Source organism: Rhyacophila brunnea, unplaced genomic scaffold (genome assembly GCF_057557595.1).
Source record: "Rhyacophila brunnea isolate RB1 unplaced genomic scaffold, BYU_Rbru_1.0 scaffold_14, whole genome shotgun sequence".
In the NCBI taxonomy this organism is placed as follows: Eukaryota; Metazoa; Arthropoda; class Insecta; order Trichoptera; family Rhyacophilidae; genus Rhyacophila; species Rhyacophila brunnea.
In genome coordinates, this window is record NW_028232796.1 from 17,840,776 (window position 1) to 18,994,208 (window position 1,153,433).

The 1,153,433-nt window shown below is 31.7% G+C and overlaps 8 protein-coding genes, 2 non-coding genes and 1 pseudogene across 13 annotated transcripts; 5 read left to right on the forward strand and 6 right to left on the reverse strand.

The window, feature by feature from the left end:
- Positions 1–16,827: 16,827 nt before the first annotated feature.
- Positions 16,828–21,087, reverse strand: Pka-C1 (Protein kinase, cAMP-dependent, catalytic subunit 1). Its single transcript, XM_085941990.1, has one exon. It carries the CDS (start codon positions 20,668–20,670, stop codon positions 19,609–19,611), a length of 1,062 nt encoding a protein of 353 aa, XP_085798116.1. The 5' UTR covers positions 20,671–21,087; the 3' UTR covers positions 16,828–19,608.
- Positions 21,088–51,127: 30,040 nt separating this feature from the next.
- On the forward strand, positions 51,128–56,664 carry Df31 (Decondensation factor 31). The gene is made up of 3 exons (XM_085941991.1): positions 51,128–51,257; positions 52,926–53,137; positions 55,398–56,664. The coding sequence occupies exons 1-3, from the start codon at positions 51,232–51,234 to the stop codon at positions 55,529–55,531; spliced, it is 372 nt and encodes a 123-aa protein (XP_085798117.1). The 5' UTR covers positions 51,128–51,231; the 3' UTR covers positions 55,532–56,664.
- Positions 56,665–83,431: 26,767 nt separating this feature from the next.
- Ir25a (ionotropic receptor 25a) lies at positions 83,432–101,933 on the forward strand. The gene is made up of 10 exons (XM_085942361.1): positions 83,432–83,575; positions 83,763–84,065; positions 86,320–86,734; positions 89,492–89,606; positions 90,367–90,606; positions 91,297–91,685; positions 97,129–97,332; positions 98,027–98,212; positions 100,478–100,810; positions 101,543–101,933. Exons 2-10 carry the CDS (start codon positions 83,783–83,785, stop codon positions 101,931–101,933), a joined length of 2,556 nt encoding a protein of 851 aa, XP_085798487.1. The 5' UTR covers positions 83,432–83,575; positions 83,763–83,782.
- Positions 96,272–96,344, forward strand: TRNAR-UCU (transfer RNA arginine (anticodon UCU)). The gene has a single exon. It is a non-coding gene; the product is annotated as a tRNA-Arg (tRNA).
- A 2,246-nt stretch (positions 101,934–104,179) lies between the features above and the next one.
- On the reverse strand, positions 104,180–471,956 carry LOC147075677 (uncharacterized). 4 transcript variants are annotated; one of them, XM_085941997.1, is made up of 8 exons: positions 471,743–471,956; positions 395,575–395,784; positions 310,309–310,481; positions 152,924–153,068; positions 132,688–132,904; positions 111,449–111,658; positions 106,947–107,253; positions 104,185–105,368 (listed from the first exon to the last, which is right to left on the reverse strand). In XM_085941997.1, the coding sequence occupies exons 3-8, from the start codon at positions 310,462–310,464 to the stop codon at positions 104,658–104,660; spliced, it is 1,746 nt and encodes a 581-aa protein (XP_085798123.1). In that variant the 5' UTR covers positions 310,465–310,481; positions 395,575–395,784; positions 471,743–471,956; the 3' UTR covers positions 104,185–104,657. The 4 variants fall into 4 exon arrangements, with proteins under 4 accessions (XP_085798124.1, XP_085798123.1, XP_085798122.1 ...); XM_085941996.1 differs by having other exon boundaries at positions 106,947–107,268; XM_085941998.1 differs by lacking the exons at positions 310,309–310,481; positions 395,575–395,784; positions 471,743–471,956 and adding an exon at positions 208,601–208,917 and having other exon boundaries at positions 104,180–105,368; positions 106,947–107,268.
- LOC147075678 (cytochrome c oxidase subunit FA4 pseudogene) lies at positions 269,152–269,436 on the forward strand (annotated as a pseudogene).
- Positions 471,957–474,846: 2,890 nt separating the features above from the next.
- On the forward strand, positions 474,847–474,938 carry TRNAY-GUA (transfer RNA tyrosine (anticodon GUA)). Its single transcript is given in 2 exon segments — positions 474,847–474,883; positions 474,903–474,938. It is a non-coding gene; the product is annotated as a tRNA-Tyr (tRNA).
- A 4,860-nt stretch (positions 474,939–479,798) lies between these two features.
- LOC147075680 (uncharacterized) lies at positions 479,799–494,307 on the reverse strand. The gene is made up of 5 exons (XM_085941992.1): positions 494,145–494,307; positions 493,223–493,612; positions 487,428–487,600; positions 484,470–484,571; positions 479,799–484,280 (listed from the first exon to the last, which is right to left on the reverse strand). Exons 3-5 carry the CDS (start codon positions 487,593–487,595, stop codon positions 481,911–481,913), a joined length of 2,640 nt encoding a protein of 879 aa, XP_085798118.1. The 5' UTR covers positions 487,596–487,600; positions 493,223–493,612; positions 494,145–494,307; the 3' UTR covers positions 479,799–481,910.
- A 6,868-nt stretch (positions 494,308–501,175) lies between these two features.
- On the reverse strand, positions 501,176–510,105 carry Letm1 (Leucine zipper and EF-hand containing transmembrane protein 1). Its single transcript, XM_085941993.1, has 7 exons — positions 509,971–510,105; positions 508,462–509,717; positions 507,509–507,767; positions 506,244–506,391; positions 505,530–505,833; positions 502,268–502,471; positions 501,176–501,479 (listed from the first exon to the last, which is right to left on the reverse strand). The coding sequence occupies exons 1-7, from the start codon at positions 510,035–510,037 to the stop codon at positions 501,309–501,311; spliced, it is 2,409 nt and encodes an 802-aa protein (XP_085798119.1). The 5' UTR covers positions 510,038–510,105; the 3' UTR covers positions 501,176–501,308.
- A 5,224-nt stretch (positions 510,106–515,329) lies between these two features.
- LOC147075682 (A-type potassium channel modulatory protein KCNIP1-like) lies at positions 515,330–714,277 on the reverse strand. Its single transcript, XM_085942362.1, has 6 exons — positions 714,273–714,277; positions 713,922–714,136; positions 602,550–602,744; positions 527,046–527,119; positions 518,320–518,532; positions 515,330–516,244 (listed from the first exon to the last, which is right to left on the reverse strand). Exons 1-6 carry the CDS (start codon positions 714,275–714,277, stop codon positions 516,134–516,136), a joined length of 813 nt encoding a protein of 270 aa, XP_085798488.1. The 3' UTR covers positions 515,330–516,133.
- On the reverse strand, positions 530,168–534,611 carry Sumo (Small ubiquitin like modifier). Its single transcript, XM_085941994.1, has 3 exons — positions 534,466–534,611; positions 533,991–534,107; positions 530,168–530,744 (listed from the first exon to the last, which is right to left on the reverse strand). The coding sequence occupies exons 1-3, from the start codon at positions 534,481–534,483 to the stop codon at positions 530,613–530,615; spliced, it is 267 nt and encodes an 88-aa protein (XP_085798120.1). The 5' UTR covers positions 534,484–534,611; the 3' UTR covers positions 530,168–530,612.
- Positions 714,278–1,153,433: the final 439,156 nt, after the last annotated feature.

The window sequence follows — 1,153,433 nt, forward strand, 5'->3', positions numbered from 1 at the left end:
CGTACGCGATTGTCAGACGCAGCGATTGACAGTCTGTTTTTTGGAAGTCTATTTTAATAAGTAATGTTTTGAATTATTAATTAAGATAAATAAAAAAAACTCTAAATTTTGGATTTGTCTGTTTTTACACTGATTTTAGGATTTTTTTAAATTTCCCGATTTCTCGAGAATTCTTTTCTGGAAATCCCGAATCTCGAGAATTCAAAATTTCATCTTTTCGGGAATTCCCGAATCTCGAGATTGAGATTTTCTCGGGAAATACCCAACTCTAACCGTACCGTACGGTGTACGTGTTGCTCAGTGGCCAAAATCTGTTACAGATATAACACGTCATATTATAAAATATTCATGGCTTCCTCCAACAACTTTCTTCATCCAATTCAACAATAGCTCTGCTATATCTATTCTGTGATAACAAAATATATTATAAAGCTCTATCTATTCAGTGCTTTTTATAATATAATATTATATTTACCTAACGATAAATAATTAATTCGCTAATAATAAAAGGAAATAACCCTGCTGAAAATTTCTATGGCGTTATTACAGATGGTGACGGAATATTTTAAAACTTTCTTCATTAAAATATATTTCAAAGAGATTTGCGTAAAGTTTTAATCCCACCGATAGGTGAGCCACTGGAAGGTTGATTAAATTGACTTCTGTATAAGTAAACTCGATTTCGCAATATTTGCCACTCCTTACAGAAAATCCAAACGTCTACAAATAAATCATCATTTTTCAACTCGACTGACTTGCTAAATAAATACGATTTTAGATCAAGTATCACACTGTAGATTTAAAATATTTATTTTATAAATCCTTCGAATTGGCTTGGATTTTAAAATATTAATCCACGCAGTATTGAGTATAGAGAGCGTTCGTCAATGAAGATACAGCATAAATATATGAAGTGAAAATGGATTACTAAGTTTAATGATTAAATCAGCTGCAAATATTAACTTTGCACAGAAAAAAATATAACACTAAAGTAGAAACATTAGCAGTTGGGAATAAGGGATTAATTTTAACCAACGTTCTCTCTAAGTTTTCTATTGTGTGTGCGGATCATAAATTCATATGAGCAGTAAATTGTACACATTTTTTTTGCGTAGATTAATAAACACGTCAAATTATTATGATGTTTAGGTCAAAAATTTGGTTTCGCATACAAAATTTCTGTGTACGGAAGTTGGAAACGTAGTTACAGAATTGCACGTATACACCTTAAGAGGGAATGTTATTGAAGTGTTTAAACATGATTGTGAACACAGATACATTTGACTTGAAAAATTGAGTAATTATAATTATTTTATTCAATATTTGTAGTAAACGACGTTATGTTTCAGGCATAAATTGTTTAACCAAATCCGAAGCATACATCGACTGAAAAATGAGTAACTTTATGTATGTCATTTGCACTGACTGACAAAAGTCGTATGACGTTACTGTCCGTTAGGGGCCGTTCATATAATTATGACGTTACAAGATTTTGGCTATTTTAACCCCCCCCCCCCCCCATCGTCACATAATCTTTTATCACCGTGTCTATATTATTACGTCACATTTTTGACAACCCCCCTAAACGTTAAATATTTATCCTTAAATCCCCGATTGACGATATACGTAGTTATATATCTTTTTATTTACTTTGTGACGTCACATTTTCTCTGAACCGCCCTCCCCCCTTCGTCATAAAACATCACATTATATCAGGCACCTTATGAAAAAATACAATAAGCAGTACCTACCTCGGAATTGTTCGAAATTCTCTAGCAAACTATTTAGTAATATTTTCGTATAGAAACATTCCATTTGTAAATATACTTAATCAAGACTTAATCTGATGTTTAAAGTTAGTTTTTTCCCGCTGTTTTATATTTATAAATTATAACGATATGTCAATTTTATTAGCCGAGAACCCTTTATTGAAATTAATTCAAGCAAAATGAAATTGAGACATCGGCATTTATTTATATCAATTTTATTTAATCAATCGTTTTCTGTACCTATGTCATAAAGTTTTTAAACAATCTTTTCGTATGCTTTGGCGGGTTCTGTGCGTTGTAGATATAATATAATTTTGTCATATTTTATGAAATACATTAAGGCCATACCTTAGTTGAGACACGGTCTAGAAAGATCGTCGCTAGGCGATGCGCGGATTACGGGTCGCGGGTGCAAATGAGGCATGTCAAACCAAATATAATTTGTCTTATAAATCCAACATGTGTCCATTTAATGTTCTGCTTATTGTGTTATCAGTAACAATAATAATATATTCATTGACATGTTTTCTTTTTAAAGTAAATGGGTAACGTTTTAAGTCATCTTTACACGATTTAAGAATTATTACGGCCGTCGCCATCACGAAGCAAAATGACGTGTTTCCAGCTCTACATTCTCTCTCCGAATGCGAGCGAGTGCAAAATATCGTCGCGCCTATGGTTGAAAATTATTTGCCGTTTCACTGATGAATCACCTTAATAACTTTTAACGAATAATTCATAAGATTTAAGAATGTACCTAACATTCTAATTATTGAACATAGGTACATAATTTTGAAAACACTTCTGATAAAATACATTATAACCATTAGAAAAAATCTTTTTTCAAAAAAGTAAGACACCCAGCAGGAATTTGACCATACGTAGAATAAACGCATCGCATAACTCTTTATTCACGAATTTTCTTATTATTTATTGAAAAATTACAATTACTTTACATATTTTACTTGTCAGTTACTTTACTGGCTGTTATATTAAAATATTTGCATTTAATTGTTAACAAAAAAGCATATATTATCGTGCCATAACCACTGAGTTTATCAAAACTATCAATATGTAGGTACTTACTACCTACATTTTTTTTAATGACCAGAACCAAAAAGTATTAAATCTGCTAATTGATTATCACCATAACAAACGTTATGTAACTCTTAAAGAATAAATATAATCGCGGGACCTTTCACTCCGTCGCTTATTTTATACGTATGGCAGTCCTTAAATTTTCACATTTGTATCAAGGCAAGTGTGTAATGTATTCCTCTTTTTTGATTAATGAATAATAAAGCACGTAAGTATTTCGACATACATTTAAACGCCGATAAAAACCGGTTTCCCTTACCGAAACTGTCCTAGCTCTGTAAAATGTTGCTGTGTGGGTAACCTTTAAAAGCGTATTAACTGTAGGTAACTCATAGATTTATTAAAGAAATACCAAAAAATAAACAGTTAAATACTTAACAATATAATCATCTATTAATGCTTTTACCTTGCGATATGTATATAAAATAATATGTTATATTTTACTCAAACATCGGCTTATAATGTCGTAGATCCCAGGACCAAATCCTGGATCTGGAAAATCCCCATATTGTTGTTCAATTTGAGTCAAGAGTATGGTCCTAATATGTTGATCAAGTGTTTAATATCACGGTCAATAAAAACCTCCAGGCCCATATTATGATCTTATCAGGATCGGACATGGTCAAAAAAGGTACCTATTAATGAATAACTATGCTTTCAAACATCATTCAAATAGACGTATCTTACAACGTAAATTAACAATTCCTCGTGATATATTGGACACATTGAATAATGTATGCATTCCACGCGTAAAGACCACTTTTGTTGATTTCAGTCACATCCACTTCGATTTACTCGGATCCTTGAGAGCTTTTGATTGACTAGCACTAGCACATTATTTTTAAAGACATTGGAACATCCAAAATTATCTCAACTCCATAATTTTCTGAAGTTTTCTATAGATAGATATACTTACTACCATATAAATATAATATAAATTGTCCAATGTTTGAATTTAGAACTAAGCTTAGCACAGTATTAAAAAAATATTGAATGATATGTAAAATGTTAGCATGTGGCGCCCTCGCTCAGTGGACAACTTAAACTGATGAATATATACGTAAATTCCATCGTCTCTTACTACCCAATGCCATGACACGAAAATGTAAACTTAGATGATGGTGCTAGTTATTGATTATTACTTCGAAAGCAATATAGTAAACTGTTTGTAGAAACTTATGATTGATATTATTGAAATAAATGATAATAGTTTGAATGAAATACGCAATCAAAAATTTGCATTTATTGCGAACAGGTTACAGCATTGCATTCAAATATAATTAATAACTAGCACTACCATCGATCGAAATTCACAATTCAGCACCATGGCCTGAATATAGTCGGACATGCTTACTACCTAAGTACAACAATATTCGATAAAAATATTCGAAACCGTTAACACATAACATTTTCTATTATTTATCATCAAAAAATAATAATTATATTATTATCTCTAACTACCACATATTGTTATTTGAATTTATTTTAAATCTGATGTCATAGGAATTATCATTGTTAAAAATTGTAAAGATGTATAAACAGCAATATGCACAGCTCTATGAGTGTAGGTATACGAGGAAAACTGCAAACTAAATAAAATATTACAATAAAATCCAGTGTATGTACTTATAATCTCAAATGAAATTTATGAATAGGTAAGTAAGTATGTATAGTATGAAAACTGTAAAAGGAAAATGAGGACATAAACTTTGTAAAGAAAATCAATATTCATGAGATTAAAAGTGGATTTTTTAATGCTCCATATAGTATAGTAGCTTGTCTTATAAATTCGTAATAATTTATAATCCTCATATTATTTTCTGATATGTAGGTATAACGCTAAACAAGGAAATGGGGGCAATACACCCAGGTGAATGCACATTGAACTATACCTACCCAGTGGCGCACCCAGGATTTATTATTGGGGGGGGCCGAAGGAGGAGAATGGAAATTAGTCCCATAGGCTCTTTTTCTTCTTCATATAAATATTTTTACATAATTTCACAATACACGGCGATATATTTGTACAGTTTCTCCTAGTTTTTATTAAATTGGAGGCATAGTGGCGGTAACCGTTGAGCGTGTCATCAGCGACTGGCGGATTGGAAGTGAACAGCGACCATGGTAGCCATGTGTACCTAGTATGCTTAAACATTACTTAAATAATATCGGCTGTGCTACCCGCTTGGTCAAGAGCAGTGTTTCCCAAAGTGTGGTACGCAAACCCCCTGGGGTACGGGAAGAGTTTGGTGGGGGTACGCGCTGCACCGGGTTATGGCTACGCCTGGTGCAACAAGCATTCATACAACATCCATGCTAGAAGGTTTATCGCATGCGGAAGAAGAGCAATTGTTGGAACTATTAGCTTCAGACGGATTCTTGCAAAATAAATATAAGGAGTGTACTTAAACATCATTTAGGTTGCAAATTCAACATGTGTATCCAGTTTTAACAGAGAAATTCCTGAAAAACATTGCCTTTTTCAACTCCATATCTATGTGAAGTTGCTTTTCAGCATTTGTAGACATTAAGTCAAAAAAAGGAACAGCCTTTGGGTGTGTAACCGCATCTCAGATTAAAATTAATAACCAGGGAACCAAATTATGATGATCTGTCGTTTCAACATACATAATTTCACCCTTCTCATGGTTTATAATGAATGTTATTTTTTTAAATATAACTTTTATTTATATTTTATTATGAATGAATATTATTTTTCGTTTATTATTATTTTGTTTATGTACTACAAAAGGAATATATTTTGATTGTTATTTAAGTACTTATATGCATTTTTCTTTGACGAGGATTACTCAGTGTTACGAAAATTATAGAAGGGGTACACAGATGTCGAAAGTTTGGGGAACACTGGTCTAGAGATCTACAATATTTATGCCGAATTCCACCGAAAAAAAAAATCTTTTGATTTACACCACCACCGTAGTGGGTGTAGTCGTTCTTTTCGCCGAATGTTTATCGCAGATTTTTGGTTTTTTAATATTGAGGTTCCAAAATATTAATTGAAAATGGACAAAAAAAGTATTATTGCTTTTAAATTATACACAACCTACTCAATACAACACAGCCTAATATCTCGTTTATCGGTCTTTTGTCTATTGCACTCGGTGTACCTACACCATGGCCCCCACATCCTGAAACGGGCCCTCAGGCTAGGGCAGTGGTCGGCAAACTGCGACTCTTTGGCCCCTTGAGTGCGGCTCTTCCACAGATGCTCTCTGCCATATTTGACATGGCTACAAAGAAGAAGCAAAGAAAATAGAAGAGGATAACCGCAAATGTAATGTTGAATAGACCGAGACTTAGCGTTTATTCAAAACTTAAATGGCTTTCCGACCTTTATTTATGTGTCGGGAAAAGTTAGCGCATTCAAATTTAGAGAGATACTACAACTAAAAACTCGTAATTTTGCGCTAAATATTCTGTCGATAATGCAAGGAAGAAAGCAGCTGAGGAGAAGAGTCAAGAAAAATAAAGTTCTGTATTTATTAATTAGGTACTGAATAAAATCTTTCAACAATGTTAATAAATAAAGTTCTGTATTTAATTAGGTACTGAATAAAATCTTTCAACAATGTTAATATTGCAAGTTTTGTGGTAAGTAAAAAGATTTCCAAGAGAGGAAATCAAGAGTAAATTGAGAAATCGATTTATTGATGAGAACCTGGAATCGTGCTTAAAATTAAATCAACAACATACGAACCTGACTTACCCAAACTTTACAAGGAGATGCAAGGCCATTATTCACATTGAGTTTGTCAGTCATTGTCATGATTCAATTTTATGGATACCTGACTTACAATTTAATTTTTATTAACAAATAAGATCATTATTACGTATGATATTCAGTTTTATTCAGTGTACCTACCTATAATTAATAAGAAATTAAAACTTTAACTAAAGTATATTAAGTAAAATTAGCAGTGTACCTACTTACTACCTACGCATATAATTTCAGTTTAAGAAATTTGGCTCTCAAAAGAAATCTCAATCGTTGTACTGTTGATATTTGGCTCTATTGACTAATGAGTTTGCCGACCACTGGGTTAGAGTATTTGACGGGCCCCCTATCCACCGCTTAGATTAAAGACAGTGTGAAACACTACATTAACGTTTTTCAAATTGTGTTTTAGTTCAAATTGAGGGTACTTATACAGTGAATTATTGGCGATTTTCAATACATCTACTTTAATAATGGAGCTGTCGAGTATCAACACAATATAATAATCTGAAAATATATTGGACAATTATATAATTTAAAATGTTCATAGTCATGAAGTGTAATAGCGCCGCAGGCGACTTTTTTTACTATTAAAGATAATTTGATGTATGTTTATCTCACTTATCTGGTCAACCCGACACGCCGGCCCCCCACAGCCCGGGCCCCCAGACTAGGGATCTATACCACTCCAGAATTCGGGTGGACACCGAGAATTTCATTAGGGAACGGGTTTCTAAAAAAACCTGACATCAGTGTTTCGAAATTTTTGTGTTAGAAATTAAAATCTAAGAAATTTTACTAAAAAGGGTGCTAAATAATTACAAATCATTTTTTTCCGTGTTGTTTGTCTAAGCCCAAGGTATAGTTTATTGGCTTTCAATTTCAATGTGTAAAATCATTCTGATGATTTCCATATTTGGGGGGGGGGCCAAGGCCCCCTGCCCCCCCCCTGGGTGCGCTACTGTACCTACCTGTTTCACAGCACATGTAATAAACTTCCATTGCAAATTGCACTTTAGATGTATACACGGGTAAGCATTGTATTACGTTAAGTAATAAAATACATTCGCTTTTATACTTATGTTGGGTGCATGTGATTCCGTTATAGCAATGTGTTATGATGTAGAACTAATTTTGCTTTACTTTTGACTTACTTGATATAATAAAATGATCTGCGACGTTCTTGGAATTTTATTTAAAAACAAAAAAAGAACTTGTGGGCTCCATCCCCTTACTGCCTTCGACCCAAAGCCCACTATACTCTGTCTATAGTCAAACCGTAAACTTATACGGTAGTGTTAGTTACTGCTCATACTTCGAATACAATATGGTTAACTGTTTGGAGAGAATGGTGATTGTTGCATATTAAAATAAATGTAATTTGAACGAAATACACAATCGAAAATCTCATTGCATTCGAAGATTATCAATAACTAGCACTACCATCGTAATTCGCAATTCAGTGCTACAACGCCCACAACCTGCATATAGTCGGCATTGCCTCTGGTCCATAGTTTTGAGTACCGGGCCGTCCTTAATTTTAATAAAATAAATTTTTACCACATTAGCACGTCTACCAAATTTCTACCAAAAGTCTCTGGATATACCCACAGGCGAAAATTGAGCATGACAGAAAAATCTAACATAAAACAGGTTTAAGCCAGTCTTTTTTATATTATTAGATCAAGAGGGTAATACGAGCATCTAGCGATAGAATACGAAAGATGCTCTACAATTTACATGGTAAAAAAAACATTAAAATTAATCATAAAATGTTCTCGTTCATTGAAAATTTTATCTTATTATTAAATACATTCCATAAAAAAACAGAAATTAGGTATGTTGAATCATCTGTCAAATTATTACGAGCATCCTATTATTTATATTATTTCACGACCCGATTAAAATTAATGATTCCTTTATTTTGTCAGTCCATTTTTCAAATTTAATGTATCTTTATCTTTCACTTTAGCCCATTTAATACGTCTTCTCCCGTCTCGCTCTCTCCTACACATTCCCATATGTTTTCTCTCATGCGATACAGGTAAATCGAGACAAATATAATATATAACGTACTTAACGGCCCACGTGCTCGTCGTAGGTCAAAATTGAGTTTTTATTGTATTTTCAAACCATGATCCTGGACACTCCTTAAACGTTGTAGATAATATATTTATATAATTTTGAACCCTTATTATCCTTTATAGTTTTATTATCGTTTAAAAAAAATAAATCGGTTAGGTACATGTTCAAACACGCGCGTTAACATAATTTTACTCCCTACTTTAATTATAGTTTGTCAATTTATGGCTACGGCCGTATGTTGTAGCTTAACTACTAGGGAATGACAAAAGAAATGGCGTATTTCAAAAAAACACTACCTTATTCTTAGGTCAATAATTATTATAAAGCAATCATTATTCATAAGATGTTTATCACACTTGAATGGTCAAAGACATAGCTTATAATAAGTATCTTTATAATCATCTTCAAATGTGTTAATCTTGCCGATTTTTTGAATAATAAAATGCCTAATTCTTGTCAAATTTGGGATCACAGAGATTATCAATATAATTTTTTATCGTAAATATTTTACAAAAATTATCTCGTAATAAATTATACTTATGGTTTTATAAATGCGTTTAAAAATTAATAAATGTAAAAAATCTTAACACCACTGCACAGTTATGTACCGAAATATGACTATATTCTAAAACATTAGAGCGAGAGGTTTAAAAGAATACTATTTTATGTAACAAAAATACTTTATGCAGTCAGCAAATGTTTAAAATAACTATAAAGGATAATAAGGCTTCAAAATTATATAAATAGATTATCTACAACGTTTAAGGAGTGTCCAGGATCATGGTTTGAAAATACAATAAAAACTCAATTTTGACCTTCGACGAGCATGTCCCCCCTTAATAATGATTATTTGTATTATTAAAATGTGGATTCATACGTACCGGATTTTATTTTAAAATACTTTATAGTTTTAATGTATTCTTTTATTTAAAAAACATCGATTTTAATGTGAAAATTGCTTCGCGTAATATTATGAGCGATTACAGCTAGTTGATTTTTAAATTAGAATAAAAAGTCAGCTTCAAAAAACAAAACCTACCTAAACATGCATAAGTAAATATTTACATATAGATTATAGAATATAAAAAAGACCAATCTTGGGTAAGTACACGGTGTTCTCCTTCATAAAACAAAATTTCAAATGATTATATAATAACATTAATAACATATATAATCTTATGTAATACCTACAAGCAATATTATAATATTATGTATGATGTAATTGTAATTAATAAAATTGCCGTTTTCGTCAGTGCTGTATAAAGAATATAATAATTATGTCTACGTATATAGATTTCTCTGTGAGAGTCACGTTAATTATTTATTATCAAGAACTGATAAGAATGTGGTTGATTTCTAGTAACTTTTAATATTTTGTAATATGTAGATTTTTATCCACTGTTTATAAAATACTCAGTGGTCGACTTGAAGTAAGAATGCCATTATCAGAATAGTTTCAAACAGTTGTTACAATAAGGAAATGTGGTAAAATCAAATTAGGTATAGGTAAATCATTCTACAGTGACACCATAGGCGATTCGAGTATGTATTGGAATTGGTTGCAATAACACTACAACTGCAAGTCGCTTTTTCCGTACTCATGGTGCCACTGTAGAATGATTTACCTATACAAAATAAAGCAAAGATAATAATATAATACGACCTGTCCGTGTTACCATCCAGAGCTGGAATCGAAATCGAACCAGAACTGAGGTTTCGATTTTAGATTTTTTTATGGGAGCAGACCCCGGGACCACATTCAATTGCGATGAGAGAACGATTTACGCCTAGCCAGACCAACAAACACGTGTGCGTAAACAAGTAAGCATTGTATAAAAACTGCTAACGATCATGTGTATAAATACCAGGTACCTAACACTAAATTGATGGGTAGGTATTGGTTTACTCTACTGCAGGGATGGCGAACCTATGGCACGTGTGCCACTAGTGGCACGCGAGATGATTTTGCATGGCACGCCAATGTTTCATTTTGAAGAGAGAAGAAATTACTACTTTATATATATTTTAAGTGTTTGTTTTATATTTTTTTTACAAATAAATATATAAATAACTACTTATATATAATATTAAAAAAAAAATGACGACATAAGCATGTGTACTTTCTTCGGTTTTCCATATTATGTTTACCAATCGATGCGCAAACGGAAAGGACGAAATGACGAAATTCATGCATAAATGACAAATCGCATTGTATAATAGCATGCCAATCCTTTTCAAGAATAATCATTACGTTTAATGTAAATATACAATTGCATAGATCGGTCATTAGGATCGGGCAATTAAAAATAAAAATATTCAATCAACAAACCTTATGAAATTAATTATCGGCAGTCATTCAAAATATAATAACTGCTTGTTATTTCGCCTCAAACATAATCTCTAAAAATGGAAAACCATTCAGATGGAGAATATAACATGAAAGAAGAGTGGTTTAAATGCTTCCACGATCTCTTTGAGAAATTTGAAAACAAGGGGAAAAATATTCAAAGAATAAAAGATATGCCTTCAGCTAGAAATACGATGAAAGATAGAATATCAAGAACTCAATTGTAATTTTTAAACCTTTTTAAATATAATTCTTACAAACAATTTTTTTAGAAAACTTTTTTTTTCGCCATGAAAAACTGCTTGGCACGTCAGACAGTCGAAAAATATTATTTGGGAAATTTTGGCACGCGTACTGCTCTACTGAGTGCGGTATAACATGCTATGGGTCTGGAGTGTGGAGAAATATGGGATAAACTTAAACACGTGTTAAAGAATATGTTATTTTGAGTAGTTACGTCTGTAGCATTTTTTGAAAAAGTTTGTCATGTAAATGTAACTCGCATTCAACATTTGACGGCAGTCGGCGCGCGTTGTTTTTATTGGATTTTATGGCCTGACCATCAAAAAGTGCCCTGTTTCAAAACCTTGGTCCATGGCGATGACTTTTACATTTCTATTGTATTCTGCTGTGATGAATACATTTGAATTGTATTGTAACTGTATAAAAGTATAGGTACATGGCAAGATTTGTCAGACTAGTCAATTCAGAATTACTCGCTTTTATATTAGAAATTATTCAGTTTCCCACATATACTTAGGGAGTCACGCTTGCTAGGGACATACGTCGTACATTGACTGTCAACTGCCCAATGGATGGTGTCATGAATTTTCATACAAAACATAACCCAATTAAGTGCCGCCATATAATTTCATATAAATGTCAAAAACAACTTGTTAATTATCAACAGATAGATACCTATAATGTAAACGATTTCGCCAATATACTTTTATTGGCAATTTAAAACTGAGGCATAAAATATAAACTAATTAATGGACATTATTCAATATTGTCAAGGTCTTAATTAAATATTGTTTTTAATTGTAATTAAATAATCATTCAGAAACAAATCTTCGCCACTGACATAAACTGGTAATAACTAACTATTAGTAGAAAAGAAGATATAAATAATTGGGTAATAATTCTCCTTACTTTATCAATATAGATAAATATGTTTTACCACTGTTTACTTCTTGATTTAATAATTGTATGCATAAATACTATCAGGTAGTCTGTATAATATGTGAAAAGAATGGGATTGCACTATGCATTAGCGTTAAAGCATCAAACATTATATTTTTTAATTGAATTAAGGGCGCCATCTGCCAGTAAAAACCTTTACCTTATCATAGGAAGCATTTAACAGAAGGTATTCATTAAACAGAGTGGATTTTATATAATTTAAAAAGGTTCAATGGTATGAGCATGACCTAAACTTTGATGTCAGAATGAGAAGAGTGAGATGGTTAGGCAGTAGAGGAATGTCGCTCACAAACATAATAATCAAAAAAATCAAAGCTTTGAAATATACTAGCATATTCTTTTTATCAGCTGAAAGAGTAAAGGTACACCAGAAGACAAATAATAAATTAGCAAATTATCCTGTTGGCTATGTTCCAACATCAAATTATGGGAAGATTTCCTGTATGAGAGGCAATGGGGGAAAACATCACGGTCTCTGTCCAGCGTAGCAGTTGATAAGGTTAGTCAGAATCACAACAAACATCATGTTAAAGACATGCCACTAAGAGAAGAAGAATATTTGATTGGGAAACGTTGTAGTGATGAGAAACACAGTGATAGTCTTACAGTTATGTTTTAACGAAAGAATTAAGCTACTTATATGTAATAATAGTATTTTTCTTGTTTTTCTTATGGAAAAGACACAAATGGGGAATGAAAGTATGTCTTAATTCACATAAAACAAATAGCTGTGTAACATGAGAGAATGTATGTCTCATTTTGTGGATCATTCTTCAATTTTACTTGCTTAACAAAACACTTGGTACACTTGTATTTGGCAAGGGTGTGTGATCATAGCTGTAAGTTACACATTGAAACATAAATTTCATCTCTTGGAAGACAAGAAAGGTATCTTAATGTGCACAAATATTACTGTATAATAATGCAATCCAATTCAGTACTGATACACAACATATCAACAAGTGTGCCACTACTAATTCAATGAATGTGGTGTGAAACTTTCACATGAATAATTAATAATATTATTATAAATGAAAGTATTGATATGCATGTGAAATAAAAATATGAAAACACCTGTCAAGTAGTAGAATAACAATGGCCTGATAATATTTACTTTTAATTAGAACTTAACATTGAAAGTAAAGAGAAGTAAACACAACAGCATTTTACTAAGGACCTGATGCATAGAATGTCGACGTTATGTAAAACTGCCTAACTATAATCCTTATGCAGATTGCCAAACACTCACACTTTGGCAACATGGCAATAATTATAATTCAGTTAGTAAGTACCTAGTAAATTTAAAAGCTGCTTTATCACTAGGTAAATTGAATGATTTTTGGATAATATTTTCTGAATTGTAAGTATTGCAACACTAGTCAGTTACACATGCGTACAATAGACCCCCCAGCATTTAAGTATCGTTTAATATTGTTAGTCTGCATACATAATCGGTACTCAAAACAAATTTGCTTTGTCGGAAACAAGTAAACTATATTCTGAACTTGTTTCATTGTTTAGCCGCCAGCGGCGCCACCTGTTTATCGTTATTTTGTTAGTTGTAACTGAAAATAGACTGACCAGTGCATAAGCAGACTTATTTACATAAGTAATACTATGCATAGGGACCTAAGATAATATTTATGTTAATATATCTGTTTGTAACATTGATATATACTATACTTAATAGATATATTGAAAATTTTCAGGACAGCAGATTTAAGTCTTGGTGTCATGTGTAAATCAATTTATATTACCTTATTTGCGGAAAATAATATACTTAATATATATAATATTAAAATCTCTAATGTCTTCGCTACATCAAATTTAATTAAATTAATTTATCCAAAGAAAAACGTAATGCATTTCAGTCTTAAAAGAGGAATTTTCTGTTGACAAAGTACTCGGTAGATATTACCCTCTATTTGGAATTTGGATTACCCGACTACTTAGTGGAATGAATAAAATTGCAACAGTTCTATCACAGAGTCTAAGAACATTATGTTTGTTTCACTAGCAATTTCATGTCTGTCCATCCAAATAAAGTATATTTTAATATTCCAGTTACACAACTACCCAACAGCACAATTGAATAAATAATAATATACTACAATATCATTTTAAGAATCACTAATAGTGCAGCTCTCATATCATTATGAAGGTGAGTATATTTAATAAGTAAGTAATTTTATTTTTTAAATTTTGAGTTAACCCCATTAATTATATTATTTCTTCATAGATGTCAGTAACAATGCAGTTAAAGAAAATAATAAATATTTAATTAACCCCTAGTCTTGCATTATTTATTTGAGATTTGTAAACACAGGAACAGACCTTTTTCAAAATTCTCCATAAAAAAAATTTAAGCATAAGTAATTTTGTTTTTAAAAGATAGTAATTTGTATACCTAAAAGAAAATCTCTCATAATGTTCAATAGATATAAAATAACAAATAGACAGTTAGTTAATTTGCCATCGACATCCTTCGAAATATTTATAAAACCGAAGAAATAACCGGCTCAGTCATTATTGTTCATACCGCTTTATAAGCAGGCGTGTATTATTTAGTATGTAAATTTATTCATCTGCTGAAATTTTCAACTTCGTAACTATTTTCTCGAGGCAAAATAATATATGACCCGCTGGATGGAAGAATAATATATTATTATAATCAGAAATGGCAAGTGTGAGGCTATGCTAACTATTTAAAGAAATTAATGTACAGCATACGCCAAACGGTCATTATTAAATTTATTCTTTGATAAATTTGAGGAATCTTACTTCATTATATACTTCATTCACCACAAATCGTGTGATAATTAACGTAGAAATTTAACTTTTGATGTCTAATAAATCGTCACTGTTCTGGCAGAAAACACTAATTCGAAAAAATTACATATTGAGTTAGTACCAAAATGTTCCTTATTTCAAGCTTTACCATCTGGAAACCTTCTTAATAAATAAACAGTCTTTATTTTAAAGTCATCCTTTTTACGATTACTTGATAAACTCACATGATAGACCATTATTTCAAACATTTTAACAACTTCAAAGTCAAATTACACAAAATTAGTATTCTCCAGTTAGTGTGTTCTGCCAGAACAGAAACGAAATATAATCTGGATATTTTCAATTCATGTCCTTCTATACAAGATATCTTTTCAAGAACTTTACTATGATAATTGGTTTTTATATAGTATCTCGTATCATTATGTAGTTACACTCGAAGATTACATGAAAACCTGTTAAAACTATACAATTGAACAGATTAATACATTCTGAAGAGCAAAGTAGGCATTATTATTTTCATGAACTTTTAGTGGTTGAAACTTCTGTCAATAGATGGTGTTATTAATTGTTTAGCTGATCTATTTTATAACTACTCAATAATTATTATTGATTCATTGATTTCTATGAATAAGTAGGTACAGAAAACTAATAATATTATAATGCGTTGGAATCAACATTACAAATTATTAACTATTATTTGTGTAATATCGATCGGTCCAGTATTCTGTGATGTTTTATTAACTCTGTACAGCGGTAAGTGCATATTGCATATTATTATCGTCCTAGATCTATGCACTGTTATTAATAGGCAGTTTAACAATATAAGCCCTATCGCTACTGTAATCTACCAACTAATTTATTGTGTGTTTCTGTGTGTGAATTGTTTATAGCTGTGAAACGCTCGATTGAACTTATAACAAGTTTAGTGTTTAATAATGAGTAGTGTGAATTAGAAATCAGTTTTTGTGTATATTCCAGAAAACTCTAGCTGTAATAAATACAATTATTGCTTGATTGCATGTTTTAACTTTATTTTACCCATTTTACTCAGTCCTACAACATTTTTTAAATGAAATTGAATTCATTCGCACATCTCCACTCATCTATTTCACTTTGCCAGACACTCAACATAAATTTTAATATTACAATAATAGAAGTAATTATCAATTTGAATAAGTACTAACAGAAAAACATTATTTTTACCCTATTTCACATTTTAAAAGGACAATCGATAAGCAAATTTAATGAGGAATATTTAAAGTGATACCCAGCGCTGACAGATAGTTATTTATTATTACAAAATTGTGGAAGTCTATGAAAAATTTCAAAGAAACCGATGCCAAAGTTGTCACGGATAATAATTAAGTATATTATAAAAAAAAGACATTGATTGTGTTAATATTAATAGACACGTTTTATAATACAGGTATGCTTCGAGATATTATTAAAAAAATGATTCGAAATAACCCGAAATGTTTCAAAAATAATATTCCAACGCCGTGACAGTCATATCGTAACGGCGCGAGTCTGCGTTCACATTTTTGGCATCGGCACAACGATACGTGGGAAGAATCTGATAAAAGTTAACTGTTATGCTATATTCTATTTTTATTGAGTAGGGAATCTCGTATCATTCGAGGCGGTGACATTTTGGAAAGAATCTGTTCCTCGGGAGAGAAATTTATGCAGCGGTTTTGCCCACTACCATTCGGAATAAGTTCACTTAATTGGATAAGTGAGGCACGGGAGTATTTCATGTGGGAGTCGAAAACGGAGATTAGATTAATAAAACTTTGCAGTAGTTATTCAAGCATATATCGTATATTCAATGTAAACATGACTAATAAACATTGGGAACACAGTGATAATAAAAATATATACAAATAACCATGATTCCACCTCTCTCTCACCTAATATATACTGATATACTGATATACAACACAATAATTAATAAATTATTCTTACGCTATAGTAAACAAATTGTACAGGAAAAAGCATAAATACTGATTGCTTTTGATTTCATAATATAATTTTCAGAGGATGACACTCAAATGGCAATATAGATTTAAAGTAAACGCGTGTATACATAATATATTTATTTATCAAATGTCTCAAAATTGGCTCTAAAGTTAAAATATTTAGAAAAATGAATGACTCTGCGAGATGAAATTCAATATGTATCACAAGAAACGATAATCTGAACAATTTTTAAAACTTAAAATGACTAATCTGAACAGTGTAACAATATAAAAAAAACAAGGTGCCAGCGATGGATCCTTTGTACCATACATACGACTATTCGATACGAAACAAACCATGTTTATATAAATATAATATGATACAAGATGAAACAGTTGTACAAAATAGATTGTGATGTCAAATCATAAAAGTTTAATATGAAGACAGCATCGAGGCCCGCAACAGCGACATATATAACGACTATAAAACTGTTTTCACCCTGTCCCGGTCAAAAAAACAGGTGCAAAGATATTCGGCAACACTAATCGCGTTGTGCATATTTTGTTTCCATAACAAATTGATAAAATAAAACAGCATCTTTGAAATGCAATGGTGACTTCCTCGGAGAGGAATCGACGGAAGGGACGCGACATCGCGGGCCTCGACAATGTAAAAATAGGATATACTAAAATAAAATCCTAAATATTTCTTAACGATCATTGATCATTCTCTCGAAGAGTTTTATAGGTATCTATTCAGTTCAGATAAAGAGAAAATAAAATATTCTTACATCGCTATACTTTGTTTTTTGGTTTTTAATTTGTTAATCTTACAGTCTGCACCCGACACGGAGGCCGGAACGTCCACCGATGGGGGCAATTCAAAGGCGAGACCCGACCGCCTCGCGAAGCTCCCACCGCACCGCGTAAACAATTAATATAATTTAGATTACATACAAAACAGAGAGGCGAGGGGGTCGATCTCCCGATACATCTTACCGGGAGAGATCCGTTTCTCGATTTCAAACTGCCGCAGCGGTGGACTTTCCGAGCTTCACTTTACATAATATATTCAGATCACATAGCGGGCGGAGAAGGACCTACCGGGTCGATCTCCGTCGCCGACATTGCACGACTTTGCACCACCTTGTGGTCGATCTCGACCGCAACCTCATACGTCCACCCTCCGTTTTTACAACAACATATTATTAAACGATGGCGGAATCACCGCGTCACTTTCACTGATTACTTTAATCACACTGCAGAACAAATAAATATTATGATGTACTCAGATATTAGGTTTTCACACCCATTTTTACAACACTTAAATTAAATAAACTACCTGTCGGTTTGCGATTTGGCCATAAAATGGAAAATTATACCAGCGGTATTTACGACGATTGAAATGAATCAATATAACTACCTAGATGTGGAAATGCTCATTATAAAATTGAATAGTCTCCGACTCTTCGAATTGAAATTCTACAATTTTTTGAGCTACCTAAGAGGAGCACACATTATTATTGAACAATCGGAACATCGGATTGACTGAAATGACAATCCTGCCCTCGCCAAGAGCCGCATCGCGGCCCGAGACGAAAGGGTAATTTTGAGACGGTCCGCTTGCAAAATTTTGCATGTTCAGAGATCCATTTAAGTCTATAGAAACATGGAAACGATATCAATTCACGGGTCGACTGCGACATTGTACCGCTATCGACGCGCGATTCGGGAGGGAGGAACTCATAGGTATTATCGGCAACGTAGCGTAATTATATAAATCTACAAGTCCATTTTTAAGGATTCAAGGCAACATACAAGACGCTTCGTAGGGCAGGGCATCGGGAACCGTCCAATCGGTCACGTGAGGTACCTAATTTCTAAGCGAACAAAACACATGACAGTCGGTTTTATGAGAAAGGGTGCGCACAATTATAATCCTTCGCCGACGGCCGCCCCCCGTTAAACTGAACCGTCCGACGCCGGAAGAGATTCCTTGAGAATAGGAAAATAAAGCCGGAACGACCCTGTTACGAGCCGCACATGACAACGTGCTTCAAATCGATGGTCTAATTGGACAGGAGTGACAGTATGTTATTCATCTAAAAGGATTGACTTTTGATTAACTTTCAAATGCCAATATTCATTATGATCACGCTATTACGGAAAGCCAACGACGGGAAATCAATACTTCTATTGCAGGATTGCCATGCTACAGGGAAGAATGTCACCCTTTTGACGGACATTTCTACGGGGACAGACCGGGAAACCCTGTTTCGGTCGAGCCGGGGGGCGCGACAGCGCTCTCAGTTTAACGGGGGCCGACTCGGCGAAACCGCTGAGAGACAAATCGATCCCTGGGAGAAAACCGGACATATGAATGAAACACAACACTTTCGACTAAGAGTAGCTACCTAGTAAAAACAATTGTCTTCTGAAAGGGCACTAAAGCGAATAAACGCGAACACGGCTCACCGGGCGCCCCCGCCGATGGGGCGGCGCGCCGCTCTCCTTAATGTTTTCTTTATTTAATTTAGAACGTGAAGTAGAGATTCAACGGTGGCAGGCGGCTCCGCGCTCGCCCGCCACCGCGGTCCACAATTGTCCCACCCGATGGGCCGTTCAGAACTCGGCAAACTCTTTGGCGCACTTCTCGGTGGAGGAGATGCGCAGCGCCTCCTCCTCGTAGTCGTCGAAGTTGCTGGTGTCGCCGGGGCCCTTGCAGCGCGGGATGAAGGGCGCCTCGATCTTCTTCTGGAAGACGGCGATCCAATCGGTGGAGGCGAACCACTTGTGGCCCTTGATGTCGTTGACGCCCGCCTTGAGATTACCGTACCGCTTGGTGAGATCCACCTGCAACAGGTTCCTCAGCAGATCCTTGAGCTCAGAGCCGAAGTGCGAGGGGAAGCGGACTTTCCCCGACACAATCTTCTCGTAGATCTGGATGGGCTGGTCGGCAAAGAAGGGTGGGTACCCGGCGGCCATCTCGTACACAAGCACTCCGAGTGCCCACCAATCTACGGCCTTGTTGTACCCCTTGGACAGGATGATCTCGGGGGCCAGGTACTCAGGGGTGCCGCACAGGGTCCACGTGCGCCCCTTCACCCGCTTGGCGAAGCCGAAGTCTGTCACCTTGAGATAGCCCTGCGAGTCGATGAGCAGGTTCTCGGGCTTCAGGTCCCGGTAGATGAGGTCCAGGTAGTGAAGGTACTCGAATGCGAGCACGATCTGCGCCGCGTAGAAGCGCGAATGGGGCTCTGAGAAGCGACCCACCTTGCGCAAGTGCGAGAACATCTCACCACCGGGGACGTATTCCAACACCATGTAGAGGTTGGAGTTGTCCTTGAAGTGGAACTTGAGGCTGACGAGGAACGGGAAGCTGATGGCCTGCAGGATGCGCTTTTCGTTGAGCGTGTGCTCCACTTGCTTCAGTTTCACCACCTTCTGCTTGTCGAGAATCTTCATGGCGTAGTACTCCTTGGTCGGCTTGTGTTGCACTATCATGACGCGACCGAAGGAACCCGTGCCGAGCGTCTTGATCCGCTCGAAATCGATCAGACCGGCGGTGTTCGTCGGGTTCTTCTTCCACTTGTCCTCAAATTCCTCCTTCGCCTGGTCGAGGAACTCCTTGACGCTCTCCGCCGCGTCCACCTTCTTGTTGGCCGTGGCGGCATTGTTGCCCATGGTTTGCGCCGTCGACGGTTCCAGGGCTCGCGACTTGCGGATGCGAGCCGCGAAGCGGCGCCGATCTGCGACCCGCGGAGGGCGGCCGGGACTCTGAAAGGTCGCGGGGCGCGTCAACACAGCCCTAACGGCGACGTCGACATTTTGAAAACCGATATTATCACTCTGGCCGCACTCGCGCACATCAAAATGAGGAGACCGACGGATCCGAAGTTATCGCACCGCGAGCGTAGCGAACGTTAAAATGGCTTCCCTCGGCCCGGATTTTCTCGGAGAACGCGACGAGAGAGCGGACGGGTCAATTAATAGAAGTTCGCTTGTTGTGAACGTCGATCGTCGATGGCAGCACTTGGCAGCACTTGCTCGCGAATCGACGATGGTGCTGCCGTGACGGAGACAGCTGGAAACAATCTCGAGGTAATCGATACTTTTTACAGCGTGCCACCTTTCCAGATGCAATGAATTAAATACTGCCAACCGTACTGATTACAACAAAATTATACTTGATCATTACATAATTTTCTGAATACATCTTAAACAATAAATAAAAAACACGAAAAAACCTTTAAATCATTTATATTCTTCTTACAGCAAAAAATATTGAAATAACCGTATTGCAGCATTCAAAAATGTTGTCATATGAAACCGATTGTGGTAGTCAATTTATCTAAAACTGATATATCAGGCGCCAACCCATATTTGCCATAATATTTTGATAAAATACCTATGTCATATTCAGCTATCGTGAAACGGGTGATTATACATAATTTATAACAAATCACTAAAGTAATTGTTAAAAATACTGTAATTCATAAATTTCAAATTTGAGTTTGACACGTCATACTTATAGGTATACATCAATAATTATTATTTATTATGTATTGTGATTATTCATGATACCTAATAATATTATACCTACTCTAATAAAATTTTGAATTCATATACCTACTGTGTACCAACTACTGTACACTCGTATATTACAACAAAAATTTAATACCTACGTTTTTGTAGTAGGTACCTACCTATAATCACGAAAATGCGGTGAATCCAAAAAGATTGTGTGATGGGTACCTACCTACCATTCAAATTTAATTTCTATTGGAAAATAATTCATTTTATTACATAATCATAATGAAAAGTAATATTGCCCAGACAGACCACATGAGTAAATACAAGTGTTTTAAACTAAATTTCGGTTATTTACAAAACAATCATAATATATTAAAATGACAGACTTTAACTTTATTTAGAAAGTCATAAAATTATTAGTCATAATATAATAGTCAAAACAAACCGTAATATCAATAACTATTTTATCCCACCTACTTCATTTTTCAAACTATTTTATTTATTAATTTTCCATTAGATAGATTTTTGTTCTTTTGAATGACTCATAAAATAATATGTGTAATTCGTTTAATCCATAAGTATTTCATGATACTAATAATAATAATTAATAACATTTTTTCATTATCACAAACTATATAGGTAGGTACTACGTCATATTGTATGGTAATAACAATTATTACTAGGTAAGGTAGGTACCTATAATATAATAATATTTTCCAGTCACTGTTTACATAATTGCTAGAATAATAAAATTTATTGATATATTTAAAGAAAAACTACTTCCATTTCATATTTTCTGATCAGTAAAAGAGAGAAACATTCATAAACTTATATCATTTACAAAATCATTGCCGTATGTTGCAATAACAATACCTCCTATCATCCTCGTAAAGTTTTTCATTGCTTTGGTGTTTTCCAGCAGAGAATTCGCAATATTTATTTATATTGTAATTACTAATAGATGAAAATGACGTAATCGATGACAAAATATACTTACAATGACACATATTAATTGGCTATAATATTTTCATAATAGTTACCTACAATATTATTATCCATCAATTTAGTTTTTTTGTCGTTAGCTATTAATTTCGGTTGTAAGTTGTAACATTGGAATTTTACTAATTTATTCATACTAACAATCTTTTATAACATACATTATAAAACTTTTAATGACGTGTCGTTAATTAATAAGTTTTTTTTTCACAGTGATCTCTTCACAAAAAAATAGTTATTTTATAATTAATTTACTAGGTACCCTAATAATAGCTATATGCATAAGGCGCTTGCCTTCCACCCGAGAGTTCTGGGTTCGATGCCCCGTAAGGACACAATATTTATGTGTTTTTCTGAAAGCCTGGGTATTTGTGATTGTTCAAAATTACTAAAAACCACCTTGTACGAAAAAGCAATGACATTACTATTATTAATTATTCTAAAAAAAAACAGCTATATAGGTACAGTGTCATATAATTTTGAGTGATTTGTAATTAGGTACCTATCAATTTTATAGTAACTAAAAACATACGATTATTTTATTATTTAGTGGCAACATTCATGCCAAGAAAAATAAATTAAACTGGTATTGCTTAGATACGCGTTATTACAATCTTACAAATCAGCCTCATGTGAATATTTTTCGCGGAAAAGAAAGAGAGATATATACATAACGTAAGTGAATTATGTTTCCATATGCTGTATTTACCGGTAAAGGGTAATTCAAAGGAGGTCAACGCTAAATTGTGAAAGATTAGAGATAATATTATTTTTCAATATACAGATAAACTTTTATCGACTGCGTGTTTATATAGCTGTTGCATTACCAGTACAAAGTATTCTTAGCTTAATATTAGCGCGATCAATATTTTTTCATGCAATCAGCCATCGATTAACTCTTGTAAATTTCCCTACACTCAAAAGTATGCAATGCTGGGAAGGTGAACGCGTTATGAGATTTTATTCACGCACACGTTCACAAATCACACACACTGACTTATGATATTATTTGATCACAAACAAACGCACACATAGAAATACATACACACACACATTCATGCATAGTTCGTTTTGAACTAAAAAAGGATTTAAAAAAAGAACGTGTCTTTTAAAATAATATGTATCTTTTGTTTGCAATATTCTGTGTGGTCAAATAAAACACTTGATGCGTTCATAGCAAAGTTTAAAGTTATTAACAGAATTAGATACCTATCTATATTATATCAAAAATAGGTAATAAATACCTGACTAATAACGTAAGTAGGTAGAATGGTGTCAGATTCTTGTGGCAATGCAGGGGACTCATTTAGTTGTACCTTTCAAAAGACACAACACCAATGCAAAGTAATTTCATCGTGGCCGTATATAATGCCAGAACAATAACATTATGTCCTTCCTCTGCCAAGAGTGCCAAAAAACATTGTCGGTTATTACCTAATAAATTTTATTAAAATACCTTTTATTAGGTATTCAATACAAATCTATTGCATACCCAATAAAATAGTATGGTCATAATACTCATAATATATAAAGTAAGTAGGTAGGTACCTACCATAATAATGTAATAAAAGGTGTTACACAGGAACTCTTTGTATTTCAACCAAGGATTTAGAGTGAAGCCTGTATCATTGGCAGTGGAGCAATGGTTTTTGCCTGAAGTCGGAGAACGGAAAATTTAGGCTACTCCTCTGGTTGAGGTTTCTAATATAAGTTAACTGTTTTATGCAGTGACGTCCCTAGGCAAAGTGCCATCATTTCCCCTTTTATATTTAGTTTCAAATTGTTTCCAAAATTCGTTCTGTACCTACTTACATATTTTATTAATTTTCGGGCAAATTTACATATACACCATCTACTGAGAATTAGAGCATTTTAACGAAACATCCTCTCTAACTTTGATGGTTTTAGATACGTGGATGTCTGTGGCGCTGACAGGTACCCTTGTGAAAATTGTCTATAAACCGCCATTATATGCACCTATTACAATACAACTATTGTAATAGTTGTAAAGATTGTCAGGAATTTTTAAGCTACGGTTATTTTTTAAACTAAGATGTCTATAGGTAAGTACTCTCTAATGCTAATGAAGCAACTGCATCGTCTGCTTCATGGAAAATTGCTACTGCTCCCTAAATTTGTCATATTATTTGGATCCGTTCCTTCATTAGCCGCCGTTTATAATGTGCCGCCCCCATGGCCCCCACAAGGGGGGTGTCTGACAGGGCTATAGCCCAGGGGCCCGGCGTGCCGGGTCAATCGGATATATGAGATAAACACACTCCATAATTCAAGTAGATGTATTAAAACCACAACAAATCGGCCCTTTCTTTTACTAACACAATATTGAAAACGCTTATGTTGTGCATTACACATGCTATTAAACTAAGCGATAGGTAGGGGGACCCTCCAAATATCCTGGCCGGGGGGGGGGCACTTTAGGATGTGGGGGCCGCCCCTATAACTATAAGAATAAACCCCGCCAACGTATAACTTGCTTACCCTCGCGGGATGTCACCAATTTTCTATTCTAAAATTAATTTTCAATGGTGTCGAAAAACGACTTGTTAAAGTTTCATGTTAGTAATTATTATTATGAAAAGTTTTACTTGAAGCACCGAATAATAGGGATTTCCCGACTCAATAATTCCATAAAATTGGTGCCCCCTCAGCTATTTAATAAAAATACCACGCAACACTTATGTAGCCAGTTTTTTTTTCTATAGGTATTGGGTTTACTCACAAGATTCGCAGTATAAATATTATTTAATAAAAATCACCACGTGGCACCTCTGTAAGTGTAAAACGCCCGCCAAGCAGTAGATTTGGCAACGCTCGAAATGGAATATTTTACGAACCGGAGCGCTCGATAATTTTACGAAAATATCAACTATATTATACTATACTACATTAATTGTAAATGTGATTTATAAAAATAAGGGTGTCTATCTAGCTCAGACGGTCAAATTAATATTTCCACGAGACGGAGCGATAATTTTGTGGATTTTATGAACCGGAACGGCGCTGCGGTGCGTTCCGGTCCATTTCGAGCCCTGAGATTTGGTTGATCGGCGGTGATTGGTTTGTATTGGTCATCATCGGGTGAATACTATGTTGGTTGTGGATACATACTGTTCTCGTTCTATGTAGCCATTTTTTTCTTTTTCTTACATTAATTGCAAATAGGTACCACTGCTAGAGCGATCGCAATTATTTGTTTTTCAATAAAATAAATGACATCGAGAGTGACGGCACAGACAGGTTTGAAGGCCCCTTTTCAAAAAAATGCCAATGCAATAAACCACCATTATAAAAAAAATAAACAATCATTTTATAAATCAAGCATTTCAAGATATCTCAATATAAATTGTTTTGACGCAAAAATATGCATTTATTAAAAGTTTTTTTTTACTTTCTGACTGTTGCTACGGCTTCATGGAAAATCGCCAGTGGGTATGGACTCGCATGGCTGCATCTGTTCGCGGAGCCAAGAATCAACCAACAACTTCGAAACGCCTGTAGGCAACACTAGATTTGGTTAGGCTAACTGTAGACTAAAATAATAATTATTATACTAGATATTAGGTATACATACCTAGTATGTCGGACCAAAAAAATCGTAACGTCTGGAGGGCGTCTAATGACGACAAATTTTGACGTCGTTTTTAGCCAGCCGTCGAATGTGATTTTATACTTTGACTGAAGATACTAAAAATTAAATCACTGTGAAATCTGCACACATTCATAATATTATTAATAATACAAACATACCAACATAATTATTATTTTAACGAGGCCAGAATATTAAAATATTTGCGTCAACAATATTATTTATAACTTTAGTACTGTTTCAGTAATAATTATTTGCAATCCTTGACTTAGTATAGTTTGGCATTGCCAGCTAGAATAAACTGAGATACAATAATAATTATTGTCGCACTTATATAATACACAGCAATATTCTACAAAATATTATTATACTAATCGTGTTCTTTAGAAGTTTGTCAATAATATGATAACTGTTCGCCAAAAATGGCGTCACAACTTCGTAATAAAATAGTTTGCTATTTTACCTCCCTGTCTAAATACGTCACATTGTTGAAAGTATATTGTACTATCCCTCGCTTTTTAGAAGTCGTGATGACTCATTCCGAACTTACGTTGGTAAAACTATACAACCTATTTAGGTACCTACCTAGTATTATAGTGCTAGGTATATCGTTTTGAATGATTCATCGGGCATTATTAATCCTAATAATATAAAATTAGTCGAGTGTTAATAATTAGCAAGTAGTAGGTACCTAGGTATTTTGAAAAAAAAACTATTAGGTAGGTACGCATAATTCCATTTATTCAAAAAATATATACCAGTTTTTAGCTAAGTTTAAGTAGCTTGGTTACCTACCCGCCTACATACCTATTTTTAATTTTCCAGTGGCGTGTTATAAAAATATATGCGTTAAAAATAAAATAAGTAAATACCAGTACCTATGTACCTAATGTCTTTATGTCTTGCATTTTACTGGCGATTTTTTTTAAATTTATAACGAAAGATTTATTATTCCTACTAACTACAACCACTGGTGTACAATACGCTGCGAACTGCATTTTCTGTTTATGTATGGGATTTTTGACGTACGATGACCAAATGCGACACACTACGTCATGACTACATAGTTCGGAAAGTACACACTCACACTTACCTATCATTATTGAGCACCGCTCTAGAACTCCGTGGATATGCGTTTACGTGATTCCTATTCTGATTTAAATTTGTTATGGTCAAGCTTTGATAAGAAGAGGTTTTCTCGTTCGACATAAGATGTAAACTGCTTGAAATTTGAAATAGGTGATGAGAGCGGGGGCTGACTGGACTCTAGCCTATGGGCCAGGGCTCAGGGTGGCGGGTCGACCAGATAAATGCGATAAACACACAACTCAAATTTGCTCTAATAGTAAAAAAAAAAGTCACCTGCGGCGCTATTTTGCTTTGGAGTTATTACTATTTTAAAAATATGGTTGTGCGATGCAATTTTTGGTTGTTGTAAATATTAGATAATACTCAACAACACTATAATTCCATGTGTTAAAAAATCGCTAAAATTACACTAAATTTTATTTGACGTGAAACACCAGACTGCCTTTAGCCAAAGATCTTGGCCTGGGGGGCCGCTTCAGGATGTGGAGGCCATGAGTAAGACCTAGGTTGAGAAGTTCTTCCCTTTCAACCGACGACTGGGCTGGAGACACTCCCAGAGTGATCGGTATTCTGAGATTTTATATGGGATTATATCAGGTCAAGCTGATAGAGATATACTGATAGAGCTTGACCTAATATAACCACCGTGGTCAGTTATGAACAGGGAAGTCCAATAATCCATAAATAACCAGCCTGGTTATCTCCGTACGGCATTTAATATTTAAGACCATTTCTTATACCATTGCTGGACACCATTCATTGATGGTATTTTTTTATTTGATGACAACAAAATATGTGAGGAGGGAGATCTGGGATTGGGTATTGAGAACAGCACTATAATTTATAGTACAATACTATACTTAATTTGATTTCGCGAAAAATGTACTTATAATAGTCAGTTGTACAATAATTTTAAGCGAATAAGTCAAAAATACTAAGTAGGTATAACTTTGAAAGATTCAAAACAAAAAATATTCTCTGTACCTACCTAATAGAGATGAGAAAACTGGTCGTTTTTGAAGACTAAGTATACTTACTACCAGTATAAAAAAATACTTAGTAAGTATATAAACTTGTTCCAAAATACTTACTAGTATTTGGAATACTATATAGATCGTTTGGCGTGCGTATGTGACAAAAGTTTCATACTCAACTGAAACTAAAACCAACTCCATATTATTAGTATTTTAAAATACGTATCGGCTCAGGGAACTCAGACTGTGTTTCGGCTTCAATATAATCGCTAAAAATACGCTGAGCTCCGCTTGTCGAAAAGTCACATTTATTATAAAATTTTAAATTTATGAGTTGTTTTTCTGTTAGGTTACAATATTATTGTTAACAAAAAATGAATAACAGTGACTTTTTTTTAAATTTTAAACATGTTTTGAGCGGTATATAACAAGCATAAGCATGTGCGTCATCTCACCACTGTGCTGCGACACAAAATTTATGATCTATTATTATTCATATTTTTGAACGCAATAGACTAATAAGATAAAATATACGTATATTTAAGTGATATTTCGTTCGTGCGCATTTAATGTCAATAGTGTTGAAAGTCTACCAACTGGCGAGTACACAGAACAGCGACTCGCGGTGATATTATTACAAGTTTTTGGAATAAGTTTATTGGGCCACAAATACTTAGTATGGGTAGTTTCATCCGAAACTTGAGTACACAAACTGGTGACAGTATTTCCAACTCACCTCTACAACCTACTTGGTATAGTTTTTTAGAAATCGGAAGCTGGTACCTACTGGGTAGGTAACATATTATTTAGTTAAAACATTGTATTAAGTATCATATTTCATAATAATTCATAACTACTCAATGTCATAAGCTTCGAATAAGATGGCAGTAGTGCCGTGCCAATCCTTCTTAAATCTTGTCCACCTTGGTGCGTTTTTGTGCACTAGACGAAAGCGTCGCACTACATGCGTGATGCATGCGCATAGGCTCCCCTCAAACCAGTTCATGGTCGCAGTTTTTAGTGACGCAAGCACTAGCGCACGTGTTACATCACCAGTCAATTTCTGTTCAACTTTCCACAACAAATTAATTATATAATAGGAAGTTATACTATAACTTTGAAGTAAATAAGTCAAACATACAATAACGAAGAATGCTGTGCGTACCTACTACCCATACATTGTTTTCAGAAATAATTATTGAATTTTAACTTTTTTATAATATTCAGCTTATAAAAAGATGGCAACACTGCTTGACGCCAAGTTGAAGGAATGCGCCTAGCGCATTCAATCTATGGTTTGTGGTGAACTACCCCCGGCGTTAAAAATCAGAACTGTGGGTCTTTTTTATACACAAGGCGGCTATCGACAACTTAAGTGATAAATATTTTCTTTTATTGTGTTAATTGACAATTTATAATGGTGAAAATGCATTGTATTATTGATAATGTTGTATGAAACAATAATATCTAATTTCATTAATTTTAATTTAATTGTTATTGACAAACTATTATTGGACGGATAATTCAATGTATTGGTAGATTAATTGTGTCACCTTTTGAATTTATTTTGATGTCCTTCTGAGGCGGACGAAACCAGTCCAGATTTATTTATAAAAAGTGAAAAAAATACTAGAAAAAATTGCGTTTTATTAAATTAAATCGATAATTAATGTTATCACTTTATCATATTTATGTATTGAGGCGGTTAATTGTTACAATAAGAGTAACCGTCTAAACACTCTAAACTGTCTATCTCGCTCTAAAAGTTAACACAGCCATGACAGTTTAGACGGTTAACTTGTAACAATTAACCTCAATACATAAGTATGATAAACTACCGTCGATATCCGCCTTATGTATGAATAAGTTCGCTGAACGTTGGAACAGAGTTTTAATTAAATGCGCACAAGTGTGGATAGATATATAGTTCGCCACTGCAAGCAACAAGAATTAATATTGGAGAATACAACATTTTTTTACGAGCTCGAACTGTGGTGTAATCGCTACATAAGCTATGGGTACCAATCTTATAACATGTTTATATGAAATTCACTTTCTTTTCTAGATGTTACTGTTGATTATCTCCATTCGTTGTATAATCATTTTCGTTTTCTTTTGAAAGAAACTATTATTAAAACAATAACAAAACTTCAGCCGCTATTGTTATATCAACCTATCAATACATATTATGTGTTATTGTTATTAGTGTATACTGTATAGCTATGTATCTAATTTTAAACTAGCATTTTCTAGGCCAAGCTACCACTTATAATTCAATAATTGCAAATGCATTACATACATCAGTGATTTCCAACCAGGTTCCGAAGGCTTATAAGTGATGCCAACCGTACCATAATTATAGTACAATACTATAATTTTGATTTCGCGAAAAATGTAAAATACTATAATTTTACGCCAAATATACCAAAATACTATAATTTTAAAGGATTCAAGACGAAAAATGTTCCTGTACTATATATTTTTTAGAAATACTATAATTTTTACGCCTTACGCCGTACTATAATCAACATAGAAAAATATGGCAACACTGGCTTATACCGATATTCCACGAGAATTCACAAATATACACAACTCACTCAATTAAAAACTACCTATTTTTTATTCAACGAATAATTCACAAGATTTAAGACTGCAACATTCTTTTTATTGAACAACATACGTGACGTCTAGACACTAAGGTTACCTATTCAATGCCTACTTTAATTTAAAAAGAAAGAGCTTCAGACAGTATTGTAAGAACCATTTGTTAAAATTCGTCTCAATTAGATAAGATACATATCATATAATAGTGGTGAGTGCACGTGGGCGCGATTCCCAAGAGACGCAGATTCGAATTCTGCAGGGTGTCGTATTTAAAAAAAAAGATTTTTTCTATGGTTATATTATATTTCTCAGAAGTGTTTTCAAATTATGTATGACTACAATGTTTGTAATCGTGCAAAATAAGGAATAATCAAGGTAGACCCAATCCCATTAGTACCTACACCTAGAATTGGGTTTCGGGAATTCTCGAGAAATCTTCGAGATTTCCCATCCCGAATCCGGAGAATTGAAATTTTTAACATTTCGGGAAATCCCGGATCTCGAGAATCTTTTCTCGGGATTCGGGATTTCTTTATTATCAAATAATATTTGAAAAAACGATTTTCTATATGAAAAAGTGGACATAAAACACAAAACGTTCAAAGACTGATCGGGGCATTTAACACAATTAAGCCAACGTCGACTCAAAATGAGCGCAATTTTTGCAACATCAGAGAATTTTGTGTCTCAAAAGCGTATGCGATTGTCAGACGCAGCGATTGAAAGTAATGTTTTGAATTATTTTTGTTTTCCTACTTCTGTTTTGTTTGTCTTAAATAAATAAAAAAAATCATATTTTTTGTCTGTTTTTACACTGATTTTAGGATTTTACAGGTTTTTTTTTAAATTTCCCGATATCTCGGGAATTCTCGAGAATTATTTTCTGGAAATCCCGAATCTCGAGAATTCATAATTTCATCATTTCGGGAAATCCCGAATCTCGAGATTGAGATTTTGTCGGGAAATACCCAACTCTACCTACACATTTTGCGTATCGACATCTTCGTCATCTTGCTTCTATTCAGCATCAAATAGTTACACCAGGGTTTCTTAACCTATGGGTTGCCACCCAGAGCGATTTGCATAATATCATATCGCGGAACATTTTGAACAACAGCATTTTTTTAAAAAGATAAACATACGATATTACATACATTATAATAACATACGATGCATTACAAAATATCATTTTAAATACGTTTGGAAGTTTCTTGATGAAAATATTTGAAGAAAGAGCTAAAAGTAGCTCTCGACTTTGATTTTAAACGGATACTTTTAATCATCCTCTCAGATGTTTTTGCCGGGGCGGTAATGATATAAAAACTATCTTGTTACAAGCAGAGGGTTGGAGAGGACTTTTTTTTGAGTTGCTCCGTTCCAGGGTCTTCTACGCTCCGGTACAATGTTTTAATAGGTATTGTATATGTATGACAATGTTATAACAATGTTAAAAAATAAAAAGACAAGCAGTTTTTAAATAAGGTTTATTATTCGTACTTTTCATTATTAATTCTATTACACTAAACCGACAGCAAACCGTCTTTCATTATCTGCCTCTTCTGTCAAAAAAGGGAGGTTATTTATCACTCGGCAGCAGTGACGTCCCTAGACAAAATGCCGCCCCTAGGCATCGCCAAAATGCCGCCCCATTTTTATACTGTATTTCTATCATCCTTTCATGACTCCAATATCTAATAAATCTCTTGTATGGATACATTACTAACAAAATATATAGGTACTTACCACCAATACATACAAAATTAAATTTAGATATAAAAAGGGAATAAATATACCCAAATCTGAGTTTGAGGTTCTACGTGGTTCGTATTTTACACACATTTAGTTTGTACCATTAAATTTAGCAATACACAGATTTATTATTTCCACACCATTTTTACTAAGTACCTATGCTATTATTGTAGGCATGTAAACAAAATAATTTTAGCTACCTTTGTTTATATATACCAAATGATTCTCCTCGATTTGCCGCCCTTCGAGAAACTACCGCCCCCAAGCGACGCTCAATCTGCCTACCCCCACGGAACGTCACTGCTCGGCACTGTTGCCGTATTTCAAATAATTCGTGTTGCACAGTGTCAAAAATAATATGTTCATAAAAAAACATCCGGAGCAGTGGGGCACTGCAAATGTTCGGTGCTCCGGGTAAAACCACTAAAACCCCATTGCTCCGTGCTCCTGCTCCGAACGCTCTGGTTACAAGCGTAAAACAAGCTTTTTTTAAGCAATCAATATTTAGAATTTTTAGATGAACACAATAATGAATTGCAAAAAATCTAAATAATGTAAGAAATTATAATGCAATTGAGCCACCTTCATTACATTTAGCGAAAAGTTTTACCTAAGAATGATCGGATAGTGTAACTAGAATTTACCTATTTAATATATATTTTTAAATATTACAATATTATATTGTGATCATGCGTTTGCATTTAAAATGGGCTCATAGCACTATATGCACCACGCAGTTCCGCCACTGTACTTCAATAATCGACTGCATTCACAATGATGTTAGCATTTTAATGTTATACTGATAAGTGTTATAAGTGACTTATAACTTTGTATTTTAATTTATAATAATTACACAAAAATAATGTAATGCGATAAATTCAGTAGGTACATACTATATAGATTGGTGTTTAATAAACGATGTGTTCAATGCATTTTCTTTATGTTTAGTAGAATATTCAAACCAAATAGAATGTGTCAGTAGATACGTAGCAAAAATTATACTGTTACCTTGTTACATAACACGCCTTAAATTATATATTACCGACCTATTCTTCTATTTCTATAAAACAGCAGAGACTCGAAACCTGTGGTTCCGAAACGTACACGGTTCCACAAATCTACAAAATCTTTTTTTTTATCAGTACAATAACGTCATCAAAATAATAATTTATTGGTGGCCGGTAGTTCATGATTCGTACTACAACAACACCGGAAAGGTAATGACTGTCATTCACGATTTACTGTGCTTGCTTTGTATCCGGTTTGTAATTTATTTAAAATTAAATTAAATCGAAATAATCGTTTTTTTTAATTATAAAAGCACACATAAGCAATAGATTACTGTTTAAGCCATCGGTTCCCAAGTTTTCCAGGTCGCGACCCCATTTTATCATAGTTAAATTACTTCCGACCTATAAATATACTTACCAAAATTTCCACCACTTTTTCAAAATAACGTCATTAAAGAGAATTATAAAATAAACATTTCCATGCTTGTTGGCTTAATAATTAGTCTTTGTTTACTGTCAAATATTTCAGTTTTTCTTCCACCGTGGATAAGTAAGTAATTTATAAGTCTATTATAATTTTATCAATAATTGTTGTACTGAAACTACGCCCCTACACAACTTACTCTTTGCGATCTCTTGGGTTAGGAACCGGTGGGTTAGAGAAACGAATATAAGATAAGTAATACATATTTATAATTCCAAATGTAAATGTAATGTACTAATATGTATTCCTAATTTTAATATACTGAAATCATTCAAGCAGGTTGATCGTCCTGATGTGGCTCTGGAAATAGGGTTTAGCAGTTAAGATAGTCGTAGTATGTAAAGCAATTAATATGTAACCCACCACAAGAAGGTACTAAAAAATATAATATAGTGAACATAATATAACAATATCATCAATAATTATACGAACGTGAATTAATAATAGGGGGAGAACTCAATGACAATAATTAAATCACGAAAAGGGAAATTTGATTTTACGCGGGATCTTCCTTGTACGTTGTGCGCATGCGTTGTACGCACGCGTAAAATGCGTGTGTATATTGAGTGGTTCTCGTTTATATGCGGACTGCCCACGTGCACACTGAATTGATTGAATTCAGCTGCGTTTTAACTTCACCAGTGGCAATTTGATTATATAACTACAAGACATTCGCGAATACACCTTGTTAAGCAATTATTTAGCTCTTTCCAAAGTCGAAAATTCGATAGCAAACGATAATACCTATATAACATTTAATGTTCGTATTGACTTCTGAAGACTCTTATGATAATTTATTATTATTACCCACCAAAATACAATAATTAGGGCTTTAGGGCTAGACATAATAGGTGTCAATGTTTATCTGTGTGAATATTTAAATACGGCAGTAATATATTTAATACATATAGAATTTCGATACCCATAAAAATAAAACCGTATGTTTGCAACAAGAGAATTATTGCATATAAATAATAATAGTCAAATATCGGAGTCTGACGGTGATTTTATTTTTCTGCTGTAAACGTTTGATTTGAAACCTAGCTGTAATTATTGTAAAAAAAAATAATATGCCTAGTTAAAATCATTGTTTAAATATATTTGCATTAATATGAATACAAATATGTACACCCACTATATTTAATTAAAAAATACTACATTATTTTAATGCAAATAATATGTACATAAACATGCACAAACCTAACTATGTAGTTACGTAATATGAATCAAATTTTATAATTAAAGTCACCACCTTCCATGTACTTTTCGCGACTGCTACTGGATCACTAAAGCGATAAAAATAAACCATGCAAGCTACGAGGGTGGGTCAATAAGTCCTTAGAAAAGCCGACAGGTGGCGCGACTAGTACTGTAAGCGGTTTGTTTTCATGCAGCGGCACTACCGATTCAGTATGCTGCGAAGTTTCAATCAGATTGGTCGGGTTGTTGTGTGTTTCTCGTACATTTAAAAAAAAAATTTGCTTGTGGAAAATGGAAAAATGGAAAATGGAGAAAATTGAGTTTAGAGCTGTTATTAAACATTTTAATATAAAAGGGTTAACAGCAAAGGTAATAAAAAATGAGTTGGATTTAGTTCACGGCATATCTGCTCCTTCACTTGCAACTATTTATAACTAGTTAAATGAATTTAAACGTGGTCGTACATCAACAAAGGATGAACCACGCTCAGGACGTCCTGTAGAGGTGACTACACCAGAAATGATCAATAAAATCCACGATATGGTGTTAAGTGACCGAAGATTAAAGTTGAGTGAGATAATTGAGATTACAGGGATCTCAAAAGGTAGCGTCATTTCTATTTTACATGACAAATTGGGCATGAAAAAAATTTCTGCAAGATGGGTGCCGCGTTTGCTCACAGTCGACAATAAACGCAATAGGGTGGTGGCCTCTAAAGCCCTGTTGTCGCTCATGCAACGCAATCCGAGGAGGTGTGTGTGAGGATGAGGTAGGTAGCTGGACTTCAATGGATCGAAGGTAGATGCGTATTTGAGTAAATCTCAGTTTATTCTCCTCAACAATACTTGAACAATTCTTACAGACAATATATTTAGAATTACAGTTAAATTGATAAAGTTAAATTATAAAGGCGTGTGGATATGAGAAAAGTTGAACCGAGAGCGACGAGCAGAGATTCGACTATGTGTTTCAAAGATTTGACGACGTGTGTTATCAGATTCGCCCCGCTTTGAGCTTTTATAGAAATTATAACAAAGAAAGGTTATCTGAGGTCAGGGCGTTGACCGGTGACCACATGTCACTTGTTTACTGTGAGTTTACTAAGTACGAGCAAATCTGATAAGTTGGCACATTTCCTGATTACCTTATAAGGCCGCGGAAATGCTGCTAACGCATACTTGTTACAATGTTGCTCAATAATTATTGTGAATAATTATAATTTATCAAGAAAGCAAATGTGTTTATGATGAAATTTGATGTCTTGCAAATTGCTGCGAAAGTTGACTGACCTGCCAGTGTGTGCAGTCAGTCAGATTATGAATCATGCCAACACGCTTTTCTTATCAACTAGTTTACATAGTAACAAATATTATTAGATACTTAAATATATTATGATAATTTATATGTAATGGTGAGTTTCCATGCTAGTCCCGACAGAAACATGGATACACCACTATACTCCCGAGACGAAAGAACAGTCAAAGCAGTGGATTGCGAAAAGCGAACCATGTCCAAAGAAGGCGAAAACCGTAAAATAAGCTGGTAAGGTTATGGCTACTGTATTTTGGGATGCAGGTGGAATTATTTTCGTTGACTATTTGGAAAAAGGAAAAACAATAACAGGGGATTATTATGCATCTTTATTGGACCAGCTAAAAAACAAAATTGAAGAAAAACGGCCTCATTTAAACAGGAAAAAAATCCTATTTCATCAGGACAATGCCCGTGTTCACACATGCTTACGATCAATGGCTAAAATTGAAGAATTGAAGTTCGAATTGGTCGACCACCCACCGTATTTGCCAGATTTACCCCCCAGTGACTTTTTCCTTTTCCCAAACTTAAAAAAATGGCTAAGTGGACAACGTTTTTTTTCAAATGAAGAAGTCATCGATCGGACAAATGCTTATTTTGAGGACCTTCCGAAAACTTATTTTTCTGACGGTTTAAAAAAAATTAAGAAACGTCTACCCAAGTGTATTGAGCTCCAAGGAGATTATGTTGAGAAATAAAAAAAAATACAAAAATAAAAACTGTTTTAATGCTTTTTTCTAAGGAATTATTGACCCACCCTCGTATTTTAATCAAATAGGTAGTACAATTAATACCCTCATGTGGTATATCTACCGCTGGATGAAGGACTAACCTATCTCCATTAAAATCCCCAGATTTTACCCGGTTCGTTGTCACAGCGGTTTTTTGGGTACCTAAGCGTCCGTTTAATGTACCTATATGGCAATATGTCACGGCATAGGTACTATCCTAATTATATTGTCTTCCCCTTCTAACAAAATAATTAACCTAACCTAAGAGCAGTTTTTTTTTTATTTGACCGCCATTTAAAATTATTACATCTGGTTAAATGTTAGATAATCAATTTTATTATCTTTCCAATGCGATATTCGCGCTTGTTTAAGAGAACACAATAATAATTTATGCCTGGGTCGATGCCTGAAAGAGTTATAAATATCAATGAAGAAATTTTACGCCCCATCGTCTATTATAAACGCTAAACAATAGTTTGAGTGCCCGTGGCACACCAATTGAGAAGCTTTACTTTATGGTAAGTAGTAAGTACCTAACTCTGGATTACAGCATTCAGCGATCGTCGTCTACTAGCGGAATAATCATATTTATCATACTATAGCTATACGATATACACGAAAAACCTATTAATTGCACTTAAATTAATAGATACCCATGATATTCTTATATTCAATGTTTCAAAGTGTTTTATTATTTTATAATTTTTGTAATGTTTCCGACCGCTGGTAAATAGAAAAGAACAATAATATTATAATTCTCACGGGCGTAGTTTTTTCTCTCCCACGCACTGTTATCATAAAAATGTTTAGGTGTCTTTTAACATTAACATTTATCGACCATAGACACGGATTCCCGTTTCTTTTCATACACGTTGTTTTCATTATAACTAGGTAGCAGAATCACTAACATCGTCGTTGTTTTGTAAAAAGGGCGAATTAACCAAAATGCTATTTTACAGGAGGAGGATTTTTAACTATTTGACATTTATTTGTTTATGACCTGTGGATGATTATAAATATCTAACAAGTTTATAATATAGCTAAGAAAGAATACTGACATTATAATAGGCATTATTATATAATATTTTAAAAGGCCTAATATGTCACATTCGCTTTTTATTCGTTATTTTAATTAATTTAATTTTAGTCAATTATCGTTTTTAAGTGCTTTCCTGTGGAGATACGAATTCGCCGTTTGTACACAACAAAGCTAGTGGGGTACACATTGTATTTTCATTAAAATCTCGATTTCGCCAAAGTGGTTGATTCGCCCTTTTTACAAAACACCGACGAATATTACAATGTACTCATGTAACATTGTAATAATCGTCTCTTCTTCGTCTTCCGTTGGTGCTACATCTCAATTCAAACTTTGACCTCATCCACTGCTTTTGCCCAGCCAGCTTTAATCTGATTCTGATTCCGCTGGTGCCTTTCTCCATTAATTAAAGTTGAGTAGGATTCTTGTACCGTTCTCCATCCTCTCATCTCAGCATAGCCGTGTCCAGCTGACTGCCAGAGTTCATTCACACACGGGTCGATTTGGCCACGCCGACTTGATACCAACCAAGGCCAAGTTTGAGTCATTTGAAAAATTTGTTGCGTCGTACGGAGTACCTAGCTACCTAGTTAAATAATTCCGATTACTCATTAGAATCTTAGATTCATCAATTTCAAACCCTGACTTTCAGAGTTTCAGATGACACTTACCTGAGGACACGGCAGAGCAAGACATGCTTCTTTTAAATATTTCATTTTTCCAAATTCCTCTACAGCTTGATCACGGGACAAGGAAATGAGACACTAAAATCTTTTCATTCAGACATGTATATAACATGCACTGGACAGTGAACACCTCCTGTCCACTTTAGTCTTGGTAGTTTTTGAGTTTAGTGGAGAGATTCGAATCTTGGTACACGTAGTATAATAATTATTCATCATGATACCTAATTCTCAAATCCACCTTCACTCACCGGACCGTACCTATATCCACCACAGAATCTTTCTTTCAAAGATATCGATCAGTACTGCTTTCACAATAATTAGTGTCCACGACTCGCTTCCATACGCCATGTCAGTAATATAAAGAAGTCTTTGTTTTTATGTTGTCACTTTAGAATTGGCATCAGCTATAAGTATGACTTGTTTGCTGCGGATATGTATTTACATTCATAAATCAATTCTCCATACTCAAAAAACATGGAATAGATATATTTTGTCCATGACCACTTATTTGTTACCATGTTTACTTTAACCCAGTCAAAGCACACTTGAGTTTGTGGCGACTTCAATCTTAGGTAACTGCTCCTGAGACATTTCCAGTTATAAAAAAAATCCCAATGCTTCACATCACAGAACAGATTAATAAATAGAATTCCGATAGGCTATATATATACCAATACAGTAAAATTTGACGCAGGGTTTTGAATGTGGGAGTATCCTACGAAAATGAACCACGCATTATAGTCGTGCAACTGTGTGTGTAATACACCAATATTAAATGAGCGTCAATGCATAAACCGAGAGCAGTTGTCACTATTCGACGAATGACGTATTCTTGACACGTGTTTAAATTTATCCCGTATTGCGGTTGCCTGCTTCTCCTTATCCGTTAGGTATTTCAGTTCCCATTATTTCCCTGTTCACATCTGTTATCAGTAAGTTATCACTGACAAACATACCATCTCATTGACCGAGTCATAGAAAACATTAGGTTTGTTGGCCTGAGATTTGCATTTATAGTTAGAACGATATTTTTTGCGAAAAATTAGCTTTATTTTTTCCTTATTATAAATATGTATGAATGTACATAATATGCAATCAGTGCGATTGCGATTAATCTTAAAGAAGGAATAGAGATGATTTTTTATTGATTAAGTAGATCAGCGATTTCCAAACTGGGAGGCGCGGAGTGTTGCAAGGGGAGGCGCGAACAGTTTAACACAATTAATGTAGCCACAGGTTTGCAGTTTACAAATGCATAGTTAATAAAACGGCCGCTAGTCATAAACTACATAAAAAACAGTCCTATAAAAGGTTGTTTGCAAACCTGCCTGAAAATATGGAGACTAATTTTATGAAACCTCTATAATTACCTACTATTGTGAAGCGCGCTGGCTATCTCGTGAAAAAATGAAATTAAAGGTTCAAATCATAATGTTGAAATTTGAGGCAAATTTGTTTAGGAACGATAATTTTGTCCTAGTTCTGTTTGGTTGAATTTTTTTAAAAATTGAGTGAAAAATCAATGCAAGGACCACTAATGCATTCATTGATTTAAAAATACAAAGTGAAGGCATTTAACAAAAATTTGAGCTTTTGAAATTAAAATTACAACAAAAATAAGTTCGCTATGTTTCCACTTTTACATGATTTCTGTGTGAGATATATTGAAGCAAACAAAAATCTATTTACTGAGTTCTTGGTTAGTTTCCTAATGCACTTTTACATTATTTTATTAATAGTAAGGCGCTGCTTTATGTCAAGCCCATTAAATATTTGAAATATGTGGTTGTGCGTTGCAATTTGATGTGATACCTATATGATGATTGATTTACTTAAATGATAACTCCCTTGTATAATTTAGGAAACACTACATTAGAGCACCACACTGCCCTTAACCTCAGCGATAGGTAAGTGGGCCCGCCAAAGATCCTGGCCTGGGGGCCCGCTTCAGGATGTGGGGTCCATGATAGAATCCATTTTTCAATGAACGATGATGAATTTGAAATTGATTGTGCTAATAAACAAGCACATTCATCGCATGAAAAACAAATTACTTTTAAAATGAATTTAAGTAGTAAAACCTTGTTTATTTAAAAAAAAAAACATTTTTGTATTAGTACATTGTTGACTATTAAAAACTACTAAAAAGGTGTCTGTATTATTTAATGAAATAAAGGGGGGGAGGCGCCAAGATTATTTTTTTTTAAAGGGAGGCGTAGTAACATAAAGTTTGGACACCACTGAAGTAGATCATTCTTATGCCATAAGGATGAAAATAATTAACGTCGAACGCCAGCTCTATAAAATATGTGCACATAGTTCTCTGGATACAAAGCCAGAACGGAAAATAATAATTTGGAGAGGCGCATCGTCACCGGATTAGGCAGGACCATGTTCTGAATTGGTGGACGGTCATTTATAATCACTTATAAATTATGTAATTAATAAATTTATTTACTGTATTCGATCCTAAACGGAGCATATTATATCAGAGTGGAGATGGAATTAATAGATTTTTTTACGAGGAATCGTTGTTAGTCATTTTCCTAATCCATCGGGTCCTTGCACATGAACAAATTTAATACACGTTGAAAAAAACATACATTTTTTGACCAGCTGCGGCTTCGTATTTATTCAAAGACAGTCGCTCCACACGCTAGGACAACATGGATGCAAACAATTTATTCAAAACTATTTTTATATTAACTTGTTTGATAGTAATGCACTACCTAGTAGGTAAGTAGTGATGATTGTTTGATATTAATAAAATTATGGATTGTTGCCAACAATAAAAAAAAACCGGAATTCGCATAATAGCCATTCAATTAATTTTATTGAGCCTCTAGAATCTCTAACATCCTACTGACGGCTCCAGACGATGCATCGATTTTCGCAGATTTTTAGCTGATTTAACGCCTTCCTCATATGGCTACTTTCAAATCAAAACTATAATTATTTTTGTATCGTTTTTTTTTTTACAAATAATGTTATTTTAAATTTTAATCATTCATAAAAATATTGGCAGTCTAGACTTCGAAGAATATCAACGCATCGTTTAAAGCACGCTTAATTCGAAAGCGGTAATCACAGAACAGATTAAAATGCAAAAGCCAGTCGCACATAATACCAATGCTTTGAAGCCAGATTTGGTTTATGATTGACGGTGTGACCATAAAACGCAAGAAATACAAAGCCTACTGAGTGTCCTCAAAAATTACCAATAGAGAATGTATATTTTGTTGACCATGTTCGATCCTAACTAGATCATATTATGGGATTCCACAGCGTAGGCCGCAGAGATTTGTATTACATAACGCATTTTTGTTTTTACGACAAATGAATGTTAGCCACTTACTCAACCTATTGGGTCCATACTCTGACTCCAAACACACATTGAAAAACAATATGTGTATTTGCCTGACCCAGGATTTGAACCGATATGTGCAGATTTGCGAATTGTATTTGAATTATAAGTAGGTACACACATACTTATTAATTAATTATCCAAATATTTTTGCCGGTCACTCACGAGTTTTGAAAGTTTTCAGGCGTATTTTTAAATGTATCTGAAACCGTGGACTCGCAATACTGTCTATTGAAGTAGGTATAGATGGCATTTAAATTAGATTTAGTGGTATTATATTTTGTGAATAATGTTTGTATACAACACATTTCTTAGATATTGGAGTCACGAAAGGTTGATAAAAAATACTTTATAAAAAATGGATCGGCATTTTGTCTAGAGACGTCACTGGTGCAATCTGTTGTGCTGCCGTGAGCACACTTTTTGAGTCCATCCTGCGTTTATCACGTGCCGCCCCTGGTGATTTAGAAAGGGTTCGGCACTGGCGTAGGTCACTATTTGTAGACGTAGAGGGGTGGGTAGGGCAGTCGAATATCCAAATTGTACAATAACCACACTTTTAGAAGCATGTCAATTTTTACAATCACTCACATAATGTAATTCAACATTAAAATTTATTGGAATGTACATATCGATCGACGGCGAAGTTATAAATAATAATTTTATATTTGGTTAATGCGTGCGACACATTTTTGTTTACTTAAATACAATATACTTCAACTGAAGTGGGTTATGTTACTCAGTTAACATTTTTAACCCTTTTCTTATTCCAGTATAGTTTGTACCTACCTTCACATGGTGGTCCTCCGAGGTAAGGAGCTGAATTTTGACATGAATGTAACCCTCAACGGAGATATTATCTGACAACAAGAAATCGTCGATAACAGGAAGTCGCTGTTGTCCATGGCCCCCACAAAAGGGGGGCTGACAGGGCACTAGCCTGGGGGCCCGGGCTCAGGAAGGGCCCGGCGTGGCGATTCGACCAGATAAGTGATATAAACACATATCACAAATTCTCTCTAATAGTAAAAAAAGTCGCCTGCGGCGCTATTTTTCTAAGGTAATGTTATTTAAAATTATGTGGTTGTACGATACAATTTTTAATTGTGTATCGATACTCAGCAACTCCATAATGGCGGCTTTCGTGGTGCAGTGGGTAAGGCGCTGGCCTTCCACCCGAGAGTTCCTGGGTTCGATTCCCGGTCAGGACACACAATATTTATGTGTTTTTCTCAAAGCCTGGGCGTTTGTGATTGTTCAAAATTACTAACAACAACCACCTTGTACGAAAAAGCAAGGACATGGTTATTAATGATTCAAAAAAAAAAAAAAACAACTCCATAATTATTTAAATGGAAGTAAGTATTAAACTATACAAAAAAACACTAAATATACTTACACATTAATTTCACCACGTTCACCATTTGGAAAACGCTACTGTAGAGCGTCACACTGCCTTTATCTTTAGCGATAGGTAGGGGTGCCCGCCAAAAATCCTAGCCTGCGGGCCCGCTTCTGGATGTGGGGGCCATGCTGTAGTCACATGTACAAGGCGTCTTCTTAGTGACGTAGATGTCATGGCGGCAACGCGTTCTAGAGGCATTTTTAAATAACGGGTTGGCTTTTCTTTTAAATGCGACTCATTTTCTTGTTCGCAATAAACCAAGAGTTTATTAATAATAATTCTAACATCATTTTAGACATATTTTTATTATAAAAAGCTTCAAATGACGTAAATTGACAAATACATACACCACGGGAGCGTAAAATAAAGTGATACACTTGGGGGCGTTCCTAATTTGAAAACGGAAGTGCGATTAGCTGCAATGGAGGGGATTGTTAGTTCACATTTATAAGACGTGGAAAAGAAGTTTTTGTTTGACAGTAAAGAGTTAGTCCTTAGGTCCTAGTCCTATGTCCTTATTTCGATGCTTACTAAATTAATCTTATCTGGCTGAGCCTGTAATTACACTATACATACATACTAGATAAACATCTATAATAGGTATATCAAATTAAGGCTAAAAGAATAATAAATCGACCTTTATATACCTAACAATTATAGGTAGATAGCATAACATATTTACTGTTTTATCGACTAGTTCTGAATCTTTCTTGTTTCCCGCCAAAACTATTGGACACTAAGCATAGTCCAGATCAATTATCTACATGTAGTACCGACACACATTTATGCCCGCAAACAAATTATAAGTACAATGTTTTATAAACTTTTGCCACTACACAATTTTACGACGTGTATAGTTATTTTTGTTTCAAATTCAAGACACATCCACATATTTTATCGACACCTGTAAATAGTTATTTCAAATTAAATGGTGTTTCAGTAGTGCACACTGCACAAATTTGCGCGATTTAATCAAAACAACAAACCTCAAGACAACGCGTCGCTACTTCCGATGGAACAGTAAAAAAATCCTTCAAAAATATACCTGCTTGTTTGTCTGTGTATTTTCACATATTATTTTCCATCCGCGATAAAAATGATCATCTGGACAAAACATTTCAAATCAAAATGTAGTTATACAACACTTTTTATACAATTTTTATTCGTTCACGAAAAGTGAAATATATTAGGCATTACATAATTTATATAAACTTATATTTAAATTACGGTTTATTTTACTTTTCGTTAAGAAAATTTGTATTTTTCAATTGTGATTCAGACATTAGTGACCCAAAATAAACAACACCATAATAATATGCAATATTTATGTAGTCAATTCAAAAAATCAAATCAAATCAAATCAAATTTATTTATTTTACATAATATAATGAACATAACAAATTATAAATTCAAAGCGTTCATGACATGACATAAAATAAGTGTTTTTAAAAATAAAAATACAGAGAAGTGTGAGTTAATAATACAATAAGTAATCTTACTAACTTACTAACTAATCTTGTATTATATTTGTATAGATTTAGTTGTATAATATTGAAGAATGCATCGATAAATCCATGAATCAATCCACAATTTTATTTCAATGCCGAATCTTATATGTAAAACAAAATAAAAATCATATTAAAACCATATGGCTACCTATATTATCTAATAATTAGAGTGTTTCATATTTAGATACATTTAGATTTTAGGGGGCTGGAGATTGTGTGATCTTTTTCATATGGACACCATATTAATTATAGTTACGTAGGCCACTGTATGCATCCAATTGGCTAATAGCCATTCCTCGTAATATAGACTATGCTAAGATAACGTCCAGTCTGTGCGACCCCATGTGACCCACGTTTTAGCGGAAGTGGTAATTTACCTAATTTACCTCGTCAATAATGGAACAATTCTTTTTAAGAAATTAAGAATTCTTTCAACAACTGTAGACGAAATATTTTTTTTTAAATATTAAATAATTTAAACAAGTTTGAATATAAATCGTTTCTAAGTTAAAATGCGAAAATCTTAGCCAAAAACATCAAGGAAATTGGTACGGATAGAAGTTTTCGCATGACAGCAAACAGAGAGAGGTGAACGACCACCAAGTTTGTGTTCAAAGTAGAAATATCGCAATAAAATTCATCATTATAAATATTATAACATTTTCGCTCAGTATTAAAATAATTATTAGAAAAATTACCTATATTAATAATAGATTATTAGCCACTGCTAAATAATATAAATAAATAATTTCTTACTAAATAGCAGTAGCGAAGGGTGAAGGTAGGCTGTTAAGATCTGCCATAGATAGAGCACATTAAACTTTGTTAGTCATACGTATTTGTTTTTATTGAACAAAGACTACAATTTACAGATGGTGTGGGTTAGTTTTTAAAAATTAATTAAACCCTGCCTAAACCAAACTATAATAGTTTTGGTATACTTTGGGTCAGGGGTCGGCAAACCACGGCTCGCGAACCGCATGCGGCTCTTTGCCAAATTCCCAATTTTTACAAAAACTTTTGCAAAATTCACTATTTTTATTTTTTGTCATTGATTTGTACACTTATTATATTATTTAATGATATTATCGCGAGCTCCTCCATGATGGTTGATGCAAAAAGGTATGATTGTTGTTGTTTCAAATCCGCCCATTGCAGAAGTCGACAAATTAATTTTTTCTCCATTTGATATTGACACGGGCACTTTTGAAATACAATTTTATTGGTGATTTTAGCAAGCAAAGAGTTATGGAGCTCAAAATTTGTAGGTCTTGCCACCAAAATTGAGGATTTGGAGAGAGAAAAATGCAATTTAATTACACAACACAAGTGGAGAACTCTAAAAGATCTACATAAGGTACATAGATACAACAATTTTTAATACATGGAATAGCACTCCCAATTCATATTCGAATCTAAATAAAAAAATGTATGTGAAAGGTCATTTTCAAACATGAACAATATAATTAGCATTTAGAGATGCCAAATAACCGATGAGAATTTGGAGTCGCGCCTGAAATTAAAAACTACAAGTTACATACCAAACATACAGAATCTCTCCAAAGAAATGCAAAGAAGATCATTGTTCACATTAGTTTTAAGGAATGCGTAAAAATTGTATGTAATTCATATTCTGTAAAAAATATATTTATAATTTCAACAATAAAAACATATATTTACGTTAGTTTTATTCGCAAAATCTTCTTCACTTAATAAATAAACGATTATAAAATGTAATTAATTCATTTAAATAAATCATATTAATTTATAAAAATATACGTATGGCTCTGATATTTTTTTTAACGTTGCGCCACTCATATTTGGTTCCTTTGGTCCAAGAGTTTGCCGACCCCTGCTTTGGGCGATATGACAAAATTATGCACACTTTTTCATTCATACTTATTTGTTTTCGTTGGATTAAGAATACATAATAATATATTATTGGTTCATTTTTTAAATTCATTAAGCCCCGTCTAATCCAAGCTATAATAGATAAAAAAATATTATATCTATACATCAAACGTTATGTCTATGATTGAATTGCATAGTTTTAGATATTTTTATAGATAGACGAATATTTTCAACTGTTATCTGTTATACTATAGGTTGGGTTTCGCTGGGTTTAATTGAATTTTAAAAACAAACCAACACCATCTGTAAATTTTATTGTAGTCTTATTCCAATGAAAACAAATACGTATGAATGATAAAGTTTACTGTGCACTATTTATGGCGGATCTTGACAGCCTACCTCCACCCTTCGCCACTACTAAATAGGTAGATAACTACATGTTAAAAAAGCTTTCTGAATTGTGTTTATAAAATAAAAACTAGGTACCAGGTAAACTAACCCAATTGAATATGATGGTGTCTCCCAAACTTAAAACGTACTAGGTACTAACCCCCCTTTTACTTTTAGGTATATTTTACGCGTACTTCTTCTTCTTTGACCATATCCGCAATTGGAGCATAAGGATACCACGAGGTGCCTCCAAAAATCCCAGTAATGCAAGCATCGTGTAGGTTCGGTCCTGCCTTCGTCAATTTGGGGACCTCGGTTTACAGCCAAACAGCCAATGGTGTCTGCCCCCCCCCCAAATTAAAAAATATGGCAAAAGTCAAAGAAAGTATAACTTGAAAAAATATTTTATTGTCATCAAAAATTATGACATAACTTTACATAGACATAAATAATTAATTATAATGCAAAGCGACTTCAAACGATTGATATAATATATTGATGGAGCATATAAGCCCAAATTAATAAAATAATTTTGAATGACACGGAAGAAAATTGCGCAACCTGCGATTTTTTTTACTATTACGTGAAACAAACTAATGAGACAAATAATTGTTTTTTGTTAAAATATTGTAAGTACCTTTATGACTGAGTTCATTTGCCCGGGTGTTTTGCACCCCTAACGCCCCCGATTGGCGAGCCCCGATCTATAGCTCCATTAGCCTTATGGCCCTTATGATGCATGCAGCCCTGGAAACACTGAAGTACGATATAATATAAATATATTTTTAAGTAGATATTATCTACACAAGATAACATCATAATAACATTGTAGTATATATTATATTATTATTATAATCAATACAATAATATATATATATATACGTTGTCTAGTCATTGAACTAGAAAAAAATCATACTACGCCAGTACGCCACTGATCCCGGAAATTTTTTCTTTCCTAAAAAAATAATATACAGACAGGGAACTCAGAAATATTTTTATTTAATTTTTTATTTTCTGTGTATACAGATGACATCGACAGGTATCGCCTTATTTTGAAATGAAATTAGGACCGTTTCACAAAAAAAGTACATTGAAAAGATAATACGTTAAAATATGCAAAATAAATAACTTAAATATGCACCCAATAATACTTATAAAATGAAGTCAACCGCCTGTTTATAATATTATATAATAATATATTGATTAACGTGCCTAATAAATTATACGAAAACATTTGTACAAACACATTAAATATGGCCGAACATATTTGTAATTGAAATGGAAGAAAACCAGATAGGTATACAATTATTTACGGAGTGCAAAAAATATACATGAAAATCGCCATCGAAGCGTTTGGTGTCGCAATGACCGTTGAGAACGCGATCCTCAGTAATGAGGCGAATGCGGATAAATAATTACGGATACTTCGAGAAGAATAATAATTATTCATGGTACCTACATATTTATTGTGTCATGATGACTCACGACTAGAAATAGACATAAATATTACGCGTCGAATTATGACGCTACAATGACGTCATAAATGACATAGCTTTACCAAACATTGATGAGCTGTTAGTGGGGGTAGGCAGATAATCCACTGCTTATGGGTGGCAAACGTGAAATGAATGTTAGCCACTTGCTCAACCTATTAGGTCCGTGCTCTAGATTGAAACACATTGAAAAACAATACTTATGTGAATTTCGCCTGAACCCATAGGTAAAATTATTAAGTATATAAAAACATATACTTAATAATTTATTACTTATTGATTTTTTACGACAGAAGAGGAGGCCAAAAATATGTATGTACCTACTTAAGTATATCAGTATATGTATTAATTTTAATCTTATTATATGATTTTGATATTTTAAATTTCAATTGTGTACATATGTATATAGTTATTTAAGTAGTTTTTATTAAATGTGTAGGTATGTGACGTGTCAGATGTGTGTCTTTTCGGGGGGAGGTCGGAAACTGTGGACCCCCTAATGGCGTAAAATATCAATGGGACCCCCTTGTGTGGCATTGTGTTATCACTGTTATCAGGAACAGTTGTCACTGATCTGCCAACAAGCGTAGGTACTTAGTGAGAATATTATGATCTTATCAAGTTTTGAAGTTTCCGGCAAATTTATTGGACTTATGGTATTTTGATTCGATAAATACCTTCAACTGAATGAATTCAACCTAATTTATTAATTATTTTTTTTAAATATAAGTTTACACCAAACTATACCGCGAGCCAAAGCGGCCCGTATCGTAGGTATATCGATCTCCTGTCCCGACGCGACGTAGCGTTGCGCAGAAACATGTTTAATTTTGGCACCCGTTCTTTGAAACATTGCATTGGCACTTTTCACGTGGAATTTTCCACAGAAATTATAAGCGAATCGAAGTGGAAAATTAGTCAAAAGAAAACACCGCATACCATCGCTTCAAAAGTTTTATTTTATAACTATTTCCTGGACATGTCCGATGTCCCTGAAAGTGTAGTAGAATGGAGATTATGCGACCAACTAGAATCAAAGAATGAGATTTTTTTACATTACCTACCGGTACCACCTACTTACCTGTATTTATTTGAAGGGATACTGCTCTAATTTTAATAGTTACCAATACGATTGTTAATGATCAAAGATACTATGAATTATGTTAAATAATACTAAAAAACATGGCATCCACCATTCTAATATAATTTTGTATACCTATGTCATAACAAGATAATATATTACTAGTAGGTACCTACGTTAAAAGTGAGGCGGTAGGTATGTAAACAATAATTATTATTACCTAGTTTTAAAGAAAGGAAAATGTACCTACTCACAATGAATAGAATGTTAAAGAGCCTAAACCAGTAGTGGTCTAAACTAGTGCCCTTTGTATATAAATTGATTTGTACGTTTATGTTATGATAAAATACCTTATCTGATGTTATTTTAGCTAAGCAGTAACTACCTACTTAGGTAGGTACATGAGTACCTAGCTACAACTAAAATATTCTCTGAGATGCCTTAAATTTCCCATGATTTTCAAAATAGTCGCGCATTCATTTCGTCTTTTGTTGTTGTTTTAATCATACATGATCAATTTCCAGTAAGTGGATGCCCTTATTACATTTTAATCTATCTATAATGCGATAATAACATTTTAATCGGAATGAAATTAATGAAAATATAGCCAGGAAGAAATCAAGAATACAAGATCAATCGGGCTGCGGTTTCTACAGGTGGGTCGAGAACACCGATAATAGAGGACCACGTGGTCTACAACATATTCCTTCTGATCCCCCTATAGTTATTCTAGGTATAAAACAAAGAATAAAATTGAAATTGTGAGCAGAATGTGTAGAATAAATTTATTATTTCATTGAAGGTGTCATCGAAGCATTTTCTAGAACACAAGCGACATCTGCTTTGTATATCGCGGGTAGCCGGTAACGACGGTTTCAGTTGAAACCTGCCAACCGAAGCGTTTGTCCATCTCCTTCTTTTGTATGGGTGAGAATACCGACAGCCATACTCCTTGCGCAATTTGCGTTTACGAAGCTTGCAGCGGTACGCCGTATTTCGTCAACAGAAGAGCGGCATCAAGCATTTCCTCTTTCATTCGTTCTTCAGTTGCCGGCAGTTACGTTTCGTGCGTGCGTGCTCTCTACTTTACGTATCAATAATTCAGTTTGTGCTTTTCTTCAAAAAATCTCCGCTATAATGGCCGATTCAGCTGTCGAAACCAAGTAAGAGACGATTACTTCACCCGTTGATGTCGCTTTTCATCCGTAGGGCGGTTTAATCGAAATTTTTGGCGGTTTACTAACAAGTCAAAATGGCTTCCTTTTCAACTATTGTGATTTTGTTTTACAATCGCATCGTCGGTAGTGAGTGCATTCTGTAATCGTAACCGACAAACGGTGGAAATCTTTAATTTGTGATTAATTGTAGAAGTGAAAACGTTTGATGTCCTTTGCCGTTGTAACCACGCGGGAAAACTGACTCCTGTCATCCATATCCGGGATTTGAACCACTCTGCCGCGCTTATTTCTTTTTGTCTGACTAGTGTCTGTTTTACTACGTTACCCATTTTACTTTATATTTTATAAAATGTCGTTTATTTTGAGTGTTGTTTTTATGGTAGCTTCTAGTTTATAAAATAGCCGGGCGAGAACATGCCTTCCGGCGGTAGTTTGTCATGTTGTCGCGCGGCGTGGTTGGAGCCACCGTCGCGGCGCGATCGTTCTTATTTTTTAAAACCGCCGGCTATTCGCGAACGTACGTTATCGGATAACTGTTTTTCGTACAAAAGTACGTTTTCTATAACTTTTAAAACACCTTGACAGGAATGACATTCTCGAAATGAGTTATGTGGAATATTTTTTAATGCGGTGCTTCGGTGCCCTGTTTGCGCAAGCGCTCCTTTTTAATTCATTCAATACTCGCGAGCTTCACTTTCTAATTTCAAAACTATACCCAACGGTGCACAGCGTTACCATAATATTATTTTCAAAACTTTGTTTACAACGCAAACTTCATTGTCATAATGACACGAACATTTTTACGATGTACATGGAATTAATTAAATAATAATATGAAGTGACACCACCATTCTAGCAATAAAAAATATCATTGTATTGTAATTTTATTTTAGTGCAGTTTCTTTAAAATTGATATTTTCCTGTATTTTACAAAAGATTGGATTATGGATGAAATTTAGTCTTACGTAAAACACTTAATTTTAATAATGTATTTCTGTTCTGAGAAAATCTCACATAGGTACTTATATAAAAAGATATGGTAAATGTGCCGCAGATGCTGTCTTGAAATTTTATAACTTTCTTTTTGGACCAAACCAAACCTAACCTAACCTACCCCACCCCAACCCAACCTAATATTACCTTATATAAACTTAGTTTGTGATATAATGATACACCAAAATGTATGAAAATTTTAAATTCAACAATTATTGTGTCGAAAAGCCTGTGCGCCAGCAGAAAATGGTATTTATTATAATTGTCTACATGGAATAAACTGTTTTCATAAAAAAAATGGTGGTAATTGTGCCGCAGAGGTGGACACGAGTTTTTATATTTATTTTTTACGATAACAGTTTATTCCATACCGTTTTCTGTCGGGGCATCGGCTTTTCGATCCAATAATCGTTAATTGAAAATTTTAAATTTTCATATATTTTGATATATCATTATCACAATCTAAGATTATATTAGGTAATGTTAGGTTGGGGCACATTTACCAAAATGATAAAAGCTCATGACAGCATCTGCGGCACAATTACCAAAGAGATTTAGTTTGATTGACGGAATTAATGTATCTAATTTCATATAGCGATACTTCCACGTCAATTGCAAAATGGTATCCAATCGCTGACTATTCTGTAATGCATTTTTTAGAGAAACTACCCCTGTGGTGGAGAAGGAAAGTGTCACCTCATCCGTGAAGGAGTCACCCAAGAAAGAAACCAACGGTTCTGCGAAGGCGGAAGAGAAAGCCGAGAATGGTAGCGGTGACAAGGCCAGTGATGTCGCTGCACCCAAAGAAAACGGCTCCGCAGACAACGGAGAAAAGGATGACGATGTTGAAGAGGTGAAGGAGAATGGAGCTGGTGAGACACCTATTATTTAAACTATTTTTCCCCAAACAAGGCACTCCTTATTTGAGTGACCGAGATTAATAATATTCAAATTTCTGACTGGCCGAATGTAAAACACCTTAACCTAAAATCAATACAATATTCTTTATTATCTTGCTGTGAGTCCTGGCCGTCTCCAACGTTGCTCTGGTTTGTTTGTTGATCACGGACGTTATTTTTTACTCCGTTTAACTTCTAATAATAATTATTGTCGATAAATTTTATCTTCGGGACTTCCCGCATGATGGATTATTATATTTGAAACTTCAAACACAGTAGCCGATATGATTCATCATTCACGCAGAGTAATGTTACACAACTTCATCATGATAATCCTGATGACTAAGAGATTAGTCAATCTCAATTATTCAATTGCGTGCAGCTACTTGCAAAACCGAGTCTGGTAGTAAAGTGGGCTAAATCTTATTTTGACAAGTTCAAAATGGTGGTATAATTTTGGTTTTTGATAATGATTAGGTCCCTTTCAGCCAGCCATGGAAATGGAAAATAAAAATCAATCAATATTGCTTCTTTAATAAAAAATGTATGACGGGTGTCTTCCTGATCTCACATATAATATAATATCCACTAATTTTATTCTTGACATGAGCTGGCAAATGCCATTCGGGTGAATGTAGGACATATAGTAGTCGGAAGACGTTTTTAACTATTAAATGTCAAAAGTGACTGGCTTACTATAAAATGAACATAAATATTGTTGACTGTAAACATTGTTATTTAATCAATTAAAATAGTCACAAAGTATTACTACACTCATTAGTGTTAAATTAAAATTTTTAAACTTCCAAATGCATATTTGTTACATTAATTAGTTAGCTACAGATTAATGTTGTTTTAATTGGCCCACTGAAAATTATTCTCCGTCTTGGCATCACATCATGTGAAGCAAGACTGATGAGTTGCTCTTTTCCAGTCGTGGAAAGTTTATTGCCACCAGATTGGCGCGGTGCCATTCAACACACCTTGCAATGTTATTTTTGGTCATTCATAATGTTTCGACATGTGTTGATGGTAAAATTAGTTCAAATTCTGACCAACTTGAGTGGGAGACTTCCGAACACGTTTAGAGAATCTGTTATAATGACCCTTTTCTTAGGCCATATTTGCTTCCATGTGTCACATACTTCATACATTCGCCAGACTACCGTAGCGGTGACTCATTTAACAAAAAATCATTAAACTATTCATACAACACAGGCGTATCCCAGTGTTCCTCACATATATACATAATACAGTCTTCGGATCGTGTATTGGAATACAATAGGTGTCTGCAGTTAAGTGATTTACAAATACCTCCTTGTAACCTGTACTCTATTTTTCCGACCATGTATTTTTCAATGTATATTTGATCCAGTGAATGGATGACAATCACTCCTTATTAAAAAGTCTGTTTATATAACATAGAACTGATAAGTACGATAATAATACGAAAGTCAATGGGCTAATTTCGCTTTACTAATTTCAGTTTACGAGTAATAATCGTCAGGCCATAAAACATGAAATACAAAGCCCGTCTGAATATTTTCAAATATTACCAATATTGAATGCGCGTTTTGTTTACATGACAAAACTCCTAATCTAGTTATTAAAAACAACAATCTTTAACATGTGTTTTAGTTCACATATTTCTCCACACTTGTGAATGAAGCCTTGCTACAGCCTCACCCAGAAGGGCAGCAGATCAGCTTCCTGTTATTTTTGTGTTCCCTGCTATACTGCCCTTCTTAGGAAGAAGGCAGTAACTCATAAAATTTGTGAAATTGAGTTATGAATGCCATCCGTTAGATAATTTTGAAAGCTATATATTCTGTTCACTTTAAAATCAGTATTATCACTAAAATACCGTTAAAATCCTTAGTGAAAAAATTGACATTCTAAAATAATACATTTTTTTTAGTAATTGCACATATTCATTGCAGTTACTGCTTGTTTATTATTAATTAGTTTGTATTTTAATTTTCTACTAATAAAAATTACAACCGTTTTTTATTAATTCACAGTACTAAAGTTTGAGAAAAAACAAATTATGTCATTTATCTCGAAAGTGTGTGAGAGTCACTTACTGCCTTCTTCCTAAGAAGGGCAGTATATACTAGGGCTGATTAAGATTTTTATATCTGAAAAAATCCTTTATTTCATGCAGCTAAATAATTCTCAGTTTGACCTTATTCTTATTTTATGGTTTATTATATTTAATATTTGTTTGTTGCAGGAGATGCGTGCCCCATTAAGAGAAAATCTGACGTGTGCGAAGCCCCCACCCCCGAGAAGAAAGCCAAAGTGGTAGAGGATGAAAGTCCAGCGGTGGCCGAAGAATCGAACGACGCAGAAGCAATAGAAGCTTAATCCTTTTACCTCCGGACCTCGCCGTCTAGATGTAGTATTTAAATTTCAACTAATGAAACGTTATTAAGTATTGAACAATCTGTTGTATAATGAATGTGGACGTTGCCAGTCGAGAAGGTGTCGGGTCTCTGACGAACCTAAAGCAATGTGGGTGAAACGAATCTCGAGTGACAGCGGTTTGGCATCGACAGAGTGAGCCTGTTCTTCATACTACGTTTTATAGGACTGCCAAACGGACGTTTAGTGTGACTCATCGCCAAAACATTGACCAACATTTCCGTGTGTAGTCAATATTTATTATAAGATCTTTATCCACGTTTTCAAAAGTAATTTGTCTTCAAGTATGCACGATGTTTGATCTTCATTTATATATTTGAATGTTTTTGAAGATCTTATAATTTTTTGCTATCTCTCAGCTCTCGATATTTACTTTGTTACGAGTCATATTAGAGTTCCGGTTGGCAGAGCTATAAAAGTTACTTTCTTTCGACATTCCCGGGCTTGTTGGGACTCTTATGTCCTCATAGTGAAATGATTAAGAATATATGGGTATGGAGTGATTTAAATTAAATTAAAAAAGTTCAAATATAACGATGTTAGTTTTAAGATAATTCATTGGCTCTGTTGATATAATATATTATAACAAATTTTAAGGTCCTTCTATTCAATTGCAGAATGTATGAGTTTTTTTGTCTTGTGATTTAATTTTATGAGCGGTGCTCGATGATTTTGATGTGTTTGGGTAATTTGCTTTGTCGATAAATTCTTTTTTTTTTGTATACGTTACGGGTATTTCGGTACCGTTTACAGGGAAAATTCCTAATAATTTAATTTTACGCACATATTCGGTTAACGGTCACTAATTATTACTATAGCTCCATGGAATTTTAATATACCAAACTGTGTTCGTATTCATATCAGACTAAAAACTTATGTAATAATTTTTTGTAAACAATTGACAAATTCAGATTCCTCTAAAAATGTGTTTTTGACTATACAATCCATATGTGAAATAGAATAGTGTTATTAACAAATTTGTGTACAGTTAAAATTACTTAAATATGTATCTATCTGTAAAATGCGGATTGTATTACTTATTGTTTAAAACAGCAATAAAATAGTTTCCAATACAACTTGTCGTTTTTTTTATTTTATTACAAAAATACCTTTACAAAAACATGTATGTACATGCTAGAATCATATTTAATATCAAATGACTGGTGTAATATTAACATGACTATTACAATGTAATTAAAACAATGCACCTTAACAAATAAACCACATCAAGCAATATTTTACAACAAATATTAAATTTACAGTGCTTTTTTTTTCAACACTATTTTTCTTGTTAGTAAAATTATTCACAAATGCATTTTGTGCCAGAACATGATAGTGTTATGTATCTACATATCTCAAATAATATTATTTAAACATAAATATTCATGATTTTTAAAGTTGGGTGTGAATTTTTTTTTGGTTATGAATTCAATTCACTACTCATGTTCTCACATATTATATTTTATATTCAGAACTTTCCTTTTGCTCTTATTATATTCTCAAAGTATATCACCATAAACACTAATTTATATATTTAACTTAAAAAAGTTAAATTGCTTTTACATGTCTAGTGATGATTTTCGATGAGTGGAATTTGGATGTTGTATTGTTGATATGGATTTATTAATAGATTCAGCTGATAGCTTTTAATAAATCTTGTCACAAGGATCTACCACACTACACTACAATAAATCATAAATTTTATTTATATTTCATATTAAAATTGACTTCATAACCGAAAAACATTTCTAAACAGCTTCTTCAAAGTTGGTATTGTAGATATAAAACAGTATTTGAACAAACATTTTATATAACAGCATTCAAATGGCTTTCCATAACCTTTTTTGATATGGAATTGGTAACTTAAAAAAAGTTTACGTTTTGTTTATGTTGGCACCAATGCAATACAGATGGCGTACTGCTGTTATATTCTTGCTTTGATTCACTTACATACCATCTTACACGGTTCTTCCAACTACATCAATCTTTTATGCATATAACACTAATGCAGTGTTTTTATCTTACTGCGGCCCTGGCAAATAAATATATCTATATTTTTAATGTTTCATGTTATCAACTGGATCTGAAATTGTGTAGTTTCAATTTTTTACAGATGTGGGTAATAATGGTGTGAATTTTTCTACAAATTGATTGCAGTGTAAATAGCATGCAGCTAATTTCGTTATTGGCATTTGTAACTTTATCAGTTTCACTTTTATATATAACGCTTCCAGATCTTTGGACTATCATTATTTTATTTCTTGGTTTTGACAAGTTTCATACAAATAAACTATGGTTATTTGTATATTTTACTGTAGAAGTAGGTACTGGCGTTGCCAGATAATTATTTAAAAAAAGTCGAGATTTAGGAGTAAAAAGCGGGACAACCTAAAATACGCATATGTACCTAGTTCAATATTAATAATTCTAATGTTAATTACTATAATATCAATCATAAATGACAACACAAACTACAAAACTCTTTATCATAATTATAATTAACGATATTTTTGCCGGACACTCACCTATTTGTATTTGGCTGAAGATTTTACTTCCTGACTAGTCTCTTTCTGCTGGAAAAATTCAGCACATGATTGTCATGTTCAATTAACAAGTAATTCTGATTTTATCAACTCGATAGAATATCTGTTTCTTGCATCTGGCCATTTTAAATACATCTGAAAAATACTCATTCGTTATAGCAATTAGATGTTAATATGTTTAAAATAAATGAAATTAGCTTGAAAATATGTCGAGTCTTTCCTGGAATAACTGATGTCATTTTCTGTGCTGCTGAGTCTTCCAAATTTTTCGCAATCGCATCTATATCAGGTTTTAGGAAGTTAAATTCTTCATACCTACATCAGGCCTATATGTACTTCTCCAGTCAAATTTAATATATAGACACCGCATTCTCTATAGGTACTTTCGAAACGTATTTCGTAATCGTAAATCCAGCTGTCCCGCGCGAGACAATCTATTTTTGCTTAAAAAGCGGGAAGTCCAGCAAAAATCAGGATGTCTGGCAACACTGAAGGTGTGTACTTCCTGTGGAGAAGTGTTCCATAGAGCGAAAGTTCTTGTCTTCATTCTATATTTGATTTACAAAAAGATTAATATGGAGGGTGGTATAGTAGGTATCTGCTTATATAATTATATTTATTTAACAGTTAAAGCGTTACAAATTTGAATGACAATGACAAATATTACAATTTTACAATAAAATATATAAATGTAAACAAATTACTAGCTTATCATTTGAAAAAAAGTACGATAAAATAAAGCCTTAATGGGGAGGTACTGAACCTACCAATAGACTAACTATTCGAAAGGGAATGGGATCCTTAGTACCTATTGAAAAGGACGCATGACAAATTGGAATTGTAAAAATCGATTTGAAAGATATAACAATTTTTCATGTCTAGTGGAAACATGAAACTGGGGCATGTTAATAAGTTCGGGATGTCACCTTGATTTTAGCATGATATAGGTATTACAGGCATAGTCATCTATAACAAATTCACTGTATCAATCAGTTTATTGCCTCGAATGAAAATTTCCGAACTTATGGGGTGACCTTCATTTAGATTCACTGAAAATGGTTGATTTTAATGATTGTAAAATTATAATATACCTATAGATTGTAGGTACATATTTGCATACCTACATAATACATTAACCTTGGTAAAATAATATTATTAAAGTAATGCTTCCACATATAAAATATAGCTCATTGCACTGAAAGACTATTCACAGTACCTAATTGCGACAATGTTGTTTATTTAGGTGTTTACTGTAGCATCTGAAATATCATGTTTACATTAATAATTCTTGGTATTTAATATTAGAATATTACTAATGATTAAAAGCATTAGGTTATCTTTTTAGCACACTTGACCGATAAGATGCAATAATAAATTATACCTACATTATTATTATATCGAACTTTTCGTGACTGATAAAACACTGATAACAAAAGTGTTTTACATTCAGTAAAGTTATTGAATTAATTTTAAAAAGGTAAGTAAATACGTAGAAGTTATATTATAATATACCTATGCTAAAATTACAAACTTATTTTATTAGAACCATGAAGAATATTATACAATTTTAGCGATAGGTATAAGAATAATGATGCCTTTGAAATCTCGAATAGAATCTGTGTTGTAATAGAAAAGAGCGGGAAAAAATTCGAATTTAGTAGGAAATGTCAACACAATTTAAATAGTACCTAACTATTATGATAAAAGTATCATTGATTTATTATTTGTATTATTCATAATTTATTATGTATTAGGAAAATATAACAAAACAATCGGAGCTATTTCCACGAATATGCGAAATTTTAAGTACCTACCTAGGTATCTATAGTTTTTTATGACATTGGCAATGATGGCGTCAGGAGTCTCACCTTGAAAACAAGTTCTTCTATGTCCGACGTGATCCTAGACAGTTTATACTGTTGCTAGGCAACACTTACCGGCTTTTAAATAATATGAAAAAAGTAGGATAAAATGGCGATAGTACCTACTGAAAAATAATATTAACGTAGGTATCTACGTCCTAACGGGTTGTAGTTTTACGGGTATTGATACTAGCTAAAGCTACAGGTAATTAATTATCTACATATAATAATATATTGGTTTTCGTTGAATAGGTACTTATTTTATTCCTAATAAAAAAGTTAATTGCCATGTTCGGCTGGTATATTGGCCTTCACAGAGTGGAGGTTATAATAAAATTATTGACAGAAAATTTTTACGATAAAATAGTGGTTAGCCATTCATTTAACACACTGGATCAAGTAATACATTTTGAAAAAACAAGATGCATTTTTAATTAGCCGCGGCATACCTACTGAAATTGTAGGAAAATGCCGGCGGAAATTCTGCAAAGAATTCTAGAACCTTACACGGCACCGATGATACGCCTGTAAAGTCGCTGTTTCGCTGGGGTCAGGCGCGCACACAAGGAGGGGGTTTTCGGGCACAGGGGCTCTATGTTAGAACTTGCGAGTGCAAGCTTCCCGGTCGAGATGACGTCATATGACATCATTATGACGTACTACCGGAGTGATAATAGCATTCGAGAAAATAGCGAGTGGTCAGACAGCGGCGCTATTCATTGTCACCATACACATATAGGTGTATCATAATAAAATTTTCTATGGTTATTCTGTGCGCGGTCGGCATGCCTCGAGCGTGACGTCACAATTACGTCATCTCGTCTGGTGCCACACGAGACGAGAGTTAGGAAATCGCGGTGCAGACCACCCCCCCAAAGAACGAAAACAATACATTAGGTGAATGGAATAATACTTCTTATTCGTCGTGTCAGGACCTTATAACTGTGGATCGTTTTACCAGCATGATTTGGCTCTCGGCAGCTTTCTCAAAAGGTCTCCCCATTCCTCTCGGATTTCTGCGGCACGTCAGGCCAGTGTCATTAGGGACATCCAATGTTTGCTTTAATATTCTGACACAAACGATCCTATATTTTTATTATAACCGTAAGGCCAAGCGCATTCGATAGGTAACTACTTGCGGATGCGACAGGTCGCAATAATTCTCAGGTTAGCGCCCGTAATTACATATAGCTGCAGGCCAGGTGTTCATCGGTAGACTCTAAGCGTGGAGTGTCTGGGTATGGGCAGTGACGTCCCTAGACAAAATGCCGCCCCTAGGCAGTGCCAAAATGTCGCCACATTTTTTTATACAGTACTTTTTATGATCCTTTCATGACTCAAATATAAGTGACTGGCAAACATATTTGGATACATTTTAAATTATGTAAGTATGCACGTATCATTGCTGTTCACCAAGAACGTGACGTCCAAGGACAATGGAAGTAAACTAGACATCGCGAACCCAACAAAAAAATTAAGTTCTGTTAAAACTTTTATAGTAAGTACCTACCTAATTAATATATTTTGTTTCCAACCAGTGATCTGAATTTTTTAATGGAAATATATTTCCGTTATTACTAAGTTTAGGTAGCTTTCTATGTATACCTAATGATTCTCCTCGATTTGCCGCCTTTTGGGTAACTGCCGCCCCCAAGCGATGCTCAATCTGCCTACCCCCACGGGACGTAACTGGGTATGGGGTACGCACCTGGATAAGTGCGAGGGTCCACGTGGTATGTGCTTAAGTCAGCGGGGCCTGCTATATTTTGACACCCCCCCTCCCACCGCCATTAAAAATAAATAATAAATTACTATGAAAGGAATACCCTGCCCCGTATTCCGGATGAATGTCAACCTTAACGCATACTATACCTACCGTAATCTTAATTACCTACCACCGACTTGATATTTTCAGGTGGGGTTGAATGAAATGTAGCAGCACCTGGAAAAATTTCAAAAGAAAGGTAAATCTGAAAACCGCGTAAACGGGGAAAAGACCCGACGTAGATTTTAGACGGAATTTGTTCATTTTATAATAAAAAATATATAAGCAGTGCTTTTCCCTATGGAAGTTGGGTATCGAATAGGACCTTACATTCCGGTGATTTGGGTAAGTGTCTAAACTCTATCTTATACCTAGTAACATAAAAAGCGAATAAATATTATGTATTAGTTATTAATTTCATATACCTATTATCGCAAAAGTTTTTTTTGATATATATTCATAGAACAGATTCCTCATTACAGAGGTATTTGAGTCATCATAGGGAGATTTAAAATTCTGTAGAAAAATTGACGCGGCATTTTGTTTAGGAACATCACTGTGTGACGTGTTTCTTCTCACCCTCATATGCACCCATATATTATATAATACATAACATATAGATTGCATTGAGCAAATAATACATTGCGAAAACTCATGCGATAGATGTTGACGAAATAAAAGAGGTAGCATACATTAAAATAAAATCATAGAGGAATCCAATGGGAATTTACTTACATAATAATTAATAGTTTCAACAACATCAGAAACCTATTAGAATAAATTATCCCACATGCCCACATGGTGTAAATATTTGAATATTTTTTTCTAATATCTATAAGTCTGGGGTTGTTTAAAATTATGCATATTTAATAATGAATGCTACATTCGTAAAACTTGTGTATTCACTAAGTACTTAATTTTATTAAATTAATTTATTATGAACCATGCTCCTACTTTTTCGTACATGATGGATTTTGATGTGATTAAAAAATTGTTTAATCAAAATATTTCCAATTTAGGTACTAGCTTTAAATAAAGTAGCATGTAACTTGGTTTAACCAATGTACTTATCTTCTGTTTGAGACTTTCACGATTGTTTGTCATCGTAATTGATTTTTGGGTTTTCACCGTGTGTAATTCTTCATTCTTTGCTCGACGTTTCGGGCTTGTTGCAGAGGCCATTATCAAGAGATATTATATGATATCGAGAAAAGAAGGAAGAAGTACACGTGGTGAAAACCCAAAAATCAATAATGATAAGGTATCTTCACTCATGTTTCCATTTACACTTAGTTACATGTTTTTATTCAAACTACTGACGAAACAAATGGACAATTATTGTATTGGTTTGTCCATTATTTCATATATTTTTATGTTTCCTACTCCAATTAGATTCATATACTTACATTTAGGTATATATATTTGTATAATTATTATTATTATGAATGATGTATTTTTTAGTAAACGATTTCGTAAACTTATATTATGATATATTTTTTATGTTACAAACAACTGATTCAGGCGAAGGTGATGAGGAAAATGTTTTATAAAGTACATTATGTAAAACTAAGATATTTTTTTATATTACAGATATTATATCTAATATTGCACATTTTTGAAAAATTATTGAGCGTTCCTGTTCGTAAAATTTTCTATTTCGAGCACTGTTGTATATGAAACTATTCTATAAATAACATGTTGTCAGAGTATGCATTCAATTCGTATGCATCTTCTGAGAGCAAGACTGAAATGGAGATGGCTGGATAACGCCATAGGATAATGAAGAATCAACCAAAGCAACAGGAGAGTGTCAAATCGTCCAGGATGGAGGAAGTTTTTAAATTTGAATTTCAATTTAAATGAGGCCGAGACCCGTCAAGGGTTGTACTAGCTCACTAGGATAAAAAAATGATGTAGTTTATATTGTCGTAACCAAACAGTGAACAACAAACTGAAGAAAATACTGACCAAGTAACCCCACAATTAAGTATTCTGTCCGGGATTGCAATTACTTAATAACGTAATATTATGTGTCGTGTTCGGAAACTTGTACGTATACAGTTCGCCGTATCATACTTCACCGTGAAATTTTTATAGGAAATATAATATGGTCGTATATTAAAGACCGTCCAACCTCTATGGGTCGTATAGTAGGTACTGACATAAAATTCATGTCTAAATAAAACACGGTTCTTGTCGGTTTACAGTCATTACAGGATGCCAGCGGCATTTTTTTTTTGAAAATAGCCGATATACTGGATTATTTGTTAGGTTATGTTAGGTTTTCATTCTTGAATTCATGAATTGTGCCAAAATCAGCTATGAAAATTGAATTAATGTTCATATTGAATCTAATACAATTGGAGACTGTATACGGTCATTTCTTTCTGATAAGAAAACCCACGGTGAAATATTTTACGTACAATTTACATATTGTAACCATTATATTGTGTATTTTAAAAATGGTGGACATACGGTACATTCCAAAAACAAAAAGCAAGCTGTTTGATGTCAGTTCGAATGATTTTACTGGGGCATATCGATCTATTCCACTAACGTGCAGTTTTGAACCGTGGCGTGATCAACCTACAGAGTGAACTCGTCGTGTATATATACCGGACTTATGTTATGGTAGGCTACAGGTACCTGTATGATAATAATTGTATTTACGAGTTACGTCTATTGTCTATTAAACATGAATTATTCCATTATCTATCACTTTCCTACTACCACTTGATTGTTTTATGGATAATTAATAAAGTTAACTTTCACTGGAGCCTTAAATAGATTTTCTGAAAGAAACAGTCTAACTAAGTAGGTACACATTATACTTATATCTAACCTACATTATATGAAAATGTAATTGGGCAAAGAAATTGGGTCACAAATAAATCATTAAAGTTTTCGGCAATAATGGTTGCAGTCGAATTATAAAAAAATAGGTTAGGTATGCACCAGATATAAAAAAAAACACTGCATGTTTCAAAATAAAATTCTCATTATAATAATACGCTACATCAGGGTTTCCCAAACTTTTTCTGCAATGGAACACTTCGCAAACCCGAAAATTTTAACGGAACACTTTAGATTGATACTACTAGTTGACATTTAAAAAAAATGTTATTAAAACACATTATTATTTTATTTAGTAATTACATATTTTTAAATATACAAGTATAATAGAATATAAACATAAAAATATGAATAAATAAAGCACTTAGGTAATGAATTTGATAATTTTGAGTCCTTGATGCATATCTTCTTGATATCAGGCACAATATTTGTAAGTTGCATTCTAATATCTGGATATCTGGTGTGGCGTCGTGCCTGTTCCTGCACTTTGACTTTGTTGCAGCATAAATAGAAAATCCCGCTTCGGATAAATAGGTAGTAGAAAACGGAAGTAAAACAATCATGGCCCCCACTTCCTGAAGCGGGCCCTCAGGCTAGGATCTTTGGCGGGCCCCCGACTTATCTCTAATGTTAAAGGCAGTGTGACTCATCACATTAACATTTTTCAAATTTTGTTACAGCTGAAATTGAGGGCCCTTATTCAGTGTATTATTATTTTTTTTTCTATTTTTAATACACCTACTTTCAACATGGAGTTGTCGAGTATCAATACGCAATAATCAAAAATTACATCGTTCAATTATATAATTTGAACGATATTATGTAGGGCCTACATAATATCGTTGAAAACTGATGTCCCTAGGTAAAGTGCCGCCCTTAAGCAGAATTAGAATGCCACCCTTTTCATTTTCAGATCCAAATAATTATCTGAAAATCTGTGCGTGAAAAGTGTGTGTGTGAAAAGGTGCCTATATATTAATATATTATTTATGTTTGGCACTAAATTTACAATATTATATTAAAACCTCTTTTTTACAAAACCTACTCAGTGGGTTCTCTACACTACCAACTCAGTACACTACCAACAGTGGTGGTTTTCGGTACGCGGAGAACTGTGGCGCACCAGTGGCGAAGGGTGGAGGTAGGCTGTTAAGATCCGCCATAAACAGTGCACATTAAACTTTTTCAGACATACATATTTGTTTTCATTGAAATAAGACTACAATTTACAGATAGTGTTGGTTAGTTTTTAAAATTAAATTAAACCCTGAAAAACCAAGCCTTAATAGATAATAGTCAAAAAATACATGTCTATCCATAAAATATCTAAAATTATGCAATTAAATCATACATAACTTTGAATATTTTATAAATATAATAATATTTTTTATTTATTATAGTTTGGTTTAGGCAGAGCTTAATGAATTAAAAAAATTAACCAATAATATGTGTTATATGTATTTTTAATCCAACGAAAACAAATAACTATGAATGAAAGAGTGTGCATAATTTTGTCGTATTTCCCAAATTAGACCAAAATGATTATGGTTTCGTTTAAGTAGGGTTTAATTGATTTTGAAAAAACTAACTAACACCATCTGTAAATTGTAGTCTTAGTTCAATAAAAACAAATACATATGACTATAAAAGTTTAGTGTGCACTATTTATAGCGAATCTTAACAGCCTACCTCCACCCTTCGCCACTGTGGCGCACACAAGTTTGGAGGCACCTTTGTGAAAATGTTGTCCGTGTGATAAGCCGCCATTACAATCAGCGCTCGAAATGGAAAACGTTACGAACCGGAGCGCTCAATAATTTTCCGAAAATAATATTAACATAGTAACAATTTTATTAAAATAAGTATGTGATTCTTTTGTTGGGTATACCTGTAGCATATCTAGCTCAGATGGTCAAGTTATTTATTCCACGAGACGGAGCGTTAATTTTGTGAATTTACATGAACCGGAACGGCGCTCTGGTGCGCTCCGGTCCATTTCGAGTCATGATTACAATATGTATGACAATGGATGCAATACAATAACAGTTATTTTGTCAGGATTATAGTTATGATTCGATTATTTTTTAAATAACGATGTCGATAGGTTCTTTATAATGAAGCATCTTTGATTCATGGAAAACCGCTACTGCTCTCAAAAGTTGTGATATTTATATTCGTTCCTTCATTCGCCGTCCTTTATAATGTGCCGCCCTTATGCAACGCGCGACCTGCCTTCCCAACACGGGACGTCACCGTCGTTCAATGTATCAAATTAATGCCATATTTTTATATGTAATTATAATAATAATGTATTATTATAAGCACTCGTTCATCTTACGGGCAGTGTCGGTCTTAGGACCAATTGAGCCAAATCGGGGGCAGTGTTCTACGCGGCAATGAGAAAGTGAAAGAGAAAAGTTATTATTTTTATTTTAAAGTACGGCATATTATCTCCTTAATTTTTTATAAAACCTGGATAATTCCGGGTTTCTCGGGATCGCTTCCAGTCTTCTCGGTCCCTGGTTCATCGCTGCGACCTATTTCCTTCGAAAGACGCATTAAGTACGAACTGTATGACTGCATTTGTCCAACGGTTATCCACTCACTGAGTGATATGTTTGGCCCATTGTCAGATCACCAGTTGTTTGCCTCCTTATCTATTGGTTGTATTTGCGTTGTTCTCAACGTGCACCATGCCTAGTTGCGGTATTATTTTACAGTACGGGTACAATAGTCTATTCGTTAGCATTGAGGGGAAATTTAATGAGGGTAGATGTGTCTAGTTTTATTCCAAGATTTAAAGGATCTGTGTGGTGAAAAGGCTCACTTATGGTACTGTTGGTATTTTTAGGCCGCCGTATAAATATATTTTCCACTAAGGGCGACTAGAAGCGAAAAAGTTTGACAACCACTGGAGTAGAAGAACCAAAATTTTGGTCCGACTACGTCATTATGAGGTTATGAATTCGACGCGTCATGAAGTGATGATGCATCGAAGTATTTTTTGGTATGTCTACGCCTGCGCGCCCAATAACGCCATCAGTGGTTGTGTTTTTGTGTATCTCCCTTCTATACAATTCTATGCCTATTAGATAGCCGATAGCCCGTGCAGGCATACCGCGCCGACTTGCTTCTACATTTACTACGGCGGAACGGTCGACAGGCAAGCGAGAGGTCGAACACACCGTTCATTGGTTCATATAAGGCGATATGGCATAGGCGAAGATACTTGATCCATTTCCATAATTTCGGTGGCTCGATTGTAACCGGAACTCATGCGTGATTTGGGGAAACTCGATAGGTACATGTTAAAACCATGGAAGTCCACACATAAAGATTGCGTAATCAATACTTGCTAGGGAAGAAAGTAAGTTAAAATCAAAACAGTCAATAAAATCGTCTATTGGCATGTTCAGGCGTTCAAGTATTGCAGTAAATGATCTTTTTTTGAGTATGTACCTACTCAGCTTGCCCTTTATCTTTATTTTATAGGTTATTTTTTCTTCTTCTTTCCCCTCAAATGATAATTTATATTTTGTTTATATCGATGGTAGGTAGGTATCTATCTAACTGTAATATTGTAATATAACATTATAAATTAATGTACTATATACGTATGTATTCCTTCCTTATTATTTATCAATGGATGAGTTGCCTAACTATTTCTAAAATGTGATTTTTTTTTACACATACTCGTATTGGTACTTATTACTTACATATTTATGTTTTCAAACATTTATGATGGAATAAAAATATTTTCAACATAATCAAATGAAATAGTTTTTATTGACAAGACACTGGTTTCAATTTAACAATATTTGATGTGTTTATAATCAACCCCTTCCGCTTCATTTTCATTAAAAGATCATTAAATATATACAATAATTTAAAAAAATCAACAAAATATTTATTATTTCATTTTTTTTTTCATTTCATTTGGCATTATTTCCTATAGGAGCTTGTATGAGCGTACGCGCCAAAGATTACTACAATGTACTGAGTTCCGATACGTAGGGTTTGTATGGGCAATGTTGAAATGTGGTCGCCAAAAACTACATCGATGTCGGCGCTACAATTGTTTCTGCCTCGTTTTCTGATAAGTAAGGTTTGGAAAGACGCTTCTGGGTTCGATTCCCAGCGAGGTCATAATACAAACGTGATTTTCTGGCTGGTTTTATGTAATTATTCAATTGCTGCTACTACACTCCTGTTACTGGGCATCATCCTATGTTGTAGTGTTCAAAAGATTTAAAAAAAGATAATATTATGTAATAGCAATCATATTGCTTGGTACATACGTAGACATATGTAATGATAGAGTCAGTTGTGGGGAGAACACATTGTTATCACGTCACGTGTTGTCACGCTGAGATATATGTAGAACCGTTGATATAGTGATTCACTGCCTGTGTTCGCGCCATTATTGGCGTAGACCCAGTAGCGTAGCTTGAGAACTTCTTCAAATAAATCAATATGTACTTTATTATCATAATTAGCACTACAGCCCAATATGAGTCTTGGCCATCAGCACGAAATATCTGCCGAAAGCTTAGCAGTGGTTTCTTTGATGCAGATGAGTCAATCGATTCGTCAGAAGAGTTTAAAAAAGGGCCACGAAAAGTATCATCATCATCAGCCGGGGTCATTGAAGTTAAAGTCCCTCCACCAAACCCGCCCCGTACCACCCTCGGTCTTAATCGAGAGTATCATGGGACCCGTCAATTGGTGATGTGAAGCATCTAAGAATTGGCCTGGGAGTGTCCTGGGAGAAGATGCCCAAGACTTAGATTGCTACGCTCAAAGTGAGCTCTGACTGAGTTTACTGAGTTTACTCTAATGCAAAGTGCCAGGGAGAGAAAAAGAGTGCCAGGGAGAGAAAAAGGGTCAATCCACTACTGGATGAAGGCCTCCCCAAACTCTCTCGGTCCTGTGTCGTTCGCTCAACACGAGAGATGTCCAAAGGCTGAGAGTCGCACAGCGAGGCATGGAGAGGTGTATGATGGGCATCACGCGAAAGGACCGTAAGAGAAACGAATGGGTTATGAAGCAGACAAGAGTACGCGATGTAATAGACATTGCCAAACAGCCGAAATGGAGATGGGCGGGGCACACTGCTCGCCGAAAGGACGGCCGCTGGACAAATGCCGCCATCCAATGGTACCCAAGGGGTACGAAACGGCCGAAGTCACCCTAAAAGCTGCTGGATTGACGAACTGACAAAGTTCGGCGGAAATACGAAAAGTAGGTATAAACTAGTCATATATTATCCAAATATTAAATTACACAAGAGTTTTATGCGTTTTCCTCACAAATTAATTAAAATATATTACCCACGGCATAACAAAATCCCTGCAACAATCATTAAAAGAGCCTAACATATTAAACAGTTCAACAGATATGTAAACCACAAATATTATGTGTCGTCACTCGTCACTGTCATCTTCAACAGTACTTGTATAGGAAAGAGATAAATTATTTTTTTTATTAGGGACATTGTAATTGGAATTTATGGTTTTTATTAGGTTTCCAGTCAATGCCTCTGGCATCTACGACGCTAAAGCTGCCACTCAAACTCCTTGAACTGGGATGCTGTGTTTCTTTTTAGACACGACCGCAGTACTAACCACCGCAGTCCGCAATTGAAGTCGAGTCTCTTGAATTGTTTGGTGTCTTCCATCCTTGGAGTCGCCTAATTTACTTGTGTTATCACCGTACAACGTGTTTAGTTCTTGGTAGTATCTTCCTCACCACATCTTGTCTTCGTTTTTAATATAATGTTTCAAAGATGCCCAGGTCTTTTGAGGTCACAACTCACGGCTCATAATACATATTTGTGATTTTCTCACGGGATGTTTATGTGATTGTTTTACTGCCGCTTACACAAAACTGTTTTGCGGCCTTTGCCCCATCTGTCTTGTAATTGGGCCTCGACCCTCGTGGCTTCTTGTAGTACTCTTGAGGGTTTATCGTTTAGTTTTCTTTGAGAGAGTCTAAATTTATAATCTCTCTGTAAATGTAAACCGTATTAGCAAATTTTTGGTGTGCCGATGTATCTATTTCACTAATTTGTCTTATCTGTTTTAATGAGGGTTAGATTTACGGTTATTTTGGTGTCCCAGAAAATTATTAAAACAGCATTATTAAAACCTTCTTGCTTATTTGCTCTATGATATCGCACTCTTTCGATCACGAATATTTTAATTGATGTGTGTAAAATTTATGTTTTACATGTCATAACGTACTAATGCCATGTTCGTTTTCGATATGTAGGTAAATATTATATACCGTTAGCATTTTATTCTAATAATAATACTTACATGATTACGACGTAATTATTTTATTGACAGTTTATAGAGTAGGTCACTTTGCACTCCGGCTCTAGGATGAAAATGATGTACCTAATATATTCTAAAAATAATTATTTTTACATAATGTTTTAAGTATCTATTTATTTTATTATTATTATACAAGTGAATACCATTTGATATAATTTTATGCGAGGTAATCAGGCGAAGAGGCGTATCAGTGTTGTAAAATGTGCAAAGTTATAAAACGTATAGGTACTCTACCTGATTTTGTCGAGCTTTTGGATCCTGCAAATTCAATTGGACGGTGCCAGCTGATTCGTCTGTCATTTTTTTTTTAATCAATGCTTTCAAAATTATTTTTTCGGGTTGCGGGGAGCCTCCCGTTTTGCCTCCTTTAGCTCTATGGTAAATCTGGACCTATTCATTCATCATCAGCCGGGGTCAATCCACTGCTGGATGATGGCCTCTCCAAGCTTCTTCCAACTCTCTCGGTCCTGTGTCGTTCGCTGCCACGTATTGCCTTACTAACTTTACAAGTTCGTCAATCCAGCGGCTTTTAGGGTGACCCTGTGGCCGTTTCGTGCCCCTTGGGTACCACTGGATGACATTTGGCATTTGTCCAGCGGCTGTCCTTTCGGCGAGCCATGTGCCACGCCCATCTCCATTTCAGCTGTTTGGCAACGTCTATTACATCGCGTACTCCTGTCTGCTTCCTAACCCAATTCGTTTCTCTTACGGTCCTTTCGCGTGATGCCCAACATACACCTCTCCATGCCTCGCTGTGGGACTCTTAGCCTTTGGACATCTCTCGTGTTGAAGGTCCACGTCTCACAGCCATAAGTGAGCACGGGTAGCACACATTGGTCGAACACCCTACGCTTAAGACACAATGGTAGGTCACTCTTGAGGCACGTTAGCTCAATAGGCTAGAGCACCACCCTTTATCTGGACCTATATTGGATCGTAAACAATATATGAATTCGTTGTCTGTCTCAAATTCGTAGGATGAATTTCGAGGGGGGTTCACTCGAGGGTACCGACATAATCGTAAACAACATGAGTGGCTTAATATCCAGGACAGGTCGTAGCCTCATCCAATATCTTCTATATTTCCCAATATCCTGGGCCAGTCCTGCTGTCCAGGATGTCCTTTGACAAATGATCACTGTATATTTTTGCTACATGTCCCGCTCTTCGTGGTCTATGTTTAGGCATTATTGCACCGTTGTTTCAGTTGTATTAATTCAAACTGTTTTTATTAAAATGATGTATCTACATACTTCAAAGAAATCTTTTCAGTGTAACACTTGTTTTTAACTGATAATGGGTTTTTCATACCTATATTATATTATTTAGATCAGAGCTCTTCAATCGGTGTGCCGCGAGCGACTGGGAAGTTTACCTATCGCATGATATTTTCCAATTTAGATTCAAATTTGCTCATAAAGAATGCCCGAACCGTCAAAATTTATTTCGTAAATATTCCCCTAGCGGAGGTCAGCCACAATGAGAGCGATCTTAGCCTTATCATATGCTACCTATCCATAACAATTCCGCGGAGCTGCACTCTTACCAATAGCTTAATCTTTGGTTTCTAAGCCACGAAATGCGGCGTCGCCCTCTGGTACGCTTACCGTTGATTGATGTCAAGTTGTAAATATTATGCTGTCCAAATTATAGTACCTAACTTAAGAGTTTTTATATCTTGGAAAAAATCCAATGCATAGGTACTAATTTGTCATTTAGAAAGTGGCTCTCGTGGTGAAGCGCTGGCCTTCCATCCGAGAGCTCTGAGTTCGGTCCCGGTGAGGAAACAACATATTTATGTGATTTCCTCAAAGCCTGGGTGTTTGTGATTGGTCAAAATTACTAATAACCTCCTTGTACGAAAGAGCAAGGACATGGTTATTAATAATTTAAAAACAATCTGTCATTTAGCACCACATTATATATTTATATATATATATCGAAATATTTCTCGACGATGGTCGCGATCAAGCATTCAAAATGATCATTAAATAAATATTGTCACAGAATTGCTAGTAGCTCTCTCAAGCATCGATCCATACATACAATACCGATAATATTTAGTTTTATCTTAAGCAAAATGTCTAATTGAAATAAGTCGTTTCGGTTTAATTATTTTTAATGAAGCTCGATATGCATTTTTATCATTTTCATAACAACATTTGTTACAAAAAAATGCTGACCTTCAGTGTGCTGTAGAAAATACAATTTGAAATACTAAATACGGACGAGAGAAAGGTTTGGAAGCACTGGTTTAGATTACGGTTCCAGGAAATTTATATGTTTTTTTTTAAATACAATATAATATTGCGGTAAAGTATTCAGTATGTGATAACATAATGTAGTTATGAAAATAAACATCAACAAATACATTCCTACTTAAAAATATTATTCGATCAATAATGCCGGTACAATATAATAATAATAATATATCGAATGTTTGTCTATGTACATAAAATACCTACCTAGATATTTCATAGGACTTGACATATTTTCGTGCGATTGACATTGGCTGTATATAATAATATCTACAATAATATAGTAGGTTTAAAAGGGCAATTGTTTTATAGTCTGTTCAGTGATGTTTTTATATAAGTATTAAATAAACATGTCATTATTATTTCACAGATCACGGGACGCTGAGAAAATTAATATGTAGGGAAATAGGACAAGCGAAATAGTATAATAACAATATCGAAAAATAAACAAGGTTAGGCTAGTTAGGAAGGCCTTCGTCCATCGATGAATAGATTGTCGGCGACCGGGTGTTTTATCATAAATCAGACATGCCCAACTTTAAGTAAGCTGTGATCTACTATCTGGTATCAAAACTGGCAGTGATCTACCACACTCTTCCATTACCATTCTTCAATTCGAACAAACGTATTAAATAATTTAGGTGTGACAAATTAAACTTCTCAATTAAATCTTTCACCACTTCGTCATGAAAATGATATTTTGGTTTTATTTTAGGATAAACTATTGTCATACTGTCAAAATAGCCTACTGCGCGACGGTAAAATAATACCCCGTGTACACGTGCATGGATTTACCGCTGACAGTATGTATTATCGCGGAAATAGCAAAAAATGTACGTATTATCATGTAAATTGCAAGATTGCATGCATATTCTGAATTTTCACGCCACATATCTGCCACTACGCAGTAGAACGATAGTAGCAAACCCGCCGGTAAAAAAAAAACGAACTACACCGCGCAGACTCATTTTGAGGTTAACCGATTTTCACGACCTGTCAAATAGTACCGTAAAATGACAACGTCGCGTCTCGCTTACTCCTGAAGAATGGGATTGGCAGTCAGCACTTTTACGTGTAAAGTTATTATCGCGATAGTTTAAAATACACACTATCGGTGTAAATAAATCCATGCACGTGAATAGGCGGTATAAAGCTATTTCTATGTTTAAAGCGTAGCAATTCATATTTTCTATTTCTCTCACTCATGCGGTGAGTCGTGCGTAATGATGAATACGAAGAGATGAAGCGGGCTGCCTCTTGATACATATTTGTAAACGAAATAAACATAGGAAGAATTAACATTTTACCTTAAATTTTACATTATTTTTTACTGTTACCCGTAATTATTCAATTTAACAATAACAAAAAGACGTTAATGAATGTGTCCATCTTTATCGAGTTGGCTACAATAGCGAATGGCATTTTGTGTAATTGACTTTGTGTTATGTGCGAAGTGTGCTCATCCCCTTGGAAACGGAAATCGGAAAACAAAAATATCGGTAAATTTATTTCGATTAGTTGAATACTGACAGCGGTTTGCCACCCCGCTAGGATGTAGATAGATTTTACCATGTGAAAATTTGACCAGTTTTATTTCCATATTCAAAATTTTAGTGTTGCAATATGTTTTTAAGCGTATTTTTGCCCTTCTGGATAATTCATACAACTTTTGGCCAAACGACGCAAAATATAAATGTCCGTAAGTAATTTTTCATTTCTTTTTCATTTTCTCTATGGGTACCTATTTACATAATAGTATAAGGAATAGGAGAATGGGGTAATATATAGATATCGCCCACGTAAACGAAATTACAATATTTTATACTGTGTACATATTTATATAATATTACGAAACACCGAAATTTACTAATTCTACTAGTAAGTAGGTACTAGATTTTGCAAATATTTTGACACCTACTTATTTATCTATAATACTTACCTACTTATATATACTTTAATTAAATAATAATATAATGTAGAAATAATAAAATTGAGGAGATCAAAGCAAGGCTAGGTACAGATCTATTATTAACGTGTTTTTTTACGAATAAATTAATGTTATAATATTGTTTTTTTTAATTATGTAATAATATGCGTAGTTTCTTTAACTTTCACTTAGTCTAATTAATTATTAATGTACTTGGTTCCATTGAGCTCTTCCCCTATTAGTTACTAAAATGTCGGCAAGAATTAGTCGGCAAGTAAGTAAATTTAATATGTAGGTAAAATGAGAAAAGCTTGTTAGCTTGACGTTACTTTAGTTTTTGTGCGTAGGTCCTATATACCCATGGCCATGGTCCCTACATTCTGAAGCGGGCCCCCAGGCTAGGGTGTTTGGCGCCCCCCCCCTACCTGTCGCTAAGGGTAAAGGCAGTGTGACGCACTGCAGTAGCGTTTTCGAAATGGTGTACGCGGTAGAATTAGGTGTATTTTTAGCATTTTTTTGTTTTTTTAATATGTACCTACCTACATCCATTTCAATTATGGAGTTGTTGAGTATCAGCACACAGTTAAAAATTGCATCGTACAACTAACATTTTTAATTATTAATATCATTGAAGTGAAATAGCGCCGCAGGCGACTTTTTTACTATTAGAGCAAATTTTTGATCTGTATTTATCTCACTTATCTGGTCAACTCGTTACGTCGGGCTCTTCATGAGCCTGGGGGCCGAAGCTTAGGAGGGTCCCGGCGTGGTGGGTCAACCAATTAAGTGAGATAAACAAAGACCTCAAGTTTACAGCGCTATTTCACTTAATGAATAATCATATAAAAATAAGTAGCTGTGTGATGCAATTTGATATGATATGAATATGATGATTGTCACGCGTAGAATTTCATTAAATAATTATTTTTAGTATGTTGTTTCCTGTCTAATAAAAATAGATATTCATCCAATATGATGAAGGGTCGTACGTTACTTGGTTACCACAAAATTGTCGCTATCAGTGCTCCATAATAATATGATGCTTAGAATAATTCAAATGAATTTATTTAAAAATACAAAAATTGTTAAAAATACAGGAAATGTCCTTAATTTTACCGCGGAATACCATTTTCGAAAACACTATGACTACTGTAGAAAATCACATTGCCCTTAACCTTAGCGGTATGTAGGGGGGTCCGTCAAATATCCTCGCCTGGGGGCCCGCTTCAGGATGCGAGGGGGCATGCCTATACCTACATATAATAAAAACTGAATTGGGTATATAAGAATAGTAAGTATATAAGATTAACAAGTTAAATGCGTCGCAATAAAAAGTATGTAGCGATAGATTAAAGGTGGTTTTGAATTTCAATAAAAGTTTTCAATACGTAGACATTTGAAACTCAGTGACTCTTGATTCTTTAGAAAAATCAAGAACGATATTATTTTATGTCACTTTGGCGTTTGATAAATAGAAAAAATAACTGGAATTATGTATGCGCTATTATATCTCGGTTAGTTTTATTGTATGACGTTTATAAAACTATTTTCTTTGTAATATTTCACGTACCTAATCAATAATATTTCACAACTGACGGCGTGTAATATGCTAACTCTGGCTTGGCGGGCTGCGCGGTAACGCTGTTGTCCCTAATTTTTAAAATTCCCACATCTCAACAAGTAATTGTCGTCATCTATCTAGCTTCCAACAAGTAGTGCGCCCATCCGGGTCCGCGTTGAAAAACGTCACGCCTGATAGTTCATATTTCGGAATAATTAACTCTCGGAATACGACATAGCATATTTAACACAAAAAATAGATTTTGAAGTTAAGTGATATGTTAGAATGTCCTGCACAGTCAATATTGTCTGTCAACAATGAAAAAACATTCTAAATTACCCAGCGCTCGAAATGTTAAATTACCCGAAAAGGCAAATTTTACGAACCGGAGCGCTAAACAATTTTCCGAAAATATTAACATAGTTATCTACCTTTAACTGCGTTATTTGGATTGTTATTATATTATGGCCTATCTAGCTATGATGGTCAAATTAATTTGTCCACGTGGCGGAGTGATAATTTTGGGGATTTCATGAACCGGAACGGCGTTCCGATACGCTCCGGTCCATTTCGAGCCCTGAAATTAGCACGAATATAAGTGGCAAGCTGATGGACTGGGCTGCTATTGGTAACAATCGAATGCTTGGGATACCAAGACGAAAAGAGACCAGTTTCGATAGAGACATGACGTGTAGAGAATAGTTGGAGAAAACCTGGATACACTGCATTGATAACAATATTGAAAAATGGTAACTATGAAAAATAATCACATTCTTGTGCAGTGTCACACTCAGGATTTAATATCGGGGGAGCCCAAGGAGGAGAATGTAAATTAGTCCCGTGGGCTCTTTTTCTTCTTCACAGCCTAATTTCTCGTTTATCGGTCTTTTGTCTATTGCACTCGGTGTACCTACCGCTAAGATTAAAGGCAGTGTGAAACACTACATTAACGTTTTTCAAATTGTGTTTTAGTTCAAATTAAAGGCGATTTTTAATACATCTACTTTAATAATGGAGCTGTCTAGTATCGACACATAATAATCAGAAAATGTATTACACAATTATAATATAATTGAAAATGTTTATGGCCATGAAGTATATCTAATAGCGCCGCATGCGACTTTTTTTATTATTAAAGCTAATTTATGATGTGTGTGTTATCTCACTTATCTGGTCAACCCAACACGCCGGGCCCCCCACAGCCCGCGTCCCTAGGCTAGAGCCCTGTCAGCCCTCCCCAGCAATGACCTACACCACTCCGGAATTCGGGTGGACACCGAGAATTTTTTGACAGTTCCATTAGGGATTGGGTTTCTAAAAAAAACCCGACATTAGTGTTTCGAAATTTTTGTGTTAGAAATTAAAATCTAAGAAATTTTTCTAAAAAGGGTGCTGGAGAATTACTAATCATTTTTTTGCCGTGTTTTTATTTGTCTAATCCCAAAGGCATAGCTTATTGGCTTTCAATTTCAATGTTTTCATTCTGTCATTCTGATAGTTTTCATGTTTGAGGGGTGCCAGAGGCCCTCGCCCCCCCCCCCTGGGTGCGCCACTGTTCTTGTGGCTATCAATGTTTCTGTGAGAACCAAGCAGTGTCAGCAGAATCCATGACATATGAATCCCTTTCATATTAATGTTTTTCATTTATTTAATAATTATTAAGCACATATTGCAAATTCTTTGTACTTATACATTTTCACACAATCGAATTTGTTTACCTCACCGATATTTATTAAATGTTTATTATATTTTCTCACCAAATGGCTGAGATACTGAGGTAAACATTTTCCATCGTAACAGGTTCAATAAAATGCTGTCGGGAGGAAACAAGCCAGTCTCTCCGTAATATTCACTAGATAAACTTGTATCTTGCCATAGAGCTTAGTGCCTCGGAAAATAATACCTACCTCTCTGTTATATTGTACCATTGTATAACTGTAAACTGTATATGTCATCTGTCAAATAAACTCGCCATCTCTACCAGCCTTCAAACTTCAGTTCTTCACTCCTCCACATCAAGCACAATCCATAACACCTACATTCTGCTCCATCGAAATGAGTATTAAGTACCTCATTTTATTTTATCCCGGAATAATCCGTAATCTACAAATAATGTTATAATATTTTCTCTGAATCAAATTGTAATAATAATAATATTGTCTACCATCTGAAAATGTAATAATATAAATATTCGTCGTAACACCTGTAAAAATAAAAATACGTGCCTCGGCAATAAAACGTTCGTTGACTTTACGCGGCGCCCGGACAGACGTTATTTGCCCAAATTTATCTTTGAATTTAATCAAAAATTATAATGCTCCGCATTCATTATAATTTTTTCTCTGCAACATGTTAAAATATTTTTTTGTTTGGCAAGGTTCACGACCAAAAAAGGAATAAATTCTTAATAAAAATATTCTGTATGCAAACAAGTACCTCTTCCTAATCTAATAGTTTCTATTGAGGGACTTTGGTAAATATCATGGCCCCCACAAGGGGGGGCTGACAGGGCTCTATCCTGGGGGCCCGGCGTGGCGAGTCGACCAAATAAGTGAGATAAACACACATACGACAAATTTGCTCTAATAGTAAAAAAAGTCGCCTGCGGAGCTATCTTCCTTTCATAATGTTTATATTTTAGAATATATGATTGTGTGATGTAATTTTTAAATGTGTCATTATTTGATAACTCCATAATTCAAGTGGATGTAAGAATTATAAATACATTAAACACCCTTAATTTTACCGTGAACGATATTTGGAAAACCCTACTATAGAGCGTCACATTGCCTTTAACCTTTGCGATAGGTAGGGGGGGCCGACAAAGATCCTACTCTTGGGGCCCGCTTCAGGATGTGGGGGCCATGGTAAATATATAAAAATAATGATGAAAATGATGAATGATGACTTTAACTTTATAAATAAATAGTAAATAATAATATATCAATATCCTACCCTACGATATAATGCTGAGCTCTATGGTCTGTACAACGATCCAGCGTAGTTCAATCAAGATTAAGAAACTGCGCTGGAGTGGTTATGCTATCGTATCAACCAGCAAAAAGGGCAATGTCCAGCAATCCAATAGAGAATTGGTAAAGCTAAAAATTCACTGGCAATACCAATATACCATTATATCTTCACGACGATCTACCCAACTAAAAATCCCCGCATTTCACGTACTGGAGCTTTCGATGACTGCCATAGGCTTTCCCGTGCAGCTACGTGCAACCACCGGTGGGATGCTCATCTACGAGTGACTGTCCCTTCGCGTCTTCAAGTGGTTATTGAATGTGCGTAGCGTGGCCTGCGCCGCGTTGCCATGACTTTTAAAATTATATAAGAAACGGAAACACTCCATCGCATCTATTCTATACACAAGATTGCTATCGGCCTCTCTCGGCAACTATCGAGGGTAATTTTCATATTTTTGTATTGAAGTATTCGCACTTATTGTGACAATTACAACTAACTTACTGTAATTGTTACAATAACGGCTATGTTTTAACAGCACCCCTCTTGACTGTTTTAGAGCGAGATAGACAATTTTGACTGTTTAGACGGCTAACTACTTATTGTAACAATAATTAATATTTCGATACAAACATTTATGATAAACTACCCTCGTTAACCGCCGATAGAGGTCAATAGTAGTCTTGTGTATAGAATAGATGCGCATATGTCACAAAAAATCACACCAATGATGTTATGACGGTTTCGTATTCTTGCGTTGTGTACTGTTTTCGTGTTTTCACTGTAGAAGCCGAAAGATCAATCGTCACACTGATTTTTAGCGGCATATATTATTTGGACGACTAAATTGCTTGCCGCTATTATATCCGTAAACTTCTCGCCGTATATGGAACGGTAATATTATTCTTACAAAGTTATCCTTTCGGATAATGCTATAACATAATACGTCATTTCAGTAGGCCTTGACGGCATGTCGTGAATAAATCGTAATAATAATATGCAGAACCTAGTCGGTCGATAAAAGACAGAGAGGCGGTCAGTGCATATTATGTTTATGCCGGGTTCTGACAAAGGTGGATGAGAGGATCAAAAAGAGAAATAGTAAAAATGCTATGTTGAAATAACTGCTAATTTGGAATCTTCCTCATATGTATAGGCCCCGTCCCGTTACTTGGACAATAAACAGAAATTAAACGCATTTTAAATGGGGCACTCAAGGCGGAAACTGGGGTTCTCGTGGAGAAGAGAAACGAACAAACGATTCCATTATCAGTGAAAGACTCTCTTCTTAAGATCCCGTGCCCCCAGGCTGCCCTGTCACCCACCCCTTTATGGAAACGTGAAATAGCTAACAATAATAGCTTGTTTTGAAAAATTGGAGTACTCGACAAACTCGCCCAGAAATCATTTAAAGGCTGATCTTCAAATCAGAGTAACTAATTAAATCAATAAGATTTTCATAGTCACTTGCGCTTAAGCCTACTGGTTTAGCTGTCTCGGAAAATGGATTCCGAACCCAGGAATCGTCCTTACTAGTTTTCAGAAAATATTGCTAAAGTGTATAAAACCTTTCCAAATTGCCGCGGAACACCTATTCAAGTTCGGCGGAACACAGTTTGGGAAACCCTGTTCTAAATAATCAATTTCATGGAAAGAAAATCGCCGCTGCTGAGACGTACACTTTGAAAACGTCTGCATTACGGTATAATAATTTTTTGGTAGGTGCTTTATCCACCCATTAGGGAAATTGATAGATATTGATCGAAGGTTTTTCATCTTATAATGTTTTTCGGTGTCTAGAATTATTAAGTATGAACCTAATATAGATTCGATCGTTTTATGCATTAACGTAATAATATGTAGATATTATCATAACCATATGAATGCCATATATTTTCTATTTTTTAATAAAAAGCATGCGTCATTGAGCAGATTGTATACGGAAAAAATCAAAGATCTACATAATTACTAATAACTCCTAATAAAGCTGCGCCATCTAGTTGTTGTCGCAATGAGAAGATGGAGCCTTAACGAGTTTTACTATCGAAATCGCTGGAGCAGATTTTCACCTTGTCATAATTGCCGGTTGCTATGCAACCTAAAAGCAACATGTTTTAGACTTAATATTTTTTATTCTTCGAAAATTAGTGGCAGGGCAGACCTCATATTTTAATAGGCCAAATTATTATAGGTATAGCTAGCTACATATTATACTCACATTTAATTTGGAAATAATATATAAGTCTAAAGTTATATTTACCGTTTTATTGCACAGAAAAATATGTGTAAGTCATTGTTTAAAGAATACGAATGCAACATAACATATTCCAGATATCTATCTGCTTCTATGCATCAGTAGTTTAGGTACGTAAAGGCTCGAGGCGCTGACAAGTTTGGAAGCCCCCTTGCGAATTTTGTCAGCGGGACAAACCGCCACTTTGTATTAAAATATAGCAATAGTAATTATGGTAAAAGGATTTGTACTGTGTTTTATTTTTACACTTATAGGTATATAATATTTATATATCTATATAAATACGTCTATTATCTATGGTTAATACACACCTTTTAAAGATTTTGGTATTTTCTGATAAACCAACTGCCACATCTGCTTCATGAAGAACTACCACTGCTTTTCACTTATAAAGCTATCTAGATGGAGATAAAACTAGAAAAATCAAGAATAATTGATATTCATAGCTTTTTCTTTTAATGTAGCTACCTATACACTTCTATAAAGATTAGTTTCAATGACATAGGTTTTGTCTTTCAACATCTTTGGGCTATAAGAATATTGATAGATTGATACCATACTTAAATATAAGTAATATCTTTTCCATTAATTGGTGCATTCATTTTTTTTTTTTAATAATATATTATTGTAGTTTTTGGTTGATTTTTTTTTGTTGAATTTGAAGATTTTTTTACTACTTACTATCTACTTAATATCCCACCCTTGAGTGGCTAATTTATCTTGCATCACGAGACGTATCTGTAGAGAAAATTGTGTTTTCTTGAAAAAAAAGTTACGTTTTTTGTTCCAAAACAAAGCATATAGATTTTCACAAAGTTGATGTCATTTTAGATCACACGATTTTGGCTATTTTTAACCCCCCCCCCCCATCGTCACATTTTATCATATAATCTTTCACAGAATTTTTAAAAATATTTATCCCTGCATCCCCGATCCCCAATATTGTATTTTCAGATCTTTTTATATTTTTTGTTTACTTTGTGGTCACATTTTCTCTGACCACCCCTCACCCCTTCCCCCCTAGAGCGTGAGCTTTAGCCATTCGGTCAACCCATTGGGTTTGAACAAAAGAAAAGATAATAAACAGCATGACCATTGACCATAATATGCAATTAAATAAAAAAATATACCCTTTTAACATAATATATGAAATAATAATAAAATGAACACAATTCCGGTGATGTTAGAAAGAATAAAATGCATTAATTTATATGTGTATATTATATAATACCATGAATTTATAATGTAGGTATGAAATAAAACATTTATTTAACAAAAATAAATTAAGAGAACAAGTACCTATATTTTTTTAACTAAATTTTTCAACATTGAGGCAGTGCATTGATGAATTGTAAAGTATTCCAAACTGACGTCTCATAAGGCAGAAGCAGTTGGCAGTGAAACACATTATTAAGAAAACATCGCGTGAATGCAAGTTATGCAATACAGAATGTTTTTTTTTTTTTGAATTAATTGCATTTTTACATTGTTTCATTTTCATTTCAGTATTTGTAAATGAGGAATACAATACAGTGGCAGACAGGGCATTCAAGGTGGCGCAGGAATATGTGAGGCGGAATACTAACCTCGGGGTGGCCATAGAAGCAGTGGAGGCCATAGGAAATAGATCCGACGCAAAAGGATTGCTCGAGCAATGTAAGTCAATTTTTTTATTTTTATATAGCATTCAATTGAAAGCAATGGCCATCGGTGAAATTTATAGGATTTTTAAGAAGTTAAGCATTGACTCACTCATTTCAATCGATAATGACATATTACACCTAAGTATGACAATACTTTATTATTAAAATGACCATTACAAAGTTATGCAATTGTTTTTTAGTGTGCCGCAAATACAATGACATGGTATCGTCACAGAAGCCCCCTCACGTAGTGTTAGATTTTACGATGACCGGAGTGGCTTCAGAGACTGTCAAATCATTCACATCAGCTCTCGGCCTGCCAACTGTAACTGGATCGTTTGGCCAAGCGGGAGATTTGCGGCAATGGAGGTCATTGGATATCGGTCAGGCCAAATATCTACTGCAGATAATGCCGCCTGCCGATGTTATAGCCGAGTGTGTTAGGTCCATTGTCAACAAGCAAGATATTACGAATGCAGCTATATTATTTGATGAGACTTTCGGTAAGTAATATTATGACAATAAATGTGGTTCTCTACCATTGATTCCAAAGAAATGCCAAAGAAAATGTCTCATTGATAGCACTGTGTGTGAATAAGTGGAAGACAGTCGCGTAATTTCATTGAATGGAATCGACGCATTGTCCGAATCAAATATATAGTCGACAATAATAATGAAAAGGATTCGTATTTATAATTACCATAATTATTTTATTAATAAATAATTACAAGATAAAAAGAACGTTTTATATACAACGTTTTTAAATTTTCTGTTGAATCATATAAACTTGACTTGACTAGCTTAAAGGATCAAAAAAATTTGTACTTGATAGAAATAATATCTACTGAAATGTCATTTTGACATTTCATATTGATTTCCATAGTAACGCACGTATATATTGATAATTTAGTTGCTAGGACCCCAGAACCATAGCAACCAATAATAGTGGATTGGATTACGGATTTCTTCCGAAATAACTTTTCATACAAAACAGAATTAACTGAAAATGAATTTAATTCTATTTAATGATGGCTAAAAGTATTAAAAGAATGCATTGGCATCGTGTTCTGATATATTCTAAAAGTTTCAAATGTCGAACTAGTCGGGAAGTTAGTTAAAAATCAATTGCAAGATTTGTACCGGATAAACAACCACCGGACAAATAAGAATACGACCTAATAAAAACGTTGTAAAAATGATACACAATATAATAATATCATCATTATATTAGAGGTAAAATTCATTAAGTGTAACAATTTATTATTGATTATAATGAGTTTAATATGATATGACAATAAAATACTTATTCCACATAATTTAATAACTAGCTCATTTCGTCCTCTTTAATAAGCACTACTGTGTGATGTAAAGACCTGATGCACTGAATGATTTTGAGGTCCCCTACGATAAAAAAATTAACTTTTACCTATCTAATTTTAATTTTCCAAATAAATCCATGCATTAAAACAATAATTCAATATTTAAGTTTTGTATAAATTATACTTTCACGCAACATTGAAACAGTCTTCTTTCTTACAAATCATACAGCCGTATAGGTACCAACCAATTTAGTATTTGGAAAATAGCTGCCATGAATTTTCTGTCTCTAAACAACGCTTGACCTGTCTACTGTAATATGACGTCACTGGCTTTATATATTATATATCAATTTACCAAATTATAAATGCAGGAATTTTTAGGTGATATTTTACACTCAGTTTATGAGAAATACGCATCTTTTTTTATTTCAATATAATCTAATAACTTTGTGACTTGTTTTAACTCTACTAAGGACTAATCGGTTGCGTCATTTGCGTCAAATAAATGCGCCGCTGTTAATAGGACATTTTCAACTGCTGAATGTCCTTATTAAAGAGAACAAATGTGGTTTGATTGTTATTAATTTATCTGGAATAAGTATTTATATCGTTTTTATATTAATTAATACCATGTCTTTCTATGGAGAATTAACATCTAATACCATTAAAGTAATAATTGTTTTAGTGTAACTGTTTGTTTTTACTTTGAATTGCAGTGGGCTTTCAAATTGGGTTCACAGGTGGCAATCTATTTTACAATTCTACAATGAAAATAATAATTTTTAACATTCTTCCAATACAGTTATTATTAAAGAATCGGTACAATATCTAAAAAAGTCTGTAAGAATCCAGTATCTGTGGCAGATTAATAATATCTTCAGTGTAGTTATAAAGAGTATATGTTGAAAACTTCCTTCTATAGAAATGGAGCCTAATGTATGAAATTGAAGCAAAAAAAGGCTCAATGGTACACATATGAAATTAGCTATGAGTGACTTTGCATTTCTGGTTCATTTGCAGAGAACTTCACAGTACTGCTATGACATTTATTTGCCAATTTGCAGGGCATATAAAATGACAATCCGTCACAATGCGTTGATAAACAGTCAATAATATACTACACTATTAATATACTACATTATTTAGTTGAAAAAACTTCTAAAATTTATATAAAATTGTGTGTAAAAAAATCGGAATAGCAACAGAACGATCTTAATATTTGTTAACCATGCTTCATACGCTTGCAAAATGATTTCTAATGTCATAACAGAAATAATGAATGACTCCTTCTATTATTATAGTCTTAATTCTTTGGTGTTTATCGATTTTGATTCATATTACTTAAATTATTTTCGTTATATTTGTTTTCCTTTAATAAGGTCGTCAACTAATAATATTATACTGACACATTCATGGTGTTTATTTTTCATATTTTCAGTAATGGATCATAAATACAAATCATTACTGCAAAATATTCCAACTCGTCATGTAATATCTCCTGTAAAAGGCACGACGATAGATGAGATAAAAGGTCAACTCAGAAATCTCAGAGAGTTGGATATTGTAAACTTCTTTGTTCTTGGAAATTTGAAAACTATAAAAACTGTCCTCGATGCTGCTGACGCTAATCAATACTTCGGAAGAAAGTATTCTTGGTATGCCCTCACCCAAGACAAAGGTGATCTGACTTGTGTCTGCAAGGATGCGACGATTATCTATTTGAAACCTACACCGGAGGCCTCAAGCAGAGATCGGTTGGGTAAAATTAAAACGACTTATAGTATGAATGGCGAACCGGAGATTGCATCGGCATTTTATTTTGATCTGTCATTGAGGACGTTTATTGCTGTCAGGTGGGTGAATCAAATATTATTCTCTATTTTCTCTGGAATATAACATAACCTAGTGTTAATTTAGCAAAATATCATGGTGATACCAGATGAAAGTCTCCCACAGGAGACCACCTCAAAGGACGGACCGAACCATCAACTTTCCCATACACCACAGCCTACGTCCACTCTTCGCGTTTATCGCAACCCTCAGCCGAGCGGAACCCGTCTCCTAGAAATTCGAATCGTCTATGCTCCCTCCCAAAAAACAGACGCGGTCTGTCAAAAACGGCTGCTCGCGCCGCCACTAGTCAATCCGTCGGTAAAACAGGGAGGTTCCCGACCGACGTACAAACATGACGCCACCTGACAGACGCGCGCGAAAATCTCTCTCTTTCCCGTGACGCCGAACCAACAGCATCGCCCGCAAAAGCTCTCTCTCGTAGCAGACGTCGACCAACCAGGATCTCTGCTCGCCTCGGACGCGAAGCCAAGCCAGCATCCCCTATTCTCCAGCCACAAGAACCGCGGCGGCGCCAAGCAAGATACCAAGCTAAAAGCGTTCCGGACAGCCAGCCAAAAAGACTGCATCACCATGACCAACCCACCGCCACGACAATAACCTGTACCCACTTAAAATATACCAGCCTTGACAAAATACCCCGTGCGTTTCTGTCTCCCACCCCCGCTTTGGCCTTGACGTTATCACGGCCTGCTATCTCTGCTTTACACGCAGAAGGCCGGTGATAAGCTGGCGCCCTACGTTGGGCGCCAGAAATGATACCGGCTATATTGCGTAATATGCAATATCACTAGCCAACAACATTTGATAATGGAAGAGAGTGGGTGGTGGACGAAATACACTCGAACAGGGTGGCACAATATTTAATTAACAGCAATAAATACATAGGCACATAAGTCACAGGCGAAAAAGTCAAGAAAAAAATACAAAGCGTGGCACGAGGCGGCGGCGGTTGTACGCCCGTGGTTAGGCAGGGGGCGCCGGTCACTGCGGGGCGGCGCCACACAAGGCGCAGGCTGCAGCGGGCACAAGGCGGCACGACACGTGACACGGACTGGGGCGCAGGTTGCTGCGGACACAAGGCGGCATGGTACGACAAGCACGTGGTGCCAGGTTCGGGGACCACGCGGCAAGCACGGGCGCAGACCCTGTGGACACGAAGGGCGCAGACTCCCGAGGGCACGAGGCAGCAGCACGGAGCGCGGACTCGGTGGCCACGAGGTGGCAGGCACGTGGTGCCGGCTGGGGCGCAGGCTCGGTGACCAAGCGGCAACTTATGAGATAGAACTTATGGCAAAAAAAATGTTGTCATCTAAATGGTATTTGAAATGGCTATTTGACTGAAATGAATTGAATAAAGACAAGTTTAGGGCGGAGGTAGGCTGAGGTGTCCTTTTGGGAAAACCGATGCTTCGGTCAGCTGCGTTAGTATTCCGGGGGATACCTTTATCTGGTATCAATGGCATTACATTGTCAGCCAATTTGCTACAATATAATATAATAATATTATGTATATAAAGCAGGACATCAGTTAGTAATTAATGTTCATGTTATATTCTATATAAGATTAGTCCAGACTGACATATCTATCTGCTCGAAAAGAAATAAAGATTGTTAAAAAAACTGTTAAATATAATATGTACAGTACTCTCTCAGTAATTCACCACCCCAAAAACCAGACAATAGTGTCCAATTAGTGAAAGTGGCGGATTATAGTGTATGCATACAAAATATGATAAAAATTAAAACAGGTATTTCGTAAAAATAGTTGTTTTGAGAAATTTGTACTAGCAAATTATGGTTTTATTTATAATCAAAATCAAGTATTTACTAAATTATACATATTTATTAACTAAACATTAAACTGTTAATCACTTGACACAACCAGTTGTTCAGTGAGGCAGATATTCTCGAATGGCTTAGGATTCCTGGCTTTTCCCTATGACCAAAAGCTTCAGTTTGTGTGTTCCGGTTGCATTGGAGCACAGTATAATAATTATTATTGTGATGCGGTCCTTGGGCACTTTCCTCCCTGGTACATTACTTTCTTCGTGATGAACATACATTTTACAAAGGAGAAGTTTCCCTAATAAACCCGTCTCATCTGCGTTGTATACTTATATGCGGCCAACTATTAAATTTGACAATCGAATTATAGAGCTTGATTTTGTGCTTTCAACTAGCAAAAATAACGGCGGATTATAGTAGTTGTCTTACTGAGATGTAGTGGATTACTGAGAGTGTACTGTATGTAAATTACCCATATTCTTTTATATTCTGCCACGGATGAAAAACGTGTGTCAAAGTAAGTAATACAAGTAAGTGTGGCCACGTTTGCAGGAAATTCTTAACCATTTCATCAAAAGTAGCCATACATGATCTTGCGCACAAATTTGTACCATGCGGACTGTCTAAGATACATTCAATTTGATTCAAGCTTGCATTTATTTGTGTAGAGGTAAAATTTTACAAACAATAATTGTATAAGTAATTTGTTAAACTTTATTATGATCTATTCGAAATTGATTGTAATTCTTGTGCAATTTATTGTAGTCTTTTACTTTTACAATGAAATTTAGCACCTGCTTATTGAACATGTAGAGGTGCTAAATTTCGTGTTAACTGTAAGCACGATTTGTAGAATAGAGGGTAACAAATGTTTTCTTTGTGAAATGAATAGGAATGGATCATAATAACAATGTTTAAATTAATAAACTGACATCTTTTGTGAATTTTTATAAGTGTTAATTTTTTTGTAGGGGGTTACTTGAGTTAGGGAACCTTCAGAAGAATATGGATTACATAACATGTGATGACTATGATGGCAAAAATTCACCTAATCGGTCAATAGAATTGAGGGAATCTTTTAATCAGGTAATGATAGTAAATTTATCAAATCTATTGAGAAATATTACAAGCATTAATAAATGATGGTAATATGATGAATATTAAATACAACTGACTTGTTACCTTTGCAATAATATAGATCATGTATGACCAATAAATCGACCCGTCAATTGCAGGATGAATTCTGGTTGATCATACTATAGGCCTATAGGAACTGAGTCATAAAAATGTAAAAAATGTGTACATTTAGTGAATTTAGTCGTATTATAATATTATATAAAGAGGAAGTTATTACCCATTCCTAGTTTTATTACCTTAACTATGAGGAAGCTCGCGTCACCTTGTCGTACAACTTGATTCGTATTGCATCACCTATGACCTGCTTCAGGAGCGAGAGAAAGAGATGTGAATCTTCGTGCTTTAAATTGAGGTGTAGTTTCTTTATACAGTTGCGCAGTATGTATAGTATGAGAATTGTTTAATGATGACTGCACCGAGTTACTTATTGACGACCATAATTTATCATTTTCATGACGAATGGGAAAGTATTTCTTTGTGATGGTGAATAACTAGTGTTGTTGTTCAATTTGTAATGTCTCAGTGTCATTAGCCAACTATGATATTATGTCTGTTTCAGTTAAAGAATGATAATGGGACAGTAAGTATTGTAGTACATTACAGCCGTCTTGAAGTTGGACATGCCTGATATAGATCATTACTTTTTGTCATTAAGTATCGAAATAATACTTTAGTTTTTGCCAATTTTATTGGAAACTTTATGTTATAGGTAAAAGAGCCACCCACATATGCTCCATTTTACCTGTCAGACGATGTAAACATGAATGGAAAGAGTTATATGGAGTTTAACATGGAAATAAACGCGGTCAGTGTAAAAGACGGATCTTCTGTCGGAAGTAAGAATCTGGGATCGTGGAAAGCTGGCCTCACTAATGATCTTCGCTTAACGGATCCCACTATCATGAAGAATTACACAGCTGAGGTGGTTTATAGAGTGGTCACCGTAGAGGTAAATGAACTAATACTTGTAAAGGATATTGGTCAGACGATCATGATCTAAATATGACAGTAGAAACTAAATTATCTTGATCTGAATTATAAATCTGGATTGCACAGAGTTTGTTTTGTAAAATAGTATGATATAGAAAAGTTGTTGGAACTCCTGGATATATTTATTATTAATATGCTTGATTATGAAGGGTTTCCAGTTTATAAATGTTATATAATAAAAACGAGAAATGTATACATACTCAATGCAATTATTCATATTTTTAGCATAAATATAAAATTTTACGTTGGTATTTTGCCCATTAGGTAGGTAAGATGTCTCAGATTTGGAAATTATTATGTTACAATGGTTTGGTTTTAAAATAACTTCTTTATTTTGAGTTTCACAATCCATGTTCTTATTATCAATATTTATTATATGCGGAGAATGGTGGTCTTAATACAATGAAAACAAATAAGTATGTCTGACGAAGTTTAGTGTGCACTATTTATGTCGGATCTCCACAGTCTACCTCCACCCTTCGCCACTAGCGGAAAATAACACATTACACTAATAATTATTACAATATGACATTAATTAATTTATATTATAACTACATTGTAGACCATATATTTAAATATTATTAATATGCTTTCATTCTAAATTACTTTGTTAATATAATATTACAATAATAATTGATTTTATTTCAAGCAACACCCCTTTATGATCAAGGACCCAGAATCTCCAAAGGGTTTCAAAGGATACTGCATTGACCTAATCGAAGAAATACGACAAATAGTAAAGTTCGATTACGAGATATCTCTTGTAGCTGACGGTAAATTTGGAGACATGGACGAGAGAGGAAACTGGAATGGAATTGTGAAGGAATTAATGGAGAAACGGGCAGACGTTGGATTGGGTTCCATGTCCGTCATGGCCGAAAGAGAAAATGTTGTCGACTTCACCGTGCCCTATTATGACTTGGTAGGAATCACAATTCTCATGAAAATGCCAAGATCACCGACGTCGCTCTTCAAATTCTTGACTGTCCTGGAGAATGATGTGTGGTTGTCCATATTGGCTGCATATTTCTTTACAAGGTAAGAAATAATCTTCCAATAATTTACAAAACATATTATAATTGATGTAATTTAAAGATATCCAAATGTAGACTTCAATTAAATTGCTTCGAATATTGATATTTTCCACTTATGTAGTTCACACGTCATGTACTTTTTGACTCATATTACCCTGTATTTTATTTAAATATTATCTCTCTTAGTTTTTATGTCATGTTGTGAATGCTTTAAATTTGCAATTTATCATGTTCATTATAACATGTAAAATAAATAAATTTGATTTTGATATATTCCATTGCGTAATACAGATGTAAATGTTACTATTATATACTATTCATGAAATTATAATCCACACACGATATTATACTATAATTTTTTGTCTGGTTCTATCATGGTTTTTTTTCATTATATTCATATATTCATTGGAATGCTTTCTCTTTCAAGTGCAAGCGTAGAGTTTGTAAGTCATGTTTTTGAAATTTTACTATAGGTACCTAGAGAAAGAATAATTTTTTTATTTCATTCATAAGATGTTTGTTGTGTAAAATAGTGTGTTGAAACTCGGCAATTTTCTTTGTTTCATATTTCCTCTTTAACACATTTGCGGACACATGCTAGTGATATGACACATTAAAATTTTTATTTTTTAAATTTTCGATTTAGATAATATCGTCACTGTTCTGGCAGAAAACACTAATTCGAAAAAATTACATATTGAGTTAGTACCAAAATCTTCCTTATTTCAAACTTTACCGTCTGGAAACTTTCTTAATAAATAAACAGTCTTTATTTTAAAGTCATCCTTTTTACGATTATTCAATAAACTCAAATGAAAGACCGTTATTTCAAACATTTTAACAACTTTAAAGTCAAATTACTCAAAACTAGTATTCTCCAGTTAGTGTGTTCTGCCAGAACAGAGACGATATGCAGAAATGAGTTAAGTGTTAAGATACGACACTATCTAATGGAAATATGTTCGAACCGTGACACAAGTAGCAGGGACCATATTGATTTAATCCAAAATACGACTTCTATTGTTCAGATTTGATAATCTGCCTAAGATTCGGCAAAGACCACATCTCACAACCATCGGGAGCACAGACAGCATGCACACGTTGAACAAGTGGCATTTGATCCTTATAGCGTTGATCTCCATGCGAATTTAATTTACCTGAATGCTGACACCATGCCCATGTGGATTCCAAGTTCAGAAACTGCCATTGTTAGTAACCGTGATTGAAACATTATGCTCCTATGTTGGAGCGTAATAGGATGAAGTGAGTAAGTAAGTTGTGTACTGCAATCGCTTCAGTTTGAACCTAGCCTGTCACTTCTTCAAAATGGTGGTGATTTTTAAAATTGTTTCCGTATCATAAGAAGTATTTTACGGCGTACCTATAAGTGGTTGGCATTACCTGCAGATCTATTCTTAATGGTTATCACTTTAGCACGTTTCCGTTATTTTGATTGGTCAAAATTAGTACGGAATGCATTCTATAAACAAAACAGTTATCGGTTGCCATCTCTAATTCATAATACGGCGAAAATTTAGGTTGGTAGACATGTTGGTCAAATTCGGATATATTCATACTGACGAACCCAAGTGGATAAGACCGAACACAAGCGGATAAAGCCGAACCAGCGCCGCCCAGTCGATAATGAGCCGAACACAAGAATTTTGTATTGACATGTCAGACGTATCAACATAACCTACAATTTTATTAGTCATGTCATTGCGATTACGGCAAAACAGTCGGATCTTTCATCTCAATTCTCAATATGTAAAATTGACATACTATGTCTCGTTCTCAAAGTTAGCACGGCTAAGCGAGGCCCTGTTACAAGATATCACCTTTTGACAGTTCAGATGGTTAACTTTTTTACATAATGAATACGTAAAGTGATATATTTATCACAATTAGCTCTTTTTTGATGTTAAGTGATATGTTAGAATAGGCCTGCTGGGAAGATCCTAGATGACTGTAAACGGTTCACGGAAAAGTAGCATGGTGGCCATATGCTGAGTGGTGTAGTGTGAAATAAAATAAAACCCTCCTCCACTTTCCTAAAAGTATTTTTTTCAATATGTAAATTTTTCATCTCACTAATTATTTTACTAATATACCTACCTACTTAACTTTCACCTTTCTGAGTAAAAAAAGACGATATTTTTTCCGTTTCAAGTATGAAATTGAACTGACTCATCGTTACTCTCGCAAATTAACTTCTAGTTTATTGCATTTAAGTTTTAAATTTAAACAAAAGCATTTTTTAAATCACACTGATGAGAATTGTTTGAAGAAATGCCGGAGCGCTGGTGTGATTATGCTCCGAGCCCACTACACCACTGCATATCGTCACCGTTTTAGCAAATCCATCTATGTGCACTTTTTCAAATTGTGCAGGAGAAGGATAAAACTGAATAAAAAAATAATGTTACATTTAAACATTAAAATTATGAAGAATGCTTTATTATAATCAGAAAATGGTCTAAGATTATTATTTTGTTTACAAAAATCTTTTATTTTTAATACAAAAATAATAAAAATACAGTTTGTGATGTCACATAAGTTGTTTTGACCGTTTTGTAAATACACATAGTTTAATTTATTCATCAAAATGTGAATAATAATAAATTCATGAAAAACTGTTACATAAATAATAGTTGAAATATACATAGTGCGTTAGTGATAAATTGCAATATCATTTTATTAATTATTAATGCAATACTGAGATGATATTATATTTATAAGTTCGTTTACTTTCTATTAGCAGGTTTAAATGTTAGGTTATCGTAGAAATAGTGGTGATCTTTCTCTATTACACTTTTTAATTCCTGAAGATGTATGTATTTCGACTGCGATATTGGCAATGATTCATTATATATATTACAAAGGCAGTCAAACGGTTGCACTGATAAAGTTGAGTTTGTAAAAGATTGTTCCATCTGGTAGATACTGTAACATTTTAATATCATATACAACAGGATCTCCGGTTCGTTTTCCTGGTCTGATTGAACTTAATCCAGATTTAATCTTATCCATAATTCTTAAAAATTAAAAATCAATGACATTAATTTTATAAGGTTGTGTTGGTCTTGCTAGCCGCATATGTGCTATATAATCAGATGGTGAATATATTGGAGGCTTAAAATACTTGTCTTAGGTGGCATGTGCACTATCGGCCTCTATCATGGTGTGGCCTTTTTCCAGAAAAAGCTGTTGAATCTCGATGTTTTTTCTCTCTAAAGATATAACTTAGAGCAGTAGCGAATAATTTATTTCGGTTTTGATATCCACACCCATCCGATATTAGAATTATTTCATTGTATTGTCCTGCTTTCGATGAGATGAGACAAATTCATTAGAAGATACATTATGAAGAATGTATATGGTGAAATTGTGTAGTTGCAGCTTTTGTTTATAATAAATTTGTGCCTGTGTTTTGGACATAGCAGCACACTTTGGAGATCCATTGTGATTACTAACCGTCCACGTTCTGGTACTCTCCTTCATTTCATTTTTGGTCTTCTAGCATCTTTCAATGTGGCTATTGTATTCCATTTCTGAAACATTCTTCATTTTATAACTACAGCAGATGGCAGTGATGGCACACTGATCTTTACGTGGTTGGTGGATACTGATTTTTTGGTGGTAAATATACTGTAGTATATTCTGCTGCTTTATGACCATTTTCCAGAGACCATTTTTTATATTCATCATGCATTTGTATTTTGGATCGGAAACACGATTCCACATATACCCTGGAGGTATTTTCTCTGCAATAATGGCTGGGAACTTTGGAATTAGATCCAACCATAATGTAACATTTTTCCACAAATCTCTCCGTTTTGATTTTTGGTTGCACTACCAATTATTTATCTTCAGTCAGATTCTTATTACCTGTCATTGTTGCTTTCAATTGGCCACTGTCATCGAGACGTTTGTAGTTGTTTATCCAACTTTTAAATTAATTCTCGCCTATACCCTATTGACCATGTAGGCATCTTCCAGAAATTATTGAATATTTCCTGTCTCTTTTTTTGAGGAAGCATCTTTCAAACCGTCGTGCAAGACCATAATGCATAGCATATAGCATAGAAACAAACTATGTTTAGCCAAACTGTAAAAAAACATTACACTCTCGATATCAAAATACCATCTATATGTTACTATAATATACACATAGTTGTTTTTGTGAACCGTGGTTTTTGAACCTTACACATAGCTGTTTTTTATTTTTTGAAATAACTTCGGAGCGAGTTTACCCAACACATAGATCATTTTACTGGCCTATAGAGAAAAAAATAAGGAATGACTTGGTATTTAAAAGTCATTTTTGATAAAAGTGACACATAGATGGTTTTGCTAAAACGGTGACGATATGCTCCAATTGGATAGAAAACCAAACTCTCATTATTGTGAAATAAGACGCCGCTACATAATAGATAATTATTATCTTTCTAAATGTTTATATTCATAACTCATTATCATTTCTTACTAAAATTATTATCATCTACTTGTAATAATTTAAAAGTAACATTATGTTTTATCACGATGACAGTATAAGAGAATTGGTTTCTCTATTATTCATCCCAACTCCATGTCTCTTTGGCGCAGAGGATAGCGCGTTGGACTTCTAATCCAAAGGTCGTGGGTTCGATCCCCACAAGAGATGAATGCCTCAGCAAAATTAATGTTTGTGGTATTTTTTTATTATTTACTTCATTACAAACTAGTAATGACTTACTTAGTCTATTACAGATTTATTTTATGCTTATTATCAAAGAATTACGCATTATTATTTCAAATTTAGATTACGCCCGTAAAGAATTCAATAAAATACTTCCCTTGTTATAATTTTTTTTCCAATACCTCTGACGCCTACCTACTATTATTTTCTTCATACTTACTGAAAGAATATATTATATTTCTCATTGCTGAAGTACAAACACGGATTAAAGTACATACAAATAGGCCCCAGGACTCAGGTGCTGATGGATTTTGAGCTCCCTGCAATAGAAATTAGACGAATCAAACAAAAATGTTATCTATTATTTGTTCATATTTTTTGACAGGTTTGGAGGCCCCCTTACGATATTTAACCTGTGCCCCAGTGTATTAGTCTATGGCTTGCGATATAAGTCACCGTTGTCTGTTAAAAAAATCAGTAATAGACTTTTGTTACTAGGCCTTATTAGACTTAAAAATGTCAGATTGTAAAAAACTTAAAAACCCTATTCTTGCCTTTGGAAAATAAATCAATTCAATGAATATCTTTCCCAGCACGAAAATAGTAACAGAAAACCGCAATACAGATCTATTTAGTTGATGACCAATCAAAATGAAGAAATCACATAATATCGTGTATTTTTACAGTCTTTGTTCACAACGCCGGATCACTCTGTGGATATTTGTCCAATATTTATCTGGTATGACCATTTTGTGCACTTTCATTGCAGTTTCCTGATGTGGGTATTCGACCGATGGAGTCCATACAGCTTGCAAAACAATAGAGAAAAATATAAAGATGATGAAGAACAAAGAGAGTTTACTCTCAAGGAGTGTCTATGGTTTTGTATGACCTCTCTCACACCACAGGGCGGCGGTGAAGCCCCCAAGAACTTATCTGGTAGATTGGTGGCTGCAACGTGGTGGCTTTTTGGGTAAAATTCATTTTTAATTCAACAGAACTACCAAACATCAAACTTCATTTTTATTTTGTCTAGCTTTACTGTCAAACAGAATGATATTTAAAAAATATATATCTACAAATCGATACACCAGTTCAATAGGGGAACAACTCAAAATTTAATGGTTTTGAGTTAAGAATGCCATTTGATGTAGAAAGGTCTTCTCTTTATAATTCAGCAAAAAAAATAATCAAAAATTTCTTCAATGTGTCATAAAATCGAATAACCATTTCTAAGATTAATCAGTAATTCCGTTATATAATCGAATTTATTTGTTAATTCGTTATTAAAATGTACAATTTCATTGTGTATTGATGAATTCCACTAAATTAAATATAAAAAAACATACACTTTTATCGAAATCAAGGCTTTAAAATTAAAATGAGAATTACTGCAAAAAATTCAAACGCCATTATCTTTGAACACGGTTTTATGAGTTGTTCCCCTATTGAACTGGTGTATCGAAATGTTTAAAAGACATAGAAAGATAAGATTCATTTCATGTAGATTAAAAACTATTTGTGTTTTGAAATTCTGGTACATTAGAGCATGTAGGAAATGTTATACATACCTATTTATTAATATTTTGGGTATTTTCATCTGAAACCAAATATTTCTTTGATAATTTATCCGTGTCCCCTTTTTCAATTCACTTATTTGATTGCAGATTTATCATAATTGCATCGTATACAGCTAATTTGGCTGCCTTTTTAACTGTATCTCGACTGGACACACCCGTCGAGTCTCTGGACGACTTATCAAAGCAGTATAAAATTCAGTACGCCCCTCTCAATGGTTCACAAGCCATGACATATTTCCAGAGAATGTCTGATATAGAGGGAAGATTCTATGAGTGAGTATACCTAATAATATTTAGATATAAAGCCACAAACCTTATTATGCAATGCCTTTATGGAATAAAAATGGGCTGCTTGAATAGATTGGCAGTATTTTGACATTTTTTAGGCACCTGTAGATAGTAATAATTATAAACGGTACCTATTCATGACTAGAATTCAGTATGTACCTAGCAAATGTTTGACAATTCTTTTTGCCATTGATTTATGGTAGTAATTTTATTTTACTTCCAAATTCAAATTGTAGCCAAATTTGTTTGAGATTTTGAAACTCTCTTGTCACATGTCATCTTTTAAACAAAACAAAGGTTGTATATTGTTTTAATCGCTGTCTAATTCATTGCTGCTCTAAAAAGTGACATTTTGCATGATGTGATCAAATATTCAATTAGTGTTTATTTCCTCGCAATGAAAAAGATTCCTGAGATTTTTAAACTCTTTCTTTGGAGCATTGTTTTCTAGATATTGTAAAACTTCTCCAGTATAATAGCGCCTGTATGCCTGCATGGATGTACTGGCAGCAATAGTGCGTATTACAATAACTACTGTATTGCTACATGTAAAAGTGCTGACTGTCTTTCCAATTCATTCTTTAAGAGTGAGTCTTGTCATTTTATGGTACTATTTCGTACTATTTGACAGGTAGTGAAAATCGGTCAACCTAAAAGTTCATTTTTCGGTTTTTTTGCTGGCAGGTTCGCCACTATCTTTCTACTGCGCAGGCGCAGATCAAAAAAATCCTACTGTCCAATGAAAATTCAGAAGCTTCCAAACTTTTTTGATTTATGCATGCAATCTTGCCAACTGCAGGATAATACATGTTTACCCATACAATTTCTTGTCTTTACTTATTTTCAACAGTAAATCCATGCACGTATAAACGGGGTATAAACCCACACCTCGAAAGCCTTTATGCTTTTACTTAGCTGTACTTAGCTTTTACTGTGCAGTAGAAGAATAGTGGAAAACCTGCCAGAAAAAATACGAGCTTCATCGTGCAAAATATTTTTGACGTTTACCAATTTGCACAACCGATCAAATAGCACCATACAATGACAACATTGCAGACTGAGATTGGCAAGACAGTCAGCACTTTTATGTGTAAACAGTTATTATCGCGATAGTTTAAATACACTCTATTGGTGACAGTAAATCCATGCACGTGTACAGGCGCTATAATGGAACAATTTAACATTGAACAGGCGCAGATGTGATTTCTTCAAGTGCGCAGGAATTTGGTAGGGCTAAAATGATTAATGTCCACTATACATAATTTGAAGCCTATTAGAAAAAATTTTTGAAAAAATGATGACGCAGGGTGGAATTTTGTTTTAAAATTATGTATGTTCAATAAAGAAATACTTTCTCAAATCTTGTGAATTATTCGTTAAATAAAAATAATAGTTTATTAAATTGTTAGCAAGTGCAAGTACACATTATTAAGGCAATCCTCCCACGGCGCAGCTGAAATCTGGCGGAACTGAAACTAAAATTCCAACCAGTATCTAGCCAATGTATTTCAATGGCAGACTGAAATCTCTCAGCTTCAAAACGGTCGCGAAGAGACGCAACATGCTAGTCGCGCGGTTTCTGAAGTTTCCAGTCACCGTAAAACAGTGGTACCAACATATAGATTCGGAGAAAAATCATATTTTCTTACCAAAATTGGTAGCACTGCTAACAAGTGTCATGCTATAAAAACCATTAACAACCTAAGACGTCAAAAGTACAAGATAAGCAAAATTGAAATAACCTAAATGTATTAGAGTAAACGCAGCAGCGTGCGTGTTGTCGGTTTTTGTACAAAACAGCTGATGGTCCAGTTTGACAGTTTGAGGTTATGTGATTTTTATTTCAAGTGGCTTCAGTAGCGCCGTGTGCGAAGCGTCACATTGGTGAGTTTATGAGTACCATCACCAACCAGTTCCGCCAGATTTCAGTTGCACCGTGGGAGGAGGGCCTAAGACTAAAATTTAGAGAGATTTTGACGTCAGCTAGGAATCAATGTAAGTATCTATTATTGGTGGGTACCTTAAATTCAAACCAGAAAGAGCTGATTACCAATATTATTGCAATTTGATAAATGCTTCAGTTGTATATACTACTGGTTAATTTCACCGTAATTAGGTAGGGCGTAGGTGGCTCAATTGGTAAAGCACATTAGCCGGAATCAAAACCTCGCGTTAATTGGTATATTATAAATAAGAATGTTATAATATTCTTGAATGAATCCATGTCTAATACTTCCTGTATGTTTTTAGGATATGGAAAGATATGAGTCTAAATGACAGTTTAACTGATGTGGAGCGGGCTAAGTTAGCCGTCTGGGATTATCCTGTCAGCGACAAGTACACTAAAATGTGGCAAGCCATGAAGGAAGCCCGTCTTCCGAACACGGTTGCTGAAGCATTGGAGAGGGTGAGAGAGTCCAAGACGTCCAGTGAAGGTTTCGCTTGGCTGGCTGATGCCACGGATGTCAGATATCAAAAAATGATCAGCTGCGATCTGCAGATGGTCGGGGAAGAGTTTTCAAGGAAGCCTTACGCAATTGCTGTTCAGCAAGGATCGCCTCTCAAGGATCAATTCAATAATGCGTGAGAACAACATTATTTATTTTCAAGTCTTCGGTACAGGGCCTCCTCGATATCCAAGGGTAATTGGGACCCAAAAAATACCTCTTAAAGCGAGTTTGCTTAAAATGAGGATCAATATTAATTGGGACATGCTTAGAAAAGAAAAAGACACGCGGACAAGAGAGAAATAGTGTGGGATTGAAAGATTAAAAGTGACAGTTGACGATTGTGAGCTATTGCGCTTGTGTTTTTTATGGGTTTGCATAGTTTTTTTGCATTGCTTTGTAAATTCGTAACTGCGGGGACTCGGATAATGAGGACCCTCTGTAGTTGATGCCTAAATGAATAAATTTAATAATGCCTGTACAAACTGTCATATTATCTATGTTTAAAAGAAAAATGGAGACAACAAGATTATCAGATTGATTCGACTCGTCTTCTATCTCTATTGCTTTATGGTTAATTTGGTATTTTCACTTTTTCATTTGCACACAGATGTAAGAATGATATTTGGTAGTCCAACAAGAATGTACCTACTTATTTATAATCTTTCGATGGTTTTAATGACTAAGTAGTCATTGTTTCATCTAACCTAAAATATTATGATAATCTTGATGTATTTTTAATATCCTGGAAGGTTTGGTTGAGCACGTAATTTAGGATTATGTACATAGCTTTATTAAACTGAACAATTATTCAAAGTTGATTTAATGTAAATTGATGAATAAATAGTTTATATTTTAACTTTCACAGAATTCTCCAACTTCTAAATAAAAGAAAACTAGAGAAACTTAAAGAAAACTGGTGGAATAATAATCCTGCATCCATGAAATGCGAGAAACAGGATGACCAAGCCGATGGAATATCTATTCAGAACATCGGAGGTGTCTTCATTGTCATTTTCATGGGCATCGGACTCGCCTGCATAACTCTTGGATTCGAATACTGGTGGTTCAAATGGCGTAAGAAGTCTAAAGTCATCGACGTGAAGGAAGCAAGCCATATTACAAAAGATAAAGTGAGCAAGAAATCAAAACTGAATCCAGAGATAATGGGAACAGATGCTGGTATTAACAATACCGGTGATTATGGATTTAGGGCACGGCGTAACTTTATGCCGACTAATTTTAAACCGCGATTCTAAAAGGAAATTGTTAATTTGGAAACACTATTGAAAAATATCGGATAATATCTGTGAAATCCATGATGGCCGTGTTTTGCAACCAGACAATGAATCGGTCATATAATACGTATTCAAGTTTACCATCACACTGAATTTCATGCTAAAAAATCGCAATCTATTGCATAGTATTATTACTTTACTGTACTTTCTTTCGGTTTTGTTTTGTTTTTGAAGTAACCATTTTAACTAATATCTCATAGAATGTTGATAGATGGATAATTATAGGTGTCATAACATTCACAGTTACGGAAAAAGTAAAATCAAAGAAATCCTACGATAAAAGAGAGTTGCAACTTCTTTATCAGTTGTTAAACAGCCGCCATGTTGGATGTTATTGATTGGTGCTTTTCAATAGTGTATTGTTAATTTAGTGATTGAAGCATACTTAGAAGTGTTTATTGGTGTGAAGTAGATAAATAAACCCTGTCTGAATGTATCACCGCTTCAAATAAGTAAATGTGTCATATTAAAAAAGGTATAACTTCTTAAAGTAAGTTTAAGATAGTATAAATTAAGTGTTGTTTGATTGTATGAGAGATTTTATCGCACAATGTTTTCACAAAATAAAAAAATCAATACAAGAAAGCTTTTCATTATGTACTTATTTTAGTTTAAGCATTCATCATTTTGACATTTCATAAAACCATCATGGCCATTCATTGGTCGGCCTATTCCCAGGATTGGTATGGTATGGAACAGTTTGCAGTAATTGAGGTTTTATGTAGAATCCCTACGATTGTCGCTTGTTAGTGAATAATTTCAAACCTTATTGATCAAGAGTGTCCATTATAGTCAGAAATAGTGAAAAAATGACATTCTGGTAAATTGGTCATGCTCTCATAACATGAGCAGTCTAACAAATTCGACAACTCACCTGTAATCGTCTCGAGCATTCGTAAACTTTAAAAAGCACTTACACGATTCAGCTACTAATTTGATCATACTGATGCTTGGTTTGAAAGTTAGCTACACAAACATCGCATTGCTGATTCATTTGATGAGAACTTCATACCTACTTCTACTTTAACATTTATTTGCCAATTTGCAGGGTGTCCATTTAACAATTGTGCCAGGCGGTCGAGGTGAACTATTCAATCTGCGAGGCTAGAAAGTTAAATTCAAATTCTGATATGTCTGTAGGTACTGCGAGGGCAAATGAATAATCATTTAAATATTATATGCAAGCCTCATACACTATGATGAGTATTATTACATTTGAACACATTTACCTAACAAATGAAGCATGGTTAAGTTGGCGAATTGTACAGATATTATATATTTATGTTGGTATTTTCGACTTCCTAACTCAGGCAATGGTTGTCACCTTTTGTATGTTTATCCTATTAATTACTTATACTAACTAATTAATAAGTTATGATTTTACAAAACTTTTCAACTCAATACTAATGCTGAAGTGTTGTACAATTGGCTGCTATCTACTCATCGTGGCGGATTGTCTTTTCATACATCTTGTGGATTGGAGTTGTCTTCAAATGAACCCACAATGTGAAGTCACTTGATATAGGTAACCTAATCAGTAGATCAAAGGTCCTTTTTTGATTCACTTCATATGTTTAGGATCCATCTATATACATATAGAATAAGGTTTTCTTTGACATTTTTTGTGTATATGGGTATTATATTTATTTACTTTCTTCCTGTTTAGGACTTCAATATGCCATATGGCCAAATGACAGTAGTGTAATAGTAGCGGTGAAGCAATTATAGAAACATCCATGCTTTAGAAAAATCACATATTATAAGTATTGCGATCTCACTGGGGATTGATCCTAGGTCCCCAGATACCTTCATCCAATAGGTAGGTAGGTAGTTTTCATCATTATTTCGTCGCTTTAGGATTGGTTTGTCGAATATCCGTTTTTGTCGAAATCGACCTTTTAATGGCAGAATGATTTTTTCTATCTAAATGGACCAGAACCACCCTTTTCTTTAAATTGCTTTGTAATGAAAACAGCATTCATATGCTTTAAAAACAACAATTTAAATACCTCCATGTATTTAAATATAGGATAATGTAATTTCTTTTTCATCTCCTGAACATTTTACATTTGGTCTATTCGACAAACCAATCCTACAGCGACAATTTACCAACATGATTTATTTATTTTTATTTAAAGTGATAAATGGTCCATTAATAAATACAAGGGGGGGGGGGGAAGATAGGCATATAAATAAAGTGAAGTAGGATATTACTTAAAATTTCATTTATTGATAAAAATAAAAAATAAGCCTTTACACATTTTCAATGGGTAAAAAATGCATATAAACATATTTCTAAACAAAATGTAATCAAATTATTCAGTGCATCATTTTGCATCGTCTCCTCATTCGAAAACTCTCTCTTGTACATCGTCAAGTCACAATACAAACTTAAATGGAACTAGACTATAAAATAAATATTTCTAAAAATCAACAAAACAATAATATAGAAACTCCACAAAATCAGTTGATCGCAGTGACAATCAAATGTTATAGCGTTCCAGTGAAATACAATGGATTATATATTTATGACACAATATGTGTTACTCGGAAGTGACAAATGAATGTCTCCTTGGTAATAGTTATAATACGTTTCACTGATCATGTTAACCCGCGGTGTAAAGTAGCGTCTCTACAGGGGAAATACAATAGTCAAACAGCCTTCTTTCGTTTCTTCGTAATAATTCAGAGTTGAATTGTTTTACCTAATTTCTCTACATTCTTCTTATGCTTACTGCCGAGCTCCAATTCCAAGGTCAGCCCTTCCACTTCCGCCTCGAGAGCCCGAGATCTCCTGAACATTTGAACATAGTTTAATTGTAATTGCTTTTGATACCGTAGCACTTTTTCTTTCTCCTCTGACCATTTCCTTCTCTCCTTATCGAACTCTCGTTTTTTGTTATCGATTTCGTTTCTCAACCTCTCGATTTCGACGGTGTTATGTGACGGATCCATGCAAGGTGGATCGGGCAGTTCTCCATTCAATCTTTGGACTTCCGCATCTTCCAAACTGCTATCATTCGACGTCCAATGATATTCGTTGGCTGTTTTGCAAACATCGTATATGCCCCTCAGAGATCTTCCCGCTTCTATTCCTTCGTAATTACTCAAAGACACATCTGATAGTTCTTCTCTCAACTCTTTTAGTTCTGTTTTTAGTCTTTCCATTTCTCGGCTGCTTTGTTCTTTCACTTTTAACACTTCCATATCTGATTCTTTTAGTTTCATGTTCAACTTCTGTACTTCCCCCTGCAGGTGTTTTAATAGTTTTTCTCTATCGTCGGTGTCGGCGCGTAGAGTAGAATTTTCTTTCTCTCGCCTGTCCAAGTTGTCTTTGATCTGCCTCAATTCACTCTTCAGTTGAAGAATTTCATGCCCTTTGGAAGTTTGCTCACTCTGTAAATAAAAATAAAAACGAATTAGCATGGTTATATTTTTCAACACCATACTTGACAGTTTCATCAGGTTTGAGTTTAGGTACTTTCTAGGAAGCTAGAATAAAAAAATAATAAGTAAAAATAGTTGGAATAATATTTAGGGTGGTTGAAATATTTTTTTGTGTAAGTACCACATCACATTATAATTATCTAGGAAAAATGCATTGCAAAGGGGTGGCATATTATAGAGGGCGGCGAATGTAGGAACGAATACAAATAGTACAACTATTGAGAGTACACTATGTGATTATTTCATTAGAAAGTATCGACATCTTATAGTAAGTACACACGCACGTTCCTGCTTGATGGTTTTACGCTGATTCCAACATGTCTCAACATGTGTACCATCTAGCTCGATGGTTTTTTGTTCGACATCGGACAAATTGCACTATCCGAAAAAGATTGAAGGTCCGTAATTCTTGCGCAATGTAATTTGAGTTAGGGAGTGAGGACGCACCGGCAAAGCTAGTGTGGCCTCGCTCTAACTCGTGGGCGAAGTCGTGGCTTTGCGACGGTGGCCTCACAGCGTCTTGTGTTGAGTTGCTCGACTGTGTGGACGCAATGACGAGCATGCTTCCAAGTCAACATGCTCGATCGAGCAAAACCGTCGAGCAAGAACATACGTGGGTAGTAGGCTTATGTTTACAAAATAATTGAAGCATAAAAAATCATGACAACATAACTATTGTTGTATTGTAATGGTGGTTTATCACACAAGCAAAATTTTTACCAGCCTGCCTCCAAATCTTTAAATGCCACAAACTCCACAAACCTAAAACCATCAGAGTAGGTTTTGATGTGTTCACCGATGTGACATCAGATGCGTTGTGTAGGTATTTGTCTGTTTAAGATAGCCTAAAATTAATAATAAAATAGGCAAGTATCTTGGTGGTACAAATTTGAATGTAAAAATGAATGGGGATGGCTTTTAAGTCTAATTAAGAGTGGCAGTTTGCCTAGGAACGTCACTGTCAGTGGGCTATGGTGTAAAATTACTGGAATTGTTCAAGTACCCATCTATTGATTGATTCAGAATTGTCACTCTAAATTTGGACGTTCTATGAATGAATTTTTGACTTCTTCTTTACAGTATCAAATTATTTAATTTTACCAACAATTAGTAGTAATAGTGGTGAATATAATAGAGACACTGATATGCTGTTTGTGTTTCTTTAAAGCTATAGGTACACACACCCACCCACTCCCTCAATTATTTTAATAAGTCATACATGCTTTTAATTGCCCAAGGTCAGCTCCTCATATATTGTGTAAGATGTGATTAGCACAAAGGAGTCCACGATAGGTATAATGTGTTTGTCATAATGTTGATGTTACCATCTGTAAAAATATTCTCCGAGCTGACTAATTTTACTGTCATCATACTATCATTGAAACAACTGTGCTAGGGAAGACTTTTTGGATTTTCACACGAGGGCAGCCATGTTTCTTGAAATATAGGGCCTTAAATGATTTATTTCTTCAATCGGGTGTAGACATAACACAATATTAGTATTAATAGAAAATATATAATACCAACCTGTGCATCTTTCAGCTGTGTCTTGAGAAGCGCGATCTCTCCTGTCTTCTGACACAAGCTCCATTCTGTTTCCTCCAGCCTGGCTCTGAGGTGATCGCACTCCTGGCGGGCATCAGACGCCTCCCTGGAAGCTCGTTCGGCGTCTTGGCACAGTCTCTTCTTATCCTGCTGCAGCTGGTAGGTCTGCATCATGAGCATCTGCTCCAGTTTGAGGGCTTTCTGAGCGCCGGCGCGCAATCTGGTCTCATGTACGGCCTTCATGCGGCGCAGTTCGCGCTCCCACACGCGTTCCTTCTCTTGGTACACTCTGGAAGATTGTTCACTGTTTGAATGGAAACAGGAGAAATATAAACATTTTTTATTTTTTGATATCATGTGATCATACAATAAACAAAAAAATATACATTAAAGAATCAATATAATCAGTGGGATAATTAAAATAATAGGTACTATAATAGATTTTTAAATCTTCTCCATGGCAGAGACAGGTTATAAAGGCAAATTACAATGCTACTGAAAAGCAACTAGAGACATCTAGCATCAGAATATAAAACATGAAATTTTATAAAATTTACTGATCGTTTACATTTTATTAAATCAATAAGTAGATATCGATAAACATAAAAATATATATATATAAATTTTTTGAATTCAAAGATAATATATAATTAAAAGATGTGTGTTCATTGAAGGATCTTTATGTATTTTTTTTTGATCATTTATATTATTGAAATGACATAGTTCTCTCGATATACAGGGAAGATTTTTGAATAATGCAGTTTTAAGGTGATGTCTCTATGTAAAGTTGTTATCGAAAAATAGCTAGAAAACTTTATTAATCGGTAAATATATATTCAAAAGTAATGAGAAAATATAAAATATATTTAATTTGAAGTCATTTTTATTTATATTGTCTGGAGCTTTCATATTGTTACAATACCGTAACCATAAATGTAAATAATAATTAAGTAAAATAAGTAACAATGTTGAAAGTTGAATACTGAAAGCTTATCTTTGACTTTAAAAAAATATTTTTAGACACATAATTTTTCGGTAAATAAATGTAAAATGGTTGTATGTCTTTAAATTCTATCACCAGATGTCACTAGCCTTATCGGAATAATAAATTATTGTAACATATAAAATTTTATCAAAAGGCAGTAAAAATCGGATTTTTTTACATATTTTTTATGACCTTGTATATTATCTTTAATCCTAAGCTTTTAAATTTATTAATGGATCAGTAAGTCTAAATCTACATTACAATGACTCAGACATAATTAAGAATGAATTTATTTTTGTTATTAAAAAAGAAACAGAAATATGCTGAAGGACATTATGAATAAACGAAAAAATACCTACCTATTTTGTGTTAACAATCAATTAGTTAGGACTTATTTAATTGATTGTTAATTTAAATCAGTTTTTTTCAAAAACACCAAAATTGTTGAATGTTGAATTAAAAAGTTTTGTTTGAAATAATAACAGTTCATTGATCTATTTAAAAAAATATATCAACACATTTTTTGAGTTATCCTACGCCAGCGTGTGAAACAATGATGATGGTTTCTTATACAAATACCTTTTTACGCTAGTAACACAGTGGCCGAGCTGAAATCCCGAGTCTGACAAATTCATGTTGTTTTTCAATGTTTGTTTGGACCCAGAATATGGGACTGTATATATATAACGAGTGGAGATGGGGTAACTCAAATCACGATCCTAATATCCTTTATTTTGTTAACTGTCAATTCATGGTGGAACTGCATTGTATTGTTGTTTTTATTTAATAAAACGCAATTTTTTTTATAGTACTTATTCCACTTTTAATTAATATATTAGGACCGGTTTCGTCCGCTTCAGTGGGACATTTTCGAAAATGTCCCACTGAAGCGGACGAAACCGGTCCTAATATATTAATTAAAAGTGGAATAAGTACTATAAAAAAAAAAAAATTGCGTTTTATTAAATAAAAACAACAATACGATCCTAATAAGTTGAGAAAGTGGCTAACATCTATCTCTCGTAAAAACAAAAATCTGTTAATACAACCTCCACCTTGTGGAGGCTCATGTGATATTTTTAACATTGAAAATGGCAAAAAAATATTATGCAAAGCGTTTTATGCCAATGCGGTAGTGTCGAATAATTTTTTAGAGCACATTATGTATGGATTGTTCTACAAATGAATCTAGAATATGCAAGGACACCATGTTAGTAACCTTTTTATAGTATAAATATCGAGATTACTAAGCCAAAAGGGTTGGACTTTTTAAAGCACATATCTAACTTATGGCCACCACATCTTGAAGTGGACCCTCAGGCCAGGATATTTGGCGGCCCCCCCTACCCATCGCTAGGGTTAAAAGCAGTGGGACTCTTTACAGAATCGTTTTCTAAATGTTGTTTCAGGTAAAATTAAGGGTATTCCGTATATTTTAAGTGTTTTTTTTTGTATTGTTGAATAGATCAATTTGAACTATGGAGTTATCGAAAATCGACACATAGTAAGCAAAAATTGTATCACACACTCTAGAAAAAAAATAGCTTTTCCCCATTAGGGCAAATTTGTGATGTGTGTTTATCTCACTTATCAGGTCGACCCGCCACGTCGGTCCACCCCAGAGCTCGGGCCCCCAGGCTAGAGCCCTGTCAGCCCCACTTTTGTGGGGACCATGATCTAACTAGACAGTCATATTCAGACTCTCAAAAGCATGTCATCAATAGTTATTTTATCAGGAAACTATAACACTATTTTTGGTATGATAGTTAACTGCTTTGAAATTGAAGATCTTGGCATAAAAACAGCAAATGTCACAAAACACTTTTTTTTCAGGAGAGGGTAAAAACATAATATCTTGGTTGTGAAATTTTTTTTTATTAATTTGACAATTAGAAATTATAGAGAAATTGTATATGCACTATATGAATGTAAAAAAAATATTAAATTTATTTTGGTTAAATAGATATTTAAAAAAGAATGAGTGTGACATTTGCTGTTTTTACACAATTTTTGGACATTTGTTGTTTTTATTGCAAAATTGAAAAGATCGAAATGTAAATAGTACGACTAAAACTATAATTTTATTAAATAAAATAAAGAATATATATTTCTGTTATTTTTAAATCATAATACAACTTTTAATAAGGTTTGGACATATTATTTATCTATTAACAAACGACTTCAATGTTTCTAAAAAATCAAGAATTAAATATTTGAAAAAATGTTTTAATCATGTGCGGGTTAATACTGATTAGCTTCATATTATTATTATTGATTTAATTTAATAAAACACATTTTTTAGTACCTACTTATTCCACTTTTAATAAATAAATCTGGACCGGCTTTGTCCGCCTCTGTTTTTCTGCCAACTGTTTTCAACAGTTGAAAATGTCTCTCTAAGGCGGGCGAAACCTATCCAGATTTCTTTATGAAAAGTGGAAAAAGTACTAAAAAAATGTGTTTTATTAAATTAAATCATTAAAACAATGGATTTCCACCATGGATTGATAGTTAACACGAAAAATGAAAACCGATTAGCCTCGTCTGACACCTTCACTGCAAATTAAACGATACATTTATTGGGTTTTGTAAATATTTAGCTAATTTTAAAATATTTTTTTATTTAGCTCCTTTCAATGGAACTAATCCACCATTATGTTGTTTTAAATGCAATCGTGACTTGCATTTGATTTTTATTCACTACATTGAATCTATCCCACAGCCTAGAGAGAAACTGAAATGTTCGCAAAGCACTTCTCCCTTACTAGCCTGGTCTATTTTGTACATTATTACTAGCCTGAAATGCCAAAGTTTTAACCTATATTTCATATTAAAAAAATCTTTTTCTCCGGTCTCTTTAGATTTTATAATGAAGGGCCCAGAATTTTCCTTATTGCATCCAACTGAACAATAATGAAAGTCACCGTTATTTGGTAAAAACGTTGCATGGTTTTGTTCATTTTTCTCTTTCAAGACGTTTCAGATGTCTATGCTAGTAATATCCATGATAAAATATAAAAACAATCATAAGAAAACGTTATAAAAAGCAATAATTAAACGAATCAAGGATAATTTGACAGCTCAGACACTAAATTGTATGGAATGTATACTAACATTACTAACGCCGCCTGGTGATAAAAGTGTAGAACTACTGGACCTTTGCTGTTTTCACACAAAAATGCCTGGACTATTGCTGTTTTTAGAAAAGTGGCATATTTTTGAGAGCAGATTTGAGGGTCTTATGATTTTTTAAAAAAATATATCTTTGCACAGTTGTATGTAATCATACACAGGGAATATAGAAATGCAATAAAACGAAAATGGAAAAAAGTGGACATTTTATGCCAAGATCTTCAATTTCTCTCCATGTTACTTACAAATTATCAATTCCATCCTTTTGGCTTAGTAATCTCGATTCCATCATCATAGAAGAAGGTTGTATTAAATAAGTAAATCTAGTTATATTACATTATATAAATGGTAGTGTTTAATATTTTACCTAAATATGACTTGCTCATTATGCTCCATGGTGGAGCGCAGGTGCGCAAGCTCAGAGTCGCGATCTCGCAAAGCGGCCTCCAGCTCCGAAACCCCCGAGTCGCAGGGAGACGGCGCCAGCTGCTGTAGGCTTCCTCCTCCGTTGGGGGCCGTCGCGACGCCAACTCCACCGCCGACGCCCATGCCGCCGCGGTACGTCCACTTGTGACCGCTGGAATCAAGAAAAAAATACGAATTAATGATAATGACATAAATACCTACATATGACAAATTCGACAGATTTTTCAGTCATATAAAAAGGATTTCCACATTTTTTTTTTTTTATAAAAATAGATGTGTTTTAAAATCAATATAAAAATATTAAAACTTTGAATTACTTAGTCAAAAATCTTTTAGGTAAAATATAGAAAACCTAATAAACTAAATTTTAATAATAAATATGACCATAAAATAATATGTAATAATATGATGAGTTTAAATAAAATTGTAGATTATCAAAAAAAAAAATGTCTTAAATGGCAAGCTTTATATTTTTCCGCTAGGTTCCTCTGGTAGGTAGAGGATTCGCCCCAAGGGTATTTTTTAGCGATTTTTTGTATTTTTAAATACACCAACTTGAATTATGGAGTTTTCGAATATCGACAAACAATAATCAAAAATTGCATCGCATAACCACATATTTTTAGTACCTATGCTTGAAGTGAAATAGCATTTTTATACTATAAGTGCAATTTTGTGATGTGTGTTTATCTCACTTGGCTGGTTGATCCGCCACGCTGCCCCCCCCCCCAGGCCCACAGGCTAGAGCCCTGTCAGCACCCCCTTGTGGGGGGCTTGTTATAATTGACATACTGGACCACGTGAAGGATCAGGGGCCGCTGATAAGGATTTCCTTTGCCGAACATTTTATTCAAATATTTCTCAAAAGGTTTTATAAAGTTTTCCAATTTATGTATATTCAATAACGAAATGCTACATTCTTAAATCACGTCACTTATTCATTAAATAAAATAATTAAAGCTAACTGAATAATGTATTAATTTAATTTAAAAAAAATAGAAAACAAAAATGTGTTTAATTTGATATTCTTTTTATTTATATTGAAACGAGCTTGGCTATTGTGACAACACCGAACCAATATCTTTGTGTAAAATTAGACAGAAAAATGATTATACATCAGCATATTTTTTTATTTCACACGCAAAATGCGAAGTAATGTTTTTATTTTTTTCTTCTCGTATCGTTGTTTGATTCACGGAATAAAATTTAAACAGTAAGTATCTGCGAGTAGTAATCATACAATCGTTATTTGATGCCATGGTGCAGAACGATAATTTTTAAAGCAAACTTCTGCGTAAATAATTTTCCGACAATATTGCCACAAACGAAGTAAAGATTATCATTTTCATACATATTTATTACATTTATACCAATCAAGGTTAAAACAGTTCGGCGACCCTCTCTGACACAATTATTCTGTATCTACATTTAGTAATTCGCTTGCTTTTTTTAAAAAAATAATTCAATCATTTTGTTCTCGTGCCTCTTCCAGAGAATGTATAAATATAAGTGTTACGCTAAATTTAATAGTGCACTTTCATAAGATTGTGTTCTATAAACACCAATGATAATTTTTTTTTTTTTTTGAATTTCGTGTATTTTAAAACATTACAACGTTTTTCTTAGCTCGTATTCTTATTTGTCCGGTGGTTCTTTGTCCGGTACAAATCTTGCGATCGATTTTTAACTAACTTTCCGACTAGCTAGACATTTGAAACTTTTAGAATACATCAGAACACGATGCCAATGCATTTTTTTAATACTTTTAGCCATCTTTAAGTAGAATTGAATTTATTTTCAGTTAATTCTGTTTTGTATGAAAAGATATTTCGGAAGAAATCCGTAATCCAATCCACTATTATTGGTTGCTAGGAGTCTGGGCCCTAGCAACTAAATTATTAAATATATACGTGCGTTACTATGGAAATCAATATTAAATAAAATGACATTTCAGTATTATTAAGTACAATAAGTAAATAAGTACAATTTTTTTTGATCGTTTAAGCTAGTCAAGTCAAGTTTATATGATTTAACAGAAAATTTAAAAACGTTGTGTATAAAAAGTTCTTTTTATCTTGTAATTATTTATTTGAATTTAGAACTCTGAGTGGCTCGATTTTTAATGAACTTATTGGCTACAATAAATAAGCCATAACAATCTATTCTCAACTAAAATAACTCCAGGATAATCTAACTGCCTGTTGAACGGAGGTAAACGATTATAATACATAAACTAAAACTATAACTCATGCGAATTGTTTCTTATAACTACGTTATGACTGAGGTACGTAAAATTACACTAATTGGGGGTAAATACTGATAAGGTTTAAGAATGTTAGATTTTTTTGAATAAACATCCATAACTTGAAAACACCTCAGATATAATATACCCACTAGAAAAAAATATATTTGAAAAAAAATACGATGCTTGACGGGTTTGAACCCGTATCGCGCCAACTGTACATTAACCAATTATGCTACGAACCTCCTATCCAATTACGAAAATTTAAACTAATAGGTCATACATGAAATGCCTATCAAATTGCGTTATTATTGACTATCGGTTATTACGTATTAAATCAAGGAATATTGATTACCTTAATAATTATTCACCGACGCCCGGCTCTCGCTGAATATTTTAGTTATAACGTATTCTTGAACTTGCGAACAATTTTTCCTTGATTTAATACAATATAATGTCATCCAAGTATCTCAATTGATCACAAAGCAGATTGCCTTACGATTGGTGTAATTTGAAGTATGTACCTCAGTTAAAACTATAACAATGCACACTTATGCAGTGACCCCATACAGTCTTGATCTAAAATGTCTATAACGCCTAGTCCAGACCAAGATACATCTATGAATGAAAAATAACCAGTCTATAAAAAAAATTGTATAATTTTTTTTATGAACATTTAAAATGTCCATGGTTTTTTTTTAAATATTTTGACGCGAATTTTGACATTGACATTCTTCCGCTAATTTGCCGCCCTTTAGTTTAGAATATATTTCTGCTTAATAGTGCATGGACTATCTACCGATGGGACGACACTGAATTTACGCATATTGTTTTGTAAACATAAACTACTCTCTGTTATATTTGACCTACCGGACACGCGCCGTACTAACTTATATTATGATATTTTTCCACAAGTCAACGATCTTGACTGCTGCGAAGGAGGAATCACACTTGGCTTAACTCAGCAACTCCTCGGAGTTCCGCTTCTTTCACAATGGCGATCGTGCTGGCTGTAAGCAGGGCTCTCGAAGCCTACACAGTCTACAACTCTACACACATTGCTTAATAATATTTTTCTGTTTTATAATATTATTATTATTTTACCTATATAAATTCAAATTCATTATACAGTCTCTCATTTCAATTCTGTTAAAGATTTTTGTAATTTTATCGAACTGTTTCATCTTCCTAAATGCCAGGGCGCATTTTCTTCAACGTACTCAAAGATATCTGCAAGTCACACCTTACTCTGTGTAGAATTGAATTATGTAGTCCATTTCCGGTAGTCTAGGGATCCTCTGTAGTGAAAATCTATCCACATTGTTTGGCACATTTTCTTTGTGTTTGTGTTCAACTTAACTATATTTGATTTGAATAGTACGTAAATGTCTCAAAGGTTTGAATTTAGTTCAAATGAATACTGTAGGTTGTAGGATGTACCTAATATATATTTGATTTATAATAAAATGGGTTTCATGTTACAGTGTTTTTTATAAATCGATGTTTTTTAAAATAAATGTAAAAACCTTAAAACCAATGAAGGTCATTGCTTAAAACTATGAATTTATCAAAAATTTTGAAAAAACTTCAAAAACTGAAAAAATAAATTTTAATAATAAACATGACCATAAATTAATACTTATCGGATCCTTTAACGAATTCACATTTTTGCAAAGTTTTTAAACTTTAAGTTTATCTTTGACTTTTAATAACAAATATTTTTCTTTTTAATGGTTTTACATACGTATTTATTAATTAATAGATACACTTTAAAATGTAAATGATCAAAAAATATCTCAAATTGCAAGTTTCGTATTTTTCCGCTAGGTCGGAGTACAAAAATTAAGTACCTACTCATCACTCGAATATCATATTAATTAGTCGATATAAAACCTTCCAATCAAGCAGTTCAAAATTAACCTCTCAATTAAATAGTCGTTCCACGCATATTGCGTTTTTCCTAATATGACATAAAACAGACTATATTAACATATATAACGAAATTGATATCATCTAAATATATACGTCTTCAGAATGTAATACAATAAATAAACATTATAAAAACTGTTATGTATATCAATCAATAACATAATAAATAATCAACAGCTTCTTAAATGAATAGACAACTACAAATGGTGACCCCGACAATAACATAGTGCACGAGTTCTTTTTTCAGCTTTATTTTCATAAAATAATATGTAGGCTTTGTTTAAATAGAGAATATGTTTCATCAATCAACGTCTTTAGCGTAAGTTTTGTTTTTGATGTGAGACCCTATTTCAATCCGAATAAAATATCAGCAAAAAGTCGAAATTTAAATAAAATAATACATCTAGAAATTTTAAGAGATTCGAGTAGTTATATTACCATAACGTTATCATCGGCTAAAATCGTATGATTTGGCAATAAGAATATGCCATTACATTGGTAAATGTATTTGATTTAATATAAGTGAGTACAAATTCTAACTTTCAATCCATTCACCTGGCAATAATAATTATTTCCGGAACATTTTCATTTAATCTTCATTTAATCATTTAATTTACGTCATTTACGATAACCTATTTTCTTGTGGTGAATATATTATAAATGATACTATTATTATTTTAACAGTTATACATGTAATTTATTCTGTTGTTAACTATACTTACGAAGATCGAAAGTAACTGATTGTTAAAAAAAATAATCTAGGTACTAGGTACATCCAGGTACGATTGATCTAGAAGCGGAAATGTATATTTTTTATGAACGATGTATTATTTTCACGAATAATATATAAGCGAATTACGTTTAATAATGAGTAATGACTATTAGATTTTTCCGATTACATCAAGTTTGCTAAGCAAAACCACGAGAGCATTACGTAGGTGACGTTTTTTGGAGATTGTTTAGAATGTCATATTCAGTGTACCAAAATGTGCATCACCAAGAGCAGGGGGCTTACTCTATCGGTTGTGGTATAACAGGCTTCAGATCTCGAGTGTGGATACATATTGTATAAACTTAAGCACGTGTTAAAGAATGTGTTATTTGCAATAGTTATGTCTGTATCTTAACCATGGCCCCCACAAAGGGGGGGCTGATAGGGCTCTAGCTTGAGGGCCCGGCGTGGCGAGTCGACCGGATAAGTGATATAAACGCACAACACAAATTCTCTCTAATAGTAAAAAAAAAGTCGCCTGCGGTGGTATTTTTCTTCAATAATATTATTATTTATAATTATGTGGTTATACGATACAATTTTTAATTGTATATCGATACTCGATATGCTCGACAACTCCGTAATTCAAATAGCAGAAAACGCTACTTTATATTTAGCTATAGAAAGGCGGCCCGCTTCAGGATGTGGGGGCCATGATCGTAACACGCATTAAAGTTTGTTACATAAACAAATCAAGCATACAATATTTTTGAGGTCTATCGGTGCGCTGCGGTGCAGAAACCTGTAAAGTTTTCAATTATAGCTTACACCCTAGATATTTATGTAGCGAATCTCACGTGATACCCAAGGTAACGTCTACACGATAATCACTTATGGGTGCAAGTTCGGATCCCATCGGTGACTATATGTAGCTACAGGTTAGGTATCCATAGCTAGAATCAAAGCTCGGAGTGTCTGGGTATGGGGATGTACCGGAGAAACGCGAAAGTCAGCGGTGGAAGTAACGAGGCGCCGAAAGAGCGGTGTTACATCCGACTGTCGCACACCACGCAGCGTATGTGTACGTCCCATATTTGTACAATATCTATAGAAAATGCAGCGTGTGGTCAAAACTGCGCATAGTGTAAATGCAATGTAAAAAATAAATTAATCTATTGAAAAAGTAACATAATAATATGTCAGGTGCATGTGATAAACGCACGTTACAAATAAAAGAATACAATAAATTATTGTGATTTCCAAAGTAAAGTTTGATATCATCATCATCAGCCGGGGTCAATCCACTGCTGGATGAAGGCCTCCCCAAGCTTCTTCCAATTCTCTCGATCCTGTGTCGTTCGCTGGCACGTATTTCCGCCGAACATTACCAGTTCGTCAATCCAGGGGCTTTTGTCCAGCGGCCGTCCTTTCGGCGAGCAATGTGCCCCGCCCATCTCCATTTCAGCTGTTTGGCAACGTCTATTACATCGCGTACTCATGTCTGCTTCCTAACCCATTTGTTTCTCTTACGGTCCTTTCGCGTGATGCCCAACATACACCTCTCCATGCCTCGCTGTGCGACTCTTTGCGAAAGTTTGATATAATAATATTATATTGTTATGTACAGAGATATATTTTTAAAAGACAGTGGTCTCTATAGGAACTTAAAACCCTGCACCGCATCTATTCTATACACAAGACTGCTTTCGGCCTTTACGGAAGCTAATTAGGATATGGAAGTATCGAAATATTAACACTTATTGTAACAATTATAATAAGTTAGCATTCTGAACTGTCAAAACTGTCTATCTCACTCTACAATTGATCACAGCCAAAATAGATGCTGTTAAAATATAGCACTTATTATAAAAATCACAACTAACTTATTGTAATTACAATAAGTGCTAATACTTAGATACTTTCCTACCCTAGATAGCGGCCGAAAGCACTCTTGTGTACAGAATAGATGCGCAGATCATTAAAAGCTAACTCTGTTGAAGTTATATACTTAAAACGTTGTTAAAACCCATATTGTAAATTACACTTTAAATCCATTAAAAAAATTACAAAATAAGTCAGGTTCCACCACGCTTATGATTTTTTTGGAAAGGCAATATACAAATAATATTTTTGTAGGTATATCTATCGTAACAGTTAGTACAATCGTACAAAATTGCGAAGTGAATGTTTCAATGCAAATTCCGAACTATCGATTATTACAAAAATGCACTTGTTTATTTCGTTTTGCAAGGGTTGAGTAAACTCATCATCATGAATAAAAAATGGCTCGTACAGTCCACTGTGTCCACTGGTACCGTCTCGCACAGTGACTCCCATTTTTATGAATAATAAAGAATTTTACATAACAGTAACTTATGACACTCGTAGGTACACATTATGATGATTTTGTAATACATCCATGTGTTAATGCACATGTTGAAAGCCCAGTGTTCAGTTAAAAGATGAAAGATTCAAATCGATTGGACACTACGGCGAAACTTAATACATATATTATTAATGACATGTAGATACAGTGGCGTAGCAAAGGGTGGGCGAGTGGGGTAGTCGCAGCGGGCGCAGTACGGATTGGGGCGCAGAAGTAGGTTTCATTAAACATGCAAAAATACAAATCGAAAACTTTTGTAAACGGAGGACAACTTATAATCTAATACATATTATTATTCAGAATCACTGTTCAACGAAATGTTTTTGAGAAGATTGTTAATAAATATTTTCTTTAGTGAAATATAATATATATCGAGGGAATACAAGGTTTTATTATTAGCACCATGGTCCCCACATCCTGAAGCGGGCCCACCAACCTATCGCTAAGGTTAAGGGCAGCGTAATGTTCTATAGTAGTGTTTCCTAAATGATATTCCGTGGAACTCCGGGGTTCCGTGTAAAATAAAGGGTATTTCTAGTATTTTTAGCGATTTTTCGTATTTTTAAATAAATCATCTTGAATTGTCGGCACTTAGAATCATAATTATAAAGCACTGAGCGCGACCCTCTTTTGTGATAGCCAAGTAACATCTGACCCTCCGCCATGTTGGATAAATAGTCGTTTTCATTAGTCAGGAGACACTAAAAATAATTATAAAATAAAATTCTACTGGTCTTGTAGCGCCGCAGGCGACTTTTTACTATTAGAGCTTATAAATTTACGGTGTGTTTATCTCATTTAACTAGTTGATCTGCCACGTTGGGCCCCTCCTGAGCCCGGGCCCCCAGGCTAGAGCCCTGTCAGCCCCCCCTTTGCGGGGGCCATGATTAGCACGCATCGAATAATTACGCGCCCCTACATTTAGATGATTCCACCATCTCCACGCTGTTATAAATCCTAATTTTTTCATCAAATATTAATGCAGTGCTCCTAGATCGTGGAACATTTTAAGAGAATAAAGCGAAAATACTGAAACGGCAATTTCGTCCAGAAATGACCAAATTATGAGAAGAACGATCGTTTTTATGATTACACTAAAAATTAATGTCTCATTGTATTTTGGCGCAAATATCATTAGTGTTTCTTATCTAAAAATTCCTACTAATTATTAATCGTTTAGCAGTTTTTATCTGCTCGTTATACTTAATTTTCAAAATTCACTGTTATTCATTATGTCACTTCGATACTTATTTAAAGGGAGACATGCTCAGCATACGTCAAAATGGAGCTTTTATGCTATTTTCAAAGCATGATCCTGGACATTCCTTAAACGTTGTAGATAATCTATTTACATAATTTTTGAAGCCTTATTATCCTTTATATTCATTTTAAACATTTGATGACTGCATAAAGTATTTTTATTAGATAAAATAGTATTCTTTTAAGCCTCTCGCTCTAATGTTTTAGAATATAGTCATATTTCAGTACATGCATGTGCAGTGGTGTTAAGATTTTTTACATTTATTAATTTTTAAACGCATTTATAAAACCATTAGTATAATTTATGTCGACATTATTATAGTGAAATATTTACGATAAAAAATTATATTGATAATCTCTGTGATCTCAGATTTGACAAGAATTAGGCATTTTATTATTCAAAAAATGGGCAAGATTAACACATTTTTCACACGGTTTAAAAGAATACTATTTTATGTAATAAAAATACTTAACGCAGTCATCAAATGTTTAAAATAAATATAAAGGATAATAAGGCTTCAAAATTATATAAATAGATTATCTACAACGTTTAAGGAATGTCCATGATCATGCTTTGAAAATGCAATAAAAGCTCCATTTTGACCTACGCTGAGCACGTCCGCCCTTAAGCGTTTGTAATATTTTTCGTGAGTCTTCTCCAATGCCTTTGTCAAAATAATATCTTACAAAAACCTACAATTCTCGCGGAATTCCATTTGGGACGTTGCTTTAAGCATATTGTCAGTCTACCATTCATAACATGGAAATCGAAGAACAATGTAATATACTACCGTAGGCAATAACAGGCCTGAGTTGTGCCGACAAAGGAAGAAATCAGACATATGCTGCATATTATGATTGCATTTATTAAACATGCACTTCATGCAGTACATGTTTTATATGAAATGCAAGAAAACGCATTCGCTAAATGTTTTTTTTATGCAAATTTTCATCTCAGCAACAAATGCGCACGTATCTTAATATTTTCATATATACCAGAATGGGCACAACTTGGTTTTCTTCTACTTAGTACAACGTACCGGATATTGTTACTGGTCAACAAAAATATATCGTCACCCCAGTTCTTACTTTTTGTAAGTCAGATTTATAAGTTTTAAACAAATCGAGCATGAATATTGAACCCAAATATATTATACAATATTTGTATATTATATCGCGCAGTGTATTTCCGGATAGGAAAGTTAACATATTATATGTTCGATAAGATGTCAGAGTCCAAAATAGTACACTAATAATTTTTCCTTGCGGTAAATCAGGAACAGGGTGAAGATATGTTGCCCACCTAGCAACGACACTGCATTGTCGTCGATTTAAAAATACAAATTGTTAACTCTGTGATGTTCCAACTTTTTGTTTCGTGGCACTTATAAATATTTTTTCACGACACTCTAATATTATTACTAGTTAGTGGGATGAGTGAGTCTGTTAAACTGCCTATTGATGGCTTTTATTTAAAAAAAAAAAAAAGTCCAAAACCATAGTTTTTAGATATAAGTACCTAAATTCTAATGGATTCAAGCTCTGTACTATTCCATTTAATGAAAACCCAGTGTGTGTTTAACTTTGGTGAGTGTTCACGGCGCCTGGAGATGCCGAAAGTCGAAACTCGGGTCGCAAAAAACGACTTAAATGGAATAGTACAGAGCTTGAATCCATTAGAATTTAAATTAAAATTCCATCAAGTACCTTCAGTCGATAGTATTAATATTATTAATAATATAAGTACCTACCTACAAAATTAGGTTTTATTGTACATAACGCGAAAGGACAAAAAGAGGAATGAGTGGATAAGGAAGCAGACAAGGGTTTGCGATGTGATAGAGTTCATTAAAAGCCTCAAATGGAGATGGGCTGGACACATAGCTCGAAGAAGAGACGATCGTTGGACAAATTTATTCATCCAGTGGTATCCAAGAGGTACAAAACGTCCGCAAGGTAGACCTAGAGGCCGCTGGATAGATGAAATGATAAAGTTCTGCGGAAATACGTGGCAACGCAACGCACAGGACCGAGAGAAGTGGAAGCAGCTTGAAGAGGCCTTCATCCAGCAGTGGATAGATTCAGGCTGATGATGATGATGATGATGAATTAATTATACACGTCGTGGGAGTGTCTTAACATACGTGTTGTTTACAAGAATAATTGGTTATAAACCATTCGCACGTCTATATAATACGGTGAATATAGATAAGATAGAAAATTTCTGAGGTTATGAACACTTATGGCTTGAATTCATATAAAAAATATGCATGAATGTCTCCCAACCGACATAATCTAAACCTAAACCCAGACCGTCAGAAACCAAAAAACGAAATGCTAACAACCAGATTATAGTGAGCGATATACATTAGGCGGCCCTTGTGGTCTAGCGGGTAAGCCGGTGAGGTCACAATATAATATATTTATATGGTTTTCCTTATGTGATAATTTCACTTCTACTTTTACACTACACTACTGTCATTGGGCCTTATGACATATTGTGTAGTGTTAAGAAAAGAAGGAAATATTGATGATTGATATTGTATTTATTGAAGTAGTGACAATATTAAATCACGAGATCTTAGATATTAATTAACTGTGGTCTTTGGTTACATTTATGTTAAATACAATACTGTTTTTTTCAGTCAAACCGATAAAAGTAACGACAAAGGAATTTATTCACATAATATTCATTGGATTGAACAAAATAAATCGCTAAATAAATTGACAGTGTCAATAATTATTTATTCATTATATTATATTAAAAGCATTGTAAAACTTACGCTTCCAAAAGAATTGTGAATATTATCACTGTACTCTGAATAACTTCACTTCCTTATAATAAAATGACAGTAGACGTCAATAATTATAACACACTTACACTTTAAAAAAAAACACTTTTATTAATTTGGTAGAATTTTTCGTGCGTCCACATTCACCGGCTAAAAACAATAAACTGAATACATAAACAACTCACAGAGCACTCAAACACGGACCACTCGCGTATAAGGGCACCGACCAACAAAAATTTCAAACACAATCAGGTGAAATAAAAACGCGCTAACGATAAAAATATGACAAATTACGCAGGCAACTGGAGTGAAAACCAGTGGGAAATAAACAACTTGAGAGATATCAAATCTTAAGAGAGCGAGTAAAAAGTGTATCACATCAACTACTGGTCAAGCGAATCAGAAAGAAAATGGATTTGGAAGTGCAGAGAACTTTCCCTAAAATGACATGAAACCAGTATTACTGTGCTGGTAATATTGTATATTGTTCTTTTAAACAAATCAAAATAGATTAGCTTCTGTAGGTTAAAGATATATGATGATGGATTTGAGCAAGAATTGAAGTCACCGGTTAGTTACGGCTTAAGGCCCATTTCAGACGGGACACCGGTATCGCGCTCGATACAATATAGGAGGCCTTTGTATTCGAATAAAGGGCCCTTTTTATTATATTTATTAACGCCCCATTGCTAATGAGTCAATGTGTGTCCGGTACACTTTTCCGTCGGCCACTACATTCTCATGCAGCCGGTACACTCGTTTTTATTACCGCAGCCAGAATTTATAACGCGAAATTGTGCGTCGACTCATTAGCTCTGGGGCGTTCATAAACACAATACAAAGGCCCCTTTATTCGAATACAAAGGCATATTATATTATATCGAGCGCAACACCGGCGTCCCGTCTGAAACGGGCCTTATGCTATACTTCAGCGGGGGCACGGTCTAAAACGATTGTGACTACGCGACGCGAAGATTGTGCAAACGACGCGTGCAGAAAAAAAAACATAATTTGTCATAAAAAGTCAACATGCGTCCATTTAATGTTATGTTTATTGTCCTATTACTAATAATAATAATATATTCATTGAAATTTTTTCTTTTTCAAGTAAATGGGTAACGTTTTTTAGTCATCTTTACACGATTTAAGAATTAATTCCCCCGTCGCCATCACAAAACAAATTGACGTGTTCACAGCTCGACTTTCGCTCTCCGATTGCTTTGCCGTTTCACTGAAGTATTTAGTTGCGCTAGCATTGACTTACTAATTGACGAAGTAATTTATAAAGAATAAAAGAGTTATCATAACTAAAGTGTTGGCATAGAATACCGTAAGATATGCTAGCAAGGCGGGCTATGTACCCAACCCGCGAGGACAAGAGGGCCCGTCGGCGCCGGATCGTCCAGGATGCAGGAAGCTTTTTAAGGAGGCCAAGACCCACCAAAGGTTGTAGTGCCATAAATGATGATGACCATTACTTGTCGTCGTTCATGTCTTTACAGCATTGTTATTTTATTCTGCTAAGGTGACCGCTTAAATATTTATTACATAAAGAAAATGCATGTTGTACTAGTTAAATATGATTATTGATTTATTAGGTTTTTTTCCCACGACACGCATACAAAGACAACATTATCAAGTGTGAAATATTAGTATTATTAAATTGATCCAACCAAATGAGGTATGACAGAATCCACGATAAAGAGCAAATTTACACAATTAGGTACTTTAAGATTATTTTACGATTTTTGAGTGATTGCTATTGATTGACAGATGTTTCGGATCATTCAGATAATCATTCGGAAAATTAATGCGGAGTAGGTACCAATGTTGAAACCATCAATAATTATTATTTTCAGATCAAAAGCGTGAGTAGAGAGGATAAAATGATAGAATAAATCTCACCTTTTCCGGCTCGTGAAAATTCTACTATACTTGTGTTGGGGGAGGTTTTTATCTAATATGCAGTGATATACAATACAAAGTAGTAGGTTTAGATTATGTGAATTGTCAGTTTAACTAACGAATTTTTTGTTTGTTAATCTAAGTTGCCGTTACCAAATTAAGGAGCTGAGTGGAGTAAGTGCTAAACAATATTTATTAGAAAAACGTGTTTAAATATTTTGATACTATTTATAAATACACATGGACGTTAGTAATTTTGATATTTACTATGTTTTGTAAGCTATTTCATTTGGGTGATTTATTATTTGATGTTTAGTTTTATTACATTCAGCATTACAGTTCATTTCTCGGTTTACAGAAAGAAATTAAAGCTCATCTACTAAAAATATCCATTTTCACTTATATTAAATTGAATAAAAAAAGATGACAGAATAGTAACTATATTTAATGCGTATATGTTTGTTTAAATTTGACGGGTTTGGGTCGAAGTCCCGAAGGCCGGAATTCCGAAGGCCGAAATCCCGAATGCTGAAATCCCGAATGGTCTAAATTTCGGCCTTCGGGATTTCGTCCGGCACCCAAATTTGACCACTATCAACACGTCTTGTAGTTTCCAGATCGATAAAGAAAAAAACTGGAACGATCTGGACATTAGACATTAAAACAATGATGGTAAGATACTATGTTTTTACGATCTACTATACGGAGTAGAGATGTAGGACACTCACAGAATACATAAAGTTTTCCAACGTTACAAATATCAAGGGTGAAAAAGGTCAAATAAGTTAAAACTAGCAAGTTGGCATACTTAGGCCACCAAGGTCCACTCTAGTCAGATAGTGACACGAAACTGAAAAATTAAATGTTAGTGCTAGTTATTGCTCATAATTACTTCGAATGCAATATGGTAAACTGTATGTAGAATATAATTGAAATAAATTGTTACAATTTCAGTGCTACGGCCTGGATATAATCGGCTTTGTTAGGCCACATTATTTGACGTCTTAATAGATATTAACTTCTGTATCTTATCGTTCAGGGGAAGATTTCTGAAAAATGAGGTCCTAACAGAAAGAGAAAATCAAGGCATAAGTTTCTCAGAGATTGAGTTCAGTTATATATCTTTATTTACGACAGTGACAGATTGGGAAAATATAAACATCGACATATATCCGAAAGAAGGAATCAAGAATTATGAAAATACTGTCATAGTAAAACGCGAAACGCCCCAAATGTATTTACGCCTTTCTTTTAAACGACTCCTCAATTGTTACGTGAAATGATTGCGTGGATCATAACGACACAAGTCACTCAATTAGATTTCATTTTTTATGTTTTGAACGCTTTTTTGACCGTGACGAAAAAAATAGTAATATCAGATGACCAGCGTAGCGTAAGATAACTGACAGCTAGTGAGGTAACACTATGAAAAATATTATATTTCTGTATTGAAATAATATCATAATTGTTAGGTGAACGGACTAAATCACAAAGAAAACGCGTAAATAATAATTATTACTATTAAAACGTTTCATATTGCATAAGCAAAACATCGAAAATACGCCAAAGACTTCAAAATTATCCAATGTTATATCGTGAATAGAACAGCAAACTTTTTATGACAGTAGAATTGGTATGGGACTTGCAACATTATTTTATGTTCCAAAACAAAGCAAACTAATATTACGAATCACATGGAGACTGGAGTCCAGACCATGGGATTAAGATCAGGATTGGGTGGCAAGAACCACTTTTGAAAAAATGAAACAACTCTTCTGTAATCGATACATAGGTCTAGTCACTTGATGTAGGGCGATATCTGTACTGGCATACCTACGGAGTCGAAGTGTGTACGTTAAAAGGACAATGAGAAAGCAAAAGTCTTTTGATATGCGACGCATGACCCCACAAGGGGGAGGCTGACAGGGCTCTAGCCTGGGGCCCAGGCTCATGGGGGGCCCGGCGAGGCGAGTCAACCAAATAAGTGAGATAAACACACATCACAAATTTTATCTAATAGTAAAAAAGTCAACTGCGGCGCTATTTTCCTTTGATAATAAAATAATATGTGGTTGTGCAATAATTTGTTTTTGCGTCATTACTTGATAACTCCATAATTCAAGTGGGTGTAATATTAAAAATACACTAAATATACTTAATTTTACCGTGAACACCATTTTGGAAAACCCTACTATAGAGTGTCACACTGCCTTTAACTTTGGCGATAGGTAGGGGGCCCCTACAAAGATCCTAGCCTTGGGGCCCGTTTCAGGATGTAGGGGTCCATGATGCGACGTATCATGAAGATATTCTGATGGCAGTGACTTTGACACCAAAACTTCGCAGTGAATCATACAATGTACAATGTTCAATTGTGATTTTTTTTGAAATACATGAGCCACGAAGCCTTTTTGACGACCCTGCATGGAAGGAGTGCCATCAGCGCAAATTTGCCACTGAATCTCTCTCAATTGGAAGTTTTTTAAATACCAAATATCAGTATCTCAGAAGCAGTACACTCTATCATCGTGCCTCGGACTGAGCCAATCTCACCGAACGACACTCGATCATAATATCGCCGACTAAGCATATCTCACCCCGTGTACCCTGCACTATTAACTTCGCTCTTCTCATTGTACTTATCAACCACTCAATATAGTCGCAGCCTTCTGCTCATCTACTCTCACAACAAGTATTCTTCATCCTCCAACTCCTTTACCCCGAAGTGGTTTTCGCTAGGGATTGTAATACCGATTGAATATTTCAATACCGGTATTTCGGTATTTCTTATTGAATACCGGTATTCGTCAAAACATATAGAAAAAAACTATCAATAAATATAGCTATAAAAAACTATTTAAAACACTATTTTATAGCAACGTAAAGTACCTACCTACCTACATTTATTATATTGACCATTATAAATATTTATAGATCATAATATGTTAGAACTGCTAGAATTTTTACAAATAATATAAGCCCAGGTGCAGGAAAATCTCTCTCAAATTCAACGTTTTGTTTGATGTTTTATCAACGTTGAATCAATTGTAGTTATACAATAATTGGAAATATTTTCCACGACTGTTTTCTTTTTCGAAATAAATATATTAATTCATCGTGACCATTCTATGTTAAATATATATTTGAGGGATTTTGTTTTATTATTATTTAACTTTTGTTGATTCCAGTTAATATATTTGCGTTTAAACATTAATCTTATACACTAAATTTAATATTATACAATATAGTAGTAAGTACCTAATGAAAAAATAACATTAAATTCATTTTCGATATTCGAACGCGGATGCTTTCTTAATACCGAAAATACCGGTATTTTTTAATTTTTGTAACCGGTATTGCGGTATTGATAAATAATTTAATACCGGTATTGCAATCCCTAGTTCTCGCCCCTTTACAACGCGAACCTAAATTAATATTAGAACTGATTGATGTGAAATACTTAGCTAGGTCATTTAAGTAAATTAAATTATAGGTCATATTACCAGTGGCGCGTTTGATGACGTATATGCCTGACGCATAATACGATAAAAAATGATAATGTACTTTTAATTTCAAAATAATAAATGTAGGAGTTTGGTTATAATATTTTATATTCAATTTGTGGGTGTGTGTACATTTAAATATAATTTAATGACATTGTGACTGATTTTAACTTTTCGGAAGTACTCTTTTAAATTTTCTGACGAATCGGTTGCGTCATTTTCCTAAAAGAAACGCACCACTGCATAGTATCATTAATTTTCGTTTGTATAATATAATTCTTAATTTAACATAAATATTATCACAAGTTGTATCTGAATCTAATGGTAACGATTAAGAAACTTTCTAAACATTTGATGTTCATTAGCAATTCTAAAGCTAACAATAAAATAATTATCAATGCAGCTCGCTACGTTGTTGCATTACAATTATAACAAAATAAATTAAGATTATTATCTGAACGTGTTAGATGTTGGAAATTAGAATTCTAATTTGCCTTAGAATATTAGAAATACATTATTTAATAAGTAGGTGACTATCCATTTGTATTGGTAAGTACCAAAGTACATACATACTTAATGAATGCCAATTATTGGGTTTTATTAGCGTTTCATATCTATATTCTATATGCATAGTATTTTTTGAAAAGAACATAATTTGAATAAAGAATTCCAAACGCTTGATTTGTATTATTTAATATTAGGCATGTAATGTCTTTTGTCTATTAAGGGGGAGACATAATTCATTATCGCTTTAATTAATGCTTTAAGCATATTTTAATCGATCAATACCTATCTAAATACAATGAAAAAAATAAAATATATATTTTTATTTCAGAGAGAAAGCGACTAAGAAAAAATGGCTAAAATAAGGGTTTTACTATTAGATACATTAATTATTGTTCCAAGTAATTTATTGAAACAAAATTATCGATTTAATGTTGTTTAATAAGTTTTCTTGGAACTAGCGTATCTCTTTTGTCCATTTATTATAGGTTTAATGTTTTTTTTTTCAATCTAAAAACATCGATTTTTACGAAAAATAAAAATGCATTTTATTCGGTTATTTTTGAATAATTGCAACAAACGAATACGACGACCTGTTCAAAATATTTTTTTATTGGTTGGAGATGTATTCATAATTAATATAACTAGTGAGAAAAAAACATATATTCATAAAATATATTTTTTCTAATAAGTATAAGTACCTATAGGTACTCTTTCTAATAAAATTATGTATTTTCAAAAATATATTTTAAAGAGGGAGTAAGTACTGATGTATTTCATTTAACTATATAATTATATTATGTATATACATACTTTGAAAACTCATCAGAGAAATATACAATCACTGGAAAAATAGTTATCAAAAAAATACGACACCAAGCGGGATCCACGCCTATGTGCTCTAACCACTAAGCTATGTGTGTCCTATTTAGTAACTATCTTTACAAGCAGTCGGCTTTTCTATTTTAAATCAAAGTATTAATAATTATGTGGTTTAAATACTAACCGGTGTAAGGATCTCTCCAAATTTGCATTATAACGTACTTGCACAAGATTTAAGAATGTCACTTTCTTTATTGATTCGTTGAATAAAACAAATAGTTTCTTGCCATATGTACTGTAAATTTCAGGAAGCACTATTCTGATTACCTACTATAATTTCATATTATATTTTTTACGTCAGATGATTTTCAATATTAGCGGATTTTCCAATTCGCTTTAATATTTCTATAATTAAATACACGCGAAACATCCCATGAAGTAGGTATTACATAATTATACATATCGACTGTGGAAGGAAAAAGGGCGTAATCCACATTATGTAAAATTTACAGAGGGCACAACAAGTTTTTGTTGTGGTTTTCGGTCAAAATAGACATAACCTTGAAGTGATATGATAATTAATAATTTAGTTTTTATCTCCCTAATCTGATATTAATTATTGAGTTAATTAAAAAAATCCGGGTAGCAGACGACATATCCAAGATTGCCTTGATGGTGTCCGACCTCCTTTAGGGGATGGCACAATAAGAAGAAGAAAAAAATCGACAAAAATGATAGTGAAGACGTTTTTCCCACGTCATTACCTTTTTTTAATTGTTAGCTAAATTTAGATAATAAATCGGCATTTTCAGCTTACATCCACTGGATACAACGTGTATTTAGTTGTGTACAACGTTATTATGCAATGAAACCTATTTTTTTTTAAACTTATGGTTACGCCCTTTTCCTTTTCTATTGCCGATATTATATCGATAATGAAATCGCAGTTGATTATTCATTTTTGTATTAGGTAATGTGATATTAATTAAGAAAACCTATCGATCTTGTTTCGTTTTCCTTAGATTAATATATAAACTATAAGCGATGTTATCAATGTTTCTTTATTGTATTTTAAATTTATCACTTGCATACGTAAACTTGATAATAGCTTAGAAAGCGGAATAACAGACAAAAGTTAGTGAAGCATTAATGAAAATGCATAAATTCGAATTCCTCCTTATCTTTATTTCTTCACTTAGCATTCACAAGTGACTTTCACGTTTTATTTGAGAAGGGATGCTAATCGGATTTCGAATTCCAAAATGGTGACTGTAATAAGTGCTAAGACGTTACACATAATCTTTTAAAAAGACAACTGCTCGTAGCAGCTTAATATAATTTCTTCATTTACAAGGAATAATTTGTCGTGTGTTATCTCAATTATTATTTTTAGGAGGAAGGCTGCTTACAGAACAAAGACAGCGTAAATATAACATGTAGGGCCGAATTTACCATATGGCTAAATGGGCAATATACCAAGGTCCCGAAAATTGGTATGGGCCCCAACGTTCGAAAAACAAATTTTGAAAAAAACCTGAGGCAGACGAAGCAGCTTCCACAAAAGCTCAATAAAATATTAACTACTCTCAATAGAATAATATATTATTCTACAGTTTCTTGTTACGGCCTGACTATAGTGGGCCTTGCTCCAAACCCACTATGACTAGACTCTCGGACGTTATGAGATGCAAAGATTGTAAATTTTTCACACATCAGCCAAAATATTCACGTTTAAATGACGGCAATTACAGCAAAGGAGCACGAATACTATTAAAAATATTTGAAAATGTTGTAAAGTTGCATTAGCCTGGGGTCTCTTCTAGCCTAAATCCAGTCCTGCTTAAATGGGTAAAATCGCTAAATCGGTTATACTTTTGAAATTATAAAAAAAAACCTCAAAAATCTCATTTACCCCTACGAAAAATCCTATCAAACTACCTACTCATCTACGTTTAAATAATAAAACTAAGTACATAAAAAGCTTTCAACCCTCATTTCATAACAATGTTTTAATTGTGATCTTTAAGTGTCAGAAAAATTTATTTTACATTAGGTATGATTTGATTTTGGAACATTTTGTAAATTAAATTACATGTTTCGCAATTCTGTAGCTAGATGTCGTTGTAGCACAAATCTGTGTGCGATGTAAAAATGAAGATGCCCCTAAAATCTGTACTATTATTTAGGAGTGCTAAAAATATTATGAGTTTTGAATCAGTTTGTATGTAAATATTGTGCAGTATTGTTTGTAAATATTATGCAGTGTGGATATTATTAATTTACACGGGTTGATTTGACCCTTTTCTCAGATATATTTATATTTTCCAACATATCTCTTTTTTCTTGTCAAATATCGAATTGATTGAGTAGGTAACGAACGGTAGTCAGATGGTTTTGACATATTATTTACTGAACAATATCTGTACAAAATATATTAAAATGTTTATTTATTATTTTATTACATAACATGCAAATTATTGTTATAATATCATGTACCTACGTAAATAATTGTCGAATTGATACTTTTGGGAGGAAACCGCAAATCTTTCTACAGAGAGAAAAACGGCTATAATTACATCCACTTACCTGGACCCATGCTTGATGGAGTGATTGCAATATTATTGAAGACACATTAAAATGCTAGGTAATTATGTCGTTAAAGTTTGTTTTGGAGTTCAGTTATTAATAGTAATTACTAATTAACAAATCTATTTATAGCTCGGCGCCGATAGTGTTGACAGACATTAAAACAATGCATAAACATCCAAAACATATATTAACAACACTACTATTATTACATATTTATGTGTTACCTTCTTCATTATAACAATAATGATGTTAGGTGTTAATTATTGTTATTTTACACTGACATCTAGCGTTCATACTATTGCTTACCTAGTTGCCATCTACCTTATTTTTTCACAAGCTTATGATAGACTACAGCGCCAGAACGGAAAATGTATGAATTAATCATATTATATCGATCGATATCTAAGGAAAATTCACCAGTAAAAGAGCATGAGGAAAAAAAACATTACCTACTGACATTAGAATCGTTGTACAAAATAAATATTTATCAAAAAGTTTAATATTGTAGCAATTGATATTGATAATATTATATTTACCCATTCGACTGACTGTGATTTGAAGAGATTGGTGACTTCCTAACACTCTCCATGGAGTCATAGTTGATGAGCTTTCTACTTCCGGTGTTGAGCGGAAGAGACGTCAGAGATGCCATCGCCAGAGGGGGAGAGGAAGAAGAAGAGGAGAGCAGTTTCCGGTCCAGGGAGTAATTTGAGGATACGCCGTGGTGATGGTGATGCCGGAGGTCACTGCTACCTGGAAAGAGATTAAAATTATAAACATAAAATTACTACGAACTAAATGATTTGACGTTTGGTTACTTTTTTTTTTAATATCTGTATACCTAATTACCTAATATCTTTTTGTGCGTTGGAATCATTTAAAGTCTTCAGAAACAAAAAACCTCACGTGAGTTACTTAGTTATATAATATGTAAATTATTATTATTATTAGATAAATAATATTTGAACAACAAGCAAATACGTAAATAGGTACGTGTATATTGATATTCATTGGTACGACCGCGTTACAAACACCCGAGTCATACAGGCACAACCTCAAGGGTTCCGTTACCGTAGCCGACTCTTCCGTATCCTGCAGAGGTGCTACAAAAGCGATCTACGCGCTGCAGGTCTCACATGGTGATATGCGCGACTTTGTGCTTTTCTTATCTACAACACTGGAGCGTGATAGGGTGAAGTGAGTAAGTAAATAATATAGTATACACACTATGATGCAATGTATGCAATACGCATACGTCCATAATAGCGCCTGATAACGTGTAGATAATAACGTAACGATAATAGTGTTTAAAATAAACTATCGCGACAATAACTGTTCACACTTAAAAGTGCTGACTGTCTCTTCAATTCATTCTTTACGAGTGAGCGAGACGCGATGTTGTCATTTTATGATACTATTTGACAGCTAATGAAAATCGGTCAACCTGAAAATTTTTTTTTTGCCGGCAGGTTTGCCACTATCGTTCTACTGCGCAGGCCCAGATCGAAAAAAAATTACTGTCACGTGAAAATTCAGAAGCTTTCAAAGCACACAATCTTGCCAACTGCAGGATAATATATGTTTACCCATACATTTTCTTACTGTCAACAGTAAATCCATGCACGTGTAAACGGGGTATAAGGTTACAAACCAAATCGTGAACCCATACAACAGTATTTTTACCACGTTTTTCTTAGCTCGTATTCTTGTTTGTCCGGTGGTTGGATACAAATCTTGCAATCGATTTTTAATTAACTTCCCGACTAGCTGGACATTTGAAACTTTTAGAATATATTAGACACGATGCCAATGCATTCTTTTAATACTTTTAGCCATTTTTGAGTAGAATTAAATTCATTTTCAGTTAATTCTGTTTTGTATGAAAAGTTATTTTGGAAGAAATCCGTAATCCAATCCATTATTATTGGTTGCTAAGGGGGTGGTCCTAGCAACTAAATTATTAATATATACGTGCGTTACTATGGAAATCAAAATGACATTTCAGTATGCTATATTTGTTTGTTTGTTGCAAAATAGCAAAAAAATGATTTGTTGACAATTGCCTTATTTGTCCTAAATTATTAATACATAGAATTATCAAGTTTCTATGATTCAACAGAAAATTTAAAAACGTGGTAAGTATATAAAAAGTTCTTTTTATCTTGTAATTATTATGACATTTATTTGAAAGATGTGTATATTTTTATTTCGATTCTAATACAAAAATTTGTCTCATGAGACAAATCAAAAAGCGCTTATCATTTCACGCAGTACCTATATTATTAAGGTCAGGTCACGACTCACGACGATACGTTCATTCGAACGAGAATCTTTTTTATAGAAACTCATTTCTAGTACCTATCCAATGTGTTGATCGAAACACGAAAGCAACCTGTATTAATGTGTTTTTAATTGTGATGTGTAATTGCTGAATTATTTGTTATATGTTTGGATATAACAAAAAACTATTCACATCTTAAAAATTACTTTAAATTTACGATTTAGTAAGACTTTAATATTATAATCGGCGAAACGTTTTGCAAAAAACATATAATAGCATCTGCCTTACGTCGTCATTACTTACTCTAAGTAATCAACCTTATATTGCCATTTCTCTCGTAGGTAGATACTTCATGAGAATCATTATAAAATACTTAATTTATAAAGTAAAAAATAAATAATGAATCCGCAATATAAAAAAATGTATACATAATAATATAACAATATAACATCCAATAATCAATTTATTATGTTTAATTAATTTATTAATTTTCATGCGACCAATAATTGTTCTCCCTACGACCGTTATTTTCAACAATTATTTTTGTTAAGGCTATACTTCAGCTGAGACACGGTCTAAAACGATCGTGGCTACGCAACGCACAGATTGTGAAAACAACGCGTGACGAACAGAACATAATTTGTCATAAAAATTCAACATGCGTCCATTTAATGTTATGTTATTGTTATATTAGTAATAATAATAGTATATTGACATGTTTTCTTTTTCAAGTAAATTGGGTAACATTTTTTAATCATCTTTACACGATTTAAGAATATATTCCTCCGACGCCATCACAAAACCAATTGACGTGCTCACACCTTGACGTCAATCTCCGATTGGCGACGACTGCGAAATTTCGTTCCACATATTGTTGAAAATTATTTGCCGTTTCACTTATGTACGCTCTTAATGTAATATTTTTTCCCACGATCAATTTTCATCATATATACTCGTACTATAATTTTTGCTTTAGAAATTTTGGATGTAACAATTGATTTTCGCACGAATTATTATGGATGTGTTTCATATATTGATATTTTACAGTATACCTACACCATTCCATACAATACCTAACAGAAACATGGGTATTTTTTCTAAAAAAAACTTATATTTATATATATATATTATTAAGAGTACAATGATTTGAGTTGCCCCATCTCCACCCGCCATGTATATGCAGCCGCTGTTTGTGCACGGCCGCCTTCCATGACGCTATAAACGTGTCAGAATGAAAAGATTTTAGTGCCAAACTTCCTTGTGCCGAAATGATGCTGCACGGGACTGATGTAGCAACCATGCACTTTAGTGCTTAAAGAAAGAGTAGGGGTAGGTACAGGGAAAAAGCATGATGTCACTAAATTCTCTAAAAGGAGATTAGACTTATTCTACCTAATAGCAAATTTTGTGTACTTAACAATCTCGTAAGACTATAGAGCAAAACAACTTCGAGCCATAAGATATTCCAGTTTAAAATTTTAACGCACAAGCTAAAGAGGGTTTGATTTTTTTATATCTTCGAAAGTAAAAGATTTCCATGGTTTTGGCTTTATTAGATGGTATTATTATAAATAAACTAGCTGACCCGGCAAACGTTGTTATGCCATATAAATTATTTCTAGTGAATATTTTGGTTGTTAAATAAAAAATAACGAATGTATCGTAAGTGTGTGGGGATAGGATATATGACAGAAAGAGGAGTAGAGCGCTGTAGACGATGACCGCCGATAAAAACAAAAAAACATCAACCATTCATTTTCTCAATTCAAAATGAGTAATGATGATCATAATGAATGAATTACCTGTGACAGGATCTCGTTGTTTAATGTTTATGCAATATCCGTCTTGTCCCTTCCAGAAATTTAGCGGATATTGGAGAGCGTCCTATGAATGGTGTGTGTCAGCGATGAACTCCAGATTATTGTTTCTTCTTCGAATCACGATTTCTCGCGTCGATGTGCGGTCGCCAACCATGATTCCAGCAATGTCGTCAACAACAGTCGCATTGAATCGATGTACGTGCTCTCCAGCTGGTGTTTTATCAGGATTGATGACAATAGCGTGATTGTCACTTTGCAATTCGTGCATGTGTGCTTTAAAGAATTTCAATAATTCATTGTGCTCATTCAACAGGGCGTCCAGTTCGCCGACGATGCGCCTGGCATTAGGCGAATTGAGGCTATTGTAGCCGCAACGTGCATCCACATGATTGATGTCCTCACCGCCGCGCCCATGAAGTAGATTTGTAAAAATGTATGTGGTTCGTTTGGCATTGGCAGCAATGAGCCTACTTTGTGGTATACTTGGCCTTTGATTTTGAACGTAGAATGGAATTGTTGACCATTTGCAGCAGTATTGTGAACTATTTTTGTTGCTCCGGACGAAGTCATTTTTGGAAGCATGAATTAAATGTGCAAATGGACTTCAGGAACAGGTTTGAATCTGGAACCGTGCCGATGAGCAAGCCGTTCAATGGTTCTGGTGGTATCTCAATTTCTGGTAGTTGCACTTTTCCTGATGCGCAACACATCCCGGCTGACTCATGTTTGAATTTGAGCGCATGACAATGGGGACATTCTTTGTCCATAGTACCAATCAGCACTTTTGGATGAGCGGAATATTCAATATCTGGCTCGTACTCGAATGCGAGACGAAGGAACGAAGCGGATGTAAATGTTCGATGTACTTGTTGGCGTTGTCGGTCATTTGCTCTGCGTGTGTTAACTACGAACCGGCGCGCTTGGCTCCGTTCCAATTGTCGTTGTTGATTTCGTTTAGCTCGTGCCTCTTGTGATTGAGATGCACGCAATTGCGACATGCTTACACGCACGTTTTTGTTATCTTGTTGGATTTGTTCGTCTGTTCTTTCTGCTCTACTATTTCGCATGTGTGTTGCTTTATTCGTTTTACGGCCCAAGTGACCCCCCTTGCGTCTTTCTGGCATTGTGCACTGTAATTAATACACGCACATAAAAATAGATAAATAAAATAAATCCTACAAAATTTTGCACGCACTGCGTTGTGGTATGCCGAATGAAATGTCAAAATGACGCGACGCTTCTCTTGAATTCTTCTCGGACGTAGCGCCATCTGTCATTCAACAACATAAATAATTTCGTTCTGTTTGAAATACGAACGACGGTTAAATTTGTTCATACAAAAATAATAAAATCGCGATTTAAAAATGGGAGGGTGGGGGTAGGAGGGTGAAAATTTGGGGTTATAAGTATTTTTTTATGCCAAATAATAAAAAAAATACTAAAAAAAATTTGTCAAAAAAATTAAAAATTAATTTTCTGGATAGAGATACCCTAATCACCTAGCGGTATGAAATATACTTGTTGACCTATTCTCATACCTAACAAATATACATAAAAAAAAATCATAAAAATTGGTCGAGCCATTTCGGAGGAGTTCGACCACAAACATCGTGACACGAGATTTTTATATATATAGAGATTAACCTGAACCAATAGATAAAAAAAACAAAGTAGCAGAAAAGAGGTTAATATGAGTGTAGCAATCTTATATTTCGTCTTCTGAACATTTTAACAAAACTGACATCCCTCTTTCTTCCTCTATAAGTCCCTAACTTTCATATTATACAATAAAAAATCTATAAGAATGACCATTATTGCCATATGGGTGAGTAGAGAACACTACAATATGTATTTATAACAATTATTTTTTTTTCTAAATTTAATTATTTTCTATTACGTATTTGAAATTAAAGAGACAATAACACTGTCGTACACAAAATTTTTGAAATTGCCCCTATTAGAATGCAGGTAGAGTTAATTTTTCTGTAATTTCTGTAGGGTAAACTAAAATTTTGTAGTCATTTTAGTTTTCACAAAATTCATTCATATAATGTCGCTAGATTTCAAAATCAGCCAAGTCCATAATGGATGAATAGGAGAAAAATAGCTTTTTGTTTTCCCAAGTACATAGTTACAAGGGTGGAAGTTTATATTATTTCGTTTATAGAACATTTAAAATTAATAAGATCCACATTTCGATAATGCAAAAATGTTAGAAAGCAGTAGTTCTTCAACAATTCACAAAAAGTCAAAAATACCTAAAGGTGAACTTGGCTGAATTTGAAATCTAGCAACACATATGTACGTCAATAGTTTTATATAATGGCATCCTCCACAATGCCCCAAGTCTGGCAAATGTTGGCGCCCTTTGACGCGTCTTAAATACCAACACGGTGTCGATAGACGGCAAACATTTGTTTGCCAGCGCGTATGACACCCCTTCACAATTTTATTAATAGTGACTTGGGTTATCGTAGCCACCATATTTATTATCAGGACATTTTAACTGGTAAAGCAGCATGCTCGGTGTACAAATTCCCATTTGATACAAATATTACGCACGTATGTAATATTTATATTGTTCATCGTAATATTAATACGAATGGTTATTAAATGCATGTGATTTATTTAATGTTATTTTTTTGCTACAATTTCTTGGAATAAGTTATTAATTGGATATCATATGCACGTATTAAAACGGTTTTATTTTAGCTAACTGCATGATTTTCCTCAATAAAATTACATAATTGCTATAACTGGTTTATTTGACCAAGTTAATATTAAACTACTGATATTTATGTTCCCATTATAATTATGGTATACAGTACATACTAAGCACCTACTTAGATAGGGCCACCATTTTTAAGTCAACTAAGTGCCATTTTTGTGAGGAATATTTTGGTTTCATCCCTAAAGGCTTGTTTACACGGGTTTAGTACTAATTATTAGTAATCACTAGTCGCACTAAGCTATCACCCGTAAATATACCGAATTAGTAATAAGCATTATAATTCGGCCTGATTACACGTGTCAGTGTTAATGCGAGGAGTAAGTACTAATAAATGATTAGTATTAAACCTGTGTAAACAATAGAGGTTAGTTGGAAATACTGTCACCAGTTTGTGTACTCAAGTTTCGGATGAAACTACCCATACTCAGTATGTGTGACCCAATAAACTAATTCCAAAAAACTTGTGATGATATCATCGCGAGTCGCTGTTCTGTGCACTCGCCAGTTGGTAGACTTTCAACACTATTGCCATTAAATGCGCGCGAACGATATAGCACTTGAATATAGGTATATTTTAATTTATTAGTCTACTGCGTTCGAATTTATGAATAATAGGTCATACATTTTGTGTCGCAGCACAGTGGTGAGATGACGCACAGGCTTAGGCTTGTTATATAACCGCTCAAAACATGTTTAAAATTAAAAAAAATCACTGTTATTCATTTTTGTTAAAAAGAATATTGTAACCTAACAGAAAAACAACTCATAAATTTAAAATGTGTTTAAAATTTTATAATAAATGGGATTTTTCGACAAGCGGAGCTCAGCGTATTTTTAGCGATTCTATTGAAGCCGATACACAGTCTGAGTTCCCTGAGCCGATACGTATTTCAAATACTAATAAGGAGTTGGTTTTAGTTTCAGTTGAGTATGAAATTTTTGTCGCATACACACGCCAAACGCTCTATATAGTATTCCAAATACTAGTAAGTATTTTGGTACAAGTTTCTATACTAAGTATTTTTTATACTGGTAGTAAGTATACTTAGTCTTCAAAATTGACCAGTTTTCCCATCTCTAGTAAACAAGCCCTGCGTAGCATTGAATCATGACAGAAATCCATAATGGTCTTTGTATAATAACTATACGATTATACTATAATGTAAAGTTGCAATACAAAGATGATTGTGATATGATAGATAATTATATCCCACTGAATGAAATTTTCCCAGCTGGTTACTACATAAAATAATATGTAGGTAACTATTTAACGGGCGAATTATGAAATAATGAGTGGGATGCAGTAAGTTTTAACACATTTTGCAGTTTCCGTTATGTGTTAACAAGTAATGTTTGCAATCAAACCGCACGTAGAAAGATTATCTTTATAATTTTGTATTCAGCAATAATAATACAACTTACTGTTATTGTTCTAAAATTATAGTCTTTTCTGACCCCACTTATATCGTATCGTAAGTGAAAATGAACTGTTTCAAATTGTTTATCTGTTACAATAATTTGTATGGTTTTGGCTTGTAGTGTTTCATTATAAAGAGATATTCTGTCAAACGTTTATCAAACTATAGATTATTATACTTAATCCGGGTCTATTTTTTTTTCATCTTCGGCGAATTTGCATCCCGCGGGTTGGGTTTCGCAAGATCCTTTCACTATCCATTAGTCAGTGCAAATAAAATTTATCAAGTTTATCTACTATGCATAGCCCCCACATTCTGTTGCGGGCCCCCAGGCCACGATGTTTGGCGGGCTCCCAAACCTATCGCTAAGTTTAAGGCGTAAAACCCACTTAACGCAGCAAGTGGGGCTCTCGCGTAAAATTTCACAAGTGGCGCGTAAATCAACGAAAATACAACGTAATCAAATACGCCAGCGCGCACTGGATTTGACGACGCACTATGCCCGCCTGCCCCATGAGTCATCGTTTTTTGGCTTCTCAGCGTTACGAATCAACGAAAATACAACGTAGTCCATTCATTGAAAACGGCGAGCTAAATCACGCTCCTCGAAGCGTCGTCGATGCGACGGGCGAGAAGCCAGTATTTAAGAACAGCGAACTCTTTGTTTAGTTATTGCGTGTCCGATTTTAATTACAAGCCCCGAGAAATTTAATAATATTTTTATTGCTTTGTTATGAGAGACGCTGATAATAATAATTATTTTGTGCTGCTTGAGCCCCTTATTACATAGGTGAAGGGTAATGCGCGGGTGGGAGGGGGCCTACTCATTAGTGAGCGCACCGAGCGCTTTCTTGGTGGGCTTGATGCCTAAGGGCAGTATAATGTTCTACAATAAGAACTCCAGGGTTATGTGTGAAATAAAGGGTCTTCCGTGTATTCAGTGCGGATAGAAATAGTTATTATGGACCCCTGTTAGGAAATGTTATACTTACACGGTAAGCTCAAATTTTTTGGCTTTTTTAAATAAATCCAATTCTCGGCACTCTGTATCACATGATGAAGCACTGATCGCGACACATTTTTGTGATAGCTAAGTAACATGCGACCATTCGCCATATCAGATAGACATTTTTATTAGTCAGGGAACACACTAAAGACACATTTTGGGTTTACAATGCATCCCCCAGATGGATGCATAGAGGTTAACTCCATCCATTTGAACAGTGTTTTTGAGATTCAGTGTTTGCCTTATTGGCGCAAAATTACGCCACGTTTTTAATCGATACTAATGACAAAAATAATTGTTCTGACGCCCGAACTTCAAAGTGTACTATAAACTAACTTTTAATTTCTACTACAATAATAGGTTGAGCAAGTGGCTGACATCCATTTCTCGTAAAAAAAACAAAATCTGTTAATACAAACCTCTACTCTGTGGAGGCCCATATGATCCTATTAGGATCGAACATGGTCGGATCTATGTCAAAAGCTAATTTTCTTTACTAATGATTTAAAACTATTTACGACTAGGGATTGCAATACCGAATGAATATATCAATACCGGTATTTCGGTATTTCTTATTGAATACCGGTATTAATACCGGGATTCGTCAAAACATAGTATTGAAAAAAGAAGTACCTATGAATAAATTATCTATTACAATTTATTTAAAACACTATTTTATAGCAACCTAATAAAGTACCTACGTACATTGATTATGTTGACCTTTAGAACTGCTAATTTTTACAAATACTACAAGTCTCGGGTACAGAAAAATTCTGTGAAATTCAATGTTCGTTGGATGTACATACGTTGTATCAATTATAATAGTTGGAATAATTGGAAATATTTGCCACGAATGTTTTCTTTTTCGAAATATGTTAATTCATCGCGACAATTCTATAAGTATATTTGAGGATTTTGTTTTAATGTTATTTAACTTTTATTGCTTTCCAGTCAATATATTTGCGTTTTGGCAGGATAAAACTTAATTTAATATACAATACAGTAGTAAGTAATGAAAAAGTGACATATATGTATATGCTTTCTTAATACCGAAAATACCGGTATTTTGGATTTTTGAAACCGGTATTTCGGTATCAATAAAAAATTGAATACCGGTTTCGAAATACCGGTATTGAAATCCCTACTTACGACTACCCTTATTAATAGGATAATTTAATAACTTAAGAGATCGCGCCCATTATGACGGCCAACCACTGAAAACAAATCGCAACGCCTGGTTTTAGGGCATAAACATGGGTATAAATAGATAGGAAGCAGGAAAAAGCTGAGGTACTGCCGAAGTAGAAGTAAAAAGGTAAAGTAAGGTACGCAAGTGAGGATCAAATGTTGTGTGTTCATCGCGTACGTGCTACTTGTGTTCCTTTGTGGTTGTGAGACATGACATCTTACCAGGGTCCAGAGGTATCGACTTTTAAGCTTTGAGAATCGATGTCTTCACCGAATCTTAGGAGTACACAGGTACGACCACATTAATACACCAGTCCACGGATCATATAAATAGATATATAGATAATCAATAAGAGCCTACTTCGCGTGGCTTGTACATGTGCTCGGGATGCCGCCAGAGATTTTGACACTTAATACCAATGTGGTACAGCCTCAAGGATTCCGTTGACATGATCAACTCTCACTCACCCTGCAGCGGTACTACAAAACTAATCTACGTGTTGCAAGTCTCACATGCCTGGAAGCGCGAGACGTAATTATAGACTGAGGGAAGTTACGCAAACTTGTGCTTTCCCTATGTTCCAATGCTGGGGCGCAACAGGGTGAAGTAGGTAGTAATAGTCATGGCCCCCATATCCTGAAACGGCCCCCAGGCTAGGATCTTTGGCGGCCCCCCTACCTATCGCTAAGATTGAAGGCAGTGAGAAGATCTACAGTTGCGCATTCCAAATAGAACAGAATAGAGAGATAAAATTAAGAGTATTTGCTTAGCGATTTTTTAATACACTCACTTCAATTATGGAGTTGTCGAATATCGACAACCAATAATCAAAAATTGCATCGCTCAAACACATAATTTTAAATGCCAGTATATTTAAAGTGAAATAGCGCCTTTTTTTTTTTTTTTAACTATTAGTGCAATTTTTTTGTATATCTCACTTGGCTGGTCGATCCGCCATGCCAGTCCCTCCTTAAGCCCGGGCCCCCAGGCTAGAGACCTGGCAGCCCCCCCCCCCCTTTGTGGGGCCATGGTAGTAGTAGTAGTGTGGTATGCATGCGGTAGCACAGGGGTAAAATGGAATTACTGTGCATAGTCTGGCAGTTATTCTAACCATTAGCCGTAACAGTGGATGGTCGTCGTAGTGGGCGTAAGCTCTTTTGTAATATACGCAGTGTTGCCAACTGCCACTGACAAAAATATGCCAGATGGAGTAAGAAAATAAACTAGTTGACAGGAAAAAACGTCTTGAAAATCGCACTACAAAAAAATTAGATATTATTTTGCGAGAAAAAATATTTTGAAAGAAAATAATTAATTGTTTCGCAACTAAGTAATACAACCAAAAAATCTGAGACGAAAATTTGTGATCACTCGTATCGTATGTAAGACATTATAAGAGGTCACCATGTTGTTTTAAGCAAATAGGTGTATTATCCTAGCTTTCTTGCGAGAAATATCAATCTGTTTACGGTATCGAAATATGTTAGATTTAAAGCCATACGCCAGATGTGTATTTTACAAGCTTCATACATATAAAAAAATGCTAGATTTAGAAAGAAAAACGCTAAGTTTGCAACGGTGAATACACGGAAATGGAAATACTTATACGGAAAATAGGTTTTTGAACTTGACTTACAGTATTGCAGTAAGTTTATGCTATTATTTATTTTGCTTGGACGATAAAAAATTCTTGTTGAAAATGCAAACTTGAAGTTGCGATTTCATTCATATTAGTTGTCTGTCATTGACACAAGATACGTCGGATTATTGACTTTGGTTGTAGCTTACTAGGAAGGTGAACGCGACATGAGCGTGAGAAAATGCTGAGACATAATCAAAACAAAACAACGCAGCGTAAATACATCAATATTATTATCATAGCAATAAATTATTGTCAGGCGCGATTTTAACACGAATTACGCCTACGTTGTACACATAATGTGTATGTTATGCGAAATGGAAAACACACGAATTATGTGTATGTACAGATCATTCATTTACGAATAGTGTTTACTAGGATTGTAGTCCTAGATAAAATCCCAGGATTAGACAAACAGCATAGAAATTTTACCTATATTCTTTATTGTCTCAATATACTGGTATCCGTATCCGGAAATTTGTACGTAAACAGTTCACCGCAGGACACTTATTCGTGCGCCGCAGTACGTGAAACATGAGTTCGTGTAACATTTAATCAAATGACGAGTTCTTCGTTGAACATTTCACCGTGGAGTATATTTGTGCATATGCTACAACATGTGGCGAATTTTATGAGATGTTTTTACTAGGTTAGGTTAGGTTAGGGTCAATCTAATACTATTTGCAAACTATCGCCGCATTTTGTAAGATACGTACAAATGTATTCCATGGCGAAATGTTCAACGAAGAACTCGTCATTTGATAAAATGTTATACGAACTCATGTTTCACGTACTGCGGCGCACGAATAATTAGTGTCCCACGATGAACTGCATACGTACAACTTACATGTAATCACTGGTATCGACATTATATGATTTTAAATATACAAGAAATTTCACATTTATAACACAGATAAAAGTTCTAGTGATCATTTAGTATGTACATAATATAATAAACTTTTTTATATTTACATGGTTAGTAGAAATGGTATTATCAGTGATTTTAATATTGTTTAACTTATAAATTTATAGTAAGTTTTCTTTGAATAATGCTTTTTTACTTTACAAAAACATTAGTTTATATCAACGATTACATAAATACTAATAAAATTCAAAAATATCAATTCCAAGATTTTGGGACCAACAAAACGAACGGGATCCCAAACGAACTAAACAATATTGTCAAAATATGGAAAGAATGTCATTAAAGTAAAAAAAAATGAAATGTTGAAAATTCGACAAGTAAATTTTGAAGCATGCGTATTATTTTATTTGTTAAATAAATGCATGCGTATACCGTGGCGTAACGAAAGTTAGGCGCCATTCACTGTCGTACTCAGAGTGACCCGGGAGCAGCTTCCCAAGACCTTGGTTTGGCGTGTGCTAGAGTATGCGTGATTTATTTTCTGATAAAATCACTGATGAGAAAAGATCTCGCTCGCCGTAAAATGCTGAAATTTTTTTGAAAGCTGATAAGTAGGGCCCGGATTTGTATGCAACAAAAAACATGGTTATATGCATGCACGTATGCACTTAAAATCAATGAAATATGCACTAAAACCGAAGAAATATGCAGTTAAAAATTGAAATTTTTTGTGGGAAAAAATTGTAAATACCCACTTCAACCAATATTACTGATAAAAAATCGAATAACTAGTAACTCTGTAATACGATATAAGAACAAAAAACACAAACAAAGAATATAAAGTTAATCAATTACAATTTACAAAATAGTTTTTCACAAGTACCTACAAATAATTGAATAATAAATGCAATGTAAACCAAACATAACTTAAAAAATAAAAACGACACACTTAACAATTCCTAAATACTATTTCCTGTATTTTGCCCGAAAAAAATTACATTATTTTTTTCAATATTATGCTCTGGCATTAAATTTTCCGCTTAGGTATCTGTCAGTATTTTGTTTATATGCGGAAAACTACCTCTCAACGTCCACAGAGATGATTGGGCAAACTTTAAATAAAAGTGCCCGAGTTGACTTCACTTTTTCCACTGATATATCCACAGCTCGGAGATGGCATTAAAATGCAAGTGCATCTGAACTATCTTCCTTCCTAACTTAGTTATATTTCGATAAAATAATTTAAAAAAACTAAAATTATACATTCAAAAGCTCTAAAATATGCATTTATTTATGAAATATGCAATAATGTCTCAAATATGCTCTAACGTCTCAAATATGCATTTATATGCATTTATTTTTGGATTCTGTGTCTTTCAAAACAGATTTCTGTGCAACTCTCATAGCTGTGCATACACCCTAACAAAACATGCACTAGCATATAAATCCGGGCCCTACTGATAAGTTTTCCCTCGTAGATACTAAGTCACAATAACTGACTTGACAAGCTCTTCCCTTTCAACTGACATATGGGAACACTCCGAAAGGATATATAAATTCGCCACATAAGCAAATCGGAGATTATATTAGGCCAAGCAAACAAAGCTTAGTGTCCGGTTAAGAACTGAGAAGTCCAATTATTTTATAGGCACTAACATATCTTAAATCCTTTCCCTCTATAGTCTATGAAAATATTGATAACATACAATATGAATAAAGTAAAAAGCGCGGGAAGATACAATTTTCCACGCGGCTAATTTTCTACGATGAATTGTCCGGAAACCTAAACCTTCCTAGATACGTCTCTGGAGATAGACAAATAGAAATGTCGGCGGTATCGTAGAGGTACGAAGATTGTCAGTCACATTTATTAAACGATATACCTTACATTATTATGTAGGTATACAACAATGTGGGCAAAGTCATTGAAGTTTAACGATGGTTTGTTCCCACGGTGGGCGGCGTTGTAATAATAATGCAACATGTACCTACTTGTGGCAAACTTTTGCATACATATATGTAGGACATTGGTTATAAAATAACATCCAGGTTTCATTATTACAAAATAAAATAATATGAAGAAAATGTTAGATAATATTATATTATTCCACATAGAATGTCGAGTGCAAGACTCGTACTTGGCGTGTGCTGTATTTGTGGCCAACTAATAATGTATCACATAATATTTTAACGTTGATGTTAAACTGTTAAATCGATAGTCGTTAAAAACAGCCTAAATTGGTTTAATTATATAACATGTTTCAATGGCATTTTAGTATTAATAATAAATAAAATATAGGTATTTATACGTTAAGATTATTACAATAAAATTAATTAAACTCAACATTAAAAGCTTGATATGAAAAAGTTTCAACAATTTAAAAATTGATCTAAGTATTAGAAGCTTTGAAAATAGCTACTGCATACATACTTAATATACATATTTACTAGAAGGTATGAAATTGCTCCCTTCTAATAGCTATTATTTTCTATAATTATTACTTAGTTTATGAATAGCGGGGTTAAATAAATGATAATTATGTAATATAGTGACGTCCATACGCAAAGTGCCGCCCTTAAGCAGACTTAGAATGCCACCCCATTTCATTTCACCCCACTTTGACGTTAATTGCAACTAACCTTATTTTACCACGTGTTTCTTAGCTCGTATTCTTGTTTGTCCGGTGGCTGTTTATCAGTACAAATCTTGCAATCAATTTTTAACTAACTTTCCGACTAGCTAGACATTTGAAACTTTTAGAATATATCAGAACACGATGCCAATGCATTCTTTTAATACTTTTAGCCATCTTTAAGCAGAATTGAATTCATTTTCAGTTAATTCTGTTTTGTATGGAAAGTTATTTCAGAAAAATCCCTAAAAAGTAAAAAATTGCTAAGGAGGTAGTCCTAGCAACTAAATTATTATTATATACGTGCGTTACTATGGAAATCAAAATGAAATGTCAATTTCAGTATTCCATATTTGTTTGTTTCTTTGTTTTTATTTACTTCATATCAAGTACCTACAAGTTTGAGCATATTGAGTATAATAATTCAACAGAAAATTGAAAAACGTTGTATATAAAAAGTTATTTTTATCTTGTAATTATTATTAATTATTTTAGGCTTAGACGGAAAAAATTAACGAAAGAAATTTAAATTGATATTATATGCACACTGTAGTGCGCACCATCTACGGAGAATTAGAGCTTTTCCACGAAGTCTAGTCTCAAACAGTGTTGGCTTTGTGTACATGGACTGACAGGATTAGTGGCACCCTTTTTTGCCTGTGTGATAAACCGCCATTACAGTACAAAAATAGTAAGGTTTTTTAAGATAGCTACGAATATTTTTTAAACTAAGATTTAGATACATTCTAATACTTAATAGAAAACCGCTACTGCTCTTAAAAGTCACATTTGTATCCGTTTTTTAATGTGCCACCTTTATAGTGTGCCGCCTCTGTGCAACGCATATTTTACTTAGACCTTAGACTTTACTGATTATACCTATACATTATACAATGTTAACTAAATTCACTCACAAAAAAAGTGTATATATATTGTCAAGATGAGTTACAGGATAAATAAATGGTAACATATTAAATTGAAAGAAGTGTTCAATTCGAAAAAAGTTTACCTACACATTTGAATTTTGAGGGAAAACATTCGATTGTTGACTCGAACTAAAAAAATCTCTCACAAGACGTGTACTGAAGGGAACATTTTCAATTGGAATTTTTTAGGGCACCACAAAAAAACCGAATACAAAAAGCGCACCCGGCAATGAAAAAGTTTGACTTTTTAGGATTAGATTTATGTGTCAAAATAATCTGTCTATACTAACAAACACTTTCAATCAGATATCAATGAAGTATTTATGATATTGGGCTAAAATATTTATTTCTGAGAAAAATAATTTGTTAACAACTTACTCTTAAGTGGTCAATTAGATAACACTTAATGGTTTGATAAAAATCCATTAAAAGTAAGAAGGATTACGTTTTTTAAGAGAAACTTGTTTGAATGAATGTTAGCTTTATGAATCGAAATGAAAGGTGACAAAACGACAACGTCGTAAGTACCAAAATAATATATTTCAGGAGAACGACACACATGGTTAATATTGCCATATTTTATATTGTCATTTTAATCATAACTCAACATCGGACAGAGATGGTACGTACAACGTTATGACTACTTGGCAGCGTTTAAATATTCTAAGAAGTGTAATAATAATAGTAAGACACAACAGGTTTTAAATGCCACCCAAGTATAGTTATATTTTAAAAAAATGTGTTCGTGATTTTCTGCACTGATTATGGATTTACCTGAATCGTTTACGCATAATTTGAATAATATAATTAGTTTAATTGTGATAATGGAACTCATTTGCATCATGAAATATTTATATGAGATTAAAAAAGAATTAATAATTGTTAATTGGGGTGTTGAAGATTGAACTAATGCAAGTGGGTGACCAAATTGAGTAATTCGACTTAAAAGTTGAGTGTTTTCAATATTCTGTAAATGAGGCCTCGTTCTCAAATTATTCTTTATCACAATTCGATGATAAAATGATTTTATTTGTCTTTTTTAATGGTTTTAGTGACGGTCGGCAATTGGATATTTTCAGACATTTAAAAACCACGTTCCATTATCAAACCATTTTTTTATATAATAAATTTAGAATTTGATTTGAATATTACATTCTCAAAATCTTGCGAATTATTCGCTTGAATAAAAGAAATGGTTTATTAAAAATTGTTAGCAAGTTCAAGTAGACATTATAACTAAAATATTTGGCGAGAGCCGGGCATCGGTTAGTAATTAAGGTAGGTTATCAATATTCCTTGATTTAATACACAAAAACCGATGGTGAATAATAATATGTACTAGTTTAAATTTTCGTAATCAGATAGGAGGCTCGTAGCTCGGTTAATGTACAGTTGGCGCGATACCAGTGGTTATACGGGTTCAAATCCCGTCGAGCATCGTATTTTTTTCAAATATGATTTTTTCTATTGGGTATATATCTGAGGTGTTTTCAAGTATGTTACATATTATAATGTAGTTGTGAAAAGCCAGTTAAATACTTAGGGTTTGACAATTTAAAAATATACAAAATTTATAAAAATATAAGGTACAATGGGACATATCTACTGACGTATAAAATGATGTTTTCCATAAACCCGTATGAATCCAAATCACATGAAATAATGTATATCTATGGCTTAAAATAAGAGGTATTGATCTGTATTCTTTGCCCCATTTGAATAACCTCCAAGGGTAGTGAGCCTGGTCCCTACCGCCTACTAGTGGGCGTTCCAGCTTTCATGGTGGGCGGTAGGGATTTCAAAAAGATTTTCATTATTATTATTTTCTTTATAAATCACCATTACTGTGGAACCGGTGGGCAGTTAGAGAATTTTACTACTAACAGAGATACAAAAGTAGGCGGTAGGTATAAAAAGGTTGACGGCCCCTGGCCACTACTGCACCATTACCTTCCAATGTCCCTCAAGAGAGCAATTGGCTCCACTTTAGGAATCACTGGCATAGCACGCGCGACCATGTCTTTCGAGTCGTCTCACCATAAATTTTCGCTATAAAACATAGTATAAACCTTTCGGTCGTTAAAATGTGTACTTTTTGGTATAACTACATAATAATATATTATTAGAACGTAAATAAATCATAAAATTTTGCTACTCGTGGTTAATCGACGAGTTTATATAATAATTGTAATACATAATATAACTATTGTATAGTAGATATCTCTTAGGAAGTACTTATAAGATTTTCTATTAGTAAAACTTTGCCTTTAAAAGGTTAAATAAAATTATCTACGTATATTCAAGCACCGATTTTCTACAACCTTCGAACATTATTTTGAAAGAAATTGCAATATTATTTTATATTGATTGTTTTATAATACAGATTAACAATGTTAAGCTTGTATGTTCTAAGGTTTCGGTGACTTATTACTAAAGGTAGGTAAACCAATAATAATATACGTTTGATTACATGACAGATTTTTGACATTATTCAAAGTAGCATGACAGTATTTTTTTACAACATGAGTTTTTCGGCCTACAAATTTAAAATATTTAAATGTAAAAAACGTATTTTTTAGATAATTGGCACATTTTAAATAAATAACATATCTTCTATTGCGAATATTTACGAATTACATAGGGTACATTTAATTGCCGTCGCCATTATTATTTCAAACTGCTCTTACATGAAGCCTAATGCATTGTTGTCTCTCGCTCGACATCGCTCTAACTACATTCAATTTTCTGTCAAAACTATCGAACTCACGCTTAGGTATGACGTGATATATTATTTATAGTCACTTGTTCGACCTAGTAGGTCCATGCTCTGGGTCCTAACACACATTGAACAAACTTCAAGTGAATTTTTTAGACTTAGGATTCGAACCCAAGACCCACGACTCAATGTGTGGATGTTATTAGCGTCATCATCATCATCATCATCATCATCATCATCATCATCACCATCATCATCATCAGGGGCGCGACAACCCGGTGTGGGTCCTGGCCTCCTCCAACAGCTCCCTCCACCTGTCCCTATCCAGTGTGCCCGCTTTCCAATTTGGTACCCCCAGAATACGGCAGCCACTGGCAGCTCCATCTAACCAGCGAATCTTCGGCCTCCCTCTTCTTCTACGTCCTATTGGATTGCTGGACATCACTCTCTTTGCCAGTTCATTGTCATTCACACGGTGCACATGACCTAGCCATCGCAGTCTCCCAATCTTAATTGATTGAACTGCGCTGCAATCTTCGTACAGCCCGTAGAGCTCAGCATTATATCTTCTCCTCCAATTGGTGCCATCCCTGATCGGTCCATATATACGGCGGAGAATTTTTCTTTCAAAGATGTTCAGGGCTCGTTCATTTCGCAGAGTTAATGTCCAGGTTTCCGATACGTAGGTGAGTACTGGCTTTACAAGTGTCTTGTAAAGAGTGCTTTTAGTTCGGCGAGATAGTAAGCGGGACTTAAAATGTCTTAACAGACCAAAGTAGCATTTATTCGCAGTTATTAGCGTGCTTTAAATAAATTCGTGTCCGGAAATTTGTGCGCATGCAGTTCGTTGTATCACACTTTACCGTGAAATATTGTATCGGAACTATAATATGGTCCTATATTAAAGACCGTTCAACCTCTTTGGGTCGTATATTACTGCGATAAAATGCATGTCTAAATAAAACACGGCTCTTGCCGGTTGACATGATGCCAGCGGCAAATAAATTTTGTAAATAGCCAATACCTATACTGGATTATTTTATTGATTAGATATATTGAACCTAATACAATTTGAAACCGTATATTATACGGTCATCTCTTTCTGTCAAGAAAGCTTACGGCTAACTGTGCTACGGTGAAATGTAATACATACAATTTACATGTAACCGAATAGTTTACGGCAGAGGGACTGGGCAGTATTTAACTAATGAAATTAAATATTGATTCATAATAAGCGAACTTTAATATTTAATTATTAATACCGTCCAATTTCTCTGCCAAACCATACAGTAGCAATATAATGTTTGAGGCTTTCACGGTTGTTTTTTATATCATCTCTTGATAATGGCCTCTGCAACGAGCCCGAAACTTCGAGTGAAGAAAGAAGAAGGACACACGGTGGAAACCCAAAAATCTACTACCATACAGTAGGAAGTAGACAAATAATTGACATTGGATACCATTTGAATGATTTAGTATTTTGTGGTGTTACTATTTAATGAACATAGAATCAATGCTATTGAAAGTAGAAATTGAAGAGTGTCTTACTTCCATAGATGGTGATATGTGATCCTGGGCGGGCGGTCAGTACCGGTGTGGATCCGTACCGTTCGCCCGCGTTCGAAAGCCTTCCTGACACCGTTGTGGGGACGCCCATCGGCTTAAAGGCTATGGGCCTGATCACAACTTTGCCCTGAAAAAACAAGAAAAACATTGTTAATTAATATGTTAAATAAATAATAAAGTATGCTTCTTCATTCATCAGTAATTCCCAAGTTTTTAGTTTGAAGGAATCCTTCCAATATTTTGTAAAACCTCCACGAACCCTTACATCGCTTACTCGATAGAGATGACAAACATTTTTACTAATTTTTGTCTGGTTTACTGGTTACAAACAATAATTAATAATGTGTATTTTTTTTATTCACTAGAACAGGGTTTCCCAAACTTTTTCTGCAACGGAACACTTAGTTTATTTTGTAGGTTATTTATTAACGCAGCTAACCGTTCTGCCAATTTTGGCAACTGTCGTTAAACTAACAAGACTTGTCAGCCGGTCAGTTAAAAACAATATACCCCATTTTTTTCATGCGCACGGTGTGAGAAAAGATAGTTCTCCGCCTGTACCTAGATCATGACCCCACATCCCGAAGCGGGCCACCTACTTATCGCTAAGGTTAAAGGCAATGTGACGATCTACAGTTGTATATTCCAAATGGTGTTCGAGGTAAAATTACGGGTATTTTTTGGCGATTTTTTTTTATTTTTAATACACCCACTTTTATGTTGCTATGCACAATTATGGACATGTCAAATATGGACAATAATCAAAAATTGTAAGTATGGCAAAATCACATAATATTAAATGTTAGTATGTTTGAAGTGAAACAGCGCCGCAGGCGATATTTTTTTTACTATTAGTGCATGTTTGTGATGTGTGTTTATCTCACTTGACTGGTCGATCTCTCACAGGCTAGAGGCATGACCTATCTAAATACTTGACGTCATAAATATCAGTAGAGATTGATCCATCACTCGCCTTTCAATATGAAGCAGATTCTTTAATTATTTTAGTTTTACTTATTTTACTTCTACTTAGCAGAAGATCTTTAAATGTGTTATGTGCAGTGTATAAAACCTTTCCAAATGGTCACGGAACACCTATTCAGGCTCGGCGGAACACTGGTGTTCCGCGGAACATAGTTTGGGAAACCCTGCACTAGAACATTATTTTACACGGTCAAGAAATGACGGTATGAATTATATATTAATATAAGGTTAGTTCGTTAGTTGCAGTTAACGTCGAAGTTAAAACGAAATGAGATTTTTTTGATATTGGTACTGGACGATTACTTGCCAACTGATTTGACTTCCTTGTTCGTTATATATTTTTTTAACTTGATCCATTACAACTATTTATGCTTTTAAATAATTAATGAATTAATTCAAAATATATATATACTAATTACTGTGAAGTATGGAAAAACCTATTCCATTGAGGTGTTTCGGTAGGCAATTAAAATCAATATGTTTAAAAAGGATAATTTAAAATTATAAAAAAATGGCTGGTGAATGAATTCTTTTGTGGGTAGGTGATATTTACCATTCATAATTTATAATACAATAAAACGTAACAAAACGAGGAAGGCCCAGATTGTATTAAATTATTACTGACGTATGGTTAGACTACCTTTGATGGTCCGACATAAAAATAAACATCGTAAAAACGAAGGTGAATGAATAACAAAGGATAAAAAGCCTCACTGTCTGATACAAAATTTATAAAGGCATAAATAAAATCGAAATTAGCATTTTATAATCACTGGAAACATCAGCATCCGTTGAAAATTAAAGTGTGTTAAGTCAAGTTAGTAATAGTCAAATTACACGTCTAGTTTCGCAAACTTCCAGACTCAATTTTCAAGGTGACGATCACCTCGATTGTCTTTGAACATATATTCTATATTATTATAAAAATAGTTGTCAATATTTCGACCGTGTTTAGGAAAAAGGGCGTAACCCTCACTGAACAAATTTTACAGGATGGGCAAAAAACGTTTTTTGAATGATTTTAGTTTAATATTTAAAAAAAAATAGGCACAGACATTGGGTGCATGATGATTGATGATTTGGTGTAATATAAATTCGATCTAATAATAATTAAAGAAGTTATTACTAAAAAATCATTAAAATTGAGGGTAAATACTTTTTTCCTTAAATTAAAACTTAATTAATCTCAATTAAAAGCTAAATTTAGATAATGATTTGGCATTTGCAGCTTACTTTCTTTTTATAGAACGTGTATTTAGTTGCATGCATAGTTGATATCTAATAAAAGCACTTTTCGAAAAATCGAGGGTTACGCCCTTTTTCCTAAACACAGTCGATTTGTAATTATTGTTATAATATGAATCTGACGTGATTATAATAATAAAATGGGGGCATACGAGACTCCGCATGGTGGAGGATTAACAGAACTGAGTTTTTTTTAGCGATACATAGTTATTATATAATACACTCTGATCAAACAACATACAAGTCTCTCAAGGTGCGAGATCGAAACCGCAATCATGGCTTCATAGATGAGCTCTCTACTTATCCTTCCGACTAAATGTGACTAAAATCTCAACTGACATTTTTAAAACGCCGTTCATCGTGGAAGTGGATCAGCGGGGTTGAGACTGGTTATGTAATTGGGCTTAAAACATAATATGATATGAGTTTAAGTTTACGTCATTCTTATTAAAGCGTCAATTACATTGAGCTTTTTTATGAGCTGATTATTGGCAAATTTAAAAGCGGGCGGTTCAGCTACTGCGATTTCATGATTACACACAAAATTTTCCATTCGCTGATAAGCCACAAGCGAGCGAGCGATTTTGACGGAACGTAGTTCGTTTTTTTGCCGGGAGGTCGCTACGCTCCATAATAATGTTTCCATTAAACGTCAAAAAGGTAAATTTCAAAATGAGTAGTTCGTTTTTCCACCACCACGCTCTACTGCGCAGACGCGATACGCCCACAAGCCGGCGTGTAGCTTATAAAGTTGACCGGCTTTCAACTTTTCTCGGTGGAGTGTTTACAACCTGCTTATTAGCTTGTTCGATGATTACACTGGGCGAATTTACAGGCAGATTATAAATTTGCCAATAATCAGCTCGTAAAAAAGCTCAATGTAATTGACGCTTTACCGATAATTATTTAGAATATGTAATGCAATATTAATTATTGACGAGGCTTCCGTATTATAAATAATTACAAGATAAAAGTAACTTTTTATATACCACGTTTTTCGCTGCGTTGCGGTTTCGTTGACCATCTTGTGTGACGTTCAATATAAGTAAAAATAATTTGTGACAAATAAGGCAATTGTATTTAATTATCTTAAAACAATTTTTTGCTATTTTGGCAGATTTAATTGACATGAAAGTGATTTGACTAGCTTAAAAGGTCAAAAAAACTTGTAAATATAGAATACTGAAATATCATTTTGACATGTCACATTGATTTCCATAGTAACGCACGCATATATTAATGATTTAGTTGCTAGCTTAGCAACCAATAATAGTGTTTTAATTTTTACGGATTTTTTCCGAAATAACTTTCCATACAAAACAGAATTAACTGAAAATGAATTCAATTCTGCTTACAAATGGCTAAAAGTATTAAAAGAATGCATTGTCATCGTGTTTTGATATATTCTAAAAGTTTCAAATGTCTATCTAGTCGGGAAGTTAGTTAAAAATCTTTAATCATCCAATATAAATCTTGGACAAACAAGAAAAAAATTGTATTGGACAAACAAGAATACGAGCTGATAAAAACGTGGTAAAATACAATGTTGTTATATATTTAATGATTTTGTTTTTAGATCAAAAACACAACAGTATGTAGATCAAGTAGTCTGTAGTAACAGATCATGTAGATCAAATGTTGGCATTTTTCAAACAGCGTACCTACATGAAATTGTGTTAGCCCAGGGTTCTGTGGAATTCTGACGAAAACCATGAAACTTTATTGAAGATGACTTCTATGGATCCACTGTTTGTGGTAAAGTCCTATCCCATCTCTCACTCAATCAAAAACAACGCTGAAGACATGAGGTATTCGAAGCCATTGCAATTAAACGAAAAAAGGATTAAATGTCCAGCAAAATTAATTTAATTAAGTTTAGTCTTTCAGAAAATATTTACAGCGACATCTAGTTGAGATTAGATAGTGGTGCTTATGTGAAATTGTCATATTATGTAGTATGTAGAAATACTCACATATTACGAAATAACAGAATGCGCTAATGTAAATGTGACCTTGTTAAAATGTTGATATAAAAATATAAACCTTAACGTGAAAATGGTGTGAAGCCGTTTTTGGAACTAGGTTGATATCCACTGCATAATAATACGTATCCGAGGAATGAGCTTAAGTTAATACTGAGGCTAAGAACAGGGCACACAATGGGCAAAAAAATTGATGTCCTAATGGGAAGAAGCAAATCGCAACTCTGCGATGAATGTCATGTTTAGATGACATTGTACATATAGCACTACAATGCCCTAAATATGAACTTCACAGAGTACAGCTGCGAATTGTGGATATCTATGAGAATGTTGATGAATTGAAGGGTGTCCTGGCGGTGGGTAAGACGGAAGAGCTAGGCAAAATTGTAAAGTTATTTAACAGAATAGGAGTGAGGACCTGATCGACGGATCCCCTTCTAGAAGGGAAGAGGCAATATGACAGCGAGTCGCAGTCAAAGCCTCGGTAAAATCACAAAAAAAAATACGTATCATCCTAGTTTCTTTATTCGTTCAATTGTACCACTTCTGTGTTCAGTTGATCAATTGTATGTATTATTATTATTGAATACTCATTTGTATAGCTTCGAGTTGGCCCAATTCATTCGCCGGCCAGTCGATAAATTACAATCAGGTAATTTAATTGTCGGAGCAATGTTTGATTTACCGGCGCGGTGTTGAAAACAAATTAAAACGAAATGCAAAGAAAATTATTGGCGGTATAAAATTAATAGACGCTTGCTTCATCTGACAGATCTATTAAAAGATGTTGCAAAATAAAGTTCGGCTATATGCGGTGACCATGCGTATTTTATTATGGAGAACAGAACACAAAGCATAGATAAAAAATGTAGCTAAACAGGGGGAGATCTGGATTAGGACATGTCTTCTTCTTTTGCCATATCCGCCTCTTAACTGGAGCATATGGACACCACGCGGCGCCTCCAAGAATCTTTGTCGCTCGGCAGTCTTCTTGCTTCGTTCCAGGTCAAACTAGCATCCCGTAGCTCTGCCGTATACACTCTGTAGATTGTATTTAGCGGCCTTCCAGGACGCTTGAAGAACAGGCAACCCAGGTTGAAGTTCTCTTCTGGCATTCGCAGCACGTGGCCGAGCCAGGTCCAACGTCGCCTCTTCACTTTCAGCGTGATGAGAGGCTACTTGGTGCGTTCTCTTATCTCCTCGTTGCTCCTAAAGTTATACCACCGCACACCCAGTATTCGTCGCAAACATCTGTTTTCGAAGCTCAGTATACGGTTCCTCTGAGCCTTCGTAAGGTGCCATGATTCGCTACCGTAAAGCAGCACCATCAGAATGCAAGCGTCGAATAGGCGGCATTTGGTTTTGACCGAGTTCAATCGTGAGTCCCAGACATTCCGCATCGAGTTGAATGTTGCTCCAGCCATTCCCATTCGCATAGCGAGCTCTTTCTGCAAAATGCCATCTCCCGTGATGTGTACCCTCAGGTACTTGAAGCTGTCGACGCTTTCGATGTTTTGTCTGTCGCTAATCAGAGGGAAATCTGGATCAGGACAGGTGCTATTACACAAGACGTTGGTTTTCTTTGCGTTGATTTTAGGACATGTGCTACATTATAAAACTGTGTATATGAGCAGTATGCTTTGGTGACTCAATAAAATCTAGGATACAATACAACAATGATTTTACAAAAGTGCAATTACACATAATTTAAAAACAAAACAAATTGATATTCGGTTTCTACCTTTTCCCATTTTTAAATCCTGTTTTTGTCTCCTTCCCCTTTTCAGATAATATGCCCTTTATATTTCATGAAAATATAGTCACCGGCTATGGATAATAGTGTTGGACCAATTGTTGCAAAACTTTATTATAAAGGCTACAAAAACTGTTAATGTGTCAAGTTTAATAATTAATGTTTAACGAAAGAATTGTACAATGAAAAACTCGTTGAAATGTAGCTTTTTTATGAAAATTGTTACATAACTACATATATTAGCTTTTTATAACATATTAAATCGCCACACCTACTTAGGTACCCAAGTGAAACAGTCTTTATGTATACTGCCCTGCTAAGTAAAAAGACAGTGTTTAGGTTTTAGTGAAGCCAGAAAATCCAAGTTTTAAACCATCCTTTCTCTTATAATATGTAAAATTATTGGATTGTTTTGACATAATCTGTAAACATATGTGTCTATTTAGAGATTATGACAAAACAATTCAATAATTTTACATAATATGCGAGAAAAGTAAAGTTGGTTTAAAACTTGGGTTCACTGACTTCACTAAAACTAAAACACTGTCTTTTTACTTAGTATTGTAGTATATTTACCGTATTAACAGATACGTTCCATTCGATACGCATTTAATTCTCAAGCGCATATTATATAGATCAACGAGAATAAAATTATGGACAGCAACAAATGTCGCTTTCGGTCTAATAAAGGTGAAACATTCTAAGGTATTGAATTAATACTTGAAATGCATCAAGTACAAAAAAACTAATAATACCAATTTATTGTATTATATGGCTCGGAAACCAGGTGCATTTCCAGGTATATGGAAGAATATTGGGCTCGTTTGAGCGGACTGTGCTGCGTGGTAACTTCGGACTCATTAATGACACACAATTGGGGTGGAAACGGAGATATAATAACGTTGTACGCTTTGTACAGAAACCCGCACACTATAATATAGTCACACTGACGGGCCATATACATATACAGCATGGATGAGTGACGATTTGGAAAGATCTGGATGGAGACAGATGATGAAGAAGGCCAAGAGCCACGTAGGGTTGTAGCCATGCCCCCCACAAAGGGGGGCTGACAGGGCTTTATCCTGGGGGCCCGAGCTCAGGAAGGGCCCGGCGTGGCGAGTCGACCAGACAAGTGATATAAACACATATCACAAATTCTCTCTTATTGTAAAAAAAGTCGCATTTAAAATTTTGTGGTTGTGCGATTCAAATTTTAATTGTGTATCGATACTCGCCAACTCCATTATTCAAATGGATGTATTAAAATATGCAAAAAAGCACTAAATATACACATTAATTTTACCGCGAACACCATTTGGAAAACGCTATTGTGTCACACTGCCTTTATGTTTAGCGATAGGTAGGGGGCCCGCTTCAGGATGTGGGGGCCATGGTTTTAGCACTAGGAAAAAGAAGTTATTGATCATCGATAAGCTCAAAGTAATTGCAATCGTCATATTTCCAATTGTCATTATATTGTATATCATTCACATCGACAGGTAATATCGTTAGTATCGAAAAGGTAAATATTATTTCCAATCCTAGTGATTGGCTATTACCTTTCAGAGTCGGGTGGGTAATTATTTACAGTTGTATCAATTTGGAGTTACTTTACTATCGGCGTCCACAGGTAATAATCCAACGAGTAAAAACTGTAATTTATATAATTCAAAATTATAGTCGAACCTACAATCAACTTTTAGACCAATTCAGAAAGTATACGTATTTCAAACATAGGTGTTCGGACTGAAATTTAAAAAATGAGGAAAAGAGGTTAACGCTGTTTTAATAATACTTATGTAATAATATAGTATACATCTAAAATTATTTTATAAAGTGGTTAATATTGATTCGAACAAAAGTGGAATTTAGATATATATTCAAATAATTACAACGTTTTTAAATTTTATGTTGAATTATTATGCTAACTATGTTCAAATTTGTACTTGATATGAAGTAAATAAAAAACAAACAAATATAGAATACTGAAATGTCATTTTGACATTTCATTTTGACTTCCATAGTAACGCACGTATACATTAATAATTTAGTTGCTAGGACCACCCCCTTGGCAACAAATAAAAGTCTTTTACTTTTTACGGATATTTCTGAAATAACTTTCCATACAAAACAGAATTAACTGAAAATGAATTCAATTCTGCTTAAAGATGGCTAGAAGTATTAAAAGAATGCATTGGCATCGTGTTCTGATATATCCTAAAAGTTTCAAATGTCTAGTTAGTCGGGAAGTTAGTTAAAAATCGATTGCAAGATTTGTACTGGACCAACAACTACTGGAAAAACAAGAATACGAGCTAATAACAGCGTTGTAAAAAGAAAATGAGTTATGAGAAAAAATAAGCAAATAAAAGTCCATAATGTCCATTTAAAAAGCTTTTAATACGATACTATTGTATTGATTGCATACATTTTGGTTGCAAACTTTAAAGCGAACTATATTAGTGTCGCAATCTATAGGGTTTTATCTATAGGGCATATTTTCACATCACTTAAATCGTATCGAGGAAAATTTCAAGAAAATTATTGAATCCGAATAGAATAAAATTATCATCGATCAGCACTTTGCCGAAGGGGTAATTTGAACAGATTTAAAAAAGGAAGGATTTATTTGAGATACGACATATACCTAGTTAAAAACGATGACAGATAAAATCATCGTCCCAAAAGCAAAAGGGCACTTGTGACATTTTGATGGTTTTGAGTTATGAATGTAGTTTTTTTCGTATTTTTTTTCTCTACATTATGGGCAAACTGGCATTTGTGGAGCTAAATCTTCACAAGATATGAATTGCATTTCAATCTTAGAGTATAAGTCACATGTGCTCTGAATTTCATTTCAAACTATTAATAAATAACCTCCACACGATTTTTTTTCACTAAAAAAAAAACGTTTTTTTCTCAAAACTTTATTTCTGCACAAGTGAACTTTGCTTTTGAAATCAAAACTAATATTGGATAATAATTAATTATAGTTTGGACATTAAATGTATCACTTAATAGTATTAAAATTGTTGATAAATAAAATCGTATTAAATCATCTTTTCATATATTTTTTAAAAATAATATTTGTCATGTATAATAGTTTAATTTTCAGCAACTAAATTCATGTCATTTTAGCCTTGGTGCAAGGCCCACTATTGGCAAGACGTGGTACAAATTAATTTTGTTCATAGTGCGATGTAGAAAATAGTGATTACTTCATATTCAAATAAATGATAATATGTTAATTAATTTGAACTAAATATGCAATAGTAACTGGCACTACCATCGTAACTCGCAGTTTAGTGCCATTGTCTGACTATAGACGGCCTTGTCTTGGTGTCTCAAACTATTATTACACAATATTAATAAAGAAATTGTTATATTTTTCATTGTGATTTCAACAGTCAACATTTGGATGAAGATCTTTTTAAAATACAATAAATAAATTAGACCACCGTGAAAATATTCATTTTATTTAAAAAAAAAAAAAAAATACCTGAATCCTGGTACAAATTAGATGAGCAATGATCGAGAGGTATCAACCGCACATCGTTTTATTAATTCTTTAACTGACAGGACGCGTTAGTTTTACAACAAATCCCCTGCATTTTCCACATATTTCAGGATGCGGTTATTGAAACAATATAAATTTTATTGAACTAATTCCTGAAATTATTGCGGAATTTCGATGTTCAAAGTTTTTATTTGATTTTTATTAAAATGTCAAACCGTTTTTTCTGAATACAACTTTTGTCTGATTATTTTGACATTTCCGTAGACATTCCGGCAGCGATTGTAAAAGTGACTTTATCTTTATTAATAGCAGATAAGTATTTAAAAGATTAGATCGCTACAATTGTGTCGTGATTTATAATTATGACCACCTTTTATGACACGGTTTTCAATAATTATTTATTTGTGTTTTATTTGATTTTCAGTTATATATTTCCAGGTGTAGATACCTGAAACCTGCTGAAACCATTCAAATAGAGACTATTATAATTGACCACATTGCAAGTTCTATCACACTCATAGATTAAGTGGGATTGGAATCGGGATTGAGCAATCGCAAACATCAATGCATTCGATCAAAATTAAATCTGTAATAATATCGCCTTCAGAGAGTAGGTTTCGTGGAAATCGTCTATTTATCAGTATACCGTGTGTACCTATGTCAATTTAAAGATTTTCTGTGTACTTAACATAGCCGAAAATAAATATTAAAATTGGTAAGTAGGAACTTATCGAATTTTCAGACTATTTGAAACTAAAAATGAAAGGGGTTGCATTATAAGGCTGCTTAAGGGCGGACATGCTCAGCGTTAGTCAAAATGGAGCTTTTATTGTATTTTAAAAGCATGATCCTGGACATTCCTTAAACGTTGTAGATAATCTAATTATATATTTTTGAAGCCTTATTATCCTTTATATTTATTTTAAACATTTGATGACTGCATAAAGTATTTTTATTACATAAAATAGTATTCTTTTAAACCTCTCGCTCTAATGTTTTAGAATATAGTCATTTCAGTACATACATGTGCAGTGGTGTTAAGATTTTTTACATTTAATTATTTTTAAACTCATTTATAAAACCATTAGTATAATTTATGTTGAAATTATTATAGTGAAATTTTTACGATAAAAAAATATATTGATAATCTCTGTGATCCCAAATTTGACAAGAATTAGGCATTTTATTATTCAAAAAATGGGCAAGATTAACACATTTGGAGATAATTCTAAAGATACTAATTATAAGCTATGTCTTTGACAATCCAAGTGTGATTGACATCCTACGAATAATGATTGCTTTATAATAATTATTGACCTAAGAATACAGTAGTGTTTTTTTGAAATACGCCATTTCTTTTGGCATTCCCCAGTGGTTAAGCTACAACATACGGCCGTAGCCATAAATTGACAAACTAAAACTGAAGTAGGGAGTAAGATCATGTTAACGCGCGTGTTTGAACATGTACCGTTTAAAAAAAAATCGGTTAGGTACATGTTCAAACACGTACATGTTGAAGTTGTTGATAACCTATATTTATTGACAAATTGTTTTTGTTTCGTATACTTACTCTCTGTTAAAATAATGAATAAAGTCAGACGATTATCATTACAAAACTAAACGTCAAACCAAGATCGTCTACAGTCAGGCCGCGACACTAAATTTACGATTTCTGATGGTAGTATAGTTATTGCTTAACATATAATGCAATTTTCGTAGTAAATAAAGATTTTCGAGTGCACATTTCGTTCATATTAATTAACGTGTTACCAATATTGCATTAAGCAATAACTAGCATTACGACCGATATTCACAGTTTCTTGCCGTGACCTAACGGGATGAAATCTTTATCAATCCACATATTATATCCCTCGTTGTCGATTGTCAGATAGAAATGAAAAAAAAGAGTGTTGTCGATATACTTTCCGAGATAATTGCCATAAAAACCATCAAGCAAATCACCAAAAATTATCACGTGAATACTGAGTATTTTATGTAAGTATAGTCGAACTGGCTCCTGTAGTGGGGATGTGTCGAAATATTCATTGCGATCTGTGGTAGGAGGAATAAAGCTACTCTACCGTATTTTCAACTTTCAATCGTTATAGATAGGAAGGCAGAAAAATAACAATCTGAAGAATATTATTATATGTAAAAAAACCTTCGAGTATAAAATAAAGATTTTAAAGAATACTAGGAAATAGTAATCCGAACAGTCGCGAACGAATAAACACGACATTGGTCTATCAAAAGGTGTTCTTGAAAAAGTTATAAAGGTAAACTTGACCGTGTGGAATTGCTAAATCGCTCGGCCGTCTCATTTCCCACAGTATTTTAACGGCTCCTTTGTCCTATCAAGCATATTAGTAGTAGTGTCGCCAAATGCAGTGGCATGCGGACAGGTGAACAGCTGATAAGTTTAGCTGTATTTTTCCCAGTTGACGATTTTATCTAATATGAAAACATTTCATCATTTTTTAACACTACGATAGTCTACAAGGCAGCGGTTACAGTAATGCTTTACGTTATGGTATCACACACAGAAAAATAATATGTTATGTAAATATATTGTGACAGAACCGGGTATCTAACTCTAAGTCCCCGGGTATGAGAAGCCAATGCCTTGGATATTAAACTTTACCTAAAGCGAGCTCATGTACAAGATTCTAGAACCATCAGCATGTCCAATTATAAAAAACTACCAAAATCAAAGATACAAAGATATATAGAAATATATAGATCACGTGGCTCAAAAAAGTGTAAACATATAGAAAATAGAAAATAAATATACTGTGATATGCGTAGGTATCTTCAGTCTGATTCTGACACATTTAATAAAATATACCAAGCAAAACAGCATTGCAAACTGCTTTCCCGTGGCCCGATTTTACCGTGAGCTCACATGGACAATCGTGTGCTTATGTGACGTGATAGTAATGTAATGTATTTATAGCTTTATACTACGGGAGCCATCATCATCTTCTTCAGCCCATTTTTTGAATAATGCCTAATTTTTGTCAAATTTGGGATCACAGAGATTATCAATATAATTTGTTATCGTAAATATTTCACTATAATAATGTCGATATAAATTATACTGATGGTTTTATAAATGTGTTTAAAAATTAATAAATGTAAAAAATCTTAACACCACTGCACATTTATGTACTGAAATATGACTATATTCTAAAACATTAGACCGAGAGGTTTAAAATAATACTATTTTATGTAATAAAAATACTTTATGCAGTCATCAAATGTATAAAATAAATATAAAGGATAATAAGGCTTTACAATTATATAAATAGATTATCTACAATGTTTAAGGTATGTCCAGGATCATGCTTTGAAAATAGAAAAAAGCTCCATTTTGACCCACGCTGAGCACGTTCGTCCTTAATACTTGATGACAGAAGATTTTTAAATCAAATTAATGTATTATTTTCTGTGATTGCTTGAAAACCTCAATATCGTATTTAGAAATTAATTTAGAAATTAAGTAATGGTAGTATAATATGATAAAAATATTCCAAATTCATTTAAAAGTAAGTTCCACCAGCACATTGAATTTCCTAATATAGGGAACAGTACCGAGCAGCATGTAATTATTTTGAATTGTATACCGCATTTACCAAAGTAAGAATTAAATCTGATGGTAAAAAATAATATCCTTGAAAACAACTTATATACTATGAGTAACGGGCAAGTTGGAATGACAAGTATGTAGGTAAAATAATGAATATTAAGTAATGATTAAATAAATTTTCTGTTTAATTAAATAATTAAAATTATAATTTTCTGCACGCCACTGCGCATAGTGCTAAAACAATAACAAAGCGAAAATTGAAGAAAAACAAAAAAAAACAGAAAATGATAATTGTTTGACTATTGAGGCGCAGAGTTTGCCTGCCTGCGGTTTCCGGTCGGTGCAAACTTTTCCAGAAAACCTCTAAAATGGTTGGGCAAGCAAGCGTGGTGATCTCACTTCTTTGATAGTCCGATTTTTTGATTCACGAGCTCATTTTTTATGTCTTTGATGATTCATTAATTGTGTATCTAAACAATTCGCTGATACATACGTTTTGGATCACCTTGCACCGGTACAAATTTCAAACATTCAAGGAAAAATTATATAAAAATGTAATATTTAATAATACGTATTTTGACCGCATGCTTTACGTTCATGTTGCAGTGTTGTTATGAGGTTTGAATATTGAATAAAAATAACCACACATAAAATACTAAGTAGTTACTTATGAAGATTTTTATATAAAATATATAAATGGAAATTTTAGTTCTCACACATCTACTTATCTAATCAAAAACTTAGAACAAAATTTAAGAATAACAACAGCTAAACAAAAATAAGAGCGAGTAACGCATTTCCACCAGGAATGTGTTTTATTTCCCCCGATATTCAAAATATATGGAGAGCATATAATGCGAGTAATGAGAGCCCAAAATCATTGGCAACGCGGAATAACAATAATTGGTGGCCAGGAAATAAATAACTTAGGATTTGCAGGTGATAATACGAGGGTAGTCCCAGAAGTACCTGACCTAACGAAGAAAACACAAAAAAATTGAGGAAAAATATCTTTATTTCTCTACATAGTCTCCTTTTAGGTCGATATACTTTTCCCAGCTATGTTCAATAGCTTCGATACCCTGTTTATAGTGGGAATGGTCGAGCTTCTCAAAATAGTCATCAACCGATGACTCCACCTCTTCATTGTTGGCAAATCTTTTACCACCGAGCCGTTTTTTCAAATTTGGAAACAGAAAATAGTCCGAGGGGGCTAAATCTGGTGAATAGGGTGCGTGAGGAAGCAATTCGAACTTTAACTCATTGATTTTGGCCATCGCGATAACGGATGTGTGAACTGGTGTATTGTCCTGATGAAACGAAACTTTCTTTTTCGCCAACTGCGGTTGTTTTTTCTTGATTTCATCCTTCAAACGTTGCAATAAGTTTGCATAATACACGCCGTTGATTGATTTTCCTTTCTGAAGATAATAAATGAAAATTACCCACGCGCATCCCAAAAAACTGACGCCATGACCTTGCCTGCAGATGGAACTGTCTTCGTCTTCTTTGAAGCCGATTCTCTCCTTTCAGTCCATTGTTTTGACTGTTCCTTCGTCTCATGTGTGAAGTAATGGACCCATGTTTCATCCATGGTTATAAATAGATGCAAAAACTCTGCTTTATTGCTGTGAAACTTCGCCAAACACTCGATTGAAACATCCTAACGATGCTGGTTTATCTTTTTTATCGTTTAATCGCGGCACCCACCTTGCGCATAGCTCTCTCATCTCCAATATTTTTTTTCAGTCAAAGTACAGCACTTTTCAAAATGCCTACTATGTCTGCTAGCTTGCGCAATTTCAGTCGAAGTTTATCCAATACAATTTTGTGAATTTTCATCACTATTTCTGGCGTGGTCACCTCATTTGGTCGACCACTGCGATGTTCGTCTTGGCAGCTCGTACGGCCTCGTTTAAACTCTGTCACCCTTTACTGTTGACAACAAAGGAGCAGAAACCCCAGTGTAGAATCTAAGGCAGCTTTGATATTATTTGGATGGAAGCCTTTCAAATGAAAGTATTGTATCACATAACGATGACCAATTTTATCCATGTTTACAAATTCTCTGAGAGCGTTCACTGTTGATGGCTGACAATCAATACTGAACAACGTAGCGTCGTTAAACTTCAAACTTAAGCTTTATAAGGTTGGTACTTTCGACCATGGTTATTATTTTAACAACAACTGCCATCTATACGTGAGGTCGGGTACTTCTGGGACTACCCGGTACGTTAATCGCTACTGATGAAAGAGAACTCACAGAACTGCTACACCTGGTAGGGGAAGAGAATCGAAAATACGACCATCTCATTAATAGGAATAAGATCAAGTTAATGATTATTGTGATCGACCATTCGTGGAAAAGGCAGATGTGAACCGGAAATAAGACGGCGCACACAGATTGCGATAAATGCGAAGACACGTCTTATCGCTGTATGGAAGGAAGATTTAATTGCCACGAAAATGATCTAACATATTGTTGTACGTTATTGAGTCATGGACCCTGAGGGTAAATTAATGAAAGGCAATTGATGCTTTCGAAATGTGGTGTTGGCACCGAACGGTGCCTTATGTCTGAGACACATTGTATAGTTTGTTTTAAACATATTATTCGGCGCGCGCCAGATAACCCAGAGAAACTGGCTGTATTGGGTGGGCTCCAGAGAAGGCGAAGCAGAGAAAGTGTGTTGGCACGCTGGAACAACCTTCACTCTGCCCAGAGAGAGTCTTGATCACTCAGAAGATACTGAATTTCAGGATGGTCACGACCCTCAGCCGTATAGGAACTACTAGGAAGAGAAATGAAAAATAAAGTAAAAGAAAATTATATTTATTGCCTACACTTTATACACACATTATTTTGAAAAAGGTTTAAAGCTGTTGTACGTAATTTGTTCGCAAACTTTTAAAAAATAACGCGGACCGCCAGGGTTTCGTCATTCCGTTTCCGTGTAACCTAGTTGAAAGTCACTGCATTAATCTCATAATAATGAGAGTCTCCGAGTATTTTACATTATACAAAATATTATACTAAAATTACTCATGGGAAATTATTAAGTTAAGTAGACGTATATTAAATGTGTATTCGTAATAGGTAGTTTTATTTTTATACAACCTTGACAGCATCTCTGAATGTGGATATAATTAAATATATTTACCAATGTGTTCGTAAAGGTAATTACGTTTAATGTAAGTACCTGTGTAGTTGTCTTATAATAATGAACAATAAAATTAACAAAATATGTACGTGAAGCATAATGTATGAAATTGTTATCCTTGATTTTTGTTACGCTTTGTTAACATCGTGTTGCAAATAATTTCATTCGCCCGTTGGACTGATGATATTATTTTGTTATTTATGGTTTTATGAATCATGAGACGGGGTCCATGAGCGAAAATTTTGAAGCAGAACACATCGTGATGACGCAATTCAAAATGTAGACCGAAGCCTGATACCAACAACAACAAAAAAACGAAAATCGTGCACAAACAAGCCTATTGAAAACGTGTGAATATTCATTTGATCAGATCTAAAATGTTATATTTATATATTATCTAGTCTGACTACATTTAGAAGCAAAATTTTCTTCTGCGTAGGTATTTTGAAATATATTTTTAAGCTCTACGTTTTTATAAGAAACAAATTAATGAGTAAATGAGTTTTTTTTTATTATATTCAATGTGTTTATAACGTGGTATTCATCACATATAAGTACAATAATTTTAACATTACATAAAGTGATACGTAAATTTTGGTACTCATACTTTTGGTGTTTTTTTTATATGTAGCGAAAACCAAGTGATAAAAATACATTATTTTATATAAGTATCATCAGGAAAAATTAAAGGTTCAAATTCATCTAATGAAAAACGTTACTTTTTACATTTTGTGATGAATACCATTTAATGATAAAATCATTTTTTTTGTTATTGGTAGTGGGCTGATTGTACGTGTGGCCCACTATAAATATTTAGGCACATGGGTCAATGAGAAATAAGACCTCAGGAAACAAAGCCTAGAATTGAGATAGCAAGGAGTGGCTTTCTTTAAATTAGACGCCTCGTTAGCAATCGATTCCTTAACCAAGGTCTGAAACTACATATAGTTCGTTATGATCTCTCAATACTTTTCTATGGTATGGAGGTATGGACGCTAAACCAGGAGTTATCAGAGAGAGTTTAAGCTTTCGAGATATAACTGTATTGACAGACCCTTAAACTGACCGGATGACAAATTTTGACGTTCTCAATCAAATGGGAAAGGACCGAGAAGGTCTGCGTAGTATCAAAAACAGAAAACTATAGTGTCTCGACCACATGTCATTATGAGAGGACAAAAGTACATAATTCCCCAAGTTGTTATCCGAAGAAAAATCAACGGTAAGCGTAGTAGAGGACGATGACGTATTTTTGGCTTAAGAACCTTGCTTGATAAAGGAAAGATCGCCCTGATGATGGCCAACTTCCATTAGAGGATAGCATCAGATCATGATCAGAATTACGTTAACCTGTCTTAAATCCTGGATTTTTATATCTGTCCAATATCTGGGAATATATCTGGATTAAATATAGCATTGTTATTGCCAGATCTAGCAATTTTAACTAGGCATATCTGTAGTATCTGGTATGTGGCATTAACTCTTATATCATCACTAACTTTATATTTTTATAACAACGCTATTTTTGTGATAAATAAGCTCACCGTCTGCCATTTTTTTTGACGCCAAGAGTTAAAAAAAATTGCCGTCATTGATAATTCCATCTAACGAGAAAATTTTTGACCTGCCCTTTCTCTTTTTCTTCTTAAGAAGATATAGAGAATTGATAAAAACTAAATTTCCAATTCCTTTGTATCGAAATATCAAGCAAACATTATGTAAAAAAATCGTGCAAGCTATAAATACTTAAGTAATATATTAAACGATGCCGTCAAATTAGTGATCCCTCAGTTGTATTTTCGAGAAATATTACATTGCAAATATTTTCGGAAACATTAAATGATTTTTTTCAGAATTTCTGGCAAGTCTAGTATAATATAAACGGTATTTTTCATCACAATGAAAATTACGAGAGCGTTCGGCAGCTTTTTTGTAGTTTTTGAATAAAGGTACTTAATTTGAATTTAGTTCTAAATTCAGGCGACAAGCAAAATGTTTTCGCCAATAATTTTATTAAAATTTATCCATAACAATATATTATAAATATGAATCGATTTAGATATGCATCGCTTATAAATACTATACTTCAGTTGGGGCACGGTCTAAAACGATCGAGACTACGCGACGAGAAGATTGTGCAAATGACGCGTGCAGAACAAAACATAATTTGTCATAAAAAGTCAACATGCGTCCATTTAATGTTATGTTTATTGTTATATTACTAATAATAATAAAATATTCATTGGCATGTTTTCTTTTTCAAGTAAATGGGTAACGTTTTTTAGTCAGCTTTACACGGTTTAAGAATTAATTCCCCCGTCTCCATCACAAAACAAATTGACGTGTTCACAGCTCGACTTTCATTCTCGGATTGGCAGCCAGTCCGAAATTTCATCGCACCTATAGTTGAAAACTATTTGCCGTTTCACTGAAATACCGTCTTAATATTTCATTTGTAGATATATGCATTTACGAAAGGATGCGTAGATCCTGAAGATGCCGAAAAACGGAACCCGGGTCACTAAAGCAGATTCCTATATTGTATTATATAACACCCATTAACTAAAAATTAACATACATACTTTTCAAACACGTCAGAGAAATATGTGGTTACTAGAAGAAATATTTTTGTAAATAAATACGACGCCAGCTGAATTTCAACCCGCGCTCCTGGGATCCGCACCCACGTGGTCCATCAACTAAGCTATGTGCGTCCTATCTAATTTTGAAGAAATTAACTAGTAGTTTTTACAATCCTCTCTGAAGCGCTTTTTAAATTTCGTTAATTTTTGACAATTTGCCTACCTAGTTATATATTATATATATATATATTTTAAATAATTTGACATTTTTAAATACTGTGAATTATTCGTTGAACAAAAAAATAGTTTTTTAAATCTTGTATAATAGCCTCGGTGATAGAGTAGCCGTTTCTGAAGCCGTTCGTAGCGGTTTTGATCCCGCGCATGGACCCATTAAGTAGGGTGAATGGCTAAAAATCCTCATAATAAAAGTGTGTCAATATAACCTCTGCTGTGTGGAAGTCCATATTATGGTTCCTTTAGGAGCGAACATAGCAATTTACTTATTTACCCTCAATCATAGCGGTCGACAGTAGATAAGTACTATGTTTTCAATAATATTATTAAAAGATATCTGTAAAATAAAAGCATGTTCCTATGTTGGTAAATCATTTTATTATTGGCGACAGCATTATGTGTTAGATTTCTGGATAATTTGGATCATTACATTATAATATTGTTATCAATTTGTATTGTTCAATTTTTACAAAATTATTGGCCAAAAGATGTCCGATTCCTCTGAAAAAATCCGTCAATTATTATATTACTATAATTATTACTATTACCGAAGTACCGAAGTGTTGCGGGGTAATTAAATATTGTAATACATTTGAGAGTTCCAGACTGTACGGTGACCACAATGTTATCACCGAAATGCGGGCCAGATCGATACGGAGTGAATTATTATGAATGCAAGTAGGGCGCCATAGCAGATAGCACCTGACTCGCCCAAACACTTGATGGGCCGGCAGTAGTGGCACACACCGCGCGGCCGGCAGGTGAGGTCTCGTTCCAATCTTGGCCACCTCTTCGCGCCCTCCTTCCCTCCCTGCCCTGCGCGGAGTCCCCGGCGGTGCGGACGCAACGGTAAATTCCTGATTTATCGGTCAGACTCGCGGAGGCTGTATGATCGAGGCTCGCCCGCCGCCCGGAAGAACTCGGGTGACCAACCGTTTTATTCGATTGCACGTCGTTTATACTTAATACAATAATTAATGATATCTCTTAATCTAATGTTTAATAAGATTATATCTTATGGCTCATGTATTTTATTTTAACATTCAATAATAAATTAAGGAAGGAAATAATTACATACTATAAAGCTACCGTAAACTGATGACCCAACGACTGGTTGGTAATAATTACAGTAAAAATAATATATTTCTTCACCAAAAAAATTGTCAGTTACCAGTCAATCCCAAGAATGGTTAGCCTTGATTCTTGTATAAAAAAAACTTGTGTAAAACATTATTGTAAAATAAAACTTTATAAGGTCCTTTATGGTGTATTAAGAAATATAAAATGATAACTCAATTAACATGAAAGTTCGGCTTACCAAAAGCTTCTAGCAGAAAATACGAATCTTGCAGTTTTTACAGAAGCTTAAATTAAACAATATTTTTTTAAGTCAACGATACAATTTAAATTACAAAAAGTTACAATATTTGAATTGGTTATATTATATATATGTATGTTTATACTATCCGTGGATTTATCCGACTACTTTATCATATTATGTATTTGTGTACATTCTGTAGTTTAAAGATTAGAATATAATATATTCATAATAGTTATATTTGATTACGTAGGGGTTACATGCAATCTTTGATAGTATTGACCTATGCGCCCCTGATAACTATATTAGAAATAAATCGAAAGTATTAGTTGTTTATTCTATCAGGATGCAGAACTAATCTGCCATTTTTAACTGTGTTCGATCAAACTGCTTGTGGTTTTGTATATTTTTTTAAACGGGGCCCTTTTAGCGAATTAGGTATACTTCCAAGTACTTTTTATGATTTTTCTATTTACCCTTCATGCTGTGAACGTATTGCACACGTTTTTAATATTATCATGAAGCAATTTCTATGGTTCTATGGCAGTGGCGAAGAGTGACTTTTGGAAAGCGGTAGGCTGTGAAGATCATAGAAAAAGAGCTAGCCTGTCAAGTATACTTACGGGAAATAAGAAGATATTACGATATCACTACTGATAAAAAGGTAGGTACACACCAATGACAACGGCACACTAAATCGATGAAATTTTCATAGCTCACACGATATAAAATAACTGAACGATAGATGTAAATTATGTACCTATAATCATAGACATTTATACACATCAAAAATCATTAGATAACATTTATTTTTACTTTTAAAAACAATCTAAGTATATTTGTATGTGATCGATTGAATGCCATACATTATCTTATTGTTAATTATTTTGGTCAAAGGTGTAGTCATAAACAATAATATTATGCGCAAAGGTTTTAGGCTTCGCCTGTCGAGCCTACCGTATTGCATACATTTCGGTAGATGTGGCTGAGGTCACGTGACCTAACGGTCATACAAAATAAATCTGAATTCCCAACAAATGAATATAATAGTTTAAAACAGATAGCGCTGTCGCATATTTTGTACCTTTGATAAATTCAATATGTATTTGAAGATTCCGACGACAGATGGGTCTGTTTATTTTTTGAAATTATAGTGTCTTTAGTCTATTTTTCTTAAAAGGTAGGCTTTAAGGCTATACTTCAGCTGGGGTACGGTCTAAAACGATCGTGACTACGCGACATAAAAATTCAACATGCGTCCATTTAATGTTATGTTTATTGTTCTATTAGTAATGATAATAATATATTCATTGACATGTTTTCTTTTTCAAGTAAATGGGTAACGTTTATTAGTCATCTTTACACAATTTAAGAATTAATTCCCCCGACACCATAACACAACAAATTGACGTGTTCACAGCTCGACTTTCGTTCTCCGATTGGCAGCGAGTCCGAAATTTCGTCGCACCTATAGTTTAAAATTATTTGCCGTTTCACTGAAGTATGCTCTTAAATGTTTAAATAATCGCCTAGCATGGAGCCTTCGTTCTATGGCGCGATCGATGCGTTCGACATGTCTGATGTATACCATACCCACGACTGTCACCTGACTCCGGTATCATCTCAAGTCTTCCGATGACGGAAGTAAGATCGGTGGTTTGGGATCAGTTGTGGCCTCAATACTTAACTGGTTTTTTCGTATGCCCCCACGGGCTAGCCCGTTCACGGCATCGATCCAATACAATACGAATGCGGCATCAAGTTGTTCGGTGCCACTAACGAATGCACCACGTGCTGCCATACACCGACATTAATAATAATATATCTGATTTAAGCGGTCACATGTTACATCCAAAATAGCGTACTCGAATATCTACAATACTATAGTATCAAAAGGTATAAAGCTCTGAGCCGAAGGGCGCAATACATATAATGTTAACGTTAAGATGTAAAAGTAAAACTAATTATCTATGAACTCTATGCATAGGTGACAACTGACAGTCGTAGAATAGATTAACACAATAGAAATGCGAAAGTCAGTCGCCAAAGATCAAGACATGTTCCAACCTAATAAGATCATATTATGGGCCTCCACAGAGTGGACGTTTATACTAACAGATTTTGTTTTTACAAGATATGGATGTCAGCCACTTGCTCAACCTATTAGGTCCTTACTCTGGCTCATACACAAATTGAAAACACTATGTGTACTTGCCAGACCCGGGATTCAATCCTGGAACCCATGACGCTATAGGCCGACGCTTAAGCCGCGTGGGAGGTAACAAAATAATCACCATCATTGCAAAGTCTTTTTTGGCGATCAAAATTGTCGCCATTTTTTTAAAATTATGATTTCCCATAAATTATTAAAATGTTTAGTTAATTGGTAAAAGTATGAAAACTTTGGGACAGTTTTGATGTAGGGATATTATCCAGAGAAAAGTGTCATACCGCCCATCAGTCCGGCAGATCAGGGATATACAGAGAATCAACCACACTTTGTGCCACTTGAGCGCAGTGGTTGAACACCAAATCTGAGACTTCTTGCTATATGTGGTAACTTCTGGTGATCATCGTGTGCAGAGAGTTGTATATTTATAATGTCGAGGGTACGAATACTAAGGTGGGTCGGTACGTCGTTAGATCCGATTAATCTAGAGGTCTCTATAAGATTTATGAAATACCCATAGAATGCACATGTCTGCTGGGCAGCCTCTAGAGGACATAGGCGAAAAGTCGAAAAAGTTGCAGAGAGAGAGAGGTTGTGATAAGGGCGTTTGTGTAATCAGCCATGGACCTGAATGAACTGCAGCGTCAATTTAAGTAAGAAGGTATTATATAAAGTTAAACATAGATTTTTGGTACCTAAGTACTTATATTCGATAATGTTAACACATATGAAACAGGTTTTTAAATAATATGTTCTTATGTGGTGAATAGTAAGGGACGTATTATATTATTTATACAACTGGTACTCAAAAATGGGGGAAAGATATACAATAACGAAGGGGTATTATGAAGTTAGCAATTGGAATGGCCCTATAGAGCTGTATGTAGCAAACAAGAAAAAAATTGTCAAAATAATCGCCGACATCAATTAATTCTGGTAACGGATATGGTAAAAAAAGAACAGAATAATAATAATTTCTCTGCATCGAAATAAATTGAATTGTGTTGCCATAAGTAGGCTATCATTTTTTTTGATACTGTCCGCACTCTACACGAACAAGTAAAGTTGACTATAAAAGAGTTAACAAGTAAAACACGTTTAATAAGAGACATCAGGTCAAGGGCATGTTCCTTCGCAAAGCGTTGGAAAAACGGTTAAATTTTCATAAAGAGGTCAAAAAGAAAGCTGCAAGTAATTATTTCGTTTTATGGATATTTTTACATACATAAGTAAAACAGGTAGTGTTTTTTTTATTGAATGTAGGTTAATCATATCGATTTTGTAGAAGAGTATTATTATTAATTATTGGAAATTACTTTTGCTTAAGGGTATGAGTATAATGTAAAGGTCGAAATTAAAGAAATATAGATATTTTAGTGATCAATATTTTTTTTGAGAAGATATGTGTCATTATGATACCATATTATCTTTTCGCATAATGCGAATCAACAATCACATAACATATGTGTTTACCATTAAAGTTTTAAGCGTCTTCCTTATAAAAAAAAACTTTAAATTAATCTAAACGTAAATTTTATTTTGTAACATATTTTTGGTAAACTTTTTATCGGAGTTTTCAATTAAATGTAGTTTTATAAAACAATTAAGTAATACGTTGGTATATTACGGTAATTTAATATAATATGATTCTCTAAAGTCTAAATGATTCATTCTTTCCCACTCAAAAGATGCCAAAATTAAAATGCAAAATCAGTATAGTATACCTAGTAAAAACAGAATGTTGCATTTTCTTAAAAATTACGAGATAATCGTAAACTCCAATTGAAGATTTACCAAATATATTTTACAACATACCAAAAGAATAATTTGAAAAGTTGCAACAACCAAAGACAGGCGGCTCTCGTGGTGCAGTGCATAAGGCGCATGCCTTCCACCCGAGAGTTCTGGGTTCGATTCCCGGTCAGGATACAATATTGATGTGTTTTTTTCTCAAAGCCTGGGTGTTTGTGATTGTTTAAAATTACTAACAACCACCTTATACGAAAAAGCAAGGACATGGTTATTAATACATAATTCTAAAAAAAAAAAAAACCAAAGACATACGGTATCATAATGACAAAAATATAATTATTACAAAATTTACAGATTGTTCAGGCGTAAAAACGCATTAAATCCCATCTCAAATAGTTATTTATATTATTAAATTTCATTTTCGACCTTTAAACGGTTCGTGGGCCTTAAGCAAAATTCTACATTTCTGCATTTTTATATAAAGAGTTATCAACTATTAAAACATTCATTATTATGAAATATATAAAATTAAAACTTATCAGATTGATTGTCTCATCAAATAAAATGGGGTGTAAAGTATAAACACATCTATAATACATTTTATTGAGAATAAGTAATAAGATAAACGTCTCATAAGTAGTCACTAGGTCGCATTCATAATGTGCTCGCACAATTGACAAGGGGTGACAGTTTAAAAGGAAATGAGACCCAGTTCAATCACAATATGGAAACTGTTATATTGTGATGGAAGACATATTTAAACCGCACATAATTAATAGTGTACCGGTATTGTAATAAGTTTAATGTTTTACGCATTTTCTTCAAGAATAATAAAAATACAGTTGTTTAGTAGATATTGTGTCAGTAATTATAAACATTTTTTTATCAGCTGAATGAACCTTTGGAGCATTTTATAAAATCTCGTGGAACTCTTACTTGACACATATTACTTAATTCGGAAGGGTAAATGAAAAAAAGAATGTAAAAATTAATAAGCAACAAAATGCCATCAATTATTGGCAAACTAAAATTTTCCCTTATTATCTGTAGCCTCAAAATATATTTATCTAATGTCATTAGTTTTGCAATTAATGTATGTAAATACAGTTGCTGGTAACCCCGCTGTGTCTAAATTTTAGTGTGTTATTTTCCACCATGAATATAATAAAATCAAAAACAAGATCTCGACTTATTAATACCAACCATAATAATTGTTTACGATTTGGATTATTTTTTTACTCTTTCTTGTGTTTTATCTCTTTTTATTTTCTATATGTAACTGTATAAGTGTTTTATGCTTCTTTTGTATATGCCCTCACAGGCGTTTAAATGTAAATACATGTAAAATCTACCGATATAATAAATGTAACACTTAATACTTAAATCTTGTTTTTTTAAAAATCCAATGTGTGCCCGTCGCTATTATCCCAAATGCGCCCGCTACCGCAAAAAGGTTAAGAACCCCTATCTAAGAATCTACTGTATTTTAATTAAAATACTGATATATACTCCCTCGACTCGACTCCGAGGCACGATAAAGGAACGGTTCTCGACAATATGTCTGAGACGAATTCTGCAGTTTTTTGGACATATTGTCAGGCGCAGACCGGACAACCTGGAGAGACTGGTGGTTTTGGGTGGCCTCCAGGGAAGGCGAAGCAGAGGGAGAGCGTCTGCGCATTAGATCGACCAAGCGAAAGAACTGATTGGGGGCACCATCCATTCTACCCTGAGAGAAGCGGAAGATCGAGAAGGATGGAAAATCTTGGTCGCTCAAAGGATGACGATATTCAAATGTGGTCACGATCCTCAGCCATGAGTGTACGACCAGGAAGAAGAGATATACACCCACTACCTATTCAAATAAAGTTCAATGGAGTTTTCTAAAGAATATAAATGGATTTAACTTTGAATTAATTTTATTTATATCGAATCAAGATTTGCTAATGTCACAACTAGGGAATCCAATCCCGAGCCAAAATTCTGATCCCGGGATTTTGGGATTACAATTTGACAATCCGGGGATCCCGGGAATGGCATTTTTTTCCATTGTTATTATACAATTTTTATATTTACAAATAATATTGATAAAATCGGTCAAAAATAAATCTAGTATAATTTATACTATTTAAGACATTTATTGTTAATATTGTATATCTACGTTCAATCTTGGAAATACATAAGTTTTATGGAGTAAATAATATTGTAATATAAATAATAATGTGAATTTAATATGAAATTGGTGTTTCTGATAGTAAAGACTTAATGAATGGATTAGTGAGATTTAAAATAGTAAAGCAAATAATCATGGTGTACTTATGGCCTTCCCGCTTCATAAATCTAATTAGTCAGCCAAATATGAAACTGCCGTAAAACGTATGAAATCATGGCGGAATTGCTTTGTTAAAAAGTGCGAAGCATTGTTTTTTCCAATTTTTTTCATTTTTATTGATTTATGTGAAAAAATAAAATGAATCGGCAACTTACACATGGATATAAATCAAACTTCATTCAAACTCAGTTTATTTCTAATGTAGTTATTTGTTATTAAAAGTATTTTTTCTGTATACCTATATATATTTTATTTTCCATAAAAATTGATAAAAAAATCAATCCCGAAAGTTTCGGGATTATGTTTATCAATCCCGGGATTCATAGGTATCAAAAATAGCTCGGGATCCCGGGATTGGAATCCCTAGTCACAATGCTGTACTGATGCAATGACCCGGTTTATACTTTTAGATATATATTAGATTAATAAAGTTCACCATAAAATGAGCGATTACCAAAATATTATTATGATTACGCAATAAATGAGAATGATTTACATTTAAGTTTTAATGTCATTTAAAATCTAAATACCGTATGGTGTATAGCATGATTGATAGTGGTATTTTAACCTACTTGAATATGACAATATAATCATAAACGATTGTCTCAGTAAAGTTCAGTGAAATAATCTGTAAAAAACATTACATCACGATTGAACCGATTCAAAACTCCGTTGTAGCATTTTCCTGGGAAATAAAATTTATTTTTAATAATATGTATTTGAAAACAATTTACAATAATAATATATTACCTACTTATTCGTTGCGAAACTTTTGCGAGACGGTATTATGTTAATCTGTTTAATCTGTGAATGCAATGTGATTTAATGTGTGAAGAAGTCTTAAATATCATCACGAGACAACGAAGAACTGACTGACATTTTGAAAATTGTATTTATACCGTAGATTCTAATTCTACAGTGTAGAAGACAACATAAATATATTGCTACATAAAACAGACATCAATAATTAAGTTGCATAGAGTCATAACTCACGTATTCCAAAAATTGAGTTTTGAGATAGGCACAAAAAACCAGCAGGCACTGTTTTTTTGATTAGAAGAAAACTATTGAACTCCCTTGAATATTAATGAGCGAGTCGATTTACATTTAAAAATATATATATTATTCCTAAGGCTGTGAGAGACAGCACCCAATAAGAAATAGAGCTTCCTGATTGGTTAGAAAGGCCTTGATGACAGTACTCACATTATTCATTGAAAAATGTGAATATGACACCAACAGTCAACTTTGTCAACGATTTTCACACGGTTTAAAGTGACCTTTGATAGCCAACTATTTTTTTTATATACCTACCTAAATTACTGATTTTAGAATCTTAACTTAAAATGACAAAATTGCAAAATGTGAGTTATGACTCTAAGCGACTCAATTATGCAGATACTATAAATTATAATATAATAAATTACTTATTTTATTCAACGAATAAGACATAATATTAATTGAGAATGTGACATTATATATATTGAACATATATAGATTGAAAACATCCCATTCATATACCCACTGGATTCACGCCAGTGTGCTTTAATAATTAAACTTCGGGCATCCTACCTAATTGCGACGATTTTAACTAGTAGTTATTACATGATAACTATTATCAAATTACACTGACGCGAATTCAGCAAATATATTTCCATGAACAGAAATCATAAGTTTATTAAGTATGACACACGGTTCAAAACCACATTCGGTTTCAGTCTATGGATTCCCTATAAATCTATTGCTACATAAAACGGAAATAAATAATTATGCATATACTGTTTCTTTTATTCAATGAGTAAGACACAATGTTTGTAAATGTAACATTCTATATATAATTTAACATACATAAAATGAAAACATCCCATGCCTGTGCCCACTGGATTCTCGCCAGTATGATTTTCTAATTAAACTACGGGCATTCTACTTAATTACGACGATTTTAACTAGTAGTTCTTACATGAAATGGATATCAAATCACACTGGTGCGAATCCAGCGGTTACAGTCACGTTGGGTGTCGTATTTTTTCTAAAAAAGATCTTTTCTAATGGGTATATGCTTGTGTTCGAAATATATGTTACGGATTTTATTTAAGTGGCAATGGGTAGATATATGCTGGAAACAGACAGACTTTTGTTAAAAATTATATATAGTTTTTTATCACTTGACAAATCACCTCATATAAAAATTGTTTCATTTTGTGACACGTATTTTGTGCTTTTATCAAGTACGAGTACTAAACTTAAATTTTTAGTTATAACAGATAATATAGTGTCATTCGGTAAACATCTTAATTTTTTTAGATGGATATTTGAGTTGTGACTATTATCTCCCGAATCTTTCAGTAAGTCTGTTAAAAGATAAATATTGATAAGTTGTACCACCGCCATCTTTAGATTTATAAAGCCTGAGCATAATTTTTTGCACAAGCAACGAGTGGTCCACTTTTCAGCTGTCAAAATCAGATCCCAGATTGCTTGACATATTGATTCGCCCTTTCTCATTTCAAATTGAATTATTAAAAAATTCTCAAATAAAATATATTAACTAAGAGTGTTATTAATAAATAATAATATACATTCCTGTTATTCATCAGCTGTCGAAGTCATACTAGTCCTTCACACAAAAACCGGTGGTAATATCGATTTCCAAAAAATATGTAGCATTGATCTATGCTTTACATTAAGGGCGGACGTGCTCAGCGTAGGTAAAAATAGAGCTTTTATTGCATTTTAAAACCATGATCCTGGATATTCCTTAAACGTTGTATATAATCTATTTATATAATTTTGAAGCCTTGTTATCCTTTATATTTATTTTAAATATTTGATGACTGCAAAAAATATTTTTATTACATAAAATAGTGTTCTTTTAAAGCTCTCGCTCTAAAGTTTTAGAATATAGTTATATTTGAGTACATGAATGTGCAGCGGTGTTAAGACTTTTTACATTTATTAATTTTTAAACGCATTTATAAAACTATTAGTATAATTTATGACGAGATTATTTTTGTAAAATATTTACGATAAAAAATTATATTGATAATCTCTGTGATCCCAAATTTGACAAGAATTAGGCATTTTATTATTCAAAAAATGGGCAAAATTAACACATTTGAAGATAATTCTAAATATACGAATTATAAACTATGTCTTTGACTATTCAAGTGTGATAAACATACTACGAATAATGATTGCTTTATACGCCATTTCTTTTGGCATTCCCCAGTGGTTAAGCTACAACATACAGCCGTAGCCATCAATTGACAAACTAAAATTGAAGTAGGGAGTAAGATCATGTTAACGCGCATGTTTGAACAAGTACCTAACCGATTTATTTTTATTTTTTTTAAACGGTACAAGTTCAAATCCCCAAGTTCCCCCTTAATTGTAGAAGGTGTGTTAATGTTAGTGTATTATTTATCATGTAACTAATCTATCTAGCACTCTATAGAACAATGAAGGCAATGCCAGTTCATACATAGACAACAACGGGAGGGGCGGAAAAAGTAGGACCAGTCGTTGTGAATGTATCGGCTTTCTACTTGAGTCGGCAATGGTTGTACTCAAGAGTCGGTGTATCAGAAGACGACTAAAATACCATACAATATAGGTACCTACTTACGGCTTTGCGGTTTTAAGAATTTCGGGATTATGTTATGAATAGAATCAAACGGTAAATTGACACTGAAATATATGACCGTTTTGGTACACAATCTGTACTTAACTCAATTTTGGCAGAATATGTCTTGTGACACACATATTTTGAGATGTAGATATTAATAAAACACTAACTCATAAACGGTACAATAAAATGCTGTAAATAGCACTAGCCAGCCAACGGAAAAGCTCTTTTTCATAATAAACAAAAAAAACTATAATAACCATAATATATATTAAATCTAAATGTCGGTGTTATATGATATTTGATAAAATGTGACTGACCCAGTTGTGTAATTGTGTATTACATAAACAAATAACTACCTTTCTTTGGTGTACCCAAAGATGTTTTAGTTTTAGACAAACCTTAATAATATATGCTGATGAAACATTCTTTATTATGAAAGTGAATCCGAAAACAAGGTTACTAAGACTAATAATTAAATTAGTTCCACCCAATTCCCGGATTCATACTGTTGCCCTAAGAATGTTTGCTAGGGTCGCACTGAGTTAACGTATTACGTTGATTATATACGCCTATAAGAAGTTTGTTACATAATAAATTATCGTTATTTAGATGAACAATTACATATCCTAATCACAAACAACAAAAATATGCAAATATGTAAATAAAGCAAGACGTCAACACATTCTTTTTAAATATTTACAACCAATACTGCAACACAGAGTAAGAAAAAATATTTTATACAGTTACTAATCCATACTTAAAATGTTCTGGAATCGCTATAAATTGTTTTAATATATTTTGTATTTTTCTCTCTATAGTCTATATAGTATTAATCCATTTATTTATGTATAACTATAATTTTGTAAGGTTGTGTTGTCATTTGACGATCATACCTTTTCTAGATACCTCATTACCGATGATCAGAATCGTCATGAGTTGTTCCTATTCTACACATAATTCTCTTTCAGTGGTTCCTACCATCGGTTGAGCGAATGGCTGACACCAGTGAAGATCCCATCGCGTTAGTGATTTAATCGAACCAGCGTGTGGGTGTTCTTCCCTCTTTTTCCATTTACCCTGCCAATCATGATCAAGCTCCTTCTCCAAGCTATAGCCCTAACCCAATCTGTTCCGAGCGACGTCACCAAAGAAATTGTATCAGACAGATAATTGGGAGTCATTTTTTTATCCTTAGCGTTACAAACATGACTTTGTTGGTATGCTTGGTATTTCAGAGGATTCTGAGCATATGCTTCCAACACTGCATCACAAAAACTCTCAAATATAACACTGGGAGTTACATTTTGGACCACATCAACCAAGCCATGTACCTCGGATAAAGTTCAATTTAAATATTATGGGATGTTTCTAATAAAAATTTTACCAGAGAATTTAAGCCCATTCGATGACTCGTCAATGGTAAACATAATGTGTTATGAAACCATTTTCTATTTTTTTTAAGGGAATAAACCATCATAAAACCATGCCGATGGTAAATGTTACCTACCGCGTTTTCAATCGGTTTATGCTCTGGACTTAGTATTTCCTTTAATATAAATTATCTATTATGTAAGTACAGCTTATTTATGTGTTCTAATAAGTTTATTATATTTTAAAGAATGCCAAATTATTGTAGAACAAGTGGCTGTATGAGATTGTAAATCATAAAAAGATATCATTATAAATTGTAGGCTAAACGGTTAAGAGTCGAGATTTATTAGGAATCATTTAGACACGGTAAAAAAAAAATGGTGGTCAATGGCCTGCTTTATAAAATTCTGATGTCTTTTTAAGATAATATCCTTTTTTGAATGGATTACAATCAAACATTTTACATATACACATAATACAATAAACTGAATAAATGAAGGTTTTTGGTTATTGTAACCCTGTTGATTCGGATTTGGCGATTACTGAAACAAGTATTGCGTTAATTTAGGAGAACGGATAGGCGAAAGACAGTCACGGCCGTAACAGAGTCGTGATTTTACGAACAGATGTGTAATAATAATGATAAAGCTAAGAGGCCGCTTCAATGAACACACTTTGCTTTGCGCGGGAACTCTGCCTGCGCGTGACGTAACCGGATACAGGAAAACGTAAAATTCACCGAGTGATTAGTGATAATTTGAGATATTTCGTACACTTAAATTAAGTTAGCTTAGTTTTGTGATTAGATTATAACAGCTTTAATGGGTTTATTTTGACGGTTTTTCTTCTTCTGTGGTGTGAATTATATTTTTAAGTGAACAGAAACTAACTTGTGTCGTGATAAATATTTCCAACACTATATTACGCCTATTTTAAAACGTATCTCTATTTTTTTAAATTGGTAAGAATATTATAAGAGAAGATAATTGTACGATTTAAAATATTTTGCACTTTGATTGATCAGAAGATTTAGGATGATTATAATTTAGTTTAATGCAGTCTAAAAGTCCTAGAGAAATAGGTGGAAACCGCCAGTTGTTCCTGTTAGAAATAAGAATACCTCACCATTATCAAATTCTAAAATGTTTTTTAATCGATAGCTATATCCTTTTCAAGAGATTGAAAGTTTACTAGTAGTAATTCATGATAATTTATAAAACGTGTTTTTCACTTGGTATTCATTTAAAAAAAATGATAAAATTTTCTATATGAATAAAACACGTGTTGTAAAACAATTTTTAAGATAGCTGATCGCTAGATAGCTGGGGTGTTACATGATGTCGTTTATCGTGTTCTTGAGTTATTTGATATAATATTCTATGTCAGTTTCGTGTCGGCCTATAAGCCCTATAATGTCGTGGATCCAGGGTTCGAATCCCGGAGCTGGCAAAAAAACACACGTTCTTTACAAATACCTATTAGGTTGAGCATGTGGCTAACATCTATTTCTTGTAAAAACAAAAACCTGTTGATACAAACTCCATTGTGTACGGTGCATACAGTACGCTTGATCTACCCATTGAAAAGTTATGTTTGTTCATACAGGTATTTATAAGTAGAAGGTTTGATCTTTCAAAAACACATGAAATGATACTTACACACTTACTTTTTTTCCGACCATGTTCCAACATAATAAGATCATATGCGCCTCCACAGAGTGGACGTTTGTATTTACAGATTTTATTTTTACGAGAAATGGATGTCACCCACTTGCTCAGCCTATTAATTACTTAGGTACATAATTGTACATATATCGGTGGTGTCTTTTTTTGCAGGGACGCTGTATGATAAATACATATTTATCAACTATGTTATATATTATAAAGTATCTATCTACTTAGGATTTTGTAACTAATTGGATCATGGCAAGCAGTATTTAAAGTAGTAACTGTATGTAGTTATTGTGGAGTGTTAACTCTGCGAAATTCTTAATATACTTTCTCATAATATTCATAATATAATATATCCATATTAACTATCAATCAATAAAGTCACAAGCAATATAATAATTATAAATCATATTTCTTTTATACAACGAATAATTCACAAGATTTAAGAATGTACCATTCTAATTATTGAACATACATAATTCTGAAAACACTCATGAGAAAATATAACCATTAGAAAAAATCATTTTCGATAAAAGTAAGACAGCCGGCAGTTCGATTCCTGAATTCCATAATCCATGATTCCCGATATTTTTTCTATTGGCTATATTTTTTCATGAGTGTTTTCAGAATTATGTGTGTTCAATTATAGATCCGTTTGAACACTTACCTTGAAAATGTGCACATACATAATATCATTGATAGTAAATTATCAAATATTTCTGGGAATGCTACGCATCTACAGCATCTATGGATCGTACGTCACTGATATACGAGTATATATGTATAATAATAATATACTTAAACCAATGTATGCATACAGTCTGTCAGTGATAATCGTAGATATGAATATTGTAAGCCTGGCAAGGCACTGAATCTACATATTACTGGGGCGTGTACTATTGAGCTAGAAACGTCACGACAGCTGATGTCTGGATGGAACGATGTCGCGATGATGTCACTGCCGAAACATCAATAAGAATAACATCGGGGCTGATGAACTGTCTGCTTGCTAATTAACATACCTTCCGCTTTTTCACCTTCTTCATTTTAACAGCTGTTTTTGTGTTTTTTTTTTCTTTTCTCTATTTACATCGTGAGAAAACACTAGTCAGAGTTAAAATATAAAATATTCATGTTTCAAATAAATGTACTGTTATTGACCTTTGGTAAATAATCAACATAATAAATAAACTAACACGATAATACATGATTTGAAGAAATGATATTTATTGTTTGTACATAGTTGTTCGATGTTAATTGCATTTTATCAAAAATAAACGACGTAGTCCACTGGTGTGTACCCACAGAAAATATACTTATTAGTTTTGTACTTCAGATTATTAATAGGTAATACATGAAAGATTTTAAAAACATTCTTGAAACCAAAGAATTTTGACTATGGATAGAAGGAATCTTATACGAATTCCGCATTAGGAATTATGAAGGCAGTTCAAATTTAAAATTGAACGGTAACAAGTTCGTTTTTTTTTCTTCGATTGGCAGCCCCAAAAACAAAATGGAGGCTTACGTTATGGTTTAAAGTATGTTGCTACAGACCTACAAACTTATCTGTAGAATGGCCAAAAATGGAACTACAAACTAACATAGGACGCCATATTGAAAATTCCATTCGAATGTGTTTGATTTTAAAGTCTTGCGAAAGATCTAAACATAAATTCAAAAAGCTCCTTGGTGAGCATGATGTCGTCAGATCTATTAAAATTCAACACTTGCGATGGGCCGGCTAGAACGTATAGATCAACAAGCACCGTTAAAATGTATCATATTATTTAATGGGGTAGAAGAAAAACTGAGTGAGGGAAGACCACAACTTTGCTAACGACTTCAACTAAAACTAAAAAGCCGGGGTAGGAGAGTGGAGTACCAGGCATAGTACTCCAGCCACTGTTATGTTATATTGAATTCACAACTTAATTATTTTTATATTTTTCATTAGCAAATGACAAATCTCACACCATACCACATTAGTTCCCATCGGGTATAGTCCCCGGGTGATAGTATTAAATTAAATAAATATAATCGACCGAAAGCACTTGATGGAACTTGAATTCAAATTCTAAATCAATTAGAACATACTTAATTAAATGATGATTTTCTGATAAAAAAAGATTATTAGTAGACTATATGAAGTTTTAGTTATGAGAAAATATCTACAAACATATTGATATCTAAAACTATCAACAACTCAAATATTATAAGGGTTGAATATTATATAAAAAAGTCGGCTAAACAAAGTAAATTTAATTTGTAAAAAAAGTTGCACAATACTATTTTCTTGCAGATACATTTTTGCAGAGAAAGTATTTACATATTCTCTTGATAACAGAATACGCTTATAACTTTTACTGATAAACATCTATTAATAGAAAGTATACGATTTATTATTTAATTCGCCAACACACGAGTACCAATGTAAAATACCATAAGAATAAATTAATATGAACACGTATTATTACAAAAAAACATTGCTATCAGTAGTCATACAATTTTCATCAAATATTTTACAGTTTATTGAACACGATTTCCAATTAAAACAACAAAATGGAAATTATCATTAATCATTAAAAATTATCTAAATACTATCTTTACACGTAACGCACGTATGTATTTAATTCCTCACAGTAAAAATGAGTCAAAAGATAAAGCCATTATTAATAATGATTAAAACATAATAATTTATATTTTTTATCGGTATTCCATATACAATTATAATGAAATCGATACATTAATATTATGATTATTAAAAGTCAAAACGGAATATGGAATAATCTAATAATATATTCAGTTAAACATAAAAATGGGTATAAAGGATGTTTTTCAATTTTGTTTATGTTGTTACCATAAATGAGAAATTTATAAGACAAATGATATACGATCTTTAAATTAGTTACACAACATGTGTTGAAAAGTAATCATCCCTTAGAATGAAAAACATATATAGATGCAGTCTTAATCTTTCTCGGTATTTAATTCTAGGGAGATATTTGGCTTCTTTCTCAAATGTAACAAATATTTTACAGTTTCCTGGTATATCCATCAAGTTCTCATCTTTCTACGAACTGTCAATTCACCTCTTTTGCGTTCCGCATCGAAGTCACTTTCGCCAGGGCGCCAGGTCAGGATCTTTATAGCTTGGCGTCTGAAATTATGTCAATTGGCTCGCTAATCGCAGCTTTAGACGAAGTAATATCTTTCTTTCAAAGACTCTTAATTTCTATTCTTCATTCAGGGTAAGATACAACTTTGTTACCACGGGTCTTATTATAGTTTGGTAAATAAAAAAATGGTTATTCGGCACAGTATTTTCGATTACGACAGTCGCTTACAACAGGTATGCACGCATTTATTTGTAATAAGAAAAAATGGGGATAATAATCTTAAAAATTGAAAAAATAGTTAAATATGCCAAATCATACATATATTATGTATAAATGAAACTACAAAATTTCATACGGAAATATTGATGTTCCCATACAAAGTTGTCAAAAAATCAATATTTTTGTGGCTTTCATGCAAAACAGTGATTTTAGACTTATACCCATTTTATACATTATTGTGAAATTTTCTGAAATATATTTGCAAATAAAATACTAATTGAAAGTTTTTTATTAATATTAATAATAATTAAACTATTCAGATGGTTCGAAACACTTTTTAATATTTTTGTTGAATGACTTTTTTTTACCCATTATTACCTAATAATATTCCGGGAAAATATACATCAATAATATGTATACTTGATCATACACGATCAAAGATATTTAATATTTCAAATGATGGCAACAATGATTCCAAATTTGAATTTGTTCATATTCGTATAAATTATGGAAACAAATGTCAATCAAAGATGTCTCCAAACAAATTAATTCCGTAGTAAATCACAATTACTGATAATATTGCCACTTTGCCTGTCCGGAATTGACACATAGGCACAAAGATTATTATTACTACGTGACGCAGAATCATGAATAGGTACTGCACACGCCTTATTCTAAAGTGAATCATGACATTTGATTAAAACAATAGAGTCGAATGCAAATTGTTGCTGGTGCATATAAGTGCAGGACAATATCGAATCTGAAAGTACAATATTATGTGCATATGTATATTATAAAGGACATTTACAGATCTATTGTGTCTATCTGTGAAATGGTTGTTTGCTTTAAAAAGGCAAACGACTATCACGAGTAGAATTACGTGGCGACATGAGCACTTATTGTTCTGAAAATATACTACAATTATAAGACAATGGATAAGACTTTAATATCCTGTTTTAGTACAATAAAAAAACATTTCAACTTGTGAGTACTTACATATTTTGGTATATTTCCCGCTACACATGACAATTACAAAATTTTAGTTGAATAAGGTAACGATTTTAGTATATAAATGTTGTAATGTATCTGTGGTTAGGTATAGGTAAATCATTTCATTAAACAGTGACACCATGGAGGCGATTCGGATGTGCATTAGTACTGTTTGCTACAATGCTTTGTACCCCTTTTGTGGTATCTGCTACTATAGAGTCATTTACCTATACGAACATAATATTCTCTACTACTTATCTCTATATATATAAAAATCTCGTGTCACGATGTTTGTGGTCGAACTCCTCCGAAATGGCTCGACAGATTTTTATGAATTTTTTTATGTATATTTGTTAGGTATGAGAATAGGTCAACAAGTATATTTCATATCGCTAGGTGATTAGGGTATCTCTATCCAGAAAATTTTTCTTTTATTTTTTTGACAATCTCTTTTTTGTATTTTTTTTATTATACGCCAAATTTTCACCCTCCTACTCCTACCCTCCCATTTTTAAATCGCGATTTTATTATTTTTGTATGAACAAATTTAACCGTATTTCAAACAGAACGAAATTATTTATGTTGTTGAATGACAGATAGCGCTACGTCCGAGAAGAATTCAAGAAAAGCGACGCGTCATTTTGACATTTCATTCGGCATATCACAACGCAGTGCGTGCAAAATTTTGTACGATTTATTTTAATTTATCTATTTTTATGTGCGTGTATTTACAGTGCACAATGCCAGCAAGAAGCAAGGGGGGCCATTTGGGCCGTCGAACGAATAAAGCAACAGACATGCGAAATAGTAGAGCAGAAAGAACAGACGAACAAATCCAACAAGATAACAAAAACGTGCGTGTAAGCATGTCGCAATTGCGTGCATCTCAATCACAAGAGGCACGAGCTGAACGAAATCAACAACGACAATTGGAACGGAGCCAAGCGCGCCGGTTCGTAGTTAACACGCGCAGAGCAAATGACCGACAACGCCAACAAGTACATCGAACATTAACATCCGCTTCGTTCCTTCGTCTCGCATTCGAGTACAAGCCAGATATTGAATATTCCGCTCATCCGAAAGTGCTGATTGGTGCTATGGACAAAGAATGTCCCCATTGTCATGCGCTCGAATTCAAACATGAGTCAGCCGGGATGTGTTGCGCATCAGGAAAAGTGCAACTACCAGAAATTGAGATACCACCAGAACCATTGAACGGCTTGCTCATCGGCACGGTTCCAGATTCAAACCTGTTCCTGAAGTCCATTCGCACAATCAATTCATGCTTCCAAATTACTTCGTCCGGAGCAACATAAATAGTTCACAATACTGCGGCAAATGGTCAACAATTCCATTCTACGTTCAAAATCAAAGGCCAAGTATACCACAAAGTAGGCTCGTTGCTGCCAATGCCAAACGAACCACATACATTTTTACAAATCTACTTCATGGCGCGGCGAGGACATCAATCATGTGGATGTACGTTGCGGCTACAATAGCCTCAATTTGCCTAATGCCAGGCGCATTGTCGGCGAACTGGACGCCCTGTTGAATGAGCACAATGAATTATTGAAATTCTTCAAAGCACACATGCACGAATTGCAAAGTTACAATCACGCTATTGTCATCAATCCTGATAAAACACCAGCTGGAGAGCACGTATGTCGATTCAATGCGACTGTTGTTGACGACATTGCTGGAATCATGGTTGGCGACCGCACATCGACGCGAGAAATCGTGATTCGAAGAAGAAACAATAATCTGGAGTTCATCGCTGACACACACCGTTCATACGACGCTCTCCAATATCCGCTAATTTTCTGGAAGTCACAAGATGGATATTGCATAAACAGTAAACAACGAGATTCTGTCACAGGTAATTCATTCATTATGAACATCATTACTCATTTTGAATTGAGAAAATGAATGGTTGATATTTTTTATTTTTATCGGCGGTCATCGTCTATAGCGCTCTATTCCTCTTTCTGTCATAGATCCAATCCCCACACACTTACGACACATTCGTTATTTTTTATTTAACAACCAAAATATTCACTAGAAATAATTTATATGGCAGAACAACGTTTGCCGAGTCAGCTAGTAAGTACATAAAAATATGATTTCAAAAATAAATCTTACAGGAAGATCAAAAAGTTTACAAAAGTATCCATCTGCCAATCGAATCAATATAGTGTATCATAGTCGTGTAAGATGACGATCTTTCTTTTGCTAAAACGAAAGTACTTAGTTTATTTTTTAACATCCTGTAAGAGAGGACAGGTCATGAACTGCTTTGATATGACACGTAATATAAGGTAAGAAGACTTTTGAGAGTAGATTTTGTTGAAAGAAGATTTGTTTTCGCCTGCGTCGCTGACAAACTATGACTACTCTAAGCATCAATAGGTAAATTACGAAGAAGATAATTTATTTTAATTAAAAAAAATATTCAATGAATAATATAAAACATTTAATAACGTATTATACGTTATTATATATACGAACGCCGAACGGAATTGGAGATAATACCTGTGAAGTATATTAATTAGTAAAATAAATATTGTGTATAATTATTTGAGATAAAATTGCTACAGCATATTGGTCAGAATTTAGTGGGAGCATTTTATTAGAATATCGCTCAATACAATTAGTTTTTAAAAAGATATTCTTTTTAATGTAAGTATGTATTTCTTATTTAAGGAAAAGGAGGAAAGAAAAATAATACAATACGGTAGATATTGTAACTATGTACAATTTGAGACAAACACTGGAAAGAGGCGACAATTCAATTCTGTATAAGGGTGACATTTTACCTGCGGATGATAATGGCTTATTTAACGCTTTCGCTGCTGAATAGATAATGAGATTTTAATTGCCCCCTTTAAAATGCACGTTAATTACATCGATCGGCCGCCTGGTCATTACGCACCGTGTGCGTCTTCCGCGTCCAAAGTATTAATGTAAAATAAAGCTAAGTTACTTGTACATCTGCTTGTGGTTTGGGGGGGAATTTTTGTTTAATTCATTTTTATGGCAAAAGATTTATCCAAATCTTGGTGTACATATTGATACTTTATATCTAAAAAGTATATAAGAAATAAACAAAATTTCCAAAGACTAACCGGAATATGAAAATCAAATGTATGTTTGAGGATAAGGTAAGATTAAAACCATAAATTACACACCATAAAACCACAAAGAAACATATAAGTGATAAAATAATGTAAAATAAGTATAGTTAGATGGGTGACTTTATGCTTAAGAGGGATAATTGAATATGGCTTAATGGTTTTTCTTAGAACCTTTCAAAACGCATTATCGATATTATTAAGTTACCATAAAACCACATTTCAACGAAAATATTTCCACAGTGATTTTTGACTCTTCGAATATTCCTAAAAGATAAGTATTTAATTACCTGCAATACAAGTAATCGTATCCAACCTTTTTGTTGTAAGAAAGATTAACATGCTAAGAGAAAGCGTACGTCCTTACTTATTTGAAATACCTGCTAATTACAGTATATTATGACAATCAATTATTTTACCTGGTTAATATAACAATACTTGGTTTGATAATTTACATTAAAAAAAAATTATTCGCAGTTTACCTAAATATAAATATTTGATTGAAAATAAGATCTAGTATGTAATATTGATGCAGTATATGAAAATTTACTATAATATTATATTTATGGAGACTTTTACCGTTGTTTATTATTCTATTTGGTTTTTGGATATAGATACACTATAATATTTCTTTTATTTTGTTAACTGTCAATTCATTGTGGAAATGCATTGGATTGTTGTTTTAATTTAATAAAAGAAAAAAAATGTAGTACTTATTCCACTTTTAATCAATAAATTAGGACCGGTTTCGTCCGCTTCAGAGGGACATTTTCAACTGAAATGAAAATGTTTTGCTTCAGTTGAAAATGTCCCTCTAATGCGGACGAAACCGGTCTTAATTTATTGATTAAAAGTGGAATAAGTACTACAAAAAAATGTTTTTTATTAAATTAAAACAACAATATACTATATGTTCGTTTTTCTTCTTTTCTCAATGTTTTAGAATTTTCGGAGAGGCCATTCTCAATAGATAGTATCAAAAAACGTTCAGGAAAGAAAGAAGGAGAAAACACCGCGACAGGCCAAAAATAAAAAAATACACATAGTGGAAAATTTGATGCAAAATTTTATAATAAAATATTTTTTTAATCGGTGTCTCAATGTTTGAATAATCAACAATGAAATACAGATCTTTTTCGGGTAAAATTTATGTATATTATATTTTGTACGATGTATTGAAGTATTTGCCGTACATTCCATTAACCTCGTCAACCTAAAATCTGAGAATTCGGTTTGTTGAAAGTGGGATCAAATAGTTTCTATATAAAATAAATAAAACTCCAACGAACAATATTTCCGCTGGCAAACAGTCAGTTATCGGCGAGAAAGATAAAAATAACCTTCAAGACCAAAGAAGAAAGTGCAATGTTTGACATTAAACAAACATAGATAGGCAAAGTGAGAAAAATGGGTACAAGTGTTTACTGGAACCGAGGCGAGAACAGCGGCAATTTTCATTGCCAATTTCGGTAATACTTCATGAATTCAATAATTTTAACCTAACACAAACTAACAAATAATCCAGTATATAGGCTATTTTAAAAAATTGTTTTGATTAATAATATACACATAAATTATATATATAAGTACTTATAATAATTTTGAAGTATGGACTCTAAACCAAAAGATGTCACGGACACTTGAAGCTTTCGAGATGTGACTGTATGCATCCTCAAAACTCCTTGGACTGACCGGGTGACAAATGTTGAAGTTCTTAATCTAATGGGGAAGGACCGAGAAGAACTACGTAGCATCAAAACCAGGAAACTACAGTACCTCGGCCACATTATGAGAGGACAAAAATACAGCATTCCCCAACTTGTCATTCAAGGAAAGATCAATGGGAAGCGTAGCAGAGGACGGCGCCGCATTTCGTGGCTTAAGAACCTCCGTGATTGGTACGAGTGCAACTCGACTGAACTGTTCTGGGTAGCAGACGACAAAGATAAAATGGCCTTGATGGTGGCCAACCTCCGCTAGGGGATGGCACAATAAGAAGATAATAATTTTAATGTATTTTTTTCTCCTTATTTAAACTGACTTTATGTAAAAATGGCGAGGGGTGGCGGATTATTTGACTTTTATTATAAAATAGATAGTAACAACTCATAAAAGAACCAAACTATCAACAAAAGATTAAACGTTAATGACTCAGTTGGATTATTATGTGAGTAAGTTTAATTGTTTACGTCATAAATTCATCTCTAAAATGAGCTTGGTTTTAAATGAAAATGCACTGAGGACACGCTATATCCATTTCATAATCTTCACATTATCATTAAAGTATTAGGTACTTAAGATTTCACCTTGTCTTTAACAATCCACGCTCATACGTGCTTCTTTGTTTATCTCCATTTAATCAGTACTAAAGACGTGAGATGTTGTATTATTAGTATTACACAAAAAAAGATTTCTAGATATTACGTAAGCCATGTGTGTTTGTCAATGAGATTGTAATTATACCAAGCGAGTTTCGGGCAAGTGGGTAGTGTCTATAGCAGCCTTAATTATCATTTAAATGCCGTATTATTTAAAACAAACTATTTTAGAAGAGATTGCTTAATTTTTTACTGACTTAAATCTAGGATTACCCCTATTTGGTCACCCAATCAGATTAATTTTTGAAATTAACAATCGTAAAGATTTTAAGAACACATTAGTATCATCTTTTATGGCCCCACTCTCCTCATTATTCCATGCGAATCAAAAATATCGATATTATGAACTTTATGCCATGCAATGATAACATGCAATATGTGACATTTGATGATAATATATTACATAAATAAACTTTGGAATATAATATAGATTATGAAGGTGTCTTTAATAATTACTATCTATAAACTATTCTTGATAAGGCATCGCCCACAGTCATTGGCCAGTGAAGTCTATTCGGGATAGGCTGATCACGCGCTACATAGGGGGTGCAAATAGAAGAATTATTGCGGATATATTTAGAACCGTTAATGACCGTTTAAAAAAAAATTTAAAAAATTTCGGTTAGGTACATGTTTAAACACCATTTTACTCCCTACTTCAATTATAGTTTGTTTATTTATGGCTACGGCCGTATGTTGTAGCTTAACCACTGGGAAATGCCAAAAGAAATAGCGTAATTAAAAAAAACACTACCTTATTCTTAGGGCAATAATTATTTTAAAGCAATCATTATTCGTAGGATATTTATTACACTTGAATGGTCAAAGACATAGCTTATAATTAGTATCTTTAGAATTATCTTCAAATGTGTTAATCTTGCCCATTTTTTGCCTTGCCTTGCCTAATTATTGTAAAATTTGGGATCACAGAGATTATCAATATAATTTTTTATCGTAAAAATTTCACTTCAATAATGTCAACATAAATTCGAGTACTTAAAGTCAGACAACGTTATCTACAAAAAAGTGTTTTTTTTTTTTTTGAGATAACGTTATTTTACATTTATGGCTACATGATAGTCAAACAACGTTATGTCAATCTTTTCTAATTTCCTATTAAATCGTCAGTAAAGTTTAACGCTAACTAGATAAGTTACCCTTGTTTTCATATTTTTTTAAAACTATCCCTATAAATTTTAACATCACCATAAGGAAGATAAATGTACAATACACAATAAATAATAAAATATTAACATTAGGTTTTAAATAAACATTTCCCTTGTTGAGTTACAAGAATCTAAAATAACGATTTTTGGCTCTCCTGTAAAGTTGCACTTTTGTAGATAGTGTTGTTTGACACTAAGCCCTCGAATTATACTAATGGTTTTATAAATGCGTTTAAAAATTAATAAATTAAAAAATCTTAACACCACTGCACATGTATGTACTGAAATATGACTATATTCTAAAACATTAGAGCGAGAGGTTTAAAAGAATACTATTTTATGTAATAAAAATACTTTATGCAGTCATCAAATGTTTAAAATAAATATAAAGGATAATAAGGCTTCAAAAATATATAAAAAGATTATCTACAACGTTTAAGGAATGTCCAGGATCATGCTTTGAAAAATGCAATAAAAGCTCCATTTTGACCAACGCTGAGCACGTCCGCCCTTAATATGTATATACATTTGGGAGTAAGTTTTGTAGAAATTTTAATACTTTCGCCTGCAGCGCTGAATGAGTATACTAGAACAAATTTATCCGTTTAATATTATATAGTAGAGAGTAGAGAAAAATTAATAAAATGCCTATACCTAAGTAGTAGTCATCTAATGAATAAATCATAAAATTTGAGCATCTAAATAGAAGGTGGAGAATGGTGGAACTTTGTAATATACAATGTCGTTAGAAAGAAAGCCCGAATGCGAGTCGTTGAAATTCAATTACTTTCGAGAATACAGTAGCCTAGTTGGTAGAGCAGCCGTCACTAAAACGTGGATCGCAGGTTCAAGCCCGCGACAGGTGTTTATTATTTTTTGTTGGTTGGGCGAATGGCTAACAACCATCCATTGTGAAAAAATAAGTAGATTTGCTTCTCTATGCCCTGTTTAGTACCAAAATCGGTAGGTGATCTACTAAATTTATCATGATTTACCTTATTGTGAAATTATAATACCTAGTGCAAATAGCAAAACAACAAAATATATCTAAACATAAAAACTCAACATCATCGGTCATCGTTATAGATGAGGCTGGTTTATTTACGCATTACATCATTAAATTCTTAATCAAATAAAAATCGCAGAACCTTATAGAATAAGTCGGCATAGATGTTATGCGAAAAAAAACACTCATCCATGTGATGATATATTTACGGTGGATTTACATTGTTTTTATTATAATATGCACAATGCTTACTCTTACTTGAAAATCTTCCTATTTTTTGACGTTTCGCAAACTCTATAAGGTTAGTGTTTTAAAGGTTTGATTGTATTTAATTTTAAATTGCACACACTCATCCATGACGATGGCATATTTACGGTTGATTTACATTGTTTTTATTCTATACACAATTATTACTCTAAGTTGAACATCTTCCTATTTTTTGACGTTTCGCCCACTCTAAGGCTTGTTTTTATTATTTTTTTTAAATTTCAAATTACACACAATGTTGTGACAAGGCTTCCCATTGATACTGTGTGAAAGAAGTCGATAAAAATAACCAGCGTATCTTATTCGTTGAATTTTAGTGGCTGGTCACTTTAAAATTTTGACTGGTAATGCTATATCTAAAAATTAAATAGCAAAAAATATGTAAGCGCCATGTTGTAGTCGAAGGCTTTTACGCTGATGATTAAGATTGATGGACACATCTGTGACCGCAACATGATCTTTTTTACAAGGCACAGTAATAGTATGCAATATGACACTAACTATTTCAAATTAATTTTACGGAATACGATTTAACCATGTTTTGGTTAGGTACTTATGTACGTGGTCGTCGAATGCATGTCAAATTTATTTTATGTTATTTATTACTAAAAAACAATAATTCTTTAACGGTGAAAATGAATATTTTTCTTACCTGGGTGCGGTCAATCATAGCTGTAGTATTAATTTATAATATTAATACCTATAATCTATTGAATTATACTGTAGATACATTTTCATGTCATGTTTATTGCTTTTTATTTTAACTTCAATACGTAATTGCAATAACGGAGCAGGCATTTAACTATTTTAATTTATAAATCTGGCACAGTTAACTCGATTGCACTGTCACGTGTATAGCGTATGGAAGCAAGACGTAGAGGACAATTAATTAAGAAACCCAAAACAGAAAATACATTGTCTATAAATTGATAAGTCAATGTGGCGGAGAAATACAGGATGCAAGCTACATCCTCTGGAAATGTCCGAGAATGTGCTCCGAGAAAGAAGAGATGCTCAAGTCGATCCAATCAGTTGTTGGACTAATCGGGCCGTCCGACCTGGTTGCCACAAAGGCCAACTTTATAGCTTTTAAAAAAATTGACGCGAAGGTAGTTTTTGTATGTCCGTTATAGTTTAGTTTTATTTTTGTATTATATATTTATAGTTAAATTCATTTTTTTATGTTAGTTCTCCGTGGCTTTCTCTCCTGCTTGGCACTTTTTATTAACTTAAGTCAACTTGCTTTTCCCTCCACTACCCGCCATGTATCCACACCCGTTATGCAGGCGTATACCGTGGCGTGATGAACGTACGGTTATCTTCTTAAGTCAACTCAGTAAATTCAGTCAAACCTCACTTGAGAGCGTGGCGACCCAAGACTTGGGTATCTGCTCCTAAGACATTACCAGGCGAAAAAACTAGTGATGCTTCACATCTAAGCATAGGGCATCGTGATGCGCTCGATTAAGACGTTACACGGATTACACGTAAATTGTACTTAAAACATTTCACCGTGACACAGTTTGCCGTGAGCTTTCTTACCGGAAAGAGATGACCGTATACTATACGGTTTCCAATTTTATTAGATTCAATATGAACATTAATTCAATTTTCATAGCTGATTTTGGCAAAATTCATGAATTCAATAATGAAAACCAAACCTAACCTAACAAATAATCCAGTGTATCGGCTATTTTTAATATTTGTTTGCTGCTGGCTTCCTGTAAAGTGTAAACCGACAAGAACCGTGTTTTGTTTAGACATGAATTTTATGTCAGTACTATACGACCCAATGAGGTTGGACGGTCTTTAAATATACGGCCATATATTTCCCACACACGGTGAAGTGTGATGCGGCGAACTGCATACGTACAAGTTTCCGGACATGCAACCGACGAGGGGTACTGAATACCAGACCAGAAGGTCGGTGATCAATAAATAGGGCCAGACACCTGGAGGACACTAGTACAGGATACGAGGGGATGGAGGGAAGTTTTCGAAGGAGACTATGAATCGCCCGTTGGACCACGTATTATGATAGTAATGATATTGGAGAAGATAATATTATTATCTTAGTTTAAATACATTATGCACTTCACCTGTGAGTTTCAGTTCGATACGAAATCGATTTTTTCATATCTGAATATTCCATGCATATGCAATAACTAATCTATCGTCGATATATGAATAATAATATGTATGTAGGTACTTTGGTAGTTTTTTGTACTATGGTATCCTTGAAATGGTAACTACTTATCTCTTAATAGACAAAATGATATTAACTTTTATAATCAACTTTACAATGCGTATTTCTTGCGCCTACGTTTTAACGTGTTCAATTCACAATATTTCAAACCACTGTATCGTGGGTTGCTTTGAAATTCATAGTAATTGCTCATCAGAATTTTATTATCAAAAAAATGGGTAGGTGCTTGTTAATTATATGGACGCTATTAAAATCAATGTATCTTGTTAAACATGTATTTAAGTGTACAAGGTTTATATTATATTGAAATCGGTAGTGCTTAATATATTTCAACTGTTGCTAAAGATTTATAAGTTTTGCAACGGAGGATTTTGTTTTGTAAAATTAATTAAATTTGTTTTAAAGTAAAAATGTTGGCAACATCACAATGACATTGATATGGATGAAGCATCTGGAAAAAAAATGACACTCACTTTTTTGTCGGGTCTGCCGAATGGCATAATCAGTTCTAACGCCATTACAATAAAGGTGATATTGCTGTAAATTCCCGATGCTTTTTGGCGGGTCTGCCAAATGGTTCGGTTCGAACGGGTTCGCTAAAATGAACATTGACACTAGAAACACTGTTCTAACGTCATTACAATAAAGGTCATATTGCTATAAATTCCCGATGCGTGATATCGAATAATGGAAATTGCGTGACGTCTACCTATACATGTGCAAATCTCACTATGCGCGAATTTACTTGATAGCTACGGTATTGAGTGCGTTTTAATAATGTCATTGCAATATCTTTATGAAGTTACAAATTTGTATATTTTCGAAGTGGACTTTGGAAAACTTCGGAAGAATTGAATTGGTATAATAAGAGACTTAATATTTAGTACTATATCGGGTCATATAAGAGTTTACAATTGTACAAAAGACCAGCTGTCAATTATGTACATCCCTTTGATGGACGATGGATGGACCAATTGATGGACGTGTTGCACTATTTATTTCATAATATACATATCTTTTATGTACCTAACCTGAGTTTTGCCTTTTGACGTATTAAGGCTCTATGTATTATATCGATTGATCAAGATTGCATTTTTACTTTAAGCAGATATACTAAAAATCTTTGGCGAACGATGGAAGTACGCTGTTAATATCTGACATAAATAGTAGGTACGCATTAAACTTTTACAGTCAAATGTATTTATTTTCATTGAACTAAGACTACAATGTATATACGTAATGCGTTCGTTAGTTTTTAAAATTCAATTATTAAGCCGTGCCTAATCCAAACCATAGTAGATAATAGGCAAAAAATATTCGTTTATCTATAAAATATCTAAAATTATGCCATTACATACACCATACATAATTTTAGATATTTTATAGATAAACGAATATTTTTTATCTTTTATGGTTTGGTTATATGAATTTAAAAAAAATAACCAACACCATCTGTAATATTTATACTTAATTCAATGAAAACAAATTAGTATGACTGAAAAAGTGTACATTATTTTTATCGGATCCCCAATTAATAGCACACCTAAACTATTATGGTTTGGTTAGACAGGGCTTAATTGAATTTTAAAAACTAACAAGCACCATCTGCTAGTTATATTATTGGTTCAATGGAAAGAAATTAGTATGACTGACAAAGTTTAGTGTGGACTAATTTTTATGACAAATCTTAAGAGCCTAATTCCACCACTCGCCACTGATACAAATGCTGAAAGCTAAAACAAATATCGCTTAAAGTGATTCTAATTGAATTGTATAATATTTTTATAAATTAAAATTCAAATTCATTAAATACAGGAATTGCATAGTATCTTCGATTTTGTTAATGGCACACAGTCAAGATGGCAACGGAAATATAACGGAGAACTTCGTACAAACTACAATTTGGGCATCAGACGCCTTGGTCATATACTTTATATATTAATATAGACTTTATCTACAAGATGAACGGACACCATTTAGTTAGATCGATATGTTGATACTAAAAGTCTGAAAAGAAACTGTTATATAAATATCCAAATATGGGAAATGGTAAGGGTAAAATTCCAGAAATTTTGTCACTAAAGCGGAATAGGTAAATACAGTTTAAGAGCTTCTGGCAACAATACACAACGTCCTTCGTTGACGGTTTTAATAAGTTAAAATATCCAAGGTCATTGTTTTTAAATTATAATGAAACAATATACAAATAGATATTTATAAATGAATAAAAGAATATACGGACGATCAAATTTCTCAATTAGAAAAATCTTGTGATCGATTCCATGTACAGGAAATAATGAAATTGGTATAATAAAGCCAATTTAAGGTGTGACATAGAATAAACTATCAATAACTTATTTTTATTGTAAGTCATTGACTTGTGAGCAAGATTTTTTAAACACAGATACTATGTTTATATGCATGTAGAATCCCGTGATTTATAACAACGGTTTGAAAAAAACAAGCATTCTAAAGAATTATTAATAATGAATATATTCATTTTTAACAAACATTGTAAAATCGTGTTTAAAATAAAATATTAACCGTTAAAGTCAAATAATAATACAAAAGTGACACCAATGATGACCTCGTTATTTGCTGAAACCGGTCGTGCATCTGCTCAAAATAAACCCAGATAAACGAATAAGTTTAGTTTCTTTTGGGCTAGATAGTTAGATTATTGCTTCGATGATAAGATTAGTTTTAGATATAGATATATAATATATATATATACTTCAGTCGATCTATACAGTATGATTGTAGATCCGTATTTTCTATAATTGCATTTTTTATATTCATAAAGAAACTAATATAGTAAATGATAATAATATTATTATTATTAATTTCAGTTAAAATATTCTTATAATTTTAAACTCGCCTAATTGGTTCAAGAAAATTGCCCGCAAACGTTATAATATTATTATATAAAATAACGTAACCTTACGTTTATTTTAACTTATATCTGTCCAATACAATATAATATACTTACTAATATAGTATAACAGGACCCGAAAAAAGTAAGAACAACAGGAGACAAAATATATTTATGACATAGCCATAACCTTTATTCACTTCCAATTATGACTTAGACATTACTTGGAAACTTTTACGACAAATCAATGCACTGCCTGTAGACGTTGACAAATTATTTAGTGATTCGCTGTTTGATATTTAAAAAAATGTGTTTGTAAATGTGTACATAATTCACATTTTAAAAAGATGTGGAAAACTCTTTGCATTTTGAGATATAATGCGGACAACAAATCGCACATTCCAGAATCAAGCGAAGAGATGACTATCTTATTGTCACTGTTCTGGCAGATGACACTAATTCGAAAAAATGACATATTGAGTTAGTTATACCAAAATGTTCCTTATTTCAAACTTTACCGTCTGGAAACCTTCTTAATAAATAAACAGTCTTTATTTTAAAGTCATCCTTTTTACGATTACTTAATAAACTCACATGATAGACCATTTCAAACATTTTAACAACTTCAAAGTTAAATTACTCAAAACTAGTATTCTCCAGTTAGTGGGTTCTGCCAGAACAGAGACGTTAGATTCACTGGGGTGAACACAAATCAAGCTAATGGTTATTAGGTAATTGTTTTTTTAATCACAAACAACCATGTCTCTACGCCCATTATGCAGACGTATCGAACGTTATGCGTCCTTAAAATTTGTACGAAGAGTGTCCCAGGAGCAGCTTCCCAAGACCTTGACAGGCGTGCACTAGAGTGTGCATGATTCCTATGTTAGTATATTACTGTCAATTCTTGATGATAAAAAAAGTTCTCTCTCGCCGTAAAATGCCGCAAACAAGCTGCGAAATTTTCCCCCGTAAGTAGATACCAGTCGCAATGGCCGACCGGTCCAACTGAGGGTCGAACCGAGTTCAGAAGCTCTTATGAGGACACTCCTGAGGATGTGATGGGCATCCTGGAATTCGCCACGATAACAAAACTGATCAGAAATAAATCCGTCGCGTGCAAGCTTCATTTGATACCAAATACTCCGATATGACGTCCCTACATATATACATAAATATACGTGTTAAATCTAAAATACTATAAAGAATATTATGATAGTTGCATTTCGCATTATTTTTTTGATGTATGGAATCTAAATTAGTTCAAAAAAACTTGTACGAAATCTTCAAAAGCAATAAGTGTGCTGCTAGAATCGCGTGTTAAAGTCGTGAACTTTTTTGCCATTACATTTTTTCCGTAACCCATTTTCATCCAAGTCTAACCAACGTACGTATAAGGCCATGCTGATTATTGCCACAAAGTATTCAATTAAACACATAATACTTCCTGCAGAATTACCAACTGCGTTAAAAGTAATGCCCCCGAGGAAAGTAAGGATTCGTAATTATTACCAACGTAACGATAATAAATAATAATTTATTACAAGGCGTTGCGGCCGATCATAATGTTAATGAACTTGTCCAGAATTTTGCGTGATAATCAATGTGTAATTATTGTTTGCTAAACATGAATAACACATTGGTATTGATCAAATTATTATGTGCTTCATAGATATATCTAAACATGGACAGAGTGGCCTGATCTCCGCACGGATAATTTAACAAACAAATCGTTCAAAAATTAAGTAACACATACTTACCTACTTACATTAAATTTATAAAGTATTGCCATGGAAATGTATGAATCCTATTGTCGAATATTGAATGCATGATTCTCACATCCTGTAGCGGGTCATGCTATTTATCGGCAAGATTAAGGACACCGTAATGCCCGGGCTAGAGTCCTGATACCATCACCCTCCTTATGATCGGTCATAATTGATTGATTAGGAAGGTTGTAAAAAATTATATAAACAAAATACAATAAAGCTGTGTAAAGCTTACTATAAAAATTTTACGGATGAAATAATCAATGAAACCTTAGCAAATGTATTTATTTTCAAATATAAAGGTTCCATCTACACCAATGATACTCAACCTTTTTTTTCTTCGGGCCAAATACATATATTTGTCATCAACCGCATCGGGCCGCATCACTACTGGTGTGACGAAAAAAAACATGAAACCCCGCCTATTTTACAAAACATTTTTGAGATTTAAAAAATTATGCGTGTTTTTTAAATTAATCGTGTGCAATAGCAACACTCTTATACCAGATCTGATGTGGACCATAATGACAATCCTCTTTGGGTGTCACTATCTGTGCGTCAAAGTCGAAACGAATCTCAAGATATACGAAATTCCTGATATTAAATGTGTTTTGGGCCGCACATAAAAGCTTAAAGGGTCGCATGTGGCCCGCGGGCCGCAGGTTGAGTATCGCTAATCTACACCATGGGTGGCCAACCCGCGGCCCGCTGGGTGTCAACTTGTGGCTCGTGGAGCAGTGAGAAAATAAAAATAATATTAAATGCTGCCGCTAGATGTACTAATTTCGCAAATTGAGATTCGTTATTGGTTTAAGATGTTAAAAAGTACGGTGTGGTTTTTGCTGCATTTGCAACGCCATTCTCCGTAGATGTGAATTTATTACCGGGAAATTTACAAATGGAGCATTGTGAAATAATATGTTACGATGAACAGTTAAAGGAGAAATTCCATCAGGTTGGTTTGGAAGAGTTTTACAAAACATATTTGGACAAGGATAAATATCCTGCATTTTACAAACATGCTCTAATAATGACTTCGCTATTTGGAAACATTTACACGTGTGAACAGCTTTTTAGTCGGATGAAACATATCAAATCCCGAGTGAGAACATGAATCACTGATGTGCATTTGGAAAACTGTTTGCGTGTAGGAACAACCTCGCCCGATATCGATATTGATGCACTTAGTTCTGCCACACAAAATCAAACTTATCACTAAAATTTATTATTTTTATATTACCTATTTTGTTTAATTTATATTATTTAAAAAAAGTCTAATCTAATAAATTGTTTGATTCTCATTTTTGTTTTATTTTATTAATATAAGTATAATATATATTTCTTTTTTGTTTTGTATAATAAAAAAAAATCGGTTGTGCGGCCCGGTAGGAAATCTCATTTTTAGAATCTGGCCCAGCTGCTGAAAAGGTTGGCCACCCATGATCTACACTGAAGACAGTTCTATCGAATATCTCTGATGTAAGTAAGATATATATTTTTGCTCAGTACATGTATATATATATATATTCTAAATAGGGCACGCGGATTTTCCTTTAGGTGCGCAAATCGGTATATGAAATAATTATTACACCGTCTTCTATATATCCAACAGTATAAGTTGTCAGCTGAGTGAGTGTGCTACATGCTAACATTTGACATATCATTCAATACTTTTTATATTAATATTATAATAAATTCGATCACCTGACAATTTATCATGGTATATCTATAGTACCCTCCTTATAATATGTAGTAGTATTATATTATTGTATAATTCTAACAAATTGCTGAATTATAATATGTTTATAATAACTTATGGTCATCCAAAGTAGAATGAAGATCATGAGACACAAATAAAGAATTAGCCGGGTAGATATTTAGTTTTATCATTATTTATATGAATCGTCATTTATTATAATATAAGACTGATATATATATATATATTGATAATATATCTAATATTATATATCTCAGAAGGCTTAGTAGGTATTTAGATGACGTACCTATATCTGATATGATAATAATTCAGATAATATTTATGATTCAAACTAAAATTGTCAACACAATAAGAATATTGTACGACCAATCAAATATCTAATTGAATATTTAACAATAAATGAAAAATAATAAACATTATTTACTACAATTTGTATTGTAAGCATTTGAAACAATGTATTTTTAGCAGTTATTTAGAGTGGTTCAAGTCGAATACCATATTACATAATAAATCTATTATGAACGTGGATCCGTGGCGAAGATTTCTTATTAAATGGAGGTAAATGATTGTAATAAACGAGGTGACTAACAGTATGCACTTAGAGTACTTAAACAGTGATCCATAATTTATAATTTACCTGCATTATAAAAGAGTAATGCTGAATATCGCATGGCAATTTTCGTGTTAATCTTAGAGTAAGTCATTTAGTTATTTAAAATATTATTTTTGAATAAAACTGATCTATATAGTTTCTCCAAAGTGTTACGCTGATCGCACACATTCATATAGAAATTATTTACAATACAAAACTAAATAAGATGGAACAATGAATCAATTCGCAAAATGTGTGGAATTTGCACAGTCAGTGTTGTGCTTAGAATAATGATATGTAAAAAAGTCTCATATAGATTCAAATATTTTTTTATGAATCCAGTAAATATTAAATGATCTTCTCTGACGCAGATGATATACATTAATACATCATAAGATAAGATAAAAAGAACTTTTTATATACAACGTTTTTAAATTCTGTTGAACCATATAAACTTGACTTGACTAGCTTAAACGATCAAAAAAATGTGTACTTGACATGTCATATTGATTTCCATAGTAACGCACGTATATATTAATAATTTTTTTGCTAGGACCCCAGACCCCTACCAACCAATAATGGTGTCGAAATAACTTTTCATACAAAACATAATTAACTAAAAATGAATTCAATTCTACTTAAAGATGGCTAAAAGTATTAAAAAAATGCATTGGCATCGTGTTCTGATATATTATAAAAGTTTCAAATGTCTAGCTAGTCAGGAAGTTAGTTAAAAATCGATTGCAAGATTTGTACTGGATAAACAACCACCGGACAAATAAGAACATGACCTAATAAAAACGTTGTAAATATATAAATACGATATATATGTACAGTATTTTTAATGTTTATAAAAACACAATAATGTCAATGTATTGTGTACATACGTTAATTTAAAAAGAAATGGGTATAATATCAAGTATGCATAATGTAGCTTACCGAAGGATCAGCTGATATTTGGTTCACCCCTAGCACCATTCATGAGCCAGTACTTTGACCTTCTTAATTAAATTATAAGAGTTCCTACAATAAGAACTAAATACTAATGGAACTAACATGAACAGGAAGAAGGAAAAAACATCCACTCAGCACTGTATACTTAAAATCATCGAAACAAATCCGTACACTAAAAAAATTTAATTCAAACTTATAATACGTTGGCCACTGTAACGTTCTTATTTTGAATTCGTGACCGGTAAAAATGGAGGAAAAACCGCGACAGCCTATCGGCTTGGCGGCTAAAACAACACTGAACTAGCAAAACGTTTTACATCTACCTTTGCGATACAGCTGTGAATCGAATCTACCTTTCGTTGATGCGCACAGGTGTGTGTGAAAGGTGATGCTAATATACACACTATGCGTTCAAAAGTGTAAGTGTGGCTGTGTGTGTTTTGTTGAATACACCTATGATGGGAATAGTCACTAAAGTCGGTAAATCTTTCAATGTTTTATTTGTGTTTAAACACCAGACTCGCAGGTACTAGTGAAGCCGTAGGCCTGCTTTAAAGCACGAAATCTATATTGGGGTCAGAATTCAGATACACATAAATTATCTGCGATCTACATTCGCAGAAATAATAATATTCAGGAATATCTGTAGATAAAGTACAAAATACTACAAATAAAATATAAATACGAAATGAAATGGCAGATAATTTATACAAACTACAAAAATATAATACATTGAAATAGGTCAAAAACTGGGGCAGGTTTACTTTAGGATTAAAAGGACTGTAGCTCAGAGTCCCAGACCAGTAGGGGTCTCGGAGTACAAAATATAGGTCGCGAAAACGCCTTGAGACAGAGAAAACAAACGCATCCGCGTCAAGCTCAATACAAGTAGAGGGATAATTTCAGTAACATATAATATTATTGAAATCAATTGCAAAAAAAACATGGTCAAAATCAAAAATATAAAACAACACATAACATGTGTGAGAAAATCATTTAAGCATAATATTGAGGAAGTGGTGTATTGCATTTTAGTTGATCTGTTTACAACTTGAACAATGCATAATAAAAATGAAGATTGAGCAAAAAATATATTATATTTTGTGTGTTAGATAATAATACATATACTACTATAGCAAAGGGGTCCTCAATACGATACCTATAGAGCAGGATATATGAAGTCGCGAACGAGGATGGAATGGGTAAAATTATTGTATTTATAATACGTTGTACGTTGTACGTTGTACGTTGTACCACGTAAAACTCAAAATTCGACGGAACTGCTAAAGGGACATCAAGCCAGATACAGGTACCAAAAATGATTTTTACCCGGTCTGCCTGTCACGCTAGTGACCAGGTTTAAATTCAATCAATTTGATGATAACAGTTTTCTAGCGAACTTGGAATCTGCATGGACATGGCGGGATTCTGCATTAAGATAATTCAAAGTCGCGTAGAGGTAAGCGCTGTATCTAGTGAGGACCAACAGCTGTTTTTTTTCCCACGTGTGCGTACTATCTGTGCACTTGTATGAAACGTGGTATCTTACCAGAGCTGCCAGAATCGAGTACACTGGTAGGTACGACCGCATTAAAAACTGACATGTCGGTGCACGGATACTAACGCAACATATATGGTACAGCCTCAAGGATTCTATCACTGTACCCGACCCTTCCAAACATAGCAGCGGTACTATACAAGCGATCTACGCCCTGCGGCGCATCTATTCTATATACAAGACTGCTTTCGACCGCTACAGCAGCTATCTAGGGTAGGTTTGTATCGAAGTATTAGCACTTATTGTAACAATTACGATAAATTAGTTGTAATTGTTAGAATAAGTGCTATGTTTTAACAGCACCTCTTTTGGCTGTGGTAAATTTTAGAGCGAGATAGACAGTTTTGACTGTACATATGGCTAACTTATTGTAATTGTTACAATAAGTGCTAATACTTCGATACAAACTTACCGTAGATAGCTGCCGTAGCGGCCGAAAGCAGTCTTGTATATAGAATAGATGCGCAGGTCTTATTTGGCGAGATATGCAAAAAGTGCAGATGAACCGAGGTAAGTGGCGTAACCTTGTGCTTGTCACACTCCTGTTAGTCAGTGTAATAGGGTATAGTTGTAAATACAAAGGCTTATATAGCCAATATATATAAAAAAGCTGGGATGGAGTGCTTTCGGACGTCTGAATATTATCTTCAAGAGTGACCTACCATTATGTCTTAAGCGTAGGGTGTTCAACCAATGTGTGCTACCCGTGCTCACGTATGGCTGCGAGACGTGGACCCTCAACACGAGAGATGTCCAAAGGCTAAGAGTCACACAGCGAGGCATGGAGAGGTGCATGTTGGGCATCACGCGAAAGGACCGTAAGAGGAACGAATGGGTTAGGAAACAGACAAGAGTACGCGATGTAATAGACGTTGCCAAACAGCTGAAATGGAGATGGGCGGGGCACATTGCTCGCCGAAAGGACGGCCGCTGGACAAATGCTGTCATCCAGTGGTACCCAAGGGGTACGAAACGGCCACAGGGTCGCCCTAAAAGCCGCTGGATTGACGAACTGGTAAAGTTCGGCAGAAATACGTGGCAGCGAACGACACAGGACCGAGAGAGTTGGAGAAAGCTTGGGGAGGCCTTCATCCAGCAGTGGATTGACCCCGGCTGATGATGATGATATAGCCACCATACTCAATAATATCAAAGAGCTTCACAACACACTCAAAAACAGTCGTTATATTATCGATTTATTGTTCTATGGTAGAAACGGTAACATAACAGGATGGCCAAGGCCTTTGTCGCAGATTTAAGCTAGAAATTTGTTTTACCATTGTTCTTCTTTCTGGTCCCAGGTAAATAAAAAAAACATGGCGCCACTGCGTTTACACCTTAACAATTTAAATGTCAAGTGTCTTTCGAAAAAAAAAATGAGATGAGACAAGATCATATTGTTGTTGTTCCTTCCAGGCAATGACGTATTAAATGGACAACTCATTTCATATCGGCGAGCTCGAGAAATAGTGCACTAAACTTATTCACAGATGTATAGGTAGACATCACGTGATCATATGACGTTGCATTTCCATTATACGATATCAAGCTTCGAGAATTTAGAGTAATATAGCCTTTATTGTAACGGCGTATTAATGTCATCGCGTTAGAATTCTCGGGTTACTTACGTCTTCCGGAGATTCAGCGAAACGCTTCCAGGCATTCAGCGAAACGATTCCAGACGCAAACTGGGAATTCTGCCCTTAATTAATAACTTTAAATATTTTTGTAACTCGTTATTTATATTATTATTCTTTTTGTTGTGTGTATAATAAATACATGCCTTTTATCAATTAATAACACAGTTTCGAAGTATGAATACAGAAGAAAGTAGGTACCTATGATAATAATACAAGAGAACGGAGGTAGATAAATATAACAAAAAAAAATAGTCAAACACAATTAAATTTTTATTGAACGCCATTTATTCGAGATAAAAACAAGTTATAAAAATATATTATTATTGTATGTTTGAATGTATCTTCGTACATTTATTTTCAAACAGGCGATACCAGTTTCATCATTACGACATTTTCAACTGAAAGTTGATCCGTGGAAAATGTTATAACAACGATACCCGTATATTATCAAATCATGGTAATGATAACAATGGTATTGTTAATTTAATTATTATGACATAAACAATCAAAACAAAAAAATATCAAGAAAGAAGTTATAAAAAATACACGATAAGCAGACCAAACGTTGCTTAGGGGCGCCACATTATGAGGGGCGGCAAATTATGGAAGAAATACGAATATTACGTAGTTTTGAGAAAAGTTGTTTGTCTAAACAAAATATTCTTTGCTACGGCGCTAACAAACCATACAGTGTACAAATAAATATCAACGAATATGTAATTAGATTTTCACGTTTTGATCATATTGCTTTGCTTAAGATGTTTGAGATTAAACAATAACATATTATGATGGTTATTGAATTGCAATATAATAATTTGGTATAATTTGAAGCGGCGTTTAATAAGAATATTTTGAAACTGAAAATTGATCCGTTGAAAATGTTTTAATGACAAAACCAGTATCAGTTTATTGGAGAAAATATTATTTCAGCATGAAAATGATAACAATTCTATTACTATTTATTTAAATATTATAGAATCACAACAAGAAATGACAATAAAATCAAGAATGAAGTTATAAAAAATACACGATTAACGTTATATTATAGGTGCATGTTTTAATAATTCAGAGAGCAAGCAAACAGAGAAAACAACAGAAAGTAAATAGAAATATTCATAAAAAGTAAATGGAGCACATGATATGAGATTATTATCTTTTGTTAATCGACGAAGTCCATTCCTTGTCGTGATGAAATGTTTTCTATCAAAATGATCAGAACATATTACACATTCATCCGATGGTGTCCAACATGGATCGCATCTTAATACTCTAAGTATATATGTCCAATGTAATCGCCTTTCTGCTTTGCGAGGAACTCTAAAATTTAATGAGAGATAATAATGACAATAAAACCGCTAAATCCATTGACATAATACTACTATTCTCCCTTCTTCATTATTTCACTTTTTAATTTGTAGCGATTCAATTATAAAAATATATACTTCACAATACATTTGTCGATTTCGCGACAAAAAGTATTTTAAATTAAACAAACGATGTCAAAAAATATGTTTAATTACATATAATAAATTGAAAATAATATTACCAGTCCGTTCATGCAAATCAATTAGCTGAAGTACGGTGCAAACAGTACTACCATATTTGAAAAATTGAACGAATATATACCTTACTGTCATTACAATACGGACCAAATTTATAAATCACCATTTGTGCGTTGAGCCCTTATAGGAACGGAGAAATCATCGCTGCCTGCGTAAAAATGTTCGGCCATTTCTGTCAAATTGTTCTGTCATTGAATTGCATCGATATTTTGTATGGGCAGACCCAGCGGTGTCGCCAGACCGCTTGCAAGCGGAATGTTCATTTGAGCGAAGGATACCGATATTAAAATATGAATTTCGCCATCCGGCAGACCCGACACAAAGTGAGTGTCATTTTATTTTCCACATGATTCGTCCATATAAATGTCATTGCTTCCAGGTACGCGGTAATTGTTTTAATACCTGTAATATATTCTATTCACACTTCTTGCCTAATGACGCTTTTCTTAAACCTACGTGATTTACGTTTAAACATTGGATTGTCTTATCTAGTGTTTTTATTATTAAATCTAAGTATTTCCTTCCACTTACTAAGGTATATCTAGTTTGTATCAAGCTGTATATATGTAATTATTTAGATTACCTACTGTGTACCTTTGTACCTACCTACGCCATCCCGTGTTAATTAATATGCATTGCAGGATTCCAGAATTTTATGTTGGTATAGAATTAACTCTAATAATATTGTAACTATTTGAAATAGACTAGCATAAGTGTATTTAAGTATAAGTGTTCATTTAGTATAATATCTTCTTTTTATAGCATGGACACAGACTACGATAATAATTAAGGCAGTGTAAAGAAATTTAAAAATAATTCAAAGTTTACATTAAATAATAAGATATTTAGAATTTTATTATATGTATTTCATGTTATTATATTGAGACTTGTTTAAATTGTGAATATTGCATATTAATAAATTAAAATTATTTGTTTTTACAGTAACAAACGAATTTACAGATTAAAAATAGATATATAACCAAAAAATCATTAAAGAATATTATACACGTTGTTTTGTAGGTTTCCATTGAGCTAAAGGTTGTTACTACTACTTCATATAAATAGATAATAATAGTAAAGTTATAAAGAAATATACAGTATCTAATAAAGATTGTAGATACCAGGAAAAAAGAAAAGGCTCGCATTTTAAAATATAATAATAACTTCTTCGCTTAGACAAAATCACAAATGTCTTGAAATTGTTGATAACAAACTTTAAGTGGAGTATAAAAGTATATTATTTTATATGCAAGAAATCTGATCACTTGTTAAAAGCTTTATTGTTCTAGGTACAATTTCGGATAGAATGTTCCAGAGCAAGGAACATTTGTAGGGGATCACGTCAATATTTCACCACAATTGAAAAAGAATTCTTTTATATTAAACTTTATCATACCATCAGCTGCTCGATAAATATGTACACCTGGTAAAGCAAGGGCGACGATTATTCAAAAACGGAAGTTGGTTTATTTATCAAACAATCAAATCTTGACACTTCTATTTGCAACATGAACACGTGTAAGTTGTAATATATATATTTTTTTGTTATTTACAAATAATATAAGAACCTATAAAATCTAAGGTAATGTGTTCCTGTATATTTGGAATCGTTCAGTTTTTGGTACAAATCAAACATGTTTCGTAATCCAAGTGATCAATGGCATCATCATTATCATCACTAGTCGGGGTCGATCTACTACTGGATGAAGACTTCCCCTAGGTCTTATCACTCATCTCGGTCCCTACATCTACCAAACTTTATGAGTTCGTCTATCCAGCGGGTTTTATGGCGACCTTGTGGACGTTTAGATCTCCTTGGGTATTACTGTATGACGGCATTGTCCAGGGCACAGAACATATAATAAATATAATTCTGATATGCTACAATACAGTAGATTTTGACGCAGGGTTTTGAATGTGTGGGTGTCCTACGAAAATGAACCACGCATTATAGATGTGCAATAGTGTATGTAATACACCAATATTAAATCAGCGTCGATGCATAAACCGAGAGTAATTGTCAGTATTCGACGTATGACGTTTTCTTGACACGTTTAAATTTATCCCGTATTCTTCCTTAGGTACTCGAGATCGGTTGCCTGTTTCTCCTTACCCGTTAGGTATTTCAGTTCCCATTATTTCTGAGTTCCCTGGTCCAGCGGCTGTCTGGCCTATTGCTATTTTGTCTGATTAACAAGTCTATCACATCGTGTATTTTTGTCTGCTTCTTTATCAATTGGTTTATTTTGTGGTCTTTCCGTGTTATGTCCAACATGCCTCTTTCTCTGCCGTGTTATGCTATTCGTATTTTTTTGGATATAAGTACCTACACTGGTTTAAGGTATAATGGTTCACATGCATACGTGAAGACAGGTAGTATACATGTCGGAACACTTTACGCTTACGACACGATGTGAGCTCACGATACAATTCAGATGCCCAAATGCTTCGTACCAGTTTGGTTCTTCGAGAAAATATGTAATACATAGCGCCGTCCATTAACATTTGTTGTCCGAGATAGACGTTGTTGTTGATACGCTCAATTTTCTTACGTTTTAATAATATAACATGGTATCATCATATAAAATTATGTTGAAATGAGATTATTCTAAAGTATATGTGTTCAATAAAGATTGTTGCATTATTATCGACTAAGCACACTGCGAGTGGCCGTGTGATGCGTAACAATTAACCGTCGTTTAAACCCCCTGCGTCTTGCGCGCATCGCACGGCTTCAAGCAGTGTGCTCCACCACTCAAATATTTAATAATGGTCCATCGTAACTAAAAATATATATTTATTTTACTTCTAGTAATAAATATCGTAGATATATTAATAGCATTCCATGGTCATTATAAAAGATCATATTGTGTTATTTTATAACGGGATTTTTAAGATTAGTGAGAGGGGGGCGTTTTCCTTATGGTAGACATCAGTGACGTCCCGTGGGGGTAGGCAGATTGAGCGTCGCTTGGGGGCGGCAGTTACTCGAAGGGCGGCAAATCGAGGAGAATCATTAGGTATATATAGAAATAGCTACCTGAACGTAGTAATAACGGAAATATCTTTCAATTAAAAAATCAGCTCACTGATTGGAAACAAAATGTAATAATTAACTAACATACAAGGTTTAATAGAACTATATTTTTTGTTGGGTTCGCGATGTCTAGTTTACTTCCGTTGTCCTTGGAGGTCACGTCCTTGATGACCAGCAATGACACGTGCAAATTTTTGAATTATATGTAGGTACCTACATACTTGCCTAATTTAAAATTTATCCAAATATTTTTGCCAGTCGCTCGCGAGTTTAGTAAGTTTCCAGGTGTATTTTTAAATGTATCTGAAACCGTTGAAATATTTCTATTGAAGCATAAATAGCATTTAAATTAGATTTAGTACTAAATTAGTAGTATATATTTTGTCGGTAATGTAGCTATACCATACATTTCTTAGATATTCTTGTCAGAAGGACAATGAAAAATATTGTATTGAAAAAACGGGGCGGCATTTTCGCGCTGCTTAGTGGCGGCATTTTGTCTAGGGACGTCACTGGTAGACATGATTACAAGATTATGTATATAACAAAATTTCAATACGCTACATAACCAAATCGTAAATTGTTTTAATAACCCTACATAACGTTATGGCTGGGAAGTATGAGCGCCAGTGTTTAGATAATATTGGCAACCTCCGAGAGTTAATATTTTTTTTTATAGCGATCATTTGTACGATTTCAAAATGCTTTGTGCTCATTTAATATCAACTTGAAGATATTTCGAAATGCCAATGATTGTTTTTATCGCCGTATTCCTACGCAACAAGAGAAAGAAAAGAAGTAATGTTAAAAAAATAAACAGTTTACCGTGAAAGTTTCACGAAGTAATCGTAGTTTTTGAATCGACTCCACCTACGCTATCCGATGGCCATATTACGCCAAAAGAGCGAAGTCGATTAAGTAAGAACGGATAATTCAGTCATTTATTTATTCAAAAATCAAAACATTGTGGACATAACAGCGGATTTAATCAAACAAGTTAAATAAAAATACAATATTACCGTCACAAGAGAGAAGAAGAAAATTATAAAAAAAACATAAACAATGATAATATAAAACAGGGGTGTCAATAAAGTCGATCGCCAAAAATAGTTTATTTCTTTATTCCTAATTTGGAAGCAGTAAGTATTCAAATCTATTAAAATGTGCTGGAAATCTGTACGCCTGTTTTGGTTTGACATAATAATAATATTGTGTACTTGTGCGAATCAGTGTTTTCGCAAATTAAAATTATAAAATCGAAGTACAGAACAACTTTAATTTGTTTGAGAAATTGTTTAAGTAATTACACCCACAATTCTACAAAAACTGTAAACCTTACAATGAATATAAGTAATTCAAGCTCTGTAGCATCCAGAAGCTCAAAATAAAATTTATGTATTCAAAATAAAATAACTACAGTTATGTAGTTATTTTTTTTAAGATTCTATTTTGGTCTAAAAGTATATCTATTATATACTATACTTACTTATATGTTCTTAATTTCAGAAAAAGTAGATTGCGGAGGAATTTTCTTCTCCAAAGTTGATCTTATGTAAAAGTTAGTTGACACCCTTGATATATATAATAAAATGAAATTTCAAAAAGAAAATACACAGCACATCACTGAAAATTTCTATGTCTTTGGGGAGCAGATTGACTAGTCTCGCATCCCTCGCTGATGGTGATTGATAAGCTTGACACGATGAAACGGTTCTGACCCAGAAGTGGTAATAGCTGCGACTTTTCTAGTGGTTATATAATTTTCACATGTGTTTTCAAATTATGAAGGTTCAATAAAGAATATTACATTCTTAAATCTTGTGAGTTATCCGTTGAATAAAAAAATAGTTTATTAAATTATTAGGTACGTTGAGGGATTCTGACGTCGGTTAGTAATTCAAGTAAATTATTAATACTTTGATTTAAAAAATATAAAAGGCGATTGCCAAAATAATTAATGGAATTATTTATAAAGGGCTTCAGTGATAATTGTAAGAAACGCTAGTTCATTTAGTCACAATTAAAAGGACACATGTAGATTAGCAGTCAGGGTACATGTACGCGGATTATGTATTATAACAACCATTTTTTTCGCTAATTCGATGTTTGTTCACTTAATATTATAAAAAATATTTGAAACCTCGGAATAAACTTATTAAATAAAAATAATATGTAACAATACGGGGAGGATTTTAAAGGATTCCCCACTTTGCAAGTGTGGTGAGATTGAGACCAATGAGCACTTCATGTAATTCTGCAGCTTGAAGGAGAATTTTTAATCATACAGTCCAGCGCTCGAAATAGACTGGAACGCACCGGAGCTCAGCTCCGGTTCAAGAAATCGTCGAAATTGCCGCTCCGTCAAAATGGCACTCCGGTTTGGAAATTAATAAGTATAAAAATAATGACATTACTTTTATTTAAGTACATAAATATTTTTCTGCACACCTATTTTACACCTAAGATTTTTTGTTGTTATGTTACAAAGTTTTTACGCAGTCTTAGTGTGAAATAAATTCTGAATAATAAGAGTTTTCTGACATTCCATAGGATTTGAAATAATAATTAGTATTCCATGATTCGCCTTTCAACATCTTCAATGTCTGTGGATATTGTATGATATTACTAATTTAACAAAATAAACAATCCGAAATAATATATTATTTATAAGTACAAAACACTGACGACCCGCGGGGGCAGACAGAGGGGGCAAGCACTGCTATTATCGAGCGTTCCGGTTTATAAACTTTTTTATTTCAAGCGCTGCCATACAAGACATACCGGAGCCTGTCATATGTATTAATGTCTTGCCGGTTCCACTGTTACATTTTATGTGATTTTGTTTTGTAATGTCTTTTTTTACACAATTTATGCTTATATACAACCAATTAATTACCTATGAGCATATTTTTATAGAGAAAAAGATGTTGAAAACCTCTTTTTATAGAGATATAGTCAAAAATTATGAAATTGAAGCAAAAAATTACCACTGTATTTATATGAAATTAGCTGCATGTGATTTTGCATTGTAAGCTTATCTGCAGAGCACTTCACACATATACAATGACATTTATTTATCAATAAACATCAGGGTGTATAAAAAGACAATTCGTCATTATGGGTGAATAAGCAGCCAATAATAATACACGGTATTATTATTTAGTTTAAAAATCCTGTAAAAATGTTGTAAAACCGTTTATAACTGCAGTTGTGTAAGTAATCACAATGAATATAAAAATGGCTCCAATTGTGTGTGTCAAAAAATCGGAATGCCAACTGAGCGATGTTAATATTTGTGTTTGTTGGAGAAATTAGTTTACCAACTTAACAATGTTTCATGCGATTGCTAAATAATTTCAAATGTTATAACAAAAATAACGTATAAGGGTCCTTTTACTATTTTATAGTCCTAATTCTTTGGCTTTGCGTGATTTTTCGCCAGCGTTCACCAGCGTAGCGATAAAAATTGAAACCTTCTTGGATACTCGTACCATATATTATTTTCTTTTATTTTTATTTAATTAGAAATAGGCAGCAGCAAGGAGTCCAATCTCTTTGCAGTAGCATCAAATAACTATAATCAAGTCTTTCGGTGTAGTGTTGCCGTTATGCAAATTAGCCTGTCGCTTTAGAGAATTCTTCAATAAACAGAATGTGAAAAAAGCGTCCCACTGCCCGCGCGCGTCGCGTCGGTAAAACAGAAATCATAATCGGCGATTTATCGACCGGGAAAAAAAACGATAACGGATCGAAGGCCGTTAAAAGATTTGCCGTGGAATGATAATTTGAATTTGTTTTCTATCGTCCGATGCGTGCTTTGGCGGTTGGCTGAGAATGCGACAGATCCTGCTTTTGCGATGTTTGAAGGACGCGCCAATTCGGCGGTAGAAATCGAAAGTATGTGATTATATTAATTTGTATTTCTTTGCTATGCAATATAAATGATATTAATAGTACAATATTAACAATTTTTAACCGTATCCGCTGCGGATATAACCCCAACAATATTAAGATATCTTAGAATTCATTTGTAAGAGGTTTTGTTGTTTGCTAAAACCTTGTATAGACCAACACTGCACATGGACAATGTTTTCGATCAGCGTCGGAATACAAACATACACGGACATTTGTATTGGAACATTAAATGTTTTTAAATATAAGTACGTAAATGTTCTGATACAGTTTTGATATCGCTTTTGGACAGTTGTATACAATGCAAACTGTTGTATATTGGTTAATAATTATTACAAGACCACCCCTAAAAAGGATTTGGGAAAGGCAAAAATTCGTAAGCGCGGTTTACCATTTTAAATATATTATATTTTTGTATTAAGGGTATAAACATAAACTAAACGATTAAGTAACACCAACTTAATTTATTTAAATATAAAATAAAATAAATATTGGCTTCATTATTCGGGATTTGATAGAAAATGTTTTTTTATTAAAAAAGAAAAGTATTGCATAAATAAATACTGTATGTTATTAATAATTATTATTCTATCCATTTTTATCATCACCATCCGGGGTTGATCCCCTGTTATTTGAAGGCTTCTCCTAGTTCCTTTCAATCTTTATTTACAATCCCGAGTTCTTCGCTGCCACTTATATCCACCGAAATTTACGAGTTCGTCCACCTAGCGGATTTTAGGCTTTCTTTTTAAGTTGTCTCTATAATAGTCGTTACAGGACGATTCATTTTTATATACAATGCGACTCCTTAATTTTGTATTATATCTTCGATAGTAATTTTAAGAAGCCAAACGAGATTTCGAAAACATCGAAATAATGAACACATTTTCGTCTCTCAATTTCAGCTTTTAATATACCAATAAATGCGGTAAAAAATTAGTTGAAAATGAAAGATAAAAAATAAGTATTTTAAGATAGTTACTGATTTATTGACGCTCATTCCCACTGACGCTCACGATGGTCGAGCGGCTAACGTATCGGCTTATAATGACATGGGTCCCAATTTTGAAACCTGGGTCTGGCAAATACACATTGTTTTTCAATGTGTGTTTGGAGTCAATAGGTTCATTGGGTTGAGCAAATAGCCAGTATACATTTCTCGTAAAAATATGATCATCTTACGATCGGACATGTTAAAAACTGATTTATTCTTTAAAACAGGATGTACATACATGTCAGTATATAATACTAGACTTTTACGGTTGTTTGTTTTCGTTGAGATGTCAGCGCGTGTTCTGCCTTCTTCTTTCATCGACGTCATCTCTTGAAAATGACCTCTGTAAGAAGCCCGATACGTCAAAGGAAAAAGGAGGAAAAATACGCGATTACAGCCCAAAAGAATAATAGGAAGTACCTGCCTGTAACCTTATTAATTACTTTGGACAAACCTGCATTCATAGGCAATAATATTATGCACAGATCCTACCGTATTGCGTACATTTCGGTAGACTGGGCTGAGGTCATGTGATTTGACAGTCATACAAAATAAATCTGAATTCCTAACAAATAACCGCATAAATATAATAGTTGAAGACCGATGGCACTGTCGCATACCTTTGATACGAATTCTAAATTCAATAATGACGACAGATGGGTCAGCATATTTTTTACAACGTTTTTCTTAGCTCGTATTCTTATTTATCCGGTGGTTCTTTGTCCGGTACAAATCTTGCAATCGATTTTTAACTAACTTCCCGATTAGCTAGAGACATTTGAAACTTTTAGAATATATCAGAAAACGATGCCAATGCATTTTTTTAAAATACTTTTAGTCATCTTTAAGCAGAATTGAAATCATTTTCAGTTAATTCTGTTTTGTATGAAAAGTTATTTCGACACCATTATTGGTTGCTAGGGGTCTGAGGTCCTAGCAACAAAATTATTAATATATACGTGCGTTACTATGAAAATCAATATGACATGTCAAGTACAAATTTTTTTGATCGTTTTAGCTAGTCAAGTCAAGTTTATATGGTTCAACAGAAAATTTAAAAACGTTGTAGGTACTTATGTAAAAAGTTCTTTTTATATTGTAATTATTTTAACTTTATTATGTCTTTGATCTACCTTTTTTAGTCTTTAAATTAAATAATCGCCTAGTATGGAGCCTTCGCCACTCATGTAATTTTGTCCGGGAATGTAAATACTTTTTGTTCACACTCTCAAAGATAATAATATTTAAACGAATCTATAAATAGAAATATCATAAAATGTTTACTATTGACTCAACCGTAAATCGTATGTTAATTATTTATTTGAAAATCGGTTGGGATGTTTGCATTTTTTTTTATTTTATCTCTTATACAAATTTGTTTAGTAAAACAAAGTTGCCGAATTGAAATTAACATATTTTTTTCGTGCAATTTTAAACCAGTCGCCGGCCGAAGTTAATCTAATTGTGTTAGAATTGGCTGTAATCTCCTTTTTTTCATCGTAATGTGTGCTAACGAGATTGTTATAATATTATATGACTGCAATGAATGCCTGAAACAACACGTGACTCTATTTAGGTAAAAAAAAATGCCATAGAAATATAGTGATGTATTTGAATAATTGAAACAGCCGAAACAAGCATTTCTGCCTACGCAACAGTTTAAAATACCTTTTAATCTTCCAACTTAGCTTGTCTCGACACAATTATAATGCAGTGATTCCCAACCTTTTTTTGGTTAGAGGAACCGTTAAAATGTATTTTTTACAACGTTTCTATTAGCTCGTATTCTTGTTTGTCCGGTGGTTGTTTGTCCAGTACAAATCTTGCAATCGATTTTTAACTAACTTCCCGACTAGCTAGACATTTTAAACTTTTAGAATATATCAGAACACGATGCCAATGCATTCTTTTAATACTTTTAGCCATCTTTAAGGAGAATTAAATTCATTTTCAGTTATTATTTACTTATTAATATATACGTGCGTTACTATGGAAATCAAAATGACATTTCAGTATTCTATATTTGTTTGTTTGTTTTTTATTTACTTCATATCAAGTACACGTTTCAGCATATTGAGCATAATAATTCAACAGAAAATTTAAAAACGTTGTATATAAAAAGTTCTTTTCATCTTGTAATTATTAATCTTAATGAATCCCTACCTAACTAAATAATGTATATATATATATATTATTATTATTATTATATGTTGTACATACCTAATGATTTTATGCTGGTAAGTGGTGGTTTCTTAAATTGTTTAAATAATTAGTACCACGCAAACATCTAACCAAGATTTTTTTTGCATCATTCGATATTTGATGTAATATGGGAAAACCTTATTGAAGTCGTGCATTTTCCGCAAGCTTTCACAAATTGTGTATCTAACCTGAGACACGAGGTCACTTCTGGGGATAGAAATACCGGTATTTCAAAACCGGTATTCCAGTATTTATCAATACCGAAATAATATAAGTATAAGCTTATTCAATCATATTGCATAAGCGTTGAATTTAAGAAACTCTTCCTGCAGCCAGACTTATTTGCACTTGACGAACTAGCCCTTTGGAGAGCTTTTATAGTTAAAATTATAAAATAAATTAAAATTATTTGTAAAAATCACCAGTTCCACAATATTATAATATTATGATCAATACATTTTTTTAAATGTTAACATAATAAATGTAGGTTTTTGCTCTAAAATTATGTTTTAAAGAAATTTTAATAGCTATAATAATATGTACTAATAAATACTTCTGGTTTTTTATATATTTCAACGAATACCGGTATCCAACAATACATACCAAAAAACCGGCATTGATATTTTCATTCAGTATCATAATTCCTAGTCACTCCGGCCTGTTCGAAAACTACTGGAATAAAGCATTGCCAAAAAATGCATAAATTTCAAACGTCTACCAAAAAAACGTTTTGAACTAAACTTTTAGGTGCGATTCTTTTTCTTCTTTGCAATAAAGCAAAAGTTTACTAATAATAATTCTTATATCACTCTTGATCGTTTTAAACATATTCTATATTATAAAAATATTCAAATTACATACTTGTACCTATGCACTATTAATTGGCGGATAGTAAAAAGTCCCGCAGGATGCAGGACTCAACGATAAACTTAAGGGGTTATATTTTTCCGTACTCACATAATTGAGATGGATTTAATTGTGTCTGCACATAAGGAATATTCTTCTTCTTCGATGGCGCTACAGCTCAAGTCAAGCCCTGGCCTCCTCCACCGCCGTCCTCCAGCCGGAACGGTCCTCCACACGTCTTTTCCAGTTCCAGATTTTTAGCAGCTGGTTGGCATCTTTTGTAATATATCGTGTGCGTGGCTTTCCCACTGGCCTTTTCCCCCCTGGGTTTCCTTCTAGAATCTTCTTCGGTTTCCGTGACTTGGGCGTATTCGCAAGGTATACATTTTAGGGGGCAGATAAACATTTATATAAGCGCCGTGGTTGAGTCTATTATAATTACGTTGCCAATGGTATAAAAAAATATTAAAATTGAGTAGATTTTTTTTTGCCTAAAGCGAATAACGTGTAAGTACAAATTTTATCTACGGGTACATTAGTATTTTTAAATTTTACTAGCGAATCTGCCTTGTTGCGACCTTGCCATGAAGGTCACATTCACATATAATTGAGATAATAAAACAATGAGGCGGAAAACACGAAGACAATAATACTTGCAAGATAAATATTTTCTCTCGAGATAAAAGAAAGTACGACTACTTACACCTAAAACGTGATAGAACGTCAAAAATTTTTAAATTTAAAATTTGTACACATCTTTAAGTATCTTGAATTGACATATATTTATGAATACATTTCACTATTTTTGTAATTAGAGTGTAAATGTTTTTTTTTATTAACAATAATAACGAATTTTCGTCAACAGTCAGAAATGGAGTTTGTCATATTATTGTGATTCCTTTGTGTATTGCATATTTGAATAACATCAGATTTCATATCTTACCATTGACTATGCATATTAATGATTACATACTGTTTAATACTGCAGAGAATTATTGGTTATTTGGTGAAGTCACAGAAAGTTTACGCAATATTATATTTGGCAAAGGCAGACGCAGAATGCCGTCCCCATTCTATCTTTGTTACATTTTTTTCTACAAATTGGTTAGGTATAATATAACAGTAGTAGAGGTGAAGCCTGAGTTAAGATTTGACATAAATACATAAATAGTGCACACTAAAATGTCATACTTACATACTGATTGGTTTTTATTGAACTAAGATTACAAATTGCAGATGGTGTTAGTTTTTAAAATTTAAATAAACCTTGCCTAAATCAACCCATAATAGTTTAGGTATGCTATGGATTATCCGACAAAATAGTCATACTTATTTGTTCAGTGCAAGATTAAAATGTAAAAATAAAAAATCGATACGAGTGTCAAATTTTTTTCGCATAAAAAAATTAATATTGAACATTAAAAGTTGTATTTTCAACAATAAGTTAATGATTATTCATTTTAATTCATGACCATAAGGAACGTTTAAGCGAGATACATATGAGCAGGATCGTTTGAGGGCGCTTTTATTTTCAAGATGCTGTATCTATATGATTTATTTCAACAAAAAAATATAACAGGTATCTAGGTTTCTTGAAATAGCCATGATTCGTTAATTATTAAATAAACAATAAATGTATTCTACAGAAGTTTGTATTTTCCAGTTAGAACATTTTATTATGTTTATGCACGATTGATTTTGATGACAAATTAGAAATAAAACAGAAGAATAAATTTAATTTAATACACCTAAATACTTCATAAATGACACCAATAACTGAATAACTGTTAATATTATATTATTTTCTTTTTGTTGACACTTTAACACCAAAGTATGTTTTTAAGATGAAAATTATAAACCACAATAATTTTGTAAAATATTTTATAACTGTGCTTATTAAGTAAGTACTATACTTACTTAGAAAATATAGGTCTAATAAAAACTTCACTTGTACATAATTTATAAAAGTAAGTATACAATTATATGCAATTCTTTACAATAAATTATCAACTGCTTTTTCGCTTACTTTTCGTGTAGTGATGATTCAAGGACAGATCTATGTTTTAAATGTTCAATATTCGTGGACCGTTTCAAATTCTTTGGAATTAAAAAAAATATTACCCTTCTTCATTGTTATGTGAAATCAATGCTAAAATTACGAAATGACGTACTTACGTCAATTTATTTTCTTCTATTTACGTTTTTGGGGTCAAGTTGAATAGGAGAGGTAGTCTTTACAAGTCAAATAGGCACTGTCCTTCACTACTCTACATGAAAAGGTGATGCGAATACAGATTGGTTATTAAATCATTAGCCTCTCCCTTTTGATAACCATCCGCATGTGACACAAGTACCTACCACATAATTCAAGAAGTGACCCTGTTAAAATGAACAAAATACGTTGGCCCGAGACTGGAAAGTCAATAAATATTTCTCCAGAAAATGGCCGAACTCATCGCTGACGTTATATAATAAAAATGGTACAAAAATAAGACGTAGGTACATTTTAACTGTTTTTTTACTAGACATTTAACACAGTGGTTTTCGTTTCATTACTCTAAGATAGATAGATACTCTTGGGGTAGTTTTCAGCATACTAATCTTTTTGTACCTTTGGTACAGACAGAACCTATAATTTGAAACAAACTTATAAACACATGAATACTTATTTAAGTATATATTTATTATGTTTCAAGATAGGATTCAGAGTAAACCTTGGGTTCCCGCGGGTTCAGCGGGGATTTTATTTGACGCAAATGACTCAGCCGATTTGTCAAAAAAATTGAAAGAGGGCCTCCAAATCAGTCATAGCAAAATCAAAAAAATATACGTAATCATGTATAATGTAAATGTATATATTTTTTTAAATATCGATTTAGATTTTACTGAACAAACAATGATAAGATTCGTAATGTCCTGAGGCAGTAGGGAGATCATGCGTTACTAAGATACAGAATAATTACAAGATACTCGTAAAAAGAACTTTTTATATACCACGTTTTAAAATTTTCTGTTGAATCATATAAACTTGACAATTCTATGTATTAATAATTTAGGACAAATAAGGCAATTGTCAACAAATCATTTTTTTGCTGTTTTGCAACAAACAAAATAAATATAGAATACTGAAATGTTATTTTGATTGCAACATGTGCGGGAACGATGGACTAAGCATTTATACGCGTTCATTTCAAATACTCAGAGTTATTACGAGTACATCTTTAATTATACAACGTTTTTATTAGCTCGTATTCTTGTTTGTCCAGTACAAATCATGCAATCGATTTTTAACTAACTTCCCGACTAGCTACACATTTGAAACTTTTAGAATATATCAGAACACGATACCAATGCATTCTTTTAATACTTTTAGCCATTATTAAGCAGAATTGAATTCATTTTCAGTTAATTCTGTTTTGTATGAAAAGTTATTTCGGAAGAAATCCGTAATCCAATCCACTATTATCGGTTGCTAAGGGGGTGGTCCTAGCAACTAAATTAATAATATATACGTGCGTTACTATGGAAATCAAAATGAAATGTCAAAATGACATTTCAGTATTCTATATTTGTTTGTTTGTTTTTTATTTACTTCATATCAAGTACAAGTTTGAGCATATTGAGCATAACAGAAAATTTAAAAACGTTGTATATAAAAAGTTCTTTTTATCTTGTAATTATTTATTTTTGCTTTTCATATTGGAGTTTAATGTTAAAATTATTAGAAATACAAATCACTTACAAGGTATATTAAATATTCAAATGAATAGCCAACGGTAAATTGTCGCATTATTGATTCTATATCGAACATCTTAATATAAAGCAATCGATTACTTCAGTGCTTACCTATTCTACGTAGGCTTGATGCTCTTCATCTAACAAGCGCATAAAGAAACAATTTGTTTAATGTTCTATTGTTTATAATATACATTGTTACTGTTTCTTGTGGGTGGTTGTAATGTGAATATCCTTATTTCAAGCCTACGACGATTCTCACCATAATTCTATTATACCATTGAAAACAACTGACGCTTCTTTCAGTAGTCAAGACTACTTATCCAAATTACTCATTTCTCAATAAACGGATAGCTGATAATAATACAAGTAAATGGAGTAACCCAATGGGGTTGATTGCGGTAGATACATTTTAGCATAAACAAAGGATTTGAGAAAGCAAACCAATTTAAAATATATATAATACTCTTTATTCAATTCGATTCAATTTATTTATTTTTAACATATTGTCGACATTACAAATTATAAGTTTAAGACGTTCACAACATGACATTTAGAAAAAAAAGAAATATTAAACAGTATTACATAAAAAAGAGATAGATCAGTATAGAGATAGATAGTAAGTTATTAAACAGTGGAAATGTGTAAATACAAAAAATATAAATAAGTATTAATAAATTATAAATAAAATAAATGGCATTCGTAGCAATATAACTTCTGTTTACGCGTGCAAAGAATTACTGTTGACAGTGCGTATTATCAAAGCCATAACAAGAAAATGCATGTGTATTATCGTGAAAGTTGCAAGATTGCATGCATGTATCAAGAATGTTCAGAAGCTTCTGAATTTTATTTTCACGCAATAATTGGTAGTAGCATGGCGGTGCGCATGCGCAGTATAACCTACATGACTTGTGTATTTAAGTCAAATAATCCCGCGTGATTCAACTCATTATGTTTATTCCTGACAAAAGAAAAATGATATTAAAAATCGATCGCGATAATATATAAAGGGTGTAGTTGTTAATTGTTTCGTTCAACTATTTTATTATTATTTTATATCAGAAGGTTGCTTGTGTATGTGACATGTGTTCGGGCAACGTTGAAGGGATACACGAGTTGGTATTTGTATCTTTTATAATATGGCGCATATAGATTAGTTTTTATTACACAGCAGATAGCATGGTGTTATATTATATTATTAAGGTTTAACATGATTTTTTTAACTTGATAGTTCAGCAAAGGGCTGAGCGCCATCGTAACCCCTACATAGCATCAAGATCTCTAGAGTCTAGACAACTGACATTTTTTGACTCGCCATTGTTTTTGCCCTAAACATGAGCATAGACAGACTAGGGAATCCAATCCCGAGCCAAAATTCTGATCCCAGGATTACAATTTGACAATTCCGGGATCCCGGGACTGGTCATGGGATTGGCATTTTTTCCATTGATAATATAAAAAATTTATATTTACAAATGACATTGATAAAATCAGTCAAAAATAAATCTAGTATAATTTATACTATTTAAGACATTTATTGTTAATATTGTATATCTATGTTCAATCTTGGAAATACATAAGTTTAATGTAGTAAATAATATTGTAATATAAATAATAATGTGAATTTAATACGAGATTGCTGTTTCTAATAGTAAAGACTTGATGAATGGGTTAGCGAGATTTAAAATAGAGCAAATCATGGTGCTCTTATGGCCTTTCCGCTTCATAAATCTAATTAGTCTGCCAAATATGAAACTGCCGTAAAACGTATGAGATCATGGTGAAATTACTTTGTTAATAGTGCTAAGCATTGTTTTCTTTCCAATCATTCTCATTTTTATTAATTTATGTGAAAAAATAAAATGAATCGGCCACTTACACATGGGTATAAATCAAACTTCATTCAAACTCAGTTTATTTCTAATGTAGCTATTTTTTATTATAAGTATTTTTTCTGTTATATTTTTACTATAGACAATGAGGTGTCAGTTGTAGAGTTGCGTAAGGCATAAAGCCCACCAAAAAAGCGCTCGGTGCGCTCACTACTGAGTAGGCCCCCTCCCACCCGCGCATTACCCTTCACCTATGTAATAAGGGGCCCAAGAAGCACAAAATAATTATTATCAGCGTCTCTCATAACAAAGCAATAAAAATATTATATTATTTCTCGGGGCTTGTAATTAATATTCACGATGACATCATTCTACCAGCGAAATATTGGACACGCAGCAAACTAAACAATGGGTTCACTGTTATTAAATAATGACTTCTCGCCCGTCTATCGACGATGCTTCGGGGAGCGTGATTTTGCTTGCCGTGTTCAATGAATGGACTATGTTGTATTTTCGTTGATTCGTATCGCTGAGAAGCCAAAAAACGATGAATCATGGGGCACGCGCGCACAATTCGTCGTCAAATCCAGTGTGCGCTGGCGTATTTGATTACGTTGTATTTTCGATGATTCACATAGAATATGCGCGAGCGCCCCGCAAGTCCGCTTTAGTGGACTTTATCCCTTAAACCTCTATAATATAACGAAATCGCACTTGCCGGTGTCGCAATGAACGGGGATTTATTAAAGGGAGAATTTATTATGTTGTGTGTATAATATTGTTTATTCTAGATTATCAAAGCTTATATAATATTATACATACGAAGTGCAGAATTTTAATATAATATCTAATCGTTAATAATAACAGTTCAATATTCATATGAGATAAGTATTATAAAACTATTATACTGCATACTCGCTCGATCATACTTAGTATCAAAAGTATGCCATCTTAATGAAAAATTATATTACATATATTATACACTTACAAGTGCAGTGAAATGAGCCCAATGAATTTTTTTATTCAACGCCTTACACATGTGATTTTAAATACGTATAATATTTCGAACATTCGTACATATAATTCAAAAAAGGTACAAGATAATTTTAAATATAATATAACTGGATTATTAAGGATTAAAATCATGGACAATATTTTTAATTCAATGATTTTGGGATCTTAACAAAAGTACTATACAAAATAAATTAGTTTAGTAGGTAGTTTAGGGACGTTGTTGAGGTCACTACTTTGGTAGTAGGTGAAGTGAGAGCGATGGAGGAGTGAAGAACTGAAGTCTGGGGATGATGTAGATTGCGTGTTTATTTGCGAGTTTGACAGAAGTATAGTGGCACAAAGGTAAAATATTATAACAGAAAGGTAGGTATTATTGTCCGAGGCACTAAGTTCTCCAACAAGATACAATGGTGGAGTGAGTTTTCGAAGTGAATTGAAACGAGTGATACATTTTTTCGATCGTTCTAGCCTTTTTATTTAACCCAACACGGTTAAAATAAATGCTTACACAAGTATTCCAGACTTTTGGTGAAAAAAACAAGTAATTTGACTGTATGAATTTTGTATGCAAAAGAATATAATTATTATGTTATGAACAACTTATTTTTTGCCTTTATCATCGTCAAAACTGCTGATTGTGATGTGAATTATTAAATAAATAAATGATATTAATTTGAGAACTTAGTTCACACGGATCAGCTGACAGCCATAGTAGTATTTTTATCAATGTATACCTATAATTAATTTCATATTTGACTGTGGAGACAGAAGAATCGATTTAATGGCCAATACCTTGGTCATTTGCACCTTATATACGACATTGTTGTTTTTGCCTAATATCCAAGAGATCTCTAGGACAGGATGCAGGAGTTCCCAAATGAAAGCCGTACATTAAGTTTAAAGATATGTACATGTTTCAAAGAAAAAAGAAACCATTATATAAGGCGTCAGACAAGAGAACGCAAGATAGAGGTCACCAAACTAATGAATTGGCAATGGTCGGACATGTCGCTCAGCAACTGGACATCCGATGGATAAATTTGGTGGATAACGAGATGAGAGGTCTTTATCGTGAAATATTTTTTAAACATTTCAAAATATTGGTAGCTTGGATTAATCCGTTTGTTTAATAGTTTAGCTTAGTTTTATTTAAAACCATACTGCTGTTCTCATAAAATTTTCGTGTTTTGAGTTGATGTTGCATCCCTGTATAATGTTTATCTGTGCCCCGTCATCTACCCTTACAATAGGGTATGATCGTTTTATTATGTTTCATGAGACTTCTTCTTATTGTGCCATCCTCTAGCGGAGGTCGGCCACCATCAAGGCGATCTTGGATTTGTCGTCTGCTACCCGCAACAGTTCAGTGGAGCTGCACTCGTACCAATCACAGGTGTTCTTAAGCCACGAAATGCGGCGACGTCCGCTGCTACGCTTACCTTTGATCTTTCCTTGAATGACAAGTTGGGGAATGCTGTACTTTTGTCCTCTCATAATGTGGCCGAGGTACTGTAGTTTCCTGGTTTTGATACTACGTAGAATTTCTCGGTCCTTCCCTATTTGATTGAGAACTTCAACATTTGTCACCCGGTCAGTCCAAGGAATTTTGAGTATGCATCTATACAGCTACATCTCGAAAGCTTTAAGTCTCCGTGACATCTCTTGGTTTAGCGTCCATACTTCCATACCATAGAAAAGAATTAAGAGAACATAACAGCGTACTATACGCCGTCTCAGACCTAGGTTTCATGAGTAACTATTGTTTTTATATTCATCTGTTTAACTCTGATATATCTACTACACATACAATATGTTTTGTTTTACGTTTACACCTCATTTGCACCCATGTGCAGTGGAATAATTCATTTCTCTGGCGCTGTATATAAATACCTATCGATAGTACATATGTAGGTACTATGTGCATATAAAAAACTTGCCTCTAGGGCCTGAGTATGGCTTGTAAAACTGATCGGTTCATAGCGGTACCTGTATTATATTGCTATTGTGCATACTGTATACCTACGTCATAATGTACTTGTATATTGTTTGTGGAAGTGACCAACATACGAGTGTTTTGGTGTGTGTGTGTGTTTAAACTTTTAAATGAAACACTACTGACACACTAAACAATATTGACATTGTAAAGCTGTGTACACACATACTTGAGTAAACACATTCGGTAAACATTAGGGTGGCATGCGATATCGTAGAATGCTTGCGAGTTTTTACTGCAAGGCTTCCTTTGGTGTTTTTAAATGAAAATACTATAGTGTAACTATACTAGTACCTCGTTTTATGGGTGATATATGTTTCTGGAAATTTGGGGAACAATGAAGATAAATAACTTCACTTAAAAGGCTAAGATTGAGATGTATATTACATTATGTACGTTAAATCGAAATAACGTCAAAAAGCATGCATTTAACACAATAGAATGACAGATGCAACAATCTTAATTAGACAGACAACAACGCATTCCGGAATCTAAATTTTGACCATTTACATATATATTTTAACTGATATAAAATGATAAACGTCTGAAAACCGAAGAAAATACCAGGTGGTAGTGCCACATTTCAACATTCGTGTCGATGTGCTCAATGATATCTATTTTTAGCTTTTTTCATATCATAAGCAAATCTATATAGAGTAACAATATTCATAGCTAAAGAACGTGCCGATTTGAATACCAATATGGATTGGTAGGTAACTATTTCGATAAAGCCGGTGTATTATATGAGTTTAATTGATATCGTCTTAAACTGGGTTAAGAAGCGTGAGAGCGAATTGCCTATACGGGGATAAGAGGTTAAGTGCAAGGCGCATAAGAGGGATGCAACGTGTGTGTTCTATGTATGTGATCGCGCAACAAATACGCAAAAATTCATGAATTCAAGAAAGAAAACCTAATCTAACAAATAATCCAGTAGGTGTATCGGCTATTTTCAAAATTTGTTTGCCGCTGGCTTCCTGTACAACGACAAGAACCGTGTTTTATTTAGACATGATTTTTATCTCATTACTACACTACCCAAAGAGGTTGGAGGGTCTTTAATATTCTAGCATATTAAAGAACAAAATCACCAGCTGCCAACGCGGCATGGAACGTAGTATGCTAAATATCAACAAAAGACAAAAAATAAGACACAAAAATAAGAAATATTTCAAAAGCCACAGACGCTCTAATCCATGCTCAAAGACTTAAATGGAAATGGGCGAGTCATGTAGTGCGACTACAAGATGAGAGATGGACAAAAATAATTACTTCATGGAACGGCCCAAAAGGGAAACGGTATAGAGGAAGACCCCATGCGGGATGGCAAGACGACATCATAAAGACAGCGTGCCCAAATTGGTTACAAATAGCCAAAAACAGAGTCCAGTGGGACTCTTTGGAGGAGGCCTTCACCCGAAGAGGGGTTCTCACAAACCAAACAAACTAATTACATATCACTGTTTAATTTATAAACATTATCTAATAGTATTATACATAATAAAAAATCTTAATATATATATGTATTACACAAAAATATAAAAAAATAATAATAATTAATATTATATAAACTTGAAAATAAGTAGATAATACAATCATAGATAGATATATATATAAATAATAGATATATTCATAGGTTATATATATATTCATTAGATGTAGTCAATTAACTGTCATTTACTTTTGTTTGTAAGAAATAAAAAGGCTTTTTTATTTTTATTTTATTTATTTATTTTATTTATCTCAATACTACACGACCCAAAGAGGTTGGACGGTCTTTTATATACGACCATATATTTCCGATACAACATTTCACGGTGAAGTGTGATACGGCGAACTGCATACGTACAAATTTCCGGACACGATTTCTCTCGACCCAGCGCCTTTAAAATATTTGCTAGCTATACGTATTGTCGCGACCGTAAAAATAAAATTGAATAAAAATGTAAAAACTATTGTTGTGCAAGTTGGATCAAAAAAGTTTAGTCGCTTCTGAATTTTCATGCGATAGTCGCATACGCGGTATAACTATACAAACTACACCGCACACGCAACAACAAACGCGTCTCGCAGACATTTAAAAAATGAGATTGCTGTGACAATCAGTATTATGCGATAGTTTAATTTTATATGCTATTGCTGGCAGCAAATCCATGTATGTGTAGGTACATGCGTTATAATGTACGTGCGTGTATTTAAACCTATTCCAGTATTGGGTAGTAAAATCGAAAAAAATATGTTATGTAAACTTTGTGAAAGGATATAATATAAACTAGTTCATATAAATAATACTATCGGAGTGAGTATCTCTTTCTAGTAACTTTCATAAGAGGGTGTCGTAAATAATATCTGAACTTTGCTCTTTATATTATGTATCTTAATATTATAATTTGGTTTATATAATTTTAATTCCGCCTACTAGCGAAACGGGCCGTGGCACGGTCATGACGAGACATGCAATAATATATTGTGGGAAAATGCTAGAACGAGGTTCAAGGCAATAAAGAGAAAATAGCAGGGTCATCACGCGTACCGGATATTTTTAATAATAATACATTTATTAATTAAGTTAAATTTATTCACGTTAGAAATTGTATACAATAATATGTCACATCATATCTGTATTGAAATGAAATTATCATCAAGATATTTATAGATTAAGTCTGTAATATAATATGTTTATAATTTATCAAGTTTTGTATTGATAATATCAGTACATTACAATACATTTTACAATTACATTTTAAACCCACGGTGGCCGAGCGGCTTACGCGTTGGCTTATAATGTCGTGGGATGGGATCCAAATTCTAAGTTTGACAAATATACACGTCATATTGGTTTTTAAATTGTGTTTGAGTCAGAGTATGGACCTAATAGGTTAAAACACAATCACTGCTAACCTTTTAATTACCTTTTAAATACCACATTTAAATAACACGTTAATTACTTCTAATGGCCAACGACTCCAAACGCGCCAGTCGCGGTGTTAGCACTAAATGAGTTAGGCAAGTGGCTATCCATTCTTATTTCATATTATGATCTTAATAGGATCGGACATGGTTAAAAAAAAGACAGTAGATTATTATTCATCATTAACAGTCTTAGAGATATTATATTTATTATTTATTTGTTAATAATATTTATATTCATATGTAATTGTCTTTCATTTTTCTTATTTATGTTGCAATTAGGTGCATTTACGGTGCAGATAGTGAATGACATAAAAAAATCGTAAGATGACTTGTGATAATTGGACATAGTACATTATATTGTAAATTTTATAAATATTGAAAAAAAACATGTGAGATTTTGTGAGACTAGGTATTATCATTGATATGTTAAATTATAAAAGCTTTCCTATAGATTTCAAACATAAATACTAAATTTGGAGACCGAGATTATAATTATTATTTTATATATTTGGATTTGGATTTAGGGGCCCTTTGGCAAAATGAGGTCTTGCTGTGAAGATTCATAAATTGTTTTATTGAATCCTTACACTTTTTTGAAATGTACACATAATGTATAATCACGTTCTCCTTTAGTTAACTTTATTATCGCTTTAGCTGGCAACCCTGTTAATGCGCGGAGCAGAGTGTCCAGCCCACGGCTATCGGTGACCTACCATGCAACTCGGCCTGCGTGGAAGATGAATTGCTCGCGGAAGATGCCATATCATCTTTCGGCATCATTGTTTTGCAAGGAAAAAATCACCGTACAGTTATTGCATATGGAACAAACTAACAAGTTAACATAGCTCTTAATTGCTCGACGTCGTTTGTTAAGCATACACAGCCTTTTTGTGCTAATGATTTACATCGTGATATTCAAAGTATAATAAAGTGAGCTTCTATACATTTTAGAAATGCATTATAATATTTATATATGTTTTGATTTATTTGTCTGTCTATCTTTAAAGCACAAGAAAACTTATATAAGTATAAATATGTTGGAGAGAATGGGGCAGAGAGAAGACGTATGAAAAAGGGTAAGGTGAGGTGAGGTACTCGTAAATGCAAATTCTAAATTTAAAAAATAAACTGACACGCAAATAAAGGAATCTTTTATCTTAATCGGGTCGTAAACGCAAACAAATGGTAAGATACTCTCATAATAGTTTGATAGATTCTTACAGTGGGGTACTAGCGTTTCTAGTACCTATATAGAAAGTTAAAGAAACGACATTATGTACAATAAATTAATTTATGACAAATTTACGGAAAGGTATGAAGAAGTATGGTGTCGGATAGGATACATAATTATTTTACAGTTCTACAACAGAATCTTGGATGTGCCTCAAAATGTTATTTAACGTTGACAGATGGCATTGTCATGTGGTAAATTTTTCTAATAGTCTAACGTCAGTATGTCGGGACGAAAATATAAAGTCGGAAGATCTAAACTTAAGTCGAAGACTTGTATAGAAATCGACATAGTTTTAGCATCCGTGGACCATGGGCGTTAGCTTAAAGCCATTGAACGTGGACACGTTAGCAGAATAGGTCAAATACATGAACGCATATTTGCAATACGCACTCTTATTTCAAAGTAGGTTGTAGATTTTTTGACTGTGAGACATAGCCAAGAGACAGCTTCAAAAGCTTTGAGAATCGATGTCTCTGCCGAATCTTATGGATACATTGGTCTGACCGCATTACAAACACTCGACATCGTGAACGGGCACGGCAGCTCTCATTGATTGAAGTAGTTACAAAGAGATGCTTCACACGAAGCTGACAGAAAGTGCAACACTCAGTACCCTTGTTGCACAATCTCAGGGGTTCTGTCGTTATGGGAAAACCTCTACCCCTTTCAGCGTTGCTAAAAAACGATCTACGCATTGCAGGTCTCTTTTGTCGGGAGGCGCAACCTTGCACTTGCCCTATTATACCCCAGTACTAGGGCGTAACATGGTGAAGTTAAGTAAGGCTAGATTTTTAACTGCAGTGTAAATTTTATTATGTGATATATATTTTATTAGAAGAGAGCAAAAATGTTGTAAATACATGCAGCCTTATTGCTATGTCAGTAGTAATCATTTTGATGACTTTTATCTACATTAATAATTATCTGTTGACGAAATAATTACACACGTAATTATAAGTCCAGATCGTGTAAATATGACTGTTTTATTCTTCCGATACTACCTATATGATTAGGAAATAATTTGTTACGTATAGTAGAAAAACCTTCCTGCATACACACATACATATACACATGTTTGTTGAAACTTTTAAATGCCTTGGTTATTTTCTATCATTATTTTAATCAAGACAAGATCAGAAGATACATTCTCTAATTTCCTAAAAGCTAAATAATTGACTTTTGTTGTAGCTTAGTTGTAATTGCTGCTAAATCCAACTCAAATTTAGTGTAGACAGGAATTAAGATTTTTCCTGGATATAACCAATATGTATGTATTCACTGTGAGTCGTAGTGCAGATACTGTGTTAATAAATCCATACATATTATAGCGTTAACAAACTTATTTACGTAAACTGAGGCTATAGAACAGGGGGGGGACGAACTTTTTGGATGGAGGGCCAAATTCAAGAATTCAAAATGAGCGGCGGGCCGCAAGTAAAATACCACTTTTAGATATACACTATTTATTATCACGAAAAATAAACATGACAAAAAAATTAAGAAGAATGAAACTGTTGTACATTTTTGAACATTTTTTTTTAATTCAGGTGTTAAATTTGTAGTTGATATTCTCAAAACTGCTTGTAAATGGGCATCGGAGATATTTTGATCGTAAAGAATTTTTATTGAGGTTCATGATCGAAAATGTTTGTTCACATATATAGATTAATCCAAAAATAACGAACATTTTCTTGCATAATCTTTAAGTTGGTCGAATTTGTCTGAATTAAGGGCATTGTAAAATTTGGAGATTTCTTCACGACGATGCAATTCTCTTAAATCAGTGTCACACTACAGATCAATAATCTCAAGTTGTAGCTCTGTCGGTACATTATCAATATCTATTGAAATCGATGTTCAACGTAGAAAATAGTGCTTACATAGTGCGAGACGAGACGCAAGGAAGATTTACTGAGATAATACATTTACGAAACAACAAATTCTTCAAATTTTAATCTATTGTCAATATTTTTTAAAAAATTATAAAAAAGAGTTATTCGTAATCAAAAGTACAATTAATGATGGCGGGCCGCAAAAAAATACCCGGCGGGCCGCAGTTTGCCCTCCCCTGCTATAGAACATGTATGTTAATGGCTGACTGCACAACTGTTCTCCAGATTCTCTATCTCGAGCTTAACGTTATCCGCCCGTCTCTTACGGGGGCGGTCAGGGGGTAGCCTACTAAGGAGTACCTATAGGAGTTGCTGTATGAATTTTATGAAGTGCTCTAGATCCATCGCATCTAACAGTGTGATGTAGAACCATCTGGGTTTTCTTGGCACCCAGAGTTGTTAATTTAGCTAGACTCAGTTGGGCGTGCCATGGCCTTATTTAAAATGGTTTTGTTCTTAGGCATGCCCCCCACAAACGGGGAGCTGACAGGGCTCTAGTATGGGGCCCGGTGTGGCGAGTCGACCAGATAAGCGATATAAATACACATCAAAAATTCTCTCTAATAGTAAAAAAAGTCTATAAAGGCGCTATTTTCCTTCAATAATATTATTATTTAAAATTATCTGTTTGTACGATACAATTTTTATTTGTGTATCGATAATCGACAATTCCATAATTCAAATAGATGAAAGTATTAAAATATAAAAAAACACTAAAAATATACACATTAATTTTACCGCGTACACGTTTTTTGAAAAACGCTACTGTAGAGCGTCACACTGTCTTTATCCTTAGCGATAAGTAGGGGGGCCCGCCAAATACCCTAGCATGGGGGCCCGCTTCAGGATGTGGGGGGCATGTTCTGAGGCACTACCTTTCAACAGTAAGTTGAGGCACTACCTCAACTTACTGTTGCCAATATTAGCTTCTTAAAGATAGGCGCGTATCTGACGTACTTACGCGCCTAAGTAGGGTTCTGTATCGCGCTTTAAGTCTTTGCGCCTTCAAGGCATTTACACATTGGGCTGAAACTTAAAACTAAAACTGATCGCTAATTTATTCTTCTTTTAGATTTTCGAGCAAATCGTCAAGGTAGAATGTAGATAAAGAGACTAAAGTCGTTGAGTAACATTAATTAATCAATATTCAGAGAATATTATTGTGGACAAGTCGATATAAATAGTCGTGAATCATAATTACCGAAACTTTTCTCACGGAAACGTGTCTTGAAGAGCAACGGAAGACAGACCAGATACTTTTAAAAAAGCCCTGATAATCACGAGTAACATATTATTATCAAAGTAAAAAACGACAGTATAATACATTATCGATAACAAGTCAATAAGCTTTAGGTAATTTACAGTTGACAATGACTTTAGGGAATGTACTGCAAGTCATATAAATCAGCTGACTTGTCACCGCGGCCCATAGTGCCCACGCTTTTTCGTTTGAATCTCATCTCTATGCCCCCGCTTCCGTTCTTTATATATATATAAGTCACTCTGACCACTATACTATATAATTCTAATTAATTGATGTATTTACTGATTTATTTATCTTCACTTCATTGTTGACGTACTTATGCCAATCAAACTACATACTGTATGGTCTGTATGGCAGTTCTTTAATTATTCCTGTTCTAGTTTCAAAATACTTTTTGTTCCATTTTCAAAACTATTCAAAATTTAAAATTAACTATCATTCTAATTTCAAATTAATTGGAGACAATCATCGTTGAATAATAAATGCTTTGGAACGATTTCCATATTAAAAAACAAATCATTGTTCAGTTCGCCAAAGGATAGTGACGAAACAGTACAATTAAGTGGAAAATTGCTATTGAAGTTTTTGAAGCGTTTAACATGATTACACGATGACGCGACCTCTGTTAAGTTTTAAACTATACTTAACCCACTTACAAGACACTGAAAACAAAAGGAATAAAACGATTTGATTTTTAATCACGTCAGGTGATTTTAATTCCTACACCATTCGTCTCCGCAGCTATTTTACTTCGAAAGTTAATTTTTAGTTATGTTTTAGATACGTACGAAAAATGAACCCTCAGTTAAAGAGGGGCATATAAAGTTGCAATTATTACATAGCATATTATATAAGTATATATATGTGTGATAGGCATAACGCATAAGAACAAAAACAGAAAACAAGACTAAATGAAAATGGGTAGGATACATAGTTCGAAAAAGAGACGTCATTGGACAAACGGCAAACGTCTTATCTTAAAAGCGCTTATCTAAATTGCAAGATACTTAACCATGCCACTGAGTTTTTTTTGTTATGTTGCATTGGCGTATTTTTAACTTTTTGATTTCATAAAACCGTTTTTGGGAGGAAAGCTTTCAAAAAGCTCTCAACGATTAAACTGGAATTTTAGGGATCGTTTGTATGCTATTTTTTCAGGTGAATATCTATTATATCTGAATGTGACAGGTAAAAGATCTAATGTTAAATTTCGTCCAGGTTTGGAAAACGTGAAAAAATATAGTAATAATAAATATGACAAGCATGTCGACGAATTGTTTGTCTCTCTGGGAGCTTTGTGTCAAACTCATGTCAAAATAGATTATTTGATGAATAGATTTTTAGACATTCTCTTGACACTGTTAAGTACTTTTTATGGCTTCTAAATTTGGATCAATCGAGCAGACGAATATACACGGCATTACGTCAGATAAAAGAATTTAAAAAATATATAAGAAAAGATGGATTTTACCAAATTTTCATGGGAAATCCGTTCATTGTTATGTTTTTTTTTATCTGCAGCTGCGTTACAATAATTATTGCCATCTTCAGCAGCCTGCTCAGTTGTTAATCAAATATGATATACCTACGCGACATTCTTTAAATATTAATATAAATAATTTTGTAAATAATGTTAGTTCAGTGCATTTGGCTGTATATATGTGTACGGTTAAGGCTATACTTCAGTTGAGGCATGGTCTTAAAAGATCGTGGCTAGGCGATGAGCGGATTGTGCAAATGACGCGTGCCGAACGAAATACAATTTGTCATAAAAATTCAACATGCGTTCATTTAATGTTGTGTTTATTGTTATATTACTAATAATAATAGTAGGTATATTCATTGACATGTTTTCTTTTTCAAGTACATACGAAATGTTTTTTAGTCATCTTTACACGATTTAAGAATATATTCATCCGACGCCATGACAAAACAAATCGACGTGCGCACACCTCGACTATCGGTCTCCGAGTGCGAAATTTCGTCGCACCTACTGTTGAAAATTATTTGCCATTTCACTGAAGTACGCTCTTAATGGTAGCGTAATATGTTCTTTCACAGACAGCTATATGTAGTAACGTTAGTTGTGTAATTTGAATACTTTGGTTCCGGTACAAGTTGAACGTGTTTAGTGATGACTGAATGGATTAAAATTGTATTAAAATGTTTGCCGTTTTTAACAGAATATGTAGTTTGCTACTAATTAATATTTAATGCAAAATGACCTGATTAGTATTTCATTAATCTTGGTAGCCATTTAATTAAGTTTTAATACTGTTGTAAGAAACTGCACTAGAGTAACCATAATAGTCAGTTGACATTTTATGTAATATTAAACAATAGTGGTTTTCAAACTTTCTCGTAGCAAGTCCCCCTTCGTGCATAAATATAGTTTAAAGGTGACCTAAAAATACTAATTAGTGGGCTCCTATTACCCCACAGTTTTTTCTAATATTGAAATCAACCTAGACACAACTCGGTAAATAAAGTAAGCTACCATTCTCGCTTCTAAGTGAAACATTTGAGCATCCACATAATAGAGGTTATACAGGCTTTTTACGAGGTATGATTCTTAGTCATTCGCAAAAATCATCTTTAATCAAATACACATTGTAAAAGGAACATGACGTATATGGGCGCGCTGAAAACTACGTCATCAGGCAAATCGTAATAGTATTTTTTAAATGTCATCATTTTAGTTGAATTATTGAAATAAGGGAAGATTTTGTATTTAAAAATTGCTATTTTCTGAAGAATATAAAAATATATATTTGCGCAATCGTGCATTAAATTTGAGTTGCATTTGCATTTAGCTACATATTTTTTCCGACTTATACGCGGCGTAAATGGAAACTCTGCCATTCTTGGTGGTGTTGGCTTGTGTATCTCTGATAATTATCTTAGGAATCGAGGACATCTGTTGTTTGTTCTCCCAAGGTGAAGAAGTAACCTGCCATTAGTACTGCTAATTGGTAGGACAATAATCATGTTTAATGAAATCACTTCGCATATTAATATATTCCACTTACGTGAGGGTGAATTTAGGTGGACGTTGTTTTATACATTTTTAAGATAGGGTCTATCAATAGTTCACTCTTTGTGCTTCCATCTACTTTTATTTTTGTTATTTTATTTTATTTATTATTGTATTACGTTTTGTATTATTAACTCACATTACTCTGTATATTTATTTAAAAAAATGTTAACACTTATTTTATGTCATGTCGTGAACGCTTTAAATTTATAATTTGTTATGTTCATTATATGTAAATAAATAAATTTGAATTTGAAAATTCGACAGTGCGCTAGGATACCCTTCCAAGGAAGAAGGCAGTAACTCGCAAAATTTGTGAAATTGAGTTATGAATACCATCCGTTAGGTAATTTTTAAAGCCATATATTCTGTTCACTTTAAAATCAGTATTGTCACTAAAATACCGTTAAAATCCTTAGTGAAAAAATGGAAATCTGCTAAAATAATACAAATTTCTTAGCAAAAAGCCAGAAATTGCACCCATTTATTGCAGTTACTGCTTGTTTATTATTACTTTATTTGTATTTTAACATCCTACTAATAAAAATTAACACCGTTTTTTATTAATTCACCAAAAAAACACATTATGTCATTTATCTCGAAAGTGTGTGAGAGTCAGTTACTTCCTTCTTCCTTTGAAGGGCAGTAAGGAGCATAGATGCTAATACAGAAGGTTTTTTTTTTTAAATGTCTATGGTTTTAGATATTAGCATAATTGCCAATATATTTTTTTAAATATACGATAAACGAATCGCAAGCCAATAATCGAATAACCGTTGGACGGTAAATTTTGACACCGCCGTTCGACGGTTTCGTGAAAAATACGTGCACTTCAGTTACGGATGCGGTCATCGGCTGCTGTTTAGAAAAAAAGCGTAAAAAATCTTCGGCACTTACCGAAAGCGTAGTAAATAATAGACAAAAAGCGGCGATTGAATCTGTGGCCTACCTTGCCCCCACATTCCGGTGGACCGCAAAATCGCCGAATCGCTTCTGCCGCGGCGCGAAACCGGAACGGCAAAAAAACTAATCCGAGCGGGGAAAATAAATTTCCGGAAAACAACAAAAAATAGATGTCACTGTTTAGAATGTTTAGGTCGGGTAAAAATACAAAGAAAATTGTTTTCTTCTCCGATGATTCAGTGTAGATTTTAAGAGTAATTGAATAAAATATTTAAAAGCATGTCGGCGGTGGAATTTTAAATTGTGATTATGTATCGTAAAAACATTTAGTTACTTATACAGTTTTCAATGCACATTCTAATTTAGTCTTATATCATGTATATTATCTCTCACTTCTTCCACGGTGCTATATCCCGGGGTGGGATTTGGCCTCCTCTACAACCGCTCTCCACTCACTCCGGTCTCTCGCCACACTTCTCCAGTTACCGGGTCTTCCTATATGAAGCCAGTCCACTTCTACGGCGTCAGCCCATCTCCTTCTTGGACGGCCTCTGGGTCTCTTCCGTTAGGGTAGCCACTTCGTCATGATCCTTGGCGCTCTAACTTCAGGCATTCTCTCCACATGTCCCGCCCATCGTAGTCTTTGGGACTTACTACTGTAAGATACTTCTTATGATTGTTTGCTGTTTAATCAGCTCTTCCAACTTGTGGTTCACTTTTATTCTCTCTTTTATCTCTCACTATGTGATATTAAATAAAGAGTCCTTATATTTTTTCAGAGAAATATTTCGTTGTACCTATATATTGTAAAATTAAGGACGTCAATAATTAGAAAATACGGTGTTTCTAATTTAGAATTTTTTTAGATTATTGTTGTATGTCGGAAGTCAGAATAAGTAAAGGCAAAAAGCAATATTTTATTTTAAAAATTAACTACTTATTTCTTTTATTCAACGAATAATTCTCAAGATTTAAGAATGTACCATTATAATTATTGAACATACATAATTCTGAAAACACTTATTATTATAAACATCGATTGCCTACCGTAACTCAGTCATGGACGACATGGAACCGGCAAAAAGAGCAATCCATTAATACAATTATTACTTATTATGTAAGTATTAAGTTCACACTTGGTAGGTTTGAACCAAGTATCTGTAATGTGTATTTGATCTAAATTAAGGACCCAATTGATTTGAACTCGATCGTAAAACGTCTCCAGTGGTTTGAATTAAAAAACACATTTCAGGTTTTGAGAAATGATCTCTAATTTCGATTTCTGTAGCTTATTTTTATGTTAGTGATATTGGAAAATTCTTGTTTGCATACATAGGTTGTTGGTAGCAACATTTCTATCACTTTTTTGCATGTTTTCCATTTTAAAAATTTGAAAACCTTTGCAGTCTATTAATAGCATCGATTATAACATCATCATATGTGTTACCTACCCTGTAAACCAGCCTGACATAAAAAGAAATCTTGCAAGTAAAATGAAACAAAAAATAAAGTTTGTATTTTTTCTCTCTATACCTACTTATCAATATGTAACACAAATTTTTGTGTTTTTATGTTGAACCATCTCTTTAATATGTTGAATAAATATTATTACAACTTGTATTAGATATTATATATAATATTGAGTTATATATTAGTATTAGCATGGAGAAAAAATGGCTTACATTATATCTTATTTTGGCACATTAATTAAATCCTATTTTCCATCCCAGAAATAAGTAATTTTTCATGAGAAATTTTATATATGACCATTGAGATTTTGTTACTTTAAAGATTTTTGCCTTTATACCATTTAAAGTAATTTATTAAACACTTAAATGATTTTAAAATATAATTGGAGTACATCCAATAAAATTTTAAAGAAAACAATCCATCCTATTTCAAAAAACCAATGAAGATGTCGAACAATCAAAAACCACAGTGACCGTTGTTGAAATAATGCCATTTATTTGACAAAATATTTCAAATGAATATTATAATATGAGTGTTGACTATGTTACATGCAAAAGATTTAAAGTTATAATTTATATTTTAAATCACAACTGTCATTCAAATATGAGTCATGTGTATCCTTGAGATGGCATAGTGACGAGTTCATATTGGCCTAATGTTTTAGTTTTTTATGTCATTTTTCTGTGATGTTGGGTTAAGGTCAGACGCCTGAGTGACACTCCTGTAACAAGTGACGTGGTCTGTATCCTGTTTATGAATTCCAGACACTTTATTAAATGTCACTGATCACGGACTTAGCGCCATATCTGCCTCAAAATCTAAATACTGGGTATGTCTATCACAATGAAATTAATATTTCAATTTGTCTGAAATTACAAACTGACGTAATTCTCTAATTCTGGTTATACGTTAAGAATATTTAAATATTATTAAATTAAATAAGAAATGGTTTTCGAAAATAATCCTCATCAAATACCCCACTAGAAAACGATCAGTAGTAAGAATAAAAATTGGAGTCTGCTGTTAGATCGATGAAGCGAAAGCAGATACGCTGAAACTTAACGGGTAAGGTTGGCCAGAGACGAGAGAGAGAGTATTAGTGGAGATGAAGGGTTATGTAGTTAATTTAAACTTTAGTTTTAGTAACCTATCTTCAGCTATACTTACTTTTTCTTCGTATAAAAAGGTTATATTGTACATAATTGTATGAGGCGGTAGTAAATTATTCATTTAAATAAAATTATTGATATTTAATATAATATCGTCGCCCTCAAGGAAGAACTCACCAACCAACAAAAGTAAAATCTTGAGATAATAGGCTTTTAAACTTTTTGAAAATTTAAAATTGCTCTAATTAGAGAACAATGACACGTAGTTTTTGAATATTTTGTTTTTGTAATTTTTAACTTAAAACGTATAGTTAGATTTTTGGTGATTTTTTCTAAGATAGAGTTAAAAATTGCAAAATTGCCTGTGTAAATAACTTATTTTGAGCAAAAACTGTATTTAGTGAGTTCTTCCTTGAGGGCGACGACATATTATTATACTAAGAGTAGAATTATAGTGGTATTCAAATTACCTGGTTTCATCTGTTGTTTAACACACGGATTTATAGATATGGATACAATATAATATGTAGAAAGGCAGTCAGGAAAAATTCCGTTATTTTCCAAGCTGGATATCTTCGAGAAGAGAAAAGCAGTATGCAGCGTTGAAATTTTACTATAATCTTAAAAACAATAAGGAAGCATTGGAGTCCATCTTCATGACGATCACCATGATCATCAGAATAACCTCTGGTGCAACAGCCTGGGGTGATCCCTAGCCTCCTCCGGTCGTCGTCTGGTCTATCCTACTCTAAATGGTGATGCCGATCACTCGTGCATTCTGGGCAACGCCACCAATCTTTTGCAATTTGCGACTCTCAACATTTCTTCGACCACGCATCTTTCTATCAAAATTTTCCGGCCAGTCCATTCGTTGCACATGTAAGAAATTGGAAAATTTCCATTATGATTATTTTATCGAAATATTGTTCTAGAAAATTCTGGCCCGTATGTAAGGACTAGCCACACCAGTGTTTCGTATATAATTTAGAAAATCAAAATCATAAGAAAAAAAATATTTTGAAACTTAATGTCAAATGACAAAAATGAATGTCAATACCTTAAGGGCGGACGTGCTCAGCGTGGGTCAAAATGGAGCTTTTTTCTATTTTCAAAGCATAATCCTGGACATACCTTAAACGTTGTAGATAATCTATTTATATAATTTTGAAGCCTTATTATCCTTTATATTTATTTTAAACAGTTGATGACTGCATAAAGTATTTTTATTAGATAAAATAGTATTCTTTTAAACCTCTCGCTCTAATGTTTTAGAATATAGTCATATTTCAGTACATAAATGTGCAGTGGTGTTAAGATTTTTTACATTTATTAATTTTTAAACGCATTTATAAAATTATATATATATAATTTATATTGACATTATTATAGTGAAATATTTATGATAAAAAAATATATTGATAATCTCTGTGATCCCAAATTTGACAAGAATTAGGCATTTTATTATTCAAAAAATGGGCAAGATTAACACATTTGAACGACATATGCCAGAAATATAGGCTTGTCGACGTATCGATATTTGAAAATAGACGTCTTATATCTGAATTTTTGTTTTCCAATATAGCACTGTAGATTTCAGATATTAATGTAGTCTAAAGTAGAACTAATTGAGTGTCTTTTTTCATCATTTGATTCCATTGACGTCGGTACACCAGAGCATTGAAGTTATTAAAATCGTCCAAAATTAATCATATTTTTGGATAGACTCAGACAAGCTTCTTATGATTAGTTTCTAAATAATGCATTGTCATTACCGGATATAGAATGCAATTCCTAAACACAAGAGCCGAGCGATTGACCTGATCGATATCTGTGAATAATAATAATTGGCATCCGACATTGAGATGTGAACCGGCTTATTGGGGTCAAATATGCGGGTAATTTAATTTTAGTACACAACTAAATTCAATCAACTGTTTTGAAGGTTGGCAGTACTGTCACACTAACGCCACTAGACGATTGCATTATCGATAACAGCTTACTGTGGTTATGTATAGGGTTACCATTATATCGATTATGTTTCAGACGGTTTCCACTTTAAATTTAGAAAAGTCATCTTTATGGTCCTTTAGCATCCCGATAGAGACGGATGACCATGTAAAATATTGTCTATTTACAAAAAAACCGTCGCATGAAATTTATTAAGCCATTTAGCAGTTGTATCACTCTTGTAAAGTAATGTATTTATTTTTTAATCAACACATATAATCAACATGCGGCTCTCGTAGTCCAGTGATGCTGGCCTTTGATCTGGGGGCTCCGGGTGCGAACTCGGTAAGGTCACAATATATTTAAGTGATTTTCTCAAAACTGGGGTGTTTGTGATTGTCTTCTATTACTAACTATACTACTTTTTCACTATACTGCTATCATTGGACCTCATGGTGTTAAAATTTAGTGTTAAAAATAATACATATGTTATATACTGTATCAAAGTCAAATTGAGATAATAAGAAGCACTTTTGAAAAAATTAAACAATTCTTCTGAAATTGTTCTATAAGCCTGGGTGGAAAGATGTTACATTATATATGTATTGGTTTAAGAATTCGATTAGAGTCGATACATTTACGTTACAATAAATGGATGATGAGAATTTCTGGTGTAATCACGTCACAAATGAGAGGATTTTAAGATGAGAAAAAAACTCGAAAATTTAAAGTATCTACTCCGCAGTAGGTGTGTGGGTACATCCTTAGACAGTCTCTATGTTAAGATTTGACTATACATTGAACTTTAACACTAGATACCTAATGTTACTTGCATGCAATAGCACTAGTATGTTGATTATTAATAAACCATATAATATATAGAATTAAAATCTTATCTACACGATTAAGTTCTTGATCGAATAAATTAGCTTAATTCGATTAAGGTGGCTCATGATTAGCGGTTAGGTTACAATACATAAATAAATTCATATCTCAAAGCCTACGTCTCTGTGATTGTCTTACTGCTACGATGGTAGTACTTTATTCTACCTAATGATGTGTTGTAAGAATAAAAAAGACGCCTATTATAGTTTTGAGCTTATTTTTAGATTGGTTAAGGCTGTCAATTTGTATATGTATTATATCATATGTCAGTAGTTATATATTATTAAATTTTATCATTCCCATAATCTCGTTAAAAATAATATGCCAGGATAATGCTATCATCCTCCAAAAAACAACAACATAATCTTTTTTAAAATCGCTGAAGTTCGCTGAAAAATTGTGAAGTCATTTAGCACTCTTCGTGTATCTGATGTCCTTGCGTAGTACAATATTTATCTCTCGAATCAACGCGTTCACGTCAATGTTAAAGTTAATGGCACTTCTGCATACGACTCGGAGACTAGCTGCCGAGAGTGACAAAGAAATTGGCTCTCGGACCTCAGCGGCCATTCAACGGATGTGAAGTTTACGATAATAGTCGAAGATTAAACCTAAGTCTTGTTGACTACGTCTACTTAGGGCAACGTTTTAACTCATATCCCAAGCCTCAGTTTAACATAAACACCCATACTGGCGATATTTTGCTATCAATGTCATTTTAATCAGTCGCTATTTATTCATTGTGGAATGGTGTAGCCTTAGCTAGTATTCACCGATTATGATAAATAAACTTTTTGTATTTGACGAATAATAATTTACTAGATTTAACATGGTAACATTTTTTATTAAACATACATATTCATATAAAATACATTATATAAATAATATTCATTAAATAGTTTATTAAATTATTAGTAAGTGCAAATACGTTAAGATTAGCTGTTTGGTAATCAAAGTAAGAACCTACCTATTATTAATTGAAATAAAACGTAATTTTTTTCTGACTGATTCCACTTTTAATAAATACAACTGAATCGGATTCGTTCACCTCAGAGGAAAATTTTCAACTAAGGTGGACGAACCTGTCTAGTAACGTCATATTTAAGGTGACGCATCAGTGAAACGCCAAATAATTTTCAACTGTACGCGCGACGAAATTTTGTACTCGCTTCGCATTCATTGAGAGAACGTGGAGTCAGACACACGTCAATTTGCTGCGTGATGGCGACGGGCCAATTAATTCTAAAATCGTGTAAAGATGACTAAAAACTTTACCCATTTACTTTAAAAAGAAAACATGTCAATAAATATATATTTTTATTGTTACTAATAGAATAATAAACAGAACATAAAATGGACGTATGTTGGATTTATATGAGAAATAATATTTCGTTTGACAGGCGTCATTTTCACCCGCGACCCGCAATCTGCACATCGCCTAGCAACGATATTTTTAGACCGTGCCTCAACTAATGCATGGCCTTAATAAGAGTGCAATCGCTAGGATGAAGTTTACGTTTTATATAAATTAATAATTATTTAAATCCATTTACACCATAAATTGACTTAACTTGATGGAAACCGCAAAAGTCAGTCACTAATTTAAAAAAAAATCAGTCAGCACTTCAATTGCATAACTACTAATTAAATTCGTCGCAATTAACGGAATCCGATGGATATAGATTCGAGTCCTGTCCGACGTCATATTTGTTTATATCTCTTCCTTCTCTTTTTGGTCGTGCACTCATGGCTGAGGATCGTGACCACATTTGAATTTTGCCATCCTTTGAGCGACCAAGACTTTCCATCCTTCTCGATCTTCCGCTTCTCTCAGGGCAGAATGGATGGTACGCCTCTCAGTCAGCTCTTTCACTTGGTCACTCCAGCGCGCAGACGCTCTTCCTCTGCTTCGACTTCCCTGGAGGCCACCAAAAACTACCAATCTCTCCAGGTTGTCCGGTCCGCGCCTGATAATATGTCCAAAAAACTGCAGAATTCTTCTCAGACATATTGTCGAGAGCCGTTTCTTTATCTTCATTCTCTGGATGATTGACTGGTTCGTCCTCTGCTCCATTCAAGAAATACAAAGCATTCGTCGCCAACACCACATCTGAAAGGCATCAATTGTCCACGACTCGACTCCGCATAGAAATATCGAGAACACTAATGTTAGCACAAGCATCATTTTTGTGGTAATCGAAATTCCCCGATCCTTCCATATAGTGGTAAGGCGTGTCATCGCATTATTTGCAATCTGTGTGCGCCTTCTTATTTCCGCTTCGCATCCGCCCTTTATATAATGCATAAGAAATTTTTAGTTAAGTGGGCAGAGTAATTGAAATAATGCTGTTTACTGTGATGTATGAAACCGAATTTTGATATTATCCATATCGAATAAAAAAAACCTTTATAGTAAGACGTAAGTATTAACCGTTCTTCTTTTTCTTTGAAGCAATCTTGAATATCGTAGGAAGAGAAATACAATGTTATAATGATCTCGCGCAAATCCGAGTAATCTGATAGAGCTGTCAGATGCACAGATCAGGTATAGTGACGCGTTTTATCAGCGATATCCGATTATCCGGATAAGCGATTGCGCGTCAATCAAGGAGAGAGTACACACCGCACGGTGTCACTGTTACGATCATAATAACGAGTTACTTTTTCGCAGTGGCGTGCTCAGAATTTTAAGATAAGTTAGAGGGTATGGTGGATCAGTGACGTCCCTAGACAAAGTGCTGCCTCTAAGCTGACTTAGAATGTCATCCCCTTTTATTTTAAGTCTCAAAATCGTTAGGTTACCTACCTATTTTAACTATTTTTAGCGCAACAAAACTCTTTATATACACATCATCTATTGAAGATTTAAGGATTTCCATGAAACCTACTCTCAAACAGCAGTGTGTTAGCTACGTGGAGTTTTGTGGCACTCACAAGTGTGGAGGGCATTCTGTAAAGTGTTTATCTGTGCGATAAACTACCATTGGGTCATAGAATACGAACATATGCTATACTGGCATGATGTTTTATGGTTCCGTTATATTTTAAGTAAGATTTTGGCACTTTTTAGCGAAGCAACGGCATCACCTGCTAAATGAAAAACTGCCACTCCACTCAAAAGTTATAATATTCATATTAATTTGTTCATTTGCCGCCCTTTATAATTATAGTTCCCTAAAGCAACGCATATGTAGGTTACGGCTTAAACACATGGCGTTGCAAACTGCCGCATTCATGCCGCGCCATATGTGCATTGCATTGTCTATCTGTCAACACACGGATAGACAATACAATTTACATCTGGAAGTAATTCACATCTTAGAGTAGGATGCAGAACCTGGATTAACTTAAATAAATACCATACACAGTTTCTAATTTAGCCCGAATTAGTTAAGCATATTATCTTAACCCTATTTTAAATAGTTATGTATGTATGGACTGGGTGGACATATTGTTATATATGGGTAGGTACTGTTGTAGGCGACGCCATCTAAAATGCCAAAACTGGCCTAGTAAAGTTGGGCGCATATCTTAGGGACTTACCCGCATTACCCCCGTTTCAGACGGGGCACCGGTGTCGCGCTCCTATATAATAAGGAGTCCTTTGTATTCGAATAAAGGGGCCATTGTATTATGTTTATGAATGCCCAGAGCTAATGAGTCAACGCATAATTTCGCGATATAAATTAGAACATAAAACTGGCTGCGGTCATAAAAACATGTGTATCGGCAGCTTGAGAATGTAGCGGCCGACAGAAAAGTGTACCATACACGCTTTGACTCATTAGCTCGGGGCGTTTATAAACATAATACAAAGACCCTTTTATTCGAATATAAAGGCCTCCTTATCATATACGAGCGCGACACCGGTGTCCCGTCTGAAACCGGCCTTAGTCTGGGTTTGATCGCGGTCTTAGGGCTTGCGCAGACAGAGCGCGATCAGGCGGTCTGCGTTCCGCGTTTGGAGTTCGGCGTTCTTTGTACTGTATGGACTTCATACTGTATGGGTACACAGTCGGCGGTCAGACCGCGCCGGTCAATTGGAACGCTAGAGTTCTAGAGTTCTATGCCCGGAATTACAAAGAACGCCGTACCTCCCGTCCAGTCCCGTCATAGGAATTTGAGCAGTCACACAACATAGAGCGAAACCACACGGGGGAGTGAGTACGCAACAGCGGTGCTTTCTCACTTCCACTCGCAGTCGGAATATAGCGGTCTCGCATTATGCAGCGCCTGTGTCACAACGACGTTTGTATACAAATGGAACGCTTATTGTTGAGCGCCACCTGTCTGCTGTCCCTGAACGTTAGCGGTCAACGGTCGGTTGAACGCAGAACTCCGACCGCTCTCTGTCTGCGCAAGCCCTTAGTCTGTTCGCTGAATCGAATATGTTCACCAGATGACAGTTTTGAGATCTGTAATGAAGATGTAGCTCAAAACCACCCTGGTGATAAGCGTAAACATCGCACTACAAATATTACAATTTTCATGACATTTTAAATCAAACATGTTTCACAAGCATGCTTCTTGGTAATTAGACAAATCCATATAATACTTAATAATTTTAAATACAATCAAGTGTTCAGTGCACTGTATGACATAACATAGGCGCCTCTTTGTGTGCTTTAGAGTTTATGATACTGAAACTAAGCATGGTACCCATACACTAATTTTAACAAAAAGTATTATTATACCCATAAGCCTCTTTTTCCTTACGAGTAAGCAGTTATTAAATGATTTCAATAAATTATAATGCACACCACTGCTTCACTACCATTTGACAGCCCGTGTTAGCGGACATCTGGTCATAGATTCGTTTAGATTTTGCGAAGCAAGTAATAAATTTTGTAATATTTATACCTCATATCAGTTATTCCCGTTTATTTATTTGGAATTACATCAGGAATATAAATATCACCGGTAGATTTTTCTATATCAAAATTAGTCCATTAATACCCTAATATGAGTAATTGGCTAGTTTACTAAAAACCGGGGATCCGGACTTGAAACCCCCTTGTGTAGATGCCTAACTGATTGGGGTTTGAATCTCTAGTAATAACACGATTCAGAATATTGTCGCATAACATTTTGTATCGAATAAGTGTTAATCAGTATTTGATTCACAAGATCAGGGTTTCCCAAACTTTTTCTGCAATGGAAAACTTCGCAAACCCGTAAATTTTAACGGAACACTTCGCTCATTTTTAAGATTGATTCCTACTAGCTAAAATTTCAAAAAAAAAATAATGACTTTGATAATTTTGAGTCCTTGAATTGCATATCTTCTTGGTATCAGGCACAATATTGGTAAGTTGCATTCTAACATCTGGTGTAGCGTCGAGCCTGTTCCTGCACTTTGACTTCGTTGCAGCATAAATAGAAAATCCCGCTTTGGATAAATATATAGTAGAAAACGGAAGTAAAACAGTCATGGTCCCCACATCCTGAAGCGGGCCCTCAGGCTAGAATCTTTGGCGGCCCCCTACCTATCTCTAATGTTAAAGGCAGTGTGACACATCACATTAACATTTTTCAAATTTTTTTACAGCTCATATTAAGGGCACTTATTCAGTGTATTATTAACTATTTTTAATACATCCACTTTCATCATGGAGTTGTCGAGTATCAATACGCAATAATCAAAAATTACATCGTTCAATTATATAATTTAAAATTAACAAATGTTAATAGTTATGAAGTATAATAGCGCCTTTTTTAACTATTAAAGCAAATTTGTGATGTGTATTTATCTTAATTATCTGATCAACCCTCCACGCCGGCCCCACCCAGAGCTCGTGCCCCCAGGTTAAAGCCATGTCAACCCCCCCTTGTGGGGGCCATGAAAACAATAATAGCTTGTTTTGAAAATTTGGGGTACTCTTCTGACAAACTCGCTCAGAAATCATTTAAAGGCTGATCTTCAAATCAGAGTCACTAATTAAATCAATAAGATTTTCATAGTCTACTAGTAGTGATGTTCAACAAAAAATCAGTGAGACAAATTTCGGTATTATGTATATCAGGGCTGGGTTTCCGCCGGGCGTATCCGACCCAAAGGGCCATTGCACAATCCAGTGTCCAGTTAATCATCGCCAATTTTTTCTACTTCTCGTGTATATTTTGACTGGCGATTTACCGTTATTGTCCGATAAAATATTGTAATGTATGTCATGAATTGGGAACACTGTGTCGTGCGTATAATGTGCATACTTGCGTAAGAATATAATATTATAAAGGAAGCGACCAATTTTAACCCTGCTTATTTGTCTTTGTATAATATTATAACTAAAAATTATGGCAGTGCCCATCTGTGAACATTTTTGTCGAGGCGTTGTATAATACTATGTAGCTAAAACTAATACTTACTATTCTTATATCACAAGCAAAGCAACAAATGTTAAAAATATGAATTGATAAAAAACTATTTAATTTGAATACCAATATAGATTTGTATGTAGATATCTATTTCGATAAAACATGTGTATTTTAAGTGAGTTATGTTGGTATTGTCATAAAACAGTTTTGTTATTTATAAAAATAATAAAACTTTAATACAATACACAAACACGCGAAATCTTTAGCATGCAAACTTACATGCGTCAAAGAGAGGGATAGCTCGTGCATTACAGACAGACAGACAGGAAAATCAATACATCAAGGTAAATAATGAGATCATTTAAATTTATTTAATTGAATATACTTACTACCTAACACCCACGATGGCCGGGCGGCTTAAGCGTTGGTCTATTGCGTCGTGGGTCCCAGGTTTGAATCCTGGGTCTGGCAATTACACATATTGTTTTTCAATTTGTGTATGAGTATGGACCTAATACGTTGAGCAAGTGGCTGACAACTATTTCTCGTAAAAACAAAATCTGTCAATACAAACCTCCAGTCTGTAGAGGTCCATATTATGATCCTATTAGGATCGGAAATGGTCGGTATACTTACTACCAGGAAACTCAGAAATAATGGGAAGTGAAATACCTAACGAGTAATGAGTTGCAGGTAATCGATCTCGAGTAAGGAAGAATACGGGATAAACTTAAACACGTGTCAAGAATATGTCATATGTCGAATACTGACAACTGCTCTCGATGGATTGACATTCATTTAATATTTGTGTATTACACACACTATTGCACGTGCATAATGCGTGTTTCATTTTCGTAGGACACTCACACGTTAAAAACCCTGCATCAAAATGTATAGTATTGAATATAGCCTATCAAAATTCTATTTATTATCAGTTCTATGCTTACTACTAAAATTAAAAATTATTGATTAAATACGTTTGGAACGTGATATTTTAATAATTCATCTCTCATGAATAGGAACTTAGTGTTTGTATTTTGTATCTGGATATCAAAGTGGCATCAAAAGACTACTCTATTAGTTTCCCTTATTCTTCTATCAATTATTATTCATCAATAAATTGACGTATTCTATAAAAGGATTACTTTTTATGAATGGCGATTTGCTTGGAATTTTATTGATATGCATTTTAACCCAATGTTTACGGGCCGCACAAAATTGTGTTTTTGCTAATTACTTTTCAAATGCAAATTAACACGTTAATTACAAAATTAATTAAAAGGGCCCGTAAGCATTGGGTTAAAATGTGGGACAACTATTTTCGGATCGGCCGAAAGTTTCTACGAACTGGCGGTTGGAAAACATTGATTTAGACCAGGGGTAGTCAACCATTTTATACCTACCGCCCGCTTTTGTATATCTGTTAGTAGTAAATTTTCTAACCGCTCACCGGTTCCACAGTAATGGTGATTTATAAAGAAAATACTCATGATAAAAAAAAAAATTAAAACGCGATACGGACCAGATTGACTACCCCTGATTTAGACCACAAAGTACATTGTGCAGTCTTGTAACATGCACCTAAATCTTATCTTGAGGAGTTACAGCCATACACCAGCCTCCAAGATTGATCGGTGGGTATTGTGTAGTCGTATTAATGTGATTTTTTTTACTGTAACTTTTTGTTTAACCGTGATCTTGTTTTTATAATTAACTTTTTTAGTGCATTTTTATATACAGTCGAACTCGGTTATTATGATCTCGGACATAGCAAGATCTCGTATGTAATGAGGAAACTTTCGTTGACATTTTGTTTGATGATTTTCTCCATACATTTATTCACTGTTATAACGAGCAACTTATCGGATATACCGAGCTAAAATACTGTTAATGTGTCGATCGTTTAAAAACATTTCGACTCTAAGCAACAAAATTCGATCAGACAGGTTGCTGCCAGGATCGGATTACGTTTATGACACTAGTTAAGTGTCTAAATACCTACCTAATTGGTGTTTCGCCGACAATAATAAAAAAGTATCCACGCATATGGTTGAAAAATCCAAGGTTTGTGAAGTCCGTAGGTACTTACCAGCGTTCATTACAATAAACAACTTCTTTTGTAGTTTATGAATGCCATGCTTGTTTCGGGGACTTTTACGATGGTTTTCAGATTTTTCATTTTCGACTTTTTGACTCATTTAAAAATATCTATTTTCTGATATAACGAGTAACGCTTATAATGAGCAAATTCAGTCGGTCCCATCTTCCTCGTAATAACCAAGTTCGGCTGTATTTTTGTCTTGCTATTTGCCATCTGATTATATGAAACAGATGAAATGTGATGTGTGAAGAATAATTATTTTCATTTTTATTTGACCCAAAATATTTTCAATAAAGAGTTTACATTAAAAAAGTAGAAATTTAATCTGTATACATAATTTTATTACGAAGTTAACTATTTTATGGAGTGCGTATTATGAAAGCTTTAAGGCAGCGTAAAATGATAAATTGAAATGATTAGCACGAGATAACCGTTACAAGTCGCGGGAATATAATCCCGAGGTTAGGTTTACCTTTGCAGAACTAGTCAGTTTACCAGCTGATCGAATCATTAAACAGAATATGCACAGATATCATTTGCACCAAGGATTTGCCTATCTAGTTATCAAACAAGCCTACGATCGTCTACTATTTATAGTATTATTTTGTTTCTATTGGTGACCTAAGTATTTTAGGATATTTCTTGACAGAGAAAATTTCGATTCTGTAATAGACACGTTAGAAGAGTAAAACCAAGAAAGCGACTTTGTAATAATCACCCCTATTGAAATGTACTTAGAGTTAAATTATGCGAATACATGTGGCCACGTCAGCAGAATATGATAAATGAATATTCATTTTTTAACACTATAATAATATAACTTATAGCAAAGTTAATAGAGTGAGTGCCCTTAGGGAAAGTATGTATCATTGCGTATTTAGGTGGAACTCTGGATGATAACTGAAACCAAACCATTGAATTGAACTGAGACGAAAAATCCAGGGATGCTTTTACTCGACTGATGAATATATGTAGCTACAATCTTAACCTGGGATTTAGAAAGAGATTGGTTAAAGGCTATGTGTGTTTAGTTTTATTATATGGAGTGAAGCTTTTAAAATGTGGAAGTACCGACACATGCTCGGTATTAGCCGGAAAGACAATGTTACAAATGTCGTGGTGGTGTCGAAGTTAAAAAAGACCAATAAAATAATCAGAGAAATAAAAACATTCTTGACATATTTTGGCGACATCGTACGGCATCCCGAGAGATATCAACTTCAGCACCTTATCATTTGAGCCATTTAAGGGAAGCAAAGCCTCTGTTAAAACATTTTGGCTCAAGAATCTCAGAGAATGGTTCGATCTCAGTACTATATCTCTATTTAGAGCAACGATGGACAGGGACAAAAATATCTATGAGCAGAGTTGTTAACAGGGGCCCTTTTCTTTTCCCGATGCTGCGTCATTTAGTAAGTCAATACTTCAATTTAGCAAAGCAATTTTACAACACGATATTATCTATGATATCCAAAATAGTTAATACGTAAAATGGAATTATACCAAGTGTATAATATTGCTCAGAAGTATACGTTAATTTAAAGGCGATTGGGAACCATAATGTATTCATTGTTATTAGGTAAGTAAAAAAGTTAAGTTATTATTTTATCTTCAGCCCAATCTTTACAACGCGAATGTGCGGACGTTCTCAAATCCATTGTATGTCTACCGAATCCAAAAACAATAGTTCACTAACGGAAAGAGCCAAACACTTTATGAACTTGTTTGTTAGAAAGGACAGTTCTGAAGAAAATTAGTAAGTATTTTTTAAAAAATTATAAATAAAAGGTTTAAAAAGTACAACGTTAACGTCCCAATCGATTGAGATCTCATGAAGTTATACACATAAAATGGCCGCTGAAACGCAGTTATAGAGGTCTATTTTTCATCAGCTATGTCACGGCTCGTCTTAGGTTAGCGCGTTCGGCGGCGCGTTGCGCAGCGCGCGAAACTCAAATGTATAACCGTGCGTGAAAATGTTCGTAGACAAAATCTATTTTTGGTTCGCCCAGTCACCAATATTGAGGGTCCGAACGATTTAATTTGTATATCTATGGTCTGAGGAATTCATTATCTATAGTGGTAATTTTTTTGTTTCACTATGTGAGTATATTTCTGTAAAATTGTAAAAGATATAAGCGATTCTCATGTAACACTCTTTTTTGAATATTATTGCCAACCGGTTGACGTTACCTACATTTCCGAATACAAATATGTAGTTTTATGTCAAAACAATATTGAAATAATGTAATTTAGTTGTATAATAATTAATAATATATATTTATCGTTTTCAGACAATTTTCCGAAGCTTTGCAGTGGGTTTGACGATTACCCGCGCGTTGAAATAAATTAAGCTCACAAGCAAAAAAGTAAAACAACAAGTCAGTCACAATAATTTAATTCATTCTGAATGATTTATTACCTACTGAAGTAAGTGTAACTGTGTTTTATAAGAACAATAGAAATTTTAATATAAGTGAACCGTACATAACGAACGAAATCTATCAGCGACTCAATAGAAAATAAATTGATTAATATCTCCGCGGTCCGAGAGATGTTATCACTATTTCATTCAATACGCCGTAGATGTGTAAAAAAAATAAAGAAAAAAACAATTTTTCAAACGCCTTTGTTACATTTCGAGTTACCGCAGTGTTACATTTGGGGAATGTACGATATTAAATTAGTTATATATTAAAAAAACAATGGCGTAGAAACTAGAGAAGTAAACATTCGAATAATTAATTGTATTTTTTGGATTATATAAAACATGTATTTTTAAACACTTAATCAATTTTATTGAAATTGTATATCTTGCAAACAATAACAAGAGGAATTAATGTATAAATACCCAATAATAATAATAAAAGAGTAAAAGAAAAATAACAATGAGAATAGGTGTAAAATTAAATGATATATTATTATACTTATATAAAAATAATATTTATAAAACTTTAGGTTTCCTCTAGTAGGTATATTAAATATGTCCCTCAGTCCCCTGGATACCTCAAGAGTACCCAAAATAGCGACTGCATCACCTCGCTGGATGTCTACGCTTATTCCCTATTGTTATGTATACATAACCTTCCCTCTGTATGATATCTCCCCAATGACAATAAATTTTCTTTTGGTAATTTATCGACACCCTAATTTACTTATTATGTACCATGTGCAATGTGCCTACTCAATATTATAATATAATTGATTTACCTCAATTTATCCACCCTATCTAGCTGTGTGTACTGTGTAGTACACATATATAAACCTTTGTACGGGAACTAAGCATCACTAATATTATTTACTTACTATTTCATATTTATACTATTGTAAATGATTCTAATATCATTAAACTCGGGCCATTCAACTTGTTTAAACTTACCTAAGCTCTACTCACTGAGTTGTTTCACTGCAGTTCTTTCCCTTTTATTTTTACACCATGTAACTGTACTTTGAGACACGACGAATAAATATCACTGAAGATTAACATTCGCCTGAGTCTTATTACTGACAGACACCTTCCACTGGACCACGTGAAAGATCGGATTCCCGTTGGTAAGGATTTCGTTTGCCGAATTGAGTATATAACACTATATTAGGAACTCAACTGAACGGCTTCCCCAGGGTCTAAATGTCTCGAAACCCAGGGGACAGACAATTTAATTTAGTGACTGACAGTAATATATTTTTTTGATTTTGTTAAACTAAGCTAAAAGAGCTGCTGATCTTCCAGATTCAACAGCTGATTTATTCAGATAAGATGCCGTGAGTATATCCACCAAAATATGTATTCATTACTATATCAGTGCCCAATCTAGTGTAAATGTTATTTTAATTATTTATCAGTTTTCAATTTAGTTTTTGGCACTACACTGGCCTGACACAAAGTAACATGGGAAGTGTTTCAAATTTATTGAGTGTTGAACATTGTACTTAACCTGCCTGTCGTGGCCTATCGATAGGGTTTTATTGTTGTATAATATAAAGTAAGTGTGATAGTTTCTAAGTGAGTGCGACGTAAAGTGGATCTATTTCAGAGGTCGCTCTTACCGTTAAGAGCAAGTAATGTTCGGACAAATTCACATGTGAGCAGGCCATAACATGTATTATACCAAAGATTCTCCACATTTTATAATGAGATACACCAAATAACTACATAAATTTAACCATTGCGGCAGCATTGTTTCAAATTTGATTATACAAGATTTCAATGATGAAATGGGGAAGGTAAATTCATCAATATGATCTTCTCAATATAATCAACCCCCGGTACAATGATCTTGTGAAGATTTTTAGTTAAATGGGATCTGTAGTTTGTTAGATCTGCCAATAACTTTTTAGTTAAGGAAATCGAAAATGATATGAATATTTTTTTTTAATTAATAATCATGCCCTTACTTTTTAATATCAGGTTTTAATATCAGATTGCAGTTTTAAACTTACAATGTAAAATTTGTTTGAAATTGAAATTTGGCTACAAACAACTAAAAGTAAAAGTGTTATAAAAAGCTTTCTATATAACGACCCAATACTATTCATATAAATAAATACATACAATCGCAAATAGAGCAGCCAACATAAGATGTCAACTGTTTATTTTTTAATATACTTATATATTTATATGTAACAAGTATTCTGTCATAGTTACCAATTTAACCATTCTAAAGACAGAACACAGTATGTAGGCAAAACGTATTTAACAATAATCAGGACTGGTTTAACCGCTCAATGAAATATTTGCAATTGATAACGCAGACGAAACCGGTACTGATTAGTATTAAATTGTGTAAAATTATGACAGAATAATGCATATTATAATACATACGTAACTGTTAAAAATAGTATATTATTAAACACGTGTTTAAGTTTATCTCACATTTCTCGTGTAGGTATAAATAAATAATTATAGCCACATCCAGAAAACAACACTTATTTTCGTGTTCCCTTATATTACAGTAAATAATATATTCAATCACATTCATTAGTATTTAATTTAAATGTTTTTTTTTTTTTAACATATTGTGGACATTACAAATTATAAGTTTAAGACGTTCACAACATGACATTAAGAAACAAAGATATATAAATATAACTGTATTACATAAAAAAGAGGTAGATGAGTAGATAAATTAGATAGGTACAAGGAAATACACCTGATGAGTTAAGCAGACCCTATTTTAAGAATTTATAAAACAACGTCCACCTAAACTCATTCTCACGTTTGTGGAATATATCAACACCCGAAGCAATTTCGTTGAACATAGTTATCGCCCTCCCAATTGGTATCACCAGTGGCAGGTTGGTTCTGCACCTTGGGAGAATATATAGAGGGAGATGGGAGAGTATTGAGCTATACCTATTGAGAATATGGAAATGAAAATTATATGAGCAAACCCAGGTAACAAGGGTGCTTTTATGTTACACGTCATGCAGCGTCCATTAGTAAGCCATTGCACGTGACCGATAAATTTTGATAACATCGCCTTGGCTACTTCTGTTATTAAGATGTGAGAGATATTATATCTCATCATATTTTATAATTTACACCATTAATAGTATATTAAATAATTTAATACTCGTACGTCGCAAACTAGAAACCAGTGCATAATACTCGAGTATAATAATATACGTCGCAAAGATATTTTCCCCATTACACGATGATATTATAATATAATGTTGTTATTAGTAAATGATATTGTAAGAAGTCTAAAAAATACCGTGGGAATTGCGTGGTTTTTAACAATTTTGTAAATATTTGAGTGAATCCGCAGTATTGTATGAGCTGCAATTTAAATTATTTTAAACACGCAATGACGCGCGGTAATTTTAAAGCACGCACTGTATTTATTTTGAGATTTAATTATACCAAATTTCTGAACATGATTAGGTAGTAAATATATTGACTAAGTTTTTAAGACACATTTAAAGAAACGAAAAGATGTCAAAAAAAGACTTTTGGTCTGCTAATTTTCATACAAATTGTGAATCATGTCGTGATGCTTAGGCGTAAAATCCACTTAACGCAGCGAGTGGGGCACTCGCGCAAAATTTTACAAGTGGCGCGTAAATCATCGAAAATACAACGTAATCAAATACGCCAGAGCACACTGGATTTGCAACGCATTGTGCCCGCCTGCCTCATGATTCACCGTTGTTTGGCTTCTCAGTGGGACGAATTAACGAAAATACAACGTAGCCCATTCATTGAACACGGCAAGCGAAATCACGCTCTGGAAGCGTCGTCGATAGACGGGCGAGTAGGCATTATTTAATAACAGTGAACTCTTTGTTTAGTTGCTGCGTGTCCGATATTTCGCTGGTAGAATGATGTCATCGTGAATATTAATTACAAGCCCCTAGAAAATTAATAATATTTGTATTGCTTTGTTATGAGAGACGCTGATAATAATAATTATTTTGTGCTTCTTGTGCTCCTTATTACATAGGTGAAGGGTAATGCGCGGGTGGGAGGGGGCCTACTTCTTAGTGAGCGCCGAGCGCCGCTTTGGTGGGCTTTATGCCTTAGAACAATGATACTTACGAGTATGAAATTACAAGTCACCCCATTTAGCAGAAGCTGGGTTTAAAAAGTAAATCGAAATAATTTAAGATTACAAATAAAAACACTTTTATAATATTTTTGTACACTTTCCACAATTAATATATAATTTTAACACTACACCAGTTTCATCTTAACGGGTATTTTCAACTGGTTTAATTGATTGGCCAAAGATGACAATAAACGGACTACATAAAAAAATCTTTTTCGTACGTTTGATGCGATTAGGCTACCCCTATCTATATGATAAAGTATTACTGGCAATGCCATAAGGTATTTACAGGAATGCTTACCATTTAAGAGGTGAAATGGTGGAGTGATGGAATACATTGACGCATATTAAATCTGTCCACTCGCTGAGCGACATGTCCATCCCATTGCCATTTCATCTGATTAGCAACCTCTATCAGATCACGAACTTTTATCTGCTTCCTTATACATTGGTATATTTATAGTCTTTACACGTTATGTCCAACATGGAAATTTTCATGCCACGTTGCGCTACTCGTAATTTTTGGATTTCTCTTATATTAATAGTAGGTACATGTTAAACATGCATTCGTGAACGTTGGTAGCACACAATGGTTGAACACTTTAGGTTTAAGACACAATAGGAGGTTACTTTTGAATATAACATTCAAGTGCCTAAATGCACTCCACACCAGTTTGGTTCTGCGAGCAATCTTGTCATATATATATATGTCATCAAACGTATAATATGTAGAAATAGTCTATATTTTGCTAGTACAAGTCTTATTTTTAATGGCTCATTTATAAAAAATGAAACAGTCCTACTTGTAGTTATAAGTATTGTTAAAATAGCAGTGGGCAGACGCGAAAAAAATGGTAACAAGCAGTTCTCGAACGCGTGTCGGTATGTCATGAATTTGAGAAGAAATTCATTCGTTCACGCCATTTTTGGATTCCACGAGTTTTACAGGTAATTTATTTGGCAGTGGTATGAATATTGGCTGTATTAAATATAAAATACTAAAGTCAATGGAATCGCGATTATTATAATATTATTCTTTGAAATTATTAAACCATTTACAATTTCTTTTGTCATTTACTGAAGAACTGTCAAACATCCAAGAAAAATAAGCGAAAATCCCCCAACTAATTTTAATTTATTGTATTAGAACCTTTTATCTGTATTCAAGGTCATGTGGTAAATAAGTGAATCAGCCTGTTTCCATTTACAGCTGGATGAAGTCTATCTCAAGCTATTTCCATTCTTCTTGGTTCCTTCATTTCCACGTAATTCCGCCAAACGATTTTTCTATCGGTTATATATTTTCTCAGAAGTGTTTTCAAAATTATGTATGTTAAATAATTAGAATTTTACATTCTTAAATCTTGTGAATTATTCGTTGAATAAAAACAATAGTTAATTCCATGGCCCCCACATCCTAAAACGGGCCCCCAGGCTAGAATCTTTAGCGCCCCCCTACCTATCGCTAATTTTAAAGACACTATATAAGCGTGTTCCATATGGTGTTCGAGGTAAAATTATTTAGTGATTTTCGTATTTTTAAAAACATCTACTTGAATTATGGAGTTATTGAGTACACACAATAATCAAAAATTGTATCGAATAACCTCATATTTTAAAATGTTATATGTAAAAGCGCCGTAGGCGACTTTTTTTACTATTACAGCGAATTTTTAGAGTGCGTTTATTTCACTTATCTGGTCGATCCATCATGCGGGGCCCCTCCTAAGCCCGGGCCCCCAGGCCAGAGCCCTGTCAGCCCCCCCCCCCCCTTGTGGAGGCCATGGTTAATTCACTTAAATATACTTTGGTACGGCCTTTCAATCGTTGTATATTCTTCGGTTACCTTGGATAATCACTTCTCGATAATTCCTTGAGTGATCATCCTTGCGAGCTATGTGTCCGAACTATTTTCGTGTGCGAGTTATGGTATACGCAATAATACAGTTAATACACGACAGATATGTAAACACAATAATACTTATTGATAAGTTTTAAAATGAGCCTTGTATAGTTCTTCTAGTCATCCGACTGAAATAGAGTAATAATATGTGTCAATATCTTGTTATCATTCTATAAATAGCTGTAAACTATATTCGTTAAATTTGATGACAATGTCTTTTTAACGGCCCACATGCTCAGCGTACTTCAAAATGGAGGTTTTATACTATTTTCAAGGCATGATCCTACACATTCCTTAAATGTTGTAGATAATCTATTTATATAATTTTGAAGCCTTATTATCCTTTATATTTATTTTAAACAGTTGATGACTGCATAAAGTATTTGTATTACATAAAATAGTATTCTTTTAAACTTCTCGCCCATTTTTTGAATAATAAAATTTGGGATCACAGAGATTATCAATATAATTTTTTATCGTAAATATTTCACTATAATAATGTCGACATAAATTTTACTAATGGTTTTTATAAATGCGTTTAAAAATAAATATATATAAAAAATCTTAACACCACTGCACATGGATGTACTGAAATATGACTATATTCTAAAACATTAGAGCGAGAGGTTTAAAAGAATACTATTTTATGTAATAAAAATACTTTATGCAGTCATTAACTGTTTAAAATAAATATAAAAGATAATAAGGCTTCAAAATTATATAAATAGATTATCTACAACATTTAAGGAATGTCTAGGATCATGCTTTGAAAATAGCATGAAACCTCCATTTTGACCCACGCTGAGCATGTCCCCCATTAGATTTCCAACCCGTAGGTTGGTGTCGAGAAAATGTTTTGCAGGAGATTTCCAACTAAATAGTTTACTTAAAAATATTGACTATGATTATATGGACGGAGAGGTTTTAATTTATATATATACGAGTATGTTGTGTATATTTATGTGACACTTAGAAAATTTATATCGTTTACTTGGTTGACCGAAAATAACAGAACTTAGTCATACATAATTATGAACAAAATGATGTCAGTAAAAAAACAGTATACAAAGAAAGGGTGAAAATAAGTTTAAAAGAGACTAAAATAAATGAAATTTTGACAGTAAAATAAACTGAGATTAATAACGTTAAAGGTATTGTGAAGTTTGTAATTTTACACGTGAACATATAAAAAGTGGGAGAAAATGTGATAATTGATAATCCGCATGTAGAATTTTATTTTATGATGATTTTTAATTTATTGGATGGAGGTCGCAGGTTACTTGGCTACTTTATAAGGTGGTTGCGAAATAAAAAGGGTAAGAAACCTTTGATTTAAGCAGAGAAAAAAGGAAATATGGTACCAGAGAGGAGGTATGACACTTTCATGAAAAAAACTTTAATTTTATCTTGTATTTTTTGCAACTCAACATAAACTTAAATCTTGTTTATTTGAACCACGTTAGCTTTTGACTTAGTCATGCTTGATAGAGATTAAATAATATGACAGAAGAAGAGAGATAATTCTAAGACAATGATAATGATAATTTTAGAGCTGAATAATTCTGTGATACTCCTCATATACAACAAAAATAACATAATGGCAACCACGGTATCATAATACTTGACAGCCTCTGTAGCATTCGCCCAAGAGTCTACGTGACCGTGGCTACTACAGTTCACAACAGCCAAAAATAATTTCACTCACTCGCTCACCCAAATATTTTCGCAGACCACGCGATGCTCCAACAAAATGGGTCACTCAATTATCTAGATAACCGTATTTAAAACCGAAGAGATTATTGTTGTATTCGAGGTAAATGATTGATTTTTTAGAAGTTCCGTTCACTATTTTATTGAAAATCAAATTAACAGGGATCGATTCATTTTGTACGATTTAAAAATTTACTTTCGCCTTTTTTTAAATTAAGTAAATTAAATTTTGTACATTTAATTTCGCGTTTCATTAAAATTAAAATGGATTGAATTTAATTTATATTTTAAACAATGGAATTTACATTCTGATGGATTTAAGTTTTGTACTGTCTCATTTAAGCCATTTTTTGCGACTCGGGTTTCGCCTTTCGGCATCTTCAGGCACTATGTGTAGTCACCAAAAGGCAAAAACACAGAGTTAGAAGATAGAGAGAGAAATACAATATTTAATTTAAATTCAAATTCCATCAAGTACCTTTAATCGGTAGTATTAATGGAATTTTTGTTTATATTTAAGAATATATTGTTATTTAACGAGCATTTAAACACTGCAAATAATATACAATTATCGACTAATCTTTTCTGCAATCGGGACATACCTGTGAGTACTCAATGGATGGCGATCAGGTCCTATATCATACTCGTACTGGACTACAGAGTTGAAACCTGGATGTTAAAAGAATAGACAATAATAAGACTACGTAATAGTAACCTCCAAACCAACCCACCCCGTACAACACTCGGTCTTAATTGAGCGTATCTCCTACACTAAGATATGAAACATCAGCAGTTGTTTACTCCTGGGAATGTCTCAGGAGCAGATGCCCAAGACAGGCCTCTTCGCACTCAAGTGTACTTTGACTGAGTTTACAGAGACTTTCTAATTTTAACTTTTCTTACTTTTCGCTAGCGCTAGAGTCGATTATAAAAATTTACGTATTTTCCTCGTCTAATCGTTGAATAAATGCAGCTTCAACATGCAGGGAATGGACTTGGCCGGTTTGATGAAACATCCTTCTCTTATCCCTGTTTATGTTTGCGTTGGGATCGGTTTCCTTGGATGCATACACGCTGAGACTCGCCACCCGCAACCCTGACGTCTCATGGAGCAAGTTTGGAAACCTGGAGCCGTGGCAAGAGTATAAAAACAAGCAATACAAGTTCTACGAACCAGAGATTACAGCAAAATTGACACAGAACCACCCAAATTCTATGTTGATTTTTCACATATCAACGGGGAGAGGACGATGGATTTTCATTAATTAGTGATACATATTATTTTATAAAGAGTGTCTCCAATAGTCGGCATGTTATGGCAGAATTGTGTTGCTGCATTTCAAAATCAGCCAAGTCCACCTTTAGGTATTTTTGACTTTTTTGTGAATTGCTGAAGAACTACTGCTTTCTAATATTTCTGCATTATCAAAATGTGGAATTTATTAATTTGAAATATTCTATACTCGAAATAATATAAACTTTCACCCTTGTGACTGTGTATTTGAGAAAACAAAAAGCTGTTTTTCTCCTATTATCTATTATGGACTATTTTGAAATCTAGCGACACAATTATTGTTATTTTTTTTTGTACAGCTGACTAAATTATCCATCTGGAACATGCTTTTAGCGTATTTTGTTGAATATATAAAAACTGAAAAGTGCCCACGGAAGAGAGTAGCACGGAGAATTAAAAAAAATAGATGATTACATAGATATATGTAAAAATAAAGGTAAAACAAGACGGCCATATTAAACTATGTGAAGAAATAATTAAGCAAAGGTAAAATATTGACATTTGTAAACTTGAAAAAGATTACTATGTAACAAAAGACGTGTATTACATTCTTTTTTAATTTCATGAATTTACCGCCGAGTAAACATTATAATTATTACTTTATGCTTCATACTTTAAAATAAATGGATTCGATAAACGTCAATAATACGTATTACTTTGTATTACAGGGAGGTACATTTTTGCATGCGATTTTTCCAAATTATCCATGCAAAACAAAAAGAGATCATCGACCTGTCGTATTGTTTTATAAACGAGTTGTTTTGATTTATTTTTCCACTATATCAGACAAATTCAGAACCTTGAAAAGAGTTTCTCAATAGTGAGTGTATTAATTTATCCAAAAATGTTTATCCCTAACAAACAGATTATGGGTGCCGGACGAAATCCCGAAGGCCGAAATCCCGAATGCTGAAATCCCGAAAGCCTAAAACCCGAAAACCGAAGTCCCGAAGGCCGAAATCCCGAATGCCGAAATCCCGAATGCTGAAATCCCACAAATGGGTTTTTGTCTCTCCTACAAAAAGTTGCGCAACCTGAACACTTATCTTGAATTGCGAAAATTTTTCAAGAGCCAGAAACCCATTTTCCACAAAAATGAGTTTTTTCTCTCTTGTAAAAATTGCGCAATTCAAGATTGCGCAATTATTGATGTTTGTATTTTTTTATTTTTCGGGATTTCGGCCTTCGAGATTCCGGCCGTTCGGGATTTCAGTATTCGGGATTTCGGCTTTCGGGATTTCAGCATTCGGGATTTCGGCCTTCGGGATTCCGGCCTTCGGGATTTCGACCCAAACCCACAGATTATATATATACCTACCTACTATTATTATCAGTGGCGATTTTTTTTTTTTGACGCAAATGACGCAATAGATTTGTCAAAAGATTTAAAAGGGCCCTCGAAACAGTTCAAACCAGTCGTACATTATTTTTTTTTACAAAATAAGCATAACAAAATCCCTGTAACTGATATAAAAAATACATCACTAATATTATTATCTGTCATTACTGTCACGTTCAACAATAATTGGATAGGTTATTTTTACTTGGTACGCCGGTAGTGGGAAGCCTCTAAATCAGTCAGTGCATTGGGTCCCTAAATCCACTAATGCATAAGATATAAGCACCCTATTATTTCCGTTGACGAATTCTATTAATAACCAAAAATGCTTCCAGTATATTTTATAAAATCATGTATAATAGACATGCTAAAAAAAAAAAAAAATTGTACAAAATTTTTGAGTTTTTTGGAAAATTAAGCTATTTCAAGCTAAAAAGCTTTTTTTCAGATCATGATTGTTAATTTTGATAAAATGACAAATGATTACTGAATTGGGAATAATGCGAATAATAAAATTTTAGAAATAAGTGCGTTAATATTTTTCAGTAAAAAAATATAATTTTTAAGAAATACCTATTTGTAGGAACAGAATATTTAAAAAAGATAAAATACTGTATTTTTAGATAATCAATAAATAATTTCATTGTCTTTTGGGAGAGGATTAATCTAATAATGAGTTTATACTCCAAATACGCGAATTTAAATTTTGAGAAGTGACGCTCTTCAATTTATCGTTTTTTTCTCTCACAAATTTGTTATCTAATTTGCGAAGTCGTGAGAGTGCCCTGTGGCAACGAAAATACTTGGTCTGAACTACTGGGATAACATTATAATATCCAATAACTAAACTGTAATGGCGATGCAGTTAAATTATATGATTAGCGTGATACAAATTAATGATCATCTGAAGACTAGTAGTAAACAAATTTACAATATAATTTTTACAACTAAGGTAGTTAAGACAAACTAATTATTATTTGTTTTTTAGGAAATATATTATTAAAATTGATAGGTATGTAATAATAATAAAAACAGTTTTCATGAAAACATCAGAGCAACCCAACCTGCTTGACATTTTTATTACAACGTTTTTCTTACCTCGTATTCTTATTTGTCCGGTGGTTCTTTGTCCGGTACAAATCTTGTAATCGATTTTTAACTAACTTCCCGACTAACTAGACATTTGAAACTTTTTGAATATATCAGAACACGATGTTAATGCATTTTATAATACTTTTAGCCATCTTTAAGTAGAATTGATTTCATTTTCAGTTAATTCTGTTTTGTATGAAAAGTTATTTCGACACCATTATTGGTTGCTAGGGGTCTGGGGTCCTAGCAACTAAATTATTAATATATACGTGTGTTACTATGGAAATCAATATGACATGTCTAAATGATATTTCAGTATTATTTCTATCAAGTAAAATTTTTTTTGATAGTTTAAGCTCGTCAAGTCAAGTTTATATGATTCAGCAGAAAATTCAAAAACGTTCTTCTTTTTATCTTGTAATTATTACGTTTTAATTTTATCACGTTATTTACTTGTCTAAATCTGCGCATTTGTCGTTATTTAGACACATTTCAATTTACTCCATAATGATAATTTGGGGTAAGAGAAACTCCGTAATCAAATCGTGTTGGTTGCTTTTTCCACGTTGAAAGTCAGTAATGATTAATCATTAGGCTCCCCACCTGTTTTACAAAGTGACGAGACTCGTCATTTATTGTGAAAAGGCGATGGTTTTCTAGTTGGATAAACTAGTTTATTAATTCATTGTTTACTCTACCTCGGCGATATAAATTATTCTTTGAATTCGTTATGTACAATCCGTTTAGCAAAGTAGCATGCTAGTAGGATAGGTTGTAATCGTAAAGAATTTCGTCGAAGTGCTATCTTGATAACGTCACAAGGACGACAGAAAGAGCTGCCCCTCCAACCAAGCGAAGACCGATTACCTCAAATTAACCTCCCCTTCGCACACATTGTATGGACAAAAAGTGTAACACCATCGCGCGATAGGTCCTGTCAGGTAACTAATTATAATCTACGTTAAAACTTTCCTGTTAGCTACTAATATTACTAGTGGTTTTCGTGTGCACGTGGCCTTCCAGTAGACTTTGCGCCTTAAAGATACAGTAGGTTCCAACTTCAAGTCAGCTGTGATACACCTACTATCAAAACTGGAAATTATCTACTAAAATCTTCCGTTACCATTCTTCATATTAAATAAATCTATCATAATTTGGCTAAATAACAAATGTTCACTACCAAAATAAAACTTTATTTACTCGTTCATTGTGAAAATGATAAGTTTTGGGCACTCATTGCATTCAATGGTTAACGACTATCCTACTGTTCAAAGAACCTACTGAGGTAAGAAGAAGCTAAGCCTCAGTTTAAAGAACGGGGATTCATATCTTCCTTTATTTTTATTTCTACGGCGGCAGTACTAAAATACAAATAAAGTGATACAAAGATGTTACGTAGGGTTCCTGCGCATCATTGATATATATACACAAGACTGCTATTGGCAGCTATCGAGGGTAGTTTTTCATATTTTTGTATCGAATTATTAGCACTTATTGTAACAATTACAATACGGTTAATTGTTACAATAAGTGCTATGTTTTAGAAGCACCTCTCTTGTTGGCTGTGCTAAATTTTAAAGCGAGATAGACATTTTTGACTGTTTTGACGGCTAACTTATTGTAACAATAATTATAATACTTCTATACAAACATATTAAAAACAACCCTCGATAGCTGTTGATAGTAGTCTTCTGTATAGAATAGATGCGCTGGTTAAAATTACTTCTACGTGCTGGTTAAAGAAATAAAAATAACTCAAAAAACTCAATGAAAACATATTTTATTATAACTGAATGTTCACGATGTGGATGATCTGGTGCGATCGACCAAAACCCATCCCACGATAGACTGGTCAATCTTGATAAAAGCTTTGGACATGCCTGTGACTAACTATATATAGCAAGTCTAAATGACGCCATGAGTCTACAATAAAATAAAGTTATGTTTGTTTACTAATAAAATATATGAGTGGGTCATAGTAATAATTAACGATGTTTTTATCCTTACTGGTCCAAAACGCCGGAGAGAAATAGTATTTATGCGCTATAAAAACGCAATGAAACTCGCGAATTTATGAGCATGATAGTGTGTATTTATCGAACATCTACTGTCACTATGAAAGTGACTGTATTGACTTTAAACCCGTAAATTCCGTGAAACGGGTTATGAAACCCACAATAAATTAATATTATACTCATATCGCAATTATTGTTCATTAAATGTTATTTAATTGCACATGAGAATATATGTGTGCAAAGGTAAAATTGAGGTAATATATTGATAAAGCTGGGGAGTGGCGATTCCGACAAACGACAGTTAATATTTTATAGATCAAGGCAGATAGCGTACAGTTTATAATATTTGTTTTTTTTCTATAAATTATTAATAAGGTATAAGGAACAAAATTGAGTTAGCTAGATAGTCCCTAGCTAAAGAATTTATACAATGTCTAATTGCACGTATACCTAAACTCATTCTCACGTAATTGGAATATATCAATATCCGTGATAGTTAGCTAGATAGGTAGTCATTGGCCTTCCAATTTTCCAACACACTTTTGAGGAATATACAATTTGGTAATTAATGTTAATCAAAACTAAAAAACGATCAAATCAAACGCCAACACGATTGAGTTGGTGGCTAATGTAATTACTATTATGTTTCATAATGTTTAGTTTTAATGTAAAATTAATTATAATTTGATATACCTTCTCGAAAAAATTTTGAACAAAATATACCTACTTACAAGCGGAAATCAAGTACGTACCTACCCATCAAATTCCGGTTAAAGGGCGTTACCAATTTAACCAATTCAGAATATTTTTAATACTATGGACTTAGGGTATTTTTTTAAGGTTATTTTATTGAATTAATTTGTTGTATTTTATTAACTCTATTCTGTGTTAGTTTGCATTCACCATTGGTTAGTGCACATAGTGACATTAAATGCCTAAAGATAAAACCCGGTTAACAAAAAAATGACTCAAATGGAAATGTATATAATTATTGTCTATTTGAAGACTTTGTATTCGCTTCTTATAGATAAAATCATAACTGGCATTAATGATTGCAAATTAATCACTCATGAAAACCGCCGAATCAAGGGTGTGCAATATTCAAGATGCAGCCTCTTAATCCGTACACGTTGAATATGAATGCATCAAATTATTTTTTGATTATAAATTTCATACAGATATATTGGGAAAGTCATCAATCATTTGTTTATATATAATAGTATGTATGTATTTAAAATCAAACTGTGTTCATGTTTAAGCTATATTTTAATTCGATTAACACTCGCACATTCAAGTAAGTTTTATTTAGAATAATTAATACATGAATGAAGCCTACATTATGATGAATACATCGATGGTGAGCTTGCACCCTGTGGAGGCCCGAATGCTTCATTTAAGAGCGGAAATGGTAATTTACATTACAAATGATTCATCCCAACATACACTACGTTTTTATTCAATTTATGTGTCTGGATTCGGTTGAAAGCTCTTGTATGATTCAGTATCTGTGAAGCATTCACTGTGTTAGTGAATCATTCTCAAAAATACTTTAGTTGATTCAACATGGGCAAATATGGATGGATTGCTCATTACTTCTCAAAACGACATCATCCAATAACTACACTAGCATTCTAATATCTATAATTCTATCACAATTGAAGGTGTATTGTTCTGAAGTATTTTCAAATTACAACTTGTCTCAATTAAAGAGAAGACAATACTCTATAAAACTCTATTGGTAAAAAAACGTAATAAGGGAATATTCTAAATCTTTTAAAGGAAGATATTAATAAGGGTCATCAGAGCCAGTGATGTCTTTAGAAAAGGTGACGCCCTTAAGCAGACTTGATTAGAATGGCGTACTGTCTTATTTTTAGTTCAAAATTGTCTGAAAAATTACTTATTCATTTTAGACTAGGGGGGGGGCAAACTTTTTAGATGAAGGGCCAAATTCAAGAATTCAAAATGAGCGGCGGGCCGCATGTAAAATACAATTTTTAGATATACCTACACTGTTTATTATCACGAAAAATAAACATTTTTTTAAATTCAGGTGTTAATTTTGTAGTTGATATTCTCAAAACTGCTTGTAAATAGGCATCGGAGACATTTGATCGTAAAGAATTTTTATGGAGGTTCATGAAAAAAAATGTAGGTTGATCCAAAAATAACGAACATTTTTCTTGCATAATCTTTAAGTTGGTCGAATTTGTCTGAATTAAGGGCATTGTAAAGTTTGGAGATTTCTTCACGACGATGCAATTTTCTTAAATCAGTGTCACACCGCAGATCAAAAATCTCAAGTTGTAGCTCTGTCGGTACACTATCAATATCTATTGAAAATGGATCGCGTACTATTGCTGAACTTGTCTCAATTTTTCGGAAGTCACCAAATCATTGTGAAAAATCGTCATTCAGAGCTTTAATAATTTTACCATATTCTTCAAATCTATATTCTGATATATTCAGCAACTTCAAAGTTGGAAAGTGGTCCACGTCGTTATTCGATATTAATTGTCGAAGGAATAACTTGAGTTTTAATTGAAATCCATTCAAACTTTTTACCATATTATGGGCATATATTTTTTTTCCTTAAAACGCGGAGTTAAAAGTATTTAAATGTGTCACGATCTTCAACGTAGAAAATAGTTGTTACATAGTGTGAGACGAGGCGCAAGGAAGGCGTACTGAGATAATACATTTACGAAACAACAAATTCTTCAAATTTTAATCTATTGTCAATATTTTTTAAAAAATTATAAAAAAGTTATTCGTAATCAGAAGTACAATGATGGCGGGCCACAAAAAAATACCCGGCGGGCCACATGCAGCCCGCGGGCCGCAGTTTGCCCCCCCCCCTGTTTTAGACTATCTTTAATAGCCAAAATATCCTTTTTTTAAATTGACATACACACAACCTACTGAGAATTTCTAAGAAAACTTCTGGCGTACAGTGGTGGTTTTAGGGAAGTAGAGGTATGTGGCACTGACATATTTAGAAGCACCCTTGTAAAAAAATGCCTGTGCGATAAACCATCATAACAATTGCATTACAATGGGTATTACAGAACAACAATAGTTATGTTGTCAGAATTTTTAATGCTTCGATTATTTTTTTAAGCTAATTCGTTGCTTTCTGATGAACCAACCATATGGTCTGGTTAATTAAAAACTGCCACAGCTCTCAAAAGTTGTAATATTTGTATTCGTTCCTACATTTTTTGCCTTTAATAATGTGCTACCCTTAAGCATCGTATGTCCTGCATACCCTCACGATACGTCACTGATCGGAGTTGTATGCTACGAAGGTACCAAAACTACAAATTGCACGCGTTGTACATATCAATGTATCGCATCACGCGTGAAAGTGATCCCCCCGTCGCATCACGCGTGAAAGTGACATGAATTTTTTGGACAGGCCAGGTTTCAAAGGTACCTATAAGATACCTTGAAGCTCTTTTTTAATATAGTGGAAGAAAAAATAGAGCCGGGAGTATTAGACTGATGTAATTGAACTGAGAGTAAAGAGACAGAATTGATAAAAGTGTTAGCTTCCTGATAGTGAGCATAGTGCAATTTATTATAAGGTAACCTTATTTATTAGGCGGCTCTCGTGGTGCAGTGCGTAAGGCGCTGGCCTTCCGCCTGAGAGTTCTGGGTTCAATTCCCGGTGAGAACACAATATTTATGTGTTTTTCTTAAAGCCTCTGTATTAGTGATGTTTCAAAATTACTAACAATCACCTTGCACAAAAAAGCAAGGACATGGTTATTAATGATTCTAAAAAAAACATTATTTTATTACAAAAATATATATTTCATGACTATTTTATTGTGTGGGATAAAAACTGGAGTGATAACACAGAAATGATTTTATGTAATGCTTATAATATTAAAAAGCCTATTGGCATAACAAACTCGAAAATGTCTTGGTTTTTCTTACTATAAATAATAATATGCTAGGTATGCGTGGAAGTTACATAGTGAGTTAGCTATTAAAGCCCTTGGCAATGGATTGGAAAAAAGCTCTCTCATAACCGTTCATAACGATAATTTGATCGAATTCTTCATTTTCCATGTTCATATTTTGTTCAGCTGGAAATATGCGAAATGATAGCCAAAGAAGTTTCATATAACGAAAGCTATATTCAATAACACTAAGTGGGAAGAATACGGTAGGAAAGTTAATATTGAAGGCATCTGAAATTATGACACTTAGAGATTTAAATTTAATTTAGGGACTTTTTACACAATAATAACTAGAGGAGTAGTTTTCATACATTTTCATATCAAGGAGCAATACAAAAAAAAAACAATTAGTGGAATGGTTGAGTTTATTGTTCACTACACAAATTCTCAAATTTAGAAATAAAATTATATATAGATACCCTTATTTTACAGTCCATGTTTTGATCAACATTTTGGTTATACAGTTACTATATAACTTTCCTTATGATAATGATAATAAAAAGAATTTTCCGATTCGTTTTATTCTGAGTATGCTATCAATGCAATCTCTGTCCATCCGATGCATTTATTCTTATTTACAATCCGTTTATACTGGAAAAATTAATATCATTTTTCGTGTTCGCACAAATATAACTCGTAACTCTGCGGTGTTTATGATACTCAGTCGCAGGACGGATTTGGTGTTTCATGATGCTGTATATCGTGCGATTAACTTGTTTGATGGCACCATAAAGGTAATTTTTTTTAAAAGTATGTATATAACGGTGACCGGACAAAACAGAACAGTGACAAAACAGAACACGACAAAACAGAAAATGACAAGACAGAATATGACAAAACAGAACAGTGACAAAACAAAACAGCCAGGGGAAAAATGAACCATTAATTTTTATGGAATCTATTTATTAATTAAATTTTAAACGAAATACATATTATACTTATATATAAATATTTAATATAAAAAAAAACAATTTTTAAGTGAAATCATCAAGGTATAATATTACTTTCACTTTTTTTACAATAAGTACCGTTATTTTGAAAATAATGCATTTATATATATATATAGAGTATATAAAATTGTATAATGTAATCACTGCACGTTGGCCATTCGGCGTAAATACCTTAATTTATTAAACTGATTATTTCGTTGTAACTAGTCACCCAATCATTTTGAACATATTATATTGATTACGATGAGATATCCTAAGCTTGCCGGCAACACCGAGATAAGTTTATTTGAGGCTTTCTAGCGATTAGTAATGCAAAAATTACGAATATAATTTGATTTCTTATGGCGTATTGAAAATCTGTGCTATTAAAAATCTATCAACATAATAGAGATAGGCCAATTTCAATATTAAATTTATATTTTTTCTGAAAGGTCATAGTTATATTTATCGTTGTTCTGTTTTGTCACTGTTCTGTTTTGTCACTGTTCTGTTTTGTCATGTTCTGTTTTGTCATGTTCTGTTTTGTCGTGTTCTGTTTTGTCGTGTTCTGTGTTGTCACTGTTTTGTTTTGTCATGGAACAGTACATAACATTCGTATATGTGTTAAATTTATAAGTGTTTTTATTATTTTGTTATTTAAGTAAGAACATACGTTCTCTTCTATTTTCTTGTTATATTGGTTATATTTGTGATTAAGTCATTTTTATATTTTGTACTAAGCAATCGCTGTATGCCATAATACTGTTTTTTTATGAATAAATAAATAAAAGAGAACTATCTGTATTATAATAACATTCGTTTGTTATGTGTTGTGTCTAAGTTAAATAAAATTAATACTACTTATTTAATAAATAAAAATAAAAAACGTGCTACTATTGCACTGAATTGTAATTTAAAATATTATTTCCCGCGCATATAATATGGTTCAACAGCGAGGAAGGAAACGCCATCGTTATTTATTTCACAAAAAGGCCCTAAAGCAGAATTTCCTATGATATTCCATCTCAACAGCTTTACTCGGTATTATTACGTATTACGAGGCTATTACTGGTCACGGTTTGAATGAGAATATTGTTTGGAGGGGTTTGTACTTATAGAAAATTTTGCGCTAGATTAAAGTGAGGCTTTGAACTAGAAATAGTAGCTGGAGGCTACTATACTATAATATTGTTTATAGTATTAAAGTTATTGTAACAAACCACTTTCATTATAATCTTTAATCATTACCAACAGTTACTAGGATGAAGCTCTTCGTTTAACTTACGTCAATATGCGGAGGCGCTATTTTTTGACGTAGAGCAAAGTCGCAACAAAAGGTTATTTAAAATGCTGACAATTTAAAAACTATTCAAGATAGCTTAATAAGTAAGATGGAGTTTATGGATAACAGATAAAAATGTCATGTGATAGTGTGTAATTAAAGCATGAATATCGTTTGTCGCCCAACAATTGCCACGCGTAGCACCCGTACAGTGTGTCGCAGTAAAACAATTATTGACGTGTTAAATGTCAAATAATTTGCCTTGACAAGCTATAACTATAATATATAATATAAAAAAATACTTATTTGAAATAAATAGTATGATTTTTTTAATAATTTCAGCATTTATATGATACGAAAATACAATCAGAATCACAGAAAACGTATCCTATCAAGAAAGGGTCAATTACCATTCTGTTATCAATTAAAAATCAATCTTTCACTCTTATGACTACTGGGTTGACACTGTGAATGCAGCGATTCTGGGCCACGTCAGATAACTGGACGACGAAAATCTGGGTGCCGCTACAAATTAATGAAATTCGCATGCGCAAAAGTGATTATCGTCATCAGACTGTATCGATCCACCGCTGGAAGAATACTATCTATAGCTGCTTCTACTCGTCTCGGTCCCTAGTTCTTCCGAACTGTATAAAATTGTCTATCCAGCATTCAGTTTTAAGGTGTCCCTGTGATCGTTTAGTGCTTCTTGGGTGGACTGTATGACGGCATTTGTCCAGCAGTCGTCCACTCGCCGAACAACATGCCAGTCTATTGCCATCTTATCTGCTTAACGACCCCTTTCACATCGCGTCTGCTTGCTAATATCAAGTATCCACCTATAATACAATATGTTGTATGGTTGTTGCAAATACTATTGTCGATGGTGTGCATCAGAGCATTCCGGTTCATAAAATTCCCAAAAAAATCTCTCCGTCTCGTGGAAAATTAATTCGACCGTCTGAGCTAGATAGGCCATATAACAAAAACATACATACAAAATACATTTAAAATTAGATAACTATGTTGATATTTTCGTAAATATTCATTCATTGTTACTATTAATAACTGATTAGTGACATCTATAATATGTTATTGAAAACACTTCTACTGAAACAATCATACGTAAAAAGAAAACACGAATGATATTATTCAAATATCACATTATCTTATCAGTTATCAAATGCCTGTTGAAAGTAAAATTGAACTGTGTTTACGACGTGTAAACGTTTATTTTTCATAACCTGGAATAACACTAAACAAAGAAAGCGATTATATACTTTAAATCGTTTCGTGTAGAGTATATTTTTCTCTGTTCATAATATTATCAGTTATTACTATGGACGCACGAGATCATGTATTCTGTCCGCACGTACAATTAAATACTACGTGAGAGAAATTAAAGGAAACACAAGTGTATAATTGCGACAGACAGAATCAAAACTGGCGAAACATCGAAAAGATACAAAAATGTTAATTTATTTTTGTTTGTACGATTCATCTGTAGAGCTGGCAATGTCTAACAAAACGACTGATTGCTTATCTGTATTACGTGATGTTAGATTTTGACGACAGAAGTTTTAATTTCTACATATTATACAACAGCACGTCAAATACTTTACAATGTTATGTAGATATTTAAAATAACCTTTTTCTAAATTTAACTACCTAAATTATGTTTTCTAATTATAATATTTATAACTTACCAAATATCGTAATGCCGTTACTGAAATATACAGTCCAATTTTCGTTCTGAATTCAAATATATTTTGTCATCCATATTTCAATATAACACATTTATAGCGTCTGCCAATTGTATTTCAATTTATCTCCCTTAATATTTATGATTTGAAACTGGTATGGATGCCAGTAAATGTCCAAGGGATTTTTTTTGTTTGATAGTTCGGTATTTTAGTTTAGTTTAGCAAAGAATCGTGCTATGTCTGGATTTCTAACAAAAAAAGTTTTCAACATCAAAAACAGTTCGATTAATATGTAAACATTGCATATTATTATGTATTGTGCGTAAAACCTAGACTAAAATGACATTCTTTTAAGATTTTGATGAATGTATTAGTTATTTTATGGGAATTGGTTGTTATTCATGTAAAGTCTTAATACTAGTTTAACAGTCCTTAAATACCCGATATAATAGGATACCAAATATCGATACTAAGTAATTGTGCTTTTAATTCGATATGACATCCTTACAAAGACAGAAAATGAATCGGACACGTGCTTCGAGCTTTAATATGACGGCAGAATAAAAAAATCTATATTATATACAATTGTGACTTGAGAATCTACGCTAATGACTCGAATGGTCAATGTTAAATGTGAGTGGACTGTTAAGTAAGTAAGTATACACACTGTGAAAAAGGATGGCGATCCATTGACAATTAACCGATAATAAATTGTAGATGGTCTTGTAGAAAAAAAACTTTCGACAACAACAAACGAATCAAGTGAGTTGTACTATAAAATTTTATAAATCCTAGATTCGTACCAAAATAAGTTAAAATTATTTGAATAATTGGTTAACATGGAACTCCATTAAAATATTTTTTTGTTTAAGTTAATAAGTTATCTTCATATCGACATAAAGATAACTTATTTACGAATGGCGCAATCACTTACAGAATAACATAAAAATTTATAAGTAATGATTAATGGAGTTTTTAGAATTATAATAGCATATTTATGTCATAAACGACATCGTCATTTCGCTATTTATTTCCAATAAATTAACATATTATTAATTCATTACAATATGTTAATTTATTTATTTGTAAGATAAACATTTCCTCTGTAATTATCATCATAAGACGGGGTTGATCTACTGTTGATGGAATTGGAATATCACAAGAATACTAACAAACGACAGGGGTTCTTCCAGGCGCCATGTGGTGTCTATATACTCCAGTTAAGACAGATGTGGCCGAAGAAGAAGAATTACATTCGTCAAACTTGGAAAATATCAATCCAGTGGGGTTTAAGCAATCCCCATCATTTAATTCCCCTTGTGTATCAGTCTATGACAGAATTTGTCCCTATATAGCATGCATTATCATTTTTATCTACCAACATAATATATAATATGTATAATATAATTTTTAAATCAAGTAAGGAAGATCGAAGCTTAGGTGAAAGCAATAGATAAACAACCGCTTCCTACTTACATAATATTATATTTAAATGAAGAGCATTCGATATATGTGACGGAGATATTTTACATTTTTTTCCCTGTTGTTTCTACGGGTTACGATCGAGAATTTTAGTATGAGAAATTTTAATGAAAATCCCCATAAAAAGAAAAATCACCTTAGAATAACCAAAATATCAATCCCTATTTTTTTTAAGAATTAAGAATTCGTTAATTATCGAATCTCGAGAATCGAAAATAATAGAGAAATCACAACCTCTATTCCCTTCTATCCCTATCTTAACCCCTTTTGTTTAATTCTTTAGTTCGAAGCAGATTTGAGAGTGGGTCTATTGTTTGGACACCGCATCAGTTGAAGTATGGCCTTATGGTGGAGAGGGTACAGAAGAAATTCTTGAGACTCCTTTACTTGAGTTTGTATGGACACTATCCGTGGCTTTATGCAACTGACTTTCTTTTAGGTATGCTTACATACTGCAGTCTGCAATTTAGAAGATATCTTTATTTAGCTACGTATTTTTTTCAACTTATACGAGGTATAAATGAGAACTCTGCCATTATGGGCAGTGTTGACCTGTGTGTCTCTGATAACTATCTTAGAAATAGAGAGCATCAGTTGTTTATTATCCCAAGGTGCAGAACCAACCTGCCACTGGTAATGCTAATTATTGGGAGGGCGATAACTATGTTCAACCAAATTGCTTCGGGTGTTGATATATACCACATGCGTGAGGGTAATTTTAGGTGGACGCTATTTTATAAATTCTTAAAAAAGGGTCTCCTTAGTAAACTCGGTGTACTTCTTTGAACTTATATAGATGTATAATTGTATTTTCACTGCTTTTGTATGTTTATATTATGTTCTCTTTTTATATTTTCATTTTTATCACTTTTATTTCTTTATAATAATGTTTTATGTCGTGTTGTAAACGTCTTAAACTTAAAATTTGTTATGTCCACAATATGTTAAAAAATAAATTGAAATTGTGGCTCTATTTTAAATAGTCTACACGAAGATTATCGATTGTTTGGTCACTGCTGAATATAATATTATGAACATTGGACCGATACTTTAACACATAAAGCAGTCGATAGAATGCATAAAAATACAGGTAGGTACATCATAATTAAATGGTTAACCTCTATTATTCACCTCTCGTGGAAGATTCTATACATAGCCTTCCTCCTACCTTGGTAGCGACCGGCGACGACCGGCGCGCGAGCGTGGGAACGAAAAACGCACGCACGAAAATCACGCCCAAATAATCGTAGCCACGGGCTGAATATTTTTTGCCCTTATTGCACGATGTTTTTTTATTTATTAGGTACGTCTCGGGTTTAGGCGCACGCGGCTCGCGCGCAACTTACGCCTGCTGCGCGGTCTACGCCAGGAGAGCTGTAACTAAATCAGGTTAAATTAATTTTAATTGTACATATTACATAATCTAAACGTAAATAGACTAAGCCTGCTGTAAACCTACAATTGAAACTAGAAAAATGTGTAATTCCGTTTTAGTCGAAAATTGACTTTGAATGACATTGAAGGCCATTTTTAATACCTCTAATATACCCGTCTTGCAAATTATGTAATTCCAAAAGAATGTAACATTGTTAAATCATTGATGATTTAATTTCAAAAACATATATGAAGCGTCTAGTTTCAAATCCCCTTAAAACGGTTTTTGAAAAATTTTGAGCCAGATATTATTATGCATTTAGATGGATATTTTTGTTACTTAATTTGTTTACCCACCACCACAGGTCATATATATACAGCCGTGGATATGCAGGGCAGCCTTCCATGACGCTATAAAGGTGTCTGAAAGAAGTGATTTTAAGTGCTCATTCCGTCCCGAAACGGAGCCGCACATATGATAGCCAAAGATTGAACTTTATAAAACGCCAAAAACCGTCAATACGTATGATCAAAAATTAGGGTAAGTTTCAAACCCCGCTAAAATGTTTGGGTGTACTTTTCAAAAACCCCTAAAAGGGATAAGCCAAAATACCCTTTAGAATGTACGAATTAAAAAAGAAATACGTATAGTTTACAAATTTAATAGAATATAATATAATAAACTACCTATAATCGTTTTATGGACTTTTGAAACTAGGCCCTTCATATTTGTATACGAAACCATAATGTTTTTTTTCTCTCCTGTAAAGCAGTGTTTTTGTAGTTACACAGTTTTCTAGTTTCAATGACGATATATATATGGTTAAACTATACTTATATAATATAACAATAAATAATTATTTAATTTATATTAAATAAGCCGATATAACAAGATGAACATGTGAGTGTTGCTCAGGAAAGTACATAAACCAACACATATGAATAGGAATTCAAAGAGGTGATGCGGTCGCTGTTTTGGATATATTTGATATAACAATGTGGGGCCGGAAAATTATTTTATATAATATTTATTTACTATAATACACAACATTACGTGGTTTACAGTTTTAAAATAACCTATAGACCTAAATCTACATTGCAATAAAGGTGTAAATTAATACTATTGCGTTTATGTCTTTGACCTATACTACCAGTATGTGCACTTAAATATTACAATTTTTTTATGTGAGAAAGTATTCCGGGTTACTCCATTGATATTATTATGGCAGTGGCAAAGAGTAGTTACTAAACGATTATTTAACATTATTTTTTTATTTACAAGCCACAAACATAGCGCATGAACAATTCGTTAATATTGTAGGAAAGATATTTGTGTCATTGTGATGCCGCACCTTTTCTAGTGCGTATAATTTGATAATACTAAAATGTCATAAAATAGTGTTAAATTAATCCTTTTAAAACTAATGCGACTTAAGTTAAAATAATTACAAGATAAAAAGAACTTTTTATAGGTATATAACATTTTTAAAATTTCTGTTGAATTATTATGCTCAATATGCTCAAACTTGTACTTGATATGAAGTAAACAAAAAACAAACAAGTCATTTTGACATTTCATTTTAATTTCCATAGTAACGCACGTATACCTTTATTAATAATTTAGTTGTTAGGACCACCCCCTTAGCAATCGGTAATATTCTTTTACTCTTTACGGATTTTTCTGAAATAACTTTTCATACAAAACAGAATTAACTGAAAATTAATTCAATTCTGCTTAAAGATGGCCAAAAAAGATAAAAGAATGCATTGGCATCGTGTTCTGATATATTATAAAAGTTTTAAGTGTCTAGCTAGTCTAAGTTAGTCTAGTATAAGTTAGCTAAAAATCGATTGCAAGATTTGTACCGGACAAATAAGAATTCGAGCTAATAAAAGCGCAGCGCGTTACGCACTGGACAACGATTAGCGCACATCAGTTGTAAATTTATATTTTTTTTTTGTTTTTCATGATTTTTTTTTATATAAGTAGGTATATTAAATATTTGACAAAGATCACTGTCACTAAAAGCCCCTAGTAGCGTTACGTTGGCACGTGTGTTGAAATTTCAATATTACGTCTCACTAGTCAGAAAAAGAAAATAATACTTAATAATATTTTTTTAATATTATAAACTGATATTTTACAGTTAATTATGCTAATGTTGATCTTAAAATAAGTCGCTCAATATTGTTTATGGCGTTTATGCCATAGAATATGTTTAATACATTTTATTGGCGTTGTAAAATTTTAATGAAAAACCAATTTGAAGGAGCGTATTTATGGTGTCTCCTTTTTATTACTCGGGCCTCCAACTTGATACAATAAATCTGTACCCAAAATTAGTAGTAGGTAGCAGTAAAAATACAGATGAAACAGAAGCGACAATTTGATGCAAAAAAATATAACACGTATTCACTTATTGCCAAATTAAGGCCGTAATGTATATTTTCAATTGTAGTCTATTTTACTTTGAACTAAAAATTGCAGTTATTGACCTCACCAAACAAATCCGTATCGCACCACACCAGAACCTTAGAACCTACATTTTAATGTGAAGCATTATGACTGGGGACGTCTCAGGAGCAGGTACCTAAGACTGAGATAATCACGAACCACAGTATGCTTTGACTGAGTTTAAATGACTTTAAATAAAATTAAGAGTACCCATGGGAGAGAGGAGCAAAGAAAGGCAAAGTTAAAAATGAAAATACATAACAAAAGCTGCAAATTTTCTAAATTAAATATGACGACCAGATCGGACAGCCCGATGTGACCTAGATAACTGATTGTGCCAACTTGTAGCATTTTTTTCATTTCCGTACACATTTCAGGATATTTCCAGACGATGTGATTTGCGATGATCCATGTTGGGTATAATACGAAAAAAACGCAAATGAATAAGGAGGAAGACAACAGTACGCGATGTGATACAGGTTGCTAAGCAGATAAAAATGCAATGGGCTAGATATATCGCTCGGCAAGTGAACAACCGTCATACAGTGATACGCAAAGGGTACTAAACAACCACATGGACGCCTTAAAATCCGTTGGGTAGACGAACTCGTAAAGTTTGATGGGTGTACCTGCAAGCGAAGAACTAAATACCGAGATGAGTGGTAGAAGCTAATAAAGGCCTTCATCTAAGAGTGAATCGACCCAGGCTGATGATGATGATTATATATCCACCACATGGACTTGTTGGACGTGACAAGTTTGTAGAGCCTGTCCAAAATTGTTTTGAGTCAAAGGGTTATCCTGATGATTTAGTAATACTAATTTTAGAAAGAAACAAATATAAACTACGCATGCATATGGTGGAGGCATTCCAATTTTTCTACCATATCTGTAATGCCACCTATAATTAACGGATTTGATAATATTATTAAATTTATTAGTGTCATGTTTTTTCGATGTCGATGAACTAGAAAATTTCAGCTGGAAATATTGCTAAACGGGTGAATAATCGTCAAACATACAATGCTATACAGTACACAGGGACTTTTACGCAAGAGTATTTTCCCAACGAATTGTATTAGTTAAATAAACATACTTTATAGTAAATAGAAGCGAAAAATAATAAATTGTAGGAAATGGAAGACACTGTGAGGAAGTCATCCGTCAATAGCGAATCAGCGCTAATGATAATATTGAAATGACACTATTTTGACTCGTCTCACATCAGGTTGGATAGAAGAAACCACAGATCGCAAGAAGTAGCAGTATATGTTATATAAATTTCAGGAATAGTTTTTACGTTCATCTGTCGTAATGTGAGATGAGCTTTATATCGTACCTACAAAAAATCCATTAAAATATTTTCAATCAAATAACTAAGCCCAATAACAAAGAATATTTCTTGACCAATAATTATTCTTACTAAAAAATGTTAGGCATTTCGATCGATTAAAGAATAACTAAATTACTAAGTCATTTCTAACAAAGCATTATCATTCCATAAACCCTCCCGAATTTGTAAAACCTGTAATTTCTTTGCCCGTAACAACCCATATTAATCAAATGGGAACTTAAGCTATCTTAAAAACATAAAGCAACCCTTTCAACCCTAAAATATTATCAATAAAAATAACCAACACACTGCCCTTAAAGTTATATAATATTTTTTACCTGTAAAGGTAATAAACTTTATTGAAATAGTGTGATTTGAGCAATGTATGTATCAATTTATTTTCAATAACAATCAAATTGTATTATAAAATAACTCCAGCGATTAACGACTGTATCTTTTCTCAGTGTGATCGTGATCAGCATAAAGAAAAAATATTATAATGCATAATTATTTAAGCTCTCTCAAAAAAATATTTTAATTGTAATATATAATAATAAACTATGCATTTCTTTTATTCAACGAATTAGACAAAAGATTTCAGAATGTAGCATTCTATATACTGAATATCTTGTGTCTTATTCGTTGAATAAAATAAATAGTTTATTACAATTATTATCAAGTATAGGAAAGTACGTTTACGAAAAACTAAATAATGGAGTGGTCGGCGACGTTGGTTAGAAATTAAGGAATTAATTGATGCCTACCTTTATTTAATATACTAGAACTGATAGCCAACATTATAACGCAATTCGATAAGCATTTCATGTAACAACTACTGGTTAAAATAATTGTCGTGATTTAATAAGATTCTCGTAGCTTAATTATTGGAAAAGCATACTAGCGTGAATCCAGCAGATACAGGTTCAAGTCCCGACGGGTGTCGTATTTTTTTCTACAAAATGATTTTTTCTAGCGTGTTTCTAGTGTGTTTCTAGATGTTTTCAAATTATGTAAGTATATTCAAATATGTAAATAATAATTCTAAAATTTTATAATGGATCTATTATTTTTTTCCCACAATCGTCGAGCGGCTTTCGCGTTGGCTTATACTATCGTGGGTCCCATCTTCAAATTCTGGGTCTGGAAAATACACATATTGTTTTTCAATTTGTGTTTAAAGTCAGAGTATGGACCTAAAAAGTTGAGCAAGTGGCTGACATCCATTTCTCGTAAAAACGAAAATCTGTTAATACAAACCTATATTCTTTGGGGGCCCATATAAAGGATAGGGCATATACGAAATATTTTTATTATTAGTATGAAATTATAAATAGTCATAAAATGAATCAAAAAAACTTGACTGAAATCAACCAATATAAAACATGAAATAAGAAGAGAAAGCAAGTTCTTATGTAAATATAAAAATAAAATTATACAATTATAAATTTAACGTATTTAACATGTTCAAAAACATAAGATATATCTTCTTCTTATTGTGCCATCCCCTAGCGGAGATCGGCCACCATCAAAGCAATCTTATCTTTGTCGTCTGCTACCCGGAACAGTTCAGTGGAGCTGCACTCGTACCAATCACGGAGATTCTTAGATTTAGAGAGATTAGATTCTATGAGCAACGAAATGCGGCGCCGTCCTCTGCTACGCTTCCCATTGATCTTTCCTTGAGTGACAAGTTGGGGAATGCTGTATTTTTGTCCTCTCATAATGTGGCCGAGGTAGTGTAGTTTCCTGGTTTTGATACTACGTAGAACTTCTCGGTCTTTCCCCATTCGATTGAGAACTTCAACATTTCGTCGCTATAGGATTGGTTTCCCGAATATCCTTTTTTTCGAAATCGACCTCTTAATTCAGAATGTTTTTTTGTATCTAATTGGACTAGAACCATCCCTTTCTTTAAATTACTTTGTAATGGTAATGAATACATCATTCACATGCTGTAAAAATAACAATTTAAATATCTCCATGTATTTAAATATAAGATTATGAAATTTGTTTTTCGTCTCCTGAACATTTGGTCTATTCGGGAAACCAATCCAACAGCGACGATTTGTCACTCGGTCAGTCCAAGGAATTTTGAGGATACGCCTATACAGCCACATCTCGAAAGCTTCAAGCCTCCGTGACATCTCTTGGTTTAGCGTCCATACTTCCATACCATAGAAGATATATATATAGTTTTCAAAAAAATGAACTCTTATGGTGCTATCAAATACGTTAATTGCACTATACATAGCGCCATGAAACATCACACTCGTCCTACGACGAGGTATTTGTTTAATGTAAGTACATATTTATAAAATCGATTAGGTATATCTAATGTTTAATAGTATTATAAATTAAAAATGGCGCATATGAATAAAAATAATAACTATTTTATCGGCACACTTTTCCCGCTCAAAAAAACTGCAAGTTTTTAAATAAAATTTCATTCATACAAAAAAATATAGTTAGTTTTCGAAAGGTAATATCATGCACATTAAAGACAAGAGCAAGTTTCTAGGATGATAAATACCTCCCACAGAGCTACGGGATGCAGGGTATGACTTGGAAAGACGCAATAAAACTAGCGCGTCACTGAGATTCTTGGAGACACTGTGTGGTATCCATATACTCCTAACTAAGAAAGAAAAAGGTTTATAATCGATTGCTTTAATTTAAATTTTAAATAAAGCAGTAAGACTATAGTACCAGAATACCATAATATAAAAAGTAACTTTTTTATAAACATACTATATTTCTCAGTAAACCATATTCAATGCAGGTACTAATTATATTTACGCATCTTTTTATAGTCAAACCCAAGAATTTCATTCATGCATTGAAAAGGTACACTACGAGACTTAATAAAAGAAAAAGAACCATTATAATTCACGATTCACTTTTTATACATCCTTTGGGGCGTTTCGCTGTAAAAAAGCTATTATTAAATTAAACAAAAAAAAATCAACAGAAATTTGAACATACAACGATTTGTTTTGATTCAGATGACTATAAAAAAAATATTAATCGTTGGAAAAGATCACATTTATTTTTTGAATGAAAAGTTTTTTCTTGTGCGTATCCGTCCCTTAGGTGGAACATATGGACACCATGCAGTTAACCATTCTTCTTACGTCTTCTTAGGATATGTAATAATGTTATAACTTCCATGAATACACCGTGTGGCAATACTGAATACATACAAATTATTATGACTAACTTCACTTCAATTATGAGATGTCAAAACAGTGCTATACGCTATATGATGGAAAAAAAATCGGTTAAATAACTTTTAAAGAATTTGGGAATCTCATACATACGGCCCTAAGTTGTTACATTTTCCCTGCTTTAGATACCTTATCCCATGAAATGGAGCAATATGAAGTCATATAATCATAACGGATCGTATCGATGAGAGTCATTTGATTTTACCTAAAGACCTAATTAGACCAGCAGATTCGCAGACCTTAAATAGCAATTACATGGAATGATTTAGCTACCAACTCATCTTGTTGGCGCTTGATTTGATTGGTTCATTATATACGCTCAGTTGCTAGTGTGAACATTGATAAGTAAAGCAACATATGAAATCTATACTAGTAGGTAACGAGTTGATGATCGTATTTTACTAGTAAGGTATTATTTTTGTTTTGTATTATTATTGTCTGTTAAAGAGTCAGGCAGATTTCATTATGTAAACGTCAACCCTCGCGCACATAGCTCGCACGGGAGTCATGGAAACTTATGGTTAATTTACGCAATTGTGTCAAAAAAAATAGGAATTGTTCCAATTTGCTCACGACTACTCACGACTCCAGGGAACGACTCAAAAGTGATTTTTCATGATCAGGTGAGACGGTTAGTCTGAAAATCTTTCAATGTAATTTGGGCTTAAGAAAAAAAACCAGCAAGAAAATATGATTGACGCCCGATATATTATAATCTGGATAAAGCAATTTATAATAAAAACTGCATAGTTAACATTAAAATTTCCGAAACATACAAAGTAGAATTTTTTAGGAAAAAAATAGTCATAATGGAATAATTCATCCATCACTTTTTGACTGATGACTCTTACTTATCCATTAAGCGATTATGCTATAGTATATGCTTAATAACTATGCACTCCGACTCTAGAATGAAAATGATGTATTATCAGTGTATTCTAAAAATATTTCTTTTACATAATATATTATCTGTCTATTTATTTATTACTACATTAATACAAGTAAATATCATTTGATCTAATTTTATGCGATATAATCAGTCAAAGAGGCGTATTGGTATAGTAAAGAGTCCAAAAAAGTGCAAACTTATAAAACGTATACTTTACCAGCCTAATGGTAATTTTTTCGAATAATTTCTAAATACTTAGATAATAATACAATAGGTATACCAAATTTATGTAACAGCTACCATCCTGATCGCCAACTACAAACCATGTTATCTACTACAACTTTTCTTCTTTCTTTCGACCATGTCCGATCCTAATAGGATCGTGTGGGCCTCCACAGCGTGGAGGTTTGTATTAACAGATTTTATTTTTACGAGAAATGGATGTCAGCCTCTTGCTTAACCTATTAGGTCCATACTCTGACTCATACACAAATTGAAAAAAAAATGTGTACTTGCCAGACCCTACAACTAGCTACAAATAACATTTCTAAGTGTGTTTCTCGACATTAGAGTGAATTTCTACTACGCAAAGGCCAGTACGGTCAATAAATTCCTGCAATATAACATAACTCGGAGCATTCATAAATATTTCCCATACGAAAGCTTCAACCGATTTAAACAATTACGCCCTTTCACAAAATGAAACGCTTCATTAATGACGGGGCATTTAGCGCCGCAGGCGATATCTGAAGAAGCAATTTTATTTCTTTATGGTAATTCTGTTCGGGATACGCATGGGAACATGGATCGGGTCCACGGCATACAGACCCTTAATTTAAGGCAATAAATGCCAGAAAAAAACGCATTAAATTTTATCTATCTGATGATTTTACATTTATATATCGATAAGTCACTTTCTCTTATATAAAATGATTGCTTTGTCGATGTATTATGAAGAATGAAGAAAACATGTTGTTTATTTTCTTAGTTTAATAGGTTAATCGGCATATTAATTTTGTACCATACTAAACTATTTTGTACCTACTATTAATACTGAACTAACACACTTTTTACCTGACCCAGGATATAGTGAGGTATTTTATTAAATATGGTAGATGGTGGACCTATTTATTTTACTCATCTTCCAATAATTATTTGTCTACTCTCTTGTCTATTAATATTATGAATAAGGTATATTTCCTTTTTTAAGGCATTTTTATTTGGTGTGCCGCGGAACAAATCCCATTCAAAAGTGTGCCGTGAAGTAAAAAAGTTTGGCAGACTCTAAATTCTAAAAGGGTTCATCCAGACAAAAGAGGTTTTGAGTCACTGGTGAATAAAAAATACATATATGAAAAAAATCGATTTCTAATTGTATTATGACTTGCAGTTTACAGAAAACGAATTGTCAAAGATCTAAAACCAATGATCTTTGTGTGAAAAAAACAATGAACTTGAAATAATTACACGGAAAAAAATTAGATTTCCCTTTCATCTGACGTGTGAAATGTTAAATTACAAACTATTTGTAAACCAAGAAAATTACTGTCGTGAAACAATTTCACACGAACATAAGACATAATAATACGAGGCCAGGAACCTAAGTAGTAGTTATTCAGAAAAAAGAATGATAAATAATTATTTTAACTTTGTGCTAAGAATTATACAGTTTCATAAAATGACAATATTCATTCAGTTTTTTTTTGTTAATTTCTTTCTCACAAATTAATTAAAATACATATAATTGATTTAATTTTTATACTTTTCATTTGAATCATTTTATGCAATCCATGTTTCGTCTTTCGGCATATTCAGAAACTATGCATACTCACCAATTATAAATAATGCATTGTGACATAGAATAACGTTAATTCTCATTTATATATCAAATAAATAACACTGTTAATAATTAATACATGACTAATCATAAATTATTTTATCAATAAATATTAGAAATAAATTAGGCAATTGGAAAACACCAGGTTACCTTTTCTAACAGTACATTATTTTGTCCAATCTGAGCTTTTACATACGATACTATAAGTATTATATAACTGTCTGCCTGACATGTTGTACCACAACGATGCTCCCACAATTGGGGCTGACAGGGCTCTAGCCTGGGGGCCCGGGCTTAGAGGGGCCCGGCGTGGCGGGTCGACCAGCTAAGTTAGATAAACACACACCACACATTTGCTCTAATAGTAAAAAAGTCGCCTATTTATTAGGCGTATTTTACAAGGAGAATTTTATTTTATAATTATGTTTGGTGTTTTCCCTGACTAATAAAAAATACTTTTTATCCAACATGATGAAGGGTCACATATTACTTGGCTATCACAAAAAGGGGTCGCGATCAATGCTTCATAATATGATGCCGAGAGCCGACAATTCATGTGGATTTATACACGGAATATACGGAACACTTATTAGTTTACTCGGAACCCTGGAGTTGCGTCTTATACAATTTGGGGAAAACTACTGTAGAACTTTGCACTGCCCTTAACCTAAATGATTTATTTATTTAGAAAGAGTATTACGGCATTACAGCGATTGGCCAATGCGCCATAATACATAATTAATACACAATTATAAAAATGACTTCATTACAAAATAATAACCAGTATAACAAGAAAGTAGAAAAGACAGTATAATGCTTATGTATTGGAGTAAAGTGATAAATACAATTATAAATCTAACATATTTAACACGTCCACAAACATGACATAGTTAATAAAAAACAAATCAACCTTAATACTTTGGATGCGGAAGACGCACACGGCGCGTAATGACCAGGCGGCCGATCGATGTAATTAGCGTGCATTTTAAAGGGGGCAATTAAAATCTCATTATCTCTTCAGCAGCGAATGCGTTAATGTTGCTATCAAATAAGTTAATCGCACGATACACAGCATCATGAATCATCACATCTGTTCTACGACGAGGTATCACGAAGACCGTAGGGTTACGAGTGATATTGGTGGGAACATGAAAATTAATATTTTCCAGTATATACGGATTGTAAATGAACCCACGAAGAAGTAAAAAGAAATGCTTTCAAATAGCAATCACTCTTCGGGTGGATGATATGGTGGGGGTCCTCCAAACATCATGGCTAGGGGCCCGCTTCAGGATGCGGGGGCCATGACCACAACGTCCACAACATATTGTATTATAGTATATTTAATACATTCACTTTTGAGTGATAGGTAAAGATTTTTTTATAAACCTTTTATTTATTTACCTATTGTAAATTTTTAAATAAAAATACTTTTTAATTGTATTTTTAATCGGTAAGTAGCATAATAAATGGATAATTAATTATATTGAGATAAGTCGTAGAGTATTTAATGATTAAAGTGTCTTTCTTCGGATAGAGAGGATAATTCTCATCTCCATCTCAAATGTGTCCAAATGTGACCTGAGAAATATTTGATTGTTAGAAAACATGTTCCGTTTTATTGAATGAAGTTATCAAATATAATATAGATTGTTGATCGGACAACACACCTGTACAATAAATAACGACAGAATGGGCCATTTCGTATTGCTATCTGATTCTCCGCGTAGGTGCATAATCTAAAACATTTTATATGACGCTATAAAAACATTTACAGTTACATTTGGCGGATTCACACAGGTGGGTTGGTTACCTGTTTTCTTCATTTCACGTGACATCGTTGTACCAACGAGAGTTTAAGGGAGGGTACGACGTAGTTAATAATTTCATCTATATAATGATGTACTATTTTGCATTAATTATTAAGAGTTAGGTTATGATAAATTAAGGCTATACTTCAGCTGAGGCATGGTCTAAAAAGATCGTGACTAGGCGATGCGCGGATTGTGCAAATGACGCGAGCCGAACGAAATATAATTCGTCATAAAAAAAAAACATGCGTCCTTTTAATGTTATGTTTATTATTATATTCGTAAGAATAATGGTATATTCATTGATATGTTTTCTTTTTCAAGTACATGCGGAACGGTTTTTAGTCATCTTTACACGATTTAAGAATATATTCCTCCGACGCCGTTACAAAACAAATTGACGTGCGAACAGGTCGACTATCGCTCTCCGACGGGCAACGCGGCCGAAATTACGTCCCACATACTGTTGAAAATTATTTTCCATTTCACTTATGTACGCTCTTAATAATGTTTTAATATATTTTGTCATAACAAACAAGTAAAGGCCAATTGGCACGCCGATCGTTTTTAACTATCATAATAATAATATCACTTTGGATCATTCCCTAGAGTCGTGGCAAAAATATAACAATTTGTATTCTTGCGCATCCACTTTGAACAAAAAATCAAAGATATCGTTTACAATATTATTACGGCGCGAACGCCACAGCTATTGTGTCCTGATTAAAGGACAATTAGATATAATTAGGTACCAACGTACAGAGAATTGGGTACCAAAATACTAGATAACAATTTCGGGAGTGTTTTAGTATGGTTGACTTGGTAAATAATGAAGGGAAAATACGTAAATAAGTACTGGAAAAAAAATTTGAGCAAACACGGAATTACTTACAGTTAATTTAATCATTAGCCGCAAAAACCCTTTTTCAGATACAATACAACTGTCAGATACAATACAACTGTCAGATACAATAGCTTTATTTGCATATAATATATTTTTTGTGATAGTTGTAAATATATTATCTTAATATAATATATTACGTAAAATACAAATTACACACAAAATTTAAGAATGCTACAATTTAATTTACAAAGACGGATTTGAATGCTGGGATCAAGGATGCCAGACACTGACGTCTTATGATGATGAGGCTGGCTCCGTAGTCTGGTTGTCACTCACTCGCGCTTCCACTCTTGCGAGATACTGTATATTGAGTTACCATGTGCGTGGCACTTGACGGTCAAAACTAGCGACGTCTTAATATTTTACAAGTTATATGTGTTTACAAGAACATGGTTGAAGAATGACTGCCTGTTAATATGAGGTCGGGCAAGGATAATGATGTCAGGTGGGTAAGACATTTATATAGATGACTCCAAATGACAGTTAAGTAGTGTATCAGTTGTAGTGAAACAATTGCCAAGTGTTGATAAATTTACGTTAATGGATATATTGTGAACCCACAGGGATCGAACCCGGTGGCCTCGGATGGTGCTTTTTTTGCACTCAAATTACTCTACTTGATGCTAGTCAAATGAAAATTGTGCCGGCTGAGAGAATATGCCTTATTGAAAACTATTCTTCTACCCGCATCGGGTATTGGTAATTTGAATTCGGCCAGGGCCTATGAAACCGCCTTGCAAAAACCCTGTCAAATTTTTTGTAGCGCAAGGCGGTGGTGATTCTGATGAATATTTTGTCGTATTCATTGGGAACTGAAGACTGCGATTTGTAGCCGAGTTTTTCCCGTAGTAAAAGAAATGTCGCATAGGACTGATATTCTGAGCATATACTTATCCTATCTTATATGACTGCAGTCACTGGATCTGAAAGGCATGAATCATCATTACATGTCACCATTTATTATTTTTATTCTTTTTATTATATTATTGGACTCATTTTTGACATACCCCCATACTCTCGCTGTTTCGACCATGAGATACAGGTACAGTATTGAGTAGTGAGGTAGGCGGCAAAAGACACACAATCAGCTTTGTACTTCGTTATTACGGCTCATCGAGTCAATGATTTTCAACATTTATCAGCGGCGCTATCTATCAGCACGGATCAGTAAAATTGATGGTTCAGCGGATGAATTGTTTGAATGGCAGAAATCAGCCATATCGCAGTTTGTTTCCGCTTCAAACTATTATCAATTGGATATAACTTAAGCTTGTGTAGCTTCATAGAAGATATCTGAAGAATTTAAAATCCGTTTACTTATTAGAAATAAATGTTTTCACATGTACAAGGCCAGTAATAATTAGCCCGAAACATGAAATGTCTCAAATACTTATAACCTATTCAGCCGTTGATCGGCTTAATAACGAATGGCATAAAAAGTGTAAGCCGGCGCTCACATCAAAACACGTCTCGCCTGCAACGCGTCGAATACGTAAGAGGGCTCGCACATCAGAATTCGCTGCATGCGTCTTACGACGAATTCGTCGATGTGACGTCATCGTAAACCAAGAAACAAACGTTATCAAATGGAGCTTCGCAGATTGGCCGATGCAACTGCGACGCGAGACGATCCGCAGATGCAACATGTCGCATTTGCTACAGCCTGCATGTTGTATCTAAATAAAGTCGACTCCGCGCAAGCGCACAGCCTGCGGCCATCGGCCATTTCTGTTTCTGTCTCTGTCTACACTGTCATTGCTCGCTCATCGCTGGTCACCGCGTTTGACGTTTGTTCATATAATCAACACAATAAAAATTGCAGACGAGAGACTCTCCTTTTTCGCGTTTGACGTTTGCCGCTGGGCAGATGTGCGAGGTTGTAGCATGCAACATTCATCGGCGGTCTCAGAAAATTTGATTTATGGCCGTCAGGCACACAAGGCGAATTGTGATGTGCGAGCCGTCTCAATGTGACGTCATCGTTATTCATAAAACACACGTTGTCAAATGGAGCTCCGCAGATAGGTCGAATGCGACTGTTTAGTTTGAAAAAAAAATCTACTGTTGCAATCGAAGTTGCATCCTTTTCGGGCTGCGAGTCAAAGACGACAGGACACATACGAACATCTACAAATTGGTAATTCCTATACCGGCTCAACGATCGCCGGATCCAAATATCTATACGTTTTGAAGGTTACGTACGACTGTCATTAGGTAGATGTGCGCGGTCTCATATGCAACACCAGATCAACGTTATTGGAAGGTTTGATGTATGGCTGTGCGGCAGACGAGGCGAGTTTAGATGTGAGAACCGGCTAAACGCCACATGGGATATGCGATTAACGCAGTGAACTCGCAAAATCCAAAATGGTGGATATCGCCATAGGATGGGATTAAACGATTTTGTAGATTAAAAAAGGGAATCGTACACTTACAAAAGACGTACATTAGGGTTTACGCAGGACCTATATTCTGGATACAATGCTCCCGAATGTCTATAGACTTTAATAGGTTCACTAAAGATTTCACAAACAACGCACTGTTACCAACTTATAGTTATGATGGATTTGTGTAAGATTACGACACATATCTAAATATATATAGCCCAAAAGTTACAGCTTCTTTTGGCATGACATTATGTAACTGGAAGCATTCTGCATTCAAGAAGGTACGCCACATTGCAAAAATATTACCTACTTATTGTAAGGTAAGTGTCAGAATTGATCCATAATATGAATGAAGTTAGCGGCGAAACGTTAAGCTGTGTTGCCACTAGATTACCTACTTAATATTTACTGGGAATACTTTGTCCAGTATTCAATTGTATTAAATTAAAACACTGATAGAGTAATCAATAAATTAATTAAAGTTTATAATAACTATTCATTTATATTGTGTCGTTTGCATATTTTTGGGACTCTTTCCAATTAAAAAAAAATTATCAGAAAACAAAATTTTAATATAAGGCCATAATACGTGACGTCGCTAATTTGAAGAGTTTAACAATTAATTATTGTCATTTCATTTTCGTTTATGCATGTAACTCTCCTCTTCTAGGTATCAAATATATTTTATGAAGAATATTATTTATAAAATCTTTTACTGTGTTATAATCCATATTTTATAAAATACGTCTTTCCTGAAAGATCTTTTATGACAAATATATCAAAATGTACCCTAAAACTCAATTTTTACGCCCGGGGACCTTGTCGCTGGTCCTGGAACCTGGCGACCAGGTTCGCTTGTCCTTTGCTTTACTACTGGGTGATGTATTTAGAAAAATAATAACAATAACATGAATTATAGAATTGAGACAAATTATATTACGTAATTTACAATAATTATAATATTGTACCTTAAAGTTTTAAAAACATCTTTTCAATGTTGTGGTAGGTACTATAAACATAAAGGAATACGACCCAATTCCGGGCGCTGGCTTACCTGTAAATGCAAATTTATATTGTTGCATTTTCGGTTCTGCATCTCAACTCCTCACTTGCCCCGCAAGAACGTGTTTTGGTTTTGTATTTACTTTTTTCCTTTCGGGCAAATAAAATAATTTTTTTTTTTTAACGCGTGTTGTAAATTTCTGATCTCGATTTCTTCCGTGAAACTAATGACTGTCTTTAAGCTTAGTACATACATGTCCATCCCATTGAAGCATTAGCGTAAGTTATAGTTGATATTTTGGGCGAAATGTGTCGCTAGGTGTCATTAGAAGTAAAACAAGATTATCTTATTTGCACTGACAGTTGTTTAGAAAAGGGCACATAGTAAATAAACAAACACTGTTAAGTATAATAATAAAATTAGGAGTCTTCATTGACACGTACATCGCATGTTGAGCAATCCAGTAAAGCGTCAATGACATTGAGCTGCTTGTTGGCGAATTTACAATCTGCCTGTAAAGTCGCCCAGTGTTATCATCGAGCAAGCTAACAAGCAGATTGTAAACAATCTACCGAGAAAAGTTGAAAACCGGTCAACTTTACACGCTACGCGCCGGCGTCTGCGCAGTAGAGCGTAGTAGCGACCTCCCGGTAAAAAACGAACTACGTTCTGTCAAAATAGTCGCTAGCTTGTTGGCTTCTCAGTGAATGGAAAGTTTTGTGTGTCATCATCACAATCGCAGTAGCTGAATCGCAAGCTTTTAAATTCGCAAACAAACAGCTCGTAAAGCAGCTCAATGTAATTGACGCATAAGGCACAAGTAGAGAAAATACAAGTTAAAATTTTGCTAACTGAATGAAGCTACCGATGACTTGTAGTTATCTTTGACTATCGACAGGTAAAGAGAGATATTGGACCAATGCAGGACCCATCAAGGATTGTCGTGCTCTTGATAACGCTTGATAACAAAAATAGTAGATATTAGTGAATGATTAACACAACTTATCACCAAATAGCTGTTTTTTTTACGATTGTCTCAATTTATTTCTTTATGTCATAAAAAATGAAAATAAAAACCTAGTTAAATCTAGTTAACTGCATTTTTGATTTTGACAAAACCACAAGAAACCCACCAAGTTTTGGCGCCAAAATTTTGTACTTGGCTTGTTTAAAGATTAACTATGACTAGATAGATACAAACACATAATATTCTTTAAAACATTATAGGTACATCGAATATACCTGGCCCTTGCTTTGACCACGTGACCCACAGCTTTGTAGTGCAATAGGTCTAATAATTATTAATGAATCTAATTACAAAAGAAAGAACGATTTTAGAAGGTCTTCTCTTTATACATAATAATGTATTCTTATATTTTTTTTCAAAACTCAGTGGGTTACTGATTACAAATGATTCGAAAATATTAATATGAATGAGTATAATAGAACTGTGTATTACCGCGCGTCATGTACATATTTGGTGAATTAAACGAGCAGATGCACCATAGACAATAACTTATTTCTTAACAAGAGGTTTATTGCAAAACATATTGTCGAATATGTTTAATGTTTTCTTGCCTTATAAGCAGATTTGGAAAACAATAACATGTCGATATCCGTATTCGTAAATATAAAGACTCGTATTATTCGTTTCAACGGTTGCTCAATACAATAAACATTAAACACCGTATATATACCTACTTACATTGTTATGTTGATTCTTTTAAAACTTTTTGTAAAGAACAATAATGAATTTACAATGTTCATAATAACATGACATAGTAAGTAGTTTATTAGATAAATAATTACAAGATAAAAAGAACTTTTTATACACCACGTTTTTAAATTTTCTGTTGAATCATATAAACTTGACAATTCTATGTATTAATAAAAACTTTTTGTTGTACTTGATAGAAATACTGAATAAATAGAGTAGAATACAGAAATGTCATTTTGACAGTTCATATTGATATCCATAGTAACGCACGTACCTATATATTAATAATTTATTTGCTAGGACCCACTTAGCAACCAATAGTAGTAACAATAGCAAACTTAGTAAGAAATAGTGAGTAGTAAATATTACTTTTAACGAATTTTCACCGAAAAATATAACACAGAATTAACTGAAAATGAATTCAATTCTGCTAAAAGATGGCCAAAAGTATTAAAAGAATGCACTGTCGTCGTGTTCTGATAAATTCTAAAAGTTTAAAATGTCTAGCTGGTCGGGAAGTTAGTTAAAAATCTTCAATCGTCCAATACAAATCTTGGACAAACAAGAAAAAATTTGTACTGTACACATAAGAAAAAAATCTGTACTGGACAAACAAGAATAAGAGCTAATAAAAACGTTGTAAAATATGTATACTGTTTTGCTAGAATTTCCTTCAACGACATAAGCAATAACTAAATTAAATAACATCTTATTATTATAAGGCACAACGGAATCAAAATGATATCTTTCATATAAACGTATAAGAAAATTGTGTATTTAGTATGTATATATTATGCAGTAAATGTATATTTTTTTGGCGGCTCATCCGGGGGCTCCGAGATCGACTATGTGAAATCACAATATATTTATGTGAAACCTGGGTGTTTATGTGATTGTTTCACTTATAATACTGAAATACTGTTTCACTACAGTACATAGCCTGCTGTAATATTAAAACATATAAATATTCTTATTTTTTAATAAGTAAAACCAAATGTTAATAATTTCCAAATGATATTAACGGCCCACGTGCTCGTCGTAGGTCAAAATTGAGTTTTTATTGTATTTTCAAACCATGATCCTGGACACTCCTTAAACGTTGTAGATAATCTATTTATATAATTTTGAAGCCTTATTATCCTTTTTTCCAATTTTTAATCGCATTTATAAAACCATTAGTATAATTTATGACGAGATAATTTTAGTAAAATTATTACGATAAAAAATTATATTGATTATCTCTGTGATCCCAAATTTGACAAGAATTAGGCATTCTATTATTCAAAAAATCGGCAATATTAACACATTTGGAGATGATTCTAAAGATACTTATTATAAGCTATGTCTTTGACCATTCAAGTGTGATAAACATCATACGAATAATGATTGCTTTATAATAATTATTGACCTAAGAATAAGGTAGTGTTTTTTTGAAATACGCCATTTCTTTTGTCATTCCCCAGTGGTTAAGCTACAACATACGGCCGTAGCCATAAATTGACAAACTATAATTGCTTTAGAAACCGGGATATTGACAATATAGTTATCTTTCAAGAAAAATGCTGTAAGACGTGGTTCTTTTCAAAAATTAAAAGTTATTGCTATAAGTAGCATGTTGAAAAAAATTTGCTTTTATTCAGTATGTTTGCATTTTTATGCCAAGCTGCTTGATTATAATGAAAACTTTTCCACTTACTACATTTTTACCAAAACAACACAGATATATTTTTGAGCATATCTAGTTAATTTTTATCACATTAATTAAATAATTAATAAGTAAAACATTGTGATAACGGTAGAATTATTATTTGGTAATAATATTTTTTGGTTACGGTTTTATATTGCAGAATATTCAGGAAGTACCCAAAACAAGCACTATGCAATTCAACAATAATAATTATTTTACACAACATATTAAATATTAATACAATTATGAATTATGACAGTGTAGGACTATAATATATATTAAATTTATAAAATAAGTATTCAGTCAACATATTGTTATAACAATTGGGACCCGTTTTAACCACCTGAAATGAAAGAACATAAATTAAGGAAAAATTAAGAAAATTTCATAACATAAGTTTATTTTGTTTTTATCCCTCGAAAACATCATTTATTCTTATACAGTGGTGTACCGTTAATTGCGTCTGTAGGAACAAACATTTTAAATTGGCTCAAAACAAAAGATTCAAATCAGAAGACCTTTTGGAGAAGAGAGTCACGGACAACAGCAGTGGCGTTCTTTTCATAAATAATAATCTCGTCGATCCAGACATCCCCCAGATTACGATAGAAAAACATTGAGAGTGTCGACAGCTTTAAATACTATTGAAAAAAGAGATTGCTATCCGATTTTGAATGTCTGGAGCAATATTCATCTTGATGCGGAATGTCTGACACTCACGGCTATACTCAGTTTAAACCAAGTGCTGCCAGTTCTAATTCTGACGGTGCTATTTACGTTAGCGAATCATTGCACATTACGAAGGTTCAGAGTAACCGTATATCATCCTTGTAGAGAATACTGAGTTTTTACTGCTTATAATTTACGAGTAGCAAGGAGATAAGCAATTGGAAAATGCATCATCACTTTGAAGGTGAAGAAATGATGTTGAAACTAAATCGACCATATGCTACGTATGTTATGTTTATATTCTTCAGCCTAACCGTATTCCCTTCGTCCCGGAAGACCGCTGAATATCATACGTTAGAGCAGGGGTAGTCAACCTGGTCCCTACCGCCCACTAGTGGGCGTTCCAGCTTTCATGGTGGGCGGTAGGGGTTTTAAAAATATTTTCAATACATATGTTTTCAGAAAATGAATATTTCCAAAAGAGGAAACTTCATGCTTGTATGTATGGAAAAGATAGATTTAATTACAGTAAGTTATTATAAACTTAGCGAAAGTTTGACATAGTATTTGATAAGTAATTATTATTATATGCTTTAACCTTCTGTAGCTTTGCTTTATAAATTTTATAAAGTAAAGTTTACTTACATTACTGTGGAACCGGTGGGTGGTTAGAAAATTTTACTACTAACAAGTTGGCGGTAGGTATAAAAAGGTTGACTACCCCTGCGTTAGAGGGTGCATACGGCGGAGTTGTGGAGTTCCAGCATGCTCTGGGAAGACGCAAGAAGACTGTGTGAGTAACAGAATTTTTGGAGGTACCGTGTAGAGCTAATGAGCGACCATGGATTAAGTAAGAAGAAGAAGCTCGCTAAAGTGATCTGCCATTCTCACTATGTAGTACCTAGTTCAATCATTTTGGAATAGACCATGAATTAGTATTTATTTTCAAAAAACTTAAATATTAATTCTTCTATATCTACGTCACTGCAGTGCTTCTTATCTTACCCCTCATCTATAACGGCCGTATATTACTTGATTCATCTCAAAAATGCCCTCGTTCGCGAAATCGTGAACATTTAGCTCTGTCATTCGATAGCCAATAACGTAATCTGCCGAGTCATAATTTATTATTTTTAGAGTCCATGAGAAAGAGGTTGAACATGCTTAACTATCAACTGATCGACCGACCGGAAATTATGGTTTTTCTTAATGTTGCAATCTATTAATCACGTGGGTAAAATAAAAGATTTATAATAATACATTATTTAATGATTGTAGATTAATCGAGTGTAAAACATAACAGCTATGAATTCTGTAGCATCATCAAGATACAGTGCGGTAGTTATTCCAAATGATGTATAGGTTCTCACGTTGGCCTAATGCGTAGAGTGGTCATAATTGAATGAATACAAAACTGTAGGTTGCGGGTTTGAACCGTGGTTGGTCAATAAATCCATGTTGTTTATTTTTCAATATGTACCCATATGATCCAGCAAGGACCTAATGGATTGAGCGAATGGCTAAAAACTATTCTTCTAAAAAAATATACTTATAGCTCCAACTGTATAGAGGCCTCTATACTCCGGTTAAGGGCAAACATATTAATGTCACCACTAAGTAGTAAGCCTAAAAAGTAAGTACTTAGTTATGTTATTGAGACAACTAATACTAACTCTTTTATAATAGCAAATAATCCAGATAGGATGGAGTGTAGGTATTTGACATCTAAACGACACCATTAAAATTAATACGAGTGATCTCGTATGCATACAAAGCATTAACCCCCAATGCAAGAGAAAACATGATTGTCGATTATTCATATAACATCTTCTTTCTTACTCATAGTATAGAGATTATATACAATAATATTTTCTCACTTGCACTTATGGTTAGTTTTTGTTCAGGCTTGCCAAAAACTAATCAAATAAAATCAAATTTATTTTACATAAATAATGAACATAACAAATTACAAATTTAAAGCGTTCACGACATGAAAGAAAATAAGTTTTAACAATTTTTAAAATAAAAATACAAAGAAATGTGACTTAATAATACAATAAGTAATAAAATAAGAAACAAAATAAGAAAAGAAAGCAACATACATAAAAGTAGATGGAAGCACACAGAGTGAACTATCGATAGACCATATCTTAAAAATTCATAAAACAACGTCCACCTAAATTCACCTTCACGTAAGTGGAATATATCAATATCCGAAGCGATTTTATTAAACATGGTTATTGCTCACCCATTTGGCATCACTAATGGCAGGTTAATTCTGCAGCTTGGGAGAACAAACAACGGATGCCCTCGATTCCTAAGGTAATTATCAATATCTTACGACAGTGACGCCCCTATATAAAGTGCTGCCCTTAGGCAAACTTAGGATGCCATTCTAAGATAACTATAGAATGCCATTCTATACTTATCCATGTTAATATCTTAAATAGATAAATGCAACAGAAATCATGAAAACACGCATACATATTATCATCTACCGTCGATTGGCACATTTATACGAAACCTACTCCCAAACATCGGTGGATAGGCAAGTAAAGGTCTGAGACGCTGACAGGTTTGGAGGACCCCTTAAATTTTTAAACCAAGATGTCGGTACTTTCTAACGAAGCAACCGCATCTTCAGCTTCATGAAAAATCGCCACCGCTTTCAAAGGTTGCAATAATCGTATTCATTCCTTAATTTGCCGCCCCTAAGAAACGCATGGCCTGACTACACCACGGGACGTCACTGGGTAATTTAAAGGGTTACATGTAAATTGTACGTAAAACATTTCACCGTGACACAGTTTTCCGTGAGCTTTCTTATCGGAAAGAGATAACCGTATACCTACTATACGGTCTCGAATTTTATTAAATTCAATATGAACGTTTATTCAATTTTCATAGCTGATTTTGGCAAAATTCACGAATTCAAGAATGAAAACATAATTTAACCTAACCTAATAAATACTCCAGTATATCGGCTTTTTTCAAAATTTGTTTACAGCAGGCTTCCTGTAAAGTATACACCGACAAGGACCGTGCTTTATTTAGACATGCATTTTATGTCAGTACTATACGACCCAAAGAGGTTGGACGGTCTTTAATATACGGCCATATATTTCACGGTAGATTGTGATACGGCAAGCTGCATACGTACAAGTTTCCGGACACGAAATTAAAGGGGGTCTCGTTCAATAGGTTAATCCACCACGGTTGCTTTATTACTATGATAATGACGCCTATATAAAGAAATGAATTGTACAAAGTGAGCCTCTTTATTTTGAAAGAAGAATTAATACTGCTCGTTAATATCTTGTGTGCTATAATTTATGATTATAGAGTAGTTCGTGTTATTCATTTCACGTGATTAAAATAAATGTGACAGATTAATTAAAACCGAACAACAAAAAATGTGCAAATGAGATGGCGCCACTTATTACAAAACTGCGGGCTATCTATGCTCACTGACATACATCCTCTATGGTCTTCATAGAATCTTCAGCCGAGATCTTCACGCAATTGCAACGGCTATATCACATGCGACGATGCGATTCTAGTATCAATTAAAATTTCGTATTTGATTATGCGAAATAAGGTAATTGGAGGCGATCATTTGATTTTCCTACAATTATTATGAATTATTTTATCAGAAATAATGTATTTTTACTTAGCTAGTTTGAAAACTGTAGCTACTATGAAAACTGTGATAAAAAAAAAATTTTTTTTGGTACAAGTCGGTCATCCTGGATACAGCGGCAAACACATTTTGAAAATAGCCGATATACTGGATTATTTGTTAGGATAACCTAACCTAACCAAACTTAACCTAACCTAAACTAACCCAAACTAACAAATAATCCAGTATATCGGCTATTTTCAAAATGTGTTTGCCGCTGTATCCAGGATAAATGTATAGAACCATATTTTTTTCTTTATGTAAAATAAAATCATAAAACAAAATTGCCCTTTTGTACGAAAGATGATAACCTTAAAACCACTTAAAAAAAATTATAAACCTTACATCAGAAATATATTACTATATTATATCAAACCTAACCTCACCTAATCCTGAACAATCTGTAAATATTGAGATATGTAGATAAGATATTTTTGCCATTATGGTGTCCTTTTTTTCTCACCATACGAATAATCATGTAGGTACATTTATTTATACCATAAAATAATATTATTTTAAATGCATTTATTAAAAAATAATAAAGTGGCTACTAGCTACTTACTGGTTTTTTTTTTCAAAATATACCTGTATTAATGCGTGCATTATACAATTAATAATTAATTAGTAAATTATATTCAGTAATGTTGAAACAATTAGATAACGATTAATGTTATGTTATAAATTACATGTTGTTCTCCATCGGCCATCTGTAGACGATCGTCGATTAGTAACAGTTATATAACGCAAGGCAGATACATATTGATTATTCACGAGTTGACCTCCAGAAAATAATATATATTATTTTGAATTTTGGTGCAATAATTAATTTGTACCCATATATTACTATATACATATAACCTAAGCAATTCTTTCATTTTCAAGTCGGATTTGTTTAAATTTGACCATCTGGTTCGATATGGTCTTTAGAACAGTGTGTACAAGATCTCACGATGGTTCGCCTATATTTAAAAAGCGCCCGTAGGCATCACGACGATCAACTGCCGTTGCAAAACAAAATCGCTCTGTACACATTCCCAGCTAGGTCCGGAAAATGGACGGCCGAGCGGAAGTAGCTTGTACATAGTTAATAACGATTGTGTTGTTTTGTTTTCTTTTCGCAGACAACTTTGACAGCTTAAAAGATAATGGTGTCTATGATAAATCATAATTTAACTGTATTTTAAATGGATAACATTGTTTATTGGTGAGATTAATAAATGTCATTTCAGTCAAATTGCGAGGTTTAGTTTAATTGATGTGGTTATATTATTTTACGCCGATTTAGAACGTCATTTTTAACGCATTACAGTTGTAATATGATATTCTTTATAGTAATTATTGTTATACTCACTGACCTCCACTGACCGTCATAGCTACATTACCCACGTCGATCCTCTTTCATGCCTTCCTGAATTTCTTTCCTGAGAAATTGGTAGACAGAATCCTGTGAACCTGGCTACTCCAGAAAGTCGAACAATTTTCACGTTATCTTCATCCATCAACACTTCAGATTGTCAACGCTTTATAAATATTGTTGAAGGTCTGTTCTGGCCTTTGCATGCAACTTGATCCTTGTAATTGCAATTTCAGATAATCTTTCACCAGCACCACGTCTTAAAATTTTCCTACAGTTTTCTTTATCTTGTACACTGTCCATGTTTACTCATCATTAATTCATATAATAATATGTATATATAGAACTTCCAATCATACTAGATAAATTCTTTCTCTTCTAAATTCTATCTATGTAGTCTTAACATAGCAGATTCTACCATTCTTATTCATCCAATAACTTCAAAGTCACAACTCCCATATTCAATTATAGACAATAATAAACCATTCCTCTGAAGTACATAGCGTTTAGTACAATATTTGACACTGTATCTTATTTGAACGGTTTATTTCTATTAGTTTGGTCTTTGACTTATTTATCTCGAGACCCTTTTGACTGTAGGAGTTGGACCCTTTTTGTCAATAATGTCAATTATTGTCAAAAATAACTGCGTAGAAAATTCACAGATCAGATCAGACACAATTTGCGTTAAAAAATTTTGAACAACTTACATTTCCAAGTACACCACTGTAGGGCTGTATCCTGGGCGGCAGGTCTGGTGGCAGGTCGGGCGGCCTATTGGGCGGCCGGTCGAAGTGCAGGCTCATAGAGGGCGGGGGAGAGTCGTCCGAGAGAAGAGTCTCATTTCCACTGTCCACCGCGCCCATTCTACCTTTTAGGTCATCTAAAAAAAAACATTAAAAATAACCTTGAAATACGATAAAACAGATGCAAATAATGTCTAAAGATGACATTTATCTCTTTTACTGTGTTTTACATATATATTTTTTTAAATATAGATACATAATAATATATATTTACTTTTGGTTTTATATTTTACAGTCTAATTAATAAAATGTCATAAAAGATTAAAAATGGCAACGATAAAAATTATTGAGCATTTAAAATATGTATATATTTTAGTACCTGGCAGAAAATGTAAAAAGGATGTTGAAAGTAATGGCTTAATTACATACTACATCCGAGACACGATAGTAAATTTTATTAAAAAAATATATAATTGGTTTTATTATCAAAATACAATTTATTTCCTCCGATAAATTTAATATACCTATATCGAAATGTTGAAAATTTATTTGTGTGATAAATTAAAAGTATTAAAAATGTGTTTTCGTTTATATTATATATTATGTATTTCGTATAGATGTTCTGCCATTAAAGGGAAGAGAGATAGCTCAATGTAAGCCTCGAATGCGACAAAAGTATTGGAAGACATTTTATTAGTTGGATGGACGAATTGCATCAGAAGAACTGTCGAAATGATTTGGATGTGGAAGATTAGTGGTGGCTCTAGTACTTTTTAGATGGTGGGTAAGATATTACGAACCAGTATTTCATACCACCAAAAAATCCCTTTTACTCTTATTATAAAGCGTCAATTACATTAAGCTTCTTTACGAGCTGTTTGTTGGCGAATTTACAATCTGCCTGTAAAGTCGCCCAGTGTAATCATCGAACAAGCTAAAAAGCAGGTTGTAAACACTCTAACGAGAAAAGTTGAAAGCCGGCCAACTTTACACGCTACACGCCGGCGTATGGTCTTACTGCGTCTGCGCAGTAGAGCGCAGTAGCAACCTCCCGGTAAAAAAACGAACTACGTTCTGTCAAAATAGTCGCTGGCTTGTGGCTTCTCAGCGATGGAAAGTTTTGTGTGTAATCATCGAATCGCAGTAGCTGAATCGACCGTTTTTAAATTCGCCAACAAATAGCTCGTAAAGAAGCTCAATGTAATTGATGCTTAACGGAATACAACTCCGCATTAAAACAATGCTTTCCAATAAACTGACAGTACGGAATATTAGTCGAAATCTATATATTATATATCATTCAATAATAGGTAGGTAAATGCATAAATATAAATGCATTATAAATAATATAAGACACGGTCAATCGGCATCGACACATACAAATAATGACAGTATGTGTACGTATTATACTCACACCACGAAACTGTGGTATCAACTAAATAAACTAACTAAAAGAATATTTTAGTACACAATACATTCAAACATTTATGCTGCAGATTTTGTTTTTCCTAGATGCCTTTATGGATACCCCGCATTTAATATCGAGGTTTCGCAAACTAATCTACTTGATGCTAGTCAAATGAAAATTGTGCCGGCTGAGAGAATATGCCTTATTGAAAACTATTATTCTACCCGCATCGGGTATTGCTAATTTGAATTCGGCCAAGGCCTATGAAACCGCCTTGCAAAAACCCTGGAAAATTCTTTGTAGCGCAAGGCGGTGGTGATTCTGATGAATATTTTGTCATATTCATTGGGAACTGAGGACTGCGATTTTTAGCAGAGTTTTCCCGTGGTAAAAGAAATGTCTGATATTCTGAGCATATACTTATCCTATCTTATATGACTGCAGACACTGGATCTGAAAGGCATGAATCATCATTACATGTCACCATTTATTATTTTTATTCTTTTTATTACATCAATACAGAAAATAAAAAGTGTATCTCTTCCGGCCTCGTTTGCCGGATTCGTATAAGGAAGGGATGGCTAAATGGCTGATAATACTAAAAAAATATTTACTGACAAAATATAAAATGAATATAGGTAGGTACCTACTACATATAAAAATAATTTCTACGTTAGGTATATTGATTTATTGTTAATATAATAAAATAAATATCGTATAGTTAAAAACAGATGTTATGTTTCATGGTGCTGTGTATCGCGCAATTAGCTTATTTGATGGCACCATAAAGATTGATTTGTTTTTTATTAACTATATAATGTTTGTGGACGTATTAAATAGGTTAAATTTATAATTTTATATATTATCATATTTCTTTAATATTTACACATGCTGTCCCACTTTTCCACTTTCTTGTTATATTAGTTGTTATTTGTAATTAAGATATTTTTATATATTTGTATTTATTATGTATTATGGCGCATTGGCCAATAGCTGTAATGCGGTAATACTCTTTTTTATAAATAAATAAAATGAATAAATAAATAAAATAAAAACCGCTGATGTTAATGGAAAAAAATGTTTGCTTTCAATCGTAATTTTCATTTAATTGTTATCGGGTATGATACCTTTGAGTCCTAAAGTTAGTGCTAACACGGTGACTGGCGCGTTTGGAGTAATTGGCCATTAGATATCATTAACGTGTTATTTAAATGTGGTAATTAGCCGCTACTGTCGTAGATACAGAACCGGACGCCATGGAGAAGCAGTAGACGTCTGCAGAATGAATTAAAGGATGAAGTATATAATATTTTAACAGGCAGTTTATATATTTACACTAATGTAGGCACCTAGTTTTATTTTAAAAATTCAAAAGCTTTGGTATTTTCGATGTAGTATAAAATAATTACTGGAAAGATTCACACAGTAATATGATACCATTTTCCTACAACTCTAATCTGTCTGATGTAGTATCCAGTCATTTCCAAAATTGTGACCATTAATCATAACGGTGTTCTCAACCATTTCTCCACGAAATTCAAGTGTAATTTTATTCAGTGGGTCACCGTAACATGTACAACTACACAACAAGCCTTTTTATTATCACTTCTAGTAGTTTTCACTAGCGTGCAAAAAAATGCATCTGACAAGTAGCGTTAAATCTAGCGTTTTTTTTTTCATATTAGTTTCAAAGCTTTTTTATAAAAAAAACTATACCTACCTAATATTTTACAACGTTTTTATTAGCTCGTATTCTTGTTTGTCAGGTGGTTGTTTGTCCAGTACAAATCTTGCAATCGATTTTTAGCTAACTTCCCGACTAGCTAGACATTTTAAACTTTTAGAATATATCATAACACGATGCCAATGCATTCTTTTAATACTTTTAGCCATCTTTATGCAGAATTAAATTCATTTTCAGTTAATTCTGTTTTTATATAGAAAGTTATTTCAGAAAAATCTGTAAAAAGTAAAAGACTACTATTTGTTGCTAAGGGGGTGGTCCTGCAACTAAATTATTAATATATGCGTGCGTTACTATGTAAATCAAAATGAAATGTCAAAATGACATTTCAGTATTCTATATTTGTTTGTTTGTTTTTTATTTACTTCATATCCAGTACAAGTTTGAGCATAATAATTCAACAGAAAACGTTGTACTTATATAAAAAGTTTTTTTATCTTGTAATTATTTTTACACAGTTAATTAAAATCATAGTTTAAATTTCTTCGACAGTCTTCTAACTATTTTCCAGGTTATGCAACTATCATCTTACTTTTGGTTGCATAACTGTCACTCGATTGTTATTCAGTGAACATTACACTTGAATCTCCAATATTTTGCGATAAAATTTTAACTAATAAAGTATAAGAAAAGACTGTTATAAAATAATATATATATAATATAATAATATTATTAGCAAGAAAAAGGCTTGTTATCAGCGTTGCCAACTTAGTGTTTTTCTTGCCAGATCTAGCATTTTTTAAATAAGCATCTAGCTTGCAAAATTAGCGTATGGCGTTAAATCTAACGTTTTTAATCAGCTTAAATCTTTTCATGATACAGCTAGAATATTATAGCAAATTTTCTTGAAAATCACCAATCTGGTTTTACGTACTTTATATTTTACTAGGGAAACATATCAGGTGGCAGTTCACCTGTCAATATTATTATCTTATAATTAATACACTTAATTTTTTAAATTGTATGACCTAGGTATTATATTAGTTGTAAAATACTAAATTCTTTTTTGATCTTTGTTCTTGTAAAAACTTTGAAAAACATAGCATTTTCTTCTGTCATCTAGCTTATTTTCTTATCGTATCTGGCATATTTTTATGAATAGTTGGCTACACTGCTTGTTATAACAATGGCGTACATAAAATTTGTTAAGTAATTAGGCACTAAAATACAATACGGCTGAGGTTTAGAACCACTGTATAATATATCTACATTTCTCCATAGATACTTCGGTAGACCATCTATGGAAATATATTAAAATTAAGTTATTTCCACGACATTTTTATGGCGCCCAACGTGGGGATATCAATTGTATGCAAGCAAGTGTGTATCTGAACAAGATGAAAGACCTGCTACAAGAGATTATCCTCATAAATTACTGTCACGTTTGTCACCGTAGTAAGCCGCGGAGGTTAACTAAAACCCGATACTGCACACGGCCGCATATCAAATTGACTTGTCGTGCAGTGTTTTATTGGACATGTGTGAGAATAGTAAAAAAAACTCTTAGTAAACTGAAGTATTTCAATTGTGAAACAAAAAGTTTTTATAATCATAAATGTAATTCCAACCAGACAGATCTTAAATGAAAGTTTGACTTTCATAATACAAATAATACTTTCTTCAGGTACGAAGAATATTTTTAAAATAAAACATACATTATTATATTCGTAGACTTTTATATCGTCACCTCAATACTACAACTAGATATCTCAGTTTTGATCATTGTTGGGAAAATGAAATTTAAACTTTATTTGATTAGCATAAATCTAAGCTATAATTATTATTTTAAATTAAAAATGGAAAATTGTGCTTGTCTAATTGGGAACAATTAAATAATATTCAATTTTATGACAAAATATTGTAGATATATTACTAGATTTATTTAATGCATTTATGGTTTTAAAGTTATATAATATTTTCAAACACATAAGTAGGTAATACAGTTTCCATTAACTTCTGTTCATATTCAATAGCTATCTCAAAAACAGTGAGAATCAAGTTATCTAGTTGTAGTATTGAGGTGACGATATGACTTATTGATTGTTTCCTTTGTAATAGTATAGTTACAATGATATATATAGAGGTTCAAAAGGTATATTTCTATAATATTATTAACTTGTTGAAATGGCCAAGTAATGATGGCACACCAGGTGTGTTGTCCGCGTTGAAAGGATTAAAATATATAAAAAGCTCATCCAAGGATGTGATGTACGGAAAATTTACAAAATTTTGTTAAATATTTGAAACATGATGATGAAATCTATAATTTAGGAGAATGCCTCATGTAAAATGACTAAAAATGACTAAAGTTCTCAAATAAAGTTAGTACCAAATCCATGCCCCCCACATCCTGAACCGGGCCCCCCTACCTATCTCTAAGGATAAAGACAGTATGATGCTCTAGAGTAGCGTTTTTCAAATGGTGTACGCGGTAAAATTAATGTGTAAATTTACTGTTTTTACGGGCCTCTCCTAAGCCCGGGCCCCTAGGATAGAGCCCTGTCAGCCCCCCTCCCTTGTGGGAGCCATGACCTAATCTTATCGTAATTTTTTACTACTTTCATGGCGTATATAAACGTATTATTCTCACAATTATTAATAATTAATGAAATCATTAAAATGGCCGGAATGTCTTCTAAAACCTTCCAATAAAATAACTATATGTCATGCTTTGCAAAATGTTCCCCTTTTTTTAAGGAATCATCGAACAGTATATATTCATCTTTAATTTTATCAATAATCTATATTTTCATTGCGTAAAGTGAATGTCACTAATACTATCTTAATTTGTCATCATTTGCCTTCAAATTAATGTATTTGGATTTGGAACTCAGTAAACTCAATTGTCAATTCAGACTTAAAAATTTTGGAAAATACGAAATTGTATAAATTTATTTCAATACTACTAGCAAACATTTCAAAAACTACATAAGTATATATAATTTTGTGATAGAGGAAAATGCAAGCCAATAAATTTTACAATAGTTGGTCAACATTTTCATTACGTATTTTAAAATAGATAGTGTTTCATTCAAATATGTAGCTTTACTACCGATTGTAATCCCAATCGATTTTTTTGATCCCGAAATACTTGAAATTTAGGATTTGCTTGAACATTTTTGTCAACTAAAAAAGTGTAGGTGTAAAACACCATTATTCTCCTAACTTTATGTGAATAAATATGCATTATCATTTTATAAAACTTGCTATACCTCGTTAATCTATAAAGTATTACATATCTACTAAATGTATTTTACCACGTTTTTCTTAGCTCGTATTCTTGTTTGTCCAGTGGTTGTTTATCCAGTGCAAATCTTGCAATCAATTTTTAACTAATTTTCCGACTAGCTAGACATTTGAAGCTTCTATATATTTATTTATTTGAAAAAGACACGTTGAGTACATAACAAATTATCAATTCAGGACGTTCACAACATGACATTTAGAATAAAAATTACAAGTAATCAGTTCGGAAAATCAGAAAAAACAAAGTGGAGGAAAAAAAGAGAGCAAAAAATATTTTTATACAAAAGAAATAAAATTTAAAAAAACAACAATGATTCAAAAAGTACAAATTAAACAATAAAATATAATTTAAAAAACAGAATATATAATGGATCGCCAAAAATATCTACATCTCTAGGGAGTGCATTGACCAACCTCACAGCCCTCGCTATTGGTGCCTGGTGAGCCTGACATGAGGAAACAGCTTTCACCCAAAATAGGTCATGGCTGCGACCACGCATGTAATTGACGGGTGCGTAAAAATTTAAATTTTCTAGAATATCGGGATTGAAAATGATACCACGTGAGAGCAGGGAAAAATTCTTTAACAGCAGAAGTGACATACGAGCTTCAAGAGAATGAAAGGCGAGCATGCCTTGAAGAAAGTTAGTCGGAAAAGACTCGTTTGAGAAGGTGTCAAAAGGAAAATAATTATAAACTTTAAAATAGAGATGACGAAGTAATTTTTTCTGAACACGCTCTAAAACAAGCTTATAGGAATCTTCATAAGGACTCCAGATGATGGAGCCATACTCAAGAATACTCCGTACTAACGACACATAGAGTGTACGTAATAATAATATATATCAGAACACGATGCCAATGCATTCTTTTAATACTTTTAGCCATCTTTAAGCAGAATTGAATTCATGTTCAGTTAATTCTGTTTTGTATGGAAAGTTATTTCATAAAAATCCGTAAAAAGTAACTATTATTGGTTGCTAAGGGGGTGGTCTTAGCAACTAAATTATTAATATATACGTGCGTTACTATGGAAATCAAAATGAAATGTCAAAATGACATTTTAGTATTCTATATTTGTTTGTTTGTTTGTTTTTTATTTACTTCCTATCAAGTACAAGTTTGAGCATATTGAGCATAATAATTCAACAGAAAATTTAAAAATGTTGTATATAAAAAGTTCTTTTTATATTGTTATTATTTTAATAATTTATTTGTTAGTAGAAATGTATAGAATATGAGTTATATAATATATTTGATATATATATTTTAGTCTTAAATCATTAACACCCGTCGTAGGTCACTAGTGTTTATCTCGTTTCTGGCAAATTCAAATGCTGTTTTTTAATATGTATGTTTTACATCCATAGCATCTATGTAATAATTTGAAGGAATAATTAACATTCATTGCTCACATAAAATCTGTTAAGAGACCTTCTTGGTAGCGGCCAAGATGTCAAATAATTTAAAAAAAATCAAATAATTAATGTTAAATTAAATATTAATAAAAATAGATAGGGAAGAAATCAATCACCGAACACAATTCAATAATCCCGATCCCCAGTGTTTGCATTGTAGCTTTTATGATTTCAATGCAGAAACGTCGAGTAAAAATGTTTATAATGCGGAATGGGTGCCTTTATTGGTGATGCAAAAATTCAATATTAAATATTTGTATGGACCGAGATCTAAAGACCCGACTAGAGTGAGTTAGGAAAAGACTAATAAAGATCGCCCTCCTGTGGCGAGGCCCGATAAAGAGCGTCTCTTTCATGTCAGATGTTATAAGAAAATTATTCACATACATATTGATATTTAGTTTTATTTCTTTTTCTAAGAAAAAATTGCAAAACGCTGATTCACCATGGTGGTCCAGAAGTAAAAGCTTTTATTGTGTGATACTGATTATATTTTATAATACTCTTTTGATTGTAAATATAACATTTATTATTTAACCTTCTAAATAGACAATCTTTGGTCAAACCCAGTCACCCAGTATGAGGTATAAAAGTCTTAAATACAGATCATTGACAACGTCACATATAAGGTGTGCGTATGTTTTTATGATGGCAACTAGACGACACGTCGTATCCATCTGGGCGCCGCACAGATGAATTAAATGCGTCAAGAAATACACCTACATAACGTTTTAGACTATCAGGCATATAAGCAAGTCTAAAAGAATTTATCAATAATACAGCGAGGTATATGGTTGTTGCAAAGACCAATATCGAATCTGTGCTTTCACGTTAAAATCTTATAGAAAATCACAGTCATACTACGCAATAACACCTGTATTATAAATTAGTTCAGTCAGTTAAAGATTTATATATTGTTTTACAACTCTGTACTTAAAAAAATCAAAATCTTTTTGTTGACAGTAAAGCTTTTCTTGCTATATTTTGTCACATCATTTCCACCTTAGTCCAAGATAGTTTTTCTGAGCTTTGAGATGGTGTGCAAAATTTCTTGAACCGTAAAGATGCTCAGATGCTTGGAGCCCACCATGCATAAAAAATGTCTACGCAATGAAATGCCATTAAGTGTTAAATAATTACAAGATAAAAAGAACTTTTTATATACTTACCACGTTTTAATTTTTCTGTTGAATCATATAAACTTGACAATTCTATGTATTAATAGTTTAGAACAAATAAGGCAATTGTCAACAAATCATTTTTTTGCTATTTTGCAACAAACACACAAGTATAGAATACTGAAATGTTATTTTGATTTCCATAGTAACGTACGTATATATTAATAATTTAGTTGCTAGGACCACCCCCTTAACAATGGTACAACACAAATAGCAGTGGATTGGATTACGGATTTCTTCCGAAATAACTTTTCATAAAAAACAGAATTAACTGAAAATGAATTAAATTCTACTTAAAGATAGCTAAAAGTATTAAAAGAATGTATTGGCACCGTTTTCTGATATATTCTAAAAGTTTCAAATGTCTAGCTAGTCGGTAAGTTAGTTAAAATCGATTGTAAGATTTGTACTGTATAAATTGAGACTGATAGACGAGACCGGACAAACAAGAATACGAGCTAAGAAAAACGTGGTAAAATACAGTATATTTTTTCTCATATGATTGATTTTTATACACAGATTTCAAAATACACATATTTTAAATATACATGTCCTTTATTTTGTTCACATCACTCTACATACGTTCTACATTTACATGGCAGATGCGTGGTCTATATCAGTTGAAAAGACAGAGTCGTGAATGTATAATGTGTTTTTGAATACATTTTGAAATCAACTACTACATTTTATAATTCGAGTAAAGGTTTCCAGTACGCAAGGCTTTGGTGTCTTTGGAGTCTTAATAATCTCAAAGACTGGTTTGAACTCAGCACTCCATCCCAGTTTAGATTAGTGACAAACAAGGAAAATATGGCCAAACTCATCGCTGATGAATTTGGCAAACAATGAATGAAAAGTGACTCTCTGACTAAGTTTGCATCATGGAAATCGCCGCTGATGATACAGCCGTACTGCATCACCCAGAGAGAGGGTGGACTCATTATTATTATTACAATTGAGCACTTTACTTAATTCTGTTTCAGATGATCTGTTATCTCATTCGACGAGTGAGATACGTCCATTCGTCGACCGCGGACCCCACATTGAGTCGGCACTCCCGCCGGAAACTTATGTCCCATGTCAACTCTGACAAGTCTCGGCCGAGATCATCTTCAGATAGTGCTTCGGCTGGGATGATAACTCAGGTTCGGCCGAGGTTTTTCGATGGTGGGTCGCAGCAGAAGGACACTAGTATTTCCTACAAGATTGATCTTGTAACAGAACAATATGTTTATCGGTAAAGTTTTTATTTCTTCGGTAAGTACAAAACTATTTTTCTGAGTGCACGCATTTCATTTAACTAATATGAGTTACATGCAATGACATTAATATGGACGAAGCATCTGGAAAAAAATGACACTCACTTATTTGTCGGGCTGCCGAATGGCATAATCTGTTCTAACGCCATTACAATAAAGGTGATATTGCTATAAATTCCCGATGCTTTTTGTCGGGTCTGCCGAATGGTTCGGTTCGAACGGGTTCGCTCAAATGAACATTGACACTAGAAACACCGTTCTAACGCCATTACAATAAAGGTGATATTGCTATAAATTCTCGATGCTTTTTGTCGGTCTGCCGAATGGTTCGGTTCGAACGGGTTCGCTCAAATGAACATTGACACTAGAAACACCGTTCTAACGCCATTACAATAAAAGTGATATTGCTATAAATTCCCGATGCATGATATCGCATAATGGGATTTGCGTGACGTCTACCCATACATGTGCGAATTTACTTGCTAGCTACTGTATTGAGTACGTTGTCCATTAATAATGTCATTGGTTACATGTAATATAATAAACTGTTTTGGTTTATCTCAAAAAGTATGTGTCAAACTATTTGTTTATTTCAATAATACGTACATAACTTTTATGCATGTCTTGTGACATATTGCATAGTTATATAGTACCAGAGCTCGAAATAGATAAAATTAAGTCTCGACCATCTGAGCTAAATATGGCATATCACAATAGAAAATATAACACACTCATTTTTATACAGTACACATAAAATTTTATAACTATGTAAATATCTTCAAAAATGATCAAGCGCTCCAGTTCGTAAGCTTTTCCATTTCGAACGCTGAGTATACAAACCTCCTACTGCTATTTACAAATTAATGTAATTTTTATACGCCCGTGAGCAATATTTAGTGTTAAAAAGATCAAAATATATAATTACATAATATATATAAATAAATATAAACTCTAACTTTTAGACTACAGTACCTATGTAAGCATAGCTAACTAATATAAAATCAGGTGGATACAGTCATGAGGTGAGTATTGATGGGAGATAAAATAAAGTTATAATAGAGTTTTGGTTGTCACTTTGAAAAAAAATTAATAATACAGATTAAACAGTTTTTACAAGAAAATATTTCTTAATTTAATTTTTTATCGCTCAACTAAAATCTAGTTGATCTTTAATGAAAAATAAATTTAAATAATCATATTTCAGTCCGATATAGTTGCTTGCGATCTTGTGTGTCTACCTTTTCATATTATTTTAGCGACATGTTACCAAAAGCTTTTCACAGATGCCGCCACCGTTGCGGTAAGCTCTAAGAGGGAAAACCTCTTCTACGTCAATAAATTAATATATTTTATAAAAACAAAATTGAACCAACTATTATATATTTCATTTTCAATCATTTAATAATTAAATAATATATTTATAATATTGACCAGTTATAAATATAATATATTATAAGTATTTAGTAATGTATCAGTGACGGGTACGCAGCTATTGCATTACCCAAGAGCGGTAAATTTCAAGGGGCGGCAATGGAATGGAAGGAATGCAAAAAGTAGTCGATTTTTTTCTTCATGTTATCATTACCATATACTTACACATTATCAAGAAATTAAGAAGGCGCACACAGATTGCAAAAAATGTGATGACACGCCTTATCACTATATGGAAAGATCGGGGAATTTCGATTGCCACAAAAATGATGCTTGTGCAAACCATTAGTTTTCTCTAGATTTCTATACGGAGTCGATTCGCGGACCCTGAAGGCAAGAGAACGGAAGGCAATTGATGCCTTTGAGATGTGGTGTTGGCGCCGAATGCTTCGTATTTATTGGACGGAGCACAGGACAAACCAGTCAATCATCCAGAGACTAAGGATAAAGGAACGGCTCTCGACAATATGTCTGAGAAGAATTCTGCAGTTTTTTGGACATATTGTCAGGCGCGGTCCAAACAACTGGTAGTTTTGGGTGGCCTCCAAGGAAGGCGAAGCAGAGGAAAAGCATCTGCGCGCTAGAGCGACCAAGTGAAAGAGCTGACTGGGGGCACCATCCATGCTGCCCTGAGAGAAACGGAAGATCGAGAAGGATTGAAAGTCTTGGTCGCTCAAAGGATGGCGAAATTCAAATATGGTCACGATCCTCAGCCATGAGTGCACGACCAAGAAGAAGAGACACATTATCATATACAGTAGCTACATCACACAAAAGTGATTGCATTAAATAAACTATGATAAGTACAATATATTGTGGTAGGTACCGCATATAAAGCATTAAGCAGGTATACATCAAATACGTTTCGTACCTATGTAAAACAATTGGGCTATAAGGGAAAGTCAACTGGACATTAAGGATAGGTAGGCTCTGCAACTGTTCTTAATGCGCATTGTGTCTGAAGATGCCGAAAGACTAAACCTGGGTCGCACTCGTAAATCAATTCAAATTTAGGTTCTTGTTAGTTAACAGGAAGCCGCGGACAAATAAATTTACTGGATTACCGATATACTGGATTATTTGTTAGGTTAGGTTTTCGTTCTTGAATTCATGAATTTTGCCAAAATCGGCTATGAAAATTGACACGTTTCCCGCCTGGCTTCCTATAAAGTGTAAACCGACTTGAACCAAAATTTTATTTCATTTTTATTGTTTTAAGCGACCCGGGTTATACCTTTCCGTACTATGCACATTCATGTATGGTAAATATAGAACTGCCGTTGATTACAGTGTCAATCAGATTGTGTTCCCTAGTATTCATATTTTTTTAAAAATGCGTGCTATTTATTTTTTAATATTGATATTAAAAATCAATATAGCATATTTGAATGGATTCATTTAAAATTAATTTCCAATTGTAACGGATTCGCGCGCACAATAAATCAGCTGTTCATATAATGTATAATCAAGATCCGCCGTAAGCGCCTTAGCTTTGTAATTTAAATAAAATATATAATTAATTATGATAATAACATTAGGACCATTGCGCAATGAGGTGAGGCTTGCGGCAGGCGGCAGGGGGCGCGACATGTGCGGTCCATCCGTTGAAAAGACGACCCAGCGCTATGTTACTTACAATCCGTTAAAAGTAACCAAGTCAACACTGTCGAATCAAAGCACTAGTATTCGTATTTGACTTAACGGCCCACATGCTCAGCGTAGGTAAAAATGGAGCTTTTATGGTATTTTCAGAGCTTAACTCTGGACATTCCTTAAACATTGTAGATAATCTATTTATATAATTTTGAAGCCTTATTATCCTTTATATTTATTTTAAACATTTGATGACTGCATAAAGTATTTTCATTACATAAAATAGTATTCTTTTAAACCCCTCGCTCTAATGTTTGAGAATATAGTCATATTTCAGTACATAAATGTGCAGTGGTGTTAAGAATTTATTAATTAGTTAATTTTTAAACGCATTTACAAACCACTATATAGAGACATATTTACGATAAAAAAATATATTTTATAATCTTTTTGAGCCCAAATTTGACAAGAATTAGGCATTTTATTATTTAAAAATGGGCACGATTAACACATTTGAAGATAATTCTAAAGATACTGATTATAAGCTATATCTTTGACCATTCAAATGTGATAAAAATCCTACGAATAATAAGTGCTTTATAATAATTATTGATCTAAGAATAAGGTAGTATTTTTTTGAAATACGCCATTTCTATTGGCATTTCCCAGTGGCTAAGCTACAACATACGGCCGTATCCATAAATTGACAAACAATTAATGAAGTAGGGAATAGGATCATGTTAACGCGCGTGTTTGATGAAATTATGAGGCAAGACAATCCTGTCCGGAAAATTGTACGTATGATGTTGGCCGTATCACAGTTCACCTTGAGTTGTTGTATCGGATAACGATGGCCGTATTAAATTGAGATCAAATTAATGTGAAAATAAAATACCTACTTACCTACCCAAAAATATCGTCATAAAAACCACCGGAATACAAGAAGAAAAAAAACATATCGTTTACGATTCTGACTGATTCAAAGGTATGTTAGCAACTAGTTGCTCATGAAATACTCCACGAACAACGCGTATTTTTTTGACACAACTATTGATGGTTATCTCTTTCGGGTACGACAGCTCATAATGAATTGTAATACGGAAAAATGTAGTAGGTACCCACAATTTTCATTTAACCCAATGTAATAATATTAGTGATGTCTGATTATTGTGCTACTAGGGACATCTAGTGATGAAATTAATAAAGTGCAAACAATTACAATTTACATTATTTCAAAGTGTAATAATTGATTAATATGTGTGAATATTTTATCTGTTACTTAATGAGTGTTCGTTTAATGTATTAATATATGAATATTGTTATCATTGAAATATGGTTTAATAATTAACTATCTCGAAATTCTAGATTTTTTTTTGAATAATTGTTAGTTTTAGTGTATTTTGCGTTTACTAAAATTAAAAAAAAAACATAAAATAATGTCTAATGGATTTAAGTTTTGTACTATTCTATTTACGTCATTTTTGCAATAGTACAAAACTTAAATCCATTAGAATTTAAATTCAAATTCCATCAAGTACCTTCGGTCGATAGTATTAATATTATAAAATAATGTGTAATACATAATAATATGAAATTGTTCAATAAACGCATATTTTATAATATTTTTTTAAACGTAAATCTATTTTTAAATTCATCATTAAGTTTCATCTCATTATCTCGATTATCTATATTCTATAAGCCATTACACTCCCATTTAAACCCAATTTACTTTTGTGATCTTAAGCTTTTTATTTTACATTTTTAGATAGTCAGTTTTATAAATAATATAAACAGAATTTTTAATATAAAACTAACACACTCTACCCTAAATAAAATTATACAACATATTATAACTACTGTAATAATAGCTAAGTTAAAATAATTATAAAGAGAACAAGTCCTATTTTTTGGGGGATTGTCAAAAAATACAAATACTTGGAACAATACCTACAGGAAGTATTATTTTTTTTAAATATCGGCAAATTAATAATCAATTTATATACCTACTGCAATACGATGAAGAGTTTGTAGGCTATGATTTCAGACGCACTAGGAGTGTTAGTTGATGTACGTTTATAATTCTGATGTAGGTTTCATTGAGACACGGTCTTGTCTGATCGTACCGTAGACTAAATGTTTTTGATTGGAATTAATTCAAAGGGACATTTTATTATTGTATATCTCAATATTTATTCTATGAGTAACAATGTGCCCTTAAATTAGTAATTTAATAAAAAAAAGACTAGTGACGTATCGAATGACAAACTTTCACGTTAAAAACGTGATAGGTGATAACAGATTTTAATTCATTAATGAGTTTCATTTAGATATATATATATACAGTTATATTCTCGTAATATGGGACACAACTTTGTGATTGATTACATTAAAAAAAATAGATTATATTATCGCTAATCAACATAATTATTATATATATAATTTTACGGAATGTCAATTTGTACCATTCCACAAATTTATAATGTATATTTTCAAATGACAAACTTTCGATTTCGTGACACATTTTACAGTAATAAAATGATAACGTTTTAAAACTATTAAGAGCTTTATTTAAAACCAGTGGCATACCAAATTAGTTAAAAAAGAGTTTCACTTAAATTAAATTAAATCAAGCATAATAACAAGAATGGAAAATTGCATATATTATTATAATTAAAGAATTTGATGTAATTTGGTAATTTAATCACCATGTTCAATGCTAAGCGGATCAAATGGGACTCTACAGAGTGAAGTTTTTATTAACAGATATGTTTTATATTTGTTTTCTTACGATAAATGGATTATTAGCCACTTGTTCATTCTGAACCCAAATACACATTGAAAACAACAATAAGATTTTAAGACGCAAGAACCCCGGATCCACAGCATTATACACTGACATTTTACAGCTTCGCTAATATAGGTGTAAATTAAAAATAATTGACAATATATGGACAGTTTTTTTTGCCAATTGATAGATATATCATATATACAGGAGTATCCTTATGTGTATGTAAATTCATAGATTTTGTTATGAAGGTTGTTTTGTTATTACATAAAGGTAACGTCTTTATTGAATTAGTATTGGTAGATAATACTAGACGAAATAAATCAAATTTATATAAATATGGGCTAATCAGAAGACTACATATGGTGATGAACATTTTTATAGTCTACTCATGGAAGAAAATTATGATTTACCCAAAGTTAAAACCATTAATAAAAATTATATTTAAAATAAAGTCATCAATTTTTCATATACTTCTATAATTTTATGGTCTATTTAGTATATATCCATATTTTAAATATGCCATAACACATTAATAAAGTAAAATAAATCAAACTGTGTCTTGATAAATAGATTTAAAAATATTTTTCAGTAAATACAATCTCTCTAAGTGGACAACACGGGTACTAATTATTATTAAATTAAGTAGATCTACATACATCAAGGGGAGGGGGGGACATAACAGGACTCTATCCTGGGGGCCTGGTGTGGCAGTTCGATCATATAAGTGAGATAGACACATTTCATAAATTTGCTCTATACACTCTCTAATACAAAAAAAATCGTTAAAGATAATATATTGTATATCCTTAATTTTACCTGGCATTTTGAAAATGCTACAAGATCAATACTCTATGGCAAAATACTCATTGAAAAATAACATGTGAATTTACCAGACCCAGAATTCAAATCTGCGACCCACGAAATTATAAGTGGATTTATAGTAAGACATACATATTATGTTTTATTTGTTGTACGCATTTCCATCAAGAACAACTAAACTGATAAATACAGTAGTTTATAAAATAGATTATCACTTGATTTTCACCACGTCATATGGATATTGTTTTTTCTAAGATAAGTACGTGTTACTTTTTCAAATAAAGCAATTATAGTGATGTTAACCGGAACATCAACGTCGTCTATTTAGCACATATTATGAACTTCTATATTTCACGATTTCTAAAATTAACATAGAAACCCTCATTAGAAAATTTGATTAGCGCCCCACTGTGATTCAAAGTCATATCAGACAGATGAAGGGCCAGTGAAAGGTCTAAGAGAGTATTTTTATTTCACAATAATTGATGAATAATATAACATTATTTAATCTGAATTTTTACCAATGAAAGGCAATCAAAGCTAGAAAGATAGATCGTGAAATCGTGAGAATATTTGACAAAAGGATAACGAGCAAACAATGTACTGTTCAAGAAAAGTCTGTCAAATCTACGATAGAAAAGTGTTTCTTTCATTTAATAATGGTATTGATCATGTCAAGTCAAATGCAGTTATACAAGATAAGTAATGTCTCTTTAGGACAGGGGTTCCCAACCCCGTGCCCGCGGGCACCATGGCGCCCGCGGAACGATTCGTATGTGCTCGCCACTATTCGACAGAGACAGAATTTTCACGCTAGCCTGACACACGCAGAAAACCCGAAGTGAACGAACGCCACGAACTGAGCCACGAGACAGTAGTCACATGCTCGTACCGTCTCGATTGCTTCGGCGATCATCGGCTCAGTTCGGGCTTTCGGCGTGTACAAGGAATAATGTGCAAATAGCATTCCCCGCCTGGAACCGCGTTGTTGTCATTGTGATTGCGATTGCTGCCCCGTTCGGGTCGCGACAGTTAGCTAGGAGACATCTTCGTCTGACAAAACACGAATTAGGAGTTTTGATATTCCTTGTATATAGTTCTAAAATGAGTGGACCGAGTAAAAGACAACGAACCTATAATTTTATCACTGACTGGAAAATAAATGCGTCTGTTTGTTGTGTGGAGTGCCGAAAAAACATAATGTTGAACGACACTTTCAGACAATTCATGCCACTTTTGATGTGAATTATCCACTTAAATCTGAAGTAGGAAAGAAAAAAATATGTCAACTAAAATCAAGTCTAACTGCACAACAGACTGTTTTCACTAGACATGTGGAAAATTCTAAAAAGGCCACTATTGCTTCTTTCAAAATTTCTCACATGCTCGCAAAAATGAAGAAACCTTTCATTGATGATGAGTTGTTTAAAAAACTATTTTTGACTGGTGCCAATTGTTTTTTTGATGGATTTTCAAACAAACGTGAGATTGTTTCAGCAATATAAGACTTACAGTTGTCAAATAACACCGTCACAAGAAGAATACATGCAATTTCAACAGACATACAAACTCAGTTAAAGACTGCCTTGGAAATATGTGACTGGTTTTCGCTACAATTTGACGAGTCAACAGATATATCAGACACCGCAGTTATGGTGAGAATGGTATTTAGTAACTTCACAGTAATAGAGGATATGTTGCAAATATTACCTAAGAAAGGACAGACAAGGGGTGGGATATTTATAATACATTCAAAACATACGCCAAGTCAATAAATATGCTTTTGCACAAGCTGTCTGCGATAACCACCGATGGGGCACCAGCAATGGTAGGTAAAAACAAAGGATTTATTCCCTCTGCAAGAAGGATGAATCATTTTCAAACTTTATGTCCTACCACTTTATTATCCACCGAAGCTCTGTATTGTAAAATATTGCCATTTAAACACGTTATGAAAATAGTTACAAAAATAATAAATTCTATTCGAGCAGCTCCTTTGCAACACTGACTTTTCAAGGCCCTGTTAGAAGATACTGAAGATAAAAAACATGATCTTATTCTGCATACTGAAGTACGTTGGCTCAGTAAAGTAAAGGTTCTTACAAGATTTGTGAGTTTAATTGAAGAAATAAAAACATTTATAAACGATAAAAAGGAAAATTATAATGAACTAGCTGACTCTCAATGGCTGATTGATTTGGGATTTCTCACAGACATCATGGAAAAATTGAATTCTATAAATTTGGAGTTGCAGGGGAAAGACAAAAACATAGCTGAAATGATAAGCTCTGTAAAGTAATTTAAAGGTAAATTGGATTTGTTGATATCACATCTGCAGATCAATTCTCTCGTGCATTTCCCACATATGAATAAAATGCTAGGTAACAATGAATTAAACGGGTCATTATTTATTAAGCATCTTCAATTGTTAAAAAAATATTTTAAAGAGAGATTTTTGCAGTTTACAGATATCGAGCCAATTGTTTCCTTCTGTATCAATCCTTTTACTTAAGACAGAAGAACTAGAGTTAGAAATTTTGGAGCTTAAGAATTAAATTTTGCTTAAATCCTTAATATCAGATGACTTTTGGAATACAGTGGACAGAGAAAAGTTCCCATTTTTTGAAAAAAGCGGCATATAAAATTGAATCATTTTTTGGTTCGACATATTTATGCGAATCATTGTTTTCAAACATGAACTTAATAAAATCAAGATATAGATCTCGACTCACCGATGAGCATCTTTATGCTAACAGGATTATCGTCATACTCTCCTAATTATGAGGCACTGGCCAATGATATGCAATGCAAAAGATCACATTGACATAATATGGATATTCTATTTTTTTATAAAATGTTTTCTTTGTATTTGTGTTTTTTGTTTACTTTGTTTACGTTTTGTAAATACATTTCTCTGTGTGTATGTTGAATAATAGTTTTATTATTTTGAAACATTTTTGTTTATTATTTATTAATAAATTATGAATATAAGAAAAGAAATTATGAGAAAATGAGAAGTTATGGAAGGAGTTTGTCGATTAAAAATAGGTGGTGCCCGCCACCCTACCGATATTTTAGAATGTGCTCTAGAGTACAAAAAGGTTGGGAACCCCTGCTTTAGGACAATAGCCACAATTGATAGGCACTTATTTTTGCACTCATCTTGGGACCCAGGTCTTTCATTCATGCCATCAAACACCAATGTTCAGTGGTTTTTACATAATTTCATGTACAATGTACAATAATTGTATAATATATTATACTATACAACAGGGGTAGTCAATGTTTTTAAATCTACCGCCCACTTTTGTATCTCTGTTAGTATTAAAAATTTCTAACTGCCCACCGGTTCCACAATAATGGTGATTTATAAAGTAGGGAAGTAACTTAACTTTATAAATTTTATAAAGCAGAGTTGCATTTTAATAATAATTACTTATATTACTATTACTGGTCCATAATATGATTAACAGCACTAAAGCCTGATTCCACAAGATATGAGGTAGGGAAAGGTATCAATAAACTGAATATCATTTTCCACATATTTGGATATAAGACAGGCATTTTTTTGCCATAGGTTTTTATATCCACCACTATCGAATTTATGTTTACTTTTTTATCATATCTAACTTCTAACAGTTCTTCTTGGTAAGTTGTATCAGCCTCTTTAATATTTGCGGTAAAATGATTTTTCACCTAGACATACACCTATATCGATACCACAGTTCAATAGGGGAACAACTCAAAATTTAAAGGTTTTGAGTTAAGAATGCCATTCGATGTAGAAAGGTCTTCTCTTTATAATTCAGCAAAAAAAAATAGTCAAAGATTTCTTCAATGTGTCATAAAATCGAATAACCTTTTCTGAGATTAATCAGTAATTCCGTTATATAATCAAATTTATTGCTTAGTACCTTATTAAAATGTACAATTTCATTGTGTATTGATGAATTTTACTAAATTAAATATAACAAAACATACACTTTCATCGAAATCAAGACTTTAAAATTAAAGTGAGAATTAGTGAAAAAATTCAAACGCCATTTCTTGGAAAAAGGTTTTACGAGTTGTTTCCCTATTCAACTATGGTATCGATATGAAAACATAATGAAAATGTTTTTAATACCCCTACCATCCACCATTTAAGCTGGAGCGCCCAGTAGTGGGCGGTAGGGACCAGGTTGACTACCCCTGCTCTACAATATGAAAAAACTTCCACGTTTTTCTATCAGAGTTTTGTGTTAAGTTTTGTCAGAATGTCATGTTATATTTTTAGTCTAAATTTTCCCCTATTTCTAGTATATTCAGAGTCTTGAAATTCGGTACATTGGTTCTGATACGATGACAATATATTTTATTTATTTTTTGAGGTGGTTTGATACTCCTAATATAGGGTGTGTTCTTAGAGTTTCCTTTAATTCTATGAGACTGAAGGCGACTAAAGGTCGGTTATGAAAGTGGCAGGAGAGCGAAGCACTTACGGTGGCCAAGGGGGTGGAACCCCACTAGTATATAATATTGTGCATTATAAGAGAAATTTTTGTTATCAAACGAGTTTTTAATAGGGTACATTAATATTTTACATTATAATACTATCTACATGACACAAATAAGGTACAGAGATAATTTATTTCGACATTTTTTTTATAATAAATGAGGTTTGTTAATAAAAACCACCGTGATAACCAGTGATGTAGTATAATATTGTATATATTGCTTATTGTTTCGCATTCTCTCCCGTCATACAAGTAATTATATGTACAGGACATTGGTCCAATAAATACTGACCTATGAGCTGGAGTCTTGGACTACAAGGCTGATGAGCGTAAGCTCGATATATTGTAAAGGGAGGTGCTGCGTAGAATATATGGGCCCATATTAGAAAAAGAATAATTGAGGCGTCTAATTACGAAAAGCTAGCGAAAGTCCACAATTCAATATTTTCGGGAAACAACGTTTTTATGTTTCATGCTTCAATTATTTGTTTTAACGTGAGATTATTTTTTCCGTTGTATTGTATATCGAAATTAGACCCAAATGGCAATTTGTTTCAGCCGATAAACTCTTAAATGTAATAAATATAGGCAAAATAAAATTAGACGTAGCGCTACTTGTACCTCACTTTTTAATTTATTCCACATAAGGCACATATTTCCGTGGCACTGTCATTAGTTTACTAGATGCTATAGCATTTAAGACGCACTTTTCAATATTGAACGTTTCCTTATTGGTTGACTTAAACACGCGCGAAATCAATCAAGCTTTAAATAATATGAAACACGGACTTGGCGTATTTTGTAATAAATCGAGACTCAAAATAATTTTTTTCGTAGGGTTATGTCGCGTTTTGGAATTTATAGATCAATACATATTATGTAAAATTATATAAAGAATACAATATCTTCTAAGAAGAATTTATATCCGCATTCGTTGAGCTAGGGAGACTCCGATAGGCGGACCATGTAGCAAGAATGATCAGAGCTCAACCGCCGAGGGGAATCCTGTAATTCAGACTGGACAGTCGGTTAGTCGGTGTCGACAAAGATGTTAGAGCGACGTACGCAGACACTTTCCCAGGATGAGGAAAGATGGATGAAGTTTTTGGAGAAGGCTAAGACCCATCCTAGGTTGATGATGTTATGTATTGCTAATCAAACATGTTTTTATCTGACGATTGTAGCAATGTATTGGGGATAACAATATATATTTGAAAAGTAGGTATATCGTAAATATACTAATAATGACGTAGGAACTTCATTGATAATAATTACTGTCAATGAAGTACGTAATTATACTAAAAAGGTAAACTGTGATTCACTACCATACCTAGAATATATGAGTATGTATATAAACAGAATAATAACCAACAATATGACTTATGTTATATCCATGAATCATTATCGTCAGACAAAAAAGTTCTTGTTCGATATTTTTAATCAGTTTTTTTTACTTGAGAATAATATAAATGAATTATTTTAAATGTCTTACGTACACTCTACGTTTCATTGGTGCGTAGCATTCTTGAATATGTGTCGATTATCTGGTGTCCTTATGAAGTTTCCCATAATCTTATTTTAGAACGCGTCCAGAAGAAATTTCTTCGATTTCTTTATTTTCAGACATTTAACTATTTTCCTTTCGATAATTCGTCAAATGATTAATTTCCGACTGCCTTTCTACAAGGCATGCTTATTTTTCACTTTCTTGAATCTCGTAGGTCTATTCTGCTCTTGAAACACTCTCCAAAGACGTAGACATTTTCGGTGGCGTGCTATGTATTTTGTATTCGAAATTTTATTTTTCTATATAAAATTGTATGTTTTTGGTTTTCAATTTTTTTTTCTGTATAAAATTGTACTTATGTTTTTTTTTATTTATTATTATATGTATTCTTTTATTCTCTCTTGTGGGGGGGGGAGGTAATATCAATTATTATAATGTCAATCTCGTGTTGTGAATGTCTTCGTCATAGATTTGTCATGTCCACAATATTTTGATTCATTAAATAAATAAATAATACTATTGTTATAAATTATAATAGTCTGCAGGCCATTTTTGCCACTATATTCTGAGAAATTTCTGTGATTGAGTTATTTTTAAGCCAAGGTAAACGTTCTACAGGTAAAAAGTCTTCGCCACTGCAGGCAACATTATAACTAGAGCAATTTGTCACAAGTAGAGATGTAGAAAACCCTAACTTGTCAAAAACTAATTGTTCAATACTGATTATTTATTACTTGTATTCGTCTAGCAATCAAACCTGTGCTCTGACGCTCGTTAGTTGTTGGTGAGTCCGCCAAGGTTGCAGCGCTCCAGGGTACGGAGTATGAGCGATCAATGGCAATTTATCAGCCGAGTCCATCCAGCCAAAGCGTGCTTGGTAGTCAGCTCGAGCATGTACTGACCACTAATGATATTTATTACGATAAACAATCTTTTTTTGGACTAATTTTCTTTGCGCCTGTGAAAAAAAATGTAATCAAATCCTTATTGGTTGCGAATTACGGCAAGAATGGCAAACCTTTTCTCAAAGTAAATCACCATTTCCGCTACAATGCAATTCAAATTTAAATTTATTTAACTTACACAATATATTGAACTTTACAAATTATAAATTCAAGACGTGCACAACGTGACACAGGAGGGAGAACTAAGAATTACGTAACAGTATTAACAATACTTAAACAGCATACTAAAATACACAAAATGAGCGAAGTATTTGAGGTTATTGTTCTCCCAATTGGCATTATCAGTGGCAGGTTTAAAAAACAACTTTACTGATGCTTCCGAGTTCTATGATAGTTATCATAGACACATATTATGCCAATACAAACAATAATGACAGATTATGTATTTACCCTGCGTTGAAAGTCGAGGAAAATACGTACTTAATATTTATGTCTTTTATAAATATATACATTTATAAACAATATTTAATTCATAAAAAAATAATGGTAGATGAGTAACATCTTGTCCTGTTACATTGTAAATATGTTATAAGATGGATTATAGTGCGGGTGTAATAATCAAATGTAACAGGTAGCTGTAAGCTAAATTGATTTGAGCAAATTTATTCGCGCCCTGCTCACCCATATATAATTCAAAGCTGCTGAACGCCCGTTCGTTCCCAAAAGCTCCCGAAAGATGGAAATAAATGTAACCCCTCTACATGGAAATATAAAACTTCAGCTAGCAGCGTATGAAGACAAATAATTGTGACTAATATTGTACACGGGGAACTCGGGGAACACAGGGAAATAATGGGAACTGAAATACGTAACGGGTAAGGTGAAGCAGGCAACCGATCTCGAGTAAGGATGAATACGGGATAAATTTAAAGACGTGTCAAAAATACGTCATACGTCGAATACTGACAACTGCTGTCGGCTTATGTATTGACGCTCATTTATTATTGGTGTATTACACACACTATTTCACGTCTATAATGTGTGATTCATTTTCGTAGGACACTCACACATTCAAAACACTGCGTCAAAATTTACTGTTTTTATAGCCTATCGGAATTCTTTTAATTCTGTTCTGTGATTGTACATTAATATAGGCAGGAAAATACACATAATATATTTATTATTTCGAATATTTACATGAATATACGCAAAAATGGTATACGCCATAACTACATAATGATGAAATATCGACACAACTGGCAAGTTTCAATGCCAACGTACAGAATATTAATATTTTTGCGTTATCTACCAATTTAACGACATTAAAGGTATTGATGAATCGTCATCAAGCTTTGTATTTTTTTTTTTACTAAAATGCATAATACGACCTCTTGTTATAATAGTCCAAACTTGTTTTATCTGATGCTTTTAAATGTTAAATCGTTGCAAACGTTTGTAGTAGGTATAATTAAATAGCTCGTGCATCACAGATTCACGATCACTGATTGACAGAAGGACGTTCAATGGCCTAGCTAAAAAAGCGATCTTCGCAAAATAATCGAAGCAAAAAAAAACTTGTGATAGAAAAAAACCACAATTTGCGTGTTGTAGAACATTTACAATGAAAGAAACTTAAGAGGAACGTTTCTCAGACCATAGGTAGGTATTTGCAATAAAAAAAACATTTGATTCTGTGGCCATTGCTGTGGCAAATTGCAATAATTTCAGTTAACATTAGTATCGTAGTACAAAAGTAACTGGGGACATTGTGTCTATTTAGAGCACTTGATTAAAATAAACCAATAACAGTTTTTTAATAATGCTCGAAAAAAAATATTATCAACCTTTATAAAAAAAGTAACACACAACAGCGTAATATTAAGAGCGATCACATCTAAAGCTGCGATTTCATATATACATCTGTTGGCCGAATTACGAAACATACACCCCACTGATAATTTAAACACATTCTAATAGGAATTACCTTCGAGGCACTTTTATTAGATGACGCTTTGTTTTTCTTATCAATGGAATAAAAAGATATTATTTATAAAACTCTTAATATGATTATTTATATCAATTTATTATAACGTATGTATATTTTATAATCTATTGACTGTTATGTGGCACGATCATATTAGTGTATATAACCCACCGATATAAAATGATGTTTACAAAACAAATTCAAGTATTAATGAATGCATATTTGTATATATTTACCTGGATATTTATTTCATCTACTTATTAGTTATTACCTACTTTTTGGATTTTTTTTTTGCATAGATACGCATGCAGTGATCTCCATAAAATGGCGTCATAAACTATTTTAAGGGGGAACATGCTCAGCGTACGTCAAAATGGAGCTTTTATGCTATTTTCAAAGCATAATCCTGGACATTCCTTAAACGTTGTAAATAATCTATGTATTTACATAATTTTGAAGCCTTATTATCCTTTATATTTATTTTAAACATTTAATGACTGGATAAAGTATTTTTATTACATAAAATAGTATTCTTTTAAGCCTCTCGCTCTAATGTTTTAGAATATAGTCATATTTCAGTACGTCCATGTGAAGTGGTGTTAAATTTTTTTATATTTATTAATTTTTAAAAGCATTTATAAAACCATTAGTAAAATTTATGTCGACATTATTATAGTGAAATATTTACAATAAAAAATTATATTGATAATATCTGTGATTCCAAATTTGACAAGAATTAGGCATTTTAATATTCAAAAAATGGGCAAGATTTACACATTTAAAGATAATTTTAAAGATACTGATTATAAGCTATGTCTTTGACCATTCAAATGTGATAAACATTCTACGAATAATGTTTGCTTTATAATAATTATTGACCTAAGAATAAGGTAGTATTTTTTGTAATACGCCATTTCTATGGGCATTTCCCAGTAGCTAAGCTACAACATACAGCAGTAGCCATAAATTGACAAATGATAAATGAAGTAGGGAGTAAGATCATGTTAACGCGCGTGTTTGAACATGTACACGCGCGTTACGTCTAATGCTTCAAAATGATGTAAATAGATTATCTACAACGTTTAAGGAATGTCCAGGATCATGCTTTGAAAATAGCATAAAAGCTCCATTTTGACGTACTCTGAGCATGTGGGTCGTTAAGCCACATTTTTACAAAATAATTTTGTAACTAGGCTTATCGTATAAGTAAAAACATAAATATTATAAATAGGTACATTATTAGAACAATCCTAATATGAGAGCTGTTTTGGTGTATTTGAAAATAATTCAATTTAAGTACCCAAAACATTGACATATTTTCATTATAACAAAATATACCTACTTATTGTTCTAACTTCCCTTAGCCGGGTCTCATTTAAAACGTTGAATTTGTCGATGTGAATTGTTTGGCATTCACAAAACACAATAATATTATGTGCCTGACTGTCCTAACTAAATGTACCACCGCACAGCACACTACGTCACCACAAAATCGCAACAGTTTATATAATGAATACACAATGTGAGACATGCTACCATTTTTATTGTGAATAACTTTGTGTTAGAATATTTTTATATACTTAATATATTGATATCACTAGCAAATTTTTGAAAATTATTCATACTCTTAACTGAATATCTCCATTACCCTCAATGATCCTTTGCCGAACCTCCTGTCCTCTGAAATCTGAGTGCTATTGACATAATATAGAAAAGTCCGTGGCGTCGTTTACATACCTACTGCAGCGAGTCGATATACCTACATACTTCTACGTCTTTTTACCTTAGCATTGACAATCTAAATATATATAAAATAAAAAATGCCATCATTTATTAATAATTTAAATGTAAGTTGAATAAATTAGCCGTGTATTGTTACAACGTATATAATATGCAGCAAACTTTAATTAAACAATAAAATTATTCCAGACTGCCGCATTTTCCCCTATTGGTAGCATAGCCATTTTTGATTAGTAATTGATACACAACGTGGTCGGTATTATATAAATTGAATAGTAAGGCATCCGGATTATCAACTCTCAGATCAAGAGTTCGAATACCGTTTTAAAGTTGAAGATTGTCGATGATCGATTTTCAGAAAATTGCAAACAAAACAATGCATACTTAACGTAACTTAACTATAACGTATAAAACTTATATCAATTGTATATGTGTAAGTATATATCTCAAAAAAAAATTATAAAATAGATATACATACGTTGTAAATCAGTCATCGTCAGAGGTTTAAAACTTTGCTTTGCCCCTTGCATCAGTATGAACGACTATGATAATATATTGTAGTTTCATCTATAGTAAATTATAAATTTATTAATTTAAATAGAATTTACTGTCACATATCACATCAATTTTAAATCGAGTACGCGAAAAATGCATTGGCAGTTTAAGAGCAGACAAGAAGACGAAAGAATCTTGATCAAAAATAAGTTGTGTATGGTGTTAGATTATTCTCTGTCGTCTTTAATTTCCCAAAAGTTCATCAGCAATAGTCATAACGTGATGAATTTATAACAACTTTTTCGTAGAATAAAAATGTGTGAAGAAACTAGTAAACTTATTATTTAAAATTGCTCTATTTAAGTTGTATTAATGAGTATCTAATACGTCAATATAATTAAGTTTATTTTGAAGTGAATCGCTATAAATAAGCTAATATGTAACTACTTATTGAATTAATATTATATATATATATATATATATATTAAAAAGATGTTGGTGTTTAACAATGGGTATCACTAAACTTTTTTGGCGAAATAGTTAAAAATAAAAACTGTTCGTACTCGATTCTGAATACAATTTAATTTCGGAAAAAACCGACAATAATGAAAGAAAATAATTACAAGATAAAAAGATCTTTTTATATACCACGTTTTAAATTTTCTGTTGAATCATATAAACTTGATAATTCTATGTATTAATAATTGAGGACAAATAAGGCAATTGTCAACAAATCATTTTTTTGCTATTTTGCAACAAACAAACAAATATAGAATACTGAAATGTCATTTTGAATTCCACAGTAAATTAATAATTTAGTTGCTAGGACCACCCCCTTAGCAACCAATAATAGTGGATTGGATTACGGATTTCTTCCGAAATAATTTTTCATACAAAACAGAATTAACTGAAAATGAATTCAATTCTACTTAAATATGGCTAAAAGTATTAAAAGAATGCATTGGCATCGTGTTCTGATATATTCTAAAAGTTTTAAATGTCTACCTAGTCAGGAAGTTAGTTAAAAATCGATTGCAAGATTTGTACTGGATAAACAACCACCGGACAAACAAGAATACGAGCTAAGAAAAACGTGGTAAAATAGATCTAATAAATGAAAACGGTATCCTTATACTTTGATCACATTGTCTACATATGGTTTAAATTTGAAGACATGTATTCTATAATTTACAAGAAATCTATTCGTATTATTGATATTTTATACATAGAACTGTATTTTATGTTAACTGTGTCTAGTTATTTTTGTATGGATAGATGCGACGCTTTACTATGAGTGAATATTTATAAAAAAGTGTCACTTAGATTCATTCATTTTTTATGTAAAATCATGAGTTTATAAAACACGACAGGTCTGGGTATTATCTGATAAAGCATTTAATTAAAATTGCAGATGACAATATTTGACACTGTATTTGAAGCTGAGTTTAAATTTAAATATTTTATCCATGGTTAAATTGTTAATTTTTAAATTACGCAAATTTTTAGAATTGTTCATCGTTATTGTCATTATTAATGCGTAATAAAATATTATAATTAAATAATCAGTTGATTAATATCTGCACATTGGGAATTTGATGAAAAAAATTAACTTTAACGGCATTGTATCTAAAAGAAATTAATATTAAGGGCGGACGTGCTCAGCGTGGGTCACAATTGAGCTTTTTTTTCTATTTTCAAAGCATGATCCTGGACATACCTTATGTCGTTATTTTCGTGAAACACAGCCACGCGCACAAGGGTGGGGGAGGGGTTCGGGGTTGGACTTCCCCTCAAGGAAAAAAATACAAATTATTATGATAACACATTAAGATCAGGATTAGATTAGGATCGCGACTTGAAAGATTTGACTGTCAAACAGCCTTCACAAAATGACACTAAAGATTCTTATGAATGTGACAGCTCGCAGTAACACGTAGGTGAACACCCTTAGTTATAACTGCAGGCTAAATGTTTATCTATAAAATCAAAGTGTATAGTGTCTGGTATGAATAATATATCTGGAAAAGTGCGATATTCAGTGTAGTAGCCGAGGTGAACCAGTGGCACATACATATTTTTTTCAAAGTGGACTCCCCAAATCATTTTTCTGTATGCCCCTTGAGATTAAGGCTATACTTCAGTTGAGGCATGGTCTGAAAATATCGTGGCTAGGCGATGCGCGGATTGTGCAAATGACGCGTGCCGAACGAAATATAATTCATCATAAAAATCCAACATGCGTCCATTTAATGTTATGTTTATTATTATATTACTAATAATAATAGTATATTCATTGATATGTTTTCTTTTTTAAGTACATACGTAAAGTTTTTTAGTCATATTTACACGATTTAAGAATATTTTCATCCGACGCCATGACAAAACAAATCGACGTGCAGACACCTCGACTGTCGGTCTCCGATTGGCGAGTCCAGGCGACGAGTGAAAAATTTCGTCGCACCTACTGTTGAAAATTATTTGCCGTTTCACTCTTAAATAAAAAAATATTCTAGATTCGAAAACAAAGGCAGTCAGAGCGAGCTTAAAATTATGGTTAGGAAATAAATGGCTCTAAAATTTTTGACGCTTATATTTCTGAAATTTACTTACTAAATTAATATTAAAATTAAGCACAATATTCAAATAATTTAATAATGATCATGACTAGTTTCGTTATCTTAATGATATTGTCAACAGTTATTATAAATAGATTGATATTGTAAATATGATATTGTAAACAGATTAGTAAAAATCGTACATACGCTCGTGTAATATTAATAAATAATTAGTAGTACCTAATGTTAAAATATTCACCAACCGAAAACTTTATTTTCACTATTAGTTACCTAAGACTGTTCATTTTTAAGGGCATAGAAAACAAACTGATATAAGATGAATTTACTCAATAAAAGAAGCAGAAAAGTGATTGTGATCAGTCAGAAGTATGAACAGCTGGTGTATATATTTTTTTAATTGATATTAATTTCGTATTACCTAAGTAAAAGGTTCACGAAATTATCATAGCTGTCGATTTGATTCTAGGTGAATCGAATTGTGTTATGTAATTGTTGTGTTTCTGTCTGTTAGTAAAATCTCTATAAAAATATGTTTATTGAGTTGGCATTGTTGCAGATTTTTAAAAATTATTTTTAGATAATATACTACCCCCGATCTCACTTCGTGACTCTATTTAGTGGAAGTAACCTTTGAAGTCTAAAGGTTACAGTAGATACTTAACTATTTTTCAATTTCAAGAGCACCGATATTATTGTCAAGTTTCCCGCCTTTTTGCAATGTCAGTGTCACGAGTTCGATGCTACAACTCGCAAGTCCGGCCTGTCTGACTGAATTGCTCAATACGTTATCTCATAATAATAAAAACCGTCTAATCGGTTTGCAATAAACGAAAAAAAATACACATAATCGCTTTCCTACGTCGACAACAAATAATAAGAAACCAAAATAAAAATTACCCGTGCCCAAGGTCAGCAACGGCCAGTGAACGTGTTATAAATCAGTAAAAATCAATCTTTTCAATAGACGATCACTTTATTGTTTTATTCCCAAAAGTCTACAATAAAAATACATAGTAGTTAATTCAAATAATTTCAATCGTGGCTTTACTATCTTAGAGCAATCGTAACATTGTTAACTGGTAAATTCTCGTTTATATAGGTTTTAAACACACCACATACTAAGGCTATACCTCAGTTGAGGCATGGTCTAAAAAGAACGTAGCTAGGCGATGCGCGGATTGTGCAAATGACGCGTGCCTAACAAAATATAATTTGTCATATTATAAATCCAACATGCGTCCATTTAATGTTCTGTTTATTGTTCTATTAGTAACAATAATAATATATTCATTGACATGTTTTCTTTTTTAAGTAAATGAGTAACGTTTTTTAGTCATCTTTACACGATTTAAGAATTAATACCCCCGTCGCCATCACAAAAGAAATTGACGTGTTCACAGCTCGACGTTCGCTCTCCGATTGCCAGCGAGTCCAAAATTTCGTCGCTCCTATAGTTGAAAATTATTTACCGTTTCATTGAAGTACAGTCTCGATAAGAAATTAATGTAAAACCTAGTCGCCATGGACCAAAGTTTTGAAACCGTGTTCATTACTTTACCATAACATCCAAGAATCACAAAGCACACCGAGTGCACTCCAATATTACCAATATTGAAAACACGCTTCTTCTACGTGACAAACTTTAATTCATATTATGAAAGAGACTTAAACATTTAACATATTCCTTAGCAATTAAGTTTATTCCATATCCACAGTCACGAATTAAATTTCGTTACAGCCTCACCCAGAAGGGAAATCATTTACCATTATCTTTGTGATACCAAGTTTATACAGAATTTAATTAGTAAACCAACTCAACAACTGTCACAGTAGGCTTGGCTTGACTGGTGTGAATTTTTGTGTGCTTTATGATATTATATTTCTATTTCATGTGTACCATGATAAAAACACATTTACCGGATTCCGATGGACGCAGGTTCGAGTCCTATCCAGCATCATATTTATTTCTGATAGGTATGTTTCTAAGCTATTTACGAATAACGCATAGAAATCAGAAAAAGGTAACACGGACGCTGTTTTACGTATCCAGTGAATTGAAGGACATTTTTCTACTACTAGCTACTAGGGGATACCTAGGATAATAAAATATATATAATAGACTTTTTTTAAGACTGTTTTCTTGATTTGTTTGTTATTATTGTGAATATGTAAATTTCCTAATATTATGTATGTTTCTGGGGATGTCTCAATTTACTTAGGTATCTTCAAATCTTAAAATTTCAGAGGCGATCACGGTGTATTTCAATTTACGAGTGCTTTAAAGATTAATACAAATTATGATTCGTATTTAGTAGAAACAAAAACAAAGTGGGACAGGGGTTCTTAGATTTACAAGTGTCCATGACCAACGAATATCTTAAAATGATCACTGGCGAAACAGAACGTAACAAAACAGAACATCTGAAAATCTGTGCTATTAAAAATCTATCAACATAATAGAGATAGGACAATTTCAATATTAAATTTATATTTTTCCTGAAAGGTCATAGTTATATTTATATATTATTAGCAATAAAAAAACTGGAAAGAAATAGTCGGCACTCGAGATGAGCGAGTGGCAATATGTCTATTTATGAAGCCACGGATCTCGGGGTTGAATCCTTGGTATAACAAATTTACTTATTTTCAAACACGTCGGATATCTTTGTTAATAGAATTAATTCCCATGAATCATATGCGGGTATAAGAGCACTTAGCAGTTTGAATCCCATTCGGTTCAACTGTGTACAGACATGTAACGTTTAAAAAATCTGTGTATTTTCAATAATAAGAATCCGATATCCGACGAGAAATAAAATAATAATTATTTTAAATATGTATCTATCGCTTGAGAACCTCCGGTGATATAACATATTATTATGTAGTAAAGAACGACCTTCAGTTTCCGAGAGTGTCTCCTGTCCGATGACCTGCGAGCTTTCCTCGATTTTGGCATTAGATCATCTTTAAAATTCGCTGCAATTTAACAAAAAAACACTAAATGTTTACCATCTCATTATAGTATTGCTTAATTTGCATAGTTGAACATTATAATCGATATAAGATATTTGTCTAAGACTATTATCCTTTAGCGTAAAACTCTAAAAATATTTAATGATTGTTAAGCGTTGACAAGTCATATAAGCAGTCGCGTACACAAGGGTGGGTGGGGTAGTATTTCAAGTCCCTCAAAAATGGAAACAAATACATATTATATAGACAAATAAAATATTACTTCTTAGTATTTGTCAGGACCTCATGATTTGGCTGCCCGTTGTGGAACAACCTTCTCAGCCAGTTGATCTCACTCCTCTCGGCATTCTACCACACTTAAGGCTTGTGATCCGTGGCACTCATGAATTGATGTAACAAACTTGGGTATCCAATGTTTACTTTAATATTGTAATGCGGTATATTCTAATGCAGCAAGTTTAAAAGACAAAACTGCGCGGATGACACAAACGGATACTAACAGTCCTAATAACTATGACCGTTAAGTCACGCGCATTCGACAACCACTTGTGGATGCGACAGCTCACAATAACTCGTAAGTGAACACCCTTGAGGGAACCTCCAGGCCAGTTATTTATCACCACTCTCAACGTTTGGAGTGTCTGGTAATGTTGAATGTACCTGAAAAATTGCAATGCTCTACGGTTAAATCGATGAACGGTAATAGGCAAGGTAAATGTAGAAGTCAGTGGCACTTGCTAGACTTTGCCTTCTCACGCTTTCTTAAAAATCAATAAAAAATATTTTAGATTTTTTTTCCAAAATGGTGTACCCCCCAAATCACTTTTCTGTGTACGCGCCTGCATATAAGATATGGTAAGCTTGGATGTTATTACTTATTATTTACTTTTGAAATAATGATGTTAGGTTCAGTATAATAGTTCATTTTTATATATAGATATACTTATTCACCAAACTATCCATATTAACAGTTAGTTTAATAACAGTATGTAATGATAATCACCATAAACAAAAAAAACTAATCGTTTATAAGCTGTTAACCGCTTAAACAAACTGTTATTCTACATTTTAATAACACACAAATCATAATCATTTTGACAACGTTACACCTAACTTTTTGCCATTTGATTTCTTATCTTATAATGCTATAACTGAGATAATGTCAGTCTGGCGTGCACAGGTTGTGTTAAAAAAAATGGTCAATTTTCCGGTATCTTATGATATAACTCACTCGTTGTACCGCTGTGTTAGTAAACAACACCATTCATTTAGTGATACTATCAATATACAGAAGCACTTCCCTACATTTGTAACATTGTACGAAATAAAATAAAATATACATCTTAATACTTATTTTACCTTATATTGCCTAACGACAAATAATGTGGGTAAAATTAAATAAAAATAATATTTACAATTTATTATATTACCTAGTCAATATAAATAAATACTCAATAAAAATGTATTAAAACTACTAATATATGGTTCCATTCGACAGAGAATAAAATTAGTAAAAAAAACACTAGATGGAAAGCTTAACAAAAATGACGTTTAAGAAATCAATTTAAATTACGTTAATTAGTAGGTATCGGTATATATAAGTATAAATTATTAAATTAACTTAAAATATTTACAACTACATACTTAAATTTACATTTCACGCAAAAAGTATAAACTTCAGCTACATGCACTCGCAATGTTTATACCCTAAACAAATCTAATAAACTAATATTTACCCGTTACCGGCTTCACGTTCTAAAACCCCACCTCTTTTATTCATAATATGTGTTATATCTTAGTCTAAAGTATATTACGGAGATTCAAGATTATACGCAAAATTCCGAATGATTTCTTACTCGAACTTATGGTTAGTTTTTTTTCAGGCTTTTAAAGGTACATATTGATTGTCAGCAATTTCTGACCAATAGCAAGAACGCTGAAGAGAGCAAGAAGAGTGAAGAATAAGAATACTGTTTCCTTCATTTTCAATTAAAATAAATATCTAAACGCCTGTAGAGATTAGGTTAGGTTAAACGAATAGCTAACCACCAATCATAGTATAAAAAAGTCTGTTAATCTTTGTAAATTATTCTCTAATGATAAATTATTGACATTTTCATCAGAGGGAAAATTAATACTTAATCTCTTTTCTATAAAAAAAGGATTCATTCCGGAGCATATCTTGTAGAGTTTTTAAACTGTATTTATTCACCATGACAAAATTAACAATTTAAGACACATATTTTAACAATGAAACCTTTTAGTTTTATGAAAATTAAAGAAAAAAATATTTTGTGCTTTATTTGGAAAATCATCTTCTTCTCAAACCGAACCAATATTTACATAATAAATATGAGCATTTGTGTTATAATCAATTCATCGATCTGACGGGGGAAAAAAAATCATTTGGTTCGAACGTTTAACATTTAAATATTGTCTTTATGTTTATTTACCTCTGTGTCGAACATTGAATATCATGCTACTACATTAATATTTTATGATTGTTCTTAACGAAGATTGGTCTCACATTCTTTTTCTTCAAGCTACTAAGTTTTACTTTATAAATCCACATCAATAATTTGTATCTTACAAATTTTTTGTTGGGAATATGCTTATTTGTAAAATATGGTGTTTTATGATCGAAGTGAACTATTCGGTTAAAAAACGAGAGCTAACAAGGTGGACTCATAACTCGGTATCTATACGTCTTCTTTTTGTTCACAATGATCACAGTTTAGCTAACTATTGTTGGTTTGTGTATGCCATGATTTTGTAAATTTAAAATTGTGTTTGTAAAAAACAACATGTTATGAAATAGGACAGATGATTTTTACTATAAAAATTATGTGTATGTTACTTACTTGATATCAAGTCATATTGTGATATTATATAAACACTACAAAATAAGTTAGTTAACTACATTTAATTCGCAGTATAATTAGTAACAATAATGTATTTTTGTATGTAAAATGTGCGCTTCACAAAATACGGTAAGTGCCTACCTACATATTTTTTCAAAATTATATATTTACATATGTAGTAAATATAACGCTATAAATAATATTATTATATACGCTATAAATATTATTATATAAGTATCGAAAAAATACGGAAAAAAAAACTTACTGTAGGAATTAAAAAATAAGAATGTACGATTTTTGTGTTCTTTATATACCTACCTAATTAATTCGCATTACAATTTAAAGTATCATATCAAAATAATTGGATAGTATTTTTTTCCTTTTTGTTGTCTTTATCCGATGTGAATATTTTACACCTCCGGAAGAGATTATTTTACGAATAAATTTAAAAACAAAATGTGAGTTATTAGATACTTTGCCACTCGTTCTCTTTTCATAAACTTTGACCAGTGATCACTAAAATTACAGGCGTTGCCAACAATCTCATTCCATCTAAATTCTAGACTCTAAAGCGATCCTACACTGGTATTTTTCCTTCAGCTGTTATTGATAATCAAGTCACTTCCTTGTCATGTTGTTAAGTCCATCTGGACGGCGCACTCTCTCGCAGCCTCCTCCCCTCGGCGCCAAAAGATATCACTCTTCTCTCCAGGTTACTTGGATCTCGCCACTCGCCCATCATGAGTGTAATGAAATGTTATTACCAACTCAGAAACGAATGATTTATTCATATGTTATAGTGTTTTTTATGGCAGTAAAACTATTTAAATATAATACCTATACTTATATACTGGAACCACAATATAAACCATAAAATTATTAAGATTATAATTTCAAGAAATTATGTTCGCTGTTAAAAATGATTTATAGGACAATTATTTAAAATAAAAGATGTGTTGGTTTCATATTTTTGTAGAACCTATTGTTCAATAGTCGAATCGAATCGATATTTTTCATGAATTAAATATCACTAATAATTCTGTAACTAGTTAAACAACTACAAAGGTAACATATATTTTATTGAGCATACATCATTTTGAAAACACTTCTGAGGAAATATATTATAACGCCAAATAGTACCTCAATTTAGAAAGCGCTTCAGTGAGTATTAAAAGGCCAATAGTTAAAATGTGTTGTAATTAAGTATGCCTCCTTTAGCATAGTGGATTATATGCGTGTGCGCGATATCCGAGAGATGCAGGTTCGATCTTGCGGGGGGTGTTTTACTTTTTTTAAAAAGATTTTTTCTATTGGTTATAATATATTTTTGCAGAAGTGTTTTCAAAATTATGTATGCTCAATAATTCGAATGTTACATTCTTATATCTTGTGAATAATTCGTTGAATAAAAAAAAGTTAATTAAAAAATATACTTTATTAATTAAATCGATTGCGATTACGATCTCAGAACGAGTTAAACCAAAGTTAAGAAACATTTAAAATGTAAAAATATGATGAATAGTGTTTCACCCGGGAATGGGACGACTGGCCTCCGGACAATTGGACGCCGCACTGTCGTAGACACGTGTAGACGAGGTATTTTAATCAGTTTCTATCTACTACTTAGTAGTTTGAATTCATTTTACTCTCAACATAATGTATTCTTTATCTCGGATTGAGAATTACCATTCCTAAGGCTTTATATAAAATAAAAAACTCTTTTTTTGTTGGAACTTAAACATATGCACGATTAAATCATTGTTTACGTCTGCATATTTACATTCTCACTAACTTTTAATTCATAATATAATCATTGAAATATAAATAATAATATTGAATATATTTTTTTAAAGTACCTATAAGTACCTAACGTCTATTTATTTTCGAATTCCGTGGCGTCCAGTTGTCCAGTGCCAAATCGTCCTAGACCCGTTTCACCCTCCCACACCAACAGCTTCAAAGACAGGCGCCTTGTTACTACGCCACAGTAGGGTTTGAGCAATGACGTATTAAAAGCTAGTAAGATGATTTTCTTGCGGGCAAATTCTAATAAGTAATAGGTAATTTCAAGAGTCAATCATGCAAGGCGGCCAATCACAAGAGTGACAGCGGCGCGTGCGCAGAACGACAGGAACAAGCTGCAGCGCGGGAAAAGAGCCCATGAATCATACTTAATTACTATTTTCCATGATCAGGCTTACGGCTGAAAAGCTGGATATTCTGTTACTTTGTTGTTTATTTATATTTGGTTTCTGCACTACTTTAGTTTAGATCAGGGTTTCCCAAACTATGTTCCGCGCAACGCCTGTGTTCCGCCGAACCTGAATAGGTATTCTGCGACCATTTGGAAAGGTTTTATACACGGCAACACATTTAAAAATCTTCTACTAATTTGAAGTATAATAAATAAAACTAGAATAATTAAAGTATCTACTTCATATTAAAAGGCGAGTGATGATCAATCTCCACTGATTTTAATGACGTCAAGTATCTAGATAGGTCATGGCTCGCACAAGAGGGGGCTGACAGGCCTCTAGCCTGGGGGCCTGGGCTTACGGGGGGGCCGGCGTGAGAGATCGACCAGCCAAGTAAGATAAACACACATCACAAACATGCACTAATAGTAAAAAATGTCGCCTGCGGCGCTGTTTCACTTCATGGATACTAACATTTAATAATAATATGTGGTTTTGCTATACTTACAAATTTTGATTATTGTCAATATTTCACATGTTCATAATTGTGCATATCAACATAAAAGTGGGTGTATTAAAAATACAAAAAAATCGTTAAAAATACCCTTAATTTTACCTCGAACACCATTTGGAATATGCAACTGTAAACAATCACATTGCCTTTAACCTTAGCGATAAGTAGGGGCCCCGTCAAAAATCCTAGCCTGGGGGCTCGTTTCGGGATGTGGGGGCCATGATCTAGGTACAGGCGGAGGACCATCTTTTCTTACACCGTGCGCATGAAAAAGATGGGGTAAGTATATTGTTTTTAACTGACCGGCTGACAAGTTTTGTCAGTTTAACGACAGTTGCCAAAATTGGCAGAACGGTTAGCTGCGCTAATAAATAACCTACAAAATAAACTAAGTGTTCCGTTAAAATTTCCAGGTTTGCGAAGTGTTCCATTGCAGAAAAAGTTTGGGACACCCTGGTTTAGATAAAGCTCGTCGTTACTACAAAGTCGTCGTCTATGTGTTAATTTCAGCAGGGTTATTCTTACACATCACATAAAAAGGGGATAAATATTTTTTTTACCGTATTCAGACAGTTAATTATCCCGGGATATGAACTGTCAGGCATAATATTTTTTTACTCGACCGCTCATGACCGTGTTAACTATTGTAAAGTGAGATAGTACAACAATTACATATTTAATTTGAGATTCAGCGATGTTTAATATTAATACTGACATTGCGATACTAGTGTTACGGTCTGGTATCTACATACCTACTAAATCATAGAAAGTACATCGATTGATTGAAGCCTTATTTTAATAATTTATTATATGTAAAATTTTAAATATAAACTAAATAATAATTGCAACCAATAGCATGCTGATTTTATAATTGGACATAATTCGTTGCACATAATATAAAGAGTATGCTCAGCCAAGACGCAGATATTTTAATGGTTATCGGATTTTAATTTACATGGACTGAAACCGTATGCGGTTTCGAACCGTGTGCTATACTAAGCTTATCTTTTCTGGTCATGGAAATATATTTCCACAAAGTATATTATAAGCATCTGATCGTATCCGTTTATACCATACACTTACATTTACAAATTTAGTGAAAATATATTTTCATGAACAAAAATCATAAGTTTAGTATGGCACACGGATCTAAACCGCATACAGTTTCAGTCCATGGATGGCCTCTTAGACCTATAATTCCATGTACCTACTCATATGGTAGGCTAGCACAGAACAGATAATAAATAGAATACCAATAGGCTATATTCAATACGCCGCATGGTGAAGCAGGCTTTTGAATGTGTGTGTGTACTACGAAAATGAAGCACGCATTATGCACATGCAATAGTGTGTGTAATACACTAACATTAAAGGAGCGTAAATGCATAAACCGAGAGCAGTTTTAAGTAGTCGACGTTAAACGTATTCTAGACACGTGTGTAAGTTTAACCCAGATTCATCCTTACTCGAGTCGGTAACCTGCTATCGTCTTACCCGTTGTGTATTTCAGTTCCATTATTTCTGAGTTCCCTGTAGGCTAGGCTAGCACAGTGACGGTCTTTAGGAAAAGTGCAGCCCTTAAGCAGACTTAAAATGACGTCCCCTTTCCTTTTTAGTTTCAAAATGTCTGAAAATTCGTTGGGTGCTTACCTACCTACTTATCTATTTTCTTTTTTATTTTCGCACATATATTAAATATCTACTCAAAAAAATCTTTAAATATACATACACACCATCTACTGAGAATTAGTGCGCTTCCATGACACCTTCTCTCAAACAAGGGTGGTTTTAGGAACGTTGAGGTCAATGGCACACTGACAGGTCATGTTACAATACAATAATGTATATTATGTTAGGATTTTTTATGATTCGATTTTTTTAAAACTAAAATCCCGTTACTTTCTAATGAAGTGACCGCGTCGTTTGCTGTATTGAAAATTGTAAAGGCTCTAAAATTGTAATATTTATACTTATTGTTTCATTTACCGCCCTTTATAATGTGCCACCCTTATGCAACGCATGACCTGCCTATCGCCACAAAACAGAAACAGCTTGATTATGATAATATTCTTCTTCTTCGACCATGTCCGATCCTAATGGGATCATATGGGTATTCACCAGTGGCGAAGGGTGGAGGTAGGCTGTTAAGATCCGCCATAAATAGTGCACATTAAACTTTTTCAGACATACATATTTGTTTTCATTGAAATAAGACTACAATTTACAGATAGTGTAGGTTAGATTTTAAAATTCAATTAAACCCTGAGAAACCAAGCCATAATAGATATTAGTCAAAAAATACATGTCTATCTATAAAATATCTAAAATTATGCAATTAAATCATACATAACTTTGAGTATTTTATAGATAGAATAATATTTTTTATTTATTATAGTTTGGTTTACGCAGGGCTTAATGAATCAAAAAAATGAACCAAAAATATGTGTAATATGTAGTTTTAATCCAACGAAAACAAATAACTATGAATGGAAAATTGTACACAATTTTGTCGTATTGCCCAAATTAGACCAAATCTGTTATGGTTTCGTTTAGGCAGGGTTTAATTGATTTTTAAAAACTAACTAATACCATCTGTAAATTGTAGTCTTAGTTCAATAAAAACAAATACATATGACTAACAAAGTTTAGTGTGCACTATTTATAGCGAATCTTAACAGCCTACCTCCACCCTTCGCCACTGGTATTCACAGAGTAGAGGTTTGTATTAACAGATTTTGTTTTTTACGATAAATTTATGTCAGCCACTTGCTCAACGTATTAGGTCCATACCCTGACTCACACACAAATTGAAAAACAACATGTCTACTTGCCAGACCCAGAATTCGAACCTGAGATCCACGGCGTGATACTCTAACGCTTAAGCCGCGTGGCCACCGTGGGTGTCAATGATAATATAGTAAGTATAAATATTTTTATGGGTACATATTATTTTCATAGTTGTTATGACATACTATTTCGGTTTAATACGTTATTTTTTAATACTATAGTTATTTGCATTTCAACACATTTATACATTTAATGCAAGGGATAAAAATGTTTTCTCTGTCTTATACATGTAGTAAAGAATGTAAATATTCTTAAAACTTTTTCTTCTTTGAAATTTTGTGCTATAAACAAAGCTTTCTCTTATTGGTAAATAAAAATTCTTTCGTAATTATTAACAAAAACAAAAAAAAAACTCATTTTTCATCGCTAAGGCTTCGCTCCCATTTTAAGACTGATCAAGTTCTTTGTCTTTCACGAAACATTGTCAGAAATGGAAAAAACTATACCGTTTCGATGAAGTAGCCAACCTTTTTGTAATATTATCCATTGATTATCATCAACATCATCAGCCGGCGTCGATCCACTGCTAAATGAAGGCCTTTAATAGCTTCGTCCGCTCTACTCGGCTCCTAATTCTTTTACCTGCCACGTACATCTACAGAATTTATTAGTTCGACTATGCAACGGGTTTTAGAGCGCCACTGTATGAATGCATTTGTCGAGAAAGTGACATGTCCACACTATTGTCATTTCATTTACTTAGTGACGTCTTCCTATCTGGCATCCGATGGCACTTTTACCCAGACAATAATATAATAAATTACATTCATTGATTTATAAAATCTCACGGCAACTGCATAATAAAAGGGCCCTCATAAATGAACATATAGACATCTGAATAAGTACCCTCATATAAATTTCATTATTCTGTGAACTATAAAAATGTGGTTTAAAAATGAGCTCCGTCTATATTGCCACCACTGAGTGCAAAATTTAAATTCATGATAACTATTGTGCTAATCTGACAACGTATTTAAATAATGCCACATATATTGTTTATAATTTTGAATGTGGTTGATAATTAATTCTACATTCATTGTAATAAGTGATTATTTTTCAAAATTGCGTTCATGGCTTTTACCTGGTCTGCTCACGTATCCACTTTAATATTGAAATTTCTTATATACAAACATCATGGGCCACACTTTCTGAAGAGGGCCCCCATGCTAAGATATTTGGTAGGCCCTCCTACCTATCGCTAAGGTTAAAGACAGTGTGACACTCTATAGTAGAATTTTTCAAATGGTGTTCGAGGTAAAATTAAGGGTGCGTTATTTTTAGCGATGTATTGTATTTTTAATATATCCTCTTGAACATACATAATTTTGAAAAACACTTCTGAGAAAATATATTATAACCAATAGAAAAAAATCTTTTTTGAAAAAAGTAAGACACCAGACAGGAATCGAACCTGCATCTCCTGGGCTTACGCCCCAATCCACGCATTATCCACTATGCTACGAGGTGACATACGAATGACGAAAAACTTTAACTATTGGCCTTTTAATACCTGCTCATCAGCGTTCTTCCAAATTACTTAATTTTTTCAAAAAAGATTATTTCTGTTGGTTATAATATATTTTCTCAGAAGTGTTTTTAAAAATTATGTATATTCGATAATTAGAATGGTACATTCTTAAATCTTTGAATTATTCGTTGACTAAATGAAATAGTTAATTAAAAACATCCTATTGAATTATGGAGTTGTCGAGTAAAATTTCATTGTCGAAGTACAATAGCGAATTAAAATAAAATATTCGAACAAAATTGTGATGTGACGCCGGGCCACCAGGCTAGAGCTCTGTCACCCCTACTCTTGTGGTGGCCATGACCAACGTACTATTTAAGTAACAACGATAAATATACGTAGCTGTTAGTCAATAAAGCTCATAACATATTATAACGTCTCTGAAGAGCTTTAGTGCGATCCATTTATAAAGCTTTAACGGTGGCAACGTAACATTAAAAAATACCTGTTTTTTTCAATATAGAAGATACATTAAAGGCTTTATGGGCGCTGTAATTTTGGCACTCTTTAAAAGTAAGCCCAGAATAAAGTTTTAATTACTAAAATTTTATCACCAATATAAAACCGAAGTGGAATACATTCACGGTTGTAAAAATACATTTAAATCACAATGTACAATATGACATTATGATGATGGCTTTCCATTAACCAAAGACAGATTAAAGTAAAAGTTATTCTTGTTATTCAATTCGTGTTTATTTTTTTATTTTAGTGTATGATTTATACACAGGTTTTATGACGACTTTATTACCTGAGTACAATAAATTTTAAGTGTATATCTTAATTTATTTAAGTACCATGGCAAATGCGAACTTTCTTTAAAATTATTTCGAATCGAAAGCTTTGTCAATATTTTATATTATTCGATTAGAGCTTATTTTTATTATATTAATAAATTAACAACAATCTAAACTCAAGTAGAAGATATGGATAGGTAAATACTATTGTTTACAATCTTGAGATTCTGATTGATATATTGAACCCTATATCTCGGGATAATAAATATGTTTTTTTCAAAAATAGCGTCGAAGGACAACGGAAGTAAACCACACATCGTGTAACCCGACAAAACAATTATAGTCCTATTAATACTATCGACTGAAGGTACTTGATGGAATTCGAATTTAAATTCTAATGGATTCAAGCTCTGTACTATTCCATTTAAGTCGTTTTTTAAGACCCGGGGTTCGCCTTTCGGCGTCTTCAGGCACCGTGTACACTCACCCTGAGTATGCCGAAAGGCGAAAATCGGGTAGCAAAAAACTACTTAAATGGAATAGTACAGAGCTTGGATCCATTAGAATTATAGTACTGTTAAACTTTTTATGATAATTAATAAATACATTTTGTTTCCACTTTCAATACCGAATATATCGGTATTGTCTGATTTTCAAAACCGGTATTTCAGTATCGAAAAATTCTAGGATACCGGTTTTGAAATACAGGTATTGCAATCCCTAGGTACTTGTTACGTGTATGTAAACCATATAGAATTGAAACGTACATGGAAAAGAAGAATTTATATATTTTTCATGTAATATTTCTAGAAACAGCCTGTATATATTGGAATTTAAGCGCATTTAAATAATTCCGATTTTTCACATAAATCAACGGCGAAATTTATTTCTTTGACCTTCGTATACTATATTTTTGATATTAAATTCAATATAATCTGGTATTATACTAAAATCATCCTAAAAAATACATCAATTATCGAATAACTAGCCCACGCGAAATCAACAAACATTAGAGACCTATTTAAATACACAAAATGACAAAAAAGACTGAAAAAGATCATTTATATAAAAAACACGATAAATTAAAATTAAGTCCAATAAGCAGGAGAGTAAACTCCCACGATCTGACCATAACTGAAAACCGTTTCCATATAGACCGCTAATTTTACGTTATTTTTAAGTAAATCTTAATATATTGATGTATACTATTTTATCTCTTTAAATTTATCATAATAATATATTTGACATACCTATATATTCGTATATATCTAAAAACAATAAAATATTTGAACGATACCTATTTACAATATATGTTAAAAAAAAATTAAAGGTGATTCTGATTAAATTTGAATACGTGTATTAATTAAGGCGCTAAGTACCAAAAACATAAAAACTGACTTTTTATAGAAAAATATTTTACATACCAACGCCAATAACTTCAACTATAGTCTAAGTGCCTCAAGCAAGTCAAAAAAATACAGCAAAATAATAAAACCTGTCGACGTTGTAAGTCCGTTGGCGTGTTTTATTTATAATGGTGTAAGTAGCACTGTAGTGGTCAACGGCATTCAATATAAAATAGCTGACAATGGCGTGTTGACACTTGCGAGTTCTTAATACCTAAAATTATAGAAGCTGCCGTGATTGATTCACACTGTAAAACGACATTTTACAAAAGGTCTGCTTCATGAAATTTTACTGCAATGACCGGTATTTTGTAACTACAGGCAATATTGCTTTTTGGTACTTAGAGCCTTATTTAATACACGTATTCAATTTTATCGATGTGAATTTTAGAAATAAATTTTGATCTTAATCTATTCTCCAAAAATCCATCTATTGATATATTAAATACTCAATCATTTTTTTTCGACCATGTCCGATCCTAATAGGATCATATGTGTCTCCACAGAGTAGAGGTTTGTATTAACAGATTTTGTTTTTTACGAGAAATGGATGTCAGCCACTTGCTCAACCTATTAAGTCCATACCCATACCCTGGCTCACACACAGATTGAAAAACAATATGTGTAGGTACTTGCCAGACACAGGATTCGAGCCTGAGACCCACGGCGTGATAGTCCAACGCTTAAGCCACGCGGATTAAATCGTGGGATTAAATCATTACAGTAAATTAACTTTTTATTGTATACTCAATCGGTCTTTTATTTATTTTATAATTATGTTATATATTATATATTAAATTACGTTTCCCCGAAAATAATCATATTGGACTTAAGATAGGTCCCAAGTATAGATATAATAAAATACTGTGATTTTATTTTGATGTAGGTGTAACGATACAAAAAATATATTCCAAATAATTTGCTATTTTCTATTTGTATCACATTATCAGCTAGCGAAGTATTTATAGGAAATTCAAGTATCTGAATTATTCCAATAAAATATACATCTTGCATCGTTAGTTGGATGGCATAACATGGTTATAAAAATTCTAACGAAATCGTTAGTTTAATGATCTAATAAATATTTTATAATAAATATTATAATGTTCACTCATAAACGTCCGAATAGGCAGTAATTAAGTACTTAGCTATATCATATATTATGACATAATAAATTACAATACTCGTTGGATAGTCTAATAATTGACCACTATAAAAGATACATGTGGAAGATATGACTATTCTATCCCATTAATTTCTGTATTGTTCCGTTGGGTCTAGGGAATCTAATCCCGAGCCAAAATTCTGATCCCGGGATTTCGGAATTATAATTTGACAAATTCCGTCTTTCACAATTTCTCCAAAAATCCCGGGATTGGCATTTTTTTCCATTGTTAATATAACATTTTTATATTTACAAATAACATTGATAAAATCGGTCAAAAATAAATCTAGTATAATTTATACTATTTAAGACATTTATTGTTAATATTGTATAGGTACGTTCAATCTTGGAAATACATAAGTTTAATGGAGTAAATAATATTGTAATATAAATAATAATGTGAATTTAATATGAGATTGCTGTTTTTGATAGTAAAGACTTAATGAATGGGTTAGCGAGATTTAAAATAGTAAAGCAAACCATGGTGTACTTATGGCCTTTCCGCTTCATAAATCTAATTAGTCAGCCAAATATGAAACTGCCGTAAAACGTATGAGATCATGGCGGAATTACTTTGTTAATAGTGCGAAGCATTGTTTTTTCCAATCTTTCTCATTTTAATTAATTTATGTGAAAAAATAAAATGAATCGGCAACTTACACATGGGTATAAATCAAACTTCATCAAACTCAGTTTATTTCTAATGTAGTTATTTGTTATTAAAAGTATTTTTTCTGTTATATTTTTGTTTTATTTTATTTTACATAAATATTAATAAAAAATCCCGGGATTCATAGGTATCGAAAATAGCTCGAGATCCCGGGATTGGAATCCCTAGTTGGGTCATTATGATAATAAAGCTTTATTTTCTTCATCTGGGTTATACCATGGTGGATATGTATCAATAGCGTAGATTCTGTATTAAATAATAATTAAACTCTCATTGCATACCCTATCAGAGGTCAGCCAGCATCTGCTACGTTAATATTTCCTTTGATAACGAAGGGAATGCTGTACCTTTGTCCTCTCGTAATATACCTAGTCGAAATACTGTGATGACTGTCACTGACTTGGGTATCATCCGGAATTTCGGTATCCTGAGATTGCAAACAATAAAACTACTAACATTGACCTGCATATGATATAGCTTTTACTACTATGCAATAAGTTTCTTTCGCCATCGTACAGTAAATGTCAAAATAGTAATTTGTAATCTCGTATTATTTTATGAAACAATCGACTGGGCGGATGTATGATTTAATATATACATCGATGCATGGGCGGGTTTGGTATCATGCTACAGGTCTCCGATAACTATAAAATAAAGTTATCATTTTATATTACTAAAATAAACAATATTATACGTCATGTGATACTAGATGGAAATCCATAAGATTGTGTATTTGTTATTTCAAATACAATTAAATGTAGTAATAGTTACTTGAATAATCATAAACCATTTCTTTTATTAAACGAATAATTCCCAAGATTTTGACAGTGTAACATTCCATATATTGAACATACATAACTTGAAAATAACGCAATTTGATAAGCATTTCATGTAGGAAGTTTAAATTGTCCCAATTAGATATGAGGCTCATATCATAATCGGTTCATATACAGTGGCGCGATACCAGTAGTTATACGGGTTCAAATCCCGTCGAGCATCGTATTTATTTTTTCAAATATGATTTTTTCTAGTGGGTACCTATATATCTGAGGTGTTTTTAAGTTATGTATGTTCATTACTTGAAAAAATTACGTTTGTGCTAGTTTTACATGGTTTAACCATATTATAGTTTTAAAACTAATTAATTCGTTTAATAATGTCAAAAGCAAATGAAGCCAGTTCGATTAGTTAGGTATTAAAAAATAAGCGAATCAAAGTCAGTCACCACAATCAAATTACTGCGTTTAAATATCGAGTATTGTATCAGAATTTGTAAGAATTACAGAATGGTTTACCAGTCATGAGATCTTCTTTGATTTCATATTAAGAAATTCAACGAATAGTCCTCATCTGAACTATGCATATAAAGCTGTTTGATTCTTAATAACTCTATCGGGGGTATTTAAGAGAATTGATTGTGTTGGTGACATTAGTGTGATAGCTGCTTACCTATTTGTGCCAATTGTTAGCAAGCCGGTAGTAAATTTAAATTACATACCTACTGTCAGATGTCGTTGGCAAATTATAACATTTTTGTAGAACATTAAATAATGAAGTTATTATTTAAATAAGTTAATAAACAATTAAAAACATTTTTTCTTAAAAGGGTAATCTTTAAATAATCGCCTAATATGGAGTCTTCGTTATATTGACATGTTGTATACCAGTGCTCCGCAACAGGTGAGCCGCGGCGCATTGCTCCAAAAAAATATAAATAATTTTGTAAAGGGGGGACATGCTCGTCGAAGGTCAAAATTGAGTTTTTATTGTATATTCAAACCATGATCCTGGACACTCCTTAAACGTTGTAGATGATCTATTTATATACTTTTGAAGCGTTATTATCTTTTATAGTTATTTTAAACATTTGATGACTGCATGAAGTATTTTTGTTACATAAAATAGTATTCTTTTAAACCTCTCGCTCTAATGTTTTAGAATATAGTCATATTTCGGTACATAACTGTGCAGTGGTGTTAAGATTTTTTACATTTATTAATTTTTAAACGCATTTATAAAACCATTAGCATAATTTATTACGAGATAATTTTTGTAAAATATTCACGATAAAAAATTATATTGATAATCTCTGTGATCCCAAATTTGACAAGAATTAGGCATTTTATTATTCAAAAAATCGGCAAGATTAACACATTTCAAGATGATTCTAAAGATATTTATTATACGCTATGTTTTTGACCATTCAAGTGTGATAAACATCTTATGAATAATGATTGCTTAATAATAATTATTGACCTAAGAACAAGGTAGTGTTTTTTTGAAATACGCCATTTCTTTTGTCATTCCCCAGTGGTTAAGCTACAACATACGGCCGTAGCCGTAAATTGACAAACTAAAATTGAAGTAAAGAGTAAAATGATATTGACGCGCGTGTTTGAACATGTACCGTTTAAAAAAAAATAAAAAAAAATTCGGTTAGGTATATGTTCAAACACGCGCGTTAACATAATTTTACTCCCTACTTTAATTACAGTTTGTCATTTTATGGCTACGGCCGTATGTTGTAGCTTAACCACTAGGGAATGACAAAAGAAATGGCGTATTTCAAAAAAACACTACCTTATTCTTAGGTCAATATTTATTATAAAGCAATCATTATTCATAAGATTTTTATCACACTTGAATGGTCAAAGACATAGCTTATAATAAATATCTTTAGAATCATCTTCAAATGTGGTTATTTTGCCGATTTTTTGAATAATAAAATGCCTAATTCTTGTCAAATTTGGGATCACAGAGATTATCAAAATAATTTTTTATCGTGAATATTTTACAAAAATTATCTCGTAATAAATTATACTAATGGTTTTATAAATGCATTTAAAAATTAATAAATGTAAAAAATCTTAACACCACTGCACAGTTCTGTACCGAAATATGACTATATTCTAAAACATTAGAGCGAGAGGTTTAAAAGAATACTATTTTATGTAACAAAAATACTTCATGCAGTCATCAAATGTTTAAAATAACTATGAAGGATAATAAGGCTTCAAAATTATATAAATAGATTATCTACAACGTTTAAGGAGTGTCCAGGATCATGGTTTGAAAATACAATAAAAACTCAATTTTGACCTTCGACGAGCATGTCCCCCCAAATTTTCATACTGCCTGGTAATATATTTGAGCACCTTTATTAACTTAATAAAACAATGGAAGGTCAGAATGAAAATATATTGACCTGCTCTGATAAAGTATATTAGAAGGAGTTGAGACAAGGATCTCTACAAATGTACCAAAGGACCTACCAGACCACCATTGAAAACAAACAATTAATTTTGCTGCAAAATAAATTTCATCATTACTTTCATATAATAAATATGACTGGATTCGAAACCCTTTTGCAACTAATGCTAAAATTCTATAGAAGCGCTTTCCCTATAAATTCGAGAGAAATTAATTGGTTAGATGATTGAGGAACGAGGAGACACCAAAACTGTGGCTATTTTCTGGATTTCGGTTAATAAAGAATATCCTCGGATTTCCGACAAGGCTATCGCAGTTCAGCTCCCATTTCCTAAGACATATCTAGGTTAGCAAAGTTTTTCAACTGAAGTTGTAATTAAAAATAATTAGCAGTCTTGCTTGAAGGGTCTTGACCTTTCAAATATCAAGTCAAAATATATAAAACTTTTACGTACATTAAAACAAGCTCACTTATCACATTAAATAGTTATTATATTGATAATACAAACAATAGGTAGGTACATTGAAATATGTACATTTTAGTTCTTTGTCGTGTGTTATATTGTTTGTATATTTAATTATTTATCAAATAAAAAAACAAAAATTCATGTAATTTTGGTGCATGGCCCCCACAAGGGAGCTGACAGGGCTCTAGCCTGTGGGCCCAGGCCCAGGGGGAGAAGGCGTGGCAGGTCAACTAAATACCTGAGATAAACACAAATTACAAATTTGCATTAACAGCAAAAAAAGTTGCCTGCGGCGCTATTTTATAATAATCATATTATTCTTAACCCGGCAACTATCCATAATTCAAGTGGATGTAGGTATTAATAAATACAACAAATCGCTAATTTTATTCGCCATTAATTTTACCTCAAACACCATTTGAAAAACGCTATTTTAGAGTTTCACGCTGTCTTTCACCTTAGCAATAGGTAGGGGGTCCCCCTTCAGGATGTGGGGTCCATGTTTTGGTGTATAAATTGTTTTACGTGTGGTGTGTCGTGATATTCTGAGAAGACCTTTGGTGTGCCGCGGATGAAAAAGGTTGCGGATCACTATTGTATACGACAAAGGTGCGGAAGGTTAGCATGATCTTGGAATATATAAGGAGACTGGCGAGCGACAAGTTTTCATGGAGAGGACACGGGCTAAGAAGAAGACTCATTATATTACACAGTTAAATTTATATGTAAAGTCTACTCATAGGTATATTGTATCTTTTATTTTACTTTATTTATCATTGTTGTTGAATGTTATTGTAATGTAATTGGAAACCATAAAATATAAATCATATCATAATACAATACCCTCGTGAAATTAATACTGTGAATTGTAGGCGTCGGGCACAATTTTATAACGATTATTGTAAACTATAACAGCTTACATTCATTGTATCAATTATTCAAATGTATATTATGTTATATTACGTGAAAATAATGCAGTAAAAAATTGATAATTTACCTCAATAATATTACAACCGATTTAAACTAGTTTAAAATCTATCGTGTGCATACGAACATCCAACAGTGTTTAAGAAATACCATCGAGATTCTAGATTTACAGGGGTTGTCAACCTGGTCCCTACCGCCCACTAGTGCACGTTCCAGCTTCCATGGTGGGCGGTAGGGGTAGGAAAACATCTAAGTACAAGTATCCATTCATAATTAACAATAATAATTCAAGTCGTAAACAAGATCAAATCCAATTTAAAAAATGATAGAATGTTTCGACAGCTTTGCCAGGACACTAATGATACCAAGTATAAATAAAAAGATAGGTTTAACTACAGAAGTTGATTTATAAAGATTTAATCTGCCAAACTTAGCGAAAGTCTGACATAAAGTATTTGGTAAGTAATTATTATGATATGCTTTAACTTGCTGTAACTCTGCTTTATACATTTTATAAAATTAAGTTACATCCCTACTTTATAAATCACCATTACTGTGGAACCGGTGGGCGGTTAGAAACTTTTACTACTAACAGAGATACAAAAGTGGGCAGTAGGTATAAAAAGGTTGACTATCCTTGTTCTAGAACATGTAAATTTTGTATTATACTACAACAGTGGTCTTCAAAGCGTGCGTCGCGAGCTATTCAAGAAAAACTCCAGGCAAACGTAATTAAACGCACTGGTTCACAAGTACAGTGATACATTCTTTTGAATCAGTGGCTTATTATCAATAAGGTAACCCATTCATCCTTTGGTTTAGTACTGTGTCCGGACATTAATTTTGGTTTCAAAAACACAATTATTACATACTCTTTTTCAACAAAAAAGAAATACCAAAAAAACATTGTGTATATATTAAAGTGCGGTTTATTACTTTTGATTCAAATTCATTTGAATATAAATAATAATATAAATAATAATCATTAAAAAATAAACAACACTCGTCTTTTACCCTCACAAAAAATACGCAAGAAATGATAATATAAATATTATTAAATTCTACAGGTTTTTGAAAAAAGGTTTGTCGATAGCTATTTCGGTTGTAACACCATTATCAAGACTCTTCAGATAGGCCGTTTGCTTTTGCATTTTTTCTGTTACTGGGGGTGTTAGGACCTGAAAACCCGCACATTGTGTGCGTGCCTACGAGGGACAGAAGTCGTGGTGTGGTTTCTTGTATCGTACACTTAAATGGCTATATTATAAACATTATCATGTGTTATTTATGTGGTTTAACAACATCATTTCATTATCCGCAAAACGTCATGTTAAATAAAACAAGTATGTATGTAAATGTCTAATTGGTATGCATATAAATAAAGAATAATATGCAAATTCGGGTGCTAAATATATTCAACAAGTTGGCTGACATTTTAAATGAAATCATAAAATAAAGACGTTTCTTATCAAATTATTTGAGGTCGTTCAACTTCAAATTTGACTTTTATTACTTATTTATTAATTATAGCGCCCGTGGTGGCCTAGTAGTAAATGTCTGCTTTTGTCACGTGAAGTTAACCAGGTCATACATAAGTTATTTGCAATAAAAAAGAGAATAATATGTACAAATTCTGAGAGAAGGTTTTGAGGACGGGAGATTTATTTCACTTATGATGACATTCTTTGTCTGTACGGACGGCTCTACCTTAAGGGTTCGTAAGGACCATCCCCACATCGTTATCATGTTTAAAATATACGTCCTATATTTTATCATGGTCTTAATATACCTTCTTAATTACATGATTAAATGAACTATTTAATTTATCTTATCTATCTAAACCCGTCGCAATTTTATAGAGATATTTGTAATTATTATACAAATAAATTGAGCAATGATTGTAAATTATATAATAACGTAATGATGATGATTATGTGGTATTAAAATAAATAATTAAATTAAATACGCTCGATTTCACCAAGATGACACATATGTATAATTTAAGAAAGCTATAGCGTCTATTATTCGCTGGGGTCACTCAGTCCCATCTCGTTGCCCCGGTATAAATCTCGTTCTACAAAGGATGTGAACGCATTAGCGTAGTATATGCATACTGTGGAGCAAATCAAATAACCCCTAGGTGGGTAAAAACGCTCGCCGTATGTCGTTGTTCAAAACTGATAATGGTAAGTCTATAATAATAATTATTATTAATTAAGTTAATATTTTTAAGCAAGCTTTTTAGATGTGATTGAGTACCGACTCAGATAATCATATTATTTATTCTGAAAAATTACTAATTTTCTCAATAATAAACTCATATTATTATAAGTAGCTTTGTGCATAATGAATAAGTATATTTAATAACAATGGCTAAACTCCACCAGCTAGAAAGTCATCGAGCTGCCACTGTTTTTCTGGTAAAAATGCAAGCAAATGTGCATACCATATTATATTCAAACACGCGCGTTAAGATAATTTTACTCCCTACTTCAATTAAAGTTTGTCAATTTATGGCTACGGCCGTATGTTTTAGCTTAACCACTGGGGAATGCCAAAAGAAATGGCGTATTTAAAAAAAAACACTACCTTATTCTTAGGTCAATAATTATTATAAAGCAATCATTATTCGTAGGATGTTTATCACACTTAAATGGTCAAAGACATAGCTTATAATTAGTATCTTTAGAATTATCTTCAAATGTGTTAATCTTGCCCAATTTTTGAATAATAAAATGCCTAATTCTTGTCAAATTTGGGATCATAGAGATTATCAATATAATTTTTTATCGTAAATATTACAAATAAAATGTTTAAATGTTTAAAATAAATATAACGGATAATAAGGCTTCAAAATTATATAAATAGATTATCTACAACGTTTAAGGTATGTCTAGGATCATGCTTTGAAAATAGAAAAAAAGCTCCATTTTGACCCACGCTGAGCACGTCCGCCCTTAACATTCTTTTTACAGTAAATATTTTTTGTCATTTGCTGTATCTATTAAGACTATGCTCTGGATTTATAATAGGTACACGATGAAAAACGATATGTAAATTTTCCAGGCGCGAGATTCGAGCCCACGGCGTCAGAGATGCATAATATGTTGCTACGCATCTACGACTGGCGCTTTATAAATCCGAGACAAGACAATAAAATACTGTAGATGATAAATTCATATACAATTTAAGACGACATTTAGAAGGTGGGGGGAATTTTTATACTGCTTAGAAAAGGCACTTTGTCTAAGAACATTACTCGTTTCTGAAGTTTATAATATTAAAATCATGTAGGTATCTGATAAAATCACATAATTTTTCTCCAACATTTTCAGTGTTTAATCACAAAGCATTTACAATAATTGAACGTGGATGGGTATAAGATTTTTTTATTTAAATTATATGGAATATAATATAATATAGATCACAGGTTCCCAACCTTTTTCGGGTGGCGAGCACTTTTTATAAAAGTCATGTGACCCGCGACCCCGATGAAATTGAAAAAGGCATTTTTTATAAGGTAATTAAAAAAACAACGAAAATAGTTTTTTTAGTATAATTTTATTATACTAAACGACTATACACGATTCACAACATTTCCTTTCGACAACCAGCGTACTGCAGTGGAGAAAGAAGAACCTCGTGATCACAATACATGTCTTTGCACAGTTCTTTAAATAGATGGGTGTGAGCTCCAGATTTGATGTAATTTACGATTTTTATCAGCGAATTAAGTACATCTTGCAGAGGAATTGGAAGAGTCTTACTGGCAGGGGCATACCGGTGAATCATGCAGTGGATTCCCTTTGCTTGAGGAGTTAGTTCTTTTACTTTTTTCTGAAAGTCTTTTTTGACCCAAGCATAGATGGTGCACCATCCGTACAAACCCCACAGATGTTTTTCCACTTTAATCCTCCAGTCTCACAATAGACGCATTTCACCATTACTCCTAAACTCTCAACACATGTTTCAACCAACTATGACAGAATAGCGTACCTAGATTACACTTATTTTAATTTAAAAAAATATATGAAATTATTATTACTTCAAGACACCATTAAAAATTAAAATTGTATTATAGTGAATATTTTGTTTAGTTGACTGTATAAGTAGGCGACCCCACAGAAAACCCATCGCCACCCCCTTCAGGATTGCGACCCAAAGGTTGAGAACCCGTGATCTAGATTGATATCAACGGGAAGCTAGTTTTATGAAAATGTGATAAACAGAATATAATTATTCCAGCAGGGCTATTCTCATTAGTTAACACGGTAACACGTTCCCGTTACTTTTCTCGATACAGTGTAACACTTATATCATTCGGGTTCAATTACATATACGAGGTGGTTATATATAATAATTAGAAACACAGTGATAAGCGGACTAGGACACGCGGCACTGCATTCGATTATAATCAAGTATGACAATGACGTCAATGACACTAGAAAGCTCGCGGTAAATTAAAAAATCGCTGCATCTCAATAATTGTCGTACTTTATCTCGTCATAAAATAGTCAACACTGCAAAGAATGGCCATGTCAAAAACATCACGCAGACAGTTAACATCCCGGTATAATTAACTATCTGAATACAACATAGGATATTTTTTTTATTGGTTTTGGGGTTAAGTGATATGTCAAAATAGACCTTCTGAGAGTGATTATTTCGAGTATAGAATATTTAAAATTAATAAATTCCACATTTTGATAATGCAGAAATGTTAGAAAGCAGTAGCTCTTCATAAATTCACAAAAATGTCAAAAATACCTGAAGGTGGACTTGGCTGATTTTGAAATGTAGCGACATTTATACGATATATTCGGCATGTTTTATTCGACAGTGGTTATACCTACAGTCAAAAATTTTCCAACTATTTACATATTTATGTTATAAACAATCTGCACTAAGTAATACAAAACTCGGCTTCATTGTATTGAATGTCCATTCCATCATTTTGAAGATCCAGGGTTAAGATTCGTTTAATAAATTGAATAAACACATTAACTGGTTATCAACTTTTTGTTCCGTGTACAAATTAAACATACAGCAAATAAATGCACATTGCACATGTCAAATATATAATAAATTAACTACAATTGGATAATATAATGCATTTTATCTAGTTATAAATCGCAACTGGCCATGTTTAATAAGCAGAAATCATTGATCCATTCTCTAGCCTATGAGCCTTGACATTTGAAGGTTCGAGACAACGGTACAATTGCAGTTTTATTTTCAAAAGAAAATAAATCATGTTTTTTTAAGCCAATGACATCGGCTTCGCGTGATATTTTATAAATTTTGAGTATTGGCGCCATCGGACGTAATAATATGATAATAATGAGTAGTCCCACACGTTTGTAAGAAATATAAATTTAAATTCTATTGTTCGCTTTTTGGAGAAAATTAAAAAGTAAGTGTCACTTTTTAATAAAAAAAAATAATTAGGAGGTAGGTACATTAGAAACAAAATTTATGTTACGTTGATTATATTTTTTACTCACAAAGCGGCAACGTACATATTTACCACTAAAGATTTTTTGTCAGCTTGGTAAATGGCAGGAAATTCACCACAGAAGGAATACAGGATGAAGGTTTCAACAATATGTTCAGCGATTTGAATATCTCAACACTATTAGACTCTAGAACTTTTATGAGAAATATTTTATATTCTACTTAACTCTAGGTATATTTTATAAAATTTGTCTTTTATAAAATTTACTTTTATAAAAGATAATAGAACGAAATAAACTTTTATCAATGATAAAGAGTGTTTTGTATGTGGTCAGATAAAATTTACAAAATTCAGTAAAATTGTAAAAAAAAACTGTAAAAATCAATGATTTTACTTGATAAAAAAACAAATTAATGGCTTCGAAGCGTACTATTGTTTTAAGTTTAGAAGTTTTTTTTAATACGCAAATGCGAAGCAATCCAATAACTCAGGGCGGGTCGTAGACTTCTTTAAGAACTTTCTCTATCTCCCTCTATCCTGGGCCAGTATCCTCCAGTTGACACCGTCCAACCACCGTAGTCTAGGCCTGCCAACCGACCTCCGACCATCCGTTTTGGTATACATGATTCCCCTCGGCGGTTGGGCACTGTAGATTCTTGCTACATGTACCACTCATCCGAGCCTGCCAAGTTAACAAAATATACAGTTTTCTTGGAAGAGTTTGTAGAGTTCCAGGTTGTGTCGAAGATGCCATTTCTAGTATGGGTCCATATTATCTTACGTAGCTCCTTCGTCATAAATATATCGAGAGTATAATGAGAGTCCAACACTCTAATCCGTAAGTCAGTATTGGTACTGACAGTGCAGTGTTTAGTACATCAGTGCAATGACAGTGACGTCACACGGCAAGCCAAAATGAATGACGAAGTGCGACTTTCTGGATTATACCTGCCCTCCTTTTCTTTCGACCATGTCCGATCCTAATAGGATCATATGGGCCTCCACAGAGTAGAGGTTTGTATTGACAGATTTTGTTTTTTACGAGAAATGGATGTCAGCCACCTGCTCAACCTATTAGGTCCATACCTTGACACACACAAATTGAAAAACAATATGTGTACTTGCCAGACCCAGGATTCGAACATGGGACCCACGGCTTTATAGTCGAACGCTTAAGCCGCGCGGCCACCGTGGGCGTTTATGTCCATGTCGGGTGAAAATAGTTGCATGTGACTCCAGCTGTTTTTTTTTCAAACTAAAATGACGTATTCTACCAATGTGGGGAGATCCATTCAGCAACGTGTGTTGTGTGAATAATGATTATCTCACGTCGACGTATTGCAGATGGACGAGTTTAGATGTGAGAGCCGGCATAGTTTTATTTGCTCACGTATGATATTTTCGCTAGTTGCCAGGGAATCAAAGTAAACAAAACTATCCTAAGCTATAATACTATACTGAAACAGGGCTCGAAATGGACCGGAACGCACCGGAGCGCCGTTCCTGTTCGTGAAATCGGTAAAATTATCGCTCCGTCTTGTGGAATAAATAATTTCACCGTCTGAACTGGATAGGCCATATAATAGAAAATCTAACACACTTATTTTTATGAAGTAAAACACATAAACTTTGATAACTTTACTATGTAAAAATCTTCAGAAAACTGTCGAGCGCTCCGGTTCGAAACATTTTCCATTTAGAGCGCTGTACTAAAACATAGATAATTATCAATATTATAAATACTATTTTAATATTCTTAAATCTTATGGATATTCAGTATTGAATAAATAATAATTAATAGTTAAAATTAAAATATGTAGTATTATAATACTCGCAATGTCAATCTTGTGTAGGATAATGTAGTTTAACGGAGTAAATAGTATTTAACATTTTTTTCGGTTGATAAACCAGTTAAAACCACCCAGTAGACATGTCGAACACAACAATTATTATAAAATTTAAATAAATAAATGCTATCACGTCTCCGCAATCGCCATGTCACATAAAACATTGTAGACAATAGAAAAAACTCAAATGGCGCTATTCAATTTGTTAAAGATTATATGCAAATTACTATTATCCATTTGTGCACAACTGAAATTCAATGACATGATTTTTTGCATGTCAATCATATTTAACGGCTCCATTGGTCCACCCGTTTATGGTAGGAACCCATCGTCAAATCAGCATAAATCGATTATATGTTAAGTCTCCGTGGATAACAACTGTGTCATTGCTGTATATAAAATGTATTATTTTATAAATATTAACCAATTTCTTAAACTTATTGTTGCCTTTATATTAATATGCTAAATCAGTGATGCACAAGCCGCGGCCCAATATAACAAGTACTTCATCACCAAATTTTTCATTGAATACGAAAAAATTATAATTTCCTATATACTTACTCAGTTCTACCGTAAAAATACATAATGTGTATGTAATACAGAGTGGAAAGTGATTGGAGTAGCTGGTGTGTACCTAACTACTAAATTTAAAATAATAAAATAAAATGTCTCGTCTAGTAAGTACTATAATATTATATCATTATTAACACTTTTATGCACTGCGGCCCGTGAAAAATTAGACAATGGATAAAAAATATGTTGTGCACTACTGCTATAAATCAACCAGAATAAACACTTGAAACTTGGAAGTTGATTTTTTAGCTGTTTTATATTTATGGGGTTTCGGTTTTTGCTTTTAGAAGTTTCTGTTATGAAAAGCTTCGAAGGGTGAATTTTCTCGTTAAGCTTTTAAAGATAATACTATTTTATGTACATAATCTGCACTCAACCACTGTGCTGCAAAATCGTACATATGACACACTGGCACTGAGGTACGGATAAGTACGTCAAAAAATTATTGATACGTTAAAGTATCGATATTTTTTGACCGATAATTTCTTTCGATACGATACCGATATCAGTTATCGATAGGTTTTCTTTCTTTCTTAGGTACGGATACTTTCACTAGAATACCAAAATTTTCCCAAATAACTATAGAACTACAAGAAATGAAATCAGTTTGAAGCTACGTTTCAGTAGTGAATTTATGAAGTCTGACGATGAAGAAGTTAATGGCCCCACCAAAACACACCCGGTCTGAACCGGGATAACGCGAGACCATACGTGTGTTATGAAGCATCATATTTTATGACTGGGAATGTCTCAGGAGCAGTTACCCAAGATTAAGGTCATCATGTACTCAAGTGTGCTTTGACTGAATTTACATGACTTTAGTTAAGAGTACCCATGGGAGAGATGAGCACGTAGAAGCAATATTAAAAATTGTATTAAGTAACAAAAGCTAATACAAAACTGCCGAATATTTTAAGGGAAGAGATCTTCACGTTGACAGTGTGATGCCACACATTTTCTAAATGCAACAAAATTGGCCTTTATGGCGACCAGGTCGGGCGATCCGATGAGCCGAACAGCTGTTTGAACCGACTTGAGCAGCTCTTCCCTTTCCGTAAACATTTAGGACATTTCCGGAGGAAGTGATTTGCATCCTATATTTCTTCGCCAGATGGATATGTTGACCGGTTTTTTATTGGCCGAATATGTTCGGCGCGCACAAACACTCCGGAATAGTACGATTATGCTCGTATTGTGATACGTGCATTACCCGCATAAACTCAACCGATTCAATCATCAGGAATATGCGCTAAACAATGATATAACGCACTCGGCCAGACGCGATTGATCTAAAATCTGTGACAGAACACAAATTTTAAAATCGGCCTACTTTGTAATCGTTAATGCGCGCTTCTCCATACTGCATCACTATCTTAACTGCCTGATTATTGATCTACCGTTTAATTAATCATTCACGGGCGCCTAGTGTTAAAAGTTGAATTCATTTACTTATTCTTTTTCATAAATGTATGTCATAGAGATTTTTAATAAAATACATTTCAACAAAAAATTATAAACCAAACACGAGATATTCATAGGTATCTATCATAAACCAAACATATCAATTACGTTATTTTGAGCAGTAGTCATAGTTACCATATTAATTTATATTAGGTACAGATAAAACTATAAATAATTGCTCACTTAAAAGCATATGTTATTATTTATTACCCTCTGTATAATAGATATTAAAAATTATTGATAGAAATGTTAGAATATGAATTTCTGCATTTTTAATTAATTATAATCCGGTTCAAATAACTCATAAACTATTAATATTATTTTCAGTCAAGATATTTTGTTGTTATTAGAGCATGTGAAATAGCTCTATGGTATTTCATGAATAAATAACACGGTCCATGTAAAGGTGCATGCTATATTTATGTGCAATACTACTTCATATTATATCGGTATATTAGTTTAAAGTCAGAGCTGAAAATGGAACTGGAACCAGAAACCCTTGGTTGGCTATTTTTTTTTAAATTAATTAAGCCCTGCCTAAACCAAACTATAATTGATAAAAAATACTATTCTATCTATAAAATATTCAAAGTTAGGTATTATTTAATTGCATGGGTACTTTTAGACGTTTTATAGATAGACGAGTATTTTTTGACAATTATCTATTATGGCTTGGTTTACGCAGGGTTTTATTGAATTTTAAAAACTAACCAACACCATCTGTATACAGTAATCTTATTTCGATGACTCGTAATACACACAGAAACAAATACGTATGATAGAAAAAGTTTAGTGTGCACCATTTATGGCGGATCTTAACAGCCTACCTCCACCCTTCGCCACTGATCCAAAGTTACAAATACTATAGAGGTATCGGCACGTGCTTTGTTGCCAGTGGCCGAAAAGAAAGACAACATACAGTATAAATGAATATGCATAGAAGGCTTAGATTTCTTCACACATGCAAAACTACACTGATTTACTCTGACTGACACTTATATCACCAGGGGGCAGGGACGTAGGTAAATTATTCTAAATAAAATAAAGCATTAAAATATGATACTTAATAATACTGTATAATAATTTTCATTCAATTTATTTTTGCAAAAATGGTATACACTCCCATACATTTACTTATATATCACTTTATTATCTCCAGCCTCTCAATTACTCGTATTAATGTATTATGCAAAATACGACTCATACGGGTTTCGCGCTTGTCATAGCATCGACTTCTAACGGACCGTGCTTTTGTTACGTAACAATGAAGCCAGTAGTGTACTTAACGAATAAAAAAGTTCCCGCGCATAACAATAATACTACAAGAAGCAGCAATACATACCTCAATCCTGAGATTCGATCTCTCATAGACAGCCTAGCAAACAGGGAAGTGAATCAGTAACAAGGTGAACTATCAAAGCACTATTTTCTACATAATTCCATCCAATAAATATTTGCTATCAGATACTTTACTGAGGGATTATTTAGCGATTAATTTTAAAATATCATTATCAATAACATGTACCTAATGTTTATTTTGACGTTTAAAGAAATCATTCAAATACGATAAATCACGAAAATGTAACACCCGCGATAGCCGAGTGGTAACGTGGCTTATAATTTTATGGGTCTTGGATTTGGATCTCGAGTTTGATGTGTATTTGGATCCAGAGTATGCACATAATAGGTTGAGCAGGTGGCATTCATTATGTAGTAAAAACAAACATCTGTTAACACATCCTCTACTCTGTGGAATTCCATATAATCTACTTAGAATAATAGAAAAAATATGTAATTGGTTTATTTAAATTAAGCAGTAATATCTGCCTGACTGCATATAAATCTCAAGATTATTCAAAATTACCAAACTTACCAGAAAAATGACACTGTATGTGTTTGAACAGTATTAATTGTTTAGGAAAGACAATTGTTATTTATTGGGTTAAATTGTGTACTGGAAGGGAAGAGTTGACCAAGTTTGTCTTACCAGCTATTGACCCTATCGGGCCGCCCAACCTTGTTGTCACAAAAGCCAAATCTATGGCTTATTGTTAAAAAATGCTAATACTACGCGTGGTCAATAATATAAACTAGAATAGAGGCTTGCTTGAATAATGTAAACAATGTAGTTTTCATTTTTTGGAGATTAGAGGAATATTCTATTTCACTCCTAGCTCCCCCATCTGTAAATACCTAAGCTTATGTTTATTGTAAAAATCTTTGAAAAACATAATACATTCGGCGGGATCTCAACCGTATATTATTTGATGTTATCATTTATTTTTAGGTATTACTACACCCCGTTAAAATTGAATCACAACTCAACACAACAATGGGAGGGGTCCATTTCAAAAAAAATATCCACAATGATTTATTACTGATTTTTTAAGGCAGTGGAAAGGGTTGGGGTTAACGAAAACTAACAGATGCCTCTGACTTCCGCGTTTACCCGCCTACTTCTTCATTCCCCATACCGAGATACTCCGCACTTTCAGTCTAACGATAAACACCTGACCTGCAGCTATAACGACGTGTGCTCACCTACGAGTTAACATCTACCCACTTGCACGAATGCACGTGGCCTAAGGCGTCGTGCACTTAGATTCAGGCTTGCGGGGCGCTCGCGCATATTCAATGTGAATAATCGAAAATACAACGTAATCAAATATCGCAGCGCACACTGGTTTTGACGGTGCATTTTGTCCGCTTGCTTCATGATTCACACGTTGTTTGGCTTCTCAGCGGGACGAATTAACGAAAATATTACGTTGTTAAATATGACAAAGCCCATTGAACACGGCAAGCAAAAGGGGCGCGCGCCGTTTTATTTTATCCTATTCTGGACGCGTTGTCGATAAGACGGGCGAGTAGGCATTATTTAATAACAGTGAACTCATTGTTTAGTTGCTGGGTGTCCCGATATTTCACTGGTAGAATTACGTCATCGTAAATATGAATTAAAAGCTGCCGAGAAACATAATAATATTTTTATTGCTTTGTTATGAGAGACGCTTATAATAATAATTATTTTCTGCTTCTCGTGCCCCTTATTACATAGGTGAAGGGTAATGCGCGGGTGGGAGGGGGCCTACTTCGTAGTGAGCGCACCGAGCGCCGCTTCTGGTGGGCTTCGTCACTTACGATAATAATCATTGAGATCGATAGTGTGCACACTGTTTTATCAGAATATTAAAGCAAACGTTAGATGCTTCAGGTGGCTGCACCAATTCATGAGTTCCGCTGACACATGTCTTGCGTGTCGTAAAATACTGAAAAAGAGGGGTCGACCATTGAAGAAGGCTGTTTGTCAGCCAAATCATCCATATCACGATCCTGACGAAGAAGAATTAGTATCTAATATTTCATTCACTTAAATAAGTTACATTTTTTTGTTCCTGTGAGCGAGCCTTGCCCTGACTCTTCAGTTATTAATATAATTTCACAACGTTTTTATTAACTCATATTCTTGTTTGTCCGGTGGTTGTTTGTCCGGTGGTTGTTTGTCTAGTACAAATCTTGCGATCGATTTTTAATTAACTTCCCGACTAACTAGACTTTTGAAACTTTTAGAATATATCAGAACACGATGGCTATGCATTCTTTTAACACAATGCTTACGGGCCTTTTAATTAATTTTGTAATTAATGTGTTAATTTGTATTTGAAAAATAATTAGCAAAAACACAATTTTGTGCGGCCCGTAAGCTAATTCTCTTTTTATTGAAAGTTATTTCAGAATAATCCGTAAAAAGAAAAAGACTATTATTGGTTGCTAAGAGGGTGGTCCTAGCAACTAAATTATTAATATATACGTGCGTTACTATGAAAATCAAAATGAAATGTCAAAATGATATTTCAGTATTTTATATTTGTTTGTTTGTTTTTTATTTACTTCATTCCAAGTACAAGTTTGAGCATATCGAGCATAATAATTCAACAGAAAATTTAAAAACGTTGTATATAAAAAGTTCTTTTTATATTGTAATTATTAGTCCATGCAGTTATGTAGGTATATTTGATTCCATTTTAAACTAAAATATTCACAGACAGATTCTTAAAAGTCTCATCAATAGCGTGGTATCAATACACATTCTATAATTTAAAATCTTTTAATCGCATATTAAATTAATTACTAGTGTGATGATGCTATCTAAGAAATGCTGTAGACAACCAGTTTAATGAATTAATCACGGAAGCCGTGTGTTGTTTTTTTTTTTTTGCAAATTTTTCTACATTATTAAAGACTTTATATCATTCTGTATTCATATAAAATTGTTTAGTTATGCCAAGCTACGATTGATACTGGATTCACACGGTCAAGTGCATGGGTATTATGTAACATGCTACAACGCATATTTTCAATATTATAAAACACAGTTACGTAACGCAGTTGTGAAGAAATTAATGGGCCTTTATATGAAAAGTCTCACCACAGACCTTTTGTGTTTAATGTTTATTCTGCTTCCGAGATGAACAAAAAAAATAAAATGTTTCTTTCTCAGGAAAAAGCATTTCAATGTCAATAATTAATTAACCTGCATGTGAAGGGAATAACATGCAATAAAAAGAAATATTTTTAATTTCTATTTACAAGTTGTTTTAACAACTGTCTATTTACTAGATTAAAAATAATTACAAGATAAAAAGAACTTTTTATATACAACGTTTTTGAATTTTCTGTTGAATCATATAAACTTGACTTGACTAGCTTAAACGATCAAAAAAGATTGTACTTGATAGAAATAATACTGAAATGTCATTTTGACATTCATATTGATTTCCATAGTAACACACGTATATATTAATAATTTAGTTGCTAGGACCCTAGACTCCTAACAACCAATAATAGTGGATTGGATTACAGATTTCTTCCGAAATAACTTTTCGTACATAACAGAATTAACTGAAAATGAATTTAATTCTACTTCAAGATGTCTAAAAGTATTTAAAAAAAAAATGCATTGGCATCGTGTTCTGATATATTCCAAAAGTTTCAAATGTCTAGATAGTCGAGAAGTTAGTTAAAAATTGATTGCAAGATTTGTAACTGATAAACAACCACCGGAAAAATAAGAATACGACCTAATAAAAACGTTATAAAAAGAAAATGTGTATAAACCATAAACTGTGTTTAAATCTTTCCTATTTCTATAAAATTTAACTTCGGTATTATATAGATTTTAATTTTTGTGGGAATGGTTCCGATTAAAATAATATCTAATTATTACAAAACATGATTTAAGGCATATACACATACCTACGTTCAATGAAAATATTGATATTTAATAAAATAAACAGAGTATGTACCTACTCTTTAATCTAAAAATGAATAAAATGTACTTCATAATACGGCAATATGAAAAGGTTTTTAAATTTTAGACGTAAAAATACATATTAATATATTATATTCCAATAATATATTTCTTATTCAGTAATTCATAAGATTTGAGAATGAAATATTCATTATTAAACCAAATGCAACCTAGTGCAAGTAGAGTGAGTATACGCTTTAAACTTTGCACTTTTACTCGTAACTACATTGATACGCCTCTTTGCCATCATCAAATGATATTAACTTGTGTTCATATATGTATAAATAAATATAATATAATATAATATAATATTATGTAAAAAATATATTTTTCGAATATATTACACCGTTATCATCCTAGAGTCAGAGTGCAATGTTATGAAGTGGCAACTCGATGGTAAGTTATAAATTTGGAAAGATCCTGACGTCGGTTAGAAATCTCTAAGCCTCTATAATTGGTACCTTGGTTCAAACCATAAAAGCCGATTGCCAATGTTAACGTATTAATTGAGTTAGCATTTACTTGGTAGAATTCCATTTTACAATAAATGAAAATATAATTTATATTAAATTCTACAGGTTTTGTAACCTGTAGAATTTAATATTAATTATATTTTCATTTCTTGTAATATTAACGTAATTTGAGAAGTGCTTGTGTGACTACTAGTTAAATTTATCATAATTATGTAGGACGTAGGTGGATCAATTGGTAATTGTCCGGAATCCGGTAGATGCAGGTTTGAGTCCTGCCCGGTGTCAAATTTTTTATAAATTTACTTTTGGTATGATGTTTATTTTTATAATTGATACTCTAGTGCACGTCAACCTAGGTCTCAGCACAACTTTGAAAGGCGCCTAACGTTTTTTACGCCACGATATACGACTGAATAATGGGTGTAGACTGTAGAGACGTGACGGGTGGTGGAGGAAAAAACAAATATGTACTTACGCTTCAGAGATATTTTCAAATATGGACTCAAATGGAATAGTACAGAACTTCCATTAGAATTCAAGCTTATTATTAACTAAAATAAACACAACATATAATATTATTAATCATGATTCTTCGATGATTGTTTTCATGCGCTTTATAATTAAAATTAATACTTTTTCATTTGGTAAACTATACTATAAAACTACAGATGACAATCAATTTTGACAAACACTTCAGTTAAGGCTATTTATTCATTTTATGAAGACTCTTCGTGGGTCTATTCTATACTTCTTATCGACCGCTAAAGTGATCAAACTTAGGGTAGGTGTGTATCAAAATATTAGCACTCATTGTGACAATTACAATAAGTGGGTTTTTATTGTAATTGTTACAATAAGTGCTAATACTTTGATACAAGCCTACCGTAAGTTTGATACTATCACTTTAACGGTCGATAAGAATAGAATATACCCACAGGCATGGCCCCCACATCTCGAAGCGGGTCCCCAGGCTAGGAACTTGGCCACCATACCTATCGCCAAGGTTAAATGCAGTGTGACGATCTACAGTTGCATATTCCAAATGGTGTTCGAGGTAAAATTAAGGGTATTTTTAGCGATTTTTTTTGTTATTTCTAATACACCCACATTTGTGTTGCTATGCATAATTTATGGAATTGTCGAATATCGACAATAATAAAAAATTACATCGCACAACCACATATTATAGTATAACATATGTTAGTATGCTTGAAGTGAAACGGCGCCGCAAGCGACATTTTTTTACTACTAGTGCAATTTTGTGTTGTGTGTTTATCTCACTTGGCTGGTCGATCTGTCACTCTGGGCCCCCCTTAAGGCCGGGCCCTTAGGCTAGAGCCCTATCAGCCCCCCCTTGTGGGGGCCATGCCCACAGGTGTACATAGTTAAAACATTTTTTGTAAACATACAGTTTTAAAACAGTAGCGTTATCTTTTTAAATTGTGAACTGCTAAAATAATAAATACTTTAATGAAATAAATATAGAAACAGAATAACATTAATTTAATAAATATCTTAGCAAAGCGTTATAAATACTAATTAGTTGGTAGAGATAAAATTGACAATCTGATTATGCCCACAACTAATTGACAGTTATTATTCTACAGCTTAATTCAGTTCGTTAAACAAATATGATAAGAAATGATACTTAATTTTATTGAGCATATAAATAGACTAACCGTTCACGGAAACTGCTATTCTACATTATCAAACAAGTGCTATAAAATACACGAGTAATAATCAACTAATTCAAATCGGATTTGTTGCGAAATTTCATGCTTTGTAATACGCACTATTAATCTATTGTAATTTTCTCACCCAGTTCACCCACATTTAAAGCTAATAGACAGTAATTATGGTGATACAATATTAGTTTGAACTTTATTAAATTATTATTCCGATAATACAATATGCCAAAGCAGACAGAAATGTTTTGTGTGAGTTGGCAGGTCGTGCACTGCTTAAGGATGGCAAATAAAAGAAGCAATGTAATTAAAACACTTTGATTAATTTTCAACTCTTCTATTTAAGGTTTCGTAGAATGGAGTTTTATTATAAAAAAAATAAAAAGTGGGTATGTAATGAATTTTCATATAATTACGAATAAAAATAGAAAAGGGTGCTATCAAAATATTTATTAGGGAGAATAAATACTCTTGAGCTATATAATATAACCAGTTGGAGTCATGGAAAATTTTCGTGTTTCCTACAGTGGCATTTTTACAACGTTTTGAATGGCTAAATCTGTAGCCATATAAAAATAATATTTCTACATTAGTTGTATTGAAAAATGACAGACCATTTTTAATGATTCTTTATAGATAATGGAGGTATGCCGTACTGTGACATACTTTTTGTGATTGTTCAAATAAACATTCTAAATAATCATGAGCCGCTATGCCTTTTTTAATGGGTTGTATTTTCTCCAACTAACCTGCCGTTGGTAAAGCCAATTTGAGGTGGCAATAACTGTGTTCAATCTAATCTCTTCTGATACGTATATATTCCACTTATGTGAGAGTGAGCTTATGTGGACATTTTTTTCTAAGTTTTTTAAGATATTATGATCTTCCTGGTTCTCTCGGTGCGCTTCCGTGTACTTTTATTTACATGTTTAACATTTATTTTTTATGTCATGTTATGAAGTCTGGTAATTTGTCATGTTCATTAGGTATCTATAAATGTAAAGGGTGCCATATACTGCCCTCATATGGAAAAAGGCAGTTTTTTGACAAAAATCACAAACTGAGTTAGTGTACAGATAATGCTCTACGTAAAATTCTGAACCTTTTGACATAAAGTTGACATATTGTTTTTCTTTTTTTTTTCACAAAAACGATAGTTATTCTAAACAAAAAGACATTATAACGAGTTTCATAAGCAAAAACACAGCATCGATTGAAAACATACTAGTTTTTGCTTATACCATATATCAAATGTTTCATCCACATTATTTAAAAAAATATTAAGAAAAGTTGAAAAAACGTTAATGTCTCATTATCTCAAAATGTGACTTTGGCAAAAAGCTGCCTTTTTGGTTATGGGGGCAGTATAATACGTGGGGTGTCTGCCAAAAGTTGTTAAGTCTCGAATGGAGTAATTGCAATTGAAGTTTGACATTCCCTTTAAAATCACTCATAATGCTAATTTCTTTGTGCTTTATGTGCATGTTCTATAGTATATCGGATGACCTTACATATTTTTATATAGACACATAATCCGTTGTTAACTCGAAATACCTAAATTATCGAGTTAACAACTTTTGGTAACAACCCCACCCCACGTATGTAAAAATTGCTACGTACTAAATAAGTCAACCGCTCATGAGACTCTGCCATGCAACACTATATATAATAGTATGTATATTATTATACTTCGTGCGATTAAGTAGGTATATTGAAAATCACGGAATTCCAAATATTATTATAATAAATGTAATATTTTTATTAAATTATTGGATTCATAGTGAACTATTTAATCGGAATATTAAAACAAAATGCTGATGATGCGGTGTCGGTACGAAGCAAGTGGGAACCAGATATTTGAGTTCGTGGGCCATAAATCTTCGAGAACAATAGGACAGAGCCTCCTCAGTTGACGAGAGCAGGCCGCGGGGCCCTCTTGATCTTCCGACAGTTGACAGGGACTCCTCTCTCCATTTGCAGTTTTGTTTAATTAACGTGGAATAATCTTAGCGGATGCACTTTTGCTTGGAGTTTGTTCACACTCATATAAGTAATACTTTCAGATACGACGTTGAGATTATTAATAACCAACTTTTTCAAATGTGTCCAGATCGCTAGTTTTGATGTAGGTATTTAAACATTTCAATCAATGTTCCCTGTAAGGTGTGCGCGTGTGCGTGCGCACACTTACCGAAACGTGTCCGCACATATGTTTTCATCTCCCGCACAGTCTTCACACAAGAATATTGTAAAAGAAAGTTTCCTTTGCCAGATTTAAGTTTTGCTTGAATGCACGAAACCATCACATACACAATTCTTCGACTCATTTCTTGGAAGGCGAAGGTCAAGTGCGACTAACGCGAGTACGCAAGTGAAATTTTACATCGAGCGAGATCACTATATCCGTCCCGTTCGATTCAAACATTTGCCGTTTTATCAACCTTTGCATATGTGATCCAGATAAATTTGATTGTATTTCAGTTGTGTATTAGGTATTATATAAAATCACTGAAATTAATAAATACAGTAAAATAAAAGTTTGAATGAAAAATTGTATGTGGAGGGGGAGTGTAAATTTACCGCACCGGGTGACGGCCCGACTGCTCAGATACGTTGATGATCCGCAAACACAATATAAAAATTAGAGGGGACGTTGATGACTTATTGGGCGGCTCTCGTGGTGCAGTGGGTAAGGCACTGGCCGTCCACCTGAGAGTTCTGGGTTCGATTCCCGATCATGACAAAAACATGTATGTGTTTTTCTCAAAGCCTGGGTGTTTGTGATTGTTCAAAATTACTAATAACTACCTCGTACGAAAAAGCAAGGACATGGTTATTAATAATTCTAAAAAAAACATAATTTATTGATTAAAACTCTTTAAAAAATAAATTAATGTAGAGTTTTGGTTGAATATCCCGGTGTATATAACATACCTACTTATAGTTCCCTGCAAGAGGCCTAACGCATCGGATATGTCGCAAAAAGTATAAACAGGAGATGTTCCTTATAAATTATGCATTATTCATATCATTATACAAGCCGCACATACAAAAACAAAAGCGATGGACCCACAGATAGTGAGAAGAGCAGATTTTTATGCTGAGAAACATTTTATTTTTGGAAGAAGATTATTATGTTAAATATCATTATCGTCAGCCGGGGCCGATACCTATGGTCCTCCCACTCAGCTTAGACCACTATTTTGCGTTATTGTTGTTTAATAAGGCAATCATTGGTCCCTCAGGATTTAAATACCTTAGTGTCGACTAAAAAAAGCTACATGTAAGCTCTAGTATCATGATTTATATCCGTAATAATGATTACTATTTATACAGAGCAGGCGCTAACACAAGGGGTGGGATCTTTGCGTAATTTATGCTTGCACTTCTTCTTCACGGTGTAATGATTGAGAACCATAACTCGGATGATGAACTGAGAAGATGAGGGATCTTACGCATTTTATTTGCTTCCGTAATGTTCTCCACACAGGAGCGTGTGGAGGACAATTGTAGAGGAGGCCAAATCCCGCTCCGGGATATAGTGCCGAGAAAGAATTTTCCATTGCTATTCTCATTTTCATGTTCGAAAAAACTTAACTCTTGATAAATATATTTACATATTTGCTGACCACATCTATGTCTTTCAACTGCAGACTGGCTTTATTGTATTTATGAAGTGTTATTATAATCAATTAATATTTTTTTTTGTATGAAAAATAACTCTAAAATGACATCTCACACAATCTAATATAAAAAAACAAATATTTCCTTTCCTATTTTTAAAATCAAAAAGTTGAGTGACAACAGGTCGTAGCAACTTATAGATGAACATTCTGAAGACTATGTATTCGTCACTAGATTCATAGTGCGGAGTGTCTAGGTATGGAGTATGTAAAACATCGAATCGAACCCCTCATACAATTTTTATGTGCCCACCTGCTACGTAGTACCTAGCATCTGAATTAAAATAATTTTATTAAAACACAGTAAAAGGTGTTCACTATAGATACAAAATATAAAACTACATACATAGTCTTCTTTGAGTGTTTAAAATTATTTTATCTTTGTTAATATTATAATTATAATAAAACCTGTTTATTTAGTATAAACATACTAAAACTAGTTAATATGAATCCTGAAACATGTAAACCATCATTCCGGTTTGTATCATATCAATAATATCATTAAAAAATACCAATGGAATTGCATAACTACATAAAATCTGTAAAATATAGGAATCTCTTTAATATGTCAATATGTAATAAGTAATTTAAAATTGAAATTTGAGACGTAGAAAATATCTATCATATATTGAATAGTAATGTACGAGGGTGGGTCAATAATTCCTTAGAAAAAAGCATTAAAACAGTTTTTATTTTTGTATTTTTTTTTTATTTCTCAACATAATCTCCTTGGAGCTCAATACACTTGGTTAGACGTTTCTCAATTTTTTTTAAACCGTCAGAAAAATAAGTTTTCGGAAGGTCCTCAAAATAAGCATTTGTCCGATCGATGACTTCTTCATTTGAAAAAAAAACGTTGTCCACTTAGCCATTTTTTTAAGTTTGGGAAAAGGAAAAAGTCACTGGGGGCTAAATCTGGCGAATACGGTGGGTGGTCGACCAATTCGAACTTCAATTCTTCAATTTTAGCCATTGATCGTAAACATGTGTGAACACGGGCATTGTCCTGATGAAAGAGGATTTTTTTCCTGTTTAAATGAGGCCGTTTTTCTTCAATTTTGTTTTTTAGCTGGTCCAATAAAGATGCATAATAATCTCCTGTTATTGTTTTTCTTTTTTCCAAATAGTCAACGAAAATAATTCTACGTGCATCCCAAAATACAGTAGCCATAACCTTACCAGCTGATTTTACGGTTTTCGCCTTCTTTGGATATGGTTCGCCTTTCGCAATCCACTGCTTTGACTGTTCTTTCGTCTCGGGAGTATAGTGGTGTATCCATGTTTCATCTACAGTCACAAAGCGACGAAAAAATTCATCCGGATTGCGTTGCATGAGCGACAACAGGGCTTTAGAGGCCACCACCCTATTGCGTTTATTGTCGAATGTGAGCAAACGCGGCACCCATCTTGCAGACATTTTTTTCATGCCCAATTTGTCATGTAAAATAGAAATGACGCTACCTTTTGAGATCCCTGTAACCTCAATTATCTCACTCAACTTTAATCTTCGGTCACTTAACACCATATCGTGGATTTTATTGATCATTTCTGGTGTAGTCACCTCTACAGGACGTCCTGAGCGTGGTTCATCCTTAGTTGATGTACGACCACGTTTAAATTCATTTAACCAGTTATAAATAGTTGCAAGTGAAGGAGCAGATATGCCGTGAACTAAATCCAACTCATTTTTTATTTCCTTTGCTGTTAACCCTTTTATATTAAAATGTTTAATAACAGCTCTAAACTCAATTTTCTCCATTTTCCATTTTTCCATTTTCCACAATTTTTTTTTAAATGTACGAGAAACACACACCAACTCGACCAATCTGATTGAAACTTCGCAGCATACTAAATCGGTAGTGCCGCTGCATGAAAACAAACCGCTTACAGTACTAGTCGCGCCACCTGTCGGCTTTTCTAAGGACTTATTGACCCACCCTCGTATAAAAATGACATCTATAGTATTCTAATATTTCCAATAGAGAGTATCGTATTACCAGTAGACATTTAATACATATTATTATATCCATATTAAACAATGTCAATGCAATATGTATAAAATATAAGTTACCTACTTCAATAATTTAATTTTATATGATTTTTTTTCCATCAAACCCTTTTTTGGCAACTACTTATCGCTTTATGGAAAAATATAATAATAAGTTCATATGTGTGTACGTAATATAATATATAACTATTACATATATCTATATTATATATCATATGTATATACAAATAACAATAAAATTGATTTATTATGCATGAAAAAGCTTATAATCATTGAATAAAAATCATTTAAGAAAAAATCAAATCCTTGAAAATCTGTTAGCAAATAGAAACAGAATGTTAATGATTATATTTAGATTTTAATCCCACTCGAATGCCAGTTTATTACTTACATGATTTAATATACTTAATTAATTTATAACGATCCCGTAACGATATTTTTAATGGCTTTTCTAATTGCAAATAATAAACTTAGTTATTAGTAACGGCTACAAATTAATTATTAATTTCATTTAAAAATATATTATACTCAAAGCAAAAATAGTTTAATAAATAATAAATAATTGAAAGATAGTTTTCGAACTTTTTATAATTATTTTTCACATTTAAAGAACTTGAATATAATTTTTATTAATTAAATTATTGACATAACAAGCATACTATTTCTTCATCAAGGAATTATAACTTCCAATAATGAACCTTTTATAATTAATACACTTATTTAAAACAATCTAAAGTGGAAAATAGTAACGCGATTTTATACAGACTGAAAAGACTCTAACAAACATGTTTCGTGCTTCTTTTATTTTCATTTATTGTATACAATCGTAGACATACTTGTATATATTAAAAATTACACTGTAATGGTAAATAAATTAGGGTATTATTTATTAGACACGAAATGACATTGCCAGCGACTTTTTTCACATAAGATAAAAAAATAATATGATAGAAAAACAAATCTAAATCAAAAATAAAGTAACTAGGTATTAGTTAAATTGAATAAAACAAATGAGAATGAGACGCTCTGGTGCAGTCCGCCCACTCTGCAAACCATGTAATACTTGATATTCTTGATTCATAAGTAAAACTCTACACATATACCAAATCGAAGCTTTCTATTTTGTTTATGAACTTCATTTACTGGACTGTACTATTTTAATTTAATATAACAAAATACTACTATCACTTTGAATCAAAGTATTTACAAGATCTCTAAAATTTTTAGTTTAACGTATGTGTTTGTAGTTGTAAATATTTATTAATAGGTAGGTAACTATTTTACAACGTTTTTCTTGGCTCGTATTCTTATTTGTCCGGTAGTTGTTTGTCCGGTACAAATCATGCAATCGATTTTAACTAACTTCCCGACTAACTAAACATTTGAAACTCTTAGAATATATCGTAACACGATGCCAATGTATTTTTTAAATACTTTTAGCCATCTTTAAGTAGAATTGATTTCATTTTCAGTTAATTCTGTTTTGTATGAAAAGTTATTTCGGAAGAAATCCGTAAAAAAGTAAAACTATTATTAGTTGCTAAGCGGATGGTCCTAGCAACTAAATTATTAATATTAATATATACGTGCGTTACTATGGAAATCAATATGACATTTCAGTATTATTTCTATCAAGTACAATTTTTTTGATCGTTTAAGCTAGTCAAGTCGAGTTTATATGATTCAACAGAAAATTTAAAAACGTTGTAGGTATATAAAAAGTTCTTTTTATCGTGTAATTAGTTTGATTCAATTTATATCTAATACATAAAATTTATGGTGGTGATATTCGATATTGAACATTCATAATTTGGTACACTTCAGAAGCATATACCTATTTTTTGATTGGCTTTACAATCCGATGTCGATCTTGATCGCCTCACGAAGTAGTTTCTTAATGGATTTTGGTTTTTATGACAAATTAACAGTAGCCCTGCACTGAACATATTAATTTTTTAAATCATACCACTCAGCATTAAATGAATGACGTACGTTTGTATGAAGATTTTGTTATTAAAACAAAACATTATAGCAATAATAATTGTTAGCGTTTCCTCAAACATAACTAGACCAGTAGTATTTGTTTTGATTTAAAACTACGACAATATCTATGGTTATATATTTACTACACTAATATAAATAAGAAGAACAATACTTATACACTCAATTTATCGAGTACATCCGTTATTCCACTCGAATCAAGTCTCTCAGTGCATTCTTCATTCATTCATTTATTCATTGATCATATTGATCTCATCAATACGTCATCATCCTTATTATTATATTCAGTGTATTCTTGTATCAACCAATAAACTCTCATCTCAACATGAAACAACAACGACCTTCTCTTTCACCTCCATCTTCATCATACTTCCAAAGTGGTGAAACCCGATCGGAACGATTCACCATCATCATCATACAGCCAAAGTTCCATGGTTTGAGTCTAAACATACTACATATTTTGAATTTGCAAGACCCGGAATATTAAGCCGAGACCGATGATTTTATAAGTCCAATCGAGTGCGATGCGTATAGCAGAGGTCACACAGTTATTAAAAAAAAACTTGAAATGATTAGTGTAATGCAAATTGGTTAACAAGTTGTGCAGGCATATTGGACGGAATTCAATGAATGAAATTTTGAATCATGTACATAGTGCAAATATTTTTCTAAAGTATTTCAAATTATGTATATGCAACTAAGAATTATTAAAGTTTTAGCATAACGTTCAACCGACATTAAATCCTGCATACCTATAGGCGAGTCTAGTGAATTGTGCTATGTTTTGTTTTTGTGATATTATAAACTTGTGCACTTACGAGATTCATAGCCTACAAGATGCAGTATTATTGTGCATTTACAGCATACAAAAAAACGCTCTGAGTCTAAGGTAAAGAGGTACAAGCTACTTCCTAGTCTGGGGAACTTACATAATAATCGTTAACCCATGATTATTTACTATACCGTGTTTATGGGGAATCCGTTATAAAAGATTTTTTGTACAGGTTCATATATTTCCTATGAGAAATATCAAATTATCTTTAATTCATTCAACTGGAGAATACATAGAACGATGGGTAAATTAAGATACCAACGTTGACTAAAATTCATCTCGCATAGAGTTTGGTAAGTTATATGGAAGGAACATGGATCATAAAAACAGCAGATCGAAAATAACGTAAAATATTTCAAGTGTTTTCAAATTATTTATGTTCAATATAAGAATGCTACATTCTCAAATACTAACTGTGAATTATTCATTGAATAAAAAAAAAATTATTACACTATTATTCGCTGCGTCCAACGCAACTGTTGCATTGCCGCGGCCATGAGATATAATTAGCATGTCATTTAAATGTGGTAATTAAATATTAATCAAAAGGTCCGCAGTAACAAGTCCAAATTCATTATAACTAAAATTTGATCCTGATACCGGTTAGTAATCAAAGTAATAAAGATACTTTGATTTAAAACACAAAAGCTGACTGCCAAAGACTAATGCAATTATTTGTGAAGCACTTCAAAAATTTAAAAAAAAGCCGTTAGTTAATTTCGTCGTAATTAGATAGGATGCGCATGTTTCGATTAATAAATAAGGCTCGCTGGGAGTCGGAAGAGACGATTTACGTGGCTGGAACACGTATTCCGGATGCCGCCAAAGAGTGCGGCACTTCGTACTCTTGTGGCACAGCCTCAAGGGTTCCGTCGCCGTGGCCGGCCCTCCCTCACCCTGCAGCGGTGCTACAAAAGTGACCTACGTGCTGCAGGTCTGACATGGCGGGAGGCGTAGGAGTTGGCGATCGACTGACGTAAGTGGCGCCAACTTGTGCTTTCCCTATGCCCCGATGTTGGGACGTGACAGGGTGGAAGAAGAAGAAGGGAGTCGTATTTTTCAAGAAGATTTTTTTGTAGTGGCTATATATTATATTTCAGGTGTTTTCAAATTATGTATAATTTACTTTATTAATAAGATAATATTGGCAGCATGTTGATTTTCAAGCAATATATCAATTTAAAGCTGTTTACGTTGTCCAACAATGACAGATTTAACGATATATGCCAGATGCATCTTTGCGTAGTAAAGTTCAAAAATGCTATATCTGGCAAGAAAAACGCTTAGTTGGCAAAATTGTCTGCAAATATTTAGAAAAAACTATTGGCAATTTTAATTAGAGATTCATAATATTATAGAACCCTAGCGAAGTGAATAGAAAAAATACTAAAAACAACTACCGATCACAGTAATGTTATGCCAATCACAATATTTGCATACAAAGAATGACAAATCTGTTAAAAAATAGAATATGGTTATAGAAATAGTAAGAATGTGATTTTTTCAATAGCTATTATAAGAAATAATATTATATAAGTATAACAATATTGCTTGGCGCCAATGTCACTATTATTGTATGACATTCGTTTTATTGTGATTAAATACAATTTAATACTACAGTGACTCGTTTGAATGCATTTTGTATTGAATTATTTTATAAGTCAAATGCCAATTAAGTTATTAGCGTATGAATGATCTTTAATTGAGTTTTTGTAAACAGAATGTCAATATTTCTAGACTACTGCATAATCTCTTTCAAAAATAATTACATTCTAGTTTATCTGTACAAATCAATTTTCATTATATAAGGACTCGGGATTAAGAACAAATTATATACCGTGTCTAGACTTAAATTTAAATAGGTACAATAATTTAATTTTTTATTATGTATACTACTAAATAATACCAATATCAAGTAAACCTATCAGTTTACCTTCGATTCTCGCCGGCAGGAAGCAGTTGAAATTCCTTTGTTCATATCACACTCTCGACTATCGTCAGACGAAAGTGTTAAAGATTATTTAGATCTTTATCGAAAATTGTTATCAAAAGCATACAAAGCTGATGAAACTTATGTCACCCTGTGTTGGACCCCAAAGCAGCAACTTTACTGTTAGATTATATTCTAAATTCTTACTTATAAAATTATTATGTGATTATGTTATGGTATAACTTGATGGATTAAAATAATATATGAACTTTACTTTTATTTAATATCATTTTAATATATACGTATTATATTATAGCTATATTCATTTGTAACGCGAATAAATTAATATTAATCCATCGCCCTTAGATTAAAACCATCCCCCTACGTAATAATGGCATTGAATATACCATTGAAATATTCACGACTTGGAAATGCAATTCCTGATAGTTTTTGATACCTATGAATCCCGAGATTAGTAAACATAATCCGGAAACTTTAAATTGGTTTCTTTATCAATAATTTACCTACACATGTCGTAGGGGGAATCGCCGGATGCTCACGGATAATAAATAACCTTTTTTTGCTACCATACGCAATTGTAACAACATCAGAAAAATAATAAATCCGTTTATATTTAATTTAATATTTTTTTAAGAATTTTATGAATGTATGTTTTAATTTTCTCATTGAATTTAATACAAACACATCCACGAATGTATAGCAATTGTTATAATCTCGGAATGTTTGTGAATTTTACTACATAATATATTGTATTTATTGTCAACACAGTATGTATTTTTTTTATTTTAGTTGATATTGTATTTTTTACCTATTCTTAAATAAATAAATAAAACTGTTTTACTTTCACATTATTATTTATACTACAATATTATTTACTCCGTTAAAGCTATGTATTTCCAAGATTTAACGGACACAATATTAAATAGTATATTATACTATTATATATTTGTTAAATTATACTAGACATTTACTCTTGACTTATTTAAGGCGACACGTTAGCAGAATAATTAGTCATAAACGTGGATTTCAAATATGCACCCTATTCTATCACTCAAGTTAATGCAGATAAGAGATTAGAATCAATAGTAATTATAAAAATGTTTCATAGATTTACAGTCATAGAAAAAAATATTACTAAAAAAGTCTTATATTAAAATTTATGCAATTATAGAAAAAAATAGTAAACATTACTTTATTATCTTTTCATTGCCTGCAGAAATATAAATATCATAAATTACTATCAATAAAATAAGATTATACAGGACTGTATGTTAGTATTCAGTGACGTTCTAACAATGGTGGAATATTTTATAAGACCTTATTGTACTAATGGTTTCTCTTAAATTAATATATTGGATTTGATTATTTATTTTATATTAGGCATAATTAAAGCCTCAGATGCCATATAATGGACGTTTATATAGCACGTCGGATTTTAATTACCATGGATTTACACAATTTATAAAATGTACATACTTACTTATCTTTTAGTTTTAGATAACATAATTTCTGTTTTCAGTGTGCTTTCCAATTCATCCAACAATACATTCAGCAGTACTTAACATGGCAGAACAGACATCCTTTGAACCACAGACCCACTGATAGAGCTGTATCAAAGGCACGCCTAAGAATGGTGATGGAAACTCACAGCATACATTTCTTCGAAGAGCTTCTTTATCATAATTGATAAATATAAGCCTCGGCATTTAGTTGAAATGATAAATAATTGATCCTGTTGTTCTCCTTGTGGATCTCAACAAAAGCTATATGTCCAAAAGATAACCATGAGGGGGGACTGAATCAATGGCAGGATTATGGAAGTGAAGGCCCGACGAACTGAATAATTTTGAGTAAAGTAAAAAAAAAACAAATCGTTTCCTTTAATTAAAAATAATTATTGTTTAGGATAACATAAAATAATATTAGTGGTTTATTTTTTTGTGTACAAGTACTATTTGTTTGAGTGGTTATAGTCCATTATGCGTTGAATAAAATATTTTTGTGAAATACGCTACTTTTAAGATTTTGGTATAATTTCATAATTGTATTACTGGTTTGAACTGTTTCAAGGCCCTTTTTTTAATATTCTTATAAATCAATTGTATTATCTGCGATGGAGATGAAATTTAGCAATATTTTTTCTACGAACAACACAATTATAAATTTGATTTGTACCTAAAATTAATTTATAAATTTTTATTCTTTAAGTTGTGTCATGGTGTACTAAATATTTGTATTTTAAACATTCAATGCCAGAAAACTATAATAAAACTCTACTTGTTATACCAATCCGGATAATAGAATTATGACTACTAGATCTTTTTAATATATGTAGGGATTATTTGGTGGTAATTCATAATGATTCATAAAAATGATCTATTCATCGATACTCACCACTAGGGAATCCAATCCCGAGGCAAAATTCTGATCCCGGGATTTCGGGATTACAATTTGACAATCCCGGGATCCCGGGACTGGTCCCGGGATTGGCATTTTTTCCATTGTTAATATAAAAATTTTATATTTACAAATAACATTGATAAAATCGGTCAAAAATAAATCTAGTATAATTTATACTATTTAAGACATTTATTGTTAATATTCTATACGTTAAATTTTGGAAATACAAAATTTTTAATGAAGTAAATAATATTGTAATATAAATAATAATGTGAATTTAATATGAGATTGCTGTTTCTGATAGTAAAGACTTAATGAATGGGTTAGCGAGATTTAAAATAGTAAAGCAAGTCATGGTGTACTTATGGCCTTCCCGCTTCATAAATCTAATTAGTCAGCCAAATATGAAACTGCCGTAAAACGTATGAGATCATAGTGGAATTACTTTGTTAATAGTGCGAAGTATTGTTTTTCCAATATTTCTTATTTTTGTTAATTTATGTGAAAAAATAAAATGAATCCGCAACTTACACATGGGTATAAATCAAACTTCATTGAACCTCAGTTTATTTCTAATGTAGTTATTTGTTATTAAGAATATTTTTTCTGTTATATTTTCGTTTTTATTTTATTTTCCATAAAAAAATGATAAAAAAATCAATCCCAAAAGTTTCGGGATTATGTTTATCAATCCCGGGATTCATAGGTATCGAAAAAAGGTCGAGATCCCGGGATCCCGGGATTGGAATCCTTACTCACCACGTACATACGAGGCGCCGAGCGCCAAAGGAGCTCAAGCACCATTTAACAAAAGTGCTACAAAATGGCCGACAAGTTTTCAGTGAATTTATTTTTTTAATTTTAAACTTGAATGATGAAATGGACCAATATTTTTAAGTAAAGCAAATTTAAAAAAAATCAAAGTATTATTTGCAATAATATTTAATGAAAAATATCTATTGGATTCCAAAAAAAATGGTGTTTGAGCTCCTTTGGCATAAAGAAAAATGAAAAAAGGTGGCACTTGATACTTTTTTCTGTTGCATAAGCTTCTGTGGCATTAACATTTTAAAATTCAAATAATCGCATTAGTTTAAAAAAATAAATCATTTAAAAAAATGTTTTAATGTAAGGGTTTGGATAGCAATAAAAAAACATTTTGATATAAACAAATTTTATTATGCTAAATAAATACTGAAAAAATGGTCAAATTTCTCATGAGTTTGTTTGGCATAAAATTTGCCTTATAATATTAAATACGTTTTTGCCATTACAGCGATGATTTCAAAGCCTTTGGATTGTTTTTTTTTTTTTTTGTAATAACCGTCTATGGCGTCTATATACCCAATATTATTAATAATACTAAATCAAATCGTTACTACAAACTGGCTAAAATAACAAAATCATTATTCAAATTTAACATCATCATTTTTTCTCAAGGATTCGGGTGATTTTTTAAATACTTTTTTTAGTGTATATCAATCGTAATTGGATATAAAATAAGATGAAATTAGAAATAAGAGTTATTTTCCTTCATAGAAGTAAAAGTTTAGTGGACATAATTACTAAAATTACGTTAATAACCATATTTCAAAAGTAATCTAAAATATTTTAAGCAACAGCGTATGTGAAAGAAAAACGGATAAAACATGTTAAACGTACTGTGATTTTCCTCGTTTACAGGTTTAACACACATCGAAATTATTTTTATAATCCTTCTTGAGCTTATTTTTAGTTTTTTTCACTGTTGAGAACGTATATTCAATAAGACAAATCTGACAGCTGTTTTGGTCTCGCGCTCTCCATAGAATAATGGCGGATAAGCTTCTGTGGCGTGCCGACATAACGACCAAAACAATTATGCCACAGAAAATAAATCTCTATTGTAAAATATCTATAATTATTTGAGCGATAAGGTTTTGTGGCATGATACATATCGATTTATAGAAAAAACCTACATTCAAATGTCAAAAATCGTAAAGTTGGCGCTTGAGCTCCTTTGGCACTCGGCGCCTAATTATTAATTACATGATCTGCGTTTTTTTAATATTTATAAAATAGGTATTAAGAATTCTCGTTCTATAATACTAATATTAAGTTAACTCTATAAGTAATATAATACTAATAATGTAAACACTTGGATTACGATCACAACTGTCAATATCAGCTGTTTAGATGTCCGCCATCTTGTTATAATAAATTTCTGTGTTGCATTGACTTTAAAATTGGTACGACACTGAGTTGCACTACTGGATATTAAAAATGCACTTATATTCTATTATACTGCATTCGCGTTTACAGTTCAATAATAAACATGTTAAATTCAAATTAAATTGGCATATAGTGTCCTAGTTCCTAGTACAATAAAGAATGTCGTTCGCATTGACCCCACAAATAAATTAATCATGAATAGCAACGTAATTTGCTACTCTAATTTAAGGAGTGTCTTTTCAATGAGTTCAAATTGAGTTTTGTTAAGGACAAAATATAATAATCTATTTAAATTGTATCCATCCATGGTACTTGAAGCCGTAATCCACATATTTAGAAGCAGGGCATTCAGTCCATTACTCCATTACGGTTGCATCTTTGCAGTGTTTAAATAAGGGGTATATTTATATTTGCACAAGTTAATAGACAGTTTTCACAAAGTGCCGTCAACACTCGAAAAGGTCAAATTCACATCGAAAATGGATGGTTTCACAAATGATCGACAACTGTCAAATGGTAGATTTTAACTATGAAAAGAAATAGTTTTCACTTGTCATTAGATTCGTGTAAAAATGTATAGATGTATCGACGAAAAATATAGTTTGCCCTTCTTAGAGGTTAAAATAATTAAAAGAATATTATTTAACATGAGTATTTATACTTAATAGTGTTGTAAGCAGCTACATACATATTATATTCAGATATAAATAGTATATAAGTCTATGAAAAACTCATTCAAAAGAAATGATCAATTTGATGAAAGGTTATAATTATTATATAGATAGATGATAGAGGATAGATAAATGGTAGTTTTTATGTCTTCAAAAATTCATCCATATTCTATCCATATTCTTTTATACTCTATTTTATTGATATGAGGCTATTAAAACAACAATTTCTACAGTAATTATCATACTTTATTTGACAGATCTGAAACATGAGATGACCATAGACTAAGGATTATATTTTGTTTGGTGAAATATTGTTTCGCTTTGTGAATATCCTCCCTTTTCTATGTGACTAGTTGTCAAAACTAAGTTTACTCATATTTTTTAAAATATGACATGATACCTTTGTTTGATATTATTTAGTGTATATGAAAGATATTTTCCAAATGTTTGAATATTTATTGTTGATGTGAATTTTGACTAACGCGATGTGTTATTAATTCTCACCCTTTAAATATTCTGTGAATTAATGGAATCATTAAAATATATATGTATAAACAAAAATATATAAATGATGTACTCACTATACGTTAGATCCAGCCTGGTGGGTGTCAATACGTTCCTTAAAAAAATAATTCACTAAAACACTTGTCACTTTTATATCGCAAATTTAAGTTAGCTGCACTGATATGGGGGTTCTTGACACGTCCAGTAAAACATGATCGAGTAAATAATAATATGTTATTACAGCATAGATTGCAAAGCACATTTGATGATTGGGGTGAGTTTATACACTGAAACAAAAGAAAAACACGAATTAGAATGATTATTTTAATTAAATATTAGTATCATTGTCACTATAATATTATACTTTCACTTAGTCTTATAATTGGTATCCGTTTATGATGGAGTCTTAGAGACTATTCATGGGGTGGTTTTAACCGTGTGCCAAATTAAACCATTTGCTCATGGAATTATATTTTCATTAAATATAAGCATTTAGCCATTTCCGTTTATACAATGTATATATATACGCATCATTGGCGAAGGGTGAAGGTAGGCTATTAAGATTCAACATAAATAGTGTACACTAAACTTTGTAAGTCATACTTTTATTTATTTTCATCGAACCAATAATACAATTTGCAGATGGTGCTGGTTAGTTTTTAAAATTCCATTAAGCCCCACCTAAGCCAAACGACAATAGTTTAGGTATGCAATGGGCGATCCGACAAAAATAGTACACACTTTTTCAGTCATACTTATTTGTTTTTGTTGAATTAAAAATATTTATTACGAATGGTGTTGACAAGTTTTTTTTTAAATTCATTAAGCTCTGCCTAACCAAGCCATAATAGATAAAAATATTCTTCTATCTGCAAAATATCTAAAATTATGTATGATTTAATGGCTTAGTTTTAGATATTTTATATATAAACGAATATTTTTCGACTATTATCTAGGTACTATGGCAAAGTTTAGTGTGCACTATTTATGTCGAATCTTAACAGCCTGCCTCCACCCTTCGCCAATGATACACATATATGATTCCATATATTTCCATAAATTGAAATCATAAGTTTAGTACCTATGCCACACGGTACAAAACCGCATGCGGTTTCCATCTACGATGGCGTCTTAAATGGCTGAAGCGATGGTAAACTACGATGGCAAAACGGTGGCGCTGAGTCATCCGTGATAGATAAATAAATTTTATGAAACCAAGACCCGCCAAAGGTAATAAAGGTGTCAATGTACATTTCAAAATTTAGTATCCACAATGAATTAGTATTAAATATGTATATATAATATTGTGAATGTGATTAATCAACAATAATATAAAATACGAAATACTGTTATTTGTATATATGAGTCGTATTCCAGAAACCCATTACCATCACGTCACGTGAGATCATGCCTGTGCTATAACCATTAGAATATTCAATAATAACAACTGATAACCCACAAAAACATTATGTCAATCACCTGTCATTTGTAGCCCCTTACATGCCACTAAAATAAATTTAAAATTTCTATCATAATTATATGTAAGGTTGGTAGTATCATACGCGTGAGGCTTTGTGTGATTCCGATACATTTTGTCAGATTTTGAAAACTGAAATTATTCCTTTTCAGCTAAAAATGTGCTATAGCTATAGGAAGGGAGCACATGTCTGATAACATTTAAAAAGCGACATGGCATGTTATTTGCCTATGGTGCGAGTTTATCATAAACGCACGTGTGCTCACTTGACGTGATGGTAATTTGTTTCTAGCATAAGTGCCAAAAAGAGATTTGTTTTTGCTAAATCTATTATATTTACGTGTTACTCATAGTCATGGTATAGAAAAGATCTAAACTCTATTAAAAACTGTCACTTAAAGGGTTTATTACGTTTTTGTTCTGATTTCCTAGGTATAATAAATTTAGCACATATACCGATTTTTACAAAATATAGTCTTCAAGTGTTGTCTTTTGCGGTATATTTTGGATGATTACGAGAGATTCAGACTACAGTTAATATTTATTTAACATCACTTCGTAAAATATAATAACACCATTAGACGGAAGTGGACTTGTTCTTCCGTGAAATAACATATAAACTATTTGATTTGGTGTCTAATCGGCGTGAAAATAAGTTGTTTGTTGTTATAAAACAATATGCCATGTCATTTTTCACTTGAAATTACGGTCAAATCTCATTTTTTTGTTACTCCGCCGACATAACAGTTATGTGTATTGTTCATAATATTATATTGTTTTTAACAAAGATTTGCATTGCTCAACGGAGATTTTTTTGACGCAGATAACGCAATTGATTCGCCAGAATCTTAAAAAGATGCATATTTCTCACAAATTGAGTTAGTATGAAATATTACCGAAAGCATAACAAAATCACTGCCACTACCATCAAAAGGGCCTGTAACCAGCACTCTAAATGGAAAATTTTACGAACCGGAGCGCTCGTTAATTTTCTGAAAATATTAACATAGTTAGGTATCTAATTTTATGTGTTTTATAAAAATAAGTGTGTTTAATTTTTTGTTATATGGCCATTCTAGCTCAAACGGTAAATTATTTTTTCCACGAGACGGAACGATAATGCTGTCGATTTTGTGTTCCTGTCCATTTCGAGCCCTGCCTGTATCCTAACCACATAAACACATCCGTATCCGTATCTCATGTCTCGAAAGTTTACTGATCACTGCTTTACATATAGCTTTATATTATTATACAATATTAAAAAAACTTGTAAATTTCGGGGATGGGAAACTGGGATTCGATCTAACTCCTTACGAATTTAGAGGCTGATACTTAATACTTCACTACGGGTATTGAATAAATTGAAATACGTATAATAACCATGAACTGATTTTGCATTGTATCCAACAATATATATTTCAAATTCATGGACCTATTTGTTGTCATTATTCTTTTTTAGACCTGGGCTATTTTAGCGAAGCATTATTTTAATACTTTCAATGTAATGGCCTGTTATCCTCGTTTCGATTTCATTGAATGAAAATTGATTTATATGACACAGTATTAAATCACTATATTGACAACTCATTTTAGAATTATTCAATGAACTATCATACCCCGTTCGCCCTTTAGCGACAGTATTTACGTTGCACTGTTGCGAGCTTTATGACTGCAATCGGAATGCAATTATTGCACATGCAACCAACACACCGCGTTTGATTTTATCGATTTCATTACTCGCTTAAATGAATATACAAATATGTCCATATATAGATAATGGAGGGTTCAATTGCCGTAAGGGACAAAACAAAACAAAAGAGTTTCATTGTTTTTTCAATGAAAAATTTCCTAAAACAATTTACTGAACTCAGTGGGGAGTACGGATTAAATGAGAGCTCTGGTATAGTGTAGGGTTGTGATAAATTTTTACTCTCTCTTGGTAGTTTCTTAATTATTATCTTCGCTACACCACTGTTCTCATTTAAGCCTGTTATCAAATGGTGTCCAAATACAAACTCTATTATTAATCGCAATATTATTTATACTTCGTTGTTTTTTTTTCATATCAGAGTAAATACAATATTTTGAAAACAGTAAGTAGGTACACAAAATGTACATGCATGTAAATGTGGATGCCGGACGAAATCCCGAAAGCCTTAATCCAGAAAGCCGAAATCCCGAATGCCGAAATCCCGAAATTGAATCCCGAAAATTAAAATCCCGTAATTGCGCAAATTTTACGAGACAAAAAAACCATTCTTTGTGGAACAAATGAGTTTTTACCTCCCCTGCAAAAAAAAATTGCGCGATCTTAACTCTTAACTTGAATTGTGCGATTTTTAAAAGAGAGACAAACATCCGTTTTCCACAAAAAAAATGGTCTTTTTGTTGCGCAATTCAAGATAAGTGTTAAGATTGCGCAATTATTACTGTTTGTATTTTTGTTATTTTTCGGGATTTCGGCCTTCGGGACTCCGGCCATTTGGGATTTCAGCGTTCGGGATTTCGATATTCGGGATTTCGGCCTTCGGGATTTCGGCTTTCGGGATTTAGGCTTTCGGGATTTCGGCCATTCGGGATTTCAGCCATTCGGGATTTCAACATTCGGGATTTCGGCCTTCGGGATTCCAGCCTTCGGGATTTCGACCCAAACCTTGTAAATGTTTTCAATATGTACTAATATAATTTAATGTTTGTTCTCATTGGCGTGTTTAGGGACTTGACTTGAGGATCCGAGAGATTGGCTGATTTGGATTAAAAGCTATAAACCGTAATGTACCTAATTAAAATATCAATGTATCTCTTTCCTAGAATCTTTAGCCTAGAAGTTTGATGTTAGTTAAGGGGATTTTGTTTGTATATTTTGGATTATATGTTATACCTACTCAATTTTTGGGAGATGGGTAGGTATTCATCTTTTTAAGGTTTTGATATAATTGAATAATTGTTTGACTGCTTTGATCTATTTCAATGCCACCTTTTAAATCTTCTGGCGAATCGCACCATCTACATTAAAGGAAATTTTCTCTGCTGTGTATTAACAATCTTGTCGTTCTAATAAAATATATCAGTGAACATAATATTATTATTGAAGAACTAACCAGTTATATAATATTCATGAATAATTTAATTAATAACAACCCTATTTTTTTTGTTATTCATCTGCAATGCCATCATTTGAAATAATGTTTTTAAAATTTAAACTACGCAGAAGTCTAAAATTATATAATATTTTCCGACCGTGTCCGATCCTAATAGGATCATATGGGCCGCCAGAGTAGAGGTTTGTATTAACAGATTTTGTTTTTTACGAGAAATGGATGTCAGCCACTTGCTCAACCTAATAGGTCCATACCCTGACTCACACACAAATTGAAAAATAATATGTGTACTTGCCAGACCCAGGATTCGAACCTGAGACCCACGGCATGATAGTCCAACGCTTAAGCCGCGCGGCCACCGTGGGTGTATATCTTCTAATATATTAGTATGTATTTTTATTTAACTTATTTTACTACTGTTTTTATATCCACGTTGTTTTGTTTTGTTTTGTTTATAATATAAAATGCTAATAAAACAATCAGTCCACGATAGATGGAATGGCAGATCGTGCACCACTGATTTATACCAATGACTATAATCAAACATTGTTACAATATTAAAAGCAATGATAATTAATTTAACATTGCTAATAATGGCATCCAATACTGGCAATGCTATCAGTGATGCATAAGGCTGCATTGTGATAAATAGTTCTCAATTATATGTACGTTGACACATTACATCCGGTGGCAAATGAAGTGAATGGCCGAAGTCTTCACGTGGGTGCAGTAACACTAAGATATTAGGTATTTGGTCTCAAGATCAAGGCAATCCGGAGCGAGTTCGTAATGGACTGGCTGGTGTCAGATAAGGAACGCAGCATGCGAGATTGCGTGCGAGAGAGCGAGACGTGTCGATAGACCATTAAACCCTTTACGTAATCCAACTTTCTTCTCGTTGTCACTGCTTGGCCGAGTTGGTTTCGTATCGCTTTTTTGACCGATTTAAAACTCGCGCAACCGAAGGAAATCGATCAAAATAACCGCCAATCTGGTAAATATCAATCAAGGTAATATTCATTGATTTATAACTGGAATTAATTTGACAAAAATTACTTTGTATTCATAAACATGTATAAAAAAATTAAGAATATAATCGTATTATCTATATTTTAAGACAGGAATTAAAATTATATTTCCTCGGATAAAAATAAACTTCACACATATAAAAATGATTTTGGAGATTTTTTCTATGAAGGTGTGAGTATAGATACAATATTAAATGATTATTGCTAAAGTGAATAAATACATATCTAATTAAATTTACTTAAGTTAAGTTGCATTTTAGATTCTTTTACACCAAACTTTATACTCGGATATTTATTTGCCAGGACCACAGTAAATTTCAAGTATTTTATATTAGTTTTACGAGGGCATTTTTTTTGTTGTATAATGAATATGTAATCCATAATTAACTATTTCTTTTATTCAATGAATAATTCACAAGATTTAAGAATATATCATTCTGATTATTGAACATATATAATTTAGAAAAACACTTTCTGAGAGATACGACGGAATGGGGCGTATACCCGTGGAGATGCAAGGTTCGATTCCCGGCCGGGTTGGCTTACATTTTTCAATAAGATTTTTTCTATTGGTTATAATATACTCTCTCAGAAAGCGTTTTTTCTAAATTATATATGTTGAATATGTAATCATTATTTAGGTTGTAAGAAATACGTAAAATTACAAATAATTTTATGTACCTACATAAAAATGTGCTTTAAATTAAAAAGTAATTGTTTACACTGGCTTAATAATAGTAAAAGCCATAGGTATTATTTATAAATGCACGCAGTTTTATATTTTTAAGTTGTTTAAATTTATAATCTTTATGGAGGACAATATAATGCTGAATTCTAAACGTGGTTCGTTAAAACCGATCTTTATGGAAAAGTATAAGAATCGAATTTAATTTAGGAATATATGAAAAACCATTTTAATGTTAAATTACCACACCCATTATGGTGAAGTATTTACGGTATGCATACCTGTTATAGATTGACATTTGACGTGAATCTTGGCCTTTATTTGTTCTTAAATCATACATATACCACTGATTCAATTATTGAAGTAACTACTAAAGGGAAATTAACCTTTTGTATAATAACATATCGAATCGCAAAAGATTTTGATATGGTTGAATTGATAACTTTCAAATAAATACAATTTCTGTATTAATTATAACATTTTCTAAACATACAAAAAAGGAAAAAGTGCACACCATCTTAACGTTTTGTAATGTAAGTAGGTACCTTAAATTAGTATCCTCAATCGATAGTATAAAATGTAATACAGATTTGAGAAAAAATACCTATATTATCATGAAGACTTAATGTATTTATTTTACCCACTGTGGGTACCCACTAACCAAAACAATACAGAATTAATGGTCCAACTTCTTCAAAATGAACGAGAGAATTCCACGATGACCATCAACATCCCTTATAAGGAAAACTGATTGCCGATTGCAGACTAACTTCGAACAAAAACATTGAAATGCAAGTACTCGTACTTCTGCTCGACTATCAGTGGCAGAAGTAAGTTTATTTTGATGAGAGGGTTAAACTAAATAAGAGATTGTAGGCAGGGTAGTTCTTCTATTAAATGATTGGAGAACTAAAATGTCTACAGTAAGAACACAATAAAAGTGGAAATACTTTCATGTCTAGAATCAGAATATAACACCTCTTAAAACACATGCAAAATTAAATGATATTGTGTTATTACTTCATAATAAAAAAGTACCATGTTTAATCCTAAACGAAGCATGTGGACCTCCACAGAATAGAGATAGTATAAACAAGGTCCAAATACGTATAGAAAAAAACAATATTTGTGTTTGTCAGACTTGGTGCTCGAATCATAGACTATCAATTTATATACAGACACTTTAGCACTCGGCCAACGTTATAAAATCATAAATGCGATGCTTAGATAGGTATTACACTGCGACTCGTCCTCACTCAGCCACAGAGCTACCAGATAACATAAAAATATCTGCAGGATAACGTGGCACGTAATTAAGAAAAATAGTGCGATCTTCTGATTTTAGAATACGTTAGTTTTCTGTTTTTATCCCGTAAAATAAATAGCACGCCTCTGTTTCAAATATACGACGCCATTTTATTTCAACTAAGTCCCTAAAATGGTGGACTAATAAAGGCGTGGATGGAAGCATTCGAAATTTGAAAATACACATTGAAACTGCATTTATTCACCCATAGGTAGGTAGTAATTATCATTGATAGGCGATTTAAAGTACACGCAAGTCAGTGTGACATAATTCAGCTTTCTCGCTCCAGACAAAATGATAATACAACAAAAATTGGAAGTAAAACGGGTTTGTTGTAAAGAGAAATGTCTCCAAAATTGGGGTGTCGTCAATGCATTACAAATAATAAATCATCGAATTACGTTGTCAGCGAAAATGAGGCGTTCCAATTTTCAAAAGTGGAACTTTGTCAACAACTTGTTTTTTTACACCAAAAGACAGATGGCGCAGTAAAAGACCAAACTGATATAATTAATCGAGCTTTCATTATTGTATGCATTTTATATAAGTGGAAAAACACCGCCATAAAATTTATTGTTCCAGTATAATAGTTAAAGTTCAGTAAATTTATATTCCAAAGTACACTAATATCTTTTGTTTAATTCACTCGTATGGCGGCATATTGCTAATGACATGAAAATTAAAAAAAAGACATCCGTACTAAATGTAAACTTTTATTTGTGTTTGGAATGTTCTGCTATTATTAGTGATATAACGCATAAATTCCCTTCAATTGTGCAGATTCTGCTTTATTTCCAATTATTATTATGTATATTTGGATCACTCACTGAATAATATTTATATACATCAAACCAAGCCAACCAAATACTAGGTCCTTTCGTTACACGCACAAAACTAAATTTAATATTTAAGTTCCATTATTTTTAAAAGTAAATCAACGATATGCATTTTTATACATTTCTATCTGAAAATCACCCACGAGGAATCTGTTTTTGAACTCAGATCAAAACAATCATTACTTAACAAAACAGTTATTTTAAAAAAAAGTTCTTCGTGTTTGGAGTACCAGCCTGGCCCCAAATTGTAATAGATTGTCTTAACAATGCATTACTACAAGGGTGTCGAATTTGATGTCTCTGGGTATACGGGAAGTAAGCTAAAAGGCGCAACAGAAAAAAACATAACGGAAAAACGTGACAAAAAATTATAACAGGAAAACCTTGCAGAATTAAGATTATTTTTTTATTATAATAAAGTAGATAATAATTCATCCATATATTGGTTAATGGTGATCAAATATAAGCAAACTAATTAATTGATGGTCTATTTTCGTATGTAAGAATAATAATTTAAGTATCGTATTAATTATTGTTATAAATATAATGTAGGGATGTGTAAGATAGATTGTTATTAATCTTTCATGCAAAAAACATTGATCATAATTAATTATTGTGAAAGGATTAGTTAGTAGAGAAATAAAATTTAAAAAAACTTTATGGCATCGCAGGAGATTAAGTGGATCGTTTGTTTTTTTATTGTCTCGCTAAAAAAGACAATTATGGTAATCATTATGATGCAGCTATGTAATAGAATGGTAAGTTATTTTATTTGACGTTTAAGCCATTATGAAATGCGAAATGATACATTGTAATTGCCGATTCATGTTTGAACCCGACAATGGGCGCATCTCAAGTCTAGAAGTCGACTGATATAGTCATGCTAACATAGACAATTCGTCCTAAGCATAAACATGAAATAATATAAAATGTCCCTTCCAACATAAAATAATTTTAAATGTGTAATTATTAAAATGTAAATAATAAAATCGATAGACAATTTTATTGGTCAACAACCACAAATTGTAAATTAAAAATAAGATTGGCATGTCGTTCGATTTTTGAAATGCCTGAAATATTATTATTGCCACTCACTATAAGTGTTCGAAATTCAAAAATAATTATTGTTTTCTCTCCATTAAAAAGGCGTCGCAAAAGCTTTCGACAATTAAATTTTTCTGAGATGTCTTCCATTATAAGTAAGTTTAATTGCCGATTTCCTCCCTTTCAATATATCATAAATAATCATTCAAAATTGGCGCAAATATGATAATATAATATTATAAAATCAATTCGAATATTCACCGAGAATTGTTATAATAAATATGAAACAAATCACTTGCCGATTAAATTAAACAAATGCATATAAATGTAAAAAGACGTAATATATTAATTTGATTTAATGACCTTATCGTTTCTGGTTTTTTATTACTAGGGTACCCTACTACGGTAGTAGGATGTTGTGAAAGACGTAAATACCTATAGTTGTAAAAAACCTACTAAATGCACATTTAAACTAAATAGAAGAAAAAAATATAGACAGGCTGACGAGTTGAATTATTGTAGGTATTAATCCTAATTATACCGTATAAAAATCATATCAATTATTATTTTATTAATTTTTAATATTGTCTATTGATCTCATTTAATCTGTAGAGACTTTAACACACATTAACAGAGCCTTAGAAAAAATCTTGGACAGAGTAATAATCGATAAATTTGGAGCTAGTCTTAATCATGAATTAAATTGTTAATGTTATTATTCATAACCTATCCTGATTTACACATATGGTAGCCATAATTCACGGAAATTTAAATATACCTCAGATAGCGTAGTAACATGTATGATTAATACTTGAATCAGAGTGATTAGAGCTCTCTCCCGACATTCAAAGGGTTTTTGATAATATATACACATATTCAGTGTCATAATACATATGGACAAATTCAGTGTCATTATACAGTGGTATCCAAAGAGTAATAATCGACCAAAATGGTGCTCTTACTAAACCCTTATAAAATTCGTAGGATGTAAGTACGTGGCAGCATGGCCCACACATCCTGAAACGGGTCCTAGGCCATGGTGTTTGGCGGACGCCCTAGATATCTTTATGGTTATGAGCAGTATGATTGATGTTCTACAGTAGTATTCCCAAAATGCGGTAAAACTAAGGGTATTACTTTTCTTTGAATGGTTTTTGCATAATAAATACAGGACTGTTCACGAAAATTTTGTGGTAACCAAGTAAAATGCTACCCTTCACCATATTTGATAAATAGCCACTTTTATTAGACAGGAAACAACACACTTCAAATAATTATAAAATAAAATTCTACGCATGAATAATCATTTAATTAGGTATATCAATCACCATATTGACACCTCGTAAGTCCGGGTAGGAAGAGGAGTCGGGGCCGCACAGCCCGATCCGACCTCTGCACTCAACTCTGCGGTTGACCTGACGTTAATAGCGCCCTTTGTAGCGCGCCGTCGATCGATACGTGTAAGTTACACGACCAGCTTCCACCCTTCGACTAGCTCAGTGATGGTAAATTGTACAGCGCGGTCAATCGAAGCTGGGTTTGGTGTTGGTAGAGCACGTTCAGTGTAAGGTCGTCTTGACAGTTGGGTAAATATAGGATGCCGGGATGATAAAAATGATGAACGCACCAATTAATCGACGCAAAGGTCAACGGTTTTTATTATTTATTATGGTTTACAGTAAGGTTAGATACACAACACAACACACAGATACACAATTATTAAGTTTTACCACAGTTTATGTTACAGGCACATTCGAGATTAAAGGTCGGTCAAAAGTTTGCAGGATATTAATTAAATTTTCACGAGTAGGTTCATTTATATTTTTATTCGCAGTGATCGCACGGCTACACTATTATTTATAGAAGAGTTATCTAAGTTAGTTTCTCGATTTTTAAATTATCTAGACAACTCTGGGCGCCTTGTGTCGCTAGCAAATCGCGATGCACGTCACTTAACTGCTATGGGAAGTTAGTATGTGTAGTAAACACGTGTTGACTAACCGGATCGATTCCTGTCGATACAAAAATCGTTTTAAAAAAAAGTAGGTAAACAGCAACAAATTATAATTCACACGGCGAGACGTGGTGTCTACCTCCGACCTCGGCTTACTGCCTGGCAGATCGCAACATCGGTTATGTCCCCTTTTCAGGCCTTATCGCTGTCCCTCTCGATCTACCCCTGAACGCTCACCCCTCTCTGTCATTCTCGCCCGCGGCAGAATGCTTGGCATTTGCCTGGGTTTTACCTTAAGGGTCGTCCAGGTCACCTTTTGGCCAGGTAGTCGAGAGCTACAGCGATTTCGGGGGAATCGAGCCCAAAAGAAACAATATTAGGTATCTTAATATAAATACGATTTAAAAACTAAAATTATTTCCTTCGAGTCTCAATCATACTAATCTCGCATGACCAACCTTTATCTCACCTATCTAGCAATTTGTACATTTTTTTGTTAATAAATAAAAGTACAGAGCATTTTATAAATTTGATCGAGCGGCGATAGACGGACGCTTGGCTTAGCGGACTATAAGAAACATGAATGTGGCATCCATAGCTTTGCTCGTACTTTACCGTAAAGGGGTCCTCCATACACGTAGAAACGTGGAGGTATCAATATTATATCATCAAATTGCATCTAAATATTCTGCAAGTGAAATAGCGTCGCAGGCTACTTTTTTACTATTAGAGTAAATTTTTGGTCTGTGTTTATCTTACTTAACTGGTTGACCCACCACGCTGTACCCCTTGGATAGAGAGCCCTGTCTGCATAGAACAGATTAATTAATATAAATGTAAAAGCCATAGCCATTGACCAAAGTTCTGATGCATGATAGTTTATGGTCTGACCACCATAAAACCTAAGTAAAAAAATCCGCGTCGACTGTTTCCAAACGTTGAAAGCACGTTACATTAACGTGACAAACTAAAATACATATTATTAACCATTGGAAATAGCATATTCTGTGTTCGTGTTCAAGTTTATCCCATATTTTTCCACACTCAAGATATTAATAAACCAGTGGCCATTAATTTTGTGTTCCCTGCCTGTCATCCTCCCCTTGTGAGGGCCATGCGTGGCAGTGATTAAATAGGAACCAAGAATTGTGGAAGTGGCTGGGGGAGATTTTCAATTATTAGTGGATTTGATGGACTTTGTTGATAATCTTCTTCTTATTGTGCCATCCCCTACCGGAGGTCGGCCACCATCAAGGCGACCTTATCATTGTCGTCTGCTACCCGGAACAGTTTAGTGGAGCTGCACTCGTACCAATCACGGAGGTTCTTAAGCCACGGAATGCGGCGCCGTCCTCTGCTACGCTTCCCATTGATCTTTCCTTGAATGACAAGTTGGGAAATGCTGTATTTTTGTCCTCTCATAATGTGGCCGAGGTACTGTAGTTTCCTGGTTTTGATACTACGTAGAACTTTTCGGTCCTTCCCCATTCAATTGAGAACCTCAACATTTGTCACCCGGTCAGTCCAAGGAATTTTGAGGATGCACCTATACAGCCACATCTCGAAAGCTTCAAGTCTCAGTGACATCTCTTGGTTTAGCGTCCATACTTCCATACAAAGAATTGAGAGAACATAACAACGTACCATACGCAGTCTCAGACCTAAGTTAAGATCTCGATTGCTAAGGAGGCTTCTCATTTTGAGAAAGGCGCTCCTTGCGATCTCAATTCTTGTTTTTATTTCCTGAGACTGCTACCATTTCTCATTGACCCAGGGATTGATAATAACGAAATAAAAAATATTAATTACAATAATTATTACTTTCTATGTCTTATATTGTAATCGGAGAAGAACACTTAGTAAATGTAATCGAATAAAATCAAGCAAGAGCATTGTTTAATCGCATGTATTTATAAAACAAATTACAATAATATGTGTGCATCACGATCATGGTAGTATGATTTTTTCTTTGTACTTAATAATGCTAGCGAAAATTAATCCTCCTATCTCACAATGAATAGATGGTATAAATTATTATAACTATAAATCATTAAAGAGGCATTCGCAATAAAAAGATTAAGGTTGTGTAATTGTGTTGCAAGATGGACGTAGGTAACTATTATCTATTACAGATGTCGGAATGATTTAGATGAATGGAAAGCGTGCCATATACATCTTGAAAGGAAGCCTTATAGCAGTTATGAATTATAACACTTCTGTAACAAACGCCAGACGTTGGATATTCAAAATAATATTTTTTTATATATTTCCAGATTCAGCGGTGCTAATATAAGTCTAAATATGTGGAAATGAATCTGATAAAGGGATTAAAATATTCTGACGATTTTTCTCATTATTTCGATGAAAGTAATTTTGAATTTCAGATAAATTTGTAACAAAAATCATACTAATTTCGTCTATCGCATACAACATCTCTTAAATATCCTTCCTGGAAAATCATGACGCGAATTTATTTATGTGGTAAAACTCCATGATCATAATTTTAAAACAACTATTTGCCATAATTAAAGTGTATTTTGATGATGCAAATGGAAGTATAATTATTTTGTTAAGCTAGAGTTAAGTTAAGGTACATTATCTGTGGTGGAGGCGGCCGGCAGGCTTGCGTAAGTACAGTGCAGGTTTTATATCAAGTTCACGGTAGTTTCTAGAATTAATGCTCTCCCGAAATATTTATTTTCCCCGCGGTTTTAATTCAATTTTTATTCGATATTGATAACATTAAAATGTCTAAACGTTTACAGAACGAGACGAAGACTGTTATGTCGAATGAAGAGAAGTTTTAGGAGAAAAACATAAAATAAAGCTTCTATTCCCACTCAATGGTGCCAGAAATAGAGTATCTGATATGAACACAAAGTCAACACGCAAAGAATACGTATCGTAATAGTATGAGCACGCAATAACGACATGATTTCACAGCGCATTCGGCGCTTTGACGAGAAGACTTGATATAGAAATTGGTATATAACTAGGGAATCCAATCCCGAGCCAAAATTCTGATCCCGGAATTTCGGGATTACAATTTGACAATCCCGGGATCCCGGGACTGGTCCCGGGATTGGGATTTTTTTCCATTGTTAATATAAAATTTTTATATTTACAAATAACATTGATAAAATCGGTCAAAAATAAATCTAGTATAATTTATACTATTTAAGACATTTATTGTTAATATTGTATACGTTCAATCTTGGAAATACACAAGTTTAATGGAGTAAATAATATTGTAATATAAATAATAATGTGAATTTAATATGAGATTGCTATTTCTGATAGTAAAGACATAATGAATAGATCAGCGAGATTTAAAATAGTAAAGCAAATAATCATGGCGTACTTATGGCCTTTCCGCTTCATAAATCTAATTAGTCAGCCAAATATGAAACTGCCGTAAAACGTATATCATGGTGGAATTACTTTGTTAAAAGTGCGAAGCATTGTTTTTGTACCAATCTTTCTCATTTTTAATAATCTATGTGAAAAAATAAAATGAATCGGCAACCTACACATCAAACTTCATTCAAACTCAGTTTATTTCTAATGTAGTTATTTTGTATTAAAAGTATTTTTTCTGTTATATTTTCCATAAAAATTGATAAAAAAATCAATCCCGAAATCCCGGGATTATGTTTATCAATCCCGGGATTCATAGGTATCGAAAATAGCTCGGGATCCCGGGATCCCGGGATTGGATTCCCTATATATAACGTACTCATCGCATGAGATGAAACTTCGCAAAGGAGCATTCTAGCGATACTGCTTTCCGCTAGCGATTTGGCACCATACAAAGCTCAAAGAAACCATATACTAAGTTTCGTGCGTATGATAATGGCTGTATAACTTTAAGAGTAATGGGAAGATAATAGGGTGAACGATGCAACCTCTCGCCAAATTAAGGGTATAGCAACGTTGGACCTGATTGATGCCTGAGTATCAATCTGGACTGTCTCCTACAAACCAGCTTGATTCCGGCTTCCTGGACGTCCACGAAATACCAACCACTGGACCACAGGGTATACACGGTGGAGGTACATGATGCTGGAAGGAAACCGGTGAGTGACAGGCATGATTTGAGGTGCGTAGTGTCTATTATGCTTTAACTAAGAAGCGAAAAAGAATTGCAATACCGTAATAACTGATATAATATTTTACTTTAAGTTAATAAGTTAATCCTAAGATATAAATGTTTGATCTGAGTAGGATATAAAGAAAAATTGCTTAGGAATACCACTCTCAAGGTGTTGAGGCGAAGATAAAAATGCTAAGTAAGAGAAAGATAATGGGTCTCAATTCTACTAAAATTATCTGCAGTCGGGAATCAATGCTGCTTACCTAACAAAGGCTATTCTTCACCCTACAAATTAAATGATCCGTCTCTAAATAATGAATATATATTTACAATGGAACCTTTGCAGTAGACCAGCGGCTCTTAAAGTGTGGTCAGTGAACTGCTACAGATATTTGTGGTGACTTAACCTGCATTAGACCATGCTACATCATTATTTACTCACGCATAACTATTTATATAAGTGTATTTCTATGTTTCACTGGGAAAATATGTATGGTCATGATTAGAGTAGGGTTTCGGGAATTCTCGAGAAATTTTCGAAATTTTCCATCCCGAATCTCGAGAATTGAATTTTTTAACATTTCGGAAAATCCCGGATCTCGAGAATCTTTTCTCGGGATTTCTTTATTATCAAATATTAATTGAAAAAATGATTTTCTATAGGAAAAAAGTGGACAGAAAACACAAAACGTTCAAAGACTGATCGGGGCATTTAACACAATTAAGCCAACGTCGACTCAAAATGAGCGCATTTTTTGCAACATCAGGGAATTTTGAGTCTCAAAAGCGTACGCGATTATCAGACGCAGCGATTGACATGTGTGTTTTTTAAAATTCCATTTTAATAAGTAATGTTTTGAATTATTTTTGTTTTCCTACTTCTATTTTGTTTGTATTCTTACATAAATTAAAAAAAAGTCATATATTTTTGCAATTTGTTTGTTTTTACAATAATTTTAGGATTTTTACAAGTTTTTTTTTAAATTTCATTTTTAAGATAGAAGATAGAGAATTCCATTTTGGTAATCCCGAATCTCGAGATTGAGATTTTTTCGGGAAATACCCAACTCTAGTCATGATACTGAAGATAGCTTTAATATTAATAAAATTGATTTCAAGATTTCTATAAACATCGAGGTTTTTTTGAATAAATAAAAATATATTAAAATCACTCCGATGCCTTCAATAGAACTTAAAATTAAATTTGAATGATCAAAATATATGTAATGGTAACATGAAGGTATTCAATGAACACTTGAGAATGACAGTTTTTTTTCAGTAGCAAGTTTAATTTAAACAATATTAATTAAGAATTTGTTTTTCTATGTAAGGTTGTAGGTACGTACATATGTGTCACGAAATGATCCATCGATGAAAATGTGCCGCTGTAAAAATACACGATATTACAATTTTCCGTAATCTTGATTTTGAAAGCTTGAACCAAATTGTAAATTTTTACTATTATTTTCGGACTGAAATAAATATTCACTGAAATATTTTATATTCCAAGTGCAAAAATTGAGTTTTTGTCATGTTTTAGGGCTTTTATGAGTATAATTACAATCAGATATGTGAAAATGTGCACTGCAAAGTGAACGTTGTGTCGCTTTGTTAGACGTTGCCCTGTTAACGAAGGCACGATTGGGTAGATGTCTTGCGGAGTAACCGTTCAATCATAAGTTATGGAAATAGTCCCGCATATCCAATAATTTATGTATTTACCATCTAATTTCTAAATAAAAAAAAATAGTAAGAGTGCATTTGGGCGCCTGAATAGTACCTATCTTAAAAAGTGACCTCAAATTGTGTCTTAAGCGTAAAGTGTTCAACCAATGTATGCTAACAACGCTCACGTATACATGTGAAACATGAACTCTTAATTAATGTGAAATAAATTCAAAAAATACGGGTAGCACAACGTGGAATGGTTAGGTATATGTTGGGCATAACGCGTAAAGATCACAAAAGAAACCAATGGATAAAGAAGCAGACAAGAGTACGCGATGTAACATAAGTTGCTAAGCATCTGAAATGGCAATGGCGAGTGGTTAACCGCTGGAGAAATGCGCTTATACAGTGGTACCCAAGGGGCACTAAACGCTTTAACACCCTCTGGATAGACGAGCTCATAAAGTTTGGTGAATGTACGTGGCAGCAAAGAACTGGGGACCGATAGGAGTGGAGAGAGCAAGGTAGAGCTTCATCCAGCAGTGGATTGACTCCGGCTGATAGATATAGATAGTTAAATATATCACTATTACCATACATCAGAGGGGCGGGGGGGGGCAAACTGCGGCCCGCCATCATTAATTGTACTTCTGATTACGAATAACTTTTTTATAATTTTTTAAAAAATATTGACAATAAATTAAAATTTGTTCAGCAATAGTACGCGATTCATTTTCAAGTATAAGATTCTAGATATCAAGTTTCAAGATAGTGTACCGACAGAGCTACAACTTGATATTATTGATCTGCAGCGTGACACTCATTTAAGAGAATTGCATCGTCGTGAAGAAATCTCCAAATTTTACAATGCCTTTAAAGATTATGCAAGAAAAATGTTAGTTATTTTTGGATCAACCTATATATGTGAACAAACATTTTCGATCATGAACTTCAATGAAAATTCTTTACGATAAAATATCTCCGATGCCCATTTACAAGCAGTTTTGAGAATATCAACTACAAAATATACACCTGAATTTTAAAAAATGTACAACAGTTTCATTCTTCCCATTAATTTTTTTGTAATGTTTATTTTTCGTGATAATAAATAGTGTATATCTAAAAATGGTATTTTACTTGCGGCCCGCCGCACATTTTGAATTCTTGAATTTGGCCCTCCATCCAAAAAGTTTGCCCCCCCCCCTGCCATACTTACTATTACCGCTTTTATTTCTTTAATACTTCGACGCAAACTTTTGATGTTTTATTTGATATTATTTTTAAATAACTTCTTTTTTAATTAACAGTTGATAACTAAACGAAAACTCTACAATAATTAGTAACTATTTATTATAAACAATACTATGCATATTTTGTGTTGGTCATTATACGTTTGCTTAGTGAAAACGAGACTCAACGTTTACCCATAACGTTTCTAGATAATATTTTCTAATCGATTTAAATTTTACACTATTCCATTTGAGTCATTTTTTGCGACCCGGGTTTCGCCTTTTGACATCTAGGTACTATACGCACTCACCAATGGTAAATACACAACGGCAATGAATACCGTTAATTCTAACTAATATAAAAAATGAATGCACTAAGCTAGATAAAAGCTTCATCACCTACCCATTCAGTCAAGGATCACAATAAAAAATATAGTCAACAAATTATGAATAGTTGAATTAGTATTTGTAAAAAAACCCTGCCTAATACATCATTAGATACCTAATCACTAATAGTACAAAACTTATATCCATTCAAATTCCATCAAGTACCCTCAGTCGATAGTATTAATGTTTTTAGATATGTTTCGACTAAGTAAATTATCGGTAAATTTTAATAAAAGTCATTCTGCGCACTATATTGATGGGAGGCACTAGTAACCCTGGGTGCCGGACGAAATCCCGAAGGCCGAAATCTCGAATGCTGAAATCCCGAATGGCCGAAATCCCGAAAGCTTAAATCCCGAATGGCCGAAATCCCGAAAAATAAAAAAATACAAACAGTGTTACTTGCGCAATCTTAACACTTATCTTGAATTGCGCAAATTTTACAAGAGAGAAAAAAACCATTTTGCGCAATTATTACTGTTTGGATTTTTTTATTTTTCGGGATTCCGGCCATTCGGGATTTCAGCGTTCGGGATTTCAGTTTTCGGGATTCCGGCCTTCGGGATTTCAACCCAAACCCAGTAACCCTGCATGTTTACTAGAAATATATTTCTTAACAATGCAATACTTTTGTAGTATTTAATTGCACACGCCAAACTTGTTTTAGAAATGAATATACATGGGCATTTGCACATTGAGTTCATCCGGCAAACAATATAAATAGACGTTGATGCTTAAGATAATAGCACGGTATGTAAATCCTGTTATTTTTAACATTTTCCTTACAACTTACTGTAAAACAATATCACGAAATCTTTGATCTGAATAGAAACGTGATGATCCGAAATCGATTGTGTTACTCGAACAACAAACACAAAGCCAATTGGAGTAACCTGATCAATAGTGATCTAGATTTTACACCACTGGCATCTAAACTCTGGTTCGTGAATATAAAAGATTATTATAGTGGATATCAGTGGCGAAGGGTGGAGGTAGGCTGTTAAGATCTGACATAAATAGTTCACACTGAACTTTTTCAGTCACACTTATTTGTTTTCATTGAACACGGCTGTACAGACACGGCGGGTGGTGGAGGTGTATTGATAATAGAATTTTTCTGATGGTACTGATTAGCTTTTAAAATTCAATTAAACCCTGCCCAAACCAAACCATAATAGTTTAGGTATGGTGCACATTTTTTCAGTCATACCTTTTTGTTTTCGTTGAATTAAGAATAGATCTTACAGATCATGTTGGTTAGCTATTTAAAATTTACTATCCCCTGCCTAAACCAAACCATAATATTAATACTATCGATCGAAGGTACTTGATGGAATTTTAATTTAAATTCTAATGGATTCAAGCTCTGTACTATTCAATTTAAGACGTTTTTTGCGACCCGGGTTTCGCCTTTCGGCATCTTCAGGCGTCGTATACACTCACCAAAGGTAATCACACACTGAGAACGAACACTCTTATCTCTACCGTATATAGTAAATCAATACAAAAAAATAGGTAAAAACTACATTTCCTACCTATATAGTCAGAGGTCACAAAAATACAATAAACAAATTATGAATAGTTGAAGTGTCAGTAAAAAACCTAATTAATAAAAACCCTATCTTATTAATAACAATACACTCGATAGCATATTATTATAATAAATCGTCAAAACCTAATAATAGATCATTATTTTTTATAAACAATAAAAATACTACACTCAAGAGGTGTAAATCGTCAATTCTAAGAAGAGCTCTAAGCTTTCCTAGTAGCCCTTTGTTATATACTATATGATTTACATATGAGACTATTTATTATGGTCAATCTTATTGACACAAAATTTATATATGTTTGTATGAGATCGTATGGATGAGGATTTAGTAATTATTTTTCTTAGAATTGACGATTTACATCTCTTGAGTGTAGTATTTTTATTGTTTATAAAGAATAATGATTTATTATTAGGTTTTGACGATTTATTATAATATATTGTATTGATTTACTATATAAGGTAGAGTCAAGAGTGTTCGTTGTCAGTGTGTGTTTACCTTTGATGAGTGTACACGACGCCTAAAGATGCCAAAAGGCGAAACCCGGGTCGCAAAAACGACTTAAATGTAATAAATAGTACAGAGCATTGCTGAATTCCACTAAACTAAATATAAAAAAACATACGTTTTCCTCAAAATCAATACACCATTATCTTGAAACACGGTTTTTTGAGTTGTTTCCCTATTGAAATATGGTATCGAATTATTTTTTTTATTATGACACTAAACGAAAGTTTGAAACCCGACTTTTTTTAATAATTAACTTTGTATTTTTTTTATTGCAGGACACCTTTAATTTGCCATTGTTGTCAAACAAAAAAAAACAACTAAATTTATAATTTATTTTGAAACACTTCACCAACCTTTCACTTCTGATGTATATAAAATAGATTTTGGTCAATTTTAAATGTGTTACCTATGATTACGAATTCCGCAATGAGAAGCGCTGTTCCGGACTCAAATCGTAGAAACATCCATAGTTAAAGCCTCGCTAGCATGATATTGGAGTGATGCCCTTTAACCTTGTTGTACTTACCTTCATATTTGTTCGACATAAAATCTCAATAGGTTATGAAGTTTGAGAAAGCACGATTCGGTTGACCATGCTTTAACAAGTATAAATACTGTGGCATTAAAACTCAAAACAGCAAAACAAACTATTTATACGGCTTGAAACTACTATTATAATAATATGAATGGATTTTATGAAGCTAAGTAATTTCATTGAATTATTTTTGAACCATTGATGTCTTTTGAACAGATATATTCTTAGAATTTTGTATTTAATTAGTGTTCATGTATTCAATAAAAATAACTTTTGTATTTAAATTTGTTAATACATATAAATAGCTGTCAGAATGTATATTTTTCATACCAGTTAAGAATTTTCTGTACAAAGTCTGTTTACTGGAAACCAAGCTGGAACAGTGGCAATTTTCATGGCCGATTTCGGCAAAATTCATGAATTCAAGAATTACCTAACCTAACAAATAATCCAGTATATCGGCTATTTTCAAATTTTGTTTGCCGCTGGCTTCCACTAAACAGACAATAACCGAATTTTCTATTGAAGAGGAAATCGGTTTTGATCATTATTCAATTATGCGGAATAAGTACTACATTATGTTACATTTTATAACAAACATGAATTCATATACATAATATATTATTATCAAAAACGTCGAAGAAATCCTTCTGTATGAACTCTGTGGCGGAACATAAAAGTTAAGCTGGAAAAAGTCTACTAAACCGGACGTTTCAATAATTATTATTTGCAGTACATTACAGCTTCATTTGTTAACACTATTATCTTCTGCTTTATCTCAAAAACCTGAAATTTTAATTTAATATTAAATTCCATAAAATATTTTAATCTACGGATATTTCTAAAACAAATCCTGAAACTTGCATTTATTATTATGTTGATGTAATATTTTTATTAATTACTAGATACATATTGTCATAAATGACCATCAAAGACAATATATCTAGTACCTGACCAAAACATTTTAATGCAAATGTGGCTCTAACCATAGACTAACGTACTATGTGGTGGTTATGTATATCAACAGCTATTTTATAAGGAACGGTTCTTAACCACTCATTCATCAAATTGGTCATTGCATTGGATAAAACACATATTCAAAAAACAACATGTATTTATTTCATTGTTAGAGCAAAGATGATAATAATATTAAAAGGATTTTCAGTATTTCTTCGTTTACTTTGATTTGTTTACTTTAGTCCGTGTTATTAAGGGGGGACATGCTCGTCGAAGGTCAAAATTGAGTTTTTATTGTATTTTCAAACCATGATCCTGGACACTCCTTAAACGTTGTAGATAATCTATTTATATAATTTTGAAGCCTATTATTTTTTATAGTTATTTTAAACATTCGATGACTGCATAAAGTATTTTTGTTACATAAAATAGTATTCTTTTAAACCTCTCGCTCTAATGTTTTAGAATATAGTCATATTTCGGTACATAACTGTGCAGTGGTGTTAAGATTTTTTACATTTATTATTTTTTGAACGCATTTATAAAACCATAAGTATAATTTATTACGAGATAATTTTTGTAAAATATTCACGATAAAAAATTATATTGATAATCTCTGTGATCCCAAATTTGACAAGAAATAGGCATTTTATTATTCAAAAAATCGGCAAGATTAACACATTTGAAGATAATTCTAAAGATACTTATTAAAAGCTATGTCTTTGTCCATTCAAGTGTAATAAACATTTTATGAATAATGATTGCTTTATAATAATTATTGACCTAAGAATAAGGTAGTGTTTTTTAAAAATACGCCATTTCTTTTGGCATTCCCCAGTGGTTAAGCTACAACATACGGCCGTAGCCATAAATTGACAAACTATAATTAAAGTAGGGAGTAAAATTATTTTAACGCGCGTGTTTGAACATGTACCTAACCGAATTTTTTTTTATTTTTTTTTAAACGGTACATGTTCAAACACGCGCGTCAATATCATTTTACTCCCTACTTCAATTATAGTTTGTCAATTTATGGCTACGGCCGTATGTTGTAGCTTAACCACTGGGGAATGACAAAAGAAATGGCGTATTTCAAAAAAACACTACCTTATTCTTAGGTCAATAATTATTATAAAGCAATCATTATTCATAAGATGTTTACCACACTTGAATGGTCAAAGACATAGCTTATAATAAGTATCTTTAGAATCATCTTCAAATGTGTTAATCTTGCCGATTTTTTGAATAATAAAATGCATTATTCTTGTCAAATTTGGGATCACAGAGATTATCAATATAATTTTTTATCGTGAATATTTTACAAAAATTATCTCGTAATAAATTATACTAATGGTTTTATAAATGCGTTTAAAAAATAATAAATGTAAAAAATTTTAACACCACTGCACAATTATGTACCGAAATATGACTATATTCTAAAACATTAGAGCGAGATGTTTAAAAGAATACCATTTTATGTAACAAAAATACTTTATGCAGTCATCAAATGTTTAAAATAACTATAAAGGATAATAAGGCTTCAAAATTATATAAATAAATTATCTACAACGTTTAAGGAGTGTCCAGGATCATGGTTTGAAAATACAATAAAAACTCAATTTTGACCTTCGACGAGCATGTCCCCCCTTAAGCGCTATTTGTGGAAGATCAATTCGTTAATATTGTTTAGTAACACAATATATCAGTGTATAAGTAATAGTTTTTTAATATGCTTGTGAATCTATTCTCTCATCCAATTCACCACACGACCATTTTTGTCCAAGTATGTTGAAAGACCGCTGCTTCGGTGGCCGGATAGTGAGTAAGCGGATCTTCGGGCTAACCGTGCAGAGGTCTGGTAAAAAGCACTTACATAGGAAGACATGGATCTTACCAAACTATAGGCTTACCGTTTAGGTAAGATTAAAGTTGTACCAGTAAAATATTATATTGTTATGAATACAATGGTCACACATGAATACGTTTATAACTGACCTCCAAACCAGAGACTCTAACTGTACATCTAGATAGGGTTATAATCAATTTATTTTATGAGTACCTACCGATCTATTGTTATTGTAGATCTATACTAAAACTAAAAGTTGGATAACACTCTAAATTATTGCATGACTATTATTATAGATGGTATATGGTGGCGTATGGTACTGCGTATGGTACGTTGTTATGTTCTCTCAATTCTTTTCTATGGTATGGAAGTATGGACGCTAAACCAAGAGATGTCACGAAGACTTGAAGCTTTCGAGATGTGGCTGTATAGACACATCCTCAAAATTCCCTGTACTGACCGGGTGACAAATCTTGAAGGTCTCAATCGAATGGGGAAAGACCGAGAAGTTTTACGTAGTATCAAAACCAGGAAACCACAGTACCTCGGCCACATTATGAGAGAACAAAAGTACAGCATTCCCCAACTTGTCATTCAAGAAAAGATCAACGGTAAGCGTAGCAGAGGACGGCACCGCATTTTGTGGCTTAAAAACCTCCGTGATTGGTACGAGTGCAGCTCCACTGAACTGTTCCGGGTAGCAGACGACAATGATAAGATCGCCTTGATGGTGGCCAACCTCCGCTAGGGGATGGCACAATAAGAAGATTATTATAGAAAATGCATTGTACTTAAAAAAATATTGTGCCAATCCACCTTTTGCATTATTTCTATGACTTTTTCTATAAGGTATGTCTCTGAGATTGTTATTATTTGCAAGTGCAAGAACGTCAACAATAAACTTGGTGATGGCTAAACGTCGGTTATAATTAAGTTAGTTAATTAAGTAAGTGCAGAACCAACCTGCCACTGGTAATGCCAATTGGGAGAGTGATAACTATGTTCAACGAAATTTCTTCGGGTATTGATATATTCCACCTACGTGAGAATGAGTTTAGGTGGATGTTGTTTTATAAAATCTTAAAATAGGGTTTGCTTAACTCATCCGGTGTACTTCCTTGTACCTATGTAATTCATCTACTGATATATCTCTTTTTTTATGTAATACTGTTATATTTATATATCTTTGTTTCTAAATGTCATGTTGTGAACGTCTTAAACTTATAATTTGTAATGTCCACAATATGTTAAAAAAATAAATGAATTGAATTGAATTATTTACCTTAATTATTGCTTATAAATCTGATCGCCTTTCGAGTGACGGAATTTGAAGTACCTCAATAAAAGCTAGAATACTCACCTGAAAAGTGAAAGACGTGGGTTCCAGTCCCCCACACAGTCCAACTATTTTTGTAGATTTTTTTTCTAGGAATTTTACTAACGTTTTTCAAAATTATGTATGTTCTATAATAAAAATAATCTTATATTTTTAAACCTTTTGCGAACCCTGTATTGAATAGAAACAAATATTGTATGTCAATATCAAAACCTTTTCAGTCATTCTTCTTATTCTCCCGAAAGATGTTTTTTTTATCAAACTTACGAAAAATGGATGTTAGCCATGTGCTCAACCTGTTAGCTCCATGTTTTGGATCCATTGAAAAACAGCGTGTAAATTGGCAGACGTATGGTTTTTAACTCAACACCCGCGGCTTTATAAGTGGTACTCTACCACTGGTTAAATGCGGGGCTCCAATAGTAACACTCAAAGTAGGGATAACAACCATGAATCAATTAAAATTTAGTGCTTACTTGTTTTATGTATTTGAAAATATATAAATAAATCAAGATACCTTCAATAATTTATTTGATTCACTCACTGCAATGGTGTTATATTAAATCCATTAACAAACCGGCAATTAAATGTTCAGAATGGCGTCTATTAATGGCCAACTTGTGCTTTCCTCAATAAGGAAACGATGGTATAGAAACCTGTCTAGCACTATGGTGGTACAATACAAATTGGTGGGAAACAAAGTCAGCGGCTGTTCATATAAACCAGTAATTCCCAACCGTTTGTGGAATCCCTGAAGCAGTTAAATCTCAGGTAATCCTTCCTGGGTAACACAGTATTAATTTCCCGAGTGGGTTTTTTTTAACCATGTTCGATTCTAAGACGGTTATATGTGGTTATATGGGCCTTCACAGAGTGGAACTTGTTTTAGCAGATTTTTTACGATAAATCGATGTAAGCCACTTGTTTAAGTTAAGTCCATACTCTACTTCCAAACACACATTGAAAAACAATATGTGAATTTTTGCCAGACTCGGGATTCAAAACCAGGACCTGCGACATTATAGGCGTGACGTGTAATCGCTCGGCCATTGTGGGTGTTGCTCAAAAAGAAGCATTGCCCGTTATTACCTACAGTAATAATTATAAAACATTTATTATAAATCAATGTCAAATTATATATTTCAATTCAATTAGAGATCATCACTCACTATCAATATAATAAAATTTGTGTTTTTTAAAAATGCACGCGCGTACAAAATTACTATTCGGTCAAATGCCACGAAAAACGCGTCATTTGGTCTAATAACACTTACTGCCATCTGTTATCGGTACAAAAGTTCACGGCGATAATGTATTCGGTGAAATGTATGTACAATTAATTTAGACGTAGCCTTGGCATGGATCACGGAACCTTAGAATTCTACGGATGCCCGGTTGAGAATCACTGCGTGTAAGCACTCTGAGCGAAAGGAACAGATTTTATGATTCTGTACAAGTCGAGAATTAATGAAGGAATAGAATTATGTCGGGGTTTTATGACATTTCGTGATAATCACGAAATACTGAGTCAATTGCCAGTGACGGGTTAGTTGTGGATACTAGATTATTTTACATAAATTTTCCGTTATATGATAATTACCATCAGGAAATTGATAAGCTGTGCGTAGGTTATGACTTCAAATTTCAGCTGTTTGTGGCCATATTCATCGATAACCAGAATCTACTTATGAATTTTCCAAGTAGATGGCTGATTGTCCTGGAGAAGGTATGTGACTGTTTTCTAATATCCCATCTTCACGCATAACCGAATAACTGTTCAAACTAGAATATAAACACCATTTGTGGGGCTCCTGCCAAAAGTTGGTAACTCAGTAATTTAGGTATTTTGAATTAACAACTGATGATGTGTCAATATATTAATATGTATGCTATAAAATAAAATACACTTACATAACGGTTGAACGTAGTGTTATTCTTACCCCCGATGTTATGTTTAAGTTCAGAAAGTTGGTTGAATGTGTGTGACATAATATGTTCGGGCAGTGATGACTAATACACGAGTTGGTATTTTCTTTAATATGATAATACAGTTCGGATAACGTGACACTGAGAAAAGACTGCCACATTGGTTTTAGTTTGAGTTGAAAGGTTTACATTATACTTTGGAATTTAGATATAGTGAGAGACGCGGAACAGTGGCGCGTGTCGACTACATTGTAAGAAGGCCGAAAGACAACTGTATCATTTCCATTGCGTTGTTGTCTATGGTATATAAATGACCATAGACAATAACATGACAGTTGTAGGGTTATATACAAAACCTCTACAACTGTTAACTCCGAAAACCTAAATTATCGACTTACCAACATTTGTCAGCAACCCCACGTATTATTCGAACTGTTTACAATTCATTTAAAACTGTAAAAAAATAAGTAGTTTCCGCTGCAGAACTTGCATCCAGCTGCATATCGATACAATGACTGGTTCATCACCGGCGGGTTTCGTGCCTCATGACCCTGCAAGAGTTAGTATGCCACTGCGCATCTCCATTATTATGATTTGAGACTGTTTTGCGCATGCGCATCGCGCATCGTTGGAGCAGTAAAGGATTGACCGATAAGTTCAACTCTCTCACGGATCTGGACCGTCACGATTTAACAACACTTTCCGCCACAACAAAACAAATATGGTGTCAAACAGTGGCGAAGGGTGGAGGTAGGCTGTTAAGATTCGCTATAAATAGTGCACACTAAACTTTTTTAGTGATATGTATTTGTTTTTATTGAACTAAGACTACAATTTACAGATGGTGTTAGTTAGTTTTTAAAAATCAATTAAGCCATGCCTAAACGAAACCATAATAGTTTTGGTCTAATTTGGGGAATACGACAAAATTGTGGGTACTTAAGTTTTCATTCATAGTTATTTGTTTTCGTTGGATTAAATATACATATTACACATATTGTTGGTTAATTTTTTTAATTCATTAAGCCCTGACTAAACCAAACTATAATAAATAAAAAATATTATTCTATTTATAAAATATTCAAAGTTATGTATGATTTAATTGTATAATTTTAGATATTTTATAGATACACATGTATTTTTTGGACTATTATCTATTATGGCTTGGTTTCTCAGGGTTTAATTGAATTTTAAAAACTAACCAACACTATCTGTAAATTGTAGTCTTAGTTCAATGAAAACAAATATGTATGTCTGAAAAAGTTTAATGTGCACTATTTATGGCGGATCTTAACAGCCTACCTCCACCCTTCGCCACTGGTGTCAAACCTTATCTTAGCACGATTAGAGCTTATTTTAGATTATCTTATCCAGTTACCAACTCTCTTTTATTTGCTATGTGACATCTCTATTCCAAGTACAATCTAAGATTCCCTTGGTATAATTTCACATGTGTTCATCGTAGAATTTTACTTTAACCAAACTATCGATTAGACTTATTTATAGTATTACCTATATTATAAATTATAATTTCTGAAACTAGATAAAACTGTCGACGCTTAGTTGTTATTATTGCATTGAACAATTATTGTGACGTGATATAATATTATTAGTAGGCATTTTTATTTTATTAATATATGCACAGAGGCATTTTTTTGCGCAAATGAGACAATCGATTCGTCAGAATATTTAAAAGGGGACCAGGAAACAGTTCAAACCAGTCTTAGAACTATACGAAAAACTTTAAAATATGCATATTAATTCTCACTAATTGAGTATATAATATTAGCCAGACCGTCCACTCCTTCAAAAATATTTTTATATTATACTTACTGCTACATACTTTTTTTATAACTGAATATTATTAAATCATGGCCCCATGATCTAATCTCCCTTTTAATTTAGTAACGGTCATTTTAATATTTATTTTCATTATAGTAACATCTCAGAAAAAGGCAAAAAATGTACTGTCTCGGGCGATAATAAAAATAACATCACCAACAGTCAGTGTAACTAGACGCAGTCTATCCGCGACGGTGTAAAACTTATTGACTTTGTAATTAGAAGTACCTATATACATCGAGATAGAGCTGTAACCACCAGCAAAGCAATGACTCACTATAAAAGATTAGTCCCGTTTTCTTAATATAATGTGTGCATATCCAAAATCCAAAAAATTAGTGGTTGTGCGTAATAACTTAAATAATTACAAGATAAAAAGAACTTTTTAAATACAACGTTTTTAAATTTTCTGTTGAATTATTATGCTCAATATGCTCAAATATAGAATACTGAAATGTCATTTTGACATTTCAATTTGATTTCCATAGTAACGCACGTATATATTAATAATTTAGTTGCTAGTACCAGCCCCTTAGCAACCAATAATAGTCTTTTACTTTTTACGGATTTGTCTGAAATAACTTTCCATACAAAACAGAATTAACTGAAAATGAATTCAATTCTGCTCAAAGATGGCTAAAAGTACGAGTATTAAAAGAATGCATTGGCATCGTGTTCTGATATATTCTAAAAGTTTCAAATGTCTAGCTAGTCGGGAAGTTGCTTTAACATCGATTGCAAGATTTGTACTGGACAAACAACCACCGGACAAACAAGAATACGAGATAATTAAAACGTTGTAAAAATAGATTTTATTATAACAAATGGTTTACCTCGAAGAGTGAATAAAATAATTACATCATACATTTCCATGGAATCTTATATCCAACATATTAACGTTCTCGAATAGTTCATCCACCGGCATGCCTAGATGTGGGTTTCGGGAATTCTCGAGAAATTTTCGAGATTTTCGATCCCGAATCTCGAGAATTGAAATTTTTAACATTTCGGGAAATCCTGGATCTCGAAAATCTTTTCTCGGGATTCGGGATTTCTTTATTATCAAATAATAATTGAAAAAACGATGTTCTATTTGAAAAAAGTGGATAAAAAACACAAAACGTTCAAAGACTGATCGGGGCATTTAACACAATTAAGCCAACGTCGATTCAAAATGAGCGCAATTTTTGCAACGTCAAGGAATTTTATGTCTCAAAAGCGTACGCGATTGTCAGACGCAGCGATTGACAGTTTGTGTTTTTTTTTAAATTAGATTTTAAGAAGTAGTGTTTTGAATTATTTTTGTTTTCCTACTTCTATTTTGTTTGTATTTTTACATAAATAAAAAAAATCATATTTTTTGGAATTTATCTGTTTTTACACTGATTTTAAGATTTTTACAGGGTTTTTTAAATTTCCCGATATCTCCAGAATTCTCGAGAATTCTTTTTTTGGAAATCCTGAATCTCGAGAATTCAAAATTTCATAATTTCTGGAAATCCCGAATCTCGAGATTGAGATTTTCTCGGGGAATATCCAACTCTAGGCATGCCTAATACTTCTTATGAATCAAATTGTCATTCTTTTACACACGTCATTACTATTACCAATTACAGTATAATATTACCCCACCACTGAATCCACCCCACACCACACGTCGTCTTAATCATAGAGGAGTTTGGAGAAACAGCTATAAGTAACAAAAATAATCAAAAAGTCGCAGTCACGGTCGAGTATGGCGACATGATTTTTTTAATGCTTTAAAATATCTACTGTGGCGACCAACGTGGGCTTTATAGGTGGTTAAACCAATTTGAACTACTCTTCTCTTTCAATACGCATTTCAGGAGAGTATCAGAGGATGTGGTACGGTTCTTTTACAGTTCAAGTTCTAGCTGACCAATGAAACCCTCGAGGCCCGCATTTATCAGTTACAAGTGTATTTTTCTGTACTGTTTTTACATTTATATTTTCAAATTAGTACACTTTTTAATTTTAGAGAAACTACCATTGACTATTTAGATTGCATTAATTGCAGAGAATAAATGCAATATATATCCAACAACCCGGTATTTATAGGGTTGACAATAAAATATGGCTCATCCGCGATTCGGTTAAAGATGACTCGGGAAAAATGGCGAAACATCTCCAGCAGTCTCCATATAATAACATTTTAAATCGTAACAACACGAACGATAAACAAGCAGATGTTCCACTCGCCATTCTGAAAAGACTTTAAACTTTTAACAGCGAATCGAGACTTACAGCGGCAGGAACATCGTAGTAATAATGCATTGTTAGGTAAGAGAGAATAAAGTGTGTTCTCTATGGAATCGATAGGGTCATCACATATACGATAACATAATTAAATATCTTTGTAAATAGCGTATCACTTCCGAGAATGACCAATACATATTTTTACATCATGTTACATCATCCATGGCGCAACAGCTCGGGGGCGCATTGCCAAACCATACTTATCCCATAGCTAAGCAGCGGAGTTGTTACGGCTGCATCGAATTAGCTTTTGGCAAGCACATTTCAGCGCCTACCTTACAGAGTGTATTGCCAATCCCTACTTACGTACAATAAGCATTAGCACATCATAGTTTTTGACAAGAATCTTCCACGCTATCCATATGTGTTTCCAAAATAATGGATTCGTTTGATATTGTTTTAATTACTAAAAAAATGTGATTATTTTTTTTAAATGTTGGTCCAAAAAATGTCTACTAATTTTTATAAGTATTTAATATTATTCGTCTATGTTTTAACAAAATCTATGTAACCTTACGATTGACTTCTTGGGCGGAGGATTAAGCAAGTCTATAATCAAACTATTTCAGAATAAAGTGAGTCATACAATATAAGATTCAAGTATATAATATTATATAATAAGTATATATATAATATATCAAGTGGCGAACACAAATTGGATCAAAAAAAACCTTCCCAAAAAGACCAGTCGATGATTGCATTGACAGTTTTACGAATATGAGAAAGTTTATTAGTTTGACGTCTTAATTTTGCAAGGACAAATTAGAGATCTGCTCACTCTCCATATGACATCATACTTTAAAATTTTAAATTACAAAAAAAAAGAAAAATTGAGTATGTAGGTACTCAAAAAAAGGACTATGCACTGTAATGTTTGAGTACTTGGATGGAGGTATTGAACATGTCAATAGACAAACTATTAGAAAGAAAGAAATCCTTGGCATTGATGAATCGACTGAAAAGTTTTGTAAAAATGAACGTGAAATGGCTCGCGATTGTTCATAACTTTATTATATATATTATAGTAAATAATATATTCAAAATCTTGGGGCAGAGTCAATTCTAAAAAAATTACAAAATAATCAATGAAAATACAAGATGATACAAGTTCTGGTGAAATTGTTAAAACAACTTAGAACAATAAGGCAAGTTCGCTATATTATCAGCCCTGCCGATTTCGCCCGAAGGCACCCGGAGAAGTCAAAGTCAGGTGCAGTACAGTTACTCCATCTTCCATCACGGTGATCGTTAAATTTTGAATTGCCTTCCGCGGATAGATAATCATATTTGAATTTGGAATAAAATTGTTCTCGCTTTTGGCCCGGAGCCTACATCATCGCTCGGAAAATGGGACCAATCTCAACACGCGAAGAACCGACTGCATTCAAACTCGACTAATATTTTTTGGCTAGTATTTTTACACATTTGGACGGTAAATTAACGTGTGTGGTCAGTATATAAATGGTTATTCAATTAAATACATAATTAAGTATTTAAATTAATATGATTTCTACGAAAATATATTCAGATCAGAAATTTTGAATGCCTTCTTCTATCAAGATGGAGTCTTTATATTCTAATTTAAATGGGTTACTTTTAAGCCTTATGATCAAATTAGCTGCACTCGTTTCACGTTGAAGATTCTTTGTATTAAATTTGATGAGTTTGACAGTTATTCGTCAGGCACTGAGATAAATTCGTTAAATTAGTGTTACAAGCCAAAATAGATTTTGAAGACAATGCAAAAACAATCACACAAAAATAGCTTATACCTAACGTATCCTGTGTAATATTTCATTCAAGCTAGTCAAAAAATTACGTGCCAACGTAATAATAGCTGCCAAAGATGACTACATGTTTCATTACGCCAACGTACAAAATATCTATTTGTCTATGGCTACTAATTCAGCCATACTAAAATCGTCACAGAATCACAATCAAGTGGTGTAATACTAAAAGTTTATAAGGCTAACAACACTAACAAAACTTCAATTAATTCTCATTCTCATTCATCATCTCAGTCGATAGTATAAAATTTCTAATCGCATTAAAGATTAGTTATCTAACTTAAAAATTGATATACATTTTTGTTACGTGAAAATAATTAATTTCCAAAATAAAACTCACTTGTGTACTTATTTGTCCTAAATCAAACCAAATTACATCACATTAAATAATCTCCATTTTCGACTGGTTATATAGTATGTACTTCGATTTATACAAAATAATGTACATTTGAAGTGCATTCAATTGAAGTTACTTGTCTGCGGCCTTGTTACATTACCTACATATAACTTTATTACAACTTACAACATGAAAAGATTCTCCACCCCTGGTTCAAACTCTTTTGTCAATAATACAGAATTAATTATAATTTGTATGTCAATATTTATATCGCGAATAAAAATTTAATAACAATTTAACAAAAATTAAAGTACCTACTACACGTTGCGGGTTTCGATGGGTAAAGATTCGAAACGGAGATTTGTATCGGCCATCAAAGATTATATCGATCGGCCGGGATTACATCGATCGAGGTGGGCCCCCTGGATCTCTTCAGATCGTGACGTTACTGGGACAGATAAACAATCATTCCATGTAAATAATGCTTCCTGGTTAGTTTGCAATTACTTTCTATAGTTGTTGTTTGTTCATATTATGTATCTACATATCAAAAATGTAAAAACTCGTACCATTAAACTATGTAATATACGTAAACGCAATGCGTGTAACGATATCATACAGTACCCCGCAATTAAAATATTAAATAATACAATAATACCTAGCAAAGGAACAGACCCGCCCCAAAAGCCACCCCTGAAATATTTAAAAATTATAAAAAAAAAACCTTTAAGTATCTTTTTTTAAAACATAATATAAGTAGAAAAATATAGTTTTACATTTGTAAATATATATATATATTTAGGCTGCACAGAAATTATTGTAAACGGTAGAGTAAAATGTAGATACAAATAAAAATAATAAGGTATTATTTTTTCCGAGAAATGAACGAGCCCTGAACATCTTTGAAAGAAAAATTCTCCCCCGTATATATGGACCGATCAGGGATGGCACCAATTGGAGGAGAAGATATAATGCTGAGCTCTACGGGCTGTACAAAGATTGCAGCGCAGTTCAATCAATTAAGATTGGGAGACTGCTATGGCTAGGTCATGTGCACCGTATGAATGACAATGAACCGGCAAAGATAGTGATGTCCAGCAATCCAATAGGACGTAGAAGAAGAGGGAGGCCAAAGATTCGCTGGTTAGATGGAGCTGCCAGTGACTGCCGTATTCTGGTGGTACCAAATTGGAAAGCGGCCACACTGGATAGGGACAGGTGGAGGGAGCTGTTGGAGGAGGCCAGGACCCACACCGGGTTGTCGCGCCCCTGATGATGACGATTATTTTTTCCGCGATTTTTGTTTTAAATGTGGAAGTCTTACAAAAAAAACAAGTTGACTTGTTGATGGTTTTGGATAGGAAAAATCACTTTGGGCTTATTGGGAAAATCCTGATTAACCAAAGGCCACCGTAAACCAAAAAAGTCTGGCAACCCGTAAGGTAAGGAATATCTTAACTAGGTACCAGATGTTTAACGTTTCGTGGTGCATTTCTTGTATTTATATTTTAATATAAGTAATTTAATGAATGATTCATGCAAAGTGACCAATTATCTGCCAGAAGATTTACTGTGAACTGAAGATTGTAAATGCCGACGGTGAACATATATGGTATTTTTTTAAAACGTAATAAGTAATAAATTAAATAAAAATATCATTTTTACCACCCTCAAAAATTGTCTGTCTTCTTGCAAAGCACATTTTCTACGTGTGGACTGAATGGGCCTGCAGAAATATAGTGTGTCGTTGAAAGATTTTATCGAATGATTGTTATTTTACATATTTATTATTATGCTGACCAAAAACTTTTACATTTCATTCGATCCAAAGCGGAAGTGTGGGTATAATATATCGGTTACATATGCCGGGGTAATCTGCAATACGTATATTATACAAATATATGTTATTGATCGATATCGTATAAAATAATAATTGGTCAACAAGAAATAACTTTCGTCATAAAATAGAATGTGCAGCATATCAAATGACTAGACTAGATTATTTTACAACCGGACGGCGATAAAATAAATTTAAATAAAATATATCATAACCATTTATTTTAATATATAATTAATTACAAAATCTAATAATTGTTGCTTAAGTGGAAAACGACAAAAATCGCAACACTTCCTATCCGTTTTCCGTAAAGCAAACGTCTACTGAATAAAAAATATTTTAACATATTTCTTGTTATATAAATAGGTAGAATGGTGTCAGATTGTTCTGGTAGTGTAGGCAACTCATTTATGTGTTGGTATCGTTATTTTTAAATGACACTAACACCGTTACAAATACATAAGAGATCTTAATATGTCCTTCCTCTACTAAACATTATTTCTACAGTTTTCATTAAGTTAAGTAGGTATCTAAATTTTTGGAAAAATATATTTTCGATCATCGTCAATATTAACGAATTTGGATAATACCTTTAACACATAGTTATTAGTTAAATTTGACCTGATTAAGTATAGCAGGTACAGGTTGCTTAATTGATAAATCATATTGGCAGGACTACCGCTCGGTAGTCGGTACCAATATTTTACAACGTTTTTCTTAGCTCGTATTCTTATTTGTCCAGTGGTTCTTCGTCCGGTACAAATCTTGCAATCAATTGTTAACTAACTTCCCGACTAGATAGACATTTGAAACTTTTATAATATATCAGAACACGATGCCAATGCATTTTTTAAATACTTTTAGCCATCTTTGAGTAGAATTGAATTCATTTTCAGTTGATTCTGTTTTGTATGAAAAGTTATTTCGACACCATTATTGATTACTAGGGGTCTAGAGTCCTAGCAACTAAATTATTAATATATACGTGCGTTACTATGGAAATCAATATGTCATGTCAAGTACAATTCGTGGGTCAGGATGTGTAGTCAGGTAAGTCACAAAACAGCAAAAATGAGATATGAATGCCACTATACTATTACTAGATAAGTCAACGTTTTGTGTGACTTACCTTACTACTCATGGTTGGCTTATCTTCAAACGTCATACCTACTCAATGTTGATCTTGGTGAATCTAACGATTTTCCCCTGTCCCTGGCCACACACATATGGAGTGCGATAGTGACCATCGCATAATTGAGAAGAAAAAAAAGACATTTGGTGGAACGATCGAACATCCTCATGATTGGGCCAAATCAATATGCGAGACTGCAAAGAAAAATCTTTTTCAAGTCACTGAAATAACTCGTGCAGATTGTTTTGACTACTCGTATCGTATAGACACAATATATGGGAATAAGTTTGTTTGGAGAGATGTTAAGTGGCTTTAATTCAACAAACACGAACCGGGAATAGTGAAATTTAAAAGAACTCTCGACGAGACGACTGCATTTTAACAAATTTCATATATAAGACGAGACAAGACGAAGCATTTGATAGACTTACTTCCATACATTTCACCTTATTATAGAGAATTTTATGAGTCACTTGAGACATCTGAGACAGTCAGGGATATTTAACCTGATACAATTGAAGAAATCCGTACTGAAGTTTAATGATAACGATGAACCTTTATAATATTCAGGTTTGTGTGCCTTTTCACTACTTAAATAACATTAAAGTAAAAATAAGTTATAAAAATTCTAATTTTAAATTTATATAATATTTTGTTCAATAAACAAATAAGATATATGTATAAAATGTGTGTTTTATTGCTAATATTAATCGGATTTACATGAAAAAATAATAATATTACTTTGTGCGTAGTAAGGTAAGTCAATATTTTTTTGTGCAAATCCAGGTAAGTGAATTCCCTTTTTTTTAAACCAATTAAATTTTAATGAATAAAAATAGTTAGAATACTTCTAGGACATATAATTGAAAGCAAATTACATGTACTTTGATTTGTTACTCATAAAAAAAACATAACTATAATTAGGGGAATGTGGGGAATTTTTTGAACTTTGTTTTTGCTATATCTCAAAATGACAATTTGTGACTTATCTGACTTCACATCCCGACCCACGATTTTTTTTTGATCGTTTAAGCTAGTCAAGTCAAGTTTATATGTTTCAACAGAAAATTTAAAACGTTGTAATAAAAAGTTATTTTTATCTTGCAATTATTTATAGGTATGTTTCTGAGGTGTCTGAATTATTTTTCTTCAAAAATTAATTCCACATTATTATAGCTCGTGTATTATTAATTGAATAAAAAAAGTTTAATTAAGTACCTACATAATTTATGTTAGTTTTTTTTTTATTTACTTGTATGTAAAACAATTTGTTTGACACACCATATAATAATAAAAGAATAGAGTGACAATTTATTGTTGGATGTGGATGTAAATAAATTATTTGACACACTTCGATGATCCAGTAACATATTCTGTAGTAGGTATCTCTCTCTATTCTGTAAAAGTATTTTGGAATATTTTTAACATCACCATTTCTGACAGAATAATGGTTACCAAAGTAACTTCGAACGAAAATCATTTAATTACCCTTTTTACCAATTTTTCATTACAAAATCCTCGTCAAACCATGACTAGGCTAAAAGCAACATTGTTGTATCGATTTTTCAGACAATGAGATCAACCAAATCTTAGTTAATCACAAACATTTTTAATTAATTTAACTGCAATGAACGGAAATTGGGAAAAACAATAAAGTCGCAAGACGCTAGTGAAATCAAATTTCATCAATAGTGTAAATTTTACACAGCAGGGTAATGGGTTAATTAAAAAAAATGCATTACGAAATAATTTCATTTTTGCACGGTTAATTTATTAATGTTGTCATTATGTATTGAGTAGAATTGAATCTGTTTTCTCCTATGGCAATCTTATTGTATTGAATTGCAAAACTTCATAGCGAATTGAGATATATTAATTTCACAGCTTTTACGACGAATTCAACTGGTTTAAAACTAGCGTAATAATATCTTCGCTCCCTGTCATGCAATATTGTCTGCGTAATCCAGGAATCGAAAACAAGCTTCACTAACAATTTAACCTTATACATTACCACTTTTAATTATCTGACGGCATGTTTATTAAATGACGCGGTCATCATGGTGTCTAAGACGTGATTGGGAAAAGTTTAGGCGTATCTCTTACATGTATACTATAGAAGAAGAAGTATAACCGTGACAAAAGGGTAACCGGACAAAACAGAACATGACAAAAGAGAACAGTGACAAAACAGAATAGCCAGGGGGAAAATTAAACAATAATTTTTGTGGAATCTATTTAGGTTCGGTTAGGTTAGGTCATTATTTCGTTGTACCTAGTCACCCAATCATTTTGAATATATTATATTGATTAAGATGAGATATCTTAAGCTTGCCGGCAACACTATATTATATACTGTACGGCAACACTGTATATAATTTGATTTATTATGGCGTATTGAAAATCTATGGTATTAAAAATCTATCAACACAATAGAGATAGGACAATTTCAATATTAAATTAAACTTTTCCTGAAAGGTCATAGTTATATTTATCGTTGTTCTGTTTTGTCACTGTTCTGTTTTGTCATGTTCTGTTTTGTCATGTTCTGTTTTGTCATGTTCCGTTTTGTCACGTACTTTAATGACTTATAATTAATTTATAAATGTTATATAATAGAGACACATTAACATTTAGACAGAGTTTATCAGTCGAACGTAAATGTCAGTAAAGTGACAAATGTTTACGTCAGTCGATAAAACAGTATGCTGCATTATTCTAACTACGTGTTATTAAATTCACACTAGGTATTCCGATTAATACAATTTTTGCTTGTTATCCAAGCCGTCGCATAAACTACCATAGTTCATACTAGATGTCAAACGCCCATGAATGGCGGAGCAGTTCCTCATCGGCTTATAATATCGACGGTTCCGAGTTCGAGTCTCGAGACTAAAAAAATTCACATGTTGTTTTTCAAGGTTTGAACAAGTGGCTAACATCCATTTCTCGTAAAAAAAAATCTGTCAATACAATCTCCACTCTATGGAAGCCGATATGATTTTCATGGGATCGAACATGGTATGGGAAAAAAACGGATCACTTGTAACCTCGTAATTCACGTGTATTGAATGTCATTATATCTCACTACGTAAATATGTGTAATTAAAATAAATAATCCTACAGTGGTAAGCTAAACTTATTTTTTAAATTAAAACCTATTATATAAACTAAAATCCAACTGTATTTTTAATAAAATCATAATATCACTAACTGATAGCAACAGTGGGATAAGTCAAAAATACTAGTTTTGAGATATTAATTGAACTTTAATGTTTGTTTCGTTCAAATCAAATCGTTAAGGGCGGACATGCTCAGCGTGGGTCAAAATGGAGCTTTTTTCTATTTTCAAAGCATGATCCTGGACATACCTTAAACGTTGTAGATAATATATTTATATAATTATGAAGCCTTATTATCCTTTATATTTATTTTAAACATTTGATGACTGCATAAAGTATTTTTATTACATAAAATAGTATTCTTTTAAACCTCTCGCTCTAATGTGTTAGAATATAGTCATATTTCAGTACATAAATGTGCAGTGGTGTTATGATTTTTTACATTTATTAATTTTTAAACGCATTTATAAAATCATCAGTATAATTTATATCGACATTATTATAGTGAAATATTTACGATAAAAAATTATATTGATAATCTCTGTGATCCCAAATTTGACAAGAATTAGGAATTTTGTTATTCAAAAAATGGGCAAGATTAACACATTTGAAGATAATTCTAAAGATACCAATTATAAGCTATATCTTTGACCACTCAAGTGTGATAAACATCCTACGAATAATGATTGATTTATAATAATTATTGACCTAAGAATAAGGTAGTGTTTTTTTTAAATACGCCATTTCTTTTGGCATTCCCCAGTGGTTAAGCTACAACATACGGCCGTAGCCATAAATTGACAAACTATAATTGAAGTAGGGAGTAAAATGATGTTAACGCGCGTGTTTGAACATGTACCTAACCGATTTATTTTTATTTTAAACGGTACAAAATAGAACAAAAGCTCCATTTTGACCTACGCTGAGCATGTCCCCCCTTAACTATTTACGTTTATTTTATTTTTTCTACAGTTTATAATAGTTGATATTTGTAAATAACATTATTAACAGTGGGTTAAATATATGAGTTATCCTACTATTGCTTGGAATTTATGAAACATTTTTTAATAATAATATAGCAACATTGATATTTTTATTAAAAATAGGGTATTACATGTTTTTTTAAATCTCATACCTTTTTTATCTCAAAATAGATTTTTTTCACTGTTAATTTCAGGTAGTGATACACTTACAAGTAAGTTTTATACATTGTTTACTTTATACGCATAACTCAAAACATTTCGTCAAATTATTGGTATGTCCATGCTTCTGTTAAATAATAACTAATGGACAGTGATTATTCATGTAACTCTACGTACAGGAAAAACTACAATATTATAGTTATTGATGGTGGGCAATGTACGTACGCCCACGATTTCCGACGTCTTCAGAGACTATATTATTATTTTAAAGCATGTATATATTATTATTACCTACGCATTCGCACGTTTCTTCTGCTTGTGATTCGTAATAATAATGTAGAACAAATTCAACTGTATACGGCGGGTATTCTTGATATGTGATTGTAATGCCCGGCTCCAGCAGGATATCCTTTTGTAATGCCAGGAAAACACTGCTAAATGAAGGTATTTATGTAACACTTCTGACATTCTTTGCGATACGTTTCCATAAATAAATTGAGATAGTGATTTTTTGTAATGTCAGTAGTAATGAAATAAGAAGTGTATATAAAAGCTTATTATGGTCATAATAATACAGGTGAAAATAGATTAAGAATGCAACTGATTATACAATATGTAATTCAGTAGTGAAGGGTGGAGGTAGGCTGTTAAGATCTGACATAAATAGTGAACAATAAATATTGTCAGTCATACGTATTTGATTTCATAGAACCAAGACTATAAATTGCAGGTAGTGTTGGTTATTTTTTTTAAATTCAATTAAACTCTGCATTTATAAAATTTCTAAAATTATGCAATGAAATTATACATATTTTCGGATAGGTTATGGATAGAAGAATATTTTTTATCTATTATGGTTTTGTTTAGGCACGGGTAACATGAATTTTATAATACTACCTAACACCATTTGCAATTTAAACTTTTAATAAAATTAAAACAATTAAATATGACTGACAAAGTTTACACTATTTTTTTCGGATTTCCACTGCCTACCTCCACTATGATAGTTTGGTCTAGGCAGGGTTTAATTGAATGAGAAAAAACTAACCAACACCACCAGCAATTTTTATTCTTAGTTCAATGCAAACAAATAAGTATGACTGACAAAGTTTAATGTGTACTTTTTATGTCGGATCTTAACACCCTACCTCCACCCTTTGCAAATGATAGGTATACTACATTGAGTAGGTGTATTTTAACACAGATTCATAGAATACATTTTAAAAAAAAACACAATTTAAAATATTTTTTTGAGATTTAAATGATAATTGACATATTTTCAAAAAATAAAACCGTATATTTTAACTATAAAATCAACCTATACAATTAATGTGATATCGGAAAATTGATATACGGATAGGACAATTTTACGGTTTTTCTGGTTTTGTGACATGTAACTTACATCGGTTACTTATAGTTGTAATGGCGTGGTCGCTATGCATCTAACTAAACCACATCGTAATTCAATTCCACTCTCACTTTCTAAATATGAATGAGATCACAGGCTACTACTGGTAATATGATTATATTACAAAAGTCAATTTGACGTATAAACGGCAAACTAAATAATGCAAAAGGAAATGTATTTAGCGTAATTAATTATTGTTAAGGCATAAAATACCATATACACTCTACACGGTGTACATATATGATAGAGCAATGAGATTCTGGGCCAAGGGTATCCAGGGTATTATACTACCCTTGTTATCAAATCGACCACCTCGTGGAATAACACACCAACTCAAAATAGTGTATTTTATGTTTTTTGAGCAATTGTTGCAGAGAAAAAAATACCACACCAGCCGAATTTGTTTTTTGGATTTTTTCTCGAAAAAATACTCAAAATGCTATTTAAAATAATAAATAGTAAAGTTATTATTATATAACATTTTTTTATAATATCTTAAATAACATGGAATAATGATCCACCTGTATTGTAGTTGGTATCACAAGTTATAGTTATTATTTTTTAAGATATAAATTATAATTTAAATAATATTTGCATAAAATAAACGGATTTTGCTACACATTTTTTTGATTGGTTTTTTTGCTCTCCTGAAAAGTTGATAATTTAGAGTTAGTGTGTTATTCCACGAGGTAGTCAAAATGCTTACTAATATGGCGATAAGCAACTCATTACCTGTGTCAGAAGATTGATCGGCGATATTAAATACTGTACCGCAAATAAAAATTCTTAAATATGCATTTCCGTAGTGACAAATTATAGTACAATAAGTAAGCAAAGGTTATTTCCGCGATATCTATATTTTATACAATAATCAGCTACTCGTATGTCCATTGATGCAAATAACAGTGAGTAGCTGAATCGATTAATATATGTAGTTATTTCTTAAATTGTAATGGGTAGATATTATTTTGATTGTATAAATAGCGAATAATAAATTCATCGGACATGTCAATCGAATCTAAGTACCTGGTCAGTGACTATCTCAGTCTATGTACTGTCAGTTTATTTATATTATTATACCGATTGTACCATTGTACTTGTGTAACCATAAAAAACTCACACTCCTCCATCATCACGAATAACCACGATCGTCTTTCATTTACAATACCATCGACCCTCATATCGATGACACCTACAAATATACCATAATAAATCGTCAGGTGTTAGAATTTAGAACTAAGCTCATCTCAGTATAAAAAGTGTAAAATGATATGTCAAATGTTAGCATGTGGCGCCCTCATTCAGCGGAAAATTTTTACTGGTGGATCTATAATAACTTAACCAAATAAGTTAACCGGTTTAAACCATCAGATTTTTTAAACAATGATCTTTAATTTCTTAGTTTATTTAAACAAATTGTAACTGACTGAAAACGTTGATAGTAGATATGCTATACCTACTACTGCTACTTTACTATGTTCGATCCTAATAAGATCATATGGGCCTCCACAGAGTTTGAAGTTTGTTTTTACAAAAAATGGGCTAGCCACTTGCTCAACCTATTAATTAGGTCCATACTCTGACTCCAAACACAAATTGAAAAACAATATGTGTATTTTCCAGACACAGGATTCGGACCTGGGACCCACGATATTATAAGCCAACGCTTAACGCTATAATATATTTTAATTAAACTTATCCGATTAGTGGAATTTCTTCTTTTTTCTTTCTTCTTTCGACCATGTCCGATCCTAATAGGATCATATGGGCCTCCACAGAGTAGAGGTTTATATTAACAGATTTTGTTTTTTTACGAGAAATGGATGTCAGCCACTTGCTCAACCTATTAGGTCCATACCCTGACAGATACAAATTGAAAAACAATATGTGTACTTGCCAGACCCAGGATTTGAACCTGGGACTCACGGCGTTATAGTCCATCGCTTAAGCCACGCGGCCACCGTGGGTGTTGGGATTTAATATGGATCAAAGAAATTTGAAGAGCAATATAAAACTTCCAAAATCTCAATGATGCTAATATATTATCTTTATATAGTGATTCCCAACGTGGGCGTACGCCCCAACGGGGGGCAATTTTTTGAATATTTTGGGGGGCAAACAGACAAAGCATAGCACAATGATCGCACTAATTTTCTTGCAGGTTGTACATGTAGGTACAACGTAATATACACATTTACTTACGAAAGCAAAATTAAAAATATTATTGCTTATGTGCAATTTTTATTTGAAGCAATTCATTTTTTACCACGTTTTTATTAGCTCGTATTATTGTTTGTCCAGTACAAATTTTTTCTTGTTTGTCCAAGATTTGTATTGGACAATTGAAGATTTTTAATTAACTTCCTGACTAGCTAGACTTTAACTAGCTTTTGACATCTTCTCAAACGAGTATTTTCCGACTAACTTTCTTCAATGTATGCACGCCTTTCATTTTCTTGAAGCTCGTATGTCACTTCTGGTCTTAAAGCATTTTTCTCTGCACTCGCGTGGCAGTTTCCAATCCCGATATTCTAGAAAAAATGATTTTTTATGCACCCGTCAATTACATGCATGGTCGCAGCCATGACCTATTTTGGGTGAAAGCTGTTTCCTCATGTCAGGCTCACCAGGTACCAATAGCGAGGGCTGTGCGGCTGGTCAATGCACTTCCTAGAGATATAGACATTTTTAGCGATGCATTATGTATTCTGTTTTTTAAATTCTATTTTATTGTTTAATTTGTATTTTTTTCAATTATTGTTGTTTTTTTTTATTACATTTCTTTTCTATAAATTATTAATAATATAACTTTTCTCTTTGTTTTTTTCTGCTTGTTTTTTCTCTAATTGATTTACTTGTACTTTTTACAACGTTTTTATTACCACGTTTTTCTTAGCTCGTATTCTTGTTTGTCCGGTAGTTGTTTATCCAGTAAAATCTTGCAATCGATTTTTAACTAACTTCCCGACTAGCTAGACATTTGAAACTTTTAGAATATATCAGTACACTATGCCAATGCATTATTTTAATACTTTTAGCCATCTTTAAGCAGAATTGAATTCATTTTCAGTTAATTCTGCTTTGTATGGAAAGTTATTTCGGAAAAAAAATCGTAAAAAGTAAAACAGTATTATTGGTTGCTAAGGGGTCCTAGCAACTAAATTATTAATATATACGTACGTTACTATGGAAATCAATATGAAATGTCAAAATGACATTTCAGTATTCTATATTTATTCAGTATTTCTATCAATTACAAAAAAAGTATTTCTTAATACACAGAGTTGTCATGTTTATATGATTCAACAGAAAATTTAAAAATGTGGTATACAAAAAGTTCTTTTTATCTTGTAATTATTCAGAATTAGTTAGGTAACTATAAAATTTTTATAGGGAGATTTTTGAAGCGTTGAAGTGGGGCTTAGCAGAAATAGGGTTGGGATATAATACTATATTATATTGTATACGTGTAAGTACTTTCAATTTTATTTCGTTTCATAATATCAGTTTAAATAATCATACTATATTAACTTTTAATTCGTGGATCTGAAAGGGGGAATTTTAACAACATCCCTTTCTGTATTTTAGACCTCGAGGTTCCTGCCAATTAGTAAGACTGACCTATAACACCGTTGGCCTGATGGTAAATCCAGTTCTGGTCTAGCCGGAGAGGTCCCAAATACTTTACCACACCATACTTTTTATGTAGGTAAATACTCGTAAATGCACACTTTCAATATGACATAATATTACGTGTGTTCACTGCCCGTTATATAAAGACACGTGCACACTGTGTCCAAAGCAACATCCAGACGTGGCCCATTGTGATTTCTTTGTACTAATTGCGGAATCACGATGTGCCTACGGCTACAGTAATTGGCCAGTTCGTTAAATTCGCAAAGCCACACAATAAATATTATTCCGCGTGTCTCCTGAATCAATCATACTCAAAACAGCTATGCCCAAGAAGTAAACTGTGATATATTATTAGAACTTAAAAATCTGGACGATAACTGAATTGATTTTTAGGGGTTGGCCATAAATTACGTGAGACGATTTTCGATATTTTTAATGTCCCTGCTCTCACTGCCACAAAATATTTTATTCCGACCATATTACATCACATTTTTGAATTGAAAAAAAAATCTATCTGAATATTTTTTCTCAGGAAAATAGTTTATACTTGCATGCATTTGTGACGTCAAATTTTCTAACCTCCCCGTCGCCCTATAAATGATTCGGTAAAACTTTCCAATGGACATACATAATTTTGAAAATACCTCACAAATATACGAATACGAAAAAATCTAAAGAAATAAATGAGACGCCGAGCGGGACCCGGACTCGCATCCATCGGATTTCGGCCTATTTAACCACCTCCGCTTTACCTAATTACGACAAAATTAATGCAATTGAACCGCTTAACATTTTTTGCTAATATTGACGACTGTTTTTTATGATTTCTTTCAAGGTAGGTACCAATAATACGTATGTACTTACCTTTATTACTAGCCAACGTCAGGAATCTCTCTAATTTTTTGTATGAATGTACTTACTGGCATTCGCTAATAAATTTAATAAAGTATTTTTTTTTATTTAACGAATATTTCACATGATTTGAGAATGTAATATTCTTCTTTATTGAGTGTACATAATTTGAAACTACCTCAGAAATATATTATGTACTTACTTATATTAGAAAAAATCTTGAAAAAAATACTGCCTACTTTTAAGTTGTATTAAATAGTTTGGATAAATTACAACATTTTGCGATGTCAATTTACCATAGTAATATTATTTATATTTTATTGTATATACAATGTACATTCTTTCCCACTTAATGTACAATGCTAAAATAATTAGATAATAATTTGTTTTAGATTAGACATGCCTTAAAAGGTTAGTTTACTAAATTCTTTGTGCGAAAGGAATAAAGTGATTTGTAAAAAATAATTTAATATGCATAATAATAATTGTATGTTGTATTAAATACGTTATTATAGGATAATAGTATGACTATAATGTGAACAGAAGTAAAAGTACGAGTAGAATCAATGTCGCTGAATCTCCAAATTTCATACAGAAATGTACAACACAGAGTAGTTACAATACAATTTCCATACTTTGACTTTCCTGAAAAGTAAGGATTTTAGATTTATCCGCGTTTTTCGTTCACACCAGCGCTCGAAATGGACTGGAAATTCGGAGCGTAAGTTTAATAAAAAACTTGATAGGTATGTCGATAGGTATAGTAATAAGATGTGTTGTTCTGTTGCAAAGTTTTTATGTGATCTTAATATGACATACATTCTGATTAATGAGAGTTTTGTATCATTCCATAGGATTTTGGTTTAGTATTCCAGGTTTCGCTTTCCAACATCTTTAATGTCTGTGGATATTGTATTATATTACTAATTTAATTAAATAATACATTGGTTATTGATAAGTAAAGATGCAGTAACATACCACGGGGTCAGACAAACCATACATTGTGTATATGCAACAGATAAAGTAATGAAAAAATAATACCAATTATATCAGTTATTCGCCTGCGGCGCTGAAAGCTATTCACTATCCAAATCTTTATTAGTCGTGCATATCAGATATTGTCTAAAAACTGATATTGTATTTATCCGTCAAATGTAATTAGGTAGATATATAACAAACAAAACTCGCTAATATATACGGAAATTTATCGAGTGCTCCGGTTCACAAACCTTTCCATTTCAAGCGCTGGTTTGTACCTACACATAAATAGTTAGGAATAATTTACAAAAATACGGCATACGACCTTTTATCTACACTAGATTATACTGACTTACATGAAGAGTAGAGCTATATGGCATTGGCGAGCCTGTAACGTACGTAAACACTATAGCCAACCGAACTCTGTTATTTTATTAATCTAGATTCTAGACTCTAGCTACTCTAGATTATTGTGAAATTGTGTGATTGTTATAATGTTATGGTAGATAACTGGATGCGTACAGTATGTTGGGTGTTTTATGAATTTTATTTAATATTTTTAATACTAATAATCAGGGAACTCAGAAATGATGGGAACTGAAATACACAACGGGTAAGGCGATAGCAGGTAACCGACTCGAGTAAGATGAATCCGTGTTAAACTTACACACGTGTCTAGAATACGTTTAACGTCGAATACTGAAAACTGCTCTCGGTTTATGCATTTACGCTCCTTTAATGTTGGTGTATTACACACACTATTGCACGTGCATAATGCGTGCTTCATTTTCGTAGAACACTCACACATTCAAAAGCCTGCTTCACCATGCGGCGTATTGAATATAGCCCATTGGTATTCTATTTATTATCTATTCTGTGTTAATAATGCTGTTATTGGCATCAGCTGTTTTGTATTTACTATTGGACGCAGTTTTACCTGAAAATTTGCCCTAAAACTATATGCATGGAATTTCGAATTAAATTATATTGAAATAACGTCAACATAATAAGCATACACTAAAATATTATACTGTAGGTAATCAGGCAACGTCGCTTACGAAGTATGAATTCGTTTTTAAATTTAGATCTCCTAATAAAAATAATACAATAGATTTTAATTGTTTTTCGAATAATAAAACTATGTAAACAGCTTAATAAAAATTAAATAAGAATAAATTAATAATTATTATAAATTTAAAATAAATGCTTGCTTTATCAGTGGTTAACTGAATCAATTAATGCATATTATACACCAGGTATATCCAACGCGTCGATCGCGATTGACCGGCCTATTGTTTGATAGATTTTAGTTGATCATGCACCATAGAGCCAGGGGCATAGACACTTTGCAATAAAATGTAAAAAATGTATAATATGTCTCTACATTCAGTTGTAATATAATAATATAATTTCATTGATATTTTGACTGGGATTCTCATTTAGTTATTCCTATTTTTATTTCCTTAGCCAGCTTACGTGAAAGTCGTTTTCGAATTACCCACAGGCAAACCAGTGTGACCTATTCGTAACACTTGATTTGTAATTAATCACACACGGCCTGTCGCAGAAGTGAGAAAAAGAAAATACGTGAATCCCCGCCGCTTGAACTGAGGCGTAGGCCCCTTAATAATAATTTAACAATTAGTGCAGTGAGTGCCAAAAAAAGACTAAACAAATAGTTCTCTTCACAGATGAGAAATTGAATATTTTTATAGTTATTCGTTTATATTAGTAATGTTTAATTTTAACACTTCAGAGTTCTCACCTAAACGTATACGGCGGAACTACGGGATGCTGATATGACCTGGAATGACGCAAGGAGACTAGCTAGCGACAAGGATTCTTGGAGACACCGCGTGGTATCCATATGCTCCAGATAATATATTTGAGGTGTTTTCAAAGTGTGTATGTTAAATAATAATACCTATAAAGAATGTTGCATTATCAAATCTTGTAAATTATTCATTGAATAAAATAAATAGTTTATTAAAACTAAATTTGTTTTTTATTTTTCTTCCTCACAGCATCCATTGCTTCAAAGTCACCGCACATCACTGGTTTGTATGTATATTTTGTTTTTGTAAAATCATGTTATTATTCTCTATTTTATATAGACTAGGTACCCAAGAGAAAGAAACATTACTTCAACAAGTTAGACTATCTATATTTTGATAGTTTCTTACGAATATTTGAATCAAATAACAAAAAATAGTATGTAGTATGTTATAACAAGTAATAGACAAAAAAAAAAAATTATATAATTATGTGTTAAGAAAAAAATGCAAAAAAGTGTGATCTACAAAACAATGACAACCTGTTTCGAAAGATAAGTCTTCGGTTTATAAGCTTGTAGTATTAATTTTAGTATTTGAACTGGCATGAATGTGTAGATAAATCTTTCATTTGCTTCCATATAGGTAAATCCGGTAGTTTTTTTTAAATATTTCATTGCAGTAATAAATTCACTATCCAAAGATACACATAGCATAGACAACTTGTACACATTCATAGGCCAGTTTTTTTATGTGTCTATACTTTATGACTCAATGCAAGTTAACATAAAAATCTGTCTACAACACAATATATTATGTAGCACAATTTTGCGATACACATAATAATATGAAAGCTTAAAAATGAATTCTAAAAACAAATATAAGACCAGTCTGTTTATAATCGGGAAATTTTAATGGTTTGTATTTATTGTCTTTGGTTTTTATATTCTAAAATATTCAAAATAAATGCCGCCAAATTTAAATCTTCTGGTTTCCGGATGAAGTGATAATGCGATGCAAATGAACGATGAAAGTAGGTTTCTATATAATGCCTTCTGGCACACAAAATATACTATCTTGCAAATATATACTATGTTAAAATACAAAACCAATAATTATATTATTATGTTTTGATTAATATTAATTACAGCTGTGTTAAAAATTAAATTCTCCCATTAATACCTACACAAGATAACATTAATAATTTTACCTTGTCTAGATGTTAATAATTAATTACGTCCATTAAACAAAATATAATAATATATCTCTTCAGCGTGATTGAGATTTAACGAGTTTGACAATGAAAACCTTGACCGGCATTGCATTAATTTGTGTCACTATTATGATTAATATTATTTTGGCAAAGTCTAAATGCTAACTATTGTTATGTCAATTAAGAAATATTGCGCCATTTTGTAAAAGTTCAAGAGTTAAGTATTGCAAACGTCCATCGCATTAACCATTTTGTAGGTTCGCCAAAGGAACGAGTCATTTTAATTAAATAAAACTATTTACATATATAATTTGAAAACAACTGTGAGAAATATATAACCTATCTATATAAAAATCTTTTTGAAAAAAACACCCAGCGGGTTCGAACCTGCGCCCCCTGGAATTCGCCCCCATATTGCTCTGACCGCTAAGATATGTGTGTCCTATACAATTGTGACGAAATTATCTTGCGGTTCTTACAATAATTCTCACTGAAGCGCTTTTTGAAATGCGTTATCTCTCACAGGTGTTTTCAATTTATGTATGTTCAATAAAGAATGTTACATTCATAAATCTTAAAGTATTCGTAAAATAAAAAAAAATATTAGATAAAACTTGAATAAAGTAGATTTTTTTATGATACATATTTGGACTGAGTGGGATTTTAAATACTACACTGCTGTACCTACGTATCGACCCATTTGTGTCTTATTTTAGTATACAATAAATTCGCATAAAATTGAAAATTTAGGAAACCATGGAACGTACCAAATTGCTGTGAGGTTCAATAGTTTTGATACGAGATACGACATGCTACACAGTGAGGGGCGCCGAGCGCGAGAAAGTATGATCGACAATATCAACCATTAACAATAATGACATTGCCCCTATCTACGTCCTGCGGACTCTAATAAATCGCGTTTACGTATATTATGCATTGTTAAATAATTCTAATAGGTACACCCTGTTTATGAAAAAATATTTAAATAAGAAATATGCCATAAACAACAGAAACCCAGTGGTAAGTATTCTTTATTGCAAAGCGTTGCCAACTGATTAAGTTTAAATAGAGTTGCTAGAGTTATGAAAAAGTAAGCATAATAATGATTATTTATTTAATAAGCAGACCTTACACGGTCAATATTAGTATCAGTAATTCTGACGGTATTAATAAAAATGGTATCCATGTTTTATCGACCTTACACGATCAGTATTTATTAGTCAGCATCTATTGTTTAAAATATCACTTTTCAACGAATTTTCACTAAATTTAAGGACGTACATGTTTTAAGTGTATTATATTTTAACTGGCATCACTCTTAATAAATTAGTCTGTCTAAGATATCTATTGTCATTCACCAATGATAGAAATGAATAAACGTACAAGTTTTTAGCAATATTTATTTTAAATATAAGTACTAGTTAATAATCGTAGAAAGAGATTGAAAAACCAGATAAGAAGGAAAAAAATAAGTATTCGTCTCAATCTTTCTTATATTATCTATGGTACTGCCAATACTGATCTAAAAATATTGGTATATTGATCTGTTTATTCTATCACTGATCAGAATTGCTGTCAATACCAACAATAATACTGATCGTGTAGGGATAACAAAATATTATTCAGTTCAAACACTCCGTAATAATTCCTCCCCATTACACGATCAATAATATTGGCAATATTTTTTGGAACTGGCAGTAATATTGGTCGTGTACGGGTAGCTTTAGAGTTCATGCAATTCCAAATTTAAATTCTCAATTTATAATAATAGTACGCTGATCGGAGCGCTGATTGTTTGAAGAATAACATTGAGGTTGTGCAAAGAATCCTTGACAATAAGTCAGAAACTATAACAAAGCGTCTTTCATTTCGCAGGGAAGAGAGTTTTGCAACAATATTCTCTCAGTGAAGTGAATTAAATTTGCTTTGAGGCGACGCTTTATTCGTGACTAGATTCGCGGTTGAGCAAAATCACGTCATAGTAAGAACGACATACTGTATCTAGGTACTTATTTATATATTTTATAATATGCAAAAGGCTATTTTGAAATAATCGGCATGCGTATTTATATAATTATTAAATATCTGTAGTATATTATACACAATAATAAAAATTCAGTGGCTCATTCTTCTTCTTCTTCTTCTTCTTCTTCTTTCACGCTGTTACGACCCAGCATTGGAGCATAGTGCAAGCATAAGTTCGCGCCACTTCCCTCGATCCATCGCCAACTCTTGCGTCTCCCGCCAATCCAGACTTACAGTGCGTAGATCGCTTTTGTAGCACCGCTGCAGGGTGAGGGAGAGCCGGCCACGACGATGGAACCCTTGAGGCTGTGCCTAAAGGGTACGAAGTGTCGCACTCTTTGGCGGCATCCGGAACACGTGTCCCAGCCACGTAAAGAGTTTCTTCGTGATAATCTCAATCACCGATGGCGCTGTGTCTGCTCACGAACTCGGGTGTTTGTAACGAGGTCGTACCAGTGTACGCCTAAGATTCCGCGGAGACATCAATTCTCAAAGCTCAAAAGCCGAGACTTTTGTAGCTTAGTAAGATGCAATGCCATAGAGGAGCACAGGTAGCACGCACGCGTTGAACAAACGACATTTGGACCTCACGGAATACAGCCTTGACCTCCATGCGACTCCAAGTTGGCTGAATGCAGCCCGCCGTACCCATGCGGATTCCAAGCTCACTAGATATAGCACCATCGTCGGCAACCGTGGCACCCAAGTATTTGAACCTGGACACCAGCTCGACGGGCAGGCCGGAAAGGGCCAGTGGCTCATAAGTAATATTTTTTTGAGTTTCTATTGTTTATTGAATGAATGAATAGTTTACAGAGTGCATCGCAAACGCTAATTGATTTCAGTTTTGTACTATTCCATTTGAGTCATTTTCTGCGACCCGGTTTTCGCATTTCGACATCTTCAGACATCTATACAAACAATAATTAACTGTATCCGTTGTCAGTGTGTACTTGCCATTGGTAAGTACGCGTAGTGCACAGCACAACCTCAAGCGTTCCGTCGCCATGGCCGGTTTTCCCTCACCCTGCAGTGGTGCTACAAAGGTGATCTACGCACTGCAGGTTGTTGGCGTGGACCGGGGGAAGTGGTGCAAATTTGTGCTTGCTCTATGCCCCAATGCTGGGGCGTGATGAGGTGAAGAGAAGTGAAATGAATAAAAATAGATAAATAGTAACAAGGTGCAAGCTGAAACTACTAAATATATTAATATTATGAATTAAACCGAACGTTTTCTTAATCTGCTTCACATCCGCCTTTTCCACTAAGAGTCGATTCTAGATAATCAAACTCGTTCACTGTTTCTAGATTTTAGAGTATACTAACTATTTTGGGTAGAAGGTTAGTCCGATCGATAGACATTAACTTGGTATTATTTCTATATTCCTATAAGGAGGCAGTAATCATAACTCTTTTTATTTAGACGGTGTAGCAACTCTGTGAGCTCAGTAGCAATAGCGTAGTTATCATCTGTGTTAAACTATAAAATAATACAATTTCGTTAATAAACCATTATAATAATAAAATTATTCACGAATATTTTTTTGCTGAAAGTATCATTTTGATGTCGCGTGCGTACAAAGATTATTCTTTTTACGATTTTATGACCTCATCGTGCAAAGGAACATTATTTTCGCACACGTATCATGTTGATTGAAGAGGCTTGTCTATGGTTATTTCATGCGATGTACACCTACCTGTCTATAATTAAATAATGATTCAATGAATAGCAAGAAACATTCATTCATGAGTATTTCCTTGCAAAAAATATGCTAAAAGATAAGTGCATGTTATTCAATACAAATAGTTCTGAAATTATTTATTAAGCGTAAATGTACGTAAGTATTTATACGAAGATGTCTGTATTTGAATTTATAAAATATGTGTGTGTATTCATTGGAATAATAATTGTTGTGATGACTATTAGGAACCGGTTTCAAAAATAATTCTACTTATAAAATATCACCTATAAAGATCTGAATTTTGGTCATCAATCTTACCCGCTAAACTAGTAATATAGACGAAGCATAAATAGAATATAGTATTATATAATATTATTATCGTATTAATCTTCTTTCTTCAAGTTTCTAGGATTCCTCATGAGACAAGCAAAGCCATTCAAGAATCCAACTGTTTTACGTACACTTTATGTGTCGTTAGTACTGAGTATTCTTGAGTATGGGTCCATTATCTGGAGTCCTTATGAGGTTTCATAATATAAGCTTGTTTTAGAGCGTGTTCAAAAAAAAATTCTTCGACATGTTTATTTTAATGTATATTATTATTTTCTTTTTGACAGCTTCTCAAATGAGTATTTTTCGACTAACTTTCTTCAAGGCGTGCTCGCCTTTCATTTTCTTGAAGCTCGTAGGTCACTCCTGCTCTTAAAGCATTTTCCTCTGCTCTCGCGTGACATAGTTTCCAATCCCGATATTCTAGAAAAAAATATTTTTTATGCACCCGTCAATTACATGTATGGTCGCAGCCATGACCTATTTTTGGTGGAAGCTGTTTCCTCGTGTCAGGCTCACCAGGCACCAAGAGTGAGGACTGTGCGGCTGGTCAATGCAACCCCTAGAGATATAGACATTTTTAGCGATGCATTATGTTTTCGGTTTTTAAAATTCCATTTTATTGATCAATTTGTATCTTTTTTTTAATTATTGTTGTTTTTTTAGTTTATTTCTTTTCTATAAAATTATTTTTTGGTTTGTTTTTTTTCTCTAGTTGAACTTTTTATTCTAAATGTCATGTTGTGAACGTCTTGTATTAATAGTTTGTTATGTGCTTAACGTGTCTTTTTTGTAAATAAATGATGGACCTATATATACTATCGTCAGCTGAATGCAGAACTATTCTAACTTGAAATATTTTGCAGAAGAGTTTTTTTGAAACAGCCTACTTCAGTTATTTATTATTTATATGGACAATTGTCTATCCATTTATCCATAAAGATAATAAATAATTTCAGTAAGTTGTTTCGAAAAATTCTCTCCTCAAAATTTTCAAATGTAAGTTAGAATAGTTCTGCATTCAGCTGACGCTATGCACACAATGATTATTATTAGGTATATAGATGGAGTTAAAATATTAAAATTAAAATGCGAAAGGCTAGATAGCAATAATAATAGAGATGTTTTGGATTACTTATATTTCATTTACTCTAATTATATTTAAACTAAATCAAATTCCGTCTATTTTATTATATTTTTAAAAATTTTCCTAAATAAATTGTGTATTGACATTGGACTATTCAACACATGCAAACTATTCAATACGTTATAAAAAGAATGAATAAAAGAAGAATTTATGTCACGTTAAGTTTGTATTTTTTTTTAAAGATACTTCACAGAAAATTTGCATAAAACAAAATGTGGCCAATAAATTTAATTCGCGGCCTACGACTCGTCGTAAAAGAAATCCGGACACAAATTATTAAATTTGTAATCGAATAAACTACAAAATATTTAAAGACAGAGTTGTTTATGGAAAAAAATGTGCGAAATCTGTTTATACTAGATTTACGGGCGTATTTCCCCGTCGTCTTCAATAATTAATTGATGGTAAATCATCACCAGCGGTAGGCATCTCCGATTTTCTACCAGATAAGATCCTTCCCAAAACCATGACATCGTCGATCACGATTGAATCTAGAATACCTCGCAGACTCGGATGATACCGAAGAGTGTCAGCGAGGGATTACCGTATAACCATCGGTGTCGCGCCAGTCTGTGCATTAACTAATTATGCTACGAGACTGACATCTTATGAAACTAGTAGGTCATACATGAAATGTTTATCAAATTTCGTTACTATTGACTATCGACTTTTGTGTATTAAATCAAGGAATATTAATTACCTTAATATTAATAACCGACGCCAGGCTCTCGCCAATATTTTAGTTATAATGTCTACTTGAACTTGCTAACAATTTTTATTAAAGTATTTCTTTTATACAACAAATTAAATAAAAGAAATAGTTTATTTAAAGATTCTCTATTTAATATTTGTAAAAATCATGTCAGTGGTGAAGGGTGGAGATAAGCTGTTAAGATCCGACATTAATAGAGCATACTAAACTTTCTCAGTCAAACGAATTTGTTTTCATTGAACTATGACTATAATGTGTGGATGGTGTTTATTAGTTTTACACCATACATCATTTTAGATATTTCATAGATAGAATAATATTTTTTTCGATTATGGTTTGGTTTAGACAAGGCTTTGGTTTAGGCAAAACTAATCAACACCATCTGTAAGATGCATTCTTAATTCAAGGAAAACAAATAAGTATGACCATGGCCCCCACATCCTGAAGCGGGCCCCCAGGCTAGGATCTTTGACGGGCCCCCTACCTATCGCCTAAAGATAAAGGCAGTGTGATGCTCTACAGTAGAGTTTTCCAAATGGTGTACTCGGTAAAATTAATGTGTACCTGTATTTAGTGTTTTTTGTATATTTGAATTCATCTATTTAAACTATAGAGTTGTCGAGTATCGATACACAATTAAAAATTGTATCGTACAACCACATAATTTTAAATAATAATATTGTAGATAAATAGCGCCGCAGGCGACTTTTTATTACTATTAGAGAGAAATTGAGATGTGTGTTTAAATCACTTATCTGGTCGATTCGCCACGCCGGGCCCTTCCTGAGCCCGGGCCCCCAGGCTTGAGCCCTGTCAGCCCCCCCTTTGTGGGAGCCATGAGTATGACCGAAGGTGTGCACTATTTCGTCGGATCGCCCATAGGATACCAAAACTAATATGATTTGGTTTAGGCAGGGTTTAATATAATTTTAAAAACTAACCAGCAACATCTGAAAATTGTAGTATTAGTTTAATAAAAACAAATAAGTATGAATGACAAAGTTTAGTGTGCACTATTTATGTCGTATCTTAACAGTCTACCTCCAGCCCTCACCACTGATATATGTAGCACTCGATTAATATCATCGACTTCTGCTGAAAATGGGAACATATTATTTCATTACTTATATACAAAATGCAACGAACAATGAAATGTAGAAGCAAAACTAATGAAAAAATTGTATTGTTTACAGTAAACAGAAAATGTACATGCCAACATCATAAATTTCGATAGTTTTGACAGAAAATATGACGTAATTGAAGCGACGCCGAGGGAGAGAAAACGATGCAATATGATAGTATAGCAGTCGATAATTATCGGAAACAATAATTCCCTAAATTCACCTATGTAATTCATGCGCACTAGAAGACTGCGCTTATTCACGTTTAAATATTGTTCCAATCAGAGCGTTGGAGCGGACCCTTTTTTGAGTTGCTCCGCTCCAGCTCCGCTCCGGGACCTAATACTTGCTCCGGCTCCGCTCCGGGTAAAAAGTTTTAATAAGTACTATATCTATACAAATGTTATAAAAACAAAAAAATAAGTAGTTTTAAAATTTTTCATTTTCACTATTAATTCTATAACAAAAACGACAGCAAATCTTCTCTCATTATTCGCATTTTCTGTCAAAAAAGTGAGGTTATGTATCACTAGGCAGTGTTGCCATATTTCAAATGATTCCAGTGTTGCAAAGTGTCAAAATATACTATTTTCATTGGATTTTAGGACGAAGACTTCATAATAAAAAAAAAAAACATCTGGAGCCACTCCACTGAGCACTACAAATTTTCGGTGCTCCAGCTCCGCTCCTGCTCCGGGTAATAAATACCCCATGCTCCAGTGCTACGTGCTCCTGCTCCGAGCTCCGCTCCAACGCTCTGGTTCCAATATAGTAACGTCTATAAAAATGTGATAATTGTGAATTATCATGTAAACATAGATAATGTAGCCCTAGACACATATAGGCATATAATATCATGTACAATGCCTTTATGCAAATTAGGCGTGGTATCGTAGGTTATATTATGGTTTGCGACTCAAATAATTGTTTGAACCCCGTGGTTTAGTTAGTAGATATACCTTATAGAAGGATAATAAAATAATATAAGTAGATAAGTACCTGCATACCCGTTTCAAAAACATTGCATCTCGTTACCGCGCGCAGATGCACCATGCCCAGGCATTTCCCACGCTCCGCCATTAATGTGCGCTTGCGCATTACGTTATGCAAGAAGTTTAACATCACTACTTACCGGAGGACCGACATCTTTGCAACCCCGAAAAGACCATCCGACACCGGAAATCGACATTTTCACTTTTGAGACGATGCAGGTGAAATGAGATTAATGTTTCACCTTTTATGAAGTCGATTTAATGAAAAATAATATTCATATAATAGTATTATTATTAGACGATGTCCAACCCTAATAAGATCACATGTGCCCACACAGAGTGGAAGTTTGCATTAAGAGATTTTTTGTTACGAATTTTCTGCCTCTCAACACAAATAATTGAAAAACAATCTGGTGTATTTATCAGACCCACGGCTCGAACCTGGAACCACGTCATTATAAGCCGACGCGTAACCTATTTTTTTTATTCTATAAATAATTCACAAGATTTAATAATGTAACAATCTTTATTGAATATACATAATTTGAAAACATCTATAAGAAATAATATAATAATACAACTACTAGAAAATCCAAATATAAATATCACCAAATTTTGGAGAGATACTTTGATTTAAAATAAAAAAAATGAACTTCCAAATAATAACGAAAATTAAGCAGCGCTTCAGTGAAAATTGTAAAAACCATTAGTTACCTTCGTCGAAATTAGATAGGACACACACATAGCTTATTGGTAGGGGTAAATGGGCGCGAATCCCAGAGTGTCATATTTTTTAGTGGTTATATATTTGTTACAGGTGTTTTCAAATTATGTAGATTCATATATTATATATGAATTACACGTGACTTTTATAGTTAGGCTATCCAATAGTCGTAAAATGATTTGAATTAGGACCTTAGAATCCACTCTCGGTCACTCTATCCTCTTTTATTACATCAACGGTGAGGTAAAGGAGTATGTTTGTTGATTATATCATAAGATTAGACACTTTGATTCAATATTTTATTGAAAAGTAAGCCTTAGTTATTTAATTTATGCAGAAAAAGACGGGTGGCCGATCACTGTCTGGAAAGTGGCCGATTACTATCTGAGTGTGGCCGATCACTATACTTTTTGCGATTTTTTTTCTTTTATATTTTTTGTAATAACCATGTTTGGTATTATAAAATATATACACATAAATATCAATATACATGCTTTGTAAACACGAAAAAAAATGCATTTCAATAAAACCCCATTAATAAGCTTGTTCTGACCGATCAAAGCAAGCCATTCGCTTAACTGGCCCATCATTGTACCTCATACCCTATATGGATCTTCATTTTCCTTCTTTAATTTTCAACGACGTTTCTGTATCGACATCATAAAATCTACGTCACATACTGTATTTCCACTTAACTAAATTGAATTCTGTGATTGATTCGTCCTTAATGCAGTGGCAATAGTTACGAAATGATCCATAATACACCGCTAACGTAAATGCACGAATATAAGAATTCAGACAATCGTTATGATTAGGGATTCCAATCCCGGGCTATTTTCGATACCTATGAATCCCGGGATTGAAAAACATAATCCCGGGATTTCGGGATTGATTTTTTTATCAATTTTTATGGAAAATTAAATAAAAGCGAAAATATAACAGAAAAAATACTTTTAATAAAAAATAACTACATTAGAAATAAACTGAGTTTGAATGAAATTTGATTTATACCCATGCGTAGGTTGCCGATTCATTTTATTTTTTCACATAATTTTTTAAAAATTGAAAGATTGGAAAAAACAATGCTTCGCACTATTAACAAAGTTATTCCACCATGATATCATACGTTTTACGGCAGTTTCAGATTTGACTGACTAATTAGATTTATGAAGCGGAAAAGCCATAAGTACGCCATGATTATTTGCTATACTATTTTAAATCTCGCTAATCCATTCATTAAGTCTTTACTATCAGAAACAGCAATCTCCTATTAAATTCGCATTATTATTTATATTACAATATTATTTACTCCGTTAAACTTGTGTATTTCCAAGATTGAACGTATGCAATATTAACAATAAATGTCTTAAATAGTATAAATTATACTAGATTTATTTTTGACCGATTTTATCAATGTTATTTGTAAATATAAAAATTTTATATAAACAATGGAAAAAATGCCAATCCTGGGATTGTCAGATTGTAATCCCGAAATCCCGGGATCAGAATTTTGGCTCGGGATTGGATTCCCTAGTTATGATGCTTCAAATAAGTACTAATTTTCGGTGTAGGTACTTAATTTAAGCTAAACATTATTTTATTTAAGACGTTATGCTAAAGACCCCCCAATTCGTAAATGTCTTAAGCAAAGGAGCCAAATCAGGCAGTTTGTAGGTGTACGATGATAAAGTGGACTCATACAAAATTAGCATTACGTGAGTATAATAGTGATGGGTTAATACACTCATAGTGTACTCACACCTACATTCTACAATATGTATTCAGATTCGTCCAATGGGGCTTCTCCGTACAGGTTGGTAGCCATATGAAACAGAGGTGCACACCTTATACGTTTTCCATTGTTTCGCACACTTGCCTGAATTCTATCGTTTTGGTGAAATGTCGTCAACAAGTAGGTAACTCTTCGCTGGGCTGTTACGTTAAGCTGCGTTACATGCAGTCAATACTTGAAGTCAATATTGTGTGCACTCATTGTAAGCATTTTTATCGTGATAATTTCTTTATAACTAGACTTAGAACGCGATGTAGAAACATTTGGATTAACCTGGCAATAAATACCACCCAAAGTTGCTAATTTAGCTCGACTTTGTTAAACGAAATGGTTTTGTTCTAGGCAATGACATTATTAATGGACAACGCACTCAATACAGTAGCTAGCAAGTAAATTCGCGCATAGCGACATTCGCATATGTATAGATAGACGTCACACAATTTCCATTATGCGATATCATGCATCGTGAATTTAAAGCAATATCACCTTTATTGTAATGGCGTTAGAACAGATTATGCCATTCGGCAGACCCGACAAAAAAGGGAGAATCAATATTTTCCAGATGCTTCGTCCATATTAATGTCATTGGTTCTAGGCCACTGCCTGTTTTCCATAGATTTACTACTTGCTAAATGGTGTATTTTTAATTCAGAGGGTTGGAGCGGACCATTTTTTGAGTTGCTCCGGGACTTAATATTTGCTCCAGCTCCGCTCCGGGTAAAAAGTTTTCATAAGATTATATGTAGGTACCTATACATATAATCTTAAGGTATTTTTTTTTAAATAAGTAGTTTTGAAATAAGGTTTATTATTTGTCATTTTCATTATTAATTATGGGCAGGTAATAAACAAAATCGGCAGCAAATCATCTTTCATTATCTGTCTCTTCTGTCAAAAAAGTGAGGTTATTTATCACTCGGCAGTGTTGCTGTATTTCAAATAACTTCAGTGTTGCGAAGTGTCAAAAATAGTATTTTCATTGTATTTTATAATGAGAATTTAATAATAAGAAAAAAAAGACATCCATAGCAGTGGCAGCACTACAAATTTTCGGTGCTCTGGGCAAAACCCCATTGCTCCACTGTGCTGTGCTCCTGCTCCAACGCTCTGATTATTATGAATATAATATTCACGGGAACTCTAGCCTAAGAGTCACTGGCCGCCCCAACAAAATTGTGAGTGCACAAAAGACATTGATAATTATCAATGCTGTTTTTTTTTAAAATCAAGAACGTTAATAATTTTCTATGTACAGATGAATTTATGAGTCTTCGTGTAATACATACTATAATACGTCGCTTCCATGGCTGCCTGTGCTCTCAAAGATAAGGCGAAGCATGGTCACACTGAGGAGAATCAGTCAATTTTAAACAAAACAATACTCCCGCTTTTTTCTGACATAGCGTCGTCTCCATTTTGTTTTACATGTATTTTCAATCTCGTTCTGTTTATGTTTAGGTTTCCAATGGGAAATTCACGCATTAATTTCAGGTTGTAGATTTGATATCAATACCTACTATTATGACACGAACATGTTTTTTAGTATTTAAAGCATGTTAATTGGCAAACAACATCGCATACGTGTGATCCACCCTTTGAAACGAAACGAGTTTGAAAGGTGCAGCGTCCGAGTCCAGCCAGTGAACAAAAAACACAACACCACTGCACCACATTACGTGTACACTCCTCACTCCTCATGCCCCATTCCGCTGCATATTATGCAGTCACTTTACACTCTATTTACAAACAATTTCTATGGCGCGAAAATGTCGGTCGGATTATTTAATTGCAAATATTACACTAATAAGAATGACCCACGATGGCCGAGCAGTAGCGTGTCGGCTTATCATTTCGTGGGTCCCGGACTCCGGCAAATTCACATGTTGTTTTTCAATGTGTTTTAAACTCTGAGTATGTACCTAATAGGTTGACCAAGTGGCTAACATCCATTTCATAACAACAACGTATTCTATAAAACTTCACTATGTTATAATAATATTATTTTCACAGTAGCACGCGCCTTGCATGACTGGTCAAGAATATTTATACTGAATCGCGGCCCGCGGGCGAGGAACAGTATGGAAGGTTGTATCTATGCCGCCCTGATTCCATATCTAATTATTTATATATTTTAACTGTTTTAACAAAAAAAAAACAGCTTACCTGCACTTAGGGATTGCAATACCGGTATCCCAGTATATTTCTATACCGAAATACCGGTTTCCAAAATCGGACAATACTGATACATTCGGTATTGAACGTGGAAAAAAATGTATCAACTAACTAAAAAAGGTTTAATATGGCTGTATTTTTGTCGGATTACGCGATGTCTGATTCACTTCCGCTGCCCTTCAACGCCCTTGGAGATCTGCAATGGCATGTGCTATAAGATATTAATATTTTAAAGAGCGTTTCTTTATAAATATATATATGTAGATACTTCTGTTTTTTTCCCATATACCTATTTCAGGAATACCGATATTCAATAGTAAATACCGAAATACCAGTATTAGTATTTTCGGTATTAGTATTAGTATAATCTCTACCTGCACTGTAAATATATCCACCTATTAACTGTATGGAAACATAAATAAACCCAAAAACTACGACAGATTATTGAATAAATAATTTATTTTATTTAAAGTGATATCGTAGTACTTTACTTTAGTACGTAGTACTACGAAATACATGTAGTAACAGAATTACGAAACAAACATTTTATTTTAGTTTTTGAAAATTTACATTTAGAAGTATTTTAAATAATCAATACACGTCCTTGATTTTTAATTTCGCTCAGTTTTGTTACGAGAAGATTCGAGGGAAAATCAACAGGTGCCGATTTCTGACTAGTCTCTGTTTTACCATGCTCTCACCCTTGCGACAGATTTTTTAAAGTACATTGCTATGTATTAACACATTTTTGTTTTTACGAGAAATGGATATCAGCCACTAGCTCAACCTATTAGGTCCTTACTCGGACTCATACACAAAATGTGTACTTGCCAGACCCAGGATTCGGGGACCCTGGAACCCACGTCTCGGCTTAAGCCGTGGCCATAAGCGCGGCAATCGTGGGTGTTAGTTAATCTGTTAATACAAACCTCCACTCTATGGAGACCCATATTATGATCTTATTAGGATTGGACATGGTCGAAAGAAAAAAGATATGCTCTGTTTGTTGTTTGAAGGCTAATGAGAATATTCAACCATCTTGCTAGCCTCCTGTCCGGAATTAATCGTAATACAAACAAAAATTTGTTTGTTGGGAACCCGACCTCATAAGATCTTTTCTCCTGCTTCCTGTTTTCTAATATGATTAGAAAGTAACTTAGAAGTCGAAAGGTTACAAAACTAATGACCAATATTCCGCGAGATGAAATTGTAATACGTACATAACATAGTAAATTAACAGTATCATGATGTTCTCATTTACCGGATCACTACGAGAAATCAGTTATATTCCGATCCATTGCGAGCACTGATCCGAATAGAAAACTAGATCACGAGATGATCACCCATAATGCAAATGTAGCAAAACTTCTCTTATTACATGTTCACGAAACACTGGCGTCTGTAATGGTCTGTTATTAATTTGTCCATTCTCAAACGAAGCGTTCCCGTTTTCCGTTTCTCTCATCACTTCTTTGTTGTGATATCAATTTATCGCTCACGAATGGCGCTTTTTATCACAAAAATTAAGCGTTTTTAACGCGGAATTCTATTGTTACGTAAATGTTTGACGGAACAACATAGCACTTTTTATCATTGAATAACGAAATCGTACTAAAAAGTAAGTACTTCAAGAAATTAAGGCCACAAAGATTGTATTACTTTTTTGATTGTCTTAAACTTTTTAGCTTTATTGATATCAATTATCATTATTTTACTAATTAACCATAAGTTTTTTTTTATCTCAGGCTGCAGAATTGATTAAATTTGAGTACATTAAGCAAATTAATAAAATAGATAGGTATATGAAATTATTCACATTTACCTATAGACGTCACTGTCAATACCTTTAAAAAATGTGTAACATACATAATAAGAAAATTTCAAAAAAAAAACTTGATAAATAGAACGGGATTAGAGCATGATTTTCGCTTTCGACTCCGTGAATAGTGTCTGCGATAAGGGAAGAGCACAAGACAGCCACCGAAACACACAAACCTACATAATTATAATCGTGACCGTGCATTAGATTACCAGTCAGGGCTCGGAATAGACCGCAGCGCCTTTCCGGACCATAAAATCCCCAAAATCATTGCTCCGACTCGTGGAAAAAATAATTTTACCATCTGAATTAGATAGGCCACATAACAAAAAAAACGGTGTGTGTACTTATGTACGCGCGTTAGAAGTTATACTTCTTTGGCGTAACAAAACAAAAACAAAACTTGTGATAAACTAGATTCTTTGACTAGCTCTTAATTATCTTGTTAAATTACACACCCAAGAAAAAAGACCGCTTATTGGAACGCCGTCGGCTTATTTCTATACACTTTAACTTATATTACTAAATTATATAATGGTTTCTCGTTGTTTTTATTTTTAAAGTACCAACTGTCACTCTGACGTTTAATAGTTTGTTTACGTAAGGTATTGCAAGTGGCCGACAATAATAAATTCACTGCCTAGGCAACGGAACAATTCTAAACTATAATATTATACTGTATAATCATGCAGTATAATATTATAGTCAATGCAGTATCATACTGTGGCGTAAAGGTAATGCGTACGGCTGATAGCCGAACAATCGGTGGTTCGAATCCAATCGAGTGAGTTACATGTCACACGCCAAAAATACACTCTGATCTGATTTCCCAAACGCGCCAAAAGAAGTATAAGTTCAAAAAATAATACACCTATTTTTATAAAATATACATACATATAAATATGTTCGTAAATATTTCCATTTCGAGCGCTGGATTACCTGAAATAATTAAAACTTTTAAAAACATGTGTATTAAGGTATAACACGGTATACACAACATCTAGTAAGGGCCAAGGGGGTAGGTATGTTTTAAACTTTAAAATTTAAAGGAATTAATTAGTGTTTTTACTTGACGCGCTCTCAAATCTAGATATTTAATAAATTAACTTTGGCAACATTGAAAAATATATCGGGTAGTTACGTATTATTTCAAAAATAGATATATTTTTAGTTTAATCTTTGGACGGTAGATCGACAAGTAAATATTTTGATAAACAAAGCGACGTTGCTCATAATATTAAATATTATTATGTCACTAAAATGTATAAGCAATATTATGTAGGTGTCGATCCCACGTTTGTTGAGTTTGGACTGAATCGATTTGATACGATTTTTGCGATACGCAGAATAGCACCGAATCAATAAGATACAATGTTTCGAAATGAAGGAAACAAATTCGTTATATCGATAAAATTTATGACCCAAATGATTAATCCAAAGATATTGAATGTTATATAATAAATAGCAGATCAAGTGCATAATATCGAAGTAATGAGCTTTTTTTTCATTGGCTCTACCATCGAGCGCGCCAATATAGCTTAAATGGGGATCTTTTTCGCCGTCTTCGGAGATTTATTTAAAGACTTTTTATGACAAATTGTTATTGGCCATTCGCTAGAACCCCCAAAATGGGCGATACCGGCCAGCAATTCAGGGGGCAGTATTAATCTTGGAAACAATTGGGAGGCGTTGAACATAAATAATGAGACTATTAAATTAAGCAGAAAGGACAAGAAATTTTGCTTGAAGAATTGAGTTTTTGACTCTTTTTGGAGTACAAACACAGAAATATCTCTAAAATCACAAGAATGACAGATATAAATAGCAACAAACGAGGAATTAAGATTTTAATTTAATTGCGATTACCTACATTTCTAGCTGGAAAAGCAGATACCCACCATTCAATCATAGGCTATAGTACAAAAATTTTGAGTGCATTTCCTTCATTATATTTAGTGAGTTCAGAATGGTCACAAATCTGTTACTTAACTAAAAAATAAGCCAACTGCAAATAATTAATTGCGGTATTTTAAGAATGCTGCTGACAAAAATAGAGCCGGACCTTAATAAATTGGTAGCAGCGCACTAGGTTCTTCACCCTTCTCACTATGATTATTTTTAATGATTTCTTTTGACCATGTCCAATCCTAATAGGATCATATTGGCCTCCACAGGGTGGAGATTTGTATTAACAGATTTTTTTGTTTTTACGAGAAATGGATGTCAGCCACTTGCTCAATCTATTATGTCCATACTTTGGCTCATACACAAATTGAAAAAACAATATTTGTACTTGCCAGACCCAGCATTTGAACCTGGGACCCACGACGCTTTAGGCCGACGCTTAAGTAATTTCGTAATTTTTATTTTAATTGTGTTTCGTTATCTTAATTTTCTTTATTTAATGCAAATGTTACTTACTATACTTGACTTGTCGCAATTTGAAATCCTTCCACTTGTATTTTCAATAATAATATTAAATGAATGGAAGCTATCACTTACCTACTAAAAACCTATTACCCTCTAGTGTCACGATAATAATAAAAAACTAACTCGACAACTTGTCTTCAGTTGATTGAAATTAATACGACATGAATATACGCGTAATGTTACCATTAACGGCTACAGATAAGTAAGTAGGTACATACTGCTGAATTAATCAAAACGAAAGCAGGTATTGCTTTTCAGGAAAAATATTCTCACATCAGAGCTTTTCAATCGAATGCATATATGAGGTATTTCACTGCGATAGTATAATTATTTACGATAAGCTAGTAATAATATGAAGAACGTGAATTTATATTTGAGTACCTGTCTATGACCTACAATAATTAACGCGATCTGTTCGTTTACAGACTACATTTTTATTATTATGTGATTGTTTTGGTTTAAGTACAAGTCGACTATGTTTCAAATGTATGTATCTCAAAAGACTACCATCCATTCATAGCAAATCCAATTTCCTGAGTGTAGACATCTTTCAATATCTACAATATTCATGATAATTTATGGAATTAACTATTTGAATGAATCTAAAATTGTGTTGAATGAAAAATGTTGTTTTTGATAGCGTGAGATAACAGTGTGAAGTTTGTTACTAATTAATTTGCAAAGTGAAATAACTTACAGCTAATTTAATTATTAGTCGTAATTATAATAGTCTTTTTCAGAATTGCTTTCACACATTTAGGCTCCATCTTTTAGCTAAGGGGTTCTTCAACGTCTTTCGTGTTCTACTCGCTCTGTGAACTCTGCTCGACTAAAATATGAATCACATTGGCTTATGTTATACCTACTCTTAACACACGTTTATAAAACAGTATGTTGATTTATCAGAAACAGATTTGAGCCTGCGTAATCCTATCGTCATAAACAGACAAGAGTCATTCAAATTTAGAGTAAATTGCTTTTTAAAAATAATATTATAGAACTTGTTAGTTATTAGCACTGACATTGAAGTGACCATATCTGTAATATTCTCTTAGCGCGTGCCATGCGATACTTATAAATTTTTCTCAGATTCATTATGGCAATGTCGTGTGTGAGGTGTGTATTGCCAGTCCTTGTACAGCTCTTCGTTTGCACCTATAATAGTATTTATCTAAAGAAAATAATCTATCTGCTCAATGAAACTCGTGTTGTTCGATAATAAAAACATTTCTTAATACAAATAGAAATAAATTATAGCCGGGAAAGCTCCCAAGCGGATTAGGTTTCTATTTTCTTTAATAAATCTAGTCGGGAAAATAATTCATTTTTAAATTATCATAATAATGTCAAAGACATCTTTCTGATTTCATTAAGGTGAATAGGTACTTAGTCTACTACAGGCACATGGTGGAAAAAACGAATATTTTACATTTTAAAGCGTTTTAATTGGTACGTAAGTATAAAATAAATATTAAAAAGAAAAATATTTTTTATAACATGTGAACTCGCTTAATGTCCCTTACGTGTTATTTTATGGTAATGTTCATGATTAAAATTTAGTTTATTAAGTTCTGTATAATACTCTAATGAGTCTAATGTATATAAAAGATATTTTACGAATTCATAGTTTATATGTTCTTTTTCATATTTCTATTAAGAAAAACATATTTTTTTAAATATCATGTAGGTAGAACATGTAATCCTTTATATGTATACTTATATCAAATCGATCATATTAATATTGTGACCATACCAAAACTAGATTTGAAATAATTAGACTTGTCGCACAGATGATTATATTTTTGTAGAAACGTTTTATTTATTATACCTTGACACTGACCCATCCTATTGATAATGTTTTACGGTATTTTTGCATACAACTGTGATCCATTAGTCATAGATCGGAGATTTTAAAGCCTTAAATGAGAATATAGGTAATATGTATATACTTAGTTACAATTTGTAAACATTTTTTTATTTCTATCAAATATATTTTTGGTATGGTCACACTATTGAAGTTTACTAGGTGTCTTAATACGATTAAATTACTGCGAACATGATACCAGTGGCGAAGGGTGGAGGTAGGCTGTTAAGATTCGCCATAAATAGTGCACACTAAACTTTATCAATCATACGTATTTGTTTTCATTGAAATAATACTACAATATACAGATGGTGTTGGTAAGTTTTTTAAAATTCAATTAAACCCTGCGAAACCAAGCCATAATAGATAATAGTCAGGCAATACTAAATTATGCAATTAAATCACTACATAACATTGGATATTTTATAAATACAATAATACTTTTATCTGTTCTAGTTAATAATTAAACCAACAATATGTGTAATATGTATTCTTAATCTAACGAAAAAAATAAGTATGAATGAAAAATATACTTACCAAAAGTATTATGGTCTGGCTTAGGCAGGGTTTAATTGATTTTTATAAACTAGCCAACAATATCTGTAAATTGTAATCTTAGTTCAATAAAAATTAATACGTATGACTAACAAAGCTTAATGTGCACTATTTACGGCAGATCTTAACAGCCTACCTCCACCCTTCGCTACTGCATGATACAGGGTGAAACTTCAATTTCACATAATAATTTATATTAAAGTACTCCAGATAATGATAAATTCAGACTACAGAATAAAAATAATAAACCCATTTTGCATCCGGAATAATCTATTTCCATTGTATTTTTTATATGGCCAATTCCAAAGTGATAAGTCCTGAGATGTGCTATTTTCTCAAATGCTATTTTTAAAGTGGTCTTTTAAATGCGTTCAAATAATAAACCTGTGCAGTTTTCTTTCCGAGAATTTGACTCATGTGCACCTTCAACAAGTAAAAGGGTAATAAATCATCCCGAGTGAGGGCTCCGCCTGCATAATATGAGAGATTTAATAGAAGAGCGAAATAAGTTGAATCAAAATCGTGCATCTCTACGCTTGCTCGCAGCTTGCATCATGTTATTATAATATTCCACATTGTGAATATATATTTATTATGCAGAAATGGCCCTTTAGTGACGCTGCACTTTGGTTATTGCAAGACCCATACTGATTGACGGGGGAAATAATTGGTCGCTAGAATGCAATAGAATCAAGATTCACGTAGGTACCTACGCGGTATATGAAATATTTATTTTTTACGTAATCTTCCGGCATCACATATTTTGCAAATGCAAAAAACCATAGATAAAACAATTGAAAAAAAAGTATGCCATTAAATCATACATAATTTTAGACAGATTAATATTTTATATTACAACGTTTTTCTTAGCTTGTATTCTTACTTGTCCGGTGGTTCTTTGTCCGGTACAAATCTTGCAATCGATTTTTAACTAACTTCTAACTGACGACTAGCTAGACATTTAAAACTTTTAGAATATATCAGAACACTGTGGCAATGCATTTTTTTAATACTTTAGCCATCTTTAAGTAGAATTGAGTTCATTTTCAGTTAATTCTGTTTTGTATGAAAGTTATTTCGACACCATTATTAGCAACCAATCCTAGCAACTAAATTATTAACATATACGTGCGTTACTATGGAAATCAATATATGTCAAAATGACATTTCAGTATTATTTCTATCAAGTACAATTTTTTTTGATCGTTTAAGCTAGTCAAGTGAAGTTTATATGATTCAACAGAAAATTTAAAAACGTTGTAAATAAAAAGTTCTTTTTATCTTGTAATTATTTAAATATTATTGTTTGGTTTAGGCATGGCTTAATGAAATAAAAAAAACCAACATCATATCGACTGTAGTAAGGAAAGGGACGTATTCTAAATTACTAAATTATTGAGTTAATTAAAGAAAAACCAGCAAAAATGATGTTGAAAAATAAGTCGTTTTTCCCACATCACTTTCTTCTTTTGTAATAATTGCCAGCTAACTTTAAATAATAGATGTTTGCAGACATCTTTTGGATACAACGTGTATTTAGTCGTGAACAATGCTATTATCCAACAAAACTGAGGGTTACGTCCTTTTTCTTTTCTACAGTCAATATGTTGTTGATGTATACTTAAGTCAACCAAAACAACTAAGTATGACTGAAAAAGTGTGCACTATTTATGTCGGATCGCCCATAGCATGACTAAATTATTATGGTTTGGTTTAGGCTAGATTTAATCGAATTTTATAAACTAACCACCACCATCTGCAATTTGCATTATTAGTTCCATGAAAACAAATAAGAATGACTGACAAAGTAGACAACATTTTGTAATACGCATTCTGCCTAGCGATATAATACCCATATTACACTAGCAACTCCTTCCGATCGTCTGGCCGATTGAAAAAAGTAATTTTGAATCTTAGATAAATATAAACATTTCTATAATGCCCGATCCAATTGGACGATTGAGGTGAAAGTTTGCTTCGAAGGCGTTGAGTTCGTCAATGCTAGCAGTCGCATGACATTGTTTATTTTAACAACCAACAATAGAAAACGAAAATAATATAGGTAGGTACTACTAAATATGTACATTAAGGAACTTTTTACTTGTCTATACAATCTGCAATATTTTGAATTAAAAGACATTTGCAGTAAGAAAATATGAAGGGAGACTGTTTAGTGTGACACCAGGTTAACCTAAATCATTACGTGTCATTACTATTTAATATTGACGATCGCTGTAAGTCGTCGGAGTCTGCTCGTGCAATTCGGACATAATGTATGCGACATGCATTATTTAGAAAAGTAAGTGTTCATATGTATTTTGAACGGTTCTATACAACACCTATATACTATAATGATGCATATTCAAATGCATGCACTACAATATAGCTGACAGCCGATCCTCACAAAGGAGGTAGCGATATGTTTTATAAGCAATATATTCGACTGTATTTAGGAAAAAAGGGCGTAACCCTCGATTTTTCGAAAAGTGCTTTTATTAGATATTAACAATGTATACAACTAAATACATATTCTATAAAAAGGAAGTACGCCGCAAATGCCGAATTATTATCTACATTCAGGTTTTAATTGAGATTAATTAACTTTCAATTTAAGTAAAAAAGTATTTACCCTCAATTTTAATGATTTTTCTGTAATAACTTCTTTAATTATGATTAGATCGAAAATATATTACACCAAATCATCAATCATCATGCACCCAATGTATGTGCCTATTTAAAAAAAATATTAAACTAAAATCATTCAAAAAACGTTTTTTGCTCCTCCTGTAAAATTTGTTCTGTGATGGTTACACCCTTTTTCCTAAACATGGTCGTATTTTATACATGCAGTCATGTTGAAAAAAAGTGCAATGGACTCCTGAAAAAAAAAACAAAAATGAACTCGAGCTGTTGTTATTCTGGTGTTTAATTTCAGATTGTTGAATGGGCGATTGTTAAAGAAGTTGTGTTACATACCTCTACTACGACGTATATAATTATAAGGTATAGTAGATACATAATTATATGCACAATACCTATGTACAGGAGCATATGAAGTATGTATAACATAATGTTGACCGCAAAACGTTTTTAGCCCGGCTCTCAGTGCTCGAGTTGGACACGTTCTATCGGAATAACAACACGATTCAGCAGTGAAAAGTTTTAATACCATTGGCTTTTAAATGTAAACATTTTTGAAGTTATATTTCTTTTGGGGCGTTTGGTGGAGAGTGAAATTGAGAGCTGCACCCCGTTACGAAAGTGCGCGACAGTATAAGTTAGCTGCGAATCAGTCAGCTGTATACAACCGCAAGTTTGATAGTACAATTGTTCCGTTGCCTAGCCAACGAATTTATTATTGTCGGCCATTTGCAATTTCTTACGTAAACAAACGATTAAACGTCATAGTGACAGTTGTTACTTTAAAAATAAAAACAACGAGAAATAATTATTTAATTTAGTAATATAAGTTAAAGTGTATAGAAATAAACCAACGACGCTTCAATAAGCGCTCGTTTTTCTTAAGTGTGTAATTTAACAAGATAATTAAGAGCTAGTCAAAGAATGTAGGTTATCACAAATTTTGTTTTCTAACTTCTAACGTGCGTATATAAGTACACACACCGATTTTTGCTGATAATATTGAAATGAAACTTCATACATTGCTATTTCATACGAAATGTCGTCGAGGTACAGCCGGGGTTATAAAAAAAGTTACATTTACACACTAGTATAGTATATTTTTCTATATGTTCCACAACTCCGTATCTCAGTGGCGAAGGGTGGAGGTAGGCTGTTAAGATCCGACATAAATAGTGCACACTAAACTTTATCAGTCATACGTATTTGTTTTTATAGAACTAAGACTACAATGTACAGAGAATGTTGGTTGTTGGTAAGTTATTAAAAATCAATTAAACCCTGCCTAAGCCAAACCATAATAGTTTTGGTATGCTATGGGCGATCTGACAAAAATAATGCACACTTTTTTAGACATACTTATTTGTTTCCATACAGATGGTGTTGGTTAGTTTTTTTTAATTCATTAACCCCTGGACCAAACCATAATCGTTAAAAAATTATTCTATCTATAAAATACCCAAAATTATGTATCGCATGTGTCATTTTAGATATTTTACAGATATAAGACTAGTTTTTGACAATTATTTATTATGGCTTGGTCGACGCAGGGCTTAATTGAATTTTAAAAACTAACCAATACTGGCTTCTCATTGTAGTCTCAAATAAAAACAATTACGTGTGGCTGAGAAAGTTAAGTGACCACTATTTGTGTCGGATCTTAGCAGCCTACCTCCACCCTTCGACACTGCCCTGTTGATTGGATGTTCTGATATTTTCGGACAAAAGTTATTAAAAATACAGACATATTATAGATATTATACCTAACTAAATTGCCATCAACAATAATTTTGTCGTAATAGTAATATGTCCTTACGAGTATTACCATAACTCAGAGTAAATCGACTACTCTAATATACCATTATTGATCGCCATTGCTCATGAAGTTATAAGGAATAACTGTCACGTGATGGTGTAGGTATGACGTGTTGTATGATATGTATTAGGATCAAATTACCAAAAAGTTGTCCTGTGTAATGTCACAGTAGATAGTATGTACAAGTATAGGATTTACAAAATCTGCACACTATAATATGAACTACCTCCGTTATTATATGTTTGAGTTTGGCTCCCTTTGGTAGTCTTCCGTCAATTCGACCACTGTAATAATTTCAGACGGCGGCCGTTACGGACTGTGGGCGTTTGCACCTTTTGTTTACTGAGGTTTTTTTTTGTAATCGACACCACAAAGATTTACGGGTTGTGTTTTTAGTTATACAATGACGTCCCGTGGGGGTAGGCAGATTGAGCGTCGCTTGGGGGCGGCAGTTACGCAAAGGGCGGCAAATCGAGGAGAATCATTGGGTATATAGAAATAACTGTACTTAAGCTTAGTTAAAACGGAAAATTTCCATTAAAAATTCAACTCACTGGTTGGACAATTACTTTTTTTAATATGACTATAATTTTTGTCGAGTTCGCGATGTCTAGTTTACTTCCGTTGTCCTTGGACGTCACGTCCTCGGTGAACAGCAATGACACGTGAAGATTTGCGAATTATATTTGAATTACGTATAGGTAGGTAGATAGTACATATTTACTTAATTTTGTGTAAAATGTTTGCCAGTCACTCGCGAGTTTTGGAAGTTGTCAGGTGTATATTTAAATGTAGTATCTGAAACCGTGGACTCGCAATATTGTCTATTGAAGCAGAGATTGCATTTAAATTAAATTTAGTGGTATTATAATATGTCTTGTTAGTAATGTACCTATCCATAGAACATATTTCTTAGATATTGGAGTCATGAGAAAGGATGATAAAAATACGCTGTAAAAATGTGGCGGCATTTTGTCTAGGAACGTCACTGTATTTATATAAAACAGAGTAGGTACATAGATATAACACTGTATCTTTTAATGTCCTTCCTAAATGCAGCCCATGATGGTGGCTACATAAAATATATACAAAATATACCTAGGTACTTATAGTTTATTTGTTTACTACTACCTACTGTAACCTTTGTACTGGATAAACGGAAATGTGTAAATAAATATCCATGGGGAAAACTGCCCGTTGGATGGATTATAACAGAACAACAAAACACGTGTAGATGCATGATTAAGCCCCGAATGGCTAAATTCAGCACTAGTAAAGTTATCATCTGTCAAAATAATAAATCATCAAAAGATGCACTACATTTTCAAATTCTATAACTTTTTACGCGTGTACCTACACATTAACAATAAATTACTGACAGTTGGTTAAAGTTTCGTGAATATGGAAATGGATTTTTTCATGGATACAAAGAAACATAGAAATCATAATCAAAAAATATAGTAAATGAACGTTGAATTAGATATTGTTACTCAAAAAGACAGAGATTACAATATTAAAATAAGTTTTAATTCTTATTTCAATGTTATGTATGACATTTTAAAAAGTAAACAATGGTAAGTAATATAATAATAACAAAAATATTTTAAATATCGAAGAAGCTTACCGCCAGTTAATCAGTGTTGCCAAAAAAACCAATAACATTCAATAATTCACGGCCACTGAAGTTCTAAAAAAGTCAAATAATAATAACAAACAAATCGACGATCAATCAAAAAAAGTTTAAATCACCCGCGTTTAGACAAAAGATAAGCTGCGATGAAAAACGACCGAAGCGCGGGAACTGTGCATTCGTAACGGCCAAAAGCCGGTTTCAAACTGATCTTTGACTGCCGGGAGATCCAAAAACACAAAGTCGCCACATTCGCCACTGGCAAATATGTCGTTTTGTTCCTTCTAACGCGGCTAAACCGGCGAGACAGAAATAAAATGAACGCCGCTTCGCCAACAAAAAATTTAATTCGGCCTAAGCTTTTTACAGTGCGCTGCATGCAGTTTACGTTTACTTACAGCCTGAAAAGATTGCAAAATAAAGTATGTAGGTACCCATAATAATACACGTTAAACGATGTAGGTTAGGTTATACAATTTGGCACCACCTAGAAGTTAAGAACATTAGTACAGAAAGCTATTCTTACTCCACCCAATATGTTTAGTGTAGTGAAATCGGTAGCAATCATCGATTAATAATTTTATTCAGTGCTCGAAATGGACCGGAGTGCACCGGAGCGCTGTTCCAGTTCATGGAATTCAAAATAATTTGAATTTGAATTCCAATTAAATAGGCCATTTCACAAAAATCGAAAAAGCTTATATATTTTATAAAATACACATAAAACTAGGTAAATATGTTAATATTTTCGGAAAATTATCGAGCGCTCCAGTTTGAGAAATTTTTCATTTAAGTAAGTTGGTAGCAATATAAAAAAAAATATTATACTGTACCTATGGTGCATTGAAATATAGCTGCCTCATTTGTGCATTTTGCTTTCATGTACATTGTACAGGATAATGTATGGCAGGCGCGTACACAGAAAATGGTATGGGGGTCCGTTTTGAAAAATTATTCACAATAATAAATAATTTGTTAGAGCGACGGGAGGGGGTGCGGATAACAAAATCTAGTAGGTGTTACTGACTTTCGCATTTACCCCGTGGACTCCCGCACTTTTCTGTGTACGTACCTCATACCCAGACACTCCGTGCTTTGAGTCTGATGATCTCCTGGCCTGCAGCTATAGCTATGCATGCTCACATAAGATGTTACATGTACATTGTTACATGTCACATCCATAAGTGGTTATCGAATGCACGTTACCTAACGGTTCTAATTATTATGGTTGTTAGCATCAGTTTGTGTAGTCCGCCCTGACTTGTCTTTTAGACATGCCACGTCAGAGAATATTGCAAACATTCGATGTCATATATTGCACCAAATTCATGAGTACATGAGTCTTGCCGAGAAGGGTGGGGCCTTGTTTTCCATCGTCAAATCATCAGCCATAAAATCCTGACGAAGAAGAAGTAGGTAATAATATTCCACTCACCTAAATAATTTATACATTTTTCGTTCCTGGGGGGGTCCGGAAACATCCCTCCCCCTTATGTGCGCGCCTGATATAATCTGTAATAATGTTGTTTTCATTTCTTTTTGTAAGTACCTATCCCTTTATAATCTAAATAATAATGATAATGATAATAGTGCCTGCGGATGAAAAATATTTTATTTCTGCGAAATATACAATCAAAAGTTGTAGTATTCCCCTTTTCTTTCATCTATCGCCCACCCCCAAAGATATCACTGCTTTGTACTTGAACAATGTCATTTACAATCGGTTACTCATTACATGGTTAAATTATTAACAACATACAATAAGCCCTGAAGATGTCGGAAGACGAAACCCGGGACACAACCCAAAAATCAATGAAATAGTACAAAACAATAGGGGTTTTACGACATGTAAGAAATATTATTTTTTACCATTTGTCCATAATCATACAAAGTAAACCAACATAATTATTTTCACAATAATTAACGAACCGGAGCGCAATAATTTATATTTTTTCCACGAGACGGAACGATAGCCTCGATGACTTTAAGAACCGGAACTGGATTCTGATCCGCTCCGGTCCATTTCGAGCCCTAGTTTCAGAGCGATATCTACACATCCAATAATTTTATATAATTGGCTAACTGTGGCAATGCAAAAGTGTGTTAAAATGCTTTTAGTTTTTACACATGCCGTTGATAATATCAATATACCTATATTATATTGTGTGAAGTTTTCCATACGTGAATCTGCAATGCAAAATGTCATAGACTTAGTAGTTAGGTACCTAACCGTTTTCTTTCAACTTCACTTTCTTTAGAATATATATTATGTATAGAAGGTTTTCTTTAATGTCATTCGGTACTTACACCGGTGGCGAACCTATGATGGGCGCATAAATTCTGTCACCGACAACATGCATTTAGAATTACCATTCGTCTTGACTTGTCTGTAATCGTCCTGGATCCCGAATCTCAACAAATTGTTTGATAAAGAATGCTGAATCTGACAAGGGAATTGTATTTCGATGAAGAAAACCGCACGAATGTAAAAAATGTTCCGATATTGATTTTAAACATACTTTGAAAGAAAGAGCTAAAAAAACGCTTTTTCTTTGAATTACCTACTGTTCGTTATATTAAGAGAAAACTGTTTTTGGGTGGGAAATGCTCGGTCGAAAGTACAAAAAATGATTGTCATATGTGTAAACCCTGGCACAGATTATAGAAAAACTATGGCAAGAAACGAAAAGAAATAGCACCAAATAGGTATTTTAAATATTTTGTGTTTTTGGAACATAACTATAAAAAGGTTCGCCACCTCTGGGTTACCACAATAAAGATTTATACCCATATTACCAAGTCGCTATATTATTTTCTACAATATTTTTTTTTAAATACAGATATTGACATCTAGGAAACAGTGGTAAAACTTTTTAATCTGAGCAAAGATAAGATTATCAAAATGTTTTTGTCTTTATTCAAGACTTTTACGTAATATTTTTTTTTTTAAAGACTAATAATAGTTTAACGTATTGTATTTCTGACACGATCTTATCGTATATCATATTTTAAATAAAAAAAATATTTAGTAAAAGTCCGTAATAGGTACCATCATTTTGTTTGTTGTTTAAATAAGATGTATTTTTAATACCTCTCAACCTTCGATAGCTCAGTTGGTAGAGCGGTGGACTGTAGAGTTATCTTGATCGTGGGTATCCATAGGTCGCTGGTTCAAATCCGGCTCGAAGGAATTTTTTTCGACTTTTTTAACTTACACAGTAGATTGTTTGAGTGCATAGTTGTCAAAACAGTATTAATACTTTTTGCCAGCCAATAGATCTGATACAATCAATACAAAAACTATATAGACCGATCAGTATAAGTTATCCGCTGAGTATGGGTGTCAATATTATGCTAACATACTGAGATGAGCTTACTTGTAAATTCGAACACCCGATAATTTATGACATGAAGCACCTAGTTCTAAAAACCCCTAACGATTTTAGGTAGTTTTGAGAAAAACCCATCCAATATTCTGTGAACTTGTATTTATTTTTTAATTCGTTACATTCAGAGTATTTTCGCTTTCCATTTTAGGGGTATTTGAAAAGCACACCCAACCACTTTAGCAGGTTTTGAAATTTACCCTAATTTCTGATCATACGTATTGATGGTTTTTTAAAGTTCAATCTTTGGCCATCATAACATAGGTAACAAAAATATCCATCTATCCAACCAAAAAAATTTCAAAAACCGTTTTATGGGGATTTGAAACTAGGCGCTTCATATATCATATAAAAATACTTATTCTTTTCATTTTGCGACAGCCTTAATGTTGGGAAGAATCGACACCTGGCCCCAGATACGTGTTTAGCATCTTACAAAAATTATGGGTCATGAAAGGAATGGAAATAAGGCAGAAATACAGTGAATAAAATACATAAATTTGCTGTATGAATTTATTTTTTGATAAGAACAAAAGAAATCTTGATATATGTGAAAAATATATGCAAATACTGCAACTATATATATATATCAGGGGTTGCCAACATGTTTGTTTTTTACAGAAAAAATTTGTCATGATCTACCTGTCAAATCCGTGAATTCAAAAAAAAAAAAAAAAGGGACAACTAATAAGTACATTATTAATGGGTATGAGGAATTTCTTATTATAAAAACCTACTTAGAAAGCGGTGTCTTTCACCAATCTTTCATAGTAGGATGACATCTTTATCAGTATGGGATAACAGTGAGCATATAAATCATCGGATTTGTCTTCATTAATTTTCAATTAAAAAACTAAACCGCGTAAGTCAGTGGATCAAAAACGAGAATAGGTAAAAAATATCAGTCAATTTAATGATATAAAATATTTTCTTATTTTCTATGTAGATCTGATGAAATTTGGCAAGATCACATGTGATGGCAAAATTGTGAATACGGCCACGATCGGCCAAAAATTGCTTCACGATCTACTTGTTGGCTACACCTGATATATATCACCAGACAATGATAAACATGACAAATAAATAATTACTAATTTTACCTGTCATTAATATAACATTTTTACAGTAGTTCAATTTTGTCAAATTGTGTCGTGAAGAAGCAATTTGAAATAACATAATTGACAGAAACATGTTACAGTGAGATGATTTCTTACCGCCAGTGGCTAATTATTATGTACCATGTTACAATTGTCTCCCTGACACGTATTCAGATCTGACTACACCACTAAGAGAAACTATAAACGACAGTCATGAAATCAAACATATCTGATGACTTTACACAATCAAAGATTTTAATTATAGAAACCCTGTTAAAACCAAACTTATTTTCCATTGCCAATAATAATTATTGTAAAATTAATTTGTTGAAAATTTATTGTTTTCCTTTGTAAATTCATTTAGTACGAAAGCACTCTGCGTGGCTCAGTTATAGACATTCAAGTAAGCAATAAATTGAGATTTTAACACACATACGATATTCAAGAACTGGCCACAGCAAAAAAAAATATATATATCGATTGGCAAATGGCATTTTTCATGATTTCTCAAGATGATTTTATATTCATTACAGCATGTCTGAATACAATAAATTTTACCACTAATCTGATACATTATTGTTTTGATACCAGGGCACTAAATGGTTTTTTTTTTATTCCTTTATTATTTTGACAAACAATACTAGACACATTGAAGATTCAATTAATTTTTTAGTAGTCTCGAAGTAAATGAAAAATGTGTCACCTACGCATAATATAGGTGATTAATAGGCCCACATTATTCACATATTAGTATTCTGCGAAGGAAATTTGTCATATTATCATCAAGTACAGGCTTACTGAGATGTTTAGATGTATGAAACTAACAAAACAAAAGGCGATATATTTAAAACTCAACTGTTTTGTGACTTTTTTAATTCAATGAAAACCTGCCTAAAACAATAATTTACATTGTGTAGTTACAAAGAAATTATGGTATCAATAATGTACATGTAAAATGACTCTATCAATGACAAAGCTATAATATAATATGTATTATTTTTATGGATCTCAAGTTAATTGGTTTAATATGGGTGTAATAATTATGCAGCATATCAGCTAGGACCAATTACTTTATGAGACTTTTTATTAAGACACTTTTTTTTCATGAAAGCGAACAGGTATACGACAAGGGCAGGACCTTAAATTGAAATATTTTTTATTGACAATGTCCTGAAAACCCACTTATACCCGTCAAAAAACATACAATTTTCAAGCATACACATACGACATGTGTTAATAAATTTGTTTGAAATGAAAAAAAGACTGTTAATCACGTTTTTTTTTTTTTTTTTGTTATCTGCACTAAACTCAAGATGAAAAGCATTGTATTAGATTTTCTTATAAAATTTGGGCGAACTCAATATGAACATTATTGTATTTATATACTACATTGAAAACATTCAACACGGGTTTATTCATCCATACATTGTGGTTAAACATTCAATGAAAGCCCACTTTATCTTCAAATAGTAGAATTTATTGATATTACTTCCTACGTGCACAAAATTCGACCGATCGAAATGCGGCTTTCAAGTATGACACATCATTGTTAATTCTACGATTACTTTTCAGTAAATATAATAAATTAGTGAGACGTAGCATATTCCAAAAAGTTGCCACAAGGCAAAAGAAAATCTGCTGAATGAAATAATCGCGCCGCATTTTTTCATGATTGTAGCTTTTCATCGTAACGTGTTTACAGTTTATTAAAACACATTTTGCGTTACTTCTTTCAGGTCTAGGCGAACCTTCTATACAATTCTACAAACATATTTCTCACTCACTAAATACAAACACGATAATAGTATGACTACGGAAGTGTCTATATTTATACGCGGTCATTGAGAATAGTTTATAAAATGATTTACTATGCAACATTTTCTATTATTGAAGGGGGATTCGCCATTATAAATATTTATCGACAACATTAATGTTTAATATATTGACTGACATGTCAACAGGTATGGTTCATTTTAAAATATATATTACCTGTATTAATTTTTGCCGAAAATATTCAAAGCCCTTTCGAAGCATTTTTTTTTTTTTGAAACCGAAGGGGAAATTCATTGTCAATGGGATATAATTTGAATTCAAAGCAACTCTTTGTTGCTAGATGACCACTTCGGATTTCACTGCTCAAAAAGCAAATATAAACATAAATTTACATTAAATAATATTTAGAATTGTCACACTATTTTTTTTAATTGTATTTATATATACCTATATAATTTTAATAGCATAATAATATACTTTTGGACCCCCAATTGAACCAAACATTTTATACAATTTCAAGGTTATAAAATTTATTAAACACTTGAAATAATAAAATATGACACATTTGTACTAGGAGCACAAAAATGTATTAACATGCTTCATATATATATATATGATTTAAAGGTTACATTTATGCAATTTATATGTTATATGTAATAACAAACATACACACCATTGCATAAAGCATTCATCCGAGACAACTTTTCATACAAAATAATTATGCGGACTCGTGTGATTCCAGAACAATAATTTTACTACAAAAGTAACAATGCCCATTGGTAAAATATCAACGAAAAGGGGGAAAAATACATTTTCCGGACACACAAAAGCCCGCACATTACAATAATCGTATTGAGCAGTATACATAAATAGATATACTGTGGAACATCATCGAAACAATACAAATACATACATATACATACTCTTATAACTTTTAATGAGACGTAATTATAAAGATGTTCAATATCTCATGTCAACATTACACCGTGTCATGTAATGTTTTGTGTAATGACATTACATTAAAACACGCCTTGTTTGACATTGGCACAAGTATCTTTATAACAAAAACAAAGGTATAGATTATTTTTTCGATAATTGAATATAATATCATTACTTGATTATAATGCAACAAGACGTGTTCAAATAACGTCGATTTTAGTCTAAATACATATTAAATTATAAACTAAAATTAACTGATTTTACATGAATATAATATATTTATGAATTCTGTGAAATTTTAAAATTAACAAGACGGGCAGAAAATAATACACATGCAGAATAGGATAATAAAGAAATTAACAGAATCCTAACTAAAACGATTTAAACAAATTTAGGTGAAAGAAAAACATAACATTTACAAAGAAAAGATTTTTTTATAACAAGAATAGAAACAATAAAATGTTTATAGAGAAGATATTATTAGAGAAAAATTATGTTACTTAATAAAATATTTTCTATATACCCACAAGTTGACTTTTCAGTAACACTGACAATGGTGAAAAGTTAAATGTTTCAAATTCCGTTGTGATACTGCGACTAGATGGAAACGGCTCTTTCCATTCTTCAACCGACTCATCACCTCATCACGCTTACACCTTTTAAAACTTGTACATTGTGTGAAACCTTTCAACAACATAGATGGCGTTAATTGACTATACATACGTATAAACCACATTAGTATAGAAAAATATGAAGAAAATATGTTAGAAAGATGAACTAGTTTAAAAAATATTATACACAAGCAATATATATACATGATCATATATAAAAACAAGTTGATTAATATTTGGTTTTGGTTGGTATGCGACACATTAATGCCCAATATACTAATTATATTAGTTATTTTTTTTTTTATAAAAGAATGGAGCAATGTTTTAGTTTTTCAAAATAAAACGTGACCAATTAAAATTAATTATCGGTACGGCGATCCAGAATTTAATGAGAATACAAAAATTCCATTTCATTACGAATGGGTTTTTTATTCAAACAAAAGAACAAGATGGAAAAAAACTGTATTTACATAATAAGGAGACTCTTTTAGAAATAGTCATAGAGGAGAGAATTTTTAAAATCGGTCCGAGAGACTACCATCCAAAAGAGTCATGCAATAAATTGTTTTTTTTTTACACTACAACAATTTGAAAGTTACGTAATCACACCTAACTTTTATAGCTAATGGACGTCTTTATGGTAATATATATTGGGATCGTCCATTTCAATGGCCTCACAGGCGCTATTCAAACAAAAATATAAACAATATATTGAATAGACAATAATCTGTGCCGTGTCAGTCTGTCACTCGCAGACGAGCGCAATCCGGCATTATCGGTGAAAAATAACAATCGCCTTTATGACACGACATTTATTATCGAATACCAATCACAATACTTCCTTTCTCAGGAAAAGACATAAGAGATAACAGACGATTATATCTAAAGCAATCGTTCAATGTATTACTTAGAAAAATAACATTAAATGAAATCTTTCGCAGAGAACTGTCTCTCAAGATTGAAGATTGCATATTCGCTAAAGTAATCTACCGAGCCCCCCTTACTGTTATATTACAACCTTCTCATTTAAACTTCACGTCCGCACGACAACCGAACACCGGATAACATATTGCCTAAACACAACCATATTATGACGAGTCACATACCGAGCATTCAAAATAAAATCGGTACAATACAAATCAGAAACCATTCCCTGTGACAATGGAGTTATTTAATATAATGTCCGCAGATCTAAGAATTCGGTTGTCGTGCGAACGCAATAACACTCACTGAAAGTGTTTTTTCTAACCTTAATTCTTGTGATTAATACCGCGATACCGTATTATGAATAAAACCAGAATCTACAGATATGTTTTAGAGATAAATTTTTGCTCAAGTGCAGATCGGTCATACGCAAATTGGACCGTCAAAAGTGAACCGATTCCGAACATAGAGGTGAATCCGCGGTGACATTTCAATACTTAAAAATAATTATATATGTACATAAATATCTCAAACTCCCCGAGATCTCGTTCGGTACACATTTAGCTATATATATATAATTATATACTCATCCAGAGATATGCACAAAATAAATTAAACAACTTAAAATATTCAAACATCTAACGACGTGTTGAAATCCAATAAATATTTATATTACGTTTTCTACTACGCAAACGGCAGAACTGACATTGAGACTTTATTTGCTAGCATTTTTTTTAACACACGTTTTATATTTCATCAAAGGATCTGTAATCAATAAAAACAAGTCGTACACTAAGGTAAATGATATTGACCTAGTACATAATTACTGTTTTGTTTATCTATTATTCATTCTCATGGAATAAATATTTATAACTTCTATACAAGGGCGAACGTTTGAAAGGATGAAACAAATCAGGGTAGTTACATATTTTAATTGTGAACAAAATGGGGTACAACAGCGATACATTGCGTTACTTCGTCCTCGTACTTATTTTGCGATAGTATTATTAATAACCTATAAAAGAAGTGGTGCAGTAACGCATCACATTTTCCAATCGTTAACAGTGCAATGTCAATTTGTAACCGCAGCGGTCCCTAGTATTTTAGATTTACATACTGCGCCGTTCAGTTTCAATGACATTTTCACATGCCGAGGCGGAAAAAATTTAGGAATATACTAAAATAACTGAGAATTTTTATAGAGGGATTAAATTATTTCACCATGAGACACTTAAACCAAAAAAAATTAAGTCTCACATGTCTCAATACATGCAATAGGTTTATTGACAATTTTTCAATTCAATAAAATACACTCGGGTGATAATTTTCTAGCACCTCTCAATTGAGGTGTATATTAAAGGTAGCGGTAAAGTCAAGGAGGAAAAGGCGTGAAAAATGATTGAAACCGAAATGGCTGGGACGACGTGGGGCATCAGCGCGTAAGCGGTCGGTCGGCAGCAGCGAGGAGGGGGGCTCGGAGGGGTCTGGCGGGAGGGGGGGGCAGCGTGCAACGCAGTTTTCCCGCACCGCCCGCCCGACCCCCCCCTGCCGCCGAGTGCCGTCGCTTCCGTCCCTCCCCCTTGCTTTCAGCCGCTGCGCAGGCCTCACAATGAGAATCTACGTCCGAGTACATGCCGAGCGAGCGGTCAAGAATGCCGCTCACCGTGTCAGCCTTTCGGCCGAAGCGGTACGCCTCTCTATCTGCCTCCAGAGCGATCCGGACGAAGTCTCCGTCGTCGGCACGGAACGAGATTTCCTCGGGCGCGATGTCATCCGGGTCTCCACAGTTGTGGGCATTACTGATGTCAGAGAGCAGCTCATCCCACTCACGCGCCAATTCCTCCTTTTCCCTGCGGCCTCGCCCTACCCCCGAGCGCCTTCGTTCAGCCCGCGCTTCCGCCCGCCGTCGGTCACATGCCTGGCAGAACTCGTCGACAGACCCCCAGATCTTGGACGCATTGAAACGTGAAGGGCGACGCTCGTCTGTTTCCCAGGGCCCGCCGTTAGCCTCGCATCCCTCGCACTGGACCCATGAGCTTTCAGGGTCGAATGCAGGTGCAGGCAGGGCCTCCTCTACAACCACGGGGGCCGTCCCTACCTCAGTCTGAATCGATTTCTCTATCTGGCAGACGCGAAACTTTAGCACGAGGTCGGCGGGGGACGAACCCTCATCAGACAGACAGACGTCCAGGCGGGAGTAGTCAATGCCTTGCGTACGATACTCCATGTAGCGTTGGGGACTACGGCGGCCAGTCTCCAGAAACATAGCGCCGGAGCCGCTCCTCCTGAACTCCACCTCGTCCAAGGTGCCGTCCACAGGGAAGGTCACCCCATCAGCGTACTCCACCACCCGGTCACGTGCCCCCTCCGGACTCTCACGTTCGATTGGCCGGAAGTGAGTCCGCACTGAGGTGAGAAGGTCCTCCTCGTCCCCTGCAGGAGGGGGGAAATCTGGTTCGCGAGGAGCGTCTGTACGGCGGCTTCCGTTCTTGCGGGCGACCCCGTCGCCTACATACCCAGGGGCTTTGGGAACCACTTCTGTGAAAGAGCTGTAAAGGCTGCTGTGATTGAGGGCTGTCAGGCTCCGGAGTGAGGCATCAGAAGCCTCCCGACGGGGGGTTTCCTCTTCTAGGTGCGGGACGCTTCCCGGTGGACCAAGGACGGTCTCCGGGAAGATTCCCGTTCCAGGAGCGAACAGATGGGCAGGGCGTTCCGCACGGCGTACATCATCATCTTCGCCCAAATTAAGCGGCTTCAATCTGCCATAGATGACCTCCATAGACTCTTCCCCGTCCGGTTCAGGCCCGACACGCCACACGTCTCTACCACCGTCACGAAAATGACATAGGTCAGTGACTGACATTTCACGGCAGCGGAAACTGTCGGGTGACGCTAATGCATTGCCTTCCCGCTCCCACGCAAGATCACCGTTTGACCACACTGAGCCGCAGAAGGACGCAAACCCGTCCCCGCAAGGGGAAGGGAGGGCGTCCCGAATCTCAATTGCCGGCTCGGGGGCGGAGGGTAGCGGCGAGACCTCGCGGTCTGTGAACCAAAGGGCTTCGAGGCTGCGGTCAAATTTGGCCTCAAATCTTGCAATGGACTCCTCCTCGGACGGCGAAAGGGGTGGGGACGGCAGATCTTCCTCGATGACCCAGTCCTTGAAGAGAACAATGTCATCCCCTTCTCCCCCGATGTCCGGAGAGGAGTCGTCGTCCCTCTGGTAGAGACGGCGGGCGGGGACAGGGGCTGAGTCGTCGAGGGCGGCGTTGTCACATGTGCCGTAGCCATCATCGGGCGCCACAGCACGGATGAAGTCCCGCAGGCGGTCCCGTCCGTCAGCATCCCACGCGTCCCCATCCGTGATCCATTCTGGCAGAGGCTCTTCACCACGCTCTGACGCAACCCGCTCTCTCTTCCTGTTGCGGCAGCGCGCGTTCTGATGGCGGTGGGAGTGCACGGTGTTGCGACGAGCCCGAGGGGCCTGCTGCTTAACTTGCTTGGGCCTCAGCCAGTCCTTTCCGCATGACACGTTTCGGCGATGGCCGCCGTCCCTGCGGCGGCGGGGCGGCGAGAGGGAGGCGGGATCATCAGCTGGCGGCGAGGGGAGGGAGGCTGGACCTACGGCGGAAGCGAGGGCGGGGAAGGCGGCATAATAGAGCCGCGCCATCTCCGATGGGGACAGGGGACGGCTCGCCTCCCTGCGGGGCTTGGCCTCTCTCCTTCCCGTCCGGGCGTTATTCTCGTCCGCCTCTTTAAGCTTAGCACGCAGTTCGTCCACCAGTTGCTCTATGTCGGAACTCTGAAAGCAAAAGAGATACACATCAGCCTGAAGAATCACACAGAGGATGAAAACAATGTATGGAAATATTTATAGTGGCACACGGCCCCCAGTCCGTCTCAGATGGATATAGTATTCAGTCTCAAAACGCAATGCAATCCGTCTGCTGTTGCATCAGTAATGTATATAAAGAAAATGATGACAACTGACCTGATCATCGGAGGCGTTGATGAGGCACTGTACTGCTGCTGAACGTTTTAAAGCTTCAATTTTAACGGGAGCCCATTCTGATATACGTCTTCTTTCCCAACTCTAGAAATAAATACAAGAAATAAGAACGATTGATTCTTAAAGTACGAGGTTAATTTGTCACAATTCAAAATAAACAATTAAATAGTCTAACAAATGGTTCAAAGCGGACATACAAAATCTTACCTCATTTTGTAAGATTTCAATGAATATTTGCCTTTTAGAAATGTTTTAAAACAGTGTCCGAATGAAAACATTATCTGTAAAGCACTAAAATTTACAAGAAAAATGAGATTTTTAATCTGGAAGGGGATTGAATGTGTATTTGTATATAAAAAAAAATTGCGTGTATGAGCCGATGGCAATCTTCCAAAGAATATTTTTAGCATCCGGTCTTTATTTCTTCTGAAAATCGCAAAACAGAGACCTGCGCATCAAAAAAATACATTAGTGTCTAGATAAATAGGAGAATCGGACTTTCAATATTCGGACTATTATTCTCAAGGAATTCTATTGACTCCCAGAATGTCAAAATAGATAGTAGAAAACACGTTTTCAATATTTTTGGATGTTTTAGTAAGGTTATATTATAAAGTCTTTGTTGTAAAGATTCAATTTTCTTGTATCTTAAAACAGCAAAATCTTCCAGTGATAGTGTGGATATTAAAATATTCTTATGAGCAAAATTTTATTCTCTCATGAATTATTCAATATAATAATATTATCCCATCGGTGTGAAATAACCTGACTCACACGCATAAAAAAAAAAACAAAATTACTTTAAAATGACCAAATTGAGAATTGTGTGGTTAGTTAGTGAAAAGATCCAAGTGATGTTTCATATTGATCGTTGATGGGTAAAACCATAAGTGATTTTTCGTTTTTTGTATGCTTCATAATTCGTCAGCACATTCGGCACACTGCTGAGCGAGGCAGACAAAGCGTTTCGGCGTTCAGCATAAATACAAAACATGGTGGTGTCGAAAGGTTAGACATCGGCTTTCAAATATGTTATCCAGTGTTAATCAATTAACGCCGCCAACAATGGAACTGAAGATTCTCCCGATTCGGGCAGGATTTTTGTGACCAATATTACCATAAAACCATTATTCCAGTCTTCAATCAACTGGCTGACTGGAGGGTTTAATTCCATTATAGGCAAAAAAAAATGCATTATGTTTCAATGTGTGTTTGATCCAATAAGTTAGGCGAACGTCTAACAATCATTACTCGTAAACGCTCGTCAATATATACATATACTCTGCTTAGGAACGAAGGTAATTCCCTTTTTTATGTATCACACGATTTGAAATTCAGATTTTGTCCTACTGAAAAATTATTAAATTTCAGTGGTTTTACCTTTCAGCAGTCTTTATCAAATAATGTTATTTTTTTTACCTTACTATGGAAATAATATATAAATAACAAAAAAAGCATTATTTATTTATTTTTGTGTTAAGACGGCGGCCAAACCATAACAGTGAAAGTAAGCTGTGGAGATTTGATAAAAACAGTGCACACTTGTCATGTCAGTCATACTTATTTACTTTCATTGAACTATGAATACAAATCGCAGATGGTGTTGGTCAGTTTGTAAAATTCAATTAAACCCTACCAAACCATAACATGTAGATAGAAGAATATTTATCCGTTATGGTTTGGTTTAGGAAGGGTTCAATTGAATTTTACAAACTACGCTATTTGTATTCTTAGTTCAATGAAAACAAATAAATATGTATGATTAAGTTTAGTGTGCAAGATTTACGACAGACCTCCGCATCCTGCCTCTACCCTTCGCCGCTGCTGTGTAAACAGTAATTTGCTAGAAACATGGTCGAGCAAACAATAACTGGCCATAGCAGATATATGCATGTACGTGGAAAGCAAAAACTGACAACTAATTCGAGTCAGAAGACATATTTTAATTAGAAGGATTTTGCTATTACTAATTTTATTATAAGTGCAAGTTCTATACATATATACATATTTATATTAACAGTAGTTGACGGCTGTGATCAATTAATTTCCTGACATTAATATATTTATATTTTAATATCCCGCAAAAAGATGACGTAACGGCGGATTCACACTAGAATTACGTGTCGTGTCGTGATGCATACGAAGCACATCGGAAGCCTATATTTTGTATGAAGGCGTGCATTATTATGACGCCCTCTGTAGTGACGCAAACTGCTAGACTCTGATCGCATCAGTGCCCCCACCACCACTCTGACGTGACACTACTGTGAATGCCGTTTTTCTCATGTCTCTATAGGCTGACGAAATGGTGTATGCATCTTTTTTATGTCGTTCGCAATCATGGAATGGATTTCTTCAAACTGTACCATGTTTATTCTAAAATATATAAGAATTTTTCCTAATCGTCCTCGAGTTCTTTCACAATAAAGTGAAATTTTCCTTCATTCCCTTTTGGATTGTTAATGAATCCAATGTCTTCTTTTTTTCTTTTTTCCCCCCATAAGTTGAGCTAACAGAAGAAATGCGAGGTCTTCTTCAAAATCACTGTCTGAATCGGAATCTAACATTTTGTTTGTCTTTTCGTACCGAAAGCTACGACTGTAATGGTTTAAAATAGCATCAGTAGGCATCAAAACATGACACATAAATGTGCACGCTAACAATAACGTCAGAGCCCATCACGACACGACACGTAAGTCCAGTATGAATCCGGCTTTAATATAAAATAGTTTATTATTTATTTTTACATTTAAAATAATTATTTATAAATTTAATGTGGATATTTGTATATCATTAAAAAAGTTATCGTTTATGGAAAATATAATTGCTGGCAATTAAAAGTTCCTTTCGCTCTACGCTTCAGTATTGCGCAGCCCATATTTGTAGAATTAACCCAAATGTATTACTATATATTATAATATGTGGTTGTATTCTGTTAACCTTGGTCGGTTGAGGGCTAACATCGGCTGGATCAAGCGGCCTGGTGAGTAAACTGAGAACATAACGACCATACGCCCGAGCGTCTATCCCTCTTGCTTCCAGTTGCCCTCTCAGCCATTCGCCCACGCCTCCCTCCCAGTGCGCTGACCACACCTGCCCGTACTTCATGCCTCCTGAAATTACAACAAATATCACTGAGTAATGTTTCTAACGCCTGCAATGGCTTATAAAGTCGCAGGTTGAAACATGGTTATAGTAATGTTATTTTTTCAATGCGTGGATAGACCCAGAGCATCGACCCAATTACGTTGACCAAGTGGTTAACATCCATCTGTAGTAAAACAAAAAATCTGTTACAAAAATTCCTCAGGAACGACCAAATTCACAATGGATTGTAGAGGCAATCTAAAAAACTAAAGAATAAGGACCACTATTCAATATTCAGTTACAAAAATTTTGACTCTCAATTTACCAGGGTCCTATTAACCAGGGGGGGGGATGAATTAACTGTAATGCGCCGGCTAGACTTGCCTGTGCGATATAGTTTGTGCAAAAAAATACACACGGGCTTCCCGATACAAACCGGTTTGCGCCGGTAAGCTTGTGGTAAAGCATGAGCGTCTAGCCGGCGCTTTAGAGACAAGAAGAGACTAGAGAAAATTCGTAACATGCATAAATAATTTTATTAGTAATTCAAGTGACACATTATTTACTAACACTATCTGATATTTATGGATGCATGTATCTTCCGATTCGTTATTTCAAAATGCAGAAGCAAAAACATTGTTAGCAATAAAAAGTCTGTATGGAAAATTAACACAAAATTTCGATCTAGTACTCCAAGTACATATTAACGTAATACAAATTCACAGTTCATCAGAGATGGAAGATGATCAGAGAGTGATATACCGCATTATTCCATAATATTAAGATTAGATCGATGACAGATAATTTTATGTAGGTACACAGAATTTTTGATCAATGTTATTTATTGTGATACGATCTATCGCTCCGCCACAAATTTACAAACAAACATAACCACATTAACCTGGCGATTAGATGCGTCACATATAAAAATAAAAACTGTTAAATACTTACAATGATGATATTTTCCTTTCACAACAAACTGTATTAAATGTAGATTGTATTGCGGATATATTTAAAATTATATGTATCCAAAGGGACAAAAATTTATTTGCATCATATTAAAATATAGTACAAACTTTAAAACAAATACTTTGGTCTGTGAATAAAAGGAACTTCTATCTTCGACAAACCTGGAAGAACTGCAATAACCGACTGATGTTGAGTTAATAAACAAATCAAATTATAATGAGATAGTTTAAAATAGTGGTAAACATAATTACCATATTATTTTTATACAAATTCTTAAGTGCTGCAATTAGGAATGTTTGTGAATGAATCCCTAAATAAATTAACAACTCTATAATTATTTGTGATTGCATTTAAATTGGTTATATTTTTGGAAACAACAAATATACAATGTTTACTTAGAAAGTTATTTGTTTATTATGTCTCATTGTATTGGCAATCTATCTGAAGATTATGAATGGACAGGAAAAAAGGTCATTTAGAAAATTGGGTTTGCTATCCATAGTCCAGGAGTGCCATGAAGAAATTATTTTTAATATTATTACTCACACAATATTTTCAATAGATAAGAATTCTGAGAATGACATAGTTAATAATAATATGTTTATAATATGAAATAGACCACACCATAAAGCAAATAAAACACAAGATACAAATCATTTATGGTGACATTATGAAAACATGATAAAAATAATTCTGATTACATCCTAATATATTTTAGATATGTGGTGCCAATAGCTACATTAAAACTTCAAACCACTTTTAATACTCTTATAAAATTGTAGGAAAACATGGCGATGAACGTTTCAATTAATATTCAATATTCAACAGACGCAACGGAGAGAAATTGTTATGTGAAAGGAAATCCCAGTTCTGTCTCTTAAGGAGTGAAACCCGCAGGATGCGGCGGTGTAAACATTGTGCCTATTCAACCGAAATACAACATGATCACATATCAGAAAGCCCACTATGCATGATGGGATAGAAGGGGCGCTCGGGTTGTACAGTTTACACTGTCGGAGGTCCAGATAAATGACAATGCTCCTCCCACCACTGGCCAATCTTATTTAATTAGTCATATTGATCTGAAATTTTCATCTATTGATTCTTCATGGTCAGTCTCCAATTAGTAATGTAAAAAAAATATGCTGTCAATCTACTTTACGAAATAATGAAAGGCGAACATTTAACTATTTAGCTACTACATAGACGATAGAGGTGGGAAAACTGGTAGATTTTTAAGACTAAGTATACTTACTACCAGTATAAAAAAATACTTAGTATCGAAACTTGTTCCAAAATACTGGGATATTATATAGAGCGTTTGGCGTACTTGACTTCTTAGAAGCCATTTTCACACAAATTGTTTATATAATTATTATGCATTTACACAATCACGCATAAAATTTGAATTCAGTTTATAAGTTCCAATCATAACACTAAAAAATCAAGAAACTCGACGTGACGAAACCAGATAAATGCGTAAATACTTATCAGAACTCAAGCACTAGTACTTATTCCGGGACTTGAGACTGACGACAACTCGATATAAGTCTCATACTCAACTGGAACTAAAACTAACTCCATATTATTACTATAAAACGAACATACAACTGGGGAGAAAGGGAGAGCAACGACAGTTGAGTATATCACGGCTCGACATACGTGTATTATGCTATCTCGCTCGCGTGCATTTAATGTTAATAGTATTGAAAGTCTACCAACAGTACCAACTAGAGAGTCGCGGCGATCATCTCATCCAAAGCCGACTCAAGTACTCATCGCATGCGTTCGAACAAGTTTATTGGGCCACACGTACTGAGTATGGGTAGTACATGCCGAAACTTAAGTACGCTAAGTGGTGACAGTATTTCTTGCTCACCTCTAATAGATAGTACAATGAGCGGTGTGCGCTGAGCATAGTCTCGTAAACCACACACATCACCCCTTTGGGCTTTTTTACCAAAGGTATATATCTCGACAGAGGCTTTACAATATCTCTAGGCAATATTAATTAATCCATTTGGGTTCACGCCCCGAATCTAAACACTCCACAAAAACAAACAACTTAAAATTTGATCCAGCCGCCACAGATCCATTGATTAGGAGCCAAGCTTACTAATTCCTACTCCACACTGGCGCATGAAGGCTCATATCAATCACAAAAGCAGTGTATCAGAGACATGACAATAGGTAAAAGTCAATGAGTAAAAAATGTTTATGTATGTAATAAAATGATTGATCACTAATCCAAGACTTGAAACATAAAATCGTTAAATAAGTATTAATAAAAATCCATGTTATCAATAATTGAAATTATGTGACTTGATCAAGATGATCAACAGGAAATTGCATTAAAATAATTAACATTTGACTTAAATAAATAAATCACTAAATACATAAATTATTTCGAATTCCTTAGATCAATTATTACTTCCGAGAAAAGATATGAAGTTATTATCTATTAAATAAGAATGTTTATAAGATTGATTTAAATTATTATCATTTTAATCAAACAAAAACGGCGGTGTACTTTCTTAGAGATAAAATATAATAAAAGTGGTTGTATGTCTAAAATTCTATGCACTGACTCAGTGTTATTCAACATTTTTGAGTTAGCGGCGATTTCATAAAACACCAAAATTGTTTAATCAAATAGGGAAACTGACTGCGTAGAATCGATTGACGAAAATTTCAGACCAAATACCCAAATCGATAGGCAAGTGATCTAGCGGTATAAAATGAATGACCCGTCCGCCCCGCCAGCTTTTGTGGACTCTGGATTAATTAGAACACATTGAATTTTCGTTGAACGGTCGCGCCGCTCAAACAATTATAACGTGCACCGCGATCTACCGTGGGCTTAGTGCCTTAGGTTCAGTAAATTCATGCATTTAAATATTTGTTACAGATCAAGGTAAATGTTAATCAACTGCTCGGTATTGAGTCTTTGCCACGGATGTCATATGACCAGCGTTTACTTACAAAACTGTCACAAAAGAACATGGGTCTATATTTTTAACTGTTTAAATTTCTAATAAGGTATTTCTCAACACACCCTACGATTGCCGAGCGGCTAAGTGTCGGCTTATAATGTCGTCGGTCCCAGGTTCGTATCCTGGGTCTGGCAAATACACATATGGATCTGGCTAACATCCATTTCTCATAAAAACAAAAATCTGTTAATACAAACCTCCACTCTGTGGACTATTAAAACCGAACATGGTTAAAAGAAGATTTTTTTAAATTATAATGACACCACTGATAAATCTACCTTTGAGTGCACTTGTGATGTGCAGTTCCACAGAACAGATAATCAATAGAATACCGATAGGCTATATTCAATACACCGCATCTTGATGCAGGGTTTTGAATGTGTGTGTCCTACGAAAATGAAGCACGCATTATGCACGTGCAATAGTGTGTGTAATACACCAACATTAAATGAGCGTAAATGCATAAACCGAGAGCAGTTTTCAGTATTTGACGTAAAACGTATTTTTGACACGTGTTTAAGTTTAACCCGGATTCTTCCTTACTCGAGTTGGTTACCTACTATCGCCTTACCCGTTATGCATTTGAGTTCCCATTATTTCTGAGTTCCCTGTGCAGTTCTTATTCAAAGTGGGACATAAAAAAACCAAAACTTAACATAACCTATTCAATAGCTGCTTTTGGTGTGTTTTAATGTCACGTTAAATAAAACAACGTACGAAAACAGTGTATGCAGAGTAGAAAAATCAGTGGCGCCGTTGTCACATTAAATTATTATTTAATAATCTAAAGATTTTCCAAGAAGTCATCATTCATAACCTTTCATTAGGATGTGGCTTGATGTATAAATACACAACATTGAAAACTTGGCTCTATAAAATTATATAATGAGACTGCAATTAGAAATAGGTAGGTATTATTATCAACAATTAGATCAAACACTGATAATCATTAGAAGCTGTTGATAAAAGATCAAAGTCCATTTTGTTGTAGTTTTTCCCCAAGGCACTGTCAATATTAGAATGTGGGTACCCAAATCAATGGCATTAAACATATGCATTACTATAACCAAAATATAATATTAATATAAGTAACTATGTAACATACCTATTTAAAAAAAAAATGTTGAGCTGGTGGTAGGTAACTAGTAAACAATGATAATATTGAATACATTAAAAAGTCTAATGCACAGTGAGGCACTTAAATATTCTGTTATATAAATAATCACATCCAATCAGCTGAGTGATAAAGATTATGTACATAATATTATTAGAAGCTATATTTCTATTGAAAAGCCCTAACGATAGAGCGAAGGTCATTTCTACAATAAAACTATGGCACTTAAGATAATATGAATTGATTATGCATAGAAATATGTAAATATGCAAAAATATCTTTCAAATGTATTTGGAATTAAGTTATTTATGTAAATAGGTTTGTTTTACTGTGTATTTCACAAGTTTAAAAGACTAGTCAAACAAAACAAGAAGTATTTTTTACTTACAATGTCATGAAGCTACTCAATAATTTATGGTGGCACTGAATGAAATGATGCAAAATAAATTTGATAACAGTTAGCATTTTAAAATCTAAAATTGTTTTAGTATGGTTGTATTTGAATTATGGAAGTGTAAGGTGGTCTATCTGTCACTTCCCAAGGAAAATAATGGGTAAATAAGCGTACTAACCTCCAAATGTATGCGAAATGTAGCCATCAGAAATGATGGGAGGTGAGACGTTCACGGCTGGAAATGAATGTGGCACTGGCTGCAGCCCAGGGTAGCTCTTTGTATTTAGGCATCGTTATTAAATCTAACAGTCTCCTTATCGAACATGTTACTCTAGTTTCCAAAAATCGTCAAGTCCTTATTCCATGAGCCGAAATCAATTCATATTGTGGAGAAGATAGTATTTTCTATTGTGCTAAAACATGTTTCAATCTTTGGTTGTTTTTCTTTTGCTTGAGAAAATAAAAACACAAAATAAAGTCCTCCTTCGTGTAATGTTGCTTATCCAATCTCAACAATCACATTGTCATCGCCGGAGATGATGAATGTGACACCATCCCGTGATTATTTCTGAAATGCATCAAGCAAATCGGACATGAAATACCATTAGCTTGAAATCCATTGACACAAAACAAATATTCACTAGTCATTATCGTCACTTGTAATGTTTCCGCGGACGCGAACCTTGAACGGTAGCACTGACAAGATCGGAATTAAAAGAAAAATATGACATTTTGCACTAGGAGTCGGGACGGACCCATCGCTGCCTACACGAGCAGTTCGCGCCACAAAAGTGGGCCGATGACATTACTGGTTCAAATAGGCGAAATCTCGCCCGTTCGGGTACACATTTTTAACCTTCGACGACATGTGAAATTCTGGATTATAAATAGAAAACAAAGAAGCGTATATCGTTAACCTTGCAAAATTACTGACTCACACTGTCGAGTGCATCGATTGCGACATTGAGAAATGAGATTGCATGCATGTAACACTAACACACGAGACTACAATTTCCGCAATATCACTGGGAATACTTTCACTCGGCGTCGAGCACGAGAAGTAGGCTAAAATAGTTGGGTAATTGGCACTGCAAACTTACCGTTGAGTTTGGAAGGGATGTTCTTCACCCCACACGGTATCACACACCCCACAGGGCAAGGGCATAAAACATGGCAGTCGTGAGTCGGGATAACCCAGACGTAAATGTGCGCAACTGCGCCAGGCTTCGGTTTGCACTTTGCAGGCGATGGCCAATCGTAAAAGGCTAATTTTAAAAAACGAATCGTGCAGCAGAGGCCCAGAAATGTAAGCGCACGTCGATTTGATTGGTGGAAAAAAATTTCAAGGCCTTATTGACGAAACGTGTACCTGTTATCTGCCAATAAGAAAACAGAGAGTTGACGTTTCCTGTCGTGTTTGCTTTACGGATATGGTATTAAAAATAATATAAGATGGCGCGTAATTTGAATTTGAAGAATTTTTATTCGAATTAGACTAGACACCTCTCATTCTTAAAATCTTAATATAGGTATGTATTGGTTAGTTACAAATTGGGAAATTTTAATTTGTCACATTAACAGCAAAATATAAAATCAGGGACAAACAATAATATGTTAGCGGAAACCAATTGAAGAGTGACATTCCAAACCGGCCTAAGTCTAAAAATCTGATTTTGAGATAATCATATTTTTGTGATTTCCAATTTACCTCTTAATTTTTCATTACTATAATGTTTGGCAATTTCATAGAAAATTCAAAGACTCGAAAACATAATATATAAATAACATTAAAAAGTATAGTAAAACTTTAAAAAAAACATTCAAAAACTGACTTTTTTTTCAAAATGGCCCTAAGTCTGTACTAAGTACAGTTTGGGACACAATAAAGTAAAGTTGAGTGTCTTTTGTGTATACAATTATGATTGGGTTATAGAATGTGGTCATGGACAGGTCTGTTGGGATGATTAATGAATAAAAATAATACAAAATTTCTTTCACTTTATTGCATTTTTTGATAAAATTGTAAACATTGTAACTTTTACAGCATAATAATATATTATATAATAATAGTACAATGTAGGATCATTTTCAATAAAAAAATAGTTTACTGATGTGCACATGAACTTATAAAACACAAATTCTCTAATATTACGTCTGACATTTTTAATCTGACGTGTTACAATATTATATTATGGCCGCTTGGAGCGTAAATGTAGCAAAAAAAGTTCAACTGCGCATGCGCATATATCCTTAGGCCAGTTTGGAAAGAATCAACCATTACCTTAGTGCTGTTTTGAGAAAAAAAGGCACATTTCGACATCAAATTTAAGAGACTTTTTTAGGGATTTTTTGTAAAATATAAGTTTTAGTGAGAATATAGATCTCAGCACACTCTATCGGATTCCATCAAAACATGAAAATTTGTAATTTTGGACTAAGGCCGGTTTGGAATGTCACTCTTCAATTTAAAAAAAATATGATTAACATAATTCTGCAAGAATAAAAGAAACAGCCATAATATGAATAATCGAGTTGGAAAATTATATTCCTCTACCATTAATAAAGCATTGGGAATTATTTTCAAATGGCATATCTAGTTAATACAAATAATATTTAAAGTCAAGATAAACTCGCCATAGTGTAAGCCTGGACAAGACGTCGATCGTAGTCCATTATTTTGCCACCATGCAATTTTAGAGTGATCAGCTGAACCAAGAGAGTGATTTTCAAAAAAAATATCTAAATATAATTAGAGAATTAATATAGACGTTCACAAAAAAATATCGGATCAATTATTTAAATTTTTTGCAATTTGCAGAGAGAGCTCGCTATCCGAAAGGGAATGGCTGAAGCAACATTCAACTTGATGCGGAGTGTCGTATACGGAGTGTCGAGTGAGATAAGAGAACGCACCGAGCCGCCTCTCATCACACTGAGAGTGAAGAGGCGATGTTGGACCTGGCTCGGCCACATGCTGCGGATACCAGAAGAGAATTTCAACCTGGCTTGCCTGTTCTTTGCTAAATACTATCTATAGAGTGTATAAGGCGGAGCTACAGGATGCTGGTTTGACCTGAAATGATGCAAGAAGCCTGGCGAGCGACAGGTACTCTTGGAGGCGTCTCGTGGTGTCCATATGCTCCAACTTAGAGGTGTCCCCTTAAGTCCACAATACCAACCATAATGATAATTATTACATTAACCCTACACAATTACTGCGCATTAGAAGAAATCGCATCTGCGCATATTCAAAGTTAAGTAGTTCCAGTATAATAATATATTCTCTTTATCTGGGGTGAAAAATTAAGTTTTTCTTCTTTCAAGCAACGTAAATCTAAAATTTATTCCAGAACATAACATTCACTCTCGGAATCTAATGGCCTTGATATAATTTTTTTTTAAGTTTTGGTCGAGTCCAAATGAGAATATGCCTTCTCTCTCTTCGTATGACATCCTAAATTTACTAACCACTATGTGTGTAATTGCCCATTGTGGTATTCAGGTCGTAATAGTGAATCGACACAATTATTATAAGTCGAGTATGTAGCTTTTCCCTTTCAACGGACACATGACATGATTCACAAAGATGTGATTGACATCCAGAAATACCTATCATAACCACTGTACCTCTTTAGTAGGCTATGTCGTGCTTTAGTTTATTTACAAACTGTAATGCCCCGAAAACATTACCATCACGACACACGAGTTATACGTTGAGATAGTGATTCACTATCTCTATCTCATTGTGACTGCATATGGCGTGATGGCAATGCGTTCGGACCATAATGTGGTAATATCTGGTGCATACATTTTATAGAGTTGCATCCTTCTGCTTCTAGGAGACTACGGCACTTGCATCTTTTATTTCAGGGCTATTTTCTTTATTACTAGAATTAAAATTTTTTTAAATTCATCAATTATAAAAAAACCTATTTTTGACAAAAATGGAGTTGCATCCATCTACTGCCAAGGTAGGTACAGATATTGTTTTCAACAGTGAATAATTAGGTCAAAATATTGTTCCTGTTTCAAACACACCCACTATGAATCCTGTGGAAGATTGTCAGTTAGTGGGTATATAAGGAACAATTCAAAATGACAGGACACCAGAATCTGGTTGGCTTGAAGAAAACAGGCCAACTCGAGGCATCTGCAGCATGTGACCGAACCAGTTTCAATGTCACTTTTTCACCTTTAACGTGAGGAAAGCTTCATTCTTTGCTTGCATATTTCCACACCTAGTATCCACCGCAAGCATCTTTTTTCATAGCTAAGGTATCGTAAGGTACCACAGCATCTAGAGAATTTATCATTGATCTTATTATATCTTTTTATTGTAATAAAAAATAGTAGGCACTTTCGAGAAAATCAGAAGTGGCTCATGGCTTGCTTTAGTGTAAATGCATTATTACAAATTTACATGTACATGCAAAGATTTTTGTCTATAATGCAAAAACTGTATTCTTCCATGCAGTCGCTCCCCTCTTCGAAATATTTCGCCTTTATAAACATGAGCGAGGAACCGCAGTGTTGATACCGACAAAAAGAAATTTAAGACTCTCTTCATATGATTGAAACAAACATGAAAATAATTGGGCGTTCTGAGGCGAAGCTTTTGTTTCGTATGACTTCAAAAAACACGGCATAGTGATGGATGAGATCTGTTCCATCATAAATCGATGATAAACATCAAAGAGTTTTGAACTTTGACATTGGATTTCAAGCAAGTAAAGGCTTTTGTGGCATTAAGTAAATTCACTGTAGAAGCTGTCAGTGCAAATGAATTTGGTTCCTCATTGTTCAATATATTTTATAATACAATTTTTGATGTTTTTTATGTCTACTTTTGTACATTCGAAATTCATACACATTTTCAGGTACCAATTATGTTACTAAAGTCGAGGACCGCCTGCATAGTAAATGACAGGCTTAATTCATTTTTTTATTAGTTGTTGACCATTTGCCGCAACTCTGATGTATCTCAATATCTGATGTGTCGAAAGGAAAGAAGGAGACACATTATCTAAGAAAGGAGAGGACAGATTATCAAAAATAAAAAGCAACATAATTTAATCAAATGGTTTTACTTGTCATATTTTTTATTACATCAATCCTTACGAAGCGTTATAAATCTTTTTTGGTGCGTACCTGAATTCAAATAACAATAATTTCATGACTGTACAAAAATAAAACTAACTAGGAATATAGGTATCATCCAAACGTACCAATCATTCCATATACCTAAACACCGCATTCCATCTTTACATTAAAAAGTTTCGTCAACTTCAAAGGTATAAATTAAACATCACACATTACAATCGCTTCAATATCAAGTGTGCTCCATCAAACAATAAAATATAATAAAAACATAAATATGTTAAACTAATGGTGATCCCATAGATATTATGATTATACTTAACAAATAAAAGATGAATAGCAAATGCAACCCCATACTTTATTAGTAAATCAAATGTTTCATTTATTCTCACGAAAAATACACCAAAAACGATTGAGAATTATTATACTTCAAATTTAAATATAATTACTGTGTTCACTTTCAAAAACTGTTCTGAAGATTACATTCCCAAACAGTATGTTTAGGCCTATATTATATGTATTAAGTTGCCAGTATAACAGAACACAATAATATACTGAAGAGAGTTTGTAGTTTTAAAAAAAATTATGGCCACTCAATATAATATAGACCTTATTCATCAAAATAAATAAAATATAAATTATGTACAGGGATAGCGGACTATGTATTAGATTAGTATATGAGTATCCCTGAGAAACTTAAAAGAAAGCTTTTGGAATATAACTTTTGTACAAAGCGTTGAATAAAATAGATAGACACACATAGATATTCGAAAAAAGAATTACCATCTAATTTGCTGATTGAATCAATCATACATTAATTAATACTTTTCGGAATTTATTTTGGACATTGGGATTATTCCTTGTAGCTCACTGAGTGCAGTTTACTTCCAAAAATAAGAACTAATTAATTTACAGATGAACATGCCGGTATATTATATGTACAGAAATTATTACATAATGTAGAATTAAATTAACAATAAATAATAAACAATAAAATATAACTAATATTCAGCAATAAAAAGTTTGTACATTATTCAATATATTCGGTGCATTTTCTTGTTTCTCATTATTGTCTTAAATAATAAGAGGGTCGCTTGGCAAAAATTTACTCTTGAAGAATATACAAATCTAAAACATGTGTGAATGCAGTTCGATTGTGGATACACACGAAAACTAGCATCCTTTATATATTATATTTTGTAGTTATTTTCATACCAATATAAATTCACTGTATGAATGTTGTACTGTGGTCTTTTATACAACGTTGGCAATTAAATTGCATATATATATATATATATAATATATTATTGCAGTTTGCAAGACTATACCATTTCATATTATGTAACTGAAATAGGTAGTCATGTAAATTATTAGGCCTTCCGCCCACGAGAACACTTAAAAAAGACGAGACTGAAACTAAAATTCCAGCCAATATCTAGCTAATATATTTCAATGGCGGCTCGCTCACGGCAAGACTGAAATTTCTCAGTTTCAAAACGTTTGCTACTAAACTGAAGAGACGCGACATACTAGTCTTCCAGTCTCCCATAAAACAGTGCTGTCAATATCAGTGGATTCGATGAAAAATCATATTTTCTTACCAAAATTAATAGCACTGAACTGAACAAGCAAAAACAAGTCAAGATGTCAAAAAAAAAGGTGGGCGAACCGATTTTTAATTTTTAATTTGTGGCAAAAGTTGAGAAATACTCTTGCCTGTATAATTGCAGTCTGCCAGATTATTCCTGTAAAGATATTAAGGAAAAAGCTTAGAATGAAGTAGGAAAGACAATGGGTTTCACAGTTTGAGATTATGAGATTGTTGTTGCAAGTGGGTTTCCGTAGCACCATGTGCGAAGCCATCAGTCATTGGCCAGTTTATGAGTTCCATCAGTAACCAGTTTGTCGGATTTTAGTTTCTCCATGAGCGAAAGGCCTTAGTATCATACATATGTACTTTCGAAGCAGTGCTAGTTTTTATAATAAAAACAAACATTTACTTATTATCGAAATTATAATATACTTACTCAATGTTAACGGTGTTGTGATTTTTATCAATTTGTTTTTTGTGGCAACACAATCCAGTATATTTAGTCAGTTTACCATTGCGAAAATTAATACAAGATGCACATTGTTATTTTAAAAAAATTTGAACGTGGGAGACAAAAAACACAGAATGCAATATTTACTTCAAATTGTGCGGCTAAAAAATTACTAAAAAAAACTGGAATAGATTTATCATTTAAACTTTAAAAGAAAAAAAACCTAAATCTACTTCACTCTAATACTAGTACTTTGAATATTACTCAAAGAGTAATTATTAAAAATATACCTATATTTATTTAAATTAATAGCAAAGACCATCAGGACAAATTGTAGGTAGGTACACACAATAACAGAAATAGATGTACCTATTGCACATGTAAAACAATCAAATATATATTTTATAACAGTTGGTATGATTTTAGTTTATTCAAAGTCTCTGATGTGGCTATTAGAAATAAATATAATCAAATTACATTAAATTTGTAATTGTTTTCTTTTTTATTACTTAGTATGAGATATTTAATTTAATACGTATTTACATAGCTCTATAGAACATAGTAGTTTGAATTTAACTAAATCTGTTCATTCGTACACTATTTTTTTATTCTCTCTATTAACATGAGTTTGAATTAAGAATAATTGTAAATTGACAATAATTATTATTGTCTCTATTTTAACCAATGAAACAATTCATGTTATTGCAAGAAGATTCAAAAACAGCTATAATATAACTTTTTCAGAACGATTCTGATAATTTAACATTTGATGTAAGATTATAGTTTTGATTAGATAGTACATACCAGGCACAGCATCGTGAATTGCAGAAGTAGTCAGCACTGTATAATTAATTATACCATACACATATTATTATAATTAAGTAGAACCGTTATTTATAAACTAACTAAGCAAAAACAATGTTTTAGCGAAAAACGTTTGCCTATGAAAAAAAGAATGATAAGAAAAACATTAATAAGAACACAGCCCTATATATAACCTGAGAGTTCACTATAGAAATGAACAGAGAACGTTAAAAATAATCCATAAATAGCCAAATATTCTAACCTATTATTAATATTATAAATATATTATATTGATTTAGTTTTTTTAAACAGACGGCGTAATTAAAGGGTTTTAGTAGTGCTTTTTGTTGAATCTGGTTGTTTTGCGGCGTCAACTGGTTTGGGTTTCGCTTCGTCATGTTCAATCTTGGGTAATATGGCTTCTTTCTGCTTTTCGATCGCTTCCATTAAAACCTTTTGTCTCTCGGCCTCCTTTAGAAGGTTTTCATTGGCCTGAAAATGTGATGTGTAGAATTTCACAAATAAGTTTGGCATAAAGATGGACCAATAGTATAAAGTCATGGGTATTCGAAAAGAGTAATATGCAAAAAATAAAAAAAAGTTTATTTGAAAGAAAGTTTAAAATATCAATTGTGATCTTCACAATTATTGATTCTATAGAACAGAATTGCCAACAGAAAATCATCTTTCATCGTTTGCCTTTGATCATTTACAATTAATTTTAGAGCTAAAAATAGTAAAGAATCTGGAACAGTGGAGTGGTGAAAAAATCTTTGTTCCGGCTCTGCTTCTCCTCTAGAAAAAACCCCGTCGCTCCATTACTTTCGTCTCTTTTAATACAAGGTATGAAAATTACGCAAACGGGCATAATGCTATATAATGTGATATGTCAATTTTATTTATTATAAGCAGAAACACAGATTAAAAGCTGGGGATTATAACTCTAGACAGATATAAATAAAGTAAAAGATATGGCTTACTTAATTTTGATAAATATACTGTTGGTTATGCTAATTTCTTTGAATATTGATAAAAAAAATCCAGATAACTGTATTGTAACTTATAGGGGAGGCGGTATTTGATAATGTTAGTAATTAATGATTTGAATTCGGTCAATCAGCTATGTAATTAGTATGTTTCCATGGTGAAATTGCGAAACTGATAACAATGATAAGCGTTAGTATGTAATGACTTCATGGTATTGTAGAAATGAACAGAATAGATCAAAGTAATTCTCTTCCAAGAGATATTTCAATTTGGAAGTAAACTAATTTACTAACCGTGAGCGTTTCATCCGGTTCGACTTTCTTTTCCATCGTTATCGATTCGTCCTGAGCTAGTTTCTCTTGGTCAATTTCTTTCTGGAGAGCTTTTTGTATTTTGTTTTCAACGTCGAGAATTTCTTCCTTATCGAGCAATTCAATCAACTCTCCGACCTGCTTTTGCGAGAGATTTACATTTTCTTTTCCGATCGTCTCAATAACCTGAAAACAGACAGACATTGTGATAAATATAAGATATTTTATTTATACGCATCATTTAAGGCTGTACACTAGTCGAAAAATGAACTGCAATCCCCTGGCGGCACAAATGTACGGCTGTGAATATGCACGATATTAAATGATTTCTTAAATCTTAATTTTTTGTCTAATATACTGAAACTTTTTGTGGTTTGCGAACAGGATGAGAGAAATATGGATCGAGAGGAGAGATTTGAGAAGAATCTTTGGGGCTGTACAAGAAAGTGTCATTTGGAGGTGAAGGTATAAAGAGGAACTGTAGACACTTTATGGGGGCGAAAAGATCATGTGACATTAGAAAATACAGATGCATAGAATGTCAGAGGATATACCAGGAAGGTGGGATATGTACGCAACCGATGAGGGCAAGAGAACACCTGGACGGCCGAAATTGAGATGGCTGGACTGCGCCACGGAAGATTTAAGAATGCCCAGTCAAAGCAACGAGAGAGTGTCGGCGCTGGATTGTCCAAGATGGAGGAAGTTATGAAAGAAGGCCAAGATCCACCAAGGGTTGTAGTGCAATAAATGATGATGATCATGAATTAAATATTATTATGACATTATTTGTAGTAAATATAAAGAACATTACGATTATCACTTTTATTTCTCCATATGCAAAGTTTCGATTTTTCATTTGACATGGATTTTAAATGATTTTAAAACGGAAATTCGAGGAAATGTTCAGTTACTACGTAAGTTTCCACCCAACTACATACATTTAAATTAAAGTTACAAGGTGCTATTACACAATAGAAACTGAATACAACTGGTGTATTCTACAACAAAAGTACAATCGTATAGCACGAAACTTTTAAACTGTTATCTCGAAATATGATGGATGTTGCTGTAGCGCATTATGCCGCCGTGTCCACACTGGCAACAATATAATTCAGTATAAAAAGGACCTTGGCACATCAATTTAAATCGATCTTTTCGCGAATCAAGAAATATTATTATTATTACTGATAATTTCTGCATGCAGAGAATTATTATTATTTTATGAACACCTGCGAGATGAAGCCGATCAGAAAACAGGGCTGTCAAAATAATATTAAGCATTCATATTTTTTAAATGTTAATTTCATCATGGTTTTTAATCAAACCTGTGCAAGTACGTACTGATAACTTGGGTGGATTTTGTAGCAAACATACTATTGATATATATACGGGTATATTATTATTATAACCCAATTCAAATTGAACATAGGTTGATACTCAAATACTATTATAGTATGTTTATGATTTCGAGAAAATAATACGATGGTATAATTAATCCATATCAATTATTTGAAAACATTACATTCGCACTTTGCACAAAATTACAAACACATTCGAAGTTTGCCGCACACGTACAGACCACGTGATATTTGTTTACGCAAAATCGTCGCTTTTCAAAATGGCGAATTTGATTACCAGATTTTACTGCGATGAATCAGTATGTTCCTTTTTGTCTTTTTTTATTCGTAGGTTTGTTTACTATGTACACCGAGAAATTTCCATTTATAAACTCGGAAACGATTTTTACAGAAGAGTTTTGGAATATAATGCAACCAAAACTGGAAAAAATTCTATCATGGGTGTTGACTTCCTGAATTAGCTAACCCCAGGTCCATGCTACTACGTGAACCACAGTGGATATTAAGCCATTTCCACACTGGCAACAAGTTGCTGGCAACCTCATTAAATTTTACGATACTTACCATAATTGCTTAAGAAATTTTACAATAATTATCGTAAAATCTAACGAGGTTGCCAGCAAATTAACTTGTTGCCAGTGTGGACCCGGCATTAGATGCACAAAACTTAAATAATATATATTATAAATAAAAATTTAAAATTATAAATATATATTATGATTTATGTCTTCGACAGCCCTGATGGAATAAATGTGAAATATGAGTAGGATCAGTCACAGAGCAAATTTATTAACACAAACAACTTTGACATGACCTTTTTATATTAACTAGTAGACCAGATATTATGGACCACATGTTAAAAAATCATATTTTCAATTCTCAAGGCCAATTCTGTAGAACGCCCTCTTAAGGTGATACATCAGTGAAACAGCAAATAATTTTCAACTATACGCGCGACGAAATTTTGGACTCGCTTGCATTCTTAGAGACAATGTCGAGCTGGAGACACGTCACTTTGTTTCGTGATGGCGACGGGCGTATTAAATCTTAAATCGTGTAAAGATGACTAAAAACGTTACCCATTTACTTTAAAAAGAAAACATGTCAATGAATATATTATTATTGTTACTAATAGAACAATAAACAGAACATAAAATGGACGTATGTTGGATTTATATGACAAATTATATTTCGTTCATATAATTGCATGCATCATTTGCACCCGCGACCGCAGTCCGCGCATCGCCTAGCCACGATCTTTTTAGACCGTGCCTCAACTGATGTACAGCCTTAAAAAATTTTACGATAATTATCATAATTATCGTAAAATCTAACGAGGTTGCCAGCAACTTGTTGTCAGTGTGGACCCGGCATTACAACAGCCATATGTGAACTATTGATGGAAGAATCTTGCAGAATCTCAAAAATATCTATAAACCTGGCTATAAGCAGGTGGGTGGTAAATTCAGTCGGTGAGCTGAAACCACGGTGAGCCAAAAATTGTGAAAATGCAACACATTGTCATGAAAATACCATTAACATAAAATGGGTAACATTAAAGTTTTGCTCAATTGTAGACATCTTTCCACCACCAGCGGATCGGCCTGGTCTTTACAGCTTATCGATGGTCATTATGAAAATTTTTACTCTTGGTTTCCAGCATAGTAAATAAACAATAGCACCCAGTGACCTGGTCCATAGAGCAGCCTTCTCTAAAACCCGCAGCTAGCCATATATATGAATGTTGTTTTTCAATGCGTGTTTTCAGATTGAAACAACCGTTACTCGTAAAAAAAAAGTCTGTCAATATGACCTACACTCTGTGGAGGCCACCGCTTACGAGTGAGTGTTAAGATACTGTAAATAAAAAATATTGAAATTACCTTGAAGACATCTTCTACTTTAAGCTGACCATCAAAATCGTCATCCAGTCTACCGAGAATGTGTTGTATCTGTATGATTTTGGAGTCATCCGGCACGTTCCTAATCTTCTTGATGGCATTCATAAGCTCTTCAATGTGCACCAGCTCTTCCTGGTTGACCTTATCCATGCTTTCGTCAATAGTCTGCGCATCTTGCACTTGATGATGGTGTTGCATACCTTCGCGTTGCTTCACCTTTTCCTTCTCCAGGTTCGTAAGTACCGTGTCCATCTTCAGAATCATGGAGTTCACTTTGTTGAACAGTCTGGAATTAATTATACATAGATTAATATATTTTAGGATAAGAAGCAGTCTGTCACAATCCCTGTATCCCTGTTGCTCTTACATTTGTGGCGATCAATGTGTCCTGTGAGAACAAGCATTGTCAGCAAAATCCATGACATACGAATCGATCGCGAAAACATTGTTTAATTATTTTTATATACATTTTTCACAGGCCGTCAGCGGTATCGGTAAGTGGTCAGTGAGAAATGATGATGGCGAAAATAAGATTGTTAAGTACATACATTTTTAACATACACATTTCACACGAATCTAATTACCAATTGCAAATATGAACTTTTACCTCAGTAATATTTATTAATATTTATTATGTTAAAATGCATTTCTTACGGCATGGGATACGGCAAGATATAATAGTATAAAATATTATACCTCTTAGCACCCTTTGTCTCTCTCAGTTTAGAGGTATCCAATTTGGTGATCTCCCGCAGTTCTTGGACATCTTCCTGATAATCCGCCATCTCTGCCTTCAAGTCGGCAAGCTCTTCCTTTTCGAGTAGGAGTTTCTTCTTGTTTTTACCTTTGAAAAAATGGTCAGTTATTATGTAAGTAAATGATATTGTTCTGTTAAATGTCACTAAATTCTGGCACACTTACGAGATATCTTGCTTACCATACTTTTATACAAACTGTCCATATCAAGGCCTGAACAAAAACGATGCATAAGTGCGAGTGAGAAAGTATTCGGCACCCTTATAATCTCTGCGACACGCGCTAGAGTAAGATAAAAGGTTTACAGATGTGGGAGATGGTTTGCTACAGTGTAGCCGGCAAATCTTAGCATAATGCTTAACTAAGCGTCGATAACCATGTTGCTAAAATTGCTATTTTTTGAGTTAAACATAAAGTCAGTGGTAAATATTTTTAGTTAATTAAGTAGAAAAGATGGTTCTGTATGTTGTATTAAAATATGGTAGCCGTACTGATAAGCAAGAAGATGGTATTTCATAGGTAAGTTGATTGAGTTGAGTCCATGATAATTTATTTGTATATTATTATATATTTTAATATCAGTAACCTAACCTAGTGTTTCTTTAAAATAATTTAACTTATGGATATTTTTACCCAATGGTTGCATTTTGACCGCTTAAAAATACTATATAACGTAAAAAAATAGAAAATTATATTTTAATTCAGAGCGTCCAGTGCGAGCACTTTGGGCGAGCAATAGCGAAATGGTCTCAAACATTTGTGTACGAATGCGTTCGCTCGCCCACAAACCAAACGCACGGCAGGCAGCTTCATTTAGCAATGCAACGGGTGGCGTCTAGATGTATCTATAGTCTAAGGTCATACATTAATTACTACATTAATTTTATTTGTGACTATATTATAGACAATTTTTTAATAATATTTTTTTTTTAAACACCTAGTTCAACAATCTGGTGTGGATATTGGACACCTCCCGAAGACGTTTCTTATTTTTTATGAGAAATGATTGTTACCCATTCGCTCAAGCTTTTGCTCTGAATTAAAACATATATTGAAAAACAACACAGTATTCACATTTGTGACCCACAGCTTGTATTGTACCCAACCACTATGTGCAGCTAACCTAACTAAATAAATATGAATCATTTATTAAAGTAATCAATAACAGTTCTTGAAATAACATACAGAATATATTTTTAACGTACCAAGTGTATCCAAGGCGTCTTCAATAATCTCAATATCTTTGACCGAAATGCCTTCCTCCTTTTTATCTTCTTTCTTAACCTTCTCAGTTTCAGTCAGTATAATTGGAGCTGTGTCAATGAGTTCTGGAGTCTTAACAGCTTCAATGACGGGAGCCTTGTCCTGCGACGCCTCTTGCTGAAGACGCGCCGTCTCTTCTCTCTGTTCAATCCGTTCTTCCTGAATCTTTCTTTCCTCCTCTTTGATGGCGTCAATTTTGGCCTATGCAAAAAGAAATTTAACATTGTTGATAAGATATAAAAGTATTGGTCTTTCTAGATCAGTGTTTTTCAAGCTCTTTTCTAATGCTCTTGATCCTCTGTCAAATTCTCATGACACACCGAGCATCGAAATAATAATTAGACATCGACACCTCCTACGTATAAGTCCGTAACTGCGTTTTTGGCTATTTTGACTTGATTGCCTTTTAATAAAATATTCAATCAATATGATATATCAATCAACTAAAAAATTACGATTTCAGCATTGTGGTGTCATTAAAATTTATTAAAATCGTGCTACTGAAAATTACCATTTTGCAGTTACGGCTTTATACGTAGGAGGTGTTGACATTATGCTCCTGACAAACAATATGTGACTATTAGTCGATCGGGACACGGCGCAGTTACACGGGACGAAGAAATCACTGATGATCATCGAAACGTAAGACCAGCCAATTTTCTCATCGATCTTCGTACTAAACTACTATTAGAAGATGATCTGGCAAGCAATGACCAATTAAATGCACCGAGCTAATAGCATATCTGCCGATCATTGTCACGGGCATGGGTTGTTTTCTGGACTAAGAGGACAAGCGGTGCACCAGTTGAAGAACACTGTTCTGGACTTTATAGGTAACATACATGAAACTGAAATATCTGGAAAAATCTATAAATAGTAAATAAATATTACATACCTTGTTGTCAATTGTACCCTCTTTTTCGGAAATGGCTGCCTTCTGTGCAACCACAATATTTTCAGGAAGAATTGAAATACTGGCTTTGAGTTTGTCGGATGTAGGCACACTGTCGGGTATCATCAATGCTCGAGAGAGCAGTAGAAGAGACGGAGGCACCTTTTCATTAAGGGAGAGATCAAGCCAAGATTCCAATTGATGCTTTAATCTTTCCTCGGTCATGCCGTAAGCTCTCATGCCACGGGCGCGGCAAGCCTGCTGCAGTTCTCCCAAGGTCATACTGTTAACACCTTCTTTCGCAATCATTTTGTCATCGGCGGCTAAACTTCTGAGCTTCATGCGGAGATTAAACCTCAAAATGACACTCGTTCCGATTGTATTAACTTCTAATACTCGACAGAGAGCAACCAATTGGGGTCTAGCTAGAGAATCTAAAGTTATCTCGTCTTCAAATAACTTTCCGAACCTCATAATCTCTTCATTGGTAGGTTGCTCACCGGATGATCTTATTTTGATGAAGAAGTCGCTGAATTCTTTGGCTAGTTCAGATTGGTGGTCTTTCGACTGCGGAGCCATTTGATCAAGAGTTTGCTGGAGAAATTTAGCCATCTCCAATTTGACTTTGAGGCTCTGTCTCATTTTGTCTTCTTTTTCGGTGTTCGTTTCAAACGTCGATGGCAACATTCCAGGGAATAATTTTATAGCGACCGGCAATAAAAACTCCATGAACGGAACGATGATGAAAACTGAGAATGGTATTAACCTAAAAACGTCACCGCTTGTGCGTACTAAAAGCTTATGTTCTCGTCTTGAAAGAGTTTTACCATTTAAGATTCTTCCGATAAGTTTTCTGGACACGTTGATATCGATAAACAACAATCTGAACCCATGGTAATAGTGTACGAGTTCATCGATGATTTTTTGTTTCAGCGACTTTTTGACAGGCACCTTTTTGACCTCGGATTCGTTGGCCTGGTCCTCGATCTTCTTCTTCAAAGTTTGGACAGATTCTTCCACTTTCGAAGACGGTTTGAGAGGTTCGCTTTCAAAATAAACATTACTCATTCGAAAATTTCGAACAAAAACTAGGTCAATCTTTGTCGAAGGTGAGAGTAATTTTGGATCATAACTGCCGATAAATTCTGTCGTAACATATTTGTGCGCCGGCCATCTCGATGCGACTGAAGATGCAGATTTGGAAAACGGGCAAGGTAAAACCTGCCCTCGCACTTTCCATTGGTTACAGTAGCACGAATCTGAAAGGTCGGAAAATTCCACGATGTATAACAATGTAAGCACATTTCGGAAAATTGTGCAACGCAAGTGGAAAATATAAAAATCAGTTGCACTGACAGAATAACAGAGAACTCTTAAATTTATTCCAGAATATCTCTAACTGATCATTATATAAACAAAATAAAAATATAAAGGAAGCATGCAAACGTGATTGTCATAATAGTAGGTACGTATCCATAATATGACGTGACGTCAACGGGAAAAAATACTCACAACTATTTTTTAAGAAATGATTCGTTCTTGAGCCCATCGCTGCCTGCGATTTGAAAATTGCGTACATCTTGTAAATATTTTCGGCAAATTCATAAATTAATCGGAAAATCACACCACACAAACAGAGACAAACCTGAAGTTTGCCGCAGAATAATCGAGATTAGAAAAAGACAGCCGCAGAGTTGCCATAAAAAATATTAAAAAAATAAAATATTAAACGTCTTTTTGATCATTTTATTGTAATCTTAGAAAAATAATAAGGCAATTTATACATTATAAAAACAGGTTTGTATTTTTAAAGAATAATTATAATTAAATTATACACTTAATTCTTATCATAGCGCACCACTACAAAATAGCATTCTAGTATATTACACTACGCAACCAACCATTAACGTATAATTAATATCTCTTGTGTGATAAAATTTATTACTGTATGATTTTAAATTGAAAAAAAAAACATAAATTAGTAAGTTGAATATTTATGACAATTTATTTCTTAATTTTACTCATATTTTTTTGGTTTTTATGTTTAGAATGAATTTTTCTGGAAGCGGTTTTGGTTGAGCTTATACAATTTTTGATCTCATGAGTGTACGTACATACCATTAATGCTTTGCACAAAATATTCTATGGTTAAGTATAAAGCAAATCCATTACCTGGTAGCATTCACGGTAAACTCAAAATTGAAACATTTTTTTAAAAAATGATGGACGAAAATTAAATCACCGTAAAAATGGAAAAACAAAATGATTTGTCACCAAGGCTTCCATTTTTATGAAAAGTGCTTTGAGAGAATTCGTGAATATTTCTTTTGCCTTGTTTTTAAAGACTCTCACGACAGGGATAATATTATATTGGCCTAAAGATATTGACATACTTATCGGTGAAAGGCCATGTTTGTTGTTGTTTTGATTTATTTTTATATTGTATATTTTAATTTATAATGTATTATGTAATTTGTCAGCTAAGGATATTAATATGATATATAGCATCACATTACATCACCATATTCAATCCTAAGAGGATCATAATATATTTACCTACACAGTGTGGAGGTTGTATTTTTTGTAACAGATTTATGTTTTCCAAGAAATTGGTATTAACCACTTACTCAACCTATTAGGCACATAATCTGGGTCCAAACACATATTGAAAAACAACATGTGAATTTGGCGGTCGGATTTGAACATTCGGGACCTATTATGACATTATAAGCCAACACATTACCGCTTGGCCACCATAAATTGTGAAAATATTATCTCATTTCTACGGGCATGGTTTTTGATCAAATTACACTGGCATATTCTTACCGAGAATATACGGTAAATATTGTCGAACCAACTGTCATCAGTCATCAACTGAATCGTGTGCGAAAAATAAGGATTATTCTATTTTGGTCACGACTGCAGGTTCCAAATGACATTTCACAATTTGGGGTGATCGACGTGGGAGTCTGCCTATAGGTAACGAATATAATAATAGATATAATAATATCTTAGGGATGTGCTGCATCTACAGCATCTATGGAGTGCATGTTACTGACCTGCAAACTTATCTTAAGAATGGATGGGAGAGCCACAGTCGAAAACTACCCAATCAAGACTTGCAACTGGACAAAATCTGAAATTCGAATGACGTTTTCAAAATGGCGTCCGTATGGTAGTTTGTAGTTCCATTTTTGACCGTTCTTTAGATAAGTTTGTAGGACTGTAGTACCTATACGTGTAGTTGTATTTGGTTTGGATTTTTATTGCATAGGGAAAATATCAGATTAAAAATTAAACACAAATTTAGTTACGTCAACTATGCTGTATTTTTTTATAAAATAATTACATCATAAAACATTGTTCAAACACACATAAGTACATTAATATAACAATTAAACTCACAATTTGGGTGATTGATAAATGATTTGGATTTAACCGTACAATAATACAGAGCGAATGCAATTGGTAAAGAAATTATTTAAACATTCTTGCAGTTAGGTACTTGATATGTTGTTTTTAGTAGGTGAAAGAAAATAAATATTGGAGCGACAAAATGGCAGCAAAACTACATTTTGAAATGGAAATAGAAGATGATTTAGTTTAGCTGAAGAGTGAAGAAGGAAACTGTGTAAATCAATTTAATTTAAACAAATGTATAATATTTTCAAACAAAAAATAAAATATATTATTAATGATATACATACATACATAATCATTTATAACTTTACTGTACGCATCGTTCTTTATCAGTGGCGCGTTTTCTGTAACGCAAATGACGCAATCGATTTACCATAAGATTTAAAAGGGAGCCCTGAACATACAATAAATAATTATTAAGTACCTATACAAAAAATGTAATGTTAAAAGATTTTGTTTTAATAAAAAAAAACTTATTTTTGGTGGTTTTGGTACTCACGGTGGAGTGAGCTATTTTCACGTCACATGTAAAAAAAATTTACCTAAGTACACGTCATGATTCTGAAAAAAGCGGATGTCGAGGCTTGTTGTTTTGGGCTCATTTATCGTCTTGTCGAAAATGCATTGTTTATTGCAGGGAACATAAATAACATTGCAAACACTAGATTATAAGACATTCCTGTGACAATTCTTAACCAGCTGGTCAATGCTAGAGCCAAGTTAATTCGTCAAAGCATTTATGTCACGTCAGGCCATGGACGGGTTATCTCTCTGCATTCTTGTAAACGCCATAACTTCTGAATAAAATGTTTGTGTATATTTTCTAAACAATATTTATCATTTTAGTGTGAAAATATTCACGATAAACTCGAGAAACATGTTGATTTGATAAGTTTTCACAAATATTTATCATTTTGTTCCTATTTCATATTTTTTAAGGGATTTATTTTATTCCAAAAATAGCTGGCCTACATTAGTGTCTACCTAGTAAAAATTGGCTGGCAGTTGTAAAGTTAAAGACCTTCAAATTTCGGACAATGGCTCTTTGAGTTAACATAATTTTAACTTAATAAGTATTTTGAATCTAACCTTGGTATCTATGAAATCGTAAAGTGAGTTAAAAGTGTAAGGCAGTTATCATCTTTTTTTAATTATTGGAGGTGTAAACACTGTAAAACTGGAACAGAACCTGGAACCTATTAAAATGTAGTGTTTCTATGAAAATAGGTAGATAGTAGTTACACACAGGGGAAAAGTAAGTAACCTTTTATTTTGAGTAAGGCAACTCTAAACTTGTAAGTATCTTGTTTAATACATACATACATAACATGAATTTAGATTTTACAGAACAAATTGTTAAAATCAGTGACATCCCATGGAACTAAGCAGGCTATGTGCTGCTTAGAGACAGAAAATTAAGGCAGATAGTTCTAATATTATATTACACATCTTTGATAGTAAATTCTTTTCATGTGAAATTTTTTCGCCTTTAGCGCTTATATCACGACCTGCTTTATTCATTTTTACGTCGATTTTGATTAAACATATATTGTATTGTTATACATCTACTTAGGTTATATTCTTGTTTTAATAAGAAATCATGAAAGTTATTTGACAAATACTAAATTGGTAGGTGTACTGCTCTATGTATGTTCTATGATTTGTATAAAATAAGTCTGTTTAAGCGAATGTATTTATTAAATTCAATAAAACATGTTTGTATAATTCAAACAAAATAAAAATAATTGATCGTTTGAATGCATGAATTGATTTAGAATAAGTTTAGTTATTTTTTTATCATCAAAATCTGTCGGTGCGTCAGGCCTTTACGTCATTAAACGCACCACTGTTCTTTATAATATAATACTTATATTTCTTTTAAAAGAAAATAAAAAAACATCGTAATATATAACGTAAATGGAAGGAGTCATTCTTGTTGGCATACATGATAAAATATATTAAAATTTTAATAAAAAATAGCAAACAATATTTTCCACGTTTTATAGTAGGAATAAAATATTAAACTTTCATTTACTAAGCCATGGTGAAGTTCTACTAAGAATAATAATTGATAGTTGAGTAGAGTAATTTTACGAATGAGAAGATTTCATTTCGAAAATATTGAAGAAAGAGCGGGTCCAGATTTCTTAAAGTTCTTTCATCAATTAAGAACTTTAGCATACATATCTTGCCAGAAAAGGTTTCTAAATATATTTTTTATACCTCAAAAGATCTATACTATAAATTTGAAACACGAAAGATTTTTTTCATTCTAATTTTGATTAATTCGAAACACTAAATCATGCCAATAAAAAAATGTTACAATAATTAATAAAAAAAAGTGAACTGAATAGTTTACGAATCGCTAAAGGAAACTAACAACTTTAGAAACCACAGAATTAGAGTAAATCTCAAAATAAAACATTCAAGATTTTTTTGAATATGACAATCTATTATCTTAACATTGAAATGTTTACCTTTGAATCACATAGATAAAGATTAACAACGAATAATGGCATAGTTCATTAAATCTTCATATTTATAAATATTTCATGTATGAATAACAATGACATTATTATTTTGATAAATATATATTTTTTTATTTTACCTATATTGTTTTTGGTTAGCAAACATGTAACAGAGAACTATCTAATATTTTTGGTGCTTTTATTGTTTTATTTACATAGATGTCTTTTAATAATTGTTAATATTCTTTATTATACACATCGAATTACGCTGAATAAATTCTCTTTTAATTATTCAACTAGGAAATATCGATATATTTTTTGATATTGAGTGTCTTGATATTGTTCGAATCAGTTTATCTAAATGCGACAACAGATAAAAATAATATTGTAGCTTCCGTTCTATTATATATCTTTGAGTGATGATGCTTTTAATAATTTATCCAACTGTAATTCAAATCATATGATAAAGGGTGAAAAAACAAATAATAGTTGATAAAACAAATTAGTAAGAATTGATTTTTGAAATATTAACAAAGTAATAAGGGCACCATTTTAATTAGAATGGCGCAGAAGAATCGGTTTATAGATTGTGTCGGTATAAAATAAATAAAAATATATTTTTGGGACAGCGGAAATGAGTGAATAAATTTTGAAGATCATAAGACATTATTTCCTTAAACTAAATTATAATCAATAATTTATTTATGCTATACTAATCCGTGTAATTCAAAATATATTTACTTAATCTTAGTAATATAATATTTAATATTTACAATCAATATTATTGTTGAACGGGAAATCTAAAAATTCATTTGATAGTAATAATTAATTCAATTCGTTTTTACCACAGCGGAACCAAAATGCATAAATAGAATATATTCTAAGAATATTTACTTTAATATGTACACACATGATATTAATATAAGGTTTTTCAAGCGGTAAAATCTGCGTTTAATATCTTTGAAACACTTAAAATTCACACACAATGAAGCTTTGAGTATAAAAAATTGATTACAATAAATTAAATCCTTTGCGCATCTTTTCCGTTCTGATTCTAGGACGATATACTGAATTTATTCTGCGTTACTTGCATTACTGCTTGCTTTTTCAATTACAAAACTTTCAAAATTTTAATAAAGCAGACATTTTGAAATGAAATTCAATATGGTAGATTCAGATTCTTTCAATGTTATATTTGTTTGAAGTACAACATAATATTAAATGTTACATTTTAACAAAGCAGATTTTTATAATTAGAAGTTGGGGAAATAATTGTTTTATAATTGGCATTAATGTAGTAAATTAGTGGTCTCTTTATTATGTAAAATAAATTTTGGGAGTAAAATTTCAATCAATAATAATGGTTAGAATTATATTGATTATAAGCTCTAAAAAAAAACAATTAATCAATAATATGGGGAGATTTTAAATTTGATTTGCGTAATAATGTTCACACATTTGAGCCATATTATAATATCATCTCTTACAAACTTTATACAATCAACGATCATTCAAGAGCATTACCCGACATCCTGATTAGATCAGTAGAAAAAATATATTTACATAATTATAACCCTTGTTTCATTTTAAAACTAGTTTCTGACAGTTTGACAGTCATCTCTGGCCAAAAGTTCAATCATCCGGCCTCTCTGAAAGTGGTGACGGCGTTTTCATATGAGTATTTCCGCGTTGGAATGGACGTTAGACGATGAAGAGGAGGGTGTTGCCGGCGCACTCTCTTTTCCTCAGGACCAGGGAGGCAGAGGACGTGTGCCGACAGGGGATCGTCAGAAGGAACTGTCAAACACCGTCATGGATCTAGAGATGTCTTCGTCATTGTTGCAGCACTCCAGGAACTCTTCAAGCGTCACCACGCCGTCTTTGTTTACGTCCATTTTCTGAAATCAACAAAAAAAAATTGAGTATTTAGAATTGGTACTCACCGTGGTTCCACAAGCGCAACATTGAATAATTACATTGATATTACATTACAAAAAGATTTCAGGCAAACTCCGCGTAGGACAATTGGAACCAATCAGGCCTCACGCTCTACGTGAATTGCAATAAAAAAAGCATAAAAGAATGGAGAGGTTAGATTAAAGTTTGTTTTTAATTACGTTTTGAAACACAGGGCCCTTGTACAGTGGAAATGTTTCTAAAACAGTTATTCAGGACGACTAATGGAAGACATATTTGAACATAGGTAATACATAATATGGGACATCGTGAAGAGAGTGCAAAGAAAAATTGTTAGCAGCCAGTATTTTGTTATGTCATAATTTGAACTGGTCATTAATTATTGTTAAGTATGTAGTTCTGTTATATTATCAAAATATCCTGTAAATTGTTGAAATGATAGGTAGAATTTTTAAAATAAACTATTTATACTGATAAAACCATTGTTGGGGGAAAAAATATAGGGCCTAGGGGCCTCACACTTGGTAAGACTGGACCTGCTCCGCAATATCTGACTTCAGAAACTACATGTCCATCCAGCGATTGACGTATTGGGCAAGCCTGACATGACAACTCCGCACAGATTTCTCCACATACTGATAAAGTTACTCATCGGTTATATTATAAGGTGACATATTTGTATAAGTACGTAAAACACAAAATCGTCAAAGTAGGTATACATTATGTCAGCGATTTCCATACTGGGAGGCACGAAAAGTTTAACATAATTAAAGTAGCCACAAGTTTGCAGTTTGCAAATGCATAGTTTATAAAATGGCCGCTAGTTATAAACTACACAAACAGCCCTATAAAAGGTTGTTTGCAAACCTTTCTGAAAATATTGAGACTAATTTTATAATATCTCACTTCTATACTATTGTGAAGCGCGCAGGCTATCTCGTGAAAAAGTGAAATGAAAGGGTCAAATCATAATGTTGAAATTTGAGGCAAATTTGTTTAGGAACGATAATTTTGTTGTTAAACTTCTCTATTTGGTTGAAATTAAAAAAAAAACTCAGTAAATAAATCAATGCAAGGACCACTAATGCATTTACTGATTTAAACAGACAAAGTGAAGGCATTCATAAAAAATTGGAGCTTCGGAAATCAAAATTATAAAAAAAAATAAGTTCGCCATGTCTCCACTTTTAAATGATTTCTACGCCAGATATATTGAAGCAAACAGAAATCTATTTCCTGAGTTCTTGGTTAGTTTGCTAATGCACTTTTCACATTATTTTTATTAATAATAAAAAAAAGTAGCCTAAGGCGCTGCTTTGTTTCAGGGCTATTAAATATTTTAAATATGTGGTTGAAAGATCCTGGTCTGGGGGCCCGCTTCAGGATGTGGGGCCCATGATAGAATCCATTTGTCAAGGAACGATGATGAATTTTGATTGACTGCTATTAAAATTGATTGTGCTAATAAACAAGCACATTCGTAGCATGAAAAACAAATTAATTTAAAAATTAATATAATATAAGTAGTAAAAACTTGTATTTAAGTACATTGTTGACTATTTAAAAAGGTGTCTGTATTATTTAATGAAATGGGGGGGAGGCGCCAAGATTAGATTTTTTTAAAAGGGAGGCGTAGTAACATAAAGTTTGGAAACCACTGCATTATGTAATATGTATTATGGTTTGCCTTTGATACATCGAATTCATGATGTAAGTATCTACTAATAACTAAATTTAAGTGTCAATCGGCAATCTCTGTTTTGATATTGTTGAAATTTTCACAGCTGCGTGAGTGTCGATCGATTTACACTGTTGGCAGGCTGACTTAAAACCAAAGCATTCCAGCTTAATACATACCCGCTTGTTAAGAATAGTTGTGTGTCAAGCTCATGGCCTCAATGGTACAATTGCTAGCCCGTTCAGCTATCAACCAAAAAGTAAGTGGTTCGAGGTTGAGCATGGAGTTGAGAAAGTCATTAAAATAACTAATGGTTAAAAACCGTAAGGAGAATAAAAATAAATGCAGATTACATAGATATTTAGAGTAATCAATTACCTGAAATATTCTGTCCACTTTTTCCTTGACCGTATCATCATCCACACTCGGCTCGGCTAACTTCCCCATTAGATCGTAGATGGCGCTAACGATGTCTGTCATCTCTTCACGGGTTATATAGCCATCTCCATTTATGTCATAGAGAGAAAATGTCCATCGGAGTTTTTCTTCTAGGGACCCGCGGGATAAGATGGACAAACCCGTGACAAACTCCTGAAATGATATTATTTTATACATATTTGAGATATCAAGTATATATTCATAGTACCTACTACATGATATGGAAAGGGGCATGTTGGGCGCAAAAGAAAGTAGACAAGATTAATCGGTGTTATCAATGCCTCTAAGCTGCTGAAACAGTAATGGACTACATCCGTTGTTTGATGAGTGGATATCCGTTGAGAGAAAATGTGGTATTTCCATGATAATGTAACATAAATCACATAACAGCAGATGCAAAGCATGAATTAATACCGCATCGTCTTTTGTTTCAATTTCAAAGCAATTTCCCTATGACCCAAACAAAAAGCAATAGCTCAAAGGAAAAAAAAATCCTGGTATTAGCAGTGTTGTAGTGAAGCCGGAGAGCACCGAGATTTCTCAGACATTAAGTACTCATAAATATTATGTTAAGTAGGTACACATAATTAATTATATAAAATCATGTGAATTCATCAAATTGTATGGCTGTTATTTTTAACTTTAGAATTTATATGTATAAGAATTTCATACCTTATTCACACCTAAGGCCATGGCCCCCACATCCTGAAGCGGGCCCCCAGGCTAAGATGTTTGGCGGGCCCCCCTACCTATCGCTAAGGGTAAAGGTAGTGTGACGCGCTGAAGTAGAGTTTTCCAAATTAGGTGTATTTTTAGCGATTTTCTGTATTTTTAATATGTACATCCATTAATATACAGTTAAAATTGCATCGTACAACCAAATATTTTAAATTATTAACATTATTGTAGTAAAATAGCGCCGCAGGCGACTTTTTTTACTATTAGGGCAAATTTGTGATCTATGTTTATCTCACTTATCTGGGCGACTCGTCACGCCGGGCCCCCAGGCTAGAGCCCTGTCAGCCTACCCCTTGTGGGAGCCATGCCTAAGGATGTGATCAAGAAAACGCATCTCGACAATTCTAGAGAATAATCAGAAAAGTTAAATCTCGAATGTCATGAAATTAATTTTCTGAAACTTCGAAAATTCTCATTTCTTGAGATCTCATCATATTTCAAAATAACAAAACAGGAGATGAAATAGAAAAATAAATCCGTCGACCGGAACAAGAGTTTTAAAAATTTGCCAGTTCAAAATTTTTTGGCATAAGAAAAGTAAAAATGACTTTGAATAGGTACGGATTATTTTTTAATCCGTGAAATTAAAGTTTTCCAAAAGGATTCAGCAAGTAAAAAATTATGCCAGACTAGTGAGATACCCGGGGTTCCAGCGGCTAGCTCGGTGTCCATCGAACCCCGGATTCACAAAAAAAGATAAAAAAAGGATTTATATATGTTGGTAAAATTAAATAAAACACTAAGTCTTTCTCGTGCGGTCTTAGCGTTATATATTTTAATATTTGGTTGGACAACGTTACTTTATAGTCCATTAAATATTTTGTTTTTACAATTAGTTACGCAGGTCTGTACACGGTTTACAAAGGACACTTACTAACTTTCTTTTTCTTTTTCAAATTCCCCGTACCCACGCCGTCCAGCGAAAAGGACTCTCGTGACTGGCCAAATTTTATCGCGTGATGCTTTTGATTTGACGAATCACGAGGACCACCCCGGCCCAGGCGCGTGGAGATTTTAACGTTGCCGGCAAGCGCGGCAAAATTTATTATATATGAATACTTATATTTAGTCTTAAAATTATCTCTCTCATCCATCATCATTTAAACTTTTTAAATCAAATTAAATTTATCTTAATTACACCTCCACCCAGTATGTGATTTTCACACACCGGACGAAGGCCTTTACTTATGAATAAAAAAAAAAATTACGTAGTTGAGCAAGGAATCAGATTAGATGTTTTATGAAGCCGTTTAGAGGTCAGGGTTACGTTTCGACTTATGACTACTAAACGATTATTTTACACCGGGAGAAGCCCGCCTGTAACAGGGGTGTATCACTAGTTAAAAAAAGAAACGATAAATCTCAAGAAATCACGGCCTCTATTCATACCTAGTAAACTGAAGGTAAAATTACGAGAGAAGCGATTAGTCAGTCCCATGGCCCCCACTAGGGGGGGGCTGATAGGGCTCTAGCCTGGGGGCCCGTGCTCATGGGGGGCCCGGCGTGGCGAGTCGACCAAATAAGTGAGATAAACACACATTACAAATTTGATCTAATAGTAACGGTTTGTTAACGGTTATATTTTTTAATATATGGCTGTACTATGTAATTTTTAACTGTGTTGTTACTTCATAATTCCATAATTCAAGTGGATGTAAGCAGTGGCGGCTCTAGCATCTTTTAGTAAGTGGGGTCAGATGGCGTGAAATATCTAATAAGTACCTACCTAATCAGTATTAATCAAAGCATAAAAAAGCATATCTTTTGTAGCAATTACTTCATCTTCATATGCCTCCTGCGTTCGAAAGAATCTTACTGCTACAAGAAAAACAAAATAGTCTTTTCAAGGATACACTCGCCATCAACCATGTTTTTTGGTAAACTGTTCGGAGTTAAATGCTTTTTTTGTTTTGATTAGTTCATACACAATAACTAAATCTGTTGGTGAGGTCCTAATCGTTTCACTTCTAGTTTGTCTTCAAATGTCAATGTACTGAACTTATATTTCAATAAATGAACCACCTCATTCATCATAATACCTAATATTATTTATCAAAATTATTTTACTAACGTGAAATTACAACTAGTACATTACAATAATTAATATTTAGGTAATACAAATTAACATTGATTTAATTAACTGAAATAGCACATACCTACCCTTTGTTATTATCATTCAAGATATTATAAATTATTATAGTATGTATTAACAAATATATTTTAAAACTTAAGGAGATAGATAACATATTTGATCACTTACTGGCAAACTAACTAATAAACTAAACCGATGGGTCATGGGATATGAATTTACAGCCGACCGACAAGATAACTTCATAATATATTATAATAATAATATGCCCAGTTTTACCTACTCACACTTATGCAAGACCAGGTATTTACTACAGTGTCCCCGGCCCAGCATCGGTACATGTGGGTAAAATGTGCATAGCACATGCAAAGCGGCCTACAGACGTCCGCATTGTTCAGCTTCCTTATGAATTTTGAGAATCATAACTGGCAATCGCATATAGCATCTCATAATATAAACATTGCTTTGATTTTAAAGGGGCCACCGAATTTGGACCCCAGAACTATCGTTGTATTGTACTATGTAGGTAGAGCCAAAACTCACATAGAGCATTCGAGATGGGCTAAGAAACAAGAATCAAGGATGGGCAAACAGTACAAATAAAATATATACTTAATTAATTTATACAAAATCAATGTATTATGGTAGGAACGTATAACATGAATATTCAATTGAATATTGACTATAGAATGATGGGGGGACCGGGGTCTGTCCCCTAGGTACCTTAAGGAAGAGCTGCCCCTGGATGTAAGTATTAAAAATACACTAAATACCCTTAATTTTACCGTTAACATCATTTAGGAAACGCTACTGTAGAGCGTCAAACTGCCTTTAATCTTGGCGACCGGTAGGGGGGCCCGACAAAGACCCTGGTCCGCTTCAGGATGTGGGGCCATGGTCAGTCCAATTTCAAAGATTAGATATGATAAACTGTAGTATTTTTTTACTGTGAGCGGGTATCTGTAGGTACATTGACATTGAAATATTGAAGAAAGAAGATGTTGGATTTGGGGGGAGGGGGTATTAGGATTATACCAAACGACACAATACTATTTTACTTAGCACTGCACCACTGGGTATTAATAATGTGATTAATCCTGAAAAATATAGTTATTTTAATGAGTTGAAGATATCATTAAAAAAAATGGTGTAATGACACTTGAATATTTTTCAAACAGTGCTTGCCTGCAATCATCATCAAACCATCCTGCATATTTTTGCTTTATTTTCCCCCAGAATTTCTGTGGCACTCGTGATAATGGGAAGGGAAACGCGCCAAAATTACGAAACTTATAAAGAAAAGAGAAAAACTGCAACAAAACTCTGTCGAGAGAAAAAGCGAATGATGCTCAAGAGAATACTCCAAGACATGGAATATCAAAGAAGAAACAATGATCCCAAAAAATTTTACAAGACTCTTCGAAATCTAACTAAATCCTATCAACCCAGATTATACTCCTGTAAGGATAGTGAAGGAAAAATGCTGATCGAAAAGGAGGACTTTATGGAAAGATGGAAAGGCTATTTCACAACAATTTTAAATAGTAATGATCATGAGGAAACGGAAGAAATATTGTACCACTCTGCTGAGGAATTTATTGATGAACCTACTCTGCCTGAAGTAAGAAGAGCATTAAGAACGCTGAAAAACAATAAAGCACCTGGAACCGACAGGATAACAGCCGAGCTGATAAAGAGTGGTGGCCCAACACTTGAAGCAAATATCCACAAGATAATTCTCAATATTTGGGAAAAAGAAATTTTACCTGAGGAATGGAAGATGGGTATAATCGTGCCTATTCTGAAAAAGGGAGACAAAACAATGTGCGATAACTACAGAGGGATCACAATTCTAAATGCTGCTTATAAAGTTTTCTCATCTGTACTGTATAGCAGGTTAATCATCTATGGTGATGAAATCCTGGGAGAATACCAATGCGGCTTCCGACCAAATAGATCCACCATAGATCAATAGATCACATCCATCTCATGAGGCAAACTATGAAGAAAGTGCACGAATACAACCTGACACTCCACCACCTGTTTATTGATTTTAAACAAGCTTTCGACAGCGTGAATAGGGATAAGATGCTGCAAAGCCTAAAAATACTGGGAATTCCCTTAAAATTAGTAAGGCTGATAAAGATCACACTGACGGATACTCAAGCAGTTGTCATGGTGCAAAATGAGCAAACTGAAAGCTTCAAAATCGAATCAGGTGTGAGACAAGGGGATGTGCTATCCACTATGGTATTTAACCTTGTGGTGGAATCCATAGCTCGTGAAACCAACATAAGAGGATGGGTAGATAACAATACAACACAGATGTGCGCTTATGCTGACGACATAGTAATTACAAGCATATCCAAACAGAGGATGATCGACCATGGTGGCACTATGAAAATAAAAGCAGAAAACGCTGGGCTGCATATAAACCTGTCAAAAACTAAGTATATGGTCAGCACACGCGATCAGGTACCGCTGCAGAATATAGACATAGGACAGCATGCATATGAAGGGGTGGACAAGTTCACGTATCTCGGATCCAGCCTAAATACCCAAAATAAGACAGCAGAGGAGATAAAAATCCGCCTTATCTCCGGGAATAAATGCTGGCATGCCTGCAAGCGACTGGTGGAGTCGAAAATTCTAGACCGAAGAAGAAAACTTCTAATATATAAAACAATTATAGGGCCAGTGGTCACTTACGGCTGTGAGACTTGGTGCTTAACTCAAAACGAGGAAAACAAATTAGCTGTCTTCGAGTGCAAAATACTCCGCAAAATCTTTGGACCCACGTTGAAAAATGGGAACTACAGAATAAAAATGAGCCATGAATTGGAAGAGCTGATTGAACAGCAAACAATCATAAGGTACTGTAAATCCCAAAGACTACGATGGGCGGGACATGTGGAGAGAATGCCTGAAGTTAGAGCGCCAATGATCATGACGAAGTGGCTACCCCAACGGAAGAGACCCAGAGGCCGTCCAAGAAGGAGATGGGCTGACGCCGTAGAAGTGGACTGGCTTCATATAGGAAGACCCGGTAACTGGAGAAGTGTGGCGAGAGACCGGAGTGAGTGGAGAGCGGTTGTGGAGGAGGCCAAATCCCACCCCGGGATGTAGCGCCGTGGAAGAAGAAGAAGACACTTGAATATATTATTTTGACTAGGTCAGGGATCGGCAAGCGGCGGCTCTTTTCAAATTCCCAATTCACCATTTTTACAAAAACTTTTGCAAAATTCACAATTTGTTTTTATTTTTTGTGTTTGCACTTATTATATTATTATATAATGACATTATCACGAGCCTAATTTTTCCTCCGTGATGGTTGATGCAAAAAGGTATGATTGTTTTAAATCCGCCCATTGCAAAAGTCAACAAACCTAATTTTTTCCATTTGATATTGACACGAGCACTTTCGAAATAAAATTTTATTGGTGGACTTAACAAGCAAAGAGTTATGGAGCTCCAAATTTGTAGGTCTTGCCACCAAAATTTAGGATTTAGAGAGAAAAATGCAATTTAATTTCATAACGCAAGTGGAGCGCTCTAAAAGATCTACGTTAGGTAGATAATACGATGTTTAATACATGTAATAGCTTCCGAACTCATATTCGAGTCTACATAATGTGTATGTGAACAATCATTTTCAAACATGAACAATATAAATAGCATTTAGAGAAGCCGAATAACCGATGAGAATTTGGAGTCGCGCCTGAAATTAAAAATTACAAGTTACATACCAAACGTACAGAAATTCTCCAAAGAAATGCAAGGAAGGTTATTGTTCACATTAGTTTTAAGGAATGCGTGAAAATTGTATGTAATTCATATTCTGTAAAAATTATATTTATAATTTCAACAATAAAAACATAAATGTGTCGCTGAGTTTCAAAACCCGCTATAACACCTTTTTGAAATAATTGAGATATATTATATATCAATGGATTCGTTATTAAAATCTCTACATGAAAATTTTATTGTCTCTTTCAAAGTCCGCTACGATTAACTGTCATTTATGAAAGAAAATCAATGTGTCAATCAATTCACGCTATAACACTATGTGTTACATTCAAAATCCCCTATAACACAACTGACCAATAAGAAGCGAGAATCATACGAAATGCAACATGGCCACCAGTACATTTATGTTGTGAGTTGCGGTAGGAGTGCTGTTTTGTTGATTTGATATTCTTACGATTTATAGTCTTAAAATGTGTGACGAACTTATAAATATGGTTAAATCTCCAGTTAATAAAGCTAGGAAGAGGTTGAGCCAATCAAAATCTTGGAAAGTCAACGAAATACGCTGTAAATGGTAAGTTAAATTAGACATAAATGTGTAAAAAAAACCGCGGGTCATCATCTGAATTTCCAGTGGCGTGTAACTCAATTATGAAAACTATTCTTTTCTCTAATATAATTTTATAATTTATAATAATAAGTTTATTTTTTTGTATAAAACTCTATAAAAACCTTTTGTTGGGTAAACGTTATCAACTTATCACTTATCACATTTTCAGCAGTGGCAGTGTTACGTTATTTAGAATATTTTCAGTATGATTTTGTGAAGAAAACAGTTTGTTTGTCAAGCACGCCACTGTTTTAAAGAAAATGTTTAGCTCTACAGTATTATTCAAATGGTTGCTCTGATATTAAATTTGATACTTTTCATAACATGTGAGCACCAAACCCCATAAAACCGATTTATTGGTCAGGCACTAATGCGCGACGATAAACCATGTAAATTATTATATTTTGGAGCATTTTTCAATGGCGCCATTCACAAACCGCACTTGTATGTCATCAATGTGTAGGTACTGCGAAATGTTTTATAATTTATTACACATAATAACTTAGTTACTTTATAAGAATAACAAATACCTTTCACATTCAAGTTCAAGTGGTGATGCTACTGGCTCACTATTTGACTCACTTATTTACATGTTATCGACTTATAAAAAATGTTATGGAAAATAAAGAAGGCAAACAATTAATTTACTCAAGTAAAATATAAAATAAATGAATGAAACATGTTTGCAGTCAAATTATGAGAGTACCGCGTCACTCATATTTTTTAAAACCAATGTATATATTTTATTTTATAATATTTTTGTGAGAACGATAAAATATGCTATACATACAGTGTTTTTATGTAAATTGCATTGTATATTTAATCGAATTATTTTTAGTGAACGAAAAATTGTAACATTTTAAATTTCTCCTAATTTTTAATGAATAAAACGTTTATTAAATAAAAATATGAAACTCTTTTTCATCCTACCACGCGCCACCAATGGAAGATTCCGACTTTAAGTTGTCAAAAGTTTCCCTAACAAAATACGCTATAACCTTGAATGGGTATTTGAAAAACCGCTATAACACTATGTAACTTACAAAACCCGCTATAACCAAACATTTAAGTCTTTTATTTATTCAGTGGACTAGAATACAATATAAATAGATATGCAAAATATTTCCAAAAATGATCTATCATTGGGCAAAAAAAGAAAAACATAGATAATCCCTTTATCCATAAGCTGAGTAGTTTTTATCGATTTTCTCAACAAAATGAAAAAGTGTTATAGGGGGTTTTGAAACTCAGCGACACATATTTACGGTAGTTTTATTTGGGAAATCTTCTTCACTTAATAAATAAGCAATTAATTCATTTAAATAAATCATATTTATAAAAATATACGTATGCCTCGAAAAAAAATTTAACCGTTGTGCCACTCATATATGGCTCGTTTGGTCCAAGAGTTTGCCGGCCCCTGGAGGTGTTGAGTTAAAATGTTAACCCAAAATGAAAACAAGATGCCATGAGCTTACTTACTTCAAAACTTAGCAATCCACTGTTGTCTTGATCCAGCGTGTTGAAGACATAGTGCGCATACTGACTGGTGTTAGCTGGAAAGAGATAAAATATTTAAAGTTAGTAGAATATTAAATTTACTTCCCTATATTTTAAATAGAATATTCAATAAAGATTATATTTTTGAAATAAAACTTCTTTAGCCGCAGTCGCATAAAAACAGCTGAAGAAAAAAAATGTGAGACCGAAATTCGTCACAAAATATCAGGGCAGTGTAATATGCGAAGAAGTTTTCGATTAGTTAATGCAGCGCAAAGACAATAACAATTATTGTAAAATATAAACATTCATACCAAATTAAAAGAACTTTCCCGTCTCCATGAATTGATTATAACACAATTTGCGCTACTGGGCACGTTTTGGAAAACAGCCAATCAGTAAATTGATTCATGAGGTTTGGTTCTTGGTTGAAAGAGAATTGGATAAATTAATACATACCGAGGTTTCAATGTCAATTTCACCTCGCATGAGGTACAGACACTTGTTGAATTTTTCGTAAAGAAAGTTAATTTAAAAATTAATATGATCCATCAGGTGTTTTGAGCACAATTATATGGTTCTTTATGATTTTTTTATAAAGCTTATTAATATGGTTTTCTACCAGCAAAACTAATCTAATGTAATTTCTGTTTGCAAGAGATTAACATTCTGAATGTTTCCCCACATGGAGCTATTCTAAGACTTTTAAATATATTAAATTTGTGATTTACTGTTTGGTATAGATGAAGGACCCTTTTCTCCGAGTTAATATTCCTCTCAATCCTATGAATAACGTTGGATTGTTGAATAATCGGCATTTGCCGGCTAGCAAGACAGCTGTACAAGTAGGGATTGCAATTCTGAATGAAAATACTAATACCGGTATTTCAAAATTTCCTATTGAATACCTGTATTCCTGAAATATGTATATGGGAAAAACCTACCAATAGATAGATATATCTTAAAAATGTTATTATTTTAAAGCAAAAATATCTAACCTTTAAAAATAGGCAAAGATAGGATATGGTAGAAATGCTGATGTTTACAAAATACCTAGTAGACTACGATTTCTATAAGCTGGCGTACACGTCATCGCGTCGCATTGACGATGGAGTTGGCGGGGGCGGACGTAATGCAGTATTAAGATGCTGAACTGGGGGGGAATTTAGTTCCACTAGTTCATAAAAGAACCGTGATGACGTGTACGCCAGCTTATAGAAATCGGACTCTAGTTGAACTATTGGCACTTTCTTCTTCGAATGATCTTTCAATAAATTTATATTATGAAGTGTTCTTAGATGTGTATGTGCCACACTGATAATTCCACCTGTTGCACTTGGCAATTTAATTATTTTTCTCCTGTAAGGAGTATCGAGGAAATTTCAAGGAAGGTGTGATTAAGGCCATTAAGTTTGTTACTTAACTAAGCGTCAATAACCTGCGAGCGCGTGTTGCTAAAATTGCTGTTTTTTTGTGTTAAACATAAAGTCAGTGGTAAATATTTTTAGTTAATTAAGTAGAAAAGATGGTTATGTGTGTTGTATTAAAATGTGGAAGCCGTACTGATAAGCAAGAAGATGGTATTACGTTTGATAAGTAAGTTGATACGTCATGTTCGTGATAATTTATTTGTGTATTATTTTATATTTTAATATCAAGTGACCTAGTGTTTCTTTAAAATAACTTAAATTATGGATATCTTTATATAATGGTTGCATTTTGACCGCTTAAAAATACTATATAACGTAAAAAAATAGAAAATTATATAAGAAATGGTCTATGGTCTCAAACATTTGTATATGAATGTGTTCGCTCGCCCACAAACCAAACGCACGGCACGCAGCTTCATTTAGCAATGCAATGGGTGGCGTCTAAATGTATCTATAGTCTAAGTAGCTATTTCTATATATTCCAAATGATTCTCGTTGATTTGCCGCCCCCACGTGTCGTCACTGTTGATTATATTGTATGCAAATATTTTTGTCCTGGTACAATTAAATATTTATTTATTTATTGATATTGATAAATTGAATTTACAAATTTTTAAAATAAGCTATTTCCTTTATTTAACGAACCACGGTGCAAATTTGGTGGTTACAGGTTCAAGTCTCGTGGGGTATCATATTTAAAAAAAAAAAATGGTTTTCTCTATAGATATACCATCATAAATCGTAAGGTGTTCGAATTTAGAACTAAGCTCATTACAGTATAAAAGATTATGTCAAATACTTGCATCTGGTGCCCTCACTCAACAGACAACTTATACTGGCGGATTCATAGTAGATATATATTGGAAGTGTTTCAAATTATGTATATTATAATATTGTTTGTAAATTTCCAAACAAAGCATAAATAATTCAGATTGACTCATTAAAAATGTATTTCCCAAAAATTGTATGTGTCTAATAAATTGGCCTGCGAAGCTATTCTATACATAACGCGCAGCTATTGACGGTAGTTTATCATATGTATCTATTGAGGCGGTTAATTGTTACAATAAGTGAATTGTCTAAACCAGGGGTAGGTAACCTGGTACCTACCGCCCACTAGTGGGCGTTCCAGCTTTCATGGTGGTTTCAAAAATATTTTCATGTTTTCATACAATACCCCGTGACAATTTAAATTTCAGAAAATATACGATTTTGTGTATCGCCCTCGCATAAGTTTAGTTCATGTTATGTAAGTAATAAATGGCGCTATAGTGTGACCGCAAACAAAAGAGCCTCGTCCAATAGTGAATGAAGATGCTTCAACTTGCTGTAACTCTGCTTTTGGGTGGTTAGAAAATTTCACTACCAACAGAGATACAAAAGTGGGCGGTAGGTAGAAAAAGGTAGACTACCCCTGGTCTAAACTGTCAAAAAATGCTATGTTTTAAACAGCTCCTCACTTGGGTGTGTTAACTTTTAGAGCGAGATACAGTTTTGATGGTAAACTTATTGTAACAATTAACGGCGTCAATACATAAATCTGATAAATTCGTAATATTTATCACTTTAGCCGCCTTGTGTACAGAATACAGGAACTATTAATTGTGCTTCTGAAATACAGCTTAAATGTAAGTTCTGCATATTATAATTAGGTAAATAAATAAAACAACAATATTTTTCTCTTATATTTATTCTTACAATTAAAGTATTAAAATTACGTGGAAAACAGAAAGTTTGGTCAATTAAAAAAAAAAACAAAACAAATTAAGTTGATGTGTAAAACAATTCTATCAGAAATTTTGCAATCCTAAAAGAAATATATATATATAAAAAAAAAACAAACTATTGTGGACTTATTAAATTTACTGTAAGTAAGAATGGTTGATTTGTTAATAATTGTCTAAAATCCACAGATTGAATGAAGACTATTCATACAAAGTCTTTTCGGTAACATACATTTACATTTTCATTACAAACTTACGCCATTTAACACACCTATTTTATAGATCAGCTTTTGAAGTGCCAATAGGTTACAATGGTTTAAAATGAAAAAAAATAGTATGGATGCTATATCATAATCAAATAATGCTACTGATAAATATAATGAATTAAAGTGAAATCAGATCCCGCCAGTCTGCTGTTGGTATACTTCTATGGTGTCACCTTCCTCCATTTCCAGAGAGGTGGGGGTGTCATTCTCATTTATGGGCTGGCCGTCGAATCGAAATCTGACCACTTGCATGGAAAGACCCTGCAACAAAGTATGGAGACAAATTAACATAAGCATTTATTACCGACATGTGTATTGTGAATTAAGGATATTATGTCCGTTGAAAGTCATGGTAAAGTAGCAATCTATCATTGGTTCAACGATAGATGCGATTGGACTAAGTTAGGGGAGGGGTATGTAGTGCAATTTGGTTGCCAATCTTTGGTAAAAGACGGCACTGAGAGAAGATAATTTTAGAAGAGAGATTAGAATGCTCGGCACCTTTTATAATGCCATAACTAACTGGGTCAAAATTAAAACATGCATTTAGAGCGTATGTGGTTTTGAATCGTATACCATAGTAAACTTATGATTTCTGTTCATGGAAATATATTTTCGCTACATCATGTGAACAGTATATAAACAGATATGGCATACGGTTGAAAACTACATGGGATTTCAGTCTATGGATAGCCTCCAAAAGCTATTTGAACTATAGCAATGCAGCAAAGGCACTTCTGGAACTGATGCCACAGTGAATTGTATGTTTTATAAGTTGGTGCACTGTTTGTAGCCGCTATCTTTGGCAGTTATTCATTTACACATTACAAAACACTGTTTTAGTTTGCATACAAATCCAAATGTCTTCAAAATGGGTAACATAATATTAGTACTACATATTATATAGTAATTAACAAAACAATGTCATCCATCAATTCAAAACAAATTGTAATTTCAAGGTGTATCTGACAATTTCTACAGATTTGATTGTTAATGAAATTTATTTCTGGATAATGAGGTTAAGACAAATGAAATTATCTCCTGTTTATTGTTACATGCTAACTATCACATTAATGTACTAATTTATTGCAGTCTGAATTGCGCTGATGGAGACCGCCCATACGGATAAAAATCCATCAAAGCCCACTTTCTGTTTTGACTCATCTGCACCATTGTGCAATATAAAAGCTTATTGGCTGCAAACCACTCTACACAATAATAAGCCAACCAATAAACTGTGATTGCCTAAGAAAATGTTAAATATGAGTATAAACCTATGCGAATTTATTGTCGTCTTACACATATGCATGCATAGGCTTTTCGTCGACAATTTAATCATTATAATAGAAACGCACATGGGGACACTTGTGTTAAAATCGCATTACCAGCATGACACATGAGTGTACGATATAAGCTTGCACGTTAGGGGCAAAAAGTGTGAATGTTGTTTTACTCAGAATTTCAAATGTTATCAAAAGATGCTAACTATATTACTGTAGAGTTAGGCGGCTCTCATATCGGAACTCACCTCGTTCGACGCGACCGAGTCACGCTAAACATTGTTGCATGTGACGAACGCGCATATCTACTAGCGTCACTATCAACACTCATGTCTCCAAACGTCAAAATAATAAGTACGCTGGCCAGCGCCATTACGCAAATATGTCATCGGACGCTGAAACAGCGATTAATAATGTATTGGTACCGCAGAATTTTAAGCAGAAGGCGAAAATATTGGATTCATCTGTCATTAGGCATAATACACATGCAGTGGATCATTTATCGCAGCAAAACTCATAAAGCACCCAGTGACCGGCGTGAGCGCACTGGCATGTTTTCGGCACTCGCGACATCCAACATGTTAGAAGAGTCGATAGTCAACCTGTCGCGTTTGTTGTTCAGTTGCATTCGACCAATCTACAAAGCTCCTTTTACAGCATGTGTTATGATGATAACGATGACGTCACATCGACGATTTCGACATGCGGCGAATTTTGATGTGCGAGCCGACTAACTGTTGAGATAGTTATTAAATGTTGCCTTTTTGTATAATGAATGAAATTGGGATCTGATAATTAAACTATATACAAATATGTGGTACTCGGCTTAAAACACATCATCTTTTGACCCCCATCAGCTGGTTGTGAATAGTGAAAATAACTGCAGGTAATTCATGGGTACTTTTAAATTATGGTTGTGACATATTCGCATAAATATACAATAGCATATTGTCTGAATTTCGTCTTATTTTATAATGAAACAACGCCGGTCACAAACAACAGCGTACTTGTGCAATTTTATTGTACAAGTTTACATGAGCATTACAGAATTGCTCGAAATAATTTCATTTTCCTAAACATTTTTTGTTAAATTATGGCATCGGCACCAACGTTCCCTCTAATTTTTCTATTGTGTGCGGATCATCAGCGCATCTGAGCGGTGGCGTGCGTACTAGGTGCGGTTAATTTACACCCCCCCCCCCACAAACACATACAATTTTTCATTAAAACTTATATCTTTACGGCCCACATGCTCAGCGTAGGTCAAAATGGAGCTTTTATGGTATTTTCAAAGCATAACCCTGGACATTTCTTAAACGCACACACCTTAGAGGGAACAGTGATTGGCACATCAACTAAAAACTAGGTAATGAAAATATAATACAATTACGAAATGAAGAAGCCAAAGAGTGTATTTTCATAAATACAAATACAAGCCTAAATTAGCCATAATAGAAAAAATATCAAAATTCTAAATAAAATTAGATAAAAGGGCAGAAGTACATGTTCGGCAGCAATTTAATTGTTTAAAATTGTCAATATGGATTGCCGAAATGCTACAATTGTCGAGATCAAAGTTATTAATGTGAAGGCATCAATATGTTGTATAGAAGTGAGTAATCGTATGTCACATGAACACCGGGGGAGAACAAGTCAGTAGCACTGCACCGTATTTCTTATTGTTCTGGCATAGTATAGATAAAATAATGGTAAAGGAAAAGTACTCTATACAAGCTGCTTATTTTTGGGTTACAATGGGTTGTGGAAGGTCTTGGGTGTGGTTTTAGGTCTCAAAACATCTTAACCTCAATGACGATATGGAGTACCATAATATTATGAAGTTATCAGTAATTAATCAATGTTGTTAATACTGTTTGTTTTTAATAGGTTTTTAGAATAGTTATAGTAATATGATGCAAGTGTATTAGCTGGTTAGTTGAGCTCACTAATCGGTAGGCTATGAAAATAATTATTGATTTCACCAAACGCCCACGATGTTTAAAAATAGTTTTCCCACACAAAAGGAAAATGGCAATATTAAAACACGATAAACAGATCTCTAATTATTAAAACCAATGGTAAGATGCAAGTGATCAAAACATTTGAGTGTTAATAGCAATTACACTGATCCATATTTTTTGTTAGCATCATACATGGAGTAATCAATTCATACAATGTGTTGTAGAATTATATAAAATCGCTGGGTACAAATAATTAGTGGACTTACCGCTCTGTCACAATAGGCGTTCATCAGTTTTCTCAGGGGAGTGTGCTTTTTAATCTTGAATTGAACTATGGCATTGTCCTGTCCTAACACTTTCAAGTTGATGTGTTCGCTCTCTCCCTAAAATAAAATAAACACATATTGGGATTAATAATAATTAAATACATTGCAACGACTCGTCGTCACCCATAGTTCTGAGAATTCTCAACGTAATATTCGCGAAAATTAGACAATTAAAACAGGTGAAGGATGAAAAACAAAAATCAGACCAACACAGCAATGGGCGATAATAATTAACAAAACCAATGCGAGTCGGTTAAGAAATAATGAAAATAGTGATAGCACATGGCCATTCGATGAAAAGCTCACAATATACAAAGATATACTGTTTGTTAAAAGAAACAAGCATCTTCCCGGCTATATTCTGGCAGACGAATCTAAACATAGCTGTAAGGCAAATATTAAAGAATATACTTACTTTCTTTTCGTCAGACATGGTGAATGTAGTTTTTGTGTTGCTTTGAACACTAAAACAACGGAATGCGTCAGGTAATCGCTGTCCAAAAAGCTCAACAGTGACAGCGCAGCGTACTCGATGGCGTGCTAATAAATGGCGTCCCGCACAATTTGGCCGGTTTGGCGTCTTGTAACGGAAACATGACCACCAACGCCAAGATGGCTGACATTTGCGCGCGCATCGAAACATCACCAAAAATTCGATAATGTTATTTTTTCGCGGAAATTTGATCACGAAAAATATTTTTCAAGTTGATTATGTAAGCTTTAAACATCATTCAATTTTACATAATACAATTAAAGTAGTTGTGCCGTAGAAAATAATCTATTGACTCGTGACAGCAAATATCTGAAATAGGAAAAAAACCGTGGAAACGGTGCAAATATTTTCTAAATTACATGAGTGAATTAACGATATTGTTGATATGAATAGTAATAGTAATCAATTTGCATTAAAGTGTCGATTGGAACAACATTGTATTCAAATTTCAATTTCCGGTTCGTATTCTTTGTCGTGGCTAACATGGAGCTTTGTTTTTGATCTGGCAACACTTCAATGCATTGCATGCGATCTCTGACAATCTTGAACGGTTATAAAAAATGATCAGGTCAGTTCTAAATTATTCAAAAACATAAATGGCTTATTTTATGTTTATATGTGATAAATAATAAAAAAAATATTTTCCCTAAGAGATAACTACGAATCAGACCTGCAGTGTGCCACACCCACATGAAATCATCGCTATTATTTTGATGTGACAACATACCTACAAAGTCTTCCATTTGACTCATGATTCATGAATGACTCGGCATTTTCAAGACAATCGATTGGCATAAAAATCGATTGCAGGCATCACTAATGTGTAAAAAAAACTTTCTATGGCTATTCAATAATATTAATATTCTACATTAATAATAATTTTAATGATTATTATACAAGTATAAAATATCGTAATATCGTATTATAACCTAAATACTTTTGTTAATAATTGTTGTTTTAAAAGAAAAATATTGACCACGAAGTTCAAAATTTAAATAGAATATACCTACTAATGATTACTTACACACCTACTAGTAATTTAATTAATTAATTCAATATTATTAGGTAGGTACTAGGTAATATTAATAATTATTGTAGGTAGGTTCATAATTATTATGTCTTAATAATTATATCTGTTTTACCGGGGATTAATAATTAATAACCTACCACATTTTAGCTTTTTGTCTAAAAAATGTACTTACCTTGACTTACCTATTATAGGTTCGTTTCTTTCAACCTGAAGAATGCCGGCGCTCCATTGGCACGCAAGTCAGACGATTTACAGTTTACGGACTTTTTTTTCGCGTGGAGCACCCCAGGTCTGCGGACTTTTTAATCCGCAGACCAGGCTCGTTGGATTTCAAACATGTTTGATATTTTACCTCCGAGTTGCCAGACTTCGTCCGTCGATCGCAATGCAAATTCGATTTGACATTAATACGCAATCATTCGGACCGCAAAAAAATCTGTAATTGTTTTAAACATTTTCATTGATTTATTTGTTAATTTACACATTATAAAATGAGAGATTTACCAATTATTTTTTTATTTGTATTTATGAAATTCATAAAAGAAAACGTAAATCTTGTGTTTTTTTCACTGCTATATTATTTTACGCAAGTCTACATATAAATAACACAAAATTATAGGGTTATCAGAAGACATTACGATAATCGCAATTTTTTACTTTTGAGAGCTCGACTTTTTTATTCGTTCATTGATCAGTAGCAGGGCATAGACAAATCGGACGATTTATTGTCCTCGGACTTTTGGCTCGCCAATGGAGCGCTGGCAGAACGAAACAAATCGAATTAAACCATAGACAATATCCATACAAATTGTATGAGTAGAAAGTTGACCGGAAATGGTTTGAGATTTGACGTTTGGTTCAGTGTATCATTGAAAATCAAACCGTTCTCGGACCATCAGAAATGGTTTGACATGAAACGTCAAACCGATTCGGACGATCCATAGACTAATGGCAATCTGTCAAAGTGTTGATAAGCATTATTCGGCATTTATATATCGTGAGGTGTTCATATTAATATGTTAGACATTTACACCATATAAGTTTACTTGAATTATGTATATTATAGATTAATAATCAATACCTATTATTCATAAGTAACCATACGCGAACAAGAAGCCGCTTTTGGTCTTATTATCTCAAAATCCAACCATATTTTCTATGCAAAGAGTTCGATTATATCATTACTATAATTATTATATCAGACCAAGAATTTATTTTCAATTAAAATATATTTTGTTACGGAGATTCTAAGCTACAAACTGTGTTAAATCAACCCGGAATGATCTTTATATTACCTACCTAACGAATTTTATCAATTTAATATGTTCGATTGTCGTCTAAGTCACAAAATCATACTGTCGACATGAACAAGTGGTCAATTATAAAAAGCTCTTATCAAAAGTAATTTGTAAATAATGTCATTCCTATAAATATTATAAATTAATTAAATGGCTACCTATTCACGAAGCATTCTTTATATTTTGTACATTTAAAATGAATGAATACGAATTTGTATTATTGTAGACAACGATAGAAGGTTAGAATTTCATAACAAGTTGACGTTTCAATAAATATGTTTCTGTTTTAGAGACTAATATATTATGAATTAATTTTAAATACTGGCAACACTAATTAGTCATCAGAAAAGCGTTTCCGTGGACATCCAAACGGTCCCAAACCAAACGGTTCCATTTCGTTTGTTTGAATCAGGTTGAATGATGCCATGCGCAGATAATTGAAATAAAGAAATTGTTTCCGAAAATGTCTTCATTTTCTTATTTAGTGTGGTCTGATAAATTATTATCAATATATTTTTATTTTCTGGCATGTAGGCTAGACTTAAGAAGCAATCATTTTAATATATACTTACATTATAATATATACATACCTATAAATATATATAAGAATTTATTGTTGTTCGGATTACTTTGAATATTGTAGATGTTAAAATACCTAGGTATTTTAAATAATAATTATTGTTCATCTATTCCTTACCCACACATAATATAATTAAAAATGTGGCATCTTTCCTATCTTAGATAAACACGTTACATGGTCAACGTTGAAGGTCGGCCCGTTAGCTCAAGAGGTAAGAGCACCGGCCTTATTCTAGAACGGGGGTTGGAGGTTCGAATCCTTCACGGGCCATTTTGAATTTTTTTTGTTTTTCCTTTTCAAATCGCTCGATAATAATTTTACATCGCAACTCAGAATATTCTAAATTTCAAAAAAAAATATCTGCTTTGTGTTTTATATAACAAGAACGGTTAATTATTATTTGTAAATAGAGTATGTACCTAATTATATTTTTATGTTAGACGATAGATTGTTAGAACTCTTTACGGCTATAATTAATAATTATATTATTTTCATTTAATTTTTTTTGTTTATATTTTATACAGAGCCATCTTTTTGTGAAGTCAAATTAGAATTTCCCCCAAATCTATCAAGAATAGTTCTTCAAAAAGGAATAGATGGCAGTAACACGCAGGCAGGAATAATAAAATTAATTGATTATAAGCTCAGCCTTCAAAAGCACCTAGCGGACAAATACAAAGCTTCGGAGAGTATTATTATTATGTATATTTATATTTTAAAAGTACAAATTACTTACCTATAAGACTTAACAATAATTAAAAAAAGTTTATAAAAAGGTGAATTCATTGTAGTCTTCCATATTATTATTACATTATGTTATGCCATTGTTATGTTTATCATTCAAATATTTTTTCAAGATTTCTCTAATAAATAGAACATATTTTTGAATAATTCAAAATTTTCAATATTCATAAAAAAGTATAAATTTTTATAAAAAAAAAAACCATAATATACATATTCAATATGAAACAATCATCATTTTATACCTACACACAGTTTACCACATTGCATTCGAAGTAGGGAATCCAATCCCGAGCCAAAATTGTGATCCCGGGATTTCGGGATTACAATTTGACGATCCCGGGATTGGCATTTTTTTCGATTGTTGTTAATATAATTATATATATATATACAAATAATATTGATAAAATCGGTAAAAAATAAATCTAGTATAGATTTATATTGCGCCCAGATGACGCGTATTTTTTTTTTTTTTGAATTATTAATAACCATGTTCTTGCTTTTTCGTACAAGGTGGTTGTTAGTAATTTTTGAACAATCACAAACATCCAGGCTTTGAGAAAAACACATAAATGTTTTTTGTCATGACCGGGAATCGAATCCAGAACTCTCGGGTGGAAGGCCAGCGCCTTACCCACTGCACCATGAGAGCCGCCAGATGACGCGTATTACGCGCGAGTAGCAAAAATGCTTTGCGCTCAGTATTCAACATGAAAATCTAGGAAGCGGTAGTTATAGGTGGCGGAGTTGTACCGGAATTTTTGCTTGATATCGGAGAGCGGATTAAAACTAGCCGACAAATCATTTCCGCGCGTGCTGGCGATCGCGATGTTACTGGGCGCAATTATTGGCGGCCTAGTAGGTACCTCGACTCGCGCACAACACGCGCGAGGTCGAGAGTCTGGCGTATGACCGGCGCACTCCGCGCGAGAGTCGTCACGCGCGAGCGCTTGTGGACAGGTGCATTGGGTCACATGTACCTGAACGCGCGATTTGAAACGCGCCATGTGGACAGGCTCTTATTGATAATATTGTGTACGTTCGATGTTGGAAATACATAGGTTTAATGGAGTAAATAATATTGTAATATAAATAATAATGTGAAAGTAAAACAGTTTTATTTATTTATGAAAAACATAATGTATCACCTTAAACGAGCTCTACTTTTTCTATGTAATATTTTCTTCCTCTAAATTCATTTAAATAAACGGATTTATTATTTTTCTGATGTTGTTACGGTTGCGTAAAGCAGCAAAAAATGCTATTTATTGTCCGGTAATTCCCCCTGTGACCAGTGTATCTCCAGAATAGTATTTTCAGGTAGTGCGCAATGGTTTACCTTTTATAAATAGAAGACAGCTTAGGTGTAAATGGCTGAAACTTCTAGCTAAATGTTTCTTCATTTATTTATTCTATTTCTCAAATTCACTTCACGGAGGTTACCTGCATTGTACATATTATGTGGAATTTTTAATTTATGTTAAACTATTTTTCACAAATCTAAACGATTTTCATTTATAAAAATTCGCAGAATTAGTAAGTATTGTGTTTAGTGTTTACATAATATATTATATGAGATTGCTGTTTCTGATAGTGAATGGGTTAGCGAGATTTAAAATAGTAAAGTAAAACATGATTTATGGCCTTTCTGCTTCCTTAATATAATTAGTCAGCCAAATATGAAACTGTCGTAAAACGTATGAGATCATGGTGGAATCACTTTGTTGAAAGTGCGAAGCATTGTTTTTTCCAATCTTTCTCATTTTTGTTAATTTATGTGAAAAATTAAAATGAGTTGGCAACACATGGGTAATAAATCAAACTTCAATCAAACTCAGTTTATTTCTTATGTAGTTATATGTTATTAAAACTATTTTTTCTGTTATATTTTCGTTTTTATTTTATTTTCCATAAAAATTGATAAAAAAAGTCAATCCCGGAAATTTCGGGATTATGATAATCAATCCCGGGATTCATAGGTATCGAAAATTGTTCGGGATCCCGGGATTGGAATTCCTAATTCGAAGTACATATAAGCAATAACTAGAACTACGATCGAAATTCGTAGTTTCGTGCCACGGGCGTGGCCTGAATACAGTGTGCCACGATTGTGATAATACCAAAATTAGAATCGTGATTGTACAACAACATTTATAATTTGTATCTGTTTACTGGGGTCTTTTTAGTTTTCTAGCCTGCTTTGAAATGATATTTCTAGATATAGACTTCTACGTCGACCAATGGTGTTCAAATTGTGCGCCATGGTATCCTGGGGATCCGTAAGCAATCCTTATGGGTGTCACAGGTTATTTGAAAATAATACTAATTCTATAATTAGTAATTTATAGACAACATAAACATAGACCCATCGCTACGCACTACACTCTGTCTTAATCGAGCGTGTCACGAAGCCCTATATTTGATGTGAAGCATCAGCATTTTTTTACGCCCGAGAATGTGTGCCAGGAGCAGATACCCAATACTGAGATCGCTACGCACTTAAGTGCAATTTAACTGTTTTTACAGAGTTTTAATAAAAATGTCCCGAGGAGAGAGGAACACGGTGAACCACAAAAATAATGATTCTATTTAATAAATATTAAGTATATAAAAATAAAGCCATAACAATACGAACAAACAAAAACCAAATGAAGAGATCTTCATTCTTCACGTCCTCAATAAGATGTCGATTTTTTAAACGCAATAAATTGGCCTTTGTGGCGACCAGATCGGACAGCCCTATGGGCCCAACAGCTGGTTGTACCGACTTGAGCATGTCTTCCCTCTCGGAGCACACTCTCGGACATTCCCAGAGGATGTGGATCTTTTAGTTCTCCGCCACATGCACAATATGTTAGTCGGGTGACAAGTCCAAACTTGCTGACCTTGACAGTGAACCCACGGCTGGGTCTGTTAAAAAAAATGATTGGTGTGGTGGTCAGAAGTCAATCTGGTTACCTCCAATCCCGAAAGCTCCCAGTCGGAAAAAAATGGAAAGGAAACCTAACAATTATGGACGGGTTTTTTCATTGAAGAAAACTTGTATATTTTCAATTGGTTGCTCAGAATCTACACCTCTCCAAATTTAATACTTCTTAATGTCAACAAAAAAACGAAACTTATATTAATTTCATATTTACAGAAAAGGACATCATTGCTATGAATTGATTTTTTTGTAGGTAGTACATACGTCATGCCATGAGGCTGGCAAAATAAAGCACATAGTAAGTTGTGCTACTGAAAAAGCTCTTGTAAATTTTTATAACAGTTATCCCCATCTCCCCACAGCGGGAGAGTGCAACTACCAAGAAATCCTTTCAACTAAATAAATCATATGACAAAATGGGTGGATGGGGATAAGAATAACATAATATATTAAGGCGAGTTGTTATTTAGGTATGTATGTTTTATCTGACTTGATGTTTTGGTACAAGTCAATAAAGAAATTTAATATTTTTGTACCCACATTCCTATAGTTTAGTTTTCAGTGCAATAAATTTTGTTCTCCATTTGACCTACAAGGCGGAATGGATCCTGGCCGTCTCCCAATGGAACGGTAGTGCAAGTTCATTCAATGGAAATTTGAGCATAACGAAAAGTGTAACCAGTGATGTCCTGTGGGGGTAGGCAGATTGAGCGTCGCTTGGGGGCGGCAGTTACTCGAAGGGCGGCAAATCGAGGAGAATCATTTTGTATAATTTATATAGAAATAGCTAACCAAACTTAGTAATAACGAAAATACCTTTCCATTTAAAAAATCAGCTCTCCGGTTGGAAACAAAATGTATTAATTATTAATATAAAAGGTTTAACAGGACTGTAATTTTTTGTCGGGTACCTACGTGATGTGTAAGAAACCACTAATATTACCAACGTCAAAAAATCCCACTTTTGGGGGGAAAATATTTATAAATTTTGTATGTTTTAGTGGTAAGTATATATTTTGTTAGTACCTACCTAATGTATCCATACAACACATTTCTTAGATATTAAAGTTATGAAAAGATGATAAAAAATACTGTATAGAAATAGAGCGGCATTTTGGCGCTGTCTAGGGGCGGCATTTTGTCTAGGAACGTCACTGAGTGTAACGGAAGCCATACTCCCCCAATCGGGCGCATACGCGACCGTATTTTTCGTTATATTGTTTAGATATTTTGTAATTTGTGATTTTTAGATTAATGTGCTAATTTTAAATAAAAATTAATTTAAATAAAATTTAAAAATAAATTTATTAATGCGCTCTATCTGCAAAATACGCAGAGCGAAGAAGCACAGAAACGATATAGCGAGACGTGCAAAAATGTCCGAAAGCATCTGAGAAAGTGCAAACGAAGCTTCATCAAAAGTAATTTTGAGCAGATGGAAGAAGAAGCAAAACGAAATAAAACTCGATTATTCTTCTCGAAAGTGAGCTTTGAAAAAAGAGGCTTTCAACCTAGCACGCTACAAATCAAAGATCAACAGGGTCAGATAGTGGCAAACAAAGAGCAAGTGCTAAACATATGGAAGTCCCATTTTGAAAACTTACTTCAACGCTCTGTACCAGATGAACCTTTGGAATCGCCAGAAATCGCGACAGCAGAACCTCTTATACCGCCACCAAATAAGGCAGAGTTGATGGGAGCACTGAGTTATTTAAAGAATAACAAATCGGCAGGAAACGATAATATTCCATCGGAGCTTCTCAAGCATGGAGGAGAAACCTTTCTTAGTGCCATGCTTGAGCTACTGCAACAAATATGGGAGGAAGAAAAGATTCCTGAAGAATGGAAAGAATCACTGGTCTGTCCTATCTTCAAGAAAGGGGACAAACTCAACTGTGCAAACTACCGTGGCATCTCTCTTCTTCCTACTGCATACAAAGTTCTGTCGAACATTATTCTCGAAAGAATTCTACCATATGCCGAAAACATTCTTGGTGACTACCAATGCGGCTTTAGACGAAACCGCAGTACTACCGATCAAATCTTTACACTGCGCCAAATCTTTGAAAAGAAATGGGAATACGCCCAAGATGTACACTGTCTCTTTGTAGATTTTAAAACCGCATATGACTCTATTGATAGAGAAGCTCTCTGGAATATATTGAAAGAATTCGAAATACCGTCAAAACTTATAAATATAATAAAAGTATGCATGGACGGATCCAGAAGTAGAATTCATATGCAAGGTAGTATATCAGAATCTTTTGAGGTGACAGCAGGACTAAAACAAGGCGACTCCTTATCACCCATGCTGTTCAACTTAGCTTTAGAGAAAGCCGTTAGAGAAGCTCTGAAAGCAGAAGGTGGAGTTACCCTGAATGGGTCCCATAAAATATTGGGCTACGCAGATGATTTGGTGGTGCTCGGAGAATCTGAAGAAGAAGTCAGAGATATTTTCACTCCTCTGGAGGACACAGCGAAAAGGTTGAACCTACGAGTAAATGTGGGAAAGACCAAGTATTTGAAAATGACAAGAGGCATTGAACCCACTGGAAACATTGGAATAAGAAACTCCTCGTTCGAGAGAACCTCTCTCTTCAAGTACTTGGGCTCCAACATTACCTCTAAAAATGAAATGTCCCTAGAGCTCTCTGACCGACTGAGAAGTGGAAATGCAGCGTACTTCGCGCTGAGTCGTCTGTTCAGGTCCAAAATGCTGTCCATCAAAACGAAATTCCGGGTGTATAACGTCGTCATCAAACCAATCGTCATGTATGGATGTGAAACGTGGAGTTTAACAGAAAAACAAGAAAAGGCGCTCCAAGTGTTTGAAAACAGAATCCTCCGGAGAATACTTGGACCCGTCAATGAGAACCACCGGTGGCGCATCCGCACAAACGCTGAGCTCTTCGACCGATACCAACCTAGAATCACTAATATTCTGAGGTCAAGAAGGCTCAGATGGGCGGGCCACGTTGTACGATCTGAAAGATCTAGAACTCTCTATAGGATTTACAAAGGCACACCAGCTGGCACTCGACCTCTTGGCCGCCCTCGACGGAGATGGGCGGACAATATTCAAAGGGATGCGGAAAGGCTGGGGATAGTCAACTGGGAAGAGAGAGCGCTGGACAGAGATTCCTGGAGAAACGTTGTGCAGTCGGCCATGGACCTGAACGGCCCTTAGCGCCAGTTTAATAATAATAATAATAATTTTAAATAACTGCATTAAGTAATTCATTTTTACAAAAAAGAAATCAAATCGTAAATTAATCTGGGACTAAGATTCACATAATATACTAAATTTGAGTTCTCAACAATCACTAACAATTTTATAATTTAATTTCTACATTGTGAGCCAATGGAGACTGCCCAATATAATTAAATTTCCTTAACGATGTGTTAAATTTTCTATAATTAAAATATTTAATTATATTATGATTGTTACATTATTTTATTTCTGAGTTTTTGCTTCACGTAGGTACCTACTCATTTTTTATGAGGAATGTTTGTTAATTAGACCCGCAATTGCCGATTTGTTGACAATAACTGGACGGTGAATTTGACACCCTAATTAATCTAACCCCATAAATAGCACATTTTCGCAAAAATGTCCCTTACGCTCTTTTGGATTTGTAAACCTTGATTTAAAATGTCGCAAGAATGCGCAACCACGTCAACCAAACGTTCAATAAGTGTACTTTATAATTATTATATATTTTTTACTAGTTTTTAAAGGTGGCATCTCACAACGTGACTAGTGGTATACTTGGCACATCATCCAGAGATGTTAAAGATCTACCATCATAAGTTGGCAGCCGGTCGAATTTGAAGCTAAAATTGTCTATCGAGGATAAATTTGTTACAAATGCCATTTAATTTTACAACATGTTTCTCGAATTATGGATTGCATAATATTTGTACAAAAATCTACTACCAATAAAAAATTATAAATTACCATTTTTTTGTTAGTTATGGTAATATTCTCAATGTCATACTAGCGCCCTCGCTGAAATGCCAATTTATGATGGTAGATCTATAGTTGACTTAGTTAGGCGTATCTTGACCGTATCATAAATGGTTCATGTCCCTCACAATAAGGAGCACGTTGTTGCAGGTCGAGCAGTTAAGTGAGTTAACCACACACCACAAAATTGCTCTAATAGTAAGAAAAGTCACCTGCGGAGATATTTTCCTTACAAATTATTAGATACAATTTAATTTCTTGTATTTTGTTAACTGTCAATTCATGGTGGAACTGCATTGTATTGAAGTTTTAATTTAATAAAACGCAGTATTAACATCAATATGAACTGATGTAGTATGAACGTATGAAAGTATGAAATATTAATGTCCATTCTCATTCATTTTAAATTAATTTGTTATTAGGAAGGTATTATTGGACGGATAATTTATGTACCTATTGTTATATTATTTCTGTTGCTTTGGATTTTGTTTGATAAATATTGTTTTATATAAAAAAATGTATTCAGTTGAAAATGTCCCTCTGAAGCGGACGAAACCGGTCCTAATTTATTGATTAAAAGTGGAATAAGTACTACAATAATTAAATTAAAACAACAATAAGATGTATTGAAATATAAGAAACATTTAAAAATATATTGTTATGCTATGCAATTTGACGTGATATGATGAATGATATTCACGTGTAAAATTTTATGTTATAATTATCGTTAGTATATTTCCTGACTAATAAAAATGACTATTATCCCATACGGCGAAGGGTCGCATGTTATTCGACTACCACAAAAGGGGGTCACGATCAGTGCTTCATAATAATATGACTCCCATAACTCAATAATTCAAGTGAATTAATTTAAAAATACAAACAAAAAAAAAACATTAAAAAATACCCTTCATTTTACCTCGAGGAACCATGATGGGGTTTCGCCGAGTACCATTTGGGAAACACTACTGTAGAACATCTCACTGCCTTTAATCCAATAGGTAGGGCCCCCCGCCAAACATTTTGGCTTGGGGGCCCGCTCCAGGATGTGTTGGGCATGGTACGGATACTGAAGGCCGTGTAGGCGACGCAATCTAAGTTGCCGATATTGGCCTCTTAAAAATAGGCGTGTGTCTTAAGAAATTACATGCCTACGTATGGTTTTGCATTGCGCTTATAGTATCCCCACGACTGCTGTATTTAGGATTCATGCTCAAGAAATGAGTGAAACGACAACCAGTGAGAAAATATTTGTCAAGTACACCAATCGTGGAACTCTCTAGGCGGCTCTCTTCAAAGTTTGGGTGTTTCTGATTGTTCAAAATTACTAAACCTTGTACGAAAAAGCAGGGACATGGTTATTAATAATTTAAAAAATCGTGAAACTCTGCGTTAACAGAACAGATAAAAAATACACTACATTTTGATGCAGGGTTTTGAATGTGTGAATGTCCTACAAAAATGAAGCATGCATTATGCACGTGCAATAGTGTGTGTAATACACCGATATTAAATGAGCGTCAGTGCATAAACCGAGAGCAGTTGTCAGTATTCGACGTATAGCGTATTATTGACACGTGTTTAAGTTTATCCCGGCTTATTCCTTACTCGTGATCGGTTACCTGTTACTCCTTACCCGTTAGGTATTTCAGTACCCATTATTTATGAGTTCCCTGATTAACACTATATACTTAATATAAATAATTACAAGATAAAAAGAACTTTTTACATACAACGATTTTAAATTTTCTGTTGAATTATTATGCTCAATATGCTCAAACTTGTACTTGATATGAAGTAAATAAAAAAACAAACAAACAAACAAATATAGAATACTGAAATGTCATTTTGATTTCCATAGTAACGCACGTATATATTAATAATTTAGTTGCTAGAACCGCCCCCTTAGCAACCAATAATAGTCTGTTACTTTTTACGGATTTCTTCCGAAATAACTTTTCATACAAAACAGAATTAACTAAAAATGAATTCAATTCTACTTAAAGATGGCTAAAAGTATTAAAAGAATGCATTGACATCGTGTTTTGATAAATTCTAAAAGTTTCAAATGTTTAGCTAGTCAGGAAGTTAGTTAAAAATTGATTGCAAGATTTGTACTGGACAAACAACCACCGGACAAACAAGAATACGAGTTAATAAAAACGTTGTAATAAAAAGGAAGAACGTCTTTATCTAGTGATTTTGAAAATTTCCATGCCAATAAAATCAGTCAATTTTTGAACGCTATATAATTACAACGATGCATTGGATTGGATGAATATATTGTAGATTATAAATAGGATGATAATATCTTTATTTAATATTGTTATAGGAATTATTTAAAACTGAAAAGTTGATAGGTAAGTATAATCCAAACCACTTAGAGGCATTGTTTACGGTACACAGTCTTCCCTGATTCAGTGGAAAACTGAAAAGTATTCAATGTTTATCCAAGGAGTAGGATAACCAAGAGAAAACAAGCTTTGCTTTGCTTGAAAAGTTTTCATCTTTACGAACTTTTTCAGTTAACTTTACTTACTCGAAAGTTAAAATATGTTTGTTTGAAGCACTGTCGTACCTATATCTAAGTGGATACCTTTTCTTGAAAGGCTAAATGATTTTGCCTTCGTTAAAATGTTAGATTGTTCAATTTTGTAGACAGGTAATGGAAGAATAATGGGAAGTAGTTTCAGTTTTTTTTATATCTACTGACAAAATAATAATACGTACATACATCTATTTTACTGCAAATTACTATATAACAGAAGTGATGAACCTTTTTAGAGTTAAACTTTTAGTTTTAGTTTAGGATGTACTTATTAGTTAACCGAGACGAACAGTTATTATTTTTAAAGTTCATGGTATATTTTTTTGTTTGAAAATATATGTGCTTCCAAAAATGACTACCATCTTCTTTGCAAAACTGATTAATTCCTATATTTTTAAGCATAAATACAATAATAATTGTCGGATATGAACCAAAATGTATTTTTCAATGTTTTACTATGATATAATTTGATTATTTCCATCTTAATGAAAATTCATAAAGATATAACCATTTCCAAGTACCTATTTCCAATACATATATGTGATACGGCCAACTGCATACATACAAATTTCCGGACATAAAAAATGATGTAGATTTTTTTCAATCATTTTATCCATATTGAATATTTATTATTGAAATAATTCAACTTACGGGCCATATTTTATTTATATAAATTATTATCAACCATATTATATGGGCCATCGGTTGCTCACAACTGCTGATATATAATGTGATATTGACTACATTTGTTAGTTTCGGAAAAATATAAGCAAAAAAAAACAATGTGTCATTATACGGCCAAAGAAGTTTTGTTATTTTTTCCAAAATAAAATATTATATTTTAAGTGGGAATGTCAGCTGTCTTAGGATATTAATGTTTCTCAAACTTTAAACTTGCGAATATTAATTTTATCATCAACGTCAACGTCCATTTAAAAAAATACAAGACGAGAAAGATTTTGGGGACACACAAAGCAATATTGAGATATTAACTATTTTTCAATGCGCAATATGAGATGAAAACACAAATACAAAACATAATATAGCTGATACATGTTTTAATTTTCTTAATATATATTGTGTCCAATGTGGTACAACTTATGGAATGTTGGTTTTGGTATGAAGTGATAGGAAACCTTTTTGGAGGTTAGAGTTACTTTGATCATCAGTGGCCGTCAAAATTTACGGTAGATTGAATAAGATGTAGAATAGTGACAAAATATTGGTATGCTCACAATATTGACGCTCAATTTGATATAAATAAAAATTATATAGTATATATCGATTTTTTTAAATACTCGTGCAATATGCAAAATGCAATAAAAATATGAAAAAAAATATTGTCTCAAACTGCAAGCTTCGTATTTTCACGCCAGGTGTCTCTGGTATGTGGAGTGTTCACTTTTATACCCTCAAATGTGACGTTAAAAAACAAACGTGGCCATCTCCAGTCACTGACTTTTTTGAGATTTTTGGTTGGTATGACTGCTTGTGTTATTTTATATAATAATATTCACTTCAGACATGTCTATCTCCTTTTTTTCTGCTTAAAAAATCAAAATAAAAGTTGTGATTTTTTTCAAACTTAGTCATCTCCATTGACTTTTTATATCAAACGTGGTCACATTCGTCTTAGCCAATCACGACGTAGCACTTTTTCAGAATGGCCAATCATGTCGTGGCATTTTATCAATATGGCTCCCATCAGCAAAAAGTTTTCTCTGTATATAAGATGTGCTCTTCAAGTTTTTAAGCGAAATAATTGTCAAAGAATGGAAAATAATCCAAATAAAGTTTGAAATAGTGTCTCCAGATAATGCACGAAAGTTTACCAGATCAAATTATACCATTGAACGTTCAAAGAAGACTGAAAAACGGTAAGTAAATTTTGATTTTCAAACGTTTTACGACAGTTAGCATCTTAGAACCTCAGGGCTGTGCCTTGGCTGTTCATATTTTAAGTTCAGTTTTAAAGCTGCATAATATCGTGTAAACTGGTTCAGTCATCTATATTTTTTTTATATATTTTTATTCAAAAATATTGTTATGTTTGCTTAGTTACCTATTTAATTCTAATATCATAAAACTCAAAATAAATTCATAAACCCAATTATAATTTTCAAATTATTAAGTGTTAGTTGTAAGTATGAAATAAGTTATACATTTATATTGTTGTTTTTTTCGGGTGCCGGACGAAATCCCGAAGGCCGAAATCCCGAAAAATAAAAAAATATAAACAGTAATAATTTTCAACCAGCGGCACCCCAATAGGCGGCGCTTTTCCTCGATTGTATAATTTAACAAAATAATTAAAATAGTTATATAAAAACTATTATTAATTGTAAAATGAAGCAAGAAAATAATTTTCAACCAGCGGCACCCCAATAGGCGGCGCTTTTTCTAGAGTGTGTAATTTAACAAGATAATTAGAATAGTTATATAAAAACTATTATTAATTATGGAATGATGCAACAAAATAATTTTCAACCAGCGGCACCCCGAAAGGCGGCGCTTTTTCTCGATTGTATATTTTAACTAGATAATTAAAATAGTAGTATTTAAAATTATTATTAATTATGGAATAAAGCAACAAAATAATTTTCAACCAGCGGCACCCCAAAAGGCGGCGCTTTTTCTCGATTGTATATTTTAACTAGATAATTAAAATAGTAGTATTTAAAATTATTATTACTTATGAAATGAAGCAAGAAAATAATTTTCAACCAGCGGTACCCCAATAGGCGGCGCTTTTTCTTGAGTAAGTAATTTAACAAGATAATTAAAATAGTTATTAATTATGAAATGAAGCAACAAAATAATTTTCAACCAGCTGCACCCCAATAGGCGGTGCTTTTCTTCGATTGTATAATTTTAAAATTATTTTGTTGCTTCATTTCATAATTAATAATAGTTTTTAATACTATTATTTTAATTATCTAGATAAATTATACAATCGAGAAAAAGCGTCCCCTTTTGGGGTGCCGCTGGTTGAAAATTATTTTGTTGCTTGATTCCATAATTATGAATAGTTTTTATTATAACTATTTTAATTATCTTGTTAAATTACACATTCAAGAAAAAGCGCCGCCTATTGGGGTACCGCTGGTTGAAAATTATTTTTTTGCTTCAATCCATAATTAATAATAGTTTTTAATACTACTATTTTAATTATCTAGATAAATTTTACAATCGAGAAAAAGCGCCGCCTTTTGGGGTGCCGCTGGTTGAAAATTATTTTGTTGCTTCATTCCATAATTAATAACAGTTTTTATATAACTATTTTAATTATCTTGTTAAATTACACACCCAAGAAAAAGCGCCGCCTATTGGGGAACCGCTGGTTGAAAATTAATACTGTTTATATTTTTTTATTTTTCGGGATTTCGGCCTTCGGGATTCCGGCCATTCGGAATTTCGGCCATTCGGGATTTTGGCTTTCGGGATTTCGGCTTTCGGGATGTCGGCATTCGGGATTTCAGCATTCTGGATTTCGTCCGGCACCCATTTTAACACAACCCTGTTTGTTAGAATACAAAACAAACCAATCGAATACAAAACAAAACTGTCCATCTCCAATAGTATTTATTTCAAACCTGGTCAAATCCAGATGATACAAAACAAACATAGCCATCTCCAACATAAAATCGTAAATATCTTGTTTGTTAAAGATTCACGATTATTGAGCATTGTTTAAATCGTATCTTTTAAATAAAATATAATCAAAAATTAGGAAATTATTAACTTACGGGTTCAAATTAACCACAAAAACAAAAAAGTTGATTTACTCAGTTTCACTTGTGATGGAGATGGCTACGTTTGTTTTTTAGCGTCACAAATTATTTAAAATATAACATTTCATAAAATTTTAATGACACTTAATTTTCCGCATAATTTGCTATTTATTCTAACAGTATCTACTCAAAACATTGCTATACGTTTTCTCACGTAAATTTTACGTCAATTTTATCACGTGCACCTTCAAATAACAGTTGGCGAGCTACCGGTTTGACTTCACTGGTCTAGACTAAGATTGAAATGTTAAATTGTATGTGGGTAGAATAGAAAATGATTGATGACCCTAATTATCAACTAATTTTCGTTTAATAAAAGGAGCTTTTTCACTTTTTTTTCCAATAATTTACGCTACATATTTTCAAGTTCCTTACTAGTTTGTAGTTATGTATAGGGATCCCGAGCTATTTTCGATACCTATGAATCCCGGGATTTCGGGATTGATTTTTTTATCATTTTATTATGGAAAATAAAATAAAAACGAAAATATAATAGAAAAAATACTTTTAATAAAAAATAGCTACATCAGAAATAAACTGAGGTCGAATGAAGTTTGATTTGTACCCATGTGTAGGTTGCCGATTCATTTTATTTTTCACATACATTATTAAAAATGAGAAAGATTGGAAAAAACAATGCTTCGCACTTTTAACAAAGTAATTCCACCATGATATCATACGTTTTACAGCAGTTTCATATTTGGCTGATTAATTAGATAGATTTATGAAGCGAAAAGGCCATAAGTACACCATGATTACTTGCTTTATTATTTTAAATCTCGCTAATCTATTCATTATGTCTTTACTATCAGAAACAGCAATCTCATATTAAATTCACATTATTATTTATATTACAATATTATTTACTCCATTAAACATGTGTATTTCCAAGATTGAACGTATACAATATTTACAATAAATGTCTTAAATGGTATAAATTATACTAGATTTATTTTTGACCGATTTTATCAATGTTATTTGTAAATATAAAATTTTTATAATAACAATGGAAAAAAATGCCAATCCCGGGACCAGTCCCGGGATCCCGGGATTGTCAAATTGTAATCCCGAAATCCCGGGATCAGAATTTTGGCTCGGGATTGGATTCCCTAGTTATGTACCAAGGCCCAACTGAAATAAGGGGGTAATGTCGTATCAAGTCAATATTTTAATTTTCGTCGACGCGAAGAACTTCAAAAGAAAATTAAAAACAAACGTATGTACATACTGCAATGTTGGATACAAATAATGACACCGTTATTACGTTACAGAACAATAATTGAGTGCAGTTATGCAGAAAACAGCCCGCCGACCAAGGCTCAAAATGGCCGGAGCGCACCGGAGCGCCGTTCCGGTTCGTTAAATTGGTAAAATTATCGCTCCGTGTTGTGGAAGAAATATTTTGACCGTCTTAGCTAGATATGCCATATAATAGAAAATATAACACCTATTTTTTTAATTACACATAAAATTTGGTAATAATTATGTAAACATCTTAAAGAATGACAGAGAAATGTCAAGCGCTCCGGTTCATAAACTTTTCCACTTCGAGCGCTGCCGCCGACAATTATTTAGAAGGACAATTTTTAGGATCACACGTCCAGGTAACTATGACATGCCTTCTCGGAATTTGGTCAGGTCGGTCTCCTTCAAGTAGTTACAAGGCTTACAGCGTTTTGTACATATAAAAGAAAACGTTATTATTATTTAACTCTTAGTTATGAAACTGCCAGAGGTCGGATTCCAGCCCAATTTCCTAAGGCGGTAAATTTAGCGAATGTCACCAGGTATAGGTATACAATTAAAAATGGAATATAGTTAGTTCGAGTTTAAAATTTAAACATATTTCATACAATAGAGAAAAACACTGGAGATTTTGACTGAAAAAATCTTTCATTTTATTTCAATCCACGATGCTGGCACGAATTTTGGTTATGAAAATAATTAAATCCAAGAAATTTAGAATAAATCTCTTTGGAAATTAATTAAAGAAAGTTCATTGATAGGCGCCTGGCGGATCGAGTATAACCTTTCGCATTCATTACCAAAATGTTGCTAGGTAATTAATATTCTGATACACTTTGCATCAAGTCTTTCGCGGGGGATGATTCGAGGTTTCAATTTAATTTCTACGTAACCAACAATTTATTACATTACTACAATGGTGTCTTATTACTAATAAAAGAAAATAAATTGAAATTTTAAGATATTAAGCAGCAAAAGTCTTGCCAATGGAGTATAGAAGAATATCTATATATAAAAACAGGTTCGACAGTTCGACAAAGTTTAGTGTGCACTATTTATGTCGGATGTTAACAGCCTACCTTTACTCTTCTCCACTGGCTAATAGTGACATACAAAGTGTCTATCAGTAGGGCAAATTTTAATTATTTCTTATTGTTCATATACCGTACAGGAAAAAGGGGAACAATGGTATGATAATGATGTATTTTCTCTCGAGTCAGACATATTATTATCATATTAAATTAAATTTTTGTATACCCGATACTCTCTACTCATCATTATCTATATAATTTGCAAGAAACAATTAAATGTCACCGCTAGTGAAATTATTGCTCACATCACGTACTAGCGAGGTGTGCAAGACTAGTAAATGCGCTCCCCAAAGACAGACATTTTCAGTGATGTGCTGTGTATTTTGTTTTTTAAATTTTATATTATTTTGTAACATCGTTTATGTTTTTTTATTTTTTCTTCTTCTCTTATTATAATATTTGATATAGATAAATATGTATTTTTAATTTAATTGTTTGATTACAACTATATTTTTTCAAAATTAAATCTCATGTTGTGATTGTCCTGAATTCTGATTTCTTCTGTTCAAAATGTTATAATTAAATAAATTTAATTAAACTTTGTAATAAACAGAAAGAAGCAATTTGTTAAAGTGTCTCTAAAAATACAGTGCAGGTGATGTGATCTATGATATTAAGTTAGGATTTTTTCACATATTTCATTTATTTGGTGGACCGAATGTTGTGTACGACTAGATAATACATTGTAAAATGTAGAGATTTGTATTTTACAACGTTTTTCTTAGCTCGTATTCTTATTTGTCCGGTGGTTCTTTGTCCGGTACAAATCTTGCAATCGATTTTTAACTAACTTCCCGACTAGCTAGACATTTGAAACTTTTAGAATATATCAGAACACGATGCCAATGCATTTTTTTATACTTTTAGCCATCTTTAAGTAGAATTGAATTCATTTTCAGTTAATTCTGTTTTGTATGAAAAGTTATTTCGACACAATTATTGGTTGCTAAGCGGATGGTCCTAGCAACTAAATTATTAATATATACGTGCGTTACTATGGAAATGAAAATGACATTTCAGTATTATTTCTATCAAGTACCTACATATTTTTTTGATCGTTTAAGCTAGCAAGTCAAGTTTATATGATTCAACAGAAAATTTAAAAACGTTGTATATAAAAAATTCTTTTTATCTTGTAATTATTTTTATAAAGATCTACTTTAGCAACTCAGATAACGCATTTCAGTATTATTATGCTATATATACATATTGCATTCCTACCTGCTTTAACATAATATATGAAAAACTGTTTAATTATCAATCGTAACAGTGATCTTACTTGTAAGCGAAAATACCTATATTATAATATTGTATAAATAAATAAAATAGAATATCCAGATAATATTTATGGTTTAAAATTCTATAATAAGTTTGTTTGAAGTACATACTATTAATATTTATTATTATTGTGAATGGTAGATTATGGGTTTAGGACGATTTGGCACCGGGACAACTGGGCGCTACGCAATCAAATGAAATTCGAAAATAAATAGACATTCGTGAAATACAGAATTTTTAAAAATACATATTTAATATTATTATTTATATTTAAACTATTATACTATTATTGAATAATTTATTAGAATTTAAATTCTAACACGTAACTAATGATTTAATTACGCATATGTTTATATTCCAACGAGAAAAGAGTTCAGAAAAAGAAAATAAAGACCTCAGGCACGATAATTCTCAATCCGCAATAAAAAATATTATATTAAGAGCATAATAAATTAAAACCACCAAGTAGTAGATAGAAACTGATTAAAATTCCTCGTCTACTTTCTGAATAAAATTGCAACGAACATCTATTTATTTTATTCGACAGTACAGCGCCCAATTGTCCTGGCGCCCAGTTATCTCATTCCCTAGATTATTTATCACGATATTATAACCTTGTAATATAAATATCATGTTAAATATTATCATAATCTCATTACCCAATGTTTTCCAATACGTAAGACTTTACAACACTTTACATAAATTTAACAGTTTTCGCTTGGTATCGAATTATATAGAATTTTATTATTATTGTGGGTATGGGTGCTTGCCTGGGGTGTTCTTTTGTGCTTTATGAATAATGTTATTTTTACGATCGCTTATTCAGTTAAAGTAATATTATATGAAGAGTAGCGTACTTGTTTCCCCCTTCACCGCTCGGTTCGTATCCGCACGTGTAACGTGGCGTAACGAACGAACCGAGAGAAATCTCCCAAGATAAAAATTAGCGTGTATCAGCTTGGCCGTGATTTATATTCTAATTAAATATATTACCTACGGGAAAACTTTCATTAAAAACGGTGACAAAGGAAAATAGTTTATGACTTAAAGATCCGGCGTTTGTCAACATATGCGCTAGTATACGTATATTAAATTAAAATGTTAATCTTAAAGGGTGGAGGTAGGCTGTTGAGATATGACATAAATAGTAGACATTACATTTTGTCAGTCAAACATATTTGTTTTCATTGAACTAACACTACAATATGAAGATAGTATTTATTGATTAGTTTTTTAAATTAATTAAAACCTGCGTAGACCAGGTCATTGTTAGATAATAGTCAAAAAATAGTTGTCGATCTATAAAATATTTGAAAGTATGTCTATATATTTTAGATATTTTATAGATAAAACAATATTTTTTATCGATTATGGTTTGGTTTAGCCAGGGCTAAATGAATTTAAAAAACTAACCAACACCATTTGTAATAATATGTATACTTAATTTAACGAAAACAAATAAGTATGACTGAAAAGGTGTTCACCATTTTTATCGGATCGCCCACAGCAGGCCTAAACTATTATGGTTTTGGTAGACAGGATTTAATTGTTTTTTTTAAAACTAACCCTGCAAATAGTTGTCTTAGTTTAATGAAAACAAATACGTATGACTGACAAAGTTTAGTGTGCACTATTTATATCGGATATTAACAGCCTACCTCTACCCTTCGCCACTGAGAAGTGTCGTCCTTATGTTATACCATTATAAAAAGATACAAATCGTAGTTTGGAGAGACTAAATCGCCGTAGATAACCGCCTTGGGCGCTTCTATACGAAATTGCTCCGAGTGATATCCGTGTTATTTTGGATCAAAAATAATAACGGAAACGTGTTACCGTGTTAACTATTTAGAATAGCCTTGCTGAGATTTATACCATTAATAATTCGAACTTAAAAGTGTTATGAATAACTGATTCTACCGCATATTTTCCTGAAAGATTCAAATTATATGATCGTTTTTTTTTAATTTATGTATGGAGGAGTCTGAAGGAAAAGTTTCCGTGAAACATATGGCACGCTATTTCACCAGTGGCGTATCATCAAAAAAGGTACCGCGCAATGAATAATGAATTAACTAATTGCTAATCCGATAAATTTCGTTTATTTCTCGCGATTCAATTACAAGAGTTTACTGGCAACACTTGGTGCGGTTTCACAGCCGCAAACGATGTTGCTCGCTTAATGGGAAAGCCCAAAACTTTGTCTTGTGATCGGAGGCATCCAATCAGAAACTAATTAAGTCGTATTATTACACCAAAGTAGTTTGCAAATAACCCACCTTCACATAAACACGCCAGGTGACAAGATTAGTTTGCAAACAGAGGCGCCGAAAGCAGTACCGTCGTAAGACCTTCGGAGACCCTAGGCAATTTTAATTCTGGAAACGTATGTCCGAAGTTTTTATTTATTTTTACGAAAATTTTATCGTTTTCATAATATATATATCTCTTAAGCAGTCGGAAAATGATGTTATGTAACATATTATGATACCTAACGTCATTATTTCCATATTCCAACATAAAACATCACACAATCATTAAGGTCGAGATGCAGAGAATGTCAAGTTACGTTAAATTGATGTGCCATACGCAATGACATATTACGGCATACATGAATCAAAATAATATAACAACTATAAAAGTAATGAGTTAGTCAGGCAACGTCGCGTTCCGATATAATAATTATTGTTGCCATTAAAAAAAACTTGATTTGTATAGTATAGACTGGTATAGAGTGTACACATAAATAGTGTCATACCTCAATACTACAACCAGATAACTTGATTTTCACTGTTTTTGAGATAGCTATTGAATATGATTCTACATTTCGTAGCTACAAAATGATAAAACTAGGTAAGTCAGAAGTTAATGGGAACTGTATTTATTTTGTGTTTGAAAGTATTAGATAACTATAAAACCATAAATGCATAAAATAAATAAAATAATGTATCTACAATATTTTTCATACAATTGAACATTATTTAATTGTTTCAAATTAGACAAGCACAATTCTCGATTTTTATTTTAAATAATAATTATAATCTAGATTTATGTAAATCAAGTAAACTTTTAATTTCAATTTCTCAACAATGACCAAATCAGAGTTATCTAGGTGTAGTATTGAGGTGACAATATTATTGCCATGAAAATAAATTAGTATATCGAATCAGTGACGTCCCTAGACAAAATGCCGCCCAATTTTTTAACAGAATATATACCACTAAATCCAATTTAAGTGCCATCTCTACTTCAATAAACAATATTGCGAGTCCACGGTTTCAAATACATTTAAAAATACACCTGACAACTTTCAAAACACGCGAGCTATGTAAGTACCTATGTAGGTACCTACCTTTAATTCAAAATATAATTTGCAAATCTGCACGTTGGTTATCAAGGACGTGACGTCCAAGGATAACAGAAGTAAGCTAGACATCGCAAAACCGACAAAAACAGTACAGTTCTGTTAAACCTTTTATGTTAATTCTTAATACATTTTGTTTCCAACCAGTGAGTGGATTTTTTTAATCGAAGGATATTTTCGTTATTAGGTACTAAGTTAAGGTACCTATTTCTATATACTATACTTAATGTTTCTCCTCGATTTGCCGCCCTTCAAGTGACTGCCGCCCCCAAGTGACGCTCAATCTGCCTACCTCCACAGGACGTCACTGTATCGAATGAAGATGGCGTCTGTTATACAAAAGCATGTCGGCGATGTTGATAATATAATAAGACACATTTAATACAAATAGTCATTCTTATTTGCGTATGTAATTGATACCATAAATTATTTTATGGAAACAAGTACCTAGATGGCATTAACACTATATATTTAATTTATGGTTCAAATGTGACAGTTGTCAAATTTACAGGTTATCGGTCATGTGCGCACGTCGGTCTACGCATGTTTAGTTTAACGCAAACCGTAACTTACCCACCCGATCATACAATCACCCGATAAACCGCTATAGCAGTGAACTTATTATATTTTATTATTAACAAATATCGAAATAAATATAATTAATATATGCGAAATTTTTCTAATTTACAATATTTCAAGACAAATATTGTAGGCTCTGTGTCCACACAGCCAATAGGTTAATCTGCCGGAACTGGGGCCGTAGATGTTAAGAAAGTAGTTTTAATTAGAATTCGGAAATTTACGTAGATACTTACGCACTGTCTTATTTAACTGCTTGAAACTTTCAAAATCAAATTTATTTTACATATAATGAACATGACAAATTATAAATTCAAAGTGTTCACGGCATGGCATAAAGTAAGTGTTTATGCTAAATTATCTATGTAAGTTGAAATAAAAATATAGTGTAATATGAGTAAATAATGAAATAATAAAAATAAAAGTACATGGAAGCACACAGAGTGACGTAAGTTGATAGAGCCTATCTTAAAAACTTATAAAACAACGTCCACCTAAATTTACCCTCACGTAAGTAGAATATATCGATATCTGAAGCGGTTTGATTAAACATAGTTATTGCCCTTACAATTGGCATTACTAATGACAGGTTAGTTTTTCACCTTGGGAGAATAAACAACGGATGCTCTCAATTTCTAAGATAAATTATTAGAGTCACACAAATCAATACTAACAAGAATAAATATAAATAGATACTAGTTATTATAGAGTGATTAGGTACCTTAAAAATGTCAGATATACTTACGAAAAATAAGAAGATAATACGATATTACTACTAATGACGACACAATAATTTAATGAAACTTCAAAAACTCACTGACGACGTAAAATTAAGCGATCAGTTTAAATTACGTATTTTTTCAAAACATTTATACACATCAAAAATCATTAGATAAAATAGAATTCATAGATTTTTTTCGCTTTTAGGCTCTGTGATCGGAGCTTACCGTAGTTCATACAATTTGAAAGACTGGATGGGGCTACGTGACTAAAGTACATATGAAAAAAAATGAGGATTATTTGAAACATAACCCAACCTTTATTTACGTCAAGACAGATGGCGCGCTGTGGTATATTTTTAAAACCTTTGCAGATTGTTTTGTAATTATCTGTGTAATATATTTCTACATATACGTTCTCTATATCTCTCGTTGGCAAAATAAATTATTTCATAGAATATATAATCAAGTGATTATATAAATAAGTCAATATGCAATTAAAAAATATTTTTCTTAAGAAGTTAGGCTTCAAATAATCGCCTAGTATGGAGTCTTCGCCATTGGCAAGCAGTTAGTTATTTAATCGGGATGCTCTCCTTTATTCACCGTATTAGTGATAACGTGTATTTTATAGGCGTAAGTATACTGAACTGATATCTTTTAGTCACTATTAGTTACTGCTAGATTTTGTGTTAATAAAACAATGTTTTCTTTAATTTAAATTTGTACATTAGTACATAGAAATCGGAATGATTTCAACGGTTTTTTGAAACAATGAATATTATATCTATAACACACGGATCTATAATGTAACATATAGTATTATATACTATATTATGTTCTGGTGCTTACTTACCTGAGCGTCGTCTAAAATGGTTTTCCCATTTCGAAGGTAGTGCTGTACAAATTGTCGGCAATTTACGCCATCTGTTGAAAATTACTTCTGGCGCGAAGTGCATTATTTCTCAGATTGAATTCAAATATTATCGCCAGTTCCACATGAAAATCAACGGGCTATAGGTTTTAAAGGCGCCAATAAATAGATATGGGTACGCGAATTTTATTCAATTTGAAAGAAATAGAAAGAGTTAAGAGTTGAAATTGAAATTGAATATTACGAATTGTACAAAAAGTTTCTAAAAATTAGCCACGATACCAGAAAAATAATAAATTATCGAGGTTATCGTATTACTTTCTGATAGTATAATTTCTTATTCTGTAAAGGTAGTTTTATTTAGTGGAAATAATGATAAATGTGTCGATTATTTAAATCCTGCGCCAAAGTCTGCATATTTTAGTTTTATGGCAAGAAAACCACTAGATGAAATTTTAGTAAGAGGTTGTGTCGACCGGAAATGGTGATTTTGCCTCCAAGCTCTGTCGGTTGGGCCTAATATAATCACAACTTCTGAAAGTTTTTCCGTATGTCAGTTAAGTGGAAAAAACCTTTAAAGTTAGTCCGATCCTCAGTTGGATCGGTCGGCAACTGCTACGAGGGAAAAATTGAACAATTAAAAAAAAACTTTACGGCGAATGAGAAGGTCTTTTGACATCGATGATTGACAGTAATGTATTATATCAGAATATGAATCACGCATACAAAAAAAGACAAAGAAAAAGTTGGTCCTGGGTTGCTCTCAGTATAACTTTGAAAGGTGCCATGGTTTCACCTGCATACCGGTTGTGAGAACGTGGCGAGTGGTAGAAGGAAAAGTAAACAAGATATTAGGGGCGTTAATTAAGAATAAAAAATTCATATGGTCAGATAGCGAAGAAAAATATTTATTCATAAAAGCATTTGACGATTGCAACAATAGTCATTTTTATGATAACTTAATATAAACAGTATTAAAATCTGACTTGGGCCAAATGATAATTTTCTTGTTCTTGAAACTAACAGTTCATTCTACCTTCAACTTGTATAAATTGAGATGAAAATGTTCAATATTTACATATTCAATTTAATCTAATCGGTGTAAAAATATATAATAAACCCCGTAAAAGTAAAGCTGTGTCTCAACCATATATTTAGATCTTATCTATAATCTTATAGCCTAAAAGTTAAGGCATATTACATTTACAATATGTATAGCAAGATTCTAGTTAATAATTATTATTGTATTATTCTAACAAAATTCTTTGTTATTTGAAGCTGTTCTAGTAGATTTAATTTAATTTCATTGTTGATCAAGTATCCTTTATCATAATAAACAAGTTATTATGAAGGACTATAAATTAAATTGTATTATGATTTTAACGTATCCTCTGAATTTATGTACATGCATAGTTTGTACGCTATATGAAATATATCTCACCTTTAACCTTATATTTATACTGTTTTCAAACCGTAGATACTGTGTAGATTAAATTTGTAGAGCAACCATATGTGCTACGTCGTAGAGGCGTAGCATCATAGAGAAATAAAGACGTGGAGCGGAAATAATAATATTTTCATAACAAGTCGATGTAAAAAGATTGCTCTTATGATTTTGGAAGTTGTTTTTATTACTATAATGCAGGGACTGGAAAAGAGTTGATCGCGAAAATATTAAAAAAAGTTGGCGGATAATAAAGCATGAATGTTTAAAAAAAGAAATGGTTTTTATCCGCTTACTTAACTTAAGAGTACAAATACATGTTGAAAAAATAACATGTTAATAATAAAATTGCTAAATTCAAAATTTGAACCCGGGATCCACTCCATTATAACAGGACATGTTATCGCTTGGCCATAGTGCAGGACTACTCTCCTTGATGCTACGTTCGTACATTCGCTACAGTCGTGGTTAATAGGTCCAGTAACGTGGTAAAAATATGGTCAGTATTAAAAAAATCACTATGCGAATTAAAAATTAGACGATTTCTGTTGAATTCTATAATTATGTTGATAGAAAGAGTTTCAAATCAAACGCATTAAATATACCAATTTTGTCATTTTTTATAATGTTTCAAATAATAATTTTTGGGGTATTAAAGCTTAATTTAACGACCCTTGCACATTAAAATCACTATTGACTGTAATGATTTTAGAATGAAAGCTTATTGATTTTAGTGATGTCGCTATTTGAAGTTTCGAAATTCGAAAATTGAATATTCCAAAAACTCGTACATATATTTTTGTTACTCAAACTTTCCATATAGGTATAACATTACAATGTAAATGATACGCGTATGTACAATACAAAATATAAAATTAAAATAGTACTCTTTGCATGTATAACAAGTGATGAAAGAATATTATAAAATATCTTTCGTGTAGACTTATGAAAAATAAATTTTCCGAAATTTATATATTACAGTTTGATCCACCCTTGGCCATGGAAATCATTTCCAGGGGTGGTTTTTATCCCTAGACCACTAAATCTAAAAGGCTGTATTAGAGTACAATGGTACAATGTTGTGCTATTAGTTGTTAGTGATAATAACTATATCCCTTCTCTTTATTCAAATGTATGAGCAGGACGTCTGTCATAATGCTCCGGGAAAGGTCAAACGACATTACGCATTGCTCTGCGACTTTGTCTCGCTTTATGGGGTAGGCTTTACTACCAAGGGATGCCCCTGCGGGAATTGAATTTCAAGACTACGAGGACATACCCTCCGTATTTCTCAGAAGGACACTGATGTAGTAGTAAATTGTATTATTTACTAGATATTATTTTATCACTCTTATTATGAGATATTTTTCTAATTTTGTTCTGGAAAATATTGGATTTTTTTAAAACGATATTATATTATTATACAGTATATGAGTCTGCAGATATGAAAATAATTCTACTTTATCATTAAAATTTCTATAAAAATATACTTAAAAAATAAAAAAATATCAGAAATTATTTAATGGGATTCATTCCATTATTTGATCGCTGTCTCGACAAAAAAATATTTTTAGAGATACGAATAAAATAAATATTGATACCTCTTTAGTATCAGTAATTTTATAAGAAAACAAATCAAAGCTCTGTCAGTATATTCTAGAATTCAATTAGCTTAATAATCTATTTTTAGGAATACAACATTACTTCTAAGTTCTAAATTTCTAAAAGATCAAAAATATTATACGTCACTGTTTGTCGTATATTTGTAAAAAGGCTACGTGAGTTATTAATATGTTGATAGCGAAAAGTCAGCCATGTTGTTAGATATGATAGATCTAGCTAGAGCTTAGTAAAACTCTAGTAGGAATATGGTCTCTGAGTCAATTCTGGAGGAAGTGAGCAGAAAACTTCAAAAGGGATGCAGATAGGCCAAGTAAGCACCATAGATATTAGTTTTTAATAGTAAACATAAAGGTGAAAGGGTACAATTTTTATGATTTTTCATGTCTGGAAGTTAAATGCTTTCATCAATACATCGAATTGAATAAAAATGTATTAAGGACTACGTTGCTTCAAGGAGCTTTAAGTATGTGTACTAAACATAATGTGAATAACTAATAGTAGTTACCAAAGTAGCTACCAAATTAGTATTAACAAAAAAAAAATATAAAATATCATTTATAAAAGTGATGAAAATTGAATTGAGCCTACAAATTATCGATTGATAAATATATAATATGTGACCTAAAGTGGAGGGTTTATGAAGAATATTGTTATTATAAAACACACTTTACGACCTACCCAATATGTCAATTGAGCCAATTTTGGACCATTACTCATCACTCTTGATAATATATTGTAGATTAATAAATGTTTCTTCATTATTATTTGCTGTTCATTTATTAAAATATAAACTAGATGAATTGCACATTAATTGAAATAAAATATTATTTGAAAACTTCCATAAAATGCTTTTAAATCATGGACCAAGTTAAAGTAATTTATCGTTATTGAATGTATCGGTTTAAATTTTTTATAAGATCAATTGAAATGTGAAATTTGAATAGAAACAAAAATTTTGTTATTTTGTGCCAAGTGTGTGATTTGTGATTTACAAAACTAAATTACGCGATTTTACGAAATATTAATCTGTTTATTGATTCACCAGTAGAGAATTCACGTCGGGAAAGCATACATGAATAAATCATACGGATGTGCCCGGTATTCAGTAACGAGATAAAGAAAGTATTACGAAAAACCTTCATTGTCCTTCAAAAGTGGGTTAATTATGCATACAAAAAATGGTTCGAAAGGGATGCCATCAACAATACACTAAAAGGATGACAGATTTACCTTTCTTGAATAATTTACAACTGCAAAGCTTAAATTTGCCGTTGTATTTTGAAACACTGATTTTTATGTGAATAATAAACTATTAGGTAGGTACCTACATATATCAAGGTTTTTTCATTGTCCATAATCCGACATGGATATCGGCTTCATTTTTAAGATTCATTCATTTTTTTTTTGAATGGATGTTAGCCACTAACTCAAAATATTAAAATAGCATCACTAAGGAAGCGGACTATACTATGTGAAATACACTGGCAGGCACAAATATTTGTTCATTCCAAATGTGCAATGGCGATTTGAGATAACCAGTTTGATGCCTCACCACTACAAAAGTATTTTTTTGACTGGGCACGGTGGCTTAGACTTGTCACCTGACCAACTTGTCCTTGTGACGTAGAACTGTAGGATACTAACCAAATCCACTGTAAATATCCGGAAATCTATACGGAAATGGACGGATTAACGAATAATAAAGACAGGTTACTTGGTCAGCACCGCAGGCAAAAAGTTCTCATTTATACTAAATCTACTAAATTAATTGTTTACCATATTCGATACTAAGAAAATTATATAGACATCCACAGAGTGGAAATTGTATTAACGGATTTTTGTTTTTACTATAAATATATGTTTACCACTTGCTGAACCTATTAGGTACACATTGAAAAATAATATGTGATGTTTGGTAGACCCGGATTCAAACACGGCTTTGTAGGCTGACACATTACTACTCAGCCACCATGGGGTATTTTAGTAATTATATTAGGTAGGTATACAATATACGCATACACTTTGAAGTTGTCGGAAGACGAAACCTGGGGTGCCAAGCCCGATTACTATGGAATAATACAAAATCCTTATCAATTAGAATTTATATTATTAACACAACTAATAATAATGTTGACGTTATATAATATTATTCCACATACACGGCTCTTGTGGTGCCGTGCGTAAGGTGCTAGCCTCCTATCCGGGAGCTCTGGGTTTGATTACCCGTGAGAACACAATATATTTATATGATTTTTTGAAAGCCTGGGTGTTTGTGATTGTTCAAAATTACTAACAACCACCTTGTACGAGAAAGCAAGGACAAGGCAAAAAAATATTATTTCACAATAACATTATCATGAAAATATTATTAGACAGAAAAATTAAATTTACGATTGAAACATACGGAAGATTACTCTCTACATATTATAAAATACTCAACTGTATAAAACTCATACCCAAATACATTAAACTTATCGCTTTAAAATTTAGGATAATTAATTACTTTGGTGCTTTGTTCCGATGAGTACGAAAATTATATTGGTTTTAGAGGTACCTAATGCCGAAATCGATAATACCCTTAGAGATAAATCATCCCAGGGTCTTTAGCGAAGGTATTAAGTGGGTGTAAACTGTATTTCATTTCATAGACAAAGGATTTTATTGTTTCCTTTTGAGATATGTCGTAAATTTTCTCTAAGGAAAATATAGGGGAGGTTACCGCTGAAAGGGACACTTTTCGTTATTTTTTTTTTAACATTTTTGATTTTTTTTTTTAAAACATGTGGGTCTAGGAAATTTAAAAAAATGAGAATCTTTTTTCAGTGTTTGTTTCCATCCAGATAATTGACTTGATAGATTGAGCGAATTAACCGTTCGAATGTTGAGACACCTCAACAAAAGGCGGGCAAAATCATAACAGGATTGATAGGGGAATGTCTATATTATTGTAATTTAGTGTATTATATATTAATTAATACAGTGCAACAGTTACAGCAATACAGTAATTGTTAATACAACATAGGTAACTGCTTCATTGTACGAAAATAATATTATAAAAAGGATTGCTGAAGTCTATGGTTGATCTAAAATTGTCATTAGATCTTCGCTTTTTAGAAAGATCGATCTCATACTACTAACAAATTAATACGGTTTGATGTAAGTACCAATACTTTACAAAAGTGTTTATTTATTTTCAAATGTTGACTACCTACATTAATAATTTCAAAGAAGCGATTTTATTGGTAGAAATCTGAACATAGTTTAAATAATATACGACTAATTTACGTCATTAATAAATAAATATAATATTTATTATAAATCATCTAAAAGTTGGTTTAAAAAACCTATAAATCACATAAATTTACTTCTAAAATATTTATATATTAAGAAAATCAACATTTAACAAGAATTTATCGTCTATAATAAGTATGTAAGTCAAAAAAATTCAATTCATATCATTCCCGGTGGCGAATTTCTTAGAAGCGCAGGAAGCACTTTCTTCATCAGAAAGTTTCAAAATTTTTATCCGATAAGTATTTTTTACATCATGATATATTTAGAGGTAGAAACATATCTATATTGGTGTATTTTTAACATTTAAAGGCTTGATGCAAGGTATCTAAAAATCGATAATAAAATAGAACAAACAGTACAATATCGTGTCCGGAAACTTGTATGTATGCAGTTCGCCGTATTACACGTCACCGTGAAATGTTGAATCGGAAATATATGACCGTATATTAAAGATCGTCCACCTCTTTGGATCGTATAGTGCTGACATAAAACTTATGTCTAAATAAAACACGGTTATTATCGGTTTACACTTTACAGGACGCTAGCAGTAAATTATGAAAATAGCCGATATTCTGGTTTATTTATTAGGTTAGGTTTTCAATCTTGAATTCATGAATTTTGCCAAAATCTGAATTAATGTTTATATTGAATCTAACAAAATTTTAGACCGTAGAGTATACGGTCATCTTTCCGATAAGAAAACTTACGGCGAACTGTGCCACAGTGAAAACATATAACTAAGTTTGTATTATACACCAATCTATTTATAAAAAAACAAATAAATAATTAAATACAATTAACTTTGTAAAGGTAATAGGTGTATATATATCATTTTTAATATAGATTTTTTTTTACAAACGTAAGTTTAATCTCCATAATAATCAGATTCTGTTATCGGACTTCCACGTATCACACAAACTATTTTATTTTTATAAATAAGTCAATGGTCCCGTTAATGGGTATACTCCCCTATCTATTCGACTGTAAAAAGAAAAAAAGAAGCTCTCAGATAATGAGTCAATAAATAACAAAAAAAAATATAACGAGTGAGCATTAACTACTAACAACGCCTTTCGGCTTTGGCCGGTGTTTAATGAAATATTGCGTAAACCATAAGAAGTTACTCACAATGCGAAAGTTCTTTCATGGGAAAGTATGCGATAAAAGATGGCGGCCAATAACTTTATTACGTGAAAAAGATATTAAATATATTCCAACTTTATTACCCGAACGGTAAGTTAGTTAATGTCGGTGTAATTTTGTGTCTAGGACGGACAAAGTCTATCTGAGGGTTGAAAAATGGATACTCTTAAGTTAAGGGTTGTCATAATGACTCAGTAAACTATTACTATATATGTACTTAGAAGTGGCAAAGACTCCATGCTAGGCGATTATTTAAAGTCTACCTTCTTAAAGAAAATATTTTTTAATTGCATATTGACATATTTATATAGTCACTTGATTATTTCATATTCTATAAAAATAACTTAATTTGCTAATATCAGCTGGTATCGTATATTTAGGAATGTATTATACAGATTACAAAACAATCTGAAAAAAGTGAAAAAATATACCACAGCGCGTCATATATCTTCACGTAGATAAATGTAAGATGATTTGTTTAGGAATTGTGATATTTTTTCGTATGGACTTTACGTCACATAGCCTCAACCAGTCTATCGAATTGTATGTAATAAGGTAGGCTCCTATCGCAAAGCCTAAAACCTTCGTGCATAATATTATTTTCTTGACTGCAGTTTGTCCAAAGTAATTAATAATCAGATAATTTAAGAAAATAGTTGCTATGGCGTTTAATATAGATTGTTTTTAAAATATTTTTTTTTTGTCTACTTAATGATTTTTTATATATATCAACGTTTTGGAAAATACGTAATTTAATCTCATGCTCAATTTTGTATCGTCGGTGAGTGTTTAAAGTTTCATTGAATTAGTGTGTCGATGTCATGTGTGTGTGTTTGCACCTATTCATTTGTAGTAATATCGTGTTATCTTCTTATTTCTCGTAAGTATACATGACAAGTGTGCTCTTTTCTCAGATCTCCACAGCCTACCTTTTCCCAAAAGTCACCCTTCGTCACTGGTACTAAGTACTTAATAATGTATGCAGCATGTCATGAATGAAATGGTCTTCGTTAACGAACCTATTCATGTAAGTCCATAATATGTTTATATAAATTTCATTATTTCGTATAGAAATAAGGATAGATAAATGTGAACTCTACGTACATTGCAATAAAAATGATTATTGTATATTTGCGAACATGTCTTATAACTATTCTACTAAAGCAGCAGTGGTCATTTTTTTCAGCTCATGGCGCCCGTGGTACAAGATTTTTCCACCTCGTCCTATACCGAAGTCGATTCGTTTTTTAAGTGTTACAAAATATTTTTTCCTATCCGAAGCCAAAGTTTATTGGTTTCTTGAGGTGTTTTCTTCAAAATATTTTTTATTAGAATCCAATGTCAAAAACTTAGAATATACCTATGACCCTGTCAAATAATCGCGGTGCACATGTTAATCTTTATGGTAATGTACATATTCACAATAAAACAGATGAAAAAAAATAAAAACCTGAAAGTTAATCGCTGAAGTTTTTGAAACCGGGTTCGCTTTATTACTTTATGATGGCCAGGCTACAAGGAATACAAAGCTCGCTGAGTATCTACAAATATTACCAATATTGAATAAGCGTATCGTTTACGTGAAAAGTTTCAATGCATATTATGATACAGACGTAGATATTGAAAATATCATAATCTTCAACACGTGTTTGAGTTTATACCATATTTATAATATTAATACTATCGATGGTACTTGATGGAATTTAAATTTTAATTGTAATGGATTTAGGTATTGCATTATTTTTTGTATTTGCGCTCGTAAGCTATGGTATAAGCCAATGGTTTTTATAAGATTTGACTATTGTTTTCTGTAGATTCAAGAATTTACCATATTTGGATGCAAATGTTTATATGTAGAATACAATGGTTATATATTTCTATGAAATGTTTTTAAATTATGTGTGTTTAATAAAGAATATTACAATCTTAAATCTAGTGATTTATTCGTTGCATAACAAAAATATTAAATTGTTAGCAAGTGCAATTACGTTAGAACTAAAATTTGGAGAGACCCTGATACCGGCTAGTAATTATGGTAATTAATACTACTAAAAATTAACGCAATATTTCAAAAAGTAATTTTCCGTCTTGGAATGTATGTTGAATATAATGTATTAGGATAAAAATGTGGAACCATGTTCTACATGGTACTGTTTAAAATTTAGAATTCTGACTGGTTTAATTTTCCAATAGGTGAAACGAATGTACATAATAAACAAAATAATCAAAACCTTACCAATTCAGGATATACTGAGCATAATAAAAATATAAGAAATAGTCTTATATAAAAATACAAATAAAACTACATATATTATTATTGCTATTTTTATATGTTGAACCATAATATATAAAATAATCAAAAAAGCTACCTACTGAATGATTTATAAAAGATTGATTGAATCAAGCAAACAATAAAAATATCCAAATTACAATAAATAGATTTACATATTATCTATTTTGATTAATGACTGTATTACAAGGAATGCGGAAAATATTTAAGATTGTAAGGAAAAACTGTAAAGCATAAAACACGTGTTATAATTTATAACCTAGATAAATTATTGTGAGTTGAATATTATTATAACAATGAAAATTTTATGACAAGGGTAGTAAAGTCTATGACTTCTTGGAAAGCTAATGCGTTGTTTAATCATAAGGAAGTGTATGATATCACTAGTCATTAGGGTATTATTCTTGAGTACAGACTTGTATGTTCATTATGGCAATTTTTCATTCTATTGTGAAGCTTCCCAAAATATTCATTGTTAAAATTTTTACTCTTATGATATAAAGATAATATTTATTAGCAACTTCACAAATATGACTTTTACAAAGATGTTACATAATATATGTATAAGAAAATAATATATACATATTTATTTATTTGAAATTCAATCATAAAAATAATACTAATAATTGGCGGACAAAAAATAGATTATAGTTAATTTTATTTATTTCCATATAAAGTAAAAGATTTAAATATTTTGTACGTATTATGAGTTAATTTAATTATTATTTATTAACCCATTGGAGACACATTAATTTTTAAGTATCGCTTAAAAAGGCACACTGATTACTAAAATTGATATAACTAATTTATTATTCATTTAATTCATATAAATCTTTTAAATATTTGTAAGTATTAAATTCCTCTATTATTTATTTATATTTTAAGTTAATTTTGTGTATCAGTGGAATCAAGAAAACATGTCAAATATAGGTTTTTGTGTTTTTTTAGCCCATTTTATACAAAATGAGAAAGGTAAAAAGTCTATGATAGAATTAAATGATAAAATAAAGATATAGTAAAACTAAAGCTACATATAAAGAAAATGGAGGGCCGTTATATGTTTTTTTACTCAAACACCTCATACCTACCAAACTAGTCATTATTTTGACAAATTTAAATAAAAATAGATTTTATAACTCAAATAACTCTTAAAAATTATATCACACTCTATATTACTAACACAATAAAATTATGGCTACATTTATTGTTAAGTAACTTCAACTTTAAAAAAAATGAAAATATGATTAAAAATATTTGATTTTCACCGTGTCCTGCACTCTGTAACAGCGGCGCCAAACTGGCGCCGATAATCTCCAATAGGTTAAGTGGCCTTGTAACTCCAGAGTAAAAAAATATACTGAAAATATGCCATTATTGAAGATATAGGTTACTATATTGTAGTTATTGTTTAATTTTCTAATTACACATTTTTATGACAAAAATTACATTTCATTTATTTACCCCATATATTTATTTTATCTAATCGTAATGTTTTCCAATTAACTATACATGTAGTGCAGTGGTACAGTTTAGAAAATACAACGAATTGTGCACTTTTGTATAAAAGTATGAGCTTAGGAAAGATGAATTTTGAAAGTATTGAGCTACTTCCAAATTTACCCCATAAAATTGCCCCTAAATTCCAAGGTGGCAAAGAAAAATTTAGTTTTATATAATTTCCGCCTGGTTCGATTTTAAGTTGGGGGTATATTTTACAGTTTTTAATGTTAATTTGAAATCAATCTTGACATTTTTCAATTGGAAACTTATAAAATACCAAAATAATGACCTCTAATTTAATTTTTAATAATTACTGTCTAATTAGATCGATTTTCAATTAATTTATATTATAATGCTGAATAGCAATTCCATTTAAACTTGATATTTTTAATCGAAAGACCATACAATTAATTATTTTTAAGCGATTATATTATTGAGTGTATAAAAATATTAATTTTGCTTGGTGATATATTTTTGAGGTATTTTAAATTATGTATATTCAATAACGAATGTTAAATTAATAAATATTAAATATTTATTGAATGAAAAAACTATAAGTATTTAAAAAAAACATTACACAGAGAAAAAAACAGTGAGGACGACCATGTAAACGTTAATTCGATCTGTTAATAATTAAAATAAATGGCAAAGATGCAATGTTGGACCTAGCACTACGAGTTACGGATGTCTCAGAAAGTCTCAAATTATACTGCTTTATTTTCCAAGAAATATAGCGTTATTCTGAAAGGTTACTAAATACTATATATTATTATATATTATATTGCGTGAAGCTATAACTTGCTGATAATGACTTAGAAAAAAGTGAGAAGAATGACGAGAGACAATAAGTATTCTAGCTGCCACATAGTATCTATGTGCTCTATTTACAAAGTGATAATAGACAAAAACGAAGAATACTAATATATATCTTTGCTGATGTTATTTTGGTTAGTTTATGTGAAAAAGCATTCAAATACGGAACAAAATAATGTAAACAAGAATAATCACAGAGACTGAGTACTGTAGATATGCCAGGCGTCATTAAGTGTAATGGTTAATTTATGACGTTTCATATTTCATAAGGGTAGGTCGGTCACGTTAAACGGATACACGACAGGGTCGAAGTGAGTCAAAATTAAGTGAACAGAATCTTGTTGTCATGTATCAATATCAATAAAGAATGTTCGTTCAATAGAAAGTGTAAGTACTTCGAGAGTATTATTAGTATAGTACGACAAAATCTTTTTGGCTACGTGTTAAAACTGTAAACTAACATGCTCCTCCCATTTCTAACCGCACTTCCATTATAAAATAACAAGCTCATCCCATTTAGCCGACAACAGCGCTTCCTTCACGTAGCCAAGAGATGTTGCAGAAGAGTACTTACCTTGATTTAAACCTCAAAATCCGGTACCTAGCCATTATTACGAAATTTGAGAATCGGTATAGTTGCATGAGTTAATTTCGTCGTAATTAAGTCTGGCGCAGGTGGCTAAATTGGTCACAATTCACACATTGGCCGGAATCCAAATCAAGTCCTCTCCGGTGTTATATATTGGTTTAAAGATTTTTTTTAAATATGTATGTTTCTGATGTTTTTACAAATTCTATATTTTCAATAATGAATGTTTAATTCTTAAATATCGTGAATTGTTCATTGAATAATAAAAATATTGGACAGCTTGATACACTATATTCCATAATATTGTTTACTAATTATTGAGGTGCCATATAAAACGTTACCCACGATGGTAGCGCGCCTTAAGCGTCGGCATATAACGTCGTGGGTCCCAGGTTCGAATCCTGGGTCTGACAAGTACACATATTGTTTTTTTCATTTGTGCATGAGTCACAGTATGGACCGAATAGGTTGAGCAAGTGGCTGACATCCATTTCTCGTAAAAACTAAATCCGTTAATACAAACCTCCACTCAGTGGAGGCCCATATGATTATGTTAGGATCGGACATGGTCGAAATAAAACGTTATAAATGATAACCTTGGACCTCTTCAATATTCATCCCCTCTCATATCACAGTGGTTTATCTAATACAATGTTTTTAAAACGGATTAAAATAACAAGAAATAGTTCTAAATAATTCGATACAGATTCTTTCAACAAGGGTAGAATAATGAGCGAGGTCATAATTGAAATGTCAACACCAGATTTTAATTCAGGGTAAAGGTGTTTACGATGAAAATGGTGAAAATAATAATTAAATTCCTCACTTTGGTCATGGTCGCTATCTATGTGGAGGTGTGAATAACGGGATACGGTCATGATGCATAGACAATTTATTTGTCGAGTTAAAATATTCAATGTGACAATATTGTTTAGTATGAAAGACGTTAATGTTACACTTTAGTAACATAGATGTCATTTTCGTAAGTAGTAATGAGTATTTCGGTAATTATTTTTCATAATTTGGGTATAACACATCACTAGTTTTTTTTTTAAATCAAACTGATTTTTGTTTTAATGATAATAATTGTAAAAGTAAGAACATTAGCGAAACAAGGATATATGTATGGCTTTTGCGACCAATTATGACATATGGGATCGACACAGATTAAACAAAATGGATTTGGGAGATAAATGAGAAAGTTTGGATGAATTGAAGACAACACTCTCAAAGACCAAACAAAAAAGATCAAACAATAATAAATAAGACTAAAAAGAATTTAGATTGTTTTCGCGGAAAGTATGGATGAAAATAGAACCCCACATATCATGATGTACTGAAGTTCCATTGGGTGTCGCGCTCTCGGCAGACCTTCCAATAGAAGGAAAGATAGAAGAAAGGAACTAAACTTCATAAAATTATAATAACACATGCATAATACAACCATAAAAAGAAAAACAGTACAAGTACAATAAAGTGATACCATACCAAAATATTTAAAGAACTTACAAATGAAAATGTTAGAGTGCCAATATTGAAAAAATAATTTAGAATATAATACTTTGTTGAAGCACAAACTTCACGTACTGGAATGTTTAGGTTAGGTTTAGTTAAGTTTGGTTACACTGGTTACAGAATGAAGGTGATTGTTGTATATTTATTTTAAATTGAAATAAGGTGACTTAATACACTTAGGAAAAATGGTTAAATTGACTTTTATTACTTCTAAGCGAAATCTAATATAGGCACTAACAAAGTGGAAGTTATCTTAATAGGCTTATTTAAGGATATTCGTTTTAAAAATGGTCCATTTTAATTTTTTTTAAATATTTTTTTTTATTCTGATTCTGGAAGTATTCTTCCATTATAATATATGCGAATTCATAAAAATTAAATTTTAAATCCGTTTATTAGTTAAATGGAATTAAACTAGAGATTGATTAGAAAGTCGTTTATAGGTATGCGCCACTATTTTTTAAATCTTACGACAAACTTTAAAAATGATTTTCAGGTTAATTTTAACGATGTCAATGCCAATTCATTTCGCTATTTGCTTTTACTAATTATTGACTATAATCTATTCAAAAAGAAAATTGTCTATTTGTAATCCAAAATATGGATGACGATTTTTAGCGAATATTTCAAAATGGCGGAATTTGCAGGACACCAACTTTGCAATTAACAACCTCATTTATAATAAATAGTTATTGTGTTATTTTTCTGAATCAAACGAATTATTATTGAAAACATAACACCTAACCCTAAATAATATAAGAAAGTTGAAAAAATTCGGTTTATTTGATTAAATAATCATTAAATACGCAATATTCACTGATAATAATTAATTATAATATATCATGGGATGGTTATTATATTTTGCCTTTTGTCGAAAACTGTGTTCTGAATGAAAAAAAAATACGCAATTTTTAAACATATCTCCAAATTGTATTTATATAATTTAAGTGAAAAAAGAAAACAACGGAAATTCTTGATCTTTTTCTTCTTTCTTACTGTCAACAAGAGACATTTAAGCTGACAAATTTTTGTACAAATCTGGAGAAAATTTATTACGGGCTTAACATTTTATTTTTGAAGGAAGAAGAAAGGGCTGTTGTGAAATTGTCTTTATTTAAATAAGACGGAATAATGGTGACAAATTTGTTTCCATATTGCGGTCATGGTTTAGTATGACTTTCAGTAATGCTTTTACTTAGCCCAAAGAATTCACTCTAAATCTTCCTTATGGGATAATTCTGAGGGAAATTTCTCTAAGTGAATTATGGTTGATTCTCTGGAAACTATGCCTTAAGGAAATCCATATAATTGGTCCTTCGAAACTTTGCAAATTGGAATTGGTATACAACTATTTTTCAATTCGGCGAAGTTTCGATTAAATTAAGTACTAAGCTCTAATTTCAAATAATACAATTTTGGAAAACAACAGCATAATAATACGAAAACCAATTAAATTATGACACATTAAATGATATTTTTGAATTTATATTAATAGGGGGATTATACATTCCAACAGAGAACCTAGCGGAAAAATACGAAGCTTGCAATTTGAGATTTTTTTTTGATAATTTACAATTTCAACTGTATTAATTTATAAATATGTATCTGAAAAGATTAAAAAGATTTTTTTTAATCAAAGATAAACTTATAATAATTGTACTATAGTTATACACATTTATAAGCTTTAGCTTCGTATTTTTCCGCTAGGTTCTCTGTTGGGATATATGATGCCCCCTAAGCTAAAATATGTAACTTTTTTGCGTTACGTTTTTCTGTTTTTCGGTCACGTTTTTTTTCTGTTCCGCTCAAAAAACCTTTTCGCCTATTTCCCGTCTACTCAGCAACATGCTATTATAATATTATATTCTATTAAACTTTGGGGGCGGTCTAGTACTAACAAATCATGACTCCATATTATACCTAGCGTTTTTAAAAACTAACTTTTTTGATAGTGAATATATCGATCTAAAAATATAACTAATAGATTTCTCATGCATATAATAAAAATGTAAAAACAATACATATCGTCGATCTATTTTTCGAGATGATGGAATTTAAATATTGCATTATTGTTGTTAATTTTGGGCATATTAAACAAAAATCGGTGTGTGTACTTATGTACGCGTGTTAGAAGTTATAATTCTTTGGCGTAACAAAACGAAATAAGCCGTTAACGGAGTCTATTAATATTACAGTGGATTAGGTTGATGAAAACGTACGGGATTCATCTGTTTCTCATATAGCACATAATTGTAATTTAATTATTGTATTGGTCCAAAACTCATCTTTACCATACACCGATTATAATCGATTCAGAAGTGCCCAGGATAAAATCAAATTTTAATATATTTTTTGAATTATTTACCAACTCAACATCCACAAAAATTAGTTATTTATTGATATATAATTTTACTCATAAATAATACTTACATAAATATAGCCTCAAATCTTGATACACAATTTTTACAATGAAAAATAAATATACACTTCAATATAAATGAAGTTTTATGAATATAAATGTAGAATGTTTATCCCCAGAAATTTGTTTATAAACATATATATTTATTATGACACAATATTGGTTATGTTTACAACACGTGCTCTTTACTTGGTTGCATTGAACGACTAAATAAATGACACTATGCCCATGTACCCTCGAGATCCAAATGAATATAATCATAATAATAAATTATGTATTACATCGGCACGCGCAACTTCGTCACATGCCAAAAATACACTCTGATCTGTTTTCCCAAATGCGCCAAAAGAAGTATAATGGGTCCGAAGATTTTGTGCTGCATTATTCCCTCAAATGAGCCCAAAATTCGGTTGTGGTAACATACAATACTACAAATGTGTATTTTAATCAATTTCGAGTTTATTAGCACTTTTATTTTTTTATAGTGTTTATATAAATATTTATAAAATAAGCTGTGGCAGATTAAAAAAAATACAATTTTATATATTAATATTAAATTTGTATAAACACAAAACCCAAACGAATTTAATACACTGCGTGTTTGCCTTTTGGTGAGTATACACAGTGCCTGAAGATGCCGAAAGGCAAAACTCGGGTCGCAAATAACGAGTCAAATTGAATATTACAAAACTTAAATCCATTAGAATTTAATACACTTTGTCTTGCGCCATTCTCCATCAGAAATCGGCCACCACTAAGGCAATTTTAGCTCTATCATCTACTAACCAAAACAGTTCGGTTGAGCTGCACTCATAACGTGCACGGTTACTATGCTGATATTACGCAGAATTTCTCAGGCATTATCACTCATTTCAAAACTTTGCACTATCGTTCAAAGGAATTTTGAAAATACGTCATCTCTCCATTATATTCCCTGGTAAATAAATCCATAAATCCATGTCATGGAAAAAGATTAGGTGGATATATTATCAAACCATATCGTCACCTCAATGTAATACAACTAGATAACTTTATTTTCACTGTTTTTAAGATAGCTGCTATTAATTATGATTCTACATTTCCTTCTCTATGAAATGATAAAAACTAGGTAAGTCAGAAGTTAATGAGAACGTATTAATTTTGTGTTTGAAAATATTAGATAACTTTAAAACCATAAATGTATTAAATAAATAAAATAAAATATCTACAATATTTTTTCATTCAATTGAACATTATTTAATAATTGTTCTCAATTAGACAAAGCACAATTTTCCATTTATATTTTAAATACTAATTATAGCTCAGATTTATGTTAATCAAGTAAAGTTTACATTTAATTTTCCCAACAATGACCAAATCAGAGTTTTCTAGTTGTGACGATATACAGTTTTAGGATAATATAAGTTTAATTAAAATAGATGTCACATGAAAAATAATAAAAATGCATATTATATGGAAAAAGCGTACATATTATCGTCTAGTATAGACACAGAGTGTTTATAATGTTGCAAAACTGATAAAGCAATAGCAGAGTCATTTGCAGGGAATGGGACAAAGTGTTGAATATCAAAGTAGACCGTTGGGATTTGTCATTTATTCCCGCCAGGCGATTGACGGGTGACCATACGATCATAATAAAAATATAGTACACCAAGCGTCAATACAAATCTGATATTATATAAAAGATTCTAACTAACAAACGTTCCTGCTTACTCAGAATCGTAAAATAATTAGTAGGTACTAAATCTAAGAAATCCGAAAAGATTTAGTTGGAGCTGCCTACGGTAGAAAGAATGGCACAGTGCAGCAGCAAACAATGTGACTGTGCAGCCTATTCGGTAGTAACCGATGAGAAGCTGCCATCTTGAATTGCATTGATGAATCGGATAGGAATCGGAGTGACTAGAGTTAAAAGCAATAAGAAGAAGTAGAGATACTCCAGTGTCGTATTTTTTCTAAAAAGATTTTTTCTAATGGGTAAATTATATCTATGAGATATTTTAAAATTATGCATGTTCAATATAATATAATATAGTGTTACATTTTCAAATCTTATAGTTTATTATGTCACATATATTTTTGTTTTTTTGAGTATTAATACTGTTGTGACTAGCACGTGTTATATTTATTTTCTAACACTCTAAACTTCTAAGTTTTTTTCAATTGTATAAAACAGGCATGTCCAACGCGTCGACTGTATATGAATGTAGTCATGAGAATGTATACAGCGTATTAGGTTGTAATGAAATAGAATTTCATTGAGATTTTGAAAGAGAGTCATTAACTATTTCTATTTTTTTATATCTTTAACCAGCTTACGTGGAAGTCATTATCAAATTAACCACGAAAAAGCCCGCGTAAACTCGTCTCACCATTTTATTCGTCCACTCTCACAGCTTAATGCAAGGATGAGAAAAATGGAATATATAAATTCCCTGCGCTTTAAACTGAGGCGTAGTTCCTCTTACCATCGCTCAGTAGGCTCTTTGACAAAACTTATCATTTTCACAACGAATGATAAATTATTTCTTTATGATGGAGGGAGACAAGTGTATTTATTAAATTTGTAACGCCCCATTGTCCTCAATGAAATATAATATGTTTGTTATATAATAATTTTAAAAATAACAATGGTATCGTAGATTACTGCCAGTTTTGATACTCATTTGAAGTTACTCATATTCGGATCAAAACCACTAATTTTTGAAATCAATAACGTATGTGTACCGCGCAATTAATGCAAATCAACAACAACGTTTTAACATGAGTTGCACGTTAGAGAAATAACTAAAGTAATGGTCACCCAGGAAGATAGTGTCCGTGATACTTTTTTATTACGTACAACAGTTGCGGGGAATCCTTGCCAGATTACAGAGTGTCGCGAGAATTCGCTTAGAATGTTGCCGCTTTTACGGCTTCAGTAGAAACACACTGTGTATGCTATAAAAAGTCTCACATCAAAATCAGCCGACAGAGGCGTGCAATAAATTTTACAAAATATAGGAATAGTGATATTTTTTACTAACAATAATAGAGTAGTATTTTATTTTCTCTGCTACTACTACTAGAGTCTCGACTTTTGAGCTTTAAGAATCGATGTCTCCGCCGAATCTTAGGGGTACATTGGTACGACCGCGTTACAAACACCCGAGTTCGTGAGCAGACACAACAGCCTTCGGTGATTGAAGTTATCACGAAGAGACGCTTTACGTGGCTGGGACACGTATTCCGGATGCCGCCAAAGAGTGCGGCACTTCGTACCGTTGTGGCACAGCCTCAAGGGTTCCGTCGCCGTGGCCGGCCCTCCCTTACCCTGCAGCGGTACTACAAGAGCGACCTACGTGCTGCAGGTCTGACATGGCGGGAGGCGCAAGAGTTGGCGATGGACCGAGGGAAGTGGCGCCAACTTGTGCTTGCCCTATGCCCCAATGTTGGGACGTGACAGGGTGGAAGAAGAAGAAGAAGATTTTAGTTTCGATTTATATGCGTAACATTCAGATAACCTCGAAGACGATATAGTGACAGTAGAGATAATTTAACGACACATAATATTTTAATACGAGTATCATTATAAAAGCTGTGCTTATTGGACAGTTAGTACTGAACTGACCATGATGGTTTCGCCGCCAAGCCCTGTCAGCTTAGTCTAATAGAGTCATATGCAAGCTTATCTGGAAAATCACAGGTGGAAATCACATAATTTGAGAGTGTCCCCATATTGAAAGGAAAAAGTTTTTTCGGTCTATCAAAACTACAGTTGGGTCGACCGACTATTGCGACCTGGGTACCATAAAGGCTACTTAGGTTAGATTTTAGTAAGCCTGCGGTAACATACGTCAAAAGAGTATATATATTCTCAATTAGACTCAATCGAACATTAAGAATATTCAAACTAAAAATCCTGCATACTTCTTCAGTACCTATTTACAACCAGGGTATTGAATAGTTATTTCTGTAATACTCCCAGTACAATGTTTTAGGGTGGTTTTAGTTCAGAATACGCCACATTATGTGCCGGAAATGGTGTAAATGTAAAAAATGGTGGAAATAAATAACGTGTTAATCGATTCATTACTATGATATATGTTGTTACACTAAAATAATATAGTGAAAAATTTCCTCTAATAGATTATTGTTAATTATTAGAAGTATGTAAATGTGAATAAAGCAGACAATGTACAGACGAATACGGAGCCATACTTACAACCTCTGTTCAGTGATAAAAAAGTAGTGTCAATGCATGCTTCTCAGATTTAAATACGCATGTAAATTTAAAAACAGAACTGAATATCTTCAGTTACATGACAATACACATACCTATAACCATTTCCTATTTTAGTTTTTCTATATGTTTACCTAACCTAGTGCTATTTTTGGAAGACAATTAAATAGGTAGGTAGTTTGATTTTAAGCTGTATATATTCAGTTTCATTCAGTTGAATGGGGTTCTACTGTCATTTAGATATTAGGTCCATGTGAATCGAAGAATAGTAAAAAATATGTATCTGTCCACAAAATTGTCGAATATAATATAAAAAAGGGATTTCTGATTATTGTATTTAAAAAAGTTTCACTATCCCTTTTCAGAGTTTCTACACCACTGTGGTTAAAAATATTTTTCGTCTTCAGGACACGTTTTGGTCCTAATACGGTAACTTAGAATGTGATCGTAAATATTTATTTTTATTGTAATAATATCACACAATAAAAACAGTAACAATATTATTGTAAAACTGGGATGCTGGGTGAAAACATTCAACGTGGCTTCGATTAAAGTTGTATGAAAATTTCCACCTTACTTACGATTGTGCGAATGCTTCGTGTTGCAATCCAAATACAAAAAAAAATCATCTTCCGGATCCGAAAACCCCCATTGCACACGGGCATACTAGAAGATAATTGGTCGTGTACAACATTTCGATTCCATATTTCAATAGGAAAACAACTCAAAAAACATGTTCCAAGAATAAGATATATTCTTTAGCATAATTAGGACAGCAGAATTAAGAGAATTCTTTAGCAGAATTTAAAATTAATTTTAAAGCCTTGATTTTGAAGAAATTGTATGTTTTTTTTTAAATTTAGTTTTGTGGAATTCAATAATGCACAATGAAGTTTTCCAGTTTAATAAGGAATTAACTCAGACATTTCAGTATATAATTTAATTAATGATTAATATCAAAAAGGGTTATTCGATTTTATGACACATTGAAGAATTTTTGGATCTATTTATTTTGCTGAATTATAAAAAGAAGACCTTTTTATATCGAATGACATTATTAACTCAAAATCTTGAAATTTTGAGTTGATTCCTTATTGAAATATGGTATCGATATATTATACTGAAAGCGAAGACTTATATAGTGTATAAATCTTTCCTTGTACAAAAGAAAAATGACAAAAAAATGTAATTACATTCTATGAAACGATATTGTTATGAAGTTTTGAAAGTTGTTTTTAATACTCATTCAATATTTATATATACTGTAAATACTACTAACAGTGAGGAATGTTTTACTTTGAATTTTGAATATTTTAATATTTTTTCATTTATTTATGAAATAACTGCATCGTAACATCGCGTACATTTCTATTCATTTGAATTTATGAATGAAAAGCAGTACAACTATCCACAAAATTGTTTTTCGTAGTTTTTTTTTAAATTCTGTCTCTCTATAGTCTCTATAAACCGGAATCGTTGGCTGGCTGCATTGAATCAGATCGCAAAACTGTTTCGAAAACCTCAGCACATTTGTCTATAGAGTTGACTATGAATGACGGACGAACTGGCCTGGATTTCAATAGGGAGTGGAATAATATATATGTATATATAAAAAAAAACAAGAAACAAATTGTTCCACATTCCAATTCACGAAATGATTCTAGTTTCAGCTGAAAATATGTCCGTTAAAATATCTCAACATTGTTGAGTTTATAAAACACTGTTTTTTTTTTTTTTTTTTTTTAAATATTTGAAGTTTTTTAAAACAAAAAATTCATTGACATATACATTGACATATTCATTGACAATACATTCTGTAGTATAATTTAGACGTTTTAACAGGTTGCAGGAACGTGGACCTGTGGAAACTGTGCAATAATAATTTATCGGCAGTTAATTGGCTCAATTTGACGTATTCCAGATACAGTATACCTAGTAAAGTGTTTTGGATTCGTATATTATTTTTAACATTGAAGGAAATTTATCTATCTTGCTAAAAAATCGTTTGTTTATGAAAGTTAATATAAATGTCATTGATAATAATATAATAAAAAGTATGGGTAAATCATTTTATAGTGACCCATATTTATTGTAAAAGCGATTTGCATTTGTAATGGCATTGTTTGTAAGCATTGAAACATGCATCGTAACAAATAATGCCAATACACCTTGAGAATGGCTTATGAAGTGTACTGTGTGGAATGATTCATCCATATTTAATATTGCTAGTCTTTTGTATTTGCGTATTTAATCAACAATCAAAATATTTCAAATGTTTACTAGGTAACCATAAGTTACCGGTTGCTGTTTACGTAGATATCATAATGTTAGTAGTCCTACGCGCAAGGTCTTGCATGCAGTATCACACTGATAGACATGCATGAAAGATAAGCCAGTGTTGCTATCTTTTTCTATGCTGATTATAGTACAAAGGCGTAAAAATTATAGTATTTCTGAAAAATATATAGTACAAGAACATTTTTCGTCTTGAATTCTTTAAAATTATAGTATTTTGGTATATTTGGAGTATTTTACATTTTCGCAGAATTAAAATTATAGTATTGTCATCACTGCGATAAGCATGAAGTAACATAATGTTAGTTTACATTTTTTTCGCAATCCGTTAAAAACAAAAAAATAGCATTCAACAATTTATGACATCCCATGTACCTCGGTATTAGATAAAGATTTATTTTAGTTTTAAGTACACCGCAAATCAATTTTTAGAACGAAAGCTATGCAAGCGAAAGTGCAAACGACCGGAATCCTTAGAGAAACTGCGTCTGTGCATATTACATTTCCCGCATTTTTTACGTCGGCTTCCATCTTGTTTTAAATACGAGCCAAATAAAAGCAGTAGAGAAATATTTCAATGCTAAAATATTGAATAGACTCAAAGAGAAAGCCGTTATTTATTTTGTGTAAAAATACTTTTTATTCTTTATGGTTACTTTTCCTTTTGGCGGTTGGAAGTCATCGTGAATATTTCAGTTGTGTACGTAACCGCTCTGAATAATGACTGTTATTTTTGATCAAGTAAAGCAAATCCTTCAACCAGAAGATGTTTTATTGTATTAGTATATATTATTTGAGTGTAATGCTACACTTCATATTGTAACATTGAATCTTCAGAATGATTCATAACGTTGTCTATTGTTCGGTAACATTAATATTTATCGTTATATGATTATAAATAATCCTTTTCTATGATTAATTGTACATACAATCATTAATACATATTTTTGAACATACTAACACTTGGAACGTTGTATTTACTCTTTATACTATTTTTGGACTGTTTTTCTAGTACTGCTTCTACATATTTGTTTTATTTATGTCATGCAGTGAAAAGAATTTGTAATGTTCACTATACGTAAATAAATAAATTTCATTTATAGTGTATTCAACTAAATAATATTTTATAAAACAGGTATTTACAAAAAAAATTCAAAAAGCGACACAAATAATCTACCAATACATTGCATTATCCGTCAAAAATTTTGCGTTTTATTAAATTAATCTATAATACAATGCAGTTTCACTATGAATTAACAATTCCACAATAAAAGAGATGTCAATGTATTTTATTATAACAAATGAATAGGGCAAAATTTGAAAATTTTCCTAAATATTGCAGCAAGCAAAAAAATGGTTAAAACTTTTCTACGCAGAATTACTTTATTCTGTGCAGTAAGTTAACATATAAAATAAAATACTGGATACATATGTCTGAATATTTTAAATGTAATGTAACCAATACAACCAACCCCTTTAAACATGCTAGCACATATAGTGATTATCTACTTTTAGATAATATAAAGAGAAAACATGTTCATTTCAAATTAATAATTAAAACTCAATTTCTATATTCTCTCTGAAAACAATATATAATTAAATTCGTCTCTCAATAGTTTTTATTTTCTACAAAGCAATTTGCAACTAGTTACAGTAATAAATCTAACGGATAAGGCTGACAACTTTTAAGTGCTGTTACGTTTAATAATATGGCATAATTAAAACGAATTTATCACTCCATATTACATGCAAACAAATTAATTCCACGAAATGGTCAGTTTTATCTCAATGACGATGTAGATTTTAGTACATTTATAATAAATGTTACATTATTACACTTTGTGTGCCGGATTCTAAGGTAAATAATGTATTTTTTAATATTTCCACTATTTATTTAGCTAGTTGGACATTATTTAGTAATGATTCTTGTGTTGCAATATTTAATTGATTCAATAATTCATCCACTACAAGAGGTCAACATAGTTTTTATTTAACTATAATACTGACAAAAGAAATGATCATTGTTTGTTCTTCAAAGTTGTACAGGGACTGTCACAGGTGCTTTCTAACTATGTTGAATCGACTTGTATCATTACTTTTACATTTCATAAGTACGTCAATTTTAAAGCTTACTGTTATGATTTATCTAATTCTATTTCGACCAATGCAACTTTTATGCTACCATCTTTGGAAAGTCGAAGTTCTATATCTGATCAATATTTTCTTTTTAAAATTATCAATGGTTTTATCGACTCGCCAAACCTACTCGAAAGGGTGAGTTTCCATTGTCCATCAAGATTTACGCGAAACCAAACTTTGTACCATATCAGTCGTAGCGGTTCTAATTATGTACAGAACTCTTTTATTCGGCGCTCTTGTTTAAACTATAATATGTATTTCTCCACCGTTGATCCTTTTAATAATTCACCTGTTTCATTTAAACGCGCTATCTCCAAAATTTTGTATAAATATATATATATTTATATTTTTTTATGTTACTTTTCTTTGTATATAATTTAATTATTCATTATTATTCCTCATTTTTCTCATGTAATTTTCTAATGTAATTTTCTAATGTAATTTCTTTATATTTATGTTATTCGTAATCTCTATCTTGTTAGGCTTAGCTATATTATAATGTATATTATGGAAACTTTGCCGGTTGCAATAACTTTTCATTATTATATTTTAAACTTTTGTAATCAATATGTAACTGCTTGTTTCCTTAATAAATAAAATAAAATAAAAATAAGATAAAATTACTTCTTACTTAATATGCGATGACACTTTTTTTATATGAGAATAGACTTTCTTCCTCACAGATATTGTGAATTTATTGTGAGCTAAATAATTATCTCTCGTTAACACTAAGTCATTGTACCCGTATATAGTCGAAGCCAGAACGTCAAATGAACGAAAAATATAGACTGAATACTTTCGAGATATGGATGTATTGAAAAAGAACATGAGAACTTATAGCTGATTTAAATGCAAAAAAGCTGCATGCTTCGGTTATATTTTCCGCAATGTGATTTATTCCAATGTATATTACAAGAAAATATAGAGGGTAGCAAAATAATTGTTAGAAAGAAATTGTTTTTTATATACAGCCTCTGTAAGTAGTTCAATAACCAAGATGTTGGAGATCTGACACAACTGGCTCAGGATAGGTAAGTGTGTTGCAAGTGAAAAAAGAAAAACACTTGTTCGCACTAGCCGATCAGCGCAATAAAGTTTGAATTGGCTTGAGTTACTCCTGCTTTTCAAGTATTTTAATATGAAGATACTGACAGGGGATATGATTGACATTATGCAATACACCACGTAAATATATGTGGAATAATAAGTCTAACTGAGACAGTTACTAAACTGTGAATGATTAAAAAATAGGATGGCGACGAATAAATTTTGTTATTTTCATACGCCAATTGATTTTAGAAAAAGTATACGTTTATCTGGCTCTTGGTAGATATGGAGAATCATTTCATAAAGGTTTTGAGTGCAACATTGTATGTAAGATTAATCTCTGATCGCATCGTCCTTTTGAGGTAAGCCCCAACGACAGCGATAGAGAGATGGCGTCAATTTTGGCAAGCCACTGCCAGGCCTTCTATGGTATCGCGTAAATATACGTGCATATATTATAACGCGTTGATAGAAGAAGGTTTAAATAGGCCGTAGTGAGTGTTATCAACGCAGAACATTATTCAAGTATCTAAGGTACGACGTACTGATCTCGAATCAGTAGCGAATACTCTATTCTAGGCGGTTATTTCAAGCCAATGTTCTTAGAAAATACCAACATAGGCGTCAACTGTTTCAATTTATTACAACGTTTTTATTAGCTCGTACTCTTGTTTGTCCGGTGGTTGTTTGTCCAGTACAAATCTTGCAATCGATTTTTAACTAACTTTCCGACTAGCTAGATATTTGAAACTTTTAGAATTTGTAAGAACACGATGCCAATGCATTCTTTTAATACTTTTAGCCATCTTTAAGCAGAATTGAATTCATTTTCAGTTAATTCTGTTTTGTATGAAAAGTTATTTCGTAAGAAACCCGTAATCCAATCCACTATCATTGGTTGTTAAGGGGGTGGTCCTAGCAACTAAATTATTAATATATACGTGCGTTACTGTGAAAATCAATATGAAATGTCAAAATGACATTTCAGTATTACTTCTATCAAGTACCTTTTTTTAATGGTTTAAGCTAGTCAAGTCAAGTTTATATGATTCAACAGAAAATTTAAAAACGTTGTATATAAAAAGTTATTTTTTATCTTGTAATTATTTTATATTTATTTGAACTAAGAATATACCTACAGATCATATTATGTACATTGTGTCGAATTCAGAAGCTTTAGTAAGCCAAAGTTGTTTTTTGTATGGAGTTTGACGCACATTATCCTTGAAATAATCAAGACGTCTATAAACATACCACGTAAGTGTAAAGTTTGATGGTTTTAACAAAAAATATGACGTATTATACGACGCCGAGCAAGAGGAAACGACGCAATAGGCTTCAGTAGGAAAAAATAACGTTAACAATAATTATATTTTGCGCAGTAGAAGAAATTACAATCTGCGCAATTTTAAGGTTAAGTTTTTCCATTATGGCATATTATACACTACTGCCAGCGCTCCATTGGCGAGCCAAAAGTCCGAGGATAATAAATCGTCCAATTTGTCTATGCTCAGCTACTGATCAACGAACGAATAAAAAAGTCGAGCTGTCAAAAGTCAAAAGTTGCGATTATCGTAATGTCTTCCGATAATCCTATAATTTTTTTATATGAAGACTTGCATTAATAATATAGCAGTAAAAACAATACAAGTTTTACGTTTTCTTTTATGAATTTCATAAAAACAAATTAAAAAATAATTAGTAAATCTCTCATTTTCTAATATGTAAATTAACAAATTAATCAATAAAACTGTTTAAAACAATTACAGATTTTTTACGGTCTGAATGATTGCGTATTAACGTCCAATCGAATTTGCATAGCGATCGACGGACGAAGTCTGGCAACTCGGAGAGTAAAATATCAAACATGTTTGAAATCCAACGAGCCTGGTCTGCGGATTAAAAAGTCCGCAGACTGTAAATCGTCTGACTTGCGTGCCAATGGAGCGCCGGCTTACGAGTAGCGGAATGCAGAAACATTTGTCATAACTAAAATTTCCTTAGTACTAAACACTATGCAGAAACATCGTCCTTAGGGCGTAATGCTCAATTCATACTTACCACAAACTTACAGTAAAATTGGTAAATAGCCGAAATCCATCTGTTAACTATAGATTATAGAGATAAGGAATCCTTAACCATAGACTACTTTTGTTATGAACTCACCCCCTTCTGTATTACCAATTACCACTGACAGCTGCTGTCAAAATAAATGTACGTGTCTATAAACAGCCCATACACTCAAATTCATTTAACAATTGATCTCAATATGGGTACTGAACAATTATTAAATATCCGTGACATTTAATACGACATATTTCCTTTACTTTCGTTGATTCTGTACATGTCTTAATTTAGTAAAACCGATTATCGAATTGAAATGTCAGTGTCAATGAATTATGAATTAACTTTTCTTATTCGGATTTAGATATTTATGTAATATTAAACCAATATATAGGTAGTTAAAATATATAAGTACTTAGTTACTTACACACCAACATGGTAATATTAGTTTTAATCACTCTATATAATTATTCATATCATGGCATATTTGTAATAATTGTAAATGACAAAATCTGACATTTCAACGGCAAGTGTTACCGTATCGGGAAAAACATGGGTCAAAAAATAACTTATATTATTCACTAATTGCGGAGACATTTAATCATTTTAATTAAATATTAATTGTGTATTTATAGTTATTGAATTTATTTTGTATATTTTTCATATTTTTGTCATCGTTTAACAATTACAAAATAATTTACCTAAATTATGAAAAAGAGAATTTTTATATATGGTATTATTTTCAATAGAAAAACAGAACGAAGCTATTGCAGATCTGGTGGACCATAGACAACTCGATCATAACTATGAAAGGCTTTCTGGATAGTGTTTTGTTGTAATTTTGTTGTAATTATGACAGACGATTGAGCATCGCGCTCTTAGTTAAAATCATGTTGTCTATGGTTCACTTCGTCTGAAAAGCATCGTTCGTTTTTTCACCTCATCTTAAAAGCTTCGTTCGTTTTTTCTATTGAAAATAATACCATCTTTAAAATTTCTCTTTCCTATATTTTAGGTAAATTATTTTGTAATTGTTAAACAATGACAAAAATATTACAACTGCACTTTATAAATGCTATAACTATAATTAAATAATTAATATTTAATTATAATACTTTTATATTTCCGTTATCAGTCGTTATACGTGAATTCACAGGCACCGCAAGATATTTTTTTTTTCATGGTAACACTAGCGTCAAGTGTCATTTTGTCTGGCATCTTGTATTTCTGAAGACTGGCGTATAAAAAGTAAAATAATATTCTGCATGTACATGCCAAACGAATTAACACTATTCATATCCATATTGAGATAAACTGTTAAATGAATTTGAGTGTATGGACTGTTTTATAGACACGCGAATTTATTTTGACAGCAGCTGTCAGTGGTAAATGTAATACAGAAGGGGGCGTTTTCATAACAAAAGTAGTCTATGGTTAAGGATTCCTTATCTCTATAGTCAGTATAGTTTATTTTCTTACCAATTTGTCATTTTTTTTAAAAAAAATCAGACAATATACCAGTTGGTCGTCAGCAGTTTTTGCCATTAGTGGGTACCTACATTTCAAAAGTATATTTTTATTATTATCTTCTTAATTCCTGTAAGCATGAGAGAAACGTGTGCGTTTATTTTTGCGTGTTATTTTTTTGATCTCCATAGTCTACCGTCTTTTAATAGTCACTCTTCGCTACGACCTCGAATCCATGATGCTCATACATACACAATATCTTAAGTTGTTGCTATCGCTAACAGAAACATGAGTGCGGAGTGAAGAAAAAAGTGAAATATACTGCTTGAGGTGGTTAAAGTAACACAACCTAACCAAAAGTAATAAATGACATATTCATTAGATTCATAAATTACGATTTTAGACATAAGTGGCGAAATTAACGCAGTGCGGCAAGTGGGCAGAATTACGAATGAGGGTAGTTTTTGCTTTACTTACCTACACGAGACCTTAAGGTCTGATCCGGGAATCCCATTAAGAAGAAAATAAGTTTCCAAAGTGGGGCAGGGGGCTTGAATGTGAGTTCAGAAAAACTCTCATACCCACTTTCCCTTTATTAGTCTCGGGGTCGATGGGATTAGGGGGAAAGTGCCAAGTACTTTTTTCTTTACGCTTATGAAAATTATCACACAGGGGAGGAGAGTTGGCTCTAAAATATAATTAAAAAATGAACGATTATTTTTTTCTACAAACGTGTATTGATACTATTCATAAAACTACATTATTTTGAAAAACCTCAGAAACATTCATATTTAACAAAATCTAATATTTTTTTTTACCAAGTTAGACTTAAAATTACATCTTTCAGTTTCCGGGTGAGTGCTTTTATCTTTCAATTAATCGACCCGTTTAAGATTCATGCGAATTATTACTAATAATGTTATTCAACTTCCACAAATTGAAAGGTGATCAGCTTTGTAAGTAGTCTAAGTAAATCTAGGTGTCATCCAAATTTTATTTTTGACATGGTGGAGCCAATTGAACAAAAATTATGACATCGTACTTCCGTTTAATTATTTTATATTAATCTATACCGCAATATCAATGCATTAATTTCAATAGCTAATAAGTAGAAGTTATCCTTAATATAAAAATCATTAATATATTAATAAAATAATATGAAGGTAGTTTGAAATTTTGTAATAATATCATAAAAGTAAAGTAATTGATCACTACACTAATAATAGCTAATTTGATGATAGTTGTATTTTAATAATCTATTTTTATAGACGATGCGTGACTGTGCCTTATTGAAAGATATCTGTTTAATGTAGAAAATGCGTGCCAAGAATTCGTTTTATTTAGCGTCATAAAGGGTAGAGCCTCGAGTGTATGAACTATCAAATAAAATACTCCTCGAACGGATATTGTGCGTTTTGACTACACCAATGGCCGATAGCTCGTGGAATACTTTCACAAGTAAGTCCGGCGCACTCTATACAATGGCTTGTTAACACGTAGGCATTTCGAGAAAAAAATTACTCGTGCGTATAGTTAGTTATAGCACGCCCAGACGTATACATATTTCATTAAAATTACTAGCATTTTTAAAATAAGTTTTACTTTTTAAGGCGAAGTCTTCACTGAGCCTTTTTGAAAGAGGCACCTAGCGGAAAAAAACGAAACTTGCAATTTGAGACATTTTTTTGATAATTTAAAATTTCAACTGTATTAATGAATAAATATGTATTGAATTAAAAAGAAATGAAAACATTAAAAAGAAAAATATTTTTTATTTGAAGTCACATATAAACTTACAATTGTAAAAAATGAAATAAAAAAGTGAATTTGTTGAATCGAACCGCACCCTATTATTACGTATATTTTATGGTCATATTTATTGTAAAAATTTAGTTTATTAAGTTTTCTAAGCATGATTTAAGAGATTTTTGACTAATTCATAGTTTTAATATTTTTTATATATATTTTAAAAAACATCGATTTTTATAAAACATATAAATGTGTATAACTTGAAATCCTTTTTATTTATATCAAATTTTATTTATATATAGTGCTAATTATTGAAGCTTGATTGTAAGTTTATCTTTGACTTAAAATAAAAAATATTTTTCTTTTTAATGTTCTTAGATACATATTTATTAATTAATACAATTGAAATTGTAAATTATCAAAAAAAAAAAACCTCAAATTGCAAGCTTCGTATTTTTCCGCTAGGTGTTTCTTTAAAAACGGCTCAGTGAAGACTTCGCCTTAAGAAAACCATATTAAAATTCATTTTATGACTTAAGTAGACATTATAATAAATTAACTTAGCATTTATTTGTAGAATTCCTTACATAAATGATTATATACATTTATTATATTTAATTCTGCATGATGCTCTTAAGTCGATAGCTATTTCGGTTGTATTACCATTATCTAGTCTTGATAATGGTGTTAAAACTGAAATAGCTATCGCCTTATAACAATCCTGTAGAATTTAATATAATTTATATTATCATTTTTAGACATTAGAAATTCAGTAATCAAGTTTTTGATGTTTTCAATATCACATGAAATATATAGTAAAACAGCAATACTCTCTCTCTCTCTCTCTCTCTCTCACACACACACACACACACACACACACACACCTCACTTACTCACTCACTCACTCACTCACTCACTTACTCATTCATTCAACTCACTCACTAAATCACTCAATCACTCATTCTCTCATTCACTCACTCAGTCACTCACTCACTCACTCACTCACCCACTCACTCACTCACCCACTCACTCACTCACTCACTCGCTCACCCATTCAATCACTTATTTTCTCAATCACTCATTCCCTCTTTACTCACTCTTTTAAGTAAGACACTCGATACTTTTGTGGAATCGGTGGATTAGGTTACAAGTGAAATACGTGTAGATGTATTATGCTTGCTATCTTTTATTTGGGTTCATTATATTATAGGATGTTAATTTATCAATGTATAAGTTACAATACACAATGACTCGTAAATGTAGACAAGTTTACGAGACGCTACAAGACCCCCGTCGTAGTGCATTTTTTATACTTATAGAGAAATCTCAGTATTCTGATAGTATTTATTAGTGATATGATATTACAACTATTAACTTTTTCATGTTTATACAATGATTATCTTGAAATCATTATTAGTTGGTGATTTGATGATTATTACATTCTTACAGTTTATTTTGTTGTTAAATATAATTATTTGTCAGTTAAAAGCATTGTAAATTAACGCATGAAAATCTTATATTAATACAATATAAATATTTGACATTATTTGTTTTGTATAAATTTTAGAAAGACTCCGTAAGTCAGTGAAATCCCTCTTTAATAATACTTAGGCTATGATGTAATAATTATATAACCTTGCTAAGTATTGAAAATATTATATTTTTTAAAAATAGTTCACGTCGAGGCTATTTGTTTACTGAAGTATTAAAAACGTTTAAAGTTATATTTTTTCGTAAGACATTGCAAATTTTCGTGGAACTCTGGTTGGGAGTTAATGATGTAACTATAAGTTAAAAACTTACACGCTGCTTCGTTTGATTTAAGTAACAGGTTATAGAATGTCTTTTAGGTAGCAGTATTATATAAACAATGGCTTTTGTATATTATAATATTAATACAACTAAAGTTTTTGTTTTGAAACACGAGCATAACAGAAATTATAACGAGGTCGTCTAAAATATTGTGTCATTATAACAAATTGGAGAATGTTTCCGGAAAATATTGCCTTATTTGAGCAAGTTTTTGAGGACTTGTTAAATTTTAATGCCGCTACGTACAGACAACCGCGCGATAGGCTCTGAATTTTTAAAATGTACTGAGGAAACCAAGCCACGCCTGAAAAGTTAAAAGTTCAAAGTAAACTTTTCAGTTAGGCACATTTCACGAGACTATTTATGCGCAAATGTCTACTTTAAAAAAGAGAATTTGAATAGGTACTTAAAAACAATACGGTCACGCAGATTTAAAATATTCTGAGATAAATTTGATATTATATTTTACCAGTGGCGGTTTTAAATGAGGCAGATGAGGTGTCTACTTTATGAACAAGTATTAAAACCTTTAAATTTAATGATGTATGCTTTTCCTTAAAAAAGCGATTCCAAGCATAAAACAAACAATAAAAGTGTTAAAAAATCTTTTAGCGAAATGCCAATATTTTTACAAAAGGGCCAATAAATCTGTCAATATTAAGCTTCTGTGACGATAAAACCGTCACTACTTTTAAGAATATTTTTTACAATTATTCATAAAAGGTGAAAAACAATTATATATCTTTTTTAAAATAGATTTTTATTTCTATACTGAAAAATCAAGGTAAACTCTTTAATAATAATCAATCATTTACAGTGAATGTATAAATAATCACATTAACGTGAACTTCGATAGTTTTGACAGAAAACATGATACAGTCGGAGAGCAAGGAGTGCAGTTTTTCACGCTGTCCGAGCGGCCGCCACTGGCAATGATATGTAAACGTCATTGAAAATACATCTGTATAATATTTACTTTCATAGATAGTGTAGATGCAGATGTTAGAGAAAACAATCAATCGTTTACTGAGCCATTGATAATGCTTTTATATGTAATAGACAACTTTTTTCCGTTGATTCTGTCGAAGGTCAAAATTGAGGTTAGGTACATGTTCAAACACGCGCGTTTACATAATTTTACTCCCTACTTTAATTATAGTTTGTTAATTTATGGCTACGGCCGTATGTTGTAGCTTAACCACTGGGGAATGACAAAAGAAATGGCGTATTTAAAAAAAACACTACCTTATTCTTAGGTCAATAATTATTATAAAGCAATCATTATTCATAAGATGTTTATCACACTTGAATGGTCAAAGACATAGCTTATAATAAGTATCTTTAGAATCATCTTCAAATGTGTTAATCTTGCCGATTTTTTGAATAATAAAATGCTTGTCAAATTTGGGATCACAGAGATTATCAATATAATTTTTTATCGTGAATATTTTACAAAAATTATCTCGCAATAAATTATACTAATGGTTTCATAAATGCGTTTGAAAATTAATAAACGTAAAAAATCTTAACACCACTGCACAGTTATGTACCGAAATATGACTATATTCTAAAACATTTGAGCGAGAGGTTTAAAAGAATACTATTTTATGTAACAAAAATACTTTATGCAGTCATCAAATGTTTAAAATAACTATAAAGGATAATAAGGCTTCAAAATTATATAAATGGATTATCTACAACGTTTAAGGAGTGTCCAGGATCATGGTTTGAAAATACAATACAAACTCAATTTTGACCAACGACGAGCACGTGGGCCGTTAAGCGGGAAAATATGATAGTACCTAGCACGCACTGAGATGAAATAATAAAGTTACTGTGGTGAACCTCGGTTTTGTAAAATTTCTTTCGGTGGTGTTTTGGCGGTAAAAAAGTAATCACCGTCCGGGGACTTCGAACTTCGTCTGCCCAAAATATACGTATAAAACAATGATGTAAAACTTTACTTTTTTACCACGGAATTATATTATTTCATATTATTATTATATGCCGAGTATTTTGAAAATACTTATCTTATTTATGTAATAAAAAAGTTTTATATGAAAATGGTCCCAAACATAAAACTAAAATAAACAATTAAATATCTGGACGTACAAAATCTTTCAACACCACTGTAATATGTTTTGAATAAATATATTATAATCTTTAACTAATTTATTACATATAATTATCACTATTCACATATAAAACTCAATAAATATTACAATATTACATAAAATCAAATGTAAAATTTTACTACTACCTACTTGTACTTTTACACCCACGGTAGTCGCGCGGCTTAAGCGTTGGACTATAACGCCGTGGGTCCCAGGTTCGAATCCTGGGTCTGGCAATTACACATATTGTTTTTCAATTTGTGTCTGTCAGGGTATGGACCTAATAGGTTGCAGTGGCGCACCCAGGAGGGGAGCCAAGGGGCCCTGGCACCCCCCAAAAATGAAAATTATCAGAATGATTTTAAACATTGAAATTGAAAGCCAATAAACTATACCTTTGGGCTTAGACAAATAAAAACACGGCAAAAAAAATGATTTGTAATAATTCTCCAGCACCCTTTTTAGAAAAAATTCTTAGATTCTAATTTCTAACACAAAAATTTCGAAACACAAATGTCAAGTTTTTTTATAAACCCAATTCCTAATGGAACTGTCAAAAAATTCTCGGTGTCCACCCGAATACCGGAGTGGTGTAGGTCATGGCTGGGGAGGGCTGACAGGGCTCTAGCCTGAGGGCCCGGGCTGTGGGGGCCCGGCGTGTCGGGTTGACCAGATAAGTGAGATAAACACACATCATAAATTAGCTTTAATCGTAAAAATACTTATACTTCATGACTATATATTTTTTGATTATTATGAGTCGATACTCGACAGCTCCATTATTAAAGTAGATGTATTAAAAATCGCCAATAATTCACTGTATAAGTACCTACCCTTAATTTGAACTAAAACACAATATGAAAAACGTTAATGTAGTGTTGCAAACTGCCTCTAATCTTAGCGGTAGGTAGGGGGGCCCGAAATATTCTAGCCTGAGGGCCCGTTTCAGGATGTGGGGACCATGGTGTAGGTACACCGAGTGCAATAGACAAAAGACCGATAAACGAGAAATTAGGCTGTGAAGAAGAAAAAGAGCCTATAGGACTAATTTACATTCTCTTCCTTGGGCCCCCCCAATATTAAATCCTGGGTGCGCCACTGATAGGTTGAGCAAGTGGCTGACATCCATTTCTCGTAAAAAAAACAAAATCTGATAAAAACAAACCTCTTCTCTGTGGAGGCCTATATGATCCTATTAGGATCGGACATGGTCGAAAGAAAGAAGAAGTATGATAGAGCTCAATGTGTGAGGAAAACACGTCATCTCGTTGGTCTAAGTTTCTCTAAGAATTAATTATATTGGCAAAATATAAATATTTTCATTGAACTAATATTTCGTATGATGGCTAACACGGCATAATATGACGTGTCATGTTCAGGATTTCCTTAGATCTTTGTAATATTTAGTGTCTTCGTAGATGTCAAATTTGAAATTACCCTCAATTTTTAACGTTCATATTATACAAATCAGGCGGTTTGTATGTGAACGACAATCATACATGTCCCGTGGGGGTAGGCAGATTGAGCGTCGCTTGGACACGGCAGTTACCTGAAGGGCGTAAAATCGAGGAGAATCATTAGGTATATATAGAAATAGCTAACTAAACTTAGTAATAACGGAAATATCTTTCCATTAAAAAAATCAGCTCACTGGTCGGAATCAAAGTGTGTTAGTTACTATAACAGATTTCACAGGGCTGTAATTTTTTGTCGGGTTCGCGATGTCTAGTTTACTTCCGTTGTCCTTGGAAGTCACGTCCTTGGTGATCAACAATGGCATGCGCAGATTTGCGAATTACATTTGAATTATAGGTAGGTACATACGTACCTAATTTAAAATTTATCCAAATATTTTTGCTAGTCACTTGCGAGTTTTGGAAGTTGTTACATGTATTTTAAAATGTATCTATCTGAAACCGTAGTAGACACGCAATATTTGTCTATTGCAGGAGAGTTAGGATTTAAATTGGATTTAGTGGTATAGGTATTCTTATTAATGTATCCATACAACACATTTCTTAGATATTGGTGTCATGAAAGCATGATAAAATAATTACAAGATAAAAAGAACTTTTTATATACAACGTTTTTAAATTTTCCGTTGAATCATTTCATTCACTGCCGACTAGATAATGACTTTTTAATTACCACCTTTAATATGCACGTTAATTACATCGATTGGCCGCCTGGTCATTACGCGCCAGGTGCGTCTTCAGCGTCCAAAGTATTAAACGATCAAAAAAATTTGTACTTGACATGTCATATTGATTTCCATAGTAACGCACGTATATATTAATAATTTAGTTGCTAGGACCCCAGACCCCTAGCAACTAATAATGGTGTCGAAATAACTTTTCATACAAAACAGAATTAACTGAAAATGAATGCAATTCTACTTAAAGATGGCTAAAATTATGAAAAATTGCATTGGCATTGTGTTCTGATATATTATAAAAGTTTCAAATGTCTAGCTAGTCGGGAAGTTAGTTAAAACTCGATTGCAAGATATGGTCCGGACAAATAAGAATACGAGTTAAGAAATACGGTATAAAAAATGGGGTGTCATTTTGTCTTGGGACGTCAATGACGACAGTGGATGGTTGCGTATCAAAAACTGACGTTGTATAAACGCATGTGTTAATTAAAAAAATGTTTATTAGGGGGGACATGCTCAGCGTAGGTCAAAATGGAGCTTTTATTGCATTTTCAACGCATGGTCCTGGACATTCCTTAAATGTTGTAGATAATCTATTTATATAATTTTGAAGCCTTATTATCTTTTATATTTATTTTAAACATTTGATGACTGCATAAAGTATTTTTATTACATGAAATAGTATTCTTTTAAACCTCTCGCTCTAATGTTTTAGAATATAGTCATATTTCAGTACATGCATGTGCAGTGGTGTTAAATTTTTTTACATTTATTAATTTTTAAACGCATTTATAAAACCATTAGTATAATTTATGTCGACATTATTATAGTGAAATATTTACGATAAAAAATTATGTTTATAATCTCTGTGATCCCAAATTTGACAAGAATTAGGCATTTTATTATTCAAAAAATGGGCAAGATTAACACATTTGAAGATAATTCTAAAGATACTCATTATAAGCTATGTCTTTGACCATTTAAGTGTGATAAAAATCTAACGAATAATGATTGCTTTATAATAATTATTGACCTAATAATAAGGTAGTGTTTTTATTTTGGCATTCCCCAGTGGTTAAGCTACAACATACGGCCGTAGCCATAAATTGATAAATTAAAACTGAAGTAGGGAGTAAGATCATGTTAACGCGCGTGTTTGAACATGTACCTAACCGATTTTTTTTAAACGGTATGATATGACTATATTCTAAAATATTAGAGCGAGAGGTTTAAAAGAATACTATTTTTATGTAATAAAAATACTTTATGCAGACATCAAATGTTTAAAATAAATATAAAGGATAATAAGGCTTCAAAGTTATATAAATAGATTATCTACAACGTTTAAGGAATGTCCAGGATCATGCTTTGAAAATACAATAAAAGCCCAATTTTGACCTACGCTGAGCACGTCCGCCCTCAATAAAATCTAAGTTTAGTGATGCCATTTTTTTCATATCAACACGAGATACCAAAATACCTACTCTAAATTAATATAAATTTTCACATCTGATTCGGTCATTATTATAACTAGGGATAATAATTATTTAATGCATAAAGTTTTCCACAACGGCCAGTACACATGAATAGTGAACGTAAAACCAACAGCGCTGCTAATTTGACGTTTTTATTGCCAGATCTAGTATTTTTCACTATCGCTTGCAAAAATAGCAACTGGCATGGGACGTTATATTTTTTTCATACCACGATATACATTTTTTTTGATAAATTAACGGTGGGAAAAAACGTAGATAGTTTTCCCAATTCTCCTAAAAAGCTCTTCATATAAAAGCTCTGACGTAATTTTTGGATTACACTGCAGTTTCAATAAGTCTCGTAAAATTTTATCGGAAGAACTAAAAAAGCAGTTATTATATTTTTTTCAATATTGAAATAATGATGATGTAATGAATGATGAAATTATTATACATATAAAGTAATAATAATCACCACGGAAGTGAATGATGTGAGTTTCACACACAAAAGTTTCAATTGTTACGTCGGTTTTTGTAGAATTTTTTCTAATGGGAATGTTTCTGAGGTTTTTCTAAAATATGTTTTCTTTCTCAAGATATGTACCTAGTGTATTTTTCATAGGATTTTCTCGTTCAACACTGATAATTAATAGCTAGCATTTTTTTTCAAGAAAACTATTTTTTTTGCCAAATAGCTTATTTTCTTACTTTATAACTTTCTATGATATTATTCTTCTCGACGAAAGTTGGCAACACTAAAAGCACGGATAAAATACGAATGTATTAGAGTGTGTGTGGGTATATTGGAGTATTTACGAGTAATAATATGTTGAACGGACCACTATAGTATCTGGAAAGTTTTTACGGACAGTGTATACGAAAGTTTAAATCTATTTTTTCGTCAGAGAGGAGCGAAAATTCTTCTTTTACTGCAAATTCATTCTATGCAGTTGTGTTCCTATTTTAAACAGAAATGTATATTAAAATCCACAGAACCACTTCATACACCATCAGAAACTTTTTAATCAAAAAATACAATTATTATACATGAAGTTTTTTTTGTTGAAATAATTGAATGGTGGCATAAATAAACTTTTAATGTATTTCCTTTTATTGGAGACAAAGATCCTTATTATTTCTTGCCCGTAAATGTGCTGATTCAAAATGACCGTGATAGATTCATATGTTTCAGTGGCGGTTGTTTTTAGAAAATAAAAATACTAATGCAGTATACTGCTCTTCCCTTATCACGAACATTAAGACGATACGTCAGTGAAACGGCAAATAATTTTCAACTATAGGCGCGACGAAATTTTGGACTCGCTGGCATTAGGAGAGAGAACGTCGAGCTGGGAACACGTCAATTTGTTTCGTGATGGTGACGGGGGTATTAATTCTTAAATCGTGTAAAGATGACTAAAAACGTAACGCATTTACTTGAAAAAGAAAACATGTCAATGAACATATTATTATTGTTACTTATATAACAATAAACAGAACATTAAATGGACGCATGTTGGATTTATATGATAAATTATATTTCATTCGGCATGCGTCATTTGCACCTGCGACCCGCAATCCGCGCATCGCCTAGCCACGATCTTTTTAGACCGTGCCTCAACTGAGGTAGAGCATTAAGCATGGAATCCAAATCGGATATGACGTCACTTCTCTCCGTGTCTCACATGCCTACCGAACAATCAATCACCGATCGACACGATTCGGTCACGTCAACTCATTTTTTTTAAATACCACTACCATTTAACGTATATTTAAAAAAAATACTTTATGGTAAACTATATGACATAATCAATCGGAGAGAGGAAAATAGAGGAAAACAATAAATCTTCCATTTCTATACAAAGAACAAGATAAAACGTACGTCTTGTTTAATTATTATAGTCATTACGTTTAGATTAAAAACATGTAGTATTAGAGTTCCATCAATGAGACTTTTATATAATTTATAAAATGCAATGTATAAAAATATATATATATTTTTTTAAATATATTAGCTCATTTTCCTTTATTTTTCTACAGGTTTAAAAAATGCGTCGAAACAATCACATAAATTATTGATATCTCTGCCGAATCTTAAGTTCAAACAAATGGGTTCGTATAATGACACATCAGTCCTTGGTAACACCCTTCACGTGACTGAGACATGCGTTCTGGATGCTGTCTTACAATGCCATACTTCGTTTCCTTGTAGCATAGTTACATGTATTATAATATCACTGTGGTCAATATTCCCTTGTCTTGCAGCGATGCTTCACAGTTTACAAGCAATCTACGTGCTGACAATCTTACATGGAGTAGTAGAAAAATGGTTAGTTTTTGTGATTACTATATTGTCATTAGTCATATTATGATTGGAGTATGATACGTTAAATTAAGTAAAAAAAAAACTATTCAAATACGAATTTTGTGGTGACTGTTGAACGAGTAGTAGTATAAAGAAAGTAATCTTATAATGATATGGTAAGTTATTCTAATTTTTGAAATTTGTAGTAATTATTTATTTTGCAGGTGGCATTTAATTGAATTCAAGTACCGAATGACAAAACAATAATATGTTAAATTTAGAATTAAAATAATAAATTGAAATATTGTACTTACCTTTATGTAGTATTGATAATATTTATCAATATTGCGATGGTGTTTATTTTTTCATTCATATCAAGACTCAAACCAGTTTGAAACAACAACAAACAGTAAATACATTTTTCATTATAAATAATTAAAAGTAATATTTTATTAACATATAGACCTCTCATAAAAATGATATATTAAACTATCTACATACCTCCTTGAGGGAAGAACTGCGCGTATATGACCTTGAAGGCGTCTTCCTTGACCACCCCGCTTGGGCACTCGGCCTTGAATCCTCGATAGATTTTCTTGATCTCTGCCTCAGTGAATCTGGTAGCTCTGCACAAGGCGCCTATGGAATCTGGACGGTAACGAGCTGGCGTCTCTCCCAAGTCTTCGACCTCGGAATCTGCAATAAGCAAAACGATACAGTTGTTAATATAAGTATTTGTATTTCAAGATGGCAGCGTTTTATTAGGGGAGGATAGTGATTTGATTGGTCATCAGTCGAACTATATTGCATGCCTAGGATTTGGAGATTGGCAGTAGTCCATGTCAGTACGGGAAAAAAGCAATATGATTAATACATAATTAACTTAGAATCAGATATTTATAGAGTATATTAATTTTAACAACTGATATTCAAAGACGGGCATCCATCGCATAACATCTAGTGAATTTATTATATCCTGCAAAGATTTCATGTTCATTCACCTCCACTGAGATAAAATGATCAAAAAAGAAGAATATTATTGATTAATTTAATAAAACGCATTTTTTTGTACTTATTCCACTTTTTGAGACCTTTGAGACGAACAAAACCGGTTCAAATTTACTAAATAAAAAGTGAAATAAATATATTTTTTTGCGTTTTAATAAATTAATCAATCATATAATGCAGTTCCACCATGTATTGACAGTTAACACAATAAAAGAAAAAAATAGAAGAATAAATGGGATACAATAGCTTATTTGTTGCTAGATCATATAAAATATGTAAAATTTAATTTTTTTTGAAAATAGTTTTATGCCGCCGTTACTGGGCATTAATATTATACATATTATATTATGTATGGTAACATCAACCAGTATTATAATTCCTCTTAATTGATATAAATAGTGAGTCGCACTTGAACAATAAAATAATAAACATTAATCAAAATCTAGTTTTCTGTATTAATTATTATCCATATGGCGAAACAATAACGTAGTAGTAAAGACAACAAAAAATGGAAACCCTCAAATCGGTGAACCCTTCAATGAACAAACAGCTACATATGCAAAGTTTCCCCTTTACGGGAACTATTTTTTCAGGTAAGGAGTTACTTTGCTCTAATATGACAGGAGTATAACTATGATAACGATTACATAAAATTAAAATATATAAAAACACTACATAAACAAAATGGCTTATCATTAAATACACATTTGGTCCAAAACGCCAAAATTTTATACATATAAGTCAATACTGAAACTGATACAATGAAAAACAACACATTTATTTAACTATAACAATAATGTATCGGCAAAGAGTTAATATTAGTGGTTGGGCCAATTGTGGTGGCCTTCATTCCTTATTTTCCTTATTTATTATTATCGTAAGACCAGGACGACTAGCAGTTACGGGTCATGAGATGACCGTGATTACGAATAACGGTTAGTTAGCTCGAGTGACATCAAGAAAGCGGTCGCGTGCGGGCTTGTTATAACTTTTTTTTCCGACCATGTCCGATCCTAATAGGATCATATGGGCCTCCACAGAGTAGAGGTTTGAGCGAACGTCGCGTATATCATCTATCTTGAACTTTTCATCATAATTCATCCCAAAACTAAGCAAAGCCGTGAGAGTAACATTCCGAACCATCCGTTTACCAGTGTGTGAGTGCGTGAACACCGAACCGGCTCCAGCGCGCACCAGCCCTCTCAACATAAAAGGCCAGTTTCTGGCACCCTGTATAAACCCCTTCTCTAGATCCGTAATCTACTAGCATCTTTAAATTACAGTCCACTGCCAAAAGCGCCACCAATTAGTTTTTTTTTTATTTAAACTATAATTATGATAAAAGTTTTTAATTTAATCTGAAATCGTGACAATATTACATTCTGTTAGAATAAAAGAAATCTTCAGCAAGAAAATTGATTAAGTACAATAGTTTATCAAATTTAATCATAGAAAAATTTTAAATACATGCTTGATGACATTATTATATTTTTTTTATATGAGACTATTTTATTAGGCAGTAAACGTTTGGCGATAAAAAACATTTTTCGGGCGATCCGAAGGCAATAGCCCGTGAAACCTTATTACTCGACGGAATATACTATACCTAAGCTAAATATAAATCAGAAAAATACAATTTTTCGCACGACTGAATTTCCAGATCAACGGTCGCTCAACTGGCCATATATGGACTAACTATAAACCCGTCTTAAAATCAATAAAGATATAAACTCATCTTAAAATCAATAAAGATATAATCGGCTTCTTAAAAATATCGACTGTCCCTATATATTTTCGAACGCTTTTTATCTATTTAGGTTTGAATATTTGACATAATTCCTCAAATACTTTACTGTCATAATAAAAAATATTCGCTTAATTAGAATTAGAAATTAGAAATCAGCCCAGATTGTGAGTTTTTTCAAATCTTTGTAAGCACTTACCTATTTAACATACATAATTTTAAAAACACTTCTGAGAAAATATATTATAACCAATCGAAAAAAATCTTTTTGAAAAAAGTAAGACACCCCGCAGGAATCGAGCCTGCATCTCTCGGGTATCGCGCCCACGCATACAGGACCACTATGCTAAAGGAGTCATACTTAATTGTGACAAATTTCAACTAATGGCTTTTAATATTCAGTGAAGCGCTTTCCAAATTGAGCTACTATTGGCGATCGGCTTCTGTATTTTAAATCAAAGTAGGTATTACTTTAATTACTAACCGACGTCACGGATCACTCCAAGATTTTTTGTTGTTACTTACTTGAACTTGCTAATAATTTTTAATTAACTATTTTTTTAATCAACGAATAATTCATAAGATTTAAAAATGTAACATTCTAATTATTAAACAAACATACTTAAGTTTTGTTAAGCTAATTTTCCATAACCTATTTTGATTATACATAATCCAACATTCTTAAATCTAGTGTGAAAAATATATATTAATAAATAATATAATATTTGAATTGTGAATTATGTATGCTCAAACTGTAAATACGTTTTATTATGTTTATGGATTTCTAGTCGTTACCTGTATAAATTGGTTTTTAAATTAATTGTTTATTTGTTCTCATTTCCACAGTATGTGAATGCAATTTTTCACGTTGAAAAAGGAATGTCCTAACTACACATTATTCTGAACACATCGCGTTGCAAAATCTCATGAATATGATAAATATCTGACAATATGTTTCACAAAGAGAGTCACATAAATCTCTAGAAAGCTCTTACCTGCCTGAACAGTGTGCCGTGCTGCTAAATCGATCTTGTTTGTATTACAAATTTTCAATGAATACTCCACTCTTTCTTTAGGCAGTAGCAGGGTTGCCAACAAAATAAAATTGATTCGAGATAATATATTATGATATTATCATTAAAAATAATTGGATTGTATTTCAAGTTAGCTGTATTTGAAGCTTTTCCTTGTCAACCTTCGAGCAGATTATAATATAATAAAATAACATATTATGTATCTACGCAAAACAAATTAAATTTAGGTATGTAGTTACAAACAAAAAAAGTTGTAATATTTAAGCTGGTCAAATTATTTTTTCAACCAGACGGAGTGATATTTTTTACCGATTTCACAAATTGGAACAGCGCTCCGATCCATTTAAAGACCGGTGAGTTGCAACGCACACGTACATAAATTAACATCTTTACATAATCAAATAAGGGATTAAAAAATGTTCACTCGTGTTTTTACTGGTTACATATCCAACAAATACTACATTTTTTGTTTATGTGTTATGTGTTAACCTCGTAGCAGAATCTTGAAAATTACGAAAATGCGTGTGATAAAGCTGAATTTTATTATTTTGATGTATATATGAAATTTGTCCATTATATCCAAAGTCCGTTATATTCTGAATTTACCATATTATGTTCGGTCCTTAAAGACATCTTACCAATTGCGATGAAATTATTAAATGGCATTAAATTTAATTTCTCCCAACCATATCGAAATGGAAAAAAGCTTAAACGAATATCCGAAAAGGAGAAACAACTAAAGATAGGAACACATATTTCACTCGAGAGATAGTGCCAGCAAAAATGTGCACACTTTTTTATGAAACTTTTTTGTCAAGGCGTATTTTATATTGGAATAAGAAGGTAAAATTCTGTAATGGAATTTGAAGTAAATACGATTATCAACAGTCACTTTTGAAAATTATTAGTGGCGGTTTTTCATGAAGCAGGCGAAGTAGTCAATTCATCAGAAATTACCGTAATCTTAAAAAATAGGCAAGGTATTTTTATTATATTTATATCAAATTATTTTTTATATCTATTTTAAAAAACATCGATTTTTATAAAAAATATAAATGTGTATAACTTGAAATCCTTTTTATTTATATCAAATCAATTATTTTTATAAATATAAATAAAATATTTATATTAATATAAATAAAAAGGATTTCAAGTTATACACATTTATATTTTTTATAAAAATCGATGTTTTTTAAAATAGACATAAAAAATATTAAAACTATGAATCAGTCAAAAATCGCTTAGGTGATGCTTAGAAAACTTAATAAACTAAATTTTAATAAAAAATATGACCAAAAAATATATGTTACTAGCTGACCCGGCAAACGTTGTTCTGCCATATAAATTATTTCTAGTGAATATTTTGGTTGTTAAGGGGGATGCTTATACTATCAGAGGCGAAAAGAGGCACCTAACGGAAAAATACGAAGCTTGCAATTTGAGTTTTTTTTTGATAATTTACAATTTCAACTGTAGTAATTCATAAATATGTATCTGAAAACACTAAAAAGATTTTTTATTTTTTTTTAAATTTAAAGATAAACTGGCAATTGTAAAAAAATGTAATAAAATGTGAATTCGTTGCAGGGTCAAATCTTATTATTACATTATATTTTATAGCCATATTTATTATTAAAATTTAGTTTAATAAGTTTTAGATTTTATGTGATGTAGATTTTTGACTAATTCGTCGTTTTAATATTTTTTATATATATTTTAAAAAACATCGATTTTAAAAAAAATATAAATGTGTATAACTTGAAATCCTTTTTATTTATATCAAATTTTATTTTAGGCATGGTCACAATATTGAAGCTCGAGTTGATAGAAATAAAATGGATTTCAAGTTATGCACATTTATATTTTTATAAAAATCGATGTTTTTTAAAATATATATAAAAAATATTAAAACGATGAATTAGTCAAAAATCTACAACACATAAAATCTAAAACTTAATAAACTAAATTTTATAGATAATTATGACCATAAATTATAATGCAATAATAAGATTTGACTCTGCAACGAATTCACATTTTATTATATTTTTTTACAATTGTAAGTTTATCTTTAAGTTTAAAAAAAAATAAAAAATCTTTTTAATGTTTTCGGATACATATTTATTAAATAATACAGTTGAAATTGTAAATTATCAAAAAAAATCTCAAATTGCAAGCTTCGTATATTTCCGCTAGGTTCTCTGCTGGCATGCGTCTCCCCCTTAAATAAAAAATAACGAATGTATCGTAAGTGTGTGGGGATGGGATCTATGACAGAAAAAGGAATAGAGCGCTGTAGACGATGACCGCCGATAAAAACAAAAAAACATCAACCATTCATTTTCTCAATTCAAAATGACTAATGATGTTCATAATGAATGAATTACCTGTGACAGGATCTCGTTGTTTAATGTTTATGCAATATCCGTCATGTCCCTTCCAGAAAATTAGCGGATATTGGAGAGCGTCGTATGAACGGTGTGTGTCAGCGATGAACTCCAGATTATTATTTCTTCTTCGAATCACGATTTCTCGCGTCGATGTGCGGTCGCCAACCATGATTCCAGCAATGTCGTCAACAACAGGTGCATTGAATCGACGCACGTGCTCTCCAGCTGGTGTTTTATCAGGATTGATGACAATAGCGTGATTGTCACTTTGCAATTCGTGCATGTGTGCTTTGAAGAATTTCAATAATTCATTGTGCTCATTCAACAGGGCGTCCAGTTTGCCGACGATGCGTCTGGAAATAGGCGAATTGAAGCCATTGTAGCCGCAACGTGCATCCACATGATTGATGTCCTCACCGCCCATGAAGTAGATTTGTAAAAATTTATGTGGTTCGTTTGGCATTGGCAGCAATGAGCCTACTTTGTGGTATACTTGGCCTTTGATTTTGAACGTAGAATGGAATTGTTGACCATTTGCCGCAGTATTATGAACTATTTCTGTTGCTCCGAACGAAGTCATTTGGAAGCATGAATTGAATGTGCGAATGGACTTCAGGAACAGGTTTGAATCTGGAACCGTGCCGATGAGCAAGCCGTTCAATGGTTCTGGTGGTATCTCAATTTCTGGTAGTTGCACTTTTCCTGATGCGCAACACATCCCGGCTGACTCATGTTTGAATTTGAGCGCATGACAATGGGGACATTCTTTGTCCATAGCACCAATCAGCACTTTCGGATAAGCGGAATAGTCAATATCTGGCTCGTACTCGAATGCGAGACGAAGGAATGAAGCGGATGTAAATGTTCGATGTACTTGTTGGCATTGTCGGTCATTTGCTCTGCGTGTGTTAACTACGAACCGGCGCGCTTGGCTCCGTTCCAATTGTCGTTGTTGATTTCGTTCAGCTCGTGCCTCTTATGATTGAGATGCACGCAATTGCGACATGCTTACACGCACGTTTTTGTTCTCTTGTTGGATTTGTTCGTCTGTTCTTTCTGCTCTACTATTTTGCATGTTTGTTGCTTTTTTCGTTCGACGGCCTAAATGGCCCCCCCTTGCGTCTTGCTGGCACTGTGCACTGTAATACACGCACATAAAAATAGATAAATTGAAATAAATCGTACAAAATTTTAAACGCACTGCGTTGTGATATGCCGAATGAAATGTCAAAATGACGCGACGCTTCTCTTGAATTGGACGTAGCGCCATCTGTCATTCAACAACATAAATAATTTCGTTCTGTTTGAAATACGAACGACGGTTAAATTTGTTCATACAAAAATAATAAAATTGCGATTAAAAAATGGGAGGGTGGGGGTAGGAGAATTAAAATATGGGGTTATAGGTATTTTTTGATGTTAAATAATAAAAAAAATACAAAATAAAAATTGTCAAAAAAATAAAATAAAAAATTTCTGGATAGAGATACCCTAATCACCTAGCGGTATAAAATATACTTGTTAACCTATTCTTATACCTAACAAATATACATAAAAAAAATCATAAAAATCGGTCCAGCCATTTCGGAGGAGTTCGACCACAAACATCGTGACACGAGATTTTTATATATATAGAGATAATAGGGTGCGGACCGATAGAACAAATTCACATTTTATTACATTTTTTACAATTGTAAGTTTGTCTTTGACTTAAAATATAAAATATTTTTATTTTTAATGTTTTCAGATACATATTTATTCATTAATACAGTTAAAATTTTAAATTATCAAAAAAATGTCTCAAATTGCAAACTTCGTATTTTTCCGCTAGGTGCCTCTTTAAAAAAGTCTCAGTGAAGACTTTGCCTTTATTTTTTTTCGCTAGGGGCCTCCAAACTTATTAGCGCCGCGGGCTTTTACATACTTGAGACAAACACTTTTTGAGACTATATAACGGCTTTCTGCGTATATTATTAAACATACAACATCATCATCAACAACATCTATTTTGAAAAAAATACGACACCCGACGGGATTTGAACCTGTATAACTACTGGTATCACGCCAATGTGATTTAATCAATACTACTTAATTACGATAATTTTAACTGGTGGTTCCTACATGAAATGCTTTTCAAATTATAACGCAATTTTTCAAAGATTTTTTCTGGTAGGTATTATCTGAGGCATTTTCAAGTTATGTTAAATATATCGTCACTGTTCTGGCAGAAGACACTAATTCGAAAAAATGACATATTGAGTTAGTTATAGGTACCAAAATGTTCCTTATTTCCAACTTTACCGTCTGGAAACCTTCTTAATAAATAAACAGTCTTTATTTTAAAGTCATCCTTTTTACGATTACTTAATAAACTCACATGATAGACCATTTCGAACATTTTAACAACTTCAAAGTCAAATTACACAAAACTAGTATTCTCCAGTTAGTGTGTTCTGCCAGAACAGAGACGATATTATATATTGTTATATCCTCGAATCTTGTGAATTATTCGTTTAATAAAAGAAATGGTTTATTGTTTAATATTATTGAAATAAAAATCATGACTATATTATTTGAAACGCGTTATGCATGGTCATCTTATAATTTATGGTTACCTTCTACTAGATAGAGTGTCATAAAGCAAGATTCCAATTTGAGGTGCGTCTGTTTTAAAACCATTTAATTATCTCGTGAGAATGGTATCTGTAACGAGTCTTAAACATTGCAAAAGGAAGAAGTACAAGCACCACACTGTAATACCGATAAAGAAAATATTGTATATATATAATATTATTTTTAAAAATATTTGCAATTTTAGAAAATGTGAAAAAATAAAATTTAAGTATTAAATATCAAATATTTGATTATTGATTGACTAAATAAAAAAAGTAACTCTGATTTTTGCTACGCTATCTAATTCCAATTGAGAGTTTGGAATGGGATTTTTTCTGGAATATTAAAAATATATTTTTTTCACTTTGATATTTTCCAGTAATTTGAATTTATCGAGAAGCTAAGTATATTTTTTCCGCATATTAGCTTGTGTAACATGAATTGCCAAAATATTTTCAAATGCGAACGTTATTTTATAAAATAGTCTCGTAAGAGACTGTCATTTATAAACAGACACACCACTTTGTCATCCCATTGAAAAAGCGTAATTTATTTTTCGGATTATATCTATGCATAAACATTTGATTTGATTTCTGTAACGATAGAATTAAACAAATGCAGAAATGGCTATGAAAAACTGAAACATTAATTTAATTTTCAAAATTAAAAATCACGCACAAAACTTAAAAAAAAACTTCATTAATAACCTGCTATTATGCCGTTGAAAGATATTAATGAATTCTTGCTTATTTTTTAATCTACCTCTTTCACTAACATAGGTAAAATTAATAGCTTAGGTGGGAGGACGCTATAATTAATTGTTAAGTTAAAAAAAGCCAAACGATAGTATAGATTTTTCCCCAATATCTATTATCAACAATAATACTAATTAGTCAAGATTTCGTTTAGATTAGGCAGTCATATTAATGGGCTTCTTTAATTTTTGGCTACAGGAAAATAATTAACATTACATTATATTACACATATTTGCATCCTTCTTAACTTACTCATATCCCAAAGATATTGAACTGGGAAACTAAGATACCAAGTCAATCTAAATAAGTAACCCAAGAATTATAATGAAATATTCATACAAGGTGATTCGTTTATTCCACTAAAAATTTAAAATGCATACTATGTCATGTTCCTCTATTTATTTCTTTATTTTTTTTATTAGCCAGAATTATATTATATATTTATGTACTACCTATTCTTGTGTTATATAGAATATCATAAGATTTTTGGATGGTATTTTGGTAATTATGTTATCCGAGAGCCTATCGCTCCTTCTTTAGTATTGGGTAGTCGTTAATGAAATGCCAAATTATTTTAAACGCGTTGCCGTCACTTCGATGGCAGATATCGTCCCCCAGTTTGAATAGGCTCTCAGTACTCAATGTAATGGTATGTTACCATTATTAAGTTGAATAGTCATCTTCAGCGTATACTATATTTTTATATCTATTCAATATTTATTCGATACAAAGCATAAATTAGCGTTGCAGGTGAAAAACAAAACTATTTAATAAATTTATCACGGTTGCAATCATCCAGTTATGGCCTATGCAATCAAGATTCTTCAATCCTCATGGTCCTCCACTTTTTTCAAGGATGATTGGACCTGCTTTACCAATACTTAAAAGAGACCACCGAAATTTTACGTTTGAATTAAAATACTAGTATTCTCAACGTAACTAGATAACCGCCACTTCATCATACAGCATTACTATTGAACCGGTGACAAAGTTGAATAAATTGACTTATAAATTACAACATAATATAATTAAAAATTTTCAAGATTTTGTAAATGGGATATTATTTTCAAACGATCGATTATGTCTTACTATTACAATAAAAAAAGAGATATTTTAAAAATATTTTAGTATTTGGAAAAATACGAATTAGGCTAAAATATTGAAATTATAATATACAGTTGTTATGAACATAGTAAAAATATTTTATAACCTTTTTCAATGGAATATATTTTTTTAAATTATATGTAATGTGACATCTAATTAAAAAGTGATTTAGGAACTGTTTTTACATCATAACATTTTTCTACGTGAAATAAAAAGGATTATATCCATTAGTATGGTGAATGAAATGGTGTTATTAATTTCATAGTCAAGTGTATAATTTTATTATTTCGAATTGACTTGTAGCTTCTTCAAATACTTAAAATATTGATAAATATACATATATTTTTTAAAGAATATTAAGGGAGGACATGCTCAGCGTAGGTCAACATGGAGATTTTGTTCTATTTTCAAATATTTCACTGTAATAATATAGATATAAATTATACTGATGGTTTTATAAATGCGTTTCAAAATTAATAAATGTAAAAAATCTTAACACCACTGCACATTTATGTACTGAAATATAACTATATTCTAAAACATTAGAGCGAGAGGTTTAAAAGAATACTATTTTATGTAATAAAAATATTTTATGCAGTCATCAAATATTTAAAATAAATATAAAGGATAATAAGGCTTCAAAATTATATAAATAGATTATCTACAACGTTTAAGGTATGTCCAGGATCATGCTTTGAAAAAAGAACAAAAGCTCCATTTGACCTACGCTAAGCATGTCCCCCTTTAATAATGAATTATTTTAAAATACGATAAATAGAATTTAAAATCGCATATTTAATATTGAAGTCAATTTAGCCAAATTAATCACTTCAATCTTCACTACTTATAATATTATTTAAACGTACTGCAAAAAATCTTATTTTTAGTTTACATAGAATTTTTGTCATTGTACAATTATTGATGTACTTATTTCCGTTTAATGTTGTATTTTTTAACTGTTCGGTATAATAAATCAAAAGATATTGACAAATAAGTGGTAATACGAAATTGCCATTATTTTCTTGACGCTGGATGAAATAAAAGAGGTATACCATAGCTTATATTACAAGGTGTACTAGAAACGCTAGACAAATAGTGTCTACCATGAAACGCCGCATGGATTTGTCAAAATCCAAATAGAGATCCTGGGAGGCTACGTTGTCTTTGACTAAATGTCGCGGTTTCGGCTCAGGTGGGCTACCGCAAACTCTATACTGATGTATTATGCTATTTACGTATAAACATATAATATCATATATTATTATTAATATAATGTATTATATTTATTTACATACATTGTTTTTATTACGGGCAAAAAAACTCGGGAACATATTCTATACCCCACCCCTATGATGTTATGCTTTATTAACTATCTGTTTATATAATATGTAAACTATATATTAATAGCCACATAAAGGTAAGAGTAAATAAGGCATGCCACGCAGAGTAAATATTATAGAAACTTTCCGAACCGAGAGAAGAGTCCGTCAGGGATGTATTTCATTTCCCCAGTTTTTCAATATATATTAAGAGCATATAATGTAAAAAGTACTGCATAATTGGTACGGTTACAATTGGTGGTCAGAAAATAAATAAATACATAAGAGCACTCGGAGAGCTATTACACTAGTAGAGGACTAGGGGAGAGTTGCATATACGACCTCCTTGTTAATAGGAATAAGACCAAGTTAAGATAAGGAAGCGAATAAAACTGTTGGAAATAATACAGATTTCAACTAATAGAGATTATTGATAGCTAAATATAGTCCAGTGTTACTCAAGAGGTATAAAAAAAACTACTTCAGTAGAAGTACGTGGTAACAATTGTCCTTATTTGGCAGGAGATAAAAAGTGGCTGAGTGGAAGATTATAATTTTACTACATTAACTACACATTTTTGAAAAAAATCAATCATGGTAAGACATGTATAGGCAGGTCAATAAAAAGTTCAGAGTTGTGACATCATAGTGATGTATGTTGTGTGTAGAGGACGGTAACCGAACAAAACAGAACATGACAAAACAGAACAGTGACAAAATAGAACATGACGAAATATAATAGCCAGGGGAAAAATGAAACATTAATTTTTGTGGAATCTATTTAGGTTATGTTAGGTCATTATTTCGTTGTGCCTAGTCACCCAATCATTTTGAACATATTATATTGATTAAGATGAGATATCCTAAGCTTGCCGGCAACACCGAGTTAAGTCCCGTTTATTTGAGGCTTTCTAGTAAGAATTTTAGGGATGTTATAATTGCGTGGTAAGTTTTCATTGTAGTTTTGCTGTCTTTTATTTGACTTAATAAAATTTGATGGACTTATTCAAATATAGTATTTTTTTTATCCAATACCTACTATATATACTAAGGTTTGAAAGTGCTAGATTTTTTATTACAGAAAGCAAGTATAATAACGTTATCAATAAAATATTTTGGCTAGCACCAGACGTCTGTTACGATTAAGTTAATAATGTCATTAGTAGAGGTTTATTAGAATAGGGAATAGGAATTAGAGAGGAGAATTAATATAGGTGAAAGCACTCATCCATAAATGTAAGACTTAGGTACTCACTCCGTCCATTTTTTTTGAATTCTTTAAATTGGTCTTGTTCTGAGGGTTTTAAAAATTATACTTTTTAAAATAAAATAAAATAAATGGCATGTCATAATCATAAATTAAAAAAAATATTTACTACTCGGGTCGAGCATTGGGCGTAATGACACAAATCACTTGGTCCATGACATCTACATTTCTATATGTAGGGTGTTTGTAGTTACTTGTAATTTATAAGTTTACTTTTTATATCTTTGTATTCTACCTAGGCTCTCATTGGAAATTGAAAACTTTATGCTGCGGTGTATAGTTTAGTTTGATCGATTTTCACTTTACGATTGGACAGTGTAAAATTTATGTTGCAGTTTAAAAACCGAAATATAAAAGCAACACTGCTGCATAAAATAAACCAGTAACCTATACGTAGAACACGGTTATAATATAAAACTACTTATCATTTTTTATGTTTTTCGCAGTTTTCGGCTATCGTAAAATATTATTTTTCAGTTACATACCGTAATAAAATATTTTACGAGAAATCACTGCGAACCAACGACATTATAAAAAATAAAAATAAAACGGAAACGAGTCTTTAAAAAACTAACTTAATATCACAAGAAAAAATCAATACTTTGAGACGATTTTTTTCATTGCATCTCCATGTATGTGAAATTATGATCTAATATTTTTTTAAAGACCTGGATAGTTAAAAGTAAGTTATGAAAATTGTGTCATAAGATATTTAAAAATGATTAGCCAAAATAACTGGAAAAATGTAGGCATGTAACTCCTAGAATGGAAAAAGTTTCTGAAGGAGACCATGAATTCCCAAGATACGATACACATGATAATAACGATAAATTTGTATGTATCTACTTATAAAAATATTTCTTATTATATTTTGAGAAGATGTTTACAAGACAACGCCGGATATTATGTATGATAATACAAAAAACAAATAGTCTCGCACTTTCTTAGTATGTATGTACTTTTATGATATTTAGGGCACTGTAAACAACGTATAATAATATAATATGATGTTTTCGTAAAACTATATAAAAATGAACATAATTTTTTTCTACTTTGCAAATGTATTATTTTATATTAACAAAGAAACAATATTTTTTTCTTATATAAATATACGACGGAAGCGAATATTATATTGTGCCTCAAGGCATAAATGGTACCTACTGTTAGTACAAAACACAATACGACTCAATATATTTTACATTACGCATATGGATTATTTAAACAATATATATGAAAGGATTCGCCAATAATTCATTATTAGAACAAAATAATGTCGACTAAATATCGTATAAAATTACCGAAAATATAAATAAAACGTCAAATACTAGGTGGACTAAGAAATTCGTGTAATATACTTGAAGAAGAGAGCAAACCCGTTATTCCTAAAATGAACCGCTGAAATCCGAATTAAACTATGCGAAGTAAGGCTCGAAAAAGGTGTCCACTGATATCACAAAATAAAAACAGACACGCTTTATGTTTTATATTGTAATTTTATTTGACGCAAATGTAAGTTCACAAAGATCTCGCTTCTCCAGAACTTGTTACAATTATGAAAAGATGCGTATTTTTTCATGTTAAGGATTTCAGGTATAAATAAATCCTTGCAGTACCTTCCTTGCCTTCACATACCTTAATCTAAAATTGCACACATGCCTTTTTCTACCATCTGGCACCTTTTCATATATCCCTTTAGCACACATATTGTGGTGTAAATAACGATACCACCTTTCAAAGTTGTACTAAAGGTATCTCAAGAAGAACTTCTTAGACTATGCTTGTGAATGACTACGTTAGAGTATGCATGATTTGTAGGTTGAATGAATATGATAAAACGACTATTAAAAGAAAAAAAAATACAAAAATCAAATTTTACAGGAGGCACAAAAATGTTTTAATTATGGTTTTCGACCTAAGTTAAAATATACAATAAATATAAACCTTAAATGCATAAAGATGATTATTTTAGTATTTTATGTTGCCAATCTGATATTAATTATTGAAGTAATTAAAGAAAAGTCAATGTACGGTTCAATCCAGTAAGAATAAAAGGCTACGTTAACCATGTCAAGTACACCAAATGAACGAAAATTAACTGAAAATGCGAGTAACATCAAGAAAAATAATGGAATACAATAGAAAAGGCAGGCCAAAAATATCTCGCTATGTGGAGTGACACATGATTGATGTATATTTGGAGTACCGAACTGGTGAGCAGTTACTATGGATAGAGATTGACAGAGAGAGTTATTGTAGAATGCGAGAGTACATCGCAGGTTGTTGCAACCCTGATGATAATAATGAAATTGATCCAAATCCATGGTAGAGTAGTTGGTTAGCATCCGTTTCTGAATCGATGGATGTGGAATAAAATTCTGCGTCTAGCAAAAACACGTATTGTTTTTGTAGTGTGTTATATTCAGAACAAGAATCCAGTACGTGGAGCAAAAATAGTTATCATTCCTTGTATATTAATCATCTGATATTAAATAGAAGTCCAAATGTCTACGTGCACAGGACCGAAAATGATAATTTACTTACTGCTTTCTTCTACACATCGATTCAAAATAGAAAAACCCCTCATAATTTTTTTTATCATTTATTTTGAAGGTGAAAAATTTAACAACGAATAAAAAAATCTTGGCAACATAAATATTTCTACATTTTGAATACTCAATATTGGTATATTGAATACACATTTTTTTTCGAAAAGGCTCGAAGCCTATTATGCTTCAATATTTATAATTATATATTATCTATTTCGATGTCAATTTATATTGAAAGAGAAAAGAGTTTTTTTTTTAAATGATTATACAAACCTTTTGAATAAGAGCAGTTATAGATAAACAATCTTCTATAGAAGAATAATAATGGTGTGGAAAAATGTAATATACTTATCTTCGTACATTAAAGCGTACATATTTAAAAAAGTATTCATTTTAAAAAATATATTGAAAGTCAATATCAAACTTGCCTTGTTATTATATATTTTTTCACCAAAGCCTTTTATGTAAAGCGGGAAAAAATATTATTCGAATTTACGAGTTCCTTGCTCAAGCAAATCAGATCGTTATGTTATTTCGCTCTGATGAGTTTGAAACGATTTTTCTTTTAGATCAAAGAATATTCTCGCTTATAATCGACACTAAAATACAGTGTATCTCTCTCTCTTTTACTCTCACTGGGTATAACTCTCGTAATAGCTTCACTCCACTTAAAAGAAGAAGACAAGAAAATACATCGCTATACTCACCCCGGGGCGGAGTGAGTACTTAGTAAATTAATATATATTTATAATGTAGTAAAAATTTCTAAGCACACCTGTGCTTGGCTGACATTATATTACTTTACAATATTATTTTGTGAGTTGATTCGTATTAAATGCGAAATAAAAAGTAGTCAGATATATAGAATATAAAAATGGACTAATTTTATTTGATTTTTCAAATCTTGATCAAAACAGGTCAACTACGGTTTAATCTAGGTTAACGCCCGTCTGACCACACCTCACCATTCCACCACTGCTATTTGACCACTTTACTCATTCGTAAATATATTTTCTAGCTGAGCCAGCTGGCTCTCGCCAGTCTGTCTCGCTAGGTGTTGCAGACAGCTTTTCGTCATAATGACATGGTGTTGGATTTTAATATAATTGTAAAGTATGTATAGGCAGCGCCATAGTTTTCCCTTTGGGATGGATTTTCATTTACGTCAGACATTTTGGCATTTCGCTGATTTGTCAGTTTTACGATTTGCATGTCGTCACTGCCAATACAAATTTGGAGTCATATGCGTAGTCTATTCTGGAGTTAGGCCTTCACAATATCACCTGACACCACTTCAGGCTGCTTAGCCTAGCAGAACAGCTGACAATTGCCGATTGCTACCAATGACATTTTAATTTTAATACAATATATGTGTAGGTATGTGCATTTAAATATGATAAATAATTATATATCTCATTCATTCGAATATACAGCAATATTATGTGTATATCATTAAAAGAGATCCAATATATCCAAATATTAATCTCTTTCGGGTACCATTTACATAATAAAAAAAGGTTAGTAGCATTAAAAACAAATTTAAACATTGTTTTGTTTCATTGTCTATAAAAAATAAATGCTTGCAGCCATAGAATAATATTTAAAAATCAAATTTTTAATTCAAAATTAACCTTAACCAATATAGTTTCCCTGTGCGGGACATTTATATCGAGACAAATGTTGATAAATAAGAAAGCAATACATGTTATATCTTAGAAGAATAGACCAATTTTGATAATAATAGGAATTTATAAAACCTAAAAATGTGGAATCAGCTTAAAAAGGCCTTCATTCTGCAGTGGATTCATACAGGTTGATGACGATAATGACGATATAAATAGGTAGGTATATAAAATTACAAATTTAAAAAAAATGTAGCAGTTTATATGACTAAGAAGTGTAGAATTAGGTTGAAATAACCTTCATCCAGCAGTGGATTGAACTTGGTTGATGATGATAATGACGATATTATGAATGGGTAAATATAATATCAGCAATTTTGATAAATATAGCAATTCATATGATCGACAGAAATACAAACAACTTCATTCATCCACCAGTGGATTGATTCAGGCTCATGATGGTAATGGCAATATAAATAGATATAATATCACCGATTTTGATAAATACAGCAATTCAAATGACTTTAAGGAGTAGAATCAGGCATGAGAGGCCTTTATCCAGCAGTGGATTAGTTCAGGTCGATGATGATAAGGATGATAGAAATAGGTATAATACACAAATTCGTTGAACCGATAGTAGTAGAATCACGTTTCGGAACCCTTCATCCAGCAGTGGATTGATGATGATGATTATGAAATTCAATACTGTCAAGAATACAATCAACGTAGAGAGGCCTTCATCCAGCAGTGGATTTAATTAGGCTCGTGATAATAATGTCATTATAAATATAGAAAGGTAGATAGTATAATATCACTGATTTTGATGAATATAATAATTCATGTGTAAGTAGGGAGTAGAATAAGGCTGAGGAGGCCTTCATCCAGCAGTGGATAGGTAAAGATTGATAATGATAAGGATGATAAAAATAGGTAGATATTATACAATATCACACATTTTGTTAACTATAACAATTCGTATTAATTTCTTTCATTGTTTGCAATGGCAACTTAATATGATTATATCTATGGAAATTAGTAGCCTAGGTAATTATTCAATAAAAAAGAGTTCGCCACAAAGAAGTATTTAAAAAAATCAAATTTGTTATTAATTAACAGAAAACTCTTCTTACAATAACAAATCACATTTTTTCGATTAATTCTGCAAATTCTAAATTTGAATTCTGACACGTCAAATGAAATCGTTCGCAAAAGAAAACAAATGACAATCATCAAGTCAATTAGTTTGACAGATAAAAAGCAGTGACATGGTTTTAGATTATATTTTCGTAATAATTAGTGAGGAAATATGTAAAACTCAAGAATACGCCAATGTGCTACTTACGGATTTGAATAATTTTGTGGAATATTAATTTAGATTTGTGAAATTTCGATTAAACAGACAGTATTAAGCGACATTATAATCAATTTGCGGTAGATAGACAGTAAAGTAGTGAAAATGCATGGTGACGGATATAAAACGCGATTTAAAAATGATTTTATCTGTGATTGTGTCGAGTTTTATCAGATTGTGCCCGATTCAAATGGAAGTAGATTCGAGACTCCAAAAATTGAAGTGAATTCCTTTAATAATCAACAAAGTGGTATTTAAATAAAAAAGTTGACGTATTTTCCAAAATCTCTTAAGATAATAATATATAGGAGATTATACGTTCCGACTTAACCTACTCGATTGTCAAAGGTTCAATGAATTTGTATTAGAATAAATTCATCGATCTGACAGGAATGTTCACTTCACCTATTTCGAATGTTCTATATTTAAAACTAAATGAAGTACCCAGCTTCGCACGATGTTATGTCTTACTTAACAAAATAATAATAATTAGATTTTTAAATATCAAAATAACTAGTTAAACTAGACATATATGTCAAAATAAAAAAAATCTGACAGTTATAAAAGTCAAACAAAGGATCACCAAATTAAAATCGAATCCAAAATACGCAATCCTACACTAATTCAAAACTGGAAGGAACAAGCAAACATAATTAGTATTTTATATAATGTTATATAGATTGTATTTATTTTTTCAGATTCTTTTACTTTAGTATCATCACCTTTTTGCAAATAATGCTACCCGGATACTTTATAATGCATATTAGTGTCACATTCCTTTCCTTAAGGTCAGTTTACGCTAAAATAAAAACAATTTAAAACAGTCATTCTGTTTGTCGCATAGTTATTCTTAATGTAGACTGTTTCTACGGTAATCTTTTAAGTGAGTGACAGTTACTCTAAATAAAATCTAATGCACCCTGCGGTGAGTAAGAGAAAATGGAGCTAGTGACGCTGATGTAACTTGAAAACGTATTGGAGCTAAAGACGACATTACGGACGACGTTTCGTTTGCGAATGGAAATCCAAATTCTAAAGGTGAAAAGCAACTAAGCTATTGACGTTTTTCCTTTACTCAAACATCATCCGGTTTTCAAATGGAAAGAAGTTTCTTTTTAATACTTAGCGTTTCTGTTTGCATTTCTCGCTGAAAGTACGTTGCGACGATACCCTTACTCTTGGGATAACATATCGATTTTGTGAATGAATAATTTCACAAAAAGTTAAGTACACCCTTAATTAGCTATTTATTTTGTTTATCAGTTAATATAGACAGAATTTTTATAACGTTATTGGTTGGGATAATTATGGTGGCTCTCATCCCAATATTTCCCTCCTACTTATAATCCAAATTATTCTCGCAGGTCCAGGCGCAACCCAGTTACTTGACATTAGTTGACCGTTATTAATTAATAAACTTTAGTTACATCAAGACAACGAGCGCGTGCTGAAAGTGCTGAAACAGAACAAAACAGAATTTTAGGCATATTTTCCATCGAGCGGAATCTTAATTTTCAAAAAGGTTCTAGTTCAGGTGTTTAGTAATGTGAAAATTTTCCATTTGTTGGTTTTTATACTGAGAGATCTTTTAAATTCTAAATATAATGTTTAATTGATCTTTTGAAATATACCTAGTTTTTTAGTATTTACACTATGTACTTAAAAGCTATTATTATTTTTTATTGTCATTATGTTAAAATACCATGAATTATAATACCAGTTTCGTCTATTATAATTTTAACTGCTTACCAATTGAAACGAATTGGAAGAAAACTATACTGTTATTTTTTCTAATGCTGTAAGTTATGCAGACGACAAAATACAGATATCGTTAAACATACTTAACTAGGACATTTAAAAAGAGTTAGGATCTTCACTAGTGAAAGACACAAAAAGATTATATTATTAATACTGTATTACATCGATTACAAGACGCATCCTTATTATTTGAATACATTATTTTTAAATCGTTATATTTTAGAAATTATTAAGTTAAATATAAAATAAATAAAAGTAATAATGACAATACAAAGCAGTAGGTAAAAGGCAAATTGTTTATATACTTTTGCCTAATATGATATTCGGAGTTTGAAAATATATTTCTTATACAATATTGTCTTCTGTGATATAAAAGGGTTTATTAATGCACCCTTTGTGATTCTCTATTGACTCAGGGATTTTTGTCCAAGCAGCTGACACTCATTATGCAAGTTTTGATGCTGGTACTTTTTATCTTATCAAAAGGGATTAATGGATGGCTTCATTTTTATAAGCAAGACTCGTATGTTTTTCTTAAATAATTATTGTTAAAAGGTTTGTAAACGTCAAAAGTATTGCAATAGGGTAGTAATTACATCAAAAATAACAACCAATAATTCAATAGATACGCATTGCCTTCGTGATGGTCTCGGAGGCTATATTTTTGGCAGAGATTATAAAACGCATTCAAAATTTACAGACGCAAAAAAATCATCTAATAATCGATGCAATACGGTAGGAGTTAAGTAAATTAATGGTTATTATTGTTGATATATAGCCGTCTGATATAACAACATAATTACATATTATAATTAATAATATAAGAATAAAATAAATACGTGTTTAACTCTAGCACTCGCTGCGCGACGCTGCTAAATACGTATTACTGTTTTATGTTTCACTTGTGTATACGGCGTGATCTAGTTAGTTCTCTTCGGTCATTTGTAGTGCGCTCATATAAAATGTAATCTGTTATAATAATTTGTATAATAATATTCATGCACTTGAATATAAATAAAGTTAATCGTATATTAAAACTACGTTGATTATTAACGATCTTCAAATGATCCACAATTCCCAACAATTATTATAATCGATCATTCAGAAAATGATATAAGCACGGTAATGCTATGAAAATTTGATAACGAATATAACTATCTATGTTGTTTGTTTCTATATTAAAATGTATATTTGCACAGTATTCAATTTAGCTTTGATGGAGATTTCAAAGTGAAAAGATAATAAATCTCTTTTGAAAATCTAAGTCGAGTAAACATTGGAAATAAGTTCACGTTCTAGATTGCATCTACATCGATATTGCATCAGGTCAGATTGCATATATAACAGTATTTTGTTAGGAAAATACTTACTGTGATTAAAAGAAAATGATACACATATAACTTTAATCTCTAAGTATTTGTGAAAGACTTTTTTTAAAAATAAAATAAAATATTAATTATCTTAATAATTAATCTATGCAGTACAAAAATATTTGGAGCTGTATATTATATGATTAAAAAAAAGTTTGTACATGTCATATTATATCGTTATAAATTCTGAAATAGATCATATGAAAAAAAACCATGTTACTGGTATAACATAAAAGTAGCCCAAATACAATATATTGTGTCCGTTGATATATTATCGAAGAGTCATAATATTATGTCAATGAGTATTGAGAACATGGTTAAACATACTTATCAAATAGGTAAGTTAGTTATCAAACTGACCACGTAGTGTGAAACTGTAGTTAGGTAAAAAGTAGCAGCGAAAGTTAACTTGTAATAGTTTTGATGTCAAAAAATATAGACACTAAATTATAAAGTATATACTTATCTAATTACATAATATATACATGTTCAATAAATATATTAAGATTAACTAATTACGATTGCAATAATAAGAATACTTGTATTGAAAATAAATTGGAAAGTTTTTTTTGGTTTCCCAAAAATGTTTATCATATATATTTTGAAAAGCACTAATGTATATACGTACTAGAAAAACCAAAAAAAGACACCCAACAGGATTTGAACTTGTAACCGCTGGATTTGCGCTGGTGTGCTTTTCCAATTAAACTACGGGCATTCTACTTAATTACGACGATTTTAACTAGTAGTTCTTACATAAATTAATGCTTAACAAGCTGCGTTAATAATTTTTGTCAATTATTCGTTGAATAAAAACAGTGGTTTATTTAATTAATGTTTCTTTATATATTTCAGTATGGATGGCAATATATTATAAAAATAAAAGGTATTAGCAAAAGTGTTAGGTATAAATATATGAACGTGAAGCTATATATTATGACTAATTATTAAATAAACTGAAAGACATTTCGATTTTGAGATTTGTTTTTTTTATCAAATTTATTACTATTAACGCCGACATAATATCTAAAATAGCAAATATTTTAAAACAGTTTAAGATCCCTTCAGAAAGTCGATTCTATTTTTTATTAAATGTGCGTGTATTCTAAAAATTATGATTATTTCATGTTATTGTAGTAATAGGTTAGTTAATATGCATGAAATATACGGTCAAAAGTCTTTATTAAGTGCAAATAGGTTACCGCATAGCATTCGAAGTTAAGTAATAGCTACTACCATTATAACTTGTAATTTAGTACCACGGCCTGATTATATGTGACCTTGGGCATTGCTTTATTAATTACTAAATAAATTGGCCATATCGAATACGAATAGTTTGCACTTATCTCATTCCTATCTCCCTCGCCAACCGGAAGAAGGAAGGAAGAATTACTATGGAGAAAAATTCAACGTCTTTGGAAATATCACTCTTTACGATTAAAACATGGTAGATATATATTTTAATGTGTCAAAACTAATGAATGTTGATAGAAGCTACATAAAAATATCCCATTAGCTTTGCGCAGACTAGAGTGATAAAAATAATTAATCTTAATTTCTTTTTGCTACGGATAATAATAGCAGAATCGTACGATATACGCCTCTAAGCTTTCCTTGATACGCTAAGTTAGTACTGGGTGGCAGTATTATAAAAATTATATGTTTTAGTTGTTAAGTGACAAGGATGTCTTAACTATTTCTTTTATTCAGTTTTTTCATCCGCTAAGTTAAGACGATTCTTTTGTGGCAAAAGACTGCCAAAAGCTCTACTTTGAGGGAAAGCGAAAGCGGATTAACAAATGGCGTAGGTAGATATTGTTTCTATTATAAGCATTAAAAAGATCCTGGTTTCATTACAAATATTTAAAATGATAATATATGGAACTTGAGAAATTTTGATCAACGTATCGAATGCGACTTGAATCTACAACTATAGCAATTTGAACTATTGAATAACAAAGTTATGTATCTGAATTTCAACTTATTTAAGTTATACATTGAGTATATATTTATAAAATGAAGAAATACGCCAAAATATACGAAACTTTTGAGGAATTCAACCACAGATAAATGTAATTCCGATAGGCTATACCCCAATATACTACACTTTGACGCAGGGTTTAGAATGTGTGTCCTACGAAAATGAACCACACATTAAAAACTTACAATAGTGTGTGTTGCAACCTTCAAATACACCAATATTGAATGAGCGTCAGTGCATAAACTGAGAGCAGTTGTCAGAACGAAGGACAGGCGTATTTGTAACACGTGTATACGTTTATCCCATATTCTTCCACATTCGAGATCGGCTGCCTGTTACTCCACACCTGATAGGTATTATTTCAGTTCCCATTATATTTTGTGAGTTTCCTGAATTCAACATATTTCAAAGCATCAAAATCTCCCAATTAACCCGATTAGTCATACGTAATTATTTATGAAAAAATCCTAGAATAAAGTGAATGTTGAACATCACACATTTTCACTGTCTAATTGAATGCTCTATTCTCTGAGATACTGTCCTGACTATGATTCAAGCAAATACAATATCATATTATTTAATATCATGTACTCTGAGGTATTACAATCTTTAGAGCGACCGGTTCTGTAATATAATTAGTTTTCTTGAATTATTTTTAATAATGTATTTTTTCTGATATACTTTCAACAAGAACACACTCTTAAAAAATATGTCTATTCAAAATTGAATATAAAAATATATGTATAAATAGTCATGTTCAGCGGTTGGACTTGGATCGAACACCGTGTTAAATTTTTCATACAAATCGTCTGGCTGGAGGAGTGTGTGTGAGACATACTGATTCATTGAATGTAAATCATTTAACAGGTTTGAAACAAAGTTTTTATTAAGGGGGGACATGCTCGGCGTAGGTCAAAATGGAGCTTTTATTGCATTTTCAAACCATGGTTCTGGACATTTATACAATTTATGGTTACGGCCGTATGTTGTAGCTTAACCACTGGATAATGCCAAAAGAAATGGCGTATTTAAAAAAAACACTAAGTACCTTATTCTTAGGTAAATAATTATTATAAAGCAATCATTATTCGTAAGATGTTTAGTTTATCACACTTGAATAGTCAAAGACATAGCTTATATTAGGTATCTTTAGAATTATCTTCAAATGTGTTAATCTTGCCGATTTTTTGAATAATAAAATGCCTAATTCTTGTCAAATTTGGGATCACAGAGATTATCAATATAATTTTTTATTGTAAATATTTCACTATAATAATGTCGATATAAATTATACTGATGGTTTTATAAATGCGTATAAAAATTAATAAATGTAAAAAATCTTAACACCACTGCAAATTAATTACGTACTGAAATATGACTATATTCTAAAACATTAGAGCGAGAGGTTTAAAAGAATACTATTTTATGTAATAAAAATATTTTATGCAGTCATAAAATGTTTAAAATAAATATAAAGGATAATAAGGCTTCAAAACTATAAAAATAGATTATCTACAACGTTTAAGGAATGTCCAGGATCATGGTTTGAAAATACAATAAAAACTGAATTTTTACCTACGCTGAGCATGTGGGCTGTTAAGTATATTACATATATTTAATGATAAAAAATGATGCTTGTGCAAACATTAGTGTTTTCGATATTTCTATACGGAGTCGAGTCGTGGACCCTGAAGGCAAGAGAATGGAAGGCAATTGATGCCTTTGAGATGTGGTGTTGGCGCCGAATGCTTTGCATTTCTTAGACGGAGCACAAGACAAACCAGTCAATCATCCAGAGACTGAAGATAAAGGAACGGCTCTCGACGATATGTCTGAGAAGAATTCTGCAGTTTTTTAGACATATTGTCAGGCGCGGACCGGACAACCTGGAGAGACTGGTAGTTTTGGGTAGCCTCCAGGGAAGGCAAAGCAGAGGAAGAGCGTCTGCGCGATAGAGCGACCGAGTGAAAGAGCTGACTGGGGGCACCATCCATTCTGCCCTGAGAGAAGCGGAAGATCGAGAAGGATGGAAAGTCTTGGTCGCTCAAAAGATGGCGACATTTAAATGTGGTCACGATCCTCAGCCATGAGTGCACGACCAAGAAAAGAGACATATATTTGAGTAATCGATGTTAACCACCATTTCGGTATATAAGCCGCAATCAGAAAATTTTAAACATAACTAAAACTATAACAATTTAAACAGTTCTACTTGTTTTTCAAGTTAATCGTAACGCATCTTGCACGTGAAAATAGCGTAGTGTAGTTAATTATATTTTCATTATTTGTATAGTGTTTCTGTAGAGTAATCACGTGAAAACAATGTCCCGAACGGTATACGTCATGTGTATGCTCCAGTAAAGGCAACTTTTTATGCTGTCACTTTTTGATACATATATAATAGACGTAGCCTTTACTAGTTTTTGTGTTAAGTTATTGACTGCGCAGTAGAGGTAAGTTGGAAATACTGTCACCAGTTTGTGTACTAAAGTTTCGGATGAAACTATCAATACTAAGTATGTGTGGCCCAATAAACTTATTCCAAAAAACTTGTGATGATAATATCATCGCGAGTTGCTGTTCTGTGCACTCACCAGTTGGTAGACTTTCAACACTATCGACATTAAATGCGCGCAAACAAAATAGCACTAGAATATAGGTATATTTTAATTTATTAGTCTATCGCAGCGCAGTGATGAGATGACGCACAGGCTTAGGCTTGTTATATGACTGCTCAAAACATGTTTAAAATTAAAAAAAATCACTGTTCTTCATTTTTGTTAACAAAAATATTGTAACCTAACAAAAAAACAACTCATAAATTCAAAATGTGTTTAAAATTTTATAATAAATGAGACTATTTGACAAGCGGAGCTCAGCGTATTTTTAGCGATTTTATTGAAGCCGATACACAGTCTGAGTTCCCTGAGCCGACACGTATTTCAAATACTGATATGGAGTTGGTTTTAGTTTCAGTTGAGTATGAAACTTTTACGCACGCCAAACGCTCTATATAGTATTCCAAATACTAGTAAGTATTTTGGAACAAGTTTCTATAATAAGTATTATTTATACTGGTAGTAAGTATACTTAGTCTTAAAAATCGACCAGTTTTACCATCTCTACTGCACAGTCAACCTATCCTAATAAAAAATATTCTTCATTACTGATAAATAACGATACAGTGCATACATCATTGCAATACATACGTGATGTATAAATGTTAGCCATGGGAGTAAAAATTGGACTCACAATTTTTTTTTATTTACACATCAAGGAAAATGGTCGATATCGAGTCTTAAAAAAGTACCATATAATACGAATTTAAAGAAAAAGCTTACGATTTGATAAATGAAAGTACGTTACTGAGATTGCTCATATCAGCTTACTCTGCCTTTCGAAGCGTTTGAAACTCACAGAAGGCAAAAGCTCTCACATTGTGTACAAACGAACCGGATCTACGGCCTTCAGCGTGGAGCATTACTGCATGAGCGGTGCACACAACGCCAAGTGCAGCTCTGCGCCTCGAGGGGTGCACTTATGTGCATCTTCCGTTAAAATCCTCCGATTAAGTGGCTACACTATATTTTGCAAGCGGACGTAGAAAATTGCTGACAATCGGAGATGATAACTTACTCCTAATGGTAGATTGGATATATTTGGTAGCTTCTTACCTAAATATTTATTGAACACTAGTACATTCAAGTGTAATAAATAAATGATGATTTAAAACTTATCACAATAATAGAAAGATGTCAATGCTTAATGTTTATTATGAAAAAGTATAATAATATTTCAGTTAACTAAAAAACTTAAAAAAAACATTGCAGTTAACTAAATTTAATATAATAGTGCGACCGTGTCGTTATGCGGCAATTTTGCTTTTAAAAACTGTATCAAGTAAGTAAATTATCGCATTAATTTTTTTTATTTAGGTAACTACTAATTAATACATGTCTCCATTAAGACTAATCGCAATGTCTTTGTGAGTGAATTTAAAAATATTAATTTAAGAAATTTTATTTGAAATAATCATTTTCATTTGAAATAATCGTTATGTACCTAATAAAAATATAAACATATCTGAAATGTTTTATTAAATTAAAAAAATATATTTACCACTTAAAACTATATAAAAATGTGCGCTTTTGGAAGCAATGTTTTTGTTAGCACATCGTATTGAATGAATATTTTACAACATTTTTATTATCTCGTATTCTTATTTGTCCGGTGGTTGTTTATCCAGTACAAATCTTGCAACCGGTTTTAACTAACTTCCCGACTAGCTAGACATTTGAAACTTTAATAATATATCAGAACACAATACCAATGCATTCTTTTAATACTTTTAGCCATATTTAAGGAGAATTGAATTCATTTTCAGTTAATTCTGTTTTGTATGAAAAGTTATTTCGGAAGAAATCCGCAATCTAATCCACTATTATTGGTTGCTAAGTGGGTGGTCCTAGCAAAAAAATTATTAATATATACAGGCGTTACTAAGCAAATCAAAATGACATTCATATCAAGTACAAGTTTGAGCACATTGGGCATAATAATTGAAAAGAAAATTTAAAAACGTTGTGTATAAAAAGTTATTTTTATCTTGTAATTATTTATTATTAAAATTTATCTTCATTAGTTTTTTAGGAAATGACAAAATGATTTTTTCATGATTTTGACGCATTTTTTTTTACTTTATTTAACATCGATTTTTCTAGAAAATATAAATTAATATAGGCAACTGAAATCCTTTTTATTTGTATTGATTTGAGCTTTGGTATTATGACCGCATCGAAGCTTAATTCAAAAGAAATTTAAAAAAAAATTCAAGTTTGTCTTAGTGTACACTTATATTTAATATTATAATCGATATTGATTAAATTAAAAAAAAAAAGTACGTTAAAACCATGTCATTTTCACAAAATGTAGTCTCGTTTTAAATAATTTATTAGACTACATTTAAACGCTAAACATATTCATAAAATACAATGAATTAACAAAAATAAAACAAAAAAACGCACATAGTATAAGATTTTTATTGTTTTTTCTTTAAAAGTTGTAAGTTTATTTATTGATTATTTATCATTAAAGTTATCAGTAAAATATACTAAATTGTAGGTTTTGTTAAAAATGTTACTCTCTACTTTAATAATACATACGTAGTTAACATGTGTACGAAATGCATAGAATTAATCTTCTAATGAAACTCAATATTTTTTAAAGAAAAAGTTTACGACATTCAAATTAAAAAGCCATTAATCTGGAAATGGTCACGCAAAAACTTTTAAAAGATGATATCCATCAATAAATTCAAATTGTAAAGCGATCGGTCCAACGGGTGCACAGGGAATACTTTACAAACTAATAATGACTTTTATGTCTTCTTTAAAAACTTAATCAAAGTTATCCCCATTGACAGCTGATTGATTAACTTTCCTTGAATTTACTTTTTGCTGCACGCCAATGACTCAATAATTTATCGGTGGATTTTTATGGAGCAAGTTTTTCATTTTAATTAACTACCCTATCACCAATAGTGTCACGTCCAAGTAAAATATAATAATGCTTATCATCATAAGTTTGATCAAATAAGACAAATTATACCATATATTTAAAAAAATACTACTGCAATAATTATATTACCTTAATCTCCACTGAATACTAGTGGGAAGTCCGTAGAAACTAGTTTGAGTCCGAAATTACACATTATTCATAAAGGTAATTGTAATACACATAGATTTTGACTTATTTAAGCAAAACAATAATGAGAACATTATACCCCGTTTATATGTGGATAGATTTACTGCTGACAGTACGTATTATCACGGCCATAACAAAAAAATGTACGTGTAAACATATATTATCCTGCAGTTGCAAGATCGCATGCATGAATCAAAAAAGTTATGATATTAACGATAGTAACGAACCTATCGGGAAAAAAACGAACTACACCGCGGAAAGACTCATTTTGAGGTTAACCAATTTTTATGACCTGTCAAATAAAATCTATAAATTCCATCCGTAAATCCATAAATTCGTCTCGCTTACGCTTGAGGAAAGAGATTGGAGAGACAGTCAGCAGTTTTACGTGTAAACAGTGATTTTCACGATAGTTTAAAATATACACTATTGCTACCAGTAAATCCATGCACATATACAACATACACTATTAAGCTATGTTAAATTAGAGCTTTCAAAATGTTAAAATGTTTTCCATATTTTATTTGACCTGAAAAGAAATCATAAGCAATTTCTTATATTATGTTATAATAAAAAAATACTTCTCGATTATCTTATTCTATATCTATAACAATAAAATTGATATTATTATTATTATAGGTACTAATGCTTATTATAATTTTTTGACCATTTGATCTAAAGAAGATCATATTATGGGGCTCCAAAGAGTGGAGGTGTGTATTAATAGGTTTTTTGTTTTTACGAGAAATGAATGTAAGCCACTTGATCGACCTACTAGCTATATACACAGACACCAATCACACATTGAAAAACAATATGTATATTTGCCAGACCCAGGATTCGAACCTGGGATAGACGATATTATAAGCCGACGCCTTGGTCAAATTAGTATCTATTACCATTTTACAAGTAAAACATGTAAACGTAGCAGATTAATTACAATTAACAAAACATAAAACATAAATTTAAGTATATAATCAATTCATTCAATGAGTTATTTGCAATACAACTCTTTGATCGATGCTTGAAAGAGATACTCAAGAAATTTTAATAATACCATTTTTAAATCCTAAGTAGTGACCGTCGACGAGAAAGATTGCTAACAGGGACACGAGTTGGCAGATTTCAATTATAAAATACAACATATTTCAACAATCAAATATCTATTATTAATTTTACTGTTGGCGTAATTTAATATTATAATATTAAGGACATATCAATTTAAAATTTTTAATCTGCATTCCACTGATTTAATCTGGCAAATACCTGGCAGCTAATTTCTCATGGGCATTTGATATTATGTCAAAGTGAAATTTATGAAATCTTTTCCAATTTATTATTTTGTTTCTGTTAGGTAGTTGAAATTTAATATTTTAAATTATTCTTTATACCATTTTACAATCACATAGTAAATCAAAGTGGAAAAATTGGCAGTATAAATAAAATACCACATAGTATACTACTTTATTTGACTGCCTTCCAAGATTCAATAAGTTACATAACAGCATCCCTACGAGCAAAAGCTCCCCGCACATCACACCACTTATAAAAAAGTTACATAAGCAAAGCCAGATATCTATGAGCAGGGTTGTTTATAAGGGTTCATTTATTCTTCAGATGCTGCTTCCACTGGTAAGTCAATGGTTTATAATCACCACAATTATTTAGAGATAAAAAGATGTGTATAAGTAATATATATTATTTTTAACGCAAAAAATAGTTTTTTTTTAAATTACATATTCGATTTTCGAAAAAGAGCTGACGTGCTCTATATTTGAGTATTTACACATCACTCTCAAAATAGTAAGGTTGGTCACTTTCCGTATATGTTTATAGGGTAAGTATCTACGTTTCAGATTGATGGATGGGTGATGTAAAGTGATTAGATAGCGCTTGAAGTATTTGAGATAAAAACTGTCTACAAAAAATAGTTCTCTCTTGGTAAAAGTAAACAGTAGCGTACTTGCAGTAACAAAAAAACAAAATTAATTATTATTGTACTTATTTAAATTTGTCCAAAACAGTTTTAAACAGCTAGTTAGTAAAAATAGCATTATAAAAAATTAATTAACGTTATTTTAAATTGACTCTAATATAAATGGAATAAAACATCATGTATAATGTGTTATTGTATATATTCAAAATAAAATCCTGGCAGATTAAAACTCATAAAATGTTTTTATTTAATTAATAAATGAATTTGGAGTCAACTTGTTTGTAAAATCGCATCGGATAATGCTACTTATTATAAGTGTATTATAAAATGGATCATCGTCTAAACACCGATACTAATTCTTATTCCAGACCGAGATACATTGATTCGGCGCAAAAGTGAATATTGTGTAAAAATTGTATCAAAAGTGTTTCCAGATATTTAATATGTTTTGATATAAGTGCATCTTAGTTTTCCGTCACGGATTAAAATATTGTTTCGACTAGGTTTTATAGTATATGGGTGTGGTCACTATGTAATTAAACTCTGTTTTACTATCTATTTTGACATTTGATATAACACAAATGAAGTGAAAAATGAAAATTAAAATTCATCATCATTAAATGAGCAAAGTTAAAAGAGATATAATTATTTATATTTTAATATAGTAAGTAAGTATATCTTATCCTTATAAATATATGATAATTTTTCATAAAAAAATAACTGATATAATATGAAAAAGGAATTTCAATAATAATATTTTAGAAAATTTTATAACATAATTAAGAATTCGATTCTACAATTTCAAATATTGTCGTTACATATTCATTTTTTTCATAATATTTGGCACGGCACTGGGTACTGAGTAAAAGGCAGTTTTTTTTTTTTGGGAAAATTAAATGAGGTTATCTAGTTTCGCCGGGGAAATGAGTAATTAAATCCATCAACCATGAAAAAGTAGGAGGCTCACTTAAGTTGGTGCGCCTCTGAAATTATATTGGGTTCATACTATATTACAGGGTATAAATACGTTTTTCTAATAGTTTCAGCTCATCGAATATGTCTATAAAACATTTTTGAATATAAATATAGAAAAATCAATAAAGATGTTTTCTACTGATTAAGTTAACGGGATAGTACATGGGAAAATCAGTTTTTTTCTTCTTTCGACTATGGTTTTAACTAAACCATAAAATCTGTGATTTTAAATAGTATAACGCTTTTATTACACCACCGATATCGTCGTATCAGATGTGAAACTCATTGAATGCAGTTTATCTACAAATAGTCTTACTTTATGATAGACGGTATTGTTTTTTCCGAAGTTGGCATATTGAAAGATGTCATTCTCTTTGGCAGTTAGCTTTATCATAATATTATGTTTGAGCTTTTGACGATTTGTACTTCTGACATGCAATTTTTTCCAGTAAATTCATGTATAATAATTGGTGTTATCTGTCCTTTGACAGGAATAATATTATTATTAATCTACGATTATCCACACATCTGTATTAAAATGTAAATGTTACGGTTTGTTTGTAGTAATTAAGAATAAAATAATACAATTTAATTTATAAAATAATGCACATTTTCGAATTAATGGAATTGGTTGTTATCAAATTTGTAAGATGATGTTAATAATAATGTGTAGTAGGTAGTTAAAGATAAATTTGCGATTTGAAATTTTCCAGGTAATACAAATGATTGTCTTGAGATTAATAACTTTTATAGCTTGACTTTCAGATATTTCGAAGCTCTCACTATTTTTAAAGTTATCTTCTAACCATAGATATTTTAACACAGTTAATGTACCTACTGACTATTAAGTAGTTTAGGCGTAACGTAAATATTTTTGAGTTACTTATTCATTTACAAATACAGATCTTCTGCAATACATATTTTGCTAAGACGACATGCAGTTCAACAACGACAATAAAAAATACCAAACAAAAATATACTTTAACGATATAAGTGTCATATAAATGTCTATAACGAAGATATTATATGCATTTTTTCCATGTTTTATATCTTAACATCAGAATATCGATGTTTTTTAATTCAACAAATGATAAAATTAACATCAAAATAATAATTTATTTTATAAAATAGTATTTGATAATGATTTTACGTCAGACTTAAAATTAGTGTTTTGACTGCGTACTGACAAAAACTTGATGAAGTGATATTATAAAATTATATAAATTTCTTCAAATATAATAGTTTTATAATAGCACATGAGTTTTCATCAGCGATAAAATCATATTACATAATAAGACACTATTTTAAAATTGATTTTTAGATATTAATTTAATAAAAAAATCTATATAAATCCATATATCATCATCATCATCAGTCGGAGTCAATTCAATGCTAAATGAAAGCCTTTTTTAACTCCATCCAGTCTCAATGATCCCTTTTTTTTACTGCTACGTACATAAACCGACCTTTATAAGGTCATTTATTCAACGGGTTTTAGAGCATCCCTGTGGACGTTTAGTGCCCCTTGAGTAACACTATATGTATATATATATATATATCAAAGAAAATATATAACGTATATCTCCAAGTTACAAAAAACAATAATATTGAAGGTATACCAAATAATATATCTCACTATTCTCACTACTAAATGAATAATAACTTTAATGAGAATTTAAAGAAAATAATAATTAAAAAAACTGCTATTATCCAGGGATAGCTGATAAAACTAAAAGATAATCATTTTATTCTTAAATTTAGAAAAAATGTTTAAAATTATACTAGGTATTTAAAATACCAAAATATTTTTTCTGATCATTGATGACAAATCATGAATCGTGATAACAGAAATATTTTTTAACAAAATTTACCGATTATAAATACGTGACTCCTGTTTTTTTAAAAAATATATTGTAGTAATTTAGTATTTGATTATTGTTGTATTAAAATTTGAGTGAAGTAAAATAGTACTAGAGGATGTTATTTGATTAAAACTTTACTTTATAACGAAAAGGAAAACTTACTAGGAACGTGTTTCCTCAACATCGCAATCGCCGTTCGGATACTGTGTCTTATGCTGCGTCGGTGCATCTTTTCTTCTTCTTTGTTCACTTCTCAAAACAAATTCATCAGCGACTCGGTGGAAACTTCAGAGTTCAGTTCAAGTTTTGTTATTGCCCCTAGAAACTTTCTGGAGAGTGGTGTAATGGATACAAGAGGGGAGAGAATAAGATTTGGAGCGTTTGTGATGGAAATTTCAGTCGTAACACTACTCAACTTCCGCTGGAAATAAGAGAAACGCAAAAAAGGATTTGCATTGTTTATTGTTATGAAAGAGCTGTAAGTGGATGGATGGAATGGAGGCCGATATTTTACGAAAGCAGCTTTTATATATTTCAAAAAATAAAAGTAAAAATTGTTATTTGGAAAATCTTTTATAGACGCTATTTGGTAACATGTTTCTAAGACATTTTTAAAGTAAAATAAAAACAAATAATATCAGTCAACAATATTCTTTTAAAGCAATGTATCACTCAATATACATATTATTATGTGTATATTATTATTGACGCGTGGTAACTTATACTTATAGGGACGTTGTCAAATATACGCTACTTTTTGATACATATTATCATTCAATTAGGGTTTTGTAACTAATTGAATCTTGATTTGCAGTTTATTAAAAATGTGGAATGCAGATCGGTAGGTCCGATATATTTAAAAAGAATTGTATTAACTATATAGAACATTTAGACGTTAAGTAAAATTTAGGATATGATTGCAAAATAAATTCCAGCATAATATCTTAAATAGTACTGTATTGATAATTTCTTAACTGCACGCTACAAATGTATACTTTGGAACATTCTCAGATATTTTTTTTCCATTAAAAGATTATGAAAATATAAACCATAAATCGTGAAAATTTTAACCAATCATAACCTATCTTAAGTAGGTACCTTGAAACTACCTGTAAAAATATCTATAATATACCTGTACCTCTTTTAAAGTTGAAAATATGAGTACGTATACATACCTATTAGAAAGTATTATAGAAACAAATTTGGACAAATTTTATAATTCAAACACACATGTTTGACTGTCGCTCTTATCCTTTAAGTTTTAAGTTATCGATCAGTGTATGAGAAATGCACATTATTAACAATAACTACGCTATCTGGGGTTTAATTACAGTTAATTGCGAAAACGTATATATTTTTTTTCAATATTGAACACACATGAGATTTTAAAAATATTACATTCTTTATTGCAGAAAATACATAGTATTTATAAACCTCAGAAATATATTTTTAAGAAAAAGTTGGAGCGATTAGGACACGCACTCACGTAAGTTTTCTAGCGTTAAGCTGTCGATGTGAATATTTATTATTTTACTAGAAAAAAATACCAGATGATAGTGCCACTAGTCAACATTATCAGTCATCTGTCAAACTATAACGATAGTATCATATCATTTGTTTTCGTTCATAACCTGAATAATTTAAAATGTAGGTATATTTACGTGTATGTTATGTATGTATGTATGTTTTCTATCACCTTACTCTTTTTAATACGTCTTCTCATCGTCTCGCTCTCTTTTACACATTTAAACAATATGTTTTATCTCATATGTTACAGATGAATGTTGTAATTTTATTTTTGAGAATCAAAAGTGACAGTAAATAAGAGTATTATTTAGGATTTTTTCTAATACGTAGGTATATTTCTGATGTTTTTTTAAAATGTTTTTTAAAATTACCCTTTTTTATTTTTATTTAATAATAAATATATAAAGATTTAATAATGTTATATTTGTTAGTCTTCAGTTAGATCAGTCTTAAATTGTGTATATAGGTACGTATTCGCTATTGTTATTTCTTTGAGTTACGAGGGTGGGTCAATAATTCCTTAGAAAAAAGCATTAAAACAGTTTTTATTTTTGTATATTTTTTTTATTTCTCAACATAATCTCCTTGGAGCTCAATACACTTGGTTAGACGTTTCTCATTTTTTTTTAAACCGTCAGAAAAATAAGTTTTCGGAAAGTCCTCAAAATAAGCATTTGTCCGATCGATGACTTCTTCATTTGAAAAAAAACGTTGTCCACTTAGCCATTTTTTTAAGTTTGGGAAAAGGAAAAAGTCACTGGGGGTTAAATCTGGCGAATACGGTGGGTGGTCGACCAATTCGAACTTCAATTCTTCAATTTTAGCCATTGATCGTAAACATGTGTGAACACGGGCATTGTCCTGATGAAAGAGGATTTTTTTCCTGTTTAAATGAGGCCGTTTTTCTTCAATTTCGTTTTTTAGCTGGTCCAATAAAGATGCATAATAATTCCCTGTTATTGTTTTTCCTTTTTCCAAATAGTCAACGAAAATAATTCCACGTGCATCCCAAAATACAGTAGCCATAACCTTACCAGCTGATTTTACGGTTTTCGCCTTCTTTGGACATGGTTCGCCTTTCGCAATCCACTGCTTTGACTGTTCTTTCGTCTCGGGAGTATAGTGGTGTATCCATGTTTCATCTACAGTCACAAAGCGACGAAAAAATTCATCCGGATTGCGTTGCATGAGCGACAACAGGGCTTTAGAGGCCACCACCCTATTGCGTTTATTGTCGACTGTGAGCAAACGCGGCACCCATCTTGCAGAAACTTTTTTCATGCCCAATTTGTCATGTAAAATAGAAATGACGCTACCTTTTGAGATCCCTGTAACCTCAATTATCTCACTCAACTTTAATCTTCGGTCACTTAACACCATATCGTGGATTTTATTGATCATTTCTGGTGTAGTCACCTCTACAGGACGTCCTGAGCGTGGTTCATCCTTTGTTGATGTACGACCACGTTTAAATTCATTTAACCAGTTATAAATAGTTGCAAGTGAAGGAGCAGATATGCCGTGAACTAAATCCAACTCATTTTTTATTTCCTTTGCTGTTAACCCTTTTATATTAAAATGTTTAATAACAGCTCTAAACTCAATTTTCTCCATTTTTGTAAACAAGCAAATTTTTTTTTTAAATGTACGAAAATAAAAAACAACAACCCGACCAATCTGATTGAAACTTCGCAGAATACTGAATCGGTAGTGCCGCTGCATGAAAACAAACCGCTTACAGTACTAGTCGCGCCACCTGTCGGCTTTTCTAAGGACTTATTGACCCACCCTCGTACATTGTGTAAAAATGTTGTTTATTTACTCTCTTCGCGAAGTTTATATTTGTTATTGAGTATCTTATTAGCAGGTATATAAGCCAACAAATTTCAACACAAAATCATCTGGCCTACACGTCATAAAATCATATTGCAAACGCCACTCTGTAAAATTAAAAAAAAGTATTTTCATTTAGGTAAGAGCGACGTATCGATTGGAAATACGTTTATTTCGGGAGCTTACTGTAAACATGCCTCTTTATTTTTTTGACTCGTGTTTTGATAAATTATAAATAAGAAAACTTAAACGTTTAAAAAATACATGAATTTTGTTATATATGAAACTGCGGAGTATATTTTGTGGGTTATATTGTAAGTTAGACGAGATTATGGTATAAAAATAATTACAAGATAAAAATAACTTTTTAAATACCACGTTTTTAAATTTTCTGTTGAATCATTTAAACTTGACAATTCTATGTGTTAATAAAAACTTTTTATTGTACTTAATAGAAATACTGAATAAATATAGAATACTTAAATGTCATTTTGACATTCCATATTGATTTCCATAGTAACGTACGTATATATTAATAATTTAGTTGTTTAGGACCTCCTTAGCAACCAACAATAATAACTTTCCATACAAAACAGAATTAAATGAAAATGAATTCAATTCTGCTTAAACATGGCTAAAAGTATTAAAAGAATGCATTGTCGTCGTGTTCTGATATATTCTAAAAGTTTCAAATGTCTAGCTAGTCGGCAAGTTAGTTAAAAAGCTTCAATCGTCCAATAAAAATCTTGGACAAACAAGAAAAAAAATGTACTGGACATACAAGAAAAAAATAGTACTGGACAAACAAGAATACGAGCTAATAAAAACGTGGTAATAAAATTGCATTGCTTTAATAAAAGTTCTACCATTCATTTGAATCGGGAGAGAAACGTAAAAATTTTTTTTTCAGGAGAATCGAAAAACAATCATTTTGTAGAAATTGATTTTTTTTATTCAACGAATAATTTACGAGATTTGAAAATATATAATTATTTATTGAATATACATCATTTAAAAATAATCCAGAAACATATCTACTAGAAAAATCTTTGAAAAAAATACGATGCCAATGTGCTTTACCAATTGAGCCACATACATCTTGCCTAATCACAAAGGAATTAACTCGTACCTATTTATAGAACTAGAATGCAATCTGCTTTTTGTGGTTTGAATCAGGGAACCGATGATAGGTATTTACATAATTACCGTGCTTTTAAGCCAACGTCAGTCAAATTTAATTCTTAAAATACTTGAAGTACTTACTAATAATTCAACAAACTATTTTTTTATTTAACGAATAATTCAAGATTTGAGATAATAAATTTTTTCTAGAAGTATATTTTTCAAAGTGTTTTAAAAATTAGTATTAATGTAAAAGTTATATAATATATTATAACAAATAGAAATGGTTTTTAGATAACTTTTTTGCGTTAAAAAGATTGTGACTGTATGTTATTTTTACATATTATTTTATATAATAGCCAAAATAATAATATATAATAATGTAGTTGATTAGGTTTAGTATTATGACTTGTCTTTGATGCTTATATTACGCGATGCTGCTAAATTTTAGTGTCAAACAGCGATATATACTTTATTACTGTTGAAATTTTCGTAGCCGCATGAGTGTCGAGCAATTTACTTGGTTGACCGATAGAATCAAATCAAAGTTGGATTGCTTTGACCTGCCTTGCCAAGTAGCCGTGTGATACAAAAATGTATGATATCTACTCAATAATAGCACGATCGACTGCGAAAAAGGTTGGTCTTCCAATGCCAAATGTTGGCTTTTTTCAATCAATTCATCGGATGTTACAATTTTTTGTTATACATAAGCCGGATTTACTATATTGGCGAAATAACTGTACCATAAATAAAAAAATCTCAATAATATTATAGTTTGATAAAATAATTCAAATACATAACTAGCCAACAACAAAAAAACTATAAACCATTACAGGACAGGAAGTTTACCTATACGTGGTCATATATTATTTATTCAGGTTGCATATTATGTTTCCAGTTTGCGGATACTAAATATGGAAGTTTTCAATGAATAAATGAATGCCAGTTAACAACTATTTACGGACGAAAAGTTCACAGGGAATTTAATATGCTCAGTATAGATTCAACTGAAAGTTATATTGAAGTTTGCGTCTGTAATGCATTTCTGTGGTCGATAATAACTTATATATATATATATATATATATATATATTAATTCCAACATACTCGTAAAGTTATTTGTGATGAGATTGACAAACTTCTTGCAATATACTATAAGAATGTAATATTCTAAGTATTGAACATACATAATTTTGAAAACACTTAAATCTTCTCTTCTTAAATCTTAAATTTTCTTAAATCTTGTGAACTATTCATTGAATAAAAAAAATGGTTAATTAAATTATTAGCAAGTTCAAGTAAGTTACAACACAAAATATCTTGAAGAAATCTGTGACGTCGGCCAGCAATTAAAGTACTACCTACTTTGATTTAAAATACAAAACTCGATAGCCAATCGTAACTCAATTTGGGAAGCGCTTCAGAGAGTATTATAAGAGCCAATAGTTAAAATTTGTCGTAATTAGTATGACAAATTTAGCAGCGTGGTCTATGCGCGGCGGGTGCGATACCCGAGAGATGCAGGTTACTTTTTTCAAATTTTCTTTTTCTATTGGTTATAATAATACATTTTCTCAGAAGTGTTTTCAAAATAATGTATGTTCAATAATTAGAATGTTACATTCTTAAATGTTGTGAATGTTAAACTCGTTGAATAATAAAAAATAGTTAATTAATATAATATACAATTGCATTTAAATAATATTTGTAATACTTAAAATACACAATTCCGTATAAAAAAATACTAAGTTTATTACGGTGTTTAATGACTTAATATATTGTTTTGAAAAAAAATTCTCACTAAATCCAGAATTTTTCCTGCCAAATTTGTAGATTTTTTTACCCACATAGAATATTTTTGTCGACGAAAGTTATACAGTGGTCCCGATAGGAGGATAAAACCCAATCCAATCAATATTAAATGATACAATTGGACAAAGTATCATTTGTTTATATTATATTATAATATTATGTTATTCATCAATCATCACTAATTAACAGATGCTAATTGTTGGAAAGATTTAAGTAATCATATTTAAGTATGCTGCTTCCAGTAGAAGTGGAAGCGACTTGAAGAGGCCTTCATCCAGCAGTGGATAGATTCAAGCTGATGATGATTTAAGTATGATGTTTATTTAAATTTCAACACAAGTGAATATAGTATAATATTATTATAATCCAAAGACAATCAGTATTAATGAGATGTATTTTAAATCTCTAAAGTAAAGACAGTTCAGGAAAACAAATTTATTTTAATATAATACCACGCAAACACTCGCAACGTTTATAAGGAAATTAAATTATCTTGATTTTCTCACAGAAGTATGCGGCATGAAAATTCTAATTTATTTCCTTTATACTAAGCGTAGCGGGTTTGCGTGCATGTAAAGTACATATTTTAGTTGTAAGTTTAGTATGAATTTTAAACAATATAAAGAGAAATTAATTTACGTTTGTAATATTTAATCTCCGGTTTTAAGATGCTCTGACGGGAATACCGGCAAAGTCAATTTATTGTTTTGTACATAATACGTACAGTCATACAACACGTGTAAGTATATCTTGTAGTTATATAAGATTATAACAAAGTAAACTAATGACAGAACTCTTTATTTAAATATTTGGGTTTTAGTTAAATAAATTTAGTAAATGATCTAAAAAATATATGTATATATTTTTTTCCCTCTAGCTTTACGATTATTAAGAGGTTTCTTATGTCTGTATAATATTATAAAATATATATGACAAATATCGTATATATATTATCGTATTAAAAAAGATCTTTACCTTATTACTCTATGGTAGACCGTTTTGCAGTGTTATCAGATGATATTATTAAATTTTAATATATTGATAAAAATGTACATAATTACAAGATAAAAAGAACTTTTTATATACCACGTTTTTAAATTTTCTGTTGAATCATATAAACTTGACAATTCTATGTATTAATAAATACTTTTTTGTACTTGATTGAAATTGTTACTGAATAAATATTATGGAATACTGAAATGTCATTTTGCCATTTCATATTGATTTCCATAGAAACGCACGTATATATTAATAATTTAGTTACTAGGACCATCCCCTTAGCAACCAATAATAGTATTTCACTTTTCACGGATTTCTTCCGAAATAACTTTTCATACAAAACATAATTAGCTGAAAATGAATTCAATTCTACTTAAAGATGGCTAAAAGTATAAAAGAATACATTGGCATCGTGTTCTGATATATTTTAAAAGTTTCAAATGTCTAGCTAGTCGCGAAGATAGTTAAAAATTGATTTCAAGATTTGTACTGGATAAACAACTATTGGACAAACAAGAATACGAGCTAAGAAAAACGTGGTAAAAAATCAGCGATACGTAACTAAATGTGACTGTGGAAATTAATTCAATATTAAATATTAGTAAATCTATTTAAATTCATATAAACATGACAACTCTGGGTCAGTGTTTTTTTTGGCAGCTCGTTTAAAAATGGAAAACGGCAAGAAATTAACTAACAAAATTATTGATTGTAGAACACGAAAAATATGTAATGTTCGCCACTCGGTTTACAAAAAAATATTGTTTTATAAAAGATATCCTATAAAAAAATTGATAAAAGATTACTGTTAATTTTTTAAAGTCTAATACCGGATATAAAAGATTTATTTTTTTACGAGAAATGAGAGTATTACGGATTTTCCCTCCCTATTAGATACACCGTCTTGTTATATATACATTAAAAACAAAATATATATAAGATTTGGGATTCAAACCCAAGACACATTACTTTGTAACATAACATGAACATATCACTAGTCCATCGGGTACTTAGATTGGCATATTAGTCGACAGAACTTTAGGTGTAAGAAGATTATCAAAATAACCATAGACTAATCAATCTGCAGATTTTCATAATTTCTGTTCTGTAAAAAATGTAACCTAACCTAACCGAAAAAAAAATATTTTTTTAAAAAGCGGTACATGTTCAAACACGCGCGTTACCATGATATTACTTCCTACTTCATTTATCGTTTATCAATTTATGGCTACGGCCATATGTTGTAGCTTAACCACTGGGAAATGCCAATAGAAATGGCGTATTTAAAAAAAATACTACTTTATTCTTAGGTCAATAATTATTATAAAGCAATCATTATTCGTAGGATGTTTATCACATTTAAATGGTCAAAACATAACTTATAATCAATGTCTTTAGAATTATCTTCAAATGTGTTAATCGTGGCCATTTTTTAAATAATAAAATGCCTAATTCTTGTCAAATTTGGGATCACAAAGATTATAAAATATATTTTTTTTTCGTAAATAATTTCATCACTATACAATGTTAACATTAATTTTACTAATGGTTTTGTAAATGCGTTTAAAAATTAATGTATCTAAAAAATCTTAACACAACTACAAATGGATGTACTGAAATATGACTATATTCTTAAACATTACATCGAGAGGTTTAAAAGAATACTATTTTATATAATAAAAATACTTTATGCAGTCATCAAATGTTTAAAATAAATATAAAGGATAATAAGGATTCAAAATTATATAAATAGATTATCTACAACGTTTAAGGAATGTCCAGGGTTATGCTTTGAAAATACCATAAAAACTCCATTTTGACCTGTGGGCCCTTAACCATAATTCGCGTGTTCAAATCCCGTGTTTAGTTCATTTAGGGTAAAGACTATATGGTTTGAGCAGATTTTGCAAAAATAACGTCGTTAAATGTAATCTGATTACGTACTAATCTAATCACTTATTTAACATAATCATATAAGTAATAACACTATATTATATATTAATTTAAAATCTGCTTCCACCAAGAATTATTAAATACTGTTAAAGTTTTGAATGATTTTATTAGGAATAAAATAATTTAGATTCTTCGGGAATTAAATTAGCAATTATTACCTAATATTGTTGGGGTAAAGTTGTTATCAAACACTTTTTTTGAGAGAAATCTAATTTATGGTTAGATAAAAACAAAACTGAACCGAGATCCACTGAAGTTACCATAACACTGCAGAATTCTATTTTCCGATAAATAATTTTAAAGATTCACTAAAAAAACATACACGTAGAGTAAACTTTCATGAATTACGTTGGCAAAACATTACGTATGTTAGCAAATACTTTTTATTTTAATAATAGAACGTATTACAATTTATAAATAAAATCATATTAAAGACTTTTTAGTTTAGTTTAGAGGTAGGATGTTAATTGTGTGTCCTATTGCTTTGTTATTATAATATAAATAATAAAAAAACTTGATCAAAAACTACATCCTTGCAATGGAAAAATAGAATAGGTATTCAAATGAATGCACAAGCTCTAAATTAATATTAAAAACTGCGACTAGTTTACCATTAGTAATAAAAAAGCATAAATTAACATATTATATTATTTATTTATTTATTTAAGAAAACAAAATATTGTGGACATGACAAAATTCAGGACGTTAACAACATGAGATTTACATTATAACAAATATTACTCTCACAAGAGAGAAGAAGATTATAATAATAATATTAATAAACATAAAAAAATTTATACAATAAAATAAAGTTTCAAAAACAAGATGCATTATTGAAAATGTCTATGTCTTTAGGAAGCGCATTTACTAGTCTTGCACCCCTAATATCGAGAAATCATAAATAATTATTACATTTGCATCACTGGGAGATTAAGGGTCATTTAGCCGATTTAGTGACAAGCGGATAACTGTCCTTGTATTCATGATTTAAAAGCTTTTGCAATCGAATTTAATTGACCTACATAAATGGCTTGTTTCACCATAAGTATTGTTTTGCGATTTTAAACAATATAATATTACGATATACATTATAGATATTATTAAGTAATGGTTTTCTGCCAAGTCATGCTGGATGGTAAGATTTTTAATTCCGGCTACTACTAGAAGACGTTTAGGATAATACTCTTTTATGATATCCATATATTCTTTTATGTGGTCATCAAAATAATGTTAATTTCAAAGATGTGAAAAACTTTTTATCATTACTGTCCGACAAAAAATCTCATCGATAACAGGAAGTTACTGTAGTCGCATATAGAAGACTTATCAGTGATGCACCTGTCATGGTGGCAACGCGGGCTGGAGGCGTGTTTAGATAATGTATCGGGTCTCTTTTTAGATGCGACTCATTTTCTTTTTTGCAATAAACTAAAAGTTTACTATTAATAATTCTAACATCACTCCTGATCGTTTTAGACATATTTTTACTAAAAAAAATACCTAATGACGTAAATCTCTAGATTTGTACATCACGAAAGCGTAAAATGAAATGATACATTTGGGAGCGTTCTTCATTTGAAAACGGAAGTGCGATTAACTGCAGAGGAGGAGCTTATTAGTTTACAGTTTTAACACGTGGATAAAAAGTTTTTGTTCGATAATATATACGCAATTCCTACAGTCACTTGCAAGCTTGCAAATACTCCAAATTCTTTATTTTCGACTTTCATGCAGAACCTTGGCACTTAAGTATTTATTTTTCTGGGAATACAAATAAAAATATAACGTGTAATTTAGTGTCTTTTAAATCTTATTGTTTCTCTGCAATAGTCATTAGAATCTCGTTATCTCGTTTGGTGTTAATTGAAAATAGTAATAGAAGTCTGAAAGTTTATTGCTGTTAACTGCATTTAAACTGTTCTTCTGTAGTCCATTAATTTAATCGGTATTCCAACGTAAGGGTAGCGTGCATCTCGTACCTAGCAACTAAAATAATTGCAGTAATGTATGAACGTCAAAGCCAGGTAACATTTAAGTAAGCTACGTATGTACGTCATAACAAAAAATATATTTTTAATGTGCCATTTTCACTACACACACTTGTCTAATTTAGGCATGCTATAAATTCAATGTAAAATTTGTATTTTGTAGTATTTAATATCACAAATCTTGTTAAGAACAGATAAAACGAAGTCTATAAAATAAAACTACTGTTGCTAATCATAGTATAATACTCAATTTTTATTTCATGAAAAATGCATTAATTTTATGCTATTTGTACTATAATCAGTACATAAAAAGATAGCAACACCGAATGAGACAATTATAAACGTGAAGCTTGATTTGATATAAATATGAAACTATGAATTATTAATTGACAATATATTACTTATACACGTTTTAGTAAACTTAATTAACTCAATTTGAATGATAACCATAAAATTGAAGTATCTATAGCGATCAATAACCTTATACCGGGGCAGCATGAATTTCGACAACATAATACCATTATGTAAGTCATTTAGGTAATTATCAACTGCTTCATATATCATCAGCGTTTTTATTACTGGAAATGATATAGCAATCGGCTATCTCATGCTTGCTCATCAAAACACCTTGCAGTCGTTAGACACTGCGGTCTGCTGGTTTCTCAATCATAACCTCGTCAACAATGACTAGTATGATTAATTATTAACTTAAATAAACGGTGGCTTGTGTAAGTTATTGATTACGTTTATATAAATAGCGAAGGATGATTAGTAAGAGACAACTCTCACTTCTCAGTCGACACTCGTTATTCGACATTCGTCTCTCGAGCACAGACTCTTGATCATTATCACTAACGGATCTTGGCTTGGTCTGAGCACCTAACTCACCGCAATCACTGCAATCACCGTTAATTTTACTCCGACTCTCTGTACTCTACATCAAGACAATAAACATCTACATCCATCTTCACCAATACTGCCTCAATCACCCCATCACCTTCATCGATCCCTTCATGTCTGTAGTATTCGTCTTAAGGTAAATACCTACTATCAATATCTTCTCTCGAAATTAAAATTCGCTGATATTATCGAAAAATTATAAACGCATCGAATGCAGTTTTAATTAATTCTCCATGATAAGAAGGTATGGTCTAGATAAGATGTCTAAATTGATAAAATACATTGGCCAAAAACCGATAGATGCAGATTTGAGTGCCGGGCACAAATTTACTGTCAGTAATGATATTATTTCAAGATATTTTCAAATATGTAGATTTCTAATATTTGTAGAATTATTTAGTTTTAATAATATTTGTATTGTTATATATTTAAACTAAAGGTTAATAAAAAAATTAATTGTAGCTCTAATTGCATCTAGTGACATAACTGTACCTAGCGAGTAGAAAATTTAAATGCAAATAGTGTTTATGATAATTACAGAACACCTTTTAAAAATCTTTATCTTTCAAAGGAGTAAGTTTATCCTTCCGTATTTTGTCATCGCGGACTGTTACACTCACTTTAAAGTGTCTTGTTTCTTAGCTTTTTTGAAATGTGACTGTCTGTCAGCCGAGTACTCTGACAACTTGGAGACGCAAAGCTTCCGAGTTATGTTTGTTTATTTACGTTCAACTTCGCATTTAAAGCTTTATTATCGGCTTCTTTAACAGCTCTATATTTCTCAGTATTATTTTACGGTGCTTTCTTGTTTTGTCTCTACGTCAGTATATTTTATTTTAATGAAAAATCTTTGAAGCATTTCAATAAAAGCGAGTTATTTAATAGGATTTCATTACATTCAATTTATTTAATTTAACACATTATGGATGGGCATTGTTTTAATGCGATTCTTGTACAACATTACCTTAGAACCGATAATACATGATACATATAAATTAAATAAATAATATTATATTATATGCAGTTGAATGATATATTCTAAAATGTATAAATTCCGTATTGTATTAATTAAAATTATATGAAAACCCGCTGAATCTATTTCAGTGTTTGATCGCTTGAATGAAATAGTTTTTTTTTTGAATTAATAATAACCATGTCTTTGGTTTTTCATACAAGGTGGTTGTTAGTAATTTTGAACAATCACAAGCACCCAGGCTTTGAGAAAAATACATAAATATTGTGTCCTCACCGGGATCGAACCCAGAAAGGTGAAAGGCCAGCGCCTTACACACTGCACCACGAGAGCCGCACGAATGAAATACTTGGGGTCACAATATGAGTGCAAAAATAAAACTTATTATAAAAATAATAAAGACTGCGTATACACGAGCAGGCAACGTCACGTTAGAACACCTAGATTAGTCTAATTCTAAAAACTATTGTCATTAAATGAAAATATAATTAATATTAAATTCTACAGGTTTTTAGAATTTTTAAAACCTGTAGAATTTAATATTAATTATATTTTTATTTCTTGTAAAATGGAATTCTACCAAGTAAATGCTAACTCAATTAAGAACTATTGTACCCAGCAACCCACTTGGTTTACTGTATTTTTGGTAGTACGTATATTAGTAAAATAGATAAAATACTGAATATAAAATATGTAAATAATCTGACAAATCTTCATAATTACTGATTTTGTAAAAAATAAACTCCAACAAAAATACTAATATGTACATTAATGTAAACTAAATTAATTCATGTTATTTACATGTTTATAAAAAATCGCAGTGACAAATAAAATGCTTGTAAATCAGAATTTCTGATGAGCGTTTTTATGAATATCGAATTCACATTTGATCCCAGTCATTCGACTAAATCCGATTTCGATATTGAATTATTCGATGTCAAAATTTCTACCGCTTTATTTTCAATGTTTTGTCACAAAAATTCTTTTATTATTGAAAGCTTTGGTATTTTTAGAGTAACAGTGCATCTCTACTAATTAGGATTATGTTTTCAAATATACAACTAGATGATTTAGACCAGTGATTACTAAATTAGATACAAATCACTTTTTGGGAGCTGCATTGATATATATGTAATATTATATAAATACGTTTTTCGCGTAATAATTTAATCCGATTATTTTTCAAAACAAAAATAACTTATTCATCATTCGACTGATTATATTATTATAAAACAGCCGTTTGATAATGTTTTATGAATAATCAATATAGAAAATGATGATGTCTTGTTATTCCTGGGGTTACAATTCTTTATCGGTTTTAGCTTATTCCATCATCCGAGTCCATCCAGCTATAGGCAAAGCCGCTTCTTCATTTCAATCGTCAATTAAATTTCAAAAGAAAGCTGATTTAGCAAAAATAATATTAATATTTATTTACAATTTAAGTATTAAAACACACCTGATAAAACAGCTAAAAATCAAACATGTCTTTCATTGTCCTTGCAAAATAGTAACACACCAGTAAATTTTCAGTCAATAAATAATGCACTCATAGACATTCATATCTTATTCCTTACGAGCATTCGTCGTCGTAGCATCGACGTCACTCGTTACGTAAATTCCAAGAATTCATATCAGAAATTTTTATTTTAAATATTTATCGCCGTAGTATTTTTTTTATTTACAAAATTTGAGTCGCTGTAATATTTTAATAGTAACTTGTATTCTCATAATATTTATATTTTTAATAGTTACTCGCATCCTATCTGAGTCTTATCATTATAGCCTCACCTACTCTTGTCCTTATCCTCATCCCCATATATGTAACATGACTCCACGAGATGCTTCGTGGTATAAATCTTACCTCACTTTCAAGCGATAAAATATGCATCTTATAAGCAGATTTGGAATGGCAACACCAAATTTAGTTCATACACTGGAAGTTAAGCTAATGAAAAATACGTAATAGTTGTTATTATAAGACTGTATTAAAAGAAAATTCCATGTTGGTAAACAACTGAAAAAGCTAACACCAAATTTTTACGTCTCATCTTCGTGTCATTGATGGGGTCAATAAACTGAAAAATAAAATTAAAAGAAAACAAGAAAAACCCCGCGAAGGAAGGCATGCGTCGTAAACAACGTTTACTTTTACTCCACTCGTCTGTCCTTAGAGCTGCCCCACTTTGCGTAGAACGATAAAACTGAGTTCGTAGCGTAAACACTAAAACATGAACAATTTAATGGTAAAAATGCATTATTTATTTTACCTTAACTGATCGAAGAATGACATGTGTTTTATCTCCACAATTATTCAATATATACCGAGAGCCGTAGATCATTAGCACGGAAGAATAATTAGTAATAATTAATGTCCAGAAAATAAATAATCTTAAATTTGCAGATTATACTACGCTAATCGCTGCTGATGAAAGCAAACTTACAGAGCTGCAACACTGGGTACCTAGTGAAAGAGAGTCGTAAATACGTCTTCCTTATTAAAAAGAATAAGACCAACAATGGTTATCGATTGGGATAATCTTCTACCCGCAACAACTATAATTCCTGAATTTAGAAACAGTGGACGAGTTTATATATCTGGGAATGCTTATTACTGGAAAAGGCAAATGTCAAGCAGAAATAAGAAGGCGCATATAAATTGCAAAAAATGAAATGACACGTGTTACCACTGTATGGAAGGATCGAAGAATTTCAATTACCACGAAAATGATGCTCGTGCAAACATCAGTTTTCTCCATATTTTATACTATGTTAAGTCATGTACCCTGAAGGAAAAAGATTGGAAGGATATTGATGTCTTCAAATGTGTATTGTCACCGAATGCTTCATATTTATTGTAAATAGCATATGATGTACCAGTCAATCATACAGATACTTGGAGTGGATCGGACAATCTAGATACACTGGTGGTTTTAGGTAGGTTTCAAGGAAGCGCCGAGGAAGAGTATCGTTGCGATGGAGCGACCAAATGAAGGAATTTATTGGTAAGCCTTCATTCTACCTCGAGAGAAATAGAGAAGCAATTGGGTAGAGAATCTTGGTTGCTTAGAAGATGACCTAAATTTTAGGATAGTCACAATCCTAAGACGTGAGAGAATGACCTAGAAGAGAGATCGAAGAATTGGAATGACAACCTTATTTACCTATTTACTTTACCCTGTTATGCCCCAGCACTGGAGCATAAGGCAAACACAAGGTCACACCAATTCCCTCGGTACATCGACACATCTCGACTTCCGCCATGTGAGATCTGCAGCGCATACATCACTTTTATAGCACCGCTGCAGGGTGAAGGAGGGTTGGTCACGGTGACAGAATACTACGGAGGTTGTGATACAAGTATAATACGGAGTGTAGTTTTCTTTGGTTATATCCGGAACACATGTATAATCCAGGTGAAGCGTCTTTTATTGACTACTTTAATTATCGAGAGCTGACATGTATGCAGTGCGGTAGTATCAATGAATTCTAAGATTCAGCGGAGAATCGATTTTAAAAGTGTAAACGCTGAAATCTTTGGACCTTGGTAAGATGCCATGTCTTATAGACCACATGTAGTACGTACGCATTGAATAACCAAGATTTGGTCTTCAATTTCAATTTAAATTTATTTTTAAATTGTGGACATTGCAAATTATAAGTTTAAAACGTTCACAACATGACATATAGAAACAAAGAAGTATACTTAAAACAGTAAGTGTTACATAAAAAAAGAGATACATAGTATGTTATTAAACAGTAGAAATATGTACATGCAAAAATATTAAATAGATAGGTACAAGGAAGTACACCGGATGAGTTAAGCAGACCCTATTTTAAGAATTTATAAAACAACTTCCACCTATACTCATCCTCACGTAGGTGGAATATATCAACACCCGAAGCAATTTCGTTGAACATTGTTATCGCCCTCCCAATTGGCATTACCAGTGGCAGGTTGGTTCTGCACTTTGGGAGAATAAACAGCTGATGTTCTCTATTTCTAAGATAGTTATCAGGGACACACAGGTCAACACTGCCCAGAATACCAGAGTTCTCATTTATACCTCGTATAAGTCGAAAAAAATATGTAGCCAAATAAAGATTTCTTCTAAATTGCAAACTGCAGTATGTAAGCATGCCTAAGAGAAAGTCAGTTGGATAAAGCCACGGATAGTACCCGTACAACCTCAAATAAAGGAGTCTCAAGAATTTTTTCTGAACCCTCTCCACCATAAGGCAATACTTCAACTGATGCGGTGCCCAAACAATAGACCCACTCTCAAGTCTGCTTTGAACTAAAGAATTAAATAAACGTTTTAATACCGTAACACCCGAAAAGACCCGGGAAGTACGCATGACGAAGCCCAAAATTTTAAGCGCTTTGTTACAAATGGTAACTATATGGCTAATAAATGTCAGTTTACTCTCAAACGTAATGCCAAGACCCCTTACAGATGATATTCGTGACAAAACTCTGCCAAGCATCGAGTATTGGAAAAACAACACTTTTGAGGCTCTGGTAAACGACATAAGATTGCATTTATCAATATTGAATTCTAGTTTGTTACGCCTGCCCCAATCTAATATATTATCTATATCAAGTTGGAGCTGATGACAATTGTCCAAGGTGACAACTTCCAAAAAGAGTTTCAAGTCATCAGCGAACAACAAAAACATAGCATTTTTTATTACCAATGCTATGTCATTATTTATAAAAACCGTGAACAGCAACGGCCCTAAGTTTGAGCCCTAAGGGACACCAAAAAATGTGTAGAAGGTCTGTGACTGATAAAGACCGCACGACACGTATTGTTGACGGTTCCTAAAATAACTCCCGAATAGCTTCAAAAATCGATCAGACAATCCAATAAGTTGGAATTTTTCCATCAGGACATCATGATCAACTTTGTCAAATGCTTTCGAGAAGTCATTGTAAGAACAGTCAACCTGGTGGCCTCTATCCAGTACCGATGACACATAATTGGTAAATTCCATCAGGTTAGTTTCCGTTGATCGGCCTGCTCTTAATCCATGCTGTTCATTTCATGTCTTCACAGAATACGGTCTTGAATTAAGAAATTATAGACCCTGTCATATTAAATATTAGTAGTAAGACATACGCCACGTCTTGTGAGTTACGATACAAAAGTGTAACGTTGCAGAATGCCACCAAAGCAAAATGGCGAAAGGTGTTTTCCAGACGAGAGGCGATCCTGAGTAATCACGTGATCACAACTCTGCCTGCCTTTGTGTTGCTTACCTACCCGAACCGCAAGACACAAGACACTCAACCTAACACAAACACATGTAGTTATGTAGTTGTGTGTGTATGTATGTATGTATACGGGCAGATAAACATTTGCATGATCCTTCTACACGTGAAACCATCTTGTGCAATTGTGTTATATTTCCGCAGTCTCTGTTTTGAAGAATTGCCTTTTCTGGAAATAGAAAATTTCTCATAGAAACTTAAGGAAATCAAGGAAAAATTTAACATATGGAAAATTTTCTTATAATATGTCAATGATGTAAATTTATTGTATAATAATATTGTTACTGTACATAGGTGTGTATTTTTTGTACCAATTGAGAATGTTGATAAAAATAATGATTGAATTTTATTTAGTTATTAAGAATGAGTTTACCATTTTGTATTCATCACATATAAAGATTCATTTACGAGTATCGAAATGTACATTTAAATATACTTATAATGCTATCGTTAATGTATATAGAGGAAGGGGTTTTTATCATTAATAAATTATATAATTTGGGAAAGAGATAGCTGTTGATAGAATTTAATTATTGTGTAGAAGTAATTTTGAATGATAAATCGAAAAGAGTGAGGCGAAATATTATGGTATAAAAAATATTGTCTATTAATAGACAACATTTTTATTATTTTTTATGTATAATATAATATGGTATGATGTATAATATATGATGGTAAATATATAATGGGAAATATAAAATAGATAGTAAATAAGTGGTCACTTCCCAAATTAAAATTAAAATATGTCGGTTATGTATCAAAGATCATATCAAAAGATATTTTTACAAACCTATATAAATAGATTATTAAAAGGCTAGAACTACGCGAGTTCTCAATCACTGTTTTGCGACAATGCCACGTCATACTGCTTTACAACTAATTTATAGACAGTTTGAAAGGTTCAATTTCTTGTTGGATTCGGTAGCTCACTCAGTCAAAGATTTTTTCAATAAGGATGTTTTTGAGGCTTTACTATGTTAGGTATTAAGGTGATAATTTATAAAGGTCTATATAAAATTATATCTAAAAAAATATATCTAAAATTCTATATAAAATATTTTTAGATAGTCTTTGGTAGTCTTTTCAGGCATGTCACTGTGATTGATACATTAAAAAAACGAGAACCTTTAGGTCAAACTATAAGGTTTATTAAGGTATAAAATGGTTAAAACTTCTCGATAGAGGGTTACTATAAACACAGTTTTATTCATATAGACGCGTTTACCACGTCGTTTTTCAAAGAGGCTTATGCTGTTTGACATATCCGATCAAAGGATCTCGGCAAGTGACACTTTTTCACCAAATGGAAATCCTTTTATATTGAATTTTTCAATGAAAACTGCGTAGAATAACGTATCTAAAAATATATCCGTTATACAGAGGTGCAGACGGGAAGCTTTTGCGTCCAAATAACATCACGTAATGAAGACGTTAATTTTATTACTATATTATGAGATGATATCAAAATTAAATGTACTTTGACGAAAAAGTAAGGTTTTCATATAGAGTACTATTTTAACTACATTACTACATAACTTCACCATTTTAGATCCTGAGATGATCATATTGGCCTCCATAGAGTAATAGTAGGTTGTAAGTACTAATTTTTTAAAACTATAAATTCATGTTAACCATTTGCTAAACGTATAAAGTCTATACCCTGGGTACAAAAATATATGAACAAATAATTTTCCAGATAAGGGATTCGAACCAGGGACCAACGAAATTATAAGCCGATACGTTACCGCTGGGCCACCGTAGGTATCGTTGACGATATTATCCTTTCGTGTCACTTATTTGAATCTCGGAAACTAATTTATATTTTTAAACAACTTTCAATTAAATGTGTTACAATGTTTGTTATTTGAATTTACATAGGAATATTAGGGTCCAAATCCCATTCGTTACCTACAATTTTTTTCTAGAATTTTTTTAAATAAATATATTTTAGATGTTATTTAGAATTACTAATATAATATGTTCAATAAAAAATGTTGTATTCTTAAATTCCTGAGAGATTTTTGGTGCTGGTTAGTAATTAAGGTAAATGCCTATTATTTGGTACCTTTATTGAAACCACAAAAGCTGGTCGATAATATTAGCGAAATTCGTAAAGCACTTCAATTGCTTGACTATTAGTTAATTTAGTCATAATACGCTATAACGCAGGAGGCTAAATTGGTAAAACACATTGGACGGAATCCGATGGACATATAAGGTGTTTCCAAATTATGAATACAAAATAATTTATTTTATCGTGTTAACAGTACCTACCACAGATTTTACGAAGAACCTGTGTATCCTTGAATGTCGAAAATATTGGACGAAAGTTACGATCCTCAGTCATGAGGTCCTAATGTAGTAGAAGTTTTGCTTGCCGGCGGATATAATATGTACGTACCTATATAATATGTAGTGTACTTGGCTCAGAACTGTCGTGTATGTACTTATTTATGATTTCCCATTAACCTCTCATATGATAATGTTATATACAATATAATAAAGCATTGTATAGATATTATGCATGATGATATTGAATTTCAGGATATATCCAGTTTCCTTTTGTTTGTTGCGTTTTGACAGTTTGTGAGGAAATAGGCACACGTATTATATACGTCACGTGACGTCATACGTCTATTATTATTTGAACGACTTCAAAACGTACACCGTAAGTAATATTAATAGATTCGACTATTCTGAGAATACGTGTTATTGTTTCTTGGAAAATCAACATAGTATGGATTGTAATAGAGTTAACACCAGTGCTAAAATTAATAATTGTATGTTGAAAGGATTATCTAATAACGCGTTAATGGGAATGAATATGGGGTGATAATTATATAGGTTACATACCAAGTAATTACATATATACTGATCATTACTCGTAATAGTGTTTTAATACTGTTTTTTTTAATGTCACGTGTCAACGTCTTAAATTAATAATTTGTACTATGATATATATGTGAAAATAAATACATTTGAAATTTGAATTTGAATCTCGGGTGAGATGAGATAAACTTGTTAACGTCGGTCTCATAATATGCATCCAAGTTTGCGAAACATATCACGCATTCAATATTTGCGGACAGTCGGCTCGCTTTGCGATCCTTCGGATTATGGCATTAAATAAAAAAAATTAGTCTTTGCTTTAAAACTGCTACTACACGCCCCATATGGTGGGTCAGTTCACATTAATGTTGTGTTCCATAGTTGGGTTAGTAAAAAGCAAATGTACTGGGAGAGATCGATTCATAGATCTTTCGGTTGGAAAGCGCTAATGCTGCCAAATACCGAAGAATCTACGAACACTTAGAAAGACATACTTTAAAAAATATATATGGGATATTTAATGATTGCAATGAAATGAATACTTAAAAGACAATGCTATAAGATTTTTTAAATTGTAATTTCCATCAGAGCGTTGGAGCGGACCCTTTTTTGAGTTGCTCCGCTCCGGGACCTAAAACTTGTTCCAGCTAAAAAACTTTTAATAGGTATTATATGTATATACATAAATATATTGAACACTATATACAGTGATGCCACAGCATGCGTGAAACTCCACAAACGGTCGTGTAAATTCCCCATTAACAAAGGTGTCCGGCAAGGTGATACCATTTCACCTAAGCTATTCACCGCTACTCTTGAGGTCTTATTTAGGAAACTTGATTGGGAGGAAAAAGGTTTCCAATTAACGGAGAGCACCTCAGTCACCTGCGCTTTGCATATGATATTGTTATACTCTCACAAGACCCGAAAGACCTCCAAGGTAGAATGCAAGAACTCGCGGATGTCAGTCAAACGGTCGGTCTAAAGATAAATGTCTCAAAGACAAAAGTGATGAAGAACTGTTTTTCGGACCCTGCGTTTATCTGTATTTCTGGCACCCAACTCGAGCAAGTCAGCAACTACATCTATCTCGGACAGCAGGTGTCCATAGACGGAAGCATGCACGATGAAATTGCTCGAAGAACAAAGCTAGGATGGAGTGCTTTCGGACGTCTGAATAGTATCTTCAAGTGTGACCTACCATTATGTCTTAAGTGTAGGGTGTTCAACCAATGTGTGCTACCCGTGCTCACGTATGGCTGCGAGACGTGGACCCTCAACACGAGATATGTCCAAAGGCTAAGAGTCACACAGCGAGGCATGGAGAGGTGTATGTTGGGCATCACGCGAAAGGACCGTAAGTGAACCGAATAGGTTAGGAAGCAGACAAGAGTACGCGATGTAATAGACGTTGCCAAACAGCTGAAATGGAGATGGGCGGGGCACATTGCTCGCCGAAAGGACGGCCGCTGGACAAATGCCGTCATCCAATGGTACCCAAGGGGTACGAAACGGCCACAGGGTCGCCCTAAAAGCCGCTGGATTGACGAACTGGTAAAGTTCGGCGGAAATACGTGGCAGCGAACGACACAGGACCGAGAGAGTTGGAGAAAGCTTGGGAAGGCCTTCATCCAGCAGTGGATTGACCCCGGCTGATGATGATGATATGTATACAAATGTTAATAAGAACAACAAATAAGTAGTCTTAAAATCGTCATTTTCATTATTAATTCTTTTCCTTGGATTTTAGGGCGAAAATTTAATAAAAAAACATCCGGAGCAGTGGAGCACTACAAATTTTCGGTGCTTTGGCTCCGCTCCTGCTCCGGGGAAACCCTATTGCTCCACTGCTCCGTGCTCCTGCTCCGATCTCCGCTCCAACGCTCTGATTTCCATGAGGAAATTCCTGTTATTTTGAATACAACATGAAGAAAATTATTGTTGACTAACGTCTGATTTTTGAATTCGTATTGGATTTCGTAAGGTGCCCTAGGAAGATGAAATAAAATCTTCAAGCAAACGAAATTTTTAATCGTCACGTATCTTGAACATGACGGTTCACCTTAGAGACTATACACTAGAGTTAGCAACACAATATAAATGTCAACTTGTCCCCACTTAGAGATTGCAATACCGAATGAATATATCAATACCAGTATTTTGGTATTTCTTATTATACCAGTATTAATACAGGTATTAGTCAAAACATATTAGGTATAGGAAAAGAGAAGTAGGTGCCTATCAATAAATGTAACTATTTAAATATATTTAAAACATTATTTTATGGCAATCTAAAGTACTTATCAACTTTTATTATGTTGACCTTTATCAATATGTATTGATCATAATATTTTAGAGCTGCTCATTTTTAGATATACTATAAGTCCGGGTAACGGAAAATCTCCCTTAAATTCAACGTTTGTTGGATGTACATACTACCAACGTCCAACAGTACCAACGTTGCATCAAGATTAATTGGAAATGTTTGCCACGATTTTTTTCTTTTTCGAAATATTATGTTAATTTATCGCGACAATTCCATAAGTATGTTTGAGGGATTTTGTTTTAATTTTATTTAACTTTTCTTGGTTCATGACAATATATTTGCGTTCCGACATCATAAAACGTATAAGTACACCAAATTTAATATACAATATAGTAGTAAGTAGGTAATGAAAAATAACATTAAATTCATTTTGGAAAAACATAAAGTGTATAAGGGGTTTTTAATACCAAACTACCGGTATTTCGGATTTTTGAAACCGGTATTTTGGTATCCATAAATAATTGAATACCGGTTTTAAAATACCGGTATTGCAATCCCTATCTCCACTCACATATTGAATCTCGTAATAAAGACACATAAAAAGGCAGTTGTTATCGCAACAATCCAGTAAAATAAATTACAATAACAATACAAAATATTATTTTATGGGTTTGTGATTTTTTTCTCTAAATCAACACAGTTTTATGATATGGAAGAAGATACATTTTTTTTAAATACGACATGTGACACAACAGTTGTACAATAAATCTTTTACTTAAACCAAATTATTAACATTTTATCAGATCGTATAAAAACTAGTTTGACAACATCACTAAACGATTTCATAACTAAATAGTATTTACATTACATGATTATTACTAATGAAGATTTTATATGGCAAAATTTATTTACGGTATTCTGAATATATTATTCCCGCTATGTAAACAGGAATGGTTAAATTTTGTTGATTCTCTATCATAAATATTTAAATAGGAGGTTTAAATTTGGTAAACCTGTTAACAACAATTTAAATAATCGATTAGTTAAGTTAATATGGTTAACGTCGATGTAACATATCATTTTATATACATTTTGTTTTGAACTATTTTGGCATAATATACGATTTAAATTGGCTATTATAGTTTGTTAATTAAAGTTTCGGCATGCGAAAGGTGCTTACAATTAAATATTATCACTTAATATAAAAATAATTTAGTATAAGTTATTATAATAAAATAAAAAAAATAATCACAGCTTATTTAACTTAACTAACTTATTCAGTTTATCAATCGTTTCACCTACAATAAAATCTTAATTTAACTACATTAAAAACACGACATTTGTTTTTTACACAAGCAGAATGAATCGTCATATAAAAATAAGTAAATACTGGTGAAATACTTTTAAATGTGATATTGTGGTTTTAAAACAAAGTTTTTTTTATTAATTCAATGATAAATAATTAATTTATGTTGCCGGCTGTTTCGGATTATAAACCCATTTTCACAAAAATACTAAGGTAAAACTCTTAAGCATAAGGCTGAAATGTTCATAATCAATGTCTTTTTTGGGCATTTTACACAAGGTTATACGTTTGAGTTGAGCACGCCGCTGCTATTTTGCCGATCGCCGTCTACCCAGGTCTTACGCTTAGTGTTGTTTTGAAGATGGGTTCATAATTCAAAACAGCTGTCAACATACGTAACTCTATTATCGTAGAATTAACAAAAACTTTGTTTAAAAATAATTTTAATGCAGTTCTACCAAGTATGCTCAAATTCATTTAAAACATAATAGAGAGTTTTATTACGCACAAATACATCAAAGGCACATTGTGGAACATAACCATAATGAAGCAATTTTGTTCTTTATATGCATCAAAATTAAATACATTTTTGTTTTATAAAATGTTCATATTATATAAGCGAAACACATATATGTATATAAATATATATATGTCGAAAACTATGCGATGATCCATTTTTATTAATTATCATGAATTATTACCAAGTACAGGAGGACCTCGACTTTCGCACATAATTGGTTCCTGAAAAGGTGTGCGAATGTTGAATGTTCGAAAGTAGAGGGTAGTAAAAAAAATTAAACTGTGTATTTTGAAATATATATTTATCAAGTAAATATAAGATGTTTAAGAGACATGTTTAAGTGGGGTTTGCGGGTGTTTCCCTTAAAAAGTTATCAAGAGTTAACTGTTTGCCACTCTTCTTTTTCTTATTTTAAATGGTAAATCTACAATATTGCTTAACTGCTGGCACGAAATGTAAAGTGAACCAATCTTTTAATATTAACGCAGTAAACCCAGGCTTTTTTATTTCATTACTGGAAGCAATTCTTTATCCTTCCCTTTCAATGACCTGGGATTTTCTGGTTGGTAAATTAACATTGGCATCAATTTTAAATCACCAGCCAAGTTTCCACCAAGAAGCAATGTCAATCGGTTTTTAGAAGGTTTATGCCCAGGGGCAAGTGATTCTTCCTTAGATAAGAATGTACGACTAGGCATTTTTTCCAAAATAAACCTGTGTCATCTACATTAAATATGTGGCTAGAGGAATATTCTCCATCTTCAATAATTTTGGATAATGAGGAAATAAATTCTTTTGCAGCATATTTATCCGCATCAACCGATTCTCCAGTGAATTTAATGTAAACAAACCGTTACTTGCTTGAAAAATCGTGTTAGAATCTTCTTTTTCTAGCCTTTCAATCTTTGTACAAACTAAGAGCCTTCGCTTGAATAATTGAAATATTCAGAGGGACATCTTTTTAATGTTGGTCGTCGATCCATGATGACAAAATATTTTTCCATTTCATCCATAACTATGCCGTGTCTTTTGGAAACAACCTTTAAAGATAATATATTTCCACAATTTTGAACGTATTCCTTAATTTTATTTTTCAAAATTGAACATATCGTATCAGACCTGTTTGTATCATACGAACGTCCGATTGAAGCAAAAGATTCACCGCAATTAGAACGTCATGTGAAGTTTATAAGTCCTTGATTTCTTTTTGTTCGTATCAACACTGCAGTTTTTCCGTTTCTCACTCATGTTTATAAATTTTTAGGGTGAAATATTTCAAATGAAGAAAATTAGCAAAACGCACAACATGACACGCCCGCACGCGCTCCTGCGCAAGACTATATCAGCTATCCTAGCTAGCTCACAAGCAAAGTGACGGGTGCGAGCACGATGCAAGTGACGCAAGAAATGCACTTGCTTGTGAGCGAGCGAGAAGGGGATATCTTAACCCCACGGCCAGCGCGACGTTTTAAAAAAACGATTTTTTTTGAAATGTGCGAAATAGCGAATTGTGCGAAAGTCGAACGTTCGTAAGTCGAGGTCCGCCTGTAAATATGAAATCTCATTTAAAGATTAAATACAATGATTCAAAGAGGAGAAAGTAAAATGTATCAATAATTTACGTATTATTTATTCTCTATTTGTCTTTTACGCGTAAAGTCTTATGTATAAATATCTAATAATTATAATACAGCAGTTTGAAATAAATTATCTCCTTCTTAAAATAATTTTAAAATTGTAGTTTTTTTTTGGAAATTCTTTATTTGAATTTATTTATACCTACGTGTGATTTTAAATCAATTCTTTTGTGAATTCACTCATGGTTATTATCTAAGTATACGACTTGAGGATGCGGGAATTTCTACTAGTCTATTTGGAAGTTCAAAATAGCCTTTTAAATACGAATTTAATTACCACCCTTTTAAACAACGATGACTATTAACAATGGTTTTCGAAAGCAGTCGTAATTTTTGTTACGCGTTCAGAAATAAAACCCAACAAAATGTAATCAAACAAACGATATTTCGGTAAAATTTTAAACACAATGTTGGCAACAGTTGAATAATGAAACCGTCCGATAAACAAATTCATTTTATAGTGACCATTTGCAATTTATGAGTACTATAAAATTATCTGCATGCGTTTAATACAAAAATTCTGTTTAATGTCCTGTCGCAGTATTTAGCGTGAAGCGTATTCAAATTTAGATTTTTTTTGCATTGTGGATCAATATAATTATAATAAACTAGATAGACCCACTGCACCATGAGGGCAGTATCGAAAGGTGGAAATAGGCTGTTAAGATCCACCATAAATAGTGCAAATTAAACTTTTTCTGTCATACGTATTTGTTTTTATTCAACTAAGACTACAATTTACAGATGGTGTTTGTTAGTTTTCAATAATCAATTAAACCCTGCCTAAACTAAACCATAATAGTTTTGGTATACTTTATGCGATATGACAAAATTGTGCACACTTTTTCTATCGTACTTATTTGTTTTTGTTGAATTAAGTATACATATTACTCATATTGCTGGTTCATTTTTTTTTTAAATTCATTAAGCCCTGCCTAAACCAAACTATAATAGATAAAATATTATTCTATCTATAAAATATCCAAAGTAATATAACATATTATGTTTTAATTGCATAATTTTAGATATTTTATAGATAGAGTATTTTTTTACCGATTATGGCTTGGTTTCGCAGGGTTTAATTGAAATTTTAAAACTAACCAACATCATCTGTAAATTATTGTAGTTTTATTTCAATGAAAAAATAACACGTATGACTGATAAAGTGTAGTGTGCACTATTTATGGCGGATATTAACAGCCTACCTTCACCCTTCGCCACTGGGCTATACCCTAGAGCCTAGGCCCTAGGGAATAGATCCTTTGTATAATGTTGGTGCTACGTTCTTCCACCGATCTATCAGACTTTAGGTAGGTCTTGTGGTGTTTAAGTGCTCTATGGATACTATTATATGACTATATTTGTCCAACGGTTACACAGTCGTTGAAATATGAAATAGCGTGTCCTGTATATTACAATTAAATCAACTTGCAAGTATCTATCACATTGTGTATTCCTATCTGCCTCTTCTCTGTTTCCTCTATAGTTTTTCTACTGAATATGCATCTTTATAAACCTAAGTAGGCTACCTACTCATAGTATTTATTTTAACGTCAAGCATTCACGTTTCACATACATTTAAAACAGGGGTCCAAAAACTTTTTTGTTTACGTTTTTTTTTTAAACATAAGGCAAAATTATTAATTAATAAACGAAAAAGTAGTATTTAAAATTTTTCATAATGTGATTTATGCAATTATTTGTTTGAAAATAAATCCTGCAATCTAGGCTAAAATTTTGTGGTGTGAATACGCGAAACAGATGCGATATGGTTGTCTGTTAATTTTGAGCTAACAACACAACAACTATGGCAGCGGCGCACCTGTAGTCATGCCCTCGCCGAACCCTCCCCACTTAACACACATACACAAATATCAAAGTGTTTGACCGTTCATTCTTGCCAGAGGATATTTAATTTTAAATGTAATTTTTAATATTTGATATGAAGAATAAAAAATATACAAATTTAATATAAATCTCGCGGGACGTAATTGGCCCGTGAGACACACTTTGTGAACCCCTTAAAACATAGGTTGTATGTAAATATTTTTATTATTTAGAAAATTGTGATAACTATTATTATTAATCTATTTATATTTATTTATTAAGAATAAAAAATATAAAACTATTATATATTATAATATAAGAAACAGCGAAAGTTAATGCTTAATCATCAAGAAAATTAATTAAAAAAAATACTTATTAGCTTAATATATCCATATAATATCCACAGAAATGAAGTAATCTTGAAAAAAATATTCAACCTAAACGGTAATATCAAAAAGGTTAACCGCACAATATACCGTATCATAAAATATCACATATATCTTGAAATAAAGACCGCAGAGTGATGAGTGATATTAAAGGGAAATGATAATGATGAAAATTAATCTTACCAGTATAAGATAATAATAAATATAATTAATAATTAAAGTATATTTAGCAATCATCGGGCATTTTTATAATATTTGTATACTCTTAATCAAAAACAAGTCTTTACAGATATATTTCCAAGGTATACACCCAATATAGAATACTTATAACAAATCTAATAACTTTAGAATGTAAAATCCATTTTATACGAATTGTTAATCCAAAACGTTAAAATGATTGTGTAAAATAAATCAGATCAGATTATCATCAAAATTTTCCAAATAAAAGTGTGTCAATTCTCTCTTGAATAAGTGCTCTAGTGTCGTAATGGTAATGACGCTTTTTCAACGGAAGCTTAAAGTCTCACAAAAACTAAAGTTTTTATCTAAATTATCTTAAGCTCTGTTGGAAAACTTTCTCCCAAATTGCCTTCACCAAATAGGATGAAAATTTAAGATGACAAAGGAAAGGATGTAAAGCCGAGATGATTTGCTTTTCAAATAAATTGATAGGAAGTACTTTAGTCTATAAACTGGCATTGAAGGAATATACACGATATAATAAGTTGTTGATTTAATAACCATTTTAAATATAAATCATGTCACTATTATTTATCCTCTTTATCGGGCTAAAATGATCCTGTAGGCTATATAACCAAAAAGTTCTTGAGTTGGCCTTGATTTTTTTTAAGATTGACTCATTCATTCGTTTACGTTCCGAAGGCATATATAAAAAAATGGGAAGGAAAGAGATCTTAATAAAGTAATTTCGCTCAGTTGCAGTTTCGACGTATTATTTTTTTGTCTTTGCTATTCTCCTTTGACATTAGATTTACATCAATCTTTATCAAATATGTTCGAGCCTAGATAGACGTATTTGCTGACTAGTTTTATAATAATATAGGTTATTGCTTAGTATTAAATAAGCATTCTATTCATTGTTTTGTGATTGAACATAATGTAATATAAAAACGTAATAATAAACACAGTTCATAATATGTATAATAGGATATGTGAACGGTATGTATGGTAAACAATTGACAATAATATATTTTATTCTCACAAAAAAATAAACTTTCACAAAGTGTCGACAATACCGAAAAATTCTAAATTAACATTTATAATATTTAGTAAAATGCCCATAGCTTAATTGGAAAATCACACTAGCGCGAATCCAGAAATTACAGGTTAAAGTCCCGTCGAATCTAAAAACGATTTTTTATGTTGGGTATATTATGTGCATGAGATGTTTTAAAATTATTTATGTTTAGTATATCATTATTCTTAAACACATAAATATATAAGTCAATTGATATATATATATATTGCAGAAATACAAACTTGTATAAAAGTACATTAGATATAATACAAAATATTCTTATTTTGTTTGAATATATTTTTAACGGAAGACTAATATATTAAAATGTTATTTTATATATTAAATTTTCAATTAATCCAAAAATCAAGGCTAGATAGATTTAAATAGGTACTACCTTTCATTCATTTTAATAGTCTATAAATTCAAAATTTACTTCGTCAAATCAAACAAGAAGTTATACGCTGTGATACTTGTATACTATCAATTTAGTATGAATTTTAAACTCGCTGTGAGAACTTTCACCTGTAAACAGAGACTTTTCATGATTCAACTATTTTGAGGTGCTGTTCTTTTTATACACAAAAAACAAACTAAAATGTACTGCCAACCGTCAACTCTTTCATCCCCTAATAATGTGAAACATTTATATTATTTAAATTTCGTATGTATTTTTTCAATATATAAGCTATATTATAGGGTATACATAAATACGGTTAGCATACATATAGTAGTTTTTATATAATTGTTTATTAAAAATATTTTTATTCGTTTATAATCATTACGAAAAGTTTATTAATACATTCAATGTTGTATATAATATACCTGGCATGTCTAACTTAAAAAAGGCTGTCATATACTACCCAATATCAAAACTGGCAGTGATTTAACACACAATTAAATTGTCATTCTTAATCTTAAACAAGGGTATTATATTTGACTGAGAATACTTACGCATTATAGATTAAACAATAATACCTGTTTTTCGCCATCACAAAGAAATACTAAATTTCACATTTATCGTGAAAATTATGAGTTTTGGTTTTATTGTAGGTACTCATTGTACTCTACGTATACTACCCTTCACGTAACCTTGCAATTTAGAATAGATTTTTTTTTTAAATTATTTTGAATTATTGTAGATGAAATCAGGCGCCTGGCATTTACTAATACACTAATACGCAGTGCGAATTATACACAAATCTTGTCACTGTATACAATTGCAAAGTTACGTGGAGGATACTCTACGTCGAACTATGCGAAAATCCTACAGAGCGGCGGTAAGAAATAGTTAGTCAGTTTAAAGTGCCACATCTTTTCTCCCAAACACTTCTGCCACAGGAAAATTTTGTGATACGATGTGGTTAAGTTGGTATACTCGTGGTTAATTTAAAAACACTGCTTAAGTAATGAAAAAAGGAAAATGGTAAATGCTTCTCCTTAAAATCAGATGAAATTAGATTTTATTACAACCGCATGTATCTGTATGACGTGTATTATCAATTATAGAAACATCCAATGTTTAATTTTAAAATCACCCTAATTTCTCCAATGCACGTAAAAATCACATACGAGTCCCAATGTGATTTATAAATCAAGTTTTGACCAATTAAGTTCTTCATAGAATATATAACAAATAAAATTGATTTGTATTAGGGTATATTACAAATTAACAATGTGGGATTAAACATGTAAAAAGAAATAAGTACCAATATTTTTTTTCAATTTTCAAGTTTTCAATTTATTTATTTTTACATATTGTGGACATTACAAATTATAAGTTTAAGACGTTCACAACATGACATAAAAAAGAGATAGATAATATGTTATTAAACAAATATGTACATACAAAAATATTAATTATATAGGTACATGGAAATACACCGGATGAGTTAAGCAGACCCTATTTTAAAAATTTATAAAATAACGTCCACCTATACTCATCCTCACGTAGGTGGAATATATCAACACCCGAAGCAATTTCGTTGAACATAGTTATCGCCCTCCCAATTGGCATTACCAGTGGCAGGTTGGTTCTGCACCTTGGGAGAATAAACAACTGATGTTCTCTATTTCTAAGATAGTTATCAGGGACACACAGGTCAACACTGCCCAGAATACCAGAGTTCTCATTTATACCTCGTATAAGTCGAAAAAAATACATAGCTAAATAAAGATTTCTTCTAAATTGCAAACTACAGTATGTAAGCATGCCTAAGATAAAGTCAGTTGGATAAAGCCACGGATAGTATCCGTACAACCTCAAATAAAGGAGTCTCAAGAATTTCTTCTGAACCCTCTCCACCATAAGGCCATACTTCAACTGATGCGGTGCCCAAACATACGTTAAAGTGCCCACCACCACCCGTCATATATGCACAACCGTGGATATGCACGGCCGCTTTCTATGACGCTTTAAACGTGTCTGAAAACAATAGACCCACTCTCAAGTCTGCTTCAAACTAAAGAATTAAATAAAAGTTTTAATACCGTAACATCCGAAAAGACCCGGGAAGTACGCATGACGAAGCCCAACATTTTAAGCGCCTTGTTACAAATGGTAACTATATGGCTAATAAATGTCAGTTTACTCTCAAACGTAATGCCAAGATCCCTTACAGATGATATTCGTGACAGAACTCTGCCATGCATCGAGTATTGGAAAAACAACACTTTTGAGGCTCTGGTAAACGACAAAAGATTGCATTTATCAATATTGAATTCTAGTTTGTTACGCCTGCCCCAATCTAATATATTATCTATATCAAGTTGGAGCTGACGACAATCGTCCAAGGTGACAACTTCCAAAAAGAGTTTCAAGTCATCAGCGAACAACAACAAACATGAGCTAAATATCTAAATATGAATTTAATAATTTATAAAAAAGATAATATATAGTATCGATAAGCTATAATATCGATAAAGAATGTATAATATCGATATTTGAAACATTTAGGTTAAAGACACCCTCTTAAAAATTGAAATCCCTGATGGCAAGTTAATTTTACAGTTCAACAAGTGATTTGATAATTATTATATAATACTGGATTAGTCCTCATTTACACAACTTAGTTGTAAAAATACATAAAACATGTCTTCTTACTTTTAAACTATAGTATGAAAGCATGCCGGAGAGAAAGTTATTTGGTCAGAGATAAGTTAGTATACATACTATCTCAAGAGTACAGAAGTCTCAATTATGTAGCAATAAAATAAAATTATACATCGATAGAATAAATTGTAACGTAATTGTGTCACGCCATAGCTAACGTAACGAACGGCCAATTACCATCAGTCTGCGTAGAGTTAATATCTTAGGAAAACATTTCTTCGAAAATAAATAGTATTACAAAGAAAAGTCGCAAATAGAAAGATGAAAGCTCCGCGAGTTGCGTGCTTTCGAGTGTTAAATGCCAGGTGAGATGCCGTGTAAACACGCTACGAGCTTTTGGCGCTATATTTAGAGGAGACGCCCTGAAATAGACGCCGGGTTGGGAGCTTTAGGTATCCGCGTAACGGTACACTGAAGAAAGAGACTGCCTGCTACCATCTGCTGTCCAGACTGAAAGGCACATTGTACTCAAGAAAGATGAATACTATTATATAGTAATTAATGTTTATTATTTAAATGCGTTAATAATTTTATTGTATAAATTTAAATGCCTTTGTGTGAGATTGTTAAAACTAATTATTGCAATATGTTGTATTAAACGGTTTATATATAGTATTTCTAGAAAAAAATATCAAGTAGCAGTGTGCTATACTGTGTTGCGTTGCATTACAGAAAGATAAATCAAGTTAAATATTTTACAATGTATAAACGTATACGCCAATGAGGAAAGAATTACATTTTAAGGAGGAAAAAACGTATGGCCAAATATTAAAATTAAATACATTGCTATGAAGATAATATTTTTTACCGCTTGTCATGGAGGTAGGTACTATACGGATTTGACTTAAATAATTATGACTATGAAAAAAATAAACACTTATAACAAATAATAAAATATATAATTTGAAAACACCTATATTATTATTGGCTCTACAATACTATGTAGATCTGAGGCGCCTCACGAAGAGGTTTCTTAACGGATTGTTATATTACGAGAAACGGATGTTAGTCACTTGCTCAACCTATTAGGTTCATACTCTGATTCCAAATACACGCTGAAAAATAATATGTTAATTTATGCCAGACCCGGGATTTCAACCTGAGACCCTAAACGGTGCAAACTCGACGATACACTTCGGTGTTCATGTTTTGTTATCAAAACAAATCGAAGTTGCAGTAAGCAGTTGGTAGTAGATTTCTCAATCAATAACCTAGATCAACAATGACTAATGTGATTTATTAAATTACAAACTAGATAAAAATGACTCTTATAGTCTATTGAATATTCATATACCTATATAGCGAATGACCAAGATGGAAATAGTCACTCCTCACTGCGCACTCGATCATACTATCTCAGTACATGGCAGCCCTTTCGATATAGTCAGCAGTATCAGTATACGAGTACCCTCCGTCATAGTTTTGTCTCTGTTATTTGAACCATTGTATTATTTTATTATTGTGTCAGTAAATAAATTACACTCATCATCACTTCAGTAACTTATTTGAATAATGTTTCACGTATTTTCAAATTGTGTCACTTTTATTCGTTTATTAAACAGAAGCTAAATTGTCATTTTTATATTAATCAGCACATTATACGTAATAAAGATTAAAATTAAAATAGTCGAAATTTAATAAAGCAGCTCACTTCTTACTAATGTGCTATACAGAAAATAGACATTCCTCGAGGGAGGTCCACGATACTGCATTTAGATGCAAGTGATTGATAGCTGGCAGAGAGCTCGATAAAGGTGGTTGCCGATTAATTAAATACCTACTGAAGTGTATATCTGTCCGACTGGATTGGACATCTGTTAGCAGTAAGAATAACTCGAAGACCAGATGGTATACAATGTAGTATTATTATAGTCTGTAAATATTTTGTTATTTATCGTTATTAACGTCTGATGTTTTAATATATTTGTATATTATTGATAAGAATCGACGATGCTTAAAAACACCCTTCTTCATTGGAGATAAAACTTTTCTAGATAAATCAAAATAAACAAAATCTTATATTTAGTACCAGTAGTTCTTATTAGATAATGCAATTTTTAAAAAAAATGTTTTAAATATAATGCAGAATTGTCAATATATAAAGAAGCCGTTTTAATAAGGAAAACATGTCACATATTCTTTCTCTCTTCCACTTAGCCGTTATAGTAAGAATAGTATGTTTTTCTCACTGAATTTAGATCGTTGAAATTTGTATCTTAAACTTAGGCGAGTATCTTAGAGACTTCGGGCCTAAGTATAGTTCTGCATCGCGTTCTTAGTCGTAGTTATATTTATATTTATCTAAGACGGGTTTAATTCTGTCTAACAACCTTAATAATTGTTAAGGATATTGAGAATCGTCAGGATGAATCCGGTTGAGGATTTATATTATTATACTTACTAGATTAATCCATATTTTTTTTATTGTGATGAAATTATTACTAATTTCATTATTGAACGTCTCACAGTTGGCTTTTTGGAAGAAATTTGTATGATGCCGTCATGGTTAATAAAACCGCATTTAGTTGGTACGTACGTAATGTACTGCTGTATAATATAGTGTCAACGCGAATTTTTTGGTAGAAAAAATATCTGCTTGTCTCATGTCACAAATTTCAATAGACATGGGCCGTAGGAAAAATAGCAAAATGTTGCATCGGCGCATGTGCAGATGCTGTTTTTTATTCGTTTTGGCTAGTCGTGTGACGTCACTGTCCCGACTCTTGACTGGGCGCACAGAAATGAGTGGAAATATTGCCGGCGGAGAGATGATTTTATATGTTAAGTTAACTCAGTTAAGTTTCATTAACATTAGTCCGGTAAGTTTTGAGTTTTTAAATATCTATTTGATCTATGCAAAGACCTAAAGGGTTGGGCGAATGGCTACCAAATATTCCTCAAAAAAAATATATAATCTCCATCCCAAAGAGGCATATTATATGCTCCTCTTATGATCGAACAATGTAGTTTAATGTTATGTTATTTATAGAATGTATGACTTTTTAATACAAATATTTTCTTGTAATTAAAATAAAATACCATACTAATATATAGTATAGGTAAATCGTTTTACAGTGGCACCATGGGTACGGCAAATATGGCTTGCAGTTGTAGTGGTATTGTTTGCTAGCATTGAAACAGGCATTGTCGCAAGCAATTCAATACACGCGCGAATCGCCTATGGTGCCACTGTAGAATGATTTACCTATACTTACTTCTATTTAGTTAAATATTTATTTGAACTTTCTTCCTAGAATCATTGTCAACTGGTGACGAAATGGATGAAACTGGTCCTGATTATCATTAAACTAAGTGGAATAAGTTCCTACTACGTAATATGGTATTTTATTTTAATCAATATAATGCATTTCTACCAAGGATTGATAGTTAATATTAAATATAAATATAAAATATAAATCTACTATTAAAAAAGTCATTTCGTTTGTATCATTGAAAAACAGTGAGTATTTATAAATATAAATGTTAAAAGTTTTATTAACACAACTATAATGTAATTATAAATAATACAAAGAATAATAAATAACTAAGTAGATAAAAAATAAGTAACTAGGTATGTTAAAAGCACTTGCAGACGATAAATTGAATCAGATTGAAATACCAAGTGATCGTCTTATTATTGTTGGCCTTTGGGACTTGTTGGACAGACTCCGATTTAGATTTCAAGTAATGTCCATTTTGATTTATCGGTTACTCTAAAGTTAGACTGTCAAGTTACTCGCCGATTCAAAATGAACGAAGATGCTCATATTATTGAATTATTTGTGTAGGTATATTAAGATATTTGAGTTACAAAATGTATCATAGTCTGACTTTGTACTAATTATTTATCATTATTCTGAATATAACATAGTTTTTTTTAGTATTATTATGTAAATAATTATTGAGAAAAAATTATGAATTTTATAAAGATTATATGGCCATCATATATGGCAAAAATAAAACATAATCATGACTATAAACGTAAAAATTACATGTTGGATGACCAAAATATTACATTATTCTGATACATAATAATTTTGTAATACATTAGATTTTTTTGTTGTTAATGTTGGATTTTTCCAATTAACTTTACATCAGAGTACTGTATACCTCTTTGCATGTTTTTTTTTCTGATACACTAATCATTTAACATTTTTGTTATACTTATTAAAATTAAAAGGCTACATGTCTAGTAACCGTACAGAAAAATTGTTTTATAATCATTTTTAATATAGAAATTTCGTTCTTTTGGGCAGTTTCGTGGATTTGAATAGAGCTTTTAATGCAAATTAGAAAGTGGTTCTACTAGTAAGTCTCAGCTAGACAGAGAATTATCATGGTTACTTTTATTGTTTATTTGAATATGAAGGTTGGAAGGATTTTGAATACTACATTGACACTCTCAAATATTTATTCTGAATATTCAGCCTAAATTAGACTAGCTTCGCTTATTCTTCAAATAGTGAGAATATATTTTTCATCAATATTAAAATCTTGAAATATTTAATGGATTTTTAAGTCCGAAATTCTGCTTTAAGAAGTTCCTTTATTATTATCTCTGAGGTAATGTTTAAAAAGCAATAACAATGATTCACTGGTTAGAAAAAAATATAATAAATCATCGAAATGTAATTTAATAAAAGTATGTAAATCGATGATAACATTAAATCGAACATTAAAAATACCGTAGTGGTCCATAATTACCCTATTAACGAGTAATGTTCTCCACTTTGAAAGCTCGTAATCTAAATTTCCATGAAGTTGTTAATCTATCATAAAGCTCATTCATGTGGAATTGAGGCTACGGTCGCTCTCAAATAGAACTTTAATAAACCAAAGCATATGATTGATCAGTAATTTAGTCATAGAAAAAGAATCACTTTAAGTTTGAATAATAAAGCTCATTATAAATATTGTCATGTGGAATTGTTTGATTGAAATATTGCAATAAAACATTATTCATATAAAAGTTTAAGTTCGACAGAATATATAGATATTTTTGTCAGTAGAGGGGTAACTTTGAGATGCATATAAATTACCTTACTAAATTACAATGCGTCTCACGATTCTGCTCCAATCCAAAAGTTGAAATGACTGCTAAGGATCCAAAGCCATAAGCCGGTAAACGTAACTGGGTGTCGCTAGTAAATTACACAAATTGAATTAAAAGGAAGTCATGTGGAAAAATATTTATTAATAGTATAAAAATCCCTGATATATTTTTTTTTATTTCTAAGCTGTGCCCATGCTTATAAACATGCAATAATTATTTTTTTAAGTTCGATAAATATAATACTTAGAAGCAACATAGAATATATTATTATCACTGTGGCAACAAAGTTTCCATAAAGCCTGTCTTGAGCTTTTTGTGAAATGTCAAAAGCTGTGTTGCAAAGCTCAGTGATGAAGCGGCCATCAAATGCCTGACACAATGTAGCAAAGAGAGGTGTGTCACGGAAGATTTTGAAGTGTCTGCACTTTCAACTTGGCGGAAGGTATTAACTTCTTTGTTAAAAAGTAGTTGGTAATAGATTAACCTTTGTTACAAAAATTGCTAGTGGAATGACAATAATGGAAGCCATTTGAAGCAGACATAGCCACAATTTCTATTCTACATTTTCTTTGAATCCATACCTAAGTATATTGTAAGACCGTCAATTTATTTAAAAAATGTCGATTGAGCTTTCAAACGGTTTCACATTGTTATGTACGTTTAAAACCTACATATAATATTATGTTTGGGTTAAATAGTTTTACATTTAAAACGTGAAATACAGAAATAAAAAGTAGACATATGTATAACATAAAGATATAAATTGATTCAATTAAAAAAATCAATTACATTGATAACGGTTGAATCTAGGCGCACGATACTTTAAGCTCTGTATTTTTGGACACTTAGTTATTTTCACTTTTGACTAAGAGCTTGAGTGAATCCGTGCGATCGACAACAATTTGATGTAGGCACATTATTCTAACCGCACCTCATCTCACAACTCCGTCACTACTATCTATCCACCTATGTTGCAAGTAGGATTCCAATCCCGGGATCCCGAGCTATTTTTGATACCTATGAATCCCGGGATTGATAAACATAATCCCGAAACTTTCGGGATTGATTTTTTAATCAATTTTTATGGAAAATAAAATAAAAACGAAAATATAACAGAAAAAATACTTTTAATAACAAGTAACTACTATATTAAAAATAAACTGAGTTTGAATGAAGTTTGATTTATACCTATGTGTAAGTTGCCGATTCATTTTATTCTTTCACATACATTAATTAAAATGAGAAAGATTTAAAAAAACAATGCTTTGCACTTTTAACAAAGTTATTCCACCATGTTCTCATACGTTTTACGTTTCATATTTGGATATTTCATATTTGGCTAACTAATTAGATTTATGAGAAAAGCCATAAGTACGCCATGATTATTTGCTTTACTATTATAAATCTCGCTAATCCATTCATTTAGTCTTTACTATCAGAAACAGCAATCTCATATTAAATTTACATTATTATTTACTCCATTAAACTTATGTATTTCCAAGATTGAACGTAGATATACAATATTAACCATAAATGTCTTCAATAGTATAAATTATACTAGATTTATTTTTGACCGATTTTATCAATGTTATTTGTATACTTATATAAAATTTTTATATTACCAATGGAAAAAATGCCAATTCCGGGATTGTTAAATTATAATCCCGAAATCCCAGGATCAGAATTTTAGCTTGGGATTGGATTCCCTAGTTGCAAGTACGTAATTTTTGTAAAAAAAATATTTTGTGTCTCCGAAACCTTTTGAGATATCAAAATAAGACTATTAAATAAGTATTAGTATGCAGTCTATAACTTGTCAGAGTTTCACCATTATTGGTCCAGTAGTGTTTGAGTTTATAATGACTGTAATGAACAGACAAGGAAAAGAATTAAAAAATAACCTGTATGTTATGCTTAGGTATTATGGGAAAGTCAAAACGGATAAAAAAGTAAATAAATTAAAATCACAGACGGATACTTCGATTTTATTATCGGTATCAGTTTTAAAGATTGAAGATAGGCTGTGGATATTAGGCATAACTAGTGAACAGTAAACTTTATCAGTGATACTTATTTATTTTCATTTAACTAAGAATAAAAATTGCAAATGATATTGCTTAGTTTTTAAATTAAATTAAACTCTGCCTAAACAAAACCGTAATATATAAAAATATTCTTATATCTATAATTTATGATGCTAACAGTTTTCTTAGACAAGGTTTAATTGAATTTTAAAAACTAACCAACCCCAACTGCAATTTGTATTCTTAGTTCAGTGAAAACAAATAAGTATGACTAACAAAGTGTGTACTATTTTTATCAAATCTTCAGAGCTCACCTCCACCCTTTGCCACTGATCAATATATTATTACGTAAAACATTACAATTATTTTATATTAGATTCTCTTGTTTACGAAAGTTTTAGTATGTAGCTAATGTGTTGACGATCTGATACTACTGGTCCGGAATACTGATTTTTTTCACGAACCTTCTGTACTCGATAGGATACCTAAAAAAAATGATATCAATGAAATGATATCCTCAATATAATTAGTGTTGTAAATTTAAAATTTTTATGATATGCATCTACAATCAAATACAATATCTAATGTAATAGAATGCAATGGCTTATTCACTTATGGTTTCAATTTATATTTAAAGTTATTTTTTATAAAAATATGTTGTAAATATTTAAATACAAGTTTTCCGCAAGATAAATTTATTAAAATCAGTGCGAAACCCCGGAAGAATAAATATTCCTATCTACACAATCTCAGTCAAAATGTGTGTTATACAAAATTTATCATCCGTGATTAAATTTACATAAAAAAATGTTATTCAGCTTATCGGTATCCTCATAACTCGCATGTATCAATATGATAGAATACACAAATATAAGAAAAACAACGTTATATTATATGGTAGTGCTTATTAGACAGCTTTTATAATATATAAGTTAGTATAGTGGTAGGACAAGAATACAGATGCCAAAAACTTAGATTTAGTTTTATGTAGCGTACAGTAAATGGAATGTCAAAGAAGAAGAAAACACGCGTAAGATGACATTGATGGAATGAAGTTTGACGGACTAAGATAAAATATTAAGGGTTGAAATAAAACAGTGGCGTAAATCCGCATATAATACACTGTAACTTGGAAATCGCTGTTTTGTTGTAGTAAAGATAAGATACGATTTCAATTAAGTGCGTTTAAAATATTTAACACGTTGTACACACAACATAGGTACTTGATTATTACAAACAATATGCAGTTAAGCTATTAAAACCATTGATGTGACAGTTTTGTCAATTCTTAACATTTTCTGTTTGTTATTTTGTTCATATTTACTCGAGGCCTACATTTAAACCTGATGGGTTGAAATTAATCAACGACATTTCAAATTAAAACCAATTATAATACATTATTTATTAGTCAAACGTCGTCTTATTTTATGACGTTTCCGTTCCGTTACTTTTATAAAAACACATTTTTTTTGGAATTTGTTAAGTTGGACAGCGGCTTAAACTAGAAAATAGGCGATAAATTCATGCATTTGTTCAAAAAATAATATCGTTGGTAAGTTAAAAAGAAAATTTAAATTGAAATAATTACAAATTTCGTTTTATTATTCTTAGTTAGTTTCCATTTCTTATATGCTGGATATGCTGGAACCTGTAAAAATTCAGTCTTCTTGCGTATTTACTTTAAAGCTTGAAGTAAACTTAATAGTAGATTAAAAAAAAACATTGGATGGTTCAACAACCAAGTGATTGCAAAACAAATCATTTTAATTAAAAATTTAAAAAAATATAAATCAGTATTATATTTAAAAATCTATTAAAAGACAAAAAAAGTAAGTAGAGCATGAATATCCATACTGGGTAACATTTTTGATGAAGAAAACAGCTTGTCGAGTCGGAACAATTTGGGTTTTATTCTGTTTTAAAGTAATCAAAAATATCATATGTTAACGTATTGTAGTATGTACGAAAAGCATTTGAAGTCTTTAGACTTGGCGTGCTTTTTTTTCTTACTTCAATAACCAAACTTCAGGAGAACCGAAGATCTACAATTGTGTTTTTGGCTTGCAGATTTTGTACTAGCTTCCTTTTGAGTATTCCTCACTGCAGTATAAACATATTTACGGTAATAATTTATATACGAGTATTTACCATCATGAAAATAGATTACTTTTAATATGTTACACACTATAATAATTAGTGGCTAAATAAACGTACGCTACTACGTAGATATTTTACATTATCCATCTGTATTTTCAATTCACAATAATATGTATCCTTGTCATATCTCTCTCATTTGTCTGTGATTCCTCATCTTTGAGGAGTTCCAAAAAGGTTAAAGTATCCGTTTATAATGGTAAGGTAATATCATACGTAAGGTAAGTGTTATTTAAATTATTGAATTTATTACAGAAACCAGTGTACGTGAGCCACTGGGCTAAAGTGGAAAATAATGAGATTAACACGTGTTACAAATCGTTAGTCATGTAATATAATCATAGCTGTGAGTATTCTACAAGTACACCCTACAACAAATATCTTTCTCCGCAACGCAGAACGTAGATTTATTAGCATTTCAAACACCTACCGCTGTAAAAACAATAATGTAGAGAAAATTTGATAATTTGTTTGTGAGAATATATTATTTGAAGTGGATTTTCATTTACTTATTCATATTTTACTTCCAGCTGCTCTATTGATTATTAATAATGGATACTGAGTTCGGTTTTACGTATCCACAGTTATTATGCAAAGAAATTTTGCGGCATAAAAACAGTTAGATGTCTTTCAAAGTTGTGCTGAGAGTGAAAGAAAAGAGATCTCATAAGATATAGACTGGCGTGCACTGGAGTGTACATAGTTTTTATCCTGATTTGTGAATGCACATCTTAAAACGCAGTGAAGTCTCCGAAAGGGAATAAGTTTTTCCTTGTAAAAACAATGGCCGCTCCGTGTTGAATTATTGTACAATTGTACATATTTAGTTGGCCGCAACACAATTTACCATGACATGTTGTATATGGAATTGAGATCAAATTCATTTCTTAATAAAATACTTAAAATACGTTGTATAAACCACCGGAATATAACAGAAAGACAAAATAAAATGGGTGGTAGGTAAGTAAATTAGAAATACAATAATATCGGATATATGTATTTAGAATTCTGAATACCTAATTCAAAAGTATGATAGCAAGTAGGTCATTGTAGGTATCAAGTCGTATTTATAAAATATCTGATGATAATGACAGCATTGCTATCAAGTATTTGATATAAATAAATATAAAATTAATGTTATTATTACATCTAGTAAATTAGAATACTACAGTACACGAAGCTCTACGATTTTTAAATCTCAATATAACATAGCCATCTCTTTTCAGTATTCACGGTAAACTGTGATACAGTAAAATATAATACGTAAAATTTACACGTAACTTGGCCGACTGGCTCATCCGAGGATCGGACTAACATAAAAAGCTCTTTCCTTTCAACCAACATAATATGAGGACATTCCTAGAATATTGAATCAACATCCTGCAATTTTCCATTTAAGCGTAAGGTATGGCATTACACATCGAATCAAGGTGCTGATTGATTCCAATTGGATCCAATTTGAGTAAAAAAAAAAAACCTGCGTTGTAGCACCGTGTGACCTGTTTTAGCCATAAACTGGTAGTTGATTTTGTTAAACCAAACTGTCAAGAATTTTAAGACTTAACCACCAGGTATAGTTAATAACTGAGAAATAGTGTAATCTGAATTCAATCTGGTTATATCCATGCACCAATTTTACTAAGTAGGTATATAGTTTTAAATTGAGAAATCCCCCAGAAACATAATAATTAGAAAAAAAGAATAATATTTGTAATGCATAAGATTTAAACCCACATATATATGGTATCAGACTGGGCAATGTACTGTATCGATTATGTTAACAATGAAATCACTAACCATGGTTGTTTTTTTTAATGCTTATTTAAATATACGAGGTGTTTTTCACATTTTGTTGTCAATATTGGCGACAATATTTTGTAATTTTTAAATCAAGTCATAAACGGTGACAGGACCTTCTAAATTTTAGTTTTAAAGTGTTACACTTGCTATGCATACTTTAATCATGTATAGGTTTTATTAATTGACTTAATATACAATAGTATGATATAAAAATAATTGTAAAATTAATTTGAACTAAGTTCACTGGTATTATTACCACAGGATGGTTTTGGTATTATGTATAAAGATTGTATTTAATAATAATTATTAATTTATAAAATATGTCAGTGAAAATGGTATACATATTGTTTTGTCAAACTATGTTATTATCAATTAAGAATTTACAAAGGAAGAATTAAATTTGGTCTCTATATAAATATAATTGTAGAAATATGAACGAATAATAAACATATAAAACCACGTTAATATTTTGTATTTATTATAAGTACCTACCTATATAATAAGCATACATCATTTTGAAAACACTTCTGAGAAAATATATTATAACCAATAGAATTTTTTTTTTGAAAAAAGTAAAACACCCCATAGGAATCGAACCTGCATCTCTCGGGTATCGCGCCCATGCACATATATATACCACTATAGTAAAGGCGTCATACTTAATTGCGATAAAATTCAACTAATGGTTCTTAATACTCTCTGAAGCGATTCCAAATTAAGCTACTATTGGTGATCGGCTTTTTTGTTTTAAATCAAAGTAGGTATTACTTTAATTACTAACCGAAGTCACGGATTACTCCATTCCTGCAGGATGTCTTACTTTTTTCTATTGGTTATAATATATTTTCTCAGAAGTGTTTTCAAAATTATGAATGTTCAATAATAAAAATGTTACATTCTTAAATTTTGTGAATAAAAAAATAGTTAAGATAATAAATAAGTTTTATAATATATGTTAAAATAAACATAATATATTGCTGCAGTAATGGTAATAGCTAAGCGCACATGATGCAGGGTATTTATAATTCAGAAGATGACCCCAGTGGATCGCCCGCAATTTGCAAATAAAACAGTCAAATGTTTGTTCACAATTAACGCATCGTCGAGCATCGCTGCAATAGTAGAGGCACACCTGGCACACACATGCATGGTTCACTGAAAATTTGTCACACTTTTGTGGATACATTATTAACTAAAATGCGTGTACCAAGTATTTCGTTTTAATGAATGAATAGGCAGATTATTAAAAAGTACAATAATTACATTAGCACTTAGCATGATAAAAATCTAATGCCATCTATAAATCAAATTTAGTAATTTTTGTAACCTAAAATAGGAGCGGCTCTTGTGGTGCAGTGGGTAAGGCGGTGGCCATTCACCTGAGAGTTTTGGGTTCGATTCCCGGTCATGACAAAAACATTTAAGTATGTGTTTTTCTCAAAGCCTGTGTGTTTGTGATTGTTCAAAATTACTAAAGTATGAGTGTGTCGGTTATGTAAAATTTATTTAAATGTATTTTAAATCAATATGTCTTATCTAAAAATACTAAAAATATTGTTTTATGTCGAATATTTGACGAAAAAGGTATAAAATGTGCCATTTTTAAATTTTTAGTTATTTTTACCGTTAAAAAATGTAGATTAATAAAATTTCTAAAATGAGTAAAATAGGCACATCATAATTTTAATACTTACTTATATTTTTTAAAATAAAAAAAAACAAATTATTCAAATACATTTAAATGTGTATAACTTAATATCAAAATGGTTGATTCGCCCTTTTACAAAACACCGACGATATATTAATAATACTATGTACATTTAAAATAAATGTAGTAAAATCCAAAATATATCGACCAAATAGCAAACTTTGTATACAAAACAATGAAAATATGTATCGCAGATATTCTAAATAATGTATTAAGATATTTATGCTAAAATTATCAATATTTGACTCAGATACGTGCATCAAAAACTCAGTGGAAATTTGCTTTCTATTATCATATTAACATGAATAATACATAATATAAACTGTATGCAGTGGTATACCGCCATGTGCCACCTCATAGAAATAGCATAATATCGAATGTTAGTTTGTCTATAATACCAACGGCAAACAGACAAACAAGGTCTATCAGGTTTCCACAGGATATAGTCTAGTATATATGGTTTGAATTCAATATACTGAGTAACGTTGACTGTGATTTTAGCTAATATAAACGACAATTTATCATAATATATGGTATAATTGATTTAGTTATTGTTAATCCTTTATGTAATTGCTAATTGTAATTAAGTAAACGTTACAGTTTTGATATTTTTTAGTATTTAGTGGTTTCACGTTTTATTTTATAATAAATCAATATTGATTTCATGGCACACAAGTTGTAAAGTTATTTGAATAAATGCATAATAATTTTAGGTTATTTATTTAATTACAGAATATTATAAAAAAAGAAATGTTACAAAGTTGATGGATTTTAAAGTATTGTTAATTAAATCATTATTAGTTTTACAGTCAGTATTACACACTAGTAGTGGCAAAAGGTGACAGCAGGCTGGAGATTTGAGAAAAAGAGCACGCTTGTCAGGTATACTTACGGGAAATAAGAAGATAATTAATACGATATTACTACTAATGAATAGATACATACTTATGGCAATGACATACTAATTCGATAAAGTTTCAATAGGTTACTGATGCAATTAAATTAAGCGATGAGTCTAGGTCTACCTTGCGGACGTTTTGTAACTCTTGGATACCACTGAATGACTAAATTTGTCCATTGACTGTCTCTTCTTCGAGCTACGTGTCTAGCCCATCTCCATTTGAGGCTTTTAATGAACTCTATCACATCGCAAACTCTTGTCTGCTTCCTTATCCACTCATCCTCTTTTTGTCCTTTCGAGGTATGCCCAGCATGCACCTCTCCATACCACGTTGTACTACTCTAAGTTTCTGGATCTCTCTTTTACTTAGGGTCCATGTTTCACACGCATATATGATTACGGGAAGCACACACTGGTTGAAAACTTTGCGCTTTAGGCACAGTGGAAGGTCAGTTTTGAAGACATTATTCAGATGGCTACTATTATTCTAACTAATATATACATACTGCGTAGAATAAGTGGAAGGAGGGTCTACGATTTGAATCTCGTTACTAAAAAAACTCATATTAACCACAGATATGTGATTAATTTTTAATACAAAACAACGATCTCATGGGTTAGAAAAATGGTTATCAATATATTTTCGTAAATGTTTTTTTTATCTAATAAAATAATATGTCAAAGCGATGATAACGCTGTCGGGAGTATTAGACACTAGTAAATAAACAGTAACTAGTATAAATACAAGTGTCTGTGTTTGTTTTACTGGTGATTTAGAATTATAATTGCGGGTTTCCGCACCCCGGATACCATCAGTGATTTAACACCGGGGTCGGCAAACAAATTATCACGGACAAACAAGTACTGCGCACGAGTGTGCATCTATCCGTGGACTCCCGAGTGCCCGGATGTTGCAGATGGTCCGGTTGAAACTATTCTCGTTGTGTGAAATGAGGTTCTACACTTGTAGCGGGAAATACAATTAATTGTTGGAAACATTAAAATACACGGTCTGCATTACTTATTCATTCGCCATTTATCAGATGGAAAACAACATACTTATTTAAAAAAAAAAAACCTTTAGAATAAACATAAAAAGTTGGACCAATATTGTAACTTGAACTCGTATCTTTCAACTTTCAGGATGAGTGCTTTTGCCTTTAAGCTATCGATCCTTCTACGATTGATGCGAATTATTTTAACAAAAAAATAGTAATAATTTTAATTATCAATATCAATTCCATTCCGATAGTTGAGCTATGATTATTTATTTATTAAACGTTCCATCCCCTTGAATGTGTTTCATATATCCCAATATTCATATTTATCAGAAAATACCCATTTGAACCCGTGATTATTTAATATTGGCATGGATTTTGTGCACGTGATTATTTTAACAGCTGCAATTTGCGGGCGAATGTGACAACTCGAATCACTAAATAAATGATCGATGATCGATGCTCTCATGCACCTACATGACATATTAAACATAATATGAGTTTCACAAGAAGAGTTGTGTTCAAAATTTCTCGTCTCAAGAATTTCTCAAGAAATAATGATAAAAATGGATTAAAGTTTTATAGTATTCCATTTGAGTAATGAGAATAAAGGAGAGTAACGAGAAAAGTTGTTTCTCAAGAAATCATCAATAGGAATCTCAAGACAGTGAGAATTATTTAACCTGGAATATATAAAGAAAACAGTTGAGATTCGGAACTACCTATGCGTTAAATTGAACTGAACAAAATGTTAAATTCGCGGATGAAATCAATAATCTAAACTTGAGTTCGCGAGAATAAAATATTCTTGAATTCAAGAATTCAAATTACAGCTCTACTCACAAAATTTCAAAAACTAATTATGATATAAGTATAAGATTAAATTGATTGACTGGGGTGTTTACACTGTAAAACTCTATTATAATGATTTTGAAACATTATTTTTTATCATTTAACGATATTTGACAGGTATTATGTTATATATTGACAGCTGACCCACCTTCGGAATGTTATCGTTGTTATTGTAGTGTAGAAGATTCCGAGGATATGTTTATAGTCCCAAGCAACTATCAATACAAATAATTAAATTATTATCTTGATATATATTAATAATAATCATTACAAAACAATCATTTAAGCAGAAAATAATGTTTGATAACATGGATAGGGTTTTAAAATGTGATTAATTCAAGCTCAAAATCATTTAAACAAGCCAATTTTGTTTATTAATTAATGCTACCATAAAACGTGAAGAAATCCCAGAATTTAAATATAAAGAACGTATTCGGTAACGTTTCTGTAAAACAAATTATTCAAATGGACAGCTTCGAATTTAATATATACGACAAGATATAAATTTAATATTCGTCTAATAATAATATACATCGTTTAGGAATGTAATCATGTATGAGGAATCGCCTTAGCTTAGAAAGCACCTAAACTGATTTATGGCTTTACTGAAAGTAATAAAACGTGCACAATCGATTTCGTTCATATAATAAGCACTTTGGTTTCCATCAATTGGTTGTACGTTTAAACGGTTTTCGAGGAATGGATTAATAATATAATGAACAAAGATGTTGAATCTTTTTCCAGATGGTAGATTCTTTATTACGTCGTCTTTTGCTGGAAGTAGTTTGTAGTGTTGAAACCGGAAAGCTATGAATCTCCAACGGAACACTACTGCATGTTTTGTAGATGTGCATGTTTTACATTCTCGACAAAAGACTGCATTGTGAGGCTACATGTAAATTGTACGTAAAATATTTCACCGTCAGTTTTCTATCGGAAAGAGATGACCGTATATAATACGGTCTCTAATTTTATTAGATTAAATATGAACAATAATTAAATTTCCATAGCTGATTTTGGCAAAATTCATGAAATCAAGAATGAAAACCTAACTTAACCTAACAAATAATCCAGTATATCGGCTATTTTCAAATGTTGTTTGCTGCTGGCTTCCGGTAAAGTGTAAACCTACAAGAACCGTGTTCTATTTAGACATGAATTTTATGTCAGTACTATACGACCCAAAAAGGTTGGACGGTCTTTAAAATATGGCCATATATTATATTTCCGATACAACATTTCACGGTGAAATGTGATACGGCGAACTGCATACGTACAATTTTCTGGAGACGGTATTATGAGTGGTTGTATTTTTAGGGATGGAGTATTATTTCTAATACTTTACGTCTTCCATGACAACATTGCGATACGAGCGTAAGGCATAGTCATTACATTAATTTTCACTTCATTAGTTTAGTAACAATGTCAGAGCTTCTCAATGCCCTAGTTATGTAACTATGTCAAAATATTAGAATAAATGCACTAAAAAGAGAGCCTACAAATAAATAAGTCAATAAAAAATTATTTTTCAATTTGTTATTTAGTTGCGTGACTATAGTATATTATACTGAGTCGATATGATGCGTTCAGGAGTAAAAATAATATTTTAAAGTAAAATGGATAGATTTAATTTAGATTTCTACGTTCTGTAAGTACATCAGGTTGGTTTAGAGACTTAAGTTTGTAGCTAATCTAAAAATAGGTTTAGGGATGATCTAAACGACAAAGACACATGAATGATTTTCTCTTTCACACAAAATACGACACTCGCCGCAGAAGAAAGGCTTTCAATTCCTTTACTCGATAACTTTATCCATGACTTCACTCCTGGACGGATCTCTTTTCTAATGAGTTTACCTTGACGGATATCAATCGGAGAGCATCTAATTAAATTCAGTTTAATACGTCGCTTCATTAGATATTTTAAATATAATCAGTTTATATCAAAGTATGAGGGAGGTTTTGACAAGTAATCACGTATCTGTAATATTTGTATAAATCATTGTCCGTGTGAACAAAGATCACAAGTATCAATTATTTAAAATACGATATCTTTTCCTTTTTTATTGATTTTGATTAGTTAAATATATGTTTTTTTATCGTCTAATAAATATTTTTTAACTACATAAATCTTTTCTTTACATTAAATTATGTACATTTAGATTACACTTGGTGCCCTAATCACTGATATATTTACTTAAAATATTCTCATATTTAATAAATTTTATATTTCTACTGCTATACATTCGTATTGCTATCCTTTCATATATATAATATATGGATAACTTTTTCAATGTTAGTCAAATCCATGTGACAGAACGATCTATTAATTAATTATTACCGTTTGTTTTACCGTAAAAGCACTTTTCAACTAACATCCATTGCTACCTTTTTTATATCTACACCTTATTCATTTTAATAACCAAATTTATTTTCAATTTATTTATATTTACCTTTTCTTATTCACAAAACTTTCATGTAGATCGATGCTATGTGACTTGAAATAAATTTACTACCCGTATTGATTATCGTAATCAATAAAGTTAATATATTGTTATATTTAACAATTAAAACTTCTGCTATACAAGTAAATAAAACTAAAAAACTCTGATTATTTAGCTCCTAAAGCCGTGACAAATTATTTTTAAAAATTACCTACATATTTTACTTTCCAATTAATAAATATATTATAATAAATTTGTATAAAACAAAGTTTTATAACATTAAACGTAGAATCAGAAACATTTTCATGAAATTTACCCTCAAACCTTGTTTATTTAATTAAAATTTGAGTATTATCAAAGGTTTCATTATAATTAAAGGTTAATTAATACATCAGCCAGCAATACAAATAATAAAGTTACGGTAATTAATTATTTTGTTTTTATAAATAAAGAAAACATACAATTAAAACAGTGGAATGTTTTAGTTGTTGTTTGCGGGATAAAACAAAACAATTGAAATTATTTATCGCAGGTGAATAAATTGAAAAAAATATTCACGTATCGGATTTTTTTTTCATTCGAAAAAAAAACATCTTATTGAATTGAATTCAAACAAATGTTGAAAGTAGACTGGCGTGAAATATAAGCATTCACGTAGGTACCTAATCTCTCAAGAGATATAACACTGTTTTATACGAGAGCGACATGTTTTTAAACTGAACATAAAAAAGGTGTTTGTTTTATTTTTTGAAATGGAATAGTAATAATATGTTTATTGTACGAGTTCATTTATTCATAATAAATAGAAACACATTTATAAACGGGTGATATTAAGTTAATATACTGTAACCACCATCATATCATATTTTCGCGATAAGATGGAAAAAACCTTGCAATCCAGGTACACATACAAGGGGAAGGGGAAGGGGATTTCGGATCCGGACCACCTCCAGGAATGGAAAAAAATACAAATTATTAAGTGAATGAAATATTACTTTTTCAAGATCTCGTGACTGAGGATAGCGAACCGGATTTTTTTCTTAACGGGTTAGTAGTATTCCTTTCAAAATTTTATGACATGAAATGACTGTAACCACTGGAAGACCTATGGCAATCACGAATTCATGCCATCTGGTGCATCCAATGTTTGTCTATAAGTCTTAAACGCATATCTAAGGATAGCTGATTTTGGAGGCTGTGATGGTGGCCTGTCCAGTTTTAAAATTTAATCTTACGTTACAATATCAGAACTCTGTCAAAATTTATTATAATTTTATTTTGATGATCATCCAGATATGCTTTATCATATTATAAATTCAAAAAACAAATACTCTAAAATGTTAAGTTAAGTAATATTGCCGTTTCAATGGAAACTAAAAAACTTATGTAATAATTAGAGTAAATTGAGCTGTTGAATGCAATCGAAAATGCTGAAAGTTTACAAATTGCATTGACTTCCTGGCGCTATGAATTGCATGCGGCCACAACTTATCCGCGGAAACAATCAGCTGCTGCTCTCGCTGGTTGTTCGCCTATTTATGGCAGTTTAATTCCCAGAGAGCGAACTTTGTCTTTAGCATTTTCACGGTTTGTGTTGCAAATAGTAGCAATATTTTGCACAAAATGTCGTCTATTTTGCTGCTCTGTAATATAATGCTCTTTGAACATTAGCAAATGAACAAAGTAAACGAGTATTTTCGGGATTTCAATTAAAATATAAACAAACTGTGTTATTATTTATCACTACCGTTGATTACTAATATACATGAGATTTAATATTGTTAAATTGTTGTTGTTGAAATTACACAATATGTATAGATATAAGGCGGCTCTCGTGGTGCAGTGGGTAAGGCGCTGGCCTTCCACCCGAGAGTTCTGGGTTCGATTTCCGGTCATGAAAAAAACATTTATGTGTTTTTCTCAAAGCCTGGGTGTTTGTGATTGTTTAAAATTACTAACAAACACCTTGTACAAAAAAGCAAGGTCATGGTTATTAATAATACTAAAAAAATATATATATATATGTATAGGTATACGTTAGAACATATATTAGAAAATATATATGCCGTGTCACATCATTGAGCGTATTATAATAATTATGTATATTAGCAAAGCCAGCTGTTTCGCTAGGTCATGAACTTTTAGCTTGGCGTCTTAATGGCATGACATTTAAGTCATGGTAATATCCTTTCCATATACAATTACTGTTTTATTTATCGGACGATAAGAAAGTATTCCCACAATTAGGCAATGGGAGGATAGTTCCCACACAATTTTCCAGGAGTTTTTGATATGCAAATAAATTTCCATAAGTGCATTTTATTTAAATTAAAATAAAGGATATATTTTATTGAAATAAATATAATTATTGCTGTCGTAAGTCTGGTTAAGGGTTAAAAAATGTGAACTAATATAATTACAAGATAAAAATAACTTTTTATGTACAACGTTTTTAAATTTTCTGTTGAATCAAATAAGCTTGACAATTCTATGTATTAATAAAAACTTTTTTTGTACTTGATAGAAATACTGAATAAATATAGAATGCTGAAATGTAATTTTGACATTTCATATTTATTTCCATAGGAACGCAAGTATATATTAATAATTTAGTTGCTTATACCCCCTTAGCAACCAATAATAGTGCTTTACTTTTTATGAATTTTTTTCCGAAATAACTTTCCATACAAAACAGAATTAAGTGAAAATGAATTCAATTCTGCTTAAAGTTGGCTAAAAATAATAAAAGAATGCATTGTCATCGTGTTTTGATATATTCTAAAAGTTTAAAATGTCTATCTAGTCGGGAAGTTAGTTAAAAATCGATTGCAAGATTTGGATAAACAAGAAAAAAACTGTACTGGACAAACAAGAATACGAGAATAAAACGTGATAAAAATGATGACGTGTATTATGTAATATAAAAATAGATATTTGTATTGATTTATCTGTCTGTCTGTAACGTACGAGAGAAAATATACATACATTTAAAAAAGAGCATGACGTAGAGAAGACATTTAAAAGAGGTAAGATGAGAGAAAACATACACATTCAAATTAAAAAAAAAAATAAACCGATACAGGAATCTTTTTTTAACCGAGTCGTGAAAGAAAATGAATGATTCGATATTTTCATAATATTTTGACAGATGCTTACAGTGTAAAGATCTACCATCGTAAGTTGGCAGCCGGTCGAATTTGAAACTAAAATTGTCTATCGAGGATAAATTTGTTACAAATGCCATTTAATTTTACAACATGTTTCTCGAATTATGGATTGCATAATATTTGTACAGAAATCTACTACCAATAAAAAATTATAAATTACCATTTTTTTGTTAGTTATGGTAATATTCTCAATGTCATACTAGCGTACTCACTGAAATGCCAATTTATGATGGTAGATCTATAGTACTAATAATATTATCGAGTATATAAAAAGTATTAAATGAAATTACAATTAATTTATGATAGATTGACGAAGAGGTATAAAAAAGTATGATGTCGGATAGGAGACACTATTTAAAAAATATATATATCTGAAAATGTCTGTAGAATGTTTCTCTGAAATGTGATTTTACAGTCTTAAATATGGCTTTAATCGAAATAATTTATATTGAAACACTTCAAGTGTGTTGACAGGTCACAGTTACACTGCCACTTGGTATTTTTTCTAGTGTATATTATATTATTATTATACCAATACCGGTTCTCTTAAAAACTTTATGTGTATGTGTCTCAACTATGAAGATAAGTTCTTGTGTTTATTGTATTAATATGTATTCCTAAGGGAACGCATAATTAATGGATACTGAAATACCTAACGGATATGAAGTAACAGGTAACCGATCTCGTGTTTGGAAGAATCTGGGATAAACTTAAACACGTGTCAAAAATGCGTCATTCCTTCATTCTGACAACTGCTCTCGGTTTATGCACTGATACTCATTCAATATTGATGTATTTGAAGATTGCAACACGCACTATCGGACGTGTCTATAATTTGTGGTTAATTTTTGTAGGACAATCATACATTCAAAACCCTGCTTAAAATTGTAGTGTATTAGTATAGATTATCTGAATTCTATTTATTAATCTGTTCTGTGGTATACCTACATGATAATTATTAATTAAAAAATGATGGACTGTTGTTTCGGGCTATAAAGACAATATCACTTTTTGAATATCATTTAATATATTTGAATATCTAACCACAGAGAAAAATGGGTATTATCGGAATCATAATTGTTTCGTCCCTTGTTCATGGCAGTGGAGTGGTGAATTTTATTTAAAATTTATTAATTTATTATAATAGTAAAATAAATGTTAAACATCAAAATAAGGATACAATGCACACACACACCAATACAAAATTGCACCATATTCACCCACAGACCTCTAGTCTTTTCAAATAATATTATAATTTTAGGATCTCGGGAGAAGCTTAAACGTTCAATATTATTATTGATAGGTAATTGGTAGCCAATCTCGCAATTTCTGAAAATTCTCGCATACTACTACTAAGTTTTAATATCATTAAGATACCGTATTTATCGTTAGTAAAGTTCTGTATTTTCATTTAATAACTTCATTGATAAATATGAAAAAGTAAATTTAGTTTTCTCATGGATAATGAGAAAATTAAATCACAATTTTTTTATTATTTAAAACATTTTTTTTGGAAAACTAAAAAAAATACTTATGCTACTATATTTCTTTAGTTTACGAAAAAAAATCAGATGAAAATAATATACATAAAAACTAAATCTGCAAAATCACAGAATTCCAGTATCGTTAATGCTATATTTTTGAATGATACACCTTGTTGTACATCTGGAGCGAGTACTATTTTTAAGGAAGTAAATTGGTTTAAATTCTGTTTTATATTATATTTAATATATTCAGTATATTATATTCAATAGTTTTAAAAATATTGCACTTTAGTTTTAAGTTAACATACAACGACTTCAAATACAAATGACTTACTAACAATAAAAAGGTTCTAAATTTCCAATAAATTATCGTAACTTGAATGCGGAACTATATTTTGCATTTATCACATTTTACTGGAGAGTTATTTGAAACTGCCTATTCTATATTTTCATTTGTCTGAAGCAGGCTGTTTCAATTTATATAAATTTATACTAATGTGAGTTAGAATTATTATGAATTTCAGTGATCATATTTTAACAGTAATATTATAAAACCAAATAATTAAAAATAATATAAGCAACAAGTAGAGATAAAAAGAAAAATAAAAAATACTGTAAACTTTATCAAAAAAAAGGAAACGTAAAACTCGTTTTAGGCTTTTTAATGTTATAGCGATAAAATCAGATCAAAATTTATTGAACCGATTATATCAAATTGCTCTGTGTAAATTTAAAAGAACCTCATTTTTCGACAACATAAGAGGAAAAGTCCAAACAATGTACTTTGCATTTTGATTGATGTCACCAAACGACAATAGGAAATAAGTCGGTTTGCATAAAATATTTAATAAAAGGCGTTCATATAATTGGAATAAGAAAAGGGTTTAAATATTTGCAATTTATTGTAAACATTAGAGTTATTTAGTTTAAGAGTAAGAAGTTTCTATAACCATAAAGACATGTTTTGCAACTTTTCATCATTTAAATCTACGGGGGCGCAACTGCCGTCTATTCTAGAAGGTAATATAAACCTTTACGTGAAGTTAATGTAAATACCCCGTGATGGAACATTACCAATGCATTAAGGCTCTGATTGCTTTTCTCTGAGAATGCGGTGGATCGGAAAATTTAGAGACGTCGGGAAATGAAATGAGCTTTGAAACGTGAGCGCGATGCCTTCAAATAATAGTATGATGCATTGTTCGCCTCAAGAAAGAATTCAAAGAACTATAGAAGATTACAGAAAATGATAAAAGAATATTTTTGGGATCTAAATAAAATTCAGAGCATTAAAATTACGATATCTTGTCAAGAGCATGCTTTTTTGACAAGTAAATAAACTAGATACGGCATTGTTGTGTACTATTAATTGATCAATATATAAGTATAATTTTTAATGTATTCGATTTCACTTAGATCACTTTGTGGTTACAAGTATGAAAAAATTGATAATAAAAAATCACATAATGGCGTTTAATATAAATATAAGATGGGATAATAGAAGATACTTTAAATTGAATTTGTGGTTTTTCAAATAAATCTACATTTCTATAGAATAGTACAAAACTCAACTTATTTTTTCTTACCACATTTAAATAACATGCTAATTATATCTAATGGCCAACTGATGGGCAACGCACGATGGGCAACGATGGGCAGTGAATGGGATAACCCATTAAGCCCATTAAGCCAAATTAAGTCCATCTTATAATAGTATTAGTCACTTAAAGGCACTTGAATTAGAACAGAACATTTCAGACAGTGTAAAACCGGGATTTAAGACAAAAAGCGACTCTAATACTAAGCATATATTTCGCGTAGTCAAGTTCTTGGGCATATTTGGAAATCCTGAACATCCATGGAGTAGTCAATTCATCTTAAAAATCACTGCCAGTCTCTTCTTTATTTGTAGTCGCAAATACATCTCCATTTCATACAATTCACCAGCTCTTTTAGAAATAATTGCGAACGATATCTGTACAATATTATCATTTACAACAGTAAAAATTCTAATAAGGAAATGAAAAAAAACACAATGTAATATGGATAACTTTCCATAAGAATAAATCACATAAATCGTAAGTTTCATCAATCAAACAGACAAAAAACAAGATCTCATATTATTAATATCTCTGCTTTCACAGATCTTTTGACCAATTTTAAAATGAACGATTTTGTTGTCATCATGTGACATATGGACGATTTTTTACTTCTTTTCGTAGGCAAAGTCACGTCTGAATCAGATATATCACATCTTGATATGCAATCATGTTTTTGACATAAAAAGATATTTTTTTTAAATTTCCATTATTTGCCCTCGTACAATGAATATATTTTTCAGGTCTGTTGAAATCAAGTGACACAAAATGATATTTATTACTTGTAATTTTCGTGAATAATATAAAATGTTTTAGATAAATGATTGAAAAATGACAAAGAATATTTCATTCATAACCATACAAGTGTTATTATTATTCTTCTTCATGCTGCAACCTTACGTAGATTGTTGACTCTTTCGTCCATGTATCTTCCAAACCGCTTTTTTCTAGTTTTTGGCGCCAAATACATTTTATTTAATCATTTGATTTAATTTGATTTAACAATTAATATCCACATATTTCAACCATAGAACGATTACTGGTCTTGTAAAAATATTTGATATAGACGAACCTTCATATCTATTAATAATCTTGAAGATTTGAGACGCCCGTACCATAGCGTCTATTAATGATTATGATAATTGTTTTACTTTTATTTTTTTATCATGTTCTATTTTAAGAAGGTTATAATACTATGATTCTTTACAGAGGTTTTATTAATGAACGGATTATTGTGTTTACGTTTGTTTCAACCTCTTATGTTCATAATCTTATCCAATTATACACTGACACGCAACACGCAAGCAAGATTTGTGCAATGAAAATTGTTCTATATATTATATACTTAGTTATTGTAATATATTTATATTATATATTTTTTTAATTATTGATGTGGTTATCATCATCACCATCATCAGCCGGAATCGATTGCCCATTTTTCAGTGATTGTTTACTCGTTTAGCGACCTCTATCACAATGCGTAGTTTTGCCTGCCTTCTGACTTAGTTTCTTTTATTTCTTGTGATACTGTGAACGTATATAATTTATAATTTTAAATGTTCTTTGTCGTAAATAAAGTACTTCTAATTATTCGGGCTAATGATGAAGATGGGTGTGAGGGTGAAACATATAATCCGAATTATTCATTCTTATTTAGTTTTCAAATGCTATTGCCTACATATTTCGAATGCAGACCTTTACTTAACTTCTTTAATGCGTATTATGCACAAAAAAAACCCATTGATCTATGTGTGTAACGGCCTTCGTAATCCAGTGCGTAAGGCACTCGTCTTTCATCCGAGGTCTCCGGGTACGAGGCCCGGTGAGGTTACAATATATTTATGTGATATTCTCAATACATGGATGTTTGTGAATGTTTCATTTCTATTATTAACTACACTTCTGTTATTGGGCACAATGGTCTGTTGTTGTGTTAAAAAAAAGGTATACTTATATTATTGTATTCTAAAAAAGTGTTAACAGAATACAGTGGCGTGTTGCGGGTAATGCAATTGCTAATTGATTTGTCTTCACTTCCATTATTTGATACGATATTTGCATCTTATATATGTTGAATCACCGGATCATCGAAACACCAGGTTCTAACTACCCCCTTCTTTTTTACCGTTATTGTCAACACCTTGTACATTTGCCATTAGTTTACATTATATTTCAAATTATTATATTTTACATTTCACTTACTTAATTAGTAGTAGAAAGGGTAAATCAAAAAAATTGTAAGTACATTAAAGAACGCCAAATGACTTAAGTAGACCTTATATTAAGAATATTCCTAAACTCGTTCTCACGTAAATGGAATCTATCAATTATATCAATATTCGAAGTAAATTCATTGAACATAGTTATTGCCCTCACAATTGGCATTACCAATGGTAGATTAGTCCTGCAACTTGGAATGAAAACAAATGATACTTCCGATTTATAAGACTTATCTGGGACACGTTTGTCAATCCTACAAATTATGAAAGAGTTCTCATTTATACTGAGTATAAGTCGGAAATAATACGTAGCCAAATATATATATTATTATTTTCTAGCTTTTAGTCGGTATGTAAGTATACCTAAGAGAAAGTCAGTCTGAATTAAACTGTTTTGAACCCTCTCCATCAATAGACCGTTTAAAAAAAAACATTTTTTATTAAACGAATAATGATTTGAAAACGTCAAATAGAAATATATAAAATACACGCAAAACCAAAATTTGTGAAGCGCTTCAGGGAATTGTAAAAAACTATAGTTAATTTCGTCTCAATTATATGGGATGCACAAAGCTGAGTTGCGGGTTTATTCTATACACAAGGCTGCTCTCAGTCCGCTACGGCAGCTAAATAAGGTAGGAAAGCATCGAATTATTAACACTTATTGAAAAAATTTCAAAATTTAGTTATAATTGTTACAATAAGTACTGTGTTTTAACAGCACCTCTCTTTGATAAATTTTAGACCGAGATAGACAGGTTTGACAGTTCAGACGGTTAACTTATTGTAATTGTTACAATAAGTGTTCATAACTCGATACTTTTCTATCCTATTTAGCTGCCGTAGCTTACCTAAATTAGGCTTGTGCATAGAATAGACCCATTGGTAGATCACATTGACGTGAAACCAATATTAAAACCCTTAATTCCGCTGGATGTCGTATTTTTTCAAAAAGATTTTTTATAGTGGTTCTTCTACGGTATTTCTACGAGTACTATGTATATTTTATAAAAATGTTGAAACCTTGTTTAATGTTTAGTATACATGAATAATCCACACGTGAATAGGCGACAGTTTACTGTAAAAAATATGTTCGAAAAGATTCACCTCGTATACTCAACTTTCGTTTGCAAAACTTTATCCATATTTTCATGCAACTATGACAATAAACTATTTACTAGGTTTGCAAATGACTGAGTTAAAATCCATAACTTTGTGGTTACAAAGACGTTATTAAATCAAGCCGAGATGTCTTCATTTGCATTGATGTTGCGAGAGGTTTACTAACAATTTACTCAAACACCGTTCCAGCTCTTATTTTAATTACCAAACGCTTCGTGTGCAGGCGAGGACTGGTTAACTTAATTCAAGAAATACTAATGCCTGCAATTAAGCTTTTTAAATTTCATTTAAAGACGTTTGCACGTTTATTAAATAGATTTATCAATTAATATTCAATAATATAAAGACGTACTAAAATATTTTTTGAAGTTATACTTCTTTTGGCGCGTTTGGGAAAACAGATCAGAGTGTATTTTTGGCGTGTGATGAAGTTGCGCGCGCCGATGTAACACATAATTAATTATTATGATTATATTCATTTCGATATCAAGGGTACATGCGCATACGCATGCGCATAGTGCCATTTAGTTAGTCATTGAATACAATCAAGTAAAGAGCACGTGTTGTAAACATAACCAATATTGTGTCATGATAAATATATATGTTTATAAACAAATTTCTGGAGACTAACATTCTACACTGTTAATTTATATTCATAAAACATTATTTATATTGGACTGTATATTTATTTTTCATTGTAAAGATTGTGTATCAAGATTTAAGGCTATATTTATTATTTATTATTAAGTACTAGCTGAAGTACCCGGCTTCGCCCAGGGTCGCTTCGTGGTTATATTTATCTTAGATATTTAAAAAATAATAAGGGGTAATTATTTTTTTACTATTAAAATATCTGTGTAATACAATATGAAAATAATTCTAATAGAAGAAAAGGTCAAACAAAATACACTAAATTAAAATCGAATCCAAAATATGCAAACGTTATTAATGTTATAAATATGTAGTAAAAAAAATCAAAGCAAGAACAAACAAACAACAAACTTTGTATTTTATATAATACTAATTTAGAAATTTTCGTGGGCATGTGCACGACAACTTACCAAAGTTTCATTGCAATCGGATGAATGGAATAGGAACGCATACGAATAGAAGAAGAAAAAGATGGTTGTACTAATTCAGAAACCTTCGCGGGCGTGCACACAATAACTGGTCGAAATTTCATTGCAATCGGATGAATGGTATAAGAACGCATACAAATAGAAGAAGATAGAATAGAAGAAAAATAAGAAGAAAATGGTTGTATCAATTCAGAAACCTTCCCAGTTGTTAGCACAATTACTGACAATTTTTTTATTGCAATTGGATGAATGGTATAGGAACGCATACGAATAAAAGAAGAAGAAGATGGTTTTACTAATTTAGAAACCTTTGCGGGCGTGCGCACAACAACTGGTCAAATTTTTATCGCAATCAGATGAATAGTATAAGAACGCATACAAATAGAAGAAGATAGAATAGAAGAAAAAGAAGAAGAAAATAGTTCTATCAATTCAAATACCTTTGCGGGCGTGAGCACAACATACGAATAAAAGAAGATATAATGTAGAAGATGAAGAAGATGGTTGTACTAATTCAGAAACCTTCGCGGATGTTGGCACAACCACCGACGACAGTTTCATCGCAATCGGATGAATGGCATAGGGACCATACGAATAAAAGAAGATTATTATAATGAAGAAGAAGAAGAAGAAGAAGAAGATGGTTTTTATAATTCAGAAACCTTTGCGGGTGTGCGTACAACTACTGACAAAAGTTTTGTGGCAATCGGATGAATGGTATAGGAACCATACGAATAAAAGAAAATAGAATGACGAAGAAGAAGATGGTGATGATTTTTCTAATTCAGAAACCTTTGAAGGTGTGCATACAACCACTTACCAAAATTTCATCGCAATCGGATGAATGGTATAGGAACGCATACGGGACAAACAGGCAGACAGACAGACAGACAGACAAACAGACAGGCAGACATTCATTTTTATATATGAGAAATAGCCTATACTCTTTGCGAAAGTGCAAACAATAAGTTGACAAAGTTTTATCGCAATCGGATGAACGGTATGGCAGTGCATAAAATACGAACAAACAAACAAATATTGATTTTTATATATTAGATTATTTATGAGTAAAATTATATATCAAAAAATAAATAAATTTTGTGAATGTTGAGTTGGTAAATAATTCAATAATTCACAAGATTTGAGAATGTAACATTATTCTTATTAAAAGTACATAGTTTGAAAACACTTGTTATTATATTGAATACATAGATCAGGGGGGGGGCAAACTTTTTGATGGAGAGCCAAATTCAAGAATTCGAAATGAGCGGCGGGCCGCAAGTAAAATACCATTTTTAGATATAAACTATTTATTATCACGAAAAATAAACATTACAAAAAAATTAATAAGAAGAATGAAACAGTTGTACATTTTTTAACATTTTTTTAAATCCAGGTGTTAATTTTGTAGTTGATATTCTCAAAACTGCTTGTAAATGGGCATCAGAGATATTTGATCGTAAAGAATTTTTATTGAGGTTCATGATAGAAAATGTTTGTTCACATATTATATAGGTTGATTGACGAACATTTTTCTTGCATAATCTTTAAGTTGGTCGAATTTGTCTGAATTAAAGGCATTGTAAAATTTGGAGATTTCTTCATGACGATGCAATTCTCTTAAATTAGTGTCACACTGCAGATCAATAATCTCAAGTTGTAACGCTATCGGTACACTATCAATATCTATCGAAAATGAATTGCGTACTATTGCTAAACTTGTCTCAATTTTTCGGAAGTCACCAAATCTTTGTGAAAAATCGTCATCCAGAGCATTAATAATTTTACCATATTCTTCAAATTTATATTCTGGTATATTCAGCAACTTCAAAATTGGAAAGTGGTCCACGTTGTTACTCGATATTTGTCGAAGGAATAACTTGAGTTTTAATTGAAATCCATTCAAACTTTTTACCATATCATGGGCATATATTTTTTTTCCTTGCAACGTGGACTTAAAAGTATTAAAATATGTCACGATGTTCAACGTAAAAAATAGTGGTTACATAGTGTGAGACGAGACGCAAGGAAGACGTACTAAGATAATACATTTACGAAACAACAAATTTTTCAAATTTTAATCTATTGTCAATATTTAAAAAAGATATATAAATAAGTTATTCGTAATCAGAAGTACAATTATTAATGATGGCGGGCCGCAAAAAAATACCCGGCGGGCCGCAGTTTGCCCCCACCTGACATAGATCATCGCTCGAAATGGTAAAAGCAATCAAAAATTTTCAGAAGATATTAGCATAGTTATCAAATTTTATATGAATTTTATAAAAAAATAAATGTATTAGATTTTTGAAGTTATACTTCTTTTGGCGCATTTAGTAGAGGGTAAAATTGAGAGCTACGCGCGCACGCCGTTACAAAAGTGCGACATGACGACGTGATCGGGGTATACCCAACGCGTATGTGCGAATCAGTCAGCTGTAAACAAACGCAAGATACTCAGCATAACACGTGATTATTGTTAAAATCCATAGTGAAGCAGTTTATGTATTACATTTTATTTATTATATGGCCTATTTAGCTCAGATGGTCAAATATTTTTTTCCACGAGACGGAGCAATAATTTACTAATATTATTACGGCGCTCCGGTTTATTTCGAGCCCTGCTAGTAAAAATAAAATCGATAAAAGTACGACGCCTGATGGAGGTCGAACCCGTATCCACTGGATTTGCGCTAATGTGTATTAAAAATTTGAGCCATGTAAGTTATACCTATTATTTTCAAATCTTGTAAATAGTTCGTTGAATAAAATAAAATAGTCTATTAAAAATATTAGCAAGTGCGAGTACGTTATAAGTACAATTTTGAGAGATCCTGATGCCATTTAGTAATTGTGTAAGTAAGAATCGAAAGCGCTTTTCTCTTTTGCTAATGAATCATTGTAGCTTTTTAATCTTTTATATCATAATAAATTTAATATATTGCCATTGCTACACAAATAAATCATTTATAATTATTATTATACGTGCCACCAGATATTCGTAAATACATTAAATTATCAAGTTAGCTGAATATTCATGAATTCAACTGTTTGAAATAAAAACGAGAGATAAAATCGACCCTGGTTGTTTGTAAGCGTATATTTACTTAGTGAAAATATTCAAAATTGCTGTTAATAACGGTTCTCATTTAAACATTCTATTCAACCAGAGTCAAGATTTATTATATGAAAAATCAGTGATTCCAAAAATATACATAAATGACTATAATATTAAAACATGACGCAAATTCACGTATATTTTAAATTATGAGTGTTCCATATAGTTTTATAATAATTTGACACAATTTTTTTCTAATAGGCTCTACTAAAGTGTCAATATACTAAAGAATGCTATATTCTTAAATAGTGTGTAGTATTCATTAAATAAAAACTATGAATATTTCTCCAAAATTGTACAATTCAGATTTAATATTAACATACTAATAGTAATATTAATAAATTATTGTCACTACTCATCAAAGAAGTAATTAAAAATGAAGAGGTGGATATTAAATAATATTTTAGAATTTTATTTTTTTAACAGACGTAAGTAGCATTCGGAATCCTCTAATTTTTGAAAGTGTCGTAAGAAAATTAAAAAGGGATTAAAAACTAAGTTAAAAAGTTCAATTCCGAATTTATGATTAATTCTGTAATAGAAATTATATTGTATAATAATTAGATTTTTTATAGCGTAGTGCAGTAATTTTAAAGCTTTATTATATTTTGAGTATTTTTGTGTTTTGCATGAAAGGAATAAATATTATTATTTTTTATTTATTATGACAATTAGTTGCAAACAAATCACTTACTTTTCTAGGAATAAAGTAGAAGAAAGAGAGACCATTTAACAATCTATGTCCTGCATAGTGGGACACTGCTTGAAAAAAAACGTTAATATACTGTATTTAACCAACTCAATGGGGTCGGGTCCTGTCCCTTGGCTCACTATGCGATGCGTTACATATATACATGTGTTACAGAATATAGGTAGCTTTCAACTAAAATAAAGCTTTTCGAGTTTATTTAGTAACAAATAAAACGTCGCAGCAGTAAATTTTGGGTTCAATCCCCAAGTGTATCTAAATATACGTTCGATTTTCCAATACCTAATTATTAATATATTCACTTTAATAGAATCCTTATTATTTGACACAAAACTTCTGACTGTCTTCTAATATTATTAGATTAAAATTAATTAAAAAAACTGCATAACCATATCAAACGATTGGTTGATTAAGCTCTACACATCCAAATAATATCACCTACTTTACTGATTTGATTATAAATAGCACATGCATTTATATAAAATAAAGTTTCAGTTATAAATGAAAATGTCATTTATAAAATCATAATAATAAAAAATACTAAAATACAGTGGCAATAGTAGTAAAATATTTAATTAGATAATCTAGATAGTAGAGATAATTTTTCATTTAAAAAAATTTGGTGTGTGTACTTATGTACGCGCATTAGAAGTTATACTTCTTTGGCGTAACAAAACAAAAACAAAACTTGTGATAAACTAGATTCTTTGACTAGCTCTTAATTATCTTATTAAATTACACACTCAAGAAAAAGGACCGCTTATTAGAACGCCGATTATCGAACTAAATTATATAATGAATTCTCGTTTTTTTATTTTTAAAGTACCAACTGTCAGTCTGACGTTTAATCGTTTGTTTACGTAAGGAATTGCAAATGGCCAACAATAATAAATTCGCTGCCTAGGCAACGGAACAATTCTAACCATAATATTATACTCTATAATCGTCATGATTGTAGTATCATACTGTGGCGTAAAGGTAGTGCGTTCGGTTGATAACCGAACAATCGGTGGTTCGAATCCAATCGAGTGCAATTTTTTTCGTGTGAAAAAATAAATTATGTGTTACATGTCGCACGCCAAAAATACACTCTGATCTGATTTCCCAAATGCGCCAAAAGAAGTATACTAAATAATTATATAATATAAAAAATATTTTTTTTTATTTATTCACAGTATGCTACTAAAATTTGTGTGTGATTGAATGTCATTTATCTCGAAAGTGTATGAGAGTCAGTTACTGTCTTCTTCCTTGGAAGGGCAATACATGATTAATTTGGAATCGAACATGGTAATATGATGTATTGTACCTGCATTTAACGTTTATGGATATACGGAAAATTATTGGAAAATGAGTGTGACAGATAAACGATGCAGATTCTAGTTTATCTTTTTGTATAATAAGGTTGATATAATATTATAATATGTAATTGAATATACATAATTTTGAAAAACACTTTCTGAGATAATATATTATAACCGATAGAAAAAAACTTTCTGAAAAAAGTAAGCCACCTCGGCAGGGAATCGAACCCTGCATCTCCTGGGTTTACGCCCCGTCCGTCGCATTTACCTCTATGCTATACAGTGACATATTAATTGCGACAAAATTTAACTATTGGCATTTTTAATACCTACTCATCAGCGTTCTTCTAAATCAAGCTACTTTGGCAATCGGTTTTTGTTTTATTAAATCAAAGTAGATACCTATTACTTCAATTACTAACCGACGTCGTGGATTTCTCCAATATTTCTCAATGTTATTATTATTATAACAAAATTATGTATGTTCAATAATCAGAATGGTACATTCTTAAATCTTGTGAATTATTCGTTGAATAAAAGAAATAGTTAATTATAATATTTAATTATTATAATATAAATTATGCGTATCTACAGATGATTTGAAGCAGCAATTATTTTTCTTACGACACAATTATTTCTCGCACATGTGTGAAGTATATTATAGGGAAACCAAGTGAAGTGTTAATTCACAGCTAGTAAATAATACTCGCTTGGCAGTGAGCGTGGATATGGCTTGCGTCTTTAGAGCGTGTTTACCCACCCACCCATCGAAGGCGGCTGGCAAACATTAAAATTGACTTTCCTTCATTATTGTTTGGATTATGAACTGAATTCATTCCGTCTGGCTCGAGAGCAATATTTTATTTTCAGCCGGATACTTGGGGTAACCACGTTTACATTGTCTACTCCTGATGAAGTACGATGAGTCAATAACGATCTTCATCATTACGTTACATTACATCTAAGAATTATTAATACGCCAATAACAGAATACTTTATTTGTTTTACATATATTGAGCAGTGGAAAAGAGTTTCTAGGCAATTATTTAGAGCCTAACCTAATATATATTACATTATAGCAGTAATAGACTAATAGAGAGAACAGAGGATACGTAATATAATGACGCAATTAGGGAAATCAATCCCGAGCCAAAATATTGATCACGAGAATTCGGAATTACAATTTGACGATTCCGGGATTGGCATTTTTTTAATAGTTAATATTTAATTTTTATATATACAAATAACGTTGATAAAATCGGTCAAAAATAAATCTAGTATAATTATTTATACTATTTAAGACATTTATGTTAATATTGTGTACGTTTAATCTAGGAAATACATAGGTTTAATGGAGCAAATAATATTGTAATATAAATAATAATGTGAAAGTAAAACATTTTTATTTATTTATGAAAAGATAACAAATACAAATACAAGACAATAAATACAATATAAAAAATTAAAATTTTAAGTCATTAACTCATTATTTTGAATATGCCGGAAGTAATATCAAAGCATCAAGTATTTCGTCATTTGATCTGAATCTAATTTTGGTAGGTACCCAGGCATATTTTCAAATTTAAATTGTTATTATTTTAAAGGAGAGATAATAAATAACGTCTTTATTAATAATGACAAATGCATTGACTTCCCGGATATTATGATAGAGTTCAGACTTTAATGCATTTTATATCCATTAAAACATTACGAATCACCATAAACGACCGGTACGTTTCTTCAAAATGTTTTTATTCCTATATCCGATATCGTATTAAATACGTCAATTAAAAATAATTGGCATAACTATTATCGAGCATTAATACATAAAAATCGAAGAAACAAACTAAAAATAGAATCTAGTGTTGATTTTAATTGTTATTATTACATTATTTTAACATTATTTAAATAGTCAATTAGTGTAACTTTTATTAATGGCAAATACATAAAGATTGATAACATCAGTGTTTGATTTTTTCGGCAGTTGTTGTGTCGTCATATTATTACATTTCATATTTTATGGGTTCATACTAATTTAAGCATGAAGTTTAGTCCACGCTAGTTGAAAATATTATAATATATTTTTTTTATTCATTTAATTTAAAGTATTTTTTCTGTTATATTTTTGTTTTTATTTTATTTTCCATAAAAATTGATAATAACATCAATCCCGAAAGTTTCAGGATTATGTTTACTAATCCCGGGATTCATAGGTATCGAAAATAGTTCGGGATCCCGGGATTGAAATCGCTAGACGCAATGTATCCACCTCATATATTTGTTATGTATATCATCGATACCCTAAGCTACTAATTATGTACCATTGTTAAGAATATTCGATCGGTATGATTTCGATTATTGAAAATGTACTTACTCAATATTATATTATTGATCAAACCCAATTTATCCACCCTATCTAACTGTGTTACTTACACACATATAAACTCTTGTACATGATCTAAGCGTCACCAATATTACTTAATTACTATTTCATATTTATAATAATAATATGATTCTAATATCATTCAACTCGGACCATTCAACCGAGTTGTTTCACTGCGGATCGAACTCTCCTGAATTCTTTCACTTTTATTTTTACACCATGTAACTGTATATTGAGATATGATGAATAAACATATCCGAAGATTAACATACATCGAGTCTTATTATTGACATACATCTTCCACTGGACCACGTGAAGGATCAGGGCCCGTTGGTAAGGATTTCCGTTGCCGAAAACATAACATGTTTACCACCGATGCGTTTATGCGTACAATAGCTGTAATATACCATACGTAAATTTATCAAGTTATTGCATGGGTATCTACTGAAAAATTTGTCATAAAATTGCACCAGAGTTGAAGATCGAATTACATTTAAGAATGATAAGTCAATAACATATATTTTAATTGTTTTACATATTATCGAGCATCGTAGAAGACTCTTTATTAAGCGATTATTTAAAGAATACTTCATGTAATATATTATACTTTATTACTGATATCATTATAATATGTGTATCTATATATAATATAATATATAGATATAATACATTATATCAGTAACAGACTAACAGAGGCAACAAAGGATATGTAATAATATAATGTAATTATCGCAATATATCCATAAATATTGCGCCGTATCATTTATTCATTACCAATCTGTTCATGTGTTTAAAAGCTGTAATAATCCAAACGTAAATTTATCATATTATTGTATATACATCTATTGAAAAATTATCGTTATAGATCGGACTAGACTAGATTGCACTAGACTTAAAGGTTTTTCATGAGGTTTCAAAAAAAAATCTATGCCGTTGAATTATATTTTCAAAATGTTTATCACTTTTTAACTGGAAATTAAGCTGCGTATTTTTAAGAATCTTTCAAGAAAATCTTGGTACAAATCTGTTAAAATGAAAATGTATATTGCACGATGAATTATTAATGACTTAATTGCAGATGCCACAAGGCAAAACATGGATCATTAAAACTAGTCTTTATGGAAAATTATAAATATATAAGTATACGTTAATAAAAAAATGAAGCGCATGCATTTTAATTATATAAGATTAACGGACATATAATTATAATATATATATATATATATTAACATCACAGTAGAGCTTTTATTAATATTAGGAAAATTCAAAAAGTTCCCAGTAACTCTTCATAGATTGTATTTTTCTATATGAAGAATGGAATGAGTAAATCAGTTCGATGTTATATGTAATAATAAGTCTTTACCATCAATACGAAATTAGTTACATTTTACTTTTTATAGTTTCAAATAACTTTGAAGAGCTTTTTTTTTACTAAAATAACACTTAACAAAAAACTATTAAGTAAATGGTTTCTAAAGGTAATTTCAGACTAGAATCTACATAAGTACTATGTAGTTTTAACTGAATAAAATATGGTTATCATTATAATACAGATATGTACGTGAGATAAAAGCAAACTGACATTTATAATGGTACAGTATTTCCATAAAACAAATTCTTAACTTACTAAATGAATATACCGGAAAACGACTACGCTGTGTATTCTATCAAGAAAAGAAGGGATATCTCAACATTTATCGGCACGAGTCGTCTAACACGTACCACTGGTATCAACTCCTGGAATTCGTGATATCTTGAGGAAGTTGTTCGTATTGAAAACGGCAGCGGTAGTCAAGAAGACGTGTCACAAACATTTGGTGGAAGAACGATGTCTTTTATTGCAGAATCTAGTTTTAGTTCAAATAGTTTATAGGTAACGCAAGACGAATCCGGAAATTTGTACGTAAACAGTTCACCACAGGACACTTATTCGTGCGCCGCAGTACGTGAAATATAAGTTCGTGTAACATTTAATCAAATGACGAGTTCTTCATTGAACATTTCACCGTGGAGTATATACAACATGTGGCGAATTTTATGAGATGTTTTTACTAGGTTAGGTTAGGGTTAATTTAATTGGAACAGTACTATTTGCAAACCATCGCCGCATTTTGTAAGATACGTACAAATGTATTCCACGGTGAAATGTTCAACGAAGAACTCGTCATTTGATAAAATGTTATACGAACTCATGTTTCACGTACTGCGGCGCATGAATAAGTGTCCCACGATGAATTGCATACGTACAACATGTAACCAACGCAAGAAACATAATAGTATATGTTAAAAATATAATAATTTGTTTTAAATTTTTCCAAGGTTAATAATTATACTACAGCCGGGAATAAACACCGGCTGCCTCCAATATGATTTTATACTATTTTCTCTCATTTGTATTGAAACGTCAGATGACTCCGTTTATCCACCAAAGTCGTGGTCTCTTCGCACGTATTTGTTCTTTCTGATTAGGAGTTTCAAAGACGATACATTGGTAATTTTTTCTACGTCATATATAGTACTGTTCATGATGATACACGCGTTACTATATACTTTGATTTTTATTGAATATTCTGTGATAATAGTTTCTAACAATCAGTGAAATATTAGAATTTAAAACGTCGGTCTCACGGGGCTTGTAAAACCGTATAGGTATATGTTTTGATTTCAATTGTTTCATGTTCTCGATACATTTTGTGGCTGTATAGACACATCCTCAAAATTTATTGGACTGACTGAGTGACAAATGTTGAAATTTTCACTTAAATGGAAAAGGACTGGAAAGTTCTGTGTAGTATCAAAATCAGACAACTACATTAGGACAAAAGAATAGCATTATTCAACTTGCTATCTAAGGAATGATCAACATCACGGATAAGTAAAGAATGACCATCATTCTTGGCTTATCCGTGATTGGTCCGAGTGAAGCTCCAATGAACTGTTCCGGGTAGCAAATGATAAGGCTAAGATCGCCCCGATTGTGGTCAGCCTCCGCTAGGGGATGATACATTAAGAAGATACTTACTATTGGCAATGACTACTTTTAGTTTGACTTGACCATTGTTACCTATATTTGTAGCGTATAAAAAAGTTTAAAAAAAATATTAAAGTTCAGATAATCGATTTATAAGTCAGCATTGGTTTTTCTTTTTCATTTTTCTTTAAAATGTTTTTCAAGTTTTGTAAAATATTTTTTTAGTTGTTCGATACAGAAAATGGGACATAAAATGTCTTAAAACTAAGAAGTAGTATTATTTGTAAACTTTAATCTCACATATAATCGATAGACATCAAATACGATGGACAAAATATAATAAAAATAAACATTTATTTTACTAGTTATATAATTTGATAACTTGTCATAGCAAAGAGTATGTACATAAATATAGAATATTTTTTGTAATTATTACTTTCATTCTGGACTAAAATATTTGCAGTGTATCGTATTATATTTAATTATCAAATTATTTTCCTGAAAAATGTTAATGCTCTCTGGTTGGGGGAACAGTATGCCACTAGACACGCGCGATTGTCGCTTTGAAGATACGAACCTCATTCAAAAGTTTGAGAAGGAAAAACGCGAAAGAATTGCTCGGATGTCGAGAAAAGTGCATTGGGAAATAGAAAAACCTAATAATTTAATACTTAGTACATTCAAAGTGGTTTTGTCACGGTGTACACTTTAGTATCACTAAAGTATGGTTTCGAAAAGTGGGCTTTGGGATTGCTGGCCCTATTGATAGTAGGGAATATTGAGAAACATGTGAGCGATATGAAATATAAAGCTTTACATAGATAAATTCGTCGAATAATACCAGTCTCATTATACCCTTTCGTTAAATATTATTTTCCATTTTGAAAATATATTCATAGCATATTGCAGCACTATTTAAATTGACATTCAAGGGATAAATTTCTAAAGTTTCTTATTTCTTTACTATATCGTTTGGGGATGGTTGAAACTAGGGTTCTGTGCCCCTAGGTTTACTTGTACTGGCCCAACTTTGTTGGTAGTGAGACTTCACCATTAACACAATCGCTGCGGACCTTTTAATTACTTTTTAATGACCGTATTTAAATATCATGTTAATTGGATCAATTGGCCGCTTAACGGGGACATGGCAGCCGTGTCATCCGCGTCGAATGAGTTAAGATAACCAGCTGTTACAATGTTACAGAATGGGAACAACAATGGTGAATACGATATGTACGTATTACTATTATTATATTGTAATAATATGTAGATGGTAAACCACGACACTTAATTACAAGTAGTCTAATAGCGCCTGTACAAGTGCACAGATTTACTGGCACCAATAGTATGTAAATTAAACTATCGCGATAATAACTATTTACACGTAAAAGTGCTGACTGTTTCGCCAATTTTATTCTTCAAGCGTAGGCGAGACGCGTTATTGCTATTGTATAGTGATATTTGACTGGTTGTGAAAAATTGTAAACGTCAAAATGCGATGCGCGGTATAATCGTATTTATTCCGGCAGGTTCGACATTATTATTTTACTGCGCGGGCGCAGACATCGGACATATTATAACTGTTGCGTGTAAATTCAGAAGCTTCTGAATTTTTTTGGTCTACGCATGTAATCTTGCAACTTGTACGATAATACGTGTTTACTAGTGCATTTTCTTGTTATAGTTGCGATGCACGTGTACATGGGATATTAATCATCTGAAAAAATCTGTATAGGCTTGCATAAAATAATTGAAAGCAACAATAAATTTTAAAAATACATTTATTTCGAATAAGTGCTGTGCTAAACGTAAAAGAACAATACTTCAATAATATTAATTTATTTTTGTTGTAAATTGTAACAATTATTATTTATTTATTTATTTATTTATTATTCTTCTTCTTATTTTTATTGTGTGGTTGCGCTTTTCATAGTGGATTGTAATTTTGTGGTTATGATGGTGGATGTTCAGATACTAGAAGGGGAGGTTACGTTAGGATGCCAAGCATTGACCTTTTATGGTGTTGATAATGTTGCTTTGTGGTCTGGATGCACCAGCAATTGCACGGTATTGTTCATTGGGTTACCCGGTGCATGGCACTTGACGGTACACTTTTGATGAATGATAAGAGCCTGTATCACGGTTTGCCAGGTATTCAGAAGTATCGCTTGGACGACGGCCACACTATATCAAGATGACCTGGGCGTGGTCCACGAATAACTTCTGACTCAGTCTGCATAATACAATAAAATTAATCATTAAATGACGGCTTAGCTTTAACAAGCCTAGGCGTGTCCACTGTCTTGAGGTAACTTGAGCTAACTGCATGTTATACAATCATGGTCGACTGGTGACCCGTAACTGTTGGTGATCTGGTCTTGCGACAATAACAATGAATGGTGGGAAATATAGGGATGACCGCGACCGTAATTGGCTCAACCACGATGTGATCACTACAAATTACACTGCATTGATAAATAACCGACAAGAAAACTGTATTAAAAAGTATACGCATCAGATGGCTATTTTGATTGTGAAAGAAAATTTGATCTTAAGAAACCATACAATGAATTTATTTTGAGAATTAATTATATCTTTATTATATAGGAAACGTAAGCAGTAATTTCGTATGTTTGAGGTTTAGATCAAAAGAAACCTGATAACACAATGATATTATATTACACTGATAATCTACTGGCAAGTTTCCTTATTAAATTCTACGTGAATATATTCTAACCTCGTTATAATAAAACATAGGTATATGTTATTATAGTAATGTAATTTGATTAATAGATTACAATTTCTGTAACATGTAAGTTTTGTACGTAGTTTACTTTCAACAAAATAATTTTGTTTGTTGTTCTGTCCTGTGAAATAAATTATTTAAAAAAATAGTCCGAACTTTTTTTAGGAAACTTTAAGCTATGTAAAATTAGCCCGTATGTACTTTGACACGGAAATACGTGTGTAATATTTCATAAATGACATATTGAAAGTGGTATACTCTCGCGTATTTTCGAATAGTTATTAATAATGTTTTTATTCAGTAAAATGTTTTAAAAAAATGTCTATGTTATATCCACGGTCCCTACGTAAACTCGGACATCTACCAAAAACGCGTTTTTTACTTTTTTGGCCAAAACGTTTAAAATAACTTCCCCCTTGATATAAAATTAAGAGAAAAAAAATCTCGCTTAATTTCGGAAAAAAATGTACGTAAAAACGGACAAATACTGTAATTTTATTAAATGAACCGCGTAAACACGGATATGTTAATATATCCGAATTTACATCGGACACCAGACAATCGCTTCCGGTCACATAAACAGATAAATGCCAGTTGTCTTTATGTACGTCGTGCAGATGGCCAGTTGTCTTTATATACTCCGTGCAGGTGGCCTAAGCAAAGTACGTTAGAAACGCACGTATATTATGTTGACTGTTTTCGTTCGTTCAGAATAAAAAAATCACTCGCTAATTAAAAAATGAGGATAAAGCAGATAAACAAACATCTACATTATTATTGATAAAAGAAGATTTTTAAAATAAAAAATGTTAGTTAATAGGAAGGTAATATTATTCTAAATAGTTATGAGGATTTCAATAGTAATAAGTAAAGTTGCTAATAATTGATATGAATTCTTTCCCACGTAAAGTGAGACATGTTGTAGTTGTCTCATTAACGGATGTTCTACCAAAAGTATATAATTTAGAAAAAATGTAATAATGAGTAAATAAACTGTGTATAGTATTTCTAATACTCCTTGAATTTCAGGTGCCTAGTAATAAAAACATAGAAGTTCAGTAGAAAACAAACTATTTTTACTTCAAATAGCTCTCCTGTAAAATTACGTTTTTGTAGATGTCCGAGTTTACGTAGGGACCGTCGATATGTTACTTTGTCAAATTATGTTATTGCAATATTATTACAAATTATGGATTTTAAGAAAATCCAAATCCGATTTGCATTATATTGGATATTAATATCATTTAATTTTTGGTACCTACTATACTAAAGTTATACTATGAATATGGTATTTTTTCCGTAATCTTTAGATATTACTATAACCGCTAAATACAATTAAGATGGTTAAGACACTTGTGTTACGCTAAATGCAGATTTTGACGATTCAATTTTTGTCGATCAACCAAAATCGAATCAATTTTATTGACGTAGGTATTGTGTCGAATATTAAACCAATAAAAATAAATTAATGTTAAGTTCAGTTGCTTGTCAGGGTATATAATTGTTATTATAGAAGAAATGTCGTTATGAAAAGCGCGAAAGACGTCGTGTTTGGGTTAGGAATTGGATTTTCAGAATAAATAAAAAAGGAACTTCAGTCCTTGTCCTTCTTAGAGAAATGGAGAATGTAGATAGTTAAAAAATAGTTTAAGAATATCTAAAAAAATGGAAAAACTTATTTCTAAAATTAGAATTATATGCATAACTTTCTGTAGAAGTCTCATTTATAATGATATACATTAATATTTATTTGGTATTATATAAAAAAAAAACTATCTCTGATTACTTTAAATCCTTATTATTAAATTTTATATAAGTGATCATTTTATAAATACACTGTGTTTCCCGCTACAGTGATTTGACTCGACTCAGGACAATCGTTCACTCAAATTTGAAGTCATGTTTCAACTCGTTGGTCAGTTTTGATGGTTCACAATATATTGAACGATAAATATGGATTAAGTGAACAAAAGTTGAATCAAGTTGTTAACGATTAACAAATTATCATTAGTTGATCAACAATAATTGAATAGTGAGAACACAGAACACGTAGAATTACCTCGATGTTAGTAATTTCTAATAAATTGATATTTTTTCCTCCATTATGTCGTTATATTTGAAAAAAGTAACTAACCATAGAGAGTGGCTGCACAATAAGATTGTAGATTAAAAATAGACTCACCCAATGCAAACTTGACGCCTGTCCATGCTGTCCGGAAGTAGTTGAAGAACCGGCGATAAAGGGGGCGCGGGCGGCGGCGGCGCGCTCCTGGGCGCTCCGCGTCGCCGCCGCTGCCCCCTTCCTCGCCGCTGCCCCCGCCTACGCTGGCCCCTTCTTCCGCCGCCGTCGTTATGGCGGCTTGAGCGTCGCCGGCTTCGGAGACGTCGCTCCGCTGCCTGGACGTGCTCGCGCCGCCCGCCGCGGCCCCTCTCACCGCCTGCGGGGGACCCTTCGAGCACCCTGCACCGTTGATGATTGCTTAGGCTCTTCGGATGGTGAACTGAAAACGAGCCCGTCGTGCGGCACCTTTACCACATGTGAGACCGGTCCAACATTTGATGATTTATGTTCCTCAACTTTCTACTTTTGTTTTTACAAAAAAAAAAAAAAAAACACTAACACACCATTTATATATATTTTTTTCACTACTTTTTATATATATTTTTTCACTATGGTTTCATCATGCCATTGATTTATAAAATATTAATTTGTAGTCCTGGTTTATAAATTTTTATTTTAAACTAATCAAAACTGTGATTAGTAATAGTTTGCAATGGACAGTGGGAATTGTTTGATTATTATTAGATACCTATAATATTATTTCTTAAATTTGTTTGGTAGGAAATGGTTTATTTATTTTTTTAATTATTTACATAAAAATCTGCATTATTTTTTATTTTATTCATACATATGTAATGAAAAAAGCAGATTAAAAAATTCGGTTTATCGTATTAGTGTACCTACGTATATTTTTCCATTTAAAAAAAAATCAAACAATCTCACTTATTAAAAAAAACACTTCTTGAAATGATTTATATTCTTTTAGTATAATCAATGTTTTCTTCCTGTAAATTGATTAATAATTAATTATATTAATCACGATTTAAAAAAAATGTCTCATTTAAAGTAAAAATTAAAATAAAATAGATTCTCTCAAAATAGCAAAGAGATATAGAAAAACGCTGTATGTTTGTTATGATGAGAGACTTGTCCGGCAGTATATTTTGGCCAAACAGGAAGAAGTTTTATTACGAGGTATAAAAAGAACGTCAAGCAGTCATAGAAAATAGGTAAAACAGTTTCCTTTTCCATCAGTCATTTCCTATTAAATAGCCATAATGTAGATCCAACTCACGGTATATAATACTAGTAAATTTTTCTATATGCCAAAGGTCATTGACTTAACCTTATGGAGCAAGTTGAGATACCTAAACAAATAAATGGAAAATACGTGCGGAGATATCCTTATTAACGCTTTCGCTGCTGAATAGATAATGAGATTTTAATTGACCCCTTTAAAATGCACGTTAATTACATCGATCGGCCGCCTGGTCATTACGCACCGTGTGCGTCTTCCGCGTCCAAAGTATTAATATATACATATATATTAATATATACTAATAAAATCATATAGGCTTCCACAGAGTTTCAGTTTTTACGAGAAATGGATCTTAGCTACTTCCTCAACCTATTAGGTCAAAAGACGAGAACTATGCCATTGTTACGAAAGAAGCATATATAAATATATTATTATGTACGTTCTAGCTCTATTACGTGCGTCTGAAATTGGAAGAAGGCTGTTTTCTATCTCGAGCATCAGTGGTGATGGGTTTATAGCCCGAAACCGTTGCCAATATAAATAACTCAGATATCGTAGAATGAATAAAATAAATTTTGTTTCAAAATCATTACAATGAAGTAAACGTTAACGTTATGTTGCGTAAACGATAATTGCATTATTTACAAAAAATACAAGATAAAAAGAACTTTTTATATACCATGTTTTTAATTCTGTTGAATCATAGACAAATAAGGCGTCAACAAATCATTTTTTTACTATTTTGTAACAAACAAATATAGAACACTGAAATGTCATTTTGAATTCCATAGTAACGAACGTATATATTAATAATTTAGTTGCTAGGACCACCCCCTTAGCAACCAATAATAGTGGCTTGGATTACGGACTTCTTCCGAAATAACTTTTCATACAAAACAGAATTAACTGAAAATGAATTCAATTCTACTTAAAGATGGCTAAAAGTATTAAAAGAATACATTGGCATCGTATTCTGATATATTCTATAAGTTTCAAATGTCTAGCTAGTCGGGAAGTTAGTTGAAAATCGATTCCAAGATTTGTACTGGATAACAAACCACCGGACAAACAAGAATATGAGCTAAGAAAAACATGGTAAAAAACGTATTATTTTGTTATTAACACGGGTGTGTTAACGGCCCACGTGCTCGTCGTAGGTCAAAATTGAGTTTTTATTGTATTTTCAAACCATGATCCTGGACACTCCTTAAACGTTGTAGATAATCTATTTATATAATTTTGAAGCCTCATTATCCTTTATAGTTATTTTAAACATTTGATGACTGCATAAAGTATTTTTGTTACGTATAATAGTATTCTTTTAAACCTCTCGCTCTAATGTTTTACAATATAGTCATATTTCGGTACATAACTGTGCAGTGGTGTTAAGATTTTTTACGTTTATTAATTTTTAAACGCATTTATAAAACTATTAGTATAATTTATTACGAGATAATTTTTGTAAAATATTCACGATAAAAAATTATATTGATAATCTCTGTGATCCCAAATTTTACAAGAATTAGGCATTTTATTATTCAAAAAATCGGCAAGATTAACACATTTGAAGATAATTTTAAAGATACTTATTATAAACTATGTCTTTGACATTCAAATGTGATAAACATCTTATGAATAATGATTGCTTTATAATAATTATTGACCTAAGAATAAGGTAGTGTTTTTTTGAAATACCCCATTTCTTTTGTCATTCCCCAGTAGTTAAGCTACAACATACGGCCGTAGCCATAAATTGACAAACTATAATTGAAGTAGGGAGTAAAATAATATTAACGCGCGTGTTTGAACATGTTGAACCACTGCACAGTTATGTACCGAAATATGACTATATTCTAAAACATTAGAGCGAAAGGTTTAAAAGAATATTATTTTATGTAACAAAAATACTCAAATGTTTAAAATAACTATAAAGAATAATAAGGCTTCAAAATTATATAAATAGATTATCTACAACGTTTAAGGAGTGTCCAGGATAATGGTTTGAAAATACAATAAAAACTCAATTTTGACCTTCGACGAGCATGTCCCCCCTTAAGTTAAAAGTTATTATGGTACAAATAAGTTACTTCTAGAGTTTTCTACAATTTTTTAATATGGGGGTAAACTAATATAATTATTATTTTATTTTGTTTTTATGTAACAAATTGCCGTTTTGTTGCTTAGCAATCCCGATCATATCAGGCATAAAAAACGCGACAAAAAACAATTTTAACTACAACTAACCAACTAAACTAATTTCATAAATAACTTTAATCGAAATTATTAAATAAGTTGTAAAAAGTTTATTTTCAAACTATTAAATTTTTTTTTATTAGCAATGCTTTTCGTTTAAGAATATTTTCTCAATTAAGTAAAACCCCCACGGGTAAAAGAGCGGTTATTATTTTCTCTTCGGCTAATTACGGTCAAGGCTTATTATTCCTGTCTGATAATATTAACCTAACAGACACCATGGAATTGAGAAGCTAGATTTCTTGTTTAATAAGTCGAGTCAACCTTTTCTAGGGACATGTCACAATTAAGTTCACAACCTTTCTTATCGGGGTGTGTTTATGACAATGTTATTGTTTTATAATATATTACGCATGCCATGAGATTTAGTCAAATGCTACTAATATTCTTTCATTTATAATAATCATAACCATTTTCGAACATACATAATTTTGAAAAACACTTCTGAGAAAATATATTATAACCAATAGAAAAAATCTTTTTGAAAAAAGAGTGATACCAGACAGGGTGTAAGCCCAGAAGATGCAGGTTCGATTCCTGCCGGGTGTCTTACTTTTTTCAAATATATTTTTTCTATTGGTTATAATATATTTTCTTAGAAGTGTTTTTCAAAATTATGTATATTCAATAATTAGAATGGTACATTCTTAAATCTTGTGAATTATTTGTTGAATAAAAGAAATAGTTAATTCATAACCATTTTCATTAAACATTACATATTATTTTAATAATAAGTAAAATAACATTCAATAAACTTGTATTTTCTTCGATAGTTATTAATGACAATATGAAGAAAAGCAATTTGTCTTTAATCATCATACTAAAAGAAAAGTGTCAAGATTATTCATTACGGAATATTGAATTAACTAGATACCAAGTAATGGGTACTTTATGTTTTCAGCTGTTATTTGGTGGTACTGGAAATTATATTATAAATATTAAAGCGTTCTGCCCGCCGCGATAAGCGCCGACGCCTGGATGACCTCATTCGGGATGCGGAATCTGCTGCCTGCAAGAATAATCCAAGTGCTCTCTTCCGCATCACCAGAGCAATTTGCGGTAAGAAACGTCCAGTGGTCACTGCATTACGCAACTCTGACGGAGTGACAGTCACTGAACCTGCAAAGGTCCAGGAGCTATGGCGCCAACATTTCAGTGATGTCCTGAATCGCCCACCTCCATTGCATCCCTTCAATATTCCGTCGGAGATCACCGCCCTCGGAATCACTACTGCATCGGGATTTTGCGAAGATCCTCCGACAACTGCTGAAGTTAAAGAGGCTGTCAAAGGACTGAAGCGCAGGAAAGCTCCTGGAGATGATGGCATCCATGCAGAATTTCTGCTCTACGGACTGAGCGCTGTATTGCCGTCCTTGTGTGACCTTCTGCACGAGGTGTGGGAAAAAGAGCAGTGCCCCGAAGCTTGGAGGGATGGTACCGTTGATACTCTGCACAAAAAGGGTAACCCACAAGATTGTAATAATTACAGAGGAATCACTCTCCTCAGCGTTCCCGGGAAGGTGTTAGCGCAGATTCTCCTATACAGGATTAGAAGTCCCATGCTGGACGTTTTGCGTGCGCAGCAGAGTGGATTTGTCCCGGGGAAGTCCTGCTCAGAGCATATTTCAACTCTCCGATGCCTCCTGCAACAGTACCAAGAGATGAATATACCTGTCGCCTGCTGCTTCGTGGACTATGAAAAGGCATTTGACAGTCCTCATCGTGAATCTCTGTGGCAAATTCTGCTAGGCTATGGTGTCCCACGGAAACTGGTCGCCGTGATAAGTGCTCTCTACACCAATACAGAGTGTCGCGTAAGAGCAGCCGGAAAATCCTCTGACCTCTTTGAAATCACGTCAGGAGTCAAGCAAGGATGTGTACTTGCGCCCTTTCTTTTTATCATCATGATGGATTTCATAATGCGTAAGACGGTTTGCCCCGACAGTGGGATACGCCTCCATCATGATGACACAAGCGATCTATGCGAAGAAAGACTGTGCGACTTGGAGTATGCAGACGACGCAGTCGTGTTTGACTCGACGATCGAAAGGTTGGAGGTGACCGTGAACAGGCTAGCCGCGAACTCGATGCGTGTAGGTCTTCATCTGAATGCCGCTAAGACCAAATCCATGTGCAGTGCTGCTCGCATCGACGCCAACACTCCTCTGCGGGTTTCTGGTCTGCCCGTCGAGCTGGTGTCCAGATTCAAGTACTTGGATGCCACGGTTGCCGATGATGGTGGTATTTCTAGTGAGCTTGGAATCCGAATGGGTGTGGCGGGCTCTGCGTTCAACCAACTTGGAGTCGCATGGAGGTCAAGGCTGTATTCTGTGAGGACCAAATGTCGTTTGTTTAACGCGTGCGTGCTACATGTGCTTCTGTATGGCTGTGAGACATGGCATCTTACTAAGCTTCAAGAGTCTCGGCTTTTGAGCTTTGAGAATCGATGTCTCCGCAGAATCTTAATCGCGTTACAAACATCCGAGTTCGTGAGCAGACACAACAGCCTTCGGTGATTGAAGTTATCACGAAGAGACGATTCACGTGGCTGGGACATGTATTCCGGATGCCGCCACAGAGTGCGGAACTTCGTACCCTTGTGGCACAGCCTCAAGGGTTCCGTCGCCGTGGCCGGCCCTCTATCACCCTGCAGCAATGCTACAAAAGCAACCTACGTGCTGCAGGTCTGACATGGCGGGAGGCACAGGAGTTGGCGATGGACCGAGGGAAGTGGCGCCAACTTGTGCTTGCCCTATGCCCCAATGTTGGGACGTGCAGGGTGAAAGAAGAAGAAAAATTATTAAAAATCAAATATTAAATAAAATACCCCTTTGATAAATAATGTTAACCGCAATATAATTAATATTAAATCCTAATAGCTTCCCATTTTTCAAGATTTTCCATTAAATTTTATCAAATATCCCTTTCTTATAATATAGATTGTTTTTGATCCCTGCCACATACTAGTGATAATAATACATAATAACATTACATAAATTCACATGTAAATTTTCGTATTCGAATATGATAAAAGTCACTGTGTGATCTAAACACATATTGCCTTAAAACCATATTATTTAAATATTATAATTTATGATTACCAAGACAGTAAAAAATACAGTTTATAAATTACCTAAATTAATATTATTTATCCATCAGTTATAAAAGGTAATAATTTTTAATAATAAGTTATTAACCGCCAAAAGAATACCAATGTATGAAAATAATATAGATAGATAAATTATAATTTAAAATATCTCTGAATCTTTTCTTAGAATTAAAATAATTGTTTTAAATATAATTGAAAAAGAAAATTTAGATTGATTGGTAAATTCCACCTGTTAAACATTAAATTAATCACACGATATTGAAAAAAGTGACAAACGAATTGATAGAAAGTTTTTGACATACGAAACCACTTAATGTTTAATATACTTACCTACTAATTACATAGTCATTTTAGAGATATCAAATCGAATTAAAAATATATTGATTAGCTATTGATAGTAGTAAACTTTATTAAAATACGTTATATAATTAGGAAAATATTATTTTTTATGAAGGTTTGTAAGTGTTTATGATAACTTTTAATTGGATTTAAAAACCTCTGTGGATCTTGGCCGCCTCACGGAGAGGTTTCATAACATTTTTTATGAAATATGTCACTTGTTCAACCTATAAGCTCGATGCTCTGGATACGTTGCAAACCACAAACCGAGCAACAATAATTGTCTTAAAAAGCAAATACGTTTAATGATTATTAAATGAGTAATATGACTAAAACTGTGACGAAACAATTTTAATAACATCCAACTTAAAAATTTAACGAAATATAACTCTGTTCATTTTTTTTTGTGTATACTAAGTAAATATTTATTATTATATTTACAATATTAATAAGAGATAAAACAAAGCACGAGTTTCAGTGTGAAATATATAATAGTACTTGTCAGATCGTCTCAGAGATAATTCATTGAGAACGGAGTAAGATTCTTATTTATTTTATTGGCTGGCTTATAAATTTGGCGCAACTTCAAGACGAATGAGAGGATCAGAAGTACGCTTGGCTGTCTGAGAATTTGTTCATTAATAATCGATAGAAGATCTCATCGCAAGAAGACAATGGTTTTAGCGGTTTCAGCAGCTTTAAATTTCATCGTTTATCGGTTTATTTATGACAGAATTTATTACTATAAAAAATTATTATCATTCTATTAAGAGCATACATAAGTGAAAAGGCAAATAATTTTAAACAGTAGGTGGGGTGAAATTTTTCACTTGTCGCCAATCGGAGACCGGCAGTCGAGCTGTGAGCACGTCAATTTATTTTGTGATGGCGTCAGAGGAATATATTCTTAAATCGTGTAAAGATGACTAAAAAACGTTACGCATGTACTTGAAAAAGAAAACGTGTCAATGAATATATTATTATTATTACTAATATGACAATAAACATAACATTAAATGGACGCATGTTGAATTTTTACGAAAAATTATATTTCGTTCGGCACGCGTCATTTGCACTATCCGCGCATCGCCTACTCATTATCTTTTTAGACCATGCCTCAGCTAAAGTATAGCTTTAAGACGTTTTGTATAAGAATGTAGTCATCAATTAATGACATCATAAGATTTTCGACCCGCTCAAAAAATATGAATTACGTCGTATTTTTGATTGCCCATCTCTTTTATTAATTAAATAAATTCGTTAAAAATAATGTTCGATACTAAGAATATCATATGGACGTCCACAAAGTGGAGGTTGTATTAACAGATTTTTACGACTTTAGCCTTAACTCTGGTATAGGCAGACATTAAAAAACATGAACTTTGGCAGTGCCGATATACGAATCCGGGACCCACGGTATTATAAGCTCAATGCCATCGTGGGCGTCATAATAAATATGATATAAAACATTTATGTTTATAACCTGCTATCACCTTATCAAAAATGTTTAGATTATAAGTTTTAACGTCATATATGGACAACCACTAGGATATTGAGTAATATTTTATTGTTTAAATATTTATGTAGGTATCTATTACTTTTTTCAAACCTCTTAACATAATATCTTGCGAATTTCATAGTAAAATGCCAGATGTGATTCATTGTAATAAAGGTTTTTCATTTGCAATATAATGATTTAATTAAAATAATTTTTATATACAATGTTTTTGAATTTTCTGTTGAATTATTATGCTCAATATGCTTAAACTTATACTTGATATGAAGTAAATAAAACACAAACAAATACAGAATACTGAAATGTCATTTTGATTTCCATAGTATCACACGTATATTTTAATAATTTAGTTGCTAGAACCACCCCCTTAGCAACCAACAATAGTCTTTTACTTTTTACGGATTTTTCTGAAATAACTTTCCATACAAAACAGAATTAACTGAAAATGAATTCAATTCTGCTTAAAGATGGCTAAAAGTGTTAAAAGAATGCATTGGCATCGTGTTCTGATGTATGCTAAAAGTTTCAAATGACTAGATAGTCGGAAAGTTAGTCAAAAATCGATTGCAAGATTTGTACTGGACAAACAACCACCGGATAAACAAGAATACGAGCTAATAAAAACGTTGTAAAATACATGTTTTATAACAATTAATGATATGGTGAGTACAAATGCTTAGCATTTTATTTAGATTTTATTTTCTTTATTGGATTATCATTTTACTATACTGAGAGTTTTGAAATCTCAATTGCCATAAAAATAATAACGTTACTGTTTTTCATATTTTCGAACAGTGTCAAAACTATACAGTCCCTGAGGGCAATAAAATGAAAGGCAATTGATGCCTTCAAAGTGTGGTATTGGTGCTAAATACTTTTTATTTCGTAGACAGAGTATAGAAAAAAACCAATCAATCATCCAGAAACTACATAATATAAAAAAATGGTTCTTCATAATATTTTAGAAATGAATAACCTGAGAGAAACAGCGGAATATTGGAAACTATTAACCAAGGATCTTCAGATATGAGGAAATGACCGAAAATAAGATCAATCAGATGCCTCAGATGGACGATTGTGCAAAACCACCGAATTTCAATTTCATATTGAAATTTACATCGTTAGTTATTTAAGATTTAAATAATATGATAAATTCGTATATTGTAAGAACAGAAAACTCCAACTGGATAATACTCGTAGTTTAATTAAAAATATACTCCATTGTAAAATCCTTAGAGAATTTATTTTAAGTTCACAATTTATATTTCTTTTATTGTGTTAACTGTCAATTCATGATGGGAAATGCATTGTATTATTTATTTAATTTAATAAAACACATTTTTTTAAGTAATTTTTTCACTTTCAATAAAGAAATATGGACCGGTTTTGTCCGCCTCAGAGGGAAATTTTCTGAAAAAAAGTGGGAAAAGTACTAAAAAATAAATCAATAATTCACAATTTATAAATAATCTGAATTATTTAATTAGGTACCTAATTATATTATTAATATTTATTTTAGTAATGTAGGATTATGTTGGTTTTCCTTCTGAGTAATAAAATTATACTATTATTTTGTATTGTAGTAAGTTGGTATATTTTATACAAAAAGTTGTATTTTATGTGAAGCCGATTTACAGCTGAATTTATGTTTTTCTTCATTTCAGATATTTTACGACTAAATGCACAAAATATACAATTTAGACTGCTAATAAAAATAATATATCATTTCGATAGTCGTAAAATATATCACAACAATATTAATAACAACAGGGTTTATTTTAAATTTGTACGTTTATCTACGATTCATCGAACTTTAAAAAAATGTTAATGCCCTTTGCATAAAAGCTGTACCACACGTTGAATTTTATAGCTGACACTTTAGAAGCTTAATTATTTCAAATTCAACTTTTTATTTTTATGTCGTTCTATCAACTTGGAAATAATAAATACTACAAGAAGCTGAAGAAAACTTTTGCTTAGTACAAGCGACGTTTACAAAACTTTCCGCGAACTTTAGCTGTGTTCTCTTTCCTAAAGCATATACTCTCATTAAATATATTGGAAAATTGTTGTTTTTAAAAGTTTGGCTTGTCACTAGTTTATCGAACGAAACAAGAACAAATTGTCTTTCAATTAAATACACTTCTCTTGATGTAACTTTTCTTTAACTATTAGTTTAATACACATACACTTTTAAAACTGTTTTAACCGTTACACATTCATCAATAAAACTCTCCTCATTCTGCAAATCGTAAAAACAAACTAAAAATAATAAAACCGAGGCCACACTTATTTTATTCACTAGAGTAAAATAAACCATGTGATAACAGTCCAATCGATATTCAGTAAAGAAAGTCTATAGTCTACTGTGATGCAGTTGTGTCCGGATTAGCAAATGTGCATTAGGAATTCATCTCCTGACCTGCCCGTCTTGAATAAATGTGGCCAGCAAGCGGGTTCTATACTCGGACTGCATATAAATATTTCCACTTCGATATGAAAGATTATTTAGTATTCGTCAATGGCATGTTTTGACTCTATTGTTAAAACAACAAACACTTCGAACAACAGAATATTTCGCCACTGAAAATATACCTGGCATATACTACATCTATTTAAAGCACAATGTAATATAACCGCAGTTTATTAATGATTAGTATTTACGATTAATACCTACACAATGCTTTCCAGTAGGTAGAGTATTTATTTTGTTTTTCTCGTCTTTACTTAGAATAAAGACCGTAGATTATTTCATAATTCGAACAGAATATAAATTTAATACTGTAAACATATCTGTAAACATAATTTATTTTCTGACAAATTAAGTATGTTTTTCTAGATTGAGTAAATAACACATCAGTTGATTCTGAATTTTATTTGTATAATGCTGAGATTTTCCTTTTATTTTGATTTACATCATTCGTATATTTAGTATACGTCATAGAGATGCTTATAGACCTTTCGTAAGTAGATCGTTAAATCGCTCTCTTGATGTTAATGTGATCTGTTATCTTTATGCGATTTTAAATGGAGATGTGATTATGTGAAGTAGAGATTTGGTCTTGAGTTTTGAGTTTATACTATGCTGGAACGGTGATTCGAGATTTCATCTTTCTGCGATCTGCTAATGTTGATTGTCTTTAGAAGTATCTGTAAAAAAAGAAAAAATATATTTTTAGACATGTGATTATATTTGTAAGTAAAATTATTGCAGAATAATAAAATTATGTACTAAAAACCGAATTATGAATTAAATGTTTCAGAAAGAATTTAAAATAAAAATATGTCTTAGGATAAAACACAGTTCTTTATTACCAGCGATAGCCGCGTGATAGCGTAACCGCTTGGTAAGTCGAGAGTCTCGGGTTCATTAAAATATAATTTTATAAATATATATAAAATTGTCATAAATGAAAAAATATAATATTAAGTTTAAAAAAAAACTCTTTTTTTGGACAAAGTTACATTATAAATTCTGTGGATTCGGGGTAAAAGCGCTTAAGTCAGTTTTTGGTTGCAGCTAAGATAATCGGTTTTGAAATAAATCACAGTATTAAAAATACTCTTGCTTAGAAGTTAATTGGTGTATCTTTTTTTTACATTATTTATGTATAATTAGGTTTTTGATATTGGGTTATATACAATATTGTAATTTTACTTAGAGTTAAAACTGATTTCCTCAATTTTATATATTTCCACAAATTATTTATTTTGCTTACAGTTACAAAATATATGATAAGAAATGAGCAAAATTATTTACCCATATTGGCATTAAATTTTAATTTCATAAAAACGCGACTAAAGAATTTTTATCCTGCAACCACAGAATTTACGTCAAACGAATAAGAGTAGTGGATATAATGCTCGTTTCTTCGTCCACCAGAGGCCTTATTTATTTAACTTGCTGTTTTTATTGTGTGTTGATTCAGAATATACAGTAAAAGAATTGAGACTAACTAACAACTTCTACTTTAAAACTGTCGGTTAAAAATATTTCTGACTTGTGCCTTGTAGTGAAAATGATAAATTTCAGTTATTTATGATAATAAATACACTGCTGTATAGATAAGTAATAGTAAAACAATGGTCCAAACTTTGTAAAAAGTATGAGAAGGCTTTGATATAGGAGCAGATGGAAATCGGCTTCTGGAATTAATATTGATGATGATGATAGTTTTATTCAGTCAATTAAATAAGCTTTTAGATCACTTCCTGTGTAAATGGAAACCTCGTAAGGTAAACACGATTATCTATTTATGTATAATAAAAAAGGGTCAGCAATGTTTGCGGGAAGGCTTTAATAGGATGTTATCTTAGGGAAGTGATTTGATGTTTTTAGCTATTAACCAATTTCAACCGAATTCAGGCTGGGTTAATTCAGCTTTAGATACCTACCCCATATTACGCAGTTATACAATCAATTTAATTGTTTTTGAACTTGCAAGCTTTTAGTATTTTTTTACCATGTTCAGTCCTAAGAAGATCACGAGAGCTTCCACAGGGTGAACTTTATATTAACAGATTCATGTTTTTACTATAAATGGATGTTAACCATTTGCTTAACCTAATAAGTCTACACTTAGGTTTCAAATACACATTGATAAACAATATGTGAATTTTGCCAGACCTTGGATTTGAATTTTGAACCTACGACATTATAAGCCTGACGTGTAACCACTATGCCTTCGTGGACGTAGATTTAGTATAACTGAGTGATATGATTGCTTCACACTATGATAGTGTAGGTACCAATAGTATCATAATTATTCAGTTTCAAGTTGACAACTATTTAAAGCTATCAATTAATCAGCATAGAAGAATTATTACACCAACTTAAATTTGACCGAGCTTTTTACGAAGGAAAAATTAATCGTTTTCCGTTAGATCGAAGCACTATATCAAAATGTAATGGCGAAAAACTGATCGATTTTAATATTAAAGCATCGATGAATTATAAATTAAAATGGCCATAAAATAAGCCAAACGCCTGTTTGATATTGGGTGTAAATTGAGGGTAAGATTTCATAAATTAATTAAATACCATAATAATGGACGATAAGATAGGATATTATATTGTTAAAGGGTCTAAAATATAACGTGTATTAATAGAAGATTTTATATAACGACAAGTTAGTACTTTACTTTTTACTTAAAGTATGTTACTTTTTACTTGTCATATTTTTTCATTATTACAATAAGCTTGCTGAAATTAATTTATAAAGACAAAAACCCTTCACAATTTCCGCATTGTTTATGCTACTTTATTTACATTGATTCTACAAAAAATATATTTTGACGATATTATTATTAAGTATATCAATTTATTATTCGTAAAACGTAATAATTATATTAAATAAAATAACACGGGCACTTATAAATTACTTGGTTGAATCCAATTTTAAAATAACAAAAAATATTTTCGTTGGTTTTACAATCAATCATCTTATGAACTTTTGCAATAGTTACTTTTGACGAAATATCTTTCAATTATTTTTTGTATCTATTTATCTAGACTATTACATCTATGCTCTAGATTCAAACGAACAATTGAATGGAACAATGGGAATTGAGAATTAATAACTATAATTATAGAGTTTTTTTTGTTGTTATGTATTAATAGTAAAGTACTATAATAATATAGCAGTAATTTTTTGCAAAAATTAATCTTGAAATAACCTTGAAACCATACATATTTGAAAAATCTTGCACCGAGTTGAATTCAAATATAAATATTTAGCTGAATAATCAAAAAAGATGCGTCTTTTAATTATTTCATTCAGTTTACGCTTTCTTTAAGATTTATAATAATATGTTTATAATATAAGCCATTTCCAATAGTGTATTTAACATGATACTATGTAGATTATAATTTACAATTATTATACATTTCAATGAATAGCATTTTGTCAGCTAGACATACACAGTCATTGAAAAACAGGGGTTAATTTTATAATATATTATGATTAAAATACAAGTTTTGTAAATATAAAAGTAATATTTGAAAATAAAGTGTGAACAAATAAAATTTACTACAAAAAAAAATTAAGAATAAACAAGCGAGCAAGCCAAGATAGAAACCCTAATTTAAGTGTAATTGTCCCAACGAGGTACTAGTATATTTTAATAAATTGGTCATATCCAACTTCAAGTGGGCTGTGATATATTAGTTAGTATAAAAATTACTCTTCCATTGTTATTCTTCAACTTAACATAATCACTGCTAACCTTTTAATTACCACATTATTTAAATAACACGTTAATTATATCTAATGGCCAACGACTCCACACGCGCCAGTCGCGGTGTTAGCACTAAATGAGGTAACTCATTTCGTATCCTATTAAGGTGAGGAAACTGAGGCGTTACAAATTAAACCATTCCTAATAAACTATTTTTTACAAATAATTTACAAGATTTGAGAATATAAGATACATTTTTGAAAACACTTTAAATAAATAAGTGTTCAAGTATGCTGGGCGTCGTATTTTTAAATTTATTTTTCTACTATATTTCTTATATATATTTATCTGAGGTATTTTCAAATTATGTATAAACAAAACTTATCCTTCGCCACCATAATAAAATACTCAATTACCCATTCGTTGTAAACTTTATTAGTTTTGGTATTCATTTGGACACTCATTACACTTATCACCAAACTATTACCTACTATAAAAAGAGCCTACTGCGTGACGATATGAAAAGCGTAAGAATTTAATTTTTTTTTCACTGCTGCGGCAGGTCTGATTGATGCAATACAAATAAAATGATACACCTGGTTAAGGAAATAAAAGATATGAATTTTTATATAAATTTCGATAGAATCATATTATATTACAATAATTTAAGGGGGGACATGCTCGTCGATGGTCAAAATTGAGTTTTTATTGTATTTTCAAACCATGATCCTGGACACTCCTTAAACATTGTAGATAATTTATTTATATAATTTTGAAGCCTTATTATCCTTTATAGTTATTTTAAACATTTGATGACTGCATAAAGTATTTTTGTTACATAAAATAGTATTCTTTTAAACCTCTCGCTCTAATGTTTTAGAATATAGTCATATTTTGGTACATAACTGTGCAGTGGTGTTAAGATTTTTTACATTTATTAATTTTTTAACGCATTTATAAAACCATTAGCATAATTTATTACGAAATAATTTTTGTAAAATATTCACGATAAAAAATTATATTGATAATCTCTGTGATCCCAAATTTGGCAAGAATTAGGCATTTTATTATTCAAAAAATCGGCAAGATTAACACATTTGAAGATGATTCTAAAGATATTTATTATAAGCTATGTCTTTGACCATTTAAGTGTGATAAACATCTTATGAATAATGATTGCTTTATAATAATTATTGACCTAAGAATAAGGTAGTGTTTTTTTGAAATACGCCATTTCTTTTGTCATTCCCCAGTGGTTAAACTACGACATACGGCCGTAGCCATAAATTGACAAACTATAATTGAAGTAGGGAGTAAAATGATATTGACGCGCGTATTTGAACATGTACCGTTTAAAAAAAAATAAAAAATAAATCGGTCAGGTACATGTTCAAACACGCGCGTTAACATAATTTTACTCCCTACTTTAATTATAGTTTGTCAATTTATGGCTACGGCCGTATGTTGTAGCTTAACCACTAGGGAATGACAAAAGAAATAGCGTATTTAAAAAAAACACTACCTTATTCTTAGGTCAATAATTATTATAAAACAATCATTATTCATAAAATGTTTATCACACTTGAATGGTCAAGAACATAGCTTATAATAAATATCTTTAGAATCATCTTCAAATGTGTTAATCTTGCCGATTTTTTGAATAGTAAAATGCCTAATTCTTGTCAAATTTGGGATCACAGAGATTATCAATATAATTTTTTATCGTGAATATTTTACAAAAATTATCTCGAAATAAATTATACTAATGGTTTTATAAATGCGTTTAAAAATTAATAAATGTAAAAAATCCTAACACCACTGCACAGTTATGTACCGAAATATGACTATATTCTAAAACATTAGAGCGAGAGGTTTAAAAGAATACTATTTTATGTAACAAAAATACTTTATGCAGTCATCAAATGTTTAAAATAACTATAAAGGATAATAAGGCTTCAAAATTATATAAATAGATTATCTACAACGTTTAAGGAGTGTCCAGGATCATGGTTTGAAAATACAATAAAAACTCAATTTTGACCTTCGACGAGCATGTCCCCCCTTAATGTATATAGACATTTTACATTTTCATGATTCAATTCCTCGATTTCCCGCGATGTACAAAAATTCATCCCGTGATCGACCGGTTGATCGCGATCGATAAGTTGGACATACCTGAATATATAAAAGTGTACTACATAAACAATAATGTTAAATTATACGTAGGTAAAATTTTTACCAAATTGATAATAATATAATTAATTATTATACTGTTTAATTATAATTTCTGTCCACAATGAAAAGGTCCTTAAAACGTAAATAATACGTTAGTTATTTTATTATTATATATAATAATCTAACTCTATTTGTTTTTTGTTTTGTACAATTGCAAAAGGTATTAAAAATTTTGGTAAACTATCAAAGTCCTTTTAATATTTTATATAAATAGTGTATCATCACAATGAAGATGCACAATAATAATTGTTAACAAGTAGTAGAACATGATAAAATCAGAGTAAGCTGGGCCAAAGTTCCAGTTTTGGAAACCATCAATTTGAGGTTGTCAACCGGTTCACATACCTGGGTTCCAATATTACAAAAGAGAACGACCAACTGGAAGAAAGAAAAGCCCATATGACCGCTGCAAATAAATCGTACTTCTCATTGTTGCCCATATTCAAATCCAGAGATGTCCACAAAAAAAACTAAGAATTGGCTCTATAAAACCGTCATACAGTCATTGCATACGGGTGGGAGTCATGGACGCTAAATGTGAAAGCAGCTGAAATGGTGGATTGCTTTGAGAGAAAGATCCTAAGGCGGATATACGGACCCATGAATGGTGGTGGGGAGTGGAGAATTAGGTACAACATGGAACTATACCGCTTATACCAAGATTCAAAACTCTCCACCTTCATAAAACTCCAGAGGCTGAACTGGGCAGGCCATGTCCAGCGCATGCCTGAGTCACGGATACCGAAGAAAATCCTCGAAGGAAACCCAGGGGGGGAAAGGCCAGTGGGAAAGCCATGCACACGATGGGATGACAACATTACAAAAGATGCCAACCAGCTGATAAAAATCATGAACTGGAAAAGACGTGCGGAGGACCATTCCGGCTGGAGGATGGCGGTGGAGGAGGCCAGAGGTCGACTTGAGCTATAGCGCCATCGAAGAAGAAGAAGAAGTAGAGCATGACTATAAAGTTTTGTTTATGAATTATGTAAAAATGACTCACTAAAACAATATGAGATACCACAATATGTCCACGGAATATAGAATTTAAAGTCTCAAAGACGTAAAATAATCTTTCTAATTATGAGTAATTAAAATTTAATTTATAATCAAAATACGACTACAACAAGAAATAATATGGAATCTTTATGAATATTCCCTTCGAATAATTTACATTTCATTAAATTTTAACGTGACGGTTTCCTCCCCGTGGATTGTACTTTAATTGAAAATAATGAGATTTCTAGAGAATAATTTAAAATTAAAAATGTCGGGAGATTTTGAAATTCACTTCCGCGAGACTCAGTTAAAATTTTATGGGTTCCATTTTAATACCCATGATATTACCGTGGCTTTAAATTTGATATGGGATTTTGTAATAAGGCGCCAATAAAATTTTCTGTCATAAAAATAAAACTGTGATTTTGATTCGTCTGTTATACCAGTAGAATAAATGTTGGTAATACAATTGATCCATTACACAGAACACGTCTGGAAACTGCAAGTTTAAAATGGTGTCCTATTGAAGATATAGCTGGGAGTGAGTGTGTGAGGAGAGAGGTATGGTTGCTTGACTCCAATGAATAAACAGATTGGCGTGTGAAATACAATCCCCTGACTTTATTTACTACCTTCTATTAAAATTGATTACAAATTTACAGGACGATTAGTATTTAATGTTACTGATTCTAAATTATAAAAATTGATAATTACGAAGATCGTGTCTGAGATAAATTACAGCTCGACGGAAGTTATTGCGTATGTAATTTGATAGGTAAAAAAATACCTCCGTTTTATATTGTTTGAATGCAATGGAAGGGCGTCAAGATAGGGCCGAGGTCAACATTTTCTTAAATGTACTTGTTAAGCGGTCATTTGTCTCGCCTTTTCCTGCATATTTCTTCCAAAAGAATCGCTTACAAATGTGCAATTTGATTTGTTCCGTATTGTACATTGTAACAAGAATTCGCGAATTAAGCGATTTGATAAAAAATATTGCAGGTTTGCGTCTGAACCTAAGGTTACTTTGTCTAGATGACGACAATAGTGACTTCTGGCATACGTATTCAAACATGATTTTGATGAAGGGTACATAAATGACATAGTTTACATTGTAAGTTCAACTTAATGCTATGTAGGTATTACTTAAATAAATTAAGTATGCTTGAGATTCACGATGGGCAGCCACAAGAATATTTATTTAATATCACTATCATGATAATACTTCGGCAAGACGAAAAAAAATATACTTAACTTAAACATACAGCGTAAAATTTAAAATATCCCACCATTTGCTACCATAGCGATATATAGCGATAATTAACTGACAAAACATTTTTTCAGGCAGTCGACGCTTTACTACGCTTTGATATTTTAATATCTAAAGCTCTGTCATTTTATATTATCTTGAGGTCGGGAGAGATATTTAGTTTGGCCTCTGGATCCTCGCCTTCTGATTTAAGCATATTCAAGACCATGCAAAATTGTGCCTGTAATAATTATTATTACTAAAGTTTGTGAAAGTTGTACATAGTATGCATGAGAACTTTTTTTTAATCAAACACACCACTCCGTCGAAACGAAACCACAACAAATAGTTTTCTATTGTATATAAGAAATTAATATTTTTATTGCAGACATTTTTCGATACCTGAAAATGATTCTTCATTATCATCGTCTAAGCCAATGATACTCAACCTTTTTTTTCTTCGGGCCAAATACATATATTTGTAAAGTAACGCGGGCCGCATCACTACTGGGTTTGACGAAAAAAATCATGAAACCCCCCCTTTTTTACAAAACAATTTTGAGATTTAAAAAATTATAAACTAAAAGAGAATAATAATATACATATCTGTTAGTCAAAAAATAATGATTATTTATAATTATATAAAAATTAATGATAATTCCTGATAATAAATGTGTTTCGGGCCGCACAGAAAAGCTTAAAGGGCCGCAGGTTGAGTATCGCTGGCTAGGCAACTTTATTTTTATTATTGAAGAAATATTTTTATATTGATCCATAAAAGGTATGTTTAAATTATTAACTGCTTGAATTAGAGTTGAGTTGAGACGATCATTTACATGCAATCACAGTAAAAAGTATACTTATTGATATGGTTATGAAGGGTAAAAATATAATAATTTTGGTAGGTACTATTAGAGAAAATAGTTATAATTATTATATGACTGAAATATTATTTTAACGAAAAGTAAAACAAGAGTTTTCAAATCGGCTAATTGCAAAAAAGAAATCGCAAATCAAAATTTGGATGGCGTTATATGTACCTATTTATATTAATTAAAAGCATGATTTAAAAAATATATAGAAGCTAAAAAATTACAGCGATTTTGATGATTTATTAACATAATTGTCTATAAAAATATAAATAATTAACATTCGCTTTAAATATACTTACTGTGTTTTTAAATTTAATTAAGGTTATCTCATGATGTAATATTTTTATGAAAATTTCTTTGCTATATATCGCGTTTTAAATAAAAAATAAACCACCCTTTCTCAGGTTGGTAAATAATAACTGTTGAAAAAAAAAATTATAATGACAAAACCACTGCTGTTATAATAATTTTTTGTAGTTGCATTACCATATATTGTATTTTTTTATGATTTTAATATGTTCGTATAACGCGTTGTTTTTCTAATATAAGGTTCTTATAAACTATGTATAGTTTTGATACATAAATAAAGTGACAATGATCATTTTAAAAGACACGTCTCTCATGCATAATAGTTCAGCCATCCGGGATAATTTAACGTGCACAATGCCTTGAGCCTTCCATTATGAATAGTCGAGCGTCGTTTATACGGCGGTCGCCGCGACGCCGTGACGTCACGACGTCGCTTCCCGGCCATTAGCTCCATAATAAATATTTCATTAGCCGGTGACTGTTAATGAAGCCGTGATCTTTATTAGACATTATCGCGTTTACCCTCGGTCATAGCGGAGACTCAAATCCTATGCACAGTGGCGAGTACAGAGGTTTTTAAACAGGGAGAAAATGTATAACAATACGGAAAAATTGTACATTAGACATATTCCGAGGCGGTAATATATAAATCCTATATTTTATGTGACTCCAAAAGTGTTGTTTAGTTTTAGGTTAAGCCTGTGGCTACCAATTCCCATAGAGATGTGTCTAGCCTAAGAACACATATCCATCGATATTTTTGTGGTATATAATTTTCATTATTTCGATGCAACAAGGTTTGCCTAGCGATTGATACTCATAAGTAATTTTTAAGTGGTCTAATTAATTATCTGGAAAAATACTCGATGATGGAATGATTGATTCATTATTGACATTTATAATAATATTAACTTTATTTAAATCATCCATTTTATACATATTGTCATATTTTATTGAAATTATTTTAATCAGCGTTCATTCAAAAACTGCCGTACATCATTATGTATTGCGTCCTGTCGTTAAATTGTCTAGACGCAAAAATTATATTATGAGAATCATCAATACATTAAGTAATACATAATATAATGTAACAATTAAATACTAGATACACGATATAATCATGGCGGGCTGCCGTAACCGTTCACGAACTTGAATGTTTGTAACGCGGTCGTACCAATGTACTCCTATGATTTTGCGGAGAAGTAATCATGAATAGATGCTTCACGTAGCTGGGTCATGTATTCCGGGAGTTGTCAGAGAGTCTGACACTTCGTATTTTTGTGTCACAATCTCAAGGGTTTCATCGCCATGGCTGGCCATCCCTCACCCTGCAGTGGTGGTACAAAAGCGATCTAAGCGCTGAAGGTCTCGCATGATGGAAGCTGCGAGAGTTGGCGATGGACCAAAAGAAGTGGTGTGAACTTGTGGTTGCCCTATGTCCCAATACTGGAGCGTGACAGGATAAAGTAAGTAAGTAAGTAAACGATATAATATGTACATATTATAATTTTGGAGGTAAGCGGATGATAATCTGATGAGGAGATGAGTTAAGAACTGAGGTATGATTGTTGAGAGCGGTTGCGTATTTGTGTTGTGGATTGACTGGAACAGTTTACATGGATACAAGGGTGACACAATACAATAATAATAATGAGATATTTATCCTGATACATGCTAATATAGAGTGGTATTTTAATTCAATCGTGATAGACTATTTATTGGGCCTCTTAAAATTGAAAACTGCTGACACTGAATATCCCACGAATTTCGTTCAACCAAACGGAGTATTGGCTGACGACCTGAGAAATGCATACTAATTTATATTATTTGATGTAAAATTGATAATGATACAATACATATTTATCAGCAAATATTATCTTAAATTTTAACTTATTTATATCAAATTTGAGGAAAATATTATAATATAAATGGTATTTTTAATTATATTTCAAAATCTGACAAAGGTTAACTAACATCTTTTTTAGTTTATAGAAAATTATGATTTTAGTTATAAAGTTAGTCGACGAGAAAATAAATTATTATTGACTTTAATTTTAATTGTGTATTCAATAAAATATACATATTAGGAAAAATGTAATTAACCCTTAATTGTATGATGGAAACACATTAACGTAGAGATTAATTTTTTAATCGGTCGTTTAATATTATTATAAATTAACTGTGGTGTCCGTGAATCAATATAATACGTATTTTGTTAGCACATTTTGTTTACTGCAGAGAACTTCAAGTTTTCAAATGAAATTTCATTCACAGAAAAAAATATATAAAGAATAATACAGTTTATTAATGAAAGGCAAAACAATGCAATTAAGGATTAAGAAGATGAGGAATAAAAAATCTGAGTGAGATATAAATTAAAAATTATTGAGAAAAGTTTCACATGTATAAACTGTAATGTATGAAAAGTTATAAGTTTAGTGTGTTGAAAAAGCTTCCAGGAAAAGTGCAAACAAAACAAAAAAAATGCAATAGATTTACCTAACTTGGTCACTATTCTATTTTAATTAATTTAATCCTCAGCCCTTCTGTCAGGCAAAACCATTGAAAGAAACCAAGTAATGTAATTAATTTTTTATGAAATTTAATAAAGTCTCCAACCCTTCTGCGCACCGCTGGGTAGTACGTCAGTCGAGCAAACATGACCGCAAATGACTGTTAAGACGTGGTCCTTTGAAAACTGTCGACAGGCTTGCTCTTGTAATACCCTCATTAACGAGAGATACACTGCCCGGTTTTTGGGAGGATTTACCTTCGTATAATTGACCATTAAATTTAAAATATAATAACATAGCATGCATGTGACAGGTTTTTAGCGAATAACAAGTATTTATTTTGTGGAGTTATACAACTAGTCTTGAACTTTTGCCAAATCAGCTGTTTGGATGACTATTAGATTATTATTTGTGGTGAACCTATAACTTCAGTCGTTTTCAAAAGTTCTCATTTTACGGCGCTCTTTGTGTACAAGATTCATAATGTACCCTTTTATATTTTTTGTCTAGATCCCTTTATAGATACCTCGCTATCAAAGTTTCTTTAAGAACTTTAGAACGAAAACTACTCTACTTAATAAAATGAACTAACCAAAAGGAAAAATGTATTATTGTAAACGATTGGTCTATCCGCATAGGATATTGATGATTTAAATTCAGCCTGAGCGTACGAAACCACTTTGTAAAAACTCTGGAAAATGTCAGCGCACATCGGCTTTTTTATCTTTCATAATCTGCCAATGCAATATTACCACGTTTTTCTTAGCTCATATTCTTGTTTGTCCGGTGGTTGTTTATCCAGTACAAATCTTGCAATCGATTTTTAACTAACTTCTCGACTAGCTAGACATTTGAAGCTTTTAGAATATATCAGAACACGATGCCAATGCATTATTTTAATACTTTTAGCCATCTTTAAATAGAATTGAATTCGTTTTAAGTTAATTCTGTTTTGTATGAAAAGTTATTTTGGAAGAAATCCGTAATCCAATCCACTATTATTGGGTGCTAAGGGGGTGGTCCTAGCAACTAAATTAATTATCAATATATACGTGCGTTACTATGGAAATCAAAATGACATTTCAGTATTCTATATTTGTTTGTTTGTTTGTTTGTTTGTTTGTTTGTTTGTTTGTTGCAAAATAGCAAAAACAGGATTTGTTGACAATTGCCTTATTTGTCTTTAATTATTAATACATAGAATTGTCAAGTTTATATGATTCAATAGAAAATTTAAAAACGTGGTATATAAAAAGTTCTTTTTATCTTGTAATTTATTTTTCCTTCAGAACTACCTACATTCAGTATTTTAAATAGCACCGCATTGGGTTAATCGGTAGATAAGTTAATAAAAGGCCGGGGCTTAAATATGGAGCTGGTCAAAAATACATATTGTTTTTTAATGTTATTAAATCAAATTGGGTAATAGAAAAAGTCTGTTAATGTAATATTTACTCTATGAGCGCTTTTATACTCCATTCAGAAGTGAATTTGAAAGTCACCTTTTTAATATAAAAATGTATTTTTAACTTTCCTGAAAGGAGTCAGCTGGTGATTGACAATAAGAAAGTGACATCTTTGTTTGTCATAAATGTTTTTTTATAAAAGAACAGCAGTTTAATTTTGTTATTACTTGAAGAAAACAGCCACTAAAGTATACGAAGCTATAACAATTATTGTGATAATGTATTAGCGCATTGAATTACAAGCATCTGGAATTATTAATTTTCCTGAACAGTTTACTATAACTACGGCGTACACTTTGAATACCACTGTGTGAACAAAAATAATTTCAGTATGAACGATACTAATTAAAAAGCCTAAGATGGATAAAGGTTTCTTATACTTTATTCTACTGCTAATGAATGAATGGTGATATTATGAGTCGCCTAGAGTCATAACTCACATTTTGCATTTTTTTTATTTTTGAGTTAAATATACCAAAACCTAAAGGCATTTATCTATATAAAGAATAATTACAAGATAAAAAGAACTTTTTATATACAACGTTTTTAAATTTTCTGTTGAATTATTATACTAAAACTTGTACTTGATATGAAGTAAATAAAAAATAAACAAACAAACGAATACAGAATACTGAAATGACATTTTGATATTTCATTTTGCTTTCCATAGTAACGCACATATATATTAATAATTTAGTTGCCAGGACCACCGTCTTAGCAACCAATAATAGTCTTTTACTTTTTATGGATTTTTCTGAAATACCTTTCCATACAAAACAGAATTAACTGAAAATGAATTGAATTCTGTTTAAAGATGGCTAAAAGTATTAAAAGAATTCATTGGCATCGTGTTCTGATATATTCTAAAAGTTTTAAATACCTAGCTAGTCGGGAAGTAAGTTAAAAATCAATTGCAAGATTTGTACTTGATAAACAACCACCGGACAAATAAGAATACGAGCTAAGAAAAACGTGGTAAAAATAGTTGGGTATCAAAAGTCACTGACTGAAAATCGTTGATAAAGTTGACTGTTGGTGTCATAACTCACATTTTTCAATGAATAATGTGTTCTGTCATCAAGGCCTTTCTAACCAATCAGGGGGCTCTATTTCTCATAATGTGTGGTGTGTCTGCAGAATTAGGAGTATTATATATATTTAAAAAATATATAAATCGACTCACTCACTCATTATAATTCAAGGGAGTTCAATACTTTTCTTCTAATTATAAAAAAAGTGGTTTTATGCGATTATCTCAAAACTAGATTTTTGGAATATGTGAGTTATGACTCTAAGCAACTCATATCGGGAGATAATTAAATTAGTATATGAATTCAAGTCATGCGTTTAATAATATGCTACGGCTCCGGTGGAGTAACTAGAAATATTGGGTCTCTATGGAAAATACATGCAAGGGCTTCTACCCCTTAGTGACCTAAAATTACTTTTTTCCACCAGCATCACCTATACCACCAGATTAGATTTGTCATGGAAGTCTCTCGATGAAGTTTCAATGTGGAATAATTTAAAAAAGAATTGGTTATTAGCTTTCGCTCATTATACAGACACGTAAATTTTCCAGGCGCTGGATTTAAATCTGTGACTTACGGCATCGGAAGCAAATGTTCTGCCACTAGTCCACCCCTCGTGTAATACTTTATTATTGTTATTATAAGCTTGTCTTTCAAATAATATGTGTATGGTGAATATTTAGTGCCTCATTGTGCGCAAAAGTGATAAGCTGTGTTGGCCCGTGTTCTCGTTTGAGACAATGTTGTATGCTAATAATATTATTATGAATTTGTATGGAAAGGCGCCGGTGTCAAAGCATCTTTGCTTCTTTGTACCCAAATAACTAGTCGCTGGGTCGAATTATTAAATAGAGCTTAGTATGAACGTGCCAAAGAAAGCAGTAATTCCCAACTTTTGTTGTTTCCAAGAAGACTTGATTTTTTTGTAAAGAGGGATTTGAGATCAGAGGATTGCGAGGAGCTCGAATGACATGTTGAAAAGAACAAAATAATATGCGGAATTAATAAAATAAATAAAAATAATTACCAGACAAAAAGAACTTTTTATATACAACGTTTTTAAATTTTCTGTTGAATCATATGAACTTGACTTGACTAGCTTAAGCGATCAAAAAAGTTTGTACTTGATAGAAATAATACTGAAATATCATTTTGACATGTCATATTGATTTCCATAGTAACGCAAGTATATATTAATAATTTAGTTGCTAGGACCCCAGACTTCTAGTAACCAATAATGGTGTCCAAATAACTTTTCATACAAAACAGAATTAACTGAAAATGAATTCAATTCTACTTAAAGATGGCTAAAAGTATTAAAAAATGCATTAGCATCGTGTTCTGATATATTCTAAAAGTTTCAAATGTCTAGCTAGTCGGGAAGATAGTAAAACATCGATTGCAAGATTTGTACCAGACAAAGAACTACCGGACAAATAAGAATACGAGCTAAGAAAAACGTTGTAAAATATACATACTTTTCCCTGAAATATTACAAGATACCAACTAATGGATTTTTTTACTTTACAACACGGTCATTATGGTAGTGAACAAAAATAATTATTTTTTCTAGTTCTGTAGTGTACTTTTTTGAAAGCTTTTAAAATTTTTGAGAAATCACGGACACTGGTTTACTAAGCCTCTAAGTTTCGTGGAATTATTGATGTAAATCTCTAGGATTAAGATCAAAGGTATAACGAATATAAATTATATTATGCAATAGCAAAAAATACCGACACATATCTATTATATTATAAGATGCTGCGTAAATATTGAAATATACACTATGACATTTAAAAGAATTTTCATATAGATTAAAAATAAATATATTTCTTAAATAAAGTTTGCAAAAATTATCTGAACTTGTTGTATTAAAAAAAAATATTATGCCATTTTAAAGACATGTTCCTATAATTAAATAGATGATTTTTCTTAAAAAAAACTCCAACAGAAGAAAAACTTCCGGGTTTAAAAGTCTAAGAGACTGGTTTGAGGTTAGCACTCCTTAGATTTGTTTAACAGTGACAGACAGGAAAAAGTTAGCGAAAATCATTGCTGATCTCTATTAATGAATATTACATAATATACTTATAGAAAAAAAGTCGATATATATTTATAACGATAAACGTAATATAATGTATTTGAAAAATGTAATATTATATTTTTATTCAGTTTGCAAATTATTATATTATTACGAAGCTTATCAAAGTAAGGGCAATAAATTCCTACATACTTCACTGCTTTTCAGAATATGACAAAAACTCTTCTATAATATGTTTCCTAACTACAGGAAAATATTTTAACAATTTTTACACGGTGTGATTATCAAACTTGTTTATGTGCTCATTGGAATCACCTTTTTACGCCATGGATATCAAAATATCGTTCATTTAATATTTCAGATCGCTGTCTTTACGTCCTTAATATGGCATTGTTAATATATTCAAACAAAGTTTTTAAAATTAATATAATTTTCGTACCTAAAATTAAAATTATTTTTTCTCCGAAAAAATAAAATAATATATCTATTGAAAAAAACTGAGGAACTTCCAATTTAAAACAGTTATTTCAAACGGTTTTATTGGAATTTTGTATAATGATTTTATAAAATGTGTGTTACGGATTATGGGTTTAAATATTTTTCGTTGACCTCACTGAATCACATTGAAATAGTTTTGGCCTATTTGCATTATTATTACATCGTAAAAAGTTGCTATAGTATTTATTAATACTGCGAAAGGTCACAATACCCTATTGATGAGGTAAAAACATTATATCGTCACCTCAATACTACAAATAGAAAACTTGATTTTCACTGTTTTTGAGATAGTTATTGAATATGATTATATATTTCCTTCTATACTAAATGATAAAACCAGGTAAGTCAGAAGTTAATGGGAACTAAATTAATTTTGTGTCTGAAAATATTAGATATCTTTAAAACCATAAATGCATTAAATAAATAAAATAATATATCTACAATATTTTTTCATAAAATTGAACATTATTTAATTGTTCCCAATTAGACAAGCACAATTTTCCATTATTATTTTAAATAATAACTATAGCCTATATTTTTGTTGATCAAGTAAAGTTTACATTTCATTTTCACGACAATGACCACATCCGAGTTATCTAGTTGTAGTATTAAGGTAATGATATACTGTGATACATTCTTGTAATACCAAATAATAGATAAATCACTTTAACGGCCTTAACTGTCAATTATTGGTATGTAGAAACTTTGTTATTTAAGTTGCATTAATGGGCTGGAAATTACTAAAATTACAGAGCAATGAATAGTAATATATGTAAATTATGAGTAGGTAAAAGTAAAGTTTTCATTTTATTTGTCACGCGCTACCTACATTTTGTTTTTATAATTACAACAGTTGTCATAAGTTAGCTTACATAAAAAAATAACAACCATTTGGGATAGTTTATGATTGCGTATTTATGCTTGTAAATTTATAATTCAAAATTATAAATTTATTACTAGCCGATGTTAAAAAAGAAAATCCATTATAAATCGGTCTTACGTTCTACTTATTTTCAGCTTATAGTTCTTGGGGAGAGTTCAATAAATTTTACAGAAAAAAATAAAAATAAATGTACTGTCTTTTGAATTTAAAGCCAACCTTGACCGCGAAAGTCTCCAATTCGTATTGACAAGTTTTAAAAAAGGAATAGGCAAACTTGTGTCGGAACCGCGGAACGATTGGCCGTAAAAAGTCAAACTGAATAAGGAGAGAGGGAAAGGTTGTCGCAGAAAAATACAAATACGTGATTTTTGACCAGAGATGAGTTATCGCATTGCCTAAAAATTTCTGATATGAATTAAATGTATTCGTTATAATAAATAAAATTTCACCCATAATGTTATGGCTATATACTACAGCAATAATTTCTTGGACTGATCATGCCACCAACAAAACGGTTTAAAAACATGGCGATAAGACAATACGTTATAGCTATCATACAACACAAAAAAATGTATAACTTAATATATGTGACGATCAACAACCCCAGGCCATGTCAGCATAATTACTACAATCCGCTGGTCACCGAATTACACAAGTATGGCACATCACCTCAACTACGGTCAGCATATTCTGCAAGTGTGACATACTTTGATGTGGGTCAAAGAATGAAGCCTGGTTAGCAAAACGCCGCGAAGGTGCAACGGTACATTGGTCAGCATATTGCCAATAGGTTAATTAATTTATCGAATATTCAATTATATAAATAGCAAGTCTTGTCTCAGTATCTCAGTAATCAGTACGTGCTACCATCGCACCTCTCCCAGAACCATTCTATGACCGTACCTGGGACTCAAGTATTCATTCCACCGAGCTTTGGATCGCTAACATCTATCCTACGTTATTTACTCCTGTACGAAATGTTTACCGTTTACGCAGTAATATATTCTCACTTCGGACTATTTATTCATCTCCAACTCCTTAACCCCAAAGTGGTGACCTCGATGTAATCTCAATGAAGCCAACATCGTCACTGCTAAATATATATACATATTAAAGTGATGCAAAAATACTTCTACAAAATAATATAGAATGAAAAAAGCTTGCTAATTATACTACGTATGGCGTTAAGCCATGTAGTTGGAGGCAATCGATAACTTCAATACGTCGTGTTGCCGCTGAGTACTTTGTTTCTTGGAAAAAATACGAGGTACCAGTCAATAATCCAGGTACTCCAGATAAAATAACGGTTGTCTATAAATGTCTGAGACGCATTCTTAGTTGAGAGTATTAAATTTATATCTTCTTAGCAAATATTTTTCGTGTTCGTGATCTTACACAAAAATAATTACAAAAGAAATTTTTATATACAACGTTTTTAAATTTTCTGTTGAATTATTATACTAAAACTTGTACTTGATATGAAGTAAATAAAAAATAAACAAACAAACGAATACAGAATACTGAAATGACATTTTGATATTTCATTTTGATTTCCATAGTAACGCACGTATATATTAATAATTTAGTTGCCAGGACCACCGTCTTAGCAACCAATAATAGTCTTTTACTTTTTATGGATTTTTCTGAAATACCTTTCCGTACAAAACAGAATTAACTGAAAATGAATTGAATTCTGTTAAAAGATGGCTAAAAGTATTAAAAGAATTCATTGGCATCGTGTTCTGATATATTCTAAAATTTTCAAATGTCTAGCTAGTCGGGAAGTTAGTTAAAAATCGATTGCAAGATTTGTACTGGACAAACAAGAATATGTGCTAATAAAAACGTTGTAATAATATAGTTATATTTTAAATTCGATCTTTTGTAACACGAACAACTTATGAAAGGTTCACCTCTTGTAAGCCATATTGTAAACCACAAATCCGGAAATAGTCCGTCCTTCAACGGGAGAACTTTTACATTATACTCAATGTTATCGTGAAAAATGATACGGTTTGGTATTTGAATATGGACATATTCTGGTAATAAATTTTATCTGTTTGATATTTACACGGGTATAACGTTTCGGGCTTCAATAAATTTAATAGATTATTGAAATACGAAGGCACCCAAAAAAACTTAAAAGCAATATATGGTAAGATATTAGATGCTTTAAAATAGATACCTAAATTAATTTTCTTATATTTTATTCAAGTAGTAAACAAAATATAAATAGGTATTGAAAAGTGTATTACAAAATATTGTTTATGTCGATTTATATTCGATATTCAATATACTGCCATGCTTATGGTTTTATTGAAATGAGAATACAGTGTTTATTTATAGATTATGTCATATCATGATCATGTAATATAAGTGAAAAGGCAGTTTAAAACTTGGGTTCTCATTTCACTAAAACATAAAACACTACTTTTTTACTTAGCAGGGCAGTATACACATAGTTGAAAAATGTAGCATTATTTATTGATAGTCTATAACCTTGAAAAACGTACATATTAGAAAATTCCCAAACAATATCTCGGACTGAGTGCGATTTTAATGCATACCTATCGTTTGTTGGGTGACAAATTTACTTACTATGATGGTATACATAGAATACGTGTATTAAATAAGGCTCTAAGTACCAAAAAGTAGTATTGCCTGTAGTTACAAAATACCGAGTCATTGCAGTAAAATTTCATGAAGCAGACCCTTTGAAAAATTAAGTTTTACAGTGTGAAGCAATCACGGCAGCTTCTATAATTTTAGGTATTAAGAACTCGCAAGTGTCAATACACCATCCATCGTCAGCTATTTTATATTGAATGTCGTTGACCACTGCAGTGCTACTTACACCATTATAAATAAAACACGCCAACGGACTTACAACGTCGACAGGTTTAATTATTTTGCTGTATTTTTTTGACTTGCTTGAGGCACTTAGACTATAGTTGAAGTTATTGGCGTTGGTATGTAGAACATTTTTCTATAAAAATGTCAGTTTTTATTTTTTTGGTACTTAGCGCCTTAATTAATACACGTATTCAATTATTATATACACTTATACTATAATAATATTATGCAGTGACGTCCGTAGACAAAATGCCGCCCCATTTTTTATGCAGTATTTTTTATCATCCTTTCATGACTCTAATATCTTAGAAGTAAGAAATGAGTTTAATGGATACATTACTAACAAACTATATACTAACCACTAAAGCTAATTATTTTAATGCCATCTCTACTTCAATATACGTCCACAGTTTCAGATAAATTAAAAATACACCTGACAACTTTCAAAATTCGCGAGTGACTTGCAAAAATATTTTGATAAATTAATTAAGTATGTAAGTATGTAAGTATGTACCTACTTACCTATTATTTAAATATAATTCGGAAATTTACAAGTGTCATTGCTGGTCATCAAGGTTGACATCCAAGGACAACGGAAGTAATCTACACATTGCGAACCCGACAAAAAAATACAGTTCTGTTAAACCTTTTATGTTAATTAATACATTTTGTTTCCAACCAGTGACCTGAATTTTTTTATGGCAAAATATTTCCGTTATTACTTAGTATATACTTCTGTATAGGTACGTCTTAAAGATTCTTATCGATTTGCCGCCTTTCAAATAACTGCCGCCCCCAAGCGACGTTCAGACTGCCTGCCCCTACGGGACGTCCCTTATATTATGTAGTCGAGATAATGGGCAAGGTACAAAACGTTTAGAATTAATTCCTAGATAAAGGCAGTCCAGTATCCAAAAAGTAGAAAAAAACGTTAAAAAAGTAGACCTGAAGACCGTTTGGATAAACGACATAGGACATAGGTTTTACGGAAGTACGTAGCAGCGTAATGTACCTATATGACGAAGATAATACAAAATGTTTTGTAGTGGATTTTATCTAGCAAATGATAGATTATGCTTATGATAATTATGATGATATGAAATAGTCATTATAAGATAAATGAGCTAAATAAAATACCTACAGCTATAATGTTATATGTGGTTATATTCGGTTATATTTTATAGGTCTCAAAGACAACAAAGAAATTTGCAGTACAAAGCATCCTTTGATAATAATGTTAAATGTTACATATATTATATCAGTTGAATACATTATCTACTTTTCTTTTGCTACTAATAATATAACTAAAAAAATAACACACAGAACGGTGAAAATAAAACGTTTAAATCATATGAGAATTCGAAAAAAATATCCATCTTGCAAGACGGCAGTGTTATTATGATACGTTTTTTTGGAGAGCCTCAATTTTCCACAAAATAAACCAGTCGAGTCGATTTATTTTTCTCCCTGTTTTTCACATATACTTTGAGTGTGTAATTTTCTATCAACTGAATAATTTTAATAAAAATAAACTTATACTATATAATATAATGAAAGTCTAAATTGCCTGTTCGTAATGGGAAAGCTATTATCTAATATATATTATATATATTGTTTGTTTGTTTGTTCGTATTTTATGCGCTGCCATACCGTTCATCTGATTACCATAAAACTTTGTCAACTTATTGCTTGCACTTTCGCAAAGAGTATGGGCTATATCTTATATTTATGTAAAAATGAATGTCTGCCTGTCTGTCGTATGCGTTCCTATACCATTCATCCGATTGCGATGAAATTTTGGTAAGTGGTTGTACACGCACCTGCAAAGGTTTCTGAATTAGAAAAATTATCATCTTCTTGTTCTTCTTCATTCTATTTTCTTTTATTCGTATGGTTCCTATACCATTCATCCGATTGCCACAAAACTTTCGTCAGTTGTTGTACGCACACTCGCAAAGGTTTCTAAATTAGAAAAACCATCTTCTTTTTCTTCTTATTCATCATTATATCTTCTTTTATTCGTATAGTTCCTATACCATTCATCCGATTGCGATGAAACCTTCGTCAGTTGTTATGGTACGAGTAACACCCGCAAAGGTTTCTGAATTAGTATAACCATCTTATTCTTCTTCTTATTCTGCTTCATTATATCTTCTTTTATTCATATGGTCCGTATACCATTCATCCGATTGCGATGAAACTTTCGTCAGTGGTTGTGCCAACATCCGCAAAGGTTTCTGAATTAGTACAACCATCTTCTTATATTCGTATGCGTTCCTATTCCATTCATCCGATTGCAATAAAACTTTCGTCAGTAATTTTGCCAACACCCGCAAAGGTTTCTGAATTAGTACAATCATCTTCTTCTTCTATTCTATCTTCTTCTATTTGTATGTGTTCCTATACCATTCATCCGATTGCAATGAAATTTTGATCAAGTGTTGTGCTCACGCCCGCAAAGGTTTCTGAATTGATACAACTATTTTCTTCTTCTTTTTCTTCTATTCTATCTTCTTCTATTCGTATGTGTTCTTATACTATTAATCCGATTGCGATGAAATTTTGACCAGTTGTTGTGCATACCGCCCGCAAAGGTTTCTGAATTAGTACAATTATCTTATTCTTCTTCTATTCGTATGCGTTCCTATACCATTCATCCGATTGCAATGAAACTTTGGTGAGTTGTCGTGCGCATGCCCACAAAGATTTCTGAATTAGAAAATCATCATCTTCTTCTATTCGTATGCGTTGCTATACCATTCATCCAATTGCAATGAAGTTTTTATCAAGTGTTGTGATTACTTCGTATGCGTTCTTATACTATTCATCCGATTGCGATGAAATTTTGACCAGTTGTTGTGCGCACGCCCACAAAGGTTTCTGAATTAGTACAACTATCTTCTTCTATTCGTATGAGTTCCTATACCATTCATCCGATTGCAATAAATCTTTGGTGAGTTGTTGTGTGCACACCCGTGAAGGTTTCTGAATTAGAAAAATCATCTTCTTCTTCTATTCGTATGCGTTCCTATACCGTTCATCAGATTGCGATGAAACTTTTGTCAGGTGTTGTGCGCACAGCTGCGAAGGTCTCTAAATTAGTATTATATAAAACAAAATGTTTATTGTTTGTTTGTTTCATCCAATTTTGATTTTTTTTACTACATATTAATAACATTAAAAACGTTTGCATATTTTGGATTCGATTTTAATTTAGTGGTCTTTTGTTTGACCTTTACTTCTATTAGAATTATTTTCATATTGCCATATTGTATTACACAGATATTTATTAATAAAAAAATAATTACCTCTTATTATTTTTTAAATATCTAAGATAAATATAACCACGAAGCGACCCTGTGCGAAGCCGGGTACTTCAGCTAGTATTAAAGAAAATATAAAAACTAATATTTAATTATTCATGAACCTACATAATTTAATAATTAACTTTTCTTTGTTACGGCTTGATATATATTTTATTTCATGATAATTTCTCAAATCATATCGAGAAATAGATAATTTGAAATAAAATCTCAGAAAAATATAAAAAAATTCCAACACAGTTTAAATGCTTTGAGACGGTACTTCAGTGAATCGGTAAATAATTTTCAACTATAGGTGCGACGAAATTTTGGCCTCGCTGGCAATCGGAGAGCGAACGTCGAGTTGTGAAGACATCAATTTGTTTTGTGATGGCAACGGGGGAATTAATTCTTAAATCATGTAAAGATGACTAAGAAACGTTACCCATTTACTTGAAAAAGAAAACATGTCAATGTATATATTATTATTATTAGTAATAGAACAATAAACATAACATTAAATGGACGCATGTTGACTTTTTTAATTTGCACAATCTTCGCGTCGCGTAGTCACGATCATTTTAAATCGTGTCACAGCTGAAGTATAGCTTTCAAGGTTATAAAAATAAACAGTAACTCAGCTTTTTAGAGAATATAACTTCAAATATTGATATGTAGAGAAGGACAAATTCTTTTGGAATTGCGGCCACGACAAAATCATTTGATATGGTATTATACAAGAATCCTATGTAGTATGCTTTCACCATTGTGTTGATAAATTAAACTGAATGACAAATTCAAGTGCGTACTATTTTTGGAAACGTTTTACCGTTAAACTATAGGGATAGCTTTGAAAATTTTGGCATTTATTAAATCTGCATGTAATTGGCCAGGTGGCTCTTCATTCAAAACTCTGTCAATATTTTTGTTCTTTATTAGTTTCATTATATTTTGGTCTTTAAAAGTTTCAAAATATTAAGTATGTATATATAATAAAAAAAACATCGTAAGCGACATTCAAATACTTTTGACTAATAAATAAAAAATGGTGTAAAACAGTATCAATTAGCATAAATGCAATATCTTTAGCTGTATTTATTTGACTTGAAAATTTGTACACGTCATGTGCTAATATTATGGTAATATATTCTAATTAATCACCCACAATGGCCGCGCGTCTTAAGCATCAGCCTATAGCGTCGTGGGTCCCAAGTTTGAATCGTGGGTCTGGCAAGTACACGTCATATTGTTTTTCAATTTTTGTACAAGTCAGAGTATGGACCTAATAGGTTGAGCAAGTGGCTGACTACCATTTTTCGTAAAAACAAAATTTGTTGATACAAACCTTCACTCTGTGGGGGCTCATATGATCTTATTAGGTTAGGACGTGGTAAAAAAAATGAATATTCTATTACAATTTGTGAGTGATTTGGTTATTTAAACAAAAGGTCTCTGAACTGAAATATTTACAAATATATTCCTTATTAAGGATGTCTAGATAAAAATATAATAATGGGTCGTCAATGGACTTGTCAAAATAATATAAATTAGACATTGTATTCATACATCTCGTGGTTTTGCACATATAGCAAAGAAAGGGTAGAATCTCTCGCTTGAAGTTGAAATGGGGGGCGGAGCTTCACTCATTCTTATGTGTTTATATAACGAGTCGATTTCATAAAAATATGCTTTGAAAATATAAGGGAAATCCATAATAATACATGCTACCTCGTTTTTTTCTTTAAAATATAAATCGAGCACATTTTTTTGGGTACCTACTCAATTTTCTACAGAATAAAGCTAGGCAGTTTTTTGCCAGCTCTCGTGTGTGCACAGTAAGTAAATTTTACACCTTACTGAGTAAGTTAGGTAAAAAGATTTGGCTGAGCCTAAAGCAGTCGGGCATGGAATAATTTTCCAACCAGAAATCAGAATCATTGCTAGGGGAACTAATGAAATTACATGGTTGCCACATATTTCCATAATCCGCTTAGGTAGTCAACGAAAACTGAAAATTAAATCAGGGGTTTTATATGAGGGTGTTTATTAAATTCAAATTCAAATTTAGTCGCCAATTTTTATGAAGTTTTTACTACTGAAATAGAGACGAAATAAATTTTAAAGTAAGTGCCAAAATAGCGGATAAAAATACAGGAGAGCACGGTAACATAATAAATATTCTGTTAAGTTATCATCAAAAACTCTATTTAAAACTGACTCTGGTACTCAATAACGTTCACAAAATAATAGTATTTTATTTGAGACAATTACTACATGTGAATTAGATCAAGATAAACTAGATCAATCTGAATAGCTGTTTACAAATAAAATATCATGTAAATTAATATTGATATCGGGTATTATATTGGGGTTTATATAAACGCACCCGTCAATTATTACTTGCGTGGTCCTGACCATGACCAATTTTATGTGAAAACTGTTTTATCATGTCAGGCTCACCAAGAACTAATAGCAAGGGCTGTGCGGCTGGTCAATGCACTCCCTAGAGATGTAGACATTATTTTTAGTGATATGCAATGTTTTTTTTATTTTTTTTTAATTTCTATTTTATTGTTTAATTTATATATTTTTTGAATTATTCTTGTTTTTCAATTTTATTTCTGATAAAAATAAACCAAACATATTTTTGTTGGTTTATTTTTTCCTTTATAATTTGATTTACCTGTACTTTTTATTGTATATGTCATATTACGAACGTCTTGAATTAATAATTTGTAATGTGGTCAATGTGTCAAATAGATAAGTAAAGAATTGTTAACCAAGAGTCCGAAACTATTTCAAAAAGCGCAGTATTGGATGGAAAAGAACATGTAAGACATATCACAAAAATAGGTAATGAAGGCAATAGAGAAACATACAACATCGTTCTATGTGATAAAATTTGCTGCCCATAATGGCCGATTGGCATTTGGCTTATAATGTCGTGAGTCAAAGGTTCGAATCCTGAGTCTGAAAAGTATACATATTTGTTTTTCAATTTGTGTTTGAGTTAGAGTATGGAACTAACAGGTCAATTGAGCAAGTGACTAACATCTATTTCTCGTAAAAAAAAAAAGTCTGTTAATACAAACCTCCACTCCGAGGAGGCTTATTTGATCATAAATTAGGATCGGACATGGTCAAAAGAAAAAAATAAAAAGATAAAGTTTGCTAAACAAATAAAATGCGCCGGATGATCGTAGATTGAATAAATTCAGTAATGCAAGAGGTTATTGCATTGATGATAACAAAATATTATTTATCGAGCATTAATTTAACTATAGCCGCAAATGCTCATAACGAAGAAAAAAAATTCTAAAGTAGTTTCAATGCCATTTTACTTGATTTCTTATAGTGATTTGATATGACGATAAAACAATATTATTCAGCTATTTAAATATTTTTTAAAGCTGATATAAAACAAAAAAAAAATATTTTTGAAAATACGTAATAATAAAAAGCCCGAAAAGCATGCCTTTTAGAAGAAATCCTGCGAAAATTTTAACCGAAAAGCATTGTAGCACTCTTCTTTCAAAGTTGAATATTACAAAAGTTCCCAATATTAACGGAATTTAACATTATACATACATCGGATGAAATATCGTACCGGTTGTTTAATTGGCAAAGCTCATTGACAGATTTTCAATAGACATATTATTTTCGAGTTTAATGAGCTACAATATATTATATTATCTGATAATTATGAATATTTTTGAGGTGTTCCAATTCGTGTCCGGAAATTTGTACGTATGCAGTTTGCCGTATCACACTTCACCGTGAAATGTTCTGTCAGAAATATATTGTCGTATATTAAAGACGTTAGACGGCCTTTGGGTTGTATAGTTCGGAAATTAAATTCAAGTCTAAATAAAACACGGTTCTTGTTGGTTGACAAGAAGCCAGCGGCAAACAAAATTAAAAATAGTCGATATACTGGATTATTTGTTAGGCTAGGAACTAGGTTAGGTTTTTTTTTTAGAATTATTAATAACTATGTCTTTGCTTTTTCGTACAAGGTGGTTGTTAGTAATTTTGAACAATCACAAACACCCTAAGTATTAGGTTGGGTTAGGTTAGGTTTTCATTCTTGAATTTATGAATTTTGCCAAAATCGGCAATATATATTTCCGATTAGAAAGCTCATGACGAACTGTCCTACGGTGAAATGAAATACATACAATTTACATATAACCGTTTCAGCACTATTCAAATAAATCTGTTTACTTTACGAATTCAGATTTGTTGTTATTTTTATAGTTTAATGAAGCATTGAAACTTGTCCATTAGCAAAGCGTTTTAAGTCAACTGAAATTTTAACGCGTTTCCGCAAGAAATAAACGTCAGCACGCTGGAGATCGTAAATGCAGTTCCTTATTCTGGGTAATTACTCTGAGTAAACTGATGCTTGCACTAGGTACATAGTATATGCAGGTAATTAAATAATTTTAAATATAGCCGACGAACGTGAGTAACCAACGTGGAAAACTGTTGGCATTTGGTCTAAGTCTTCGGTTGCATGAAGTGTTGCATAAAACAGTTTTTCACGTACAGTCAACAACACAAAATATATTCTAAAGTTTCATCAAAGCCCACAATGTTAAGTGCAGGATAAGAAGCTATAAATTTCGACCGCATAGTTGTTGATTATTTTTCGAAGAAAAATTGTAAATTGATTGTAAAAAATGATGATGAACGAAATATTCAGATAATCTTGGTATTTTCATGTTATGTATGTTCAATATATGGAATGTTACATTCTCAAAATCTTGTGAATTATTCGTTGAATAAAATACATGGTTCATTAAAAATTGTAAGCATGTTCAAATAGACGTTAAAACTAAAATATGCGGCGAGAGCCGGGCATCGGTTAGTAATTAAGGTAATTAGTATTTTTTGATTTAATACACACAAACCGATAGTCAATAATAACGCAATTTGATAAGCATTTCATGTATGAGCTACTAGTTTAAAAATCTCAATTAGATAGGAGGCTCGTAGTATAATTGGTTATTGCAAAGTAGGCACGATACCAGTGGTTATACGGGTTCAAATCCCGTCGAGCATAGTTTTTTCAAATACGATTTTTTCTAGTGCGCTATATTTTCAAGTTATGTATGTATTTATGTTATATTCTCAAAATCTAGTGAATTATTCATTGAATGAGAGAAATGGTTTATCGAAAATCTTCATTTACTGCGAACAGGTTATCGTATCGTAATTGCTCTAGCACTACCATCATAACTCGTAATTTATAGTCGCCCTTGACATTCCATTGATATAATCACGTGATATTCGTCCTGGGCAATTTGTAAGTAAATAATACTTCGTGGTATTTGAACGGTAAAATTGAACAACCACCTGAAATACATTATTTATACATTCATGGTGTGTATGGTGACCGATTCGGAAATTAGTAAAAACAATCATTCATAACTTTATTTTAAAACCATATTATGCGATAATTAAAAGATCATACAGGCCTCCAGGGAGTGGAGGTTTACATTGAAAGATTTTCGTTTTTAGATAAGCTATAGAAGACATTTTACGCATAGTGTATTCTATTAAAATTGTATACGTTGTTTTAGTTATTAAAACCATATATTTTGTGCCAATTTTACTTACAAGTGTAGTTACTTTTATTCAATTACGATACCCATATCTACATTTATTTTTATTTTTATACGGATACCCAGTATTCATGTTGATTTTCGATATAAAATTCATAATGATTAATTTATTTACTACACACTGTTTAAAATATTATAGTAGACTGTACACATGGCAGGAAGCGAAGGATAATTGAACAAAGCACTCGCGCTATACGGACGATGTCAAATTTCCTCTTTTTTACGCTTACCCGGTTAGATTTTATTCCGTCATGCACATGCTGCCGGGCAGAGTGCATAATGAATGAAATTTTAGAACAAAACCGACGGTGAATTATACTCAAAGCGTCTTGTTTGCGAAAATGCATACGACGCCCACGGCGGATTTGTATTTACAATATTAGTCTCACGGATGATCATGAAAGTTTATGAAATTATTACTCAGAAATGTGTACTAAGTTTTAACAATACTTCTAATATTTTAGTTACATATATATTATAATAGATATATATGTATCATAGATAAAGTATTATATTATATCTGTATTAAATGTCTAAAAACAATACTTTTGAGAAAACATAATTAAACTTTTCAGGTTTTCGGAATTTTAAATTTCTACTATAAAATATACTCGAACAACGAAATGTCTTTGAAAGTTATGAACAATTGGTTACTTAGTAATAAAATTGAACAAGCTAATTTTGTTTAAATTTTTCGAGATACAGATGTCTAAGTGACAATTATTTAAAGTACTGTGAGAAAAAAGAATTTTATTTGTTTCGTCATAATATTTGTGTCGTGAAATATCTATTTATGATGCATTTTTCGGATGCTGAAGATGATATTATAAACAATTGAACTTGGCAACAAAATTATTTTGCCACCCCTTGTTATCTTCACATTGCAAAATCGTAAATGCGTTGTTAAAGTACTTAAAAATATGTCAAAACATGAACCTCAAATTACAACAACAACAACAAATTGAGCTCAAAATTACAACACAATGTAGATAGATACGTCATCTTAGGCATAACGCACAAGGATTACAGAATTAATAAACATGGTGTATTAAGTTTGGGAGAGATTCGTGGAAAGTAAAACTTATAATCAACGAGAGTTGAGACATCTTGGAGAGGTCTTCATCAAGCAGTAAATCTAGAGTGGGTAGTGATGGTGATATGCACTCTAAGTCCAGGAGTGTTTAAATTCTGAACCTGTCGAGAATTCGCACTTTACTTTTTCAATGTATGATCCTTGTAGATGCTATAGTAATCAAAAAACTACCTTTCAATATATCGGAAAAGACAAATAAATTCAGAAGGTAATGATTTCGGTGGTTGAATTATGAATAAAAATGCACAGCACCCCTAAGTTTAAGGCAGTGGAGGGTACTTGTGGATGGCAGAGAAAAGTGGTGAAGTTTTCTAGAGATGACCAATAGACGCAATGGATTGTAGTAAGAATGATAATGCTTAAATCAATCATTACCTTATTATAATTCTTAAAACGTCACAGACTCAGGCAGTCGTTGCGTGCCTGAGCAGAATTAACTCGCGCATTAATAGTTACACAAAGTTGTCCTGCGTTACAACATACACATTCATAAATAATTAACATTTTTATGTAATCAAATCAAATAAACGGATATCAAAACTTGTTTCACTGGTCGTATACCAAACGGATCCCACAGTTTTCTTTGAATAAATACGAATGCAAATTGTACTTAATGTATTTTCTAGTCTATATGAAATAGGGATTCATTTGAAATAAATTATTTGGAGTGAGTCTAAAATCCTTTACGTAGCAGTCAGTTAGTAAGCTAGAAAGAGCTGATCGGCTTGGTTTGATAAATGAAATGCATTTCAATGCAAACTTCATTGCGTTTATTTATTCAGGAAAAATACACTCAGACTAGGTATAACACTTTTGAAAAAAAATAATAAATATGAAAAGTGATTTGATCAGTATTCATTTAATCGTATTACGAATAATATATATATATAATAGAGGATTTGAAAAGTCTTATGACATTTTTTTTAATAGTTGTTGTAGCGATAATTTGCAGTATACTACTAATAAATGTACAAAAGCAATAATTGCAATGTTACAGACTAATTATATTTATTCCAATGCCATGTTTTTTTCATTAACGCAATACAAGAACAGTTGTAACGTCATTTAATTTTACTAATGGGACATTTGAAATGACGTAAATGAAATCTTTGATAATTTTATATATTATTTTCTTCACCAAAACTATATTTTTCAAAACATTAAAAAAGTATATTTTAGCATCTATATTAATAATTATTAAAAAAATAAAAACGTGAGTGAGAAAAATTACACCTTTTCAATTCTACTTGACCAATTAAAAATATTAGTTACGATGAAATCAGTCTTGCGTGTAATATTATTATAATAATTGTGAAATACGTCCGATATAATATTAAAAAAAAACACAATGTAGTGTTTTGAAGTGTTTGTTCTTTCTTATAAATATAATTATGGATTTAAAAAGATACATACGGCATATAAAAACAAAACGGACATAATTAAGTATTTTTTATTTCTACGAAGTAAAAGCTACTTTAATTGTATAGAAAGTTAGTTACGTTATTATTAATTATAGACAAGTAAAAAATATATTTATTAAAATTATTATTAAGTAGTAATTACTATTTAGTAAGGGTAAATAAATTATCATATTTTACGTAAATAAAATTTGGTAGTACCTACAATAACATAGTGATTATGTTATATATTGAAAATGATCGTGTAACAAAATGCATTAGCTAATATAAATATGAATCCGTAAGTATTACACAATAACAATTAGTATAAAATCCAACAATTAGGATATTTATTTTATTATATTACATTTTGAAATTATGTTGTATAATATTCTGTGAATAATTTATGTGAATTTAATAACAATAATAGGAAAATAATTAAATTACATTGACGTCAAATAATGTCCCAACCACTCATAAATTGGCATACTAAAATACATTGCAAAATTTCACGGAAGAGACAAAATATAAAGTTTGATTCATATGCAAATTTTCATCCCTTAATCGCATTAAATTCCGTGTTAGAAAGCGACTCAGCACACAATCCTTTTAGAATGGTACAATGGATGATAATAAGCGGCTTTTATTAAGGTCCCGTGGAAGGAAATTAATGCCAGCCTAGAGAAAACCAAGAAGAAAACAATAATAATTTTAGGCTGAAGGTTTTTGAGGATAGAAAATCTATAAGGTTAAATAAATAATTTTATTCAGTTAAATTGATACTTTATACTTTATTATTATAATATTACATAGATATTCAAAATTAATAGTAGGTAATGAAAAGTTGAGATACAACGTTATTTATCATAATAATATACTGCAATACTGCTGCAATCAGATAAAAAAATTAATTTGTTCTGAAGAAATATCGAAAACCTCGCACACATTGTTGTTAGAAAATTTTGGAGCGAATAGTATATCTTATTAAATTTCCTCGATTTTGGTTAACTCGTCAAAGCGTGTATGTCGCGTCAGGCCATGGACGAGTTAACTCGTGTGTTTTTGTAAACGTCATAACTTCTGAATAATCTGTTCTGTATATTTTTTAAACAATATTTATCATTTAAGTTAACTCGAGAAACATGTTGATTTGGTAAGTTTTCACAAATATTTATCATTCTGTTGCTATTTTATATTTTAAAGGGATTTATTTTATTCCAAAAAAAACTGGCCTACGTTCACCTATTGAAAATTGGCTGGCAGTGAAAAGGTTGAATGCGCTATATATAGCTATTATTAGTCCTAGGAAGGTACTATGAATCGCCAAATTTAAGCAGTATCGTCAGGACCGTTAAACATGGAAGAAGTTTTTTAAAAATTAGCTTTACATTATTCGATATAGATCTTGAATGCAGATTTATTTTTACGAGAAATATATTTTAGCCAATTGATTTTTTTCTTTTCTTATTGTGACCATAGCGAGAATCGAGCTCGGGGCTCCCAGATGAAAGCCCAGCGCCTTATATACTAGACTATGAAGGCTATTCATTATGTTCATTTTCAGGAGATTTGCGTCTTTTTATAATCCGACATTTAAAGGTTAGAAAATATGGATAATATAAATCTACACTTTGTTCGTATTATAATATAGACAGTTAATTCTATTCACTACGTCACCATTATTCATTACCTACAAATAATTCATTTTGCGTTTGAATATTAGATAATAAAATTGCATTCATTACTTATATTATACGTTTACGTTACGTCATTAATTATCCTAAAAGCTTTTTTAATAGATTATAAAACGAAAAATATAACTAAAGGCCTGCGAAAAAAATACTTGTTATAAATAAGCGTCAACATATGTAGTGAATAAATAGAAACTGAACGTGACGTAGTTCAAATAAAAAAAAATAACGAACCTTTTCAACGATCCTTAAAGCTGACAAATGGAAAAGCTCGTTTCAGATTTAAATAAAGAATTAACACAAATAGCGACAAACTAGCAAATAATTTGTTCACTGTGGGAAATTTTCACGCAGGGTTTTTTGCTTACATAGCATTTACACAAGTTATTTTATTTTGTAGGCATTATGATAAGAATATAAAACAATTTATTTAATATAAAATTGAAAAGATATATTATGTACTGATAAGTAAGGGTACATGTCAAGGGGTTTGTTTTGACTAATTATTATACCCACGAATGCAGGGCCACTGATTATTGGATATATTTTTCTTTTAACATAATATAATACAGAAAGAAGGCGTTTACAAAAGTGATGAAACACTATTTTAATTACTTTACTCATCGAGTTTAAGGACGAATTATAATTAAAATATCAGCAGCTACGCGCAGTTGGCGGGAAAAGGGATGTTTCTCATTTTTGAGACTCACCTGATTGGCTATTGGGGATGCGTTGATGACCAAATATTATTTTTATTTCAAGTCATACGTTCGATTAAGACCGAGAGTGGTGCGAGACGGATTGGTTTGGAGGTAACTATTGGGTAGACACGCGAGGGTTAAATAAAATATTCTTTCCTGTTATACTAAAATTTGTACAATTTTTGTTGTGTTATGTTGGGACGTGTCCGGAATTTTGTACGTATGCAATTTACCGTATCACACTTCACCGTGAAATGTTGTATCGGAAATATTATATTATGGTCGTATATTTAAGACCGTCCAACCTCTTTGGGTCATATAGTACTGAGATAAAATTCATGTCTAAATCTCTTGTCGGTTTACAAGAAGCAGGCGGCAAATAAATTTTGAAAAATATCCGATATACTGGATTATTTGTTAAGTAAGGTTAGGTTTTCATTCTTGAATTAGTGAATTTTGCCAAAATCGGCTATGAAAATGCTCCGAGAACAATGCGTAATTTTTCATCTATGGAGATGACTGTATAGTATACGGTTATCTCTTTTCGATAAGATAGCTCACGGTCAAATGTGCTACGGGGAAATGTTATACGCACAATTTACATTTAACTATGTTAAGAAAATATATTATACTCATTGGTCTAGAATTCTGCGATTGTCTCGTTTTAATATTATAAATACGATTATGGCAAAAATTGATTGACTTTGCGTTTATGTATTGTAATAGTTTTGATGTGACAAGGTTAATGAAATAATTTGAAACTTTTTATAATATGACTAATTATTTTATATTTATTTCATACAAATAAAAAGAGTGAACCAACTTTATCAGACGTATCTTATTTTGAAATGAAATTTTCGAATTCTACGTCAAAATATTATTATTTATGCCAAAAACAGTTTGTATTAATTAAAAAGAAACCACTCATTAAGTTAGAAACTTCCAGCGAAAGTTGTACGTCAGGGCTCGAAATGAGAAAATCAGCGCGACGTCAAACGGACGACAATTACTCAACAACAACAACAATGGCGGGAAAAGAAACAATTTGCGGCCTTTTAAATTCGCACCGGAAGTGAATAAGAAGGAAAGAAAGCATTCTTGCGAAGAGACCTACCCGCCTGTCACTCCGCACAAAGGCACCTCCCACAGTTCGTCTGCAATTTTTCCCGCTAAGATGTATTTTTCTCACTGGTGCGTTTTGTAATTTAGCGAACATAATTATATCTGACAGAAGCAACAAGATTAAACTAAGTAGGTACTAATGTTTTCTTTTTTATGTACCTGTTGCCTTTTCCGGTATTAATTGTGTAGAATGATCACCGATGTTTATATTTATATACTTATATATATATATATATATATATATATAAATATAAACATCGCTTTGCAGACGACATCGTTATCTTTGCTAACGACTCTGGAGACTTTCAGAACAGGATACAGTAGCTTGCAAACGAAAGCCGTAAAGTATGTTTAAAGATATTTTGAAGACAAAATTAATTATAAATTGCTTTGGTGAGCTAATAGCGATTCTCATCAATGGCATTCAAATCTATTTACATGCAATTACATCTATCTTGGACAATAAATCGACTGATTAATCTACAAACCAGCCACCTAACTGTACTTTCGACTAAAAAAAATATGGCATTTTGTTATAAAACATGTTTTCTATGCTCACACAAAACACAAACTAAACCTATAAATAAATGCGTTATCGTTCTTCACACAAAAAACTAAACTGCAGGTGCCAAATTTCTAACATCGTAATTGGAACAATTTCGCTCTTTATATAAATTTTATTTATATATGATAGGGAAACTAAAATAGTGTATATCCATAGTATAGTTTATTTGTAAAAAAATCCAAGTGTATTTTTGCAATAATTGTTAAATTCCTCTTGATAGTTAAATTAATAAGTGTTTTCTCCTTCCTGAAAAAATGGCCCAATTGGAGTTAGCCGGTTTGCAGATTATGCAGTCTAAATGTCAATTCTAGAATAGCCAAACTAGAATGAAGTGTATTTGGCACCTGGATAGTATTTTTAAAAGTAACTTCCCATTATGTATTAAGTGTTCAACCTATGTAAGCTACTAACGGTCATATTGTATGCGTGTGAAACATGAACTCTTATTGTAAGAGAAATAAAAAAAATACGAGTAGCGTAACGTGACATGGAAAAGTACATGCTGGGCATTACGCGTTTAGATCACAAAATAGCCAATGGATAAGCAGACACGAGTATGAGGTCGCTAAGAAGAGTAGACGGAGCTAGGGAAGCCCATCATCCAGCAGTGAATCGACCCCGGACGATGATAATGATAAAACGAAAATAAAGTCATACATATAATATTATGTTAATTAAGTATTATGTTTTGTAATATTTTATTGCTATGTACAATTTTGTTGAATACATAATAAATTATATAATAATAAATTATATAATAATATTTTATATTTGCCTTAAATAACTTACATAATGGGTAAAATGTTTTTCGTCTACGCTACCGAAAAAACGATATAGCGTAGATATAGGTATATCACTGCTGGAAATACTATAAACTTTTCACTTTGCCTTGTGTACGTCAAACCTTTTATATACTACTTTGAAGATGTCAATATGCAAGGAAATTCAATTGAAGTTTTACCAATTTTAGAAGGAATATTTCATATGAAGTATTTCAATTTTAGCTTGGGTTGCATCTGTGCATCGTTGCATATTTTTATTTCTCTCATATGTCAAATTTTCCACCATTTTTGCTTTAAACTCTACAAGCAAATTGAGTGCCAAATGGTTTTGCGCATAATTTTGTATTGATATATTAGTGTTAGTATTATGTAAAATGCTAATAAATGAAATAAATTATATTATAGGAACAATATTTATAAAAATCATATTAGGGTTTTGTCACTGTGATTACGAGTGTAAACGTCGCTCTAAGTATGTTGTGATGGAGTTTGTTCAGCTGAAAGCGAATATTGGCTTTTGCTGAAAGTGCAAGACATTATGATGTTTTTAGACGTACCCAGCCCATTGTCCTTATTAATTTTGTCATAGTTATTATGAGTTTCGATGAATTCATTTACGAAGCTCTAAAATTATATATTATTTAATATCAATGATTATCAAATACTCGAGAATCTTTCAAACGATGTGTGGTCCTATCTACGAGGATAGAATTTGGCAAAATAACTACAATCACGACATGTATAATTTTTTTTTTAGAATTATTAATAACCATGTCCTTGCCTTTTCGTACAAGTTGGTTGTTAGTAATTTTTGAACAAACACCCAGGTTTTGAGAAAAACACATAAATGTTTTTGTCATGACCGGGAATCGAAGCCAAAACTCTCTGATGGAAGGCCAGCGCCTTACTCACTGCAGCACGAGAGCCGCCGACATGTATACTATTATAGTATTTGGCTGACGTATCTTTTTTCAACTGCGTTCATCTCTAAGGAAAGAATAGTGGCTTTCATAAAGTGGAAGTTATATTAACACTAGATATCAATAGTTATTTTTTCTCATTGGTTTTTAAGTCAGTTTTTAAGTACCAATGACTTTTAAATTTATTCCGTCTACTACTATTAGCTTGTCATTGCTTCAACCGTAGAATGGTACAATCTCCATATCTACACTCTATATATCTACTCTATCCCCACTCTGAACTTTGAGCCTTGCGATAAAACCCTGGCATACAGGTAGGGAATCCAATCCCGAGCCAAAATTCTGATCCCGGGATTTCGGGATTACAATTTGACAAACCCGGGATTGGCATTTTTTTCCATTGTTAATATAAAATTTTTATATTTACAAATAACATTGATAAAATTGGTCAAAAATAAATTTAGTATAATTTATGCTATTTAAGGGATTTATTGTTAATATTGTATACGTTTAATCTTGGAAATACATAGGTTTAATGGAGTAAATATTATTGTAATATAAATAAAATGTGAATTTAATATAAGATTGCTATTTCTGATAGTAAAGACTTAATGAATGGGTTATTGAGATTTAAAATAGTAAAGCAAATCATGGTGTACTTATGGCCTTCCCGCTTCATAAATCTAATTAGTCAGCCAAATATGAAACTGCCGTAAAACGTATGAGATCATGGTGGAATTACGTTGTTAATAGTGCGAAGCATTGTTTTTTCCAATCTTTCTCATTTTTATTAATTTATATGAAAAAATAAAATAAATCGGCAACTTTCACATGGGTATAAATCAAACTTCATTCAAACTCAGTTTATTTCTAATGTAGTTATTTGTTATTAAAAGTATTTTTTCCGTTATCTTTTCGTTTTTATTTTATTTTCCATAAGAATTGATAAAAAAATCAATCCCGAAAGTTTCGGGATTATGTTTATCAATCCCGGGATTCATAGTTATCGAAAATAGTTTGGGATTCCGGGATTAGAATCCTTACATATAGGTATAACTAAGGATAGCCAGGGGGCGTATCCACAAATAGTTATCGAATGCGTGTGACTTAACGGTCATAGTGTTCCTTTAAGTTGTCCGTAATCGTATCGGAATATTAAAGCAAACATTGTGTGCTCCAGATAGTTGCATCAATATAATTAGTGCCACGGGTCTTCCAGTGGCTACAGGTCTTGAGTGTTAAGAGAAGTAGGAGTAACTTGTTCACAAGCAGCCAAATCATCTTGATAAAGATCATCAGTCACGACGAATTGACGAAGAATACGATTGAGTAATATTTTATTTAACAACATCATTTGTACTTTTTTTCTTTTCAGAGGATGTGGGAGTTAGTACTCAAAGCCTCCATACCTTGTGTGTGCACCTTATTAACACATCTTTTAGACAGAGAATATTAGACATTTGCTCAATATACCACACAATAACAAAGTTTCTGAATGCGTTTATTTTTTGTAATGTAAGGATTATTTTACAGCAATGCTTATCTTCAACGTCATCTATCAATATGGATTCCATAAATTTTATTTTTATTAGAGATAAAATACACTTGTTATGATATTTTAGAGTATAAAAGTGAGCAAAACTCGGATCAGCTGACACTAAAGCTTTATTTTTATTGAAACTGCCAAAAGCAATGGACGTATAAACTATAGAATGAAAATATAAAACGCTTTAAACATTTTATAGTCGAGAATGATACAATATGCGTTTGATTAAAATTATTACAATAATTTAATCAGTGATAAATTACCAATCCCATTACGTAATATAAAATAAACTGTATAAATTATTGGACGTAAATGTAATACAATTTAAATATAACGGAAATATGTTTTTAGATAACTATTTCATTATAATGACTAGAATGATTAAAATGAAGTAGTGCAGGTCAATTATCTTAATAAACGTAAAACTAACTAGTTGCTTTAGTTTATTTTTTCCCCTTTGTATGCCAAAAGTAATCTATAAAATAATTCATCGGTACCTATATTGTTCTGCGTATTAAATATTAATTGTAATTATATAATATATCTGCAACCTTTCAATCCACTCGCTGTTCGTGATGGAAGTCTAGCCGGTTGGTACTAATAATGTAGCTAGATTAGTAAATGCGTTCCCTAAAGACATGGACATTTTCAGTGATGTACTTTGCATTTTGTTTTTGAAACTTTATCTTTCTGTTTAAAATTGTATGTTTTTTGTTTTCAAATTTTTATTTTTCTGTATTAAATTGTACTTAAGTATGTTTTGATTTAATTTGTTTTTCTGTTATTATTATTATATTTTATATTGTAATATCTGTTATAATGTAAATTTCATGTTGAGTACGTCTTAAATTTAGAATTGTTATGTCCACAATGTTTTGTATTCTTAAATAAATAAATAAAATGAAGTTTATTAGGTGTATAAGTGTCATTGATATTATATTATTATAGCCGAATAATAAGACGGAATACTCGTATATAAAGCTGTAGATTGCAAGTTTTTGAATCCAATCCTCCAATCAAAATACTGTGGTATCCACTACAATCACGTATATAATACAATAGTAAAATACCTATTATTATCAATGGGTATTTATTTGCATGACACGTGTAAATATTAATGATTTTTTTGTTTAAAAAAAGAATGATTTTTAATATTATTTTTTGTATTTCCATTATTGGTCGAGTAAATTCTATTCATTTTTATATACAATGACAATAGAATAATGCCTACGTAAACTGTATGTTTTATTTTCTCCCAATTACTAAGTGTTTTTATGGTTTTTAGCGACCTAAAATAAAATCGTTAAAGAACACGCTTACGAATACGTATTTACTTATTGAAAATATCTCTACAAAATTATTCTAGCTTGGCAACACAATAATGTTAAAACTTTACAACGGTATGCTGAATTTCCCACAGTGTTTTTAAATATTGTGAGAACGGGATTCACAGAGGAAAGGCCAGATGTATCTTTTATTCGAAAAAAAAAAACTCTATAGTAATATTATGTGTTCGTATTTTGGCCGTTTATATTTCTTTTCATTCGCATACTTTCATATTCCGCCATATGTCATACGCGAAATTTTACCAGCCCTAAGGTGGATGTTTATTTTTCCTTTCAAGTGAGAAATATATCAATTTTAACCATAGATATGAAATATTGCCAGGATGGAATGGATTTTTTATAGTGTGTATTGTGTAGTAAATTTCTACTTAAATGTTATATTATACATAATATTAGAAAAGGAATAATATTTTTACCTAAAGAAATTTTAAATGTTTAACTCATTTTTTAAAGAATGCACAGTAATAATATTTATACCGGTGTTATGTTTTCGGAAACGGAAATCCTTACCAACGGGCCCCGATCCTTCACGTGGTCCAGTAGAAGGTTTATCAAATCAAATCAAATTTATTTATTTTACATAATATAATGAACATAACAAATTATAAATTCAAAGCGTTCACGACATGACATAAAATAAGTGTTAATAATTTTTAAAAATAAAAATACAGAAAAGTGTGAGTTAATAATACAATAAGTAATAAAATAAGAAAAAAAATAAAATAATAAAATAAAAGTAGATGGAAGCACACAGAGTGAAATTTGATAGATCCTATCTTAAAAACTTATAAAACAACGTCCACCCAAATTAACCCTCACGTAAGTGGAATATATCAATATCAGAAGCGATTTCATTAAACATGGTTATTGCCCTCCCAATTGGCATTACTAATGGCAGGTTAGTTCTGCACCTTGGGAGAACAAACAACGGATGCCCTCGATTCATATGGTAATTATCAGAGACACACAAGCCAACACCACCAATAATGGCAGAGTTTACATTTACGCCGCGTATAAGTCTGAAAAATTATGTAGCTAAATAAAGATCCCTTCTAAATTTCAATGTCAATAATAAGACTCGATGGATGTTAATCTTCAGAGATGTTTATTCGTCAATACTCAATTTACAATTACATGGTGTATAAATAAAAAGGAAAGAACTCAAAAGAGTTCGATCCGCAGTGAAACAACTCGGTGAGCAGAGCTGAATTATGTTTGAACAAGTTGAATGAATCCAAGGATCATTTACAATAGTGTTAATATGAAACAGTAAGTAAGTAATATTAGTGACACTTAGTTCATGTACCTACAAGGATTTATGTGTGTGTTAACACAGCCCAATAATAGCCCCAAAACCCAAGGTGACATCACCGGAACGAATAGAATTTATTAGCATCGCAAAGGTAAGGTTAACCAAACGTACATAGTACGTAGCATACCTAATTTATTTATGGTGTTTTAAAATGAGAAGCGTTGATCTCACGTAAAAAATATTATATCAAATCAAAAATAAAAGTTAAGTAGGTACATAATCAAAACTTGATAAATAATTTTATCATTTATACCTAAGTATGGTTTTCCATAAAATACAAGATTATCTACCTACTGATGTTTGTAAATTTTCACAATTAAATTAATAATCTATTTATTATTATGAAATATATAAACATCTTAGTCTACAGTCCAGAGTGTTAAAATATGTACCTAAGTATATTTATTATACTGGAGAATTTAATTTAGGAATTCACGAGAAATTTAAAAATAAAATATGAAATGTGACGTAGTGTAAAAAGTCGTCGCAGAATAAAATAGAAAGCATCGAATGTACAATATGGTAATGGCACTTTACACCCTCCGTAGAAATATCACTAGGAGAATTTTTCTTGAGAGAAATGCCACTATTTTACTTATGTAAAGGGTGAAAATTCAGTTTAACTAGAATTGAATTTCAGAGTTTTCATAGAAATCTATATATGTAAAAATATATTGCATTAATATAGTGCGTGAAAATATTATTAGATAGTTATATAATATTTTTTATACTTCCGTTTACGTTGTAGAACTCCATTATAATAGTTTTAAAACAAAACTTGTTTTGTCGATTCTACGTTTTAGCTATTTCATCAAGACTGTCAACTACAACTGGTTTTGGAGATTTGGACAACCTTCTTCCAACCCTTTAATACCAGTTATAATTGACCATTCCGAAGATGGATTTATACCTTGAAATAGATGTCCTAACCTAATAAGTCCAGACTCTGACTCAAACACAAATTGAAAAACATTATGTGTATTTGTCAGACCCAGGATTTGAAGCTGGGACCCAAAACACTATAAGCTGATGCTTATGCCGCTCATGATTTATGACTCAGTCAGTAACCATTGTATCGTATTTTAATATTTTTTTCAATGATTAAATTATGCTATTAATAATATTGACAGATGGTACTTGATGGAATTTAAATTTAAATTCTAATGGATTTACGATGGACTATACGGATGGACTCTATTATGATGTAATGGTATGGATATAAAACATTATATGTATATATTACATGTATTATGTTGTGTGTATGTATGCGAGTATAGGTATGTTATATAGTGTGTGTATTTGGGTATGTATGGTTATTTGTGGATGTTGTTATTGATATATCTCATTAGTTAACTCGATTAAATTCCAACAATATAACTTTTTAAAGACTAACAGGTATTATTGATATATCTCATTAGTTAACTTCATGAAATTCGTTGTATTGACTATTTAAGACCTCATGAATGTAGTATTTATTGATTATTATTTAACCCTTAAATGCATGATTTTTTCGATTTTGATTAAAAAAATATATTCATATGCTGTTGATTGTCTTTACCATGGGAAAAATAATAAAAAAAATAAAAAATATTTTTTGGACAAATTTTAATATAAAAACCGTTTGTATTAATATGAATACACCATGCAGTTAGCTGAGAAAAGTGAACGTATGCAACATGAAATGGAAAAATTGAAAGACTTAATTAAAACCTTATAATTATAAATAAAATTCTTATAATTATATAATTACTAACAAAACAATTTATAATACATTATGGAATAATTTTAAACAATTTTTTGCTTGATTAAAGCACAATACGACTCCACATTTCTCACAATATACTCTAGATTGTTCTGTATAATAGTTATCAAAATACACGATATGATTAATGTTTTTTGAAGCATTTCTTAATAATCTGACGACAATATTCCCACTTGCTCCCAGGTCTGGTTCAGACGGAAGTCTGTTTTTTGCCTCATTTTCTTGTCCAGAATATATTTCAAATTGGTAGGCAAAGCCTGACACATCACACAGCACAAACAACTTGAAGCCCCATTTATTTGGCTTTTTAGGCATGTACTGCTTCATGTAATGCCCAATTTTTGACGAACACATTTGTTCATCTACACACAACCTCTACTTCATAGGAATTTTACAGAACATTTGATTTAATTTATCATAAATAGCCCTAATTTTATGTAGCCTATCGTGGTTAGGGTCAGTTCTGGGAAGAGGTTGAAGTGCAGAAACTTACGAATCTTTTCAAATTTATTTATAGGGATTGTTGATTTTATTGGTTAAAACGGATATACATCTGACCAGTATGAACGAGTGCCAGTATATCGAAAGACAGAAATGAAAATAATTATACTTATATATTGCCTTGTGTCAATACAAGAAACTCCCACCGGCTTACTCGGGTCTTTTTCAATGGAAAACAAATTCGTTTGAGAAACTATTTCTTCAACTATATCATTGGTAAAAAATAATTGAAGAATTGGTGAGGTGTTTTGAGCTCTAATGTTTTTTGAAGTGATGTGCTGCCTAAGAAAGATAAGCAGGCTTCAATCCAGTATTATATTTTTCCTTTTCCATAAGAGTTTTAGGTTGTTAATTTTTGAAGATGGAAGTCTTGAAGTTGAAGATATTGGTTGATCATAGGACTCATCTATTTGCAATGGTGGATCATCATTTGGATCATAAGTGGAAACTTTCACTTCGTCATCTTGCATACTTCCATCTATTTCTGGTCGAAATTCTGTATCCCCAATACTGTCATCGTCACTGAAGTCCATTCCATTCGCACTGCCAGATAAGTTGTTAGCATACTCTTTAAGTTCCTTGTCAGTTAAATAGTGTCGGCGAGCCAAGGTTGATTTAAAAAGGCCAAAATATGTTCACAAAAATTGGCTTCCTATGTGGTAAATAATACGCGTTAATGCATGGTGTATTCGAATGAATACATACGTAAATATCACATTATTCCAGAAATTTACAAAAAAATCTGAAATATTTTATAAAACTTTGCTTGACTGACCTTTATTCAGTATAAAATGATTTTTTGTAGAACTGGAAGATGTATTATATCATAGATATAGCACTGCGAAGATGGAGAAACGTCACGATCCGATGAAATGTCAGATTGGTGTGGTTAATGCGTAATAAAAAATAAACTTGAGTCATCTGGTGGTCAAACATGAAACTAAATGGATGCATAGACTTTGATAATGATTAAAAGATTTACGTCAACACTAAAACTTGGAAGATTTGGACAATAAATGTCATATTATGCTGTGTATTCGTATGAATACACCATGCATTTAAGGGTTAATGATCTATTATTAGGGTTTCACGATGTATACGCCTATTGATTGTATTATTCTTATTATTACGCTTCAACTATTAATAATTTGTTGACATAATAGGTGGGTGATAAAGTTTTTATCTATTTTATTGTATTAATTTATTAAATAAGTTAGAATTAATTTTGTCAGTGTGTATTTACCTTTTGGTAAGTGCACGTAGTGCCCTAAGATGCCGAAAAGCGAAACCTAGATCACAAAAACTACTCAAATGGAATAGTATACAATTTAAATCGGTTAGATTATGTATGACCCTGTATTCGTATAGGGAAAGATAAGGAACGTTGTAGGAAAATTTTCGCTGACTCCAAAAACGCTTTGTGTAGCATGCAGTGAAATATGCACCCAGTTATAGTCTAGTAGTGTCTACGTTATTATTACCTTTGCAAAATTTTGCACGGTTATAAATATAGAGGTCATATTTTCCGGGCCATGGATACTAAATGTACTCAACGTGTTCTTACTACCAAAATTACATATATTTGTACTGTAGAATTTCAGTATCAGAATTAGAAAGAATCAGTGCTAATGAAAATTATCTAGGTATAGAGTGGGTCGATTGTTACAGCCTCGAATCAGATGAAATACGACCTTAAGGTGGAGTGAGTTCAAGAAAAGTTTTTTCACTTCACTTGCTGAGGCAATTACGTCCATAATCTGACTCTAAATACATATTGAAAAACAATATATGTATTGTCCAGATCCAGGATTGGGATCTGGGATCCATGACTCAATAAGTCAACGATGTTTAATACTCAAATAATCATTGTTTTAGCTCTCGTCTAAAGTTATCTTTATGCATTTAGCGTAGTTTAACTCTCGTATACAAAAGTTAAAGACAATATTATATTCACACAAATTGGTTAAATACTGTAGGTATATACATTTTGAATTTATATATATTTTAACTAAATAATCTTTAGTTTCTTTTCAATGTGGGAAGAAATATATAGCTTTTGAAGTAAACTATTATTATCATTAATTAACTCAATATCTTTTTTATAGATTATGTTAAAACATTCCAATAATTTTACATAATATAAGAGGAGATGTACTCTTATTGGATGGTTCTTATTTCACTAAAACCAAAAACACTGTCTTTTTACTTAGCAAGGCAGTATATTAAGCCTATGATCAGAATACAGACACGCATTGAAAAAAAGCACATATATATAATTTATTTAGTTTCGTAAGAAATTGAGTCAGAATCGAATATTCTGCAACTAGCTTTTCCGCCAGCGGAAAGCATAGTTTCTCTACTAGTCGGAATCATGATGATGACCACAGATGTTCTTCACTCGGAAAGTTTTGCCTTCCGCCACATTCTTTACCACTTTCGATTTAAAACCCAATTCGTTTTTGTCTGGATTAGATTGAATACACAACAAGCTTTGAAAACGTATGAGTCTACGGGTAAAATATGTCCGATATTATTGCTTTTTTCGAACAAATCTGTATTTGACAGTAAGCTGGGTCCACGACAGGCCGGGGCAATAGGCCACTGAAAATTTACATACGGAAAAGCGATTTTCCCAATAAACTTCTCATGCCTCGAGTTTGTTACAAAATATATTGGAACGTTTAGTATGCTTGGTTTATTAAATTAAATTGATCTATTTATACGAGCTTTATACTAACGTTGCTAATGTACATTTATTATTTTGTCGGTAAAATATAATTTATTAAAAATTCCACAATCATATTATATTGGTTACATGTGTAAATTGTACGCATGCAATTCACCGTAGTACATAAAGCATTAAGATAAAAAAACATGACGCGTTATTTGTGGAGTATTTCATCGTAAAGTACGGTGTAAGAATGTTACATAACGACTTGATGAAATGCTTGTTTGCAGTCAGCAATGCTCCAATTTTATTAGATTTAATACGAATATTAATTTCATATTAATTGGTTTTAAATATCTAATAATAATGCTGTCATTATTATCAGATATTTGATAGGTACTATTTTATATTTACCTAACCCAGTGGTCGGCAAACTCATTAGTCAAAAGAGCCAAATATTAACGGTACAACGATCGAGATTTCTTTTGAGAGCCAAATTTCTAAAACTGAAATTATATAAATGTAGGTACACTGTTTATTAACTTAATAAACTTTAGTTAACGATTTAAGTCTTAATTAAACTATAAGTACCTACACTGAATAAAACTTGATTTAATACTTAACAATGATCTTATTTATTAATAAAAATTAAATTGTAAGTAACCTATCCATAAAATTAAATGATGACAATGACTGACAAACACTCAGTGTGAATAATGAATGGCCTTGCATCTCCTTGGGAAGTTTGGGTAAGTCAGGTTTGTATGTTGATATTTTTAATTTTAAGCAAGATTCCAGGTTCTCATCAATAAGACGACTTCTCAATTTACTCTTGATTTCCTCTCTTATAAATCTCTTTACTAACATTGTTGGAAGATTGTAATTAAATACAGAACTTGATTTTTCATGACTCTTAGGTCTCTTAGTTCCTCAACTGCTTTCTTCCTCGCATCACCAACAGGGTATTTAGTGTCATGTAAAGTGTCCCTCTAAATTTGACTTCGTGTTATGCGCCAATTTTTCATACAGGTCGGTAGGCCATTTAAGTTTTGAATAAACGCAAAAGTCTCGGTCCGTTCAACTTTAAATTCACGGGTTTCGTCATCCGATTTTCTTTGCTTCTTCTTTGTAGCCATGTCAAATAGGGCAGAGGGCATTTGTAGCAGAGCCACACTCAAGGGGCCAAAGAGCCGCATGTGGCTCGCGAGCCGCGGTTTGCCGACCACTGACCTAACCTAATCTGACTTACTAACATACTTTTGAGTCATTAAGAATCATATTATAAATACCTATATATATAAATACGATGTGATTGTATTTCTAATTTACTTATCTACATACTTTCTTTTGCCTTTCTCCTGTATTTTTATAGTTTTATTAAATATGCGTACTTATTTAAATGTTTTATTTTTCCGATACAAGAGCTCATGGTGAACTGTGAACTGCATACGTACAGTTTTCCGTACACGTCTTATAGTATATGAAGTTGAAACTGTTGCAATGCGTGAAGAAAGAACTGGATGGATAAAATATATAAGTGGCTCTTGTAGTCCAATGCAATATGTATTGGATTTTCATTTTGTGACTCCGGGTTCAATCTCGGTGAGATTGTAATAGATCTATGTCATTTTATAAAGGCCTTGGTATTTATCAAATCCAGAACCATTGGTTGTAGAAATAGGCCATCATTATAATATTTTAAATGTGGTTTTATTTTAATTTATCCTTTTCCGTTGACAGTAGTAGTGAAAAATAGAAATAATCACAAAAAATTAAAGCTTTTAGAAAATCGCGTGAACATAATAATATGTGGCCTCACCCGGAGTCAAACCTGGATCACTTTGATGCAATGCCAGTGCCTTACAAATTGGTTTACGAGAGTTACCTTACTAATGTGATAACTACTAAAATAAGTTATACAAGGCACGAAAATCATGCATAGGTATGTTTTATAAATAATTATATTGTACCTAGTATAGAGAAAATTGAATTTCTAGTGGAAGATAAAATATTAATCAGTTTAATGGTATACGTTTATATGGTTATGCAGAGAATTACGTGTCTGAGCAATTGCCGTTTCAGTTTTTTAGCACGTGTACTGAAGTCACTAATCTATGTTTATGGTTTTTAATCATAACTAATGGGTATTCAAGGATTTTTGTAAAAGTCTATAATATCGTTTGGCTGTTTTTTGCTTTACGTGTAATATAATTTTATGAAATGATTACTATAACCCATATTGAATTATAATGAATAATTAAAACAATGTGAATAAATATTTATGTAGAATTATATTGTTGAATAAAAGTATGTAACCAAACAAAAAAATATCAATGTAAAGTTGTGTCAACACTGGGAAAAAGTTGGTGACTTTGAAAAATATAATATTATACTAGTTTATTTTAACATACCTACATTATTTTAATGGGTTGTTTGATGGAAATTAACAACCACTTCATTTGTATTACTATTTCCAAGATTTAATGATAAAAATCGAGCCGAGTTGCAATTTTTATATTATTGTTTCTCATCTCGCATCTCATTCGCGGCTGACTAGATAATAATTTTTTAATTACCACCATTAAAATGCACGTCATTTACATCGATGGGCCGCCTGGTAATTACGCACCAGGTGCGTCTTCAGCGTCTAGAGTATTAATTGTGTATACGGGTTTTACACGTGCGGACGGGGCGTAAACCCAAGAGATGCGGGTTCGATACCTGTCGGGTGTCTTATATTTTTTCAAAAAGATTTTTTTTTATTGGTTATAATATATTTTCTCAGATGCGTTTTTCAAAATTATGTATGTTAAACAAATAAAGGTTGATTATTGATGTTGAAAATAAATTGATTCATTTTTATTTATTTATATAAAGCCCTGTTGCTGATTTTATGATGTTGTCAACTCGAGTCAGTGCATAACTTATGTCATGACAATGGTATATCACGCTAGACTGCTATACTGTTATTATGATATGGAAAAGAATAGATATCTATACTTCATAAAAAGTAAATTTTTGTTCATTAGTTTAAAGTAATTACTTTTTATAGTATATAATTCCCGTTATTCCCAATTTTGTACAGAGAATATTATTATTTATGACTGTCACAATGTATTATGATGTTATATAAAATGATATGTTCCATAAATATATGCTTTTAGCCCAGTGTCGCGTAACGAACGTACTAACAATTATATTGTAAATTTAAATTGAAATATTATAATAGACAAATTTGAAATACTAGTTTATTTGTATTACAAGGTACTTACTATTGAATATAGAAAAAAAACATACCCACATTGTACCATTATGGTAATAATATCTTGGATAAATAGTTTTTGTTTTATAATAATAATATAATACCTAAGTACCTACTTGATTGTTCCCCAAAACATGACGTTGTCTATCCCAAGGTATTCCTCATACTGAAAGAAAAGATAGAAAAAAACCAGATGCTTATCAACAAGTTTAGTATATATCCCAAAGGATTTCTATTTGTCCATTTTTATTTGTTTTGAAGAAATTGATGTTTTTAAAAATAAATATAAAAATACATTAATATTATAAATTATTTTAAAATATTTTTATTGGATTAGAGAAATCTTAATTTAAAGTTGAATGAACTATAAAATAATATTGACAATCATGTCAGCATTTACTCGGGAGAATTCTAATTAAAAAATGATAAAATACATTATATTAAATTCTATAGGGTACAAGTCGATAATACAAATATACATTTTCACACAGAATTTACTATTTAATTACCGCATTTCAATAACATGCTAATTATATCGAATGGCCAACTAATGAGAGCACAACAGCTGTGCTATCAGCGGTAAAAAGGTAATACTATTGACTGAAGGTACTTGATGGAATTTTAATTTAAATTCTAATAGATTTAAGTTATGTACTATTTAATTTGAGTCGTTTTTTGCGACCCCTTGAATGTAGTATTTATTGATTATTATTTGATGATCCGTTAGTAAGGTTTTTAGGAAGTATACACATATTGATTGTATTATTAGTGATATGGGGTTTTTACAAACATTTCAACTGTTCATAAATTTTTGGTTATATTTTTTTTATGATCCTTGACTTAATAGGTATGTGATAAAGTTTTTATATACTTTATTGTATTAATTTGTTATATAACTGAGAAAAAATTATTTTAATCGTTGTCAGTGTCAGTGTATATTTACCCTTTGCTGTGTGCACATAATGCCTGAAGATGCCGAAAGGCGAAACCAGGGTCGCAAAAAAACGACTCAAATGGAATAGTACAAAACTTAAATCCATTATAACATACCTATATAATATGTGTTTAATGAAGGTGTTATAATTTAAGTTGATTTATGCTACAATAAGTATCATAATATAGTATATAGTCATATAGATTTATTGTATATTTTAATATTACGTCTTTGATAAAATGTAATAATCCAGAAGAGACGAATATCACCCCAGTACACTGCTAACAAAGGGTATTCTAACCTATGCAAGATACCATGGTCAAAATAATTACGTCTTGACGATAACATTGTTGTTGAAAATATTTCCAGACATTATTTTGCCTCGTTATTACGAGAAACATTTCAGACACTTATTCTGCCTTCACAATAGAAATGTTTACACCTTGAAATGTAAACATCTGAAAACTGAAGTGGCTTAAATCAAAAAAAGATAAATACAAAATAAATAAAACAAACATCTTCTTATTTTAATCAAATTTAATGAAAAAATACTTTCAATTAGTATTTTTGTTACAATTCTGGTGATCTAAATTTTAGTCGGCTTTAGTGAGATGAAGATTCTATCTGAAGATTTATTCTACCAACTTTCTCATGTATTCACATATTGCATAGTGTAATAAATTAAAAAAAACACAATATATAGTATTTATTTCACTTAATTTAATAATAATAAATGTCAGTGTAGTCCTATTTAAAGGGGCAACGTCAACATATACAATAATGTAGATGTTTATAATAATAAATTTAGAGGCAAAATATTTTTTTAATTGAAAAAATAATGAACGAAAGTTAAGAATCTTTATTATATATTTTTTAAAGATTTTTTTCTACTAAGTATTTCATAACTGAGGTGTTTTAAAATGATGTATGCAAAATTATTTTTCAAAAAATGAACAATATTTATTTAAAATTGTGAGAAATTTTCTGTAAAAAAAATAATAAATAAAATATACATAGCTTTTCAGAAAACATTATTATAATTATATTGTTGTATGTATGTAAGCTACATAAAGTGAATGTGATTCATTCATAATAATCCAACTTATGAGGAATAAAACGAATCATTACCAATTTGAATACAATAAATAATGTTCATTAACAAAACATATTGTATTTTAAAATTGAAATTAAATATTACATTATTAAAACCTTATTGTAATAACAAATTTTGAACTAGGTTTACGAGTGTGTCAATTATTTGAACACCATATAATTTGAAGTAAAGCATTATGGTGGAGATCACTTTTTTTGATTCTGCTTTGTTTTTGGCTGTATGGATATTATTATGTAACAGTAACAAGATGTCTTTATTTGAGTACATATTCCTCCCCTTTACCTTATTTGTAGTGTAAATGAGAACTCTTTGATGATTGTTAGTGTTGATCTGTATGTCTTTAATATATTATGAAATTTCAAAATTCGAAATACAAAATTTAATTTATATGCAAAAGCTGTGTATTGATGCATAAAAGTATCGAATCAAATGTGTTATTATTAGTTTACGAAGCCTTTTATAGGTCCATTCAAATATGTTACGATATTTTTAGGCTCTCTTGAGACAAAAGCATCAGTATTGGTAGACTAAAGAAAATTGTCAAATTTACAACACTTAAAATTTATTTAGACTTCGTTGAATCTAACAAATTAATATTAACTATGCTCATAGATCAAAGTAGAGTAAAGATAGACGAGGAACAATAAATTATTATGTCATTGTTCATGCATCATCGTTGAAGATATGTTTTGTTTTATTAAATTAATTTAATGTAGGAATGCAATATTCAGGTAGACAGGGTTGGTGTTTTGGAAAATTCAATATAACTTAAAATATTATTTTTTAACATGGTAATCATTGATGTATGGCGGTAATGAAAGAATAAATTAATATTATAATGTATTTTTATTGTAACAAGCTTCATGTTCTTAAAAATTGTAGTACAACCAAGTATATAAAAGTGTGCAAAATTATTTGACTTTTGTGGAAAGAGTTCAAATGCACGTCGAACAAATTGATATTTAAAAAAAAACTAATTAACATCAAATAAAATCTTTAGAGTTACTTTATATATCAAAGAACTAAAGAAATTCTAAAAAATAAAGCTCATAAAACATCTTTGCATGTAGTGTACAATATTGTACTTTTTCATGTTCTACGAAGACGACTTAGGCCATTTTAGTTTTGAAAGGCTCGTGTTTGGACGGAAATGAGCTACGGAAGGTGGCAATGCCTTTGCTCGGAATAATGAGGGATTTTATTATTGTACTTACGTCAAGTTGGCTCCAGAAAGTAGGGCGGCATCTTAAATAATAACATGACAGTGTGAATTCCTTTGGCTTTTCTGTTTGTATAATGTTTTTTTTTTTTAAAATATTATAAACAGTTAATAATTGTACACGCAAGTGACAATGAGTAAGCAAATAAATTATGTGTAAGTACTATTACATAATTAGATTGTTTTTAATTAAAAAAATATACATGAAAACATTAACCAAATTAATTGATAATAATCGTGAATGATAGAAGGGTGGAGCAAATCAGGTATACATACGGTTACTATATATATATATATATATATATTTTTTTTTAAATATTTATAGTGTTGGACCTTTTCCCTCTTACGTTGTGATTATATTGAGATGCATATCGCGTATTCTCACGCTGTCAGGGCGACAAATTTAGTCTATGATTTCGTCATTTGGCAGAATATTTTGAACGAACACGATCTCTGTAAATTCAATGATGGATTAAACCTAGTAACAAGTCTCTATAAATTAAATAATATTTTAAATAGAACTCAACCCGCAGACTATAGATAATAAACAACATTTTTATAGAAAATACATAGTGCCAACCGCCAAAAACAAAAAACACGTGATTTTGACATGAATCGAAAATGTATAGGCATGTAAAAAACTTTCATTGAGTCATGCAGGTGTCGATCCTGTGGAGTACAACGTGAGGTGACCTCATTGTTGTTCTGGTGATTTCGGCAGATTTTGCTAACTGACAATGTTCGTTTAAAGGTTAATAATGTACTACGGGATGAAAGCATCATAAAGATGGTTTAAAATAAAATAAAATCAGAATCCTTAATTTAATACTGTAATACTCCTCGTGGCTTTATCTGTCTGACTTTTATTTAGGTATGCTTATATACTGTAGTGTAGAATCTTTTTATATTTCGACTACGTTTTTCTTCAGACTAGAGTGATAATAAAAATTCTGTCATTATTGGTAGTCCTGTGCGTCCCTGATAACATAAATTACGACTACCTACTCTCCTTCTAGTCTACTTTAGGTGACAATTCTTGCACTTTAAATATCAATAGGAATCTATTATTTATATTATCATTATGCTGTGAATTTTGTAATGTAAAATGAATTGAAAAAGTGTAATAATAAATACAATCAAAATATAAAACGTAAGATAAACAGATAATATTTAAGGAATTTGGAATACAATGTCTTCATATACACATCTTTTCGGAAATACAACGTAGCTTAACAAACGAAACATGCCTTTCGAAGTTGTTTCGGTACTATTGAGAGTATTGTAGGTAAAGCTTTCTGAAATCAATGTCATGAATTGCGGAAAAAATACAAATTCTTAAGGCAAGTAGAATATTACTTCTACTTATCCTTCGTCAGAACCTCACAACTGAGTATTGTGACCGAGATGATTTGGCTGTTGACCAGTTTATGAACGAGTTGGCTCCAGCCTTATGGAACTATGGATACGCAACACCTGTAGCTACTGTAAGACTTGTAGCACTCATAAATTGGTGTAACTATCTAAATCATCTAATGTTCACCTTAATATTTAGATATGGCATGTCTACAAGACAAGACAAGACAAGACAGGGCACGACAGACGTCACAAATGGACACTAACGATACTAATAATTATGAACGTTAAACCACGCGCATTCTATAACCACATGCGAATGCGACAGCTGGAAATAATTCGTCAGTGAACACCCTTAGTTATTTATACCTGTGTCCGGAAACTTGCACGTATGCAGTTTGGCGTATAATACTTTACCGTGAAATGTTGTATCGGAAGTTAATACGAGTATATAGCCGTATATTACACCGTATTATACTGCTATATATTAATAGTATATCGTATTTACAAACACCCGAGCTCATGAGCAGACACAACAGCCTTCGGTGATTGAAGTTATCACGAAAGACGATTTACGTGGCTGGGACACGTATTCCGGATGCCGTCAAAGAGTGCGGCACTTCGTACTCTTGTGGCACAGCCTCAAGGGTTCCGTTGCCGTGGCCGGCCCTCCCTCACCCTGCAGCGGTGCTACAAAAGTGACCTACGTGCTGCATGTCTGACATGGTGGGAGGCGCAGGATTTGGCGATGGACCGAGGGAAATGGCGCCAACTTGTGCTTGCCCTATGCCCCAATGTTGGGACGTGACAGGGTGGAAGAAGAAGAAGAAGAATATTAAAGACCGTCCCACCTCTTTGGGTCGTATAGTACTGGCATACAATTCATGTCTAAATAAAACACGGTTCTTGTCAGCTTACACTTTACAGGAAGCCAGTAGCAAACAAATTCTGAAAATAGCCGATATACTGGATTATTTGATGGGTTAGGTTAGGTTTTCATTCTTGAATTCATGAATTTTACCAAAATCAGCTATGAAAATTGAATTAATGTTCATATTAAATCGAATAAAATTAGAGACCGCATAGTATACGGTCATCTCTTTCCGATAAGAAAACTCACGGCGAACTGTGCCACGGTAAAATGTTTTACATACAACTAACATATAACTATTTATACCTATAAGCCATAGCTAGTGTCAAAGCGAATAGTGTCTGGGTATGAAGCATTTTTCTAAAAAAGCGCGGTATTCAGTGGCATCTGACGAATTTACCAGCCTTGCTCCCCCCGATCCCTTAAAAATAATAAAAAAAATATTTTGAATAAATATTATGACTCTTAAACCATTTTTTATATGTGCGCGTCTGAGTCTTCTTACGTTACTTAACTTAGTTGAGCCTAGACTTAAAGAGTTTTTACTACATTAGGTACTGAATAAATTGATTAAATGTTACGTAATAAGCGTTCATGGAAATTAGGTTACAATAGTCAATCAGCCAAACTGAAATAACTTGAGTAACGCTTGTCTTCCAATTGATATACATTGTATACATTTCCAGAGGGTGTGATTTGTATAATATTTTGGACTGTATAATTCAGGAAACAATAATATACAATTTAATTCGTAACTGGAATATATCAATACCTGAAGTAATTTAGTTGACTATAGTTCTCCAAATTTTTATTATTAAAAGCGAATCGATTGTATAATGTAGGCCAGTTTTTCTTAAACCTTTTTGTTATACAGTCCACTAAATTAGAAAAAAAATAAAGGCTCTCTGAACATTTTTAGCAAAAAATATATATATAGTGGAACAGTTTCACTATAGTAATTATAAGTATATACTAATATCTCTCGTACCCGGGACTAAAGAGGACAAAATGGCAGTATTTTTGAGAACACAGGTTATTAAAAACTTAAAATTACTTTGTCTTGGTTTATTCAGTTACTTGACATAATAAAAGGTGCAAAAAATATTGAACTAAATAAATTACGATAAATTATTTATTCTGCTGAGGACGAGAACCCTTAATATCTGATAAAGAAAGTCAGTATCTTCAATATTAAACAAGAAAAGTCAATTAAGTGTTAGGTACTGGAATAACTGGACTCCAGGACAAGTGTGCACTGTCGGATGAAATAACGTTCATTAATGAAACAAATAGGCGTTCGTTACGATTTGGTACAGAAAGTAGACGGAAAAGTTTCTATCTTCTACTTAGTAGGTTTAATTGATTTTTCTCGTAACACAATATTTTGTTTTGCTGATTGAGAATTATTATGCTTGACGCTTTATATAAAAATAAAAGAACTCTCTCCTCGTTAGAACTTAAACATTATTATGCACCATCAAATTATTATTTATGTGTGCGTATTTAAATTCTCACCAAGTATTAAATACTATAATAATATATAAGTATTAAATTTATATTTTAAAAGTACCTAACTATAATTCACGAACGTATATTTATTGTTGAATTTCATTTAATTGCGAAGGGCCCAGTTATCCCCGAGCCGAATCGTCCTAGACTCGAGTGTTATGATAAAGAATGAATCCGGTACCCACAATTTTTAAGTAAAGTATTTTTTTATAAACAAGTTACCGTCAGCACATTCTCATTCACATACATAACAAAATAAAAAATTACTACCTATTTAAACTGGCTAAAATTAAATTTAGTAGGTCCATACTCTGGCTCATACACAATTTGAAAAACAATATGTGTACTTGCAAGACCCAGAATTCGAACCTTGAACCCATGACGCCAAAGGCCAACACTTAAGCCGAGCGGCCATCGTAGGTGTATTCATCATGAGTATATTATACATCCATTTCTCGTAAAAAAACAAAATCTGTTAATACAAACCTTCACTATGTGGAGGCCCATATGATCCTATTAGGATCGGACAGGGTCGGAAAAAAATTAAATTGTACTATTGTGACACTCTGATGTCTTCATCATATTTTATTTTAAAAAAAAGCTAAAACAGTTAGTTTTCAATAAGTACACAATAATCTAAAACCTAACAATACATAGAGTAATTGATGGCGTAAGCAAGTTTTTGAAATATGGATACTTAAATATTTTAAAGTATTTATTGTTAAAACGATTTTTCTACAGTGCAAACTTTGTGAGTTAATTATACAAAAAGAAATAGTATTTTGTTACAGCTGTTAAAGTACATACCTAAATATTTTATTTGTATATTGTATACAAAAATATATAAAATTACACAATAACAAAAACTATATACATGATTAGGTTGTATATACTATGTTTTGTGCGATTTTAATATAGTTCGAACTTTTAATCAATAATATGGTGTTCTCGTTTCAAACCCTGAAATATTTCGCGGCTTCCTAGAATTAACTCTCGGGCCACTAAGAACCGTGCCTCACAGTTTCAGAAGCAGTACTTTCAGGGAAATATAAAACTGGTGCTCTTGATTTCTTATATAGACCAAAGACAATATGGAGATTAATAGAAGTGGTGAAATTGCTAAAATTGTTTTATATATTTTCCAATTTATGAAGTACAGTAGGTATCAAAGATGATTATTGATAAAATGATTACAGTAAATGTAAAAAAAGTTAATAATAAATTTTGACTGGCGCCGGACGTCGGTTACGATAAAACAAAATAAATAATTTCATTTTCCTTGATTGATTATACAACGTATCGTCTTTTAACTAGAGGAATTTTAATTAGGTATATCATCATCATCATCATCAGCCGGGGTCAATCCACTGCTGGATGAAGGCCTCCCCAAGTTTTCTCCAACTCTCTCGGTCATGTGTCGTTCGCTGCCACGTATTTCCGCCGAACTTTACCAGTTCGTCAATCCTGCGGCTTTTAGGGCGACTCTGTGGCCGTTTCGTGCCTCTTGGGTACCACTGGATGACGGCATTTGTCCAGCAGCCGTCCTTTCGGCGAGCAATGTACCCCGCCCATCTCCATTTCAGCTGTTTGGCAACGTCTATTACATCGAGTACTCTTGTCTGCTTCCTAACCCATTTGTTTCTCTCTATGTGTCCAGCCTATCTTCATTTAAGGCTTTTAATAAACTCTATTACATCACAAACCCTTGTCTGTTTCCTTATCCACTCATTCCTTTTTTTGTTCTTTCACGTGATGCCCAACATGCACCTCTCCATGCCTCGCTGTGTGACTCTTAGCCTTTGGACATCTCTCGTGTTGAGGGTCTACGTCTCGCAGCCATATGTGAGCACGGGTAGCACACATTGGTTGAACACCCTACGCTTAAGACATAATGGTAGGTCACTCTTGAAGATACTATTCAGACGTCCGAAAGCACTCCATCCCAGCTTTGTTCTTCGAGCAATTTCATCGTGCATGCTTCCGTTTATGGACACCTGCTGTCCGAGACAGACGTAGCTGCTGGCTTGCTTGAGTTGGGTGCCAGAAATACAGATAGTCGCAGGGTCCGAAAAACAGTTTCTCATCACTTTTGTCTTCGAGACATTTATCTTAAGACCGACCGTTTGACTGACATCCGCGAGTTCTTGCATTCTACCTTGGAGGTCTTTCGGGTCTTGTGAGAGTATAACAATATCATCTGCAAAGCGCAGGTGACTGAGGTGCTCCCCATTAATTGGAACACCTTTTTCCTCCCAATCAAGTTTCCTGAATAAGTCCTCAAGAGTAGCGGTGAATAGTTTAGGTGAAATGGTATCACCTTGCCGGACACCTTTGTTAATGGGGAATTTACATGATCGTTTGTGGAGTTTCATACATGCTGTGGCATCACTGTATATACTGTTCAATATGTTTATGTAGCGTCTGGAAATTCCTTGGTTGCTAAGGGCGTCTATAATTGAGAATTTTTTGATGGAATCAAACGCCTTTTCATAGTCTATAAAACCAAGATATAATGGCAGTTTGTACTCCTGGTAGCGCTCAATGATTTCACTGACGACCTGTATATGATCCATAGTACTGTAGCCTCTTCTGAATCCGGCTTGCTCTCTTGGTTGGTTCTCGTCTAGAACTGTTTCGAGATGGTTTGAGAGTATTTTCGTGAAAACCTTATACAGAATTGGCAGTAGACTAATTGGTCGATAGTTTTTCAGATCTTCAGTGTCTCCTTTCTTATGGAGAATAATAATAGAGGCATTTTTCCATGACTCTAGGATGTTCTCTTCGTGCAAACAAGACGTGAACAGACGTGCGAGCACTTCGCTCACCGTACTCCCGGCCCGTTTGAGAACATCGATAGTCAGCCCATCTTCTTCCGGGGCTTTCCCACTCTTCATGCACATTATACTCGTAGCATATTCCACCTCTGTGGTAGTAACCTTGGGAAGAGGATCTCCCTACTCTCCGTTCACCGGAAGATCTGAATTGATGTCAGTGTCATCTTTGTATAGAGCGCTGTAAAACTCTACAACAGTGTCCAGTAGATGATCCCAGTTACGCACGATACTTCCATCTTGCGCTTTTAGTCTCATGAGCTGCCGTCTCCCTATTGACAGATGCTGCTTGTTCTTAAGTAAGCTCTTTTTTGACGCAACAATTGATTCTACAAGGTTCATATTGAACTTACAAAGATCTTCTCGTATATTTTTACTTAGAATTTTGCACAGCGTGAAGTACTCGAGATCATTTGCAACTTGTTGCTTGCTTTTCGTACTCCTACGTAGCTTCATAAGATTCAACGTTTCCTTTGAAAGTTTGCTTACTCATTCAACCACAGCAGCAACTGTCTCTTCCGAAGATTCTACAATAATTTTTGTTATTTCCTCGGTATTTTGTAAGGAGATGGGATCATTTTCAGCCTGGAAAGCCGCTAGCCTGTTCTCCATCTCTTGTTGGAATTCGACTCTGCTTCTCAAGCCTCTGTGAACTCTGGGCTTCTGCATCAGTTTGGATCTCTCACGTTTGATGTTAAATCGTACTTTACACCTTACCATTCAGTGGTCGCTGCCAGTATTAAATCTGTTAATGACTGTGCAGTCTAGAAAAATATCCTTCTTGTCGGTGAGGATGTAGTCAATTTTGCTCTTTCGTTTTGCTGGGCTTCGCCATGTCCATTTTCGGGAAGGCTTCTTTTTGAAGAATGAGTTCATGATGTAGAGATTGTGGTTTTCCGCAAATTCCAATAACATGTCTCCTCGGCCATCCCTGGTGCCATGTCCGAAGTGCCCGACCGCTACATCATCCAGGTGTTGGGATCCGATTCGTGCATTAAAGTCCCCCATGATGATAGTGAAGTGACATTTCCGTTTATTTTTCAACGTACTAATTTCTTCATATAGCTCTTCCACTTCTTCATCAGGTGAGTTTTGAGTGGGCGCATAAACTTGCAAAAGCAGAATCTGGTATCTTTTGCTGAGCTGAAGTGTTAAACTTGCTATTCTCTCTGAGGAGAAATCAAATTCAACTATGCGATCTTTCCAGAGTCTGTGGATTGGATTAAAAATTCGACACCGCTTGTGCGTCCGGTCTTAGTCCCATTATAACAGAGTACATGTCCGCTGTGGAGATTGACGATAGTTAAATTAGGTATATAAACGTAGTTATTAAAAATAATTGCCATTGATTGGCCAATGGTACTCAGCTCGAACGGGTGAAAAACTACACTGGGACAACACGTGTCTATAGATGGATGTATATTTGATGAAATTGTACGCAGAGTAAATCTAGGCTAGAGTGCTTTTGGCCACCTGAATAATATCTTCAAAAGTGACCTTCTACTGTACCTAAAGCACAAAGTGTTCAACCAGTGTGTGCTTCCCGTAATCACATATGGGTGTGAAACATGGACCCTAAGTAAAAGAGAGATTCAGAAACTTAGAGTAGCACAACGTGGTATGGAGAGGTGCATGCTGGGCATAGCGCGAAAGAACAAAAAGAGGAATGAGTGGATAAGGAAACAGACAAGGGTTTGTGATGTAATAGAGTTTATTAAAAGCCTTAAATGGAGATAGGCTGGACACATAGCTCAAAGAAGAGACAATCGTTGGACAAATCTAGTCATCCAGTGGTATCCTAGAAGTACAAAACGTCCGCAAGGTAGACCAAGAGGCCGCTGGATCGATGAAATGAAAAGTTCTGCGGAAGTACGTGGCAACGCAATGCACAAGACCGAGAGAAGTGGAAGCAACTTGAAGAGGCCTTCATCCAGCAGTGGATAGATTCAGGCTGATGATGATTACAAATAATTAACATGAATAATAGACGGATTGATAGCTTAAACAATAGAGCAGTCACTCGAAAATTGAAAGAGGCGATTAAGAGCCTGACTTGTTTTAAATTTTTTTCTAATAGTACATAATGCTTCTAAGGTTTTCCAAAATGCTGTATTTTTTATATTATTTTTATTCATGACCTATTTATCAAAAAAAATAGTTTATTCCGTTTAACATTAATACTCATGTATTATGTAAGCAAACAACAAATGGAAAGCTTTGTATACTAGGCGCCCCTGGTAATGATAATTGTATTATTATACGTTGTTTTGGTGTGGAAGCTCCCAGCAAGACACGCAACTTTTGACGTGATAATGTTACAAAGCTTTCGTTTTGACGACGTCCGGTTTTTGGCGCGAAATAATTTGTTAAATTGAACCAAACTGTCATGGCGCGAGGTTAAACGTTTTTTGAAAGCAATTTGAACGGAAAAATTACTGGCCATTAGCTGAGATTGTGAAATATTTAATTGTGAAAATATGACGCAGCTCCATTATTATAATTTGATTTCTATTAGTCTCTCTAGTTTTAATTATTAATAGCTGTATAATTTATTATGATACACGAGAATCGAAATAAAATAATTATACTAATGTCGTGAGGGATATTTTTAGATATATCAAATTAAATTTTATTTATTTTACTTATACCATAGTTAACTTTACGAAATATTAATTAAACACGTTCACAACATTAAATAAAGACATTATGAAAAAAGTATATATAATAAAAGAAATAGATGCAGGGTTAAGTTATTAAAAAATAAAAGGAGTACATACAAAAATTATAAATTAGATACAAGGAAGTAACTCTGAATGACCTAAGTAGAGCCTATTTTAAGAAAACAATGCCCACATATTATATTCATCCTCATGTATATGTAACCACTTCCGTCGTACCGAGCATCTCAATTTTAAAATGCATTATTTCGATATTTTAATTCTCATCTTATACATGATATTTCAAACGAAAATAGCATCTAATGTCACTTCTACACTATCTACGTCTTTACGGATTATTATTAATTGATGACAAATATTTAAAATAAATATATTTAGTGTTGCTGTCAGAAAACGACATCTTTAAAACGTATTCTATCGTCCAGCGACGTATATCTACATATCGTTTAAAAAAGATTTTCATGCAACTTATCACCTTTATAATGCATATGGAATGCTTTCTTATACAAATAAAATAGGCAACTTGGTACTATTAGACATGGATTTATCCACACGAAGAAGCAAAATTGGCTACTACAGATTGCCAATGATAAATTTAATGTATTATGGTTAAAATACATTATGATGAACGTCGCGTACTATCATGCTGTCACATCGAAAAATTTAGTCTATGGTTTCGTCATTCCGAAGAATATTTTGAATGATCACTATCTCTATAAATTCAATGATGGAGAGTGCGACACTCGTGCGAGGTGACTTCATTGTTGTTCTGGTGATTTCGGCAGATTTTATTAACTGGCAATGTTCATTCAAAGGTTCGAAATGTGCTACAAATGGGGCATCAGTCTGAACATTTTAAATAGGTACCAAGAAAAATGCCATTACACACATTTTTACCGAAGCGGCAGGTTGGTGTGACATGATGCCATTTCCAAACTGGTAACAAGTTGCTGGCAACCGCATTTAATTTCACGATAATTATCAAAATGTGTTTGATCAAAAATTATTTTAATCGAAATTTAATGAGGTTACCAGCAACTTGTTGCCAATGTGGACACGGCATTATGTGCTGATCATTATCTTAACCTTTAGTGGCCAGTATATACCAATACTTACCACGAGCACAACTGCTAACTAAATTTGATGCACAACAACAAAGGTGACAAGTGGGGACATAAGAACGCCACACTTGTATATCAACTATCGGTAGCACAACAGCAATGACATAGCCAGGAGATGCAAACCATTAAGTCCTACGTTGCAGTTAATAGCAACACATAGAATAAAGCTGCTTCAAATAATTTAAACTGCACTGCAGGCGTTGGCAAGTTACATTTAATAAACTTATTTACAAATTAATTATTAGAAAAAAGAAATTTTTAATATTCCACTTTTATGTAATATTAAAAACAAAAGAATACAATATTAATTTTGTAAAAATCAGCGTGTCATAATACTTCTGCTCATGTAATAATAAAGCTATTTCACATGATGCAGAACGTGCATAAAATTGCTCAAAAATTTAAATCATTTTCGCTTTCAGTTTCAGGCTTAATACAACAAAAGGTGATGAAACAAACCTACCCCTCCTTTACTCTTGTTTTCATATGTCATAGCTTTGTTATTGTGACAACTGTACTATAATAGATGACGTGCACGAATGAAAATAATGGGATACTGAAATTCATTACAATTCCAAGAAGAATGTATCTCTTCGTTCGTTAATGTTTGTGTTGGCAGGGCATGTGACAGGATTGGACAGGACTAAACGCGTCAGAAGTATCTTAACTTGATTGCAGGTTAATTGACAGGTAAAACTTTGGTGGTTTGATAGTGTCAAAAATATGACAGATAAGACAATAAATACACATAGAGTACACTGGTTTATAATAGGGAAATATAAATTACATTTTTGGAAGAAGCCAAGATTTGCTCTGGGTTGTTAGGTTAAGCCTCAATGACATTCAGCTACTTAACAAGTTGCTTGTTGGCAAATTTACATTCTGCCTGTAAAATCACCCAGTGTCATCATCGAACAAACTAACAAGCAGATTGTAAACATTCTACCGAGAAAAGTTGAAAGCCGGTCAACTTTACACGCTACACGCTTTGGGCCTACTGCGTCTGCGCAGTAGAGCGATAGTAGCGACCTTCCGCTAAAAAAACGAACTATTAACTGTAAAAATAGTAAGTACCAAAAATTAGCGTTTCAACTCGCTAGATTGTTGGCTTCTGAGCGAGTGGAAAGTTTTGTGTCTCATCATCACAATCGCACTAGCTGACTTGCCCGCTTTTCAATTCGCCAACAAGCAGCTTGTAAAGTAGCTCAATGTCATTGAAGCTTTACTAACTAATAACTAACTAAAAATAGCTGAAGAAATTGTTAATTTGTTATTAATTCTAGTTGCTATGCAACAAACAAACCGTGTTATTTTGTTGTTTGATGTGTTAAATGAATATTAAAAGTAGAGATGAATTTGTATAATTTTAATAAGCAAAGTTATTGCATCTTTACTCTAATGTAAGCTAGCTTTCAAATCCTAAGATGCCGTAAGTCGAAACCAGGTTTAATTAAAAAAATCAATTTATATAAAATATGTCTTTATCAAACGTTTAACAATATATTAATCGTATATTACATACTTATTATTATGTTTTGTTTAATTTATTTTTATTTGTCTTCGAATGTCGTTACGGAATATAAATTAAAACATAAATTAATTGCTTATTTTTTAATAAGTGTAACTGAACATTACAATAAAATCTTTAAAAAGTAATTAGTTTCTTTTATAAAAATAACACCATTTTTTTGCGAATGACATCTTTTTATTATTAAAAAAGGTGATGTGTGCTCAACCTTGCTTTTTCCATAGGTATTGAATATTTTTTCTATATTTAACACAACACAAAATTAAAAAATATCTTGTTTTTGAGGTACAAAACTTTTCAAGCAGACACATTTTTATTTGTTAATTACAGTGACATTTTAACAAACTATGAATAATCTAAATTATCAGTTTAATATGATAAAAATGTGTCAATTGGATATAAAAAGACCTGTTCTTTTATAAAAAAAATAATGATGAAACTATGTAGTGAGTTAAGCAGACAATATTTTAAATAAATAATATAAAACAGAGTACCTACATCTGAATTCACCCTCACGTAGGTAAGTGGAATATGTCACTCATCTGCTAAAGAATATTTTTGTTATAATTTTTAGAACAACATTAAAACCATAGTTTCATTGAAATAGTTGAATATCGCAGACCTGATGGAGTTTGTTACGGGAATGGTGTCGTTGGGCGGAGGAGCCACAAATCAACGGGCTCCGTTTTGTGGAAAGTAATTAAAACGGATTTGGTATTCAGCCGACGAGCGCCGCCACTTGTGATTGCTCCACGTAAAAAGTGAAAATAATAACTCCTCACTCCCAACCACTGGCTGTGGTAGATTCATAGAGACGATACGGAAAATATGCTAGGAATGGAACCAGCAACTCATAACGGATGAATTATTATTAAAAATATTTCATATCTGTGGTAAAATTTTGTAATTCGAGATAGGTGGCGTGCGGTGAGTTATTCTTCTGGGGTGTATTAAAAAAAAATATAATATACTATCTAAAGGTATTGTATTTAATTGGATCTTACCATGCAATTGTAGCTTTGCGATATTCAGAAAATATTGTCTTTAAATTACATAAAATATTTATAATGTTGATAAACCTAAGAAACATACATATTAGAAAATTCCCTATTAAAAAGTTGGATGTACAGAATTGAGACGTGATTTTAAGAAATAATTTGCATCATATAAGTATTGATAGATAAAAGGTGACAGTACTCACTCAGACAGTGAAAGATGTGAGTTGGCGTCTCGACCTTTTTTCTTAGTTTTTTTTATAATTACTGTGTTTTCAGTATTGAATACAAAATGATAATAATACTATATTAATATATTATTATCAATTTATCTGTAAAATTTTACTATAAATAAAACCATCATTACACAGTACTTTGAATATTTCTGGGGATGCTTTGCATCCGCATGTATGTTGCGTACGCCACTGGTATAACATTTTTCTAAAGTTTTTCTTCTCGCGATCTTCCATTTGGTCAATCATATTATTAATAATTGTTAGTTTGATGTAATTTACTATTTGAGATTCTATTTTAATTTATGTCATGAAAAATATCAGTTCGGCACTTACCATAAATATGCAATATACTACAACTTATGGTTTTACCGGCTTTTCACGATATTTCCGTTTACATAATATATCAGATTTAAAATTTGATACACATATGTAAATAATATCGTAAAACTTATTATTCAAATTGGAGAAGAAATATAGGGTTCTCGTACAAAGATCGTTGATAAAATTTAATTTAAATGTCACAACCTCATTCTATGTTAGTTAAATCGAAACTGACGCAATGTGCCATAAAAGCCTTCATCTATCATTACATTTAAAATATATGTACTTTAATTTTAATTCAACATATCACAACTTGCAATACAGTGAAAACCCGATTTTACGGTTTTCAAGGGACCCTAAAAACGATAAATGCGGGATATTCTATTATAATTAAAAAAAAATGGATTTTTTTCGACGTCTTGAATTATTTTCAGTTTCTCAGCTAGAGTTCTAGTTTTCTTCATGGGGGGCATTTTAATTACGACTTATAATAATAATTCGCAATACGAAATGCGAGGCAAGCCTGAGCGCCGACCGACCTGTGCAAACAAAGCGACGCGACTGATGTCTATATTTGTGACGGGACCATAATATTTAGACGATAGATCAAGGAGAACGACGAATAGTCAATGCGGGATTATTTAACATTGTTCTTATGGGTGTTTGGGGGGACTTAAAAATGAACGATCCGTGCTGGAAAACGATTTATGCGAGAACGGTAGATCGGGTTTCCTCTGTTTATGATAATATAATGTCTGGGTTTTGATTTTTAATATGTTTATAGATTTAATGCAAATAAAAATTAATATATAATTCTGATTCAGCTTTTATGAAAGTTGCCATACTTTTTATGCTTGTTATGCTGTGGCGGTCTTGTGATTGAAATTTTTTGCGTGAAATGAATATGTTTTTTTTTGTAGCGATCAAAGTGATAGAACTGACAGGAATAACAATCGGAATAAAACGCGGGACATAAAAAAACTTGAAATTGTTAATTTTATTTCACTTTGATTGGATGTGATCCAGATAGCGTTGGGAAAATTAAAAAATTGTCAAAGTTTTATGTTTTTTTTTGTATAATCAAATGTTTAATGAATTTTAATGAAGATAAACTTTAAAGTGACTGTTTTTTTATGTTATTAATTTTATTGGCAATATAAAATTTATACGATATGATATCAAGCCTATAATAAGTGGATTTGATAAAAATACAGTTAGAAATAATACAATTATTAGGCATTAATTTTTATAGTATCAAACATGTTCAGAAACTGAAGTAACTGATTTTTAGTATTTCTACCATAATAAACATTTTTTTGTCCACCGAACAATAAATAATTCACATGATTTGATATTATATTCAAACATCTCAGAAATATTGGCGACTGGTTTGTGTGGCTTAAATCAAAATACCAATAATAGTTATCTACTTAAATTGATTTCCGACCCGCATCATCCTCTTGAAATTTAATCTTAACGTACTTGCACTTTCTAATAATTTAATAAAATATTTGTTTTTTTCAAAAATAATTCACAAAATTAAAGAATGTTATTATGTTATTATTATATTATATATATTATCAAATAATTACAAGATAAAAAGAACTTTTTATATACAACGTTTTTAAATTTTCTGTTGAATCATATAAATTTGACTTGACTAGCTTAAAAGATGAAAAAAAATTGCACTCGATAGAAATACTGAATAATGAAATGTCATTTCATATTGATTTCCATAGTAACGCACGTATATATTATTTAATAATTTAATTGCTAGGTCCCCCTAGCAACCAATAATGGTATCGAAATAACTTTTTATACAAAACAGAATTAACTAGAAATGAATTCAATTCTACTTAATTGCTAAAAATATTAAAAAATGCACTGGCATCGTGTTCTGATATATTCTAAAAGTTTCAAATGTCTAGCTGGCCGGGAAGTTAGTTAAAAATCGATTGCAAGATTTGTACCGGACAAACAACCACCGGACAAATAAGAATACGACCTAAGAAAAACGGTGTAAAATTATAAAGCGCTTCAGTTGTATGGTTACTAGTTAATTTCATCATAATTAGGTAAGACGCATTCACACAAAATGATCTTTTAAAACGATTTTTACATGGTTTAAAGTAATTTTTGATTTACAAAATGCATTAAGAAACAGTGTACTCAAATATTTATTGAAATGCTATCTTTTTAAAGTTTTAAGTCAGTTTTGAAAAAAATGGTACGGATTGACTCATTATTTTGTGTTTTGCCAAGCTTCATTGAAAGTATTTAGAATTACTCTACATTAGTAAATAATCCAAGAATATTGTAATATACGATTTAATTCATTTTAAAAAGCTTTTTCATCGTCATCATCATCATTAGCTGGTCGATACAATGCTGGATAAAAGCCTCTCCTAGCTCCTTCCATTCTTCTCGGTCCCTAGTAAGTCGCTGCCACATACATCTATCGAACGTTATGAGTTCATCTATCCAGCGGGTTTTATGTCATCCATGTGGGCGATTAGTACCCCTGGGGTACCACTGTGTGACGTAATTTGTCCAGCGCTTGACCCCTTCCTGAACGATAGGTCCAGCTCATTGCCATTTCAACTGATTAGCAATCTCTATTTAATTAGTTAAATATTATTACGATGCAGTATATGTTAAAAGAAACAGATATTTCGATTACAATTTTTGATATTTATTAGCAATAGGTATTACACACTTATTATTCAAAAGCTTTTTTTGTTTTTCGAAAATATCATATTTTGTTCTATTTATTTTAAGTTGTTTGTTATAAAACATATTGTCTCGAGATAGTTTACGAGATTTGGCCATACTTGATTCCTTTTAAATATAACTCATATTGATTTTTTTTAATAATACTCAATTTATAAAAATGTTGTTACAGCTAAAACAGATTGTGTGGGTACAGTTGATAGATATTTGAAAGTTGTGTATCAGTACTTACTATAAGAAATATCTATCGCGACGTACATTGTGACGATGTAAATCTTGTTATACGTCCCTCTTTTGTAATGGCTGTCACATCAACTTTTCACCAAAAACCAAATTGACTTGTCACCGAGTGCCGTGACTTGCTATAACTTTTATGATAATACTCTTACCACAAGGTATTTAAAGAGCCTTAAAAACGGTTTTCTTATATGAAAAGTTTCACAACATTTCGCGAATTCACATACTAAAAATTGAATTGTGTAGACTTATTTTTAATAATCAAAATGAGACTTTTTATAGTATTTCTCACTTATATCATTTTTAAATAAATCAATAGTAGTTTTTTTCTTTTGATATCAAACGTGAAATTAAAATATTTTTATTAGAATCTTTCTTCTGCAAGGCGACTTTTGTATAATTTAATACTTAGATTTAGTATCCTTTTTTGAGTTTTAATTTTAAATAAACAAACGCTACATCTAGATAGAAAAATAGTGTTCTTACACATCATCATCATCAGAGGCGCGACAACCCGGTGTGGGTCTTGGTATTCTCCAACAGTTCCCTCCATCTGTTCCTATCCAGTGTGGTCGCTTTCTAATTTGGTACCCCCAGAATACGGCAGTCACTGGCAGTTCCATCCAACCAGCGAATCTTTCACTCTCTTTGCCGGTTCATTGTAATTCATACGGTGCACATGACCTAGCCACGCAGTCTTCATTGATTGAACTGCACTGCAATCTTCGTACAGCCCGTAGAGCTCAGCATTATATCTTCTCCTCCAATTGGTGCCGTCCCTGATCGGACCATATATACGGCGGAAAATTTTTCTTTCAAAAATGTTCAGGGCTCGTTCATTTCGCAGAGTGAATGTCCAGGTTTCCGATGTTTAGGTGAGCACTGGCTTTACAAAACAAGTGTCTTGTAAAGAGTACTTTTAGTTCGGCGAGATAGTATGCGGGACTTTAAATGGTTAACGCTTATCGTACCGGACCCGGAATTTTCCGTGATTAAAGTTTATTCCTTTTAATACCTTATACTTTTTTTCCGGGCCGTAATTAATCTAATATTTTCAGCCATATATTGACTTTTTCGAAAAACTTTTGATGCAGTCAAGTAAGGAAAGATTCAAACTACTTTTTTGCATCGTTTGTTAGTAGATACTACTACTATAATAGGCCAAAGTGACATTTATTCGCAAACATGATTCTCTTGTTGATATCTTCTGTAATATCATTAAATCGACTTACAATAGAACCAATATATATGAAACTGTCGACCGTATCAAACTTGTATGCACCAATATCTAACTTTGGTGCGCCTTCTCGTGGTGTGACATAGACAGGCATGTACATATTTAGTTTCTTACACACCTTTCATTATTTTTAATACTTCTGGAATCGATGTAAATAATTTCGGAGTAGCTTAACGGCCTACACTGAATGGGGAAAAAAGCTGTTGAGATAATAATTCGTAAATGCCTCAGAAATATACCTATTAAAATAAATATGGAGTAGAGTTGGACTCGAATCTACATTCACTAAATTTCCGCCAATTCGATTTATCAAAAATTTAGATGTGTTTCTGAAATACATAATTCAGTAAAGAATATAACGGTCTTAAGTCTTGTGAAATATTCGTTGAATCAAAAAATTATTTATTCATATTAATCCATTATTAACTAAGTATAATATATGAATCATAAATACACGGACTCAATGAACTCTAAAATTTCAAACCAATTGCAAATTCCAATAAAATATATTTTTATATAATATATTTTTTTTAATTTGTTATCAAAATAAAAAATTCAAAAGGTACCATAACGATGTATATTTGATGTACTACACGTTTTTATTTTAAATTTACAAATGAAGACGCCTTTTATGAAAACTTTTTTAAGGTACGAGGGTGGGTCAATAATTCCTTAGAAAAAAGCATTAAAACAGTTTTTATTTTTGTATTTTTTTTTATTTCTCAACATAATCTCCTTGGAGCTCAATACACTTGGTTAGACGTTTCTCAATTTTTTTTAAACCGTCAGAAAAATAAGTTTTCGGAAGGTCCTCAAAATAAGCATTTGTCCGATCGATGACTTCTTCATTTGAAAAAAAACCTTGTCCACTTAGCCATTTTTTTAAGTTTGGGAAAAGGAAAAAGTCACTGGGGGCTAAATCTGGCGAATACGGTGGGTGGTCGACCAATTCAAACTTCAATTCTTCAATTTTAGCCATTGATCGTAAACATGTGTGAACACGGGCATTGTTCTGATGAAAGAGGATTTTTTTCCTGTTTAAATGAGGCCATTTTTCTTCAATTTCGTTTTTTAGCTGGTCCAATAAAGATGCATAATAATCCCCTGTTATTGTTTTTCCTTTTTCCAAATAGTCAACGAAAATAATTTCACGTGCATCCCAAAATACAGTAGCCATAACCTTACCAGCTGATTTTACGGTTTTCGCCTTCTTTGGACATGGTTTGTCTTCGCAATCCACTGCTTTGACTGTTCTTTCGTCTCGGGAGTATAGTGGTGTATCCATGTTTCATCTACAGTCACAAAGCGACGAAAAAATTCATCCGGATTGCGTTGCATGAGCGACAACAGGGCTTTAGAGGCCACCACCCTATTGCGTTTATTATCGACTGTGAGCAAACGCGGCACCCATCTTGCAGAAATATTTTTCATGCCCAATTTGTCATGTAACATAGAAATGACGCTACCTTTTGAGATCCCTGTAACCTCAATTATCTCACTCAACTTTAATCTTCGGTCACTTAACACCATATTGTGGATTTTATTGATCATATCTGGTGTAGTCACCTCTACAGGACGTCCTGAGCGTGGTTCATCCTTTGTTGATGTACGACCACGTTTAAATTCATTTAACCAGTTATAAATAGTTGCAAGTGAAGGAGCAGATATGCCGTGAACTAAATCCAACTCATTTTTTATTTCCTTTGCTGTTAACCCTTTTATATTAAAATGTTTAATAACAGCTCTAAACTCAATTTTCTCCATTTTCCATTTTTCCATTTTCCACAAGCAATTTTTTTTTTTAAATGTACGAAAAACACACAACAACCCGACCAATCTGATTGAAACTTCGCAGCATACTGAATCGGTAGTGCCGCTGCATGAAAACAAACCGCTTACAGTACTAGTCGCGCCACTTGTCGGCTTTTCTAAGGACTTATTGACCCACCCTCGTATATATATATATATTACGTTCAAGATTCATGAAATAGTTATTTATAGAATGAAAAAATTAAGGATATAACAATACCATATAAATATAATATAGAGACTAGTATATATATATATAATTTCTACAAAGTATATTTATTACTTAGACTCCCTTAAAGATAACCGAAATTCTTAATTTTTGTATTTTGTATGGGATCTGGAACCTTAGGAAAGCTTTGGAATTTTTGGGTTTAAACTATAAAGGTTATATTGTTATTATGTATTGTATTCAGAAAGTAGCATTTTTAATGAAAGCACGTGTCATAACAAAAAATGAAAATTTGTTAACATAATATCGTATTTTTTTTTATTTGTTTTGCTGTAATTATTTTTCTTTGGCATCTGTAATCTGAAGAAAAATAAAGATTATGCTTTAAAGTAAAAAAAAATGAGAGCATTATAAAATCTGGCCAAAAGAAGAAAAATAAACCAAGACCATTACAAAGTAGCAATTAGAAAACATTGTAGCCATTATCACTTGCCTTTGAAGAAGATTTTCCATTTGACGCTGCAATCCAAAATAAGTTGAAAATCCCCAAAGCTCTATTCTTAGCACGGCCTAATTTTTCTCGTTCGCCTGTCTTAATTTTCCAGCGAGGCTTTTTTAAACTCTCGCCGCGAATTTGTTCGTGTTTAATCAGTAGAATCAGACATCTTGACTTTACCAGAGTGAGAGAAAAAGGTTTATTTCGGATAGAAAATCTCATTGAAAATTAAATTTTTAGTACTCATTCAATGCCCAGTCTAATAGAATAGAAACTATTACATAATGGAAATAAGTCTTTTCTTTTACGTACCTATTAGAAAAGTTGACAGAGTTTATTTCGTTTAAAAAATAATTCTTTTACTTATAGAATTTATAATATGAAGCTTATGTATTAAATTTAATGTTTTTTTTACAACATGCCCATAATTATTATGACGTGTAAAGTGAACTATTATATTATTATACCCTTCAATGTTGCAGTGTTTTGTAGATGTTTTATTAATAACATATGCAAGTAAATGCTAGAAAAATTCTATTGCCATTTAAAAATCAAGATATTTATATACCTTTAAATAATACATTGATATAAAATGATTAAAGATGGTAATCCTTACGAGTAAAAGAAAATTTGTATATTTATATAGAACACTTCGATACTTGTTCTTTGTGATCAAGTGAACACTGGATTTTCTTTTACAAATAAATCTTTCTACTATCATAGTCTCGTCTTGAACTTGTATAATGTGGGTTTTTAATATATGTAAAAATATTGAATACAACACGCATTTTGTTCAAATAGTAAATTTTACCAAGAAATTAGATGTAATACTGCCACAGTAGTATCAAATCATCCTAAATTGATAGCATGTAAACGCTGAATCTCTTACAAAGATTATTTTAATATTAATTCATTATGTAACATAAATGAATTTAAATATTATTATATTGTAATAAATGATAAAGATATATTCATTTTATTCTCAATTTTTGGATAATTATTATAAACTTACGTTTATAATAATTATAATAATATATAAAAAAGACAATTATCTTAGTGTTTCTAAATATCTGTGTGTGAAAGGAAAATAGATATAAGTCTCTATTTTTTTAAGGATCCAAAAGTTAATTGACTCTTCGCTACTGTAAAGAGAAAATGTTTCTGTATGATGTTTACTTATTTAGCGACGTTAAATGGATTAGTTTGATATTTATTTCATGCATAATAATTAATTTGGTACGTTTTTGAATTTACAGATTTATTTCTCTTTAATTTTTATTTTAAATGGATATTTTATATCGACTCAAATATATGATCGTCCATAAATTAAACAATGTTTATTCGTAAATTTATAAATAAACAGTGGAATTAGCTTTGAAGTATCTATTGATGAAAAATAATCGGTATGAGCATATAGTCATATAATATTATTAAAGAATTCTTTATTTATAAATAATCGTTAAAATTGTTTTGGATTTATAAACAAATTTAAACAATCATAGTTGTATTGAGTGCTATATTTTAATATAAACGAATAGTCATATATTACAGAATCATCACGAATGAAAATAGAGAATATTTTTACACAAAATAGGAATATTTTACAGTTTTTTCCGCGAGTTTTTTCCCGCCAAAAGCAGGCGCGGCGATTCGTCGAAAATGTAAAGCGGCAAGGACGCGCGAAAGGCGTCGAAATAATTCCGAGCGGCAACGTGGGAGGCGCCGGAAGATAAATGGCAGGATTGTAAACGGTAAATGCATTACCAGACTCCCGTGGCGCACTCTACTGCCCGCTCGGCGAGTTACACTTACAGCTACGATGCTACTAACAGAAGGTAGGTAAATAAATAACGGTTTTTCATTACCCGTAAATAAAACGATTTTATATTTTTCATCGCAACTTTTAACATACAATTTACAAAGGAAATATTTTAATTATATTGTATTATTTTTGAATGATAAATTGACTATTTTTTGATGCTTCTTAATTTGAATTTTACAAAGAACGTTCTTTAAAATTTATTATAAATAAGTGATGTCCCTCGAATTCATCCCCTTGAAATGAGAAAAGAAAATGAATGATTCTGAATCCGCACCTAACCTATATGAACCATACCCTTGCTTTTTTGTACAAGGTGGTTCTGTTTTTACATTGAAGTTTTAATTAAGTTAAGTGTCTGTATTGAGTACTTTGTCATTGTGTTCTTCCATTTATTTCACTATTTTTTTTAAACTCCGGAATTAGGTATTTTATTATTTAAGTGTTTCGTTAGATTTTTGGGCGACAATTATGTGATAATCACATAACCAGGGCTCGAAATGGACCGGAGTGCACCAGTTCCTGTTCGTGAAATCCGTAAAATTATCGCGACATCTCGTGGAAAAAGTAATTTGACCGTCTGAGCTAGACAGGGCATATAATAGAAAATCTAACACACTTATTTTTATAAAATACACGTAAAATTTGCTAACTATGTAAATATCTTCATAAAAATGTCGAGCGCTCCGGTTCGTAAACTGTTTCATTTCGAGTGATGCATAACACAACTCTTAGAGCTCGTAGCTCCTTTTATGGTATTGGGCAGTCGTTAATGACAATACATGTCATACTATTTGAGACGTGTTGCTATCATATAAATAACCGTCATAGTCTCCCAGTTTCTAATCATCTCGTATTATTGCACTGAAAAATAATTTCATAGTTAAGCAAGCATCAGATTGAAAATACATACAATATGGTGGTTGATAATGCCTATATTTTTATAAAAAGAACTCAATAGAACAGCATGAAATTAATAAAGAATTTCCCAAAAAAAAACTAACAGATTAATTGATGAAAACCTCATACTTTTATCATATTAATTTTAGTGTAAAATATATTAGTTAAAATTATCAAGTGTCTTCGCTATTTTACTTCTACATAATGTGGTTAATTAAAAAAAGTTAGGTAACGCCAGAGAATATGGAAACTCGTCAATTGACGAATCTGCTATAGAGTAAAGATAATTTATTCTCATAGGGCTGCCGTGTAGGGATTAGATGGTGATTATATACTATTTGCATGATAATTAAATGTGTTAATGAAATAGTAATTAACTGGTACGCAGTGAATGAGTTACAAGGTTTCTAAAAAATATATAATGGTATTATTTCTGACAAATAAAATACTTACGGATATGACAGATAGCTTAAGAATTCAATATAATACATTTTATATTTTATTATCGTTTTATTGTTAAAACAGGACTGTTGAAATGTTTGTATGTGCAGGATAATTTAACACTGACATAATTTTAAATAGGGGTATAAATACAAATTGTGCCGTTATGCCTTCTGTGTATACCTTTAGGCCAATTTGGTGACGCTGATATTTGTTGTTTCTCATTGCGGAGTGGATTTAGCACTCGCCGCGGGAAGGATTTATGGCGGGAGAAAAGAGCGCCAATTTCACTCTCGCGGGCGAAATACTGCCTCGGAATGTGCGTATGAGTTTCGACTTACCGGGGTATCCGCTTATTTTTTATTATTGCTTTGTTTATGGGGATAATAAATATCAAAAGTTTAACTTTACGCTATTATTTTCGTAGACAGAAAGCTGTGAACAAGAAATACGTAGATGAATCCATCACGCGAATGTCACTTATAAATCAAATAACAAAAAACTAAAAGACAAGAGACATTGATTAATCGATCAAAATAATTTGAGTCGAATCTCTGATTCTTTTATTTTATTATAAAACCTATATAGATTGGAATGTGTACCTCAAAAACATACATAAGAATTGTAAAAAATATTTTTGAAAAATATTTGAACCGAGTGAGACACGAACCTATCCATCGGTTTCCCAACGTGGGTTACCAATATAAAGTTATCTATAAAATAATTATCTCAAAAAAATACTGATAGCTATGCGTCCGAGGGTTGTTTCAAATTTCAGTTTGAATCAAGGTATTCATAATTATTATGTAGGTAGTTATCTTGATTCATATTTATGGCATAAGGATATCTCCAATTTTTAGTTTAACGTACGTGTACTTACTGATAATATGTTTTAATTGAACTGTTTTTTTTTATTCAACGAACAATATACAAAATATAAGAATGTAACATTCTTTATTCAACTAACATAATTTACATAATACCCTTAAGGGGTAAGTACCGCTAATTTTGGGATAAAATTTTTTCTACATTTTTTTTAAATGATTAATAATACGAACCAGTTATTAATAAATATATGTTTTATTCAATACATACAAAGTTTATGCAATATTTATGAATGTAAAATTCATTTATTGAAAATATGTAATTTTGAAAAAGAAACATCAGTAATATTAAAAAAGCATAGAAAAAAAATAGACCAAGTAAAATTTAAAACATCTTAGAGAACGTTGCTATGAATAATGACAAATTATTGATTAGTACTTAAACGGATAAATGCATTCGCCCTGAAAGTGAAAGATGCGATTACTAATTCCATGAACCATTCCATATTTTCTTCCTCATATGCGAAGTTTTAGGTTTTAGGCCAGATAGCGATGGTTTCAATGTGAGAATTCGTGCATTGATTAAATGATATAATACTACGTCGATAGTTTATTAAGTAACAATTTTGACAATTAAGACAAATAAAATAAATATGGTTTTTAAGTTACCTAATTTAAAAACACATTCAAGGGCCCTTAGGAGTTAAGACTATATGCCATTGTCCCCGAAAAGAATGAGATACATTTATGGCATATTACATTATACTCTTAACAAAGGTAGGTGTTCGTAACAGCATCTTGGTTTTTCAGAAGTCGATCAGAAAAGAGTTATGTGTCCCATTTTCTGATATGCCATGGTAGTTTTTCGACTGTCCGTACTGACACCAATGGAAACTGTATGAAACTTATACGCTGAAACTAAACGTGAAAAAAATATTGAATTATATTAGATCGCCTTACTTTCAAACACTTATTGATGCATAATTATGTTAGTCAGAATAAATTTACTAGATGTCAAATAGAATTTAATCAAAAAATCTGATATTAGTTTTAAAAAGCATTTTCCTCTATCAAACTTACTGAACATGATAATTTTCCGGTTGCTCGAAACGCTTTCCCTGCAAATGGTGTGTAATTTGGACTTCGAGCTTGGAGAGTTTTTCGAAGGTTCTAGGAAGAAAAACTAAAAACTTTTCCCGTTAGGCACACTTGTCTTTGGTCAGTTTTAGAAGGCCAGGATTAAATTGGAATGCAAGATTTGTTGTGAGAATCTATTAGTTCTGATTGTATTCTGGATGAATGATTGTTTCAAATAGAGTTTTATTTGGGCAGTTATTTTAATAAGAATTCTCAATATGTGACCGATTGTTATTATGAAAATATGCAATATAAGTATATTATGTAAGTCAATAAAATAAAACCCGAGTTGTCATAGAAATTATTATAATATCTGTGATTGTGTAAAAAAATAATCGTAATGCAGTAAAAACTGCGAATGTGACAATGAAAAATATTAAGCTGTCTTTTACAAGCTGTAAATAGGAATTTTATATTTTTGTAGGCAAGAATAGACTACAGAAATTAATTAAACACTGAAGACAGGACCATTTAAAATAAAAAAATACTTGTTCTTATGATGGGGGGCTAAGATTTGGTTGCCGATCAGGAAATGAATAGTAAAGTAAAGAAAACTGTACATATGTACCTTAATATTAAATAATAAGTACCGTAGATTAATAATAATTATGATACACGGCGAGGCTACATTAGATAGATTCAAAACTAAATGTATCTTGCAAATACTAAAAATGAAGCACGCAAAATCCTCAGATGATGATTGTGAAACTTAAGTCAGGTGGTCAGACTGTTAGATGGGAAAGAAAACGAACAAAAATATGAAATTTAATACGTAGGGAATTAATTATTTTTCCTACGTACTTACGAACTGTAACTTAATAACTTATGATTTCTGTCAAAGTGGACAATATAAAGCTTGAAAGATAATATTATCATCTCATCACAATGTTAATAAGCTATGAAAAAATATGACATAGAATTTATGTCCATACGGACTGACCCAAAGATGAAGTTTATTTACTTTAACAATTATTATTAAACAGTAAAGATTTGTATATTATTATATCTATGACAAAAATATAATTATTATTGGAGAATACTGAGGTAAAGAAAAATATACCTCGATATAAGTCAATAACAAAATGTGCGGGATTACATTTTGTCAACATCTCACTGTGACGCGGGAGAGAGACTGTACGAGTCACTCAAAAAGAGACAAATAGCTGGCTAACGGCTTAAGGAAGCGTCCTGTCGCAGGCATGACTGGCTCTTCCGGTGTTTTTATGTACTGCCCAAACTGCGACAAATTTGAACTAAATTAAAAAACACCTTAATTACGAGTAGCTCAGTTGACCAATTCATAATTAATAATGTATCGGTTTATAAGCCTCAACTATGCACTATACCTAATGGTGGTGATACTAATTTATAAAACATTTTTTATTACGTACCACAGATAACTTGTCGTAATTTATATTAAATTAGGTATATAAATTACATTACGAATTTTTTTAATGCGAGGGATAACATGATAATAACAACACAAAAGGCGGGTTTCATTCTTCACTTCAAGAGGCTATACAAAAAAAATGTCCACGCATCTCCATAATTTTTATGACAAAAAACCGCCCAAAGTGGGAAAAATTAATGAAAAAATGTGCGAACGTAAGGCGTAGTTTCCCCAAAGAATGGCGGCAAAAATAAAAATTACGGATCCATTAATCTTTGTCGCTTTTCCAGGTACCATATTTTCAGCGGATTGGATTATCAGCGCTTTTGTGACAGAATATGACTCTCATAATCTGACACCCGGTGAGATAGAGAATGTATGGTTGTGGTCTAGCTTTTGTTATGTGCCAAAATAATTATTTTTACGAATGAATGCTTTATTGAATGTGATTGTATATTAATAAATTAGATCATTTGACGTGTGATTATTTTATATTTGTCAAGCATTAAATTGAATTAAAAACACTTAATTAATCTTATTCTTATATATTATGTTAATTATATATCTCTAATATAATCCAAAAGCAGTCAATAATGTTAAATTATCAATAAACATTGATTCGAACATACATAATTTTGAAAACACTTCTGAGAAAATATATTATTACCAAAAGAAAAAATCTTTTTGAAAAAAGTAAAGTAATACCTACTTTGGTTCAAAATACAAAAGCCGATAGCCAATAGTAGCGCAATTTAGAAAGCGCTTCAGAGAGTATTGTAAGAGCCATTAGCTAAAATTTGTCGTAATTAAGTATGGTACCTTTAGCATAGTGGTCTATGTGCGTGGGCGCGAAACCCGAGAGATTCTTGCGGGATATCTTACGTTTTTCAAAAAGATTTTTTCTATTGGTTATAATATATTTTTTCAGAAGTGTTTTCAAAATTATGTATGTTCAATAATTAGAATGTTACATTCTTAAATCTTGTGAATTATTCGTTGAATAAAATTAATTAAACATTGATTTGTTCACTCGTATGATAGCAGGGTGAATAAATTAGTATTTTTCCCACCGAAAGCGGGAAATATCGGTTCGATTTTTGTGAAAATTTACTGGAAGACTATAATATTTATTTTCTTGTACACGAAAATTTACTAATTATTTTAAGACACCACCACGGTACAACAATATTTTTTACACGTTGCATTAGGTAGAGTATACGCTTTATAGCTTTGCACTCCGGCTCTTGGATGAAAATGATATAATATAAATTCCAATAATTTTTTTGACATATATAATCTATTATTTATTTATTACTACATATATTAATACGAGTGAATATTATTTGATCTAATTTTATGCGAGGTGATCAGGCAGAGACGTTTCAGTGTAGTAAAAAGTGCAAAGTTATAGTATTTATACCTTACTGCGTAATAATTACGATGATTCTATTAGATTGTGAGTCGGATACAATATTTTACGATATGTCTACGACGTTTAAAATATGTACCTATTTAATATATAGTTTGAAGACAACAATGATATCCCCTACCATGCAGCGGTGTTACAAAAGTGATCTACACGTTGCAGGTCTCACGTGGCTATGAACCGATGAAAGTGGCGTGATCTTCTGGTTGCCGTCTGCCTCAACACTGCGGCGTAACAGGGTGAAGTAAGTAAGTTGTAAGTATACAATATTAAAGCTTTAATTTGTTAACCTTACTATATATAAATAATAAAAAGATTTGCAATACTAATATGGATGTTAAAACAATAGATTGAGTTAAATGCCAATTATTTGTCCCACTGTATATGGGCTGTAATAAATATATTCATAAACAATAATATACCTAATACATTATCATTATTGAAGTGGGTGTAATATAATGTATCAATATTTTTATATTATGTAGATAGGAAGTGTAATAATATGTATATTATACTTAAAAATAGAAATGTTGGTACATTTAATAAAGTTGCACAGAAACTAAATCGATACAATATCAATTTATTTGTGAATGCGTGTCGTAAATCAAATAGTGTATTATTATTATGACATAAGATTTAGTATGTCATCAAAATTTATGACTATTGACAATAACCATGAAATAAGTTCCTATAAAATGACAGATTTTTGCTAGAATCTGATTCCTTTCACAGTAATTTATAAAATATGCTAATTAAATATTCAGGATTTTCACTAGGATAAAAATCGGTAAATATTACTACTAATCTTTTTTTAAAGACCTAATTCACTTAGGCTCTGTATGCATAAATAAGTATAACACATATCTCTTTTGTAAACTGTCAATAGTTTTTTTTACTTAGTCTCCATATTAAGTATGTTTTTATGTTTACTAAATAAAGCATTCTGAGCATGAGAAGTTAATCCATTCAATGGTGATTTATCAGCTTCTTTAAACCCGCCATTTCCAAAATATTGCGTAATCAAATTTAAAATGCAACCGGTATTGATACTGCTATATATTTACTTAGTAATAAACAGATCGAGTGTTTATATAATAGCAATTTTATAAAATAGTTAGCCACGAAATTTCAGTCGTTACATAATATCATCGCGCAAGTTTATAAAACTTCTCTGTCTTGTATACGTAAATTATTTATCTATATTGATGAAACTACTCATGGTTTTTTGGATATCGCAATTAATCGCCTAAATTTTTGTTTTCGCTATAATCACAGGCATTGAGGCATATACCGGGGTATATATTGTACAGTGGTTACATGTAAGTTGTACGTATGGAGTTCATCGTGGGACACTTATTCGTGCGCCGCAGTACGTGAAACATGAGTTCGTATAAAATTTTATCAAATGACGAGTTCTTCGTTGAACATTTCACCGTGGAATACATTTGTACATATCTTACAAAATGCGGCGATAGTTTGCAAATAGTACTGTTCCAATTAGATTAAACCTAACCTAACCTAATTTAACCTAGTAAAGACATCTCATAAAATTTGCCACATGTTGTAGCATACGTACAAATATACTCCACGATGAAATGTTCAACGAAGAACTCGTCATTTGATTAAATGTTACACGAACTCATGTTTCACGTACTGCGGCGCACGAATAAGCCTCCTACGGTGAACTGTTTATGTATAAATTTCCGGATACGATTGTACAGTCGCTTAGTTTATCCAAATGCTTTAATCTATTGGTAAAAAGTTTGTCAGGTGATCGACAATTAATAATTTCGTTTTGGATTTGTTCTAATCTAACCCATCGGTTATGTCCCATTTAAAGTGATAGCACATATATAACCTTTTAACCATTTGCATATTAGAACATCGACATTTTATTGATATAACTAATCAAAATGCTTTTATTTTAGTCATCTAGGATGATATATTCTGCGTAATTAGTTAAAAGTTCCGGAGTAGATAAGTTCAAAAACGAGATCGTAGTGAATGCATACGAAGTACATATGTTTTGTTGTCACATATGGAATATGACTATAACTGAATTTTTCTTGTTTGATTATATTATTTAACTGTAATTTTAAAATAAATGGTAACAGAATATTTGTTTAAAATATTCATTTAATGTTTATAAAACTTCTCAAAACCACCACTGAAATCTTCATGTATGTTAAGAAAATGTATTAGGGTGAAACGAAATGATCTTAGATATTATTATTTACTAGTAAATTTATATTGTATACGGATATTAAACATGGCCATAAATGATTATCATATAAGTCAGCCGTTTTATCGGTATATCTAAATATACCTTTAATAATGCTTTGTTATCAATAATTTGCTTAAAAAATACCTACCTATATCAAAATAAATGAAAACACGTTTTATTGTTTTCCGAATGATAATAAATACAAAAACAGCTTGTTAAAATCTATATAACGCTACTAAATTTAACAAGAATTTTTTTTAAGACATATTTATTATTGTATTATAATATTATATACTTACCATGTCAATTAACGTAATTATGCTTTGACCCGACACTCCTGTAATTATTATTATGATATTTTTTTCTTCCAAAATCTATTACAAACCTATAAAGTTATCTGTAAAATGGCCAAACATGAAACTACGAACTACCATAGGACGCCATTTTAAAAATTTCATTCGAATGTCAGATTTCGTCCAGTTACGAGTCTTGATTGGGTAGTTTTCGACAGTGGCTCCCCCATCCCATTCTTCAGATAAGTTTGTAGGTCTGTAAATAGCTCACCCTCTTCTATTAAACGTGTCATTTCCAAAATAATGTATAATTATAGATCTTAACGCAACCGTATGTATAAATATGTATATTTTCTCATTCCTATTATTATATCTTTCTTGTCTCTGTGAATTCTTACATAATATGAATATATTTCAATAATGGCATCCATATTTATTTTAAAATGTAATGTATTCGATTTTTTATTACGATTATATTATGTCGATACCTTTCTGTTTATTAGTATTTTTCTTTTAAATACACATACTTTACTATAACGTTAGGTTATATTTTATTATTAATATGTAGGTACTATTATAAAAAAATCACTGGTTAGAATACATACTGTTGTACTTGTCATTTTTGTTTTCATTTATTATTCGTATAAAAATGTAATTTCTTGGAATTCAAATAAAATAATCCTGCTATTTCACAACCAAAAATTAGATGTTTATTCCCTACTCACTTAAATTTGAATGCATAAATAACATGTAAAATCTATGCTAAACAAGCTAGTTAACTACCGATCATGATACAAGAAATCTTAATTTTCTAATAAATGTGAAAACCACTTTTCTGATAATTATATAGCGCAGAACACGTATTTTACACAAATTATTTACCCTCCGGTAATTACGTAGAAATTTTTGTTGACATACTTACGATGTAAAAGCTAAATTAACTCATAAGAATTTAATAATATGAACTATGAATTTTAATTAATCATACGAGTACATAACATTACAAGTAGTGGTATTTCTCATAAATCAGTATTATTAAGATTTAGAATAATTTATGTATACTAAAAATTTGAATATTCAAATTGTCGCCATAACTGTTAAATAAATTCAATTTTTATTAACATTAGGGAAAAACGGAAGTGAAACGCGAAAAATCACATGATTTTTGAGTATTTTTTTCGTATGAGGTTGCTTCCAAAAGTTGGTAAGTCGATAATTTAGGTATTTACAGTTAACAAAAGATTGTGTGCCTGTATATAAATATATATGCTAGAAAAAAATCAAGGTCATCTTATATATAGAACATGCACATAAAGCACAAAGAAGTTAGCATTGTGCCTGATTTTAGAGAACATGTCACACTTCAAATTGCAATTATTTCATATAACATGATTTTGAGACATGCTAATTTTTGGCAGTTCCTCATTATATCTAATAACTAACGCGAAATACAAATAATTTAAAAATGAATACGTCTATTTTTGTAAAAAATAACTAAATATTAATCAAATTTTTGGTTAATTATCAAATATTCGGAAGTCTTTTAAAATCCATGTCGAAAAATGTATCAGAACTATGAAACACTTTAAAAAATTCATAATAATATTATATCACAATTTATATAGGTATCAATCCATTTTTATTTCTTAATTTAGAAATTAGATCGCTAATATAATATAAATCATTGTATAAGCTGGGATTAATGTGATTTTTTCTAGTAGGTATGTATCTCAGGTATTTTCAAGTTATGTATGTTTAATAATATAAAGATTTTTACTCTCTCAAATCTTGTGAATTATTCTTTGAATAAAAGTGGTTTATTAAAATTCATAATATTAAATAACGTCGTGTATTTTTACACAGGTACATTATTTTGTTTCGCAACTAATTATCGTATTAACTATAAAAAATATTATGCCAGTTAACTTTATTATATTCAACTAAGGTTTTGTGCATAGAAAGTTCATTGACACTATCTTATATTAAATAATATACCTAGATCATTGAATTTGTCATAGAATGAAAACTATTTTGTTTATAAGATATCAATGTAAGTTTGTTGAATATTTAGTCCGAAAGGCATGCGGGCGAATAATCCAGTAAGATTTTACCTCTGATTAGGACAATGTCACATTATATTATATTCGATATAGTTATGAGGGTCGCTTCTGACGTATCAGAGATAATCTTACCTAATATGATTCCGCCACAGTAACAAACATATTATTATGAGACATAAAAACATGAAAAATAATACATTAGCTTATAAGAGCTATAAAATAAAACTATAGATGTATTATGAAACGCAGTTAAATTAGTAAAATAGTAACGGTAGATTTCTTAGAGATTCTAACAAAGCTTGCAATTTGATATATTTAAAAAATATATATTTAACATTTTAATTATTTAATTGAAAATCGTATATAAAAATATTAAAAGGAAAATTATTTTTTATTTAAAGTCAAAGTCAATCTTTAAAGGATCCCGTCATATTATTACATATATTTTAGGATCACGTTCATTATTGAAATTTAATTAATTAAGTTTTCTTTAATGTAGGCACAGTAAAGATTGTTGAATAATTCAAAGTTTTAATTTTTTATATGTATATATATATAAAAAGTATCGTTTTCGTCACTTGAAATCCTTTTTATTTGTATTTATTAGATAAATTAAAATAAAATCGGCTTGGATGGAGAAATTGAATATGTCGAAATACGAACTATTAAAATAAGAATAAATTCGTGGTATTGAATAAAGTTGAACTTAATATATGCCTGCTACGTTATCTTGTAACATCTTCTATCAGGGTGATCTTCATATTTTTATCATCTACTATTTGGTAAAGTTGAATTAATATTAGATATACTTATGTTATTAAATTGTAGTTATATAATATATCGACTATATTTTTTCAATTCCGACCATGTCCGATCCTAATATGATCATATGGGCCTCCAAAAAGTAGAGGTTTGTATTAACAGATTTTGTTTTTACAAATAATGGATATCAGCTACTTGCTAAACTTATTAAGCCTTTACTCTGACTCATACAAAAATTGAAAAACAATATTGTGTACTTGCTAGACCCAGGATTCACACGTCATGGGACCCACGACGCTATAGGCCGACGCTTAAGCCGCGCGGCCATCGCAGGTGAATCTAGATATCTAGATAACTATTATTTTAGTTTTGAAATTCAAAACCCCCAAGTTGTAGAAGTATCAAAAACTTTATTTTTAAATATTGTAATATATTTTCAAATTCCATTTGTAAAAAAACATGTGAGACATTGTGAATGATTGTGTTTTTTTAAATAGATAATCGATGTACATTTTTTACTACATGCTAACTGTGTAGGTATCTGTAAATATGAAAGTATTTTTTATATGTCTAATATGACATATTACCCTTTGCACGGAATAAACAAAACGTTCAGGGTCATTTATCATTCGCATGTCGGATGGAACTGATCGTGAAAATAATTGATATATATTTGTGACAGGTAAAATGATTCAAACTTCACCCTTTCCAACGTGAAAAAGCTTTTTGAAAAATAAGCTTTAGCCTCTTGTAGATGAGACTAATTGATAATAGTTACTTGAATGTAAATGATTATAAAAACAATCACGGTATATATTCAGAGTACACATAATCAACCTTAAAAATAAACAGTTTTATATTAAAGTTAAGCAGAGTTTCGAGCCCTTAATATCCCTCGTTACATGTGCAAAATGTAGTAATGCAATATTTCAAAAAGTTGATCAATGACACCTATGTTAATTGTGGCCAATTAATTGTAATATTAATAGGTACATTGTTTTTAACATAGTTTTCTCTATTCAATATAATTTGATAATTATTTTTATTTATATCTACTCAACCAGTTTTAAAGCGACAATGATTTTTATAAAATCACGTAGAACCATGATTTGTATGGAAAAACTCTTAAATCATTTTGTAAAAACCTCTATCTAACCGGTCCAGAAAATAAAATGAAAAAATAATTGAAAATTCGAACTTAAAATAATTAAGCAATATTATACATAGTAAAGTAGGTGAAAAATTTCCCACCAACATGGTATCTAATCCTATAATTAAACATATTATAAGTATTCCTCCCTTGATTTTGTGTGACCTCATAAAATGTGCAACGCATGGAAATTTTGCTTAAAAAATATTTAGGTATTTAACTATAAATTAAAAAAATATATAGAAAAAGTATTTTATTTATATACTTTGGATATAAGATTTATATTCACACACTTCCACATTATCAAAAAGTAATGGGATTACATTTAATGAAGGTTTGACAAAAATAAAATAAGCAGTGTGTAGTAGTCTGTGACAATCCGTAATGGCTATTAAACCCCATTTTATTAATCTTTTATTCTTCTTGCTACAAAATATCCCTCCCACATATAATTCTTACTTCTTCAATAATAACTATAGCACAATATTTTTCAAAATACTGTAAAATTGGCTACGTTAGCTTTGTGATTGATATATTATTACAAGAAACAGTGCGTAAGGGTCTAGCGGGTATATTAAATATTTATGATATTCTCAAAGTCTGGGTGTTTTTTTCACTTCTATTATTAACTTAACTGCAGTTTCACTACACAACTGTCATTGGGCATCGGGGCTTGTTATAGTGTTAAAAAGAATATAATTTGCTGATCATTAGGTTTCCGCCGAACCCAGGTTGAGATCAACATTGTAGGAAGACAAAATATAATAAATAATTATGATCTATATTATATTTATATAGCTACGCAATTTTGAACGACAATGTTTTAAAATTAATAAAATTATTTTTATAAATATTATTTACAGATATATATTTGCAATTTCCAAGCACTGAGTGAACAAATGGAAAGTGGTTGCAACTTTTCGCAAAGAGAAAATAGAAATATTTCTCTTCAAAAACATGAAATAAGTGACGCAAGAATCCGCGCATATTTAAACAATGTTCAACTTGGCGCTTTTTGAAACTTTAATAAAACAAAAATGAAATGTTGAATATACTTACAAGATACGACGAGAATATCATTTTGAATAAGAAAAATATGAGAATTTTTAGTTTGTCCATAGATATATAATTTTTCTGTTCTCAGATATATAAGCATTGATAATGTTACTTTTAAGTATAATATGTTGTTTAAAACTTAAAACCTAAGTTAAAATTCGTTACAAGTAGTTGTAAAAAATAAATTCTAAATAATGTAATGTTAATAAAATAATTACAAGATAAAAAGAACTTTTTATATACAACGTTTTTAAATTGTCTGTTGAATCATATAAACTTGTCTTGACTAGCTTAAACGCTCAAAAAAAATTGTACTTGATAAAAATAATACTGAAATGTCATTTTGACACGTCATATTGATTTCCATAGTAACGCACGTATATATTAATAATTTAGTTGCTAGGACCCCAGACCCCTAGTAACCAATAATGGTGTCGAAATAACTTTTCATACAAAACAGAATTAACTGAAAATGAAATCAATTCTATTTAAAGATGGCTAAAAGTATTAAAAAATGCATTGGCATCGTGTTCTGATATATTCTAAAAGTTTCGAATGTCTAGCTAGTCTGGAAGTTAGTTAAAAATCGATTGCAAGATATGTACCAGACAAACAACCACCGGACAGATAAGAATACGAGCTAAGAAAAACGTTGTAATAATAAAAAAAAACGTTGTAAAAATAAAAATAAAAAAATACTGCGTCATATCTTATATAGACAATAATTTCAATATTAATATTAATTAAATTTATTCCTTTCACATTATTATTAGTATTTGTATTTCTGCTGAGCATTCCAATTACATAATTATTCTTTTTTAGAGCATTTGAAAAAATCTTTTATGATCTAATTAAGAAAATTCTTCTGGATAGAGCTACTTTGTAATAAAACGAAAGAAGAAAATTTAAAAGAAAAAGTGCAAATACACACAGCTGTTCTCTAATTAAGTGAGATATCTTTATTTTGCACGGTCGTGTTAATTATTCAACGTGAAGCAATTAGCTGCTACAGTTCTAGAATTTTTTTGCAAGGTGTTCTCCTGAATCTTTACAAAAGTTAAACCCTTTACTTTATTTAACAGAAAAAAAAATGGTATTCACACCGCGGGTATAAGATATGGTAACTGTGAAATATCTGATTTCAAAAATAATTATGACTAAATTGAAAACTGCAAAAACCATTCATTTTTTTAAATTCATTAATTTTCACTGAAAAATAATATATTTTTTGATTGTATAATATTAGATATTATTCAATTCTTGATAATGTATTATTTTTTTATTTTTTTCATCACGTTCAATCCTGATACGATATGATCATATTATGGGCCTCCACAGGGTAGAGGTTTGTATTAACAGATATTTTTGTTTTTTACGAGAAATGGATGTTAGATACTTGCTCAATCTATTAGGTCCAGACTCCAAGCTTAAATTGAAATACAATATGTGTATTTTTTTGACATTATAAGCTGCCACATTAGCTGCTTGGCCATCGGGATAATGTATAGTAACACTATTTTACAAATAACTCAGTTTTATATTAGTATGATTTTTACAGCTTATTGTAAAATCATGGTAACCATTAGGAGGGTACATAATAATATATATTATACTTTAATTATATTTTAAAAATCATTTTTTTACTGTAAATATAAAAACATTAATCCCTTATCTCCAAACGGTGTTATTTGCGCATATCATACAATATTATACACGTGATGCGAAATACATTAAATTTAATAATATTGTTTTCATTGTTAATTCTTGATGGAATGGCATATTATTAGAAAAATTCAAACTCTTCAAAAAATAGAACTGACGATTTTGAAGTATTTGTTATTTTTATTTTTATTTATCATTTAAAATTATTATTTTATAAGTGAGGGTAAGTAAATCATTAAAAATATTTTTGGATGATTAATTGTCCTGTATCCGATAAAAAAAATCAATTATATGTTATAACAGTGTTGGAAAGAGATGGAATATATAGAAGAGTTAGATAATAACAAGAGATCGATGATAATTATTTATTTAAATGGGCTCTCATAAAGTATTTTCCATAATAAATATAATTAAGACACAACATATTATATTTATGACACTTTTGTTTTTAGTGGTGTCAAAAAACAGGCTTTACCTTAGACCAGGGGTTCCCAACCTTTTTGTACTATAGAGCACATTCTAAAATATCGGTAGGGTGGCGGGCACCACCTATTTTTAATCGACAAACTCCTTCCATAACTTCTCATTTTCCCATAATTTATTTTCTTATATTCATAATTTATTAATAAATAATAAACAAAAATGTTTCAAAATAATAAAACTATTATTCAAATTGCATACACACAGAGAAATGTATTTACAAAACGTAAGCAAAGTAAACAAAAAACACAAATACAAAGAAAACATTTTATAAAAAAATAGAATATCAATATGTCAATGTGATCTTTGGCATTGCATATCATTGGCCAGTGCCTCATAATTAGGAGAGTATGACGATATTCCTATAAGCAAACAATCATAAAGATGCTCATGAGTCGAGATCTATATCTTGATTTTATTGAAAACAATGATTCGCATAAATATGTCGAACCGAAAAATGATTCAATTTTATATGCCGCTTTTTTTTAAAAATGGGAACTTTTCTCTGTCCACTGTATTCCAAAAGTCCTCTGATATTAAGGATTTAAGCAAAATATCATTTTTAAGGTCCAAAATTTCTAACTCTAGTTCGTCTGTCCTACCTTGAACAAAATCTGCAATACATGCGGCCATTTCCATTACATTTATTTGGCAAGTAAAAGGATTGATACAGAAGGAAACAATTGGCTCGATATCTGTAAACTGCAAAAATCTCTCTTCAAATTGTTTTTTTAACACTTGAAGATGCTTAATAACTAATGACCCGTTTAATTCATTGTTACCTAGCATTTTATTCATATGTGGGAAATGCACGAGAGAATTGATCTGCAGATGTGATATCAACAAATCCAATTTAGCTATAAATGACTTTACAGAGCTTATCATTTCAGCTATGTTTTTGTCTTACCCCTGCAACTCCAAATTTAAAGAATTCAATTTTTCCATGAAGTCTGTGAGAAATTCCAAATCAATCAGCCAGCGAGAGTCAGCTAGTTCATCATAATTTTCCTTTTTATCGTTTATAAATGTTTTTATTTCTTCAATTAAACTCACAAATCTTGTAAGAACCTTTCCTTTACTGAGCCAACGTACTTCACTATGCAAAATAAGATCATGTTTTTTTATCTTCAGTATCTTCTAACAGGGCCTTGAAAAGTCGGTGTTGCAAAAGAGCTGCTCGAATAGCATTGATTATTTTTGTAACTATTTTCATAACGTGTTCAAATAGTAATATTTTACAACACAGAGCTTCCTGGTGGATAATACAGTGGTAGGACATAAAGTTAAAAGTTATAAAGTCGGGTTTTTTGCGTGTGTCAGGCTAGCGTGAAAATTCTGTCTCTGTCGAATAGTGGCGGGCACATACGAATCGTTCCGCGGGCACGGGGTTGGGAACCTCTGCCTTAGACTATAGATACATCTAGATGCCACCCATTGCATTGCTAAATGAAGCTGCGTGCCGTGCGTTTGGTGTGTGGGCGAGCGAACACATTCGTATACAAATGTTTGAGACCATAGACCATTTCGCTGGTATTCGCCCAAAGTGTTTGCACTAGACGCTCAGAATTAGAATATAATTTTCCATTTTTTTTACGTTATATAGTATTTTTAAGCGGTCACAATGCAACCATTAGGTAAAAATATCCATAATTTAAGTTATTTTAAACAAACACTAGATCACTTGATATTAAAATATATAATAATATACAAATAAATTATCACGAACATGTATCAACTTACCTATGAAACGTAATACCATCTTTTTGCTTGTCTGTACGGCTACCACATTTTAACACAACACACAGAACCATATTTTCTACTTAATTAACTAAAAATATTTACCACTGACTTTATGTTTAACACCAAAAATAGTAATTTTAGCAACACGCGCTCGCAGGTTATCGATGCTTAGTTAAGCAACAAACTAAGATTTGGCGGCGACACCATAGCAAATCATCCCACACACCTGTAAACCTTTTATCTTACTCTAGCGCGTGTCGCAAAGATTATAAGGGTGCCGAATACTTTCTCACTCGCACTCATGCATCGTTTTTGTTCAGGCCTAGGGTTTTACTTTTTTACCATATTATTATCGTAGATATCAGTGATTCAACACTAGGGGCCTTAGTATTTATTTAATTAAATCAGTTTATGCACTACTAGGCTATATAAGGCGAAACAATAAATAAAAAGTAACTCACAAGGATAAACAGGTGGCGACACCAGTAGAAAAAATTGAAACAAGAGTGACAATGTTTACATAGGTATTCTCAACAAAATATCAATTACATATTATTATATTTTTGAATGATCTTTAATTATTTCCGTTTGTTAGTGATTTTTTTTGAGTGCCGATTACCTACGAGATTACGAAATACTAGCAGTATTAAAATGTGTTATTATATTATTTCAGCGTTGGAAATACAATTAACATAATATATTGTACCTACTTATGTATCAACTGACTAAAGTGTTTGTATATTTGCAATTCAAAAACTACTATACTAGGGGTACACATTGTATCCGCGGTGCGTGTATTATTCAAATGACGACTGATAAAGTAGCAACTAAAATGTTAAAATTTTTTTTACTACCTAATAATTTGAAACTATTTAATTTAAGTTGTGAAATTTTGATATTGTTAGATACAATTGGATGTCAATTAAAAATACATTATAAACTAAATAAAAAAATATAATACCTACACAGAAAGCCGCATTGACAACTTTTGTTAAATTCTATTGTATTATAATGTCAACATTCTATGCATTAGGTCATAAGCCTGTTGCAATCACCCAGTGTTTTGGCGCAAATGTAAAAGACTTCTGCTCGTTATGTAGAAGCAAGGGTGAAACATTGTTCACTTTGGTGAAATGTATCTTAGCTCTTATCTGAGGCATAGACTGATTACCTTTCGCCAGCTTTGTCCACTGTCTTTCCACCAGAGCGACGATAATAAATTATTCAAAGTAAATTAACAAGTAACAAACAATATTGCGATTTTGAATTTGCATTTTAATCGTATTAACATAATACACATATTATACAATATCCAATAGATACTCAACAAAGATATGTGGTGACTTACGGTTCACATTTTTAGGTTTTATAAACTATAAATAGCTTTCTAAAAAACCCATTATTTAAATACAATTAATTTAAAAATAAAATATATTATTCTGTGAAACACTGAAAATTTACACCATGAAAAAATCTCACTTTTTTAATTGTGCGTAATACTTTCAAACCACTCATTTACTAAATTTAATATTTTAAAATGTAATATCGTCATCCACTTCTCGTAAAATATATTTTTATTTCCACCAGCAGCCATAGCTTATAATTAGTATCTTTAGAATTATCTTCAAATGTGTTATTTTGCCCATTTTTTGAATAATAAAATGCCTAATTCTTGTCAAATTTGGGATCACAGAGATTATCAATATAATTTTTTATCGTAAATATTTCACTATAATAATGTCGACATAAATTATACTAATGGTTTTATAAATGCGTTAAAAATTAATAAATGTAAAAAATCTTAACACCACTTCACATGCATGTACTGAAATATGACTATATTCTAAAACATTAGAGCGAGAGATTTAAAAGAATACTATTTTATGTAATAAAATACTTATGCAGTCATCAAATGTTTGAAATAAATATAAAGGATAATAAGGCTTCAAAATTATATAAATAGATTATTTACAACGTTTAAGGAATGTCCAGGATCATGCTTTGAAAATGCAATTAAAGCTCCATTTTGACCTACGCTGAGCATGTCCGCCCTTAAACTATTAATTACAGTAACTTAAAACATATACTTCCCCCAAAAGTCAATAAAATGCTATTTTCTCCTTTTTATCATCTCTTCTATCAGTTATGTTCTAATTGATGATGGTCAAATACTATGTCCATATATTTATTACAATTACCACCTTAAAATCTCCGCCATCCTCTCTATCACACTCATTGCAAAAGTCCCCTCACTTTAATATACGCGCGAAACAACATGTACTAATGCAATACTTAAGTTTCATATTCTTGAAAAGTAGATTAATGATACCCATGTACTCTACATTTGCATTACCTTTATTTCTAAACACAATTCATATGGAATCTATGTAAATTATACAGTTTGATAGTGTCATTTAAAAAACCGTTTTTATGACATTATATAAAATAAATGGCGATTCAATCAATGAAAATAACGCAATAGTATATTTTATTATCTTGAAAAGTTGAGTGACGAAATCCATGTAATTTTTACGTTTTTATCTGAAAATTGCTTACGAGCGGAAAATATCTCATTAGCGAAATAATTATGATCATTAACATTTTTTTGAAAGAAGACTCTTACTGGACATACACATTTGAAACTGTGTACCGAATTTAAAGTCCGTACAGTGAGATTCGCAAAAAAATGAGGTCACTATATCAAGTTATTCTAAAAAAAACTTTTATTTTGTTACTGATACTATCGAGTTAATAAAATATACAGAATTGTATACAAATACCAATAAGCTATTACGACCGTGAACCGCCAACACCTCCTATCTACATAAAATGTAAATTTTACAGGAGGAGGTATAAACCTTCTCGTTTTTTTTGTACTTACATATTTAAACAAATTATTTTTTCAAATGGCATAAATTATTATAAATGGTATATTTTCACAGATCATACGGAATAAATGTTTATATTTTCTTTTAATAACACATAGGAGTTATTGGCATATAAAATATTGGCACAAATACTGCACTTAGGAGCTATCAACTCTTGTAATCATGTGATATTAAGTAGTCATATGGTTATTATTTTACTTTATTTCCACAAAATTTAAAAAGTTAACAGAAATTATATAAGTCATTCAAGATAAAGAAAAACCTCCTATCTTCAAAAAGAATTTTTAAATGATAAAAATAGTGAAATAAAGGGAATTTTTATGGAATATTTTTGCAAAAAAAACGTATTACATTAATGTATTCAATAAAATAAATAAAAAAAACAAGCGTAAATAACACCAAAATCAAATAAATACTCAATAAATAGAATGGTGACACCGGTTGCAAGATGTTCCCATACAAAATCAACCGTCAAACGCAAGTTAGGAGATATTGTTTGCACTGTTATGGTCTACGGAAGATAGTAGATATTTCCATAAATGAAAAATAAACATTTAGAGCAAAAATATATTTATGAGCTATTGCCACATGGTGTATTTCCAAGCCGACCACAAGATGGCATTAAAAACACCATTTCAGAAAAATGCTAGTTAGGAGGTATTGGCGGTTCACGGTCGTATAGCATATTTAGTCGATATTGGTTTATTAGGAAAAGTATAATCCTCATGATGACGTTAATCCAAACATTCTTTAGCATTTGAAATTAATCTTGAGTTAACTTAAAAACAATATATAACTTATATCTGAACCGTAATGGTAACTTTAAATATTAAACGCAGAATATTATAAAGTACCCACGAAATTGCTTTTACTCATATTCAATAAGAAAACTGAACGCTGTAATGAGTTTCTTTGTAGAACTGACAATAAAACTCTTATCGTTTTCATTAAGAGTTTGATATTAAAATTTACTCGTGCATTTAGTACCTACATAGAAAATATTCTAAGTAAAACAGATTTAACAATTTAAAAGTCGTTGTTTGCACTCAAGGGAATGAAATTACTTGGCAAAATAACTGCGCTACAACTGGGAAGAACAAAAGCACGAGAGTAACAATACAAGTTATGTTTAAGAAACATTTTGAGAGACTTTGATTTAAATTTAAATACTATACTGTTTATAAAGGTCAAGCACGTGGGTACGTTTTTAAATGTTTTTTTTTCTCTTCTATTTTTATTCAATTAATGGCACGAAAATTTTAATGTATATATAATGAGAAATTAAATATACGCACTTGATAATACATTAATAATATGTAAATTTAATTAATATAATTTGACGACATATGCGGTTACTTTGTTTTCAATTAAAAATATGAAAGTAAAATGTGCATTTTCTCATCCAATCTACCTTCAAGATGCGACATTTTACCTATATTGACACCCGCTATGCAAGCCTCAAGAGAGTCTCAAACTGTCTAGAGTTTTCGTAAAGTAAATTGGATTCTGTCGAAATGGAAGACCAACTTTCGTAGAATATAATATAGTGCGCAGGTATGGAAAAGTGTATGTTAGGCATAACGCGCAAAGATAGAAAAAGGATCGAAATTGAGAGAAAACATGAGAATATGCGATGTTATTAAATATGTCAAAACCAGACTGCTGCTAAATGCGATATTTTGGTTTTACTCGAAAGTTGGGCGAAAGGCTGCCCCAAGGTATGCCAAATTTACGAAATATTAAGGTACGATGGAATTAAGTGGCTCTAAAGAACTAGGGATGGAGAAGGGTGGAGGACATTTGAGAGGTTTTATCTATCAACAATATAAATTCAGCGCTTCAAACGGATAATTTTACGAACCGGAGCACTCGATAATTTTCCGAAAATATTATTTACTTAATTTTACATATTATATTTTATAAAAATAATTGATTTTTTGCTGTGTATTATAATAAGCTCAGGTGGTTATATTAAATTTCAAACGAGACGGAGTGATAATCTCGAAGATTTAATGAACCGGTGCTGTGCTCCAGTCCACTTCGAACGCTGATTAAATCAGACTGATAATAATGAAGTTGATAAAGTAGACTAATTTTAGATTATAATTATTCTATTGGTGGTATTGGTGGCAATCTATATGAATAAATGAATATTTATTTTACTAAAAAAGTTATAATATACGCAGGGAAGTTGTTTATTGAAAGATTTTTTTTTCTTGGAACGTATTCGTAAAGTTTTATAAGCTTTTATAAGCTCATCAGTGGTCGAAAGTTTTGTAAAAGATTCCGCCGGTGATGGATGGCGGACACTTTTACGCAGATCGGTTGTTTTGTATGTCTTTATTGCTTTCTTCACTTATCCACAGTGATTGATTGTAGAGGAAATGAAAATCTAGATTGATAAATTATTCAACGAATCAGTGTGATACATTTTTATTACATCAGAATTTTTATTACATTACCGTGTATTATATTGTGATGTTATGTAGGTATCAATAATTTTATATTATATACCTAATGCGATTTTAATGCTGAAACGTGATTTCATATATTATTTTGTCTACCTTTTAAATTAGTGTTTCCAATCGTGTGCCTACTATTATACCCAAAAATTGAGAATAGAGTGGAAGTCGTTGAAAATCATGTCCGAAAACTTGTACGCATGCAATTCGCCGTATCACACTTCACCGTGAAATGTTGTATGGGAAATATGGCTGTATATTAAAGACTGTCCAACCTCTTTGGGTCATATAATCCTGACATAAAATTCATGCCTAAATAAAGCACGGTTCTTGTCGGTTTACACTTCAAAGGAAGTCAACAGCAAACATATTTTGAAAATGGCCGATATACTGGAATAATTTGTTAGGTTAGGTTAGGTTAAGTTAGGCTTTCATTCTTGATTTCATGAATTTTGCCAAAATCAGCTATGAAAATTGAATTAATGTTCATATTGAATCTGATAAAATTGGAGACCGTATAGTATACGGTGATTATTGATAGTTCACAGCGAACTGTACCATGGTGAAATGTTTTACGCACAATTTACATGTAACCGTTGACGATGACTGAATTATATCAAAATTAAGAAAGGCCAAAAACGACAGAAAATATAAAGGTATTGAAGTAAGAATAATCATTACTCATTGAATCAATAATGGACATTTGATAAAATTTATCCAATATTTAGATATATTCTATATACCTATATACCATCAAAATGTTAACCACCAATTATACTTTCATCATAGATGAGAGGTGTTTATATGCATATTGCATTAGCATCTAAAGGGTCTGTAAACGAGAAAAATTTTATGTCAATATGTGGCTGTTAATATTTAAGCAATCTACGTAAATATTACTGCAATATGGTCCCGCAATATATTCTAATATTGTCAAATATTTAATGTACTGTCCAATGTATGGTCGCGATATCGATCTGCCATAAAAAACATGACAAAATGTTTGACATGTCATAGACAATAATAAACTGTTCTCTTATTGATATTGTATTTTCGGTTTTAGTGAATTAAATACATTATGGACAATATCAATAATTAAATAATGTATTTACGTCGTTCTAAATTATGTGACGTGGAAATCAATATAATCATATATCAAAATATTTCACGTATTTTTAAAGTAGGGTCAATCATTTTTGTTAATCTACTGAACTTTGAAAATGTTATCTGACGAAACTCGCAATTTTATTGTTGGCTATTTTTGGCTTAGTGTACACGTACAAATATACTTTGACTACACAATTACAACAATGTTATCAAAATATAGGGCTGCAACAGTATTGCTGGAAACGTTGCATGAATATAGTTTTCAGAAATACTCCACTGGATCATGTTTGAATTTTCTTTAAGTTACTTGACATTCAAGCTTCTGGATAAACGAAAAGTAGTGTTATCATGGTTTGACCAGGCTGCTACAATTAGTCCAAAATTAATAATTAACGTTTGATCGTATTAAAATACTTTATTTGATTCATTTATTAGACAATTGTATGAACAGGTATCTAACATACTTAAGTTATTAGAATGATATCTGCAACAAAAGCGCGTTATATTGGCTAGGGGTCGTATGCTTGAGATTACCAAATACTTTATAGGCTAAATACTGCTCATTTGTAATCTGTTGGTTAGCGACGTCACGATGTGACGTAATAATGTGTCATGGCGTCCATATAATGGCAAACTTATAAAATTTCATTCCCCGATCATTAATTTAAAAGTTTGATATTGTAAATACATATGTCTGAAAGTGTGCAAACGATACCATATAAATTTAATAATCATAAATGAATAATTATTATGAACTTTAAATAATTTATCAGTTATTTTATCACATTTATTTTATAATTATACTGTACGAAAGCAGAAAGTATTCCCGGTAAACATTTCCATTTGATGGCAATACATAGTTATATTGTGACTAACTTCACTTCAATCACTTATATTATTAGATGTCAAAACGGAATAAGAAATGACAGAAATGAAAATGGATTTAGTTTAGAATGTAATGTAATGATCTCTGTATAATATTATACATATACAGCAGTAGGTACCTATCTTTGCGGTCGTTTAGCGGAAGTATTTTATCGTAATCTTATGTAAATCCATCTTATCCTACTATCTATCTATCTACCATCCTACTATCTAAATTATAGACTATGGATCAAAATTATACGTATTTTGTGAACAGCACGACTAGGAACTGTTTTTAAAGTTCGAAAATGTTTTACAGAGTCTACAAAATGAATGAGGGCCTCAAGCAAATGTTTGTTGTAATGAATGCATTATTAGAATGACATTTTAAAGTGACAGATGAAGCAGCCATTTTGAATGACGTGTGACGTCAGATTGCTTACGTTACAAACATTGCTATACGCCATATGGTGGAAAATCGGTTAAATAGCTTATAAAGAATTTGGGAATGTCATACATACGGCCCTAGGTGCCCAATATATAGGTTGGAGAACTCAATAGACATTTTTTTGTACTTGCGATATATTCACACGGTCAATCATTAGGGGAAAGTCTCCTAATCAATAAATTTTACACATAAGAATCGTAACTATCGACCCCATGATATACACCATAATTTATTATTTCTTACCACAAAATTGTGGGAGCATATCTACTCTATAAAATCCATAATAAATCTAATCTATAATCGGTACTTAATCTAAAAGGTATACCTTATTAATTGATAGAAACATATCAATATATCATATTACTGTAGGAATCTGGTCAGTTATTGACTTACATTGTATCATATTATATAATTATATTGGTTCACATCTAATGTCTATCTAAATATTTCATAACAGTTTGCGAAATACGTATATATTTTATAGGACCTAATTAAATATACTTATTAGAAGGTTGGTGAATAATTGGCCATTATTGTGATGCAAAAAAGTAAATTATTTATTTTTGACTAATTTCAAGCTCATGTGTTTTGTTTATTCAGCAATGTTATTTTCATTTAGTTGTTTTTAATATCTCACGAAGTTCCAAACATGTACGCTATTATACAGCAAAATGCATTTTGGTCAAGCTATTTTGCAATCACTGTACATGAACGACCCGGGTTGTCCTCTGCGGTTACTACACCTGTTCAAATTATTCCCGTGACGCAAGTGATGCTAACGTCGCACAGAAGTTTCATAATATTAAACTTACCATCGTCACTTGTATTTGCATTATCCAACATGATGGTTTTGAAGTAAAGTTTTTTGTTAATTCTTTTATCTTTGTATATAGAATATTAAGTTTTATATCCATGCTGACAGTATGACGGTTAATAATAAAATAAATTTAATGTAATATTGATCTTAGATAGCTCAATGTTATCTTAACGGGAGACATGGTCAGCGTAGGTCAAAATGGAGCTTTTGTTCTATTTTCAAAGCATGATTCTGGACATACCTTAAGCGTTGTAGATAATCTATTTATATAATGTATGTTATGTTCAAACACGCGCGTTAACATCATTTTACTCCCTACTTCAATTATAGTTTGTCAATTTATGGCTACGGCCGTATGTTGTAGCGTAACCACTGGGGAATGCCAAAAGAAATGGCGTATTTCAAAAAAACACTACCTTATTCTTAGGTCAATGATTATTATAAAACAATCATTATTCGTAGGATGTTTATCACACTTGAATGGTCAAAAACATAGCTTATAATGAGTATCTTTAGAATTATCTTCAAATGTGTTAATCTTGCCCATTTTTTGAATAATAAAACGCCTAATTCTTGTCAAATTTGGATCACAGAGATTATCAATATATTTTTTATAGTAAATATCTCACTATAGTAATGTCTATATAAATTATACTGATGGTTTTATAAATGCGTTTGGAAATTAATAAATGTAAAAAATCTTAACACCACTGCACATTTATGTACTGAAATATGACTATATTCTAAAATATTAAGGCGAGAGGTTTAAAATAATACTATTTTATGTAATAAAAATACTTTATGCAGTCATAAAATGTTTAAAATAAATGTAAAGGCAAATAAGGCTTTAAAATTATATAAATAGATTATCTACAACGTTTAAGGTATGTCCAGGATCATGCTTTGAAAATAGAACAAAAGCTCCATTTTGACCTATGCTGAGCATGTCCCCCCTTAATAATAAAATAAATTTAATGTAATATTGATCTTAGATAGCTCAATGTTATTTTAAGGCCAAGTTACACGCATTGCTATTTGATGGTGCCTGTATTTGCGGCACTGGGCTGGTTCTTGGATTGTTCTGAGACTAGGTTAAAAAAGCCATAAGCCATCAGCCATGTAAACGGCAGTTTAATTAATTAAGTACAATCTAAAGTGATTAAACAAGTCATTTACCATAGCATTGTAACTAAAACTTACAGTCAGTACAAATATTATTTTACAGTGACTTCAGATTGATTTAAGTGTAGTTGAATTAGTAACCATAGAAAAATGGTGGCCGGTTTTTGATTTTTTGCTTCAGTGATTTTCTTGCAATTTTATAGGATTGTTTATCTAAATATTAATAGTTCAGTCTATAAAAAATATTTTGGGGTTGTAGTTCTGCAAGGTATTTTTTATATCGGTGGGCTATATTCGATGGTTTATTGCAAAGATATTGTATGCCCAGTTTTGTATGTCTTGAGAAAATTGTATTTTAAGATTTTTGATGCATGAAAAACGGACATTTAATGTATTTGAATAATACAATATCTTTTCAAATATCCTATTTGGATGTACAATATTTTTGCAGCATAAATATACGATGCAGACGATTGTTTCATGTATGTTAACTCAATATAAACAAAAACTGGACCTATTATAATATATTTGCACTAAGCATATTACTTATATCTGAGCACACATGTGTAGCTTGCTAAAAATGAATCTGACATGTAAAATATTTTTTTAATCATTAGCATTTTTATTACAAAGTTTTTATTAGGTCGTATTCTTATTTGACCGGTGGTTGTTTATCCGGTATAAATCTTGCAATCGATGTTTAACTAACTTCCCGACTAGCTAGATATTTGAAACTTTTAGAATATATCAGAACACAATGCCAATGCATTTTTTAATACTTTTAGCCATCTTTAAGTAGAATTGAATTCATTTTCAGTTAATTCAGTTTTGTATGAAAAGTTATTTCGGAAGAAATCCGTAATCCAATCCACTATTATATTAATTAATATATACGTGTGTTACTATGGAAATCAATATGAATGTCAAATTGGCATTTCAGTATTATTTCTATCAAGTACAATTTTTTTTGATCGTTTAAGCTAGTCAAGTTTATAAAATTTAAAAACGTTGTATATAAAAAGGTCTTTTTATCTTGTAATTATTTTCAGTGTCAATTGCATAATTGGTATATACAATTCCATTTGATTATTATATATATATATATAGTATATCCAATATATTTTACTATATCCATATTGTATAGTTTTCAACTAATAGCTTGTATTCTTCCATTTAGAATGATAATGTTTGATTAGGTAGGTACTATTCTAGAATCATTATTGTCTTGGTAGCAATTTTATAGTAAAACCAGAGAGTGCGGGGTGATCCATAGTTCCACAAATCGCCACTAAGACATCCGCAACCATGATATAATGGTAAGGCATTCATAATATATACTGCGTGGTACATAATATTAATATGTGTGATACAACCGTATTTCGAAAGTAATATTTTTTTTATTCAACGTAAAATAATAGAGATATGATACCCGTCCTAAAAAATGACCAGCCCAAAGGCATGTGGCTGTAAATTTAACGTTTTTATTATTGCAACAACTCATTCGTATGATATTTTATGGAATCACGTTCTCGTATAAAATATTACCTCGACAAAAATTACAAGTTCAATATAAAGTAATAAACACGGCGCAAATTATCACTTGCACGTACGCGCGTTCCATTTTACGTATACGTGTGAGAGCCCAGAAACATCTGGATATTCTGACGTCACTGATGACAACACGGTATGGTGTTTACTAAATAATAAATATTATCATCAGCCGGGGTTGGTCCACTCATAGACGAAGGCCTCCTCTAGAACCTTCTACTATTCACAGTATCTAGTTCTCCGCTGTCATGTGCATCCATCGAAATTTATAAACATATCAATCCAGTGAGTTTTAAGACATCTTTGTAGTTGTTCAATGAAGCCCCATTTTAGTCAAATGACTTTGTAAATAAGCATAATTGTCAGATTTGGAGTAATGAAAACCGACATGTTATTCTTAAATGACCTTTACATGCACAAAAATTAATAGTCTGGTGTGATTTATGGTCTGGAGGTGTAATTGGAACCTCCTTTTTTTTAATGAAAATGGTAATGCAGTCACTGTCAATGGAGAATAATTGATGAATAGAGAAACATGATTAGATACTGATTTTTTTCTGTCATGAATTAAAAGATTTTGATATTAACGATATGGGGTAACATATTGATAGAAAAATACAGTGAATAAAATAACTTTTTATTATATTGAGTAAATTCAAATTTTAAAATTATTTGTCACAAGTCATGATATAGGTATGTTAAATAATTACTTACTTAGAAAGCTACTATTTACATATATACTTATTAAATATGTTTTTTTTATAATTATCACAATGATCGAACGGAATGATAAAACAACTGTGGTACGGACTTATCTGTAGCTACGTTATATAATAATAATTTATATAATGCAGGGCCCAAATTTGACTTATGTACGCGACGCAAACCGGGACGAGCGGTAAACGGAACGGAAAATTTCACTCAGCATTAACGGACCGGAATGCTCATTTCCCGACGGGGTAACGGCGCTGGGATGAAATTAAATCGACCGTCTGATTGCTCTACTCTTGAATATCATTATGTAATATTCGATTCATATTTTTTTTTTGGAAAAATATGAAAAACCTCTGAAAAGAGAATGGATTTAATGACCCAATCAATGTTCAAACAAAATTAGTTGACTTATGGATACAAATTTCAGCCTCATCTCAACGCCAATTGAAATATTATTAATATTGATTTGATAGCCGAGTGGTAACGGATCTCCTTGGTAAGTTGAAGGTATCGGGTTCAAATTCCGGATTTAGAAAAATTGATATATTGTTTTTGAATCTAGAGCATGGACTTACGTTACGAAGCCTCTTCATGATGCGGCCAAGATCCGTACTAGTGCCAATAAAAATAAAAAATATATAATATTATGTATTATATTGGTGAAAATTGTTATGATCGATTAATGTTATTAAAATACTATAGAGGTTGGATAGTTGTTTAAGCTTTTGTATATCTATTTTTGTTAATTAAAAAATCTATAAGATTATTAGTATAAAGTGTCAAAATAAAAACCGATACATAGATCATAAATATGACAAAAATATTCTCAAACCTGCCAAAATCATACGAAAAAAATGATTAAAAACCTAATAATTAAAAAAAACGATTACTTATAATGGTATAAATCAATGTAAATAATAAAAACAATTTATTTATTTTAAAACAAGTTGATCTACTAATATTATAAATGAGCATATTATTCTAATTTGAAAACAACAAATTAGAGAAAAATGAACTCATGTTAAAACTGACCAACTATGCTAGAATTACATTCTAGACTTATGAGTGCTTAACGGCCCACGTGTGCCACGTAGGTCAAAATTGAGCTTTTATGGTAATTTCAGAGCATAAACTTGGACATTACTTAAACGATATAATTAATTTATTTATATAATTTTGAAGCTTTACTATCCTTTATATTTATTTTAAACATTTGATGACTGCATAAAGTATTTTTATTACATAAAACAGTATTCTTTTAAACCTCTCAATCTAATGTTTTAGAATATAGTCTTATTTCAGTACATCCATGTGCAGTGGTGTTAAGATTTTTTTGATTTATTAATTTTAAACATATTTATAAAACCATTAGTAAAATTTTTTACTATTTAAATATTGGAAATATTTACGATCTCTGCGAATTTGACAACAATTAGGCATTTTATTATTCAAAAAATAGGCACGATTACTACATTTAAAGGTAATTCTAAAGATACTGATTATAAGCTATGTCTTTGACCATTCAAATGTGATAAGATATTCTACGAATAATGATAGTTTTATAATAATTATTGACCTAAGAATAACGTAGCATTTTTTTGAAATACGCCCTTTCTATTGACATTTCCCAGTGGCTAAGCTACAACATACAGCCGTAGCCATAAATTGACAAACGATAACTGAAGTCGGGAGTAAGATTATGTTAACGCGCGTCTTTAAACATGTACCCAACCGAAAAAAAATCCCGATCCCGAAAATGTGGCCCCTAATATATTTTAGCTACCTGCGTTCTTTTATCATTTGAGAAATATATATCAATTATGGCGAGATAATAGTATTTAATCTTTTGGCCTATCAAATAGAATAATAACGTATTAATCTCCGATACACGAAAAATAGACACATTATTTTGTAAGAAAAATAGCTAAACGATGATATATGAAATATATTTGACCGTTTTACATATTATCATGAAAACATATTGTAAATTGTGTCCATATTTTATTACATCATAATGTGACCGGTTTATGGAACGTTTCCTTTAAAAAAACGCCTTAAATACATAAAAAAGAAATATAAATATTTTCTTTATAATATTATTTTCTTATACATGTTCATTTTATGACTTTTTGTGAAATTGACTTTCGTTTTTTTTTTACTTTTGGAGCGGACGGCATTTGCATATTTTACGGTTTGTAGACCTCATGTCACTTGCGGAGAGATGGTTTTATGTAAACCTGAATAAATACGAAGTTGTCGGTTCCTCTCTGACGCGTGGCTACTCCAATTGTATGAATGGAAAGAAAGACTACCCTTCTGTATGGTAAGATTGATTGAGATGCATGGAAGAAAATTATGTTCAACGTTTTGGGCATAAAACAATTAATGACACTATCATTTGAAATTTTGCCATTAATTATTTAATTTTACAAATTAATTAATATTCTTCTTATTTTAAAACTCATTCACTGCGGACCTGTTATTTATTCATTAATAACCACATTTGAATAACATGCTAATTATATCTAATGGTCAACATCATCCACACACCCAATAGTATGGGAAATTTTAACACTATCAACACAGCTTCGAATGATAGGAATAAACCCTAGATTCTTCTGGATAAGAAGTCACACACACGGATAGTCGGAAACGAGGAAGCTGATAAATACGCTAAACAAGCCACAACAGATAAAATACCTTCAACCTACACACACTTCCCTCTAAGTTACGCAAAACAAAAACTAAACGAAACACAATACACACAGATACACAACATCCGCCACAGGATCAATAACGCAGAAATTTATTCCAAACATAAACACTGCCATCACTTTTGCCAGAAACATAAAAGTATCACACGAACCCACACAGATACTAACAGGCCACGGAGCGGTGCGAGCTTATCTAAAAAGATTTAAATTGAGAGATGATGACTGTTGTCCATGTGACGGCAACACATCTGAAACTGTGTGGCATGTCATCAATGACTGTCCTATACTAGAAAGGGAGCGATGGACTCTCAGGACTCGATGTAGACACCATAATCATGAAATTGATCTCCAAAAGCCTCACGAAGTACTAAGCAATAGAACATCACAAGAACACTACACAAAATATTTAATCGTGGCCATAAAGAAAATTAAAGATATAAATGGAGGAACCTAATTAGCCCCACATCAATACAACTAACTCACCCAACCACCTTGTACGAATAAGCAAGGGCATGGTTATTACTATTAAAAAAAATGGTCAACGCAATAGTTGCGTTGGACACACGGAATGAGTTAAATATTTCTTTACAATTTTTTCAAGTATGTATTGTTACAAACACTCAAATTCTATGAAGTGATTATTGATTTGAGTTAATACACTTATTCGATAAAAATTGAGTTTTAAAAAGCTTGAGAAATAAGACTATAATATTCTTTTCAAGAAACTTGTTCTTCTTTCGTAACCTGGTCGATTGCATGCTGACTTATGTATTGCGCAGTCAGGATAAACACGTCTTCCATATTCATTGCAGTTTTTCTTTTTCCATATATTATATAGATATAGTAACATGATTTACATGAAATTTTATTTCTGATATTATCTGACTCATTATTTTGAGAAGATTTTAATAGAAGAAATTAAGTACCGAAATGGTACTGTTCGGTTAAAGCGGATATAGCGGAAAACGCATTTTGAAAATAGCCGATAAACTGGATTATTTGTTAGGTTAGCCTAACCAAACCTAACCTAACCTAACCTAACCTAACCTAGCCCGACCTAACCTAACCTAAACTAACCCAAACTAACAAATAATCCAGTTTATCGGCTATTTTCAAAATGCGTTTTCCGCTGTATCCGCTTTAACCGAACAGTACCGAAATTAATTACGTTACGTTGAAGTAGTGCAATAAAAAAAGATATATAATATATATATATAATATATATATATATATATATATATAAACTATTTACGCAGTGATATATCGTAATAAAATAGTAATAATCATATTTAATTAAAAGAAATAAGTAGTCCATATGCAGTATGACTACGAGAATATTAAGGGTCAAGATTGGATAAGCTATGCCGTGGAGAAAGGTTTCTAATTCACGATTCTCAATCATTTGGTCCTGACGAATAAGAATAATGATAGACCATGAAGTGAGTTTTAAATTTGACTCTAATAGTATTTATTGGTAACGTCCATTTTAGACATACCGCAAAAATACCACAAATAAAATCAATGGTGAAGAAAGTACACTATAATCAATGTGATAGAGGTCGCTAAGAATATGAAATTGCAATAGGTTTGACATATCGCTCAGCATGTAGAAAATACTGTTATACATTGGTACCTTTTTCCTTTTTCAAAATTAAATATTTACCAAACCAAATGACGTCATTTGCGCTACTGTATATAACAAAATAATATATAACAATAATTGATTGTCATTTTTATTATATAAATGCAAATGATGGGAAATTTATTAAAATAAAAAAGATTACATTCATTAAAAATTAACTCGTTTTCATCTGAAAAGATATTCCATTAGCCGTCGGCACAAAAAAAGTATTACTCAAGCACAGAGATGGAATATTTCCACAAAATAAGCTTCTTAATGATTTCTTTTAAAAAAAATAACATTTTTCCCAAATTTATGCATACGGAACGACTACCAAATGAGACCTCACCAAATGAGACCTCGTGACAGAGAAGACTTTCATAAAGCTCAGCCCCAAAAGGCGTCATTTTAAAATGCCTCCGAGCTAGTAGGATGACGAGGGTTGCGGCTGGATACTGGTTATGTGTAGTAAATATTACATACCTACTTTTATTTATTTGTATGCCACATATTATATATAAAAGCCTACCACTTTCAATAGATATTTTATATTAGATGAAATAAAACAAAGTAATATACATATATAATATCATGTAAGTACTATATAATTTTTGCATGGAGTCAGTACATTATAAGAGATGGAAAATCATGGAAAAATGCAAATGTTACAAATTTCAAGAGTCAATTTAATTATATCGTGGAAATGGGAAAAATCCTTACCTGGCTCTTATAAATATTTTCAAATAGCTACATACTAAAAGTAAAAAGATGTATTTTTATATAATTTTAATTAGGAACATTTCATTTTTCTGTTAAAAATATTACATTAATAAAACATGGTAGAAGGTTGCAAATGTATACAGTTAGAAAGTATAGTATACTTGACGAATATAATATAATTGTATGGATGAAGGTGGAGGTAAAATAATATTGATTACAGTTTTAAGCTGTTATTTATTAGCATTTAAAATTTTATTATTATTGTAGAATAATTATTTAAATTGAAAAAAAATATTATACTTAAGCATATTAAGACTTCAATCGTGATGCTATTATGATATCAATACTAATGCATGATGCCGTATATTGTGCGGTTGATATAACTTTTGAAGTTGTTTGATATTTTTAATGCCGTTTTAATTGCATGTAACCAGTATTTTATAAGTTATTAAAGTATAGTTTTTGGTGTAAACATATCAGCGCATCTATTCTAGGTATATACAAGGCTGCTATTGGCAAACGGTAACGGTTCACGTAAAATAGAACTGATGCTCTCAGTCGATAATGAAGTACTCGACACAAATACAGTTGACATAAATTGATATTAACTGAACTTATCTTAATATTATATATTATAAGTAGTAGTCGATATCAAACCTTTCAATCAAGCAATTTACAATGAATCACTCAATAAAATAATCGTCCCTCTTATACTGTATTTGTCCGCAATGGACATAAAACTACCATAATAATAAAGCCATAATATCATATTATAAAATAAACAACTTACTAAAACGTTTATTAATAAAATATGTATCCATATAAAAAAAAAACTAAACTTAGTCGTTGGACGTAATACCAAATTAAAATATAAGTAATGGGAATAACGAATAACGAAAAACTACATGGTACCAAAAAGTTAAATAGTCACAAGCTTTAAAAAAACAACTCATGAGCTTTTTAACAAGCTTTCATTGTAGTATCAAGTAATATGACATATTCAATGATATATAATTTAAAGTGCTAACTATTACGGATTTTTTCGGGGACTAGGAGAAACGGGTCATTCTCCCAAGCTCTATTTTGTGTTTTAATTTAATGTGTATATTATTTTGTCAGAGTCTAATATTGTATAATATGTTTCTGCTAACTGATAATGTCTCTCCTGTCTGACCACTAAGTATTTATTTGATATGTTAATATTTTAAAATACGCTAATTCCTTGAATTAATTTCTCGCTTAGTAACCCTCTGTCTAGTGAAAGATAACACTGAATCATAAGGTTACACTGTAAAATGATCCAAAAGAGTTGACGATATAATATTAATGGCCACGTTGAACGTTAAAAATCAAAATTCATCCCCCGCGGCGCTGGTATACGACTCCATTTCGAGATATGTTTTGAGTAACGGCCGATATTCGTACTAAAGCAATGATAATTTTATACGTCAACGAAGTATTATGAGGTTGGAAGCATAAAAAAGACACTCAATGGGCCAAAAATAAAATCTAACAGACCGGGTAACTGGGAAAATAAAAAAAAACTCGGACGTTGTCCCTACATGCTCACGAGTGAAAATGAAAGGGAATAAATTGATGTCCGTGGTTTACTTCATTTGCATATTTTTGGCATTACACTATTGTACTCCCAGAATATTTATCACATTTTTTTGTTACTCAGTGTAGTATGTGATAACGAAATATTTATATTATTACATCGACCATGAAATGTAATGATCTAACATATATAATTTAGAAAAACACTTTCTGAGAGAGTATATTATAACCAATAGAAAAAATCTTTTTTGAAAAAAGTAAGCCACCCTGGCCGGGAATCGAACCCTGCATCTCCACGGGTTTACGCCCCATCCGTCGCATTTAACCAATATGCTACGGGGTGATACGCCAGATTTTTTCTATTGGTTATCAATTTACTCTCTCAGAAAGTGTTTTTCTAAATTATATATGTTCAATAATCAGAATAATATATTCTTAAATCTTGTGAATTATTCGTTGAATAAAAGAAATAGTTAATTGTAATGATGTAACACTGCAACTTAGGAAATTCGGATGGTTTATAGTTCAAATTAATTATAGTAGGTATTATTTTTATTAAAACTTGGACAACTCAACATCAATTATTCAAGATCATTCTATGAGTTATATCTAAAAAAAATCTTAGCACCACTTACTTGGTGAAAAGTCAACTTAAAGATTTCCATATCCATAACAGTAAAATGAATTAAATGCACGTTTAAATAAATTTACTTACTATCACCTCCAAAGGGGGAGACATATCTTTAGGCATCTCTCTCGTTAGGTTTGGTGTAGGATAAATGACATCTTCTACACGAATGGTTGCTTAGAGGTTGGCTAGATTTATTTTTAGAATACTTGTATATTTTTACATTATGAACAAAGGGACAAGTGGTGGTGTGGTGAAAGTACTGTGTGAATCGATCTCCAAAGGGCTCTGTGGATTTTTTTTACAAAGTTTGTGCGAGTGTAAATGCACGCATCTAAAAATAATTGCAGAGCGTCTCGCTGCAGCCAATCAGCAACGAATCAATTATGTGATACATTAGCGCCAAAAAATAAATACTTATGCCTCTTTAGGTTTCCATTGAGTTAGATCTTTAGAGGATGGCACCCTTTGAATATTAATAAATAATTATATTCATAATAATATGATAAATAAAAATTCACTATGTATCTTTTAATGGACTGATCAGTGCTCATATTATGAGTATGCAAAGGTCTTAAACGGCTGCAAAATCATAAATGATGTTTTGCCAAAATTAACGAATTCTCGGGCACAGATTAAAATTTTGTTTTTATCTGATTTTTTTATTTTTAGTTAGGTATGTATAAAAAAAATACTTGACTTCTTTATCAAAATTATGACAAATTAAACCCAATGTAAAATCATTGTCGTATATTTAATGATTTCTTCGAAAAGTTCTTTATCATCAGTTTTGTTCGAGTCATGTTAAATTGAATCGTTGTTAAATTATTCGAAAATAAATTTCGTTTTACTGAGTCAGCTTTTTATTGTTCAACGTGGAAAGTTTTTACCTTAGAAATTGAGATTCCCACGTGGATACTAAAACGATCAGGTTATATCATTTTTTATACAAAATAAAATAAATGCAAGAGTGTGAGATAATTTAATTTATTGATAACAAATATAATCAGTTTATTGTTTTTTTTATTAATGATAAACTGATGGTTGCTAGATTTGTGTTATTACAACGTTTTTCTTAGCTCGTATTCTTATTTGTCCGGTGGTTCTTTGTCCGGTAGAAATCTTGCAATCGATTTTTAACTAACTACCCGACTAGCTAGACATTTGAAACTTTTAGAATATATTAGAACACGATGCCAATGCATTTTTTAAATACTTTTAGCCATCTTTAAGTAGAATTGAATTCATTTTCAGTTAATTCTGTTTTGTATGAAAATTTATTTCGACACCATTATTGGTTGTTAGGGGGTCTGGGGTCCTAGCAACTAAATTATTAATATATACGTGCGTTACTATGGAAATCAATATAAGTCAAGTACAATTTTTTTTGATCGTTTAAGCTAGTCAAGTCAAGTTTATATGATTCAACAGAAAATTTAAAAACGTTGTATATAAAAAGTTCTTTTTATCTTGTAATTATTTTTCTTTAATTTTTTATTCAAAAATACGTTATATTACATAAAAATTATTTTTAAAATACTGAGATTTTTTATAAACAAGTTGAATTATTGTATCTATGATCCCAAAATTGCAAATACTGTTAAAAGTGTAATAGTTTGTGACATGTATTTTACGATATTAATTACCATCAGAATCTGTTTGAACTAAACATGTATCCGTTAAGTATATTAAATTATAATTTAATTTATTATACAGATGATAAAGTAATCAGACTACTTATTCTTTAAAATCTAAATAGTCTAAACAAAACAAAGCCGAACTATTACATGTTACAAAGTTTAAAAGACCAGAGGCGGCCGTCACCTGTTCGCCCGCCATCCTCAAACGAAACTCAACTTTGGCGTTTATCTTGTTTTCTCTCATAAAGGTAAGTAAGTACCTTTTGTTTTCACTTGCGTGACTTGACCTGACATCTATGTTGCCTACTAGTAAATAAACATCACCTCACTAAATACATGTTATATTGTTGAAAAGAGAGCTTCTTTGTAAAAATTCGCAGGCTTTCATTTTTCGCAGAGTTGTTTACAAAGGAAACATTTATTATACCGAATAAAACAACGTGAAATATTTACTTAATATTGTACAGAATTTTTGAGTTGAAATGGTAAGGAAATAAAGAGGTAGACAATTGTATATATTTTATACCTACTAGGTATATCATATTAATATTACATTAAAATTTCGTTTTTTGATTTTCTTATGGCTTTTATTTGCAATTTTGAAATCGAAAAAGATTTTTTTTCCAGAAGTTGTCATTTTTTTCCCAAAAACACTTTTCCCTAATATGCTGGATGTTTTCTGGGGTTAGTCAGAAATAAATTATGATTAATTAAATAAAGGTCAAAACTGGGTTTTTAAAATGCTCAAATAAAGGATTGTCGTTATAAATAATTGTTAGAGGCTGCATATTTTTTGCTGTTTACTTACTTCCACCATACGCCGCCCACGTTCCCTGGGTTAAAAACACGCCCGATTTATATGCTTATAAGTAGGCAGGAATAAATATTATTTTATCATTAACTAAAATAAAATATTTACTCACGTATTCATTTACAGGTCCCATGTAGTTGACCTGTAAAAATAAGACAAATTATTATGTTATATCGCATGGTATTTTAGGTAGGTATTTTAGATGTTGAGTGAATCATCAGTTATAATACTCTAAAATATATTATGTATATATTATAGAGATATTATAAAAGACTTTTAATTTAAGACGATGGACTATTGATCGTTTTTTAGATCATTTATTGCAGTGTAACCCTTTAATGTCTCAAATTCCTCCAAAAATTTTATCTGCCTTGGATGATAGCACTTTAAGCCGGCTATCACATCTGCACTCGCCTCATCTGTAGCACAGTCATAAATCAAACATTCTAGAAGCGTTGCTTGGATGTTGCATATGAAGACCGCGCACATAGGAACCTAGCGACAGTCGCACGTGCGATGCGACGACCGGCGAGCTGGTATAGGAATGATCTTTTTGTAAGTGTGAGTATGCGTTCTGGCGGCTTCGACTTGCAGCCTCAGATGCATGCGATTTGTTGCTAACAGCACTATATGTTTTTTTCCAAACTAAATAGTTAAATGGCTTAAATCTCTCATGTACGGTTACTATCACTAGTATAAAAAATGTTTTTTTTGTGAATTTTACATAACCGCAGGCCTTAAACTAGAAACTCGTGGATTAAAATGCGAGCGTTGTTGCTTTTACGGATTGTGAGCTTACAATAAGCCATTTTAAAATACTATTAAAATATTATAAGGAAATAATCATTATTTAATAACGACATAATATATAATATTACTATAAATTTTTGTTTATATTAAAATAACAAAAAGCTATAAATTTAAATAATGATATTATTATTATTATTTCATGGAGTCATCTAATATTATGTACTATCAGTGCGAATGAAATGCGAAGCTTTAATATAGTAAAAGTACAAAAAAAATGAGTAACGAATAACGTTGCATGGATATAGCTGTATGTTGGACATAACCCAGATAACTATCGAATATGGCGGCAGTTAAAAGATAGAGATGTGATAGTGACGTGGATCTTGTATAGCTGATATTGAATTGCTGACGTATAAATGTGTCCAAAGGGGCAATAAAAAACGACAGGGTCTCTCTAAAATCCGTTAAAATGATGAACTCATTCAGCAGTACTGCAAACTAAGAACCAATAAAGTGAAATCAGCTAGACAAAGCCTTCATCCAGCAATAGATTGAGCCCATTAAAATGATGATTATCTACATATCAATGAATAGATATTACATTATTTCTATAAGAAACCAAGTTGAGTTGCCATATGATGTATGTATTCTCATTTTATCTGGATTTGTCCGTTGTGTTGAATTTCCTCTATCGATACCATAAATGTATATGAATACAAGTCAAGATAATGGAGAAATTCTAAAAAAAATTTTTACTCTAAAAACATTTTTTTTTTTTTTTAAGAAATGTGATTGTTTTGATGGAGTCGAATATAATTTAGTAATACTCAATCAAATTATGCAGTTCAATAAGAAATCAATCTAAATCGACTGTAGAAAGGAAAAATGACGTAATTCACATAAATAAAATTTTACAGGAGAGACAAAAACATTTTTGTATGGTTTTCGGTCAGAGGTAAAATACAAAATATACATAACCGTTAAGTGCATAATAATTAATAATTTGGTTTTTATATTCCTAATCTGATATTAATTATTGACATGATTAAGGGGGAGAGGCATGCCGGCAGAGAACCTAGCGGAAAAATACGAAGCTTGCAATTTGAGATTTTTTTTGATAATTTACAATTTCAACTGTATTTATTAAATACATACGTACCTATCTGAAAACAATAAAAAGATTTTTTATTTATTTTTTAATTTAAAGATAAACTTACAATTGTAAAAAAATGTAATAAAATGTGAATTCCTTGCAGGGTCACATCTTATTATTAAATTATATTTTATGGTCATATTTATTATTAAAATTTGGTTTATTATGTTTAATAAACTAATTATAAATAATTAAAGTTGAAATTGTAAATTATCAAAAAAAAAAAATCTCAAATTGCAAGCTTCGTATTTTTCCGCTAGGTTCTCTGCTGGTGTGCTTCTCCCCCTTAAATAAAACTAATAAAAATGATGGTTAAGTCATTTTGCACAATTCACTTCCATCTTTTTTTAAAAATTGCTAGCTAAATTTAGATAATAAATCGGAATTTGCAGCTTATATCGTTTGGACTAGGGAATCCAATCCCGAGCCAAAATTCTGATCCCGGGATTTCGGGATTACAATTTGACAATCCCGGGATCCCGAGACTGGTCCCGGGATTGGCATTATTTTCCATTGTTAATATAAATTTTTTATATTTTCAAATAACATTGATAAAATCGGTCAAAAATAAATCTAGTATAATTTCTACTATTCAAGACATTTATTGTTTTTTTTTTGTTTTGTGACTTTACCGAGGCTTTGACTGCGACTCGCTGTCATATCGCCTCTTCTCTTCTAGAAGGGGATCCGTCGATCAGGTCCTCACTCTTATTCTGTTAAATTGCTTTATAATTATTTTGCCTAACTCTTCCGTCTTTCTTTCTTTCTTTTTTAGACGCCAGTGTTTTATGCACCAGAATCGCTCTCCTCCATATCCATCCCCTCTGTATTTTCGATACATCGTGCAATCATTGCATTTCAGATATTCTAATTCAGACCTCAGCCAAGTCTCTGAGATTAATGCTATTGTTATTTTTTGTCTTATTGAGTAAAGTTCTATATCATTTATTTTTTTTGCTTCATACTTCTGGCATTCCATTGTAAAATCCCAATTTGTTTTTATTATCCATTTTGTTGCAGAACCTCCCCTAGAATTTCTCCTAAATTTCCTTCTTTGAAGTTTTTGTATACCCAGTCCACTGATTTAATTATTAGTTGTTTAATGATCTGCTGCCAGTCTCCCCCTTTCAGCAAGACTTTCATAATTTCTCCCATCGCATTAACCTCTGTCTTCCCCTTTGGGGTTTTTTATTTTTTTTACGCTTTACGCTACTATCTGTTGCTATTATTGTTGAGCCTGAAGCTTCTACCACCACTTCTTCTTTCTTTTTGTTTTTCTTTATTTTTTGAATTATTTCACTTTCATCTGTTCCCACGATTTTCTTTTGTTTTAATATGTCAGCATAGCTGTTACTTAACATATTTTTTTTTTTGCTTCCTTGAAAGGTATTTTCATTTTTATCATTGCTTCTTTGCAATTCTTTTCTTCTTGCCACTTTGGGCATTTTTGGCTGTTTGCCGCGTGGTTACCTTTGCAATTGATGCACGTAATTTCTTCATTTTTTTCGCAAGTTTTGTGGTTTTCACCGCACTTGGGGCACGTTTCTACTTTACTGCCGCAATTTTTCGCAATGTGCCCATATCGCCAGCATTTGTAGCATTGCATTATCCTGAATACATACGGTTCTACAGCAAACGAGACTCCATATATGTGAATTGTTCTCGGCAATATTTTCTCCCTAAATTTAATACTGACTGATGAGGTCTTCGTAAGCTCTCCTGTGTCACTTTTTCTTGTCAACCTCTTAAGGTGGATCACTTTTGCATCACTTTTGATTTCCATTTGCAGTTCTTGGAGTTCCATATCAATTTCGACTTTTCTTATTACTCCATAAGAGCAGGAGTCATTCTCTTTAATCACAAAACCGAGATCTTTGAGTTCTCCAGCTTGTTTCACTTTATCTGCTTATTTTTCGTCTTCTACTTAGATGTACATCTTTAAATTATTGTTGTAAATTTTCTGTACCTTAACTCCTGCCTTATGGAGCATCTGCGCTATTTTCAACTTTAATGGTATTTTATTTCCCGTTGCTATCATGACGATGTTTTCGTTTCTCTTTGAAGCGACCTCAGAGTCTCTTTTGGGTTTTTTTCCAGAGGTCACAGTCTGCCATTCTTCTTCTTTTTCTCCAATCACTTCCTCTTCATCATCGTTTCTTTTCTTCTTCGTTTTTTTGGTTTAATTCACGTCCACAGTAGTGTTTTCCATTTTAATATGTTTGCCTTTCACGCGGACTTTGAAATCGCGTAAGAGTGTGAAAAAATAACAGTGTGGACAACCCCTCGCTTCACCACGTTTGGCGAAATAATTGCTCCCATGCAACAATAATTTAAAAAATAAATCTTTATTATTCACTCTTCCTCACTGTTAATATTAATAATATATTAATTTGTGCAGTATGTACGCACTAAATAATATATACACTGTAAATCTCGGCTGTCTGTTTTCACCTAATAATCTTTCTTTCAGACTTCACTTATATTAAATTTAAATATTGTGAATTTAAAATGAGATTGCTGTTTCTGATAGAAAAGATTTAATGAATGGATTAGCGAGATTTAAAATAGTAAAGCAAATAATCATGGTGGCCTTTCCGCTTCATAAATCTAATTAGTCAGCCAAATATGAAACTGCCGTAAAACGTATGAGATCATGGTGGAATTACTTTGTTAAAAGTGCGAAGCATTGGTTTTTTCAATCTTTCTCATTTTTATTAATTTATGTGAAAAAATAAAATGAATCGGTAACTTACACATGGGTATAAATCAAACTTCATTTAAACTCAGTTTATTTCTAATGTAGTTATTTGTTATTAAAAGTATTTTTTCTGTTATATTTTCGTTTTTTTTTATTTTCCATAAAAATTGATAAATAATTAATCCCGAAAGTTTCGGAATTATGTTTATCAATCCCGGGATTCATAGGTATCTAAAATAGCTCGGGATGCCGGGATTGGAATCCCTAGTTTGGACACAACGTGTATTAATTTAGTCATGTAGAACATTATTATCCAATAAAACCTATTTGAAAAAGCTGAGGGTTACGTTCTTTTTCTTTCCCGGATAGAATTTAATTGCTGATTAATTCAAGAAAAGTTAATTAGACTACAAATTACAACAACAAATTTATGACTTTTATTGATATTTCTTCATTGAATGACATCGTTAACTTAAAACCTTCAATTTTTGAATTATTCCCGCATCTAGAGTAGTGGTATACATTAAAAAAGAAATCATGAAATAATAAACCTTTGAATTTTTACCGGAGTTCTTAATTAAAATTTCTTGTTAAAAATTTACATATAGGTATATTAAACGAAATTTAAAAAAAAATGATTTACTTTATTAATGATAATTATTATTAATAAAAAAAACCCTTTGAAGAGGTCATAAATAATAAATTAAATGCATTAATTTTAATTTAATTACAACGGTTAACATGGAGGCGAAGCGCTTTAAATAAACAAATTGAATCAGGGTCAGAATAATATAAGGGAAATATTTTTGTTGGCCAGAAATTAATAGTGCGGGCTTTCCGTTCCACGAAATAATTTACAAGTCTAATCCGGAAGGCAGCATTTCATAAATAAATTTATTGCCAGAAACAAATCACGTGCACAGAAAGAAAAGGACCCCTTCCAGTTCCGTGTAATTTGTACTCGCAGAAGAAAAAGTTAAATTACACGAGGCAGCTATTTCCTATTTGCAAAATCTAACTTGTTGCTTCACTACACTACGCCGTCTGAAGTTTTGCGATAAATTTATTGAAATTGTATCTTTTACTTCAGGGAATATATATATATAATATCTACGCCAGTAGCGGACTATTACACGACCAGAAAGACCTTACTAATAGGGGCTTTATCAAAAAAACATTTTACTAAAAAATCTTGGACGTTGCACTATAACTAGAAAGAGTTTTATAAACTTTTACAAGATGGAATATCACAAATTGATATTTCTTGAACAAAACCACAAAAACAAAAGGTAATATTTTGTTAGTTGGCGCATTATTTTTTAAATTGTTTGGCATTCTTTTCTTTTTTCAAATTTCAGGTTGTCATTTTCTTTTTTCCCAAGATATTTTTCAGTCTTTTCACAATTTCTTTTATTTTTTTTCTGTGAACCATCTAAGTAGGTTTACATCACATAATTTTCCTCCTTTTTCTCTTCGGCTGAGGGCTAGTATGCTGAATGCTCAGGATATGGTACCAAGGAAGTAACATGAATACTTTCATCATCAATGAATGGATCTATTATCGGACTGGAACTTAAATGTTGAATTCTTCCATCAGCCGGAATAGATATAAAAATATCACCTTGTCCTTTAAAAATGTAATGATTAAAACTCAGTGGCTTAATTTTTACGATACTAACTATATTATTAGTTGAATAATTATTGTCCACCAAAAAAATTGGCATTTCAGTACCATCTTGCAATCGTTGTAATATAGCTATTGTAAAAAGCATGTACATGTTTATGGAAAACATGGTTTGTACTCACAATTATAAGTTAAGAATGTTTAATTTATATTATTGATATCACCTTTTAAACGATTTATTTTTAAAGCTGCTTACGAACGACATGCTTTTGATAGATCTGGATATAAAATGGTGGAGTTATCAATTTTGCAGTGTCGATTTTAGAGCCCAATGGAGTTGACAAATTTTCTTGGAACGTTTTTTCGATGTATTTAAATAACTTTGTCAAGTTTATACAGGACATACACAAAGCATGGTGCAACAAAATAGCAACATTAAGTCATTTTCAGCAAAAGCAAATTTGAACTTTAAGCCATCGATTTTTCATGTGAATGGTTGTAAGCTATTAATAAAAAAATAATCATATACGCTAGTTATTCTACCAACTAGTTTGCCGTACGCGTAAATTAATCTTAGGTACAGTATTAAATGGCCCTTTTGCTCTTTACATGATATATCCATTACTAAGTCAATAAACTCTACATTAATATAATTTAACCATAGAGGCTTATTTTTTAGGATGGGGTGTGAAGCATAAACGGAGCTTGTAAACGGTGTGCGCATACAATTTTTATAATTAATTATGTAAATGATAGATAAAAATAAGTATGGTTGTAAAATAAGCTTTTCCTATATTGCAAGGGTCATTATTGAAAATCCCACAATTCCACGATGGCCGAGTGGCTTACACGCATTGATATGATGAATCATAATATGCTTCTTAAAATGACGCCCGATTTTCAGCGACTCGGCCAGTGTTAAAACTTACTGTTTTAATATCAGCGGACTTAACTCGATATAAGCTCACTTAATATTTGTCTTGAAAACGACCTGGCAATAATTATGAGTAAGCCCGATCTAGCTTGCATCTTACTCTAACTAATAGTCAGCGCATGCCGACTTGCTCTGTCCGCTCAGACATGAATTTTTGGTAGCTTGCAAGCTTTGGGTTGCAGACACCCTTAGGGTCACTATTCCAAGAACGCAAATTTAATTTTACAGCCAGGGCAATACGGGTGAAATTCGGGAATCCATGTTAACGGTCTTTACGCATTATACCTACAAGGAAATATTATAAGACGATATTCGTAATATCTTCTTTTGTGGTACATTTTTAAAATGACGCTTGTATGGGAACTCCTCATCTAGTAGTATATCAATGTTTACACGGCTGGTTATAATATCGTCGGTCTCAGGTTCAAATCCTGGTTCTGGCGAAAATACACATTGTTTTTCAATTTGTGTTGTGGCTAATATCCATTTCTCGCGAAAAAACAAAAATCTGTTAATACTAACCTCCACTCTGTGGAGGCCCATATTATGGTCTTATTGGGATCGGATATGGTTAAAAAAAATAGTAAATCTGCGTTAAAGTATTTACAGTATTAGTTGTACTGTTCTCCTAATACGGCTCCAGATATTAGCTTATATGTTGCATGCACCTAATTAAAAAATGAGCTCTTACCTAAGTTTCACCTGATTACTAAAAATTGTGATTGTTGAAAATTTTGTTATGTGTTTATCTGCTATATCTACTTTAATATCGAGATATTGTACCGTAAATTTGCCCTGATATAAGTCAATGATCTGATTACAATTTTTCCTGTATGTATGCTTATATTTTATTATTTACCATAAAGTATCTATTTTTTTCAATATTTTTCATGCGAAACTCACATACCTAAGTATCATTAAGTATTCAAATTATGTAAATATAAAAACGTTAATATTTAATTTAATTTTGAAAGAAAAATAATGGAAATGGAGTAATAGTTTACATTTCATATTATAATGTACATTTCTAAGGGTTTAAAGTACCGGGGATTTAGAATATATAAAAGAACATATAAGTTATATAATATGATACGTCACTGGCTTAGTTTGAATAATATTTAGATTACATTTTAATTTAAAATCACATTACGATTACGGAAAGGATCAAAGAATAATTTAAATTTTATTTATATTAAAAGTTAATTTAAATTTTTTGAAAGAGGCAATTTTATTTTTAAGGAAGTTTTTTAAAATATGTAAAAAAGAAAACATTCAGTTTTTTCGAAAACATAATGAGTAGAATAAAAAGTCTTTATTTGGCTTGCGTCTGGACCAGTATGAATAATTATTTTTGCCGCCGTGATTGACAACGCCGATGGCCGAGTGGCTAAATGGCGGAATCCGGTGCGGAAATTATGATTTCTGTACGAAAGAGTACAGAATCCCGGTACCTGTACTAAATATTATTTGTAAAACCAAGGCTCACATTGAGGCGTTTGAGAATTGTTCAGTGTTGTATGTAGAGCACTTAATCGAGTTGATCCCGATTCCTCCGTATAATCATCATCGCATTCAAATCTTTATATTATTATTCAGTATGCGGATACAGAGGATACTTAATATCACCGTCATTAGCTGAGCCAGTCGAATCCTTTAATTTTCACTTAAAATTAAATTCGTTCTATAAGCACCATTGTACATGGTTGTTCCATCAGTTCCATGCGGCTCCATATCGAGATATTAGAGTGAGCACGTAAAATCTTGTCTTTCAGACACGTTTTAAGTATCATGGAAGACGGCACTGCATATCCACGGCTGTACATATATAATGAGTGGAGATGCGGAAACTAAAATCATCAGATGTTGACAAATAAAGTGACATCTCCGCGTTACGATTCTTTGAGTTTGAATCTACCAATAGACGCATTCTACGTTAATACATTGTAATACATAATATATCACTATATAAATATTTTGTTATACAAATTATCTTAGTTTAATGTTATTAATACTTGATAATATTTAATTTTTATTGGAAAATGAGATTAAAATAAGAATTGATATAGTAAAGGTTGCATTTATCAAAATAAAATGCCTCCTCAACCATAAACATTTCAGCAGATACTGAAGATTCTGTATTTTCAATGCGTTTCTGTGGAAATAGACGAAATACAATATTGATTCAAGAAATATAACGGATAGTAGGGGGCCTTCAATATTGTGACTATATAGACATTTATTTAAAATTCTTTTGACTAATGGGGAGATTAATGCGTAATTACTGTCTAATGGTAATATTAGATATTTTCACTTCCTTAGCTACATTTTGTGATGGTAAAACATTCCCCAACTAAACAAATGAAGGAACTAAGATCAATAGTAAACTTCAGCAGCAGAATCCGTGATAGTGAGTACTGATGTTGGATGATTTCTAATAGGGTATGGCAGAAAAAGAAATATAATTAATAATAAATTAATGTTATAAAATTATGAGATGTATGTTGCAAACTGTATGGCATGAAAAAATCAAAATAAGAAAACACGGTATAAAGGTTTTTTTGATTAATTTTCATTGCATTTAAATTTCACTCAGCTCGAAAAAAAAAACAATTATACTGTTTAATAACTCATAGTATCTGAATAATAAATGAACAGCCGGCCATAAGGCCAGGCTTTAGAATTCGCGCCTTCCTTATTTCCGGTAGGCTGTTGCGGCGAGAGCGCTCGCCCAAAAACCGGAAGGGAGCCTTCAGCCATACTGTTTTCCTCTAGAGAGGATTAATCGTAGAAAACATCACACACGCCTCAACGCTTGCCCTGGCAACAATATGGATGTATTTTTTGCAGCATTGATGGCCATTATAAATCATTGGAGATGTGATTTATTGGAAATGGAAAGCAATTATGATTTCGCACCTATCTGATTTATATGGATATATATATATTTTCAATACTTCTATAATCCCTACTGCAAGGTAGGTATTTGAAAAGTAAAGCATATTATGTACATATTTTAAATTTTTTTATAGTTTAATGCAGGTCTGCGAATTTAAATTTGAGAGTGGGCCACTAAATTCTTTTATAAAATTTATATTATTTGTAGTTTCATGTCGTGGTCACCATTTGTGGTAGTTTATAATAATTTAATTTACTTTTCAAGTTACACAATTATGTATTTTTGGATGGGCACATATTTTTATTAAAACACGTAAATTATTATGAAATTGTCTTTATTTTTCACTTGCTGTTGCAGACTACATTACGATATATATAATATTATGTTGAACTGTAAATTTATAATTATTATAATTTAAAATGAATTTTGTTAGTATTACATCTTAGCGGATGTACGAGTACCTAAACACTGAGTCATTAATTTTATGCGCATTATTCAATGTGTAATTAGTGATGGAGAGAAGCCCTTTTGCTTTTGACTTACTCATATGGAAGTAATAAAATAAAAATAATACTAGTCTTTGTTCTTATTTGACTATTTCCGCTGCTCATTTAGAGCATACTTATGCACACCACAAGGTGCACCCTATTTCACAGTGAACATTTACTAGTTCAGTGATATTTATATTTAGTATAGCAGCCTAGTACAACAGTACCTACCTAATTAAATTACATCACGGAATTATGTCATAAAAGTTTTTTTGGGTTTATTGTAATTATTTTTTCTGTAGATTTTCAGTGCTCGAAATGGAAAATTTTACAAATCGGAACCCGATATTAGTTTACCGATTTACAATTTGAGCACTGGATTTTTTCAATTCATCAAATTAATAGTCGATAGTTTGGCTCAAGTTTCGCTCCCTGGCCTAGAATATCTTACCGAAGTACGGAGATACTAACTCTGAGGGAAGTTGGCGCAACGCAGCTGTCTGGTAACCGTGATGGCTCGTTAGATCACAACTTTGACAAGTCAGTCCTGTTCAATTTCCCCGAAAGGTCAAAGTGGCCGTCTCCGTACACGCTGGTGATTTGCATATTTATTAGGACCGCGGTCGGCACCAACGCTCGTTTTAAAAGCTGCAGGTATCATAAACTTTCCGCGATACATATTAATTTTAAAAGAATCTAGAAATTTTATTATGTTTTTTGAAATACAAATAGTATCAGTAGAATATGCTTCGCATGGAATATAAGATGAATATATTTTTTTTTATAATTAATAATTGTGGAATTTATTTAAGGAATTATTTAGTTATTTACGGTCTTTTTAGACTGGCTCTGCTGTTCACTGACGTTAAGCGCCCTATATATCCGCATAATGAGTATCATGAGTTGAAATGGATGAGTCTACAGATGAGTTGAAACTATGCCGCTCCCCATACGACGCTGAAATTTTCTAGAATGCCGCAAAGTTGGCCTCGGTTGCTATCAGATCTGCGTGGCCAATTAGGCCAGTGTGAGGACGGCCCTGGCAAACAGCTCCGCTCGTTCAGGTTCCATAAGCGAGCAATCCAAGAGGAAGTGTTCAACGTCTTGGTGGTCATGCTCGCAGGTACAACCCGGCCTATATACTATCAAGTCAAACTCGTGGAGTTTGGCGGTAAAGTTGCAATGGCCGGTGAGGAACTGGCTAATCCAGTGCGAAGGTTGGAGTTGGAGTTTGGTACCTGCAGAATACGTCAGGAAGCTATTTACGGTCTGTATGACCTCGGTACTCTTAATATATTAATTGTGATTTTCTTCTTCTTCTTTCACCCTGTCACGACCCAGTATTAGGGCATAGTTGTAAAGTTTGCGCCACTTCCCTCGATCCATCACCAACTCCGCCTTGCCAGGCCTGCAGCGCGTAGATCGTTTTTGTAGCACCGCTTTGTGAGCCATGACGACGAAACTCTTGAGGCTCTGCCAAAAGGGTACAAAGTATCGCATTCTTTGGCGACATCCGGAACACATTTCTTCTAGTAAATAATAATACCAAACAATAATAATTTGAATTATTAACTGTTTATCTACTCCATCGTAATGGATTGTCTTGTTTATACGACCTGGAAATTGGAAAAATCTCAAAACATTACTGTGAAGTTGTCTACAAATGAACCTGTAATACAAAGACACTTTTACTTAACTTAATCGGTGGAATAGTTGTCTTTTCTTTTGCTTTAAACATTTAAGCTTCATCTATATAATATTATACAAGAAGTTTTTCTTCAATGTCTTTGGCTGCTATAGACACTTATGATAGAAAGTTTATTTACCTCGTATTTTTTCTATAATGATATTAATAATACATTATTGCCTTTTTAAATATCTTGAAACATTAAAAAAACAGTGATATATACACTGCGTAAATGTGTAAACTAAACCTAACCTAACTTATCTACCCCAACCTAATTTTACTTCATATTATCTTAGTTTGTGACAACAATGACTAAATCAGAGTTATATAGTAGTAGTTATCTGTAGTAATTGAGGTGACGACATGCATATACAAAGATAAATAATTGACAGCTGTAAAACTCTTAATAAATGAGAAATGGATTCATATAAACATTTAATAATTTATTAGTTACTTGATAATGGTGTTTTGTTGTTAAAAGTGATAAAGTATTTCCAGTGGATATTCATTTATTATTAAAATTGTAACACAGTCTCACTGTTCCTAGTCGTTCTCATCGTTAAGTACTGAAATATTGTTGACAAAATAATATTATAACGAATCCCTTAAGACGGTACTTCAGTGTAACGGCAAATAATTTTCAAAAATAGGTGCGACGAAATTTTGGACTCACTGGCAATCGTAAAGCGAACGTTGAGCTGTGAACACGTCAATTTGTTTCGTGATGGCGACAGGGGTATTAATTCTTAAATCGTGGAAAGATGACTAAAAACGTTACCAATATACTTGAAAAAGAAAACATGTCAATGAATATATTATTATTATTACTAATAGAACAATAAACAAAACATTAAATGGATGCATGTTGGATTTATATGACAAATTATATTTCGTTCGGCACGCGTCATTTGCACAATGCGCGCATCGCCTAGCCACGATATTTTTAGACCATGCCTCAACTGAAGTATAGCCTTAATAATTATACAAGAAGTTTTTCTTCAATGTCTTTGGCTGCTATAGACACTTATGATAGAAAGTTTATTTACCTCGTATTTTTTCTATAATGATATTAATAATACATTATTGCCTTTTTAAATATCTTGAAACATTAAAAAAACAGTGATATATACACTGCGTAAATGTGTAAACTAAACCTAACCTAACTTATCTACCCCAACCTAATTTTACTTCATATTATCTTAGTTTGTGATAATGGTGCATCAAAATGTATGAAAATTTCACATTTTCAATAAACGATTATTGGATCGAAAAGCCGATGCGCCGACAGAAAAAGGTATTTATTATAAATACTTAATTATCTACATGTAATAAACTGTTTTCGTAAAAAAAAATATAAAAGCTCATGGCTACCTCTGCGGCACAATTACCATACACTGATCTCAGGTAATTTGTTAAGATGTATCTTATATTGTCCCTATGTCAAATTTAGATATTTAATTCTTTAAAGTATTCAATAGTAGGAATCATATAAATTAACTATATCCAATATATTTGAATTGTAACTGTATAGAACAGATAGAGTTTCGTAATGTTACAATGTGCTTTTGTAAAATATGTTGGTATTATCTGAAACTATTGCCTGAGGTACGCACCGTGTAATGTTAAGTCTTAGAAACCGAACACGAACCCAAACGACACAGCCTATTTATCAACCTAACAAAGCCTAAATTAAGGGAAATTTTCATAATAGATCCATTCTAACTAGGAAGATATCCCCTTTGAAATAGGTCAAATTAACGCTAAACTTGTAATCGAAATAGAGGGTGTGTATCGAAAATGAACGTTTCCTATTTTGTTAGTTAAATTTACCACAATAAGCAAGGGTTTTTTACATATAATAATATGTTGTATGACTATTGTAAATATCTTCTCAGACAATACCGGATATCAGCATAGAGAAAAAAATGGCAAACATAATATAAACTCTTAACAGCTAAGTCGAAGATGCATAGAATTTTAAGTGATGTTAAATTGAAATAACGTCAATATAACATCGTTACCTCAATGCTAAAACTAGATAAGTTGATTTTTACTGTTTTCATGATAGCTACTGAATATGATTTCTACATTACCTTATCTACAAAATGATAAAACTAAGTATGTACGAAGTTAAAGGGAACTGTATTAATTTTGTGTTTGACAATATTAGATAACATTAATACCTTGGACGCTGAAGACGCACCTGGCGCGTAATGACCAGGCCGCTGATCGATGTAATTAACGTGCATTTCAAAGGTGGTAATTAAAAATCATTATCTAGTCAGCAGCGAATGAGTTAAAACCATAAATTCATTAAATAAACAAAATATTCCATCTAAAATATTTTTTCATTCAATTGAACATTATTTAATTGTTCCCAATTAGAAAAGCACAATTTTTCATTTTTATTTTAAAGTTTAAAGTTTAAATTTTATTTTCCCAACAATGACTAAATCAGAGTTATATAGTAGTAGTTATCTGTAGTAATTGAGGTGACGACATGCATATACAAAGATAAATAATTGACAGCTGTAAAACTCTTAATAAATGAGAAATGGATTCATATAAACATTTAATAATTTATTAGTTACTTGATAATGGTGTTTTGTTGTTAAAAGTGATAAAGTATTTCCAGTGGATATTCATTTATTATTAAAATTGTAACACAGTCTCACTGTTCCTAGTCGTTCTCATCGTTAAGTACTGAAATATTGTTGACAAAATAATAATATAACGAATCCCTTAAGACGGTACTTCAGTGTAACGGCAAATAATTTTCAAAAATAGGTGCGACGAAATTTTGGACTCACTGGCAATCGTAAAGCGAACGTTGAGCTGTGAACACGTCAATTTGTTTCGTGATGGCGACAGGGGTATTAATTCTTAAATCGTGGAAAGATGACTAAAAACGTTACCAATATACTTGAAAAAGAAAACATGTCAATGAATATATTATTATTATTACTAATAGAACAATAAACAAAACATTAAATGGATGCATGTTGGATTTATATGACAAATTATATTTCGTTCGGCACGCGTCATTTGCACAATGCGCGCATCGCCTAGCCACGATATTTTTAGACCATGCCTCAACTGAAGTATAGCCTTAATAATTCAGTAATGACACAAAGTAAATTTCAGTGAGGATGAAAGGAATACGATGGTTAAATTCGTTCAGAGAAAATTGTCAATTTATGGGTAACTGGGTGATTTCAATAAAAATCGGATTCGTTGCATTTTGCGTACCCTACGAATCCTGCATATTCCTGATGCACTTTTATTGTAACCGTATGTTTCCTCTATTCCAGTGGTCGGCAAACTCATTAGTCAATAGAGCCAAATATCAACAGTACAACGATTGAGATTTTTTTTGAGAGCCAAATTTTTTAAGGGGGTACATGCTCAGCGTAGGTCCTAATGGAGCTTTTGTTCTTTATTCAAAGCATGATCCTGGACATACCTTAAATGTTGTAGATAATCTATTTATATAATTTTGAAGCCTTATTATCCGTTATATTTATTTTAAACATTTGATGACTGCATAAAGTATTTCTATAACATAAAATAGTATTCTTTTAAACCTCTCGCTCTAATGTTGTAGAATATAGTCATATTTCAGTACATAAATGTACAGTGGTGTTAAGATTTTTTACATTTATTAATTTTTAAACGCATTTATAAAACCATCAGTATAATTTATATCGACATTATTATAGTGAAATATTTACGATAAAAAAATATATTGTAATCTCTGTGATCCCAAATTTGACAAGAATTAGGCATTTTATTATTCAAAAAATGGGCAAGATTAACACATTTGAAGATAATTATAAAGATTCTAATTATAAGCGATGTCTTTGACCATTCAAGGTGTGATAAACATCCTACGAATAATGATTGCTCTATAATAATTATTGACCTAAGAATAAGGTAGTGTTTTTTTGAACTACGCCATTTCTTTTGGCATTTCCCAGTGGTTAAGCTACAACATACGGCCGTAGCACATAAATTGACAAACTATAATTGAAGTAGGGAGTAAAATAATGTTAACGCGCGTGTTTGAACATGTACCTAACCGATTTTTTTTTAAAACGGTAACGGGTTTTGACTCTTCTCCTCAGCTGCTTTCTTCCTTGCATCATCGACAAAATATTTAGTGCAAAATTACGAGTTTTTAGTTGTGGTATCTCTCTAAAATTTGAATGCGCCAATTTTTCTCGACACATAAATACAGGTCGGTAAGCCATTTAAGTTTTGAATAAACGCGAAGTCTCAGCTATTCAACATTACATTTACGGTTATCCTCTTCCATTTTCTTTGCTTCTTCTTTGTAGCCATGTCAAATATGGGAGAGAGCATCTGTGGCAGAGCCGCACTCAAGGGGCCAAAGAGCCGCATGTGGCTCGCGATCCGCGGTTTGCCGACCACTGTTCTATTAGATTGTTTAAAAAATCAACACGGTTTTAAATTCCCTCAGCGACTGCTTGAAATGAATCCATTGTATAGTAAATCTTTCGACACTCACAGTCGTGCGCTGATACTAGTTTCATGCGCAGAAGTTAGTGAGCATCATCTTCCGTTAAACATACGATACATGGGTAAATAATGGTAAGCGAATCATGCCATTCTATGTGTCAGACACTAAACAACGAAAATTAATATGATTCCACATAACCAAAACACTCTAGCTTTTAGAAGCATAATATAATATATATAAATAATTAATGGATCTCTCAAATATGTATACTTACAGATAACTTTGAAGTTCTTTCGTCTCATAGTCAATAATAATAATTTAAAAAACCTGGCTCATCGACATTTAAAATTTGAAGAACCGAGGCTTAGCAAAGATGTCGCGTACTCAATAGTCAGACCAAATGAATAATTGAAGGGTCTATATCTTAATACTGTCGACTATATGGATGATAGAATGAAGGTATCGCTGGAGATATAATTATGAACATACATAATTTTGAAAAACACTTTCTGAGAAAATATATTATAACCAATAGAAAAAATCTTTTTAAAAAAAGTAAGCCACGCCGGCAGGGAATCGAACCCTGCATCTCCCGGGTTTACGCCCCATCCGCGCATTACTTCTACGCTACGCAGTGACATACTAATTGCGACAAATTTTAACTATTGGCCACTTTTAATACCCACTCATCAGCGCTCTTCTAAATCAAGCTACTTTGGCAATTGATTTTTGTTTATTAAATCAAAGTAGATACCTATTACTAATATATAATAATTCTTATTATTAATTATTAATAAATGATAATAATTCACAAAATTTAATAATGTAATGGTATATTTTTAAATCTTGTGAATTATTCGTTGAATAAAAGAAATAGTTAATTATATATAATTATGGCATTTAAAAGAAATCATTCAAATTAAAATTTATTTATTTTACAAATAATGAACATAATCGATTGATTCACCGAGTAAACTAAGTATATCCTATCCTAAAAACACATAAAACAGCGTCCACATAAACTCACTGTGGAATATATCAATGTCAAAAGCGATTTAATTGAACACAATTATTGCCCTTACAATTGGCATTACCAATGGAAGGATAGTTCTGCACATTGGGAGACTAACAACTGATGCTCTCGATTTCTAAGATAGTTCACAGGAATACGTATATCAATATTACAAGGAATGGCACTGAGTTTCCATTTACGCCACGAATAAGTTAAAAAAAATATAAATACCAAATAAAAGCCTCTTTTAAGCTTTAAACTGCAGCATATAAGCAAACTTAAGAGAAAGTCAGTCAGATAGAGCAACGGATAATATCCATACAAGCGGCTCTTGTGGTGCAGTGCGTAAGGTGCCGGCTTCCATCCGGGAGCTCTGGGTTCGATTTCCGGCGAAGACACAATATTTATGTAATTTTCTCAAAGCCTGGATGTTTGTGATTGTTTAAAATTACAAAAAAGAAGGATATGGTTATTAATAATTTAAAAAAAATATCCATACAAGCAGGGCTTTTTTTTAAACAAAGGTACCGGAACTCACTTCTTACCAGAATTCGGTACAGTTCGGTTATGAGGAATACAGCGGCAAACACATTTTGAAAATAGCCGATATACTAGATTATTTGTAAGTTTAACCTAACCTAACCTAACCTAACCCAACATAACTTAAACTAACCCAAACTAACAAATAATCCAGTATATCGGGTATTTTCAAAATGTGTTTTCCGCTGTATTCCTCATAACCAAACTGTACCCAAAATTCTTAGCTACTAAAGAAAATTATATTCAAATATCATTTAAAGCAACTTTTCCTATGCTACGAAGCGCATACGAATTGTACAAATAAACAAAATAATACAAATAAACAACTACAGTTGTAAAAATTAAAATTTTATCATGTATTTGAACAAAAGTATAAAGTGATTTCCATAGCCCCTACATCCTGAAGCGTTCTCCCGGTCCAGGATATTTGGCGGGCCCCCTACCTATAATACTATGGTTAAAGGCAGTGTGACGCTCTATTGTAGCATTTAAAAAACATGATGTTCGAGGTAAAATTAAAGGTATTTAGTATATCTGTTACGCCGAATGTGCGAAATTGAGCATTACATGAAATGGGCCAAATTTTGCCTAAATCATGAAAAATGCAAGCCCGTTGCCTTATTCATGAATTAGACAAAATATCTGGCGAGTGCGTGAATTTGTCATTAATATTTCTGCCTAGTTCATGCATTGGACAAATTAGATAGTAGCGCTACGGTGGTATTTTTTGCAACTAAACTAAATGTGTCAAATTTAATGCTCATGCATTGGTCAAAATGTACATATATTATCTATGGTCAAAATAGATGATCGCGCTCCTGTGGTGTTTTTTGCAACTAATCAAACTAACCAAATGTGTCAAATGTCATTGATTATAATATAAAAATATACCAATCAATAACTACAATGACGTTTATATCCATTTACTATGCGCAAAAAGAAAATCTAGAACTATAATATGATAACGGAAGAATTTTATTGAAAGGTATTTTCGCGATTTGATTCGTGCTTGGGTATCAATCGTGCAATGGTCGATTGTATGTTTGTGATAGTTTGTTGACACTTGTTAGCTAACCTCAAAATGGACATTCAGTTGAATAATTTAATTCAGAATTACAAAACCTAACCTAACCTAACCTAATAATAATAATTATATTATATCCAATTATAACTAATAAAACCATCCGTATTAAATTTACTTTTTCTTTTGTCATGTTGATAGTTCGAGAATTCCATACCCTGGCGAATTCATGTACTCAGCAGAAAATTTACCTAATTCATGAATAAGGCAACAGGCTTGACTATTACATGAATTAGCCAAAATTTTGCCCATTTCATGTAATAGTCAATTTCGCACATTTGGCGTAACATATCAACAAATATTAACAAAAAAATGCAATTACGTAACGACATATTTTAAAATGTTAATACGCCTGAATGCAATTAGCTTATCTCTCTTACCAGATCGATCCCCCAGGCTAGAGCCATGTCAGTCCCCTCTTTGTGGGGGCCATGGTGATTTTCAAAGTTCAGTCCTCTGGAAAATCGTCTTGATTCCTTTTCTTAGTATTAAAATCTATTGCCGAATGTCTTCCATTGAGTAACCACCGATCAACGTATTTTGAAGGATCGAAAAGTGTCAAAGGTGGTCCTACGAGTTTGATGAAAAAAAGTGCCGAAACTATTTTGGTCTTCAACGAAGCTCCTAGAGCGACGCAACGTGGACGCAGCGCCCGTGTGGCTTCGTTCTTATTGGGATAATAATGCAAAAATTTACGTTCACATTCATTTGAAGAAATGGTAACAGAATCCAATTCATATATCAATCGCGATAGTTTTTCAGGATATGTCTTTTCATATAAGATGATTCAAGAAAATTAACTTGTACTATGTAAGCGCGAACATTGTTTCATCTAATTACTTTTGAAACATTAAAAATACCGTGAAAAAAGGAGCCGGAATGCCGTTGCACTCCGTTACATGACAAAAAAGCCCTGCATACAAATGAAGAAGTCTCAATTTTTTTTCCTAAATTCACTCCACCACAATACCATCCTAAACTGATGCGGAAACTAGCCAATAGACCCCTTATCATAATGATCCCTAAAAATGAGGATCACAAAACCAAAAAATAATATTTGCTAGTTATGAGTATTAGTATGATGTAGAGATAATGTAATTAAAACGGCTATATATAATATTACTTTCTACGATATTAACTAAATAAATAAAAATCACAGAATACAATATTTACTCAATGGTGCCCTTTGTCCGTGTTCGCTAATATTTGCAGCTGTTTATATCTGGAGCGGTAATGGTGCCACATTGATGTCCGGTTTGCATGTCTAACAGACTGCTGTACAGTAAGGCCGTGATAATATTATTTTAACTTGGTACGAGATAATATTATTATATCTTACAGTGAAATTAAAAGATTGAGGAATCAAAGTTGAAACAAAAACATTACTCGTAAAGCATTAGTGGTATCCATATTATTATTATTAAATGGTTGACAGTCGTAAACATTGACAGTAAGAAAACTCAAAAAACTGATACTTTTTGATTATAAAGTCTATTTTTTATTCTATATTTTATTATTATATTACTATAATCTAGATCTACATAAATGAAATATTATATAATATAATATGATATTATGTGGATCGCAAAACATTTTAAAATTCCGGATTCTTATTTGTTGTAGCATACCCAAGTTTAAAATTCTTCTTAATATTTGTGGGGGGTCAACAGCCCCAGGCCGTGTCAGCAAATGTTGCGAGGTTGTTACAGTTTAGTAAATGGGTACTACTATGGTTTTATTTATGAATTTTATACTTTTTGTTACTATCAAGCAGGGTGACTTTTGGAAAGAGGTAGGTAGGCTGTGGAGATATGAGAAAAGGAGCACACTTGTCGGTTAGTATACCTGTATCTTATACTGTGCTTTGTCCAATATTTTTAATAATTAGAAAATTTAAAAAAATCTATGGCGTTTAATCGCATATTAATAAATATAGATTGTTTTTAAAAATAAAAAGAAATTTTATCTATTGATTTTCGATGTGTATAAATGTACAGTCATGACAACAATATTATGCGAGAAGGTTTTAGGCTCTGCAATAGAAAACTACCATATTTCATACAATTCGATAGACTGACTGAGGTTATGTGAAGTAAAGTCCATACGAAAAAATATCACAATTCCTTCACAAATAATCCAACATTTTTTACGTCAAGACAGATGGGACGATGTGGTATATTTTTTAAACGTTTACAAATTGTTTTGTAATCTGTATAATATTCCTACTTATTATACGATATCTATCGTTAGCAAATTGAATTGAATCGCCTAGTATGGGGTATTGGCCACTGCTATCAAGATGTCCAGATTTTTATTAATATAGTATATGATATTAATTGTTAGAGACTTCTCTATATTTCTGGCAATGTAATCCGATTCGTGATTAATTAGTAAGCTGATAATTTGTTATTTTTTTTATTAAAATTATCTTCCTACCTTAAAGTCACAGTATAGATTTAGTGGCATTAAAACTATTTAATGGTTATATTAAGTTTTAGAAAACATAAGACTAACACTTCTACAAAGTTAAAGTTGAAAATAGTCTGATACCAAAATAGCTAGTGTTTAAAGTAGGAATGAAATAACGAAAAAAAATGTCAATACCGGTTTTCCGGAATTTATTATTGAATACCGGTATTCGTTAAAACATTAAAAAACAGAAGTACTTTTCAGTAAATATAGCTATTAAAATCTCTTACATGTTGACATTTAACAAAATGTTTTAAAAAATGTATTGTAGAGCTGGTGAATAATACCATTTGTCGCGACAATTATATAAATGTATTTGATCGATTTTGTTTTATTATTATTTCACTTCTGTTGAATTCAATCAATATTTGAATTTTAGCAGCACATAACTGATAGTTCATTTTCAAAAACGTAAACGAGTGTGCTTTCTTAATACCGAAAATTTCGGTATTTTGGATATTTAAAACCGGTATTTCAGTATTGATAAACACAAGAATACCAATTTTGAAATTCCGGTATTGTAATCCCTAGTTTAAAGTACCTATCTTTAAAATAGAAAAAAAGTTTAACATTATTATACTATGGTAAAATGGAATTTGATCAAGGTACTTTTATCTCTACCAATGGCTTTTAAAACGATTATAATTCACGGTCGTTATTAATGATAGTTATTCTCAATAAATAAATTTGTAAAGGCTTACTGTAAGAGTTGAATTTTAAATTATTTAGAATTTTAAGAGTCTGTTAAAACGTTATATGGCGAAATATAAAGCGATATATTTTTATGGGTCGAGATTAAACCCACAAATAATCCGTGATTGGGAACATAATGGCTCAAATAATGAAATTTTTGCCTATACCTATATATAACAAGATGAAAATCACCCAATTTTATATAATGTCCGTATTTTTTGAGGCTGAGGGAGAGAATAAGTATTCCCTACAATTTTAATATTGTCGGGATTAAAATCTGACATGAATTTTTTGTGTAAACCCGATGAACAAAAAATGCAAACATATTATTATACTCAGTGTGAAATTGGATTTGATTCGATAGTGAAAATAAAGTAATTTGATTTAAAATAGTTATTGCCCTACTGAGTTAGAATTGCAAGTTAGTTATACATGCTATTTTAATGGTAGAGTTAGTACACTTAGAATAATAACGACGAAATGACGACCATTATTAAATTTTAAACTACAATATTGTTTGTAATGTTCATTGTAATGAACAATTTTCATTGTAATCTTCTTCAACTAATACTGGACCAAAATAATTGAACCACTTACAAGTTTACTAGGAAGAACTAACTTTAATTATACACAATTAATTATATGTGTAGTAAATACATTGTATACATAAGTAAAACGTACAAATTGATTTAGGCATTTGTAATTCATTTGTTCAAATATTGTCGCTACTTGATGGTATAACTCGAAAATCACAACTTGTCTATGGTATAGAGAAAAAATAGAAGAGTTATACAGTGTAATTATACATTGTAATAAACAAATATATTGTAATTTAAGAAAGAAAATATGACATATCATAAAGAATAAATGAAAATTTTCCTCGCATTTATTATTGATTTATTATAACCAAAAAATATTGCATCAATCGTAGTAACTATTATATTTTGTGGTCTATACATACTGCTGGATTATTATTAAGTTTCAATTAGAATGGGTGTAGCTTTTTTAATTATAGGAGCCCCTACTGAAGGTATAATGTAACCCCTACTAATATGATATAAAATTATGGTATTTATAAAAAAGTCCGATGAAAAATGTGAATAGTAATATACTAATTAAATATTGTTTTTTGTATTAATAATGTGAAAAACTATAATAACTAAAACTATAATCATAGAAATGACCAATACTTGCTAGGTGTGTGTATGCTCGAGACGCATACGATTTGTTTCTAGTAGCACTAGATGTTTTTTTCAAACTAAAAAGTCGCATTCCACCGATGTTTGGCAAACTGTGCTTTGTGAATAACGATGACGTCATATTGATGTATTGGATACGTTACAGAAAAGACAAGTTTTGATGTGCGAGCCGGATAAATGTTTAAACTTGAAGCAAAAAGAGGTCCACTGATTGAATAAGCTAAAAGTGACTTTGCATTGCGGGTTCATTTACAGAGAATTTTATGCTATTACATTATTTTATTTGCCAATTTACAGGGTGTGTAAAAAGACAATCCATCACGATAAATAGATATGCAGCTAATAATTTTATACTTCAGTATCATTATTTAGTTGAAAAAATATGTAAAATTAGTGTAACATCGTTTTAAACTACAGTCAAGTAAGTAATCACGATGCACATGAAAAATGACAGTCATCGCGTGTATCACAAAATCGGAATGCAGAGTGAACGATGTTAATATTTGTGAAGTTTACCAAGTTAACTATGCTTTATGCGTTTGCTAAATAATTTAATATGTCATAAATGAAATAACATACTCGTATAAGGTTCTTTCTATTTATAGCCCAAATTCTTTGTGAAAAACGAATATGACAATTCAATATATCTCAGACAAAGGATTGACGATATACTTAAATTTCTATTTGAATACCGAACAAGAGTAATATAATATGTGTTTTAGTTCCGTAGTATCGTTAACAAAAAGGTTTGTTTGTTTGAAGAACAGAGTAAAATGAGAACTCTTTTAACCAATTTTTATTACATGAATACACAGATAAGTTTATGTAAGTATGTAAATTATCACAAATATATATTGTGTATGTACGCCCACGATGGCGCAGCGGCTTAAGCGTCGGCCTATAATGTTGTGAGTCCCAGGTTAAAATCTTGGGTCTGGAAAATACACAAATTGTTTTTCAATTTGTGTGACAATGGACCTAATATGTTGACCAAGTGGCTAACATATATTTCTCGTAAAAACAAAATATGTTCCACTCTGTGAAGCAGTAGTAGTAGTATCATTGTACTGATAGCTACAGTTTTAAATGATATCTAGTTAACATTGCCAACTTAGCGTTTATCTTGCCAGATCTAGCATTTTTGAAAAGGCATCTAGCTTGCAAAATTTCCATGGCGTTAAATCTAGCGTATTTCGACACCGCAAACAGCTTAAAACTTCTCATAATAAATCTAAATATTACACCAGATTTGCTCGAAAATTAACATGCTGGTTTTACGTACTTTATATAATCTTACTAGAAAAAATAATTGGTGGCAGCGTCACCTGTCAACATTATTATGGATGCGTCCAATTTGTTCAGTGTGTTGAATGGGCAGGCAATAGGATTTGGTTATGTGCGTGTCTTACGCTCCGTTACAGCAGATAAATCACGACAAATATAATATAATTAATACAGTAAATGTTACATATAAAATTATGACTAATTTTTTATTAGTAAGTTGTAAAGTACTAAATTGTTTTTCGATCTTTGTTCTTGTAAAAATGAACTTTTTTTAATTAAAAAAAAATCTGGCATTTTCTTCTACCATCCGGCTTATTTTATTAAACTATCTGGCAAGTTTTGTAAATGACAGTTGGAAACACTGTGCCTAATTGAATTGCATTGAAGCAAAATGAAATCAGACCTCCTTTATGGGGGGTTATAAAAGTGTAAAAGCGTTGCTGTACCTCCCGCAGCTAACTGTACTGGTCAAATTTCGTTTGAATTAATTCCCGAGTACGCAATAATAAATAATTATATCGTTTCATTTTGTAGACACTTAGGGTTTTATGCGAAATTTGTCCCAGCAAGTTGGCGATATTACTGCTAGGCCCAGAAATAATTTCAATTCTTCCGGTATTTGGAGTTAACTTTATTTGCGAGGCTCTTTTGTGCTCGTTAAGATTTTAATTTGATTCACTTCTTGAGTGAATAAATATTTTAAATTTTCTAGAGCTATACATAATCTATTTATAATGTATTGTAATGATTCCCTTTGAACCATAATTCAATTTATCAATATCACTACAAAGAAAATAATTCGTGGTGTTACTGCCAAAACTGCTAAATCTTGAAATCACATAATCACGTGGTCACTCTTATCCCAGTATTTCCCTCCTACCTATAATCCAAATTATTGTCGCAAGTCCAGGCGCAAATCAGTTACGGGTCATCAGTTGACCGTGATTGATAATCAGTTAGATTACGACCGAATCAATTTGCTACAGTGTGACCGTTGTCCAAGAGTATCTTTATGAAATCAGTCGATTAGACCACCTAATAAGCCGTGTTACGAGTACATTATCATTCATACAAACTTATCATCAACATTCACATTCATAAGTGTAACAGTGAGAGTGATATTCAGCACCATCTACCTACTAAGACATGAGTGCATGAACCTGAGACCTGCTCCAGCCATAAAACCGAACAACATCAATGTTAGTGCCTGGATCAACTCCTATTAAACCGCCCTCCCCCTGCATCCACATTCACAATCATCCTAACTTACAGTTCACTATAAAAAGCGCCGACAGAGTAATTGCAATTGTAGTTTGACATGCTCTCTAAAATCAGACATAATGTTAATATATTTGTGCTTTATGTCCATGTCGGATGACTTTTAATTTTTATTCTAGCATACATGGTAATATAGACACATAATCCGTTATTAACTCTAAATAACTAAATTATCGACATACCAAGTTTTAGCAGCAACCCCACAAATATATAATAAACAAACGTCATAGTTAACAATTTAATGTACGTCTATTAGTAATTAAAGCTGTATGTAATATAACAGCAAAATTCTGTGAGTTACCATTTGCTAAATTCACGCCGTTCCTCTTCTGGAAACATTCTGGACATGGTGTCGTAATATATGGACGCATTATTATAATAAATATGATGATAAATAATCCATAATTACAACTACATTTCTCGCGTGTTCACAATATCCAAAACCGTATAGTAAATAGTAAACAAAACGTAACTCTTTTCATCGCTACCTTATACATATTGTATACAGTCATAACTTTTTGGATAATATTAATTGTATAAAAAATATCAAAACTTGTTACTCTACCTACAATATCAATGCGTTCCAAAATTTTGAAGTGGTCCTACCCTATTAAAATTATAAAATGTTTTAGGCACACTGAAGTATACGCATTTCATATAATTATTATATTCACCTGAAAATTTACAAGATACAAGATTTGAAATAAAGTTTTTCGAAATAAAGTACTTATTAGGTACTATATAAAAACCATGGAAATGTAAGAAAATTATATTGTATGTCTACAATATTAGTATTCATGCTGAAAGTAAAGAGGCGACATTGGACTTGGCTCTTGTTCTATTCTTCTTGACCTGTTCTTCAAGCCAACTGGATTCTGACATCCTGGAAAGCCGCTAAATACTATTAATACTCAATAGAGTGTATACGGCGAAGATACGGAATGCTGGTTTGACTTGAAATGATGCAAGAAGACTAGCGAGCGACAGGCATTCTTGGAGGCGCTTCGTGGTGTCTTCGTGCTCTCCAAATAAGGGGCACATATGGCCTAAGAAATAGTATTAAGTAGTGCAATTTAAATGTTAAAAAATACTTATTTTAAATAAGAAACAATCTTTTATTAAATCGACATTGAAATAATTTCAAACTTGAATAGCATAAAAGCATTTTTCTATGAGATTGTTTGAGTTATTTTACTTATCAATATTTTGTGGCACACTGGCAAGTTATAGCTGTTTGTTTGGAAAACTGTTCTCTATAATACTGGCATACACAAGTATGTTCTTATATACAAAGATTTCTTTCACAATATATGCCGTTACTTGTTTAATATAATACATTTTAAGTAAAATATCGATTGTTATGTATCTAAGACGAGGACTTAACACATTCACTGTTAACCAGATAATTACTAATTAATTACCACATTTAAATATCATGCTAATTATACAGATAACATAGAGTCTGTTTATTATGATTTGTGATGTTGGGAGTGTTCAATGATCAATGTCGTAGCTGAAAATTATTTTTATTTGAAAAAAGTACAGAATAGTCAATCACATTTAAATTATAATAAAATGTATAAAAATTCTAATGGATTTAAGTTTTGTACTATTCCATTTGAGTCGTTTTATGCAACCCGGGTTTCGAGTCAGTGTGTATTTGTCTTTTGGCGAGTGCACATAGTGCCTGAAGATGTTGAAAGGTGAAACTCGGCTCGCGAAAAACGACTCAAATGGAATAGTACAAAACTTAAATCCATTAGAATTTTTATTCACAATTTATTTGTTTTACTTTTTATTGTGATCCATTACTTAATAGGTAGGTGATAATGTTTTTCCCTACATTATTGTATTAATTTATTATATAAGATAGAATTAACTGTATTCGTTGTCAGTGTGTATTTATCATTAGTGAGTACGCATATTGCAAGATGCCAAAAGGCGAAGCCCGGGTTGCAAAAAACGACTCAAATGAAATAGTACAAAATTTAAATCCACTAGAATTTATTTACTATTTGTTTTATAAAAAAAACTTTAATTTCATTATTGTTTTAAAAAACATATGAAATAAATACTCCTACATAATATATATTTTAATAATAAATAGTCGACCTTAAAGTCAAAGAGATTTTTAAGGCATTTCTATTCAAATGTTTACTTACTTCGTAATAAAAACTTTTACAGAGTATTTCTTTGGAAGAATGTTCATGATTTTATTCGTAATAATTTCACTACGCACAAAAGGCCTAAAATTTCTAACAAATATTATAATATGTTGTTGCCGACCTCAGACAAGTTGTTATTTGACCTTGGGTGAACGATAATAATGTATTACGGAAGCTTGAATATATTTTTAAAAGTTGGGCATATTATTTACAAAGAAACAGCGTATTATAGGTAAAGTTTTATTACTGGGAAACTGAAAATAATCTTGATATAAGGCTTTAAACTATAATACAAGCTTTCCTGTCATTTGTATCAAGTAAAGATGAGTGGATTCGGTGTTAATTAGAGTAGCTACTGACAAAATCTATAACCTAAATATTTTTAAACAAGTGCTCATATTTTTTATGTAGTACCTATGGACATGTTTCCTAGAAAATTGTTATTCTTGCAACGGTAAATCTAAGCTGGGTCTCGTGGAGTATTTTTGGTTTAATCGTCTAAACTACAATTAATTTGACAGCACTGATAGCAGGTGTGGATATGCGTTGGGTTGTATGTAGTGTCAAGCGTATAGAAATGGTTCTGATCGTAAACGGTCGTTGGAGAATTTGAAGGCATAATTTATTACGGTTAACTGAAATTTAATAAAATTCAATCATTTATAATGCATATCGCAGTTATTATAAATATACATTTAAATCTGTGAACACATTTGACTGAATTAAAAGCACTATAAACAAGTGGAAAGACTATCACACGTTTCTCAGTTTTCTCGTTGTCATAATATTATCAATTTGACTAATTATTACTTCTTCATAATATCATGAAAAATTCTGCGTACCACTAAATGGTAAGCTTTTATCGACAATCACACATAAGGCTGTATAATATATATTTGCATCTATCATGCCACCTTGGCAGGGAACTCAGAAATAATGGGAACTGAAATACCCAACGGGTAAGGCGATAGCAGGTAACCGTCTCAAGTAAGGAAGAATCCGGGTTAAACTTACACACGTGTCAAGAATACGTTGTACGTCTAATATTGAAAACTGCTCTCGGTTTATGCATTTACGCTCATTTAATGTTGGTGTATTACACACACTATTGCACGTGTATAATGCGTGCTTCATTTTCGTAGGACACTCACACATTCAAAAACCCTGCTTCAACGTGCGGCGTATTGAATATAGCCAATCGGTATTATATTTATTATCTGTTCTGTGCACCATGGTATTCATTCCAATTCAAGCGGTTCCAAGATCTCATTTAACGACCCAAGAAAGCTTTTTATTGATTGAAAATGTGATGGCCTCATTGTTATTAAAATAATACTCACATATTATATTCAATTTAAAGCGCCATTTCCAAAAAAAATGGACAGAAATATGTTGAGCCAAGGTCATTGTATAGGTCAGGAGTCCATCTATTGAGGGTAGTATTTATTCTTCAAATTTATTGCAAGCTTCATTTTTATTAACGTCTCAAGAAATTAAATATGAGATTATTTTAATAAAAATCAAAGGTATTAAGAAGATATTTTCGTATTGTATAAAAAAATCTAGTCTTATAAATAAATAAGATAAGGTTAAAGGTAAAAGATAAACCGGTTCTACTGCAAGGGTAGGAGGTAATACACTGTAATACCTACATTAACGTTGAGCAGTAAAGAAAATTAATTATAGTAATACACTGGCCGGATGTCGCTCGCACCCTTAGACTGTAATAAGAAACGGACCACAGACAAATTAATATCTTAGGTACTTCATTATTCGAAACCAAAAGTGTTAATTCGTTGAGTTTTGGAAAAGTGAAATACTGTTATTTGTGATTAATATAATTATGAAATATAATATAAATAGCAATATTACGATGTAGCATATACGACTATGGTGTTTATGTAAAAAGAACACAACATAATTAATTAGCAGTTTTAAGTTTTGCAGTGGTATCTGTCAGTCCAGAATGGCTGAGAAAAACACAGTGTACTATGATAGCATGATTCATTCTTTACTAGTGTTAATGCTACAACAGGCCATGGTGCCTAGTTACAGTAATGTAGTGAAAAAATAGTAGAATTGATACAATCACGTATAGTTGTTCATCACTTTCCGTCGGAGTCACCATTTGTAGTTGTTTGGTATGCTGTAGAACTACTAAGTTTAACTTTATATGGATAAGTACAGTCAGTTTAATCTTATTAGCTCTGACTCTTTTGATCATACAGATCCTCTCTTTCGAAGCTAAGCACTTTACACTATCGTTATTCATCTCTAGTGATAAGTGTGGTTTCTAGTTGTCAAATGTGATACCTATCTGAACTGAACTAATTATTTGGCAAGTTCATCTGGTTATTTGGGCGAGCAAGTGATGTTATCTTGTTAATCTGTTTTCGTGTACCGTTTGAAGTATTATCTGGTATTGTTGATTAATCTCTGTGAACTCTGAATAAATATTAAACCGGAAATGTTTCTGTTTTTTTAATACTATAACTGTTGACCAAAGTAGAATCAAAGTGTTTCTATGCTATATTATAAATAAAAACTATCCTATAGATTGTATAATATATTTTATTATGCATATTATGTTATTTCCAAATATATATGTATTTTCAATTAGGGATGTTAGTATGTTTAGTAAAGTCGATATATTTAATCGTGGAGCTTGTGATATCGTTTTAATGGATAAAAGCAACGTGGAAAAAATACTCAGTTATCTACTTCTGTGTATCTTTGAGTAATTTTATCATTACTCTCCTCACCCGTTGAAAATATCTTGTGAATGTCACAACTAAATGAAACTTCTATACTTAAATATTCTGTATTTTTCAAATAAAAAGAGTTTTAAAATTGTATTGTAAAATATAGAAATAATTGGAAAGAGAATGAAATAGTAATTTAGTTTACTAAATAATTGTAGTATAAGATTAGATTACGAAAATTAGTTAGATATTCATCGAACATTCTATTGTCTGAACAATATAGAGTCGATTGATTTTTGTTATACGTTCTCTTCCAAATGAAGTAATCGGATAGAAATAAATTCAAGTGTTAAGCAATAAACTTCTCGATTGGCTCATCCGCAAACACAATTCAAATTTATGTGGCCCATTATAATAAATTTACAAATTAACCATTCTATAGAATTACAATACTTATAATCTATTAAATATTATTATTTAAATGGAATTTATGTAAATGAGATTTCGTTTTGATTCTGATTTATGAATCAAATAATTCTCAAAATCTGTTCCGTCCGCTATTTGTAATCTTCGATTTATCATATTTAGCATAAAAAAACATGCATGATAAATGTTTTTGGTAATAAATTTAAACAATTTTTTTTGGAGGGAAATAAACCATTCTTTTGTCGTACACAATACTTTTGAATTCACAAAACACTATAGTTTAGTTCTAGTCCTTAGTAGTCTCCTCAAGAAAAATATGTAAATTTTTTTCTAGATAAATCTATCTATCATTTTCCAATGAATATTGCAAAAACAATTTGATATAACAACTGTCTTATTTTTTTGCCTTTATCTTTACAAAAAAAGGATTTTCTTCAAAGATTGTCAAATCTTTAGCAAGAAGCGGCACAACCTGAACTTTTTATTACAGATGGCAGATGCGAACATTCAAGACCTTCCGGGGACCATGGCAAATTAGGCCGGAAGAGATGCACTTTTTAATTTCTGTATTGATGTAATAAAAAGAATAAAAATAATAAATGGTGACATGTAAAGATGATTCATGCCTTTCAGATCCAGTGACTGCAATCATATAAGATAGGATAAGTATATACTTAGAATATCAGTCCTATGCGACATTTCTTTTACCACGGGAAAAAACTCGACTACAAATCGCAGTCCTCAGTTCCCAATGAATACGACAAAATATTCATCAGAATCACCTCCGCCTTGCGCTACTAAGAATGTTCCAGGGTTTTTGCAAGGCGGTTTCATAGGCCCTGGCCGAATTCAAATTAGCAATACCCGATGCGGGTAGAAGAACAATTTTCAATAGGGCATATTCTCTCAGCCGGCACAATTTTCATTTGACTAGCATCAAGTAGAGTAGTTTGCGTGCCAAAGTCCTTAAGAAACCTCGATAGTAAATGCGAGGTATCCATAAAGGCATCTAGAAAAAAAAATATAATTGCATAAAGAAGTTTCTTAATAGACCCTATTTTATGAAAAATGTTTATTATTTGCTCAACTTATTACGTCCATAGTTTGAATCAAAAGAAACAAAATAATACCGCATGCAAATGGTCAGACTGTCTTTAGATCATTGAACTTCCCAGTTTTTAATCATCCATGATGGGTGATTTTACTGCTAAGCCCTATCATCGTGGCCTACATAAGTATGTGTGAAGAATCGTAGAAAACTAATCACATTATCTGTAAGTATTTCTATATTATTTCAGTTAAATAGGAAAAGTTATAGTATATCTTTCCGACCTTCAGTTAGGCCAATCGGCTGTACTGTCACGAAGGATAACAATTATTATTGAATGTTCAGTAAATAATATGCCGAGTTATATATAAATGTGCATATTACGTACCTAGTTAAGTCACAAAAAGAGTACTTATTGGGAAATCTTTCCTAAGATGCTCTTAATAAAAATATGAAGGGTGCTTCTCGTTTATGTAAGAGTGTGTGAGGTGGTGGGGGTAGATATAAAGAAAATTGTCATACTTAATAAAACAATAAAATGATTTACGAGACGCTTTATTCAAATTATTGTAAATCAAATGAAAGTTTAATTTCAATGATAATAATATTTTCACCGTGGAAAACATTTAAGTTGCGAATTATAAATAATATTTATTTGTAAATAAATAAAAATAATGTTGATAAAGTTTTTATTGGTTATTTTTTAAAATAAGATTTAAACAAGAGTTTTATTTTAAATACTCTGGAAAAAAATTGATGGGGAAATATGCGAATGTAATATAATTTAAAAAATAATATCAGTTATTGAGAAACGAATGAACACCTGCGCCTTTTTTTGGATTCACGCATTAATTTTGACAAGTTGCTAATAATTGTATTTATATACCGTGCTGTATTTTAAAAGGGATATATATCACGTATAATTTATTGAAGAAAGAATCTCATAATCAATTTATTAAAGATAAGCAAAACCTCTACATTTAACTGACAAACTTTTTTTATGTAATGCTTTATGAATAGAACTGACCAATGTTTTGTATCAGTAGTTCTATTTATTAAATTTGTACAACCTAATATTGGTGCTGAAGATTAAACGAATACACGTTGCGTGACATATTATGGTTATACATGAATATAAAGTAGTTTTTATATCACCACGTACATATTTATTCGTGTAAAAGAATTCAAATATGCTACTGCGTTGTATGAAAAGTATTTTCTTCCTAATAAATATTGTATTCACACTTTATAAATGGTGCAGAAATATTACTATTATCATTTAAAACGTATATTTACTTTGACCGCTTTAAACACTAAAAACCTTGATAAATAAAAAGAAATTTGACCATCATGAGAATATCGGGGGAATGAACGTTGTGTTGTTCTTACCCCTGATGTTATGTTTAATCGACGAAGGTTGCTTGATGTGTGTTTAATATGGTCTGTTTAGGCAGTGATGAATAATACACGGAGTTGGTATTTTCTTGGTTTTATATTGAAGTTATTTAGGATAAACACGGCACAAAGAAATGACTGTCACATTGATTTTAGTTTGAGTTGAAAGGTTTACATTGATTTGGAATTTAGATATGGTACGAGACACAGAATAGTGGGGCGTATCGACTACATTGTAGAAAAGCCGCAGTTTGCGTTATTGTCTAGGGTCTATTAATAACCATAGACAACAACACGACAGTTGTAGAGCTATATAAAACCTCTACGAGAATAATGCCTAGTTTTCAGACTGTTGACGAAAGGTATGTATAATTTGTAATCGTATAACTTTGAAATTGATTTAATCAACATGATCAGTATTGCACATACTTAAGGTCAACGTTTTTACCCTCCATGGTATAACTAGATTGACAAAAGTCTTGGAGTATATTATATATTATTATAATATGAGGATATCGTTTTAAATTCCACCAACGAACTATTGTGTGAACTATTAATTTAATTACACTGAACTCCCTTTTTACACGATTTCGAAATAACACGGTGCAAAGCCATCAACTGAATGCATATTGGAGACCAATTTGACCAGAATGTGTTAAAACATAGTGAATAATTTTTGTTACCTTTAATTTTTAAAGTATTTTAGTGTATACTTTTTACACGTTTTTTTAACACGGTATCACGTGGAACGTATCTACCGTGGAAGTGGGGAGTTCGGTGTAGATTTTTTTCAATTAATAAAATCACGAATATTTCATTCTCTATTTGAAAAAATTATGTTTGTATTAATCGAATGATTTGGGATAGGAAAGAACGGGGTTACCAGCTAGATGCCACTGAACAATGGATAACTGGATGACGGATAGGTATCTGGGCGCTGCTATAGATGAACGAAGAGTATGAAAATATTATGAACGTTGCAATTTAAACCAGCATGTGGACAATGCTAATATGCATTAACTTAGGTTTACGTTTGTTTTACAAAGAATCATGTCGAGGTTTTGCCTTCACATTTCAATATTGATATTACGAATTAATATTTTAGAAATTGGTTCATTTTCAGAAAATTTAGAATCATTTAAAATAATGGTTTGAAATAACTCCATATTAATAGGACATGCACGTCATAACTTTTATGTAGAAGCGCGTCTCGGTAGTGCTGCTAAGTAGCCCTTCTGATTTTAAGTGTTTCTCAGCGCCGCGTCTTCATCACGTGCGGAATAGTAATTAAAAATAATATCAATGTAAATAACTATGCCCACAATATATGAGTGGGTGTCATATCGGCCTATTATGTTGTAGATATCAGGTTTAAATCTCTGAGTATGGATGTAATAGATTAAGCAAATAGCTGAAATCCACTTACCGTAAAAACAAAAATCTATTAATGTAGCCACCACTCCGTGGAGGCCTATATAATGATCTTTCTAGAATTATACACGGTATATAAAAACATATATTTGAGTATATAAACGCATTTAATGTACCGTGATTTTTAAGTAATGGACGTGTGAATAAATTGTGAAAGCTGTATGTGTATTTACGAAATGTGTCTGCTTGCCATTGTAGCGTTTCTGAGAAGAGCGTGAATTGGATGTGTGTCCACCGCCATCTTTAGATTAAAAAAGCCTTAGCATAACTTTTTACGCAAGCAACGAGTGGTTCACTGCCATACTATTTATTGATAACGTTCTTGCAATCAGAGTTTGGTATTCTATAATGACTGAAGAGTATAACTAAGTTATTAGTTATTGTCGTTTAGAATCGACTGTCACATTGACAAACATCCTAGTGTATTATGATATTATTATACACAGAAGAAGTTTACTTACTTTGATCGTCACTTCCAATTATTAATAACACATAACCACTAAATCAGATGAACTCCAAGGTCTCCAAGATACGTTAAAATAATCTGAAATAAATCTGAAACTAAGAATACTCCGACAAGTGAACACGACAGATGCGTCAGTATGAGCACTCTATAGGTAATGGCAGGCAATGACAGGTCATCCATAGATAACGGGAGGGGCAAACAGTAGGACCAGTCGTGTAATGTATCGGCTTCCTTCTTCAGTGGGCAATGATACGTCTCATATAAATATATGGAAATAAGGAATAGCGGCACCACTAAAATGGTTATTTCTAAAACTATGCCTACTATTTAGGGGAATATTGTTATTAGTTCATATTTGAATTTCGAATATCCAAAAATGAACAAATTCGAAATACAAAATAGTTAGATATTGTAATACTTCTGCTTCATTTCAAATAATTCATAATAAAATTGAGAATAATCTATCAATAGAATTTACGGACAAACCACTAAAGGTTCGTATTACTATCCCTCTCTGTTCTGAAGCATAGTTATGTGTGCTCGGAGTATGTCATGTTCCAGAGCAATGTATTATTCATTGGCATGGAACGGGATGCATTTCAGATTCAATCTCCACTCACCAGCTGTGGCAAATCAGTTTTTATTTACGAATACGATCTGAATTAAAGAGAAGAATATTAATTTATTAGGTTTCATAGCATTAACCTAGTAAAAGTTAAAAAAAATTGACAGATACTAAATTAATCTTTAACGAAAAGCAACGTTTACTCAGTGAATAGATAATAGTATGTACCAAATCAATATCAAAACCAGGATCTAAAAATAATAGACCGTTCAAAAACTTGATGCCGCCATAGTGTGGTTGTGCCGCATTATGTTGATGATTTTATGGCATCTAATTAACCGCGGAAAAAATACTACCCAGTTAGCGGTTTATTTACAAATAACAAATCGGTAAACCGGTTTAAACAGTACGATTTAATAATATATATATAGCACATTTATGTATTTATAGTTTCAATTTTATTTCGATCCAAATAATACTTATCTTGATATTTATATACATGGATTTTCTCCGGAGGTAAGTAAGTAGGCTTACTTTTTAAGTAAGCAACTGCACATGGGATGTAACCCTTAACTAAGAGGCGGGTCTCGTGGTGCAGTGAGTAAGGCGCTTGCCTTCCACCCGAGAGTTCCTTGGTTCGATTTCCGGTCAGGACACACAATATTTATGTGTTTTTCTCAAAGTCTGGGTGTTTGGGATTGTTCAAAATTACTAACAACCACTTTGTACGAAAAAGCAAGGATATGGTTATTAATAATTCTAAAAAAAACCCCTAAGTAGATGAGATGTGGGTATATTCCATTTGAATTCCAAAAAAGTTTTATTAGTTGACTAGCTCGTGGCAATAATAATAAGGACGATTAGTTTATTGGAAGGTAGATAAAAAATTTAGTAGGTAATATTTTATTTGTTGTCATGCCGCGCTGCTCAGTTATTTGTGTATATTTTTACACAATTCTATTTTTTTTGTTTGTAAAAATATCTACTGACAATTCGGTCAGTTAACAGTGTAAAATTACCCGGAATTATGTTAGTATGAAAACACGCGGTTTGATTTAAACCAGTTTGAATGATCTAGTCATATTACAATATATACCTATATTACATTTGGTGGTATCGTTGTATAGAGACGAGACCGCGGTAGGAGGTGAACCAAGAGTTGAGAAGAAAAGTCAGATTTGGTGTTGCTCCGATGGATGGAGGAGCGAGTTTTTATTGCAGTGTTAACAGTCAGTAGAAGAGTTATGAGTTAAAGTCCGAGCTCCGAGGCTCGGTAGATGAGATGCTGTGCGGGATGATACAGAAATTACTGATCGGACTGAGATTAAGATTGATACTGATCGGACTAAGATATGCTCAATCCGGAAAGTTATGATAAAGTGTCCTCCCCAATCAATCGCTATTTATTGACGAAGACCCTTTTGAATAATATATTGAAATGACTATTTAATAAATTACAGATTAGCTATTTTATTGAGTATACGATAATTGGACATTTCGGTGACTGTCGCAAAAATAATTGAGGTCAGTAATTTTGTTGAGCTTGCGATAATTGGATACTGGCTGATTCCACGTGAAAATGAATATTAAGAAATTTTATTATAAATGAGAACTGGGTCACACGGATCCGATGACGGCCAATGTTGTCCAAAATTCCGATCACTCGTACATCTTGATTTAATGCCATTTTTTACAACGTTTTTATTAGCTCGATTTCTTGTTTGTCCGGTGGTTGTTTGTCCAGTAAAAATCTTTTAATCAATTTTTAACTAATTTTCCGACTAGCTAGACATTTTAAACCTTTAGAATATATCAGAACACGATGCCAATGCATTCATTTAATACTTTTAGCCATTTTTAAGCAGAATTGAATTCATTTTCAGTTAATTATGTTTTGTATGGAAAGTTATCTCAGAAAAATCCATAAAAAGTAAAAGATTATTATTGGTTGCTAAGAGGGTGGTCCTAGCAACTAAATTATTAATATATACGTGCGTTACTATGGAATTCAAAATGACATTTCAGTATTCTATATTTGTTTGTTTATTTGTTTTTATTTACTTCACATCAAGTACAAGTTTTGAGCATATTGAGCATAATAATTCAACAGAAAATTTAAAAACGTTGTATATAAAAAGTTATTTTTGTCTTGTAAATATTTTCTACTTCGTATGCTAGATTCGCAAATGAATTCTAAATGTTCGCTTTCAATATTTAATTAATAAAAAATATAATATATACTTATAACTCTAAATTATTTTTATTTATATCGATAAAGATAATCAAAAAATATACATAAAGATAAGGTTGATAAAACACTTATGTCATGAGATCAATTGTTACGAATCCCTGCACGAAAGGATAGTAAGAGAAAGAGATATTCGTGTTCAGTTCCAAGCATCGGGGTTAATATGAAGACCAACTGGCAGTTCGTTATATAGGTGAACTCTGTCTAACTCTTCCTCGTTACTAGAGACAACATACCTTATGGTACGTCGGAACTTTTTGAATAATTGAATTATATCTGGTACGGATTTAGATTCATTTGATATACATTGTCTAGTAAGCGAACGACGGCCTATTATACCCTTACAATTTTATGAGACATTATTCTCTTTTATTGTCTCTCCGATATAGAATATTTTTAAAAACCGAATTCACTATAAGTTTATTATAAATATTGCTTAGTTTTTCACTGTTTATTTTTGATGAGACGACGAATTATTTTCTTTAAAATGCTTATATATTATTATATAGTGTAATTATTATTTATTCCATATTAATAATTACAATTAAAATTATCAGTGTCTTAACCCATAGCTTACGGGCCGCACAAAATTGTGTTTTTGCTAATTACTTTTCAAATGCAAATTAACACGTTAATTACAAAATTAATTAAAAGGGCCCGAAAGCATTGTGTTAAGTGTAGTATAAATAATAATAATTTTACTCTCGACTAATAAAATTATAACTAAACATTTCTAATAAAAATAATTATTTACCACAAAAAAAAACAATGAATAAAGAATTAAGGGTCACTAAGTGCTTGTTCAGATGGCACGATTTGAGTTGCGCTTAATAATTCGCGTACATTCCTGGTACCGGTGACTTCATTGAGCCGTCCACATGCACTTGCGGCGTGTAATCTCTCGTGCAAAAAGCGCGAGCGTTCGCCAGACACTCGAGTACGTGCGTGTTGCGCCTCGAGGAGCCTGTGATGTCAACCGACTCGCCGTTTGAGGCGAAGTTTTTTTATGCCAATTCAAAAATGAAACCTAGCTTGTACACAGCCTAGAATATATCTCGCCAGTATATCGCGACATATTAAATCTCAAAAGAGCTGTGTGTCACGATTGAGTTGTCAGTTTTTCTTCTCGCACTCGCGCTTTATAAATCGCGTTGTATGAGCACACTGCATAATATTATCTCTGAGTGAGTACCGTCGATTCGCTGCGAGTGCATGTGGACGGCTCAATGAGGTCACATATACCTGGAAAGTATGAGAGTTGTTACGCGCGAGTCAAATCACGCCATCTGGATAAGTCCTATGCAATGCCATTATTAATGGACAACGCAGTCAATACTGTAGCTAGCAAATAAATTCGCGCATAGCGACATTCGCACATGTGTAGACGTCATGCAATTTTTATTATGCGATATCACGCATCGGAAATTTATAGCAATATCACGTTTATTGTAATGGCGTTAGAACAGTGTTTTTAGTGTCAATGTTCATTTGAGCGAACCCGTTCGAACCGAACCATTCGGCAGACTCGACAAAAAGCATTGGAAATTTATAGCAATATCACCTTTATTGTAATGGTGTTAGAACAGATTATGCCATTCGGCAGACCCGACAAAAAAGTGAGTGTCATTTTTTTTCTAGATGCTTCGTCCATATTAATGTCATTGGTCCTATGGTAATGAAATGGCTATAGACTGGACATGTCGCTCGGTGAGTGGACAAACGTTGGATAAATGCAATCATACAGTGGTACTCAATATACCCTAAAAAACTAGTGGGATGCTATAATATCCACTGTATTGAAGAATTCATAAAGTTTGATCTATATACATGACAGTGAAGAGGTCGAGAAGTGGAAAAAGCTAAAAGAGACTTTTATCCAGCAGTGGATAGATACCGGCTGACCATGATGAATATTTAATAATACACCTTGGAGTGTCATCTTTATTTTATTGTTTTGAATAATTAGAGTTTACAGCCAATTAAAATATTTACTTTGATAATGCATTGTCCACAAAGTAAACAAATATAATGCTATGTATTCAACTCTAGGCTTATTATATGATAATAATACAGTCGATTTTCCGTGAACAACATTCGCTTGATTAATGTATTGTTAATTAATACAGAGTACGGGAAAAACGTGCTCTATCGTTAATAACGATATTATACTCATTGATACTTTTGATTCAACGTATATGAATGGGAAAAGAAGATATATTGGTTTATTAATCCTTGACCCTTTTACTAGGATTTATTGGAAATCGGAAGTAGATTATTTATAAGAATGCTGTATTGGCAAAATACTCGTATAATAAAATATATCGTAATAAAAATAATGATAATGCACTTATTTGTGATTAGATATTTTATTAATAAAATTATTTATACTGCAGTAATGTTATCATGAACTATATTATAATCGTTTATTTGTTCGATATGTTTTTTAGTTATTTGACATTTCAAGATGGACATCTTGTTTATAGCTACCATTTTAGACTGCCTGTTTTCACATATTTTCTTCTTCTTTGTCGTATTGGGTTAGACAAATCTGTTTCTTCAGTGTTTGTATAGTATCTCATGAAAACTATATTTCTATGGCTATTATAACTTGCATGTAAATAAATGTCTAATACTTTGCATTATTCCATACTTGATCATCAGAGAACCTCTACACATTGTACCAAGTACGTCTACAATAGTTTTCATTTACCAACATTCCATTATAATGTATGATATACACGATTTTTTAAATAGTCTAAATCAGGGTTTCCTCAAACTATGTTTTGCGGAACACCAGTGTTCTGCTGAACCTGAATAGGTGTTCCGTGACCATTTGGAAAGGTTTTATACACTGCAACACATTTAAAGATCTTCTACTAAGTAGAAGTAAAATAAGTAAAACTAAAATAATTAAAGAATCTGCTTCATATTGAAAGGCGAGTGATGATCAATCTCCACTGATATCTATGATGTCAAGTATCTATATAGGTCATGGCTCCCATAAGGGGAAGGGGGGGTGACAGGTCTATAGCCTGGGGGTCTGGGCTTACGGGAGGCCCGTTGTGAGAGATCAACCAGCCAAGTGAGATAAACACACATCACAAACATGCACTAATAGTAAAAAAAATGTCATAATATGTGTTTTTGTCATGCTTACAATTTTTAATTATTGTCGATATTTGACATGTCCATAATTGTGCATATCCACATAAAAGTGGATGTATTAAAAATACAAAAAATCGCTAAAAATACCTGTAATTTTACCTCGAATACCATTTGGAATATGCAACTGCAGATTGTCACATTGCCTTTAACCTTAGCGATAAGTAGGGGGTCCGTTTCGGGATGTACAGGCGAAGGACCATCTTTTGATGAAAGATGGGGTATATTGTTTTTAACTGACCGGCTGACAAGTCTTGCTAGTTTAACGACAGTTGCCAAAATTGGCAGAACGGTTAGCTACGCTAATAAATAACCTACAAAATAAACTAAGTGTTCCGTTAACATTTCCGGGTTTCCAAAGTGTTCGATTGCAGAAAAAGTTTAAATAATATTGGTTTGTTTGTTCTCTTTTCAAATAATAATACCTACATCTGTATCTGTGTCTAATATAATCCAAGCATGCTTATTGTTCTAAAATTGTCAATGTATATAGTTTTAATAATAATATAGCTTTCATTCATATGGTTTATCTTATACATATGCTGTATTGTACAGGGCAATATATGTACTGATACCAAATAACAGAATAAATGCCAAAATTTCCCATTAATAATCCTGAGAGAGTTAGGAAGAAAAAAAATCGTACATAATTTGTAACTTTAAAAGAGTTATACTATTGAGTCTATAGAATATACTATAGACTATAGAGAAATTCTAGACCGGGATTCACAACGAAACAAAGACGTGAACAAAGTACCGTGGCTTGTCACTGCATGGCTGGAAGGCTGGTAGGTACTAGATAGTCAGGAAGCAGCCCTTAAAACCACCTAACCAAACTCGCCGTCGTTTTTGTTTTGTGACAAAGTTTTGTTACTTCAATCAATATCAGATAGTCTATATCTTATATCTCGTGTGAAAAGCCAAATATACTTAATATTTAATTTTCCTGAATCCGTGATATTAATAAAATTAATGTGCAAAAAACCCTCTCACATAACTCATCCATATCAGTACGTGTAATAATTCATGGAATTAACCATTTAAGTGAATCTGTAGTTGTATTGAAATGCATTTTTTTTCAGACGCGATCGAAAATAGAGAGTAGTCTGCTACAAAATGGGTCTGCAACGCAAAATTTTTCCATTTTATTTAAACATCAATTCTAATAATCCATTTTCAGCTTCTCTCATATATTTGAAGTTAACAGAATCCTTGACTCTGATCTCCTGCTATTATTCTTCAATGGATAACTTTTAGCTTTCACAAGTATCGTTGGAGACCATCAAGTCACCAAGATCGTGATTTTACTTCTGACCACTAAACGTTAGACATGTTATTAGTATTTGTTCACCTACTCATGTCACGTGGCCAGCCCATAACAAGCGTAATATTTTGTTAAATCTGACGACGTTAAAAACTTATCGAGTTCATTTTTATAGTGATGGTATAAGATATCATTCTCAAAGATGGGGCCAAATATTTATTTTAGTTTATTTACTAAGGAAACAAACAGTTACATATTGATTACAAAAAATTTAAATATAATAATGAAAAGTTTTTGCAATCAGCAAAGTTTCCATGTATACATTATAATTTAGTTAAGCCTAACAAGATAGAGATTAAAAATAACATAAATGTAAAGAAATTACAAATGAAAATTACATGAGAAAAATGAGGAAGAATATGAGTAATTAAATTATATACAAAAAAAGTGACATAAAAATATATATATATATATTCTATCTATTTGTACAAAATTTTGGAGATAGCGCGTTTAAATGAAACAGGTGAATTATTAAAACGATCATCGGTGGAGAAATACATATTATAATTTAAACAAGAGCGCCAAATAAAAGAGTTTTGTGCATAATTAGAACCGCTACGACTGATATGGTACAAAGTTTGGTTTCGCGTAAATCTTGATGAAAATTCAATGGAAACCCACCCTTTCGAGTAGGTTTGGCGAGTCAACAAAACCATTGATAATTAAAAAAAAATATTGATCAGATATAGAACGTCGACTTTCCAAAGATGGTACCATAAAAGTTGCAGTGGTCGAAATATAATTAGATAAATCATAACAGTACCTAAGCTTTAAAATTGACGTGCTTACAAAATCGCTTTTGTACCGCTTTGAGACGATTTATGTATGTAATAAATATCTTGTCTTATAAATATCTTTAGCAATAGTCTTTTATTATAGAATTTATAAATAAATTTTATTAATCAAATATTATATGCCAAATAACATCCCCAATGATACGGCATTCCTTAATGACGTAACGTAAGTTGATTCAGAGTAAATTTTCTATTGGACTAAAATATTTAATAATATTTAACCATGTTTTTCTAGACAAAGCTAACATTTCTGCGTCTCATATTAAATAGAAAGAGCAAATAAAGCTATCCGTATTTTCGTTTCAGAGAAAAAAATATACCACGATAAATGTTAAAGCGAATGTTTACTTTGTGATATCATTACCAACATAAAAAAAACATAGCTTTTTATCTAAAATACTTGTTGATTCTTTTTGTGATTCATAGACATGCTTCAATAAACAAACAAATATCACCAAATTAAAACGTGGGAAAAATAAATCGATAAAAATACTATATTTACTTCTCTACTTCAATGTCAAGAATAATTATCATTTATACCATATTTTAGTTTTTACCACGTTTTTCTTAGCTCGTATTCTTGTGTGCCCGGTGGTTGTATATCAAGTACAAATCTTGCAATCGATTTTTAACTAACTTCCCAACTAGCTAGACATTTGAAACTTTTAGAATATATCAGAACACGATGCCAATGCATTCTTTTAATTCTTTAGCCATCTTTAAGTAGAATTTAATTCATTTTCAGTTAATTCTGTTTTGTATAAAAAGTTATTTCGGAAGAAATCCGTAAGCCAATCCAATATTGTTGGTTGCTAAGGGGGTGGTCCTAGCAACTAATATATACGTGCGTTACGATGGAAATCATAATGACATTTCAGTATTCTATATTTGTTTTTTTGTTGCAAAATAGCAAAAAAAAATAATTTGTTGACAATTGCCTTATTTGTCCTAAATTATTAATACATATAATTGTCAAGTTTATATGATTCAACGGAAAATTTAAAAACGTGGTATATAAGAAGTTCTTTTTATCTTGTAATTATTATTTATTTAGTAGCTAATAATATATTAGTCTCTAGTTGAGAGTCGACTTAAAGCAATAATATGTATTTTTAAAACCAAATCTTATTCCATCACTTCCGTTGGTATTTCTAAAGGACGTGAACTATTTAAGTTTTTGAAAATATATAACTTGAAAAAATCTCAGCTCAAATAATATATAACTATTAGAATAAATCGAGACTTGAACTCGCGTTCACTGGATTCACTTTACCAACTAAGGTATGTGCGTCCTATCTAACAACATTAATTAGTAATTTTTAAAATTTGAAAGCGCTTTTCCAATTGCTTAAAAAATGATTTTGGTTCTCAGTTTTTCTTTTTTAAATCAAAGTATCAATTACATTAATTACTAACCATTGTCATGATCACTCCAAATTTTAGTTATTATGTACTTGCAACTGTTAATATTTTAAGAATTTTTAATTCAAAGAATAATTCAATTTCAATAAAATAGTTTAATAATAATATGTTAAATTCTTGAATAGGGTGAATAAAATTATTCGTTGAATAAAAAAAAATATTATTATTCAAGATATTATATTATATATTAAAAAAATGTTTATTTCCTTCTTACAATAAATATTTGGGTTAAATCTCTGTAGCCTAAAGCCAGACTGTAACTCATTTTACTTCTTCTGAAAATGAGCTAAGTACAGATTTTGTACATAAATTATCATATCTGTCAAGTCCAATTAAAACTTTGAGGGGCCCGAAATTATTGAAACAGTAAAGCCGTACGTACACATTATTAACATTAATAAAATTTAGTTTTCCGAAAGTATTTTCTTTAAAGAAAATTTAGTCTGGCTCTTAGGTCCAGACTTATATCGTAATGATACTAGATAACTCAAATATCACGGATTTAGATTAAACTTTTTTTCATATCCACCATATTAAGAAAATATTTCTCATGGTCATATAAATAAAAAGGATTTCTTTTTCGTTTTTTAAAATAAATATAAAACATATTAAAACTATGAATTAGTCAAAAATATGTACGAGAAAAAATTGAAAGATGTAATTACAAAGCTTTTCTACACTGTAGTGAGTAAAATTTTTAAATGTTAAAATTATCGAATTACCAATATATTTTATATTCCAGGACGCAATCCAACTGAAATTAATAATCATTAAAATGTTGCTTAATTGTATCGTTTACTTTGTATGTAGGTATATATTATTCTTCTTGTATATAAGACTAATTATTTGTACATAAATAACATTTACGTTATTTAAGTTTCAATACCATTTCTAAGTACACTAAGTATACATATAAAAGATAAAAATATAACAATTATTGGATTTTCATACAAAATGTAATGTTAACAGAAAAGTGAGCTAAATACAAAGTTATTGCATTTATATAATCAAATGGTTTTTTTTATATACATGTAAATACTAGCTAACTTTAAGTCGATTGCTTGAACTATGCTAAACTGGTCATACAAGGTATACTAAATAGAACAATCGAAAAATGTGCATAATTATTTTCAGGTTTAGTCAGAAATATACGAGTATAGAAATAAAATGCTTTCAAACTGCAGGAAAGCTTACCAAAAAGCTTTACAGCGCAAAATGTCATAGTTCTTGCCAAGATAGAGACATTACGAGATAAATATAAGTCATATTCACTATTTCATGAAATCCAATGTTTTCTTTTTTGTTTTTTAATTTCAACTATAAATGCCAGAAAATGAGGAATGCCAGATCAAAAATGGTATATAAAATATTTTAATATATTTACAATTAGATTAAAAATGTTGTTTTTTTGAGATAATTTTACACAAATATAATTTATAAAATATATATCGTATTTCAGTTCTCAAGATAGAAGTTCTAAATACCAAGAGGCCTACTTATGTGCAGTCATTGGCATGGCCATAAGGACCATTCATCCAAAAAATATAACAGTTATTAAATAACGAGAACTTTTATTTCTTTGTTTCATGTCAATTTTAAATAGCGGAATCAAAAATTACTTTAAATTCCAGTGAGATAATAATATGTTTGAGCTTATTTGCTGTAATACCTCATCCAAAAAATCCCAAATCAAGCAAGCCCATATATTATGTATATCCTAGACATATATAATGTAGTGTTGATCTGACTGATAAACAAACACGATCTTTAGAGTGCCTTTATTGACTGTATACTCTATGAATCAAATGTATTTTTTCGATTTAAATTAAAAGAATTTGACATTTGCAAGAATTTTGCAAGTTGATAGTTCAGTAGTTAGAGTAGACGCCGGACATCAAAAGATGCTTGACTCTGTAACCGAATACGAACTGCTGAAACTTGTTGCTCCGTTCAGATACGCAAACACGCCGGAGTTACGGGAAACCCTAGCCATAAAAATTACAATACGAAACGTTAAAAAATAACTATGCATACTCTAAGTTCCCAATAAGTTTGCATGAAAATACTGAATAATTCTGAAACGAAAGATACGCAAATGCCACCACTGTTTTTGTCACAATAATGTATTTTTAACAATATTCAGATAGTTAACATAATATTTATGTATCTACATTTTTTAGTCATTGAAAAAATAAATTATGTTTTAATTCACGTTGAAATTAAAAGGTGCAGTGACAAAATATCATCCATGAATAAAAATTAGTAGGTAACTCTAACTATTGGTAGGATAATGGAGGTCTAGAAAAAATTTGGGCCTAAACCTAAATACTAAAAATACATAATATTTGTGCAAAGGATGATAATTGGGACCATAGCATTGACCTTAAATGCCGGATCGAGAAAGCTTAGGGTGCTTTTACTCGACTGAGGAAAATATCATGTTGTCATGACCTAAGCCTGGGATTCAGAATGAAAATGGTTATAATATGCTATGTCTTTTTAGTCATCTTATATGGAGTGGAGACATGGATACTCACAGTAACAATGCTCATACAACTAGAACCATTTGAAATATGGGTGTACAGACACTTGCTCCGTATTCGCTGGAAAGACAAAGCTACTAATCTAATGTCGTGTATAATTATATTGGCATACTTTGACCAAATTAATTTTTCCATAAGTATCATTAAGGAAAGATATCCATTAAGCAAGGGCAGTAGAAAAAATACGTTACGGTTCAAAAACCTCTAATACTGGTCAGCGCTGACGTCTGATAACGAATATGGCACAAGAAGAAGAACTATAGGTAATATTTTTTAATTAATATTAATATATATGTTGGGAATAGCATTTTATATAGAGTGACTAACGTATTCAATTTAGTATTATTTATATATAATAATATCTAACAGAAACATTTTTAAATGTGCTCTGAAATAACGTAGATATTTTAGACTTACGTGGTTTTACTCCAGCCCAAAGAAATAATATCAAATAACCATAGCATAAATTATGTTGGCTCAAGTGTAAACCAAATTGTCTTAAATCCCACCGTAAATATTCCACGTCCCTTTACTTAGCACCTTCTGTAAATCATTTCATTCCAAAATCATCCCTATTCAGGTAGTCAGGGGCGAATAGAGATTATGGGATACTGAGAGAAATCTCCATAGGCCAGTGAGTCTGATAAGTAAGTCAGCTGCCAATGCAATAATTTTATAATGTTACAGTAATTAACTTATGAATAAATATATTAAAGATACATAATTTTGAAAACACTCCAGAGAAAATGTATTATTACCAATAGAAAAAATCTTTTTGAAAAAAGAAAGACACCCAGCAGGATCGAACCTGCATCTCTCGGGTATTGCACTCACGCACATTGACCACAATGCTGAAGAAGTCGTACTTAATTACGACAAATTTTAACTAATGGCTTTTCATAAATGTATTAAGGAATTATGTATTACGAGAAGTAAGAGATACGTAGAAAGTTTATAGAACCATAACGAGATGAATTTAATTATAAATAATGGTACTCAAAAGAAGGCATACACCATAATATTTTCTTATAAATATAGTCTAATGTCGTTGGTCTATTTTTCTAATTGTCTATTAAGAATAAGGTAGTATTTTTTTGAAATACGCCATTTCTATTGGCATTTCCCAGTGGCTAAGCTACAACAGACGGCCGTAGCCATAAATTGACAAACGATAAATAAAGTAGAGAGAAAGATCATGGTAATGCGCATGTTTGAACATGTACCTAACCGATAATAGAAATGGTGTATTTAAAAAAAATACTACCTTATTCTTAGGTCAATAATTATTATAAAGCAAACATTATTCGTAGAATGTTTATCACATTTGAATGGTCAAAGACATAGCTTATAATCAATATCTTTAAATGTGGAAATCTTGCCCATTTTTTGAATAATAAAATGCCTAATTCTTGTCAAATTTGGGATCACAGAGATTATCAGTATATTTTTTTATTGTAAATATTTCACTATAATAATGTCGACATATTTTTTACTAATAGTTTTACAAACGCTTTTAAAAAATAATAAACATAAAAATCTTAACACCACTTCACATGGATGCACTGAAACATGTCTATATTCTAAAACGTTAGGGCGAGAGGCTTAAAAGAATACTATTTTATTTAATGAAAATACTTTATGCAGTCATCAATATAAAATAAATATAAAGAATAACAAGGCTTCAAAATTATGTAAATAGATTATCTACAACGTGTAAGGAATGTCCAGGACCATGCTTTGAAAATAGCATAAAAGCTCCATTTTGACGTACGCTGAGCATATCCCCCCTTAAGGTTTAAACTAATTTCCTATTTTTAGCTCTCTTTAATAGTAGTAACCTCATGACCCCATCTGGAGATAAACTATTTGATATGAAGACGAAACAGACAACAGCCTAGATTCCCCGAAACCATAGAATACACAAAAGCGAAACAATAAATTTTTCGTAAGAATTGGATATAAAATGAGGCAACAATATCGAAGAAAAGGGAAGAATCACACACGGTAACAATCTAAAGTTTAACATGTTGTGGACATTATAAAATATTCTATGTATCTAATACTATAATCTCATAACGTTGGCATTGTTATTTTGAACTGATGGGACTGAGATTTACTATTTGAACATTAGCAACGGTTTGTTCTTCCCTTGAACTATGCAATTGAATTGAATGTTTTGCTAAGTAAAACATGAGAAAGCATGGTAAAATGCTATCAGTTTATGGTTAGCAACTACAAGGTGCGAGTACTGTAAGATTATAGAGTTTCATAATCAGGCGTGTTGCTCTGTTGTTGACATTATATTATATTCATCATTCGTTATTTTTAGGTCTCTTGACTCTACTTATGTCATGTAATGTCACGTCTCCCTAGACTTTGGAAGCAACCGTTCAAGCAACATAAAATATCAATCTCTCAAATCCACAAGGTTGGTTAAAGATTTACTGAGGTAGTGATAATGTAAATTAACACGCCGAGGTAAAGTTTTGATGTGGTCCTGTTAACTAGACAATTTCAAAGGCTGATCTTAAGTCTTTAATACGCCCCTGCAATCAGGAGAGATCTGGCGTATACCTTTCCAGTTCGCAGTTAGGGTCTCTAATATCCTTTTGGGTCCAATTTTCTACAAGACTTCGTCTATTCCCCCCTGTCTTCAGTATTTTAGAAAGCTTCATTCTCTCCTCAGCTGTCGAATCTGACACCCGTTGCAATAGCTCTTATCATAGCCACTTTATGAATATTATGCTCGTTCTATTAATATATATTATGGATGAAATTATATATAATAATTATGAACATTATTGTAAAATATCTATATCATATAGTCTTAGTAATATATGATTATTTCATACAGAAAACCTGAAATTAGTAAATAATACGTAGGATACTGTAATTTATAAATGTATTTATTAATTAAAATCTGCTACATTTTGTTAATATTGTCTAATACCTACTGAGCTTCTAATATTTGGAACCATTTTGTTCTGAGTTATTTTCCAAAATTTCCCTGATTAATACAGAATATTTAATTTTATTGTTAACACGTTGATTAATATATTATTATATTATATAGATTCAACACCAACATCCACGATAGCCTAGCGGTAACGTGTCGGCTTATAATGCCGTGGGTTCCGGGTTTGAATTCCGAGTCAGTCAAATTCACATATTTTCAATGCATGTTTAGACCCTAAGTACAGACCTAATAAGTTGAGTAAGTGGCTAATATCCATTTCTTGTAAAAACAAAATTTGTAAATACAACCTCCACTCAATGGAGGCCCATCGTAATTCTTTCAGGATCAAAACACGGCGAAGTAAATAAGTAATATAGATTCGATAATCGAACTTTGATACAGTCAAAATACCAAAGCTCTACTTAAAATAAATAAAGTGAATTTCAAGTAGGTAATATTTATTTATATTTTATAGAAAAACTGATATAGTTTTCAAATAAAATTTTATTGATGAAAATATTCACAAATGTGCTAATAAAAATCCAGCTTCAAAAAAACGTATTTTTTAGATAGGTTTTCTAAATGGTAAGTGTATTTTACAACGTTTTTATTAGCTCGTATTCTTATTTCTCCGGGGGTTGTTAGTCCGGTATTTGTAGATTTGTCTTGCAATCGATTTTTAACTAACTTTTCAACTAGCTAGACATTTGAAACTTTTAGAATATATCAAAACACGATGCCAATGCATTCTTTTAATATTTTTAGCCATCTTTAAGTATAATTGAATTCATTTTCAGTTAATTCTGTTTTGTATAAAAAGTTATTTCGGAAGAAATCCGTAATCCAATCCACTATTATTGGTTGCTAAATGGATGGTCCTAGCAACTAAATTATTAATATATACGTGCGTTACTATGGAAATTTAAATGACATTTCAGTATTCTATATTTGTTTGTTTGTTTGTTTTTTTTTTTACTTCATATCAAGTACAAGTTTGAGCATAATAATTCAACAGAAAATTTAAAAACGTTGTATATTTATCTTATAGTTATTTCATTATGACACATTGTAGTAATCCATAAGATATATTAAATTAAAGTATTAAAATTCACTAATCGCTAAGGCATTATAATAATATAATAATCAATCATAAATTAGATTATTTTTCAACAATATTATCCAATACTTGTTGCAGTTACCCTATTTTAAAAGTATAGTAATATAAGGTTTAAAAAAAAGGTATAAAAGGGGTTCTTATAAACACTTTATAAAAAATCTGTATAAAATATGATGTACATATTTTTACTGTGATTCAATGATCTCGACGATGTATTTGACAAAGTCTGCCCATACAATGAATAGAACTTGTGTACAATGAATTATTAATCCACCGAAAAGTATTCAGGCGTTCGTGGCAGACATTTTAGTAAGGGTATGAGATCAAACGTAGCTATAGTTGCCACAGATTATGATAGTTTTCAAGGACGCGATCAATGTTATGGCCATAACTTGTCAACTAACTGTGGCAGGATAATGAAAACTTTACGATCAATCTATAGATTGTAATCAGAACTGTGTTTTCATTTTGAGTTTTCCGGAAGGGATGGGAGAGAAGATATAAATGAGTGACAGCTATAATTTGGATTTTGAATAACGTATTACTTAGTCAAATGTTTTGTCTTAAGTGATTTTCATATTATGTCTTATCGGTTTTGGTGGGAAGATCTATAATCTATTATCTGACAGAAACATGTTTTAAAAATATATGATACGAGAAAGTCTATAAGAGTAATGAAAACATTTTTGATTTTGAAGATTTGGATGATTATGTGAAAAATATATTTATGTCATGCGATTCTCAAAAAGTTTTCGGTATTTAATATGACTCTCGTAAAGGATGGTTGATTATTATTGGTACATAAAATATTTATTAAATGTAACAATTACACTATTTTTATAATTAATAAAACTATTTTTGTTAGATACATTCTTCTTTTTTGTTTTCGTGTTCCTCACCGTTGAGGGTCGGAACTCATAAAATGTACCATAGTTATGATTCCGCAGTGATCATTGAATTTCATCGTTCGCATAGCTGAAGGTATTGGAAAACTCGTGGTGTCCTTCACTTGGTCAGACTATCGAATAGGCGACCTGTCTCTTTTGCGTCGAGACTCGATTCTTCTGCTTGATCTGCGAAATAAAGTTCAACCAATTTCGTTCATTTTACTGCTATTCAAATTTCTTTCGTAACACATTTCAACTGGACTTTACGTATAAGCCACGAATATAAAGAAAGTATTAGAGAATTTAATACAATATAAATTATTTACATATTTTATTGTTCAAATAATTGAATTGATAAAACCTGGTTGATTTTTTTTGCAATTAAAATAGCCAATATTTTCTCACGTATTGTAAAATATATACACAATGTGACTGTTGAAGATATTTTTTGGTTTCTCATAAGAATCTATCTGTATTATACGTCATGTTAATATTATACTTTGATTAAAATTAAGATTGTGTGGACATTAATTTATAATAATTAATACATGCATCCCTACTACTCATTATAGAAGAATATTATTTTGTTAATTTAGATATTGGTTGGCTCAATTATGGCGGCCCTAAAACAATATAATTGTCCTGCCCACCTTACATCATTATTCCAGACAGGCCTACTATAAACAGTTAGTCATTCATCAACTGTGTGCATGTAAACAGCTATAACTCAAAATATTTACCGTCATTACGAGCACTAGTTTTGACCGTCAAGTGTTGAGCATTGGGTGACTAAATAAACGGTAACGCGCGAGTGGTAATGCGATCAGGAGTCAGACCATGAAGATAACCTCAGCATCATAAAAGGTCAGTGCCTGAAACCCTTGAGATAACCCTCCCCCAGCATCCGAATCATCCTGTCTCTTTACAGTTCAAAGAAAAGCGCATCCAGATAATAAACGATTTAAAAGTTCTTCTTAAAAAACAATATTTAAATTCATGAATAAGTATATGACAAAAAAATAAAATTAAATAAACAATTAGTTTAAGACTATGACACTGTTGTAAAGAAGATTTTAAAAATACGCTTTTGCACAATCATTACCGTAATACATTATGAAGATGGATTTGCAGTCCGAAACAGCTGTTAACATACATTACGTTACTTAAATATCATACAATTAATAAGAAATAAATTTATTTTAAAACCATTATCACATACCTAAACACCATTTCAATGAATATATTAAAGGAACCTTAAAAATACTCACGCTTAAAAACAAAACGTTATGATTTTATGATTAGCCACACAAATGTGAAATAATATTATAATATTATATTTTTTAGTTAGATGGATTTTTTCTTAGGTCTGGCAGTTAATAATTTTGGTTTTTACTTTAAAAAGTTAAGTCGTATGTTTAAACAAATTGGCCGCCCGGGTGGCATAGCCCTAAAATATTTTTTTCCCGAAACGCGTGGGTTCGGTCACACCCCAAGTACCCCTCAGCGGGCTGCGATATGAAAAACAATAGGATTTTCACAAGGGTTATCCCATAAAAAAGTCAATCGGTTTTTGTGTATCGAATAAATAGACCTGGCCGTATAAAGCACTGCAGACACGGGGTAAATTTTAAGCTCTAGAGGAATATTACTTTATAGGCTTCGTTGGACTCATGCTCGAGCAAAAAGGCAGCTGAAAGTTTTTTAAAAAAGGTCCGACAGCTGTTACCCTACGGTTAGCTGATAACGTGATTTTGTTGAAGAATTTTCATAAGCTAAAAAATAGTGAAGAAAGTATGTTCGATACGAGTATTAAAATAAGTGGCCAGTTTTTTGGTGTAGGTATTTTATATAACATGATATAAGTTTTATAGTAGTATTATAAACATTATTATTTTCTTATACAATACTGGATATTTATCTTATTTAAGAATTTTAAATTATTAATATTGGACAGACCCATGTATTTTTAAAGACCTCAGAAACGTTATTAGTTATTATTACCAAATAAACTGTTTTTTATTTAACGAAAAATTCTAAAGATTTGAAAACGTAACATTCTTTTTTAAACATATATAATTTAGATCTACATCAGATATAATTATACAACCACTAGAAAAAATCTTTTGAAAAAAAATACGACGTCTAGCGGGACTCGATCTCGCATTCACTGGATTTGCGCCGATGTGTTTTATACTATTAACATGATATTGAATTAGTATTATCAGTAATGTTTTTGTGATGTTGTTTTCTCCATAAATGTATAATATGTATAATGTGTTGTTTTTCTAAGATTATTTCTCGTCAAAATAAGACGCTTCATCAATTGCTACGTAAAACGTATTTTGCCAAGTGCTATAGATATCCCTTGAATTCATACTATACTACGTATAGTACAAACTTTTGTTTCTGTCTTTTGAGCAAAACAGAAATCGATTTTACCACACATTTTATATCTAATGGAGGTAAGAATTATTATTTAAATTTGGCAATGTGTCATTGTAAGTTGTGGTTGTTGATATGATTTGTAAACAAATGCGGCGAGCTGGAGATGGTATTATATATTATGTTTGAGCCGGATTTTGGAAAGTTATGTTTTAACAGCTATTTTTAAATTCAGTTTTAACCATAACAAAATTTGATTTTAATCAAAAATATTACTGGACTCTATAAGATGGATTGATTGATTATTTATGATAGTATATTATCAGTAATAATAATAATTTTAACATAAAAGTATGTCAATACAGCATTATTAGAGTATAAATTGTTTTTGGATAAAAATATGTAGAAAAAACTATAAAATATTTTTTTAATTATTTTTCCTGTAATTAAACTCATCCGTTGTATATGAATACATTTTTTATACATACACTCTTATGAATTACACTCGGTTGAACATTCTTTCCAAGATTTTTTATGATCGGTGTGTTTCTGAACTTTTTTAAATTATGTATTTTATTACTATTGCCAATAGATTCACAGTATTGGTTATACTTAAACATAACTACACATTATATAATAAAGTATAATAATATGCAAATCAAATTTATGGAAGGAAGCGTTGGAAAAATAATAACATGTTTATTTTACGGTAGGCGGCGTTTTTACATCCTCTAAAAAAATCGTGTATTTTTTTCTTGTCTGAAGTTTTTATCTATTTTTACTTCGCAGACGTAAACAATAAAACAGAAAAGCTTTATCTGGTAAGTGAAACTCTTATAGATTCGCATAAAAAAAACTTCCCATATATGTTTATTTACACTGGAAAACTTTCACTATTTGAAGAAAATAGGACAAGAGAGGCGTACAAAATCAAATAAAGGAAATGTTTCACGATACGTCGAATGAAGTTTTTAAGCATTGACACGAACATTTTTTGTTGAATAGCTTACCGCAATAGTTATTCCATTATTTTTGTTTTTACGTCGATATTTCTGTGAAATTTATTGTGTTTTCAGTATTTACACCCACATGAATATTGGTATTCACACATTATTTAAAAGATAAATAATTCCAAGATAAAAAGAAATTTTTATATACCACGTTTTTTATTTTCTGTTGAATCATGTAAACTTGACAATTCTATGTATTAATAATTTAGGACAAATAAGGCAATTTTCAACAAATCATTTTTTTGCTATTTTGCAACAAACAATTAATTTAGAATAATGAAATGTCATTTTGATTTCCATAGTAACGCTGGTATATATTAATAATTTAGTTGCTAGGACCACCCCCTTAGCAACCAATAATAGTGGATTGGATTACGGATTTCTTCCGAAATAACTTTTCATACAAAACAGGATTAACTGAAAATTAATTCAATTCTACTTACAGATGGCTAAAAGTATTAAAAGAATGCATTGGCATTGTGTTCTGATATATTCTAAAAGTTTCAAATGTCTAACTAGTCGGGAAATTAGTTAAAAATTGATTGCAAGATTTGTACTGGACAAACAAGAATACGAGCTAATAAAAACGTTGTAAAATAGAAAAACGAAAAACAATTCTCGTATTGATACTGCTTGAAACAAGATTGGTGTGTATTGTATGACGCAAAGTTCACTTTTAATCAGCATAATATTCTTAACATTTGTATTAAATCTAGCAAAATACTTGGTTTTGTTATGAGAGTTTCAAGATCATTAAAAATATCCGAGTGCTACTTACATTATATATATAATTTATATTAAGTATTCTCAAATATGCCAGCATTATTTGGAGTCCTCCCAGGATACAATATCAGTCCATAATATATTTCTTAGAGATTTCTTCTTAAAGACATATGGATTCTTTCTTTATGATAATGATAATAAAAAAGATTTTCCGACTCGTTTTCTTCATCCACTGCAAACCTTGTCCACCCGAAATGTGATTGCTCTTTCAAAGCATTTCTTTTTATTTCTTAGTGGATTCATTTACAATCCATAGACGGATATTAATTTTCATGTTCCCTCCAATATCACTCGTAACTCTGCGCTCTAAATGTCATAATCTTGTGAATCGTGCAATTAATCTGTTTGATGGTTACATGTTGATTTTTATATATATTAAGTATTAAATATTCATGGATGTGTTAAGTAGTTTAAATTTGTAATCATTTTTATGATTTTACTTTAAAATTTACAACATATTATAAACTTTATTTTCTACTTTATTGTTAAATGGTTGATATTTGCAATTAAATCATTCTTATATTTTGTATTTATTATGTAGTATGGTGCATTGGCCAATCTCTGTAATGTCATAATACTTTTCTTTCTTTTTTCTAAATAAATACATTTATTATTGGCGTACCTTAGTTAAAATACTGTAGTAGAGCGGGTTCTAATAATCAAAGAGTTTGTTGCAAAAAGGGTGTTTTTTTTTTAAATTCAGATACATCGTAAGAAAATGTACAGTTAAAATCAATTAGGTTTCGAGAAATTGTTAGTTAAAGTTAGTGTTATCCCAGAAACAAACAGGGCCCGGTCGACTTTGTATTTTTGGAATATATTAGCCGTGTCAATGTACGATAGCAGGTACCGCATACTCGTACCTTCTCGGAATTGAGCGGCCTTACTCTAAGCATATAATTTTGTTTCAACTCTCAAAACTGATTTATACTTATAAAAATAAAACGTAATTAATATATATGAAGCGAACTCGAACACTCATCCATTGAATGCCGGCAAATGTGCTTAACATAATTTTTAAAAAGGTATGTTTATGACGTGTTTTATATATATTCAATAACGAAGAAAGAAATTAAATTAAAGAATTATAGTTTATTATTTATTAAAATTAATTCCTAGTCCAATTAAAAGTTATGAAATAGTTTGAAAATAAAATATATGGGTTTATACGTGATCCACTTTCCCTTTCTTTCAAATGCTGAGTAGGGTTAAAGTAATGGCTAACCAATGAACCTTGTAAACAATTATTGAGTTAGGAACCCCTTTCACTCTGAGGTCGAAATACAGCTGGAGTATATAATATTATGACACAAGAGAATATAACATTATAATACATTAGATATTTTACACCCACGATGGCCGCGTGGCTTAAGCGCCGGTCTATAGTGTTGAGGGTCCCAGGTTCGAATCCTGTATCTGACAAGTACACATATTGTTTTTCAATTTGTGTGTGAGTCAGAGTATGGACCTAATAGGTTGAGCAAGTGGCTGACATCCATTTCTCGTAAAAATAAAATCTGTTAATACAAACCTCTACTCTGTGGAGGCCCATTTATGATCCTATTAGGATTGGACAAGGTCAAAGAAGAAGAAGAAAGATATTTTATTGTGTAACTCCCTTAATATTTCTGACAATATGATTTAGTGTTAGTGACTGCGGTTTTGATTGCATATTGTTTTCTATACTATAACGTCATATATGAGTAAATTTATAAATTAATTTAATAATTAAACGTTATTATTCCATGAAAACAATCAGTACTATCTGCTTTATTTAATTGCCATACAATAAATAAAATATGCAAACTAATATATAATAAACTTAACGGTTCTTTATTGTGTGTATAGCAATATAAAAAAAGCTTAGTTTTGTATACATACCATCACTAATAGGTGTAATAGAATTACATGTATTATATTATATATATTTTTTTTACGATTCAAATATTATTCATCTATACGAGTAAATATTCAGTATAGTTTAAAAACAACATTTTTACAAAACACAACAAATGAAATATATTTTTTTATGTTTTTCATTGTGTTTTATAGTTTTTCCTGTGATATATCTATGTCTTAAAAGTCGCTGAATGCTGGTTGATGTGAGAGTTGTCATGGAAAAAGCTCCCGGCTGTCAAATCATTTTGGTCACAACCCTATCATCTGACGAAAAAGTACTTATGAAGACGTGTATTTCAAGAGAAAAGGTTTTTAACCTCATTTTTTATAAGTGTGATAAATGCTAGGATAGGTTAGGTTAGGTTGTTTGTTTGTTTTGTTTGTTACGGAAAGTTGAAGCATTCAATATGTGGCTGTATAGATGCATTCTCATAAATTCTTGAACTAACCGGGTGACAAATTTAATGTTGACCCTATTAAACAAATAGACTGAAAAGTTCTACATTGTATCAATACTAGATAACTACAATATGAGAGAAAAAAAGTGCAGTGTTCTACAACTTGTTAAGTAGTCAAGACAAAATAAAAATGGTAAACCTAGCAGAAGATGACATCGTACCAGATGACTGCCAGAGCCGATTTAACTTGTTAAAGCATATGTTGCGTAGGGCCATGGACGAGTTAACTCGTGCGTTCTTGCAAACATCATAACTTCTGAATAAACTGTTTGTATATATTTTCTAAACAATATTTATCATTTACAAATATTCACGATAAAGTTGAGAAACGTGTTCATTTAGTAAGTTTTCACAAATATTCTATTCCTATTTCCTATTTTTCAAAGGATTTATTTTAGCCGGCCTAAAAGTGTCCACCTAGTAAAAGTTGGCTTGCAGTGATAAGGTTAAGAATCTCCGTGATGATAAAAGTGTACATATATCAGCATAGATCAACTTGATTTCCGTTAGGAGATGATTTGCTAAGAAGAATAATTTTATTGTTATAATGTTTTTTTTACTGTAAATAATAACACCACAGTAATATAGTACTTTGATCATTGTCTATGTTATATAATAGTAAGTATGAGTTTTCAATTGTTTGCTCCTTTAATGAACTATGTCAAATTATATGGCCTTTGTCTAATAGAAGACAAATGATTATTACGTCTTTTGCCATAATATAGTTACTCATTGACGGAATACAGAGATAACTATATTAAATCTGGTATCCTGAAGGCGACAGTAAATGCAGCCAGTCTGATGGAAAGCTATTCAATTCCGTTAAGTGCACTCCAAGATAGACCGCTCTTCAATATTCTTGGGCGTACAATAATAGTTATCCAATGAATTTTGATATTAAACGTATCAGTAGTAAAATTGAATACCACTTTTCATTGAAACAATCAAATTTGAAATTGACATTGTGTTTACATAATGGCATAATATTATATTATATAATTTGGTTGTCAAAAATAAAATATCCTTAGTCGAAATTTAAAATTTTGATTTCAAAATTATAATATAAAAGCGTAATACTTTATACCTATGTATCTGTTAAAAATGAATTTATAAATAAGTTAATAATGTTTAGTTTGCATTTTTTTTTAAAATATTATAACTACCCGTATAAATTTATTATAAGTCGACAGAGAAAATATATTAAAAACAATCTGTTTAAAATAATAGCATCATATTATGCGTGCAAGTAGATCCAATTACTTCGCTATAATTACATATTATACTGCAGTAGTGCATTTGAAATTCTTTGAAGTATTTATTTTAGCTTGCTCGTTTCACATGCAATTTTGTAAAATTAGCAATAGTTCTTTGATCTAACCAATTTTGAAAAAAAACAGTACAAACAAACAATCAAAACGAGTGTAAAATTATCATAAGTAAACAGAGTACATATATTTAAAAAAAATTTCAGGAAACCCAAGTTCTTGCGAAAAGTTTTAAAATTTGTAACAATCAATAATCAAAAAATATATTGCATCGATTGTACTCTTGTAGTTATTTGAAAAAGTAAATAAATTCTCACCTCCTCCATCATCACGAACAACTACTACCATCTTTCATTTGCAAAACATATCGTCTGACAAAATAGAATACAATAAGTCTTATATTTATTGTAGTCGTAGTAGCAGAAAAAAATAAAATAAACGACGAAACCATACTGTACATGAGTAAATATGTAATGATTTCGCCTTTTACAATAAACGTCAAATAGTACAATACCTTGTCATTGTAGCATATCTCAACAAAAATATGTTTGTAACTCAGTATCTTGTTGATAATAAGCACGCCATTGGACTGAATAATATGTTTGACACAGAATCAGTTACGGCGACATCTGCAAGGTGCTTTCAATATTGCTTTGTTAACATTGTACTCTGTCCTTTGGAAATTATCGTCAAATATCTCTCACAGTAGATGACATCACAGAGTGACCGATTTTCATTATATCCCTCTCAAAGGGTCTTGGTGGAAGGTGTTTATATTATTGTTATATTTAACTTAGACATACAATATGAAAAATTATTCAGTAAAATGTATAAACATTATATTATTAGGAGAAGTTGTAAATGGAAAATTTCTTTTAATAAGTCTCTAGCAGTAAAGTTGTCAAGACATATTTTGATATCATAATATATTGTAAACCAGTATGTGTATATGTTTTAAACGTCAAAGATATACCACAGCTGTCCTACTGCTACTACTAGAATCTGTATAATCTTAATTTGTAACCTATTTCCATATTTTTAATTTAATACAGTTTGCAGATAATTTTTATTTTAAACATATTGTAAACAAAATCATAAAATACAAAAATAAACGTACAATATAAAAATAGTATAAAATAAAATAGTACATCGTATTTTATAATTAATATTTTTGTGTTAAAATATAGTTTGATAAGTTCTTTCGGAGGTGACATAAGTTTTATTGAATAATTCACAGTTGTAACGTATATTTATTTATTTAAGAAAATCACCGTTTTTTCTATACAATATAAATGTGTTTAACTAGAAATCTTTTTAATTTATATCGATTGTGACTGCACGAAAACTTGATTCGTTATAAATAAAAAAATTCAAGTTTTCCAGTCAAGTCAAAGAAACAAATTATCTGATTTAAAATACATGTGATATTTAACAAAAATTGTTTCATTTATGGTATGCAGAAACAATTAGTTATGTAGCCATCAATATTATTGGTAAATATAAAAAAATGTAATTGGTTTTTATCTTGACTAAAAACAACTACGTTCTTATTATAACGAATTAATCAAAAAAATGTATTTTATAAAAAGCAGTATAAAATGTTGGAAATATTACTTCAGGATCTATTTAATTCAATTTTAAAAGTAAATAAAGAAAAATATTTATTTAATTAAGTGTATTTAATGGAAAATTTTATGTCCTTGTAACCTAAACGAATGCTCGAACAAAGCAATAATAATTCAATCGTAAAATTCATATGTTCGTGTAATTTTATTACACCTATAGGAATATTATACCGAAACAGGCTTTCATGTAATATAAATATTATAAACACAATGTACATATAACCATAAAGTTTATTACACATCCTGCATAAGTTATTCCCGAGTAGTAAAGTATAATATACATTTATATTTTTTATGAAATGATAATGTCCAATAATAAATTATTATATTCCATCAAGTTATTATAATTTATTAAAAATAATATTGTATATAAAAATGATAATAGACATAAATAAAGACGAGAATTCATAAACAAAATTGGCAGCAGTCAACAATTAACTTCAGTATAAAGACCTTCTCAAGTTTTCTGCATTCTTCTCAGTTCAAAGTACTTTGTTCTGTGAATAAAATCATCAATTTGCACATTGAGATCTATAGGGGCACAATTTCAAAAAAAAAAACCCAAGCAGTTTGATAGAAAAAAAAAACTATTTTAATGCTATATAGCATTAACTGCTACTTAGAAGCAGTGGCCTCCTGCACAATTGTGTCCATGGTTATTTTATATTCAAAATTTTGATTTAGAGCTGTATAGAGGCATTATCTTACATGAGGCCCTTTTGCCGAAAAAATATTTCATCTTTGGTACAATATTTATTTGCTAGACCGCCGTATTTTTCAGCAGTCTGCTGCAATTAATTAAATTGTTGTTAATTAATTAACATTAAAACTCAAATTACTCAAGATCATGTTATTTGCAGTTATGAACCTATAGATCTACGTGTGCGAATTATATATTCATATAGGTAAATTTAATGACACAGGTAGATGTAGTTTGTCACCTATTGAGCTGAGTGCCATTACGAGGATCTCTTATCAGTTACAAAATTTGTTTAAGATTACATATGTCTTTGATATACATGTTTATTTTTAGACTTATTTACTAACTTCAGCAAATTCCTCCATACTATTTTGAGAGTCTTTTGATTCTTGAGAAAAAAATATTATATCATTAGCGAAGTGACTTAGATACACTCCATTTAGAATTCCTTTGTAATTCCAGGCAAATAACCTGAATAAGTCTATGAGAACCCGAGAATCCAAGAAACTTTTATAATGTTAAGAATATAACATGAATCTATAACTAGCATATAATACACTATATAGCACTATAATATGCAGCTAACTACTGCAACACTTATCTTTGAATTAACACCAACATTATATTTTGTCATGTTAATTTTCCGTTAATTATTTGTCTAGGTAAACTTTAAATAACCACTTTGTATATAATCTTCACTACGAATAGATAATAGTCACTTATTTTATACGTAATTTTAAAATATCTCAAAAAAAAGGTTTGGTCAAAAGCCGGACTCGAACGTCACATCTTTACACTATTCAGGTAACCGCTCTAGCCGCTGAGTTATCGGCCGGTCTATGATAAGGTATTATAATCTTCGCCAAGGTAAGGCGGCAAGCTTGTAATTAAATCAAAGGTAACTATATAACTTAAACGACTCATAGATGATACTAGGCGATTAGCTAAATTTATTATCGGTATCAATATACGTCTTATTTCACTCAATACTGAATTAACAGATGATTAAAACTGTTAAATTATTCCTATTAAAATGAATCAATTTTATTTTAGATATACTTCGCATGAATCATACGTATGCTTATATCTCAAGCGCCTAGAGCAGTTACTTAAATAGTTAAAAGATGTGAGGTTTGAGTTCCAATTGACCTAACCTAATTTTTTAGGAATATTAAGTGAGATATTTCAAAATAATGTATTTTAATAAAAAATAATTTACCATTCCTAAATCTTGTGTATATTCAGTATTGATTCTATGTTCTGACTATAATATTGATTTTCTTTTTATATGTGATGTGCGAATGAAAATCAATTGAGTTTTCAGTTCAATTGACAATTCTTTATATAAGTATTATTCTTTACTTTCGTATGTATTATTGGGTCATAACTCGTAAGTACGTAGTACTTATCTGAGGTTTTTGAGGCGCCAGTAAATGGATCGCCAGTAAAAGTGGAGAGTATCTTTTTGGGTCAGTCGAGTTTTTGATAAATTTCCTTTGCCGATTACTACTCAACCGGGCTTCACAGGGTCGTTGATTCCAGAATGTTTCATACGTAACACTGTAACAAGTCGTCAAAATATATTATATGTATCATTATAATATAATTATAATATAAATATAATAAATTTGTAATAGGATTTTCCGATATAATAATGTTTATATCTTTATATTATAACCATTCCAAATTCAAAACGCATTATTTAGACATCCACTAATTTTATACAAGATTAAAAAAAACAAAGGAACATCCCATTTTATGTCATCTGCATACTATCCACTTATTTTCTATAATATTTAAAAAAAGAAAACAAACGAATACTTATTCCACCTTCTGTCACCTATATACAAACTATGTTTATGTTATGACAATTTATTTTATAATGTCAGAAAGTTAATTTTATAACGTGTTTTTATTGCTTATGTACTACGAATTAAAAAAAAAACTATCGGAATAAATCAGATATCCTGAAATTAAAAAAAAAATATATATTTTCTGTGTCTTAACTTGCCTTCAGTTTCTTTCCCAGCTTAGAAGAGAGATTCCAAGAATCATTGCTTGTCTAACAAAATTGCATGTGAAGTGGAAAAGGTAAACAAGCTTTTTCAAATAAATTTTAAATGCACTACAACAGTATTATGCAGTTACCTCAAAGTGACGTGGGTCTATCTGCAGGCAAGTGATTATATTATTGGTTCAGCAGAATAACTTGGGTACCCTCAGATTTTTTTCTGTCAATTTCCTTCCTCCATCCTGGACAATCCAGCGCCGACACTCTCCAATTGTTTTGACCGAGCATTTTTAAATATCCCATGGCACAGTCCAGCCATCTCAATTTCTTGTCCATGTCTTTTCTTGCTATCGGGGGTTGTGTACATAGCCCGCCTCACCTGTATATCCTCCGGCATTCTATGCACGTGGCCAATCCAGTGCAGTCTCAGCATTTTCATATTCCACGTGATCTTTTCACCTACGCTAAGTGTGTATAGCTCCTTATTATACTTTGATACTCCAGATGCCACCTTCTTGAACAGCTCCAAAGATTATTCTCAAAGATATCCATACTTCTCTTATTCTGTTTGCTGAGTACCCAGTATTCTGATCCAAGTTGTTCCGATAGGTTTTTAATTTTGTAGCAATCAATAAAGTTTTATTAATGACACTTTCTGACATTAGAGAATAAATAATATATAAACATATTTTGTATGCAAGTGACAGAAAGTAGAATAGGTACTCGTTTGTTTTTTTTTTAAATTTTGTACAAAATGAGTGAATATCAGAATAGTGCGTTTTGAATTTGGAATGGTTATCGTAAGATATTATGGATAATGCGTCAATTACATTGAGCTACTTTACGAGCTGTTTGTTGGCGAATTTAAAAGCGGGCAATTCAGCTACTGAGATTGTGATAATGACACACAAAACTTTCCATTCGCTGAGAAGCCAACAATCTAGCGACTATTTTGACAGAACGTAGTTCGATTTTTATCGGGAGGTCGCTACTACGCTCTACTGTGCAGACGCAGTAGGCCCATACGCCGGCGTGTAGCGTGTAAAGTTGACCGGCTTTCAACTTTTCTCGGTAGATTGTTTACAATCTGCTTGTTAACTTGTTAGATGATGACACTGAGCGACTTTACAGGCAGATTGTAAATTCTCCAACAAGCAGCTCGTAAAGTAGGTAACTCAATGTAATTGACGCTTAAAGATAGATTTAATAAAATTAGATTTGAAAAAAAGGTACGTGTAAAGAATGGTTAAAGATGACATAAGGTTCAAGGAAAGAGGAAAGAGGAAAGAGTACAGCTTCATAATCAGCTACGTGCTAGTATCGTCTACGTAAAAATTGAAAACTGTAATACTGGTTGTCCAAAATGTTTTTTTATTGTTATTTTAAATAAAAGCTGCTGACAAAATGTCGGCAAACGAATCACTCGGACGTGGTGAACAGTACAAAGTGAGCAATGTAAAAAATAAGCCCGTCTGGATTGTGCCAAGAAGAAAAATATCGGAAGGTTTTTCTCATGTCAAACCCCTTTTACATTCATAGGGATGCCCAACACTGCACTTCATTTCATCTAATGATTCTTGTCATTCACACAATCCCATCTTTCAGTAGGTCTCAACCGCATTCACCATTGATATTCCCAGGATGCATACAATTTTCATATATTCCTTTTGATCAGCGTTGTGCCTATTTTACAACGTTTTTCTTAGCTCGTATTATTATTTGTCCGGTGGTTCTTTGTCCTGTATAAATCTTGCAATCGATTTTTAATCCTTTCTATGCCGCAATTAGTTAATTGATAGTAATTAACATAAGAATCGGTGTAATTAAGGCGTCCAAAGACGCTCTGGGCACTTAACCGGTTAACTAACTTCCCGACTAGCTAGACATTTGAAACTTTTAGAATATATCAGAACACGATGCCAATGTATTCTTTTAATATTTTTAGCCATCTTTAAGTAGAATTGAATTAATTTTCAGTTAATTCTGTTTTGTATGAAAAGTTATTTCGACACCATTATTGGTTGCTAGGGGTCTGGGGTCCTAGAAACTAAATTATTAATATATACGTGCATTACTATGGTAATCAATATAACATTTCAGTATTATTTCTATCAAGTACAATTTTTTTTGATCGTTTAAGTTATTTAAGTCAAGTTTATATGATTCAACAGAAAATTTAAAAACGTTGTATATAAAAAGTTCTTTTTATCTTGTAATTATTCTTCTATTTACTTAAGCACAGAATAAATATATTATATCAAACATTTTCTCTGCTTGTTTCTTCATTTATAAAACGTCAAATATTACTGGATTGATGAAAATTACTCATAATTATAGACTTAATGGTGTTTTAATAATTTGAGGCAAATTTAGGGTAGGCTAGAATATTCAAAGTGAATAAAAAGTTAATTGGCTCAAAAAATACTATTGGTTGGTATAACATATTTTTTATTGTGAATATATTACATAAATTATTTATAAAGCTTATAATGTCGTAGGTCCTGGGTTCGAATCCTGGGTCTGACAAATACACCTATTATTTTTCAATTTGTGTTTGGTGTCATAGTACGGACCTAATAGTTTGAGCTAGTGACTAACATCCATTGTCACCGGACATGATATGGTGATAAATAGAAAACAAATATATATGTTGAAATATAAAATCACCCAGGTAATTAATGTTGCATTGTAATAATAAAATTATTTACTATATAAGCTAAGCAGATGAAATAGTAATGGGCTTGACATGTCGCTCAGCGAATGGACAACCGCTAGATAAATACGTCATAAAATGGTACCGAACGGGTAATACACAATCACAGGAATTCCCTTAAATCCGTTAGATAGATAAACGCGTACTTTACGGTAGCGAATCATGGCACTTTACGAAGGCTCAGAGCAACCGTATACTGAGCTTCGAAAATAGATGTTTGCGACGGAGGAGATAAGAGAACGCACCAAGCAGCCTCTCATCACACTGAGAGTGAAGAGGCTACGTTGGACCTGACTCGGCCATGTGCTGCGGATGTCAGAAGAGAACTTCAACCTGGCTTGCTTGTTCTTCAAGCCGACCGGATTCCGGCGTCCTAGGAGGCCGCTAAATAATATCTATAGAGTGTATACGGCGAAGCTACGGGATTTTTACCTGGAACGAAGCAAGAAGACTGGCGAGCGACAGGGATTCTTGGAGGCGCCGCGTGAAGAACTAGAGACCGAGAAGAGTAGAGTAAACTAGGGGAAGCCTCAATCTAGCAGTGGGTCGATCCCGCTGATGATGATGAAGAATGCTCATAGTATTTATTAAGATGATATTTATTATTTAGACATACTTTTGAAACTTTGTAAGTCCTACTGGAATCACTATCTGAAAATAAATGAAGTACCCATTTTGGACTTTATGTCTTTTCCCCTGTGATTTTTCTCCAAATGATATCCTGTAATGACGCCATCCGTTCAATCTTATTCAAAGATAGACCGACGTGTATGGGATACTTTATTTTAATACCCAAATCCGAACAGCTCAATGATGAGTTCTACGTAAGATTTGTATAAAACATTGTAAGGAAACTTTTAAGAAAAGTTTTTTAATAGAGGTTAACCACATAATACAATAATTGCATCAAAAAGTGTTTATTATTTTTATTTTTATATTAAGTTTATGATAATAATAAAATTTGATAATAACAATTCAGGAAATTATTATGATATTATAATTAATTGTTGTCCACCTGTATAACTTATTAGAACTATTCCCTGAATTTATTAAAAACACATAATAATAAGTATTGCTAGAAAAAATACCCGGTGCTCTTTGTGTTTCTTTTAATTAATGGTCTGAACCGAGTCCGGCTTCAAAAGTCTGGTCCATGGCAAATGACTGTTGCATATATAACTTAATAATCTGTTTTATATTTCTGCTAGTTAGAAGTAATTATTTTTGTAGTGTTTTAATAAATTCCTACACTAATTAATTTATTCAAGGAATTTAATTTATAAACAATAAGTTAGCCCTTTCTTATCATTATCAAAGCACCTAGAGTGTAACGTCTTTACTTATGATATGGTAAATTTCAGGTGTAAACCCCGGGTCTGGCGAAATTCACATGTTATACACGTGTAGTTGAATCAAGAACAAGGATCTTATATGTCGACCAAGTGACCAACATAAAAATGAGACAATGTAAATGATATAATAAGGAAAGTGTTCCTTGAACGTTTGAAGAATAAAGGTTTGTTCCTGTTCTAAGGCTTCTTTTTTCCACAAATTTATTTCAGGAAGTTTACTGTATTAATTAATAAGTATAACAAGAAAAAAAGTACTAACTTGTCATTACATTAAAATATACCATTAATATTCGTGTTATCTTAGACCTTTAACACTGGATCAAATTATCTTACTCCACATTATTTTGATTTTAATGATAAATCAGTTTATTGGAATTACATACGTAGACAAATCGTAACACGGAGCTACGACACGAAAGTGTCACTACGGGAAACACAGATTCTCAAATTAAAATTTCAAAAATGATCCCTTTTTTGCAGTAGGCAAGTAACCTGCAACCCCCCGCTACATCAACATGAAAAGGCATTTTTATCGAAAAAAAAAAACAAAAAATATTTATGAAACTATCATTTAATTAGCTATAATTAATTGTAATTTTCAGAAAACATAACGCTTAAGTTGGGCATAATGTGCAAAGATCTCAAATTAAATCATTGAATAAGGAAGCACACAAGAAAGATGTCGTTATAGGTATAAAAGATGTCATTAAATCTGTTTTGTCAAAGAGATTTATATGATTTCCTATATCATATTCTCGTATTTTTTGACCATGTCTGATCCTAATAAGATCATATGGGCCTCCACAGAGTGGAGGTTTGTATTGATAAATTTTGTTTTTTACGAGAAATGGATATCAGACACTTGCTCAACCTATTAGGTCCATACTCTGGTATATAGAGACCTAAATTATTGTTCGTTTACATTAAAAATTCAATAGCTCATAACTACCATATTTTTTCAGAGTAAGATGTCAATCAAAATTAAAAAGAGAAGTAATTGGCAACTCTCTTGTAGAAACCACGTCGTCACATCTTTGAGAGTCGCAAGCCATGGTTTGAAAACTCGTGCTTTAGACTTTTGGTATAGTTGGATGACATAAACAATAAGTATTTATACTCGTGTGGCGCATACCAAAGTATTTTTTAATAATCACACTAAAGTCGTACTTTACGCACGATGTTATTAAGTATGGTTATTATTATAATTAAACTATTAAAACTTCCTGTAAATTTTCACGTAATATCGACCAGACAATCGCATAATAAAATAGGTAAGAAAAATGTGTGAAGTTTTAAGTAATTACTAAAAGTTTTAAATAAACCTCGGAATACATTCACCTCTTTTAAATATTGGAAATTCAACCCTTTGGCACTGGGCGTAATATAGTGTATCATTTTCAATCCGATTACACCAATCCTGAAAGGGTCAGGTCACATAAGTGTCCCTTTGGCGTCTAACGGTCGAAGCGAATGACGCAGACATTGATGGACGGTCTCATTCAGCGCCACTTATGACAGGCCTCAACTCTTTTTCAGCGCGGCCTTTGTGGTTGCCATGTTTACTGATGTCTACGCCGTGATTAATTAATCAATTGACACTGAGGCAAATGTGCGAAATACTATATTTCATTTAAGACAAAAAGTCCCCAATGACAGATAGTTTTCCGATAATATAATAATGTGACAATACCAATTGATTCGATGAGACTGATTAATATATTGAAATCTCAAATAATAAAGAATAATTATTCATCACTTGTGTAATAATAATTAATTTCGAATATCTTGAAATCTGTGAGTAATAAAGGGTCCTATTATAAATTATAAAGTTAAAAGCTCAAATTCTGTATATTATAGCAAGCTCAAAATGGTGTCTTGCAATATGTGTTTGGATACAGTTAAGAAATTCAGTGTGAAAGCATACAGGAAATGACGTGGCAAAATGTACATAATTCGTGACGTGTTATCGAGGTATCAGTCAAAGCATATAAAAAAGACGGTCTTGCATTGCCCGTGTCATATACAGCATATCGTCATGTCAAAAAGTTCATCGTCCACATATTTTTAGAAATCTATTTGGAGCTGATTATAAATAATCGATTGGTGAAAAATTCACATCGACCAATAACAAAAAAAGATAGACGAGTAGCTCCAACTATCAATATAACCTGAAAGACCCGCGCTCCCCATCCTGAAGACTCTTGTATTTTATTATATTCTTTGAACTTCTATATGTATATAATTGCATTTTCACTGCTTTTGTGTGTTTATATTATGTGTTATTTTTATATTTTCATTTTCATCGCTTTTATTACTTTTTTCCCGTCTTTTATACTAATGTTTTATATCATGTTTTGGACGTTTTAAACTTATAATTTGTAATGTCCACAATATGTTAAAAAACAAATAAAATTGAATTGAACTTTAACGTTAGTACTGGCAACATACATTGTTTGAACACGCTTTAAGCAGAGTAGAAGGTAAACTTTAAAGTTGTGTGTTTGTTTAATGAACTGTTTAATAAAACATAGATATTTAATAATTTATTAAAATATATTTTTTTTAAATATAAAATATTTATATACGTAGGTATATTATTTTATAATAGTCAAAAATCCTCTGTCAAAAGGCTTGCAAATATAATAGCTTTAATATTAATACTAGAAATACAATCATGTTTTCATTATATACTTAAAATTCTGTGAAAAACCTCTAATGGAATTATCACGATGCTGTCAATATAATAATGTGATGAAAACCCCTCGGCTTGGAAAATGTCAAGATCCCTGTAAATATTTTCCTTGTCGGCTCTGTTGCTTTTATCCAAAATTTTGCAAGTATATTTTAATTTGATAACTATTTCATCCAGATATAACGCAGACAAGTTAATTAATTTAAAATTTATTACAGATAACTGAAAATTTTAAAGGTTTCATAAATAGGAATTAATAAAAATGGTTAATTTTAAAATAAATAATGTAAATTAAAAAGGTACCGAGTTGAGATGAAAGTCACCGATGTATGGAGGATCGAGTTTTTATTGCAGAATAAACAGTCAAGGCGCCTACGATGTCCGCGTGGCTTAAGCGTCGGCTTATAATGTCGTGGGTACCGGGTTTCAATCCTGGTCATGGGAAGTACACAATATATTGTTTTTAAATTTGGTTCATACTCTGACCTAATAGGTTAAACAAGTGGCTTAATATCCATTCCTCATAAAAACAAAAATCTGTTAATACAAAAACATAGACAGACAATGGATATATTATATACAAGACAAAAATAGACGTAATCATATTATTAGTTGTTCGATTTCTAGATCCGCTCTTCTCTATCAGAGCCTAACAAATAACTACAGGGATTTTGTTTTTCAATTTCTAAGCACACGTTTCTTAACTCTCCCCATACTTAATATTGTTGCAAGCGAAGTTTCTTTTAAAGTTTCAATAATCAAGACGAAAAAGTCTGTAATAAATATGTGGTTCATAAGCTGTTTCATCCAATATTGGTCCAGTAGATTAATAGTTTCAATCGAGCAAATAGACGTACCTACATGCAGATACTCCAATTTATTATTAGTGTAGATATTTGATTATAAATACAACACCAAAAAAAGTATATAATATTCAGTGGAATGTCAAAAGATCTTTCTCGTATCATGAGGCAAGCTTCAATATGGCAACCTACATAATATACATTTTTATGACGCTACTAATTCAATCACACTAAAACGTTTCGGAACTACCCTCAAGTGTTACTATTAAAAGTTTTTAACAGTCTCTCTTAACAGTCTAAATACCTTTGTATGTATGAAGAATCAAACAAATTAACAAACTTTACAAAATTTTAATTATACATAAAACAACATCAAAACATAATTGCATTTTTTTTATCTTTATTGCAATATTTAGCATTTCAAAATCCGCTTCTGGATTTTTCAAAAATAATCATACTGAAGATTGCAACTCGCTGTCAAATCGCCTCTTCTCTTTTTATTATGTGTTCATTGTAAAAAATGTAATCTTGTTGAGATTTTCCGTTTTCTCCAATACCAGAGCATTTTTGATTTCTTCAAAATTCTCAATAGCATCTGTAAGTTGTTATGTCGTTAGATTTAGGGCATTTTACCATAATTTCTGCAGTATACTCGTGAATATTACATTCATTATAAAGATGCAAACTATTTTTTCTCGTGAAGATATTAAATCTTTTGTCAATAGTGTGGCTTTATCTTAGTTAGAGATGGCCATATAGAATTGAGATTTAAAAAAAATAACGCGTTGTTTGTAGAACATTGCAGATAGTACTGCCGGTGTACCTAAATGATTAATTTTACTTAAGTATACCTCTAAAAATATTAATAAAATACCATTACGATACACACAAATATAATAATATATACAGATATCAATCCCAGTAGTTGGGAAAATATTCTAGTACTACAATACTGCATTTTGACGCATCTGTCATGGCAGCAACGCGTGCTATAGGAGTGTTTAAATATTGTATCGGCTCTCCTTTTAGATGCGACCCCCTTTGTTCTTTGAAATAAACCAAAAGTTTACCAATAATAATTCTGACATCACTCCTGATCGTTCTGGACATATTTTTTTTACAGAAGTTTAAAATTACGTAAATTAATAGATCCGTACATCACGGGAGCGTAAAATGAAATAAGAAATTTGAGTGGCGTTTCTTGCATTATTCGTTTTGAAAACGGAAGTGCGACCACTTCTGCACTGGAGGTGATGGTTAACTCACAGTTTTAATACGTGGACAAGAAGTTCTTGTTTGATAGTAATTTTCAAATTTTATTAGATTCAATTTGATATTGATTGAAATCAAATATCCGATAATAAAGCTGTCATTATTATTAGATATTTAATAGGTACGACATAAATAATACTTATGAAGACCTACCAGAATTTTATATATATATATATATACCTACGATATGATTGTTTTTCTAATTTACCTACCTATCTATTTTCATATGTTTTTTCTTTGTTTCCTGGTGGTTTTTATTATGTGTTTTGAAGTGTTTTAGTTATACATTAATTTGATTTAATTATCGTCGTTCGGGCATCTATTTTCGATACAACGGCTCTGTGCATAAATACAAATTTTCGAACACGATATATCTGGTAACATTTTATTGACGACAATTGGTACCATTCTCAAATTAAAAGCAATCGTCACCCATATAAAATGTGTGTACTTCGTCTAATAAATCACATTTACTTATAATAATTCATATCCTTGGAAAAACATGAGAAAGATTTTCGATGAAAATATATACGGCGTAATGTCAATAATATGGGCGTAAGTCCAAAGTAAAATGAGTTACGTTACCTAATTTTGTATTGTGTAGGTCTCTCTCATTGCGTTATGTCCCCAGCAGAATTCGCCTTCTGACGTCATAACCTCCATTGTGTTCCGCTTAATAGAAGTAGATCTTCCAATCCACTCTTCACTTAATCAAGTTAAGCCCAGACTCGGTGTACGTACTAAGGTTCTGAATCATTTTCTTTGTGTAAATTTTGATAAATATTTATACACATTATTTTATTAAAAATACTTATTGTAAAATATAAAGTAAGTGTAATCAATCAATAATAAAATTGACAATGTAGAGTAAGCAGACGATTATTCATAAATTGAATTTTCTAAGCCAAAAAGGCGGAAGTAATATTTAAAAAAAAAATTAGTTACGTACTTGACGGTACTCAATCTTTTTTGACTTATGACTCCCTTCTCAATCTAGTATTTATTTGTGACCCCTACAATAATTGCTCAGGGAAAAACACTTACAACTTCTAATATAAATTTTGACAGCATTGAGTTTTCTGAGAAAACCGCGAATGGATTCTTTACACGTTCTGACTATTATGATTATTTTTTTCTATCTGATTTCTTAGACTATTTTTTTTTATATGAAGTAAATTCATTAATTCTACATTATACTTTGTCAATTTTGATACGTATCGTAAATATTTTGAGAAGGCCCTGTCAAAGAGGAGTATTTATATTATATTGTATTGTACTCAAATACGACTCATACCTTACCAAAGGCGAGTGATTGTAGTGCTTTATATTAGGCAGAGTGTCAACTCTCAATAAAACTTAATTAGTTATATCTCAATCTGTTTCGAGTAGATAAGCATTGTTAATTGTTATTATGTTTGATTTAAAGTATTAAAATATTGTTTTATAAATTTTAATACTAGTTTTAATAATATGCTTATTTAAAAATTCGGATTGCTGAGTTAAGCTAAGCACGTCATATAAACGATTAATCAATCGGGCGATTGTAGTCATCCAATAGTATTTTTTTTTTGATACATACAATATTGTATTAATATAAATACATAAAGATACGTTCATATTTGTGTTTTTTCATCTTGAGTTAGAAGCGTCTATTTTGTAATTTAAATTTCAATAACCAATAGCCAAAATTTTTCTATGATATGGTAATTACTATTGGTACATCATTTTTTTTAAATCGCAGGTCGTGTTTCAACGGAAATAATTAATTTAAATAGAGAAGAGGCAATTTTATCCATTTTGGTCATGTTATGTTACGTGTGTCCTCAGACTAACTTCACTTAGTGAATGTACCTACACAGATTTAAAAATCGAACGATTTTGATATCGTTCATGCGTGCTTAGCTTTACCGATACAAGTAATACTCGTGCAAGTATAATTGACTAAATAAACGATCATACTAATCAGCAATATATATTGTTATTTTACTATATATTTTTTGAAAAGTTATATTATTAATAATTGTAAATCAGAGTAATTTCCTATTAACATATTACATAATATTATGACAATATTTTTTATTATAGTTGACTAGATACGACACGGGCCATCAGATGGAAAGAAAAATGGTTGTCACATTTTCAGTTTTGAGATAAAGTATTATTATATAGATAAGATATTATTATTTATTAAACTTAAATTAAAAGTTAGCCAACATATCAATTGAATATTCATTACAATGATAATTCATTCTACTTAAATATTATATAGTTTTGAAAAGAAAAAAATATTAATATTAATATCATTTGTCAAATATTTGTGTTACTCATCTGTTTTTTGAATTTCAATGTTTTCGTCATGATGTCAGCGTTTGGAGAATGATTTTTTCTAATTATGCCATCTAATAGCTTATAAAATTCTCCACAAGATGGCATCTTTCTTTTTTTTGCTTACTCTTGAAATTTGAAACACAGTTTAGCGAATTTTATCGCGTGATTATTGTCCGTTGATGGCGACGGATCGGACGATTTTACTGGTGTTGGCACGGTAAAAAAATCGGTTGGTAAATAAAATAAAAAAGAGAGAAACAATCGAAAAGTAATCAAGGCTTATTTCAATGGATACTGCGACAATATTCGCTGTAGGTGCATTAGATCGCGTACACCAAGACCAACCGCCGAGGTTTACGAAACCAAAAACCGCATTCTGCGTCGGAAAACTCCGCCTTAGTGTAATGTGAATAGTTACATGCTCCACTGTAACCGCTTGGCGGTAAATAATCGTGCGATAATATTTTTGCTATGTATGAAACGGGTGTAATATTGTTTGTAAAAAATGCTAAAAAATGGACGAGTTAAATTTACGATCGAACACAAAGCTTTAGTTTTATCTAAACCGACATTTTATAATTTGGAATATTTTTGTGTCTGCTGAAAGAACGCTTATTTCGCAAATATATCGCATCGTGAGTGTAAAACCAAGGCATCTGCAAATTTTTCAATTTTGAGATTAAATGCAAAACAACTGCAAAAGTCGTAAACTTGATAAATTGTAAAAGTGAAGTAACTGAAAAAACATGCAATATAGTGTAGAAACTCTTGTCCAAACAAAATGAAAACTTCAAACCCTAATATATACAACATATTTATTTTGCAGATACGTTGGTTTTACACTCACAATGCAATCGCTCACGATATTTTTGCTTGAAATACGGACAAAATAGGTAGATTTCATGAAGAAATAGTATGATTCGTATGTAATTTTATTTATTCGATTCGACAATAATACTCTTTTGTGGTGATAATATAATTTATATGATAATGACGTGTTTATATAGAAAGCTGATGATAAAATAAAGAGAATAATAATGACAATATACATCTTTCCTATAAAATCAAAAGATTTCCCAAATTTTGAATTATCAACCGTCAAACGGTATCTGGGTACTTAATAAATACTTTGTTATTATTTTCGCAGAATTATTTACCGTCGACTTTTCAACTTAGTAATAATATAAATTTCAATAAGATATGATACGATGGATTTTTTTTCCGTCGAAACGAGGAATAAACAATTTTCATCTTTCACTTGGAGCAGGTATGTTAGCATAAGTGGTGCTCAGTAGGTAGCGAAAGAAAAATCCAAGTGCTTCAGCTACAAACATATGGTAATCTTTTACAGTCGTAGAGATTTTTTTTATTTCACAATGTTTTGTTAGTTTTTCTCGGAGATTACATCCAACGCGGGGGCAATTTGCATAAAGCTATATTGCTTCTCTCTGCATTGTCAGAAAACAGCCCTACGTGAAGATATTAATAATTCATATCATACTGAAAACTCGTGGATTAAATTATAAAAATGTATCTGATGTTCCATTAAATGGAAAATGTTTAATTTATCTGTGGTTAGAACATTCGAACCAATGATTTTATCGTCGTAGTTTTGATATGCAAACTTTGTTCTATTTTAAATAGCCATCGTACCTATCTACATATTATAATAAAATAATATTTTCATTATTTATAAGTACAATGACGCCAATAATAAATACGCGACTAGCGCCCAGACGTCTGTTACAATTATGTTAGTAACATCATTTACATTAATTGATCACAAAAGAGATTATACTAAAAATACCTCAGTTTAAACGTAAATATGAGAAATAATTCGCATGAATCATAAATGGGTTGATAGCTTAGTGCCCAAGGCAGCCACCCGGAGTGTGAAAATAGTGAGTTAGAGTTTCACTGAGTTTTTCTATAATTCTAGATTTTTTTCTAATATGTGTGTTTCTGAGGTTTTTCAAAATTATGTTATTTCTATATATTATAATATATTTTTTAAGTTGTCCAATGAGTTGGTAAAAATCAATATGACTTCTTAAATCTTTTTAAAATTCACAGCAAACACTATGTGGATATTAAAATTAAGACAAATAAAAATTATATTTTAAATTTAAATAGTGGACTAAGTTTTTCAGTAAACTATTTAAATACAATATAAAATAGCTTATATTATACATAAAACCCACTTAAAACTGAGCAATTTTTTTTAACAGGAAGTGAGTGATGGAAAGAATGAATTTAATCTACTGAAATTTTATATATATATAATGTTTCATTATATCTACTCAAAAACATTAAACTACATATCCATTTACTATAATATTGGAATATCAAATATTCTTACGATGTCTGATACATCTTTGTTGTTAACTCGACGTTACGCTGACTATGTGTGATAATTTTTACTTATAATAAATAAGACTAAATATTCAGTAAAACGTGGTAGAGTGGTTCTGGCCGTTAATAATTAGAATTTTAATTGTATTTTGCTGCAAGAAAATTTCATTAATACACAGTATATTGGAGTCAAATTATGAGTTAAAAAATTACAATATTTTTTATACAAGTATAGTTTCATTAAAAATAAAGAAAACATCAACACTGTCACACTTGTACCCTTACAATTAGATAATAAGTGATAAAAAACATCTACTGATATAAAGGTTGAGCATTAATGATCAAAATAGTGATCATTAATCAATTTAACTTCTATTTATCTAGTGTAATTCAATTATAATGGTTTTAAAATGATATATTTGTCAATTATATGACTAATCTACGACTTTAATTAGATTTTAACTGTTAACTATCAAAATGAATTAGTTATTAGTAAATTTAGTTATTAGATTATGTGCAATAAGTATTGTAAATTGAGTTTTATTTTAATTGGTTTAAATCTAACTGTTTGGGACAATTATGATAGTGCTAATCCCATACAAATTCCTTACCTAGATCTCATAATTATTATGGTCGTTATCCAGGCACTGTAGTATCAGGCACATTAATAAATACATGACAGGAAGTTATATTCAGAACATCAAAACGTCAAGTTTTCTAGTTTGACTGCCCTAGTGTCATTAAAGAAGTAATTTAATTACAAGTTACGATTCTACCAATGGTGCGTGAATCAGCATAATTTATAAACAATTATAACCTTATTAACCACCCATCCATCATAAATACAGTGTAACCGTGGGAGTGATTGTACTAGTTGTGTAAGTGCGTAAACACGGAACCAGCCCGGCTCGTCCTACATCTCAATATCAAAGGACAGTGCCTGGATTGAATCACTATGTAACCGCCCTCCTCCAGCATTCAAATAATTTACTTCCTACAGTCCACTAAAAGCGCTGACACTAAATATGAATGGAAGTAACCACTTTATTCCAATATCAAATCATTTTTGTGTATTAATTGTCTTTCAATCTAGAAAATTATTGTTATAAAGTTCTTCCTGCAAAAGAGATGCTAGATAGCGAAATGATTTTTGTACATGTTTTGTTTTGTCATTTGAATCACGAGCATTTGAAATAGAGCTTTACAAGTAATTTAATAAAGATACAAGCTGAATAATGATTTACAGAAAGCTTTTGAAATTGTTTTTGTAACTGTTATTTCATTTTTACAGGAAGACAAAAATTTATTAAGAAATGATAAATCTTTGCTGACAGTTCAAAAAGCAAATAATGAAATCGCAGCATGACAATAAAATAAGGAAGTATTTTTGCAGAACGTCAGAAAAAGATTTTAACTTTCATTTAAAAAAGACTTATTAGTGATGACATATTTTATTTTTAATTTCTGTATTTTTACATAAAAAATATATATATAAAACAATTTAAATATTTTAATCTTTATTATATTACCTGATAAATATTCGTAATTTAAGTTGTCTAAAGTGACCATGCTCATTTTTTTGTGTCAAATTCCTCGTTGTTTTTATCAAAAATATACCAAATGATAGATTTTAATTTCGGGTAGACGAATATTTCAGCTGATGAATTAAAATATGACAGTTATAGAAACTATAGATACACTGTGGCAGATTTTGTAATCCAGTACGAAGAGCAATCGAGTCTCATCATAATATTATGATTGTTTCACTTTTACTTCTTCAATATTATATTTCACTACGCTACTGTCATTATACTATATGGCTTGTTATAGTATTATAATAATTAATTAAAACTTAGTATTTTTCTATAGAATAAAATAGAAATGCGATGATAAATTATTAACATTTTTTTAGTATAAATTATCAGATTCAATTAATTCAAATATTGGGTAACTATGGGTCCTTCACTTAATTATTACTACTGATGGTCAAAGTAACCTTTTGAAACTTTCGTGTGATCATTCAGTACAGTGATCAAATAGTAAAATTCAATTAATTTATTTTGAATGTTATATATTTCAATATAGGTCGGCGAGAACGAGAAAGAACTTTCCCTATAATGCGACGGAGTTTCTACTGACATAGATGATGCGTAATGCTGAATTCCGTTATGGCGTAAGGGGTAGAGCCATCCGTGGCGAAGATGAAGAAGAAGAATATATATATATATATATATATTTCAGGTTAGTTACATAACAATCAAAAATCTCTTCGCATATCATGTTTCTTTGTTAATTGGTGATATTTCGTGATGAATCTTGATCTCACATTTATGTCCTTCATGTGGTTTTACACTACCCCAATTCAAGAAGTTTTATTTAAAAAATGTTAAATGTTATGCTATTAACATATATCTTAGTTGCTACAGTAAATAATATGTTTGATATGTATTCTTATAAAGTCTTCACTTTAGCGTGTTATCACATTTTTCTGGCTTTACCGTTATATCTTTGACCAAATGACCGTGTCCTTTGAAAGACTCTCAGTCCGTTTTCTTTCATGAGTGAACATTGTCCAGTGAACAGAGACCACCTTTGACAATGGATACCTTACATACCTACTGTTAGATCGAGCTTTCGTTGGAGCTTTTAGAGCACGACCGCAAAGTGCATCGCTGTTTGACCAATGATTGCTAACATTGTTATCTCCTTTACGTTAAAAATATACATAACAGTATGTATTGTTGACAAATAACCATGAATTGAAAAAATATATATATATAATAATATGTAAAAATATATCGTTATAAATTTGAATGATGGCAGCTTTAATAAATATATATATATTTTCATGAGATACAGAAAGTTTTCCGTCACTTACCTACCAATTATTTGTGTTTTATCCAGTTTCAAGTCAAATTAAATGATATTTATCTGCTAGAATGTTTCAGTATAAAACCTAGAAACTATTGGCGTGCTTTCTCTTTTTTATCATAATAACCAATCCGTTGCTATCCGCATAGATAAAGTCTATTGTACTAACCCATTTTCAGACATTTTGACTAACTTTTTACCATTATCCAAATTTACACCATGGTAATATCGATTAAGTTCTATAAGGAAACAACTCAAAATACCTTGTTCTAAGATAATAAGTATCATTAAATCGTATTTCAATGTTAAAGCCTTGAAAAGAATGATGAAATATAAATAAAGAAAAATACCTAAATACCTTTCATTATCGAATGGCATTATTACCCCAAAACCTATAAATTTTGAGCTGTTTCTCTATAAAAGTTGGGTATCGATATATAATATACTATGGCCATTTATAATATTTAGTCCTGAATCATGTATATACTGTATTATTTAATGTTGCAATAGATGTCGTGATATTATCCAAATTATGTATTTTTAATTAAACAAAAATAATATTATGTAACTTCGTCTTATCTTTCTCATATTACGCATCTATGAGGTATTATTAATATATATTATATACTTAATTTAAATATTATGTTAATTTTGTTTGCAGATTTTTCTTATTTGATTTTAAAATGAATAAAAATCTGACGGAAGAATAAAGAGCATTTATAAAAATAGTTAGGATACCGAAATGGTTAAGTTTTCAAATGAGAGTGCTTTTGCACTTTGCACTTTAAATTTCCTGTGTCAAGTTTGGCCGCAAACTTTGCGTCAGATAATCGGTTTGAATACAAAGTGTCTGTATGGCTGTAAAGTATGGTATGAACCGGGAAATTTTGTAATTTAATAATTTTGCATCGCGTATTGCTACAAACATAATAGAAGATATCTTATTCGTACAAAAATTTTGATAAATTAAACTAAGGTAGTCTCTTTTGATGTTAGTTTTTTTTTATTAACATTGTTTATTTTATTTACATTGTTTTAATAGTATTATATATATATTGATGCGCAATGACCGATACACGAACGATTTATTAAAATAATATATATAATAACGATTGCTGCAAGTTTCAATTTAGATGATCGACGTATTGACCAAAGAGCATTATTGAAAGCATCTTGAATTGTTAAGATAAAAATTTATATCGATAGTGAACGATTTGTATAAAGTCAATATATTACCACTTTTGAGTTTTGACATATAAAGGATTAAAGTATTGTATATGCACAATTTTAAAAACATACATGTTAAAAACATAGTTTGAAATCGGAACCGCTCAATTACCATTATATAATGGATACTAACATATTGATAATGTGGACATTTAAAAATATTCTAAAATTCTTATATTTATAATCGTAATATTAATAAATATGAACACAAGTAATGACAGGTGCGCTTTGGAGAAAAACACCTGAACATTATTTAGTCGTTGTTTATTTAATATAATTGGTGATATTTCTCATTAGCTAATACTATAAAGATTTTTTTGTCTTATTTACATTTTTTATGTGCAATGAAATTTTAATGAGCTTGCTGAATGTATTAACAGTGGGTATTGTACTGTGTACCGAATTTGGCAAAAGACGAGACTTCGGTCATAAAACATGACTCAAATGGAATAGTACAAAACTCAAATTAATAGAATTTAAATTCAAATGTCTCAACTTGAAAGTATATTAAAACACATTTATCGCTGTTTAAGGGTGTGTTATTATTATATTCGCTTGTAATAAATCATTCCCCGCCATGGAACAGTCTTTGTCGCTGAATGCTGATGTTATATGGTTCGATTTGGTATAATGCAGAATATGTAATAATATATTTAATTACTACCACATAAAATACATAGTTTTATTAGTCATAATAAGTTTTCATCAAATAAATACAGTGTAAGATCAACTATATGTATAAATCAGAATAGTAAATGTGTCCATTGTCTCGCCTCAAATAGAGCCTCTGCGATTCCATCTAAGAGGGGAATTTATACGACCTCTGTCTCAAGATATTCAGCATAATAAGTTTTGAATGATATATTCGTGTGTGCGAATCGGATCTTATGTCGGAACTTATGTAGATAATGCAGACACCTGTTGCCATGGAGATGGAAGTGGAAATGATCCCCACATTAAACTAAAGTGTTGCCAGCGGAGACATTGTAAGAAGTGATAAAAAGGTACTATTAAATGTTTAAAATATGAGAATACATTATTTAATAAATTTAATATAATATTATATTCTCTTAACAGAAACAGATTCATTTAAAGAAAATTTATATCAATTTCTTTGAATACTCCATGATGTGTTTTAATTATTATAATATCATAAACAGTGGTAGCTCGTAATAATACAACCACCCAATGATTTTTTATTTTGAAATATATGTACAATTTTATTTTACTCTTCTTACTCAATTATTTTAGTTAAGTTTCAACAAAACTACATATAAATAAAAATTAACAGTAGAATTTGTATAACCTTACATATTGTGATTAAAAAAACTTTTACAATTTACATATTATTTTTAAATACTTACTTTTGAATAAAGTAATATAATAAAAATATATCATTCGATTTTGAGTATACGTAATTTAAAACCTATCTGAAAAATACTTTTTAGGAGAAATAGTTTTGTCCTACTCTGTACCTATATTTTATTTAAGAAATATTTTGTCTAATACCAGTAATAGGTATGTATATTTGTGATGTGTTTTGCATTTTAATTTAATATTTAAGACTCATTTATTAAAATTAGAGACGGTTAGTGAAGTAAAAACCACAAATGTTTTTACAATAAAATATTTTGTAATATACCTACTTACTAGTAAAAATAATTTTGAGTTGTTACAAAATAATTTATATTAATTTACGGAGTATAAATACAAGAAAATAAGCTTTTCAGTGTAACTGAAAAGCATGCACTCTGAAAACTTTTAAAAAGATAAGTTAATGAAAATGTAGCAAAGTTTAACAATAAAATACGCATGTCGTATATATTTCGTTTAGCCTGTCTGCAAACTTAGAAAGCTTTGAGTGAAAACACGTCTTTTCCTGCAGTGTAAACATTGTGCTCGTTAAAAAATCCACATATAAGATCTATTTTATAGTTCACGTTAACGGGTCTTAAAGCGCCTTAGAGGCATGCCAGAATTATTTACAGGACCTTTGCGAAACGCTGGAAGGGACGGAATACAATAATGTTGAATGGAGAATATATTTATATTTTTATTCAATACTGAATAAATACAAGGTTTAAGAATATAAGATACTTTAATATAGAAAGTAAATAATTGAAAAACCTCAGAAAAATAAATATTAGAAAAATTCAAAAAAAAAATGTAGGACCGGCTGGGAATCAAACCATCTTTAACTTTCTGCTCTCGTATTTTTACAACGTTTTTATTAACTCGTATTCTTGTTTGTCCGGTGATTGTTTGTCCAGTACAAATCTTGCAATCGATTTTTAACTGACTTCCCGACTAGCTAGACATTTGAAACTTTTAGAATATATCAGAACACAATGCCAATGTTTTTAATACTTTTAGCTATCTTTAAGCAGAATTGAATCCATTTTTAGTTAATTCTGCTTTGTATGGAAAGTTATTTCAGAAAAATCGGTAAAAAGTAAAAGACTATTATTGGTTGCTAGGAGGTGGTCCTAGCAACTAAATTATTAATATATACGTGCGTTACTGTGGAAATCAAAATGAAATGTCAAAATGACATTTTAGTATTCTATATTTGTTCGTTTGTTTGTTTTTTATTTACTTCATATCAAGTACAAGTTTGAGCATGTTGAGCATAATAATTCAACAGAAAATTTAAAAACGTATATAAAAAGTTCTTTTTATCTTGTAATTATTAAGCTATTGATCTTTCTATGATCCTGGAAATTACTTCTTATAACTACGTCATAACGTTTACCTGGCAAGTTATCATTAAGCTATCGAGCCGTGTGTTTTTCTTGCGGATAATTTATAATACCTAAGTAACTGAAGTGTTTTTAAAGTCCATCACATTTCAGTAAGATTTCTGTAAAGTAAATCTAATAATATTACTAGATTGGATTCACAAATGGTATGTCAGAATTGTACTCAATAAGATATCGTCGTTGTATTTGGTGATATTTTTAATTAATCATAAGACCACTCACCCAACATGCGATATATCTATTCGTGGTTAAATTTTATTAAGATTGCTTTAAATTTATGATAGTCTTTTCAAGATATTTACTTTGAATTATCATTTTGCATAGTTTTATATTAAATATCTTTGTTTGTGTTTTTTTTCAACAGTATATTATATAAACCATAATAGTGTTTAGCATAATATTAGAAGACTGTCATAAGTCATAAATTTGAAATTTAAATATAAAATTTCAAGCTATAAATATGGTTGCAATTTTTTTGCCACATTCACTTTTGTACATAAAACTCAAATTATTTCAAAAGCTCTCCAAACTAATCAATCAATTAACTATTTTTTTATTCAATGAATAATTCATAAGATTTAAGAATACGAAATTCTTTATTGAACATACATAATTTGAAAACACCTGAGAGATATATATATTAACCACTAGAAAAATGCGATATTCGAATCCACGACTCTGCGATTCGCGCCCATGTGCTAGTATGTGTGTATATGTAGCTATGTGCGTCCTCTCTAATTATGATGAAATTAGTAGAGTACATACAGAGTTTTTGGAAATAAACGTCTCAGTTCTTTTATATTCCATTAAGTAATCTTTCATTTTTCCTTTGTCTTTATTGACAATACTGAATATTTTTTAATGTAAAAATAATTCAACAATAAAATTAAGTAAATTCAATAAAATTATATGTGTTTACTAAAACAATATATTATATTTAAGCATAATAACGTTATAAAAAAACATATCACAAGAGATTTTTATTATTCGACAGAGGGAAAAACAAGTACATTTTCCAGTTCTTAAATTGTCAACTGGGGAGTGACTTAGCATCCATGTTTATTTTGTAATAATCTTAGACTATGCGCATCCATTAAATATAAGCTATTCTATGAATACAAAAGCCCCTTAAGAATAGTAAAGCGTGAGCTGAATGAATCCAATATATTAGTTTTGTAGGATAAATAAAGATATATCAGGAATAAGCTTACGTTTTTGTAATACAAAGAGATTCCAAAGATGTAGGTATATACGAGGGTGGGTCAATAAGTCCTTAGAAAAGCCGACAGGTGGCGCGACTAGTACTGTAAGCGGTTTGTTTTCATGCAGCGGCACTACCGATTCAGTATGCTGCGAAGTTTCAATCAGATTGGTCGGGTTGTTGTGTGTTTCTCGTACATTTAAAAAAAAAATTTGCTTGTGGAAAATGGAAAAATGGAAAATGGAGAAAATTGAGTTTAGAGCTGTTATTAAACATTTTAATATAAAAGGCTTAACAGCAAAGGAAATAAAAAATGAGTTGGATTTAGTTCACGGCATATCTGCTCCTTCACTTGCAACTATTTATAACTGGTTAAATGAATTTAAACGTGGTCGTACATCAACAAAGGATGAACCACGCTCAGGACGTCCTGTAGAGGTGACTACACCAGAAATGATCAATAAAATCCACGATATGGTGTTAAGTGACCGAAGATTAAAGTTGAGTGAGATAATTGAGGTTACAGGGATCTCAAAAGGTAGCGTCATTTCTATTTTACATGACAAATTGGGCATGAAAAAAATTTCTGCAAGATGGGTGCCGCGTTTGCTCACAGTCAACAATAAACGCAATAGGGTGGTGGCCTCTAAAGCCCTGTTGTCGCTCATGCAACGCAATCCGGATGAATTTTTTCGTCGCTTTGTGACTGTAGATGAAACATGGATACACCACTATACTCCCGAGACGAAAGAACAGTCAAAGCAGTGGATTGCGAAAGGCGAACCATGTCCAAAGAAGGCGAAAACCGTAAAATCAGCTGGTAAGGTTATGGCTACTGTATTTTGGGATGCACGTGGAATTATTTTCGTTGACTATTTGGAAAAAGGAAAAACAATAACAGGGGATTATTATGCATCTTTATTGGACCAGCTAAAAAACAAAATTGAAGAAAAACGGCCTCATTTAAACAGGAAAAAAATCCTCTTTCATCAGGACAATGCCCGTGTTCACACATGTATACGATCAATGGCTAAAATTGAAGAATTGAAGTTCGAATTGGTCGACCACCCACCGTATTTGCCAGATTTAGCCCCCAGTGACTTTTTCCTTTTCCCAAACTTAAAAAAATGGCTAAGTGGACAACGTTTTTTTTCAAATGAAGAAGTCATCGATCGGACAAATGCTTATTTTGAGGACCTTCCGAAAACTTATTTTTCTGACGGTTTAAAAAAAATTGAGAAACGTCTAACCAAGTGTATTGAGCTCCAAGGAGATTATGTTGAGAAATAAAAAAAAAATACAAAAATAAAAACTGTTTTAATGCTTTTTTCTAAGGAATTATTGACCCACCCTTGTACTTACAGTAATATAATATGTAATTAAATCAATGTACGTATTACAGTAATATGTATAGTGATAATATACATTAATTAATTATAACGATCAAGGGCACTCGAAGGAAATTGATCTAAAAGTGGTCGCTCACGACTTTAATTGTCAATTATTAATTATTGGATTTTACTTGCGCCTCACCTCATATTATTGCAGTATTTTTAGGGGAAGTTAACTATGATCTAAATAAATTGTTCATTTTATAGTCTTGATAATGGTATGATAACAAAATAAATATTGACTTCTTCTTCTTATTGTGCCATCCCCTAGCGGAGGTCGCCCACCATCAAGGCGATCTTATATTTGTCGTCTGCTACCCGGAACAGTTCGGTGGAGCTGCACTCGTACCAATCACGGAGGTTCTTAAGCCACGAAATGCGGCGCCGTCTTCTGCAACGCTTGCCATTGATCTTTCCTTGAATGACAAGTTGGGGAATGCTGTATTTTTGTCCTCTCATAATGTGGCCGAGGTATTGTAGTTTCCTGGTTTTGATACTACGTAGAACTTCTCGGTCCTTCCCCATTCGATTGAGAACTTCAACATTTGTCACCCGGTCAGTCCAAGGAATTTTGAGGATGCGTCTATACAGCCACATCTCGAAAGCTTCAAGTCTCCGTGACATCTCTTGGTTTAGCGTCCATACTTCCATACCATAGAAAAGAATTGAGAACACATAAAAACGTACCATACGCAGTCTCAGACCTAGGTTAAGATCTCGATTGCTAAGGAGGCGTCTCATTTTGAAAAAGGCGCTCCTTGCGATCTCAATTCTAGTTTTTATTTCCTGAGACTGGTCCCATTTCTCATTGACCCATGTACCTAAATATTTATAATGGATCACACGCTCGATTGGTTCGCTGTTAATGACAAAATTTGTGTTGGTGTCTGGTGTCGCTGTTTTTGATACTAGTAATAGTTTTGTTTTCTTGAGGTTCATTTTTAAACCATAAAGACTACAGAATAGTTTTCTAGCAATTAAATTCTATGTCAATACGTAATAATCCATTGAACATATTTTCTTTTTACATAGTTCTAAACAATAATTATATAATACGATATTATTATATACTATACAGTTGAAATTCCATATTATAAATTATTACTGAAAATACCGAATACATACAAAAAATGTACAGAATAATTCGTATTGTATATTTCCCATAATAATTATTTGCCAGCCTTTTTTATTCAGGGTAAATAATTACATGCCAATCACAGGGGCGCACAATAATGGATGAACCTCGAGAGAAGTAGGCATCGAGTGCGCTCTGTAGCCGCAGGCGTACCAACAAAATCATCCCTTATACTTTTGTGTATTGCCAATTTATTTGGAGGCGAACCTCGCAATATGTTTTCTTATGAATGAGAAACGAAATTTCGCAAATATTTTTTTTACATTTGAATCCAGGAAAATGACATCAGTATTTTCTTTTTACCTTCACAAAATAATCTTACTACGTGTATTTTATATTATTTATTATTGGAAAATGGTTCATTTTATATCAATTCAATTTATATAACGAATCACTTAGGAGGCATATTAAATAATTTAGTTTTAGATTAATTTAATATAATTAGGCTATTTTACACAATTATTTCTCTAATCAAAAAACATAACTACAGGTAATCAATAAACCTTTGACAGTAAAAATATAAATCATTAAAGTGGGTGGATAAATTAAATTGATAAGATATTAAAAATAATAAACAAATTGTATTGCAAGAGGTATATAGCGTTTTTTTTAACGTTAAGGGGGGACATGCACAGCGTAGGTCAAAATGAAGCTTTTATTCTATTTTCAAAGCATGATCCTGGACATTCCTTAAACGTTGTAGATAATCTATTTATATAATTTTGAAGCCTTATTATCCTTTATATTTATTTTAAACATTTGATGACTGCATAAAGTATTTTTATTACATAAAATAGTATTCTTTTAAACCTCTCGCTCTAATGTTTTAGAATAGAGTCATATTTCGGTACATGTGTGAATGTACGTGGAAGTGGTGTTAATATTTTTTACATTTATTAATTTTTAAACGCATTTATAAAACCATTAGTATAATTTATGACGAGATAATTTTAGTAAAATATTCACGATTAAAAATTATATTGATAATCTCTGTGATCCCAAATTTGACAAGAATTAGGCATTTTATTATTCAAAAAATCGGCAAGATTAACACATTTGAAGATAATTATAAAGAGATTAATTATAAGCTATGTCTTTGACCATTCAAGTGTGATAAACATCCTATGTATAATGATTGCTTTATAATAATTATTGACCTAAGAATTAGGTAGTGTTTTTTTGAAATACGCCATTTCTTTTGGCATTCCCCAGTGGTTAAGCTACAACATACGGCCGTAGCCATAAATTGACAAACGATAATTGTTGTAGGGAGTAAAATGATGTTAACGCGCGTGTTTAAACATGTACCGTTTAAAAAAAATCGGTTAGGTAATAAAAGACAAAATAAATATTGTATAGAACAAGAAAAGGAATTTATTTTCATAATGCTTTCTGTTAAATAAAAGTACCAAAAAAATATGTAATGCGGTTTTGATATTTTATATTAGGTAGATAATAATAAGGTTTGATAAAAAGCTGAATACCTACTTAGTTATTATTTCTTACTGACTTTAGGATAATTAATGAGAAGAATACAAGGACTATGTCTAAAATGTTTAACCAACAACTGCGTCAGAGCTTTCATTCAGTGCAAATCAATGTTGACACAATGCCATAATCACTCCTACAAAGCTGCAAGGAGCTTTTGTAATAATGTATTCTTGATTGGCAGATAAACTTTGAAGTGAAGTGATTTATTGCGCGTCGGATCGAATCTGTTGTATTAATTTCGTGATAGATTATGTGAATATTGCATACATTATACCAGAAACAACGTAAAATTTCTTATACCCAATAGTTTCAAACTTGTATTTATGAAGATTCCGTTTTTTTTAATAATACACAAAACTATTTGACATATTATTAAGTAGTATTATATTAAAATATATGTAAAATAGTTAATCACCATTTCCATAATAAGATGTAGTACCTATAATACATAGTTCAAGTTTATGACTTAGGTGATTTTAGTTTGAATCTTTAAAAACTTTGAGACTGAGCATGTATAAAATATATTTTAATACATTTAAATATTAATATAATATAATGAAAAAGAGTTTTAAAAAATGTTCACTTTGTAATATAGTCAGATGCCGTAAATAGCAGATTTGAGAATCTCCCATCTAGCTCTATAATATTGAAGAGGTAGGCTTCCCATGTATATCGCAAATATATAGTGGGTCATACCTACGATGTATTTTTTCACAAACACATTATTCACATAGCACGCATAATGGGGTATTTGTGGGGTGGTTCTCTGACAACGTCGCTCAGACACTATCCTATATGCCTTCTCTACTGGTCCTTCTGGTATCCAACAAGCTTATAAAAACGCACCGAAATATTTTGAGGCCCTGTCGGTAATATGCCATATAGCAGGGATGGCAAACCTATAGCACGCGTGCTACCAGTGGCACGCGAGATCATTTTGCATGGCACGTGAATGTTTTACGTTGAAGAGAAAAAAAATAAGATATAATTTTAAAATATTTATGTTCACAAAATGTTTTACAAATACCTAAATATATATTATAGAATATTAAAAATACGTATTTTTTTCGGTTTTTAATAATATTTTTACCAATATTATTTATCAATCAATGCGTAAACGCAAACGACGAAATTTGAAATGACCGATCGCATTGTATAAAAAATAACAGGCAGATACTAAGAATAAGTATTATAATTAATTTAAATTGCATGGATCGGCCCTTAAGTTTTATGCGTTACGCATAATAATAATATAGCACTGACCTCATCAGGCGGCGGGGGAAGCTGCGTCGCGGAAAGGATGCTAAATCTGATCCGAGCAATTTTGGCGTGAATTTGTGCGTAAACTAAGTAGGTATTATAGAAATACTCAAGAACTCAATTAATTAAAAAATTTGAACTTTTTTTATAGAATTCTTATAATTATTTTTTCATTTTTTCTTGATCAATTACTCGAAAAACTGCTCAGCACGTCAGGCAGTCAAAAAATAATATTTGTGAAATTTTGACACGCGTACGTAAAAAGGTTTTCCAGCCCTGCCATAAAGCGTAAAAAAATAAGATAGATAGAAGAAAAAATAGGAAATTTTCTAAAAATAAAAAAATAAATCTGTAAAAACTACTATTTATTCCAAAATATAAGTCATATTTAGTATTAATGAGAACCAAAATTGATGTTTATTGATATTTATGATTATTTTACAATGTTACAAAAATATGTCATTTAAACGAAATTCGGTCAGCATAAACACATTTCTTTATTCGTAAGATAGAAGGTAACACCACCATATTGATTTTAATGTAAATCTGGTGCAATATTCAAGCTTTTTTATAAAAAAATTTTAAGCTATTTGGGATCCCAAAAATATGGCTATTTAAAGATTTTTAGTTAGTAGAAAGAAAGTTAGTAATGCTGCCACTGGTGCTTTATAGTGCGAAATATTTTTGATAAAGTAATATTATTTTTGTGCGTGATACATTTTTATAATTTGACGTCATAATAGTGGTGTATGATAGAATATATTGTAGATTTTTCTGGCAGTGGAAGCGACTCATTTAGATGTTGGTATCGTTACTTTAAAATTACACCAACACCGTTGGATAAGCGATTTTGTCATGATTTTGTATTAATATGAAATAAAAGGTTCATGATTGGCATTCATTATTCAAATTAAAGTTATTTTGACCTATCCTCATTTTCATTACGATCACAGATTTATATATGTATTATATAAGCGATAAAAAGAAATTATTAATATATTGAATAGTTTTACAATAACTATTAAAAACATCATTCTATTTTTATTGTATTGTATTTTCGTATTTCAACTTGAACCCTAAATTTTACGTGGAACTTTAGTAGCGGATATGCTATTTCAAACAAAAATATTTGTATCTCAAAATATTTATGTTACACTGTATTCAATCCATTGGTCAAATATTTTCGTAAAACTTATGTTACAGAAACGCTTCAGCGACATAGAATTGAATCAAGCAAATTGATAAAATATACGCAGAGGGGGCTTAGAGAACAGGTAGAAGGGTGAAATCAAAATTATCTTTCTCGGAGCTTTCGGCTAATGGATCCATCTGGCGTATATTACGTGATCTTTTCACATCAAATTATTTTTCTTTAACGTTTCATAATAGGTATACAATATTTAAGCCCGCTTCATGCTTTTGTATTGTACGGAATAAGATTAAGGTACCAAATGGAAAATTTTCTTTACGTACGTCTTGATTGGATTAATTTTCGCAATTTTCTTGCGATTATGTTATATATTATTTTATAGAGTTGTTATATTGTGGTTATTATAATAAATGAATAATTCAAATATTCTGATAAGTCTTTGTAAACCACACATGTAAATTTAAAATAAATGATGTTAATTATTTCTCAACGGTATACTAATTTAAGATTCCACTTATCAGTGTTACTTAGTAAAATTAAAAAAGCTTCATGCAAGAATGTCGAATTTAATAAGCTTTTAGCCCACATCTTCCACATTCCATATAATACCGGATGATAACTATCACAATAAAGCTTCCAACCCAAGTATAATCCATGCCGATACGCATAGTTTTAATTTCTTCGACTATTTTTTTTAACTTTCGCAATAACTCAATTCTTTTTTTTTTATCTAATACGATGAAGTCATAAATGGTAAGTATCTAATTCAAATTAAAATTACATTGAGAAAACTTTTTAGTAAAATAAACTATATCTTCCAGATTGTTTTCTACATTGCAAAGAACTATCTACCATGTAAGAATTCAAATTGAGAAGTAAGTATATTTTTTGCTAACAAAATTTTGTACATAAACGGTTTATCTGCATATAAATGTTATATTCACAATTATTATTAGATATTCATATTAAAAGATTATTTGATGGAGGAAAGGATGGAGTTTAAATTTGCGCACCAATAAAATGTTGATATATATATATATTGCAATTATAATTAAAAATATTTTATAATGGTATATAGATAGACTATACTATAGAGCAGGGATATGCATACATGAAATAAACGAGAGCCACATTATGGATTTTCATATAAAGAGCCATACCATAGTTACGTTTTCACGTAGTATTAAATACACAAATTGAAATTTAATTACATTTCTACACAAATCTTAATTGCCATATAAATTTTAAAAAATATATATATTATAAGAAATAAAAAAATGAGAAAGAAAACACAAAATAATGAGGAAAGAAAATACTTATATTTTTATCAAAAGATATTGAAAGCCACAGTTAACCCAAATGAAGAGCCGCATTTGCCCACGTCTCTAATAGAGTATAGTGATTGCAATACCGAATGAAAATATCGATACCTGCATTTCAACGTTTATTATAGAAAACATATAAAACAGTGTAATATTGCAAGACACCTAGAATGTCAGTCCACCTCTCTTGAATCCCTTTTTTTAATTAATTGATTAATGGTTTATTTTAATCGATAATTTTTTTAATGATTATAGTAGCTTCCGCATTAGAAATATTTGTGTGTTTGCAGTGAGTATAAAGTTTCTGCACCCAAGTTGATAGCAATAAAGTAATGAAGGAACAACATTAAATTTATTATTTTTGAAAAAGTAAAAGTGTCTGCTTTTTACCGCAATACCGGTATTTTGGATATTTAAAACCGGTATTTTTGTATCGAAAAATACTGTAATCCCAGTTTTGTAATACCGGTATTGCAATCCTTAATACAGTATAGAGCGATGACTCCATAACGCATGACCCGGACCCGATAAGGCCAGAAGAGAACGACCCCACATTAGTGCATAGATCACTACTAGTTTGAATTTATTTCAGTCTTTACAGATAAATGATTCAATTTATCAAAGTCAAATGGTATATTATCACAAATCTAATTTCTCAATACAGAATTGTATTCCTCTATATATCCAGTGCTTGAAATATACAGGAGCGCACCGGAGCATGGCTCAGTTTCATGAAATTCCTGAAATTATTGCTCCATCTTGTGGAAACCTTAAATATTGCGCCCATGTTCATAAATTCATAAATTCAAAAGAAGTAATTAAATGAACTTCCTTTATATATAATATTATATTAAATTTTAATATAAAACTTGTCGAACCCAGGCTAAAAAAATTTCATGACGTTTTTGCTTTCGGCGCTGACAAAATTTCCGTGTCATAAGTTTAAAGATTGTGATTGGGCTAATCCAATTATCTTACCCACCTAACACCATTATCCTCGCATGCCAGGCATACTATTAACAGTCAGTCATTCTTCAACCGTGTTAGTGTAAACACATGTAATCTGTAAAACATTAAGACGTCATTACTTGCACTGGTTTTGAGCCTCAATCACCGCGCACAGGGTGACTCAACAAACAGTTATTGTGCGAGAGTGGTAGTGCTAGTGAATTAGAACCAGACCACGGAGGTGGCTACATAATTTAAAAATTCCATGGTTTTTTCAAAAAACTGTTGAGATAATTTTCCAATTCGAGCGATAATATTTATGATGGAGTTCTTATAATACTTGGTAAGCATATTATAGTAATCACATAGTTTACATAATAAAATAATGAAGATCAAAATAATATTATATATATATATATATATATATATATATATATAACTATTACATAAATAGTTTACCTACAAATAATATAATAATTAACTCCAGTCTACTTTAAATAATATGGTAATGTCTATTCAAGATGTTCTGTCCTTAGAGATTTCCTTCATGTTCAAATAATAAGCTGTAATAGTCACTTACAGGCAATAGTCAACGTTTCCATCAACACCGGTTTGATTAGCCTTAATTGGATACAGAGTTGTCACAGAAAGCATATTGCTAATAATCGTATCGTTACAGTAATCACTAGGGCTTACTGTTTACAATACCGGAATAGTAAATTCCGTGATCCTGCTTGATTTTGAAATCCCGGGATGAAAAAACAGGAATTCCGGGATTATTTCATTAAGGTTTATCCCCTTTTTCGTAACATGTCCTTCGTAAACTATCTTGATCAGAAACATCTGGGTATTCACATACAAATATCATTATTTAATAAACAGATAAATACGGATTGATGCTGTTGAAAATTTTACTTTAAATACATTATAATATCGTTGGTAATAATTATTGCAGATATTTTTGTGGATTGAGCTTACTGAAGAGTATAAATAGAGATAAGTACACATTATTCTGCCATCAATGGTGTGATAATAATATTATATTGATTTTTGGTTTCGTCGGGAATTCCTTCAATGCAGGAGCTTATCAGAAAAATGGTACACGGTCTGATGGTATCATGATGATTCTATGAAGGGAATGGAAATGTATGGCTTGGGATGACACTGTAGCAGCAAGATAGGTGCTGTTAAAATATAGCACTTATTGCAACAATAAAAACCAACTTCGTGTAATTGTTACAATAAGTGCTAATATTTTGATACAAACCTACCCTAAGTTAGATACTATATATCACTTTAGTGTTCGATAAGTATAGAATAGACCCACTGAAGTGATAAAGTAAGAAATATTATCAAACTTAGGGTAGGTTTATATCAAAGTATTAACACTTATTGTAACAATTACAATAAATTGGTAATAATTGTTGCAATAAGTGCTATATTTAAAAGCAGCAAGAGAGGTGCTGTTAAAATATAGCACTTATTTCAACAATACAACCAACTTATTGTAATCGTTACAATAAGTGCTAATACCTTCATACAAACCTACCCTAAGTTTGACAATATTTATAACTTTATCACTTTAGCGGTCGATAAGTATAGAATAGACCCACAGGTTTTAGAATAAAATATCGGAAATTTTATGATTTAAATTCCTGCTATTTATACTTTCAATTAACTCACCACATATGCATAATCCAGATATATTGTTTTGCTGAAAAAACAACAACAAAAATTTATCCACAGATGAGATTTGAAACCACAACTGGTATAGTGTCCCATCTTCAATATTATCAGATGTCTTTTCCAGCACGTCCAATCAAAGACTTTGATCATCATTCACTCCTGATGTCTCAAAATTCAGATTTAGAATATATTATTAGGCCAAACAGTTTTTTTTTTCTAAGTTTGTTTTTCTACAAATAAAGTTATCAGATAAGACTTGGCCCAAAATAATGTACGTGTATTCTTTGTATGTAGCTTAAAGGCATACACTATTATTTTGTACTATTTGGGAGTGTTTTTATACGTATATTTTATTTTGTATATAAATTCCGGCCGTTTAACTTTACGAATTATGTTGTTAGTTTTTGTTATTGAAATATCAATAGAATATAAGATGTATTGCGATAAATTGTCAATTTACCAAAAATAATATTACAATGCCATTCATCAGCTTGGCGACTTCCATCACAAAATGTACTCTAGTAATTAAAGATATTGTAAATATCAATGTAATTAGAGCATTTGCATAATATGCAATGTGGTAAGGTTCTCACGGACTACTAATTTTCATTCAAACTACGAAATGGTAATATAAATTTTATTCAATTCTACAGCATATTTTTAAGTCCATAGTTATGTCTTCTCTTTGGAATACAATTCATAGAATGAGACAATATGATCTATCTATCTTCTTTCCTTGGACTATTCTAGAAGAAACACTAGTTTACGGAAATCGTTTAAATTTATACACTTAATATGAGGTTAATAAATAAATTTATTCAATACAGTTTCGATGTATGTAGGTAATGTTATTGAGTAATCCCAAGGTGTGTGAGAGAGAGAGAGAGAGAGAGAGAAAAAGAGAGAGAGAGAGAGAGAGAGAGAGAGAGAGAGAGATCATCCCGTTTCACTTTGTCAGTTTTATACTTATGCGTAGAGAAATTGTTTATTTTATTATTATTAGATAATGGTTTTACAACCGGAATAACTATCGATTTAAAATTACTAAGTAGAATTTAATGTTATTTAAATTATTAATTTATAAAATGGATTAATTATTCTACAAAGTAAATGCTGACTCCATTAATTCATACCGAACTCCTTTTTTACAGTTATTTTTCCAGGACACCACGAAAGGTTCCATAGATATTTTCTTTTTTGATTTTCATGCACCATTGGATGTTACATTGCTATATTCTTATTTTGTAAATTTATTTTGAAATATATGGGTTAGCACTACTAATATAATAATATATTGGTTCAAATGTTTAAAACTAATTCTTAGGCATATTGTAAAGAGTGTTTAACAGTCTCGTCATACATATATCTGTTTATAAACAAATGTTATTAAAGATAGACGTAGTTATTGCTTCATTAGATTTAAGTGCCATATGATTATATAACCTTTACTTTAGAAAAAAAATGTTTTTAAATTAAATCAAATTAGGTATCAGTTTTCATTCGTAAACTCCTATATCCAGCAAAACAGTCTTTCAATGAACGGAATTCTTGGAAAAATTATAGTGTATACGTGAAAGCTAAAGCGTATGATTGTTAAACTACCGACTGTTTTCTTTGGCGAAATAAAACATGCTTCAAAAAATAGAGTCGACAAAAATTGATATAACACAATAAATTCCATTAGTTACACTGTGAATGAAAATAAATGTTATAGACTTTTAATTTAAGTTTCATATATATAAATGATATATTATAAAGAAACAGAAAATATATTATGTAATATTCAAATATTCTAGCTACGCAATATATATTATAATAAGTAACTGAATTCATTACAATAAATTAAAAACAATATATGTGGACTTTTCATTGTTATTTTTAAGACCACTTTTATTATATGGACAACATACTAAATACCAACTATTATTAACTAACCTGTTTACGCTCAAGCGAGTACTTGAAACAATGGATAAGAATATACATTAAAAGAGATCATATCCTTACTATTTTACATAACTAAGTCTTTTACACTAAGTATTTCACATCAATATTATGTAGGTGGAGAATATCTCAGTTTTTTATCGACATGGAGAATTGGAGTATTATTATTTATTTTATATTGTATTTGCTTTGCCCTCACGGCAATAAAGCTGGCAGAACTTTAACGTTTGTTTGATCCAGACCAAGGAATTGATAGATTGGGCGAATCGCTAATAAGAAATACCTACAAAACCTAATCTAACAAAAATTATAATTCGCTTTTTCACTTTTATTTTTAAAATAATAATGTATATTTTTAATTGTCTCTACAATCCGATGTAGATCTTGGTTTTGTGACATTTTTTAAAATGAGAAATGGATTTTGGCCTGGATTTGCACAAATTGAATAATACTTTGTGAATTTTGCCAGACCCGAGTTTTGAATTCGAGACCCTCGACTTACCGAGCGGATACGTTATCACTCGGCCATCACGGGACTATAATGTATTAGGTACTTATTAATTTTAAATTCGTATTGGTTTGATGCTTACATAGTTTTTGATATGTATTAAGCAATGATATTAATATGGACGAAGCATCTGGAAAATAAAATGACACTCACTTTGTGTCGGGTCTGCCGGATGGCGAAATTCATATTTTAATATCGGTATCCTACGCTCAAATGAATATTCTGCTTGCAAGCGGTCTGGCGACACCGCTGGGTCTGCCCATACTCCGCCGTAATTATTGTGTTACAAAATGCCAATTTACCTAGTTAAAAATTGTAAAAAAAAATCTACCAAACACTTCAAGAAAGATGAGATATCACTTTTCATGTCTTAGTATTATTTATTATTGATAAAATGCTATTTTAAGATATTGATGAATGTTTATTCGATGCAATTGAATGACAGAAACCATTGGACAGACGCCTGTGATGCGCTGGGCTCACTTGCGTCTAATCTCCGAGAAGTCGTAAGTAACCGATAATTTGTTTCTAACGCAATGACACTAATACGCCATTACAATAAAGGTTATATTACTATAAATTCTCAAAGGTTGTATCGCATAATGGAAATGGAACGTCATATGGTCACGTGACGTCTACCTATACATCTGTGAATGACTATCATGCACAATTTCTCGTGCGCGCCGATATGAAGTGAGTTGTCCATTTAATTATGTCATTGGTATTAAGGTAGTCGGGGACCTACAGTGGTTGGCAAACTACCTATTAGTACTAGGCGTCATGCAGCCAATGAGATTAAGGGAATCAATAACCCAAGCCGTTTCAGCATATTGATCGGCGATTTTAATAGCTTACCGCAATAATTATGATTTCCTTAATATCTATTTCCCGTTTAATCAGACAGTGTCCAATTATTACAAATTCGATATAAAATAACTGACTCAATTGTACTAGTTAGTAATAGTTATTGCCTAAATATTCTGTTCAAGATAATATTTCGATTGTGAGTACATCAATAAATAACGGATCATAATCGATTTCTACTCGATTATAACTTCCCGGTCGATCAGTATATCAGTCTCAGTATCACTCCAAACATATCTCATTCTACCAAGCCTCGGACCTCAAAACAGTATCATAAGTATTGTAACATATTCTTGTAACGACCGCTTATCTCAACTTCTGGTCACCCTCTTCAAACGGTTTTGTCCCTCTACAACGAGACCATCAAAAGGTTTTATATCATTAAGGTGCAAATATTTTACCACCGAAAAGGTGGATATTGTACGATTTTTCACCTATAAGCGTTTCCATCAACACTTTGAAGAAACAACAAATTTAATATACGCCAAAAATTTCGAACTGCCCCCACCGCATAAGAAATTATGCTCCATCGACTATTTCATTGTGGGGAGAAAATCATAATAAATATATTCCTAATAACCCTTTTCAGTGGTAACAATTTCTTTTACCGGATTTATTTACGAAGATAAATTTCTTTTAGTTGATTATTTCCATACAAATGAACACAGACACTTGTTAATGACTAGACAATTCTCTGAAATACTTTTGGTCGATTCTTTTGTTCAATTTATACTTTTTTCGCTCCATAAAATTGATTTTAGGTATAAATTGTATTTAAAATGAGTTCACAGCTTGTGTCAATTTTCACAAAAAGATTTTACCATTGATAAATTGTATGAAAAAAGGGAATTCAGTTAATCAAAGAAATATTAATATATACAGTAAGGCTTCCGCAGAACTTGAATTAATTAACGAAGCCAATTAGCTTTTGTGAACGGAATTGCTTTTTGGAATCAAAAATACATGAATTTACCAGACGATGAAATATAAAATATGAAAAAATCGTTTGACTCTGTTTTATTTTGTCGCTTTTCAGTGGAAAGAAAATTCTGAAAGCTTTATATTATTATTTTGTCTTCAAATTATATATTTCTTGAAAATACTTTTTAAATATTTTCAACCTAAAAGACATGTTTATACCACGAGTAGGTACTTATTTTTAAAAACTGTCAAATATATATTCTCAATTAACCGGGGCAGGTGGAAAAATCTATCATCTGGGTAAACGGTTTCTCGCTTAAGCCAATCTTCTTTTCCTACGCAATTATCATAACATTCTAACCCAATTTTGCTGCATACGTTGAATATTTAAAGAGTATAATTCTGCCGTTAGGAAATGAGTCAATAAATATAATAATAATGATGGATCACTTAGTAATATTACTTGATCCAAATTTCTCCCCTCTCCTTTTATCACGATTAAAACGAACTCCGTAAATTAACATTCAACCAAATAAATATGCTATATTATCATTTAATATTTTTACTATGCAGAGGTATTGTATCTTTTCACATCAGAAGGTTGCATTAAGTTATTTGTAAACTAATAAGGTGGATTAAAAACAACTTTAATTTATTGCATGTCATATAGTAACATTATTTTATATACACCTACTTACTGTAAACAAATTAAATTTTGTAGGTAGTTATACAAAAGGCAGCACGTGGTTTTAAGCCAGCAAATTCTCCAATACTTGTGTAGAATACTTGTTCAAACGTACAAATTTGGTATATTTATTAAACTAAAATTGCCATATAGTCTTGCCTTGCACCAATCATATAATCACGATTTTAGGGCCAATACATACGGAACTGCAAGCTGCTATATTCACGCCACGTTGACGCAAATACTAGGCTAGTGTGGTGTTATCAGATGCGCATTACATTGTCTACGCAAATATCGACCTAGAACCTATGCAAACGCGGTGCAAACTGCTTCTCTAGTCATTTACTTACAACCCTCTCAATGTAATTTATAATTATTAATTATATATATATAATTATAAATAAATATATATAATTATTAAATTTATATTTGTCAATTTATGGCTACGGCCGTATGTTGTAGCTTAACCACTGGGGAATGCCAAAAGAAATGGCGTATTTCAAAAAAACACTACCTTATTCTTAGGTCAATAATTATTGTAAAGCAATCATTATTCATAAGATGTTTATCAAATTTGAATGGTCAAAAACATAGCTTATAACCAATATCTTTAAAATTATCTTCAAATGTGTTAATCTTGCCCATTTTTTGAATAATAAATGCCTAATTCTTGTAAAATTTGGGATCACAGAGATTATCAATATATTTTTTTATCGTAAATATTTTACTATAATAATGTTGACATAAATTATACTGATGGTTTTATAAATGCGTTACAAAATTAATAAATGTAAAAAATCCTAACACCACTTCACATTTATGTACTGAAATATGACTATATTCGAAAACATTAGAGCGAGAGGTTTAAAAGAATACTATTTTATGTAATAAAAATACTTTATGCAGTCATTCACTTCAAAATTATATAAATATATTATCTACAACGTTTAAGGAATGTCCAGGATCATGCTTTGAAAATAGAATAAAAGCTTCATTTTATCCTACGCTGAGCATGTGGGCCGTTAAGTAAATTACAATGTAATAAAAATTGTTTTTAAACATGTTCTACATAAATCACGATGCTAATAATATGTTATTTTTGTTTGGTAATACAATCCAATGCTGGCAAATAAACATTTTTTTTAGAATAAATTATAATGCAAGGTATGTAGTTATTTTTGACAGTTAACTCATTTTACTAAAATTTTTAAGCAAATAAAATAATTTTTACCTGCCAAAACTAACTTAATATAAATACAGAACAGACTTTATAAGAAATACTAATATGTAATCCATTCATGCCCAATATGCGTATAATTTCATTCAATCGCTAAAGTTATACGATAAAATGCAATAAGTACTTACCAGTTATACGATGTCTCATTGAATGCCTGACGGAATCAATTCCCTCTGTACAAATCTCAAAGACAACATTACATCGGTAACTTTGTACACAAGACGCCCCACGAATTTGATTGCTTCTAACAGCACCATTGATAATGTTAATGCAACCTAATGCGGCTTAATGACATGGCACTAAACACATTTGCGGGTTGCAATTGGACGTTTCTACCGGAAACTAGTGTTTGGTTAACTTTCGCCAGCGTTTGTTAAACAGAATTCCAGTTTTCAAACATAACGATTGCGCCCAAAGATTAAAAGCTTTCGTGTGAATTCCAATAATGTGGTAGAATTCATTGATTCCCAATTGTTTTGTCTCATCGCCCCCTCCCAGGAAATTTTATCTGCAGTTATCTCATTAATTAATATCGAAACTGTAAAACTATTTTTTGAATTTCTCTTGAAATTACACACAATCATACTAGATTGGTTACTAATATTATCTAAAGATAATCAAATTTGTAAAAAAAAACATTAATACATTGACTGCTGACTAGATAATTAGTAATAAATTACCACATTTAAATAGCATGCTAATTATATCTAATGGCCATCTGATCGTTATGCACTAGGCGTGTCGATAGCATCCACAATGAGTTAACTGGTGAGAAGAATGGGATTGGTTTTGTGCTTTCAATTTGAGTACATCATATTGTAAAGTTCAATAATTACCAACAGCATTTTTAAATCAATTGAAGTGGATAATTTTTTTTTAAATATTAATACGATAAAATTATTATGTGTCCACTTACTTCTCAGTGTCTCCTAGATCCATTCAGCATATAGTTTCCCAAAGAGAGCACTGCCAGTCACTTTAGAAAATCATGTGCTTGAGCAAGAGCTCAGAAATTTTTCTTCCGGTGAAGTAATAACGGTACACTATATTAATTTATTACATGTAGTACAATTTCGAAAGCATAATACTATCAGTGTTAGTAATATTCTTAATTATTACTCCATTTAAATGATGTACTAGTAAATTAGATCCACAGAAAATATTTATTTTATGATTGTTATCTACATTTTAATGTTCTATTTACTTTATGGTTGGTATTATGTCCAGTGCGTAAGGCATTGACTTCTCATCCGGGGATCCGGATTTAATTCCAGTGGGTCTATTCTATACTTATCGAACACTAAATTGATAAATAGTATCAAACTTAGGGTAGGTTTGTATCAAAATATTAGCACTTATTGTAACAATTACACGAAGCCGGTTTTTATTGTTGCAATAAGTGCGATATTTTAACAGCAGCAAGATAGGTGCTGTTAAAATATAGCACTTATTGCAACAATAAAAACCGGCTTCGTGTAATTGTTACAATAAGTGCTAATATTTTGATACAAACCTACCCTAAGTTTGATAATATTTTTCACTTTATCACTTTAGCGGTCGATAAGCATAGAATAGACCCACTGGTGAGGTCAGAATATATTTATGTGATTTTCTCAAAGCATGGCTTGTGGCTGTTCACTACGGTACTATTATTAGCCCGGATGGCCTGTTGCAGTATTAACAAAAGAATAAGAATAAGGAATAGATAATAAAAAGTCTATTGGTGTAAGTCATTTAATTGATTATAAACTTGAATTAATATAAATTTCAAAGTAGACAATCTATATTGACTATTAAACTATATGATATATATTATTATTGTCCTAAGTTAGAAAGTTGGAAATGGTCAGTACACGCAGTCCTATTGTATTGTAATACCATTCTGAATATTATTATATTTTCAATATCGCTTTCAATTTTCTATTTCAATAAATGGATGTATAGTTGATTTAATATTATTCAACGTAACTTTTTGGTAATATCCCATAGTATAACAAAGCTTCTAAGTAGAGTAAAGTTTCAAAGTAAATAAAATAGAAATAGAGTTACACAATAGGAATTAGAATATACCTACATTAAAAACTTTAAGTTTTTTCTATTGTGATAGGGAGTTTTAAAACAACTAAATAAATATTTAGGTAGGTGCTTCATGAAAGAGTATGAGAAACACTAGGCTATTTCGTTCAGGTAGGGGTAGGTTGTATAGAGAAGAAGGGTGTTTGGGCATTTGGTATTTGACCTGTGGCCACAGAAGCCGATTTTAGTGGTTGGCCCCCCCTACCGCATTTCGTTGTAAGTGCCTCATTGTAGATTCGGGAAATTCCGTATTTCCGGTTAATTGCGCGACATTCTAGTATTTTATCTACTTTCTTAAATTCCAAATATAGTGTTTTAGTAACCGTTTATAAAACTCGTGCATCTTAAAAATAAATATACATTAATATGCAGTTATGTTATATCCCTGTATTCCTTAAATAAACAATAAACCTAGGTACAAATATCAATATAAAAACTAATTATTAACTAAATTATTTTTTTAAATAGTATGTCATATTGGGTATACCAGTATTATTAGCAATCAGTAGGTAAAGAATTGCCATCTCATCTAGTACAACAACATATCATTATAATATCTCGACTTTTCCTAATAGTTATGTTAGTTGTTAATCTCAGGAAAAGATATGGGTTAGTCTTTTGAACAGCTTACGTGAAGAAAATACTGTATGAAAAAATTAATGGCTGTTTTTATACTTTTATGAGTTTGTTTTTGAGTTGTCAAGAGATAATATTCCAGTGTACTGTAGACGTATGTGTGTAAACGCCACTCTAAGTGTGTCGAAAAGGAGTTTGTTGAGCTGAGAGCGAACGTTGCTCAGAGTAAAAAGAGGAGTGATCAAATGAAATTAACAAACATTTCAAATTAGACATTGGATTTTTTTGAAGGTTTATGAAGCCATGATGGTTAAAAAAACGTTGATATTCTTAAAAGTGTTACACAATATATAATGATTGTTACTTGTTTATTGTTGGAACAATATATTATGTAATAATGATTGATATGCTATAAAAAAATAAAGTATGTTTCAATTATATGACCTTTTGACATTCCACTTCGCGTATTGTCACTTTGTCTTCAAAGTAATATACCTAGTATTACATCCAGTCAAATGTTGCGTGACAAAGTGAAATAAATCTTGAAAAGCTAAGCTCCAGCCGGCGGAGGTATTCCCCGCAAAGTGTTACAGGCGATATCTGAGAGCGGTGCCGGATTGGGCTTCTCGAGTTTCCGGTTTCGAATGAATGACGTCATTTCCTTCGGGCCGGTATCGTTTTGACGTCCCCTTTTCCGCCACTCTGACCCAAATATTTCAATATTTTTTGTTAAAGCGATATTAAAAAAGAAGTGACATACAATTCAGTAAAATGATAAACATTTTTGTTTTGTTTAACTTTTGCAATAGGCGTAGATTGGACCAAGAGAAATTGCGTGAACTTGTGCTTGCTCTATTCTACAATGATTAATTATTATGACATGGAAAACTAAGTAGTATGTTCGTTTTGCGTTCGTAGTAGAGTAGTGGATAGCCTGTCTCTGAATGGTTACATGTAAAGTGTACGTAACATATTTCACCATGGCACAGTTCGCCGTGAGCTTTCTATCGGAAAGAAATTACCGTATCCTATAGGGTCTCCAATTTTATTAGATTTGATAACATGAACATTATTTCAACTTTTATAGCGGATTTTGGCATAATTTATGAATTCAAGAATGAAAAACTAACCTAGCCTAACAAATAATCCAGTAAATCAGCTATTTTCAAAAATTGTTTGCTGCTGGCTTCCTGTAAAGTGTAAACCAACAAGATCAGGTGGTTATTAGATATAATTAACATGTTATTTAAATGTAGTAATTAAATATTAATTAAAAGGTTCGCGGCAAATTATAAACGGCCATATATTTCCGATACAAAATTTCACGGTGAAGTGTGATACGGTGAACTGCAGACACGTCTCTGAATATGTTGGTTGCATGGAGGTCATAAATGTAATGATAGCGACTACCTCGGGTTTTGTCATCTAAACGTCTCGAAGTTGCAACGATGTGGTGGTCAGCAGATTTCCCAATTGGAAACTAAATAAACAATGCCTCTCGCAATTTACCAAATATTCATGTATATACATAACGAGTCATAGTTGACGGGTTAGCTCAGCCCTTCCAGTTCCTTCAGTCTCAGCATCACCCTGCTTAGTTCTCACTTCCGCCGAGACTCGGACCGGCGCACTCTTACCATGCACCTGGAACTCAAGTATCACTTCCATAGAGTCTCGGACCGTTAACATAACTCCTGTATCATTTACTCTTGTACCAACTGTATACCGATATGCAGCAATAAATTCTCGTTTCTCCATTCATCTGAGTTACCTCTGACCAGTCTCTTTTCATCTCTAAACCTATCACCCATAAGAGGATTTCAACCCTTTACAACGAAACCGCTAAACAAGCATCATTTATTTGATACCGATACTCGCTAGTATCGATACTTTGATTTCGATATGACGTCCCTAGTTGCGGGGTGAATTCTGTGGTTGGCTCATATTCAATTAAATATTGTAACTTGTTCAGTGTGTGTTGAGATTGAGAGCATAAACACAATTAATTGATTGAACAACTTGCTAAAAACCTTTAATAATTAAAAAGTCTACCAACATACCTCAATACTAATATTGTGAACTTTAATATGCCATCTAATAGAGTGGAACTGGTGAATTACATAGGTCCTAATATTTATCTCTTTACTTCAGTAATATATTATTTTCAGTATTTCAGTTTTTTTTTTAATCATTTTCAATAAAGTATGAAAAAACTTTAACAATATCTACTAAAGAATGAATTTGTTGTAGTACCCATAAATTAATATTATATTTAGATTTAATATAATAATTTTTATAGTTAATTTATAGATCTAGGTTTTATGTAAATAATAATATCGTGAGTCTGAACAAAATGTTAATAATATTATTTAATATAATAAATAATAATAAATATTATTAATAAAATATAATATTATATTAATAATATTTGTACCATGTCAGTCGTAGCGATTCTAATTATGCAAAAAACTCTTTTATTCGGCGCTCTTGTTTAAATTGTAATACGTATTTCTCCACCGTTGATCCTTTTAATAAGTCACCTGTTTCATTTACCATATCCAAAATTTTGTATAAATAGATATATTTACTGATATATTATATATAAATATATATTTTTTATGTTATTTTTTGTATATAATATTTCTACCTCATTTTTCTCATGTAATTTTCTTATGTTATTTCTTTATATTTATGTTATTCTTACTTTATATCTTGTTAGGCTTAACTATATTATAATGTATACATGGAAACTTTGCTGGTTGCATTAACTTTTCATTTTTATATTTTAAAATTTTGTAATCAATAACTGTTTGTTTCCTTATAAATAAAAAAAATAAAATAAAGAGTATCTATATTGCAAGTGTATCAAGATTCAAACCTAGTGGACTCCTGAAACTGCAACATATAATATGGCTTTCGCATACAACTAACAATTAAAAAAACTAACCTCATTAAAATATCATATTTGCTGATATTATTATGTATATCCCTGATGTTTAAAATGTGTAACATTGTGAAAAGTAATGTAAAACCGATATGTGTGCATAAAAAAGATAGATATTTTGTCAACTAAGCCGAATCGGAGGTTATTGTATCGATTGATTACTTACCAGTTTCACTGTGAGTAATTCTGTGGTATTATTTTCTGTTACTTTTCCCTTGTAATATCGCCTTAAAATTATATAATATATTATATTGTGCATAAATTAATACATTATTATTTGAATATGTCAATTCCAGCCTATTTATGCAGGGTGGTTTCATTTTATATACTAAAATTTGTTGTGGGATGGCGTGGAAAATGGTCGCATTACACGTAACACAATGACTAACCGAGGTAATAAATAGGTAGATCAATACATGTATTATATTCTTTGCTAGCGCGAGTAATACGAAAAAATAATGTACACTTATGTATTACGTACATTGAGGATAGAATAATAAATTTGGCATACTATCAACACATTAGAAATTTTGAACAATGTAGTCAGTGAAGTCCCTAAGTAAAAAGCGACCGAAACATGCTGCCTATAGATTTTTTTTGCGATCTTATTATTTCTCCTTATTGCAGCTTAAATTAATTATTGCACTATGAATCTCTGAGGGAAATTACATGTATTCAAGAGAACATTTTTTTAAAATTTATAACCCCAGCTTTCTTCAGTGTACGTGGTACTAAACCGGTGGCAATAATAATTATGATTGGCCTCATATTATTAACGATTTTGATTAGGCAAAAATTCTTAATTTCACCGGCTAGCTCCACATATTTATTTATTATTACAACGTTTTTCTTAGCTCGTATTCTTATTTATTTTGTCCGGTGGTTTTTGGTCCGGTACAAATCTTGCAATCGATTTTTAACTAACTTCCTGATTAGCTAGACATTTGAGACTTCTAGAATATATCAGAACACGATGCCAATGCATTTTTTTAATACTTTTAGCCACCTTTAAGTAGAATTGAATTCATTTTCAGTTTATTCTGTTTCGTATGAAAAGTTTATTCGACACCATTATTGGTTGCTAGGGGTCTGGGGTCCTAGCAACTAAATTATTAATATATACGTGCGTTACTATGGAAATCAATATGAAATGTCAAAAGGACATTTCAGTATTATTTCTATCAAATACATTTTTTTTTGATCGTTTAAGCTAGTCAAGTCAAGTTTATATGATTCAACAGAAAATTTACAAACGTTCTATATAAAAAGTTATTTTTATCTTGTAATTATATTTGTTGCATTCATCTTAAAATATTATTGTTCAAGGTTTTGACCATTATTACAATGTCAAATCGATGTTTTATGCATATTATTTATTATTACTATTACATACGAGACTAATATAATGCAAATATGATATTTTAAATGATAGATTTACCTATATAATTATATTCAGTGACATATAGAATTCCTAACAATTATTAGTATCGCAGGCGAAATTTTTTTTTTGAAGGAGTTTTCATGAAAACTTTACATTTCCATAATTTTCCGCCCCTATAATGCACAACTGATATACAGTGCATTATCTACCTATGGTAGTAACTATAATATCTATAAACCCCACCAAACTAGTCAAAGACTTACACTTGATAATAATTATTAATAGTAGGTATGTAGATCTATGGAATTCAAACTTTTTTGGTTCACGGTGCCCTAAAAATATATGTTATTTGGCAGATTTTCTTTCACTTAAAACTATGCTATCATAAACATAAGTGGACCAATAACTCAGAGCAGCCTCTTCCAAGAAATGTCTACATCTTCCGCTATCCTGGGCCAGTGTCCAGCATCTCCGTTGATACCGTTGAACTGCCGGGACCTCCGATCATCCGGTCTTATACGCAGGATTCTCCTCGTCGATTTAACACTGTATATTCTTGCTACATGACCTACGTATCGGAGTCCACCAAGAATAACGAATCCGAGGATGAATGAACGATGAATGACGTTGGAGAGTTCTAGATTATGCCGAATACGCTATTATTATCTTTATAGTAAAAACTTATATTATATCCTGCATAGCACCTTCCTCTCGAATATATCGAGTGCATGATCATTGGCCTTGATAGGGGTTCAATACTCAAACCTGTAGTTCAGTATTGGTCAGTTCAACGTCAGATATGCATTTACTAAATTTTTTAACAGTCTTCATAGACTTAAAATTATATTCGATGCCTTTTTTTGGTTATCTGAGCTGCCAGAACTAGGCATCAAAAGATTTTCTTTCGTGATGATTTATGTTCAGTATTACGTATTTTTTTAAAAATATTAATTAAAAGAGTAAAAAATATTGAATAAAGAAGGTTTTGAATGAAACAAGCATCTTACTAAAAATAAAGAACTCCCCTAAAATAATGTGAAACTGTAGCTATAAAATAATGGAAATGTTCATATATGCGCATATTATATCCAAGGTTGTTTGATTGGAATATCTTTCGGTTATCTTTTGAAAATAGTTTGGAGCGCCTTTGGATTTTATTAATGGTGATTCAAGGCGCCACGGCACACTCTGTGTGTTAAAAATTTATACGAATTACGAAAGTTTCATTTATTTAGCTATTTTTACAACATTTTTCTTAGCTCGTATTCTTATTTGTCCAGTGGTTCTTTGTCCGGTACAAATCTTGCAATCAATTTTTAACTAACTTTCCGACTAGTTAGACATTTGAAACTTTTAAAATATATCAGAACACGATGCCAATGCATTTTTTTAATACTTTTGGCCATCTTTAAGTAGAATTGAATTCATTTTCAGTTAATTCTGTTTTGTATGAAAAGTTATTTCGACACCATTATTAGTTGCTAGAGGTCTGGGGTCCTAGCAACTAAATTATTAATAAATACGTGCGTTACTATGGAAATCAATATGACATGTCAAGTACAAATTTTTTTGATCGTTTATACGATTTATTTATGGAACAACTTGCACGTACAAGAGGACTGGCTCCAGCAGTTTTTAAATAATTACAAGATAAAAAGAATTTTTTATATACAACGTTTTTAAATTTTCTGTTGAATCTTATAAACTTGACTTGAGCTTAAGTTAGTCAAGTCAAGTTTATATAATTCAAATTCAATTTCAAAAAGTATTTTTTATCTTGTAATTATTTAAAAACTGCTGAAGCTAGTCCTCTTGTACGTGCATGTTGTACCGTAAATAAAAACTGTGTAATCAATTAGCTGATGTAAATATAAAAAATAGAAAATTAAGAGGAAAATTTGCACGTACGTCACGACTATCTAATCTAAAGTACTAATACGTCCACGTATTAAAATGTGAAGGTGTCTGGTCGGAGGAGTGCTCGTGTGCCAAAGTTGAAGCGATTGAATAGTGTGGCTCAGGATATGTGAGCAGTCAGGATCCTGGAGTGAAGATGGATAGTAGAATGAGGACGACAACTAAAGAATTGCACGACGTGATTTTTTTTTTTTTTAATATTTAAACTATTTTCTATATTCATTGAGACGAATAAAAACCAGAATATAACACGCCCTTAAAATATAATTTCTTGAATAAATTAAAACTATAAATAAACTAATTACAAATATTGCATAAGAAAAATGTATATACTTTTAAATATTTGCTTTACTTTGACCACTCCGTTTCCTGAAAGCTTCGCAAAGGTCGATTTTTTTAAAGCTTAAAATTTTATTAGTTATTTCATGCTGGTTTCATAACTGTAAGATTCTTTGATTTTTATTAGCGCGTCAAAGGAAATCAATTTAAAAAATATATATTTAGCTAAAAATATATTTTACGATAAAGAAAGACTCACGGGAGAGTAGGATGTAGAGCACCAGTTTCTGAAATCTTAGCAGTGGATTCAAATATCGCGTATGGCAATTTTTTCCACCTTACTACTTTTTTCAAAGTTTATATTGTGTCTAATTGAGGGCAAGGACCAAATGAATGGCCAAATCATACTATATTTATGATTTTACATAATAAAATATCTATTGAGACTCATACTTATTTGAGAGTGAAAATTTGCCATTTTAAAATAAATTACCTAAACTCCATATCTTTAGATAGTTAAAAGATAAATGGCCGTCATATTTTATGCATAAAAATGCTCATATTTTTACAAATAAATTATTAACTCACACTTAACAACATAATATAATAAAACACAATATAAATATAGTACAAAATTGTATGTGTACCTTAATAATCGTTTGTAGGTTTTCTGATTGTAAGAAAAATGCTAGCAGTTATTTATATACCTAAATGGTTTTTTGAAAGATTGTAAAAATAATCCAAATATTCTTGGCGTTTTTGAAAAACAATTTTGGTAAACTATAAAAAACAGTTGTGGGTAGGTAGTATTCACCTTATGTGTGTATAAATGCTTTATTTTATTAATTATACAATTACATGTGTCTGATCAAATTTTAAATAATCTACAAAAATGCACAATATTTTCCAGCAAAAATATTTAAGAGCAACATAATAAGTATTTTTTTTATAAAGCGGTGATTTTTAATAATATTACAAGTTTTATCGTACTCTAAAATCCGATGTGAATCTTAGGCCTTTACAAAGAGGTCTCCAAATAGTTTGTTTTTGAGAATTGTATAAAGTCACTAGCTCAACCTATTAGATATGAAAGCTTTGGTTCTAAGCGCGTCGTAAAGTTAAACAATATGTGAATTTCTTTGACCTGGATAGGATTCTAACCTACGACCCACGACTTCATAAGCAAATATCGCTAGAAAACCACGGGCACCATAATTTATTACTAATATTAAACTATATAGGTAGATGATTAATTTGTGTTTTGGATTGTTTCTATTTATTCATATGTATGCATAACATCTGTCATGAAGTAAAGTATGATATCTCAAAAAAAAGTTGTGGCCTCAATCCAAAAAGTTGGAAGAGCGCAGTCTTAGCAAAAATTGCTGCAGAAATATGAGCCGGCATTTGCGGGCATCTCAGAGGAATCGTCCGCAATTTTATTAAAGTTAATTCAGAGAGCTTACGTACGTCTCTCGGTTCGGTCAGAGGCGAGGGGATGATGGGTGGTGATATGGGGTAGAAGGTTTACACCCTTAAGCTATCTCCGGCCGGCAGTTGGCGGTGCAACGACGCCTAATGTTTTAACACTGGCAGAACCGTAATATTATATTAAGTGGCTTATTAAAATAAATATGTTATATATAAAGTATATAATATGATTGATACAAGAGTGAATTTTTTTCACGGAAATTATCAGTTGCGGATTTAGCAATATTGAGGTCCAAAACACTGACTAATTTTGAGACAACCCATTATAACAAATAAAATAAAAACTATAAATACCAACATACCTAGTAAAAATATCATTGTTCATCTTTCCTTGAATAATATTCCATACCTAATATTTTTTTTGAAAGATGACAATGATGATATTATATAATACTATAAGTGGTTTATTTTTTTGTAAACAAGGAAATAATGTATTTACTCTTCTGCAACATCTTCTTGGCTACGCTTCTAGGCGATGTTGTAGATTAAATGGGAGGAGCTTGTTAGTTTATAATGGAAATGCGGTTAAAAATGGGCGAAACATGTTAGTTCACAGTTTTAACACGTAGCCAAGAAGATGTTGCTGATGAATTAGTGGTTATGTTATAGGTTGACGTAAGTTGGAGGGATTTTGTTAAACTTATTTTGTGAAAAATATGCATCTATTTAAGATTTTGGTAAAATTTAATACTTGGGTGACTTGTTTGAAGTGTTTTAGGGTGCCTTTTTAAATCTTCTGACAAATCGATTGCGTTATGTGTGGCAAAGAAAATTGCCACTGAAAATAATGTCTATCAATACTGTGATAATGCATAGGTGCGTTTTGAAATCCGATGCATTATTAATTGTGGTTAGAATTATTTTTATTCTATGCAAATTGGAGTACTTTGCATTATAGTTTTATGTCAGTAAGTATGATGAACAATTATTAATAAAATTATATATCGACGTTGTAGGTATGAAATAAAAACAGTTTTTGTAATTTTTCCTAAGTAAAAAGTCGCCAGAGCGGGTTTTATGACTTAAATAATCATTGAATAAGATAGATAGATAGATAGACTATGATTAAGGTGATTACTGATTTTAACATAGTATTGAGTTAAAAAGGCCTTCTCAATTATGACAAGATATCACAAATTTATATTGTAATATTGTCGTTGTGATCAATCGGTGCAAACAATTATCTATTACTATTATTGGTTCTGTGATCTACGATGTAGATATTATAGGCTATCTGCTAAAATATTTATTTATAGTTTTTATTTATAAGAAACAGCAATGAGGTTTTTTTTTTCAATCTTGATACTACATTTACTTGGTTAGATCCAGTGTATAAATTTTATATACTGAATCTAACCACACATTGAAAAAATCAATTTTTGGATTTGCTATACGCGTAATTTTAATTTAACTGAATCGGAAACAGATATTATGCCACCACACGATCACCACGTGTGCTCATATAACATGAAACCGATTAATTAAAAATATGCTGACATAATATAGTTTGGTCTTTATACAACTTCACCGCTTTTATTCCATTACACCTACCGCGACTGGAATGTATCGCGAGGGATTGAAGGATTATTGAGTTGTTTTAATCTTTGTTACTATAATATGCAATAAAATTGTCTAAAGTGACCAAAGAAACAATTAAATAATGCCATAGCAATACATTATATTTGTGATACAATAGAAAAGAAGCACAATAAATTTTAAGCCACATGATAATTATTGCTTTAAAGTCTAAAATATCAAACTCACCGATTTTTGTTATTATAGATGCTACTTAACTAAAACTTTACGGAAGAATACATTTTATTATAATGCCAAAAAACTTTATATTTTTAATTGGTTTTTGAAAAAGACTCGTAAGAGGTTTATACTCGTGGTACCGGAGCATTACAACTCAAAGAAACACATTCAGGAAAATTATATTCCGACCATAGTAGACCTTTCCTATTAAAGCATAAATCGATAAACCTTCCTGAATTTTATGTTCACGCTGTTTAAAATTAATATAGTTATTAAAATTTGTAATGATTTGTAAGATGAATTGTTAGTTGTAAGAAGTTTGAAATAACAGATATAGAGGGCGTGGGTCGTTATCATCGAAAATTTGTAATAGTTCAGATGATGTTATAACTAATAATACACATTTGAGTATTATACTAATGGTACGAGTATTATTGAAATGACAAATGGTGCATATGAGATTTTTATAATTTATTATATTTTCATTTTAGTAGTATTAGAACATTGAGAGTTTTACTATATTTTCTGTTAAACTAAAGGAACAGAAAATATGAAACTAAAACAAAAGAAAATCGTGTAGGTATTAGTTATTTATATCTCAAAATTTAAAAAAAAAACATAATAATAATACTATTGTAATGTAAATGCTAGAAAAAGAGAACGATATTAAATTTATGGAAAATGTGTTTTATATAAATATTGGGTTCTTTAAATCTGATTTCTCCTTTTGAAATCTTGACGCTTACTTTCAAAAGTGGCTAAAACGGTTTTATGCAACTTTGAGATAAATTGAAATAACATTATATGTTATTTCGATTTATCTATCTTTATCTATCGTTTTAGCACATTTTGAAACTAAGCTAGTATTTTAATAATTATTAATATTGACGTATTTAGCTGAGTTTGAAATTAAAACACAGATCATACTATGGTATATAATATATCCAACTCAAAATACTCGATAAACCGTTTAAGCCGCTTTTGAAAGTAAGCACTTCTTTTGTACATTGGAGATTTTTAATATAGTAATATATATTTTGATTTTACTAATAAATATAATATTTAGACCTTACTAAACTTTGTATAAAACTGAAGGAACGGAAATTATAAAAGATAAACCTTTAGACAACAGCTGTCAAATTTGAGGTTTTAACAGTTTACGGACGATTTGTATATTATATAAGTACTCTTAAAAAACAATATAATTATTAAGAAAAAGTCTTTTCATCTTATAATCCAAATAATGATAAGACAGGTTTTCTAAGATGTTAAATGAATCAACTAGAGTCAGTCAATCCGAAAACATTTTGATGCAAAACTGTCATCGAAAAACTGCTGAGAAATAGTGCAGTGATTGCATAGCATCGCCCAAGATACATCAGCAATTGTCATCTAAGATTAGATGAACGATAACTAGAACAAGCCAGGACCCACCTCGGGATATTGCACCACGAATCATGATATTTTTAAAGACTTGTTTTAGCAAGGATTATTTTTAGATTTTATGATCTTTACTAAAAAAATAAAACATATATTTACAATTATTGCAAACATCGTGCATTGAAATAAAATTGTATTTTAAAAAATTAAATTAATTGTAAAAAAATATTGTTGGTCAAGTTGAAATTCTAACGACGGATGCCCTTTAGGTTAATACATAATCTCCATTGCGTCACTTAGAAAAGAAGCATAAAAGTAATTTGTGAAGCATATTTTTTATTCTTATTAATCTACTAACAAAATAAAGATCATGAAATGAGCTTACCGAGACCACTCTAGTAACTGACAGCAACTTGCGAACAGCTGAACTTTGCTGGATATATGCTGCGGTTATCTGAAATTCAAAGAGATAAGTTATATAGAAAGTATTTAATTTGAGAAACCAATAAACGAAGACAATATATTAATTTAATTAAAAAAACAAGAAAACACATATTGTTGTCATTACATTTAAAAATACACGTCGTATAATGATGTTTTATTAAATATAATATTTATAAAATACTTTCTTCTTGTATCAATCATTTTTAAGCCTGGTTAGCAAATAAGTACCTAACAAATTATTTGTTTCTTATTAGTGCAAAAATAAATGAATTACTTATATTTAAATAAGACTTTTTTGTGATGATTTAAATTCGTAAGTTATTCATAATTCTGCCGATAAAAAAAAAATATTTTTTTAATCAAATATGTTGAAAGAAATCGCTTGATATAGAAATGGAGCCAACGCGCATGAAAATAATAGCAAAAATGGAAAGTTAAGACAAATGATTAAGTTAGCAACAAGTGAATATCGTTTAAATTAAAAAACAGGGCAGAACTCAGAAATAAAACACCTCTGAGTTCTCAAAGTTTAACGATCTCAAATAAAATAAAGTTTATTTTTGCGGCAAAAATGCCTTTTACAGAGAATAATTAGTGTATTAAAATAACATATTTTTAAGGATACTACATATCAAAAAGTGTTTTGTAAGTATATTAAAAAACACAAATTAATTATTATAAGCTCTGTTATTAATTATAATCTGAGTTAAGTACCTATTTATATATTTTAGTATAAATACATTGTATTTTTTAGATTTTTATATCTAATAAATAAAATTTAAATTTAAAAACAAAATTAATTATAAATTGTATTTCAGAATTAATTTCAATAACAATAATTTGACAATATAAATTGTGTAGTAGAGAATAATATTGGGTTTTGAATAATGCGTTTTTATTTTATAAATATCATTTTTTTTTCAATCAGGTTTTGCCTTTTGTCATTTTAAAGGTTCCATCTTCTCATTGATTTTAATAACATATTCCGTATCCGAAGATTTGTACCTAAATATTTCACCGCAGGACACTTATTCGTGTGCCGCAGTACGTGGAACATGAGTTCATGTAACATTTAATCAAATGACGAGTTCTTCCAATCACATATAATAACAATCTTCCGGAATAAGTTCAAAAGTGGATAAACAATTATTTGCCAGGGACTGAATTTAAATTATGAGCAGAAAAACTTTGAAAGGCTTTGGGTTAATCGCTGGATTAATTTTAATCTACCGTAGGTTCAGTGAGGACAACAAAGATTCGGCTTTAATCTGTGACTTAGTATCTTTCTAGGGTCTGTTTTTGAAACTTGTTTTCATTTAACATTTTGAACGGTAACAGAAAACAATAACAATACATGAAAAGGGTCTAAATATACCAGTATACATATTTAAAGACATTGAGTCAGTATACTACAGTAGAACTATAGCCCAAAAGAGAATATCACGAACTTTTTTAATATAACAAACCCTTTATATACCTATAATAGATTTCATTTTTTTGGAGTTGGTTTGTTATGATGGTTGAATTGGTGAGTATATAATTTATAGAAATGATATTCTCTGCTTTGATAGTATTGAAAATGCATAATGTTTTACAATAAAAAGAAATAATTACAAGATAAAAAGAAATTTTTATATACAACGTTTTCATATTTTCTGTTGAATCATATAAACTTGACTTGACCAGCTTAAACGGCCAAAAAAATTTGTACTTGACAGATATAATACTGAAATGTCATTTTGACATGTCATATTGATTTCCATAGTAACGCACGTATATATTAATAATTTAGTTGCTAGGACCCCAGACCCCTAGCAACCAATAATGGTGTCGAAATAACTTTTCATACAAATCAGAATTAACTGAAAATGAATTCAATTCTACTTAAAGATAGCTAAAAGTATTAAAAAATGCATTCGCATCGTGTTCTGATATATTCTAAAAGTTTCAAATGTCTAGCTAGTCGGAAAGTTAGTTAAAAATCGATTGCAAGATTTATACTGGACAAACAACCACCGGACAAACAAGAATACGAGCTAATAAAAACGTTGTAAAACGACGTTGTAAAAATACGAGAGCAGAAAGTTAAAGATGGTTTCATTCCCAGCCGGTCCTACATTTTTTTAAATTTTTGTTAGTTTTATTAGTTGTAATAATAAAATATCATTTAGGCCTGTAACACTAATATAAGGAATCTCTAGATAATATATTTACATATTTAGTATAAGTATGTTTGTATGCCCACGATGGCCGTGAAATTACCGCCTAGGATTATAATGTCATGGGTGGCGCCTTCAAATCCCGGGTCTGGCCAATTCGCATGTGTGTTCTTGTTCTAATTTAATCCTAAAATTTATATAATGCACATTGTAAAATGTCCTAGACTGTATCATGCTTTTTTCAAATGAATACCTCTCCCCATGTCATAATAGTGTGTAATCAAATATGTTGAAAGAAAACCCTCATTTTGTAAACAGATTAAATAATATAATATGGGAGATTATAAAGTACGATGCTCAACGATAATGATTGTATGTCTAATTTAACGTGAAAGACGGAATTTTTAATTGCTAGCCTGGCTTTGTTTTGCTTTCAAAATATTCTCGCGAGTGCAGTGCAGCTATGCAACCTATATTTCCAGAGCGTCGCCGGAATTCAAGTCAAGAGGCCTTTTTGCTAATATAAAATATATTTTCTATTCATGAACTAGTAAGTTAATTAGCAGAATGTTTTAATAGTATGATTTATTATTTGTATTGTCTTGAAATAATATTATGATGGATTTTATATTTACTTATTCTACAGTATAAAGCTTATTCAAATAATAAAAATACACATATTTGTCATTAGCGAAAAGTGGCTTTTGGAAGGAGTAGGCAATCGGGATCCAAAAAATAGTGCACGTTTGTTCGTCATACTTATGAGACATTTTTTTTTGATTATATAATTGGACATAGTTATCCAGAAAGTAGCCAGTCCACAAAAAATAAACAAAATGAGATATGATATAGATCAGATGCGAGAAGGTTTTCTCTACGTTCTGCTGAAAATAGCAAAGCCGCAAACAAATTATTCTTGAAATAAAATACTATTTAAAATTATACATTTTCCATTTTACATACATTTTTAATATCACGTTGTTATTAAATTGCCATTAACTCAGCTTGACATTAGTGTGGACTGGCTATATTCTGCATAACTACGTTAAATTTATAAAAGGCTTATAATTTTGACTACTATCAAAATATTTCTATAGATGACACATAATATGTCATACAACTAAAAAATAAATCGACTATCGGATTATTAACTATTTTTTTATTCAACGGATAAGACACAAGATTTAAGAATGTAAAATTCTATAATATATTAAATCATATACTTACATAATATTATTAAAACATCTCTTATGTATATGCACACTACAAAAAAACATTTTATGGAAAAAATACGATACCCAGGGACTTGAACCTGTATCTGCTGGATTTGCGCCAGTATGCTTTTATAATTAAACTACGGGCATCTTTGTTAATTACGATGACTTTAATTGGAAGTTGATCCATGAAATGCTTATCGAATTGCGCTTAAGGTAAGTATCAATTAATTCCTTAATTACTAACCGATGCCGCGGATTACTCCATTATTTAGTTTTTATAACGTACTTAGACTTGCTAATGGCTGCAGGTTCAAGTCCCGTCGGGTGTCATATTTTTTATACAATTCGATTTTTTCTAGTATGTATATGCATAAGGTCTTTCCAAATTATGTATATTTAATGTAATTATATTGGACTAGTATAATATCACAATCTGTTAGTAGTATAGAAATAATATATACGTTAACATTTAACTTGATGCAGATATTAAATTCATTGTTCTTCTGTTGGACGACAACGCACCAGGGACCATTTATCCGGTGGATGAACGAAGTGAAAAAAGATCCTCAGACCCCTCGGTGTGTCCAAATTAATGTCAAACTGACAAATAATTTTTTAGACATTAAAAAATATATCACGGTCCATCATAATCATCATTTGCCTAGATCAATATACTGCTGAATGAAGGCTTTTCTAAGCTGAATTATTGCTATATTTTATCAGCATTTGACGGCTAACGACACAGCTAGCTGTTATCTCTCTGCATGGTTTCTAAATAAATTACTTAGGAGTTCAACATTGAACATACATTTTCAACACGAATATAATAATAACATTCTCATTAAATTGTGCATGCACCTATCTTAATTCGCAAAGGTCTATTAAGACATATGCATTAGTCAATATAATCAGGTGAGTGTAAAATAATCTGATATAATCAAAATAAAAGGCACTGGCTGTTGTGTTTTACATGGCAAACAATGTTGCTTGCTTACTGCATTGCTTTCATTTCTAATACAGATGGTAAACATTAACATAATTTTGCTCTAACAATGCTAATGAGAACAGTGTTTAGTATATTTTAATGGATTAAACATGATACCCAGCATTCCTACTAGAAAGCTTTAATGTTTTGTTTTACGGAAAAGAGCAAACATATTTATTTTTTACTGGTACTGCTATGATTAAAATTTAAAATTTTTATAAAACCGTTATTGTTCTGTGACTGGAGTTAAATAAGGTTGCCTCTATACTCCTATTTTATTAGTAGTCCTTTTCATCGTTATATTTGTTTTAATTTCTTCATAAAACACGTCATGCTAATTCAAAATTCATGAGATAATTTTATATGATGAATAATTCTATCTTAGGTTGGCTCAAAAATCGATGCAAAAAATTAATTGTCTGTAGATTAACACTGTTTTGGGTACGTAACAATTTAGCTACCGCATGATCAGCACCAAACATATAGAGTCAATAATTTTAAAGACCCAAATGCGTGCATTTTGGTAGATAACAATTTTCTAAAGGGAATGGAATGATTTGGCACTGACGACTTGTCGGCTGGATACCTAGACAACTAGATGAGAGAGATTAGACGCCGTTACAGATTAATGAAAGCGTGAATAAAATGATTTGAAGTATCAAACATGACAAAAGAAGAAAACTAAATGCTTATTTTACAGAAAGTTTTAATTTCATTTTATTAAGAGAATGATATTTCACTAATAAAAAAACCACCAATAAAAAATCACAGTACGCATGCTGATTTTTAGTCGATTATCGGTCGAAATCCTATCGTTTAAGTAATATGGTAGAATAATAAAACCAGAGAAATCATTTTCAATATAAAGTTAGTTCTTGTAATTTGACGAGTCTTAATTTTTTTTATATTTTAATGTTATTAATTACAAGATAAAAAGAACTTTTTATATACCACGTTTTTAAGCTTTCTGTTGAATCATATAAACTTGATAATTCTATGTATAATAATTTAGGATAAATAAGGCAATTGTCAACAAATCATTTTTTTGCTATTTTGCAACAAACAAACAAATATAGAATACTGAAATGTGCAAATCTGCACAATCAATTTACGAAGGATTACGTCAATTATGTGAATCTAAGTAAATGAATCTTTAAAAAAGGAGCATTAATTAACACTACAGTAAATATGTTGTTAATAATATGGTAGTTCTCGTTGATAAAAAAACAAATAGGTTGATATTACGTTTATTGTAAAGTTTATTGTACTCATTGACACAAATGCGGCATTGGAGAGGGGATCTGCCAAGAGTGTGAGAAATGAGGTGAAGAAGTTAAGTGAAGGCATGTGGTATAGAAAGGACGTGCATGATGAATGGGAGCAGATTTTAATTATATTACAAAAAAAAGTAAGATACCTCATTAGACACATAAATAATGTTATTTGAAATAATTAAAAGATAAAAAGATTTATATACAACGTTTTTAAATTTTCTGTTGAATCATAATTATAAACTTGAATTGACTAGTTTAAACGACCAAAAAAAATTGTACTTGATAGACATAATACTGAAATGTCATTTTGACATGTCATATTGATTTCCATAGTAACGCACGTATATATTAATAATTTAGTTGATAGGACCCCAGACCCCTAGCAACCAATAATGGTGTCGAAATGACTTTTCATACAAAACAGAATTAACTGAAAATGAATTCAATTCTACTTGAAGATGGCTAAAAGTATTAAAAAATGCATTGGCATCATGTTCTGATATATTCTAAAAGTTTCTAGTCGGGAAGTTAGCTAAAAATCGATTGCAAGATTTGTACCGGACAAAGAACCACCGAACAAATAAGAATACGAGCTAAGAAAAACGTTGTAATGTAAAATACTCTCAGTGCCTACCATTAAGACAATTTTATTTTTAATTCAATTAATCTCAAAGGGTAAGTATATAAATCGAAAAATCATTTTCATAAAATGCAATAAAATTTATATAAGTAGGTACCTACATTTTAAATTACAGTAAATTTTTTGAAAAATTAATAGTTAATATTTTATCGCGTTGATATTAAAATTAGTCACAATATGACGTGTATTGTCTTCAATAAATTATTCAAATTAGTAAAAAAAACACTTTTAATAATGTACTTGTATTCGATATATTCAGAATATAATAGTATTATCTAGAACTAGACTAAAAGAAGGTTCAAAAGCAATTCAAAAGTTTTATACAGGTGCTATGGATTGTGCAGGATTATTACAGCTTTGCTGTTAATTTTTCAGCTAGAACAAATTTTATGATAACAGAAACTTTTATTAGTTTCATTGGGATATGCTGCTATATACGTGTGTTGATTTATAAAGGAAAATAATGTACTCGGTATTACGTAAAATATATTGATCAATTTTATTCATTGACAAGGTGGAGTAAAAGCAAAGTGGTCGACTATGAAATCGTGATGGTTTGAATCCCGTGACTGACAAAATATAATATTATAATATATTCAATGAGCAAGAAAGCAATAAGATAATAATGGCTAACACTCATTAAAGGAATAAAACTATGTTAATATATTATTGAATGTTGGATTCTTTATTACAGAAAAAAACATATTTTTTTGAAAAACATACCGATTAGAAAGAATCCTGAATGTGTTGAAATCCTTGAAGAAAATATTGGACCGAGTGGGATATCAACTCACATCTTTTACTTGTTGCCATGTCAGTGATTTTGTCTTTAAGCTCTTAAGGTATTTTAAACTTTAAATTCAGCCAATCAGAAGGCAATAATATGTGTATGTTGTAGCACGGTTTTACCAGGCTGCTATAATTGAGTCAAAAATTAGTAGGTAATAAACGATTTTATCTTATTAAAATAGTTTATTAGATTCATTTATTAGACAATTATTGTATTAATCAGTATTTAACATATAGAATGGTTTCTGAAAAAACAGTCCTTTTTTTACATTCATTAGATGTTTATTCTGTAATACTGGAAAGGATTTATCATACTTGCGATATGTTCCCATGGACACAGGTCAATGGGAAAATATGTAGGTCCCCCAAACAGAAGATGTTCCAAAAAAACATCATAAACTATCGATTTTATGGTGTGAACAATTACAACCCTCTACAATATTGTAAGAATAATATTCTTATTATAGTTAGTACTTAAAATTACACAATCAATGTAGTCTATAATCAGTACTTAATCTCAAAAAGTATCCTTTATTTATTTATATCAAAACATCCCCTGTTATAATATTTTACAATATCTATAACATAATACTGTGGAAATACCTAACCGATTTTTTTTAAATGGTACATGTTCAAACACGCGCGTTAACATAATCTTACTCCCTACTTCATTTATCGTTTGTCAATTTATGGCTACGGCCGTATGTTGTAGCTTAGCCACTGGGAAATGCCAATAGAAATGGCGTATTTCAAAAAAAATACAACCTTATTCATAGGTCAATAATAATTATAAAGCAAACATCATTCGTAGAATGTTTATCACATTTGAATGGTCAAAGACATAGTTTATAATCAGTATCTTTAAATGTGTAAATCTTGCCCATTTTTGAATAATAAAATGCCTAATTCTTGTCAAATTTGGGATCACAGAGATTATCAATGTAATTTTTTATTGTAAATATTTCACTATAATAATGTCAACATCAATTTTACTAATGGTTTTATAAATGCTTTCAAAAATTAATAAATATAAAAAATCTTAACACCACTTCACATGGACGTGCTGAAATATTACTATATTCTACAACATTAGAGCGAGAGGTTTAAAAGAATACTATTTTATGTAATAAAAATACTTTATGCAGTTATCAAATGTTTAAAAAATATATAAAAGATAATAAGGCTTCAAAATTATGTAAATAGATTATCTACAACATTTAAAAAATGTCTAGGATCAAGCTTTGAAAGTAGCATAAAAGCACCATTTTGACGTACGCTGAGCATGTGGGCCGTTAATAATATTTTATAACATTTGATCAATTATTAAGGTAAATTAGATTGAGTTAGTAATGACTCGTCTAAATTTATCAATGATGTTCTTGTAAAAAATAATCAAATAATTTGTTTTAAAAGTCAAATATTTATATTTATTTTTTTCTAAATGAAGAACATATTGGTTTTGAGTGCGCTCCTGTGCAGTGGTAAGGAGAGAGGATAAGACGATGCCGAGTTGACGACGTGCTGGGAAGGAATTTTAATGTCGGTAAATTTAATTACAGACTTGTTCCAATATGTACGAGTATGTTAAGTCGTTAGTTTGCGGCGAAGGCTTCCTTACGAGACTTCTTACGTGTACTACACACAGGGTAAAAAGCAACGTCTATCTATGGAAATAACGTTTTTCAGTTAAAATTTAGCACAGTTTAAGTATAAGTAATTAGTACCCACATATATAATAGTTTTATTACATGTTGTAATAACTATGTCAACATTGACATAATATTATTATATTAACGAAGTATAATATGAAAAATAAAATTACTTTGAAGCCCTGAAGTTTAGTCTGTAAACACGATGTAACGATGTAACTCTATCTGAATTTTAATATAAACAATTTTCAAACAACGTTCTTTGTATAATATCAATTTTATGGTTACTTAAATTTAAAATTTAGAAAAAAATTGTTAAAAATAAAATGAAATTATCTGAAATATATTAAAATCTTTTTTGGAAAAAAAGCAATCATTTTTATGTAAGATATCGGAATGGTGTATGTTGTAGTTCGTGGTTTTAAATGAATATACATTTTTTTAAATTAACTGTACATTTTATTTTACTATGTTTACGCTAAAAAAAATATTAGACTGCACAAAAGAATGTATTTTCTTTCTATAAACCAATTATTGTTTAAATTAGTCATTTTACTATATTTTTAAAGTACAGCATTTTTCCTTTTCAACTGTTTTCAGTTTTAACTTTTGATTATTTCTCTAAGATATAATTATGAACCAGACTAAATAAGATTTTTTAAATATATAAATATAGGACCGAGTATCACTAAAGAGGGTTTGCAAACTTTTATTGATGATGCCTTTTTTGGTGATTACGAATACCAATCAATATTTTTGGCTAGTTTAATATCTCTTACTTAGACAATAACTACTTTGATACAGACAACGTCTATAACACTTGCATGAACATAAAAGACTAGCTCGGGGAGAGGGGGGGGGTATTAAACCTTTTTTTATGTAAGCTTAAGAAGGGGGAACATGCTCGTCGTAGGTCAAAATTGAGTTTTTATTGTATTTTCAAACCATGATCCTGGATACTCCTTAAACGTTGTAGATATTCTATTTATATAATTTTGAAGCCTTATTATCTTTAATATTTATTTTAAACATTTTATGACTGAATAAAGTATTTTTGTTACATAAAATAGTATCCTTTTAAACCTCTCGCTCTAATGTTTTAGAATATAGTCATATTTCGGTACATAACTGTAGAGTGGTGTTAAGATTTTTTACATTTATTAATTTTTAAACGCATTTATAAAATTATTAGTATAATTTATCACGAGATAATTTTTGTAAAATATTCACGATAAAAAATATCATTGATAATCTCTGTGATCCCAAATTTGACAAGAATTAGGCATTTTATTATTTAAAAAAAGGGCAACATTAACACATTTGAAGATAATTCTAAAGATATTAATTATAAGCTATGTCTTTGGCCATTCAAGTGTGATAAACATCACATGAATAATGATTGCTTTATAATAATTATTGACCTAAGAATAAGGTAGTGTTTTTTTGAAATACGCCATTTCTTTTGTCATTCCCCATTGGTTAAGCTACAACATACAACCGTAGCCATAAATTGACAAACTATAATTGAAGTAGGGAGTAAAATGATATTGACACGCGTGTTTGAACATGTACCGTTTAAAAAAAAAATTTAAAAAAATTCGGTTAGGTACATGTTCAAACACGCGCGTTAACATAATTTTACTTCCTATTTTAATTATAGTTTGTCAATTTATGGCTACAGCCGTATTTTGTAGCTTAACCACTGGGTAATGCCAAAAGAAATGGCGTATTTCAAACAAACACTACCTTAATCTTGCCGATTTTTTGAATAATAAAATGCCTAATTCTTGTCAAATTTGGGATCACAGAGATTATCAATATAATTTTTTATCGTCAATATTTTACAAAAATTATCTCGTGATAAATTATACTAATAGTTTTATAAATGCGTTGAAAAATTAATAAATGTAAAAAATCTTAACACCACTGCACAGCTATGTACCGAAATATGACTATATTCTAAAACATTAGAGCGAGAGGTTTAAAATAATACTATTTTATGTAACAAAAATACTTTATGCAGTCATCAAATGTTGAAAATAAATATTAAAGATAATAAGGCTTCAAAATTATATAAATAGATTATCTACAACGTTTAAGGAGTGTCCAGGATCATGGTTTCAAAATACAATAAAAACTCAATTTTGACCTACGACGAGCATGTGGGCCGTTAATTATCGTACTTCATTACAGTGCTTTCCTGCATATTCATATTTCTGATATTTAATTATTACACATTTAGTACACTTAAATGCGTGAAAAAAAATCTCATAGATTGTCGTCGGCGCCTATTTTTCACAAAAAGCCTGAAAAGGGTTGGGCCTTGAGCGATTTTTTAAAATATAATATACGTCATAGTTTCAGAATAATGCAATAATTGATGTATTAAAGCTACAATGTTGAAGGAAATGATAAAACAAAAAAGATATATTAATGATATTTTGATCACAATGCGTTATAAAAAAAAACCTATGAAGATAGGATAAATAATCAAATATAAACATAAAAATAACTTCATTTTCACACAAATTATATTTCAAAAGAATCATATTTATAAGATTTTTAGTATTAAAACATGTTTTAATTATTATGTATTCGCTTAATATGAAATTAGGTCATTTAGTAAAACACCTACGGTGCTGTTTTGGATCTAGAGTATATAATTAATGGGTTGAGCAAATGGCTAATAACCAATTATCGTAAAAACAAATCTGGTATAAAATCTGTCTGTGTTGGATTATAGGGCCAAAAAAATATATTATATATTATAATATATACTTAATATAAAATGATTCTACAAGGTTATAAAAAAATATTAAAATTAAAAACGTACTGACATAATCGTTGAATTGCTTTTAATATAAATGCAAATAAAATCTTAATACCTGAGTGTTTTAATAAAAATCATTATTAGTTTAATTTTTGGTTTGAATACTAAATTTACAAAAGGAATGCTAATTTTTGTTCTTACTGTTATTCTTAAGGGGTAGTTGGTTTTATCAGCTATGCGACGTTACAAAACAAAGGCTTAATGTAGCCGTTAGAATTTATTTAAATTTGTTTGTTTAATCTAACAGAAACTATTTTACGGGATGCTTGCTAATGAAGCTACATCAATGAAGAACTCGCTTAAATTTAAAGGAAAATACAGTAGTTACAATAGAATATATTATTTAAGTTATCAGAAAAGCCATAGTATGTAACTATAAATACAACAGACACGTTAATTTTATTGACAAGAATTTTACTTTATTCAAGAATATGTTTAATTCAATTCGATTTTAAATTTGCAGGTACTAGAACAATATCTTTCTTCAAACATCCGTCAAATGATCTGGATTCGTTAAACATGAAAATTAAATATCAACGATGGTATCTGGCAAGGTGATGTACTCTTACTTAAAGCGGTTAAAGCTACCCATAAAGTTTTATTTAAACAAAATGATTGGAATAGTATCTGAGTCATCTGCACTTTGTTGATGACGTAGTATTATTTTTCTACTTAAAACATACAATGACTTCTAAAATAGACATAAGAATGTGGGTACCTATAGTAAACTTAAAATAAACTTTCAAATATGAACGTAATTATTCACGCTAATTTTTTTTGTTGACTGACAAAAGATCCTTATTAACGATGTCCAGTTCAAATAGGTGAAAAACAATACGTTTCTGCAGATGGATATACCTACTTATATTTTTATGGTATTGTTAATAATAATTTTAGTTGGCCTGAAGATTTAATGGGGACCTTTAAATCAGTGTGTATTTCTATATTATTGCATGAAAACAATGGGCCCTTACCAAAAGAAAAACATATAATGAGGTCTATAACGCATTAAGATGTATGAGAATCGCTGAAGAAATCTTGTTATTCAGTAGTACCTACAGAGATAAAAAACAATCTAGCGTGGATTTTGGCCTGCTTACAAATAAGTTTTTTTGAAGAGAAATGAGCTTAATCTGATACTGAGGCTAAAAACAGGACACCCAATGGGGGTAAAAGATTTGATAACCTCATGGGAAGAAGCGATTTGCAGCTCTGCGGAGGACATTCTACAATATATAGCAGTTCAATTCCCTAAATATGAACGACATAGAGTAAAGCTGCAAATTGCAGATATCTTTGAGAATGTCGACGAATTGAAAGGTGCCCTGGGGTAGGAAAGGGTAGGACGGAAAAGCTTGGCAGAATTGTAATGTTCTTTAACAGAACTGGAGTAAGGGCCCGATCGGCAGATCCTTTTCTAGATGAGAAGAGGCGATAATATGACAGCGAGTCGCAATCAAAGCCTCGGCAAAATCATTTTTTTTAAATATAAATTTTTGAGAAGCAGATGCTAGCCTCCCAGTCAACATACTGAGTTCATGCTCTATGTCTACGCATAAAATGAAAAAAAACTATATGTAAATTTATCAGACTCGAGATGCAACCCAAGATCGACGATATCATAAGCAGAAACGTTGCTACTCGTCCATCGGTAGTGCTTTCATCCATCCATTATAATATTATCACCAATAAGTAACGGGGAGGTTAGTTGAGAAGCGTTGATTAAAAAAACATACTTTTAATAAAATAATAATGTAACCCACGACGACAATGCGGTAATGTGTCGGTGTATAATGACATGAGTCCAGGTTAAAATTCCGTTTGGTAAATTCACAATATGTCGTTTTTCAATGTGTGTTTGGAGTGAGAGTATGGACTTAATGGGTTGAGCAAATGACTAACATCCATATCTCGTATAAACAAAATACCTGTTAATACAACTTTGATTCTGTGAAAATCTATTATGATCGAACTTGGTGATGTAATAGTGTGTAATATATTGACATTTTTTTTTAAAATATTGTAATACAATAATATATTAATGTTTTTTCTACGGCATGTTATACACTTGCATTTTACGAAAATAGCATTGATACTTGTTTTGAATAATTTATTCATTTAGATAAAAAAAAATACGAGAAAATTTTCGATAAAATTTCACCCTCTTTAAGAAATTTATACGTCTCGAAAGAATAAGCAACATTTTGTCACGCATTGAAATCGAAAAGGGAGTTCGGGTCGCTTCTTGAGTGAGTGTAGGATGTGTCGGGAATTCGAAAGACATTTCCGTGACGTCATAAGAATAAAGCTCAAACATAAATCAAAAGAATCGCAGACTTCTTCAAATTATTTTATCAAAGGTGCTTTTGGTTGTCAATTTAGATTGAAACAAAGAAGTTGTTTGTATTACATACACTATACAGTTAGTTACCTACTTTATTTTTAGTGTTATAGTCTGGTAGTTTTGAGCCCATCTTTGTATTTTTATCAAATTTTAATAAGCAGCATAATTAATGTCTGGAAATGCATTTGATACAAATTTGGTTTATCGAACCATTGTTTTTATCAATCTAAACGTCCGCAATGCAATGCATCTTTATTGCTCATAGTTACAACCCTTATTTCTAACGGATATTATTTTATATCCACTTTCTTATCAAAATAAACATCTGAGAATGCCATGCATAATTTTAATAAAATTTGTTTAATATAGAATCAAAATAGCTTCTTAATGTAGTATAACCTCAACCTTAACGAAGGATGCATCGACTGCATTCAATCGCTGTATAACATCAGACTGTTAACAAGTTATTGTCTAAAACATAATCTATTATAAATGTATTACATTCTAATAAAGCCAGTTTAAATAATATAAGTTGTTTATTAAGTTGATCCCGCCGTTCCATAATATTATGACAATATTACAATTATTAAAATGAATTAATGAAGACATTTCTTTATGGAAATATTGTTTGTACTTATATTGGACTATAAAAAAACACCAGGTGGCAGTGTCATCTGTCAATATTTTTGTCTATGTGCTGAATGATTTTTTTTATTTGAATTTTATGGCGGTCAGGCCATAAACTACCCTTCTTCAGAAATATGGTCCATGGCGATGTCTTTTACATTTATATTTATTTATCTGTTCTGTGGTAATATCATAATAACTGTGCGGTAGAAGAAAATTATCGTATTACAATGGTACTTCATCAGTCATCACAATTCAGCAGATATGTACGTCAGTCGTATTTCATTAAAATTTTCAATCAAACATCCAAGAATTCTTCTACAAAGTAGAAGATCATCGCGGTTATCAAAGGCTTTGAAAGTTGTGTGAGTGAAGATTCAGCGTAATATCTTGCCACAGTTGTCGGTCATTGTAGCGTGAATACCGCGCCTCGCCCACACCGCGAGCGAATTAAATAAATGAAAGGGAGCTTTTCCCACTTGCCCTGCGAACGAGCTTTCGATGCTTTAGGAATGAAAGTTTCCTCTCCACATTGCAGAAGGCTTTTGCGCAATGGGAATGGTTCATTTTATGAATGCGGCTGGAAATAAACGCAAGCTTTGAAACTAATTAAAATTTTAGGCTGCTATCCTGTTTCATTGAAGAGTCCAGTAGTTTCATAAAATTAAATATTACAATTATCTATCAATACTAAATTCATAATGCGGCCTTTCATAATTGTAACACTTTGATAGCTATTTCCAAGTAAAATTAGACATTAAAAATTTAATATAATATTTTGAATTTAGAAAACTAAAATTATTGTAAAATATTTACCTACCTTTAATTTGTTCAATTAAAATTTAATAAAAATGCATTTATTTATAAGGGTTTCTTTATAGAGCTTTCATATTATATTAATTTGATGTTATTGCTATTATTTTCTTGTTTACAAAATGAATTAGTGTTTTAGGTACCACAAATTAAATAATTCTCACTAGTCGAATATTCATGTAAACATTTGTTATAATAGTTATTCTTAAACTAGTTTTGACACAAAAAATATACTAAATTTAATATAAAGTAATATAATTGTAGTTTAATTATAGTTTACTTGGAGTTTTGAGACTACCAAAAGCTATTTCTGGTCTATTTTTAGAAGTAGAATTAATTTAATGAATGTTAATAGGTGACTGGCCAAATATCTAAAGTATCTTTCATTGTTTATATTATATACATAAAAGATCTTATATTTTTTGAAGTTATACTTCTTTAGGCGCGTTTGAAAAATCAGATCAGAGTGTATTTTTGGCGTGTGACATGTAACACATAATTTATTTTTTCACATGAAAAAATTGCACTCGATTGGATTCGAACCACGATTGTTCGGTTATCAGCCGAACGCACTGCCATTACGCCACAGTATGATATTGCAATCGTGACGATTATACAATAATATTATAGTTTATTCCATTGCCTAGGTATCGAAATTATTATTATATGTACGAAGAATTGTTCCGTTGCCTAGGAAACAAATTTATTATTGTCGGCCATTTGCAATTCCTTACGTAAACAAATTATTAAACGTCAGAGTTACTTTAAAAATAAAAACAACGAGAAACCATCATATAATTTAGTAATATAAGTTAAAGTGTATAGAAATAAGCCAACTGTGTTCCAATAAGCGGTTATTTTTCTTGAGTGTGTAATTTAACATGATAATTAAAAACTAGTCGAAGAATCTAGGTTATCAAAAGTTTAGTTTTTGTTTTGTTACGCCAAAGAAGCATAATGCGCGTACATAAGTACACACACCGATATTTTTTCATTAATCCAAGGATTTTATCATTTTAAATTCCCGACCTCTTGATTTTGATATTGTAAACCCTAGTTATAATATACCATGTAATATGTATGGACAAGTAGGGTCATTGGAGGGTCATGACAGTATTAAAACACAAAGTGTATAATCTAGCGGTTCAACTATCGATACGCTGAATGAAGAAAATTTATGTGACACCCAATAAATTCACAGCTTTTCCAACGACACTTCAGGTTCACACAAAGTTCGACGATCGGTTATGTTATAGGATATTAAAAATAGAGCATGATACTTTGGCTTTTAGCAAAGTGTGCGTGAAATGAAATAGTGCTTTAGGTAACTCAATAGCTTTCCTGAAAGCTTTTTATATTGACTCTTGAAAACTTCATAATATTTTTTATTCTTTCATACTTTTATTATTTATAGATAAATAAATGAGCAACATTTTTACATTTATTTATAAATAAAAAATGGGCATTTATAATACTTCAAACAGTATATACTTATTATCAATCATTTTTAATAAAATAAAAGCCATAGCCGAGAAAATGTAATAGAAGCTCAAACGTCAGTCAGTCTGATTTTTATCTAGTATTTTATTACCCGTATTTCTGAGGTTTTTTTTTTTTTTTTTAAATATGTGATTTATATTATTGTATAAATTTTAAATATATTGTAGTTTTTTTAAATTAAAATATTCTCGTTTAAATGATACAAGCATGCAAGGTTTATTAATTTGACATGGCTTATTGAATAAACAATAAACATTTTGGCAATTGTTCGTACTTACATAAAAACTAAAATTTTTACGCTATCTACGAATGGTGATTAGTAGCTACATATAATTATTAATTTAGTTAAAAGATAAAATAAATAGTTATAAAAATTTTAAAATTTGAACTTATATAATAAATGTACTGTTTACAATTTTGAATAAATCTAGATTTAATCTCATATTTTCCGACTTAGGAGAACTATGTCATTCTTGGTAATATTGACTTATGATTATGATGTTCACTATCATAAAATTTGAGAGCATTCGTTGTATTTTCTCCAGATGCTCATAATTAATCTACAATGATAATAACAATCGGTAGAGCAATAACTGTTTTCAACCAAATCGTTTCCGATGTTGATATATTCCACTCGCGTGGGGTGAGTTTATGTTGATTATATTTTAAAATACTCACTTCGTTCAGTTTCATGTATTTTTTATTCTTCTTATTATTCCGTCTTTTATTAAAATATTGTGAACATTAATTATTTGCTTTTAAGTCATTCTGTAGATACGAAATTTTTTTAATTTGTCATGTTTACTATAATATTGTAAAATGAATAAATTTGAATTTTAACTATTTTAAGACACTATTATTTGAATATTTGTATTACTAAAGTTATAAAAAATGTCATTATTATTATTTACGAACATTATAAGCATAATATTATTTGGTGTTTAATTGTACGAACGTATACGTATTGTATTAATAAAATGAGTTAATTAAACCATATGTGCGGTGGTGATAAAAGTATTAATAAAATAGAGTAAAAATACTACTTATTCCATTTTCAAAAAGAAAAACAAGCGAATAAAATTTCCGTACGAACGTTTCAAACTGACAAATGAAAATATTCCATGAACATAATGACAGAAATGTGTGTGGCGATCATCAAAAATATGGCCGGCATTCATTCTTATTGTGCAATTGTGGAGCAAGTTACGACAATTTAGCCTATGTGCCAACTCGTCGGCTCTATAAGCAGGCGGTAACAATGGAACAATTGCATGGAAATGTGAATGAAGAGCCGAGTGTGTAAGGGAAGTAATGGCTTAGCACTAAACTAGGAAGTTAGCATTTTTACGATGAAACTTTTCATACTGCCAACAAACGAGCATTTAATTCAACATTTATGTAATCGTATTAAAATATGAATTAGTATACTACATCCATCCAAGAATATTGATAGGTCACCTCGATTTTATTTTACGTCACGGTTTTAGTATATTCGATATAATTTTCAGCATTATTAAACGAATTAAAATATACATTCACAATAAAATATATGACGTAGGTACAAGCGCCACACACCGTTATCGTTTTCCTGGAAAATTAATAATTCTCAACCATGCGTAAACAACCAATAAAAATACCCATGGGAATGTAAACAAAATATTTTCAAAAGCAAATACTTACGTATAAATTAATAAGTTTATTTTGCTAATAGGTTTGTGTTTTTCTCCTTATATTATTATTATTTTAATTAACAAACGCGGTATAGAAAAGGATCTTTCAATTTTGGTAAAGGCGTTCAAACGATTATTAGCAATTATTAGTTTCTATAAACGTATTTATTAATTACTTTGTGCTACAGATAAATGACTTCACATACAGATAATTTTACAAGTGGATTATACATATATGTATATTTATTTTTAATTTTAATAATATTTAATATTTACTTATAATATAAACTCTGTGAAACAGAAACGTGTTCAACATCAATTGAACTTTAAATACGTTTTTATAAAACAGTCTAAGAAATCATATTCTATCTATATAGAGGCAGCCTCTCTTCTATTGTTTGTTGTTCCCTCATTGCTTAAATTCAGTTATCTTCTGAGTGCGGGCTGTTTCTAGTAAGTTCTTCTCAATATGAGATTAAGAGGATATTCAATAATATGTATTTTTAAAAACATATGCAGATTATCATTCTTGAGCTGTAAATAAACAAATGAAAGATATTGCTTCGAAAGGTTTTCAGGTGTTCTAATATTATATCTTTGAAAACTGTGACATCTGTTGATGATAATAGACATTACAAAATATTATTAAAGTGGTATCTTGTTAGTAAATAAACATCAATAAAAAAAATATCAAACTTTTTTGATTGCCTATCGGAAGAAAATAATTGGAAAAGACGCAACCTATACTTTTTCTGTGGTTGGAAAGTTTATTCCTCTCCTGCCAAAAAAAAGGATTCGGAAATGTATGAGAGTCCGGGCGATCCCCGAAGGGCCTATGTGATATTTGTTTCACAGTACTCCAGTATAGGATTTGATGATAATTTAAACCTTTGGCCTTTATCCTGTCACTGGCTTGTTTGGTGGCAAGTATAAAGAGAGAGGCGCCGGTCCCTGTGGGTTATAATTTATGATTTTCAGAGTTGCCATATCGATAAAACTGATGATGCGAGAATTTATGATGTTTTTGTATATTTAATACGTGCGGCACGTGTATATGGACTATCGAGAGTAACCTCTATGCTATAAAAATAATCATATTTCACGTATGGCTTTGAAACGACGAAAATGTGCAATACATAAATAGGTATCGGTAACATGTAAGTTTTACGTAAAACATTTTACCGTGGCACAGTTTGCCGTGAGCTTTTCCATCGGAAAGAGATGACCGTATAATATACGGTCTCCAATTTTATTAGATTCAATATGAATATTAATTCAATTTTCATAGCTGATTTTGGCAAAATTCATGAATTGAAGAATAAACGCCTAACCTAACCTAACGAATAATCCAGTATATCGGCTATTTTCAAAATTTGTTTGCTGCTGACGTGACAATTCAGAAGCTTCCAAACTTTTTTGATTCATGAATGCAATCTTGCAACTTTTATTGTTAATGCTGTGATAATACGTACATCCATGCATGTAAACGCGGTATTAATTCTTAAAATCGCATAAACATAATCAAGATCGGTTTCGTCCGATTCAAGATGATCACCCACTAATACAATATAAAGGTGTTACCATCGTAATATTATATAGGTTAGAAGTATGAACTGATGTATTATTGTAATCGTGGTTAATTATTATTGAACCAGTTTGATTTTTGTTTGAATTCCGCGCCCTTTAAATAAGACGCGCTGCCACGGCGAAAGTGAATAAGAAGTATTTACCTGATAAAAGATAAGAGATCAGATTCTTTCTAACAGAAACAAAATTTAATTAAAAATCTAACTTCCTCATGCGTGTTATAATCTTGAGCCCCGCCAATAAGTTAAAAAATCAATTCCATAACCGTGTATAATGAACATGTTAATGTGCTTTGATGAAGTAGGTATATATTACCAATTACTTATCCCTCGAATTGAAATCATGTTATAGAGTTTATTGCTATTCCCTGTCAAGCACTATACGCCTAATAACACAATAGATAATATAGAATATTACAGATACTATACAAAAAAGTAATATCCCAATATAGCATAATATATTGATGACGGTATACCATTGAAGAGGGTAAAATTCGTCCTGAGTATTATTTAACAATGTGGAATAAGTACTGCAAATTATTGTGTTTTATTTGAGTAATAAAATATTTTTCACCAAAAATTGACAGTTAACACCAATAAAGAAAATAACATTCATATTGAAAATAGACAGAGCAACCTCTTTTTTCCCTTATTTTACAACGTTTTTATTAGCTCGTATTCTTGTTTGTCCGGTGGTTGTTTGTCCAGTACAAATCTTGCAATCGATTTTTAACTAACTTCCAGACTAGATAGACATTTCAAACTTTTAGAATATATCAGAACACGATGCCAATGCATTCTTTTAATACTTTTAGCCATCTTTAGGCAGAATTGAATTCATTTTCAGTTAATTCTGTTTTGTATGGAAAGTTATTTCGGAAGAAATCCGTAAAAAGTAAAACACTATTATTAGTTGCAATTGCATTAGCTGGGGTCTTAGTAACTAAATTATTAATATATACGTGCATTACTATTGAAATCAACATGATATATCAAAATGATATTTCAGTATTCTATTTATTCAGTATTACTATCAAGTATAAATTTCTTTGATCGTTTAAGCTAGTCAAGTCAAGTTTATATGATTCGCCAGAAATTTTAAAAACGTTGTATATATATATTTTTTTTATCTTGTAATTAGTTTTCCATTCAGTAGAGAGACACTTAGTGTGATTAGAATTAGAGATTATGTCCTTATAATAACAACAACAAAAAATCACGTTGTCAACAATAATTATTATTATATTGATTTCACAAACTGTAATAAAGAAGGAATGGTAATTATAATAAAATGATGGTGTAATTATACATTCGAAGCAAGTTTGCCAAAGTAGTGACACGTAGTTTGGTGCCAATTTTTTTGTTCTTTTAAACTGAAACAATGTAGTAAATTTAAAAAAAAACATTCCGAATAACTAACTCCATACACGTTCATAATTAATACACAACACATTATTATTATTTGAAACATCATAACGATTGCCTAAATTTTTAAATTTATTAATTTGCATCACGTGTATTATTTCAAAACTATTGGGCAGAATTAATTTACTACCAAGAAAATAAAATAAGTAGTCTAATATAGTCTATTACTTGTAAATAGAACTTACCATAAAATTAAATGACTTTATGGTATACGTTTTATAAGCTATATTATTATAGTTCACGAAATGAAGAAAATATGCGTCGCTGTCTTCCAAACAGCTCAAAGCATATTGAAAAGTTCATAACGTTTTTCTCAGTTTTCATCGTAGCCAGCAAAACGGTTCTTTCATACAAAATTTACTCTCAGATGAACGCTTCTAAAAGCCCATACAAGATATTCTCTGCTTTCAATTTTACAAAATCATAATAAATCAGTTTAATAATAGAACGACCGTGTGAAAGCTTTAAATAATATATATTACACAATTTCGTATGTATCAATTTTGTTATCGGAAATGTCATTATATTATATATTTTTCTTGATTTATCTTTATTGCATTTGAGAAAACATATTTAAAATTGTAGGAGGGAGCAAAACAGAGAGAAGACGTATTAAAAACCGTAAGGTGAAAGAAAACATACATGTTACAGTAAATTTTAAATTTTTAAAATAAACTGACAAGCAAATAAAGCAATCGTTTATTTTAATCGGGTCGTGAAAGAAAACAAGCGATAGGATACTTTTATAATAGTTTAACAGATTCGTATACTGCAGCACTAGCATATTATTCATTATCTATATAGAAAGTATATAGTCCATTAGCGGCAACGAGCGGTTACCGCATCGGCTTATAATGTAGTGGATCTTGGGTTGTTTTCCGATGTCTGATTTGACCAGAGTATGGACCTAATAGGTTATGCAAGTGGCTAACATCCATTTCTCATAAAACACACATTAAATTAATACAACCTCCACCTTGTGGAGAGCCATAATATGATCTTCTTAGGATCGGACATGGTATTATTATATATATATATATAGAGAGTATTAAACGACATCGACATAATTTATACGTAAAAGATTGTCGGAAAGGTACAATGAAGTATGATGTCGGATAGGAAACATGATTTAGTAAATTATATAACTTTGAAAATGTAAATTTCTATAACTAAGTAATTAGTATATCAAATTAGTGTTTAGATAAGAAATTACCAGGTGGCACTGCCATTATAGGTAAACTTTAGGCAATCCATTTCTGTTATTTTCCATGAGGCATGTTTATAGTATTATAAATTAACAGATTAAATGCGTCGTATAAATAATAATATATAATGTAGGTCTATAGAATTCAATACAAAAATACAGCACAAATGTGTAGCAGGAATTACATGATATATTGAAATCTTAACATATTCCTAACAATACGATCAATCAACTTTTAACAAGGGTTATTGAAAGCTTTTCGGGAATTTCCTCTTTGATTAAAAATTAAAAAGGTTTCATCAGCATTAGTTTACTCAAATGCGAACGTAATAATGTAAATAAATAACATGATATAAATTGTACGGTTGTTTTTTTCTTCCAATAAAACCAATGTTTGTCATTATGTCATGTATTTAGAAAAAAATTAAAAATGTTATTTTATACTCTTAGTGGTGAGTGAATTGACCATTAAATTAATATATATTACTAGCTGACCCGGCAAACGTTGTTCTGCCATATAAATTATTTCTAGTGAATATTTTGGTTGTTAAATAAAAAATACCGAATTTATCGTAAGTGTGTGGGGATGGGATCTATGACAGAAAGAGGAATGGAGCGCTGTAGACGATGACCGCCGATAAAAACAAAAAAACACCAACCATTCATTTTCTCAATTCAAAATGAGTAATGATGTTCATAATGAATGAATTACCTGTGACAGGATCTCGTTGTTCAATGTTTATGCAATATCCGTCTTGTCCTTTCCAGAAAATTAGCGGATATTGGAGAGCGTCGTATAAACGGTGTGCGTCAACGATGAACTCCAGATTATTGTTTCTTCTTTGAATCACAATTTCTCGCGTCGATGTGCGGTCGCCAACCATGATTCCAGCAATGTCGTCAACAAAAGGCGCATTGAATCGACGCACGTGCTCTCCAGCTGGTGTTTTATCAGGATTGATAACAATAGCGTGATTGTCACTTTGCAATTCGTGCATGTGTGCTTTGAAGAATTTTAATAATTCATTGTGCTCATTCAATATGGCGTCCAGTTCACCGACGATGCGCCTGGCATTAGGCAAATTGAGGTTATTGTAGCCGCAACGTGCATCGATATCATCGAATCATACGATTGTTGTCCTCACCGCCCATGAAGTAGATATGTAAAAAATTATGTGGTTCGTTTGGCATTGGCAGCAATGAGACTACTTTGTGGTATACTTGGCCTTTGATTTTGAACGTAGAATGGAATTGTTGACCATTTGCCGCAGTATTGTGAACTATTTCTGTTGCTCTGAACGAAGTCATTTGGAAGCATGAATTGAATGTGCGAATGGACTTCAGGAACAGGTTTGAATCTGGAATCGTGCCGATGAGTAAGCCGTTCAATGGTTCTGGTGGTGTCTCAATTTCTGGTAGTTGCACTTTTCCTGATGCGCAACACATCCCGGCTGACTCATATTTGAATTTGAGCGCATGACAATGGGAACATTCTTTGTCCATAGCACCAATAAGCACTTTCGGATGAGCGAAATATTCAATATCTGGCTCGTACTCAAATGCGAGACGAAGGAACGAAGCGGATGTAAATGCTCGATGTACTTGTTGGCGTTGTCAGTCATTTACTCTGCGTTTGTTAACTACAAACCGGCACGCTTGGCTCCGTTCCAATTGTCGTTGTTGATTTCGTTCAGCTCGTGCCTCTTGTGATTGAAATGCACGCAATTGCGACATGCTTACACGCACGTTTTTGTTATCTTGTTGGATTTGTCCGTCTGTTCTTTCTGCTCTACTATTTTGCATGTTTGTTGCTTTATTCGTTCGATGGCCCAAATGGCCCCCCTTGCGTCTTGCTGGCATTGTGCATTGTGCACTACACGCACACAAAAATAGATAAATTAAAATAAATCGTACAAAATTTTGCACGCACTGCGTTGTGATATGCCGAATGAAATGTCAAAATGACGCGATGCTTCTTCTGAATTTTTCTCGGACGTAGCGCCATCTCATTCAACAACATAAATAATTTCGTTCTGTTTGAAATACGAACGACGGTTAAATTTTTTCATACAAAAATAATAAAATCGCGATTAAAAAATGGGAGGGTGGGGGTAGGAGGGTGAAAATTTGGGATTATAGGTATTTTTTGATGCCAAATAATAAAAAAAATACAAAAAAAAATTGTCAAAAAATAAAAGAAAATTTTTTCTGGATAGAGATACCCTAATCACCTAGCGGTATGAAATATACTTGTTGACCTATTCTCATACCTAACAAATATACATAAAAAAATTCATAAAAATCGGTCGAGCCATTTCTGAGGAGTTCGACCACAAACATCGTGACATGAGATTTTTATATATATAGAGATATTCGATGTATGTTAATTTAGTATTCATTCCGCTACGTTTCGTTTTAAAATTAATTGAGGTTAATTATATGAATTTATACTAATATTCATTTATGTTTTTATAGTGTATAGTGTATAATAATGTACACACATAATATTAAAATACCATTAATTAAAAAATATAAATAGGTAAAAAAATCAAGAATCCCTTTCTGTCTATTATTTATGTATAAAAACTTGACCAGTAAATTTTATATTAAATTTATTATTTAATATTATATTTGTTGTACCTACCTACTAACTATACGCAATTTATTTAATTATAAATAATATCTTGTATCGAAGTTTTTTTAAATCATTTTTTAATTAGAACTTCAATCTATATAAGTTTTAAACCATGTTGAATACATTAAAATAAATGTACTCTATAGATAATATGTATACAATATTTTTTGAAAATAAAAGACCCCTGTTAATAATTTGACCTGGGTTTTGATTATGTACCACTGTCATATCGTTTCTTTTTCTCTGAGTGGGGAACCATTGATCAGACCCTTTTTTCAATTTGTTACAGAAATTTACAACTTTGCAGAGCCTTTCTGTTTTTCCCAATGTCAGGGTATAATAATTTAGCTTCTCGACTTTCTCAAAGGCTTCTACGAATTGTAACTGTATGAACCATTTTTTACGAAATTTACGATTAAATCATAAAGGTTTTTTTTTATCAATTTTGTGGAATGATCTTAGTTTGAGCTAATTTCTGTTCAGTGGTGACTCTAGAAACCAGGGTAATGGTCATAAAAAAGGTATAATTATCTAGACATGCCTTGTGGTGGAAATCTATCTGATTTATTTGGCATATTATTTATCTATAGGTACTCATTATAGTCAAAGATTGATTCCTTTGATTTGGCGTCCCTGATTTGCCAGATTCTTTTACCGATGCATCCGATATTTTGCTTGCCATTCTCTAGTGAAAGATACTCGTAGTGTATAATATTAACTTACAATTGTGTGAGCGAGTTGCCGCATCATGGTGTTGTATCAAACATTTAAAATCTTTTAATATGACAATAAGTGTACAGAGAAGTTGTCCTTACAGAAAATATCCCCCCTTTCTTTGAAATAATTATTTACGTCTAAATTTTAAATCATGAACATTGTTATTCTCATCTGAATGTGAAATTATTTGAAGCTTAAATTATAAAAGTGGCACATATAAATTGGCGCGTGACAATATTTCTCATAGAACCAAACTGGCATGGAGAGCATTTAGACGTCTGAATAGTATCTTCAAAAGTGTCCAAAAAATGTGTTGCTAGTAATCAAGTACGTAATAGATAAAACTTAAACTTTTAATGTAAAAAGATGCAAAAATTACGACAAGTGCAACATGAAAAGATCACAAAAGAAGCCAATGGATAAGTGTATTTATAGAGGTCGCCAAGCAAATGAAGTATTAACGTTTTGGTTATTTGTTGAGTTATTAAATAAACAGGTACAGATATTGAAAGGGCACTGAATGATTACAGGGACGTCTTAAAACCTGCTGGTACAACGAATTAATAAAGTATGATGGATCTATGAATCAGTAGAATGATTATTATGATAACTTCCAAATAGTCATACTGAAAGATTTCCTATAACATTTCTGCTTATATCATTACTATAACAAAAGATGTTTAAATATTAAAACCCGTGTATGATAAATTATCTTTAAAATAGTTTTAAAGAGTTAAAAAAAATAAAGTAAACAACACTTTGTTAACACGCTAGCTAACTTTAGAGTAATTATCACTTTTATTTTGGTAACAAAGGTTTATTTTAACAGGTGATATAAATCGAGCAATATAAATACCTAATGGGTTTGAAAGTGCAGATTAATTGAAACAGTAAACCACACATGGAAAACTAACAGAGCAAATGCCATGGCTCCAGCTGTATTGCGGTCGATAAATAATCGCATGGAGTTATATTGCAATTTTTGTACCTCGATTTTAATTCGTGACACACTAAAATTTAACCATATCCCATATCACAACCATATCATATTTAAATTAAAACAAAACTCGAAATAGAGCTATCTCTCTAGATAACATCAAATGGGATGCAGAATCCCATTTGATGTTATCTGTTCATCTCCTTCGGGGGTGGCCCAGGGCTAAGTGCCTACAGTGGTTTCTTCATAAAATTTATGGAAAGCTCTAGATCTATCGCATCTAACAATATGATCGGTCTATCTTAGTCTCTCTACCTTTAAAAAATGATTGCTTGCAAAGCTCAGCATCCGTATCGATGCGCCTACTTTGGTTTAATTTAACTGGTCAAAGTATTCTATAAAAAATTTTGTTCAAGAATACTTGTATAGCTTTTTTTGTTTATCTATTAGGCTCCGGTAGGTGTTACATTCATGAAAATCGATTATTTTTACGGTCACGTTGAATACCTGACATGTTGTCTATTTGGACAGAAGTTTGCACCTGAATATACTCTTTTATATGAAGAATGCTGCATGTCCATTCTTCAGTCTGCTGGCGAGTTTGAGGTCCATATCACTATTTTTGGGAAATGTTGCTTTACAAATACTTAGGCGGTTCCCACATCTAAATTTGCTTCATCTGCCGTACAGCCATAAATGAAACCTTCCAAGAACGTCAATCCGGTGCCGCATATGAATACCGTAAACATCTACCTAGCGACAGTCGCACGTAACTTTCAAAACGTATAGATATTTGGATGCAGCTATTGGCAAGCCGGTATAAGAATGACCAATTCGTAGGTGTTTGTATGCGTCCTGGCATCTTAGACTCGCAGCCCGAGAAGCATGCGACTTGTCGATTGCAACAGCAGATGTTTTTTCAAACTAAACCGTCGCATTTGATCAATCTGTGGAGCATTTGGCAACGTGTGTTTTGTAAATAAGGATGACGTCACATCAACGTATTTGACACGTTGCAGGTGGACGAGTTTCGATGTGAGAGCCGGCTTAAAACAGTGATGATATTGGATATCTAGATACCCACCAAAATTTTTCCTGTGTGTATTCCTCCTCGACACTCTTTATTACTTGGTTTTCTCAATATTAACCTTTAGATTTATCCATTTTGCCGCATTCTCCAGAATCTCATTCATGTTTTTATTTTTCCCTGAGCATACCAGACCATCCGCATAGTTTAATAGAATCTCCATATGAAATATTTTAAGCTGCCAGGAGCTACTGTAGAGTTAAGGTTATATGTTGTACTTCTGAGTTGTGGCTTCTTATGACTTTTAGTTACCATGCTTCTTTAACTTTTAGTTACCATGCTTCAATGGTCTTTAGCATTACGTAACAAGCTAGTTATAAATAACGAATATTCATTTATCAATATAAATATTAGAAAATCAATAAAATAATAAACGATATCAATAAAAATATAATAATCCTCTATATTTTGAGGTCAAGATTAAGTTTATTCAAAATATTATCACTGGCATTAAAGCAAACCAAACTAGCAGCAACTAATTTATTTATAAACTTCCTTAAAGAAGAGACGTTGCGCTCTCCAGGGTTTGAATTGGGGATGGGTAAGTATTTTTTCTTACCATATTTGCTACCTATAAGAAATTTTATAACATACTTTATCAACGTTTATAAGGATAGTAAAGTAAAATATATTTAATACAGATACATTTTCCAAATTCTCATAAAAATATGTTGATTTAAAAAAATAGACTCAAATTTGGTAATTTTCTATACTAAGATACTTCTGCTCTAGTTATAATGTAATGTGCTACATATTACTTAAAAGTGATTGAGATCTATATTGAGTTAGAATATATTATTATGCGATGTTGGTTGTTAAAAGGAAGATTCCGGGTAGCAAATACCTAAAACAAGGGATAAAAATCTATTAATTTCAACCAAATACGTACCAAAACTTCACATATAATAAATATATATTATGTAATAAAAAACTATAATTGAACAAAAGATTTATCATTAATGGTAAGTTAGAGATATGGTGATCATGTGTGTTGCATTTTGAAGGTTGGTAGGTAAATAAATATATATATAATATACATTCACGATTATTAAGACTGGTATAGGTAACACGAATTCGTAATTAAATTCATTTATAAGTATACAAGTAAGTATTGTAGCTGCAGAATAATAGCGATCAAATATCTATTGTTTAAGATATCAAATTACTCTGCAGTAATATATTCCCAGCAAATCCCTTTCCAGTAAACAACTGAGCTAGATCAGCAAGTCGATTGGCGAAATTAGAGACGGTGTATTATTGCATCATAACACAGCACATTATACCATTACGGTGTATTAGCCGAATAATCATTTTTCATAGTATCATATTTTCTTACAACTGTAATAACAAATAATATTTCATTTCGCTACTCGATTTAAAGCACTGATTCTATAATTGGTCCAATATGATTATGTACCAGAATTTAATGTTAATGTGTTATTTTTTATTGTATAAATAACGAAGAATAATTTATCTAGATGTCACTCGAATCCAAGTACTTAGCTCGTAACTATCATTGTATAATATACTATTGTACCGATACGCTGCTAATAAATCTCACCCTGCTACATCGAAGACTTCATTATCATCATCCTCAACTTACACATCAAACACCACACTAGTAAACCAACAGTATAATCCAATTATTAATTATAAACTTCATGGACAATCCTCCATAATGTTTATAAAGGAATCTCTGTAGACACGCTGAGCCCAGCCTGCCTTCGGAGAAAATGGGTGGATCAAAGAAGCTGAAGACGGTTGTGTAGTCGGCCATAGATTTGAATGGTCTATAGCACCAGCTTAATTAAATAATTAGAATTATCGCGGCGTCTCAAGAATTTAGTTTAACATATGTATCTTACTATACACTAATAATTTTTAATTAGCTTGTTTTTTTCTAGATTTAAGAATATACAATCTTTTATCGATTGCATTGTTTGAAGAAATATCATTTAAAAAAAAAAACTTTTTTACTTAAAAAATGCGACACATAAAGCAATACTAATGTAATTAATTTTGACTAGGTAAGCTTTATGTATTGATTCTATATAGACAGGCCTAGGTACTTGCTAATTAATTATAGCCTAGTAATAACCATACAACATCCTGATACATAAAAAAACTTTAGATGATTTTATTACGACAGCCTAAAATTCTCATAGCGGTTCGTGAAATTTTCCATTGCGAGCACTACCTTTCTCTTAATAAGAGCCTGCTAACGGCAAAGATGGGAATAATTAACGGATAAACCCTTATAATTAGGCAAGACTGTTTGTTTAGGACGGCTGGTATTGGCCCATGAATCTTGCAAGAGAGCCGTTTGAGTTATTCCTACCCGGTCAGATTGGATTTTGTTTATTCGTATTCTACTTTACTGGATGAATTATTTATATTATTATGTAAACTTGCATACATTTTTCGTTTAATGAAAGCAGTAGATACTAGTAATGTACTCATTGGGTTAGCAGGCATTATTTTTTTTTTTTTATCTGAAAGAAAGGTAATAATTTAAGCGTGTATTAAAAAAAACGATTATTCTACTCGAGAGTCTTACTGAAAGTAAACGGTAAATCAATTTGATTTTTTTTTAATAATTTCGTCCTAAAGTTTTCTTCTAAGTAAAAAATTTTTCAAAAAAAGTTGTAACTTTGTTACAGAATAACTTTTGCAGACACATTTTTGGTAAGCTGAAGATTATATGCTAAACTCTAAATAATCTAACCTTAAAAATACTATTGCTTTCACAAACATGTTTCTAGCACCCTTTCGACTTAGAGAAAATGTAACAAAATATACAATCAGATACTTATTACCTACATAAAAGATGTTTTTTATGCCCGATGAAACTGGAAATTGTAAAAAATAAACAATAAATACCTTTTTTTAAACATCAATAGGTACATGACATTAACATTTTAAAATGATTTCTAGGCTATTATAGGCAAAACGCAATCTGGACGTCCAATTTTAGGCCACTTTTTTGAACACTACCTAACATACATTACAGATAACACGACACATGTTAGTTTATAAGGCGTCAGTTATTGCTAAGCTGGTTTATCAGTATATGTATTAGCACAGGACATAATTCAGAGCTGTTAAATCACACAACCTTGCAGGCCAATAATTTGCCAATGAAAGGTCCATTTCTCGAAAATCGTCAAATTTAGATTTTAATAAGTCGATGGTTGTGGTCGCGGTACATATTATGTTGAAACCACACATCGTCCGGAACAATGTGATTGAAATGTAAAAAAAAATATTGGTTATGGTGCGGTATAGATCCCCATTGACCGTAACGTAAGCTCCGGTGTTATTTTTGAAAAAATAACGTCCGATGATGCCACCGGCATGTGAACCGCACCGAACGGTCAATTTTTGTAGATGTGATGGAGTTCGTATGGTCTCTTATCAATTGGTCTCACTCCATATACGGCAATTTTGATTCGTTAAGCCAAAAACGAGCTTCACAGCTGAACACAATTTCGCGGTTTAACAATATCTATAAGTTGCGCAACGACTAATTTTCAAAGTAAAATTTGATAATTTCATACCGTCGCGTCGCTCAGGCATGACTCTATTCATTATGATTTTTTAGACTATATTGAGCCTAAGTATACAAAAATGAGCGCAGTATCATAACGTGGTTTGATAGTTAACCCTTTCGTAAGTCCTATATAAGCAAAAAAAACATCAATATAATTTCACAACATTCGTAATGATTTAAAACATTTGATCTTTCCTTACCGTTTATCTTATGGCACTTAACGTTTAATAAATAATAACTATATATATATATCTGATACAAATAAACTCTAACCGATTGATTAAATTCAATGTTACATAATATGTATATTATAATAAAACTAATGAAAGAGATACTGAATACGACATAGATCAATAAATAACAAAAAAAAATCCAGATAAAGATATAAAAAGTAATGCAAACTAAAATAGTTAAAATAATTACAAGATAAAAAGAACTTTTTATATACAATGATTTTAAATTTTCTGTTGAATTATAATGCTCAATATACTCAAACTTGTACTTGATATGAAGTGAATAAAAAACAAACAAACAAACAAATATAGAATACTGAATTAATTTTGATTTACATAGTAACGCACGTATATATTAATAATTTAGTTGCTAGGATCACCCTCTTAGCAACCAATAATAGTCTTTTACTTTTTACGGATTTTTCTACGGAAATAACTTTCCATACAAAACATAATTAACTGAAAATTAATTCAATTCTGCTTAAAGATGGTTAAAAGTATTAAAAAAATGCATTGGCAACGTGTTTTGATATATTCTAAAAGTTTCAAATATCTAGTTAGTCGGGAAGTTAGTTAAAAATCGATTGCAAGATTTGTACTGGACAGACAACCACCGGACAAACAAGAATACAAGCTAATAAAACTTTGTAATATGCTATGTATTAACTGTGGGTATGGTTTAAAAAAATAAAGAAACCATGTATTAAGTCAAAGTCAATACAGAATGTGTAATTTAAAGACGAATTATATTAATTTATTTACTGACGCATTTTGTTTATTGAATATGTTTCAAACTGTATAAAACTGAAAGCTTTTAAGATAAACTCATTTCTATGAAAACGTCAAAAAGGTTACATTTTATTTTTGCTTTACAAAATGTCAGTGAAGAAATAAAGTGAAAAATTCACAGCACGACAGGTTGCGAAAAATGTATGAGAAAATGTACATTGCGCGTAAAAGCCTCCATATTCATTAACTCTTATCACATTCATAATTTTCACTCTGGCTCCACTGCCAGCTAAACACAATGGAGTGAATGGCTGGAACGGCTCCAGTAATAATCGTCATGCTAATATGCACTACCTGTGCAATTACCACAGTCAGCTATTGTATGCAATGTTCAGGTGCAAAATGTACAGAGTTATTATTTTCACGTCTGATTGTTAGATGTAGTAACACCTAGATTTACAATGTAATACACATTTTAATGCAATTATACTGAAAGCAATCATCCCACACTTTCAAAATGTTTTTTTTTTCATCTGCTCTAGATTCCAATGTATATATTTGCTGACTCCTGTACAGTCAACTTAAAGCTTACCTCATTTAGTGTTAATGCACGTTTGGAGTCATCGGCCATTAGATATAATCAACGTGTTATTTAAATGTGGTAATTAAAAGTTAATCAAAAGGTTAGCAGTGATTGTGATAAATTAAGTAGATTTTTCGTATTACATTATGTTATTTATATTATGCTCGCTGATAATTAATTGAAGCATTTATTTAGAATAAAAACCGTTAACATATGGTCAAAATACACACATATTATATGTGTTATTTTTTATAATATTATGTAATGATATATAACTTCTGAAACTTGTCAAAATCATACAAAAAATGTTTATTAACTTAACAACATAAACATAATCCTATTATTATCATCATTAGCAGTGGTCGATTCATTGCTGAATGAAGACCTCAATAAGCATATTCAATTTTTCTCGGCCTTAGTTCTTTATTGTTACGTCAATTCATCTAAATTTGAGTTAGTCTATCCAGCGAATTTTAGGACGTCCTTAAAGTCATTTGGTAGCACTGTATAACGGAATTTGTCCAGAGGTTTTCCACTTACTGAAATATACGCGCAGACCATTGCAATTTCATTTGCTTAGCGACCTCTATCATATTGCGTACCTACTTTTGTCTGCTTCTTTACCCATTGGTTTTGATTGTGATAATTCCGCGTTATGCTCAACATGCACCGTTCCATGCTACACTGCGCTACTAGTAATTTTGTATTTTTCTCCACATACGTATGTAAGCACTGATAACATAAATTAATTGAGCAGTTTACGCTTAAGACACAGTAAAAGGTCGCTTTTAAAGATATTCAGATACCCAAATGCTCTTCATGCCATGTTACGCTTGACACAACAAACATTCCATTTATCAGAAATATTGAATTGCAGACGTCTTATGGGTTTTTTTAATATGTAAATCGATACCTTAGTTTAATAGGGGAACAACTCAAAAAACCTTGTTCCAAGATAATGGCGTTTAATTTTTTTTGCAGAAATTCTCATTTTAATTTTTAAGCCTTGATTTTGACGAAAGTGAATGTTTTTTAAATTTAGTTTAGTGTAATTCACCAATGCACAATGAAATTGTACAGTTTATTAAGGAATTAACCAATAAATTTCAGTATAAAACGGAATTACTGATAATCTCAGAAAGCATTATTCGATTTTATTACACATTAAAGAAATTTTTGACTCTATTTTTTTTGTTGAATTATAAAGAGAAGACCTTTCTGCATCAAATGGCATTATTAACTCAAAACCTTTAAATTTTGAGTTGTTCCCCAATTGAACTGAGGTATCGAAATACAGTATTGTAACCTCATGATTTCCAGTTAGCTTGAATGGGTAGCAGGAAGTTCAGAGATGGGATGAAAAAGATAAATAATATATACAGTTGATATCTCATCATTTATATTAATTTTATTTCGTAGATTTTACTGACACCTGATTACAGAAAAGGTGTTATGAGGATGGTTGCATATTTATCTTAGCCTACAAAACAACCTTAATTATTTGTTATAATGAATATAATTTTGTTGTTTTGTTTTTTTATGTAGGTGCATATAATATTTAAACATAAATTGATTACTTTTTGTTATTAACTTTATATACTGCATTGCCTTTTATTATATTATGTTATTAATTTACACTCTTATCCCAAATAGTTTATTGTATTTTGGATAGTACTTTTTTTACATCATCGTCTAATAGATGCAGTGTTCTCTTTTACCTTGAATGGAAATAAATGATAAAATGGTAGTAGTATTTATTGAAATGGATTTGATTTTGTGATTTATTGGTTCACTAGGAAAATTAGCATTTCGTCAGAGAAAATTATACAGAATTTAACGGTGAATAAATTCATTTCATGCACTGATAACTGTTTAATCAACTTTGATGCTGTTATAATGGTTTTTAATTAATTAATAGCAAATAATAATAGTAAATAATAAAAATAATATTTTTATGTGCTATGTAGGTTATGAAATCGGAACCATTGAAGTAATGTGTATTTAATCAAGTTGAATAAATTAATTTTTAATTGATGAAATTTATCATAGTTCATAATATAATATCATCATCATCAGCTTGAGTCTATCTACTGCTTGATGAAGGCCTCTCCAAGCTGATTCCACTTATCTCAGTCCTGTGCATTGAATTGCGATGTATTTCAGCATTTATTTTTAACCATTTCATCAATCCAGCGGTCTAGGTTTACCTTGCGGACATTTTGTAACTCTTGGGTATCACTGTATGACTAGATTTGTCCAGAAATTGTTCCTTTTTAGAGTTATGTGTTAAGTCCATTTCCATTTAGGGTTTTTCAACCCTTGTCTGTTTTCTTATCCAATCATTATGGTTTTTATCTTTTCGCGTTCTGCTCTGTCATGTTATTTACACATGACACACTTTATTCATATGGCAACAAAATGGCAAAGGACAACCAGAGTACGCATGCGCACCACGTTAGTTTTAAGACAGTTCATAAACTATTTCCGGCGCTAAAGACGCAAGGCGGCTTTTTAATATCAAGGCGAGGCGGGATTCAGGTCTCTCAGTTCCGATCGTTCGAGCGAAGAAGACCTCCTGAAGACAGCTCTTAAGTTTTGAGCCCCGGGCCGGACCACATGGCTCTCCGTTCCTGACGATTATTATGGCCAACCGAAGGAAGACCCTCTCAAGGCCAGGGAGATCGAAGAAAGCCCAGGGTTCCGAAACATTTGAAGATGAGCTGAGATCATATTATTTGTTTTGTGGTATTTATTAATATTATTTCATTACGTTACGGTCCACCAAACTAGCATTTTATTTGTATTCTAAATTGTCTGAATATTATACTACGTTAGGCGCTCGTAATTGATTTGATTAATTTACACCTTTATACACTGTCGCCCGCTAGTAAATTTTATATATTAATTATACATCTGTTAAAGTTCTTTACACGTTTTTTATTTGAATTACCTTTTATCACTATTGTCTCTATGCATTTCATAGAGTGGCGCTCAAAACCGAGATATTGATCATTGCATTTTTATGTCTTATATTATTACAGAAAGTACAAGAAAGAGTAAAGTAACCGGACAGGTAACTGAGGTTTTGTCAAACCATCTACGACCCTGCACTCCCAAGTCTCATGCTTTACCGCGTTCCTATCCCATTCCATATCCCATCTCCACGCTCCATACCCAGGCGCACCTGCCTACATACTTCCTTTCCAATTCCCTTCCTATCCATCATAAATCCTACCTATCTACCTTCCTATCCGTATCCATACGTGATAGCTCAGCATGCACCTCTCCATACAACGCTGTGCTACTCTTAAGTATCTGGATCTCTCTTTTACTTAGGGTACATATTTCACATGCATATGTGATTACGAGAAGCACACACTTGTTGAACATTTTGCGCTTTAGGCACAGTGGGAGGTCATTTTTGAAGATATTATTCAGGCGACCAAAAGTATCCACATATTATAATACACACAAATATAATATACATACTACAATGGTTCATTGGCAGAAAATTGTTTTGTTTCAACTAAGTTTAGTTGCAAAAACGGCAACTCACCACTTAATTATCAATTAATACGGCCAAAGAATGTATTTTTGTTATAATTGTTTTACATGCTATTACTTTTAGCCGGCTTGCACATCACAACTCGCCTCGTGTGCCTTACCGCCATAAATTAAATTTTCTGAGAACAGGCGGCCAGTGTTGCATGACACAACCTCGCACATCTATCTAGCGACAGTCGCGCGTAGCCTTCGAAACGTATTGATATTTCAATGCGGCGATCGGCGAGCCGGTATAGGAATGACCAATTCATATGTGTTTCTTTGTGACTTCGACCCTCCGACTCGGAGCCCGAGAAGGATGCAACATGTCGAATGCAACAGCTAGATGTTTTTCTCAGACGAAAGAGGGCTCGTACATCAGAACTCGCCGCATGCGTCTTACGACGAATTCGTCGATGTGAAATCAAATCAAATGGAGCTTCGCAGATTGGCCGATGCAACTGCAACGCGAGACGATTCACAGATGCAACATGTCGCATGTCATACAGCCTGCATGTTGAATCTAAATAAAGTTGACTCCACGCAAGCGCACAGCTGCACAAACGGCCATTTCTCTCCAGACTGTCGCCGCGTTCGGAGCAGCCACGATGCAACGAATGTCGATATCGCTAGGCAGATGTGCGAAGTTTTATCAAAGAACACCGCCTGCCCGTTCTTGGAAGCTTTAATTTATGGCGGTTAGGCACACGAGGCGAGTTGTGATGTGCGAGCCGGCAAACAGTTGCATTCGGTCGATCTGCGAAGCTCCATTTGGCAACACGTGTTATGTTGTTTCGTTAGAGGGCTCGCACATCAGAACTCGCCGCATGCGTCTTACGACGAATTCGTTGATGTGACGTCATCGTAAACCAAGAAACAAACGTTATCAAATGGAGCTTTGCAGATTGGCCGATGCAACTCGACGCTGCGACGATCCTGCATGCAACATGTCGCATTCTGCTACAGCCTGCATGTTGTATCTAAAAAAAGTCGATTCCGCGCAAGCGCCCAGCCCGCGGCCATCGGCCATTTCTGTCTCTATCTCTGTCATTGCTCGCTCATCGCTGGTCACCAGTTTGATGTTTGTTCATACAATCAACACAATAAAAATGGCAGACGAGAGACTCTCCGATGCGGCGAATGTCGATATCGCTAGGCAGATGTGCGAGGTTTTATCAAGGAACACCGCCTGCCCGTTCTCGGAAGCTTTGATTTATGGCGGTTAGGCAGACGAGGCGAGTTGTGATGTGCAAGCCGGCTTAAATAACGATGACGTCACATCGACGTATTCGACACGTTTTTAGGCGAGACGAGTTCCAATGTGCGAGCCGACTTAAACATGATTTTGTTATAAAAATTCCCTAAAATTGTCGTAAATAAAGTATCGTACGAATCTATTTCCTCGTGGTAATAATATTGGCATATTTTATTATTTTACTTATAAAAAACACATAATTCCCAGTATAAAACGTGACCGTCAGTATAATAGTTCTGTCTACGTATAAAATCTAGAGGATAATAAAAAAAACAGAGTAAGGTAACCAAGTATCCGAATTTTTTTTTTAATATTCGACTACAACTGGTTACATATATAAACTCATCTCGACTGCAGTACGTCGAAAAATATATCAATGTGATTTTGTTTTTATTAAGATAATATGTAATGTAATATACCCCCGCATACAACTCAAAAGCGACATTTCAATTTGAAATAGACATCTAGTGTCGCATGCGAAAAAAATGCAGGTATAATACCAAAATGTCGTACTTCGTCATTCAATTTGCCCGGCATGGCATCACTTATCCGCACAAAAGAAAGATGCAATAAAGCGCCTGGTTTTGATTTTTAACTGAATCCCAGTTGAGATGATTATTAATGAGGGACAGGGCTAAGGTGAATGCCAATTTGATGTAAAAAGTAGAATAACATAGCAAAAAAGCTATTTTGAAACATCAAACAATTTAAAACAGCAAGTCTCTTATCATCCCAATTTGTATATTATAATATGCCTGTGAGACTTTGATGTTCAGTATAGTAAAAATATATATTTATTTTATAGTTAAGAACTTTGAAGTATCGAAAAAAAATGTTTCCTATCAGTGTTATTCAGGAAGCGAACACAATATTACTCTTGATATATTGCTACAGTAAAGATGTAGATAATATCTATTACGACAGACTACGAACAATGGAAATTGAATAAATGAGGTCATTTAATCGACTCTGATAGTCGAATCGGTAAGAATTTCTGAAGAGGTAAGTTGATATTATCATCCGAGGGAATTGTCGGAATATGATTGCCGAAGAAAGTTTAATAATACCGACAGAATAGAATGCAGGTTGAAGCTTTTTTTAGGGGTGTATCAAGGATGATATGTTTGGTTTCTTAATTAATTATTATTGTATGTAGATATACTGAAATTATAAAGACGTCATATTTACAGGACCTAATATTACAAAACAGGATTATTTATTTTGTCAGTCAGACCAGAATAAAACACAATATGTAGTACTAGTTTCACTTATTTTAATTAAGTCAATACCAGTTTCGTCCGCTTCAAACGGATATGGTTAACTAATGAAGAATATTATAGTATTTTTTTAACCATGTCCTATCTAATAAGATCAAATAATGGGCCTCCACAGAATGAAGGTTTGTATTACAGATTTAGTTTTTACGAGAAATGGATGTTAGCCACTTGCTCAATCTATTAGGCCCATACTCTGACTCATACACAAATTCAAAAACAATATGTGTACTTGCCAGACCCAGGATTCAAACCTATGACCCACGACGCTATAAGCCGACGCTTAAGCCGCGTGGGCATTGTCGGTACAATACAGATGTTTATTTACACTGGTAAATTTTAAAAGGCAAAATATTTTTTGAAGATATGAATTATTAAATAGAATTCTAAGAAATTCTCTGTTCAAAAATAAATAAATAAAATTTATCTAGCTCGTATGAAAACAATAATATTCACGTTTAGGCACATAAGCTAAACCTATATATATTTAATCTATGTATATTAACTTTATACTAAAAATTAAATTAAGGTTACATGGAAGTATAAAATAACAAATATTCACAGTACCAAAGCGTACTTAATTTTTCTATATTAGACGAAAAATATTTTAGCTACAATTTTCAATTATATACATACGTATTATGGGTAGATATTGGTATAATACAATTTCTCGAGAGCGAATATTATGAAATTCAACGACCAACTTCCTATCTGTGAGCCGCTTTTCACCTCCAATTAAGTCGTTTTGATACAATAGTCAAATTAGTGACGCATCCCTGATTATATCTAGTTCGCCATACCACTGCTTGGAGCTCCCAGCTTAAGAAATTACTCGACTATAAAATAATTTAAGCTCGGGAATAATTTCAATTGGAGATCGGTTTTAATAATATTCAAGAGGAATGAATACGATTTTCGATAAAGGGATGACGAATTACATAATAAGATGAGAATACTACATTATAGCTGACGGAATTTCAACCATTTTCCAATTGATAATTATTATTGTAATGTTTAATTGGAACTTTAGTATACCTTAAAAATAATTTACAAAATATCAAAATGTTATGTAAAGATAACGAAAGTTAAAGTAGGTTACTTTATTTACTAAAGAATAATTACAGAATAATTATTGATACATTGGTTAGGTATGTTCATACTTCTCGCTGATATATTATTATGACTCTTTTATATATTAATTGTAGATAAATGTTTTGCCACTTTATGTTTGTAATTTCAATAACGTTTCTTTATATACATACAGGCTATTTCAGTATCAACTTTGATTTAAAAAATCATAAAAAAATATAGGAAAGTACATATAATCATTTAAATACATCATTTATTTATTTAAGAGAACAAAACATTGTGGATATAACAAATCTAAATAGAAGACGTTCACAATATAATATTTACAATATAACAAATATTACCCTCATAAGAGAGAAGAAAATAAAAGTACAATTTTATACAAAAAAAAAATATTTCGAAAACAAAATATATAGTAGGTATGTCACTAAAAATGTTTATATTTTTGGGGACCGCATTAACTAGTATTACACCACTCGCTAATGGTGCATGATAGGCTTGATACGAGGAAACGATTCCGACTAGATCATGGCTGCAACCAAGTAGGTAATTGACAGAATCATATCTTACAATCCCACATTATATCATAAGAATTAAAATAACAATTCAATCTAACTTTAATCACACACAAGTGGAAGATATTATTATCCATAGCTATTTATTTGATTAAAGTTAATACATTTTGGGTCTTCCAATTGACACCGCCAACAGCAATTTAGCTATATATCTTGAAAAAAAAACAGATAATTTATGCTCCCAATTTCTGATATCAGGCACATAAATGCCAGACTAAGAGTATTTATGTAAGTATTAGAATTTGATAGTAATTAAAAGTCTTGGGATCGAATTCTGGATCTGTCAAATCTTGGACCCAAGTTGGCTCAATTGAGTTGGCTCAACCAAGCAATTGGCTCAATCGAGGTTGAGCAAGTGACTAACATTCATTTTTTTATATAATTTTAAAATATCTACATATTATTTTAAAAGCCTCAAATATATATACCTGCGTAATTAGAAAAAAACAAGGACTCAAATAAGATCTTAACGTATGTCTTTCAGTTTCTGAGGAAATGCTGCAAGCCTAAATTTTATGAATGTTCAGTCGTATTTTTCTAGATAGTTAATTGTATAGAAATCACTCTGAAATAGTGGTAATTTCCCTAATTTAATAAAGAAAAGTATCAAACCACTGTGTAAAGGCCGATATTTTGTTTATTATTTCCTTTTATTTGAGTTTTAATTAATCATTTCAAAACCAACTGGAGATAAAATATTCTAGGTTTTTATTTACCACCTGTTTGGCTATTAAATTTGTTTAACATTGTAAGCAAATAATGTAATTATCAAAATTTGGTTAAGGATCTCTTTTTATTTTCATAAGTAGTTAAATGTACAGCAATTACGGCTATTGTACTCACTAGCTTTTAGATTTATTGAATATAATCATTCTGTTGTAACTACAAATTGCTGGACCATTTGCTACAAAACACCAAGCAATTATCACTTCTATTATTGTTTGTTTTGTGGCTACATTTATTCCCCGATTGGGAAATATTTAAGAGAGAAACAATACAAAATGAATTATTTGCTAAATGCTGTTACAGCTTTCAACAATGGTGAATGAGTGTTTTATTATTTTTATGCATAAAAAAGAATAAAGATATTTACAGCACATTTATACATCAAATAAATTTGGTGTATTCAAACAATCATTATCATAAACAGGTTGTTGTTATGTTATAAGTATTGGACCAGATATAATTATAGCTCTAAAAGCTACACTATTAATATATTGTAATATTACCCCACGATTGTCAATTAATTAAAAAACTTTATGGGAAATCATTCTGAAAGATAATTTATTACGAATTCATGATGCTATCCGACTTAGAATGCCTTTATATTATGTACATGAATGCAATTGAGGTGCCTTGAAAAAGTTTTTAAAAATCAATAAAAATAAACATGGAATTGTTCACCAGCTGCCACCAGAATATTGCCGTTTTTGTTTCTATCGATTTTTAAAAACTTCCGCTTTTGTTTCCATATACCTCAATAATTGTAGACCAGTGAGACTGGTTGATCATATGAGTCGACATGGATTGAGCTACGATAGGAGTGCCGGGGTCATAGTTGCCATTCCGTCATCAATGCTGTGATCAAGTTAGGAGCCTTTTGGTGTCTTTTGACGCTATAGCAAGCGGCGTAATGGTTTTACAATGATTTCATGGAAGAAATGGAAATGTGTAGTTTAGGTGGTCATAGTAGTGAATACACTCACGGCATCTTACCAGAATAAATAAGTTAAATCGTCAGGTTCAGCATCTCTTTTAGCAGAGTCTCACAAGGCCAAAAAATACGACTGTCTGTTGCCAAAATATATTGTCTGTCGCCTGGGTTTCGAGATATTAGAACTCTGAAGAACCCCTGCTTTAAAGACAGTGACAGATCAGTCATTTTTTGACTGATAAAACAGATGAGTACCGTTTAACTGAGTACTTGCAACGGAGAATCCAAAGAAGTAATGAAATCGCTGTTTTGTAGGAGGAGATATTTTATATACTAGGGAAAACCTAGATATCAAAAGTTTTATAAATATTTATTTATATAAACGTACATATTTTTATAATTTAATTTAAATCTGTTCATATTGTTATTATATTTTCATCTGTTGGTGTTATTATTGAATATATATATATTTGAAAGTAAGTGAATGATGGTGTGAGGAGGATATGAGTGAAGAACTAAAGACAGGTTGTTGAGAGCGGTTGCGTGTTTATTTGACGGATTGACAAGTTCAGTTTACACAGGTATCAATGATAAAAGACAACAGCGAGGTAGATATTTTTGACCCGAAGCACGATAATACAGAGTGACAGTTATCTACAAAGACAAAATGCGGAGTGAGATATTTGTTCAACCGCAATATCCAATTTATTTAACTCCTCACGATTAAATAATGCTTACACTGCGTATCCTAGGCCTTCGGTGAGAAATGCATTTTACCATAATTCATATTATTAATATTACCGAGGTAAAAGTTCTTATTTGCAATTGGTAATTAGATTCGTGTGAAATTTTCTGGCTAAAATGAATGTACTAAAGAGCATCTTATTTTTTGAGGTCGCGTATCACACTGAGTAAACATTAAACGATACGCTGACTGCCTGTGAAAAATTAATATAAAAATAATTATATGATATTAGTTTGAGAAGACTCATATAATCACGGATTTGTGCTGACACAGTTTGTTGTCACAGAACTCATTGATTGCTACATCCATATTATTTTCCCATATAATTATATATGCAATTTGTGATTTTTAATTACTAATAAACTGATCCTGTTTATTATTAGACTAGGTGAAAATAGTATTTAATATTACTTCATTTAATTAATTATCAATTTTTGAAGGAAAAAATTTATATATTATAGAAAAATAAAAGAAGATTCTTTTCGATATTAAATTAGGATATGTTTTAGTTGAAACTGTATATTTAAGCAAATGAAACTGTTGTTAGTTCTTACATTTATATTTCCTAACACACCTGTTTTATTTGATACATAATAGAAAGTTGATAAAATAGTTAATAACCTACTTTTTAATAACTCATTTTCGATTCTTCTTATTAAAGACCATTGGGGTAAAATAAATCACAGTTAAACTTTTCCATATTTTCAATGATCTGAAGGGGAGATAGTGGTAATTGTAACTTTCATGCATCACAATGTGAGAAATTTCGATTTTACAAACCCTTTCACTCTCCATCTCACTATGTCATAAGCTTTGCAAGTTTCTTGAATTTGTTCATTCTTTGTATGGTCTCTTGTATGAAATTTAATATGATTTATTTAAAATTTACATTTCTCCTCATAACATGTTTAAAAATTAACCAAAGTTAGCATATTATAATAAAAAAACATTACATAATAAACTGAAAAATATATTTAATAAACTTTTCTTTGGAAAATTTTCCCTCCAAATTTTCTTGGCTTTTGTCACACCACCGAAAATTCCGTTTTTCTTGTAGCTGACATTTTTTATTTATGTTAATATCTGAAAACTTTTTGACTTATCCTACGCTATTTGCTCATAAAAACATGTCAAACTTGGCTTCATTTTTTTTAACAACATTGACATTAAAATTTATCTACATCATACTGTTGTAAAAAAGTTTCTTTGTGGAAAAAATCTCCCAAGTATATTCACCGTTATATGCAAAGTTTACATTAGCCTTTGAACTTTGATTAGACTACATAATTCCTATCATTTTTACCACGCCAGAAATATAAGAATTATATAATATATTACAGTAATCGTCAGCACCACAACTCACTTTGGGTCATGGCCTCTTCATACTTTTTCTGCCACAGCTTCAATCGACAATCAAAAGGATTCACTTATTTTTATTCAATTGAAAATATTTTTTGTCTTATTATCAAAAGTAAAGTTTTTGAAAACGATAAAGGTATGTTTAATAATAATAACGATCTTCCTTAATTCATATAAATATTATTAAATATCATGTTAAATTATACTAAAATCCGTCCGCCAGCTATATATATATATCATAAGTAATACCAATACATAAAACTGGTTAGAAAAAGAGTAATAACTTACTTGGAAAATGAACGATGTGAATTCAAATCATTAAAAAATAATTACACTACATTCATCAAAATAAATATTCCTATTTTATACTTTTCTAACGACTTAGAATATAATATTAGTTACGAAATTTTATTTAGTACTTGTATAAAATGTTGTAAAAAATATTGACATCATTTTTTTGGACACACCGGGTAACTCTGGTCTCGAGACCAGTCCCCGAAACCAGACTGATGTATGCTTGCTTGCGCGACTACTGGGCGACCAGGTGTGGCATGGTCCATATAACTGCATGCATCAGTCTGGTCTCGGCGACTGGTCTCGAGACCAGAGTCGCCCGTTGTCGCTCGGCGCTTATGGCAAAGGAAGTGGGTTTGATACATATATAGGGGAAACAATGGACAATAGAAAAAAGATTAGATATAATTAGCACGTTATTGAAATGTGATAATTAATTATTAATTAAATGTTCCGCGGGGAATGAGTTTACAAAACATTTTTTTATGTTTACACTTATGGTGGAGTTAGAAAATAGGGTAAGTATTATATTGAAGTAAGAAATACAAAATGTCACCCTACTACAGTACCTACTACAGCCATAAAAGAAACTCGAGTATCGAATAATATGTACTTAATTTAATCATAGTAATAACAATATGGTGTAGCTATAACAAAGGCAATGGGTGTTTACAATATTTAGATATAAATTTACATGATATACGATGAGTTAATAAATAGGAAATTTATAAGGATACATTATTATTATGTACAACCTGACATTTACATATACACGAAATATTTCAGATGAGACAAAGGTTCTAATATTTCAGATGGTGACAATACGTATCGTCAAAAATATCTCCTTGATAATATCAATAATGACGAGATTTCTGTCATATACACAACAAATAATATTATTATCCAAAGACAGTTAAGCCACCTTATCCGATCAGTATAAGTTTTAAGGTGCTTACAGACTTTGAAAGCCGAAAGTTAAAGCACGATTGCTGGTTATCCCTTGTCACTGGTTTATGAGTTATGACATTCCACTCCGCCAACAAACATCACAATAATAATATAACACACCGAGAAGATCGTCGAATCCGCGAAGCTTATTGCCGCGTTTGTGTCAACAATAACAGAGGCCGTAATCTCCGCCGCCCGGATTGTAGGGGTTAAACTTTGTATCAGATAATATAATATGGTTTCTATCGTATCATTGACTGCTTTTTATACTTCAACAAATAACTGTGTGTTATTGTATACAAATTTTTGAATAGCGTAGAAAATGATACAATAGTGTCAACAATTTCGTGGATACAAAATAAACAAAAGGAAATGTTTAATATAGACGTCATCTATATATTATTATAGATTGATTGATTGAGATATCATATTTTAAATCTGCTGGTATATTCAAATATAACACCTAACTCTTACTTTATTAAAAATAGTGATATAAATGCTATGACACATTTCAAGCGTTAACTACCTATCGTGAGATATGAAAAATCAAAATTAAACGTTTCTTCATAGCGACCTCAGAAACTGCAATTAAATAGAATACTTCAGGAGTGCTAAGTATACAGTTTTTTGTATTTTTAAATTATTTTTTTTGCAAATAGTAAACTTTACAAAATATAAATTGAAGACGTTCACAAAATGCATTTAAAAGCAAACATTAAAACAGTATAAAAAATAAAAAATAGGTGCAGTATTAGAAAAACAGTAAATATAAAGAATACATACAAAAATTATAAAGTGGACAACAGTTGCTCCCGATTTCTAAGATAGATATCAGAGACACACATGTCAATACTATCAAGAATGGCAAAGTTCTTATTAATACTGCGTATAAGTTGGAAAAATACGTCGCCCAAGAGAAAGAAATAAAACCACGGATAAGTATCCATATAGCCTCAAGTAAAGGAATGTCAAAAATATATTTTGAAATCGCTCAAGCACAAGGTCATATTTCAACAGATACGGGACCCAGACAATCGATCCAATCTCAAGCGCCAGTTTTTGCCGTTAACCTTACAAATATCATTGATTATGCGAAATATTTTTTTAAGCAATATATAAAGGCAATAATGTACCTCTTATGGACGTTATATGCTGAAGAAGCAAAGAGATGGCAGGTTGAGTTTCTTTATTATTTGAATTTGGAACGGGAGATTCTACACTATTCGGATAATTTACTTTCAATCACGAGTAATTGTTTTAGACAACTATAATATCGACTATCAAAAGATATCTAGATTGAAATAATCACCAAATTATATGTTCAATGGCAATGAGATTATATCAGTATTTGAATACGTGAATTAGGTAATAAATTAGCGCAAAATAGTGTATGCAGTTTTTAATATCACTATTGTCATTATCTGAACTGCCCTAAATCTACTGACAGAAGTAGTGGCACTTGATAACTGTTACCACTGATTTCCAGCGATGATATTATATTTGGAGCTAATGGGATTCTAATTAAAATTGTTCACTCTATTTAAAGCACTCACCCATATAGTGAAAATGTGACTTCGAATCTCACTCGGTCAACTAACTCATTCTAGCTAATGTGTATGTTTCACAGGCTTTTTGATATTATGTATTTTCAAATTATATACTTCATAAAACTCAGCATGTGAGCAAAATACGCATAAAAAATAATGCTAAACCTATGTAATAAATACCAACATATAAATACGTTTCATAGAAGATTGTATTTGTTTAAAGTGCTTATCTATTTTTTGAATTCATTTAGTTTACAATCCATTAATAGCTTTCGTTTAAATTACTTTGAAATAGTTTATTAAATTGTATACTTACAGCTTATATTTAATGAAAAGTCTGTTAGTTATCTCCATATTATGTTGTTGATATTTTCCAAGGTGGTAATTTTCCTTTCAGTTAATTAATATTAATGTATAATCAAATTGAATTCACACGTTAATAGATGTTGATAACAAGGCCATACGCAATATTATATTAATAATCAACACCTCAATTGAAAATTAACTGAAGCGTGAAATACTTTAGTGACGAGTCAAAGCCTGCCTATTAAGGGTAGGTACGTGTATATTTACTATACCCGCGTAGCCACTTGACGATATACAGTAGGTATATATGTATGCATGTAGGCACACCGCAAACGTGAAATATTAATAATAAAGCCTCCCCGGAAACGGAAAGGTGGCGGACGAAAGCCCGGGGGATGATTTTGCGACCCCGTGCGACCAACAAAGTCAAATTAAGATATCATTCACATGGTTTGCTCGAAAAAATAGGCGTACAAACTGGAAAAGTGAATATTATTTTGATACTACTTATATACTTAATCTAACTGTAATCACCCAGAGCGGCGAGGGATTTTAACAATTAGTCATTCTGATTTTTTTTTAAATTCACTTAAAACTTTTCAAAAATTATAATTTAAATAACAATAATAGTAGATCAGAGGTTCATTAATTATTGGTAAAACTACAAGTTATTACACATAACAAACACTATTTATTAAAACTGTTTAGATATAATTTTATTTTTACTTATTCTTTAAAATACAAATATATAGATCCAAAAACGGTTCACCAATTATTGACATTGTAGGACAAAATCAGTCCTGTATCTATATTCATATTTTTAGAATTCTCAGAATAAGCACAATTAATAAACTCATAACTAAACACTTAAACAGTTATTTTGTCTAAGACAGAGGCTCCCAATCTTTTCAATTTAATACTCTTAGAAAGTATTTGTTTAATTCCTGCGCCTCCTATTAAAATATTTTTTCTCCATCATTAGCTCTTTTGCTAAATAAAATAATTTTTTCCAGGATTTTTAGCTCTGCCTTCTTCTTTTATTCAATTGATTTTTTCATTTAACTTTATGCATACGATGTTTTCAAAATTTTCTTCCTAATTTCTTTTTCGACTAGTTTTTCTAGCATTTCTAGGCGATGCATTTACCTCAAATTTAGCGATGTAGTAGATAATATATGAAAATATTGATTCGATATTTTTGTTATATTCGTCCTTATACAATAAACTTTCGTGAAATCTTTTGATTATTTATAATATAGTTGAATGCATATTAACATGAAATATTAAGTATAAATATCAAATGCGGATATTTACTTCTTTTTTCATTTCAAAAACGTATCGAGAATATCAATTATTAACAATATTTTTTTTAAGAAAGCCTATACAAAAGTACTCGAGTTTGATCAGTTTGAGTAAGTTAATTTCGATGATAAAAAATATACCCGATGATTTAATAATCGGAATAAAATCTTGGAAAAAATGAACAGTATAGAGATATTTCTCATGAATTCCCAAAACCTTGAGATATCAATAACCCAATCTCGAATTTTTGAGAAACAAATTCTATTGAATTCGATAATTGAAAAAAGTCGAAAAATTACAAGCCCTTTTCTATACAAAGTAATCCCAAAGTCAATTTTCATTTGGTAATCCTAAATAGTATTAAAACTTATAACGCTTTTCATTTTGAAATAAAAAATATACGTGTAGGTATATAAAAAACCGTATAAAAAGACATTTGTATTTTAAGCTTGACATTTAGATAAAATAGTTCTATCCTCTTATCGCTAAAAAATTCTTTTGAATAAATTGAAAAAAAATTCTCCCTATAAATGGCAATGCACGTTTCTGGAAAGCCATATCGCAATATAATATTTAATATTTTCAGCAACCAGTTTTCTTCCAACAATATCCGTTTAAGGCTGCGCCGGTTCCATATTTTAAACATTAAGGCTCTCGGCGCCCGTCCCATGGCCTATTGTGTTTATCTGAACAGACGCTAGTCACCAGCGCCACCCAGTGTTTGAATAATTCAACGGAGTTACCGCAATTCACAAAGCAGATTTTTTTCTGCCTATCTGAGTATAGAACGTAGATAGATGTGCACGCGGCAAAATGAATATGAAAAGACCCGTTTTTTCAATCGGGAGTTTTTTTGTGTCACCAACGCTACGAAGTCAGTGAGCTAAAATTTGGTATTCGAATCAAAAGTATTGTATGTAAATTTTATTTATATGTGCAAAGTAGTCATTTAATAATGGATTAAGCCAACGAGTTTTTCAAATGTTTTATTTATACTGTAAAAAGTTTTTTTTACCGAGGCTTTGACTGCGACCCCCTGTCACATCGCCTCTTCTCCTCTGAGTGAGGATCTGTTGTTCAGGCCCTCCACATTTCTCCACAACTTTATAATTTTACCAAATGCTTCCCTCTAGTACGGTACGGGCTTATTTTAGTGTTTTTTACCTACCAGATAAGAGGTGTCCTGGTATATATAAAATAAAGTTATTTCATATTATACATCTTACCTTTATGTTATAAAAATATTCTATGTTCAATCTATTGATATAGCTATTAATAAGTATGTGATACCATTAAATATAGAAAAATGGATAGTTTTCCAGAAGCAGCTATAGACATTCGACAAAAATCTGTAGATATGACCATTATTGCAATGTAAATAAAGTTCAGTTTTAAGTAAATACTATATACAGCATTAGGATACCGACTCATTGGAAATGCAGTATAAAAATAACAAATTTTATAAATTTACCTCCTATATTAAAAAGCATATTATAGAGTTATTTTTTTGTCTGTTTATCGCGAAAGAAAACAATGTTTTGATTCTGGCAGACTAAAATTTTATTCCTATTAATTTTTTGCACACATTTCGTCAACGGTGCAAATAGAGTACCGAATTGAGAAGATTTTATCCAATTCAAAAACATAATAATATTACCATGTAATCTTTAATTTTTAATCGATTTGAATTTTTGATATTTTATGTTCAAAAGATTCAACATATATATTATGTAATAATTCATCGATGCTAACTTCCATTAATAGCATGCCTAAATACTGTGTGTTAAGCCTAAGAATGTATATACTTAATTTTTATTGTCTTTCAAAAATATTATTCCACTAATTTTACCTAAGTGTGAGGCCTCAGTGCCAGCGTTCGGCACAGCGTTGAGCGTTCTGCGCAACTCAAACGTATAACCGTATAAATGTATAACCAAAAAAAGACATTGCCTACGAACATTTTCACACACGGTTATACGTTTGAGTTGCGCAAAACGCTCAACGCTACGCCGAACGCTGCCACTCAGGACGTAAACTAAGGTACCATATCGTCACCGTTCAGGCAAAAGTCACCAACCCTAAAAACATAGTTTTGAGATATCGCAATTTGAAAGTTTGAAAATGCAGGAAAAATCAGATTTTAATGTTTTTAAGGTTTTATCTACATTAAATTATTTTCTCATGTCTTCTTAATAATTTCTTTAAGGTACTTTTACTTTTTGATGCTAATTAAAACATCTGGAAGGTTTTAAAGGAGGCAAGGTAGCTCAAATTATGGTTCGGTGACTTTTGCTTGTTAATAATCTGAACAATGTTAGCCAAAAGAAGCATCAGTAAAACTCACCATCCATAGTATAGTGAGTTTTGCTTGTATATTTATAACGAAGGATATTTTTTTTATAGAGTCAATAATGTCTATTCACCTATAATGACTTTTGCTTGTTAAGATTTTATCGAAAGTCATTTAGTGAAAAACAAATAATTCGGATTTAAGCAAAATTTTACTAACTAATGTACCGAGGTGAGTTTTGCATCTTAAAGAACATAATTTTACGCTTCGGGTGACATACTCAACTCAAAACTGCCATTTTCAGGGTTGGTGACTTTTGCCTGAACGGTGACGATATATTAAACAAAACAAAAATATTAAAAACTTGTCTGCATTGACCACAAGAACCAGTGAGAGATAAATGTATTTTATGCATTAATCTATCTTATGGTAAATTCATGTTTTTTTCTAATCTTGTACAATAGGCACCACTATGCATGTCAACAAAAATCAATTTTAGACTGCTGTAAGTAACTGAAAAAACCGCAAGATACCACATTTATTACGCTCTAAATGGGCTTGCTCTAAAATATGACCAGAAATAGCTCTTGATAATTTAAAAATAAAAAAAACCATACATCACATTTAATGGTTTTATAAAGGTCATTTAAAATTATTTCCTATAATATATGTAAGCATTTCTAACCATCATTTGTCTGAAATGTCAACTATTTAAATGCTATGGCGCTAATATGCCACATTCCATGTACTCCATTATCAAACTAACTACTACTATCTGTCAGAATATTTTGTAGAAAATTCTTGACATTTTCTTGATTATACGTACAATGAAGTTACGTATTAAAACATGATAAAAATAATGAACCACCAAATATGGCCTAATTTAAAATGTCATAGGTAGAATGATAAAATTTAAAATAGACTCAAAAATTTATTAGTATAATAAGGTACTTCCAGGTTAGTTTTAATAGCACACAGAAATTATTAAAATGTAATAATTAATAATAATTGGTACATTGTTTCGCAACATTAAAATTTTTAATGAACGACAGGCCATGTCAAAACATCATCATGTAATAAGTACAGCTATATTATTAACTGAATTGTTATTTTAAAGTTATATTAAGCATTGTCTTATTTATGGATATATAATATATTACATGGTTATCATAATGATAGTTGATTGTATTAGGATAAATTTTAATACTATAATAAAATTTAAAAAGAAATATGTTTTAAATCTTGAATAGATAAATTAAATAAGTAATCGAAATGGCGTATACTTACAAGGTGATGGAACTTTAATGGTTTTAAACTTTATTTTTAACACACAATAGACTTGGAAACAAAAACAATTATACGGAAATTATTAATTGTTTGTTTTTAAGATTTCATAAGCTTTTGTACAGGATATTTACTTCTGAAGAACAAACTGAATAGGTATATGGTATATAATACATAGTACATACTACATGTGTATACAGTTTGAATTTAAAACAATGGTAAACCCATAAAGTATAATATAATGTTGTTTAAAATTGTAATAATGTTTATTTATTTAGCTAATTGATAAAGTACTTATTAAATTAATTAAAATAAAACACAATATTCAGTATATACATATTTCACATGTTTTAATAATTGGCAATACAAATTTCATCGGTTTTAATGAAGTAATATTAAATGATATAATATAATTTTAGAACTTTTTTTTACTATGTTCGATCTTAAGAATACCTCATGTGCCTACACAGGGTGGAGGTTGTTTTAAAAGATTTTTGTTTTCATAAGAAAATGATGTTAGCCACTTTCAAAGATGTGTCTGTGTGTGTGCTGTGTTTTTCTGTGCTGCGTTGCAGACAGACAATATATAAATTAACATATATTATACTATGTAATTATTGTGAAAAATTTTGATTCTTGTTATTCAATTATAGATTTGGTGAAAATAACTAAATGGTTATATTAGTTTAATGTACAATAAAGAAACTTAAAGTAGTGTTGACGTGTGTATGGAGCTTAAACATAATATACCCTGCACTCAGTATACTAAGATACAATATAGGGTATCTTACTAGACGAGGACGTGTCATTTGAGTGTGATGAAGTACATGAAATTTAATACGCATGGTCATATTTGATTAAAATTAAATGGGGAGGGTCTGCTAAAGGTAAATACCAAAGTGATATGACTTCGTACCATCTTTACCAACTCTCATCTATCAAAATATGCCATGCCCATACATAATAAGATTAATATCTATTCAAGAATAAACTTTACACATTATTACTAGTGAAAATGTCAGTGAAATTGTATTTAAAAAAAAATTCGTAGATAAACTTATCTCTACATGACAAATACCCCTGTTTTATCTGTACGAGTAGTAATTTCATTAAAAATTAATGAAAACTTTGAAGTTACTTTGAATACCACGATGCGATTATTGGGGAATGGGACAACTGGACGCTAGGACAATTGGACACCGCACTGTCGTAGATACGTAGTCGAAACGACGTTAATCAGTTTCTATTTACTACTTAGTAGTTTTAATTGATTTTACTCTTCACATAATGTTTTTTTTATTGCGGATTGAGAATTATCATGCCTAAGGCTTTAGAAACTTTAGAACTTAAACATATGTACGATTAAATTATTATTTACGTATGCATATTTAAATTCTCACCAACTTTTAAATTATAATATAATAATTGAAATATAAATAATATTTTAAAATATATTTTTTAAAAGTACCTATAAGTACCTAACGTATATTTAATTTCGAACTGCGTGGCGTCCAGTTGTCTCGGCGCCAAATCGTGTTAGACCCGATTTTTGCAAGTTAGATGATTAGTGAAAAATGGTTGATCTGGCAAGAAAAACTCACTACGTCAGACACGTTATGCAAACATTTAAATTGTTACAATATTATTATCATAAGCACTATTTTAAAAAGTATTATGTAACAGTTAATAGAACAATATATCATCATGGGACCTCTATTTGAAATATTGCCGACAGTTTATTGAAAATAAGTTAAAGTCGAGTTTATTATTGAATGTTCGTGCACAATTCACGCTCCCTTTCTGACATTTTTTGTTCGAATAAATTCTCAGCAAACTTTTTCTTTATCATTTCTCTAGTCTAGAGTTGAAAATATATTATTATTCTTTGGAGGCTAGCACGTCTTTTTCATACGAACAGAGTCAAACACAAAAGTGGGGAAAAGTTTTATCATTGAGAAGTTAAGCTTAGAATAGCGCCGGATTTTTTCATATTATTTTATTGACGGAATCGCACGTGTGCGTCATAATAGATTATTTTTACAAAGAAAACATTATTAAATGGAAAACTTTTTAACACTTAATATCTATCAGAAAAATATTCTAAGTATGTAATACTGTCCGTATAACAGGAGCTATTATACAATGCCTGTGTATTATGTGAACTAGGCTTAAGTTGAAATGCATAGAAAAACGTTTTAAGCCATGCATTTATCAAAATAGAATGACAGCTGTCAAAAATCATATTTCGTGATGTAAAGTCATGTTGTGCAATGAAAATTATTGCCAATTTTTAAATTTTGCTTGCCCGATAATAAAATGAAGAAATTGTTTGTTAATTGACATTAAATTGTAAAAATATAAATACTGCATAATATAAAATATGAAATCATTGTAATCAGCCGTGGTTGAGCCACTAGTTCTCTCTTCTCGATCCCTAGTTCTTTGCTGCCACATATATCTACCAAACTTTATGAGCTCGTCTATCCAGTGGGTCTTAAGAGTGTCACCGTGGGCGTTTTTGTGTCCAACGGTTGTCCACTTGCTGAGCAAAATGTCCTGCCATTGCCATTTCATCTGCTTAGCAAACTCTATCACATCGCGTACTCTTGTCTGCTTCTTTGTCCATTGGTTTCTATTGTGATCTTTACGCATTATCCCAAATAGTACCATTCCATCCCATGTTGCACTACTCGTAATTACTGAATATCCCTTACATTAAGACTCCATGTTTCACATGCATGCATGAGCGTTTATAGCACACATTGCGCTTTACTCAGACACATAATGTCACAATGTTGAATCTTGATTTGACAAAATTAATATTCACAGTCTTTCGTGTTCGCGTATAAATTCGATATTCAAAATAATTTTCCTTTATCTAAAACAAGTAAATGATAGCACAAAGTATGTATTTATAGTGTAGTTAAAATATGACAGCTGTACGATTTGCAGGTTATTCACTGGGCATGTATACCATTGAAGTCAATACACAAACACTACACCCCTAATATAACAAGCGTTTAGCGGGTAATTAGTCGAATAAAGACAAATTAGTATTTAAGACACAATAAATTTTTGTTATCATAAAATCATAGGTATGTATTAAATATTTATTAAGTACATACCCTTTTTTGTTTGCTTATCAAGAATACAAATAATTACAAGATATTTTTTTTATATACCACGTTTTTAAACTTTCTGTTGAATTACATAAACTTGCAATTCTATGTATTAATAAATACTTTTTTTTACTTGATAGAAATACTGAATAAATATTATAGAATACTGAAATGTCATTTTGATATTTCATATTAATTTCCATAGTAACGCACGTATATATTAATAATTTAGTTGCTAGAATCCCTTAGCAACCAATAATAGTGAGTAGTAAATATTACTTTTAACGAATTTCTTCCGAAACATACAAAACAGAATTAACCGAAAATGAATTCAATTCTGCTTAAAGATGGCCAAACGTATTAAAAAATGCATTGTCTTCGTGTTCTGATATATTCTAAAAGTTTCAAATGTCTAGCTAGTCGGGAAGTTAGTTAAAAATCTTGACAAACAAGAAAAAATTTGTACTGCACAGAAAAAATCTGTACCGGACAAACAAGAATACGAGCTAATAAAAACGTGGTAAAAAACGTTGTAATAAAATACGTAAATAAATAAAAATCTCTTTATCAAACACAGTCCCTTAGGGATCGGAACAAATTATTAAGATTAAAAAACCTTCATTTCCCATGAAGAATTTCCATATTGACACAAAAAAACTAAAATCTCTTATTTTGCCAAAACATTTTATTTATTTATAATTTCCAACCATAAGAAAAGTATGATAGGCTTTTTAATTTCCTGTGTCGCAAAACATTACAACGGAAATTCCGTTTCTTCCCATTCTTTGCCTCTTTCTTCATTAGGCAAAAGAAGAATGTCTGTTTGGAATTTCGTTGTATTTTCTTATGGAAATAATAAAGTGTAGTATAGTTAGGGTACCAAGGCCACCATAATAATATGCCGTGTGTTTATATAATACGTACTGCACTACATTGGTGCGGCATTCATTGCATATTACCGCTGGAGCATTTTACATACCTGCCTTGCATGCTTCGTTAAACTGCGAAAACTGAATTCTTCGAATATATTCAACGAGAAATAATTTTGCAATTTTGCATCCGTCATCATTGTTACTAGAAAAATAAAATTATTATAGATATCTACAATGCTTTTACCTATACCACCCGCCACATCTCCACATCCGTTATGCAGGTGGTATACTGTATCGTAACGAAAGTTAGGCGGTCTTTGAAGTTGTGTCGAAAGTATCCCAGCGCATCTATTCTATACACAAAGCTGCTATAGGCCGCTATCAAAGTATTGGCACTTATTGTAACAATTACAATAAGTTAGTTGTAATTGTTACAATATGTGCTATGTTTTAACAGCACCTCTTTCGGCTGTGATAAATTTTAGAGCGAGATTGACAGTTTTGTCTGTTTAGACGGCTAACTTATTGTAATTGTTACAAAAAAAAAACTACCTTCAATAGCTGCCGATAGCGGCCTACTGCAGTCTTGTGTATAGAATAGATGCGCAAGAGCAGATTCCCAAGACCTTGGTTGACCTGCAGTAGAGTGTGCGTGATTCCTACTTCGATATAATATATTACGGTTAATTCTTGATAAAAAAGGGGTGCCGGACGAAATCCCGAAGGCCGAAATCCCGAATGCTGAAATCCCGAATGGCCGAAATCCCGGAAGCCTAAATCCCGAAAGCCTAAATCCCGAAAGCCGAAATCCCGAATACCGAAATCCCGAACGCTGAAATCCCAAATGGCCGAAATCCCGAATGGCCGGAATCCCGATGGCTGACATCCCGAAAAATAAAAAAAATTCAAGAGAGACAAAATCCACTAGTTCTACAAAGTTGTCTCTCCCGAAAAGAAAATTGCGCAATTCAAGATTGCGCAATTATTGATATTTATATTTTTTATTTATCGTTTTTTTATATTTACAAAAAAAATGTGTTTTTTTCTCTCTTGTAAAAATTGCGCAAATCAAGATTGCGAAATTATTGATGTTTGTATTTTTCTATTTTTCGGGATTTCAGCCTTCGGGATTCCGGCCATTCGAGATTTCAGCGTTCGGGATTTCGGTATTCGGGATTTCGGCTTTCGGGATTTATGCTTTCGGGATTTCGGCCATTCGGCATTTCAGCATTCGGGATTTCGGCCTTCGGGATTTTGACCCAAACCCATAAAAAAGACCTTCTCGCTTACCGTAAAATGACGCAAACTTTTTAAAAGCTCAGAAATTTTCCCTTGTAGATACCAATTCGCAATGGCCGACCGGTTGAAATGGCAGACTGAGTTGAGAAGTTCTTCCCTTTCAACCGACGCATGGGGATACTTCTAAAGGGTGTGATCGGCATCCTGCAATTCGCCTCATAGGCAAGTCTGACAGAGCTTAGAAACAAAACCTCCGTGTCCGGCTAAGAATTGAGAAGTTCAAGTGTCTGGAGTCAATCTGGTTATATGCGCCACTTTATATTAGGAAAAAACAAATGCGTTTGTGTGGCCTTGGAAAGGAGGTCTATCCACGCTGCGCGGTGTCATAATGTCTAACCTAACCTAACCTAACCTAACCTAACCTAACCTATAGATAGAAATATTTTAATATCTATGCGTATATTAAATATTGACTACGAGTATCTATATGGCTATAACATATCGTATTTTTTTCATAGTCTATGTTGCCACCTAGACTCTTTAAACTCGCCAATATTCTTGCACCTCTTTAAGTCATACTAGTATTTTGTAGTTCTATAATATTTAACAGGTGGTTTTAAATATATATATATTACGAACCATGCCTTTACTTTTTTGTACAAGGTGGTTCATAGAGATAAAAACTTAAAAACTTTGTGAGAGATTAAGACATTAAAAGAATGCTGGATTATAATCTGTAGTGAACTGTGTTCATCCATCTATTTATTTAATAGATATTTTATGCGGTGTTCTTGTATTATTTTGTTGTTTATTATTTTGTGAGGTTTTAAGAGTACAACATGCGATTTATATCCAGGTGGCTCTCGTGGTGCAGTGAGTAATGAGCTGGCCTTCCACCCGAGAGTTATGGGTTCGATTCCCGGTAAGGACACACTATTTATGTGATTATCTCAAGGCCTGGGTGTTTTTAATTGTCCAAAATTACTAACAATCACCTTGTACAAAAAATCAAGGACATGGTTATAAATAATTCTAAAAAAATTAAAATATCCGCCATAACTCAACATAGGGATGGAGTGCTGGGCTTCAATCAATATCTGAGATTCTTGGGTCTGGACGCTTTTATTTTTCCAGGGTATCAATATGTAGGAGTAGATATCTCTGGGTATGCCTCACGATGTAGTTAAGGTATGCCAACATTATAATTTTTATTTTTATGATTATTCATTTTTTAACCTCGATATCACCTTGATATTCGTAAGTCAAATTTCAAATTAAAAAATTACTAAACACCATGATTTAGGATAGGTTTAATCTTTGTCAAATATATGTGTACGTAAATTCTTATGTTTAATACAAACGTAATATAAACTTAACTCACTCGAATCAATATGCTAATAACCATGCAAACAAAAATTATCAATGACCAACGAATCGCAAAAATCTGGCAGTAAAAGTTTTTAATGAATGGGTTAAGAGTTTTAAAATTCAAACCGCTTAAACTTCAAGGTCACTAGTAAGGAAACATTTTTCATTGAAGCGTTTTGCTTGGGTAATTTATACTTAATAAGATTACAAACTTTTGGCGTAGAATTAGTGAATGTATATTATGACATATCAGAATACTATTAAAACATAGGTAATGGAGTTTTTACCTAATTTATTGTATTGATTTATTATATAAGCTAGAGTTAAGAGTGTTCGTTGTCAGTATGTATTTACCTTTAGTGAGTGTACACGGAGTCTGAAGATGCCGAAAGGCGAAACCCGGGTCGCAAAAATGACCTAAATGAAATAGAACAGAGCTTAAATTCATTAGAATTTAAATTCAAATTCCATCAATTACCTTCAGACGATAGTATTATTATTATTAACATATCTAATGATTAATATAATATATTATATTTGTTAATCATTCACTCATGATGGCATCCGGGTGAAATTTGGAAATAAAAGGTAGATAGTTCTGTGCCCCAGCACCTCACCTCATATTATTAGAAGGTGCAAAATTATTTTGAAATACTTCGAATTGAAATGAAAGCCTGCCAAACGTTTACTAAACATATTAATCATAATATATAAGTGTAAGTTTCATTAATATTGGTCTAGTAGTTAATGAGATATAAAATAACAAACAGTCACGCCCTACCTCATAGTTTCAATATTGGTCCAAAGAGATACCTAATTTTATTATTAGTAGGTACCATTAGATTATAGATTGATTTTGCACATCCTTGGATGTTTTCTACTTAGTAGGCATAACAGTTGAATAACAAATTTGACTAAATAAACTATTGCTAATAACGACGAAATTAAGGTTATATATACGTCAATTGTACGTATTAAATCTCACCGTGAGATTCTCACTCTGATCTCATTCTGAAAAAAGATGGCAATCTAGCATAAATACAAAAAAATACACTGATGTTCGTGGAGCATTGCAAACAGTAATATTACAATTTTATTAGATTCAATAAGAACAATATTTTGATATTGATTGGAATCAAATATCCGATAATAACGCTTATACGATATGATTGTATTTTTAATCCAGTTACTTACATACGTATTTTCTTGTCTTTTTCTTATATTCCGGTGGTTTTTACTGCGTATTTTATTTAGACATGATTTTTTTTTTTAAATTATTTATTTCTTTATTAAACTCCACAACAGGCCGTGAAGCCCAATAATAGTGGTATAACTCCCAGGTTTGAAGAATTTACATATTAGATTATGTAAATATATTTTGACCTCACCGGAAATCGAACCCAGACCTACGGGATGGAAGGCCAGCGCCTTATGCACTGCACCATGAGAGCCACGAGAGTTTACGACCATATATTTTTGATACAATAACTCACGTAAAAAATTGCGGACACGGTTAACAATAAGTGGGTGTCAGTTTGAGTCTTGCTCCGGACCTTTTTTTTTTTTTTTTTTTTTTAAATATTTTTATAACAAGTTGGTAAGTTTATAAAGTGTTTCAAAGAACGTTCATTCAATAATATGTGGTAATTATATTAAGTATTGTGATATATCCATTGAATAAAATAAATTCAGGTGTATTATTGTCTGTATTATATTAATAATATATTTTGAATTATAGTGGATAAAAAATTGGGTACTCATGAGAGTGAAATGTATTGTATAAAGTTTATTGAAGCATAGCGAAGAAATTTCCAACGTTAAATAAAAATCAACCGCCATGCTAAGTACTTCAAGTAATTCAATTTTCTTTTTAGTTGCAGATTTGGCCTCACTCCTTTTGTGCGTGAGCAATAAATGGAGCTTTTACTAACAATATAAAATGGAGTCCACCAAAATTTTTATAATAGTAATATACTTTTAAATCTCTATAACTGCTTTTACTCTACTTTTAGATAATCAAGGCTTACTGACAATTGAATTTTCTAACTTTCCATTACATAAGTGTCTAACAAATATAAAAATATGTCATTATTATGTAAGATGCCGTTAGTAAATCTACAATAGCACTGTACTGCGCATTGAAAATATAACACTGTTGTTTTAATCATGTTTTGATTATTCAGTAAATTATAAGTAAAATATAAAAATATATTAAATTGTGTCATAATATTATAAAACTTGATACCTTCAGGAGAATATCTTTAGTACCGCAGGATTTAGCTTTAAGCCCTGTATAGATTATACCTACTACTATTTTAGTCGAGCAGCTTACTTTTTAATTTACTTACAACTAAATGTTTTAGTAACTGAAAAGTGTCCGAACACAGAACAGTGAGTGGCGTTTCAAAATTGAACAGAATACCACGTAAAGTAAAAATAAATAAATTGATTTGTAATGACTATAAGTATTAGTAATAAAAAGAATTTGTAAAGTTCACTACTTTATGTAAAGAAATATATTTTAAATATTACGATTAATCTACGATTTTTTTTGGATGCCTACATATTGATTATTTAAATCACTACAATTTAATTTATCAGTAAATTGTATACAAGTGTATGATTTGTTGCCATATTATATACATATACGTAAGCAATGTGATTAACAGTTATATTTAAAATACACAAGAATTAACTTTATTTGAACCGTGTTAGAAACATAACAATTATTAGAGAAATTTTCACCAAATTAAGGTTGCACTATAAATTTACGAATCAAAGTCAATATGTCTAAATGCTTAATACTCCCTATAGGACATTTATCCTTTTAAGTTTATTTTATATACTATAATACAAACTTATTCAATCCAATGGTAGAGTGTACGTAAAGACTTTACGTTTGGCGTATACGGAAAGCTTTTAAGGCCCTAAAAAGGCTTCTCGGGTAATAATCGCGGCGGTCTAAGTCAAGACAATACTTTGCCTAACTCCATAATGTGCATTTATGATCTTGCAAAGTTACTAACATTTTTAGCTGCCTTTATCATGAGTATTTAGTGAAAAGGAACGTAATAAAAACTTTTTTTATTCCCTAATTGACTTTACTTTTATTAACCTATATTACAACGAGTGTTGTTCTACTAAGGATATAATATTATAATGGAAGGATAACAAAATATTAAATTAAATTTAAATTTTCCTTTAAATACGTAGTTATATTATAAGACAATAAAAATACAAATAAATATTTGTTTATTTCAAAGATAAGTAGAAACTAATTAAGCTACTAAATGAAGCAAATGGGCATTCACACAGTGGATGTAATATTAAAAGAATTTGTCACTACAGGATTATTCAACTCGTGGTGCAAATTTAACAGTTCTGTCACTTATTATTTGTTAAATATTTTGCGCGTTTTTGTGACATATCGTCAGCTGAAAGTCTACCATAGAATACAATAGATCATTTTTCCACAGAACAATGCTTAAAAATTGTAAAATTATACTACGAAAATGGCAAATTTTCGACAGTCGTACTGCAAAAATTAAAGACAGAATTCAAGAAAATTGAAGAAACTGGTAGTTTTTTAGATTGCCTGACATCTGTACATATTTTATAGTCTATTTACGCAAAACATTGCTACTGTATGCAAAAGTGTGGCCGCAGAGTCAAAAATATCGATTCGATGAAGATCGCAGCAATTAGGCCTCTCATACGGATTTTTCGATAAATTTTGTAAAAAGACCTTCACGTTTACTCGTACAGAATCCAGTTCATGCAATAATTAAAACCAAAAGATTACAGTTATAAGAAAAACTGCCACATTTGGGGCGAGAAAAACCCACAAGTGATTCAAGAGAGGCCGTTACATTCTACAAAAGTTCCTGTTCGGTACGGTTCTTGTCCTTGAGGCGTCATTGAGCTATACCTACTTCTTCGAAAATTATAAAAGAGGTATCGTTACGCCCAACAGTTTTCGCTATAAGCTATTATTGGTAATTGACTTTTCGTAATTGGAGATGGAAGATTTTGATTTGGAAAACATGTAATTCAAACAAGTCATATTCCGTACCACTCGTAAAAAACTGGTCTTACTGCATCTAAATAATTCATTCGTACCAAAATTTGCATAATCCTTTATACATATATTGGCCATTTGCTCTTTGCTCAACTCAATAGATCGATATATAGCAGTAGATCTTACAGAGAAAACAATGCAAACAAGGGCTTCAGAGAAAACCGTTTTACTAAATATTCTATCACAAATAACTAGGTTTAAAAAAACTGTCATGGAAATGCATTCGTTGATTTTTTTAATTGATTTTTATTCAATAGATTGAAGTTTTCTAAAAAATACAATGTACCTATTTAAGTTTTGATATTGTACCCATACTATAAAATACGCTACTACATACGTATATATATATATTGTTAGACTTTTTATGTATATTACGTATTCTTTTGTACAAAAAATAACTAATCCATACAAATCGTAAAGTGTTTGTACACTACGTTGATCTCATATTATATTTAAAGTTTATCTTGATCTTTTTAGACACTAAGCCATGCTATATCCTTAACCGTAGTATTTTTTTACACTTCGAAAATAACTCTTCGCGATTATTGACAGTTCCCACGAATTCCTTCGTGTAATACTGACAGAAGACGGTCGTATGTAAAAAGAGATATCGTAGTAAGACGCATTTTATAGGGATGTAAGTTTGGGTACTATAAAGTATTGATACTTTCTCAATAGTTTCTGATTAGTACTTTTCTATTTTTGATCATATAAAAAAATCTTTCAGGAAGACAGAGTAAAACTAAAAGAACTATCAGCTGTATCCTAGCGGCACTCGGCTACCATAAGGATGATTTTCTTTCTATTGTCTATTATACAAAACAAAATCAAAACAGGAGATCAACTTAAATGACCCAATTTTTTAAGGCTTGTGTAAGTAAATATAATGAAAGTTGCATCTTCAAAACTAAAAAAAATAAACAAAGGATAGGCAGTCGTTAGGGGGGACATGCTCGTCGAAGGTCAAAATTGAGTTTTTATTGTATTTTCAAACCATGATTCTGGACACTCCTTAAACGTTGTAGATAATCTATTTATATAATTTTAAAGCCTTATTATCCTTTATAGTTATTTTAAACATTTGATGACTGCATTAAGTATTTTTGTTCCATAAAATAGTATTCTTTTAAACCTCTCGCTCTAATGTTTTAGAATATAGTCATATTTCAGTACATAACTGTGCAGTGGTGTTAAGATTTTTTACATTAATTAATTTTTGAACGCATTTATAAAACCATTAGTATAATTTATTACGAGATAATTTTTGTAAAATATTCACGATAAAAAATTATATTGATAATCTCTGTGATCCCAAATTTGACAAGAATTAGGCATTTTATTATTAAAAAAATCGGCAAGATTAACACATTTGAAAATAATTCTAAAGATATTTATTATAAGCTATGTCTTTGACCATTCAAGTATGATAAACATCTTATGAATAATGATTGCTTTATAATAATTATTGACCTAAAAATAAGGTAGTGTTTTTTTGAAATACGCCATTTCTTTTGTCATTCCCCAGTGGTTAAGCTACAACATACGGCCGTAGCCATAAATTGACAAACTATAATAAAAGTAGGGAGTAAAATTATGTTAACGCGCGTGTTTGAACATGTACCTAACCGATTTTTTTTTATTTTTTTTAAACGGTACATAAAAATATAAAGCAATCATTATTCATAAGATGTTTATCACACTTGAATGGTCAAAGACATAGCTTATAATAAGTATCTTTAGAATCATCTTCAAATGTGTTAATCTTGCCGATTTTTTGAATAATAAAATGACTAATTCTTGTCAAATTTGGGATCACAGAGATTATCAATATAATTTTTTATCGTGAATATTTTACAAAAAATATCTCGTAATAAATTATACTAATAATTTTATAAATGCGTTTAAAAATTAATAAATGTAAAAAATCTTAACACCACTGCACAGTTATGTACCGAAATATGACTATATTCTAAAACATTAGAGCGAGAGGTTTAAAAGAATACTATTTTATGTAACAAAAATACTTTATGCAGTCATCAAATGTTTAAAATAACTATAAAGGATAATAAGGCTTCAAAATTATATAAATAGATTATCTACAACGTTTAAGGAGTGTCCAGGATCATGGTTTGAAAATATAATAAAAACTCAATTTTGACCTACGACGAGCACGTGGGCCGTTAAAGATTAGATTACATCAGAGCTAAAAATTATGTTACTTCTGTTTCTATATGATAGGTTTCTTCTTATAACAAGATTCAGACTTTAATTCATTTATTTACATTAAATGATTACTGATTATGTAAGTAACTTTCTATCATATGTGCATACTATATTCATAAAATATCAAATCCTTCTCTGTTTGATAGTTAAATAGAATTAAACCTAACGCTGATTGCAAAATGGTTTTTATCTGCCAGTCGCCAGTTTTTATGTTTAACAACTAACTTTAAACATGATTATTTATTAATTTTAATGAATAAAATATTCTATTTACAGTACATACCAAATATACTTGACCGTTTTTGCGAATATCTTAAAATGTCAGCATTTGGAGATTAACGATTTTGAAACTTATAACCTCAAAAATTATAAGTTTAAAACGTTAAAAACATGAAATAATGACATAACAATATGAAATTAGTAAGATTTTTCAAATGTACACATATAGTATAGTATATACATAAGACAATGTTTATTTAAACTAACTTTCACGCAAGTAATGTGCATCAATACCCGAAGCAATTTAGTTGAACTCATTAGTTGCCCTTTCAATAGGCATTAACAATGGCAAGTTAGTTTTCCATCTTGGAAGAAAAAACTACTGATATTCCCGATTGTCAGTGAAATATAGTTAAATACTTCCAAGAATCGTTCTTATTTATACGGCGGATAATAAAAAAAATACGTAATAATAAAGCAAAATATAGATATGTTTTATCATCTAAATTACAGTATGTAAGCAAACCTAAGAGAAAGTTAGGTTAGTTCACCATCTTCGAAAAAACTACCGATTCCCCCAATTTTTATCATGGTGTGATCACCTGATGAGACGCACAAATATTATCGGATAAACAAAGATACTATAATATTATTTAGCTATTTTTAGACTACAGTTAGTATGTAAGCATACATAAGTGTATGTATTATTAATTGCGTTATATTTTACAGAATAATAATATATCATTTATTTATTTAGAAAAGAGTATTATGGCACTATAGCGATTGGCCAATGCGCTGTAATACATAATAAATACAAATTATAAAAATAACTTAATTACAAACGACCAACGACATATGTAGATAATATTAAACATCACATCCGTTCTGCGACGGGGTATCATAAAACCGTAGAGTTACGAGTGATATTGGTGGGAACATGAATATTAATATTTGCCAGTATATATGGATTGTAAATGAACCCACAAAGAAGTAAATATAAATGCTTTAAAAGGGCAATCAGTCTTTGGGTGGACAATGATTGCATTGATGGCACACCCAGAAGAAAACTAGTCGGAAAATTCATTTTATTATCATTATCATTGTTATAATATTAAAACGGCTTAATTTATTAATCAATAGCTGTTTAGATTGTCATGATAATATTAAAATTATTTATACTTATTATTGATAATGGATAAAATAGCAATCAAATAATAAACCGATATGAATGGTTACTTTTTTAATACGATACCTAAGTTAAGTATCGTCGTTTTTTCTTTCGTTGTGACATCCCTAGGTGTAAGCCTCAAGGGAGATATGAAAGTCTTTTTACTGTCGGCTCGAGAGCCTTCCCCCGAAGGATCAAGCCATAAAGGTCTCATGCCAGCTAATTGTTATTTATCGCGACCAATTTTTTCGTGGCCGTTTTGAAGGAGGTCTTATCACTTTTTTGGCGACACCGTGTAGCGTCTGCTTTACTTAATGATCGCCTTGCCGCGAGATATGTTGCCTGTCGTGTGGGTTATGTCCTTGTGGGAGACGTCGTATAAAATATTATGGCCTTTGGTGTTATTAATGGTGACGTTAGTATTTTTGTATAGCGCTTAAATCAAATATTAGACCTACTGCCTATATTACATTTTAGTAACAATATAACAAAATGACGTATATTACCACGACAAGCAGCAAGTCTAAAACCTAAATAATGACCATTAAAATATTCAATTCAACTTTCAATTCAATTCAATTCAACAAATAAGAAGATTTCAGAATTTAACAATCTATAATATTCAATGAACATATTTAAAAACACCTTAGATATAAACCTACTAAAAAAATCTTTTCACAAATCATCGAATTATTCTTAAATCATTTGAATTATTTGTTGAATAAAAAAAAAGTTTAGCAAGTACAAGTACGTTATAACTAAAATTTTAAGTGATCCATACGTAAATACGGTACTTAATAATCGATACCTTAATTTAAAACACAAAAACCAATAGTCAACATTAACGCAACTTGATAAGCATTTCATGTAAGAAATACTATTTAAATTTGTCGTAATTAAGTAGGAAGTCCGTGTTTTAGAAATATTATGAATAAAGTATGAAAAATAGTCAACTTGACGAATGAAAAATACATTTTCGTATTTATGAAAAAATTGAATTTTAGAGTAAATTTATAATGTTAAAAAACCGCGAACTTATTGAATATCGTAAAAATCGTATCATGATAAAAATAATTTAAACTAAGTTTTATTATTGATGATTATCCAGCTTTTGACTTCACCCTTGTTAACAAAAAAACAAACACTCGGTCAAAGGGGCAAAGTGCCATTACTATTATTTGTCTCTTGACAAGGGTCAATACATTTTGTTGAATTCGAAAAAGTGACGAAACAAATGGACGAAAAAAATATAATGAGATAATTTTTGACGTCTCCCTGTCAGTTGGTTAGTTAGGAAAATGCTGACGTCACGGTTTTACTATGCCATACACAAGTTTTTAAATGGTTTATTTGAAACATTAAAGATAGAATTTGAAATAACATTCATTCTTTTACTGTAAAATTAGATTCTTCAACACGAGTGTCTGATAATTCTTTTAATCCACTTCAGTGACTTTTATTGGACTTATATTGTACACAATAATCATTTTATTAGATTTTCGAAAAAAAAAATAAACCTGTATTTACCAAATAATTAGAGTCTATAACATTTATTTTATCTTTTCATTTGATTCTTTATTTATAAGTCGTATACAAATTATGAAGAAATATTTAGATTTATAGCATCCTGATGTCGTTTACGAATCTAGTCAAACAAATTATTAATTACCTCAAAAAAAACATCTTTCGTACATTTTGTGAATGAGGCTTTTCCAAGATATCAATCATATAAATTAATAAAAGCAATAGTTTTAGTAGCCACTCATACTACAATAAATTATAAATAATGGTAAAGATATATTGATGTAGCACATGACCAGTGGAGAGGGATGGAGGTAGGCTGTTAAGATTAGACATAAATAGTGCAAACTTGTCAGTCATACGTATTTGTTTTGATTGAACTAAGAATATAATTTGCAGGTCGTGCTGATTAGTTTTTAAATTCCAATTAATATTTCATCTATATTTATATGATTAAAATAAAAATATCTCCATCTTAATACGAGTTCACTTTGAACTATTTCGGAATTTTATTATTGACATTTTGTATTGGAGCATGTACCTATCCTGATAAAACTAATAGTTTTGCCAATTTCGTTTTGTAATTGCATACAAAACTAAACGAAACTGTGTAATATGACGTGGTGGAATCATTAATTAACTGATATCTTGACATTTTAGTCGAGATTATATCCCACTAATATGTAAATCCTCCTGTATGGATTGATCTACTATTTCATGATGTTGTACATAATGCAGTTAGCCTGTTCGATTGTATATTTAGTTTGATATATTTATTTAAATAAAATAAATTTGGATGTTTTCCCATGTCCCTAGTTCTCAACAGCCAAGAAACATACAGGATAGTCGACCAGAGGTTGGCTGGGAGGCCAAAACGTCGGTGATTGTATAGTGTCAACAAGGAAGCTAGAACAACCATGTTATACACTTTGATGACATAAAACCAGGATAGGGGAAAATAGAAGAAGTTCTTGAGCGAGTTTAAGACTGTATGATGATGATGATGATGATAATATTTAAATTAAAGTATTTTTATGAATTGAAAACTTTCCTGCTGCGTAAGCATTGTATCTTCCACTGTTTACTCTATGTTATATTATTGTTTTGTATTTTTTTGATATTTTTTCGTGGGGTCATCAGAATAGATGTGATATTTTGTGATGCTGTGTTTCGCAAGGTCAGCGTTTTTATGACATAAAAATGATGATATTTACTCCATGTATTATTTAATTTTTGTTAGTTTTTGAATATTTTTATTAATTTAATTTTCTATTTCACAAGAACATAATTTATACGTGCGATTATATTGTTTTATATTTATTGTTACTAGTAAATAAGTATTTCGTCTATTGTATATTATTTTCTTTACTATTCACAATATCGCATTGGCCAAATACTGTTATGTTTAAATACCTGTTTTTTTCAGAATAAATTAATAAATATGTTATATAAAATAATACTTCATTTATACCCTTGGAAAATTTTAGTATAAATCCGTGATTGTGTGATTTCTGATAGAGGTTAGTACGTAGAGTTGAAAGGGAGTTTCCCGAAAATGGAAAAGCCACAAAAAAGTAATTGGCGAGGAGGAAAGATGAATACAAATGGAACCGTAAGATTATTGCTTGTTCCGGCAAATGCCCAAAGTGTGGTGTCTTGAACCTTTCCTCCAAAACACAATCTAGAGCGATTAACAGGGACGTAAAACAAACCTACATTTTTGATGTTTTTTACGCAAAGTAAACCACTAATTAATAAAACAAAATATTATTAATATGAAATATATTTCCACCATATATTTAAAACCCTACTCTAACGCATTTTTGCACCTGGCATAGTTTACTGTAACAATATTTAGTCATCGAATAATATTAAATTTCCGCGACAAGTTACTAAATATTTTTTTCCAATTTTCATTATATTATCAAGTTCTTGTAGATTGTCATTAATGTAAGTTATTTCATCTTTGGTAACCTTCATATCAATGATAATTCTATCTTACAAGAATATTGATATTGAAACACTGTAATATTTTTGTTTAATGTTGTTTTATTGTTTGATATCTAGTTTATTTTACATGACGTTACAATTTTGGTAGTTTTATATATATTGCAGATAAAAACAATATGCAACATGCGTGGAACGATTATCTAATTGAATATTATTAGTAAGCTGCTTGATTGAAAGGTTTGATATATTTAATAATATATTTTGCATGCATTTTAAAATATTATGCTTGCGTACATAATATTATTCTATCTGGTTTATTCTTTTTTGTAATTGGCTAATAAAATATTTGGAAACATTAAATTTAGAAGAATCCACAAACTCTTAACCATATGAACGGTTTGTAGCGGGCATCAACCTCGGGATTTGTCAGCGTAATTACGACAATGCAAGAATCAGTGAGTCATTCAATTATTGCACAATCGCCGCATCTATGAACAGCGTATTCTACAGATGTGACTAATTTTGATAAAGGTCGAAGACCTCGGGCTTTGTCATCGAAACGCTTTGAAGTTACAATGTTGCAGCGGGCAGCAGATTGCGAACTACACTCTTGCTATTTATCAAACATTCATGTATTAAAATAGCGAGTCATAGTTGATGGGTTATCTCAGATTATTCACAGTATCGCAACGTACAGTACTCATTTTCACCGAGCTTCGGACTAGCGTACTCTCTCACCGTGCCTGGGACTCAAGCATTCCTTTCACCGAGCCTTAGACTGCTAATATCTCTCCTGAGTTATATTTTACTCTTGTACCACCTGTATACTGTATACATAGCAATAAACTTTCGCTTCTGTATTTATCCAAGCAACCTCCAAACGGTCTCTTTCTCCTCCAACACTTTTACCCCAAAATCGTTCTCGCAACCCTTTACAACGCAAATCTAATGTTTAAACAACTCCGCATGTATAAAATGCAAATGGATTTAATTTCAGTTTTCCTTTGACTGGTTGGTGACTCATGTTGAAAATTGAGATTTGAAATGTTACCGATCGGCCAAGGAGGCATGTTCGAAGCAAAGAGAGTAAAGGAAAATAATATTGAAATCATTTCAGAGGACCTATTGTTATTTGAGATTGATGCTAACGAATGACTGCCTACTGTTTGATAAGACAAGAAAACAAAATGTATTCTTTGTTTATTGAGGATTTTTTTATTCTGTAATACACTGGAAGTTTGAATTATACGGTCAAAACGACAATAATATAATATTATTCTATACTTATATTTTTTATTTTTTTTCTTTTACTGTTGTCATCTGTAATTATTTAATTTATAGGAGTAACTTTGAAAGAATCTTCATAAAAAATAGTTAAAAGAATGGAACTGTTTTATTACGTAAGTACCTATTTCTATTCATCTTTTATGTGACAACCGATAGTACCTAATATTATTATTTTAAGATTTTTAATTGATATTCATATCTGTTAAAGGGGTTGCTCTTGTTTCAAATTCTGCGATCTCGTGATTATTTTTTCTGTTAAAAATACAATTTTTCAATAAATTAAACAAGTCAAAAAGCCACTATGATTATTAATTTTCCCTATATTTGTAAAATTTGTATGAATTTCATTTTTAAAATAGTAAAAACGCACGGTAAATAGCAGTGTATAATAAACAATCAATAGGATATCATTATAAATATCAGTTATTTATAATATTCGGTATAGAATAAAAAAAATACAATTATTCATAATTCGTAAATAAAATTGGTTAATACATAACACTATTTAAAATATTTTTTACCACGTCCGATCCTATTAAGATTATATGGGTCTCCACAGAGTGAAAGTTTTGTATTAACAAAGTTTTTCCGAGAAAATGGATGTTAACCACTTGCTCAACCTATTAGGTCCATACTCTGAGACTCATACACACATTGAAAAACAATACGTGTGTATTTTCAGAGGCAGGTCTTGAACCTGGGACCCACGGAATTATAAGCCGATGCTTAAGTCGTGCGGCCATCGTGGGCTTTAATATTGATATAAATATTACAAAGCTGATTTCATGTTCTTGGCAAATTTTGAAGCATTTCCGATAGCGTAGATATTATAATTAATTTGCATGAGTCATAGAAAAATCGACAGCTTAAAATATTAGATCATTTACTCTTGAATAAAATTAAGAGATGTGAATTCGAATTCCACGCTTTAGGATTTTTTATAGTTATTCTGAGAGTTTTTAATACTTTTTATTTTAAAATAATACGAGTATAACAAAAAGTGAGAATTGCTATAAATGGATTAAAATTTCATATAAACATAGTTTTGGCATCGAGAACACTTCTCAATTTATGTTATTATAATATTATGTTTGATGTGTTATTTAATATTGTGTTTATGTATTATGAACGAAAAATAAAGCAAAAAATATAATATTTGTACATATTTTACACAATAAAGTGACATATTGTTGTTTAATAATAGTATTGTAATACTTTTAATTTAAATATAATTACATCATTTTGCAAGATAGATGCCGCCTCTGATTATTTATGTGTACATTTTTATAGATATTATGAAACCTATTTTCATACAACGCCAGAATAGCAGACAATCGTAAATCAAAAAAGAGAAATGGACGGTTTTCGGGAGAGAGAGAGAAAAATAGAATAGAAAAACTGGAATAATGGCAAACACACAGTTTATGACACGTTTATATTTTATATATTCTTAGAATTTGAAAACACGTAGGCCGTACGTTGAATCCAAATAATTTGGATTCAGAAGACAAAACAAGAGAAGAAAAAAATACCTCTGCTAGAATACGCCCACAACTTATGACAATAATATTCGCGGTCGGAAAATTTATCACACGGGAAAATTGACGTTTTCCTTAAAATAAAAATGTACTTTATTACAGGTAATGATTAAACGTAATACCAAAAAATATAGCTATATTGAAAACGAAATCATTTCAGCATAATATTATTTACCATTCTTCTTACTGTAAACACTATATTTTAACATTCGATGTTGGATTAAGTGATAATTAGCATCCACAACTAGAGAGAAGACCATGATGATCTAATTCTTTTATTTAGGGGCTCTGATTTTGATTATTTCACTACTGTCTTCATACCTCATAACCTATTATAGTAGAAAAAAATCTATGCAGACGAATGTTGTAGTTATTCAAAATCCATCATATAGGGTAGTAATGCCGAGAAGATGAATATAATATTATATTGTATAATGTGACAATTTACTTATGTTTCTTTTGTTCCTTTGCCTACAAAAGGTTGGTTATTATTTGTATTATCTGAACTTTAGGGCTAAGACACGCGGTGCTGCAATATACTGCGTTTCACCGCATTGACGCGAATACTAGGTTAGTTTAGTTATGCCAGATGAGAATAGATAATGCAATGTACCTACATCTGGCAGGCAACTTGCAATGCTGTGTGTTTTCTATTTGATGTAACTCGCAGTACCGCGTGTCCTGGCCCCTAGAGTCTACCGCTGAAGCTGAACATAATTAATCTTGAAGTCGGCGTTCAAAGTGTATTGCCAAATTTGGCCGAGCGGTAACGTGTCTGCTTATAGCGTCGTAGATTTCGCGTTTGTCTGTAAAATTCACACGGTATTTTATACTGTGTGATTGAATCCAGATTATGTACCTTATAGGTTGAGCAAGTGGCTAATATCCATTTATCGTAAAAGAAAAAAAAATAATACAACCTATACTTTTTGGAGTCCCATATGGTCGTATTAGGATTAAATTTTAATAAGGTGATATGTGTATTATTAATTTAACCACATAATTTTTTTTGAATAGAAAATTGTACCATGTAATATTTGTCGCTTTTTATAACGTGGCCAAAGTGGGTACTAGAGTTTAAAAATAAATATATTTTAGAATGACCTTTACAGAGTATTACGTAACCAACTTTACAGGAAGTTAATATTATACAGGCATTCTTGACAAATGAAAAGTTCTTATTTTTATGTATCGCTACACGTCTACATTATTTTGTTAACCAACAAAAATTCCGAGAACTTTTTTCCCACTGGGTATTATTGCCCGAGAAGAATTTAAATTTTACAGGGACGTGTTTAAAATAGTATTTTAAAAATATAACAGAAACAGTATTGGAAAACCTTGTGTTTGTATCAAAGTGGCACTTCTTTTTATTCTGTAAAGATAATCCTTTATTATCGGGTTTTTATAGACTCGTATAATCAATATTTCGTATAATATTAAATATAAAGTAATAATTATGTTTCACAATATTATATTTAACTGATATCGTCGGAGTATAATTATATAAAATCAAGGCTGCTTGTTTAAAAGGGAAACTAGAAGGACTTATTCTTTAGAATAACATATTCAGCGACACAAAAGTGCGTAGGAAAAATTATTCTATAAGTTGGAACTATTTTTCAGTAGGGGATTTAATTTTTCAGTAGGGGATATATGATCAACCCAAAAAATATATTTTTTTCGTGTATTATTTAAAAAAAAATATATCGCGTGTATTATCTGTGATAAAATCGATTTTATTTTTTTCGTCCTCTACTTATATATCGATTCATCCGGTAAATTATCAAGAATTCGTTTTTATGTAAACAAAGTATTATATAATCAAAATATAATATTTTGCTCCGTGCATAATATGGTAATGGTAAGTATTTGAATTATTCACCAAAAAAATAACACTATACACATAGATAGTAAGGTTAAAAAATAAATTATTATATTGCTATTGATAAATTCACGGGTAAAAAATATTATACCATCGATGATTAATTAAAAAAATATAATAATAAATTTCTCTATACTTACCTATTTTTTTAACCATGTCTGATCCTAATAAAATCATATGAGCCTCCACGGAGTGAAGGTTTTGTGTTAACAGATTTTGATTTTACAAAAATTAGATGTTAGCCACATGCTCAACCTATCATGCACGAATTGAAAAACAATATGTGTATTTGCCAGAATCAGGATTCGAACATGGGACCCACTACATTATAGGCTGACTAAAAAAAACATATATAAACAAAAACAAATATTTTTTTTTAATTGTGAAATAGATTATCGTGGTTTATAAAATTACTATATACATATCATTTTTAGTTGTTTACCGATATAATAATATTATAATCTATAACATCTGATCTCCCTTTGGGAATGTCCAATAATTTGATAAACTTTTTTTTGAAATGGCCATTCACGTCTCAAAGGAATTTAAATTCAACAAAGTCTTTTCTAAAAACAGCTGGACACATTCTACAAAAATCTATACACTTCTTGAAGTTAATACTTCCCGCGTTAGTTTTTTTCCCCCGGCAAGTATATTTTGATAGAGGAATGTTCCAAATGGGGCCCTTTCTCTCCGTACTGTGCAGATAAACTTTTATTGGACCACCTTTATTCCAGTTTTTCTTCCCGATAAAATATTGGAATCCGGAAAACGCGGGAGGTTTACTCCCAATAGCTCAATATGTGGATGTCCTTATCTCTCAGAGTATTTTTTACCGGGCCACCCTTGGACAATTCATCCGCAATCTGTCTAAAGGAAACTTTCTATACTATCTGAAACTTCAAAAGTTATTTGCATACTATCGTATTGATAGCTGAGTAAACTATTTTTGGACCAATATCACTACAAAGGCTCATATAATCTTATATAATTTTTATGTGTGTGACCGTAGAAATGATCATAATTGGTCCGATAATGGGCGACTTAATAATGCCAATTAGACGACACCGACTGGACGACGGAGTAACAAATCTAATATAATGGGAGAATAATAATATATTAACTTTATTACTATGTCATGATGGTCTTTGCAAAGAATTAAAAATGATTTTTTTCAATCAGTTCATAATAATATGTGGTAACAATTATTTCAAAAGAAACCAGTAAACTGTATATGAATGGAATTGCAACCATAATGAAATGGGATGCAAGGGGTGTAGAGTATCGGACAGATAATGCGTGATACTGACATTGAATCTGAAATTTTATTCCTGAAATGGTGTCCGTATGTCTGCTATGTGCACTAAAACTTGAATCTTTACATGGATGATGAGTATTAAAGATTAAATTTTATCTTATTTTTATTTGACATTTTACAATACGATGTTAGTTTTTGAATTCTTTGTCTCGTCATAGTCTGAATTACACTGGTCCAGTGCGTGTATGTCAAACAGTCGTTGATGTGTTCTGATGCCATAAATAAACATTTCTGAAACAATGGTGTAGAATACTAACCGATATGAGTTTATTAAATTTTTAATAATTATTATCTTGTGAGTGTAATATTAATTGTTATAATGTAAATCATATCTTGTGAATGTCTTGAATTTAGTTTTGTTTTGTCCACAATGTTTTGTTTTCTTAAATAAATAAATAAATGTTTTTTTAGTTATAATGCAGATTTGGTGTAGGAAAATTAGAAAATATAGATGTATTGTTGTAATGTATAAAAACAGTGCATAGTCTAAAATGTCTAAATGTCTTATTAGAAATGTGTATAGTTTTTGATTTCTCTTTATCTCTCTCTGTCTTTCAGCATATATTGTAATTTGACTTAAATATAATTTGCTACACAGACTAATCCACTGTATTACCAATATTGATTATATAATTATATAAGTATTTGGTTTTAATTTTAAAATTAAATTCATTCAAAGTTAATAAATCGCTCTTACAATGTGGCATTTGTTTGGAATATTTAAATTGCATAATGAAATAGAACTTATATTTCTTGGAATAGGTAAATAATATTTTTTTAATAACATATATTAAATAAAATTGGGAGAGATTTGTTGGTTTCTCGACAAGCCTTACTTAACTAGCTGATTATTGTCAATAATTTAAGTTTTCTTTCTCGAAGAAAAGATTTCTAAATAAAAGGAATTATTGCTATGCGATATACGATTGAAAATAGTTTCCATTCCAAAGGAGATATTTTTTTGGTATTGTAAAACTCAAGGCAGTTTAAAAAAAAAATAAGATATTCAGGAATATGCATGAAAATAGAAAAGCCGGAGGACAATAATAAATTGTGGTTTTGCGGAATATTATTCTTTTCTATTTGGAAAAAAATTCAGTACTATATTCCTAATTTTTATTAGCAACATAATAAATAATTGTTGATGTCTGAAATTAGCATACATGTCCAAAATGAGTATGCTACTAAGATTTTTTATGAAAATAGGAAAATTTTTAATGGCTTCAAAAGTAAAACTATTGAAATTAAACATATTTTTTTATAAATATCAATAATAAAAAAAAAAAATAAACATGAGGTAATTTCGCAATATTGTTTGTTATATATTGTAATGTTGAATATATTGTACTATCGGTTACTTTAAAAAATACCCGAAGACTCGATAGCAAACGATTATTTAACATTAAATGTTAAAATTTCCCTGACTAGAAAATATGTTTAAAATTAGAAATTATGAAAATAGCAGATGGGCTTCTATATAATCTAAATATAATCTCGATTTATTATAAGCATAATTGACGAGTATAAAATATATAAAAGACAGTGGTGACGTAAAAAATATAATATATGCGCTATATAAATAATAAAAAAAACTACGGGAGTTTTAACAGCATGTCGCATAAAGAAAGAATTGTCTAGAAATAATATTCTATTGAAGACGGCCTTACTTTTCTTATATAAACGTTTTGTTTAAAACTGTAATTTAATAGAATGAAAATAAATTTGGACATAACAATATACATCCTTAAGCAAAAGTTAATTGAATTAATATGAGTAGCAATATCAGTTTAATAAAATCTATTTAAAGTAAATTTATCTAGCATAAGCGGAATACATCAATAACCGAAGCATTTTAGTTGAATATAGATATTTTCTTCCCAATTTATATCACCAATAATAGGTTATTTTACCACGTTTTTCTAAGCTCGTATTCTTGTTTGTCCGGTAGTTGTTTATCCAGTACAAATCTTGCAATCGATTTTTAACTAACTTTCCGACTAGCTAGACATTTGAAACTTTTAGAATATATCAAAACACGATGCCAATGCATTCTTTTGATACTTTTAGCCATCTTTCAGTAGAATTAAATTCATTTTCAGTTAATTCCATTTTGTACATATGAAAAGTTATTTCGGAATAAATCCGTAATCCAATCCACTATTATTGGTTGCTAAGAGAGTGGTCCTAGCGACTAAATTATTAATATCGTGGGTATTCTGCAAAATTTTGCTGTTTTGACTTAAGGGGGGACATGCTCGTCGAGAGCAAAATTGAGTTTTTATCGTATTTTCAAACCATGATCCTGGACACTCCTTAAACGTTGTAGATAATTTATTTATATAATTTTGAAGCCTTATTATCCTTTATAGTTATTTTAAACATTTGATGACTGCATAAAGTATTTTTGTTACATAAAATAGTATTCTTTTAAACCTCTCGCTCTAACGTTTTAGAATATAGTCATATTTCGGTAGATAACTGTGCAGTGATGTTAAAATTTTTTACATTTATTATTTTTTAAACGCATTTATAAAACCATTAGTATAATTTATTACGAGATAATTTTTGTAAAATATTCACAATAAAAAAATATATTGATAATCTCTGTGATCCCAAATTTGACAAGAATTAGGCATTTTATTATTCAAAAAATCGGCAAGATTACCACATTTGAAGATAATTCTAAAGATACTTATTATAAGCTATGTCTTTGACCATTTAAGTATGATAAAAATCTTATGAATAATGATTGCTTTATAATAATTATTGACCTAAGAATAAGGTAGTGTTTTTGTGAAATACGCCATTTCTTTTGTCATTCTCCAGTAGTTAAGCTACAACATACGGCCGTAGCCATAAATTGACAAACTATAATTAAAGAAGGGAGTAAAATTATGTTAACGCGCGTGTTTGAACGTACGCTCTATAGTCTACAAAAACACACACTTTCATATCTATAAAACTGGCGAAGATAATTTATGTTATAAGTCAAAAAGACATACATCTATTCATAGAAAAGGCAATAAATGGACTTAGTGCATTTGTTTCTCTCATTCTCAGGCTATATTCACAAAATTCTGCGTGCGAAACTGCACTAAGTCATACTCAAAGCAATATCGCAGAAAGGAATTTGCCTTTTATATATATAAAATATGTTAAGACCGTCCAAACTCAAATCGATTATCTCAAAACTAGTATTTTTAACTTAATGCTTATTCGCAGTATACCCACGATATATACGTGCGTTACTATGGAAATCAAAATGAAATTTCAGTATTGTATATTAGTTTGTTTTTTGCAAAATAGCAAAAAAATGATAAGTTGACAATTGCCTTATTTGTCCTAAATCATTATTATATAAAATTGTCAAGTTTGTATGATTCAACAGAAAATTTAGAAACGTGGTATATAAAATGTTCTTTTTAATTTATATTTATAATAAATTATTTACACCTTAGGAGAGCAAGCAAGTGATGTGCTCGATATTTTTGATGATTAAAATGAGAGTTTTCATTTACGCCTACATACGTTGAAAGAAAATAATTTATAATTGTATGCATACCCAAGAAAAAGTGATTATTTTTTTTAGATAAAACCACGGAGATTAAATATCAACACAGTCTTAAAACGTAGAAAAGTTTAAAAAACAATATTTTAGCCGTCTTCACTACAAAGTCGTATTTCAACTGATGTGGGTCCCAAAATTTACCCACTCTTAGGCTTACTTCTAATAATTAATGAATGTATTATAAAAAACACCAACAACATCTAAAAAATACCCTTTAAGTATTTTATTACACACTAATATGAGTACAGAACGAATAAATAATACATCTATTTATAGCCCAAAGAATATCTGACTTCAACACGCTTTCCGTACGTTATATTGTATTTCATATTATTGTATATAAATATATTATCTTACTTATATTCGAACCACATCTGTAGTCTAAAGGTAATAAACATTTTTTTTTATTAACCATCGTATCCTTGGCAAGTTGGAATTATTTCACGTGCTCCGGCGTCATAAAATTTCATTCATTTCGGTAAGACGTTCAAAGTAATGGCTTTCGTGGTGTATCGCATCTGCTAACAATTATATTCATAGTATTATTAGTAGGTATTATTTTGACATTGACTCACTTCAGTTTTTATAACAAAGAATCCTCTGTCAATTACAATAAATAAGTAATCCATAACCTTTCACCCACGATGGCCGCGTAGCGTAGGTTCAAATCCTGGGTCTGGCAAGTACACTATTGTTTTTCAATTTGTGTGTGTCAGGGTATCGACCTATTAGGTTGAGCAAGTGGCTGACATCCATTTCTCGTAAAAAACAAAATCTGTTAATACAAACCTCTACTCTGTGGAGGCCCATATGATCCTATTAGGATCGGACATGGTCGGAAAAAAAATCTTTCATTTTTAAGGTTGAGTAGCTTCTAATTTTTATAAAACAACTATTATTTTTTAGTATTTGTGTTATTAATATAGTATAATAGTAATTATAAAATATTATACATTAATGGATTAATGCATGATGATTCTCAATTATACAATGTTTTTATAAGCTCGTATTCTTGTTTGTCTGGTGGTTGCTTGTCCAGTACAAATCTTGCAATCGATTTTTAACTAACTTCCCAACTAGCTAGACATTTTAATCTTTTAGAATATATTAAAACACAATTTCAATGCATTCTTTTTATACTTTTAGCCTTTTTTAAGCAGAATTGAATTCATTTTCAGTTAATTCTGTTTTATATGGAAAGTTATTTCAGAAAAATCCGTAAAAAGTAAAAGACTATTATTGGTTGATAAGGGGGTGGTCCTAGCAACTAAATTATTAATATATACGTGCGTTACTATGAAAATCAAAATGAAATGTCAAAATGACATTTCAGTATTCTACATTTGTTTGTTTCTTTTTTATTTACTTCATATCAAGTACAAGTTTGAGCATATTGAGCATAATAATTCAACAGAAAATTTAAAAACGTTGTATATAAAAAGTCCTTTTTATCTTGTAATTATTTCTAGTGAGGTCAAAATGGTATTGTAAAAATATTTTGTACGTTCGAAAATTATATGCCGGCTATGCATTTTTGTTTATAGCCGCCATCTTTATTTATTTTTTGATTATTTACACATTTGGTATTGTGTATCACGCAGTATATAGATCTTTACAGGCATAGATTGTTAATATAACAATATTATGTAATTATTGACGTAGTATCTAATATATAAAAATCAATATTTGTTTGTTTGTTCGTATTTTATGCGCTGCCATACCGTTCATCCGATTGCGATAAAACTTTGTGAACTTATTGCTTGCACTTGCGCAAAGAGTATAGGCTATAAATATCTTATATATAAAAATGAATGTCTGTCTGTCTGTTTGTCTGTCTGTTTGTCCAGTATGCGTTCCTATACCATTCATCCGATTGCAATGAAATTTTGGTAAGTGGTTGTATGCACACCTGCAAAGGTTTTTAAATTAGAAAAATAATCATCTTCTTCTTCTTCATCATTATATCTTATTTTATTCGTATGGTTCCTATACCATTCATTCGATTGCGATGAAACCTTCGTCAGTTGTTGTGGTAACACCTGCAAAGGTTTCTAAATTAGTACAACCATCTTCTTCTTTTTCTTCTATTCTATATTCTTCTATTCGTATGCGTTCCTATTCCATTCATCCGATTGCAATAAAATTTTCGTCAGTAATTGTGCCAACACCCGCGAAGGTTTCTGAATTAGTAGAACATCTTCTTCTTCTTCTTCTATTCTATCTTCTTCTATTCGTATGCGTTCCTATATCATTCATCCGATTGCAATAAAATTTTGATCAAGTGTTCTGTTCACGCCTGCAAAGGTTTCTGAATTGATACAACCATTTTCTTCTTCTTTTTCTTTTATTCTATCTTCTTCTATTCGTATGCGTTCCAATACCATTAATCCGATTGCGATGAAACTTTTGCCAGTTGTTGTGCCCACACCTGCAAAGGTTTCTAAATTAGTATTATATAAAATACAAAGTTTGTTGTTTGTTTGTTCCATTCAATTTTGTTTTTTTTTTACTACATATTAATAACATTAATAACGTTTTCATATTTTGGATTCGATTTTAATTTAGTGTTCTTTTGTTTGACCTTTACTCCTATTAGAATTATTTTCATATTGGCATATTGTATTACACAGATATATTAATATTAAAAAAATAATTACCTCTTATTATTTTTTTAAATATCTAAGATAAATATAACCACGAAGCGACCCTGTGCGAAGCCGGGTATTTCAGCTAGTATATTATAAAATATTGTTTTATTCTGCCCGAAGACTCTGTCATATAGCGATTTAATTTTTTTGTTATTAATACATTCAAATAAAAGTGAGAGAAAAGTTAACTCTGCCTGTATTGTAATAAACGTAAATTGACGTTTATATTTATATACATACGTTTACGTATTGTAATAAACGTCAATTTGTACACTGCGTTAATTTTAACAAAATAATTAAATTAAATATTTTTGATGAGTATTATTATAAATAATAATATATGTAGTTGCAAAACTCTACTTACAATGCAATATAGCTGATCCTTACAGATTTTTGTCAGATGTCTAAATCTTTTCTAGAAAAATTTGCATTCAGATATTGTATAGAATGGTATATTCTAGAGATATATCAATGAATGTAGTATGTATTAATAAAAATACCACCCATTTATAACAGGTTCATGTTTTAGGATTAATCTTAGCAATATATACGCATTTAATTATCTATGTCAGTCAAACTTAAATTTTGTTGAAATTCTTGTGGTGTTTGGCAGATGTTGAAAATAATAGAATAAAAATTTTCAACAAGTGAATCTGCAATGCAAAAACGAATTACTTCCTGCTAATGATTTAGATCAAATCTTAATAACATTATTTTTTCAGATTCACTTTGTTATATGGACATATATCTCTGCAAATAAGATCCAACCCACACTCCGAGAGATTTAAATAATATGCTGTATGATTACTTAATGCATAATGATGGGATGCTTTAAGGCTATACTTTATGGTATAAAACGATCGTGACTACGCGACGCGAAGATTGTGCAAACGAAGCGTGCAGAACAAAACATAATTTGTCATAAAAATTCAACATGCCTCCATTTAATATCATGTTTATTGTTCTATTAGTAATAATAATAATAATAATAATATATTCATTGACATGTTTTCTTTTTCAAGTAAATGGGTAACGTTTTTTAGTCATCTTTACATGATTTAAGAATTAATTCCCCCGCATTCATTCGCAATTAATTCGCACCTATAGTTGAAAATTATTTACCGTTTCACTCAAGTGTGCTCTTAATAAAATTAAATAATCACACTCATTTCAAATCAATCTTACCCAAATATTGAAATTTTCTCAGAATATAACAGGTGTGGGTTGGACATTATTTGCAGAAATATGTACATATTAGATAACATATTGAGAAGATTTTCATCAAAGACAGATTTTTCAACTGAAAATTATTTTACTATTAAAAACATACTTACTGATAACTTTTATAATATTTTTAAATACTTATGTTTATTTTTTAGATACTCTAAAATCTAAATTATTTGTATTCAATAACCAATATAACATGAATGAATCATGTATATTGGGAGTTAATTAAAAATAATTTCAATTTTATTAACTTTTCTTTTTACAGTCTAATCACACAATTCTAAGTGAATATAATTTTCAATATAATATCGTTGTTACTAAAATACAATAAACTTCGTTTGGCCAAGAGACTTTTGAGTTGTATTTCTTTCTGGTTTAAATATTAACAGTATCCATAATTTTAATTGAGTAAAATATAAAACATTTTTGTTCCAAATTTGAATACTAAAAACAATTTCACTGAAGTAGTTAAAGCTATATATTGCTTCTTACATCAAATTTTTAACCCTAAGTAATCCAATAAAAGACACGTATTTGGTATTGTAGTAAAATCAGAATAACTTGTAACTTTGTTAATTGACCGAGTTTCGAGTTCATAGTTGGTTTGTAATAAATTATAGTTCACCGAACCAGCTATCAATTCATTGACACTTAATGAGAAAATCAGGTTTACAATATTAAATTATAATATATCATATTAATCTTTTTTTTTTCGACTATGTCCGATCCTAATAGGATCATATGGGCCTCCACAGAGTAGAGGTTTGTATTAACAGATTTTGTTCTTATGAGAAATGAATGTCAGCCACTTGCTCAACCTATTAGGTCCATACCCTAACTCACACACAAATTGAAAAACAATAGTGTACTTGCCAGACCCAGGATTCGAACCTGGGACCCACGGCATGATAGTCCAACGCTTAAGCCGCGCGGCCACCGTGGTATCATATATTTATATATATATATATCTATACTTATAATAAAATTTGAGTGTATGTCTGTAATTTCAAAATATTTCACTGTTGACTGATATACTGAAAATATTTCGATGATACGTGAAAACAAATTATATTAAATAATTTTATATTGTTACCTACTTACTATCAATTTAATAGTTTCATCTATATATCATATAATTCGTCCCTATAAAACGCGTCTATATAATAAATTGGTATTAAAAGTGATTGTATTGTATTTAAAAGGCTTATAAAACAGTATACACAGGGTGGGTAATTCAATTTTCATAATATCCCCATACTTTTTATCAAAATTCGTTCGAAAATTTTTGCTTACAATTTTATACTTTTTATTGTTTTTATATTTGTATTGTTTGCTCTATTACTATTACATAGTGTATTACTTATCTTTCAAAATATTCTCAAAAACACTGAAAATGATGTTATTTATTTCAATAAGTGTTTTTCATCTATTCTGATTTTTTTTTGCATATGTACCCTTTTTATAGTGACAACTTCATATATTGAAACTTGAAAGGTTCTGAAGTCACAAGATAAAACTTTTGCAAAAACAATAATAATACACTTTAAACCATCACGTGTAGGTAAATTATTCAGATAATAGCGTCGAAGTCATGAGATGACATGCCTAAAAACAAATTGGTTAATCATAGAAATGCAAAGACATGCGCCTACACATTTAACCGTTGTCCATTGAAATGATTTGGAAGAAAAACTATGATAATTATTAGTCTCTTTCTTCATTATGTTTATCTGTCCGCTATCAGGTGCACAAAAATCTCTTTTTTGTAATGGTTTGGCATTAAAAAAAGTCTCTCAGCTACGGACAAGAGACGCATTCTCTAATTCTTTGGTTACATATTTAGAAAAGATTCGACAAATAGAACGATTAGAATAAGAAAAAATAGAATCACTGGATGCAATGCGACAATGAAAGTGACTAAATTATCAATAATTGAAGCAATGGAGTCAACACATGATGACTTTGGATGGAATGAATTTTTTGGTAACGCCTGTAATTTCAGGTATCACTATCATGTACGGTTTCTTAGAATCACAGGGGCCTGACTACAAAAATTCATGTTTTGAGTTAGGCATTTTTTCGATAATGCAGTAATTATATTTATTGGTGACACAAAGATTAATATCGTACATATATCAATTTACAAGATAAAGTGAAGTAAAGTGTGCTTTATTTAAAGAATATCATAGTAACAATTTTTTTTTGCGTTTATCTAAAAAATGTGTTATTGTAGATAGGCCCCTGTGATCCTAAACCGCCCTAGTCAGTAATGAGATAAAAGATGTAAAAAATGTTTGTTTTTTATATGCTACTTATAGATGGCTATTATGAATAATATTATTTGTCAAGGAAATTCAAGTATCTCTGTCTTGTTCTTAAAACCCACCTGACTTATTCCATAATTGTGTTTTGGCAAGGGTGGTTTTTTGTTGGATCAATTGGTAACGATAACAAAAAGTTCTAGACGACGTAAACAAGCAACATAAAAATAAATTCATTCCCTACTTTTTTCGTGTTTGTCTTGTGTTGTTTTTTTATACGGAAAGGAAGAAAAACAAGTTTGCACTAAAGCCAAACTAATCCAGGAAGTGAAATCGCTGTTTCAAAATGTCTCTAGCTAAGCTTGTCGTTAGTAAAATACACGTGGCTGACATTTCTGAAGTTGTATAATATTCGCATAGTGATATCGTTAATAATTCACAAAGGCGTATTCGGGTAACATACCTGGCTACATTTTGTTATACTATATATTTTAGTAGTCATACGATAAGTTTAAGCAAAACAAAAATATAAAAAAGGTAAATTGCCATATTACCTGCAAGGCGGAGCTTTTGTACATCTTATATGACAATTTTACGAGGAATATTTGGAAGTCATAATGTCTCTTTAAATTAAAAAAAATGTTTATAATAATTTTTATTTTTGTTAAAAGTAGGTACTTACTTGTTAAACGAAGGGAAATGTCTATAAATCCATTTATTACGTTTTTTTGTTTTTAAACAGATAAAATAGATTTAAGTGATATAAAAATTAACTCTTTTTGCATGGATGAATCATTATCATTTAAGCTTAATTTTAAATAATACAAAATAAGTAAATTGTACGAGATATTTTTAAAGTGAACTATTTTAATTACATATTGTATGTATATAGGTGCTTAAAATTTAATTATCCTCTATCTATATTGCAAGCAGTGATTTATAAAGAATGTTGTATAATGTTATTATTCTTGATATAATCATCATCTTCAGCCGGGGTCAATCCACTGCTAGATGAAAGCCTCCCCTAGCTCACTCTCCTCTTGTTACTCCTTAGTTATTTCCTACCACCTATATCCACCCAAATTAACGAGTTCTTCTATTATGCGGAATTTATGGTATCCCTTTACATGAAAATTTACTTTCTCTTCATATTTCGTGATTTATATTAGCTGTTATTAGTAATTAAGTCTCATTTCATGATTAAATTTTATATTTTCACACTGTTTATAATTGTATATTTTATTATGTATTACGGCACATTGGAAAAACTGTTTTGCTATATTACTCTTTTATAATAAATAAATAATAACAAATTTTAATTTTAACGTAGGTACATCATCTTAGTATTTTTTTATTTCAACATTTTTATTGTTATATGAGATTTAATAATAGAACATTATTTTTTGTACAAATAAAACTTAAAAAATCATTCAAATATACATACCTATTAAACAAAGTTGATTATTATTAATTATTCAAATTTATAAACATACCGTATAAAAAGTCGTTACAATAATATTATACACGTACAAATTTAATTAAGTATTTTAATATTCTCTATATTAAACTATATTATATTTATCAAACATCTTTTTAATTCCCTTAGGAGATTTTTAAAATTAATTAACTCTTATGTTGCCCAGTTATTTCCCCGAACAGGGTCCATTTAAACAGGCCAAAACGCTAGTGTTTACGCCAGACAGGGCTAATTCTCGTCAATTTAGTTGGGAAATGTTAGAAGGGTTTATCTTGTGATTCAATGGGATAGTTTGCTAAAAGGTTGAGGGTTTGGTAGTAATTGATAATAGGATCAAGTTACTTTTTGTACTAATGGCATTTGAAAGAGAACAGAGACAAAAGAAAAGATACTTTACCCTTTTAACGAGTCCGATAAAATTCATCGGACAATATGCGTGTTCTAGCTCTTATCACTCAGTGAAGGCCAAGGGGTATTTTATTTTTCTAATGAAACGATATTCTGTATAGAAGGGAATAAGGGTCGTGATTTTTTTTATTTTACCGCGATAGTCATAATTATAGTTACCTAGAAGTAGAGTTGGGTATTACCCGAGAAAATCTCAATCTCGAGAATCGGGATTTCCCGAAATGATGAAATTTTGAATTCTCGAGATTCGGCATTTCCAGAAAAGAATTCTCGAGATATCGAGAAAATTTAAAAAAAAAATGTATTAAATCCTAAAATCAGTGTAAAAACAGACAAATTCCAAAAAAATATATTTTTTTATTTAAGTAAAAAGACAAACAAATAGAAATAGAAATACATAAATAATTCAAGTCATTACTTATTAAAATAGAATTTCAAAAAACAAGTCAATAGCTACGTCTGACAATCGCGTACGCTTTTGAGACACAAAATTCCTTGGTGTTGAAAAATTGCGCTCATGTTGAGTCGACGTTGGCTTAATCGTGTTAAATGCCCCAATCAGTCTTTGAACGTTTTGTGTTTTCTGTCCACTTTTTTCATATATATTTAGTTCGTTTTCGTTTATCTATTCATAGAACAAAAATCACACGATTGCATACCCTCGAACTCAAATTTGGTTAATATATTTCAATTAAAAAGTATCGTTTTTCAATTATTATTTGATAATAAAGAAATCCTGAATCCCGGGAAAAGTTTCCCGAGATCTGAGATTTCCCGAAATGTTAAAAATTTCAATTCTCGAGATTCGGGATGGAAAATCTCGAAAAATTCTCGAGAATTCCCGAAACACAACTCTACCTAGAAGTATACATAATCAACGTAGCCACATAAAAATCGCCGCTGTATTCTGTGAGAATCAAATCCCATTTAATTAAACCATACACAATGACCTGTGTTATTGAATGACTGTGAGAATTGGCTACTTACTAAAGCCCAAGAGTTTCAAATTTTAAAAAAATATGTGTCTGTCAAACTTTGGGGGCACACTAGTGCGACCGCATTATACTTACTCGAGTTTGTGAGCTTACTCCTATGTATTTGTATAATATGCGCTTTGTGGTCATCCCCCCATCATACTGCAGCGATACTATAAAAGCGATACTATAAAAGCGATCAATGCACTGTACGTCTTACTTTCAAGAGGCATGGGACGTTGCGTTAGATTGAGTGAAATGGCGCTACGTCATGCTTACTCTATGCTCCGTTACTGGAGCGCAACAGAGCAAAATACATAAGTAAGTTATCTAGATATATTTTTTGTTGAATGTTAGTTGCAATCCTTTATTTAACACTTACTCAATATAACGAGAGAATTAGAAAAGAGAGTTAAAATGAGTGGGATTTGAGGACTTACAATATTCAAGTGAATGATCTTATCCATTAAGCTATCGAGCCATTTATAATTGATGCGAATTATTACTAATAACTAAGTTACTTACCAAAGCTATTTTTTTCAAGCACTCATCCTGACAGTAAAATAATAGAGTTCAAATCGCGTGTGTATTTCTAAAGTTTTTTAAAAATTATTTAATATCAATAAAAATATACTATATTTTGAATAAAATAAAGTCTCAGAGCAAACCACCAAGCTTTGAAGAAACTTTAAAACTATATGTTTGTTGTTCTTCTTTGCAATAAACCAAAAGTCCTGATCATTTTACACATAGTTTTATCATAAAAAGCTTCAAATCACGTAAATTGACAGATCCGTACACCGTGGGAGCGTAAAGTGAAATGATAAATTTGGGGCCGTTCCTCATTTGAAAACGGAAGTGTGATTACCTACACTGGAGGGGATTGTTAGTTCACAGTTTTAACAAGTGAACAGGAAGTTCTTGTTCGACAGTAGTATCCATATTGTCTAACTGGGGCAAAAAAAACGGGACGCAGACATGGTCAAAGAAAAGAAAAATATGAAATAATTATAGTTTCACTGAATTAGCATTTGCTTTTTGATAACATAATAAAAAATAGAATATTATTTCATTCAGTTTGAATGATGATAAATCACATTGTGAAACAAAAGTTTAATTCTGAGATAAAATTTAATTAACCAACCGCGTGCTATAACTGAGTACTCCAGGTTAACTATTTGGGGCTTCGTAATTAAAATAAAGTCTAACGCTAACAATTCATAATAGGCCCGCTAAGAGAACCCTGTGGACCTTTTGTATGCAAATAAAATAGATCCACACGTCAGAATAACACAAATATGTGCCTAATGAGAGCACTAAATTATTTGCCAACGGAAAATAGTCGTTGATGAGAAAAGTTTAAGGTCATTTATTGTTTGCATAGGATACTTTACTCTATTTTTCCGCATTGTAATAATTTTATACCGGATAGTTTTGTTAAATATATTATGTGTCTAGTTTAATGGCATTATAAAACACTGTTTACACTCAAATGAAATGAAATGAATTGCTTTTCAAAAATCTATACTTATAATATAATTATTGAAGAACAGTTTATAATTTAAAAATAATTTCTTTTTCCATAGCATTTTATATATAACTAAAATACTACTCAAATAACATTGATGAAGACTTATTCAGGCAACTTGACTGGAATGACAAAGGGATGCCCATAAATGGAGAATACCTGAGTCATCTGCGCTTTGCCGATGACATAGTAATTTTCTCGCAAGACTCAGAAGACCTCCAAAGCAGAATGCAGGAACTCGCTGAAGTAAGCAACAAAGTAGGTTTGAAAATAAATGTACTAAAGACGAAAGTCATGTTCAACTGCTTTGCAGGCCAAAAAGAGATCCTCATCAATGGCACTTAGCTCGAACAGGTAAAAAGCTACATCTATCTGGGACAACAAGTATCTATAGATGGATGTATATTTGATGAAATTGTTCGCAGAGTAAAGCTAGGCTGGAGTGCTTTTGGCCGCCTGAATAATGTCTTCAAAAGTGACCTTCCACTGTGCCTAAAGCGCAAAGTGTTCAACCAGTGTGTGCTTCCTGTGATGACATATGCGTGTGAAACATGGACCCTAAGTAAAAGAGAGATCCAGAAACTTAAAGTAGCACAACGTGGTATGGAGAGGTGCATGCTGGGCATAACGCGAAAGGACAAAAAGAGAAATGAGTGGATAAGGAAGCAGACAAGGGTTTGCGATGTAATAGAGTTTATTAAAAGCCTTAAATGGAGATGGGCTGGACACATAGCTCGAAGAAGAGACAATCGTTGGACAAATCTAGTCATCCAGTGGTATCCAAGAAGTACAAAACGTCCACAAGGTAGACCTAGAGGCCGCTGGATCGATGAAATGATAAAGTTCTGCGGAAGTACGTGGCAACGCAATGCACAGGACCGAGAGAAGTGGAAGCAACTTGAAGAGGCCTTCATCCAGCAGTGGATAGATTCAGGCTGATGATGATGATGATGATGACACAGATTATAGAATATACATGTTTTATCAAATTGGTAGACTCATATTGATATCTCAAATTATTCTAAAGGTATTGCACAAAAATTAAAGCACATGCAACAATTCATTATGAGTAAATAAATTAAACAAATAGTAGCGGTGGAGTAGTGAGGTGGGGTTCAGGTAGAGAAACACGCGTCTATATTAAACCGCTTTTTAATACGTGGGGTTTTTCAGAGATAATAATAATTTTTTAATAACGAGTTGATAAAAATATTAAATAGTAGCGGTGGAGTGATGAAGTAAGGTACTGGTAGAGAGGTAAATGCACGCCTAAATCCAACCGTTGTCAATCTCATTGATTTAAAAAAAATAACTAAAAATTACCTATATTTCTTCGTTCTATCTACTTACTACGTTCAGACGAAATCACGGTCGGTAAAAACATGATTATTTTATTATCTGTAGGTATTTAAGTACGTTAGATTTTATTGACTAATATTTTTTAATTCACAAAATTGTATTTGTAGTGGTGATCAGTATAAAAAAATGTTTATAAGTATGTACATTTAAAATAACCGTGATAAAAAAGTGGATCACGTTTCGTTGTGAGATGAGAGTAGAGTATGAGATCAAAATCATAATTGACATGACAAGAAGCACTTTTGAAACAATGAAACACCTCTTCTGAAATCCAGACGTGAGCCTGGGCACCTGATCAAATGTTACATTACATCCGAGTTACTACACAGAGTCGAAATCTGAACGTTGTATAGCGGAATATGAATACTGAAATCGAAATGTTATATTACAGTGCAACAATTGCCCAAAATTTTACGTGGGAAAAACTACGAGGAAATTATATATTAGAATTTCATAGCACTTAGCAACCCAAAGATTGGAGAAGGATACAACAATATTACCGAACCATTTAATAAATGAAAAACATACCTACGTTTGACATTGAAAAAGGTGAAAAATTACTTCACAGTCATGCGGGTGATAATGTGTGCTTTTTTGTGGATTATTTATACAAAAATAGTAGCATGTAAGAATATTAAGTTTTATATAACTTTTTAAAGACTGATAGATATTAGTGATATATCTCATTAGTTAGCTTCATTACATTCCTAGTATTGACGATTTTAGACCTTTTAAATGTAGTATTTATTGATTATTATTTAATGATCTATTGTAAGGGTTTGACGATGTATACCTACGCCTATTGATTGTATTATTAGTGATTAATAGGAGGGTGATAAAATTGTTACCTAGTTTATTGTATAAATTTATTATATAAGTTAGAATTAATTGTATTCGTTGTCAGTGTGTATTTACCTTGCGGTGAGTGCACATAGTGCAAGAAGATGCCCAAAGGCGAAACCCGGGTTGCAAGAAACGACTCAAATGGAATAGTATAAAACTAAAATCCATTAGAATTTATACTATTTGAATGAATTTGTGACCACACCGTCTCCATTCAGGTATCTTGGTATAAGGTTTGACAACGTACAGATCAGTTTTTTTCGGCGTCATGTCCAATATCCATCTTTTTATAGCACCCTGCAAAAGTATCCATTTGTCAATGCTAGAAGCAAAAATTTTTTTAATTTGTACTCTGCTATGCACCAAATTCTGAAAAATATCAACCAACACTATTTTTAATGTAAAATAATATATTTCTACAACATAATATAAGAAGATACTCTGTTAAAATAATACATGAGTTGAGCCAAAGAATTTGTTAGTAAATGAGATTTTTTTGACACAAACAAATTGCAAGGAGAGTGTTATTTTGTTTTACACAATATTTTATGTTTTACCCTGCCTTCCTCTTGGTTACAAATAGCTTTCATTGTTTATTTGATGTAGAGTCATCGTCGTAATGTTCGCTCAATATAATTTGTAATATGTAATTGATATCACGTGTTTTTTTCATTTGTACATATTTGATGCGTGTTTTATTATTGTTTAAAAAATCTGAAAACAAAACAAATTCGCCTAATTAAAATTTACGAGGCATTTTTTGATCCCGTGGCTTTATGGATTATGAAAAAAGCTTTTAATTTTTAGCTGTCAACCTGTCAGCCGACCTTAGTAAATTTTTACTGGACATTTTTTACATCTCAAAAATACGTGTTGACCCTGTCACTATCGCGTATGCCAGATATCCGGTTGTGACGTCATGCGAGGGAGTGTGTTTGTCATTTGTCACCGGAAATCGTCATTCTTATTTGCCCGCCAAAGCTTATTATATAATGAGTTGCGAGAATCAAAAATAACAATGTAAAATATAACACTTTTCATATTTTAACTTGTAATATTGTATTGTTTCGTTGTAGTATTGTTCTGCTAAAACATGTTACCAAGAAATTGCATGTCAGTTATACAAAAATAAACGTTTTCAATAAATTGTTCAAATATGCAAAGTTCTTTTCACCTTTTGATATTGTATACAACTTAATTTAAATATGAGATTCAAATAAAAAATCTATTCATTACTAAACTACGAATAAAAAAATCTGAAAATAGTCCAAAAAGTTTGTATTCAAATTATCGTTTTGTATAAAACAAAAGTTTAAATATGAAAATGTATTTGTTCGCTATTTTTTTATTGAGTGTGTATTTATGTTAAAAATATAATTTACCATTTTAAATTTTGAAAGATATGACGTAGCATCACCAACTCGGGCAGTCCATTACACGTCACGACATATTTATATTAATTGAATTACAATTCTATTTTTACACTGACTAGGTATTACTTACAACTGGTTATACTCAAACTATTTGCGCGTGGAACAAATTTATTCGATTCAAAAGGTAACAATAATCACGCCGGGGTCACCATTGTAGGATATTTTGATATCAGTTTAATTGATTATACAAAGATCGTAATTTATAAACATGACGTGTGCGTTACATCGCAGGACAACAGTATCGCTACAGATATGAAGAAATGTTTTAACAAAAGTAATCTAATATTATAGAATAAAATTTATTTAAATAAAATCATTTTTGGTCATAAACAGAAAACGTGATCTTCTGTGTATCACCAGGTATGGGATCTTAGCTTTATTTATTCTTTTCACGTGTGTATTACTCACAGATTTTTTTAAACTTAAATTGGTCATTTTATAAATTAAGCTTAGACTTAAAGAAAAAATTTGGAGTAGTGTGAGAAATTAATTTTAAATAATTACAAGATAAATATAAATTTAAATATACAACGTTTTAAATATACAACATATTCTGTTGAATCATATTAACTTGACTTGACTAGCTTAAACGATCAAAAAAATGTACTTGATAGAAATAATACTGAAATGTCATATTGATTTCCATAGTAACGCACGTATATATTAATAATTTAGTTGCTAGGACCCCAGAAAGCAACCAATAATGGTGTCGAAATAACTTTTCATAGAAAACAGAATTAACTGAAATTTAATTCAATTCTACTTAAAGATGGCCAAAAATATTAAAAAAACGCATTGGCATCGTGTTATGATATATTCTAAAAGTTTCAAATGTCTAGCTAGTTGTGAAGTTAGTTTAAATCGATTGCAAGATTTGTACCGGATAAAAAACCACCGGAAAAATAAGAATGCGAGCTAAGAAAAACGTTGTAATAAGTATAGAATATTAGTAACATTATAGGTAATAAATAATTTTTAAATCAGTAATTAAAACTAATCTTGCCCTCACGCAAATAATGCCAGAAAAATATAAATTCATTTGTTTTGAATACGTATATTATCGAACAATAAGAAGACATAATTTAAATTAGAATCGGGGAAAATACACTTTATGATATTATTAGCATCATGAACGTATTTTTTTATCGCAATTTATAAAATTAAACTACAATAATTATAGCTAATACTATATACTTAATAGTTTGTATTTAAATTGATAAATATATTAATATTATGTTCATCAACAAGTTTAAAAAATGATCTAAATAAATATTTTAAAATGTTTCAATAATTCGTGTGGCTGTTCATCATTTTCCGTCGGGATTACCACCGTTAGTTGTTTGGTATTTTAATGTGGCATGGTGTCCAACTACCAAGTTTAATTTTATATTGATACATATTTGATTAATAAACATAAAATTGTTTTTATGGTTGCTTTATTTTACGCACTTCTACGCTGTTACATTTTTAGGATGTATATTATATTTCGGCAATATTAATTTAGTTATCTATGTGAATCTAGTATTTAATAGTTTTAAGTCATTTTAGGATAAGCACAGTATACAAAGAACGGTTATTTAATTAACAGATTATTTGTGAACCGCTTGATTGAACCGGTTTAATATCAACTAATCATTATAATATTATCTAATACAATGTAAATAATTAAGTTCAAGTGACGAGTACTTAACTGTCGTCTGAGATTATTAGTTTCATTTTATGTTGATATATGTTACTATCTTTCTTCACCATTACTATTTACAAAGTAAATTAATATTAACCCTGAGGTGTATTCATATTATTATGATAAAAATAGTATATAACTGAAGTCCTCTGTTGCAAATGGAAATATAAGGCTGTTTTATAATAATGCATTCTCTAGAGATCCAATTTTCTCAAAACATTTTCTTTCTACGTCATTATACTTCTAAGAATACCCGTTATATACAAAAGGCTTACAAAGGAAAACATATATGACGTAGGTAAATGCACTGGAGAGATGTATATTTCAAATATTTATAGCAATAAGGTTTGTTAGTATATAAAATACAAACTCATTGCTATATTAAATAAATTATTCGGTTTTTTTTTTTACTGGAATACGAATTTGGAATGCCATTAAATATTATAATTTTTACTCAATATTTATAAAATAATTGGCAATCATAGCACCCCTTAACTATATAATGATTTAAAATTTTACTAACGATACGATTATCATTGTTTGATATAACTTTCTCTGACGTCATTATCGTATATCATAAAAAAAAAAAAAATTTTCTCCGTCTAAAGTTTGTTTTTTGGAAACATGTATTAATTTAATTCTTATTTTTTTACCAATATAATTTTATGTTAGTTACTCTGTGTTAGGGGTTTTCTTTATGTAAATATTTAAATTTTGTTACGTGTAGCCTGTCGACGTACAAGTAAATGATTATACCGAACTATCTAGATAAAAAATGCGACCCTTTTAATGTTAATTTTTATTCTTCAATACCAAACATTTATTCTATTTCTGGTAGTTGCTCTACCGACAAGTTCAAGACCTTCATTTAAGTGTTGAAGTGTTGCAATAAACGATTATAGGTTGGGCCAATTATCATCGCTTTTCCCACCTACCTGAAATCCCCAGATATTCTCACAAAACCAGCAGCAGTCACGGGTCATGAGTCGACCGTGATACAGTCAGTAACTTCAAGATAGTGCAACTCATTTATCCTAAAATCCAAGTGGAACCGTTAGAGTGACATTCCGAACCATCCGCTTACCAGTGCGTGGGTGCGTAAGCACCGAAATACGTAGCTCCAGCGCGCGCCAGCCCTTTCAACATAGAAGGTCAGTGTGTGGCATCCGGTTAAAGCCCCCTCCCTTAGATCCGTAATCCACCATCATCTTAAAATTACAGTCCAATGCAAAAAGCGCAAACAATTATTTTAATATCAAAATAACCATGTTCAATTGTGAAGTCAACCTTATCTATTACTCTATTAATAACACAGTTGATTACTTTTAACGGATAACATTATATGTATTTGTAATGTGTGTTTTATGAATCATATATAAAAGTGATCAAAAACATTTCTCACATTGCCTATGTACTTGTGTTTATATTTCTAAAGACCCATTATTGTGATTAAATGAATCCATTTACATAGCCAAACCGACATACTGCGTAATCGCTACGACTCCACGCCTATCTATAGAGGTCACCGACATAAAAACGGGCAGGTGCAAAATACAATATTATAATAGTTGTAACATGATAATTGTAAAAGTGAAACTTCAATGCGGCAGGTGGTGAAATTAAAAAAACTCGGCGCTTTGCGCCTCGCAACTCTGATGACTAAAATTATTAAACATGGATACATGCTTTGCGTAGTGATTCTCTGAATGCTGGTTGTCCAAATTCGATAGAGAATTTATTTGTCGAAGTAACCGAAACTAAAGGATTCAAGCAAATTCCATTTTTCTGAAAATTTGAATTTATGAACTCATATAGTAATGTTGGTGCGTAAGTATTTGCTACACATAATCGTTAGAAGTAACGGTCAATATGGGTTTATGATAGCTAAAATAAGTTATGTAATTTTTAGAATGAATTTTGTAGATGTGGTGACTGGTAAGTGAAGATCAAATCGATGCACGACCCACCACGAGTAGTTATAGTTGGATTCGTTATCAACAGAAGTCCGAACGTTTCCTCCATGAAAGTGATGAAATGTTGGTTTTCTTTTTACACATTTTTACTGCACTACTACGCCTCTTCGACTGATTACCTCGCATTAATTTAGATCACATGATATTAACTTCTATTAATATATGTAGTAATAAAGAAATAGGTAATATATTTAATAAAATATATTACAAAGTACCTACAAAGTTATGAAGTGACAACTCCACATTTATTATAAAAAATGTTCTAAAACGGTGGTGAAGGTGGAAATATATTTTTAAATTATTAATTTTAAGAGTACATAATTCTCAGAAGGAATATCGGAAAACCATCTTGACGAAGAGAACTTACCTTACATACCTAATAAAAACTTTTCATGCACATTATCTAGACTACAAAAATTAACGACTAGTCTCTGCTTAAGTAGGTATTAAAGAAAAATTGAAGAACATTGAAGTTAAATTCCCTTCACCAACCCCGCCCCGTACCACCCTCAGTCTTAATCGAGAGTATCACGGGACCCGTCAATTGGTGATGTGAAGCATCTAAGAATTGGCCTGGGAGTGTCCTGAGAAAGTGCCCAAGACTTAGGTTGCTACGCTCAAAGTGAGCTCTGACTGAGTTTACTGAGTTTACTCTAATGCAAAGTGCCAGGGAGAGAAAAAGCACATGTAAATTACTAAAAAGAAAGTGAAGCTACTTGTTCATTAAATCAAAGAATGAAGCTAATCATACAAGCAGCAATATTTATGTGAAGAGATCTTCACGCCCGTAGTAAGACGCCGCAATTTTTTTGAAAGCAAGATAATTGGCCTTAGTAGCAACCAGATCGGACGGGCCGATGGGTCCAACAAGACAGAGAACAGTTTGAAATTTGTCAATACTTATAGAATTATTAAAATAAATTGCTGGGCGCGGGTTTACACGTCATCCCCGAAGCGCCATTTGCGGCCGTCTGGAGTTTCTAGCGGCCGCGCAACTTATGTGACATTATTTTTCGTTACGCCTGTGCAAATTTCGTAACGAATCCGCCCAGGAGGTCAAGACAAAACATGTATATATGCTAAAATATTTAAATTATGGTAACGAGAATATTAGATACGATATTTAAAGTTAATACTTCTGTAATTAATAGGTCTCATTATTAAATGAATCAATAATCATTTAGATTGACCACAAATACTGTCAAAGAATTTAGCTTAATGTACTCAGTCATTACTCGTCCGTACACCTTTTCATTTACACACATTTAGACATATAAAAACCAATCTATGTTAATTTTATTACTATTATTCAGTGGTTCAACTCTGCAGTACTATAAAGCATCAAGTAATCGAGTGGAACTGTTTTGTTCTCTTGATTTTTTAAATTAACTTGCTTGGTTGAGTTCAATATTAAATACACTCGATATTTGTATGGAATGATTTCTGCCTTTGTACTCTCGTGATTTTGTGCCCGTGGATATAGTGAATATATTTACTTCTACGTCTCTACGCCTCTACATTTCTACGGTGGATCATAAATTTCCCGAAAAATCAATCAGACTAATTGATTTTTTATGCTTTTTGAACACACATATTGTATATCAAGTACTATGGATTGGATCTGAATAATGGATTTTAGTACATGATTTCAAGTTCCGGTTAAAAACTATGAGTGAATTTCTGACCAAAGCTGTTTACTTTTTCGATTATCAAAGCGTTTGAAGATTTTTTTACAATGTTGTCTATTTTTTAATATTTTAATTATTTGTTATTCGTGATTGAATATGCATTTTTTTTTGAGAACGCAACATAAATATTTTAAGATACACAGTAAGAAAAAACTTTAAAATTAAACGTATTATATGTATCCTATTAATTGTAATTGCAAAAGTGCTATAAAATCCGACCCATTAGGTACAAGATATTTTCCAAAAATTTATCTAACCCGATATGTATAATAAATCAATTCACTAATACTTTATATAAGTATAATTATTGAAAAACGGCTAAAAATTAAATCGTCAATGTAGTGAAGTAATTCATCTTATCATCATAATTATACCCTAATTGAATTATTATTGTGTAACGATGTAACTCATTTTTGGCTGGGTGGCTTTATCAACACGCAAAATTATCATATTTGAGTGACTGAAAATTTTCAAGAAATTCAAAAGCTTCCATTGCAAAAAGTGGCTACCTGGTGCAGTATTTAGTTTAGCGGTATCATTGGGAATTATTATTGGCAAAAAATTGGACTAAATTTGACAAAGACATGGCTCCAATAAGGTAGTGCCACATGCCATACATCACAAAAGATAATAAATTTTCTGAAAGAACATTCAAAAACGAAGAACACTGAACTTTTTATTAGAAAAGTTTGAATGAATAATTCCGATTAATAAAAACACCACACATACATTTAGTTTTGTTATTATAAGAAAAAGTTAATTGAAGTTACCAAATAAATTCTATAGTATAACAAATAAAATTGACTAATAATAATTTTATTCCATCGTATTTAATTAAAGCGTTTAATTTATTTAAATATAATATTAAATCAATGATTTTTGACCGACTGATTTAATTTAATGAATAACACAGACAAATTATTCAATACAAATAGTTTGGAATACTTAAATAAAAAAAATATTCGTACAATCGCATGCCGAGTAATTAATTACAAAATATCGTGGTAAATAATAATAGAATTGGAGAAAAAAGATCATCTCCACAGTGATTAATAAATTACGGTATAGTACGTAGTACACAGGTGCTATATTATTTTATTTAATACTTAGCCCGTAACGTGATAAATGGGGTATGACGCGGGGTAAAGTTCCATATGTTACAAATATTTGTTTAATAATTGGTATACTTTCTGAGATATTCCAAGCTATGTAAATTTATGATTATTTCATAACTTATAAAGTGGTTTTATTTAAAGTTTCCCATTAAAAATGTATATTTAATTAGCAGCAAATTTTGACATGCAATATAATAATATGGCAGTGGCGAAGGGTTATTTTTGGAAAGAAGTAGGCTGTGGAGATCACAGAAAAAGAACACACTTGTCAAGTATACTTACAGAAAATAAAAAGATAATACGATAATACTACTAATGAATGTAATACACTAATGTAACACACTAATGATAACGATATATCAATTCGATGAAATTGCAATAACTTACTATTTGACGACATACGATTGAGCGATGAGTTTAAATTATGTATTTCGCTAAACGTTTACACATTTAAAAACAATTTATTTTTATGTGTATGTGATTGAATGTCATAGATATATTTTTTTAATTATATTCTAATTATTAATTATTTTAATAATAGGTATATTATAGCAAAAATTTTAGGCTTACGCACCAGAGCATATCGTTTTTAAATACTGGAGAAATATGCTGAGGTTACGTGACATAAAGTCCAAACAACAAAAACATCACAATTCCGGCATATAATTTGACAAATTTGTTAAATGGGGACATGCTCAGCATAGGTCAAAATGGAGCTTTTATTTAATTTTCAAAGCATGATCCTAGACATTCCTTTAACGTTGTAGATAATCTATTTATATTATTTTGAAGCCTAATTATTTTTTATATTTATTTTAAACATTTGATGACTGCATAAAGTATTTTTATTACATAAAATAGTATTCTTTTAAACCTCTCGCTCTAATGTTATTCTCATTTTTTTTTAAGAAGGTAGACTTTCAATAATCATCTGGTATGTAGTCTTCGCCACTGTAGTATGGCATGAATGAGCAGAGTTTTAGCATGATTGGCCGTATATTTAGAATGAAGAAAAAGTTTTCAGTTGGTATGCAATATAAAGATTTTCAAGGTGATCAACTGAGCTAATTGAAAAGTAAAGGAACTCGATCGTACGGAACAAATAAAGTTTTTTGAGATAACTAAACATCATCAAGTATTGTAGTGTCTAAAATGATCATGGTTTAATATGTATATATTATATTAACTACAAAATGTATGCAAATTGGTAAATGTATGTGATACAACGCAAATTCTATCTGAATAAATTTACTAAAATCTTGTGAATAATGTATGGAATAATCCTGTAATAAAGATGTCAACCAATTATACCGCGAAGGCGTTTAGTATTAAATTGTTCAAAGCGACCACATCAAGAGGCAGCAAGATGGTTTCGATAAACGCTCGGTTACCTAGCCTAATAATTTCTACTAGAGACTTCCTTTGATATTAATTATTAGGTTATGTGATATTTGAATCTCTATAGGTTTGAAATAGTGCATGTTCTATCTCATAGTTGAATTATCTTTAACATAAAAATGATCGGCGCAATTTATTTTTGATATATTTTTCTGCATTATTTTGGTAGTGATTAATATTTTAATTTATATGTTCTTTTATTTAAACATGCAAATGTATATCTCTTTAAAATAGTTTCTGATCAATTTTCAAAGCAATGTCCATATATGAGACTACAAAATACTAAAATTTTTCCTATAGATTAAATCGCATCATTTAATATTTATAAAAGTTCAATTATTGATAATTGTTTACACTCCCCCACTAAAATATTAATTGAAATTAAAGTTAAATTAACGTTATTTAGTATGTATTATTTACCAATATATAACAAAAAATATGTTGTATTTAATAATTATCAACTATGTTGATATGTATATGTATAGCCATTGTAGTTTTTTATAATTTATTCATATATATACACATAGCAGTGGCGAAGGGTGGATGTATGCTGTTAAGATCCGCCATAAATAGTAACCCCTGAACTTTGCCAGTCATACGTATTTGTTTTTATTCAAATGAGAGTACAATTTACGGATGGTGTTGGTTAGTAGTTTATAAAATTCAAATAAACCCTGCGAAACCAAGCCATAATCGTTAATAGTCAAAGAATACTGGTCTATCTATAAAATAATATCTTAAATTATGCAAACACATTTTATAGATAGCATAATATTTTTTATCCGTTATAGTTTGGTTTAGACAGGGCTTAATGAATTTAAAAATTGAACCATAAATATGTGTAGTACGTATTTTTAATCCAACGAAAACAAATAAGTATAAATAAAAAAATGCGTACAATTTTGTCGTATCGTCCAAAATATACCAAAACTATTATGGTTTGATTTAGGCAGGATTTAATTGAATTTTAAAAACTAACCAACACCATCTGTAAATTGTCGTTTTAGTTCAATAGAAACAAATACGTATGACTAACAAAGTGTAATGTGCACTATTTACGGTGGATCTTAACAGCCTACGTCCATCTTTCGCTACCGATACTGAACAGTAGAAATGGCCATATGGTCTATTGAATATTAAAAAAAACCGGTGCGTGTACTTATGTACGCGCATTAAAAATTATATTTCTTTGGCGTAACAACACAAAAACAAAACTTGTGTTAACCTAGATTCTTCGACTAGCTCTTAATTATTTTGTTATTTCCCGTTGTTTTTATTTTTAAAGTAACAACTATCAATCTGACATTTAATCGTTTATTTACGTAAAATGGCCGACAATTATAAATTCGTTGCCTAGGCAACGGAATATTTCTACTATCAAATTAGCATTTGTATACAGCTGACTGATTCGCAGCTAAAGGGGGGACATGCTCGTCGAAGGTCAAAATTGAGTTTTTATTGTATTTTCAAACCGTGATCCTGGACACTCCTTAAACGTTGTAGATAATCTATTTATATAATTTTGAAGCCTTATTATCCTTTATAGTTATTTTAAACATTTGATGACTGCATAAAGTATTTTTGTTACATAAAATAGTATTCTTTTAAACCTCTCGCTCTCATGTTTTAGAATATAGTCATATTTCGGTACATAACTGTGCAGTGGTGTTAAGATTTTTTACGTTTATTAATTTTTAAACGCATTTATGAAACCATTGGTATAATTTATTACGAGATAATTTTTGTAAAATATTCACGATAAAAAATTATATTGATAATCTCTGTGATCCCAAATTTGACAAGAATTAGGCATTTTATTATTCAAAAAATCGGCAAGATTAACACATTTGAAGATGATTCTAAAGATACTTATTATAAGCTATGTCTTTGACCATTCAAGTGTGATAAACATCTTATGAATAATGATTGCTTTGTAATAATTATTGACCTAAGAATAAGGTAGTGTTTTTTTGAAATACGCCATTTCTTTTGTCATTCCCTAGTGATTAAGCTACAACATACGGCCGTAGCCATAAATTGAAAAACTATAATTAAAGTAGGGAGTAAAATTATGTTAACGCGCGTGTTTGAACATGTACCTAACCGAATTTTTTTTTATTTTTTTTTAAACGGTACATGTTCAAACACGCGCGTCAATATCATTTTACTCCCTACTTCAATTATAGTTTATCACACTTGAATGGTGAAAGACATAGCTTATAATAAGTATCTTTAGAATCATCTTCAAATGTGTTAATCTTGCCGATTTTTTGAATAATAAAATGCCTAATTCTTGTCAAATTTGGGATCACAGAGATTATCAATATAATTTTTTATCGTGAATATTTTACAAAAATTATCTCGTAATAAATTATGCCAATGGTTTCATAAATGCGTTTAAAAATTAATAAACGTAAAAAATCTTAACACCACTGCACAGTTATGTACCGAAATATGACTATATTCTAAAATATTAGAGCGAGAGGTTTAAAAGAATATTATTTTATGTAACAAAAATACTTTATGCAGTCATCAAATGTTTAAAATAACTATAAAGGATAATAAGGCTTCAAAATTATATAAATAGATTATCTACAACGTTTAAGGAGTGTCCAGTATCATGGTTTGAAAATACAATAAAAACTCAATTTTGACCTACGACGAGCACGTGGGCCGTTAACGGTGTGCGCGCGCAGCTCTCAATTTCACTCTCGCTCCAAAAGAAGTATTACTTCAATAATTTCATATTGCATTGAAGACTTGTTGATTGTCGTCTTACCGAGAGATTTTTTACGTCTACAGATACAAAAGAAAGAAAGAAAATCCTTAAAATACCCAAAAGTTTCGCGCAATATCAAATCTATGAAACTGGAGTATATCAATCATAGACTGCAGTTAACTGCATAGGTTTACGGTTAGGAAAGAGCAATTTGTCTCGATGGTTTAGAAACCAATTTTGACTGCAGAAATATTGAACGGATTTTCAATTTATGTCCAATCATAACTTGGTAAATAAATTATCAATTTTGGCAAACGTTGCAGAGCTTTTCCATCACGCCGCAGTTAATGCGGGTCACGTCGCTCTACCGGTGGACACTTGAGTGATGAATGAAATAAAGTGATGAGACGAGATCCTCTTCAAAATGTATAGAAAGATTTGTAAGAGCTGATTTTTATATCAATTGAAACCTGTATTGATTTATGGCATCAATATAATGCTATACTAACACTCGTGGTTGAAACACTCTTTATAATAAAAGTGGACTTTCGTAATCTTAATTATAATTACCCTGTATTCTTGTAATAACGCTCTACGACTTTGTAATAAAGTTTTACGTAAATTATAGTAAACAATTGAGGTGTCCAAATTCCAAAAAGCAATAAGTCTACATTTGGTCCAAATCGAGAAAAAAATACGCACGTATTCTTTGTATAATTTTACATAATATGTATTGACCTATAAATTCCAAAACGCGACATAACCCTACGAAAAAAAGTATTTTAAGTCTCGATTTATTACAAAAAGCGCGTGTGATATTAATATTTAAAGCTTGGTTGATTTTGCGCGTGTTTAAGTCAACCAATAAGGTAACGTTCAATATTGAAAAGGGCGTCTCCCATGCTGTAGCATCTGGTAAACTCATGACAGTGCCACGGAAATATGTGCCTTATGCGGAATAAATTAAAAAGTGAGGTACAAGTAGCGCTACGTCCAATTTTATTTTGCCTATACTTATTACATTTAAGAGTTTATCGGCTGAAATAAATTGCCATTTGGTTTTAATTTCGACATAGAATACAACGGAAAAAATAATCTCTCGTTAAAACAAATAATTGAAGCTTGAAACATAAAAACGTTGTTTCCAGAAAATTTTGAATTATGGACTTGTCGCTTTTTGTAATTAGACGCCTCAATTATACTACTTAATACTTTTTATCAAAGTATTGCAGAAAAATACACAATTTCTCGTAGCATTTCACAGGACGGTAATCTTGCACGTATTATAAAAACACGCTTTATTAATTTGACATATGGCGCAAATTTGTAGACAGTATTATTACAATCATTATTATTAAATCCACAATAATGTCGTGGGTCCCACAGTTTTGAATTCTAGGTCTGGTAAATACCCATATTGTTTTTCAATTTGTGTTTGGAGTCTGAGTATGGACTTAATAGGTTTAGCAAGCGGCTTACATCCATTTCTCGTAAAGAAAAAATATGTCAATATAAACCTGCACTTTGTGGAGACCCATATGATCCTATTAGGATCGGAAATGGTCAAAAGAAAATAAGAAGAAAAGAAAATTGAATCTAATAAAATTCGAACATTACTGGCTACAATGCTCCGCGAACAATTAAATAAACGCATCATTTTGTTATAAAAATACTATACGGCCATTTATTTCCATTACGACAACTCACGGTAAACTTTAGTATGGCGAAATGCAATACGTACAATTTACACGAAATAAAAGTTCATGGGACACACCTATAATATAGGGGTAGTGGTAGGTCGCCTTTGAATATTTTATTCAAACATCTAAATGCACTCAGATTTGATCTCCTGACTATTCTTTTATAATATATGTGTATATATAATTCAGGGGTATCAATAAGGTCAATCGCGATCTACCGGTTGATCGCGAAATGATTTTTGATCGATCGCCAAAAATATTTTATTTATTTATTCATAATTTGGAAGTAAAATGGGATTTTATTCACCATACATATTTCTTTTATCCTAAATTTTGATTATCTAATTCTAACACCGTAAAACAGATGGCTTTGCTACTAAATAATATAATATTATAATATTTGGTAGCATTACTGCTATGTATTTTTTTATATTTAATATATCATTACTTAGAGCAGTGACTCCTTTCGTAGCAGTGGTTTCTAAGAGGATATCACAACAAAATGTAAAAGTAAGTGTAAGTTTATTAATTCGTTAGTTATTATTTTTTGAGTAATATTATTATATTTTATAAAATTATTATATATAATATTATAATAAAATTGTCAATTTGTAATATTTTTCCCTTCGTTTTCTACGCGGGTTAATTGAATTTTCAATCTTGACACAATGAATACTCAAAAATAATTTAAACGTATCAGTATCATGAAAAATGCGAATATCATTATTTCTTTGTCATGATAAAGAAAAAGTGTTGTTGTTTGAAATGTAATACCTAGCAGTGTTTCGTTACCAATGAAAGGTGCACAGTAGTTATGGAGTGAATATTATCCACTGGTTGGGCCATTTATGTTCCCATTCCACTCCTTATCTCCTCACCCACTTCCTAATCCCCAGTGTTATTGTTACCAGACAATTAATAAGCAATTACGGATCATGAGAGACGGTGTTACATTCAGTTGCATCTCAACAGCGGGCGTGTGCGGGCTTCTAATAGCTTTCCGTCGCTTAAAAGATTGACTCAATAGATACAGACTCATTCGGAATCTATCATCCTCATTCATACACCCTCACATATAATCCATAAAACTGTAGCACAAAGTGCGTGAGTGTACAAACCGGGTGACCCAAAACAACAATACCGATACTCGAGTGAACGTTGAAACCAGACCACGGAGCCATCATACATCATCACAAAGGTCAGTGTCTGGCATCCTGTTGCATCGCCCCCACCCCTAGATCCGATCTCCTCATCTTCCCTTAAAATGATTACAGTCCACTTAATAAGCTCAACCATCCACATAAAAATGAGTTACGAAATGCAAAAATAAAACGCTTTAATAAATTTTCTTAGTAAGATTCTATTTTGGTTTTAAAAAAATATATTATATACCATACTTATATATCAGTAGAGAAGGGTGGTGGTAGGCTGTTAAGATCCGAGATAAATAGTGCACATTAATTTTTGTCAGTCATACGTATTTGTTTTTACTAAACTAAGACTACAATTTACATAATATTATGGAGTCGGTTAATTTAAAAAAAAAATCAATTGAACACTGCCTAAGCCAAGCCATAATAGTTTTGGTATGCTTTGGGGGATCCGACAAAATTGTGCACACTTTTTCATTCATACTTATTGGTTTTCGTTGAATTAAGAATACATGACACATGTTTTTGGTCAGTTTTTTTTAAATTCATTAAGCCCTGCTTAAACCAAGCCATAATATATAAATATATTATTCTATCTATAAAGTATCCTAAATTATGTAATAAAATTATAGATATGTTATAGATAGAGGAGTATTTTTGACTATTATCTATTATGGCTTGGTTATCGAAGGGTTCAATTGAATTTTAAAAACTTACCAACACCATCTGTAAATTGTAGTCTTAGTTCAATGAAAACAAATACGTATAACTGACAAAGTATGAAATGCACTATTTATATCGCATCTTAATAGCCTACCTCCACCCTTCGCCACTGATATTAATCGGTTTCAGAAAAAGTAGATCACGGAGGATTTTTCTCCTCCAAAGTAGATCTTATGTAAAAAATAGTTGACATCCCTGTCTGTGTGTGTATATATAATATAAATACACACACAGACTCGTTAGTATCTAAGATATATGTCATTTCCGACTTACTCGAGCTGGGCTGATATAAATATGTTATTATGAAAAGAAAAAAAATATTCATAGTACTACTGTCTACACAGTCGCCCTATATAGAATGACCCCAATCCAGTATTGACTTGCGGCTGATTTAGCAATCGGAAATAAGCTTCTTTAAACGCGATGACGGGGCTGATTTTATTTGTTTTTTAAGGCAACGTATATATGTACAATATGCAGATCACATCTTTATAGCGTTTGCACATTTACGTATACTGTTTCTTGTCATCAACTTAAATTTAACGTAAAAGACTTGAGTTGCCTAATGTACTTGAAAAATGAGAAGATAAATATAAATATATCATTATGTTGCCTTATTTTTTAAATACACGTGAGCTATAAATTCTTCAAATAGTAATAAGATAATATCAACGTAATACAGTAATCTTCTCTATTTATCTCTTATCCGAAAAATTTTACGTTTGCAGTTGACCATATCACAGTTTACCGTGAGATGTTGTATCGGAAATAGGCGGCGATATAATATTGAGATCCAGTAACTGGAATGCAAGGGAAAAAAATTGAAAATAAATGAGTAAGTAAATTATAAAGTCAATAATATAGTACAATATAAATAAATTCAGGAAGGTGTTTATAAGTATCAATTTTTTGTCAGTTATCTGATACCAATTAATATCATATTAATACTCTTATTGAATCCAATAAAATTGTATGCAGTGCTCCACGAACAATGCGTAGTTTTTAGATCTCAGTGCTATAAGGACATATTTTTAATTTACGGTAAAATGTGCTACGGCGAAATGAAATACGTATAATAATTTACATGTAACTTTTTTTTAATCTCCAGAATAATATACAAATTTAAATTATGCTAAAAGACAGACTTTTAGCATAATTTACTTATTTGCTAATTAATTATTGACTTATATGTATAGCTTCACGTGGCTGGGACATGTGTTCCGGATGTTGACAGAGAGTGCAGCACTTCGTACCCTTGTGGCACAGCCTCAAGGGTTTCGACGCCGCAGCCGGACTTCCCTCACCCTGGAGTGGTGCTACAAAACCGATCTACGCACTGCAGGTCTGGCGTGGTGGGAGACGCATGAGTTAGCATTCGAACGAGGCAAGTGGCGGGAACATGTGTTTGCCTTATGCCTCAACGCTGGGACGTGACAGGGTGAAGTAGTTATAGTATGGTTGCAGTCTCAGAATTAATTAATTAGAAATTGATTTATTTGTAATATTATCGTATATATATAATTTTTATATGCATAGATAAAAACTGTACCTATCTTTGCTAATTTAGTCATAATTTCTTTGATCGTTTTGATGATGTATTTATTATAGCCTTTCATCATTAAAAACTTAATATCGTAGAATTAAAAAAAAACGTTTCATAACAAACTTATATTAAGCAATACTAATCCAGACTATTATATACAGGCTGAGGCACTGAATTGCAATTTACGATGGTAGTACTAGTTATTGATTATTTAACCATAATATATTAAAACAAACAGTTTACCATTTATTCTACTCAAATGTATGAGCAATAACTAGGATAATCTTCGGTCAAAATTTATCATGTCATGGTCTGATAATAGAACGTCTTATACAATATTATGTAAAATGTATTGGTCTTTAAATACACCGTCAATTATGAAAAAAAATCGTCGGCCCTCAATGATTCTGTTGACGATGAACTTTTAGTTTACCTTATATATTTATTATATGTGTCAAAAAAACTACTGAGCTCTCAAAACTCTCAACCAAAATATATTTTTTTGTTATTAATCTATAATATATTTATCTTGGAAATGTTTAGTGTAAAAGAAATAGTGTTTAAACATTACATTTGTTACTATGCAGGCCAATAAAATATTCTGTGCTGTATGGTGAAAATTTATGAAGCCATTATGGATATTTAGGGTTTTTAAAGAGGTTTTGCTTTATACACGAAGGGAGGCTTAAGTGGTTTGGATGTAAAGAAGAATAAATGGAAACCGGCTGAATCAGCATTAACATGAATTGCGAATTTCCCTTGAAGAAAACAGGTGCAGTTTTTATCATTTCTTTTCGTACTTAAATGAGATTTACTTTTTATTGTAGACACGTAGAATGTATCCTAGATTGTGTCATAAATTATGTTTCAAATTAGCTTTCAGTTTTAAGTGCCCAATTATTTTTGTGAAACCGTCGTATATATTATTATAAAGTTTTGTATAAATATTATAATTAAGCTTACAGTAATTTTCCAGAACGGTAGTTAGTAGTTTTCAAGGCTTACGAGATTCAATCCCATGGTCAGGCCGAATTAGTATTTTTTTTTAATTTAATTTTTGGGCCTAGGCCCTAGAGAATGGATATAATATATTTTTGAGTGACTTACAATCCTTGCTCATAAATTTGTTATGAAGGTTATGGCTCTATGGAAGGTTACATGTTTTTTATAAAAAATCATAAAGTATTTTAAAATTCTTTAAATATTTACGTACAATATAACGCAGAGAATAAAAATGGGATACGGTTTGTTTTCGGTTGCAGTAAAAAACATATTATAAAAAAATACAGTTTTTTATATTATATTTTCCAAAATACAAATTAATTCATTATCGACGATGATCGTTTTGTGTAGTTTATCAAAAGAACTAAAATTATTGTATATAAAAGATGATTTTCATCATATATACACGGACGTGTTAAATAAGTTAAATTTATAATTGTATATAATATCATGTTTCTTTAATATTTACAGAAACATATGCTGTCGTTTCTACTTTCTTGTTATATTAGTTGTTATTTGTAATTAAGACATTTTTATAATTTTGTACATATTATGGCGCATTGGCCAATCGCTGTAATGCCGTAATACTCTTTTTCTAAATAAATAAAATTATTAGCATATAAATATATTGAAAGAGTTTTATAGTAGGTTTGTTATCCGTAATAATTGACCTTTTGTATCATTAAGCTTTATCAAAGAGAAACGAAAAACCTAAAGAAAGCTTTACTCAAAATTACGGTTACGATTTAAGTACATATTATCTGAATAAAATTTTAAAATAGTTTTCATGGTAACGTCATGCGTAAAATTCGTATGTAATGTTATTAAGAGTGGGTATAACAGGACCAGTGTGATTCACATTTCAGTCGAAGAGAGTCCACAGAGCGAGTACCACGTCATTTTAAATCAAATTTACAACAAAATCCCTGGTCATCGAAGATTTTATTTTAAAAACATAATAATAATTAATTATTGTAGGTAGAGCAATTCATTGCAATGATTTATTAGGTTCCGTCACCGCTGTTCGCCGGCTGGCCGAATGTGAAAAAATGTGAAAAATAATAAAAGTATATGGGGTGCCTCCACGATAATATTTATTTTTAGACGTTATAAATTATTTCGTGCATTGGCTTTACTCAACCAACAAAATACAATAATAGTACTTACCTATTTATTCACTAGTACATATTATAAAAGTAAAATTGCGTAACTAGTTTGTAAAAGTGTCAGACTAAACTCAAATCAATCGAGTACATCACTAGATATATTCTACGTTTAAAACATCATCATCACATATAAAAATATCATATTTTCATTTCTCAAGGGCATTTCTGTAGAGCGTCCCCTTAATGTAAATATTTTGGTTTTTGCTTGGGTTACAATAAATACTTATAATATAATCGTGGTAAATGGCTGGTGGTCTACAGAAAACGAAGAATTTCGTCACGGCAAAATTTATTTCAGCATGGTTTCGAGGCCTCGTGACTGCACTATTTTTTTTAATATGTTGACAAAAAAATATCATATGAAACATCTGCATTACTATTGCCTAAGGAAATCGTATTGTACATTTATATTAACGTATACATGTATAGATATAATCCGATACCTAACATGATATTACTGGCAAAAAGAAATAGCTATCAGAAATGTCTATCAATCAAATATATTGTAAAAAAAAAAGATGGACGAAACCGGACACCAGGTTTTCACGTTTTCAGAAGCGCTATTGACGTTACATTAGTATATACAATTTGTGTTTACACTATAACCAAACTTCATTATTACCTTCAAGTAGGTACAAAAATCGTATTGATACGTGATAAGTATCACCAACGAAATTTAGTGCAGTTTTAAAAGCAGTGCTCTACCAACAGTCAATGCGACAGGTACTTGTATCTGATAAGCAATCAACTTGAAAAGTACGTACTCCATCTGGAAAGGTAAATCAACAATACAATAATATATATCCCTCCAAACTAATCCTAACAATAAGTAAATAATAAAAAATAAACAACAATAAATAATTTACAAATACATAATAAAAATACAAAGCTGAAACATTTCTGACAGACAAGATTGTGTGAAAAGATCTTCACGTCCAATTTTTTTATACTGGCCTTTGTGGCGAACAAGTCAGACAGCCCGATGGACCCAACGCTGGTTGGACGAACTACAGCATATCTACCATTTTTGTACATAAATTAATAGGTTAATTCAAAATTCAGTGATTGTTTGGCTTGCCTTTATTGATGGACAGTGTAACTACAAGTGTTCTTAAAAGTCATCAACAAGCTAGTGCACCAGTCAAAGTTTGTGCCTATGAGCCCGAATTTCATCCATTTCGAACGTCTATAAAGTTCACTTATAATACAGCCAATATTTTATTTGTACGTTCTTACAATAGTATATACGCCCAAGCATTTTCTTCTATAATATAAATTGAAAATATATCAAGCTTTTGAAAAGCTTTTGCTAAAAAACTAAAGGTAAACATTTAAAATATAAATAAGTGCCTTCCAATTTCTATTTATGATAAAATAGAAAAATAGTAGGTACATTATTTTCTTAAAATTAGATTTATCATGAGATATAAAAATGCAGTTAAATCAGATTATTGACTTGCCAGATAAAATTTAATAATATTTTTCAAAAGCATTACTCGATGGATCAAATTTGATTATACTAATTTAAAATCTGCGACTGTGCAAGCTTTTGCCAATGTGATTTATTGCATTGCTTAGTACTAATCACTGGTAATCTGTCAAGCAAAAATTATGTCTGTATTTTTTCAGACATTGACAAATAAGTGCATTATTTCTTGTGATGAATTCGAGTGTTTGCGACGTTTTGATAGCTTTATCGCTTAAAATTTATCGATGTAGATTTAAAAAAATATTAACTTATTATATTAAATATTAATAGTATTGTAAGTAAAAGTAAATATAATCTTTATTTAAACAAATTAATAAATATTAAAAATTACCAAAATTGCGATGAGAAATGTCCATATTATATAACTTGTATTATGTGTAGATAATATAATATAATATACAGAGTTAATTATATTAAATTAATTCTGCGAAAACCTTATATCAGAATATTATTTTGTTGACACTGTGAAGACGACAATATTTAGATTGGGTTTATCAATGTTTTACATAACAAAATTATCTACATAATGGTTAAACTTATACCAAGATCTTAATCGTACTAACCGATTTAATGAATTAAGTCTTCTCTCTGGAAAGAACTTTTTAAATATTAACATTATTATTTTTATCTATAGAAATCAATTGACTTGAATAATTATTGGATTTTAATAAAAGAATTAGTTTTTTCAGCATAGTATTTTGTAAAAAATATAAAGTAATATTTAAATATTTTTAAATCGCTTTAAAAACTTTCATGTTTTTTAAGGCGGGGATAAGCATTCAAATCTTGCATCTAGAAAATTTCACACGTTATTTCAATGTGTATTTTCATCTAGAGCACGTACTTATCAAATGCATTATAATGATTTCTTCTACAAAAATATTAAGAACTGTCATCGGATTATAAAGTTAAATAAAACATTTATATTATAATAATATACCTATGTGTGTATCTGGAGCATAAGGTGGAGGGGAGGGATGCTATTAAGAACCGACATAAATAGTGCATACTAGACTTTATCAGTCACACTTGTTTTCATTGAACTAAGCATACAATTTGGAGATGTTGCCGGTTAGTTTTTAAAATTCAATTAAACCCTGTCTAAGCCAACCCATAATATTTTGGGTAGGTATGCTATGGGTAATCCGGCAAAAATATTGCTCAATTTTTCAGTGATGCTTACTTTTTTCGTTAACTTAAGAATAGGTACATATTATTACAGGTGGTATTGCTTAGTTTTTTCAAAATCTGCCTATACCAAAATAAAATCGATATAAATATTCTTTTATCTAAAAAATATCTAAAATTATGTATGGTTCAATGAAATTAATTGAGATATTTTATAGATATACCAATATTTTTTACTATTATCTACTATGGCTTGGATGTCTTAATTGAAATTTAAAAACCTACATATATTATTTATACATTGCATTCTTAGTTCAATGAAAACAAATACGTTTGATGTGACAAAGTTTAGTGTGCACTATTTATGTTAGATCTAAACAGCTTATTTCCACCCCTCGCCACTGGTGTGTATAAATTATATATAATATTAGTGATTTATAAAATAATACTATGAAATAGTTTACTACTTTATCTTATAGATGGAAATAAATGAATGTCTGTTACTTTGTTTACATTATAAACGTGTTATAAAGTCATTAAATTTATTTCCTCTTTAAAATATGACAAATTTTCTAGAGAGCCTTGTTAATGTTGTTTGAGTATTATACTTTTCATTACTTCCATAAATTATGATACTTAATAATAAAAGAAAATTACATAGTTAATCTCAAATTACCCGTTTGATATTTCAGGCATGTTGTGCTTAACGATAGGTACCGCCATTATCATGTTTAAGGTAAATATTTCAACAAAAGTTTTGTATATTTACGAAGAAAATATTTTCATTAGGGGATGCATATTGGGAAAATTTAATTAAAAAACTTTCCTCGGACCCTTATCCAAAGGGTAAAATACAGGTAGAAGCTCTTCATTAATGGCCAGACGTATTTATTCGAGGCTTGCCGCGTCTAAATGCGGTTTGTAAACAGGGATTATAACTTAGGTTTTCTATTCATCACGGATTATGCGACTTTATAAAGTTTGCAAGGTAATTTATAAAATAATAACATATACGTTTTATCTAATAGTTAACAAAATATCTGTAATGCCGTTTGCTAATTTTTTAATAAAACACAGAAAGCCCATTCAACAACGACAATCTGAATACTTGTTACTTAAAACATCAATATTGTATTATATAACTTTTCTATTGGAATATTGGAATATGGCGCTGAAAAAAGCATTCACTGCACTAGAAGCCTCTGCCAGAAGAATGGGCTTACAAATAAACGAGGCAAAAACTAAATACATGCCTGTCTATGTCATACCACGAGAAGGCGCACCAAAGTTAGATATTAGTGCATATAAGTTTGATACGGTCGACAGTTTCATATATCTTGGATCTCTTGTAACTCGACATAATGATATTACAGAAGAAATCAACAAGAGAATCATGTCTGCGAATAAATGCTACTTTGGCCTGTTAAAACATTTTAAGTCCCGCATACTATCTCGCCAAATTAAAAGCAGTCTTTACAAGACACTTGTAAAGCCAGTGCTCACCTACGCATCGGAAACCTGGACATTAATTCTGCGAAATGAACGAGCCGTTAACATATTTGAAAGAAAAATTCTCCGCCGTATATATGGACCAATCAGGGACGGCACCAATTGGAGGAGAAGATATAATGCTGAGCTCTACGGGCTGTACGAAGATTGCAGCGCAGTTTAATCAATTAAGATTGGGAGACTGCAATGGCTAGATCATGTGTACCGTATGAATGACAATGAACCGGCAAAGAGAGTGATGTCCAGCAATCCAATAGGGCGTAGAAGAAGAGGCAGGCCAAAGATTTGCTGGTTGGATGGAGCTGCCAGCGACTGCTGTATTCTAGTCGTACCAAATTGGAAAGCGACCACACTGGATAGGGACAGGTAGAGGGAGCTGTTGGAGGAGGCCAGGACCCACACCGGGTTATCGCGCCTCTGATGATGATGATGATCGGAATATTATTCTGTTACAATTAATTTATAATACTTCTCCAGCTAAATAAATATTTCTCCGTCGGAAATATTTTGTTGATAATTGGATTTGCCACCCTAGTTGTAACAGTATATGTATAATATACTATATATTATATAAAGATGTAATAATTTTCAAGTCATAAAATAGTATAAAAAATAAATTACCGTGCTCAATTCTAAGAAAATCATATATGCCTCCATATGGTAGACGTAAAATGAACCCTTAAATGCATGATGGCAACCTTTTAATGTATATATAATATGTATTACTTTTCTAATCGATCAAATTTAATGTTTAATATTATTATAAATTTACAGCGGCACCTGTGAATATAAACTAGTAATATATTTTAAGCACATTCTGTACACTCGAGAAAACTGAAAGTTTTAAAATAAAATTTCATTCACACCAAAATCTATAAACAATAACACTGAAAAACAACACCATGAAATTAAGAGTTCATAGATTTATTTACAAAAATAATCTAATCAAATAAAATAATAATAAACTAACCGCCCAAGTCATTAAGTACCTACATTAAATCAAATTAATAGATATTGAAAAACCCTACTTTATTTTTTGACATGCCGCGCTTTCCAGTCTACTACGCCTTCGTATATAATATAAAGACGGACATTCTACGGATTTGATCAATATGGATACAAGACAAACAAACGGATGAATAAATGTTGGATAACCATTATTAAATATGATAAGATAAATCCTATAATTTCAATTATTCAGAGAAATTGTTATTAGGTACACTCTTGATTAATGTGAGAATTAATTTACCGAAAATTCTAAAGTTACCGAAGTAATTATACCACGTGTCAAAGATTTCTTCCGGAGTTACTTAAATCAGATATCTTTGTCCTCAGCTGAGTTTATTTGTCTCAGTAATGTTGCCATGGAAACTCATTTTCACGTGAAACAGTGTCACAAAGGAGAGAGAATCAAAATAATGAAAAGACTAGCTTTTGCCTTCACCCACAGACTTGCTGCTAAAACACGGTTAACGGGGGACAATAGATGTTGAATTACCAAACTTTTAGAATTATATTAAGGGGGGACATGCTCGTCGAAGGTCAAAATTGAGTTTTTATTGTATTTTCAAACCATGATTCTGGACACTCCTTAAACGTTGTAGATAATCTATTTATATAATTTTGAAGCCTTATTATCCTTTATAGTTATTTTAAACATTTGATGAGTGCATAAAGTATTTTTGTTACATAAAATAGTATTCTTTTAAACCTCTCGCTCTAATGTTTTAGAATATAGTCATATTTCGGTACATAACTGTGCAGTGGTGTTAAGATTTTTTACATTTATTAATTTTTAAACGCATTTATAAAACCATTAGCATAATTTATTACGAGATAATTTTTGTAAAATATTCACGATAAAAAATTATATTGATAATCTCTGTGATCCCAAATTTGACAAGAATTAGGCATTTTATTATTCAAAAAATCGGCAAGATTAACACATTTGAAGATGATTCTAAAGATATTTATTATAAGCTATGTCTTTGATCATTCAAATGTGATAAACATCTTATGAATAATGATTGTTTTATAATAATTATTGACCTAAGAATAAGGTAGTGTTTTTTTGAAATACGTCATTTTTTTTGTCATTCCCCAGTGGTTAAGCTACAACATACGACCGTAGCCATAAATTGACAAACTATAATTGAAGTAAAGAGTAAAATGATATTGACGCGCGTGTTTGAACATGTACCGTTTAAAAAAAAATAAAAAAAAATTCGGTTAGGTACATGTTCAAAAACGCGCGTTAACATAATTTTACTCCCTACTTTAATTATAGTTTGTCAATTTATGGCTACGGCCGTATGTTGTAGCTTAACCACTGGGGAATGGCAAAAGAAATGGCGTATTTCAAAAAAACACTACCTTATTCTTAGGTCAATAATTATTATAAAACAATCATTATTCATAAGATGTTTATCACACTTGAATGATCAAAGACATAGCTTATAATAAATATCTTTAGAATCATCTTCAAATGTGTTAATCTTGCCGATTTTTTGAATAATAAAATGCCTAATTCTTGTCAAATTTGGGATCACAGAGATTATCAATATAATTTTTTATCGTGAATATTTTACAAAAATTATCTCATAATAAATTATGCTAATGGTTTTATAAATGCGTTTAAAAATTAATAAATGTAAAAAATCTTAACACCACTGCACAGTTATGTACCGAAATATGACTATATTCTAAAACATTAGAGCGAGAGGTTTAAAAGAATACTATTTTATGTAACAAAAATACTTTATGCAGTCATCAAATGTTTAAAATAACTATAAAGGATAATAAGGCTTCAAAATTATATAAATAGATTATCTACAACGTTTAAGGAGTGTCCAGGATCATGGTTTGAAAATACAATAAAAACTCAATTTTGACCTTCGACGAGCATGTCCCCCCTTAAGTGTAAGTAACCTTAAGATTTAATTTGTTTGCTCATAATGGAAGTTTTATATTTATTTAGCAACGTTAACAATGTCACGGTAACTGGTCCAAATACTAATTATAAATATGTGAATTAACTACTTACATAAAATTAAATTCCTGACAATAGGATGGTTGGGCCAATTATGGTGGCACTCATTCCTTTCTTCTCACCTACCACGAATCTCCAGATATTGCAGCAGTTACGGGTCATGAGTTGACCGTGATTGCAAGTAACAGTTAGTTACTTTAAGACAGCCGACACTCCTAGGCTTGTTAAAGCTATCGCCCTTTATCTGATACGATACGAATCAAACCGCGTTAACTACATAGTGACACATCTAAAATGCATCTGTTCGACTTTCGTTGATCCAAATTGACTGTTTGAGCGAACGTCGCATCTATCATCCATCCTAAGCTTGTCGTCATCAGTTATCCCAAAACGCAAGAGTGATGTTCCGAACCGTCCGTTTACCAGAGCGTGAGTGCATGAACACCAAACCAGCTCCAGCGCACGCCAGCCCTCTCGACACAAAAGGTCAGTTTCTGGCATTCTATTTAAAACAAAGTTAGTGCCTGGACTAACTCCCGTTTAAACCGCCCTCCCTCAGCATTCACATCCACAATCATCCCAAAATCCCAAGTCCACTAAAAAGCGACGCCATACTTATTAGAAAAAATCTTGAAAATTACGACGCCGGTGCGACTCGAACCAGCATCGATCAAATTTCGTTCAATAAGAATTTGAATTGAATCACCTGCGTCCTACATATCAAAACTATCGTAAAATAGTTTTTTTACGTTTATCTCTTTTATTGTTATTTTATTATACATGTATTTTCATCGTGGCAGTTTTTTCGTATTGTCTGTAGATTTTTTTTTTGGTACATTCATTCAATACCTAGAGACTATTATTATTTTGTCATACATATTTTCATTTCAGTTATTTTATTTCACCAGCAAGTTACAAGTGAACTATTTTTTTTTGGATCGCGATAAAGCGACTATTTTTTGTCTCTGAATTTTCCGCGCCCAAATCTGCAACATAACGAATTCAGTGCAAAACGTGGCTGCAATATGTCACCACTTTTATTCTAAAAATAGAACGATGCAGTCCAATTATTTGACCACTTTGAGAATTCCCGTTACAACATTATTATGATTCACATTATTATCATGTTTTTGGAAAAGATATAAAGCAGAGTGTATTTCATATACTGTGATTTAAATACAACATTACGTGTGTGCTTTCGAATATTTTATTTGAGTTTTTTTAATTATATGGCTTATATATTTCTAGTAAGTAATTCGAAGTCAAGATTTTAGTTGGTACTGATAGGTATGGGTTTATGTGGGGTGTTGATTTATACTTTTACACTTATTAAAAACACGGATTCAGGGACATTAAGTATTACGTAAGTATATTTCGCTTTTAAGACGAGTAAGAATGTATTATTTATAAGCAACATTTGTAAACGCAAGCTTTGGCGCGAAAAGGTGGAAAATTGTATTTAGACGCGACGTTCAAGGCTCGAGGTAGGTTACCGACTGCTGTATCTACTCGCGGTCCTTCGTCCGCCCAGAAACAATTAACGGTATTTTTTATTTGTTTATTTGGCTGTGCACCCTGGCCTGGCCTCGACTCATTTACAGTTACAAAAAGGAAATATTATTATCATCCCAACTCTGTCGATCACAAGATTTTTGATGGAGGATTTAGGCATTGTGATATTTGGTATCAGTACTTAAACTAAGTAACTATTGGATTAAACCATGAACATTAAATGCAATTTATGTGTTTGAAATTTAGCCATCGCATATTTCAAATTCTCGAGCACACAGCAAAATAATTAATTATCCACATGCAAAATAAAAGCACGGTAGTCTAGAATAAAATATGTCATTGTGCCAGACAAGTGTTTTTGGATAGCCTTTAGGTATCAAAAAGCAAAGAAAAGACGTTGCCGCTCTGAAGCGACTGAATAAAGAAGGACAGTTATTTCTCTGTTTGAGGGAAGCAGATGATTATGATGGGTTAAGATTAGTAAATTTTGGATAGGTTATAGTCTTCAGCTATAAAAAAATAGCCGAGAACTGAGAGTGAGATTTTGGTACACATGACTTTAATTCAGTTTAAGTCAGCTGACTTTTCCAATTAATATACTTAACTTTAACAGATTTTGTTTTACTTTTTTTAGTACCTAGTTTTTTATAGACGTCAAATGTGGTTTTATATGTTATAAACAATTTTTTTTCAACAAATAATTATTCAAAAGGTTTAAATTATGTATTTCAATATATTTGATTTAACATACCTAAGAAATACATAATTTGTAAATAATACGCAAAAAAATATTTTATTAAATTATTAGCAAGTTCAGTTCAAGTAACACTAGTTGGTAATAAATTAAGGTTATTCAATATTTTGATTTAAAATATAAAAGCTGATTGTTAATAGGTAACGCTATTTGGAAAGCGCATTGTAAAAATATAAGTTAATTTCATCGCAATCAGATAGGACACATTATAGCTTAATGGTCAGTGCACAGAGGAAGAAGCGCAAGTTCGAATCTTATTGGGTGTCTTTTTTTCTAATGGTTGGTTATTATATTTCTCAGAAGTGTTTCGAAAATAATGTATATTCAAAAATAGTTATAATGAAATACACATTATATAATATTTAATAATAATATTTTTCAAATAAATAATATGACTCTTTTGTAATATAATATAATAAATAGATATTAATATGGTTACCATAAAATAACAGTAATTTATTTAATAGCCAGCAGAATAAAATTTAAAAAAAGTAGATAAAAAAACAATTATTACCATAAAAGTTTCTATATTGCGTAAAATAATTATCTTTTAAGTGATATTTTACGACAGAATAATTGTGAGATTGTGAGAAACAGTAGCTAAAAGAACTGGGATTCCGGCAGATTACTTAATTTGATTGTGATATCATTTAATATCTAATTAGCTTAAAGCTCATTTTAAACTTGTGTAATTTTGGCTTCTATCTAGGCAAAATGCCAATACTTTAATTTGACCAATAATGTTTTAAAAAATAATGTTAAATAATATTATTTAGTAACTGTGACGTAGTATCAATACTTAGAAATAGTATGTGTGTACATAACTGTGTTATGTACTTATACTACTACTACTTCACCATGTTTGATACTAAGAGAATCATAATATGGGCCTCCATGGAGTGGAAGATGTATTAAAAGATTTTGTTTTTACGAGAAATGAATTTTAGCCACTTGCTTAACCTATTATATACATGCTCTGACTCCAAACACAAATTAAAAAATAATCGATGTACTTATACTAGTATTTTTTGTGGCAATCGAAATTCCCCGATCCTTTCATATAGTGGTAAGGCGTGTCATCGCATATTTTGCAATCTGTGTGCGCCTTCTTATTTCCGCTTCGCATCCACGCGAGTCGTGGACCCTGAAGGCAATTGATGCTTTTGAGATGTGGTGTTGGCGCCGAATGCTTCGCATTTCTTGGACGAAGCACAGGACGAACCAGTCAATCATGCAAAGACTAGGCCATTTACCAGGCAATTGCCAGGCGTGGACCGGACAACCTGGAGAGACTGGTAGTTTTGGGTAGCCTCCAAGGAAGTCGAATCAGAGGAAGAGCGTCTGCGCGATGGATCGACCAAGTGAAAGAGCTGACTGGGGGCACCATCCATTCTGCCCTGAGAGAAGCGGAATATCGAGAAGGATGGAAAGTCTTGGTCGCTCAAAGGGTGGCGAAATTTAAATGTGGTCACGATCCTCAGCCATGAGTGCAAGACCAAGAAGAGAAGAGATACTAGCATTAAAAGTCAAAAGAAATCTATATGCATCATTAAAATTAACGCTTGATTTTAAACTCAATTTAATATATTTGTTTTAACAACAAATTTGCATAATATATTAAATATTAATATATAAGACAAGGTATATTTCTTACAATAATTTACATATTAGTAGGAATTTCAATAAATAGATTTTTGAGTAGTTACCGCATGTTCCTCCATTTTCTTTCCGTCTCTTTGCAGGGGTTCATTGTCAAAAGTATTGAGGTGTACTGTAAGGCATATAAACGCAAACGTTGCTCTAAGTGTGTTTAAAAGAGATTTGTTTAGTTTAAAAAAAAAATGGTCGAGTACGTGTCAGAAAGAGGAAGAACACGCTCAAAAATCTATAATAATAACAAATAACCGTGAAAATCTTTTAATTTTCAGAGTATGATAATAATATTTTTTATAATATAATTGTTTTTTAGTCGTAAACAGAAGCAGTTTAATAATATAATTATGTAATCATGTGAATTGGTCAGAACAAAAATCAGAGAGAACGAGGAATAGTTCCCTCTAGAAGAATACACTAAATCAAAAATTCAACCAGTTTTCTATTAACTCAAACCTGTGTATCACTGAATGCTGGGAAGTCAAAATCCTCAGTTAAGAGATTCTAACAAATAGGAAAATGATACCTAAATAAAGCGGTGAAGTTATCGTATAGAAAATTTAAATATTTGGTATCACTCTCACTCTTATAGGTACGATAGTATGCCATTAAAAGTAAATTAGTTGAAATCTCCATAGCCAGAAGTCTTTTGACAATATCCCACAAAAAATGTTGAAAAGTTAAAAATTAAAAAAAAAGCCGGCGAAAGCCGTGCCGAATGTCTAAAACGGATAAAAAGCAATTAATTCGACTTTTGCTTGTTTTTGGCACGCTTCGCTCCCCTTAGCGGAAAACAATGAGCCCACTTTCTTACAGGCGACTCGGGAATGTTAATTGAAAGTAGGGAAGAGGGTCTTCTTCTATAGGCCAGGAAGGAAGCACTTCATCATGTGGGCCTTAACCCTTTTAAAGCCTCAGATCTCTTACGTTTTATATCTCAAGCTGTAATGCTTGTTAGTATAAAGTTTTGGGATCCAGTTTTATTTATTATTAATGATGCACCTCAATAAAGAACTGATAAGTATATTGCAGCCTTTACATTTAAGTATTATATTTTATAATAATACAAAACGAATGTTTTATACTAGTTTAGTAGTAAATATAAGGGTGGACTAATTTTTATCCCGAAAATTAGTTGAAGTACATTCTTATAATGAAGAGGGTCAAAATAAAATCTTCACTTTTATGGATAATAAATCTGTGACTGACTTTTTCTTATATAAGTCTTAAATTTAAAAGGTATTTTTATTTGGCCACGTATTTCTTCATATAAATATAGAAATGAGAACTCTGCTATTATAAGAGCAAAAACTGTATTTAACACAACTGCTTTATTGATAATGAATGTAGTGTTTTTTTTAAACGTTTTATTTTATTCTTCAACAAGATTTTGACAGCGGAGAGATAATTATTTAAATATATATAGGACGGTTGCAGTATATAACAATTATAGTTTCAGGCTTGCTAAGGTACAGGAGCTGAGTGAATTATTACCTGTGCGACCTCAAATGAGCGGCAAGTGACGACAGATCGAATCCATCCTTCCACTCATTTTTGGCTTTTTCTTTACCTGAATGGCATGGCTAGCGGTCGTCCATGTGACATTCCTCGGGAATGTCGTTAAATTAGATAAAAATCTTAAATACCTACAATTAAATATTAATATTATTACTTATTAAATTTAACTTTCTGTTATAATAGTTATAAGATGTCAGTATATTACGTTGTTTTTTGATTAAATCGTTCAAAAATGTGACTAAGTTACCCAATTTTTTATGCCATCTGAATTAGAAATTATACATTAAAAACATTGATAATATGTTATTATTATTATCAGTTCTTGTAAATAAATAAACATGAAATTTAATAAACCTAATTGTTTCTTATAAAACATTGGATAGCTATTCCGACTGTTTATGTCAGGCTAATTTTTTACAAATAACCATACCCTTTTTCGTACAAGATATAATGGACACCGGAGGGTTATAGTAAATATATATTTAGTTAAGTGTAATCATTCCTCAATAAATCAACGGCAAAATGGATGATCTCAGATTAAATTTAATGTAATACATCGTCATAGATTAACAGTGTTTTTTTGCTAATTGTATCAGTATTTATTTAAAATATTATGAGGTTATGAATAGCTGTATTGGATTCTGATATCCCAGTGTTATCATATCAGTTTATCAGTTTTATCCGGGGAATCTGTATTTGATCCATGGTGAGGTCACAAAATAGTATTTATGTGATTTTCTCAATGCGTGTATGTTTTATTGGTCAACTTCTACTACTGTATTATGGTTTCATTATACTACTATCATTATGGCACATGGGCTGTTGTGATAAAAATAATATAAATATGTTATATTGATATTCGTCTATCCATTTTTATACTATAGATTTTAGAGCGTCCCTATGGTCGTTTAGTGTTCTTAAGGTGCCATTATACTACCCACCTACTGTGGCCGTGTGGCTTAAGCGTTGGACTGCCGTGGGTCCCAGGTTCAAATCCTGGGTCTGGCAGAGTTCTGGGTTCGATTCCCGGTCATGACAAAAACATTTAAGTATGTGTTTTCTCAAAGCCTGGGTGTTTGTGATTGTTTAAAATTACTAACAACCACCTTGTACGAAAAAGCAAGGACATGGTTATTAATAATTCTATTAAAAAAAAATAGGTTGAGCAAGTGGCTGACATCTATTTCTTGTAAAAAAAAAATCTGTCAATACAAACCTCTACTCTGTGGAGGCCCATATGATCCTATTAGGATCGGACATGGTCGAAAAAAAAAATATGACCGCATCCGTGCAGCAGTTGGCCACTTGTCAAGCAACATGTTCAGCCTATTGCCATTTCAACTGTTTAGCCAACTCTATTATATCGCGTACTATTGCCTGCTTTCTTATTTATTAGTTTATTGTGTGGTCTTTCTACATTATGTCCAACATGCATCTTCCTATGCCACGTTACGCTGCTCGTAATTTTTAAAATTTATCTTACATTAAGAGTTTATATTACACATATACACGTGAGCACAGGCAGCACACATTTGTTGAATAATATACACATAAGAACAATAAGGGGTCATTTTTGAATATACTATTTAGAAATCCAAATGTACTCCATAGTTCTGCGAGAAATCTCGTCATACATACTACCGTCAATTGACATTTGTTCATCAAGTTCTCATTTGCTTATAAAGTTTGATAGATGTACGCAGCAGCAACGAACTAGAAACGAGAAGAGTAGAGGGAACTAAGCAATGCCTTCATCTATCAGTGGATCGACACCGGCTTATTATATTAATAATATTGATATATAATACTAACAATATATATAAACGTTAAAGAAAACATACACAGTGATATCCTATAAGTAAAGGCTTTGCTTCAGTTAAGGAACGGTCTAAAAAGATCGTGTCTAGGCGATGCGCGGATTGTGCAAATGACGCGTGCCGAACGAAATATAATTTGTCATAAAAATCCAACATGCGTCCATTTAACGTTATGTTTATTATTATATTACTATTATTAATAGTATATTCATTGACATGTTTTCTTTTTTAAGTACATACGTTAAGTTTTTTAGTCATCTTTACACGATTTAAGAATATTTTCATCCGACGCCATGACAAAACAAATCGACGTGCAGACAGCTCGATTGGCGACTAGTGAGAAATTTCGTCGCACCTACTGTAGAAAACTATTTGCCGTTTCACTGAAGAACGCTCTTAAATAAAAATTAATTATATACAATTACTTTTAAGAAATATTCTTTTTATTTCGTATAATTGAGTTTAAAAAAAAGTAAAATTTTAGTATCTACATAAAATATTTTACGTTAGCCTTAAATTGTCTCTTTAAAATTGACTTAAATTCTGACTGAAAAAGTGTCTCACGGGAGCGTTTTTTAAAGATTTCATTTATAAAACACAAAGTCAGCGTATTAATATTGATCAGGGTACGAACACGAGCAGGCTAGTACGACAAGTGTTTTTGAATAAAATTAACAATCTTAAGACGTGCAATCAATCACTCTCTAATCTAGTTTTAAATCGGCCCTTTTTTCGCGTAGAGGACACTACAGCCGCGCGTCAGAGACAATAATAATTTCACTCGGAAAAAATTGCCACGTACATCATCGGTAGATAAGAATGATAAAATATGGCCACACGCCTAAGGCTGTTTTACCACGTAACGCGTGACCTTCTGGTGGAATTACTTTAAGTTATCTCTTATTAAGGACGTTTAGTATTTCTAGTTTCTTCTTTGCGAAAACGTGGAAAATATTTAGAGGTATCGATTATTTTTTTTGGATAGGTATACCTACAGAACGAAAGGAAAAAAATATTTTCACCGTAAGTTTTTCATTTACGCCATATATATCCTATATACCTCTATAAAATGAAGCATGCGTTTGTACCACAAAGCTAGTGATGATTTTTGTATTAAACGTGTCACGTGTCCGGAAAATTGAACATAATTATCATGTCTAAATAAAAAACGTAATAAAAATACCAAATACAATGGAAAGATGGAGGAGTAAATTAATAATTAGAAGATAAAAAAATAACTTTTTATATACCACGTTTTTAAATTTTCTGTTGGATCATATAAACTTGACAATTCTATGTATTAATAAAAACTTTTTATTGTACTTGATAGAAATACTGAATATTATTGAATACAGAAATGTCGTTTTGACATTTCATATTGATTTCCATAGTAACACACGTATATATTAATAATTTAGTTGTAAGGACCCACTTAGCAATCAATAATAGTGAGTAGTAAATATTACTTTTAACGAATTTTTTCCGAAACAAACAACACAGAATTAACTAAAAATGAATTCAATTCTGCTTAAAGATGGCCTAAAGTATTAAAAGAATGCATTGTCGTCGTGTTCTGATATATTGTAAAAGTTTTAAATGTCTAGCTAGTCGGGAAGTTAGTTAAAAATCTTTGACAAACAAGAAAAAAATTGTATTGCACAAGAAAAAATCTGTACCGGACAAACAAGAATACGAGCTAATAAAAACGTGGTAAAAATACAATCATTTCGTAAACATTTTTATAAATTCTAAACGATTGAAAAGTATATTGGCAAGTAGGTACTTGTAAGTATCAAGTAGTACATGATAATTTGAAAACAATGATAGCGTTATTATCAGATAGTTTATACTAAATTATTACTGTCTGCAATGCTCCAGGAACAACGCGTAATTTCAATGCTATACGGGCCTCTCTTTCTGGTACGACAGCTTACGGTAAACTGTGATACGAAGAAATGTAATATCTATAATTTACTTGTAACAAATATTTTCAAAACCAAGTGTCCATCTTTTCTAAGCAAATACAATAGCAATGGGCTGGCATGTGGACAATTGCTGGTGAAATTACGTCATATTGAGAAACGTTATACGATCTCCACCTAGCATTATGTTAATTAAACGCAAAAATATTTAGAAAAGAAACAGAGCTCTACCATGACAACGGAGTACCTATTTCCTATAGGCCAATCATTTATTGTTTTTTTAACTATTCTTTAATCTTTATTCAAAAGATTAATATATTACTAATTCTAATGGATTTAAGTTTTGTACTATTCCATTTAAAATCTTCAATCTATCAAATGAAATTCCATCAAGTACCTTCGGTCAATAGCATTAATATATTATAATTGTTAAATAGTTTATTCAATGATAAATCGTTACTCTAATTCTATTTTTCTCGGTTGGGTTCTTTTTCAAGATAATTAGAGTATATCGTCTCTGTTCTGGCAGAACACACTAACTGGAGAATACTAGTTTTGAGTAATTTGACTTTGAAGTTGTTAAAATGTTTGAAATGGTCTATTATGTGAGTTTATTAAGTAATTGTAAAAAGGATGACTTTAAAATAAAGACTGTTTATTTATTAAGAAGGTTTCCAGACGGTAAAGTTTGAAATAAGGAACGTTTTGGTATAACTAACTCAATATGTATTTTTTTCGAATTAGTGTCTTCTGCCAGAACAGTGACGATATGCTTAATAACTTTTTACTCCGGCTCTATGATGAAAATGATGTAATATATTCTTAACATATTTATTAAGTATAATATATATTTATTTATTTATCACTACAGTATATTATTTATACAAATTAATATCATGTGATGCGAGGTAATCAGGAAAAGAGAAAGTACAAAAAAGTGCAAAGGTATAAAACATATTCTTTAATATGAAATTAATATATGGAAAAATATTGACTTCTATATTATATACGGAATACATTTTTTTTGCAGTATTTTATATCATGAATGATAATATAATATGTGTTGTATTATCCATGAGTGAATTTACTGATAAAAAAATGTTAATAAAGAGCAATAAAGTAAATAGATCGATCAATTATGCTGTCCTTATAATATAGAATATCTATGGACTTATCCATCATTTTTATTATCGATGTTACTTATCCATTGTGAATTATTTTATGATAATATCCTATCCTAAAATATCTTAACGTATTGGTATAGTATATATTGGAAGAAAAACTTAATACTTTTTATAATCTATAATAGTAATTTAAATATTATTGTTTTATTTAATTTATTTAAGAAAATCATATGGGCCGTCGCATGGTGAAGGTTGTATTAAGGGCGGACATGCTCAGCGTAGGTCAAAATGGAGCTTTTATTGCATTTTTCAAAGCATGATCCTGGACATTCCTTAAACGTTGTAGATAATCTATTTGTATAATTTTGAAGCCTCATTATCCTTTATATTCATTTTAAAGATTTGATGACTGCATAAAGTTCAAGCACGCGCGTTAACGTCATTTTACTCCCTACTTCAAATATAGTTTGTCAATTTATGGCTACGGCCACTGGGAATGCCAAAAGAAATGGCATATTTCAAAAAAACACTACCTTTTTCTTAGGTCAATAATTATTATAAAGCAATCATTATTCGCAGGATGTTTATCACGCTTGAATGGTCAATGATATAGCTTATAATGAATATCTTTAGAATTATCTTCAAATATGTTAATCTTGTCCATTTTTTGACTAATAAAATGCCTAATTCTTGTCAAATTTGGGGTCACAGAGATTATCAATATAATTTTTTATCGTAAATATTTCACTATAATAATGTCGACATAAATTATACTAATGGTTTAAAAATTAATAAATGTAAAAAATCTTAATACCGCTGCGCATGCATGTACTGAGATATGACTATATTCTAAAACATAAGAGCGAGAGGTTTAAAAGAATACTATTTTATGTAATAAAAATACTTTATGCAGTTATCAAATGTTTAAAATAAATATAAAGGAAAATATGGCTTTATAATTATATAAATAGATTATCTACAATGTTTAAGGAATGTCCAGGATCATGCTTTGAAAATGCAATAAAAGCTCCATTTTGACCTACGCTGAGCATGTCCCCCCTTATGGATATAAGTCAATATATCAACCAATCAAGTATATACTATGACTCTAAAGACACATTAAAGATGCATTATCTATCTATAACTTGTTAGAATGTACGACATATATTATATTTTTACAAATAGATTGACATAGCAAAATTTGTTGGGCATAATATACGCAGACATTAAACTAAATTCCGATATAATCCCAATTCAGAAATACCAATTAAGTTACATTTTTTACTCACACTTGAGCACACTAAACTTGATGAGACATAATCCACCTAAATGACAAAATTTCAACTATCGAAATATTCAATTCAGATAAACTTCATCGTACATCAATTAAAAAATTGTGATATTGTATATCGCAGCATAATAAAATAAGCAAAATAAAATATCGCACTGTGTTTCAGTAGTTGGAAGGATATTTTAAATCGGAAATGACTTTTTGTAGTCTTGAATATAATATATATAATAAATAAATTGTAATTTGAATTATTATTACTTGATCTCGTAGGCCGACAGGGTGGTTGCTTGAAGTACCTTAGAAAGCGACTTGCGCGCTATGAATAGTATAGATTCGACATTCATGCTAATCATTTATAAATATGCATATACTACCTGACTAGATACATATTATTGCGTTTTGTGAATAGCAATAAAATCACATTGGAGAAATTGACGTTGTGCAGCTGTATTTTAAAATAGAAAAATGACCTGTTCATAATTTTATATTGAGTTATAAATGTCAGTTGTCATACTGATTTTTTTTTTCGAATTATATCATTTTAAAATGTAATTAAGAAGAGATACTTAAAATTACAATCAATGGATAACATTAACTATTTATTGGTCTCTCCTTATTTTTATACCTATTTTAAACGAAGAAAACAGTTTATACGATATCTACACATCAAAGTATGGATATACTTTTAAACCTAAAATTATACATACACATATATCACGGATGGTCAACCTTTTTCCACATGTATGATAAACAATATTACGCCAAATTATTAAAAAACGCCAAGAATCCGATAAATAATACATCATTTAAAAAAAATTATATTTTTGTCTTTTAATTCTAGTCTCTTCTCCTCGATAAGTCTTTTTAAAAATATTAGTTTACATAAAGGTGCCATAAGTGGTGTAGATGGTACTTGGTGGACTATGCATTCATTGATAGGTCCAAATTTTTTTTTTCAAACGTGTCCGAGCCTAATAGGATCATATGGGCCTCCACAGAGTAGAGGTTTGTATTAACAGATTTTGTTTTTTACGAGAAATGGATGTCAGCCACTTGCTCAACCTATTAGGTCCATACCCTGACTCACACACAAATTGAAAAACAATATGTGTACTTGCCAGACCCAGGATTCGAACCTGGAACCCAGGGCGTGATATACCAACGCTTAAGCCGCGCGGCCATCGTGGGTGCCAATTACGTATAAGAGTCATTTAAATTGTTATTTTTTAATATGTGAAAATAAGAATTCTTGGATAAATTTTGATGTCCGGAATGTTTTCTATTTTTCCCAACATGTTTATTTTTCATCAACAATCATAGTTCAATAGACTAATGAAATACTTAAAAACTTGACAACTTCGCCATCAAATATTATTAATACTCATAATTTACACAACTAATGCAATAAAAATTCAAGGCATTGCCCAAATGTCATAGTTATGTCATCCACATTCTACACGATTTGGAATGGTAGGATATTATGAACCAAAGTTTTTCCGATATGCTATCGATTATCAGAGTCTATTTTAACGTGGAAAGATTTTACTAAGCGATTACCGTTTTGATTTTATGACGGCAATTATTTATGTTATTAAATAAATAATATAAACGTTATTATAGTAGTACCTAGTTAATTTACAATTATATTTTATTACTGGAAATCGGTGACGTTTTCCTTATTTGTAAAATTGTCAGATATGATGGATTATCGCATTGATTTTACTGTGTGCTATCCATTCTTCAGAATATACCACCAAAGTACTCCCCGATCGGTATATAAATATTTGAAAATACAGAGGAACGACTTCAAAGAGATTGGATTTCAGAGAGAGCTTTTTAATATATTGATTTCTTTCAGAGTGCAATACTTCAAATTACAATGAGAATTTGGCCATTATATTGTGATTAATATTATGCAAAAGTCATATTATTCAATACACATTATATTATTATAATAAAAGAAAAAAGATTTATTTTTCGAGTGAGTATGAAAGGCTGTATAAAATTTTAGAAGATCTCTCTATCGTATTTTTTTATTTACTTATTTAATTATTAATAACCATGTCCTTATTTTTTCGTACAAGGTAGTTGTAAGTAATTTTGAACAATCACACCGCGGCGTTGAGAAAATCACATAAATATATTGTGTCCTCACTGAGAATCGTACTTACTTCTATACGTAGTTTCCGGATGGTGCCTTACGTACTGCACCACGAGAGCTGGCTATGGTATTTTATTAGAATTTATTAGGTCTTCTAAATATTATTGAGCTCTTCTCTAGAAAAAGAGAGTTATCGTAATTATACTTATTTTCGGTAAATAATGACTCGCCATATATTTTTCCACATGCCAGCTAAAAAATATTGCACTGTAAATAATAATATAAGAGTGATGATACACCACGTATAACATGATTTCTGAACTAACGTATCTAGATACAAAAATATAGTTTTAGGATTATGCTATTTTTATATAAAATGGATAAATTTGAAGTTAAATTAGGTATTGGGAACGTAATGCCTGTTGAGGATATCATATCCACAATACAGAACAATCTTAATGACATCAATGAAAGACTGTTGTATGTTGTGTGTCTGCATCTTTTACTTAACGTGTTTTTTGAATACACTATTCAGCCAGGTCCAAAAAGATGCAAAATTTTATTAGATAGTGCGTCGGATAAAAGAGACAGAAACTAAACGTTGATGTGGCAAAGAGATCTGACAATGAAAATCAGTGAAAATTAGTATGAAAAATATGAAAAATTCAGAATTCGGCGGAATTATAGAGTGATTACAACCCACAATCATCAAGGTGACGATGGTGAATATTATATGAATTGAGTAAATAAAAAAAGACTAAACAATTCTTAGGGCAAAAAAATAATGGGAGACAGGTTTTAAAAATTGAAAAATGATTTAAAAGTCGTAAATAAACCATTATTTGTCATACATTATCCATAAATAGGAAAAATCAAATTAATGCTTCTGAATTAGAAAAAAATACAAAAACACTGAAGATACTCTATTTTCTCTTGGCTCTGCTGGAAATTAAATGATTTAGGATATTAAATTTCTGCTTTTCTATTGCAAATTGAACAAACTATTTTTTTTATTTAGTTAATAATATTCACACCTTTTATTATATTGTAACAATCATACAAGTTATTTTGGAAGCTTTTGCAATCTCGTTACTGTCATTATTAAGCTAATCGAGTGTCTTATAATAATCCGTTTTTCTGTTTTTTTGACAGAAAGTTATGTTTTATTCAGTTTTATTACAACTAAAATTTGGCGATTCAATTTTAAATTTACATGTAAAGAAAACCCTTTTAGAACTGCAATTTATTTCTCTTCAGAATATTTTTTACAAAAAAAAAGCTTCGTCGTTTTTCATGCCAATTGTATTATAATTTATTATATAATATCATTGATAATCGTATTTGAGTTATGACGTCTTACAATAATTATTCTTTCCATATAATATGTATCTCCTGTTTCCTTTATTCATAATATTACCATCTCAATTCCAATGTGTCTATTATAAAAGAAATTTACATTTTTTTAAACTCTCATCAGTAACTATAAGTACATCATGCCAAAATCGTATACATTTAGATTCAATCATTAAACTCGAATACCTAACTCAAAGCTAATAATACCTATATCACATTTACTTGAGGTGATGATATGACTATTGTATTTTATCATATATGTATTTTATATGGATCTAATAAAATTTTTAATATTTATTTTATTTATTATGATTAAAAATCCGAGTTTTGCTAATAAAACATTAAACTCAAATGACATCACGATATTAAATCCTAAGAAGATCATTATATTGGTCTCCACAGAATTGATGATTGTATAAAAATAATTATATTTCTATGTGGGTTGTATGTTAGCCACTTGCTCAGCCTATAAACTGTGACTTCAAAAACAGATTGATAAACAATATATTATTGTATATTTGCAAGACCTAGAATTCATGACGTTATAAGCCGACGTGTAAGCCACTTAAGCCATAGAAATTATTTTTCTAAGTGACGTAGCTTTATAAAAGTCTATAATATAAAAAAATAAGTGACCAAGAATAGACAAAAACCTTTTAATAGTTATTTCGGTAATTTATTGGGGTAGGTCAAATTAAACCTTAATTTCTGCTTATAAATTGATGGTATTCACTAATAGGTACTTTTTTCTTTTGATAAAAGTTTTCCTCCAGACGGTATCGCATTATTTGTGCTAAAGTGTTTCTAGTCACGTATTCTACGGTAGATTCTCTATTACTTGTCTTTTATTTTCATTAGTACGCGTTGGAGATTTTTTTGATAGAAAACGAAATGAAGAGGGTATGTTTTCTGAGCGTATTTCAATTATTCGTGTTTAAATATTAATGTTTAAAATTATTCTCATACTACGAAATTAAAATGGATTTGAATGAATTGCATGATATAAATTTAATATATATTATAATATTGAATATGACGCAAGTATTCTATTTTTTATACTTCAATTACCTAATATCAGTTCATATTAATTTAACTAGGGATTGCAATACCGGTTTTAAAAATCAAAATACCGGAATTTTCGGTATTCAGAAAGCACACGTTTTTGTAAATGAATTATAAGTTATGTGCTGTTAAAATGCAAATATATCGAGTGAATCCAACAGAGGTGAAAACATAATAAAACAAAATTCATCAAATATATTTATATAAGTAATTGTCGCGATAAATTATCATAATATTATTTCGAAATAGAAATCATCCGTGAAAAAAATGTTAATTATTCTATAATTATTGATGGCTGTGCAAGCGTTGAATTTAAGAAGCTTTTCCTGCAGCCACGGCTTATTTGCACTTGATGAACTTTGGAGGGCTTTAGTGAAAATTACCAATATATTCAAATTATTCGTAAAAAATCACTGGTTCTACAATTATGATCAATACATATTTGTAAATTTCAACATAATAAATGTAGGTTTTTGCTATAAAATAATATTTTAAATACATTTTAATAGCTATATTTATTGATAAACACCTACTTCTGTTTTTATAATGTTTAAGAAATACCGGTACTCAATAAGAAATACCGAAAAACCGATATTGACATTTTCATTCGGTATTGCAATCCATAATAAATAATTATTATGTGTAACTTTTACGATGTTCCAATACATTTAGCATGTAGCACTAAGTAATGATAATCTGTAAATATTGTCAGGTCTACGTGTATTTACCAAAGTGAATGTAAATAGTGCATGAAGATACCAAAAGGATGTTGGGAGTGAGGGGAGGGGGGTATTAAAATTTTATGACCTACGTCAATGACGTATAATTTAATACAGTGGTCTTTGTTACAAGAAAATTATCGAAATATGGTTATAATAATATATTTCGAACACACAAATAAAATTTATGAATTCATCAATAAATTAAAAAATATTATTAATATATTCAATTTGATATTCAGTTATCTCATTGTACAAAATTGACAATGCATTTCTATCATAGATTTTTTAAATTAAAATAAATTAAATATGCGGTACTAATTCTTTTTAATTAATTTTGTTTTATTTTAATTAATACAACATATTTCCAAGAAAAATTGACAGTGACATTATAATAAAACAAATAATTGATAGATTTTTTTTTGTAAAAAATTTATAGATATAGTACTATGCTAATAGCAACATCTAGTGTACATAATATAAGCTATAATTGAAGTGGTCTCTTAAATTTAATTTAATTAACATTTAAAATTTTCAAAGGTTACATATCAACGCAAAAATATTAATTAAACGTATCATATCACAATATTATACGCAGTACAAATTTAATTAAAATATTGTTTACCAATTCGCTTATTACGAGTACCTTGAACTGTATATAATTTAATCATAAAAATCATACTCACGTTTTTGTGCAGCACGGCTGATATTCAAAAGACCAGAGGGTAGGTATTTTTTTAACAGTTTTCACACTCACGTACACAGCCAGAAAAAAACACGTGCTCACAATATGTCACTAGAAAATTTTCTGATTTCATTAGAAACAACAAAACTGTGTAATTAGAAAAACTTTAATATTCCAATTAAGCTACGTCAAAATAATCATTTTGATTGCAATAAATACTTTAAGCATTACGATGGGCTGCTCTAAGAATGTAAATACACCATCAACATCTATGGCATATGTGGCAAAAATGCTATTTAAAACTCGTAGTGCGTACTTCTAGTGTTATCTTAAGTAACATACCAATACAACTTCTTTGTTTTCCAAATTTAAGTGAAAGAATTTTATATTGTTAATAATTAAAAAAAACATTTAAAGTAAAAACAATGGTAAAAATTATTATTGATGTAGTTTATTTCTATATATGAGTGAATATACGGTATAAAAATATATAAACAAAAATAAATTTCCAACTTTAATTTAACATTGTCTTTTAGTCAATCCGGCTTGCAATTTACATCTTATTGATCGATCGTTAGAGGGGTGGTTTATGAAAAAGCACTGACAAATATGCACTCAGCTATTTCGATATTGGCGTCGTCGGAAGTTTGTTAAGGCGACGGGACGTCACCGAAGGGCGTCAGGCGTAGGTGCTTCCCTGTCGACGGCCGACGAGACACTGCAGAGTGAGACGGATAGATTCACCCCCACCCCCTGCCCGGTTTGATACTACCTCCTGACGTTTAAGGGGTTCTTCTCTACAGCCCTTTGGACAAATGGACTACGTTTCGAGGCAATTTTGAAACAGGCTTATTCAAATTATATGATAATTGAAAATAAAAATTAGCTTCCCGGTTTTGTTAAATATTTTAGACAATTAAAATTGTATTGGGAGTTTTAAGGGTTGAATTTAAATGATAACTGATAAAAAGAATCAAATAATTCTAGTTCTTTTAATAACGTACAATCATTCACAAGATTAGTCTAGCGATCGACACAAATTAAAATATTTTAATAATATGGATTTCATACTATTATCTATTTATATAATTTAAAGTACTCGTATGTTTTATATAATATTTTATGAGTCAAAAAACTAAATTTCCTATTGTTTTTAGTGTTTTATATTTCTTTGTATCATTTGTCTTTTTATTTTGAATATTTTTGGTGTTTAATTTAAGATTTTTTAATTATTTATTTATTATTTGTTTATTTTACAATATATTATTATGTAACAAAAAATATAGCTATTCTTTTAAGAAAAAAGAAAACTATAATACAAAATTATCATTGAAAATTTATTATTTAAAAAATATAAGAAAGATTTTTTTTATAATATTATAACAAAATGAGTATTATTTACTACTTATATTTTTGTCTTAAAATATTTTTAAAAACATTATGATTAAAAACCAATTATTAGCAAAAAGTTTGCTGAAAGAAATTATAATTGACTGAGGCTGATTTTTTATAGAAATTGGTTTTATATTTTTTAAATGCAAGATTTCTGCATTCTTTGCAAGTTGTAAACTATGGCCAAATTTAGTAAAATTGACTTATCACTTTGTAGACAATTTATTTTTCATGTTCGACAACATGATATGCAGCAGTTCAGACACGACGTCTTTAATAATAAAAAAGATGTTAGAATGTCTTTTGAGGTAAACAATTCTTCTCAGTCCATTTTAAGAATTAAAAAAAAACAAAAAATAGATTGGAAAACAATGTATGTCTCTCCAAGAAATACCATATGTTTAATCCATGAAATATTATTACTGTATCACTGCTGCATATGCATTAAAATATTCATATAATTAATTATACCTACTTAAATTCACTTCTGTTATCACTATATTTTATAATATAATGTCGTTTGTATAAAATCGAATATTACTTTAAAAAAATATTTTATCTTAATAGTGGAAGTAGCTTTTCAGGTTAAAAATATTTTCGTCGTATACACCGTTTTCTTTTTTACTTAATTACCTAATCCTTTCAAAGTGCCTTATCGCAATGTCTTGCCTCCATAATTTACGTAACATTTTGTTATTTTTAATTTTCCAAATGAATTTCTTTATAAATAGACCGTCTCTTTGGCTAAGGGATGCAAATGAATAACTGATGTTTTTTCTCCCTCACTCCCGCAAAAGCATGCGTAGGCTCTGCAGCTACGTCGTAGAACCTGTCTACGGTGCGTCGGGATGCTGGCTGGTTACCATAGTAACCGCTAGAACACGTATAGACACGCCCAATATACAGTACTTTGTACCTTTTACCCAGAAATTGGAGCTTGTCTCGATTTATTAATATCGGAAACCCTTGAAATATGCAGCATTAAATATTTGAAAATTTTGGAAACAGTACTTTGATGTTTACTTTGTCAATTTTTTGGAGACTGTTTATAAAAAAATATTTATAAAAATATAAAAATGAACATAATATAATATTTTTTTATAACACAATACATATAAATTAAGTCAAAAATTCTATCTGAATAAATAGTATTATTAATTATTATAGTAATAAATTTATGATGCAGGCATGAATTTTGCGTACAATAATTCATTTTCAGTAAAAACTGGAATACCATAAATTCTGCGCATCTATTTTATACACAAGACTGCTATCAGCCGCTATCGATAGCTATCGACGGTAGTTTTTTTTTTTTTTAATTTTTGTATCGAAGTATTAGCACTTATTGTAACAATTACAATAAGTTAGTTGTATGTTTTAACAGCACCTCTTTTGGCTGTGGTAAATTTTAGTGCGAAATAGACAGTTTTAACAGTTTAGATGGGTAACTTATTGCAACCATTATAATACTTCGATACAAACATAATATATTAACATAATGCTTACTGGCCCTTTTAATTAATTTTGTAATTAACGTGTTAATTTGCATTTGAAAAGTAATTAGCAAAAACACAATTTTGTGCGGCCCGTAAGCTATGGGTTAAACTACCCTCGATAACTGCCGATAGCATTCTTGTGTATAGAATGTATGCGCAGCTGTGCATTTTACCAAACGATAGTATATATAATGTTATCATTGTTTTTATTATCCATTACCAGAATAACTTATACTAAAATGTATAAATATATTGTTATAAAACATTGTTATTGTTAAATATAACTTACTTATAACTTGGTTTTACTTACTGTCAAAATAACCAAATACAATTGACAAACTTCACTTAACCATGAACGAAAAATAAAATTCTTTCATTTGAAAGTTTGTGTTAAAAATCAGAACATTTTAGTATAAAACATAACTATTTAGTGTCACGTTGTGGATACCTATACCTAAATTCAAAGTCGGTAAATGCAGACCAAGAGAAGAAGATGCAAGATTGGTTGTGTCTTTTACAGCTACCCCCACCCTGCGGTAGCACGAGATCCCACTTTTTCACTTTGGCGGCAATTGAAGATGGACCTCTATTCTTTCACTTTTACTCTGGCGTTTGATCTGTAAAAAGCTCTGCACTTAACTTACTTTTGTTGACGGCCGGTATGGACGCCGGTCACATTAATTTACACTATTGCTTTAACTTAATTTAAACTTTAATTACCATTTGTAAAATCAGTGTCTTCAAATGAACCAGCACATGAGTACCCCTATTTTTGTATTGTAATATTATTGTAAAACTATATATGTTTGCATAGCAAAGATCACGAGTCTCTTAAATTTCATGTCTCTATCTTCTTACTTGTTTAAATAAATACAATGATTTCTAGCTTATAATAAACAATTTTTACCTCTCAATTACAGTGTTTTCTTCAATTCTTCAATATACCATCATGTACACATCTAGGAAACACTTGGCGCCCCATTAATCAATTTTATCATATACTCACAAGTCTTGAACATTAACATCTTTTAACTACTACTTAAATTCATTTTTTATTATATTCTATAGATACAAGTTAAATGTTAGTCACATGCAATTGTAAGCGTGATCCCATGCCCTGAACTATTTAATCGTCATATTTTATTCTTTACTTTTTACTTCTTAATCATGCTTTACTCTTAACTTTCAACTTCTCAAATCTTTTTTATTCACACCTCTCTTCACCATTTTACACTATTACATTAGCCAAAAACTAAGGCCTATAATATATATTTATTCTTATACTTGTAAGGACTGCTCGCTCATAAAATTGACCAAAGTATATATTTTTCCTCTGCAATTTCTTGGCTAACGTTCCGATTAACGACTGTTAAAGTATATCTCACTTTAAGTGCCTCTCAAGAAATGTAATAAAGATAGAAAAAGGTTTAAGCGATGATATGAGGGCTTAACCAAATCGTGGTATCAACCTTTGGTTGGGAATTCAGGGAATCCAATCCCGAGCCAAAATTCTGATACCAGGATTTCGGTATTACAATTTGACAATCCCGAAATCCCGAGAATGGTCCCGGGATTGGCATTTTTTTCCATTGTTAATATAAAATTTTTATATTTACAAATAGCATTGATAAAATCGGTCAAAAATAAATCTAGTATAATTTATACTACATTTATTGTTAATATTGTATACGTTCAATCTGGGAAATACAAAAGTTTATTGGAGTAAATAATATTGTAATATAAATAATAATGTGAATTTAATATGAGATTACTGTTTCTGATAGTAAAGATTTAATGAATGGGGTAGCGAGATTTAAAATAATAAAGCAAATCATGGTGTACTTATGGCCTTTCCGCTTCATAAATCTAATTAGTCAGCCAAATATGAAACTGCCGTAAAACGTATGAGATCATGGTGGAATTATTTTGTTAATAGTGCGAAGCATTGTTTCTTCCAATCTTTCTCATTTTTTTTTATTTTATGTGAAAAAATAAAATGAATCCGCAACTTACACATGGGTATAAATAAGACTTCATTCAAACTCAGTTTATTTTTAATGTAGTTATTTGTTATTAAAAGTATTTTTTTCTGTTATATTTTCGTTTTTATTTTATTTTCCATAAAAATTGATAAAAAAATCAATCCCGAAAGTTTCGAGATTATGTTTATCAATCCTAGGATTCATAAGTATCAAAATAGCTCGGAATCCCGGGATTGGAATCCCTAGTGGGGATAAACAGGAATCTAGGAAAATTCTTCGCCACATGGGTATGTAAACGTATAATATTATTTGGTAAACGTACCGGTCTATATATTTATAATTACTTATAATTATAACATCTAAGTAAAGAAAAATTTATAAAAAAAATCTTGCACAATGGTACGATTTACGAAATAAAAAATCTTTTTATAATAAAACATTCATATATATTTTTTTAACCCAAGGAATTTTATTTAACTTTAATAGCAAAAATATTTTGACCTACCCATATAGTTATATAGCTGAATTCGGTTAAGAATCTAAAAATATATTACTTCTGATGCATTCATTATATCTGTGTTATTTTCAAAATATCTATGTTCAATAAAGAATCTTAAATTCTTAAATATTGTGAATCGTTGAATAAAACAAATAGTCTATTAAATTATAAGCAAAAGCTAGGACATCAAGACAACAAATTGGAGCAATCTTGATACCGGTTAGTAATTAAGGTAATTATAATACTTTGAATCAAAATACAAAGTCGATTGCCAATAAGTAACGCAATTTAGAAAGAGTTTACGAAAGTAATATTAAACATTAGTTAACTTTGTCGCAATCAGATAGGACACGTAAAGCTTAGTGGTCAGAAAACATGGACGCAATTCTCGGGAGGCATAGATTTGTATCCTGCTTAGTATCGTAATTTTTTCAAAAAAATTTCTTCGAGTGTATTTATTTCGCAGTTTTGTTTTTAAGTGATGTATGTTCAATAAATCAATACATAATGACAATGTCGTGTTATGTCAAGTTTTATCGTTATGGTCACATTTTTATTTTTATGAACCCAGTATGTCAAAAATGTACATGTGGTTGGTAACAGTGTTGTCATCTTTTTCTATGTTGATTATAGTACAAAAGGGTGAAAATTATATTATTTCAGAAAAAAAACTATAGTACAGGAACATTTTTCGTGTCGAATCCTTCAAAATTATAGTATTTTTGTGATATTTGCGTAAAATTATAGTATTTTACATTTTTTGCGGATTCAAAATTATAGTATTGTACTATAATTATAATACGGTTGGTACATAATATAACGACTATTTATTAGTTTCTATAATATAAAATAAAGAATACAAAATTTTTGACGATAAATTCAGACAACTGTAAAATTTTGTGAAACTTGTATTTACTGTATTTTGTCTCTTATATTCATCTCTAGACAACGTCTTCGCCCTTTACGTTATTAAAACCACTACAATACTAACATAATTCTATGGGTAGTTTCACACATTAAATTTACAACATTAAGTCTCTCCGAGAGATATTTACAGAATTGCTTCACTAATTTTCAACTTATCCGATAGGGTTCTACAAAGTGGCAATTCCATGAGGCGCTAAACACTGTCGCTTGTAAATCGAGTTGAAAAACTAATGTCATCAATTTGGAACCGCCCTTAGGAACTTAAATGTTAAAAGGGTGAATCCTAGCCTAGACAAGAAGCTCTTTTTTCACTAACATGTAAACTAATATAGAGGAGTACATAAATGTTGTTAGTTGAACCGTGAGCGTGTAACTGATTGCTTCGAAAAAAATAGCAAGTGCCGAAGAAAAACACGTGTAAATATATGAACTTAATTTTAACTAAAAATTTAGCTATCAACATGTGGAAATTTTTTTTCAGTAGAATATTTTACATTACTTGTATAAGTATCCACATCATCATCATAATTTTTCTAGAATATGCCAGTGGAGTCCCCACAGGTTCTTCAGTTATTTGTTTAAATCTGGCACTACAAATCATACAGGTCTATGGCCGATTGCATTACCGTCTTCTAAGAATCTCTACTACAAGCTCTCTCTCTCCAGTCGGTCACACTCAGCCTGTATGCATCCCTCTTGATGTTATCCGCTCATCTTTTCCGGGGGCGGTCCAGAGGCCGAATACCTGCAGGGGTTTTTTCATAAACTTTATAAGAAGCTCTAGTACCATCACACCTTACAACGTAACAGGCTTAACTAAATCTTCGTGCCTTGAAGACAAGGAAATTATCAAAGTAAATTTCAGTGTTCAAAATAATAATAAAAATATTTCGCACTAACATTATCGCGTGGATAGAATACACATTTTATAACAGATTTTTAAAAATTATAAGTTTATTCCTAAATTTAAAAAAATCTTTATGATTTTTATATTATGATCCTAGTGTCATTAAATTGTATTTATTTGTATACTTATTTCGTTTTCAATATCTGAAGTTAACATTCCATTTAGCTTTTGTTATACGCTTGTTGACACAATTTGATAAACATTTCAATATGTAAAAACTGTTAGTTAATTTCGTCATAATTAGATAAAATGCGCATTGCTTAATTGATAAAGCACATTTTCGCAGTCAGTGGATATTGGTTCAAGCACCGTCGGGCGTCGTATTTTTTCAAAGATTTTTTCAAATTTGAAATTATAGAATACGTTCAATCTGAATAATTTTACATTTTGAATTATTCATTAACCATTAACTGCACGGTGTCGCCTTTCAGAAACAAACTGTATTAGACTTTATATTTTGTTGTATGAATGAAATTGTATTTAAAAACTTGCCATTCTCTGCAGTCGAGAAACTGTACTGACAAAATATAAAGTGTTTTTTTTTATTTACAGGTGCCCCTGTAGAATTATAATAATATTAAACATTGAATATAATTGATTATAAATATAATATTTATAGCTATATGAAAGGGTTACCATCATGCATTTAAGGGTTGATCAATTTAAGAAATAGTTTATAAAATTTATATGCCATTCAATCTTCGATACAGAGACTGTAAAGCAGCAGTGGCGAAAAGTGAATTTAGGAAAGAGATAGGCTGTGTAATCTGAGAAAAAGAGCACACTTGTCAGGTTTAATTACGTGAAATAAGAAGATAATATTATTACATTACTACTAATGAATATGTACGCACTAATTACAACGACACACTAATTCAATGAAACTTCAGAAACTGACGACATAAAATTGAGCGATGAGTTTAAATTACGGATTTTAACATTTATAGACACCAAAAATCATTAGATAACAAAAAATTAATATTTTTTAAAACAATCTACATTATTTATTATTTATTATTATAACTTATTAATATGCGAATAAACACCATAAAATAATTTTTTTAATTTTCTAAGTATTCATTATTTTGGATAAAGTGCAGTCATGGCAACAATGCGCAAAAGTTTAAGCTATGCGATAGGAGCCCACAGTATTTTATATAATTCGATAGACTAACTGAGAATACGTGACTCGTATGAACTTTATCCATACGAAAAAATATCACAATTCCTTGAGAAATAATCCGACATTTATTTACGTCAAGACAGGTGGCGCGCTGTGGTATATTTTTTAAACCTTTGCAGATTGTTTTGAAATCTGTATAATACATTCCTACAAAATTTACATTCCAATTATTTTTATAGAGTATAAAATAATAAAATAATCAAGTGATTAAATTAATATGTCAATATGCAATCAAAAAATATTTTTCTTAAGAAGATATGCTTTACATAATCAATTAGTATGGAGTCTTCGCCACTGCTATATAGTGATATATTTGAATGAAGGTAGTAAAAAACATGGGACCAGCTTATATGACTAATAGAAAACATGCACCATCAATATGGTTAACAAAAAATAGTATTGAGACTTGGATTAGTCGTTTTAGGTATAGAATAGAGTATTCGATAGCCTTACCCGGGTCGCAGCGGGTAGCGCTTTATCCGGAAAATTCGAAATCCGGATCACGTAGGGAAGAGGCGCGCATAACAATTGCCGCAGTGAGTTGAGAGCTTGCGGTGGAGCGATTTCATATCTAGCATAATGTCAGTCAGCGCCGGTTTATTAATGTGTAAGTATTTGGTAGGATTGTAGGATTCGATGAAAAATAGACAAGTTATTTATACAAGTTACTTACGGCTTATATACTTTTATGAGCCAATAAACCAATAGAATTTTATTTTATAATAACCACTATTAAATGCAAAAAAGCTCTAAATTATTTTAGTCACATATACGTATAATTGACTTTAGATAACAGCAGAGATATATGATGAATGAGATTACCAGTAAATCCACTGTATATTGCTCAATATCTAAGGCATTGATCAACTGATTCAACTGACCCATCAGCAGGTTCTATGAGCTTGATATTGTTACCCGTTCTGCATGACCATGTAGTGGTTCAACGAGCTGATGTACCCATTATACTATCCAAACTGATCGTCATTAAAGCCAATTTTGTATCATTTAGTTCAGCAATTTTATTTTACCTTTTTTTATTTACTACAATTTTGCTTAATGGCACCAATTGTAGGAGAAGATATAATGCTGAGCTCTACGGGCTGTACAAAGATTGCAACGCAGTTCAATCAATTAATATTGGGAGACTGCGATGGCTAGGTCATGTGCACCGTATGAATGACAATGAACCGGCAAAGAGAGTGATGGCTAGCAATCCAATAGGACGTAGAAGAAGAGGGAGGCCAAAGATTTGCTGGTTAGATGGAGCTGCCAGTGACTGCCGTATTCTGGGGGTACCAAATTGGAAAGCGCCCGCATAGGATAGGGACAGGTGGAGGGAGCTGTTGGAGGAGGCCAGCACCCACACCTGGTTGTCGCACTCCTGATGATGATGACAATTTTGCTTATGTGTGCTCTTCTCTCCTACGGGCACTATTAAAAATATGTAAATTCAGTTAAAACACACTTGAGCACATGACAACATCAGTCTTGAGTTATTGTTCCTGAAAAATTCTCGGTCTCATAAAATACCTGTGCTTTACAAAAATGTAGGGTCCCGTGATACACTTGATTAAGACAAGGTGTGGTTTGGTCGAGCCATTTCCTTGATTAATCCAAAAGATGTACTGAGATAAGAAAAGAAGAAGTGACATATTATAATTATGCTTAAAATATCCATTGCTCGGGTCATTCCAATTTTTATCGCCAATTTACTACTAGATGAAGGCATCTCCTAGCTGATTATATTTTCATCCGTTCAGAGCATTGCGTTGGTTTAATAAATCAAGTCGAACGACGATGCATTAGGGCCATTAGGCTTTCGATCATTTTGTATCTCTCTAGTACTACTGGACAACTGAATTTGTCCAATAATTTAACTCATCGCTTTATCAATATTTAAATGAAAGGGTAATATTCATTATGTTCCATTAATTATGTTAAGACCAATGACTATGTATTATGGTAAAATATTTTTGTAATTCTTAATGTCACAAAATTTAATACATACCAAAGTACAGATAGAAATAGAATATAATACTTGTAGCAATCATTTCACGTTAAATGAGTGACACACTTTATTTTGTATGTTTCGTTATCAAAACAAAACAATAGAGCGTTAATATTTATCAGCATTTCCTCAATCACAACTAGATCAGTAGGGTTTGTTTTGATTTGTTAATTGCGACAATATCTCTTGTAATATGTATAAATTGGAAGAATAGTGCATGAATCCTCACTCAACTAATCGAGTCCATTACGAGACGGACTATTATTGTTACGAGTTCTTCACTATGACCATGACTCCACTCAAATCAAGTCTCTCAGTTCATTACTATAATTAATCTCTTAATCACATAGATCTCACCAGTACATCATTACCCACGATTATAATCTCATGTTATGATTCTTATTATTGTATATTTAGTGTATTCTTGTAACGATCAAAAAACTTTCCTCCAAATATCAATGCAAGAACGACCTTCTATCTACTCCAACTCATATACTGCCAAACACTATTTATATTTTTGTGGTTTTTCTTATTTACAAAACTACTTAGGTCATTTTTTTATACTATTATCGATTATTATATAATATAAAATTTTCTAATCTGGATTATTTGTTTTTTTTTTAATAATTGTCGTGTTTTAACTCTTCTATTTAAACATTGTATTTTTTTTATTTTTATGCTTACGAATTTAAAAATGATACTTTATAATATTAAATAGCTACTTAGTCAATTTTTAGGTCAACCGTATAAGTGTTCATCCCTGGAAATTTCACTGACTCCCGAAAATGCAAGAATAATAATTTTATTTTCGAGACACAGCTTGTTGTACGACAATCAGGCCAGATATGATGAGGTAATATGAATGACTAGAATATTTACTATTACAGATACACATTGTAATAATAAGCAGCTTTATTAATATATTTTGAGAACAATCTTTATCAATCAAACAGATTTGAATACATTTTTTTGGATTTGTAGAATTCTGAAATGCATCCATAGTTTCTTTTATTATAATATTATATTAATATAGTACGCTTAAAAATATATTGAAGTATTAACAGAACTATTAAAAATATATTCTTACGGAGTGGAAATTGAACTGCATCCGTTTGATTCCGTTCAATGTGCTTTATTATTTTAGCAATTCGTGATATAATCACATAATCACTGTAAAAATAGCTATGTGATTGAAATGTTATAAAATTTTCTAATATTGACAATCGCATTTTTAGATTTGAATCAAGGAATATACAATTGGTACTAACCATGATTACTAGACTGCGTTAGGATCTTTTATGTTTATGGTACGTTAGGTTTTAACGTACTTAAACATTAACCAAACTATTTATATTTATTGTATAAGTGACAAAATATTATATTTTCTAAGATATTCGAAATTGTGTATATTCAATAACTTATGTTACATTATTAAATTCTTAACTTATTAACTGATTAGAATAAATGGTACTGTTCGGTTATCAGGAATATAGCGGAAAACAAAATTTGAAAATATCCGATATACTGGATTATTTGTTAGTTTGGGTTAGTTTAGGTTAGGTTAGGTTGGGTTGGGTTAGGTTAGGTTAGGTTAGGTTAGATTTGGTTTGGTTAACCTAACAAATAATCCAGTTTATCGGCTATTTTCAAAATGTGTTTCAAAACCGAATAAATATTTTAATTTAAAAAAATATATATTTTTACGAATTCTTAGCTTTCAGTCAATTACTTTCGTAGTTTCGTATTACTTACGATCCGTAAGATTCTTTCCATGGCAGCAAAGAGAGTAGATACTGGGAAGTGTGGAAGAAGCTGTGAGAGGCCTTCATTCGGAAGGCTAATGCTGATGACCAGCGATTTTTTTTGTGAAATATTAATTACATTTTAACAATATTCTTATAACCGCTTGAACAAATGTGATTTATGATAGTAAAATACTCGTTTTTAGAAAACAAACATGTTATTTTATAGTTGAGACAACTTATTTCTTTTTTTATTAATTATGGATTTGTAAGTTTATAATATTGATTTCCTTTTTTTGATGAATATTCTAGTAATAGGTCCATTTTAGACTAAATTCTTAATTTTATACTTTATTATAATGAACATTGTCACATTACCACATCACCACGCACCACGCCAGGACCTAATCGAGCGTATCATGGGACTATACATTTTGATATAAAGTATATTTTTTATGACTGGGAATGTCTCAGGAGCAGTTAGCCATGACTGAGGCTACCGTGCACTTAAATTTGCTTTGACTGAATTTACGTGAATTTAAGTTAAGTGTACTCATGCAAGATAAGAACACGTACAGACAAAATTAAAAATTGCAGTAAGTAAGAAAAGTTAAGACAAAACTGCCGAACAATCTAAGTGAAAATATCTTCATGTTGGCAGCATGACGCGACAAATTTTCTGAATGCAACAAAATTGGCATTTGTGGCGACCAGGTCGGTCGGTATTTGGTCGGATTTTGTGCTTTCCTTTCCGTATATATTACAGGAATTATAGGATATTCTTAGATGATGCGGTTTGCATCCTGTATTTCTCCACCATGACATGTTGAACGGGTAACAAGGCCAAGTAGATAGAGTCTGCCAGCAAAGCCGCCATGACTAGTACAATGAATGTAGAAATCTTCACTCACCATTTTATATTAAATTTGAAAATTAAACATATATTTCAGCCTGCCTTTGGTGGAGGCATCCAATTTTCTTCTAAGCCTGTACGACTGTAAAATTAACTAAACTTTTTTCTCTCACTCGAATAGGGTAATGACGTGTAAATACATATTTTGCCAATAATTAAAATAAATTAATGTTACTTTATCCCTGAAAATTTTGTGTTGTAATAATAAAGGTATTGTTTTTTCGTGAGAAAGCAATATTTTATTATATTATAAAATAACACAAAAACCAAATGAATATGAAGGTTGATATTAGAAATATTACGCAAATATAATATTATCCTCTTAAAAATATTGAAAATACATAGTATTAAACCTTTACACAGAAAACTTACTGAATATTGTATAACATAATTTTAATAAATAAACACAGTATTATTATATATTATGCTTCTTTGAATAAGTAGATTAATTTTTTATATACTATTAATTATTTATGTGTGCTTTTTGTAGACTAATTTTGTTGCCTGTATCAACAACATTAATTTATAATTTTATACCACAATTTACCGCTATCGAAATATGTAAATAAAACAAAAATAAAAATAGGTACTTTCGAATTTAAATTTTCGATACGAGCTGAAATTATGTAGTTATAATTCAATGTGTAATGCCGTATATTATTTGCGTAAATGTAATTTATAGCCAAATCACTTTGAATTATTATCGTTTATTTCTAGGCTTCGTTAAACTCATTGTGAGAATTACGCTATTTATTACATGACCTTCTTTGCTTTGGTGTTAGCATTTAATAAATATATAAATCGACATTTTGATAACCAACTATACACCTAAATGTTATTTAAAAACAATTATTAATTATTTATTTTTTATAGCATACTAGCTGAAGTACCCGGCTTCGCACAGAGTCGCTTTGTGGTTATATTTATCTTAGATATTAAAAAAATAATAAGAGGTAATTATTTTTTTAATATTAAAATATCTGTGAAATACAATATGGCAATATGAAAATAATTCTAATAGAAGTAAAGGTTAAACAAAAGAACACTTAATTAAAATCGAATCCAAAATATGCAAACTTTTTTTAATGTTATAAATATGCAGTAAAAAAACCAAAAATTGGATGGAACAAACAAACAACAAACTTTGTATTTTTCATAATGCTAATTTAGAAATCTTTGCAGGTGTGCGCACAATAACTAACAAAAGTTTCATCGCAATCCGATGAATGGTATAGAAACGCATATGAATAGAAGAAGATGATAATTTTCTAAATCAGAAATCTTCGTGGGCATGCGCACGACAACTCACCAAAGTTTCATTGCAAACGAATGAACGGTATAGAAACGCATACGAATAGAAGAAGAAGAAGATAGTTGTACTAATTCAGAAAGCTTTGCGGGCATGCGCACAACAACTTGTCAAAATTTCATCGCAATCAGATGAATAGTATAAGAACGCATACAAATAGAAGAAGATAGAATAGATAAAAAAGAAGAAGATATGGTTGTATCAATTCAGAAATCTTTGCGGGCGTGAGCACAATACTTGATCAAAATTTCATTGCAATCAGATGAATGGTATAGGAACGCATACGAATAGAAAAAGATAGAATAGAAGAAGAAGATGGTTGTACTAATTCAGAAACTTTCACGGGCGTGCACACAACAACTGGTCAAAATTTTATCACAATCGGATGAATAGTATAAGAACGCATACGAATAAAAGAAGATACAATAGAAGAAAAAGAAGAAAAAAATAGTTGTATCAATTTATAAACGTTTGTGGGCGTGAGCACAACACTTGATCAAGATTTCATTGCAATCGGATGAATGGTATAGAAACGCATACGAATAGGAGTAGATAGAATAGAAGAAGAAAATGGTTGTACTAATTCAGAAACCTTCGCGGGTATTGGCACAATTACTGACAAAAGTTTCATTGCAATCGGATGAATGGAATAGGAACGCATACGAATAGAAGAAGAAGAAGAAGATGTTTGTACTAATTCAGAAACCTTTGCGGGTGTTACCACAACAACTGACGAAGGTTTCATCGAAATCGGATGAATGGTATAGGAACCATACGAATAAAAGAAGATATAATGAATAAGAAGAAGAAGATTGTTGTACAAATTCAGAAACCTTTGCGGGTATTGGCACAACCACTGACGAAAGTTTCATCGCAATCGGGTGAATGATATAGGGACCATACGAATAAAAGAAGATAGAATGAAGAAGAAGATGGTTGTACCAATTCAGAAACATTAACGGGTATTGGCGCGCAAGTGCAAGCAATAAGTTGACAAAGTTTTATCGCAATCAGATGGACGATATGGCAGCGCATAAAATATGAACAAACAAACAAACAAATATTAGTTTTTATATATTAGAAGATCAATCCAGTATCGATATGGCGCTCCTCCTGAGTATTCGTTTAAAGATCCTTGTCACAAGAAATTTTCACTTAGAGTTTAACCCTTGGTATCTTGAAATCTCTCTCAACATTATCCATCTATTGTGTACATGGTCGGCCAATATTTCTTTTGTCATCATCATTCTCGTTCGTTATACAGATTATGAAAATGTACACTCAAACTTCGATGAAAATATTTATTTAAATAGCTGCCTCAGAAAACATTGGTCGCCGTTTTTAATATATCATGACCGGACCAAATTGTCAAATGTATTTGTTATCTTCTTTTACGCTGTTTGCCTCTTACTTGAAACATATGGAAATTATACGACACCTCCAATAATCCCAGTCGTCCGTCACTCTTTTTGCGTTATTCCAAGTCATATTGACATCCCGTCGATCCACCGTATACACTCGTAGAGCGCTTTAGGATTAGAATCACCAAATGGATAAAACAAATCCAATTGGTGATAATCAGATGGAATTGAAATCAATTATGACCCTGTTTCGACGCACATTCACTACAATGCCGTGTGTTTTCAGCTTTAGATGGTATTTAGCGGTCTTTCAGGATGCCAATATCCGGATGGCTTGAAGAATTAATAGGCAAAGCATATTGTTATAATTCTCTTCAGGTGACTGCAGCACGTAGTCGAGCGAGGTTCAACGAAACAAATCACTAGTCATAATTATTTTTTGGTACTGTTACACCCCCGTATGGTCCCCATTTGGGGATGTCTCTGTGTATTTGGAGAGGCCCGAGTCGGTATCAAATCCAACAAATAGTAAAGCGCTGATTACGAAAATAAATAATAATAATAGAGCCGGAAATGCCGTAGATTATGACCGTTGAAAAATTTGCAACGTCGCCTTTTTGACAATGCTTCTGGTTGAAAGCAAAATACAAGATGGCGGGCAGAACGCTGCAAACAGCCAAATCGCAAACACGTACATTTTGTCCTCCGTAAAATAAATTATTAAAAATGTAACTATTATATAATATTAACGTAAATATACCTTGCCGTTTCCAAAACAATTCCGATGTGTTATTTGTTTACCTCCAAGTCCTAAAATCCAGATGAAAAATCAGACAACAAAATAAAAGTGACAGCATGTTTTTCACTTTAGAAAATGGAGGGAAGTGATAGTACCAACTGTCAATTCTAGTGGAAATACTTTTTAATAAATAAAATTAGAAACAATAATATATACCTACTCAATCAGTTGATAATGCCTTTTTGAAATGGATGAAACCGATCCTGTTTATATTAAACTAAGTGGAATTAGTAATACATGTCATTTTATTTTATTTTAATTGACACTATTCTTCAACCAATATACTCGTATATTATATACAAAACCTACCCAATAGCCAACCAGCTTAAATTTACACTGAGTTGTAGACCAATTGAAAAAACCGTTTATTGATTACATAATATGTTAATTTATTTAAATAGCAATAACTTTTAAACTAAACTTATAGTCAAAACCTTAATAAATATATTATAATATTCAATGGGTACTGATTTATGAAACAAAGTATCAAACGTTGAGTCGTAGTACTAGAATAATCGATTTTTAAATAAAAACTGAATGCTAACTAAAATGATACATTACTAATTATTATTAAGGCGAAGTCTTCACTGAGCCGTTTTTAAAGAGGCACCTATCGTAAAAATACGAAGCTTGCAATTTGAGACATTTTTTTGATAATTTACAATTTCAACTGTATTAATGAATAAATATGTATCTGAAAAGATTAAAAAGAAAAATATTTTTTATTTTAAGTCAAAAATGAACTTACAATTGTAAAAAATGTAATAAAATGTGAATTTGTTAAATCGGACCGCACCCTATTATTTCATAATATATATTATGGTCATATTTATTATTAAAATTTAGTTTATTAAGTTTTCTAAGCATCAACTAAGAGATTTTTGACTAATTCATAGTTATAATATTTTTTATATCTATTTTAAAAAACATCGATTTTTATAAATAAAAAGGATTTCAAGTTATACACATTTATATTTTTTGTAAAAATCGATGTTTTTTAAAATAGATATAAAAAATATTAAAACTATGAATTAGTCAAAAATCTCTTAGGTGATGCTTAGAAAACTTAATAAACTAAATTTTAATAATAAATATGATCATACAATATAAATGTAATAATAGGGTGCGGTCCGATTCAACAAATTCACATTTTATTACATGTTTTACAATTGTAAGTTTATCTTTGACTTAAAATAAAAAATATTTTTCTTTTTAATGTTTTCAGATACATATTTATTCATTAATACAGTTGAAATTGTAAATTATCAAAAAAATGTCTCAAATTGCAAGCTTCATATTTTTACGATAGGTGCCTCTTTAAAAACGGCTCAGTGAAGACTTCGCCTTAATAATAATTAGTAATGTATCATTTTAGTTAGCATTCAGTTTTTATTTAAAAATCGATTATTCTAGTACTACGACTCAACGTTTGATACTTTGTTTCATAAATCAGTACCCATTGAATATTATAATATATTTATTAAGGTTTTGACTATAAGTTTAGTTTAAAAGTTATTGATATTTAAATAAATTAACATATTATGTAATCAATAAACGGTTTTTTCAATTGGTCTACAACTCAGTGTAAATTTAAGCTGGTTGGCTATTGGGTAGGTTTTGTATATAATATACGAGTATAAATGAAAAACCCACGTAAGAAAAAAAAAAACATAAAACTTTGAAAAATATCACATGTTTTCTCTTATTAAGGTTAATTTTCTTTGTTTTAATATTAAACAGTTTATCATGGATTATTAATTGTGTTAATTTTATGAGTATACCGACTTCCGCAAAGTAAAGGTTATAATAACATTCATTTTCTCGGGGTAGGTATAGTCGTTAGTTATTTTAAAAAAACCCAATACAGTATTTGCTCTGGACCGAAGACACTCTTTGAAAAAACAGATGTGGAATTGTTTTTTTGTATTCTCACTACACAGTGTAGCTAAACACTATAAAAAACAATTCATACGTAAGTATATCAATAAGGAACTTATGAGTACATTTGTTAAATAGAGTTTTGGTTTCTTGTGGTTAGGTACGTATAATAGAATAGCAATATGTGCTCAGTATTTAAAAGTGGATGTTGAGTATAACGTGCACATGTGAGAAAAAACAACGTATGAGTTGAAGTACAAGATCATGTGATGTGAATGAAATGCAATGGTATGTGGGTATGATTTTAAAAGAAGATCATTTGTGGAAAAAAATCAGTCATCAGCAAGAAATTGATATATTGCTGAATGACGGCATTCTTTATCTCACTTTTCTCGGTAACTAGTTTGTGACTGCCAATTCCATCCACAAAACTTGTTGAGTTCGCCGACCAAGTGTGGTTTAAAGTGCCCCAGTGTATCATATAGTAGTATTTGCGTACCACCGTATAGCTGAATTTGTCCAGCAGTTGATCCTTAACCGAGCGATATATCCGGCCCATTGTAATTTCATATTACGCTTGTAAATTTCTATAATGTTGTGTATCATTGTATGCCTCCTTATCTATTGTTTTTGTGGTTTTTTAGTGTTATGCCCAATGTGCACATTTTCTTGCCACGGTGCGCTACTCGTAAATTTTATATTTCCGGATGTCCATTGTAATTTCAACAGTTTGACAAGTTTTATCATATCGAGTTTTTTTGCTTCTTTATTATTGTTATCATAAAGAGAAAAAATTAAAAAAAAATGTCTAATGAAATCAATTTTTTTATGTCCTGTGTAATTTATCTTTCCACATTAATATAACTGAAAATGTTCTTTTTCCTTCAAAAGGAATAAAATTATGTTTTATAATGAGTGTATTATAATTCCAGATTTTAAAAATATTCGTCATTATGATTTACTAAGTAGGCAGTCAAAAATTTTGACGCTAAGTCTATCCAATAAATGAATTTGAGATAAGAAATTTACATTTCAAATTGGAATAATAAAAGTTCATTATTTCTGCTGCTAGCCTTATGAATATGCAAGTACGAATATTTTTTCTTGGTAATTTCATAAATTATATTCATTTATCAAATGGAAATTCATCATGTTCACATTTTTTGAAAAAATAAAATAATTTAGTGACACTTGAATAAATACATTTTAAAATTATATATTAATTTATTATTACTTACACAATAAAAAAACATACATAGCGTATTTTATTGATATCGAATCCTATTGTTTTATCTTAATGTTTTCTTTATTTTTAATCCATATAATGTGTTCCTTACGCATCTTCGAGAATTCCTGTCACTCGCCAGTTTTCTTGTGCTTTTCCGGGTTATATCAGTTTTGCATACTTCCGCCATATACACCCCATGGATGATATGAAATCTTCCCTTTCGTATTTTTTACTATTGAAAATTGTGACTTTATTCATTAAAAACATTTATTACTTCTAGTTACGTATTTTCAATGACCTCAATATTTTTCCATTAGCGTAGCTAAAATAATTGGGGGCTAACCAGAAAAATTATTTTTCATATATCCAGCATGGAAAAAACCTTTCTTTACTGCATCCATATAACTTAAACTATTCAAAACATTTGTATAATAATATTGAAATATTTTTATATAAAATGGCATTTTTTTATTCCTCCCTGAATGAAAAACAAATGCCACGGCACTGAGGAGCAGGTAAGTGTAATCATACATATTTGGGGGAAAATTGTACTATTTTATTAGAAATAGCAATTCGTTGTCTTGCGGAATATTATTTTGATTAAATTTGCAATATTTGTACAAAGTGCCCTGTTTAAAATACATTTAACTTGAAAGTTTACTTGTGTGGATGGACGTTAAGTTTTAAAATTTACAAAAAAATGTTTCTGTACGTGCATTTTTTGCATTATGGTAAAAGTAAAATTTGTATGTGAATTATAATATTTTTTTCATTATGAATCGTGACAATAACTGAATTAATTCTATTTCACTTGGCTATTGATGTCATTTCTACTGTCTGGTTTATGTGCGTTTATCACGTACATTTTTATAACTTGTATACTTTTTAATAAAAATATCGTGTTACTTAATTAATTATTAATATCTGATATTTTTCTCAAAATAATACCGTATGTATTAAATTATAATATTTTAGTAGAATATAAATAACAACACTTACATACGTATATTGAAAAAATGTCAAATATATTTTACAAAGACTACAAAATTTAATATACAATTTTGCAATAATATAAGTCATAAAAATTCAACATTGTATTTGGATGAAACGTAATATCAACACCTTCGGAAGGATTTGTTCCAATAAAATAAATAACAGTATTTTTTATGTTAAGCTCTTTGAAATATGGGCCATAATCAGATTATTTTATTGAAAGAAGGGAAAATTTCATGAGAGTCGATGCGTTTATAACGTACTTAGTCTCTTTAAAAGTAGACTAAGGGGACGCACGTAATATAGAAGCTTTTTATATGATCTCAAAGCGAATATTCTCAACTTTACATATTTGTCAATTAAAGTCGTATATTATATTTAAATAATTGTATTTAATAACTACAAGATTCCAAATACCTCTATTCATAGACAGCTCTAAAAGGCATTAGTTTCTATGCTGGTAGCCTCAATTTTTACTTTTTTGATATTTTCTTGATTCAGATTCTCTAATTACTTTTTCATCGTATATTATTTCATAAAAATATCAAATCCAGCTCAGTTTGTTTGTTACATATAATTAACCCGAAGATTCATTGCAAACTCGTTTAAATTCATTAGTAGTAATTTTTATTTATTTGTTTATGACATCAAAGACATTTTATTTCACAATTAACTTTTATTATTGTTTACTAATATATTATGAAAAAAAAAAAAATTTCTATATTTTGTAGTTTTAAAATATGCTGAATAGTTTTTTTACTATTAATTATCTCAAAAATTGTGGAACGTGGAGTTTACTGACTTTAAAACAAACGACCTATAATAAACAACCATTTCAATTAAGGTTATATTGCCTTTTTGTATTTGTATTAAGAACTTAAAGCACATCGCGACCTTTTTTTCGACACTCATTCCAAAACAGAGAAGCTTACTCCACAAATTGCCATCACTGACTTATGTTTCTTACCAGTCTTCGACAATTTTAAAGTTTTCCGTCATGTTCCAGGTCTTGTCCATAAACTTGGTATTTTTGCCGGTAAGTTTGTATGTAAGCTGCTTCCGTCGGGCCATCAGCTGACCATAATTTTTGGTATCATAATATTATTGTCTTGAATTTTCTCAATATTACCAACACATCGAGGTGTTTTCTCTTTAATTTGATTTTCTAGTTCAAGATCAATTGTTAATCTGTTAATACACATTAAACAATTTGAAAGTTCAATTCATGTACAATTTTGGAGTGAAAATAGTGATTCCTTCAATATCACGTCATCTTGATCTATCAGAATATCGTATACGTTTAAGCAAGCTATAGTAACAAAAATACTTAATTATTAAAGCCTACATGTACATAAGAAATGGCAATTTTAGATGTCTCGGTGTTTGCAGACATATAACCAAAAATAATCAAACGGGTATATATTATATTGTCATAAAAAATTATTCCTCAGCTTATTAATAAATTCGTTCATATATATATTCTATTACATTATCGTTTGCCAAAACTAATTAAATTATACTTAAAAATAAACAAACTTCAAATTATTGGACTATAATGATGTTTTGGGTTAACTATTTGAGAGGCATTCTTTTCCTCTTAGCGGAAAAGCCACTCAAGGTCTCTTGCCGTTGCTGGATCAGCAAAAATTATTGCTTTGAAAAAGCTTTAACACTTTGCTTCCACTTATAATACCCTAGTGCCCATCCCGATTCTGTTCGGCGCCATTTTGATGGCTTGCCACCATTATTTCTTTCAGCACGCGTTATTAATTATATTTTGATCATCAATAAACAATAAATCTGTTTCAAATTATTTTTTATCGTACCTAATTCTCTATAGTTATATTAAACTAAAATTATATTAAATTTATCTAATTGTATCCATCGACTAAAGCATCATCATACGATTTGCCGCATTACTATTGTTAGTTATTAATTACTGACAGTTAAGACAGTAGGAGATCCGAGGTGCTGACTAATTTTAGACCAAAATAAAAACCACATATTTAAACTATCAACATACCTACTAACAATATATCTCATCTCTATCAAATTATTATACACTGAAGAAAAACGGTGATGCATATACCTACTAGAAAAAAATCCATTTTAGCAAAAAGACGACACCAAATTTACACCAAACAATTATCAGTCGTACGTCACCCGCTACCTTGGTGGGTTGTCCAGTTTTATTTCTCGGACATTTTGCTTCATAATATGGAATAATTGTTGAATTACGCTGTAAATAAGTTCATCAATTAAATACATCTCCGTAACAAGTTGTTAATAAATTATTAACCTTCATCCCATAGATCAAAACATTATAATATTGACTTTTCAGCAAAAAAAATGGCGGCTACTAAACTTATCAACAATATTTAAATGTGAATTACTATGTTGAAATAGTGATAAAATATTCTATAAAATAGAACAAAAACTCGGAAAATTTAAGGTTAATTCAAAATGGTATCTTCATAATAAATGATTACATAAAATTAATCTTAAACGTTTGTTAAATAGAACTAAATGGTTTTGGGTCCAGACTTTTTATGTGGGTCGTGTTTATTCGTATAGGGATTAGCATTGTGATCTTTTCTAGTGGCAATTAATACATTTCCCTTTATGTATATACAATGGCGTCCTACAAAAATTATTTATTTAAATTATCAACATATCTACTTTGGTAATACACCAGACTAGCGACAATACAGATGTGATTTATATATCAATGTCTTTGAAAGAATATCGTATTTGAGTCTTGGTTTTAATTTTTTGAGTATCGATTTTAAAACTAAATTTTAGGGATACACTGGAACAACCGCGATATAAACACTCGGGTTCGTGAGCTGACATGTCAGTCATTGACGTAATCATAAAGCGGCAGTTCACATAGTTTACATATTATGTGTTCTTGATCTGACACTATCAGAGAGTGCTAAAAGCTACACATTTGTGCTTTATCGGCAAAGATTCCATCACCTTGACTATCTTCACTCACCATGCTATAAATCAGTCTACATGCTGAAAGTCTCATGGTGCAAGCCGCAAAACTTAGTGATATACCGTAAAATGGCGCGACTGCTTTATATTCATATGCACCCCGCCAATGGACTTTGGCTGTAGGATACAGCGGGAACATTGATAATTCTAGTGACTCACGCGAAGAGACTGGGCATCTTTGATTGCGAAGACAACGCAGTTATGTTTTACTCTATGGTTGAACAGACAGCGAACTCAAAACATGTAAGTCTTCACCTTAATGCAACGTGCATCTCGTAGTCTAGTACGTAAGGCACTGGTCTTTTATCGAGGGTTCTGAGTTAGGTTCTCAGTAAAATCACAATACAGGCGGACCTCGACTTTCGAACGTTCGACTTTCGCACAATTTGCTATTTCGCACATTTAAAAAAAATCATTTTTGTAAAACATCACGCTGTGGGTTAAAGATATCCCCCTTTCGCTCACTCACAAGCAAGTGCATTTCTTGCATCACTTGCATCCTGCTCGCACCCGTCACTTTGCTTGTGAGCTAGCTAGGATAGGTTTAGTCTTGCGCAGGACCACGTACGGGGTTGTTGTGTTGTGCGTTTTGCTAATTTGATTCATTTGAAATATTTCACCTTAAAGATTTATAAACAAGAGTGAGAAACAGAAAAACTGCAGTGTTGATACGAACAAAGAGAAATTAAGGACTTATAAACTTCACATGACGTTCTGATTGCGTTGAATCTATTGCTTCAATCGGACGTTCGTATGATACAAACCGGTCTACTACGATATGTTCAATTTTGAAAAATAAAATTAAGGAATACGTTCAAAATTGTGGAAATATATCTTTAAAGGTAGTTTCCAAAAGACATGGCATAGTTATGGATGAAATGGAAAACTATTTGTCATCATAGATCGACGACCAACATCAAAAAGATGTCCCTCTGAATATTTCAATTATTCAAGCGAAGGCTCTTAGTTTGTACAAAGATTGGAAGGCTAGAAAAAGAAGATTCTAACACGATTTTTAAAGCAAGTAACGGTTGGTTTATATTAAATTAACTGGAGAATCGGCTGATGTGGATAACGATGCTGCAAAAGAATTTATTTCCTCATTATTCAAAATTATTGAAGATGGAGAATATTCCTATAGCCAAATATTTAATGTAGATGACACAGGTTTATTTTGGGAAAAAAATGCCTAGTTGTACATTCTTATCTAAAGAAGAATCATTTGCCCCATGGCATAAACTTTCTAAAAACCGATTGACATTGCTTCTTGGTGGAAACTTGGCTGGTTATTTAAAATTGATGCCAATGTTAATTTATCAACCAGAAAATCCCAGAGCATTGAAAGGGAAGGATAAAGAATTGCTTCCAGTAATCAAATAAAAAAGCCTGGGCTTACTGCGTTAATATTAAAAGATTGGTTCACTTAACATTTCGTGCCAGCAGTTAAGCAATATTGTAAAGTTAATGATTTACCATTTAAAATATTTTATTTAAAATAAGAAAAAAAATAGTGGAAAACAGTTAACTCTTGATAACTTCTTAAGGGAAACACCCGCAAACCCCACTTAAACATCTTATAATTACTTTATAAATAAATATTACAAATACACAATTTTTTTTTACTTCCCTCTACTTTCGAACATTCAACATTCGCACACCTTTTCAGGAACCAATTATGTGCGAAAGTCGAGGTCCTCCTGTATGTTTATGTATTTTTCTCAAAGTCTGAGTTTTACTTCTTTCACATTACTATTTCACTAGACTACTATCATTAAGCCTCATATCCTATGGTATAGATCTACCATCATAAATTGGCATTTTAGCGAGGGCGCTAGTATGACATTAAGAATGTTGCCATAACTAACAAAAAATGGTAATTTATATTTTTTTATTGGTAGTAGATATAGGTACAAATATTATTAAAATAAAAAATGAACACAGTCAAAATAAAAACGTGTTACTTCTTTTCTAACCATGAAGAAGAAATGCATAGTTGGAAAAATCAGAAATTGGAAAATATAAAGTAGTATTGTGTATATTTTAGTCATGGAAAAAAAATATAATAAAAAAAGCAAAAATAAATTAAATTAACTCTAAAGACAGTAAAATAGTATCAACATAAATGGAATTTTAAAACCCGATAACTATAAATTACAAAAACAATGTAGAAATTATATAACTACTATAATGGTTCAATTCCAGATAGACTATCATCCGATTCTGTGTCACTCTTAGAACCATTTACAGTAAAAATAAAACCAGTCGAGGTCATATTATGGAATTCAAGCTTGTAAATTTCCGTTTAATTAATACACCAAATTTCTTTATAAATCCGTTAACATACACAAATAATAAGTAAGTATTCATTTCTATTGCTATCCGACATTAATTTTTATTTATATCATAACTTTGAACAAAACTAAAAAAAATAAGAAATTACTTGCGTTGTAATATAAATGCAACTTGGTAACACTGAACAACTGTCATGGCGACTGGCCGTTGTATTCCATTATCGATTTAAATAATCATTTCGTTTTGTCCTTTTTTGTCATCGCAGAATTGCGCAGAACTACTTGCCATTATGCACTATACTTATTTTTTCTGTATTTTCAATAACAAAATATATACCCCGAATCCTGCACGCTGACGTTTCAAAATGTAAACATTTGACTCAGTCTGGAATAAATTTGTCATAACGCCCAATCGCCCGGAGTTATTTTCGGATGTCTACATTAATTTCTTCGTGGAGACATAATTCGTTGTTGATTATATTAAAATATAGCTTACTTTAAATACTTACCAAATAATTGGTGCTAAGTAGCTATCGAATAATGTCAAATATTAAAAGGTCACATTCGTTTATTAATATACTAAAATGCTCTTTATGTTTTCAAATGTACAAACAATAAAAATCTTGCGAGCAAGAAAAACAGCGTACCTACCTAAATTAGCAACAAACACTCATTCGATTATAAAATACTATATCAAATATAAAATTATGTATTAGGTACATTCCTTATTTAAAAGGAAAAAACTTTTTTCACTTGTTGATCTCTTTTTTTAATAGGTAGGTATATTTTATTTATCAACACTAAATATAATGTGATTTTGATATTTTGACGCCATGAGAGCTAAATAAACGCAAGCGCAATCCATAATTCGAGAAACATGTTGTAAAATTAAATGGCTATAGACAATTTTAGTTTCAAATTCGACCGGCTGCCAATTTACGATGGTAGATCTATAGTATTAAAAATAATAAAATAAATAAGAATCTATTGACGCTAAAACAGTTTTTGGTTTGCCTGTTGAGTTGGTGACCAGGTTTAAATACTTCACTCTCACGTTGGCCGATAATGAAAGTCTTTTTAATCAATTTTGTATTGGCATGGACATAGTATGATTTGCATTCAGCCAGCTTAGAGTAGAATCTAGGTCAGGACTGTATTCTGTAAGGCGATATTTTTGATATGGCAATGAAATATGAAAAAAGATGTGGCATTATATATTGACTTTTGAGCTTTGATTAAAGATACTTTATTATCAGAGTATTGTATTATTTGCCTAGTACAAGAAACCTGAAAGTACCTGGTACCTGAAATAAGTTGGTTCAAGTTGGTACCTGAAACAAACCTGGTTCAAGTACCTGAAACAAGTGTATCAACTCATAACGTACAATAATTAAAGTAAGTATAGATAACATAAATTTAATTTTAACAAGTTAGCGCTGTCTATAATATAATCGTAAGAAATTGTCCTTGAAATAAAAATAGTTACTGGTTTTTAGTGAGAACTAATTAAGAACTAAAGTATATATTACGTAATTACGTAATCTACAATAATTTTAATTAACACAAAAAATGTAACGTAGTAATTTAATAAACTTTTATGTAAAATACTTTTGTATTTTTATTTTAGTAACAATGTACGTCACAGTGTAAGTATAGAGTAGACACGAGTTTCCGCCCTACATATAGGGGTCAGTTAGACCCGTAATAAAAACTCAAAGTAGCCTTCTTTCATAAGCTATTACGATTTTATGTATAGCTGTAAAGACAAGAAAGATCCTAAAATGAATTTGACCATTTCAAAATAGCCAAATTTTATGTAGTCTTACGCCTTCAATGAGATTATTTTGAGATTGTTGATTATTGTGAAGTATTTTTAGTACAATTTTAAGTCTTCTGTAGATACTAAACAAGACAAGTTTGTATAATATATCAAAAAGATTTTTTTTAAAGAAAAAAATGCCATACTGTCAACCAAAAATATTTGGCATTTTTAAAAACAATTTTTCTTTTGGTTATATTTTCAAGTATCAGTATTAGCAAGTTCACGTATGTTACAATAGAAAATCTTGGAGTGATCCATGACGTCGGTTAGTAATTAAAGTAATAATTAATACCTACTATGATTTAAAAATACAAAAACCGATTGCCAATAGTAACTCAAGTTGGAAAGCGCTTCAGAGAGTATTGAAAGAGACATTAGTTAAAATTTGTCGCAATTAGATAGGATACCTATAGCATTGTGGTCGATGAGCATGGGCGCGAATCCCGAGAGAAGCAGGTTCGATTTCTGCTGGGTGTCGTATTTTTGTAAAAAAAGTTTTTTTTCTATTGGTTATATTATATTTTATCAGAAGTGTTTTCAAAATTATGTATGTTCAATAAAAGGAATGTTACATTCTTATATGTTGTGAATTATGCGTTGAATAAAAAAATAGTCAATTAAATCAGATGCGTTTATATCCACACCGAATAAATGTATGATAAATTAAACAAAATCTTCACTTATCTCACTACGTACAACAGTGAAGATATTTTTCCGTAGAGGTAAAAATGGCCTCTTCCCAAAGCCCAAAAGCAGAATGATGGTACTTAATTGATGAGTGAAAGCTCTCATTAAACAGATGCGTCGTTATAAAGTGTAGTTAATAGAGGGTGGTTTTAATTGCCTATAACGTTTGAACATCATTACCTCTCAGTAATATTATGCTCCCGGGTTAACCCAGCCATAAATGGTGAAGGTCGAGCCAGTAGGCTGTGCGATATTTTCTTCCCCCGGACCTTTCGGCTCACCTTTGGTAGGTTATCGGAAATGTTTCTCACTCTTCCATTAAACTTGACAACTAAATTATTCCATTGAAAATTTTGAATTAAATGCCAAGTATTTTTATCACAAGAAATATTAATTTTTCAAAATATATTCATAATAAGACATACATGGAAGATGGATGGAAGGCCGCAGTGATGGACATGTTGGAATAGCAAAGCCTCTTGCTTGTCTGATATATAAATATATTTCTTGCAAATATAAATGCAAAGTATTAAAAATTACAATAACCCTAAAATATATCTTTATTATAGTTACTTTTACAAATAGATATGTACTTTTTTCCATTTATCTACTTCAACTCATTCGTTGCTGACTAGATAATGATTTTTTAATTACCACCTTTAAAATTCACGTTAATTACATTGATCGGCCGCCTAGTCATTACGCGCCAGGTGCGTCTTCAGCGTCCAAAGTATTAATTAGGTTATAACGTAGTATGTCTATTTTTTAAATATATAATTAAACCATGCAGCGCCAAGATATCTGTCGTCCAGTTGTATAGCATTTCAGTGTAATATAATTACATACTTAAGTGAATTTATGTTTATTTATTTATTTAAGAATACTAAACATTGTGGACAACAAATCTAAATTCAAGACATACACAACATGAGATTTAAATTATAACAAATATTACAATATAGAATATAATAATAATAATAATAACAGAAAAACAAATTAAATCAAAACAAACTTAAGTACAATTTAATGCAGAAAAATAAAATTTTGAAAACAAAAAACACACAATTTTAGATAGAAAAATAAAGTTTCACAAACAAAATGCAAAGTAAATCACTGAAAATGTCTATGTCTTTAGGGAGCGCTTTTACTAATCTTGCACCCCTCACTAATGGTGCCTGATAGGCTTGACACGAGGAAACGATTCCGATTCAGAATAAATCATGGCTGCGACCACGTAGGTAATCGGCAGGCGCATGTAAATTCAAATTTATTAGGACACCAGGATTGGAAACCATCCCTCGCGCTAACAAGCAGTTACAAGCATGTTTGCGGAAAATATCTGATAATTAATTATTTACAAAGTAAATCGGTTCGAAAAAGTGCGGCCGTTGCGTGGCGCTCGTATCGGTTTGGTGTAGTTATAATTTTTAGGATGGCTGACTGCGTTGGATTGATTTTTGTCATTTCGTTTCTATTTCAATTGAGAGTTTTTTGAGAATATTGAAATAAATACAATAACTAACAAGTAACCATTTATTTTGTAGTGCGATATAAATATTCAAGAATAATAAATAAATTATTCGTATTAAATAAATAAAATCTCAAGACCAAATTAAACAAATATCATTTAAATATTATACGATGATAAAAGTAAATAATATACCAAAATATGAAGTAGGGCAGACTTTAAGGCATGTGTTAGTTGCTGGCATGGCACAATTACGTACTGAAATGAGACACCTGAGGCTTCGTTGTGTAAAGCCACCGACGGCCGTTGAGACGTCTATTATTAGACGCTGCGAATCCATAAGGTTTACACGTCATCGCGTCCTCGCCATACGTATGTTAATATATTTGTAATAATTAGAGTGACATCTCAGATATCTCAGTTATCTTTTGAGAACAATAATTTGACGTTTATTGCATAATAGTGTTGAAATATTATTAATAGTGGTCAATGAATCCAACAATTTCCAAAACCATCGAAACTAAGCATTTACCTGTTTCTTATTTTGATATTGTGATCAATTCATACAGAAAACTTCAACTAAGTTGATACCAACATTAAGATCTTATTTTAAAATAAATTTGGCTGTAAATATTACAATGACTCCGAGTAATCGCTTTATAGTCCACAATAAAGAGTAGAGCATTAATCTGAGTTATAAAATTGAAGATAATTTAAGATTACTTTCAATATAAAGATATAATTAATAAAAACACAAATATGTTGGTTTTTAAAATTTTTCAAAAATAATATTTTATTGTTTTTTTTTTAGTTTTATAAAAAACAGTAAAGAGGGATTCTGTTGACTGCTGTTAATAATTTATTTCAGTTAATATTTTCAAACGTAACTTTTATCAAGATGAACAATAATTAGCAATTTAATTTTTAAAAATGATTGTAATTCAAATTATAAAAACCATAAAGCTTTGATTTCATATTTTCATACTTCACTCTAATATAAATATTTATTTTAAATTACATATCTCAGAAGGAAATTATAAATTTGGTTTAATTATTTCAGTTATACGTTTAATTATTTTTGTGGTACTATGGAGAAGGGTAAATATAATTTATAACCTAAATAATCCTCGATGTAATATTTTGAAAATGTATTAAAGTTATATCAGTGGATTAGTAGTGTTACAGAGATATAAAGTAAACATACATAATTTGAAAATACTTGATTGGTATTGGTTTTGTTTCTCGGAAGTATTTTCAAATTATGTATGTTCAATAAAAATAATGTTACATAATTACTTAATCAAATTATTAGCAAACTCAAATGAGTGACAACAAAAAATCTTGGTGTGATCCGTGACATCGGTTAGTAATTAAGGTACTTTAATTCCTGCCTTGATTTTTAATACAAAAGCCGATCGCAAATAGTAATGCAATTTAGAAAGCGCTTCACAGAGTATTGTAAAAGCCATTAGTTAAAATTCGTCGCAATTAGATAAGATTCATATAGCATAGCATATTGGTCAATGCACGTGGGCGCAAATCCCGATAGACGCAGGTTCAAATCCTGCTGGGTGTTTTATTTCTTTCAAGAAAGATTTTTCTATTGGTTATTCATTTCTCAGATATGTTTTTAAATTATGTATGTTCAATAAAAAGAACGTTACATTGTTAAATTTTGTGAATTATTCGTTTGAATAAAAAAAATAGTTAGTTGAATATAAAGTGAATATAACGATATGATTATTGTCATAATATTATTGTATATAATATTATTATATTTAAATATTACAATTTACACCGGTGGAATGCAATATGACATTATGACAATAGTTCATTAACTGAATATAATTGTATCAATGGTATTTTTAACAAAAAATCGGACAAATACTTGTAACATGAAAACTTCCCATATTACTTAACAATTCGTAATTGACCAATTAATAATATCCATCAGGACGTAATTGGTCTTGAATTAAATATTTATATGGTGTGGTATTAAGTACTAATATTAGTCATTACATATCAATGCGAACGTACGGGCATTAAAAATACACTATAGTATATGGTTTTCTATCTAATTAAAATATTCCGAGTGCCTAAAAATATTATAATAAGTAAATATATATACAAAGACACATATCTCAAAATAATATTTATTAGTTGAAATGTAATATATATATACCCACCACGCGGCGTCTACGAGATTCTCTGTCTCTCCAGCGGGTCTATTCTATACTTATCGAGCGCTTAATTGATAAAGTGATAGATATTATCAAACTTAGGGTAGGTTTGTATCAAAGTATTAGCACTTATTGTAATAATTGTATTACAATTAGAACCAACTTATTGTAATTGTTACAATAAGTGCTAATATTTTGATACAAACCTACCCTAAGTTTGATAATATCAATCACTTTAGCGGTCAATAAAGTATAGAATAGACCCACTGGTCATTTTAGTCACCCATCATAGCTTTACGTAATGCAGCTTGTAGATAGGGCATGGTGTGTAAAACTCCCACCTTCGCACCCGTTATGTATATGCAGCCACGTCGATGCGCGGCCGCCTAACATAACCATTACATGTGCCAGAACAAAGAATTTAAACCCTCATTTTGTCCCGAGCAGAGCCACACTGGACTGGTGATGCAACCTTGTATCGAAGTGCGAATGCATGATGTTAATTTATATGGCAACTATCAAAGTAACTATTATTTGAAGAGTTGTAAGGGGAGTCGGGAGTACGCTCTGGCGAATTTAGTAAAGGCCGCAAAACTGGTCTCAGTTGCCACCATGTCTGTGTGTCATATTGAGGCCGAATGGAGTCGGATCCAGCATGTGGATAGTATTTAGCGATTTGAAGAAAATGTACACCAGGTTGAAACTCTCTTCAATCATCAGCATGTAGCCGAGCCAGATCTAACATCACCGTCTCTTCACATTTTATGTTATAAGAGGCATCACAGTGTGCTTTCTTAGAGCCCTACCGGTATAAGAAGACCCGCGAGTTGATGCGGGGTGAGAGGAAAGACTTGCGAAAGGTGGGGGTAGTGGTAGGTCCACTCATGTCCAGCGACACATTCCATTCAGTAAACACTTACCGCGAACATCTCCAGTATTTTAACAATATCTCATACAAAATGACTTCAAAGTCTGGAAAATCAATACCCAAACCTGCCAGGGAGATTGTTTTATAACGTTGCAAAATTTTGCGATGAAGAAAAAGAGATTAAGCAAGTCATTATCCCTTTGCAAAATTCAATTCTTAGACTGTCCTTAGAGCGTCCATGATGACATGTACGGTCTTGCTATATATGTTAATGTTGCCATACGCCGATAAAATATACTCAATAATTTAAAATTTTGTTTGATATTTTTTAAAGAAAAAAATGAAGCTTTATTTTTATTTCTTGTAATAGTTTCAAAAAGACATTGATTTCTAAGTAGTGTTTGAAAAGGTGTATTTTAATATGACTATTGCATTTTGTATTAGTACCCACTCAGACCAACTATTTTCTTTTTCTTGCGCAAATTATAATATCTACACTTATAACTTATAACTACAAAAAGTACCCGCCTATATACACTTAATATCCATTCCTTTTATGTACGCTGTCATGTTACATTTTACGTAACATGGCTACATTTCAAACGCAGATATAAAATTAATAATGTTAATTTAAATAACAAAATTTGGCACAACCTTGTTAAAAAGTGTGTGTCAACCCTTGTTTCCAAGACAATGACGGTTAAAAATAGGCCAATCGGATTCATTCCCGCTTTTTTGAAAGCGTCTTGTTTACAAATAACTTATTTCCGCCCGCAAGATCTTCACTCCGAGATTAGATTCAGTACCGATCGGACGTGCTTGTTTAACAATTAGATACAGTTTCAACGCCATTTGTAGTTACTTCCTTTCGGACAGGGAGAAGGATTCGCAGTTCATAATTCCAGCCAAGATGAAGTTCCAGCCATCACAATTTAAACATAAAGTTAAGTAATAATTACCATCTTCCAACAAATGCTCTATGTCCCCATACCAAGTAAACGCTTCTCAAAGTTGTATTAAAAATCTGTATTTGTTTTAGTATGTTTTTTAAATTTCAATGGTTTGTGTAATTAAATAACACTTTTCACGATTAGCTGTGTTCTTATTTTTATACTGTTATATTTAATTTGTAATTACACATCTTTCAAGGCGCCCAAAAATTATAATTTAATATTTCAACGAGTTTACAAATGACATTTTATTAGAGGTAGATAAATGAATTATAAGGCATTCTTTACACAGAGTTAGGTTGGCAGAAAGCCGAATCTTATAAGCTGTGAGATTAAATACTTCATGTTTTTATTGATTGAATTAGTTGGCACTCTATGTTTAATAATTGTGCATTACAATTATTAAACTTCTTTTACGATAATACATTTTACACACATTTCATTTTTCTTAATATGACAATTGGCGCGACAACGCGAATGGCACTTTTTAGTATAAAATTTACTACAAACGTGTTTCTGTTATAATAATCTTGTGTGGGGAGAGTTTTTTTTTTCATTTCATAAAATGTCACTGTAAATTTGTTTCGACTTTTAAACTTTGAGATGTGTTACTTGGTACAATACTTTTAACTTAATTATTACCTATTATATTGTATTATATTTTATATTATATTCCATGCTATATTTCATTTATGTTGACAATCTGCTTATTATTGTATATTACCTATTGCATGAATTTTATGTGATTCGTATTTCTTTTACGTTTTTTGACATTCAATGCATACCTACCTACTTTATAAAAGCTTATTATAAAGTTTGTTTTGCTACATACTTTTCATTAAGACATGAAAAGTATGAAGTAAATCGATTTAAATGTTAGCTGGTTGTTAAATTGATTCAAATTTGTCAAATTCGATAAGAATTAGTTAATTTTCAACTATTTTAGTATTATTATTAAATATAATATAATTACTAAATTTATGGTAATCTTTTATAGCTGCCATTAAAATTTTAAAGCTATTTCCGTTAATAAGGAGGTAGCCATTTTCTGAACTAAAATTACTATAATTAGTAATATTATAATTATAAAAGCATACGCCATTTTGGTTATGAATCCAGTTCAGTTTGTGCCTTCTTACAAAACACTACAATTTGCATAGTCAATTTTGTTGTTTTATTCAAGAAATTTCACGGTGAGTACTATAATTAAAATAAATCTATATTATATTTCATAATATTCAATAATATTATAGACTATAGTACTTTCTGTTCATTCTTATTATTACCTAGTCATTCTTTCTCACGCGATAAAAACGCCGAGACTTGAACGTAATAAATTTTTTGTTGACGACTTCGTTAATATTTACGCATTTTTTTGTCTTGTGAAATACGACGCGCCACACAATAAAACGTTGTATTTCAAATTGTTTCAAACCAAAGAAGATTGATCTTTGTTTCAAAACGTATTTTGTTTTGTTGTTTTCAATACCCGTGTCGAAATAATGCATTGATTCTAAATCACGCATGTGTATATTTCTTGTAAACAAAATTATATTATGCAAACGATATTGTTGAGTTCATTGTAGAAGCATTTATAATACCTACTTACATGAATTCCAGCTTGTTTTTTAGTTTTTGTTGTTAGTTGTACCTACTCGATTTGTCTTCCAAGTTTTTTTGTTTGGAAAAAGATATAAATGAAGAAAAACCATTAAATCTTATCTTTGTGTTTTGGGGAAGTGATCAAACAGATATAATTTCATCGTAATCCGGTTAAATAAAGTCATATTTTTTTCAATTTCAAATCAGTCGATATATTAAAATTCATTATTAATTTTGTTAAAATATTTTCAGAAAAGAGAAATTAATTCCGCCATTTGCAAAACCTAAAATTTGTTAAAAATGCCGTTATTTTAATGGAAAATTACCAATTTACAATGTTGCCAAATTTTGTTCCATAGTACCTATATACCTACATAAATTATAAAACATTTTAGAAAGAGAAATCATAAATTTTGTTGTCTCCTTCTAAATTATCCTATGATAATTAAAGTCGAAGTTAGAATCTTGCATTTGTACGTACTTTTTTAGCTGTATGCTTATATGGTTAGTGAGCTAGTATATAATAAATAGTAAATAGTAAACCCAGCCGAATCCGACAAGTACATAGAATGTCTTGTTGCTATCCCAAACACACAAATAAGTGAGTGTTTGAGAAATAATATTTTTTATTTTTGTGGATTGATTTCTTTTCATATCATAAATGTTTGGTTATTTTTTTTAAGATATGGGAATGATTTATAATCTTGTTTCAAGATAATGGAGTATTTATATGTTTTTTTTAAAGCAAGAATGCCTATCTAAACAAATTCAAATTATTTAAAGTTAACTTCTTAATAATTTTTTTTTTTGTAAATTTATATTGTTTTAGTGTTTTTGAAATTAATGATTTAAAACTCGTTATTTTTTACAAATCACTGAAAAACGCTATGCCAAATACTGTTTTCAGATTTTTTCAACTGTCCGTATTGTGATTGATGAGACAAGGAGATCATCGACATCGATACTACAACTACTTCTTTACTTCACTTCACTCCTTCACTTCTCTGCACTGATTGGATCTTCGATCTTGAAGAGAAAATCTACATTTCTCAGCACAACTGGATGAAAAATAACTGAAAAAGCTAAGTAAATTGAAATAGAATTGATTGGAATTGTTTTTATTGAACTTTTAGTAATGCTATAATATTTTTTTTTTTTTCTTCTTCTTCTCAACATTAAAAGTACTTACTCATTTTTAAAATAAATTACTAAAATTACCAAGCAAAATAATATTTGTTTGTTTAATTATTGATAGTTTTACAATCTATCTTTTCTTATGATTCACATTTGAAATTTTTAAGCGTTGTGATTTTAATTCTATATTGAAATTCATTTAACGTCTCATTGGTCATTTAAACAATTTCAACAAATTTTATTAATGTAGGAGTATAAATAAATTGTAATTTTCAGCTTATATACCTACTTAATAATTGACAACCAGCGAAATATTTAAATTTTTTGTGTAAGAACCAATTTTATTCAATATTTTTGAATAGGTTTGTCCAAGCTGTTGTGAAACGAAGAGTTTCACAGCTATATTTTATAATATTGTACATATATTCAGTACAATAATTAATTCTGTATATGCTCGCTTAACCAATGCTAAGTCTTAATTTTAAGCATAAATTATAATTGTCTATATTTTTCGTTGTCGACAATTATTATTTAATATTATCTTACGTTGATTATTGTTCAGTGCTGCCAATTTAATCTTTTTTCTTGCCTTTAGAATATTTGAAATAATTAATTTTAAATCTTTTTTTTAGCAAAACTAATCTTAAATCAATATGGAGAACCAACAGTTGGCCATTCCAATGAATCAAACCTGGAAGGCTCCAATTTTAAAATTAGCTTAAATAAATAGAGGTCTAGTACCAAATGAAAAATTAGCTTTAATGCAGGAACAAGCTGAGTCTTGGAACAATTCTTTATTATCTCATAAAGTAGTGAAAAATGAAACTTCCATTAATCACGAAAAATATTTACTTAAAAATTATAACGTTTCGTATGATGGAAAAACGAGCGTACATAATTTCATTCAACGTGTCGAGGAGCTACTTAAAAGTAGAAAAACTCCGGAGCATATATTAGTGTCCTGTTTTCCTGACCTTTTGAAAGGTAACGCTTCCGTCTGGTTCAGGTTAGCGAATGACGAGTTCAAAGATTGGGCCCAGTTAAAGAAAGCGCTTTATGTTCAATTTGAGAGTGTTCACGTTATTAGTGAACTAATGAATACTATCCAATTAACCAAACAGGGTAGCGATGAGCTAGTCTCTGATTACATTCTAAAAATTAGAGCGATGGCAAGTCGCTTAAGTAATCGCATGACTATTGAAGAGGCACTGATAATAATTCAGCAGGGATTATTACCTAGATATCAAAACTTTGTGATGACAAGCAATGTACAAAATTATTCGCAGCTAATTGATAGTTGTAGAAAAGTTGATTTGATAATTGGTCCAAAAGTGACACCAAACACATCTAAAAACAGCAATGAATTGAAAAGCAATATTGCCGTAGTAAATAATCAAGAGGTTGCGAATGGTTCTGGCAGAGCTAACTATATTATTAAATGTATAAAGTGCCTTGAAGAAGGACACCATTTTACTAGCTGTAATAAAATTAAGTATCCAATTTGTTTTGTATGCAGGAAAACGCATACAACATCTAAAAATTGCCCAGATTGCTTAGCAAAGGGTATAACAAAAATTTAAACTTATTCAAAAAACGATCAGCGTGCAACAGGTTCAAACCAACCTTAGCGCAACAAAAATTAGAGTGGACATCTTGGTTAAAACAAGTCACTAATTTTTATGATACAAATTTTATTGCAACATTCTTTCCTGAAAAAGAGGTTGATCCTCGACCTTTTGTAGAAATTACCTTGGATAATGCAACTTTGGTTGGATTATTGGATTCCGGTGCCACCATAAGTTGTATTAGTGAAGGTATTTTGTCAAAATTAAATGCTTTTCGGCAAAAGATTTTACCTTCTCGAATGCACATTAAAGCAGTTAATGGCCGTTCTCAGCGTGCTAAAGGAGAAATCACGTTACCTATTACATATAAAAATAATACTCATAACTTTAAATTCATAGTAATGCCAAATATTTATCCAGAATTAATTCTAGGTATTGATTTCTGGCACAAGTTTAACATTGGACCCGATATTCTTCAAATAACCAAAATAAATATATTAAATTCTGTATGTACTTTAAATAACATAACAATTTCAAATGAACAACTACTTGAATTAGAAGCTATTAAAAACAAATTTCATTCAATTTCATTTGAAAAGATTGGATTGGGTAGAACTAACCTTGTTTCACATGAAATTATTACAACTGGTCCTCCAATTCAACAACGTTATTATCCTTTATCACCTGTAAAACAGCAACTCGTTGAAAAACAATTAGATGAAATGTTGGCGATGGGAGTCGTGAGACATTCTTCGTCTAGTTGGTCTAATCCTATTTTAATGGTTTCAAAGAAAGATGGTTCTGGTCGTCTTTGTTTAGATTCTAGAAAATTGAACTGTGTAACTAAATCTGATAACTATCCACTTCCTTATATATCTCAAATATTAGATCACCTTCGTGATGCTAAATTTATTTCCTCTATAGATTTATCAAAAGCGTTTTGGCAACTGCCGCTCTCTTCTGATTCATGTGAGAAGACAGCATTTGTAGTACCGAGACGTGGTTTATTCGAATTTATAACAACCCCTTTTGGCCTTCGTAATTCAGCTAACATAATGCAACGTTTAGCCGATCAATTATTTGGTCCGGAATTCGAAAACAGAGTATTTTGTTATTTGGATGATATTTTAATAATTTCTAATAATTTTAAGGAGCATTTGGTTTTGCTTGAGCGAGTGTATACTAAATTAAAAAATTCTGGTTTAACAATTAATTTTAAGAAATCCGAATTTTGTAAATCAGAATTAAAATTTTTGGGTTATATTGTAAATGAAAAAGGTTTGCAGTGCGATCCTATTAAATTAGATTGTGTTAAGAATTTTCCAATACCCAAGTCTTCGAAAGATATTAAATCATTTGTTGGTTTATGTAGTTATTATCGAAGATTTATAAATAACTTTTCTACTATTTCTGCACCTTTAACTAAACTAACTGGTATAAAAGGTGGTATTTCTAATTTTAAATGGTCACCAGATGCACAATTAGCATTTGAGTCACTAAAACAGGCACTTATAACAGCACCTGTTCTTGCTTGTCCAAATTTTGAATTGGAGTTTTCTTTACATACTGATGCAAGTAATTACGGCATAGGGGCGGTCTTAACTCAAGAGTTTGAGGATGGCGAACACCCGATTGCGTTCTTCTCAAGAACTCTATCCAAAGCACAGCGTAATTACACAGTGACGGAGAGAGAGCTTTTGGCTATTATAGAATCAGTCCATCATTTCAGACAATACATAGATGGCTGTCACTTTACTATTCATACTGACCATTCAAGTTTAAAATGGTTAATTTCATTAAAAAATGCTTCTGGTAGATTGGCTAGATGGTCTACGACGCTCTTACAATTAGATTTTGACATTAAACATAGACCCGGTAAGTTAAATATTGTACCTGATGTTTTGTCCCGAATAAATATTCAGGAAATTTCAGCGTTAACTAATAATCCTGATAGTGTTACCGACCCCTGGTTTGACTCCACTTATCAAGGTTGTCGTGACGGTACTATTAAATTTCATCGTTACAAAATTGTGAATGATAAGTTATTTAGATTTCAAGCGAGTGATCTACCATTTAATGACAATAATTGGAAGGAGTGTGTAAAATTAACTGAGAGAATTAAAATTATAAATGATATCCATACTGACGTAAATTTCGCGCATTTAGGAATGTATAAAACATTCAAAAGAATTTCGTTGTATTATTATTGGCCAAGTATGTTCCGCGACATATGCAATTTTATTAATAAATGTAAAATTTGTAAAGAATACAAGCATTGTACTTCTGCTCCTTCAGGATTAATGTCAAACCCAAAAGTAGTAGATCGCCCGTTACAAACAATTTCCATAGATTTGATTGGACCTTTTCCAAGGGCAATTAATGGTTCTACGTTTATTCTTTCAATTGTAGACGTTTTTTCAAAATTTGTATGGCTAAAAGCTTTGAAAAAGGCTACTTCAAAACCTATAATTAATTTTTTAGAATCTGAAGTATTTTTAAAATATGGCGTACCTCATACAATAATCACCGATAATGGACAATTCATTTCCAAAGAATTTAAGAGTTTTCTATTAAAATTTCATGTTCCCAAACTTTTTCTAAACGCGTACTATTCACCACAAAGTAACACAGTGGAGAGGTATAATCAATCTATAAATACATTACTAGCCATTCTCGTAGGTAAGAATCAACGTTTATGGGCAGATAATTTACTTCATGTTCAAACAGCACTTAACGCTACTGTCAATTTAGCAACTAAATATACGCCATTTTTTCTTATGCACGGTAGAGAAATCATTCTTGATGGAAGATTTCATTTTCCACATCAAATTCCTGATAATTTAAATTCTGCTCAACCTATTTCTATTGATTATAATAACTTCAGTAATAAATTAATAGAACTTCCTATTATTTTTGATATTGTTCAGGAGCAATTATTTAATAATTTCAATAACGATGCAAAACGTTACAATTTAAGAAAAAAATCTGTTCAATATAATACTGGTGACATTGTTTACCGTAAAAACTTCATTCAATCGAGAGCTATAGATTTCTTTTCGTCGAAATTAGCACCTCGCTTTGTTAAAAATATAGTACTTAAAAAGATTTCACCTGTAATGTATATTCTGGGAGATATGAATTTAAAACCACTTGGAAAATTCCATATAAAAGATATTAAAAAAGTATTTAATTGTTAATTTAACTCTAAAGAATTAATGATTGAATACATTAATTAATGATTTAAACTATTTAAATTAAACAAACTTACTTTATTTTTTAATAAGAAAGTTATTTATTCCTTTCTATTCAATAAAAGGGGTAACTCTATACATTGTATAGACACTTATTTTTAGATTCATTGTTAATACAAGTAATTTTGTATTACTATCGATTCTTTGTGTATGTATTGATGTCAAAGACTAAAAGTCTGTCTATAAACAAAACTTTCATTCTTGTTGTAATAATCGTTGCGCTTTTGCAACAATTACCTTATCATTTCTCCGTTATTCAATATATTATAGAAACTCTTAATATTGTTTAACTCTAATTAAATAAATCTTCTATGTAAATTGTTTAAACTGTTTTAAACTACATATTTTTGTTTTTTTATTCAAGGTTGATAATGTCGATCCTGAAGTACTATGAATGAAGTACAGTCTACTTGTGGAATTCAAGGTAGCAGCTTTCCGGCGCTTCGACTATGGAATTGCAACCTGATACAAATTGTTGTCCTAAAAAATGGTATACTTTGCTTAATGAATGTATAAAAAACACTTATAAAATAATGTATTTCAGTATATTGACAGGTATCGGTTTTAATTGCTTGGTTGTAGTTGTTGAGAGGTTTTCTGCGTGGATTCTGACAAGTACGATTGTCAATTTTTTTGTTTTGTATTAACAATACTGTTATAATCCTAATATTGTTTGGATTATTTCTATAACTTACATTATATTCTGAGAGAAAGGTTTAATTTTGCTTATGGGTTAATTTTCTTTATATTTTTTAATACTGCTAAAAGTTTTTTTTTTAGAGTAGAGAGCTTGATGAAGTTATCTAGATTCATGGGTATTTTTTTTTTTTTTCTCTTTTTTTCTCGTTCATGGTGATAATTTCTAGTTATTTAACCTTATTGAACGAGGTTATACAATTTCTTTTCTGTAGCTCGGCATGTCGGATAGACTGGTGTAACTTATGTTGGCCAGCGCCTTCGTGTATTTTCTATGGATTGTTTGTTGGCTTATGAAATCGCGAAAATTTTATTAGGTTGCAACGATTCTATTTCTTACCATTGAGTTGCGAACATAGAGAGGGGATTCTTTACTCAATGGGGCATATATTACGTGATCTCACGGTATGCTATTTTTTCGAGCTCAGAATAGGAAACAAGCCTGGGAATTGGTCACTAAATTAAGTTCTTACTCGAAATGTTTTTATTGTAAAAAGGCAATGGTGGAGGCTTGAATGCTTCTTATTTTGTGTCACTAAATTCGTTCTTTGCAAAGAGGTAACAACATGACAAAGTGTTTGTTGCTTCGAATTTCGCTGGTGGAATTCAAAAACTTAATTACAAATTAACTTCGGACGTTTAATGTAATGTTTTTGATTATTTTTGTGGGTTCAGATGATATTTTCATAGCTTTCTTTTTTTAATTTCTTTGTTAATTATACCTTCCGATCGATCCAGCAACTTTGCTGAATTATTTAGTTAAAGCAGTTGAATCTAGAGGAGGAATATAAAAGACTTTGGAGATTGTTTTTGTGTTTTGATTGATCTTGGCTTAACTAACCGGTGGAGCTATAAAAGATGATGAATAGAAGCCGTAGATGATGTATGAAAGTAACGGAAAATTGTATGGTATGTTAGAATAGTGTAGTCATGAAGACTGGGCCATAGTTAGGGATGTCCGAGCCAATTAAAACTGGAAACATTATTATTGATTAATTTTTGTATGTATAATAACTTCGGTGAAGGTTTTGTTTTGTCGTGTCATGCGAATATCATGATAATTTTATTAGTCGTAGAATGTCTAATCGTTTAGGAAATGTTGTTCGATGCTATTGAGAGTAACTGAACCATTCATTGCGTTAATCCCGGTAAATGACACAAAAGACCACAAACTCATCTAAATATTTTGTTGCTATGTTAACTATTAATTATAAATGTACGGACAGCTTGCTAAATGGTAAGTTAGTATATACCGTTGAGTTGAAAACCCTAAGTCGAGTTATTCCTATCACTAAATATATGGGCGTTCTTTTTTTTTATATTTTCGAATATATTTTTTCTCTTTAAATATTTTACAAGTGTAAATGTTTATAAATTACAAGTTAGTACTGGATTGTGTTCTTTTTGTAGCCTGTAATTGCCTTCTGGGACCTGGAGCGAAGGGAATATCAGTTTAGTACTTGCTTAATCTTCTCAGACCCATATGTTTGGTACCTTTCTCAGAATTTCTATTGAATTAACCCTGTTGAATTTTATCGTGCTTTTTTCTCTAATAAATGTATATTCATAATGAATAGTCATATTTTACACGTTGATTCGCAGTTGTTTTCAAATAAATACTTAATCAATATGAATGTAAACATATTGATTTCTCTTAATTGTGCATAATAATTAATTATTGTATAATTTTTTTTCTTACAAATTGTAATTTGATGATATTTAACCTGTAAATTAATATGGTTAAAAGTAAAATCACTCCTTATTAAATTAAATTACAAATCAACAAGAATGATCGTAAAACTTAAATGTCTCTTTAAAAATAATTTATAGTATAATTCTATAAATTAAAATTTTCTTTTCATCCAATATAACTTGGATTGTATAAAGTTATTGTAAATTTTTTGTTCTTATTGTCAACAATAATATATATTTGAATGATATAGCATGGAAGCAACTTAATCTCTAAATCTTTTATCTTTATTTCCATTATTTGAATGATATTTAAATGGAAGCAACTATTGTCTATTGAATTTTATTACCAGTATAAAAATGATGATATTTAAATGGTATTAAATAGTATTTCGATATTTTATTACCAATGTTCAAATAGTATTAAATGACTATTATTTCTTGATTTTATTACCGATATTTAAATGGAATATCGTGGAAATTATAGTTATAACTCAAAAAGGTATTGTTTGATAAGATTGTGGCGTTTTTTTTCAATTTTTAGGCGTTCTTTTCATAGAACTACCGTAAATCGCCACAATTTTGTTATAACAACCACATATTATTAATGATAATGGAATTCTAAATATCCAAAAATGTTATCACTATTTATATATAAATAAATTTCTGTAATTTAAGTAAAAGATTGTGGATTTCTTGTTCAAATTTGTTGGCGTACTTTCCAAAAGTACTACCGTAACTTTCCACAATTCTTTATTTTATTATAATACTATGTTTACTATGATATGTTATCACCTAAAATGACTGATTAACAATAAGTATTTCGCTTTTGTTATAAAAGAAAAATGTTTAAGATTGTTTCTTTTTCAAATTTTTGCATAATTAACTATATTTACAATTTTCCTCTAAATTTTACCCTATTTTAAAAAAATTTGTGTGTACTTGCATGTACATTTTTATTACCTGATTTATATGTGATTATTAATTATAATTGTATATCTGTTTCTTCGATTGGTATGGTACATAGAGTATGGTATAATATATAATTTTTAAACAACTTATTCGACGACGAGAAGAATAAATATAATTTCAAGTTCAGTGCAAGTGTAGATAGTTCCTATTGAAGGAAAGAAAGTGAAACCTTAGCTAGTTCTAAACAAGAATGAAAAGCGAAGACCTGAAGGATGACACGATCTTCTCCGATGTACGACACAATCTTCTCCGATGTACAAAATGATCTTCTTTTGAAGGACAACACTACCTTCCTTTGATGGACAAAACTATGCTGAGTCACTACATTATTCTAACAATCTGTTGGATACTGCTTCCACATGAGGTGCCTGCGACTACTGTCGACTGACATTGGACACCCTGGGGAGGAGTTCCAGATTTTTTCATCTATTGCGGAACGAGGGTATTGTCATGTTACATTTTACGTAATATGGCTACATTTCAAACGCAGATATAAAATTAATAATGTTAATTTAAATAACAAAATTTGGCACAACCTTGTTAAAAAGTGTGTGTCAACCCTTGTTTCCAAGACAATGACGGTTAAAAATAGGCCAATCGGATTCATTCCCGCTTTTTTGAAAGCGTCTTGTTTACAAATAACTTATTTCCGCCCGCAAGATCTTCACTCCGAGATTAGATTCAGTACCGATCGGACGTGCTTGTTTAACAATTAGATACAGTTTCAACGCCATTTGTAGTTACTTCCTTTCGGACAGGGAGAAGGATTCGCAGTTCATAATTCCAGCCAAGATGAAGTTCCAGCCATCACAATTTAAACATAAAGTTAAGTAATAATTACCATCTTCCAACAAATGCTCTATGTCCCCATACCAAGTAAACGCTTCTCAAAGTTGTATTAAAAATCTGTATTTGTTTTAGTATGTTTTTTAAATTTCAATGGTTTGTGTAATTAAATAACACTTTTCACGATTAGCTGTGTTCTTATTTTTATACTGTTATATTTAATTTGTAATTACACATCTTTCAAGGCGCCCAAAAATTATAATTTAATATTTCAACGAGTTTACAAATGACATTTTATTAGAGGTAGATAAATGAATTATAAGGCATTCTTTACACAGAGTTAGGTTGGCAGAAAGCCGAATCTTATAAGCTGTGAGATTAAATACTTCATGTTTTTATTGATTGAATTAGTTGGCACTCTATGTTTAATAATTGTGCATTACAATTATTAAACTTCTTTTACGATAATACATTTTACACACATTTCATTTTTCTTAATATGACAACGCTATTATTTTTTCATTGTTTTAGGAGTGTCAAATAAATAAGTAATTTTTATAAATATTATATACCTACTTATTTCAAAGCATATTATTATATACCTACCAAATTCATGTTTCAAATCAATGACAAAGAGCGGCATACCAATTAAATAAACAAGAGGCCTTGCTGCCTTTTAAATCGCCTAAAATACTTCCAAACTGCCCAAAGTCCCAAACACATGGATGCCACATGGGGTTGTAAAATATAAATATTGTCTTGGGCGAAGCTCATACCTACTTAAATTCTTGGAAACAATTAGGTAAGTATATTTTTTATGTAAGTACTGTCTTAAATCTTTCGGACACATACATTTTTAAGGTGATGTAATGTTCTGAGTTTTTGAATGAGTTCATTCATCAATAAATAATAATGCTTTATCTTTATACGTTCAAAATATGTTATACGTTCTATACCTACACATGATTTCGTTAAAATTCCATGTATTATAATTTAATTATCACACAAATGGACTTCTATAAAACTATTATTATTAGAAGCAAAGATTAATTATTTAACGAGGCAAAATATGTATTGAACCTGGCAATATTTTTCTTTCTTTTCCCCCCACTTCATCTCGCGGGTCTTCTTATGCCGGTAGGGCTCTATCTCCTCGTTACTATTAAAGTCATAAAATATTGCTCTGTAAAAAAATAATATCCATTGATATATATGTATATTAGCATCTTGTCTAGAAGAAACATTGTGAGAAAAACAAAATAGCATTTTAATATTGATTGTTGAATACATTATTATTAATAGCTATTCAATCGATTTAATTATTTTAGCGAAAATATAATGATTATCATACGAGTACACATAACTAGTGATTTCCCGTTACTTATAGAATACAAAATTTAAAAAAAAGAAAAGTGATTTGATTTAAATACAGTAAAGTTTATGCACAGATTATGAGTTTTTGAATCAACGAGGCAGACAACGGTTGGATCTACGTGTGAGGCTCAATCGCTACGTTTGTATAAATATCCAATCTGTACCGCCTCTACCGGCGCCTCACCTTATCAACCCACCGTTGCTATCTGGTCACCTTATCTACTCGTGATGAATTATTTTTAACACGTTGGTTCTTAGCGTGCTTACCTCTACTCGTACTTCACCTCACCACTCCACCGCTGCTATAGTGCCACTTTACCTAGTGCGTTATTTTCGAGATATTTATTCTAAACTTTGCAATATTTTGAAATACCAAATCAAGGTGACACAACTAATACTAATGTAGCTTATACACTGTGTTTCGTTAATATTGTTTTGGACGTATTTTTATTGAGTTACAACAAAACAAATAGATAGGTAAAAATTAAACAAAATCTATATTTTGAATTAAAGCATTATTGAAATAGTTACAATTCTCAACAGAAATTTAATATTTAGAAAACACTGACAAAACTTAAATTATGGAAGTATATTGTATTACTATGGATAATTTATTGATTATTGTAGGTACCTTAACTGTTATATTTTCATTATATTTAAAAGTACAATACATCGTATAAATTTGTACCCATAAATTCCAAAATCTAATTAAGTTTTAGTATCATTTGTGCAGGATAGTAATCTTTTTACATAAAAATAACTTTGCATTAAAAGAAGGCGGTTGTGTTCTTAAATCTTCAAATTACTGCAGGAATTATACAAAAGTAGATAACAATGCTTATAAAAGCGTGTCGGGATATGCCTCTATTATTTCGACGTTGTTTAGAGATTAAATAATTAAGAGTTAAAATAATTTATACGATAATAATCATGATTTTTTTATATATGAATTTTATGATTTTTGAGATATTTATGTTTACGGCCATTTCGGGTTACAAACCCATATTTTGAACTATCTTCGGTAACTAATACTGAAAATTCGTTGATTAAAAAATAAAACATTAATACTATAGACCAAGTGTACTTGCTTGATGGAATTTGAATTTAAATTACAATTGGTTGTATGGTTATTACATTACATTACATATATATTACAAAACTACTTGTATGGTTATTTATTGTTTTATATCTGTTTAAATATTACATTATTATGTGGCTTTATTATTTTGATATGTGTCTGTCTATTGCGGACAAACACAGTATGCAAGGAACGATTATATTATTGAGAGGTTATTTTGTGAACTGCTTGATTGAAAGGTTCTATATCGACAAATCATTATCATCAACACAATGTAATATGATAAGTTCGAGTGACGAGTAGGTTAATTATCGGCTGAAATCTTTAGTTCTATTTTATGTTTATAGATTTTATTATAAATCATTACCATATAAACAATTTTATAATAGTTTCGTATGTATACTCTCAAATTGGATAAAGCAATGGGCTATTAATTATGGAAGGTCAGTTGATTATTGTGGATTAATATGACTATGCTTTATTTATCTCCAATATTTTCTGATAAAATAATTTGTAATCACCCGTATTAATTAATATCGAGTAATTTTTATTTTTATTCTAGATCCTTCACTGTGTATGTTATAAGGTCTTTACCCTATTTTATTAATTTGTTATATAAGTTAGAATTAACTATATTCGTTGTCAGTGTGCATGTGTTATTATTATCAATACCCAAGCCGCAAAAAAATGACTTTAATTTAATGGAATAAAACAAAATTGAAATCAATTAGAATTGATATAAAACTTTGTTTATAAACATTTACAATAGAGATATTGGTAGAAAGACGTCCATAGTATTCTTGTTTAATGCAGCAAACTTGTGTCATTTTTATATGTCCTTCGTCCTTTGATTTTTCTGGTACCTAAATACCAGGTTTTCTATGGTATCAGTATACTTGCATAAAAAAAACAGAGGATGCGCTTTATTTATAATTTTGAAAAGTAAACCAGTTATTTTTCTATGACAGTATCTTAAAACTGTACACTTGTTTTTATTCGGTCACAAAGTTAAATTGCTACACTCAATATTATTACATTTGTAATTGATGGATGTACCTACATGTGGGAGATCTTTCTACATATTATGCTCTATTTTACAACGTTTTTATTAGCTTGTATTCTTGTTTGTACGGTGGTTTTTTGTCCAGTACAAATCTCGCAATCAATTTTTAACTAACTTCCCGACTAGCTAGACATTTTAAACTTTTATAATATATCAGAACACGATGCCATTGCATTTTTTAATACTTTTAGACATCTTTAAGCGGAACTGAACCGTAAAAAATAAAAGACTATTATTGGTTGCTAAGTGGGTGGTCCTAGCATCTAAATTATTATTATATGTATACGTGCGTTACTATGGAAATCAAAATGACATTTCAGTATTCTATATTTGTTTGTTTGTTCAAGTTTGAGCATATTGAGCATAATAATTTAACAGAAAATTTAAAAACGTTGTATATAAAAAGTTCTTTTTATCTTGTAATTATTTCTATGAAAAACTTGGAAAGAGACTTTTGAAACCGTACTATATATAACAAACATCTTATGAATATAACAAACTGGCTTGCACATACTATGATAAGAATCAAATAAATAATCATATTACACTTAAGGCCAAATCTCTAAATTTATATAAAAGACATAAGTAGCATAGATAAAAAGGCTTATACAATAACCTCTTTCTGAGTTTTAGCATGCGGGCGACAATAATTTCTACTTCTTACTCTGTCACGTGACAAAAAGACCTAGAAGAAAAGTGGAATTTTCCGACCAGCTTTGAAACGACTCGAATATGTGTGTGCGTGTTTTTTAATCTGTTTGTGAGAAAATACACTTAAAACTAAGTACATACATTGTGTGCGTATTTATTTTGCACCAAATCTTCCACGCTTACAATATTTCGACAGTTACTTACACTAACCCAACTTTTATAGTAAAATTATAATATAAAACAACGAAACATAACAAGTTATGTTAGTGTTATCGACTGAGGATAGGTACTTGAAAGGCATTGGCTTTTAATTTAAATATCTTAAGGGCTTACGTACCGTATAATGATAGATAATAAAGAATTTGGGATATCATTGAGATCTAAATCTGTACTATCTTTAGGCGTTTAAAGATGTTATAATTTTTCATTATGTAAATTATCATTTTATGATCACATAAAGTAATATATCCTATAAAGAAAAGATTATTGTATGCGTTGTCGTTTTAAATTGAAAATAATACCATATTTTGGTACATGAGAATTTTGCGCTTTTTCAAGACATTATGTTGTCAGTACGTGCATTATTATAGCTTTCGTTTTAATTTTAAATAACATTGTATGGTACAATATAATAAATTAGTAAAGCAATTTTTAAGAATATGTGATATTTTGGGATCCGTATTTCACATGACATGCTAAATGATTGTTTACTATATTATTATCCCAATTCAAATATTTCTCATTAAAAAAACACGCTATCATCTGTACTATAATTTCAAAAATATATTTGGATGTTTGGATGTACCGTCGCGTCGGTTTTTCTTTATGCAAATCCACACGTGCAGTCGGATTCCGACAAAATTTGGAGTGTAAACGGAGGCCGACAAGCCGGAGAGCGTGGTGGGGTTCTCGAAATTCAGATTTAACCAGCTTTTTCTTCATTCCATCTTCTTTTATTCGTATGGTTCCTATACTATACATCCAATTGGAATGAAACTTTTGTCAGTTGTTGTGCGCACCCCCGCAAAGGTTTCTGATTTAAAAAACCAGCTTTTTCTTCTTCTCTCAGGCTCAGCAACATTTCCATCGCGTTTCCGTGTTTTATAAAATTCAATCCTTTGCACTCTACGTATTAAATTTAGAATTTTTAATTATAAAATATTAAACCATTCCACTCCCGGGCAGCGCCGGGCGATACGTATTGCTAGTAATTACATAAATGTAACTTTAGAGTTTGCAGATTATTCAGGTAAAACTCTCAATGATATTTTTATATGGCACGAGATTCCTTAAATGGGTACCGGTAATATTATAGTTTTTTTTTTTTAATATATCGCTCTTCCCCATCGTAACTTTTGTTACCAAGGATCGTGACTATTCCAGAATTAGTACCGTCATATTCTGGGTCAGTTTTCTGCAATCATCTTTTTCGGGGCTTATTTCAATTTAAAAAAAATTGTATTTGTGACTTTGGTTTTTATTTCTATCCGGTATCGTATGACTGGAAATCATCATGTGTTCATTTTTTATTACAGTTAGGTCGTTAAAGTCTTTTACCATTTCCAGCATAGAGAGCCGGCTCCCGCACATTCAATTTCCTTACTTGATTTCACCAGTGCGGAATCTCTCCATAGCTCCCTTTCGCCAAAACCCTCTTAACCATCTATTTATTTTGTTTTGTACATTGACAATTAATAATCAACATTACAAAATAAATAATAATTAGTGTTGTGGCATTTATTAATGATAGCAACCTTATCGTAGGCGGTGATGTTTTTGAAACAGTGGGATTATTGAATTTTCAGGTTACGAATCCACTGTCACAAACACTAATTTAATAAAAAAAAGCGATAAAATAAATCTCTCAATCCATCTCGTCAATAAGCAGAGTTTTGATATCCAAAGCCTTTTAAAGAATAAGATTCCTTCAAATTAATATAATTACAAGATAAAATGAACTTTTTATATACCACACTTTTAAATTTTCTGTTGAATCATATAAACTTGACAATTCTATGTATTAATAATTTATGACAAATAAGGCAATTGTCAACAAATCATTTGTTTGCTATTTTGCAACAAACTAATATAGAATACTGAAATATCATTTTGATGTCCATAGTAACGCACATAAATATTAATAATTTAGTTGCTACAAACACCCCCTTAACAACCAATAATAGTGGATTGGATTACGGATTTCTTCCAAAATAACTTTTCATACAAAACAGAATTAACTGAAAATGAATTTAATTCTACTTACAGATGGCTAAAAGTATTAAAAGAATGCATTGGCATCGTGTTCTGATATATTCTAAAAGTTTCAAATATCTAGCTAGACGGGAAGTTAGTTAAGAATCGATTGCAAGATTTGTACTGGATAAACAACCACCTGCCAAACAAGAATACGAGCTAAGAAAAACGTGGTAAAATATCATGCGCTCAGTATTATCAGAATATATATTATAAACATATTATTGTACAAAGTTAATGTAGCGAATACTTTTTTAAATGAGAGTAAAGTCTTGAGAAGATTTTTTAAGATCTAGCTTAGTTGAGTTAACAAAATGACCACTTGACTTATGTTTATAAATTTGTAACGTTTTTAAATGTCTACTTAGACGCAGAGTACGAGTCTCACAGGTTAATCGAATATTTAAATACCTTGATTGTACAACATCTTTGAAATCTTCTTGTGAGATGACCGAAATCATCCATGGTTTGCAAAGCCAACTTAATTATAAAAAAAAACTTTTTACTTATTACTTTCATATATTGGAGGCTCCGTCATGTACATATTATTTGCAGGGTTTTTGTTAATATAATATTATACTTTTTGTAAATATTTCATCTGGTTTAATAAATTATTGACAGTCTAATTAACATGTAAACAGATTATAAAGTTATTCTTTGAAAGCAAAATTTGATATTTTCCATTACATACTTTAATGTATTTAATACAAATAACTTTTATATTTACTTGTAATGTACTGGAAATTTCAAAGGCCGATATATGTTTTATATACAATTAATTGTGTGTGTTTTTCTTCATCTTCCGTTTAGTATTCCACAAAGGAAGCACTTTTTATGCTCTGCACGTGAATATTAATTAAGATCATTAATTTTAAGCAAACAAAAAAGAGGCTTGTTTAAAGGCCCGTCTCACCTTGAAATATTTGAAAACATTTTATTTTCTTGCGACACAATACAGGCGTTAAGTAAATTAGAAAGGTCGTTAAAAATGGCACTTGGAACAATTAGTGTCATCCAGGGATGGGGTGGGGGTGAACTTTGGCGCAATTTATCTTGTTATCTCTCCATTTAGTGCCGCCGAGTAAAATACTCGACCGGAAAATAAAACAACTAAAATGTTCGTCTTACCAAGATTTCCTCATATTTTTTTATCTGCCCTAATTTAAAGGTGATTCGTTTATAGATATTTTTTGGTACTGTTCGGTTATCAGGAATACAGCGGAAAACACATTTTGAAAATAGCCGACACACTGGATTATTTGTTAGGTTAACCTAACCTAACCTAACCTAACCTAACCCAACCTAACCTAACCTAAACTAACCCAAACTAACAAATAATCCAGTATATAGGGTATTTTCAAAATGTGTTTTCCGCTGTATTCCTGATAACCGAACAGTACCATTTTTTTTATTATTTTTATACTATATAAGCACTCACTGTTGGTAAATAATATATGGGAACGTATCGTATAAGTATAGGTATGGAAAATATTACTAATTTTTTATTGTATGCCCTTGCTTTATTGCCATGCAAGTCAGACTAATTATAATCTTTGGAGTTTTTTTTCACGTGAGACCAGGTTCGTTGGATTTTAAACATGTTTGATATTCTACTTACCAAGTTGTCAGAAGTCATCTGCTAACCACTAAGTGAGTTCGAACGTGTTTGTTATTTTTTTATTGATTAGTTTATTAAATATTTATATATTAGAAAATAAGATTATCTAATACCATTATTAATTGTCCTAAGACATTTTGAAAAACACATTAATTTCTCATTTAAACAACACTTTATTGATATTTTTACATCTTCACTTCGATCTGTGTGCTACCGAATTATCTAGCAATTGATTTGGACACATTTCATAATTTATTGTCCCATGATTTTACAGGTATGTCACGTTTATATACGATATTTCCTTACATACTGTATACGTTCGTATAATTAAATTATGTAATATAATTCATAAAAGACAACGTAAATTTTGTTTTATTTTCGCTTATAATAATATATTATATGATAATATTATATTATGTACATTTACATGTAAACAACACAAAACTTCAGGGTAATATCTGAATACTTAAACATATGTTTTACCATCACAACAGCTGTCAAATAAATCTATTGCCGGCTGGAGAAAAGTTTGGTGGTATGCGCCTATTAGGTGTAGAAATTTTTTTTTGTCTACAATTTTCGCCGTAAATATTGATAAGCATAGTTTTTATGAATAGTATGTAAATAATTATTATTTCTAAATTCAATTCGTCGTCAAAACGAACGGACAATATTATGAAAAACTGTTGAAATTTATCCTAAATTACGAGTTGATTACAAACTTCATTGAATAATTTATTGAAAATGTTTGATTTTAATCGGTTTAATTAAATGAAAACTGAAGATGTAATGCATGTATTGACAAAATAATATTTAATAAAAGTGCTATAACTGCGGATATCCGAAATACCAAATATAGCTTTATTCTCAATTTTAGCACGATTTTTAACAATATTATTTCTGGGTATTAATATATTTTACGTGGTCATGAGAAAAGACAAAGTATCATAATGACATGTTTTTTCTAAGCTCAAAAATATACCCTAAATTATTCATTTTCGACTTTCACACAGCACACCTGCCATTAAGTACAGTCAAGTTTTTATCTTTTATTGATATAAAAATAATCTTTTAAAGGTAACTTTCATTTCACAAATAAAATAACACAAACACAATTTAAAAATATTATCTTCAATCAGTCAATGTTAAAATAAAATCATTCAGTGTTAAAGCATTCCTGATACCATAAATTACGACTCGTTCTGGGGAAACCATTAAAGATAAAAATTACTTCCGATGCATTTAGTCTGGTCTATTCAAAGAGTTGTTTTACGTGAAAAGGGGAAGTGGTGGAAGACGGATGTCGAAAATGAGACAAGTTGTCTTTGGAGCGATGCCAACTGCCTCTGATTAATTGATCTGATTTATTCTCAGCTAATGCGTTAAAATAGATAAGTTACACTATTATTTTATATTGATCTGATTGGGAAACCAATAAACGATGAATAAAAATGTATTATTGTTAAACTTAATATGTTAACTTTAGTTAGGCTTAATAATGGTATATATTATGACAAAGTGATGGTAACTAATATAAGGATTATATTCGGAATTTAATGTGAAGTAAATAGAATTCAAAATTAGTACATATTATTTATTGCATTGGTTAAAATCAGGGAACTCAAAAATAATGGGAACTGAAAAACACAACGGGTAAGGCGATAGCAGGTAACCGACTCGAGTAAGGAAGAATCCGGGTTAAACTTACACACGTGTTAAGAATACGTTTTACGTCGAATATTAAAAACTGCTCTCGGTGTATGCATTTACGCTCATTTAATGTTGGTGTATTACACACACTATTGCACGTGCATAATGCGTGCTTCATTTCCGTAGGACACTCACATATTGAAAAGCTTGCAGATAGCCTATCGGTATTCTATTTATTATCTGTTCTGTGGTTAAAATTAAAATTATTGTTGTTGCTAGTCAGTTAATTAATAAATTGTAAAATTATAATAATATAATTCAGTGAAAGAACTAGTGGCTGTCAATGGTTTCATGAAAACCAAGCAGTGTCAGCAGAATCCATGACATATAAATTGCTTTCAAATTAATGTTATTTATTTAATTATTGTTTTAGTACGTACAATTTATTTTTATACATTTTTCACACAATCTAATTACTACTAGGAAAGCACTTTGTTTTCCTCAGTGACACATATTATTGTTTATTATATTCAAAATGTATTTTCTCAGCAAATACTTGAGATACTGAGTGTAAGCATTTTCGGTTTCAATAAAAGGCTATCGGGGTGGAACAAATCACTCACTTCGATATACTCTCCCCGATCTTGTCACCTCGTAATACACACTCCATCTCAACAAGTCTCAAACTACTATCTCAACAAGTCTCAAACTACTATCTCAGTTATCATTCGTCACCAAAGTTACTCCAGGTTCTTCGCACGTATCATCATAAACTCCTCATGTCACCCATTATTCACCTCACTAACATCCAAAAACTCATTACAATTAAACCTTATTTGATTTCAAAAGTTAAAAAAAAGTCTTGTTTAACGAATTTTATAAATTCCTTCTTTCTATATAATATTATAAAAGTTTATTTAGTAGGGCATTATTTTGTATATTGTATTTTTTTATGATATAATGGCACTAAAAACCATATCGTATTTAAATTTTTGATAATATTCGCACGTCTGGGTAATAAAACGTGAGGTAGAAACAAATCATCACATCATGGGATCGATTTTCATTCGCACCGAAATCTGTGAAATATTTTGGAATATACACGGTGGCTATGACATCTAAGGTTGACATCTAACATTTTCTTAATATTTTTATAACGGAGAATGTGGATCATCTCGGTTATCTAATTTTTTGAAACAGTCACTGGAAATACTGAACTACTCTTATATTCTCTGGTTTTCATTCTGCATGTACTGAGTTTAACAAAATATATTATTTTGCCTTAAAAGCATCTCGTATTAATCGCTTCTTCACTAAAATAGTATTAGATAAAACACTGCAATTTTTTTAATCATGGTAGTGGTAATGATTTATACATTTTTTAACATAATCACAGCTCAGTTTTTTTTTTTTTTTTAATATTTTCATTGTAACTAAAACCTGAATCTAGAAAGTAAAAAATTATTATAAACTTTTCACATTGCAGAAATTAAAAAATGCAATTAAATATTTTTAAGTCACTTGATGTCTATGTAATTTCGGCTTTTCAGTTTGAGGAATTTTAAGTTTATGTTATGAGTATATTTTAAAAACGAATTGCTTCTGAAATATATGATACGTGAGATATGTACAGATATGTATTTTCTTATAACATAAAAACAGTATATTTTCCAGACGAAAAGTGTTATACTAACTATAAACAATAAACGAAAAATATGTATTATGGGGTAAGGACATTTATCTAAATAATAACTACTAAATAAAATTGCGCCGCAGTTGATTTTTTTTATTATATATTGTACGAATTCTTAAGAAAAGTGTTGAAAAATTTACTTATTATCAAATTTACAATAAATTATATTTACACGTAAGTACATCCGATATTCGTTGATTGTATTTATATACCTATTATGCTCAACAGATTAGTTTTTATTTTCTAAAATACCCTAAATCTAAATAAATTGAAAGTAATAAAAATCACATTGTATTTTATAAAATATATAAATGCGTTATATTACTTCCAACACAAATCTGATTAAAGTATACATTCTGTATAAATTCTCATATCTACATAACTAAGAATACATAGACAATACAAATTCATAGACACAACATAGCTACCACATTATAATAATTCATATTAAGTTAATAAATAACATTACCACAATATTTATTGATTCATAGTGGTATAGTATTTTTTCAAAGTTTAGTTATGCTAATACAGTTACGTTTATTCATTTTTATTACAACGTTTTTCTTAGCTCGTATTCTTATTTGTCCGGCGGTTTTGTCCGGTACAAATCTTGCAATCAATTTTTAACAAACTTCCCGACTAGCTAGATATTTGAAACTTTTAGAATATATCAGAACACGATGCCAATGCATTTTTTTAATACTTTTAGCCATCTTTAAGTAGAATTGAATTCATTTTCAGTTAATTCTGTTTTGTATGAAAAGTTATTTCGACACCATTATTGGTTACTAGGGGTCTGGGGTCCTAGCAACTAAATTATTAATATATACGTGCGTTACTATGGAAATCAATATGACGTGTCAAAATGACATTTCAGTATTATTTATATCAAGTACAAGTTTTTTTGATCGTTTAAGCTAGTCTAGTCAAGTTTATAAGATTCAACAGAAAATTTAAAAACTTTGTATATAAAAAGTTCTTTTTATCTTGTAATTATTTTTTATTCAATACGTATACAAAAGATTTACAAACGTAGGTATCTACATAATATGCACCTTTCAGAGGTTTTCCCAATTGTTTATTTTCTATAATTAAGAATGTTTTTTTAGAAGTTCGAAAAAGAGAAAAACGTTAAGTTATAACGCCATCTATATTATAGATTAAAAATATGCCATTACATGATGCTTAGTTAAATTTAATTAGTGTGTGTGAATGGGTATAATATGGTTACATTTTTATCAAAGAATATCGAACAAATACCTAGTAGTGAGTCCTTTTATAAGTGAAATGAAAGTTAGTATTGACTTTCAATGCAACCGTATTCATCCTATAGTTTGAAGAGTTTCAATGAAGTGTAAAGGATTTATGGTGCAGGGCTGGCACAAAATTTGCAGGGGCGTTGGGAGAAATTCTAAAGCAGCTCTGTTCAAATGGTCCAATGGTGAATGACATTGTCATTTATTGCCTCCATCAATAAGGTTTTATATATAGTTTTTAGTTTATTTCGCAAAAAAAAACTTTTCCAATATGTGTGCCTAATATTATATTATTACAGTTCAGAGTGTATTTATTTTGGGGAGATTTTTTGGCTTAAGCCCATTTGTTACAATATTTTAAGACAGTAATGGGTAACTTCCATATTGTAATATTCCAAATATGGTAGCGTATTTTCTTAAATTTGACAACGGTTATCAAAATGATTATCCATAAAACTTATAACGATTTTTTAACACTACTTATTTGTAAAAAAATAGTATAAGGATATTATAGTTATTTTCCAATACAAAATTATAAATAATTATGAATTAAATTAATAGACTTAATTAATAATAACAACCAATACAAAACACAAAATAAAAAGAAAAAAATAAAGTTACTATGTAAATATTATATAAAATAAACAATTATAAATTTTACCTATTTAAAATGTCCACAAACATTATATAGTCAAATAAATCAACCTTCATGGTGCTATCAAATAGGGTAATTGCTTAATATACAATATTATCATGAATTATTGCATCCATACTGCAATGGGGTATAATGAGGAGCAGGCAAATGCACGCAATCACAGTTTTGTGTTGATGTTGATATTACATATCGTATTGCGGATAGTTATATTTTTAATTATAATATTTTAAATATAATTGTGCGTAATAACTCTAGTATTGTTATTTTCCCTATACTAAGATTTATTTTTATATATTTCAAATAATTGTATTTACCTTTTGAAACTCGTTGACGTACGATTTGAAAGGCACATCGCGCCGAGGTAGACTTTCCAATATGCGAGCGAGCATCATTTTTATAGTATCGAAGAGTTGACAGCGAACAAAAAATATGCATTTACACCTACTTGATATTTAATAAAAATGTCATACGTCATATTTTTAGTAGTGGAATTGATAACGTTTCTACGTCATTTAATAGCAACGCGTTGAAAAATTAAATTCAAACTATTCAGATTTCGAGTAGAAACGTTGTAAAAAGTTCTTATATTCATGTCACTACATGTAATGAATTCGATTATATGAATAATATATTCGAAGTAACCTCACATTATTCCAATTAAAATTTATTTCACATATTGTAAACCAATTACAAATTTAAGATATTCACAATATACTTAACTGAAAAAACAAAGAAATATGTACAAGACTACAAAAATATAAAAATCATGAAGTACACCGAATGAACCAATTATACCATATTTTAAGAATTTATAATGTCTGTCTAAGCTAATCTCTTTCCAGAAGTAATATGTCGCACTTACGTGATTTTTTTGAAAACAGTTATTGTTCACCCGATTTGTATTACCAATGGCAGGTTAGTTCTGTATCTTGTAAAAACAGATAACTTTTTTCTCAAAGACACAGTTGTAAATACCACTATATTTAAAGTTTTTAATGTGTGCAATGAGTGCTGTCGTATGCATATGAAACGTGAATACTCAATCTACTTACTTAAACTGGCGTTGCATACAAAAATTTCTTCCAGAAATCTCCATCCCAATT

Excerpts from the sequence above, each read along its gene's own strand:
- Pka-C1 (XM_085941990.1), bottom strand. The coding sequence starts at position 20,670 with ATGGGCAACAATGCCGCCACGGCCAACAAGAAGGTGGACGCGGCGGAG.
- Df31 (XM_085941991.1), top strand. The coding sequence starts at position 51,232 with ATGGCCGATTCAGCTGTCGAAACCAA. Across the intron at positions 51,258-52,925 it reads GATTCAGCTGTCGAAACCAA|AGAAACTACCCCTGTGGTGG; the intron begins GTAAGAGACGAT and ends TGCATTTTTTAG. Across the intron at positions 53,138-55,397 it reads GGTGAAGGAGAATGGAGCTG|GAGATGCGTGCCCCATTAAG; the intron begins GTGAGACACCTA and ends TGTTTGTTGCAG.
- Ir25a (XM_085942361.1), top strand. The coding sequence starts at position 83,783 with ATGGTATCGTCACAGAAGCCCCCTCACGTAGTGTTAGATTTTACGATG. Across the intron at positions 89,607-90,366 it reads TGAGGGAATCTTTTAATCAG|GTAAAAGAGCCACCCACATA; the intron begins GTAATGATAGTA and ends TTTATGTTATAG. Across the intron at positions 100,811-101,542 it reads AAGGATCAATTCAATAATGC|AATTCTCCAACTTCTAAATA; the intron begins GTGAGAACAACA and ends TAACTTTCACAG.
- LOC147075677 (XM_085941996.1), bottom strand. The coding sequence starts at position 310,464 with ATGGGCGCGGTGGACAGTGGAAATGAGACTCTTCTCTCGGACGACTCT. Across the intron at positions 132,905-152,923 it reads ACATATCACCATCTATGGAA|GTAGCAGTGACCTCCGGCAT; the intron begins GTAAGACACTCT and ends ATCTCTTTCCAG. Across the intron at positions 105,369-106,946 it reads CACAGCTGAAAGATGCACAG|AGTGAGCAAACTTCCAAAGG; the intron begins GTTGGTATTATA and ends TTTTATTTACAG.
- LOC147075680 (XM_085941992.1), bottom strand. The coding sequence starts at position 487,595 with ATGAAGTACGGGCAGGTGTGGTCAGCGCACTGGGAGGGAGGCGTGGGC. Across the intron at positions 484,572-487,427 it reads TTAGCCCTCAACCGACCAAG|AGTTGGGAAAGAAGACGTAT; the intron begins GTTAACAGAATA and ends ATTTATTTCTAG. Across the intron at positions 484,281-484,469 it reads TCAACGCCTCCGATGATCAG|AGTTCCGACATAGAGCAACT; the intron begins GTCAGTTGTCAT and ends TTTTGCTTTCAG.
- Letm1 (XM_085941993.1), bottom strand. The coding sequence starts at position 510,037 with ATGTACGCAATTTTCAAATCGCAGGCAGCGATGGGCTCAAGAACGAAT. Across the intron at positions 505,834-506,243 it reads GAGACAAAGGGTGCTAAGAG|ACTGTTCAACAAAGTGAACT; the intron begins GTATAATATTTT and ends AATTAATTCCAG. Across the intron at positions 501,480-502,267 it reads AACCGGATGAAACGCTCACG|GCCAATGAAAACCTTCTAAA; the intron begins GTTAGTAAATTA and ends TCACATTTTCAG.
- Sumo (XM_085941994.1), bottom strand. Across the intron at positions 530,745-533,990 it reads ACGCCTATTGTGACAGAGCG|GGTCTTTCCATGCAAGTGGT; the intron begins GTAAGTCCACTA and ends ACTTTGTTGCAG.
- LOC147075682 (XM_085942362.1), bottom strand. Across the intron at positions 527,120-602,549 it reads GCAGTTCTTCCCTCAAGGAG|CTAACACCAGTCAGTATGCG; the intron begins GTATGTAGATAG and ends ATCTCTTTCCAG. Across the intron at positions 516,245-518,319 it reads AAGTGGACAGAATATTTCAG|AAAATGGACGTAAACAAAGA; the intron begins GTAATTGATTAC and ends TGTTGATTTCAG.